The 1,153,433-nt window shown below is 46.1% G+C and overlaps 1 protein-coding gene across 2 annotated transcripts; it reads left to right on the top strand.

Moving 5' to 3' along the window:
* Positions 1-20,474: 20,474 nt before the first annotated feature.
* On the top strand, positions 20,475-909,079 carry MLKL (mixed lineage kinase domain like pseudokinase). Of its 2 annotated transcripts, none has more exons than XM_078670353.1 (11): positions 20,475-20,566; positions 316,202-316,659; positions 379,902-380,012; positions 483,650-483,821; positions 507,403-507,500; positions 549,900-550,035; positions 690,292-690,376; positions 739,929-740,083; positions 822,405-822,454; positions 891,703-891,843; positions 902,472-904,606. In XM_078670353.1, the coding sequence occupies exons 1-11, from the start codon at positions 20,559-20,561 to the stop codon at positions 902,531-902,533; spliced, it is 1,476 nt and encodes a 491-aa protein (XP_078526479.1). In that variant the 5' UTR covers positions 20,475-20,558; the 3' UTR covers positions 902,534-904,606. The 2 variants fall into 2 exon arrangements, with proteins under 2 accessions (XP_078526479.1, XP_078526480.1); XM_078670354.1 differs by lacking the exon at positions 20,475-20,566 and adding an exon at positions 187,453-187,599 and having other exon boundaries at positions 902,472-909,079.
* Positions 909,080-1,153,433: the final 244,354 nt, after the last annotated feature.

Here is a 1,153,433-nt window from a genome sequence, read left to right on the forward strand (position 1 = left end):
CTCAGGGACGAAGTTGCGGGCAGGTGGGGTCCCCCTCGGGGGACCCGGCATCACTGGGGGCCCCAGGGGCCGTGACGGAGCCTCGCGGGGCTCAGGGACGAAGTTGCGGGCAGGTGGGGTCCCCCCTTTGGGGGACCCGGCATCACTGGGGGCCCCGCGGGCCTCTAGGCACATGGGCGCTCGCGGGGGAGGGGCAAGCACCGACAATGTGCTCCGACGCCCCGCCTCCCCTCCTGCAGCACTCACCGGTCGGCAGGCAGACGCGCCGGTCTCTCCTCGCTCTCCGGGGCTCCCTCTCGCTCCTGGGGTCCCCGGGGGGGAAGCGGCACTTCTGCTGGGTGGACGCAGGGGCGCGGAGTCGGCTCCCGCGGCCCCCTGCATTGCTCGGCTCTCTCTCCTCCGCCTCCACAGCTCCCCGGGCCGCCGGCCAATCAGAGCGCGGCCCGGGGAAACGTCATAAGCCCAGCCCGGGCCGGCAGCCAATCAGTGCGCGGCTCGGGGGCGGGCCTCACGAGGGGTCCTGGGCTGCGGCGGTGAACACCGGGGGGATTAACGAGGAGTAGGCTCCCTCGATAAATACAGCGAGGGCGGGGCAAGCGAGGTAGGCACTCGCTGGGGGGCTCGGGCCCCTCACACGAACGGGGCAAGTGCCGGGTGGGCACCGGCTGGTGGAGGATAGCGCTCCCAGCGCTAGAAACACGCATGAGCGCCCCAAGGCGCTAGGACAACTGGAAAGCGCTAGAAGCCGGGATGCAGCGCCCCAAGGCGCTAGGACAGCAGGAAAGCGCTCCCAAGCGCTAGGAGCATGAATGAAGCGCACCAAGGCGCTAGGATAGCAGGAAAGCGCTCCCAAGCGCTAGGCCATAGATAGCAGAGTCCAAAGGAAGTCCAGGATCCCAGTAGTTCAGGAGCAGGGCAGGGCTCAGGGAGGCAAGCCTTTCCCCTGAGCCCAAGCAGCAGCATGCCCCTGGCAGGATTCAGTCAGGACAAGCAGGCAAGAGAGAGAGAAGAGGGCTCACCCTCCTTTTATACATGAGATCCCTTTGTCTGAAAAGGGGCCAGCAGGGTGAGAACCAGCTAGAACTGGTTGTAAGGAATTTCTTGTTACTGGCCAGGCTACGGACACCAGACGCACCCCCGGGGGGGTGGAGCCAGCATTGTGGGGGAAAGCCCAGCTCCATACAGGATACAGGCACAGCCCCTCCCTCACATCAGCATGTTAATTTCTCCATTCACCACCGGGGCAGACCCACACAGACTCCTGGAGCCAGGCTCCCCAGCTGGCTTCAGCCAATCACGCGCCAGCATACTTACTGCACACACACACCGATGTCCAGAAGTGGCACTTCCCTTCTAGACACACACACGCTGCATACATCATCTTGCAGCATTCAACCACACGAGTCCACACATACCAGACTCGAGCCTGTACCCCCCCATGCATCAGGAACTAGTAGGGGCACGCACATTCCCCATGCATTCCTATGGGAGGGCAGGCCTCTCCCATCTACACGCACTCAGAGTGGGAATCACCATCCCCAGGTTACATATAACACACAAAAACTTCAGGGGTGGACCTGCCAGAAGGGCCCAGTCCAACATTTATCAACAAATAAAAGAAAGGTTTCAGCACTCTTATTTACAAGCGATCGAGGGATTGTAAAGTCTCAGGAATAAGGGAAGAGGGAAGCGGGACAGTCTCAGTCTTTTAGGCTAGCACGATGCGTACCCTGCACACAGCTCTCAATCCTCGAGCCGGGGGATACGGACGATGGTAGTCGTACTAGCTGCTTCCCTCACTTCGAGTCGGTTCAGCTCGTGTTGGTAGCGTCGATGGTCTAACAGGACCAGTGTACTCCTCGAGCCACGACGAGGTCAGCAGGGCTCGATCCGGAGGTGTTCTTGAGGAGCCGCGACAGCGTCAGCAGGGCTCATGAGGTTTCACGAAGATTTCTTTAGAGTTCAAGCTCGAGCCGCGACGAGGTCAGCAGGGCTCCGATGGTCTAGTTCCGTCTTTACGAGGACGAGCCGCGACAGCGTCAGCAGGGCTCCAATGTTTCCAGTTCCGTGTTACGAGAAGAAGCCGCGACAGCGTCAGCAGGGCTCAAAGAGTTCGGAGGTTCAGTTCTCCCCAAGGGTCAGCCGCGATCAGATCAGCAGGGCTTTCTTGTTCAGGATACAACTGCCCGCTAGTTGTTGGGCGAGCCTTGATATAGTCCAGTGGCCCTTTGATGTCCGGACCCTCACAGGTGGAGGTCTCATGCCTTGGGGGCTGGTCGTTGGAGAGGTGCGGCGGTTGGCTCTTTGATCCTTTCGAAGATGCGTCCGGGGATTCCCAGACGCCCAGCAGGGGCTGGAGCCAGCACTCGGGGAGGCCATAGGTGTGATCGAAACCGGCCCACAGGGGAAGGCCAGAGGTGTGAGAGAAACCAGTCTCTCAGGGGAGGCCGGAGGGGCAATCGAAACTCCCTGTCTGTTTCACTTGGAGATCCCTTTACCCCCCAGCCGGGACTGGCGCGCCTTGGAGTCTGAGTTTCGCTTTGGGCCGGGGTCATGCTTAGGTCCGAGGAGTCAGGGATCTCAGGAAGGGAAAATGGCTGCCGGGGCCTTGTAGGGTGATGCAGGATCTGGGCGCTCGGAGACGGGAAGGAGGCCGGGGGCATGCGGGGCTGGTCGTCGGTTGGCGGGGTCGTGCAGGGAGTTTGGGCGTACAGGGAGCAGGACGACCAGGGGCTTCTGGGTGCAGGGCTACGCTAACAGGGTGCTGAGGAACGGGGGAAACCACGCCACGAGGCCAGGTCCAACACGCGTCCCCCCCAGCTGAAGGGCAGAGAGAACTACCCATCCCCTTGGGGGTTCTCTTCACTGAGGCGGAAGAATCGGGACAGGCCGTCTGCGTTGGCGTGGGCAACACCAGGCCTGTGCTCAACAGTGAAATCCATCCCTTGGAGGGAGATGGACCATCGCAACAGTTTGGGGTTCTCCCCTCTCATTTGCATTAGCCACCGGAGGGGTCGGTGGTCGGTTTGGACCCGGAAGTGAGTACCGAACAGGTAGGGCCTCAGCTTCTTCAGGGCCCAAACCACCGCGAAAGCCTCCTGCTCGATGGTGCTCCACCTTTGCTCTCGAGGGAGTAGCCTCCGGCTAATGAATGCCACGGGCTGGTCTAGGCCTTTGTCGTTCATCTGGGACAGGACCGCTCCGATGCCATGTTCGTACGCGTCCGTCTGGACCACGAACTCTCGGGAGTAGTCGGGGGCCTGTAGTACTGGGGCAGTGCACATGGCGCCTTTCAAGGCTTCGAACGCCTCTTGGCAGGCGGGGGTCCAGCTAACTTTCTTCGGCTGGTTTTTGGAGGTCAACTCCGTGAGGGGGACCACGATGCTGCCGTACCCTTTTATGAATCTTCGGTAGTACCCCGTGACCCCTAGGAATGCCCGCACTTCTGTCTGTGTCGTGGGGGCCTCCCAGGCCACGATCGCATTGATCTTGGGCTGGAGGGGAGCTACTAGGCCGCTTCCGACCTGGTGCCCCAGGTAGACCACGGACCCTTGTCCGATTTGGCATTTGCTTGCTTTAATTGTGAGGCCCGCCCTCTGCAGGACCCGCAACACCTCCCCGAGGTGTTGGAGGTGCTCGGACCAGTGAGAGCTGAACACCGCGATATCGTTGAGATAGGCGGCGCTGAATTCTTCCAACCCCGCCAGTACCTGGTTAACCAGCCTCTGGAAGGTGGCGGGGGCATTTTTCATTCCGAAGGGCATCACCCGGAAGTGGTAGTGACCATCCGGGGTGGAGAAGGCGGATCTCTCTCTGGCCCCCTCGGTGAGGGCGATCTGCCAGTATCCGCTGGTCAAGTCGGACGTGCTGAGATAGCGAGCCGCTCCTAGGCGGTCAATGAGCTCGTCTGCTCGGGGAATGGGGTGGGCGTCGGTTCTGGTGACTGCGTTAAGCCCATGATAGTCCACACAGAACCTCAGCTCGGGAACAGCGCTGGGGGCGGCCGCCTTCGGAACCAGGACCACGGGGTTGGCCCATGGGCTGTCAGAGGCCTCGACCACTCCCAGGGTTAGCATCTTGGAGACTTCGGGCTTGATGCAGGCCCGGACTCTGTCAGGGACTCGGTAGGCTCGGTGCCGTACCGGAGAGCTGTCCCCGGTGTCCACATCGTGTACGCACCAGCTGGTGACGCTGGGGACGAGAGAGAAAAGGTCAGAGAACTGTCCCAGTAACTGGCGACAGTCCTCGCGCTGCTCGGGGGTGAGGGAGGAGGAGAGACTCACTCCCTCTATGGAGCCATCTTTTTTTTTCGCACACAGGAGATCGGGGAGGGGCTCCGTGTCCTCTTCCGCTCCGTCGTCAGTGGCGAGGAGCAGACTCAACTCGGACCGCACGAAGTGGGGTTTGAGGCAGTTCACGTGAAGGACCCTCAAGGGGTTCCTGGGGGACTGCACATCGATGAGATAGGTAACTGGCTCTTGCGTTCCACCACCTTGAAGGGCCCGGTCCACTTGTCCTGCAGGGCACAAGGTTCCACTGGGGCCATCACCCAAACCTGCTGTCTGGGCTGAAACTCGACCAGAGTGGCATTCTGGTCATACCATCTTTTCATTTCTTCTTGGCTGGCCTCGAGGTTTGCCTCGGCCAGTTCTCGGAACTTCCGAGTCTGGTTCCGGAGGGCCAGGATGTATCGAAACACATCTGGAGGGGGAACCGGGGCCGCCGTTTCCCAACCTTCCTTGACCAGGCTGAGGGGCCCCCGGACAGGGTGCCCGTAGAGCAGCTCGAAGGGGCTAAATCCCAATGATTTCTGGGGGACTTCTCTGTATGCGAACAGGAGGCAGGGAAGGAGGACGTCCCACTTGCGCCTCAGGGGCTCTTAGAGACCCATGATCATTCCCTTGAGGGTCCGGTTGAATCGCTCAACCAGGCCGTTACCTTGGAGGTGGTACGGGGTGGTGAACTTGTACGTCACCCCACACTTCTGCCAGAGGGACTTCATGTACTTGGAGATGAAGTTCGTCCCTCGATCGCTCACCATTTCTCGCGGGAATTCCACCCGGGAGAAGATCCCCATGAGGGCCCGCCCCACTACGGGGGCCGTCACCGTTCGGAGGGGAATGGCCTCGGGGTATCGGGTGGCATGGTCCACCAGGACGAGGATAAATCGGTGGCCTAAGGAGGTCCGGGGTCTAGAGGCCCCACGATATCTATTCCCACCCGTTCAAAGGGGGTACTGACCACGGGGAAGGGTTGGAGGGGAACCTTGTGTCTCCCTCCGCTCTTTCCACTGGCCTGACACGTGGGGCAGGATTTGCAGTGGGCCTCCACATCGGAGCGCATGCCGGGCCAGTAAAAGTGAGTGACCAGGCGGTGGTAGGTTTTGTGCTGTCCCAGGTGTCCCGCCGCACATCATGGGCCAGGTTCAGGAGGAAGCCGCGGAAGCATAGGGGTACCACCAGCACCCGGTCTGACCCTAGCTCGGCGGACTTCTGTTCACTATACAAGAGGCCGTTTTCCCAATAGACAAGGTGGGAGCCGGACTGGTCACCGGCGGCCTGGGCGGCGGCCTGTTGCCGTGGCCCAACCAGGGAAGGACAGGAGGTCTGCTCCAGGCAGAACTCTTCCCGGGAAGGTCCTCCTTCCTGGCGCCACTGGGCTAACTCAGGAAGGTCGTCCAAGCTCGGGGTCTGTTCGACGACAGGGCTCAGGGGATCTGCGTCGGGGTCGATGCTCTCACTGGGGGGCGGCTCGGGGACTTCGGACGGCCCGCTGCCCTCCGGGTCATCAGTGACCGGGCGAGGGTTCTCGGGTTCCACCCCCTCGGGGGTAGATAGTCGGGCGGTCATGGATCGGGTGTTCACGCAGGCCCACTCGGGCAGGCCTACCATCTGTAGGTGAGTTCTTCGCTCTACCTGCTTCCACGGGGAGCTCTCCAGGTCGTTACCTAGTAGGCAGTCCACGGGCATGTCGGTGCAGACCGCTACTCGTAATTCCCCGGAGACGCCCGCCCACTCGAAGGGAACCTGGGCTATTCGGCAGGTGCGGAGTGAATTGTCAGCGGAGATCACTCTGCAGGAGCGTGGGGTACAATTTGATCCGCTGTGACTAGGTGACACCTTACTGCAGTAATGCTGGCCCCTGTGTCTCGGAGCGCCCCTATGCGGTGCCCTTTGACGGTCACCTGTTGTCGGTACTTTTCCGTGTTGTCTGGCAAGGGAGCTCCGGGGACCATTTCCCTATCACCCAGGGAGACTAAGGTCATGGCTGCTGGTTCCCACCCTTGTGGGTCCTCGAACTCTTCCTCTTCTAAGGCTACTGTGGCTAGCTGGTGCGCTGGGGGACTAGCAGCATTGGGTTTCTTGAGCATGAGGCACATGGGGTCACCGGCATAATGCAATGCCTGTTTTCTGGCATCTGTAGCAGGCGTTGCTGATTCTGGGTCCTTGTCTAGCTGGGGGAAACCCGGCCCTTACTGCGGGGGAGATGTTCCGGACTGGTTTCTTGTGGGGCTTCGTTGGGGCCCTGCCTGGGACCCCCTCTGTCTACCCTGACCTCCCCCTCCCCTTTGGCGGGAAGATCCTTGCTCGTTTCGGCCATAATCTCCCCCGGGCCCCCGGGGGACTCTGGTGCTCACCCAGCGGTCTGCTTCAACAGCTAGCTTCCGGGGATCGGCCAACTTGCTGTCCAGAAGGTGCTGGCTCAGTTCCACAAAGCAATTGGATGATAAGTGTCCATAGGCGATGAGATCAATGAGTCCTTCAAAAGTGGTCACCTTGCTGCCCTTGATCCACCCTTCCAAGGCCCGGCTGTAGAAATTCACATATTCTACCCATGTGGTGTCGGGGATCTTCTTGCAGTCTCTAAACTGTTGTCGATACATCTCCGGGGTGAGCCCATATCTGGTGAGGAGGGCCTCTTTCATGTGGCTGTAGGATGTTTGTTCGGAGGATGGTAGATCGAGCAGGGTGTCTCTCACCTCGCTCAGGAATCGACCCCACAACCCGGCTCCCCAATCCTTCTGAGGAACTCGGTGGGAGGTCATGGCGACTTCGTAGGCCTTGAACCATTGCTGGATATCATCGTTCTTGTAGTACTCTTTTACTACCTCTTTGGGGATGTGGACCTTTTGTTCCGCCGGGGGAACGGCTTCTCGGTTCTCCGATGTTCGGATGTCTCCACTCCGGCCCTTTAGTTCAATTTCCTTCAGGCCGCGCTCGTGCTCCAGCTGGAGTCTCTTGCCTTCATGTTCTCTTTGGAGTTTCTTCTCCTCCGGTTCTCCTTGCAGTCGCAACTGCTCGATGGCCAGTTTCTTCTCAGCCAACTTGAGTTCTCCTTCCATTTTAAGGCGTGCCAGTTCTAGCTCGTGGCTTCGGTTGCGTTCTCGGTCTTTCATCTCCTCCGGTGACAGACCTCTCTCCGTGCTGGGACTCCGTGTCAGGGACTCTGTTCCCTCACCCTCTTGAACGCGGGTTTCGGTCAGTGACCGTGCCTCTCCACCGTCTCCTTCTGGCGGGGGAAGATGGGCTCCCGTCTCTACCCATGCTATCAGGGCTTTTTGGAAGTCCTCTTTGGTACTTAACCCAGTGGTAGCGATATGGAGATCTTTACAAAATTGCTTCAGTTCTCGGTGGGTGTACTCCTCCAGAGGTTCTTGCTGGAATGTGGTCTTCTCACTTGTTACAATGAGGCTCATGGTTGTTCCTCGTTCAGGTAGTGTGTCAGTCGTTTTACTGTACGATCTTTAGACGTAGGCTCTTATCCCGTCGCTTGCCACCAATGTTAGAAGGGGCGATCTCAGAGGGCCAGGTTATGCTCACCCGACCACCCCGGGACCCACCTGTCCCACCAGTATTGCCGAATCTTAACGTGAGATCCCCGCCGGGGAGGACTTAGAGCCTAGGATCGTACACACTGAGCTCACACCACACTTATGAACGGACACCACACCATAGGTTTTCAGTAACAAGTTCTTTATCAACAAATAAAAGAAAGGTTTCAGCACTCTTATTTACAAGCGATCGAGGGATCGTAAAGTCTCAGGAATTCGGGAAGAGGGATGCGGGACAGTCTCAGTCTTTTAGGCTAGCACGAAGCGTACCCTGCGCACAGCTCTCAATCCTCGAGCCGGGGGATACGGACGATGGTAGTCGTACTAGCTGCTTCACTCACTTTGAGTCGGTTCAGCTCGTGTTTGTAGCGTCGATGGTCTAACAGGACCAGTGTACTCCTCGAGCCGCGACGAGGTCAGCAGGGCTCGATCCGGAGGTGTTCTTGAGGAGTCGCGACAGCATCAGCAGGGCTCAGGAGGTTTCACGAAGATTTCTTTAGAGTTCAAGCTCGAGCCGCGACGAGGTCAGCAGGGCTCCGATGGTTTAGTTCCGTGTGAACGTGGGGGACTTGCGGACCGGAATATCAAGCAAGGAGGCCGTATGTAGTGGGCAATGATTGTTTATTCTTGTCACTGGATAGACACAGTACGTAAGGGTTGTAGACAAAAAAAGAAGAAGCAGCTCCACTGGATGATGTTTGCGGTCTGGTCCGGGCCACGCCAGGGTCTTGTTCCTCCGGGATTCAGGTCTGGGGAGGTCCTTGAAAGTTCCGGGAGAAAGAAACAAAACAAAGGAGCCGTTAGTCCCACCGGACTTTGTTAAGCTGGAACCGTTCACCAACACCCGGGTACACGTGAGAGGGGAGAAGCGACAGTGGGGAGGGGGAAGGTAGGGTCGGGTCAGGATACGAAATAGGACGGAAGCAGAGAGACAGAATGTGTACTGTGAGAGGGGACGTGAGGGGGAAGACTCTCTACCTACAGTGCTGTACAGGGCAATGAAGTGCTTTACAAATAATTACAGTGTCTACAGGCGACAGCGTGACTCTAAGGTGACTCAAAAGGGATAGTTATCTACAATGCACCTAATGTGCTACAGGGGCGGTTCTCGGGTACTCACACGCTCCGCCGCAACTCTCCTGGTGAGTTGCGGCCGCTCCCCAGCCACCTCCTGCGGACTCCACCAGTCCTCGCTCCACTCGTCTTCTTCCTCAGTCGCCTTCTCCGTCACCGCTCCGGTCTGGGTCTCCTGCCACGGGCTTGATCCGACGTTCATCTGGTTCCTGCTTCCGGCTTTTCCAGTGTCCGGATCCGGGTTGGGGGAGGTGCTTCCGGGGTCGTGATGGTGTGCTTCCGGGGAGAGGTCACTCCTGGTTGGCTCCTGGAATAGAGGACAGAGGGGTGGGGTTCTGGTTGGCAAGGTTGTTGCTAGGGACGCACCGGGATTCGGCTTCTGTCTGAAGAGACGCGGCCCAAGCGAGGTAAGGGATGATGCCGCATCACATCCCCTTCCCCTAGCTGTCCTTCTTGTACGGGTTTGGGTCATGGGGTATCGGGAGAGGTAATCGGCGTTACCTTGTTCTGTCCCTTTTCGATGTACGGTTTGAAACCGATATGGCTGTAAAGCCAGAAACCAGCGGAGGACCCGGTCATTATGCCCTTTATTCCGGGCCATCCACTCCAAAGGGGCATGGCTAGTATATATAAGGAACTCCCGTCCTTCCAGATAGTACCGCAGGCTCAAATACAAAATAGGTTTCTCGTTCCCGTTTTCGTCTTCCTGGGAAAGAACCGCGCCCAGGCCCTGGTCTGAGGTGTCGGTTTGCAAGATGAAGGGCCGGGAATAATCCGGGCTTACCAACACAGGCTTGGATGTCAAGGCAGTCTTGAGTCGGTTAAAGGCTTGCCACAATAAGGGCGTGGGATGCTTTAGGGCGGCTTCTGTCTTTGCTGATTTCTTTAACAAATCTGTGAGTGGGGCAGCGCTCTGGGAGAAGTTGGGGATAAACCTGCGGTAATAGCCTAGAAGGCCTAAGAATGCTCGGAGGTCTTTTCGGGACTGGGGGAAAGGAAGGGATTGGATGGCTTCAATTTTCTTTTCTTGTGGTCGAATTACCCCTTCGCCTAAGAGGTAACCAAGGTATTTTACCGTTTGGGCTGCCAGGGTAGTTTTTGCGGGATTGATGGTGAAACCGAAGGTACCTAGGGAGGTGACTACGTTGTATAAATGGTCAAGGTGTTCTTCCCAGCTATCGCTGTAGATAACGATATCATCGAGGTATGCTCCTGCATACCGAGAATGGGGTCTCAGGATGTGATTCATAGCCCTTTGAAAGGTCGCTGGGGCACCGTGTAGGCCAAATGGCAATACGGTAAATTGGAACAATCCTTCTGGGGTGGAAAAGGCTGTCTTTTTCTTATCCTGTTCTTTTAATGGTATCTGCCAGTAGCCCTTGCAGAGATCGAGGGTGGATATGTATCTGGCTTTCCCGATTCTTTCGACCATTTCGTCTACGCGTGGTAGGGGGTAGGTGTCGAATGTGGAGATCTTATTTACCTCGCGGAAATCGACGCAGAACCTGACAGATCCGTCAGGTTTCGGCACCAACACTATGGGGAAGTTCCAATCACTTACGGATGGTTCAATGATCCCCATACTCAACATTTGTTCGGTTTCGTGTCGTATGATATTCCTGCGTGCTTCCGGGACCCAGTAGGGTCGTAGACGTACTGTCTTTCCGGGTTCTGTTTGAATGGCATGCACTATAACATAGGTATGACCTGGGGAAGAGGAAAACATGCTCTGTAAAGGCATTAGTACCCTCTGGAGGCTCTGTCTTTGGACTCCTGTCATCTCGGGGTCAAAACAGGTTTCAAAAGAGAGAGAAGGGTGAAGGCCAGCACCCGCTAAGACCGGTCGAGGTCCTTCCCATTTCTTGAGGTGGTTTATGTGATATATCTGAGTAGTACCCCGAGTGGGGTCTAGTTCTAACTCATACCTGACAGGTGTCACCTGTCTAAGGATAGTGTAGGGGCCTTGCCATTGACCCAGCAGTTTCTGGTCAGAGGATGGCTTCATCAGGAGGACTAGGTCCCCGTCGGCAAAAGCACGGGGTTTGGTGCCTTTGTCGTACTGCCGTTTTTGTGTGGCTTGTGCGTTCTCTATGTTTTGCCTGACTATATCGCGGATCAGTGAGAGGTGGGTTTTGAGGTTCTCGACATACTCTGGGAGGGGACGTGTACGGTCGGGTTCTGCCTCCCAGGCCTCCTGGGCCATGTCCAGAAGGGTACGGGGTGGACGACCGTAAAGCAACTCATAGGGGGAATAGCCCGTGCTGCTCTGTGGTTTACAGCGTATGGCAAACAAGGCCAACGGCAGCATCTCTTCCCATCTTTTTGCTTCCAGAGCCAATCATTTTTTTAGAGTTATCTTAAGGGTGGCGTTATACCGCTCTACCAACCCGTCTGTTTGCGGGTGGTAAGCGGAGGTGCGGATCTGCTTTATCCCTAGGTTAGAACACACTTGTCTCATAAAGGCGGAAACGAATGGGGTGCCCTGATCCGTAAGGATCTCCCTGGGGAACCCTACTCGAGCAAATATAGAGATCAGTGCTTTAGCGATGGTCTGAGTAGTGGGCTGGCGTAGGGGCACGGTTTCAGGGAAGCGGGTGGCATAATCTACAAGGACCAGGGCGTAACGACAACCGCTACGGGAGGGGAGCAAGGGTCCTATGATGTCCATCCCTACCCTGCTGAAGGGAATATCGATGAGTGGTTGGGGTTGTAAGCGGGCCTTAGGAGGGCGATATCGGCTGTTCCTCTGACAGACTGGGCACTCTCTACAGTATTGTTTGACCTGTTGGTGTACTCCGGGCCAATAGAACTTCTCTAGGATGGAAAGGCCTGTTTTCTCATCGCTGAAATGACCCCCCAACAGATGGCTCTGTGCAAGAAAGAGGACCTTATCCCGGAAGGGCCCAGGGATCAGTAACTGGGACGGCTGGCGAGGACCCCCTTTTCTATACAGCAGTCCGTTCTTTGTAAAGAAATAGGGACCTACTTGCAGAGGGTCTTCCTGATCCAAGGCCTTTCCCCACGCCTCTTGTAGAACGGGATCTTCTCATTGCGAAGCCCTGAACTCCCTGTCCGTCTGCCATGGATGTTCATCCGGTACCGCAGGGTAGGCTGTGGCATGAGTTCTCTTTTCTTTTCTTTTCTGGTTACGGGTCTTCCGTGGCCAAAGTGTCTGATTGGGGGAGGGCTGGTCCCTGGAAAAAGGTGCTTCGTTCCACCACTGGGTTAGGGAGTCCGTTGTATCTTGCAACAATTTGGGAAGGCCTGAATAATCGCTCCCTAATATAACTTGTTCAGGAAGACCAGGTACGAGTCCTACCGTGAGGTCAGTTCCGGGATCCGCAAGATGTCGTACCCGTATCTGGGTAGTCGGATATCTCTTGGTATCCCCATGGACGCATTGGATGGCAACCATGCCAGTGGGAGGTGCAGTCGGAGCTGGCATGTCTTGTGGACGTAAGCCGCTTTGTCTGCACCCCGTGTCAGCCAAGGCTAAGATGGGATGCCCGTCTATGTATACTGGACAACGAAATGGAGGAGGAATAGCCCCAGGAGCTGCACAAACATAGTTCTGTACGAGTCCCACCTCCATCGGTTCATCCTTCTGGGGACATACGCATGCGATGTGGCCAAAACCTCCGCAATTATATCACTGTGGTCCTGGGGTGGGCGGTCTGTACAAGAGGGGAGCTGGTAGAAGAGGAGGAGGGTCCGGTTTCCGGGGTAGAGGCGCTCGGTGGGGTCGGACAGTGTTTGTGTTATGCTGTCTGTTGGGGTGTTCCTCTCTACCTCTTTGGGACTCCTGTGCTCGACTATAGGCACTCGCTATTTCCACCGCAGTGTCCAAGGTGAGTTGAGCGTGTTGCCTTACCCACCGTTGGGTGGCCGATGTAGGGAAGCCAAAAACTGCTCCAGATAGATCTTGGCAAGGATATCCTCTTTCGTGGATGAATCTGGGCGAAGCCAGCGATTTGTGAGATCCTTGATGCGGAAGGACAGGGCCCTGGGTGTTTCCTGTGGTCCTTCCTTGGCTTGTCGTAGTTTGACCCTATAGGTCTCATCGTCTATACCTAGTCGCTCTAATATGCATTTCTTGATATCGTTGTAGGGTGTGTTACCCTGGATATTGGCTTGTTGGTAAGCGGCTTGCAAGTCGCCGGTCAGTAGTGGTCCCAAATACTGCCCCCACCGGTCAACGGGCCATGATGCAGCCTGAGCTAACCTTTCGAAATTTGTGAAGAAGTAGTCCGGATCATCCCCCGAAACATACTTCTGCAGGACAACTGAAGAGAGGGAGGTCATGGGACGTTGTTGTCCGATGACATCTGTAAGCTTTCCCATCGCTTGATCGTGTGCGGCTCCCTGACCCTTGAGGACGTCGTGAAGTTGACCCCTGTCGTCTTCCGCGGTCTTCAGGAAGCGTTCCATCAGTTTACCCAACATCTCCTGTGACTCTGCCATTTTCTGAACGGCGGCCTCCATGCTTCCGGATCCCACTTCTGACACCAAGTGTGAACGTGGGGGACTTGCGGACCGGAATATCAAGCGAGGAGGCCGTATGTAGTGGGCAATGATTGTTTATTCTTGTCACTGGATAGCCACCTCCTGCGGACTCCACCAGTCCTCGCTAAACTCGTCTTCTTCCTCAGTCGCCTTCTCCGTCACCGCTCCGGTCTGGGTCTCCTGCCACGGGCTTGATCCGATGTTCGTCTGGTTCCTGCTTCCGGCTTTTCCAGCGTCCGGATTCGGGTTGGGGGAGGTGCTTCCGGAGTCGTGATGGTGTGCTTCCGGGGAGAGGTCGCTCCTGGTTGGCTCCTGGAATAGAGGACAGAGGGGTGGGGTTCTGGTTGGCAAGGTTGTTGCTAGGGACGCATCGGGATCGGCTTCCATGCGGGGCGAATGTCCGAAGAGACGCGGCCCAAGCGAGGTAAGGGATGATGCCGCATCACATTCCGTCTTTACGAGGACAAGCCGCGACAGCGTCAGCAGGGCTCCAATGTTTCCAGTTCCGTGTTACGAGAAGGAGCCGCGACAGCGTCAGCAGGGCTCAAAGAGTTCGGAGGTTCAGTTCTCCCCAAGGGTCAGCCGCGATCAGATCAGCAGGGCTTTCTTGTCCAGGATACAACTGCCCGCTAGTTGTTGGGCGAGCCTTGATATAGTCCAGTGGCCCTTTGATGTCCGGACCCTCACAGGCGGAGGTCTCATGCCTTGGGGGCGGGTCGTTGGAGAGGTGCGGCGGTTGGCTCTTTGATCCTTTCGAAGATGCGTCTGGGGATTCCCAGACGCCCAGCAGGGTCTGGAGCCAGCACTCGGGGAGGCTGTAGGTGTGATCGAAACCGGCCCACAGGGGAAGGCCAGAGGTGTGAGAGAAACCAGTCTCTCAGGGGAGGCCGGAGGGGCAATCGAAACTCCCTGTCTGTTTCACTCGGGGATCCCTTTACCCCCCAGCCGGGAGTGCCGCGCCTGGAGTCTGAGTTTCGCTGGGGGCCGGGGTCATGCTTAGGTCCGAGGAGTCAGGGATCTCGGGAAGGGAAAATGGCTGCCGGGGCCCTGTAGGGTGATGCAGGATCTGGGCGCTCGGAGCCGGGAAGGAGGCCAAGGGCATGCGGGGCTGGTCGTCGGTTGGCGGGGTCGTGCAGGGAGTTTGGGCGTACAGGGAGCAGGACGACCAGGGGCTTCTGGGTGCAGGGCTACACTAACAGGGTGCTGAGGAACGGGGGGGGAACCACTCCACGAGGCCAGGTCCAACACTGTGTGTGTGTGGTTGTGGTGTGTGGCTGTGTGTGTGTGTGTGTGTGTGTGTGTGTGTGTGGTTGTATGTGTGGGTGTGTGTGTGTGGTTGTGTGTGTGGCTGTGTGTGTGTGGTTGTGTGTATGTGTGTGTGTGTGTGTGTGTGTGTGTGTGTGTGTTGTATGTTTGGTTATATGTGTGTGTGTGTGTGTGTGGTTGTATGTTTGGTTATATGTGTGGTTGTGTGTGTGTGGTTGTATGTGTGGTTGTGTGTGTGGTTGTGGTTGTGTGTGGTTGTGTGTGTGGTTGTGTGTGTGTGGTTGTGTATGTGGTTGTATGTGTGGTTGTGTGTGTGTGTATGTGTGGTAGTATATGTGTGTATGTGTGGTAGTATGTGTGGTGTGTATGTATGGTTGTATATGTGGTTTTGGTTGTGTGTGTGGTCGTGTGTGGTTGTGTGTGTGGTTATGGTTGTGGGTGTGGTTGTGTGTGTGGTTGTGGTTGTGTGTGTGGTTGTTATTGTGTGTGTGGTGTGGGTGTGTGTGGTTATGTGTATGTCGGTGTGGTTATATGTGTGGTTGTGTGTGTGTGGCTGTGGTTGTGTGTGTGGTTGTGTTTGTGCTTGTGTGTGTGGTTGTATGTGTGTGGTTGTAGTTGTGTGGTTGTGGTTGTGTGTGTGTGGTTGTGTGCCTGGTTGTGGTTGTGTGTGTGGTTGTGGTTGTGGGTGTGGTTGTGTGTGTGGTTGTGGGTGGGTGTGGTTGTGTGTGTGGTTCTGTGTGTGGTTGTGTGTGTTTGTGGTTGTATGTGTGTGTGGTTGTGTGTGTGGTTGTGTGTGTGGTTGTATGTGTGGTTGTGTGTGTTGTTTTGTGTGGTTGTTGTTGTGTGTATGTGTGGTTCTGTGTGTGTGTGGTTGTGGGTGTGGTTGTGTGAACAGGGTTCAGCCTTCTGTGCACAGGAGGGCTCAAGTGACTTCAACTCCTTAACCAACATGGCCGCTATACTACTTCTGAGATAGGTTGTATTTCGATAAGAGAATTAATTTACCTTGGTTACACCAACTGGCAATGCAGAGCTCTGTTTTTGGCTAAGTACACACGTAGATCTGTTTACATCCATTACTATAGTTCACTTCTTAAAAGATACTTTTTCTATTGTTTACCCAAGTACTGGAACAGAACCAGCACCCATTACCAACTGCCACAGCATATTAAACAAAGCTACATCCCAAGGTAAATATCACAAAATTTCAAAGGCTAAAAAAACAGACCTTTTAGCTACGCCTCAAAAAGTAGAAACAATGTCAGGCGCTTTGTGTAACACTTGAAAGAACAATGTAAACAGGAGCCTACAGACAAACCAAGGAAAGCAACTCCGTAGCTCCCAAGAGGGTGGGAAGTCTCTAACAAAACAATGCAAGCCCAAACCAGGCCCAGAAGATTCTGGGTCTCCCAAAAAAAACAGAAGACAAGTATAACATCTCCTGTAAAACAAGCAATTATTTAAAAATAGTCGTACTGTGAGTGATTGCTATTAAGACAGAAAGCAAATAGTTATTTAGAAGAAAATATGCAAACAGACATGAGCATAAAGTCGCATCTACAAAGAGTTAAATTAATATTGTAACAGAAGGCGACGGACGCTGGGGTGAAAAAGGAAACAGCAAAAAATGTAACTAGATTGTTTTATTTATTTCCCTGTGTGTTATAATATACCACTGAGCCTAGCCGGGGGCACGCCTGGTAATGGGGTTCGACGCCCTCCCCACTCTGTGGTGCCCTGGGGTAGGAGCCCAGCAGGAGGCGGCGGTTTAATAGCTGCATGTGAACAACATCCGTCCGTGCCCCGTCCTGGTCTCTGCGCGTTGCTTTAATTAAGCAAACACCGTGATTAAGACAATTAGGTCGGGAAGGTTGAATTTACATTATTTAACGCTTGCAAGAGCATCTTTCTGCCCAAAAAGCAACCTCTATTTAAGCAAGCTGAGAGCAATGCCTCATTTTGCAGCCAATTTCCTTCCTGAAAGTACATCCTCTGTGGGGGAAATAATGGATTCAGTGCCCGATAAAAGGCAGCAGGGGAAAATCTCCCTGAAAAGAAATCCTGCAGAACTATCTGCACCAGTGCTAGATCCTGAGCTGGAGGAGGCGGCCTCAGTACCTAGATCAAAGCTGGAATCTCTGATTAAAAAGGCAGAGGGCACTGCGGCGAGGCAGCCTCCTAATAACTAGGCGTTGGACTGCTTTGTGTGTAAGGGGGGGATTTCTCAAGAAGACTCAGTATGATTAAATGTGTGGATGGATTTATAGGTAAGCTGTTTCGCATGCAAAGCCATTGTCAATAACTGGACAACCAAGCGCTGTATATATGAGACAAAAGTTAAAAAAATGGACAACTGGGGAAACAAGGACTGGGCGGGAAGGGAGGGGGGAATGCCAGCAGGGAAAGTGATGGGGGGGTGAAGCACGTGAGTGGTGCGCGCAAATGGTGATCACTTTCGTGGCCGCTTTGATGTTCTCAGTGAGAACATTAAAGCGGCCGTGAAAGTGCTCCCAAAGGCTGCAGGCGGACAAATTGTGCTCACGTCCGGCGCACATGCACTGTACCCGATCCGTCTGCAGACTTTGGGAGCACTTTTGAAAGCCCCTACTTAATATCTCGCCAAAGCATCGCTAATGCGATAGCTTAGTCGAGACCTAAAAAGTAGAAAAAGGCAAAATTTTATGAAAAAATTGTTCCACCGTAGCGAATGTTAGCAGTATTACGGCTACGGGAAACTGATAAGAGAAGCAGATGAGGAACAAGCATTGGTAAATGAGGGGAAATATGCTGCAGCCCATAGAAATGGAGGAAAAATAAGTAGCAAGCACAGGAACCAATCAAAAACCAGGAAAGGGAGGGGGCAGGGTGTAAGCCCTTTTTAAGTTTATATTAAAACAATAGATTGCAAGGGCTGTGCAGGTGGAACCTAAGGGATTATGTCTGGTGCTGACCATTATCTACATATAATTCCTACTCTAAGTTTGGAGCTTTGGAGCGTGGTGGTTTTCAGACTGCCAGTTCTAAAACGGTGACAAGATGAGGCGCTTAATTGGAATGTATTTTGATTTCTCATAACCATATATTAGTCACACTGTTGGCCAACTGTGCAACAACTCCTCTTGGGGTGCATGTTTTCCATTTCCTGCACCAACATAATACTGATGATTTGTGTCTTGGGGACTGTGGGCATTTACCTGCCCCCCTCCAGTCTCTTTATTTTAGACTTCTCTCATATTTGAAAGCCTTGAGGCTCATTAAGCAGTTTGAACAGGTGTCACTTTGATATAAGTTAATTCCTGCCACTGTCCCTCTGGCTGTAAACTGTCTCACCTTGCTGCTGCCAGCAGGGGCCATCACCAACTGGGCATAAAGAGGCAATGTTGCGGTCTGCAAACCCTGACCCCCCTATGACAGAATACTTTACCCGGTCGGGCACTGCTCAATCATCCCATCAGACAATTGAACCAAGATTTGGCTTGCAGAGAGCCAGCAATGCGGTTTCGCTATGAACATAAAAGAACTGTTTAAACTTAGTCCACAGTAGCCATGGCATGGGATACGAAGCACGTTCATCGTAGGTCACAGTAAACATGCTGGGCAGCTTTAATTTTCCAACAATAACAGTATGACTATACAATTTGTAAGAAACATTCGACGATGCTACTACACTTGAGATAATTAATAGATGTTATTCTTTCAAGTGCCCTTTTACATGTAAAACGTGTTGTTAAATAGTTAATGAAAATATGCTACTATAATGACAATAGACATATACTAATATAATAATTGCCATGGTTCATAAAGTGTATGACTGTTGACAGTTTTTAAAGAATATCTGTGCATACCTGATTTCTATATGTACTGAAAGGCATTAACCTCATACGAGAATGCCACCCCCATTATACGCATCAAGTTTACAGGTGATATTGTAGACCTCTTTTCATTTGGATTGTGGCAACATGCAACGAAATGGCAGAGCACAGCATTTTGAGAACGAGAAAACTAACCTACCTCACAGAACATGCCAGCAGCAGGTGTTGTTCAGGTCAGAACAGCTTTAGAGCCCGAAATGTTTTAGTCGTAAATGTAAGTGCATTTTACAGTGCAGGAGCCATTGAAGTTTTATTCTGTTTTTAAATAACTGCTTCACTATTCTGACTTTCCTTTTCAGTCTGATTCTTACATAATAAATAAATATGTACATTGATAATCGTATAGGACTTTATTATAATGTGGCAGGCATATGGTTCTCATTCAAAGCCATTACCATCGGTTTCGCCTATTTGATGAATACAAAGCTGTTTTTATCATAACCGTCCGGGACGAAGAGAAGAGCTACCTTACGAGTGTCATGGAAGTTGAGAGGATGTGGTGCTGCGGCCATAGGTGCTGACTCCAGAGCTGAGGATCCCGGTTTGAGCCTCGGCGGCGCAGCATCCTGTGATTCTGGGAAAATCACTTAATCTCTCCTTGTGAAAAGTTGTGCTATATAAATCTGGTGCAAAGCAGAAGAGGCAAAACTAAACGAAAAATTGTTCCACCAAGCGGATGTTAACAGTATTTCGGCTACGGGGAACTGATAAGAGAAGCAGATGAGTAACAAGCATTGGTAAATGCAGGAAAATACGCAACAGCCAATAGAAATGGAGGAAAAGTAAGTGGCAAGCACAGGAACCAATGAAAAGTCAGGAAAGAGAGGAGGCAGGATGTAAGCCCATTTTTAAGTTCATATTAAAAATAACAGATTTCACAAGCGCAGAACAAGCGCTGTGCAGGCGAAACCTACCTGATGAAGTCTGGTGCTGCTCATTATCTGCATATAATTCCTACTCTAAATTTGGAGCTTTGGAGCGTGGTAGTTTTTAGACTGCCAGTACTAACACTGTGACAAGATGAGGTGTAAATGGAATGCATTTCGATCTCTAATAACATATATTAGTCACACTGTTGGCCAACTGTGCAACTACTGCTCTTGGGATGCATGTTTTCCATTTCCCGCACCAACATCACACTGATCTTTTGTGTCATGGAGAGTGGGAGCATGTCATGTCCCTCCCCCACCCGTCTCTTTTTCTTGGCTTTCCCCCATACCTGCGAGCCTTGAGGCTTATTTTGCAGTTAGGACAGGTGTTAATTGATATAAATTGATTACGGCCACTGTCACTCTGGCTGTAAGCCTGTCTCGCCTTGCCACTTCCGGCAGGGCCCATCACCAACTGGGCAAAACAAAGCATTGCTGCGGCACTTGTCCCACTATGACAGGATACTTTACCCAGCCGGTGCTGCTCCATCATCACATCAGACAACTGAACTAAGCTTCGACTTGCAGAGAACCAACAATGCGGCTTTGCTACGGACATAAAAGAAGGACTGCCTAAATCTAGTCCACAGTAGCCATAGCATAGGACACAAAGCGCGTTCCTCGTACGTCACAGTAAACATGCCGCCCATCTTTAATTTTCTAACAATAACAGTATTTCCATATGAATTGTAAGAAACATTCGAAGATGCTACTACACTTGAGATAATTAATGGATGTTATTCTTTTGAATGCCCCTTCTTTTACATCTAAAAAGTGATGTTAAATAGCTTTTTAAAGTAAGCTACTATATTGACAATAGCCGTATACTAATATAATAACTGCAATTGTTCATAAAGTGTATGACCTTTTAAAGAAAATCTGTGCATATCCGATTTCCATAGGTACTGAAAGGCATTATACTCATACAAGAATCCCACCCCCATTATACGCACCACAAGTTTACAGGTGATATTGTAGCCTTCTTTTCATTTAGATCATGGCAACAAGCACCGAAATGGCAGAGCGCAGCATTTTGAGACGGAGGAAACTAACCTACCTCACAAAACGAGCCAGCAGTAGGTGATGTTCAGGTCAGAATAGCTTTAGAACCTGAAATGTTTTAGTCTGAAACGTAAGTGTGTTTTAAAGTGTTGGGAGCCATTGACGTTTTTATTCTGTTTTAAAATAACGGCTTCACTATTCTGATTTTCCTTTTCAACCTGATTCTGTTATAATAAATAAATATGTATTGTTAGACCTGCCATCTTTTATCGTGTTTCCTGTGTCTTTGTGCTTTCTGACCTCCTGGTTTTTACTCTGTATTTGCTAGTTTAGTGTCTCTGCGCACTTTCTCACTGCTGATCAGTGTTAAAGTACAAGCACTCCTATGGTAAATTATGTTTATGGATTGGTTTGTCCATGTTTGGGTTATTTGATTTACTGTTAAGTCCCTAGTACAGTGCACAGTGTGTGTTCAGGGTCTGTAAATCAAATGCTGCTAGTGGGCTTGCAGCACTGGTTGTGCCACTCACACAAAAGCAGCCCTTCAAAGGGTTTTCAGACCTGCCAATGCAGTATCTGCGCACAATTGTGACTGCAATAGCGGCCTTGCAAGTACAGCTTGCCAGGCCCCAAACCTTCCCTTTTCTTACATGTAAGGCACCCCTCTGATAGGCCCAAGATACCCCCATGGGTAGGGTGCACTGTAGGTGAAAGGTAGGACATGTACTGCTGTGTGTGAGACATGTCCTAATAGTGAAATACAGTATAATTTGTTTTCACTATTGAAAGGCTATCTATCCCATAGGATAGAAGTCACGGTACTTTGTAATATCTTATAAGTATACCTGTCCCCTGGGAACAATATAGGATAATTGAGATCGGTATGCCTGAAATCAGAATTTAAAAATACATCTTTTAGTAAAGATGGTTTTTAAATTGTGTGTTTAAAAATGAAACTTTTAGAAAGTAGGCATTTTCTTACTTAACCATCCTCTTTGCCTCTCCTGGGTTGTGGATTGACTGTCTAGCTTTTGAGTGAGAGGGGCTGGGGATGTGCATTCACTGTAGACAGCCACTGGGGGGAGGTCTGAGGTGTGTCTTGCCTTTCCTGGATGAGTCAGGGCTGGGCTGAACAGACAGGGGCTGCATTTAGAGTAGCGGGAGGAGATTTTCTTGCACCTAAATAGACCTGGTCTGTCTCGACCTCCTGCCGGGAAGCTGGATCGGAGAGGACGGAACTGATTTGGACTAAGCAAAGAGAATCTCTGCTACAAGAGAACAAAGGGAAATGTGGTATAAATATTGGGGCCCAGACCTCAGATCTGATCTTCAGAACTCTTTTGGACTCAGAAACCTGCCAAGAAGATGAGCTGGAGAAGCTGTGAGGAGGAACTACCACTTTGCTGGGTGCTTTACTGTGTTAGCCTGCAGTGGCTGCTTCTGTCTTGGGGAGAGAAAGGACTGGGCTGAACCTTCTGCGACTTCTTTGTTTGAGTTTCTCCAAGGGCTTGAGGTAGAGCTTGCCCCCTGTTCAAGAAGTCTCAGGAATAGCAAGGACTTCAAGTTCATCTGCTACCTGCACTGGGAACTGTATGTTTTGTGCTGCAACATAAGAAAAAGCAACCTGACGCCGTCACCGACGCCACTGCTGGCTCTGTATCCTGAAGGCACTGCAGAGGGCACCGCCGCACTTCGCACCGCAGCCCTGGACGCTGTCTGACACCACCACCGAGCGGCTGCTTGCACTGTGACCTGTGGGCACCGCAGTTCACACCGCCTTTCTTCCTGCCATTGCCCTTGCACTGTGGTTCCAAGGCAGGATATATGACGGTACAACGCGTACCGTCACAACGCATACCTTTACAACGCGGCCGTGACAACGCAAGTCGTTACCACGACTTGCGTTGGGGGGGCGCGGATTTCGAATAGTTTAATTTACTATTCTAACACCAGTCCCCGTGGACCCTAGGGAAGGTGTTAGGATAGTAAATTAACTATTTTTAGACCTTGAGCGCCCTCCAGCGCAAGTCGTGGTAACGACTTGCGTTGTCACAGCCGCGGTGTAAAGGTACCGCGTTGTGAAAACATCGTTGTAAACGATGTTTACCTCCAAGGCACCACTCGTACGTTACACGATGCGCTGCCCTCATCCCACACTGCAGCCTTGGTTTGCCGGCGCCATCAACCCCATTCCGTCAGCCGATGACAGCGCTCCCACAATGACGTCGCAGCTGCTTGCATCATGACCTGCCAGCACCACGACGAGCCCCGCATCACTTCGCAACGCAGCTCTGGTCTCACTGATGCTGCTGGATGACCGTCACCGAGCGGCTGCCTGCACCATGACTGAGGGCACCCCACTCCGCACCGCTGCACTTCGCACCATAGCACCGACTCCTGCAGACGCCAGCACTCCCAACTTCAACCACAAGGAGCTCGATCTGCAAAACGTGTGATTTCAAGGACCCAACGACTCCTGTACCGACCTCCAGACCCTGCGCTTGCCAACACCGGCACTTCGGAGCTCAACGAGAGGTCACCGACACCCTGCGTTTCTAAAGGTACTGTTTGCGGGTATCCCTGACACTATAGCTGGCCTGCAACACCGTAGTCAGCCAGAAGTGTTTGGATTTGTTGTTCACAGAGCTATGATAGCCTCAGAGGGAGCTATTGACTTTAATACACTGTATTTTAAGTCTATTTTTGATTATTGATATTTCTTAGAACTGTATGGTTGAATTTTATAGTTTTTGGTCTTGTTTGCAAAGATAAATATTGGATATTTTCTAAAACTGGTGTGGTGTCCTTGTGTAATGTTTTCACTGTATTACTATTGGTTATGTACAAATGCTTCACACACTGCCTCTGAGATAAGCCTGCCTGCTCGTGCCAAGCTACCAAGGGGGTGAGCAGGGGTTATTTCAGTAGTGTCATCCCCCTTATCCTGACAAGAAAGAAGGGTTCCTACTTGGAATGGGTAACAACCTGCCAACTAGAGACCCCCATTTTTAACATTGGTTGTCAGTGGTGAGGATAGGACTTGCGTTTGCACTTGACCTACAGTGGTTGGTGTGCACTACTACCATATCGTAGACCATTATGTACCACATAACGTTTCTTTTCTTGGTCTATTTTGATCTTGCCATTTGTTGGAAACTTGAACTTTCTATTTGCATCATGCCTGAGTCTAGAGCATCATCAGTTGCATCCCTGGAAGTAGCCTTTGAGGAGGAAAGATTGGAAACCTACAATGTAAAGGAGTTGAAGGCAATTTGCAAAAACCTTAAATTCCAAATCCGAGGTCTCATCAGAAAAGAGGAGCTACAAAAGACACTGAGGGCCTGAGTAGCAGCCGGACATGCTAGTGAGCAACCTGGAGACATTGGAATGGAGGTGGAGGAGCCTATTCTAAGGGTTGATGTACTTTTGGGAGTGGGGACACACCCCAGGTCAGGCAGCAGTGGCTTGTCCCCAGAGGAGCTGTAGGACAGGCGGTAGACAAAGAGAGAGGCAATGTGGCTGGAGAGGCTCAAGTTCGCAATGGAAGAGAAAAGGATGATGCTAGACCATGAGCGTAGAGTAAAGGAGCTGGATCAGAGGAGTAGATCCAGCACAGATGGTGGCATCAATTCCTCAGGGCACTGAGAGAGGATAGTACACATTCCTAAAAATGTAGGCAAGGAGTACAAGGGTGATGATATCCAAAAGTGGTTTCAGGGTCATGAGGCAGCTAGACACATGAATAGGGTTCCTGATAAGAATTGGAGTGCAGGATTGTGGCTTCTTTTCCCAGAATAGGGGAGGGACACTTTAGTGGCTTTGGGTAAGGGGTATAACCTCACCTACACTTACATGAAGGAGGCCTTTCTCGCATGGTATGGTCTCCCTCCTGACCCGTACAGTTTAGGTCCAGTAGGAAAACTGATGCACACACTTGGTAAGAATGTGTAGATTCTTTTTGTAGGTCACTGGATGGTTGGGTGCAGGGCAGTAATGTGAAAGATTTTCAGGGGCTCTGCAACTGGATTGTGTGGGAGCACTTGTCTAGTCTATGTTGTGCAGAGCGGCACCAGCACTTGACTGATAGCAAGCTAACTGACCCCAGCAAGCTCACTATGGAGATGGACCGCTGGGTGAGTACCAGGGTGCACAAGAAGGTGTATGGGTGAGACTCCACCAAAGGTGGGCAGGGTCCCAGCAGAAGAGTGGGGGGACAAGGGTAAAGCACAGGAGTTCTCTAAAGGGCCCCAAACTAGTACCCAGGGTAAAGGTTCCCATCCCCTAGGAGATAAGAAACCAGGGGTCTCTTCAGGGAAACCTACAGAGACCGGTCACCGCAAATGCTATGCCTGTGAGCAGGTGGGTCCCTTGAAGTGCCCCAAAAAGGTACAGGTATTCAGCAGTGGGCAGTCCAAGGAGTTGCCTAGTGTAGCACTTGGGTAGGAAGGGTACCCAGAAGAGGGTGGGGATCCTGCAGAAATGACCTTTGTCTCACCCGGGGACAATTAGATGGTCCCAGGAAACCAGGTGCCTGCAAACACTATGAAGTATATCGCCTCAGCACCTGGTTAATTATCAATGGGAGGAGGGTATAGGCTCTCGGAGATACTGGAGCCAGAGTGACCTCAGTCTTGTGTCTGCTGGTCTCGGAGGAGCAAGTAGTTCCTGGGCCATTCCACCAAGTAGTTGCTATGGACAACTCAGAGTGCCAGTGTAAGGTGGAACAGGTTTCCTTTGAATGGGGGGGGTCTCAGGTCCCTTGAGGGTGATTGTGAGCCTTACCATGCCTGTAGATTGTCTGCTAGGTAATGACCTGGAGAGGTCCTTGTGGAAGGATGTGGAGGTCAGGTCTCACTTGGAAATGCTAGGGTTGCCAGAGTGTGTATGCGTGACCACCCGGTCCATGGAAGCCAGTAAGGGTGATCAGAAGGAACTGAAGCCTGAAGCAGTGGCCCAGGTACCTGCCAAGAAAAAGCGCAGGGGCACGGAAATCCCGCCACTGAGGTTCCCATGGTCTGGGAGGTAGCTGACCTTAAAGGGGACGTCCTAGTACTGACAGGGGAACAAGTGTCTGAACTGTGGGACTTACCTGAGCTGACCCATTGGCAGCAAGAAGGTGGTCCCACCAGGGAAGAATTCTGCTGGGAACAGAAAGAATGCCCTCCTCCAGAGGATTTGCAGCACACCTAAACTGTTCCGAAAAGGGTGAGTACAGGCTGCGTCCTGAGAAAAATGGACCGAGGCAGAGGTCTCTGAGTGCAGATTGGCTAGGAGGGCCATGATGCTTGTCTATCCCCATCCCGCTAAGCAACGTCCAAAATTTTGCTCGATTCACCCTGTTGAAATCAGAGGTCAGGTCCATAAAGGCTAAGGGCCTAATTTATGAGGTTTTGCCATAGGGCAGCGCTGCATGCCTTCCGGCTGTGCTGCCCTACGGCAAAAGAAAAGGGCAGGAATGCACCGCGTCTATCAGATACAGCGTATTCCGGTCCTTTTCCCCTGCGCTGGCGCACAATGGACTGCCGTGCACCAGCAAAGGCACCTTTGCACCATGGTGCAAAGGTGTCTGTGATGCGGTGCAGGGATGATTATTTCTGTACAGGAAGGGAAACCTTTGTGTACAAAAATAATTATAAGAGGATTTTTCCTCTTTCTGCAGCTCACATAGAAAAAGGAAAAACAAGGAGAAATAAAGATATTTCCCCTCATTGGGCCTCCCTTACGCCACCCATGGGGAGGCGTATGTTTTTGGCCCTGCCTCAGATTTACGATTTCTCATAAATCTGATCTGAGGCAGTGTCAAAAATCCATGGATGTTGCTAGGAACACCCACAGCAACACCCATTGCACATGCCTTTAATGCAGAAAACTGCATTAAAGGGACTGATATTTATCAGGTAGCAATAAGCCAAAAAAACGTGGCTGAGTGTTGCCTAATAAATATCACGCAGGCTTAAGCACCAGGAAACGTCACAAAAAGTCACATTCCGGAGGCGCAAGGCGTCTCATAAATGAGGCCCTAAATGTATAGATTCAGACCAAGCCAATGCGTCTTTATTAATCAAATGGAGGTTCAGGCATTGGCCTGAGGTGGACCTCCCTGCTCTAAGGCCATACTGAACATCACACAGGATGTTATTCTCCTCTGCCCAGTCACTTAGCCTATTTAAGTTCACCCTACCCTGTACCTTGACCACTTATTCTAGTAACAATATTGGTCTATAACTTTATGGGTTGTCGTCGTCCCCCTCCTTAAAGATAAGAACAATGATAGCGATAGACCAAGAGGGCAATGTTCCCACCCGGGCGGACGCATTCAATACCTGTGTTAATAGTAGAGCCCAGACCTCAATATTAGATTTAAACAGATCTGGCGGGATACTTTCAGGGCCCAGGGCTGTTAGAAGGGGCGATCTCAGAGGGCCAGGTTATGCTCACCTGATCACCCCGGGAGCCACCTCTCCCACAAGTAATGCCGAGTCTTAACGTGAGGTCCTCGCCGGGGAGGACGTCGGGTCTAGGATCGTACACACTGAGCTCACACCACACTTACGAACGGACACCACACCGTAGGTTTTCAGTAACAAGTTCTTTATGAACAGTAAAAAGGAATCAGCACTCTTATTTACAAGTGATCGAGGGATCGTAAAGTCTCAGGAATTCGGGAAGAGGGAAGCGGGACAGTTTCAGTCTTTAGGCCAGTACGAAGCGTACCCTGCACACCGCTCTCAATCCTCGAGCCGGGGGATACGGAAGATGATGGTCGTACTATCTGCTTCACTCACTTCGAGTTGACTCAGGTCGTGTTGGTAACGTCGATGGTCCAGCCGGACCAGAGTACTCCTCGAGCCGCGACGAGGTCAGCAGGGCTCGATCCGGAGGTGTTCTTGAGGAGCCGCGACCGCGTCAGCAGGGCTCAGGAGGTTTCACGAAGATCTCTTTAGAGTTCAAGCTCGAGCCGCGACAAGGTCAGCAGGGCTCCGAGGTATTAGTTCCGTCTTTGCGAGGACAAGCCGCAACAGCATAAGCACGGCTCCGATATTCCAGTTCCGTGTTACGAGAAGGAGCCGCGACAGCGTCAGCAGGGCTCGAAGAGTTCGAAGGTTCAGTTTTCCCCAAGGTTCAGCCGCGATCAGATCAGCAGGGCTTTCTTGTTCAGGAAACAACTGCCCGCTAGTTCTCGGGCGGGCCTTGATATAGTCCAGTGGACCTTTGATGTCCGGACCCTCGCAGGTGGTGGTCTCAGGCCTTGGGGGCTGGTCGTTGGAGAGGTCCGGCGGTTGGCTCTTTGATCTTTTTGAAGATGCGTCCGGAAATTCCCAGACGCCCAGCAGGGTCTGGAGCCAGCACTCGGGGAGGCCAGAGGTGCGATCGAAACCGGCCCACAGGGGAAAGCCAGAGGTGTGAGAGAAACCAGTCTCTCAGGGGAGGCCGGAGGGGCAATCGAAACTCCCTGTCTTATCTCACTCGGGGAGCCCTTTACCCCCCCAGCCGGGACTGGCGCGCCTTGGAGTCTAAGTGTCGCTGGGGCCGGGGTCATGCTACGCCCAGGCATCTGCTTGTTGGGGGCATTTCCTGAAGACCGCAGGAGGTCTCACGGCCCGATAATCTTCACGGCTCTCCTCCGCTGCCGCCGCTCCTGTCACCGCGGCCGCAGAGCGGGGAGAGTGGGGGTAAACTACATTACCCAGCGTCCCTTGGTGTTCCCAGAGACGCGAATTGACGCGTCAGGATCCCGCGCCCGGAGGCGCTTATCAGACGGCTGCTGCTGCGTCCGAGCGGGGGCATCTGCTTGTTGGGGGCATTTCCTGAAGACCGCAGGATGTCTCACGGCCCGATAATCTTCACGGCTCTCCGCCGCCGCTCCTGACACCGCGGCCGCAGAGCGGGGAGAGTGGGGGCAAACTACATTACCCAGCGTCCCTTAGTGTTCCCAGAGACGCGAATTGACGCGCCAGGATCCCGCGCCCGGAGGCGCTTATCAGACGGCTGCTGCTCCTGCCTCGCGGGACGCGCGCGGGCAACGCCGGGCTAAGCCCGGGCAAAGGGCGGGCCCTCTGAGGCCTGAGGAGGACGGGTCGGGCTACCCCACTTGGTTTCATCAAAAGAGGAGGTACAGAGACGTTTTATCCTTTGTCACCTTTACCGCTTGAACTGTCTGAACCTGTTACTGTTGTTTTTCGGGGTTTTGCTTCCAAACTAATATGTCCATCTGGGAAGAGCTGAATGCCCTGTGTGGCACAAATTATGTCCCGGATGCACCAACCCCCCCATAGCGGGCAGAGACACTGATCAAACAATCTGTACGCCCCTGGATGTACCTTCATCTCCCGAAACAATCCTTCCTCAAGTGATTACTGATCAAATGTGCTGTAGCCCCTTATTATCCCCCCCCAACCCAACCTCATTAGCGACGGATAAGGCTGGGACTCGAGTAAATGATTCTGCATCCCCCCTCCAATCGACTCTACTAGCCCAAATCGAGCGATTGCTAAACGTTGCTTTATCACCGCTGGTTGCAAAAATCAATGAGCTGGGGGACAGGTTGATCAGGATTGAAAAAATTGTAATAAGGACCTATCCACCATCTGAAAATACTATTACATCCACACGCTCTATCGTTACTAACATCCACGAAAAGTCGATGAACAATGCTCCCAGGAAAGTTCAAGCTTCTGACTCCCCCTTTACAACACGCATTCCAAGTGGCCGTAATGCTACTTTTAATCCGGACATACCCCTCACAGAGTTCCTAGGACTTCTCGAGAAAGAAGGCATCGAATTGATCTACCCCCCGAAGCCGCCCCATATGTCACCGTTCTCTCTGGGGTCCCTGCACTCAGTCCAGGCAAACGTGAATTACACCAGGACCTGCTGAATAAAGCCATCTTCTGGCTCAAAAACAACAGACCGCTACCACCTGCCCTAGATGGCGGGATCCTGAGTGTAAGGAGGGTGGGGTGGCTAGGTTTGCTGCCCAAGGATATTCCGGGGGACTTGATACTAATCAAATTTAAACATAGGAACATTGCCACTTACTTACGATCTACCCAGCCCACAGTTGGAGACGGTCCCATCTGTATCTGGGACCTGTATGACTTTTATCCTGGCCCCCGAGCACCGAATCATAATTTAAAAAAGTGTTTTTATGAATAGGAAAAGCTTAATATGTTCTTAATAATTGTATTTATGTATCTTGTCGTACATGCTATGTTATTTCTGTGTATTTTACGCATGATTTTATTCTTGTTGTAGCTTTTATGATTTTTTAACTCACAAATGTGGCGAAATTCCTCGGATGGGCGTGGGTAATTAGAACTAATTATATAAAAAATAACCAGTGCTAGGATTGCCTTTGTACTTTTAAATAGCAACTTTTTAATGCTGATTTTGATCTTCCTGGTTTCATATTGTTTTTAATCTATCGTTATGTACCCATTATAAGAATGTCTATATTAATTGATTTAATACTTTTTAATGCAATAATTAATTATTGTTTTGTACCCATTATATGTATGTCGGTAACATTTGTTTTATATGTACTTGTTATTTCATTGTGTATTTTATTGTGTATGTTTGTCTTTTAAGATGAAATAATCGAATAAAGACTTCTTAAACTGTTAAAAAAAAAATGGCTAGGCCCAGGGAGTCAGGGACCTCGGGAAGGGAAAATGGCTGCGGGGGCCCAGTGGGGTGATGCAGGTTCTGGGCGCTCGGAGCCGGGAAGGAGGCCAGGGACATGCGGGGCTGGCAGGGTCGTGCAGGGAGTAGGACGACCAGGGGCTTCTGGGTGCAGGGCTAGGCTAACAGGGTGCTGAGGATCGGGGGGAACCACGCCACGAGGCCAGGTCCAACACGCGTCCCCCCCCAGCTGAAAGGCAGAGAGAACTACCCATCCCCTTGGGGGTTCTCTTCACTGAGGCGGAAGAATCAGGACAGGCCGTCCGCGTTGGCGTGGGCAACACCAGGCCGGTGCTCAACAGTGAAATCCATCCCCTGGAGGGAGATGGACCATCGCATCAGTTTGGGGTTCTCCCCTCTCATTTGCATTAGCCACCGGAGGGGTCGGTGGTCGGTTTGGACCCGGAAGTGAGTACCGAACAGTTAGGGCCTCAGCATCTTCAGGGCCCAAACCACTGCGAAGGCCTCCCGCTTGATGGTGCTCCACCTTTGCTCTCGAGGGAGTAACCTCCGGCTTATGAATGCTACTGGCTTGTCTAGGCCTTTTTCCTTCATCTGGGACAGGACCGTTCCGATGCCATGTTCGGACGCGTCCGTTTGGACCATGAACTCTCGGGAGTAGTCGGGGGCCTGGAGTACAGGAGCAGTGCACATGGCATCTTTCAATGCTTCGAACGCCTCTTGGCAGGCGGGGGTCCAGCTAACTTTCTCCGGCTGGTTTTTGGAGGTCAACTCCGTGAGGGGGACTATGATGCTGCCGTACCCTTTTATGAATCTTTCGGTAGTACCCCGTGAGCCCTAGGAATGCCCGCACTTCTGTCTGGGTCGTGGGGGCCTCCCAGGCCACAATCGCATTGATCTTGGGCTGGAGGGGAGCTACTAGGCCGCTTCCGACCTGGTGCCCCAGGTAGACCACGGACCCTTGTCCGATTTGGCATTTGCTTGCTTTAATTGTGAGGCCCGCCCTCTGAAGGGCCATCAACACCTCCCAGAGGTGTTGGAGGTGCTCGGACCAGTGGGAGCTGAACACCGCGATATCATCGAGATAGGCGGCGCTGAATTCCTCCAACCCAGCTAGTACCTGGTTAACCAGCCTCTGGAAGGTGGCGGGGGCATTTTTCATCCCGAAGGGCATCACCCAGAAGTGGTAGTGACCATCCGGGGTGGAGAAGGCGGATCTCTCTCTGGCCCCCTCAGTGAGGGCGATCTGCCAGTATCCGCTGGTCAAGTCGGACGTGCTGAGATAGCGAGCCGCTCCTAGGCGGTCAATGAGCTCGTCTGCTCGGGGAATGGGGTGGGCGTCGGTTCTGGTGACTGGGTTGAGCCCGCGGTAGTCCACGCAGAACCTCAGCTCGGGAGCAGCGCCGGGGGCAGTCGCCTTCGGAACCAGGACCACGGGGCTGGCCCATGGGCTGTCAGAGGCCTCGACAACTCCCAGGGCTAGCATCTTGGAGACTTCGGCCTTGATGCAGGCCCGGACTCTGTCAGGGACACGGTAGGCTCTGTGCCGTACCGGAAGGCTGTCACCGGTGTCCACGTCGTGGACGCACCAGCTGGTGATGCCGGGGACGAGGGAGAAAAGGTCAGAAAACTGTCCCAGTAACTGGCGACAGTCCTCGTGCTGCTCGGGGGTGAGGGAGGAGGAGAGACTCACTCCCTCTATGGAGCCATCGTTTTCCTTCGCACACAGGAGATCCGGGGGGGGGGCTCCGTGTCTTCTTCCGCTCCGTCGTCGGTGGCGAGGAGCAAACTCAACTCAGACCGCACGAAGTGGGGTTTGAGGCGGTTCACATGAAGGACCCTCAAGGGGTTCCTGGGGGACTGCACATCTATGAGGTATGTCACCTGGCTCTTGCGCTCCACCACCTTGAAGGGCCCTGTCCACTTGTCTTGCAGGGCACAAGGTTCCACTGGGGCCATCACCCAGACCTGCTGTCCGGGCTGAAACTTGACCAGAGTGGCATTCTGGTCATACCAGCGTTTCATTCCTTCCTGACTGGCCTCGAGGTTTGCCTCGGCCAGTTCCCAGAACTGCCGAGTCTGATTTCAGAGGGTCAGGATGTATCGCAACACATCTGGAGGGGGCTCTGGGGCCGCCGTTTCCCAACCTTCTTTGACCAGGCTGAGGGGCCCCCGGACGGGGTGCCCATAGAGCAGCTCGAAGGGGCTAAACCCCAAGGATTTCTGGGGGACTTCTGGGTATGCGAACAGGAGACAGGGAAGGAGGACGTCCCACTTGCGCCTCAGGGGCTCTTCGAGACCCATGATCATTCCCTTGAGGGTCCGGTTGAATCGCTCAACCAGGCCGTTACCTTGGGGGTGGTATGGGGTGGTGAACTTGTACGTCACCCCACACTGCTGCCAGAGGGACTTCATGTACTTGGAGATGAAGTTCGTCCCTCGATCACTCACCACTTCTCGCGGGAATCCCACTCGGGAGAAGATCCCCATGAGGGCCCGCCACACTGCTGCCAGAGGGACTTCATGTACTTGGAGATGAAGTTTGTCCCTCGATCGCTCACCACTTCTCGCGGGAATCCCACTCGGGAGAAGATCCCCATGAGGGCCCGCCACACTGCTGCCAGAGGGACTTCATGTACTTGGAGATGAAGTTCGTCCCTCGATCGCTCACCACTTCTCGCGGGAATCCCACTCGGGAGAAGATCCCCATGAGGGCCCGCCCCACTATGGGGGCCGTCACCGTTCAGAGGGGAATGGCCTCGGGGTATCGGGTGGCATGGTCCACCAGGAAGAGGATAAACCGGTGGCCTAAGGAGGTCCGGGGGTCTAGAGACCCCACGATATCTATTCCCACCCGTTCAAAGGGGGTACTGACCACGGGGAAGGGTTGGAGGGGAGCCTTGCGCCTCCCTCCGCTCTTCCCGCTGGCCTGACACGTGGGGCAGGACTTGCAGTGGGCCTCCACATCGGAGCGCATGCCGGGCCAGTAAAAGTGAGTGACCAGGCGGTGGTAGGTTTTGTCCTGTCGCAGGTGTCCCGCCAGGGCACATCATGGGCCAGGTTCAGGAGGAAGCCGCGGAAGCTTAGGGGTACCACCAGCACCCTAGCTGACCCTAGCTCGGCGGACTTCTGTTCACTGTACAAGAGGCCGTTTTCCCAATAGGCAAGGTGGGAGCCGGACTGGTCGCCGGCAGCTTGGGCGCCGGCCTGCTGCCGCGGCCCAACCAGGGAAGGACAGGAGGCCTGTTCCAGGCAGAATTCTTCTCGGGAAGGTCCTCCTTCCTGGCGCCACTGGGCTAACTCAGGAAGGTCGTCCAAGTTCGGGGTCTGTTCGACGACAGGGCCTAGGGGATCTGCGTCGGGGTCAATGCTCTCACTGGGGGGAAGCTCGGGGACTTCGGATTGCCCGCTGCCCTCTGGGTCGTCAGAGACCTGGCGAAGGTTCTCGGGTTCTACCCCCTCGGGGTGGACAGTCGGGCGGTCATGGATCGGGTGTTCACGCAGGCCCACTCGGGCAGGCCTACCATCTCCAGGTGAGTTCTTCGCTCTACCTGCTTCCACGGGGAGCTCTCCAGGTCGTTACCCAGTAGGCAGTCCACGGGCATGTCGGTGCGGACCGCTACTCGTAACTCCCCGGAGACGCCCTCCCACTCGAACGGGACCTGAGTTATTCGGCAGGTGCGGACGGAATTGTGTGCTGAGATCACCCTGCAGGAGGCGTGGGGTACAATTTGGTCCTCTGTGACTAGGTGACACCTTACTGCAGTAATGCTGGCCCCTGTGTCTCGGAGCGCCCCTATGCGGTGCCCGTTGACGGTCACCTGCTGTCGGTATTTTTCAGTGTTGTCTGGCAAGGGGGCTCCGGGGACCATTTCCCTATCACCTAGGGAGACTAAAGTCATGGCTGATGGTTCCCACCCATCTGGATCCTCGATCTCTTCCTCTTCTAAGGCTACTGTGGCTAGCTGACGGGCTGGGGGACCTGCAGCAGCGGGTTTCTTGAGCATGGGGCACAGGGGGTCACTGGCATAATGGTTGTGTAAGAGCAGAGAGGCGCACACAGTAAAGTCAATAGTATACGGAAGTCCCAAATGAGTTGAAGATCTTCGGTTCTTATTTGTAAAAGTTTTCTTTATTTTCATGTACAGCGGCACAGCCAACGCGTTTCATTCCCATTCGTGCCTTGGGAATTTCATCAGGGCTGTAAAAATACATTGACATATATAAGGGTTTATCAAATATTAAAAAGACGTTTGCCCAAAGGGGGCACCAGTCCAAGTCAAATTACATCAACGTGCGCACCCATAGATCCAGATACCTTAACCGAGTTATACAATTACTAAGTGTCAATCTCAAATTTTAAAAAATTACCTCATGACAGCATCTACCCCCTCACCGGTACCATGCAGTCACAACGCAAGTCCAAGCAAAAAGTGCTTGGTCCTGATTAAAAAACACCATGCCATGCCTATTGGAGAATTAGGCACCGAGATGTGCAAGTGTGCGGGTCGTACAGACCCTTGAAGAAGAGAGAAAGAAAGACGGGTTGTGATTCAGATATCCTTGTACCCAGTGTAGAGAAGTAAGTAAGGAACATAGTGAAAGAAAGTAATCCGACATCGTGAAAGAAAGTGATCCGACTACCCTGTGCTCATGCTTGAACTCCCACAGATTGTGAGATTGAAAACCAAGGAAAAGGAGGAAATTCCCTAGTGAAAAGGACCAAAGTCAACAGGTCAAAAAGACCCTGAGATGCATGAGAAGATGGTTGAGAGAATATTGCCGCTCACCATGTTTTAGACAATCTAGTCTGTGCGGTTATTCTCGATATCGTGCTTCTTCAACAACGGTTTGAAGGGCAGTCACAGTGGATCACAATGTGTGCCTATAATAAAAATATAGTTTTGTCGATGTACCTCCCCCAGAACACAATATGTTCGGTCCAGGGGGAGGCACATTTAGAAAAAAGGGGGTCACTTCAATCGTCTTGCTGGTTATCTTTCACTACCTACATTAATAAAAGTCATCTTATGGTATATAAGGTAGTTCAACTTCTTAGACCCCTACAACCCTTTATATTATTCTGCGTTGTAACTACCTTAGATCATACTTAACTTAGTTCTCCTTCCTTGATGTTCCCCTTCCTTCTATCTTGATAAACAGGAACTCGCCGTTCCCATAAATAACTTCAAATCTGTAATCAATATTGTGCTTATGAACCCTCGTACTATATTTTTATTATAGGCACACATTGTGATCCACTGTGACTGCCCTTCAAACCGTTGTTGAAGAAGCACGATATCGAGAATAACCGCACAGACTAGATTGTCTAAAACATGGTGAGCGGCAATATTCTCTCAACCATCTTCTCATGCATCTCAGGGTCTTTTTGACCTGTTGACTTTGGTCCTTTTCACTAGGGAATTTCCTCCTTTTCCTTGGTTTTCAATCTCACAATCTGTGGGAGTTCAAGCATGAGCACAGGGTAGTCGGATCACTTTCTTTCACGATGTCGGATTACTTTCTTTCACTATGTTCCTTACTTACTTCTCTACACTGGGTACAAGGATATCTGAATCACAACCCGTCTTTCTTTCTCTCTTCTTCAAGGGTCTGTACGACCCGCACACTTGCACATCTCGGTGCCTAATTCTCCAATAGGCATGGCATGGTGTTTTTTAATCAGGACCAAGCACTTTTTGCTTGGACTTGCGTTGTGACTGCATGGTACCGGTGAGGGGGTAGATGCTGTCATGAGGTAATTTTTTAAAATTTGAGATTGACACTTAGTAATTGTATAACTCGGTTAAGGTATCTGGATCTATGGGTGCGCACGTTGATGTAATTTGACTTGGACTGGTGCCCCCTTTGGGCAAACGTCTTTTTAATATTTGATAAACCCTTATATATGTCAATGTATTTTTACAGCCCTGATGAAATTCCCAAGGCACGAATGGGAATGAAACGCGTTGGCTGTGCCGCTGTACATGAAAATAAAGAAAACTTTTACAAATAAGAACCGAAGATCTTCAACTCATTTGGGACTTCCGTATACTATTGACTTTACTGTGTGCGCCTCTCTGCTCTTACACAACCATTGGTCTGATATCCATCCTTGGCAGCGGATGGTGAGAGTAGCCGCACCGCCTAATAATTTTGAAACAAACGAAGTGGATGTGCGAAACCTTAGTCAGCTGCTGGGTGTTTCTGTTTTCACTGGCATAATGCCCTGTTTGCTGGCATCTGTAGCAGGCTGTGCTGATTCTGGATCCTGGTCTAGCTGCGGGAGGAGATGTTCCGGACTGGTTTCTGGGGGGGCTTTGTTGGGGCCCTGCCTGGGACCCCCTCTGTCTACCCTGACCTCCCCCTCCCCTGTGGCGGGAAGATCCTTGCTCGTGTCGGCCATAGACTCCCCCGGGCCCCCGGGGGACTCTGGTGCTCACCCAGCGGTCTGCTTCGACAGCCAGCTTCCGGGGGTCGGCCAACTTGCTGTCCAGAAGGTGCTGTCTCAGTTCCACAAAGCAATTGGATGATAAGTGTTCATAGGCGATGAGATCAATGAGTCCTTCAAAAGTGGTCACCTTGCTGCCCTTGATCCACCCTTCCAAGGCCCGGCTGTAGAAATTCACATATTCTACCCATGTGGTGCCAGGGATCTTCTTGCAGTCTTTAAACCGTTGTCGATACATCTCTGGGGTGAGCCCATATCTCGTGAGGAGGGCCTCTTTCATGTGGCTGTAGGAGGTTTGCTCGGAGGACGGTAGATCGAGTAGGGTGTCTCTCCCCTCGCTCAGGAATCGACCCCACAACCTGGCTCCCCAATCTTTCTGAGGAACTCGGTGGGAGGTCATGGCGACTTCGTAGGCCTTGAACCATTGCTGGATATCATCGTTCTTGTAGTACTCTTTTACCACATCTTTGGGGATGTGGACTTTTGGTTCCGCTGGGGGAACGGCTTCTCGGTTCTCCGAGGTTCGGTTGTCTCCACTCCGGGCCTTTAGTTCAATCTCTTTCAGGCCGCGCTCGTGCTCCAGCTCGAGTCTCTTGCCTTCGTGTTCCCTCTGGAGCTTCTTCTCCTCCAGTTCTCCTTGCAGCTGTAACTGCTCGATGGCCAGTTTCTTCTCAGCTAACTTGAGTTCCCCTTCCATTTTAAGGCGTGCCAGTTCTAGCTTGTGGCTTCGGTTGCGTTCTTGGTCTGTCATCTCCGGTGACAGACCTCTCTCTGTGCTGGGACTCCGTGTCAGGGAACCTGTTCCCTCACCCTCTTGAACGCGGGTCTCGGTCGGTGGCCCTCCCTCTCCACCGTCTCCTTCTGGCGGGGGAAGATGGGCTCTGGCCTCTAACCATGCTGTCAGGGCTTTTTGGAAGTCCTCTGTGGTACTTAACCCAGTGGTAGCGATATGGAAATCTTTGCAGAATTGCTTCAGTTCTCGGTGGGTGTACTCTTCCAGAAGGTATTTCTGGAATGTGGTCTTTTCGCATGTTACAATGAGGCTCATGGTTGTTCTTCGTTCAGGTAGTGTGTCAGTTGTTTACTGTACGATCCCTAGACGTAGGCTCTTATCCCGTCGCTTGCCACCAATGTTAGAAGGGGCGATCTCAGAGGGCCAGGTTATGCTCACCCGACCACCCCGGGACCCACCTCTCCCACAAGTAATGCCGAGTCTTAACATGAGGACCTCGCCGGGGAGGACATCGGGTCTAGGATCGTACACACTGAGCTCACACCACACTTACGAACGGACACCACACCGTAGGTTTTCAGTAACAAGTTCTTTATGAACAGTAAAAAGGAATCAGCACTCTTATTTACAAGCGATCGAGGGATCGTAAAGTCTCAGGAATTCGGGAAGAGGGAAGCGGGACAGTCTCAGTCATTAGGCCAGTACGAAGCGTACCCTGCACACAGCTCTCAATCCTCGAGCCGGGGGATACGGAAGATGATGGTCGTACTAGCTGCTTCACTCACTTCGAGTTGACTCAGGTCGTGTTGGTAGCGTCGATGGTCCAGCCGGACCAGAGTACTCCTCGAGCCGCGACGAGGTCAGCAGGGCTCGATCCGGAGGTGTTCTTGAGGAGCCGCGACAGCGTCAGCAGGGCTCAGGAGGTTTCACGAAGATCTCTTTAGAGTTCAAGCTCGAGCTGCGACAAGGTCAGCAGGGCTCCGAGGTATTAGTTCCGTCTTTGCGAGGACGAGCCGCGACCGCGTCAGCAGGGCTCCGATGTTCCAGTTCCGTGTTACGAGAAGGAGCCGCGACAGCGTCAGCAGGGCTCGAAGAGTTCGAAGGTTCATTTTTTCCCAAGGTTCAGCCGCGATCAGATCAGCAGGGCTTTCTTGTCCAGGATAAAACTGCCCGCTAGTTCTCGGGCGGGCCTTGATATAGTCCAGTGGCCCTTTGATGTCCCGACCCTCGCAGGTGGAGGTCTCAGGCCTTGGGGGCTGGTCGTTGGAGAGGTCCGGCGGTTGGCTCTTTGAGCTTTTTGAAGATGCGTCCGGGAATTCCCAGACGCCCAGCAGGGTCTGAAGCCAGCACTCGGGGAGGCCAGAGGTGCGATCGAAACCAGCCCACAGGGGAAGGCCAGAGGTGTGAGAGAAACCAGTCTCTCAGGGGAGGCCGGAGGGGCAATCAAAACTCCCTGTCTTATCTCACTCGGGGAGCCCTTTATCCCCCCAGCCGGGACTGGCGCGCCTTGGAGTCTAAGTGTCGCTGGGGCCGGGGTCATGCTAGGTCCAGCGAGTCAGGGACCTCGGGAAGGGAAAATGGCTGCCGCGGGCCCTGTGGGGTGATACAGGTTCTGGGCACTCAGAGCCGGGAAGGAAGCCGGGGACATGCGGGGCTGGTCGTCGGCTGGCGGGGTCGTGCAGGGAGTAGGACGACCAGGGGCTTCTGGGCGCAGGGCTAGGCTAACAGGATGCTGAGGAACGGGGGGAACCACGCCACGAGGCCAGGTCCAACAAGGGCCTTGTTACTCGCCAATGCAAGAATACCCTGTGTAACTTTCTCTAAGGTCCAAACCACTTAGTCACAAGCTGTGACTGAGCTAGAGGAAGTTATGGTGCCCTACATGTCCCCTGATTATTTACACCCTCAAATTGACCCACCCATTGGTGCTCTGAGATGTGATGGCATAAATATGGCCCAGCACCCACTGTGAAGCAAGGTCTATTTACCACTCTCCAAAAGAGAGAGCTGTCACAAGCTTGACAAAGCTCCCCCGCATGCAAATTCACCAATTGCCCATCCCTCGGAACCTGCTTCAGGGCTACCTTCAAGTGGCGCAGGGTTCTTGAGCAGTCCTTATTGAACCATTTGGGGCTATGCGATGCCTACTACTAGGGACTGTTGCTGTCATCAATTTGAGAACGACTAGGACGTTCGGCAGATGAATGCACTTCTTTTGTGTGGTGATATCCACGTTGTTAAGAAAAGTGGGTGGTGCAATAGGGTGAATCCTCCTGAGTATGAGGATAATCTTCAAGCTAGCGTTGACCTCTGGAACAGAGGGGCGTCTCCCATGTGCACTCGAAGAAACAATGTGCAATTTTAATTCTTCACTCTTTAATCATTTGGCACGAGTAACTTTATTAGACTTAGCATTGTGTGGTTACATTTTAAATGTTGTCATCCGTTCTTTCTTGATAGCGGTTGTTAGTACTTCATAAAAATGATTTGAAAGAAACAAAAGTTCATTTATGCCCAATGCATTTCAGGCAGATTGCCCTTCTTCAGGGGCTGTAAAACTGAAATATAGAGGATACTACACAAGGGTGGGCAATGGGCCAAAATCATCCACAAGGTGTTGTTCGAAGGTGAAAGGTGCTCGTGCGTACACTGCACAATTAATAAGGTGGATATGTTGTATTTTTAAACATACACCAAGCTTATATCGTGATCCCAATATAGTGAAGGTATGGTGGAGGTTAGTGGTGTTAGAGATGCAAATAAAGTTTGCCAGGGCAATAACCAGAACCGTAACCCATTAGTCAGGAATTGTTTGATGGTTGGTAAGATCAACAACTTGTGCGGTAAGCGAAAGAAGTTTGTGCGTGGAAAAACGCGTTAGTAAAATTGGTGGTCGAGTAAATCGGTGAAGTGTTAACTGGACAATATATCAATGGGTGTGCCAGTGGCAGGTAAGATCTCCACCTGATACAGTAGAAAGAGAGCTTTAAGAAAGAAATTGCCCACGTGAAACAAATGAAAAGATTTCAGTGATGCAGTGAATCTATAGCTGTGCAGGTAGCGTGCATGAAATTTACATGGTAAACTTTGTTCAGTTATCCATATTAGAACGCCGTAATACTAAACAGAAACGATCTTACAGGGTGGATTCATTACGTGTAGTCAAAGTTGTGAATATAAAGAAAACGTTATCAATTGAAAAAGAAAGGTGATGGATGGTGCACTTAACCGTGTTAAAGCGATGCTCAACGTGTGTGGTCGTTCTTACGGAGTGCAAACACGAGCGAGTGATTAGACAAGACTTTAGGAGAGTAGGATCTGCTTTCTATGGTTACCCACACTTTTTGCTGTGTTTCACTGATTTATCGACTTTAGTCTGGCTGGGGCCCTGCTAACCAGGACCCCAGCCTAGCTGCTTCCTCTCTAAATTGATTGCATGTACATTAGGTACACTCCAGATTGGTTACTAGGTTACCCTTGTGAGTCCCTAGTATATGAGGCCTACCAGGGGCTGAAGCATATATTATGCCACTCCTGGGAAGCCTTTCAGAATGGCACCACAGGTCTGCTACTGCAGCCTGCGTAAGGTGGTACTTGTACCCCTTACTTAGATATAGTATACCTATCTCTACCTATATAGATAGACACATATAAACCTATACGTCACTCCTATGGTAGGTGTTAGAAATGGGATCTCTGGCTGGCCAGGGCTTGCGCCACAGTCAGTCAGAGACCACCACTTCCACGTCAGGGCAAGGGAGTTACACGCCAATATAACCCCTGCTCACCCCCTTGGTAACGTAGCACGAGCAGTAAGGCTAAACTTGGAGGCGATGTGAGTTAAGTGTTTGCGCACGCACCCCAGCAACAACACCCAAGGCCCACCACAAAGGAAACTCCACACAAGGTTATATATAAAAATATATCAACATAAAGAGAGGTAGGGAGTATTATGCAACACTCTTGTTCCCCGGTTATATTCAGTAAGCAAAAATAGAGTGTCTAATGGTATCAAAGAGACCACACGAAGGAGCAACGAACAAGGGGGGACGGCCTCACTCAGGACGTTTAAGAAAGCCCTCACTCACCACCTGGTGATGACATGCTTCATCATCGGGCCCCACTAAAGAGGCCGAATGCCTCTTTAGTATGCTTCAACGCCAGATCTACTGCGGAGCAGGATTTGTGAGTTTTTAGGCGTGCAGTGAGAAACAATTAGTGGTGAGGGGATTAAAAATGTCTTTGGTGTATCAAAAAATGATTTATTATGTGATCACTTAGGACATATTATTAAAATAGTGTGTAGGAAAGCAGTCAACAATTAATTGTGTGGTTATTTCCTTAATTGTCAGTCAACATGTTTCTGCCTCTGAAACGGTGTAAATTTACCAGGCATTCATCAGGACTCTATAGGTGGACTAAACCCTGGCGGTATGGGCACACTAAGGCCCACCCTTACCTAGGGATGTGAAAGTGAAAAGGAAAAGGTGAAATAAGTGCGAAAAATTAGGAAGGAAAACTATCTTCCTAATAACTCCTCGTTTAGGAGGCTTCATGCATTAGGATTTCTGCACTTTTGTGGTGTAACAGGGGTACACCATGGGTCACAGGAGGGGGTTGGTAGCGTAATTGGCACACCACCCTCGACGCTAGGCACCCTCAGTATACCTGCTTTACCCTCAGACTTTGTATTACACCAATACACATTAGATAAAAACACACACTTTACAATGTGCCAACGGGCACGGGCAGAATTTACAGGGGATATGTACAAGACAGGGCTACCTGGACCACTGTCAGGAATCAGCACTTTTAGAACTTAGCACTAGGTAGAGTTAGCACTTAGAACATGGAATATAAATCACTGAAGCACAAAATAGAACATAAAGCACACAACCAGTAATCACTGGTAACAGGTAAGTACCACCTACGCAACCCTAACCACCTTAGGAACAGGTCACGCAGGGAACCAGGACCTCACTAATACCACCTGTACTAGCAAGAACAACAACCACCTAATTATCACAATACCTTTAGGGGTATAAGCACATAACAACATGATGCAGAACCTACATTCAGAGGTGTAAGGAACAAGGCACATGATGCATAAACAACACATTCAGAAGTGCAGGGAAGGAAAACACATGATGCCTAAAAACATTCAGAGGTGTATCAAAGAACACAATTGCGCAGAAATTACATTAGTCCCCACCTGTGACTGTCCCTAGGCCAACTGACCTTGGTGGGGCTAGGACGCCCTGTGTCCCAAATGTCAGGGGCCTAAACGTGGCAGCTGCCCACGAAGTGCTGGGCAGCTGTAGGATTTCTTCTGGGCTCTCTGAAAGAATACTGGGGCCCAAGAACCACCTGTGAGCCTCACAGGCTCTACCATCCAAAACCACTGTGCCCCCGAGCCTCTCAGGGCTCTGAACAATTGCGGCACTTTAGAGCCTCTCGTGGCTCTAACACTAAGACGCCCCCTGAGCTTCGTGGGCTCTACACAACTGCGGCGTCGTTGGAGTCCCCCTCCTGGGGACCCTAGAACCAGGAAATGCCGCTTCGAGCCTCGCAGGCTCGTAAATACAATGGCGCTCTGAGCCTCTCGGGGCTCGAAAGGAATGCCCAACTCGTTGGAGTCCCTCGTGGACTCAGAAGGTGACTGAGCACGTTGGAGCGGCCCGCTGCCTTCCGGGGCCGCTCTGTCACCCCCGGGATGACTGGGGCCTCTACGAGCAATGGGGCCGCCTACTTGGTTGGAGTCCCCCCTCCTGGGGACTCGACAAGACAATGACCCCTGGAGCCCTGGGCAGAGGAGCGACCCCGGAGCCCGCCCGCACTCACCGGCTACCTGGGGAGGCGGCGTCGACTCTCCTGCTGGGCTTCTACCAGTGGGGCTCTCTCCTTCTCCGGAGCCTCGGCTGCTCTGTCTCTGCTGCGGCCGGTCCCTCTTTCGGTGCGGGGCTCTCCTCACGGGAGCACCGGCAGCCTTTCTCCTCTCGCCACACGTCTCTTCCGGTTGTCCTGTCATCCTGCCCCCGGCCTGCCTGACTTCTGGTTCGGCCGGGCGGCGACGGGGACTATCTCAGGGCAATGCCGGGTGGGCACCGGCTTTAATTACCAATAAAGCGCTCCCAAAGCGCTAGTAGGGAAATATTCAATTTCGCTGGCGATGCCGGGTGGGCACCGGCTTTAAAGCTCAATAAAGCGCTCCAGGCGCTATAAGCAGAGTAAGGTGCTATTAAGCGCCGTGGGCCCCAAATAAAGCGCTCCCAAGCGCTAAGGAGAATAAACAGCACTCCCAGGCGCTAGAATAAAAATAAAGCGCTCCCCAGCGCTATGGGCATACAGGTCAGCACAAGTCCTTCAGGATTGCAGTAAGGCAGGGGGGGCAAGGCTGGGCCAGGGGCCAGCTCACTGGGCCCTCCAGGCAGGAAGGCCGTCCCAAGTGGCGGTTCCTCCTGGCGCCAGCAGCAGCAGCCCCCCTCAGTAAGATCAGGAAAAGAACAACTTGCAAAGGGGCACAGCCCCTTTTTATACTAATAAATCCTTTGTCTGTAGGTGCAGGGTGGGGGAGAAACCAGTCGCAGCTGGTTTTGGAGCACCCTTGATGTGCTCATCCCCTCACTCTATTCACTGGCAGGGCTAGGGTCATTAGACGCACCACAGGGGGCGGAGCCAGCATTTTGTGGGGAAAGCCCAGCCTCATTCAGGACACAGGTGCCATCCTCCCCAGCCATCAGCATGCTAATCTCCACACTCACCACCGGGCAGACCCATCATGACTCATGGAGCCTGGCATCCCAGCCAGCTCCAGCCAATCACACGCCAGCACCTTCACAGCACACACACAGCCATGTCTAGCAGTGGCACTTCCACACTAGACACATACACGCCACATACATCATTTTGCAGCATTCAATCACTCGAGTCCGCACATACCAGACTCGAGCCTGTACACCCCACGCATCAGGAACTACCAGGGACACATACATTCCCCATGCATTCCTATGGGAGGGCAGCCCTATCTCACCACATGCACTCAAAGTGCGCACGCACTTTCCACTGGGACACAGTGAAAGTGCGCAGAACCCAAAAATCACCATCACCAGGTCACCATTAAAAGCAAAAAGTTTAGGGGTGAACCTGCCAGAAGGGCCAAGTCCAACACAACCCCTTCCAGCCAAAATGCAGGGGAGACCAATCCCCACCGTGATGGACTTCCCTGCTTGAGGCGATAGAACACAGACGCGGGCCCGCAACTGCAGGGACACCCTCCTGTTCTACGCTACGGTGAACCCATGGGATTCCTTCTCAAACCACTGTCTGGATCAACTGGGCTACCCCACTGGTACTCCCTAGCTGTCCGCGGCCAGGACCAGGCCCTGGGCCACCCAGGTGCCACCGGTCCTTGCCAATTCGCAGAGCGGGGGGTAGTAACCCCTGGCACGTAGTAGCCATTCTCCACTCTTCCTGTCTGTAAAACAGGGCTAGACTGCCACTGGTTCTCCAGCCTAGGGTCTACAACCTCAGGCGGACCAGGAGTCTCAGGGAAGGCTCTCCTCCCCTTACCTCTTCTCCTAGGGTTCATCCTCCTCTGGCGAGGGGTACACCTAGAACGCCATTCCAACCCAGGGTTTAACCCCTCAGGTTGCACCGGGGTCAGAGGTGGGCTCTCCCACCCTCTGCACCCCTTCCAGAGGTCTGCACTCTCCCAACTGGAGAGGTTCCTCTGGAATAAGAACCGGTCAGGACACTGGTTACAGTCGTCCTACCCTTCAGGTCAGGCTGATCATGAACCTGGCCTCCCAACCTCTGGTCTAAAACCTTTGGTGGAACAATTGCCTGGCCCTCCAGGACTTCTGGGGATTCACACACCATCCCCCGGAGGCTAACAAATGACACATATGTTGTGTGACTGTCTGGTGCAGATCTCCCATCCCCTGTCTACCTGACAGTGCGTGAAGATCCCCCAGACCAGAAGTGGCGCCACCCGGGTCCCCCCAAAAAGATCTAGCCCAACTGGCTAGTCCCTGGTCCACTGGTGCATCCACTGGGAAACTCATCCCCCAATCACTCCTCACGCTGGACTCCTGTACCCTCCCTACCGGAGCGGTACTGCCAGACTCTAGAACCACAGGAGCTCTGTATACAGACGCTCCAGGTCCTCTACTCACTAGGAGATCTTTCTCAAATGGGCTAACAGGACAGCCTAGGTCCCCAACCTGGTGTTCCCTACAGAAACCATCCAAGTCCTGAGGCAGGGCTTCGTGCGTCTGGGGACCCTCGGTCTCCCTCTCACTCCTGCTCCACTGAGCCAGGCAGTGAGCCCCTACACCCTCCTCGCTATCCTGGGACCTAGCTGGGCTACACTGAGCCTCTTCCACCACGCTGGGCTGGAAGATACCTGAACCACTACTTTTGGAGTCACTCACCAATGACTCTAGAGAACCTCTAGCCCTTTCCCAGCGGTCTGCTTCATCTGCAAGCTCACATGCATCAGACAATCCACACTCCAACAGGTGTTGGCGCAACCCTGGTGAACAACAACTGAGCACCTGCTCTTTGAGAACCATATTAAGCAGTGTGTCAAAATCAGAGTCAGTGTGAACCTCTACCCAAGCCCACAGTGCTCCACAACATTCATCTTCAAACTTCTCCCAAGATTGGTGAGACAGCTTCCTACTGCCCCTGAATTTCAACCTATACTCCTCTTCCTGGGAAACAGGTACCATACTCGGGGAACTGGGAGTGGAACTGCTCGCACTGGGCTCTATATAGCTGCCACCACTGGACTCAACCCGCCCTGGGGAGTCCAGAAAATTAGAACTGCGCGCAGGGGATAGTCTACCCTCCAGAGCTACTTTGCCTCTGGTGGAGGCCCTCTCAGCCTCCTCTATCCTCTCTTGCGCTAAGACCCTCTCAGTCTTTAGCTGTTGCTTTCTAACGCCCAGCTGTGCCATAGCCTGGGCATGCTCTAACCTGAGCTTCTCTAAAGCCAGCTGGTGCTCCATTTCTCTCCTCCTATCTTCCCACTCCTCTGGGGACAGGGAAAGGGATGAGGTGCTGCCTCCTACACTGGACCCAGCAAGGGACTCCCTACCTATGGGGTCTTCACTCTCTACTGGCGTCCAGGTACTGACATCTTCTCCCTCCTCTTCTGAATCTTCAGGGCTCCCTACAGACCCACCACCCTCATGGTGTGAGGCCCGGGCCCTTTCCTCACTACGCTCAAGATCCCATTGATCCTCTTGCCATCTTATCAGGCGGTCCCCAAGTCCGTAATAGTCTGTCTCACCCCACCCTATGTTGCTCTCTTCACAGAACCTTAACAGCTCCCCTTTACTGTAGGTACCTAGATCACTGAAAACAAAAGTAGACTCCATTTTGGCGGACGTTCCAGAGAAAAGATTACACAGGGAACCTAGGGGTCTGAGCTAACACAGGAGTACCCAATTCCCAAAGGATTCAGCAAGTTCTCTATCCCAGAGAACTCACCCTCACTTGTCCAGTGCAACACACCATTCATCCACACACAACCCTCCCCTCGGACTGGTAAGGCAGTTTCTACCACCCCTGATTCCTCAACCTGACCACACGTGACACAGGTACCAACTCTGGGCGCAGGGCGGGGGAACAAATGTACTGGACACAATTACACAATGATACCTTTAGGAGAAAATATGGAACTTAAAAAAACAATTATCCCCAAAATGTGGTCATCTAAAATGCAGAGTTTTGTAGTGCGGCCAGTTGCCACTGTGGTACAACACAAACACAAATCCGGATCCGCACCACTTGCCACCAATGTTAGAAATGGGATCCCTGGCTGGCCAGGGCTTGCGCCAAAGTCAGTCAGAGACCCCCACTCCTAAGTCAGGAAAAGAACAACTTGCAAGGGGACACAGCCCCTTTTTATACTAATAAAATCTTTTTCTGTAGGTGCAGGGTGGGGGAGAAACCATTCGCAGCTGGTTTTGGAGCACCCTTGATGTGCTCATCCCCTCACTCTATTCACTGGCAGGGCTAGGGTCATTAGACGCACCACAGGGGGCGGAGCGAGCATTGTGTGGGGAAAGCCCAGCCCCATTCAGGACACAGGTGCACTCCTCCCCAGCCATCAGCATGCTAATCTCCACACTCACCACCGGGCAGACCCATCATGACTCATGGAGCCTGGCATCCCAGCCAGCTCCAGCCAATCACACGCCAGCACCTTCACAGCACACACACAGCCATGTCTAGAAGTGGCACTTCCACACTAGACACATACACGCCGCATACATCATTTCGAAGCATTCAATCACACAAGTCCGCACATACCAGACTCGAGCCTGTACACCCCACGCATCAGGAACTACCAGGGACACATACATTCCCCATGCATTCCTATGGGTGGGCAGGCCTATCTCACCACATGCACTCAAAGTGCGCATGCACTTTCCACTGGGACACAGTGAAAGTGCGCAGAACCCAAAAATCACCATCACCAGGTCACCATTTAAAGCAAAAAGTTTAGGGGTGAACCTGCCAGAAGGGCCAAGTCCAACAGCAGGCCTTGACAATCCTGAAGGCAGAGTGCTTAGTTTTGTGTGAGAGGGTGCCCAAGCATGAGCTGTGCCTCTCTGCAGCTTTCAGAATGCCTTCCTTATAGCTGTTCAATGATACAGCTATACCATATACTTTTAAGTGCATTATAACCTCGCGGTAAATTCTAACTTTGGAATGGCTGCATCAAAACATGTTGTGTTTGGTGTCAAACACTTTGGAATCATACCCTCCGCCAGTTCTGGCGGTGGGGGTAGAATTCCACCCTTCTAGAGGGAGAAGACATGTACACACTTACTTACCCGGTGATAGTTTAAAAGAGCCCCAGCATCACAAAATGGATGCTGCTGCCACAGTCACAAGTCATACCTCCTGCTGCTGGATGCAACTCCAGCAGGGGAGGCTTGGACAATAGGTTTCCTTTCCAGTTAGGTGTAACCACCTCCCCAGACAGACTTTAGTGTATTGGGGAAGGGTGGGTGCATTCACAGATAGCTTTTCAGACACTGCTTGGGGCACACAAGGTGTCCCTGTGCATACCCCAGTTCAAACCGGTTGCTGGGGCACTCAGCCCCAGCTCTGGCCAAAAAACCGTAGACTGCTGTTATTGCTGTAATGGCATTCCGTATAATGGCGTGCAACTGGATAATTATGATCTTGATTCGTGATAGCACGCAAATGTTGCAGTATCATCAGTTTAAGTGGGAGCTTAGTACGGCCTACGTACTGGAGGCCACAAGGGCACTCCAACACGTAGACAGTAAAATCATTATTGCAATTGATGATGTGTTTTATCGGGCGAGTTTGTTTAGTGCCTGTGGTATATTCTTTACAGTTCCTGCCATTTTTGTCTGCCTTACACATACCACAAGTGGTAAAGCCATTAGGCATTCGTAACCACTGTGTTTGTGTATCTTCACTAGGATAGCTGTGGACCAACCTATCTCGTAAAGGTCTTGCTCATCGATAAGTTATCTGTGGTCTTGCTCCTATCCGATTCCCTATTATGGGATCGGCCACCAGAAGATTCCAGTGTCTTTCATCATTTTCTCAAGTGGCCAAGCTCCCCTACTGAATTTGGCTATCATTCTTGGTACAATAGGGCCTACTGAGTTTGATTCTTTCTTTCTAGTGGTGCTTGTATATGGTTTAAAAAGGAGATCATCGTGCGATAGGTCCTTCACTTTATTTTTCGCTATCTCTAGAGTTTCCTCCTTATATCCCCTTTGTCTGAAGTGAGATATCATGGCCTGTTGTTCATTGATGTAATCATCATCGGTGCTGCAATTGCGGCGAGCCCTCAAGAATTCTCCATAAGGTATACTCTGTTTTAAAGGGGTTGGGTGATGGCTCGCCGCATGCAGCACCGCGTTCCCTGCTGTTTGTTTGCAAAAAAGTGGTGTTGTTATTTGACCTTCTTGTATTTCTATTGCTACATCAAGAAATTCACAGTAGCTTGAATTCATGGAATGTGTGAATCGTAGATTTAAATCATTTACGCCAAGCTTCTGTATGAATTCCTTTGCCAAGTTTTCTGGACCATTCCATATAAGGAACAAATCATCTATGTACCTGATCCATACTATTATGTGATCAGTATACATTTCCAATTCCTGTGACCATACTATCTGTTCCTCCCACCAGCTTAGGAATAAATTTGCACGGCTGGGGGCAAAACAAGTACCCATCGCGGTACCAGACCGCTGACGGTATACATATTTTTCAAAGAGAGAGAAATTCTCACGCAAACAAAAAAGCATCATTGTTTCCAGCATCTTTTTGTGCTCCCAATGATCTATATGCCTGCTCCTAAGAAAATACATGCATGCTGCTACTCCTTTTTCTTGGTCAATACATGTATATAAAGAACATACATCCATACTGATCATTATATAACCATTCTCCCACTGTACACCATGTACCTTTCGGAGAAAATCAGTACTATCCTTACAGTGTGAACTCAATTTGGAGACATATTCAGATCGGAAAAGATCCAGTAATATAGACGTATTTTCCAATACTCTGCCGTTGGACGAAACTATTGGACGCCCTGGTGGTGTAGTGGCGTTTTTATGGATCTTCGGGAGGAAATATAAGCAAGGTATACATGGTTTCTCTTTTCTCAGGAACTTGTATTCATCAGTATCAATTAGTCCCTGGTGATACCAACCACCCAAGAGTATATGATAGTCCTTTATAGTCAAGTCAAGTCAAGTCAAGTATCTTTATTTCGGTTGAAGAAAACCATAAAAGATTCACATCATTATTTAAAAAAAAGAAAACAGTTTGCAGCCCAAAAAATTCCAAATCACGCCCACTTTCGCATTTGTTGTTCCTTAAAAAAGATCCTTCAAAGGCAATTGCAATATTAAATTAATAAATACATATTTTTCTAATTAAAAACAGAAAGAAGCATTTGCCATTCGTTAAAATTGATAGTCGAATGTCTTGCATAAATATACGTTTTTAAAACATACTTAATATAAAGAGTATTACTTCCTTTTCCTATACAATATATGAATAATCCTAACACCAATTCTTGTCCCCTATGCCCAAAATTCCCGCTACTGTATTACATCAAACGCACTGGCTATATCTCTATGTTCTCAAAATCTAAGACCCCGTCTCCTTCGCACTATCTCCACAGAGATAAGGTATCTACTTACACTGAAGACAATGGGTTGAGTAGTCTCGCTTCTGAGAACTCTTTCGGCATCACAAAGGTGCCTAAAGCCCAGAAGGCGACAAATAGGTTTTATCCATTTCTTCCTTAAATGAGTGTAGGCTGAACACAAAAATAGTATATGTGCCTCATCCTCTATTGTTCCCATAGTGCACAAATCACATTTTGCCAGAACTTCCTTCCCTGCATTATCAACATTACGCACCCTTTTAGCAGTATTAGCCTTGATTTGGAGTATGCCGTATCGAAATTTTAAATACAGAGACTTTGCTAGGGACGGTAGAACCTCATCCATAAAACCTTCGAAACTGCTCGCTGTTTTCACACCAAGGAACTCGAGAATTAGGGCACCTACCCTCGGTTTCCGTAGCATGGAGGTATTAAGGTAGTCCCAATATCTTTCTTTTAACAGTTTTTTGCAGCCCAAGGTCGGACAATCGGGCTCAGCCCAATAATGGTATAGCCCAAGCTTTGTAAACCAATCCTGGATGTGGTTCAACCATGTCAGCTGAGTCGTATTTTTATTTTCATAACTTCCTTTAGGGCATCTCTGTAATCAGCTAATTCATCTGTTGCCCAGAGACGTACCCAATATAACAACGGTCGCAAAGTGGCATGATCATCAGTGTGATGTATGTTAAGGTCCATTGTAAGTGGTAGTAGGGGTGTGCGCCGTGGCATTGCTAATATTTGTCTGAAGAAAATGTTTTCATGTGTCATAAAGGCACATTTAGCTGTGTGGCCCCATAATTCCGCCCCATAGAGAGAAGCAGATTGGGCTTTGAATTTATATAGCTCTAATGCAGGGGTCACCGCTTTACAGTAGCTGTTCTTATGTCTCTTGGCTATTGGGACTAGATTTTGAACAAGAAGAGTTTTACTTCTAACCACTTGAGATTTCCAGTTAATTTTGGTGTCTAGAGTAATACCCAAATAATTAAAACTATGCACATACTCGATCATTTCATTATTAACTGTTAGTGTTCTTTTAAAATTTCTGTGAGGATTAACCGCCATATACTTAGTTTTAGACGAGTTAATTTCCAAACCTTTTTCATCACAATAACACCGAAAGGCATCAAGTAGATTTTGTAATCCTCTGGGTGTCTGTGAGATTAAGATAGTATCATTTGCAAATAACAATGCCGGCACATGTTCGCCACCCAGCTTGGGAGAGTCGTACTCGCAGCCCAAGAGGGTGTACGGTATGTCATTGACGTTCAAGGAGAATAGTGTGGGTGCCAACACACATCCTTGCCTCACGCCTCTCCTTATCTCAATGCGCTCAGTCAATTCTCCATTTGGTCCCCATCTCAACCTGGCGTAATTAGCCTCGTGAAGATTAATAATCTGGTTCAAAATATTCCCAGGGACCCCTTGATCTCTCAATCTCGACCACAGGGCGCCTTTGGGCACAAGGTCAAAAGCCGCCCTGAGGTCGACAAAGGCCACATACAAGTGTGCCCTCTTTATATTGATGTACTTCCAAATGATGCATAAAAATCTGAACACTTGATCGACAGTGCTAATTTCCCCTCTAAACCAGCCTGGTACTTAGTTAGAGTACTAGTTTCCTCCATCCATGCACTTAGCTTAGTTAATACTTGGCGTGCAAATACCTTCTGAAGGACATCAAGCAGGCTAATAGGCCTGTAATGGTCCGGATTCATTCTGTGGCCCTTTTTAAAAATAGTTACTATTTTGGCGCCCCGCCATGTCTCTGGAATTGGCGCTCCCCTTGCAATATTATTACACACGCAATTTATATATGGAGCCCATAGCATATTTTCGTGTTTCCACAGGTCCCCCGGTATCCTATCTGGCCCAGGTGCTTTCCCGGATTTAGTTGCCTTTATAGCTGCAATAGTTTCAGAAATACTAAAGGTCAGGGGTATCTCACTTAGGACTAACCCTATTTCATGATTGTCCAGTATGGGCTCGTTTCCATTCGGAAGGTATAATGTTGCAAAGGGTGAAGTCCACACTTTGGCTTCGAGAAACGTGTCCCTAACGGGGGTTCCATCTCTGGTACCCCTGGCTATCATGCCCCAAAAGGATACCTGGTTGTTTGCTTTGCATGCATCAAGCAGATCCGACCAAATTTTACCATCCCAACTTTTTGGGTATATATATATATATATATATATATATATATATATATATATATATATATATATATATATATATGTGTATATATATATATGTATATATATATGTATATGTGTAATAAATTAAAAAATGTTAACCCTGTTTGATATGGGCTGTTGTTTTAAGTCCCTGCTCCCATTATTTTCCATAGGAGTGTGTTGCAGTAACTATGAAAGACCAAGTATAGTGCTTGACTTACACCAAGGCTTGGCTGGGGTATACATTTACTATTTCTTTGTCTCTTTAAGGGCTGTTGTAACTTTAGAAGGGTAGTTTGTGAAGAGCAATGTGCTTTAACTTCGGTGGGTGAGTGCTTGTAGTAGCCACATTCAATCACTTACTGTTCGTTCCTAGTCTCTAATCTCCTCACATTTCAAGGTAGATATTCCCCATTTTTCCACCACTCCCCTGGCCCCTCTAACGTTTACTGCTAAAGTAGTAAACTTACATGTGTGGACATCTCCCCATTGAAAAGACGGGAAAGGTGGAAGCGAAGATCTATCAGTGTAAATTGTTCTTAAACTTTGTAGTAAATTTTCTACTTCTGGCTATTCACCATTTCCAGGTGTATCATTACTCTAAAATGAAGATGCATGTCTTCTTTCCCCGAAATGGGGGTGTAGCCAAATTTATGAGTGTAAAGTTACTACTTGTAACTTTTCACACATAGGTGGAGGTCATCTGCCTCGATGGAGGTCTTTGCTACTGTAGTGGAAGTCTCCCTATGAGGAAGAACAGAGAAAGTGATCAAAGTTTTTTTTTTAATCGTATATTATGCAAGTGAAATAAATTAAAATAATCATTTTTACACTAGGAGTAATAAGATAAAATGTTAGAGTACATTATCTCTTCAAAATAAATGTTTACAATTTAAAACATATAAATATATTAATTTATTTTATGAAGATTCCTTTTTTAACAAAATAAAATATAAACACTCTACCTTGCAATTCTAAGTTTATTTTTCAATACTATATTTAATGAAGATGTTTATTTAAAGTAAATTAAAGTTTAAAGTTTAAAATTTAGTAAAAGTTAAAAAAATATTTTTTTTTAACAAGTTAATTATTAATTTTTTAAATAATAAAAGAAGTAATTAATAATTTTGCATAAACTGTAAGACTAAAACAATATGGGGCTGTATTCTCAATGAGCTATCGCCGAGTTAACAGCACTTTATTGCAGCCAAAGTCGCAATAAATGTATCACCCCATTCACAAGCTGGGACTAACTGTTACACACTTACCCCTGTTGGAGGCGGACGCCGTATCGGGTCAGTGGGATGACCATACCCGCACCTGGAAAAGGTACGCAGCAGCATTATGGGCGCTACAGTCATGGCCTGGAAATCGCGGCTCCATGAACCCGGAAGACGCGGAAGGGGAAGGAACTACACTTACCAGAATCCTGTGCGGCGCGGCGAGTGCATGCACAGGAAGTGATGGCCTCCCAATACGCCGAGGGCTATGAAAGCCGGGAGCTGGAAGGGCTCACCGCAGATTATCCTGTTCCCGATGCACAGTAGCCTGGCGAAATTGCTGCGGGTATTGTCCCGTGCGGTAAGGGTGTCCGTGACACCACCTTCCCCGTTTTCGTTCCTTGATGCCATTGACACCGATGGGTGGGGCATACCGCTTCTTCTTGAATGAACCAATCGGATCACGCCTTGACTAGAAAGGGAGCTCTGAATTCCCTCTTTGTTTTATGCCACCGTTTACCACGAAATAACTTGGTGTGGTGTTCAGCCACGTATACTTTCAAAACACAATACCAGAAACGATAACATACCAGGTGGTATAATAACTTATTGTTCTTTTACATTCAAAACTTTTGCCAGTGAAAACAATCATGAAAATCAGAGTCATTGCGTTATGAAGCTAATAATGCTCTGCAGACTATCAGCAAACTAATCCGTTGTGGAGATATATTTATGTTACGTGTTGTGTGTTTTTGTTGTCCTATATAATAAGGGTTCTGGAGTGGATGAACATAGAAACCATCCTTCCTCCCTTGTGACGTGGTCCATAGCACCAACATTGGTGGGTTATCTCTGTAGGAGGAAGAGTTTTGTGATGATGGTCATTTTACTTCAAGGTCAAACCCTTTGATTTATGTTCACAGTATTGCCAGAAGTAAGGCTGGTAGTCAGAGAATTGATCAGCCTACGTGAAATCACTCCAGAAGAGTGTTGTCTTTTTCTTTACAGGTATAAAGGGAAGTTGTGTAATGATAAAAGTAGTAGCGGTATTTCTAGATGTATAGATAAACAGTGCTATAATAGGGTGTTCTTCTTTCCACAGGTCTCCCTCCCCGCTGTTCCCTTCCTTTCCTTCCCCGATTGACCACCTTAATCTTCCATGCTATTAAAGCATTTCGGAATTGAGGGTGTCAATAGGTGGACCCATTTGAGCAACAAACCGATCCTGAGAAGCCTCCGAGGGACACGTGACAGAATAATCTGCCTAATTGATAATATACATCTCCCGGTCGGATCGTTGTAAACATGCCCACCTTAGAAGAGGTGTTAGCCACGTTAGGTGTGTTACAGCAGGAGGTTACCGCATCTAGAGCGGAAACAGCTGCCCTCCAAGACACCGTAGATAGACTGCAGAGAAATCCCTTTAACGCTCAAACTGGACGCACTAGTGGGGGGAGCCCATGGCAGTTTGGGAGTTCGTCCTTCCTGTTAGAAATGGGGGTCTCTAGTTGGCAGGGGTAGGTACCACTGTCCAAATAGGGACCCTTGCTTCTAGTCAGGGTAAGGAGGAAACCCTCTGAGAACCCCTTTTCACCCTCTTGGTAGCTTGGCACGAGCAGTCTAGGCTAACCAGAGGCAATGTGTAAAGTATTTGTACCAACACTCACAGTAACACAGTGAAAACATCACAAACTGACTCCACAACAGTTTAGAAAAATAAAGGTATTTAATCTAAACTACACAAGACCAAAACGACAAAAATCCAACATACACAGTTCAAGAATGGGGTTTCAAAAGAGTTCTTAAGGGTGCGATAAAGTTCTTTAGGTTGCGATAAAAATAATCCACAGTTCCGTGAAAAGTCCACAGTTGCGTCACGTTTAGCTCACAGTACCTTTAGTTGCGACAAAGTTCCAAAAGCAGAAGCTGGTGCGGTGGAAAACAAGCGATGCGTTTCTCCTGAGACCCTGGGGAGGCGTTTGCGACAGCCCCGCTACAGCAGCGAGCGTGTTGCGACGAATCCGGTCTGTAAGGGGAGGAAGGCCACTTGTCTGGATTCCGGTGCGTAGGTTCCGTAGGAAGTTTGTTCTCGCAAAGGTACGATGCGAGGATCTTTGGAGTTGCGACGATCTCCGGGGCGACGATTCGTGGACCAGCGGTGATCTTCTCTCTCGCAGCTCCTCGGTGCGATGGATCGGCGAAGACTCTCGCAGCGGCGTGATGCGATCCACAAGCAGGCGGTGCGGCGATCTCACCCAGCGACGTCAGGCTCTGCGACGACACTCGCAGCGATGTTAGACTTCCCGCACCGATCGGGTGCGTCCCGCAAACGAAGGATGCGCCGGCTCTGACAGCAGCAACAGGCGCTGCGACGATCTCGACCTTCGTAGCGGTAGGAATTTCCTCGCACTGTCGGGGATGCGCTTCGCAGCGAGCGATGCAATAACTTTGCTGTAGCAAAGTCTCTCAAGCTTAGTTTCCAGCTTCCCAACACAGGTACAACTTCCAGAGGCACCACACATGGGCCAAGCACTCCAGGAAGGACAGAACTCTCACAGTAGAGCTCAGGGGAAGCTGGGGGTGAAGTCCTTTTGTTCCTGGGACTTCAAAACAGGGAGCCAGCTCTTCTCAGGCCATCGGAGATTCCTTCAAGCAAGGGGACACAGCACAAAGCAAAGTCCTTCCCCTCTCCTTGGCAGCAAAGCAACAGCAGGGCAATCCAGCAGAGCAACAACTGGACAATCTTCCTTCTTCAGTTTCAGCTTTCTCCTTGGCAGAGGTTCCTTCTTGATTCCAGGATGATCTAATTTTCTGTTGTCAGGGGTCCTGTATTTATACCCCTAAAAGTCTTTGTTCTCTTTGTGCAAGTGGGCCCTGAGCCCGGTCTGAACCAGTTCTGGGTGTTTCTTGCGCACTTTGTTTTCCTGGCTTCTCCTTTCCTTTCAGAGTGAGGGGCAGGGTCGTCAGCCGCCCAGCAGGAGGTGGAGCCAGCATTGTGGAAGGCAGGCAGGCACAGCCCTATTCAGGCCCAGGTGCTATCTCCTCCCACCACTCAAGTTGCAAATGCAGTCATTCAGCCTAGGGCTGACTCAGCCAGCCTCCTGGGCAATCCCCAGCCCCTGTCACTCTCAAACCAGACAGTCAATACACAAACAGGCCAAGGCACACAGAAAGGTCAGACAAGAGAACAGCATCTTTCTAAAAGTGCTGTTCTCAAACACAGGAGTTAAAAACCACCTTTCCTAAAAGATGTGTTATTAAATTCTGAGTTCAGGGATACCAGACTTTTATGTCCTATCTTGCTTCTATGGGAAGATACGCTGGTAGCCACTGTAGCCAGCATCCCCCACGATAGCCTATGAAGCAAGATAGCCTTTCAGCAGTGAAAAACGAAAATGGCTGTAATTCACTACCAGAGCATGTCACCTGCACCAGTACATGCTCTACCTTTCACATACACTGCACCCTGCCCAAGGGGGTACCTTGGGCCTTCCATAGGGGTGACCAATGTGCACAAAAAGGGAAGGGTTAGGCCCGGTCAGTGGGGACACTGACCAGGAGGACATGGCATTTCACAGACTGCACACAGCACTGCGGTGGCAGGCCTGAGGCACCATTTTGGGGCTACTCATGTGGGTGGCACAATCAGTGCTGCAGGCCCACTAGTAGCATTTGCCATCACCAGCCCTGGCACACCCAGTGCACTTTACTAGGGACTTCATGGTGATACAAATATGCCAATCATGTATATCCAATCACAATAACAATTTACACAGAGCATATGCACTTTAGCACTGATCAGCAGTGGTAAAGTGCGCAGAGTCTTATTGCCAACAGCCACGGGTCAGGAAAAATAGGGGAGGGAGAAGCAAAAAGTTTGGGGATGACCCTGCAAGAAGGGCCAGTTCCAACACTTCCCTTCCCCTATCACTGTCGAAGTACCCACACCTATACCACTGGCTGCCCCGGAACATTTTTATGGGGAAGCATCCAAGGTACAGGTCTCTATGACCGACATACTGTTACACTTTTCACGTTGACCTAAGGCATTTCCCACAAACCAGGCTAGGGTAGCGTTCATGATTTCCTATCTAACGGGGGACTGTTCCCTTGGTACGTAGAGACGACCCCATGTTATACGATTGGGACGAATTCAGAAAAGAGTTTGAGTTAGTGTTCGATCACAGATCGACTTCTATTTCTGTGGATCGGGAGGTAATAGAACTGAAACAAGGCAGTAAAGATCTAGTGGCATATATCAATACCTTTCAGCGTCTAGTGGCAGAAACACAGTGGCCCGAAGAAAAAAGAGCTGTGTTGTTTTATCAAGGCCTAAAAGACAAGATGAAGGACGTCCTGGCTCAAATCGATCCCCAACCCTCTACCTGCACTGACCTTATCAATCTCACCCTACGGTTGGATTACCAAATGGGGGAATGTAGAGGGGATAGGAACAAGGTAGAAAGACCACCCTCTCGTTTTGACAAGAATCAAATTACCGGCAGTGCATCGGGATCTGTTGCTCAGTGTTAGACCTGACATCGTTGGCTTGAGCCTCCCTTCCATTTTTGACGGATTGCCTCCTCTGTTTTGACATATTTTTGCTGGTTGTATGTTTTGGGCCCTGTGCCACTGCTAATCAGTGCCACAGTGCAAGTGCTCCCTATGTTAAATTAGTATACTGATTGGATTCCATGATTGGCTTATTTGATCTACTGTCAGCCCCTCGTACAGTGCACCATGTGTGCCCAGGGCTTGTAGAGCAAATGCTGGTGGTGGGCTTGCAGCACTGGTTGTGCCACCCACAGAAGCAGCTTGTAAAGTGTGTCTCAGGCCTGCCATTGCAAGGCCTGTGTGTAGTCTGTGACTACCATGTCGACTTGGCCAAGTGCACCCACTTGCCAGTCCCTAAACCTTCCCTTTGCTTCATATTAGACACCCCTATGGTAGGCCCAAGGGCAGGGTGCATTGTAAGTATAAGGTAGGACATGCTGTGATGTGTGTAGCATGTTCTAGTAGTGAATTACAGACATTTTCGTTTTTCACTATTGAAGGCTACCTGTTCTCATAGATTAGAATGGGCAGTGAAGATTGTTACATCCCTACAATCCTAACTGACTCAGGGAACATGGTAGAAATTCGAGTTTAGAATGCCTGAACTCAGAATAATAAAATACATATTTTAGTAAAGTTTATTTTAATATTCTGTGTTTGCAAATACCACTTTTAGAAAGTAGGCATTTGCTTGCCTAACCATTTGAGCCCGCCTCTGCTGACTTGTGTATTCCTTGTCTGGGTTGGATGTATGACATTACAACGCATGCTTTTACAACGCATGCCTTTACAACGCATAGTGCTTTGGGGCGCTGGATAGTGAATAGTTTAATTTACTATTCCAACTCCAGTCCCCGTGGATAGTAGGGAAGGTGTTGGATAGTTAATTAAACCTATTCCCTATCCTAGAGCGCCCCCAGCACAATGCGTTGTAATGGTTTGCGTTGTAAAAGTTGTGTCGTAAAGGCACTGCATGGTAAAAGTTGCGTTGTAAAGGATGTTTCCCGTCTGGGTTTGTGTGTGACAGGGCTGGGGAAATTCCAGGAGACAGTCTGGGACAGCCCAGTGGTGAATAGGGAGATTTACCTCCAGGTGGAAGGGGGAGAGTGCACCTGGGACCTGAATAGGGCTGGGCCTTCCTTCCACAATGCTGGCTCCACCCCCTGTGGCTTGTCTGATGTCTCTGCCCTGCACAGTGAAAGGAGAAGGGGAATCCTGTCAACAGAGTGCTCCAGAGCTGCATTTTCCCTCTCCTGTGCTGGCTCCACCTCCTGTGGGGCGTCTGATGTTTCTGCCCTGCACAGTGAAAGGAAGAGAAGAGTCATGTAAACAGTGCTCAGGAACTGGTTTAAACAAGGCAGAGGCCTCTCTGCCTTCGGAGAACAAAGGATTTTTTTGTATAAATATTGGGACCCAGTCCCACAGACTTTAGATCACTTCTGGAACAAGAGACCTTTCGGCCAAGGAGAAGAACCAAAGAAGCTGCATGAGTTTGGACTGCCCCTATGCCAGTGTGCTGTTTGCTGGATTGGCCTGCAGTGGTTGCTTCATTGCCAAGGGAAAGGAGAAGGAACTTTGTAAGGACTTTCATCTACAGAATATTCTCCAAGGGCTTGAACTGTGCTTGCCTCCTGCTGAAGTCTCAGGGCCAAAAGAATTCACCTCCAGCTCCCTCCTGAATTTCCTTGCTGGGAATTCTGACTCCAGTCACTTGCGTGCCGCTGGGAGCTGGAAGCGCAACGCATCGAGAAGAAGTGTGTCGCCGCCACAGCTGAAATCATCGCAACGCCGGAGAAGCGAGAGTTCGTCGCATCTCCCTGGAAGCGTGTGTTCATCGAAGCTGTCTGCTGTCGCATCGCCGGAGAAGCGCGACGTATTGAGAGAGCTGTCATCGCATCACCGGAGAAGCGCATCGCAGGGCCTGTCGCGGCTCCAAAGTACAGAGTCGTCGCAAGGCTGCCAGGGCGTCATCGCATCGTCATCGCATCGCCACATCAAGGGCGCCATCTTCTCGCACCACAACTGGATCATCGGCATCGCATCAAGGCGCCATCTTGCGCACCGCAACAGGTCGAGAATCTACGCATCACCTCCGCACCGGTGAGGCTCACGACGAGTCCCCTACTCTGCGCAAGCATTGAGGAAGGACGTAAACGTTCCCCCGGGTCACGGAACCAACGCATCTCCCCTTCTGCTAGCCTTTTGTTTACTTTGCGTGCCGCATCCAAGAACTTTGTTGAGAACTTTGTCGTATTTACCATCAACTTGAATTAAGAGACTTTTATCATCTTTTAAGTAACCTTTAGTATAGTACTGTGGATTTTTGTCGTTTGTGGTCTTGTGTTTAAGTCTATATAAAGAATACTTATTTTTATAAAACCTGTGTTGTGTCCATCTGTAGTGGTATCACTGTATTACTGTGTATATTCACAAATGCTTAACACACTGCCTCTGAGATAAGCCTGTCTGCTCGTGCCAAGCTACCAAGGGGGTGAGCAGAGGTTATTAAGGAGAGTAATCGCCTTGTCCTGGCTTAGAAGTAAGGGTCTCTATTTGGACAAAGGTGATAATCATTGCCAACTAGAGACCCCCAGATCTAACACTGAGCCTATGGAAATAGGCGCGGCAAGAGCACTACTAACCCAAGCAGAAAGGGAAACTAGAAGGAAGGACGGTTTGTGTATGTATTGTGGGAAGAGGGGTCATTTCGTGAAGGAGTGTTTAGTCAAAAGAAGAAAACATCCAGGTTTAAAAAAAAACTCAAGTAGCAGTCACAGAAGCTAACTAACCCAGGGGTACAAGAAGGGAGATCCTTGGGTGGTTTGAACATCCCTTCTGTCACTCAAAAGGAGGGTCTGTAATCAGAATTTTTTGTTACCCATCCGTTTACTAATGGATGATGGATGGCAGAGCATCGATGCCATGATTGATTCAGGTGCCACAGGTTTATTTATGGACGATCTTGTGGCAAAAAGACTAAAACTAGATTTAAAAGCAAAAGAAAACCCTGAAGAGGTGTTGGCAGTGGATGCAAGAGTATTGAGTACAGGGCCCATCCGATTCCAGACCGATAGTCTTAGGATGGAATGTGTGGAAAGACATACAGAATGTTTGAGGTTTAATATCGTTGAAGCTTCACAGTACGGGGTCATTCTAGGTCTCCCATGGCTAGTGTTACATAACCCCCAGGTAGACTGGGAAACCAAAAAGGTGGAATTTGGCAGTCCATGGTGTAAGGAACATTGCCTTGTTAAAGAAGTAAATCCAGTAGCCAGTCAGCTTGCCATTCAGAGCGTTGCCACTGCGGCAGAAACAGATGTTACGCTACCAGATTGTTACACGGACTACCAGGATGTGTTCTCTGAAAGACAGACAGACACGTTGCCCCCTCCTAGGCATTACGACTGCCAAATAGACCTCATACCTGGAGCGATGATCCCTTGCGGGAGACTAGATGCTTTAACTGAACCCGAAAACGCCCACCTAAGGGTGTATCTTGACAAATATTTGGAGAATGGGTTTATACGCCCTTCTAAATCACCTGCGGCCTCCCCACTCTTTTTCATACTGAAGGCAAATGGAGAGAAAAGAACGTGCATCGACTTTAGGGCCTTGAACAACATCACCATAAAAAAACGATATCCCTTACCTTTGATACCCATTCTTCTGGAGCAAGTTAAGGCCGCCAACATATACACACGATTAGATCTGAAAGCGGCCTACCACCTAGTGCACGTAAAGTAAGGCGATGAGTGGAAAACTACCTTCTGTACTAGGTACGGTCTATATGAATACACAGTAATGCCCTTCGGCTTGTGCAATGCCCCCGCAGCATTTCAGTATTTTGTGAGTGATGTGCTGCAGGAGTTTCTGGACAGGTTTGTTGAGGCATACATAGATGACATTTTGATATATTCCCCCTCAAGCCAGGAACATATCTTGCACGTTTGCCAAGTGTTTAAGGCACTACGTCAAAACGGGCTCTACTGTGAACTCGGTATCTGCGAGTTCAACGTAAGGAAGGTGGAATTCTTAGGGGTCACGTTGTCCCCTACAGGGCAGTAGATGTCAGAGCGTAAAATACAAACAGTCAAGGAATAGCTAACCCCTACAAACGTAAGAGATATACAATGCTTCCTCACCTTTGCAAACTTCTATCGCAGATTCATAAGCCATTTCTCCAACACTGTGGCTCCGATCACTAGATTACTAAAGAAAAATGTTCCCTTATTTTAGACCCAGGAAGCAGGATCCTCGTTTCAAAGCCTAAAGAATGCCTTTGTTACGGCTCACGTTTTGGCTCACCCGGATCCCGAAAGCCCTTATGTGGTGGAGGCAGATGCATCGGATCTAGCCAAAGGAGCCATACTGTAACAAAGACACAAAACCACAGGCCAACTACACCCTGTAGCCTACATGTCTTGAAAGCTAAAGGAGGCAGAGCAAAGATATACCATAGCAGAAAAGGATTTGCTGGCCATCAAGGATGCATTTGGTGATTGGAGATATCTGTTGATGGGAGCTAAACACGTGGTACCGTGTACACAGACCACCAAAACCTGTAATTTATGCGTTCTACTAGACTGTTTTCACCTCAGCAACTCCTATGGATGCTTTTCTTTTCCGAATTCCATTATGTGGTTACATATAGACCCGGAGCTGAAAATAGGAAGGCGGTTGCCTTGTCCAGACAAGAAACCAGTCAAGACAAAAGAATAGAACAACATCATTCTATCTTAGACCTCCAACAAGTCATAGTATTACTCCAAACCGATACATTTTTGCAAAAGGTGGTAAAAGGGGTGCCAACCCCCCATTGGCAAGAATGGCTAAAGAAAAATCCTCAATGGACCTTAATCAAAGGAGTACCGTTAAGAGGCAATCAATTGTTGGTACCAAACGCAGCTTTGCGCAAAGAAGTGTTCCAATAGTGTCATAATGCTCACAGAGCAGGACATAATGGCATTGAAAAAACTCTTGACCGACTACATCGCCAGTTTTGGTGGCCGTCTGTGGTGAAAGACACTAAGAACATGATTCACAGATGTGAGTCGTGTGTAAAAGGCAAGGTGGAATATGGAAAACCATCTGGATTGTTACAACCTCTTCCTACCCTGATGGTTCCGCTGGAGTCCTTTTCGCTGGATTTTGTGGTGGGTATAGCTAAAGACAAGGAGTGTACTGCTATTCTGGTGGTGTTGGACTGTCTAACCAAGAGGGGCCATTTTATTGTAGTGTAGTTCCTGTATTCCCAATAGGCTCTGCGCATTGGAATAATATATCCTGTAGTTTAGACGTAGGACTGAGGTTGACTAGGTCTCTACCGAGTATATTAGACTTAATTGTGAGTGCCAGCTAGCTCAGAGGTCACTAGAAACTTTCTTGAATTCACAAGAAGGGATTAGTTTCTGACAATCGCATAAACATGACAACTTTGTTTCCCAAGAATAGGAAATCTATCTCTAGAGTCGCGGAAACGATAGATAGATATTTCACTCAGTCAATCGTGCATGCTTCGTTTCACCAGAGAAGCAGAGAATAGAGAGACGGGCGTTTTCAATAAAGTATTTATTGAACAGTCTTCTTTCTCATGCATAAGAAATGAACTGCTACAATCGTAATACTGGTTGCAAAGTATGATGCGTACAGTACGAATAGTATTATAAAATAATACTGTAAAAGCATGGTATGGTTTCTAAACCATATAAAATAACATAAGATACATACATTAATAAAATAATGGCTAAAAGTACTCAAGTGGTGCTTCTAAAATACGCCTACCCCGGTGTACCTAACCTAGGTCTAGTACAAGGGAAGAAGTAAGTGAGGTGCAGCTTAGTTTTAGTATTCTTTGCCAAGAATCTATTCCAAGAATTCTCTAAGGGTCTAATCAGCTCCGTACCTTGGTTTAGAACGAAGGAGGTCTTGTATCTCTCTCTCAGGACTCTATTTCCCAGCAACCCGCAAGGGTAGCCTGGAAACACTGGAGCTGGTTTTTTCGGCAGGAGAAAAGACAGCGTCTCTCTCAGTGCGTCTGCTGGTGGGTCGGCTTCCTTCGGCACTTGCTGTAGCTGGGCACGTCGGGCAAGTAGATAGTCGAACTGCTCCAAACCGCCGTGTGCTTGCTTGGGCAAGTGTGGGCATATTTATACCTTAAAGGTGTCGAGATTGACGTTAGGTTGGACATAATAACGTCATCAAAGACTCAGTTCTATGAAAATTCCTTGAGTTCTTGGATAAATCAGCGTTCAAGCAAGGGGAAGTCCCTGACTGCTGAAGGCAGGTTTTTCCAAGAAATCGTTGTGGATTCTCGGAACTAGTGGAAGTAGCCATGCAGTATTTGGACTGCATAGGCTAAGTCTAAATATGGTTATGATTTCTATGCCTGTATAAGGATAGGGTGATTTGTACCTATATATGGGCATGAATCGGGAAAATTGAACTAGGGTCCTAGATTCATATACAACACGCACTCCACTTTAATATGTTCAACATTACTAAATTATAAGCATCTAAACATATCTAAAGCATGTGTTTATAATCCCAACCAAAATACATAAAAAATGCATTTGAAATGGCTGCACATAAAAAATTAGTCTGTCTATAGTACGCATTTAAGGAAATGTATGATACCGGTAATGCAAACTGAATGAGTCATGAAATTACATTTATGAAAATGGCTCTTAAACACAGAAGAAAAGGTCGAGACCACTTCATAGCAGAATATATAAAACTGTTTTGGTTTCGAGGATAAGGCCAAATATTGTCTTTAGGAAGTGTTAAAAAATTTCTTGTTCTCTAAGAATAGTTCTACTTTAAGCAGATTACTCTGTGCCAAAAGGAAAAAAGTTCAATTTCGGAAAAGAAAATTCAAATGAAATCATAGAAAAATATAGTTCCCAAATTAGAAGCTTTGTTTTTGAAAAGCGAAGGCCGATTATAAAAGTTATTCTCGGTGTCAGGAGAAAACATCAAATCGTCTAAGCTGGCAAAGAAATTGTCTACTACAGTAGGTGAAAGTGGAACTACTTCCTCAAGTAGATCAACTGTGCACATATGAGAAACATTACCGTCAGCGTCAGTTGCCGCGTTAGCCATGTTCATATCAGATGGTACCTGTGCGCCTGCCTGTTATACCTCGTATCTCACCATCAGTTAGACTTACCGGTGAGACCTCAATGAATGCCGTCATCAGGATTGGTAGCCGTTGGGGGCAACACAACAAGTGAGCCATTACCAGACCCAGTAATGCGTCAACATCCGATGGCAGTACTGATGGAAGTGTAAGACAAATGTCCAACATGCATTCTTCTCCGCAAAGCAGGCATTGTAGAACAGGTAAGATGAAATCTTGCCAGATTGGTCTGAACGAAAGGAACCAAGTGGTATTCATATCTCTTAAACGAGCCAAGCCAAGAATCTGTGTAATCCTGTCATGATACCGCATGGCTAGCAGGGCTTGTTCCATGGTAGTCTGGGTATCGTTGGTGACTGGACTTGCCATAATGGAGCAGAAGAAACAAAAATAGAATCCCTGCTACAAGTCCCAAAATGAGAGGCAGGCTGCCGAACACAGAGTGCACAAAATTTGGAAAAATGCCGAGGACTGCTTCAAACGGTGCTAACAGTCCCTAACAAATCGTCTTAAATACATGTGCGATGCCGCTGGTATCAGACATGTTTAAGATCTGACCTAACATTTCTGCAAAATGTACTGGGCAGTTGGTTGATAATAATGCATGTATCTCTGCAGACGTCCTTGCAACTTGCAGATCATACATTTCTCTAGACGAGGTCAGTGGCACCGTTTTTTGCAAAAGAATGGCTTTCATTCTGCTTAAAGTATCAATTCGTATAGAAGAGATATTCAGTGAAGGCCATAACGCCGACTCCCTGTCTGTCTTACTTTTTGGAATCAATACTTGCATACAACAAGTGACCTTGGCTGACACACTAACTAGATACGCTTTTCCTGCCAACATGCCACAACAGCTGTGATCATTGAGCATAACGTAGCTGCCATTGGAAAGCTGCCTGAAAATTGGTTCTATCACCCGTGCTGGTGAACCGTGCAGGTGGCAATAAAGGTTATTTGAAGAACCTTCGCAGGCTCCGTGTAAATTAATACCTTCACATAAAAGTGTACCACTTAGTGAGTTCTTACAATTTTTACCACTTAGAAATACTTCCTTTCTCCCACTCCAACGTTTGTGTGTGTATGGTAAATTCCAGGTCGACTTAATGTATCCTTTACCCAACCTTTCATACATGCCTGCAGGTATGTGTCTCAAGCAATATTGAAACCGGAAAATCATCACTGGTATCGTGATAGTGCCATGTATTCTCCATTCTACGACAGGCTTCTCAAAAACAGTTAATGGTAATCTTTCCAGTTTTTCTATGCTCAGCACCGTATAGTCTACTCCTCTTTGTGCCAACGAGATTTGTTTATCTGTAAGGTTGAATACAGAAAACAATGAAGTGGTGTTGATTAGACGCCATGGCACGTAGCCTGAACGCAGATTTTGCAACGTCCAGCCTAACAGCATTATAGAACATAATTGAGACTGGCCATTTTGTAACATTAGCAAGTCCTGCTCCATTATGTCAATGGCAGATGATACTATGCTGTACAAAGAATACATTCTGGAGGACAGAGTCGTTAACCCATTGTCCACTACAGAGAGAGCTTTCTCTAAATTAATACGATCAATTTCTCGTATCTTTTCTGCAGTTTCCATTTGCGTGATTTTCCATGCTTCATTGTGAGCAGAATGTATACCGGCGTATATGAAACGTTTTTGACATTGTTTACGAGGCCCTAGTAAGAAGTCTTGCAAGTCAACCCCTTCTTTAAGTAAAGTTGTGTTGTTTAATTTCAGGAAGTGTAGATTTCTATAGCCACTCAAGGCATAGTTTTCCTACACTGTATGTGGTAACTATCTCTGGATGTTGTCTCTGGGAATATCTTGGGTCTGGCCTGGTTACTTTGAACCCTTGTGTTTTGTTCAGGAATCTATCTTGACAGTTATTTGTGTCTGTGGGCCACATTAACCATTTTTTCCAATCGGGATTAGTTCGGTTGTGTGTTAAAATCTGTTTCACGACTACCTCCTCATCTGCAGTGCTATTACTATCAGTTGTGGGCTTAGGTATGGACGTTTTGTTTAAATCTTTTATCTTAGCCAAGCCAAGACAAGATGTTTGTTGAATTGTATCATTTAAAAACATTATTTGCTCCGGGATAATGCAGGCTTTGAAAAAGGCTTCTAAACCTTGCACCTGCCAATCTTTTGTGCCCCAAACTGTTTTTGTCTCAATGTTGTCTTTCCAAAAGTAGAAACCTAATGTAGACAGCTGAGCATAAAAGTTCGCAGAATAAATTTGTTTAGTATTGGTCAACATGTTTTTTATTCCTGTCTTATTCATATTTTTTAAATAAAACGTTACTGGATTTGTGACATTAAACCCTGAGAAGTATGAAAACTTTTCATAAAATGTTTTTCGAGCTGTCTTTTGGCGGTGTTGGACAATGTTCCCATTGATTATAAGTAAAAACATTTCTAGTGTTTGCAGATTTGTGCAAATAATGGCGATCATAATGATTAAAACAATACATTTGTTAATAATCTGATGAACCTTCTAGGTATTCATGTTTTGCGAATTTAGCTGACATTTCTAAATCTGTCATCATATTATTAACAGTTTTAAAGTCCCAATCATCAGAAAATGTGCTGGGTGAGACAAAGTCACTCAAAGAAACCTTAAACTGGTATGGAATCTTCAACAGTTCCACCTGGCCATGAATGTCATAATCAGTTGTGTCCCATGCTATACCACCAGGTATAGTAACGGCTGTGATGTTCACTGATGACAGGTCTCTTCGTTCACGATGAGATGATTTGTGAAGTTTCAGGAGCAAGTTGATGTTCTTACTTGCTGTGTCCATTGTACTGTATTTTCCATCTATCATCTTTCCCAAACTTAAAACAAGAATGAGCCAGAGCAGGAGAAAAAGTACACCTAACACAATCCAAAATTCAACCCATGGTGAAACCAGATATGTTTTTTCAAGTTGATGAAAGAGTTCTGTTATTTTTTCTTTGAAATTTTTATTTACTGGCTTATTTTCAGGTTCACTGGGATCCTCAGAAAATGTATCAAAGTTGATGAAATAGCCAGAGGCAGCTTTGTCAATTGTTGGGATTGCATCTGGATTTTTCGGAATCTCTGGAGATGTTTCTTCCTTTGTCATATTAGTATAGTCAGAGGCTATACCATTGTAGACAGGTGTTTCTTGACGAACTGTTATTTGGGTTTCAAGAGGTACAAGTTCCATGGCTTTGTTGCATAGTCCTTCTTTACTCACTGCAGGTTTATCAAAGGTGATCAGTCTTTCAGTTTAACCTCCTGGATTGTAGCAAGATTAGGTCATCTGCTACATCTTGGGAGTCCACTAGGCTACTACTTATTATGGGCCACATGATGTGGTTTGACCAGGTTGATGGACACAACTCTGTTCTCCCTTTTACCAGCAAGTGGCAGTAGTAACACTGATCTTGTTGCGTGGATTGCTAAGGCAGGTACTGCTTTTCTGTAAGAAGGCCCAAATTCCTTCTTCACCACGATCTTTTCCCTGACTAGATCCCCAATCTTTGGAATCCAGACAGGTCTTGCTGGGACAGGTGTTTTTTCTTCAGTGGTTGTTGGCATTTGCGTTGTGTTACTCAGACTTCTTCTTGTTTCATTTAAGTCCTGTAAAACAGGCAAGCGATCTTTGATATCAAAGGGTTTTGTTCTACCACTGAAGTTTGACAATCGAGGTCTTCGATAATCATTCTAGTACCGAATAGTAATTCATATGGAGTAATTCCACCCAGAAAATTTCTTGGCAGACTGTTAAGACTACGTTGGACACTTATTAGATGTTTGACCCACCCATCACCCAAACCTAATACCCTAGCTGTTATAGATTGCTTTATTTCACAGTTTTTTCTTTCCATTACCACATTTCCCTCAGGATGGAATGGACTTGAGTACCGCAATGCAACGCCCAAGCTGGCCATGGCCTCCTTGTAAGCTCTAGAGCTAAACGCAGGACCCTGGTCTGAATGTAGCGTGCCGATTGCGTATGTGCCGATAAAGATTCGCAAATCTTTTATAACAGTTTGAGCGATCCAAATGAATCTTATGCAGGAATCCACTGCGACCATGATATATTTATAGTTTCCATCCCTTTGTAAGGGACCACAGTGGTCCAGGTAAACACACGCTAATGGTTTATCTGAAATCAGAAGGGGCGTCTGTGCAGGTCGTTTCAATGTTGAAACTTTTATTTTTTGGCAGATTTCACATTCTAGAACATAGTTTCTAGTTTGTTTCCTCATGCGGGGCCACCAATATCTCTGTTTTAATAATGATACTGTGGCGGAAATTCCTGCATGTGAAGAGGCTAGCCCTTCATGTGCTGCTAAGATTAGTCCTAACCTTTGTTCCATGTTTGGAATTGCGCTCTCCCCCACTCCAGGGATTCGAGCAAATGGAACATTATTTGCGTCAGTTATATATGAGTACTTCACTGGAAAGCCTTTCGGGAGTGTTTTACCACTGTCTTTTACTGAAGCGGTGACAGCCTGTATTATTTCGCTGTCTATTTTCGTTTTTGAACGAGTGATTGCAGCTACGGAAGCCGTTTGCACAGCTGCCTTCACGGGCTCATCAGCCAATGAATTCCCTGCAACGTGAACGCCATCACGCTGATGACTCAGTGAATGAATCACGTGAGTCTTTTGTAGTTCTTTCTGTAATAGAACTACTTGCTCCCAAAGCATTTGATGCTTAATTGTGCCACCTTTTGCGTCTTTGAAACCATTTTGAACCCAGTTCTGCTGATATTCATTGTAAGACTGGACGCAGTAATACGAATTGCACACTATTAGTGTGGGGAATTCGCGATCGGTATTTTCAAGCGCCATCTTAAAAGCCTGTAGTTCAGCTCGCTGAGCTGTACAGTCTCCGAGTGATTGAGTTTTAGTGACCATAGGTCTGAATTTACCTTCGTGCCAGCGACCTTTAACAATCGTGCACGCAGCACTATAGGCTTGTTTACCCCCAAATGCGGGCTGTGCTGATCCGTCTGTATAAATTATACATCCGTAATGTTCTAGACGCGGAATCTCGGTCGGCAAAGGACATTCATGTAGGGGTCAAAAACGTATTCAACGTCTGTTGCAGGAAGAGAATTAACCCATTGTGTCCATCTCGGATGTAAAGCTTTTGCATTTGGAATGCTCGCTTTCATTACTGCCTCTAGGGCAGGTACAGGTGTAACGATCATTATGCGTTTTCCCCGCGCTAGGGCTCTCTCCTTTGCTACTGCAGTTTGAACCGCTGTCAGAATTTTTTCTGTAGAAGTGAATTTCATTTCAGCTTGTGTGTACAAGTGTGATTTATATGCTATTGGTACCTTTTCACCTTCATTAAAAGTCAGGTAGTTGAATCCGCATCTCCCTGGGATGATTCGGATCACAAGGTTGCGCACGTTGTCGCGTATCTGTAATTGTGTTTTTGCTAACATGTCTGTTTGCACTGAACGCAAAATTTCTGTGTGTTCTTGAGTCCAATTAGTTGGTTTGAAATCAGGTTTGATTAGTTCGCAGAGAGGTTTAACCCTTTCCGCGTAATTTAGAACATAAGTTCTACTAAAATTCAGGAAACCTAGAATTGACTGTAAGTTTTTCAGCGTCTTTGGAGGTTGAAGCAGCGCACATTTCTCTAGAAAGTTGGGTGCCAGGCTTTTGCCTCCACTTGATAACTTGTAGCCTAAGAATAGGATGTTCAGGTGGGCAATTCGTGATTTCTTAAAATTGAATTTGTACCCTTCAGAAGTGAACCCGAGTATTATGGTGTTCACTCTTTTCAAGTGCACGTCCAAGTCGTCATCTGTAAGATAGATGTCATCGACATAAGATAATGCCTCATCATCATACGTTTGTAGTAACTCTGGCTGAAAATAACCCTGGACTATTCTTGAATCCCTGGGGAGACGGCAAAATTGTCACTGTGTCCCCATAATTGAGAAAGCGGTCAAATACCTACTTTCTGGTGCAATGTTTTGACAGAAAAACCCATTTGAAATATCTAATGTGGTTTTATATTTTTTACGCACTATGTTATTCATCAGTGCTGCACTGTGTGCATTTTGTACTGCAAAAGTTTTGCAACAAGATTTTAAGTGTCTGTAGTCTAAAACTAGACGATATGTATTGCCTGGTTTGGAGACAGGAAACAAAGGATTGTTCATAGACGAGGTGCATGTTTCAATCACCCCTTGGTATTCAAGTTGATTTAAGATCTCCCTGACCTGTTTTTTAGCTTCCTGTTTAACAGGATATTGCCTTTGCATTGTAGGTTGAGTTTTTAACTATATTTTATGGTGAGGAGAGTCCTCATCCCATCCTACATGATTTTTATATAATGCTGGAGCCTGGGCTACTGTCCATTTTCTGGCATATGTGTATTTTTTATGAATTGGAATATGATTTGAGAAGGCTGGCATAATTATCTCTTCGCCATGTGGGCACTCCCTGACAAATTCAGGTGGCCAGTCTTGTTCAGCTAGAAGAATGTCATAACCCTTAGATAGCTTCTCCCAAAAGAGTGCTTTTATTTTTCTAGTTATGTCCCCCTCCATCCGGAGTATTCCTTCATATAACTTATGGGGTAAACTAACCCTGGTGTCGGCAGTTTCAACTTGAATGCTTTCATTCAAGTCCACTGTCTCCAGATGATCCTTCAGGATCTTGTGAGCTATGGTTACCTCTGCTGCGCTGTCTAGCATTGTCTAGGCCCACTCCCGGTTCTTGAGTTGTGTCCTCAACATCCTCGGCATGTCTCATCTTTATACTCACTACCTTCTATTTTGCAAATTGGCTTTTCTTATTTTTTGGAACGTGCTGTTCGTCTTTGGACTTCACACATTCTTCTTTCTGTTCTGATAGTCCTCTTCTCTCGGATTTCTGTGAAGAAGTCTGAAAGGTACGAGAGGAACGTGTATCGGTATCTTGATATCTATCAAGTTTTCTCAAATGATCCCTATTTCTGAGGTTATACCTCTTTTCAGAGGGCTCCCGCTGGGGAGACCTACCTCCCCCTTGGGGAGATCTTCCTCTGGACTGAGAACGCTTCTCATAAGGACATTTTTGTTTAGTGTTTTCCCACTTCTTTTTAGGAGTAGTGTGATTATTGTTAATTAAAACTTTTTCAGGATTTTCTGTTAGTTGGGGTTTTAATGGTTTCCCACCCAAATTATCTCTACTTAGTTCTTCATATGATTTTTCAATAAATCTTGCAAGTTCATATGGTTGCTCTGTTATATCTGTTTCTTTTAGCTTTTGGCGTATTGCCACGGATGCTGCTTCACCTTTAATGTTGGCTAATAGTATAGCCGGGACCTGTTTGAAATCTTTTAGTAATTTCATACCAAGATTTAAAGCAGGTTCCGGTCCATATTCATTTTGAATCTGTCTTAGGACGTCTGGTATTACCGCCATAGACGGAACACCATGTGTTTTTGTGTAGATTGAAGCAAAGACTGTACCCCAAGTGTCACAGTCTCCACATGTGGTGCTATCCCCATTGGTAAACAGATTGTTAAAATTCTGTGTTTCTCATGAGGTGTACTATCAGGAAATACTGCCTCTATCAGAGTCATTTTTTGAGCTAACCAAAACAGAATTTGTTCCCTTTTTGCGGGCAATTTACCAATGACTGATTGTATAGTCTGTGGTATGATTTTGTTTGTGTTCCCTTGGTGAGGGGTGAGCTGTGGAATCCTTACAGTAGGTTGGACTGTTAAGGTCCGCATGACATATTGAACTAATTGTCTATGTTGAACTGATTGCTAGTGTGAGTGGTTTGCATGAGAGTCCTGAGGCGGAAGCCGGGACCGTGGATGGTGACATCGCGATTGCTGCCTTGTTTACCATATTCTGTTTGTGCATGTTATTTCTTAAGACTTGCTGCTAATTTTAAAGACTTGCTGCTAATTTTAAAGACTTGCTGCTAATTTTAAAGACTTGCTGCTAACTTTAAATACTTGATGCCAATTTGCACTTTAAGCTCATTTGCACATTACCAGAGACAGCTCTCCCCGTGGGTCCCGCCATATTGGGTGAGGAGCCGGCCGAGCAGTCTAGTGCTCCGACCCTCCCGCCCTTTCTTCCATAAAATGGGTCCCTTTACTAGGAAGCGCAGCGGACGAGCGCAGCGGGCGCGCCGAAGGCTCGCCAAAGGCGAGCCCGTCTGCGCCCGTCCGCGCCGGACCCCGCCCAGGGCCAGACCCCCTGTTCCTTTACATACCAATCCAACCCCCAGATATATCTATGACAGGGAGGCGCTCTGGGCCTTAAAAAGCAACACCTCGGCAGTGGGATGCATAGTCATGGAACCGGGGGCCAACGCTCGAAACAACCCACCCCAATGCGCCAACTGCCTACAGGCCCTGCCCAAACTGCTCTGGCAACCCATCGCTCCCCAAAGGAACCACAAGGAGGAACCTTCGAGGAAGGATCATCCCGCGGTCAATTGCCTTCTTCTCAATGCGAGGTCATTGGTCAAACAAAGCACTGAGGTAGCGGAGGTGATTCTGGACTCGGGTGTAAAGATAGCATTTATCACCGAGTCCTGGACTGATGCGGCTTCAGGTCCTGACATTGTTAAGGCCACCCCGCCGGACTTCGTGTGCCATACTCAAAATCGGGACAAGAGGAAAGGGGGTGGCTTAGCCATCATTTATCATAAAGCTATTAGAGGGTCCTTTCAACCTGGACCCACAGGCCTCGGAGTCACTTCTTTTTAACTTTACCCTTTCCGATCATCAATCCCTTAGTGGCTGTCTTGTATACAGACCACCAGGTTCTAAAGCCCCATTTGTACTAGCCCTGAGTAAGGTACTCGAAGCAGTAGCCTCTGCCCAAGCTTTCACTCTGCTGGGCGATTTTAATTTTCATCTAGAACGTGATTCAGACACAGACACCCGTGATCTGATCGACTTATTGCAGGGGGTGGATTTGATACAATGGGTGTGCGGTCCGACACACAAGGCAGGACACACCTTGGACGGGATTTTTTCTAACCATCCCAGCCTGAAGGTATCATCGGTACTGCCGGTCCCCTGGTCTGATCACTCAGCAGTCCATTTGATTTTAAGGTTTTTCTAATCACCCCCATGAAACCACCTAGTACTAGAAACGCCCCCAGACAGGTCAGAAAATGGAACACCATTAATGGTGAAACGCTAGATGACGTATTAAACTCCCTGAGACCCCTCTCTGACAATGTGGAGGAAGCAGCCGCGGCCTATACAAACTGGCTAGAACGTGCCTGCCTACTTCTGGCTCCCCTCAAAATTACTTACTCCACACGGGCAAATCCTGCCGCCCCTTGGTTTTCTGAACAAATCAGGGACCATAAAACACGGTGTAAAAAACTTGAGAGAATTTGGCGGACAAACTACAGTGAGACAGATAAAAAAATTCTCAATACAGAGCAAAGAGCCTACAAAGAAAGAATTTTACAGGCAAAAAGGGCCTTCCTCACGAAACGGATTAAAGAAGCCAGCAACACCCCAAAGGAATTATTCCAAACTGTTTCATCCCTGGCAACCCCATAAACCCTAGAAATTCCCCCAGTCTTCCACTCTGTGAGAATCTCGCCACCTTCTTCCGGGAAAAAGTAGAAAATATCTTTTTTTCCCTAGACAGTCTAGTCAGGACCCCTCCACCTAGGGATGGTCCGGAATCAGACAGTAATCAGGAAAAACTCCTACATTTCCAGCCCATCAGTGAAAAGGAAGTAGTGAGCCGTCTTTTGAAGATAAAATCTGGTTCCCCACACGACCCATGCCCAACTGCAATAGCCAAATTAGCTCCCGCCATCATTGCAACCGGACTCACTCCCCTTCTCAACCAGATGTTGGATAAAGGGGAATACCCCGCAAGATGGAAACGAGCCTCCATCCTGCCCCTTCTAAAAAAAAAAAAAAACCTGGACATCACCGAGATGAACAACTACCGGCCGATTGCACGATTACCCCTCCCTGCCAAAATTATGGGAGGCAACTTAAATGCGCAACTAAGTGCCTTTTTGAAGACAGGAGAACATCTTGATTCTTCTCAACACGGTTTTCGTGCGGAACACAGCACGGAATCCGCCCTGATCAAATCCGTGGAAGACATCAGAAAAGTGATGGACGCAGGAGGCAGAGCCGCCCTGATCCTTTTGGACCTTTCCGCGGCCTTCGACACGGTCCATCACAAGCTGTTGGTGGACCGGTTGAGGGCCAGTGGAATTCAAGGAAAGGCATTAAAGATCCTACAGGCCTTCCTCTCCAACAGAACTCAGTCAGTTGCCCTGGGAGATTTTGAATCGCATCCGTTTGTGCTCCCCTGTGGAGTTCCCCAGGGGTCCTCACTTAGTCCCACCCTTTTTAATGTTTATGTAGCTACCCTAGCCCCGGTGATTCGATCGTTTGGTTTTCACCTCGCAGCATACGCAGACGACACACAGATAGTGGTGTCACTGCTACCCAGCAACACAGATAGTACAGCAGACAGGTTTAGAGGATGCATGCGTGAGGTGGGCTGCTGGATGGCTCAAAACTGTCTTAAACTTAACTCCACAAAGACAGAAGTGTTGCTCTTTGGTTCTAGGGACAATTTTTGGTCCCCTAGATGGTGGCCGGATGAAATGGGACCCCTCCCCTCCCCAGTGGCAAAAGTTAAAAATCTTGGTATACTGGTGGACGACTCTTTATCCTTTAAGCCTCAGATCAATGCACTGTCCTCCTCTATGCACTACATCCTCAAAACAATCAGGAAAGTTCTTCCTTATCTGGAGAGGGAGCATAGGAAAACTGTCGTTACTGGTCTAGTCCTCTCACGTTTGGACTATTGTAACAGCCTGATGTTGAACGCCCAGCAGGGCGTACTTCACAAACTCCAGCTACTGCAAAACGCAGCCGCCGGCCTGATCACAGACACTCCTAAATTTGCCTCGGTAGCTCAGGACTTGGTGAACCTCCACTGGTTGCCAGTACGCAAAAGAATTGTTTTCAAAGCACTCTGCATGGTCTTCAAGGCCCTGCATGATATGGGTCCTAGGTGCATGAAACTGCTCTTCCACTGGCATAAACCAGCAAGAATCCTGAGATCTGGGGAACTGGCGCTGGTAACAGTCCCCAGAGTTAAAAAAAGCACGCTGGGGAGGCAGGAGTTTTTCCCCTCGGTGCGGCAGAGGCGTGGAACAGACTGCCACTTAATCTCAGACAATCTTCGGACCTGATGGCTTTCAGGAGAGAGCTCAAGACCTGGCTCTTTACTCATTAAGCTCTCAGACACCCACATACATGGTTCAATCACGCTAGCGCCAGGACACCTTCGGGTAACAGAGCGCTCTACAAATGTGATAAATAAATAAATAAATAAATAAATATGTTTTTTAATTAACTGTTTTAGCTGAGCTAACAGTTCTTGACCTGTAATTTTTTCAATGTCAGGATGTGGTGTATAGCTGGCTAGTACCAGCCATGTTGCTCCTGGTCTACCTAGTGGACCAAGCCCGGTAATGTGATTTTGATGTCGTAGGGCGCCTTTATACCAGAGCAGATGCTCTTGGTAAGTTAGTTGAATTTCAACGTTCTCGAAATGAACGTATTCCGCTGGAGGTTCCTCTACTTTGTAGTAGTGGAACTCATGTGTTCCTACATTTGCTGCAGAAAACTGAATCTATGAATAGAATACCTCTGTCTGCCGATATTCATGTGCCTCTATAACAAATATTACTTTACCACCTCTCGATACTCCATTTTTTATATGTTTTGTAAGTTATACTTTTCCTTACATTTACCGGGATGAGTATAGCATCTGGGTCACTTTATTGGACAGTCCTGTCATCTAAACTGCTTGAGCTGCTGCTGCAACTCTTTCTAATTCTTTGTCACTCTCTGATATTTTGTTGACTGGAAGTGTTGCAGAACAAGTTTTAAGGAAACAAAGATTAGGTGCACAATATTTTGCAACACTGTATCCTTCAACGTTAAACACACCAAAAACTAATACGTAGGATTTTTCGTCCTACTCAGTTTCGGCGGATATTATCCTTTCACCCACTCCAGACGTCTATTGGAGTATTTTACGGGGGAAGGGGTCTGTGTGAAAAGCACAACTGAGTTACTCTAGTATCTAGCGTTAAATTATCGCCTTACCCATTGTTGGGTGCCATGTAGTGTAGTTCCTATATTCCCAATAGGCTCTGCGCATTGGAATAATATATTCTGTAGTTCAGACGTAGGACTGAGGTCGACTAGGTCTCTACCAAGTATATTAGACTTAATTGTGAGTGCCAGCTAGCTCAGAGGTCACTAGAAACTTTCTTGAATTCACAAGAAGGGATTAGTTTCTGACAACCGCATAAACATGACAACTTTGTTTCCCAAGAATAAGAAATCTATCTCTAGAGTCACAGAAACAATAGATAGATATTTCACTCAATCAATCGTGCATGCTTCGTTCACCAGAGGTGCAGAGAAGTAGAGAGACGGGCGTTTTCAATAAAAAGTATTTATTGAACAGTCTTCTATCTCATGCATAAGAAATGAACTGCTACAATCATAATACTGGTTGCAAAGTATAATGCGTACAGTACAAATAGTATTATAAAATAATACTGTAAAAGTATGGTATGGTTTCTAAGCCATATAAAATAACATAAGATACATACATTAATAAAATAATGACTAAAAGTACTCAACTGGTGCTTCTAAAATACGCCTACCCCGGTGTACCAAACCTAGGTCTAGTACAAGGGAAGAAGTAAGTGAGGTGTAGCTTAGTTTTAGTATTCTTTGCCAAGAATCTATTCCAAGAATTCTCTAAGGGTCTAATCAGCTCCGTACCTTGGTTTAGAATGAAGGAGGTCTTGTATCTCTCTTTGAAGGACTTGATTTCCCAGCAACCCGCTTGGGTAGCCTGGAAACACTGGAGCTGGATTTCTCAGCAGGAGAAAAGACAGCGTCTGTCTCGGTGAGTCTGCTGGAGGGTCGGCTTCCTTCGGCACTTGCAGTAGCAGGGCGCGTCGGGCAAGTAGATAGTCGAACTGCTCCAAACCACCGTGTGTTTGCTTGGGCAAGTGTGGGCATATTTATACGTTAAACGTCCTGAGATTGACGTAAGGTTGGACATAATAACATCATCAAAGACTCAGTTCTGTGAAAACTCTGAGTTCTTGGATAAATCAGGCAGATTTTTCCAAGAAATCGTTTTGGATTCTCAGAACTAGTGGAAGTAGACATGCCGTTTTTGGACTGCATAGGCTAAGTCTAAATATGGTTATGATTTCTATGCCTAAATAAGGATAGGGTGATTTATACCTATATATGGGCATGAATCGGGAAAATTACACTAGGGTCCTAGATTCATATACAACATTATTGCTTGTGCTCAGGAACCTACTGCAGGCCAACTAGCAAAACTTATCCTGCAACATGTAATTCGGTTACACGATCTTCTGACCAATATAATCTCAGACAGGGGCCCTCAGTTCACAGCCAGGTTTTGGTTGGAGTGGTGTGAAACCTTACACATGAAATCCTCCAAGTCAACAAGTTTCCACCCACAGTTAGACGGACAGACAAAGAGCTTAAATCAGACCCTGAAACAGTACCTCCGGTTCTACGTGGAAGAGAATACGGATGAATGGGTGGACCTGTTATGTCTGTCCAAGATCGTATACAACAGCACCAAACACCAATCTGCAGGATTGGCTGCTTTCTACAGCACTTGTGGATTTCACCCTCGAATCATACCAATCATCCATCCCAGAGTGGCTCAAAAGGTACCTGAAGTACAAGATCGGATTAACCACATACAACAAACGTTGAACCTTAACTAGCGGAACCTCAAAGAAGCCAAAAGGTCCTACAAAGCAAAAGCAGACAAACATCAGACACGGCAACCTGTGTACCAGGAGGGTGAATGGGTATGGCTCTCTATCCGAAACATTCGCTTCCTCAAGTATAGCGTTTTCAACCCTAAATTCATAGGTCCCTATAAAGTCAAAAGAATTGTTTCTCCTGTGACGGTGAGGCTAGCCCTCCCCAGTAATATGAAGATACACCCCGTCTTCCACGTCTCGCTGCTGAAACCCTTGTATACCCCGGTTAAGAAACGGCCTTCTCCAATTTGGGTGAACAATAAGCCGGAATATGAGGTTCACAAAATACTGGACTCAAAGATGAAAGGATCACGGCTGTGGTACCTAATCTCATGGAAAGGATATGGTGTGGAAGAGAATTCATGGGAACTGGCAACTGGAGTGCACGCCCCTAGATGTGTCAAAACATTTCACACTAAATATCCGAATAAGCATGGATGTTGTTAGCCGTCACGGGGAGAGGGATGTGCTGATACACACTTACCCCTGTTGGAGGCAGACGCCGCATCAGATCAGTGGGATGACCATACCCGGACCTGAAAAAGGTACACAGCAGTGTACTGGGCGCTACAGTCATGGTGGCCTGGAAATCGCGGCTCCATGAACCCGGAAGACGCGGAAGAGGAAGGAACTACACTTCCCAGAATCCTGTGCGTTGTGTGCGGCACAGGAAGTGATGACCTCCCAATAGGCTGAGGGCTATGAAAGCCGGGAGCTGGAAAGGCTAGCCGTAGATTATCCTGTTCCTGATGCGCGGTAGCCTGGTGAAGTTGCTGCAGGTATTGCCCAGTGCAGTAAGGGTGTCCGTGACACCACCTTCCCCGTTTTGATTCATTGGTGCCATTGACGCCGATGGGTGGGGCATAGCGCTTCATCTTGAAAAAAACAATCCGATCACGCCTTGACTAGAAAGGGAGCTCTGAATTCCTTCTTTGTTTTATGCCACTGTTTACCATGAAAGAACTTGGTGTGGTGTTCAGCCACGTATACTTTCAAAACATAATACCAGAAACGAGAACACACCAGGTGGTATATTGACTGACTGTTCTTTTACATTCAAAACATTTGCCAGTGACAGTAATCATGAAAATCATCATTGCATTATGAAGCTAATAATGCTCTGCAAACGAATCCGTTGTGGAGATATATTTATGTTACGTGTTGTGTGTTTTTGTTGTCCTATATAGCAAGGGTTCTGGAGTGGATGAACATAGAAACAATCCTTCCTCCCTTGTGACGTGGTCCATAGCACCAACATTGGTGGGTTATCTCTGTAGGAGGAAAGAGTTTTGTGATGACAGTCGTTACTTACTTCAAGGTCTAACCCTTTGATTTATGTTCACAGTATTGTCTAAAGTAAGGCTGGTAGGCAGAGAATTGATCAGCCTACGTGAAATCACTCCAGAAGAGTGTTATCTTTTTCTTTACAGGTATATAGGGAAGTTGTGTAATGATGAAAGTAATAACTGTATTTCTAGATAAACAGTGCTATAATAGGGTGTTCTTCTTTCCACAGGTCTCCCGCCCCGCTGTTCTCGTGCTTTCCTTCCCCCGATTGACCACCTTAATCTTCTGTGCTATTAAAGCATTTTGAAATTGAGGGTGTTAATAGGTGGACCCATTTGAGCAACAAACCGATCCTGAGAGATCTCTGAGGGACACGTGACACTAACAGCCCATAGCACCAGTTTACCTGCGATAGCAGCCGCAAAGATCATCGCCACAGATGATCTCCGCAACTATCGCTAATGAAATGCAGAGTAGGCGTTCCCAAGCAAAAAGCCATGACAACACCACTGGCAACATTCTCAACGACCTGCCAAATCGGGGATAAGATCACAAAACATGTGATAAGGTGCGTTAGCAGCAGGAAACTAACACCTGCTCTGACCTGGTGTAAAGTCGGACCACAGCCTGCACCACAAACGGGAGCCCAGCCCAGAGCCACATCTAAGGAACAACAGATGCCATGGAGCCACTCATCATGCAGCCCAGACACCCAAGAGGGCCACAACCCCACCCCCCCCCCCAAGACCCCTCCTCCCCGGGCCCCCCCACCCCCGGACAAAGACATGCTACATTGACTACACGGAATCATGTACCAAAAATTCCGCCTGATGTCGCACAATCACATCTGGTTACATGTATGTGTTGACACAAAAATGAGCATCACACATTCACAAATGAAAATGTATTAAAAAACACAGAACAGAAATGAAGACACACATGGCGGCACTCCTCAGGACACTCCATAGGTCACAGCCTGCAAGACACAAATCATGATGAGAAGGTGTGCCCTGCACACATCAAGGGACAGAGAGAGAGAGAGGGAGGGAGAGAGAGATAGACGGACAGAGAGGGGGAGAGAGTGATAGACGGACAGAAAGGGGGAGAGAGAGAGATAGATGGACAGAGAGGGGGAGAGAGACACAGAGAAAAGAGAGAGTGCCGACATTGCGCAGCCAAGCCACACTGCTCACCGGCTGCCACCGGTGTGTCTCCAACCACATGCCTGTATGGAGGGCAGTTCACCAGATCCCAAATCTGAGACAGACCTGTCATCTGAAACAGAGTCCAGATACCTGAATGGCAAAGTACATACAATTGCAAGTGACATCATCGCCTGTCTGCCCCTGTGCACCCAGGAAGCTGCACCCCAGCCCCTCCTGCCGCCCAGCGGTGCATGCGCGCACCTGTGCACCCAGGCAGCTGCCTTAAGCCCCTCCCACCTCCCATCAGTGCATGCCCGCCCCTGCGCACCCTAGGCAGCTGCATCCCAGCCTCTCTCGCCGCCCAACGGTGCATGCCCGCGTCTGCGCACACAGGCAGCTGCACCCCAGCCCCTCCCGCTGCCCAGCGGTGCATGCCTGCCCCTGCACACCGAGGCAGCCGCACCCCAGCCCCTCCCACCACCCAGCGGTGCATGCCCGTCCCTGCGCACCCAGGCCTCACTGCTCACCTTCCGAAACCGGTGTGTAGAAATGAGGGCCCACCACGTGCCGGTGCAAGCCCCAAGCCCCAAGCCCACGGACATGGCACCCTCCACATCATGCAGCTCTGCTCCATGGGCCCCCAGGTCTCACATTTGATGCTGGATCTTGATTTCTCCATGGAGGAGGACATGCCAGTGCACCCATCATCATCGCAGGCTGCACACCCGCTCAGCCTCATAGGTGCCACTAACTCTGTGATCCAGGAGGCGACACCACGTGGTAGTAGGCCCGCGCAGCCTGCTGGCACAGGCCTACACTGCGGTCCAGCAGGGCACAAAAACCTGAGCCGTCCGGACCACCAGGACGGAGCATCATCGCAGGCTGCACACCCGCTCAGCACTTAATGTGCCCCTACCTCAATGCACCAAAAGTCACCGTCCCGTGGTGGAGTGCCTGTGCCGGTCACAGTGTATCCGGTGCCACCAAGTCTGTGCCCCACTAGTCATGGACCCTCTATGATTGGATATCGTGGTGCGGATGCCATCATGTCACCTCTGGGCCTGCGGAATGTGATGTCCCCGGCCCCTGGGCCCCAATGCCTACATGCACACCACATGGATTCACCCCGATAGAGGTTGGAAATGGCGTTGTGCATGTGCGCCCGGCCCTTTTTATTGGCAGAGTCACATGTCCTGTGACGCATGTGCTGGATGGGTGTGGTGTGGGTGTGAACCAACCGTGAGTGAGTGGCCGTGGCATGCTGACAACTAGACCTGTGAGCACCAGATCACTACAGGGGAGTCCTGGCACATGTGGCGTTGTTGTCTCCCCTGGCGCGTAAGCGTAGTGGGCTGGCCTGGCGTATGCCAGTCCAGAGCCCGGGGCTCTAGGCGTGGTTCCGTACGGGGCTGGACAAGGAAGTAACAAATGCGTGTGTCGCTGTTGTTGTGTCGGGGCCACCCGGACAACATTCGGCAATGGGTCACCCTGTGACCCAAGTCCAACGACATGAGCCACATGGACGTAGGGGGAAGTCTCTGACCCTACATTCATCAATACTACCACACATGAAAGACCATAGACACTGCACATCTGTGTGAGTCGGAATGTTTAATGCACATTCAGTGGAGTGTTGCATCTGGAGCAGTACAGGACCATGCAAACCCCACTTTACAATGTTCGCCCGTGGAGGGCCAGCCACTGTCCTTCAGGGAATGACAAGTCCAAAGGCAGAGGAAGGGTTCAGTCCGCAGTCTGATTGCTGTGTCATTGGCGATCAAACAGAATATGGCAGTCCATTGCGAGGTCCAAGGTGAGTGTTGCAGAATGTATCAGGGGACAGTGGAAGGTGTTGATGCAGAGGGCAGAACCAAGCTGAAACCGTATGGCGAAGATGAATGCTACTGCATCCTTCTTACCACGATGGCACTTTCATCCGCCTCTTCGTCCTCTGCTGTTCCATGTGCCTCATGTGTGGGTTTTTGCTGGCCTTTCTCCAGCACTGTGTTGCAGTGACACATCAGGGGCCGGAGATTGAATATCTGCCGCACTGTGTGGCACTGAAACTTCAGGGGCGGAGATGTGGATGTAGTGGTAGCAGCAGCATGCATCAGCGCCAGGCCTTGTGGCAGCAATGCCATGAAGATGGTTTTGAGGTCATTGAGGAACCCAGCTACCACTCGCTGCTGTGCAGCCGTGGCCGCCACTCTTTCCACATTCACCCGCTCCATGGTCTCCATGAGCCTCCGCATGTTTCCCACCTCCCGGGCGAGTTCAATGGAGTCACTCTGACTATTCAGTCATTCTTGTCTCTGAGTCAGGACTCTGGCAATGTCAGCCATGGTTTGTTGGAGAGCATGGAGCGGACTGTGGTTGTCCATTAGAGATTGTGAGTGATCCCTGATGGGACTTAGACACCCACGTATGGCACCTAGTTTGTCTGCCATGCAGTTGAAGCCCACCCGCACCTGTTCAGCCAGCTGCTCCTGGCATCCCAACTCACGGAATTGGAAGGCCATGTGTTCTTTGTTGGGTCCTGGGAGGCAGCCATGGTGGTGGGTGCTGCCTGCTGTGTGGTCTGTGCAGGGGTGGGGTCTCCTCGTAGCAGCTGGGCTGCCCTGCTCCTGGAAGTGGGCTGCGGAGGCTCTCCACGAGCTGTTGTAGGGCGTCGGAGTCAAAGCTGTAGTGGTCCTCGATCAGAGAAGAGAGGCTCGGGCTGCTCTGCAGAAGGTGTTGATTGTCCCTCTGCAATATGAAGGGGAATTGCAGTTTAACAATGTGTTCACATGTGTGTTGTCGCATTGTACATGTTTACATTCAGGCTGCATGACTGTATACATCGTGGCTGTTTGGGAGGAGCTGCCTATTTGATTGGGGGACAGTGGACATTTCGACAACAGAGTGTGTGTGTTTGTACTTGTACATTGTCATCTCAGATTTCCCTGCAATGCCACTTGTGATTGGCCAGTGTCTATACCCAGTCGGCACCAGTTGTGTCCTGTGTTCTGTTGTGGACGTGTTGCGGTTTGTGCCACATTGTTGTCAGTGTTGCTGTACTCTGCATGTTATGTGTGTGTGCTGTATTTTGGGGGGTGGCCCCTGCTGCTCGGTTTTGCTGCCCCTTATCCCTTTTCTGCGATGTGCCTTTGCCTTCTGTGCTGATACAGTGCTGAGATGTTGCATACTTGGGTACATTGGTCTCTTGGTGGGAGTTGGGGTCTGGGGCATGGTTTGTCCGCATATGTGCTCAGTTCAATTGTCAGACCCCCCAGGATACAGCCGCATGGATTAGCAAATTTAGCGGCACAAAAATGGAAATTTAGCGGCACAAATATGGAAATTTAGCAGCAATTTTGCGGCATTTTATTTGGCCATTTTTCCTACAACAAACACAGATATCTTCGTTTTTTTAGTTTTTAACAACATGAAGCTATGTATGTATACTAATGTAAGCATTCCTCCATAGAAACACTCTTGATTGTGGGTTTAAGTAATTCCCTTTTCCTACAGCTTGAGGCCCGCATAAGGCTCGAGTGCCCCCTTCTACATGGGCATGCCATCAATATTTATATATAGGTACCCACCCTCACGTGCCCGCGCTCGTCAAACCGGGCGCCTTGGAGTACAGTACTCGAGGTGCTACAAAGCAAAAATACTTTATGGCCGCGACACGTCGCACATCTTTACAGGCGCATGGATGGGCTCGGGTGTCATAACTTTCCTTCCGGTCCGTTTCCGATGAAATTCGGAGTTTTCCGTGTTTTGGCTTGCCTGGAAACATGGAGCCACGTTTGCATCATATTTCAAAGACAGAACAATATATAAGTAGGTAGCTTTCCAAATTAAAACACCAGGTGATCGTATTCTTTGATTGTAGAAAATGTTGGGGGGGAAGATGTGGCATAACGGCAAGAGCTGCCCATGTTGGAACAGGCGAACCAGGTTCGAGTCTCGGCGTCTGCTCAACATCCTGTGATTCAGGGCACATAACTTAATCTCTCCATCCCTACCCAATTTTTTTTTTTAACGAAACTGGTGATCACTTATAGCGTTCTACTTCTAATATCTTCGGTCGTGGTCGCGATATATTAAAAAAACAGCAAAAGAAGAGGGAAAAGACGATGGGGGAGAGATACTGAGTTATTAAATGATAGAAAGAGACACTAAAAGGGTAGAGCATGATCGAGTGACTGTCAGCGGATGATAGCGAAAAGAGATTGGAAGTCGTATTGAGAAAAGCTGCGATCATTTGGAAAGAAGAATAAGATGCAGAGGGAGGGGGTTCGACGTGCTCAGTACTCTCCTCCCTCACTGCACACACAGAGGCACGAACAATCCCACCACACCTCCCAAAATAGCCCTTCTCAAAATAAGGAAAAAAACAGCAGCAGCTTTTTTATTTCAAAGAGTAAACACGGAGGCTGCGGGGGTCTGGAGGTTATGGGAAAAGAGGAAACCATGGTGCTTAATCAACCCCGCGCACTTCCCTCCGTAAAATAAACCAGAAATGCATCCCTGGAGCCCATCCAAGAGTTAACCCTCGCAGGCCCACGCATCTGTTTAATGGCCCATTAAGCCCTGAAAGTTATTCTTTCGTTCGTGCTTCTGTGTCCTTCCCACCCGCCCCAATAAACAACGTAAGTCAGACCCCCTCAGGATATAGGCGGCTTTTGTAAAAATGCCGCGATTCCTACAAAAGTGCCGATTTCGCGGGCACTTCTGTAAAAATCGCGGCGTTTTTACTAAAGTGCCGATTTTGTGGCAAATGGCGAAATCGCGAATTCGCGATATCCTGGAGGGTCTGAATTGTGCATGTGTGCCATTGTGGCCATCTCCCACCATCCCCCCAGTCCCTGATCGCTACTCACCCTGTTGCTGTTGTGTCTGGTCATGTTGAACAGTGTCCGGTCCCCCGACTCCAGTCACCATCTCCCCACTGATGACTGTGGACACCATTTCCTCCATATCATCTAGCTCCTCCTGTGGCACAGGACTCCCACCTCCAGTCTACATTGCTGCCTTCCGGTTGTTAGTAAGTTTCAGCTTGGTTTTGCGCTTGATGTCATTCCAGCGCCTCTTGACCTCTTCCATTGTCCTCTTCAGCACTCCCACTGCATTCACCTTGTCCACGATGGACTGCCATAGTCCATTTTTGGTTGGCAATGACACAGTGGCGGTGATGAACAGTTGTTGATGGTGTTCGAGCACCTCCGTTATCAGGATCCTGTTTTCCTGTGGACTAAAGTGCTTCTTCCTACTCTTCTCCTTGGCCTTCCCTGACGCCGAGGTCACAGGCAAATACTCCGGGGGGCTTGTGGGGTTCTGGTTCTCCTCTGTACTTGCTCCGGCAACATCCATTGTGCTTCGCTGTTGTTTGGCATTTGTTTGTCAGTTTTTTTTCTACTTTTAAGGTGATTTTTCCTGCATGACGCGTGTGAATTGGAGGCCTGTAGCTGGTTTTCACTGATTTTAGTATCGCAATTGGCCTCATTGCAGCTTTTTTTGCGTTTGCGCTTCGCATTTTTGCGGCATCACATTGATTTTAACACGGTCAGTAGACGCGTTATCTGGAGACTATTGCATGGTACCGCTGAGTTGAGAATGCTTGGTTGACAAGGCGTAATTTTCCCTCGATACACTGCGATGTTGGAAGTTGCGTTAAGTTACTTTTGCGATGGTTATCACATGTTCTAGAGAATATACCCCTATATATAAATATATATCAATTAAAAGTCAAACTAATTTAATTATTTTACCATTATTACCTATGAGGTGTTATATTACATCCCTGCGTCTGTTATTTCTTACTGGAGTGTGTTACAGTACCGGTGAGTGGGCTTATGTGGTGATAGACATACTCGAAGGCTGGAGTACATTTGCTACTGTTTGTTACCTTTAGTGCAAGAGTAACTTTAAAAGTATAGTTCATGAATAGCAATGGTCTTACTCTTTTGCAGATTGGTGCTTATATTAGCATAACCCTACCTAAGTTCTTCATTACCCTCCCTAAACCACTCTTTACCCATCCCTAACACCTCCCATTAAGTAGTAAATATTCCTCATTGTCGCACCACTGCCCAAGTCCCTCCCACATTTACTACTAAGGGGCCAATTTCGATCTCACTCGGATGGCCTGCCCAAAGCCATCCGTAGCCGTACCTTCTGACCAACTCGTTAAGGAGCCGGTCCATCCAAACGAGGAAGTACGATGCGCAAATCTGTGCATTTCCCGAGCGACGCACACGGTCCGAATTGAGCAACATTTCCCATACGAGCCAGCTCAGTAAACGCTGAATGGACTTGCCCGAATCCATTACCATAGCAATTTCTGGCCGGGCAAGTATGATGCGTACTTCCTCCGGGCTTCAAAGAAAAGGGAGTTACCCCAAAAGTAAAAACTTACGGGACGGGGTGTAGACCAAAGGCAACACAAAACAAGTCCCTATAATGCTAAGTAAATTGCTGACTGTTGTATCCTATACCAAGTACAATACTTTGTAGGTCGATGGTACTAAAGAATCTCTTGAAGAATGCATCACTTGGCTCAACTTGGGTGACATTAACCTTAAGTTCACTTCTACCATTAGTAAGGAGTACTGTGACTTTCTAGACATAAGAATAAAACATACTGGTAAACACCTAGAAGTCGAGCTGTTTGTAAAACCTACGGATCGGAATACGATGCTGCATTATCACAGTAACCATCCGATCTGTCAAAAAGATAATATCCCTTTTGGACAGTATCTTAGGATACGCCGTAATTGTACTGACATGAGTAATTTTAACAAACATGCAGATGAATTAACTAAAAAATTGCTTGATAGAGGATACCCTAGAAAACTTATTAAACAAGCTTATAAACGGGCCAAATATTTTAATAGGGATTCTCTTTTGCAAGAAAGGAACCAAGAAAATGACAATAAGGCCCTTCCGCTCATTTTTGTTACAAACTTCAGCAGTGTCAGCAATAAAGTAAAGAATATAATCAATAGAATTTGGACACTTCTGAAAGAAGAAAAAAACCAGAATGAACTAACAAGACCCATGTTCTCCTTCAGAAGGAATAGTACTATACGTAATCGTCTAGTACACACCTACAGGGAAGAAGTCACTTCCATACAGAAGAGCATTAACAATGCCCCCTCCCTGTAGGAAATTTTCCATGCAGTACATGCAAAAATTGTGTTAACATCATAAAAACTGACATTGTGGAATACAATAGGATTCATCATAAAATTAAAAATGTCATCAACTGTAGAACATGTAACATCAACTACATGATCATATGCCCTTGTCAGAAGGGATATGTAGGTGAGACCTCTAGGGAAATCCGGACCAGAATAACGGAACACTAATCTGCAATCAGGACCAAAAAACGAACAGCCCCACTAGTGGATCATTGGATTGAACAAAAACACACAGTTGAGGATCTCAAATGGTGTGGTTTGGAGATTATCCAAACGAACGCACGAGGTGGAGATATGAACATTAAAAGGAAGAAACGTGAACAATTTTATATGTCACGTTTCAATACCTATAAAAATGGTTTAAACAACAAAGAGGAATGGGAAAGGCTTGTATAATATCTCACCTTTGCCAGATTAACTTGAAAGCATTTTCCCCTACTCAAAATAACAAAAATAAAAATAAAATCCATGCTCAAGCAAACACACCTTACTATAATAATGACAAACAAAATAAGATAAAATAGATTATAAAAGATGAGAATACTTTTTCCTCATCATACACTGAGCCCAAAAATAATTTTCATTATTAAATCAATATTTAGAAACCTCATAGGGAAAGGTACACAGACACACATTCAATATGAAAGATATACCATCTCAAGATGGCCGCTGTAAATACAAAATCTTCAATAGTCTTATCATATAGAAACAACATATGGAAAGGTAGACATGATCATCTAGAGTATATAAACCAAAATCCTCTTTTGACCTCTCAACTGAATTGTGTTTCTATGTATAACTATCAAACAATTATGAAAAATAAAAAAACAAATAATATACGGTGTGGTAAATGTGCCGACTTTTTGATTAAAGAATATAACTATAAATGAAACCGTCACATACACCTCATTTTATTAATATGAATGCATGGCTTGTTCTCGAGTATTACGACAAATGTGGAAATTGTCTGAGAATTATTGTTAGCCATTACTACATGACGGAGCTCCGCTCAATGCATCCGTCCTCTTTCTATCTCTATGCCTCCACTCTTACGTCATGGCAATTAAGAGCTCTGACCTATCCCTGTAACAGGATATAAAAATAGGACTGTCTTCCGTAAAAAAATAGATGCTGATCGAGTCGAGTCCGCAGGAGCAGGGAGGCCGACAACTTTTTAATCGGTAAGAAGCGGGACGAGCAAGGGAAAACGCTTAAGCATAGCTATTAATATTGAAATAGACGCATGGAGTTTTAGAGCCAAATAGAACCTAATGAGCTAAATATAATTGTAGTATGCCACGAGGAACTTATGTTTGTATTAAGACACCCTTTATTTTCTGGTCCAAACGAGTCAAGTGTGTTTTTTAACTGATAAGCGCAAGACCCTAGTAAGCAATGAAATCGGATTAGCCGCTTGTGAATAATTGTGGACATTAAACCTACGGCTGTATTTTTAATATAACTACAAATACACACCCCTTGGGTGTCATGGCCGCAACCTATCAACAAAGGTGTAACACATGGATGGCGGGGAGATGGATGTTTATCCTAATAAAAAGTAGATTAGTAAAGATCAAATAACAGTTTAAATCAATAGGGTTAACACAGTGGTGTGTCTTTCCCAGAATAAAGATGTCTTTATTTACTACCTTAGGACAAATATTCCTGGTAACTACTGCCATTCACAAATAAAATAGCAAGTATCACAATAAATAGTGACCAATTTGAATAAAGTTATACTGCGGAAAGCAGGAGGATAAGCTATCACATATTTTATTCCTAAATACAGGTCACGAGGAAGGGAGGAACAATAAAAGAATCACAGGTTTCCTAACTCCAAGGACAATTGAAAAATAACGTTTTTTCCTAATTGAAATAGAAAAACATCCCTCACCGCCTTTTTAATCCTGAGGTAAGCGCACAATCCTTAGGAGCCCGAAAAACACATGAAATTGTCTTTATGTATAGCAATTGAAATCCCCCCTTATAATTTGTCTTCCAATATAGATAAAGTCCTGAATTGATTACAGTGGCTTTTCATCAACTAATCTGATATGAGTACGGTGGCTCTTGCGGATCATAAAGCTATCACAACTTATGAATAGGTATGCGACATAAGCCTCTTTATTCCGGATAGAATGTCAGCATAAATAACAGCGACATTAAAGATGTTTTGTTTGGGTTTTCTTATGCTTACTTACAAGCCGTCTTCTTTTTGAATTCCAAGAGTGATCCAAAAACCCCCCAGAGAATGAATATGTGTATTTTATCTGATATGATTTTATAAGGTATGTGAATAGATTCATATTGGGCTAGTCAATAGGAGAAAGGCTTTCCTATAGAAAAACAGATGTATAGAAATGTGGTAATGATTATATGATGTTGAAAATAGAAAAGATGCTAGATAGCAGGGAAGCCCTTTACTTAGCATTATAGGGACTTGTTTTTGTTGCCTTTGGTCTACTTCCTCCGGGCCGCACAGGTCGCCACCACCAGCACGTCACAGCATCCAGAAGAGCTGTACATCAGGTCCGAATCGCGCCACAACACAAACACCGCATACGAGATGAAGCTGCCATGTATCCAATCGCGCATGTTATCCCTATACTGTATGCCTATGACCGAATCAACAACGGAACAGACGTGTACGTCACAGACGGTAAGTCAGATACCTACCACTCACTAATACGTCACAATCCTGCGAAAGCCAAAACACTCATAGGGGTGGATTCCATCCCTCCAGCACAGTCCACCCCAGAGGGGGTGGATGCCCATCCCTCCGCACAGCCCACCCAGGGGAGTGGATGTTTAGCCCCCCAGCACAGTCCACTCCAGAGGGGGTGGATGTCCAGCCCCCCAGCACAGTCCACCCCAGACGGGGTGATATCCATCCCCAAGCAGAGTCCACCCCAGAGGGGGTGGATGTCAATTCTGGAGTAGTTTTGTGAAGATAAGGTGGTTGTCCGTGGATCTTATGTTGGGAGGTAAAGAGTTCCATAGTTTGGCTGCTTGAACGGAGAAGGATGTGCCACCCATGTTGCAATGGGACTTACATTCTTGTTCCTTTATTATAGACGCCACAAGTATGCACCTGGAAACATCAATATAAGTGTCAAAGGAGAAAGGGACAATAGGTAATTAGAATACTGATATTAAATCTTAAAACAGGCAGAATACAATCAAATTTAAGGGGAGAGCCAATTGGTCCATTAAACATTCCAGGGTGCCTGGTGAGTCCCAAATTGGGGAGTATTGATGGTAATATTGAATACACAGCAACCTACACACCTGCGACCAATAGTATAAAGCAGCCTTTAGAACTTTCAGCCTGACTTTTTTTGAAAAAATTTTTGTCACCAAATTTAAACAGAAAATAATCAGTACCAAACGGGAGATCCTGCAGCATTGCCTGGAATAGTAAACTATTTGAGGTAAAATCCAATTTATTAGCTAGTATCCTAAAGTTTTTAAGCTGGAAAGCATAACAGTAAAATAATAAATCGGGGAGAGCTAAACCACCTAATTTTAATCCTCTCCTTAGCTTCTTCCAGGCTATCCTTGGAGATTTTGTTGCCCAAATAAACGACCCTATTCTACCTTGCAAATTAAGAATATCTTTTCTACTGAAAACTAAGGGGATAGAATTAAACAAAAACGTAACCTTGGGAAGAATGATCATTTTGACAAGATTCACTCTGCCATAAATGTTTAAAGGCAGAGTGTTCCACCTAGACAGAAGTTTTTTAATCTCCTTTATCACTGTTTCCCAGCTAACCTTCGGAGTGTCATCTATATTCTGGGTTAAATAAATACCTAAATATCTCATCTTACATTTGGCTTCTGGAATGGGGAGTAAGTTATTCCAACACATTACCTCGGTTTTCTCCTTGTTAATAGTATAACCTGAAATCGAGCCAAAACTCTCCGCAAGCATAAATAGCCTAGGAATTGCTACAAGGGGGTTTGAGGTATACAACAGAAGATCGTCTGCATATAGTGCTGTCCTAATTAATAATTCCCCAATTTTAAACGAAGAAATAATAGAATCATGCCTTAAAGAACAGACAAAAGGTTCAATGTAGATATCAAACAGCAGTGGAGACAAGGGGCATCCTTGCCTTGTTCCTCTGCCAACACTGAACCATTCTGACAATCCTCCGTTGACCAGAATCTTGGCCCTGGGACCTCTGTATAAAGACACCACACTTTTGATATAAATTTCAGGAAAGCCAAATTTCTTCATCGTTGACCATAAATATTTCCAGTTTACTTGGTCAAAGGATTTCGCAGCATCTATTGAGACTATGGCCAATGTTTTTTTATTTTGAACTGCATAGTCGATAGCTCCAATTGCCTGAAATGTGAGTTCATTTAATTGTCTGCCCGGGATAAATCCGCGTTGGTCCGGATGTATAATGGATTTAATCACCTTAGCGAGCCTGTTTGCCAGGATACCTGAATAAACTTTTGAGTCTGAATTCAGTAAGGATATGGGTCGGTATGATTCTATCCTTTGTGGGTCTTTGTTCGGCTTCGCAATTAATGAAATGGTTGCGTCCTGCCAAGAAGACGGGATTTGCTGACCTTGAATGAAGATTTCATTGAAAAGTTTACGCATTGGAGCAATAAATTCATCCAAATTATCCTTATAGATTTCTGTTGGGAGCCCATCCTCTATCAAGCAAGAAATAATCTATCCTGGAGAATTGGTGGTTTTTTTTGCTGTAGAACGAGTACTCTCTCTGGGAGCCATGTTTGATTCTCCAGACATCGCACAGCGCATACTCCTTAATAATATTATGTAGCATACAAATCGATTTTTTTGGGCTGTTGTATCTAGCCTTTGAAGTGCGGTCTAGATCTGCATCCAATAACAAGTTAAAGTCTCCCCCTAGCACTATAGGGATAGAAAATTGTAATAAATAGCTTGCTAGTTTATGAAGGAAACATGGATTATCTTCATTTGGGCCGTAATAAACCCCACATAAAAGTTTAACAGTGCCCACTGATACCACTACCGCCAACCACCGCCCTGACTGATCTGTAGCCCAATCCTGGACAACTATTCCTTTATTGGCACGAATAATGATTGCCACCCCTCTCGTAGTACCCGATTGTTTTGAGCAAAAAATTTCCTGAACCCACTTGTGTTTTGTAAAAATATCTCTACATTTATTTGCTTCCAAGTGAGTCTCCTGTAGAAGAATTAATGATGCTCCAGAATTTTCTAAGAAGTGAGAAACGTTGAATTGTTTCTTATAACTCCCTAATCCATTCACATTCCAGGAGAGGATTGTAGTTTGGCTAGCTTGAGTCATACTCTAATTTTAAATTTTGAATGTGACTAATAGCAAAACGTAGTACCTTATAAAAATAATAATTATTAACAAAAGTAAAAAGCTTTTTTATGGTGCATGAGGACATTTTTTTTTTTTTTTTTACCCCTTCCCCTGGAACACCCACCCACCCTCCCTATGGGGAACCCTTCCCTCCTGATTGGCGAAAATACGCCCTAAGAGGCCCTATTCCCTGATTGCCCTACCCTAAGAATAAAGAAAAACATATGTACAGGTCTCATTCCCCTATCTTACCTGTTTATTTCGTGCAAACTCTTAAAAAAAAAAAACTCTTAACTAAATATGTGTAGTGGAAACATTATATATATATATATATTTTTTAATTCCCCCCCCCCCTTTTTTTTTTTTTTTTTTTTCTTTTTTCTTCCTCTCTTTCCCTATACTGCATTGCAAACATACTCTACCCTCCGCTAAATGGTAGATTTTTGGGGAATAGAACATCTAAACTGTCTCTAATTATACTATTCCTCTTGAGCCTTCATTCTATCAAGAACAGCATCTACTTCCTCTGGAAATTGGCACGTGTACATTTTATTGTTCCACATAATTTTGAGAAGTGCTGGAAATTTCATCTGTACATTTGCCCCCATGGAACGTAATTCTGGCATTCTAGACCCTAACTCCCACTGCCTTTGAGCAGTTTTGCCGCCTATGTCAGATCTAATGTGATATGGGTTAGCTTGAAAGTGTAGGGAAGTGCGTGATAAACATCTATTCAGGATCAGTTCTTTCACACTGTATGTTTGGAAGTATACCAAGATCTTCCTGGGGGCCTTCCTGTCTGGGTGCAGCCTATATGGGTCTCTATGTACCCTCTGAATTTCTGCTTCTAGGTCGATATCCGGACGGTCCTTGAGAATATCTTCCCGTAATAATCTGCAAACAAAACCTTTTATGTCCTCCACCTCGGCCCCTTCCGGAATTTTTAGAATCCTCAAATTGTTCCGGCGAGATTGGGTTTCCAATCTCTCTAGATCCATAGACAGAGATCGATTCTGGGCCTTCAAGGCTGTTATATCTTTCGAATTAATGTTTGAGGTCTCTGAGAGTGTTGAAACCTTCCCTTCCAACGTACTGGTTCTAATACTGATACCATCGATTTTTGCCTCTAGTAGATCAAATCTATCATGCAAACGCTGTTGATTTTTTTCGGAAGTCTCAAATCTGCTTAGTAAATCTCCTCTTAAAGACTGCAGAAGAGATCCAAGGCTTTCACTGCCTCCACAAGCCCCTTCTTCCTCGATGTGGAGAGGTTGGGGTTCAGCATCCTGCGTGATACTTTCCGGCTGCTCACTTTCATGACTTGGTTCTTGATTAATGATCCTTGGAAAACTAACTGAGGGTTGTGCAGTTGCATCAATTACATCAATTGCTTTGGTTGTGGAGACAGCTTCAACTGTTACTTCTGACGTGTCAGCTGACTCCAAACCCCCATATTTATTACTCAAGGGGAAAGAAGCTAAAAGCGGGGAAACTGCTACCTGAGCCAGATTATTTAAACTCTGCTCCCTTTCGCCCCCTCCATCCATTCCGGTGCTGTCCGACTTGGAAGACAGTGCATGCTCCATTATCTTAAAGTAACTCTTGAGTGACGGGGTACCTCTAGGCAAATTAAATTTGGATTGTTTTAAATCTTTAGTCTTGCCCTTCTTCGCCCCCCCTTTTCTGCTTTGTTTGCCAGGTGAAATTGGCTCTGGACCCTTACTACTAGCCTCGACCAAGTCAGCAGTGTTTAGGACCCCCTTTATCTTAAGCTCCCTTCGAGAGCGAAGCTGGTATCTATTTTTGGTAGTACTCTTTTGTTCGCTGATAGTTATTCCCACCTTGGGAGGCTGTACAGGTGAATTCACTGAAACGAGCCCTTTCGCTGTGTCCCTCTTCCTGGAGGGGCTTACGTTTCCCAAAGCAAATTGCGGTGTTACAGGAGGACCCCTATCTGCATCCATACAAACTGTGGATTCCCAACAAGATACGGACACAGGGAAGTATGAGTAGTACTCTCTGCTTACAACCCCTGTCAACCGATACCATAGGGCTGCTCTCTTGCGGAGCCCGATATTATTAGAGCTTACCCTGGGCTTTGCACGGACTGCAGTCAGCTCTGCCTGGGGTCGTATAATGCTACCACTGCATCCATTCTTGGTACGCAGAAGTCCTGCTCCTGATGTCGGCAGTAACGCTTCACCAGAGACCCGATACAGCTGACCGGTAACCGGCTCCCTGGCGTACCGCCGTTCACGAGTCCAATCTTGCTGTTCTCTCATCTGCCAAGTGGTCCGCGTAGGTCCTAGAGCCCTCTTCTTCCTTCTCAATGCTCACTGCTCACTGCTCCACGCTCGTGGTTTCAGCGTTCTGCCTCTCCGCAGTCACTCTCGGACCATAGGCGCGGGGAAAAAGGTAAGAGGGAGAACTAAGTTGCCGTACATCCGAGAAGAAAAACAAAGTACGACTTCTCACTCACCTATACAACCAGCATGGTCCACTATAAATCCGCTGTAAATCCGCTTAAACGTAGAGGGGAAGAGACCTGTAAAAACTCGAACTAGGGCTTCAGGATCAGAGCCTCGCAGCAGCCGCTAGCCTGCCGCCGCCATGTTCCCCCCCCTTCCAAAAACCGTGGACCAATTGGCTCTCCCCTTAAAAAGAGCAGGCCTCCTGAAATGGGGGGACTTATGCGATGAATCGAAAGCTTTAAAGTGGGAATTTCTAGAGGGCATAACTGGAGGGACGTTAACAAGGTTTAAGTTTTATCAACTATCGGCCTGGTGGGGTAGTCAAAATTGGGACATAAATGATGAGGTACCGTTTCTAGAACTATTTAGTAAGCCTAGAGAAATGAAAAGGGAAACGGCACAATGGTATAATATATTATTGAATAATAAAGACAATTTGGAAATAGAGATTGCAAGAATATGGGACCCCTCTACAGTTCAGATAGCCGAGGATGTAGAGAAATTATGGATTGATTCTTTTTCATTATCCCAATAGATAATCAAACCTTCTAATTTAAGAAGAAATCACTTATACACATTGCACAGAGTATATTGGACTCCAGCGAAACTCTCTAGGATCTCTGGGGCGCAATATTTTTGCCCTAGGTGTAACCTAATGAGCGCAAATGACATTCATATGTTTCTTGAATGTCCTAACATAGCTAAGTTTTGGGAAGAATTGTGCAAATTCTTAGAAGAGGTACTGTCGGTCCCAATTCAATGTACACCCAGATTGGTTTTCTTCGGCCTATTACCTGATTATGTGTTTAATAGTAATTTGTCACAGTTTATTTTCTATGTAATGACCATTGCCAGAAGAGAGATCTGCAAAGCATGTAAGTCTGTATCCCCTCCGAAATGTGCAGAGTGTCTTAAATACATCGTCGCGGTGAGTAAATTTGATATTTTATGTGGGGGTGATAAAGCTGTTAGGTTGTGGTCAGCAATGAATGCCTGGATCGAAAAGTAACAATAGTCCAATGATTATGCCAGAGGTAAGTGGTCCTGTCCTTCCTTAGCAGCAAGTACCAATCCGAAAGGAAGTTGGACGGGTAACGACCATTCCTCTGGGCAATCTTCTACAGCTATCCACAAACACGAGGGCTGGAAAGGACAGTTTGTGACAGTGGCTTGAAGAGCGCCTACTATAGAGCAGTCATTAACTGGTGGCATATATGAGGACAAAAAAAAATTTACAAAAAAAAAAAAAAGAATACAATCAAATTAATTAGATACTAAAATATTGTTATTTTTTTTGTAGAAAAGCGAAAAGACCATGACCAGCAGGAGCCTCAAGTGTTATACTGATGTTCACTGGTTTGTATCCCTTCGTCTCCTAGGGTCAGGTAGGGTCCATGTGACGGACCCATTTGGTCTTTGGGGAAGTCAGGAATCTTCAGCATTGTCATTTCACCCCTGTGAATAAAGGGGCATATTACCAAGCAATAGCGATAATAATCGCTATTACTTGGTTAGAGACAAAAATTTACAGCTGAGCTGCGGCGATTTTTTATCGCAAATAAACCTTGGTATTACCAAGGTTTATCGCAAATGCGATAAAAATCGGCCGCAATGCATGAATATCGCTGAAAAGTCAGCGATATTCATGCATTACCGAGCTAATGCTCTCAGCCATGTTATCCACCTCCCATTGGATAACATGGCTAAGAACTGCTCAGGGCAGGTGTTAGCTTTTGGAGATATTCGCGCTTAGCGCGAATATCTCCATAAGTTGGTAATAGGAGATAGCGATGTTAGCGACTGTTTCCAGTCGCTAACATCTTGGCACGCCCACTTTGCATGTCATTAGTTATAAATATCACTGACATGCAAAGTGGGGCCCAAGATGGTCGCTATCTCCTACTAGCTGTCGCTAACTGGTGTTAGCGACAGCTAGGTAATAGGGAGATAATGTTATCTCCGCTTTCTTGGCTTTTAAAGCCAAAAAGGCAGAGATAAACCCCCTTGATAATATGCCCCTCAGTCCGGTAAGAGCCTGACAGTGATCATGTGGCAGAGCACAGCAAGGCAAACGTAGTCAGCCAAATGATGTAGGGAGTCACTAGGCCTTGCTGCTGTCTTAGTCGGCAGAGAGAGGCATTGCCAGCCAACATTTCAACTCCTAGACTGTGCTTAAAGGAGCAGCACAGCACTTCAGATAGGCACGCACTCAGCACTAGTAGACTTCTGCTGCTGGATTCTACTCAGTAGAGTTCACAGCAGAAACAGCATTTCAGGCCAGACTTTTGTGAGGATTGCTAGCCTTATGGTCAGGGAGACCATGGCTCCTGGAGTCCACTCAGCGGTGCTCAGGGGACAGTCCTATCAGTAGTTAACCCTGCCATGTTTCTGATACAGGTGCGACAACTGTTCCTAAAGTCCACTCAGGGAAGAAAATGCGTGTCTGGTGACTTTAGCTGACATGCACCTAGTGACAGCCCAGCAGTGTTATGTCCTCCTTTGTTACAAATAGGGTGGGCAATGTGGGGTCACTGTGTTATTAAAAAACAAGAGTTAAAGAGGCAAACACTTTCTGTAAAAATACGTCTTTTTTCTCCTGTGTAGTAAATAATAGTGGGAGTACTGCAAACATGACCTTGAATCCATCACGTCTGAAAGCAACCTCTGAAGTTCTATTTGGTTAAGTAAATGCAAAACATAGTGGGGCATATTTACAAGTTAAGTGGCGAAGCATGTCGTTAAGCCAAGAAGTCTAACGACACGCTCCGTAACTTCAGAAATGCAGGGCTGCACCATATTTACAAGAATATGGTGCAGCCCTGAGTTTCCCCCTGCGCAGGCGCTAAATGTAGCTGCCTAGAGCCAACACAGGCACCCTTGAACCATAATGCAAGGGAGTCTGCGTTGCTGGGGAAGGTTGTTTATGTGCAGGAAGGGGGGCCTTCCTGCACCTAAACAATCATTGACGTTTTGCTGTTTCCATATGTGCTGCACAACGCAGCACACATGGAAACATCAAAAACAAGGAGAAATAAACATTTCTCCTCGTTTTGCCAGGGTGAGACCAGTTTTTCCCCGGTCCTAATTTTGGCACTGCCCCATATTACGCTGCGCTTGTAAATATGGAGCCACAAGGGGGGGGAACAAGGGAACCCTACTCACAAAGGAACCAGGGCGAACAGTTTATCAGAAAAACAATGGTTCCTGTGGTCTAATAATTATCTAATACAGTGTCAGTACATAGCATGATAGCAATTAATGGAAGTAGAGGGTTTGGGGGGGATGTCGAGGGGAGAAAATGGACAGTATACCAGGCTTTTTGAAATCCAAGTTTTTTATATTTCAAAACAATGGTTGCTTCTCATCCATGTTTTTGTAATTTAAAACAGTGATTACATTCATATAGAACCATACACATAGTATTTCCAAAACAAGTGCAAAGTGTCCCAAGTGTACTTGTAAAAACCTGATAGTGAGTACGTAACAGTGAGTTCATATATACAGTGGTTTTCTGGAGTTATATACAGGAGGAAGGAAAATGACCAAGAACAATAATACAGGAAAGGATTGTACAGTGACTATCTTAAATCATAGGCACTGTTCTTGTGGTTCAACTCCTATGGCGTCGACGGCGTTTCGACCCTAGGGGATGGGGGTCTCGTCAGGACTGATCAATGGGGGACATCTACGGGTGAATTAGAAAACAGGTGGTGCGGGTATATACTAAGTATAGGGTATCAGTTGTATAAGTAAATCGAGCAGACCGGCTCGTACCTTAATCATTAATGGTCGGTGATCGCAACCCATGCGTGATATGTAACTTAAAAACACTTACAGTGAGCCCAGCCGGGTACTGTTTGCAATTTAAGGAAGAGAAAAAGGCAGTAAGTGGGAGCACTTGAGGGTAGACAAGGTATAATTATAATGGCATGAAGTGGACAGTACTCACCACTGCAGTGATCAGCAATCTGATTTAATAGCAATGGCTTAGCAAGGATGTGTAGAATGGCGGTCGGTCCCATCATATATTGTTTGTCATCAGGCTGATCCCTGAGAAAAATGGGGCGCCGTTAGTAAGGGGCCGTAAGGGGGCGTGAGAGAAAACGGGATCGGGGAGCTACAAGGAGCATTGGTACCTGTAAGTCTGGTACGGCACTGCTGAACGTCCTCGCGGTTTATACCGTAAAGCGTCTGGTGCGCGCGCAGGCCAGACAAGGAGAGTCAGAAAAACTCTCGTCAGGTCGCGCTGGAGATTGTGGATGCAATTCGGTCCATGATTGTATGGGGCACCCATTTGTGAGAGCAGTGACATAACAGGCACAGTTAACTGATTGATTGAATATATAACCAATACCCAAGTATGTGATTAAATACAGTTAACTGTATTGTATTGCGGTGGAAGGCTCACCGCAACACCCATTGTCCTCCCCTTTCACGCTAAGTGTAGCGTGAAAGGACTGTCTTATTTACAAGGCAGCGTTCAGCCATGTTAAGTGGCTTAACGCTGCCTTGTGAATAAGGCGAAGCCCCTATCGCCAGCACAACGTCCTGAAAAGTGAGCACCTGCAAGATTGAGATACTGAGGCAAAGAGTTTCTGGAGGTTAGATAAAGAGGCATGAGGTGGATTCAATACTGCATAAACTTGGTATTCAAGACTGCGAACCTCAATAGCGGCGACCACAGGCTTGAGCAAAACTTTGGGCCTTGGCACTTTTTCTTTTAATAATTAAGCACTGTCATAACCTATGTCTTGCAGTCTGTGTGCAGCTACTTGATGCCGGTTCAAGTGCAATCGATACAGGCTGATGCCCCGTGGGTGGCTGGTCGTCTGATACCCCTTTGGTTATATGCGGATGACGCAGTACTATTAGCACAGACCCATTAGGTCTTCAAAGACTGATGGATGGTTTCTCAGATTTTATGGCACAAAGGAGAATAGTAATTAAAAACATTCACCATGATTTGTGGGGCCGAACAGAAACCCTGTAAAACCTTTTTTATTGACAGCACCCGAAATACATACAGTGAACTCCTTTTGCTACCTTGATATTTTATTTTCATGAAATGGTACATGGACCCAACATATTTTAAATACGAGAGCTAAAATGAGCAGGGTCAATCAAGAAATCTTTAAATTCTCTTCCAAACTAGGAAATCGACCAACCAATGAAATGGTAACCATTTACAAAGCTAAAGGAGTAAGCACAGCCCTTTATTGGGCAAGTCTTTGGGGTTATACTAATAGCTCGGCCCTGCAAACAGAAGAACATTGTTTTTTAAAACGCCTGTTGTATTTACCTTACTCTGTATCAAATACCATTGTACATCATGAGTTGGGGTTTCAATTTTTAGCAGACTCCTTAATGGCTGGGCCATTGGTATTATGGCCATCAATTTGGAGATGGGAAGAGATGGCTTTTGCCAGGTCCATTAATTTGACTGATGTTTTAAAAAATCTATGGTTATTCTATATTAATGCCACATTAGGAAATTTGTTTAATTTATCTTTATGGTCGGACCCTACAAAATATTGTCCTTTACCAAGAAAGAGATCAAAGGCTCCTTCCTGCTACAAAGGCAGGATCTAAGAGCAAATTCAGAGTTAAATAAACCGACCGTCGCCTTATATAAATCTTTTATGTTAAAGGAGGGAGCCAATAACTATTTGTCACATGTGACTTGCGTACAGCACCGTTTTGTGATATTGGTATTGAGATGTGGTATTGCCCCTTATTTTGTCACATTTCCCAAAATGAAATCACACCCACCAGATTTGGTACCATGTCAGTGAGTAAACAAAGCATTGCACTTTCTATTATTCTGTAATTTTTATCATCATTTTAGATGTTTTTATCTTAAACCCCTGATTGTGGCCCACAATATTAGGTCACAGAAAATAGCTCTGAAATTTTGGATGACATTAGAGGATCCGCTAACATGTTATAATGTCGCCCTGTTCATCCTGAAATCGATTAATGCAAGGAAAAGCTTTTTGTTATAATCTAGAAATTAATTGCTCTTAATAATTGGTATTGTAAATGATGTGTTTATTTTTCTTAGATGTATTTTATTGCATGTACTTTTATGGCTGTTGTGTTCGTTAATAGCCAAATAAAGATTTTGAATGAATGATGCCGGTTCATAGCACACTGTGATTTTTAGAAGGATTGGAACATATGAACTTCAAGTAACAAAAGGATCCCTGTGACAAACGAAATACCCTCTGAGCAATCAACATACAATATAATTCTGTTATCTGCATGTTACATGGTGTGTTTAGCAGACCCGTTAACTTTCTATCCTAATTTATGATGAATCAAAGGTGTGACTAGAAAGTGCAGATCTCTTCAGCAAGGGCATTAACAAATAGACTTATCTTACTGTTATAATCCCCTGAAAATTGTGGAGCACTCAAAGATCTCTGCAGCAGGGGACTTAAGCCCATAAGATATATTAAAATTAGCATGTTTAGGAGCAATTGAGTGAGTGAGAGCAGATGTACCCACATATTTGTCTTTGTTGACAATTTATTTGCAGTTTTTTGTTTTTAAAGAATCTAAACGTTAACTATCAAAGTCAGATTTTCATGACTCCGTGTCTCGTGACTCCACCCCTTTTCTGCTGCCACACATGCAACCCAAATCTTTTGGATTACCAAGTAACTTTTTACACTTGAAGCATTGATAACAAAAGATGAAATAGATCATGTATTCCCTTTTCTTTCATTTGATCATATAGTGGCTTGAAGCAGATGCTGTTAGAGCGTGATATATAAATTCTGTCGCTCGGAAAAGTTTCCAGATTTGCTGATGGCTTAAAACTGTGATTGCCATGGCTGGCTTTTGGCATGGGCGAGCTGGGCTAAGACCCAGGGCACCAATCTTCAGAGGGGCAAAGGTGTCCCTTCCTGCACATAAACAATAATGATGATTTGTTACTTCTATGTGTGCTTCGCTCCGTAGCACACAAAGAAGTAGCAAATCACAATTTTTCAATGATTGTTTATGTGCAAGGGGACACCTTCCTGTACACAAACAATCGTTATTGGCGTTTTGATCTTTCAATGTATGCTGCAGAATGCAGAACACATTGAAAAAGTAAAAATGAAGAGAAATAAAAGTATTTCTCCTTGTTGCGCCATTCTAACACTTGCTATAAATGTAAATGTAAATGTGTGTATACTTGTAAAGCGCACTGCCGCCCCATCTCGGGGCATCCTGGCGCTGTATATCGCTGTGGAACCCATCCTGGCTTTCCCTGTGAGATGCCCCCTCCAGGGCACCCCCAAGGTGAAGCCAGGCATCCCAGCGCTGCTGGGGCCCTTGTGGAGATTAAGCAAGCTATTGCCCAGAGTTGCAGAGTGGGACCCATGATTAGAGTAGGCGCCGAGGCGAGAATTATCGAGTCCGCGGACATTGAGCCCAAGACCCTGCCGCGTCAGGAATTGAACCCTGGTTCCGGGCCCGACCTCTGCTTCAGGGTCTGCCGCTTCTAACCAGTGAGCTTTACACATCCTTGTAAATGTAGGGCAGCATCAAAAAGCAATGGGTGTTGCGGTGGGATACTCACAGCAACACCCATTGCACACCCCTTTCATGCCAAAAACTCCAGGAAAGGGTAACATATTTAAAAGCAGTGTTAAGCCACAAAAAGTGGCTTACTGTCACTTTGTAAATGGGGAGCAGGGCATTGCGCAATCCCCTGTGGCGCAATCCCCTTGTAAATATGTCCCTTGGAACCAGTCTGACGAAGCTACGCTGTGGGTGATTCAGGGTAGCTCGGGGAGGTGTTTAAAGGAAAGTCGCTGATCTGATGTAGCCAGCTGTAGACTGGCCTATGAAAAGGGGCTGATGACTCATTTTACTCACCCGCAATTATGAGGACGGCAAAAATCTTCCGCCCAGGGCGTTACTGGAGTAAGGGCTGCTCTGGTAACTGCTCACCACATATCATTAATATGTTCGCATGTCTAAGTGTACTGGCGTTTATGTGACACGCACCAAGTTGGGGAATAACACATCAATCGGAGGGGCGGGGTGGTGGCGAGATAGTGTTTTTTGAGGCCAATTGAATGATCTAAGGTAAATGGTAAATAAGTGATGTGTGCAGAATTCGTGTGGAATACTGTAGTAACATGCGGACATGTGAACTGCATGCATGCCAACATTTGGGAAAAGGGAAGTGGGAGATTTTTTTTTAAATAATCGGAAGAATGTATTTCTTCCATTAACTTTTGTCATGGCCTGCATCGGGTCTACTGACATGTATGGGACCTGCAAGTGTGATGCTGCAGGAGCCATTATGAGTAATGCAAATATATGTTTTTTTCTTACCAGTCAGGAGCACAGAGAAATCGCTATGAAAGGCAGAGAAAGCATGACAAAAATGTTGTGCAATTGTATGCAGGAGCAGATTACTCACTGTGCATAGTCCGGGTCACACAAGACCAGTCTTACTTAAGGCAAGTTGAAGCTTTACCAGGAATCGGATTTTTACATGCAGGAATCGGGAGGCGGGAGACTAGCCTTGAAATCAGAAGGCTCTGGCCTGAATCGGGAGGTGGGAGACTAGCCTTGAAATCAGTAGGCTTCGGCCTGAATCGGGAGGCGGGAGACTAACCTTGAAATCAGAAGGCTCTGGCCTGAATCGGGAGGCGGGAGACTAACCTTGAAATCAGAAGGCTCTGGCCTGAATCGGGAGGCGGGAGACTTGCCTTGAAATCAGTGGGCTCCGGCTTGAATCAGGAGGTGGGAGACTAGCCTTCAAATCAGAAGGCTTTGGCCTGAATCGGGAGGCAGGAGACTAGCCTTGAAATCAGTAGGCTCCGGCCTGAATCGGGAGGGCTGGCATGTATGAAACAGTGGCCGTAAGACCATCTAAGGCGGCAGCACTGTATGTAATAAAGCAAGTCACATAGGCAACAGTCAAAAACGAAAACTTCTCACAAGCAAGCTGAAAACTTGGCAACATTTTGTATCCTCAACTCCAGGTTTGCCACCTTCTCAAGAGTAAAATAGCGCCCTTTTGTTGTTGTTTAAAGAGTCTGCAAGAGCCTAGACATGCTACTAAATACGATTTTAAACAAAATTGTATGTGCTTATTTGTTTCACAACTTTTCTGGCTTTGTTTACTTTCATTATTAGTCAAAGACCATTAACCCCTTCCCTGCGGGGGAAATTCCCCCACGGTGCCGGGGGGCGGGGGTGAGCGCGGCGCTGCTGTGCTTGTGACGAGGCCAGCTCGTCATGAGTCACAGTGGAGCTGTGCTCATGACGAGCTGGTCTCATTTCGACCCCGCCCACTGATTAATTCACCCGCACAGGCGGGGAATCAATCAAGCGTGGGCGGAGGGGAGCCATTATAACGAGAGCAGCTCGTCATGAGCACAGCTCCATTGTGACTCATGACGAGCTGGTCTCGTCATGAGCACCAAAGAGGTTAAGCTCCAGAACACATTTAAAACTGCTTTGTATTTATATTTGATTTTTAAAATATGATTGATAAGGGCTAAATATACTGGCTTTAGGGCTTTGGGTGATTTTTCTAATTTTTGTACCGGCGGGACATTAAAATACCGGTGATGCCAGTAGAAAACCGGCTAGGTGGCAACCCCAACCCCAGCAGATGAAGAACATGCGAAAAAATGCTGCAGTAAGTAAATATAGTTTTTCTGTAAAACCAACAGGGATCCTTTCACCATCCCGCACAAACATGTCACCTTCTTACAGTTCTTGACCCTGCTTCATTTATAACATTGTTGTCCATGATGACTGGTTCCGTATCCTAATCACCTCGTTCACATTGCCTTCCAGAATTTCTTCAGACTCTGAAATCAATATTTCTTGGTAACTAACAGGCACTTGAATAGCGTGGTTGTCGATTCACCAACAAGCCTGCAGTATCAGAAGTCACATCACATATCCTCTGACCTTCCAGGACATCAAAGGAAGTTATGTCATATAACCTTTGACCTGTTTCTCAACTGTCTGTCTTTTATTACTTCTCCCTCACTGTCTTTCTCGCCTGTTGTCGTCTTATTCTAACCCTTCTTTTCTCCTCCTCTATGTCAACTGTGTCTTCCTCACTGATCCTCTTATGCCATCTAACGTGTTCACCTTTCTGACCGTTTTTTTCACCTCTTTCTCCTGTCTCCCACCTCTCTTAGGGCCCGATGTAGGTAATCTCGATTTACCTACTCTTAAATACCGAATCATACCGATTCGGTATTTAAGAGTAGGCAAATGGGATGTAGGTAATTTCTATTTTTTAATTACCGAATCGGTAAGATTCGGTAATTACCGAATCTGTATTTACCGATTCGGTAATTGCCATTGATTCCTATGGGCCTTGAGGCCCATAGGAATCAATGCCAATTACCGAATCGGTAAATACCGATTCGGTAAAAGTACCGAATTTACAAGGGGGACAGGGTGTCACTTTGACACCCTGTTGCACCCCTCAATTGTGCATGGGTGCACATGTTGCTGACATACATGCCCTTAGGGCATGTATGTCTGCAACATGGCACATTTTTAGAGCAAAAAAATGCTTTTTGAAGGGTTTTCATTATTTACCACCAACTTCTAGTTGGTGGTAAATAAGGAATTCTTAAACCCTTGTAGCACTGAAAACAGTGCTACCTGCATCTAAAATTACAGAATCGGTAATTTTACCAATTCGGTATTTTACCGAATCGGTAAAATTACAGAATCGGTAAAATTACCGATTCTGTAATTTTACATGCCCCTACATCTCAATATCCACATACCGGTCGGAAACGGCCGAAAATCGGTATTTGCCTACCTACATCGGGCCCTTAGTCCCTTGAATGTCTTTCTCACCTGTCTCAACCTCAGTATCGTCATGAACTCTATATTTCTCACCTCCCCTCCAGCCCAACCTGTCCCTCAACAGTTTTTTCCAAAAACATTTTTAATCACCTTTCCATGAAACACCTGTTTCCTTACAATACCCTTCATAGACTTAGGCTTGGTGTTAAACTTTTAGTCATTATATAAATTACTGTTTAATGCTGCTTTGAATGCACTGGCCCTCACAACCTTTTTTATCAATAATACTTCCAGTGTACTTTTTCTGCCAACCACCATGGAAAAACTTTCAAACAAGCGACACGACCTCTCATTAGCTCGAAAGGAGTGCCACCAGTGGGACAGGAGCCTACTCCATATTTACGAGGCAGCATTAAGCAATTGCGTAGCTAGGCCTTTGGCTGCCCATGGCGGCCCCTGCATTTGCCGCCCATGGCGGCCTGATCGAGGAGCAGGGGTGCTGGTGATTCTTGCGTCTGCGACGGCGAGCAGGTAAGAGCGGGGGAGGGGGGCCAGCCGCCGCCCCCACAACTTATGCCAACTGGGGTCGTCTGCCACCCCTAGCTAGGCCACTGGCACTAAGCCACTTTTATTTAGCTTAATGCCGCCTCGTAAATATTGTTACCTTTAACGCACTTTTCTGCGTTAAAGGGGCGTGCAATGGGTGCTGCTGAGGGCGTTTCCAGTAACAGCCATGACTTTTTGACACTGCCCCAGATTTATGAGAAATCGTAACTCTGAGGCAGCGTTAAAAATGTATATCGCTCCAGAGGAGCAAGGGGGCATAAGGAAGGCACAACAAGGAGAAATATCTTTATTTCTCCTCATTTTTCCTTTTTCTATGTGTGCTGCAATTTGCAGCACACATAAAAAGAGGAAAAAGCCTCTTGTGATTGTTTGTGTGCAGAAGGTTTCTCATCCTGCGCACAAATAATCATCCCTGCAACACAGTCACCCTTGCACTATGGCGCAAAGGTGCCTGCATTGGTGCACGGCAGCCCATTGTGCACCGGTGCAGAGGAAAAGGACAGGAATGCGCAGTATCTGATAGATACGGCGCATTCCTGGCCTTTTCTTTTGCCGTAGGCAGTGCAGCAGGAAGGCCGTTGGCACTGCCCTACTGCAAAACCTCATAAATGAGGCCCTTTTCTTTCATAAGAAACCCACTACATCCCTTCTGACAGATAAAGCATTTTCAGCCCTGCATTAACCTGTTACCCCATTCTTCAAGATCATTTCAGCCCGTCCAACAAGACCATTACCCTGAGAAGAAGAAGAATGTATTAATTTACCAATCTGTAGTCTTTCAATTACTTTTGGCACACTTTCCACGAAAAATACATATTTAAAAAAATGAATAATGCTATCCGTCTCTGTAAGATATCGGGTTACCGGTTGGGGGAGGTGGATGTACCACTGAGTCAATAACCTCAATCCTTGTCAGGTTGAACCACAAAAGTCACTAAATTAACCAGTGCTTAACCCTCTAGCTTGGCACATAGGCAGTCGGGCTTAACTAAGAGGCAATGTGAAATGTATTTATGCAGCACACAAACAGTAATAAAGTGAAAACAAAACGCAAGAAAAATACCAAACAAATTTAGAAAAATCGGCAATTTTAAATAAAGTGATACCAGAATGACAAAAATCCAGTCAGTAAAACCAGATATATGCAATTTAATTTTTTTTGTGAAAATCACAACTAAAAGCACGAAGCACCAATTGTGGTCATCTGGTCACACTTGATTAGGGAAAAGTTACAAGTTCAGGCCGACCGCAATGGAGCGCAGGTCGGATACAGAGACCAGGTTAGTTCTGCTAAAAAGCTACCTCCTCAAATCTGCAACGAAGAGTTTTGTTTGCATTGGAGGAGGCTGCGATGTGGAGGCTGAGCAATGCAGATGGTCTTCGCTGTAGCGCGAAGAGCAAGTCGGGCCTCGCAGACGGTCATAACTGTAGCTCAAAGAGCACCCCAACTCTGTCTAATAAAAGGATCCAGTTTCTAAGAGTCTGCCTCATCATCCTAAGCAGATCGAAATCAAGTTGTTTATCTAGAGGAGAGTTTCCCAAGTTGTGGGTCTCGACCCACTGGTGGGTCGTGACATAGTTCTGAATAGAGAAGCCTTTACATTTTGTATTTATCTGGTTACATTTCCTGTACTTAGAAACAGGTCAAATCTTAGGCTATGTATTTTGCATATTGCTGCTTATTTTAACATGGGGAATGGTGTTTATTTTTCTTTCTCTGCAAAGTGAGAGTAGTTTTTAAAGTGAGCTATGTGAGAATCCTGCTTATGTAAAAGCAAAGGCTGTAAGATATCGTTTTTTGTAACACACAACAAAATCTGAAACCTGTAAACGAACTGCGCGCTTAACTCAGAATATATTAGCAGTAAGGAAAGCAAACATGAAGCACATTTTTGGGAATTTCGAGCGGTGATGGAAACAAAGATTTTAATAGATTCGAAACAAATCAAGATAATTTTACTTGGTGTTACACAAATGATAAATATTCACTGATGCCTAATTTCCCCACTGTATCATTGGTGTACTATGGAGTTTTATAAATACAAATATATGTCTGTGCAAATGTAGTGACCATTTCAATGAAAAATTTGATGTCTGTAAATTACATTGCGCTACCACACAATGCGACAGATTTGCCAAAGTGTCACCCAAAGCAGTGCAGTAGCCAGAAATGCTGCACTGCGTTACATGAGAGGGAGAGAGCAGGACAGTGCCATATCAATGAAAATATGGATCTCTCCTCCCTCTCTTAGCGCTGGTACAGAATTTTGCTGTTGTGCACCATGCACACACCTTTGTGCCATTCAAAATACTATTCCTAGACAACTTTTAAAGCTTTCCCTACTTTGTATGTGCTATACAGTGCAGCACACATGCAAAGTCAGAAAAGAAACGAGAAATGAAAATGTTTCTTTTTTTAAAGCCTGATTTAAAACGGCATTATTTTTTGCAAAAATTGTCTCACATTTTTGGTAGATAGGGTTTACATCAAAAACTATGGGTGGTTGCATAGGAACGACCATGTACCATTTGCATTACTTTCTGGCTACTTTTCAGCACAAAACAAGTTTTGCACTGGAAAGTTAACTATTAAAAAACATTAAAACCCAGTTCAAAATGTTAATAAAACTTGCCTAATGCTTTAGTAATATAATGGTGCTCCAAAAGGCAGCACCAGCTCCATACTAAATCCTACATTTGCTACACTTTTTGTTAAGCTAGGGTTCTTTGCAATCCCAATTACTTCAGTGATGTAACATTGATGTCAGCACTCCCTCTCAGAAGATGTTGCCAGCACCACTGTTGCAAAGGTGCTGAACTATGACCGTAAGTTCAGTTTTAAAATAAACCCTTGCAAGTATTCCCGTGCTGACTCAGGGTAAACCTTCCAGTATTTTTTGCTGCAGTTGTGTTTTTTACTTTACAAAGCCAATTCAACAGAGAATGTACCCACTATCTGTGATCATACACATCATCCCACTTGTTTATGACTTTCACACATGTATTGAGAAATATGGATGTGGCCTAACAGGCCGGGCTGTTTATTTTGGATCTGGGGAACCAGGTTTGAGTCCTGGTGCTAGCTCAGGGCAATTCACTCAGTCTATTGTGATTAAAATAACATTAATCTGACCTTCTATAAAGTAATTTCTTGCTCATGTAAAGCGCTCTAATGCCCTTGGGAAGTATTTGTCCTTTAAAAAACAGATTTTATATATAGAAAGAGAGAGAGAAAGAGACATATACATATATATACCTAGTCCACAATGCTCCACTGGGTCTTGCTTTAGGATGAAAATGGATAAGGGGCCTTATCCCATATTCTGCTGTAGAAGGGGGTTCTGAAATTTGCTAAACTCACTGGTATCAACACCAAGGGCCTCATTTATGAAAAGTGTTGCATCGCTGTGTCAAAACAGCAATGAAACACTTTTCAATGCTCCCTCCTTGCAACACCATGGATGCGCCTTATTTACTGTACGGCGCTCCATGTTGCAAGGATTCAGTATTTTGGACATATCTGTAGGCGCAGTAATGACTCATTGCGTGAGTGTGTTGCAAAATGACACGATTCCAGCAATGTCCCATGTTAAAGGCACCTTATGCCTGCTGTGAGCCAGGCGTAAGATTTTGATGCAGTGGCAGCTAGAATTGGCGTAGTGATTCTCATAGATTTCACTACCCCACTTCTACCACCCTTTGTTATGGCGAACGCCCACCCTGCGTACATTATACCTGATGCAGGTATAATGCAGGTATAATATAGTGCAGAGCTTTACAAAGTGACGCATCTGCTTACATATTGTATATATGGCGCAACGTGGCACATTTTTTATGCCATCACAGCGTCACAAAAAGTGTCCCAATTGTGGCACAAAGGGCTTATAAATAAGCCCCCAAGATTTTTCAGAAGTCTTGTGATTTTATTGAACAGATGCCACAGCCCAGCATCCCATTCTGAAAAGGTTTGTTTTTGGGTGTTTCAATTCTTTGTTGAGTTTTTCCATCACTGTAACAAGAGTGGTACATTAAAAAAAAATACACAGTCAAATCGCCACATTGGACAAGTAAACCAACAATGTAGAATGCAAACCCATAATCCATCTGTAGACCAGGCCTCCATGGAGGATCTGCAAAAAATGAAAAAAACCAAAAACAGCTACGAATGACTCTCCAAGAACAGACACAGGAAATGAGCAAGTAGCCAACATCATCATCATATGTTTCTTTATTTCGGTTATTAGCCATAAAAGAACAGACACAGGTATATACAAAACAGATTAAAACATTTAAAAAGAATTAAAAAGATAAAAACAGTTTTTTGTTTTTTTTAAAAATCTTGAGAAAAAATGAGGAGGAGGTCAGTGACATTTCCATAGACAATATGAGTTTTGGTGTTAAATTTTAAGACTCAATGTGCTTCCATGCAGTGTGTAGTGCCGAGATTTCTACACAACTGGACCAGCCATCTGTGTCTTATCAAGCGGTAACTTTGGCAAAAAAAAAAAAACACGCCGTTCGGTCTCCTCGCCCATGTTACAAGCTGGGCTTCCCACTGGAGTACCACTAGTCCATTTGTGGGTAAAGACACGCAAGGGAAGGCAATTGTGCTAAAACTGCACATAGAGTTTCCTGCCTAGTACCGGACGAATTTCGTTGAGGCATGGCTCCAGCTTGTACGTGTCCTTTATGTGCAGAAAATGCAACGTGAGAGAACCAAGGGTTGATGCTTCATGGAGTATAGCTAATTTCCCACCCCAATAACTCAAACTTAGCTGTTTACGGGAAGTTCTCAAGCATGCTGTGCCGGGATTGTCCCAGAGGTCATTAAGCCCAATTGCACAGAGGCCTTCCCTAATGTGTGTGAGCCATGGCAGCTTTCCTGAGCCGGGGAGTCCCAACATTTCTAAGAGCTGGATCTATACTCTGCAAGTTCCGGTGTCACCCAGAGAAAGAGTAAAGGCCTGCAGCCAATTTCCTCTGCGATGGACCCCTAGGTCCATGCGCAGTGGAATCAAAGGGGAACTTGCAGGTAGTCCGAGTAGTTGCCTGAGAAAATTGTTCTCAGTTTTCCCAATGGGCCTGGGGTTTAAATGCCCCCATAGTTCAGCCCCATATAGAGCAGCACTCCTAGCCTGTGTTTTGCATAACTCCAAGACTGGGCTCACTGGTTTGTGAAACGACTTTCTAAAAAACTTGGCCAAGTCACCGGTAGCCTGGATCAATTTAAGACTTGACTTGCCTATTTGTGCCCCCCAGGTCATGTTTTCTGTGAGTGTCAAGCCCAAATAGACAAATTCAGACACCCGCTCCAGGGGGGTGCCATTTATACATGGGTTGGGCGGGTTGTTTTACTGGGGTTGAAGACCATGAATTTAGTTTTTTGGCTATTGATTTCGAATCCCCTAGTCTTACATAACTCGCGGAACCCATCTAAAATTCTCTGAATACCCATAGGAGACTTAGAGAGGAGAAGGGTATCGTCTGCGAACATCATGGCCGGGATTTGCTTTTGCACTATTTTTGGAGCATCTATATCCTTACAGGCTTTCAGCGCTCTTACCAGACCATTTATGTAACTGAAGAACAAAGTAGGGGCTAGTACACAACCCTGTCTTACTCCCCTGTTTACAGGGATGGGCTGCGTAAGTTCCCTGTTTTTCCCATATCTGATTTGGGCGTAGTTTGCATTATGTAACCTTCTCAGTATGTCTAAAAGGTAAGGGGGGATTCCTAATTCGCTCAAAACCCTCCACAAAGCATCTTTGGGTACCAGGTCGAATGCACTCTTAAGATCAACACAGAACAGGTACAGGCTACCCCTTTCTAGATGGAAGATTTTCCAATAGAGAAGCTCGAGCCTGAAAATCTGGTCAATTGTTGATATTTTTTCCCTAAAACCAGCCTGCAGAGGGGTCAGGGTCTTTTTTTCCTCCAACCAAGATTGCAAACGGTCTTATAGGATCCTAGCGAATACTTTTTGTGAGACATAGATCAATCTGATCGGTCAGTAGTTTGTAGGTAGTAATGGTGATCCTTTTTTATATACCGGGAGGATCTCAGCACCAAGCCATGTTGCAGGAAGAACCATTCCCTGCATAATGGCATTAAAGACCACCCAGATATAAGGACCCCAGATCTTAGGTTCTGCCCGATATAAATCCCCTGGTATCTTGTCCAGGCCTGCTGCCTTGCCAGGAATTATTCTGCTTATGGCATTGGTGACTTCTGTCAGAGTGATCTCAGAAAGAGATGTCTCAGGCACCGAGGGAGTCAGATTTACAAGTGTCTGGCTACTAGCCACAACATCATGGGGAGCATAAAGCACTAGAAAATGCTCTCTCCAGCTATCTGCTGCTATATTTGGTTCAAAGGCCCCATGTCCTTTATTGCTACCTGAAGATATAATGCTCCAGAGGTTTTCATATCTTTGGCCTCCAGAGCCTTTTTCAGGCTAGCCCACTGTTCCATTTCCCATGTGGTTTTGGCAGATGCGATGTTGGTTTTATATGGGGACCTGGCTGATTTTACTGTGATGTTACACTTTGTTTTTATGGCCTCTATCAATGCCTTTTTGGTCGTGCGGCAACTATCATTAAACCAGGATTGCTTTGGCTTCCTCCCACGACCCCTGGTACATGCAGTCAAAAACTCCTCATACAGCTTGTAGGTAGTGGACTCGTTAAGCTTCGCAACCTCTAGGTTGGAAGCAGCGAGATCTCCAAGCTTTACAATCTGTGACATGGCCTCAAAATTTGGAATACTGGCTTCAAACGAATGTATGACGTTACAACGCATGCTTTTACCACGCATGCTGTTACAACGCAGGTTTTACTATGCATACCATTACACTTGGGGGTGCTGGATAGTGAATAGTTTAATTTACTATTCCAACTCCAGTCCCCGTGGACACTAGGGAAGGTGTTGGATAGTAAACGAGAGCAGGAGCGCGCCAGGAGGCGCATAAAGACTGGACAGGGGCCGAGTCCTCTGGTGTCCTGCTGTTTGTTTTTTTCCTCGTTTGGGCTGCTCTCCCCCACCGGGGCTACCAGGGACCTTTCCCCCGAGGCCGGGCTTGGCTCCACCCCCCCGAGGCCGGGCTTTGCTCCGCCCCTCCTGGACACTGGACGACCGGCCTGGCTTGGCTCCGCCGGTCTAGCTGAAAAACTACATCCCCCAGCATCCTTAGGGGCGCGACGAGAGCAGGAGCGCGCCAGGAGGCGCATAAAGACTGGGCAGGTCCCTCGTCCCGCGAGGACGCGTGCGGGACGCGCCGGGTGAAGCCCGGCAAAGGGCGGGCACTCTGTGGCCCTCAGAGGCCCGAGAAGGACGGGACGGGCCACCCCCCTTAGCTCCTACTGACCAAGGTACAGTGAAACTCTGACCCACATCTCTGCTCACACTGCAGAGACATCTGGAATTCCATTGACTTTCTGCGGGACTCTGTTTGCTGCACCGTTGCCATGTCTTTTAAGGGGGCTTCCAAACCCAGTACTCTCCCTAGTGATTCTAGTAGGGGGAGGTTACACAGCTATTTAGACAGGGCTTTATTACCAGTGATTCATGATTTGGAAGATTTAGAAACCCGTTTGCCCTCACATAGCGTAGCCTGCAAACATCCCGAGGCGCAGCTAGTCGATACAGCATCAAGTTTGTCCTGGTTGGAGGATTTGAACGCCCTATGCCACATTCGATATGCACCAGTTGAAACCATACCAGACCCACCCCAAGTTCTATCCAGCCCAATACTTCCCGTACCTTTGCTGCCGGACTCTTTATTGAACGTAAATGATAACATTCTGGTTGCCCCACTCTTATCCCTGTTCGTAAAAGTAAACACTATACAACTAGGGAACCCTAAAACTCCTATGATCTCAAGAAAGCGCCCCGGGGATAACAGCATGGGGAGGGAAGCTAAACTGCCTAAGCCTTGTATAAGTTCCTTACTGTCCGTCAGCGCCCCACCTACAGCTTCCCAGGCCCGCGATAATACTAAATCCTTTGCACCCCCCTACCAGGCCGCTCTTCTGGACCATATTGAACGCCTGGTTACCTCTCTAATATCCCCATTGACTGCAAGAATCAACTCCCTAGGGGATAGGTTAAGGGATATTGAGACCTCATTTAGGGCACCGACTCAACCTAACAAGAACCTGGCAGGATTGAGCCAACCACAGCCCTTAACCGCTACCGTGGTTTCTAAGTTAGCTCCTCAAAGAAGTAGCATCCCTCTTAACAGACCCACGGTCCCACGGAACTGCCCATGCATCCCCTCGTCATCCGATACCGAGCCCTTCTCCACCAAGAGTATCTTCACTGATGTAGGGGTGCCAAATGTTCCTCCACCTTATGAGGATAATACTGCCAACCTAGACTATACTAAACATATACATCTGCCCCCAATGGCCGCCCCCTTTGTTTGTGTTCTTACTGGTGTTTCACCAATTACAAAGAGAAAAACCAAGAGACCAGAGGATCTAAAACACAAGGTTATCTATTGGCTGTCTAGGAATCGACCCTTGCCAGCTAACATTGATGGTGCCATTCGAAGTGTTAGAAGGGTGGGATGGCTCGGCCCCCTTCCAAAAGATCTCCCAGGCGACCTGGTGTTAGTTAGATTCTGGAGCGATCGGGTGGTGCCTTATCTACAAACTTGGTTTTCACACTTAGGGGATGGCCGGATCTCTGTCTGGGGACTCCATGATTTCTATCCTAGGTCCCGCTACCCTCGGCCCTTAAAAACAAGACTAGAGAGAAAACACTATTTTCCTGAAAGAACAAACTTAGAGATTAATTATCGGCAGGACCGGAGTGTGTATGTACAGAATGGCTTCATCAATCCTATCCCAAATTATTTTTCATGAAGTGTTTTTTAGTAGTGGTATCCAGTGATTAGCAATTTGTTGAATTGATTTAATAATGTCTTAACTTATCATCAATTATTCTAATGAAATGGTTCTTAATGATGTGTATATAATGAGTGTTGTTTTTATGATTTTTATGTATATTTCTGAATAGTCAGTGATGTACCGTGTATTATGCAATCCATGTATTATGTTGGTTTTAATGTTATATTGTGTCTATTCTGTGTGGTCTTTTATGGTTAATTTACCGAAATAAAGACTTATGAAACTGAAACTGAAAAATTAAATGTATTCCCTATCCTAGAGCGCCCCCCAGTGTAATGCGTTGTAATGGTATGCGTAGTAAAACCTGAGTTGTAACAATACTGCGTTGTAATAGTTGCATTGTATTGGTTGTAAACCCTTCAAACAAGAGCCATTTTTTCATGCGATTTTTCTAGCCATGCCCACCTGACTTTCCGCCTATTGTTTGTTAGGGTCGGTCTTTGAATAGCGGCGGATAATTCTGCTGATTTTTTCCCATTCAATGGCACAGTGAGTGCGAGTATTAAGGCATTATGATCACTGTCACGGCGTGGCCTGACAGTGAAGTCCTTGGCCAGGGCACATAACCTTGTTTCTATTAAGATGTAATCCAAGATGGATGAGTGACCAATTATGTTGAAGGTGTGGTTCCTGGAGTAGTCTGAACTAAAGCGACCATTACAAGCTGAATGCAAACCCATAATCCATCTGTAGACCAGGCCTTCATGGAGGATCTGCAAAAAATGAAAAATACCAAAAACAGCTACGAATGAATCTCCAAGAACAGACACAGGAAATGAGCAAGTAGACAACAAATTCTAGTTAACAACTTAATCGGTGGAAAAGAAGAACACAACCATCAAGAGAAAAAAAGGGAGAAAAGAAACATGCTTCTGCAGTGGGGGGAAGGAGGGGAGGTGAACACACACACGGCAGGAAATAAATTAAGATGGCCCCCCTCCTCACCGCCTTCCAGGCCAAGTCACAATGACCCGTCGCTAAAGGATGCAAGTCAAGGAACCCCCATTAACAAAAGCAAACAACAATATAGATAGAAGTAGGGGATCTTCAGGAGGAAGGGGCCTGGGAAACGGAACACAGGGGTCTGCATGGAACATGAAGCAGGGCGAGGCTTACAGTAGACACCTAAAGAGTATGAGCGTGTTTGGCTCTTCAATCTTTTAGAAACCTAATCGAATATCTGCAATTTGTCATTCAGCTTATAAATAAGGTGATCTAAGCATGCCATATCATACATGTTGTCCAACCAGGTCTGTAATGTGGGAGTTAGTGTAGATTTCTATAGTCGCTGAATTGCCAATCTAGCCACCCCTATGACAATAGAGAGCCATCTATCAACATGTTGAGGACAGAAGTATCATGCACTAACTGGGCAGTCAATGGCCTGTCTATCCCAAGATCTTCCCTCATATGGTCCCAAACCTGTGACCGTAAGGCTCCCAGCTGGTCTCATTCCCATAAAATATGGACTATATTGCATTCCATTAAGCCACATCTCTGAAACTGTGAATCCCCACTAAGACAGGAATTGTTTAACCTTGCAGGTGACCAGCGCCAATGGTGGAGGATCTTAAAAAAGCTATATTTAACCCCTTCAGTGCTGCGCAAATTTCGCTGCAGTGCTGAAGGGTTTAAAAGCGTATTGGCTCATGACGGAAATGTTCCGTCATCAGCACCGCAGCACCGACGCTGATGACGGAACCGTTCCGTCATGAGCATGGAAGGGGTTAAGGCGTGCTTCCCGTAATCCTTTATTATATTCCACCAGTAGGATATCCCAGTCATCATCCAGGAATTGCGTGAATAAAACAAGCTTCCCACTAGGCACGCAGTGCTGTGGATGTGGGAGAGGAAAACCAGGAGTCCAGCAATATGGTATGCAGTCCCACGCTAATCCCTCCAAAGTTTTTTTTAAGTGTGGATGTATTGATTAATGGGCAAATATAGGGAGATCAATATGCAACTTCCCCAGGACATATGCTAAGGCGTGTGGACAACTGATTGTATCTCCATAGTTGGGAGGTTGAGGTTGGAATCGCAAATTCTTGTCTCAAGTTGGGGAACAATTTGATGGAGACATTTGAAACAAGGTCTTCATTGTGGTGAATACCATGACTAATCCAAGTGAACCAGTGAATTTCTTCCCCACCAACCATGATGGCCACATTGCACCAAATAGGACTTTAAAGTGAACACTGCTCGGGGCTTGCACCAACCTATGAGCCCCAAGCTACATATACTAGAAAGTATGAATGATCGAGTTGAGGGGAGGAGTAACCAAAGGTTTCGAAGTGTAGTAAATGGCAAGGTCCCAAAATGTCTGAAATATGTGACGCTCCAGCAACACCCATAATGGTATGGACCTGGAAGTTGGTCACCAGTGCACGGAGTGGGCCAGCTGTAGTGCCACCCAATATCCCTCCATGTGCGGGAGACGTTTTTATGGGCAGATCAATATCTTGGCCATGGTTTGATAAAGACATATCAAAGGGTGTGGTCAAGGTTGTGACATTTACAAACAATCGCTTTTACAGAGGAATGCAAAACATTGCAAAGAATATGTTACTTTGATATTTCACAGCATTTTGATGGTGTAGCTACTATTACATTAGAATAAATTCCCCTCCTCATGCCTGTTAAAGCTAGGTGGGTCTCAAATGTTTGCCGTTCGGAGAAGTGGGTCCACGTTCTAAAAAGTTTGTAAGCAATTATTTAGAGGTTCATATCCTGGCATTCCTGGTTCATTATCCTACCCATCCGTAGGCTAACCCTCATCCCAGAGATACTGTTGCAACGGGCCCATATGTCCTTAGGCTAGGAGCAAGGCGGCATGGAGTCCCAGTACCACTCAAACTGGGCCCTGTAAAAGGTCATATCTCTAAGGTAGTTCACAACCTTCAGTGGGGGACTTCCTCCCCATATCATCAGCACCCTCTGCTTGGCTAGCAGGAAAACTACTTCTAAGTACTTACAAGTAGCTGTGTAAAAGTCTTTTCTATAGCCAAGAAGGGCAGGTTCGACCCTGGCTATGCCATGGACAGATGGACTCTACCAGGTGGGAACTTCAATCTGGCAATATATTCCAAGCCCAAGCAATACCCCCTTACAGGTCCAACTAACCACTCTGTCCACATCTGGCACACATTTAATAAAAATCTGGGCTGGGAGCGAAGACTTACACTGGTAACCCCCCTGTGGGACTCAGAGCAACTGGGCAGCTTATAGCAATAAAAAGGATTTGGTAAGTGGGATCTTATTGGAATCTCATTGATTAAAGATCAGTGGGATAAGGACGGAGTGAAGCCCTTCACCTCTCTGCAGCAGCAGTATGAGTTGGCAAACTCAGAACGTTTCAGATACACACAAATTAATCATGCACTAAAATCCCAATTTCCTGCCGGCTCCTCCCCTCCAGCACCTTCCCCGTTAGAAGACAGATTGTTGGACGGACACCTACCCGACAAAGCCATATCACTAACCTACAAAAAACGAATAAACAATATGACAGACCCACTCGTACCACTATGTGAGAAATGGGTGCAAGATGGCCTTGAATTAGACGATGAGGAGAGGCAGTGTCCTCACCTAGAGTAGTGGCCATTTCGGTGAGGCTTTGGCAAGTATAACTTAAAATCCTTCACAGAGTCTACATCACAGGGCCTACTCTGGTCCATATGGGTAGATCCAACTTGGGTGATTGTTGGAGGGATGCGGGCGGGAAGGGTCCTTTCTGCACATGATATGGGAATGTGAATATATCCAAACATACTGGCGCAAGATCCACGAAGTACTGAGTGTGTTGCTTTCAGTTGTCTTATACCCTGAAGCAAGGCAATGTCTCTTAAATATTTGGGAGCCCACTGATCTAAATGTTTGTCTTACGCAATGGGCCACGCTAAGGACTTATGGTGGCAAAAAGGAATATAGCACAAATGTGGGGGGCGCCGCAAGCACCTGAAGTAAACACCTGGAAAGAGGACCTAGACTGGTGCATGTACAGAGAAAAGACAGTCTTCACGGCTAGTGGCTGCCCCAAAAATGGTCCAGGACTTGGGACCCCTGGAACACCTACAGAGGACATATCTGTAACCCCCTGATTGCAATTGACTCTGACGATCCCCCAAGCCCATAATTTGTATTCATTGCGCACCTACACTATTTGTTACTCATTACTACCATTGCTGAATGTACTGTCTTTGCATCATCTGTAATGTTTACTATATCTTGATGACTGTTAAATAAAAAGAATTATTAAAAAAAAGAAGTGCAGGTTCTACATTGTCAGTGTTGATATGCTGCTAAGATAGCAGTCCAGTATTGCTGGGTTGTTGGGTAGTACCATGCTAAAGTTATGAAGTTGGCACCATCCGCCCTGCACCTGGAGCAGTGGTTGTCTACCCTTAAACCCAACCTGGTCAGCGAAGCCGGAGTGTAGTAAATGTTATGAACAAATAAAAAATGTATCAGGCACAGCATGGGGCCTGTGGAGCGTGCTCTTGTAAGTTGAATACAGAATACCTAAAGTGTATCTGTGAGGGGCTCTGAGGTATCTGTCCCCCATTTTTGTCTGGCATTGGAAATTAAGTTTGGAGGGAGCTGTTCAATTTTCCCATACAATCTGGAGACCAATGTTTGGGACGTATGGTTATCCAGTAGCCGTTCTAAGGGAGACAGAAGGGGAGATGCGTGCGAGCGGCTATACGTGCCGCTTGGAGCATAGCCTCCGAATCTCTTAGATGTAGTTGAATACTTTGATATCTGAGTCACTCTTACCAGGAGTCTTACACAGCTGCTGGTAGGTCTGGGGCTGCACTGAAAGGCACCTTCTTATTCGAGTCGCACTTTATTGAATCATTAACACTAGCTGTGGTGGAAGTGACAATCACAGTTCAGGGACCCAGTGTTAAGGTGCAAGTTGCAGGTATTGGAAGGTCAGAGCTTTAATGCATGTACTGCGACTTCATTAGTTCACTGAGGTGGTTGTGTTTAGACGTCCCTAACTCTATTAAAAGGCCTTCTCCCCTGTAAGCCGATGCTTGGCTTACTGTTCCTGACCATGACCACGCCCCCTTCCTTGTTCCTGTGTGGCTGATAGCTCTTCCTGTTGCTTAACCTCACCTGCGTTAGGAGTTCCGTACTTCAGGCGCCGTTGAAGTTGCCTGGAGCCCTGCTGTTGGTTTGTGTTTACCCGCAGCATTACGTGAGTGTCGCTGCGCCGTTCACTATCCTCTGGAGCCAGCCAGCACTTCACGTTATTTCTCTGCCCACCCCCCTTTTTAGGGCTCGCCTGCTGATGCGCTTGCGCATAGCTGGCGAAGCTCTATAGTGGCTTATCCAGAGTTTAACCACTGGCGATTCCATGCAGTGCATGTGCGCTTTTTAGGTCATTGCGCAAGCGCAAGCCCTAAAAAGCACGTGCACAATGCCACCAGCCGCCTGCCTGCCTGCCTCGCATTACCACATCAAAGGCAGCCCAGCCTCCCTCCCACAAGCTTCTCAGCGTGCGCTCTGCATTTCTCCTCCCAGCGCATTTCTCATCCCCTAATTATTCACGGCCGGCCTTACTTTCAGTTTCACGGCCGCCAGGCCGTGTCTCCTTTTATGCTCTCTGATGCTGACACATCAGTTGCATCATCGCTTCTCATTCAAAAAAAAAATTAGCATGTTGTACAGCATCTAGCTCCTGTATGACGTGGTACATGTAACATGGCCTTCTGGCAATGGTGGCAGCATTGCTTGTTTATTTAGCCTGTCGCTTTGCGTCTCACACAAACACACACACAGCCTTTCCCTGTTTGCTTCCTGGCATCCCTGCTTCCGCCTGCTACTTAAAAAAAAAAGCCTCTGTCTCTCACCCCCAAGTCTTCGTTGCACTTATTCACAACTGGCGGCGGAACTAGCCTTCCATCTCGGAGTCAGTTTTGTTAAGATACACTTTTTTCATCTCTTCCCTTTGACCACCCACTTTACTAAACGTTTAATACTGGAGGTGTCTGCATTTAACTTCCGTGCTCCAAATGCATCAGCGCACATTTACTTAAAAAAACATGCAGCCCCTCGCATCCGGAGTCTCTCTTCTGGGGCCCCTTCCTTCCAGCCCTCACAACATCCCCACACCACGCATACCTTATCTCCTTCATCGGGCAATACATTTTCACAGGCTGCCCATTTGCTTTGCTCTCACGTCCTCTCTCCCTCTGTCCGTGTGTTACAAATGCATGTTATTTAAAATGCAGAGTACGTTTTCATTTTTAATTTACCCGAGAGGATTCCTACAGCCCTTTTTGTTGAAACCGACCCTCTCCATTTACCTTTTAAACTTTTTTTGCAATTTTTTGTCCCTTCTCCTACTACTAAAGATACCCCTTTATTTTCATTTTTTTCTCTGCGTAATCTCTATTTTCATTCATGCTTGTTTTAATGGCCTACACCCAGTGACTGCAACACTTTTAATGTTGGGCCAGGCTACATATTTTCCCAAGTTTACTGACAACGTGGCCTCTGTTTACAGTAGATGCTTGGCCACAGTTACTTCCAACACTTTGCACTGGCACTTCTTGGGTTGCCTTGTCCTACAGCTAAATTCAAACTGTTCTAAACTAGAGTCTCATAATTTTCACAATTTTGCAGTAAAACGATCAAAGAGGTACTAATTTATTTTCGACATCATTATTGAAGTGCAGTTTATCTTGTCTTCCTCAGTACTTCGTACATCCCTCTAGAGATGTGGCCAAACGACCAGAGCTGCCATCTAAGTCACGTAAATGCAAGACATGTTGCATTACAAATGCTATAGGTGTCACATTCGCGAAAGTTATAACTATTGGCATTGTAAATAACAAAGCTATCAATTTAGCTGTTTTAAAAACCAACACTTAAATAAAATATTTGTTATTTACAAGACCAATAGCTCCAACTTTTCTAATGCGAGACCTATTGCATTTCCAATGCTTGTTTTTGTTCTTGGTGTATGCGTCGCTGCTCCGCTCCGTTCCATATATTAGGAGCCGGCCAGCATATCTCGCTACTTATTCACTTTGATTTGGTGTAGACAACGCTGCTCCGCTCCTTTCCCCATTTCAGGAGCCGGCCAGCATGTCTCGCTACTTCCCCACCTAGCTTAGGCATAGACTTCGCAGCTCTGCTCCTTTCCCAAATCAGGAGCCGGCCAGCGCGCCTCATCCTTCCCTTTATTTCTTTGAGAGTGTGTGGAAGCTCCGCTCTTGGTCTCGTCAAAGAGCCAGCTTGTGCACCACGATATTTTTGTATTCACTCCCTTGCTTTAATCATATGTGTGCTCACCCGGCTGCTCCGCCCCTATTTTACCTAGGGAGCCAGTCAGCACAAATCCTTACTTTGTATGTAAAAACACTGCTTCCTTTTACACCATTCTTTGTAGAGCAGTGTTTCTAGCTGTGATTACTTTCACGTTTTTTGTGTTTTAGTAGTTACTGAGACGCCCACCTTATACTCTTATTATCCCTGAGCAACCAAGAGAGTGTCTGGAAGAAAGCTAAGTTCCTATGTCCCAGAGGTCTCCCTGCTCCCAATAGCTTCTTTATGAAGTTCCTTCAGACTTCTCTGTGATACTTCCTGTACCTGGGATATTCCAGACGGTATTGGGACATGCTAGCTGGTAAGTGAACTATCATTTTAACACTGACATGCATTACTGCTCTGAGACAGTTTGTAGTTATTGTGTAGTCAAACCAGCTTGTATCTTTATTTTTTAGCACTACGTCCATCCAGTTCCAGATACCAGAGTTACCTGCTGTACCATCTGGGGAAAGAGTGGTGGTCACCCTATGATTTATTCCTCTCACTTTTTGATGACTATTTCTTGTGAGTGAGTTCTAGATCTCCTCCTAGAGTAGCTGTTGAATAGTGTTGGGACTAGCGTCTTCGCTCCTGTGGAATCAAGCTTGGATCCAGTTGAGTATTAGTCTCAGACCTGACACCCAGAGACATGTCAGAGGAACAGCGACCCACATTCAGTGAGCCGCTTGGTATGGGTGGACTCCAACGGTGCGGTAGCAGGCAGAGTCACAATGACCTCAGCTGACATCAGCACCGTTAATAGACAGGCATCACAACAGCAATACTGGTTGCAGGCACAGGGGCCTCACATGCAGAAGGGTTTCACAAGGACATCAATTGATGCTGAAGCACATGGGCCCACTGACCTATGTCTTGCATGCATTTGGAAATCATTAGTAAATAGTGGCAAAGCCAGGAAGGTCAGGATCCAGTACACTGGCACTTAGCTTCCAATCAACTGACCTCAAAAGTCAAACTCTTGGCCACATTAGTTTGGTGGGGAACTGATCATATCCAACTGCATTTTCCAGTGTGTCCCACCTCCTTGACAACCAGTGACAGGGGAGCTGTAACTCGCAGGGTGTTGATTGGAATCTAGACGACATCTGTCCAATTAGGTGTTCTTGCTGGACTCTTGCCTATGCAACAGAACAGGACACAGGATGCTGGAAAAATGGACAGGTGGCCCATCTCTTTGACCAAGTGAAGTCTTTGGTCACACCGGTGGCCATATTCAGTGTACAAATGGAGTTCTTGTCAGGACGTAGGCTGATCTTCGGGAACTGAAGGATCCTTCCTGCTCCATGCAATGCAAGCAAATTGAGATCAGACACCTTCCCGTGGCTGTACAATGCTTTTTACAGAAAGGAGGAAAGGAGGGGGGCAACAAATGGATTTCGAGTCGAGAAAAGCACAGGCAGCTCTGTCTCCCATTAAACACACGTGCACCACCCTACAACCTTATTGGCTACCTACAACCAGGAGAATACCCCCAACTATAAGTATTTCACCTTTCTGGTATCCATGCACTCTCATGCATAGGACCCGAACCATGTGGAATGAAGGCGCTAAGCATGACATACTACACAGTTTTAAGTAGTGTGGGTATTCAGCCTTCCTGTTAGCGGGCGGAGGAGTTAAAAAAGGCCTGTACCTCACTGTTATAATCAGATGCCAACAATAGTTATTAGTGTCATGGCCTGATCATGAGGACGATAACCATCCATGTGAAAAGGAGTATGACTTGGGGCAAACCCCTCAAATAACAGAGTGTAGAACTCTGCTGGTGGTTTACAAGGCGACTGAAGAAGCGTGGGTGCACACTGTCTCACATCCTAGCACTCAATTTGCCCAATGCATCATGGTAAAAGCAGTGCATGATAACACTTAGGGGTCCATTAGGATGGCGGGCGGATTGCCCCCGCCAGGCCGGCGGGGGCGATCTGCCTGCCATCCGTGCTGGAATGACCCCCCGCCATATTATCATGGCTGGGGGGTCCGCGGCGGACGGAAAGACCGTCCGCTGCTTTTCCGCCCCAGTCGCAAGGGTTCTATATGGTGGCGGTGTCTATCAGACACCCCCAGCCATATTACAATGGGCATTTTCCAATGCCTTTCCGTGGTGGCAATGCTGCCAAGGAAAGGCATCCAGAGGCTACCTGCGGGGGCCCAATGCGGGCCCCCAGAGACTCCGGAGGGTGGGGGGGGGCACATGGGGGTACCTATGGTACCCCCCTGCATTTCAAAGAACAACGTGGCAGGCACAGCGCGGTACCTGTCACGTTGTGCTTTGAAATGCACAACATGTATTTTTACCATTGCGGAGGGTAGTGCTTTCTGCACTATGGCGGGCGCATCCTAATTTCCCTACGGGACCCCCGCCCTTATGGCGGGCGTTCCCTTTCAACGATGTGATGGCGGGCGGACTTAGAAAAACTGTTGACTACGGAGAGGTAAACTTAATTTTTCCTACTCCGCACAGTACAACAGTAAGCAATTTGTGGACTTCAGATGGCAAAAATGTACTATTCCCAATCCAGTCTGTGCAACAGCAAGGAAAGTGTTGGATTTCGGAGGGGTTAAATTTACTATCCCACTCCAAACAGCACAACAGTAGGGAAAGTGTTAGACTTCGGAGGTGTAAAATGTAGTATTCCCACTTTAGTCTGTACAACTGCAGGGAAAGCATGAACTATGGAGTGGTTAAAGTTACTATTCTGTTTCCAAACAAAGCAACAGTAGGTAAAGAGTTGGACTTCAGAGGGGTAAAACTTACTATTCCCACTCCAATCTGTGCAACTGTAGGGAAAGCATTGGACTTTGGAGTGGGTAAATTTACTATTCCCACTCCATACAACAAACCAGTAGGGTAAGTGTAGGACTTTGGAGGTGTTAAATTTATTATTCTCACTTTAAACAAGGAAACAGTAGGAAAAGCGTTAGATTTCTGAGGGTTAAATTAGCTATTCTCAGTTCGAACAGCGTAAAAGTCGGAAAAGTGTTTGACTTTGCAGGTGTAACATTTACTATTACCACACCAGTCTGTTCAACAGTAGGGAAAGCAGTGGATTTTGGAGAGGTGAAATTTACTATTTCTACTCCAAACTGCACAAAGGTAGGGAAAGTGATGAACTGTGAAAAGGTTCATTTTACTATTCCCACTGCAGTCTTCACTTCAAACACATTACATATATAAGTTTGGGGGGGATTCGTCAAGCGAGGGCCCAGATAAAAGGGGGGGTCCCAAAACGTGTTTTCCCCATCTTAATTTCCATAGGGCGGTTGGACTCACTTTTAGCCTGTACGGCTGAATGGATTGCCACCAAACTTGGCAAAATTGTAGGGACTGGTGGTCCGATGTGCCTTTGCTATGTCTCAAGATATGTGCTCCAGAGGATTTTGAGTAATTTAGGTTAAAAAATATATATATATCTATAAGCGCGCCCCGGTACACGTACCGGGGAGCGCACCCGGCGTGTAACGCGAGTTCGCGAGCGGAAAGCTGATTGGCTCTCGGGTGTCTGTCAACATTCCAAACAGTCCGGAGCGGCCGCCATCTTGTGTCTCGGTAGGATCGAGACACAAGAGGTGGCAAAAACAAAGGGGGAAATGACCATAAGGGGGCAGGGTAGACCCCCCCTGACCCCCTAGGTTTGATGTGGGGGCCATAAAAAGGCCCCGTGGGGCAAAAAAAAAAAGTTTGATTTTCGCGGGGGGATCGCCCGGTACACGCACTGGGGAGCGTACCGGGTAGCGTACCAAGGGGAAAACCCAGTGAAACAGTAAAATAATAATTTAAAGTACTTAGAGGTAGGGTAGCTTTGCATAGAGTTGTTGTGTTGTGTGGGTGATTTAAGTACCAGCATGTAGGTACCAATACAGAGCCTTAAATTCAATGTACACCGTCTCCTCTGTAGATAATTTGCATGTTGTTACAGAAGTTATTGTGGTATATGGAATCTATACCATAGTCTGTCAGGAAAGCAGAAACAACATGGAGGCAGGAGATGAAAAAGAGATGTGAAATACACATTGGAGATAATATAGTGGGAGAAAGGAAGTAACTATGAGCAAAATTACTATGTAACACAAAAAAGTTGCACAGTTTACTATAAGTCTCACTTTATATTATAATCATTTTGGTACTATTTCATGAATTACATATAAAAATGAATAATGTCTTGAACAATTTTTAATTATTAAATAAACATTTATTGTTGTGATTTTTCAAAATTTAAAAGAACTTTCAACATTACATCATCAGGAATGTCCTCATTTTGAGTCCATGATTCTATTTCTTCAACACAATTAAGTAACTCTTCGTCTAGAGACTGATCCATAAAGTCAAAGTCTTCAATATTTTCCTCAGGATTGTTCTCCAGAACAATTTCGAAAGACATATTAATTTTGTTTTGTTCTCCTTCCATTATCTTGCAGTAAATTGCATTAAAAATAAATATATCAGTAGAGTTAGGGCAATGTTGGGTTTAAGTTCAGACAGGTACTTCTGAGTTTTTAACAGTGAAGTTATCTTTGGGCAGTGTATGGTATCAGGCAGGAAGTAGAAATATAAAAAAGTGTATGTGAAGAAGCCTAAGTAAATTCATAATTATACTAGAGAAGCCTAACTCAATCTATAATTATAACAGAGAAGCCTATCTCAATCTATAACTACAACAGAGGGACAGTAAATAACTATCGGAAAACGTTTTTACAAATTAACTTAAAGTGCCCCTTACAAATTAACAACTTACCTTATAGAAAGGTGATGAAGATAAATGGGAAAATCCTTTAAAGATGTACCTCAGGTAGTTGTAGTCAAAATGGCCGTGTTTCCCTCTCATTTTTCATTTATATTCATGTACATAACCAATCAAATGTCAGGGAAAAAAAGTAGAAAATCAAAGTAACATTTTAATTGGTTGTAAATTCTAACACTTCATATGTGTTTTTGTCATGTAATTTATCTCAGGATATTTAGACAGGGCTACAGCCCAAATGGCTCAATTGAATTCCACCAAATTTGGGGAAATGGTAGGGACTGGTATGTAGTAGGGCCTATTCTATATTTGGTGAAAGTCTCTCCAGTGGTTTTTATGTAAATTAACTTTTAAAAAATTTGGGGAGCGCTTACCGGTGCGCGCCCCGGTACGCGTACCGGCAGCGCTACGGGAGTCCTCCATCTTGTGTTTCGGTAGATTTGAGACACAAGATGGAGGATAAACAACGTTGGGAATGGGTAAAAGGGGGCACGGTAGACACCCCCTGACCCCCTAGGTTTTCTGAGGGGGGCTTAGGAGGCCCATATAGGCCCAAATTATTATTTTTTTATTTTATTTTCGCGGGGGAAGCGCCCGGTACACGCACCGGGAAGCGTACCGGAGAGCGTACTTTGGTGAAAAACAGTGAAAAAAGTTAGAGTAAAGTAATCATTTTGTGTGATCAGAGGTAGGGTAGCCCTGAAAAGAGCTTTTGGGTTCTGTGGCTGATTTAGGTACCTACAAGTAGGTTCTAATGCACAGTCTTAAATTCAGGAGGAATATTCTAATCCCCTCATCTGAGAAGTGCACACCATCTCCTCTGTAGATATCTTGCATGTTGTAACGCAAGTTATTGTTGTATATTGAACCCATTCCATAGTCTCTCATGTAAGCAGAAACAGACTTATTCACATGTTTCCGTGCTTTCTCAAATTGTGGACAAAATTGGTTGGACCACTTCCATTTCTGTCTTTGGCATATATTGGAATATACCAAGGCAGTTTGAGGAAAAAGTGCCATCAATTGCTCAAAGGTGTCCTTTAAAAGCATTTCCAGACCTACCCCAGTCAAAGTGCCTAAGTCATTTCCACCACAGTGCAGAATTATGAGGTGAGGGTGTGGCAGATGCAAAAAGGTTTTCACTAATGGTATCAATTGATGACATCTCAATCCTCTTTGGCCAATCCACTTGATGTCTACATTTGGTAAATCAAGGTTGTGAACATTTCTGGTAGCTGCTTACCTTTGAGCCCAGTGGATGTAGCTATGTCCAATAATCCAGACAGAATACATGGTAAGAGGAGGTTCTGGTGCAGTCAGATGAAGTGTGGGAATGAAATGGCAGTTGGAACTGTAGGAGTTTGTAAACAAAACTGTGGAGTTTCAGTGCTCTTGAATCACAAGCAATGATTGGTGGATTCAGATAGTTGAAAACTGAATGTTAGGGTGCATGGTTCTGTTCTGTGAAAGAAGTAATTTGAATGGTTAAGAAAAAGTCATTTAAAGAAACATTGCACCGGATAAGCTGGTGTATTGAGAGGTCAAACATCCTTGCTGAGTTCATTTGCAACATTGTAGAATACACTTTTAAACTCAGTGAGGAGGGAGTTGCTATGGTAACAGGTAGAAAGGGCTGAGGGGGGAAGGGTGTTGGTTTGAAAATAGAGAGGGAAGAGTTTTAATTGGTTACCATGAGGGATATGTGAGTAGAATTAGAGGTTTTCTGTGCCATTCATGGTTGCAGTGCCTGGAGTACATACCTTTTGCTCTGCTAAAGAAATATTGGTGTGTGTGTCTGACACTGTTCTCAATCTCCCAAAGCATTTGTAAAGGTGAGTAATGATTCATTTAATATAGATAGAGACTTGTATACTCTATGGAGAAGATTTAGAAGCAAATTGTGTTTTTTTAATGTTGCTTTGTGTCATGTTTTTTGATAATGCTTGGTAAAAAGTTTTTACTGCATAGAGGAATTGTATTTTGTAAAATAGTGAAGTTTCAGTAGTGACATGGAATGCTTGTACATAGGACCTGCGCTCTGTTTCTAAAATGTTATTTAAAAAACGATTTTGGGGCAAATCAATGGCTTTTACATTTTTGAGAAGGAATAAATAGTGTCTGCATGATTATATAAATATATTTGAACCTTTCACAATGATGTCACCTGTGTTACCTCAGATTAGGAAGCACATTGAGCTTCTTTGCTGTTGGTTTGTGTCATGTTTTTTGATAATGCTTGGTAGGAATGTTTGCAAGATAGAGATTTGTATTTTGTGAAATTGTGAGGTTTCAGTAGTGAAATGGAATGCTTGTACATAGGACCTGCGCTCTGTTTCTAAAATGTTATTCAAAAAACGATTTTGGGGCAAATCAATGGCTTTTACATTTTTGAGAAGGAATAAATAGTGTCTGCATGATTGAATAAATATATTTGAACCTTTCACAATCATGTCACATGTGTTACCTCAGATTAGGAAGCACATTGAGCTTCTTTGCTGTTGGTTTGTGTCATGTTTTTTGATAATGCTTGGTAGGAATGTTTGCAAGATAGAGGATTTGTATTTTGTATAATAGTGAGGTTTCAGTAGTGAAATGGAATGCTTGTACATAGGACCTGCGCTCTGTTTCTAAAATGTTATTTAAAAAACGATTTTGGGGCAAATCAATGGCTTTTACATTTCTGAGAAGGAATAAATAGTGTCTGCATGATTAAATAAATATATTTGAACCTTTCACAATGATGTCACCTGTGTTACCTCAGATTAGGAAGCACATTGAGCTTCTTTGCTGTTGGTTTGTGTCATGTTTTTTGATAATGCTTGGTAACAACGTTTGCAAGATAGAGAATTTGTATTTTGTAAAATAGTGAGGTTTTAGTAGTGAAATGGAATGCTTGTACATCGGACCTGCGCTCTGTTTCTAAAATGTTATTTAAAAAACGATTTTGGGGCAAATGAATGGCTTTTACATTTTTGAGAAGGAATAAATAGTGTCTGCATGCTTAAAGAAATACATTTGAACCTTTCACAATGATGTCACCTGTGTTAACTCAGATTAGGAAGCAGATTGGCCTTCTTTCTTGCTGGTTTGTGTCATGTTTTTTGATAATGCTTGGTATCAACATTTGTAAGATAGAGGAAAGGAGGTGGGGCCTGTGTCTAAGAGTGCAGTGGGGGAGAGGTTTCATGAAGTCCATTCCACTGCCCTCTTAGACACAGGCCTCAACACCTCTGCTCCCCAGGACAGGCCGACCTCATCTGTACTCCTGGTCAGGTCTCACCTCATCTGCATCCTGTTACTATCTATTTTACCCAATAGATTGAGGCCTGTCCAGGGGGCACAGAGGGGGTGAGGCTTGTATAGGGGTCAGAGGAGGTGATTCCTGTCCACAGCACTCTTGGACACAGGACTCACCTCCTCCGCACCCATGGACAGGCCTCACCTCATCTGCACAATCTGCTTACTAATCAAATTCTTTTTAAATTTTTTGAGAAGGAATAAATAGTGTCTGCAAGATTAAATAGATATATTTGAACCTTTCACAGTCATTTCACCTGTGTTTCCTCAGATTAGGAAGTAGATTGTGCAGATGAGTTGAGGCATGCCCAGGGGTGCAGAGGAGGTGAGGCCTGTATCCAAGAGTGCAGTGGACAGGACTCACCTCCTCTGACACTTGGACAAGCCTCACCTCATCCGTGCCCCCTGGACAGGCCTCAATCTATTGGGTATAATAGATGGTAACAGGGTGCAGATAAGGTGAGGCCTGTCCAGGGGTGTAGATGAGGTGAGGCCTGTCCAGGGGTGCAGATGAGTTGAGGCTTGTCCACGGGTGCAGAGGAGATGAGGCTTGTGCTCAAGAGTGTAGTGGGAGAGAGGCCTGTCCAATGGTGCAAAGGAGGTGAGGCCTGTGCCTAAGAGTGCAGTGGGGTAGAGGCTTCATGAAGTCCATTCCGCAGGACAGGCCTGACCTCATCTGTACTCCTGGTCAGGTCTCACCTCATTTGCATCCTGTTATCATCTATTATATCCAATAGATTGAGGCCTGTTCAGGGGGCATGGAGGAGGTGAGGCTTGTCTAAGGGTCAGAGGAGGTGAGTCCTGTCCACAGCACTGTTGGACACAGGACTTACGTCCTCTGCACCCCTGAACAGGCCTCACCTCATCTGCATAATCTGTTTACTAATCTGAAGAAACACAGGTGGCATGATTGTGAAATGTGCTAATATATTTTTTAATCATGCAGATACTATCTAATCCTTGTCAATAATGTAAAACCAATTCATGTACCCGAAATCTTTTTTTAAATAACATTTACAAAACAGAGCACAGGTCATATGTATAAAAATTTCATTACACTACTGAAACCTCACTCATTTAGAAAATACAATTCCTTTATGCACCAACATTTCTTTGCCAAGGATTATCAACAATGTATTAGTCTCTATTATATTCTCTTGCTCACTTACTCTATTTTTCCACCTGTCCCCTTCTAACTCCCTCTCTCTGACTTATTCCTTTTTACATCCTGACTCTGTGTTACACTCTGTCTTTGACTTACTTTCTCTTACATCCTGTCTCTAATTTATTCCCTCTCTCTCTTTTTTACAGCAATTTGTAAGTCATACTTTCTCTTACATCCTCTTCCTGATTTACTCCGTCTTACAACCTTTCTCTTTGTAACATTCTCTCCCAGAGTTTCTCCCTATTACACCTTTTGTCTGTTTTACACCCTCTCTCCCTCTTTCTGACTTTTTTATTCTCTTCCTCTCTTCGTGTTACACCCTCTGTCTGACTTACTCCTTGTTACATCCTCTCTCTGATTTACTTCCTCTTACACCCTCTCTCAAACTTACTTCCTCACTCTCCCTTTTACAGCCTCTCTCTGTTTTAGTCTCTTTTACATCCTCTCACCTTCTAACACTCTCTCTCTGTCTTACATCCTCTTACACCCTCTCTCTGTCTTCCACCCTGTTACACCCTTTTTCTGACTTTCTCCCTTTCTTTGACTTACTCCCTCTCCCTATTACATCCTTTCTCTGTCTTACAACATATTATACACTCTCTCTGTTTTACTCCTTCTCTATGTTTTACTCCCTCAACCTGTTTCTTTGTCTGACTCTCTGTCTTTTTGTGTTAGTTCCTCTAGCTCTTTTTCTCTGTCTTACTCCTAGTTACATAGTTGCTGTGATATAAACTTAGATATGTTGTAAACTAGTGTTTATATCGTTTGCTTATTGTCATTGCTTTGTTGTTTGGTAATAGTGGTCTATAATGTATTATTTTTTTCTTTAACACAGATTGAAATCAAGATTTTAATAGTAAGGAAATATGCCCTCAAGGCAGAGGAGAAGAAAAGATGCCAAGCGGAAAAAAACAAAAACAGCAACGGAATTAAAGCAGTCCTCTTCAACAAATACTTCAAAAAACAGGAAAAGCGCTCCTGGTAAGACAACTAAGTCTTTCTTACGGAACATATGTAGATAAAAAAAAATGTTGATGAGAATGTGAATATACAGAAGGAGAGAGCAAATTTGAAAAGGAAGGAGAGGCCCCCCAAAAAGGTTACTACTGGAGCAGGAGAGAATAATATGTATAGGAATAGAAGGCAAAATCAATTTAGAGACATTCGTAAACGAATGTTTCGCAATAGGGTGGTTTTAAATTTGTTAAAAAATATTATGAAAGGTAAACAGAGAGCTGCTTTTTATAAGAAAAAGAAAAATGTAGAGAAGATTGTTGATCAGGCTTTTGAAGTTAAGAAAAAATTATTTATTTTAATAATCAATAGAATTAGGACACTTAACAAGACAAATGATGTTTTCAAATCAAACAGTAGATGCAAAAGAGTAATTAATCGGACTAATTTTTGTAAAGTTTTTTCTGGAGAATGGATGCATAGTTCAAGTTGTGAGCCATTTTTTAATGAGGAGAGTTACTTCCAGGAGAATGATTTGGTGCATGCAGTTGACACCAGTGGTCGAGCATATGAGGTGAAAGACGGTTGTCCGATTGAAAAAAAGAAACTTGTGTCTAGAGATGCAGAAGAGGTGTTAGCTGATGAAGTTTTAGGGAGACGTACTAAGGGTCCTGTGTACACTTGGAAGTGTAGTAGTATTTGTAGTGTGCAACAGGATTCAATCAATTTGCTTCGTAATTTCTTACGGACATATAGTAAGAAAAGTCTAAAACAAAAAATGAAGATGTTGCAAGAGTTAGATCCTTGCAGAGTGAGAGAAAACACAGGTTTGCAGGGGCATTCACTGGCTTGTCTTTCTAGAAAAGTATGTCACAGTGTTTTTCATCATTTTAGGATGTTAGCAGTACATCATACTAAAGTGAGGAAATTAGTGAGAAGGTTGTATTATGCAAAAAGTCCAGCACTTAAGCTAAAACAGCTAAACAGTGCTCTTTTGCACGGGACTGAATTAGATGTGAAGACCATTTGTGAAGAAATTGAATTAAATTAATTTGGTGAAAAAGAGGACAGTGTAGAAATTGACACAGTCAGTCAGTCAGTCAGAATATCTTTATTCAACTTATTACAAGTCATACAAAGAAACAAAACAGTAAAACCCTGAGAAGGGATATATACATAAATGGCCCTTCAATGACCTAAAAACATCAAACTAAATACATATTATAAATACTATATACAATAAATAGAAAATACATTATACATTCCATAACAATGAAAAAGAAAAACATAGCAACTTAAAAAAGATTATTTTAAGGCGAGATTTAGCCCCCCCTTTTTACCCTCGCAGCGGCCACTAAGAAGTTAGCAATACAAAAAGTTGTACGGGGATTTGTCAGGAGTTGTAAATAAAGCAACGCCGGACGCACCTGAGTAAAGCCTGCTTCTTTCAGAATAGGGAGCAAATATTTTCTTCTCTGCTCATGGTATAGGCTACAAAACATAATAAAATGCATTGTGTCCTGCACAGAAAAATGGTCACAACTGCATGGGGGGGCTAAGTCTGGCTTCTGCCAAGACGTGAAAGAACCTAAATAAAAATGTAACAGGTTAAACCTAAATTTAGTTAGTAAAAACCTGTGGTAAGGGACTGTAACAAAAATGAGATAAGATGCAAGGGAGGATTCGCTCACCAAAAGATTGTGAGCCCTAACTGCTGGCTTCTGCATTTCAGCCTCCTCACAACGCATTTCCTTCATAACCCTGAATGACTTTTTTATAAGGTCTATGTCCAGAGCTCTAATTTTATCTGGGCTTAAAAAGAGTTCTGGACGGCCCAAATCAGTAAATGATTTAATTAGGTAGGCCAACCATGGGATGCTACTATGTTTATCAAGTGATAAGACATCCTTCAATATTATGTGGTTCAAAGGAAGATCTTCGTTCAACCACATTTTCAGCCACAGAGTTAGGGGTGCTAAACTCAATGAGTCTGACAGGTAGGGTAAACCCACCTCTTTATGTATGGAATAAGTCGGAGTTGACTGGGGGATAGAGAGAAGCGATCTTATGAATCTATTTTCTGCCCTTTGGATGGGGTCAACATTTACATACCCCCACAAAGGGGATCCATATAGTGCAATAGCAACAGGCTTGCACTTATAGATTTTTAAAAGGGCTTCCATGGGCCTGGCTCCCAACTTGCCAGCAAAGCCCAAGAGCGCTGAGGAAGATCTAATAACCGCCAGCCTCTTTGCTCTAATCTGTGGCCCCCACGTTCTGAGGTACTGGGTTTTTAAGAACCGGTACAGAACCGGTAACCCAGCGGTGCCAGGGGATCAACACACCAGAGACCTCGGGTTCTCCTGAGTCAGACCTACAGAAACTTCAGAGTCTTCCAGGTGAAGTCAAAGATTAGTTTATTGGCTGCAACCAAGGTGACAGGGTCCTAGAAGTACGATACAAGTATATTCAGGAGACTGCACACTTTCACAAAGTCAGGCTTCTCTTCTTATACCTAATATTCAGCCTTGAGCAAAACATTCTTTGGATTCGTTGGTATTTCATTTATGGTTACTGATTACAAAAGAAAAGCAGAGTCATGATGACATGTACATATTTCACGTCGTGCTGCCCATAACAAATCATCCGGCAAGACCCAACATTTCATCAGATATCGCTGGACCCCTAATAAAAATGGTCACCTCCCCATCATAAAGCAAGTGAGGAAAAGGAGTGGAGAAAGATGTGAGCGAGATATGGCAGGTGTGCGCGCTGTAATGGTTTTATGGCTGGTTGGGCCTAGATGCTATCTTGCTCGGCCACTGGGAGGGAACTGACCTAACGAGTTCGGCCTGGGGCAATGGTTCTAACTTGTACTGGGGTCAGAGAGAAGTCGATTAAGGAGTATGTGTCCTTGTGGAATCAAATTCAACTGGATTAAGGCCTATGTAGAGGGCAACATGCAGCTAAGGGTTTAGAAGGTAAATGACGATTTTCGAGGTGAAATCATCACTCGAATATGCCGAAAATACATGTACTTGATGTACTCGTCATTCTCGGTCTTTTGATACCAAATTCGTCCTATTTCGACGAAGTTTTTATTCTCGAGTCCAGTACTATTATATGAATCCAGATTTTTCAGAACCACAGACCCTCCTTTTGCCCTTACATAGGCAATTAATCTATCCTCATGTTAATCTGAGTCCAGATCTATATTCCTAAAGTCATTGAGATGTTGCTGCAACATCATTCTAGTGCTGAGCTCATGTCTTGACACAGGCTTCCTTACACATGATGTAACACAGAGGCCACATATTGCAGGAGCACACTGTATGCATAGACAGAACAGGAAAAGAATGGCTAAGACCATCCCAATGACCATCAGAATTCTCCATCCCCAGGCAGATATCAGTCCCCAGAACCATCCCATTAATGACCAATCTCCTTTATTCACATGAATAGATTCGGAAATCTTATGTAGTTTGGAGATGGCCCCGTACACTGTTGGAGCATTATCTGGAATAAAAATGCAACAACTGGACTGGATCAATTTGCATACTCCACCTCGGTCCGCAAGTATTACATCCAAAGCGACCCGGTTTTGAAGGGTCATCAGTCGATCCGACTGGAGCTCAGCAGTCAGGTTACTAAGGGCACCAGCAGTTTCAATCACGGTGGATTCAACTACCCTTGTCAATTGCCTTATGTTTCTGCTGTTAACCATGGCTCCCCAGAACGGCAGAACACCCATTGCAAAGTCACCAAATTCTTGACCTGCAGTGTCTTCTTTACTCAAAACACCTCTAACTACCCTTGTCCGATGGTAATCCGCCGCTGCTGTGTAGGTGGGAGGTAACAGGAATGAAACAAAACATGAGCCCGAGAAGTCAGGGGGCAACCATGTATAGGCTCTATCATGGCAGATGAAATAAGTACCCTTAGCGGCTAAAAAGGCAGGGGAAGTCTGAGATCCAAAAACGTACGTTTCTGTACAGACACTCTTCCCTAGCTGAGCTCTGGGATTCTTACCAATGCCTTGCAGACACAGGTGACCTTGATGGGGTACGATCCAGATAGGGGACGGTCTCTTGGCTTGCTGTTTCTCACTTACTGTAGTGCCATATCCGGTCACATTCCAACCTACATATGCAAGTATCTCATCATCCGGGGTATCTTCGTAAGAAGTTACTTCCTTGATCATGTCAACTATACCCTTGACTAGGGCGCTAGTCTTGAGGTTGTCTTTTACAGAACGTAGGGGTTGGATTTCTCGTGCATATATGAACATTGTCCTATATGCCCATACTGACCCATTGCGACTAAATGGCAGGACCAAATAGGGGATACCTCTATCCGTGGTGTGGGGCATGAGACCACACACCCAACAGTTGGTTGTGTTCATTACAAGTTGGTGCTGGTGTAATAGCTGAACGAAGGAGTTATTAATGAACTCTAATCTCCTATTTGATTCGTGGTCAGGCAAAGGGTGGAAAGAATGAGAGGAAACAGTAGGGGGAGGTATGGGTGATGTAGTGGGCGTGAATGTCACATGAAAAGAGAATAAAACATAGCTTATCAGAAAGACCATTACGCTAAATAGCATAAAAATACACATTATTATAAAAATTCTCTTCCTCATTGTTTTCAAAAGTCTCTGCTTAAAGTTCATTTGTTTGGCAGTTCTCTCCACATCAGGAAACTCCATCCTCTCTAAGGTGCTGCCCGCTGCGGTAGGTTGTTTCTGCTAAAGGATGCTTCCGTCAGTCTAGGGTGGCTCTCTTGGACCAACTGGAACCAGCGACCTATTGTCGTCAGCTGCACCCAAAAGTCTTTAATCAACCGCGACCCTAGCAGCGGAACCCGGATGGCGGTTCAAGAAAAACAAAAATAAGCAAGTTACCTAAATGGGAGAATCTGCACTTTCAAAAATAGGATTTGGGGAAAAAAAAAAAACTCTTTATTAGTCCACAGGTTTTTTCTCGGATCATAAAATAAATCACTTTTACTTTAGTCTGTTTTTCTTGGTCGTAAATTGTAGCGTCTTTTCCCGGGTACTGTCTGGTCCAGAAATAGTAGCTCAGGTTCCACAAAGTTCAATTGTCCTGATGGCGGCGTAGTTTCTTGAAAAATGTTCCCACTCTTATAATCACGTTTAGCTTCTTTTACACGTTCATCAGTTGTGCGCTCTGAGTCAGTGCCTCCTTTTCGGACCCATTGGTCATGTGGCAGAGGGAAGGGTATCTTCTTACAATGGATCCCGTGGACCCAATTGGCCTTCCCCTCCACTTTAACAGTCGACCTTGTAGACAGGAGGACGAGGTGAGGCCCGGTCCATCTGGGCTGGTCGTTTCTTGTCCTCTGGAAATTGCGGACCAACACCCAGGAACCGGGGTCAATGGAGTGACCCGGTGTCTCAGAGACCCGAGGCAAGGTGTTGTGGACCTGTTGATATAAAACACGCAATTTAGCCGTCAATTCATACAAATAGTCAAGCAAAATGGGGTGTTGCAGCTCGCTAAACTTCGTGGGCCTAGGCACTCCCCATATGTTGGCTGGCCGACCAAAGATTATTTCATAGGGGCTGAGTTTCATTCGCGAATGCACAGTCATTCTGGTGGATAGGAGTGCTAAGGGTAGAGCGTCAGGCCATTTAAGACCTGTGCACGCTTGGATTTTGGCCAATTTAAGTTTAAGCGTGCCATTGTAACATTCCACTAATCCAGCTGATTGGGGGTGATTTGCAGCGTGGAACTTCTGCCTAATGCCTAGCCCTTCACACACTCTTTTCATCACACAACCCACAAATTCACTTCCGTTGTCCGACCAGACCATTCTAGGCATTCCGAACCTGGGGAAGAACTCTTTCACAAGGGCTTTCGCTGTGGACAAGGCAGTATTGTCTCTTAGGGGATAGGCTTCTACCCACCTTGAGAAGGCACAAACAACCACGAGCACATATTTTAAGTTGTTGCACCTCTCCATGTGTATGAAATCTAGCTGCAAAACCTCGAACGGATACGTAGGAGGTGCAAAATGACCAGCTGGAGTTGGGGTTCCCCTACCAGGATTGTGCTTCAGACATACCATGCAATTCTTGACAACATTCTCTGCACACTTGGGAATCCCTGAATTCTTCCACACTGGGGCCAACAACTCTCAAATCCCTTTCGCGCTGATATGGGCCATCCCATGAGCCATTGTAACCACTGCAGGCACATATGCATCGGGTAACAACCATCTCTGTTGCTCTGTCGATTCAATCCAACAACCATTTGCATCCATTCTCCCTGTACTTTCTCTCCACATGCTTAACTCTTTCTCCGTGGCCTCAGCTTGGATGGACTTCACACTTTCTATCGTGTCCTCACATATTCCAACATCACCAGTCCATCTTTCTGGGCTCGCAACATACATTCGGCTCATCATATTCTTTGCAGTATCCTTAGCAGTTTCATCAGCAAATGCATTTCCACGACCAACATCATCAATCACTTTCTTGTGTGCACTACATTTTACGATCGCTACTTTCAGGGGCAACGTCAGTGATTCAAGAAGCTCATTCACCAACTGACCATGCTGAATCTTAGCTCCATGCGAAGTCAGGAACCCACGTTCTCTCCACAATCGTCCAAAACTGTGAGCCACTCCAAAAGCATACTGACTGTCGGTATAGACAGTCACTTTCATTCCTTTGGATAACACACATGCTCTCGTCAATGCCACGAGTTCAGCGGCTTGAGCTGAACCATGTGGTATTCGCGCAGTTTCAACGATTGTGTGCAAAGTTGTGACAGCATATGCTGTAGTCACGTTACCATTTGGGAGTTTAAAGCATGAACCATCCACCCATAATGTACCATCACATTCAGCAAGAGGAGTGTCGAATAAATCAACTCTCCCTTTCGTCTCTTCCTCCGTTCTGAGGAAACAATCGTGCTGTTCTGAAGCATCCGATTCCTCTGTAATTGGTAACAATGTGGCTATGTTCAAGGTACTGCACCTTTTGATGTGCACATGGCTCGCTAGTAGCGTCAATTCATAACTGGACAGTCGAGCACTAGTTAAGTGCTGTGTCTTGGTCCTATTTAACAACGTGTCTACTGCATGCGGAACCATCACGATTAGTGTATTATTCATTACTAGACCTGCAGACTGTCGAATAGAAACGGCTGCTGCTGCTGTGGCCTTTAGACAGCTTGGCAATGCTCGTGCTACCGGATCCAAAGTTGACGAAAAATAGGCGCATGGCCGCTGTCTGTCTCCGTATAACTGAGTCAGCACGGACAATGCACAACCCTCCTTCTCGTGGACATATAATGTGAAAGGCTTACTGTAGTTGGGGTTACCTAACACAGGGGCCGAACATAATGCTGTGCGTAATTCGAGAAAACTTTTCTGACACTCATCAGACCAAGGAATGGGATTGGGTGTATTCGCACACGTTAGTGCCAATAAGGGTTTGGCTAATAACGAAAAATTTGGAATCCACTGTCTACAGTACGATGTAATGCCCAAGAAAGCGCGTACTTCTCTCTGCGTTCTTGGCACATTCAATTTAGCTATTGCCTGAATTCTTTCTGGGGTCAGTTTCCTTCCCTCCTTCGATAAGAGATGACCTAAGTAGGTCACTTCTTGTCGGCAATATTGGAGCTTGGAAAGTGACACCTTGTGATGTAGATCACATAGATGACGCAGTAATTCCACTGTGGCCATTTTACATATTTTCTCAGTATCCGCAGCTATGAGCAAATCGTCCACGTACTGTACGAGAGTGGCACCTTTGGGCAAAACCATTGCGTCAAGCTGACTTTTCAGAGCTTGACTATATATTGAGGGGCTTTCACAGTAGCCTTGAGGAGCGCGTTTAAAGCGGAAACTGCGACCTCCTAAACTAAAGGAAAAAATATCCCTGCTTTCCTCAGCAATCGGGATACTGAAGAAAGCATTCTTCAGGTCAATCACCGAAAACCAGGATGCGGACGCTGGAATCATAGTCAATAATGTTGTAATGTCGGGGACAACTGGGAATTGTGGCACCACTATCTTATTTACTTCCCTAAGATCAATCACGAATCTATACACAGGTGGCTGAGAAGGGTCAGTTCGTTTTAAAACAGGCAAAACAGGACTATTGCAAACATTGCCTCGTGTTTCTTCAATTACGTCTTTTTCAATCAACTCGTAAACAATTGCTAGCAAAGCTTTTTCGCCCTCATTGGATATCCTGTATTGGGGAATTCGTGGCATTTTGACATTCGGCTTCAATGTTACAACATACGGTGGAATTTCTAAAAGACCTACATCATTCGGACCAGTAGCCCAAAGAATATCTGGAAGAAGTGCCAATTCTGCTGGAAGCGTATTTCTCGACAAATACATGGGAGAAACCACTTTCTTACCTAAAGTCAGTTGTACTCCTGAAGGTGAACAGTACAAAGTCGCATACAATCTTTTTAGCAAATCTAATCCTAGCAAATTTTCACCACAACCTGTTGTCAAAATAAGGGGTGCTTCCAATTCACAAGGACCAACAGAAAGAGATAAAGGGTCAGAAATCGGATTTCTAACCGGGGCGCCAGAAAAACCTACGGAAACGTTCATTTCGCCAGACAAAGGTGCGCCAGGGAGTTTGGAGTGCATAATAGAACTCTTTGTAGCACCAGTATCCAACAGAAAAGGTTCTGACACACCCGATGTAATCACCTCAACGTAAGGTCCACTCTGATCTACTGGAACTGAAACAACTCCCTCTCCTCGTCTAAGGCTGTCCTAGCAATCATTATTCTCCCACTGCTCATTTTCTGTGTAATACTCATCAACGTAGTATTGAGCTGTCCTGTCAGATACGTTATTTTGCTGGTCAAACCTGTTCATAGAGTTTTGTGGCGGAAGGGGACGTGCGTCCTGAGGGGTGTTTCCACGCCCTCTACCTCTAGGCGCTTGCTGACTACCACGACCTCTTACGCCAGAAAATCCATTCGCACGTTGTGGCAGGGCAGGACAGTCATATTTGTAATGACCCTCTTGTTTGCAGTATAAACACTGGTTGGGACCTACGCGGTTTTGATTGTAATCGAATCTCTGCAAGTTTCTCTGAGGCTGCTGAAAAGTGTTCTGGTAGTGATTTGGACCATTATTATTTTTATTACCACCACCACGTGGAGGATAGGCTTGCTGTAGCAAAACCTTCGTTTTGAGTTCTCTAGTTTTCTTCTCTACTTTATCTTTCTCATCCTTGTCTCTATTCTCGTAGTATTGTGCGGTAGCTAATATCTGGGCTGAAGATGAGACTGCCCAAGAACTTTCCGAATCTTTCAATTTTCTACACAAGTCTGGAAGTAAATTGTGCACAAATTTATCGACAAACAATCTCTGACCACCTTCTGTGGTCATATCTTGACCGCTGTGGTCAATGAATGTTTCTTCAAATCTGGTGAAGAAATCTGAAACAGTTTCTTCTTTCTTTTGCTTGCATGCAGATAACTTATCCCAATTTACGCGTATTGCAGGCATTATCGTTTTCATGTAATCTACTATTCTACCAGGTAGTTCCGCTATCAGAGGCTCAGGCTTGGGACCACCAACTTGTCGTGCGTCTGCAGCAGTAATATTAGCCCACGTGTCACCTAATTCCTGGTCATGATCTACATGACGAATTTTTCCCCATAAGGGCTGTGGAACAACGTTCCCGAATAACATATCGATATCGGCCAAATTCATTATACATGACCCAGCAGTTTGCGACAATTCTTTATAGTACCCTGCAGGATTTTTACGCGGATCTGGTAGTGTTTGTTTGAGTGCTAAAACTTCAGCTCGCTTCCATGGAACATGTACCCATACTCGGTGAAAGTGGGGCAGGACAGGTGGGACAGCTGTCGCGTCACCCTCTCTCCATTGTGGGGGAACTTCTCTCATAGGGTATTGTCGTGCCTTTTTCCTACTAGATGCACTAGATTCCGATGGTGACCCAGAACTACTTCCCTTACTTCGATATGATAATAGCATATCAACTGCTTTTTCCACATCGGGACCTACAATCATACCTTGACCAAACTTAAACCTTATACGACACATCTCTTGTGGGAGGCAATCCTGATCATTGTCTTCTAAATCCTCGCAAAGAAAAACACACATCTGTTCGAACACATATCGCTGTGTCGCTGTTTCCCATTGATGGAAAACTTCCATGACAGACTGTAAATCATATTTTGCAGTGTACAAGGCCCATTTCCGAGCTAAACTATTCAGGGAATCTCTCTCTTGATAATCAGGCAGTTGACTTCGCAACTGTCTTCTTCCTATGTTAGGGGTCGTAGCAGGCGACCCGAAAAGGGGTAAAAGAAGATTAGTAACAGTGCTGGCCATTTTCTGCCGAAGGGAAGGTGAAACGGAAGAACAAACAGATGAAAAAACGGGGTGAGATAAGGCGGGGGTAGAGATGGCAGAAGACGTATGAGGAATAATAGATGTGGTACTAGGCAAAATCATAGAAGGGGCATTAGGAGATGTAGAAAGTACAGTAGGCAAAATCGTAGAAGACATAGATGAAACAGAAGTGGTCGGTGGGCCTGGAGGAGGCTGCACCGAAGAAGTAGGAGCCAGCTGAAGAACAGCTGGTGAGTGCTGTGGAAGAGCCAGAGGCGCAGCTTGTGCAACTAAAGGTTGCGGGGGTGCTGTAGCATTTTGCGCATAGGGGGGTGGCGAAGTTAATAATTGCGACATTAATTGGTCTTTTTCACGCTCTTTTGCTGTCCCTTGCTGAAGAGACGGCAAAACTGGATAACACTTATCTATTGCCATTTTACGTTGCCTGTGCAATTGCTCATTTATCTGCTCTTCCTCATTATCTTTAAACTGCACGGCAGCTTGCATTACTGAAAGTCCCCCTTCTCTCTTATTTTTCTTAGCTAACTTAATTTCTTTTTGTTTGGCTTCTTTGCGCCATAAGCGGAAAGAGTCAAACATCGCCGGCCCGGCTTTCTTTTTGAAGAGTTTAACTTCAAGATTGTCTAAGATTTCAGAATCAAAGCTACCATATTGGGGCCATTTTAAAACACCATCTTTCCTAGTGTATTTAATCCATACCTCGTTGTAAACGATGGGGCCTACCCCATGTTTAACGTACAGCTCGTAAGTCGGAGTTCCAACTGGAGGAACCGGACATGAGTCCTCCAATCGGGAGTCCCTATTATTACTACCAAGACAAAACCAATTCCCGAGTCTAAGACTAGGCATCCTCGCTCTCTAGTCTAGTTCCAAAACTTCAAAGGAGTTATCGATTACGATATTTCTCGTGAAAACACGAGTCCTTCGGTTATGGTGCTTGCAAGTACCAATAAAAACCTTTATGTATCTCCAAGATACCACAAAGTAAGTCCAACTAAGGACTGGGAGAAGCTCCACTTATACTTAACTGAAAAATATCAATGGCTTCACCAGAAGACTCGTCTCAGCGTTTCGCTCTACCGAAAATTTCAAGGGTCCAACATCAGGGCGATAGCCAGGGCAGCAGTCCTTGTAGCCGTCGGGAAGCGGGGAACCTCGTAGCAAAGACCTTCGGACCACGTCGACATGCAGGGGTCGATGAGGTGGTGGGCCCTCCTCCGGAATTTCCACACGAAGCTCCTCACGATCTTCAGGCTGATTGGTACCACTGGAATCGCCCCAAACGCTGGGCGCCAAATGAGGTACTGGGTTTTTAAGAACCGGTACAGAACCGGTAACCCAGCGGTGCCAGGGGATCAACACACCAGAGACCTCGGGTTCTCCTGAGTCAGACCTACAGAAACTTCAGAGTCTTCCAGGTGAAGTCAAAGATTAGTTTATTGGCTGCAACCAAGGTGACAGGGTCCTAGAAGTACGATACAAGTATATTCAGGAGACTGCACACTTTCACAAAGTCAGGCTTCTCTTCTTATACCTAATATTCAGCCTTGAGCAAAACATTCCTTGGATTCGTTGGTATTTCATTTATGGTTACTGATTACAAAAGAAAAGCAGAGTCATGATGACATGTACATATTTCACGTCGTGCTGCCCATAACAAATCATCCGGCAAGACCCAACATTTCATCAGATATCGCTGGACCCCTAATAAAAATGGTCACCTCCCCATCATAAAGCAAGTGAGGAAAAGGAGTGGAGAAAGATGTGAGCGAGATATGGCAGGTGTGCGCGCTGTAATGGTTTTATGGCTGGTTGGGCCTAGATGCTATCTTGCTCGGCCACTGGGAGGGAACTGACCTAACGAGTTCGGCCTGGGGCAATGGTTCTAACTTGTACTGGGGTCAGAGAGAAGTCGATTAAGGAGTATGTGTCCTTGTGGAATCAAATTCAACTGGATTAAGGCCTATGTAGAGGGCAACATGCAGCTAAGGGTTTAGAAGGTAAATGACGATTTTCGAGGTGAAATCATCACTCGAATATGCCGAAAATACATGTACTTGATGTACTCGTCATTCTCGGTCTTTTGATACCAAATTCGTCCTATTTCGACGAAGTTTTTATTCTCGAGTCCAGTACTATTATATGAATCCAGATTTTTCAGAACCACAGTTCCATTCTGGTCAAACAATACACCCAAATAGGGAAATGTGGTTACCTTGGCCACCAGGGCCCCTCTGCAGAAGAATGATTTATGTCTTTTTTTAAAACGTTCACGCCCCATAACCATGGTATGTGATTTAGAAACATTAACCCTAAGGTCTAGGTTATCCATGAAGGAGCCAAAAGCGTCCAGGAGGCGCTGCAGACCTACACCAGTGCGGGCAATCAACACGGCGTCATCCGCGTACAGGAGTGCCGGAATGTGGGCATCTCCTGCACGTAGCACATCCGCATCCTGGTCTCGCAGGTATTCCCCCAGGCCATTCATATAGATGGTAAAAAGCGTGGGCGCTAAGATGCAGCCTTGCCGAACCCCTTTTAAAGATTTGAAAAGTGGGGTACATCTGCCATTATTTGACACTCGGACAGCTGCGAAAAGCTCCTGATGCATGGTGGCCATGAACGTGACCAAAGCTTCATCAATACCCATCTCCAAAAGAATTGACCAAAGTTTTGCCCTATTAACGAGGTCAAAGGCCGAGGAGAGGTCCATAAATGCCAAAAACACAGAACCCTCCTTGGCCACCGTGTACTTAGAGATGAGTAAATGCAGATTAATACATTGTTCAATGGTCCCTTTTCTCTCCCTAAAACCATATTGCAGGTCAGACAACCCACCACAGCCCTCGACATTCTCCCTCAGTCTAGATAAGAGGACTCTGCCCAGAATTTTTATCGTTGAGTCCAAGAGGGATATGGGCCTATAGAACGCGGGATCGTCCCGCTGACCTTTATTTTTAAAAATGGGAACGATGGTGGATCTGGCCCACGAGGCGGGAGCTGGGTTACCATTAACTGCATTAAACACATTTGACATGACCTCAGCCCACAGTTTAGGAGAGTACATAAAAAAGTCAGCAGGGACTCCATCGGGGCCAGGTGCCTTATGTTTGGTGGTTGCCAAGATAGCTTTCTCCACTTCTTGGGGATTAAAGATGATGGGATGAACATCCACATTGGGTGATGGACCATTTTTACAACCGACTTCATCACCCCCATAAACATTTTTAAAGAAAGACAACCATTTTTCATCTGTGATCACGCAGTCCATAGGTGCATTGCTGTCATCAGAGAATATGGGCTGTTTGATAATCTCCCAAAATTTCCTGCTATCCTTCAGCACTGCCGCCGAGAGCAGATTATCCCATGTTTCGCTTTTAATGGTGTCTTTACGTTTCTTAACGGCTGACTTATAGTTTTTCCTTAGGCTCAAGATTACATCTTTATCCCTTGGAGCGTTTTTTAAAGCTGCCAACAGTTCTCTATGGGCTTTCGAGCATGCCGAATCAAACCATCGCTTATGTCCTTGTGCACCCTGAAATGGTTTTGCTAAAAGATCCTTGGATACCTGGTTACAGATTGCCTCATAAGCTGCTACTATGTGAATACCTTGCGTGCCCGGATTTTTACAGAGCTCCACATGGTCTTTGATTTTAGGAAAACATTTTCCATAAAAATTTTCCGGAATCACTTTAGCCCACTTCACTCGTCGGTCTTGATCAGTGGTCCTCAGGGGATGTGCCGGTTTTAATATCATTGGTGGCGCCCCCATCTGGGCACCCCAGGCCACTTCGAGTAAAACTGGGTTATGGTCACTATAGTGTGTTGCAACTGTGCGATAAGCCATGGTCCGATTTAAGATCCCTGGTGAGACAAAAATGTAATCGATCACTGTGCCATTTTGGGCGCCGGTAAAGGTTGGCAATCTCAGGCCACTATCAGGTTCATATAAGTCATAGTTAGCCAACAGATCTTCAAGCTCCTGGCCCTCTGCAGAATGTTCGAAATGAGGTCCCTGTAAGGCCGCATCATCAAATTCATTTGTACTTCTTCCCTTACATGATAGATTACATAAATGAATGTTAAAATCGCCTAATAAAATAAACTCAAAAGCTAACTCGATATTCTGGACTGCTGTGTTTAAAATATTGTCCAAACTGGAGATATTGCGACCGCTATAATCAATATTCCCTGAATTGTAGAAGTTTACATATAAAATCCTGCATGTTTTGTTAATCACCCTTTCAACCATTAGGATATTGTCAGAGTCAGTACTAATCTGCCTGTAGCTTCCCACTAAGTCTAATGCGAACAAAATCACCAATCCACCTTTTGCTCTGCCCGCCCTGCTAGCCACTGCTGGTTTGGTGAAACAGGTAAACCCATCCCACCAAAGATTGCTGGATGTGTCCCATGTTTCTTGCAAGGCGATTATATGATGCTTAGTGACAAAGCTCAACCAGGCATTATCCTGACGTTTTGCAGCTAAGCCTGCTACATTCCAACTAATAATCTTGCAGGAATCAGTGGATAGCCTTAGTTCATTTGCATCCTTTAAATCACCCTCGACTACCAGTTGCAATAATGGGCCTTTGCTGATGTCAACTAGACACGGGCTCTGTATACCCTCTCCACACGTACTCGTATTTACAGCAGCCACAGTCCAAGATGAAAGCAGTTGCTGTGCAGAATTCATTAACGCTTGAGACTCTGATGCTACATTGGGGACAGAATTATTCAAATGCTCAAAAATATTTAAATCTCCACATTTTACTATTGAGTTGTTCAACACCTCCCTATCCATGTCAATTCCTGATTCGAGTCAATCACAAGTGTTCAGGTCAGATAGAGGGCCAAACCTATTTCCTGTGGCAAAGCCCCACTCAAAAGGAGTAGCCACCTGACCCTGTCCATATAAAGCTGGGTTCCACATAGGTTGTGGGGTATTTGGGCGTGTAAGAAAATTGTCATTTCTCAACCAATGTGAGGGCCTATATCCCCGCGCACTATGTTCGTAGCCCATAAGACCAGAACCCCAACCATTAAACCTTGGTTCATGTGCAAGGACTTGCCTGTTAATTAACTCTTTCTGGTAGTTGAATCTTCCTGGCTCCCGATGTACTATGGGCTGAAACCAGTCATTAAAATGTCGAGATGTGGTACCCCCACCGCAGCTACTGGGATTAGTGTTTCTTTTGTAACTGGGAATAATGGGTATAGTAGCAAGCTGAGTCTCATTATAAAAAAACTTTAGAGTAAGAGGAACTATAGAGCCACTACGACGTTGGGGTGGGAAAACATTATTCAAGATTTCTGGAAGGACCTCGGCATTGGCAAAGTTTAGGATAACACAGTCCCCCTGGAACTTTTTTGGCTTACTGCCAATCCAAGAGACCCTCCTAGTCATAACAATATCCCCTGCCAATTTATCGAGCCCTTGTTGGGCCATATACATATTGTTAGAGAGCCAATGTAACGCTTTATCTTTTAGATCCTGGTTGGACTCTTTTTTCCCTTGTGATAGAACAGGGACGTTCGCCAGCACCAGCACTACTGGCGAGGCTTCCACTATAAATTGGGCTGAAACGTCCTCTTGTTGTGTAACCACTGTAGGACCAGTGGTGCTGTTTCGGCCGTCTCCATTATCTACAACAGTATCCTGACCAGGAATAGGTACTGACGGCAACGCTGGCAAGAGCAGCGGCCCTTGTTGAATGGGTTGTAAATTACTTTCAATTGGGGTAACCTCCACATCTGTGGGTGTTAGATTTGTGACGAGAGAGGATAAATTCTCTATCTCATCTACTAGTTTAATATGTACCCCCCCCCCCAGTTTTTTGACCTCAGATGTTAGTTTATCTAATTTCCCGATCAGGGGTTTAATTATTGTCCTGATCTTGATGTCTATCATTTCTTGAATCCTATTAAAAAGATCATCATCGACAATGCGTTTAGACTCTATGTCAATGTCGGGCTCTACATATCTCCCCGCCAGCCTAGTTGGTGGTGTGGCGGGTTTTTTCCTTCCTAATTGTTTCCCCCCCTCTTTACTGGGAGTCGTCTACAGGCTCTAACAGCCCGTGTCGAAGGCTGCAGGGTTTGTGGGTCATCCTCCGTGACAGCTGGCTGTTGGTTCACGTCCATAAAAACACTATCTGATAGATCTATTAAGTCAGTTCTATCTATTGGAAAGTCAACGTCAGCAGCAGCAGCCACCTCAGTGCTATTGTTTTGAGGATTAGAGTCTGCGGAAACTGACGGCGGTTTTTCAATGAGTGAATCCGATGTCGGTGTACTTAAAATACTTGTAGAGGGGCTATCTGTATGCAAAATAGGTGATTGACTTAGGCCGAGAGATTGCCTTCTCTTATTGTTAATGTTACTGACCACTTGTACTAGATATGAATCAATAGTATTCACTGCCTCAGCTGGGGCAGGGATCAGCTTTTTCCCCATAATTGAAAAGGTATTTTTAGACAATCTTCGGAACACAATTCTGGTGAGTACAATCAATGTTGGCAGCGATGTACCGTGCAAGTCAGTCAAAACATCCAGTAATGGAATGGGAGGCCAATGCCTCTATTAAAATATTAATCAAAATAGGAACTAGCTGGAGACAGTACCTTATAGTCTGTGTGAGAAGTGTCAGGGGGGTGGCCTAGCCTGGCCTCCTCGTGCCGATGAGGGCCGTAGAGGGCCCGCCCTTTGCCCGGGCTTAGCCCCGGGCGTCCCGCTCACGTCCCGCTAGGCGTTACTGCACTGTTATTATAGGAGGTATTGCAGCCGGGGGCGTGTCTTGCTGGGGGCGCGGCCGTGCACACCTGTGCAGCGCCGGGACTCCTGGTCTATGGAGTCCCTGCCTCACGCGCCCCCAGTTGCCTCACGCAATCCGCTCTTTCTCCCGGTGACCGGCTGATGTCCTGCTGCCTCAACCCCGCACCAAAGCGCCGCGCAGCGGCACCCGCGAAGCGGGTGCTGCAAGCTGTCTACGCGGTGCGATGGCGGTCGATCCCTCCTGGGACACAGGGAGGCTGCAGGGAGGAGTGGCGGTTTCCCAATGTGTTTCCACGGCTAATGGCGGCGTCCAGGTAGGGTTTTCACTCTCCAGAAGGTCCGTCTTTCTTACGGAACATATGTAGATAAAAAAAAATGTTGATGAGAATGTGAATATACAGAAGGAGAGAGCAAATTTGAAAAGGAAGGAGAGGCCCCCCAAAAATGTTACTACTGGAGCAGGAGAGAATAATATGTATAGGAATAGAAGGCAAAATCAATTTAGAGACATTCGTAAACGAATGTTTCGCAATAGGGTGGTTTTAAATTTGTTAAAAAATATTATGAAAGGTAAACAGAGAGCTGCTTTTTATAAGAAAAAGAAAAATGTAGAGAAGATTGTTGATCAGGCTTTTGAAGTTAAGAAAAAATTATTTATTTTAATAATCAATAGAATTAGGACACTTAACAAGACAAATGATGTTTTCAAATCAAACAGTAGATGCAAAAGAGTAATTAATCGGACTAATTTTTGTAAAGTTTTTTCTGGAGAATGGATGCATAGTTCAAGTTGTGAGCCATTTTTTAATGAGGAGAGTTACTTCCAGGAGAATGATTTGGTGCATGCAGTTGACACCAGTGGTCGAGCATATGAGGTGAAAGACGGTTGTCCGATTGAAAAAAAGAAACTTGTGTCTAGAGATGCAGAAGAGGTGTTAGCTGATGAAGTTTTAGGGAGACGTACTAAGGGTCCTGTGTACACTTGGAAGTGTAGTAGTATTTGTAGTGTGCAACAGGATTCAATCAATTTGCTTCGTAATTTCTTACGGACATATAGTAAGAAAAGTCTAAAACAAAAAATGAAGATGTTGCAAGAGTTAGATCCTTGCATAGTGAGAGAAAACACAGGTTTGCAGGGGCATTCACTGGCTTGTCTTTCTAGAAAAGTATGTCACAGTGTTTTTCATCATTTTAGGATGTTAGCAGTACATCATACTAAAGTGAGGAAATTAGTGAGAAGGTTGTATTATGCAAAAAGTCCAGCACTTAAGCTAAAACAGCTAAACCGTGCTCTTTTGCACGGGACTGAATTAGATGTGAAGACCATTTGTGAAGAAATTGAATTAAATTACTTTGGTGAAAAAGAGGACAGTGTAGAAATTGACACAGAATTTCAAGGTAATGTGGAAGACAATGTACAGATTTTAAGTACAGAAAAGTTTGACCAGGAAATTTCTAAGTTTAAGGTGAAATCAAGTGAAAGGCCAAATTTTAGTTGTGAGTGTTGTCAACGAACTCATTATAAGCACCAGACTAGATTAGTTGATTTATATGTAAAAAGCGAAAAGGTAAATAATAATGAGTGGAAGGATTTTGCAACTTATTTGTTGGTGGAGAATTCTTTTGATTTGAGTTCTGATCAGCGTATTTGTAAATATTGTTATAATAAATTAAATGAAAACAGAATGCCTGCTAGAGCTGTTCATAATAATCTTGAGTTGGTAGACATTCCTCCTGAATTGATGGATTTAAATACATATGAATCTATTTTAATTCAATGTGTGCATCCTTTTCAGGCTATTGTTCGCATGGAGCCTAAGATAGGGAAATTGCCTCCTTCAGATTTACAGAGAGGATTAAAGGGAAGAGTTCTTTATTTGCCTCTAGATTTCAAGAAAAATATTGATACAATTGGTGTAGAGAAAGTGGAAGAGGAACCTCTGGTTATTCTAGTTAATGGGGTTCTGACAAAGAGTAAGAAAATCTGGCAAGATTTAGTGGATGTTAGGAAAGTCAAAAAGGCAACGTTGTATTTGGTCAAAAACAATGAGTACTACAAACATGTATGTGTTGGAGCAGAGGAAACAGTTGCAGAAGAAGACAGTGATTGTTCAGCCCGCCAAATTGAAAAGGTTGATGTGTCTAGAAGTGAAGAAATATATGAACATTATACTGTTCATCCTTTGCATTCCAAAGAAGTAATGGGGAATGCAATTGACTTGTTTCAAATGAAAGCAGCAAAAGGAAGTTCCATTAGTGTATGGGAAGAAAGTTTGGAAGCTCGTTGTTTTCCACAGTTATTTCCAACAGGTCAAGGTGGACGATATGACGATCGACCACTTCAAATTCCTGCATTTGAATACCGGACTTTAAGATTATATGCTGAAGATCCAAGGTTTCGTCAATGCATTCCTTATTTGTTTCATCTACTGTATGAAAGTGACTTGTCTGGGCTTTCTTATGCAGTGAACCATATACTGAAAAGTGGACCACATCTGCAAAATGTTTCGGCGAGGGACTTCATGGAGAAAGTCAATCTGCAAGACAGTATTTTGGAATCTCAGCTAATCAATCTCATGGCATGTCATCGTGGAACAAACTAGTATTGGTTCCGTCTTCATGGGGAATTGAAATGTATGCTTAGAAACTTAGGAACTCCTACAAGGTTTCTCACTCTTAGCTGTGCTGAGTATGCATGGGACGACTTACTTCAATTTCTACAAGAGGCAAACGCAAACATACAAAATATAGAATTCAAAACACTTGGAGAACTGTGTTCTTTGGATCCAGTGAATGCATGCAGATATTTCAATCATAGATTTGAAGCTATGATGTCTTTTATTACGAACAAAAAAAATCCTCCCCTTGGAGAGGTTTTGGATTTCTTTTGGAGAAAGGAGTATCAAGCGAGAGGTGCTCCTCATATACATATGTTGTTGTGGATTAAAGATGCACCCAAATTTGGAACAGATTCGGATGAGACAGTGATGAGCTTCATTGAAGAGTATTCAACATGTGCTGTTCCGAAAACTACAGAAGAAAACAGTTTAAGGCAACAAGTTTTACGCTTTCAATCCCATCGTTGTGGAAAGTACTGTCGTCGAAAATTCAGAAATAAGGACAAGTTCTACACAAAATGTCGTTTCGGGTTTCCACGACCAGTGATTTCTAAAGGAAGAGTAAATAATTTGATGTCTTCTCTGCGACATACTGTGACAAGGAAATCACCAAAAAATACATACAATTTAAAAAGAAACGAAGAGTCCAAGTACATCAACGACTACAACCCAGTGATTTTGTCCATGTGGAATGCTAACATGGATATTCAGTTCGTTGCTGACAACTCTATAGCTGTGGCTCGATATGTGACGTCTTACATCACAAAAAAAGAAAAGACAGAACTGAAGGAAATGTGGGAGGACATTTCGCATGAAAAGAGTATAAGTAAAAAATTATACAGTTTCAGTCTGAAGATGTTGTCGCATCGAGAAATTGGAGCATATGAATGTTCTGATCGGTTATCATCAGCAAGTCTCTACGCCAAGTCTAGAACAATTATTTGGGCGAGTCTAGGTCTTCCTACAACACGAAACTGAGTTTTGAAATCTGTACAAGAAATTGAGTATTTGGCGGAGAAAGAACCAAACAGTACAGATATTTTGAAGACAAACATGTTGGATACATACTATCCAAATAGAAGTAGTCATCTTGAGAACAGTTGTTTGTATGAAGTTCTGCAAAACTATATTTATAAGAGGAACATCAGAGAAGATATCAATAATGGAATATATGCTGTCATTGGGTGTGAAGGATGTCTAGTGAAGCAGAGAAAAGGCCATTTGCTTAATCATCGAAAATTGAGTTGCGAAAATCCAGAGAAAAGGGAATTTTACTATTTAGCTCTTTTGTAACTCTTTAAGCCATGGCGTACAGAAGAGGAACTACTTGGAGATTTTCTCTGTTACGAAGATTCTTTTAATGCAACCAAGGATACCATAGAATGTCCTGTTTTTCCAAATTATCTGCTAATGTCGAACGAAGAAATAGAGCAAGAAGCCACAATTGCTGTAAAGATTGCTAGAGACAGTTCTCAAGACAGTCAGAGTTCTACTTCATTTAGTCAGGATCCACTTGGAGGACCAATTATCCAAAATGAAGCTGCCACTGCCATGGATGAGGTGGAAAGAGCTATGGAACAAGCTCAAGATGATGTAGTTAACTTAGAAGATTTGGTGAAACAACTAAACCTTGAGCAGAAACAGATATATGACGAAGTCACAGAACAGATTGAACATGGATTCAGTCATGAGAAAAAAAGAGTGCTCATGTACATCATTTAAGCCTGTCCGACTGTACGTGAGTGGAGAAGCGGGAACTGGAAAATGTTTTCTGATTAAAGCAATTGCAACTTATCTGCAGAAAAGGACTGAATCACCGCTGTCTTGTGTTGTAACCGCTCCAACTGGGCTGGCAGCACATAACATTAAAGGGATTACTTTACATCGTTTACTGATGCTACCAGTCGAGCATGATAACAAATTGCAATACCACAAGCTATCTGGAGATGCGTGTTCGGAAGTTTCCAGAGTCCTGAAGAAAATGAAACTTCTTATCATTGATGAAGTAAGCATGGTCTCAAATCTAATGCTTGCTTTTGTGCATTTGAGAATGCAAGAAATTCTTAGAACAGAGTATGATGTGTTATTTGGAGGGAAACACATTATTGTTTTTGGAGATCTACTGCAGTCGACTCCAGTGAAAGGACAACCAGTGTTTAAAATGGTCACGCATGAAGATACCAGGAAGTGCCTAGGAAGCATTGGAAACGTTAATATATGGTTAAATTTCAAATATGCAGAACTACTTCAAAATATGCGACAGGCAAAGGATGAAGATTATAAAAATATTCTACAAGATGTAAGAATCGGAAAAGTAAGTGAGCATGGGAAAGAAGCTTTACATGCACGATTAATTTAAAATTTGTATCCAAATGAAAACATTCTTCCAGAGAATATTTTTAAGAAAATTAACGAGAACAAATCTGGGATATGTTTGATGCCAACTCTGAGAGAATGTTCCATCTTCAACAACAAAATGTTAAAGTTAGAAAATGAAGAGATAGTGAACCTGGAAGCTATAGATAAAATAGAGCATATGGGAGCAACAATTATTTTGTCTGAAAATTTGAAATCAAAATTGGATTCATTAGAGAAGACTATATCTATAACTGCTGGTTTTGAAAAGACTCTGAATGTGTGTTTAAATTGTCGTATCATTTTGAGAAGGAATTTAAATGTTGAAAGAGGTCTGGTAAATGGAGCAATGGGTCATGTTGTTGATTTTGTGAATTACAAAAATAGAGATGGAATTGAAAATTTAAAAATTAAATTTGATGGCATTGACGAAATAGAACAACTTTGTCGTTGTTCAGCTAGATTTTTGCTTGTGAAAGACTTATATGTTCGTCAAACAGTTTCCTGTTTGTTTGGTATATGCGGTGACAATTCATAAATCTCAAGATTTAAGTGTAGATAGTGCTTTGGTGAATATTGGAAGTTCTGTGTTTAAAGAGGGTATGGCATATGTGGCATTATCACGAGTCAGAACTTTATCAGGATTGTACTTGATTAAGTGTGATGAAACAAAGATTTGTGCAGATCTAGATTGTGTTAAAGAATACAATAGGTTAAGAAGAGAGTATGCTCCACATTTGCCTCAATATCCTCTGTTTGAAAAACGTGTGGTAGGCCGAAAAAGAAGAGATGAGAATAATTGCAGTGAGGTAGTAGCAAAAAGACAAAAAGTAGATGAAACTGTAATTGTAAGCAGAAAGAAAAAGGATTCTGTTGAAGATGTTGTTGGATTTCAGTTTGAAAACAGTTCTGGTGTCAACTGCTATGCTAATGTAGTGGTTAATGTTGTTTTTTTTCTTCAAACTTTACAAGAACAGATTGTTGAAAATCGGAATCAAAGATTCTGTTTATTGAATTCTGTGTTTGAGAAATGTAGCAGTGATAGAGCAAAAATAGAAAGTGTTTCAGAAATTCGAAATCTTTTAGACATATGTTCTGGTCAAAAACAATTTTCACAGAATATTCAGCAAGATTGTCAGGAATTTTTAATGTATATGTTTGATGTATTGGAAGATGAAGGTGTAGATATAAAAAATCTTTTTAGCCTTTCTTATCAATGGCAGCATGACTGCGACAACTGTAGTTTATCAAGTAGTACTACAATCGGCACTGAAAGATTTATATATTTGACTTTACCAGACTGCAAATCAGTGCCTTTTAATAATCTAGTTAAAGCAGCTGATCACAATATGATGTGTACCCAATGTAAGTCTGCAATGCTGTCCACATTATTTATACAAAATTATGGTCAGTATGTCATGTTCCAAAGATGTAGACCTGATGGAACTAAATTGACAACTTCTATTAAAAATTTCGTGGCTTCTCACTTATCAATTTCAGGAAGAACTTTTGCAACTGTAGCTATTATTTATCATGACGGTCCTTCAACAACATCAGGGCATTATACAATTTATTTAAAATGTCGAAGAGGTTGGACTAACTGTAATGATACTCATTTGACTTTCAAACAACGTTTGCCTTTTGACTTAAAAAAATCATACCTAGTGTTTTTACAACCAAAATTTAAGTAAAGGTAATTGGCCTATGAAGACAGGAGCAGTTAATAAAAGTTAGTCTGCTGTTTAAAATTATATTGTGAGTAAAAGTGTTCAAGATAATATAAACATTCTAGTTGTCATATAGGTACTGTAAATGGATCTCATAGTAAGTGATATCAGTATTATAGGAAATGTTGAATATCAGTGAGGCAGAGATGGAAATATGAATTTTTAAATATTGTGAAAATGTTGTAGGAGCTTTTCTTTCAGAACGTTGGGAAAACGGTAATTTCAGAGTTTGTTTTCAGTAATTTAAAACATTCTAATACATCTGACACTATTTGGCCTTATGGAAAAGTGAAGGAATAAGGAAAGAGTTATGACTGAACACAAGAAGGAAATGAAAACATTGAGAAATATTTCACATGTTTTTGGAGCTTTTCTTATAGAAAGTCGATGAAATGGAAGTTTTACAGCACAGCAGAGTATTTTCCAACGAAAAGGACCTTCATGATGTACTATTTGGCTTAAAAGAAAAGTAAGTGAATCAAAGATTAGTGTACATATGTGATTTGTAAGTTTATATGGGTTTTTTCAAACACAATCTTTTAGATTGTGTTTTTTTTTCCCGCTGTCATATGATGAGTAGTTTGAACTCACTATTTTTAGTGAAATTCAATATATTCTGACAACAGCAAAAATAAACTATGTAACATGTTGTACAAGTTATTCTATAGTTTGTATTGTGTAATTTAAATTGTATTCTCATTGTCTCACACTCACTTTCTTTTTTCCACCCTCTTTCAGCTCTCTTTACTCACTCACACTGTCTTTCTCTCACTCTGTTTCAACCCCGTTCCTTTACTCCACTTCTTTCACAACCCCTCATTCCCATTTCAACTGTCTGCATCCCCTCTCTCCCTTGCTCTACTTTTCAACTTTCAGTCTCTCTGCTTTACTTCCCTTTTCTGTCTTTTCCTCTTTTGCTCTTTTAGTAATTCCTCTTTACTCACTCACCTATTTTGTCGCAGTCTGTCACTATAACTCACCCACTCTCCCTGACTTATCTTTCTTTGCTCCTTTCATTTGTCCTCTTCTCTCTGTTTTTCGTTCACTACCTCTGTCCTCAGTCCCTCACTCTCCTTTTGTTATGCTCACTTGTGTTTATCTACCTTCTTTTATTTCTCTTACAACAACTTCACTGCTCCTCTCTCATCGTTCTTCATCCCCTTTTCTTTTACTCCGGTTCCATTACTACCTCTCATTTCCTATTTTTCAGTGTCCTTCTCTTTAGTTTCATCACTGAATCACATTCTCTCTGTTCCACTGCTTTAGTCCTCTTCCCCTCTCTTTCCTTCTTTTGCTCCCTTAGTCATTTTCCTTTCCTCACTCATTGTATTCCACTTCACTCAGTCCTTCCCTTAGTCCCTCTGTCTACTAACTTCCTCACTCCTTTTCCCTCAATCCTTCTATATTATCCTCTCTCCCTTCATCCCTTCACTCTGTGACTCCCCTTCACTCACTCTCAGTCATCTTCCATTCCTCATTCTTGTAAATGCATCCTCAATCAGACTCCTTTCCCTCTCAGTCATTCCCTTTTTACTTACTCCTGTTTCCTGATTTAGTTTTGCTAACTCACATTCTTTTAGTATCTTTCTTACTTTCAGTTCATTTCTCTCTTCTTCTCTTCCTCTCTGTCACTGAATGTATCTGCCTTACTCTTAGTAATTTGCTCTCCTTCTATTTCTTTTTCCCTCTTTTTGTCCTTCTACATTACTTTATTTCCCTTTCTGTGTCCTTCACTCTTACTTTATTTCTTAGTATACTTTTATGATTTTTAACCTCTTAACTTGTCTCTTCTATTTTAAAATATATATTTTACTAATTATAACTTATTTTTTTCTCTCTTTCACAGATACAAAGTGTAGTAAAAACATGTAATTAAATATACATTAATTATATGGTAAGTGTGACTAAAAAAATGTAATTTGTCATCACCCTTTGCTTTAACCTCACTACTATTCTCTCACCCTACCTCACTCCTGTTTTCTTACTCTGCTTCCCTCACTTATTCTTATCCTCCATGTTTACTCCTCTTTCCCTTACTCTCCTACGGCATTCAACTTCTTTCAGTCCCCCTGCTTTACTTCCCTTACCCTCTGTTCCCTTCCCTCGCTCCCTCACTCATTCCCTTACTCATTTACTTCACTCCTCTCACTCCTTCTCTCAGTCCGTCTGTCCTCACAGTTCCTAACTTCCGTTCCCTCACTCTGTCTCTCTTACCGTCGCTGTCTCTGTCCCCTCACTCTGTCACTACTCTTTCGTCATGCTCGCTCCCTACAACTCACCCACACTCCCTTACTTACCTTCTTTTGCTGCTTCACTCAGACCCTTTCAGTCACTCTTTCCTTTACTCACTCTGTCTTTTCTCTCTGTCACTCCCCATGTCTTACCCTTATTCACTTTTATCCACCCGCTTTCACTCCTCTTTACTCACACTCACTGCTCTTTTCTCACCCTCTCTCACCGTTGTTCCTTTACTCCGGTTCCGTCACTACCCCTCATTCCCCATCCTTTACTGTCCTTCCTTTTACTTTCAACACCCACTCACATTCTCCCAGTACCTCTGCTTTAGTCTTCTTCCTCTCTCTTCCCTTCTTTCGCTTCCTTATTCATTTTCCTTTTCTCACTTACACCCTATTACACCTTCTCTCTGTCTTACTATGTAATAAACAGTCCCTCTGTGTTGCTTCCTCTAGTTCTCTTTCTCTTAACATCACTCTCTGTGTGTCTTTCCCTCATGCTCACTCCTTTATTTATTTATTTTTTAAACTTTTGGGTGCGCGCTCCGGTACGCGTACCGGGGAGCGTACCCTGGAGAAAAAAGAATGACAGAGTTTTTAAAAAATGTAGCATTTTTTTATAGATTGGAGGTAGTTCTAAACTTTTTTTTATTCTTTTTGTTGTTTTATATTTCTTTTATTGTTTTTTTGAAAATTTTTTACTTTTTTTGGCTTTTCTGAACAGTTTTATATTTTTTTATATTTTTTATTGGGAGAAACAAAAAACAGGGAATTGTAAACGGCTTAACTCGGGCAGAAAAAAACAGGAACAAATTAAGGGTTCTTTGGGCACTTGTGGTTATCACCAGCAACGTTGATGAGTGTAATACTTTTCTCACCATAAGTAATTGTTTTACCACAATATATACAAACAATTTTGTATCTACCGAACTTGGTTTGAATGTTTGGGATCATCTCCCTTGCCTCTGGACCCGATGGAGTGGGTTCTTTGCTTGTTGAGGCTCTGGAAGATGTTTGGGGAAGGTTTCTGCACAATTCTCTCACCTCTGCTGCAGAATAGTTATTGGGGTGCAATCGTTGCATGTGGCGAAACATTGTGTGATTGCCAAATGAATATTTTTTGGCAGGGTTCCCCCTGGATAGTACAGCGCCACAGATGAGACAGGTCACCTTTGCAGCGTTTACCTTCTTTGCACCCCTTGGCATTTTAAAAAACTCCCATATAAAGTGCTCCTTTGGTTTATATGGGGAATTGTCTTCAGGCAGGAACTCCCTTCTCTCATCCTCCTCCTCTTCCTCCTCCTCTTCTTGTTCACCACCAATGTGATGTTGTGGTGGCCCTTGTGGTGGTGGTGGTGCAGATGCTCCAGCTGCTGCTACTATTGAAGCCATTTCTCTATCAATAGAAGCAGGTCTTCCTCACTCAAAGAACAAAGTGAGAATGAGGAAAAGAGGTGGGGGCTTTCATCATTTGGAAAACAAAACTGTTCTGAACCAATGAAAAGTGTTATTTTCAGGTCACATGACCCGGGCTTTCATCATTTGGAAACCAAAACTGTTCTGAACCAATGAAAAGTGTTCTTTTCAGGTCACATGACCCGACGCGCTTACGCTACGCGCCCCGGTGCGCGCCCAGGGGCGCGCCCAGCGGCGCTTACGTTGCGCGATTGTATGCGCTCGGGTGCTCCCGCAAGCGCTTACGCCGTGCGTCATAAGACGCATTACGCGGCTACGCGATACGTCACGATGATGTTTTCGTTCGCGGCAATGGCGCTCACGGGACGCTCCCTGATACACGCACCGGGGCGCGCCGTAAGACTGCCCTTACCGGTGCGCTCATCGGTACGCGCACCGGGAGCGCTCCAGGGCAAAAAAAAAATAATAGTATTACATAAATATACAATATAGGATTCATTATAAAATAGAAATTAGCTATTAAAAAAACCTATGAAATTCACTGAAAAAACCATAGGTTTCACACCAGTTATAGTTAGGAATTAGCATTTAAAAAACCTATTAAATTCACTGAAAAAAACATAGGTTTCACATCAGTTATAGTTAGCAGGAAATTTTACTCGTATAAAACCATTGAAATTCCCACGTTATAGTTAGTTGGACTCACTATAACTTGCGCGCCTGCAATGCACTGCTGATGACGTCACATATTACATCACTCATGACATGGTCAGTGACATCACTCATGACATCACTGATGACACTATCCTTGTGACAGAGTAACAGACCTCCTTTCAGTGTAATGTAACCCTTGAAACACATATTCAAAAATAAAAAATTAAATGTACAAAAAAATGGAGATACCCATACCAGTTACAACAACCAATTCAGTAATTCCACCATCTATATACACATCCACTCATTCACCAACAGTTCTATATAGTCACTCATACATATACTCACTCATCATATGTAGTGATACACCTATACATCCTGTTACACACTGACAGTCATCCAAAAGATACTCTCACATATACTCACACATGCTAATAAACTATTGAACATCCATTTATTTGCATATACAGCTATACACACACTACCACTTTACTTCTAAGGAAACTTACACATACTTACTCTCTTAAACAATCACTTATAGAAACACATACTAATTTAAACAGGAACTCTTACAATCCCTCACTCTCACATATACTCACTTATATACATCAATATTCACATATACTAGATTAAAACATATGTACTTACTGATAAAGACACTAGTGAGACAGTTATTCACTCACTAACACACACACACACTCATCCACCCATACAGTCCTGCATATATGCTGTCTTTAAAACACATACAACCACTTATACATAAAATGAAACACTAATACATATATTTAAATATTTAAACATTACTCACTAATATATGTATTCACTAAGATACACTTAATAAGCCAGTTAACCAATCAATAAAAAAAAACATCCATGTAAACACTTATTTAAACATTTATTCTTCCATCAACTTTTACATATACATATATAACACATTTATTTTTCAGAAAGACACACATTCACTGGATGGTGTCATCAGTGATGTCATGAGTGATGTCACTGACCATGTCATGAGTGATGTAATATGTGACGTCATCAGCAGTGCATTGCAGGCGCGCAAGTTATAGTGAGTCCAACTAACTATAACGTGGGAATTTCAATGGTTTTATGCAAGTAAAATTTCCAGCTAACTATAACTGGTGTAAAACCTATGTTTTTTTCAGTGAATATATATACATATATATATATATATATATATATATATATATATATATATATATATATATATATATATATATATATATATATATATATATATATATATATATATTTTTTTTTTATTTGATCCCAAAGGTCCATAAAACGCCAAGATGCCGCCTGGTAGGCCCATTATATCAGCCATTGAAAGTTCAACGGAGAATATCTCTAAATATATTGACTTCTTCTTGCAGGACAGGGTAAAGAAGGTAAATTCTTATGTAAGGGACACTACTGATTTTATCTGCAAATTGGAAAAGATAAACTGGAATGCTGATTGTACATTAATGACTCTTGACGTTACCTCATTATATACATCCATTAGACATGGGGACGGCATTAAAGCCGTAGAACATTACTTGGACAAACGTCCCATGAATTGTTTAAACCACAATAGAATGATCATCGGTATGTTGAAGCTATGTTTAGAACAAATTTTTTTTGTTTTCAACAATCAGGTATATCAACAAATGAGAGGTGTGGCCATGGGGGCCTGCTTCTCTCCCAGCTTTGCGTGCTTGCACATGGGGCTGTGGGAGGAGCGGGTCCTCATGGACCAACACAAGGATATTATGACCAACAATGTAGTGCTATATCTGAGGTATATAGATGACCTTTTCATAGTGTGGAGGGGGTCCAAGACCAGTGCTGAAAGCTTTGTTAAACAACTGAATGTTAATGCCTTTAACTTGCAGTTTACATCTGATATACAGAGCGAGTCAGTAAGTTTTCTGGATGTAGAGGTATTTGTCAAAGAGAACAGCCTGGCAACTAGACTACATAGAAAGGCAACTGCAGGGAATACGTTGCTACATGCGACTAGTCAACACCCACGCCATCTCATTCGCAGCATCCCCTATAGGGAGCTGTTAAGATTGAGACGGATCCGTAGCTCTGACTCAGATTTTGCTATAGCCCAGGAGGCAAGTAAGAGACGTTTTATGCAAAGGGGATATACTGAGGAAATGTTTGACAAAGCTATTGATCATACCAGATCAATTTCAAGACAACAGGCTTTGATCCCCAAATCTAAGACATTGACTTCAGAGATTAACAGCAGTCAGATTCAATCAAGGGCCATTGTGACGTATAACAGGCAGCATTCAAAGATCAGCAATATCTTTACCAGAAATTGGAATTTAGTGAGAGGGGACCCAGTAATTGGGGCATTGGTGGCCAACAAACCCGAGTTAACATTTCGAAGATCCCCGTCAATGGCCAATGCCTTGGTAAGCAATAGTCTTGACACTACAATGTCTGGCACATGGATGGCCTTGAGTAAGGGCTTCAAGAAGTGTATATCTTGCAAAGCTTGCCTTTTTGGCATAAATAAGACTCACTATTTAAGTCCCTTTAAGAATAAACCGATACCAATCAGCAAGAGATTGACATGTAAGATGGAATACGTGGTATATGTGCTGCAATGTCCAAGTGGGCTATGCTATGTGGGCAGCACTCGCTTGCCCGCCCACAAGCGGATATTGCAGCACATAAGGGCAATCTCAGGGCAAGACCAGGCACATCCGGTGGCTCGACATTTCGAGTCAAAACATGAAAGTGACCCCAAGTATCTCCAATATTTTCTTATAGATACTATCCCACCCCTTAAACGGGGGGGGGGGAGATAGGGAAGCCAAGCTACGTCTCTTAGAGACACGATATATATTGGAGATGGACAGCAAAAGCCCTGGGGGTCTGAACGCCACTGAAGATTTATATACTTTTCTTTAATTAAAAAATATTTAAGTGGGTCTCAAATAGGGTGATGAATATGAAGAGGGATGATAGAGCCACTTGTTGACATGTCTGGATAGGAAGTTAGGGATCAGACTATAGAAGGTATGTAAAACGATATTTTATTATAATCATTGCTTGATAACAGGCATTGGTTATATACAAGTTTGGTCCCACAACAGACTCGGCAGCTTTTTGATAATGTAGATCAATTTTTAAGTAGCACTTGCACTTATTGAACACTTACACATTTTTTACAGCACCCAGGGAAGGTACTTAGATAGTAAATCGTTAAATGTGAACCTAATGACGGTAGCTCATTGGTTTAAATTACTCACATGAGTTAAATCAATTGGGAAGGGGGGAGAACTGTACGAATTACAGCTATGACATTTAATATCAAGTAATGATTGGAGACAAACATCTTATAAAAACCAATGTTTTATATTGATTCAATTTGGACAAAAAAATGCTTAACGTATTAATATATATAAATTGAAATTGTGTATATAGACATGTATATATTGTAGATATATGAATTTATATTTTATACAAATTTAGAACAAAAAGTTGTTTTTATATATATATATATATGTATATATTTTGTTTACCTGGTATTTATACTTGAAACAAACGGTTTTTTATAGACATTATGTCTTCTATCCAAATGTCGTAATTTGTATACAGAATTTCTTCACTTTCTATGCATATACAATGAGCAGCCGGGGTTCGCGCATTTTTTTGAACTATACATATCTTCCTTTGTGTCTATGACATGTCATGTGATCAAGCCTCTTGGTAGAGGCGAAACGTGTCATGGCGGATTGCTGGCTGATTATTTGCACGAAATAAAGCACTAAGGATTTTGCACAAGATTTTGGGTCCACTCCTCGTTTTTCTTTCTGGAGAAGGGAAATTTTGAATGGCGACTTTCGCGATATATATATATATAAATCGAACGAAGCCTACTAAATTGTATAATCGCATTGTTTTGATCTATTTAGGGACTATATCTGTGGCCCGCCCCCCCCCCATTTTTCATGATTAACAATCAATTAGGGGGGCAAATTGTCCAGTGTTTTTTAAGCTATGGCACTCATACATGTAATGTTATTACTATTATGAAGATGGTTTTAACTGGGTGCAAACAAAATCAAGTTTGTTAAATATAGCAATCATGGATTGTGTAAAGGAAGTACATACATGAGATGGTCGTCTTTTCTATTATACAGACTGGGCTCAGTCAAGTATTTTAGAAATGTGGTTTTGAGTAGCATACATGTGATTATTTTATGCACAATGCACTTTTTTATCACGATACTGCACTAATATAAATATACATAGGCATTATGTGCTGGTGGCTCGATACAATATACGCAAATGGATTGTTATAGAGATATTAGGAGTGGCTAAACCAAAAATGAAAGCGAAGAGATAATTATGAATTCATTATATATGATGCAAGCGTTTATGATAGTATTTATATTTGTTGTCATTTTTGCTCCTAAAGCTGCAGGCATTTTTATGAATGGAGATCATGCTTCAATTTAAACAAATGTATTTAACTTATGATTGAAGGGTATTGTACTAAAGGATTTTCAATGAAATGTATTTGACATGCAACAATACTTGGTCTGCTTTCTATCTCTATTAGAAAGAGTCCAATCACAGCACAGCACTGGCACTTTAAATAATTCACTCTCACTAATATTTGCTGTCATGTGAGCAAGGCAACTGTGTGGCGAAACGTTATGAAGCCGACAAGCGAATAAAAGATATCTGAGCACCGCAAAATCTGGTCCGTGCATTGTATTTCCGGCGCATGCTGTGGCAAGCCGTAATCGCGCTGGAAAACTTTGGTTTGGAATATATATATATATATATATATATATATATATATATATATATATATATATATATATATATATATATATGTGTATTAAAGGAACTAAACACAATGAATCAATTTACAAAATGACTATTCAATAATTACTATTCTACGAGTATGAATATGATACCTCAAATTATGCATCTAGTCGTGGTGGTGTCGTGATTCAATTTACTTTTCAGAATTCAGACGTTTTTTTACATATACTTTTCCACAGCTATATACTATGTGGACTGAAGCTTAATACTGTGGTAAGAAGAACAGTGTTTAGTGTCCTATACTACTTCTGGTACCTGTTAGAGATTAGGACACATTGTGTATTTTGATTTCTTTTTCAGGTTTAAAAAGGTTTCTCATGGACTATAGATTCCAGATAGATTATGTAAGAATAGTGACAATTTAAGGTGAGCCACGTTATAACGTTTGGCCTTTAACTCGGTATAAGGGCGTTTCAAGCACACACTTTACGTGTTTGATTTAAGCACGTTTTTGGTGACCTGATTTCTGTCTCTCCTTCTCTCTAATATTTATTTGACTATGTTTCTAGATATATACGTGTTTTTAATATTGATTTGGGTCTTCTTTTTGTACTCTCCATACACTCCATTGGTTGGAGGTACCCTACACATGAATATATCTAGTTTCTATACGATGATTAATACATGTGAGAAGTTGGCCTGGCATATGCTGTCCACTATTCTAGTGGGCACCTCGCACCAGTCCAAACGACCCCTTATTGATGGTAGGTTAAAGACAACGTTATAGAAAGCTATCCTGGTCCTAGTTGTGGAGAGCAGCCTTCAGGCTAAGTCTTGAAGGAATGTAATGCAACTTTGCTGTGATCTCGTGACAGCCTCGGAGATGTCTGGAAGTCCATGTCCTGTGTCGCAAACCCTTTGGATTCCGGCGGGAGACTTGGAAATGCAGACCGGCAAGATGCTTTGTTGGTGCTTGTTTGAAAAGGGGAGTCACTCCTTGACCCCAAGGGAGATTCTTCCGTTTTCTAGTCGAAATAGAATATCGAGGTTCCCGGATATATTTCCCTTTGTCCAGTTTTGCGCCAGAGCAGGGGCTGAGTGCCCCTGCAACCGGTTTGAACTGGGCTATGCACAGGGACACCAAGTGTGCCCCCAGCAGTGTCTGAAAAGCATTTTAGGAATGCACCAACCCAGCCCCAATACACTAAAGCCTGTCTGGGAGGTAGTTACACCTCCCTGTGACAGGAAACCTATTGTCCAGGCCTCCCCTACCGGAGTTTCGTCCAGTAGCAGGAGGTCAGACCTGTGTCTGTGGCATCCATTTTGTGATGCCAGGGCTCTTTTAAACTATTACCGTTTAAGTAAGTGTGTACATGTCTTCTCCCTCTAGAAGGGTGGCATTTTACCCCTGCAGCCAGGACTGGCAGGGAGGGGGTAGGATTCCAAAGTGTTTGACACCAAACACAATATGTTTTGATGCAGCCATTCCAAAGTTAGCATTTACCGCAAGGTTATAATGCACTTAAGAGTATATGGTATGGCTGTATCACAGAACAGCTACAGAGAAGTACTTCTGAAAGCTGCGGAGGGGCTCAGCTCATGCTTGGGCAGCCTCTCACACAAAACCAAGCACTCTGCCTTCAGGATTGTCAAGGCCTGCCATAGAAGTGACTTATGGGTTTATATGTGTCTTTTATTTAAGCTTGATAATGGTAGTCTATATCTTAGTAAGGGGTGCATGCTCCACCTTACCCAGGCTGCAGTAGCAGACCTGTGGTGCCATTTTGAAGGCTTCCAAGGGGTGGCATAATCCATGTTTCAGCCCCTGGTAGGCCTCTGGGGTACCTATGCCCTTAGTACCTAAGGTACCATATACTAGGGACTCACAAGGGTAACCCAGTAACCAATCTGCAGTGTACCTAATGTATATACAATCAATTTAGAGAGGAAGCAGATAGGCTGGGGTCCTGGTTAGCAGGGCCCCAGCCAGACTAAAGTCTAAAAACAGTGAAACACCAGCAAAAAGTGGGGGTAACCATAGTAAGCAGATCATACTCTCCTACACAACCCCCCCCCAAACGCAGGGACATTAAACTAACCTTGACCAGTTGAGTATTCATGTTCTAAGTGGAAATATCTGGAGAGTCCATCTGCATTGGCATGGTTACTCCCAGGTCATTGTTCCACTGTATAGTCCATCCCCTGTAGGGAAATGGACCACATCAAAAGTTTGGGGCTTTCACCCTTCGTCTGTTTTAGCCATAATAGGGGCTTATGCTCAGTCTGAACAGTGAAGTGAGTGCCAAACAAGTATGGCCTCAGCTTCTTCAGAGCCCAAACCTCAGAAAAGGCCTCCCTCTCAATGGCTGACCAACGTTTCTCTCTAGGGGTCAGCCTTCTGCTAATACAAGCTACTGGCTGGTCCTGACCTTCATCATTCAATTGTGATAGCACAGCCCCTACACCCAACTCAGATGGATGAATTATTTGGAGCAGTTATGACTTTGCAGAATTGGTGCAGTGCACATGGCCTGCTTCAGGTCATCAAATGCCTTTTGACAGCTTACTGTCCACTGAACTTTCTTAGGCATTCTTTTAGAGGTTAAGTCATTCAGGGGTGTCACAATGGAACCATACCCCTTGACAAATCTCCTGTAGTACCCAGTCTGGCCCAAGAATGCTCTGACCTGAGTCTTGGTAGTTGGAGCAACACATTCCTTGATTGTTTGGATTTTGCTCTGCAATGGTTGAACCTAGCCTCCACCTACAAGGTGGCCCAAGTACACAACCTGACTCTGCCCTATCTGGCACTTAGTAGCCTTGATAGTTAGGCCTGCTTTCAGCAGGGCCTCCAAAACATTTCTCAGGTGGACCAGTTGATCCTCCCAGGTGGAGCTGAAGACAGCAATATCATCTAGATATGCTGCACTATAGTCTTCCAGGCCTGTTAGGATTTTATTCACCAACCTTTGAAAAGTGGAAGGTGCATTCTTTAGACCAAAGGGCATTACCACAAATTGATAATGTCCACTAGGGGCTGAGAATGCTGTTTTTGGCTTTGCATCATCAGCTAGTCTGATCTGCCAGTAGCCAGCTGTAAGATCAAATGTGCTCAGAAATTTGCCAGAGGCCAACATATCTATGAGCCCATCTGCTCTTGGTATTGGATGGGCATCAGTCCTAGTGACTACATTGAGACCTCTGTAGTCAACACAAAACCTCATCTCTCTCTTACCACCCTGGGCGTGAGGTTTTGGTACCAAGACCACTGGACTAGCCCAAGGGCTATCTGAGGGTTCAATAACTCCCAGATCCAACATTGTCTGGACTTCAGTCCTGATACAGTCCCTGACATGATCGGGTTGCCTGTAAATCTTATTTTTAACAGGCAGACTGTCCCCAGTGTCCAGTTCATGAGTGCACCAGGTAGTCTGACTTGGAGTCAGTGAAAACATGTGTCTGAACTGTTGGAGAACCTATCTGCAATCAGTTTGCTGCTGATCAGTGAGGCTGCCTGCCAAGGCTACTCCATCTACTGATCCATCATCAGGGTTCTGAGAGAGCAGGTCTGGGAGAGGGTCACTCTCTTCCTCCTGTCCTTTATCAGTAGCCATGTGTCTGCCCTGTCAACATATGGTTTCAGTCTGTTGACACGTAGCAGCCTATGGGGGCTCCTGGGAGTTCCAAGATCCACCAAGTAGGTAACCTCTCCCTTCTGTTCAACCATAATGTGGGGTCCACTCCACTTGTCTTGGAGAGCTGCTGGGGCTACAGGCTCCAACACCTACACTTTCTGTCCTGGCTGGTAAACAGTCAGTACAGCCTTTTGGTCATGCCAGACTTTCTGTAATTCCTGGCTAGCCTCAAGGGTTTTAGTTGCCTTTTTCATGTACTCAGCCATCCTGGAGTGTAGACCAAGTACATAGTCCACAATGTCCTGTTTGGGAGGTTTGACAGGTAACTCCCATCCCTCCTTCACCAAACACAGTGGGCCTCTTACAGGATGCCCAAACAGAAGTTCAAAGGGGGTGTAGCCAACACCCTTCTGAGGAACCTACCTGTATGCAAACAAAGGGCAGGGCAGTAGGATGTCCCATCTCTGCCTGAGCTTCTCTGGGAGAACCTTGATAATACCCTTTATGGTTTTGTTGAATCTTTCTACTAAACCATTGCATTGTGGGTGACAGGGTGTGGTGAATTTGTAGTTCACTCCACACTCCTTCCACATTGCAGTAAAGTAACTAGACATAAAGTTTGCATCTCGGTCAGATATTACCTCCGTAGGGAAACTCACTCTGGAGAACACTCCCAAGAGGGCTCTTGCCACAACAGGTGCTGTAGTGGTCCTAAGGGTAATAGCCTCTGGGTACCTAGTGGCATGGTCCACCACCACTAGGATAAACCTGTGCCCAGATGCTGTCTGAGGATCCATTGGTCCAACAATGTCAATCCCCACTCTCTCAAAGGGAACCCGAGCCACAGCTAGTGGTGTCAGGGGGGCCTTTGTAGTGCCATCTGCCTTACCACTGGCTTGACAGGTTACACAGGAGCGACAGAACTCCTTTGTGTCTTTAGACATGTGGGGCCAGTGAAAGTGAGGGACAATTCTGTCCCAAGTCTTGTTCTGGCCCAGGTGTCATGCTAAAGGAATATCATGGGCTAGTGTCAATAGGAAGTCCCTGAACTTCAAAGGTATAACCAACCTCCTGGCTGTACCAGGCTTGGGGTCTGTACTCTCTGAGTACAGGAGTCCATCATCCCAATAAATCTTATGGGTGCCACTAGCATTCCCAGCAGCCTCAGCAGCAGCTTGCTGTCTGAGGGGTTCAATAGAAGGGCAGCTCAGCTGCTCCTGACTCAGATCTGCCCTGGAAGGGCCCCCTGTCCCCAAGAACTCAACCTTATCAGGCTCAAGCTCCTCTGGGACAGTTCCTTCTTCAGGCTCACAATCCGCTCCCTCAAGAGACTGATCATCACTCTGAGTCAGGGGGGACGGCACTGCATTGACCCTACTGCTCCTTTTCTTGGAAGGCACCTGGTCCATTATTCCAGAATCCAGGGCATGTTCAGTGTTAGACTTTCTGACCTGTGATCTAGTCACAGCAAACACATGTGCAGGGATCCCTAACATTTCTGCATGGGTCCTTAACTCCACTTCAGACCAGGCTGAAGTCTCTAAATCATTGCCAAGCAAGCATTCAACAGGGAGGTCTGCACTAACCACAACTTTCTTAAGGCCAGTTACCCCTCCCCAGGAGAAATTAACAACTGACAGGGCATGGTTGGTCCTGACATTGCTAGCATTGGTCACTTGGTAAATCTCACCAAGTATGATCTGGCCAGGGTCCACAAAGTCTGGTGTCACCATTGTGACACTTGGCCCTGTGTCCCTGTAGGCCAAAGCCTCTTTTTCATTTATTAAAGGCTGTTGTCTGTACTTGCTCAGATTACTGGGACTTACAGAGAAGGACATGTCTATGCCTCCATCACAGACTAACACAGCCTGAGTTGGAACTCTGACTAGGCCAGAGCCCATTTCAGTACCCACACCATTCTGCTGCTGAGTACCACCACTTGAAGCTGAATTAGGGGGAGCAGTTGCCTTAGGGGCAATGGTGGCTGGTGTTGCATCCTTCTTGGTGCAATCACTAGTCCAATGGCTATTCTGTTTACAGATTTTACACCATGGTTTCTTGTGGCCTTTTCCTTTCTTGGAAGATTGGGAATCCCCACCAGTGGAAGATTTTTGTGTGCCTTGAGAAGACTTCTGGTCTTTACCCTTCTCCCCTCCCTTATTAGGATCTTGCTTCTACTGGTCACCACCTTGGTTCTGTACCTTCTGCTTCACCCTGGTTCTGACCCATTTGTCTGCCTTCTTTTCCAATTCTTGGAGAGAGGTCAGATCAGAGTCTACCAGGTGCTGATGCAACAGCTGATTCTGACAGTTATTAAGGATTTGCTCCCTCATGATCAAGTTATACAATCCTGTATATTCACACACTTTACTGCCCAGTACCCAGCCATCTAGACCCTTAGTAGCACAACGAACAAAGTCAACCCAGTCCTGTGTCTGTGCCTTTTGAGTATATCTGAGCTGTATCCTATACTGCTCAGTGGTTAGGCCAACCCCATCTATATGTGCACTCTTCAGGACTTTGTACTTATCAGCATCCTCTTCTCTGACAGTGAGGAGCTTGTCTCTACCTTTGTCTGCAAAGGAGAGCCACAGGATTACTGCCCCTGGGGTACCTTCTGTACTTTGCAGGCCCTCTCCAGTGCAGTTATCCATTTGTGAATATCATCCCCACTCTAGTAGGGAGGGACAATCCTGCTTAAGTTTGTATAGTCATAAGACCTATCCCTATCTCTAGGGACCTTGCTGCCACCATGGGACTCTAGTCCCATCTTTTTTCTCGGTCTTTCCAGATCTAGGAACTCCCTTTCTAAGGCTAGTCTGTTTCCTTATCTCCAGCTGGGCTTTTTCAAACTCCAGCTGTTTCTCTCTCCTCTCCTGGGAGGTGACCCTTCTATGAGACGAAACGGAAGTTCCTACTGATGAGTCAGAACGATCAGATTACACTGAAGGTGACCTGGGTCTTCTGGCCCGCCACCAACTCTTCCTGGGGGGACAAAGGGAGGGCCTTGCTGGCCATCTTCATCTTCAGTTGGAGCTGGGTTCTCCAGGTCTAGGTCATTGTCACCTCCCTGGTCAACTTCAGAGTCTGAGTCCTGTCGATTGGTACCACTGGTCTCTCCCCTTCAGTTGCATCCACCACACTGCCTACCCTTTCAGACTCTGAAGCCTTTCTCTGGTCATCAAGCATCAACATTTCTCTAAGATGTTGAGTGGTTGCATCTTTTGGTGTCTTTAGTTTCCTCATAGTACACAGATCCCTTAATTCAGAAAAAGGGAATGTGTCATACTTGGATGTCTGTAACATACTGACATCTGGCAGGGACACACTAGGTCCTGCTCCTAAAGACATAACTATTGAGGTGTGGTGTATGCACTGCCTACTCTAGTTGGGTGCCTACTGGACTCTCTTGCGTTGTAGAAAGGGTGTGCTTAAGCCCTTGACACACAACTCTAAGTTCAGTAGAACTTACTGTATTCAAGCTTGTATTATATGTACCTCTGGTACCTTTAGTGGTTTTCAAATGATCACACACTTGAGATTATCTGGTAAAACAATTGCAAGCTGGAATCCCACACTCTGCACACCAATGTGAGAAGTTGGCCTGGAATATGTTGTCCACTAACTACCCCTTATTGATGGTAGGTTAAAGACAACCTTATAGAAAGCTATCCTAGTGGTAGCTGTGGAGAGCAGCCTTCAGGCTAAGTCTTGAAGGAATGTAAAGCAGCTTGTTTTACCAGTCTATAATCTCATGTAATGACCAAATGAAAGGAGAACCACACCAGGTATATATATAAAATATATGTATTTATTCTAAACACATCCCCCTAGTATCTTTATGAGGCTAGTGGCAAACGTACACAAGTAAACTTATTCAACACACAGAAGTGGAGAAGTGTGGCTCACTGGTTAGAGCAGGCAGACCCTGAAGCAGAGGTCAGACCCGGGACCAGGGTTCAATTCCCGACGCGGCAGGGTCTTGAGCTCAAATGTCCATGGACTCGATAATTCTCGCTTCGGTGCCTGACCTAATCATGGGTTCACACTCTGCAACTCTGGGCATTAAGCTTGCTTAATCTCCACAACGGCCCCCCTGCGGCGGGATGCCTGGCTTTCACCTTGGGGATGCCCTGTAGGGGCTGTCTCACAGGGAAAAGCCAGGACGGGTTCCCAAGGCAAGCGCGGAGATACCCCTTCGGGGGTCGATTCAGGCGCTATATAAGAAACATAATAATAATAATAATAAGTAAATTATCACAATATATGATTAGCCCTAGGGGCGTCACAAACCATATACTAAGAAAGTGATATAAGAACCACGACTGACATAGATACAAGGCCTAGAGCCTTTAGAACCGCTGGGGCCATCAGGAACCACCCAAGGTAGTGACACAGGGGACCCACTGGGGACTCGTGCAGTGTCTAAAAACAGCCGCGAATCACCATTAAGTTCTATGGGGAAAGACGCGATTGGAAAATTACAGATTAGTGACACTTAGGAGTGGACTAGGAACAAACCCCTTCAGAACTAGACAGTTCGAGAGTCAAGAACCATGGGAGCATGCGAGTAATTGTGTTACCTCACCCAGGGAAGTCGGGTGCATAGGTGTCTTTTCGTGTCGGGTTTCGTCGTGGCGAGCTGCGAAGAAGTGCTGCAGGCGACCAAGTGGAAAGTGTCCGGATGGATCCAAGGGTGGATCGAAGATCTGAGGAACCTTAAAGCAGAGGGGACAGAGTCTGGGTCACGAGTCAGTGACCAGGAAGGCAAGGAGACAATGCCAACCAGTGTCGGGTGATTTCAGGTGAAGAAGGTGAAGCTTGACTCTTCAGCCACGAGGACCAGGAGGCGTCGACGACAACCAGGAGCTGGATTCGAGCTGTCCCACGAAGGATGTTGAGAGCTGCAGTGTCGGTATCTCGATTGGACCCAACAGTCCTTGGGAACAGCAACCCTGGCAGAAAGCAAAGATTGGCTTCGGTGCAGACAAGCAAGGTCTTAGGAACTCACCAGCTGGAGGGGAGTCAGGGTACATCTGGAGCATCCAGAAAAGCCCAAGAAACAGAAGAGTTACTTTCATGGGGACCCACCAGTCGACGGACCAGGGATCACGAAGGGGCCTCGAGGAGAAATGCTAGAAGCTGGCCCACGGAACACTTGTGGAGTGTAGGCCCACAATCTTCGGTGCAGATGGTGCTCATGGATTGGACTACAAATAGCCCAATGAACAACTTCGGGAAAGCTTGGGAAGTAAATGCAATAGCAAATGTGCACAGTGTCCAGGAGTTCCGGTCCCACGTCTCTCGTAATGGCTACAGGTCTCAGCTTTGCTGTGATCTTGTGTTGGCCTCGGAGATGTCTGGAAGTCCATGTCCTGTGTCACAAAACATTCGGGTTCCGGCGGAAGCCTTGGAAATGCAGACCGGCAAGATGCTTCATTGGTGCCTGTTTGAACGGGGGAGTAACTCCTTGACCCCAAGGGAGATTCTTCTGTTTCCAAGTCGAATTAGAATGTCAAAGTTCCTGGGTATATGTTGCAGAGTTTCGTCCAGGGTCATCTAAAGTCCTAAGGACTGGGTTCCTATACTTATACTAAGTTTAGGGGTTGGACTTACTCTAGGGTCCCACCTATGGGAGGACCCAGGGTGGGGGTGGTTACACCCCTTTCCCATTGTCCAGTTCCGCGCTAGAGCAGGGGCTAAGTGCCCCTGCAACCGGTTTGAACTGGGGTATGCACAGAGACACCAAGTGTGCCCCCAGCACTGTCTGAAAAGCATTCTATGAATGCACCCACCCAGCCCCAATACACTAAAGCCTGTCTGGAAGGTGGTTACACCTCCCTGTGACAGGAAAACTATTGTCCAGGCCTCCCCTGCCGGAGTTTCGTTCAGCAGCAGGAGGTCAGACCCGTGTCTGTGGCTGTGGCATCCATTTTGTGATGCCAGGGCTCTTTTAACCTATTACAGTTTAAGTAAGTGTGTACATGTCTTCTCCCTCTAGAAGGGTCGAATTCTACCCCCGTCGCCAGGACGCCGAGTAGGATTCCAAAGTGTTTGACACCAAACACGACATGTTTTGATGCAGCCATTCCAAAGTTAGCATTTACCGCGATGTTATAATGAACTTAAGAGTACATGGTATGGCTGTATCACAGAACAGCTAGAGAGAAGTGATTCCGAAAGCTACAGAGGGGCTCAGCTCATGCTTGGGCACCCTCTCACACAAAAACAAGCACTCTGCCTTCAGGATTGTCAAGGCCTTCCATAGGAGTGGCTTATAGGTTTATATGTGTCTGTTATTTAAGGTAGATATAGGTAGCCTATATCTTAGTAAGGGGTGCATGCACCACCTTACCCAAGCTGAAGTGGCAGACCTGTGGTGCCATTTTGGAAGACTTCCCAGGGGTGGCATAGTACATGATTCAGCCCCTGGTAGGCCTCTGGGGTACCTATGCCCTTAGTACCTAATGTACCATATACAGTGACTCACAAGGGTAACCCAGTAATCAATCTGGAGGGTACCTAATGTACATGCAATAATTTTAGAGAGGAAACAGCTAGGCGGGGGTCCTAGTTAGCAGGGCCCCAGCCAGACTAAAGTCGAAAAACAGTGAAACACCAGCAAAAAGCAGGGGTAACCATAAGAAGCAGATCCTACTCTCTACATGCACCTTCTTATCCTTTGAACTGCAGTGCACTAGGAGGGTGTATGGGCCTAACCCAACTCCTTTTATCCCTGTGCCATTATTACGTTTGTTTCAGCCCTGATGAAGTCCTGTTATACAAAACGGACGAAACACTTGTTGGCATGAAGTTGTGGCATGAAGCTGTTATGTTTAGCTATGAATTTTGTACAGCGGAACTGTCATATGGAATATGAAGTATAATATCTGAATAAAAGACACTGGCAATCAATGTACAATAAGACATTGGACTTGATTTTGGAGTGCTTGGAGCTTAATGTAAATGATATTTATGTGTCACAATATTGAATTTCCGATTTTTATGTCTGCCGATATTTGATATTTTTTCTAATACCTAAAGTTCCTGTGGAAAAGTGCATGCGGAAAACACGTTTTGGGGCCCTCCCCTTTTTCTTTGCCCCCCTTGATAGTCACCCTGAAACTTTCTAGGAAGACGCTGAGGTAGACTCTTAGGTGATGTGCAGCATTGATTCTGAGAGAGACATGTTATGTCTGTGTCTGCCACTGTTAAATCTGGTATTTCCACTCCATAATCTTGGGATGATAAATCTCACTTGTGCCCCACGGTTCCTACACCCCTTTAAGAAGGCCTGGACAGATTTACTGGTCACTATTGTCCTTGTTGCAGACTTGTTTGAGTCGGAGTGTAAAAAAAATGGAAAAGTTTACAGTAAGAAAGGCATTAATGGGGGCGGATCCCTCTGGATCTTAGATTCGGTGGTAATTAAAAACGGACATTGAAACTGGTGCCTATTGGGCCTTATATTAATGTCCCTATCATTACTTGCAAGAACACTGATCAATTTCTGTAAAATGACTGTAAAAATGCTAAGATAATCCGTGTCAGAAATTTAGTTCCTGTGTATATTTCACTTTTTACTTAATCTTGCATTCAGTAAGAGTGTTAACTATTTCAAGGATGTTGGTTTAAAAAAAAAAAATTAGTAGCATTCTACACTTGTATAGTGCATTCTTTGAACTGAGACACTACCAGGTGTTGTGCCACGATTGAAAGCTCTGGAATTAAGGTTGAAGGCAGCGCGAGTTTCTCACAGCACCTGTCAGTGAGTCAAAATGGAGTTCAGAATACATGGTCACCCAATTCTTGGCCTCTCTGCCTAGCGCACACAGTAATGGTAGATATTTCAAAATTTGCAAACATTCGTGACAAGAATTTTCAATTCTATTAAGGACTAGGAGGCGAGGATTATGCTTTCTCATTTCTTTAATGAAATGCCCAGCAGCCAATAAAAAACAAAACTACAAATCCCATGAACACTTGGGAATGACCATAGAGGTTACACTATATAAGGTCCAAACACTAGTCCTTCTTCCTCTTTCTTTGGGGAAACAGTTCAACATCGAAAAACAATCCCAGGTAGAGTAACAATAAAAGTTCCAAGCACGCTGCCGAAATCCAAAGGATCCTGTAGCAGAGGATGGAGGAATCCTGGGCCCGAGAACAAGGAGACATAGGAGACTCTCGAAGAAGATCAACCACATCATTTCTGGTCCGAACCTGAAAAGATACAGAGCCGTAATATCCAAATAATGGAGAAGGTCAAGCAAGTCAGGGGGGGAAAAAACAAGGAAATAGAAACTGCAACAATATGCAAATATTATACAGTACATAACAATGCAATATATATAGTCTGAACAAGGGTGGGATAATCCTCGCCTCCTAGTCCTTAATAGAATTGAAAATTCTTGTCACGAATGTTTGCAAATTTTGAATTCTATGTCAGGACAGGAGGCTCTGATTATGCTTGTTCAAAGCTCGTCCACCACAACAGAGGCAACACTAACAATTGGTTTATAATAAAATTGTTTGAAGACAGAGTCTGAAGACCAGTCTGCAGCCTTCATAATGTCAAACAGAGTAACACCCATGGAATAAGCTTTTGAGGCCATTGCCCCTCTAGCAGAATGTGCCCCAAACACAGAAACATCAATGCCTGCCTCAGACATGAGCCAGCGTACCCAGCGAGCCAGGGTAGCCGGTGCAACAGGACGGAAAGGCTTCTGCAAGGCAATCAACAACTGACCTTGCATGTCCGTACGCAAAGAAGCGGTACTCCCCTCATAATCCTTCAAACACTGGACAACACAGAGATTGGGATGATCAGGAAAAGAAGGATATGTTATGGAGGAAGTGTTGGATTTAGTTCTCCTAGAGAGAGTGAAAGTAACACCCTCAGGGGTGAAACTGCGACCCGCAAGGTCCAAGGCGCGGACATCCGAAATTCGCTTGCAAGACACCAGACACAGTAACATGGTCAGTTTGGCAGACAACTGTTTACGGGACAACAAAAGATTAGAAGGCCAAGCCTCCAAAAACCGCAGGACAACCGAAACATCCCACAAAGACACATATTTCGGAGTGGGGGGTTTCGCAAGACGAATCCCCTTAAGCAGTTTGGAAAGCAAATGATGTTCACCAACAGGCTTACCATCAATGTGGACATGGCCCGCAGAAATAGCAGAACGAAAACTATTAACGGTCCGGTAAGCCAGACCGGAAGTGGCCAAGGAAGTCAAAAAATTAATGATCAGACTGACATCCGCAGAAACGGGATCAACTTCCCGTTGAACACACCAATCACACCAGCGTTTCCAAGCTCCTCGATACCGTTTGTGGGTATTGGGAGACCAGGCGTTACTAATGAATGTGGCAGCGTCGCTAGAAATGCCTGGGATCGACCAACGATCCCCGAGATTCGCCATGCCAGTAACCGGAGAGTGCCGGAAAGAATGAGGGGATGCGGATCTCCGAGAGGATCCTGCAACAGATTCCACTTCAGGGGAAGAAGAAGGGGAGGCTCGCAACACATCTCTAGGAGTACCGGGAACCAGGCTTGAGCCTTCCATAAGGGAGCAATCAGAATCAGCTCCGCTCGAAACCGCTTGGTGTAAGCAAGCACTCTGGGAATCATCATGAACGGGGGAAACGCGTAACAAAGAGTCGACGGCCACTGCTGGAGAAAAGCGTCCGTGGCCAGAGCCAAGGGATCCGGTCTCCAGCTGTAGAACTGGGGAAGCTGCGCGTTGAGGCGAGAGGCAAACAGATCCAGGTGACACTGGCCCCACTGCCGAAGAATGGCACGGAAGACTCGAGGATGAAGTCTCCAGTCGCTGAAATCCCGAAGATGGCGGGAGTGCCAATCCGCAACCTGATTGTCGCGGCCCGGAAGATACTCTGCAATAACCGTGATCTTCCGGTGGAGGCAAAAATGCCAAAAATCCTTGGCGATCTCCGCCAAGATCTTGGACCGAGTCCCGCCCAGCTTGTTGACATAGCGGACTGCGGACACGTTGTCCATTCGGAGAAGAATGCAACAACTCGTTTGTAGGGGGGAAAAACACCGTATCGCAAAGGAACCCGCCAGGAGTTCCAGACAATTTATGTGGAGAGACAACTCCTGGGGCGACCAACGACCCCCTGTCGAAACAGACCCGCAACGGGCTCCCCAACCCCACTGACTGGCATCTGATTCGATCACCAGTTCCGGAGAAGAACCGAACAGGGCTCGACCGTTCCAGGCTTCCATGTGGTCCAACCACCATTGCATCTCCCCCCGCACTTCCTCCGAAAGAGGAACCTGATACGAATAGCGGAGACCTTTCCGGAGATGCTGAATCTTCAGGCGTTGCATCGCCCTGTAATGAAGAGGACCTGGAAAGATCGCCTGAATGGAGGAAGCTAGAAGACCTACCACACGAGCCAACGACCTCAATGACACAGTCTGTTTGGAAATAACAGACGTCAACTCCCTCCTGATGTAGCGGAGCTTCTGATTGGGCAAAAGAAGTTGGCAAGTCACCGAGTCTATCTGAAAGCCCAGAAAATCGATAGATTGAGTGGGAACCAAAACCGATTTCGGAACATTGACCAGAAAACCGAGAGACTGCAAGAGTGTGATGGACCACTCCAGGTGCTGCAGAAGTCGGAGAGGACAATCCGCCATAAAAAGAATGTCGTCCAGATAGATGATCAGTCTGACCCCCCTGGAACGAAGATGTTCTACAACTGGTCTCAGTAATTTCGTGAAGCACCATGGTGCCGACGAAAGGCCGAACGGGAGAACCTGATACTCGTACCAGCGACCCAGCCATTGGAACTGGAGAAAACGACGATGGGGCCTGTAAATCGGGATTGACAGATATGCGTCCTTCAGGTCCAGACGGACCATTCAATCTCCCTCCCGAAGGAGATCCCGCAACAGATGGATGCCCTCCATCTTGAAGTGCCTGTAGACCACCCCGCTGTTGAAGTCCTTCAGGTTGAGAACCAGGCGAGACCCGCCTCCTTTTTTCTCGACCAGAAAGACTGAGCTGACAAAGCCCTTCGGATGGCGTACGGTAGGAACAACCGCTCCTTTCTTGAGGAGAACCTCGATTTCGTCTGATAGACAAGCCTGAGAGTGACGGGAAAAAAGCATAGGAGGTGGAAGACGGGTCTGATGTATTGGGTGATAGAACTCTATCTTGAAACCCTGAACGGTTTCTAGCACCCAAGCATCGTTGGAGATCATGCGCCAATTGTGCAGGAAAAATCGCACTCTGCCCCCCAACCTCACATCGCATGCTTGAAGTAGGCTCACCTGTAGTTCCGGAATGTTGATAGTGGCCTTGTTGTCCACCAGATCGCCCTTTGCCGTATTGACCTTTTCCTTTACGGGAAGGATAGAAATTGGCGCGGGTGGAGTAACCAGAGTCATACTGCCCACCACGCTGCTGCGAGGCTCCTCTCTGGGACTGCTGCTGCGACCCACGGCCGAACGATCGTCCCCGTTGTCGTCCGGCCTTGGCAAAAACCGGACGCATGGCCCGGCGCAAGGACGCCTGTGCCCTATCAATGCCGCTGAATGCGGACACAAATTTAGTGAGTTCCTTCAAGAAGGGTTGGCCAAATAGAAGGCCCTGCGCCTCCGGACCGGCCTCCGAAGTTGCCAATTCTGCCAATTTGGGATCCAATTTAAGGAGAATGGACCTACGCCGTTCTGCAGAAATTGCACAATTAACATTTCCGAACATGCAGACAGCCCTCTGAGCCCACTCAATGAGCTCATCAGGATTGACAGTTGCCGAAGCTTCCTTCGCTTTGAAGCCGAGATCCAGGATCTTGGATAGGGGGCCCAGCATGTCCATCAATTTATCCTGGCAAGACCTCCAGGAACGGTCCAGGCCCTTTTTAGGATCTTTAGAATACTTCTTAAGGTAGGTAACCATCATCGGGTCCACCTCCGGAGTGTCAGCTATGTGGTCCGCAAGGTCCGGTCTCGGGCATTCGGAGCGAAGTCTAGCCCGGACAGGCGCCTCAAAGGGTTGGCGAACATGCGCCTCAAGATAAGCGGCCACTGCCGGAGCGGGCAACCACGATGTCGAATGAGGATGGACATTGTCCTCCGGTTCAAAATTTAAAAGGGGGGGACGCTCAGAGGCGTCAACAAAACGCTCCTTGCAGAGACGCTTCTTAGGAGGGGGAGAATCCTGACCCGAAGAAGCCTGAGCATGGTCAGACTCCTCCATGTAATGTGACCCAGAAGATTTGGGCTTATCAGAAGACAAAACCTTTGCAAGTTTCTGAAACTCCGACGCATGTGGGTTATGAGGCGACTTGGCGGACTTCTGGGTGGGTGGCAACCAACCCTGTTGAACAGCATATTCATTCAAATGACGTTTCAGGGGATTAATAGCCCTAACCAGCGCCTTATTCACTGAAAGCTGTACACCTTTATCCAATTCCTCCACCAGGTTGTACTCAAGAGGGTCATCCTCTTCCTCATTGTAATAATAGTCATCATCAGCTTCATAGAAATCAGCCATCGCACCAGAGTGCAGAAATTCAATGCCCACAAGATGACTGAAACAGTAATGGAGTATCAAGGATACAAGTAATGGGGGAGTGACAACCCCAAAGCAGGCTAAAGAGAGGTTGGAAGGACCAAACTCCAGGCAAACAATTCAAACGTGGAGGGAGATAAGCCTGCCAACAAATAATCACTCTAGGCAGAGCCTATGCACATAAAATATCAACCAAAGCACTTTCCTGTGCTCCGGCGTAGACGGGGTCGATAGTTCAGGGCTGTGGGCGTGAGCGCTGGTGAGAAGCGTTCATTCACTCGACCGGCGTGAGGAGAAAACAGCCACAAGCCGGAAACAAAGCAGCGCGCATGCGCGACGCTGCTGCCGCTGAAACACCGGCTCGAGAGCGCTCGCGCTCTCCCAAGAAGCCGGCGACCCCTGCTCCCACTCCACCAATGCAACCGGGCACCAAAGCGGCCAGGTGCAGGGAGGCGAACACACGCTCCCAAGAAGACACGCCGCAACGGACGCGCAAAATACCGGCACCGAAGCCGAGAGACAGTACACAAGCACCGCGCACAAGAAAACAAGCAGCGGAATACAAGGCAAGTGTACAAAACCAAATTCACAATAGCAATATCAGTAAAAGCAATGTAATAAGGTTAAAGAGACTTAACTGGCTGCGGAGCAGCAAAGAAAGAGGAAGAAGGACTAGTGTTTGGACCTTATATAGTGTAACCTCTATGGTCATTCCCAAGTGTTCATGGGATTTGTAGTTTTGTTTTTTATTGGCTGCTGGGCATTTCATTAAAGAAATGAGAAAGCATAATCAGAGCCTCCTGTCCTGACATAGAATCCAGTATCAAGTGTGATTCTGTGCAAATGTGACTAAAGGTAGATGTCAAAATACTAACAAGGTGACGTAAAAGAAAATGCAGTACTTCCAAATGAGGAATGCTTTGTGTGTCTGGGGAGTAGTAAAGGAAAGAGATGGAAGGAGTTGCGATCAGGAGGAGAGAACGAAAGGAAGGATCTGTGGATGAAAGAGATGAGGTGTAAGATAAGCAGGCTGACGAGAGGTGGTGAGAAAATGGCACACTAGTATAGAGTAAACATAATGGGACTCTGAAGAACACTACTCCTTCCAAAGGCCTCAGTTATGTTTCATTCACAGTCTCGAAATCTGAGAATTAAAAGATTTTTAATACTATTTACTAAAAACATTGTTGTTATTCATTTATCTTAAACAGCTCACAACCATTGACAAATCCAATAGCCCTGACTGTGTTTTAAGTGTATGCCAGTTGTTAGGTTATAAATATGAATCCAATAACAGAAAGCTTAAAAAATAACCAACATTCTGGTCAGGTGGCACATTATGGGAATCACAGAAAACTAGTTTGTGTTTAAGCTGTACCCTTGATTACATAGGCCATGCTTCTTTTAAAGACCCCCACCCCCACACTTTTTTCAACAAGCTTAAAAGTCTGACTGTCAGCATCTGCTTTTCTTATTTCCACTACCTTTCTGCTGCCATATATTGACCTCGAATTCATGGAATCTCTAAATATTTTTTTATTACCAGCACTTGGAATGCGTGATTTTTCTGTACTGGTGTGTGAGTGTGCAACACGTGTGCCTTCCACTGTGTGGATAAGCTGTTGTGCTCCACACTGCTGTTGTATGGTTTTATAGCCAACAGTTCTTGAGAAGGTAGCATGCAAAAAGCAGTTTAAATTGTACTCCGAAGAGGGCCCTTATTACAGTGACATACATGGTTTTTAACAGGGATGGGTCTTTCTGGGTCTCAGACCAGGTAGTAATAGAACGCAGACACTGAAAGAAGTCCCTGTTGGACCCTGTATTCATATCCTTAACTTGACTAGTAAAACACTGATTAAATTTTGAACAATGAATGGAAAAATGCCAAGGAAATTCATGTCAGCGATTTACTTCGGGATTATATGTCACATGCGTTATACTTAATCGTGTGTTCCCAAGAGTGTTAGCTATTTCCACGATGTTGTGTTTTTTTTGTGTAGCATTTTATTCTTATATAGTGCATATTTGAACTGAGTCACCTCCAAGTGATGATAACGGGTGACGATTGAGACCTCTGGATGAGGCTGAAGGCTGTGCAAATTCCTCACATAGCCTGTCAGTAGATAAAAAAAGGATTCATAACACATGACCATCCAATCCTTGGCCTCTCTGCAGAGCGCACACAGCAATGGTCACGTACTCCAGTTAAAATTGTGATTTTGTGCAAATGAGTCCAAAGGAGGTACAAGATTGTCAAAATCAGTAGCAGCTGCTACTGGATGGGGAGTGGTGAGGTGGGGGACTAATTGACAATAAAAAAAACATACCTTATAGCGGCCGGCCACCGTCTCCCCTGCATCCTATTCCTTCTTCCTCTGCAGTGTGGCAGGGAGCAGGAAGCACCCGGTACACAGGCCCCCCTGAGCCAACTACAACGCTGCAATGCAGCATTGTCATTGGTCTGAGCGCTGTGGATCGGCGCTCAGACTCGAACAGTAAGCCTGTGCATGTTCCTGACCAGGCTGTGCAATGCAGCTGGGTAGGAACATGCAAAGTGCGCTTGAACTGTTTAGTCTGTCCAATAGGGCCAGCCAAACAGTTCATGTGCACTTTGGGAGTGCAAACCACTCCTCCCCCAGCGCTGCCCAGCCCCTCCCCTCCCCGCCCCACACAACACACAGGCCACTGACTCAATAGGAAAAATAAAATGACAATACTGATACGTTATTGTCATTTTATTTTTACTTTTTGTGCAGTGGGCAACGCTCCTCCACCTTAGCGGAGGAGCCGTCACTGGTAAAAAATAAGGATAGGACAAAAGAACACACAGCATGTTTAACCCCTTCCATGCTGATGACGGCCCCCGTCCGTCATGCATCACAGTGGGCGTGTGCTGATGACAGCTGGGGGCCGTCATGATCCGCCCACTCATTCAAACGGCCACACAGGCGCAGAATTGCGCCCGCGCCCAAGGGGTTAAGTGACTGGGTGCGTTGTGTGTTTGGGGAGTGGTAAAGGGAAGGCGATGCAAGAAGGTGCGTTCAGAAGAGAGTGAAAAGGAGATGCTTAGGAGGAAAGAGATGAGGTGTAAGATATGCATGTTGATTACATTGAGGAGAGAAAAGGGGCATACATGTGAAGCACAGAGTGAATTTAACAGTAGTGAATGAGACACTCTGGATTACACTGTCCCTTACAGACCTCAGTCAGTGATGTTTAATTCAAAGTCTCACAGTTTCAGAAATGATACATTTCCTATATGAATTATTTACAACAAAACCAATGTTGTTTACTCAGTTATCCAAAACAGCTCACAATCATTGACAAAGCCAATAGGCCTGGCTGTTTTAGGGTGTGTCTCAGGCGTTGTGTTATATATGTGGATGCAATAATGGAAATAAGGAACCAAAATACCAGCCACGTGGCACACTATGGGAGTCACCCAAATGTAATTTACGTGCTTAAGTCACGCCCATATTACAAGCACCTTTACAGAAACACCCATACTCCCCCTACCCACTGTTTTCGTCCCACGTAATGACCTGGAGACTGAGTCCACACCATCCAGCACTGAAAGGGTGTACAGTGGGTTCGTGTAAAAGCCAAACCCCTCCCTCTGCGCCTGCGGAGGGCAGTCATGGAAGACAGATGCAACCGAAAGTAGGAACCAAGCTCGTGTTGCTCAATGTGTATTCACATGAGAGCAGGAAGGAGCCTGGGGGGGGGGGGGGGGAGGGGGGGGGGGCGGGGTTCAGACAAGTTCTGGGAATACTTCACAGAGGGACCGGAAAGAGCAAGCAGCACCCTGCCCAAAGCAAGGAAAATTCAGATTTCACAGGTAACCGCCCGCATCATTGGTGAGAGACTATAGTGAATATAGCTGGGGGGAGGCGGCAGCATTTCAAATATAATAAAAAGCAACTAATTCTAAAGCGCGAGACGGCTGAGCGCCGGAGGCTGGTCAAAAACGAAACTAAGTTTGCCTTCGAGAAGAGAACTCCAGATCCAGAGACTCCCACCGAAGGAGTGCGACCGAGGCGCTCGGCTTCCAGGCACGGGGTGTGGGAGAAGGACCCGGGCGAAGGGAGTCTGTAGCGTTGACGTCATGCTAGCTAGGGAACGCCGCGTCATCAGTTGTATCTATCTGCTCAAGGGGATTTTGTATTTGTTTCTGACTTCCGAAAGGCATAAATCTTTACACACAAGCTGAATTCACCCGACCCTCCTTTAATGTAGTGCAGCCCTGGCCGGAAAGGTTAGTCTGGACATAATGTACATGTCAGATGCCTTTCTGTAGCTCGACAGAGAACGACCTGACCACTGTTCACAAACAAGCATTTACAATGCAATGGTTTTGCCTTTGTTAAAGTTAGAGCTATTGGCATTGCTCTTGACATTATATTTATTTATGTTTTTTTAACATAAATAAATGGCATTGCCATTTACAATGCCACTAGCTTTATCTCTCGCAAATGACACACACAAACACACACAGAGCCCCCCCACACACACACCCATACAGAGCCCCCCCACACACACCCACACAGCCCCCCCCACACACAGCCACACAAAGCTTCCCACACACACAGCTACACAGAGCCCTCCACACACACCCACACAGCACAAGCAGGCAACAGGGGCACACGGAGTGTAGAAACATTATATTACGTTCTGGACCCCGAAATTCTTCACTGCTCCTCACTGCAGAACAAAGGACGTACGGTGGTTGGATAGCGCGGTAGCACACCCCCAGTATTATTACCCCTATCAGGACATGAGACCAATTAAATTCCTAAATTTGCTAAGCTGTGAACACCTGACAACAAACAACGCTCTGAGCAGGGGTGGGATCCCAAAACTTCATGAACAATGTTTTCTCTCAAAATAATGTACAACATGCACTGTGAGAAAAGTCATCGACTCTGGGCACAGCAGTCAACAAATTAATAAATATCGCTCTTTTCCACAAACAAAGTAAAGATGTGCCGCCCAAAGTCAACCAAATCTTCGCAATGCTGAAATAAAGGATAAAAACGAGAGGAAGGAAGAAACTGACCAACCAAACTTTGTAGTGTAGAACAGAAAGACTGGAACGGCACATCAGAGGGATCTGGGTTGCCAAAAGATCAACCTAGCAGCCTGGTTCTGTACTAGCTGCAGTCTTCTGGTGAGATACAGTGGTATGCCAAAGTATAGAGAATTGGCACAGTCTAAATGAGAGATCACCATGGCTAAGACAGCCTGTATTAGTGCTTCTCTCGTGAGGAGTCTGCTGATCTTCCGAGACATCAGGTTCTGTTCTAATGTGCTACAGATGTTATTGCAACAAACAGGACCTTACTGTGCTCCCACAGCCTGCCTGCCTCTCACCTGGATGGTAGGAGGCCATCTCTTCCCCCGTGATGAATATGTATTTCACCGCGTACATAAAGTTTGCACCAACAGGGAAAGTAATTTATTTTCTATTAACCTCTGTGGTAAAGGTCCAATTTACTGGGAAGCATGGTCGTCCTTCCCTGTTCGAGGGTGATCGCTGCTTGGAGATTACTCAGTCTACAGATCATTCTCAAAATACATCCATCTTTTGATTCTATGGCAACGGTAACAAGTCATCAGGTTAACGCTTTAAAAAGTCCTTGGCACAGCAAAATGAAGAGTAATTCTCGTTCTCGGCGAGAACAGAACAATTACATCGCTGTGTTTCCGATTTCATTGACCACACACGGGCTTTTTCTGCTCACATCCATTCTGGAAAATGATTTCCTTAAAACGCTGCCCCTCGGTGACGTTGGCAAAATGTATCGGTCTATCACGTCAAAATTCTGCAATAAAGTTGCAGCCTGAATATGATGCATATTGATTTTTAGAATAAAGCTCCTCCCTTCGTAATCTCCAAAGCAGTCTAAGAAGCACTATAAAATGTAGAAAATGAATATTCACTGAAGGTATACTCACAAAGCTTTCCCTTCGTTAAACCAGTTATCAACTGGATTAATTTAACTCGTCAACCTTAGTAACGATATTTTTAACGTCAAGAGAAGTGGGTTACATTTATTAGGAAACTGACGATCATACGGGATGATAAATGTTACATACACCTGCCATACATACCACGTGTGTGTACATATATAAGATATAGATATATGTATGTGTGTGTGTGTGGGGGGGGGGTATATGTGTATATATACAAGAAAATGCACATACATTTATATAAAAAATATAAATACGGTGATATATAGGCATATTTAAACGTGTAGTAAAATATGAGCACAGACATTAATTTCCAGATCGCTTATTAATAGATGATACACCGTTCCCTCCCCTTGTCATGACGATAAGGATTAACAGATGTACAATGGGCAACAGAATACCAATTTTCACTGAAAGCAATCATTCTATCTGCTGAAGGACAGGGCTGCTCGACTGGAGCCAGGCAGGGTGATTTTCGAAGTTCCCTCCTGCACAGAGAGTGCCCCGGCAGCTACAATCACACACACAAGGTGCCCCTTAACACAACAGAGGAGAGCAGGTCGGCTTACACCCAAAGATGACCCGTCTTTGAAAATTCCACATGAAGGCACACGGCGGAGACGGAGCCACCCGGAATCGAGGCATGCGTCACCTGGGATGTCAAAGCTTTATTTATGGGCCATTACCGGGCACCGAGGTTACATGAAAACAAAATGATGGCCGCGTCAGCAGTACAAATGAGCTTTCTGCAATTTAGTGTTATTGCACGTTTCTGTGCAGTACCAAGGCACAGGCAGCGCGATAAATATTTAAAAATGCCGGAATGTTACCCGGGCTCGATACAGTTAACAAATGGAACAGTTAATAACACCAACCTGTCATTAGCACTGAAAGCAATCATTCTATCTGCTGAAGGACAGGGCTGCTCGACTGGAGCCAGGCAGGGTGATTTTCGAAGTTCCCTCCTGCACAGAGAGTGCCCCGGCAGCTACAATCACACACACAAGGTGCCCCTTAACACAACAGAGGAGAGCAGGTCGGCTTACACCCAAAGATGACCCGTCTTTGAAAATTCCACATGAAGGCACACGGCGGAGACGGAGCCACCCGGAATCGAGGCATGCGTCACCTGGGATGTCAAAGCTTTATTTATGGGCCATTACCGGGCACCGAGGTTACATGAAAACAAAATGATGGCCGCGTCAGCAGTACAAATGAGCTTTCAGCAATTTAGTGTTATTGCACCAGCCAGCGGTGGGACACAAAGCGGACCCCCTCTTCGGTATGTGACCAGCGAGCGCCGGTTCCCAGCTGTAAAACACATCAGCAGAAAGCTGCAGGGGCAATGCGGGCAGCAATAAAAACATTCGAGCAGACTGCAGCCAGCGGTGGGACACAAAGCGGATCCCCTGTATCCCCCCGCAGGGGCTCAAGAGCCTCCGTGGATCTCCCAGGCATCCCGTAACCGGCACACAAAGCCAACACATCAGCAGAAAGCTGCAGGGGCAATGCGGGCAGCAATAAAAACATTCGAGCAGACTGCAGCCAGCGGTGGGACACAAAGCGGACCCCCTGTATCCCCCCGCAGGGGCTCAAGAGCCTCCGTGGATCTCCCAGGCATCCCGTAACCGGCACACAAAGCCCGGCCATGCGGGCGGCCTAGCGCCCCTAAACATAGCCCCGGCCACGAGGAGGAAGACAGGTTGGGGCAGGGGCTCGGAGGGTAGGGGAGGAGGGAAAAAAACAAACAAATAAATCGACTCACCTGCACCTTGCGACGGCGGCACTTCTCGATCGGTCTGGGAGGCGAGCAGCGACAGGCTGGGCAGCCCAGACAGAGCGGCAGGTTGGAGAGGCACTTCTCCGGTCTCCCCGCGGGCGCCGCCATAGTGCTTGCCGTCTTCCTCTCCTTCTTCCCCGGGCTGCGGGGGGCGGGCACTTCCGGCCGGCCGCGCTAGGATTGGCCGGCCGGCCAGTCACGGGGTTAGGAGAGACGCAGAAGTGCCGGCAATGCCGGACCAGACACGGGGGCGTTCCCGGCGTCCCGTGACGTCGGCAAAAGGCAAAGAATGTCAGGAACGCCCCCGTGTCTGGTCCGGCATTGACGGACAGGCCCCTCGTCCAATGGCAAGGCTCCGTTTACGGAGCCAGCCAATCAATGACGAGGGCCGACCCAAAGCACCCTACAGTTCTCAACAGGATTTCGCCTGCGCGAAAAAGCTGCGCAGAGCGCAGCTTTCGCTAGGCAAAACCTAAAAAGGCACACGGCTGTGGGGTGGGTTAATGCACCGGTTGCAGACATCTGTATTGGCCACGCAGGTCACATGTTTCGATCCCAGTCAGCTAAGTCGGTAGATAAACGTGCCTTTAAAGAGATCTGTTGGTAATCTGCAGGTCACATGTTTAATTGCCAGTAAGACAGCTCAGTGGGTTAATGTGCCACTGGCAGAAACCTAAATGCAACCTGGAGGACACAGGTGGTTATTCCAAAGGAGTCGCTCCATATGTTAATGTGTCTGTGCAGCCGGGTGTGGAACCTGTAGATCACTGTTTTATATCCCACCGTGAGAACTCAGTGAGTCGTTTATTCGGGTTTTAAAGGAAACCAGAACAGCAGGTGACCTAAAAGCAAGGCAGCTACTGAAACCAATTTTAAAAATGTACAAAATATATGCAGTATAAAGTACATAAGTGGTAAAAACATCTGGCATGAATTGCATACAAAATTATTAAAAAGGTATAAGAAAATATAAATAAAACCATGCCCTGGTTCAGCTGCGGCCCATGTAGGTAAGCGCGGAAGGGCGAGGTTGGGGAGGGTGGGGGTGGGAACTTCGGCAGACGACCACGAGGGAAAATTAAATAAATAATTAATCTGCCCGATTATAAGAGAAGCGGCCGTTGCTGGGCAAATTGGATGGTTAGTCACAGGTTTTCCTCAATCTCATAGTGGCTTTTGGAAAGCAGACCACATTAACAATAGTTTCTTCCAAAAGCATATGTAGGTACAAAAGGGCAGGTCATACTTGGGGAAAAGTGGCCTTGTTTTAGGAGCTGGATAATATGTTTTCCTTGGAACCTCATAAAATTTACAGAACATTGTAAAGTCAGGGGGCCTCATTTATGAGAAATGACGCATCACTGCGTAAAAGCAGCGATGCATCACTTCTCAGTGCGCACTCCTTGCAACATACCTGATGCGTCATATTTACTGTATGACGCATCATGTCGCAAGAAGTTACAGATACGCCAGTATTTCTGACGTAGCTGTATGGCGCAAAAGTGACGCATTGCTTGAGTGTGTCACAAAAGTGACGCAACTCCAGCAATGCGTCTTTTCACATGGGGCAAGCCCCATGTGAATGGGCCTGCGTCAGTAAAATTTTGACGCAACGGCGTCCTAGAAGTGACGCAGTGAAATCTCATAGATTTCACTGCGTCACTTCTACAAGGCTTTTTGCGGGGGAACGCCCCCCCTGCCTACATTATACCTGACGCAGGTATAATGTAGCGCAGGGGTTTACAAAGTGACGCATCTGCTTAAATGCGTCATTTTGTAAATAGTGTGCAACAGGAGGCATGTTTTAAGCCGCCAATGCATCACAAAAAGTGATGCATCAGAAGCGCAAAACTGGCGCAAGGCCTCATAAATGAGGCCCAGGGTTTCCTGCGGAGACATACTGTCGCAGCCGCAGGACGCAGGGCAGTGGACCCTATTCCCACCCTGGGGAAATTCTAACAAAAAATGCAATAAATCCAGCCTAAACCTCGTAAGCAAAAAGTAGTCATACACGCTTTTTACAATTAAAAGATATGGCTCAATGGTTAAGATGAATTTCAACATAAAATGGGCGTGCACACAGGCTTTCTGTATCCTTAATGCACTTGATCCAGAGGATATGATGTGACCAATCAAGCGACATACAGCCCTATAAAGTCTCCGGGGCAGATTCACAAGCCCCTTGCGCCATTTTTGCGTCACTTTTTCCATGTTAAAAATGGCGCAAACGTGGCACAAGGGGCTTGTAAATAAGCCCCTCTGTGTTAAATTTGATCTCGGGTCTTGACCAAATATCTAACCAGAGAGAGAGGGAGGCCCAATGCTGTAGCATCAGTTATGTAACCAACGCCCAGTTCTTCATGCACAGTGCGAAACATACAAGAGACGTCTCATTTGCAAATGAGGGAACGGCCTCTTAAGAAAGCGCCCCTGTTTGCCAGTGCTTTCAGTATTACAGAAGGGGCAGCCCAAGCGTCTGCAGCCCCTTCTGTAATACCAAAGTGCAATTCGTGTAAAACGGCCCCTGGTTGTTAAAAAGTATGGGGCAGATTTACTACTTCTGGCGCATCTCTGCTAATCAGCAGGGATGCGCCAGAAGAGTTGCGATGCATCTGCCCACCGGTGCGCCACCACTGATGCGCCGCATACAATGCGGCCACTGTGGCGCATGGATGGGCAGATGCGTGTCGCATCCCCCGTCGGAAAGGCGGCGCATTACTGGAGTTGCGTCGCAAGCGCGACGCAGCTCCAGCAAGGCTCGGGGGTGCCCTATCCCTAACATGCTGCGTCAATCCTTCCGCCTGCTTCAAGCAGGCGCAGGGTTTTCACGCAGCATGGCCTTAAAAGTGGCTGAGTGAAATCTCTTCCAGTGGCACCTGCTCCAAGTTCTAGCAGTGCACAGTGGTGCTGGTTGAAAAACCATATCTGACTGAAGTTGTCAGACATGTGACGGGCTCTGTTGATGACTTTCTGTCTCAGATTATTGCACATCAGCTGTCACTGGCTCGGCCAGATATATTTATTGTTCATATTTGTGCATTTGTAGCCCAGGGTTTATAGACACTTAAAAGAACACAAAGAAAAAACACAAGTTCAGAATTCGCATCAGGGGAGGGAGACCTTCAGATGTCTGCACAATGTGAGCTTTGGAAGATATCTCCAAGCGGTGCTGCAGTGTGCAAAGATCTCCCACTGCCCCGTGTAGATGTGAGTAGCTAATTAAATTCAGTTTGATCTATTTTCATCTTGTTACCGCTACTTTTTATTTTATTTTTAAATGATTACCATAATGTAAAGAGACGCTGCCGCTGGAGGAGCCCTTCACGCCTGACAGACTTGAGATCTTGGACTTTGAGACTACAGTTTTAAAGGAGAGTGGAGTAAACCTCTTCTCCCCAACCCTAAGTAACCAAAGAAGAGCTCAGAAGGCCACACTAACAATGCGTTTGGTTACTATGTGAAGGCCTTTTAGATAACATTGTGGAGTGGTGCAGAGGTCCAGCGGTGAAGACTTACTGGGTCTCTGATGGACAGATAGCACTTTACACATAGGCCATAAAACAGTCAAGATAATTGCAGAAAACCAGTTTTTAAATGTGGATGGGCAAAATCTGATCCCTCAATAAACTTTACATACATACAAATACATTTAAACTAAACAGAAATAGAATTGGGAAAGAAGTGCAATATATTCATTTGTAAAGGAAAGGCACTCCTTGCAACGAGATTAGGAGTTGTACCAGACATGATGTATGCCTCTGGGGTACGTGATCTAAAGGCAGACCATGCCCTGTTTGCTGAGAGCCAAGATAGGATCCTAGGATAGTTACCTGACTAGATATTTAGGTTTGAGGCCAGAGCGAGGTCCTGGCATCTTCCTCTAGAGTTAGGAAAGTGTGGGTCTTTAAGACATCTTTCAGGGTCGTGTTGGGAACAGTTAAGGTCAGTGGATCTTAAGCTGTGCAATGTCTATTCAGGTGATTCGTGACTGTTTAAAAAATAAATGTTGGCTGATAAATATATATATGCAAACACTTTTCTCCCCATGAAGAGGAAGCCCACCCTTCATCCTTTAGGAAATTCCATGTTATTGATACAGCACATGCAACTACGTTGCAAGTAGTACCAATAATATGGAATTTCCTAAAGGATTGTAGTGCAGGCTTTCTGTTGATGGGGAGAAAAGTGTTTGCTGTTTTTAAATGTGGTGTTTGTGGTATCACCTCTTCCCAGCATCACCAGTGATCAGGTTGTACACTAGCTAATCCACAAACCCAGAGTGAATAGATGGAGAGGCCAGAGCTACAGGGGCCCCCCTCAGTACAGTACCTGCCTGAGAGCTCCTGACTGAGTCAAGAGGGGAGCCCCTCCATGACACTTGAAGGGGGGCCCCTTCAAGTTACGTTACACTAGTGATATATATATATATATATATATATATATATATATATATATATATATATATATATATATATATACAGGAAGCTAGCTTAGTATATGGTACACAATAATTTAAATTAAGCACCTTGCATTAATCCAGACAACTCTTATGGTGATTTTCGTGGCCTGTGACAACCTTTTCAAAGCTCTCACAGTGGTAGCTGTGGAGAGCAGCCTTCAGGTTTATCTTGAAGGAGTGTTGAGCAGCTTGTTTTACCAGATTAATCATTTATTGTAGGTTAAATGACAAAGAACCACACAGTTTATCTATAAAACTATGTCGGTTTATTACACAATACTCACTAACACATTGATATACCTCCTACTTTGAGATTTAAACACAAATGCACAATAATACTTCAGTTGTAAATAGGTAAGTAGCACAAAATACTGTGGCCTCCAGGGTGAGACAAAACCATATACTAAAAAAGTAGAATGTGAACTGCGACCGAAGTCGGGACTTGGACCAGGAGACTGAGAGGAGCTGGGGACACAAGGAACCACCCAAGGTAAGTACCCAGGAATTCCACGGACGCCGTGTGCAGACTGGAAGCACAGCTGCGTGTCCAATAGAAGTCAATGTGCGGTTGCAGTTTTGAAGAAGGACCCTTCCCGGTAGACCTTTAAGAAACCCCTTGGAAGACAAAAGGTTGGAGAGTGACCCCACCCGTGGATACCCCCGAAACCAGGATACCTACACCAGGGAAGCCGGGTGAATAGGTGCGATGTGACATCGGAAACCGCTGCAGACCACAATGTAGGACTTCAGGAAAGATGCAGCTGGAGAAGACTGTGTAAGAGTCTGGTAGAATCCAAGGGTGGATTCTTGAAGTGAAGAACCTGTAAGCAGAGGGGACAGAGTCTATGCCACTAGGAGGGGACCAGGAGGCACGGAAGCGCAATGGCCACTGATGTTGGATGGTTCAGAAGAGTTGACAGTGACCATGTCGCTGCAGCTGTGAGGACCAGGCGACGCCGAGGAAGACCAGGAGCAGTGCACATGTTGTCCAATGCTCGAAGTTGACAACCAGGGGGTTGGTGTCTGGCGGAGCATCAACAAGCCTTGGCAGCTGCAACTGGTGTGGAAACCGAAGAAGGAGCAGTGCTGGGACCAGCAAGATCCAAGGGACTCACCACAAGCAGGAGAGTCAAAGCAGGCCCCGAGCAAGCAGGGAAGCCCACTGAAGCAGAAGAAGACCCTCAGGCGGACCCACAGGCCAAAGGTACAGGAGTCGCAAGAGGACATCAAGCAGCTCACCAAGAAGGAAGGCCCATGATGCAGAGGATGTGGTGAGGACGATGTTCTTGGCAGGAAGAGATGCTGGGGACTATTTTCTTGTAGTCCGAAGATCTCTGGAGTGCAGAGCCAACAAGTCTTGGCAACGGCAAGTCGACACGGTGCACAGGGATTTGGTCCTAGTGGTTTCAACGAGGGGTGCTGGCCTCAAAATTGCGGAGAGGACAGGTCAGGCCTTGAGTGACTTGCAGAACCACCACCTGTGTTGCTGAGCCTTTTGAAGTCCTTGGGACATCACGAGCAGCAGACCGGTCAGCATTGTTGCAGCGCCTGCAGGTGCAGGGGAGTGACTCCTTCACCCCAAGGTAGATTACATCAGGTGTCCTTGATGCCCACAGGTCTGTTGAAGATCCTCCAAAAAACACAGACGACAAAGAAGACTTGCAGAACATTAAGACCAGGAGCAGCAGGAGTCTTCCTTGGAGAGGTGTGGCGCCGCGGCCAGGGCGACTGACGCTGGAATCTGGGGACCACGGTTCGATCCCCGGCTCCGGCGGCAGGTTAGCCCAGCACCATGTGACTCTGGGCAATAGCTCGCTTAATCTTCCCGACGGCCCCCAGCGCCTAGAGACCCTTACGGGTGATTGTGCGCTTTACAAATGTGGACTTTACTTGATGTATTCTCGGTTCCAGGCGAGGTCCAAATGTCCAGACGGTCGAAGAGTGATGTGGTTTCAGCCTTGAATCTTCACCCACATCAAATCTGTGGACCCACCCACAAGTAAGCCCTTAAATACCCTAGGAAGGGGGTTTGGATGGCTCAGGGGGTCCCTTTCAGAGGAGGGGCTGGACAAAGGGGAGGATACTCCCATGTCCTTTGTCCAGTTTTTTGCCAGAGCGAGAGCCAAGGGACTGGTTCAAACTCAAAGTGGAGTATGCAAGGAGGGCACAAAATGTGCCTTTAAAGCAGTCTGGTGGCCCTGGCCAGCGTCCCTCCCCAGCCTATTACAATAAGTCCTGTCTGGGAGATGGTCAGACCTCCCTGTGATAGGAAACCTATTTTTCAACCTTCCTCTGCTCGAGCTTGGCTCAGCAGCAGGAGGGCAGAATCGTGTCTGTGGCCAGTAGCAACAGTTGCTTGCTGTCAGACCCTGAAAGGCTATACCCGGTGGGGGTGGGGGGGAATTACTCCATGGGAGCCCTCAGTACATAGGATCATACTTCTAATGCTGGAATCGGTGTTTGGTTATGATTCCAACATGTGTGATAGCAAACATTACCAGGTTCGGTCCCGCCCCTATATAGTTAGACATCTCGTTAAAGTCTGATGCCCACTATATGTATTAAAATGGCTGACCGCACTTACAAAGCCTGGAGAATCGACTCCGGGGTTTGTAGAGGTATCCTACTCATGCAGGGAGACCTGCACACTTGCAACCAAGCACCTTGCCTTCAGGACTGAAAGGGCTGCCATAGGTGTGACATAGGTTTTAAGTGTAGTGATCTCAGATATAAGGAAACAATATCTGTCGTGAGCGGTTCAAGCACCAGCTCACACAGGCTGCAGTGGCAGGCCTGTAGTCACAGTTTGAGTGGTCTCTCATGGATGGCACAATACATGCTGCAACCCATTATCCCTGTGTACCTTAGCACCATATACTAGGGACTTACAAAGGTACACCAGTAGCCAGTTGTGGAGGTACAGAAATACTTACCATGGTCAATTTAGTGAAGCAGCAAAGTATATATATATATATTTTACCTACTGGCGGTCGCCAGTAGGTAGTTCCAGTTAGGATCAAGTTTCCATAGGAAGAGCATTTTTTGTTTTGCTTATAACCTTGGCGTCGTTTGATGAATCTTCATGAACTTTTCCAAACTGATTCTTTGGTGATATCAGCTCCTATGTTGAAAATTTGGGGGTGATTCGTCAAGGAGGGGACGAGATAAAAGGGATCCCAAAACGTGTTTTCTCAATGTTAATTTCCATAGGAAACTTTAGACAAGGCTACAGGTCGAACGGGTGAACGGAATTACCCCAGATTTGGCAGGGAGAAGGGTCTTGGTCTGGAAAGCATGCTTTTGGTTTTTGGTGTAAATTTGTTTAGTAGTTTTGGAGAAATATCGAAAGTTACAGTTATCGATATTTAGGAATTCTGCCATCTGATTGGCTGAGGCGTTACGAGCACGAGCTTGCTGCTTATTGGTTGCGAGCGCTGCAAGAGATTGCAACTAGGAAGTGTTGGACGCCATTTTGTGATCCCATTAAAGTGAGTAAGGGGAAAAAAGGGCGAAAAAAGTGGGAAAGAGGAGGGTAGGTGCACTGTAAACTCTGTGGGGTGTTTAGGGTGTGCTATAGAGGGGGTGTGAAGCGAAGTATTCACCCCTACTGGTGTGAAAGTGGTGGGCTACGGAAATTAAGTGAGGTATTGCCTAGAGTCTGATGCTACTAAGGTGAGCTGGTGCATGACTCGGGGATTAAAGCGTGAGCCGAAATTGTGTGTCTTATGCTGTGAAGCCATGTGTCGTGGCTGCTGCACTACACCTGTGGAAGTAGTGTCAGCATGTGTTTATAGCTACTGGGACGAACTACTGACCCGCACTGGTCTGAAAGTCCTGGGGTGCAGAAAATATGTGAGGTATTGTCTAGAGTCTCATGATGCTAAGCTGAGCTACTGCCAGACTCGGGGATGAAAACGTGAGCCCAAACTGTGTGTCATATGCTGTGAAGTCATGTGCTCTAGCCGCTGTGCCACATCTGACCAAGTAGTGTCAGCATGTAGTTATACCTACTTGGAGGAACTTTTGTTTCGAACATTGTAACTTATGTATGGTGCTTAGGGGGTGTTATATAGGGAGTGTGAAGGTAAATTCAGGCGTATCACATGAATTCGGTATTTGTAAAGTGCAATCTACTCACTCCTATGGGTCTGGTGGCGCTAGGGGTGTAAGCTGAGCTGCTGATGGACTCGGGGTAACGTTGCTGAACTACTGACCTCTACTGGCCTGAAAGTGCTTGGTACAGAAATTAGGTGAGGTATTGCCTAGAGTGGCATGCTGCTAAATTAAGCTGCTGCTGGAGTTGGGGATGAAACCGTGAGCCCAACCTGTGTGTGCTATGCTGTGAAGTCATGCGCTCTGGGTGCTGTGCCACACCTGTCCAACTTGTATATGGTGCTTAGGTGGTGTTGTACAGGGAGTGCAAAGGTAAATCAATACAGTATTTGTAAAGCGCAAACTATTCACCCCTATGGGTAAGTAGAGCCGGTGATCAAAGTGAGAGCTCCGTGCTGCAAAGTCAGATGGTCTGGCCGCTGCGCCACAGCTGTGTGGAGAATACATTTTGGCGAGGGTCCGGGAGTTGCCGTTACCTGGCCCTAAAATAGCGTGCCTAAGTTGTAAGTTAGAGGGTGGCTCTAAAAAGAACCCTTGTGTTCATTAGTTGGAGCTACATATAAGTGCGGATGCACAGCTTCAAGTTATTCAGGAAAACTCGATTTCCCTGATCTGTGAAGTGTACTCCATCACTTCTGTAGATATCAGCCATATCAAAACGTATGTTGTTGTTGTAGATAGATCCCATTTTGTGGTCTCTGAGGTATGCAGACACAGCTTTGTTGACTTTCTTCCTAGATTTTTCAATCTGAGGACAAAATTGTTTTGACCATTTCCACTTCTGTCTTTGGCATATATTGAAATATACAAAGACAGTTTGAGGCAAAAGTAACATCAATTGTCCAAAGGTGTCCTTCATAAGCATTTCCAAACCTCCTCCAGTCAATGTGCCTAGGTCGTTTCCACCACAGTGCACAATCATGAGGTCCAGGTGTTTGAGATGCAAACAGGTTTTAACCAAACGCAACAATTGGTGCCACTTCAATCCTATCTGTGCAAACCATTTAATGTCCACATTTTGTAAGCCTAGGTCTAAGTCAATACGTCTCTGTTCTGCATACCTCTTGCACCAGCAAATATAGCTATGACCTACGATCCACACTAGCATTTTGAAGGTATGGCTGGAAGGTATGGAAAGATTGTCTGTAACTCATGCAGTTCCTTCGTAGAATAAGATATATTTAAAGATGGGGATCTACTTTTTTTTGTCATACAAAATGATACCTGATTGGGAGATGAAAAGCATTGTTTTTTAAAAGTAGGGTGCACATTCCTTTTGTAGAAAAGCATCTTTGTGATTGGTAAAGAAAAAGCTGTTTCAATGTGGAGTACATATTATAGGATAAAATTTGCTCAACTCAACCACACCTGCTACTTGCATTTGGAAGGCACTGTTCGAACTTAAAACAATCGTGAACTTTTAACCTGCACGTGCCGTTAAATGTTTGAGAAAATGTTGCAAAAAAATATCGTTCGGTTTAAAAAAAATTATGAACTTTTAACCTGTGTTGTAGAATGTTCTAGAAAGTGTGTTGATAGAATACGTTGCACTGCTGACTTCTAGGTGTCGTTGAATATGAAAAAAATTGTTTATATGGAGAATTAGAAAAGAAACGAATAGAGAGAAGTTTTGAAACGTAAAAGAATCAAGGAAGTATTCTAATTTGTTCTTTACATGTATTTATGTGTGGAGGAACAAAATTATAGAAACAACAGCACCAGGAAGAGGAAGAAGCAGGGAGTGGGGGTACAGGGGTAGATGGGCACAATGGTACACATGCACAATCAAGTACAGCACAAGTATCGACAAACAATGGCCAAAATGAAACACACTAACAAGGTGCATAAGTCACACAACCTGCCAACATCACACCACTGAACGAGCATAGAAGGGAAAACCACGCTGCATTTATACAGGATGTGTACAAAGGCCGGTCGTGGGTGTTGAGGGATGTCTGTGACCGTGGTCTTCCTGGATGAGATGCCCAGCACGTGGCACATGGGCGGGTTCACTGTGTGTTACGTTGCCAAACAGCTGCTCCTCCCCCCACGAGCCCCCACACTTTATTACGGTGCGCTGTTGTATCCCGTGCACTCGTACGGCACAGCATTGTAATGCCTATTCGGGCATGTCCTGCGGCATTCCAACTACACCATGAGAGTGCTGTTTGGTGGTGGTGCCGGCCACTTTACAACATCGTTTGCTGTGGCCCTTGTGGCTGGCCACACCAGAACATAGAGACACACTTACCACACTTCCTGCACACGGACATGTCCGAGCCAGCCCGTTTCCCTTGCCGAATAGGCACACCCCTGCCCTGACTTGTGTACGCCGGACCATTACACGTTTGTTGTGCATGCAGGAGGATGCGTGCCTAGCTACATGTCCAGGGTCACTGCCAATGTTAAGGTGACATGGTAACGTCTGCTGAAGACAGCACACTGTGATGTTGCAGGGCCCGTGCCTATCATGCTAACACAATGACCACACAGACCCACTTGCTCAGATGCGGGTTTGGGAGTTGTTGGCGGTCCTGGGGTTGTTGCGACGAGTCTTGTGGCCCTCATGGGTATCCCTGTATCATGCTCATTGACTCTATGGCACCTGTGGGTGTTCTGGTGTGGCTCTTGGCTGTGTTTCCTTTCATGCTGCAGGTAGTCGTCCTGCTTAACACCAGCAGAAAGCAGGTGTAAAATCCCTGGTGGTAACGTGGAGTATCGCCGGAATTTCTTCCGCATTGCAGTTGTTGTGAAAGTTGTGATGTGATTTTTTTCGTGTGCAGAACAATATACGAACTGGGCAGTGTATCCCGTCAAGACCCAGCACCTGACGCACTATTCCTAATCAATATAAATAGAATGAGATTTCTTCATTGATTTTGTGTGTACAGTGTAAGTGCAGCCACTACCTCCAGTGCAATTCAATACAAGATTTTAGTATTTTGAATAAATCGCAAAGGTGCACCTCGTGTCTTTTTGCATGGGAACGGCTACTCTGCATTTCATTATCAGCACTTTAATGCAACTAAACTTGAAATCTAACACAGTATTCAGAAGTTGGTGCAAACTGCAGAGATCACCAGTATCCCCGTGACAATTGCCCCAAAATTTAACACCATGGGGGATACCACCAAATAACAGTAATAAGAACAAGAAAGAGTCACACAGCAGTTAAGAAAACAACCAAAAAGGTACATTTTTTTTGTCAATCTTTATTTTTTTCTAAACATATATAAACCATACACTATTTTCAAATTTTATATATATATATATATATATATATAGAGTTCATAAACTTTTATTCGATTGAATGTTTTGTCAATCATAAAAAGTACAGTTTAACAATCAGATAAATATTCATGAATACACAAATAAAACTGTAAAGAAACATAAAATACAGATATAGTACATCACTAAAAGAAAAACAGTAATTACAGTGAAGTAAACAAAGCGTAAGGAATATCAATTCATGTGGTAGAAGACCCAATCATACAGCGTGTTTTTAAACAGGATTTCAGGAAAAGTGCCACACATTTAGCAGCATGGGGGGTGTCCAGCATCTGCAGAGCCAGAAAAGCTGGTCGACACGTTCTCAGCCCCATGCTACGTAAGAGGGGAATTATCAATTTTTTACGTGGTTGAACAAAAAAAAGACAGAAAAAAATGGTGTGTATGTTTGATTGAACAGAAACACCATCGCACGGACAGCAAGCCATTTCGTGCGACCAGTTATGCACATTAGGAAAAGTAACAAGACGAAAGAATAAATTAAAACGAAATCTTGTTAACACATACTTTTCAAAATTAGATAAGAAGAAGGATAAGTAGGGCTGGGTACCAAGGGTAGATTGTATGGATAAGATGTGCGCATTACTTGGCTTCAGTATCTCTGTATAGATGCGAAGATGTCTCAGATGGTTCATACAGAGGATTTTCAGCGCCTTTTTACTAATGTCGGACAAAGACAGTGGATCAGAAAAATAAGTATCACAATTCATATCCCTAAAGAAATTTGAGACATCGAGTAACCAGGGAATTTTTTGCCAATTTACTAGGGTAAGGCAATCCTGGAGAAGGGAGCGGGTAAGGTGACATTGAGGTGTTGTCCAAATACGGCGCCATAAAAGAATCGGCTGGCATCTGATGGAGTCTATTATATAATCGATGCCCAGCTCGATATGGGAGCCATATATTGGAGCGCTCCTAGGTAGAGCCAGGATATATTTAATAAACTTAGTTTGAACTAGTTGTAGGCTATCAACCTGGGCATGGCCCCAAACGGGAGCACCTTAGGTGGCTACGCTGTGGCATTTAGCTTGATAGATTTTAAGCAGCTCTTTAGGAGCAGGTTTACCTAATTTTCGAGAAAAGGAAACCAGGGCTGAAGTTGCTCTTTGAAAATGCATTTTTCTGCAAGCCACAGCCTGTTTCCAGGCTAGTTGGTCGTCCATTTGGATGCCTAGATAAGGGTATTCCCTGGCGCGCTCCAGTCTGACCTGTTCTAGGTAGATAGATTTGGGATGTTTTACTTTAGGGCCAAAGTGCATAACAAAAGTCTTGCTCTTGTTAACTTTTAGTCCCAGGGAGGACATGAACTGGTTATACTTGTCTACTTGTTTCTGCAACTGAATGAGGGTCCTAGCTAGGATGACGGAATCGTCCGCGTACAGTAAGGCAGGGATTGAGCGGTGGTTAATGGTAGGGAGGTCCTGGCTTCCCTTTAACAAAGCCTTTTCAACCCCGTTGGTATAGAGGTTGAAAAGGAAAGGGGCCAGGACACAGCCCTGCCTTACTCCTCTCGTAACAGGAAAAGAAGGTGTTAGTTCTCCGGCTAGCCCAAACCTCACGCACGCGGTAGCGTCGGAGTAGAGCTCGCGCAAGAAGTTAACGAGAGGGGGATCCACTCCAAGATCGCTCAGAATGGACCATAGCTTGGAGTGGATCACACAATCGAAGGCGGAACTGAGGTCGATGTAGACTGCATACAAGTTGCCGCGCTTCGCTCCTACATACTTGCCAACCAGTAAGGTTAGATTTAATGCCTGTTCTATCGTGCCAAGGCGCTCCTGGAACCCATACTGGAGATCGGTTAAGATATTGTTTTCCGACGCCCAGTCCTGGAGTCGTTCCAGGAGTAGGCGCCCGGCGACCTTCCCCAGTGAGTCCAGGAGGGAAATTGGTCTATAACAGGCAGGGTTGCTGCGGTCCCCCTTTTTAAAGATCAGCAATAGTATGGAGGAGGACCAGGAATCCAAGAGGCCATTTGACGAGACTGCCGCCATCACCTGGGTGACGACTGGAGCCCACAATTCTAAGTTGCTAGAGAAGATGTCCAGAGGGACACCGTCTGGGCCGGGCGCTTTTCCTGTTTTTGAACGCGATAAAGTGTGCAAAACCTCACCTAAGGTAAAGTGCAAGTCGATGGGGTAAGTTGGAGCACCATCGAGATCAACAGGTGGGGTGTCTACTGAAGGGGGTGGGTCGGGGGGCCCCCCAAATATTTTCGAAAAATGGGAGACCCAAAGCTCTGCAGTAATTGCCACATCTAGGTGCTGCGGACTATTATCGTCTGCTAAAAAGGGTGATTTAATGACACGCCAAAACTGGGCGCTATCTTTGGTTAGACAGCAATCGTGTAATTGGTCCCATAGGTTTTTCCTTAGAGCCTTTTTACAGAGCTGTTGGGCCACCTTGTAGTCCTTTCTTAATTTGGCTATCAGGGAAGGAATTCTGTTGATGCTATTTGTAGCCTTTTTTAAGGCTGATAAAGCTTTGCGACAAGCTTTGTCGAACCATCCCATGGAACCTTTCGTAGCAGGATTATGTTTACGGGATAACACTGAACGCATTACTGATAGGATCTCTTGGAAACTAGTTAAAATCAACTGGGGTGAAGAATCTTCAGCAAGACAGTTGTTTATCCATGGAAGGGAATTAGAAATGACTTTGGCGTTAGTAACTAGAGGGTCAATTTTAGACCATTTAACCGAAAAGCCATTCACTCTGTCCATGGCCAGTGACTGCTGGGTTAGGTGGCTGATCTTAATGGGTTGGGAACCGCCATGTGGGATCGACAGAATGATACTGTTGGGGTAGTGATCGCTTGAAATGTCAGAACCCGTGCTAAACCGTTGAAGGTTACCTTTTAGCAGTGTTGAGCAAAAAATAAAATCAATAGTGGACAGCGTACCCCTGCCAAGAAAGGTAGACTTAAAATCAATAGGGGGATCGACCAACACATTAGCAAAATCGAGTTCCATTTCAGCCAGACTATCATTCAATGCGTTACCCACACAGGAATGAGTAAAATGAGTTAATGGGCAGTCATTTTCGTCCTGCCAACCACAAATTCCTTTGCTATAGTTAGGGCACAATGAAACATTAAAATCGCCCCCCCAAATTGTGTGACATAGAAATGTTGGATGGTTGTTACGATAGTCGTTAATTAGAAAATAAATTTCTTTCACAAATTTGATGCAGTCGGATACACTAAAATTGTTATAAAAATTAATACAAAGATAAACAGTACTTTTGCTAAATTCAACCAAAATAATTTGGAAATTCGGGGTGTTATGAAGAACAGATGATTTCAGCAAAGGTAAGGTATTACACAAATAAAAAACTAAACCCCCCTTGGATCTGCCGTGAGTGGTAGGGCTGGCAGGTGAGTGGAACGTAATATAGCCCTGCAGGTGTATCGAATCTATAGCCCACGTTTCCTGGAGGCAGATTATTTTAAAAGAAGAAACAAGATCCAGCCAGGATTTGATTTTCAGTTTTGAGCGGAGACCCGCTACGTTCCAAAATAGGAGGGGAAGATGGAACAGTGGAGGAGAACTTTTGATGGTAATCGGTTTAGATAAGATGGCGTGTGTGGAATAACAGTGTTTTAGAGGAAAAAGAGAGGCAGGTGTGTTAGTGGGTAAGAGATCAGGGGTAGTGGGTACATATTTGGTAAGGAATGAATATATATATTCACTGGAAAAACCATAGGTTTCAGGAGTTATATAGTTAGGAATTCGTTTTTAAAAAACCTTTGAAATACACTCAAAAAACTATAAGTTTTAGTGGTGTTATAGTTAGCTGGACATTTTACTCCTACAAAACCAATGAAATTGCTCCTATATAGTTAGTTGTACTAACTATATTTCGCGCACCCGCAATCCACTGCTGATGATGTCACATATTAGATCATTCATGACCTGGTCAGTGACATCACTGATGACATCTCAAATGACATCACTGATGACATCACTGATGACATCATCCAGTGAGTGTGGTTTGCTTCGTTATTTAAATATGCATTATATATATAGCAATTTACATTGAAGAATGAGTGGATATATATAAATAAATATTTGGATGGAGGATTTAGTAGCAGTGTAATTGACTGTTTACTTGACCAATTTATAATGTCTCACTAAATATAGTGGATAGTGACTAAACTGTGTGAATATCTGTATCACTTTGTCAGTTGTTGTGTAAACTGATTCTACAGTTGGTTACTAGCTATGTGAAAGTCTATATTAGTTATTGATTAGTTAACTGAGTATTTGTATGGGAGTGTGAAAGTGTGTGTGGTTCGGTGGGGGGTGTGTGACTGTCCAAAGATGTGTGAATAGTTGATTCAGTAGATATATGAAGTTAAAACTACATGTTCTAACAGTTTGGGTGAGGGAATCTCTTTATGGGTGTGGTGATGAGCAAATATATTTCTCAAAGGTACAGGTCCAACAAACTAGAAAAATAAAAGGCAGTGTATGTGTCAGTTGTTGTATATAAATAAGTATACATAAGACACAATGATTGTGTGAGTGACTGTATGGATAACTGTATACTTGTAATAATGATTTTATAATTCACTAAGTATGACTTACTATCTAAATGAATAGAAGAAGTGGTGTTTGTATAAGTGTTTTGCTAAGTAAATATGTAAGTATGATACATTGTTTGCATAAGTGAGTAGGATGACTTCATATGTGAATAGGATGCGTGCTGTTGTTTAATGTCGATATAGATGTATAAGTATTTTTGATAGTGTTCTATTGTTCATTGACAGCATGTGTGAGTGAATCCATAGGTAAGTGATTAGATGTGTGTATACATCTATGAATCACTGAGTGGATTTTTAGATACTTGTATTGCTGTGACAATGGATTTAAATATGATACTCTGTATATTACAAACAGTGATGAAAAATTGTAATAGTGTATGAAAAGGTGTATGTGACTGTCACGTGGATGATGTCATCAGTGATGTCATCAGTGATGTAATTTGAGATGTCATCAGTGATGTCACTGACCATGTCATGAATGATCTAATATGTGACATCATCAGCAGTGGATTGCGGGTGCGCGAAATATAGTTAGTACAACTAACTATATAGGAGCAATTTCATTGGTTTTGTATGAGTAAAATGTCCAGCTAACTATAACACCACTAAAACTTATAGTTTTTTTAATGAATTTCAAAGGTTTTTTAAAAACTAATTCCTAACTATATAACTCTTGAAACCTATGGTTTTTTCAGTGAATTTCAAAGTTTTTTTAAAATGCTAATTCCTAACTATATAAGGCCTGAAACCTATGGTTTTTTCAGTGAATTTCAAAGGTTTTTTAAATGCTGATTCCTAACTATATAAGGCCTGAAACCTATGGTTTTTTCAGTGTTTTTTTTTTAATTGATTGGTTAACTGGCTTATTAAGTGTATCTTAGTGAATACATATATTAGCGAGTAATGTTTAAATATTTAAATATATGCATGAGTGATGTAATATGTGACGTCATCAGCAGTGCATTGCAGACGTGCAAGTTATAGTGAGTCCAACTAACTATAACGTGGGAATTTCAATGGTTTTATGCGAGTACAATTTCCAGCTAACTATAACTGGTGTGACACCTATGGTTTTTTCAGTGAATTTCAAAGGTTTTTTAAATGCTAATTCCTAACTATAACTGGTGTGTAACCTATGGTTTTTTCAGTGAATATATATATATATATATATATATATATATATATTACCTACTGGCGATAGCCAGTAGGTATATATAGTTAGGATTTTTTTCCTATGGGATTTTTGAAAATTCTATGTCGAATAACTTTGGCGTTTGAGGACAGAATTGGCTGAAATTTTCAGGAAAATGGAACATTTTGTTTCTGAGCAGCCCCTGAAAATTTGGGGGGGTTTCGTCAAGGGTGGGCCGAGAAAAAAGGGGGGTCCCAAAACGTGTTTTTCCCATGCAATTTTTCATAGGGCGGTTGGCCTCACTTTTAGCCTGAACGGCTGAATGGATTTACACCAAACTTGGCAAAATTGTAGGGACTGGTAGCCCGATGTGCCTTTGCTATGTCTCAAGATATAGGCTCCAGTGGTTTTTACGAAAATTAACTTTGAAAAATATATATTGGGCTACATTGGGCTATATATATGTTGGAGCCCAAATGTAGCCCAATGTAGCCCAATGTAGCCCAATGTAGCCCAATGTAGCCCAAAGATGGCCACCAGAGACAAAAAAAACAAATGTAGCCCAAATATCAGCCAGATGTAGCCCAACTATAGCCCAATGACAGAATGTCCCAGAGTGTTCTAAAGAACAACTAGAGTGCTAACAGTCCTACTTATTACAAAGGTATGGCACACCTGAAGCCATCTTGATTGGAATAAAGTGGTAACTCTTAAAACATTTAATTTAAAAAGGAACAAAATGAGGGGGTTCATTTTGCCATAGAAAGTATGATTAGCGAATATATGACGAAATCCCGCATGTACTATTAGGCCGCAAATTAAAATAACGAAAACTTTTAGAACGAATATGCCTTTAGCATACACTAAACAACTAAACTACCCTAAACCCTAAAACACTACCCCCAGCATGACCCTACACTACACAAACAGTACAACAGTACCCTAAACCCTAATACACTACCCCCAGCATGACCCTACACTACACAAACACTACAACACTACCCTAAACCCTAAAACACTACCCCCAGCATGACCCTACACTACGCAAACACTACAACACTACCCAAAACCCTAAAACACTACACCCCAGCATGACCCTACACTACGCAAACACTACAACACTACCCTAAACCCTAAAACACTACCCCCAGCATGACCCTACACTACGCAAACACTACAACACTACCCTAAACCCTAAAACACTACCCCCAGCAGGACCCTACACTACGCAAACACTACAACACTACCGTAAACCCTAAAACACTACCCCCAGCATGACCCTACACTACGCAAACACTACAACACTACCCAAAACCCTAAAACACTACACCCCAGCATGACCCTACACTACGCAAACACTACAACACTACCCTAAACCCTAAAACACTACCCCCAGCATGACCCTACACTACGCAAACACTACAACACTACCCAAAACCCTAAAACACTACACCCCAGCATGACCCTACACTACGCAAACACTACAACACTACCCTAAACCCTAAAACACTACCCCCAGCATGACCCTACACTACGCAAACACTACAACACTACCCTAAACCCTAAAACACTACCCCCAGCATGACCCTACACTACGCAAACACTACAACACTACCCTAAACCCTAAAACACTACCCCCAGCATGACCCTACACTACGCAAACACTACAACACTACCCAAAACCCTAAAACACTACCCCCAGCATGACCCTACACTACGCAAACACTACAACACTACCCAAAACCCTAAAACACTACCCCCCAGCATGACCCTACACTACGCAAACACTACAACACTACCCAAAACCCTAAAACACTACCCCCAGCATGGCCCTACACTACGCAAACACTACAACACTACCCAAAACCCTAAAACACTACCCCAGCATGACCCTACACTACGCAAACACTACAACACTACCCAAAACCCTAAAACACTACACCCCAGCATGACCCTACACTACGCAAACACTACAACACTACCCAAAACCCTAAAACACTACACCCCAGCATGACCCTACACTACGCAAACACTACAACACTACCCAAAACCCTAAAACACTACCCCCAGCATGACCCTACACTACGCAAACACTACAACACTACCCTAAACCCTAAAATACTACACCCCAGCATGACCCTACACTACGCAAACACTACAACACTACCCAAAACCCTAAAACACTACCCCCAGCATGACCCTACACTACGCAAACACTACAACACTATCCTAAACGCTAAAACACTTTGTCCAGCATGACCCTACACTACGCAAACACTACAACACTACCCTAAACCCTAAAACACTAGCCCCAGCATGACCCTACACTACGCAAACACTACAACACAACCCTAAACCCTAAAACACTACCCCCAGCATGACCCTACACTACGCAAACACTACAACACTACCCTAAACCCTAAAACACTACCCCCAGCATGACCCTACACTACGCAAACACTACAACACAACCCTAAACCCTAAAACACTACCCCCAGCATGACCCTACACTAAACAACCACCACAACTCTACACTACACTAACACAACACTACACTACACAACACTACACTACACTACACAATCACTAACCCACGAAAAAATTAACACAAACCCACTTACCTCTCTCGTCATCGTGGTTTTCACAACGCAAATGCATTTACCATACATGCCTTTAAAACGTAATTCTTTGTAAAGGCATGCGCGATAAATGCACATGCGTTTTGAAACAATGCGGGATAATGGTATGCGAGGTCAATGACCTTGCGGGATAATGGTATGCGGACTGAAAGTCTGCGGGATAAAAAATGCGGGAAAATGGCTGCAAACCATGATTAGCAGCAGACTTCCCTGGTGAGCACTAGCTTTACTACAGTGATCTAATGAGCAACTAGAGTGCTAACATTCAGAATTTATGGCAAATGTGTGACACATCTGAATGCCTTCTTGGTAGAACCAAAGTAAACAAGCATTGAAAATGCAATAGATCTCGCCCTCGTTTAAGTTAAAGCCATTCTGTTTGTAATGAGGTGGCTTTTTAGCTTTGCTTTTATTAGTGTTTTTAAAACTTTCATGTAAATAACATGCATATGTATGCATATATGTGTATGTATGCATGCATTTATATTTATATAGATATGCAGATTATATATGTTTATATATGTATATTACCTACTGGCGATAGCCAGTGGGTATATATAGTTAGGATTTTTTCTCTATGGGATTTCTGAAAATTCTATGTCTAATAACTTTGGCGTTTGAGGACAGAATTGGCTGAAATTTTCAGGAAAATGGAACATTTTGTTTCTGAGCAGCCCCTGAAAATTTGGGGGGGTTTCGTCAAGGGTGGGCCGAGAAAAAAGGGGGGTCCCAAAACGTGTTTTTCCCATGCAATTTTTCATAGGGCGGTTGGCCTCACTTTTAGCCTGAACGGCTGAATGGATTTACACCAAACTTGGCAAAATTGTAGGGACTGGTAGCCCGATGTGCCTTTGCTATGTCTCAAGATATAGGCTCCAGTGGTTTTTACGAAAATTAACTTTGAAAAATATATATTGGGCTACATTGGGCTATATATATGTTGGAGCCCAAATGTAGCCCAATGTAGCCCAATGTAGCCCAATGTAGCCCAAAGATGGCCACCAGAGACAAAAAAACCAAATGTAGCCCAAATATCAGCCAGATGTAGCCCAACTATAGCCCAATGACAGAATGTCCCAGAGTGTTCTAAAGAACAACTAGAGTGCTAACAGTCCTACTTATTACAAAGGTATGGCACACCTGAAGCCATCTTGATTGGAATAAAGTGGTAACTCTTAAAACATTTAATTTAAAAAGGAACAAAATGAGGGGGTTCATTTTGCCATAGAAAGTATGATTAGCGAATATATGACGAAATCCCGCATGTACTATTAGGCCGCAAATTAAAATAACGAAAACTTTTAGAACGAATATGCCTTTAGCATACACTAAACAACTAAACTACCCTAAACCCTAAAACACTACCCCCAGCATGACCCTACACTACACAAACAGTACAACACTACCCTAAACCCTAAAACACTACCCCCAGCATGACCCTACACTACGCAAACACTACAACACTACCCTAAACCCTAAAACACTACCCCCAGCATGACCCTACACTACGCAAACACTACAACACTACCCTAAACCCTAAAACACTACCCCCAGCATGACCCTACACTACGCAAACACTACAACACTACCCAAAACCCTAAAACACTACCCCCAGCATGACCCTACACTACGCAAACACTACAACACTATCCTAAACGCTAAAACACTTTGTCCAGCATGACCCTACACTACGCAAACACTACAACACTACCCTAAACCCTAAAACACTAGCCCCAGCATGACCCTACACTACGCAAACACTACAACACAACCCTAAACCCTAAAACACTACCCCCAGCATGACCCTACACTACGCAAACACTACAACACTACCCTAAACCCTAAAACACTACCCCCAGCATGACCCTACACTACGCAAACACTACAACACAACCCTAAACCCTAAAACACTACCCCCAGCATGACCCTACACTAAACAACCACCACAACTCTACACTACACTAACACAACACTACACTACACAACACTACACTACACTACACAATCACTAACCCACGAAAAAATTAACACAAACCCACTTACCTCTCTCGTCATCGTGGTTTTCACAACGCAAATGCATTTACCATACATGCCTTTAAAACGTAATTCTTTGTAAAGGCATGCGCGATAAATGCACATGCGTTTTGAAACAATGCGGGATAATGGTATGCGAGGTCAATGACCTTGCGGGATAATGGTATGCGGACTGAAAGTCTGCGGGATAAAAAATGCGGGAAAATGGCTGCAAACCATGATTAGCAGCAGACTTCCCTGGTGAGCACTAGCTTTACTACAGTGATCTAATGAGCAACTAGAGTGCTAACATTCAGAATTTATGGCAAATGTGTGACACATCTGAATGCCTTCTTGGTAGAACCAAAGTAAACAAGCATTGAAAATGCAATAGATCTCGCCCTCGTTTAAGTTAAAGCCATTCTGTTTGTAATGAGGTGGCTTTTTAGCTTTGCTTTTATTAGTGTTTTTAAAACTTTCATGTAAATAACATGCATATGTATGCATATATGTGTATGTATGCATGCATTTATATTTATATAGATATGCAGATTATATATGTTTATATATGTATATTACCTACTGGCGATAGCCAGTGGGTATATATAGTTAGGATTTTTTCTCTATGGGATTTCTGAAAATTCTATGTCTAATAACTTTGGCGTTTGTGGACGGAATTGGCTGAAATTTTCAGGAAAATGGCACATTTTGTTTCTGAGCAGCCCCTGAAAATTTGGGGGGGGGGGTTCGTCAAGGGGGGCCGAGAAAAAAGGGGGGTCCCAAAACGCGTTTTTCCCATTCATTTTTCCATAGGGCGGTTGGACTCACTTTTAGCTCGAACGGCTGAATAGATTTACATGAAACTTGGCAAAATTGTAGATATGGTTTGCCCGACGTGCCTTTGCTATGTCTCAATATATGTGCTCCAGTGGATTTCGAGAAATTAACGTTTAAAAAAATATATATATCTGTGACAGCGCTCCGGTTAGCGCCCCGGTTCGCGTACCTGACGCGTAACGGAACTTCGCGAAGCGAAGCTGATTGGCTCTCCGGTGTCTGTCAACATTCTAAACAGTCCGGAGCGGCCGCCATCTTGTCTCTCGGTACGATCGAGAGACAAGATGTGGTGAAAAACGAAGGGGGAAATGAAGGAAAGGAGGCAAGGTAAACCCCTCCTGACCCCCTAGGATTGATGAGGGGGATATTAAAGTGCCCCGCGGGGCAAAAAAAAAAAAAATTTTTTTTTGCGATTTTACGCCGTAGAGGCGCGTCCCGGTACGCGAACCGGGCAGCTCACCGGGCAGCTCACCGGGCAGCTCACCGGGCAGCTAACCGGGCAGTTAACCGGCAGCATAGCTGTCAACATTGTAAACAGTCCGGAGCGGCCGCCATCTTGTCTCTCGGTAGGTTCGAGAGACAAGATGTGGTGAAAAAAGAAGGGGGAAATGAAGGAAAGGGGGCAAGGTAAACCCCTCCTGACCCCCTAGGATTGATGAGGGGGATATTAAAGTCCCCCGCGATTTTTCGCGGTAGAGGCGCTTCCCGGTACGCGATCCGGGCAGCTAACCGGCAGCGTAACGGGAGTCCGCCATCTTGTGTTTTTGGAGCGTCCGGTTCGCGTACCGGGTAGCGTCCCGGTAAGCGTAACAAGGGGAAAACCAAGAGAAACAGTAAAAAAAAATTAAGGGAATAGATTTCCAGCAAACTTGGCAAAATTGTAGGGACTGTTTGTTTGATGTGCCTTTGCAAGGCCTCAAGATATGTGCACGTGTGGATTTTGTCTAATTAAGGTTAAAAAATATATATATATCTGTAAGCGTGCTCCGGCACGCTTACGTTACGGGTTTTGTTTGCGCTGCAGAGCCGATACGTCACGGTTATGCGACGCGCCATGAGGCGTCTCACGTGGCTACGTGATACGTCACGTAATAAAGAATATATTGTACAGCTATAGATATTAGCTTTTAAAAAACCAATGAAATTCACTGAAAAAACCATAGGTTATAGACCATATATAGTTAGGAATTTGCATTTACAAAACCTTGAAAATTCACTGAAAAAACCATAGGTTAGAGACCATATATAGTTAGCTGGACATTTTATTGACATAAAACCAATGAAATTCCATATATAGTTAGTTGCACTAACTATATATCGCGCACCCGCAATCCACTGCTGATGATGTCACATATTACATCATTCATGACATGGTCAGTGACATCACTGATGACATCACTGATGACATCTCAAATGACATCACTGATGACATCACTGATGACATCTCAAATGACATCACTGATGACATCATGACACACCAATACCAGTTACTACATACGCACTCACTGATTCCTACGTCTACACACACATTCACTCATTCACCCATACAATCACTCATACATACAGTCACTCATTATTACAACACTATCATATGCACTCATACACCTATGCAGACACTCACACACTGCCACTCATCCATGGAGTTACTCACACACCTAGTCAGTCCTGTAAAGAATCAATCACACTTCCATTTCCTCATCTATACAGTTAAACACAGAACACCATACTTCAGTGACATCACTGATGACATCACTGATGACATCTCAAATGACATCACTGATGACATCTCAAATGACATCACTGATGACATCATGACACACCAATACCAGTTACTACATACGCACTCACTGATTCCTACGTCTACACACACATTCACTCATTCACCCATACAATCACTCATACATACAGTCACTCATTATTACAACACTATCATATGCACTCATACACCTAGTCAGTCCTGTGAAGAATCAATCACACTTCGATTTCCTCATCTATACAGTTAAACACAGAACACCATACTTTTCACACATATACTAACACATACTTACTCTCTTATACAATCACTGATACAAGTACACATTGATATGCACAGAGTCACACACCTCCCAGCCAGCCACACACACACTCAGTCTTCCATACATCCACTCATTCTTCAATATGTAAAACATATTTAAACTTTACAAAAACACACAGACACTAGATGATGTCATCAGTGATGTCATTTGAGATGTCATCAGTGATGTCATCAGTGATGTCATTTGAGATGTCATCAGTGATGTCATCAGTGATGTCACTGACCATGTCATGAATGATGTAATATGTGACATCATCAGCAGTGGATTGCGGGTGCGCGATATATAGTTAGTGCAACTAACTATATATGGAATTTCATTGGTTTTATGTCAATAAAATGTCCAGCTAACTATATATGGTCTCTAACCTATGGTTTTTTCAGTGAATATATATATATATATATATATATATATATATATATATATATATATATATAATTTCTATGGCAAAATGAAACCCCTCATTTTGTTCCTTTTCAAATTAAATGTATTAAGTGTTACCACTTTATTCCAATCAAGATGACTTCAGGTGTGCCATACTTTTGTCATAAGTAAGACTGTTAGCGTTCTAGTTGTTCTTTAGAACACTCTGGGACATTCTGTCATTGGGCTATAGTTGGGCTACATCTGGCTGATATTTGGGCTACATTTGGGCTCTTTTGTCTCTGGTGGCCATCTTGGGAGACTGCATATCAGAATTTCTTTAATGAAATATAAGAAGATTTGAGAAGTCACTCAAAATGTGCCCTCATTTTTCTTTTTTCAGCACTAATCATAATTTCTATGGCAAAATGAACCCCCTGATATTTGGGCTACATTTGTTTTTTTTTGTCTCTGGTGGCCATCTTTGGGCTACATTGGGCTACATTTGGGCTCTAACATATATGTAGCCCAATATATATTTTTTCAAAGTTAATTTTCGTAAAAACCACTGGAGCACATATCTTGAGACATAGCAAAGGCACATCGGGCTACCAGTCCCTACAATTTTGCCAAGTTTGGTGGAAAACTATTCAGCCGTTCGGGCTAAAAGTGAGTCCAACCGCCCTATGGAAATTAACATGGGGAAAACACGTTTTGGGACCCCCCTTTTATCTTGGCCCCCTCTTGAGGAATCCACCCCCCAAACTCAGGGAAGGAGCAGAGCGCCGCGAGGCAAAGTTAAGAAAAATTTCAGGAAGATTCCTCAACCGACGCCAAAGTTATTCCCAATAGAATGTTGCGATTTCCCTATGGAAAACAATCCTAACTGTATATACCTACTGGCTATCGCCAGTAGGTAATATATATATATATATATATATATATATATCAGAAAACAACAAGATGGAAGACTCCTGTGGGGACCATGGATGTCGACGACAGAGCCTGGAAAATAAAGCACAAAATAAGGACGTGTGTAATGTGCATATCAAAGGACAGAGAGAAACCGAGAAGGAAAAACAAGCCAGAGAGAAACCGAGAGGGAAGGAAAGAAAGGGAGAAGGGTGGGGAGAGAGAGAGAGAAGGAAAGGAATGAAGAGAGTGAGAGGGAAGTGAGAGAGACTATCACCTCTGTGCATCCATGAGCAAATAATTACCTGGTGCCAGCGGAGTGTGCAGCAGTGGAGACTCCACGTGTCCGTCAAAACCCCATTGATCTCAGAGGTGTTGCTGAGTCATGAATGGCGGAGACCACATCTGATTCTGCGCGGATCTTACAGATGTCGCTGATTCCTGAGTCCTGAATGGCGGAGACCACATCAGCTTGGACTCAGGACTCAGTACACAGTTACACATGTGGGATTGGCTTGAGTTGAGCAGAGTTAGTGGCACCACGTGTCGCCGGTCTTGCATATCGAAATAAGCCTCACTGATGGAAGGGAGTCTGGTGCTGTGGTCGCTGCCACGGACGTCGGTGACTGCCATTCAGGACTCAGAACACAGTTACAAGTGTGATCGGGTTGAGTTGAACAGAGTTAGTGGCACCACGGGGTTACTTGGCACCACGTGTCGCCGGTCTTCCACAGTGTAGGCCGGAGGCATTGGTCAGCAAAGGCCCACAGGCATGTGACGTTGACTTGAGCTGCACAGATTGGGAGCATTTGGTCCTCTTAACCCATTATAGTCTCTTACACAATTTGCCTCGCTACTAATCTTGAATTGTGAACCGTGGTAACCCCAGTGTAGGCCTGAGGCAGCGGTCCGGATGGGCGCACAGCCAAGTGGCGTTGAGTTGAGCTGCGCAGTTAGCGGCACTTGGAGCACTCAGTGTGTATGCACCCTGCGATGATACGTGGTCCCGGCGGGCCACACTGGGAGCAATGTCTTTTGTCTAATGAATTCTGCCTTAATAAGGCCATGTGGCGATGACTTGTGGCGCAGTGAGTTAGTAGCACCAGAAGCACTCAGCGTGTGCACAATCTGCGATCATGCGTGGTCTGTCGGGTCGCACTGGGAGCAATGTGTCTTGCGTACTGGACTGCGTCATCTGCAATCGCCACTGCATCTAAATTGTGAGCCCTGCTGTCCGCAGTGTAGATTGAAGGCAATAATCGGTACAGACATAAGTCTGCGGTGCTGTGCCTCTGGGTTCGCAGGGGGCCTGTGTCGAGGAGGCCCGCAGTCATGGCGGCAGCCACGTGGCAGGGTGAGGGCTGCCGCTCTGCAGACTCGTTGGTCTTCCCACAAGTGAACTACGCCCAGGGCCTTGCCTATTTATTCATACTCCTATGCTGGAGTGGTGTACGTTGGTCCAGCTCACTCTGCTTCCGTTTCCAGGGGGGTACAACACAGCTACATGACCGAGATCTTCCCCATTGTGTGAGGTAACATGGTTGCGTCCACTGTGTACTACACTACAATTATCAATACTGTATCTGTACATGGAGAGGTTTGTACTTTGCATTGTGAGGTCAGTGCAGCACATCGCCGGTATACTTGGCATTGTGTGCATTATTATTGATGGGCGACTTACTTCCTTCACACATACTTGGTTGCCACATCTTCCAACATTCAGCTATTGTGCGGCTGAGGGGCCATGGTGTTTTGGGAAGGCCCGTTGTCCTATTTTGCGCTGCCTCGGTGGTAGTAGGTGGGGTAGTCCGGGGGGGAGGTTCTGTTGGTGGTGGCCCTGGGTGTTGTGGCCTTATTGGGTGTCCGAGATGTATGATCAGTAGCTCTATCACGTGTTGGTCTTTAGATGTGGCTGTGAGTTGGGTCCAATTCACGCAGTAGATAGTCGATGTCCTTACACCAGTTAAAGGTTGATGTTAATTTGTTACTGGTAACTCGGCCTATCCCCTGTTTTTGAATTGCATTGCAGATTTGGCTGGTCGTTTAAAATATGGGGAAGTGGTGTTTTAGTTTTTAGTTTCCACAGGAACACTTACTTTGCATATCATTAGCGTTAGTTGTGGGTCTCGTTTATGGTGATTTTTTTTTTTGGGCGGAAGGTATAGATGGAAAACTGGTAAGATTTGCAGTTATCACCAGGATGAGAATGGGATTATAATTTAAAAACACGATTAAAAAAAATAGGTTTAATGAACATTATAACATTATAATTAGAAATTAGCATTTAAAAAACCTTAGAAATTCACTGAAAAAACCATAGGTTTCAGGGACGTTCTAGTTAGAAATGATGCATTTAAAAAACCTTAGAAATTCACTGAAAAAACCATAGGTTTCAGGGCCGTTATAGTTAGTTGGACATTTCACTCATACAAAACGATAGAAATTCCCCTGTTCTAGTTAGTTGAGCTAACCATAACTCGCGCCCCTGCAATGCACTGCTGATGATGTCACATATTACATCGTTCATGACATGGTCAGTGATATCACTGATGACATCTCAAATGACATCACTGATGACATCATCCACATGAAAATCTGACGCATTTCATCAAACCCTAATATAAAACTTGATACACCCACTGTAAAATACAGACTATAATTTTCGAAACCATTAACACACCAACACCAGTTAGTACATATCCACTCTCTAATTTGTAGGTCTACACACACATCCACTCATTCACCCGTACAGTCACTCACACATACAGTCAGCCATCAATACAGTATTATCATATACAGTCACATATCTATACAGACACTCACACACCGCCTCTCATTGATAGTTAATCACACACCTAGTCAGTCATGGAAATAATCAGTCACACTTTCATTTACTCACCTGTACAGTTATACACATAGCACCTCACTTATTTAAATATGTACTAACACATACTTACACTCTAATATAATAACTAATACAAGCACACACTGATCCATACAGGCACTCTCACAATCACTCAGTCTCACATATACTCATTTATACACTCCAACACTCATATATACTGCCTTTTACATATGCAGTTACTCACACATGTACCGCTGAGGCATCCATTCACTCACCAAGACACTCATACACACACACTCACCCAGCCGTAGAGCCCTTCACGGATACAGACTTGACCACATAAACCCAGTGAATTATCCACTCGCATATCTATGCACAGAGTCACACCCCTCACCCACCCACCCAGACACTCAGGCACCCATACAGATACTCAGACAAGCAATCAATAGCTGATGTAGATCCTCATTTAGCTGCTAACCAAACCATGCATCCGCTTACACACCAACGGACAACCTAAAGTGTGTGAATGTCTGTATCAGTTGGTAACACATGTATTAAGCAAGACATAATTAATCACTCAGTTATACAGTCAGTCATACACCTACTTAATCATCCATCCTGACTCTTAAACACCGATTCATTCGTCAATACACCATGGCATATATATATAAAACATATTTAAATTTTATAGAAACACTTATTTACTGGCTCATGTCAGCAGTTATGTCATCAATGATGTCACTGACCATGTCATGAATGATGTAATATGTGACGTCATCAGCAGTGAATTGCGGGGGCGCGTTATAGTTAGCTCAACTAACTATAACAGGGAAATTTCTATCGTTTTTGTATAAGTAAAATGTCCAACTAACTATAACTTCCCTGAAACCTATGGTTTTTTCAGTGAATATATATATATATTTTTGGTTACATATTATGCGGCGGTTCCAGGCCGCAGAGGGATCGCAATGCCCGAAAGTAATGGGCATTAGGAGAGAGGAAGTTTCCTCTTTCCGAAGCTGCAGGTCACTTTTAATGAAGACGGCAGAGTCTCATCCAAGGCTCAATGGAGGGCCGAGAAAAATTGTCCATAATTAGATGCAGCGGAGGTAACCCACTAGAGGGCGTTAATTGGCAAAATGAGACCTCAAATCCCAGCGTGCATTTAAAAATGAACTGCCACCAAAGGAGAGGCACTGAAGCCCCCTATTACGGAAACATGCAGGGGAGATGCGATAGCCACAAATCACCTCCGCTGACACGGCCTCTGAGGAGATGCAAACAGCGGCATCGAAACGCGTCAGGCCATGGACTTCAAAGGGATGTTAAGCTGCCTGCTTGGTTTAAATAGCGTTGTTACTCACCTGCAGTGCTGTGCGGCCTCAAGCTTCTGGCGGTTTTTGGTTACATATATATATGTATGTGTGTATATATATGTGTGTATATATGTGTATGTGTCTGTATATATATATATATATATATATGTGTGTGTGTGTGTGTATATATATATTACCTACTGGCGGTCGCCAGTAGGTATATATAGTTAGGATTTTTTCTCTATGGGTTTTTTGAAAATTCTATGTCTAATAACTTTGCCGTTTGTGGACGGAATTGGCTGAAATTTTCAGGAAAATGGCACATTTTGTTTCTGAGCAGCCTTTGAAAATTTGGGGGGGTTCGTCAAGGGGGGGCCGAGAAAAAAGGGGGGTCCCAAAACGCGTTTTTCCCATGTTAATTTCCATAGGGCGGTTGGCCTCACTTTTAGCCCGAACGGCTGAATAAATTTGCACGAAACTTGGCAAAATTGTAAGGACTGGTAGCCCGATGTGCCTTTTGTAGGTCTCAATATATGTGCTCCAGTGGATTTTGAGAAATTAACGTTTAAAAAAAGATATATATCTGTAAGCGCGGACCAGGCAGCGGTCTGGTTCGCGGACTTTTCGCGCAACGGAGCTTTGTGAAGCGAAGCTGATTGGTTCTCCGGCGTCTGTCAACATTCCAAACAGTCCGTAGCGGCCGCCATCTTGTCTCTCGGTAGGATCGAGAGACAAGAGGAGGCGAAAGCGAAGGGGCAAATGACCATAAGGGGGAATAGTAGATCCTCGCTGACCCCCTAGGTTTGATGTGGAGGTTTTAAAAGGGCCCCGCGGGGCAAAAAAAAAAATAATAATAATAATCGAACGGCTGAATGGATTTGCACGAAACTTGGCAAAATTGTAGGGACTGGTAGCCCGATGTGCCTTTGCTAGGTCTCAATATATGTGCTCCAGTGGATTTTGAGAAATTAACGTTCAAAAAAAGATATATATCTGTAACAGCGCTCCGCTTCGCGTACTTTTCGCGTTACGGAGGTTTGCGAAGCTGATTGGTTTTTCGGCGTCTGTAAACATTCCAAACAGTCCGTAGCGGCCGCCATCTTGTCTCTCGGTAGGATCGAGAGACAAGAGGAGGCCAAAGCGAAGGGGCAAATGACCATAAGGGGGCATAGTAGATCGTCCCTGACCCCCTAGGTTTGATGTGGAGGCTTTGAAAGGTTCTCGCAGGGCAAAAAAATATATACCGTTTTTTTAGTTTTTTTGCGTGGAGTGCGCTCGGTTCGCGAACCGGGAAGCGTTCTGGGGAGCGTACTTTCTTGAAAATTAGTGAAAAAAGTTAGAGTACAATAATAATTGTGAGTGATCAGATGTAGGGTAGCTCTGAGAAGAGCTTTTGGGTTTATGGTACATTTAGGTACTTATAAGTAGGTACCAATGCACATTCTTAAATTCAGAGTGAAAACTCTGTTGCCCTCATCTGAGAAGTGAACTCCATCTCCTCTGTAGATATCTTGCATGTAGTAACGCAAGTTATTGTTGTACAGGGAGCCCATTCCATGGTCTCTCATGTAAGCTGAAACAGATTTGTTTACATGCTTCCTCGATTTCTCAATTTGTGGACAAAATTGGTTCGACCACCTCCATTTCTGTCTTTGGCATATATTTGAATATACCAAGGCAGTCTGAGGAAAAAGTGCCATCAATTGCTCAAAGGTGTCCTTTAAAAGCATTTCCAGACCTACCCCAGTCAAAGTGCCCAAATCATTACCTCCACAGTGCACAATTAACAGGTCAGGTTTTGGCAAATGCATAAAGGTTTTCACCAATGGTATCAATTGGTGACATTTTAATCCTCTGTGGCCAAACCACTTAATTTCCACATCTTGTAAATTGAGGTTAGGTAAATTCCTGTTTTCAGCGTACCTTTGAGCCCAATAGATGTAGCTATGTCCAACAATCCAGACAGAAAACATGGCGAGAGAAGGTTCTCCTGCAGTCAGATGAAGTGTGGCAATGAAATGGCAGTTGAAAAAATGAGAGTGTAAAATGAAAAAAACTGAGGAGTTTCTGTGTTAATGAAGCAGTAAGAGTGATTGGTGGATTTTGATTGCTGAAAACAGAAAGTTAGTGTGCATGGATGAGTTCGTTGAAAGATGTATTTTGAGTGGCGAAGAAAAAATCATTAAATGAAAGAATGCTTTGGATATGCAGGTGCACTGAGAGTTCAGAGTTCAATTGCAACATTGTTGTGTGAGAGGTCTTGCAAGAGGTGGTTGCTATGCAGAAAAAGCAGAGAGGGGGCAGAGGGGGGAAGGGTTTTGCTTTGAAAAAAAGTGAGGGAAGAGTTTTGATTGGGTGACATGAGAGATCTGTGTGAGGAATTACAGCATTTCTGTGCTTTTGATAGCTGCAGACTCTGGAGTGCATACCTTTTGCTCTGCTGAAGACAAATTGGTGTGTTTCTGAGACTGTTTTGAAACTCAAAGTACTTGCTAAGGTGAGAAAAAATTTCTTTAATTTAGATAGAAAATAGTGTGCTTTAAGGAGAAAATTATGAAGAAAGTTGTGTTTTTCAAATGTTGCTTTGTCTCAAGTGTTTCACAAATAGATTTTGTTTGTTTGAGAAATTGTAATTGGAGAAAATGTGAAGTATTAGTACTGACAGGGCTTTTATGTGCATAGGAGCTGTGGAGTGTTTTCAAATTATGACTTGTAAATCGTTTTTGAGAAAAAGCAATGGTTTTAATATTGATGAGAAGGACATAATGGTGTCTGCTTCTTTATAAGGTAATTGAGAGTCTTTCCCATTTCAATGTAAGAAGTTTGTCTGTGGAGCAAATTGCTTGTAAATATGCTCCCACCTGTGCATGGCAAATTTAGATTTTGAATGTTTCCGTTACATAGGCATGTTAAAGGTGACTGAAACATGCTGCAAAGGCAATCAAAAAATGCTTTTATGTGTCTTAAGGACATTTTAAGTCATTTCCCCATGTGCAGTGTTTTCAAATTATGAGTTGAAAATCGTTTTTGAGGTAAAGGAATGTTTTCAAAATTTATGTGCGCCATATGACCCCAAATTTTTTTTTCAGGGGTGCAGCAGGGTGTTCTTGAGATACCCCTGCACCGTCGGAAAAATTCGTAATTTGCGATGAGGTAATTGCTAATCGCAAATTGCACCTTCATTCCTATGGGCCTCCTGCTGCATGGAAATGAATGGGTAATCTTGCTGAAATGCAAAGTCGAATCTGTATTTAAAAGGGTCTGCACCTCTGTACGGGTGTTCGCTATGTGAAGCACGAAAGTTTCACGGGCCGAACTCAAGGCCACCTCTCTCTGAGACAAAAGAGCTCTTATTCTTGCCATGCTGTTGAAATGTGCTCCCAAGGTTGGTATTTGTGGCCAGATTGAAAACTCCCTATGTTCATGTGTGGGAGGAAATAGAACATTTCTGCAGCAAATAACCCGTTCATTTACTGTTACGATAAAATGAATACTTTTAATTAACCCAGAACAATCTTCATTATTGAGCATCAAATAACTACCATTTTCCAAGAACTTGAACGTGGGGATGATAGCAGGAACTGGCGTGCCTTGCAACACGCAAGCCATATTTGGTCGGTGTTTGTTGCATGAACCGTGTAACTGTCTGTGCCTACACATTAGTGAATGATCTGGCGTCTCAGTGCATTCCTCTCCATTCAGATAAAGTTCTTGATCATCTTTGAAAATCTGTATGTGTATGGAAGCGACCAGACTTGATGAAGAAAACCACTACCTAAAGGTTAATAACGACCTATTGGTATATATTTCATACAATTTGAAAACTTATATAAAGCAAAAGGCAGCGTTATTAAACCGTGGATAAGGCACGTTGCCAAAGCAGTCAACCTTTTGGATTTATACTGGAAATGTTAAAGGAAGAATTACGGAGTAGGGCCTGTAAATCTTTAATAGACAACGAGTAAAATTACTCCAACCATCGTATTCCTCTAACTCCGGGATAGTAGGGGTGTTTAATTTTTTAGAAGTAGCCAATCCAAAGCATTTGGTCTGGGAAATTGTTTCATTCACAAACAACATATGTTTTGGGATGAGACATGCACGGTGGAAAGCCTCAGTGCCTTGTACCTGCCAGGTTCGTGAACCCCAAACTGATGTAGATCCTGGATATTTTTACTCTGTATTACGTTAGCATGGTCTCATTACTGGTTTAAACGCCATTTTTCCTTTTTTGTAACTTCTGCACACGACACTTAGTTGTTGCTTTAGCTTTCAGCCTACCTGCGTCAAGATCTATGCCTGCTTCAAGCAGGCGCAGGGTTTTGATGTAGCTTTGTCCTATCTGATTGTAAATGCGGCACACCGTGGGTGGCAGAGCAGCGGTGCACGTTAACTGGTGCATCCCTGGGGATGTGCTAGTTAATATAAATCTGCCCCTTTACATTTAATTATGTGCAGGGGACACAGAGTAGGTGAGGTTTATCCAAGGTTAAGAAGAGATGAGTCCTGTTCAGTGAAAAATTGAAGATAGGCTTCAGTATATTATATACTTAAGTAGTGTGTTAAGTTTTTGATGACTGTTATTAATTTACTGTTGGGTAATAGTGGTTAATAACATTTTTTATTATATTTTACCACAGATTCAACTGCACATTATTTCAAGATTTTAGGATGCCTAGCAAAGAAAGAGTAAGAAAGGCTGGAAAACGTCAAAGACAGCAGGAGCATGGAATATTGCAGCAGTCCTCTAACAAAAAGATTTGTCAAGTCACCAAGAAAGCACCGGGTAAGAGTCGAAAAACAGTCATAAGAAATATGTGTAGTAAAAAAAATATTACTACAGAAAATGTTTCACTCCAGAAAAGGAGACCGAATTCAAATGGTAAGGAAAGGCCAATGAGAAATGTTACTGCTAGAGTAAGAGATAACTCTATGCATGAAAGTAGAAGGAAACAACAGTTTAGGGATATTCGTAAACGAATGTTCCGCAACAGGATAATTGGGAATTTGTTAAAAAATATTAAGAAAGGTCAGCAGAAAGTGGTTTTTTATAAGAGAAAAAAAATAGTTGAGAAAGTTATTGATCAGGCCTTTGAAATTAAACGTAAGTTATTTATTTTGACAATCAATAGAATTAGGAAGCTAAACAAGGTAATTTATGATTTCAAAAGAAATAGTAGATGGAAGAGAATAGTTAATCGTAGTAATTTTTGTGAAGTTTTTTCTGGAGAATGGATGCATAGTTCAAGCTCTGAGGCATTTTTTAATGAGGAGAGTTATTTCCAGGATAATGATTTGGTGCATGCAGTTGACACCAGTGGTCGAGCTTATGAAGTGAAAGATGGTTGTCCAGTTGAAAAAGAAAAACTTGTGAGAACAGAGATAGAAGAGGTGTTAGGTAATGAGGTTTTAGGGAGACGTCCTAAGGGTCCTGTGTACACCTGGAAGTGTAGTAGTATTTGCAGTGTACGACAGGATTCCATCAATTTGCTTTGTGATTTTATACGGTCATTTAGTAAGAAAAGTTTGAAGCAGAAAATGAAGTTGTTGCAAGAATTAGATCCTTGCAGAGTGAGAGAAGTGATAGGTTTGCATGGTCATTCACTGGCTTGTCTTTCCAGGAGAGTATGCCAGAGTGTTTTTCATCATTTCAGGATGCTAGCAGTGCATCATAATAAAGTGAGGAAATTAGTTAGAATGTTGTATTATGCTAAGAGTCCAGCAATTATGCTAAAACAATTATGCGCTGCTCTTTTGCATGGTTCTGAAATAGATGTGAAAAATATATGTGAAGAAATTGAGTTTTGTTACTTTGGAAGTAAAGAGGAGAATGTTGAAATTGACCAAGAAGAAGAGAGTAATGTGGAAGATAGTGTACAGGTTTCCAGTACAGATAATTTCCAGAGGGAAATTGCGACGTTTGAGGTGAAATCAAGTGAGAGGCCAAATTTCACTTGTGTGTGTTGTCGACGCACTTATTATAAGAATCAGACTAAGTTAGTGGATTTATATGGAAAAAGTGAAAGGGAAAATAATAGTGAATGGAAGGATTTTACAACATACTTGATGGTAGAAAATTGTTTTGATTTGGGATTGGATCAACGTGTGTGTACTTATTGTTGTAACAAATTAAATCAAAACCAGATGCCTGCTAGAGCAGTTCATAATAATCTGGAATTGGTTGAAATTCCTTCTGAATTGAAGGATTTAAATACTTATGAATCTATTTTGATTCAAAGTATCCATCCCTTTCAGGCTATTGTAAGAATGGAGCCAAAGACAGGGAAATTGCCTCCATCAGATTTACAGAGAGGATTAAAGGGAAGAGTTGTTTATTTGCCTCTAGATTTGAAGAAAAACATTAACACAATTGGAGTAGAAAAAGTGGAAGAGGAACCTCTGGTTATCTTAGTTAATGGGGTTCCGACAAAGAATAAGAAAATATGGCAAGATTTAGTAGATGTTAGGAAAGTCAAAAGGGCAACATTGTATTTGAAAAAATATAATAAATACTATAAAAATGTATATGTTGCAGAAGAGGAAGTAAGTGAGGAAGAGGATAGCGATTTGTGTGCTGGTCAAATTGAGAAAGTAGAACCCTGTACTAGTGAAGAAATATATGAACATTATAGTGTTCATCCTTTGCATTCCAAGGAAGTCATGGGGAATGCTATTGAGTTGTTTCAAATGAAACAAGCGAAAGGGAGTCCCATTAGTGTTTGGGAGGAAAGTTTGGAAGCTCGGTGTTTCCCACAGCTTTTTCCAACAGGTCAGGGAGGAAGATATGATGAGCGACCTCATCAAATTCCTGCTTCTGAATACCGGACTTTGCGATTGTATGCAGGAGATCCTAGGTTTCGACAATGCATTCCTTATTTGTTTCATCTCCTGTTTGAAAGCGATCTGTCTGGACTGTCATATGCAGTGAACCACATCTTGAAAAGTGGTATACACATGCAAAACATCTCGGCAAGTGACTTTATGGATAAAGTCAATGTCCAAGACAGCATTTTGGATTCTCACCTGATTAATCTCATGGCGTGTCAGCGTGGTACTAATGAGTACTGGTACCGTCGTCATGGTGATTTAAAATGTATGCTGAGGAACTTAGGAACTCCCACATGGTTCCTCACTTTGAGCTGTGCTGAGTATGGCTGGGAAGACTTACTTGAATTTCTACGAGAGGCAAATGCTAACGTAGAAAACATCGAATTCAAGACACCCGGAGAACTGTGCTCTTTGGATCCAGTCAATGTATGTAGGTACTTCAATCATAGATTTGAAGGTATGATGTCTTTCATCATGAATAAGAAGAATCCACCTCTTGGAGAGGTGTTGGATTTCTTCTGGAGGAAGGAGTACCAAGCAAGAGGTGCTCCTCATATACATATGTTGCTGTGGATCAAGGATGCACCTAAATTTGGAACGGATGCAGACGACTCAGTGATGAGTTTCATAGAACAGTATTCTACGTGTGCTGTTCCAAACGCAAAGGAGAAAAAAAGCCTAAGAGAAAAAGTTCTACGTTTCCAAAGCCATCGATGTGGAAAGTACTGTCGTCGTAAATTCCGGAACAAAGACAAGTTCTACACCAAATGTCGTTTCGGCTTTCCACGATCGGTGATTTCTAAAGGAAGAGTGAACAGTTTGATGTCTTCGCTGCGACATAATGTGATGAAGAAATCACCTAAAAACACATACAATTTGAAGAGGAACGAAGAGTCTAAGTACATCAACGACTACAACCCGGTGATTTTGTCCATGTGGAATGCTAACATGGATATACAGTTTGTGGCTGATAACTGTATGGCTGTGGCTAGGTATGTGACATCTTACATCACCAAAAAAGAGAAGACAGAATTGAAGGATATGTGGGAGGACATTTCCCATGAAAAGAGCCTCAGCAAGAAGTTGTACAGTTTCAGTCTGAAGATGTTGTCGCATCGAGAAATCGGAGCTTACGAATGTTCTGACCGGTTGTCTTCAGCAAGTCTCTATGCCAAGTCCAGGAGTATCGTTTGGGCGAGTGTTGGTCTTGCTGCAACGCGTAATCGAGTTCTGAAACCTGTGCGGGAAATTGAGTATTTGGCGGAAAAGGAGCCAAACAGTACCGACATTTTGAAGAGCAACATGTTGGATACATATTATCCAAATCGAAGCAGTCACCTCGAGAATGTTTGTCTGTATGAGGTTCTGCAAAATTACATATTCAAGAGGAACATCAAAGAAGATACTGAGAAAGGAGTGTATGCTGTAATAGGAAGTGAGGGATGTCTGGTCAAGCAAAGAAAATGCCACTTGATAAACCATCGAAAATTGAGTGGCGAATCTCCTGAAAAAAAGGAGTTTTTCTATTTAGCACTTTTGCAACTTTTTAAGCCTTGGCGTGCAGAAGAGGAACTGCTTGGAGATTTCCTCTGTTACGAAGACTCTTTCAATGCTGCCAAGGAGACCATAGAATGTCCTGCTTTTCCCAAATATGTAGAAATGTTGAATGTGGAAATTGAGCAGGAAGCAACGATTGCAGCCGAGATTGCCAGAGACAGTTCTCAGGACAGTCAGAGTTCTGCTTCATTGAGTCAGGATCCACTAGGAGGACCTCTTATCGAAAATGAAGCTGCCACTGCTATGAATGAAGTGGAAAGAGCCATGGCACATGCTCAGGAGGATGCGGTTAACTTAGAAGAGTTGGAAAGACAACTCAACGTTGAGCAGAGGAAAATATATGACGAACTTACCATGCAAATTGATCATGGATTAAGTCATGATAAGAAAGAGTGCTCATGTACGTCGTTGAAGCCTGTCCGACTGTACGTGAGTGGAGAAGCGGGAACTGGAAAAAGTTTCCTTATTAAAGCAATTTCATGTTATTTGCAGGAAAGGACAGAGTCATCGCTGTCTTGTGTTGTCACCGCTCCAACTGGACTGGCAGCACATAACATTAAAGGGATTACTTTACATCGTTTACTGATGCTGCCAGTGGAGCATGACAACAAATTAGAATATCACAAGCTATCTGGAGATGCTTGTTTTGAAGTTTCAAGAGTCTTGAGGAAAATGAAACTTCTTATCATTGACGAAGTAAGCATGGTTTCCAATGTTATGCTTGCCTTTGTGCATTTGAGAATGCAAGAAGTTCTCAAAACAGAGTATGATGTGTTATTTGGTGGCAAACACATCATTGTTTTTGGAGATCTTCTGCAGCTGACACCAGTGAAAGGGCAACCTGTGTTCAAAATGCTCACGCATGAAGATACCAGGAAGTGCTTAGGGAGTATTGGCAACGTCAATATATGGTTAAACTTCAATTATGCTGAACTGCATGAAAATATGCGTCAGGCAAAGGATGAAGTTTACAAGACTATTCTACAAGATGTTAGAATTGGAAAAGTGACCGAGCATGGGAAAGAAGCTTTACATGCACGATTACTGACAAATTTATATCCAGACGAAGATGTTGTGCCTGAGAATATTTTTCAGAAAGTTACTGAGAAAAAATCTGGAATATGTTTGATGCCAACTCTTGCAGAATGTGCCAAATTCAACAACAAAATGTTGCATTTAGAAAAGCAAGAGATTGTGAAATTGGAAGCTATTGACAGAGTAGAGCATATGGGATCAACAATTATTTTGTCTGAGAATCTGAAAACAAAATTGGATTCATTAGAGAAGAGTATATCTAAAACTGCGGGTTTTGAAAAGACTCTGAATGTGTGCTTGAACTGCCGTATAATTTTAAGAAGGAATTTACATGTTGAAAGAGGTCTGGTAAATGGATCAATGGGTAATGTTGTTGATTTTGTGAAATACAGAAATAGAGATGGAATTGAATTTTTAAAAATTAAATTTGATGGCATTGAGGAAGTACAGCTAATTGCTCGTTGTTCTGCTAGATTTTTGCTTGTAAAAGACTTATATGTTCGTCGTAAGCAGTTTCCTGTTTGCTTGGCATATGCGGTGACAATCCATAAATCGCAAGGTTTAAGTGTAGACTGTGCATTGGTGAATATTGGCAGTTCTGTGTTCAAGGAGGGTATGGCATATGTGGCATTGTCACGAGTTAGGACTTTATCGGGATTGTACTTGATTGAGTGTGATGTCACAAACATTTGTGCGGATCTAGATTGTGTTAAGGAATACAATAGGTTGAGAAGAGAGTATGCGCCACATTTGCCTCAGTATCCTTTGTTTGAGAAACGTGTGGTAGGCCGGAAACGAAGAAATGTGACCAATACTGGGGAGGTTGTAGCAAAAAGACGAAAAGTTGATGAACCTGAAATTATAAGCAGAAACAAAAAGGATTCTGTTGAAGATGTTGTTGGTTTTCAATTTGAAAACAGTTCTGGTGTCAACTGCTATGCTAATGTAGTGGTTAATGTTGTCTTTTCTCTAGAAACTTTAAAAGAACAGATTGTGGTCAATTCGGATCAAAGATTTTGCAGTTTGTTAAATTCTGTGTTAGAGAAATGTAGCACTGATAGAACAAACATAGAAAGTGTGTCTGAAATTCGAAATCTGTTAGACAGATGTTCAGGCCAAACACAATTCTCTCAAAATAGTCAGCAAGATTGTCAGGAGTTTTTAATGTATATGCTTGATGTATTGCATGATGAAGGTGTAGATGTAGATCACCTGTTTGGGCTTTCTTATCAATGGCAGCATGACTGCGAGAACTGTAGGGTATCAGCTACTACTAGTGTAGACTCAGAAAGATTTATATATTTAACTTTGCCAGACAGTAAATCAGTCTCTTTTAATAAGCTAGTAAAAGCAGCTGATCACAACATGGAGTGTAGCCAATGTAAATCTGAAATGATGTCCACTTTATTTATACGAACATATGGCCAGTATGTCATTTTAATGTTCCAACGATGTAGGCCTGATGGAACAAAATTGACAACTTTAATTAAAAATTTTGTGGCTTCACAGTTGTCAATATCAGGAAGGACTTTTGTAACTGTAGCAATTATATATCATGATGGTCCTTCAATAACATCAGGACATTATACAGCTTATTTAAAGTGTAGAAATGGCTGGTCATTCTGCAATGATTCTGTTTTAATTTTCAAAAAAAAATTGCCATATGACCTTAAAAACTCTTACCTGGTGTTTTTAAAACCAAAATTTTAGGGAAAGAATCTCGGGATGTGCTCTGAGGAATTTCAAGAAGTTCTTATGGCTCCTACACTATTTGGCCTTGAGGATAAGTGTAGTACAGAGACATAACTTCTAACCATAAGACTGGACGTCATGGAAAAATAACTGCACTTTGAATGAGTTCAGAAAAACTATTTCTTTTTATAAGCTAATTGAAGCAGCGAATCAAAACATGGAGTAGAGGGAATGTAAGTCTGCAATGCTGTCTACTGTTTTACATTGCTTTGTGATTAAAAGTGATGTAGAGAATTAAATAATTGTACTAGTCATAAAGGTAGTGTAAGTCTGCTTCATAGTAAGCAGTATCAGTGTGATAGGAAATGTAGAACATGATTGAGCAAGAAGGGGAAGATATTACTAGTCCAGGATTGTGTAAATGATCTTCAACATTTTAATTCTGAAAGTTGCGGAAATGCGAAAAGACGGGATTGGCTTACAAGAAATCCAAGAGTTATACATGGCTCTGACACGATTTGGCCTTGTGGAATCGTGTGGTAGAGAGCGAGAAGTCATTTATTGTATGTAACATGTTTTTGAAAACGATGGAGGTTTTCTTTCAGAAAGTGGCGGGTTGAAAGTAATAACAGCACAACAGAGTGTAAGCTGTTCATAGGACATCCTTGGCCGTCATGGAAAGTAAGTTAACTTTAAGGAGTTCTGAATTCTGATTTGTAATGTATGGGTTTTTTAAACACAATCATTTTGATTGTGTTTTTTTTTCCCCGCTGTTATATGATGAATACCTTCAAGTCACTGTTTTAGTGAAATTTGATACATTCTGAGAACAGCAAAAATAAACCATTTAACATGTATAATTAATTCTGTTCTGTTTGCATTTATGATGTACATGTAGAACTGTGTAGGAGGCATGGAGAAGGTGAGGTTTCTGTCAGTGTCAAAGTTGTTGCATACAGTGCTCATATTCTACGTAGTCTTTTATATTTCATTACTTTCACTGTTTCTGACAGATCTAAAAATTTTTTTTTTAAAAGAACAGTAAGTATAAGGGAAGGAAACAGACAGTTATGTTAAAAGAAACACAGCTATAGGGAATAAACTAGGGATACTGTTACCCGCAATCCTCTGCTGATGATGTCACTGAGCATGTCATGAATGATGTAATATGTGACATCATCAGCAGTGGATTACGGGTAATAGTATCTCTAGTTTACTCCCCTATAGCTGTCTTTCTTTTAACATAACTGTCTGTTTCCTTCCCTTATACTTACTGTTCTTTTTTATAAAAAAAATTTTTTGGTTCGCTTCCGGTTCGCGTACCGGGGAGCGAACTGGGAAGCGAACTAAGAGAAATAGAGGTTGGCACAGTTGCAAATATTGTACCAATTTTTTTATAACGGGGAGGTAGTTCTGAAAAGAACTTTTTTTTAAATTGTTTTTGTTGTTTTATATTTTTTTTATTATTTTTCTGAACATTTTTTTTACTTTTTTTGAATTTTTCTGAACAGTTTTATATTTTTTTTGTTTTTTTTTCGGAGGGGGCAACGAAAACGATTCATTGTAAAGGGCTCAACAGGAGGAAGAAAACAAAAAAAAGAATTTATTGTTTGGTGAGTTTCGGACAAACATGAGCATGATTGTTAATAGCTCTGTTGATCAGAGTGATGCTACTTTCTGCGTAGCAAATGATTCCACTGCAATGTACGCAGACTTGTTTTACTTCACGAAATCTCGTTTGTATATTTGGCACCATCTCCCTGCCCTCTGGTCCCGTTACTTCCGGTACAACAGATCTTCTGGCCATAATAGGGAGATTATCTAGGTCGTCCTGTTCCTCTTCTTCCTCTTCTTGCTGAATTATAACTTTAGCAGGTGGTCCACTCTTCCTTGGATGTGGTGGAGGTGGTGGGGAAGCACCAGCTGAAGCTAGTAAAGAAGCCATTGCTCACTGGTAACAAAGGGTCTTTCTCTCACAATGATGAAAGTCAGAGTGAGGAAAGAAGGAGGGATTTTCACCATTTGGGAAAAAAAATAGTTCTCAACCAATGAAAAGTGTTCATTTTAGATCATATGACCTAGTCTTACATCATTAGGAAACCGAAAGTGAAATGAACCAATGAAAAGTGTTATTACCAAGTCACATGACCTGCTGTGTTTACGTTACGCGCTTTGCAGGGCCTCCCGGTTTGCTTCCAGAAACCTGTGCTTTGCGACTCGGTAAGCGTACGAGTTCGCTAACGTAGCACGTCATATGACGTATCACGCGACAACGCGAAACGTCATGCGGACGGGAGGCGTCACGATGTTGTTTTCTAACGCGGCAGTTGCGGTAAAGAAACGTTTACCGGCTCGCGGTCTATTTCGCGGCATCAAGGTCAGCTAACGGGAAGCTTCCCGATTCGCGAAGCGGGAACGAAGAAAAAAAAATATTTAAAAAAAAAAATTATTCATAAACATATAAAATATATTTTTGGATTTAAAGAAGAATACATTTTACAGCTACAGATATTAGCTGTTAAAAAACCAATGAAATTCACTGAAAAAACCATAGGTTATAGACCATATATAGTTAGGAATTAGCATTTACAAAACCTTGAAAATTCACTGAAAAAACCATAGGTTATAGACCATATATAGTTAGGAATTAGCATTTAAAAAACCTTATTTTACTCACACAAAACCATTGAAATTCCATATATAGTTAGTTGCACTAACTATATATCGCGCACCCGTAATCCACTGCTGATGATGTCACATATTACATCATTCATGACATGGTCAGTGACATCACTGATGACATCACTGATGACATCTCAAATGACATCACTGATGATATCTCATTTGACATCAATGGTCACATCAATGATGATATCATTAATGTGACAATACAATGCATCTCCTCACACTTTAATATAACCTCTGTTACACCCAGTGTTAAATACAGAGTATAATTTTTGAAACCATTGACACACCAATACTAGTTACTACATACCCACTCACTGATTCCTACGTCTACACACACATTCACTCATTCACCCATACAATCATTCATACATACAATCACTCATCTTACAACACTATCATATGCACTCATACACCTATACAGACACTCACACTCTGCCACTCATCCATGGAGTTACTCACACACCTAGTCAGTCCTGTAAAGAATCAATCACAGTTCCATTTTCTAATCTACACAGTTAAACATAGAGTACCTTACATTTTAAAACATATACTAACACATACTTACTCTCTTATAGAATCACTGATACAAGTACACATTGATCTGCACAGAGTCACACACCTCCCAGCCAGTCATACACACACTCAGTCTCCCATACAAATACTTGTGCAACCAATCAATAACCCATATAGCTACTTATATAGCTACTGATCAACACATGCAGCAGCTTGCACAACAACAGACATGCTGATGCACACTTTCAGACAGTTTAGTCACTAACCCGTGCATTTAGTAAGACGCATTTAATCACTCACTCATACAGTCAATCACGCACCTACTAAAACCTTCATTGAGACACTTATACATCCACTCATTCTTCAATATGTAAAACATATTTAAACTTTACAGAAACACATAATCACTGGATGTTGTCATCAGTGATGTCATTTGAGATGTCATCAGTGATGTCATCAGTGATGTCACTGACCATGTCATGAATGATGTAATATGTGACATCATCAGCAGTGGATTACGGGTGCGCGATATATAGTTAGTGCAACTAACTATATATGGAATTTCAATGGTTTTGTGTGAGTAAAATAAGGTTTTTTAAATGCTAATTCCTAACTATATATGGTCTATAACCTATGGTTTTTTCAGTGAATTTTCAAGGTTTTGTAAATGCTAATTCCTAACTATATATGGTCTATAACCTATGGTTTTTTCAGTGAATATATATATATATATATATCACACACAAGAAGAAATGTCGAGGCTTCAAGTCCGTGAACTGCAAGCTTTATTTCAAGTACACAGAGGCAGCATTATGCTCTTTTCCTGACACGTTTCGACAAATGATTGCCTTGTTCACAGGTGAGCTAAAACATAGTGCTTGATATCATTGGCCTTAAATACCCTGCACACAGATTTAATATGGCAACATTGAGCTGAACTGCTATTTATTTTGGAAGCCTCCCTGTGCAACTCGTGACTGTTTGAAATCATGCTGCACCTTTGAAACTATAAAAAAAGCACTTTGCTATTATTTCTTGTTATCGAGCAGACTACTGATGACAGATTTTGAATTCACGATCATGGTGCATCATGGATGATGTATGCTGATAACTGAGGTCACGTGTGCAGGGTATTTAAGGCCAATGATATCAAGCACTATGTTTTAGCTCACCTGTGAACAAGGCAATCATTTGTCGAAACGCGTCAGGAAAAGAGCATAATGCTGCCTCTGTGTACTTGAAATAAAGCTTGCAGTTCACGGACTTGAAGCCTCGACATTTCTTCTTGTGTGTGGTTTTGAAGGACAGGAGACTCCTCGCCTGTTCATACGAGGCCGCCCTGCAGGGACGGGGGCTCCTAGCAAAGTGGAGAACTGTTTTTTGGATTAAATTTGGGGAGCATGTCCCGCTCGCCCCTCTTTGTACCATAATGGAACTTTCCTGGTGATATGCAATTAAGGAGGTGAGAAAGGGCGACAGGATGGAAGTTTTCATCTTGTCACTTCCGTGACAAACTGCGCTTTTTAAACAGATTTAATATGGCAACATTGAGCTGAACTGCTATTTATTTTGGAAGCCTCCCTGTGCAACTCGTGACTGTTTGAAATCATGCTGCACCTTTGAAACTATAAAAAAAGCACTTTGCTATTATTTCTTGTTATCGAGCAGAACACTGATGACAGATTTTGAATTCACGATCATGGTGCATCATGGATGATGTATGCTGATAACTGAGGTCACGTGTGCAGGGTATTTAAGGCCAATGATATCAAGCACTATGTTTTAGCTCACCTGTGAACAAGGCAATCATTTGTCGAAACGCGTCAGGAAAAGAGCATAATGCTGCCTCTGTGTACTTGAAATAAAGCTTGCAGTTCACAGACTTGAAGCCTCGACATTTCTTCTTGTGTGTGGTTTTGAAGGACAGGAGACTCCTCGCCTGTTCATACGAGGCCGCCCTGCAGGGATGGGGGCTCCTAGCAAAGTGGAGAACTGTTTTTTGGATATATATATATATATATATATATATATATATATATATATATATATATATATATATATATATATATATATATATATATATATATATATATTACCTACTGGCGGTCGCCAGTAGGTATATATAGTTAGGATTTTTTCTCTATGGGTTTTTTGAAAATTCTATGTCTAATAACTTTGGCGTTTGTGGACGGAATTGGCTGAAATTTTCAGGAAATTGGCACATTTTGTTTCTGAGCAGCCCTTGAAAATTTGGGGGGGGTTCGTCCGGTGGGGGCCGAGAAAAAAGGGGGGTCCCAAAACGTGTTTTTAACATTGAGTTTTCCATAGGGCGGTTGGCCTCACTTTTAGCCCGAACGGCTGAATGGATTTGCACGAAACTTGGCAAAATTGTAGGGACTGGTAGCCCGATGTGCCTTTTGTAGGTCTCAATATATGTGCTCCAGTGGATTTTGAGAAATTAACGTTTAAAAAAAGATATATATCTGTAACAGCGGACCGGGCAGCGGCCCAGGACGCGTACTTTTCGCGCAACGGAGCTTTGTGAAGCGAAGCTGATTGGTTCTCTGGCGTCTGTCAACATTCCAAACAGTCCGTAGCGGCCGCCATCTTGTCTCTCGGTAGGATCGAGAGACAAGAGGAGGCCAAAGCGAAGGGGCAAATGACCATAAGGGGGAATAGTAGATCCTCGCTGACCCCCTAGGTTTGATGTGGAGGTTTTAAAAGGGCCCCGCGGGGCAAAAAAAAAAAATAATAATAATAATCGAACGGCTGAATGGATTTGCACGAAACTTGGCAAAATTGTAGGGACTGGTAGCCCGATGTGCCTTTGCTAGGTCTCAATATATGTGCTTCAGTGGATTTTGAGAAATTAACGTTCAAAAAAAGATATATATCTGTAACAGCGCACCGCTTCACGTACTTTTCGCGTTACGGAGCTTTGCGAAGCGAAGCTGATTGGCTCTCCGGTGTCTGTAAACATTCCAAACAGTACGTAGCGGCCGCCATCTTGTCTCTCGGTAGGATCGAGAGACAAGAGGAGGCCAAAGCGAAGGGGCAAATGACCATAAGGGGGCATAGTAGATCCTCGCTGACCCCCTAGGTTTGATGTTGAGGTTTTAAAAGGGCCCCGCGGGGCAAAAAAAAAAAATAATAATAATAATCGAACGGCTGAATGGATTTGCACGAAACTTGGTAAAATATTAGGGACTGGTAGCCCGATGTGCCTTTGCTATGTCTCAATATATGTGCTTCAGTGCATTTTGAGAAATTAACGTTCAAAAACAAGATATATATCTGTAACAGCGCTCCGCTTCGCGGAGATAAAATTATATCTGTATTACCTAGCTGTTGCTAACACCAGTTAGCGACGGCTAGTAGGAGATAGCGACCATCTTGGGTCCCACTTTGCATGTGAGTGATATTTATCACTAATGACATGCAAAGTGGGCATGCCAAGATGTTAGCGACTGGAAACAGTCGCTAACATCGCTATCTCCTATTATCAACTTTTGGAAATATTCGAGATAAGCGCGAATATCTCCAAAAAGTAACAGCTGCCCTGAGCAGTTCTTAGCCATGTTATCCAATGGGAGGTGGATAACATGGCTAAGAGCATTAGCTCGGTAATGCATGAATATCGCTGAGTTTTCAGCGATATTAATGCATTGCGGTCGTTTTTTATCGTATTTGCGATAAACCTTGACAATAGCAAGGTTTATCTGCGATAATTTCTGACGGTAAAAAAATCTTTGCAATGCATCGTTAGGGATAAATATCGCTTAACTTTGGTAATATGCCCCAACGTCTGTTAACGTTCGATTCGAAGGAAATCAGGAATTGTTGAAAAACATTGTGTGCGCCATCTTGTCTTTTTTCAAATGCCACACTTTTGTCGTGCACGGCAGCCATTTTAGATGCCTTGACCAGACCCACTCTGTGCACGCTGTCGATCCTTAGCATGGCTCCCCACCCTCGCAAGCATCTCACCCAGGCAGTGGTCACCCCCGCTCTCTGTCTTATGCATGGGTAATAAACCTCCCCCCATCTGCGCTGCTCTTCCCTGAGAATCACACCCTGTGCCCGCCCGACACCTCCCTTTCGCCCTATTCACTACCGCACCCTCTGACACTCCTTTTCCTCTGTGTCCGATTGTCCAGGCCGGTCCTAGGCTATCAGCTAGCCCTGCAGATGTAGTTTATGGCCACAGCTGTAAAGAATCACCCCTCTTCAAAGGAGTTATAGTAGATCAAGGCCCACACTCGATGAGATCCGTCACAGCAGAAGCGTTGCTATTATCTGAAAACCATCCTGTATTGTGATTGGGGAGGGGACCGAGCGTGAAGCGGAAGATTCCAGGGATGACTCTTTGTACATCAAAGTTTTTACAATTATGTGTCACATTAAAAATATATAGCACTCCGACAAAGTAGTAAGATTATAAAACTTTAATAATTTATAAATATATACAAGAAAACAAAAATAGTAATAACATATAAACATTTTTAGGGAAAAACAACGAAGTAGCGGTCGGCTGTGCGAATAGTCCCAACGCAGCACAACGTCCAGATTTCCGGCGTGGGGCGTCGCGGGGGGTGGGTCATCAGTAGCAAACTGTTGTGCGAATAGTTCCAAGGCAGCAGAACGCGCCGAAATCTAGATGACACGAAAGTGATGTCTAGTAAGTTGCCACCCAGCAAATAACGGCGTGGGGCATCGCGGGGGGTGGGTCATCAGTAGCAAACTGTTGTGCGAATAGTTCCAAGGCAGCAGAACGATGGCACCAAGGTGATGTCCAGTAAGTTGCCGCACTGGTTTTGGTATCCTACAATGCTGCTCCGAATAACGGCGTGGGGCGCCCCGGGGGAGGCGGCGTGAACGGGCCTCTCCAGGTGGAGTCTCATCTGTTTTAGTGGGGCGCCCCTTTACCGTTTCAGTTGCCATTCCGTCCGCTTTTGGTCCACTGTTTCAAAATCCGCCATTCAGCTGAGTTGCGCCCACTCTTGCGGTGCAGCGATAGGCGGCTGCCACAGGACTCTCAAAATGGCGGCAGGCTCTTTCCTTTTTGGGCGTGGTCCACTGAAATGGCCCTGGGACACCTTGGAAATCGGACGCTTGTCTGCTAGGTCTTGGACCCCATTCTCGAAAGCGTCCCCTCCGCCTTGAGAATTCATCAAAAGTTTTGGGGGCCCGACTCCTGCAGGCTTCTGGTGGGGAGCGGCTGCCATGATTGCTCGCGGAATGACCACGACGGAGCTACGAGATGGTGGTGCTCTCATGCTGACGCCAGTTTAGTCTGAAACATCCAGAAACAAGGTGGGGCTTTCATCGTTTGGGGGGAAAAAAAAGTTTTCATCCAATGAAAAGTGTTGTTTTTAGGTCATATGATCAAGCCTTCCATCATTAGGAAACCAAAAGTAAAATGAACCAATGAAAAGTTTTATAAACAAGTCACATGACCTGTTATGCGGCATAGGGTATAAAATGCGGAGAAAATACGTTGGCACGTGAGGCGGCGTCAGTAGCGGACCGATGTGCGAATAGGCCGAAGGCAATACAACGCGCCAAGATCCGGATGGCACCGAGGTGGTGTCCAGCAAGTTGCAGCACTGGTGTGGCCATCCTACAATGCTGAAAGTCGGCGTGGGGCGCCCCGTTGGCCTGTGAGTTTGCATCAGTAGCGGACCGATGTGCGAATAGGCCGAAGGCAGCACAACGCGCCAAGATCCGGATGGCACCGAGGTGGTGTCTAGTAAGTTGTCGCACTTCTATGGCCATCCTACAATGTTGAAAGTCGGCGTGGGGCGCCCCGTTGGCCTGTGAGATGGCGTCAGTAGCGGACCGATGTGCGAATGGGGCCAAACGCAGCGCAACAATATTTTCTGACTGACACCACAAGGCGCTGAGATGCCAAGATCCGGATGGCACCGAGGTGATGTCTAAGTTGCGGACTGATGTGCGAATGGGGCCAAAGGCAGCGCAACAATATTTTCTGACTAGAAGACACCACAAGGCGCTGAGATGCCAAGATTCGGATGGCACTGAGGTGATGTCTAGCAAGTTGCTGTACTGGTGTGGTCATCCTACAATGCTGAAACTCGGCGTGGGTCGCCCCATTAGCCTGTGAGATGGCGTCAGTAGCGGACCGATGTGCGAATAGGCCGAAGGCAGCACAACGCGCCAAGATCCGGATGTCACCGTGGTGGTTTCATAGTTGAGAGGCACTTCATCTGCAGTGGGGCGCCGAGATCCAGATGGCACCGAGGTGATGTCTAGCAAGTTGCTGTACTGGTGTGGTCATCCTACAATGCTGAAACTCGGCGTGGGTCGCCCCATTAGCCTGTGAGATGGCGTCAGTAGCGGACCGATGTGCGAATAGGCCGAAGGCAGCACAACGCGCCAAGATCCGGATGTCACCGTGGTGGTTTCATAGTTGAGAGGCACTTCATCTGCAGTGGGGCGCCGAGATCCGGATGGCACCGAGGTGATGTCTAGCAAGTTGCTGTACTGGTGTGGTTATTCTACAATGCTGAAACTCGGCGTGGGGCGCCCCATTAGCCTGTGAGATGGCGTCAGTAGCGGACCGATGTGCGAATGGGGCCAAAGGCAGCGCAACAATATTTTCTGAAGAGAAGACACCAAAAGGTGCTGACATTCCAAGATCCGGATGGCACCGAGGTGGTGTCTAGCAAGCTATGCAGTTGAGTTGTGTGCGCACTTGCGGCGAATAGGTCGAAGGCAGCATAACAATGTTTTCTGAATAGGAGACACCACAAGGCGTTGAGATTCGGTTACCACCGAGGTGATGTCTAGCAAGTTGCCGCACTGGTGTGGCCATCCTACAATACTGCTCCGAATAACGGCGTGGGGTGCCCGAAGGGGGGGGGAGCCGGCGTGAATGGGCCTTCCTAGGTGGAGGCTCGTCTGCTGTAGTGGGGCGCCCCTTTACCGTTTCAGTTGCCATTCAGCTGAGTTTCGGCTGCTCTTGATGCTACAGCGACAGGCGGCTGCAAGAGGACTCTCAAAATGGCGGCCTGTTCTTTGGATTTGGGCCTGGTCCACTAAAATGGCCCTGGGACACCTTAGAACTCGGAAGCTCGATTTTTTTTTCCTTTCCTGTACATGCAAAAAAAGGTAAATGCCCGGTACGTTACACGCTTCATCTGCCACGATGAACTCTCCAGAGGAACCGAAAAAAAATATAGTTGTGGTAACTATACCATGCATCGTCATATGGAGAGGTGGCACCAATTAATTATAGTGCTGCATAAAAGAGAGATTTGGAGGAGAACCCCTGACCTGCTAGTACATTCATCAAAGAAGTGGCACTGAGAGCTTCAGAGGCAAGGGAAACGGTCCCAAATATTTAGAAGAACTTTGGAAAGATTAAAATGACATGTTTAGATTGTGGCAAATTAATTTCATGTGGACAGATGAGTGTTACTCTAATAAATACAGCATATGAACATCATCATAGTCGATGGTTGGTAGAGACATTTTGACTATATCCTGGACCTGCCCGTCCTCGCCCAAAATGGCGCCGGAATAAATGGGACTCGTAACTCCTTGTTGTGTACTGGTTGCAGAACCTTGAAATCACGAGATACGTATGCAGTTTTGAAGCACATGGCGGGCGGGGACGAGAATTGATTGAATATTTCGACATCCCTATTGATATTAAGTTCTGATGTGTTATTGATTACTGTACTGTTGAAAGTTCGAATTAACGTCACCCATGGTACTTGCCCGCAAATGTATATCTAGATAATTTTATTGTAACTGGCCCTGTCGTATTTTAATTATAAAATGTACGTCCACCGATTCCGTAACTGTTAGACACCTTAGTTCTTGCAACCTAATGGCCCGCCCGTTACGTTCCTCTACAGTGTAAATGTCTATTCATCATATACGATTACAGTTTGCTCTGTGGCAGGCCCACGTGGTTATAGGCTCGTATTTGTATAATGAAATTTTCACAATAAAGGTTTTTAAAAGAAAACATGGTAGTAGTATATACATTGGTAAAGTTTTTAATAATAGTGACTGTTTTAGAATCATTAAAAGGCAAGTGAAATAAAGCAGACCAATTACATGAAGGGTAAAAGGTATAATACGAAGGAACGCAGTAAAGATAAATGGTCAAGGGCTGTTGTGTTTTCTATTCCTGCAACATAAAGTGATCGATAAGAATCTCATATTCAGGCGTATCGGCGACTAAGACAGCAGGTCGACCCTCTTTTGCTCAACGGCTCCGTCATGGGACGAAGAAACGCTCTTTTTCTCGAAAAAAGAATATATTTTACTTGCAGGACAGTTGTAAAATTTCCGGGAAAGTACATTAGCCTGGAACATTATAACATATATTTAAGAAAAAATAATGTTCGGAAGTAATGAAAAGCGTAATTTTTAGGTCATATGACCAAGCCTTTCATCATTACAATAAGAAAAGTAAAATGAACCAATGAAAAGTTTTATTAACAAGTCACATGACTTGTTATGCTTACGTTACGCGCTGCGCGCCCCGGATGACTTCCGGATGCGTCATATGACGCATTACGCGACAACGCAGGTACAGAATATAGTCAAAATGTCTCCACCAACCAGCGGTCGGAACACAACCCCTTTCAGCAGGCTAAATAGTTCTGTTAAATGACAACAGAAGGGACAGGCAACAAGAACCATCAGTCAAAGAGGGGAGGGCTAGTTCTTCTCTACCGGGTTACATTGGGGCGCTACCGGAACTGATCGAATTGGTAGTCTACAGTGTTTCTGGATGTTTCAGACTGAAGCTGGGGTTAGCATGAGAGCAGCACCATTTCGTAGCTCCGTCGTGGTCATTCCGCAACCAATCATGGCAGCCGTTCTTTATCGTTATTTTGGGCGGGGTGGGTGGCAGAGCCGAGCTGTTTTGCAGCCATCATTGTGTGGAGTTCAGTTCATCTCACTAGTTTTGTATTTGTCATGAGGGGTTGTTCCTAATGTTTCTATTTTAGCGAGGTCAAAAAGAGATCCCATTAGTGGCCTACTGATTTTGCTCGATTCCTTTTCTTTTTTTTTACACGATTTTTCGTTATCTGCAAAGACTAAACAGAGTATTGCGACTCTGTGTTTGTTTGTAAATAGAGAATGAACCAAAGAGAACTAATTCTAAAACAGTAAATACTTGGATAACAATCAATCAAATGGAGAGAGAAGCAGGCACGACGGATTACAATGGGGGCAAAGGCCTGCGTTAACTACCTTTCACTATCTGCAAAGAGAGAGTACTCCTAATAGAAATGAGGGGGGGGGGGGCACCATTCAAAGCAGATCAGTGTGCATAAACACGAAAATGTTTTCACTTACCACGTACTTGACATTCGACAGCTTATGATATTTGCTATTAAAAAACCATTGAAATTCACTGAAAAAACCATAGGTTATAGACCATATATAGTTAGGAATTAGCATTTACAAAACCTTGAAAATTCACTGAAAAAACCATAGGTTATAGACCATATATAGTTAGGAATTAGCATTTAAAAAACCTTATTTTACTCACACAAAACCATTGAAATTCCATATATAGTTAGTTGCACTAACTATATATCGCGCACCCGCAATCCACTGCTGATCATGTCACATATTACATCATTCATGACATGGTCAGTGACATCACTGATGACATCACTGATGAAATCTCAAATGACATCACTGATGACATCACTGATGACATCTCATTTGACATCATTCTTGTGCTAATACGATAAACCTCTTCAGACTCTAATATAACCTTAGATACACTCAGTGTATACAGACACTCACACACTGCCACTCATCCATGGAGTTACTCACACACCCAGTCAGTCATGCAAAGAAACAATCTCACCTCCATTTCTTCAACTATACAGTTAAACACACCTTACTTATTGAAACATATACTAACACATATTTACTCTCTTATACAATCCCTGATACAAGTTCACAATGATCGATACAACTACTCACTCATTCAGTGGCTCTCATGCACAGTTATTTATATATGCCAACTCTCACATGTACTGTGTTTTACATATGTACTTACTATGACATGTAGCATTGAGATATCCATTCACTCATCAATACACTCATGCACACAGTCAACTGCCCATGTAGCTGTTTCCACATGCACTCTTGAACTCATACACCTAGTGAATAAACTGCTCACACATCTATGCATAGAGTCACACACCTTCCAGCCACCCCTACACAAACTCAATCTCCCATAGAAATACTTGGGCAACCAATTAATAACACATATAGCCTCTCGTATAGCTAATGATCAACACATGCAGCAGTTTACAGAACAACAGACATAATGATGCACAAATTAAGACAGTTTAGTCACTAACCCATGCATTCAGTGAGACACATTTAATCACTCACTCATACAGTCAGTCACGCACCTACTAAATCCTTCATCCAGACACTTATACATCCACTCATTCTTCAATATGTAAAACATATTTAAACTTTACAAAAACACACAGACACTAGATGATGTCATCAGTGATGTCATTTGAGATGTCATCAGTGATGTCATTTGAGATGTCATCAGTGATGTCATCAGTGATGTCACTGACCATGTCATGAATGATGTAATATGTGACATGATCAGCAGTGGATTGCGGGTGCGCGATATATAGTTAGTGCAACTAACTATATATGGAATTTCAATGGTTTTGTGTGAGTAAAATAAGGTTTTTTAAATGCTAATTCCTAACTATATATGGTCTATAACCTATGGTTTTTTCAGTGAATTTTCAAGGTTTTGTAAATGCTAATTCCTAACTATATATGGTCTATAACCTATGGTTTTTTCAGTGAATATATATATATATATATATGTGTATATATATATATGTGTGTGTGTGTGTGTGTGTATATATATATATGTATATATGTGTGTGTATATCTATATAAGTATGTGTATATATATATATATATGTGTATATGTATGTATCGAGACTCCAAACCCTGGCCTGGCAATCGCACCAAGACAACCCAGGCACGGACCGCAGCGTGCTCCGCAAACAATTGAAACCGCATTGATTGGTGCAAAAAGCAGTGAAGATTTACTCAAGAAAAATCGCCACCAGATGATCAGGCATAGTGCATGCCATGACGCGTTTTGCTTGCATCACCCAAGCTTGATCACATATATACATACATATATATATGTAATGCTACACTCCTGTGGCGGAAAGCCGGGAGATTGTCATTTTAATTTGTGTGTTTTTGGTTGCATTTGAATTTTAAACTCACTTACCCCCTCACTCACTGCGCTCTGAAAAACGGGATTTTCGCCGCTTTCAGCAGGCTTGGAACGCTGTTACAGCGCCCCGATCAGCCCACAGGCCACGCCCCCTTCGGAGGCCACGCCCACCGCCATAAAAGGGACGCTGACTACGAGCGTCACCACATGTAATGCTACACTCCTGAGGCGGAAAGCCGGGAGATTGTCATTTTAATTTGTGTGTTTTTGGTTGCATTTGAATTTTAAACTCCCTTACCCCCTCACTCACTGCGCTCTGAAAAACGGGATTTTTGCCGCTTTCAGCAGGCTTGGAACGCTGTTACAGCGCCCCGATCAGCCCACAGGCCACGCCCCCTTCGGAGGCCACGCCCACCGCCCATAGCTACAAAAGGGACGCTGACTACGAGCGTCACCACATGTAATGCTACACTCCTGAGGCGGAAAGCCGGGAGATTGTCATTTTAATTTGTGTGTTTTTGGTTGCATTTGAATTTTAAACTCACTTACCCCCTCACTCACTGCGCTCTGAAAAACGGGATTTTCGCCGCTTTCAGCAGGCTTGGAACGCTGTTACAGCGCCCCGATCAGCCCACAGGCCACGCCCCCTTCGGAGGCCACGCCCATCGCCCATAGCTACAAAAGGGACGCTGACTACGAGCGTCACCACATGTAATGCTACACTCCTGAGGCGGAAAGCCGGGAGATTGTCATTTTAATTTGTGTGTTTTTGGTTGCATTTGAATTTTAAACTCACTTACCCCCTCACTCACTGCGCTCTGAAAAACGGGATTTTCGCCGCTTTCAGCAGGCTTGGAACGCTGTTACAGCGCCCCGATCAGCCACAGGCCACGCCCCCTTCGGAGGCCACGCCCACCGCCCTCTCGCCCCCCCTCCTATAAAGATGTGCTTCCCTCGGAAGCGCAGCGGACGAGCGCAGCGGGCGCGACGTTTGCGCGCCGAAGGCGCGCCTAAGGAAAGCCCGTCTGCGCCCGTCCGCGACCGAGCGAGGCTAGAGGCTGGTCACTCTGCTTCTCTCATTAAATACTCTCGCTCGCAGCTGGCCAATCTCCAAGGCAAGTGGCCATTAGCTGGCACTACTCTAGCCCGAATCACCAGGCTTGGCCTTCTTACTCCTCATGCCCTCTCCCACACTCGTCCCTCACCCTTGCCTCGGACTGGTCGCCCTTCGGTCCCGCCTCCCACGGGCTCGTCCCCTACAGTAGTATCTGCAATGTATCTTAATACCAGATCGGCTGTCAAACATCAGCTCGACCTCTTTACATTACTGGAGTCCCATAAACCCGACCTGTTATTTCTTACTGAGACTTGGTTCTCGGACAGCTCTCTTCCCTCACTACTGGCAATTCTCCCCCCTTCTTATTATGCTCTCCGAGCTGATCGCTCCTCTGGAAAGCCAGGTGGAGGGGTTGCCCTGATTGCCCGCAAAGAACTCACGTTTCAACCCTTAGCCTTTTCCTCCTTGGGTTCTTCAGATTGTTTAGTTGCCCGTTCACTTTCCCTGACCCCCCCGCTCACGTGTGTCCTTATTTACCAACCCCCGTCCTCCCCGCATTCGTTTCTTCCTAGCTTTCAAGATCTGATGGCCACCTTGACAGTTAACCACTCCTCCATCGTTGTCCTTGGGGATTTCAATTTTTGGCCATCTGACCCCGCGGAGTGTGCAACTTCCAAGGAGTTCTCTGATTCACTTCGTTCTCTCAACCTCACTTCGGCTGTTCACGCCCCTACTCACACGTTAGGACACATCCTCGACCAAATTTGGTACCGAGATTGCCCGGTCATCTCATTATCCATTTCTCCCTGCGCTTGGTCCGACCACTTTCTGATTACCTTTTCTTTATCCCTCTTTTCACCTTCTAAGCCCCCCCCCCCGCTAAAAACGTCTGGGCGCGATCATGGAACCGCGTAGACGCAGCGGCCCTGTCCGCCACACTATATTTGTCCAGCCCTGATCTCTCAGGGCTGCCATCCTTTGAACAAGCGGAATCTATCAACGGCTGGCTGCGGGCGGGCTGCGACTCAGTCGCTCCTCTTAAGCGCATATCATCTAAGCGCTCCAAAGACGCTAACCGCTGGTTTTCCGATGATTTGAAGACTCAAAAACTCAATCTCCGCCAAGCGGAGCGCCTTTGGCGGCGGGACTATTGTCCTACCTTAAAAAACCGATATATCACTTCCCTAGCCCAATACAAGAAATCTATTTTGGAAACTAAGAAGGCTTATTTCTCATCTAAAATTCAGCTTGCAGAGAATCGGTCCAGAGAAATATTTTCCATCGTTCAAGATTTTGCCTATTCTGATAGAGCTTCACTTAAACCGTCTCCTTCGCAATTACTCTGCGATTCTCTCAATTCCTTCTTTCTCGACAAAATCAGCACGATCAAAGCCAAGATTCCCCCTCCTTCACCAATCCTTGCTGCCCTTCAGTCGCAGCTCGTCTTGACTCGATTCCCCTCCTCACGACTGAGTCTCTTTTCTCCATTCTCCCGCTGGTCAGGTCCGGCTCCCCCCTGGATCCTTGCCCCACATATATCCTGAAACAGATCTATTCCTCCTGCCCCTCACCGCCCCTTACATTTCTCAACAGCTCGCTATCCCAGGGCATTGTCACCACATCACTCAAATCGGCAGTGATTGTTCCTATTTTAAAAAAACCTGGTGAAGACTCTTCTGACCCAGCCAACTACCGTCCGATCTCCCTCCTGCCTTTCCTGGCAAAGGTACTAGAACGCCATGTTGTTAGAACTCGGAGTTCATTTGTGGAAAGGAACAGCGTCTTGGCTCCCAGGCAGGCTGGATTCCGCCCGGCACACTCTACTGAGTCAGTGATAATATCTGTCCTGGACAACCTCCGGGAGGGCATGGATACTAGTCAGCCCCAGGCCCTGGTCTTCCTCGATCTCTCCGCCGCGTTCGACACGGTTGACCACGCCATCTTACTCTCACGTGTCGAGGCGGCGGGAATCGGAGGGAAGGCCCTGCTGTGGTTATCCTCCTTCTTGAGCGGCCGCACTCAAGCAGTTCGCTTGGGTGAGTACTCAGCTGACTTCCGCCCAGTCCAATGTGGGGTCCCCCAAGGTTCCTCTTTGTCCCCACTGCTATTCAACCTTTACATTGCCCCCCTTATTTTTGCTTTACAGCAGCTGGAGGTCTCTGTCTACAATTATGCAGATGATCTCCAGCGTATCTTTTCTCTCTCTCCTTCCCCCGGCTCAATTTCTAATTTTCAGTCTATCATGACTTTTATCCAGGACTGGATGAACTCCAACCACCTGAAACTCAATCCCGACAAAACGGAATTGGTGTTGACGGGTGGTTGTTCCAGTCCTTGGTCTTCTTCTTTCTGGCCCCTTTCTTTAGGTCCCCCACCTACTCCCGTTCCCTCTGTTAAGACCCTTGGGTTCAAACTCAATAACCAACTTTCCCTCCACTCTAAAGTTAGTGCTGTCGTTTCCTCTGCCTTCCTCTCCCTCCGGACAATCCGCAAAGTTTCCCGGTTTTTTTCTCCATCTGCCCTCAAATCAATACTTCTGGCCATGGTGACGTCCCGCTTGGACTACGGCAATGCCCTCTATCATGGCATGCCAGCGTACCTCGTGAGGCGCCTCCAATTGGTCCAAAACCAGGCGGCCCGTCTGGTATTCAATCTTCCCAAATCACAACATGTCACGCCCCTTCTCAAATCTTTACACTGGCTTCCTGTCCAGCAACGTGCCCTATTCAAGCTTGGCTGCATCATTTTCAAAGCCCGGTCCGGCTTTGCCCCGTCTTTCATCAGCACGGCTATCCACGACTAAACCCAGTCTAGAGAATTGCGCTCTGCTACTCATCAACTTCTCACTGTTCCTCGCTTCAAACGGAAAAAATGGGGAGGCTCCAAATTTTCTGCCCCGGCCTTTTGGAACTCTCTCCCTCTTCATTTGAGATCCTGTTCCCAGTACCCTCTGTTTCGCAAAAACCTTAAAACCTTCCTTTTTTCCCCAAGCCTTTCCCTTCCTAACCTCCCTTCGTCCCTCAGTTTCTCTGCCCCTCGAGTAGTAGTATCACATAGCGCCAAGAAACCGCCTGGTGTACGCGCGCTCTAGAAATATTTTTAAACTCAAACACACACACACACACCCCTGGCACTAAGTAGATGTAGTTAGGACACCATGTTTCCATAGGAAAAACATTTATTGACTTGCCTATATCTTTGGCGCCATTTGTCTGAAGACTCTTGTATTGCTTTGGCTTTTGGAAATAAAAACATATTTAGAAAATCTTCAACCATCCCAATACAATTTCGATTTTTGTATATTTTTTTGATTATGAATTGAATAAAATATTTCGTAATTTGTGTATTTGTTTGTAAAAATTGCTTAGGCTGGGGTACCCTGTTTTCAGTACCCGTTCAGTGGGGTTCCACAGAGTTCAAAAGGTTAAGACCCGCTGGTTTGGATAGTTCAATAAGCAGTATCAGAAAAGGAGAGGCTTCAGTACACTGTTGACATAGGTAATGGTGCAGATAGATCTTGGTTGTGCTTCTTTTTGAGAGAACGGTTCCTAGAAGTAGATTATCCATGCTGCATAGGCAGTATGAGCCACTGGTGATATGTAGTTTCCGTGCCAAGTAGTGTGGCTTTCAGATGAATAATTGTGTGCACTAAGCACATGCTATTGTCAGTGGTTCGGCCCTCAATAGGAAGACACAGTGGAAATGAACACAGGTGCAATGCTGACTTTTGCTCTTGGGATGGAGTGGGTCCTACGTAGCACGTAGGCAGTCTTTGAAGGGAGCTAGGTGTATTTCAGGATCTCTGAGTGAATGGTTTTCAGTACTCGAGTTTGGAGAGGAACATAGATTGTAGAACTGCTCTAAGATTCTCTTCTGGTAGGAAAGGTATATCGTCCTGAAAGGTCTGCCCTGAGCTCCATCAGCAGGTTTGTCTGTTTTCACCGATGAGACTGCCTATCTTGATAAACAAAAGGCTCAAAGGGAGGATGATGCGACAGTTCCTTGCTTCGGGGGAGGCGATGGGTCTGTTCCTCAATGCTTGCGCAAAGTAGGCGATGCATCTGTTCCTTACCAGTGAGGAGGTGATGTGTCGATCTCGTGTTGGGTTCCGGTTGCGATGCGACAAGGTGGCGCCTCCATGTGATGCGACGATCTGGTGCGATGCTAGAAGATGGCGTCTTTGATGCGATGTGACAATGTGAAGGCGATGCGACTACGCCCGACGGCTGTGCGGCGACTCTGGAACTTTAGAGCCGCGACAGGCCCTGCGACGCGCTTCTCTGGGAATGCGACGGCGACCCTTGGGGTGGTGACAATCTTCTCCAGTGATGCGAGGACAAACAGCAGCGACGGAGACATGCTTCTCCGGTGATGTGATAGCGACCTATGCAGTGGCAACACGCTTCGCCGGTGATGCGACGGCAACAGCTGCGTTGGCGACGCGCTTTTTCTCGTTGCGTTGCGCTTACAGCTCCCACAATGCGCAGGCTTCTGCAGACAGAATTCCCAGCAAGGAAATTCAGGGGGAGCTGGGGTGAAGCCTTGTATCCCTGAGACTTCAGCAGGAGGCAAGCACAATTCAAGCCCTAGGAGATTCTTCTTCAAGATGATGAAAGTTCAATAAAAGTTCCTTCTCCTTTCCTTGGCAAATAAGTAACCACTGCAGGCCAACCCCAGAAAATAACGCTCTGGCAAAGGTTCGTCTTGATTCCCAGAAGTGATCTAAAGTCTTGGGGTCTAAGCCCCAATATTTATACTACTAATTTATTTGTTCTCTGAAGGCAGAGAGTGTCTGCACCTTTCTAACACCAGTTCTGTCCTCACTGGTGCAGCTTCCTGGTAGGAGGTGGAGACAGCATTGTTGAAAGCAGACTTGACCTAGGTAGCTGAAAAAATCTCCTCCCCCTTCTCTCTATTCTATGAGGGCTCAGGGGAGTAAAAGGAAATCTCCGCCCTCTACTCTCTATTCAGCCATGGTCCTATTCAGCCTAGCCTTGACTCATCAGACTGCTGGAGCCCAGGCCCTCCTGTCACTCACAAACCAGACCTGCAATACACATCCTAGCAGAGGCAGGCTGGATGGTAAGGTAAGAAAATACCTACTTTCTAAAAGTTCTATTTTCAAACACAGAATGTAAAAATCGCCTTCACTAAAAGATGTATTTTAACATTCTGAGTTCAGGCATACTAAATTCGTTTTCCCACCATGTCCCCTGGGTCAGTTAGGATTATAAGATGTTATAACCAAACTGCCCATTCTGGCCTATGGGGACAGGTAGCCTCGCAATAGTGAAAAACGAAATTGGCTGTAATTCACTATCAGGACATGCCACACACACCAGGGCATGTCCTACCTTACAATGCCACTAAGGAACCTCTGAACTGACGTGTATTATTTTAGAATGAGTCAATCTATAATTTTAAATGGATGCAACACATTAAAGAGTTTCAAACAGACATGTTTATTTTCATTGTATTTATTTTTCTTTTTTTGATTGTTTATTTTCATTACAAAAAAGTTTTTCAAAGGAAGGCATTTTTTTAAAGGATTTTGTACAATACATTGTAGTGATACATACAAGACATGACTGAATAATAAATATTAAACCAAAATTCAAACATGAAAAAAAAGCTCAAAAAAACCCCAAATGTGCTAAGGCAATACAATTATATCACTAAAAATATCATTCATACCTAACTATCTCACCATATATTCATACACACTCACTCACATACTGTGCAAAAAAGCTAAAACAGCAGACAAAAGGACAATACACCTGAGATGCAAAATATACTAGCAATTCATTTCATCAGTAGTTTGATACATTGCTGTTCCAAAAATTGGATTATTATTTTAAGTCTCGGTTTATTCAACTCTTCCAGGAGTGGGTCTCCGATGTATAGAGCCTACGTACGTTTCGGTGAATATAGGTTATTTAAATCACCTTCTTCAGGGCCGACATTAACACATACGAATATACAGATATACAATAAAAACCAGGGGGTCTTCTCATATAAATATAAATGTGGCGGTATCTCTCAAAGGTGACGAAGTATGCGCTGGCTCTTCTTACGAGGTAACAGATATGAGGATATAGAAACGTATCCACGGGTCAGTATTGTTCATAAGATAGTGCCTAGATGAGTACAACCTTATAGATAGCGAGCGTTTCAGTAAATATTTCCAAAATACCCAGTGATGTTCAAGAAGTGGTGCCAAACTTGTCAAAACCTTTTAGTTAGTATGCTTGTCTGTAAGTTTATCCAAAGTATCCAAACGCAAGCACCGGTCACGTAAAACTGCTTACAGTGACGTGGTATGCTGGTATCCGTTAGTACATCCTCCTGCAGATACACCGGGGGCTCTTAGTCTACAGCACGACGACCCTACCTACCTTACAATGCACCCTGCCCTTGGGCCTACCTTAGGGGTGGCGAACATGAAGAAAGGAGATGGTTTACGGACTGGTAAGTGGGTTCACTTACCAAGTCGACATGGCAGTACTAGACTGCACACAGGCTCTGCAATGGCAGGCCTGAGACACACTTTACAAGCTGCTTCTGTGGGTGGAATAATCAGTGCTGCAAGCCCACTAGCAGCATTTGATCTACAGGCCCTGGGCACACATTGGGCACTGTACTAGGGTCTGACAAGTAAATCAAATAACCCAATCATGGAGTCACTAATCCATTACAACAATTTACAGTAGGGAGCACTTGCACTGTGGCACTGAATAGCAGTGGCACAGTGCCCAAAGCATGTACACCAGCAAAAACATATAAAAAACAGAGGAGACAGTAATAAATGGAAGGGAGACTCACGCCAATGGTACCAGGTCTAAGACTACCTATGTTCTGGAATGTGTAGGCACATGTGCAAATGTGTACTGCAAGTGTCTTTCAGGCGTGTCCGCTTGTAGAAGCCTCCATATCTGCGATGATGCTATGTTCACTCTGAAAATCTCTTAGGACTGTGTCCCAGTTTGTTGCAATTGGGATCTTGTGGAGGCCCAATGTATCTTCCCGATGCAGTGCTGCACTTTCAGTCCTTGCCCACACCTGTAATGAGCACTACTAGGCTGTGCAACAATCTACCAGAAAGCAAGTAAGAAGGTCTTCGTGCTTCCCTCTGGTCCGTGACTTGGTGAAGCATGAATTCCCAAACTTTATGACCCCTGAAGTCCAGATGAAGGGAAAGACTGAGGGGGACTCTGGGGACTCCGGTGACTCCAACCCCAGGCCCTGGCCCAGGAATTGCTACAAGGTTGCATAATCATTGGACATCTTGGATCTGACCATACACCATTATATATCCTGAAACACCAGTGAAAATAAACTACATTTAGAAATTCTGATCCCAAATGTCCCAGAAGTCAAGCCTCTTTAAACCTTCCCTGTTTTTAGTCAACCTTCGAACCCTATGTATCGAGTCCAGCCATTCCCTCTTAGATGGGGGGGTGTGGGGGTTTAAAATTATCCATTTAATGCAGATCTCACGCCTAGCTAAATGTTTCAACATGAACAACAAGTTTTTCTGTTTACTTTCCAAGCTAACCCCTGCTTTCTCCTCTTCATTCAATACCCCAAAAATACATAAAGACATGCTCACCTCCAGGATTACGCCCAAAGTTGGACCAAACTTACATCGTGCCAAGATACCTGGAGACTGGGGCAGCGGAAGAACGTATGAAGATCCTCTGCTTCTTCCTCCCCACACCTAGGGCAACTCTTGACCGCCTGCCTGTTCATCTTTGTCAACTTTTTCGGCGACCAATAGGCCCTATGTGTTGTAAACATATGATTTTTCCTGAGAGAGGCAGCACTAACAACATACCACAACATAGACATCGATACTTGCCAGAGATTCTGTATGTCTCCCAACAGTAGGCTTTTCTTCCAGATCTCTGTGGGGAGAACAAACTCTCCCTCTCCAGCCTGTGTGATCAGCCGTACCACTCCGACAGCTCCTTCTTTTGCCCCAGGTTCTTTAGAAATTTCCTCTCAAGGTCCCCATTTCCTGCCTCGTCCTTCGGCAGCGATTTTGACCAACTAACCAGTTGATAGTACTTAAATCTGGAAATGTTCCCCTTCGACAAAGATGATAATTGTCCCCAATCCACTACCATATACCCATCAAGTAGCTGGTTCCATTTTGTTACCTCAGCTTCTACTAACGAGATTGAGAGCTTGTCCTTTAGGCACTCTGGGGTTCCTGGCGAGGCCCAAATTGGAGCTTAACTGCTATATTATGGGATCCGTGCTGCCCTTCTGATTTGAAACCATAGCTTACAAGCTGCTTGGAGGATCTTCAGTTTTACTTTTTTGAAATATTTTGGGTGCCTGAATTTGAACAGAAACCTATCCACCTCTGACATAGTCATGGCTTGTAGGTACGCAGGATATTTCCAATGAGCTTGCATTAAGATTCTCATTGTTTTAAATTGGAAGTCCTTACAGTACTGAAACATGTCTGGGCTTGTGACTCCACCCTGGAGTTTCCCCCCTGCAGAGCTTCTTCCATGCAATTCTGGGGGCCTTAGAGGCCCAGATAAAACTGGTCAGCACTCCCTGTAAATTGTCAAACCAGACCTTCTTGAACTCTAGAGGTATTGGTGCAAAAAGAAATGTGAATTTGGGTAATATTGCCATCTTCAGAATATTTGACCTGCCTAAAAAGGAGAGCGGAAGGCCTGCCCAAGACCTTAGTAACTTCTTTTGCTACCTTCTCAAAATTCAGATGAGCCACCTCCTCTAGGTGTTTGTACACCATAATACCTAGATATTTAATTGAGTTTCTAACCAGGGGTTTATTACTCTGAGAGTTCCATTCCATCACCTCTGATTTCTGCCAGTTTATCAGGTAACCCGATACCTCTCCAAATTTACCCATAATATCTGAAATTGTTGGTAGGGAAAGCTCCAAATTATTTGTAAATACCATTAGGTCATCGGCGTATAGAGCTACCCTCTTCTCCCAACCCTGAAACACAAATGGGAAGATTTTTTGGCTAGCTCTAAGTTTATTAGCAAGGGGCTCAATATAGATGTTGAAAAGGAGGGGGGAAAGGGGACACCCCTGCCTTGTTCCTTTTAATATATTTATCTTTTGAGTGAGGTTCCTGTTTACCAGTATCCTGGCAGAAAGGTTCTTATAGATTGTTTCCAGGACCCTACAAAAGGCTGTCCCCAGAGCACACCTCTCTGTGACCCTATGCAGAAAGGAACAACTCACCCTGTTGAAGGCCTTTGCTGCATGGAAGATTATGATTACCAGTGGGACCTCATTTTGCGTTGCGATATCGATGGCCCCAAATAACTCATGAGTTAGTTCATGTATCTGCCTGCCCCTGATAAACCACTTCTGGTCATGATTAAGCCCCCTACGACTTCCCCTAATCTCACTGCCAAAATCTGAGTAATGACTTATAGTCCGTATTCAGTTATGAGATAGGTCTATATGATTCACAGAGTTCAGGGTCTTTCTCTGCTTTATGTAAAAGACAAATAGTAGCTTCCTCCCAGGATGTTGGTATTTCCTTGCCCCCAAGAAAAATCAGGTTGAACAGGCCTGACAAAAAAGGAGCAATCTCCTATTTGAAGGCCAAATAGATCTTGTTTGGGAGTGCGTCTGGGCCAGCTGCATTTCTTTCCCCTTTTCAACTTTCCAATTGACCTTATTACCTTTTCAGTTGTTATTTATGCTTTTAACCACTCCCTCTGCTCCTCTGACAACACCGGTGTTTGCAACTATTAAAAGTACCTTTCTACTTGTTCCTTTGACACACCCTCCTCCTCTGTGTAAAGTGACTGAAAAAACTCTATGAAGGCTCCCTCTATCTCCCCTTTCTCACACTTAGGCACCCCCTGGCCTTCCACCCTAATGGCAGGAATTTTATTCTGGCCCTGCTCTGTTTTAAATTTCCAAGCCAAAAGCTTGCCACAGCCCTCCCAATATTCATAGTGCGCAAGCTTGCTTGCCTCCCACCTCCTTCTGACTATCTCCTCCAGCAGACAAGATAGCTCTTGCTTTTTCACCTTGAATTCCTCCTCAAGCAGGCTTACGCCCTAAACTCCTTGCCCCTGACTCTGAGCTCGTCTAGTTGTACCAACCTAGCCTCCAGGGACCCTATTTTACTCTTGATGGTCTTATGCTTGAAAGCAGCCATACCAATCAGTCTCCCCCTTATGATGGCCTTATATGTGTCCCATACTATTTGTGGCACAGTACTCATATATTTATATGAAAATATTCCTTAGTTAACTCCTTCAGCTGCGTCCCCTCTTGATGGTCCAATAATAGGGCTCCAGCCAAAGTCCATCTTGGGGTGAGGGCTCTAACATCCACTTTAAGTTCCAAACGGACCACTGAATGATCCGATAGGTGTGCTGGCAGGTGCTCCACCTTACTAACCATCTTGCTCTCTCCTTTGTCCACCAACAAGTAATCAATTGTTGAGGCATGGCCATGTCACCTATTTTTAATAGGATACTTTTGGTGGTCCACCCCTTTCTCTCTCCACACATCTTGTAGCCCAAAGTCCTGCATACAACACCTAAGAGCAGGTCTCATTTGGGGCAAGTTGGGCTGCATAGATGGTTTTAAAGTTGGCCGTCTATCCTTCCCCGGGTCTAATAGAAGATTAAAATTACCTGCCAAAATTATGGGGGCCATAAAATTGAGCAATTGTTTGTATAGGGATTGTAATGGTTTGGGGTCATCCATATTCAGCCCATAATAACCAGCGATGACTTATGGCTTCCCCTGAATTTTAGCTTTAACAGCCGCCCATTCCCCCCGGGGTCTGAAAAGGCTTCCAATAATACCACTTTTGCTGCTGTCTTAAAAATGATGGCTACTCCATTAACTCCACGGTTTTGATTAGTGCATATTGAGGCATCCACCCATTTTAACTTTTTTATCACCTCTTCCCATTCCGTTTTTAACAGATGTGTTTCTTGCAAGATGATGATCTCGCTATCGACAGATCGCAAGTATTCTAATATCTTCTGCCTCTCTTCCTTACCCTCAACCCATTAACATTCCAAGATAATATTCTAACCATCTTCAACTTCTAAAGTTAATGTGTTTTAGGATCTTGCGCTCTCCCGCCATCTACAATCACAATAAACCACAAACTTGGACATATTTATTCTTTTTCTTTTCCCCTATCTTCCCCCAACACCCATGTGAAATATTGTGTTTAAAAGATTTCGTGAGCTCCCCCCCTCCTGAACCCCCCTGGAGAACTCTCCCAACTTTCCTTGGGCGAAACATGTCCGCCCATTCGAGACTGCCTGCTCTGGACCTGACTCCGGCTTATTACTTCTGTTGTGTCTTAATCTGGTTTCTGAAATGCTCCACATCTGCGGGGTTTCTAAAGTTGTGCATTTTATTCTGCCACTTTACTCTTAGGGATGCAGGGAAACGTATTGGTGCTGTTGCCCCTAATGTTTCAGGTCCTGAATAAATTTCCCTAGCTCCCACTGACGATCCTGGGTAGCACTGGAAAAATTGGAGCGGATCCTAAACGACCAGTCATCTTTTTTTATAGCTGCCTGTTTTAACGCCTCAACTAGGATCCTCTCCTTCAGGGAATAGGACTGAAAGTTAATAAGAATCTTTTGTGGATTCTTCCTTGCCCTGATGTTCCTAAAGGGGTCTCTGTGGGCTCGTTGTATATCTTTCTCCAATGCCAATGGGTCCAACCCTGGAATAAATTCACAGAGCAAATTCACAAGGAAACTTTTAAATTTTTCGCCTTCCTACCCCTCTGGAATATTTAATAATCTCAAGTTATTCTTGCGGGCATTATTTTCCAACAACTCCATCTTTTCCCTGAGATCATTCGCCCTTGATTTTAATGCTTTTATCTCTTCTCGATTCTCCTCAATCTCTTTGCCAAGATCTGACAATGAGACCCCCCACTGCGGCCACTCGATTCATCAAGGCATTAATTTTCTCCCCCAATACCTCACAAGTGTCCTGAATTTTGCCCTGATTTCTCTCTGAGATGCGAATCTCTCTCTTATCTCCAGAAGCATGATCTCCATCCGTTTTTCCATCCCAGGATTTGATTTAACTTCTTTGGGGTGTCTGTTGACTAGAATGCGCACTGGTTGACATACTGAAGTTGTTTTGTTCCAGGGTCGAGAATTTTGGCCTGACCTTAGCTTGTGTGCTAACCTGGTCATGTGACTCTGGAGTCAAAGACTCTACCTGAGTCGTCTCCTGCGACATTTTCTGGTAACTTATCGCCAAGATCTGAAACCTGTTACTGAGCACAATACTCTCCTCCACCTGTCCCTTGTAGCTCATCTCTGAGGTAGGCACTGAGACAGGCGCCATTCCCAGCGTTGATGATGTCCGAGCATCCGACTCCAGGAGGGGAGAAGGTAACTTAGCTTGCCCCTTAAAAAAAGAGCGCAGAGATGGTGCAACTGTAGCCTTAGGCTTAGAAACCTTACTCTTTCCCCTAGAAGGGGCTGGTAACGGGGGGGGTGTGATAAGCGTGCATTCTCCCTTTCTTCTTCTGAGTGTGCACCAGTTGAGGGGCCACGCTTTTATTCGGGGGATGTAATGGGGGGAGAATGCCTAGTTTCCTTGTTCCTTGTTCTTAAACAATAACTTATACCCTGCTTAAACCCTCCCTCCTTCTGTAGAGAGGGCAGAACAGCCTCCACCCTTTCTCTTTCCTGGCTCCGCTGACCCCCTCCTCCCTTTCCTTTATCTGGAGGTACAGCGAGTACAGTCTGTGAATCTATTTTACCCCCTTTAGCACTTACCGGTGTCAAGCGTGCCGGACCTGCTTTCCCTTGTGGTAAAATAAACGTCAGCTTCCTTGTGTAGGTTTCGTCCTCCCTAGCCAGGCTCTTGTGCTGGCTCTGCTGCGATGTTACTCCGGAGGGACTAATCTCCCCTCGGACGCAAAACCTTCCTACAGCTCTCCTAGACCGCCTTGTGCTCGCAGCTGCCTCCGCCCAGCCTAGAGAGCCTTCCGGGAGCACAACCTCCGCAGAGCCAAGCATCCGTTCTGATATCCGGGTCTTTCACTTGCGAAGACTCCTGCAAGAACGGCGTGGTGAGCCGCAGTGAGTTTTCCTCCAAGAGAATCTTCTTTAGTTTTTTTTTTTTTTTAATTTTTATTTTGCAATATACCAGTTGAAAACAGAAAAGGGGTGGGAAACAGTAAGAGGGGAATCAGAAGGGAAAGAAAAAGACAGGCGACACACCGCCACAAAACCCCACACAGGAGGCGCAAAACATAGGGAGGGGCTCATCCACAGAAGAAGGGCGATAGTGCTCTATAGTCCATAGGTAGTCAACAAAAGTTCGATAGGCAATGGGGGAACTTCCACCCACTGCAGATTCTAGTCCAGAACAGGCACCTGTAGTTCGAAAGAACCGCCCAAACTCCGCTCAGAACCCAATAGCCCTCCCTAGGCATAGCTAGTCGCAACAAGGGAGAGAAAGGGAAGAAGAATACAAGACAATTACCCCAACTATTCCCCACCCTCGTCCCTCCCCAACATCACCCACCCCCCAGTGGCGGCGACCCGCAAGCACACAAAGCAGTACAGACAGTCTCGAGATTAAATTTGGAAGAGATGGAGAGATCGCAGCGTTGATGGGCATACAGCTGAAGGTAAGCCTCGGGACAGAAACCTCACAAGCGAGCCCCAATTGTACATAAAGTTCGTAAAGTTCCCCAGGAAGATGTCAGAGAGGCGTTCCATACTCAACAAACGCCACAGTCGGGCATGCCACAAGGAAATAGCCGGGGTAGATGGGGACTTCCATGCCGCCGCTAGAGTCATCTTGGCCGCACCCAAACACAACCACATAACACGCTTATCCGCCCTAGTCTGGTGTTCAAGCAGCGAGTCCCGAAGCCCTAACAGGACAAAGGCCATGGAGTTCGGAATCGGGTAACCCAAGATGTCCTTTATGTGAGATAGAATCTCAGCCCAGAACGGCTTAATGGAGGGGCAGTCCCACCATATATGAGTAAAGTCTCCCAACATCCCACAGCCCCGCCAACACCTGTCAGAAGTAGCTGGAAATATGCGGTGCAATTTGGAGGGATATAGGTACCAATCAAAGATGAGTTTCATGTGCGCCTCTCTGAGATCAGTAGAGTGATTGTGCGCAGTCACATCTCTCCATAAGGCCTGCCATTCGGTAGTAGAAATGTCCCTCCCCAGTGTGGATTCCCAATGATCCTGGTATCGCGGTCGCGGTGAAACGGCAGAGTCCAATAACAATTTGTACAGGAATGAGATCGTACCCCTCATGGTAGAAGTGTGAAGAAGAAAGGATTCAAATTTCGACAGGGGTCTGGTAGCTGCGTCCACCACGGCAGGCGACGTCGCCCAATGCAGGAGCTGGAGATGTCTAAAGCGTTCCGCTGGGAGGACACCATAGTCCCTCATACAGTTGTGGAAAGTGAGGGGAGCGGCGCCATGGAACAAGTGGGTGAGGGCTCTACAGCCACCCATCCTCCAAGCGTCAAAGGGACCTTCCGTCAGGGCCGGGAGAAAAGCCGGGTTGAAGTGAATCGGGGTGAATGGGGACGGGAATGTGGTCCAACGGTCGTCACCGCTCACCGTGTCCCATACCTTCAGCACCGTGCTCGTGGGGGTGCTAACGTAAGCATTCTTGGGGCGATCCGCCTTAGGCTTCCAGGCCAGATCCCAGATGGAGCGGCCCGCAATGCTCCGATCCATGTGGAGCCAGTGCTTTTCCGACTTCTGTTGGGACCACTCCACAATGACCCTCAGTTGGGCGGCTTTGTAGTACAAATGCATGTCCGGAAAGCCAACCCCCCTTCCAAGCGTGGACGCCGCAAGACTGAAAACGGAAGCCGTGCCCGGCCCCCCTGCCAGACATATCGCAGCATCACGGTCTTCAACCGGCGGAAGTAGTCCAGCCCTATCGGAATAGGCAAGGCTTGAAATAAATACAGCAGTTTGGGAAGGAGCACCATCTTAAGAGCGTGTATCCTACCCAACCACGAGATGAATTTAGGTTTCCATCGCTCCAGTTCAATTTTAACGGAAGATAACATCGGAGGGAAGTTAGCGTGGAACAGGGCGTTCACGGTGGGAGTCAACCGCACACCTAGGTAGAGCAAGGACTCCGACGCCCAAGCGAGCGGGGTGAGTAGCCTGGTCAGCTGCACCTCCCCCGCCGAGAGGGTCAGGTTTAGTACGTAGGATTTATCGAAATTAACCTTGAAGCCTGCCACTTCCTCGTAGGCAGAGAGTACCGAGTGGACATGCGGTAGCGACGTCGCCGGCTCTCTGATAGACAACAGGACATCGTCTGCAAAGAGCGAGATTTTGTGCTGCTCGCCTGTAAAGGGAATCCCAAGAATCTTCTCATTGTCTCGCACCGCCAACGCCAATGGTTCAATACTAAGAGCAAAGAGAAGGGGTGAGAGGGGACATCCCTGACGCGTCCCTCGGGAGTGACGAAAGCTCGTGGATCTATGGCCGTTGACCAACACACGAGACGTAGGGCCACTGTAGTTAGCCTCGATCATCCTCACGAAAGAAGGCGAGAAACCGAAGGCTACTAGTGTCTGGTGTAAAAACCCCCAGTCGACGCGGTCGAAAGCCTTCTCAGCGTCGAGCCCAACTAGTACCGCGGGTATGCGAAACCGCTCCGCCTTTTCTATGAGGTGTACGATGCGGCGCAGGTTATCATGGGTCTGTCTGCCTTTGATAAACCCCGATTGATCAGGATGGATCAGAGCAGGCATCAGGTCCTGCAGCCTACCCGCCAGAATAGAGGAATACAATTTGGCGTCCAGGTTGAGAAGCGCAATCGGGCGGTAGGACGTACAAAGGGTAGGGTCCTTCCCCGGCTTAGGAATAATACTGATCAGTGCCTCAGCCATAGAGTCCGTAGTTCTGCCATCAAGCGCCATCGCGTTGAAGAGGGAGACTAAGTAGTCGCATATTTCAGAAGCAAACGTCTTGTAGAAGAGGGCCGTGTAGCCGTCAGGCCCGGGGGCCTTGTGCAGCTTCAGGCCTTTAATGGCATCCAAGACCTCCTCCCGGGTGATGGGGGAGGATAGTGATTCGTTCCAGTCCCTAGAGACTTTTGGGAGAGACAGGCCCTCCAGAAATTTGGATTGTGCGCCGGGATCAAGGGCGTCGCTTGAGTAGAGCGCTGCATAAAAGCGCCCGAATATGGTCGCCTTGTCCGCATCTCTATGCTGAACAGAGCCCGCCTGATCGCGAATTCCCCCAATATAATCCTTCTCGCGTTTGTCCCGGAGTTGCCGGGCAAGATGGCGCCCGATCTTGTTGCCCTGGGAATAGGAGGTACGCCTAAGTCGCAGAAGAGTAAATTCCGCCCTGTTAATATAATGGGCCCTCAGTTTCCCCCGCACCGCCGTCAGGGGGCGTAGGGTCACCCTGGAGGGGTTCGCTTTGTGGGCCTGTTCCAGGGCAGCCAGTTCCACTTCCAAAGCCTCCCTCTCCTCGCGCCTCAGCTTATTCAAGTTTGCGTTGAGGGCGAGGCATGTGCCCCGTAGAGAGGCCTTGCACGCGTCCCACGTGGTGTACACCGACGTGTCTGTGGGTGGGTTGAGGAGGAAAAAGTCACCAATTGCCTTGCGTAGGGCCTTACACGATTCCTCATCTCGCACCAGAGCTGCCGGGAAATACCACTTGCGCCAGCCATCCCCCCCAGTGGCCCAGTGTAGTCCCAGAACAACAAGGCTATGATCCGATAGTGAAAGTGGAAAAATACTAGCTAACTGTACATCCCCCCGTAGGGCCTGACTAATCAAGATATAATCAATGCGGGAGTACGATTGATGTACGTTGGAAAAAAAGGTGTAATCCCTGGTCTGCGTGTGGAGGAAGCGCCAACTGTCAAACAGCCCCAAGTCCCCCAACTGCCGTTTAGTTCCGTCTGAGAAAACGCCAGTGTCAGCCCTGCGGCCCCCAGAGCTATCCAGACCCCTGTCCCATATCATATTGAAGTCGCCTAGTAAGAGTAAGTGACCCTCCACAAAGTCCCCCATCTTGTCCAGTAGATCCTGCACAAAGCCATTCTTTCCTGCATTAGGGGCATACAATACAGCAAAAGTACATAGGCGACCACGCAACAGTCCCTTCACCAGCAGCCAACGGCCTTCCCTATCCACCCTCACACCCATGGGTTGAAAATGCAGGGAAGCTCGGAAGAGTAGGGCCACCCCTCTATGCTTCGTGGCCGCAGAGGCCCTGTAGATAAGGGGGAACTGCCTATGACGAAGCCTCAATTCATCTTTCCTAGCTAGGTGGGTCTCCTGGAGGGCCACCACATCCAAATGGTGATCTATAATGTACTTCCATAGTTTCTGCCGCTTCTGCGGGGAGTTAAGGCCCTTAACATTCCAAGTTCCCATGCTGACAGGCATAAGTGGCAACACAGAATCCACGCCATGCTCACAGCCAGACAGCCCCGATGCCCGCACCGGTCCCGCACATGCACCACGAACCAAGCCCAGGCAAAGGAAACAGACATAGGGACTCTAGGAAGGGATCCCAGCCACCCCCACCCCAGGAGGCCCACCCGATCACTCCGCAAGACCTGCACAACATCCATGTTCCCAAGGCACGTAGAGGTCAAAGAAGGCACATCTCGAAACAATATGTGAAATACAGAAGACAATGGCAAGAAAGGCCCTCTCAACACACACTCAACACACAATGCCGCCGCCACCCCCCGAACTCCCATCCCCAACCCAAGTCGCCCTTTCATGACAGCCAAAGTCAGAGCGCCAACAAAGCCACCCGCCACCCCCCCAAGAACAAAGAACAACAAAATGTAATTCAAGGCACTGAACCTGAACCCCGCAGTCTTCAGTTCCAGTAGGTCACGGTTCAAAAGTCCCCCACTGGACTGGGGTCGGGGCAGGGGTATCCACCTGGGGACCCCCAGGGCCACAGTCCGGGGTGTCTTCTCCAAAAGTACCTTTATACCCCGAGGACCTCAGGCCAAGAGCCCCTCCGACGCCACTCCATAAGTTCGGGGTCACGCTGCTCCAGAGCTCGCCTGGGATTCCGTCATGGTGGCGGAGGCCACCGAGGCCACTGCGGCCCCTCTCTCCTGCACACTAGTCGCCGAATCCGGTCGTCGTCGCTCCGGGGATGGGCCCAGCCTGTGCCATGAGGAAGAGCGACGCCGCCTCCGGAAGGAAGAGCCACGCGCCCCCTGTGATGGTTCCGTTTCTTCAATGCCCAGAAGATCCATCGCTTCTCGCAGGGAACTGATCTGTCGCAGCCGATTCTCCCATCGAAAGATGATCCGAAAGGGATGGCCCCAGGAGTAGGATATCCCGCGTCCCCTTAGAAAGGCCGTCACAGGCCGGAAGTCCCTACGTTTCTGCAAGGTCGACGCCGCCAGGTCTTGGTAAAGCTGGGGGTGATGGCCCCTGAATTGCAGCGAGGTAGTGGCTCTTGCTTTCCTCAAGATCTTTTCCTTCATCTGAAAGTCATTCACGCAAACGAGGATATCCGGAGGCGGCCCCCCGCCCCTCCTGGGTAGTCCCACTCTATGCACTCTGTCCATCTGGATGTCACGCACCTCTTCATCTTCCAAGATTTGGAGAAACAAGGCCAGGACGTATCCACGCAGGTCCCCTGCCTCCCCATCCCAGGGCACTGCTTTAATGCGAATGTTATTTCTTCTGGAGCGTTCTCCAAATCCTCTGCGTGGGATTGCAAATCCAGATTTTGCTCCGTAAGGCGTATGATGTCCTGTTGGAGAAGGTGCACATCATTCGCCATGCTAAGGTCATGGTCCTCCAGCGTCGCAACCCGCTCGCCAATCCCATCTACGTCCCTCCGTACCTCCCGGAGATCCGAGGCCAACTGTGTACGGAGTTCGGAAATGTCTTCCTTGATAGTTGCAAAGAGCTCCTTCATGAAGGCTTTAGTTGCCGGCGCCTCATCATCCGACTGTCTGGAGGAGCTGCTGGTTCCCGGCGATGCCGGTTGCTGCGATGATTTGGGGGGTACGTCCTTCCCCGCCTTCCCCCCTCTGCGTTGCGAGTTGGACATGGCTGTGAGTCGCGTCCACGCACTTTCACTCAGGCTCTGGATAGCCGCCGCTGGGAGGCGAGACTCGGGTCGATGACCCACCGTAGCAGGACAGTCCGTTGACGGCGCTATCCGCCCTCTCCAGAGGTCATTCAGGGATACTCCGATGATAGTGCGGTCTCTCCCCCACCAGGCCACCACCGCTCACCGATGCTCCTAGCATGCAAGGGTTCTCCCAGCCCCCGGGGCAGAAAGCGGGCGAGAAGGCTCACACCCCAAAGCCGGCGACCAGACACGGGGCCCGCGGGGACCCAGTACAGCACGTGTCCCCACCAACGGTCAAGACCCGGGAGAAGCCGGTCCGGTCCGCCACCGTCAGAGCTCCTCCAAAGTGGCGCCAAGCGCTCTGTCGCTAGAGGGACCCACCACCCAGGTGGGCGACAGCCCCGGTGCCCCGCTGTCCAAGATCAGAGCTAGTAAGCTGAGCTGCAAGTCCACCGCTCCACCCTGGCGCCAACGCAAAGCTGAAAGGCGCAGCCACGCCGGCGGAGCCTCCTCCGGAAAAGTACACCACAAGCGCAATGTCAGGCCACTCCACAGCGTCCCCCAGCAGAGCCAAGTGTTCCCAATGCTGTCCAAAGCCTCGTCACCACCACGATCCGGCCGCCAGACTCGTGCGACCCTCCTCGCGGTATGCAGGCGTGGGCACGACCACGCGTCAGCTCCCCAGTCGCATTCACTCTCCAGGGCCGAGTCCGGAAGGCCCCAGCGTGGCGCGTGTGCCTGGGTGGATATTCGGCCTCGCCACCTCGCAGCCCTTTCTGTCCTCCCCCGTCGGTGGACACACCAGTCTGCTGCCCTCCGAGCAGGGGGGTCTACCTGCTCTTCCCTCGCCGGGCCCGTGCGGCAGCGCTCAGAGCCGCTCCGTGGTCTAGGGGCCGCCTCCCGACCCGGTGTCCGGCTCCTCCGGCAGCCCCAGGCGGCGTCCAGCCACCGACGCGGCCCGCCGAGCTCCCTTCTCAGCGCCGGTCAGCAAGCGCTCCTCCGCCGGTGAGAGCAGGTTCTTGCCTCACCCGCTCAGCGCGGTACAGTCAGCGCCGATGCTGCGCCAGGGCCTGGGTCCGCTCCGCCTCCTCCGGCCTCCAATTCACGCGAGGCCGCCGCTTCACAGGCCGCAGCTCTGCTCCCTACTAACGGCTCCTGTCGGCCACCCTCCGCCGAGGCGACGACACCGGGGCACCCCGCTAGCAATCGGCAGCCTCCGCCGATCAGGCAGCACAGGCAAGGCGCCTTGGGACCCCGCAGTAAGTTGCTATGCAGGATCGGCGTCGGAGAGGCTCGAGAAAGCGTCCTACTCCGACGCCATCTTGGCCACGCCCCCCCCTTCTTTAGTTTTAAAGTTACCTCCCTGTAATGTCGGACGGATCACCTTCACAAGCGACGCATTGAAGCAGTCAGAACGTGCACATATCCCGCTGGAACTTCAGAGCAGACCGAGAGCTCCCGAACAGACCTCCTAGCCAGCCGCCATGTTCTCCCTCCACCCGGCCGATGTTACCGCCCTGTCTTGGTTGCACTCCATGAGGTCCACATGTTGACAATAAGTCTACACCCCTCGATAGCGGAAGGCTTCTACTCTCCACTCAATATGAGCTCTATTGAGCTCCTATAGGGGGTCCGGGCACGTACGATCAAAAGGGTAGAGGCAGGATTTCGCTGCATTCACTTTCAGCCCCGACGGGGCAGCAAAGTCTACTAGGGTGTGTGCCAGCGAATGGGCAACTTCCCCGACGTTTCTGATGAGCAGGTCATCTGCGTACAATGAGATTGGGGCATTTCGTTGGGGGATGGGCTGCACACATTCAGTTCCCCTCTGTCTGATAGCCTCGGCCAGCAGTCCCATAGCCAATGAGAATAGTAATGGAGATAATACGCATCCCTGCGGGGTTCCTTGCCCCACTTTTATCGGATCAGAGATGTAAGGTGCTATCTGCACTCCTGCTGTCGGTTCCCTGAAGAGTAGTTTAACCATGCGGGTTAAGGTCCCTCCGAACCCATATCGTGGTAGTGTGGCAAGTAAATATTCCCAGTCCAGAGAGTCGAAGGCCTGCTCGAGATCCAGTATCAAGCATCCAGATTAAGGCCATTGTTCTGGCGAGTACCTTGCTACTCTAAAAAAACACCTCAAATTTAGTGAGGTGTTGCATGCAGGCACAAATCCGTTTTGTTCGGCATGGGCCAGGGCTGGCATCAGGAGTGCCAGTCGGTCAGTTCCGATTTTCGCTAGAATTTTGTAGCCAACATTTAGTAGCGCCAGAGGTCGATACAACACTAATTCAGTGGGGTCTCTATCTGGTTTTGGCAATAAGACCAGGCACGCTTCGCGGAGCGACGGGGGGTGGGTTGACTCTTCTAGCGCCTCAGTGTACAGCCGTGGAGCCGAAGTTGCGGGATAGGCCTGGTAGTATTCAGCAGGTAGCCCATCAGGTCCGGGGGGTTTGCCTGTCACTAGAGCCGGGACGGCTGCACGGTCCTGCTCGAGGGCAATCAGTGCATTGAGCTCCTCTCGCTGTTCAGTGGTGATCGTGGGCAACCTTATTCTGTTCAGGAAGGCATCTAGTCGTGTTGGATCATGCCGGACTGTGCGCTCATACAGTGCTACATAATGTTGCATCATCTCTGCATGGATTTCTTGCTGGGTATATACCATGTGTCCCGCTTTTGTAGGCAGAGCATGTATGGGGAGCTGAGGCTGCTCCTGACATTGCAGCCATGCCAATAACCGACTTGTTCTGTCCGACGTTCCAGGTGTGCGCACAGAGTGTGTTGCGTAGTTCAGACACCGAAGTCGCTCTTGTAATTCGATGTACTAGCTGCGTGCTGCATCAAGTGATTGCGTGTAACCCAAACTTGCCACCGCCTCTGTGTCATAATGTAACCTCTTGCGTTCGACCCTGCTAACTGCGTCATTTAAGTGTTTGCGAATATTCCACATGAGTCCAAGAATATGCACCCTGATGATAACATTAAAGGCATTCCAATCTGTTAAGGTGCTTTCAGTGGAACCTTCGTTAGCTTCAAAATACACCCCTGCTGCAACCCCCAGTGATGGAGTAAAAGCTGAGTCCTCCAGTGCTGCCAGTTGGAGGTGCCAAGTGGGAATAGGCAGTCGGCTAGTTGGCATCCCATTTGAGCTGCATGTACTGTGGGTTGTGGTCTGAGTGTGTGCGTCCTAGGTATTTGATCAATCCAATCAAGGGAGAAGCGATGCCGACCCCACCATATGGTCTTATCAGACGTGTAGACTATGTACCGGTGAGTAAAATGAGTATATGCGTGTTTCAGGGTTGCGGGCATGCCATATGTCTGACAGTGACCAGTGGGCTAACCAGGCAGTCAATGTCTGTGCATTCGACAATGCTGTAGTGCTTGGCAGAGGTGGGAATGATCTGCCCAGAGTAACGTCAAGTGCCGAGTTGAAGTCGCCTCCTATTAACCAAGGCATCCCGCTCCATTGGGATAGAACATTGGTCAGCATGCGCAGAAAGGAGGCTTGATCAGTGTTAGGGGCATACACTGAGCCCACCAGGATGTTATGACCTTTTAATCTACCCCTCGTGGACACGTATCGACCCCCCCTCATCTACCTGCACCTCCTAGATCACGTATGTGGTCTCTGCTTTCACCCATATCAGCACTCCCTGCTCTAGGGTAGACTAAACACTTGCCCTCGCCAGCACCTGCAAAGTCATCCAGCCTCCACTTGCGTCAAGTGAGTTTCTTGCAGGAGCGCTATATTGGTGGATCTGTATATGGAATAGCAGCGTGCCGGTGTATGAATGCCTCTCACATTCCATGGTATACTTACATGCGTCATAGTGAAAGTTTTTCACTTTGTATGGTGTTCCCACAGTACGTACTTCCAGAGCGTGTTTTAATGCATTGGTGCAGGCTTGTGAGAAGGGATGGGTGCTGACCCATGGCTCCAAAGATTTACAAATGAAACTAGCATTGGAAATTAAGTTGGTCTTGCATTTGTTTTGTTTAAGTTCGAGCTATTGGCATTGTAAATTGCAATGTTATTTACCTATGTGTTATAAAATGTATGTATGTGGTGTGACATGGTGTGTAGTGCAATTATGCAGGTAAGATTGGATTAGTTAGAGTAATTGTGTTGTGTGGAATTGTGTGTGTGGATTTGTGTAGTGGACTTATGTGGCATGGTGTGCTGTGGAATTATGTGGATAGTAATTATGTGGTATTGAGAGTTGAGGAATTATGTGGAGTGGGATTGCGTGCTATGAAGTGTAATCATGTGGAATATTATTTTGAGTTGTGGAGTGGTATGTAGTGGAGTTTAATTATGTGGTGTGATGTTGAATTTTCTGGCACGATGTTGAATTGTGTGGTGTGGATTGGATGTATGTGGTGTGTGATTGTGGTGTTGAGTTGTATATTGTGATTTGGTGAAGTTGAATTGTGTAACATGGAGCTGTGTGGATAGCTTTGCGTTTTTGGTGACGAAAAAGAACAAATCAGTAGGAGCTAAGTAGAGTTCGATCTATCGGCGTTATAAATGTACATGTGTCTTTCTTATGTGTTATGGATTGGATTGGAACCTGTTGGCTCATGGTCAGGGAAGAAACACTGATTGCCGTAGCACCTAAGCAAGCATTTCCTGATTATTTTAATCTGCTTTGCGGGCATGCTCCTTCTACTATCATGCTTTTGTGATTAGTTCAGATTGATGGTAATTTACTCTTGATCTGACTTGGCAAATTATCCACCAATAAAATGCCTGATGACAGGTGTAGAAGTAATACATGCTCTGAATGACATGAGCAGCTCCTGGCTATACTTCAATAAAAAGGCTTCTTACGTGCTAGATAATAGCAAAAAGGACTGCTTTGACATAGAGTTGTGAATGTGTGATGCCTTCGTTCATTTCTAAGATGTAAAAAAAATCCCTTGTGCATTTTAAAGTAAGCTCTCCCTGAGAGGGGGAATAATGCATCAAACAACCAATACCTGGAGCTGAGAATTGGTATCAAAAGATCTGAGGAAAGAGGTAAATTTGTCTGTAGCCAAACCTAAAAAGAAACCCCTTTCCTTTCTTAGCTACACTAAGAGTGAAACTTCAATGGCCTCTGCCGAATGCATCAAGCCTTGCATAGTCGTGCACGCACTTACCAAACCAAGGGGCAGATTTACAAGCTCCTTGCGACACTTTTACGCCGCCGTTGCGTCACTTTTGTGACGCAACGTCGGCGGAAACCATGCGCCACGTTGCGACTTATTTACAACGTGACGCATCTAGGCAGATGCGTCACGTTGTAAAGCCCTGCGCCACTTGAAACCTGCATCAGGTTTCATGTGGGCATTCTGTCGCAGGGTGGGCGTTCCCTCGCAGGAAAGCCCTGTAAAACTGACGTAGTGAAATCTACAAGATTTCACTGAGTCAGTTTTACGACGCTGCTGCGTCAAATCCTTACACCTGCTTGAAGCAGGCGTAAGGAGTGAGGCACCATGTTAAGTATGGGCAGCCCCTGTGCATTGAAGGAGTTGCGTCGTGCTTGCGACGTGACTCCAGCAATGCGCTGCCCGTGCGCCTCAAGATGCGTCGCGCATCTGCCCCTCCTTGCACCATGGTGTGCCGCATTGTAAATGCGACGCATCTGTGGTGGCGCAAGGGAGGGGATTACGTGACGCATCTGTTCTGGCACATCCCTGCTGATTTGCAGAGATGTGCCAGAAGACGTAAATATGCCCACAAATGTTTTAATTCAGCCTGCAGAACGAACCCCTAAGACCTGTCTTCCATGGCATGCTAATTTACTATGTGTTAGTATACTCAGTTGTAATGCCGTATATGTATTACTAGAGCTTCCCACACCCCTGCGAGGCTAACGCACCCACTGTGACAGCCCCAAGTTCTTGATTGCCCTTCCACCCTGCATAACCCGTTGTGCTTTCACCCTACGAGTTACAAATGAGCAGAACTCTGCATATGCTGACTTGACGCTCAGGAGACCATCCCCTTCCAAATCCGCATGGAACAAGACTTGTTGACGTTTAGGCGAGTACTGGCAGTCGAGACCCACCCGTCTCCTGCACTTACAGCTCCTAGTCACAACACGCATAACCAGGCAGCGCTAGACCACACATCTCAAGCACAGCTGTGAGACATGCGTTTCAAACCAGCACCAGCTCGACTCGACTGCCAAACTTCTTAATAGCCACAATTGAAGCACAACAATCTTAAGACCATATAAACAATTAAATAGTTAAAAAATAGTTAAACACCCGACACTGCTTCACCAGACAAAAAAAGGAATGGTGTATTTCTGTACAAGTGTAGAAAAACTCACCTCGGACTGAGCCTGTTTTGCCATCCCACCAATGGAAATCAAAGGGAGAGTGCAGTGCAGAATGAGACGCAAGGAAAGGGGATGCTTTGAAAAGGGGGCTGCAGGGTGGAGGTCAGTAGAGGTCGAGGGGAGGGAGAATAGCTTTATGTGTCAGACAAGCAATTTTGGAGTGGATCCTTGCTTCAATGGGAAGTCAGTTAAGTTGAATTAGGTCAGGTGAAATATGATCATGCTTTCTGGAGCCTGTGATTAGTCTGGCAGAGGCGTACAGAGGAGCTCTTAGTGGCGCTAACCTTGCTTTAGGAAGCCCTGCTAGGGTTACCAAGCCATATTCAACACGCGAGATAACAAGTGATTGGACTGCTGATTGGACGTCCTCAGAAGGTAGGAAAGGTTTGATTTTCCTGAGAGTGTTGAGCTGATGGTTCGCACTCTTGGTAGTGGCCCTGATGTGTCTTTGCATGTTTAGAAATTTGTCCAGAGTGACACCTAAAGAGCAAGCGGAGTCCACCACCTGCGGGGAGCAGTGGAGTGCAGAGATATCTTTGATCCAGTTTTGCGTTGGAGTCTCTTGGTTGCGGGGTGTAATCAGGAGAATTTCTGTTTTTAGTGCATTTAGTAACAGATGGTTATGTGTTAGCCATTGTTGAGTTTTTTGGAGTGCTCCATTGAGAGTTTTAATGCCATCTGGAGAGGAGATCTTCAAATACAGTTGCGTATCGTCTGCGTACATATGGTATTGAATGTTTGACCCGTTCAAATAGCAGTTAGCGGTTCCATGAGAAGATTGAAGACCGTGGGCGAGAGAGCAGATACCTGAAGTACCCTGATAGTGACTGGGGTGCTTGCAGCCAAAGATTGGTTGACTTTGATTCTCTGCGTTCGATTGTGCAGGAAGGAGGAGAACCAGTTTAAGACAGGACCAGATAGCCCCATTCTATATTGCAGAAGGTTAATCAAGTTATGTTTGATAGTGTCAAAAGCAGAGGACAAGTCTAGAAGAATTAGAAGACCAGCTCTGCCTTGGTCCAGAGCTCTCAAGGCGTCATCCACAATGTGCGTAAGAGCAGTTTCTGTGCTATGACCTGGTCTTAAGTCTGGCTGATGTTGGTCTAGCAGCTGATATTTCTCGATATGGTTGCATAGCTGAGTGTGAACGCACTTCTCAAGCAACTTCGCTAAAGACATGATGCTGGTGATCGCCGGTAGTTATTGGAGTCAGTTTAGTCTGAATTGGGCTTCTTGGGGATAGGTGTGACTTGGCCCAATTTAAAGCAGTCCAGAATCCTCCCCTGTAAGAGAGATTGTTGGATGATCTTGGACCAGAGGGGCAGAATGGTCAAATGGCAGAATGAGGTCTTTGAGCAGCATAGCGGGGAGTGGATCACTGAAATGGTTGGATGGTTTAGGAGATGCCATTGAGTGTGATTTCTCCTCCAAATCAGGGAGTATGAAGGTGTTCCAGCAAGCATTGTTTTTGGGTATCTACTCTGTGGAGTGAGGCGGAGCACTCACTTGCTGCAGGTACTGTCACACCCAGGGAGCTCATCGACAGCAGATTAGGGGCGGCAAGTTGCAGTTCCCGGTCAATATTCCTAGACTTTTCTGAAAAGTGCGCTGAGAAGTCTTCTTCAATGGGACCTGTGGTTTTGATTGCAGGAGGAGGATTAGCCTGTTGTTTGATGATATCAAACAGTTTTTGGGATGGTTTTTAGAGCTGTCAATTTAGCAATGTGAATGTGTTTGTTATAAGAGCTTCTCTTCTTCCTTAACTGATTGAGATTAGGTGTGGAGGGGGAATTTCTCCACCGTCTCTCAGAGAGCCTTAAGTTGCGTCTTTCGTCGTTAAGGGCACCACTGAACCAAGGTATGGATTGTTTGCAAGGGATCCTTTTGAGTTGCTTCAGGGCTGTTCCCTCAAACAGAAGAACAGTCCCTTCCCATGCTTTATCGTGCTTCTGTTTTTCTGCTCATTAGTGTATGTCAGTGATGTCTTTGTGACACAAAAGGCATCAGGGGTACCTGATAGGCTTATCCATTCTGTAGAGCCAGCATCAGCGTCCTGCAGAGATATTTTTAAGCAGCAAGGTAGCTCTGTGGTCTGTACAGGTCAGACACCCTGCGTTCAGGTTGTGGGTCAGAGGTTCAAATCTTTGTAGCGTTTCCTCAGACACCCATCCTTCCGAGGATGATTGAGTTTCATTGAGTTGGATCATTGTTATTTTCAGCCTTGTGGGACTCTTGTGCTAATTGTTTATTTAAGTGCATTGTTGTAAACCGCATGATCAAAACAATGGGTGCAGGGGGTTGCACAGAACAGGTGCGCTCTGAAGGCTCTGATGAGCAGTAAAGAAGGATGGGGGTTGGGGGGAGGAGTACATTGAAAGTGCGCCCTCCCTTGCAACAAGAATAACGCAAGTTCTGGATGTGGCTAAATAAACAGAGTTGCAGACTTTGGTCCTGGGGACCCGGGTTCGAGCCTCAGCGTAGACTTTATAAAAAATATGCGGATGGTATTAAATATAACAAATATATTTAAACAATGGTTGAACCTAGACAGTTACAGGATCGATGAAAATGTTGCCGGATCATCAATAGAAAACAAGCGGCGAACGTGATGGGAGGTGGAATTGCCTGGGCAGGAAACGAATGCTGTGTGTGTTAGCTGGGAAACAAAAACCCTGCCTACAGCTGCTTATTGGAGAAAGTCAATTAAGAAAATTATGCTCACAAAATGCAACTAAAACACACCAAGTAACAAGACAGTAAAAGGTCCAGTCCTTGTGGGAGGTTACAAATGCCGACAAGGCGGTACTAAGGAGGGACTACGAAGCCTATTCACGAATCAAACACAACATTTAGAAAGGACAGAAATAAGAGCCAATTAAAGATGGGCAGGAAATAGGTGGAGCTTCTATTCCATACCTCAATACGGCATGTCTCGAAGAGACTGCGCAAGCGCTGCCTAAGCGAGACCTAAAAAGGAACCGGGGGTCTGAATCTGAACATATATAACTTCATGAGAGCAGATCCATTACATGGGCCTGTCCATACTATATTGCCTATCTGTGGCAACTGCAAAGTGTACTAGTGTCAGGTGTGGTGTTGTGTGTGATGTAGTTTCAGACCCTGATCACCCCTATGGTGTCTTGTGTGCTATGCAAGCTGCGCCTGACTATATGGCCCCTCGTAGGCTTCACTGTTTAGTTCACACAATGATTCTTCTGTGATCTCTGTGATAGAGGTACTAGGTTCAGCTATTACCGAATCAACCTTCATCTTTTCAAGTGGTTGTGTAAGACAGCTGGTTAGTCTTGTATCTTCCCATGTTCAATCATATGATATCGTCTGAGGTCTGTGGCGTGACAGCGGGCAGGCCCGGCGAATTGGGCCTCCGGACCACATAGGAGTGTAGTCCTCTTCATGTTGAGATTGGGTGGACTTCACTTCATGGTCAGAGGCCTGATTTAGTTCTAGAATTGCCCTGCTACACTGAGTGTTTCTCTCTTTTCGATGATGCTTTGCTCTAGGTTGGGAACAACAGATGGTGGACTAGAGTGGCTTGGTCCCCTGTTTCTGCCCCGGCATCGATTTTTCTTCTCCCGGCTTGTTTCCAACTTGCTCCTTGGTGACGTGCGCCCTTCTGCGAGACCAGCACTTTCCAGCCAGTCCTTTGATTCTGATGGTAAGTCAAAGAAACGGGCAGCACCCTTTGCCACTACCTGTAGGCAAGCTGAGAACAGCAGTGACTAGCACCGGTCTAGTTCATGGAGAGGGCGCTTCATGGCTTAGAAGGAGCTTCACCATCTCTGTACTTGCTCCGTGTGGTCAGGGAAAAGCTTGATATGAACATTTTGGACCTTGATTTCATTCAGCTTGCGAGCTTCTCTCAGTATGGTGTCCCTGTTCTTATAGTTCAATAACCGGAACAGCAATGGTCTGGGGTTCGTGCCCTGAGGCGGCCTGTGAGCTGGCACTCTGTGCGCGCGTTCCACCATGAATTGGGATGACAGCGTGTTTTCAGGCAAAATGTCAAGCTCTGACTATGTATGCGTCCAAGCTCCTCGGGATCAGATTGATGCTCAGATTGGGTCCACCCCTCCGTACCCCCAATTCTGCATACCATAAAGGCACAGAATCTGGGAGTGATTGAGTGAGGGAATGGGTAGTGGGGGAAGGAACTGCTAAGAAGGAGAAATGTAAAAACAAGATAAAGACAATTAAGGTCTCCACTCTCACTGCTTTTAGAAGATAACTTGCATATATATTTTTGGTATGAAAAATACCTATCATATAAGGTGCTGCCTTATGGAACCAATGACTTTCCTTATGCACCATGTTTATTCTCATATATCCTTCCATGCTGATATGTAAATAAATGCTGCAATACAAACGAGTCACAAGTAAAGTCCAAAATCCTCAATCAAAACCTTTGTGGTACTAGTATAAGGCAGGCTACGTGGTATATTGAAATTCATACATACCATGCATACACTGTAAATCCCATGTATGTTTGTCAATGATGAATATTCTCATCAATCAACCAAGTAATGTCACCAAACAATAGATTCAGAAAATCCTTTCTTTTTTTGTGATGGGAAATATGCAGCCAATGGACCAAAATCAGCAAAAAGCAAAAATAATTTTGGTACATCATAGTTACTCGCAAAAGAAAATGTTCATACCAGAGTGTTCATTTATCTTCCAAGTTTAAATGTCAAAAGAAAAAAACTCCCCTTACAAAAATAGAAGAATCTTGAATTTTGGGAGTTAAGGGAAAAAGCAGGAAGTAAAAAATAACACTCTGATTCAGAAGCACAACAATCTGAAAGTAAAAAAATCTAATATTCACTTATTTGTATCCATATCTGTGTATGTGCCCAGCACGCTTTGCCAAACAGAAAAAGAATTACAGCTCAGCAGCTGTTCCTAGCAACATACTTGTAGAGTGCAAAAGTTCATGAGACTTTGAGCACATTGCACTTCCGAAAATGAAAACGCACAAGCTAATGTGTATCCAAGAACAACCAGAGAAACCCTTTCCTGGTACTTTAGCAGGAAACTTGAGAAGGACAGAAAGGGCAGACCTCCTTTAGCCACCAAAATCCACAGTTCCTTTTACTGGAAAATGTAGAAATGCTGCCAAAATCGGCAGCCATAAATCCTCATTTCTTCGGCTCACTCGAGAACAAAACTGACTTCACAGGTGAATGGAATTACACTGTCAGCCTATGTGCAAATACTCTATTTATAGTCACACCGCCCTCATGACGGATTGAGCTGGATCATGGGAGGTATGGTGAAATATGCCTATAGAGGAAATAACATTGCATTACCTTGAGCCTGAATATGAAACTTAAAGGCCCCTATGCCTGCCTTTACCCAACACAACAGGTCTTTTATCCAATGTTCGACATAAGAGACTGCCTCCTTCCATTCTGGAAGGCCCACCACTCATATTGTTCCCACAGGATCGCCCTTCTGCGTCTTCTAGCTTATTTTCCAGAGTGTTCACCGTATCTAGCTGAGTTTGCAGTGCAGTTGTGTTTGCATGTGCCGTTGGCTGTAGCTCGTATAAAGTGTGTTCATTGGTGCAGACTTATGGGCCGATTAGGATGGCGTACGGACTTGCGTCCGTCCGCCACCCCTGAGTAGGAGGGACCGTCCGCATGGGCAGCGGCGGTCCCTCCATGGCAATTAGGATGTGACCGCCACCCTGGCGGTCACATCCTGTATGTTTTACATTGCGGCGGGTGCTGCTTGAAGCAGCACCCGCCGCAATGTAAAAAACGAAAGCAGTGCATTTGCATGCACAAAGCGGCAGGCACCGCGCGGTGCCTGCCGCTTCGTGCACGCAAAGGCAGGGGGGTAGCATAGGTACCCCCCATGTGCACCCCCCACGCAACCTTCACCCAGGGGGCCCGCAACGGGCCCCCAAAGTGAATGTCCGTATGCTTTTCCACGGCGGCAAAGCCGCCGCGGAAAAGCATTACTTTCCCTACATCCTAATATGGCTGGCGGTGTCTGATAGACACCGCCAGCCATGTTAGTGCTTTTCCGCCGTGGTCCCCTTCCGACCGCGGCGGAAAAGCGGCGGACAGATTGTGAGACCCACCAGCCATCCTAATTTGCCGGTGGGTCTTTCAGGCCTCCTCGGCGGATTTCCCGCATACTCCGGGCCGGCGGTGGCTTCCGCCGGCCCGGAGTATGTGGAAAATCCGCCATCATAATGACCCCCCAAGTCTGCCAACTTGCTGTGTTCTGCCCGTAAGAGTGTGAAATCCAATGTGTCCAGTTTAGCTGTGAGAGCCAAGTTCGTTGCCTCCAGATTCAGGTGGCCATCCGCAGGCGAAGGCGAAGCCTCAGTCGACTTGGGCCGCGTTGCTGTGTCTTGGGTATGTGTCTGAGGTGACCCATGGCCAGCTTCTGATCTGAAGGCGTGCACGCTTCCGTTTTGGCGAGTCGACCACTTCTGAGCTCTAGCTCACCCAAGTACTAATGAATCCGCTAGTCTTGTGTCTGGGGGATGTTCCTTGTTCTGTATTTGAGCCACTATGGGGTGGGGACAGGAAGGAGCAAGGTCCCCCATCCTCTGCACCTCTCCCTGCTTCGCGATGCTTGCAGCGAGTTTCCTGGATAATGTGTTTGGGACTTCAATTACTCCCCAGTGGGCTCTGACACTGTTTCCTATTTTCCGTGGCTTTGTTTAAAGTCTTATATTAGAGTTGCTGGGCTGATTATTCGCTCTCACCAGTGTGAGGAGCGTCTGTGGGTGGTGTGCCGTACATCTACGTGACACCACTGGTGAGTTGGAGATGATCCAGGACAGAACATGGGCACTGCATTCTGGGCACCTGCTGTTCACTGCCTGACCTCACTGCCTGATCTGCCTCTCACTGTGGTGTTGAGGTAAGGTTTCCTTTTGACTTGTTCGCTCGGGTGCACTGCTATCTTGTCTGCACACCAAGGGCATTCAAGTTTTGTTGCGCATTGGGACCCCACAATCACAGTGCACCAGCAGTTCCTGCGTGTTGAGTTAGCCAGGATTTCGTAGGGGTCACCTGATTACTAGGGCTATAAATGGCCAGGGTGTCTCAGCCCGGGCGTCGAGGCTAAGGGCAGAGAAGACCAGGGCAGTTGCCTATTTGAGCCTGTTCGAGACTGGTCGGGACTAGGGCCAGAAATGCTGCCCTTTTTAGGTCTTACCTTCGCAACGCACATGCGTTGCAAAGGAAAAAGACCTTTTCCGAATGCCAAGGCTTTTCAGCCAAGCACGTGCATGCGTTCCATTGCCTTCAATGAAACGCGTGCATGTGAGGCGATTGACTCGCGGGAGCCAACGGCCGCCGCCATATGCTATCAATTATCGCGGCGCCTGCCGCTGGCTCCCGTGAGTCAATCATGCAGCCTCCCCCCCCCCCCATTACAACACCTTGCGCGCACTGAGAGCACCCCACAGTATCTAAACCCTATATCAGCGCCTTTATCCTTCGGCTGTCAGAAGTGAGACGAGCATGAATACTACGTGTCCCCGTATCTCCAGCCTCTCCACCCCTTCCCTTTTCGCCGGGGCCGGAGCCACCTCCTTTGCCCAGTTCCCTCCCTCTCAGGACCCCACGTTACTCCAGAGTGCCCTCCCTTCACGTCGCGTGCATGTCATACCAACCCTTATTCCTGACATTCTGCTTTTCTACAGCTAAAACTCCCGGGATCCGAGAATAAACGCGCACATTTGTTTTGAACCCTGGCGCGTGGCTCCTCGCGGCCCTTGCTTCAGCTCTGTGGCTTCTGCTCCAAGGAACACTTGAAGCAGGTGAGCGAGTCCTCGCTCATTGGCGCTTTCTCCCTGTCTCTCCCCTGCCTTCCCCCGCCCCCTCACCACTCTAGCTCGACGCAGCCTCTTGGTGCTGCACTCTTCAGGTTCTGCACGTCTTCCCGTGCTCCCTACTTCCTGCTCCTGTGACAGGTCTGGGGAGGCGGAGGGAAGCCGGCACAAGTGGCACTGACAGACCACACGCCGCAGCTGCAAACGTCTCTCTTGAAGTTTGGCATGCATGCTGGTGATTTCTGATGCGTGTCCGCACGCTGCCTCTCTGAGAGGAAACAGCCTGCAGGAGGCCGGCAGCGGATGGACACTGCCTGTGGCTCCCGCAAGTCAATCATGCAGGCCCCCTCCTCTCCCCCCACTTGCTGTCGCGCGCACGCGCTTTAAAAAAAATCTTTTTTGGCGTGCTTGTTTTCTTAACAGGGTCCTGACCTCTATCTTCCACTCAGTCTTCTCTTTCTTGCTATTTACTTGCTTATCGGGCCTCCACCTGTGTCTCTCTCTCTCAGGCTTCCCCCATCACTGCTTTGGCTGCTGCCCTGCCCTCTGCTGATTTGGAGTGGTCACACACAGGCTTCTGGGCACTCCCGGCTAGATTTTCAGCACGCATGCAGGCTTCTGGGGCACATACTGCACTCGGATGAGTGAAGGCTGAAACAGCTGCTTTGTTGGGCTTTAGGGCAGTCCTTCTTTCATCCAGGCATAGCAGACCAGGAAGATTGGGCCATCGGCGCCTGTCGTTTTGTTGCCGGCTGCAGTTCCACCTTCGTGTCGCCCAATGTTGCATCCTTACTAGCTGCAATCACGACTGGAGGCCAGTAAGTAGAGGTAGATAGCTTCCTTTATTTATTTGCCCGATCACAGCAAATGTTTCCTCTTCATACCCCGTTCCCAGAAAGTATGCAGACATAGAGCATATTTGTATTCCGGTTACATTTGTTTTTCATTTAATAAGCTGATAAACGAAAGATGGAACGAGAAGTGAAATATTGTTTTTATAGAAAGTTCTCCATGCATCTCTTGCAGCCATATAATCTATTAGCAGCAAACAGTGCATTGTACTCGTAATTAATTTATAAAGTTATGTGGAGCACTTCATCTCCAAATATTTTCATCCATTTTTAGGTTTCGCACCTGCGAACGATCGCTTCGCGATCGTCGCATCGAAACCTATTGCTATCGTTTCTGCTTTCAAGGAGTGAAGGGAGACAGGAGACCAGTGATGTGCACGCGCAACCTTCCGAACTGGGATCAGGTCGCGCGCGCTTCCTGTCTCCCATGGCTCCTTGGAAGCAGAAACGCATGCACACACACACAGACCCCCCCTCCCCCGCCGCCGCGCATACACACACATAGAGAACCCTCCCAACCCCCCCTCCTCCCGCCGCCGCCGCGCATACACACACGCATACCCGTTTCTGTCCTGTGAGCTCCTAGCCACCCCAAGGTCTCCGGAGCCACCTGTACCATATTCACATCCTCTACAAAAGCCCGTAATTCTTTCTGGGGTTCTTACTTGTCCTTCTCGGTACCAAAGATGGATGCAAGATACTCCGTCATCTTCTGTTGCTGCTCCGCACCACCGCCGCCGAAAACGCAATGACTGCCGGCCTCTGGTAGCCGTCACATAAGCTCGGCCTAGCTCCATTCGTGCAACGTCATGATGCGCGTCTCCGTCTACCAGGAAGAATCTTGCCGTACTGGTGTGCATGCGCAGTAAGAAGAGGCCGCGGAAGGAAGGAAGGGATCGGCTAACGGTGAGTGGGTCAAGAAAGAAAAGAGTCAGAGAGACAAATTAAGTGTGATCGCCACAGAGCGAGGGGCGGGGAGCTCAAAACCGGGGGCCGTGCGACTGATATTAGTGGGGTCTGAGAAGCCCCAGTACCCGCCACTAAGAGCAGTGAAGGGGTCAGCACACCCTGTGGGCCGGTTTATTCATTCATTATTTTTATATAGCGCGGATATTGCCCAAAGGCGCTAGAGCGCTTTACAACCGAGATAGATCATTGCATAAGGTGAAAACTTACATCACCCGAGGATGCAGACACATTTAATGCCACGGACACTAGGGGGCGGTATTAGATGCAGCACGGATAGAAGAATCCGCTGAAAGGCGAGGCACTGGGAACATGGGCCTTTACTCACAGTGGTGTTTGCACGTAGGTGGGGGGCAGGGTGCTAGTGTTGCGATGTGGGCAGCCATGAGGTGGGAAGGGGTGACTACTGTGACAACACTGCCAGCAGGGGTTCTACTGAGACACTGATGACGTAAGCCCCACGTCAGTGGTCACAGAAAGAGCAAAGGTAACCTCATGTGCACAAGAAGGGAGGGCGGGTCCTGAGTTTAATGTTCAAAAGTTCAAAAGACATGCACTCAGGTAAACCCACTCTACAGAAACTCTACTCACCGTCATCATCTTTTAAACTGTGCTCGACCCCAGCCTCAGCCTGCCGAGAAGAGCCCAGTGAATACAACCCGGCTCTGCTGCTAAGGTGCCTTCATGTCAACTCTGTTCAGTTTAACTGAAGCAGGAATACAACTCCCAGAGTGCACTGCTTCACGTGCCTGCCACACAGTCTCACCGTGGTGTATCGCGGTAACTCAGATGCCGTACCCCACATCCTGCTGTCATGGAAACCGAATACGCACCAGGACCGGTTCCAGTAGGTGAGAACCCGCTGCAACTGGGGGACGAGGGGGTTCTGGAAAGATCGAGAGACAACAGAATGAGCGCTTTGCTGTAATAAATGCTGCTTCCAGGTGCTTCTTTTTTTCAGATTATTCAGAGCAATCCCTAAACTAATCATCTCTCTTAAGAAAGATGCCAGTCAGCCTTGGGTCGAAGCTCCCTCTGCCGGGCAGCCGGAGAGCTACAGCTGGCACCGGCTGAGGCGTAGGTATCATTTGTGCAACAGGTGCAGTGACCACCGGACGACAATGGTCCACTGTACCCGAATAATTACTGCAAGCTGAAGATACAGTATGCAGGCGAAAAAATGACAACAAAATAAATAAAATAATATAAAGTGGAAATAGCACTGTCTGGATCAAGTATTATCCGACTAGTCATGAGAGTGAAGTGTAGTGCTTGTTAAGCGGATGTGCACAGGTGATGAGGGTGAATGCTGCCACTGGCAGAAAAAGACGGTCCCATTCTCCGAGGCTGGGGTGGGCGGGAGCAACATGTGATAGACAGTTGTACAGACCAATTAAGGAAGTTTTGATCTTTCCCAGGCTTGTGGACAATCTTGAAATTGTAGTCCATCAGTCTGATTCCCCATCGTTCAATTCTTGGTGGTATTTTGGCGCTCGGATTTCCGTAGATGGTCACCAGTGCCTGGTGATCTGTTATTATTGTGAATGGCTTCCCATATATGAACATGTGGTAGTGCTCACATGCCCATATTACCGCCAAACTCTCCTTTTCTGGTTGAGAGTACGCTCTCTCAATATCTGACAGACTCTTGCTTCCATATGCTACGATCTGTCGAGGTGAGTCTTTTCCAGGCTTGTGTTGTGCTAGTATTGCGCCAAGACCTACCGGGCTGGCGTCTACTGTCAATTCAGTGCATAGGGTCGGGTCAAAATATGCCAGGTGGTCTACTGCCGTCACTGACGCCCTTATTTCTTCAAACGCCTTGCGGCATTCTGTGGTCCATTCAAATGTTTGATCCTGCTTTGTTAACTCTCGCAGTGGGGTGCTCACCGATGCGAAGTTCTTGATGTATCGCGCACAATAGCTGGCAAGGCCGAGGAAAGAGCGCACTTCCGCGACATCTTTCGGTTCTTTTGCTTTTTCGAGGGTGTGTACCTTACTGCGATCCGGTCTCATTCCTTTCTTCGAAAAGATGTGTCCGAAAAACACTAGTTCTTCTCTTCCCAGTTCACATTTCTTCTCATTTACTGTCAGGCCCACTTCTTCTAGTTGTGAACATTCTTCCCTCAATGCTTTGTCGTGTTCTTCATCCGATTTGCCAAATACCAGAATATCGTCACTGTAGTTTAGGCTATTTTTGATTTGTCTGATGATTTGCCTTATTGTTTCCTGGAAAATCTCAGCTGCTGACGATATTCCAAAACTTAATCGTTTGTAGCGAAATAGGCCTAGATGTGTTGAGAAGGTCATTATATATCTTTATTGCTGGTCCAGCTCCAGTTGGTGGTATCCCTTACATAGGTCTAGCTTGGAGAATTTTCTCATTCCCGTCAGGCAACTTATCATGTCATCTAGATGCGGCCCCGGATGCCGTTCTCGTTCAATAGCTGTGTTGGGTATTCTCATGTCTACACATATCCTGATCTGGGCGTTGTCCTTTTTTGGCACAGCCACTATTGGAGACACCCAAGGCGTTGGTCCTTCGGCTGGCTCAATGATGTCTTGTTCTAGGAGTGCCTTTATTTCTTCTTCCACCTTAGGTTGTAAATGGATGGGTACTCTTCGGTGATGCTGTGCGACCGGTCTGACTGATTCATTGATGTGAAATGTGATCTGTCGTCCTTTCAGCTTTCCAAGTCCTTTCGTTAACTTTGTATATTCTTGTAGAATGTTCTCTTTGTCTGACACTTGATACATCATCTTTAATAGGCCCATCATTTTCGCTGTTACGTTGCTTAGTAGACATGGTGCAGGAATGTCCCCTCGTAGCACATGTATTTCCTCAGTAACGGTCTTGCCCTTGTGTGTCATGGTGTCCGTGAATTTTCCCATGTTTGTTACTGGATTTTGTGCACCCCAAGTAAACACTCGTACACTTGATGGTTGTAGTGGTGGTTTCCTCTTCATTTTGTCATATTCTGTGGCGCACATGATGTTACACGTGGCCCCACTGTCCAGCACGAATTCCGTTCGGTGGGGTCCTACATCGATGGTCACCCAGTCTGTCTTCTTTATTGATTTCCTATCCACTAGTCTGATGTGCTCTTCCTCCTGCCCTTCGTCCGTGGACATGAGGTATAGGCGTTCCACCTTCCCTGCTGTTTCTTCTTCTTCTTCTTCCTCTCCCGACTCCAACGACGAGCTCCTGGTGGTTGCTTCCATGTGTTGTACATGTCTGTTTGTTGTTGTTCTCGGTCTCCCCGGCCTTCCTCGTTCATTTTTGAATTGCATTCCTTGGCACATGGTGGCAAAATGGTTTCTTCTGTTGCATTTCCTGCATGTTTGACCGAAGGCTGGGCAGGTTCCTCGGTGTGGAAACTCCAACCCGCATCTATAGCATTGAGACCCTTTTTTCCTTGTCGCTTGTTCCTTTGATCCTCTCTGCCAATTCCCGGTTCTGCTTGCGTCTGTCATTCTGTGGACTTGCTCTTCTCTTCGGCCCATCTGTCTTGCGTGCACCATTGCCCTTGCTTCCGCTCTCGCTAGATCTAGAATCTTTTCTAGCGTGATTGGTTCTTTTAATAGTCTTGTGCGAAAGTCTGTGTCACGACAGCCTTCTATCAGTCTTAGGCGGATGGCCTGTTCTTTGTCGTATTTTTCAAATTCGCAATGGGCTACCAGTTTCCTCAGCCTTGTCGCAAAGTCGTCCATTGACTCCTCCGGCTGTTGAAATGCTATGTTGAAACTGTATCTTTCAAAATCAACGTTTCTTTGAGGGTCGAATTTGGTTGTGAGACATTTTATTAGTTTCTCGTATGTTTCCGTTTCGCTCTTTGGTAGTGTTATCAGGAGGTCATCCACTTCATCCCCCACCAGATTTAGGAATAGTCCCAGTTTCTTTCCATCTACTACATCTGTCGCCTCCATGTATCGCTCAAACTTCACAATCCACTTCTCCCATCTTATGCCCACTTGGGGCTCTGATACACTGAAAGGCATTGGTGTGCGATATTGTGCACTTTGCTTTGTTTCAGGCATGTTTCTTTCTTTTCCTTGTTGCCTTTGTCTTTATTTTATTTCAGATTGACTTTCTTATTGTTGTCTCTTCTTACTCTATCTGTTGTTATTTGTTATTTCTTGTTATAGGGGATCTCTCTGTGTTCTATGCCCCTTTATTCCTCTATTTTATCTTATAGGGTATCTCACTGTGTCTATGGCCTTTTATTCCTCTATTTTCACTTCTTTCTGCTTCTTTTGTTTTTTGTTTCTTTCCTTGCCTGTCCTTGTAATGGCTGCCTTGTGCCTTCTCTTGTTCTTTTCCTTTTAGTCCCAGTTAAGATGGCCTGTTCGTGTCCCCGCGAGATTTCGCGATCGAAATCTCGCTTTTCCTCACTCTAAGATGGCCGCCGCGTTGCCCTGACGTTTCTATTGGCTCTGTCGCCTGTCTTTAAGATGGCCGCCGTTGTTTCTCGCCTCTCGCGAGACTTCACTCTTCAACTTTCAGAGCGCGAGGGCCTCGCTCTGTGTCCCGCCTCTCGCGAGACTTTGCTCTTCAACTTTCTGAGCGCGAGAGCCTCGTTCCACTTGTCGGGCACTGCTTCTTGCCGGTGCTTCTTACCGCGTCTTGTCGTTCCGCTGTTGGACGCTGATCGGGGTGGGCACCCGTGTAGCTCCTTGCGTCTCCTTGCAGTCGGTGATCTCTTCCTGCGCACGACGTGATCTTCACGCCTGTGGTGTCGGCACCAACCCTCGTCGCCAGATGTCGTGTAGCTGCTACGGCGGGCGGCATACAGATGCTGGACAACAGGTAAGGTCAGTTATATTCTTTATTGTAGCTGTGACAACAGCGCAGCGCAGCACGTCTGTCCTCGTCCTCTGCCCCCAGTCCTCTGTCCACTTCCTGCCCTACCGGATGTCGTGTCCAGTGACCTGGTCCCTGCCCTGTGACCCACAGGGTCCTAGTGCCCTACGTCAGTGGTCACCACATCGCCCGATGCAATCCACTCAACTGACGTTTGTAAATAAGTATTTTTTTTATTGCATGACTGCGGGTAAAAACTAAAGCTACCTCTGGGTCAGACCTAAAAAGGGAGGCGAGGCGGGTCAGAGAGGTGATGGAGAGATGCAAAGGGGCAGATTCCACGCCTGCCCCGGTGCTGACTGCCACTGACTCACCCTGGCATGGCTCACCCACTGACGGGAAGGGAATGTCATGCCTTCTATTCCAGGGATGCTTCTTCTATGCCCACTTCCCAGCACCACCCCTCCCCCCGCCCCCCTCTTCCCACGAGGCGCACACTCTGTCTGGAGTCCCAGTCAGTGGCTAATTAATATAAGAGCCGGGCCTCTCCCAGAGGGCCCCCCCCCCCCCACAGAAGGTGGGAGGGGCTCCAAAACACACAAATTGCAACAGTCATTCTGTACAACGCGTAGCAAAAGGCACTAGGCGCTATAATAATACAAGTATCTCTAACAGTCGCTTCTACCCCCAGGCTCTGTCGCCTACTCCTTCTCGGCCCCTATCTCTTATTGTCTCTCTTCTCTGTCCTCCTTCCCTGTCTCTTCCCCTTTTCTTACCCTCTCTACCTTTCTCCAAGTCTCTTTCACCCACACTCTCCCTTCTCCCGCTACTTCTCTCTCCATCCATTCTCTTTAACCACACGTGACGCTCCTCACTTGTCCCCCTCTCTCCCCGTCTGCCTCCCTCCTTGTTTTTTCTTATCTCTATCCCCTTTGTGTGTGAATAACTGCGTCAGCCCCGTGCGTGAGTTGCATCATCAGAGCTGTGTGAATAATAACAGCTGTAAGCAACAGCATACTCTTGCACACACTCTCACTGCTCACCAATTCAAAGTTTGCTAAAAAATGTATGCAACGCATTGTCATACACAATGCCAATAACTCAAACTTTAATGCTGCGAAAACCTATTGCATTGTAAATGCTTGTAAGTTGTTGCGACCCGTTAGCGTAATATAAGTGAGAAGCAGCATTTACAGCTGGGCGGCCAGCGTGATTTAAAGTATTAAAAAAATAGCAACAGATTAAACGTTACATTGTGCAGTGGTAGTTTAATTGCGGTGATTCACATGGATGGTACATAGACACGAAAGGCAATTACGTGTTTAACTGCAAGTGTTGTGTGCAGCTTTTTATTTACTTGCAAAGTGAAACTAATCATTGCTAGTTGAACCCGCTAAGATTTCATTTATATAGCGCGTTTTCTAAAGTCTAACCTTAAAACTGATGTTGACAAATTAATTTAATAATTTCTGTGAATCTGGAAGTCCTGGAATAGTTTGTGCTCAAAATCTCGCACACTAATTGCACCAATCCCGTAACTCCATTATTTCAACTCTCATCTTGACTGGGGGCTGTAAAGGAAATACAAATAAGTAAAAGCAGAGTTGTTTTGCTCATCTGCATGTTACCGTAAAGTAGTACAGCTACCTATTGTATTGTTTTAGGTTTTTCAAGGGGCACCTTTGTATCACTGGAAACGCGAACAGTGTAAAACTCTGCACAGACAGGTGCCACCGCGCGAGAATAGGAGCCCCGCCCCCAGAGCTGTGCACTATTCATATTTGGTGCAGAGGGTTGTGTAGAGTGGCAGCTTTCTGACAAAACAACAGGTGTCCAGTGCATCTCCTTTAAGGCTTTGGTGTGTTCTCACTGTCGCTTGCATTTGTTTAATGTCTGTTTTGGTAGACGTCCTGCTTTAAGAGAGGGAGGAAACTGAGGTGGTAGTACTTTGGTACAGCTTTGGATCAATTTCCCTGTCTTGCCAACCCTTCTTTACCTCTCAACTTTCTGTCTGCCTCCCATTAACGTACTCTTAGCTCCTGTTTGTTTTGCCTCTCTACCTCCCACCTCTACTCACATTTGCCGCCTTCATCTCTCCCTCTTCCTCTCTTGTTGTAAGTTAACTCTCTTTACCTGATCAGAGACTAAATCCCTGCCCTTCTCTCTAACTTCTCTACATACCACACTCTGTGACTAGCTGTCACTTCTCTATACCACCCAATACATTTCTTTCTCTGTCGCACCTTTCTGTCCCATGTCTCATTCCTTTACCTAAACACTCCCTTTTTACCTGTCTATTTATATATGGCTACGTACCTACAACACTATTGCTCTACCTTTAAACTCGCTCTGTATGTCACACCTCTTTCAATAAACCTCAGTGCCCCACAGCACTTACCTCCTATGACCTCAGCTTGCCACCTCTCCGATCCTACCTCTAGATCTCTAGCTCTCGCTCAGCTCTCTGTCCCTCTCTTCTCCTCAAGTGCCTCTCTCTCTACTCTCTCTTCTTTCTGCATCTTGCTGCTCTGTTTGCATCTCACCCCCCTTCATTTCTCTTCCATTTACTTCACACCCTTCTTAATTTCATCTCTTTATCTTACCTTTTCTATCATTTTTTACATCTATACCTTACCTTTCTCTACAAATCGCATGTCTCTTTTTAACTCACCATTATCTTTCCTTTCTCTCTCTGCCTCTCAACTCACTGACTCATCTCTCGCTTCCTCACCTCTCGTACACTAGCTAGCCTCTCAATTTACGTCACCTAGTGGCCTTCTATGTCTTTTTGTTGATGTCCTCTTTCCCTCACCTATCCCATGCTTTTATTTTTCTCTCTACAATGCTCTCTACCTCTTCCACTCATCTATCACTCCCTTTGCTTTCCTCTCTCTTTCTATCTCCTTTACTGTTTCCGTTCACTCTCTGCTTCCAATGTCTCGCTCGTTGAATACATTTCTCTTACCTCTGTCTCTCTCTCGCTATTTCACCATTCTATACTTCTCCCCCGCCCTTCCTCTGTATTAGCCTCATCCCGCTTTTGTGTCACGTATGAGTGAACAGTGCCTCGTGCTGACCGTGGCTCAAGTCGCAGCGAGGCAGACAGAATAAGGAGACGGGGCGCTCAGTCAAGTTGCATGGACTGACTGTTACTATATTCTCTGACGGCCCCCTACTGATCGCAAGGACACCAAAGGATTTTCAGTTCATCTCTTCTGCTTTGTCCAGCGCTCAAATAAATAATAATTCTCTCTCTTCTATAGATTAAACAATGACTGTCTAATGTTCACGCTCCGTGAGTGGCGTTCTAGCACTTCCGGTGTAACATAGTGGTGAGGCTTTAGGGTGGAGGTTCCCAACTGTCCTCTTGCGGGATGCCAGCACATCCCTCTTCGGAATCATTTCGGTATAGTGGTGGGTTCCTCATGCCAGGGCTTGGTTTCTCGCTTCATGGGTGCTTCCTAATGAAGTTGGATGCTTGCTTGGGAGTCTAGAATATATGTTGCTTGCGTCGTGCTAGACTCTCTGGGTATAGCATGGAGTGTTGGATGTTTGCTTTGAGGAGGAGGAGTTTGACTGGCAGGAATTTCCTCCTCGGACAGTCTCAGTGAATTCCAGGTCTAGCGAGCCATAATTGTAGTTGTACACATACCACTAAATACCACATAATTACAAGCCACATAACTACACTATACTCAAACAACTTAAATACACTCCACAAATTACCACTCAGTACCACATAATTACAAGGCACATAACTACAATGTACTCCATGCACCTTCAACACACTGCACATACCACTAAATAACACATAATTATTAGACACATAATTACACTCTAATCAACACAACATAAACACACTCAATAAAATAACACTCAGTGCTACATAATTACACACCACATATTTACACTCTACTCAATTCAACATACATACACTACACATAATACTACTAAATACCATATAATTACACGCCACATACTTACTTCTACTCAATGCAAAATTAATACACACCACATAATACCACACACTGCCACATAATTAAATGCTACATAATTAAACTGCACTCTATGCAACATACACTCCACACAATACTTAATTCCACATAATTACCCACCACATAAACACTACTAAATACAAAATATACACCACACAATACCACTCAGTACCACGTAATTATATACAACATAATTACACTACACTCAATGCAACATACACTCAATGCAACATACACTCAAAACAATACCACTCAGTGACACATAATTATATGCTACATAAATACACTACATTCAATGCAACATACACTACAAATAATACAACGAAATGCAACATAATTACACACCACATACAAGTACAAAAAATAGAAGACATTTTTTCATTAAAATCTTTTTTTAATAAAGATTTTCAGGTATATATGTCATCTTCATTTCTATAAAAAGTAACAAAAATAATTAACACTTCTTATTATAACTTTTCAACATAATGCAAAGCAGCAACACTACTCTACAACATAGCCAAAAATTCGGCCTAAACACATAAAGTCCCAAAGGCAAGACCTATTGGCTATGCTAATGCTTGTTCTCATTTAGCAATACCCAGCCCACACCATCCACATCCACAAACAGAGCAACACACTCACACCAAATTCACACCACGCACAACACTATGCACAGATTAATGTACCAGCATGCACTACAAACCCAATCAAACCACATCTACACACCCTACTATCCCAACTACCACACATATCCACCATCGCCTACAAACAGTACACAACTCTATCCTATACCACTAACCAATAAACTCATCACTAACACAACGCCAATCAACACCATACATAACTACTTCCCATTCAGACACACTCTCCCTGCTGTAATTACACCTAACAGACCACCTTTTATCACTAACAAACATATAATCATCCTTCCATCAGTTGTCTAACAAACACCCTCCTCTCCCTTCTACCATTATAACACTAACCCACAACACACACACTGCACACCACCACACTTTGTAACTCTTGCAACAAACCAGTCTAAGATAAACACTCTCAGCTCTACTTCATTCCCTCCTACACACAACATACACTCTACTCATAAACACACCACCAGCCCCTCTAGGTCACAACCTCTTCTCACAAACAATTCTACACAACCAAATTCCTTGCATGAAACATATACATCAGCACCCTTTTTCACTACTCCTCAAAAGCAAAACATCACACACACCAGCACAACGAGATCTTCAAAGCGCAACACCTCATAATACTTATCATCACAAAATACAAACATATACCTACTTTTCAAGCCACACAAAGGAACAAACTCCAATGCCAAGCTTTCACTCTTCCACCACACCTAACACAGAAACAGCAATACAGCACCTCTCTTCTAACCGCCTCTCATCCATTGGACAATTTAGAACATTACTACATGACCTACATGCTGCACCACCTCCCCTGACTCCTACACCTTCCGCCTTAAACACACACAAAAAATATAAGCAACATGCCACACCTCACAACTTTGCTTCCCCATGTCTACTTCAGAACAATGTTACACCACAAAAGCAACACAGCACTCCAACTCTCTCTCAAACACCATCTCCAACACATACACACAGAGAACCATCAAAATGCCTTCTTAGCATGCTGGATGAGGAACGCGATACAGAACAGCTACACGATTGATATCCTAATACAGCTAATACCAGCACTAAAAACACACCTGCTACAAACCCACACAACACTGATCACTCTTCTACCAAACAAAGTACCACTATCACCAAAGGCCACTCACTAAACTGTCTACTAATAAATGCTCGATCCCTCTCTAAAAACAAGCATCACATCTACGACCTTCTCACAGATGCAAAACCAGACCTACTATTCATAACCGAATCATGGTTAGGAGAAGATATGGCTCCAGTCCTGCATGAAGCCATTTATCTAGGCTATCAAATAATCACCCAAAATCGTATAGCCAAAAAAGGAGGTGGTCTAACTGTTGTATTCAGGCAAACAATACATATCACTAAAATTGACAACATCTCCATAAAGAATTGTGAGGCTCTTCTAACATGATGCAATCCTACACCGTCTTCCTCCTGTAACTTCCTGCTCCTTTACAGACCTCCACCTAGCAAGGCAACATTCCCAGACGCACTTCTAGACACAGTTTCAAACCTGATAACAATACACTCCAACCGATGCGTTCTGGGTGATCTTAACATTTGGTTTGATAAACCCAATATGACCCATCCAAAAACAATAATCACCAGCCTCGATGCATTGAACCTACATCAGATTGTCCACAATCCGACACACACCACTGGACATATCCTAGATGTAATTTTTGCTAATACTGAACTAGTTACCTTTCAAACTATAACTCTAGACACATGGTCAGACCACCACTTGCTTGCCTTCCAAAACAACGCTAAGCAACTCACCTAAATCTACCTTACATCCATCCACCTATTGACCGTGGAACAAACTCAATTTGGAACACTTGGAAACACAACTAACATCCAGTACAAATCTGGAAACCATAAATTCTGTTCAAAATCTATATGAGTGGCTACAGGAAGCGTTTGACATCCTGATACCACTCAAAACCACACAACAGAACAAAAGAAAAAAAGCGCCTTGGAGAAACATAGAAATAAAAGACATAAAACAACAATTTAGAAAGCTGCAACTTACCGGGATCAAAACAAATGCCAAACAAGACAAACTTCACCTACAGAAAATTAACAGATTATACAAGTCGGCTATCAAAAAAGTTAAGAAAAGGAACTATTCAGACAGAATTCCAAACACTAAATGTGCAAATAAAGAATTCTATAAAATACTCAATGAATTTCGCAAACCAAGTTGCCTAGAAGAAACTCATCTTGTTACTCAAGATTTCACAGACAAAATGGCAAATCATTACACGGACAAAGCAGACACGTTGGAATCGTACTTAAAACAGAAACAAAGCACCAGCACTAACCCTTGTACAAAACAACAATCCAAGAATGCTCTAATCAAGCCTCTCCGTTCCTTCCAACACATCTCACACCATGAATTTATGGACCTGGTCAAAGCAAGCAGGCCTGCTGGCAGCCCTTCTGACCCCTGTCCGCCGCAAACTTTCAAGACAATTCTTTTAACAACCTCTGCTGCCACTCCAGTAAGAAGAATCATCAACGATTCCTTAACTACTGGAATATTTCCAGAAGTACTCAATAAGTCATACATACGCCCTTTACTGAAGAAAACAAACATGGACCCGCTGAACCCTGACAACTACAGACCCATTACAAATGAACCGTTCCTGGGCAAACTGATAGAAAGAGCAGCGTTCGCCCAGATGTCACAATGCATTGAAGAGAATTACATACTTTCAGGCTTCCAAACAGGATTCCGTCCGGGAAGAGGCACTGAATCTGCCCTCCTTGCCATCTGGGATGACCTAAAGAATACAGTTGACCACAACGGGGTTGCTGCGCTACTCCTCTTGGACCTCTCAGCTGCCTTTGACACGGTTGACCATGACCCTCTGAAACAAAAACTCTATGAAGCTGGCATAGAGGGAACTGCTCTAGACTGGATCGCGTCCTACCTTCGAAACAGAACTAATGTCATCCATACCCACCTTTCTCGTCCAAACCATACTCTCAAAAGCAGGGGTCCCTCAAAGTTCTATCATCTCGCCCATGCTTTTCAACATCTACATGAAGTCATTACCAGTACTGATCAATACATTTCACCTTCCGTGCTATAACGCAAATACTCCTTCAACTGCAATGCCCCAAAGACATTGGAAAATCACCAAATTTAAGCTGTCTCAGAGCCGTGGATCAGTGGATGACCTGGAGCCATCTCAAATTGAATGCTTTAAAAACTAAAATACTCACGTGTGGCGATTGGAAACATTACAACCCGCTTGCCGCATGGCCTGATGAACTGGGATCACTGCCTAAAGTATCAAGGGAAGTAAGAAACCTCGGAATGACCATGGACTCCAAGCTGTTGATGAATGCCCAAGTGGATAAACTAGCAAGATCAAGCTTTGCTACTATTAAAACGCTGCGACAAATTTTTTCCCTCATTTGGGATTTCCACACAAGGTCCAAGCTACCCTCTCCCTTGTTCTGTCCAAACTCGATTACGCCAATAGCCTCTACCACGGATCAACTTTAACGACCGTGAAAAGACTACAACGGATTCAGAACTCGGCTGCCAGACTACTCCTGCATATCAAACCGCGAGACCACATCTCCCCTGCCTTGAAAGCCCTGCATTGGTTACTGGTTGCCAGTAGATCCAGGTTCAAGCTGCTTTGTATCACCCACAAAGCAATACATGGAATGGGACCACTCTTCATCAGGAATAAAATCACCAAACACATTCAACAAATTAACCTCTGCTCTAATGGAGCATCTCGCCTCAAAATCCCACCATACAAGAAAAAAAACATGGGTGGCACATCCTTCTCTGTTCAAGCAGCCAAACTATGGAACTCTTTACTCCCCAACATAAGGTCTACCGACAACCACCTTACTTCAGAAAACTACTCAAGATTTGGCTCTTCCCCACATAAGCACCATACGCAAACAGAAATTTACAGCATATCCCTCTGTATACAAGCATTTGTTTTCACTATAGATATGTACCTATCCTTTTACTTTGTATAAACATGTAAAATAATTATGTCAAGAGAAAAAAAAATGATAACAAATAAATAAATAAAAAATCATCTTTGGTCTACGTCTACATGTACATACTTCCATTGTGCATCTATGTACCTTCCATGTACTTGGATCTGTGTGTCTTTTACTTTTACTTTTCTCCTGAAAAAGCATATCCAATGCACTACCCTATTTCTCATCCTGTGCCTCTATCAATATCTTTAATCTACAAATACCAACCTCCTTTATGTATCTATATACTTTCAATGTAATTATGGATCTATATATTTATCAATTTCTTCCAATTTAGCATTTCCAATGCACTACCCTATTTCTCAGCCTATACTTCGCTCAATTTATCTTCTAGCCCAACCTTCTGACTCATCTCAAACTTCTTCTACTACCCCTTCCAATGCACTACCCTATCTCTCATCCTATACATCTATCAATATATCCTCTACATCCACTCTCTCATTTATCCCAAACCCCATACCACTACTATGATTGCCAAAATAACCCTTTCTAGACTCTCACCTACTCCACCAGGGCCGGACTGGGAACAAAAAACGGCCCTGACAAAGTGCTCGCCCCTTCCCCCTGGGGGTTGGGGGTGCAGCCGAGCTCTTTGCCAGGGCGGAGTTTCGGCCGATTTTGTTATAGGGCCGATTTTGCAGCTATGCTGCTAAAACGGCCCTGTAACGAAAACGGCCCCCAAGGGCCCAAAACCGGCCCCAACCCGTGCAGCGCACCGGGGGATTGCTCGGTGCCCGCTACAGCCAGTACGACCCTGTACTCTACCCCTCCTTGCATCATCTGACACCTCTTTTACTATACCGATCCCCTAAAACAAACCTTTCTAAACTCTTCCCTCTGAGTCCTCCCCTCCAAAACTCCTTTTTACTCTTCCAAAAGACTCCTCATACTGCTAAGACCTAAAAAAAAATCCTTCATTCTTTTATCCCTCCACTATCTTTTTCAATCGAAATTAACAGACTAACATGTTCACTTCTCAAATTCCATATTAAACTATACTAATATACTACCCAAATAACTGAATAACATATCCACTACTCAAATGACTTCATATTTTTTACTGTACTAATTTTCAACAGTAATCATTTATGGGTTCCGGAGTGGCGTGCTACTCGCCAGAAAAGCGCTTCAACACCCATCAGGGGTAACAAGTGCTATAAGAATGCAAATCTTTCTTCCCCTTTTATCCCTCCGCTATCCTTCTCACTCCAAGTAACTGACTAATATCCACCACTGAAATTACTTCATATTTCACCATAATTCACCACTAATCCTTTGTAGGCTTCCTGAATAGCGTGCGTCAGCAAGCGCTATATAAATACAAACCTTTTTTCCTCCTCTATCCTTCTGCTATCATTCCAATTCCAAATAACTGACTAACCTATTCACCACTTAAAATGTACTTGCATGTTTCACTATACTAATTCAACACTAATCCTCTATGGGTCCCGGAGTAGCGTGCTACTCGCCCAAAAAGCGCTTTGACACCTGGTCAGGGGTAGTAAGCACTATATAAATGCAATTACAATACAGTACAATAGTACTCCCTTGTTGCCAGCCCGCTGTTGTCTTCCAGGTCACAGCCCCTGCAGTCGCGCGTACTATCCAGGCCAGTACATGGGCCTTGTGCATTCTGGATGTCCGCTGTTCGTGGCCCGACTTGCCTCTCGTCACGTCTTTGGGCTAGGGCTTCGTTTTGGCATTTCCACTCGAGTCCGTTGCTTCCCTGTCTTCACACTGAGGGCATGCGATTTCTGTTGCCTAATAGGGCCTTGTGTTCACAAGCTGCCAGCAGGTCCTGCGTGTTGAGTGCTCCAGGTTTCAGGTGTCTCTTACATGCCGTCCGGTGTACTTGGCATTGCAGTGTCTGAGCAGAGCTTGCAAGCCCGACTTGGCCACTCACAGGCGCCTTCTTCTCAACACCACCGCTTGTACGCCTGTTCCGACCACCACTGTGTTGGAGAGGCGGCGTTCCTGGGCACGATCTGGCCCCCAGACTCCTTTCAGCATTTCCCAACTCCGAGTAGCACAGTATGTGCGCTGGGGCTCAACTTTCTCTCCCGATCTCACCTCAAGTCTGCGGTGGCGTAGTGTTCCCTCTGTGTCTGCTAGTCGTTGTCCTCCAGCTCACAGCCCCCGCAGCCATATGTATGCCCCGATCCAATACCGCTGACACCTCCTTCCTCCTGGTGCTCCTGAGCTCTAGTAGTGTGTGGGCCGGCCCACAGGCTACACCTCACGCCCCGGCAGCCGTGCACAGCCAGACCCGGGTCAGTCCGCCTCCCTGTTCTCCACACTCTATGCCAGCTGCCGGAGGCCTGTCTCCCTCTCTCTTTTATGCTGTGCAGTCGCATCTGTCGCCTCTCGACTCCAACTGCTACTTTCCTTGTTGCGGCCTCTCAGCACCACAGTGTCGCTCGCAAACCTCTACCAGTTCCTCCACAGGTGGTCCACCCAGCACCACCTCTCGCTCCTCGTTTCATAGGTATTCGTTGTAGGGGCGATGCTGCTCATGTTGCTGGCCAGATTGGCAGCTATTACAAAGGATTGTTCAGGATAATAGGGGTGAAGTGTAGAGCAGCGTTAATTTGCGTACGCCATCTTGGCTGGATAGCCACGCCCTGCAACGTAAACATTTATACACCTTTCCCATACTTTACTCTCATGGGAGCAATGACAAGCAGTCTATGGCCACTTAAGGATATAGTGCTCAGGAAAGAGGTCAGAACTCATCAGTCAACCAACTAACACAATAACTTATTGGATAGCTCAGGGCTAATCTTTTTTTTTTTTTTAAAGTACTTTAATCTCATACCAAAACAAAATACCACACACTCCAGTGGAGTTAGAGGGTTGTGATCACATCTATGAGTTCTGTTAAAGTGCTGTATCCACTGTGGTGCCCTCTCTTGCTCCTGGAAGTTTGCTAATGTCTAAGGTAACTTACGCAAATGTTTTGGAATAGGTATTGATTAGGCACTAGCGGTTATGCCATTGGATAGTTCGTAGGTCAGTTCAATAATCAAGGCCTAAATAGTTTGCATTAGCAATGGTTAGCATTCTAATGAAAGATTCACCTTTACAAGATTAGTACACATTCTTTCAGTGGTTGTGAGTTAAGGCCCCATGTTACCTGTTCAATGGACGTTTGATTTGGGCAGTGGTCGTATGGTTGATGATCTTACCCCTTGGTGTTGCATCAGTGGTGGGGTCCTAGGGGCAGTGGTCTTGCTCTTTACTTGGCCACCACGGTTGAACAGCATGGCAGACCTACTTGGAGGATACACGTCTTTGGCAGTGGTGGCCTCATAGTTGGGTGCAAATTGGTGCTTGTCTTTTATAATAGTGGAATCTGGGCCGGGTGCAGATGGGTGCTGTAGCCTCCGGGCTGAGGATAGGAATTCCATTTTGGTAGCAATGCTGACGTCAAACAGGGACACACTGCATTGGGCAGTGGCAGTACCATATTTTCAGGCGCTAAAAGCATGTCGGACAGCATGTTGACATTCTGGTTGATAAGTTTCTTTACATGGTTTGTAACATGTACCACACTGGGCAACCTTAAGACCCCTCACAACAGGTTGGGATGGGCTTCACTGATAATCAGCTGCTTCTAGTGTTCCACACGCTGGGAACATGCAGATTTCACCTCCTGAATAATGTTTCCTCCTGCAGGGCTAGGCACTGTACTCCATTTTTGAGTTGACAGTAAGGCTTCTAGGAAGACCCTCTGCTTCTCCCCAGTATGTTGTACAAACTTCAGCTGACACCCCATTGCCTCTGGGAGATCGGTTGTCATTCAGCCACCAGCCCTGGTCATACAGCACTCCCTTCCTTGGTCAAGAAGAGCGCTGAAGGACTGAGATGGGTTGGGTTCCAGTTTAATGCTCATTTTCCAGACATGGAATGTATATAGGAAGATAGCGGATTAAGTGGTGATACTGGTTAGGCTTCACCATGCAATACTCACAATTCCTCAAAGATGGTCCTTGGGTTCACAATAGTAAATCCTTAGCTCTTGGTAGTGTGGCAAAGAGCAATCAGAGTACCAACATGGATGATAAGTAATTGATACAACTCAAAATAAAACCGACACAAATTTATAAAAATAAAGCAGATTTTATATAAATCTAGATACCAAAACTAAGTAAATTGGATATGTACAACCAGAGATTTGGGTTTTAAAAACAATAATAAATCATTGCAAATAAATACTGCCAAGCTTTAACATTGCGGTCAATGGAGATAAGCACTATTGACAATCGGTCACTTGCAGGTCGAGTTGCGTGGAACCCAAGAAGGGTTAAGGTGATTCAGAAGCCACAACTGTTTGATTTTACCTGGCTCGAGAAGCCCAGGTGCAGAGTTGTCCTGGCTGTCCGTGGCACTGAAGAGGGTGCTGGTTTTACCGCTTACACAGTACTGGTAAAAGAACAGGTGCAAAAAGTTGATAACAAGGCCACTGACAATGTCGGATGAAGGTGTTGCGGGGTTCCCTCGAGATGCAGCGACACGTAAAGATGGCGGTTGCAGGACTTGCCACCACTAAGCCTTGGCAGCAAAGGTCAGCAGAACGTTGCTTCAACGTCCAGGTTCTGGGGAAAAACGATAGTCGTCTGACACTTGCGGGAGGTCAGAACTATATTTTCTACAATGCACTGGACCATCTACTTTTGGGCGATCCCTCAGAGGGCCTGATGGCTAGCAATTCTATGGTTCTAGTGCATTGTTTTTGCCTGCGGTGTGCAAGGGAATTGTGCCTCTAGTCCAGGGTAGTCTGGAGTTGCCTTTGGCGCTCAAAGGGGTCCCTCTGTCTGGGGGAAGCGGTCTTTGGTCCAGGACGAGTAGCAATCGTGCAGCTCCAGGAATGTTGCCACAGTTGCAGAGTATCACAAGTTTGTACAGGCACGGGTCTCTATTTTGTCCTTTGTTTCAGATCAGAACTAAGGTTCTGGTGTCTGGGGTGTCGCTTAAATCCAATCCACCCCCGGAGTACTCTTCCAAATCCCCCAGGACCTCAGGGGAGGTGTTTAAAAATGTATGGGGTTTCAGGCTAAGGTCAGCATCAGTGTCCAGTCTAGTCCTGGTCCAGTTATCACTGTCTAGTTGTTAATTTGCAGGAAAGTTCTCTTGTAGCTTGTTGTATCCCTGTAGCTTGAACATGAAATCAGCCTTATGACCCTTTGAGTCCACTTCTTTGTCCTGGGAGAAAGAGGGCTCCTCTGAGGTCACACACAGCAGGTTCAGTCTTCTTCTGTTATTCCTCAGGTCCAGAAAGTGTTTGGAAGAGGGTGCCTGGAGATGCCATATTTATGCCTTGCACAACCTAGCAAGTGAGGTGACTCGTGGGTCCTCCCTAGCTGATGAGGTGATAGTTCCCATGTCCAACCCTACCCACTTCCACCATTTTCAAGATGGCAAAAATCTTTTGCCACACTAAACTTGAGCTCTTTGGGCTGGATGTCTGTGTGTACAGTGCACTATCATAATCCTAGTGTCCTTTCACATCTAACACTTAAATCCAGTTTGGGGATCCACTATACCCACAATAAAATCAGGGACAGAAGTCAGGTAGGGCAAAATCTGAGACCTTCAGCAACCGAGCAGTAGATTCACAAGAATTGCCTTGACATCCTGTTCTCGCACTTTCAAGTGTGCCTAAAGTGTTATATGTGAACCCAGCAGATCTGTCATGCACGATTTGAGACTTAAGAAGGACTTTACCCTGTAGTGTAAAAAAGTATGCCTACAGGTCCCACCCTGCATATTCTGGAGAGTTTAGAGGAGTCCTCTCTGCCTGTTCCAGGCACTTCAGGCAGGGATAAGGTAATTTTCTAAGAGTTACTTTTTCTTTCTATCTATTAAAAATCAGACGTAACCATCGAATTGTTTTTTTAATAGCTATTAAAATAGTTTACTTTTTTTCTAGCTGGTCTCATTTTAATCTGTACTCTAGTATAAATAGCCTTTGGGTGCCAGTCACTAGAAAGACATGTTAACATTAAATATCTACATGCTGTTTTTTTAAATACCATACGATCTGCCTTGTGGGCTACAAGGCCTACATAAGGGTTGCTTAATTAATATTTAAAAATAAGTTTTTGACCTGTCAAAAGGATTAGGGGCCAGATTTACCTATTTCTCACGAAGGGCAGCATCCGTAAATGCAGTGCTGCATGAGTGGGCGAGAGCAGGAGAGCACAAAATGTACTGAAATATGGCACTCTCCTCCCCTCTCCCTAATGCAGGTGCTGAAATTAGCTGCAGTGTGCTACGGAGTCACCTTGGTGCCATGGTGCAAGGGTGTCTCTGTGAGTCTAGCATAGGTTTCGTACTGGAAGGATACCCTTCCAATAGAAAATACTATGTCTATACTAATTTTAAACATGTTCCCACTTTGTATGTCTGCTGTACAGTTCAGCACTCATGCGAACACGGAAAATGAAAGGAGAAAAAAAGCATTTCTCCTTCATAGCACCTATTTGAAGGGTGCACTATTTTCTGACACTAAACCCGTATACTTTATTTAGTAAATTGGGTTTAGCGTCAGCGTTGAGTGGTTGCATGGGAGCACCCATGCACCATCCATGGTATGCCCCCTTGGTTCTAAGTCATGCAAAGCATTGACATGTGCAGCTTCGCGTACTTTCACGTTATTTCCAGCTCTAAACAAGCTTAGTGCTGGGAAAAAAAGCTGACAAATAGATTTTGCGCCATTTCACGTCACTTTTTTGTGATGTAAACACAGCATAAAATCTAAATAAATCTGCAGCTTAGTTTGACTGATCGTATTGCAGCTTTTGCACTGCTATAGTCCAGCTACGATGGTAGGTCTGAAGCTGTGTTTGCACTGTGGTGTATGGCACAATAGTTGCTGCAGTCCAGTAGTGGCATTTTCCTTTCAGACCCTGGGCACACTTTGTACTATATGCTAGGGACTTGTAGGCAAGTTAAATATTCCAGTTAGGACTGTGCCTATTCATCTATGTTTAAAGTGGTAGCACTGGCATTTTACTACAGGTTAGCAGGGGAAAAGTGCACAGAGTTCTAAAGCCAGGAAATATATTGGGTCCTGTAAAAGGAAACAAATCTGGGGTGGCCAAACATAAATGGCAATTTCCTTCAATTAGCTTGATAGCTGGGTCGACAAAAAAATAACAACACCTCTTCCACATGCAGTTGAGTCACTGAAGGCAGGGGTGTACACCTGTATACAATGCAGTGGGCATTCCTGTCCTAACAACCGGGTAAGCCTAGATGTTGGTAATGTGCTCACTGGGCCACAGAACTCAAGCTGTCCCTGACTGACAAGACCTAACCATGCCAAAAGCAGCCTGTGGTTGCTTGTGGGCCCATTTAAAGGGGTCCTGACAGTCCTGGCTGGACGGGAAACAACCTTTACAACGCAACTTTTACAACGCACTACCATTACAACGAAATTTTTACAACGCAAAAACCATTACAACGCATGTATTTACAACGCATGTTTTTACAACGCAGGTACCTTTACAACGCATACCATTACAACGTAAGTATTGGTAAGTATATAATTATATTTAAAATGTTATATGTTTTTTTTTTTTTTTAGGGGTATTTTTATAATTATATTTAAAATGTTATATGTTTGGGTTTTTTTAAGGGATATTTTTAGGGTTCAGGGTCAAGTCAAGTCAAAAACCACTTTATTCGATTTAGTTAAAAATCATAAAAGCATACTACAATCATTATAAAAGGGCAATTCAATTTCATGGTACAATGCATAAAATATTAGGCAACAATATACAATTTAAAAATAATTATAGCAATGATGTGCACAGTTAAAAAACAGTTAAAAACATATTCCATCCTATAAAACGAACCGCCTGCTATATTTACAGTCGCCTCCTCCTAATCCTAGCAGCAGCAACAAGATAGTTAGCCACGCTGAACATGACTAGAGGTGAATCCAACATTTGGAGATATAGGAGGGCTGGTTTTGCCTGGTGGAATGCTTTGTCCTTCAATATAGGCACCAGGTATTTCTGTCTTGGCGTAATATAAAAGTGGCAGAACAGCATTATGTGCATATTATCTTGCTGTGAAAAATTGTCACAGGTGCGTCCTCCTGCTTGAACCAGCCTTGGCTGTCAAAAAAAACCATATAAATCTGGTCAAAACGAAATTTTACCAGAAGCCACCTATGAAAAGGGATGTTAACTATGGCAAGATACGGTTGTATGGCCAGGCAGGTAATGGTCAGAAAGTGGGCTCTGACCATTAGCTTTGTGAGTTGACATTCCTCTCTCTCCAGATTTTTCAATTTGGAGAAGTTGAGCTTGACCCACTCAAGGTCAGATTTTTTTTAGACCCAAAGGGGCGGAAAAGATCTCGGGGCGACCGAGTTCCAAGGAGCACTTTTGAATGTAAGACAGCCAAGGGATGACTTTAAACCAGTCCAAATGTAGACAGTCCATCAATATTTTATGATTAAGACCTAGGTTTACATTAGTCCAGGTCCTAATCCATAAAAGAATAGGTGCCATTGCAAGAATATCGGTAATGTACCCTAGGCCAAGCTCCTGATGTATAGAAAACGTGGCTGTCGATTGAGGGAGCCCTAGTATAGAACGAAGAAACTTATTCTCCTCCCTTTGAATGGTTTCACTGTTAACATGGCCCCACAAGCCTGAACCATACCTGGCTATTGCCACAGTTTTTGCTCTGTACAGGCTCAGTAATGCACCAGTAGGCTTCCCACCAAGTCTCCTGGAGAAACTTAAAATTGCATTTGCCGAGCTCCTGACAGCTTTAGTTTTGGCTGTAATTTGGGGAACCCAGCTGCCCTTTGTGTCATAAATTACACCCAGATAAGTAAAAATTTTGACATTAGTGATAACTTCACCATTACAGTAAAAGGATTTGGTATTATTTTTCGGAACCCCAAAAGCCATAACATGAGATTTGGAATTGTTTACCACTAAGTCAAGAGAAGACATAAATTCACTAAAAGCATTTAAAAGTCTCTGTAGTCCTAAGTGTGTCCGGGCTATCAAGGCAGCGTCGTCCGCGTACAGGAGGACAGGAATGCAAGTATCCCCTGCACGCGGTGTGTCCAAAGTGGCAGTTAAAAGGTTTTTCTCCAATGAGTTTATATAAAGAGTGAACAGCAAGGTAGCAAGGATGCAACCCTGCCGAACACCCCTGCACGATTTAAACCAGGCTGTGCGGTTACCTTCTTGGTCCATTCTAATCGAGGCCTTTAAGTCTTTGTGAAGTTCAGCAAGGTAGTACACAAGAGGCGGGTCAAGACCCAGTTTTAACAGCATGTTCCACAGCCGAGCTCTGTTAACTAAATCAAAAGCCGTGGACAGGTCCATAAAAGCAACAAAAATTGACCCCTTTTTAGCCGTAGAGTGTTTTGAAATTAACAAGTGAAGATTTAGACATTGGTCCTCTGTGCCTCTACCTGAGCGGAACCCATATTGAGCATCTGTTAAAATGGCGTTTTCCATGGACCAGTTACTAATTTTTGCCAATAGAACTTTGCCCAGAACCTTCATAGAGGAATCCAGCAAGGATATAGGTTGGAAACACTAAGGATCGCTTCTTTGGCCCTTTTTAAAAATAGGGACTATAATTGAACAAGCCCAAGTTTTTGGGAATCCCCCCTCAGATACACAATTAAAAACATTAACTAAAATCTCTGCCCACATCCCTGGGTTGAGTTTGTAAAGATCGAGAGGAACCCCGTCTGGGCCAGGGGCTTTATTACCAGCTGAGCCTTTAATCGCAACCTCCACTTCAGATTTACTAAATTTAAGCTTGGGCATGGAGGCTGGGAAACCAGGCACAGAAAATGTCTCAACCATGTCATTTGACCCATAAATATTAGAAAAGTGTTTGATCCACTCTGCTTCGGAGATGTTAACTTCAAGGTCTATGTTATTTGATTGGGAAAATAAAGGGTTATTAATTATGGACCAGAATTTGGAGCTTTGTTTGAGGGTGGTAGAATCCATCAAAGAGTCCCAAGCTTCCTCTTTAATGGTCTTTTTCCGAGTCTTGACCGCCACTGCGTACGTTTTCCTCAGTTGAGCCACCAGTTGCTTATCTCTGGGAGAATGGTTAAGGGCTTTCATCAAAGCTGAGTGTGCTTTAGAGCAAGTGTGATCAAACCAGCCAAAAGCTGGGGCAGGTCCCCTCCTTGGTCTGGCTGTTAACTCTTTTTCCACTCTGGAACAAATAGCCTCAAAGGCACTAACCACCTCCTTCCCTCCCCTATCTAAATCCCTACATGTTTCAAGTTCTATGGCCATATTTTGCTCAATTAAGCCTAAAAAGTCCTCTGGGCAGACTTTGCACCATTTCAGGCGCCTTCCTTGGTCCTTACTCCTTACATCTGTTATAGCGGTGGGCCTCAAGGCCATTTTACTCAGGCCAATGGAAACGTCCAAGACTAGCGCCACCGGGTTGTGGTCACTAAACCCACTTACAATGGCATTATAAAACCAAAACATAACGGAGAAGACCCGGGGACAGAAAGATATAATCAATGATTGATTCACTCCCCCTTGCATTATATGTGGCCACACGATCCTTCAAGTCTGCAAACCCAGGTTCAAATAAGTCATTGGAGGATAACAAATTTTCCATTGCCACACCCTTTGGGCTATGCTCGAAATGTGGCAAAATTGTATGATCAGGGCCCGTATCATCCTCAATATGGCAGTGTAGCCCACAGAGATGAACATTAAAATCTCCCATCATTATGAGTTGAACAAAAGTGGTTTGTTTTGACATATAATTATTTAAAAAGGAAGACAATCCTTCTAAAACAAAATTGGCGGGACCCCCCTGTATGGAATTGTAGCAGTTTATTAATACTAATTTGTTATTATCTGCCAGGAGGATTTCCACCAACTGGAAATAATGTGAGAAACTGGGGATTTCCTTAACAGTACCTACCAGTTTAACTGAAACTAAAAACAACAGACCCCCTCTATCCCTGCCCGCCAAAGAGCTCTGCGATTTAACAAAAAACGATTTATAGCCATCCACCCAGAAAGCATTGTCCCTTGCCCAAGTTTCCTGTAGGGCCACAATGTCATATTCTTTAATCTTCTGTAACCAAAAGGTATCCTCCTGCTTTGCTCGTAGACCCGCAATATTCCAGGAGAGTAGCCTAATGTTCCCCCTGTCCAGATCTAAAGGGTCATCTGCAGGAGCACTTTCTGTGTTGCATGAAACATTTATAGGGACAATTTCATTACAAGGGTTAATCGGGCTTATATGTTCGTGCTCTAGTCAGTCAATATCAATATCATTGGCTAAAGCCGCAAACCTGTTTGATACAACTAAGTCTATAGTAGGAGTATTCCTTACAGAATTTGCCGAGCCACCTGCCCTTGGTTGTATTGTCACCCAATCGCTAGTTTGTAACGGCAGAATAGGTTTGTTTTTATCCCGCACATTTGCACTATAGTGTGACAAAGTATTATCTCCTCCACCTGACCTGAAAACACGTGGATAAAAGAAGCCAAGGGGCATTGCCCGCACATTCTTACCTACAGGGTCCAAAGGGGAACTATCCCAAAACAGGCGGCTAGAGACATTTCTAGATTTAAAGTTCACTATTACACAGTCTCCTGCTACCTCTTTCATGGTTGAACCCACCCAGTTGACCCTTCTGCCTGTCAGAATGTTATTTGCGATGTCGCCTTCACCCGTGCAGTTTGCATTGCACCAGTTTTTAATATGTTTGAGAAGGGTGGCGTGATGTTCTTCTATCTCCCCAACAGCAAATTTAGGCACATTTACCAAAATTGCTACAAAAGGTGTAGCATCAGGAGGTAGATTTACTGGTGGCACCCTTCCCACCCGCTCCCCCTGGGTACCTCTAGTTCTAACAATTGGGGTGTCACTAGGTGCATCCTTCCGCATGGGGATATATATACCCTTGTCGACTTTTCCATTGTTTAGAACAGGATTGTCAATGGCCACTCTCATAGCCATGATGGGTGTTGTGGTAGGTGGGTCAACAACCTTGGGGGCAGGAACCAGCGCAGGTGTTGGGCATAACGCCGGAGGTATAGATGGTGAAAGGGCCCGGGTATTAAGAACATCATTAATGCGCTCACATTTTGCCAAAAGGTCCTTGACACAATCCTTCAAAGTGTCCGTAATGTCAGTGGCGATCTGAATTAGGGCAGATTCAAGCTTGTCCGAGAACAGTTTCTCTAATAAGGACGAGATTCCCTCCTCAGTCACATACACTGCACGTTGAACCCCAGGCTGACCCTGAAGTGTACTTCCAACATCACCCGTGGACACCGGTGTAGACGGTATCACTGTCTCAGTCTGTACCGGGGTCGGGAGGACAGTAGGGGATTGTGACCAGGAGGGTCTGCAGGACTCAATAAGCACCCTGGGTTCCAACGGGATACAGTTAATGGTGGAAGTGTTTGGTGTATCAGGGCTCTGTGGTGAAGTAACCAAACCCAGCTCACGTTCCGACTCTGCAATCTGTGTAGTTAGTTTGTCAACTGTCGTGGTCAGATACGTGAGGATGCTGGTAGTGTACTTGGGCACCTTTGCTTTCACCTCGCCTACCAAGGATGGCACATGTTTACGCTTACCCATGATGTTAAGGACGTGGCCCGTCCCGTCCCTGGTCGTCTTTGGACGGCCTTAGACAGCCCGCCCTCTGCCCGGGCTCCGCCCGGCGTCGCCCGCGCGCGTCCCGCGACGCGGAGGGAGCCTCAGCCCTATGAGCGCCTCCGGGCTCGAACGTGGGCGGAAGTGGGCGGTGCAACCGCACTGCTACCTGGGAGCTGTAGTCTCCCCCCTCGGCGGCCGCGCGATGAAGCAGGCAGCGGCGGCAGGGGAGACCGACAGCGTGGGGTCCCAGGTGCGGCGGTGATCTCTCTGGCAGGTGAGCGATGTGGAATAGCCCCCTGCTCCTCGGCAGCAGTGTTTTCAGAAGTCAGTTTTCAGTTTTTGGGTAAAAGGGTATTTTTAGTGTTCAGGTTCAGTTTTCAGTTTTTGGGTAAAGGGGTATTTTTAGGGTTTAGGGTCAGTTTTGGGTTTTTGGGTAAAGGGGTATTTTTAAGGGTTCAGGGTCAGTTTTCATTTTTTGGGTAAAGGGGTATTTTTAGGGTTCAGGGTCAGTTTTCAGTTTTTGGGTAAAGGGGTATTTTTAGGGTTCAGGTTCAGTTTTCAGTTTTTGGGTAAAGGGGTATTTTTAGGGTTCAGGGTCAGTTTTGGGTTTTTGGATAAAGGGGTATTTTTAAGGGTTCAGGGTCAGTTTTCAGTTTTTGGGTAAAGGGGTATTTTTAGGGTTCAGGGTCAGTTTTCAGTTTTTGGGTAAAGGGGTATTTTTAGGGTTCAGGGTCAGTTTTGGGTTTTTAGGTAAAGGGGTATTTTTAGGGTTCAGGGTCAGTTTTGGGTTTTTGGGTAAAGGGGTATTTTTAGGGTTCAGGGTCAGTTTTGGGTTTTTGGGGTACAGGGGTATTTTTAGGGTTCAGGGTCAGTTTTCAGTTTTTGGGTATTTTTAGGGTTCAGGGTCAGTTTTGGGTTTTGGGGTAAAGGGGTATTTTTAGGGTTCAGGGTCAGTTTGGGGTTTTTGGGGAACAGGGGTATTTTTAGAGTTCAGGGTCAATTTTGTGTTTTTGGGGTACAGGGATACAGGGTAAAAATAAAATAAAATTAAATTAAATTTAAATTAAATAATTAAATAAATTAAATTAAATCAATTAAATGAAATTAAATTAAATTAAATAATATTAAATTTAATTAATTTAAATTAATAAAATTAATATATACTAAATTAAATTAAATAATATATTTAATTAATATAATTTAATATAATTAATTTAAATTAAATGAAATTAAATTAAATTAAATTAAATTACATTAAATTAAATTAAATAATATTAATTGTAATTAATTTAAATTAAAAAAATTAATACATACTTAGCAATACTTACGTTGTAATGGTATGCGTTGTAAAGGTACCTGCGTTGTAAAAACATGCGTTGTAAATACATGCGTTGTAATGGTTTTTGCGTTGTAAAAAATTCGTTGTAATGGTATGCGTTGTAAAAGTATGCGTTATAACGTCATACATCCGGCTGGACTGTTCCTAATAAAGCAGGATCTAGGCTGATTTTGCATATTGCTAGTTTTTGTCCAAGATGGCATGGCAGACAAAAATAGGATGGACTGAAATGCAGGCTTTAGGGATTATCTGTGGTTGAGATTTATTTGAACATTCAACCTATCACTTCTTGTTTTCCTTACTGCCATGCCGTAAGTCTGACAGATAAGCCCCAACATACGCCCCATGCTCACTACACCAAAGAACTCAAGTTATCTCCCTAGTGAAATACTTGTTTAAGTGTAAAACAGCACGGTGCAGCTTCTAGGACACCGCCCTCAGTTTTTTTAAATTTATTTTTTTACTTTAACAGGTCCTTTGAAGCCTGCGCCACGATCAGTGTTAAAGTAAAAAAAAAAGAAAGAAACCGAGCGCGGTGTCCTAAAAGTAGCACTGCGCTCATTTTTACAGTTAAAAAAAAAAAAAGTGTGGTGTCCCTGAAGCGGGCTCAGCGATCACTATAAAAATTTTAAAAAATGTAATTAAACAGAGCACGGTGTCCCAGAAGTGGACGCTGCGCTCAGTATTAAATTAAATTAAAATAAATAAATAAATAAAGTTGGTACGGTGTCCCTAAAGCGGGCGCCGCGCTCAGGACGAAAATAAAAAATGAAAATAGCAGCCGCCATTGTCCCTCATAAGTGGCCATACGGAAATAGTGCTCACCCCCTAGATAAAGCCGACCTTGTACGGAGCCAAGTAAAAGATCCAATCGTCATGGGCGGTCACAAATGGAGATAGGGCGGGTGCAAGGAAGGACTAACAAGCCTCCTAATGAATCGGAAGCAAGCATTTAGCAAGGACAATGACACCAGCCAATAAAAAATATGGGCATAGAGAAGGCAAGGATTACACAGCATACTCAACTTCTGCATGCCTCACAGAGCGAGCAGTGTATGCGCACTGCCACAAGGCTCAACTTAAAATATTGTCTCACATAAATATTGTCCTTAATATTGTTACAGAAATATTGCCCCATGGCTGTACATTTCCTGTTGTTAATCCCAAAAGTTCTTAGGCTCTACCACTCCCAGTGCTGAACCCCTTTTGATTTGCTTTTAGGGTACTTAGCGCTTATGCAGCCATAACTGTTTACTCAACATAAGGTTCCCATGCCAAAATGATGTCCTTTTTCCCAACATCAATGGAAATCTAAAGCTACTCCGGGTTTGTGGATTCCCTAGTCAGGCACAATATTTTTGGGAGGTTGGGGGTACAAATGGGGAAAAAAGTGCTGCACAAGAACGTGTCTGGTATTTTTTCCCCCAAAAATTGGCATCACAGAAAGATTTACTGTGCTAAAATCACCATCTCCCCAGCTTTCAGTAATAAGCAGAACTGCATCAAAGGCAAGTTCTTTTTACCACCGTTTTGGAATATTTCTTGGAGCTAACTCATTTCTGCTTTTCTTTGAGCTTTCAACCTACTTCCAGTTTGTGGTGGAAACAGTTGTGAAACTCATGGTTGATGCTGTGAAGCTATACATTTCTGAAAAGTAGACAACATTCCCAATTCAGCAAAGGGTCATTTGGTAGACCCTCAACTGTTTCCAAAGAAACTAACTATTGGAATCAAAAAATATTGAAAATGAGTAGCAAACAACAGCCATTTGTGCCCATGTTTCACTCTGTAACTTCTTGTTACAGTGGCAGGTTTAAAAACGCAATATAAAATTACATCCAGTAGACTCTTCTGGTTATGGGTATATACAGGAGCCCATATTTATGACCCAAGTTGCAGCGCTGTTTCACCATGCAATGTGGTGCAAGAGCGCTGGAGCTCACAAATGAGATTTATGAAGACATGTAAGGCCACCTTGTGTGGCCGTGAGTGGCTTCATAAATCTCTAGTAAAGCAGTGCAGGCAATTCCCTGCTTTGCCTTACTCTGTGCAAGGGAGGCATTCCACAGGCATTTTTGTGTGAGTTTTCTCAGACAAATCTCATGGTTTTTGACGCATTCCCAGATTTACCAGAACGGGTAAACTTGGGAATGCACTAAAACAATAAACCTTTCCAAGAGAAGGGTAACGTGGTAAAATATTTGTATTTCTCCTCATTACTTCCTTGTTCTTTTTATGTGTGCTGCATTCTACACACACATAGATAGAAGACTGTGCATCTCAAGGGGTGAACCTTCCTGCGCAAAAACAATCCTGCATGCAACACAGACATGCTTGCACCGTGGTTCAAGGGTGCCTGCATTGGCACTAGGCAGCCAAAATGTCACCAGCACAGGGGAAAAGGCAGGAATGTGCCATATTCTTTTAAACACTGTGCATTTCTCCTCTTTCCCTGTCATGCAGTAGAGTGTGACTTTCTGTGCTGCACTGTGTGACAAATCTCATCAATATGCCTCAGTGCTTGAAGGTTCTCCAAGATCCAAGCCAACATCTGAGTTGCACCTTACAATAGTTTTTCATTGTCCGTCGATTATAGAGCAATTCATATGGTAAAATACAGCAAGTGAAAAATGAGTATGAAGGAAACCTATGTTCTTTTTTAAATGTAAACCAGCTACTGAGTTTGGGTGCAGGGGTTATTTGTACATCTCTGATTTTACTAGCCTTTTATTCAGGGAGAATTGGGTAAAAAGTCTTCTTTCTTGCACACTGGCTTACATTTGGAAGGTACTAATTCAAAGTCTCCCATTGAACTTGCTCTGTTTCACTCCTGTTGCGGGCACTGGGCCCAGCCACATAAAAGGGGAACTATTTTTATCAGGACAAGTGAGGTAACACTGAAAGGTAGGAATTTTGAGTATTCCTGCTCATTCCAGAAGTTTCCATGACATGAATTTAGGAAAAATGTATGATTTTAGGCAAAGTTTGAGGTTTGCAGAGCATTGTGAGTAAAAATCATCTTTGTGGAATCCACGCAAGGCACAGCACACTGGAATCCCCTGGTTGTCCACTTTTCAAAAACGTCTGTAGTTGGTAGGTTTCTATGGATGGCAGCTGAGCACAGCCTGAAAGACCACAGCTACCCCTATTGCTGATCTCTCCATGTAGCGTTTTTGGCCCTTTGTGTCAGTCTCTTGGCCCACCCACACAAGCTGGGAACCGTTGTTATCAGGAGACGTGTGGGAACGCATAGTGGGAGGAAATTTGTGGATCCCTCACCTCTCCATTTAGCATTTTTGGGCATTTTATGTCACAGTCTCTAGGCCAACCCATTTAAGTGGGGCACCGTGTTTATCTGGAGAAGTGTGGGAATACTGCATGCTAGAAAATGTGTGTATTGCACAGTTTCCTCACATTTCAGTGATGGGATGTTGTGCAATCAGCTTGGAGCCACGAACTTCCTACCATCCAGGATTACCCCAATTCTCTTGATAGAAATGGTATCTCACTTGTGTGGGTGGGCCTCGCGCCCGCAACAGGAGAGAACAGAAAATGCCAAACTGACGCATCAAATTTTACCATGAAAACCAACCCTGTTTTCACTAAGTGGGTAGCTGTCAATGTTGGGGCTTGTTCTGGGCCGCCACCTAGGGAAACCTACGACCCACACATTTCTGAAAACTAGACAGTGAGGGGAGTTCAAGGTGGTGTGGCTTGCTTGGATCTCATAAGGTTTTCTTACCCAGAAGCTCTTGCCAATCTCAAACTTTGGCTATAAATACATATTTTCCTCACATTTCTACGCGGGAGCATTCCAGAATCTGCATGTTACTGAGGTATGTACATTGTCAAGAAAACACTTAAACCTGGTAAGCAGTGTTGTGTTTGGGATTTGACACTTGCAGGAATGTATTGATTGAAGGTTAGGGACAGATGTATGGCAAAGCCAAGGACCGCATTCCGTCCCTTGTCAGTATCTTCCATATGGTGCAATTTCCCTTCCTCACAGTTTTGCTGTCTTCATGCGTCTTGTCCTAAAAAGGAGCACGTTACAATAGCAGGCAAGGTGACCTGCACTTTGCTTCCAGGGCTGGCTGGTAATAGCATCTCGGCAGCAGTTGAGAAGGCTTAGTTGGGCATCTGACTGGAGTTGTGGCTAGAGAACATGTCCTTTTGTCACTAGATGAATCTTTCCCTTGCTGCGAGGAGTAGGTCATGCTTCTTGTGGTCCTTTTCCCGCTCAGTTGTGGTGCCATTACCGCCGAACCATGTCAAGTCTGAGTTTCCTAGTTGCACACTAAGAGAGTAACTTTTCCTGTGGCTGTGCACAGAAGCAGAGGCTTTCCTTTAGCTGAAGAGGAATTTCCTACTCCAGGGCAAGTATAGGAATAAGAGGAGGCGTCATGAGCCCACCGTGTCTGCCAAAGATTTTTATACCTGAAGGTTGATGTGATTTACTATTCTTTTCAGCCATTGAGAGATTATAGTGACATGATTGGCCCTTGCCCGTGTGATGATACTTCAGTACAATGCACTTTGCACTTTCTTTTGACATGTAAGTTGTATAGAGATCTACGCAATGCTTTTTTAAAACCTATTTTTGTAAAATATGGAGTTCGTACTGTGCATGATTCCATGAAACTGATTTTTAACATGCATCATCCCGATGTTTACTGTTTTACTGCCACCTACCTTATTAAATCAATTCATGCGAGGAAAAGTATGATGTTTTAATTATTTTAACTTATGTTTAGTTGTAATAATGACCTCTGTCATTCTGCTATTTGACAATATTTTTATGCCGTTATTATGTGCTTTTATGGACATTGTTTGACATGTACCGAATAAAGCTTTATGAAACGAAAATGACATGATTTTTCATGAAATTCAAGTTGTAATTATCATTTGAGGGCTGAGGGGTGACCAGCAGTCACCATAATGGCCAAAGTCCATTGAGTAGCCATATTATGTTTGGCCATCCACTTAACAGCAGCTGACCATTTTCTTTCTTTGACACTTTGCAGCTCTAGGATGGAACTTGTTGAAGGTATTCTGTCCGTGGCCCAAAGGGTGTATTCGCTGTGCGAGCAGGCAAGCTGCAACAAGAAGCAATGCAAGAGGCTCTGTCATCGGATTAAGATCCTCATGGTTCCTGTAGAAAGGATCCACCAACACCCGGAGATGCTCCAGTCCGTAGAGCAGGTGCTCAGAGAGCTGCGGATTACCATGGAGAATGCCAAGCACTGGGTCGTCAAATACAGGCACATGGGCTGGTGGAGGAAGCTGCTCCAGGCCAACAGCATCAAGGAGGAGCTCGAGCAGATAAATGGCCGGATAGGAGATGCGGCAGATGGGCTGGTCCTGCTGCTGCAGGCGGAGCATGGAAATAAGTTTCTGGACTTCTTTCAGGAGGATCGTCTAAGGCGACAAAATGAGAAGGACGCTAAAGAAGACCTGCAAGAAATAAAGAAGTACTTTGAAAGTAAGTGTACGTTTTCCTCGTTTTACCTCTGTCTCTTATTCTCACTCTCATTTTCTGTCTACCTTTGTTTTTGAATATACTGAATAGATTTTCTGGAGGATATATACCGCTAGCCGGTCCTTGTATTGTATTGACACGGTCTCTTTAAAGAGCATGTGACATCCTCCGGATTCTAAGAAGCACAGGCTTGAATCGTGGTCTCAAAAATGGGAACTGTTGTTGTGTTTTGGGAAGACCTTGCTTACAGCTAACTGCTTTTCATTAATACATTTTATGTTTATAATTTTACGAGTGTTTGTGTTTCGTACCCTTCTAAAACACGCAACGGCTACCTAACTCCCGGTCAGTAGATCGTGCTAGAAATATGTGAATTAGGGTGACCAACTGGCATGGGTGCAAATTCAGGAAGGTGAGTGTAAAAATTCAGGACAAAGGGTCAAAATTCAGGACAAAAACTCCAGGACAGGAGGTCAAAATTCAGGACAAAACTTTGGGACAAAAGGTACATTTTACAGACACATCAAAGGAGGTCGACTATAGTATATAAGTAATCCCATCTATATCTTAACATATTCATCCGTTTGCAAACCTATCCATCATGTATCCTTCCTTCCATCCAACCCTCCATCCACACTTTCACTCATCCATCCGTACACTCATCCATTAACCCTTTCAAACCATCCAGCCATCGTGTGACTTACTCCTCCATTCACCCAGTCACTCATCCTTCCACCCATTCCCCTTTTCAGTCATCCATTCTCCCTTTTTCTATCCATTGACCCTTTCTCTTAGCCATCCTTCCATCCGTCCATCCTTCTACTCATCCACTCATGAATCCATCCACTGACTCTATCACTCATCCATCCTTTCACTCATCTATCCACCCTTTCACTCATCTATCCACCCATTCACTCGCTCATCATCCACCCTTTCACTCATCCATCCATCCTTTCGCTCATTATCCATCCATTCACCCTTTCATGCATCCATTCACCCTTTCACTAATCCATCCATCCAGCCATCCACCTATCCCTTCCCTCACTCACTCGGCCACCTTTTCATATTAATTATGAGCTGAGTCTTTATCTGCAGAGTTGCATACGGAAGAGGCCCATCAAGAATTTCACCCTTGTTGTAGTTCCTAAGGCAAGTTCTAGGATAAGCCATGGAACGGACATACCCCTCACCCTCAATCTAAAATGGAGAACTTCTTCTACGGATATCGATGAAAGCAGAAATTGAGCAGGCAGGTTGAGTTCAGTAACTTGCGGGCAATAATCACGACCCCTTAATCGGTCACAATGGACTGAGGGACTCCTAAAGTTGCAACCAGGCACAGGCTGCTGGCTACCTTCAGTACACGCCGAGGTCCGCCTCAGATGCTTACCTCGTTCTTGACTGGTGAAAGTCGAGGTGGAGAGCCATAAGGAGTCCTGGCTCAAAGGTATGGGTGCCAGTTGCACAGCAGACTTCTCTATGTATGCGGTGGGGTAGTAGCAACGCAACCGCCATAGTAGTGCTTCCGAGGACCTGCTAAAGCAGGGAAATATACTAAAAAAGTGATCCCAAGTCCTGGAGCCTAAGCGTGGCTCGACCTTCTGTTGGCCATTTGTTGTATAGTGTATATACATGACAAGCTATAAATTTAAATACAATGTGAGAGAGGGGCTAAGGAGAGATGAGGGGCACCACGGTGGGTGGTAGTCAGGGAAAACAAAAAGAAGGTCATTGAAGGGGCACCCACAAAGATTGTCGCCCTGGGCGCCACTAATACACATAGTTTAGAGTTTGACAGTTCTTACAGAGCCTTTGCAGAAACCACCTATAACGTTTTTGTCCTGTTTTTGTGGTACACAGTTACACGAAAGCTGTGCCTCATTGTTTAAAATAAGTTTGCCATTTGCAAACAAATACAGAGCAGAGACGTTTTAAGGCAAGGGCAGTGTGCAACTTTCAAGGACCCCAAGCTATAAAGCCCCCTCCCTCCCCTAGGAAGATGATCTATTTCCATAATATTTATGTCTATTTATCTCAACGTACCCCCCTCTCCTGTGTGGTTTGAAGGCTTTTTGGGCCCCAAGGGGAAGACATATATCAGCTGTTTCTGCATGATTCAGTTTCTAAAACTTTACCATAGTTTAATATTGTTGTGCACTATGTAAGCTTCAGTTTTCAGAAAATGGTTAATAAAATTCACAAATGTTCCGAACAGGTGGCCCCTAAACATGTCATGCACAGGGCCCCGAAAATCAATAAGATGACAATGATACAGGGCAGTAGCTATCAACGGTGGAGAAGGAGCATCGACACCGGGTCCATTGCACAACAATGACGGTTGCCTTTTACAGTGCAAAGAGACAGTGGGGTGACATTATCATTGCTTGCACTGGGGCCCAGTGCTCTCATGTTACACCACGGCACAGTGGCCAGATTTTATCTGTCATTTAATCTGTTTAAAGCGTCGTGCGATGAGGATCTCTTGAAGAATAGCCAAAACTGCAGGAAACCACCAAAAATGCATTAGGCTCGGATTCTGACATTAACAGTCAGTTAAGTTCCCCAGGTTCCAATCCAGCCAAATGCGCCTTGAGGCCTGGTCCCTTTAGAATGTGATTTACTGAGTCTACATGTCAGGGGTCGAGTAAGGGTCCCGAGAAATTACAAAAGGGAAAGGCTCAAAACCTGCTCTGCGCGTTTCAGAAGTATGGGGGCTAGGTACCCTAAAGCTGTTAGCCCAATCAGGGCTAATGAGAGCACTCCTGCAGTGTACCTGCGAGCTCTAGGATTGGCTGATGGCTTTCAAGCCAATCCTAAATAGCTTTGTTTGGTCTCCACGGCAAACGGTTGGCATTAGAAAGGCACATGATTCGCTGCCACGTAACAGCTCTTAAAATTACGGACAAATGACGTCCGTTAAAGAAGTCTTCACGGACAACGGACAGATGGCCGAAATTACGGACTGTCCGTGAAATTTACGGAGGGTTGGTCACCCTAATGTGAATGGGAGATTACCCGGTTATCTTCGTCACTTTATACAGTTCAGTTCCCCCATAGCCAAACCCTGTGCAGGATGGAAGGTCTTGGGGTGAATCTAGGCATCCCTCCGATACAGCTTGCTTTTGCATCCGCCCATATCCCAGAATACCCTCTTTCCGACTCCTGGTGAGAAGAGCCGTTGCAAGACTGCTTGGGCTGCTGTAGTCCTGGTAGCTAGAGGGTGGAGAACTGTGGAGTTTAGTCCTGGCCCTTCACACAACTCCTACATAGATGCACAAGAGAAGACAGTGGGCAAAAGTAGACATGTGGCACAATTTCTCCATAAAACATACAAACAGGACACCTTGGCAATTAATTTAAACATGAGTAACTTATGAATCTTGCAAGATTTTCAGTTCTCTTCTGAACATGCAGCAGTCCTGTTGTTGATTGGTCATAGTCTGTGCCAAGCCATTGGACCCTGTGTTCCCAGGTTTCCAAAAAGTTTAAGTGGGTCTACTTTTTTTGCCATTCACCCCCACCCCATTTTATCTTTGAAGGAAACCCCCATTCTGTCTTCTATCCTTTTCATCATCCACTACACTCAGTACTCAACATTATTCAGACTCATGTGTTAACACTGGGAACAGCAATTTTTCAAAGTAAGATTTTTTCCTGAATCGCAATTAGGAAATCACTATTCCTAATGTGAGAAACTTTTATTTTGAAATTACTGATTCCTAGTGCATTTTTCAAATCGACCTACCTCATGAATATTAATGAGGTAGGTTGCAGCTTGCGACTCGTTAGGAATGCTAGCCATCATAATGACAGTGGTCTGCTGAGGTCAGCTGAGGTCAGCAGACCATCACGTCTGTGATTGCTTTTAAATAAAGCAAACTTTTTTTTTTCTGATGCCATCCGTTTTCCTTAAAGGAAATCACGATGCATTTAATAAAAAGTGTAACTTTCATTTTTTAAGAGTAGTCAGTGGTCTGTGGAAAAACTGCCGCATCTCAAAAATATTTCTTTTAACATTCTCAAAGAGAAAGGTGTCCTGGCTTACCATCTCCTTCGAGGAGGTGGTACAGTATTACTGTTTTACAACCAGAATTTGGTCTCAAAACATTAATTAATATCATAAGGAATTGCTGTTTGGAGCGGACGCCCTTACACAAGACTTCCAAATAGCGATTCCTTTTGATTTCTTAAATCTATTTAGAAATTCTGTAACCTGATACCGAATTGCAAAATGGATTAAATACATTTATACAAGCCATTTAGCCACCCCAAATCCTGTGGTAGCTTCATACAAGCAGACCTGTGTGTTTTATTCTAAATTCACAAATAAAACAGGCATCCTAATCCTTGAAAAATGCTTCTGGGATATTGAAGCCTGTATTCGATGAAGCGCCTTAAAATCTGTTATTTCGAAGCCCAGGTAATCCTGGCAGATCATGTGGTCAATCTCAGATCTTCTGTGGCACATTGGTTTGTGATCCTAACACTGATTATTCATATACTTGTTACCCTGTTTAATAAGTCAATGGGTCTTCAAGGACGCTAATGACAATTCCTACATTACAGCATCCCTCATTTCCAATACTGGTAAAGGCAGTTCCACTCTTCGGTATTCAATTAACCATTTCCCCAAGGGATAACACAAGTTTTAGTCTTTCTTACGAGAGATTGAATTTTCTCGTGATGCATCCTTTTCTTTTTATTGAGATCTGATAAACTCGTATTGCTGTCGTAGTTCTTTCACATTAACAATGCTGTTGTCAGTAAAGAATCTCACTCTACTGCCCCGCCTCTAAAGCGGTGCATCCAGCGTTAAATCTAAGATGCATAGGTTATAGTCAAAAATAGAAAAATAAAGCTTCTGGCTCTTTTTTTTTGTTATGTTATGTGAAGTTGTAGAGTGCTGCTAATTACCCGTGAGGCTATCCAGGCGCTGGAAGCATGGTGTGGAGACCACGTTGATCTGTCAGCTCACAGAGAGGTTGGTGTCCAGGATGAACCAGAGGTTCTTGGCATGGTTTGCAAGGGTGGGTGGAGAGGCCTAGTTTGGAGTGCCACAAAGAGGCGTCCCAAGGGGGGTGGTTGTTGCCAAAGATAAGGACTTCGGTTTTCTCTGCGTTGAGCTGGAGGCAGTTGTTTTTCATCCAGGCAACGTTGTTGCTCATGTAGTTGGCGAAGTTTGCTTTGGCTGTGATGCTTAAGATGGTAATAGAGAGCTGTGTGTTAGCGTAGGATACTATAGTGATGCCTTGGGCACGAAGGATGTCCGTGAAGGGCTTCATGTAGACACTGAAGAGTGTTGAGCTAAGCAACGATATCCTTGAGGGACTGCGCAGATGTATTTCTTTGGTTTTGAGGTGTGGGTAGCAGTCTAACTCATTGAGTTCTGTCCATGAGGAAGGGGGATATCCACTGGGGGCCGGCCCGTAGATACCCACGTGCTGAAGCTTCTTAATGAGTGACTTGTGGGAGGCCATATCAAAAACTGCTTATAAGTCGAGAAGGATGAGTGCGGCTGTTTCTTCTCGGTGGAGGATGTTTCTGATGTCATCGGTGGCCGCAATGAGGGCTGTCGCCGTGCTGTGGTTATTGCAACAGCCTGATTGATAGCTGATTGATAGCTGTCTAGGAGATGATTGAGTTATAGGAGGTCTGAGAGTTGGGCATGGATGACTTTCGCAATGACTTTATGGTTTAAATCTTTTATTGGTTTTCAAGACAAATTACACAGCAAAGAGCATGACTCCCAGCTCCCAAATTTATCTTAGTACAGACAACAACTGTCCTAGGTAGCTGTGGTATTGTAGGATCTGCTTGGAGTGGGTCTGGTGAAGCCGGTGCAGACGGCGCTACAAGAAGCAATCAACTGATAAAGCCCAACAAACCCACCCCCACCCCTCGTCCACCGAATGGGATACAAAATAAGAGAAAAAGGGAAAGAAGTGAAAGGAGAAAGGGGGAGGGAAGGAACAGAGTGTCTCCTGATTCATCATGGTCTGCGAGACCCTCTCTTGGAGCTCGCCTGTGGTATTGGTGTATCCGCGAGGCGTAAGAGTCGTAGATATCTCTGAATTCTGTCGTGAGCAGCGCTAGAAAGGGATTCCATAGTTCGGGGAAGAATGAACCCCTACCCGCCAGAGTGAGTGACATCTTTTCCATCCCCAACACTGTCCAAAGTCTCTGCAGCCATCCGGAGTGTGGGGGAGGTTGAGGGGAGCGCCAGTGTGCAAGTATGTTCTGGGTAGCCGCTCCCAGGTCAATGGCAATCAGGCGCCCTTTCCGCGACTTAGCCAGATACATAAGTGCGTTGGGTAAGCCTAAAAGGATATAGGCCGGGAAGCGTGGAAGTTGTGTATCTAGGTGCGAATCTACTTCAACTAAAATATGGGACCAGTACGACTGAATTCTGCTGCAACCCAATAGAAGATGTTCAAGTGTGCCCACCTCCCCACACTTCCTCCAACACAGGGCGCTCTGGTGGGGGTCAAACTGGTGAAGTCGTTCTGGGGTGTAGTACCAGTAGGTCACTATTTTAGTTAATATCTCGGTGAGGCCTGCGTGGGATGCCGAGTGCCTGGCCCTATAATAAATACTATCCCATTCCCTATGAGTGAGGGTGCGGCCTAAGTCTCTCTCCCAGCGCTCTCACCCCGCATTATATGTGTGCACCTTGGTGAGAAGTAGGTGTTTGTAAAGATCTGAAATGAGTTTCTTGTCTCCAGAGCGAGTGATGAGCCACTTCTCGTTTGCAGTTAGTAACCACTGCGCCCCGGGCCTAACTTGTGGTTGAAGTGCCCAATGTCTTAGTTGTAGGTAAAGAAATTGAATAAGGTCCGCTGCACTCCTATTATTGAATGTTCAACTAATGGTAATCCGAGTGTAAGAGAAGTAAATGAAGTGAGGGTGCTCAGGGTGATCGCCTCCTGTCCACGAGGCGCTGGCAATTCAAAAAAGGATAAACCTTACGAGTGTAAGGTGGAGACCTTGAGCACGCCTGAGTGCGTGTGCACTTTTTGCAATAATTTTCATACAAAATTATCGAGGTAAGGAAACAAAGTTTTAATCACTTTGGAATTGGGTACATTTTCAACTGTGGATTATAGAATCATATGATGAAAAGAATGAGATCATCCAAAGTGAGTAATTTTCAGGTCATAACAATGGTATCCACAACACACCAACTATGGACAATGTCGAAAGATTTTTAGTATCCCCGATGCATTTCGAGCCACACCGGCTCTTCTTCAGGGGGTCCGTAATCTGTGAGGATAAACAAGAAACCATGTCGTGAGGTAATACAGGGTCTGGGAGCTGACTACAAGAAAAAATGAGGCCGGGTTAGAAAACGTGCAGGGTGTAAGACGGACGGAAACTAAGTGCGCGGGATCTACTGAGAGAGTGCTTTGACAGGTGAATAATCGGTGAAAACAGTGAGGGACTGTGCCAAAAGATACAAGAAGCGTGCTTGTTCGGTTACTCCATGTAAAAAAGTGCCACCGAAGACTGTGGTTAAAGGATAGGACCCGGTAGTAAACGAGTTCACTATCCGAGAGTGGTGAAGAAACGTGGTGAAACGACAGGTAGGCTCGGGTGAAATGATGGGAAAACGTGCAACAAAGCTTACCAGTGTTTACATGGAATGTGCGGAATCGCCATGCTCTGAGGGAACGCCATCAAAGTGCAGAAGTGGAATTGGTGCTTGTGTGAGCATGCGTATTAAAGGTTAAGGAAAAGAAATAGAAATAGAGCGGATAAAAAAAGGCTACTGGGACAAGGTGCAGGGTACATGCGTGGTACATCAGGCGATGTGAGTGAACAAGAAAATGCGATGGAAATGCAATGAAAAAAGACTCGAGCAAAAGCCCGACAAGGGTCGATAGAATAGCGACCAACAGCAAAGTGAAAAATAACCAGAAATAGGTTGCAAGAAGAAGTGTAATGATACCAGAAAATAGAAATGCAAAAACGGGCGTATCAAAGGAAATGAGGAGACCACAGGAACAGCATAGAAATGAGCAACAGGGATGTGTGAGAGAAGTGCGGGAGAATACTGACACATGCAAGAGTGGAAGAAAGGAAAAAAGGGGAAAAACATGAAACAGATGGAGGACACGTGAAAATGAAAATAAGTGAGATGATGTTGGGAAAGATGCTGTAAAGATACAAAAATCATGAAAATAAAACAAAGATCGAAAAGAAAAGGAAGGGTTGGGTGAGGAAGAGTGAGCGAAACGAATATAGTAAAGGATGAGGAAAAACCTGGGCCAGAAACGGAAGACTGGAAACTAATGTGAAAATGAAACCAATGGGGGAAAAAAGAAAGAAAAGGAGAAAGGAGAGTCAGAACATCAAGATCAAATACAAAGAGTATGCCAAGAGAGATACAGGTTTACAGAAAACTACTGTATTCCAGTCTGTCATTGAGTCCTTTAGGATAGATAGAGCAAAGACTGTAAATCCAATAGAGTTCTCTTTGGAGTAGAAATTTCTGTGGATCAATGCCGCGGTTGGCTTTTTCACCACCTCCAGGATTTGGAAACGAATCTGGCTAGGACTGTGTTTCAATTGTACAAAGTGAGCTTCTACGCTTGATTTGAGATTGTGGTTCCTGATGTTGCTACGGTGTTCAGTGAGTCTGATTTTCATCTTCCGTTCAGTCTTGCCTACGTATGACAAACCACAGGGGCATTTTAACAGATACACCACGTTCATAGTGTCACAGGTAGCATTTACTTGCAGACGAATCGGATTGTCTTGGGTAGGGTGCATCACAGTGTTGCCAGGGATTATGCTGTGGCAATTAGTACAATTGTGACATGGAATCATGCCCTTATGTACAGTGGGTGTTGTGAGTCGTAGTTTGAGCATCTGTTGCAAGCTTCTTGATCGTTGGTAGGCAAAGATTGGAAATTGGTCAAACATTTGATTAAAATTGGGTTCAAGTTGCAGTATTTGCCAGTGCTTTTTGATGCATTGTTTAATAGACAGGCTAATTGTTGGAAATTTTGAAACAAATACACATCTAGGTTCTGGCAGATTAGTGGAACCTTTAGGTGTTATGAGAGTAGTACCGTCGATACTTGCTACTCTGTCTACTGCAGTTTGTACGATGTGATCCGAGTAACCTCTTGTCAAAAACTTGTTTTTAAAGATAGTGCTGTCAGTTTTGAAACTATCTTCAGTGGATGCTATTCTTTTAGCCCGAAGCAACTGTGAAAAGGGTAAATGTCTTTTTAGGCTGAGCTAATGAAAGCTGGAATAATGTAGAAAATTGGTGCCATCTGTCTGTTTGGTGTAAATTGATGTTTCTAGATTGGTGCAGCCCATTTTAATATCTACATCTAGAAATGAGATTCTTGAGGCACTGTTGGTATGAGTGAATTGGATTCTTGTAATGATATTGTTGAGTTGGTGTATGGCAGTGACCAGTTGTTCTTCAGTGCCTTTCCAAATGAGAACGATATCGTCGATATAACGATAGTAAACTTTGAGATGGTCTTTCCAAAGTGGGACGGTCAATATGTGTTCAGTCTCATAGTCCTGCATAAACAGATTGGCATATGAAGGAGCCGCACAGTTGCCCATGGCGACACCAGAGAGTTGAATGTAGACTTTGTCCTTGTATCTGAAATAACTGTGTAGTAATGTAAATTGTGTAAGTTCCATCAGGAAATTTTGTAGATCGGGTGGTTTCTGTGTTTTGAGTAAAGCAGCTTCAATTGCCTGGAGGCCCAGATTGTGGGGAATGGATGTATATAGAGAGTTGACGTCGATCGTGCATAGCAGCACGGGTTCGGTAGGATCAATGGTGATGTCTTGAATTTTCTTGAGGAAATCCGTGGTGTCTTGTAAATAGCTGAACATATGTTTGACCGAATTTTGGAGATGACGATCCAGGTAGGTCCCGATGGGCTCATGGATGGAATTGCGTGTGCTGACAATGGGTCTGAATGGGGTTTTCAACCGATGTTTGTGAATTTTGGGGACCATGTATAGGTAAGGAATTTGCGGATGTGACTTGATCAAAAATCTTCTGTCTTTGTCTGTGATACTTCCCAATGCCACTGCTATGTCAATGAGGGTCTGGAGTACAGTAGTGTATTCAACAGTTGGGTCTGTGTCAATTTCCATATATGTATTCGCATCTTGTAGATGAATGTTGACCCTGTCAGATCCAGTAGAGCGCAGCAGAGAGCAGCACGCGGACGCAAGACGCCAGAACGCCAGATTTCTACGACGAGGTACAGCAAGGGAGCTGAGCTAGCCGAGCCGTGCCGAGCCGGTAAAGTGAGCCAGCGAGCGAACCCGGCAATTTTATCATCCGCGGCTGATCACGGCTGACCTTTCCCGCTTGATTCCCTACTGCCGCGCCCCGTCAGAGCTCCGGACAGGCATTGGCCTGGCATTCGAACCACTGTCTGCAGCTCCCGGCACCCGGTACTGAGGCACCGAGGAGAGGGGTGCCCCGGGAGAGCCTGGGAGAGCTGTTGTGTTGCGGAAACCGGCCAACAACCGCAGGGGATTAACGTGCCCCCCCCTCCACGGCTCCCTTGGCTCACTTGTGGAATCTGCACCTGGCCCAGGTGCGGCGGCAGGGAGGTACCCAGGGAGGTACCCGTGTGCAGGACGTACCCGGCGTGAAGTGGAGACGCCATACCGCCACTAAACTCGAGGGGCATGCCAGTCAACAGGTGAGAAGCGAAATTGGCCCCTGCCCTGGTAATCTGGCGGCCAAGTTGTTGGCTGAAGCGGTATTGACTCGGTCGCTTGGGGGAGTGACGTCTGCTGCGGAGCCTGTCGCCCGTTGCTGAGGCTGGTCACAGGTCCTTCAGCCCTCAAGGAACTCCTAGAGTGGTGCAGAACTTGGACTTGGACCTGTGGCGGTGGTGGAGGAGTAGGAGCGGCGACGCAGGCACAGTGGTCAGTGGAGAGGTGAGCTGTTATACCCTTTTTCTCGCCCCTTAACGCCCACTTAACACTCAACGGGAGCAATCTGAGTCAGCAGTCGCATCAAAACTCCTGGTCAGTATAGTTAGCGCACGTTCCCGAGGACTTATCACTGTCTCTGCCGCATCACCGCCGCATCATCGCCACACCACTGCCCCTTGTGTGTTATTTTGTCTGTATGCTCACCCGCATGCCCAACAAGGTTTCATGCAATGGTTGAACTGTCACAGCACCTACAATCCCAAACTAACCATCAGACATTAAATAAACAGGCAGTTCTGTCAGCCTACCGCAGCAGCGAACAACTGTGTCACTGACGCAGCTGCGCCATCTTTCGTCCAGCCTAGTGAGGAGCAGCGACTGGCGCTGAGCGACTCTGGAACCCGTCCTCTTGCCTCTCTCCCTTGCCAGTACAACCCTTGAACAAGCCCCTGGGTGTAACAGTCAGCAACAGTCAGCGTAGCTAAGTGCACTCTCGAACCCACTGGTTTAAACTACTACTTAATTTCAGCATGAGGTCAGGCAAAAAAAGGGTTCACATCGAGAACAAGTCAAAGAGCAAGGCAAAAGTCAAAGCTAAGCAGAATGCTGTAGCAACTGCCAATATAAAGGACAATGCACCTGGAGTCAGTAGCAGCTAGGATCTTCCCCTAGGAGAAAGTGACCCGGCTTGTGATCAAGTTCTACGGGATGTGAATCCTCGCCCCAACCCTCGGCAGCCAAAAATCACATCAAAATTCTACTATCTGAAAGACCCACTCTCCACCATCTTCTCGTCCAGTGGGAAAATTCTGGGTCTCCAGAATTCATTACTTCCACTATCTCCCTGCGAAGCGCAAATTGACCAACCACTGGGCCATGGAAGTGGTATTACGAACAGCTCTTCAACAGCAGGCGGCCAACCGGCACCGCGCTCTTCTGCGGAGGGAGAACTATGTCCCACAGGTACAGGTAATCTCACTGACACGACCATCTGCAGCCCACCAGGCCCACGGTTGGGCGACAGCGGGGTTACGTCTGACCCACAGTTCCCTTCATCTCCCATGAGTATCAACTCCCGTCTGCCACCAATTACCTTACCTGCAATAGGCACCAGTCAGAACTCAAACAATGTCTCCCACAATCTTACAATTTGCAGCGGTAAGGACCACCCCCAACGGCAAGAAGCCCTAAGCAGCGATAACCCACATAATCCAAACAACTCTTTTATCACCGACAAAAGTTTTCTGGACCAATTGGTCCATTCGGACAGCTCAATACCTCACTTAATGCCAAAGGATGGCACTGGGAACGATCAGATCTCTGAAGACCACCTACTAGAGGACAGGGGTAACACAACAACCCCTGGGAGCGACGGCCCCACCAATCTAACCTATTTGGGCTCTCAGGAGTGGGCCGAACTAGTTGCCTCATATACTCAGACAACATTGACGATCCCATCTTCGCTCACTGAGGTATCAATAAAAAAAAAACAGCAAACAAAAAGGGGTCACGAATGTGAGGGCGTCCTCACGGACCTAACCATCTAACCGAATTCCTCTCTGTCGTCAACCCCCAACATAAGGACAACCCAAAAAAGCCCTCTACCAAGGAATCAAGCATCAGATACGGCAAACACGTGGGACATTTTGCTAAACACCCTCCAACGAACCGTAGACACTCTTCATTTTCAATCTGACAAAATGGACTTGCAGCTGACCCTACTTGACACTCTGGCTGTTTTTGTTGGGCGAATAGATGAGAAACTTGGCCAACTCAATTCGTTAATCATCAGAGCCCAGCAAGAGGCAAAGCTAGTGTGCAGCTGTGGGCCTATTATCGACAAACTGTCAGCCCTTCCTGAAATAGTATCATCTCTTATTGAACGGTTGCCAAAAAGGCAACATGCAAGCCACAAGCACACCAATTCCAGTGATACAGTCTTCTCTGGACAATCAAACAGAGTGCCTACAGCAGCCAGCCCTGCCGATAAGGGGGTATTGACACCGTCATTAGCTGACCAGGTGTTATCAGAGGGCCACCCGACAACAACCACCACTCCTCCCCTAAAGAATAACACTCTGCCCTTGAATGCGAAAGGGCGGCGGCAGCAAAGGAGGAAAGGCCGCAACAAACTGACCACTACAAGCATGCCAGGGAGAAAGCAGGAGAAGCTAGCCCACGGCTCGACGCCAGGACCAGACACCAGCGGAAAACCTACCTCTACGGGGCCTCGATCCTCCATAAATGGACCACACGCAGCAGCCCCCACTGGGGTTCTTTCACAGGAGGAGGGGTCGGCCACGCCTGGCACTGACAACGACAAACCATGCACGTCGGAAAACCGCTGCCCGAAAAATGAAAAAGTCAACAGCCCCAGCAAACCACCGTCAACATCTGAAACTAGGGGGGCACAGTCTAAGCATAGCTCGGACATGGAACAAGTAGGACCGATCATTATATACCGGGAAGTACCCCGTGCTCAAGAACTTAGGTCATCGGCACTCCCGTGCCCCCAAACTCAGCTATACTCCACCATAGCGAGCGCCCCTACAGCCCCAGCCGCTCCCGTTTTTAAGAATTTTCCCTTCGGGGGTACTCGCCCAGGAAACTCATCCCAGCCAGACAATAGCGTCTTAGGGTCCCAAACTCAGCTATACTCCACCATAGCGAGCGCCCCTACAGCTCCGGCTGCTCCCGTTTTTAAGAATTTTCCCTTCGGGGGTACTCGCCCAGGAAACTTATCCCAGTCGGACAATAGCATCTTAGGGTCCCAAATTCTTCCCCACTTGCCAATCACTCAGGTGACTGATCCAAGCAAGACGCCCACCATTGTTCTCTTTACCCCAGAGTACGATTCAAAAGGCTCCTTCGATATTCTGAATAGAGGGAACCTCTTACGATTACTCAAGACAATACCAGCATTAAACAACATATCCTCAGCCGACCTTCTCTCCATAGAATTTGTAGAATCTGTCAGACCACATGGTAATGAAGCGACTAAAGCTACATGGATTTCATCCGAAATTGCTAGCAAAATCCTAGAAGAGCAAAATCTCCTTAAAAAATGGGGGATTAAAACTACACTATATCACAACACCGGATACCCGCTGCCCCTGCTTGAGAGACCTAAGGAGGGAATACCTATAACAACTTCGAAAACAAGGTCGGTGCTGAGAGGCGCCTTGGGCCGATCCCCAACAACCTGCCGGGCGTCAGGGTTTAAAGACAGTTCATTGACGGCAAATCCCCTCAGCACGGTAGAAGACCGACTTTTTAGAATATGCAATACATCATATAACCGCCAATGACAAGGACACTTAACGGAGTTAGGCCTGAGTCCAGCTACACCACGTTTGAAGTTATGTTCGTGGAACTTAAACGGCCTTAACAATAAAGCAGCGGATAACGACTTCTTAAACTACGTGAAATCATTTGACATAATTCTCTTCCAGGAGACATGGCTGGAGGAGCCCATTCACCTAGACGGCTATACCTGCCATCATTCCCCAGCCACAAGGAGAAGCAAGTTCGGTCGGATGGCAGGTGGCCTAGCAACTTACACAAAAATCTCAACTATTGGTAATGTACAGGCGCTCACTTCCAATTCTCCATCCATAAATACTGTCGAGATGGTACTAAATCTTGGGGGAAACAAGAAAGAGGTTCAGCTGATTAACACGTATATCAACCCAAAAAAGAAATCACAAGAGGCAAAGCGTTTAATGGACCATCTACATCATGTCTTGACAACGCAAACCTCACCCTACTTAATTGTTTCCGGTGACTTCAACCAATGTATTTTAGGGTCATCCTTGAACAGTGACACTCAGGCCCAGTCTTACCACTGTAACATCCCAAATCAAACTTGGAGCAGCCAAAGTAAAACCGCCAAGTCGGCAAAGGACCTGTTGGAAGACTTGGAACACATGGGCTTGAGGGTCCTAAATGGAAGATTTCCTGAAGACTCTCCGCCCATGGCCATGTTCAACTCAGGCAATGTAACCTCGACAATTGATTATACGCTGGTCTCTCTTCCTCTTTTTCACAACATCTTGGGCTTTAACTTAGGAGACAAGGGAGACAGTGATCATCGCCCTCAGGAAGTCTCTCTTTGCGCCCTCCCGGATCCAATACTTCTAAACCCAACTGGTCCACATGCTAGCCACACCATAGACTTTAAACGGATCAAAACCTCAGTCGCTAACACGCCGGAGGTATTACAAGCCGCAAAACACCTACTAATCAGCTTAAACTACCCCTCAGGCAATCCTTTAGCAGGCTGGGAACAATTTACGGCTGACTTTGCAAATCAATACTCATCTATTGTACAGCACAGTTCATCTGCCGGCTGTGGTGTCCTAAGGAAGTTTTCAAGCTCCCAGAAAGCAGCCCTAACAACTTACAAAAAAGAGATCAACAGTCTGTTAAGAATGCTGAGAAAAAGCCGGGGGGACAAGGCCCTTCTTGCAAAACTTCAGAAGGTTCGGACGGACCTAAAAAAACTGACATGGTCAGTCAAAAGATCCAATGAAGAGGACCTCTGGGCAAAACTTCATCATGACTTGAAGGGTAACAACAGCGCCCAGTTTTGGTCTTCAATAAACAAAATAATAAATCCAAAAAACTGCAGAATAACGTCCCACATTACCAAATCTTCTTGGGAATCCTTCTTAGACTCGCACTTTAACCTGCAGGTCGCTACTGAAAGCAAGCCCCAGGAAGCCCCGGAAGGCCACACGCTACAAACAACAACAACTTGGTTAGAATTCGAATCTAGAATCTCAGCGACTCTGCTTAAACTTATTGCGAAGGGAAGGAAGGCTGGTGCAGCAGGGCCAAATGGGATTCCTCCGGCACTGTTCAAACTTGAGCCAGAATACTGGGCAGAAACGCTCACCCCTCTTTACACGTCTGTGAGCCGACTTAGGACTCTCCCTGCCTCATGGAGGGGTTCAATCGTTTCACCAATTTATAAGGCAGGGGATAGAACGCTGCCAAAAAATTACCGGCTGATAGCACTCCTGGATATTGAGGCTAAATATTTTGCGGGACTCCTACTGACCCACCTGTGCGATTGGGCAACACACCATAACATAATTCCTCTGAGCCAAACTGGTTTCAGCAAAGAAACGGGAACAACGACAAACTTGCTGGCAATTTCGCAAATCATCGACAAAGCAAGGGTGACCAAACAGGCTCTCCACCTTTGCTTTGTCGACTTCAAGGCGGCGTTCGATAATGTCAACCGGGGTTACCTCTGGAGAAATTGGCCTCCTGGGGGATCCCCGATCCCCTATTGCACCTTCTGATCGAACTGCATACCAACACGTGGGTCCAGGTTAAGCTTGGCAATGGCGTGCACCTTTCCAGGCGCATTCCGACTACCAACGGGCTAAAGCAAGGGTGCGTTTTAGCACCGACCCTTTTTAACTTATTTACAGCCGACTTACCACCTGCTCTAGAAACCTGCAACGCACACGCTCCACGCCTGGGGGGCAAAGCGCTGCCTAGTATATATCCTATGCAGATGATGTGGTCCTGGTCAGTCACACCAAAGTGGGTCTCCAAAACCTCATCAATGCACTGCACGGATACGCCAAAGCGAACCTGTTAGAAATAAACATTGACAAGACCAAAGTTCTGTCTATAAATGGGAACAAAAAGCGGCATACTTGGTTCCTCGGAACAAAGGTTGTCGCAAACTGTTCAGAATATAAATATCTCGGAATATTGTTCGACAAAGGAGGTCGCTTTTCGAACCAACTAGAGGCAATTAAGAGGAAAGGGATGCTGATAGCTACCACGCTCAAACAGCTAAAGTCCAATCTGAATGGTCCCACTCTTCTCCCACTGCTCCGTGTGGCACAGGTTAAGCTAGAGTCATCTATTACATACGGCAGTGAGGCTCTAAAAGGCATAGATGCGAAATTGCTGGACACAACTATTGGAAAGGCCTACCGACTTCTCTTCAATCTGCCAACCTACACCTCACAAGCCCAGATCCAGTTAGAGTTTGGACTGACCTCCCAAAAGCTTGCTAGAAGAGGCTCATACATTAAGTGCTGGCAGAAAATAAAGAACTCGCCAGAAAACTCACTTAACCATCTGCTATGGCTAGACCTAAGCGGCTCTCTTCAACTGCCGGCGAAAACTTTCCTAGAGGAATCCCTGACTGTCACAGGTCTAAAAGAACTATGGGAAACTCCTTTACAGCATGTGCAATTCAAGCGTGTTGTCAACAAGAGCATAAAAAGACAATCGCACTTGGAAGATAAAGCGACCTTTTCCCAAAGGCGACACGCATGGATGACTTTGTCCACATACAAATCGCCTGGGTTACAAGCGTACTTTGGTCTGGGGTATGGCAGGAAATCAAAAGAAGCCTTCTTAAAACATAGGCTAGGAATTTTACCCTCTATTCCGCATTTGCAACCATGGCTGAGAAGGGACTGTGGGATAAAATGCAGGCTGTGCGGGGCAGAATATGAAGACTTAGAACACCTACTATGCATCTGCCCAAGGCTGAAAGAGGAAAGAGTAGCCCTGTTAAAAACTGCCTTCAATGAACAAAAAATCCGCACACGTAGACAAGCGGTTCTTGCTTGTTTCGACCCAGCCCTTCCCCCATTAAACGGGAAGTTGGTCAAATTCCTGAAATGTTTGGAACTGAAACTAAAAAATCTGGAAGTTGGCACCAGACCGGACTAGTTGAAAACTGGCCAAGACACCACCTGACGACCACACACCCGCACCAAACTGTTTTTATCAAAGGTTTTTGTTTTAAAACATAATATATTTTTTCTTACAGTCTTTTATCGGAAGGTATGAGTGATCAATGTACTTTTGTAATGGTTTTAATTAACCTAAAACAATAAAAATTACTTACTTACTTACTGTCAGTGTAAAATTGGGTGTCTAGTATGACTAAGGCACCGCCTTTGTCTGCCTTACAGATGGTGATGTCAGGATTGGTAGCCAGTTGTGTAATGGCTTGTTTATCATTAATAGATGAGTTTTGCTTGGGATGGGACTTGGTCTTGTGAATGACTTGAAGATCATTTTGTACAAGTACCTTGAACAAGTCGAGAGTTTTATGGCTCACAGGGGCCCAAAAAGGAATTTTGGGTCGTAAATCCATAAGAGTAGATTCCTCTGTCGATTGTGGTACACTTATGTTGGTAAAAAAATGCTTGAGCCTGAGTGTCCGCATACATTTGTAGAAACTTACTTGAGTTTCTAACTCGTTGGTAATGTACGTAGGAACGAAAGAAGTACCCTTCTGTAGCACCTTCATTTGCGAGTTGGAAATGTCAGTTTGGGAGATATTTATTACTAGACTCTGTGACTCCGTGTTGACTTGGCTATGGAGTGTTGAGATCCTGTTAAACTGGGTCTGCCTGGGTCCGCCTGGATCGCCGGTTGCGTCAGTGCCTAATCCTTAAAAAGGCATTGGAGCTGTGCTGGAGACAGAAGGTAAGTTGGATGTAGAACTACTGGTTAGTTGTTGCTCAGGGCGTGGCGGTACTCTGGGATCTTGTCTGTTGAACCTAGTGCGAGAGGTGTCCTCTGAGGAAGTCTTGTCTCCATCAGTTGATTTGTTAAACTGGGATCGCTGTTGTCTCCTTGCCGCGTAGATCTCCGCCCAATTATATACTTCGCCGAGCTTATAATCAACGGTATCCCGTTTAAACTTCCTTAGCTTGCATTCATTAATTTCCTTGGTGTACTTCTCCAGTTGGACATTAACATCTTCGAGCGTTTGACCAAGTTCTTCAGGTGTCAATTTCGTACTGAGCTCGTCTTTAAGTTGAGTAACCTCAATTGTAAGATCTTCGAGCATTTTGGACAACTCTTCAATGATGAGAAGAATAAGATCCAAAGAACACTTGTTCAGAATCCCATACCATTTTTCTGTAAATCTGATGTTATTTTTACAGAGGGTAGATTTGAGTGGTATTCGAAGACCTCTTGAAATTCTCTGAACTTTATGGTAACGTATTAGCATGCTAGCGCGTAAACGCTGATTTATTTCTCTCTTGGCAGCAAAAAGTAGTTGTATATTTGATTGTACAGAACCTGTACTGGATGCTATGCACTCGGGCTCCTGTATGAGGGTGTACATGCGGTCAGTGTCTTCCGTAGTGAATTCGAAGGTATCAGCTTTGCTGCTGGTTAGGTTTGCTATGTCTGCGTAAGACATAATCAGTAAACTGGTGGGTGCAAGCGGATGACAAGGGAAATATGAGAAATTGAATGAGGTCCGCTGTACTCCTATTATTGAATGTTCAACTAATGGTAATCCGAGTGTAAGAGAAGTAAATGAAGTGAGGGTGCTCAGGGTGATAACCTCCTGTCCACGAGGCGCTGGCAATTCAAAAAAGGAATCCTATGTGGGGGAATCCTATCGCTCGACGCCCGAACCATGTGGTTTTTATTGACGGTCAAGAAGATTTAATGTCTATTTTGTCCTACCGACAAGTAGACATTAAATCACGTCAAGAAAATAGGCTGTGGGCTTGCAGAGAGCCTTTGGAGCCCTCTGATTGGCTAGCAGCCCATGACTTCACTGGGCTCTAACCAGTGATTGGCTGGGGAGTGAAACGTCACTACTCTCAGCAAGCAGTTGAACTTCTGGACCTCTGCGAGCGAGGAAATTCCATTTGAGGTCAAATTAAAGCACTGCCAAGGCGCCCACCAATTATTTTTCCCTGTATGGATACAGATTCCACTGAAATATTAGACTAGAACTTTAATGTCTGCCTACTGACGGCCCGTCGCTAATGCATCATAATTGTGGCTGCAGAAAGCGCGGGCTGACTCATCACTTCTCTTGCCGACTGCGCACGTTTCTTTTGGTGTACAGAGTGGATTAAAAGTCCCTTTCATACCAGACGTCTGACACTGATTGGGCAATTTCTTACACAAATGAGCTATATCTTTCCCATTTGTGAGAGAAAGTGCTCAATTTGCCAGTGCCTATTTTTCGGGATCAATTTAGCCTGTTGTGCACGTTTTTTTTTTAACTGCAAATGCCTCAGCATCGTCGCTGCAGTGTATCTTTAATAATTGTAAAAGGAGACTTAACTTTTCCTTTGAAAGCTAGTTAATTGCGGGCAGCATGACTTGAGCACTGCACACATCACCACATCAGTGCCAGGACTTCATGCGGGGGTTAAAAATACATTGATTTTGAAAAACGAAAGTAGCCGCCTGTAAAGTCACCACGTTGTAAATAATGGCACTGTGCTGAATTGATAAGCAAAGAACTTTATTCTACATGTACAAGTACAGAGGAGCGCCGGCCGGCGCTTCCGATCACTCTCCGCTCTTCGCGCGCTCTGCCTAAGCTGCGCGCGCAGCTTCTCTCATGGCCGTCGCACGTCACGCCTACGTGACGTGCAACAACTAGAATGCGTATGCTACATATCTCCCCCTTTTTATTAAACAAGAAGAGTCACTTACAGTTCATTGTCCAATTCAAAATCTCGGTATCTGGAAGGTCTTACCACCTGCCTTCCACTCCTTGTGACCCTGACTGGGTTCTCCATTGACTCTTGACTCTGAGTCTCAGGTTTTACTGTCCCTTCGTTCTCAACTCTTCCTCCATGCGTGCTTCTCTCCAGCCTGGCCCATTCCAATCCTTGACTTCCATTTTCTCCTTCTTCTCCACTTTCCGTTCCCGCTCTATCTCCAACTTGCTGTTCCGCGGCTGCTTGATTCTCCTCCACTTCAGGGCCTTCCTTGTCTTCCCAGTCAGCGCTCTGTTGTTCCCAGCCCAAAACTTTATTGCACCTGGCCATGCGGTCTTGGGACCACACGTTCCCATCGCTTAGTAAGGCAGCCCGATCGTACACTTCTACCACTTGCAACGGCTTGCTGTACTTGCTGTCTCCCTTCTTCTGCAGGGTGGCCAATCTTACTCTTACCCACTCTCCTTGCTCCAGACCGGTGCCTTTGACATTCCTTTGTTTGTTGTAGTGGTTGCTGTAAATTGTCTGTGCTTTCTCCAGATTGGCCCGCACCACTGCGGGGGACCATTCACTGGTGATGAGCTTTTCCTTCCAAATTCTGTTGTCGTGGGTAAAGGGTTCACGTCCTCTCAGTATTTGAAATGGACTATACCCTGTTCCAGTAGGGGTTATTCTGTAGGCCCATACCATGTTCTCTAGCGCCTTCTCCCAGTTCTGTTCACTTGAGATGGCCGCTTGTATGGCTCCCATCACTACCCTGTTAAATTTCTCCACTAAACCGTTCCCGGCCGGATGGTAGATTGAGGTGTGTTTGACAGTGACGCCATTTCTGTGCATGAACTTGTTCCACTTTTCTGACGTGAACTGGGGCCCATTGTCACTCAAGATCGATTTAGGTATTCCTTCCCTCGTGAAAGTCTCAGACAGAAACTTAAGGATGTTCTCCGTGTCCATGGCTTCATCTACTCTCAATTCTGGCCACTTTGAATATCGGTCCATAAGCACACACACGTATTTCTGTGTGCCTTGGTCGTCTAGGACCGGTCCCAAAATGTCTATGGATAGTTCTTCCCACGGATTTGAAGGGGGGTCAAACTTTCCTATCGCTGGCCTCAATGGTTTTAATGTCTTGTCCGCCCGTTGACATTGGGGACACTCTCTGACATGCCTTTCAGCCCTTATGTCCATGCCTGGCCACCAGTAATTTTGTTTGGCGCGTGCCTTGAGTTTCCCTATGCCCAGGTGTCCCTCATGAGCAAGTCCATTAGTTTTGAGGTGAGGGTCCTTGGGGGAATCACCTTATCCCCTCTGTATGTGAAGATCCCTTTGTCTCCTATCGACAGTTCTTCCCGCACTTCGAAGTACGGCTTGAGATTTGCTCTCACGTTCCTTTTATCCGGCCATCCATGTACGATGTACCCCTTCACTTCCTTTATGTCAGTGTCTTCTTCATATGACTCTGTCCATTCTTGTACACTGATCAGTTTCTCTTGGTCCTCTATTAGAGCTACCAAATCCCCACTGCCGGCAGGGTCTTCCTCTCCTGGCTCCATGGCGGCTGCCCTGCTCAGATAGTCCGCTACTCGGTTCCGGCTCCCAGGAATGTACTCGACATCATACCTGAACTCGAGCAACTTTAGAGACATCTTGGATATCCGAGGGGTGGCACTGGCATGTCCACTCGACGTCAGCACCTTCACCAACGGTTTGTGGTCTGTTCGGAGTAGGAAGCGTGTTCCCCACAGAAATTGCCGGAATCTCATCATGGCCCATACGACCGCCAGCATTTCTTTCTCGATCACGCTGTATTTGCTCTCTGTATCTGTCAGTGCTCTGGATGCAAAACTGATGGTCTCCATCTCCCCTCTGCCTCTGTCTTGCATGAGTACAGCACCCAGGCCTTTGTCACTGGCATCTGTCGTCAGTATAGTGGTGCCTTGTGGGTCGTACCCCTTGAGGGGAACGGCTCCGGTAACATCCCTTTTGATCAATTCGAACTCTGCTTGGGCTTCCGGTGTCCATTGGAACACTGTGCTGTCTCTGGTCAACAGCCTCAAATTGTGGGTCTTGGAAGCGAAGTGTACCACAAACTTGCTGTAGTACTCCGCCATCCCCAGGAACGACCTGACCTCTTCCTTGTTCCTGGGCGGCGGTGCTTCAGCGATGGCTTTGACTTTTTCCGATTTGGGGGTAACGCCCTGTCGTCCGATCTCGTGACCTAGGTACGTCACCGACTGCAGTCCCAACCGACACTTCGACCACTCCGCCGTGAGACCTTTGTTCTCTAATGTTTTCAACACCTTTCCCAGCTTCTGGTCATGATCTTGCTGGTCTCGCCCCATCACCAAGATGTCATCCTGGAAATACTGGACATCCTTGCAGTCTCTGAATAGTTGGTGCATCATTTTCTGGAAAACAGCGGCTGCTGAGGCCAGCCCAAAAGGCATCCGACAAAATTGGTAACACCCAAACGGGGTGATGAAGGATGTGAGCCGTTTGCTGTCCGGGTGCAGTGCAATTTGGTGATAGGCCGAGGTCAAGTCGATAGTGGAGTACCACTGCACCCCCCTGGTCTTGGTCAACATTTCCTCGATTCTGGGGAGGGGAAATTTCTCCACAACGATATTCTTATTCAGTTCTCGCAGGTCCACGCAGAGCCGGACCTTCCCATTTGGCTTCATTACGACCACCAGGGGCGCCAACCATTCTGCACATGTTATCGGCTCGATTATTCCTTTCTTTTCCAGCTCTTGGAGTTCAGTTTGGACTGCTTCTCTCACCGCAATCGGCACATTCCTCACCTTGTGGGCTACCGGAATGGCCCCTTCCTTGAGCACAATCCTGTGTTGGAAGTTTTCCATCCGTCCCACTGTGCCACCAAATACCTTCGGGAAGTTCTCCTTCCATTTGTTCATGTCCGGCCATTCTTCTTGCTCAGTAAGTAAAATCTGCTCTTTCCCTCCTGGATCCAGTTTAATTCCTAGGTCCCCCTGGTCTAGCCATCCCAGGACTGAGGGTCCCTTTTCTGCAATGTACAGCTTTCACCATGCTGACCGGCCCCTGAATTCGAACAGTAGGCGGCGGAACCCCAACATTGGAATGCGGTCCCCATTGTAAGTGACCGGTCTGATGTCTAGCTTTTCCAACTCCGGTCCCAACTTGGGTCTGAATGTTTCTTCCCATACCGCCTGTTGGATGATGGTGAAGGGGGATCCTGTGTCCGCCACCACGGTGATGGTGATTCCTCCCATTGACATGTCCAGAATGGGTTTTGTGGATTTCCTCCCTTCTATGCTCATCACTTGGTCGTATATGCACAGGACCGTGATCACCTCTTCTTCTGCCACTTCTTCCAGATCTTCTTCACCTTGCTCAACACATTTCACAGTTTCCTTCGAATGTTTCTTCCTACACACCTTTTCATAGTGGCCCAGGATACCACAGTGTAGGCACTTGGCTCTGAACGCAGGGCATCTTCTGTCACGGGCATCGTGGGACCAACTGCCGCATCTGTAGCACGATTTCTTGCTGTCGCTCCCTGGTTGTTTCCCTTGCCACCTGCTCGTTCCTTTGGCTGCTGAGTCTTTTCCTCTTTGGTCCTTACGGTGGTCTCCTTCTTGTATCCTGTTCACCATTGTCGGAGTGACCACATCTTTCTTGGTTGCTGCCGCACACCTCCTAGCAAGCTCAGCCCTTTTTACGATGACCATAACTTCTTTGAGCGTGGTGTCACCACTCGCCCACAGCTTGTCTTGGACCTGTGTACTCGTAGTGTGCATCATGATCTGGTCCTTTATGAATTCATCCTCCCACAGTGCGTATTTACACGGGGCTGCTAGTTTCCTTAAGGCCCCTACATATTCTTCTATGGTTTCTCCAGCCCGTTGTTTCCTTTGCTGGAAGTTGAACCTGTCCACCGACACACATATGGTGGGGCGGTACCTCTCATCCAGGTCTTCTACTGCATGGGCATATACATCCGTATCGGTGTCCTCTCTCTTCTTGGGCACCAGACTCTTGTAAACCCTGAGACCCTCTGGTCCCAGGTTCAGCAGCAAGATTCGTTTCTTCCTTTGGGGGGTGAACTTCTCTTCATTTTCGTCCTCCAGGACCCCAATGAAATTGTCAATATATTCCTTCCAATCCTCCCACTTCATCAGGGGTTCACCAGGTTTCGGTAGGAATTGCACCGGTGCGATTGCATAGCCTGCCGGTGTGCTCATCTTCACCTCCCTGCTCTCTGTCGCCTTGACGGCCTTGCTGGTGGGGCTCCCTGGGGTGCTGTCTTTTACTTCTGTATCGGCGTCCTCCTGGGGACTCCTAGTGCCAGTCCCCCCTTCTTCCCCCTTGGCAGCCAGCGCTGTTCCTACCTTCCGCGGTGTGATTGGAAGGTATTTGCGGTGATCGGTCTTCTGTGGTTCGCAGTGCTGCCTCTCTGGCCACTGCGCCGCCCCTCTGGTTGCTGTGGCACTGCCACGCTCCTCTGCCTGTCCTTCTTGGTGGGTGCAGCTTTGCCCCCTTGTGCTCACCACTCACCGGCCCAGTAGCGCCGCTCGGTGCTGTGTCCCCCGTGGCCTGGGGTCGCCTGCTTTGCTGCAGCCCACGTGGAGGTGGTGGTTCGATTTTTTTTTTTTTTTTCTATTCCTTGTGGGTGCCGGTGGATGCCTCCCGTCCTCGTCGCCACTGTAAAGTCACCACGTTGTAAATAATGGCACTGTGCTGAATTGATAAGCAAAGAACTTTATTCTACATGTACAAGTACAGAGGAGCGCCGGCCGGCGCTTCCGATCACTCTCCGCGCGCTCTGCCTAAGCTGCGCGCGCAGCTTCTCTCATGGCCGTCGCACGTCACGCCTACGTGACGTGCAACAACTAGAATGCGTATGCTACACCGCCTCACTGTTCTAATGCGGACGGTGTAAAATCTCTTTGTGACCGGGATTAGTATTTCCACTGAAGAACGCTCCCTCCATTGCAAAAGGTCATGAAAGGCTCTCCAATTCCACCACCAAGGAGGCATGTAGGGCGCTTGTGTTTTGGCTGGGCAATCAATCAGCTTAATGTTCTGGCGTGATAAAGTGAGACAGCGCTGCACTAGGGGGAAGAAAGAGGCGCGAATACAGTAGCAGATTAAAAACCTCTGAAGGAGAAAGTAAGTGAAGGTGGAGACAAAAGGAGAGCATGCAGTGATATCAGGCGTGATCTACAGTGGAATAAAGTTATCTGCAGGCGTGTGCTTATGTGGTCGGAAGGGCGCTGCCTAACTGAGTATAAGGGGAGCAACTGTCACAGTGAGCCACACATAGTTTTACTTAATTTTGCAACTTCAGCTGCGCCGCGCTCCAAGTGTAGCAGAGAATGCCTAAGGCGGATCACAGGGAGGCACCTGATATACCTCTAGCAGCCACTTTGTTTTTCTCTGTGAAGACTACAATGATCGCCTTAATATTGTATTGGCGTCTGCCAGAATAATGTCCCCTCTGCATAAGTTCACATATCATTTGATATTTCTTGTGCAGCTGCCAACAGTGATACACTCAGAAATAAATAAGTGTCCTTGTAGTAATGTAATTGGCGCTCATCTAAGCGCTCCAATACGTTCAGGTAGAGTTTGCGCTATTAAACTGCAAAAAAAGTCATTCTTTTATTAGAAATGCACTTTCAGTGAGTCTCAAGGTCATATGCAAGTGTAGTCATGTCTTATAATAACTCGGGCTAGAATATTAGAAATAAGTTAAATCGGGAAGTGGTGAGGAAGATATGAAGGGTACTAGCATTAAAGAAGAAGAGAAAATGCTGATTTCACTTAGCAGGAGTTCAATTCTGGTGGTGTGTTCATTTGATATGTGCTACTTTATACAAATAGATATGCAGAGCTCTGTCAATGAGTGTGTGTGCTTGTGTGAAACGGGGGCTGTGCCTCTATGAACAGCTCTGCAAAGCACTTCAGTTCTGCCTCAAATAGCTCTGCAAATGCGCGTTCACGTTATATTATTTAATCATGGTCCAGGATTCTTTAGGTGATTGTATCTCTGCAGTCGTACTTAAATCATATGTTTGTGATGACTGTCTGTTATTTGTCATATTTCTGCATGCTCTGGGATAGTTCAGTATTCTGGATAGCTGCGGCTTGTAGGCGACAGATGTTCATTATTAGTGATCATGTTTTTTTTTTTTAAAGCAGTGAGTTAAGTAAGTACTGGTTGCAATTAGTTGTGACATTATGCAACATCCTGCTTGAGTGCAGAGTTTATTAACAGTAGTTATCTGCTATTTGTGATGTGGCAGAATTCTTGACAGTCCGGAACTATTTAGATACTCTTTGTGAAAGAGAACCTGTTCTGGCTTGATAAATTAAAAACAAATAGCTTCCATGCTTAAATTGTGTGATCTTAGGCGAACATTTTATTTCAACCAAACTAACTTTTTCTTTTTAAATAAGACTCCCTGCTTTCCATTTTTACTGATTTTTACAGATAAATACAGACAGAAAACCATTTATTTTCTTATCTGTATTTATTTTTAAATATGGATAAAAACTGAAATTGGGTGCTTTTATGTTTGATGTGGGACGGGAGTAGGTGGAACAAATGGATTTTACAGGACATGTAGATCTCGGTGGCATTTTGTCCCTTGGACAAGTAGATTATTTGGAAAATTCCACACCCCTGAAGGATAAAACCTTACGAGTGTAAGGTGGAGACCTTGAGCATGCCTGAGTGCGTGTGCACTTTTTGCAATAATTTTCATACAAAATTATCGAGGTGAGGAAACAAAGTTTTAATCACTTTGTAATTGGGTACATTTTCAACTGTGGATTATAGAATCATATGATGAAAAGAATGAGATCATCCAAAGTGAGTAATTTTCAGTTCATAACAATGGTATCCACAACACACCAACTATAGACAATGTCGAAAGATTTTTAGTATCCCCGATGCATTTCGAGCCACACTGGCTCTTCTTCAGGGGGTCCGTAATCTGTGAGGATAAACAAGAAACCATGTCGTGAGATAATACAGGGCCCGGGAGCTGACTACAAGAAAAAATGAGGCCGGGTTAGAAAACGTGCAGGGTGTAAAACGGACGGAAACCAAGTGAGCGGTATCTACTGAGAGAGTGCATTGACAGGTGAATAATCGGTGAAAACGGTGAGGGACTACGCCAAAAGATACAAGAAGCGTGCTTGTTCGGTTACTCCATGTAAAAAAGTGCCACCGAAGACTGTGGTTAAAGGCTAGGACCCGGTAGTAAACGAGTTTACTATCTGAGAGTGCTGAAGAAACGTGGTGAAACAACAGGTAGGCACGGGTGAAAAGACGGGAAAATGTGCAACAAAGCTTACCAGTGTTTACATGGAATGTGTGGAATCGCCTTCCTCTGAGGGAACGCCATCAAAGTGCGGAAGTGGAATTGGTGCTCGTGTGAGCATGCGTATTAAAGGTTAAGGAAAAGAAATAGAAATGGGGCGGATAAAAAAAGGCTACTGGGACAAGCTGCAGGGTACATGCGCGCTACATCAGGCGATGTGAGTGAACAAGAAAATGCGATGGAAATGCAATGAAAAAAGACTCGAGCAAAAGCCCGACAAGGGCCGATAGAATAGCGACCAACAGCAAAGTGAAAAATAACCAGAAATAGGGTGCAAGAAGAAGTGTAATGATACCAGAAAATAGAAATGCAAAAACGGGCGTATCAAAGTAAATGAGGAGACGAAGAAAATGTGTGAAAGTAAAAACCACAGGAACAGCATAGAAATGAGCAACAGGGATGTGTGAGAGAAGTGCGGGAGAATACTGACAAATGCAAGAGTGGAAGAAAGGAAAAAAGGGGAAAAACTTGAAAGAGATGGACGAAACGTGTGAACACGAAAATAAGTGAGATGATGTTGGAAAAGATGCTGTAAAGATACAAACATCATTCCTCTACAAGGAATCCTAATGAAACCAGTGGAGTAATGCCCGGGAGTGAAAGCGCCCAGCACTCTCTAACCAAAATAATGGGGAGAGTTATGGAAGAGTTAGATGAGAACATACCGGCACTAAGTAGACAAAACAGCTATATCTACACATACAAGGGCAACTCCAAGAATAGACATCAAGGAACGCACAAGTGGTGGAGGATCTGAACCATCTGTCCTCAGACAAAGGGACGGGAACCAAATAACAAACATAGGAGGACAACAGAAAATACACCTCGAAAGGAATATCAGAGTGGAATCTTCCATATATCAAGCACTACCCAAAGAAGTGCAAGAACACGTATTAGGACATGGAGGAAATGCCGAAAACAAAAACAACAGGAAGTCGGAAGACATTAGAAATACAACAGCAAATATTGTATGGCTTATCCCGGACTACATCTCGAAAAGAAGGCATGACATACTGAATAGAGGGAACATCTTACGGCTGTTATCTCATGTTCCATCTCTGGCTAGCGTGACTACTCTGGATCTAGTCTCCATTGAATTTATTGCAGAAGCAGGCTCGAAGGCGGAAAAAACAAAGGCAACATGGACTACTTCTGCAGTTGCAATGAACATACTGGCCGAGAGCCAAACCTTTAAAAACTGGGGAATCTCAATTGCCCCTTATATAAAACCAAAATACCCCGATCTATTAATTCCCTCAGGAAGAGAAGGAGCACAGAACTGCAGTAATAGATCTGGAATTTCAGTACTCCGAGGTGCAATAGGGAACACTGGAGGAAGAATTACGGAAGATCAGGAAGCCAGAGGACACTCCTCAGATGGCACATTAACAGGCCCAACTGACCTGAGATGGATCGCCAGAACAATTAACAATCGAGCAAAATGACCAACAATGGATCTTCCTATATCGAGCGGACACAACAACTACAGAATATGCTCGTGGAATGTCAATGTCCTTGCCTCCAAAATGGACAATCAAGAATTTGTCAGTTACATAAGATCCTTTGATATTATGACCTTTCAAGAGACCTGGCAAGAAGAACCACCGCATCTGTTTGACTTTCTACGTTTTTTCACAAGTGCGGTGAGAGCTGCAAAATATGGTCACCTTCAAGGGGGCCTTGTGACTTATGTTTCAGCGACAAGTGCCCATGAGATCAAGGAACTTGGACCGCCCACTCCCAACTTGCTGACACTAAATCTTCTTACTTCGGAACAAGGCAAGAGGGGCGCAAACTTAATCTTAATTCACGCTTACGTTCATCCAAAAAGTAAAGTAAAGGTAATAAAAGAACTATGTAACTACCTAGAGGAAACTACAATCAAAACATCGACTATGGATGTCGTGCTCACTGGCGACTTTAATCTTAATTTGATGGGGAACAGAACAGGCGACGAGAATCATCTTCAAAATATAGCCTGGAATATACCATACCAAGGACCTTCAGGAACATCAAAATATACTAAATTAGATAAGCAGGCATTAGAGAATCTTGAGTCCTATAGCATTAGAGTACTAAATGGAAGACTCGTTGAAGACACTCCATCAGCATGCACGTTTCACTCATCAAGGTTTAGCAAAATCTTGGATTATACGTTTATGTCACTATCTCTCTTTCACCATGTCACCTCTTTCAAAATAGGGGAAAAACCGACAGTGATCATTGCCCCCAGGAAATCACATTGAACATCTGCAAGCCCAAATTTGAGCAGTCTCTGGTCCCTAATGACTCCGTTTATACCGTTAATTATAAAAGGATCAAATATTCGGCAGCAAATGAGGTAAGTTTGCATGATATGGCGAAACTGCATTTTGAGGGAAGAATCGGAGCAAGCGAAGTTGAGAAATGGGAGTGTTTTACAACAATAATGGCAGGCTATTCCACAACACCGAAACTTCAAATAGGACGAACTGATAAAAATATGACCTCGCTTACAAAGGAACATCAAGTGAAGATAAAACGTACAAAGAAATGGTGAAACATGACCGCTTACGGAAACTGAAGGCTTCTTTGAAAAAAACAAAGTGGGAAGCAAATAAAGAAATGGAGGACAGCTTATGGGCAAAACTACAAGCTGACATAAAACAGAAAGATGGGGCAAAATTCTGGAAATCAATCAATTCTTTTTTAAATCCTGTGCATGATGGAGTATCCTCTAATATTAGCGAAGCTGCATGGGCAAAGTATCTTAAAGATCACTTCACACAACAAAGGGCCTCCGACTTTGAGATAGGAAACGAGGACAACAAATTAATAACACTGTGTGAAACTTTTCATAAACAAGTAGGTGGCAATATAATCATGAACACAGGAGAGACAAACCTACAAAAGATATTCACGCGCCAAATCAAAAAGGGAAGAAGGGAAGGGGCGCCAGGCCCGAACGGTATTCCTCCCATTCTTTACAAACAGAGCGAAAGGGAATGGGCTGGAGCACTAGATCCACTATTCAAGGAAATAATACAGTTTAATATATTACCTGCTTCTTGGAAGGGCTCGATTATGTCTCCTATATTCAAATCAGGGGATAAATCTTAACCAAGCAACTACATACTGATCGCCCTCATGGATAATGAGGCCAAGTATTTTGCCGGGATCCTCTTGGAAGAATTACAGGCCTGGGCTACAGAAAATTCCTTAATCCCTGTAAATCAAACAGGTTTCGCCGAAACTGTTGGGACAACAACGAACATCTTGACAATGGGCCTGTTAATTGATAAAGCCACAACCACCAAAATGCCAATCCACCTGTGCTTTATCGACTATAAGGCAGCCTTCGACCATATTAATCGGAATCTCCTGTGGTCCAAACTGAACAAGTGGGGATCCCGAGGCCCTTGCTAGACCTACTGATTAACCTGCATAGTGACACATGGATACAGGTGAAGTTGGGTGGTGGATCTCATCTGTCCAGACGCATCCCAACTAACAAGGGCCTAAAACAGAGATGTGTTTTGGCCCCAACCCTTTTTAATTTGTTCTTAGGAGATCTAATTCTGATTTTAAACAACTGTAATTCCCATGCACCGAAACTAGGAGGCCAAATACTACCATCATTACTATATGCGGATGACATAGTGCTAATCAGTCAAACAAAAATAGGGCTGCAAAATCTTGTGGATGCAACTCGGTTGTACTCGGATGGTAATCAACTGACGATAAATCTACAGAAGACACAAACTATGTCAATTAACAAAAAAGGGAAAACCAATTATGGCTGGTTTTGGAACAACAACCGTATTGAAGACACAACAGTGTATAAGTACCTGGGACTCAAAATCGACAACAGCGGCCAGTTTACCATTCAGAAAGCAAGCATTAGAGGAAAAGGCATTGCGATATCTATTTCACTAAAAAAACTAAATGGCATACTCACCAGTCCATCTCTTCTGCCCGTGGCACAAGTTATAAGAGCTAAACTGCTGCCCACAATTACTTATGGCAGCGAAGTACAGAGAGGAAGGGATGCGGCGACTCTAGATAGAACTGTGGCAGCGGCATATAGAACAATATTCAGCTTGCCTAAGCAAACCTCTCCGGCCCAACTCGGCTGGAATTTGGAGGCCAGAAGCAGTCTCTGGCAAGACAAGGTGCATACATAATCACTTGGGATAAAGTCCGTAAGGCAAACAAAGGAACCCTAAATAGCTACTTATGGTCAGAATTGGAACGGAATCCGGCATCGCCAGCCGCCAGATATTTGAAAAATAGCCTAGTGAATCTAGGGTTACAGGAGCTGTGGAACACCCCTACTAATCATACTACGATCAAAAGATTAGTAAAGAAAACAATAAAACACCTCTCATGGATTGAAGATAAAGCGTGTGTTGCAATGAGGTCACATGGGTGGATAATCCTAAACTCCTATTCTAAACAAGGCCAACAGAGTTATCTTGACCTTGGGTACTCACGTTATATAAAACTGAAGTTCCTCAAATATAGACTGGGCATGTTACCTTGCACATGCCATTTCCCGCAGTTGCTGAGGGTTAATGGGGGTACCCTCTGTCGTTTATGCAGCATGGCGCCTGAAGATATGGAACATTTGCTGTGCTCCTGTGAGAAGTTGTCGGTGGAAAGGAAACGGTTATTGAAATACCATTTCAACCAGCGTGGAATACGCTCACGAAGTCAGGCAGTTCTTGCCTGCTTTGCACCCAGCGACCCGCAGTTAAACTGTAGCCTGGTGAAGTACTTGATGGAGGTAGAAACAAAGATGCAGAAAATTGACCCTCCGTCATGTTTTTAGAGGTTATTAAACAAAGCAGAATCCCTTACCGGTAGGCTATAAAGTATCAAATTAAGGAAGGTGGAAGAAAAGAGAATACTGGAATTAGTCTCCTTGCCATAACTTATAGAGGACATTTAGAACAACATGTTTACTATTTTAATTCTCGCTAACATATATTAAATCTCATGAATTTTTTATAGGAATTATAAAAATATATTTTATGTGATTGTGATTTTATTCAAGTGATGAAAAATGTATTGTGCGCACATTAGTGTTTAAGGATAATTTGCAATGGTTTTAATTAACTATGCTAATAAGCTATTACTTACATCTGAAAAAAAATGAAGATCGAAAAGAAAAGGAAGGGTTGGGTGAGGAAGGGTGAGCGAAACGAATATAGTAAAGTATGAGGAAATAACTGCGGTGTACGTACAGTGCGTAGTCAAAGGATGAAGATGTGACCCTACAAAATAGAACAAGGTGTGTAGGAATTTAGAAAAACATTGAAATATGGAAGAGGCGAAGGTGCACAAGTGAGGAAGGAAACCTGGGCCAGAAACGGAAGACTGGAAACTAATGTGAAAATGAAACCAATGGGGGGGAAAAAAGAAAGAAAAGGAGAAAGGAGAGTCAGAACATCAAGATCAAATACAAAGAGTATGCCAAGAGAGAGACAGGTTTACAGAAAACTACTGTATTCCAGTCTGTCATTGAGTCCTTTAGGATAGATAGAGCAAAGTCTGTAAATCCAATAGAGTTCTCTTTGGAGTAGAAATTTCGGTGGATCAATGCCGATTGGCTTTTTCACCACCTCCAGGATTTGGAAACGAATCTGGCTTGGACTGTGTTTCAATTGTACAAAGTGAGCTGCTACGCTTGATTTGAGATTGTTGTTCCTGATGTTGCTACTGTGTTCAGTGAGTCTGATTTTCATCTTCCATTCAATCTTGTCTACGTATGCCAAACCACAAGGGCATTTTAACAGATACACCACGTTCATAGTGTCACAGGTAGCATTTACTTGCAGACGAATCGGATTGCCTTGAGTAGGGTGCATCACAGTGTTGCCAGGGATTATGCTGTGGCAATTAGTACAATTGTGACATGGAATCATGCCCTTATGTACAGTGGGTGTTGTGAGTCGTGGTTTGAGCATCTGTTGCAAGCTTCTTGATCGTTGGTAGGCAAAGATTGGAAATTGGTCAAAAATGTGATTAAAATCAGGCTCAAGTTGCAGTATTTGCCAGTGCTTTTTGATGCATTGTTTAATGGATAGGCTAATTGTTGAAATTTTTGAAACAAATGCACATCTAGGTTCTGGCAGATTAGTGGAAACTTTAGGTGTTATGAGAGTAGTACGATCGATACTTGCTACTCTGTTTGCTGCAGTTTGTACGATGTGATCCGGGTAACCTCTTTTCAAAAACTTGTTTTTAATGATAGTGCTGTCGGTTTTGAAACTATCTTCAGTGGATGCTATTCTTTTGGCCCGAAGCAACTCTGAAAACGGTAAATGTCTTTTTAGGCTGAGCTGATGAAAGCTGGAATAATGTAGAAAATTGTTGTGATCTGTCTATTTGGTGTAAATTGATGTTTCTAGATTGGTGCAGCCCATTTTAATATCTACATCTAGAAATGAGATTCTTGAGGCACTGATGGTATTAGTGAATTGGATTCTTGCATTGATATTGTTGAGTTGGTGTATGCCAGTGACCAGTTGTTCTTCAGTGCCTTTCCAAATAAGAAAGAAATCGTCGATATAACAAAAGTAAACTTTGAGATGGTCTTTCCAAAGTGGGACGGTCAATATGTGTTCAGTCTCATAGTCTTGCATAAACAGATTGGCATATGAAGGAGCCGTACAGTTGCCCATGGCGACACCAGAGAGTTGAATGTAGAATTTGTCCTTGTATCTGAAATAACTGTGTAGTAATGTAAATTGTGTAAGTTCCATCAGGAAAACTTGTAGATCGGGTGGTTTCTGTGTTTTGAGCAAAGCAGCTTCAATTGCCTGGAGGCCCAGATTGTGGGGAATGGATGTATATAGAGAGTTGACGTCGATCGTGCATAGCAGCACGGGTTCGGTAGGGTCAATGGTGATGTCTTGAATTTTCTTGAGGAAATCGGTGGTGTCTTGTAAATAGCTGAACATCTGTTTGACCGAATTTTGGAGATGACGATCCAGGTAGGTCCCTATGGGCTCATGGATGGAATTGCGTGTGCTGACAATGGGTCTGAATGGGGGTTTCAACGGATGTTTGTGAATTTTGGGGACCATGTATAGGTAAGGAATTTGCGGATGTGACTTGATCAAATATCTTCTGTCTTTGTCTGTGATAGTTCCCAATGCCACTGCTTTGTCAATGAGGGACTTCAATTCAAGACATCACCATTGATCCTACCGAACCCGTGCTGCTATGCACGATTGTAGGAGAGTAGGGTCTGCTTTCCTATGGTCACCCCAATTTTTGCTTTTTGCTTCACTGGTTTTCGACTTAATGTGGCTGTGGGCCTGCTAATCAGACCCACAGCCTACTGTTCTCTCTCTAAATTAATATCCATGTACTATAGGTACATCACCAATTTGGTACTGGACACCTTATCAGCCCCTGTACAGTGCACTATAGGTGCCCAGGGCATTGGTGCATCCAAGGCCTACCAGGGGCTGCAGCATATCTTTTGCCACCCCTGGCTGGCCATTCAAATCGACACAACTGGCTGATCACTCAGCTGGGGCAAGGTGGTGTAGTCACCCCTTGCTTAGATATAGTATACCTATACCTAAACTTATATCTGGACACATATATACCTGTAAGTCACTCCTATGGCAGGCCTTAACAATCCAGGAGGCAGAGTGCTTGCTTTTATGTGAGATGGTGCTCTAGCATAAGCTGAGCCTGTCTGCAGTGTTCGGAACCATTTCCTTACTGCTGTTCCAGGATATTGCCATACCATATACTCTTAAGTGCATTTTAATTCTCGCGGTTATTCCTAACTTTGGTTTGGCTTTATCATGTCGTGTAAGGTGTCATACACTTTGGAATACTACCCCCTCGCCAGTTCTGGCGACGGGGGTAGCATTCCACCCTTCTAGAGGGAGAAGACATGTTACTTTACTTAAAACGCGGTTAATCCTATCCAGAGCCTCAGCATCACAAAATGGATGCTGCTGCCCAGACACAAGTCTGACCTCCTGCTGCTGACCAAAACCTGGCAGGGGAGGCTCGGACAAAGAGTTTCCTGTCACAGGGAGGTGCTACACCACCCCAGACAGGAGATAGTGGATTGGAGCAGGGAGGGTTGAATGAAACTAGACACTGCCTGGGGCACACAAGGTGTCCCATGCAAAATCCAGTCAAACCGGTTCTGGGGCACTCCAGCCTTAGCTCTGGCGCGAAACTGGACAAAGGGAAAGGGGTGTAACCACCCCCTTCCCTGGTCCCACCCTTAGGAGGGACCTAGCAGGTAATCCAGCCCCTTGATTTGGAATAAAGGTAGGAGCTGTGCCAATGCAACTCAGATTATCCTGACTGAAACTTATGAAACAAAACTCTGGACCCTTCGACATCCTACTCGACGTAGAAGACTGAAGGATCTCCCTTGTGGTCAAGGAGTGACCACCCTGTGCAAACAGGCACCATCCAGCGCCCAACGGTTTGCTTTGTTGCAGTTCCCGCCGGAACTCGAGCGACAGAAATCGACAAGACCAGCTTCCCTCGACTCCTAACAGCCCGATCCACAGTCCCAGCGAATCTGAGACCTGTGGAGGCGACGTGGAGCGTGGAACCGGCCATCTTGGAAAAACTACGAAGTGCTGACCGTGCAGCTCCTGAGGATCCCTCGAAGCTGTGCATTGGGGTTTGAGAAGCCCCAGCCCCGAGCAGCTTTTGCACCGAAGATCTCCCCGCCACACTCACCGAGTGCTGCGTGGGGCCCTTTTGCATTTTCCTGCTCGACGCATTGGTCCGGTCGCTTGCCAGTTGGCTAGTGGCCCCAGTACCAACGAACCTTTGAAACTACACTGCGAGTCTGGTTGCTCCAGACTGGCCCTCGCTCCCCTGAAAAGGAGCAACCCCTCTGACCTTGCTGGTCCGAGAAAGAAGCGATCTTCCAATCCTGCGTGGGTTGCCTTTGCCAAGGCCTGTTGACTCCAATCCGGAAACCGACAACGCCGACAGCGGGAGCCTTCGTGGGACAGCTCGTGATTTGATCCTGGTCATCCTAAGTAAAAGTAAAGTCCACATTTGTAAAGCGCACAATCACCCGTAAGGGTCTCTAGGCGCTGGGGGCCGTCGGGAAGATTAAGCGAGCTATTGCCCAGAGTCACATGGTGCTAGGCTAATCTGCCGCCGGAGCCGGGGATCGAACCGTGATCCCCAGATTCCAGCGTCAGTCGCCCTGGCCGCGGCGCCACACCTCTTCCCCATCCTCGATGCCCCCGAGTCCACGTGGCAGCGGAGACAAGCTTCCCGTCAACCACCTGATTGCGCCCGACATCGCCTGGTTCCTTCCTGGTCACTGGCTAGTGACCCAGACTCCGTCCCCTCTGCTTTCAGGTACTCTACATCTTCGATCCACTCTTGGATCCAACCGGACTCTTCTCTCCTGGCCGCCTGCAGCATCTTCATCTCCAGGCTCCATAGAACTCCACGACAAAACCCGACACACTTGGGCACCTATGCACCCGCTTCCTGTGGGTGAGGTAACGATTGAACGCCGGTGCTCCTGTAGTGGTTTACACCTCTAGTGTCCTAGTTTTAAGTGGCTAAGTTCTAGTCCAGTCGGAAGACTCCCAAAACAGTAACTTTGTAACTTTTACGCACCATTGACTTTGCATTGGTGCATGCGTGTGCTTTTTGCGCTGCACCCGAGTCCCGCGGGCTACTCCCGTCCTAACTGCTGTTAGTCCAGTGTAGTCCCAGCGATTCCCAAGGCCCCAGGCCTTACCACTGTTCGTAAAGTGATACTTATACCACTTTTTTGATATATGGTTTGAGTGGCCACCGGCCTCATCCATAAACGTGCAACTTTCATATGTTAAACTGTGCTTTTGTTTAAACGCTTGTGCTTCTATACTCATAAAGAGTACAGGGGATTATTCTAGTAATAAATACATATATTTTTATAATATATAACTTGTGTGGTGTCCTTTCATTTGATATCACAGGATTGCATATGGTAAAACAGCTGGCTTCACGTGCCCTCTTGAGTTTAGCCTGAAGGCTGCTTAGTCCATGCTACCATTAGGATAGCTTGTCTTTTAAAGTTGACTTACAACCACCACCATAAGGGATTGTTTGGACTGATACAAGGTGCCCCCAGAATTGGAGACATCATACATCAGGCCAACTTCTCACATTGGTGTGCAGCGGTTGGGATTTGAGCTTGCTGTTGTTTTACCAACACAATCTTTTTTATCAAATTGAAAGATCACATTATGTACCATAGGTACATATAAATCAAGCTTACATATTTAAGTTCTACTGAACTTAGTATTTGTAGATCAAAAGGCTTAGCACACACTGCCTACAAATCACTAGCAAGGTTCCAGTAGGAAAACACTTAGTGTAGGTAAGTACATCACTTACACCTCACTAGAGTCATGTCTGAACAGGTGAAGCTTCCAGCTCTCTGCCTGTGGTAGGTGACCTTACCAAGGCACCTTCCAGCTATGACAAACTCAGCCACAAGGACTTGAGTGCCTTGTGCACTACAAGGAAGCTGAAAAAAGGTCACAACCCTACCATTCCATCCCTGATAGCCATCCTAGAGAAGGATGATCTGGAGAAAGCTAGTGCAGTTCCCCCAGGTAATCCAGGAGAAGGAGTGAATCCCCCAGATACTGAGAACACCACCCCAGAGGTAGAAGATCAGGAGGTGGTCCCTGAATAAGAAGGTGAAGAGTCAGATCAGGATCAGAGGGATAACCAGGTACCATTTGGGAGGCTTAGCCAGATCAACTTGGACCTACATGGAAATGGAGAGGGCCAGCACCTCCCCAGATTCCATAACAGAATACTCCCAGGCAATAGAAGGGAGAGATCTCCTTCCAGGGAATCTCACCTTTCTAATGAACCGATCTCAGTGCGGCCTTCGACACCGTTAACCATCAGCTCCTCATCCAACGACTTAGGAGCGTCGGTGTCGGAGGAACGGCTCTGTCCTGGATTTCGTCCTTTCTGAGTCAACGCTCCTTTCAAATCTGGGAGAATAACTCCTGCTCCTCCGACACTCCCCTCCAATGTGGCGTGCCTCAGGGCTCCTCCCTGAGCCCCACATTATTCAACATCTACATGTCCCCCTTGGAGGAGGTCGTCATCCCGTTCGGAGTGAGCATCGTCAGCTATGCTGACGACACACAATTAGTGGTGTCCCTCTCCCATCCTAAACAACAACCTGCGGACCTTTTCAACTGTCTGACACAGATACAAGGGTGGATGAATAGGTCGTCTTTGAAGCTCAACGGGTCAAAGACTGACATTCTCCTCCTTGGTCAGAAGGGACCCACTTCACTCCATAATATCTGGCCTCCCTGCTTAGGCCCGCTCCCGGATTCAAAACCAGAGGTAAAAAGCCTGGGCGTTTGGCTCGACAAAGAACTATCATTCACAACACAGGCACATAAGGTAGCCGGGACGTGCTTTGGGTTGCTCAGGTCGTTTCGGAAGATCCTGCCCCTACTCCCCCACAACTCCCAAAAATTGCTGATTCAAGGCCTGATTCTTTCCAGGCTGGATTTTAGCAATTCCATCTATCTAGGGGCCCCAGAGGCAACCCTGAACAAACTACAAAGGGTCCAAAACACAGCGGCCCGGATCCTCACTAACACCCCCGCCAGAGCCTCGGCCAAACCAGCTCTGAAGCGCCTCCATTGGCTCCCGGTGAGAGAACGGGTAATGTTCAAAGCCCTCTGCCTGGCACATAGGCTGATCCAAAATACTGGCCCCCCAGGCCTAAAATTTTTTATCAAATCCTACAAAGCCCCCAGATCCCTTCGCTCCGACCAGGAACATCTTATCGTCACCCCTAGAGTCAAGAAGGCCCGAACAGGAGGTAGGTGCTTCTCGGTCCATACCGCACGCCTCTGGAACGCCCTACCTCACAACCTGAGAACTGAATCCATCTACCTAAGGTTCAGGAAGCAACTGAAAACCCACCTCTTCCCTTAAGCCATCCCTGCCCTGCTGACCCGCCAGTTGTATTGATTCTAGTGCTGGGATACCTACGGGTGACTACGCGCTCTATAAAATTAAAATAATAATAATAATAATAATGCCTCAAGGGAATCTCAAAGGGGAATGACTTCCCCCCCCAGAGAAAAGAGCATAAGGCCAGGATGAGAGCTGTCAAACTCCAGATAGAGAGGGAAGAGATAGCCCTGGCCCAAGCTAAACTTGCTTTAGCAAGGGAACAAAAATTGAGTGGGTTAGAACCCACTGGTGGCAGCATTATCCCTAGAGATAAAGACAGGTCCTATGAACATAGAAACCTGAGTAAGATTGTGCCCCCCTACAAAGATGGGGATATCCACAAATGGATAACTGCTCTGAAGAGGGCCTGCATGGTACAGCAGGTTCCCCAAGATCAGTGGGCAGCAATCCTGTGGCTCTCCTTTTCTGAGAAAGGGAGAGATAAGCTCCTCACTGTTAGACCTGAGGATGCTAAAAACTACTCTGTCCTGAAGAGTGCTCTTATTGTTGGGTTTGGCCTAACCACTGAGCAATACAAGTTGTTGTTCAGAGATACCCAAAAAGCTCAGACTCAGGACTGGACTGATTTTGTTGATTGTGCCACTAAGGCTCTGGAGGGTTGGTTGCAGGGAAGTAGAGTCTCAGACTATACGGGATTGTACAATCTAATAATGAGAGAACAGATCCTTAATAACTGTCAGAACCAGCTATTGCATCAACATCTTATTGACTCAGATCTGACCTCTCCCCAAGAATTGGGAAAGAAGGCAGACAAGTGGGTCAGAACAAGAGTTAAGCAGAAACCCCAGAACCATGGAGGTGATCAAAAGAAGGCAGACCAGAAGGGTGGGGATAAGAAAGAAAAAGAAAAAGACCAGAAGTCTTCTTCAGGCCCCCAAAATAATTCTAATAAGGAGGGTGGTTCCCAGAATGGAAACAAGAAGAAGAAGAATGATGGCCCAACAAAAACCTTAGTGCAACAACTGTCAATCTACTTCTCATTGGGGTGTGAGTGCACTAAGAAAAATCCAGTACCTACCACTGCAGCCCCTAAGGTGCCTGCACCTCCTAGTACAGTTAGCAGTGGTAGTGCACAACCCAAGGGATTAGTGGGGTTAACCCTGGGAACTGAGATGGAGTCTTGCCTAGTCAGAATCCCTACTCCGGCAGTTCTGCTATATGATGTGGACACGTCTGTGTCCACTCCTATGAGTCCCAATACTTTGGGCAAATATAGGCAGACGCCTTTAATCAATGAGAAACTGGCTCAGGCCTACAGGTACACATGCTCCAGTGTCACTAAGGTGACACCTAACTTTTCGGACCCTGGACAAATCATACTAGGTGAGAACTACCTAGTGACCAATGCTAGCAATGCCACTACTACACATAGTGTGGCTGTTGTTAATTTCTCCTGGGGAGGGGTAACTGGCCTCAAGAAAGTTGTTGTGAGTGCAGACCTTCCAGTTGACTGTCTTTTGGGCAATGATCTAGAGGAATCCTTATGGTCAGAAGTGGAGTATAGGACTCATGCAGAAATGCTAGGGATTTCAGCACATGTCCTTGCTGTAACCAGGTCCCAGGCCAAGAAGTGCCTACCTGAACCTGTGGTGGATCTTGAAACAATAGACCAACCACAACCCAAGAGGAAGAGCTAGAGGGTTAAGGCAGTGCCTTCCCGCTTGACCCAGGTTGAGGATCAGCCCTCTCAGGAGGATGGCTCTGTAAACCCAGAGGAGACTGTCCTGGAAGAGCTTGAACCTGATCAGGTTGAGTTTCTGGGGACAGGGGGACCCTCAAGGGCAGACCTGGGGCAGGCACAGTTAACTTGTCCTTCTCTTGAACCCCTCAGACAGCAAGCTTCTGCTGAGGCTGCTGGGAATGCTCAAGGTACCCATAGAGTGTATTGGGATGATGGGCTCCTTTATTCAGAGGCTAGAGACCCCAAGCCTGGTGCTACCAGGAGGTTGGTTATACCTCTGCAATTTAGGGGCTTCCTTCTCACCTTGGCCCATGATATTCCCCTTGCAGGACACTTAGGCCAGAACAAGACTTGGGACAGGCTTGTCCCTCACTTTTACTGGCCTCACATGTCAGAAGATACCAAGGAGTTTTGTCGCTCCTGTGACTCCTGCCAAGCCAGTGGCAAATCAGGTGGCACCACAAAGGCCCCCCTTATACCACTACCTGTGGTGGGGGTGCCCTTTGAGAGAGTTGGGATAGACATTGTTGAACCAATGGATCCCCCAACAGCATCTGGGCACAGATTTATCCTGGTGGTAGTGGATCATGCCACAGGTACCCAGAGGCAATTCCCCCGAGGACCACAACAGCTCCTGTTGTGGCAAGAACCCTACTTGGAGTGTTCTCCAGAGTGGGCTTTCCAAAGGAGGTCCTTTCTGACAGAGGTACCAACTTTATGTCTGGATGCTTAAAAGCAATGTGGAAAGAGGGTGGAGTAAACTATAAGTTTACCACACCCTACCATCCACAGTGCAATGGGCTTGTTGAAAGGTTCAAGACCCTAAAGGGAATGATAAAAGGGTTACCTGAAAAGCTTAGGCGAAGATGGGACATCCTTTTACCCTGCCTGCTCTTTGCTTACAGAGAGGTCCTACAGAAGGGGGTTGGCTACAGCCCTTTTGAACTTTGTTTGGCCACCCTGTGAGGGGTCCATTGTGTCTTGTGAAGGAAGGATGGGAGTTACCTCTCAAAAAGCCTAAGCTTGATATTGTGGACTATGTACTTGGTCTCCGCTCCAGGATGGCAGAGTACATGGAGAGAGCAACCAAAAACCTGGAGGCCAGCCAAGAATGACAGAAAGCTTGGCATGACCAAAAGGCTGTTCTGACTGAGTACCAGCCCGGGCAGAAGGTGTGGGTGTTGGAGCCAGTGGCCCCAGCAGCCCTCCAAGACAAATGGTCTGGACCCCACACCATACTTGAGAAAAAGGGAGAGGTCACCTACTTGGTGGACCTTGGCACCCCTTGGAGCCCCCACAGGGTGCTCCATGTAAACAGATTGAAGGCATATGTGGACAGGGCAGACATGGGCTTGCTCATGGCAACAGATGGGGAACAGGAGGAAGAGAGTGACCCTCTCCCAGACCTGTTATCCCAAAACCCTGATGATGGTTCAGTGGATTCGCCTTGGCAGACAGCCTCTCTGAACAGCAGCAATGGGACTGCAAACAAGTGTTGCAGGCTCATAGACATATGTTTTCTCTTACACCCAGTCAAACTAACTGGTGCACCCATGAGGTGGACACTGGTGACAGTCTGCCTGTGAAGAATAAAATCTACAGGCAACCTGACCATGCCAGGGATTGTATAAAGGCTGAGGTGCAGAAAATGCTTGAACTTGGAGTTATTGAGCCATCAGAGAGCCCCTGGGCCAGCCCAGTAGTCCTTGTGCCAAAACCTCATACCAAAGATGGAAAGAGAGAAATTAGATTTTGTGTGGACTATAGAGGTCTCAATGCTGTCACTAGGACAGATGCTCATCCTATTCCAAGGGCAGATGAGCTCATAAATAAGTTGGCTTCTGCCAAATTTCTGAGCACATTTGATCTTACAGCTGGCTATTGGCAAATTAGGTTAGCTGAGGAGTACAAGGCCAAAACAGCATTCTCAACCCCCAGTGGACATTATCAGTTTGTGGTAATGCCCTTTGGTTTGAAGAATGCACCTGCCACTTTCCAAAGGTTGGTGAATCAAGTCCCTGCTGGGCTGGATGACTTTTGTGCAGCATATCTAGATGATATTGCTGTCTTCAGCTCCACCTGGGAGGATCACCTGATCCACCTGAAGAAAGTTCTGGAGGCCCTGCAAAAGGTAGGCCTGAGTATCAAGGCTACCAAGTGCCAGATAGGGCAGAGCAAGGTTGTGTACCTGGGCCACCTGGTAGGTGGGGTCAGGTTCAACCATTGGAGAGCAAGATACAGGCCATACAGGACTGGGCTCCTCCAACTACCCAGACACAAGTCAGAGCCTTCTTGGGCCTGACTGGGTATTACAGGAAATTTGTGAAGAACTATGGGTCCATTGTGACACCATTGAATGATCTGACATCCAAGAAGATGCCTAAAAAGGTTCAGTGGACAGTTAGCTGTCAAAAGGCATTTGATGACCTGAAGAAGGCCATGTGCTCTGCACCTATCCCGAAGAGTCCTGACTACTCCAAACAGTTCATTGTCCAAACAGATGCTTCTGATTTGGGGTGGGAGCTGTGCTTTCACAACTTAATGTAGATGGTCAAGACCAGCCCATTGCTTTTATTAGCAGAAGGCTGACCCCTAGAGAGAAACGTTGTTGGTCAGCTATTGAGAGGGCGGCCTTTGCTGTGGTTTGGGCCCTGAAGAAGTTGAGACCATACTTGTTTGGCACTCACTCCCTAATTCAGACAGACCATAAGCCCCTCTTGTGGCTTAATCAGATGAAGGGTGAAAATCCCAAACTGCTCAGGTGGTCCATTTCCCTACAGGGGATGGACTTTACAGTGGAGCACAGACCAGGGACTGACCATGGCAATGCAGATGGTCTCTCCAGGTATTTCCACTTAGAACATGAAGACTTATCTGGTCAAGGTTCAGTTTAATGTCCCTGCGTTTGGGGGGCGGGGTTTATGTAGGAGAGTAGGATCTGCTTTCCTATAGTCACCCCAATTTTTGCTTTTTTGCTTTTTGCTTCACTGGTTTTCGACTTAATGTGGCTGTGGGCCTGCTAATCAGACCCACAGCCTGCTGTTCTCTCTCTAAATTAATATCCATGTACTATAGGTACATCACCAATTTGGTACTGGACACCTTATCAGCCCCTGTACAGTCCACTATAGGTGCCCAGGGCATTGGTGCATCCAGGGCCTACCCGGGGTTGCAGCATATCTTTTGCCACCCCTGGCTGGCCATTCAAATCGACACAACTGGCTGATCACTCAGCTGGGGCAAGGTGGTGTAGTCACCCCTTGCTTAGATATAGTATACCTATATCTAAACCTATATCTGGACACATATATACCTATAAGTCACTCCTATGGCAGGCCTTAACAATCCTGGAGGCAGAGTGCTTGGTTTTATGTGAGATGGTACTCTAGCATGAGCTGAGCCTGTCTGCAGTGTTCGGAACCATTTCCTTACTGCTGTTCCAGGATATTGCCATACCATATACTCTTAAGTGCATTATAATCCTTGCGGTTATTGCTAACTTTGGTTTGGCTTTATCAAAACATGTCGTGTAAGGTGTCATACACTTTGGAATACTACCCCCTCGCCAGTTCTGGCGACGGGCGTAGCATTCCACCCTTCTAGAGGGAGAAGACATGTTACTTTACTTAAAACGCGGTTAATCCTAACCAGAGCCTCAGCATCACAAAATGGATGCTGCTGCCCCGACACAAGTCTGACCACCTGCGGCTGACCGAAACCTGGCAGGGAAGGCTCGGACAAAGAGTTTCCTGTCACAGGGAGGTGCTACACCACCCCAGACAGGAGATAGTGGATTGGAGCAGGGAGGATTGAACGAAACTAGACACTGCCTGGGGCACACAAGGTGTCCCATGCAAAATCCAGTCAAACCGGTTCTGGAGAACTCCAGCCCCAGCTCTGGCGCGAAACTGGACAAAGGGAAAGGGGTGTAATCACCCCCTTCCCTGGTCCCACCCATAGGAGGGACCTAGCAGGTAATCCAGCCTCTTGATTTGGAATAACGGTAGGAGCTGTGCCAATGCATCTCAGATTATCCTGACTGAAACTTATGAAACGAAACTCTGGACCCTTCGACATCCTACTCGACGTAGAAGACTGAAGAATCTCCCTTGTGGTCAAGGAGTGACCACCCTGTGCAAACCGGCACCATCCAGCGCCCAACGGTTTCCTTTGTTGCAGTTCCCGCCAGAACTCGAGCGACAGAGATCGACAAGACCCGCTTCCCTCGACTCCTAACAGCCCGATCCACAGTCCCAGCGAATCTGAGACCCGTTGGAGGCGATGTGGAGCGTGGAGCCGGCCATCTTGGAAAAACTATGAAGTGCTGACCGTGCAGCTCCCGAGGCTCCCTCGAAGCTGTGCATTGGGGTTTGAGAAGCCCCAGTCCCGAGCAGCTTTTGCACCAAAGATCTCCCCTCCACACTCAACGAGTGCTGCCGGGGGCCCTTTTGCATTTTCCTGCTCGACGCGTTGGTCCGGTCGCTTGCCCGTTGGCTAGTGGCCCCAGTACCAAAGAACCTTTGAAACTACACTGCTAGTCTGGTTGCTCCAGACTGGCCCTCGCTCCCCTGAAAAGGAGCAACCCCTCTGACCTTGCTGGTCCGAGAAAGAAGCGATTTTCCAATCCTGCCTGGGTTGCCTTTGCCAAGGCCTGTTGACTCCAATCCGGAAACCGACACCGCCGACAGCGAGAGCCTTCGTGGGACAGCTCGTGATTCGATCCTGGTCATCCTCGATGCCCCCGAGTCCACGTGGCAGCGGAGACAAGCTTCCCGTCAACCACCTGATTGCGCCCGACATCGCCTGGTTCCTTCCTGGTCACTGGCAAGTGACCCAGACTCTGTCCCCTCTGATTTCAGGTACTCTACATCTTCGATCCACTCTTGGATCCAACCGGACTCTTCTCTCCTGGCCACCTGCAGCATCTTCATCTCCAAGCTCCATAGAACTCCACGACGAAACCAGACACACTTTGGCACCTATGCACCCCTTCCTGTGGGTGAGGTAACGATTGAACGCCGGTTTTCCTAGAGTAGTTTACACCTCTAGTGTCGTAGTTTTAAGTGGCTAAGTTCTAGTCCAGTCGGAAGACTCCTAAAAGAGTAACTTTGTAACTTTTACGCACCGTTGACTTTGCATTGGTGCGTGCTTGTGCTTTTTGCGCTGCACCCGAGTCCCGCGGGCTACTCCCGTCCTAACTGCTGTTAGTCCAGTGTAGTCCCAGCGATTCCCAAGGCCCCAGGCCTTACCACTGTTCGTAAAGTGATACTTATACCTCTTTTTTGATATATGGTTTGAGTGGCCACCGGCCTCATCCATAAACGTGCAACTTACATATGTTAAACTGTGCTTTTGTTTTAACGCTTGTGCTTCTATACTCCTAAAGAGTACAGGGGATTATTCTAGTATTAAATACATATATTTTTATAATATATAACTTGTGTGGTGTCCTTTCATTTGGTATTACAGGATTGCATATGGTAAAACAGCTGGCTTCACATGCCCTCTTGAGTTTAGCCTGAAGGCTGCTTTGTCCATGCTACCATTAGGATAGCGTGTCTTTTAAGGTTGACTTACAACCACCACCATAAGGGATTGTTTGGACTGATACAAGGTGCCCCCAGAATTGGAGACATCATACATCAGGCCAACTTTTCACAACGATCAACGTCAACTCTCTATATACATCCATTCCCCACAATCTGGGCCTCCAGGCAATTGAAGCTGCTTTACTCAAAACACAAAAACCACCCGATCTACAAGTTTTCCTGATGGAACTCACACAATTTACATTACTACACAGTTATTTCAGATACAAGGACAAATTCTACATTAAACTCTCTGGTGTCGCCATGGGCAACTGTGCGGCTCCTTCATATGCCAATCTGTTTATGTAAGACTATGAGACTGAACACATATTGACCGTCCCACTTTGGAAAGACCATCTCAAAGTTTACTATCGTTATATCGACAATATCTTTCTCATTTGGAAAGGCACTGAAGAACAACTGGTCACTGCCATACACCAACTCAACAATATCAATGCAAGAATCCAATTCACTAATACCATCAGTGCCTCAATAATCTCATTTCTAGACGTAGATATTAAAATGGGCTGCACCAATCTAGAAACATCAATTTACACCAAACAGACAGATCGCAACAATTTCCTACATTATTCCAGCTTTCATCAGCTCAGCCTAAAAAGACATTTACCCTTTTCACAGTTGCTTCGGGCCAAAAGAATAGCATCCACTGAAGATAGTTTCAAAACCGACAGCACTATCATTAAAAACAAGTTTTTGAAAAGAGGTTACCCGGATCACATCATACAAACTACAGCAGACAGAGTAGCAAGTATCGATCGTACTAGTCTCCTAAACACCTAAAGTTTCCACTAATCTGCCAGAACCTAGATGTGTATTTGTTTACAAATTTTCAACAATTAGCCTATCCATTAAACAATGCATCAAAAAGCACTGGCAAATACTGCAACTTGAACCTGATTTTAATCAAATTTTTTACCAATTTCCAATCTTTGCCTACCAACGATCAAGAAGCTTGCAACAGATGCTCAAACCACAACTCACAACACCCACTGTACATAAGGGCATGATTCCATGTCACAATTGTACTAATTGCGACCACATAATCCCTGGCAACACTGTGATGCACCCTACCCAAGGCAATCCGATTCTTCTGCAAGTAAATGCTACCTGTGACACTATAAACGTGGTGTATCTGTTAAAATGCCCTTGTGGTTTGCCATACGTAGGCAAGACTGAACGGAAGATGAAAATCAGACTCACTGAACACCATAGCAACATCAGGAACAACAATCTCAAATCAAGCGTTGCAGCTCACTTTGTACAATTGAAACACAGCCCAAGCCAGATTCGTTTCCAAATCCTGGAGGTGGTGAAAAAGCCAACCGGCATTGATCCACGGAAATTTCTACTCCAAAGAGAACTCTATTGGATTTACAGACTTTGCTCTATCCTAAAGGACTCAATGACTGACTGGAATACAGTAGTTTTCTGTAAACCTGTATCTCTCTTGGCCTACTCTTTGTATTTGATCTTGATGTTCTGACTCTCCTTTCTCCTTTTCTTTCTTTTTTCCCCCATTGGTTTCATTTTCACATTAGTTTCCAGTCTTCCGTTTCTGGCCCAGGTTTCCTTCCTCACTTGTGCACCTTCGCCTCTTCCATATTTCAATGTTTTTCTAGATTCCTACACACCTTGTTCTATTTTGTAGGGTCACATCTTCATCCTTTGACTATGCACTGTACGTTCACCGCAGTTATTTCCTCATCCTTTACTATATTCGTTTCGCTCACCCTTCCTCACCCAACCCTTCCTTTTCTTTTCGATCTTAGTTTTATTTTTATGATTTTTGTATCTTGACAGCATCTTTCCCAACATCATCTCACTTATTTTCGTTTTCACATGTTTCGTCCATCTCTTTCATGTTTTTCCCCTTTTTTCCTTTCTTCTACTCTTGCATTTGTCAGTATTCTCCCACACTTCTCTCACACATCCCTGTTGCTCATTTCTATGCTGTTCCTGGGGTTTTTACTTTCACACATTTTCTTCGTCTCCTCATTTACTTTGATACGCCCGTTTTTGCATTTCTATTTTCTGGTATCATTACACTTCTTCTTGCACCCTATTTCTGGTTATTTTTCACTTTGCAGTTGGTCGCTATTCTATCGGCCCTTGTCGGGCTTTTGCTCGAGTCTTTTTTCATTGCATTTCGTTGCATTTTCTTGTTCACTCACATCGCCTGATGTACCGCGCATGTACCCTGCAGCTTGTCCCAGTAGCCTTTTTTATCCGCCCCATTTCTATTTCTTTTCCTTAACCTTTAATACGCATGCTCACACGAGCACCAATTCCACTTCCGCACTTTGATGGCGTTCCCTCAGAGCACGGCGATTCCGCACATTCCATGTAAAAACTGGTAAGCTTTGTTGCACGTTTTCGCGTCTTTTCACCCGCGCCTACCTGTCGTTTCACCACGTTTCTTCAGCACTCTCGGATAGTGAACTTGTTTACTACCAGGTCCTATCCTTTAACCACAGTCTTCGGTGGCACTTTTTTACATGGAGTAACCGAACAAGCACGCTTCTTGTATCTTTTGGCACAGTCCCTCACTGTTTTCACCGATTATTCACCTGTCAAAGCACTCTCTCAGTAGATACCGCGCACTTAGTTTCCGTCTGTCTTACACCCTGCACGTTTTCTAACCCGGCCTCATTTTTTCTTGTAGTCATCTCCCGGGCCCTGTATTACCTCACGACATGGTTTCTTGTTTATCCTCACAGATTACGGACCCCCTAAAGGAAAGCCAGTGTGGCTCGAAATGCATCGGGGATACTAAAAATCTTTCGATATTGTCCATAGTTGGTGTGTTGTGGATACTATTGTTAAGAACTGAAAACTACTCACTTTGGATGATCTCATTCTTTTCATCATATGATTCTATAATCCACAGTTGAAAATGTACCCAATTTCAAAGTGATTAAAACTTTGTTTCCTTACCTCTATAATTTTGTATGAAAATTATTGCAAAAAGTGCACACACACTCAGGCGTGCTCAAGGTCTCCACCTTACACTCGTAAGGTTTATCCTTTTTAGTTGTAGGCAGGACAGCCTCTCCACTTCCGGGATACCGTAATCCGTTCGGATACGTGGAAATGGCATAATTCCTTCTAAGTCAAATAAGTGACACAATGCTCTACAAGGGGTAGAACGCCAATGTGTGAAGGCCTTGGCAACAGTACCCGGGTGGAATTCCGGGTTATTAAAGAGTGGCGTGAGTCGGGAGGGGAGCGACGTCAATTTGTGGGCTATGGCAGTGCGATCCCATGCTTCCATCGTGGTGCCCATAATGAAAGAGGCATAGAGATTAGGTGGTCGGTGCGCTCTGTTAAGGAAGGGGATACCCTGTAGGGGCGTGCCGGCGACCGCTTGATCCTGAAATAGCCAATGCTTCTCGGATTCGAGACGGTTCCACTCCACTAGATAGCGGAGATGGCAGGCATAAAAGTAGAGCTGCAGGTCAGGGACCCCTATACCTCCTTGTTCCGGAGGCAGGATAGCTATGGCATGCTTAAACCTGGGCTTGCGGCCCTGCCAGATGAAACGCGGCAAGTATGATTGCGTTTGTTGTTTCAAGCCTGCAGGGGGACGCAAGGGAAGTGTCTGGAAAAGATAAAGGATCTGTGGGAGCATAGTCATCTTGGTGGCTTCTATTCTGCCCAACCTGGAGAGGGTATGGTGTTTCCAGCAATCAAGCTCTTGTCGGATGTGGGTGCAAAGCTTTCCATAGTTGGCGGCAGCCGTGGCGTGGATGGTGGCCCCCAGCTGTACTACCAGATATGGAGTGGTGGAAGTGGACCATTGTATTGGGTGCTCGTCGCGGATGTGAGCCAGGGTGTCTGGAGCGAGTGAGATGTCAAGGGCAATGGATTTCTCCATATTTATCTTGAACCCTAGGGCGCGCGCAAAGCAGTGTAGTTCAACAAAAAGAGCCCACAGGGTCTGGATCAGGTTAAAAAGGGAGAGTAGAATATAGTCTGCATATAGACTGATGGTGTGAGTGTCGCTGTCAAATTAAATCCCAGCAATGGAGGATGCTGCCGGATTCGCCGTGCCAGTGGCTCCATATAGAGCGCAAAGAGGAGGAGAGAGAGGGGACACCCCTTCCTTGTGCCTCTGCCTATGGGAAAACGGGACGATGTCTGGCCGTTCACATGGACTGTCGCCTTGGGTTGGCAGTAGCAGTTAAGTATTCGTGTGCATAATTTGTCCCCAAAGCCAAATTTCGACACGACCTGTTCCAGGTAGGGCCAGTGCACCCTGTCAAAAGCCTTCTCTGCGTCGAGGGCCAGAAGCATATACTCCCCTTGAGTGCGAGAAGACTTCTCAATAAGGGGTGTTATCTTAGTGTTAGCTGGTCTGCCTCTGCGATATGAACCCTGCTTGATCCGGTTCGATGAGCTGGGGCATATAGGGCGTGAGATAAGTCGCCAAGGTACTAGTGTAAAGCTTTATATCAATGTTTAGGAGGGAGATGGGCCTATAGGCGCTACAGAGTGTCTTATCTTTCCCAGGCTTTGGGATGACCACTACGGAGGCCTCTAGCATTTCGTCAGGGATGGCTCCGGTCTGTGCAAAGGTATTAAAAAGGTCCCGTAGCAAGAGACTTTCAGGGATAGACATCAATTTGTGGTGTGTGATTCAAGTCCGGTTTGTTTGCTAGGGAGGGATCTCCTGTGCAAGCTCAATTGTACCATCTATTAGACCCCTAAGGGAGTGGAACGGCAGACTAATGATGATGATGCTATCTTTAAGGTCGCAAATCAGCATGTGTGCATAGAGATGTACCCTGCTTTGACAGTGGAGGAGCTTTCACTTGACTTGAGAGATTCAGTTTCACAAGAGGTGTGGGACTTCACTGGAGAAGACATAGGCTTGATTAAAGGAGTTGAGCCAGTTAAGATTCAGGTTAAGCAGAATGCTGATTTCCCCAGGACGCCGCTGTATAATTTGACTCCAGAGACGATTGCAGGAATAAAGCCTGTGATTGAGTCTATGATTAAACAAGGAATCCTGAAGGAAATCTTGGGCAGTCCATGTAATTCGCCAATAATGGGATTGCAGAAACCGAGCGGGAAATTTAGAATTGTACAGGATTTGCGCCGGGTGAAGAACATAGTTGTTCCCTGTTGTCCAGTGGTACCGAATCCATGTGTAATCTTATTTCAGATACTGGGTCAAGCTGAGTGGTTTACTGTGATTGACCTTTGTCAGGCGTTCTTTTCTATACCTTTACATGAAGAGAGACATTTTTTGTTCGCTTTCAACCTGGAAAGTCGTGTCTTAACTTGGTGTCGTATCCCTCAGGGGTACACAGAGAGTCCATCAATCTTTAGTCAGATTTTGAAAAAGAATCCGGAGAGTCTAGTACTGCCGCAGAACTCTGTTCTCGTCCAGTACATAGACGACCTCCTTGTGGCGTCAGAGACAGAAGATGCATGCAGGATTGACACCATCGCCTTGTTGAATCATTTGGCAGAGAATGGACACAAGGTGTCACCAAATAAGCTACAGTACTGCTTGAATGAGGTGCAGTATCTGGGTCACAGAATAGAGAAGGGTAGAAGGAAGGTGTCACCCGACAGGATTGAGGCAATCATGAACATGATGGTGCCTTCAACCCAGAGAGAGGTTAGGATGTTACTAGGGATGGTTGGCTACTGTCGCCAGTGGATTGCCAACTTCTCGTTGAAGGCAAAGCCTTAACAGAGACTGACGCACAAGGACGTGAGTGATCCGGTACCATGGGACAACGACTGTATGAAGGCGTTCCTTGAGTTGCGAGAGGACCTTTGTTGTGCTCCGGCACTGGGAATGCATGACTACAATAAATGTTTTTTACTGTTCTGCTGCGAACGAGAAGGTTGTGCATTAGCAGTCCTAGTTCAGGATCATGGAGGTGTCCGTAGACCAGTTGCCTATTTTTCAGCTACATTAGATCCAGTAGCTTCAGCGTTGCCCGGATGTTTCGAATCAGTTGCTGCAACAGGTATCAGCATTGAAAGGTGTGAGAGCATTGTAATGGGTCATCCTTTGATTGTACATGTACCGCACTCTGTTGAGCTATTGATGACCAGGACCAAGACACAGCACTTGGCGAATAACAGGCTCACATGCTACGAGCAGGTTATACTTGCTGCGGAGAATGTGACCCTCAAGAGGTGCTCTGTTTTGAATCCTGCTACCCTGATGCCATTACCAAACACGCTTGATGAAGATTGTGAGGACCATGCTTGTCTCGATGTAACAGAACTTTGCACCAAACCGAGACCTGACATTTTTGATGAACCATTGACTGACCCTGATGAAATTTTCTTTGTTGATGGTTCATGTATAAGAGACAGTGTTGGTCAGTTGAGAGCAGCATTTGCTGTATGTACCATCACAGGAGTTGTTGAAGCTGCGTGCCTGGAAGGAGTATACTCCGCTCAGGTGGCTGAGATCATTGCCCTAACTCGTGCCTGCTTAGCAGCAGACCACATTCGAATCACCATTTACACTGACAGCCAGTATGGGTTTGGTGTGGTTCATGACTTCGGACAGTTATGGTCCCAGAGAGGTTACATGACCTCATCTGGATCCCCTATAAGGAACAGGGAATTTGTAAGATTACTTTTGGAAGCTTTGCCATGTCCCAAAGAGATTGCTGTCGTAAAATGCACGGCTCATGGGAAGGGGACAGATTTCGTGTCACTTAGAAACAGATATGCTGATGAGGTTGCAAGTTTCTGTGCCGAGCAGGGCTATTCCTTTACTGACCAAGACATAGAGGGATGTCGGGAAAGAACTGAGTTAAACATGATGATGGAGATGGCAGATACCTGGGATGAGCTCAAATGCATGCAGGAACAAGTGTCGGACCATGAGAAAAATGTGTGGATCAATTCAGGCCGTGTGAAAGGAGATGTGAATATTTGGGTCTCGACTGATGGGAGAGCTGTGTTGCCGGATGAGTTGTTGAGTCCAATGGCGAGGCAAATTCATGGTGCAGTTCACTTGGGAAGAGATGCGATGGTGTGAGTGTTAAGACAAACATGGTACAATCCGAGATTTTGTGCGGTGGCAGAAGCTGTGTGTCAGAGGTGTGTTACGTGTCAGCAAATGAATGTTGGAAAGAGAACTGCAGTTACCATGAGTCACATTGGGAGGTCTGGAGGACCCTTCAATAGGATGCAATTGGACTTTATCGAGATGCTAAAATGCAATCATTTGAGGTACATCTTGGTGGTGGTGTGTGTGTTCTCACGGTGGGTGGAGGCATACCCAACACGCAGGTGCGACACACTTACAGTAGCTAAGCTATTGTTGAGGGAACTTGTGCCTACATTCGGTGTTCCAACCTCTTTGGAATCGGACAGAGGAACTCACTTCCATAGTGAGGTCATGAAGATGCTTTGCACAGCGCTGAACATTGATCAGAGACTCCATTGTAGTTACCGACCAGAAGCTTCTGGGATAGTAGAGCAGATCAACGGAACTTTGAAAGCCCGGATGGCAAAAGTGTGTTCATCCACGTCCCTAAAATGGCCAGACGCTGTACCTTTAGCGCTGATGAGTATGTGCAGTACCCCAGACAGGGGAACAGGTCTCTCGCCTCATAAAGTGCTGATGGGGAGGGCAATGAGGTTACCAGTGGTGCCACCGACAGCCTTACTGAGCATCACAGATGATCCGATTCTTGACTATTGCAAGGGACTTGCTGATGTCATCCGTTATGTGTCTCATCAGGTTCAGGCTGCTGTGGTCCCGGGTTCCTGTGATCTCTGCCACGACCTGAGTCCAGGGGACTGGGTGTTGGTCCGGAAGCACGTGAGGAAAAACTGTTTGGATGTTCGTTGGAAGGGACCGTACCAAGTCATCCTTATCACAAACACTGCTGTGAAGTGTGGAGGGTTGCCGAATTGGGTGCATGCTTCACACACTCGTTGAGTTCCAGCACCCTTGGAAGAAACAGCTCCTCTCCCAAATGAAAGTACAGCTGAGGTGGCAGGGCCACAGGAGGGGACAAGCCAAGCTGTGAGGGTGTCTGATGAAGCTGATTGCACACTAGGTCAAGCTGGGGAAGGTCACGATGGAAGTGAAGCTGACACTACCTCAGAAAGGGGAAGTGACTGTGAAAGTGAGCCAAAGCCGAACTCAGCTGAAGAAAACTGTGAGCAGGGTGAGCAGGAAGGCAGGGGAACCAGCAGAGCACAGGAGCAGTGGCCAGAAAGGCAAAGGTGACTGAACCTGAGGTTGGTTTCTGAAAGAGATCTTGCTCCTGTGTCTGAGGAATCTGAATCAGATGGAGACGAAGAGGGAAGAGCTTGTGGAGGATTGAGGAGGTCCAGGAGAAAGAGGGCACCTTGTCAAAAGTACGCGACTCCAGAGTGGATCTACACTGTGACTGATGCCAGGCGTGCTGAGATCGGGGAGGGTGAGGGCAGTGACAGTGATCAGTAACAGTCCTAACATCAAGTTGGATGTGCTGCTGTTGGTACCAGGACTTGAGATCGAAGGTGTACTGACCATCACTGTTCCAAATCCCCCAGTTTTGAGCGGAATTAGTCATCTGATTCTGAGCAGATTGATCTTTCCTACATTTGGCTCTGAAATACCATCTCATGAATCTATTGTTCTTCGTCTTGAACTTTTGGAATATGTGTTAGAGGATGTTGGAACAGATTTGATTATGGACTGAAAAGATTTTTGCTGTAAATACTTGCTGTAAATAACTTAGGTCCTAGTGGAAGAAGAAGAAATATAAGGACTTCCCATAGAGGACGGAGAAGGGTTAGGGTTGTCTGTTGTTGCTGTAAATAAGGAACTGAAATTAAAAGGGGACTTTCAGCCTCTGAGGTGTGGTTCGAGTGCTTCAACTGAAAGAAGGAAGAAAGACTTTTGAACACTGTTGCTGAACTACTATATTGCAAAGACGAGTCCTGAGACCATGGAGGCTGGAAACCCGAATCGTAGAGCTAGGTGCATTGTAGGCACACTTGTAGGAGGAGTAATACTCTTCATTATTCTAGTAGTTGTAGTTTCGTATTTGGCACCACATGAGCAGGCAGTGGAGGTTGAGGGAATACCTACACCTACTACTCCAAGCAAAGTAGAGGTCAAGGTAGGAAGTGACAGAGCTTTGCTGCCAGAGGAGAGTCGTAGATTACATGCAGTTCTGTCTAGAGCTAATTTCAAGCTTAACACGTATGCAAAGTTGCTGTATGAGTACATTGATGCAATGGATGCGAAAGATTGCTATGAGTGTATGCAATTGCCGGCTTCTGTAGATGAGGGTATTAGATACCATCACCTTCCATTGACATATGGAATTTCATGTAGTTTGCTGCTTAGCATATTTGATGGTCGCAATCATTTTGAATATTTCTTTTCGAATTATGATGCGGTGCTTCCTGAAGTGCCGGCATAAAAGCATTTGAACAAGTATGATTATTATAAGTCTGAGGACAGGCTTGGAATGTATTTTATTCCGACCCAGGAGTTGGATACAGCTTATGCACATCGTCACAATCTGACTTGTTTGTTGTCAGATACAGAGAAGAAACTTATTGATCAGGTAGAAGACAGATATCATAAACAAAAGCAGTTACGAGATTCTGGACAGGGTAGAGTAGATTGGACAGATGAAGAGAAGTCACACACGTCTAAAGGGAGTTTTGGTCCAATAGCTCGGGGTGAAGTACAGAAGGGGAAATTGTGCATTCACCGACCACAGACTTATTATGAGAATGTCAATATAGGTCACACTACGTGTGATCATACATTTACTTTAGAGTATTATGCAAAAGATTTCTTGCAAAGTGTGGTACAAGTGATTCCGACTGCGTATTTTGTCTGTGGGAGGAAGGCTTATGTGCGATTGCCTGAGAAATAGTATGGTACGTGCTATTTAGTGATCATTTTCCCTAAGATTTATCATACTGAGGATTTCGAATTTCTGGAAGGAGGACAACATGTGAGAGTGAAGCGAAGTGAAAGTGTAGGAGCCATAGTTGGAGATGTTTTTGGAGCAATGATACCAACTCTGGGAGTGATATTGAATGATGTGAAGATCAGGAGATTGCCGACGGTTGTTGACATGTTATCTATGAGTACAGCTAAGTCCCTAGTGTTGGTTGAGGGTGAGATGTTATTGATAAGGACTATGGTTTTGCAAAACCGTCTTGCTTTAGATGTCCTTCTAGCGAAAGAAGGAGGAGTCTGTAAGCTTTTAAAAGTTCAAGAATGTTGTACTTGTATACCAGATAACAGCAAGGATCTGGAGAAATATATAAGCAACTTTACTGTGATTCATTATTAGATTGAAGACTTGACTGAGGAAACAGTGTGGGAAAAGATTGGAAAGGGTTTTGGTAAGGTTGGCAGTTGGTTTGCGAACCTTGGAAAAGGGATTCTTAGTTATATCCTGAAGCCAATTATCATAGTGGTGTGTTGTGTGAATGGATTGTGGGGTTTGGTACGAGTCTGCAAGTGGTACAAATCAAGTAGACTGGAGAGGTCGATGAGAATTAAGCATGGGCATTAAATCCGTTCCGCTCGCGGAATTTGCGAATTTTTGAAAACTTGGCGTTCCGCGAATCGCGTGAATTTGTTAAAAAATTCGCAATTTGCAAGCTTGCGGATTTGTTTGCTTGGTCGCAAGACTTTTTGTCCACGAGCACGCAAAAACGGACGCGAACACGCAATTGCACAACGCGAGCATGCAACTAGCCCATGTACGACCGCATGGGTAACCTCGCGGTAGCCTCGCTGAAAAAATCCTGCGAACACGCAAAAAGCCCCGCGAACATGCAAAAAATTCACGGATTTCGCGGACCGCGAATTCGCGCGAAAGCGAATTCGCGTACCGCAATTCGCAAATTTCACCCATACTTAATGAGAATGCAAGAGAGGCGAATGGAGAGATCGCAGGACCGTCAATATCGAAGTCTGAAAAACATGGAGTTGCTCAAGAGAGGGAAAGTGGCAACGAGCTCTGTTTAAGTCAGTTCTTCCCTGAGGATGGTGTAGTATGTGATGACACAGGTCATCAAAGGGGGGGGGGCTGAGAGAGCGCCATGTTATTTTGAAAATTGTAGGGGTGCATTATAATCCCGAGTAGTCAGCACCCACATATTTAGAGGACCTTTACCAATGTAGTTTAGAAATGTAATGGTAGGCCGGGGATCAGTGCAATATGAAGTGGAGTGTTTATTAATCATAGACTAATGTAGTGCCTTAATTAGAAAATGTGATGCTGCATAACGTAGAAATATAATCTTATGTGAAATGTCGTGTTAACAATGATGTGCCTTAATTAAATGATACATGTGTTTATTAACAAGTGGATTAACATAGAGTATATGTGACAGATATTCTTTGTAGAATTAACATGAAAGTGAATAAATGAAATGCAATGTTGTGTTATAAATGTGTTTAAAAGTGCAAAGGCCTGGAACATGCTGAAGCCAGTAGAGGCCTTGCTGTATTTTTCTTTGGTTAGCCTTAGTCGGAAAGAAATGATTTCTCTCGCCTGGGAAAGGCTATCCTCTGCAAATATTAAAATTGTAAATTCTAATGTTGCAAGGATGGTCTCACGTATTTCAGCTTGCAGGTGCAAGGCCACAAGGTTCGTTAGGTAGAAAAGTCCATTGTTTAGAAGTTAGGATAGTAGGCGCTATCGCAGAGATGCTGCCAAAGAATTTGGGAGTGCAACATTCAGCGGAGAAAGTGCCTGGGACCCAAGGTCACTCGAACGGACGTTGGATGGAGCAGTGCCATGGTGGAAATTTAGTGGAGCTACACCTGCCAGAGGGGCGTGTCTGAAGGCGTGTCAACTGTTTTTGGGGTTTTGTATTAGGGACAGCCCTGGGGGTGGAGAGGCAGTCTGGAGCGGAGAGCAGGGAGTAGACATCAGTCTAGTAGTTAGGAAGTGGGCTTGGGAAAGGCAAGATGTAGATAGTTGTGAATCAAGGCAGAGTAAGGTGTAGCAAGGAGCATCTTAGAACGAGCTCAGTAATTGAAGCCACCCATTGGGAGTAAATGTACTTCTTAGGAAGTCTTCACGGCTGACACCTTTTCTCTCGCCTGGGAGGTATGCTAAGTAGGGATGTCACCTTAGAGATAGTGTAGGGACAGTCTAACCAGATTCATTCCTTTTTGTAAATGCATTCACAACTTTCTACTTTGTCGGTAATGGTGTGTCTAATGCTTCTCGAGTTAACCCTAATTTTTATTCTGAGTCGGTTGAGACTCTTGCGTAGAGTTACCTTTGTATTAGTGCCAGTCTATTTCTTGAATCTCTTGCTGAGGTGTTTGTATATTCAAATATTTTTGGCTTTGTAATAAATCTTTGAAACTTCAGTTCATAGTCAGTGGTCCTTTGAGTCTAATTGAACTGGATTGTAAATTTGATTGAGCTATGAATTAGAAAATCTTTCCTTTATGCTTCTATGATAGGAAAAAAAGATCCAGTCGACCAGACCTGGGATTCTAGAGATTGGTAAGGAAAATCTAGATGAGAATCCCAGCTTCCCTAGCCCCATGAGTCCAAATAACAGCCTAATTGAGGGGCCATGCATCTATGCTGGTGGCCCCTGCTTTTCCTCACGTTGTAGTAAATTCTTTAGTGCCTACTCGGGGAGCCATTGCCAGCATCATAGCAGACTGTTACCATATTTCTGGGGTGCCTGTACCATCCTGATTGCTGATGACAAATTTCCATTATCTTTATTTCATCATCTTCTGCTGCAGTTTGTTTCTGGTGCTTCTGGTGCTTCTGTATTTAGAACTGGGACATTGCTGAGTCTTTCTGGAGTTCACCATGGTGGAGTGGCCTTGGTGGGTGCTTGCTGCTGGTGGGTTTTTTGTTGCCTCTGAATTTATGACGGGGACATTGCTGAGTCTTTCTGGAGTTCACGATAGTGGAGTGGCCCTGGTGGCTGCTTGCTGCTGATGGGTTTTTTGTTGCTTCTGAATTCATGACGGGGACAATGCTGAGTCTTTCTGGAGTTCACGATGGTGGAGTGGCCATGGTGGCTGCTTGCTGCTGGTGGGTTTTTTGTTGCTTCTGAATTTATGATGGGGACATTGCTGAGTCTTTCTTTAGTTCGCCATGGTGGAGTGGCCTTGCATAAATACAGAAGCACCAGAAACAATCTGCAGCAACAATCTGCTGCTTGCTGCTGCAGATTGTTTCTGGTGCTTCTGTATTTATGTATTTATGACTGCAACATTGCTGAGTCTTTCTGGAGTTCACCATGGTGGAGTGGCCCTGCGTGGCTGCTTGCTGCTGCAGTTTGTTTCTGGTGCTTCTGTATTTATGACTGCAACATTGCTGAGTCTTTCTTTACTTCACCATGGTGGAGTGGCCCTGCGTGGCTGCTTGCTGCTGCAGTTTGTTTCTGGTGCTTCTGTATTTATGACTGCAACATTGCTGAGTGTTTCTGGAGTTAACCGTGCTGGAGTGGCACCGTGTTGCTGCTTGCTGTTGGAGTTTCGACCCTCAGCTGCCTTATAAATCAGGAACTGCAGTGACCTCCCAGTTCTGTGCATCTTCTGGCATATAGTCCCAGTTGTTTTGCAGTCTGTAGCGCACTTACCATCTGCTATCACCAGAATGTTTCTGCTCCTGTCTTGGTGCTTACCCTGAGCCCTGCTGCCTTCTGCCCGTGACTTTCTTTAACAACTTAACTCTGTTTCATCTAGTTTAGGGATAGACCTCCTGTGTTTAAATATGTCAAAATGTGCCCCTCCTTGAGTGCAAAAAATGAGTAGAACAGCATAGTTTTTGACAGTGTGTCATTAAATGTTATCAACATATGAAGTTAAATGAAGCCCTGTGTGACTAACACGTCCTATTAAGGGCCTGATATAGACATTAAAGAAAGGGAGCAGCAACACCGAACCTTGGGGACCCCACATGTGATGGGCATGGCTGCAGACTTAAAGGAACAAAGTTTGACTCACTGTGTTATTCCTGTGGTGTTTGTACTAAGATGATGTGTTTTGAAAGAAGTACCATATAATAATGTTGTATATAGTAGCACACAGTACTGGCTTAGGCTTATCATTGGTTCATGTCTGTAATTTAAGGTGGCTAATGTAATTTCCCCAAATTGTGAGGGAAACAAAATAATGGTTAAACCGATCTGTTGAATCAATTTCCTTCTTGCTACAACCCAGTAGACACCAGTGTGTTGGCTACCCGGTCTTTTACTCACACAACGATTAGTCTGTTTTAGCCGTAGCTTTTTGTCATTGTTTCTGGTTTATCCCCATCTCTCCTGGCAAACATCAGTTTGATATATTTAGCATTCTTTCTGGAAGTGCTTTGCCATACTACTACTAAAAAAATCCCCCCACAAGAAGTCTTAATTCATGATTCCTTCGATTTACACAATAACTCTATTAGTTATGTGAAAATTCCACATTTCAGTTGTACTTGTTAATCTTCATGTGCAGTTTCCGAATATTGCTGCAAAGGTTTATTACTATTTCATATTATTCTGTTGCTAGTGTTTGGAAGGATAATGCAAGTTAAGGTATTGATCCGCACTGTACTTTAGTAAAATGCCAACAGGCGCGCGGCAGTGACATCATACCATTTGACCAGAAGTGACGTACACTCCATTTGACCACCAATTTCATCCCATGGGTGAACCCATGATACACCCTTAAGAACCTCCTATTTATTACCCAAAGGCTTGCTGGAGGCACCACAGTGTAAATAAATAAATAAAACTGGGCTTTTAGAGCTGTGTTTACTTTCTCTTATCCTGCCAATGCCTTTGTGAACCCTGAAACCAGTGGTAGAGATGGTGGTGCCAGTAGTATCAAATGTCAGCCAGTTGTAGCAGCTCCTACTACTGGTTGCCTCTGTTTGAGGTCAGTGTGCGCTATGGAGGCCCCATGGAGATTCACATCTGGCCAGTTTGTGTGATTTTGATGTCACTAGTACCAACACCTCTCCAAATGTAGGTTGCATTTCAGGATGTGGTTGTGACCAAGTGAATCAAAGCCATGAACATTTACTAGGAGATTTAACGATGGGTTGTCATGTAGCACTAAGGAGCTCAGCTTCAACAATCTATGTGGTATAGAGAATGGACAAAAAGGATCATTCCTCCTGACGGCAAGAGTGTTGTCTCCCGTACTAACATCTGGTCCTACAAACATTGTAAAGGTATTCTGTGCTGCCTGTGAAATGCAGTATAAAGCAAACGGTACATAAAGGAATGGGCGGGTACTGCATTATTTGCTATTGATTTTCCAAAATTTTCTGTTGGGAAGGGTGCCTAAATAACTTATAAAAGTTGATTTTTGAAGGTTGAGACTAATGCAACGTGCTTAGAGTATTTAAGAATGTTCCATTGGTTGTCCCTGAAACAAGATTCTGACATTTCATATTATGCTCGGTCTGCCGGCCCAGTGTATATAAAATGCAACATTTCCCATTCATTCTTTAAGAACTCATTCAGGAAAGCCCCTCAACCCAGTAAAGAATGTATAGCTCACCCCAGTGACCAAATATTGCCCAGAAAAGGACCTCCCTTATTATGAAGTGTGCCACAAGAGTAAAAGGAGCCCCCATAAGTCATTTTCACTCTGGCTCTTCCTCCACAGTTTGAGGTGTTAGCGCACCCCCCCACCTCGACGTTTGGGTCTAGTTGCGCCACTGGTAATCGCCATACAGAGGGGCAGCCTGGCCTACCTGGGTCAGGCCTCCCATAGCTTAAGTTTTACCTTCAGTCTGCTGTTTTTTCAGAGAGCTGGGCAGACCACTTTGGTGAAAAAGAGATTACTGGTAACCATAAGAAGCCCTGGTACAAACGTTCAAACCATCCCTGGTCACTTCTTCTTCCCCATTCCATCCGTCCATTTTCTCTCTCGCCTTCTGTCCTCTCTCTATTGTCCCTCTCTCCCTAATCTATCCCCATCCTCTAACTCTCTCTCACCTTGTTTAAGTCTCATCTGAGCCTGCTGTAGAATAGTACCAGAGGTGCTAGGAGTGGCGGGAGGTTTGTCGCAGCGTATTGAACCTGTTTGTATTTAGCCCTTCAGATGTTGGATTGGCAGGCTAGTGCTAAATGGGGACGATCATTGCAAGGCCATGTCCGCTGGTGGTATCTTGCCTTCTTGGTTGTGGATTTGCGTTATGATATTACTGTGCGTTTTGTAAACGTGGCTCTCTCTATTTTATGAATACAGGTGGGATCGTTCAGTTACCTGATGCTGTTGATAACGTACACAAAGATGTGAAGCTGTTTGGATCTCAGATGCAGGACCTTGGATCTCAGATGCAGGACCTTCTGGCAATGGGTAAGCACAGCTCTTACATAATTTCTCAATATCTGCTACTCTAGAAACTTATGAAATATATCAAAAATATTGGCTGCCCATCACCAGTTTGTGCCTTTAGCTCATCCTTTCATTCACCTGCTAATCATTTTACTTTAACTGTTACTTTATACATACATATATTTATGCCATGGCATTGAAAATAAACATGGCCCATTAACTCATGTTATTTGGAACAATGGTACTAATATTTATGCATTTAGAAAAATGTATTTCTACAGTGCACAGGTCAAATTAGAGTTTATCACTACATTACATCAAACGTGATGTAGGAGAGTAGGGTCTGCTTCCTATGGTCACCCCCACTTTTTGCTGTGATTTTCTGGTTTTTCGACTTTAGTGTGGCCGTGGGCCTGCTAATCAGACCCACAGCCCAGCTGTTCTCTCTCTAAATTGATACCATGTACTTTAGGTACATACTTAATTGGGAATTGGGTCACCTTTGTGAGTCCCTGTATAGTGTACCATAGGTACCCAGGGCATAGGTGCATCCAAGGCCTACCAGGGGCTGCAGCATGTATTGTGCCACCCCTGGTTTGCCTCCCAAACTGACACCACAGGCTGATCACTCCGCTTGGGCAAGGTGGTGTAATCACCCCTTGCTTAGATATAGTATACCTATATCTACCCTTATATATAGACACATATATACCTATAAGTCACTCCTATGGCAGGCCTTAACAATCCTGGAGGCAGAGTGCTTGGTTTTATGTGAGATGGTGCTCTAGCATGAGCTGAACCCTTCTGCAGCTTTCGCAACCATGTCCTTATAGCTGTTCTATGATATAACCATACCATATACTGTTAAGTGCATTATAATCCTCGCAGGTAATGCTAACTTTGGTTTGGCTTTATCAAAACATGTTGTGTAAGGTGAAAAAGATTTGGGAATGCTACCCCCCCACCAGTTCTGGCGGCGGGGGTAGCATTCCACCCTTCTAGAGGGAGAAGACATGTAGTTATTGCTTTACCCGGTTAAAGTTAAACAGAGCCTCAGCATCACAAAATGGATGCTGCTGCCACAGACACAAGTCTGACCTCCTGCTGCTGGACAAAACTCACGCAGGGGAGGCCTGGACAATAGGTTTCCTACCTTGGGAGGTGCTAGTACCTCCCCAGACAGGCTTTTAGTGTATTGGGGCAGGGAGGGCTGCAAAATGAGACACTGCCTGGGGCACACAAGGTGCTCCATGCATAGCCCGGTTCAAACCAGTTGCTGGGGCTTTCCAGCCCCAGCTCTGGCGCGAAACTGGACAAAGAGAATGGAGTGTAACCACCCCCTTCTCAGGGTCCACCCGTAGGAGGGACCTAGCAGGTAATCCAGCCCCTTAGATTAGTATAAAGATAGGAACTGTGTCTAGAGACATTAGATTATCCCGGACTGAAACTCTGAAACTGAACTCTTGGTTCTTCGACGTTCTATATCGACTAGAAGACTGAAGACATCTCCCTTGTGGTCAAGGAGTGACCACCCTGTGCAAACAGGCACCACCAGTAACTTGCCGGTTTGCTTTGTCGACGCTCTTGCCGGAACCCGAAGACCCAGCGACTCAGGAACTGGACTTCCAGACTTCTCCGACCCCGATCCACATCCACAGCAAAGCTGAGACCCGTGGCGGACAAGAGAGACGTCGATCCGGACACCCTGGACTACCTGCAATTTCCTAAACCTTGCAGCTTCTGAGGTACCCTCGAAGTTGTGCATTGGGGTTTGAGAAGCCCCAGACGCGACCGCCATTTGCACCGAAGGTCAGCCCTTCGCACTCCACGAGTGCCGCGTGGGGCCTGCTCTTGCATTTCAGCTTTACGCGTCTTCCCGGTTGCTAGCCCGTTGGCTAGTTAGCCCTCCGAAGGCTTTCCTGTGAAACTACACTGCTTGCCTAGTTGCTCCGGGCTGGCTCCAGCTTCCCTGCGAAGGAGAGCTCCCCAGACCTTGCTGGTCTGTACTAAAGCCCATCGTCCCTTCCTGCGTGGATTGTATTTGCCAAGGCTTGTTGGGTCCAATCCGGATACCGACACCACAGTCATCCAGATCCTTCGTGGGACAGCTTGAATCCAGCTCCTGGTCCTCGTCGACGCCTCCTGGTCCTCATGGCTGCAGAGACAAGCTTCACCTTCTTCTCCTGAAACACTCAACATCGCCTGGTTCCTTCCTGGTCACTGGCTAGTGACCCCAGACTCTGTCTCCTCTGCTTTCAGGTTCTTCTCATCTTTGATCCACCCTTGGATCCAGCTGGACACTTTTCTCCTGGTCGCCTGCAGCACTTCTTTGCAGCTCTCCATAGGAAACAGCGACAAAACCCGACCGAAAGAACACCTATGCACCCGGCTTCCCTGGGTGAGGTAACTCGAGTACTCCGGTACTCCCTTGGGTGTTGACTCTCGAAGTGGCCTAGTTTAAATGGGTTTTACCGTAGTCCACCTGGAAGTGTCCTTAATCTACTACTTTGTAACTTTTACGTTCCCATTATAACTCTATTGTAACTCGCGACTGTGTTCCCACACTGCACGCATCTCCCGTGGGTCTCCTACTCCCTAACCTTTGGTTCTGTAGTGTAGCCCCAGCGATTCCCTAGGTCTATTCACTATTCCTGAAGTGGTCCTTATACCACTTACTTAGTATATGGTTCATGAGGCCCCTAGGGCAGAATTGTATTTGAGCAACTTAGAGTATGCTAAATGAGTAACTTGTAACGTATCTCGAACTCTGACCTCATAAAGAGTGTAGAGGGGTTGTGCTAGTAATAAATACATATATATTTGATATATACCTTGTGTGGTGTCCTTTCATTTGGTATTCAAGGGATTATATATGGTAAAACAGCTGGCTTCACATGTTCTCTGAAGTTTTAGCCTAAGACTGCTGGTCCATGCTACCACTAGGATAGCTGATCTATAAGGTTGACTTTACAACCACCATCATAAGGGTCGTTTAGACTGGTGCAAGGTGATCACTAGAACAGTGGACAACATATGCCAGGCTAACTTCTCACACGTGATACAAGAAAAACACGCGTAATGTCCCACAGATTGCATGTAATAATTACTTTACAGAGAGAAACAAATCTCCTAGTAGTCATGAGGTTTCTTGGGTGTGATCTTACATTGCTGCACAAATATAACCTCTTGCATCCTGGTTTTTGTTCATTACCTATTGTTAAAACAAATACACACAAGAAGATGCATGGTAAAAACCATACAAGCAGATGTGCAGAATATAATATGCTATCTATTTCTTACTATTGAGTGTCGGGGAAGTTTTAACAATGGTACCATAAAACATAGTACACTCTCTGAGTCTTCATATATGCATTTAATCTGCATATATACAAATATAAATATAGTTCATTGATGTCACTTGAAATGTCATCAGTGATATCATATAACATATAATCTGTGATCTCATAATGCCCTATGTCAGGGGTTCCCAAACTTTTTTGACTTGTGGCTCCCTTGACCTAATCAGCAGTTGGCCGTGGCTCCCCACCATTTGTTTTCCCGTTGGGGGGGTGGAGGGGATGTAAGCCCGACCTCGGGAGTACTTCCTGTTGTCTTCCTTAAAGTAATTGGGTCGCAATGATGGTTGGAATGCTTGAATTATTAATCTCATCCACTTGCAGCGGGTGGTCAGGTGGTGCACCTTGCTGTGGGTGGTCATTGGTCAGGTGATGCACCTTGCTGTGGGTGGTCAGGTGGAGCACCTTGCTGTGGGTGGTCAGTGGTCAGGTGGTGTACTTTGCAGTGGGTGTTTAGGTGGCACACCTTGCTGTGGGTGTTTAGGTGGCACACCTTGCTGTGGGTGTTTAGGTGGCACACCTTGCTGTGGGTGTTTAGGTGGCACACTTTGCAGTGGGTGTTCAGGTGGCACACTTTGCAGTGGGTGTTCAGGTGGCACACTTTGCAGTGGGTGTTCAGGTGGCACACCTTGTAGTGGGTGATCAGGTGGCACACCTTGCTGTGGGTGGTCAGGGTGGGTGGGTGCTCAGTCCTCCAGCCAGCTTCCTGTGCTTCTCTGGAAAGGCCCCCTATTTACCAAAGGATCACAGAGCTCGTTGAGGTAGAGCCGTGATCTTGGGTGACGGAAGCCCCCGCCTACAGGGCCTTGAAATCTAACAAATCAGCTTCGGGTGATGATGCAGAATTATGCAGTGAGGGTGCCCTTCACGTGCCACAAAGGCTGTTTCACCAGAGCTGCAGGATTTGTGCCAGCAGCGGCACAGATCCAATGTAAAAGTCTTATATTAACCCACAGGGCCCCAGTGGGCAGCCACCGGGTTATTTGAAGCACCGCATCATTGTACACCATGTCCTGGGATGCTGAGGTCACATGAGAGGTGACTTCTGATCCCACCTCAGAGCAGAAGGAAAGATGTCAGGGAGAGCCAGCCCCTCCCCCACCCTAACACCCCTAACCCCCCCTCCCCCACCCCTAGACATTTTCAGCACGATGGACCTTCGTTCTTACAGATTTACGACCCCCCCCATTAGCACCCCCCTTTCAGGAGGGAGCTAGGCGCTCTTCTAACAAACAGGCTCATGTCCTCCACAGCGCCCGAGTGTCCACAATTCTATTTTTTTTAAAAAACTTTTTATATTTTAAATCAGGATCCAAACTGAGGTTCACGTTCTCATGACCTGCATTGTATGCAAAACTACGTATCTGTACAATTTAATGTATTGTTTATCATTTATTGTTTACTTAGATTTTACTTGATTTTCTCTGTCCAAGGAAACAAATCAGCACAATTCTTAAACATATCTTCAAGTCTTGCCTCACAGCATAACAAACATATTGATACTGATAATCATGCCGTCTTATGTCTTGGTCACGTACCGCCATTGTTTTGATCTCTATGTCTACCTTAATCTGTAAACCCTTTAACTACTGCTATGCAAAATTTGTGAAGCGCTCTGATGCCTTTGGGTCAAATTTGCGCTATTTAAAACTCCAGAAATTAGTGCTCTATGTTCTCTTCGAAGACTTTCTCTCACACTCCTTATTTTTGTCCTGTTCTCTCTGGTTTTCTGTGTTGTTGCCTCTCTCTCTGTCACACTTACCTATCTCTTGGTGCCTTTGTCTTTTTATTTTCCGTCTCTCTCTCTCCTTCTTATTTGCGTTCTCTCTCAGTTTCACGTTGTGTGTCTCACTCCCATCCAAGCCGTGCCCGCCGAATGACAGACGGCTGAGGGCCGTTAGTAGCAATTTCCCACAGTGTGCGCGCGGTGCCCCTGGCACCTCATTACGGCACACCGGGGTGCCGCGGCGCACAGTTTGGGAACCACTGCCCTATGTGAACTCACAAAAGTAAGATGAGGGCACCAATTAATGGTAAACTTACCATAACTAACAAAATTCAGTGGTTTTTAGATTTTGTTTTGTAACCATAACTCCACTGTAACTGTTTTCTTCAGTGAATTTCTGGGGTGTTTCATGTAAGTCATAAGCGTTCTAAGCATAACTCCACTTTAACTGGCCTACAGTGAATCTCCTAGTTTTTTTTAACATGTTATTGTAGGTCTGAAAATTCTGGACTCGTGAATAAAACTTCATCATAGCATGACGATTTTTATATCAAAAGACCGAAAATGGCTAGTACACTATGTACAAGCAATTTCGTCATATTCGAGTGACGATTTCACCTCGAAATCGTCATTTGCGTTCTGAACCCTTGGCTTCCATTTTGTGTACGTCAGTCTTTTTGTGGGTTGCCCTCACATAGGCTTCTAATACAGCTAAATTCGATATCAAAGGACACGTACACCTTGATTGACTTTTCTCTGACCTGAACAAGCTGAAACCATTGCCCCAGGCCGAACCTGTTTGGTCAGTTCCTCTCCCAGTGGCCGAATGAGATGGCATCAAGGCACAACAGCCATAAACCCTTTTCATCGCACACACACCCTGCCGAATCTTGCTCACACCTGTCCCTGCTCTTTTCTCTCTCACTTGCTTTATGATGGGGAGGTGCCCGTTTTTATGGGCGGTCCACCGATATCTGATGAAATGTTGGGCCTTGCCGGGTAATTTGTTGTGGGCTGGACAAACAGAAATGTGGGCTGTCATCATGACTCTGCTTTTCCTTTGTAGTGAGAATATTTGAATGGTATACTGTAAAGCCAAGAATGTTTGCCTGAAGCACAATATTTTGTATAAAAAGAGAAGCCTGGTTTTGTAAGATTGAGCAGTCTCCTGAGAATATATATCCCGTGTGTTGTACTTCTAGGACCTGTTACTTGGTTGCAGCCAATAAAATCGATCCTTGACTTCACCTAGAAGACTCTGAGTTTCTGTGGTCTGAATCAGGAAAGTACTCGAGGTCTTTGGGTGTACCCTGACACCGCTGGGTTACCGGTTCGGTACCGGTTCTGAAAAACCCAGTACCTCAGTTGGCGCCCAACACGGGGCGATACCAGCGGTACCGGTCCAGCCAGAGGTTCGTGAGGAGCTTCGTGTGAAAATTCTGGAAGAAGGCCAACCACTTCATCGACCCCTGCATGTCGACGTGGTCCGAAAGTCTTTGCTGCGAGGTTCCCCGCTTCCCGACGGCTACAAAGGACTGCTGCCCTAGCTATCGCCCTGATTTGGACCCTTGAAGTTTGGTAGAGCGAAACGATAAGACGAGTCTTCTGGTGACGTCATCGATATCTCAGTTAAGTATAAGTGGAGCGTCTCCCAGTCCTTAGTTGGTCTTAGTTTGGGTATCCCCTTGGGATCACTTTGTTGGAACTTGCAAGTGCCAAAACCGAAGGACTCGTGTATTCACGAGAAATATCGTAATCGATAATCCTTTGAAGTTTGAAGCTAGACTAGAGAGCGAAGATGCCTGGTCTTAGCAGACTTGGAAATTTGTTTTGTCTTGGTTGTAATAATAGGGATTCCCGATTGGAGGACTCTTGTCCGGTTCCTCCGATTGGAACTCCAACTTATGAATTGTATGTTAAACATGGAGTAGGCCCCATCACATATAATGAAGTGTGGATCAAATACACCAGAAAAGATGGTGTTTTAAAATTGCCCCAATAGTGTAGCTTTGATACAGAAATCTTAGATAACCTCGAAGTTAAACTTTTTAAGAAGAAAGCCCGGCCGGCGATGTTTGGCTCTTTCCGCCTATGGCGTAAGGAAGCCAAACATAAGGAAATTAAATTAGCAAAGAAAAATAAGAGAGAAAGGGGTATTTCGATAATGCAAGCTGCTATGCAGTTTAAAGACAATGAAGAAGAACAGATGAGTGAGCAGTTGCACAGGCAACGTAAAATGGTAATAGATAAATGCTATCCAGTTTTGCCGCCTCTTCAGCAAGATGCAGCAAAAGAGCTTGAAAAAGATCCGTTAATGTCGCATTTGTTAAGTTCGCCACCCCCTATGCGCAAAATGCTACTGCACCTCCGCAACCTTTAGTTGCGCAACCTGTGATTGCATTGCCTCCTGCTCCTCCACAGCACCCACCAGCTACTCTTCAGCTGGTTTCTGCCCCTCTGGTGCAGCCTCCTCAAGGCCCACCGATCACATCTGCTTCACCTGTGCTTTCTACGACTTCGCCTAGTGCACCTTCTATTTCTCCTAATGATCCCTCTGCTATTGCCTCTGCCCCTGCTTTATCTCACCCTGTTTTTCCGCCCGTTCTTCCGTCAGTTTCTCCTTCCGTTCGACAGAGAATGGCCAACACTGTTACTAATCTTTTCTCACCTTTCTTTGGGTCGCCTAATACGACCCCTAACATGGAAGGAAGACAGTTGCGGAGTCAACTGCCTGACTATCGAGAGAGAGATTTACTGAATCGTTTAGCGCATAAATGGGTTATCGACGCTGTAAGGTATGATGTAGAGTCTGTCATGGAAGTCTTCCGTCAATGGGAAGCACCGAAGCAGAGATATGTTTTTGAACAAATGTGCGTTTTTCTCTGTGAAGATTTGGAAGACAATGATCTCGAATACAACCCGCCCAAGTTGTGTCGTGTGCGGTTCGAGTTCGCAGAGGGCATGATCTTAGGTCCCGATGTCGAGAGAGCGGTTGAGACATTGTTGTCATATCGGAGTAAGGGGGGCACTTCTCGATCACTATTTGAGCGTGACGCATCCGGTAGGAAAAAGGCGCGACAGTACCCCATGAGAGAAGTTCCTCCGGTTTGGAAGGAGGAAGTGGCCGCTGGTCCTGGTAATGTTCCACCACTTGTGCCAGCACATTTTCAGCGTGTGTGGGTACATGTTCCTTGGAAGCGAGCTGAAGTTTTGGCCCTTAAACAGACTTTGCCTGATCCCCGTAAAAATCCCGCAGGGTATTACAAAGAGTTGTCACAGACTGCTGGGTCATGTATCATGAATTTAGCAGACATAGACATGTTGTTTGGGAACGTTGTTCCACAGCCTCTATGGGGAAAGATTCCAAGTATAGCTGCCCTATTCTGTTACAGCGCGCGAATGGTGTTTCAAACACAAGAGGTAGAGGTGTTCAGCAAGCGCCTAGAGGTAGAGGACGTGGAAACGTCCCCCAGAACGCACGTCCCCTTCCACCTCAAAATTCTATGAATAGGTTCGATCAGCAGAATAACGCATCTGGTAGGACAGCTCAGTCCTTTACTAATGATTACTATACAGAAGATGAGCATTGGGAAGGTAATTATTGCTAGGACAGCCATAGACAAAGAGAGGGAGTTGTTTCAGTTCCAGTAGATCAGAGTGGACCATACGTCGAGGTGATTACATCAGGTGTGTCAGAGCCTTTTCTGTTGGATACTGGTGCTACAAAGAGTTCTATTATGCACTCCAAACTCCCTGGCGCACCTTTGTCTGGCGAAACGAATGTTTCTGTAGGTTTTTCTGGCGCCCCGGTTAGGAACCCGATTTCTAGCCCTATGTCTCTTTCTGTTGGTCCTTGTGAATTAGAAGCACCCCTTATTCTGACAACAGGTTGTGGTGAAAACCTGTTGGGATTAGATCTGTTAAAAAGATTGTATGCAACTTTGTACTGTTCTCCTTCAGGAGTACAACTTACTTTAGGTAAGAAAGTGGTTTCTCCAATGTATTTTTCAAGAGACAAACTTCCAACAGAATTGTCATCTCTCCCTAATATTCTTTGGGCTACTGGTCCTAATGATGTAGGTCTTTTGGAAATACCGCCATATGTTGTAACATTGAAAGCCAATGTTAAAATGCCACGCATTCCCCAATATAGAATTTCTAGTGAAGGTGAAAAAGCTTTGCTAGCGATAGTTTACGATCTAATTGAAAAAGAAGTCATTGAAGAGACAAGAGGCAACGTTTGCAATAGCCCTGTTCTGCCTGTTTTAAAACGAACTGATCCTTCCCAGCCACCTGTTTACAGATTTGTGATTGATCTTAGAGAGGTCAATAAAATAGTTGTACCACAATTTCCAGTTGTCCCCGACATTACTGCCCTATTGACTATGATTCCAGCTTCTGCAACATGGTTTTCGGTGATTGACTTGAAGAATGCTTTCTTCAGCATCCCGATTGCTGAGGAGAGTAGGGATATTTTTGGTTTCAGTTTAGGAGGTCGCAGCTTCCGCTTTAAACGCGCTCCCCAGGGCTACTGTGAAAGTCCATCAATATATAGTCAAGCTCTAAAGACACAGCTTGATACAATTGTTTTACCTGAAGGTGCTACCCTCATTCAGTATGTTGATGATTTACTTATTGCTGCAGATACTGAGGTAACCTGTAAAGAAGCCACGTTGTCTTCGTTGCGTAATTTGTGCGACTTGCATCACAAAGTGTCCCTTTCCAAATTGCAATATTGTCGACAAGAAGTGACCTACTTAGGTCATCTCTTATCGAAGGAGGGAAGGAAACTGACCCCAGAAAGAATTCAGGCAATTGCGAAATTGAGTGTGCCAAGAACACAGAGAGAAGTGCGTGCTTTCTTGGGCATTACATCATATTGCAGGCAATGGATACCAAATTTTTCGTTATTAGCCAAACCTTTGGTGGCATTAACGTGTAAAGATACACCCAATCCTGTTCCTTGGTCTGAAGAGTGTCAGAAAAGTTTTTCTGAATTGCGCACAGCATTATGTTCGGCTCCTGTGTTGGGTACCCCCAACTACAGTAAGCCCTTTACATTGTACGTCCATGAGAAACAAGGTTGTGCATTGTCAGTTTTGACTCAGTTGTTTGGAGACAAGCAGCGTCCATGTGCATATTTTTCGTCGACTTTGGACCCGGTAGCTAAAGCATTGCCGAGTTGTTTAAGAGCAACAGCGGCAGCAGCTGTTTCTATTCGACAGTCTGCTGGTCTAGTGATGAATAATATGTTAGTCGTAATGGTTCCACATGCAGTGGACACGTTGTTAAACAGAACCAAGACACAGCACTTAACTAGTGCTCGATTGTCAGGTTACGAATTAACCTTGTTAGCAAGTCATGTGCACATAAAAAGATGTAACACGTTAAACCCAGCTACGTTGTTGCCAATTGTAGAGGAATTAGATTCTTCAGAACAGCATGATTGTTTTCTTAGAACAGAAGAAGAAACGAAAGGGAGAATAGATCTCCAGGACACTCCTCTTGCTGAATGTGATGGTACATTGTGGGTGGATGGTTTATGCTTCAAGCTCCCGAATGGTGATACGACTGCAGCATATGCTGTCACGACTTTGCATACAATTGTTGAAGGTGCACGTATCCCACATAATTCAGCTCAAGCAGCAGAATTGATTGCACTTACAAGAGCATGTGTGTTGTCGAAAGGAATGAAAGTGACCAAGTACACCGACAACCAGTATGCGTTGTGAGTGGCTCACAGTTTTGGACGATTGTGGAAAGAACGTGGGTTCCTGACTTAGCATGGAGCTAAGATCCAGCATGGTCAGTTGGTGAATGAGCTTCTGGAATCACTGACCTTGCCTCTGCAAATGGCGATTGTGAAATGTAGTGCTCACAAGAAGGTGACTGATGATGTTGGTCGTGGAAATGCATTTGCTGACGAAATCGCGAAAGAAACTGCAAGGAATGTAATGAGCCGAATGTATGTTGCAGGCCCTGCAAGATGGGTTGGTGACGTTGGAATGTGTGAAGACTCGATAGAGAGTGTGAAGTCTATTCAAGCTGAGGCTACAGAGAAAGAGTTGAGCATGTGGAGAGAAAGTACGGGTAGAATGGATGCAAATGGTTGTTGGGTTGAATTGTCAGAGCATCAGAGATGGTTGTTACCCGATGCATATGTGCTTGCAGTGGTTACAATGGCTCATGGAATGGCTCACATCAGTGTGAAAGGGATCTGTAAGTTGTTGGCTCCAGTATGGCAAAATGCAGGAATTCCTAAGTGTGCAGAGAATGTTGTCAAGATTTGCATGGTGTGTCTGAAACACAATCCTGGTAGGGGAACCCCAACTCCAGCTGGTCATTTTGCACCTCCTACGTATCTGTTCGAGGTTTTGCAGCTAGATTTCATCCATATGGAGAGGTGCAACAATTTAAAATACGTACTTGTTGTTGTTTGTGCCTTTTCAAGATGGGTGGAAGCCAACCCCCTAAAAGACAACACTGCCTTATCCACAGCGAAAGCCCTGGTGAAAGAGTTCTTCCCCAGGTTCGGAATGCCTAGAATGGTCTGGAGTGACAATGGAAGTGAATTTGTGGGTCGAGTGATGAAAAAAGTATGTGAAGGGCTAGGCATTCAGCAAAAGTTCCACGCTGCAAATCACCCCCAATCAGCTGGATTAGTAGAATGTTACAATGGCACGCTTAAGTTGAAATTGGCCAAAATTCAAGCAAGCACAGGTCTTAAATGGCCTGACGCTCTCCCGTTAGCACTCCTATCCACCAGAATGACTGTGCATTCGCGAGTGGGACTTAGTCCTTATGAGATAGTTTTTGGCCGCCCGGCCAACATATGGGGAGTGCCAAGGCCCACTAAGTTCAGTGAAATAGAACACCCTGTTTTGTTTGACTATTTGTACGAATTGACGGCTAAATTGCGTGTTTTGCATCAACAGGTCCATGACACCCTGCCTCCGGTCTCTGAAACTCCAGGTCATCAGATCGACCCTGGATCTTGGATTCTTGTGAAGAATTTCCAGCGAACCAAGAACGACCAGCCAAGGTGGACCGGACCGCACCTCGTTCTTCTTTCCACAAGATCAGCTGTTCGAGTGGAGGGGAAGAAAAACTGGATCCACGGGATCCACTGCAAGCCTATCCCTCTGCCTCTGCCATATGACCGGTGGGTCCAGGAGGGTGTCGCCGACTCAGAGACTGAAACTGTGCCACGTTTTCTGCCTTTCAGTGATGCACGTGTAAAGGGAACACTTACTGAAAAAGAGAGCGACAACATTTTGCAACCAGCTGTATCGCCGTCAGTTCCATTGGACACTACAGAGCCTGAACTCCTTTTCCGAGATCATACCATACCTGGAAAGCAAAGATACAATTTGAGGCCGAGACCTATGGACAAATAAAAGTTTTTTTTCCTCCAAGTACTATTTTTGAAAGTGGAGCTCTCCCATCTGAGAAACTTGCTTATTTTTGTTTTTCGAACCGCCATCCGGGTTCCGCTGCTAGGGCCGCGATTGCCCAAAGTCTTTGGGGTGCAGCTGACGACATTAGGTCGGCAGTTCTGGTTGGTCCAAGGGAGTTGCCCTAGACTGACAGAAGCATTCCTTAGCAGAAACAACCTCCCATCGCGGGCAGCACTTTAGAGAGGATGGAGTTTTTCGAGATGGAGAGACCTGCCAAGGAAATGAACTTTAAACACAAGATTTGTAAAATAATGACAAAGAAAAGCTTTTTGATATTGTGCATTTTCATGTTATTCAGTGTGATGATATTTTTAATAAGTTATGTTTTATTCTCTTTTCGAGTAACATTTGCACCCACTACACCGCCCATACCTCCTCCTTCTACTGTTTCCCCACACTCTTTTCAACCCCTTCCTGAACACGAATCAGCTAGGAGATTAGAGTTTATTAATAACTCCTTTGTTCAGCTTTTGCACCAACACCAACTTGTAATGAACACAACTAACTGTTGGGTGTGTGGTCTTATGCTTCACACAACGGATAAAGGTATCCCTTATCTGGTCCTGCCTTTCAGCCACAATGGTTCTGTGTGGGCATACAGAACAATGTTCATATATGCTCATGAAGTCTACCCCCTACGTTCTGTAACAGACAATCCTAAGAATAGTGCTCTAGTTAAGGGTATAGTAGACATGATTAAGGAAGATATTTCTTATGAGACTATCCCAAGAGATGAGACACTAGTATACATAGGATGGAACGTGACCGGATATGGAGCTACTCTGAGTGAGAAACAGCAGGCTCAGAGATCTTCCCCGATTTGGATTGTACCCCATCAGGGTCACCTGTGTCTGCAAGGTATTGGCAAGAATCCCAGAGCTCAGCTAGGGAAAAGCATTTGCACTGAAACATATGTTTTTGCATCTCAGACTTCCCCTCCGTTTCTAGCAGATAAGGGTACCTATTTTATCTGCCATGATAGAGCCTATACATGGTTGCCGCCTGATTTCTCTGGCACATGTTTTGTTTCCTTCCTGTTGCCTCCCACCTACACAGCAGCGGCAGATTACCACAAGACAAGGATAGTTAGAGGTGTCTTGAGCAAAGAAGACACTGCAGGACAAGAATTTGGGGACTTCGTAATGGGTTTTCTGCCATTCTGGGGACCGATGGCTAACAGCAGGAACATAAGGCAATTGACAAGGGTGGTTGAATCCACCGTGATTGAAACTGCTGGTGCCCTTAGTAAGTTGACTGCTGAGCTCCAGTCGGATCGACTTATGACCCTTCAGAACAGGGTCGCATTAGATGTCATACTTGCAGACCGAGGTGGGGTATGTAGATTGATCCAATCGAGTTGCTGTGTTTTCATTCCAGATAACGCTCCAACAGTGTACCAGGCCATCTCTAAACTGCATAAGATTTCCGAATCTATTCATGTAGATAAAGGAGATTGGTCATTAATGGGATGGTTCTGGGAACTGATATCCGGCTGGGGATGGAAAATTCTGATGGTCATTGGGATGGTCTTAGCCATTCTTTCCCTGTTCTGTCTGTGCGTGCAGTGTGCTCCTTCAATATGTGGCCTTTGTGCTACATCATGTGTAAGGAAACCTGTATCAAAAGACGAACTAAGTAATAGAATGATGTTACAGCAACATCTCAATGACTTTAGGAATATAGACCTGGACTCAGATTAGCATGAGATTAGGTTAAATTGCCTATGTAAGGGCAAAAGGAGGGTTTGTAGTTCTGAAAATTCTGGACTCGTGAATAAAACTTCATCATAGCATGACGATTTTATATCAAAAGACCGAAAATGACTAGTACACTATGTACAAGCAATTTCGTCATATTCGAGTGACGATTTCACCTCGAAATCGTCATTTGCGTTCTGAACCCTTGGCTTCCATTTTGTGTACGGCAGCCATTTTGTGGGTTGCCCTCACATAGGCTTCTAATACAGCTAAATTCGATATCAAAGGACACGTACACCTTGATTGACTTTTCTCTGACCTGAACAAGCTGAAACCATTGCCCCAGGCCGAACCTGTTTGGTCAGTTCCTCTCCCAGTGGCCGAATGAGATAGCATCAAGGCACAACAGCCATAAACCCTTTTCATCGCACACACACCCTGCCGAATCTTGCTCACACCTGTCCCTGCTCTTTTCTCTCTCACTTGCTTTATGATGGGGAGGTGCCCGTTTTTATGGGGGGTCCACCGATATCTGATGAAATGTTGGGCCTTGCCGGGTAATTTGTTGTGGGCTGGACAAACAGAAATGTGGGCTGTCATCATGACTCTGCTTTTCCTTTGTAGTAAGAATATTTGAATGGTATACTGTAAAGCCAAGAATGTTTGCCTGAAGCACAATATTTTGTATAAAAAGAGAAGCCTGGTTTTGTAAGATTGAGCAGTCTCCTGAGAATATACATCCCGTGTGTTGTACTTCTAGGACCTGTTACTTGGTTGCAGCCAATAAAATCGATCCTTGACTTCACCTAGAAGACTCTGAGTTTCTGTGGTCTGAATCAGGAAAGTACTCGAGGTCTTTGGGGGTACCCTGACACCGCTGGGTTACCAGTTCGGTACCGGTTCTGAAAAACCCAGTACCTCATTATAATAGTGTATGTATTGTAACCATTACTTCTCCTGAACTGACTTTTTCAGTGAATTTCAAATGTTTTTCAAAATGTAACATCTTTTTTAGGATATGTAATCATAAATTTAACAGTGTTTTTTCTAGTAAACGTATAGGTTATAATATTTTGTATTGTGGTGTCCCCATAACAATGATTTAAATGTGACATTTAAAGAATTCTAATGCTGTTTATAAATTTATTTGAACATACAAATCAGCGAAGTCAGCGGTCGAGATATCTTGAACTTTAATTGACAGATCCTATGAATTTCAAGCCAACCCAAGACACTTTTCTAATGCTACTTTCTCAAAATCTACTGAATGGATTTACACCAAGTGAAGCAAAAGCACTTCTTTGTTGCAATTTCTTGCTGTAATCATTAAAGAGAATCCCCCACTGGTCATATGGACCTTTTATTGTCGACTTGAAGTATGAAGAGGGAGCTAACACCAGCAACACATTACAATCCCAGTGAAACCAATTTTGGCTCTACAGAGATGACCGAGAATGCTGTCCAAACCATAAGGGTTTAATTAGCTAGTTTAGTCAGTCACAATCCAATCAATTAGCAAAGATTCAGTAAATATATAAGAGAATACATATTTAAAGGGTTGTGCAATCTGAATGTATATATTATGAGGAAGAAGATGCAAAATAAAGGACCAGGGATACCTGGATCCTTCCCTCCAAGTATCTGTTCTGTATTACCTCCCAACTTGAATGCATAATCGCACTTGCTGCCTCCCATAAACTTATTGTGTGCCACATCTACCCTTCTGTGCATGCACAAGTTCCCTCGATGTTTCCAGTCAAAATTCAACTTCGCATGTGTTCCCAGATCTCCTTTCCCCATTTATCTTTCCCAATATCTCTTTCCATCTTTGTTCTCTCTTCAATAACTGCTCTTCTATCTTCCAAATCATCAATGAATTTTTTTTTCAGTAGGGTTCATCAAGCAGATATGGTTCCACCTATGGGTATGGGCAGAGTCAAGCTTAGTTGTGGATCCAAACAAACTCCAGACTGTCTTCATCTCATTAGGATGTGGATTCACAATGACTTCTGTGTAGTTACCTCGCCCGTTACTCTCCTCAATCTCACCTCCGAGTGGAAATTTGATTACCCTGACACTTGAGCAGTAGTGAAAACCATCTGGCATGAATGGGTGGACTGAAATACATTGCTTGCAAGCTGATATTTTGATGGTGTAACAGGAGAGTGTGGTTCAAGCTCTACGGACTGTCTGGTCGGCATGTCACTTTCTCCACTTTTCCAGCTGCTCTCTGGTGTGGTGTCACAATGCATGAAGTATGCTCGGCAGAGGGCTCAAAACTGGGAAAACGCGGGCTGCTGCTGGCTCAGCTCCTGCCCACCGAGGGATCAGGAAAGACTCCCGGAAGAAAATGCAGGAGGCACTGGGTGCCTCAGTAAAGAAAAGATTCAAAGAAACCCCTGCAACATATATCGTGGTAGAACCCCCTCCCAGTCAGTGGTGCGTCTCAGCCTTCAATCATGGGAATGTTTCCTGTGTTGGTAGTGGGGAGCCTACTGGATGGACACAAGGAGGATTGCAACATAGTTACAATGCCTCAGCATCAAAACTGTTGAAGCAGCAGGGGCAATGAAAATCTTGAAGAAGGCAGTGAAAGTAATCATGAATGCCCCCAGTAAACTCCTAACAAATGCCTGTAGAATGCTTTGCTGGAACGTACAGGGGATGTATTGGATGGGAGACCTGATGTAGTTAATCCATCGCCGGGGGGCCAAGCATGGAATGAGGGGTCGAGCTGGGCTGCTTCCGCTGATAAATCTGCTGATAATAATGCCTTGAACACTCCCCCAGCTGATATGCAGAAATCCCTGATGGGGTTAAGTAGTTCACTGTTTGGAATGTAGACAGTATCTAACGACTGCTCACCTCCTGCAGCTTACATTGACATTTTGTATGTGGTACTTTGCCTTTTTGCACAAATTCCCTCATCAACAGTTTTTACTGAATGTATTTGAAATAACCTTTGAAAATGTATTCTAACCATTTTTAATATGAATCTACTTCAAATAACCTCTGTAAATGTATTTTTACATTTTAATGTGTATGGAATGTATGTCTTGTTATGATTTTATTCAAAATTGAATAAAGTATTTTGACTGACTGACACTGTTTGGAATGGGTAAAGGGGCTGTACATACAGCTCGCGGGTCCCTGGACATTAGAGAAAAGATTTTTTCTTTGACAGATGATTCGGAGCTTTCTAATCTCAGCAGCTCTTTATTGTTGAGATATTGTTTCAGACTCTAGCAGTGGTATCATGTTGGGTGAGCCTGTCACAACAACTAAACAACTGTGCTCCGGAGGAGCACATAAAAAGAGGGGGATACATTGTGGCCTTGGAGGGACCTCTGAAGAGACTATCGCTCGCAAATTGAAATTGAATTATTCTCCTACACAGCAAGTGTATCCCGAGGGGACAAGCAGATTGAACTCTGTTGGTCAAACTCCTATCCAAGAAAGTAATGTAAATGACCTCTCCAATGCCAATGCAACGGAATAGTCATTGTCACTCATTTACCAATCTATAAAACAATTGCAAGATGAAGTAAAGAGCGATAGTCATCAGGTCCGTTTGGCTTTTATAAAACTGCAGGGCGCTATCAGAAAAGTTACTAAAATTGGAGATGGAATTTCTGCTGTCGGGAAATGTGCTGAATTGTTGGAGACCGAAGTTAGATCGCTGAAGGATCAGCAAGATTTGCATGACTCGCAGATGACAGATGTAATGTGGAAAATTGAGGATAATATAAAAATCGACAACAAAGGAACAACGTCCGATTCCTTGGTATTCCAGAAGGGCGAAGGATAATGATATCTGGTCCATCATGCTGAATCTGCTGAAAGGGGCATTCCCCAAGATTATTCAGTGGGACTGGGACTTAAAGGTTCAACGAGTTCACTGTTTCTGCTTTAGGTTAAAAAGAATTGCGAGATACAGAGTCTGTGTTAGACTTGGCATCTTTTCACGTTTCCCTTGTCATTTTGTTTTCCGACCTCCCGGTTTCGAACATGTTTTTGCTGGTTTATTGTCTCTTCACACCGTCTCATTGCTGTTCAGTGTTAAAGTGCAAGTGCTCCTGTTGTAAATTGTTATTATGTCTTGGTGTTTCCATAATTCGCATATTTGATTTACTGGTAAGCCCCTATTAAAGTGCACTGAGAGGGCCAGGGCCTCTAAATAAAATGATACTAATGCTCCGTCCATTACCACCCCCTTCTGTACCGCTTTTGGCCGCCATGAGTGTGGCAGGGTATGCTCAGACGTGAGTCCCTTGCTCACTTTGCCACTGGATTCAAGCAAGCCGGGTTGAAGACGGCTGTAATGCCAGAAACCGGTCCTCGGAAGCTTGTTTCCGGTCCAGGGAAGGCATGGCTTGGCAGTTCGGGCTGGACTGTTCCCATGAGGCACAGGGTCAGACTGATTTGCACATAGCCATGTCTGAACTGGGGTGGCAGAGTGGGCTAAAGAACGGTGATGGATTAAACCCAGATCTTTTGACTGGGTGTGAGTGTTTGATTGGTTCAGATGCTCCGTCCATTACCACCCCCTTCTGTACTGCTTTTGGCCGCCATAAGTGTGGCAGGGTATGCTCAGACGTGAGTCCCTTGCTCACATTGCCACTGGATTCAAGCAAGCCGGGCTGAAGACGGCTGTAATGCCAGAAACCGGTCCTCGGAAGCTTGTTTCCGGTCCAGGGAAGGCATGGCTTGGCAGTTCGGGCTGGACTGTTCCCATGAGGCACAGGGTCAGACTGATTTGCACATAGCCATGTCTGAACTGGGGTGGCAGAGTGGGCTAAAGAACGGTGATGGATTAAACCCAGATCAGTTGACTGGGGGTGAGTGTTTGATTTGTTCAAACACTCCGTCCATCATCCCCTTTTGTATCGCTAAGAAATTGGTGCAAGCACGGATATCGTCCGGCAAGATGTTCCAATGGGTGGGTGTGAGTGTTTGATTGGTTCAGATGCTCCGTCCATTACCACCCCCTTCTGTACCACTAATGGGCTTGCAGCACTGATTGTGCCACCCAAAGGGGAGACAGCCATGACAACGCGGGCTTTACACCACGCTGCCATTACGTTACAACAACTTGTGCTGGATGGCGCGAGATACTAAGGAATAGTAGATTTACTATTCCAACACCTTCCCTACTGTTGCGTAGGCTGGAGTTGGAATAGTAAATCATACTATTCCAAAATCCAGCGCCTACAGCGCAAGTCGTTGTAACGACTTGCGTTGTAATGGATGCGTCATAATGGCAGCATGGTGTAAAAGCCCGCGTTGTCATGATGTACATCCCACCCAAAGAAGTAGCCCAGTAAAGGTAACTCAGACCTTCCACTGCAGAGTCTGCGCGCAGTTTGTAACTGCCATATCGACTTGGCATGTGCACCATTTTCTTACACATAAGTCACCCCTAAGGTATGCCCAAGATACCCCTGTGGGCAGGGTGTTGTGTATGTTAAAGGTAGGACATGTACTGGCGTGTGTGACAGGTACTGGTGGTGAATTACAGTGTATTTCTTTTTTTACCACCACAAGGCTATCAATCCCATAGGAAAGAATTGGACGTTGACTTATAACCTTTTATAAGCATACCTTCCCATTGGGACCAGATAGGGAAATGGAGTTAAGTATGCCTGGACTCGGAGTATAAAAGTACATCTTTTAGTAAAGATGATTTTTATGTTCTGTGTTTAAAAATACCACTTTTAGAAAGTAGGTGTTTGATTGCTTAGCCATCCTGTGTGCCTCTGCTGGGTTTGTGGATTGACTGTCTGGCTTTGGAGTGACAGAGGCTGGGGATGTGCATTCTCTTCAGACAGCTACTGGGGGGGGGGGGGGGTTGAGGGGTGTCCTGCCTTTCCTGGATGAGTTATAGCTGGGCTGAATATACCTGGGCTGCATTTAGAGTAGTGGGAGGAGATTTCCTTGCATCTAAATGGGCCCTGTCTGCCTTGAACAATGCTGTCTCCCCCTTCTGCCAGGAAGTTGGGCTAGAGAGGACAGAAGTTGTTTGGACTAAGCACATACACTCTGCCGGAGAGAACAAAGGGTTTTTTGAGTATAAATATTAGGACCCAGACCCCAGAATTTTGGAATTCGCTGGAATCAAGGAACCAGCCAAGAAGGAGAGCTGGAAGAGCTGCTTGGAGAAGTATTGTCCCTTTGCTGTGATGTTGCTTTGTTGAGTTGGTCTGCAGTTCCTACTTCTGCCTTGGGCAGTGAAAGGACTAGACTGAGCTTTCTTTACTTTTGCTGTGTATCTCCAAGGGCTGGAAGTAGAGTTTGCCTCCTGTTCTGACGTCTCAGGTACTTCAAAGCCTTCATCAACCTCTGGTACCGCTTCTGGAACTGTTGTTTCAGTTGCCACAGAGAAGGGAAATGTTACAGGCTCTGTGTCCTAACGGCACTGCAGAAGGCTCCGTCCGCATCTTGCAGAGCAACTCAGGTCTCCTGCCGATGACTGCTGCCGCCACCGAGCTGCTGCTTGCACCGTGACCTGTGGGCACTGTACTCCGCACCTCCTTGCTTCGCTTCGCCATCCTGGTCTCACTGACGCCGTTGCTGCTGCCGACTTTGACACCCGTGACCATATCGTGGCTGGGGGCACCGCTTGTAAGTTTCACAATGCACTGCCTCGACCTACACAGCCATCTGGGCCGACCAACGCCAGCTCCCGCTAACCAGCTCTGCCGCTTGCACCACAACCTGCCAGCACTGCATCGAGCTCCTCCTCGCCCTGCACCATAAGCCTTGGTCTCACCGACGTCGCCTGGACGATCGTCACCGAACCGCTGGCTGCACTGCAGCATGAGGACACAGCTTCCATTTTGCAATGCAACCACAACGGTTGCCACGACCGACTTGCACCAACGAGAAAGGTACTGTTTACGAGTCTGTCCACAGTTTCGCTGACCTGTACAAACGCGGTCAGCTGGAACTGTTAGACTGTGTTTTCAGCATTGCGGTCGCCCGGAATGGAACTACCGACTTGTTGGAACTGTGTTTTTGAGATATTTCTGCAATTTTAAGGATATCTTGCAAAGTATATATTTCTAAAGTACTGTATGTCGGATTTTTATCGTTTTGGTCTTGTTTTGGATACATAAAGGATATTTTTCTAAACTGGTGTGTTGTCCTTTTGTAGTGCTTTCACTGTATTACTTTTGGTTATGTGCAAATGCTTTGCACACTGCTTCTGAGATAAGCCTGACTTCTCGTGCCAAGCTACCAAGTGGAGGAGCAGGGATTAAGTTAGGAGTCTAACTCCCTTATCCTGACTGGGAAAATCGGTCTCTACTTGGACAGAGGTGCAAGTCCTTGCCAACTTTGAGACCCCCATTTCTAACGCTCTGGAAAACCTAGAGCTATTCTTGTGTATTTTGGCAATTTGCTCTTGCGACAGGCTTTTTATGAGAAAGACAGATCTAATTCTAAGAGAGAGTTTAATGGGCAGTCTTTTTTTTAATAAAACTGACTTCTGTCACACTACTTTGCAGTGTCGTTGGGGGCTCAGACAAGTTTTCAACCCATTTTAAAAAACTAGTAGGGGAAGTATTTCTATTGAATCCGCCTCGCGTAAAAGTCACCATCAGGGGAAAGTCTCTGACTTTTCTGTCAGAAATAAAAGCACAAGTGTACTTGAAGGAACTGTCTGCTAACAGCACCAAGGGGAATTAATTATTCTATTGCAGTAGTCTTCTCTCCCTTTCTTTCTTTTTTGTGTGAATGTACTCAGTTCTATTGACCGATACTGGTATGGGATGGGTATGTGAAATAGTTAAGCGCTTAAGCAATGTTTTTCCACTGTCTCGTTTTCCTTTTCTTATTTGTCTTTATGGGTGCCAGATCTGGAGGGAGGGGAGGTGGGGGGGACATAAGTAGACGAACTAGGGGTTGCATCCTTCAGGTTAGAACTGATTGCTTCATGCAGATGGCGGGGGTGGGGGGAATAGGGGGTGACAGGAGGACGGGAGAGGGTTGGGCTGGGATGGGGCTGTCGGGTGAGGGGGCTCCAACAAGTTACAGGGATGCGTATGTTTTTTTTTTTTTTGATGGGTTGATTCTCCCATCATCCAGTGGTCTAAGTGCTGGTTTGTTGGGTAAGGCACGTGTTGCATTTCATCTGTATTTCTTTGAGTAAAATTAGGGTAGCTACGTTTAAGATTTGTGGGCTCAATGACGCAAAGAAAAGACAAAGGATTGCTATTGAACTGCAGATGTTGAAATACTGTGCTGAAATACTGTGTCTTCATTAGATACACATTGAAGGTTCCAGGCGTACAATACTTGATTCACTTGGATTTAATTTAATTAGAGGGACTTTACAAGGGCCAATGACTTGTGGCCTCACGATTCTTGCCTGAAGTCAGTTTTTTTAATTCTAAACAAACATGGGTGGATAACCAGGGGCTGTGGGTTATAACAGAATGTTACTTGCTGAATAGTTTATTTATACTTTGCTCTTTGTATGGAACAGCCTCAGCTGACCATGTGTTTTTTTGCATGGTTAAATAATGAGCTGGCCTTGTGGGCAACACCTATTATTTGTAGCGACTTTAATATAAATGCCACAGGAGATTGGTCACTGGATGGCGGTAAAATGTACATGGGGCGAAAACCAAGGGTGTCTTTGGTGCTGGGGCGAGATTTCACTCGTAAGAAACACAAAGGGGTGCTATCGGTCTATAGTGGCTAGAAAGTGTCTGTTTTCTATTGGATGAGTGTATGTATGAACTAGAAGTGTGGAAAAGGGGGAAGAACAAGAAATAGGAAAAGTAAACCCATCAGCCCACCCATTGGCAGAGCATCATCATCTGTGATTTTAGAATACAAACTGGTATCCACTAGGTACCTCACCGTCGGAGAGTGTGAGGGAACTCTAGTATTGGATCCACCAGTGATGGAAAGCCAGACAGCAGTGTATCATGAGCTGTGGGAGATAAAAAAGTTGCAGTGCTCAAAGAAAATGTGTGCTAAATAGAAAGTGGTGATTTAAAATTGACTAGCATGGTGCCTAATGACTAATTTTATTCTGGCGGTCACCATGTTGACAAGGTTAAAAGCAGTGTGGATGGATGAAACCAAATATTACCATCCATAGATGAGTTAGTTGGTCGACATGTTTCAGCCTAAAAAGGCTTTCTTCAGGACCTATTGTAACACTACTGCAACTGTGAAAAATAATAATAAAAAGTACCAAGTACATACCATGCAAAAGCAATAAACCTACCATACATGTGTATACTTTGTGGTAGGAAATGAAGTCATGGTGTGTAAAAAATTAATCCGCTCCTAAAACACAAAAAATAGTAAAGACAGACACATATATCAATTATGTAAATATGAAAACAACATATATGTAATGAGACATATAGCAGCCACAGAGTCATTGCTCAGTTAATGTTCATTATGTAATCACTCGCCCAAAATTTGCTTGGGGGTGGCCTCACCTCGCCTGGCGCTCGCTCAGGTAATGAGGCCCCGCTCTAAAGAAATTGGAAAGAAGGAGAAGAATATCATAACATCAGCTTATGTATGATATGGATCCATTTCATAGATCTCCTGGTGTTCCAGAAAGGCAGAAATTGAGAACAGCAGTCCTCGCTGGCCTAGCCAGCCGATGATCAGAAAGGTGTTAAGACATTCATCAGTTCAATTTGTGGAAAGAAAACAACGGCTTGCGTCTGTAGTTGTTTAACAAACATGGCCAGACAGTAGGCTCAATAACCTGAATGACACCTATTGGGTTAAGCAAATAGGAGATCTGCAAAAACAAGGTAACAGATCTATGAAAAGAGAACTGCAAGTCAAGATAACTAGTTTTTAGTCACTTAGCTTATTAAAAACGAAGTTCTCAAGATAAAAATGTGGCCATCGAGACTTAAATTGTAAACCACCTAGCTGTTACAGTATGGGGTTAAGAGTATAAGCTTCCCATGCTTGTAGCCTCTAGCACACTCACCTGTCCGTCGGTACCTCAAACCCCTACTGAGTCGAGGGGAAGGTAACTAGACGGACAGGGAGATCCGTGTAAATACAGGTTAGGCGGACCTGAGAGGGAACTTCAATTAAGCACAGACCGTCAGTAGAGAAGCGACCTCTTGATTGGTTTAAAGCGTGTGTAAGCACTCGCTATTGGTTATAGCGCTGGCCAATGGGGATGAAGTATGAGCCCCATCGTCCAATGAGAGCCAAGAGAGGTGTCCCAAGGTCATGTGTTGTCGTGGTGTTTTATTTTCATACTTGCAAAGTTGCAATTTAGCAAAATTTCAATTGAGAACAGACCATCTGCGATGTATGGGACTCTCTTCATTGAATCCCAGCGGACCGAAAACAAACCGTTGCTCGCGAGGAGTCCCTCAATAGAAACACAACCTCTGATAGGTTTACAGCGTGTGTAAGCACTCGCTATTGGTTATGGCGCTGGCCAATGGGGATGGAGTATTAGCCCCATTGTCCAATGAGAGCCAAGAGTGGCGTCCAAGGTCATGTTTTATCGTGGTATTTTGTTTTCATAATTGCAAAGTATAAAAATCAAAAGTACGAAAACAATCATTATGAATGGAAACGATGTTAAAAATGAAAAACCATCTTAGAATATGACAACACGGTAAAGGGAACTACCAATGTAGATCATGAGCAGCGTTGCAAGTGCTAAGGCTCGCTATTGGTTAGGTGGATGGCCAGTGGAGAAGAAGTATTCACACAATGACCCAATGAGATGTTGATAGTTGCCATTAGAGATCATTGGGAGAGGAAAAGATCGTCATCTCCTTAGTTAGTTGATGGACAGCAAAAGCTCATAGAAGGTAAAAACCTTCATAGAAGAATCACAACAGAGTCACTGACTCTTATAAAACTGTATATGTTGCTATTGTGAGTAAAAATTGTCAATCTATGAAGACTGGATACTCACAACTACAGACATTTTATGGCAGCCATGAGAGTTGCTACAGTTGTCAGTAATAATCATCAAATCTGGCCCTTACGGATCTCATCGTTTAGCCCTCCAGTGACACAATTTAGTTTAAAAATCCACTTTTGTTCCTTCACAAACAAATAGTGAGAAACATCACTAACATGCTGGGGAATGAAAGGTTTTTCGAATACTACCCACTTCAAATCTTCAACATTGTGCTTCATGGTGAGGAAATGATTTGTCAAGCGTGTTGCCTGTCGATTTTGCCTAATAGTGCTTTTGTGTTCCAGTATCCTGAGCTTTACTTTTCTCGTGGTCATTCCTATATAGCGAAGGGGACAAGGACACGATATCATGTAAATCACCTTTTCGCTATTACAATTAGTGTGATGTTTCAGAATCCAAGAGCGTGCTGTACCAATGTCCACCGTTAAAGTCTTCTCAGTTTGAGGACACACAGAGCAACCCCCGCAAGGATAATGGCCCTGAACTGATGGTAGATTCCACAAAGTGGTGATAGAATCCTGTGGGAAGGAGCGAGGCCTGGTATGTACCAGACCATCACGCAGATTTTGGCTCCTCTTGAAGGCGAACAAAGGGCAGGGGATAGTCACTCCAGCAGTGTTCAAAATCCGCCAATTTTTGCGGATTATTTTCTGTACTTATGTGGAAGCTGTACTAAAATAGTTACAAAAGTCAGATTGTTCAAAGGAGGTTTCGCAACTGGTGGGGCAAGTAAGGCCTCGCGATGGTTGTTAGAGAACCTCTTTCTTGCCTTGCGTATAAGAGCATTCGGATAGTTCCGTTTTCTCAGCTTAGTGCTCAGGTCCCTAGATAGATCTTCATAGTCACACATTTCAGAACAATTTCTACGCACCCTAAGGAACTGCCCAAAGGGCAAATTCTCTCGCAAAGAGCGTGGATGGTGGCTATGAAATTGAAGCAAGGAGTTCCTTGACATAGGTTTGCGGTACAGTCTGCTGGCCAGGTGGCCATCTTTTGGAAAGATGAGTAAATCCAAGAAAGGAAGCTCTGTCTCGCTGTACTCAAGGGTGAATTTGAGAAATTGGTTCTGGGCATTGAGCCAGGTCTGGAATGCGAGTATAGATGTAATATCCCCACGCCACACTACCAGGACGTCGTCTATATATCTTTTCCACTATATCGTTTATGTAAAAAACGGATTTTTGCAGTCAAGTACAGACTGTGTCTCAAAGTGATGGACGTAAAGATTCGCCAGACTGGGGGCGAAGACACTCCCCATTGAGGTACCCGATGTTTGAAGGTATAGTGAGTCCTCGAATTGAAAAAAGTTTTCCGTCATGGCTATCCTGGCTAGCTCCATAATAAAGCCTACAGGGGTAATACTTTCAAGATTTTGGGTTTCCAGTAAATCTCTAACTGTCAGCAGAGTCTCCTCCTGAGGGATACACGTATAGAGCGATTCAACATCGAAACTGACCATTATGTCAGTATCGATGTTGAAATCAACTTCAGGCAGTAACCGCAGAACGTCCTTTGTATCCTGGAGGTAGGTGGGCATAGCACGCACCAGAGGTCTCAGGAAGAAATCGACAAAGGTGGAGAGAGGCTCCAACAAGGACCCAATGCCTGAAATGATAGGTCGTCCAGGTGGTGGTCTAGTGGGTTTATGAATTTTAGGTAAAGCGTAGAAATACGGAGTCACTGGATGGGTGGTAACCAAAAATGAGGCTTCTTGTGGTGTAATCCAGCCCTCCGCACTTGCTTCCTCCACTAAATTCTTGATTTCTGCCGTCTGTTGGTAGGATCTTCAGTCAGTAAGGTGTAAGAATTGGAGTCACCTAACTGTCTTAAACATTCCGCTCGATAGGAGGGGGTATCAAGGATCACTACTGCTCCCCCTTTATCGGCCGGTTTGATAGTGATAAGGGTGTCCCTAGACAGCGTGTCAATTGCCATTCTTTCAGCCTTGGATAGGTTCTGAAAGGTGTCATGATTAGATAGATTCAAAGAGCTGATCTCATGAGTCACTGCCTTTTCAAAGGCACCAACCATTGGGGGTACCTGCTGGAGTAACGGAGTGAAGGTGGATTTCCTCTTGAGACCAGTGTTGACATCTTTCTGTTCCTGATCTTCAATATGATCAGAAAAGAAGAAGTGCAGTCGCACTTTCCTGAAAAATTTCTCAATTTCAGTTCGTAGCTGGAAGGCATCACCACTATAAGTGGGAATAAAACCGAGTCCTTTATTAAGAACTTTGTGCTCAATGGGAGTTAGAATGTGTGAACTCAGGTTGACTACTAAGTCATCCTTACTACCTGGGATGACTATTGTTGACCCCGTCGGCTGCGGGTGTGGGGAAGTTCCTGCTCGTCTTCCCACTGTACTGTGGGCTGTCCCCTCTGTCTGCCCCGGTTTCGGCCACGGCCCTGCCCTAAAAAAGCCTGGCCATCAAAAAATTGGGGTTGAGGATGATATTGTGCCATAGGATGTGGAAATTGTGGATATCGACTGTAGGTAGTGGGATGTGCACAGCCTGTGTTTTAACTGGTTTAATCCGTGCTCCAGGATATCTCCCTCCTCCTGGGGAGTATCGAATAATTCCAAGTATAGTAGGACTATTGATCCATAATCCTATCACCCCGGGCACAAAAGAGGGCTGAAACTTCAGCAAATATTTATACGCATATTGTAGTGCATACATTTCTGTATCACTACGTTCAACTTAGATTCAAAATTAGGTTTTATTGCTCTTTTTCAAAATAAGCTTCTCATGCTTGTTTCACCAATTCATGTGGGAACATTTTCTCCAGAATTAACAATTTTTCCAATGCATTTCGGTGCGTGTTGCACCTTCATCAGGGAAATCTGGAATCATACAAATAAAGCATCATTGGTACTATTCTATTCATGATAGTCAATTGTAAATCAATCTTAAATCACTGTTACTACATACCAGTATAGTGTAAATTAGTATTAATCAAAACATACAGTTAAAACACGACTTTCAAATGGGGGTTAGTTGTCGGTAGAATTTCTTACCAGCAAGCGTGTAAAAGCTATTCCTATCACATTAATGCGCTTGATGTTGCTATACGGCTGATTACAAGCTCTCTAGGTATTCATGATTAAAGGTATACTGACTGTTAAAAACATGGCAAATAGTGCGCGATGCATTTTACATGCCGCTATCCAGCTTGCGGCCGTGTGGCGTTTAAATACGGTCCAACGCACTTAAAGTTCAGCTTTTGCCGATCCTTACCTCCGGTTCACTTATACTTCACCAACGCATTTTCGCGGGCTTTTCAGATACGGAAGCCTACGCTGGTCCAATCTTTACGTAGTTCCTATTCTGCGCATGCGCATTCCCTCCCAAGTCGGTTTTACGTTTTTTTAAAAACTAGGGAAACTTTATAGATGTTTTACGTGCGCACTATTACTTGGTAACACTAACAATGCAACGAAAATAAATAAATGAACAGTGATCAATATACAGTACATGTTAATTCGCCAGTATCATGGTAATGCTAATACAGCTTCAATCTAAGGACATATAAAGCTCAAATGTATCAAATTTGCTCTTCGCAAAATTATTATGCAGTTCAATCATGGGTAATAGTCAAGTTCAAAGGTAACAAAGGAATTCAGTCCGATCATTTAACCCATGCGGTTTTAAGCTGTTTAAATGGAAAATACAATAGTTCTCACGTTTCAATAGGTTCTTTTTGTTGATAGAACCTTCTTTATGGACCACTGTCTCAAGTATACATGTTCGCAACTGGCTTATATGGTGATGTTTTTCTTTAAAGTGGATCGCCACAGAAGATCTCACAGTTTCCATTCTGATATTGCTCTTGTGTTCTGTTAATCGCGTTTTCAATTTCCTTTCAGTGTGGCCAACATACACTGACCCACATGGGCATTTTAACAGATATATCACATTCATATTGTCACATGTTCCGTTGACTCTTAATGGGATAGGATGGGTTATAGAGTTCCCCTTCATAATATTATGGCAACTGCTGCAATTCATGCATGGGACTGTACCTCGATACCTTATCTTGGGTTCACTTTCTGTGGGGTGTGTCAACATTTCTCCCAGATTTTTTCCTCTAGTAAAGGCAAATAAAGGTTCTTGTGTGAAAACACCTTTAAAGTCCTCTTCTAATTTGAGCATCTGCCAGTGGCGTTTTATTATTGCTTTGAATTGGCAACTCACATTTGAAAACTTGCTGACGCATGTAATTCTTTCAGTGGTTTTCCTGTCTTTGCTGGTTAATAGATCTTCTCGTGTGTGATCCGTTAGAATCAGTATCTGAAGAGGATGTGGAACAGTTAGATCCGTACCTTTTTCCTTTTTTAGTGAAGTCAGGTGGTGTATAACTATCACTAGTATACGGATAGATTTTTTCAAAAGAAAATTTATCCAGATCGTTCTTGAATTTTTCTATTTTTGCAAAAAAGATAGAATCTTTATATTCTTTATTGGTTTTGTTTACTTCGTCCAGTTGTTTTTTGTACTGTCTGTCAGTGAGGGTGGTTTTAATTTGGCCCTCTAGTACCTGTATCTCGACCAGGATAGCATCTGACACTTTCTTTGCAGTTGTAATAATAAGAATGAGCCAATCGCGGGTGCATCGCCACGCGATTAATGCCCAATCTTTAAGAAAGGTTTTATCTGTGAGAAATAGTCTTGGGGCATTGGTCACTATGAGACCAGTGGGCGAGCATTTCCCATGAAGGTACTCTGCCATGATTTGCCCGTGTATGATGGTGCCGAGGGTGTCTTGTGTGCTGGGGCGAGATTTCACTCGACATTCTTAACAGTGCGGATTGTGAATCACTGGAAGATCTGTTTTACTGGGAAGAAATCCTTTTTAGGTCTCGCCTGCGATTACAGTGCGAAAAGCGCTGTCTCGCTGCTAGACCTATAGTCACTGGCTCAGCTTCCCAGGAGACAAGAGCTGGCCACGCGCATCTTCAAAAATCGGATCTGAGCGGGCCGCGCGCGCGTGAACACGTGCTCCATTGATCATTAGCTTACAATGCGCGCTTACTTAGCTTTCAGTTTCGTTCTTCTTGGGAGCAGAGAATCTCAAAAGCAATCTCACTCATTCAGGGCCAGTGCGTTCATCCGATATAATAAGCAAAGTGATGTCTGCACAGCAAAGGGTAGCTGTGGTAGCTGCCCTGCTGAGGGTGCATACTTGCTAGCCCGCCCTTCCCTGCTTGGTTTTTTTTGCTGATGGAAGGATGTCTGTCCCCATACAATGGCGCATAAGGGTTGCGCAGCAGAAAGTTTGCAAAGTCGGGGCTTACCTGCAGTCATCCAGCCAGGTCGCGATCTTCTCGTTTGGAACGTGCCCAGGCCTGCCAGCTCCCACGGGTGCAGTGAGGCGGCGGGCGGGTCTTCATAGGCCTGCCAGGAGTCCATGCTCTGCGTCCAGGCCTGCCTCTAGTTTTTTGTTGCTTTGGCGGCCCCCTCCCAGGGCCGCGCAGCACTCCTCAAAGACAGCGGTGAAGACGCAGGCGCTGCACTGGGCAAGAGCCGCAGGACACGCCGATGTGCACGCTCACGGCTTGCCTACAACGTGCACATTGCGTTCTTTCACGCGCGGCGGCGTTGAAAATGGCTAAACTAAAGCCAGGGTGCTGCTAGCGCACGCTGCCCAGCGCACAGAGGCCGGGCTCGAGGCGCTGACACCCTGGAGGCCTGAGGCGCTTCATCCAGCCATAAGCCGAGGGGATGAGATGAAAGGCCGCTGAATCAGACCATGTTTACTCAGCCCCGGCCCCTCCTCCCCCAGCCCCCACCCCACTACACCCACCTCACCCCCCCTCCGTAGCTCCCTCGGGCCCGCACAAGGGATAGCTTTAAAAGGCCGAGACGGTCCCGCCTCACACCCAAGGGACAGAGCAGCCGAGAGGAGCCTTTCCCACACCCTGGACAGGAGCATCGCACGCAGGAGCTAGGTGAGTGCGCTTCGAAGTGCTGTGAGGGCAGGGGGGGTCTGTGCAAGGGGGGGGTCTGTGTAAAGGGGGGGGGGTCTGTGCAGGGAGCTTCTGTGCAGGGAGCTTCTGTGCAGGGAGGGTCTGTGCAGGGAGGGTCTGTGCAGGGAGGGTCTGTGCAGGGAGGGTCTGTGCAGGGAGCGTCTGTAGGGAGCGTCTGTGCAGGGAGGGTCTGTGCAGGAGGTCTCTGCAGGGAGGGTCTCTGCAGGTAGGTCTCTGCAGGGGGTCTGTGCAGGGGGTTTGTGCAGGGATCGTGTGTGCAGGGAGGGTCTGTGCCACCATCACCCCCCTTCCCCATACCAGCCGCCACCCGGCCACCAGCCACCACCCCCCAGCCCCATACCAGCCACCACCCCCCAGCCCCATACCAGCCACCACCCCCCAGCCGCATACCAGTCACCCCCCAGCCACCACCCACCACCCCCCAGCCCCATACCAGCCGCCACCCCCTAGCCCCATACCAGTCGCCACCACCCCCAGCCCCATACCAGTCACCACCACCCCTCAGCCCCATACCAGCCGCCACCACCCCTCAGCCCCATACCAGCCACCACCCCCAGCCCCATACCAGCCACCAACCCCCAGCCCCATACCAGCCACCACCCCCCAGCCCCATACCAGCCGCCACCTGACGACCAGCCATCACCACCCCCAGCCCATACCAGCCGCCACCCCCCAGCCCCATACCAGCCGCCACCAGCCACCACCCCTCAGCCCATACCAGCCACCACCCCTCAGCCCATACCAGCCACCACCCCGAGCCCTATACCAGCCACCACCCCCCACCCCCCAGCCCCATTCCAGCCACCCCCCAGCCCAGCCACATACCAGCCGCCACCCGGCTCCACCTTCATTATTCCTACTAAAAAACATTAGAAAAATCACAGACCAACTTGAAACATTAAATATAGCAGTAAATGTGATTAGCATGCACAGGAAAGTATATTCCACAGTTGCCCTAATGACTTGACTGCTAATTAAATAAACAAGCATTTGCAATGCAATAGGTCTGGCGTTTGCAAGAGTTTAAGCTATTGGCATTGTAAATGACAATGCCTTTTATTTATATTTTTAAAACGAACACATAAAATAAAGGCCTTGTCATTTACAACGCCAATAGCTCAAACTCTAGTAAATGCGAGACCTATTGCATTGCAAATGCTTGTTGCTATAGCGTACCACCGGGTAAAGCGGTGGGGACGGATAATATTCCTTCTGAAATTTATTGGGTTTTCTCAGCCACATTAAAGAGCTATATAAAAGAATGTAATGGAATTTATCTTGGAGATGTTCGCCCCACAAAGTCATTGTCTACCGCCAATATTGTTGTCTTTCCTAAAAAGAGCAAACTGTGCAGGAACTTGGCTCATATCGTCCTATAACTCTGATTAATGGGTACACCAAAATTTACTTTAATATTTTACCATCACTCCTCTCTAGGGTGATAGGTAAAATCGTGTACCCGAGACAGCACAAGTTTATTCCTGGGAGAGGCACGACAGACCATACCTGTCGAGGGATCTCCCTCTCCTATGCTTCTGCCATAGCTGGAGAACCCAGTTTCCTTTGTGACACCAGGTACCTTCCTAAACATTCGGTTTAAATTTGGGACTTGCTGTCTTCACTTTCACCTGATACTGGTTTCCTTACCGGATCCTGGCTGAATTCTATTGCTTCACCAGTCATATCGCTAGCACTCCCAGATAATTACTATATGCTGAGACTAGACTGAGAGGGAAGACCAGGAGAAGTATAGCTATCATTTTTAAAGATATTCTTAAAATTTCGTTTATCAACACCTTACAAGAAGATTGGGAAGAGATGAATGTTTTTAGAGTCAAAACCTCCCTTAAGGACTGCTTGCGGGGTGCTCTTGTATATCACCCCAAGGTCCAAAAAAAGATTTTAGTCTGCATCTTATGGAATTTATTGTCCTCCGTGTTCTTGCGTCTTAACATTTTCCTTACTGGGTGACCTTAACTTTCGTAGAGAGGATTCCACTAACACTGAGATATCCTAACTTACCCCAGAACTAGCATCATTAGTCCCTCAACAAAAAGTTTTGGGACCCACTCTTCAGGCAGGCCATACCTTTTTATCTGATTTTCACAAACTCCCCCTGCGCTATCGTGCAGTGCCCCTCAACCACTTACCTGAACAGATCACTAAACCCATGGTGCCCGGACATATACAGTACACACTGAAGAAAAGTACAAGACGCTGGCATAAAACCACCCTGTATGCTTTCTCTTCTATATTGATACTGACATAGACATCGTTTTAACAGATTTTTAGCTGGTAATGCAGCTTTTAACTAGATTGCCCCAGCAAAACTTTGCTTTAAGTCTAACCATGCATAAAGAACAATTGATAAGTGGGTAGTGGCAGTGTCCCTACCGCTTTTTATTGAAGCGCTTCCAGTGTATGGGTGACTACTACTTGTATGCTGTATGCTGATTTGGCGTGTGAGCTCTTTTTATACTTTTAAATTTAAAAACTTTATTTCTCCTCACCTGGCATTGTGGTGAGCCAGCGCGTGCAAGCCTCTTTGCACTGTTTGTTCCGCTATCTGCAGTCTGCTCGGCAGAGCTCCTTTAAGCTGACAAGCAACTACCGCCACCTAGCAATGGAGTGCTGGACTCGCCCCTCCCTCCCGCCTCGTTCTGACGCCGGTGACTAGCACCGTTCGAGCAGAGGGCGTGGAGGGTCCGAGCCAGACACTTCCGGAAGTTACCTGCAGCGCTCTAGCTGTTGGGACGCTGGGGGGGATATAGGGCGGATGTGTTGCAGGCAGCGCAGCGGACGAGCGCAGCGGGCGCGACGAAGGCGCGCCGGAGTTGCGCCTGTGTTAAGCCCGTCTGCGCCCGTCCGCGGCCGATTGCGGCCCAGGGCCAGCCCCCCTGCCCCCCCTGTCCCCCCTGCAGTTCATATCAGCTGGAGTCGAGAGGATCTTCTTCTCCTCCGCCACGAGCATTTGGGTCCCTGCTCACACAGCATGGAGGCAGGTAATGACGTGGGCTGCACCTACTGCAGTTTCGCCTTTTACACAGGGGAAGCTAAGATCAATGCCCGACACTCCCTGATATGTGGCCTGTTGAACGTACGTTCTCTACGGAAGCATTGCCTCGATATCAACGACCTCCTTAGCGGGAAGCAATGGGATCTACTTTTTCTTACGGAAACATGGTTAGATCAAGATTCCATGCCGGAAATCATTGAAGCCATCCCAGAGGGCTACTGTCTACAAAGATTAGACAGAATAAGAGGAAGAGGGGAGGGTATAGCCATAGTGGCTAAACAGGACTATCAATGTCAGCTTGAACGCACGAATATTGAGGGTAGTGAAGCTGGTGCCTTCTCTATTACGATAAATGGCAACTCCACCCTAAAAGGCCTTCTGATTTATCGCCCGCCTGGCCCTTCTACAGCCTTTATTGAGAAGCTAGTGGAGGACGTCACTGAAGCTGCATTAAGTACGGATAAATACCTAGTCCTGGGTGATCTAAACTTACACCTAGACACCCCTACGGACAAGGTAGCAAATGATCTTTGTCTTACAATGGCAAGCTTGCAGTTTGAACAGAAGGTACAACACCCTACCCACAAAATGGGCCACCTCCTTGATCCGGTTTTCGCAAACTGGAACCAAGTGGAAGTTCAGACCCCAGTCCCCATCCCATGGTCTGACCACCATCTTATTCCATTCACCATTGGGACTCAGGGACCTTGTCTGACTGACCCTCCTGCTGACAAACATCCTAGGCGGAGATGGGCGGCGTTCTCCCAAGCTCTATTCAATCAGGCACTAACTGCGAAAGGTCATCCCGGAGGGGTGGGCGTGGAAGATATTAATTCCAACCTAGACCAACGTATCACGGAGGCCCTGGACTTGGTGGCTCCACTTGGTGCGGCCAAAACTGGGGGTCGAGCTCAGAGATCTGCTCCCTGGTTCAACGAGGACATGCGGGTGGCTAAAGCGGCATGCAAACGGGCCGAAAGGCAATGGAGGATTGCCTATTCCACCCCCGCCAAAGCAGAGTACATAGTCTGCAGGCGTAATTACCATAAGCTGTTGTGAAAGGGCAAATCACTGTACTTCTGCACTAAGATTGAAGAAGCCGAACAGTCCACCAAGGAACTCTTCTCAATCTACAAATCTATTGCAGTAGGGAAGCCCGCTGTGTGGCCCACGAAACTATGCACTACGGAGGGCTGCGACCGTATTGCAGAGTTCTTTGCTAACAAGGTTATTAACATCTATAACTCCTTTCCCCAGCGGGCAAATAACAGTCTTCCACATGGGGAGGGTACTAAAACCAAAGGAGAACGACAGCTTATCTCCTTTGCCACCCCTCCAACTGAAGACCTAATTCGTATTTGCGGGTCGATAAAATCTGGTTCCCCAAGAGACCCGACGACTCCCAGTCGACTTAAGGGCAGCCTGCAAGTACTCGAACCCTATGTCCGCCACCTATTAGATACCTCCTTTAAATCCCAGAGTGTCCCCAAAGCTTGGAAGCAAGCAATTGTACTCCCCCTACAAAAAAAAGCCAATGTGAATTTTGAAAAATTTGACAACCTCCGCCCCATCTCCCTCCTGCCCTATATGGCTAAAGTGGCGGAAAAAATAGCCAACGTACAACTCATGCAGTTCGTGGAGGAGGCTTCGCTACTCCACGACTCGCAATTTGGCTTCCGTCCCCGTCATTCGACGGAATCGGCACTTCTTGTGGCGGTTGAAGCACTACGACAGGGTGTGGATGAGGGCCAAACTATGGCTTTGATTTTGCTCGATCTAAGCGCCGCATTCGACACTGTAGCACATTCCACCTTGCTACAGTGTCTGAATGAAGGTGGGGTTACAGGCGCTGCGCTTGGCTGGATCAGGTCCTTCCTGTCTGACAGGTGTTTCCAGGTCAGGCTGGGTGAATGCTATTCGAGGGAGATTGAGTTGGGCCAGGGCGTGCCTCAGGGTTCGTCCCTGAGCCCAACCCTATTCAATATCTACGTCTCCCCCTTAGCGGCCATCGTGGAGGGACACGGCCTTCGCCTGGTGTCCTACGCCGACGACACGCAGTTGGTCGTCTCCTTATCGCGTGCACCCGGTCTTGCAGCGCACATCTTCAGGAATTGCATGCAAGATCTAGCAGCCTGGATGTCCGCAAACTGTTTAAAGTTGAACGGTAGCAAGACTGAGGTGCTCGTGGTGGGCCCTCTGCTTGGTCGTCGGCGTGGTGGCCACCCTGCCTGGGTGAGGTCCCCGTACCTTGCCAAGAGGCTAGGAACCTTGGCGTGTGGCTGGATAAGGACCTTGCCTTTGGTCCCCAGATCAGCCGGGTGACGGGGGTGTGTTTCGGTGTCCTAAGAGCCTTAAGGAAAGTCCTAGACCTGCTTCCCATTTCTGCTCGAAGGACGCTGGTGCACGCCCTGGTCACCTCGCGACTTGATTATGGGAACCTGCTTTATCTGGGGGCCACGAGCAGGGTCATGAGCCGCCTCCAAGTGCTCCAAAATGCCGCGGCGCGGCTGGTGCTTAGACTCCCCAGGAGGTCACCCTCCAAACCCGCTCTTCAGGCCCTCCATTGGCTTCCAATGGAGAAGAGGGTTGAGTTTAAGGCCCTCTCTACATGCCATCGCATTCTGAGCGGTAAAGCCCCTGAACCGCTTCAGAGTCTGGTGACCCACTACGAGCCCACTCGCAACCTACGGTCCTCTCAGACTGGGCTACTAAGGGTACCCAGAGTAAGGAAGGCGCGTATGGGAGGGAGATCTTTTAGACATCTCGCCCCCAGATGTTGGAATGTCTTACCCCCTGAACTGCGACTTGAACCATCGGAAATCCTGTTCAGGAAAAAGCTTAAAACTCACCTTTTCAGCAGGTAGCCTTCGGTGGGAGGGGGGGGGCGACCACTCACTTATCACAGCGCGGGGACACGTCAGTGGCGTCACCAGGCGCTTTACAAATGCCCAATAATAATAATAATAATAATAATGTACAGAATGCAGAACAATGTCAGAGTACAGAGATCTGGGCCTAAATCCATCGTTTATTTTCTCCCCATGCCATTCCAGTTTGAACCAAGCCATATGCAAATCAGTCTTGACCCTGCGCCCAAAGGGAACAGTCCTGCCCGAACCTGGCTGATGAGGGGTGCTACCCCGGAACCGGTCCCAGGATGCTTGTTTCCAGTTCAGGGAAGACCTGGCTTGGCAGTTCGGGCCGGACTGTTCTCATGAGCCACACGGTCAAGACTGATTTGCATATAGCTGGGTCTGAACTGAGGTTGCAACGAGAGCTAAAGAATGATGATGGATTCAACCCAGATCTGTGACTGGGGGTGAGTGTCTGAAAAGTTTCAGCGCTCCGTCTATCATCTCCTGGTGTTTGCTTAAGTCTAACCATGGCACACATGCACCCTAGTATTCACTGGTACTGCGTAATGAAAAATCATTGCGTAAAAAGCTTGAGAGATGTTGGCGTCACCCAAGTACTCTTGCTGATAAAGAAAAACATAAACAAGCCATAAAGAAGTATCATCGTAACATAAAAAAGCCAGCAAGAGACCTATTTCCTACCAAATTAATCAGGCAGGAAATTCCACCAATGAGCTCTTCAAAGTTCTTTTCTTAACCTACAAACCTGCTCCCACAGGACAGAGCCATCGCAATCTCTCTGTGATGCCCTTGTGAATCATTTTGAAGAAGAAATTTACGCAATCAATCAGAATTTTCCCTAGTCTAATGGAGCAAAACAGTGAGAAGCCCAATCCTTGTCCCCCACTCCTCACCAATGGTCATACTTTAAGCAAATTCACACCAATCCTGCTGGATTCTATTCAGAAGATAAGAAGCAATGGCTAAATCAGGGTAGCCTTCGGACATTTTTCCATCTCACATTACCTCTTCTTCGTCCATTCAGCTGGCCCAGCCATTTGCTCACTATTCACCCAATCTATCTCCTCCAATAAAGTTCCTTCTGCATGGAAAGCTGCATTAGTCACTCCCATTCAACAAAAAAAAGCCCAATTTGTCTACTCCGGATCTTTCCAATTACAGACCCATTTCTCTCCTTCCATTGTTAGGCAAAGTGTTGGAAGGACAAATCAATATCCAACTCCATGAAAGAAACAAGCTGCTGGACCCGTCTCAATCGGATTTTATACCTTTGCACAGTATTGAGACCTTTTTGGTTACGCTGATCGACCACATCAGATGTTCTTTAGATAATAACACCCCATCACTACTTGTGCTGTTGGACCTCTCCGCATCATTCAATACTATCTCACATCCTAGATAGCTGCAAAGATTGCATGAGACAAGAATCGATGGGATGACATTATCATGGTTCAAGGATTTTCTAACCAACCGAACCCAGACTATTAATCTGGTATCCTATAAATGGCGCACTTTGAAACTTGATAAAGGGGTACCACAGGGCCCATGCTTGAGCCCTACACTTTTCAACATCTTCGTGACCCCCCCCCCCCTTTCCAACCTCGTCAAAATGTTTGGCTCCTAACCATTGTCATATGCTGACGATACGCAGCTATTATATACCCGTGATCAACATTTTAACAATGCTAAAGCTCTTTCCTCAACAGGTATGATAGCAATTGCTTCGTGGATGGCAGAAAACTGTCTCCAACATAATGGCAATAAAACTTAAATCATGCTGTTTGGTAAGGCTCAACAGCTTTGGACACCCGACTGGGGGCCCTTTGAACTTGGTCTTGCTCCTACTCCCAAACTGGTTGTAAAAAACATAGGTGTCTGCCTTGATGAAGCACTCACTATGAAAGAACAGGTAGTCACTACTATGGGACATGCTTTCATATGCTGTGGCTACTAGGGAAAGTTTTCCTGCTTCTTCCGCATTCAGTGAGGAAAACAGTCCAAGCACTGGTCATCCGCTGCTTGGATTACGGCAACACTCTCTTGGCTTCCATTAATGAGACCGTCTTAAACAATTTTCAATTTGTCCAGAACACTGCAGCATATCTCATTCAAATATTTCAGCTAGGGCGGCCTCTGCCCCTCTTTTGCATGCGCTTCATTGGCTGCCAGTCCACAAGAGGATCAGCCTTAAGGTTTGCTGCCTGACCCACAAGTCCTTGCATGGCAAAGTGCCAAGTTACCTTTCTTCAAAGCTCTTCCGCTATCATCCTTCCAGGACCTTAAGATCCAGTGATAAAGCCTTGCTTTTAGAACCTCGTATCACTAAATTCCACTCATGTGGTAGACCCTTTTCCTACTTAGTGCCCCATACTCTAGAACAAGCTCCCATTTCAGATACGGGAATGTGCAAGACCATTAGAAGTACAGAAAAAGTCTCAAAACATAGTTATTTCTGGCTTAATTAATCTGTTCCTCTGCCTACAAACTGGTTGCGCTGAGATACCCCTCCCAGGTTGATTTGCGCACATTATCAATTATATTAACGTTTCAGTACATTGGCATATGCGGATGATGTGGAATTGGTCACAATGGATCCCCAGGTTACATTAAAAGAGGTTGAGAAGGAAGCTTAAAGATTCTGGAGATCCTAGGGATATCGATTGAACGAAGACAAGACACAAGTTGTGATCAATAGTAATATCTCATTGACTGATGCTCGAGTTGTGGATAGTGTAGTATATTTAAGAGTCAATCTCTCCATTCAGGGCGATAAGATAGTTGGGAATAATCTCGACCCTTTAATCAGGAAAGCCAGAAAGGACTTCTGCAGGTGGAACAATTTACATCTCTCCTTTGACGGTAAGGGTAAGAATTTGACAACGCTGTGTCTTCTAAACATTTTATACTTTTTTGGGCCATTCTTATGGAGGTGAAGAACATATGATTTAAGAAACTTGAGGATATCAGGATAAGATTTCTATGGGCCTATGCGAAGACTAGAAGAGCTTCCTTGGGAGAGGGGTGGATGGACTGTACCAAATCTCAAGATGTATTACTGGGCCACTATACTTCAACAAAGTCTAATTCTGTTTCAAGATAAAAACAACACTCCTGAGGCAGAAATAAATGTTCCTTACCCTTTGGAAATAATATTGGGTAAAGAGGCCTGGCGCTGTCTCTGGAGATAGGTCGAGTTTGAGTATTTCTAGAAAGTTCGGTTCAAGCCTCTTTTTTACTTGTGTTTAAGGTTTGGTCAGCGGTATGTAAGAACTTGGGCATTGGCCTACTGAAATTTTATACACCCCTGCATAATAACTCTTTCTACCAGAGATATTTCAAGATCCATGTATTTCCTGTTGGAAAGAGCTCGGCCTTATTAGGTTGGGGGATTTTATTCCTATACTGGTATTGTCTCTTTTGATGAACTTAGAAGGGAATATAATGTTGGTCACAGAGAATTTTTTATTTTCTTCAAGTATGAGATTTCTTCAGCCAGAAGCGTGGGAGCCTGCTGGGTTTTCTAGAGTGGACTTGGTGGATCGTTTATTAGAGGGAAAGCCATGCCCAATTGGAGAAATATATGGCTTTTTGAATAATTATCTGAAGGACGGTCTTGATAAGCACTCACAGAGATGACAGGAAAAAATCTGTACCTTAAGCCGTACCCTCCTGAGGTCTCTGTCTTGCTCATTTTGTCCTCTTTACCGCAAATTTGCAAGCTCAGCATTATAAAATAAGCTTTGATTTCTATTTCACGCTGTGGAGGGACTAAAGGGTCTTGCTGCCCAAGGTGTCAACTTTATGAGGCGGATATAATTCACATGTTTGCTGGGTGTCCCACTCTTGCTGCAACTATTGATGAAATTTCAGATTTGTTAATAGAAAACTAAAGCTGTAAATTGTGTTATTATCCTAGCTGATACTATTGAGTTTGCAGGAAGAAAGGGTTCCTAAAAACGTGCGAGAATTTCTGTTTATAGCCTCGGCTCTGTAGCGTTTATGTATTTTCTCAGCTTGGATTGATCCCAAGCCTCCTGCTTTTGAGCAATAACTGGCTGGCTTTTGGCCATATATAACCTTGCCAGGGCTTTATACCAGCAAATGGGCCCAAAAAGCAAAGAGGCTTGAGGATATGGGCCTCCTTAACAACATGGATATAAGAGCAATAGAATAAGTGGGGAGGGACTATAGTAATGTTTTTACTGAGCAGGCTAATTTGCATAGCCAGAAATGATAGCTTCGCCTGTCTCTTGATCTTGGGATTGGGCTGAGAGGATGAATTCAGGGAGATTACAGCATTGAGTATTATATTCTATTTGCTAGCTTTGTAAGTTAATTGTTTCTGATATTAATTCATTTGTGGAGATCAAGTATATAGTTGCATTACGTTAATGCAGTGAAATGAGATGTATACATTTATGATATCCTCTGTGTTGTGTGTGTGGGGTCGGGGAGGGGGGGGGGGTGAGAGGTTTTCTGTGGTTGTATATTCAAAATGATGTAATAAAAATGTTAAAAAAAAAAAAAAAAAGGATGTAGATTTAACCGTTTATATATAGTGACTTCTGAAAAGACAAAATCACGTTTGGAAAAGTTGTATTCAAAGTGACCATGACAGTATAAACGGCTAAACAAAATACTACAGGTGATACTGTATGCAAAGAGAATGTGATGGTACAGCGGAGGGGTTGTGGTCTTCAGATTGGTGGCCACCTGAGCTAGGAGATGCACCCGCCCCTAGAGGATGGGCCAAGAACTTGGGCATAAAAATTGATAATACTTTATCGATGGAAGTGCAGGTAAAAGCAGTGACAGGTATCTGTTTTGGAACCATGCGAATGCTTAGTAGGATCTTTCCATGGATTCCGTTTTCGGCCAGACAGACTCTGATCCAGTCGCTCTTGGTTAGTCAACTGGATTATGGCAACTCACTGCTGGTGGGGATGAGGGAGGATCTGGCTTCTGGATTACAAGTTGTTCAAAACACGGCTGCCGCCTTGCCCTCAACAAGCCGCCCCGGACCCCCTCCCGACCCCTCCTGCACCTATTGTATTGGCTCCCTATCAGAAAGAGGTAAATTTTTAAATTGCTATGTCTGGTTTTCAAATCCCTTCATGGTATGGGACCAGCCTACCTGATGAAGAAGATTGAACGGTACCAGCCCACACGGCTCCTTATATCCAACAGTTGCAACTTGCTATATGTACCGAGAATCAGGAAGGCGAGGATGGGTGGTCAGGATTTTTCGCACTTAGCCCCCACCCATTGGAACATCTTGCCGGACGATATCCGTGCTTGCACCAATTTCTTAGCGATACAAAAGGGGATGATGGACGGAGTGTTTGAACAAATCAAACACTCACCCCCAGTCAACTGATCTGGGTTTAATCCATCACCATTCTTTAGTTCACTCAGCCACCCCAGTTCAGACATGGCTATATGCAAATCAGTCTGACCCTGTGCCTCCTGGGAACAGTCCAGCCCGAACTGCCAAGCCATGTCTTCCCTGGACCGGAAACAAGCATCCTGGGACCGGTTTCGGATTCATAATCCTCATCAGCCAGGCTATCTTGAATCCAGTGGCCAAGTGAACAAGAGACTCACGTCTGAGCATACCCTGCCACACTTAGGGCGGACAAAGCGATACAATAGGGGATGATGGACGGAGCGTTTGAACAAATCAAACACTCACCCCCAGTCGACTGATCTGGGTTTAATCCATCACCATTCTTTAGTTCACTCAGCCACCCCAGTTCAGACATGGCTATATGCAAATCAGTCTGACCCTGTGCCTCCTGGGAACAGTCCAGCCCGAACTGCCAAGCCATGTCTTCCCTGGACCGGAAACAAGCATCCTGGGACCGGTTTCGGATTCATAATCCTCATCAGCCAGGCTATCTTGAATCCAGTGGCCAAGTGAACAAGGGACTCACGTCTGAGCATACCCTGCCACACTTAGGGCGAACAAAGCGATACAAAAGGGGATGATGGACTTGGCCACTGGATTCAAGATAGCCTGGCTGATGAGGATTATGAATCCGAAACCGGTCCCAGGATGCTTGTTTCCGGTCCATGGAAGACATGGCTTGGCAGTTCGGACTGGACTGTTCCCATGAGGCGCAGGGTCAGACTGATTTGCATATAGCCATGTCTGAAATGGGGTGGCTGAGTGGGCTAAAGAATGGTGATGGATTAAACCCAGATCAGTTGACTGGGGGTGAGTGTTTGATTTGCTCAAACGTTCCGTCCATCATCCCCTTTTGTATCGCTTTGCACCAATTTCTGGCATTTTAAAAGGCTTCTCAAGACCTGGCTATTCAAATGATTTCTCAGCAACAGTCTATGACTCTTCCAGGCGCCGAGAGATCCCCCTGGGGTTGATTCGCCGCGCCATACAAATGAGTAAAATAAAAAAAATACATAATGCCTTTAGCTATGAAGCAGGCAGTTGAGTACAGACATAGCAGTCTTTGGCATCCATCTCATTCATGTATTCATAAAGCAATTTATAATATGCATTGGTTGAGAAATCTCCTTTTGAAGCATCTTTGTGTTAAAACTTAGTCAAAGCTACATATCTCATCTATAGAGGAAACATGTGTGGTGGGTATAATTTGGATCTAATGGGACCAGTGTCAACTGGAGAACTCAACCCTATCAATAAATCATTCATGAAAATTATGGAATCAATCAGTACTGCAACTGACTCTATACATTGGTTCTTAGTAAGCATACCTATGGTTTGCCTACAATCAGACCTTAGAAGTAGAACAGCAGCAAGCAGACTTAGGATTTCTGTAATTTGTTCTACTTGTTCAAAATGGAAAACTGTTGTTGTGGTTACATGATTTGGTAACTTTGGTACAGCATTCTTCGTGAGTCCTCCCTAGCCCTGCTCTATCTTCTTCTAAAATGATAACCCTACTCTTCTACGATAAAGTTCAGTTCAAAGACACATTTTGTTATGAAACATAAAATCAATCCAGAGAATCAAACCCTTTGCTGTGGTAGCATTAGTCACAGAGGCTCTGACGGCACTGCTCTCTGATCACCCAAATAGTAGATGATCAAGTTCAGTGTCATGTAGTAAGTCCACACAGGGGCTGAGTACCTTTGGCAGGGTGCCCTTGCTCTTTTCGACCTCCTGAGTACTAGCTGTTCGTCTTCACTATCCTCAAACTTCTTGACTCCATCTCCTCTGTGACCATTTGTGGAATGCGTTCAAATGACAGGCTCGATCTCCATCTCTCTCGGCCCCTTAGCAACTCTTCGCTCCCCCGGCCACTCCTTGTCACATTACTCATCCCTTTTCCAGGATCAACAACAACAACCACCTGCATAATGAAGCTGGTTCACTATGGTTACTCCTGATTCACTCACCACAGGTTCAGACTTCCCGAAGTTTGACAGTGTTATTTCTGTAACTTGGATTACAGGCAGACTCCGAGGTTCTTGGGTGCTCACTTCACCTCCCTCTGCTCTTTCGGGGTGAACATAGGGTGGTGGTTGCAGGTTAGTGACAGGCGTCACCACCTCTTCATTTGGATTTCTTATTCGCTGAGCTTGGGAGGGATGGACCGAGTTTGGCCGTCCACCACACTTGACGACTGTGCTGGTTACCAAGATGACTTGGTAGTGCTTTTTTCATCGAGGATCCAAGAAAAACTTCCGAATGTGCTTCTTGATGAGGACCCAGTTCCCCGAACTGAGTTTGCGGCACTGACCCTGTGCGGGAGGACAATAGCAGATTCAACCTGGTAAGAGACAGAACACACCACATCAGCCAGTCCTTTTCGTTATTCGAGAAGCATATTATCTGATAGTAACTTGCACATTTGCAGGCACAGCAGGCAATCTCATGGCCCTTCCCATTAGGATCTTATGGATGACAGTCCTGTATGCTGATCAGGAGTACTTCGGAGACTCATCAATACCAAAAGCAAAGCGTCTAGCCACTTCAGAGAGGTTAGCACACAAACTTTCACCAACCGGGACTACAACATCCCATTTACTTGATCCACAATGCTGGAAGCTTCAGGTTGGTAACTGCAGTGCAGTCATTGTTCCACCTGCAGGGCTGCAAATGATTACATCAGACTGACTCCAGCGAAACCGGGAATCCAAACCTCTGTATTTACTCATTTAGCAACAGGTTGTCATTCCTCCGAGATGGGTAGTCCTCCTCCCCAGGGAGATAATACACACTTACTTCCTGCACAAATGCAGTCCTCTGAGGCTTTCTCCTTTTACTAAGTGTGCTGCAGAGAAAGAGGAAAAATGCAGAATGATGCACACATGGAAAGAGGAGAAATAAAGATATTTCTCCTCGTTACGCCTCCCCTGGAAATGCGTATCATTCTGAAGCATTCTTGTCATGGGGTATGTACATCTTGGACAAGGAACACCACCATTTTACATGTTTGTTTAAAGCTGCAATATTTCTTAGAAGTTGACTATACACACCATTGCATGCGAGCACACATGGGATAATATTCTCTGAAATTGATTTGCGTCCATTTACACTTCTTCATTGGTATATTATATGGGCTTTGAACATTCTGTACCAGGCTTAAGTTCACTGCTCAAAATGTTGATGTTTGTTGTTGTCCGCTCAGCGACAGCCCTGCAAGGGTAGAAGTAATAATGGCGCCCTGACAGTGGCTCCGGCATGGCAACATTGGTGAAGTTTATAATATAAATGGCACCAGTCCTATATTTGGGGAGAGCATCTTGTTCCTGTCACTGCTGAGGTTGCCCCATGCCAGAATTCCAGCCCAACTGAATCCTGTTTACCTTCCTGAGGAGGATGTTGGCCTGTTCTGCCCAAGAACGGGCTCCCAGATGAAACATAACAACAGTTAACTCTGAGTTAGATCCCCCCCAAGGTATTCTGGCGGATTTTCACCACCAAAATCCACTAGATTAGGAAGCGCTAAGTAGGAGTATAATTGTGATTTGAATTGAATTTTTTATTACATTTGCATAGTTAACTTAAAACCATTGCAATATGAATTTCATATAATACAATAAAATCATGATATAATAATGACATATTTGCTAAATTCTCGTATCCTTAAAAAAGCTAAAATAGTTAAATTGTTATTAGATAAAAATTGCTTACTTGTTCATACACATAGTTCTCGATGTAAATTATACATTCTGCCCGGCTTCATTACTCTGTCTGTACAGTGCTATTATCAAAAAGGAGACGTTATTGAGAACCCAATCCAAGTGCTTGTATGGAGGTTTCCCAGGTTGACCTTAATGGTGGCAGTCTCATGTCATAGTTAAGTGTGCGCACAGTAGTCGCGGCTTCCCCTTAGCCTAGGTTGAGTTTAGGCGTTCGATGGCATTTTGTTCTCGGCTGCGTAGATATGATTATATATTTATGTTTATAATCAATGTAAGAGAACCATGGTTGAATTGTTTATCCTCTTTATCATTCTAGTAATGCGGATTACTCAGTTCTGTTTCCTTCTGTTAATCATTGCAGCGCACTTATTTTACATAAGAATCCTATTGCTTCAATAAATAATAGAAATGCCAATTTGAGTATTTCTTTAATCTCCCTTTGGGTGTGCATGCGTTACTAACAAAAGGGACTAATCTGTTTCCACAATTTCCTTGGGGAGTCAAAATTGTCATGTTCTGTGGTTGCACATACCGTCCAGTAGCTTGTAAGCTTTAGAGGTCCAGATGGTCAACTGTGAGCTAGCATGGACTAAGGCCAATATATACTGATGGTGTGCGTGGACTCGGTCTTGCACAGATTTGACTTTTATGTTATCCAAATACTCAGTCTTATTGATATAGTACGTACCGTACCACATGGCACTTCCAAAGTTCTAGCTTGATAACTTATACAAGCATGTGTCGACATGTTTTGGAGCCCTCACCTGGCTTCTCATCAGGACGTAGAAGAGATCCCCTTCTACACTCAAATCAGTGGTTCCACGGTGCCGCGGCGAGGCAGTGTCCTGGTGAGAAGGTAACCTTGATATTTGTGTGACTATAGGTACCCCTTCGCTCCCGTTTTGAAGGCTCCCGGGCGATATAAGAGACCCATTCAGCAATATATACCTACTGAGGTATAGTTTACTGTGCATGTTAAATTTATGTGCACCACTTAGTTAAGATTAGATGTAAATACACAGTTGTTTTGACTTGAGTGTAGAAGGGATCTCTTCTAGGTCCTGATGAGAAGCCACGGGTGGGCTTCGAAACAATTTGACACAGGAGACACTGCTCTCTAAAGCATAGTATCTCCATCTCATTCCCCACTTTTAACGATACCAGCTCAAAGAAACATTAACATTTATTTTTTCCACCGAGCCAGGTATTTTTTAATTTTTCACCATTCACTCACTTATGACCCTTCCACTCACACTCCTACACCACACATAGTATTGTTTTTCACAAACCAGTGCTCCCACATAGTCGTAGATCGCAGCACGCCCCGTCCCGCAGCGGGGCAGGAAGACCCTGATGATGAAGCATGCCATAAAGGGTCCTTTTGGTGGGTGAGGGGTATTTAAACAAAGCTGTGTGCTTTCCACCATTGTAGGAGACGTGCGTAGTCTGGAGGAACACTTCTATACTTTCCCATGAGGGTGGATCCCTTTGTTTTTTGTTCGTCTTCACTGTCACTCAAACTTCTTGACTCCATCTCCTCTGTGACACTTTGTGGGATGCGGTCAACAGAAAACTTGATCTCCATCTCTCCCAACCCCTTGGCCACTCTTCTCTTCCCCGGTCACTCCTTGTCATATTACTCACTGTGGTTACTCCTGTTTCACTCACCACGGGCTCAGGACTTCCCTCAGTTCGACACTGTGTAACTTCTGGAGTAGAAAGGCAGACTGTGAGGTTCTTAAGTACTCACTTCACCCCCCTCTGCTCTGGGATGACCACAGGGTTGTGGTTGCAGATAAGTGGCAGGTGTCGCCACCTGTCTTCATTTGGATTACTTACTCCCAAAGCATGTGAGGCGTGTATCCAGTTCGGCAGTCCACCACACGTGATGGCTGTGTTGGTGTCCAGAATGGCTTGGTAGTGGCCTTTCCATCGAGGGCCCAAGCACAACTTCTGAATGTGCATCTTGATGAGGACCCAGTCCTCCGAACTGTGTTTGTGGCACTGACTCTGATGCTTGAGGACAGTAGCAGCTTCAACCTGGTGAGAGAGACAGGCACAGCAGGCAACTTCATGGTCCTTCCCATGAGACTCCCATGGGGTAGCAGTCCTGTAAAACAATCAGTAGTACTTCGGAGACTCCTCAACTTCAAAAATAAAACATCTGGCCACTTCAGGGAGGTAGACACACAAACCTTCACCAACCGGTACTACAATGTCCCATTTACTTGATCTACAATGTCGGAAGCTTCTGTTTGGTAACTACAGTGCAGTCATTCCACCTGCAGAGCTGCAAAGGAGTCCCTCGGACTGACTCCAGTGAAACCGGGAATCCAATCCTCTGCATTAACTCATGCAGCAACAGCTTGGCCACAGTGAGATTGCCATTCTTCCGAATTGGGTAGGCCTCCACACCCGAGAGAAAATACACACTACCAGGACAAATCTTTTATCAAAACACTAGCATTTTGATAAAATCCAACTACATCCTGTTGAAGGGACCTTCTGATTTCCCTATCTGATTCAGGGTAACTGAGGGTGTACTCCCTACATTTATCTGCTGAAAGACACATCTGTGGCACAGATTCTCAGTCATTATCCTGAATTGGGGGTTAAACCAATTCTGTCTAAACAGCTTCATCATAGCATTCCTCCCTATGTATGCGGCACCATGGAAATGTCTAGCCATCGGGGACAAAAACCTATGGGCCATATTTATCATTATTTCACCCAACGCAACTTAGCAAGATAACTTCCTACGCTGTGCTGGGTGAAATGGAGAGGGCAGGATTTACCATATCTATTAAGATATGGTGCATTTCTTCTCTCTACCTGTGCTGGCGCACAAACTGATGCCAAGCGCCAACGCAGACACCCTTACACCAAGGGTGCCTGTGTTACAGGCAGGATTGTTTTTGTGCAGGAACGGACACCTTTCTGCATGAAAGCAATCCTCTGAGGCTCTTTCCATTTTGTACGTCGTAGAAAGAGGAAAAACAAGGAGAAATAAAGATATGTCTCCACGTTACGCCTTTCCTGGAGAGGCATATTATTCTGAGGAATTCCTGTTGTGGTTATGTAGGCATCGGACAGGGAACACCACCATTTTACATGTTCACGTTGAGTCTTGACACACATTTGCATGTGGGCACATATAGAATAATATTCTCTGAAATGGATTTGCTTTCATTTACACTTCTTCATAGGCATATTATCAGGGTGTTAAGTATTCTATACCAGATCTAAGCTCATTGCGCAAAATGTGGAGTTGTCCGCCCAGCGACAGCCCTGCAATGGTAGAATCAATAATGACTGCCTGACTGGGGCTCCGGCATTGCAACATGGGTGAAGCTCATCATATAAAAGACAACAATCCTTTGTTTGGGGAGAGGAGTATTTCTCTGTCACTGTCACCCCTGCCGGAATTCCAGCCCAGCTGAATCCGGTTTACCTTCCTGAGAAGGACAATGGACTGTTCTTCACAAGAGCAGGCTCCCAGATGAAACATACGCTGGGGTAACTGGGGAATTAGATCACCCTATGGTATTCTGGCGGATTTGCACCACCTAAACCTACTAGGTTAGGAAGCGCTAGGTAGGAGTATAGATATGATTATATATGTATGCTTTTAATCAGTGTAACAGCACCATGGTTAAATTGTTTATCTCCCTGTATCATTCTAGCAATGCTGATTAATCTGTTCTGTTTCCTTCTATTAATAATTACAGCACACATATTTTGCACAAGAATCATATTGCTTCAATAAATAACTGAAATGCCAATTCAAGTATTTCTTGTCTCCCTTTGGCCATTCTTGAGTTACTAACAAAAGGTACCGATTTTTTTGTGGGGGGAGGGGTGTTATATAGGGTGAACTAAACCCGAAGGTATCAGAGTGCTTTACCTGAGCACCAGTTGCGTTACAAATGAACACATTCATTTTTTTTGTTAAGCACGCAGAGATTAAATGATTTGCCTAGAATCACAGGCTGTTGAGCTTCCCTGCTGAGATTCAAACCTGGTTCCCCAGCTTTAAGGTCAACCGCCCTAGCCATTAGGCTGCATCCCTTTCCACAATTTCCTTGGGGAGTCGGAGTTGTCATGTTCTGAGATTGCACAAACCGTCCGGTACCTTGTAAGGTTTGAAGGTCTAGATGGTGCAATTTGAGCTAGCCGGGACTAAGGCCAACATTGTCTGATGGTATGTGTGTAGTCAATCTTTGACGTTTGTTGTTCAAACGCACAGTCTTACTGATATAGTAAAAACTGTACAACATTACCAGATCTACAAGTATTGGTAAATCTGGGAATGCTTCAGAATGCATGAATGGATGTGTGGGAACAAACACGCTCCACCTGTGGAATGCCTCCTTGGGGCAGAGAAACGCAAGCCAGCGACTTGCTCTTCTTTACATTACTCCAGATTTACCAAGCCACACAAGGCCACGCAAGGTGGCCTTGCGTGGCTTAGTAAATCTCATTATACATTTTGAGGTGCCCTGTGCCTCCTTGCGTGGAGCACGGTGATGCTGAACCTTTGATAAAGATCCCCTTAACTGGCAACAAAGGTCTTCTACCGCCTGAAACCCAAATCTCATCCTCATTCTTCACACAACCTGCTCTGACCCAGCCTTGGTGTTCAATCTCTGACACTTTCCCTGGCAGTCTATTGATATCTTCCCATATATCAGCAGCAGACAACAACAGGTTAATGCTTGTCTCATTTTTGCGGGTCATTTGACTATTCCCGATTGCACAGGACCCATAAGCGCAGGACCGGGCGACATCGTCCGCATACCGGTTATCAGCTTTTACATAGTCATTTACACTCCGGGTTGCTGCGCATTTCACAACAGCTATTTCTCGGAACATTTGTAATGCCGCAAGAAGTCTCATGACATATTCCCCATTTCTAATTGGGGATCCAGATGATGTCATAAACCCTCTTCATGATCACAACTGTCCAAAATCAGGGACAACACCAAAGACATGCTGACGAAAAATGGTAACTTTCAATTGGTCCGAAACACAATAAACTCTAGCAAGAGCGACCAATCCAGCCACTTGGTTAGAAGTCATACCGTGGAGCCAGGAGGCTTCCACTACACCCTGGATAGTACAAACAGCATAGACAGCTCTCAAGTTTTCCCCATTATCTCTCAAGCAAGAGCAATCCACAAACAATACATAAATGGGCTCTGCAAGGGGTTCATCCTTAATAACGGGTCTTGGCTTCGTGCACAATTCCGTGACATCAAGACAGTGATGCTCATTTTCAAAATAGCAGAGATTTGCTCTTGTGACACCTTCCATGCCCCTTTCTCAATGTGATGTCCCAGATACAGGACTTCCTTCTGACAGTACTGCAGTTTTCTTGGGGAAACCTTATGTATTTTTTCAGCTAAATGATTCAATGGGGCAATGGTATCTTGTTTGCATGTTTCTTGTGACATTGACGCTATCAACAGATCGTCAGTGTATTGCACGAGGATTGACTCGCACAGTATTTTAAGGGTCTCCAGATTCTCCTTCAAGATCTGGTTGATGGGACTAAGGGAATTTTAATGTACTCCTGTGGAACTCAGCACCATGCCAAAAATCAATTTTGGAACAAAAACGCAAAGAGAAACTGGCTCTCATCGTGCAGTGAGATGGACAAGATTGCTTGACACAGGTGAACATCTGTGAACCTTTCAGCTTCACAACGCATCTGAAACAATATCACAACAGGATTCGAGACCCTGGGACAACATGGAACAATGAAGGCAATAATCTTTCGCAGGTCCGACACAATGCAGTGCTAGCCGCCAAGTTTTTACAGACCCATAATAGGGGAATTACATGAACTCCCCATGATCTCTCTCACTATCTCTTGCTGTATCATGGACTAAATCACACTAGCAATTCTTGCCATGGTTTCTGGTGTGAGATTGTATTGTGGTGATCCAGGATATTCAGCATTTGGTTTGACAGCAATTCAGAAAAGTTGTACGCCTTTAATGAGTCCATTGTCCGTGCCTGAAAAGCCCCAGACTTTGGGCTGCTCAGTGTCTTTCAGATCAGGGGGTAACCTGCCTCACGCCATTAAGGGAAATGTACGATGGCTGCTCCTGTCCTTGCTTTGCTAATTTGAAATCAACATCTTCATCATGAATATGAAACTCTGTACCCTCTAGGGTAAAGTAAATTGTGCCATTTAGCTTGCCTAACTAGTCAAGTCATAGCTAATTGACTGGACTAGAGTCACACATTACAAATTGATGGTCCTCTTCAAAGTAGGCTTTTTTAACTGGGACTTTATCAGAAACAGGGTTTGTAATCGGTCTCCTTGAAACACCTACAACTTGGATCTATGTTCCAGAGAGGGGGAGGTTTGGGAATTATGCTGTTCTGACAGTGAAACACGTAGCACCAGTGTCAGTTAAAAAGCACACTTGGTAGCCATTCACCTCACTTTCTATGACTAAACAACTCTGGTCTACCTCTGAGACTGCTCCAAGCACGCAATCTTCTTCCCTCCTCAGACACCGTTATTTTTTTTTTTTTTTTTTTTTTTTAAAACCTTTATTTGAAAACAAGGCAGATACAATCACCAGCCAGCAAGAACACGGCCGGCTATTATCGGAAGACGGGCAGTACAAATCAATAAGTCAATCCACATACATCCCGCCCCGAAAAGTCCGGATCAACAACTAGGATACTGTCGCACCCTAACGGCACTAGGATAAGAGAGGTTTGATTTTTACTTTGCAAGAAATCAAAAATAGAACAGGATCCGATGGCAAACAATATAATAACACCAGGGGAAGGGGACGTCACATCAGGATACGCACGATAGGGACCACTGCAGGCGGGGCACATGCTAGAACGCGCATTAAAACAGGATAAACAGTAAACAATACAGTACGCCCCCCCATGCAGCTCCCGCCCCAGGATCCAAAAAAGGAAGGCAGTATAACATCCCCCATACTGGTCGAAGACTTAAGAGTAAACCCCACGCCATGCAGAAACCCATAGAGAAAAGGGAAAGAAAGAAAAGAAAAAGGCAAACAAAACAGAAGAAATAGAGGCCCTAGAAACTGAAAAAGAGAAAGAAAAACGAAGAATACCCCCCACCCTGCAGCCCTGCCTCCAGCTACGGCCCCCCCCTCAGCAGAGTGCCTGTCGCCCATGTAACGAAACCCGAAATGTAGAAGAAGAGAAAAGAAACTACCACCCACCTAGACTAAAGTTAAGCAGAAAGAAAAGGAAGAAAGAAGGAACCATACAAAGCCCTCAGAAGGGCGAGAAGCGGAGGAGGATCCCACCATCAGCCCCCCGGCATCACAGTTCCTTTAGTCCAACATAAATCCAGGATGCACAGTCCGGTGAGCAACACCATTACTAACTTACAGAATAAATGTCACAGAAGAGGCACATTGCGGCATACAAAAGTCAATACGCCCCACACCCGGTCTAGAACGAGGAGAACCACAGGACAACGACAAGAAACGGTCACCCCTGACCCGTCTTCACGCACCCCCAACCCCTAGCAGAAGGAACCCAAACGGGCGTGTACTGTAATCCAAAAAGGAAATTTTGCTGCAAATACACAGGTAAGCCAAGAGCACTGGAGTACATCGGTTCCCTGCTGAGCCAGAAGCATATAACCCTCGAAGCATCCAGCGAATCAGAACCAAAGGAAAAAGTCGCAATGTCCCGTCCCTTCTGGAAGGATCCTCGGGTAGCAGGGGGGAAGACGTGGGGAAAGGATTCCAATCGCGGTCGCGATCCATGTGTCACATCACGATCAAGGCTAACATCGTCCGTCGCGGGGACAGCCACGAATACCGGAACACCATAGCCACCAGCAGTACACGAGGCCGCCATCTTGTATGAATCAGGAGCGGGGCAAGAAGGAACGCAGTGGTCAGGTAGGTCCGCCATTTTGGAGCACCCCCGTGGAATCAATAGTGCGTCAACCTTATTGATCAGGATTCGCGCAGAGTAAACTATGTCATAGTGAAGGGAGACGATAGCCGCCAACAAAACGCCGTAGCCCCAAACACCTCCACGGTCTACGTCAGTCGTGACCCACTGCGACACGCTTCCTCGATCACACCATGGCCCCCGCTCCCCAAGGCTATGCGTCATTATGTGCCTTGCTGTTTCAAGGAAAGCCCAGCCGATCTGAACGGCCGCCGGCAGTGTTCCAGACGCAGCCGCCCCTGTCGAGATCAGTGGGGCGAAAAATTCGGGAGTCCCCCGCTGGCAGCGGGGCAGCACACAGGCGGGCACTCGGCAAAGTACAGGAAAGGTTGTCACCGTCACAAAAGAACCCCTCCGACACTCACCCGGTACAAACAATTCTGCACCAGTAGTCAAGTGGGGCGCGCAGTTCAAAGTCGGCCGCACCCACCATAGAGGGTCCGACCGGAGCAGGATAGCTGACGATGTCCGATGTTGTTCGCTCCGCGGCCGGTTCCAGCACTAAATTGAGGCCCCGGTCGCAAGGTCACTGCGGGCCCCAAACTGCCGCCGAACTTTTCTCCCGGTCGCCAAGGGGCCCGGGCTTCAGGATTTCACCACTGGTCGTCGGAGCATAACCGCCACCGCAATGCGCCTTCAGAATGCAGGATCGCCGGCAGGATAGTCGCGAGGAAGGAGACGGTCCTCGGAGCCGAGGGACTACACGTCCGACCCGGCCGCCATCTTGGCTCCTCCCCCGACACCGTTATTTTGATCGGTCAGAGCCATAACCTTCAGAATCATCAAAGAACGGAAACTGTTGGAATGTGGGCTGATTCCCAAAGGGATTCCAATTAGTTCTCAGAACCTGGCTGTCATGGAACCTTTGGTTCCCCATATTCCGTAACACCATTGAAGCTTGAGGAACCTGTATCATCGAGGATTGTGACTTGTTGAGGTCTCTGAATTGGTACATTTTGCATCTGCATAGGTTTAACATTTTACATTTGGTTCTTACCAGTCATTCGATTAGGATTCGATCTGCACTCTTTCTTCAAGTGACCCAAATTGCTACAATAATGACAGAGATTAGGCCGCTTCAACGTCGCAACATGTAATCATGTACTCTGACTAGTTGGGACACGGTCCCCTCTATCTTGCGGAACACCATTTCCACCCTGCATCATTTGTTTTCCACTGTATTATCCAGCACCTTGCATTCCACTAACATTTCTGCGTACAACCCATTCTGAAATCTCTTCTGGGCATGCTTAGTTTGAGCCAACATAAACTTCTTCTTTAGCCTTTTCTGTTTCATCCCCTGTTCTTCACTACAATACTCCAGTATTTTGCAAAGTATCTCATTCAAATGCTTACTTTACCAACAAATCATGTTCTGCTGAATGTGCAAGCTATTTTCCAGATTCAACCCAAACACAAACTGTGACCCAAAACTATCCATGCCCACCCTTTCTCGGTTATCGACACTACGGTGATGTCGGAGAACCTGCAATAAGCGATAATGGTAAGCATTTACCGATTTATCTATAGCCAATCAATCTCTTTCTTTGGCAATTTCACCTTCAGGATAGTAATCACCTGTTCGTACTTCTGCATCACTATTGGAGACTGCCCTTTTTAGGTCGAGCGTAGCGAAGGGACCTCATGTATACTTTAGTATACTTTTGTAAATGGGACACTGAGGTGCACGCGCTTTCCGTCTCGGATCTCGGATTTGACCTTGTGAGCGCGCTTGTGTGGGAGCGCGACTCTGCCATGCGCTTTGGAAAACGAAACCTAAGAGCCGCGCGACGTGAGCTGTCTACGGTAGAAGCTCACGCACGCGGCTCTTAGGTTTCGTTTTCACTTGTTTGTTTCCCTGCAGTCTCGATCTGCCCAATACACTGGTGCATTTCTTTCCAACAGAGCAGTGCACGAGGGAGTTACGATACCATACAACCTCAAGGATATGGGCACCGAGAAAGGCTGAAAACCTTTTGAACGAAAGCCCGTGGCACGTGACGTTAATGGTCGATCCCACCGGCCCCGCTCCAGCGAGCAGCTGGAAGCAGACCTGTAACTCCTGGCAGGTAAGTGCACACCCCCTGCCTGAGAGCTTTTGTTCCTTCCGCCCACGCGCACGTCTCCGCACAGAGCAGCATGAATGTAGCAGGCCAACAACGCCGCTAATAGAGCCCCCGCTACACCGCGGAGCCGATGACTTCATTCAGAAGCAAGGAGAAGCAAGCGCTCGTGAAATGGAGGCGCTCATTCCACAACCCGGGCGCCAATTACACATTCAAGTGGATGCGTGGATTGTCTGAAGCCTCATGCCCCCATGAAATGGCTCCTTACGGCTCTCCCCAAAAAAATGAGTATCCCGGATCACGTCCTAAAATACACCTCGAAATCACAACAAAAACACTCGCTGCAATGGCTGAGGTCTTCTAGGTCGCAGAGCAGTTTGAATGTACCAGTGAGACCCTCATCAAGGTCATAGAAAGAGTTTTCACAGAATTTTGAGGAAATAGATGAGGTTGCTATAGTGACCGCTCGGTACAGCAGGAGCACATATTTCAAACAGTATCAGAAAAGCATCGCCACTTAACGGGGAAACAAGCATCTCGAAAGCAATCTCCACGCAGGGCTATTTTTAGCTCCAACAAGTGTAAGCCGGGGCACATCGAGGCTCTGTGACACCTGACCGGGCTGGCGACCTGCGCTCCCCTCCAGATTAAACGTGTACAGTTTATTCTAGCACTGTTTAATCCCCAAAAGAACCAGACGGGTTACAAAGGAAAAGCTTTCACGCCACAACCAACACACAATTTAATCTGTACAGCAATAAAAGATGCTGTACAAACTAGTAACATTAAATGAACTCCTGAAAAGTGTGGGCTGTGTCTATACAGATAATAAAAAGTACATAACTGAATTTACTCGCATATGCTTTAGGAAGGACATTTTGAAACGATGAAAACAGCAAAATTAACAGTGAAAAAATACATTTATATACATTTTAAAAAATGATAACTGGGAAAGGTAATGAAGTGTGCTCCACTATGCCGCGATAGAAATTTAAATTGAGCAAATACATCAGCTACTGGTGTTTTTTTTATTTCCATGCATTAACAGCAGGCAGGGTAGCCGCTGCTGGCGAGGCTTTCACAGACAAGTTATTTGAGATCAACACCACATGGTGGCTATCCTCGTTGCCACATATGCATGCAAGGACACAAACTCAAGCACACCCCCACACACAACCACACACACCCCCCCACACACACACACAAAACCATACACATACAACTCCCCACACTCACAACCATACACAGACAACCCCACACACAACCCCCCACACACACAACCACACACACAACCCCCAAACACACAACCCACACACACAACCCCCCCCACACAACCCCCCCACACACACACTCCTACCGCCCTCACTCTATCGCCCTCACTTTATTGCCCTCACTTTATTGCCCTCACTCACTCTATCTATCGCCCTCACTCACTCTATCGCCCTCACTCTATCTATCGCCCTCACTGTATCTATCGCCCTCACTGTATATATCGCCCTCACTCTATCTATCGCCCTCACTCTATCTATCGCCCTCACTCTATCTATCGCCCTCACTCTATCTATCGCCCTCACTCTATCTATCACCCTCACTCTATCTATCGCCTTCATTCTATCTATCTATGTTCTACCTGCACCTCAATGCCTTTGCTTCCTGACATTGCTGTCTCTGGTCCACTCGGGTGTGTCAATAAAGTCATCCAAGAGCTCTTCGCTGATGCTCCACCCTGGGAGCGGGGAGAGAGAAGGGTGAAGCGACCTATAAGGTACAGACCAAGAGGCTTATTTTGAGTTTGGCGGACAACATACACCTTAACAAGCATTTACAATGCAATAGGTCTCGCATTATTAAAGTTGGAGCAATTGGCATTGTAAATGACAATGTCTTTTATTCATTGTTTTTAAAACCTGCAATCGGTGCATAAACACGCACTTTGAACGTATATTCCTTGCTTACAATGAGCAAAGCTGCCAGTAAAAGAGACTTACAGCCTTGCTTCTCATAAGCATGGACTATAAGTGCAAAGTGCTTCTTTACGCAACGATGCAAATGAAGAAAAGGCATTGTCATTTACAATGCCAATAGCTCAAACTTTAATAATGCGAGACCTATTGCATTGTAAATGCTTGTTGTCTGAGCAACTGTCTGCACTCAGCACTGGGCCACTCTACTGACACTTTATCCCACAAATCACGGAGATCCACAATATCAAAAAGTGATTCCAGTGCTCCCACAATACCTTCTAAATCTTGACAAATTATCACCCTGGGTACACCACGTTGTGATTGCCCCTCAATTTCGGGAACTGATTTGTAAGTGTAGCAAGATCACCTCAACTCTAGGGCACATGCACATATTCCCCTCCATGTACCTCCTTCAAAGAAAATTTCAGTGCGTTAGCACCATCTGAGGGTACTAGGCGTATCCCTTTCATCCCCCAGTGTCTTCCTTGTTCTCCCTTCTTCTAATCTACCTGTCCTTTAGTCTGTCCAGGCTACTCAACCTTTGTGAACTGACAACTAGTTCCCTAATATGTGTTTTCATTTCACATGTTTCTTTTAATTCACATATACTTTAAAACTCCTCTGGAGTGCAGGGCTCTTGGAGATATCCACAAAATATTAATTTACCAATTTGGTAAACTTATCATGCACTTGCACAACATGTTGAGGTATCTCTTTACCCAAATATATGTTAATTTTACTAATATTTATCCACATAGGTTAGATCCAAAATTAAAAAATGAATAGGTTCATCAAATTCCACAATCAACCTGGAGACATCCAGGGGCCTCAGTTCTGGGCACATAATTGGGTCATCATCCGTTTTCTCTGTGTCGCCACTGTTTGGGGGCTCCCTAGGTATTCTTTGTATAGCTCCTAGTTTGAAGATTCCTGCAGCACCTTAAATAATTGTGGTCGTAAGCACTCCTGTAAATGGGTAGGGTTCCCAACAACCAAAGTCTGTGTTGTGGTAACCATCAATCAATCAATCAATCAATCAGGGGGTTCAAAGAGCCAGTTATTGAGGCTCTTCCTGAAGAAGTGCTGTGTAGGGGGAATGGCTTTCTGCCAGGGCGAGGTCAGTGGAGCAGAGGTTCCTTTTGGGTACGCGGAAGGAGCCTTTCATTGAGGTATTTGGGTCCGCTGTTGAAAAGGATTAGGCGTCTGTAAGTAGCTTGAAGGTTACTCTTCTCGATGGGGAGCCAGTGAAGGTCTTGCAGGTGTTGGGTGATGTGCTCCTGCAGTGGGTTGCCAAGGACGAGTCTGGCCGCGGTGTTCTGGATGGTCTGGAGTTTGTGTAGCAGAGATTTGTTGATCCCAGCGTAGGGGGAGTATCCGTAGTCCAGTCTGCTTGTTATGAGTGCATGGGTGACCGTCTTTTTGCTTCGGGGGGATCCACTTGAAGGTCTTGCAGAGGATGCGGAGGGGGTTGAAGCAGATGGAGGTACCGACGTTGATCTGCCTGGTCATGGTGAGGGAGGAGTCGAGTATGATGCTGAGATTTTGGAAGTGGTCCGTGGGGGTGAGGGGGTGCCGAGGGCGGAGGGCCACCAGGAGTTGTCCCACGCGGAGGGGGTAACAAACTTGTGACAGCGGGTATTCCAGTGGTGGTGACTGAACAGGTAGCCACTGTGGACACGTTTATGGGGACAGTTACAGTGGGACACCAGTCATTGTCTGTGTCATTACAACTGGCCCGTCATTCCAGGCACGGACACAATAGGGCAAATAGTGATTGGGACTGTCACAAAAGCAGCTGACAGCCGGAACAGTCCCAGCTGAGGTTTACTGAGTAGGTTCTCCTGTTTGAGTGATAGAAGGGGCAGCGGGTGCAATAGCACCATTTCCATCAGTTGAAGGATCAGCATAACCAACGGGTTGGATAACATAATGGGGTGGTGGTCAGGAGAATAGCAAGGCCTCCAGAAAATCATCACAAGAGTGACTGTCAGAGCTAGACTTCTCCTGTGCATCAGTATCTTTCTCTCCATGAACTTTTCTTTTCTTGGGCATTTCTGTTGTCAATATGGGGTACAATCTATCTCCCTCAAGCATATACCATCTACGCATCTCCGCATCTGCTGTTCTTCATCCCAATTTTTATTTGTTTTTAAACTAATTCTTTTATTGTAATTTTATTGACTTACCTGAAGTATTTTATAATGTTACTGAATACTGTGTATTGGTATTATTGTTTATCTCTTTTGTGGGTTTTTATTGACCGAATAAAGAATATTTGAATGACTGACTCTCATTCAAGGGGACAACGGGTATGATGCTTTTCAACGTTCGCACCCACACAGGTAAGATCTTGACCAGTCCTAAATCACCCTGACTAATGCAGCTTCACTTCTAATCAATGCTATCAGCACCAATCACTATTAGTACACTCACTACATTCTGTTACAGTTTCCTATCTTAAGTGTACGCTTGATGGTGCCTCATGAATCTATACAAAACCTTAGCAGACAATTTAAACAACAATCTACTTCTTATCTATACCAGGATCTTGGACTGCGACAAGTTCGATAACAACTTCAACTGCTGAACATTAAGCATATATGCGTTTACACAGCTAAGCAATCTACATCACTACAAAGTAAAACACACAATATTGACACTACATAGGAAGCTTGATATAGACAAATTGTGACGCACAATCCTATTTATAGTAACTCCTTGGCCACGGCCACCACTTTTAGCACCGAAGAACCTCCACCGATCTTCCAAATTGGGCCATGTACTTTAGAGGCATGGACTGGACCTGGGCATGTTACTCAAGTAGTCTAGCTCCTTACCCTTCAGTAACAAGCCATCCTCTATTTGCTATCACGTGATGGAGCGGGGATCCTTGAATCTCAATTTCTTGGGATAATCATTAAAGAGAATCCCCAGTGGTTGTTTGAACCTTTGATTGTCAACTTGATGCATGAAGAAAGAGCTAGCATCAGCAACACATTACAATCACATTGAAACCAATTTTCTACACAGAAATGAATGAGAGGATGTTGTCCAAACCTTTAGGGTTATATTAGCAAGTTTTGTCAAAGTCCCAATCCAGTTGATTAAGTAAATATATGTGTGTGCTTATGTTTAAGCGATTGCGCAATCTCAATTTATATATTATGAGGAACAAGATGCTAAATATAGCCACATAAAGCAGACCAAATATTAGATATACTGGTTCCATAAAGGAACCTCCCTATTCTAAATGAGGCATCAAAAGTAGACTGGAAATTTCTAAGAGGAAAGGAGTCCGCATCAGTTCTACCAAGTTTAGGGTCCAGGGAAAAAGCACAAGTGCTCAAGTATGATGCTTAACACTCTGGACAGGAGAAATCAGCAAAGCTGAGAAAAGGTCTCCCAGCGAAGACAGGATAGGTTCTGGTAAGGATCTAAGGAACACACAATACAATTCAAAGAAGTCTTTATTTCAATATACATATCATAAAAGACTATACATGTTAAAAAAGAGACATAAACAATACAATGTGAGTGGCAGGACATCACTGCGAGAAGATTAGGTCACCTAGTTAATCCATACAATATATAATGATTTATCTGAAAAAACAAGATAAAAAAAGCCTATGAAATAAGTTAAGAGTATAAAAAGGTCCAAGGTCTAAGAACAATAGGCATCACAGAATTAATTATACACAAAAATGTATAATGAAACAGTTTTAATTCTGGCGTAGCTTTCTCATCCGTATTGCCCACATCCAATGTAGAAATTTTGCGACAGCAATAACAATGGGTTCTGAACAATCAGTTTGGAGAATCCTTAGTCCCTCTGCACCAGTAGTAATACCCTTCAGCAAACAAATGGGCTTATCCACGTGTGCCTGGGATATTTAAACTCTGGGCAGATGAACAATATGGGGAGTATGCTTTCCGGCTGAGAAGGACAGAATGGACAACATGTATTGGTTTTAGCTTGCCATTTGCCGGTAAAAGAATTGACGGGAAGGGTACCCACCCTATATTGGTGGTACCATTTCCTGTCTCCGGGAAGTGTTATAAAATCCCAGTAGCCCTCATAAGCAATTTCTTGTTTAAGCTCCAGGAAGTTTCTTGTGAGCGATGGGCCAATGCAAGTTCTAAAATTTCGCATATAGACCATTGGCCAGTATAGCGCCCTGAGAGCCTTTCTAGGCGGAAAAGAATTGACGGTAGGATACTCCCATAATGCGCTCAGACCCATGGCGGTGTAAACTGCCTTGACCTCTCTCAGCCATGAAATTCTATTGGTAGTATCTGCATCTCTGACTTCGACGAGGGCCTGAGCATACTGGGAGATTCAGGTGTAACCCAGAGTCTCCTCCAGTAGGCCACAGGTCTAAAGCGTGCCACATCCTCTAGTCGCTGGCAACCCAGATCGTAGAAAAGGGGCAGAAGTCGCGTAGATGGTGGAAGACCGACTAATCCCGTCACCAACTTGTTTTGGGAGCTCGTTAGTTGCGCTAAATTGCTAAACCCCCATAATTCTGCCCCATAAAGGATTGATGCGCTAATTTTGGTACTGTAAATTTTAAGCGCTGGGGCAATAGGTTTTGTGGCCGAGAGGCGAAGTTCCTTTATTAGGGCACCAGGTAATTGAGCGTGTTTAGTGACCAGCTGGTTAATATGGGGTTTCCATTCTAACTTAGAACCCAGGGTTATGCCAAGTTAGGAAAAGAGTTGGGTCTGTTCTAACATTACACCATCCATGGCAACCCTCCCGCTCACGAGCTTTTGCTTGTGCATGACCATAAACTTGGTCACATTAATGGTAAGACCATAGTCCTTGTAGAACACTTCGACACACACAATACCCTTCTGAAGGCCTTGCTGCGTTTTAGATATTAACAAAGTGTCATCTGCAAATATTAGCAGAGGGATCAGTTTGCAATCCAGTTTGGGAGCGTTGGTAGGGTGGTTCTTGAAGTACTGGATCACCCTGTTAATGTACAGCGAAAACAGTGTTGGAGCCAGTACGCACCCTTGCCGTACCCCTCTACGAATTGGAAACCTGTCGGTAACTTTACCTTGCTGTCCCCAATGGACTTGGGCAAAGTTTGCGTCATGGAGTTTAATTAAAAAAGCCAGTACATCCAGTGGCATGCCGGCAAAGACACTCCACATCTTAGTGCGCGGTACTAAGTCAAATGCTGACTTGAGGTCGACAAATGCAGCGAAAAGAGTGCCACCTCTAAGGATTACCACCCGCCAGTAAATTAACACAAATCTAAAAACCTGATCTATGGTGCTCGTGTGTGTGCGGAACCCAGCCTGGAGGGGAGACAGAATATCCTCCTCCTCAATCCAGGCTTGGATCCTAAACAACACGAGCCTAGCTATCACCATCTGGATGCAATCGATCAGGCTTATAGACCTATAATTGGCTGGGTCCATGCGATCCCCTTTATTAATCAGGATAATCTCGGCACCCTTCCAAGTATCTGGTATGGGGGAGCCTTTTGCAATGGCGTTGGCAAGGGACTGGATATAGGGCGCCCACACACACAATACATGATTATGTGGCTGCTATACACGTGGCTCTCATTATGACTAATATGCAGGCACCTAGCACATTTCATTAATGCATTGCACACAGATTAATACAGTTAAACCACACACCAAATGTTGTCGATTTATAAATGCATTGAGTACTAAATGACACTGCACCAGAATCCTGTGTAATACCCTATCCCCTCCCCCATCGATGAATCTGCACGAAACCAGCCACAATGAACCTACTTTGGAAGACTTTTTCTGTTGAAACATTTCATACAGACTTGTTGAAGGCCTTTTCAAAAGAAACTCTTACCTTATCATAACAAAACACAATACTTTTTCCAGTTATATAGTTTAACTGAAAAAAGATGAAAGTGAAGTTTTAACATCTTAACATATGTTTAAAAAACTGAGAAATTCACATGACGAAGTCAAGCCAATGTACAGTTTTGGTTCAGAATTGAAACCAAAAAGCCACTGAAATTGCCAAGTTATGCTTATCTCTGCAACCTACAACTTGCACATCAGCCATGCAAACCAAAACTCACACCCCAAACGCAATTTTGGTGGCTGTGTTGAGGTCAGGGACCCCTGTCTCCTGGTCCACAAACCCAACAATATTTAAAAAACAAAATAAAAAAAGACATGGTTATGTACGACTTGAGCCCCTCCCCTCCCTAGCTGAATCATGCAGTCAAGTGATCTTCACCCTGGCCTATATGACTGCTTCAGTTTTATATCTCAGGACCAAGTCCTGGCATCTGGTAATGGTGAACCCAATATTATTTTAATGTTGCTGCCAGCCAATCATAAGACTTTAGGACCCAGCCTTGTTTTCATTCTCAAAAGGACGATTGGAGAAAAAGCTCCCTTGTCTAATCTAGTTTGAATATTTTTTTAATTTAGGTTGGCAGCACGTCAACAAACCCAGGTTTGGAAACCTCTACAGCTTAACAATCCAAATATCTCTAACTTTTTAACGCTGTCTAGCAACCCAAAACATTTTAACACTAATTTCTCAAAACCCTGAACACATTTAGTCCAAACCAAGCAATGGCACTCCTTTGAGTAAAGTTTTACTTTCATGCCAAGTTTGATCAAATGTTGTTAAGCATTTGCTTTCTGTATTCCTATGGGAATTAAAATGGCAATGTAAAGGACCCCCGCCACTCGCTTGACAGATGGGCTTGAAACTTGCCATGCCAAACTGTCATGTGGTTAGGATATGCCAGGTTAGAAACATTATCATTTCACATGCTCATTTTTCTTAAATTGTTCAAAGTTCATTTGCACAAATGTTGTTGCATATTGCTGCCTGATAGGCAACAATGCTATCACAATAGGATAAACCAAAGTGACCTGACTGGAGCTTCAGCATTAAATCAAGGGTGTTTTTATTATATATTCAATGTTGCTTCCTTGTAAAGGTGAGAAGAGCATTTCGCTGACACTGTGAGGTTACTGCATGATGCAATCTCAGCCCAGCTGATTCCAGTTTACCCCTGAGAAGAGGGATGTCGAGCTTACTACCAAGATGGGCACTCTGATGACACTTATCCACAGGTAATGGAGAGTTAGAACACCCAACAGGGATTTGGCAGGTTACCCACCCTAGGCAAAACTGGGTTAGGAAGCGCTAGGTAGGACTTCACTATAATGCAGTACTTACATGTCAGCACATATTCACTGTTATAGTACAGTGGAGGAATTATTAATCTTTTTCACCATTCTTGTAATGCTAATTGCGCTAATCTGTTTCATTGTACTGATTATTGCAGCACACATTTTATACAAGAATCACAATGCTTCAATAAACATTGAAAGGCCTTTCTGAAAGTTTCTTGTGCATTTCTTTGGGTATGCATGAGTGACCAAAGAAAGGGTTCTAGATCTTTTACCATGTTTTCCTTGGGGAGTCAGGGTTGTCGTGTTCTGAGGTTGAATAATCCATCTGTTACCTGATTGGGTTTGGGGTACAAATGGTGCACTGTGAGCCAGCAGGGACACAGGCCAACATATCCAGAGGGTGTGCATGGAATCAGTCTGTCACAATCCTGAGGTTTATGTTGTCCAGCAAATATCCAGTTTTACCAGTGCGGTAGAAGCCGTACAACATGGCGTTGCCAACATTATATCTGGGTTTCTATTGAATGGATCGCCTGAGTAGTTCTCTTTTGTATACCCAAAGACCCCTACTAACGAGTCATTCTTGGTGTTAGGGAAAATCCTCATTAGCTGATTAGGTAAATCCTATGCATTGGCTGTAGGTTGTTCAAGCTTGAACCTTTCAAAAGTTGTCCCCGTAGCGGTACACTCTGAATTCAACATATTCTTATGGCTGAACCAGCAGCACTAAACATACTGGAAACTGCAGACATGCTGTTACTCATATGCTGCTATAGCATGATCTTACACTCGGCTGGGGAAGTTACCTCCATGGTTAAGGCTCACAAAGCATTTAGTGTAATATGAAAAATTCCCTTGGATCACATATCACTCATAGTCACCATTCTTACCATACATCTGTATCAATGCCAAAAATAGGACCCCCTTACAGCTGTGGATACAAGCACAACACAATTGAAGCTCCTAATATTAAGAAAATATAAAAATGTATTTTCGTAATTAATATAAAAAAATGTTAAAAACACAATGGTAAACATAAATCACATTGACAAGCCCCCAACAATTTATAAAAACATTAAAACCATCACAAAAGAGACATTTGGTGATTCATTGCGAAAACATCCTAAATTACTAATTCGTTAGGATCTATAGACACCGTTGGGCTAATATCATCCTTCCCAAAACCATAGTCCCCCGAATTTAATACAACAGAAGCGTCGACGCATTTCGGTGTGCTGCCTGCTATGCACCACCTTTATCAAGACCAGGGCAGTTGATTGTCTCTTTTCTTTTAGAACATTAAAACATTCAAATCATCTCAAAGATTACCCCATCACAACGGTGACGGATATCCCGCCTACAGAAATATAAATCCCATTACATCCTACGGGATTTATATTTCTCCAGATGGGATATCTGTCACTGTTGTGATGGAGTAACCCATCTGTCGAGTTCTAAATCAAGCCAGAAGTCATGGGGCAGATCTCCTCAACAGGTGGCCACTAAAAAGCGATATAATCTGCATAACCGTGATATTAGAATGGCTGACAGATAGCAGAATACTGATACACGTTCATCTCGTTCTTTTCAGTAATTATCCGAAAAATACTCAGCGAGAGGTGGACGGTCAGAATGCAGATCAGAGCAGTAAGTGAAACTGAAGAAGGACTCACAATGCTCTTCTGACTACATAATAAACAAGCATTTGCAATGCAATAGGTCTCGCATTAGGAAACTTTGAGCCATTGGTATTGTAAATGACACATTTTTTATTTATGTGTTGCTTTTGAAAATAGCGAAATTAATAGCTTTGTCATTTACAATGCCAATAGTTTTAACTTTCGCAAATGTGACACCTATAGCATTTGTAATGCAATATGTGTTGTATTTACAGTGCTTGGGACCTCAAGCCAAACCTAAAAATAGAAGGGGCTAGTGAGTGAAAGGCATTGTGTAAAAAGTGAAAGGCATATTTTTGTACTTACCTTGTTGTAGATGGGATGTCAATATTGTTGACATTGATATTAATGCTTCAATATTTTTGTATCTCGATATTATGTCTTTCTATATTTTGTCAGACATTCCATTTTCAAACCATATGTATTTTGCATTTCATTGAATGGCATTATCACACCTAGTACTAGCTCCGATGATTGGGACATTGATGTAGTGCATAAAATGCTAGAAGATCTTTAACTCTGATTATATGTATGATGTCACGACAAATTATGATAATGTTCTTTTTTCAACTTTATGGTCAACACTTCTTACACAAAGCAAGTACTCCATGTTCAGTATTTAATAACACTCAATGGGAACACTGCCCTACATCACCACGGGTTGGTTCAAAACATTTGCACAAAAGTATGCATATTTTTGTGGTCACAATACAGCATTTGGGGAACTAAAGATTGGCAGGTTCAGGGGAACGAGGCTTTATTTACAGCATGCCAGATACCACATCAACAGATTTTCCTGAATGAAACTGTGCAGCAAACATCATATGTTGACCTGGCTAATATAAAAGATATACATCAAGCATTCCCACATAATAATAATATTAATAATAATCTTTATTCTGCGGTATTCACAGCCATAAAAGATACAAAGACAAATAATAAAAAACAATTACAGATCCTTAAAAAAATATAATATCATTATGCAAAATTGCTGAAATCCCTCTATACATCAATCATGTCTCGAATTTCTTGATTTTAATACTGCTCTTAAGAAGTTTGTTACAATAAATAGCGTGCGAGCATTAGACATGAGTTGCAAGTGCAAAAGGGCTACACAATCCTGCCTGAATCCCTATTCTTTTAAATAAGGTTTAAGATACAGTCGCCTGGGATAGGTAAAATATTTACATAAAAATTGAAAAATGTAGGGTGTCCTGTGGAGACCTATTGTCGCAGCCACAGGCACCTCTATCTTCTGTGCATAAAATAAAGCCTGCTGGGGATGCCACTAAATGGTGAAACATATTTAATCTAAAATGGGTAATTAAAAATCTGTCTTTGGCATGGTTAAAATGGAGAGATAAGTTTACATGCCCTGTACTGATTTAACTAGGACATGTCCCCTTACTGTGGTTTTACTAAATTCCATGCCCTCTCGGTCTGCCATGGCTTTTTGTTTTTAATAAATCTTAGATCAATTTTTTGTCCTGTTGCTTCACTTTGTCGTATCTCGTAAAAATGTCTGCTCTTTCCAGGGCTGAGAAGGTTTCCTTAACATACCTTAACCATGGGATTTTAAAAGCTTGGTCAAGTGAGAGGCAATCCACAATTACTGCTCGATTAAAAGATGCCTCCTCTTTAGACCAAACGTTCACCCAACAAGGGCTTAACAGTGACTCTGTCAGTTATGTACTTGATGCCTAGTTCTTTGTGTACACAATAAGCAGGCGTCCCCTGAGAGACTTCAACATCCTTCTTTAAAATTTGTTTTGTGCAGTCTGTAATTTATCAACCACTGTGTACCCCCAAACCTCACTGCCATACAGGACCTTGGAGGTGCGAAAAGACTGGTATAATTTTAAAATCACCCCGGAGACCGTGTGCATATTCTGTATGCATAATTAACAATTGCACCCATGGAATTTTTCATATCCCTTAGCTTACCCTTCTTCATGGATTTTCAGTTTAGTTTGGCATTGAACAAAATGCTACGGTATGAAAAAGCTGGAACCTTAGCTAGACTGTGTACCTGCCTTATAAGTATTTGGTCTAGTCCCTTGACTACCTAACTCCATTTTAAATGATTTAGTGAAATTAGGGGACACGTCCAACCCATTCATAAAGGAGACAAACCCATCTATTAGGGCTTTCAGCGCCATAGGTGTAAGCGCTATAAGGACAGTGTCCTCTGCGTACAACAGAACTGCTCTCTTGCCTATTCTCGGTGTATCGGTCTGTAAAGATGTCAAAGCGGATTCTAATTCATTAATATATAAAGTGAATAGAAAGGGTGCAAGAATACTCCCTTGGCGTACCCCTCTAGAGCAATTAAAATTATCAGTGAGTCCCCCTTCTTTGGCGAACCTGACCGCAGCTGTAGTATGGGCTTAGAGAGTCTTTAAAACATTTGTTTGCTGAATCAACTCCTAACTCTCCAAGTAACAGCCACAATTTGTTACAATTCACTCTATCAAATGCTGCCCTAAGGTCCATAAAACCCAAGAAAAGGGATGCCGCTTTGGCGATCGTATATTTGGAAATTAAAAGATAAAGATTCAGGCACTGATCTACTGTAGATTTACTAATATGAAAGCCATATTGCACCTCTGAAATGATTTGATTTTTATCTGCCCACTCAGAAAGCCTATTTAATAAAACCCAACCCAGAACCTTAACCGAGGAATCAATAAGGGAAATAGGGTGATGGCAGTAAAGATTATCCCTATCTCCCACTTGAAGATCGGGACACTAGTGGCGGTGGACCATGATGGTGGCATTGCTACAGATACTGTTGCATTTACTTCCTGAGTCAGGACCAGAGGCCACACATCAATATTGTTCCAATACAGATCCGGAGGGATCCCATTGGGTCCAGGGGCCTTATTCTGGGACAGTCCCTCAATTCCTATCCTGACCTCATCAAGGAGGATGGTAATAGATACCTCACTGGTCAAGGGCTGTAATTGATTAATGACTCCCTCTCCATGACCATAGTTGTAAACAGCCTGGAAGTGAGCCTTCAATTGGTCAGAGGTAATATGGTGACGTAAATTCAGCTGGTCCGGTTCAGAGAAACAAGGACTGTTAATTACCTTTCAGAAAAGAGTGCTATCTTTTAGATCACTTGCTTGTATCAACTCATCTCGAGCTTGTTTTTGTATCAGGCACCTCCGTTCCTTGATGGCCCTTGTATAATTACTCCGACAACTAGCCACGCAGGATCTAATGTGTGGAGTCTGTTTCAGGCCGAACTTAAGGTTCCTAGCTCCTTGGAGCACTTTCTGTCAAACCATCTCGGATTGTCCGAGCAGGTGAAAGCTACTTGGACGGTTAGCAAACTTGCAACTGACTGGGCGATAACAATAAATGAGCTAACTATTTCTTCCTCTGAGGATGACATATCTAAACACTTTAAAATCTCCTTTTGCTGCAATTTAAAAAGAGAATAATTAAAAGCACTAGTATATACCTGTGACCACCGTAGTCGTCTCTCCTGATCTATTGCTGATAGTGTGCCCGCATTTCTACCACCTGGCACTATCTGGATGCCCTGTACTGCAAGCACCAGATTCAGAATTGTGTGGTCACTGAAGGGACTATGTAGAATTTTAAAGAGAGATATGAGACGACCCAAGGGTGGTGAGACAAAAATAAAGTCGATGATTGTAGCACATACTCTCCCTTTATAAGATGACAGCTGGTCACAGTGTGAGAGGTTAGGTCTCTTATCTAGCGTGAATATTAGACCATGAGTGTTTAAAAGTGCATTTAGTTCCCGGCCTTCTGGGGAATGCTCCATGTGCAGATCCTCTGAGACCCTGCATATCGCTAGGTCTTGTAAGATCTGTCCAATGTTTGGGCATAAGTGACAATTAAAGTCTTATAGCAACATAAGATTCTCCTGAGGGAGATCATCGCCCTGTAGCATTTCCAGGAGACCACGTAACTCCGACAGACTAGAAGGGCCCTGCTTTTTAGGTCGAGCTGGCGTAAGCAGCCCGAAGCGCTGCTGTCTGCAGCGAGCTCTATTGTTAGGGAATTTCTTTGGAAGTGGGACAGGAGATGGGCACGAGCTTTCGGCGATTTCAGCAGGTGCACGCGCACGTACAGCCACGTGCCGTGCACATCTCCTGTTCCACTTCCGAGGCAAGTCAGTCTCATACAATAGCATTATTTTAACTAACACACATGCACACGCATACACAGGCGCACACACACACACGCGCACCCCCCCCCAGCCAGTGCACGCAACTTGTCTTCAAACAGCCTGCAAGCTCTCACTTACCAGCTCGGTCCTTGCCCGTCTCCTGGCACGCCGCGGGGCTTTCCTCACCACCATGCAGTCTTCGCCCGGTCCCTCTGATGGGGCCAGGGCCTTCAACATTGATCCTGCAGGGTTCCGGACGTTCTCTCGGCGGTTCCTTCCTGTTTCTTTTGCAGGCCCGCCCACATCCCAACGAAGGCTGCCTGACTTCCGCGATGTCGCCTCAGTTCTTCAGGTCAGTATGATCGGCATTTGTAATTTTGTTTCTATTGCTTGTTTTTTTTTTTTTTATAAATCTGTTTATTGATTTTTAAAAGGTTATAACAATGAAAAAGTATCAGGCGCAATGCAATTGCATACATACAAGTATCGAATCATAAAAACGTCAGGATAATAGCAACATAAGACACCGTATACCGGGACTCAACACTCCTAAACAATCAGGATTATGAAATCAACAGGGTTCGCTCTACCGTAGGGTGTTGGCACTCGGCCCCGCCGGTCACAAAATCACTTTACACTTAGATCATGAACAGGATACATTGCAGCCCTTGTATGCAGAAGATTCGCTGATCTAACAGCAATACTCGCATTAGCACTATAATACTGAAAAAGGGGGTCAGGATAATTAAAAATATAAGAAAAGGAAAATAGAATAAACCATAAGGAAAACGCAAAGCGCTTAAACACCCCACCCCCCACCCTGCACCCCTGCATGCAGCTTACGCCAAACCCCAACTAGAAGTGTGCCTGTCACTCCATCTAAACTAAAGCCCCATTGAAAGGAATGGAGGAGGGCCTTCGTACAGGCTCCCGGCCTCTCCACTCCCACTAACTCTAAGCCTCCCCCTAAGTAAGGATATTCAACAGTTACACATTCGAGCCAAGTTCGGGGGATTCATTACTCGCCCACATCGCCTCTCAGTATCAACATTATATAGTGAGTCCCACAAAACCACAACTCGAACAAAAGTCCCAAAGAATAAGCCGGTCTCAACCCTGGCCAGTTCGATCAGGTACACGAATGTACTTCACCCAAACAGTCGCCTTCATGGAAGAGTGCCGAACACAGGAGCGAGCCGGAAACAACATGGAGCAGTGAATCACATTGCCATTGAGTCCCATCCGCTCCATCAGGAACTCCCGACATTGTTGCCAGTCACATTTAACTGAGATCGAATAAAGCAAGAGGGGTACCTCATCAAACCATTTCTGAGTCATTGCATAAGCCCTCAGATGCATTTTACGCACAATTTTCTCTCCGTCAATTGCAATGCTGAACATGCCAACACAACAGAGACATCCGATACATCCCGTTAGCTGATTTGCGGATCAGAGTCTCACTCCCTTCTCGCTGCACAGGGTTGCTGGCGTTGAGTAAACCAGTTGCTGTGGACGCTGCAACTTTCACACTGTCACGGGATTAAACACAGGTCTCTTTCACCTGCCCCATCACAAAAATAACGGCATCCAATTTAAGTTCCAGTGCTTGGACTCTTCGGTTCAGGGAGAGGTGAAGACCACCGACAGCCGCCATTAGAGTTGCGAGCGTGGGTTCACTCCTGGCCGATACTGATTGTTCCCCTTCTTTGGCAACAGATTGGACCGATGTCGAAAACCCCTTGGTTAGGATATGTCGTCCCAAGATATCCGTACGACTTTCCATGGATCCATTAGAGGGTCGGAGTCGGAGCTCACGCAGGTCGATATTGGGCGTCATGTCACACATTTCAACCGTGGTCAGGCCCTCGGGCCCATAGGGACCGACCAACAAGAGTTAAAGATGAGGACACCAGCTTCGACCGCGTACAGGATAAATCGGGGTTGTTTTCAGGACGTGGCCGCAGCCGCCGGGTCGCCTTTCCGACTATTTCCAAGCCATTCATGGCACTGGTTCCGTTAGTTAATACCCAACTTGTGTCCGCAGTGTCTGTGGGGCGTTCCTGCACAATGCCAATCTGTTCGGTTGGTCAATGCGAAGATCGGATAAAAAAACTTCACTTCCATTCCGGTGGACCGGCCCCTCCCAAACTCCTGTGTCTGATGTTGTTCAATTAGGTGCCGGCTAGATTTCTACTCGAGGTCCCGGTTTCAGGCTGATGTAGGCCGCAAACTTCAGGACGACTTTTAGCCGTTCTCGATGGTGATAGAACCGTCGGGATCTCACGGAGCGGCATAGTTTTGATTCGTCTATACCGGAGCGTTGCATAGGCACAGGATATCTAGCAGGATCTTGTAGCAGGATGAGGTCGTCTACGGAGCCGGGAGCCTAAGCGGCCATCTTGGTCGCCAGCTTGGCTCCTCCTCTCTATTGCTTGTTTTAATAGTGCCTGTACATGAAACCGTCTCTAGACGCTATACGTTCTCAATGAGCTGAATTAATGTAGGTGGTGTGTGAAAGCATGTATTTTTTCACTTGTAAAATCCCATGAAAATTATGGAGAATGTTGATTTTTAGCACGTAAGGGTGTGGTTTGGGGATATCTTACATCACTTTTTCCCCCCAGGAAGACATACTGCAGACTGATTTGACATTTTCATCGCAAACCACTATACTGCAGGCGAAATAGCATTTTGGGAAATGTGAATTTCAGTTTGTCATTGTAATTCCAATTTCGCCCAGAACTTAGTTTTCGCGAAAGTTCTGAATGTGATGGGACAGGCCTTGAGCCCTGAGTGGGCTGGTAAGAGCTTTTCACAGTTTGAAATCAAGACTCGTGGGCATCCTCCTACCCCAAAAGTTCTAGCCTTTGAATCACGAATTGGTTAAGCATAGGCAAAGCGCTCCTGCCTCAAAGCTAGATTCTGCTGCAGGTCGAATGGCACAGTTTAAGGGAATCCTTTGTATTTAATCACTTGATTCCATGTTGATGCTCGTGGTGCTCGAGAGGAGAGCACGTGGCCGGTGATCAAAATTGACTTCTCCTTGGCATATCCAGGGGTTAATACGCGCACGGATGGGCCTCTAAAAAACCCAGTGTCGGAAAGCTCCAGACGCCATGCAGAGCGCTGGGGAAGCCACAGTAACGCCGGAGACTACGGGCAGCCGAGGCAATAGATGGGAGTCGTACTTGGATGAGATGTGGAGTATTTTTGTTCTAGCAGTTTAAACATTTGTAAATGGAAAGTATTTAGATGCATGCGAGGTGTCAGACCCGGTAGTATTTAAAATCGGAGATTGAAACGGATCTCTTTTGGGTCCTGTATAATGTCCTGAACTTTACAGGCAAAAACATTGATCGATTTCTGAATAATAAGTGTAAAAATGTTAGGATAATCCATGTACTTTCTGTTCATATTTCACCTGCTTTATGTAATCTTGCATTCCCTAAGAGTTTTAGCTATTTGTAGTATGCTGTGTTATGGTATATTTTTCAAGCAGCCTGTTACTCTTGCATAGTGCATGTTTTGAATTCAGTCTCATCCAGGTGATTCTAGGGGCCATGATTGAGTTGAGGCTGAAGGCACTGAACGTTTCTCTCAATGCCGCTCAGTGGCTAAAAAATGTTTTTGGAACACATGGACATTCAATTCTTGGCCTCCCTGTAGAGAGCGCACAGAGCAGTGATCATGTATGCTAGTTGCTCTTGTGATTTTCTGCAAATGTGTGGTAGGGCGGCATTCTGGGAATTTTAGTTTACATGTTTAAGCCAAGCCCTTAATTATACAGCCCTCGCCCCTTTTAGTCCCCCCCCCCACCTTTTATTTCATCCCCCCTAAAGCTAGCCCTGGAAGTCTGGCACCGCACGTCGTTTGTTTACCACATCTTCTGGCCCACTAAGTCTGTCTGTAGTGTCCTACTCTAACTACCTCTGTGAATTCACTGTGTGGCACGTTGGTGCGTCTTGAAACAGCTGAACACATTGCTTGGTTGATGCATAGCTCCTTGTGTTTTCTAGAGGCGCTGTAAAACACATGTTTAGATGCAGCATTACACTTAACAGGTGCCAGACGCAGAGTTTTCTTCCTCTTTTATTTAGTTTTTGTAGCCTGTATCCACGCCTCACTGTTTACTAATGGTCATCCCTGGTTAGGATTGCACACACCACCAGCTGTCATTGCACGTTTTCACCAGGCACACACACACCACCAGCCGTCAGTGCACACTTTTACCAGGCACACATCACCAGCCGTCAGTGCACACTTTCACCAGGCACACACACCACCAGCCGTCAGTGCACGCTTCCACCAGGCACACACATCACCAGCCGGCAGTGCACACTTCCACCAGGCACACACACCACTAGCCATCAGTGCACAATTTATACAGGCACAGACACCACCAGCCATCAGTGCACACATCAATTGATAGAGCATCCGCAATTAACTATTGTAGCATTCGCAGTATGGCACACTTTACTTTTAAACATATTCATCTAAAGCGCAGCATGCTGCCATTGCTACAAACATAAGTACACTTTTTTTGGCCTACAATTTATAGACTTTTGTTGCAATTGGTGTTACAATATTTAGCAATGCCAATAGCTCAAACTTAATTAATGCGAGACCTATTGCATTGCAAATGCTTGTTTCTTTTGGGGTTGTTGAAATTAAATAACGCTAACCTCAACGCTCTGCCTATCACTAATGTAAGGCCTTGTGCCCCTTTGATGTCCCAGTTCAACTGCTTCACATACCCGCCGAGCCCAAGGGTTATAAAAATAATGAAACCTCACCTTGCTCTACCCGAAGTGGTGCCCTCTGCTGGAAAGAAAAATGTCTTGTATCCTTCAATGAAGAATTTATTTACCACCTCCCAGGTCTCCTGAATATAAATAATGTTGAACGATCTTATGGATTGAATCCACCTTACCTCTTCGAATTTGTAGGCTAGACCTGCCACATTCCAGGAGATAAGACTTATATCTCCCCCGTATTCCAGCCTGTAGGGTGTGTGATGGACTGTGACTTCCACATGGGATTCTATTGGTCTATCGGAATTTGGCCAGCCACAATGATGACCTTCCATTGCACAGGGCCAAGGCTCACTAGGCTTACTTTCATGTGTTGGTAATTCAACTGGCGTAACCCCGCGCTGTACTATTATTATCACCCTCAATTTGTCAGTGTAAGCCCTTGAGATCCGACAGGGGGTCAAAGGGGTTAGGTGTGGCCTCTATTCCCTCCAAGACACTGACACTCCTTCCAAGACCTAAAACATGGCTTGTTTTTTACGGTGTTGGGAGTAGGTCTATAGAAGAAACCCAATGTGAGTGGCTTGATGTCAGAAGCATAAAAGGGAGACTGGAGGAATGTCTCAGTATATTTCTTGCAAGCTCTGGGAATCTGAATGAGACAATCACACTTTATCCCTGGATTGTTATCTTGGACTGGTCAATCCAAGAAACCCTCCTGGCCATCAGAATGTGGCTATGATCTGCCACATTGAATCTACTATATTTGCCTAGCCAATGCGTCACTTTATTCATTTGTCCGTGGGTTCCTCACTACGGGTACCCAGGCCTGGTACCCCAGCCAAAACCACGGTATAGGGGTAGCAGGCTGGGGAAAGATCAATTACTGATAGGCCAGGACTATTTATAATACATTAGCGTTCCTTGAATGTCTCACGCACACATAACAGGATGCTGATCACCATAGCCCCTATTGCCATAACCCCTACCCCCGCCCCCTGCTTGGGGATTAAAAGAACTGTGGGGAGCCCTCCCCAGGTCCGTTTCGTGAATCATAACTCCTTTTCCCCTCAAATGGTTATTAGGTAGTGCTGTGGACTTTGTATTAATTAACGAGTGCATTCAAGATCGTACTCTAACAAGTGTATCTCGGGAGTCTGGGAGTCTGATCGTACCGTATCCCGTTTGTCCAACATCTAGGACAACAAATCCGTCAACACCTCAGTGACTTTTTTGCCTTAAGAAATCCCCAAATTTCTCTTATCTGTCCGGTTTATTGTTACGGATGCCTACCCCTGTACTGGGCTTCTTTATGCTTAGTGGCTCTTCGTGACCTCTTGGGTGCTGGGGCACTCCCCCAGTCCCCCGTCCCCCCTCCCCCAATTCCACTCCTAGTTTGCAGGCTATGGTTGCCTGCCAATGGGTCCGGGGTGGGGAGGGGTGGGGTGAGTAGTAGGTCTGACAACTATTGCAGCAGGTAATGATGGTAATTAAGCACCTGTAGCGGATTTGTTGATTTCCTGCGGGTTTAAGGTTTGGGAGTTTATGCTTTTAATATCTAAGGTTTTACCAGGCGAGAATAATGAGGGACCAATGGATCCCAAAGATAATTTCTTCGCCGCTCTATCAATTTCCTTTGCGATAGCCCCACTCCTTTCACCGAGAAGGAGTCAATAGTGGCTCTCTTAATACAATTGGACTTATCGGTGGGCACTGCCTTCCTCTTCCCCACGATGGTCTGCTAGAGAGAGTCCTCCAGGTGAAAAGTTCAAGAAGTCGGGCCACTAATAAAAGCAATCAGTGCACTGTCAAAATAGTACTAATTGTGAGACTGCTGCAATGCTAGATCACCACTGCCCTCCAAAGGCGATGTAAATTCCCTTCCACAGATGAAAAATGGTATGTCACTTCCGAAACACCAACTCTGGTCGGCTCCAGCCAAGAGAAGGGGCCGGCATCGATCGGCCACAAACCGGCACACACTATCCTGAGATTCGCCCGGGCATGTTCCACGATGTGGGGCTACGTCGATGATTTTACGCAGCTCCGGCCATGAATTCAGGGACCGGAGAATCTGGGAGATTGAGTCCTCCCCTGACTTGGTCCCGGTCCTGACGAGTTGCTGCTTTTGCGGTTCTCACATTCCACACATGTGCACATTTTGCAAACAGGTAACTGTTCACAAATTACCCATAAGAAACATTTGACACCATGCTTCACAACGGTTCACACAATTCTTCAGTGACCAACCAAGGGGGATGGTTAGTGTGGCCTCACATACTAATGGATGTCATGCATGTTTCCTAGGCGACACAAAATGGTTTAAGATCAGCAGGCCAGACCCATGGTATGTGCAGACACAACACTCAGGGGTGGTACCAATTTACAGTGTTTGAGAGTTGTGCCTAGATTGGCTAAAAATCTCAACATTATCTTAGGGGAAAAAACACTTGTTACTTCTTTCAGAAGACATGGGTCTACAGGACTTTTTATTAGGTCCCAGAAAACCACATCAACAGCACTTCTTGTATGCAATATACAATGAAGTGTGGAAGGTTTCACAGCAGAAAGTTGCAGGGTAAATTTAGAAAAGGCTCTAGCAGTAGTTGATGATGGTATGACTACATTGTCCGCTAGGATATACTCTCTGGGTAACATGTTGTCGGCAATAGACATCATCCAGAATGTCATGTCCTCTCTACAACATGGGCAGTCACACCTTAGATTGATCATGTTACTAAGCTGGACTCTCCAGATACTTTGTGCCGGTCGCGTATCATAGCGACACCTTAATGCCACTAGCTGGTTTTTACCTTACAACTTAGAAAAACAGCAAACCATCATGGCAAGAAAGGATGCAACATATACCATGCTACACATAGAGAAGTTCGAGAAGCTACAATTTACTGGTGCAGAAATACCTTCCACGGATTGGATAATCCACAGGTGTATTTCTCTGACAATTTCGACATTTCACTTCCAATACTGTTTACAACACCATCAAGTAGGCAGATATGATGCGCTAGGCGAAGGATATGTGCACGAGTCATGGATATTACCCTTTAGATACCGCTGTATGAATAGCAGGACTGACTGCGAGAGGACTTCAGGGCATTCCTTGGTATTAAGTTTCGCTTTATGGTGCATACAAAGTGTCCATGGCAAATTTGTCCTGCTATCTGAATTGTTCTCCAGCTGCTGTTTTCCATCCGGCTTTCAGATTACTTTTAAATGGGAGTTATTTCATTTTGAAAGATCAGATTCCTGTGGCATGAGACCGGGCATTGCCTATCTGGTAACGGTTTCTGAATCTGAAGTCATAACCTGTTGCACACAAGTACTGTTTCCACCGACCTACACAGTTTGGAAGGCAACACTTTGGCCTTCTATAAATCTTTCGAATGTACACTTTGATGTTTTGAGCAGACTGAAAGCCTTATTGTTCCAGAAGGATGTAGCCTTAACATCTGCAAGAGCGACGTTTGATCGCCAAGTCACAAGGTCTTCCTCTGAGATACAGTCGCTACTCTGCACTAATTTCCCACTTCATTTTGAGGAGCTTGTGCACCGCATTTTTAACATGTCTAGTACTGCGGGAGTAGCACATTTTTCGAATTCATTATCTCTGGGTTGGTTAGCACCTGTCAGAGAGAATTTGGAGTTATTCCATCATTCATACACTCCAGGCTTGGAAGTGTTTTTGGAGGACTTTCGCTGGTCCTGTTCCTAATTGTTGGGGCAGTGCTAATATTCTTTCTGCTCCATAACGGATGCCCATCAAAAGGACAAATGGAACTGCGACTACCACATGTGTTCCTGTGTTGCAATCACATGATGCAGTGTTTTGCCACACCCTTGCTTCATGAACTCAATGAGCATTGGTCCTTTCAGCTGTCTTCTGGGCACTTAAATAAATGTGTCCTGGACATATGCCTAGGAACGCAACATGTTCAACCTTTGGACATGGAATTACTGGTGGGCCCCCTAACGACTCCCTTGTACCAGTGTCCTTCATGCTTGCCTTTACTTCTGAACACATTTTACAGGCCCTCCTGGGATTCTTTAGCTCCTGGTGATTTGGATATTGGCTTGTCACCTGTATATTCCGCACTGGCTGTTCGTCCTTCAGTGGCTACTGAGGTGGATGGATTGGAACACATTTGCGTTTTGGATCTGCTCCGATGGGTGCCTCTGGGAACACTGTCTGTGGTTGCTCGGAACAGCAGTTTTCTGTCTACTTCTCAGAAAGTGCAAACATTCTGACAGTTTCGAGTCGTGGGAACTTTTTAATTCGGCTTTCGTTTTTATATGCTAAATTGCTTCTAAATTGTACATTTTTTTAAACAATTGCTCTATTTTAATATTTTAACACTTAGGCTTTCACTGTGCTCTTGGTTTAAAGTAGCACAATGCTCTTCATGATTTTAGGTCTTTATAAATATTTTTCCCTATGTTTGAGCATAGTTTGGATAGCTTTTATCGTCTCGCGTACAAGGAGAGGGTGTCATGTGGTTAGGATAACCCCAGTTAGAAACACTATAATTTTACTTGCTCATATTTCTTAAGTTGCCTTCTTTTTTACACCGAGTCTTTTGACATACATTTGCTTGCTTGTCTGTGCAGGAAAGTATTCTCTGAAACGGCATTGGTTACATTTCCACTTCGTAGGCACACTAGCACGACACTTTGAACATTCTGTACGAAAGATAAAGTTAGTTTGCGCAAATGTTGTTGCATATTGTTGTCCGGTAGGCGACAAAGCTATCACAAAAGGATAAACAATAGCGGCCTGGCTGGGGCTTCGGCATTGCAGCATGGGTATTTTCTATTATATATGTAGCATTGCTTTCATGTAAAGGGGCGAGGAGCATTTTGCTGACACTGCAAAGCTGCTGCATGATGAAATCCCAGCCCATCTGCTTCCTGTTTACCACTACGAAGAGGGATGTCCAGCTTACAACCAAAACGGGCTCCCTGATGACACTTACCCACAGGTAATGCGGAGTTAGACCACCCGTCGAGGATTTGGCAGATCACCCCCCCCTTGGCAAAGCTAGGTAGGAAGCGCTAGGTAGGAGTACACTATAACATAGTACTTATATGTCAGCATATATTCACTGTTATAGCTCAATGGTAGAATTATTCATCTTTTTTACCATTCTCGTAATCTGTTTAATTCCACTGATTATCACAGTGCATGTATTTTATACAGGAATCACAATGCTTGAGTAGATATTGAAAGGCCTTGCTGAATATTTCTTGTGTATTTCTTTGAGTATGCATGAGTGACCAAACCAAAGGGTTGTAGATCTGGTACCCCAATTTCCTTGATGTGTCAGGGTTGTCATGTTCTGAGGTTGCATAATCCTTCTGTTAACTGATTGGGTTTGGGGTGCAGATGGTGCATTGTGAGCTAGCAGGGATACAGGCCAACCTACCACAGGGTGTGCACAGATTCAGTCTGCCGCAATCCTGAGGTTTATGTTGTCCAGCAAACAAACAGTTTTACTGGTGAGATATAAGCTGTACGACAGAACTCAAATCTCATGCACTTTTGTGGGACAATTTTGTGTGGATTCAGAGTTAGGAAATGTTGCACTAAATATTACTACAGGGGCCTTCTAGTTTAATAATGGTTTCCAAATGTGTATATAATTTCAGCTCACAAAGTATTTCCTGTATTTTCACAAAGACAAGTTATGGACTGAAAATGTAACTTTCTAAAAAGAATTACAAAGTGGCATGAGCAAAAACAAATACATGTTACAGTTGAAATGAACATGACAAGTGTCATAGCAATTGGCAACGTTGGAGTTCACACATGACACAGTTCTCTAGGTCATGCATATCTGGCATTCCATCCTCCTAAGATGTTGGAGAAAGCACTACCATTCAGGGGCTTAAATGTAAAAAAAACACACCACTTAAGTCGCCAGAGCACATGAAAATTAGCAAAAGAGAAAAACAATGAGTAAGGGACTGTGTTACTACACAAAAGAGTAGGACACACGTCTGCTTCATGGTTTATTGTGCAACCAGAAGTACTTGATGGTATTATTGTCCCATAATACATAGATAACTATTATGTATCCTTTTATATTTGTATGTGTGTGTTGGTGTGTGTGATATCTTCTCTGAAATAAACAAAGCTTAAAGCAACCTTATAGTTAGGTGAAAATGTCGGTGACAACATTTACGTTTTGAACTAACAAAAATACAGAAATTAGTTGGTTAAAGTAAGCAGAACTAACTATAACTGGCGCCCCCTCCATGCACTGCTTATGACCTCACATTTTACCTCACTGATGACATGCTCTATGACATCACTGATGCCATCTCAAATTACATCAATTCCCCTCTCTGAGTCTTTATAGGCCCTGCGAAACCCATTACCCGGGGTCCGCATCAGTTAAAGGTGGGTGCCCACCCGGGGCACTAACCAAACAAAACGTTGGGTTTTGCAGGGAGAGCTCAAGGGCCCCAGCTGGCTCCCCGCATGGTGCGAGACCCGGCATTGCTCCCACCCGGAGGGAGCAGCTATTTATGCTGCCCATCCGGGTGGTCGCAAATCTGTTCTCCTTCCCGGTTCTTGCATCAGTGTGGCAATGAAACAGATCACAAGTCTGCTCCCAGCTGGCGGGAGTATTTTTTAAATCTTCCTCCTACTGGGAGCAGACTTAGGTGTCCATTAGGATGGTGGGCAGACTTAGTAGGAGAAAACCACAACCCTAAATATTTTATTTTAGAGGGGTTCCATGAAAATCAGGCGGAAACAAAATCCTGTTTGTGACAAAGAATATTTGAAGGAAGAACCTCACATTTGTCTGAATTAAGACGATACCCTGATAAGCGAGAAAAAGTATCAACTTGGGAAAGAAAAGCAGGCAGAGAAGAAGCGTTAGAGCAATACAACAAAATATCATCAGCATAGACAGATAATTTCACCTGGGACTCGTTAAGAAAGGTTCTAAAGCAATTATAAAAAGAAGAGGAGAAAGTGGACATCCTTGACGCACACCTCTGGAAAGAGAGAAATAATCAGAGACTTTACCATTAATAAAAATAAAAGCTTTAGGACTAGAATAAAGTAAAGAAATGAAAGAAATCATTTTAGAAGGAAATCCAATCCATTTAAGGGCATGAAACATGAAATTCCAGCCAATCCTGTCAAATGCTTTCTCAGCATCCAAAGCAATCACAGCGATGGGGTAGTCAAGCGAAGAAGCTTTACTTAAAATGTTAAAGAAAACGCTAGAGTTGTCCGAGGACAGCCGACCTTTAATAAAACCTGACTGTTCTGGACCAATAAGATTGGGTAGGATGGGGTCGATACGGAGGGCTAGAATCTTAGCGAAAATTTTATAATCCAAATTAAATAAGGAGATTGGGCGATAATTTTTACAGAGAGCTGGATCTTTACTTTCCTTGGGAGTTAGACAGATCATGGCTTCTTGAAAAGAGCCGGAAGAAAAACCGTCCTTAATGAAAGATTGATAAAGTGACAAAAGATGAGGAAGTATCTTTTGTCACTTTTGTCAGGCTCTGGTGCTCCTGGATCTGTCGGCCGCCTTTGACACGGTCGACCATGTCATCTTGGTCGACCGTGTCAGGCAGGCTGGGATAGGGGGCTCTGCCCTCGATTGGGTCCGCTCGTTCCTCACCAGCCGCCAACAAGCTGTCAGGCTATCCCAGTTCTCCGCTGATAGGGTAGGGCTAATTTGCGGCGTACCACAGGGCTCCTCTTTATCCCCACTCCTTTTTAACCTATACCTCACCCCTCTGATCAGTTCCCTCCGAGACAAGAATGTCACCGCGTTTAACTACGCGGATGACATCCAGCTAGTCTTTAACATCGACTCCTCGGACCAGTCAGTCTCCGACTTTCAAACCACCCTTTGCCACATCAGTAACTGGATGGGGGCAAACCACCTGAAACTTAATCCCGACAAGACCGAATTGGTTCTTGTCGGAGGGCTCTCCAATCCTTGGAATTCTAACTTCTGGCCTGCTTGCTTGGGCCTTCCCCCCCGCCCTACTGACTCGGCCAAGAGTCTGGGGGTCATTATCAGTAAGGATCTCTCAATGAAACCCCAGATAAATGCCACTGTTTCCTCTTGCTTCTTTCAACTGCGTAAAATCGCGCGTTTCCTCACCACCGAAGCCCTTACCTTGGCTCTCCTGGCGTTAGTCGTCTCCAGAATTGACTACGCCAATTCCCTGTACGTTGGCATCCCTGACTACCAACTCAAACGTCTGCAGCTTGTTCAGAATCAGGCGGCCCGCCTCATTTTCCATCAACCGAGGCACCACCACACCCGCCCTTTGCTAAAATCCCTGCACTGGCTCCCTGTTGCGGCATGCTGCAAATTCAAGTTAGGCTGCCTCGTCTTCAAATCTCTGGCCGGCCTAGGCCCTACGTTCATCTCCTCGCTCATTCATCCTTATGTCCCCTCCCGTAATCTGCGCTCTGCTCACCTGGCTCTTCTCAAAGTCCCCAGAGTCAAGCGCAAGAAATGGGGAGGCTTAAGATTCTCGTTCCTAGCTTCTTCTCTCTGGAACGCCCTCCCCCTGGACATAAGGTCGGCTTCATTCTACACTCACTTCAGATCCCTCCTTAAAACTCACCTATTTCGTTCTGCTTATAATTAGAATAGAAAATCCTTCTCCTCCTTCCGGTCCCCCTCACCCCTCTCTGTCCTCACCCTTGTTCCTGCCTTTTTCTCCCCCGCACTGCTTAGGTAGCGACCTTCTGTCCTTTTGCCTTAGCGCCAAGAAACCGTATGGTGTATGCTGCGCTTTATAAATGCCTATCACATCACATCACAAGTAAGAAGGATGCAAAATGCGCATAAAATTCAATAGTGAAACCATCCGGTCCAGGAGCCTTCCCTCTCTTTAATATAGAAACAGCATGCTTAATCTCGGATAACGTGATGTCAACTGTTAGAGAGGTAAAATCAGAATCATGTACAGGAGGAGAATCTAACGAGTGAAAAAAAGAAGAAAGGGCCTCCAAAGAGGGTTGTTGTTCTGGAGTGTATAAATTAGAATAAAAAGAAACAAACTCCTTCAGAATGTCTTCATCCTTAAAGAGAGATACACCTACAGCATTACGTATGGATTCTATCTTTGTCCGTTCCCTGCGAATTTTCAAATAATTAGCAAGAAGTTTACCCATTTTATTTTGACCGCCATAGTAACGAGCGCTGCTTTTTAAAAGATAAGAAGCTGCAGCTTCAGTAGTAGGAATAGGAATTTTTGACTTTTTCCTTTTCCCTCTCCCCCCCCCCCATGTTTTCCTCTTCCCTCCCCTTTTTTCATATTATAGTCTAGGTCTTTTGTATTGCTTTCAATTAGTATTTTCTTAAAAATGCATATTATATGATTATTTGTATATGATATTACTTCTTACGTATGCAAATTTCTCTTTCTCTTTCGAATAAACTTAAAACTTAAAAAAATAACTTGTACATTTGTGGTTTATCGTTTTTAATTTGTAACCATAACTGCACATTAGTGTCCTATGTTTTTTTAGCTGACTTTCTGAGGTTGAGGTTTTATAGCTAAATCTAACCATAACTCCACTTTAACTTTAGTCCATTTCAGTGACTTTTTTGTAGTGTTTTGATCATATACCACACCCAAGAGTTTCCTACGTTCAATATGCTGTGAGAAGCGAACTGCCGCTGCACAGGGCCTTTGGCCGGGAGTAGCAAGAGATTTGCTGCAGTGCATAAGCCAAATACTTTATGGACAGCCAACACCCACGGTGCACTGCCTTCGGCCCTGGGCAGCAGGGTTAGCCCTAAGGCCAGGTGTTTGACCAGGTACTTCCCCAACACTCTGCGGTTGACCAACCCCCCTCTGCACACAGCTTTCTTGGTTGGCTGCAAAGTCCTGTGCCTAATCCTCCACAGGTGACGAGTCCCCGCTGTGCCCGTTTTTTAGGTTGGGTACATAGCCTGCCTCTAACCATGCCCTGCGCTTCCGTAGGAAGTCATGACCCACTGCCCATGGCCTTTGGTGGTGCGTAGTGGGAGTTAGTTGCAGAATAGGCCCTGTGCACAACCCTCTACAAATGAGCATGTCCCGCTGCCCATGGCCTTTGGCCGTGCACAGTGGGGTTGGCCTCTGTCCAGGACCTACTCCCATTCCTGAGCAGGTGCCGGCCCACAAGCCCTAGCCTCTAGCGAGAGCCTGTCCCAACCTTCCAGAGGCAGCTGGAAGGCCTGGACTGTTGCGATGCCCTCCACCACACCACCGCATGCAGCCAACCCCACAGGCGGCCATAGAGGAAGCATAGCAGTAGAGGACTGGGTACTTTTTGAATTTTTGTTCCAGGATTTTTGAATACTATGAATGATTAATTAATATTGGCCGATTCCTGGGTTGGACCCAGGAAGTGTCCATTTTAGACGAGAAGAAACGTTTTATGCAACAAAAAAAAACAACAAAAAAACAGCCCAATAATACAAGCGTTGAAAACAGCAGCTGCTCGCAGTTTGGGACTTTGCGTTGTTCCTCTGCGCTTCTGCTAAATCTTTGTATCAAACAACGCGAAATTATGCAGTGTGACATAATAGCATCATTTGGGAATTTTGTAGAACAACCATAACACAAAATTACCGAAAATCCACAAGATGACACTGGCAAGGGCTTTTGGCCAGAAGTCCGATCACCTGAAATGCAGTGTTCTTGCCGCATTTGGCAAAGGTCTTCGGGAAAAGGACCTATGCAACGCAGCTGGGCACAGCAGCTGAGAAAACCTCTGGCTGACTGTCTCCTTTGTCCCGAAGCCAAAAGGGAGATGGGCCTGTGCTTTAGCACCATGAATAACTATTTTTCCTGCCTTGAGAAATTAGGCAACATTCTGGCTCCCCTCTCGTGAATGGCATTCCTATATGTGTGTTGGGTAGAGTGCACATGGTACTTTTAAAATCGAGCCCAGTAACATTTTCATCGGTTTGCCAGCCTCATGTTTCCTCAAATTATACATCATTATACATAACCAGACCTACAGAAAATGGGATTTTGGTCAGCTTTGCTTTGCTAGTTTGTTAGTTTGACTGTTAAAATATGGGTCTGCCTAATGGATACCATTGATAGAAAGTGGGAATAGGAATAAGCCACTGGCATTCTTATCAGTGTAAGATTAATCTACGTTTTGTGTGGAACTATCTGTTATGTTTCATGGATCACTCTGGAAAATGTATTGAGTGTGGGAGGTCGACAGGCAGAAGGAGGAAGAAGGAGGAGATGGGAAAGAGGCAGGAATCTGCCTGGATGGAGTCATAGGTAGTCTAGCAAGGGGGTTGGTGGGCTGTGAGACTACCATATAAAGGCAGCTACAGTGCACCAACATAGCAGAGAGGCCACAAGTTTCTGCTAACATGTACACCAAGAAAGTGTATAATCAGAGACGACCCAGTTATCCATATGACCAGGCAGAGATGGTGTGAAATGAGTAAAATCTGCGAAATGTACAAGAATGAAGTTATGAGCTGTAGCCGCCTGTCAATTTTTAAAGGTGGGGACTCTGCCTGCCATTGTAGACAGTCGAGAGTGTCAACCTCAGCAGAAACTACACAATTTTTAAAAGACAATATTTCACTAATCCTGTAGGGTGAAGGAGGCCACGATGTTTGAGCAGAAGTTCCTGTCTCGGGCTGCTTTCATACTTCTAGAAGCTTCCAAAGGCAGAGGCGGCCAAAGTTGATGAACACTGCTCGAGTCATGACGTAGACACTAGCCAGACGGGCACAATGCACATGCGACGATGAGGGACAATGCGCTTTAAAAATAATAAAAGAAAGTGAGGCAGCAGAGGAGTATGTGGGTGGGAAGAAGCACGGAGTGGGCAGGAAGAGGATGAGCAGTACATTAGGGGGAGAAACCTAGCGGGCAAGGGCAGAAGCACACAAGTGAGAAAGCAACACAGAGCGTGGAGGAAGGTGCCAGCATGGTCAGCGACTAGCTGCGCCCCCCCCCCCCCCCAAACCGGCACCCAACACCCAGAAACGTGGACACGAGACTTCTTTACTTTTTGGAAGGCGGGCGCTAGTCGCCCGGCCGTATTTATTAAGATATGAAATTAAAAAAGGTTTTAATTGCATGATCAACAATTTATACAAAAATCAGCAGGACATTGGATACAAATTTTGTCAACAAGTTTGAGAGCCTGACCTTAACAAAAACTCTAATACATGTTGTTTCCTAACCGAGTCTAACATCCTCATCTTGATTTTTGTACATTTCTGGCCATATGGCAAGGTCACTACCGGTGTCAGGTCCTACAAGCTGCGCCTCCCCAAGAGACGTGCGCATGCGCAGTGTTACCCCGGGAATTGCCCGGTCTACGCCCTGAACTCCATTTACCCACTAAAGGAGGGCCCTTACTCTGCGCCATCCGGTGACGTCATGAGTATACGCGCGCGGGGTGGCTACCAGCCTAAGGAAAGCGTGAACTACTCCTACCCGCGCTCCTTTGCAGCATCAATTACCTTGCCCCTGGAGTTCTAGGAGTGGCCCGCAGGCCCCTCCCCCTGGGCGGGAACCTCCATAGGATGATGCCCGCCCCCTCAGACCTCAAATATGTGCTCACCGATAATGACCTTACCGCATGCCCCATACCTAATAAATACGACGACCTATGGAAAAAAATTCTCAAGGACAGCTACACTGGCTAATAAATAACAGTATCACCGTACAGCTACAAAGGGAAAAAAGGCCTAAAGACACTTGGCATCAAAGAAAAAGTACTTCACACACAGTTTGCTAAAAAGGGGAAAAAATTCCTAAACAAAAAGCATCATCAAAATATACCGACAGATCCATTTCTACTACCATGTAAGACATGTGGACAGTACCTTCGCAAACTTACAATTAAACCAGACATAATGAATGCCACAAGACTTTTGTTCCAAGGGATGGTGGGTGGGAAAACAAAGAAGCCCCGAGCGCGGGGCACACCGTGCTGTGAGGGAGCGTCCAGGGACAAGGGGGTCTCCTGGGCGCTCCCCACCTCTTTATTCTCAAGGGGCCAGGCGGGGGGGCACGCCCCCCCGGCCCGCCCCTCCTGTAGCCCGCCCCCCCTGACCCGGACCTTCTACCTGGTATCCGGGTCAGGGAGGCCGCCGGCCAATCGGTGGTGGGTCGCGCCCACCAGGGCCCGCCCCCACCACCGAGAGACAACAAAGGGGAAAGGGGGGGAGACGGTCGCCGCGCCGCCATGCGTGCGGGGGGGCAGAGGGCCCCCCCTTTTCACATGGTCAGCGACTAGCTGCCGCCCCCCCCCCCAAACCGGCACCCAACACCCAGAAACGTGGACACGAGACTTCTTTACTTTTTGGAAGGCGGGCGCTAGTCGCCCGGCCGTATTTATTAAGATATGAAATTAAAAAAGGTTTTAATTGCATGATCAACAATTTATACAAAAATCAGCAGGACATTAGATACAAATTTTGTCAACAAGTTTGAGAGCCTGACCTTAACAAAAACTCTAATACATGTTGTTTCCTAACCGAGTCTAACATCCTCATCTTGATTTTTGTACATTTCTGGCCATATGGCAAGGTCACTACCGGTGTCAGGTCCTACAAGCTGCGCCTCCCCAAGAGACGTGCGCATGCGCAGTGTTACCCCGGGAATTGCCCGGTCTACGCCCTGAACTCCATTTACCCACTAAAGGAGGGCCCTTACTCTGCGCCATCCGGTGACGTCATGAGTATACGCGCGCGGGGTGGCTACCAGCCTAAGGAAAGCGTGAACTACTCCTACCCGCGCTCCTTTGCAGCATCAATTACCTTGCCCCTGGAGTTCTAGGAGTGGCCCGCAGGCCCCTCCCCCTGGGCGGGAACCTCCATAGGATGATGCCCGCCCCCTCAGACCTCAAATATGTGCTCACCGATAATGACCTTACCGCCACAGGCCAGCATTGTTAACCGACGATCTGGCCTCCCCCTGCCTTGACCTACCCTAGAAAGTTCTCACTTTAGCAAAACCTTCCAACCAGGCCCTGACATTATCATACCACAGGACCTTTCCTTCCTCCGTCAAATGGACTCCCCTCACCAGGTAGAATTATGCACCCCAAATACACCCATGTTGGATCGTCTGCAACCGAGGGGGGGCTTGAAATAATTTGCCCAACTGTGTGTTGATCCTCTTTATCGAGTGATTCAACGCCCTGACCGAGTCCGCCCCTCGCCCCTGCCACCGCGGGATAAGTTGAGACCCTACTACTGTGCCACCCGGGCAAGTCCTGAAGACCCACCCGCAGTGGAGATGAACTCATCACTGAGTATTCGCCTTCCAAGTTTGGCCAAGTCATTCCCCCCTAGGTGAAGTATCACCACTGACGGGGGGGTCGGGCTGCTGAGCTAAGAGTCCCTGAAAGAAGTTCCTGAACTGACCAAGGCACAGACCCCCAAACCAGATCTTCCCTGTCCCGCGTCCAGCCTGTTGCTTGTGCTGGGACATTGTAGCTCCTCCACTTCTGGTGATGAGTTCCTCCCCTGCGTCACAGGTTTGAGAAACTGCAAGAACCAGGAAAAAACCAAGAAAACCTGTGTGACAATTCCCACTTCCACCTTAGGGAATGGGTAGCACTTACACCTGCCAGCAATACTTGGGCCCTTGGTGTCCTCTTTCTCGACGTATGCTTCCCTTTTGACGTCCACCCGCTGCTGATGTTGCGGTGTGGAGCACCCCTCATATATCCGCCATGGACCCAGCCGTGACTGACGTAAGCATCCCTTGGGCTGTCCACCTGTTGCAGCTGTTGTGATGTGGAGCACTCCAGGTATCCACCATGGACCCGGTCATACATAAATGGAAAAGATAAACACAAACCATTAGTGTTTCTGGCGATAACTGCTGTACACGTGCTAGTCTTACATTACCATCACTTGCTAAGTTTTAGATAACATTAGCGCCAGATGACTACTCATCACCACTTCGACAGTAAATGTTACGCATAGCCTCAGTTTGTGTCCCATGTATTGTGACTGAATTAATGTTACGGAGAGTGCCCTGTAGAATGACCTTTATTAGGAATAATATCCCGTGTGCAGTACAGTGACCCAGTGGCAGTGCCACAATATCCCGTGTGCAGTACAGTGACCCAGTGGCAGTGCCATGGCACATTTATGGCTACTAAAATTCTGCTGTAGACCAGGACATCACCTCCTATTCCTAGTTTTCCCCCCACGCCTTTAGGCCATAGGGTCTAGGTTTGAAAAGGCCAGTCTGTTTCCCAGTGCCGCATCTAGGGCTAAACGCATTAGCACAGCCCTAACTATGCCAGGGTGTAAGCTGGCCCAAGGGCCTTTTACGCTCGCCACTTTGGCTTCTGGTAAATATCATCCTAGGCAACCGTACATGATCACACGCATCCCAAGAACTATGTGATGCCGCAACTAGGCTCTTGGGCACCTTCTAGGTGTGACATCAGGGTGTGTAGTATTCTCAGGACCCCAAGTAGTCTTTCTACAGGCTCTAGGCCCTGTCTCTATGCCATTTGTGGTTCCCCTACCACTTTATTGATATATGGCTTTGGTACACCCCTATAGCTCAACGTATCTGGTGCTAAATTACTGTGTGCTATATAGGTTTACAGACTGTAATTATTCGCCTCTAATCTCATCATAGGCTCAACGTATATTGTGCCAATTTACTTGTGTGTTAAATAAGTTTACTGACTGTAATTTCTTGCCTTTAGCCCCGTAAAGGAACTAAAGGGATGTGTTTAGAATAAATACATATATTTGTTATACACCTGTTCTCTTTTCATTTACTCATTCATGAGATTATAGACTGGTAAAAACAAGCTGCTCTACCTTCCTTCAAGACTTAGCCTGAAGGCTGCACGCAATACAGCTACCACTAGGATAGCTTTCTAATAACGTTGACTTTAACCTATCATCATGAAGAGTCATTTGGACTGCTGCAATGTCCCCCCTCGAATAGTGAACAGCGCCTCAGATGTTGATTACCTTCACAATGAAATAAGTCCCTTGTTTGGCTTTCTGCTTTGGCTTGCAAAGGAATGTGGGACCTGGGAAACTGGCTTTCACAGTCTCGTCAAGCCCTACCCTTAGATGTGCGTTAATCCCCAGGAGGACCCGAAGAGAAAGGGGTATACCCTATTCGTGAATTGTTCCCCGATTGTTCTAACTATCACCTCAGCAGACACCAATCATTGTAATTCTAGAGTGTCAAAATTTGACTTATGTCAATGGCTGTTCCTTGCGTAAGATAAATAAGCAGCAACCATGGCTTGGATAAAATATTGCAAGTGCCTGGAGGACATCAATAAAGAAGCCCAGGAATTTTTACAAAACAAACTGTGTCTAGCTCAAACCGTTCAAAAGTTACAAAATGCAGCAATAGATGTTGCCTTGCCGTCAAAGGACCTAGCTGTTACTTATTGCTATATTGAAGTGTTACAGCCCGTACTAATGAGATGGAACCTGTGCACAGACATGGGAAAACAATGTCGGAGTAATACTATCAGTATCAACAGTTCAAGATCAGCATGTTTGTCAATATTAACACTTACTAGCATTTTAGAATGTTAGGCAACCCAAAACAAAGACAGTGCTCTCTTGGTAACATGTATATACAAACTTTTAGCACATACTCACACAACACAAACATTTCATTCCTGAGGGAGGGTTGAGGATGGAAACACGAGGGAGGGGTGTGGATGAAAACACAAGCCCATGGTCACATAGTGTGCTTTACTCCGGAACACCAGTGATGTATAATTACTTGATCTGGTCTAGACATGATCAGCTCCCTACAACAACCTTCCAATAGTCGCCCATCTTAATAAGCCATTTATTACGCCCTGCCTCTAAGTCGATGTTTTACTTTATGACAGTTCCCAGCAGCCAAACTCCACGTTTGTAATGCTTTTGTGTAGCGCGCGTGCAGTCTTAGCTGGAGCTTCAGAGCGCTTACTGTACCCGTCTGGCCAGCAGCAGTCGTGACCATGGCCTAATATACGCCCTCGGATGACAATCAAGCTATTAATGCCGTATTACCCTTATCCTTAGTTAGGGAATCTATCGCAACACGTACCCGTCATTTTCAACTTGTAACACCCTTTGCTGCCTCTTACAATTGTGTTTCCTCACTGCAACTGCCAGTATTGCCTATGTAACGTTAGTTCCTGTTCTTAAAGCTGCCCTGTCTTGCCATACGCTACTTGCCCTTATCGCGGGCGTAAACCGTTGTATTACCTTACTTTTTTGACCGAATCATTCAAAATTGCTCGGTTGCAGTGGTGACTAGCGTTGCGCCGAAGGGTGCAAGTCTTCGTATGTAAAAGGAAGGGCCGTTGTTGCAGCAGTACCCTTCTGAATTTGTTTTGATTTAAATAGGGGCAATACACCGCTTCAAAATGGGTAGTTGTAGGCGAGGAAACTGGGACTGTCTGAATTATGCCGGAACTAAAACCAGTGTTGCCGCGTACTAGCATGCGTGCAGCAGTACACCTCTGAATTTGTTTTCATTTAAATAGCGTTTGTCCCGACACGTGCTGTTCGTTTTAGATTAGTGTCACTAATACCTTCTCCTACCTTTACTTAAATTACTTTTAGCGCATCATGATCACAAGCTTAAGTAAACTGAGCACTCGGTTAGTGCCCTCCATTTCTATTTGTTTGCATAAGTTTTAACATTTTCTTAAGAATTTCTTGTTGCTCAAATGGGTGTAATTTCTGATATTTATATCTTCCCTCATCTCCATAGCTTGATTTAGCGCACGTGAAAGTATCACTCCTAATCCTTGAATGTCACTCATAATTACACTGACATTATGAAAATGTCACACATAGCAATTTTGAAACCTTGGCAGCTATGAGAGACCTGTCAGTACTGCACTTGGAATCAAAAAGGGAAAGTTGGCGTGTTCCACTGCCTACCATTGCTGGACGGTGGCAGGAGGACATAGAAGTGTTCGCAAAGCAGGTATTCACGATGTTCAAGTGACCCAAAGTCACTGACTGTCTATGTCAATACCTCATATCCGCGAATGTAAACACCGTGTGAAACCCGCTCTACTGCGGTTACAATTCCGGTGCAAAACGTGCCAAACCTGTGTAAGTAGAACATAACCAGGAAACATTTTTGTCTGCCTGTTTGCGTTTATAAGTACTTATATGCTGTGCTACGAAATGCAAAACCTTAAATTCAAAACTACAATGCTAGATTGCTAAATGATGTTCTTAATAGCCAAGGAAGACTGAAAGCGTCTGTGGACATGGGTCCAACTTCTTGTGGTGCTGGCGTTTTTACAAACCGCAGTGATTGGTGTTCTTGAAAACGCTCATCGTGCAAAGATATAATATTGAATTATGTGTTTTCCAACTATGTTTCTTTTGAATAAGCACAGGTGGACGGGATTTTGATGCGTTCAAAGGACTGGGGACATTCCTTGCAGCTTTCGAATACATTTCAAAACTGTGCAAGGACTTTGAAAGTTGCTGTAATAGGCCTTTCTTTTCTGACAATATAACAGACTCTACTTCACCAGCGACATTCTGACTTCATTAAGGGCTGAGCCTATTCCAAATGCTCGGACCCTTGTGTTATCACAGACCACGTGAAAGTTGGCGGTGCTAATGGCCCCACGTGAAGCCACAGTTACAATCCGTGCATTGATCTGGTGATGCCGCTCTAATTATCTACGGCTGTGTCGGATCCTGTAGGGAGTGACCCGATCGTGAAACTGAGTGAATCGAGCAAGGGAAAGTGGAGATTGGCTTGATTCCACCGGAGGCAGGCCTGACAACACAGTTTGCAAAGGAGGGGCGCCATGAACAAGCACGCTGACGGTGCATAGGATCGAGGGTGCCGATCACTCAGAAATATCGATCCACTCTGGGGGCCCCTGGAAACACGTCGTCAATGTGGTGCAATAGACGGTTTCCGCAGGTACGACAGCAGTACAGAAATTAGGTCTGGGGGACCAGCGACCCAGGGTACTAGCGACTGCAACAACTAACTACTGCCCCCAGATGCGTACCAGCTGAAGGACCCAGAGCGCTAAACCTTAAAGGTAGAACACTGCTTACTACATTTTAGAACGCAATTTTAAATTTAAGGCTTGGGGGCCTCGCCAACAGCAGCTATCAGCAAACCATTCTACGCATGGTACTTAACTTTTCACATGCTCCTGTATCTTCGAGCATGGCTCCCCCAAAGACGCCGCTTCTGCTCCAGGGCGCGACGCCTGTTCCATAAAGGGCAAAAACCATCTGCCACAATGTCGACCTCGACGATCGCTGCTCCTTGTTGTCCGTTCTCCCAGGATCTAGCTTTTCCGGTATTCTCCGCACTGCAAGCACCCGTTGTTTGAAGGTACGGTCCCGCAAACCTGCAGGGGGAACAAAAGAGAAAATTACAAAAACAAAGAAGCCCTGAGCGCGGGGCACACCGTGCTGTGAGGGAGCGCCCAGGGACAAGGGGGTCTCCTGGGCGCTCCCCACCTCTTTATTCTCAAGGGGCCAGGCGGGGGGGCACGCCCCCCCCCAGCCCGCCCCTCCTGTAGCCCGCCCCCCCTGACCCGGACCTTCTACCTGGTATCCGGGTCAGGGAGGCCGCCGGCCAATCGGTGGTGGGTCGCGCCCACCAGGGCCCGCCCCCACCACCGAGAGACAACAAAGGGGAAAGGGGGGGAGACGGTCGCCGCGCCGCCATGCGTGCGGGGGGGCCGAGGGCCCCCCCTTTTCATTTGGCCGGGAATTAGCACAAAATAGAGAACTTCCAACACAAGTGAAAGGGAGCGGATATCTGTTTGGGGAGAAGCACACAATGGAGAGCTGGAAAATACATGCACCCTCATGGAGTGCGTACTTGGAAAAGAAAAAAGTAGTTCCATAAATATGCGCAGCTGAAGTATAGAAGTCGTCCAATCCTCCGGTGAGACCTAAAAATGGCAGGCCTGATCTAGAAACTTCCTCACCTAGTACAGCAGAAACTACAGTCCAATCCTTCACCCTTACTATCAAGCAAATGGGGATGTATGACGTTACAACGCATACTTTTACAACGCCTACCTTTACATCGTAAGTTTTACAACGCATACCATTACAACGCATAATGCTTTTGGGCGCTGGATAGTGAATAGTTTAATTTACTATTCCAACTCCAGTCCCCGTGGATAGTAGGGAAGGTGTTGGATAGTACATTAAACCTATTCCCTATCCTAGAGCGCCCCCCAGCGCTATGCGTTGTAATGGTTTGCGTTGTAAAAGTTGCGTTGTAATGGTAGTTCGTTGTAAAAGTTTTGTTGTAAAGGCTGTATAGCAGCAAATGGCAGTGCTCAGGAATAACTAATCAGCAGCTCCTTGCTAACAAAAGGACTCCTGGAATTTCCAAAGGTAAACCACATTTCCAAAGGTAAACCGGTATCCAATCTCTTCACTTCAGTGTCCACACCCCCAGCCACAGAAATGAAGGCAATATTACCCCAGGTCTCTCCTGTCCTCGAAACCTTCATTAAAACAAGTAAGATAATCCTATCTCACCAACAGAAAACAAGAACGAAGGAATGCTGGTACTACCCCTCCCCCTCCCTCGGGGAGTACATAACCATACCCTTCCCAGCATTCCTCCTGTTCTTTTTTCTGTCTACCGACAGGGTGATGTATGAGCAGGGGCCTGGGAGGCTCCTGCACGTCTTACAGTTTTTCTGCTCCTGGGTGGAAGGGACGGCGCTGGTGACTTGTATCCTGGTCTCCCTTCCTGCCGGGCTTGGGGGGAGTCATGCTGGCCCCTCACGCTTCGTTGAGGTCCTCGTGTGGCTGTGTGGCATTTTTCTACTGCTGTGGCCTTCTTCTGCAGATTCCTGCCTGTGGGGGGAATGCGCCGCACCTCCCGGTCTGCCGGGCATGTCGGGGTGCAACGCTCCAGGTTTCAGTTTGACCCGGCGGCCCTCTGCTGTTGGGATGCTTCTAGGACTGCGTTGCCTGACTTCCTCTGCGTGGGGACAGGTAGTCAGACTTTACGTTGGTGTGCAGCTGAGTACAGGGGTATATGGTGGCCTGTTGTAAGTACCACATAGTGTTTTTTCTTCCATTCTACTGTCTTCCTTTGCTGATTGTGCTATTGTTGTTCCTGTCGTCATTGGAGGAATTGTTCCGGGAGTGCTGCGGTCATCCTGCTACAGCGTTGTGGGAGCCTGGGCTTTTTCTGTGGAGGGTGCCTGTCGTCTTCCCACTGTCCTGGCTTGCTGGGTTTTGTTGCAGGAGGAGTCTTTGTGACTTTGGGCACGTTTCTGGCCGGCAGAGGGTTGTTACTCATTCTTCCTGATCTGCTGCTCCTGGTCCTGTGGTTATGGGGAAACATGCCAAGAAGAGCAGGCATGTAGATTATTCCTCATCTTTCTCATCTGCCTCCTCTTCCTCACCCGCCCCTGCGTGTTCCAAACAGCGCAAGGAAGGTGATGATTCCAGAATTAAACGTTTAATTAAGAAAACCTTGCTGGAAATGGGAGGCGGTCCCCGGTCCAAAGGCTCTGGACGTGTTCCTGTTTCTCATTCCTCTGAATCTGAGGAGGGTTAGATGGGGGTGAGGAGCAAAAAGGCAAGTACATTGATAAGGACTTATTGCCTGACCTACTGAAGCACGTCAAGTCTAATATTGGGTTTCCTTGTGATGATGCCCCTAGTACTTCTGGGAGTTCCTTGCTTTGCTATTTTTAAAGCACTGCAACAGTGGATGTTCCTGTTCAGCCTTAAATCGGTGAGATTTTCAATAGGGAGTGGAAGGACCCTGATGGCATTCTGCTTTTCAGGTTCATGGCTAAGCTCTACCCTCTGCAAGATACGGCCAAAGAATTGCTGGACTCCATTCCCATTGATTCGTTTGTGGCTAGTCTGGTTGGGCGTACGTCTTTGGTTGACGATGCGGTGGACAGAGATCCCGTGGACAAGAGGGTGAATTTTTCCCTTCGTAAGGTTTATTCTGGTTCCCTTCAGGCTCTCAGGGCAGGCATTTATGGGACTTACGTTACTCAATCCCTTATTTCAGATATCAAATCTCTTTATGAGTCCATGGATGATTCTTTTGACTGTTTGAGTATTCTGGAACATATTGAAAGAGAGGTGGAGTTCCTTTCTGATGTTTCTTTCGATGTGGTAAGAGCTTCAGCCCTTGCAGGGGTTCTGAAGGAGTGGAAGACTGATTCGGCCCAGAAGTCCTCGGCTCTTCGGTTACCCTTTCAGTGTTCCATGATGTTTGGTGAGGAGTTGGAGGATAAACTTCATAGACTTTTCAAGGAAAAGAAGCATTCCTCCTCCTTCAAGCCCAAATCCTTCTACCATCCCCCTTTCGAGGAGGCAGGTTTCTAGGGGCCATGGGAGGTTTTCTTCTGGTAGGAGTCAAGACAAGAGGGCTAAGTTTTCACCTGCCATGCCTCATTCCTGACTATCTGGTGGCCGACACCGGATTCTTGGTCAGAGGTCGACTTCGGCACTTTCTCCCTGCTTGGATGCGTTCCTGTTCCGATATGCGGGTCCTGGACATTGTGAGACTGGGTTATCTCATCGATTTCTCAGAGCCTCCTCCAGGCTCTGGGGTCCGTCCAACTCCCTTGCCATCCTGTCTGACCAGGAGGTCAGAGCTGTGTCTAGAGGTCCAGGCTCTGTTAGAGAAGGGGGCTGTACAAGAGGTTCCTTCTCTGGATAGGGGGACGGGGTTTTACTCTGATTTTCCAGGTGCCCAAAATACCAGGGGGTTTCAGTTTTGTCCTGGATTTGAAGGCACTGAACACGTTTGTGTTACATCTGTCTTTCAAAATGGAGACTCTCCAACTGGTGATTCCTCTGGTTCTCCCGTGTCAATTCATGTGCACCCTGGTTCTCCAGAACACTTATTATCATGTCCCTGGTTACCCCAGTTCTCACAGGTTCCTGTGGTTTTGTCTGCGGTGGCGCCATTATCAGTTTCAGGTTCTGCCCTTCAGCCTGAGATCTGCTCCTAGGGTATTCACCAAGGTTGTGGCACCTTTGGGGACTTTGTTCCATCTTCGGGGTGTCCTGTTTTACCCTTACCTGGATGATTGGCTGCTCCATGCTCCCTCCCGGGATCTGTTGTTGAGGGATCAGGAGTTGGTGTGTTCAGTGTTGAGAGATCATGGGTTTCTGCTGAATCTCCCCAAGTGGCAGCTGGTGCCTTCCCAGGACTTGACGTTCAGAGGGGCTCGTTTTCACACTGACCTGAATCGGGTTTTCCTTCCTGTGTCTAGGTCAGTGACCTTGTGTTCCCTTGCTCATCGTTTTCTGGAGGGGTGTTCCTTCCCGTTTCATCTCTGGTTACGACTTCTGGGTCTGATGGAGGCTACGGTCTTCACGGTGCCTTGGACGCGGTTTCACCTGCGGCCTCTTTGGTCACATATGTTGTCTTTTTGGAATCTGTTGTCTCACAATTTGTCCCTCTTGATTTCCGGTGTCTGTCTGTTCTCTCTGCCCTGCAGTGGCGGATGGTGGCGGACAATCTCGCCTGGGGCTGCCTCTGCTGCCCTCTCCTCCAGTTATCCTCACAACGGATGCCAGTGCTTTGGGGTGGGGAGCAACATTGGGATTGGACTCCCTTTAGGGTCGTTGGTCCTTTTGGAAGGGAGGAGGTCTTCGAATTAGCGTGAGTTGTCGGCTGTGTTCCGGGCTGTCATGGGGTTCCGGGATCGATTGTTAAATCTCAATGTGGTGGTTCGTTCGGACAACATCGTGACAGTGGCCTACCTAAATCACCAGGGTGGTATTCAGTCCAAGTCCCTCAATGCTGTAGTGTTCCCATTGTTTTGTTGTGCAGAGGGGCACCTATTGTCTCTGACAGCTGTGCACATCTGGGGGTGGACAATGGGGTCGACGGATGCCCTCAGTTGCTTTTCCCCGCCTCCCAGGAGTTGTCTCTGACTCCAGTGGCCTTTCGTATTGTGTGCGTGAGGTTTGGTCTTCCTTTTCTCAACCTCTTTGCTTCCCGGAATGCTCAGCTTCCCCGATTTTGCTCCCAGGTCCATCAGGTGGGAGCTTGGGGGGTGGATGCTCTGTCCATTCCTTGGCTTTCCCACCAGCTGTATGCCTTTCCGCCTCTGTCTCTGATCTGCAAGTTCCTGTCTCATCTGATGTTGGAGGATTGGCAGGTGGTGGTGCCCTTTTGGCCCTGGCGTTCCTGGTTTCCCACTCTCCAATTGTTGGCTGTTCAGGGCCCTTGGTGTTTCCTTCTGTCTCCCCTGCGGTCATCCCCGATGTTGTCCCTCTAGCGGCTTCGTTTGTCGGTCTGGAAGTTGAGAGGCAGAGGTGGTGGAACTAGGCTCTTCCCGAGCATTTTGCTGTGGCAGTTCAACAGTCCAGGAGGCCGTCTACTCTTAAGTCCTACGATCGTCAGTGGGTGAACTTCCAGCGTTGGTGTCAGGCGTTGAAATTGTCCCTTCTGGTTTGTCCCCTGCCTGATGTCCTTCAGTTCCTTTGGGACAGGTTTGAGAAGGATTTGGCTGTCTCCGCCTCACGTGCTCAGTGTACTGCTGTCAGGGCTTTCCGTTCCCCTTGGGGGATATTGTCTGATGTGAACGACTTGGTGTCTCGTTTACTGCACAGTTTTTCCTTATCCTGTCCTGTGGCGAGGCCTTCTTTTCCTCTTTGGGACCCCCCCCTTGGTGTGGAGGGCTCTGGTGGCTTCTCCGTTTGAGCCTTTGTTGGACGTAGATATGAAATTTGTTACTTTCAAGGTTGTCTTGTTGGTGGCCATTGCTTCTGCATGGTGCCTTGGGGAGCTGGAGGCCTTGATGGCTCGTGAGCCATTTTTTTGTCTTTTTTGGATGATGGGGTGGTCCTCTGGTTGGATTCTTACTTAGTTCCCTTGGGTTCCATCTCAATTTCATCGCTACCAGGAGCTGGTGTTGCCAGCTTTGAGCTCAGGGTCTGTTGCGGATGGTGAGCTCCCGTGGGCTTTGCAGAATGTTTGCCGGGCGTTGCGGATCTATTTGGACCGCACTGTGCCTTTTCGAAAGTCTGACTCTCTTTTTTGTCTTTCAGTGTTTCCTCTCGTGGGTGCAGGGCTTCTTCTTCATTCATTGGTCACTGGCTGCTGCAGGTTATCATGTTGCCCTACTCCCTTTCTGGCTTCCCTCCTCCGGCTGGGGTTCAGGGGCGTTCGACTCGTGGGATGCCGACCTCTTGGACTGAAGTCCGCGGTGTCTCCCTCTCTGGGATTTGAAGGACGGCTACCTGGGCCTCTTTTAATACGTTTGTGAGGTATTGTTGCATTCAGAATGTTCTGGGGATTATGCTAATTTTGGTTTGGGGGTGCTTCATGCTGTCTGCTCCTGATATTCCCTTATTTTCTGTTTCTGAATCAATAAATCACTGGGTTTTCTGTTTGTTCTGTGTCCTGGTGGTTTGTTGTGGGATGATTGCCGGTTGCGGCTGCGTTATTTTCACTTGTTTTTAATGAAGGGGCCGAGGACAGGAGGAACCTGGGGGTAATGTCCTATTACTTACCGGTAATCTTCATTACTCCTGGTCCCGTTGTCCTCGTCCCCTTCATTACATCCCTCCCTCCCAGGCATACCGGCCTTCATCTGGGGGATTGGTGGTTCAGGACGAATGCTGGGAATGGTATGGTTATGTACTCCCAGAGGGAGGGGGAGGAGTAGTACCATCATTTCTTCGTTCTTTTTTTTCTGTTGGTGAGATAGGATTATCTCACTTGTTTTTAATAAAGGGGACAAGGACAACAGGACCAGGAGTAATGAAGATTACTGGTAAGTAATAGGTCATCCTCCTTTTGCTTGCAGAAGCTGTCCTCATCCTCCATCTTGTGCCATGTCAACCCAGGGGTATAATAAATGGATACCACTGGCTTCAGGAATCTCTCTCACATAGAGTCCTACTATTGATCATGTACGGTACACATGCAGTCAACATACACACAGGATGTCAGTGCAAGGTTCTGGACATTTATATAATTGCAGAACTTTACATAAGGGAAGCCTGTAGGCCACACGCTCAATGACAAAAATAAAAAAAGGCTGGTCGCACTATCAATTCCAAAGCATGGTCTGCTCCCACTACCACATCATGTGCTATGCCCAGGACAGAGAAGGAGGCCCTCTGTCCACTTTGAGGACACTTGTTTGTACCCCTCCATGTGTTGCATAGTTTGGGTCAGTCTATCTTGGTAGCCTCCTGCTGATCTGATGACGTTGCCACCTTTATTGTTGAGTTTTTGGTGCTGGCTCCCTTACGGTGTGGCCCTAAATGTACTGCCAGGTGCTGATGTCTTTGCATGCCAGAACTGATTTCTGGACAGGTGCCTGATGTGTTTATGGGTATAACCGGTTGGTCAGTACTGCCTGTAAAGGAGTTTGGGGGACTTTTGTGGTTTGGTAAGTCAATTGTTGTTAATAGCCCCAGCTTAATAGCCACTGTCATCCCAACCTATTCAGTTCTGCACTTTGGAGACCGCCCGCCGCTTTTGGCAGGTGGCTGTCTTAAAATGTTTTTTAACCATGTCACGATAGCTGGCAGACATATTTCAATGTATTGTGTTAAAATAGGGTATTAAAAAGTTTATAATGAAATAATAAATATGTGCAGTTTGTCTATGTTTTTAGCATTAATTTATATTTATGACTATTTTAAATAATTTACTTAACATTCTTTCCTCTAGGGTCCATTATTTTCTATGGGAGGGTGTTGCAGTACCAGTGGCTGGTCATGTGCAGTGCTGGACTTACTACAAAAATGTTAGTTGATGCAAACTCCAAATTTGTGAATACTGAAAAGTAGTAAACTTACTCAAAAGTGCAAGCTTACTCAAAAGTACAGTTTGTGAATTGGGACCCCATGTTGCAATATTCCAAGACATCAAAATAAAAGGGGAGGGACCTAAACCGTAAAAGGATTAGTTGTTCACTGTGGTAGCAAAGAAGGTCTGGCCAAACGTTCCAAACACGTGTATGTGTTACACACTGAATCGATTCCCCAGATAGAGAACGCTTGGAAAGGGGGCAATATTAGGTAATCTATTGAAGCGGAGTATATTTTCTTCACCCCCATTTCCTCTCCGTTGCACTGCTTATCTGCCTATGCAAAGGATGGGAATTCTTAACCTGTACAGCTGATATTGCAGCTCTGTATTAGCTATGTATTCACACGAGGGCCCCGTGTCATCCCACTGAAGGGAATTAGATAAAAGTGAATGATGAAAGTGTAGTCTAATAAAGGAGAATTCAGCAGTTCATGTTAATGTTGTTTTATTGTGGTTGCAAGCAGATCTTCTGCTAAGAGCTTTCAGAATTAATCCCTATACAGGAGGGGTATGAGGACCCTGTGCACATAGTAGAGAGTAAGGCCCAATATCAGTGTTACAGGTAAGTATCCCCCCCCCCTCCCCGGAATCAATTGAGTAGTGAAAGTCAACCTGACTTCGGGCCATAAATCGCTTATGTTTGGCTCTTTGAAGGTGGCCTCGAGAGTAGGATTCTAGAGAGCCACATCCTGTTGCTCTGGATTGATAGACTATGTTTGTCTGTGCTTGATGATCATTTTTTTTTTTAAAAAGGTACACTTGTGAATAACTGTCTGGAGTTGTCATTTCACCTTCTTTTTGGATGAATGTAGGACAATTGTTTCCAGCTCTATCAATTTAGGAATTTTAACTGAATTAATGTTAATTAATTAAAAATAATTAATCATTTTTAATCTTTTCTATTGTGTTGGGTCACATGTCATGCAGTGACGAAAACGATGATACCGCAACGACCAGATATTACTGAGATCAAAAAGGAAGACCTTGTGATTGGGGAGCCGTTGATGGAGACGGACACCTCCATCTTGTATAAGGGAGAGTACCACAGAGCCACCGTGGCCATCAAGCGCTTCAAGGACTCTCTAGCCATTGACACTCAGTAAGTCTACTATTAGTATTGCATGCTGGGATAGTATGGGAGAATACGCATGCTTACAGAGTTTATATTTTTGCAATTGTGGTCCTATTTTGCTACTTCTTTATAAGAAATGGACTTTTCTTATGTTAGTCCCAACAAATCTTATATAATCACATTTTGATATAGAGCCTCTTCTCCGCCAGAATCTGTTCACCTTTTCTACTATAGCGACAGCCCTGGTGGTATTGTGCATTGAGATTTATAGGTTGTCTGTCCTCTCACTAATGTCTGCTATACTACATAGATTAGCATTTTTGCATTTCAAGTTGACATTACACTCCAGGTGGCACTTATCCGGGAATATATATGCGGCTATAATATAAACAAATCTTCAGTCCACAGTGCTTCACCCGGAGGGCACAATCCACTGTTGTTCCCCTCACTCTTGGGTCAGAAGTACACCTGGGGCCAAATTTACTAACGCTTCAGGCAACACAATGCAGCAAGGGAATTTGCTGTGCGGCGTTGCGTGAAAGTGAGGGAGCAGAAATGCCCCATATCAACTAGGATATGGCTCACTTATGCTGCCTCCTAACGTTGGTGTGCCAACGCAGGCACCCTTTTGCCATAGGGCAAGGGTACCTGCGTTATGCGCAAGATTACATTTTGTGCAGGTAGGAATACCCTCCTGTACAAAAAAATCCTTAGAGGCTTATTACGCTTTCAATGTGTGTTGCAGAATGCAGCACACATGAAAAAAAGGAATAACTAGGGGAAATAAAGATATTTCTCCTTGTTACGTGTCTATGCTGTAGGTGTACCATTTTGTCGCAATCCCAGGTTTACTGCCTTTAGTAAATCGGGGATTGTGTCAAATTAAATTTGTGGATGCAAGGTAACACCCATGCTCCACCGATGAAAGTCTTACTACAACAAAATATAACGCATGGAAAGCTGCTGCGTTGCATTACATTTCGGTACAGTCCTGCAAGACGGCACAAATCGCCTCTTAGGTGACTTTGTAAATCCCATTGAAGGGCTTGAGATGGCTTGCTTCTCCTCCGCTAAGATGGAGGAGCGTCGTCCCACTGAACAAAAGAAAAAATTAAATTATAATAACTATTGTTCCTATTTTTTTTTCCTATTTCTGTTAGTGGCTCTCAGACGGGGCTGGCTGGCGGCGTAGGGAGTGGAGTTGTTTACACTCCTGAAGTGCGCATAACTGCTTGGCCGGGCCTCTTCGGCCGGGTAAACAGTCATGCGCAGTTGCATGCCCCCCACCAGGCAGCATTACACAGCCTGGTGAGGAACATGCAAATCCTCCCTGTCCCCGTCTGAGCGCCAAACCACGCAATCAGATCAATCACAACGGTGCATTGCAGCGTTGTGATTAGTTCAAGGGAGCCTGCGAGCCGGGTGCTTCCTGCTGCTGGCAGGGAGTTTGCAGGAAGATGACGGCAGCCGCAGGAGAGGTAGTGGCCTGCCGGCTGTTCCAGGTAAGTGGCTTTTTCATTTTTAATGATTCGTTAAGTCCTTCGGCCCTGCCCCACTACCTGGGTCCGGTAGCTGTTGTCTTCCATAACAAACCTGTGGCGGCTTCCACCTCCAGCATTATGCTGCTTACACCCGCCTGTAGGTGCGGAGATCTGTTTAACTCCGAGAGAGAGAGATCGGGCCCCCTGTGTAGAGTGTAATACAGACCTGCAACTCACTAGCCACAAGAGCTGGCCTGCCTGCAGCACAGCACCCCCTAACGGCTGAAACAAGCCTGGGCCCGCTTTTCCTCTTGGTTTTCAAAGAAATGTTACCATAATGCCTCCTACCACGCATTTAATCTTTGAGGACAAATGTGCCCTAATTATTATAAGAGGATTTCCCTTCAACCTCAACTTCGAATAGCACAGGGACCAGTGACGGCAATTCCCGACACAACATAGGCGAAAACAAAACTCGCTGCTGCCTTATGTCTTCCTTAAACTGGAAATCATAAGAGTTCCTCAGTAAACAGACCAAGCACCCAGTCAGTTCATAATTGTGCACTTTGCAGGTGGTCACTGAATCGGTGAGAACGTCGATAATATCTCAAACATAGATCTCAAAAATAGTAAGTGAGTGGAAACCTGAGTGAGGATTGATACATTGCATGGTGATGGATAGATGGGGCAATGAGTGGATGAGTTAGTGGGTCACTGAGGGACTGGTTCAAGAAGGTTTGCAGGTGCACAGGCCTCTAGCTAGATTAGTGGATGCATGATGAGTAAGCGAATGGGAGCGTGTCGACCATAGAGTAGATGGATGCACGAGGGATAAATGGATGGATGAGTGGGCACATGGATGAATGTAATGAGATTGGTGGCTGGATGAGTAGTTGAACGACGTGTGAGAGGCTGGATGGGTGCATGCATCTGTTTACTTCAGCTTGCAGTCATCTCAAGGCACACTCTTAAGACAGGGGCATGAGGTCAAGTGATGGAGTTGGGTCTGGACAAAGTGCAGCCAGGATCTGTTTGGTCGCTTTGGCTAAAGAGCTTATCCCCCAGACTGCATAGTTCATTCGGTCTCAAGACTCAGCACTTTGCAGAGAGGCCACTGCAGATCCCGGCTGCAGTGGGAGGCATGTTTGAGGTTTAATCCTTTTTGAGGGAATAAGCCACGCAGCAAAGGGCTTAAGTACAGGGGGGTAATTCCTTTGGTGCAGCAGGTGCAGTGGCACAGGGGTCAGAGGGGCCAACAGAACTCTGATTATTGCTGTATTTTATCATTTAAACAGCAGCAGGGGGACTCGTTTTGTTTCTTGCACTAGGGTTCATGTCCCGCTGGCGAAGCTACCCTGCAACTGCTGTTACTGTGGCTGACCACAGATCACCTCTGGGATGCTGGCGGAGGACACATGCTGTGCACTGTCCCTCCTCACACATGGTGACGGGTGTACGAACTGCCTGGAAACATAGGGGCACAATACACCCGACCGGGACTACAACACCTGAGACAAGAGGTCAAGGCAATATACATCTCTGCTGTTAATTACTGTAAATGCTTTGCACCACAGTACTCAATAGAGGTGCCATAAAACATCAGAAGAACAAGGCGGTGTGAAGATGTAGAGCACCTAGAGGCGATTCACTTTGCTTGAACCACTTTATTCCTAAGTACCAGCTCTTTTCATACAAATCTTATTTTTCGTGCTTCCTTGTGTCGGTTTAATCTTCCTCGATTTTCTTTTAAAGAGACATGAGGTATCTCTTACTTTCAATTGGTGGCCTTTGAACTATGCAGCTCTATTATTGTGCATGGGTGCAAATGATCACTTGAAATTAAGGTGCCACTCTATCAAAGTCATCTGTGATGTAAATAAGAAGGAATGCAGTTCTAAGAGGAAACTGCAGAGGTGTCATTTGAAAAGTCTACATTAATCTTTAATGGCATACTGTCCTCTAGTGCCCTTATTTATTGCTCCTAGATCTGCAAAATTAAGCAATAGTTGTGAATTTATTTCATCCGTCTTTCATTGCCTGCTTTGTAAATGGCTGACCAGGAGGAACAGTCTGCAGCAAGCACAGAGAATCCTGAGAGCGCTTTATTGAGCCCTCACATAACAGGAACGTCAAGGGCCACTTTTGTTTCTGTTGCTTGCTTTGTTTTCGGTACCAGCTATGGACACCTAACAGAATACTATGGTTGCAATGCCCAGACGGGAAGAGGGGCCGTTGCGCGCTGTGAAGGAGCATTGCGGCCGACCAGAAGAAACCATTAGTGAAATCGCTATGGGGCGGGAACAGACACAGAAAGGAGGGACCAACACGGACAAACACCAATAACATGCCAGCATTTCTGAATGCCACAGATAACAACTAATGGCAATCGGTGGGTGTGCCAAAAGCCCACAGAAGAGGATACAACACGTCTTGCAGACAGCACAAGCGTTTTCGAGACTCAACCTAAAAAGAGCTCATGTACCTTTGTGGGGAGAGGGAGCCATCTGTTAAGTGGTGGTGCTTTCGCTCCTCCAAACAGGTGGATCCCCTGCTCCACTTACAGTTGAGGAATTACTGATGTATTGCCTTTTGAACCTTTTGCGGTTGGGCCTCCCGGCACAGACTTGTTTTTGAGAAGCAAAAAGATCAGCATTTACTTCTAAAGAAAGTTCTCCCACTGTTTTGATGGAAGCACTTTTTTTAAACTTGTTTTTGTTAGATTTTTCTAAACAGCAGACTCTGCCTCGTGTTTTTTTACCCCAACTTTTTTGGGGGGTTTTAGTAAAGGATCTCTCTTTCAATCCATTGCGGAGCTTTCTTTGAACATCATTAGAGCTGGTAAAACTCTTTTTGGGCTTGCAAAAATAATTGTCTCGATCACTTTTGCCTCTGCTAGCTAATGATTCTACATATTGACTGTAAGCCCTTTCGATCAAAGCAGCCTTGTGTCGGGGGTGAGTCGGTTGGGTCAGAATTTTCGACCATTTCACTAGGTCTTCTGTGGGGTGTTTCTCTTTTCGGGAAATCTTTTTATGGTTTTTCTTCAGCCAGGGCCCATTCCAGCTCGATCAATCCTTGTACTCCCATGGTCTGGGGCAATGAATTACAATCCTCCCTATATCCAAGAAAGTAGCCAGTGCTGCAAATCTGTGTTGAATGCTTTCTGTTTTTTCTTTCAGGAAATATCCCCAGCAAGCATCTGGGAAATTATCATTTCACTTGCTGTAGTATTACAACTACTGAACGCCAACATTTCTGTATTTGTGGGCACTCACAAGAAACAAAAAGGAAATCAGGAATGAGGAGTGTTACAACTAGTGCAAGCCGGGCACCTCTGTGGATTTACCCTGCACATATGTTTATGGAATCAAATGAATTCTATGAAGATAATCAAACTATACACCTTGAACTTAAATTAGTCGATGCCTGTTCGACTTCTGAGCAACTTACTTCATTCCTCGTCTCAGACCTTGACAGGTCAATCCAGTGTCCATTTTTCCTGACCAAAGTAACTCCATCTCATTGTCTTGGTGCATTGACAGACTATATATTTGCTACTAGATTTTCTGCATGAAAGTTCAGCATTGTTTTTCTATGGATTACTTTCTGGGATTCTGAAAATTATTTCCAAAACTCTTTCTCTATATATGCTAGTTTTGCATGCTTGATAACTGCCCCTGGACACACCCCAAAAATCTCCTGAACTTCTACTACGCTAGGAATTTATCTTTTAGGTATACGTCTTCCAGTGTCAATGTCTCTCAACCTCCCGCCAACTAGTAATCAACTTCTTGTGTGTTATGTTTTTAAAGGGACTTTTGCACAATAAAGGCATACCTGGTGCAAAAGGGGGCAGCGCAGAACTGTCTTTACTGCGTATATCCAAACTCTCCTCATTTGTCTAATAACATATGGTAATATGTTCTCCATCATCAGGGCGTCTTGCAACATGCTGGCCTATGGTTATGTTCTCTGTACTCTTTTTTTCTCCCTGTTGAGTTAATTCAGTTAGCTAATATGTTCTACAGTGCAGTGAAGAATCAGGCCCACATGCTCCTATGGTAGTTTGAGTGTGGGTTAATTCTGTTGGTTTACCTGCCATGACCAGGGAGCTCAGCTCAAGAGTGTGTTTTGGCAAGGGAGATCCTGCACACAATTGTCAATGGCAAAGTAGCCCAGATCTCTCTGAGAGCTGTAGGCCTCCCACTACTCTGTCAGTGTTTATTGTGCATTGTGCTGATTCACTAAGAGCAATGTGGATTCCCAAACTTCAAACCACTTTCATATTTATGCCCTCTTCTGGCAGGCAACGCTCACCTTTCCCTTTAAGCTGGTCAAATGGAAATAATTTTGATTTAACCACGTTAACCAACAAGCCTGACTCCCCAACAAAATCCCCCAGTTCCTGTAGAAAGAGTGGGACTGATTATTGCAGGTATTTCAAATTAACAAGGACACCATCTGCATACATGGGCAATGTGTGTTTTCTTTTCCAACTGTTTGACCAAATCCACCATCCTAGAACGCGCAGTCTAGATGCAGGTGGCTCCATTGCCCTTGTGAACACTAACTATGGTGGAGGGGACCCTTTTTTGGGGATCCGTCTCCAATACCCAGTTGTCGGAGATCACTTGCCCCGACATTGCCTTACAGGTGAGACTTGATTATAGCAGTTTAACTCACCTCAGGAAGATTGGACTGAAGTCCATCCTCTTAACACCAGCTTTCACAATACTGTATGAATTCAAGTGCAGTATCTGGGGCTGGCAATCCTTATGGCTCATGTGAGGTGGACAGGCTGTGTGGTACATGTGAAGAATGTCTCAGGCCTTTGTCTTGCTCTGTATCCATGCCTGTGCAGCTTTAGAGACAATACATCCAATAACCACCTCCTTAGGTATATTGTGCCATTGTATTTGTTGTAATCTTACGGCTTCACAGGTATATCATCCAGTTTACTATATGTATCATGTGGGTGAATTGTAAGAAAACACTATATCTGTTGAGGGCTGCCAATCCATCAATTCTGCCTCCCTCATTATCTCTCCAAGAGACAGTGCCAAACCCTATATGATACTTGCTTTAGGTGCCTATCTGTCTAGGTAACCATCGAATATACCTTTAAATCGCCTGCCTGCATGAACAAAATATCTCGGTATGGTAATGCTTTCTTTACTACTTTTCTTCGCTGTTGATCAATAATGTTGTAATACTGTATTGGATTCGAATGTGGACAATGCCTGAGCTGGCGAGCTACCTAAAAATCATGCACAAACTTTGGCAAAGCAATAAGTCGTGCACATTTCTATGATATAACCACATAGACTGCCCAGAATTTTATTCCAACACAGTCGATGTCCCTCTTGTTCATGCAGTTAATTGAACAGAACTACTAGGACCGTAATATAGCAAAGGAGGGGGGTTAACGTCAGTCAAGTTTTCAGGAATTAAAATTTTCGCCTCTCTATGGATGATGTATGGACCCAATATTTCCAGAAATTAAAGATCACTGCAAAAAAGATTCCGATTTGCACTTTGCCATTCATTTCTTCGATCAGCAACTGGTTAAGTAAAATCAAAGGCTCATCTGGACATGTTCCCAGGTCGACGCTGATCTCCATCATATGCTGTTCACATATCCACATGTTCTTACATTTTGGAAACAGGTCTGGCACCAAATCAACTCTATATTTCATACCACAATTCCCCTCTCCCCCACTAACATTTTTCTAGGTAGTTTATCACTGGATTGGAAAACAAGTCAATCTCAGCTGCCACTTATGATTTGTTAATAGCTGTAGCTTTTCAGCAAATATCAAAAAACTGGAAGGATTCCTCTAAATTGTCCTATTTAGCTTGGTGGTATGCTGTATGTCACAATCATCACCTTGATACAGCACTCGTTCACCCTATCTCTCTTGCCATTAAACGTTCTCACCTTTGGGGCCCACTCACACACTTTCTAGACGATACGGTGAAGAAAACTTCTTTACCCACTCCCTCACAACAAGAAGTTATCAAGGCTCCTTGACCTCCTACTGTTCATCTATAATTATGTTTGATTTTTCATCTTCTATGATGTTTTAAAAAAAAAAAAAAAATTAAATTGTGTATTTTTGACATATATTGTTATTTAAGATTTGTGTGAACCTTTGAATGTACTCATATCATAATTTATATTATCCTTTTATCATTTTAGTGGATATTATGTATTATTACTATTCTTTATTGTATCTTTATGTATCTATGTATTAACAAATAACCGCATATACGAAGTATTGTTCTTATGATCATATTAATCTTTTCAAAAAACATTTCCTTGAACTTAAAAAAATCAAAGGCTCATTGGCTTCCAATTGCAAATAAGGAGGCGATTAAACAATTGTAATTATTTTTTTACTTTGTTCTAGCTCCTTGCAGGCAAAAAGGTGGTATATATATATGTCCCCTCTTCAACATACAACATAGGGCAGTCCAAGGCTGCAATTACTTTGTCTTCGCATTGACCTCGAATCTATCTTTATTCTTGTGGCCTCATATGTGAACGCTGCTTGGAAATTTACATGGCCTTCCTCCCCTTGTACTTTGGTGTTTTAAGTAAAACTGGGCCACTTGTAGCAGGATTGTATAATTATATTTAAAGCTAGTAATGGAATTCTTTGATTTGCAGCCAGTGCTATAGGTGGGTAAGCATCTTAACCTCAGTCTCACAAGCTTCTGTTGGGGTAATGCAGGGCCCAGTGTTTGACCTGTCTGTCTCAGAGCATCCAGCCACATGGAGGCGGAGGAGGAGCAGGTTGTAGGGATGGTTTCGCCAGTCATGGCACTTCACTACTCATACAATCTCAGTACAGTCTTTTTGTGAGTCCCAGCAATCAATCTGTCTCAGGTGGGCTTCGACTACCCAACATCACACACTTTCTATGGCCTTCATTACCCAATCCAAGCCGCAATGTTGGCGGGGGAGGGTGGCACCAGGATCATGCCTCCTCTCAGAGCTCAAATTCACACGGTTGCCCCGCCACCAGATTCACCCACAGGTCTGCTCAATCCCTCTACTGGGTATGAAGGACTACTGCGTACCCCTGCAGCCCGTCTACATCTTCCCTTTCTAAGGCCTGCCAAGTGGCCTGCCAATCACCGGTATCTTGCAAGGACCAACCAGGCCCTGCATTCTGTCTCTATTTGCCATGTTGTTCTGCAAATGGCGCCCTGCCCTCCGGGCAGGCCAATGGTAATCAACAGCAAAGTCTCACTCGGAAAGTCCATTATTACTGTTAATCGCAAGATACATAGCCTTCAGTGCCTTTCAGAGTTGGCCATGGGCCTTCGAGGGTGGATATTTCTAATATCTCAATTGCAGTGGGTTACCTTCCAGTTCCGCTGACCCTTTCTGGCATTTTGTTCCAGTCTCAACATTCTGGATTGCTAGAATTGTGCAGGTTTTTCAGAGGTGAACCTCACATAGTTGCAGCTATTTGTACATCTTGCTTGGACATGCCCCCTGAAGCACTTTCATTAGAAACGATCTGTCAGTACACCAGAAAACATTATTTATTGTGGGATCAATTCAACAGGCTGTGGGGAGGCAGGGATTCTCCCATATCCGTGGAGCACACCACAATTTAAAGTCCAGAGTCGGGTATTGGTAATCCAGATGTCTTCCATGCGAAGTATATGTGCCTCCTTTTATTTAAAGTTTGTTTATCCAATCAAAGTCAGTGTCCATGGTTAGTATAGACCTGTATACAGAGTAGAATCATGTTAAAACAGACCCCGCAATATAATACTGTAAATGGATTCAGTTAAATGCTTGTTATTGACTGATAAGCAATTCTAAAATCTGCTGCACATTCACTCAGTCTTCTTGAACAAATAGTACAGCTGGCACGTAATTCAATTAATCATCTTTTTAAGGCATATTGCCCCTCCCTTATGGTGGAGAGAAAATGCACGGTAGTGAAATGATCAGTTGCAGGTAGCTTGCGCCCTAAGTAGGGTGGATCTGTTTATATTGATGTAAATCGTAATTGTATTCAGCATTGGTGGGAATAGGAGTTGCCCACACAAGATTTGGTGTGGACTTACAGTGACAAGACCCAAATCTCACAGTTTCCCAACTCAGCTGTGAAAGATGCTGAAAAATCTGGAGGCTCCAAAAAAGCATAGTTCAAAAGATAGTTGCAATCCCTCTCAAGCAAACCCCACTGGGTCACCAGCGTCTCGGGCAGGCTGAACACCATTAGCACCAAGTCGAGCTCAATCCCCAGGAAGGTCAGAGTCATGGCTGAGCCCTCAGTTTGCTTCTCTGCCAGCCGTATCCTCAACTCTCTGACCACATGCTACATCACTGCCATTAACCTGACACACTCCAGCCCTCCCCCACAAAAAGGATAGCATTCGGGTAATGGGTAATCTGCTCACAGCCCACTACTGACTTCACCACTCACTCCGAGAACGTGCTAAAACATTCAAATGCTGCACACGCTGCCAAGCACCGCATTGGCATAACCGGTCTGCGTAGTATTGTCCTTTGAACTGCATCCAGACAAGGTGAAAGTCCACCAGTTGAACATTAAGAGGCGAAAAGCTAAATGGGTGTCAGTCTTCCCCATATCTGCTCCCTGCCACAACTCCAGGGACTCGGCATCCTCCAGCCCGTACTTGAGCTGCAGTCTTCTAGGTTGGTGTAGTCGTTTAGTGACCCTCCATGAGCCAGGACACGCGATGAATTAACTTGAATTCCTCAGCTGTTTTTTATTGCCACTATTCCTAGCGGAGAAAAGATCAGATTTTGTCAGGGCGTTGGAGTGGGCCTACCATTCTGCCTGCTGAAATGGATGCAATCTTACAAAACATGGGAGAGATTGGCAACGAAATAAGTGAAAATTGAAGATCTTATCATATGGATGGACCATGTGCCCACATGCCCAAACAACTGACAAATCCTCTGCATACTATCAAATTATCAAAAACTTGTGTGTCTTTCCCTACTGGACATATGAACTCTGTTTACTTTCTACCCCACCCTTAAAGATGTAGTCTGTCACATTTTCTCTGTTGAACAAGATTGCGTCGATCCACTCGTAAACTTAAGGATCATTCTGCTTCAGACCCCTATCGACTGATCACCCAACATCCCACGTGTGAATGAATATAGGTTGTCAGGAGTCCAAGCCTCACATTCCGGATAGTCATACAAGCAAGAGCTATCCCCACAGCTCTCACTCTGTGTAGATCTCAGTTCCCCTCTTTTATGCTTATTCTGTTGATTGGAAGTTTTCTGCTGCCTTAGCTTTGTTCCCACTGGCTTCGGCCTGTTGTCTTGAGTACCCACTGTGTTATATGTTTGCATGACCAACATGGTGCAGGCTTTGTCAAAGGATTTAGTTGAGCATTGCTTTCCTCCCCTGCTGGAAATAAACCTTAGTGTTGCAGCAATAAATGGTCGACGAATGCTGAATGAATCAAACATTCACCTCCACATGCCACTCCAGTTTAAACAGCCATATGCAAATCAGTCTTGATCCTGCTCCTCATGGGAACATTCCAGCCCGAACTGCCATGCCAGGTCCTCCCTGGACCGGAAATGAGCATCCTGGGACCGGTTTTGGGGTAACACCCCTTGCCAGCCAGGATAGCTTGAATCCAGAGGCAAAATGAGCAAGTGACCCACGTTGGGCATACCCATCCGATTTTGGGTGAAAAATGCTGCTGAAACAAGTGGGACGGGTATGTCCAGATGTGGGTCCCTATGCTCTCAATGCCACTGGAGCAAAGCTAGCCTGGCTGAAAAGGGATGGAATGCTGAAACCGGTCTTAGGCTGCTTGTTTCTGGTTCAAGGAGGACTTGGCCTGTCAGTTCGGGCTGGACTGTTCCATGCGGAGCAGGATCAAGACTGATTTGCATATGGCTGGGTTTAAACTGGAGTTACAACGAGAGCAAAAAAGCAATAGATTTAGGCCCAGATCTCGTACTGGGGTGAATGTTTGACATTGTTTAACATTCTGTCCATCTTTTTGCGAAAATAATCCTTAGACACAGCTGATCAGCACCTCCCAGAGCTCAAGTTCAGGGGTGTCACTGCGCAGGTGTGCCAACTAAGTGGCAGTCCGGTTGCTGTCAGTATTGCGTCTCTTTTTAGGTCTCCCTAGAGCCAGAGCATGCGCTGCTCTGCAAGACATTTAGTAGGGGCTTTAAAAAGTGCTATCACAAGCTGCTTTAGCTGGCCTAGCGCTTGCGTGCACGCACGCTACCACCAGCTTTCAGTGCCATCTGTCTTTGCTCTCACTTGATTGCTTTCACGCTCCTCCACTTCTCCCCCGCCGCGTCGCGCTGCTTTCACTTTTGCGTGCGGACATTGCTTGTTATTTCTGGCTTCCTCTTCCAGTCTTTCTCTTTGTCTTTTTTTTCACTCTCGACTTTTTCCTTTGCTTGGTTTCTGCCCTCGGTGCATCAGATGCATTTTGTCTACAAAAGTAACCTTTTGTTGTTTCAAGATCTGCATGGAGGTCGTTTCCTCATCACTCGAATCTATCTCCGTTCAGAGCTTCTGTGTGTTTCATTTAAACATCTGTTATTTCTCTGTTACCTAATGATTCAAACCTTTAGGCAAATGTGTAAATCTGCCCATTTTCATAATCATATTTGTTTCTATGAAATTATTTCTGTTTTCTTATTTGAATTTTTTATGGTGTTCCTTTATTTGGTCCATTGTTCGTGAATTGAACATTGCATTTATATAGCGCTACCTACCCCTGGCAAAGCATTTATGCGCCTTGTTTCCCTTGTATTTTCCAGGCTTTTTATCTCCTTTTCAACCGCATTTATTTCTTTTTCCAATTTATTGGATGCTATACGATCATATTGATTAGAATTTCATTTTTGCGCTCGAAGCATGCCATATTGTCATCACTCCATTCTTGCAACGTCTCTGCACTTGCATCACGATGGCTCTGCATGAAAAAGATTTGTAAGCTTTGTGAGATCCTGCTTACTTCCAAGTATTCTCCAAGTGAAGTGATTTACCACCACATTCTATTTCGTTAGTTTTAAACCTTTCCAAATATTTCAGTTTTTGTCCTGAAGTCACGTGTTACGATCTTTGTGTCAGAGTTTTTGAGTTAAATCTCTCCTGTTAACTTTTTCATCTAACAGCTATGCTACAACTCGCGACCTTTCAGCCTTTATGCTTTCCATGTTGCCGGGAAATATATTCTGTTTTTTTTTAAAGTATTTTTTTATTGGCATTTTATATTGAACTTGACGCAGCAGGTTATTACAAGATAATGGGGCAACACATAGCCTTAATAACATAAATCATGTGGGAATAACCCCTTGCTTTTACGAAGGCGGGACATGTTAACATCACAACTCTACTGTAGCGCTGCATGTGGAGAGATTTAAGCTGCCAAAGATGCAACAGTTGAACCAAAGTATCAATAGTAGGTAACAGAAAGAAACAAGCATTTGCAATGCAATAGGTCTCGCATTTACGTGAGTTTGAGCTATTGACATTGCAAATGACAATGCCTTTTATTTTTGGTTTCGTTTTTAAAACATAAATAAAAGGCATTGTCATTTACAATGCCAATAGCTTAAACTCTGGTAAATGCGAGACCTATTGCATTGCAAATGCTTGTTCCTCCTGCTGCCAAGTTTGTGTACCTGCATCCCCTGATCACCGTACTGCAAGGGAAACCTACTTTTGTCTCAGTGATCTGCCTGCGGGTCACACCCTCACTGCCTGACTGCCCTCGAAGGCTGCCATGGGTTCTTTTCACAGGTGCTCTTTGGCTTCACAGGAGATCCCCTAGCTGCGCCCACCCCATTTGCGTCCTGGCCTCTGGGTGCTACATTGTGGATGCTGTAGCAGTGGCTGGAGAGGAGCTCTAGGACTACACGTCCACTGAAATCTTGCTCCAGGCCGTACCCCCAGAGAGCACCTTTATTTTTTTTATAAATACAACCTTGCTGTACCTTAAGTCTAAGCATTCAGTGCATGTGCTGATATAACAAACAGTACTGGGAGCCTTGGAGGCTGCATGTGCTCTCTCTTCGTTAGCAGTGCAGTCGCCACCACCGTAGCGAGGTAGCGCCATGGGACAAGTACTGCTGTGCAGATTTGCCCTCAGGCGGTGCAGCGTCCAGGGGTCTTATAAGGGGAGGGCTTGAGAGCCAACAGAGTCCTAGACCCCTTCCCTGTAGGAGCACAAGTGGGCTGCACTTTAGGGTCACTATTTAGGGGTTGCCGGTGATGGCGGGAGCGTAGAGAGGGGTGGCAGGCACTTCCTGTGTTCTTACAGGAGCTCACTCACAGGGTTCGTGACTCGCTCCTTGATGCCCTGGTCTTGGCGTCACAGTCACAATCTACTCTCTACACCCGGGGAGCAGGCAGAGGTGTTTGAAAGCTCTACTGTCTGATCTCAGCGTTCTTAATATGAACTCTGTTGATTTGGTTGTATGTTTACACATTCCATCGCCTACAGCCAACTGTGTGGTGAGAAACCAACTCCATAAATCCTGATGCTTATAACTTCACTGACTGTGCAGACTAGAAATGCTAACACATATTAGACGTTATTCATCTCCATTACCAAATAGCACATGCTAAGGCTTGTTATCCTGCTTTGAGGCCGGGAGGGGCTGGGAGAAATCTGTGAGGGATTTGTGTATATCCCGTGACAGGAAGGTCCACCATTATCGTATCACAGTTTTAGTAGAATTAAAAGCAATAGAGAACGTCTGGAAGGTCTCTTTAACTAGCAAAGAACAGTGATGAGTGGTCAGGCCTTTAATTGAAAAATACTCTTGGTGGGCAATAGGGTGTCGATATTTTATTTTGTTTATCAGGGGACTCTCAGGCAGCAACTGTATCCACTGTGGTACGTGTGTTGTCTGCTGTCCATCCTTTTTTTGTACCCGCCACATCATAACTTTAATGGAGCATAACATGAATTTCTTCTTTTGGAAAATATTCTTCCTGAATGCTCTGGCAGACCCTGAGATATTTGTAATGTTTATTTGTTCCCACTCGCAAATGGCTGTACATCGTCAGGCATTATAGCCAATGAAATTGAAATATGGAGCTGTGAAATGCCCCGTCAGTGCCTGTTATTTGTATATTTTCTTTAGGGTGAGGTAGGTGAAATACCTTTACACAAACTCATTTGTATGGTTTATTGTGGTTGCGGAATGTTAATTTTTGCCCACTTATCTCCAGTAATTGTATGTGGGGGCCAGCGAGCAAAAATCCAGATAGCAAACGTGCAGCCAACAGCTACAGAAGTTTTCATACCATACGGCAGCTGCAGCGAGGAGCCCCTATAGAACCACCTATACTTAGTAGTGACCAACAAGTTCATGCAGTGGCTTCCATTACTGTCAATGAAATTAAGGAGCCCATTAACCCCCCCCCCCCCCCCCCCCCCCAATCGGAAAACCTGTGGCTGCGATGGACTGCCAAAAGACTTTTATAAGGGGTTTATGTCTCAACTAGTGAGTATCCTAATGCAACTATTTATTGAAATCCTAGAAGGCTGCCAGATCCCAAAATCTTTTTCAGAGGCAGCTATAGTAAGCTTCTTGAAAAACAGACAAGCATCCTATAAGCCGGCTATTCATATTGTTCAATCAGCTTACTTAATAACGAATATACGTTCAAACATGTTGGCCTCCAGAATAACCCCTTTGTACAAGACGTGGTGCACGGAGATTAATGCGGCTTCATGCCAGGAAGAAGTATTGCAAACAACACTTACTTTTTAATTCACACAATAGACTATTATACGAACAACAAGATATTATCTTTGCTGAAAAAGTCGTCGATCTAGTCCAGTGAGACATCTTGTTTGCTATCTTATTAAGAGTCAACTTTCCTTTCAAATCTATAAATCTTCTACAGGACCTATATAGCAAAGCAGAAGCCAAAATTATAATTAACTCCCACATGGCAGGATCGCAAAAAATTAGTTGTGGCATTTGACAGGAGTGCTCTATGTCGCCACTGCTGTTTGCACTATTTATAGAACCACTAGCAGCACTGCAAAGGCAAGACTCTCAAATCGGGGCACCAATGCTAGGGGCTCCCAAGCTTAAACTCTCTGCTGATTATCTAATTGTGTACTTGGCGGCTGAGGAACAAAATAATACCAGAACTTTTAGCAAGATCAAAACTTTTTCATATCTAGGGAGGTACAGAATTAATCATTCAAAATCTGACATATTTTTGTTTAGTTGCTTGGATCAAGTTCTTCCCGTAGGTATGGGGAATCAGGTCTGCGGACCGGCTCAGTCCGTCATCTGGACATTTATGGTTCGTATGAATATTAGCAAATTTTTCAGCCTAATTATGTGTCACCATTGTCTAAGGCCAAGAATCTTGTAAGGTAGTGGCATTCTCTGTCTTTTTTATTGAGGGGCCAATTGCTTTAATAAAAATGATGGTTCTTCCTCTTTTTCCTTTCATATTCCCAAATGTTATAATTAAGGTCCCCTAAAGCTTTTTTCATGAGATAGACCAGAGGGTGAGTAATTTTGTCTGGTCAGGAAAGAAACCCTGTAACAAAGTAGAAACTTTGCAGTTGTATATACAAGATGGTGGCCTTGCGCTCCTCCACTTCAAAAAATAATTTAGCAGACAGCTTTTATGGATTGGTGAGGGTAGGCAGTTGCTTCGCAGGACTTGGGAGGCAATTTCCATCTTAGAAAAATGTGTTTAGAAAACAATATCCAGCTTGCCCCATTTATCAAAATCACAAACTTCCAAAACGCAGTAGATCCAAGATCCCTCAAGTAATTATTTATAGATTCTCCCAATTGAAGGAACATTATCAGTTCATCTCCTTTCATCCCGCAATATGGACTGGGCACAGTAGTAGACTAGGTCTCCATTTAGATAAAAGGAGTATCAGGAACTGGGAAAAGGTTGGGATTTACCGGTTTAGAGATCTTTTAGTAGAGGTGGTTATGAAGACATGGAACCGACTAAATTGGGTAATCCGGAATTTCCCTCCTCGCTGCTTTTTTCCTTCTTTCAACTCCATAATTTTAAGCGGAACATACAACACACTTGCAAATTTGATTAGCCAAGCATATTATGCAAGGGAGACTAGAGGATAAGGAATTGGTACCAGATCTTCAAGCAACAACTTTTTTTGTAAAACTTGTCCCTCAAGCTTTACAAAAGATCCAGACCTCTCTGCAGGATGTAGAATAGAAGCACATACATTGAAGACCTATAACAAGTGGGCTCATAAAGCCATCAGAGGGGCAAACTTCAAGGTATGTTTTTTTTGTAAGTTTCAACTTTATTACACCTCCTTTAAAAAAATGTTTCCATCTGTTTCTGGGGCATGCTTTAGGTGCAACTATCATACATGAGATCGGCTATATGTCTGCTTTACATGCCTGGCCCTTATAGAATTCTGGAGTCAGATTTTCCAGTAGCTTAGTAGAAAAGTTGTCTGCATCTTTAGTCCCTGATGTGATAGCTGTTTTGTTTGGAATTATTGTCACACTCAATGTATCCATTTGCCAACAACAGCTAGTGTTTATTGCATCCCTGGTGGCTAAATCTTTGATTTTTGCTAAAATGAAAAATAGTTGAGGTTCCAGTTTTTAGCCAATGGGAACGTAAGATGCCTCAAATTGAACCTACAGAAATACTGTACTCCCAAAGAGTGGGAACCTTTTAAAAACGTCTTAAAATCTGTGGCAAGATGTAGGGAATACTCCCTTTTTAGGGGAGAAATCTTAGACATACTGGGCTAGACTTAGAGCGATGGATAAAACTATGAACTTGGTAAAAAATTGGACATCTTTGGGGATGGGTATCTATACAATTCCTTTTTACATTTATCTACAATGATGAATTTGTCTTGATGAATTGCAATATTTATTACTCCTTTCTACCTCTGATAACGAATAAACGATAAAAAAAAGACTGACTCTAGGAGATGATTCAGATTCAGATTCTTTATTTCCTGCATTGTTACTTAAAACCATTGCATTGTTATTACATAAAATACAGAAATAAATTAACACATTCATCAGTGTGTATATCTAGTTAAAACAAAACTTAAAACCCCTTGTTGGGAACATCTTTGCCAGTATAAAGTCTGAGTAAGTTGTAGGCATTGTGTGGGACTTTGTGTGTCTTACTACTATGAATTACGGATACGTGTTATTTTAGTCCAGTCATTGGGATTCTATGCAGGTCATCATGATTGTTTTAGTCCAGTTATCTCTGATTATTGTGAGGGTTAACCCTTTACTTCTATCAGTATGTTCTTGTTATGGTCTGGTTAGGAACATATGCGTTTTAGCATTGTGCAGCCCGGGCCTTGTTCCGTTTCCGTTGACTTGGGCATTTTTTGTTCAGCCAGCATAAGAAATTTGACCAATCTACAATTTAATTGTGTATTTTCTGGTTTAAAGCATGCTAACACTGCTTGTCTCCTGGTCCTAATGCATTTCTGTCTGAAGGGTTCTTTAAGAAGCTGATTCCGTGCTTGGCGCAGGTCCTTGCATAGGCAGATTAAGTGTAGTATGTCGCCTCGTTTGGTGTTGCACAACCTGCACGACTCGTGTGCTAGTGGCCTTTGCCATGGTGGAAGGTGCTGAGCGCATGGAAGGATTCCCATCCTGTGCCTCAAAAAGTTAGTTTTTATGGACTTCGAGTAGCCCTGGTTGAAATACAATTGTGGAGCCAGTGTTTTATAGGAGTTAAGGGTCATCCAGGCGTGCGGTCTGTTTGAGAAGGTTGCTTTGTCTTCCACCAAAAAGATTTGTTTTAAGGATTTCCAGACCAGTTTCTTGAAATTGGAATAGCCGATTTGTGCATTCCAAAGTTCTGTGAGTTGGGTAGATTCTAGGGCTAGTTGTGTAGGTAGCTTCTGGCTTGGGAATGCTCCCTGTGCTGTATGCCCTGCCACAGCAGATAATTTAACGTATTTGTAGTGGCACTTCTGATCCTGTGCAAACAGATAATATACGCTCCATGCCTAGCTAGATCTTGCGGTAGGAGACCAAACTCCAGCCTTATTTGATCCGGTGATGTGTAGGATGGAAGGCTGAACAAGATTCTATAGGCCTTGACTTGTGTGCTTAACAACACTTTTGCATCTCTTCCCCGCATTGCCTCACTGTCATAGGTAATTGAGGGGAGTAATTTGGCCCGGACTACTTTCAAAAGCGGAGTCAGGGTAGGCCTTATTAGTTTGCTTGCAAGATTTTTCATTGTTAATGCAATCAGCAAACCTTTCCTTCTAACTTCCTCTTTCTGACGTCTAAACATCTCATCCTTGCCAAATGTCACTCCAAGGTACTTGTATTCATGAACTGGGACAAGTTTTGTACCACCAAGGAACCATCTTTTTTGGAGGTTCTTTTTATTGTTTATTGACACTGTCCGTGTCTTGCTCAAGTTTATTTTTAGGTTGTTTTCTGAGGCGTAGTTCTGCATTGCCGTCAGTAGATGCTGGAGACCAACATGCGTGTGACTGAGCAAAACTACGTCATCAGCATACTTGAGATTTGACAGTGTTTGCCCTCCAATCCTTGGTGAGTGGGAATTGCAGGTGTTGAGCGCCTTTGGAAGGTCAGCCATAAACAGATTAAACAGGGTTGGGGCAAGCACGCAGCCCTGTTTCAGACCCTTTGTTGTGGGAACCTTTGCGTAGATGTGTGAGCCACCACCTAATTTCACCTGCACCCAGGTATCCGTGTGCAGAAGTTTTAGCAGGTTTAAAGTGTGCTGAGGTATGCCCCATTGAGCCAGTTTTTCCCATAACCTGGCCCTATCAACGTTATCAAAGACTCTAGGAGATGAAGAACCAGGAGGTGCTGCTAAGGTGGCACCCATATTTGTACCAAACACTTAGTGAAAACAAGGATACATTCTGGCAAAAATGTTCAAATCAGCGACATGCTGGAAAAATCTGTGATTAAACTGGGGGCCAAGAGGACATAACTTAGCGCCAATATCAGCAACCCTCCCCACAAACTTGGTAAATAGATGCTTCGCACACAAGAAATGAAATTAATTAGACAGCACATAATTTGGTATAAATCAGTTTGCGGCAGGTTTTACTTCATAAGTGAAATATGGCAATGTGATGGGAGGACTTACAGGGCGATCCAAGGGCAGGCAGCGGGGAGTGACCTATACTAACCACCCAAAACCTCCAGTCCTGCATTAGTACTCGCACCTTTTTAGGGGTGGAGCGGACAAATGCAAACTTCCGGTTGCTCAGGCTTGCAACCGCTTGAAGGACTAATTAGGCACATTTGCTTAAATCGCCATTGCCTCACGGTTTTACCTATGCCAGACCAGTTTGCAGGTCACAGTTATAGTTGTGTGTCGTAGAAGGGGCTCTCGTCTTAGGGTCTTCATTTTCTTTACATGGGCATTTGAAAACATGTTGCCTTATATTATGCAGTTTAGGACAGCATAGACGTGATGGTGTTTCTTGCTTTTATTATTCCAGTCACACAAACCCGACCCAACAGGTGGATCGTTATACTATGTGATCAGAAACTGTGGGCTTGCAGAGATGAGGGCAAGCTGAGATTTGCCTAACTTAGGGGCCCATTAGGATGTCGGGCGGATCGCCACCGCCATGCAGGCAGTGGCAATCCGCCCGACATCCGTCACCGGCCGCCACCCATTTCCCCCCGCCATATTACAATGGCGGGGGGGACCGCAGCGGACGTAAACTCTGTCCGCCGCTTTTCCGCCCCGGTCGCCTTGCGTACGGGGTGGAAAAGGATTCATATGGCTGGCGGTGTCTTTCAGACCCCGCCAGCCATATTAGGATGGCCAGGATCAGATGCCCGCCACGGAAAGGCATGCGGTCTTCACTTTGGGGGCCCCCTGTGGGCACCCATGGTGAAGGCGAGGAGGGGGTGCACATGGGGGACACCTGTGGTACCCCCCTGCATTTGCATACGCAATGCGGCAGGCCCCGTGCAGGGGCCTGCCGCTTTGTGTATGCAAATGCATCACAAGCATTTATAGCATTGCGGCGGGTGCTGGTGTGAAAACTGCCCGCCGCAATGTTATAAATGCATGATGCGCCCGCCACTGTGGCAGGCGCATCATAATATGCTAGGCGGGACCGCCGCACAGCTCGCGGGTGGACCCGTTTTCCGTGAGGATGGCGGGCGGGCAAAGTCCGCCCACCATCCTAATGGGGGCCTATGTATTGTGGGGTGAGAAGGCCCTTGGATATTGAAGGGCCATGCCTAGAGAAGGATCATTGACTTGGCCTAGGACAGGCTGTCTAGGGCCAAGGTTCAGGTGATTGTGGAGTTTACAGAAGGGCATCTGGACTCGTTTATTGCGGCGGCTGGGTGAGGTGGATGCAGGTCATACAAACACATCCTGGAGGCACTTCCTTGCCAGAAAACACTGTTCAGCCTTAATGATTTACTATAAAGAATCCTGTCTCCGAGCCCACCACTTGCAAGTGGAGGGTACAGCATTTCCTAAATACCAGCAAATAATCCATTCTGTTTATTGGGAAACAAGTGTGGGTCAAGGGTGCATCCAAGGTATTACAGAGCAGTTATTCCTCACGCTAGTTTTCCGCCAATTAATTATGTCACAAAGAGTTTTCCATTAAATATACACCTCTGCACATACCAAGGGGAATATGGGGCAAATGCATAATTGCCTATGTTACTGGCTGTGGGAGACACCTCACCCCTCAGGTAGAAGGATCAATTAAAGTATGCCCAAGTAAATAAAGATGCATTTAACCATGAATCCAACTTGTCACGTTCGCTGCACTTCAAAGACTGAGGTGAATTGTGAGGCTAGGCCTACTGACCAATTCCTGCTTAATTTATTTAATTTGAACACTAGAAAAGTAAGTGCAGACTGCAGTCGGAGAAAGAAAAGAAAAGGTAAAGAAACAGCCGAGAATGACCTAGGCAAGATTAACCACATTTCTTTTAAACCTGAAATATGATGGAAGCAGCGATTTTAAAATGCTCAAAATTAGTGTTCCAAGGGCAGCCTTAACTTAAGGGCGATCCAAGGGCAGGCAGCTGTGAATGGCCTAAGCTGCCCTCCCACGTGATGAGCCAAACAGCACCGTGGGCCAACCCATTCGGTGCTACCATTTTGTATTTGGGGAATTTTCTCCCTTAAATCTGTGACATCCAGTCACGGATTAGTACTCATACCTCTTAGGGTTGGCGCAAGCAAAGGCAAGCCCCAGTTGCTCAGGCTTGCAACAACCCGAAGGACTTAAGTGGCACCATTGCTTACATCGCAGGGTCCTGCTGTCAAGACTCCTGGGGTTTGGCTTTGAGCACCCTTGTGGTGCTCCCTCAGATGGACCCCTTTTTACCAAACTGCCTCCCGATCACCCTCCTACTCCGGCTGCAACACAAAATTAACATTCAGCATCAGAAACAAAATACCGCCGCCAGCACACTGGGTATGGGATACGGTGAGTGACAGCTTGTCCAGCGGGGGAACAAAGAGCCCGGCCCCTGGGTTGGGCCGGTTTAAGTACCTGGCCCCAGCCTCCCATGTGCAGGAAATGACGCGGGGGGGGACCGGAAGGGGGCACTCCCAAAGAGTGGAGTGCAGTTGAAGTGCCAGAATGCGGCACTAAGGGGCTGCCCTCTAGGGAGGGCGCCCTGCGTGTGCTGCGGGCAGCCGCATAGCGCCGATATCGACAACCATCCCCGCAAACATGGTAAATAGCTGCTTTGGACACAAGAAATTAAATTAATTAGCCAGCACATAGTTTGGTGGAAAACTGTTTCCTGCAGGTTTCTTTCATAAGTGAACTATGCCAATGTGGTGTCTTAACTTACGGGCGACCCAAGGGCAGGCAGCAGTGAGTGACCTAAGCTGCCCACCTGCCTGATGAGCAAAACTGTACTTTGGGCCAACCCATTCGGTGCTACCATTTTTTATTTGGGAAGTTTGCTCCCTTAAATCCGAGACCACCAGTCCCGGATTAGTAATCACACCATTTTAGGGGGGCAGACAAAGGCAATCCCCTAGTTCCTCAGGCTTGCAATCACCTGAAGGACTTATGGGGCTCCGTCGCTTACATCACAGGGTCCTGCCGTAAAGACTCCTGGGGTTTGGCACTGAGCACCTCTGCTCCCTCAGATGGTACTCCTAGTACCAAACTGCCTCCTTTTCACCCTGTAAGTCTGCAGCCAACAGATAGAGAAGCCACCATATCGCATCTGCAGGGAGGAGTCCCTTCTGGAGCACGGGAAATCCATTTATTTACGTACTCGGATATGAGCTCTTGTAGTATTGGCCCAGCAAATGAGAGCCAGACATATTTATGAATATATCAAGACCATTTACTTACTTTTGTAAAACAAAAAGTTAAAATGTTAAGATTGTCTCTAAGAGACAGAAAAACAGGAGGTGCTGCTGACATGGCACCCGCATTTGTACCAAACACTTAGTGAGAGCAAGGCCAAGGGAAAACCAGGAAAAGTTCTGGCAAAAATGTTAAAATCAGCGCCACACTGCAAAAAAACGTGATTAAGCTGGGGGCCAAGAGGACATATCGGAGTCATGGCAAAGCCTCCTGCCCTGTCCAGCGGGTAGATTCAAGAGTGGCACAATAGGCAGGATGGCTCTGAGGTGCTCGGGGTCAAAATGTAATGCTATGTGGTTGTAAAAAATGGCTGTCTGTTTCTAGAGATCTCATGCGGTTCAGTGTTTGGAGGACTGTGCAAAGATAGCAACTGGCAAAGAGGGTTTGGCTTGTTAGTGGGTGAAGTACCCATTCTTATCATGCTCGTGAGCATGTCCCACCAGCAAATTGGGCATCAAGTTCTTATATGCATTAGTCCTATTGTGTGTATTGAGTTGGAGACTAACAGTCTTCTCCAGAGAGAAAGATTATGTACTTTTGCCATTTTGTTTGTTGGACACTAAAAAAAACTGAAGTTTATTGCAAGGGGTAAAAGAATATACACCGCTCCAGGACTGGCTTCCGCGAGGAGCTAGGTCATGTAACATGTTTGATTTTACAGTCTGTTGCACCTCCTTGTCCATGGCATTGCCTTTTAACAAAATGCAGTTTTAGTTTGGTTCCTTTGATGAATGTGCTCATGGCCTGTGCCCTGTTTTTCGCAGCATGGTGCGGAAGGATTTTGAAAAAGAGGCCCGGACCATGAAGAACTTCAGGTGTCCCCATATTCTATGCATGTATGGAATATGTATCGACATGGAAGGTACGTGTCCACTCTTTGCAATTCCGCCTCTGCAACACTTTCAGCTGCTGCAAAGAGGCTTCTGTTCCCTACTGTCCGGTACTAACCTCTGGTGACCTAAGAAGTACAAGGTCGCAAACCCCATGCTGTTAAATCTCCAAGCGGTGAAGGAGGCATCCAGTGGTGCTGTAGAGCACCCAGCGAGTCACACCATGGTTGGGGATTGGTTGTCTACTTAGCATACTTCCACTCTTTTTTTTTGTGCTGTGTGCACTTGACCAGTAAGGATTGGTATCAATTTATTTTCCTCTGAAAGGTGTTGCCAGCTTTCAAGACTAGTTTTCTTAGAATTTATTTATTTTAATTTTACTTGTGAGCAGAGTTTTCATGTCTGCGACTTTCTGCCGCTCCCAGAACATTCTCTGCCCCAGCAGAGGTGTTGCCACTGTGTTGGTAAAAAGAAGGGCTGATATAATATTATCATTGTGATGGGCATCAGTGAACTGGATGCTGCCCATCGGACATATACGTCTTAGTGATCTAGTGACAGATACTCCTGGGGACTTAGTGGTTAGGATCTGTGATCTGATCCTGTTCCTTGAATATACAGGTCTCAATGCTAGAGTGGGAGGTACCCCTGTGGGCCTGGTGATGGGTGTAAGTGATTTGAATCCTGTTCATGACATATACATGTCTTCGTGATCTAGTGGCAGGCACCCCTGTGGACCTAGTGGTGGGGATCTGTGATCTGACCCAGTTCATGGAATATACAGGCCTCAGTGCCAGTGTGACAAGTATCCCTATGGGCCTAGTGGTGGGGATCTGTGACTGAATCCTGTGAATGGAACATACATGTCTCAATGATCTAGAGGCAGATCCCCCTAGGGATCTAGTGTTTGTGTGGGTGCATTTCACATAAATGTGAACCCCTTCAACATGTCCGTTCCAGTTCACAACTCCTAGAACAATTAGTATTTGAGGTAGGAGTGGGCAATCACCCTCCGCCCTCATCATTCACATTAAATTGAGTAATACCCAATGTCCCTATATGCACTGCAAATACTATATTCAATCTTTATTTAATTTAACTCAATTTGTTCCCAATTCTGTTTTGCAGTACCAAGTTTCATCTGCTGAAAGCTCTTTGCATTATCCCTCTCCTCCCCCAGCACTTCTCTGCTGCACATGTTGCATGGGAAGAGGCAAATACCCTTCTCAGAACCATTATCATAAGGGTCAATTTGCTTTTACTACTTCAGATATCTCACCTTTAAAAAGCACGAGCCTAGGCACTGCATGCGCTGCTCTGCAAGGCATGCTGTGTTTGGTATGTGGGCTTTAATTCCACCCATTGTTGGCAATTTGTTCAAATATGTGTTGTTCGTAAAAGATTGCTTTTGTTTGGTTATGGCCTTTATTTGTCCCACATTTTCAGGTCCCAGGTGTAGTTCCTATAAAAAGTATACAGGATCTGCGTTTGTAGACAACATACAGTGTAGGTTTGGTGTCAGGCTAACTCTGATCACCCCCACCGGGTATGTTGGCCTCTTGTACCAACTAGCTCACAGTTCCACTAGAATCTCCTCTTACCAAGGAGAGAACAGTTCCTGGCAACCATTGAACATGACAACCCTGATCACTCAGGACCGTGGAAACACTATACTACCTTTCGCTCAGTCACTCGTGCTTACTTAGTCTGTCTCAGAGAGATACACAGAATAAACAGGCTGGGCGTTTTCAATAAGAATTTATTGAACAGTTGTTATTCTGGTGTAAAATAGATGAGCTGCAACAACCATTAGGCAGTATAAGATATAAATGATTAGCAGTACTATAAAGGTAAATGGATAGTATAGCTCTACCATCCTACAATAATCATGAATACATCCAAGTATATAAAACACATGATAAAAAGATGCGTACTCCTACAATGCTTCCCTAATTAGATGTACCTAAGTGTACCTAACATGGACGTGGGTGTTAAGCCAAGAATCCCTCTAGGATTTAGTCAACCCCATTACCTGAGTGTGGGACTGTAGGACCCAGTCCTGGTCTCTAGTTGGACACCCCGCAATGGATGTTTTAGACCACTGCAAGCTGGAGTGCCTGCATGCAGGAACCTCAGCCTCTGGTCAGTGTGTCGGCTGGGAAGTCTCGGTCCCCTCTGTCTTATCTTAGCAAGATGTGATGTATATATACCCATAGGTCTCCCCAGGGGTCCTACCTTGCTGTGTTACTGTGTCGGCCTAAGGATGACATTGAGCATGAACTTCGTACATAGATTTTATACAGGGGATGGTAGTCCTGCTGTGCTTCCAAGAATCATCATGCATAATGTATGAGATTTCGAACTAGGGAAAACCCGGGTTCTAAATGCAGCGTCGTATTTAGGTAAAAGGTCAGTCCCTGTAAACCCTGACAAGTGTAATGTAGGAAAGAATATAGGTGAACGGTGATGAAATTACAGAGGCCTATATTATGGTACCTAAATGGAATAGAACACCCACTCCTCTTCCGAATTGACGACATAGTTACATTCTAAACGTACTACTAGGAGCACTAGATACTTGTATACAAATAGATATAACAACAGTTTCTTATTGTGTTAAAAACATTGTTTTTGAAACGTTAAAAAATGTCTATAATTTTTTTTTAGGAGATATTAGAAATTGACCTTTAAGCTATAGTTCTAATATGTCTGTAGGTATATTCGATCTACTACAAGCATTTGAAAGCCATACTTGCTCAAAAATGTAAATTTCAATATGGAGTTCTAATTTTCCGTTAGTTTTCCAAAAGTCAAATGTAGAATTTGACACTGTTGAATTTGGGCCGTTATCCGGTCCAGTAAAGCATCAACATCTGGTTGCGCACTTGATGGGAATGTCAGACAGAGCTCCAACACGCATTCTTCTCCGCAAAATAGGCATCCGGGGACAGGTAGGATGTAGTCCATCCAGACTGGTCTAAATGACAAGAACCAAGAAGCACTTAGTTCCCTTGGGCGAGGTGTGCCTAGAAGTTGTACCATGCGATCACGGTATTTTCGCTCCAGGAGTACTGTTTACATCTCCTTGGTGACTGGGACGTCCATTGCGTAGCAGAAAAACGACAATTAGGATACCTGCTATTAGAAACAGGATCAACGGCAGCTCTCCAAATATGCTTCCAAATATAGTGTGTGTAAAGTTTGGTATAACTTCAAGGACCATCTGAAAGGTGCTTAATAGTCCAGAACCTATGGTCTTAAATAGATTGACAATGCCAGTAGTATCAGACATGTTAAATATACGACTCACTATTTCTATGAAATGTAAGGGTCAATTTTTACGTATAAGTGCCTGTATATCTACCGAAGACCTTGCGACTTGAAGATCAAAGGTATAAGCATGGCTTTCATTCTGCTCAAAGTATCAAACCGTATTAATGAAACATTTAGCGAAGGCCATAACGGCACCTCCCTGACTGTATATGTTGGTGGAAACAATACTTGCATACAGCAAGTAACCCTGGAATTCACGTTTACCAGATATACGATGCCTGGAAGCATCCCACAGCAACCGTGATCATTCAGCATCAAGTAACTCCCATTTGAAAGTAGCCTGAACACTGGAGTGATCTCAGCAGCTGAGGTACCCTTTAAGTGACAGGTTAAGTTTGCTACGGAACCCGTACAGGCCCCATGAAGCATTATATCCTGGCATAAAAGTGATCCACTTAAAGTATTCTCGCAGTTTGTACGGCTTAGAAACACTTTTTTCCCTACTCCGGCATCAAAATCTGTTCGGTAATTCCCAATATTCCTTGATGAATTCCCTACCCATTTCTTCATATCTGCCTGCCTGCATTTGTTCAAGGAAATATTGGAATTGAAAAGTGTGACTGGAAGAGTTATGTGGCCATGAATTAGCCATTCCGTGGATGGTGACTCTGCCACTGTAAATACTAATCTATCCATTTTTTCAATACGCAGCATTGTATATTTTGTTCCCCTTTGTGTCATTTCTATCTGTTTTTCTGTCAGATTGTAAGCAGAAAACAGAGACGTCCTGTTTATGAAACACCAAGGCACATAGCCTGCACACAAATATTGCAGCGTCCAGCTTCATAACATAATGGAAAGCAATTCTATTGCCCTTGTTGTAATATGGGCAGACCCTGTTCTAGTACATCAATAGCAGAAGATGCAATGTTGCCTAGAGAATATATTCTGGAGGTTAGTGTTGTAAACCCATTATCGACCACTGCTAGAGCTGACTCTAGGTTTATGCAATCTATTTCTTGTAATCTTTTCGCGGCCTCTTGCTGTGATATTTTCCAAATCTCATTGTAGACAGCATAATAGAAATGTTTGTGATGTGGGTTCCTAGGACCTAATAAAAAATCCTGTAGGACCACATCCTCTGAAAGAAAGGATAAGTGTTGTTTCACCTGTGTGAGTGTTGAGGGCTTTAGCCAATCGAGGCTTAACTTCCCAACACTGTATGATGTCACTACCCCTGGGTGTTGTCTTTGCACATAGCGTGGATCTGCCCTACTTATACTAAATCCTTAAGTTTTACCCAAGAATCTTTTTTGACAGCTATTGGTGTCTGTGGGCCAAATCAACCATCCCTTCCAATCGAGGTCTGATCCATTGTATTGCATGACGTCATCTGGTGTACCCTCTTCTTGTGATGTTATGTTACCCCCAGTGTGTGAGGGTATGGGCATCCGAGGTATATTTAAATCTTTGTTCCTGGCTAATCCAAGACAGGTCGTCTGTTGCAATGTTTCATTCCAAAACATTATTTGCTGAGAAATAAGGCATGCTCTAAATAGTGCCCCTGTTCCCTGTACCTGCCAGTCTCTAGTACCCAAGACCGATTTTAAGTCTATGGTGTCTTTCCATAAGTTGAAACCCTGTTCAGAAAATTGGGCAATAAAGGTAGCAGAATAAATCTGTTTGGTGTTTGTCAACATATTTTTCTGTGCTGGTGTTGATGCAACTTTAGAATAATATGAGGCTGGGTCTGATTTGTTAAACCCTGAAAAATACAGAAATGTCTGCGCATATGACTTTGAACTCCATTTTGGCAGTGTTGGGCAATGTTCCCATTGGTGGTATGAGAAAACATTTCTGGGATTAGCAGATTTATGCAGAAATTAATGACCATAATATTGATAGCAATACATTGTTTCAAAGTCTGATGTGCCCTCTAACATTTCTGTGATGCCCAGGTATACAGGATGCAAAGACACTGGTGGGAGTGGTGATTCTTTTATTTATTCTTTTAATGGTTGGTTTGGGGAAGTCCCAAAGAAGGGGGTGAGGTCCAGAAATGGAAGAAAACAAGTGGTTTATAAGGGAAAAAACAGGAAAAAGGAATTCCTTGAATGCTGGTTCTGTCTATGTGTCTCAGGGAGGGACACTTCAATGGTCTTCCGGGCAGGGATGAAGTTGTGGTGGTTGTCAGTCGGCTCCTCCTAGTTGTCAGGGTATTTATAGGTGGCCGGTACCCTCAAGAGAAATAAAGGGATAACAGGGTCAGCAACAAAGCAGGATTGCGTACAGTTCGGGGGAGGGGGGTTCTGTGCAAAGATTGAGGATGGGAACAACAAAAGAAAAGGGGAGATAACAGTGGACCAGGGGACTATTCACAATCCTGCCCTCCACCAGCCCACCGTGAGGTAATTAAACAAAGGTACTTGCCTCCGGCCCTCCAGGGTCATGGCTGTCGCAGTCTTGCCGCCCTCCTCCTCCTCTTCTTTGGGTCGGCCGGACCCGTGCGCGTTACCACTGGGCAGTTCGGTCGTCGGACTCTCTGCCTTTTTGACGTCTTCCTTCTGGGCTGAGGTTCTGTCAGCCTGCTCCGGATTCGTAGTCCTCCGGAATGGTGTAGAACGCCGAAATGCTCTCCGGCCCCAATACTTGTTCTTCCACTTGCTGGCTTGGCGCGTTGTCTCCAGGAAAGACCAGACCTCCTATTGCTTGTTCCGGCGGTCTAGTCGCGGGCACCATCTAGGGAGTCCCGCTCGCGAAGAGCGCGGGACTACAATTTCATTATTAGTAAAAGCAGCAGATTTTTCTAAACCAGACAACATATTATTAACAGTTTCATAATCCCAATTATCGGAAAATGTACTGCAGGTAATGATATCAATTAATGAAATCTTAAATAAATGTGGAATTTTTAAAGGTTCGGACAGGCCACATATATCTTAATTAACCTTGTCCCATAATATACCGTCAGGTATAGACTGCTGTAATGTTCACTGATGATAGGTCTCTTTTTTCACCATGTGATCATAGATGTGGTTTCAGAATCACATTCACTTCTTGTGCTGCCAAGCTTTCTCGAAGATAAGTTTCATTTATAAGCATACTTAAGACCGTTACGAGGCCTATCCAGAAAAGAAAGAAAAGTACCCCGGTAGTTACCCAGAGTAACACCCAAGGTGATACCAGGTAAGTCTTTTTAAGAAAGTTCAAAAAATCGTTGAATCGCTATAGATGAGATTTTTGGGCTGGCATTGTTTCAGGTTCACTTGGATCCAATGAAAAAGTACCAGGGTCAATAAAATAGCCAGATGCAGTTCGATCAACTTTCGGTAATCCCGCAGGTTTTGTGGAAACTGTAGCTTGCTCTTGTTTGGGCATGTTGATGTAGATATCCGTGTTTGGTCAAATTAAAATTTGTCTTTCAGTTGAGTTCTCATTTTGAATTTCAGTTTCAAGAGGAACGAGTTCCATCGCATTGTTGCATAGTCCATCTTTCCGTGCAGATGACCCTTCAAATGTGATGAGTCATTCTGTTTGAACTTCTTGTATAGTTGTGAGAGGAGGGTGTCTGTTACTCCGGAGTCCATGCGGCCTACAACTCCGTATCGGCCACATAGTGTGGTTTGATCAGATCAATTGAGTCAAATCTTTTCTCCTTTTTACCGTCAAGAGGTGGCAGAAGTACTGTTCTTGTTCCTTCAACTACCAGGACAGGTACAGGCTTTCTGTATGATGGCCCAAATTCTTTTTTGGCTGCTATTTTCTCTCTGACCAGATCCCCAACTTTAGGAATCCAGACAGGGCTTGCAGTGACACTTTTTGCTTCCACAGTGGCGGTCCTTTTCACCTGGACATTACTCTGTTGTGCTCTGAATTCATTCAGGTCCTGTAAAACAGCCAAACGTTTATGGATGTCAAAAGGTTTATCATCCGCCACTGTGCCTTCACAATCAAGATTAGGTACCCACGTTCTCGTCCCAAATAGGACCTCATAAGGAGTGACACCCCCTTTCTTGGCTGATTATTTAATGCCCTTTGAACTCCAACCAGATGTTTTAACCAATTTCCACCGAGCCTAATACTCTAGCTGTTAAAGACTGCTTTAAGACCAGGTTTTTCCTCTCCACAACCACATTTCCCTTGGGATGGTAGGGAGAGAAGTACTGCCAGGCTACACCCAAACTTCCCATAGCTTCCTTGTAAGTCCTAGAGCTAAACGCAGGGCCATGGTCAGGATGTAATGTGCCTATTGTGTATGTCCCTATATGACTCGCAAATCTTTTATAACAGTTCGAGCCTCAGCCATGTGCTGGGACCACACCCATAGGACCCTAGAGCAGGAATCCACTGCAATCATGGGCCGCAGTGGTCCAAATAGACACACGCCAGTGGTTTGACTGATATTAATAATGGTGTCTGCGCTGGACATGTTACGGTGGAGCCTTTTATCTGCTGGCAGATGTCGCATTTCAAGACACAGTCCTTAGTCTTCTTTCTTAGTCCTGGCCACCAAAATCGCAGTTTCAGTAGAGAAACAGTTGCTGTAACTCCTGCATGTGCAGACTCTATACCCTTGTGTGCTGCTAGAATTAATCCTAACCTACGATCCATATTTGGTATTACTCTATCCCCACTCCAGGAATTCGAGCAAATGGAACATTGTTTGCATCTAACTTGTATGAGTATTTGAGTGGAAACCTTTTCGGTACTGCTGAGTTATTGCGTGTAGCAATAATCACAACCATTATCTCACCGTCTATTCTCGTTTTTGAATGAGTGATTGAAGCTAAGGAAGCCGTACGTACAGCCCCCTTTGCGGATTTGTCAGGTAGTGAATTCCCTTCAAAGTGAACACCATCACATTGATGACTCAGTGCATGTATCATGTGAGCCCTTGGTAGCTTGTTTTTGCAACTCTACTACCTGTTCCCATTGCGTTTTGTGTTTTATTGTGCCACTTTTTGCATCCTTAAACCCGTTTTGTCCCCAGTGATGTAAATATTCATTATATGACTGTACACAGTAAAAGGAATCACACACGATTAGTGTGGGGAATTCTCGATCCATATTTACCAGTGCCAGTATTAGTGCTTTTAGTTCTGCCAGCTGCACTGTGCAGTCTCCTAGAGACTGTGTTTTTGTACACTTCGGGTGATAATTTCCATCCTGCATGCATCCTTTAATGATAGTACACACGGCGCTATATTGCTGTTTTCTCCCTATGGCCGGTTGAGCAGAACAGTCAGTGTAAATTATATATTCATACTGATCTAGAGGCATTATTTCATTTGGTAGAGGATATTCTTGTTCGTATTGCAGAAATGCTTGTGTTTTTAGATTTGGGTCGTACAGGTATTCTAACTCTGTTGCAGTGAGAGAATTAGCCCTTTGTATCCATCTTGGATGCAAAGCTTTAGCGTTATGAACGCTTGCCTTTGTCGCAGCCTCTAAGGCTGGAACCGGGGTTGAGGTACTGGGTTTTTCAGAACCGGTACTGATCCGGTAACCCAGCGGTGCCAGGGTACACCCAAAGCCCTCGAGTTCTTCCTGATTCAGACCACAGAAACTCAGAGTCTTCTAGGTGAAGTCAACAATCGATTTTATTGGCTGCAACCAAGGTAACAAGCGTCCTAGAAGTACAACACACAGGAAGTATGTTCTCAGGAGACTGCCGCAATTCACGAAGTCAGGCTTCTCTTTTTATGCAAAATAATAAGCTTCAGGCAAACATTCCTAGATTTTCAGGATACTATTCACATATTTCGAACACAAATAAGTAACAGAGTTATGATGACAAGCTCACATTTCGGTTGTCCAATCCATAATGAATTGCCCGGCAAGGTCCGGCATTTCCATCAGATATCGGTGTTCCCCCAATAAAAATGAGCACGTCCCCATCATAAAACAAGTCAGAGAAAAAAAAGTGGGGCCAGGTGTGGGAAAGATTCGGCAGGGTGTGTGTGTGATGAAAGGGTTTTATGGCCGGTTGCGCCTAGATGCTATCTCGACCGGCCACTGGGAGAGGAACTGACCAAATGAGTTTAGCCTGGGGCAATGGTTCCAACCTGCCCAGGTCACAGGAAAGTCAATCAAGGAGTACGTGTCCTTTCGATGTTGAATTAAGCCTATGTGAAGGGCAACACACAAAATGGCTGCCATATATAAAATGGAAGCCAAGGGTTCAAGGTACAAGTGACGATTTCGAGGTGAAACCATCACTCGAATGCGACGAAAATGCTTGTGCATAATGTACTCGTCATTCTCGGTCTTCTGATACCAAACTCGTCACGATACGACGAAGTTTTATTCACGAGTCCAGAATTGTTCCATGAGTTCGGGATTTTCAGTACTACAAACCCTCCTTTTGCCCTTACATAGGCAATTTAACCTAATCTCATGCTAATCTGAGTCTAGGTCGACATTCCTAAAGTCATTGAGATGTTGCTGTAACATCATCCTAGTACTTAGCTCGTCTCTGGATACAGGTTTCCTTACACATGATGTGACACAGAGGCCACATATTGCAGGAGCACACTGCACGCACAGACAGAACAGGAAAAGAATGGCTAAGACCATCCCAATGACCATCAGAATTTTCCACCCCCAGGCGGATATCCTTGTCTTATGGTAATCTGCCGCAGCTGTGTAGGTGGGAGGCAACAGGAATGAAACAAAACATGTGCCCGAAAAGTCAGGGGGCAACCATGTATAGGCTCTATCATGGCAGATGAAATAGGTACCCTTAGCTGCTAAAAACGAAGGGGAAGTCTGAGATGCAAAAACATAAGTTTCAGTACAGACACTCTTCCCTAACTGAGCTCTGGGATTATTGCCAATACCTTGCAGACACAGGTTGCCCTGATGGGGAACGATCCAGATCGGGGAAGACCTCTTCGCTTGCTGTTTCTCACTTAAAGTAGCTCCATATCCGGTCACGTTCCAACCTACATATGCAAATATCTCATCTTTTTCCGGAGTATTTTCATAAGAAATTTCTTCCTTAATCATGTCAACTATGCCTTTGACTAGGGCGCTAGTCTTGAGGTTGTCTTTTACAGAACGTAGGGGTTGGACTTCTCGTGCATATATGAACATCGTTCTGTATGCCCACACAGAGCCATTACGACTGAAAGGCAGCACTAGATAAGGGATACCTTTATCCGTAGTGTGAGGCATAAGGCCGCAAACCCAACAGTTGGTTGTGTTCATTACTAGCTGGTGCTGGTGCAGGAGCTGAACGAAGGAGTTATTAATGAACTCTAATCTTCTATTGGATTCATGGTCAGGAAGGGAGTGGAAAGAATGAGAGGAAACAGTAGGAGGAGGAGGTGTAGGGGATGTAGTGGGTGCGAATGTTACATGAAAGGAGAATAAAACATATCCGATTAAAAATATCATCACACTGAATATCATGAAAATGCACAATATTAAAAAACCTTTCTTTGTCATCACTCTACATAATTTGTGTTCAGAGTTCGTTTGTTCGGCAGGTCTCTCCATGTCAGAAAACTTCATCCTCTCTAGAGTGCTGCCCGCGGTGGCAGGTTGATTCTGCTAAGGGATGCTTCTGTCAGTCCAGGGCAACTCCCTTAGACCAACCAAAACCACCGACCTAACGTCGTCAGCTGCACCCCAAAGACTTTTAGTCAACCGCGGCCCTAGCAGCGGAACCCGGATGGCGGTTCGAAAAACAAAAATAAGCAAGTTTTCTTCTAATGGGAGAGCTGCGCTTTAAAAAGTACTTGGAGAAAAAAGGAATTTTATTATTCCATAGGTCTTGGTCTCAAATTATACCATTTTCGTCCTGGTACTGTGTGGTCCTGAAACAGAAGTTCAGGCTCCAAAGTGTTCAATCGTTTCGACAGTGGCACAGTCTCTTGCAGAATGTTCTCGTTTTCACGTTCAGAGTTAGTTCCTTTCACTCGTGCATCACTGAAAGGTACAAATTTCGGCACGGTGTCAGTCTCTGAGTCAGCGACACCTTCCTGGACCCACTGGTCATACGGCAGAGGAAGAGGGATCCTCTAACAGTGGACCCCGTGGATCCAGTGCTTCTTCCCCTCCACTCGGACCGCTGATCTTGTGGAGAGAAGGACGAGGTGCGGTCCGGTCCACCTGGGCTGGTCTTTTTTCGTCCTCTGAAAATTCCTCACGAGGACCCAGGATCCAGGGCTGATGGCGTGGCCTGGAGTTTCAGAGACCGGAGGCAGGGTGTTGTTGACCTGTTGATGCAAAACACGCAATTTAGCCGTCAATTCATATAGGTAATCAAGTAAAACAGGGTGTTCTAGCTCGCTAAACTTTTTGGGTCTAGGCACTCCCCATATGTTGGCCGGACGGCCAAAGACTATCTCGTAGGGGCTGAGTTTCAATCGCGAATGTACAGTCATTCTGGTAGATAGGAGTGCTAGGGGTAGAGCGTCAGGCCATTTAAGACCTGTGCTCGCTTGGATTTTGACTAATTTTAACTTAAGCGTGCCATTGTAACATTCTACTAATCCAGCTGATAGGGGGTGATTTGCAGCGTGGAACTTCTGCCGGATACCTAGTCCTTCACATACATTCTTCATCACACGACCCACAAATTCACTCCCGTTGTCAGACCAGATCATTCTAGGCATTCCGAATCTAGGGAAGTACTCTTTCACAAGGGCTTTCGCTGTGGACAAGGCAGTATTGTCTTTTAGGGGATATGCTTCTACCCATCTTGAGAAGGCACAAACAACAACTAGCACGTATTTTAAGTTGTTGCACCTCTCCATGTGAATGAAATCTAGCTGCAAAACCTCGAACGGATACGTGGGAGGTGCAAAATGACCAACTGGAGTTGGGGTTCCCCTACCAGGATTGTGTTGCAGACACACCATGCAATTCTTGACAACATTCTCTGCACACTTGGGAATCCCTGAATTTTGCCATACTGGAGCCAACAACTTGCAAATCCCTTTCGCGCTGATGTGAGCCATTCCATGAGCCATTGTCACTACTGCAAGCACATACGCATCGGGTAACAACCATCTCTGATGCTCTGACAATTCAATCCAACAACCATTCGCATCCATTCTACCCGTACTTTCTCTCCATGTGTTCAACTCCTTGTCTGTAGCCTCAGCTTGAATGGACTTCACACTCTCTATCGTGTCTTCACACATACCCACATCACCAACCCATCTTGCAGGTCCTGCAACATACATTCGGCTCATCACATTCTTCGCAGTTCCTTTCGTGATTTCGTCAGCAAAGGCATTTCCACGACCAACATCATCAGTCACCTTCTTGTGAGCACTACATTTTACAATCGCTACTTGTAGAGGCAAGGTCAGTGATTCAAGAAGCTCATTCACCAACTGACCATGCTGAATCTTAGCTCCATGCGAAGTCAGGAATCCACGTTCCTTCCACAATCGTCCAAAACTGTGAGCCACACCAAATGCATACTGGCTGTCGGTATAGACAGTCACTTTCATTCCTTTCGACAACACACATGCTCTCGTGAGTGCAATTAATTCTGCCGCTTGAGCTGAATTATGTGGAATACGTGCAGTTTCAACAATCGTGTGCAAAGTCGTGACAGCATATGCTGCAGTCGCGTCACCATTCGGTAGCTTGAAACATGAACCATCCACCCACAATGTACCATCGCATTCAGCAAGAGGAGTATCATATAGATCTACTCTCCCTTTCGTTTCTTCTTCTGTCTTAAGGAAACAATCATGCTGTTCTGAAGCATCTAATTCTTCTACTATTGGCAACAATGTGGCTGGGTTTAATGTGCTGCATCGTTTTATGTGGACATGACTCGCTAGCAAGGTCAATTCGTAACCGGACAATCGAGCACTAGTTAAGTGCTGTGTCCTGGTTCTGTTTAACAATATGTCTACTGCATGTGGGACCATAACAACCAGGGTGTTATCCATCAACATACCAGCGGACTGTCGATTAGAAACAGCTGCTGCTGCTGTAGCTCTTAGACAACTTGGCAATGCTTTAGCTACCGGATCTAAAGTCGACGAAAAATATGCACATGGGCGCTGTTTGTTTCCAAACAATTGTGTCAGTACTGATAATGCACAACCTTGTTTCTCATGCACATACAATGTAAAGGGCTTACTGTAGTTGGGGGTACCCAACACAGGAGCCGAACATAATGCATCACGTAATTCAGAAAAACTTTTCTGGCACTCTTCAGACCAAGGAACGGGATTGGGTGTACCTTTACACGTTAATGCCACCAAAGGTTTGGCCAATAACGAAAAATTTGGAATCCACTGTCTACAGTACGATGTAATACCCAAGAAAGCACGCACTTCTCTCTGTGTTCTTGGCACACTCAATTTCGCTATTGCCTGAATTCTCTCTGGGGTCAGTTTCCTTCCCTCTTTCTACAAGAGATGACCTAAGTAGGTCACTTCCTGTCGACAGTATTGTAGTTTGGAAAGAGACACCTTGTGATGCAAATCACACAGATGACGCAACAATGACAATGTGGCTTTCCTACATATTTCCTCAGTATCTGCAGCAATAAGTAAATCATCTACGTACTGTACAAGGGTAGCACCATCAGGTAAAACGATTGTATCAAGCTGTGTCTTTAAAGCTTGGCTGTATATGGATGGACTTTCACAGTAGCCCTGAGCAGCGCGTTTAAAACGGAAGCTTCGTCCTCCTAACGTGAAGCCAAAAATATCCCTGCTCTCCTCAGCAATGGGGATGCTGAAGAAAGCATTCTTCACGTCAATCACTGAAAACCACGTTGCAGAAGCTGGAATCATAGTCAGTAGGGCAGTAATGTCGGGGACAACTGGAAATTGTGGCACAACTATTTTATTGACCTCTCTCAGATCAATCACAAATCTGTACACAGGTGGCTGAGAAGGGTCGGTCGCTTCAAAACCGGCAGAACAGGACTATTGCAAACGTTACCTCTTGTCTCTTCAATTACATCTTTTTCAATTAGATCGTGAACGATAGCTAGCAACGCTTTTTCACCCTCATTAGAAATTCGGTATTGGGGAATTCGTGGCATTTTAACATTGGCTTTCAATGTTACAACATATGGTGGTATTTCTAAAAGACCCACATCATTAGGACCAGTAGCCCAAAGACTATCAGGCAGAAGCGACAATTCTGTTGGAATTTTATCCCTCGACAAATACATTGGAGAAACCACCTTCTTACCTAGAGTAAGTTGTACTCCTGAAGGAGAACAGTACAAAGTCGCATGCAATCTTTTTAACAGATCTAATCCCAACAAATTTTCACCACAACCTGTTGTCAGAATAAGGGGTGCTTCTAATTCACAGGGACCAACAGACAGAGACAAAGGGTCAGAAATCGGATTTCCAACTGGGGCGCCAGAAAAACCTACTGATACATTCGTTTCGCCAGACAAAGGTGCGCCAGGGAGTTTGGAGTGCATAATAGAACTCTTAGTAGCACCAGTATCCAACAGAAAAGGTTCTGACACAACTGATGTAGTTACCTCAACGTATGGTCCACTCTGATCTACTGGAACTGAAACAACTCCCTCTCTTTGTCCATGGCTGTCCTAGCAATCGTTACTTTCCCAATTTTCACCTTCTGTTTAATAATCGTCAGCATAGTACTGAGCTGTCCTACCAGATGCGTTATTCTGCTGATCAAACTTATTCATAGAACTTTGTGGTGGAAAAGACTGCGTGTTCTGGGGGACGTTTCCACGTCCTCTACCTCTAGGCGCTTGCTGAACGCCTCTACCTCTTGTGTTTGAAACACCATTCGCACGTTGTAACAGGATAGGGCAACTATTCTTAAAATGACCTTCTTCCTTGCAATACGAACACTGATTGGGACCTACAGGAACACGTGGCTGATTGTACTCGGCTCTTTGTGAGTTTCTCTGATACTGTTGAGGCTGCTGATAATTATTCTGATAGTTGTTCTGACCACCATTATTCTGGCCGTTACCACCACCGCGTGGCGGATAGGCTTGCTGTAACAAAACCTTCGTTTTCAACTCTTTAGTTTTCTTGTCTGCTCTATCTTTCTCGTCTTTGTCTCTATTTTCGTAATATTGGGCAGTGGCCAATATCTGTGCTGAAGAAGAGACAGCCCAAGAACTCTCTGAATCCTTTAACTTTTTACACAATTCTGGGAGTAAATTGTGCACAAATTTATCGACGAACAAACGCTGACCACCTTCTGTGCTCATATCTTGGCCGCTGTGGTCGACAAACGTTTCTTCAAACCTGGTGAAAAATCAGACACCGTTTCGTCTTTCTTCTGCTTACACGCGGACAATTTGTCCCAGTTTACACGTATCGCAGGGATTATCGTTTTCATGTAAGCAATTATCCTACCAGGGAGTTCTGCTACTAAAGGCTCGGGTTTAGCACCACCAGTTTGTAGGGCATCTGCAGCAACAATATTAGCCCATGAGTCACCTAGTTTCTGATCATGATCTGTATGCCTAATTTTTCCCCATAAAGGCTGTGGAACGACGTTCCCAAATAACATGTCTATGTCGGCTAAATTCATGATACATGAACCAGCAGTCTGTGACAACTCTTTGTAATATCCTGCAGGATTTTTACGCGGATCTGGCAATGTCTGTTTAAGGGCCAAGACTCCAGCTCGTTTCCATGGCACATGTACCCATACTCGCTGAAAATGAGGCTGAATAGGTGGATTAGCGTCACCTTCCCTCCACTGTGGGGGGACTTCTCTCATGGGGTACTGTCGCGATCTTTTCCTACTGGATGTATCATGCTCAGATAGTGACCCAGAAGTGCTTCCCTTACTTCGATACAACAACAATATCTCAACCGCTTTCTTGACATCGGGACCTACAATCATACCCTCTGCAAAATCGAACCGCGCACGACATAATTCGGGCGGGTTGCATTCCTGATCATTGTCTTCCAAATCTTCACAGAGAAAAACACACATTTGTTCAAAAACGTATCTTTGCTTCGATGCTTCCCATTGACGGAAGACATCCATGACAGAATCTACATCATATCTTACAGTGTCCATAACCCATTTTCGTGCTAAACGATTCAGTAAATCTCTCTCTTGATAGGCAGTTGACTTCGCAACTGTCTTCGTTCTGTGTTAGGGGTCGTGTTAGGCGACCCAAGAAAAGGTGAGAAAATATTAGTAACAGTGTTGGCCATTCTTTGTCGAATGGAAGGAGAAACTGACGGAAGAACGGGCGGAAAAATAGGCTGAGATAAGGTAGGAGCAGAGGCAACTGCAGAGGGTGCACCAGGAGAAGTAGAAGGTACACTAGAAAAAGTCGTAGAAAGCACAGGTGGAGCAGATGTGATCGGTGCGCCTTGAGGAGGCTGCACCAGAGGAGCATGAGCCAGCTGAAGAGTAGCTGGTGGGTGCTGTGGAAAAACAGGAGGCATAGCAATCACAGGTGGCGCAACTAAAGGTTGCGGAGGTGCTGTAGCATTTTGTGCATAGGGGGTGGCGAACTTAACAAATGCGATATTAACGGATCTTTTCCCAGCTCTTTTGCTGCATCTTGCTTAGGAGTCGGCAAAACTGGATAACATTTGTCTATCACCATTTTACGTTGCCTGTGCAACTGCTCACTCATCTGTTCTTCTTCATTGTCTTTAAACTGCATAGCAGCTCGCATTATTGAAGTAGCCCCTTCTCTCTTATTTTTCTTGGCTAATTTAATTTCCTTTTGTTTGGCCTCCTTACGCCATAGGCGAAAAGAGTCAAACATCGCCGGCCGGGCTTTCTTTTTGAAAAGTTTGACCTCAAGATTATCCAGGATTTCAGCGTCAAAACTACCGTGTTGGGGCCATTTTAAAACACCATTGTTTCTGGTGTATTTATATGTGATGGGACCTACTCCATGTTTCACATACAATTCATAAGTTGGAGTTCCAACTGGAGGAACCGGACACGAGTCCTCCAATCGGGAGTCCCTATTATTACAACCAAGACAAAACAGGTTTCTAAGTCTAAGACCAGGCATCTTCGCTCTCTAGTCTAGTTCCAAACTTCAAAGGATTATCGATTACGATATTTCTTGTGAATACACGAGTCCTTCGGCTTTGGCACTTGCAAGTTCCAAATGTAATCCCAAAGATATCCAAAACTAAGAACCTGTAGCGATTGCGGGGTCCTGGGGGCTGGGTACCGGTCACCGAGGAAATCCCCGTCGCTGTAGGGCGCCTGGGAGTAGCTGTAGGATAAGGCACACGAACTACAGGAACCAGCCTGCACAAGGAAAAGCGGGTGGAGCCACGAGACCCAGCGTTTATAGGCACCTCCCTTCCTACAGAAAGGTGCTTGACAATTGATCCGGAAGCCGTGGGATGGGCGGATGGTGTTCCCCGCCGGATTCCAGCGAGAAGCACAAGATTGCAGAGGAGCTGAAGCCGTTTGTATCCTGCCGTCTGCTGCCTGCACTCTGATAAGTACTGTGTTAAACGGAGACGGGCCCGTCTCCGTTTCCAGCCCTGTATTTGTATGGTACCATAGTTAGATAGGGATTCAGTTGGTACCGGGCTCTTGCTTGCTTTGAGAACCCTGGGTGCTCTCCCCTCTGAAGAGTCCAAGAGGGGACCTCGTCTGCAGTTAAGCCGAGGATTTGCCTACTGTCGTCCGCTACCCCCCAGAGAGGGATTCTGGGAGTTGTAGTATTGTGACGTCCTGTACTGTGAAGCCTAGAATAGGAGGCAGAGATATTTCATTGACTTTTTTGTTATCACTAGTACTCTTCCTTGGAATTCAGGCTATGTACGGTTTGTGCTGTCAACAAACCGTCATAGTCTATGTACTTTGTCCGCAACAGGTCCAGTGCTGGTAACGCCTGTCTGAGGAACAATCAACCATCCTCTGAACACTTTCCTCCTGTAGAGTCAGAGGGCTCTCTGCCCCACAGGAGGCTGTTGTTATCCGGTTCCAAAGGCCTGGGTGGTGTGTGAGTCTGGTAAGATCCAGAAACCAAAAGGGGGTTAGTGGTGTTCTCAGACTCCAAAAGCATTGGGGGTAACGTTGTTCCTTTGTTTCCCCTGGACAGGTGGAGTGTCCTTGTCGGTCCCCAGCCATCCTTAGACCAGACCAAGAGGGGTCCTCAAGATTCACCATTACCTGTTTTTTATTTTATCCACTTACCCTTTCCCTGCTGGGTATGTGTTCACACAGTGAGTAAACCTTCACTGTGGGATCCGTAGCTGGTAGGGCTGGGGATATTAGCATCCGACGTCGTTTCTGCCGGACATCTGAGCAAAGGTTAGTGGCGAGTATATGCTGGTGCTGCTGCCAATCCACGACAGAACCAACTAAGAACTGGGAGACGCTCCACTTATACTTAACTGAAATATCGATGACGTCACTAGAAGACTCGTCTTAGTGTTTCGCTCTACCAAACTTCAAGGGTCCAAATCAGGGCGATAGCCAGGGCAGCAGTCCTTCGTAGCCGTCGGAAAGCTGGGAACCTCGCAACAAAGACCTTCGGACCACGTCGACATGCAGGGGTTGTTGAAGTGGTTGGCCGTCCTCTGGAATTTTCACACGAAGCTCCTCACGAACCTCTGGCTGGACCGGTACAGCTGGAATCGCCCCAAACGTTGGGCGCCAACTGAGGTACTGGGTTTTTCAGAACCGGTACTGATCCGGTAACCCAGCGGTGCCAGGGTACACCCAAAGACCTCGAGTTCTTCCTGATTCAGACCACAGAAACTCAGAGTCTTCTAGGTGAAGTCAAAGATCGATTTTATTGGCTGCAACCAAGGTAACAAGCGTCCTAGAAGTACAACACACAGGAAGTATGTTCTCAGGAGACTGCCGCAATTCACGAAGTCAGGCTTCTCTTTTTATGCAAAATAATAAGCTTCAGGCAAACATTCCTAGATTTTCAGGATACTATTCACATATTTCGAACACAAATAAGTAACAGAGTTATCATGACAAGCTCACATTTCGGTTGTCCAATCCATAATGAATTGCCCGGCAAGGTCCGGCATTTCCATCAGATATCGGTGTTCCCCCAATAAAAACGAGCACGTCCCCATCATAAAACAAGTCAGAGAAAAAAAAGTGGGGCCAGGTGTGGGCAAGATTCGGCAGGGTGTGTGTGTGATGAAAGGGTTTTATGGCCGGTTGCGCCTAGATGCTATCTCGACCGGCCACTGGGAGAGGAACTGACCAAACGAGTTTAGCCTGGGGCAATGGTTCCAACCTGCCCAGGTCACAGGAAAGTCAATCAAGGAGTACGTGTCCTTTCGATGTTGAATTAAGCCTATGTGAAGGGCAACACACAAAATGGCTGCCATATATAAAATGGAAGCCAAGGGTTCAAGGTACAAGTGACGATTTCGAGGTGAAACCATCACTCGAATGCGACGAAAATGCTTGTGCATAATGTACTCGTCATTCTCGGTCTTCTGATACCAAATTCGTCACGATACGACGAAGTTTTATTCTCGAGTCCAGAATTGTTCCATGAGTTCGGGATTTTCAGTACTACAGGGTAATGACTATTATACGTTTCCCTAGAGCCAGGGCTCTTTCTCTGACTACAGCACTCTGTACTACTGTTAGAATTTTTACAGTTGATGCAAAACGCATCTCAGCAATTGTGTACAAATGTGATTTGTATGCTATTGGTAATGTTTCACCTTGATTATATGTTAGATTGGTGTACCCAGATTGGCTCGCAACTATACGGATCACCAGGTTGCATATACTTATGCGTGTCTGTATGTGTTTTGAAGCTATCGTGTCAGCTTGTAAGAAACAAAGAGTATCTGTGTGTTCCTGTGTCCACTGTCTAACTGAAAAGTCATGTTTTATCAAATGGTAGAATGGTTTTACTCTTTCCGCGTAATTTAAAATGTATGTTCTGCCAAAGTTCAGGAATCCCAGGATTGATTGAACATTTTTTAATGATTTTGGAGGTTGGAGCAGCACACAATTTCTAAAAAGTTAGCTGCTAGACTTTTCCCTTCACTTGAAAGCTCGTGTCCTAGAAAAAGGACATTAAGGTGGGCAATCGTTGATTTTTTAAAGTTTAATTTGTAACCCTCGAGGGCAAATCCCAAAATTATGGTGTTTACTCTGTTCAAGTGTTCCTCCAGGTCATCATCCGTCAGATAAATATCATCTACTTAGGACAATGCCCCCTCATCCAGATTTTTAAGTAATTCAGTTACCCTAGCGGAAAACACCCCCGGGCTGTTCTTATACCCCTGGGGGAGTCGACAAAATTGACCCTAGCGACCTAGCGCTGAGAATGCAGTCAAATATCTGCTCTTAGGCGCTATATTTTGGCAAAAATATCCATTTGAGATATCTAGTGTAGTTTGTATTTTTTCTGCACAATGTTCTTCATTAATGCGCCACTGCATGCATTCTGTACTTTAAATGTTTTAGTGCAAGTGTTTAAATGTCTGTAATCCAACACTTGATGGTATGTGTTCTCCGGTTTTGATACGAGAAACAAAGGGTTATTCATTTGAGAGGTGCAAGTTTCAATCACTGTTTGGTATTCAAGTTGATCTAGGATCTCCCTGACCTGTTTTTTTAGCTTCTTGCTTTATTGGATACTGCCTTTGTACAGTTGGAGTATTTTTCAATGCAATTATGTGGTGGGTTGAATCCTCCTCCCATCCAACATGGTTTTTGTATAATGCCAGGGCCTGGGCTATGCTCCCTCCCGCGCATATGTGTATTTTAAATATTTGGGAACATGGTCGGAGAATGCTGGTAAAATTATTGTTTTTCCCCTAGGGCAATCCATGTTGAATGTTGGCGGCCTATCCTGTTCTGCTAACAAAATGTCATAGCCAAATGTTAGGTTCTCCTGCTGTCCTGCATTTGTCTCCCTCCATTTGGAGTGTTATTTCATATAATTTGTGTGGGACACTTACACTAGTATCAGGAGTTTCCACTGTGATATAATCATTCAAGTCCGCTGTCACCAGAAATTTCAACAGGTTCTGGTGAGCTATTGTTACTTCAGAGCCCATTCCCCGTTCAGTAGTCGAGTCCTCAGCATTCTGGGCATGTCTGATCTTTAGAACTGTAACCTTCTTCTTTTTGAACTATTGTTTTTGTTTTGGTTTATCTTCTTTTTTGGAAGTATATTCTTGAGCGTGTTGCTTGTCTCTGGACATTGTATGTTCTTCTTATCTGTCTGACTGTCCTTCTCTCTCTAAGTTTTTCGTTGAACCCTGAAAGGAACGAGAGGAACGTGTATCAGTTACCTGATACCTGTCAGGTTTCTTAATATTATCCCTATTCCTAAGGTTGTACCTTCTTTCGGAGGGCTCCTGTGGAGGAGATCTACCTCTGGATTGAGATCCGTTTTCTTTAACTTTTTGGTTTTTGTTATTGTCCCACTTCTTTTTAGAAGAAGCAGGTGTCTGCTTGAAGGTCTCCTTCTCTGGTCTACCCATCAGTTGTAGTTTTAATGCTTTTCCACCCAAACTGTCCCTGCCTAATTCTGCACACGCAGTTTCTATTATTTTTGGTAGTTCGTGCTTCTGTTGTAAAGGACTCAACTCCCTTAGGCGTTGGCAGATAGCCACTGATGCTGCCTCCCCTTCAATATTTTCTAATATAATGGCTGATACCTGGGCATAGTTACCTAGTAACTTCATCCCTAAGTTCAGAGCAGGCTCTGCTCCGTACTAATTTTGTATTTCTCTTAATACAGCTGGTATTACTGCTAAGGACGGTATACCATGACTTCTGGTATAAATGGCAGTGAAAATTGTACCCCAAGAGGTACAGTCCTCCGTCTGTGGTGTTATCCCCATGGGCAAGCAGATTGTCAGCATTCTGTGTTTTTCATAAGCGCTGGTATTTGGGAATACTGCTTCTAGTTGTGTTTTTTTCTGAGCTATCCAGAATGGCATTTGTTCACGTTTTGTGGGCATTTTACCCATTACTGCGTGTACCGTTTGTGGTGTCATTTTAGTTGCTGTATTTTGAACTGCAGTTGTATTTGTTGTAATCATTGCCAGCTGAACTGTAAGTGTGTGTCCTCATGATGAATTGCGTCATGTTTCTGTAATGTTTTAATAATTCTTCGTGAAGTATAAGTAAATCTGGTCCTGGTATTGTTTCGATGTCAGGATGTGGTGTGCAGGTTGCTAATATTGGCCATGTTACCCCTTCTCTTCCAAGCTGGCTGAGTCTCACCCTTCTTGTGTGGGGTAGGGTGCCTATAAACTAGTTTAAGTGTTCCTGGTACGTGAGCGGAACCTCATTGTCCTCATACGGACAATATTCCGCTGGTGGATTATCTTCTGTGTTAAAATGAAAGATTTTTGTTCTTGCATTTGCTGCTGGCAATGTACCCATGAATACAATACCTCTGTTCTGTATGATTCGTGTGCCTCAATCGTGAAAGCTACTATGCCACCCCTAGGTGTTAAACCTTGCGCAAGCAGCTTCAGAGTGACTGCATTTCTAACATTTGCCGCAATATGTATTGCGTTTGCATCTTCCGAGAGTGGTAATGGCTGGTCTAGTGTGTTTCAGACCTGATTAGTCATTGTGTTTAGAACACAAAATAACTTTTCAAGGTAACTAAGATCAGGTGTTTTGCACAATTTTTATTAGGAACACTGTGTCCTTCAAGCTTGATTAACCAACAGTCAATAAATAGGATATTTCGCCTACTCAGCTGTTGTGGAGTTTTGCCCACCCACTCCAGACGTCTCTGGTGTTTTGTGAATAGGGACTTCTGAGATTAGCACAATTGAACTGCTCGGATTCTACTGTTAAATAAGTACCCAACCAACGTTGGCGGCGCCATGTCGTTTAGTTCGTATAAAAAGTATGCATGATCTGCACGTTTAGACCACATACGCTGTAGGATTGGTCTCAGACGAACTCTGATCACCCCTTCTGGGTATGTTGGCCTCTTGTACCAACTAGCTCACAGTGCCACTAGAATCTCCTCTTACCAACGAGAGAATAGTTCCTGGCAACCTTGATCCCTCAGGACCGTGGAAACAATATACTACCTTTCGCTCAGTCACTTGTGCTTACTTAGTCTGTCTCAGAAAGAGAAACACAGAATATACAAGCTGGGTGTTAACTGTTGTTTTTCTGGTGTAAAATAGATGAGCTGTAACAACCGTTAGGCAGTACAAGATATAAATGATTAGGAGTACTATAACGGTAAATGGATGGTATAGCTCTACCATCTTACAATATTCATGAATACATCTGAGTATATAAAACACATGATTAAAAGATGCGTACTCCTACAATGCTTCCCTAATTAGATGTATCTAAGTGTACCTAACATAGAGGTAGGTGTTAAGCCAAGAATCCCTCTAGGATTTAGTCAACCCTACTACCTGAAGCGAGAATCTGTGGGACCCCCTCCTGATCTCGAGCTGGACACCCCACAAGGGATGTTTTAGACCACTGGGAGCTGGAGTGCCTGCATTCAGGAACCTCAGCGTCTCTGGTCAGTGTGTCGGCCGGGAAGTCTCGGTCTCTTCTGTTTTATCTTAGCAAGATGTGATGTATATATACCCATCAGTCTCCCCAGGGCTACTACCTTGCTGTGTTACTGTGTTGGCCTAAGGATGACGCTGGGCATGAACTTTGTACATAGATTTTATACAGGGGGTGGTAGTCCTGCTGTGCTTCCAAGAATCCTCATGCATAATGTATGAGATTTCGAACTAGGGAAAACCAGCGTTCTGAATGCAGTGTCGGATCTAGGAAAAAAGTGTAATGTAGGGAAGAATATAGGTAAAGGGTGATAAAATTACAGAGGCCTAAATTACGGTACCTATGTGGAATACAACAACTCCTCCCCTGGAGTATTAACTTTTTGATGTGTATTCTTTCTTTAAAAACTTTTTACCTTTGTGTTTGTGCACTACTTTAATTTTGTGTAGGCTGCAGCATTTTGTAAAGAATGTTTCTTTTTGGTTTCTTTAGTTACATAACCCTGTGCGCGATGTGTGCAATGTATGGTACGCTAATGCCACTGTTTTTACTAAACTATAGTGTAGTATGCACTTTTTTGTAGATAAAATCCTTTTTCCTTTTATTGAAAACAACTTTCACGTGCTAATACAAAGCCTATTAGCCAATGATAAACATTATTTGTTAACTTTTTACGTTTAGTAAACAGCTCCACTTTTTGTGTCCTGTTTATTTTCAATTCAGACTACATTTTCGTTCACATAATATTCCTTTATTTTTGGTTTTGTTTAATGTGTTTGCCATACCCTTATTTCCGATGCAAGATTTTACTTCGTTTAACTAGGAGCGGCATGAATTTATATTTTTTTCTTTTTGTTTGTGCACTCTTATGTGCAGGATTAATGAATTATTAAAAGGACCATGAGTAAGCACCATTGTATATTCCTTCTGTATAATAATGTCACAAAAAACATTGGTATTTGCACCTATTGGGGTAGGGAATTGTCCCCTACATGAATTGGGACATTCCAAGTCCTCTAGACAGTGCTGCTAGCTGCTTCTCTTTGTTCCAGGGGTAATTCCTCATTATAAGCCCTCTAGGCAGTGCTGATAGCTGATCCTCTGGTGCCAGTGGTAATTCCCAATTCTTAGTTCTGTAGGCAGTGCTGCAGTTGTGTCTCTGTTCCCAGTTGTTATTCCTCATGCATTGTCCTCCAGACAGTGCTGCTAGCTGGTTGTCTAGTCCCAATGGTAATTACTCATTCCTAGTTATCTAGAGATTGCTACAGCTGCTTCTTTGGTTCCAGTGGTAATTCCCAGTTCTGAGTCCTCTAGACTGTGCTGCCAGCTGCTTCTCTGGTCACGCCAGTAATTCCTCATTCTAAGTCCTCTAGGCAGTGCTGCCAACTGATTTCTGGTCCCAGTAGTATTTCTTCATTCTAAGTCCTCTAGACAGTTCTGCTAGTTGCTTCTACAGTCCCAATGGTAATTCCTCATTCTAAGTCCTCTGGACAGTGCTGCCACCTGCTTCTCTGGTCTCGTCGATAATTCCTCATTCTAAGTTCCCTAGGCAATGCTACAACTGCTTCTCTGGTCCCATCGGCAATTCCCACATTTTAAGACCTCTAGGCTGTGCTGCTTCTTTTGTTCTTGTCAGTAATTCCTCATTCTAAGTCCTTTAGACAGTGCTGGTAGCTGCTTCTCTTGTCCAGTCGGCAATTCCTTGTTCTAAGTACTATAGACAGTGCTGCTACCTGCTTCTCTGGGCTCATCTGTAATTCCTCATTCTAAGCCCTCTAGGCAGGGCTGCAGCTGCATCTCTTTTCCCAATGGTAATTGTTCATTCTTAGTCCTCTAGGCACCTCTAGTAAAAAAAAAACCAATATCATTTACAGTGCCAATAGCTCTAACGTTCACAAATGCAAGACCGATTGCATTACAAATACTTGTTTTCATGGTACACCTACCTCCTGTGTCTGTCTTCTTTTGCACAAATGTTTCCACTGTTAAAGGTTTGGCTACAGAGAATATAAAGGCTACAGAGAATATAAAGGCTTAATTTATTCTGTCATACTTTAGCTCATGAAGGTGACATTTCCTCCTTTGACTGATTTCCCACGTGTATGTAAAATATCATAAATACCATTTGGGAAGTGTTTAAATGGAAAATTAGAAAATGCCACGCATGCTCTCATAATTTGCCTGATTTAGACTATGGGGCTGAATTAGAGTTAGGCAGAGAGGGTACTCCTTCACATCTGTGACGGAGTACCCTCTTCACCAAACTGAAGGCCCACTCGTATGATTTACCGGCAGGCAGACCTTAAGTATGTCAGCAATGGAAAGTACTCCGTCTCCTTCGCTGATATAACCCTCTGACGAGTCGAAAGAGTTGGGGCCATCGGCGGTTTGCCCATTCAACTGCCAATTCTGATTTTCGGAGTCTCTTACTGCTGGGTAAAACCTAGTTGTAAGGGGCAGCGAAAACTGCAAGATGAGCCCCTCACCATGTAAGACAACTCCCATGGTGTGAGGATCATTAGTCTTTGTAGTTTCAAAATGTTGCTTTTGTAAACCTTTCCATTGTGAATATTACAACATCTGGTTGAGACTACAGGAGCGGTGGCAGGTACATGGGCTGGAAGTGAGAGGCCAAGTGACAAAAGTGAGGAGCATTTGCAAAAAGAGCAATGTTGATAATGGAGTGGGCCACTGAGTGTAAGCCAATGGGTAAAGGCTGAAGGACGGGTTTAAGTTTGATGAATAGTCAAGCAAAGTGTGCGAGCACCCTGGTGTAGTGGCAAATAGGGCTACCGCTGCTAGAGGGGAGATATCGGTGTGTGGTAGAAGTGGCCACTCAAGGGTGTGGTGCAGTTTGCTGCCCCCACTACTCCCTGTGCTCTTACTACTGTGATCCTCTAGCCACCGGGGTTTAGCTGCCTTCCATCTGTGGCCGGCAGAAATGGGGGAACTGCCAAAACCAGTTCAAAAGGTGAAAAATTTGGGGGTGCCAATTGATAACAAACTCACCTTAGCTCAGCAGACCAATGCTATTGTGTCCACCTCCCATTTTCTGCTCAAGAAATTGAAGAAGATGTCACCTTATATTCCCATCGACTCCAAAAGGACGGTAGTGACCACACTTGTGCAGTCAAAGTTAGACTACTGCAATGGACTCTACCTGATATGCAGGAATAATACCTTAAAAAGCTTCATATGATAGTAAACGCAGTCGTAAGACTACTACTGAATGTCCCTAAATACGAGTCAGTAGCTAAGGAAATTCGAAGACTCCACTGGCTTCCGGTGGCACATCGTATTATGTTCAAGGCGCTATGCTTGGCATACAAGGCCTGAACAACACCGGACCAATGTTTCTCAAAATTCTCTTTTCTTGGAAACCACCTGGCCAGACAGTTACGTTCCACAGGCGCCAGACTTATGAGGGTTCCAAGGATGCAATATAACGCCGCACATTTTTACAGCGTATTGTGTGCATGGCGAAAGGATCGGACTCAGAGCACCCGTACACTACACTGGAGTTATGTTAAATGAGGACTGAAGACTCCGATAAACCCTGTGATCGCATAAACTAACACCAACAACATTCCAAAGTGGATATGATCCAATATCTCATGGCATATTAGGAAATATACAAACGGGCTTTGAGGATAACCCATTTATAAAGTGGGGAGTGACAAATAGACCAACCTTGTGAACTATACTCGTTTGGATTGAGATGGTGCAGTGGTACTTCCCGGACATCAGTGCTAAATAGAGATTTATGCATCTCACCTAGAAGAGAGGCCAAATGCAATACTGACGTTATCTCAGTTCTAGTGATCTGCAGAACAGTGGTTCCTTTATGATATTCAATCTGATGTAGTTGTTATACCCACACCACTCGCCCAAAATTTAAAAACTTTGATGGTCCTGAAGAAGGTGGTCGTAATTTGGCTAATACCACCGAAACGTGCATCAACCTGCCTTTGTGTGCACCCAACCCACAACACGGTCATGGAGACTTAAACATCTCTGTCCCTTGTATGACCATCATGTGTATGTGTTCTTGGGTGGGTTGATAGTGTGGATGGTAAGAGCGAGTATGAGTGTGGATGCAAGAAGCCTGTACGAGTGCGTGGTGGATATATAGGGGTTCGACATAGAAAATATCATTTGTGTGCAAAAATTTTTATAAACTGTACAACACAATTGTAAAAAAAGAAAAATGGAAAAAACTATGAATATAATGTATGGTTTTTAACTTTTTTGATACAAACCATGAAATAAATCATGCTAAAAAATAAATAGAAATATTTTAATAAAGTTGTAATTGTTGCATGCATCATGTCTCAGATTGAATGTGAATAACTCATTGGAACTTATTTTGCCCTATAGGAAAGAAATATAGGTCAGGTGGGAGGTTTTTGATGGTTTGTTTGCTACTTGTCCCCCTTTTCTCCGAGACCTAAAATTGAATAGTCAGAGGGGGTTCCCTTTTTTAGGAGGGTTCCAAGGATCCGAACCTCATGCTAGGGAGCGGAACCATCTCGTACGGCACAGCAAAACTATGGAATAAGCTTCCAATTGATATCAGAAATGCTAGCTCTCTTACCGCCTATAGAAAGGATCTCAAAATATGGCTATTTCAGAATTAGATGCTTCTCCCTGGGCTTACCACAGTCTTAGCACCAAGACACTTCCTGGTATTCATGCGCTCAATACATTTTATTAACATTAACACCTTGTATTAATCTGGAAAACTGCTAAGTGACACCTTAGCAGCATTTACATTTTACAGTGACCCAAAAAAGATGCATTGTGTCAGTCTGCTCCAGGGAAAGGCTTGAGCAGAAACTAAATATAATCCACTGTGGAACAAAGATTCTTCTACTACGATGATTAAAGGAAAGAGCCAGATATTTATTCTCTGGGAAAAGAAAAAGCCAAGTCAAATTTGATTGTGGAGCCAAGCGGAGGGTCATATGAAAATGTGCAACTTGAATATCCAGACATGCCTGGCTTTTAGGTTATAGGTTGCGTATGTTGCAGCTGGAGAGAGTGATCTCAAGTTCGAGGCCTAGTGGGACCTCCTTGTAGAAGGACGACACAAAGCCTCATGGGGGTACTTTGGCTTCACTCCATATACTTTCCCTCTCCCTTCTCTCCTCAGTGACCCATCTGCCAATCTCTGAGGTGGTAGACATCCTTAGGACAATTTCCCGAGAAGATCCTCCTCTTCAACATCTAGTTGTGAAGGCCTGGGACGATGATTACAGTTTGTCAAATCTGGATTTAGTTGTATGTAAGAGATATGGTTTACAAGATAAAGGTGAGATTTTACAGCCCTGTGGGTCCTCTCCTCGGACTTCCCTAATGGGGCGGCATCTTTTTAGTAGTACTCCATCAAATCATCCTTCCCTGCTATCTCACCTTGATGTAAGTAGTATACAGCCTTGCCACCGAAGATGTAAAGTTGTCAGTTTGCATATTGTGTTTGGAAAGACTTTTATCCTCCATATTACAGCTGCTAGAAACATTTGTAAGAGGATCAGATTGTATTGTGGTACAGTGACCGCAATATTAAAGGAACTTATGAGCAGCAAGAAGGATAAGCATATAGGTCTTGGAGAGACAATTGAAATGGTAGGGGTTGCGGTGCCTGTTAGATAGATCTCCCTTAACCCCTTGGCCGCGGCGGTAATTCCGCCGCGGCGCTGGGGGTGAGGGGGGCCGCGCGGCGCCGCCATGCTCGTGATGGAACCACTCCGTCATGAGCCACGGGCGCACTGTGCTTGTGATGGAGTGGTTCCGACACGTCCCCGCCCGCTCAATAAAACGGCCGCCCAGGCGCAGAATTGACGCCGCATAGGCGGGGCGGCCGCGCCGTGACAGAACCACTTCGTCACCAGCACAGCGCGTCCATGGCTGGTGACGGAGTGGTCTCCCAGCACAGAAAGGGTTAAAGATGCCACTCGTCAAATTGACTTTGGCTCGCAGGCAGGAAAACCACAAGATGCTCCCCAAAAAAGTCCACCCTACTGATAGTCCTGTTGACTCAATAAGATTTATTTTTAATACCATTCCAAACGTGAAGAGCTCAGAGGGCAATCCCCAGGCAGTTGTTCAGGATCTGTTTCCAACCTGTAAATCCCAGTCCAAGCTGGAGTTAAGTGCTAGTGAACGAAGCACATCCCAAGCTATGTTCAGAGAGAGGAAAAAAAGTTGTAGAGGAAAGAAGCAAACGCACCGCAGATTCTCGAAAAAAGGCAGAAGGAGACTACTCTTTAGAGAGATTTTGATACCCCACAAAGCATAGACGACTCAACGCAAATTCCCCAATTGGTCCAGCAAGTGGTGGATCCTGTCTATGGCCCTGCTAATGCTTTGTATGAGAGGACTGAAGTGGTATCAGCAGTAGATTATGGGGTTCATTGTTCTTGTCTACCATCTGCACTAAATCCAATGGCTCCTCCATTTATGGACAATGGCATAAAGACTGGTCCTTCAGAGACAGAAGAGATACGTTCTATATGGAGTAATGTGGATGCTTGTATGTTGGATTTTATTCTCCTTTTTGATGTAGATTTCATTTTAAATATGTCCTCACTGCTTAAATGTCTTTCAGACACTGAGAACTTGAAGTTAATTCAGGGTAGTGGTATTAACTTGGGGCCTTATTTATGTTATGTTATGTTATGTTATTATTTGATAAAGCGCAAACAGCTGCCCCAGCAAAGAGGCGTCCCGGCGCTAAAGAACCACAGAAACTCAACGGAGGACAGAAGAAAAGAAAAAAATAAATAAAAAAAAGGTCCTTACGCCACAGATGCATCACTTTTTGTGAAGCAGCGGCGTAAAAAATATGCCACACTGTGCCATATTTAAAACGTCATAAATCTAGGCAGATGCACCATTTTGTTAACCTTGTAAACCCCTACGCTACATTATAACTGCGACTGGTATAATGTATGCAGGATGGGCATTCCGGTGCAGAAAAGGCTCACAGAAGGGTCGCAGTAAAATCTATGGGATTTTATTGCGACACTTCTACAGCCTCACTGCATCAAATCCTTATACCTGCTTGAAGCAGGCATAAAGGGTGACGCAGGCCTTTTCACATGGGGCTTGGCCCATGCGAAATGACACATTGCTGGAGTTGCGTCTGTTTCCATACACACTCCAGAAATGCATGATTTTTACACTGACATATACCTCCGGATTCCTGACGTATCTGCCAATCCTTTTGACATTGAACACCGCACAGTAAATACGGCGCATCCATGGTGTCACAAGGATGGCACACGGAAAAGTGTTGCATCACTGTTTTACCCTAGCGATGCAACACATTTCATAAATAAGGACCTTGGTTTCCCTGTTACCCTTTGGATCTGGCTTAAAATCAAGGGTGATCTTTTATTCTAAGTTTATGGTAAGTATGATACTAAAAAGCTCTGAGTGTTTGCAATGTAGGGGGATTAATGTAATCCCAAAAATAGAATGGGATGGTAAGCAAGTTATCGGCATGATCCCTAATTGGATTAATGTTGTGAGCAATAGACAGTCCTCCCCCTCCCCCCCCGTCTCCCCTCCCCCAACTTTGGCCACTAATGGAGGGTCCCTGACTGATTATAAGAGGATAAAGATCCAATTAGGTAAACATGGCAGGAAAGTGTTCATTCGGGAATCCCCCACCCTTACTGCCCAATCAGTGCATGAAGATGAGCTCTTTAGCATTATCTAGTGCCTCACAGTGTAGCAACGACCTTTCCTGGAATGCAGCAGGAATAAAGAATAACAGGGGGAAACAGCATTTTATGAGTTTACTTTCAGCAGATGTGATTTGTCTCCAGGAGAGAAGGTATGTGAATTTTACCTCACGCTAGGCTATAAAGCTACACCATCATGGAGGGGACATGCTAAGGGGGGGCATGTTTATTGTCCAACAGACTTGAGTGGAGGTATGAATAGTACAAAGACACAAGTAATTTGTTCATAGCAGTAACATTATTTAACTCTAGAAGAAGATAAGGGATACCCCCTATTGTTGGTAAATGCTTCAATCCCTTCAGAGGCCATGCTTGATGCGCTTTTATGCAAGGTCTTTGCCTATATCAAAATAGCCTCTGATAAGGACCATTCTCCGCACATAATTTTGGTATGGGACTTGAATTGAAAATTATCCAACTTTGCTCTAGAACAATTACGAGATGTTGAAAAAGAAGGCTTGCAAATCCACCTGCTCTCTTTCCTTCAGAGATGAGAATTATTAAGAGAGGGAAAGTAATATTTGCTCAGCTAATAAAGGTTGCCTGCTTCATAGCTAATGGGAGGTTACTTCAGTTCACCAGCAGCTTATACTCATAAAGCTCCTGGGCGGGGGGGGGAGGGGGGGTTCTTGAAATAATTCTGGATTATGTGGTGGTGGGATGCACCTCGTTCTTTCTGTTGGGTGATTTAAAGTTTGTAGATCCATTACTTAGTGACCACAGCCTGTTCACTATTTCCCTGAGTTTTCATACTTCGCCTTTTAGCTCATGGATGTTTGATGGAGCCTCTTCCGGGTTTGAGAAAAAACACAGGAGAAAACAGTGGAACAATAGGATGCTCACAGGCATGAAAATCAATTTAGAGGCTACCCTTAATACTGTTGATGGTTGGTGGGGAAATTAAATAGAATGTTTTAATATATTTATGAAGGAGTTTGTAAAAGATGTTAATCGAAAGAACCAAACGTGTAGGCCTAAGGTGATTTCCCATCCCCTGCTCATATTAAATAGGGAAATAAATGCCCTAGTTAGGCTACAATATTTGGATTATGATCCCGAAGGAAAACTCGGGTCTTGTTATTAAAAAGGAGAAGGAATTGACTTAAGGTCAGTTTGAAGAGAGAGGAGTGGGATAGGCTGTGGATTAAGTTCAGGAACAGTAGTAAAAGGTCAGACTAGGTCCTTCTGGGCAGTAGTCGTGGAGTGTTGTGGAGCAAGAGTTAGATCTTTTCCCTTGGCTATAGAGGAACTGAGATGGGTTAGTTTTATTAGGGGTCAATATGTGGCAAACTATGGACAGTTTAAAAGACCTGCTGCAAACCGGGATACCCACCTATATGATGCTCCCTCTAAAAAAGAAATTGAGTTTGCAATACGAGGAATACGTACTAAGGCCGAGATGGTGCCAGACGAAATTCCAGTTGCAGTAATAAAACAAAATGCACTGATCTGGAGTAAAATTCTTTGCCAGGTTTTTAAAAGTTATGAAACCAAAAATATCCCTCCCTCATGGATGAGAAGAGTTATGTTCCCTCTTTTCAGGAAGGGTGACCGTAATCTGCCAGAAAATTATCGTCAGATCACCCTCCTTGATGCCATGGGCAAAGTCAGATCACCCCCCCTTGATGCCATGGGTAAAGTCTTCGCCTAAATGTTTATCAAGTCAGATTAATGGTATTGCTGGAGCACGAGGGTTTCCTGGGCGTGGCTGGAGAGAGTGGAGTCCTGGGTGCGGCCGGAGCCACGGGTGGTTCCCTGAACGCGACGGGAGCTGCAAGTGGAGTCCTGAGTGCGGCTGGAGCTGCGACGGCTTCCTGGGCATGGCAGGAGTCGCAAATAGAGCCCTGTGTACGGCCGGAGCCGCGGGTGGTTCCTTGGGCGCGGCGTGAGCCGCAAGTCAAGTCCTGAGTGCGGTCTGAGCCGCGACGGTTTCCCGAATGCGGCGGGAGCCGCGAGTGGAGTCCTGTGTGCGGACGGTGCACCATCCAAGGCAGCAGCACCTGCACCACAACAACCTGTGGTCCGCCCGTCTTGAGCGGCAGCAGAAGAGAAGCTGGGCCAGGAGCATACGTGTATCAGATTCCCCTTGAGAGTCCGGCCCACGAGCAGAACGCTTAGGTACACAGAAGACTTCAAAGTACACTGGAATGATGGCAAGTGTGAGGGAGCAGTTGATATTAAGGGGCTGATCCGAGCAGTGTATAGTGTTGTGACGGTCTGATGGACACATGTGCTTGGCAGATATTTACTTTTTTTTTCGAGGAGCTAGACTTTCATATTGGGTGGTTTGACTGGTGCGCGAATCCAGGGACTGGTGCACGAATCCAGGAATCGCCCTTAAAAAACAACAAAAAGAGACTACTACTGCTAACTCTGTTGCCCGATCACATTCTGGTTACCTGCATCTCCAGAGGGGGAAGAACGCTGCTAGTAAGCGACCCTTCCCGCAATCAAACCCCGGTCAGACAGTTCAACAGGGAAGGAACTACAGTTCCCAGAGGCCTTCAGCGGCGCGCACTGAGCGCGTCATCGCCCAGCGCCAGGAGGCGCACTTAACCGAGAGAGGCCCAACGCAGCGCGGGACATGCGCGGGCGTGCCCGGGCCAAGGGCGGGCCCGTCCGCGCCCGTCAGCGGCCGGAAGAGGCTGGGCCACGTTATTTATCATTTGGATAAGAACTCTCAAACGGTTGGACAATTACTAGTGTATTGAATGTTACATGCTGATTGCCATTGATTTGTGCAGACTGATTGGTTGCTACAGTTAGGCGGTTAGTTGATATAAAGAGAGGCCACCCATTATTTTCTCACAGGTTAGTAATCATGGTCAGAAAGAAGCCACAGACAGCACCAATAGGGGCCGCAAAATCAACAGTTATAACTATGGATGCCTTCCTATCAAGGGCAGCCTCAGTCATTGATAAGGAGATCGAACTGGTGAATAGGCGTCTCTCCAGATCACCGGTGGGCTCTCTCCAACATCTCCGGGAGAGCCCTAATAATATCCTTAATGTCACGATAGAAGGATTAGAGGGCATCCGTCATCACACGGGCACAGCCAGCGGATTACCTGCTACAGATCTTCTCAATGATATACCTGCAGACACGGGGGTGGTACCACCGAAGCCCTTGTCTCCCGTAATAACTATAGAAAATAGAAAAGGCCCTGTAAATGCTGCCATCATGGGGAATTGTGGGTTTGGTGGGAAGATCAATGTCTAGTTACCTGAGGCCTGAGTTACCTGAGGCCTCTCATGGCTTTAGCCCACCCCCACCCCCACCTCCACCTTCAAGTGTGGTTGGTTGCCGTGCTGGCAGCCTTAAAAGGAAGTGTAAGGCCATTGTGAGACAAGCGAAAAAAACTAACCCTAACGAATCACATGTACCGACCCCAGTATTAGGGGGTGTACCCGGGGGAGAGAAGCACTTGATGTATACTCTAAAATTAGTGTTGAGTGCCGTGTTGGAGGAAAGGTTGACACCAATTATGGCTAAGCTGTCCGATATAAAGCACAGGCTCACAACTATGACCCAGATCTCCTCACGTCCTCTTGCTACTCTATACAGCATGCCAACTAAGTCGACTCCTCCAGCAGTCCCTGTACAAGTTTCAGGTGATTACAACTGTGTTGTTCCATCTTGTAACAGGGACCCCCCTGGAAGTCGCATGGGTACTAGACCTTCAGAGAGTGTGGCGAGGGGTACCACCGAGGATATAACAACGAATAGGCCACCCCTAAAAGCACAGCAAAAACATACATTGCAGGGCTCAGGGTTTAATAGGGGTGGGAATCAGGGCGAGTCAACCACTAGCAGCTCGAATTCTTTAGCAATAGATCTGCCTCCCCAATCTACACCTCTGGTGGTTATTCTAGGCAACGTGCCATCGCTCCACAGAAGTTTTCTATCAGCTTAAGAATAAGGTAACTCACTCGCTCTCTAGTAATATCTTAGTAGGCCCCAAAATAGGACATAACATTATTATGGCGCGACAAGTGGGATGGGTGGGGAATTCAAGAAAGTCAGGTGGGGGCGACTGTATAATTGTGAACTTCAATGATCGCTTGATCGTTGAGAAAATATTTAGAGAGACCCAAGCAAAAAAGCTTAATACAGGCCTTGGAATACAGATCCTCCCCCTGGGTTTCTTCCACCAACCCGCATCATCAAATAATAATAACTCTATTTTACATACTAGCTGGCAGCCGCGAAGATTTGAACTTGACAATAGATCCAATAGATTTAACCACCTGACCCCCGTATGGTAGCAGATAGCACCTGGGGAGAACGTCATCCCTTATCCTTCCCGCTAGCGCCAAACAGATTTGCAGCCCTCTCGACGTTAGAGGTCTGCGACTGACTGAAAGCACACATAGATCCCAATGAACCGCTGTCATCTCCTCAATATCAGTATACAAGGGGGGAACCTCCTGGACAGATCTTGGATGAGGGAAGCTTAGCCGTTTGCCCAGAGGGTCTAAAAGTGGCCCCTCTTGTGGCTCCATCTAGACAAGTGGCTCATAACGTCATCTCCTGGAGTATTGCCGGGCTGGCGGGGAAGGTTCAAGATCCAAAGTGGGTAGAGTTTAAAAGGGCATTTCGGTAATCTGTCTGCAAGAGACTTGGATGGTGGAATGCAACATATTTTTAGAAGGTTACAAAGCTTTCTTTTTGCCGGCCACACCGTCACGCAGTGGCAGAGCGAAAGGAGGTCTGGCTTTATATATTGCCCTGGCCTTGAATTGTTTAGCTAAACCTATAATTGCCAACAACACTGATTAAAAGAGGGAACGTAATGCTGTCCATGATTAATTTCTATAATGCAGTAAATGCTAGAGGGGAATGTAAGATCGCCGAATTGGGTGATTTTGTTAGACAGCACTGTGGAAGTAACTCCAACCATATCATGTTAACTGGGAACTTCAATGTGCATCTTTGTGGGAACCCAATGTACACTGCTATGGGTGAACTAGGATGTGATAGGATGGAGGCCCTTCACTTTGAACACTCTGGTCGGGGAGATATGCTGAACCACCAAATTAATGAATTTGACCTGGTTTCTGCCATGTCTGTGGTGGACGTCTGTAGTAACCAGTCTGTCCCACATTTAAAGGTCATACCGGGGGGGGGTCCTTTATAGATCATATTTTGCTCTCTAACGGTCTTCAATCCATCATATCGGGCTTCAAAATTCAGGAAAGTATTTACAGTGACAATAATCCAGTCTGTGTTTTCCTGGGTGGTAATCTAGTGAACCTACGGGAAAAGGCGATAACCCAGGGCGTTTTGAAACCAACGGACGAAAGGCGTCGACTCAAGTGGTTAAAGGTGAACTCGGATTCACTTTATCATAGCATCCATAAATCATGTGCCCCCGAACTAACATCATGTGTGTCCCCCACATCCCTCCCCCTGGATATCCTCCAAGCATTTGAGGGGATTGTCACAAAGGTAGGGTCTATGTTAACCGTCCCTATATCTGGTCAATCATCCAGGGACCCCAAATGGTTCGACTATACTTGCTCAAAAGCAGCCAGAGAGCTAAAGGCTGCACTGAAAATTAGTCCTAGAGACCCTCTACTGATTCGTTCCCTACGCCTGACTTACAAAAGGCCCTGGTAAAACGTAAAGCTGAACTAAAAGATAAGATTTGGCAAGAACTTTTAGACCCCAATACACTATGCAACAGCGAGAGATTTTGGGGTATTATTAACAGACCACTGTTCGATAGGGAAGGGGAGCAGGAAATTGGTACTAATATCACTGAAGACGACTGGGTGTCCCACTTCAGCTCCATCTTCAAGAGCAATACATCTCAGTTAGAATTATCTGGCGGTGGGCAAGGTATAACCTTACCCCATTTTACCATGAAAGAGGTGAGAGAGGTATTTTAGGGCTGACAAGTAACAAAGCGCCGGGACCAGATGGCATGCCCCCGGATCTTTTTAAATCTAAAGTGTCTTTAATGGGCGCCGGTTCTCACAGCCGTGCTTAATGCAGCGACAGAGTCTGGATGCCCACGGCCATGGGGAACCTCTACAATTGTGCCAGTGTTTAAGAAGGGAGACCGTAATAGTACCACCTGCTACAGACCGATTTCCCTCATCGACTCTGTAGTCAAGGTCATGGGGGGAGTAATTCTGAATAGACTGACATCTTGGGCCGATGAAAACAGGGTTATCTCCAAAATCCAATATGGATTTCGGCCAGGTCACTCTACACTGGCTCAATGCCTTAATTTGTACATGGTCCTCGGGAAGTATACCATAGCCCGCCAGGGCACCATCTACATGGCGTTCATGGATCTTTCCTCCGCGTTTGACTGTGTGAACCGGGGGAAATTGTGGGAGTCCATGGGCGCCATGGGGGTGGAGACCACCTTGGTTAACTTTCTGAGGGACCTGCACAGGGACACAAAGGGCAATGTTAGATTCTCGCAGGACCTTAGGGTATCCAGGGATTTTAGCGTACATAGGGGCGTAAGGCAGGGCTGTATTTTGGCCCCCTTTCTTTTTAATTTATAGATCAACGAGCTGGACGAGTGCCTGGTCAATACTGGAGTTGACTTCCCTGATGTTGGGTGCAAGGATTTGCCCGTTCTGCTATACGCAGATGATGCCGTCCTCCTGGCTAGAACCGCCAGAGGTTTGCAGTCTCTATTGAATGCATTCTGTAATTTCATCGCCGCTCATGACTTAGCCATTAACAACACCAAATCTTACATCATGCAGGTGGGGCTGCGCACCAAGAAACTGTATCCATTTGTGGTAAACACAGAGAAGGTTCCCATGACTACAACATTCTCTTACCTGGGAGTTTTATTCCACGACCAGTTAAAATGGGGTCCATTGTTGCAAAGGAAAAGAGGGGAGATAACCCGGGCAAATACTGCTATATTTAACTTTGCGAAGAAAATGGGTAAGCGACCTATTGCTGCATTATTAAAGATTTATCAGGCAAAAAGCGTTGCACTAGGAAGTTATGGTAGCGAACTTTGGGGGTATGTGGCAGCCGAGGGCATCGGGGTGGTTGAGAACAATTTTTTAAAACAGCTCTTGGGGGTACCAAAAGGAAACTCTAACCTAATAGTTCATGAGGAAACTGGTATACCCTATATTGGTGATATTATAGCACTACGGCCTTTAGTATTTTGGCTAAAGTGCTGGTTAAACAAAGATCTGGTCCTAAACCACCAGCTATTAAAAGAAATATTGTCCCTGGACCACATGCTTAATATTCCATGGCTTAAATACTTAAAAGGCTGTTTTTTTGCACTTGGTCGCCTGGACTTCTTTTTAAATCCAGACTCGATTGTTATCGCAGATGTGGAGTTTGTGAAAAAATCCTTCACACTAATGAAAAAACTCAATCGTGAAGGGGTGGAAATGGTAAAACCCAGTGTTCGCAATTACGTGATGCTTAAAACCACGCCTTCACTTGAGCCCTATCTATCATGGTCCATACCAGGACACAAGCGTTTCTTGTTAACCAGGTTTCGGCTGGATTATTTCCCCCTTTTATTAGCTGTTTCGAAGGCCTCTCATAGAGGACAAGTGTTACCGTCCTGCGGCTGCGACAGTGTGTCTCCGCAGGACCTGGTGCACTTCCTATTTGTTTGTTCCTTCTATGATGTACCTTGGAGGTTCTTTTTAAAGCCCCTTTTAAAAAAACTGAATTTTATCCAAGTTCGCCCAGCCCTTTGCTATTTGCAAATGTTGAAACCTGAAAGCACTTTATTCTTGATTGTTTTTTTAAAATCAGCCCTAAAATCCAGAAACTGCAGGGATAACTAACTGTTCCACAATTTACTGATACCAGCTTAATTGTTCCCCAATGGCTGTTTATTTATATTTTATACCCTTTTTAAATTGAATTTTTTTTATATAATGGATTGCGTTCCTGACTACAGATCATGTTTTAACTGTGTATTATATTAATTGTGGTATTGTTGCTTTTATGGTTTTTATTCTCGAAAAACCGAATAAAGTATTTTGACGTGAGTGGGTGTCTGAAAATAAAATCATTCCCATGGAGCAAACAGGGTTTATGAGTAAACATAGAATGATTGACAATATACTTGCCCTTCAGGTGATAAATGAAAAGTATTTTTTAACGGGAAACATCCTTCACAACGCAACTTTTACAACGCACTACCATTACGGTGCAACTTTTACAACGCAAATCATTACAACGAATTGCGCTGGAGGGCGCTCTAGGATAGGGAATAGTTTAATTTACTGTCCAACACCTTCCCTACTATCCATGGGGCCTGGAGTTGGAATAGTAAATTAAACTATTCACTATCCAGCGCCCCCCAACGCAAGTCGTTGTAACGACTTGCGTTGTAAAACCTGTGTCGCAATGGCATGCATTGTAAAAGCATGCGTTGTAACGTCATACATCCTTTTTTAATACGAGGAGGGGTGATATCTAAGCGTAAAAGCCCATATTGAAAATAATATGACCGAAGCTCAATCGCACGCTAAATGTTTGGGTTCTTTTTATAGAGCTACTAGGAGAAGACACTTGCCGCTTCTTTTGAAGGTTTACCGAGTCAAAATCTTGGCTTCTTTATTGTATAGATTAACATTGATTGAAGCTTGTGAATGGGGCTTTTTAAATATGATGGAAAGCCGAGTTCTTAGAAGCTTAGCTACAGTAAATACAGCTCTACCTGTGGCGGCCTTAATGCTAGAATCTAGTCTGAAAAGCGCCTTCGCTCAGGGTGTGGCAGGTGTGATGCGTTGGGTTGTGTGCTCAGGGAAGAGTGATGATGGCTCGTTAAGATCCTGTATAAAGAAAGACATTTTGGGTGGCCTAAAAGAGAACTCTTTAATCCATAGCAATTTTGTTGCTACGGTAGATATGTTACAACTTGATTCTTCTTTAGTTCTCACTCTGACGGCGCAGCAACTAAAAATGAGCTTAAAGCACGTCACATGATCTTTAAGCCTGCGTCTGTACAGGGAGGCCTGTATTAGGAAAAGGGGTTGCCAAAATGTAATAGACTCCTGGATGGTAAATAAAGTGCAGCCTTATATTTATTGGAATTTACCTCATGGATTGAGACATTTTTGGATTCTCCTGAGGTAGGGTATGCTCCCGCTAATTTCCCTCTTGGCAAAATGGGGTGGCTCCTTGGAGGTTTGTAATTTATGTCAAAATGGCCCCAAGATTTAAATCTTGTCCTTTTTGTCTACCTTGTCATTTATAATGTCGACGGTTTTGACTGAGGCCAATTTTCTGCAATTGTCTCTTTCCTCAGCCTCAAGTTTACCTCAGTCTTTTAATTAAATGTCCTGTTACAGAGTCTTTAACTTTTTAAAGTGTTTTTTTAAATTGTATTAACAATATTCTGGTTTGAATGAAACGGATGATAAAAGTGAGACCGAAGCCGGAACCCTGCTCTTTCAATTTGTTTTGCACTCCTCCTTTGTTGTAGCTAATGATTATTGTAGCTAATAGACCTGTACATTTTGCACTAGAGGCGCCAGTCACCTTTTAGATACAAGGTTTTTGTCATGTGCTATGAAATCTTTTAATATGTGTTTTATTTTTTCGATTCTTTTAATGTGATGGTGGGTTTTAATACACTTTAGGGTACACATTTGCACATATGCATATTTTATTCACATTTCTGTGAATTTATGTATTTGGATAAAGTTTTATGTGGATCTCTCCGGAGTTACGCAACATAAAATAAAAATAAACTTGAAACTAGATTTAAATACCTATGACTGAACTGTACAGAATATTCAAAATGCATCAGCAGTCAGGAAGGTGCAAATGAAGTGTTTATGTGGTAATCCTGAAGTGTGACCGAGACAAAGATTTTAATTGGATCAAAAAAAAATCAAGACACTTTAGTTGGTGATGCGCAAATCACCTGTTCAATGAAATCTAAGCATTTGTGCACTATATAATTTAATCGGTAAAACTGTATGTCTTTGCAAAATGAGTGGCCATTTCAATGCAGAATACACTGTCTGTTAATGACAGAGTGCTACCTCACCATGCTTTAATAATATTTTTGCAAAAATGTGCTCCAAATGCCACTACCAGGTACATAATACTCTCATGCTGAATGGGCACGGCTCATTTGCTACACTTGTTCATTGTGTGACACTTAGAATGTTCACAACCTCTTTGAGTTGAGTGATGTGACCACACCCCCAGTCTGAAAGCTGTTTCAACCCCAATGTCTGTCCTAAGGCTACCAGTCACCAGTGAGTAAAGGAGACAGCAGCATCTGTCCAGTGGATCTTGATGAAGCACTTGAAAGAAAAGGCACATCTGTCACCAGTGAAGATTAATGTTGCTAAGCAGTGGCCCAACTGCGTGGGCAGTGATGATGTTTCTGTTACCCCTCCCATATTAAGCAGGAGGAGTCATGGGTAGCACCTTAGTGCAGGAACTGCCTTCTCCTCAGCTCACACAATTTCCATGACTGACTCTCCTCAGAGAAACTAGTTTTAACCAGCTGCATATTCTACTGTAACTTCACTGGCACTGGGGTGTGTGGCTTGGTCACGCGATCAGTATTTGTACAATGAAACACCATACTTAAGTCTTTCTTCCTCAAATTAATAGGAAACCATTCATGGCACATACCCACCTGTCTCTTAAACCAAACAATATATGAATAGGCTGTATGTAGTCGGTTTGGATCAATATTTAGTGATCGCGTTCCAGACTCCTGTTCATTGCCTCTGGTTAAAAAGTCCTTCTTGGGAACTCCTGTGTCTGCTGGCACGAGTCTGTAATAAAATGTTTGCCTGCTTCTTGAGAGAATGTATGGGGGTATTGAAGGGAGGGGGGATGGAGAACATGGCTGCTTGTTTCAAACAGTCAAGGCAGGATCAACTTACTCCTAGGGACCTATGTTTAGGTCATTACTTGGTTCGAGAGAGCTCCAGGTGCTTGGACTCGTTAGGAGGGACTGTGGTGGGGGTGTCGGCTCACTGCACGTCTTCTTTGTCTCCTGCCAGGTGTGCGTCCTGTGTTCTCCATTGTCATGGAGTACTGTGAGAAGGGGACTCTGCGCAGTGTGCTGGAGAAGGAGGCGGAGCTGCCCTGGGATACTCGCAAGCGCATGGCTCTGGATGCTGCCCGCGCCCTCTACAGGTAGTACCCCCTGACGCCTTTACATGCCTCAGACACTCGTGGTCATTCTGCAGAAGAGATAAGGGGGTGGCAAGCAGAGGTACCTAGTCAAAGACTGGAATGCCCTGCCGTTGACACGATTTACAATGTCTCATTTCAGACTTATTTGGCCCCCTTTCTACCTAACCTAAGATCGGAACAACCTTAGGCAAGCAAAATACTTTCTCAAGCTAGCATACCTAGGTGTAAACAGAGTCACAAACATTTTACCAACAGCAAAGGAATCTCCAGGGTAGATGTGGCTTCTCAGCCTGAGCTGATGACCTTAGAACTGGGGAACCCGGATCAAGTCCTGAAGTCTGCTCAAGAGCCGGTGATTCTGGGCAAATCTTGCGTACAAAAAACAAGAATTTAACCTTGTGTAATGTATTCTGGTGCTCAAATATAGCGAGCGCTCTGTTGCCTTTGGGTGGGGTTTATGCTCTATAAACATTGGCTAGGATTTTAAGCATACAAACAGTTACACATGATGACTACCATCACATCTTGAGTGGTATTAATCATATGCATTTCACTACACTGCGAAGCGTTCCTTGCAAAAGCAGATTTGCAAGTCTTTTTGTGGTCTTGGCAGCTCATGTCATGAATACATAAAACAGTAGACTAAGAATAACTGTAAAGAGAAAGAAAGAGTGGGCTTTGCGTCATTCCCTTCAGCTACTTGCCCTCATGAATTTTTTGCGGTGTGCTTTTTTCATAGACTGTTCACCAAGCCCATCTTATTGTGAGGAACGTGACTTTGACCCATTACTGATCCCATAAGGTTTTTGGGATGTGCTTCAAGAAGTAGTTTTAAACATCTTCCTCACTCCACTTCACCCCTATCATTGTCTGTATTCACTGTCCTAGTCGCCCTCACCCCAGTCCACTATCATGTGCCATTCTCCCTCGGTCGCTGTCATCAGTTTGAGATGTTTCATATCACCCTACCCTGACTTGCCTTCCTTGCCTGGACCTTGATGGGCACTCTGCTTTCACACTCTGCCCAATAAACCTTCCGGAAACAGCTAAAGAGCTGTTCTAGACTAGAGGTATTTTTTACTACCAACAAGTGACTGACACTTCACACCAATATCAATGTGGCTTCTAGAACATATTGGTGACTATTAGAACATACTAGAGATGCTCCCATAGCCTTGATAATCTCTATCGCCATCATAATCCAGCGCTGCCATATTTATTTTGGATATAGAAGACAAACAACAAAATTAGACTTGGGAAAATGAATATGCAAATGTATGTTGAAGCCATGTCCTCTCTGTCACCAGCCCTACCGAAAGCAAGAGCCCAGTTGCATGTTTTGCCATTTGTTCCTTCCCTATTCAACAAAAGCAGGCATTCAAGGGCATTTGCTCTGTTCAAACATCTCTCGTATCTTGAGACGTTTGAACAGAGCAAATGTGATAAATGTAGGGTCTCTAATAAGTGCCTACGGTGCTGCAGCCTGCTCCTCAGTGTAAGGGCTTGTGTGTCTGACTTAAGAGCTCTCCAGTATCTTTGCACGGTACCATAGCAAGGTTACATTAAGGGCCTGCATCTGAAGCATGTGACCTCTAGTAGCAGTACAAGGTACTGCAGCCTACTGCAGAAAAGACTTGTGCCTGATTCAAGCAACCTCTAGAAACGACATCATTTACTGCAGCCTGCTACATAAACTGAACCCATCACTGGGCCTCACCTGGCGCCCGCACTGACTCTGCCTCCAGCTCTGATCCACACCGGTTCCCGGAACACCTCGCCAATGCCAACACCATTCTTGGTGCCCATGGAGATGCAGCCTTTGCTTGTCCCCCCGGAACCATTTAACATCCTGGTTCCTCAAGACAAACCCCATACTTTACAATCTTTATTTGGTAGGGATTCTGATGACAATTGGGATGAAATTGATGAGCGGTCCTAACTTCTTGACTCAACACACTTTGCCTGAGAGCTTGGTGGTGCAAGGTTCCACCTGCAAAACAGACCCAAATGCCTTCCCAAATACTCTGCCAGACAGTCAAAAAGAATGGAAACCTTTGTGAAGAGGATATTTTCTTCTACGAGCTTGGCCATTGACTGAGTGATTGCCACCTTCCACTGCAGCTCTCACTCTTACACTAACTGGAACACTGTGGCTCAGATCCTCCCCAGCATCCCTGATGACCGGCGTCCTGTCCTGAACAGCTATCAAGAGTGAATGTGATGCAGCTAAATTCACTGTCTCTTGCGACCTAGACTCCACAGATTCCATAGGTCGGTCTATTGCTTCCATGTGTAGCCATCTGTTGCCATACATAGATGAGATCCAGAGGGTTTCTACAGTGATTTCAGTTATCCCTCATGGACATGCCCTTCGAAGGGGCTATGCTTTTTGGGGATAAAGTGGATTCTGCTCTGCAAGACCTTTAAAGCTAGCAGGGACACAGCATGCTCCTTGGGCTTCTCTGCTCCACCGCACCCACCACATTAACCTGCTCAATCTTCCCATGGTTTTGGTTGGGGCATCACACACACAACCCTTCAGCCCCAGGGTTCCTCACCTTTTTCTGAACTCATGGCACCAACCGATCTCACGGTTAGGGACAATGCCCCATCAAGTCTTATTTCAGACCTCTTCCCTCATGAGAGCTTCCTCCGGAAAGAGAAATTCAAAATGTCTACCCTGACCCAGGATTTTCTGCCCTCGACTCTGAAGGCTGGATGGTAGCACTGGACCTGAAGGATGCCCATTTCCAAATACCTGTCCTGCCAACCTAGCAACACTACCTACGGTTCGTGGGTTGTATGATATTACAACGAACTCCGTTGTAACGCATGCCTTTACCACGCATGCGTTACAACGGAACACTATTGTCACGCTTTTCCTTCTCCACGTTTTTTCCGTGGTGACGTCATACGTTAAAAAAAAAACGGCCGTTTCCTTCCCCTGCGCCGCCGATTTCCTGCACATCTTCTTTACAGGTTAGTGTTTTTTTTTGGGGGGGGCTAGCCCCCCCAAACCCCCCCTTTTTTATTTGTAGCCTTTACCACACATGCCTTTACTACGTACTGCGTAGTAAAAGTATGCGTGGTAAAGGCTGTCGTTGTAACCACGCATGCGTTGTAATGCATGCGTGGTTATGGTTTTAGTTGAAACGGCCTCGTTGTAGTGGCCGTTTCCCCGGTTCGTGTTGGGAGAGGAGCCTTTTCAGTTTGCTGTGCTCTCCTTTGGTCTCACCAGTGTCCCTCAAGTGTTCACCGGTTTCGCCCTAAGTTGGCAGGGTATGCCCAGATGTGGGTCCCTTGCTCACTTTGCCACTGGATTCAAGCCAGCCTGGTTGATGAGGGGTGTTACTCCTAAACCGGTCCCAGGATGCCTGTTTCCTATCCAGGGAAGACCTAGCTTGGCAGTTCAGGCTGGACTGGTACCATGAGGCACAGGGTCAAGACTGATTTGCATTTGGCTGGGTCTGAACTGGGATGGCAAAGTGAGCTAAAGAACGATGATGTATTCAACCACGATCTGTGACGGGGGGTGAGTGTCTGAAAAGTTTCAGCACTCCGCCCATCATCTCCTTGTGTTTGCATATTATACTGCACTCATGCACAGCTCACACACCAATATACCATACACCCAAGGTATGTGCCTGCGGACTAAACTAAGTTTATACGTATATTATTCTGAATACAGATAGCATTGTCATAATATATACTCTGGGACAATTCTCTACAAGCTAGTACTGAATGTAATATGCTGAACAAGTGGGCATGTAAACATACCGCATGCTTACATAACCTGCCAAATATACACTGAGTATGCTTAGACAATAGTTTATAGTGAAAGCACGCCTGTTGCTTAGGCTCAGCAAAAATGTAGCACACAGAGCTAAATAAAAAAAGTATTTTTTTATTTGAACACGCGCACACAACTTGCATTCACAAACTGGTGTGCTGATCTGCCCACACAAAAAGCGCACATGGCATCCAAGGAGACTGATTATGTTTCTCAATGAAATCAGCTGAAGGTACCCGCACGATGAGTCTGGAGCACTAGAAATGTAAAGGAACTGTACATTCAAGAGAGACACGCTCCTGCCTCCTGTCCAGGAGTCAACAGTGAATGCTAATTATGAGGAACAAATACAAATATATTAAACAACACTTTCTAAGACTACAAATTAGCTAAAATTCCTGCCTGTGTCCAGAAAACCGACAATTACAATTCCAACATCATTGGGTCATCCACATTTCCAACAAAGAGGCCATATATTGAATGGGCAAGTAGCCTTGACCACAGCATTTTGGTGGGGAGTGAGTGTGGCTGACACCAGTGGCTGAAGTGAAATGTTGGGACTGGCAGCTGTTATAAGAAACTGATACTGATGCTAAGAACTTCAGACCCTTAAGGCCCCTAATTCCACATTTTTCAGCAAGAACAGATCCCATCTGTGAAGCCACGCAGTGATCAAGGTGCATCATCGCGCTGCTCGTGGATACAGCGCCTCTTGGAGCTTTTTCTACCTTCTCCTGCCAGACTCGGCACTTCGGGACCTCGCCGGACCCGCTGCGCGGGTCCCGCATCGTCCCCTGACACAGGCGTCAGCTGGAAGGATCATCAGGGGTGCTCTGTTGGTAACCGGCAGGGCTGCGAGCATTTGCAGGGACTCCAAGGACCAGGAGTCCCTGCGCGCCCTTGGGACCAGCTGGGCTGCTCTCCCTGCCGGCCCCGCCCACCCGCTAGACCATCTATTAGTGAGCTACTTAAAGAAGCCGTAAACCCCGCTACGCGGGAGCGCGCGGGAGGGCGCCGGGGGGGCGCCGGGAAAAGCCCGGGACCGTCTGTGGCCGTCCGTGGTCGGACAAGGTTGGGTTGGGCCTGGACCCCTGTTAAAAATTTCTTTAGACCTATCAATTTGCAAGGTGTAAAAAAAGGTATTTTGTATTAACTGCCTTCACAAGGGAGGGGGTCATACAGCATCAAAAGTATAGTGAAAACATTTATCTACTCATTTAATACCTAACCATGCCACTGAGATCAGGGAAAGAACGCTTAGTTCATATACAAACATCTAAGGGTGTAGTCTCGGGCCCACTGGACGCCTTTATCACCAGGGCCACTGGAATATTGGAAAAAGAAATAGAAATGGTGGAACAAAGGCTATCTCTTGATTTAGTCACTGGAAAGCGCTCTTCATTGGGTACCTTAGCTTTAGCCAAAAGCCCTGTCTCTCATGCAGCTTTTAATTGCATTTCTACCATTGAGACTGAGGCAATAGTCCATATGGATGGAGATGGGGTTAACCGTCATCCTTCCCCAAACTATCACGCCCAGATACCAAATGTTAATCAGCCAGGGGTCGGGGATGTAAGCCAAAATGCAGGGGATGATGAACACAGTTTGGTCAACTCACCCCAATCTTTTGATTCCATTCCACCTAATATGTTTGAGTTGACCAAAACAAGCCCAAAACCGATATCCCGGAAGCGAAAATACATCTCAAGTCCCCAGGGGGATAAAGATCTTAAACAGCCCAAATTGAACGACACCAGTAGTGTGAGTAATCCACCCCAACCACCCCAAGGTTTTCCAATTGTGTACTGTCCATCTTTAGCTCCCTCGGGGTCATCTAATCCCTGTCCTACATGCCTCAATAGTGACGATACTTTGTTGGTCAAAATCGAGGCTATGCTAAAGACCATTTTGCTCCCGGTCCTGGAACGAACAAGGTTGATGACCGCTAAAATCGACGCACTAGAAACAGTAGTAAACACTAATTTGGGCTTATTGAAAAACTTATCAACAACTAGCCCCGGGGTGGGGGCTCGTAAACCGAACCAGGGTCAAAAACAGTCAGCAGATAATTTCTCTGCGACCCAGGTAACCAAGCCGGCACCGCTAGGGTCAACTACCAATACTAACAAACCCATACTAGGGGAAAAGTCCAATGCCATTATAACCAATGCTAGTAGAGGTCTCCCAAATAATCCACCAAGGGAGATAAACCCAATCAAATCTAACTCAGCTAAAACGACCCAGTCACTTTTTAAAGGCATGGCAAAACATTCTAACACTACCCCAGTTCAACCACCCAGTAGGGGTACCACTAATCCCCAATCCCCTAGGACTCAGCCTGTGGGTAAACAAAAGTTGCGCCCCACTCCCCGAGTCAATCTACCCCCAGAAGCGTCCCAATATACCATAGTTTTAACTGGTGTACCTCCCCTACGGGATGGTATTAAGGAGACCCAAGGGGAATTGCGGAACAAAGTAATTTACTGGCTAAATAAAAATCGCCCCCTACCTCCATCATCCCCTACAGAAATCCTATATGTAAGGAGAGTAGACTGGGTGGGTAAGGGCACTAAAGACCTGGAAGGGGACTGTATCCTGATATCTTTCAAAGACCCCTGGGTGGTCAACCTAATACGACGAAAAGCAAGATTTGCCCGGCAGGGCGACGTCCAGACTTTGGACCTCGCTTATTTTTACCCTCATTCACATACTAACCATTCTATAGGCCCACACCAGTGGAGAGTCAGTGATGGGAGGTTTAGAGGGCCTAGAACACCCCACTTACAAGAGTACCCCCTACTTTTTAACCACTTTGGAGCACTGTCTGATTTGGAGCTGGTAGATTGACTGTGTTCTCCAACCACACTCATTAACTCTACCACTGACACCGGGGAAGAAGTACATACTCCCTTTAAACGTGCGACACTTGTGTTGGGTAATCAGCTCATGCCACTTAAAAAGGTAAAAACGAGGGTCCTGGCTGAGGGGGAAAGTGTGCAAAAAATCTGTATAGAAGAAAAAGGGGTCAGAAATATGCCCAAAAGTACCATCCGCACCTTCCCCCCCTCCCCGGTCCATTTAGGTAATAATCACGCTGAACCCACCACAGCAACCTTTAATATTGTGTCTTGGAATGTCGCTGGAGTGAAGGCTCATATAGACTCTGAGGATTGGCTGGAGTTTATCGATAAATATGACGCAGTACTATTGCAAGAAACCTGGGCAACTGCACATACACATAGAGCTGGTTTTATAAACTTTTTCAAACCCGCAACTAAGAGTAACAAAGGGCGTGCTTCAGGGGGTTTGATAACATGGGTCAAACAGGACTGGGGATACACAACCACCGAACTTTATGTCGATCAACCCGACATCTTGGCAATTGGGCTGAGCAAGGAAGGTGGTCAGGACATGCTCATTATTAACATCTACTCCCGTGGTCTCCCTGGTGGTCGTTGCCCGCCGATGGTGGGTGTTCTGGACAATCTTTTGGCAGGGTGGAACAAAGGAACACTGATCCTCCTAGCCGGCGACTTAAACTGCACCATTGAGCCGCTCTATTCAGCAGGGGACAGCTGGGGGCATGAAGAGGATGCTACTTGGAATATACCGGATTGAATGATCAGCAATCCGGTCAAAGCAACGGAGGCTGCCCTGAATTGGACTGCTTTTTGTCTCACCTGGGGTTTTAGGGCTGCAAACGGCCGTACTCCATCCGACCTTGGCGCCAATTTTACTTTTGACAATGGCATGAGGAAAAGTCGCATAGACTATATCTTTTTAAAAATGGAATTCTGGAGTCTGTTGGTTGATATGGAAATTGTCCCCCGTCCAGAAAGCGACCATAATCCCTTGTCTTTGAAACTAAAGGTGCATGGTGCGGTAAGACTGGAAGCTCCAGACCATAAGGGGCTTGGGGTTGTAACCATATCAAACGATCGAAGGAGACTGAAGTGGTCCAACATATCAGGTGACGAAACCATACAGACCAACATAGAAAAAGTGGTGATGCTCGCATCAGATAAAATGATGCCAAAGGACATAAGGTGGGGTACCTCAGAACCTAACAAAATTATGGACGTACATGATCAATGTTTTTCTGAACTTAAGCTACTTATCTCCAAACCATGTCAGAGGGGTGTTGGGCGACCGCCTGCCACCCGGGCCAAGTGGTATAACAAAGATTGTAGGGAGGCTCACCGCAACCTAGTCGAAAGAGTTAAATCTAGAAATAAGTTTGATGTTAAGGAGGCTAGGAAACGGTACAAAAGAGTACAGTGGGAAGCAAAGAGGGCGTGGGAGGATGATTATTGGGCTGATCTTTTGGAGGCCACCAAGTCAAACAACCAGACTAAATTTTGGGACATAGTAAAATGGGGGAAGGATGGTGATTCCCGTATTCCAACTAACCATGTGTCCCCAGAAGCCTGGATAACCCATTACTCCACTCAATTTAGCTCAGAAGGCATTGACCCTCCCCCTATTTTGAATAAGTTGTATGTAATGACCCTCTGCGAACCAACTCTGATCTTCTCCAATATCGAGACAGAATTAGCCCTTGGTTTAACTCAGCGGGGGAAAGCTCCTGGTTTGGACCAAATACCAGCCGACCTGTTTAAATCAAACACTGCTCTTTGGGTACCATATATAACAAACATTGCTAATACTATAGCAAAGGGGGCTTGTATTCCCAAAACATGGAAGGGGGCCGAGATTCTTCCTATATATAAAAAAGGAGACAGATCTAATCCGGGCAATTATCGCCCGATTAGCTTAATCGACTGCCTCCAAAAAGTCATTGCCCGTATGATCTTGGCCAGAGTGCAGGGGTGGATGGACACCGAAAACATACTATCTCCCATGCAGGCGGGCTTTAGAACTGGTACGAGCACCACTGATCAGGTGCTCCGATTCTGTATGATCTTCTGGAAGGTGGTCTTGCTAGGCGGTGGTACCATCTTTGCCGCATTTATAGATCTGAAGTCAGCCTTCGATCTGGTACCCAGGGGTAAATTGAGGCAGGTACTGAGGGAATTGGGAATGCCTGGAGCACTACTGGAGCTGATTATTAGATTGCACGAAGAGAACTATGCTAGGGTAAGGTGGGGAGCACAGGGACAACATACGGATTCCTTCCCTGTAACCCGAGGAGTTCGTCAGGGGTGCGTCCTCGCGCCCACTCTCTTCCTGCTTTTTATAGATCAAGTTGTAAAATTCTTCTCGGCCACCCATACTGATGCCCCGACCTTGGCAGGGACCAAATTCCCCATGCTTATTTTCGCCGACGACACCCTACTCCTATCCAAGACCCGGGCAGGCCTACAGCGGGCCCTGAACCGTTTTGAGGAGTTTTGTGCGAAAAATGACCTCCAGGTAAATGTGGGTAAAACCAAGTTCATGGTTTTAACCAGGAACAACATCATACGCAGTAACGTTCAAATGAGCGGGGTCAACCTGGAACAAGTTGAAACTATGACTTATTTGGGGGTCACTTTGGACCGCCGTCTGTCGTGGAAAGATCAAACCGCGACGCAGCACTTAAAATTTGCCCAATTGACTGGCTGTCTTCTGCGCGAGCAGAAGAAATCTATTACTAAACGGGTCATCCCCGCCCTGAGAATTTATGACACCAAAATAAATGCTGCCATACTCTATGGGGCTGAGCTATGGGGATATATGGACCTCTCCAGTCTTTATAAAATCCAGTGCACATTTTTACGGAATTTGGTAGGGTTACCACAGTCTTCCCCATCGATACCCCTTTGTCATGATATGGGTTGCCAACCAATCACAGACATGGCGAGATTCCGAGTAGTGGCTACTTGGAGGCGCTTATGGACCTGCCCGGATCTCACATTATTTGCTAAGGAGTTAGCAGAGGTGAGGTCCATGGGGGGCTCAGAACGAATCCCTTGGCTTCGTTCGGTGAAAAAGAGCCTGCACGACATGGGTCTCAAACATCTGTGGGTCTCCCCAAGCACCAACACTTTTCCATCAAAAAAAGAATTCAAAGAACTATTTTGGGCTTCAACCCGCCATTCTTTGGTAACTGTTTCCAGCTCTGGTAACCTCACGGGACGATTCTTAAGCTTTAAGCTAGACCCCTCCCGTGAGTCTTACTGGGACATCATCACCAGACCACTGGACAAGAAACTTTATCATCAGTTTCGCGTGGGTGCCTTACCTTTGAATTCATTTACTTCATCCTGGGGCAAAACCTCCTCTAGTTTCTGTAGCTGGTGCCCAGACCAAAAAGAAACAGAAGGTCATCTATTGTTTGCCTGTCCGCAGTATTCTGAGCCCCGTTCCACATGGCTAAAACCCCTGTTCAAATGTCTTTCCTGTAGAAGGTCTTCCGAGGCAATCTGGATGTTGAAAACTAACACCTCGGAAATTTTTGTGATATGCTTGGCCAAATTCTTAGGTTGGGCATGGGCAATTAGGGCTAGAAGGAATCCATCTTAATTGTACCATGCAAGATTTTACTAAGTTAAAAAATTCTTGCTAAACTTTGCTTTTTAGTCCCGTGTTTATATTTGTCTTGTATAACTAACAAAATGTAATAATCTGTCTTAGCTTTAAAATGTATAATATGCTCATTATGTTTTGTAATGTTTTTTATTTTTGTCTTTTATGATTTTATTATTGAAATAAAGACATTAAAAACCTGAAAACCTGATCAAGGTGCATAGGTTCAGAGGGCACACAACACACAGTAAAATATCATCACAGCAGTCTCTGTGGCAAATGTTTCAAGAACCTACATGCCATCACCAGCTTCCTTTAACTCCTTGTTGATTTATTAAAGAGTGCAATTTGAATTCACCCAGAAACTGCTTAAGTGCGGCAGCTTTAAGTCAGTCTACCTTGTAGGAAATTCCAAGACCAGTGCATTCTCCTCGCTCTGGTGCCAGCGACCTCTCCAGGACACACACCCTGTGACGACCAAGGTTCTTCCCAAACACTGCGAGTAATTATGCTCACTTAAGTTTTGTTTTAAAGCCTTTTTTTTACACAATAGTAGTTTGAGTACTCTTCCCTGAGGCAGACAACTAGCAGCTTACTACTTTGTTATATGTTATGTTATATAGAATTTGTTACGCGCATAATTACTCTTGAGTATCCTGGCGCGATGAGGTAGCAACCTGTGGCTAGAACAAGAATTAATAGGCCTGGTTAAAAAGGTGAGTTTCGAGAAGCTTCTTGAAATGCTGGAAATCCTGGGTGTGACGCAGCACGACAGGAAGGGCATTCCATAGGGAGGCTACTTTGACTGAAAGAGACTGGCCGCCCATCCTAGAGCGACGAAAGTGAGGGGTGGTCATCAGCCTATGGGAAGCAGATCGTAAAGATCTCCTGCGTGTATAGAAAGCCACCTTTTCCTTATGTAGGAGGGACCGGAGTCATGCAAGGCTCTGTGGGTTAGAATGAGGGCCTTGAACTGCACCCGCTGGGCCACGGGTAGCCAGTGAAGATCACGCAAGTGTGATCTAATACTTGATCGCTTAGAGATGTTGAATAAGAGTCTGGCTGCCGCGTTTTGGATAAATTGCAGTTTATTGACCAGAAATCCGGGTATGCCAAGAAAAAGCGCATTAGCATAATGCAGGCGGTATATGATAAGCGCCCGAGCCACCATTTCCTTGGCTGGTTGAGGGAGTAGAGGGAAAAATCTGCTTAAGGATTTAAGAGTACCAAAGCAGACACCCGTTAGTTTCTTAATGTGCTCCGAGAACCTGAGATCCTCCCCAAACCAGATTCCCAGGTTCTTAGCCGGACTGCCCTCAGAGAGTGGGCGGGGGAAATCAGAGGGCCACAAGGTTTCAGTAAAGGAAGGGGGAAACTGGCCGTATAGTAGGATCTCTGATTTCCCCTCGTTACATTTGAGTTTGACCCGTGCCAGCCATGTGAATACGGCAGCTAGGCAGCTTTGTGCCATTTTCGTACATAGAACAGGGCCGTTCCTGGTAAACAGAAGCCGAGTGTCAACGGCATGGGCCATAATTTTAGCACCCAGCTCTTCGGCCAGGGAGATCAGTGGAGTCAGATAGATGTTAAAAAGCAGCTGGCTCAAGGTCGAACCCTGAGGGACTTCAAGCAGCGTACCATTTATTTTATCCTTATTCTGCGTCTTGGATCTTCCCAATATTTAATTTATGTCCTGGGTCTCACTGACAATTTAAACAAGCATTGGCATAGCCAATAGGTCTTGCCTTTGGCTAAACACTTTTAAGGTCCCAAAGGCGAGATCTATTGGCTATGCCAATGCTATACCCATGACGCAGTTGAATATTTTATCAGAATAAAACAATACTGCTGAAAACTACATCAGCATCAAGTAGCATTAGAAAAAGCTATGCTTCTAAGGGCTTGCGTTCTGCTTTTTATGATGCCCTGCATTCCGGGCTAAGCAAACATCAGGACCTGTTCAGGAAACACTGCAATGTCGAGCATAGTGCTTCAGTTAACATCGTTTCGAAAAAGCAGAAAAAAACTGAACTCTAGTTAACAAATGGTGATGGCAAGATAAAAAAAACATGTGCTGAGACTCACCAAAAACTAAGCAATTTATACTTCGAGCATTTTCCTACAGCTTATAGTTCTAGTTTTAAAAAAAAACTTTATTTAGCATTTTAAGCAAAAACAAAGCAATGCACTGAGCCCAATGATATGGCGACTTGGTTAAACTTACATGAAAGTTCACAGTTGTCCTCTTAGCTGCACAATAGGTCACATGTAAGCATCACAATTTATGAGTTACACAAATCTGGCCTATGTCAATCTTTGCCACCAATGATGCTGCCTGAGTATCACCCTGTCCCTCCATCTCACCAACAATTCCTATTGCCACACTGGCCAGTGGCTGCGCACAAGCAATCTGTTGAAACGCAGGTTTTGCTTACATTATAAAGCAGTGCTCTAGCCCACACCTGTTGGCACCAGCCCTTGCTCTTGTTGTGTAGAGTGTTCCTGCTGCTGGGCTGCAAGATAAGCCTTGAAGGGGGCTTATAGTTCTATGTTCACAATTGTATTTGCAACATAAAAATTGTTCCTCAATCACTTAAAACTTGTGGAGAATAAATGTGACTAGCAGATGCAGCAGGTGATAAACGATTTGTTCCAGAGGCATTGTGGCTCTAATTTCCTAACCACAGTACACTCAATATGCATCAGCAGACTTTACGGGGCGTAACTTGGCTAGTCCCATTTATTTAGTCATCCTGCTGGGGTATTTCAAGCCGCATTCTCAAGCACAGTGAAATGACCAGCTGAAGAAAGCAAGCGCGCAAAGGCCACGGAGCAGTTTTCAGAATGTTGTTACTTACCTGCACCTCAGAAACGTGTGTCAACTTTAAAAATACCGGTATTGCATTTGTTTGTCTTTTCATATCCTGTCAAAATTACTGGGAAGGTTCATAACGCAAATACGTTTTAAAAATGGATAACCTGCTCCATCCTTACCATTAAAATAAATAAAATGGAGCAAGATAATCGTGGAGCGGGTGAGCGTTAAAAATTAAACAAAACCGAAACACTGCTGGGAAGTGCTCATCCTCAGCAATGTAAATAAAAGTAGATAAAGCACAGCAATCTTGTAGCGAGCAGGAGATGCTGAGTTCAAAGGACGCCGACCAAAGATCAGCTAAAAGTGACACTAAAACCGCAGTACGGAGTGGAACAAGCTGCGACAAAATGAGCCCACACAGCGTTTCCCTTGCGGGAGCGAGCAGGGGCACCATCTGTTTGAAAGTTAATTACAAGCAGATGGTTTCAAAGCTCGCTCCTGCAAGGGAATCGCCAAACGTGCACGCGTTGCCATTAAAAGCAATGCAAAGCGTGCAAGTTTTTTGGCAGAAAAAGCGAATCAATTCCTGAAGGTCTCCTCCTATACAGCGCATGCGCGTGGCATAGGCGAGATCTAAAAATAATTTTAACTCACATGCTCATTGAACAGCTCTACAAAGTACACACAGACAGTCCCATAAAAATAGCTGCTGTTTTTCAAAACCCTTCAGGCAGTACAGAGATAACAATCAAGCAACAAAATAGGTACTCATTTTAACAGGCCTCACACCACGTGTATTACTACTAACTGAATACACCAGGCCCAGATGCATAGTTTTTATTTATTTATTTATATCACCTGGTGGTCCACTCTCAGAGTTGGAAGCCATGGGACTCCATCTGACCTGGAGGGAAGCTTCAAACTAGGCAATGCTGACTGCTTTGTACAGACACATGCACCATCTTTTCCATGAGTCTGCTGTTAGAAATGACGTCCTGCATTAACTGCAGCATGGGAAGCAGACACCTCGAGACTGTGCAGTCTTCAAAAGCCTGATGACAAACTGTGCAGACTTGTTTTTTTATTTTCCTATCAGCCTGCAGGCTCTACTCCCACCCTTTCCCAACTCGTCCCGTGTGGTGGCCATACTCTCCACTCTCTCACTGACGTAAAGGTGCTTGCGCTACAAGGCTTCAGCCTGAAGCTCCCGGGGGTAACTTTACCCCAACGTCATTAGGGGGTGGAGACTGCTGGTCCTCAAGGCTATGTTTTGCCGAGCTGATGACCTCACATGCCTCACATGCCTCAGGGCTGTAGGAACGACAGCCCGGCAAATACTCTTAAATTTGGGCCCGCCCAAGGGCAGAATGGTTATGAAAAGCATCACTGACATCACAGCAATAAGCAGCACAGTGAGTGGCAGTATGCAACAGCTCCACAGGAAGATTGTTTAAGAGTGTTACCAGTTTTTTTGTTTTTAAATCCATTTTAATATTGCTTTTATTTTGATTCTGATTCTGAAAGTAAAAAGGGCAGAGCTCCTACGCCCTCGCACAGAAACTGCTTTCTATTATAAATAATGAGCATCCCGATAGAGTAGCAGAGAAGGCACTTCAACTGACACTGAGAGTCCTTGAATGCTGAGACTTCACCACGCAGCGGTCTGACATCTCTGTGAGGGGATGTCCAGTTCATGACCAAGATGGGCTCTTACATTCTCTCCTGCCAGGTAAAAGGGTTGGATCATCCCGTGGGGGATACTTGGCTTCATGCCTACACACACTCTAGGTACACTTAGAGTAGGGGTTTGCATAGTAGGAGTACGCCAGATTACTGCCTTGTTTATATGCCTACTTATGTGCACTGTATTAGCACCGTGGTAGAACTGTATCTATTTACGCTCTTGGTGCTTGTAATCACTTCCATTTGCTTTTGTCTAATGATTATCGCAGCACATGTATTGAAGAATAAAGGTTCAATAAATAGATTTGTAGGATCTGCTTCTTATGGTTACCCCCACTTTGTGCGTGATGTGATGCTGTTTTTGTCTAGTCTGACTGGGATCCTGCTAACCAGGACACCAGTCTATCTGCTTTCTCCCTAAATTGTTATGCTCAGTACTTAGGTACATCCCAGATTGGATACTGGGGTACCCTTGTCAGTCCCTAGTATATGGTACCCATGTACCCAGGGCATAGGTACCCCAGAGGTCTCCCATGGGCTGCAACATGTATTATGGCAAACATCAGAGACAACTCAAAATGGAACTACAGGCTTGCCATTGCAGCCTGTGTAAGTTGGTGCATGCACCACTTACTAAAGATATAGGGTTACTATATCTAAGGGTCACTGCACTTAAAACCTATAAGTCACCCCTATAGCAGGCCTTTACAATCCTAAAGGCAGGGTGCTTGGTTCTAAGTGAGAGGGTGCCCCTGCATGAGCAGGACACCCCTGCAGCCTACAGAGTTTATTCTCCCGGGTTGTCAGTGAAGCAGCCATGTACTATATAGAGGGGCACCGCGTAATTGCGCGATTACCATCTCATGCAGCAGCAACGAATCCTATCATGGTTGGTATCAAACATGTTGGAATCATACCTCCCAAACCGTAAACTGTGTGGGAGGTATGATTCCATGCAGTGGAAGAGCCCTTCCTTAAGCTCTCAGTGTTTCCGGTACCAGCCTTCTAGTCCCGGGCAGCACAAAATGGTTGCTGCCGACCAGAGAGACATTTCTGCCCTCCTGCTGCTGAGCCAAGCTCGATCAGGGGAAGGTAGAACAATAGGCATCCTGTCACAGGGAGGGGTGACCACCTCCCAGACAGGATTTAGTGTATTCGGGCTGGGTGGGTGCGCTTTCCAGTGCCTGAAAGTCTGCATGAGGGGGACATTTGGTGTTCCTGTGCATAGTCCAGTTCAAACCAGTCCTGGGAGCCGTTGGCTCCCACTCTGGCATGAAACTAGACAAAGGACATGAAAGTAACCCCCCCCTGTCCAGACCCTCCCCTAGGAGGGTCCCCTGAATCTTCCCAACCCTCTGCTTAGGATACTTAAGGGCTTACCTGGGTGTAAGTCCCTAGATACGTCATGGGATAAGATTCAGAACTGAAACCACTGCACTTCTACCATCTGGGCACTCTGGACTTTGTTTGGGCTGGACTTCGTCTTCCTTCCAGTCTGCTGCATCGTCTGTGCCTGTGCATCATACAGGAATCTTCCAAGGCCTGTGAAGCATCAAGGACTACCGAAGTAATCTCCCTTGGAGTGAAGGAGTCACTCCCCTGCATTCGCAGGCACCACAAATAAGTCTGCAGATCCTGAGCTTCTCCGGACTCCGTGGGCTCTGCATCAAAGGCGGACATTAATGGACATCTGCATCAAAGGTGGACATTAGTGGACATCATATACCAGGCTAGCTTCTCACAAAATGGAAAATGCCCTACTGTGTATTCTGTATACTACTCTTAGCACTAGTAAACACGAGTGAGTGAGTGAAAAGTTCTGATCTGTTTCCACGATCCCGGGGGGGGGGGGTCAGGGTTGTCATGTTAAGTGGTTCGGAGAAACGATTCGCTCCCTGACGGTTAGGTTGGCTCATGGAGGCACTGTGAGCTAGCTAATCAGTCTAGGCACCTCACCCAAAGTTTCTGTTGTCCAACAAACATGCAGGTCCTACAGATTAGCGGGAAATACACAACACTAATAGAGTTATAAAAGAAGTGACCAATGGGTTATGATTGCTATGTGTACTATCTTGTATAGACCCCTCCAAGATGTATTTGGTCAATTTCCTTGAAACAAAAATATAATCATAGTACTGCAACCCCTTCCTGTGTACGTAGATATATTGGGTTTAGAGGGTCCTGCCCACTCTAAAATATTGCAGAAATTCTGTGCCAACAGGGGGTTATACAAAATCTTACACTTTGGGTGCCGAGTATATGTCTCGCAACTTTGTATTGACACCCCCTGCCAGCACCAGGCTAAGGTCTTCACCTAAAGCCAGCTCTTCCATGAAGTTAAAACATGTATGAAACATTTAATTATTTCTTAACAAAAAATCATCCATATAGAAATTGATTAAAACAAAACTGAAATTCAGATGATGGAGTCTATTAGTTGCAGATTCTTTACCTGGGGGGGGGGGGTCGGGGGGTCAGGGTTGTCATGTTCAGTGGTTCGGAGAAACGATTCGCTCCCTGATGGTTAGGTTGGCTCATGGAGGCACTGTGAGCTAGCTATTCGCTAGACCATCATTCTCCGGTGGTGCCCAGAATCAGTCTAGGCACCTCACCCAAAGTTTATGTTGCCCATCAAACATGCAGGTTCGACAGATTAGCGGGAACTACACAACACTAATAGAGTTATAAAAGAAATGGCCAATGGGTTATGATTGCTATGTGTACTATCTTGCATAGACCCCTCCATGATGTATTTGGTCAATTTCCTTGAAGCAAAAATATAATCATAGTACTGCAACCCCTTCATGTATACGTATATATATTGGGTTTAGAGGGTCCTGCCCACTCTAAAACATTGCAGAAATTATGTGCCAACAGGGGGTTATACAAAATCTTACACTTTCGGTGCCGAGTATGTGTCTCGCAACTTTGTATTGACACCCCCTGCCAGCACCAGGCTATGGTCTTCATTTAAAGCCAGCTCTTCCATGAAGTCAAAACATGTATGAAAAATTTAATTATTTCTTACAGAAAAATCATCCATATAGAAATTGATTAAAACAAAACTGAAATTCAGATGATGGAGTCTATTAGTTGTAGATTCTTTACCTTAGAATTTCTCCCAGACATCAGTCTGGATCTGGAAATTTTTCGGCAGCAATTCCCCTGCGTGTCATTAGGTGGTGTCGGTGAGCTCCCTGTCCATTGTTGGTGTCGTGGGCACCGAAATGACGTTGCTGGACCTATATAGATGCCGTCCATGCACGCTGACACCAGTTCTGACTATTTCTGTACCAGCATAAGCGCAAATCCGAAGAGAGCTACCACTTAGCCATTTTTTGTCTAGTCTTTTCCAACTTTTTGTCGACATTTTTCCTGAGTCGTTGATACCTGGTGTGTCGATAATGTCCCAACGTCGGACGGGCTTCAAGCCCTGTGGCTCCTATCACCGGGTGATGTCCATTACAGATCAGCACTTCGTGTGCCTCTGATGTCTGGAGCATTCACCCTACCTCAAGTCATGCTCTGAGTGCTGGGCCAAGAACCCAAAGGCTTTGGAGGAGCGGTCCCGAAAGGTATTGAAATCCAGGCACTCTGCTACGTGTCGCTCCCATTCTAGTTCAAGGGGAAGGTCTTGAGGATGGTCGCGGAGCTCACACTCCTCGTCGCACTCAAAGTTGTCGGGTAGATCTTCGGTTAAATCAGGGAAAGACAAGAAGAAGTAAAAGAAACAGAGGCGTTCTTTGAATTCTCCCCGTTCATCGACCATTGCAGCGTGGGACTCCGAGCGTAGTCGCTCAAAAGCTCCATCTCCAGAGTAGGCTGCTGAGACCACACTGCACCTCTCCGCCTTTCAGATGCCAGGGTGTCTTGTGCCCAAATCCATACATTTTATGAGGCCTTGTAACTAATTTTTTGGGCATGCCCGCTCCGCTGATGTGCCTTTGGGCCCCGTGGAGTCAGGCGGTGGCCCTAGGCCTTTCACGCTGGCGGCTTCGGCCCAAACTCCAGAGGGCCCTTATAAATCCGGTATCGGATCCAGATTGACACAGGATGATCCTACTCATCCTTCTCCAATGTATCCCGACATCGTCGATCGTTCCCCCGGACTGCGCCTACCTCATCCTCATCACCGAAGTGGGCATGGGGCCGGACCAATGTCGCTCAACATCGGTTCCAATGCCAGAAGGAACTTTTGTTTCTGTGTTCATTCCTGGCATTCATTTTGGGCCAAAAGGAGGTCAAGATGAATGGGAGGGGCCACTGGACCCTTTAACTGACCAGCTTGTTGAACCGGACTGGCAGATGGACCTGGGTGATGCCAGTGGCCTGGACACTTCTCCTGACACTGGCTTGCTTTCTCCCCCTACTGTGGCTACAGAGGAGGGAACTTACAATGCTGTGGTTGTGAGAAAGCCAGCCGAGGTTCTTGACCTTGAGTTCTCTTCTGGGGCAGTCAGGTCTAACCTCTTGACAGAGGTGCTTGAGCCTACGGCTTCCACGTCCGAACCCCTCTTGCTGTTTAGCAAAGCCCTTACTGTTTTCAATCTGGACACTTGGTCAAGCACTGCTCAGGGGCTCGTGTGGACAGGACAATCGCCCGCAGCCACCGCCCTGCTCCGGGCGACACAGTGTTCCTGATGCAACATCCCTCCCCTGAGAGCTTGGTGGTCCATGCCTCATCTTCAAAGGGCGCATTCCCTTCTGCTCCCCCAGATAGTGAGTCCAAGAAGCTGGATCATCTTGGGGAGAGGATGTTTTCTTCCTCCAGCTTGGCATTGTGGACACTAAATACATCTTGCCTCTTGGGCCGGTGCTCTAATACCATCTGGGATACGGTCACGTAGGTGCTGACTCAGTGCCCAGAAGAGGCCTGGGCCGTTCTCTCCCAGGCAGTTGCTGTTGGGAGAGTTGCAGCCAAATTCACCATACAGTGTGGACTGGATACCACAGACTCAGTGAGCAGAATGATTGCAATGTCGGTAGCACTCAGACGCCTGGTTGAGGACTTCTGGCTTCTCTGGGAATGTCCAATCAACTTTGATGGACATGCCCTTTAATGGCACTTGTCTTTTTGGCGACAAAGCAGACACTGTCTTGAGCGCTTTAAGGATTCTTGGGCTGCGTCCAGATCTTTGGGCCTCACAGTAGCCACCCGTCCACCTCAATCTGCATTTTGTCCCTTTCGTGGCTATGGAAGGGACGCTGAGCAATGTCCTGTCCAGCCCAGCCACAGGTACATGCAAGCAGTCCAGTGTCTGCATGGTCGTGGGGCCCAGTGTACCCGCAGATCAGGGAGCCAGCATGCGGACCAAACCACCATTTACCCCCCTGCCGCTGCCTCCAAACCTTCCTAGTCAGATGTTTCAGGCCCATCATCAGCCGGTCGCGGCAGGATTTGCCATCACCTCCTCCGTTGGCAGTCCATCACGTCGGACAGGTGTGTTCTGCAAATAATCTAAAGGGGCTACTTCCTCCCCTTCGAAACTACCCCTTCTTCCATTCCACCTTCTTACAGCCACATTTTGCTAGATCATTTGGCACTTCTCCGCAAGGAAGTTTTGGCACTCTTGGCTATGGGAGGCATAGAGATTGTCCCTGTGCCAGAAGTAGGTCAGGGTTGTTATTCCCACTACTTTCTGGTGCCCTAAAAGGACAAAGGCCTGCGTCCTATTCTAGATGTCCGGGCCCTCAACTTCCTCTGGAAGAGAAGTTCAAGATGCTCACTTTGGTCCATGTCCTTTCTGCCCTCGACCCAGGAGACTAGATGGTAGCTTTGGACTTGCAGGACACTTCTTTCCATATCATTGTACTGCCTGTTCAAAGACTTACTTACGGTTCATGGTGTATCACATGCACTTTCAATTCACAGTGCTCCCCTCTGGCCTTAACAACGCCCTTCAGGTGTTCACAAAGGTGATGACGGTGGTCACACGTCATCTGTGCAGAGAAGGGGTTCCAGTCTTCCCCTATTGTGACAACTGGCTGTTGAAGGCGGGCTTGCCCTAGGCTGTCGTGTCCCACGCCAGACTACAGTGGACCTCCTGAATTCACTGGGGTTCACTATCAGCGTACCGAAGTCACACCTGATTTCCTCTCGGATATCCTCTCGGATACTCCCTTTCATTGGAGCGATGCTGGGACCGGTGCAGTTTCAGGCCTATCCTCCTGAGCAGCGAGTCTGGGATATTCGGGCTGCGATACTGATGTTTTAGCCTCTGTCCCGGATTTTGGTGAGAATGACTCAGAGGCTGCTGGGCCTCATAGTCTCCTGCATCCTGCTGGTGGATCATGCCTGATGGCATATGCGGTATGTTAGACCTGTCTGGTTTTTTTGCGTAGTCCCTCCAAATTATTATTTATTTTGTCCCCTTTTTGCCCCTCATACCCTTACTAATTTTTGTGTCTACTAGTTTTTATAGGAGTTGGCCAAGGGGATAGGTGTTCTTTTTCCTCTCATAGTCTTTCACCTCAGGCCCAGAGGCCTGTTTTGACAGGAAAAGTTGGAACCACAAAATGGTGGCTACCAACTGCCCTAACTGCCAAGCCTAGAACTTGTCCATAGACTAGTATAGGGCGTTCCAGAACCTTCTGGTCCATTCTGGACCACTGAGGGGGCAGCCTATATAAGGCGGAATGCGGGGCAGCCATTTTGTCTACCTAAGAGAGTCAGCTGGAGGACAGGCTATCCTGGCAGGTGGGGGGAGACTAGTGTAAGGGTTGAACTCCTGGATTGGGAAGCAGCCAAATTATTCCACTTCTCTACCTCTCCTGTGGGTTTCTTGTCTTGTCTCCGCTGTGGAAGATTAAGGGAGACCCTGGGCGCCTGACTAACCCCTAGCTTAGGAATAGCGGGGTGTCAAAGGAAAAGGAGACTGCGGTGTGTAGTCCTCTGCCCAGCAGAGAGAGGCTCTTCTTGAGCAGTGTTCAGTAGAGGTAGGGGTAAATCTTGTGACCCCCCCCCCCAGTGGCAGTAGCCATCTGTATCCTGCCACTGGCTGCCGTGACTTTCCTTGGTGGCAGGACCTTTCTCCCCCCCTCCTCCCAAATTCATCACTTACTGGCTGGGGCAGAGACCTGCTGTGGAGAGGAGCCATCCTGCGGAGGGGCGGAAGCAGAGTGAGGCTGTGTAAATCGACCCCCAAGCCAGCGCTTGTAGAGCAGTGCCAGAATAGCGCTAAACTCGCTGGTAACGTGAGGAGAGCAAGGGAAGGTGCTGCGCGAGTGCGCGACCTCTAATGAGGAGACACTGCTCCTTCGCGCAGGCCCTGTGGAACCGCCGCTCTCTGGGAGGCGGCGCCGGCTGGGATCGGCGTGGGAAGCGTCCTTTCTTCGAGGAGACGCAGTAGGCGGCGGCATCAACGAGCGCTTCCGCTCATGCCCGCAAAAGGAGTGTCTTCGCCGACCAGCGGCTGAGGAGAGGCGCCGGGGGTGCTTCTTCCAACTGCCGAGTGATCTGCCTTCTCTTCCCGCTCGAGCGCCACACTGAGGAGCTGGCCCGAGCAGGGAGGGGGAATTAAGAGGCCTGGTAGGGGCCTGGGGGGCATCGTGGTATCTGCCCTTGTTGTTTCCTGCGCAAGTGCCGCATTGAGGAATCGGCCTGAGCTGGGGGGGCACCGAGGAGTCTTCTGAGGCGAGAGAGCCTCTTCAGCCTCGGTTCCTCGAGCCCCTCGCTTTCGTTATTCCCCCTCCTTCTGGCGCAGGAGGATTACAGGATTACACCTTGAATGCAAGTAAGGAGGTAGTTATGTGGGGAAGTGACTTCCACAAGAGAAACTAGTGGCATAGATTGGGACCTCATAAATGAGTAAACATAGACTCTGTCTTTAAGAGTGCAGCGTCCTTGAGGAACCCTTATCTGGGCTTATTTGAAAAGCTGGTTTAAGTGATGTTAACCAATCCTTCTTTATCAAACCAAGAAGGGGATTATAGAATTATCAATGTGATTAATATTGCCTATCTGTTTCAACATAAGAGCTAATTTGGTTTCTTTTAAAGTAATACTGTGATGGGAAGTTTCTGAAGAGTAAAGTAGAGTGCGGTAAATGTATTCCTGAGCAAATAGAATTTAAGTGTTACTTAACAATTTGGATTAAGAGGCCTGACTAAAGGTATTGTCCTGAAATGCTGGTTGTTAATATGTTTTAGAACGTAAAAGTGGAGTTAATGTTTCCATGACAAACTAAAGTGCTTAAACTGTATATTTTGAAAGCAAAAGAGCAAAGATATTATTTTTATAAAGCAGTACTTATTTTCCTATACTTTGGTGTAGTGTTGTTTTTGTGTGCTATTGCGTGGATTTACTATTGGGTGGTTTGCAACCTCACACTTGTGCCTCTAGAACTGCATGTCTTACCCCTAGGCCAGGCTACCCTAGGTGACCTGACATCCCAGGTTCCAACATTTGGTGCCTAGCGGTGGGATTCTGACTTGGTTGCAGCTACTCATTAGTAATTCAACGCAATACACTGACCTACACCAGGAGTTTTCTCCTTGCGGCCCTCCTAATTTGAATTTTGTTTTTCCAAATTTATTTCTGGTGGTGGGTGGAGGTTAACCTCAGGTCACTTTTTGGTTTTCTCCTGTGTGTTAATTTTATTCCATAGTGAAAGATGGAATTGAATTTTAAAGAGCTAGAATCCCATACTGTGGCCCAACTCAGAGAATGGTGTCAGCAACAAGGGGTATTCTTTAACAAAGGTGCCAAGAAAGGCGAGTTGCTGACAAGCATAAGGGCATGGGTGGAAGCTCATTTAAGGGAAGAACCAGATACTGAAGAGAGTGACGGGGACACTGTCCTTGAGATTGCAATGCTGAACCAACCTGGAAGGGGGAATCTGCTGACAGGTCCCAGGACACCTTCGAGGGCGAGCAGCAGCGTCTCAGAGAGGGGTTTAACTGACGCCGAGCTAGAAGATAGGAGGGAGGAGAGGAGAATGAAGTTGGAATTAGCTAGGATGGATATGGAAAGGGAGGACAGGAGGTTAGCCCATGAGCGAACCATCAAAGAGATGGACCTACAAGCCTTAATACGAAGGTCTCCCAATCCAGATAATGGTGGCAGCGAAAATAAAGTGAACACCAGGGAACCCAGACCCTATTTACCCAAAGATGTCATCGCTAGTTACACCCCAGGCGATGACATTGCCAAATGGCTGGCCGCCTACGAAGTTTCTCTAAGGGCTCACGGGATCTTAGAAACTCACTGGGGAGGTGGGCTGTATAAATACATGCCCCCTGCTGGCAGAGACACCTTGTTGGCTCTGGAGCAGGATGAGCAAACCCACTACCCTACAATGAAGGTGGCACTGGTGAAGAAGTTTGGACTTACCCCTGAAAGGTACAGACAGAAATTCAGGGGAAGTCACAAACTGAGTACCCAGAATTGGGTAGACTTTTTAGACTACGCCAAGAAAGCTTTGGAGGGTTGGGTCAAGGGCAGCGAGGTGAAAGATTATGAGGGGCTGTACAATCTATTTTTGAAAGAACACCTCCTCGAGAAATGTTTTCCCGAGTTGCGCCAACACCTGGTGGACAGCAAGCTGACCGATCCCCGGAAGCTTGCAGAGGAGGCGGACACTTGGGCAAGTACCCGGGTGTCCTCAAAGGGGACTGGAGGGGATTCTCAAAAAGCCGGACAGGGCGCCCCCCAGAAGAAGGAGGGGGGAGATAAAAAGAAGGAGTTCTCCAAAGGTCCCCAAAATACTTTCCAATGTAAGGGAGCAGGTTTCACCCCTAGGGCAAACCCGCCCAGAAACCCTAATCCTGGCCAAAGCCAGCAGCCAAGGGTTCTCCACTGTTTTGAATGCGGTGGTGTTGGACATTATAAGGGAGATGTCAGATGCCCAAAGAGACCACCCCCTCCCACCGGAGGAAAGTCACCGGGAGTAGCCAGTGTAGCGCTCGGGGAGGAGTTGCCCTTAGATAAGGGGGGTGAGTGGGCGGGTGTCACCTTAGTGTCCCTGGGAGAGCGGGAGATGGTTCCAAAGATCCAGGTGCCCCCAAATACTACAAAGTATGGGCAATGGGTCACCATCAATGGCCAAAGAGGGGAGGCTCTGAGAGATACAGGAGCCAGTATGACTATGGTGAGAAGTCAACTGGTGTCTCCAGAGCAGGTTGTTCCTAATGTACTCCACCCCGCCGCGATGGCTGACGGCAGAATGGGCCACTATCCAGTGGCTGAGGTTCCCTTTGAGTGGGAGGGGGTTGCAGGTTCACTTCGAGTTGCCGTAAGCCCTGACGTGCCAGTTGATTGTCTGTCGGGGAATGACATGGAGCACAACACTTGGAGAGAGGTGGAATACCGGACGCATTCTGCGATGCTGGGTACACCTGACTGGGCCTGTGTAAGCACACGGTCTGCGACTGCCCGGAGAGGGAGTTCGCCTGGGTTGGAGCCTGGAACAATGGACCAACCCGCTGCCAAAAAGGGACAGACCCGGAGACAGGAAGAGCCTGCTTCGGCTTCCACGCCCCATGTGACAGATCGGCCACCTGCGGTGGTAGGCCAGGAGTCCATGGAGGGGGAAGTAGACTCTCTGGAGGATTTACCCATCCCTGCTGAGTGGCATGTGGAGGGAGGACCTACCAGAGAGGAATTCTGTAAGGGGCAGAGGGAGTGCCCTACCCTTGAGGGACTGAGGCGTCAGGCTGAAGCCCAGGCAGCAGGTGATGCTACGGGACACCACCATATTTACTGGGAGGATGGACTCCTCTACAGTGAACCCAAAGTACCCCTACCTGGCTCATCAAGGGCCTTGGTGGTCCCGCAGCAATACCGAGCCTTTCTGCTGGAATTGGCTCATGCAATACCCTTGGCAGGACACTTAGGCCAGGATAAGACCTTTGCACGGCTTGTCCTCCACTTTTACTGGCCTCAGATGAAAGTGGCGTCCAACACATACTGTCGGACATGTGTATCCTGCCAGGCCAGTGGGAAAACAGGGGTGAAGCTAAAGGCTCCCCTGGAACCACTTCCAGTCGTTAGCACCCCCTTTGAAAGGGTGGGCATCGACATTGTAGGGCCATTGGATCCACCAACAACAGCTGGTCACAGGTTTATCCTGGTTCTGGTGGATCATGCCACACGGTACCCAGAGGCCATCCCTCTGAGGACTGTTACTGCACCTGTGGTGGCTAGGGCCCTGATGGGAATCTTTACCCGTGTAGGATTCCCCAAGGAAGTTGTGTCCGACAGGGGGACCAACTTCCTGTCAGCTTACATGCGGACAATGTGGAAGGAGTGTGGAGTGACCTACCGGTTCACCACTCCTTATCACCCCAGTCAAATGGACTGGTTGAGAGGTTTAATAAGACCCTGAAGGGCATGATAAGAAGTCTGCCGGAGAGCTTACGGAGGAAATGGGACGTCCTCCTGCCTTGCTTGCTGTTCTCTTACAGAGAGGTGCCGCAGAAGGGAGTGGGCTTCAGCCCTTTTGAATTGTTGTATGGGCACCCTGTGCGTGGGCCTCTCAGCCTGGTGAAGGATGGATGGGTAAAGTCTCCCAGAAAACCTCCTCAGGATGTGGTGAGCTACATGCTGGCCTTCAGAAGCCAGATGGCCAAGTTGTGGAAGCAGGCTTCTGACAACTTGGAGGCCAGCCAGGCAGTAATGAAGGAATGGTACGACCAAAATGCTCACCCGGTGGAGTTGGAGCCTGGCCAAAAAGTCTGGGTGATGGAACCTGGAGAGCTAAGTGCCCTTCAAGATCGTTGGACAGGCCCATTTGAGGTGTTGGAAAAGAAGGGTAAGGCCACTTACTTGGTGGATCTTAAGACCCCGCGACAGCCCCTACGGGTGCTGCATGCCAATCGCCTCAAACCCCACCATGAGAGGCCAGAGGTCATCCTGATGTTGGTGACTGATGGTGCTGAGGAAGCAGAAAGCGAGCCTCTCCCGGATCTCTTTTCATGTCAAGAGAAGGATGGGTCGGTGGAGGGAGTGATTCTCTCCCCATCCCTAACTCCTGAGCAACGAGAGGATTGTCGCCAGGTACTGGAGCAGTACTCTTCGCTGTTCTCCCTTGTCCCGGGAAGAACCCACCTGTGTACCCATAATGTGGACACAGGAGACAGCCCCCCAGTGAAGTCAAAGATCTACAGGCTGTCGGACAAGGTGAAGGCTAGCATCCATGGAGAGGTTGCCAAGATGCTAGAGCTAGGAGTGATAGAACCTTCCAACAGCCCTTGGTCCAGTCCGGTGGTGCTAGTGCCAAAAGCCACCCCACCAGGCACCACACCAGAACTGAGGTTCTGTGTGGATTACCGAGGACTGAACTCAGTTACAAAGACTGATGCTCATCCGATCCCTAGGGCGGATGAGTTAATTGACCGGCTAGGAGCTGCCCAATACCTAAGTACCTTTGACCTCACTTCAGGGTACTGGCAGATCTCCTTGACAGATGGAGCAAAGGAAAGGTCAGCCTTCTCCACGCCTGAGGGACACTTCCAGTTTTGTGTGATGCCCTTTGGGCTCAAGAACGCCCCTGCCACATTTCAGCGGCTGGTGAACCAGGTCCTCTCTGGAATGGAGAGTTTCTCTGCTGCCTACCTGGATGACATTGCTGTCTTCAGTAGCAGTTGGGAGGACCATTTGCAACATTTGCAAGCAGTTCTCCAGGCCCTGAAAAAGGCTGGATTGACAATCAAGGCCAGCAAATGCCAGATTGGGCAGGGGTCGGTTGTGTACCTTGGACACTTGGTGGGTAGGGGGTCAGTGCAGCCCCTGCAGGCAAAGATTGAGGCAATCATGGCCTGGGAACCCCCCAAGACACAGACTGAGGTCTGAGCTTTCCTGGGCCTCACAGGCTACTACCGTCGCTTTGTGAAGGGGTATGGAACTATAGTAGCGCTCCTCACGGAGCTCACCTCCAAGAAACAACCTCGACGGGTAGTTTGGACGAAGGCTTGTCAGCAAGCCTTTGAAAAGTTGAAGCAGGCAATGTGTGTAGCACCGGTCCTGAGGGCCCCAGACTTCTCCAAGGAGTTCATTGTCCAAACAGATGCATCAGAACATGGCATTGGGGCAGTGTTATCGCAACTAAATGAAGAGGGCCTGGATCAGCCTGTAGTCTTCTTATCCAGGAGACTGCTTCCCCGGGAACAGAAGTGGAGTGCAATTGAGAGGGAAGCTTTTGCGGTGGTGTGGGCTTTGAAGAAGCTGCGGCCATACCTCTTTGGCTCGCACTTCCTGGTTCAGACTGACCACCGACCCCTTCGTTGGCTGATGCAAATGAAGGGGGAAAATCCCAAGCTGTTGAGGTGGTCCATCTCCCTACAGGGAATGGACTTCCGGGTGGAACATCGGCCTGGAGTGGACCACGCCAATGCAGACGGTCTCTCCAGGTATTTCCGCCTTAGTGATGAGGACTCCCAAGGGGTCGGGTAGTTCTCCCCACTTTCAGCTGGGAGGACGCGTGTTAGACCTGTCTGGTTTTTTTGCGTAGTCCCTCCAAATTATTATTTATTTTGTCCCCTTTTTGCCCCTCATACCCTTACTAATTTTTGTGTCTACTAGTTTTTATAGGAGTTGGCCAAGGGGATAGGTGTTCTTTTTCCTCTCATAGTCTTTCACCTCAGGCCCAGAGGCCTGTTTTGACAGGAAAAGTTGGAACCACAAAATGGTGGCTACCAACTGCCCTAACTGCCAAGCCTAGAAGTTGTCTATAGACTAGTATAGGGCGTTCCAGAACCTTCTGGTCCATTCTGGACCACTGAGGGGGCAGCCTATATAAGGCGGAATGCGGGGCAGCCATTTTGTCTACCTAAGAGAGTCAGCTGGAGGACAGGCTATCCTGGCAGGTGGGGGGAGACTAGTGTAAGGGTTAAACTCCTGGACTGGGAAGCAGCCAAATTATTCCACTTCTCTACCTCTCCTGTGGGTTTCTTGTCTTGTCCCCGCTGTGGAAGATTAAGGGAGACCCTGGGCGCCTGACTAACCCCTAGCTTAGGAATAGCGGGGTGTCAAAGGAGAAGGAGACTGCAGTGCTGCGGTGTGTAGTCCTCTGCCCAGCAGAGAGAGGCTCTTCTTGAGCAGTGTTCAGTAGAGGTAGGGGTAAATCTTGTGACCCCCCCCCCCAGTGGCAGTAGCCATCTGTATCCTGCCACTGGCTGCCGTGACTTTCCTTGGTGGCAGGACCTTTCTCCCCCCCTCCTCCCAAATTCATCACTTACTGGCTGGGGCAGAGACCTGCTGTGGAGAGGAGCCATCCTGCGGAGGGGCGGAAGCAGAGTGAGGCTGTGTAAATCGACCCCCAAGCCAGCGCTTGTAGAGCAGTGCCAGAATAGCGCTAAACTCGCTGGTAACGTGAGGAGAGCAAGGGAAGGTGCTGCGCGAGTGCGCGACCTCTAGTGAGGAGACACTGCTCCTTCGCGCAGGCCCTGTGGAACCGCCGCTCTCTGGGAGGCGGCGCCGGCTGGGATCGGCGTGGGAAGCGTCCTTTCTTCGAGGAGAAGCAGTAGGCAGCGGCATCAACGAGCGCTTCCTTGCATGCCCGCAAAAGGAGTGTCTTCGCCGACCAGCGGCTGAGGAGAGGCGCCGGGGGTGCTTCTTCCAACTGCCGAGTGATCTGCCTTCTCTTCCCGCTCGAGTGCCACACTGAGGAGCTGGCCCGAGCAGGGAGGGGGAATTAAGAGGCCTGGTAGGGGCCTGGGGGGCATCGTGGTATCTGCCCTTGTTGTTTCCTGCGCAAGTGCCGCATTGAGGAATCGGCCTGAGCTGGGAGGGCACCGAGGAGTCTTCTGAGGCGAGAGAGCCTCTTCAGCCTCGGTTCCTCGAGCCCCTCGCTTTCGTTATTCCCCCTCCTTCTGGCGCAGGAGGATTACAGGATTACACCTTGAATGCAAGTAAGGAGGTAGTTATGTGGGGAAGTGACTTCCACAAGAGAAACTAGTGGCATAGATTGGGACCTCATAAATGAGTAAACATAGACTCTGTCTTTAAGAGTGCAGCGTCCTTGAGGAACCCTTATCTGGGCTTATTTGAAAAGCTGGTTTAAGTGATGTTAACCAATCCTTCTTTATCAAACCAAGAAGGGGATTATAGAATTATCAATGTGATTAATATTGCCTATCTGTTTCAACATAAGAGCTAATTTGGTTTCTTTTAAAGTAATACTGTGATGGGAAGTTTCTGAAGAGTAAAGTAGAGTGTGGTAAATGTATTCCTGAGCAAATAGAATTTAAGTGTTACTTAACAATTTGGATTAAGAGGCCTGACTAAAGGTATTGTCCTGAAATGCTGGTTGTTAATATGTTTTAGAACGTAAAAGTGGAGTTAATGTTTCCATGACAAACTAAAGTGCTTAAACTGTATATTTTGAAAGCAAAAGAGCAAAGATATTATTTTTATAAAGCAGTACTTATTTTCCTATACTTTGGTGTAGTGTTGTTTTTGTGTGCTATTGCGTGGATTTACTATTGGGTGGTTTGCAACCTCACACTTGTGCCTCTAGAATTGCATGCCTTACCCCTAGGCCAGGCTACCCTAGGTGACCTGACATCCCAGGTTCCAACACGGTACAAAAGGGGGTGGTGATGGACGGAGCATCTGAACCAATCAAACACTCACACCCAGTCAAAAGATCTGGGTTTAATCCATCACCGTTCTTTAGCCCACTCTGCCACCCCAGTTCAGACATGGCTATATGCAAATCAGTCTGACTCTGTGCCTCATGGGAACAGTCCAGCCCGAACTGCCAAGCCATGCCTTCCCTGGACCGGAAACAAGCTTCCGAGGACCGGTTTCTGGCATTACAGCCGTCTTCAGCCCGGCTTGCTTGAATCCAGTGGCAAAGTGAGCAAGGGACTCACGTCTGAGCATACCCTGCCACACTTATGACGGCCAAAAGCGGTACAAAAGGGGGTGGTGATGGACGGAGCATCTGAACCAATCAAACACTCACACCCAGTCAAAAGATCTGGGTTTAATCCATCACCGTTCTTTAGCCCACTCTGCCACCCCAGTTCAGACATGGCTATATGCAAATCAGTCTGACCCTGTGCCTCATGGGAACAGTCCAGCCCGAACTGCCAAGCCATGCCTTCCCTGGACCGGAAACAAGCTTCCGAGGACCGGTTTCTGGCATTCCAGCCGTCTTCAGCCCGGCTTGCTTGAATCTAGTGGCAAAGTGAGCAAGGGACTCACGTCTGAGCATACCCTGCCACACTTATGACGGCCAAAAGCGGTACAAAAGGGGGTGGTGATGGACGGAGCATCTGAACCAATCAAGCACTCACACCCAGTCAAAAGATCTGGGTTTAATCTATCACCGTTCTTTAGCCCACTCTGCCACCCCAGCTCAGACATGGCTATATGCAAATCAGTCTGACCCTGTGGCTCATGGGAACAGTCCAGCCCGAACTGCCAAGCCATGCCTTCCCTGGACCGGAAACAAGCTTCCGAGGACCGGTTTCTGGCATTACAGCCGTCTTCAGCCCGGCTTGCTTGAATCCAGTGGCAAAGTGAGCAAGGGACTCACGTCTGAGCATACCCTGCCACACTTATGGCGGCCAAAAGCGGTACAAAAGGGGGTGGTGATGCACAGAGCATCTGAACCAATCAAACACTCACACCCAGTCAAAAGATCTGGGTTTAATCCTTCACCGTTCTTTAGCCCACTCTGAACTGGGGTGGCAGAGTGGGCTAAAGAACGGTGATGGATTCAACCCAGATCTTTTGACTGGGTGTGAGTGTTTGATTGATTCAGATGCTCCGTCCATCACCACCCCCTTTTGTACCGCTTTTGGCCGCCATAAGTGTGGCAGGGTATGCTCAGACGTGAGTCCCTTGCTCACTTTGCAACTGGATTCAAGCAAGCTGGGCTAATGACGGCTAGAATGCCCGAAACCGGTCCTCGGAAGCTTGTTTCCGGTCCAGGGAAGACATGGCTTGGCAGTTCGGGCTGGACTGTTCCCATGAGGCACAGGGTCAGACTGATTTGCATATAGCCATGTCTGAACTGGGGTGGCAGAGTGGGCTAAAGAACGGTGATGGATTCAACCCAGATCTTTTGACTGGGTGTGAGTGTTTTATTGCTTCAGATGCTCCGTCCATCACCACCCCCTTTTGTACCGCTTTTGGCCGCCATAAGTGTGGCAGGGTATGCTCAGACATGAGTCCCTTGCTCACTTTGCCACTGGATTCAAGCAAGCCGGGCTTAAGACGGCTGGAATGCCACAAACCGGTCCTCGGAAGCTTGTTTCCGGTCCAGGGAAGACATGGCTTAGCAGTTCGGGCTGGACTGCTCCCATGAGGCACAGGGTCAGACTGATTTGCATATAGCCATGTCTGAACTGGGATGGCAGAGTGGGCTAAAGAACGGTGATGGATTCAACCCAGATCTTTTGACTGGGTGTGAATGTTTGATTGATTCAGATGCTCCGTCCATCACCACCCCCTTTTGTACCGCTTTTGGCCGCCATAAGTGTGGCAGGGTATGCTCAGACGTGAGTCCCTTGCTCACTTTGCCACTGGATTCAAGCAAGCCGGGCTGAAGACGGCTGGAATGCCAGAAACCGGTCCTCGGAAGCTTGTTTCCGGTCCAGGGAAGACATGGCTTGGCAGTTCGGGCTGGACTGTTCCCATGAGGCACAGGGTCAGACTGATTTGCATATAGCCATGTCTGAACTGGGGTGGCAGAGTGGGCTAAAGAACGGTGATGGATTCAACCCAGATCTTTTGATTGGGTGTGAGTATTTGATTTATTCAGATGCTCCGTCCATCACCACCCCCTTTTGTACCGCTGATGGCATATGCGGGCTTCCGTAGTGTGACCTGAAGTTCCAGTGGGCACAGATCAGGGGAATCTTTCAGACTACGTCCAGATCTTGGAAGGAACTGCACAGCAAGTGCAGTAGTGGTTAATGAACCAAGATTGGGTCAGAGGCAGATCTCTCTCCCTTCCCCAACCAGATCTAATTGTGGTGACAGATGCGTCACTTCTGGGATGGGGCGGCCATCTGGCAGAGGCGGAGATAAGAGGTGTCTTGTCTCCGGCAGAGTGCTGTCTCCATATCAACCTTTTTGGAGCTCCGGCCGATCAGACTGGCACTAAAGGCATTCTTTCGCTCTCTCAAAGGGAAAGTGGTGCAGGTGTTAACGGACAACACCACTGCCATGTGGTTCTGCAACAAACAGGGTGCGGGTAGGGTCGTGGACCATTTGTGAGGAGCCTGTCTGCCACTGGACACGACTGGAACATCAGGGCATGACCCTGATGGTTTAACACCTCCAGGCTCTCTGAACACCAGGGCAGACAGACTCAACACAAATGGTATCTCCATCCGGAGGTGGCCCTAGGTCTCTTCAAGTGGTAGGGAGAAACTTGGTTAGATCCGTTTGCCTCCGCAGAGAACATGCAATACAGAAATATTGCCCATTGGAGTTTCCAAGGCAGCCCTCACTCTGCATCACTTTTCATCGCTAGTGGAGCTACAGCCTCCCGTACTCCTTTCTGCCTATTCCACTTTTGCCCAGACTGCTCAAGAACATCAAGCACAACTGGGCTCAAGTTATTCTTGTAGCCCCGGATTGGGCACGAAGAGTATGATTCTCCGACCTTCTGAGCATGGCCATGGATCCTCTCTGATCAGACTGCCATTTAGGGAGGATCTTCTGATGCAGCAGCAGGGGCGGCTCTGCACCGAACCTGTCCAGTTTCCACCTCCTTGCGTAGAGATTGAGTGGCAGCAGTTGACAGCTTTCGACCTTCCCCCTTAAGTCTGTGACATTAATCTGTTAGCCAGGCGTCCCTCCACTAAAATGGTATACGCCTGTAGCTGGAGCAAATTTGTGTCATGGTGCACAGCAAAGGCTGTTAATCCCCTTTCTGCCCCTCTTTCAGAGATTCTCATGCACATACTTTCTTTGGCCCAGCAGAGATCTACTTTGGGCACTCTTAAAGGCTATCTTACAGCTATCCCTACCTTTCTACACCTTCCAGGTCAGCCTTCTTTATTTAAGTCTCCCATTGTTACTAGGTTCTTTAGGGGCCTTACTCATTTGTTTCCTCTGTCTCCTTTCAAAATGCTCCAATTAGGTTTTAACCCTTCTTATGTGTGCTCCCTTCGAACCCCTTCATAATTGTCCTCTCAGGCTGCTGGCTGTCAAGACTGCTTTCTGTTGTAAATAAAAGATCTTCGGTAGCCAGATCTTGTATAGGTATGTTGTAGATTTGTTGATAAGATAACAGCTTCAAATAAGTTACTGGAAAATGTAAAGTCCAGGTGATGCCCCACCAGGAGCAGCCTCCCTGCTGTTCAGCCTGCTCACTCCAACTGACACTCCCAACCTCACCAAGCACCCATGCATTCCACGACATCATCAATCATCCAACATTCCAGACATCTCCAAGCACACCAACACTCATTCTGGCTAAGCAGTAGGGAAGAGATACATAGGCATGGGGAAAGGCAAACAGTAGATCATAACACATCCCCTTCCTAAGGAAACCAAAACACAATTAAATGCAATTGGAAGTACATAAAGCAATCAAAATAGAACATACATTAGAATAGAGAAAATGCCTGAAGGAAACGTTGAGCAAATGAATCAAGAACATATCAAACAAATTAAATGCACAACAATTCATTAATCAACCAATTCACATCCCAAAAAATCCATAAAGAAAGAGTTTCAAGAGAAGCATCAAGCTTTAACAATACTACAATCTTCACGAATCTCATTAAACACTTCAAGGGTAAAACAAGAGAAGCTTCGTAAGAAGGTGTCTTCTCATAACCCAGTCCCAACAGAGAAAACCTTTAAGAGAAGCTTCATAAGAAGGTGTCTTCTCCTAACACAGTCCTAACACAGTCCAAACAGGGAAAAACCTTTTACCCACACAGGTGACAAACTCTTGTCAAGGTACACGCAGAGAAGCTTCGTAAGAAGAGGTCTTCTCCTAACGCAGTCCAAACAGGAAAAAACCTTTCACCCACACAATCCAAATAGTGAGGGGAACTGACAAACTCATGTCAACCAAATAACCACAAATAAGTGGTAAACCAAAGGCTAAGAGAAACACCAAGGGTAAATACTCTACCCATAAATTCAAAGTACTACTCAGGTCACAACACAACAACGCACACTAGGGTGACCAGAGTAATCAGGGACACTACACTACACACTCACCTCCTCTATTCCATGCAGATTCAATATGCAGATAGATAGAACCAAAGAATGACCAGTAACATCACAACCCCTAGGGAAAACCAACACCATACTGTGTATACAAACTCTCCCCCGTCATTCCATGCAGATTCAATATGCAGATAAATAGAACCAATGAATGACCAATTTCACAAAACTGCAACATGCCCCCAAAACAGTATTGTAAAAACACCCAGCTGCATATAGTTGATATGCATATTAGAGCAGGTCAAAACATTTGTAACACCACAAATTAAAACAATAAACGTAGTCACCGTCGTCCAATCGCTGGGGTGACTTCTCATTTAAGATGATGACCTTACCTTGTGTGAGCGATTCCTCACCCAAAATCTCCCAGCCATGCAGTCCTTATTACACAGTTCAGTGAAGGTTATGCCAAGTTTTTAAACAACAAACTTCATGAGCACCTGTATTGGCATTTTGCACATGTTGGAGAGGAATCACCAACGCTCAAGCTGCATGTCCCATGCTAAGGCTCTTGGCTGAAGGAGGACGTCACCTCGGGGCACCATACAGGGGCAGAGTTTGAAGAGGAAAACAGACGAAACTCTTGGCTGAGGGAGAACACTGCGCTGAATGAGGACGCCGTACTCTGTATTAAAATCTGCTATTCGTTGGCGAAGAAGGGACGTCCTGTGGGGTTACATGCTCACTCCACTAGAGCTACAGCCGCAACCACTGCGTTAGCATGTGGAGTCCCACTCCTTGATATTTGCCAGGCGGTGACATGGGCATCTCTTCAGACGTTCACCAGGCACTACAGTCTGGACAGTCAAGTCCAAGAGACGGCTACTTAGCAGTTCGGTTTTCCAGGACTTCCTCATTTGATCTAGGTTTCCAGACCCTCCTCTAGGGACGGTATTGCTGGTGTATCTATTCTCAGCTAGGAATCTACAATTAATAGTCTTTGTGAGATGAACAAGTTACTTGCCGTCGGTTAAGATGTATCTGGTAGACACATCTATTAGTTGTAGATCCCTTACCGCCCCACCCATTCTCCCCGCTCTGCGAACTGGTTTCTAGGGATACAGACTCCCCTACAGGGCCCTAGTTTGGACGCACCAGTGGTCAGTATCTTTCATGGCTCTGCGGTTCTGGCGTCGAAAGTCGTGTTAAGAACTGATGTCAGTGCACATGGACTGCGTCTATGTAGGTCCCATGATGTCATACCCGCTCCCACGATGCCGAAGACGGACGCGGAGCTGACCAACGCTACCTGATGATGTGCACCGGTATTGCAAACAAAAAATCTCCGTATTCAGACTGATGCCTGGGGGAAATTTTAAGGTAAGGAATCTACAACTAATATATGTCTCTAAGAGATACATCGTTACCGAAGGTAAGTAACTTGTTCTTCATTTCAGTTAATTCAAGATGGAATGCCTGAAACATCCCACTATTAAGGGTAATCTGTAAAATAGAACACCAAAGAGTTTCTTATACCATGTTGTTGAGCCAGCCATAGCCCTAACTTCATTCGTGACCCAAGTTTCCTGTTGCATAACTATATTTAAAATATCAATATAATCTATTCAGTATTCCAAATTTAATTTTGCCATCACACCCTCTATGTTCCAACATATTACTTTTAAATCATGTATCCAAGAAGGTGTGCTGCTGAATTCATTATAACTAATAACCCACTACAAGGACATTAGAGTAGTAGCTATCGGGCAAGGGTCAGGCTATCTGTCAGTTAGTCGATTTCAGATATATGTGAGAGCACAGAAAAGGAATCGATGATTGGAATTTGGGCGAATGGGTTCAGGGTGGAAACAAATTGCGGATCCAAAGCCGATTCCTACATACCCGGTTTCAGGTGTCTGCAGAAAAATCCTTGAGGCAAAAGCTTTACTATCCCAGACATATTAGCTCCTGATGTCCTTGGCACACAAGCCCTCCAGCTATTTGCAGTTGTCTGAAATTAACAATAACACAATCCCCGCTAACATATTTCGTCAGCGTCCGATCCACGCAACCCTGTGCATCATCAGAATATCAATAAAAACATGACTGTTGGATTTGTTTTCCTATGCAACCAATGTGTGACCTTATTTTCAGCTGATCAGTTGTCTCTCTTGCTAGGGGGCTATAGGTGGTACATTTGAAAAAACAATAACACATAGACGTGCTGCAAGGGGCAGATAGATGTATGATAGAGGGCTTGCAAGCACTCTGCTGAGTAAATCTGTTTACATAGTTGTTGGAGTGTCCCTGCCAACTCCCCGCGGCCTGAGTTGGCTAGACAGTTGTTTGGCCATTAATAGTTTTACGCTTAGGATTAATAGCTCCCATAGTCACTCATTGTATTTACACATTCTGCATTATTTTATCCTGTGGGGCCATAGGAGTAGGAGCAGTGATATGTGTAGTAGGTGGATGAACCACTGCAACAGGTAAGGTTGTCCCTAATTTTGCCAAGGCAATTTTCCAAGAGGGACTTACACTTTGAACATAATAACTTGGAGAGTTCATTCAAATTGATTGATTTGTACATATGTAATTGATTCTATGAATTTTATTCATGCATGATTGACACCTTTATGTTTTTTCATTAACCAAAATAAAGGAAATGATTGAATGATTGACGTATTTGTATCTGGAGAAGCTTGCAAGAAGGCACTTTTATTCGGGCCCTAGATCCTTATATTTCTGCAATCTTTTTTTACGCTTTGCTGCCGGTCCCATTACTGGCGATGGTAGAATACCAGATGTGATGGCATCAATCACTGCCATCACGATGAACTGACGATGCAATAACAATTTCTGTTTGTAGTGTTAAAGCAGAAGTCCACTTCAGTATCTCAATTCGGGAGTAGAAGGCACATTTCTGCTAGCTTAATTTCCTTCTAGACCCCTAAAGTATGTTTAAGGAAGCCCTCTACTGTTGAGTTTTAGATGCATTCGTCTGATTACCTACCAACTTGTGCTTACCCATCTTTGCTGATTTGGAGAACTAAGGTGAGGAGGCCCAGCCTCTTGGGCTGCTGAGAGGCGCAGATGGGCATGCTCTTGGCCCTGTCTTCACTCAGGCCTCGTGTTCTGCAGGAGAGCAATGCCCTGTATATAACACAGGTGAAGACTACCCCTCCTCCTCCTTCTATCAGGGAAGAGGGCAGCCTGGGCTTTGTAGTCCTTGGTAACCCCAGTCTGTTATGAAGCTTCCTGCGCTGTGGGAGAGAAACATGTTCTAAATATAATGCAGATAAAGACTGACCCTTCCACTTCAGTTAGGGTCAAGTGTAACCTGGGCTATATGGTTCATGGTAGCCCAAGCCTGTTATCAAGCGTCCCGTACTATAGGAGAGGAACGCTGTCTATATAGCATGGGTAAAGACTGCCTCCTTCTATCAAGGCCAAGTGCAGCGGGGGCTAAGCATGGGGATACTATCGAGATAAAACTGATAAAATGTTGCTGTTAATTAAAGAGGAGACAAATGAGGCCAAGAACCCTACTGACAGACCTGATCAAAAACTCAATAATCTTTAATATTTACTAAGGATAAAAATCAACATAAGACTACATGCAGTTACCATAGCTAAATGTCCTAGGGTTCAAAGAGTTCGTCAAGGCTTATGCATGTACAAATAGGAACATTGTGAAGTGAATGCCAGAGATTAATAATTGAGGGGAATGCTGTTTTAAATAAGTGTCCACCTGATCTCATTTTGTTAACAATCAAAAAACGTCCAAAAGTCTTAAATGTTTTACAAGCAGCGAGAGATAATCTGAAACAGGACATACAATTGCATATCAGCAAAGAAGAAAGGACCAAGATATTGGAGGATATCAATAGGCAGATTGATACATACCACTGAGAAACAGAAGAACTTAAACTATGGAAGTTGAAATGTGACACCTTACACTCCAAACTAGACATTGTTTGTACCTGGCAACAATACAGCAAAACCAAATTGAGTTCACAAAAGGAATATTAATCTTCCATTAAAGTGAGCAGTTATGAAAACTGGAGGGAACACTGTGGAGTCAACTTTAATTAACTACATGGAGCAAATGAGCAGGAGAAAGGAGACCTGAGAGAGGTGCTCTAAAGAGAAAACAACCAGAGCAACCAAGATGGCAGACGCATCTTAAAACCACAGACGGCCATCTTGAAACATCTTGAAACATTCTGCTAACTCTGCCAAGTAGGAACCAGGCTCAATATTTAATCCTGCTCCCGTTGAGGTGATGAAGCCTGGGACGTGAATTCCTCACAAGACTGTTTCCCTCTACCTAAGGGGGTTTCTGGAGGTAGCATGGACCACATTGTCTAAAAGAGGATGGCTGAAACAGCCTGTGAGTTGCGATATCAGAGAGGTCCCGGCTGGACCCTGTGCCAGTAACGCCTTCAAGCTCTCTTGATTGTCCTCCACTGGCTGGCTTTGCACCGGTGTCTGCAGAGCACACTGGCTGATGCTGACCAGGGGCGTAACTTCAGCAGGGGTGTTTTGGGTGGGAAATCCCCCAAAAATACATTCTTGGCTTGGTAGTTTGGTTTGGGGGCCTTGAAAGGGGCCTGCAATGTCTGTGTCAGTTTGTCTTTTCTTCTTGATTTGACTAACCTGTTTTAACTTGTTCATTTTTTTTTAATCAAGAAGTTAAATATATTTAGGCCCATACTTACAAAGATTTTGCAGTGTGGTTGGGTCACTTTTTTGATGCAGCCCTAATGCAAAATCCTTTTTGGTATTTACATAGCCATGCAAATGTCGATTTGTGTAGCTTTGTAAGAAAAATAATGCATCACAAAATGTAGCTCCTTTATTTTATTTATTTATTTAAATCGTTTTATATAGCGCACACATGACGCTTTACAGGTATACAGATAGCGGATTAATAATAACAATATCTTATTCAGGAAAAATACAGGATAAAGTAGTGACCAGAGAGGAAGGGTAAGCTTAACATTGTTCAGAGAGCAGAGGTGATAAACCATTAAGAGCAGAATAAACATAGTCAAGAATGGGAGAGGAACTAGGCAGGGCTGCCCCCTCTCCCCACTAATCTTTGCACTGATGCTGGAACCCCTCGCGCACTGGAAAAGGAAAGATCCGGTCTTGCGGGGATTATGCTGGGTCGCAGACTGGGAGGACCGTATTTCCTTGTATGCGGACGATACATTGCTATACCTGTCATCACCGAGTGCCTCCATAAATAGAGCACTTCACATCTTTGCAAACTTCGGCAAATACTCCGGATACACCATAAACTGGTCCAAATCGAGCATCTATGTCTTGAGGGGCAAATCCCTAAATTGCCTATGTTATATTCCATATAGGTACCCGACATAGGCGAAGGTACCACTGCAACCTTTCACCTATATCCTTCCCTACATTACACACATAATGGTTCACAGGGACTGACCTTTTACCTAGATACAACACTGTATTCAGAACGCAGGTTTTTCCCTGGTTCGAAACTCATACATTACGCATGATGCTTCTTGGAAGCACAGCAGGACGAACATCTCCTGTATAATATCTATGTTAAAGTTCAAGCCCGATGTCATCCTTTAGGCCGACACTGTAACACAGCTAGGTAGGACCCCTGGGGAGATTTTTCTGCCACAATATCACACCTGAAAGCAGGTATCTAACAGCATTGTCAGCGCTAGGGTCTCAACGTCAATTTTGGCGACTCCCCCAAGGGTATAGGAACAGCCCGGTGTAATTTGTCGGCCAGAGTAACTGAGTTACTTCAGAAATTAGATGAAGAGGCATTGTCCTATGTAGATGATATTTATCTGATGGAGGATGACTTCGAGGAACACATGAACATAGTGAATACCATATTTTTGGGTTTTGCATCCGAGGGCTACAAATTCAACTAACAAAATCAAAAATTGCCCACCCCTGTGTCCTATTTTTTGGATATGAGCTTTCAAGTAAAGGTAAAAGCCTGGCAGCCAATTCTTTAGAAAAATGCGCGCTGCTCCAACCTCCCAAATCACTACAATCAATCCTGGGATTCCTACATTTTGGTAGAACATACATTTTGGATTACGCAGAAAGAGTAAAACCTTTCTACGAATTAATAAAACCTGAATTCTCAACGAGAAACTGGACACAGGCATATACAGATACACTTTGTTCCTTACAAGCTGATATGATAGCTTTCAAACACTTACAGACACGCGTAAATGTACGCAACCTAGTAATCCGTATGGTTGGGGGTCAATCTGGGTACACCTAACATATAATAAAGGTGAGACAGTATCAATTGCATATAAATCACATTTGTACACAAATGCTGAGATGCGTTTCCATCTACAGAAAAGATTCTAACAGTGGTACAGACTGCTGTAGTGAGAGAAAGAGCACTGGCTCAGGGGAAACATATAATTGTCATGACAGCCTTAGAGACTGCGACAAAGGCAAGCGTCCCTCACGATTAAGCCTTACATCTGAGATGGATACAATGGGCTAATTCTCCCACTGCAACAGACGTAGAATACAGGTACAACCCAAATTTAAAGACACAAGCATTCCTGCAATAGGAACAAAAAGATCCTCTTCCTAATGAAATAATGCCTCTAGATCAGTATGAATGTATCATTTACACTGACGGATCTGCTCAACCGGCCATAGGATGTAAGCAACAATATAGCGCGGCATGTGGTATCCTTGAAGGTCGCATGTGGGATGGAAAGTTCAATCCAAGTTGCACTAAAACGCAATCTCTAGGAGACTGCATGGCACAGTTGGCAGAATTAAAAGCGATAATACTGGCACTAGTGAATACGGATCGAGAATTCCCCACACAAATTATATGCGATTCCTTTTACTGTGTGCAGTCTTATAATGAATATTTGCAGTATTGGGTTCAAAATGGGTTCAGATATGCAAAAGGTGGCACAAAACTAAGCATAAAATGCTATAGGAACAGGTAGTGAAGTTTCAAACGGAACTACCAAGGACTCACGAGATACACACACTGAATCATCAGCGTGATGGTGTTCACGTTTAAGAGAATTCATTGGCTGATGAAGCTGCGAAGGAGGCGGTACGTACGGCTTCCGTAGCTGCAATCACTCATTCTAAAACGAGAATAGATGGTGAGATTATGGCAGCTGTCATTTGCTTCATGCAAGAACAGCACAGCATTTCCAAAGAAGTTTCCGCTCAAGTACTCCTGCAAGTTAGATGCCAATAACATTCCATTTGCTCAGATTCCTGGAGTGGGGGCTACAGTAATTCCAAATATGGATTGTAGGCTAGGGCTAATTCTAGCAGCATACGAAGGGAGAGGTTCGGCACAAGCAGGTGTTATGGGGACTGTTTCTTTATTGAAACAGCACTATTGGTGGCCTGGATTAACAAAGCAGACTAAAGACTATGTCTTGAAATGCGACATCTGTCAGCAGATGAAAGGATCCACCGTAACAGGTCCAGTGCTAATCCCATTGTTGGACAGCATCAGACTGTCCATTTGCGTGCGTCCTGCTCGAGATTCCTATGGGTGTGGCCCCAGCATTCGGCTGACGCGCGAGCTGTCATCAGAGATTTGCGAGTCTTTAAAGGGACATAGGAAATTGGCACATTACATTCTGACAAGGGCAACACGTTTAGCTCTAGGGCTTACAAGGAAGCCATGGGAAGTTTGGGTGTAGCATTGCGTTACTTCTCTCCGTACCGTACCGTACTGAGGGAAATTTGGTTGTGGAGTGAAAAAAACAAGACTTAAAGCTGTCTTTGACAGCTAGAGTATTAGGCACGGGAGAGAGTTGGTTAAAACACCTGTATGGAGTCCAGAGGGCCCTTAACAGCATGCCAAGAAGTTCTCTAGGGGGTGTCACTCCTTATGAGGTCCTATTTGGGACAAGAATATGGGTACCTGATCTTGATTGTGAAGGCGCAGTGGTGAATGAAAAGCCTTTTGACATCCATGATTGTTTGGCTGTTTTACAGCATCTAATTGAATCCAGTACGCAACAAAGTAATGTCCATCTGAAGCAGACCGCCACTGGGGAAGTCAAATCAGTCACGGCAAGACCTGTCTGGACCCCAAAAGTCGAGGATCTGGTCAGAGTGAAAATAGCGGACAGGAAAATATTTAGGCCATCCTACAGAAAGCCTGTACCGGTCCTAGCAATTGAAGGAACAAGAATTGTACTTCTACCGCCTCTTGCCGGAAAAAAGGAGAAAAGATTTGTCTCAATTGACATAATCAAACCACATTTTGTGGCCGATACTAAGCAGTAGGCCACGTGGACTCCAAAGTAGCAGACGCCCTCCTCTCGCTGCAATTCAAGAAGTTCAAACGGAAAGACTCATCACGTTCTAAGAGTCAGTTATACTGAATGATGGAATATGCAACAATGCCAAGGGTCTCGTTCCTCTTGAACCTGAAGTTCAACTTCAAAATGGAATTCCAAATAACACACTGTTAGAAATGGGGTAGCGTGGTGCGGAGCGGGTAGGCTAAACTCCAGGGCATTGTGTAAAGCATCCGCGCAGCATACACAGGCGACACATAAGGCACACTACAAAAAGAGACCACACCAGTTTAGGTGGAAAAAACAGCATATGTATTATGCAGGACAGCAAGAGGTAATCACAGGGAGACTATATACAGGGCGAACAAAGCGATACAAAAGGGGATGATGGACGGAGCGTTTGAGCATATCAAACACACACCCCCAGTCAACTGATCTGGGTTTAATCCATCACCATTCTTTAGCTCACTCAGCCACCCGAGTTCAGACATGGCCATATGCAAATCAGTCTGACCCTGTGCCTCATGGGAACAGTCCAGCCTGAACTGCCAAGCCATGTCTTCCCTGGACCGGAAACAAGCATCCTGGGATCGGTTTCGGATTCATAATCCTCATCAGCCAGGCTATCTTGAATCCAGTGGCCAAGTGAGCAAGGGACTCACGTCTGAGCATACCCTGCCACACTTAGGGCGAACAAAGCGATACAAAAGGGGATGATGGACGGAGCGTTTGAGCATATCAAACACTCACCCCCAGTCAACTGATCTGGGTTTAATCCATCACCATTCTTTAGCTCACTCAGCCACCCCAGTTCAGAAATGGCCCTATGCAAATCAGTCTGACCCTGTGCCTCATGGGAACAGTCCAGCCCGAACTGCCAAGCCATGTCTTCCCTGGACCGGAAACAAGCATCCTGGGATCGGTTTCGGATTCATAATCCTCATCAGCCAGGCTATCATGAATCCAGTGGCCAAGTGAGCAAGGGACTCACGTCTGAGCATACCCTGCCACACTTAGGGCGAACAAAGCGATACAAAAGGGGATGATGGACGATGGATTTGTACCACTTTGTTCGCCATAAGTTGGCAGGGTATGCTCAGACGTGAGTCCCTTGCTCACTTTGCCACTGGATTCAAGCAAGCCGAGCTGAAGACGGCTGAAATGCCAGAAACCGGTCCTCGGAAGCTTGTTTCCGGTCCAGGGAAGGCATGGCTTGGCAGTTCGGGCTGGACTGTTCCCACGAGGCACAGGGTCAGACTGATTTGCATATGGCCATGTCTGAACTGGGGTGGCAAAGTGGGCTAAAGAACGGTGATGGATTAAACCCAGATCTGTTGACTGGGTGTGAGTGTTTGATTGGTTCAGATGCTCCGTCCATCGCCACCCCCTTTTGTACCACTTTGTTCGCCAGAAGTTGGCAGGGTATGCTCAGTCGTGAGTCCCTTGCTCACTTTGCCACTGGATTCAAGCAAGCCGGGCTGAAGACGGCTGAAATGCCAGAAACCGGTCCTCGGAAGCTTGTTTCCGGTCCAGGGAAGGCATGGCTTGGCAGTTCGGGCTGGACTGTTCCCACGAGGCACAGGGTCAGACTGATTTGCATATGGCCATGTCTGAACTGGGGTGGCAAAGTGGGCTAAAGAACGGTGATGGATTAAACCCAGATCTGTTGACTGGGTGTGAGTGTTTGATTGGTTCAGATGCTCCGTCCATCGCCACCCCCTTTTGTACCACTTTGTTCGCCAAGGGTTGGCAGGGTATGCTAAGACGTGAGTCCCTTGCTCACTTTGCCACTGGATTCAAGCAAGCCGGGCTGAAGAAGGCTGAAATGCCAGAAACCGGTCCTCGGAAGCTTGTTTCAGGGTCAGACTGATTTGCATATGGCATGTCTGAACTGGAGTGGCAAAGTGGGCTAAAGAACGGTGATGGATTAAACCCAGATCTGTTGACTGGGTGTGAGTGTTTGATTGGTGCAGATGCTCCGTCCATCACTACCCCCTTTTGTACCATCATCACAAGTCCAAGGATAACTGAAAGTCCATAAGCAATAACATCTCACCGGCCGTACCTACTGGTGAGTAGACATGCACTTGGCATAAATCACTTTAGGCATTTGTCAGGCCTAAACATGAAACCAGCCAAGTAGGCATTAGGGAAAAACAGTAGCAGAAAGGCATTAATCAAGAAAACACATTATGCATAACTTCAGGCATAAATCATCGTTGCTGTAGCCTGGAATGAGAACCTTGGGTTAGGCATAGTATGCAGAACACCAGCATTGCAGCCTTAGGGGAAAAGAAACCATTAGCACTAGGCATAAAACACACAGTGGTCAGGCATAAAGCCTGAATCAACACCTTAGGCTTACCCTCACAGTGGACCTGAAAACACGAATACATTAGGCATAACGGTTGAGCATATACTGCATATTATTAGGCACACCATACTCAGCTGGGGCCTAAACCATGGGAGCATTAAATGACCTTAGATTAGGCACTTTACGCAGGACCCCCACAAGGTAGCATTAGGGTAAAAGCATTGCCAGCATTCATGCATTTGGCATACAACCAGTATGAATAACCTATTAGGCAGGAAAAGCATTAGGCATCAACCTGTGGGCATAAACATAGTAGGCATGAAGCATTCTCATTAGGGTAAAAACGCTAGGCAACATCACCTTAGGCATTAGCAGATGCATAAGGCACCTCCTGCGGGACATGGGGCCTAATCATATTAGAATGGGGCATACACATGAGGCATTTCATCAGTGCGCACATTAGGACAGAGCATTAGCATAATGGTGCATCCCTAGTAACCCCAAACATCCTGTAAGCATTAGGGGGGGGGAGAAACCATTAGCCATATAACCTCATGCATTAGGCATAAGCAACATTAACAGTACACTTTATGTAAATACACCTGGAATAGCTGCCCCAAGGTTGCAGATCCGCTTCTGGCGCTACTGCCCCTGGGGCGCCCCTACTCGGGGGGCTCTCAAATTACCAATGGCCCAAAATCAGCACTGCAAACCGGAGGGAAAAGCATTAGGTATCATCCTAGGTACAAATGCATTATGCAACAATATTATGCAAGAAATCATACGGGGCAATAGGCCTCGCCAGCATAAACACAGTTCGCCACAATCGGGGGCACAACACTCTGAAACTGGCCCCAGGCCAACTGGCCTCTCTCCGGGGCTCAAATGCCCTATGTCCTGTAAAGTCAGGGCTGGCTGCAAAAACAGCAAAAGCAAACTGCGCAAAGCACTGGGGCAGGGCAGGAGTGTATCTCACTCCTCTCTCTCTTCTCCTGAGGAGTACAATGCCCCCCAATACGTTGCAGTTGGCCACTGTCAACCAAGCAGGCAGGGGGGAATCCCACACGCTGGGATCCCCTCGTAGCACTTTAGAATCCCGGCGCTGCAGACGTCCGCTCCTCTTCTCCTGGGCACAGTTGTAGCGCCTTGGCAGCAAGCAGAGCACAGTCAATGCAAATATGGCACTCTGGCAGCACCCCAATGCAGCACACACGCAGGGGAGTTGAAATATAGTGCTTTGACAGCACAGCGCTGCAGGCGTCCGCTCTTCTTCCCCTGGCACCTTGAAAATAGCGCTTGCAAGGCACTAGGTCCCACTAGAAGCTTCAGGGGCAGAAGATAGTGTACCTCTTCTGGTAATCAGGAAAAAAGTGCCCACCAGGCGCTAGAGTGCAGGCAGAGAAGCACAGTCACTTCAAATATGGCGCTCACCAGGCGCTAGGTGACTTACAGTTCCCGGGGTCCCACCCGTGGGAGTAGCGCCCACGCTCCTCACCTCCTTGGAGTGAAGGCAGTCAAAGTATAGCACTCACAAGGCGCTAGGACAGCAGAGCAGGCAGGCCAGGCTGGGCAAGATCAGCAGACAGTGGGCACTCATCAGTACAGGACAGCAGCTCCTAGAAGCAGTCATCTCCCATAAAGTGGCACTCCTCCCGACACAGCAGTCTTCACTCCAGCAAAGGCTCTCAGTGGCCCTGTGGACAGCAGAGGGGTACAGATGGGCTCAGGAGCCAGCACACAGGCCCATGCGGCGGTACCGCCTGGCAGAGTGTCCCCTCTCATTCCAGTCCACCCTCAGTCTGAGCCCATGACATCTCTACTACTCTACATATACACCCCTCCTCCCACCTACCAGAAAGAGCTGGAAGCTTCTAGAAGGTCCCTGGCAGATCCAGCCTCACTGTCACTGGGGGAAGTGTAGAGCACCTTGTCACTTAAACACTAGACCGCCAACCCACCTCAGGCAGGCGGCACAAGCAGGCAGAAATGGCATCCATTTTAAAAGTGACATGTTTAAATAGTGAAAGTCAGTCTGCGCACGCCATTGCGCAGCATGTATTATGGCATCTCATGCCACACATGGCCTCTACATTCCTCTACCATGGGGGTGATGTCCCCTAAAGGGGGGGTGGATTCCTAATATACCTATGTAAGGCAGAAAGCACACACACTTTGCACTGCTAACCAGCGCCAAACATCCTGGCCCACCAATTTCATCACAGCGAAAGGGCTAAGGGAAAGGCAAAAGGTTTCTGGATGACCCGGCAAGCAGGGCCAAATCCAACACACACAAGTTGCTATTCAACCAAATACAGACGTCTACGTCAACATGCCTCGACAAGAGAAAAGTGCGATTTCAACAAATCCTTATGCAATTCCAACAATTGATCAAACTGCTTCTGGCTATTTCTAAACTTTGATATGTTTTCTTTGGATCCAAGTGAACTTGAAACAACGCCAGTCCAAAAATCATGCAAACAGCAAGTTAAAGACTTCCTGAACTTTCTTAGAAGAACTTACCTGGTATCACCCTGGGTAGAACTATGGATAATTACCGGGGTGCTTTTCTTTCTTTTCTGGTTAGGCTTAGTGATCGTTTTTAACATGCTTATTAGTGGACAATACGTTCAGCAAAGCTCTGCAGCCCACAAGGTGAATTTAGTTTTGAAACCACATCAATCATCTCATCGAGAAAGAAGCGACTTGTCATCAGTGAACATTACAGCAGTTCCTATACCTGATAGTATAGTATCGAACAAGGCTGATTTCGATATATTTGGTCCAACAGAAATTTTTATAATTCCACATTTATTTAAAATATCACTGAGTGATATCATTACCTCAAGTACATTTTCAGATGATTGGGACTTTGAAACTGTAACTAACATGTTTTCTGATTTAGAAAAATCTGCTGCATTTGCCAATAGTGAAACATTGGAAGGCACATCAGATTACGAATCTTTGTATTGTTATCAACATTATGGTCATCATTTTTTGCATAAATCTGCTAATCGTAGAACTGTGTTCACATACCATCAGTGGGAACATTGTCCAACACCGCCTACAGGCAGTTCAAAAACATTTACACTGAAGTTACCGTATTTCTATGGTTTAATATGTCTGACCCAGTCTCATATTATTATATAGTTGCACCAACATCCGCACAGAAAATTATGTTAACAAGCATCAAACCGATTTACTCTGCTTCCTTTATTGCCCAGTTGTCTAAACAAGGTTTCGACTTAATGAAAGACAGCATTGACTTAAAATCGGTCTGCGGTACTAGAGAATGGCAAGTTCAGGGAACAGAAGCTTTGGTTAGAGCATTCCTTATCCCTCAACAAATTATGTTTTTGAACGAGACAGTGCAACAGACGTTTTGCCTTGGACTAGCCGAGAATAAAGACTTGAACACACCTCGGCTGCCAACACCATCACACACCGAGGGTAATGAAACATCACAGGAAGGTATTGCATTAGATGACATCATACAATACAATAGATCAGCCCCTGATTGGAAGAAATGGCTGATTTGGCCCACAGACACCAATGGTTGTCAGGAAAGATTCATGAGTAAAACCAAAGGGTTCACAATCCATAGGCCAGATCCGCGCTATGTACAGAAACAACATCCAGGGGTAGTGACGTCGTACAGTGTTGGGAAGTTGTGCCTTAATTGGCCAGAAACCCTCAGAGGTGAAACAACATTTATCTTTACTCACACAGGACATGGATCTTAGAGATTATTTACTAGGTCCCAGGAAACCAAGCCAAAAATGTTTCATTTATGCTGCCTACAATGAAATTTAGAAAATATCACAACAAGAGGCCCTAGAAAAATTACGGGAAATAGACCGTATTAACTTACAGAAATCTCTAGCAGTGGTAGGCAAAGGGTTAACAACATTGACCTCCAGGATATATTCCTTAGGTACGTTGTATCTTCTGCGATAGACATTCTAGAACAAGATTTGGCCATATTACAGCACAGGCAATCTCAATTAAGTTCTATTATGTTATTGAGCTGGACGCTGCAATCTGTGCGTGCATGCTATGTGCCTTGGCGTTTCATCAACAGTACGTCTCTGTTTTCTGAATACAATCTAACAGATTAACAGATAGAAATGGCATATCGAAAAACTGGATATATTACCATTTACAGTGGCAGAATCACCGCACACAGAATGGCTAATCCATGGCCACATAACTCTACCGGTCACTACTTTTCAATTTCAATATTACCTTGAACAAAAGCAGGCGTACAAATATGAAAACATGGGTAAGGAATACATTAAGGAATCTTGGGAATTACCATACAGATTTCAATGCCGGAGTGGGGATCGAGAAGTGTTTCTAAGCGGTACAAACTGTGAGAACACTAAGTGGATCATTTATATGTCAGGATATAATGCTGTACGGGACTTGTAATGGTTCTGTAGCTAACCTGTCCTGTCATCTGAGGGGTGCCCCAGCTGCAGTGATTACTCCAGCATTTAGGATTCTTTCAAATGGGAGTTACTTGATGCTGAACAGTCAAGGCTGCAGCGGAATGCTCTGGGGGTCGCATCTCTGATAACCGTGAGTTCCAGGGTTACTTGTTGTATGCAAGTATTGTTTCCACCGACACATAAAGTCAGGGAGGTGCCATTATCGCCTTCACTGAATGTTTCTTTAATACGGTTTGATACACTAAGTGGAATGATAGCCATGCTTTTACAGAAGTCTGTGCCCTTAACCTCTGCTCGAGAGACTTCTGATCTCCTGATCGCAAGGTCTTCAGCAGAGATTCAGGCGCTTATTCATAGTAACAGCCCTTACCATTTCGCAGAAATGGTAAATCGTATCTTTAACATGTCTGATGCGACGGGCATTGTTCACCTATTTAAGACCATAGGTTCTGGACTTATAGGGACCTTTCAGATGGTACTTGGAGTTATACCAAAATTCATTCATTCCGTATTCAGAAGCATCTTTGGAGGACTTCCGCTGATCCTGTTTCTAATAGCATGTATCCTGATTGTCTTCTATCTGCTACGCAATGGACGTCCCAGTAATCAAGGAGATGGAAAAAGCACTCCTGGAGCGTAAATACCATGACCACATGGTACAACATCTAGGCATGCCTCGCCTAAGAGAACTAAGTGCATCTTGGTTCTTGTCGTTTCGACCAGTCTGGATGGACTGCATCTTACCTGTCCTCTGATGCCTGTTTTAAGGAGAAGAATGCGTGTTAGACCTTTGTTTGACACTCCGATCATCGGCGCAACCGGACGTGAATGCGCTATTGTACCCGGTAACGCCCCATGTTCTGCAATGTCCTCCGCATATTCCAGTGTTGATGGCGGCATTCCTTGAGCGACCGCCGGTAGTAACTGCACCTGTTGGTATGGACACCAGATCCTTCACTGACACCCAGGCTTTGGATGACGCACAAGCTGCCTGTGATCGTGGGGGTAGGGCGGGCCGGAAAAACAGGCATGGAGGCCGGATAAGTTGTGCAATGGTTTCGGTATTTATTAAGGAAAGTACATATGGAGGGGCGGGTAAAGGAAAAATAAACGAGGCTCCAAAGAGTAGGCTTCCGGGGCTTCTTCCTGGGAAATGGTCTGGACACCAAGTAGGTTGATCCTCGGCGTCTCCTCGGTATCGTTCCTCTGGTAGTCCTCGGAGGGCGTGTGGGAAATACAAAACAAAAGGAAGGAGCCGTTAGTCCTGTCAGACTATGGACAAAGGGTACCGCTTACCGAAACCAGGGAAGTGAGGGGTTTAAGAGAGACGGTGAGGAGGGAAAGGGAATCGACGGTAGAACGGGAAGTAAGAAGAAGAAAAGGGGACTAGCAACGCAGGAGCGGGTAATCGTGTTGGGGTTCTGAAGGAACGTCAAGAGCGGGGTAAGGGTAAAGGGTAGTGAGATTCTTCTAGGACGTGCTATACAATATTTATAGTGAGCAGCGTGACCCTTCTGTGATGGTTACTATATACAGTGCCCTTATCACCTCCCGCCTATCGTGTTTCAGTATCTGCTCTCTCGGGTAGTGGGTACTCACCGGCTCCGCGGCAACTCTCCTTGAGTTGCGGCCGCTCCCCAGCCACCTCCTTTGGACACCATCACTCCTCGCTCCACTCCTCCTCCTCCTCGCCCGTCTCCGTTTCTCGTTCCGCTGCTCCTTTGTCTTGAATCTCCTGCCACGCCTTCACTCCACCGACATTCCTTCCGTCTTCGTACTTGCTGCTTCCTGCTTCCAACTCCTGGGGAAGGGTTGGACTTCTGGGGTCAGTCGGATGTCCTTCCGGTACATCCGCAAAGGGGATTGGATCCTGGAATGACAGAGGACAGAGGGGTGGGGTTTTGATCACTACGGACGCTTCAAGGTCCGTGTTCGGGAAATGCTGAAACCCAGTATGGCGCCGACAACCTGGGTCAGGTGAGGGGTTCGGATCACACTGCCTCAGCACCGGCTGCGGACAGCATGGAACATCATCAGTGCTCAATTGACGTACTCTGAGAGGTGTTAAGAGGGCTGTCGACTGCAAAAGCAAGCAACGAAAATGGTGCGTCTACCAGCCAAGACACAAACAATTGACTCATTTTTGGCTCGTCTTGTGCTGGGAAAAGTTTGTCCAAACAACCTCATATTTGGAACTATGAAACTAAAATTGACATTCCTTTTCATTTATTGGACATAAATGGCTTTCTAATGCTTATAGTGGTTCGGACTATACCAACTGACACTTTTAGAGCAAGGGCCTGGAAACTTTTTATTTTTTACATTTTTCATTTTTAGATATTTTAGACGTTTTTAATAACCCTGGGCGGAGCTGGCAGAGTGGGACTACGCGGAGGTCCACGGAGTTGGAGACAAACTCTGTGGAACTCCGCTCCGCCATCCGCCCCCCCATTAAGAATTAATTAAAACTATATTAAAGCTAAAATAATAAAGACTTACCTTGACTGCAGCGTCCCCGGACTGCCGTCCTCTTCATCGCCGTCTCAGGGTGATCTGCACATGCGCATCATTCCTTGCGAGAAATGCACGGGCACGCGCGCATGCGCAGATCTCCCTCAGACGGCGATGAAGAGGAGGATGGCAGCTCGGGGACGCCACATTCAAGGTAAGTCTTTAATCTTTTATCTTCAATGTAGTTTTAATTCATTCTGATTAGGGGGTTGGAGGCGGGGGCTGGTCAACTCCACCCCGCCGCAGAGTGTGCAGGGATTTGCCTACTCCGCGTTCTCCACGGAACGCAGAGTAGGCAAATCTCCGCACACTCCGCGGGAGGAGCGGAGCTCTCTGCCCACGTTTAGTTTTTAAACATTTTTAGTTAAAGAAATGTTTTAACACTTTGTGGGTACCAATGTCTAGTTAGCATGGTAGTACACTTATAGGTTACATATGTCGTCCAGTCAGAAGAGGAGTGGATGCTATATTCCATATAGGTACCCTAGATAGGTGCAGGTAACACTGCAATCTTTCACCTATATCCTTCCCTACATTACACACATAATGGTTCACAGGGACTGACCTTTTACCTAGATACGACACTGCATTCAGAACTCGGGTTTTTCCCTGGTTAGAAACTCATACATTATGCATGAGGCTTCTTGGAAGCACAGCAGGACGAACATCTCCTGTATAATATCTATGTTAAAGTTCAAACCTGACGTCATCCTTTAGGCCGACACAGTAACTCAGTAAGGTAGCACCCCTGGGGAGACCTTTGGGTATATATACATCATGTCATGCATAGAAAGACAGAGGAGACCGTGCTTTCCCAGCTGACACACTGACCAGAGACGCTGAGGTTCCTGCATGCAGATGCTCCAGCTATCAGTGGTCTAACATCCCTCGCAGGGTGTCCAACTCGAGACCAGGACGGGGTCCCATATTCTCGAACTCTCAGGTAATAGGGTTGACTAGATCCTAGAGGGTTTCTTGGCATAACACCTACACAGATGCTTGGTACATTTAGGTACATCTAGTTAGGGAGACATCGTAGGAGTACTCACTTTTAGGTTGCACTTTTTATCATGTGTTACATGTACATGTATATATTCATGATTTCTGCAAGATGGTACAACTATACCATCCCTGTACTTTTGTAGTATTGCTAATCATATATCTCGACTACTGTCTAATGGTTGTTGCAGCTCATCTATTCTACATTAGAATAACAACTGTTCAATAAATCCTTATTGAAACACCCAGACTGTTTATTCTGTGTATCTCTGAGACAAACTAAGTGAGCACGAGTGACTGAGCGGAAGGTAGTATATTGTTTCCACGATCCTGAGGTATCACAGTTGTCATGTTCTGAGGTTGCAAGAAACTATTCTTTCCCCAATAAGAGGAGACTCTAGTGGCACTGTGAGCTAGCTGATAAAAACAGGCTAACGTATCCGGTGGGGGGGGGGGGGGGGGGCTCTGAACCAGTCTGCCACCAACCCCACAGTTTGTTATCCGAACGCACAGATCCTGTATAGGATATATAGGAACTACACAACACCTAAAGGGTACGCAATACCAGAAGCAACAGAAGGGTTCAAATACCTGGTATATACATCACCAAAGACCATGTCCAATACTATGAACATAATCTCTTTTTCCCTCTACTGAGTCTCAGAAGCGATGTCCAACACTGGAGGTCCCTCCCTCTGTCAACTCTTGGGAGAGCTGCGCTTTTTAAAATGATGGCACTGCCTAGATTCCTCTACATTTCGCAAAACTCACTGGCCCCAGTCAACACAGACTATTTTAAAAATGTAAAGGGTACACAGCGGGAACTGTTGTGGAAAGGGAAACCACCACGGATAGCAATCCAAAAACTCATGCAGGGATGGTATGATGGATGCATAGGGCTACCCGACATATGCAGATACTACTGGGCAACACAGTTGGCTCCAGTTAATCAATGCATATACAGGCCCATTGACGATCCGGGGTACAGAATGGACAGGTGGCTTCTCCCAAATGGGAGCTATTCCAGGGCGCTCTATGCGAACAAACGCACAAAATCTCTGATGGGCCCAACCAGGCACACTGTACAAATATGGCATACGGTGAACCATAGTATGGGATGTGCGGGAAGATAACGCAGGCTACACCCCTGTGGGATACCGAGATATTAGGTATTCTGGGAAACTCTAGGGGCTTCGCAGGGTGGGACCTGATTGGGATCTCCAGGGTGGGTGATTTGTGGAAAAAAGGCGGAGAGGTCCCGTTTGCACAGCTTCGAAAAGAGTATGAAATGGCGGAGACAGAAACATTTTGTTATATCCAGGTCAAACATGCCCTACTATTGGCTATTTCAAAAGGCCAGTCGCTCCCCGAACCCTCACCACTGAAAGACAGAATTCTAGACGAATACATGCCCAAAAGGGCAATCTCATTGACATGTCGAAAATGTATTAATAACATGCCTGACCCCCTCTTACAACTTCGTAGTCAGTGGGAAAAAGACGTGGTGGAACTGGAGGATGACGACTGGCAAGACACCCCCGCCAAAGAAGTAGCAATCTTGTTCCAGCTGAGGCTAGTTCAGCGCAAAATACTACATAGAGTTTCTGTGTCAAGTACTACCCTAGTCAAGATGGGATACAGAGACGACCCCGGTTGTAATGTAGGATGTGGTCACAAAGTCACTTTTATTCATACCAAATGGGAATGTGCTTGCATTCCAACGATACTGGGCGGAAGTGACTCAGTGCATGACAAGGGTGTTGGGAAAGCGAGTAGAGCTCAAGATAAAACTTTGTCTTTTAAATGTGTGGGACCCCACCGACTTTAACGGGGCAGAGAAAACCTGGGTGACGCTTGGGATGATAGTGGCTAAGCGAAATTTGGCACAATTGGGGAAAGGTCCCGATACTCCACCACTGGGCACATGGAAGAAAGACATGGACTGGTACATGGTGAGGGTGAAAACGGTATATGAGTCACGTGGATGTCCCAAAAATGGTCACAGGCATGGGGTAAATGGAACGAGCATAGAGAGAACATCTGCGAACCTCCTCAAGCAGCACAACAGCCTGATTCAGACATTTATTAACAGTGGTACTAGAGGGTGATGTGAATCTATGCACAGCAAGAAGTTAGAGATAGTTACTCACTGCATGATAATGTGTAAAGTTGATGTCGTAAGTACTGCTTAGAATTGTACCCGAGTTGTTTTAACTTGTCATCAATAAAAAGAAGTTAAAAAAAAACATAGTTACGAAAACTGCAGGATCATGTAGTGTTGAGAAAAGTGGGGGTAGGGTCAGGAATGAGGAGTTGAACACACTAGGTCGTCGGTATACCGTAGTCATGAAGAAAATTGAGAAATCAGGATGGGTATCGTAGGTTAAAGGAAGAAATCTGTTCAGAAGGAATGCTTTGATTTCTTTTTTAAAGGATACCGTTGAGGGATTCAATCTGATTTCAGGGGGCAGGGAGTTCCAAATTCTTCGAGCAATCTCCGAGAAGGAACGGTTGTAGGTTTTCTTTTTTCTGAATCTCAGGTTTTAGAAGAAAGGATTTGGAGCTTCTGGATGATCTGGAGCCACCAGATAGTTCTAGTTTCTGGGCAAGGTATCTGGGGGAATTAAAGTGGAGGGCTTTGTGTGTCATGCAGGCAATTTTCACCTGGATTCTTGCTCCGTAAAGTAGCCAGTTGAGAGATTTCGGATCAGGGGTGATATTTCTTTTTGCACTGATGATGAGCCTAGCAGCATAGTCGAGCGAAGCTCTCAGAGGAGCGAGTATGAATCTGGACAGTCCAGAGAAGGTTACACTTCCATAGCATAGCCTGGGAATCACTAGAGGTTGCACTGCATGCTTGAAGTTTTTGGGGGAGGAAGGATTTTAATTTTCTAAGAATGTTCATTTGGTGATTCGCTTCTTTGGCGGTGGCGCTGATGGGTTTTCTCATGTTGAGGTTCTTCACGAGAGTTAATCCCAAAGATCTTGCATAGTCAATGACTTGTAGGATGCAGTTGATGGCAGTTAGATTTTTCAGCCAGTATTCATTGGTGGGTGACTGATAAGGAGGGTTAATTAGTGGGAATTAATTTTTTGGAGCATTTATTTTAAGGTGATTGGATGCTAGCCAATTTTAGTTTTCTGAAGGGTTTTGCTGAAGGAACTGATGTCTTCTTGGGTAGAGTGAATGACTTGTAGGATGCAGTTGATGGTAGTTAGATTTTTCAGCCAGTATTCATTGGTGGGTGACTGATAAGGAGGGTTGATTAGTGGGAATTAATTTTTTGGAGCATTTATTTTAAGGTGATTGGATGCTAGCCAATTTTGAGTTTTCTGAAGGGTTTTGCTGAAGGAACTGATGTCTTCTTGGGTGGAGACTTTTAAGTATAGTTGGGTATTGTCAGTGGACATGTGATGGAGGATGTTAGATGAACACAATCCTTGCGTAAGAGGTTCCATGAACAGGTTGAAGAGAGTGGGAGAAAGTGAGGAGCCCTGTAAGACCCCTAATGTGACCTACGTGGTCTGCGGTAGTGAGTGATTAATCTTGACTCTGAGACCTGTTATGGAGTTAGAAGGTGAACCAGTTAAGGACTGATCTTGAAAGCCCTGCACTGTGTTCCAAAAGGTCTTGAAGGTTGTCATGCTTAACCGTATCAAATGCTGAATATAGGTCAAGGAGGATTAAAAGACAGGTTTGGTTCTGATCCAGCATTTTTAGGGCATCGTCCACTATGTGTGTCATAGCCAATTCGGTGCTGTGCCCTGGGTGGACACCAGATTGAAATTGGTCCAATAGTCTGAATTGATCGATGTGGGTAAGGAGTTGGATGTGAACACATTTTTCCAGGAGCTGTGCCAAGATAGGAATATTGGAGATAGGACGGAAGTGAGAGCGATTGTTTGTCGCACATCACATCCGGCCAGACAGCCAGTCTCAGGTATATTATGAGTTGCTTTTAATTAAAAAGCACCTGGCTCATATTATAGTGATTATCACATCACGTTACTCTACGGATGCTGCTATCATTATCTCCTTTTTTAATTGAATCTGGATGGACGAATAATATGACTCGTATCATGGATATGTATCTCTAAATACGGACGAGATTTCCGTTAATACGGTGTGGAGCTATTTTTGCATAGTAATTACCGACTTCCTTTTGCCCACTACGAATCGTGAATGCCCTGAGAAGTCCTGCGCGACAGGACAAAACGCGTTGGCTGCGGCTTTTTAAGAATACAATTTAAAAAGAAGATACTTTCCTAACTCGAAGCCTATTGGATTAAAACTATATGTAACAACTGGTTCTCTTTGAGTGGTGCAGTCCTCATTTAGTTTGTCGATAGGACGGAAGATGTTTACGTCAGTTTGATCTGCTTTAGTTTTTTTTAGGATGGGGCAAACCTGACTGGACTGTAGGCAGTGGAGGATAGTGCCTTGAAGGAGGGATGTATTAACAATCTTGGTCTAAAGGGGGAGTAGTGCGGATATGATCTCCTCGAAGTTAGGAGGTAGAAGGTCAATAAAGTGGTTTGAGCATTGTTAGAATATTATGAATGGTACTTTCCTCAAAGGTTTCAAAAGAGTTCCATGAGGCGTTGTTTGTGGGGAAGTGCCCCATGGGACAAAAAGGAACAGTAGACCGGGAGGTAGAGAGGATGGTTTGAGGACATTGTACCACAATAGTATGCAGCTCTCTATCTTCTGGAGAAAGGAGGAGGCAAAATCCTCGCAGTTTGGAAGAGGAATAGGTCCAACAAAGGACAGGATGGTTGCGTAGTTCGATTGGGCTTTTATGAGTTCAAAAAGATTTTTTGGGTTATGGTTGTTAGCTTCATCCAACTGGTTTCTGAAACTATTTGCTTTCGAGGATCTGTTGATTTTGTTGTAACTATTCCTCAGTGATCTCAAGTACTTGAGATGTTCAAGGTATGGGGCTGGTCTCCACTGATGTTCAGCTAACCTCAAGTTGCGATTTTCTGTATTGAGGCTACCATCATACCATGGTTTGGAATCTTTTGCGGACACTCTTTTAAGTTGTAGTGGAGCAACTGCGTCAAGGACAGTCACCATGGCACAAGTGCAATGATTTTTAAGATCAAGGACATCTGAAACCTCTCCAGGAGGAGGCAGGATGTGTGGCTAAGAGAGGTTACTTTATTACGGTTGATATTGCGCATGCTCCTTTTCCAGAGTCTTGCTTTCCTTGGTTGAGCTGTGTTAGTTGAATGTATGATTAAACAACTACCTCTTAAATATCGAATGCCTAAACCACGAAGGCTAAACAACGACCAAAGCCAAACAACTGTGTACCGAACCACGACGTACTGAACCACGAAAATGTATCTATTGACATATCCCCTTTGATGCGCGCGGTGAAACGGTGATACTACGAATCTACCACTACGTTCAAAACAACACATTTTTGAAATCCAAAAAATGCAATTAATTTAAACAACACTTCTTTAAAAAAATTACAATAAATTATCTTGTGCCTCTACTGTTCCAGACTGTCCGAGGGACTCACGCTGAAGCAATGTATTGCTGCAAATCAGCCCTTTTCAAAGAAAACTCAGTAATGCTTTTGCCACGACTATTAGTAATTGTGTTGCCTCTTTCCGAAAATCCTTATCTTGAAAATTGGGTCATCACTTCGGCTGGTCACTAATTGATATTTGTTAATTGCGTGCTGCCAAAATAAGCAAGTGTGTATTTTTAACCGTGCCGTGTCAAGTTACATCTAGCCACTAGATGTCAGTATTCCCAAAATTACTGTACACGTACTGTTCATTTGCATCTAGAAACGTCTGCTTTTAATTAGCCCAGTTTGTTTTTGCAGTAGGTAGTGGATTTAAACTCAAGGTCATGAAACTCGACATACTTTTTAGCCTCCTACCCTTGTCACATACTTTAAATAAATACTGACGGATCACTAATTGTCAATTGTCGTGCTTGCTTTTATAAAGATTTTCATATTTTAATAAACATGATATTGTTTTCATTCTTTTAATTAAACCAATTATACTAATTTGATTTGTTGAAACCATTTACCATATTTCTGTACTTATAAATACACGTACCTCTGAAAATTCGTTGTGAATGAAGTATTGATTAAGGAGGTCGTGGTTCAGGTACAGGTCGTTGTTTAGGATTCGTTGTTCAGTGCACTTGTTAGAAATCCGTTATTAAGGTCGTTTCCCTTGTTAGTTATCACCACTTCCCTGATGAAGAATGTGATGCGATGGTGATCGGACCAATCCAGGGGAGGATAGATTCAAGTTTAATTGCTTTGGGCTTAGCGATGATAAGCTCTAAGGTTGATCCTTTGTTGTATGTGGGTCTGTCACAAAATTGGGTCAGGTTAAGGTCAGACAGGGAGGTTTTAAAATTGTTATTTGCATGATCGTTCAGATCGTTGCAGTGGAGGTTGAAGTCTCAGAGGAAGATTTGCCCACAATGTTGGCCAACATTTGTTACAGTGGGTTCCATAATTTGTTCCATGAAACCTAGATTGTCTACTGGGGGGGTGGCAGATCATGTTTAGTTTGCATAAGGGTCTGTTATTACAAGAAATGTTGAGGCAAAGGTATTTGCAAGTGGATAGAACCAGGGTTTGTGCATGTTTCACTGATAGGTTGATGTTGGGTATTATGAGAAGTTGGCCTGATGTATGATGTTCACTAGTCTAGTGAGCACCTTGTATCAGTCCAAATAACCCTTATGGTGGTGGTTGTAAAGTCAACCTTATAGACAAGCTATCCTAGGGGTAGCATGGACTAAGCAGTCTTAGGCTTAACTCAAGAGGGCATGTGAAACCAGCTGTTTTACCATATGCAATCATTTTAATACCAAATGAAAGGACACCACACAAGTTATATATTATAAAAATATATGTATTTATTACTAGAATAATCCTCTGTACTCTTTATGAAGACAGAGGCACAAGCGTTTAAACAAAAGCACAGTTAAAGATACAAAAGTTGCACAGTTATGGATAGGCCCGGTGGCCACTTAAACCATATACTAAATAAGTGGTATAAGAACCACTTCACGAACAATGGTAAGGCCTGGGGCCTTGGGAATCGCTGGGACTACACTGGACTAACTGTGGTTAGGACGGGAGTAGCCCGGGGGATTCGGATGCCGTGCCTAAAGCACACGCATGCACCAATGCAAAGTCAATGGTGCGTAAAAGTTACAATGTTGCTGTTTTGGAAGTCTTCCGACTGGACTAGAACTTAGCCATTTTAAACTAGGACACTAGAGGTGTAAACCACTACAGGAGCACCGGTGTTTAATCGTTACCTCACCCACATAGGTGCCAAAGTGTGCCAGGTTTCGTCGTGGAGTTCTATGGAGCCTGGAGATGAAGATGCTGCAGGCGGCCAGGAGAGAAGAGTCCGGTTGGATCCAAGGGTGGATCGAAGATGTAGAGTACCTGAAAGCAGAGGGGACAGAGTCTGGGTCACTAGCCAGTGACCAGGATGGAACCAGGACGGAACCAGGCGATGTCGGGCGCAATCAGGTGGTTGTCGAGAAGCTTGACTCCGCTGCCACGTGGACTCGGGGGCATCGACGATGACCAGGAGTGGAACACGAGCTGTCCCACGAAGGCTCTCGCTGTCGGCGGTGTCGGCTTCCGGAACGGAGTCAACAGGCCTTGGCAAAGGCAACCCACGCAGGATTTGAAGATCGCTTCTTACTCGGACCAGCAAGGTCAGAGATGCTGCTCCTTTTCAGGGGAGCGAGGGCCAGTCTGTAGCAACCAGACTAGCAGAGTAGATTTGTAGTTTCGTCGTCGTAGAGGCCACTAGCCAACGGGCAAGTGACCGGACAGACGCGTCGAGCAGGAAAATGCAAAAGGGCCCCACGCAGCACTCGGTGAGTGTGGAGGGGTGATCTTCGGTGCACAAGCTGCTCGGGGCTGGGGCTTCTCAGTCCCCAATGCACAGCTTCGAGGGTGCCTCGGGAGCTGCACGGGAAGCACTTCGCAGACTTTTCAAGATGGCCGGTCCCACGTCTCACGTCGCCTCCACGGGTCTCAGCTTTGCTGTGGCTGTGGATCGGGCTGTTGGATTTCTGGGAATCTGGTTCTTGTCGATCTCTGTCGCTCGAGCTCCGGCGGGAGCTGCAACAAAGCAAACCGTTGGGCGCTGGATGGTGCCTGTTTGCACAGGGTGGCCACTCCTTGACCACAAGGGAGATTCTTCAGTCTTCTACGTCGAGTAGGATGTCGAAGGGTCCAGAGTTCTGTATCAAAGTTTCAGTCAGGACTATCTAAAGTCTATGGACACAGCTCCTACCTTTATTCCAAATCAAGGGGCTGGATTACCTGCTAGGTCCCTCCTATGGATGGGACACAGGAAGGGGGTGGTTACACCCCTTGCCCTTTGTCCAGTTTCGGGCCAGAGCTGGGGCTGGAGTGCCCCAGGACCGGTTTGAACTGGGCTATGCATGGGGAGCCTTGTGCGCCCCAGGCAGTGTCTAGTTTCACTCGCCCTGCCTGCCTCAATCCACTATCTCTTGTCTGGGGTGGTGTAACACCTCCCCGTGACAGGATACCATTTGTCCAGGCCTCCCCTGCTGGAGTTTCGGTCAGCAGCAGGAGGCCAGATTTGTGTCTGTGGCAGCAGCATCCATTTTGTGATGCTGAGGCTCTGGTTAGTTTTAACCGCGTTTACTGTTACCCACATGTCTTACCCCTCTAGAAGGGTGGAATGCTACCCCCGTCGCCAGAACTGGCGAGGGGGTAGTATTCCAAATCGTATGACACCTTACACGACATGTTTTGATAAAGCCAAACCAAAGTTGGCAATAACCGCGAGGATTATAATGCACTTAAGAGTATATGGTATGGCAATATCCTAGAACAGCTATAAGGACATGGTTCCGAAAGCTACAGACAGGCTCAGCTCATGCTAGAGCACCATCTCACATAAAACCAAGCACTCTGCCTCCAGGATTGTTAAGGCCTGCCATAGGAGTGACTTATAGGTATAGATGTGTCCAGCTATAGGTTTAGATATAGGTATACTATATCTAAGCAAGGGGTGATTACACGACCTTGCCCCAGCTGAGTGATCAGCCAGTTCTGTCAGTTTGGATGGCCAGCCAGGGGTGGCAAAAGATATGCTGCAGCCCCTGGTAGGCCTTGGATGCACCTATGCCCTGGGTACCTATAGTACACTGTACAGGGGCTCATAAGGTGACCCAATACCCAATTGGTGATGTACCTAAAGTACATGGTTTTGAATTTAGAGAGAGAACAGCAGGCTGTGGGTCTGATTAGCAGGCCCACACCTACATTAAGTCGAAAACCAGTGAAGCAAAAAGCAAAAATTGGGGTGACCATAGGAAAGCAGACTCTACTCTCCTACAGGTATGTAGGCAATGCCTCCACCTGGTCTTCTGGGTCTATCTGATCTAGTAATGCCATAGTTAAGAGGGACTAATATGTCAAGGATAGGAGTAGAGGCGTCATTTAGCTAAGTTTCAGTCAGGATTAGCAGGTCAAGATTATGTGTGAGAATAAGGGAAGCAATATTTCCCACATGTCTTAACATGCATTTCAATTTGGGTTTACAGTGTGCTGGGATGTAGTGTGTGAGGTTAATTCGTCTGAGATTGTGCTTGTGGACCTCTCTATGGTTGGGCCCAGAAGCTCTATGTGGGTTTGTTGGGATAGGATGGATTATACCCTGATTGTCCGTTAAATCTGGGAGTGTAGGGTTATATGGCAAGAGGAGGATTTGAATATCATTGTCGGATAAAGAGACATTCTGTCTAATCGGTCATGTGAGCTCATTGGGATAGGTTTCAGTTTTCCAGCTCAATTGCATAGAAGTTGTGGTAGGGAAGGTCAGTTTAGAAGGGATGGGTGTTGGAGATATGGCAGGGCAGTTAAAGGATTGGTCAGTGGTGAGTATCTTTGTTCTATGGTCCTCAATAGGACACTGAATGCAGACATCTCTGTGGTGATGTGAATGAATATATATATGTAAGTCCACTTTGAGCTCTAGCAGGATTTTTGTAATCACATCCAGTCTGGATCTAATAAGGAATGGGGAGGGTAGTCAGGTCTTTTGGAGGTGGAAAGGAGGTCAAGGGGTGATGATTTCATTGGGAAACGGGAGCTGAAGTATAGGGGAAGAGAGCATAGGGTGTGGGCTGGGGGTAGAAGTAAGAATTACGTTAGAGGGAAGAACCCAGTAGATCGGTGAGCAGGATTGCTAAAGGAGTCCTATTAAATGTTGTTGGGGGATCAGCATTCTGGGTAGGCAGTGGATGAGCCAGGGCAGAGGTAAGCTGTGTAGTCCGGGCAAGGGAGTTGGTAACTTGCTTAACTAAATCTGAAATAATAGCACTAGCTGTGGGGTGAGGCTGCAATCTAGTGTGATGGGCAGGGATTTCTATCCCCTCGGGTCAAGTAGGTGAATTAGTGATGTCTACAGCGTTAGATGGAACTTAGAAGGAATCAAACCTCAATACCGTTTTCTTGATAAGAGGGAAACATTCCTCAAATAGTTTAAGGTGGTGATCTGATGACTGGATGAGGATAATACCCTTGTTGTAGATGGTGATAGTTACAGCTGCTCTGCATGATGCAGAAGGGAATACGGACAGTTTGAGACCATGGGGCATGTTTTGGTTTTGTGGCGATCACTAGTAGAGAGAGGAGGACTTTTCTCTATTGTGCCTGTTTTTTGTGTAAATAATTAGGTCACTAATTATAGCTCCTTTATTTGTACAAAAATAGAGGTCAGAGACCAGAGTTTCTGGATAAGAATTGAGGAGTCTGTGTTTTAGGCGTTCCGCTGCTTTTTTAGGGGTAGGAAATGTTATAAGCAGAACGCCCAGCTGGCTCCAGAGTGCTGTTGGTTGTTCTTTGTGGATCCATGACACAGGCTAGCTGAGCAAAGTGTGGCAGAGGAGTGTGGAGGAAGTGTGCAGTGGGCACGAGGGATGTACAAATAAGAGCTAGACGATGTAACTGTTGAGGAGTGGATGTTACAGTCAAAGGTATAATGATGGGGAGGGTCAATTCATGGGTTTGTCACAGATAAAAGTGGAGGTAGGTTGGGTGAACATTTAGCCAGCATAGAAGCAGGCAGCAAGGGCTGGTGGGCAAGTTTGGGTGTGCTTTGACTCAAAATGTTGATGAGCGAGTAGCTTGATAGATCCTTACTTAAAGAACATGCATCTGGAAGGTAACATTATGTGATGGATTTGATGAAAGGTAGCAAGCTAAAATAATTGTGAAATCCTAATGGCGGAGAGGGGAACAGTTACTTGAAGGAATGAGGATGATCGACCCTCATGAAGCTTGGTTATATATTGTGTTTTTCTAAATGAATCATTCATATCCTAGTGGTGGCTGCAGAACTTTTCCAAATATCTATTAACACATGAGCTTTCCAAAGTTGATAGGTGGGGCATTAAACAATTTAGCCACTAGGTGGAGCTACAGGCTGCGAATAGGTCAAAGCCTGCTTTCTTTAGGTCTCTCCTACGCAGCGCGCATGCGCTGCATAGGAAAGAGACCTCTTGAGATCGCTTCACCTTTCCAGGCAAAAACGTGCACGCGTTGCATTGCTTTCAATGCAACGCGCGCATGTTTTGGTGATTTCATTCCGGGAGCGCGTGGCGCCATATGGTCGCACGCTCCCGCAAGGGAATCGTGCAGGCCCCTTCCCCTGCTGCGCGCGACTTGCGCGGTTGTGAGACATTAGCAGGAGTTTCATTTCCTTATGAAAACATTCGCCCCTTCGTCAGCGGATTTCGACCCTCGACGGGGCTCCCTACAGTGAGACTCATTACCGGCTTCCCATTAAGGATAACAGACGCAATCTCCAGCTACGAACCTCCAGATAAGCAAGCGGCAGGAGCCGTTGGTATTTATATTTTCCCAGTGAGTGTGCTTGCAAGCGGCAGGAGTTGTCTGCATTTCCTTTTACCGCGTGTGTTGGTAGAAGTGGCAGAAGCCGTTTCTCTTTGTTCCTTTCGTGTGGGGTTATGCCGAAGCAGCAGGAGCTGTGAACAACTCACTCTCATCGCATGTATGCCCCAAAGTAGCAGGAGCCTTTTACATTTACCTTCACCGCGTGTGTACACGGAAGAGGCATGAACCGTTCAGTATATCATTTATTACCGTATGCGAGTGTGAGAGCATTTGATGTTGCGTAAAGCATTACGCTTGTAGCAGGCACCTCTCTGCCAGGCAACATTACCTCAAGCTGAGGGGATTTGGGAGGGTTTGCCGAGCATTTGCTTCATTGTTTGAGCTACAAAGGGGGCCACTTTGAGAGCTCTTCTTCCAGTACTTTTCTCCTGGATTATTTGGAGAGTGATTGCTACAAGCTTCCTGTGAAAGGAAGTTCGTTTTCCTTAATTATCTATTGGTCTCTTCAAGATGGTGCTGCCAAGTTCATGACGGACTGCAAGTCGTGTGGCATGTATGAGTGACTTTTTTTCATTTCCTCCTTCAGCTTACGCGAGTATCATACTCTGAGAGATAGTATGATATTACAGAGCTATATGTTTGTTTCTTTAGGAATGGTGTCTCTTTTCTATCCTGTTACAGGGTGGCACTTCATTCCCTACAATTTGTATCTGTCATCATACAGAGCCGCCAGCTGTACACTCTCAGGCGGAGGTCTGATGGGCCAGAGACGCCATCCTGAGATGTGAGACACCTTGCTGTCTCTGGCAAGCCTCCCTACAAGCGCCAGACCCCTCTGCTATCGCCACTCTCTGCCCGTCTGCACCAGGCACAACTTAAAATTGGCACATTAGTATTTGTATTTGCGGCCAATGCTGCATTTTATTCTTCATTTAATTTATCCTTGGGCAACGCGGTTGCTTAGATATTTTGGCTGGCTTATGCAACTTGTTTAATTAACTTCACACTATTCAGCCCAGCGCCCATTTCACGAGCGCCATGCTTTCAACTTTAAAGCTCCATCTCCCGGTAGGGTGCCCTCCCTCCCACCACCAAACACAGGCTGCCTATGGAACTCTCCTCCCACCCCTGTTTCCAGGTTAAGGAGTTAATCAGCAGCCAAGTTTTCTTTAACAAAAGCAAACAAATAAGTGGTTTAATCCCACCCCTACCAGTTCTTTAAAAACAATCCGTAGTTACATTTAGGATATTGGCATTTGCTTATTGCACGTTAAGTTGCGGCCATTTCAAGTAAGTTGCGCTGGTTATTTCGGAATTATTTCGTACAAGGAGGGGCCTGTCACCGACCATGTTTTACTGAATATTTGTTCACTTAAAACTAATTGCATTCACTGTCTGCACCTGCTGAGAGCCAGAATAGTTCCTTCAAACTGTACAGTTCTCATTGTCTGTTCTGTCAGTATCATTTTATCAATCACATACGGAAATGTATGTGAGGCGACCACTCCTTCATTTAATGCAGGCCCGAGCACTGCGGAATAGGTATTGTCAAACCTATTCCTCTCTGATTTAGTAATTTGTTATGACCTAATATAAACCCACCATCTGGCTTGTGTCTGACCTTTACGCGATTGTTCTTTTACGAAAGCTCATTAAGCAGCATATTGTGGTATGTCTCTGTTTGAAGGCCTTCATAAAAATATAAAAAATATGCTGAATGATCGTGATTATTCACAATATAGCAAAACACATCTCACATTGTATCAGAAACCTGCTTCCTTAGGTTAAGTATTAGCAGATATCAAAGTCAATCAGACATTTTATTATATCTAGTTTCTTAATTAAAACATCTCAAAGTCCAGTTTCAGTTTAGGCAGTTTGAACATTTTGGAAAAAAATGAAATAATTAACTGAAAAAAGTCGCACGTTTGCAACAAAGACCACAAAAACTGTAATTGGAATTGTTAGCATTCTTTTTATTTGTGCAGGATAACGTCTTTTGATATGCATGTTTAGTGTTGTCACTTCAGTTCTCTTGCATGTTTTCATACACTGTACATGATGCGGTTGTAGATTGCCATGCTTCAGAGCCTCCCTTGGTGATCTCTTTGAGACTGATTTATATGGGCAGACCCATGGGTGGGTACATACTGTAGGATGACAAGTAAAATTCAATTTTTCTAGTGATTGCTGGTTATAATAACGAGTCACATTTGGAAGAGCTCTGGTCAGCTTAGCGGATGCATATTACATTGCCAGTTTCCATAAGGCATCTGAACTTATTTCATTTTTAATGCGGCTGGGTATGAATCATAATGCACCAAATCCTGATACGGTTGGTTGTTTCGAGACTGTGCGCATGTAAGTTATTTGAGTCTTTTAGACAGCTATTGACATTGTAAATAACAGCCTTTTATTTGTGTTTTAAAAACCTGAAAGCGTGCACCACTTGCAGGTTTAAAAAATACACAAATAAAAGGCATTGCCATTTACAATGCCAATATCACAAACTCTCGTAAATGCGAGACCTATTGCATTGCAAATGCTTGTTGTTTCACTCCAAGAGATTAGAGCTGGTCTATTGGGTCCTATTTTAATTGTAATTCATGGTATGAGGAGAGTTAGAGGGAAGATGGCTGCCCAAGGAAAGAGAGTGTAAATGGCATGGCAGTGGTCATAAAAGTCAAAATGTCCGTGATGACAGACACACCAGCTCCTTCAACAAAAATCTCCTAGAAGGGGACCATTAAGGGGAAGCGAACCTTAGCAGCTGAGGCACATTGTGACGACAACCACCACAGTTTACAGCTGCTTAGGTGGTGGGCAGACCAAGGTAGTCCCAAGGGGAGGCACAGGCATCTGGTCATGTTCTAAACGACTGAGTCGAAGGGCTCTCTACAGGGCTGTGTATCCGAACGTAGCAGGAGGAAGCAAATCACTCGCCCTGGGAGACGCAGCAGTTATCCTGGTTGTGAAGCAGCCATCTCATCAGTGACCGCGCAAAACATTACTTTGTGAGAGATAGCCATTCCATGCATGCTGCAATGGACCTACCAGTAATCCACCCCTGGATTTTAATGTGACCCCATATTTACATAAGTACAGATTTACAAAGATTTTGTGTCTGATTTTGTACTTTTTTGGACGCAGCCCTGACTCCTTTTTGGTTATTACAAGGCCCCACAAATGTAGACCTGTGTGGTTTTGTAACAAAAAGTAACACAGCACACTGCACTGCCTTCTTTTACTTTGCGTCAGGTAGGTGTTCCATGGGTGGTGCATAGGAATTCCGTATATCCACCCATGGATTTTGAAACAAACCCATATTTATAAAGAGTTGCGGCCATGGTTTGCACCAAAATGGCACAGGTGCCAGAGGATGGCGGAACGCAGAGAAATATATTTATTTTTCCTTGTTATTTCCCCTTTGTGTCTGTGCTACAATGTGCATCACACATACAAAGAGGAAAAAGCTTTCAATCATAGTTTTCATGCAGGAAGGTACTGCTTCCTGCACAAATACCATCCTGGCCACAACACAGACACGAATGCACTGTGCCGTGAGTGCCTGAGTTGGTGTTAGGTAGCCTAAAATGAGCTAGCGCATGGAGAGAGCTTGACTGTGCCGTTTCTTTGAAGATATGCTGCAGTTCTGATCTTTTCCGGTGATACTTTGCTTGCTGCATTGTGATGCAGCAATTCATTGTAAGTTTGCCCCTTAGTATCTGGTTTACAGCAAACCTGTACCCATAGATGTACTCTTTGAATGGATGCGAATTTACTACTTTTTTGAATTTACAGATATTGGCAGTAGTAGGCTTGGGAAGCTACACTAGTCTCAGGTTTCCAGGCTTACTACTGGCAATGAAACACCCAAAATGTGCTGGGACAAACACTTGCAAACAATCTAACCGCTGGCAATCCCTCTGGGTAGCATTCCAAACCATTGTTTTTCACCCCCTGTGCCATTCTGGACAGAGGGCCTGATTTACGATTTAGCAGACAGAGTAAAAGCAGATAGGGTGGCAGAGGACTGTACTGTCTTTACTCTGTCTCCCAAATTTGGAGAAGCCCAGTAGACATCTCTATGCATTGGCAGAAATCACTATCATGGCTGTTTCTGTCAATGTAGTAAAAGTTTAATGGACAGCTGGCTATCAAACGTTTCCACAGTTTTTAGGTCTCGCCTACGCAGCGCGCATGCGCTGCATAGGCAAAAGACCTCTAGCAATCGCTTACTTGCCGGAGCGAGCGGCAGGCGCCATATGTTATCAATATGTTATCAATTATCGCAGCACCAGCCGCTTGCTCCCGCAAGTGAATCCCGCAGGCCCCCTCCTCTCTCCCCTCCCCCTGCTGCCGCACGCGCTTGTGCTTCTTTTTTTTCTGAAGGGAAGCAAAGCCTGCATTTTAATTTGTATATACTTTATTTTAGCGTATGTGTGTCTGTAAGGTCACCTCAATGTAGCTCTGTCATCTACCATCCCGAAAGTTATCAGAAGTACACTAACACATCATACGGATTACATTTTTACCCGATTGTTCTGCTTTCGATGTCTGTATTGTGAAGCGATACCTCCCTCTGATGGTTAAAAGCGAAAGAAAAAACGATTTTAGCCACTGCTCATATGTGTACATTTGCTGTACACAGACGTTATCACTTTTCAGTAGACTAAATACATCCTCTGTCAGCATAGAAACTGCACCATGTCACAATTGCCTTGTTTCTTTTGCACGCATGTTGTATTGGTAGCGTAGCTTCATTGCATTTCTGTTCGTCCTGAACCGAGTGAAATATTCTGCACCTCCTCTGCCCTACCAGCCATGCCCCGACCGACCTGTGAATGGGATTCAGTCTGTCCTGTATCTGGGATCCTGGCTTGCCTCGGGATCTCAGACCGCCGCGTGGGTGCTGTCTAACTCGCATGTCGGACTTGTTTGTGCCCTTCGATGGGAGCAGGTAATGGCTGCACTTAACATGTGTATTTAACAACAAGGGGTGGCGATGGACAGAGTTTCTGAATTAAGCAGAATACTCTCACCCAGTCAAGAGATCAGGGCTTGATCCAACACCGTTTTTTAGCTCACTGCACCATCCCAGTTCAGAACCTGGCTATATGCAAATTAGTCTGTTCCTGTCCCAGTGCATGATGGGAACAGGGCAAACCAAACTACCAAGCCAATTCTTACACTGGGAAGGAAACAAGCTACCGGGGACCGGTTTCTGGCATTTCAGCCGTCGTCGGCCCGGCTTGCTTGAATCCTGATGGTGCAATGAGCAAGGGACTCACATCTGAGTATACCCTTCCACGCTTAGGGTGGAAAAAATATTTAACAACAAGGGGTGGTGATGGACAGAGTTTCTGAATTAAGCAGAATACTCTCACCCAGTCAAGAGATCAGGGCTAGATCCAACACCGTTTTTTAGCTCACTGCACCATCCCAGTTCAGAACCTGGCTATATGCAAATTAGTCTGTTCCTGTCCCAGTGCATGATGGGAACAGGGCAAACCAAACTACCAAGCCAATTCTTACACTGGGAAGGAAACAAGCTACCGGGGACCGGTTTCTGGCATTTCAGCCGTCGTCGGCCCGGCTTGCTCGAATCCTGATGGTGCAATGAACAAGGGACTCACATCTGAGTATACCCTTCCACGCTTAGGGTGGACAAAATATTTAACAACAAGGGGTGGTGATGGACAGAGTTTCTGAATTAAGCAGAATACTCTCACCCAGTCAAGAGATCAGGGCTAGATCCAACACCGTTTTTTAGCTCACTGCACCATCCCAGTTCAGAACCTGGCTATATGCAAATTAGTCTGTTCCTGTCCCAGTGCATGATGAGAACAGGGCAAACCAAACTACCAAGCCAATTCTTACACTGGGAAGGAAACAAGCTACCGGGGACCGGTTTCTGGCATTTCAGCCGTCGTCGGCCCGGCTTGCTTGAATCCTGATGGTGCAATGAGCAAGGGACTCACATCTGAGTATACCCTTCCACGCTTAGGGTGGACAAAATATTTAACAACAAGGGGTGGTGATGGACAGAGTTTCTGAATTAAGCTGAATACTCTCACCCAGTCAAGAGATCAGGGCTAGATCCAACACCGTTTTTTAGCTCACTGCACCATCCCAGTTCAGAACCTGGCTATATGCAAATTAGTCTGTTCCTGTCCCAGTGCATGATGGGAACGGGGCAAACCAAACTACCAAGCCAATTCTTAGACTGGGAAGGAAACAAGCTACCGGGGACCGGTTTCTGGCATTTCAGCCGTCGTCGGCCCGGCTTGCTTGAATCCTGATGGTGCAATGAGCAAGGGACTCACATCTGAGTATACCCTTCCACGCTTAGGGTGGACAAAATATTTAACAATAAGGGGTGGTGATGGACAGAGTTTCTGAATTAAGCAGAATACTCTCACCCAGTCAAGAGATCAGGGCTAGATCCAACACCGTTTTTTAGCTCACTGCACCATCCCAGTTCAGAACCTGGCTATATGCAAATTAGTCTGTTCCTGTCCCAGTGCATGATGGGAACAGGGCAAACCAAACTACCAAGCCAATTTTTACACTGGGAAGGAAACAAGCTACCGGGGACCGGTTTCTGGCATTTCAGCCGTCGTCGGCCCGGCTTGCTTGAATCCTGATGGTGCAATGAGCAAGGGACTCACATCTGAGTATACCCTTCCACGCTTAGGGTGGACAAAATATTTAACAACAAGGGGTGGTGATGGACAGAGTTTCTGAATTAAGCAGAATACTCTCACCCAGTCAAGAGATCAGGGCTAACATGTGGGCATGCTTTTCTCATCGCGTGCATGTTTTCCGGCTCTCCAAAGAGCGATGGTGAGTGTGTGTGTGTGTGGCAGGGTGCGGCTACAGACTAGGGATAGGAGCGGCTTTCAAGGCCATGAGAGGTTGCGCGCAAATTGATTTTCCATCCTTCACTGTCAGGGCTCATCTAGTTCAGAAGAACAGAGAAATAAATGTATTTTCCTGCTCGGTTCGTACGGGACGGTGCCTCAAACCGACCCCACAGGATGCCTATTATGTCAGATAGCGCCCCTTCCACCCCATCAGTGTGCCAGCATTAATGGCCAGGGCGGGACCTGGACTCACAAAAGCCTTTCAAGGAGGAAGGTTTGGGTAAGACCGCTCAAGGTTATTTCCCAGCATCTTTGTACTCCTGTTATCGTACAAATAAATCCATTGACTGCCTTTATTGTGTACACTGCTATACAGGCGTCCTGCGATTGCAGGAATGAAATAGCATCTGAGAACATGGGTGGAAAAAGAACAATTTAGCGACAAAAGTTATGTTTCAGGAGCTGGTGTCTTCACGAGAGTGGTGCAAAAATGCTTTGCCTTCCACATCCCTGCACCCCTGTGTCCACTGTTGATGGTAGGAGCCCACCCACCCATTCATTACATTGATCCCTAGGAGGTACTTCACAATTACTAACACAGCCCCCGCAGTGATCCTCAGTGCGTTGGGTTTGTGGGGTGAGCCTCTACCCAGGTGTGGCCTCACTCGCAGGGACTAGACCTCATTCGGGTCACAGACTACAGAGAAGGAGCGGTGGGTATCTGCTCACCCTTCTTACAATGCCTCAGGTCAGCCCAAACCCAACTACTAACTGATGGGCATGTCGATTCAATCACACACACAGGGGGTGACTAATTTGCCCCTTTAGACACACCTTTCATCACTCAATAGTTCCCTGTGTATGATGTTATAGCTTTGCTTAGCGCGTTTAATCATTTTTATGGCAGCAGTGCGCTGTCTTCATGTTGGCACTCCACACAACACCACTCAGTGCCACATAATTATATGCTACATAATTACACTGCACTCAATGCAACATACACTCCAAATAATACCACTCAATGCCACATAATTACACGCCACATAATTAAACTCTACTGAATACAACATACACTCCCCATAATACCACTCAGTGTCACATAATTAAACGCCACATAATTACACTCCACTCAATGCAACATAAATACACTCCACATAATACCACTCAGTACCACATAATCACACGTCACAATTACACTCTATTCAATGCAACATAAATACACTCCACGTAATACCACTCAGTGCCACATAATTACACACCACATAATTACACTCTACTCAATGCAACATAAATACACTCCACATATTACCACTCAGTGCCTCATAATTACATGCCACATATTTAAACTCTACTCAATGCAACATCAGGGCTCGAAAAATCCAAAAAATGGTAATAGTCCTGCGGGACTAGTACCTTAAAAAATGTCCTCGACCTAACTGCAACCTACTTGACCTCCGTCTCTGAATGCCGAGCAAATGTGACAAGATAACAAGATTTAAAGGCATCTTTATTGCTCATTAACTTTGTGAGCAATAAAATCTATCGTTAATAGACGTAGAGGCCAAACTCTATGCCTCCTGCATCCTACTGGAACTACAAGCCTGGATAACAGAAACAAAGATTATGCCAAAATTTCTAACAGGATTCAGGCAAGGAATGGGAACAATAACCAACCTAACTTGCCTGGCTATCCTAACAGACCAAGCAGTAGCAAAGGGCACCCGCCTGTATGCCTGTTTCATAGATATCAAGTCTGCCTTTGATCGGGTGAATAGAGAGCGCCTATGGAGAAAATTGGAGAGCTGGGGACTGCCACATCAACTTCTAATAGCTATCAAAGCCCTACATCACCACACTTGGGCAAAAGTGAAACTGGGAAATGGAGGCAGTACTACCAGGAGAATCCAAACGCACCAAAGCCTAAAACAAGGCTGCGTATTAGCCCCCACCCTCTTCAATCTTTTCCTTTCCGACCTCACAAGCGCGATCGAATCAGCAGACAGCCACCCACCACACCTGGTAAATAACCCAATACACTACCTACAATATGCCGACGACATTGTACTGTTGAGTAAAACCCCAATCGGCTTACAAAGAGCTATCAATAAATTACCATCGTACTTAGAACGGGAAAGCCTGGACCTAAACAAAGAAAAAACCAAAGTGGTCCGTCTAGTTGACCCGCAAAAATGAAAGTACAAATGGATGGCCCAAGAAACAACCGTGAAAGAACAAGAGTTTTATAAGTATTTGGGAATAACAATCACAAAAGGAGTAAATCACAAGGACCACAAAACAGCATTAAAAGCAAAGGCACAATCTTTAATTTTTGCATACCGTTCCCTTAAAGGAAAAATGGACTGCCCCAACTATAACCATCTTTTAAAAGTAATGGCAGCGCAGATAATGCCCACCCTATCTCATGGTCTAGTTACATGGTGCGGCAAGGAGGCCGATCTTTTAAACGATTTACAGATTCAAATTTACAAAGCGGTCTTCAATCTGCAAAAATCTGCCTCAGCCTCACAAGTCAGGCTAGAATTCGGCCTTCAAAATCAGAAGTTCCGGAGCATGAGCTGCTTCGTGAAACTCTGTTATAAACTTCGATCTGCAGACCCAGACACACTGGACTGGCTAAGTTGGGAGGAAATCAAAAAACGGGGGAAAACGAAACCCCGAACATCTGGGGACAGTATTTGAAATTGTGTGTGGAAAAATGGAATCAGCATGGAAACCAGGGACAGATAAGGCAATGCTAAGCAAACTAGCCAACGCGGCAGCAAAAAGAAAATCCTTTCTGGAGGATAAAGAGATACTGGCAAAACGTTGGCACGGCTGGACCATCATGAACTCCTTTACAACCCTAAAACCACAGGCATATCTAGTATCCCACTTTAGTGGTTATCTCAAAAAGGCTTTCATAGCCTATCGGATGGGGATGCATGTCTCAAAAGATCTACTACCATCCTGGAAACCGTCCCACCAGATGAAACAATGTCGCCTCTGTTGGTATAAAACAGAAACCCTTGTCCACCTCTTCTGTATGTGCCCGGCCCTGATAAATCAGAGACAACTCTTATTGAAACCCACCCTCAACGCGCTAAACATTCGTTCTTGCAGACATGCAGTCACAAGCTGGCTCGGAGGTTCCTCCATAATCTTGGCATGCCGCAGAGTCAAATTCCTGGAAGAAGCTAGAAAATGTTTAGAACAAACTGAACAGGAGGGCTATCAAGGTGGCAGGCCAACAGGGACAGTCTAACCCTCGGATTTTATACACATTGTCTCCAATAAAAATGGAGGTCCAGAGACCATAACTTCAGCATTTTTAACAAACTTTGTACTGTAATTTTATCATGAGAATTTTGTAATGATTTTAATTAATTATGCAAATAAACATTGATTTGATTTGACTTGTTATCTTGTCACATTTGTTCCGTTTTCACAGACAAATGACAAAAGTTGGTTTGTTTTCCTACTCTCCAAAAAGGGCGAGTAGGACCTAAAAGCAGCTCGACCTTGTTAAATTTAGCTCGACTATGCAAGTGGTCGAGTGGAATTTTCGAGCCCTGAACATAAATAGACTCAACATAATACTACTCAGTACCACGTAATTACACGTCACATACTTACACTCTATTCAATTAAACAAATACACTCCACATAATATCACTGAGGCACATAATCTGACGCCACATAATTATACTCTACTCAATGCAACATAAATACACTCCACACAATACCGCTCAGTGCGACATACTTACACAACACATAATTATACTCTACTCAGTGCAACATAAATACACTCCACATTATACCACTTAGTGCCACATAATTGCACGCCGCTCAATGCAACAGAAATACTCGCCACATAAATGCATTCTATACCACATACCACCAATCAACATAAATGCACTCCACACCATGACACAATTTTACTAAGCATAATTTCACTCAACACCACAGTTCCCGGCCACACAATTCAACTCCACAGATTTCCAATACACACCGCATAATTACACACCAAACAACATATTTCAAATCCACAATGTACCTCCAATCCACACCATATAGTGTCACCACCTGAGCACCAAACATCATTCACCACCACCATTTTGTATCAGTGCACCACCTAAGCATCACGTCAGTCTGCCCTTGGAATCTGGCATCTGTTAATTCTCCCCTAGTGTCCTTCTGCTGCTCGTGTTCTAATTAAATTACTGTTTTTAACCTCCACTACCCCGTTATTTATGTCCCGCTCCCCCATAACAAAAAAAATTATAACAAACAAGCACGAGAACAGGCAGGAAGAAGTTGCCAGCAGTGCAAATTCAAAAAAACTAGAAGACATTTTTTATGTTAAAATCTTTTTCTAATCAGGTGTTTCAGTTGTATATAATGTCGTCTTCGTTTGTATAAAGGTAACAAAAATGCTCAACACTTTTTATTATAACTTTTCAACATAATGCACAGCAGCCACAATGCTTTACAACACAGCCAAAAGTTCTCGCTAAACACACACGGTCGCAAAGGCGAGACCTATTGGCTTTTGCCAATGCTTGTTGTTTTTTCACTAGCAAACTCCAAAAGTGGAAGCTTGTTTTTGAAAGATGAAGAAACACTAATAACTCCCAAACCGGTTTTCTCTCATGGTATGAAGGTCCTTTTCCTCTTTTTTACTGTCCCCCGTCACCTGTTGGTGACAGACAGTCAGCAGAAAAGCTGCCCTCTCTAAGTAGGGTGGGCGATCGAATGGCTTACTTCAGTTGGCACCTACTCTTTCAGGCTATCAAAGGAAGGTTTACACTGGCAGAGTAAAATTACCTCTGGCAGCGTAAAGCTTGCAATCCACCCTCCTCAAAAGCGGGCCCGAGTTTGACAGACATGGTACTTCGTCGCCATTGCAACAGAGTACCTGCACATCAAACTCTAAATCATCCCTGGAGGCCCACAAATTGCAAATCAATACTGGCCGGATGTATGTCATTACATCGCTTAGTAATACCACGCATGACATTACTTTTTTTTTTTTATTGTAAACCAGGACAGTACATTGGATACACAGCATTCTATACAGAGAACAAAGGAAATAAACAGTTGATATGATTTCCATTAGAACACAAGAGAGAAATAAACAAAAAGAACCATTAACAGTTTGCGAAAACAGAAGACATTAACCCCATGACATTACTTACTACCACTTAAGGTTGGATTTATTCCAACCCTCCAGCGTAGTACAGGACTCCAGATTGCCTCTCCAAACTTCCTAGCCTTCAGTCCCCTGGTAGCATAAATTGATGTCTCATAGTTGCATACCGCTAAAAGGCGAGCTAGCCACATTTGGAAGCTAGGGGGATCAGGATCTTTCCAACGAGCGGATAGAATTATTCTTAGTATTGCTGTGCCAATAAAAGCAAGTCTTTTTTCACTTCTTAACAGCTTGAGTGACCCATCGAAGCCCATTAAATATAAGCAATCAGATTCGGGCAGTCTGTGGCCAAATAGTGCCACCCAATAATCTGAAATCCTATTTTTAATTAAATCGAGCTTAGAGCAGCGACTAAACATGTGGATACTATCTGCAGGCCCCACTGCACATCTAGGACAGAGATCATTTTCTCTTTCCCCCCAAGTGTGCAATTTAGCCGGGGTGTAGTACAAACTAAACAAGGTTTTGTATGACTGAGCTTTAAGGTTGCTAGACATAAGAAGACGATTTGAAAGTTCAATGCATTTATACAAATCAACATCAGGATTCTCAAACTTCCGTGCCCACATTACTTCGGTTTTCTCAAGATCGTCCTGAATTTTGAACATAAAGGTGTCATACAGGGTGCCGATTCTAATATTGGGTCTACTAATTAGCTCCAGCAATTCGATATTTGACAAATCCACAGATGATACATTGGCTTTAAGTTTAGCAAACAATTGAGCATACTTAAGATAGTCTCCATTAAGTAAAGTATATTTCAATTTTAAATCAAAAAAGGTGGTTTCAAAACCCTTAAACAAGAAATCATGAACCGTAAGGATACCCAGGAGTTTCCATTTTCTTGCTATAAAATCGAAACCTATACTGGAAGTGAGAGTCGAATGCCACAAAGGTGTATATCTATTAATCTTACTAATATACATGTGTTTGCGAATCTTATTCCAGACTTTAAGGGCATTGGTTATAGTTGTGTATTGGCAATGATTTCTATAGTAGGAGGAATCTGTATAACGAGGGAACAAACCTTCAGCATTACTCCCAAGAAGGAGCTCGTAAATGGAAGGTATCAAATTAGTTTCGCTGTTATCCATTGCGCATTTTGGTTTGATCAGAGGAGCAAAGATCTGTATGAAAGCGGCCCAGTGATACAAGGTAGTATTGGGGATGGCTAAACCTCCTCTATCGAAGGGTAGAGACAACAGTTTGTGTGACCTCCTTATTTTCCTGTGTTGCCAGATAAACTTAGACATAAGTGAATTTAATATTTTTAAGGTCTTGTCATCGATGGCAAGAGGAATGGCCCGGAGCAGATAAATAAACCTAGGTAGCACGTTCATTTTTAAAAAGTTGGCTCTGCCTATTATTGAAATATAGAGGCTATTCACTCACTCAAGGTCATTTTTGATTCTATCTAGGAGAGGATCAAAATTTATTTTAATGATGTTTTTAATATCTGGGCTGATCACAATTCCCAAATATATGGCTTTATTCACAGCCCTAGGATCCGTACAATCTATATTGTTAGTACATACGATTACTGTTTTCCCCTTATTGAGAGAATACCCCGAGTATTTACCATACTCGGTAGTCAGACTTTCGATAGTAATGATAGCCTCGGAAGGATCAGGAGTGACCACAGCTATATCATCTGTGTATGCTAATACTTTCGTTTGGTATTGACCGCAGACCACTGGCTTGATTAATTGGGTCTCTGAGAGTTTTAGAATTAAGGGGTTAATATAGAGTGCAAATAATAAAGGGGAACAAGGACATCCCTGCCTAGTGCCCCTTGATATATTGATGTGAGCGGAGTCATACCCTAGTACCTGAATCTTAGCTTTGGGGGAATAATACATAGTTTTAATTGATTTTATGAATTTGGGGCCGAAATTGAGACGCGACATGACGGCCCATAAGAAAGTCCACGAGACGCGGTCAAAGGCTTTTTCCGCATCCAGTAGGATCATTGACATCCGGCCTCCCGTAGCAGACATGGCGTCAAACAAAGTAATAACTCTATTAACATGGTTGGTAGTCCCTTTTCCTGGGATGAAGCCATGCTGCCACGGGGAGACTAGATGTTCAATGACCCCACTCAGTCTGACAGCCATCACCTTAGCGTATAATTTGGAGTCCGAATTGATTAATGATATTGGACGGTAGGAGGTAAGAAGTTCAGGGGGTTTACCTTTCTTTGGGAATACAACAATATTAGCTTCATTCCAGGATTCAGGAGGTATCCCGTTATATTGAATACCTAAGAATAGATCATGGCGAAGCGGCCCTAGCTGATGGATCAATATTTTATATAAATCAATTGGGATTTTATCTGGGCCTGCAGCCTTACCGGAAGACATTACCGATAAAGCAGCAAGCACTTCTTCTATTGTAATTTCTTTTTCTAAATCTCTTCGAGAGTAGTCATCAAGAAGCTTTTCTTCGTCTGGGGAGTTAAGTAATTTGTGTAGGTAGCTAGCAGAATCTCTTTCGGTGCACCCCCCATCCTCAGTATATAATTTCTGGTAGTATTGTTGGAATTGCTTAGCGATATCTTCGGTTTGGGTATAAACCTGACCATTATCGTGAATAGAGGTAATATTGTTAGTGGTGATCTTTTGACGTGTACGTAATGCTAACTGTCTGCCAACTTTTTCTCCGCACTCATAAACATCCTTTCTATGTGCTCTGTAGGTTTGGGCCGCGCTCTGGCAGAGATTATGGTTAAGATCAGTTTTTAAAGCTATGACTTGATACATCTCGTGTTTCGCATCACAGCCTCGTGTAATTTGTATAATATGTTTTTGCTCTGCTTTCACTAGGGCTTGCATCTTTAAATTATAATCATTAAGTTGCTGTTTCCTAGCGTGATTTTGAAAGCTGATAGTTTCGCCTCTAAGAGAAGCTTTAAAGCTATCCCAGACTATATTCCTAGGAGCGCTAAAATGATTGGCCTCAAAGAATTGTGTAGTCCAGTGTTAAATGTGAGTGATATTATTGGCTATTCACCAGCAATTTACGGTCAAATGTCCAGGGCCTACGTTGACTAGCGGGGTCGGGTGTTTTAGTTGAAAAGATAAGAGGATTGTGGTCCGAAATGATCTTCGGATGTTTGCTAATTGAAGATTGTGCTAAGAATTCGTGTGAGACAAAAAAATAATCAATCCTGACGTGTTTCTGATGAGGGTTCGAGAAGTAAGTAAACCCTGGGTCATCTTTGTTTGAATGATTCCAGAAGTCAACTAAACCTAAGCTATTAGACAGTCTGGCAAGTGCTTTGAACACCTTGGGTTTACGACCTACGTATTTCTGCTGAAGTGGAGATATGGTAGATTGGGCTTTAAGAGAAATATTTAAATCCCCACAGATGATGAGTGGACCCTGCCAAGACGGAAGCTCTGATTCTAGAAATTCAAAGATAGCTGGTTCATCCTGATTAGAGCCGTAGATAGTACAGATTGTGATTCCTAGGGCCAATTTAGCCACCGCCCACCTGCCATGCGGATCTGACAATTGCCGGATGGCCGCCCCGAAATGAGTTTTTGCCATGATCGCCACACCCCTTATATTTGAAGTTTGAGTCGAGCTTGTCAATAAGTTGTAGCCCCTTAGTTTATACAGAGCTCTTTTCTCCCAGGGTATATGCGTCTCCTGGAGACAAAGAATATCAACAGGATTTAAACGAATTAATTCCGCCAGGAGCTGTCGTTTATAAGTAGTCAATAACCCCCCTACATTCATTGTTTGAATCGTTAGCTTACCCATTATCATAGCTGTATGTTGGCCGATATATATTGCGTGAACATATTTGAATATGGTTAATATACAGTGGAATCTCCTTCTGTTTGAAGTTTATTTTATTATAATTCATACATACTGTGTATCCTTTTAACTGGCCTGGTTCTTTTTTTGATTTAGATGCTCCCCCCCCCTCTCCAATCCCCACCCTTCCCTGCCACCCTTGAGCAACCCTCCCCCAAACCCCCCGCCCCACAACCATAGGCATTCAGACTCTACCAGAGTCTGGGTGATGAGAAGCAGAGCTAATCCTGGGCTACCAACTTAAATTTATACTGTATATACAATCGCCGTAGGATCACCAACCAGAGGAACAGACGTGCAAACGTGAACAGACGTGAGAAAAAAAGAAAAAAGGAGATTCAGCCACAGAGTTATCACCAAAAAGTCTAAAAGTCTAATTACTGCATCTCATCTAAATAGGCTTTGGCTTTAATCTCTGAGGTGAAAAATGCAGCCTGTCCTGCACGTACAACTTTTAGGTTGGCAGGATTATTCAGATAAGCTTGAGCGCCTTTATCCTGGAATGGCTTGATCAATGAGCGTAAGCGCCATCGCCGGCTTTCTCTGCAACTACCCGCCTCAACAAAAAGTTTCCAAAATATACTAAGATGGCTCGTGGATATACACCAGGTTTAGTAGGTAGTTTAAAAGGGATTCGATGTGCACGCTGTATTTCCAAATCTAAGTTCCAATCATTCAATTCAGGCATTGAGTCTCTAAGCATTTTCACTACAAAAGTGCGGATGTTCTCGCCCTTGATATTTTCCGGAATTCCCAAGATACGTAAATTACTACGGCGCTGCCGATTCTCAAAGTCCTCGAGCTTCCATTTCATATCTATTAACTCAGCTTCTTGCAGCTTAATTCTTTCAGTGTTGACCATCGCTTCGTTCTCATTGAGGAGCACTCTTGACTCGATCTCAGTCACTCTCTCTCCAAATGCGGTGCAGGTCTTAGTGAGCTTTCTGACTACCCCTTGATTCTTTCGTAGTGCAGCTCTAGATCTTTTACTGTCTAGGGTGGTCTCCTCCCTGTGGGCTGCAATAGCTTGCAGAATGGTCTCCACTGCTGCTGAAGAAAACTCGCTAGGATTAGGGTGCTCGGGCTCATGTGTAGGGGAGAGAGACAACTTCGGAGGGGGATGGTCCCCCTCAGTGCCGTTAGGCAATGGTCAGGAGCTTGCACTTGGTTTGGTACGAACTGTATTGGTTTTTAAGTTATCTTCGTTAGTACCTTCTGAGGAGCTGCATATATACTCCGATCCCTGCCCCTGCTCCAAATCAGACGATAGCTCCAGGTCCGACTCAGTCTCAGAATCTATAGAGCCCTCTGTTTCTAGCTCTACCGCTGCTTCGTCAGAAAAGGAATAAAATTCAGAAGGTTCTTTATCCCCGTCTGCCATGGTGCGGAATTCCTGCGCTGTAGTTGATGTTAATTCGGGTTCTGAGATAACGGGGGGCAAAGAAGGTATTACAGCTGTATTTGACAAGTTGGTAGTAGATAGTTCTGAGTTCGTCCTAGAACTGGTCGACCTTTGCTCCAAAATAGAAGTATTTATATCACCAGATTGAATCATGATTTGACCCCCAGCTTGAGCCTCTAACGCATCTTGATATTCGCCTCCCAATACATTTGCACTTTCACCCGAGAAAGACATGCAGAGCCCTGCTGTATCATGCTCATTCAGCTCATTCAGCTTAGGATTTTGAAGACAATTAGAAGCAGCCCCCAAGTCCTTACTGGCCTCATTAACATCACTAGGCCCTATCATGACATTACAACGCAGGTATTACTACGCTATGTGAATGACGACGACATGCCATTACATCGCATACTTTTACCACGAGTATGCCTTTACCACGCATGGCATTACAACGCAAAGGCATGCGTGGTAAAGCTATACTTGTAGTAAAAGTTTGCAAGGTAAGTGACATCCCTACCCCTACACCTACACAACACACTACTCCCACCCCTACACTACCCCTAACCCAAAAACACTGCAACACTACCCACACTACTCCCTCCCTTACACTACCCTAAACCCTAAAACACTACTACACTACTACCCACACTACTCACACCCTTACACAACCCTTAACCCTAAAACACTACTACACTACAACACTACTCACATTACTCCCACCCCTGCACTACACTAAACCCTAAAACACTACTACACTACCCACACTCCTCCCACACCTACACTACCCTAAACTCTAAAGCACTACTACACTACACTACACTACCCACACTACTCCCACCCTTACACTACCCTAAACCTTAAAACACTACTACACTACCTACACTACTCCCACCCCTACACTACCCTAAACCCTAAAACACTACTACACTACCCACACTACTCCCACCCCTACACTACCCCTAACCCTAAAACACTACTACACTACAACACTACCCACACTACTCCCACCCCTACACTACACTAAACCCTAAAACACTACTACACTACAACACTACCCACACTACTCCCACTCCTACACTACCCTAAAACAGTACTACACTGCACTAAAACACCACACTACACAAACACTAATATACTACACTAAAAACTAAAACACTACACTACCCTTAAACACTACACTACCCTAAACCCCAAAACACTACACAAACACTACTACACTACCCTAAAACACAACACTACCCTAAACCCTAAAACACTACACTACACAAACACTAGTACACTACCTTAAAACCTAAATCACTACAACAGTACCCTAAACCCTAATACACTACACTAAACAAACACTACAATACTACAAAAAAACACACTATAACATTAAAAAACACACAAACGTTAGAACACTACTTTTATACTACCCTAAACCCTACAAAAGTAACCCCCACCCCAAACTCAAACCCCTTTACCTCTCTCCTCTCCAGCGTCGCCGTCTCTTCTCCCGGTTCCTGCTTCCTGCTTGGTGCATGTCGTTGTGAGGAAACAGCCTAAGTTTCCTCACAACGACTTGGATAGCCGCCCGCCACCATTACAGATTACATCGTATGTGTTGTAAAAGCGCATGCGATGTAATGGTATGCGTGGTTTTACAATGCGTTGTCACATCGCATGAGTTGTAACGCATGCGATGTAATAGCAACGCGTGGTAAAAACCACGTTGTAATGGCTGTTCCCCGTACTGGCCTAGCTCCTCTTGAAACCTTGGTCACTTCACATATTCACCCTGTGACCCACTGTTTTTTTACTTGGGAAATTTGAGATTCACATCTCCTGAATCTCACTGACTAAGACTAAGCTGCACCCCTGAAGCCGACTAAGCGGGGGGGGGGGGTTGGGCGGAACAGTCGGCTGAAGTGCAAAAAACCGCAGAGGCTGAAACAGCATGGAATGAGGGTGGCTGAACAGCCCTTTTCCTTTAGGGAAAACAAGGGCCGCGGCGGAGCAAATGGCAAGAGGACATGGTTACTTGATAGTGCAATACCAGTCCAAAAATGCCCTTCCACTAAGTGAGGACTCGCTGCTTATTAAATGGCGGTGGGACATGGGGGCTAAGCTGGAACAATATGCTGTTTGGGCATGTCAATGTGAAGAGTAGTTGAAAGCTGGAGACAGACACAGGGGAGTGGAGGGTTCTGCCTGCCTGGGCCTGCATCACTGTTCATTTGCCACGTTCCCAGTCACCCTGGAGCATCTGCGGCAATGATTGCAAGAATAGCTATACCGGCATGTTGAGGAAGGTGATAGATTAGCTAGAGCCTGGTGACTGCAGGAATGGGTAAGTGGTCACAGGCACATACATTTGACTATAAAGGCCTCTCAGACTGTAATGAAAATGCAGCCTCCGCAACAACGATCAGCTCCAACTGTCAAACTTCCAGCGTTATAGTCCACTCCTCAACATTCTAGGTTCCTTACTGTCGTTCTGGCACTGGACAAAAGGTAACCAGGACCAGAACGACAGCAAAGAATATTACAGATATTTACAGACCTACGGCCTCTCACAGACCCTAGTGGCCAGCACACTAGTCATGATTGAAGTACCTGCCTTCGACCCTCTACCGGAGGACCAGCCACTAAATTTTGACATCCCTGCCTGGTGGGGACTTCATTGTTAACAGTGCATCAACTAGTGATGCGGGTGTAGTATAGACCGCGTTCTGAGTGCGCACTATTTTTTTTTTTATACTTTTCTGTATTACTTCAGTAAAACAAAAAAGCAATGGCCATTGTCTACAGTGAATTTTGTTGCTGCATGTTGGAGCCATTACTGTTTTTTTTTTGCTGAGTCGGCCATGCTGACATGTCTGATGGCCGCCTCACTCTAAATAGGGCAGGCGACTGTCACTGTGACCTGGCGGCCCAGTGGTGTACACGCAATCCAGTAAAGAGTTTCTGGACTGCTGTGGCTCCACCATCAGAAGCTCTCTGCTTCCTCCAGCAGTAAGTAAAGCAAAGGGAAAAATACAAGGTTTTAAAAACGTCACATGTACCAAATATAAATGAGGCTCTTCATTTTTCCTTCTGTGGGGACTGCTTCTATATAGCTCATTATGCCCAACTACAGAGGGTTGACTGTTCAGCTATGCAATAGTTTTCTGAACATTGGAGGTGAGTATTGCTAGATCATCTGCATATAGTTTTACCACATGGGTCTTCTCCTGAATGTTAAAGGGATAGATTTCCTGTGAAGCTCTGAGCTTTTATAGACAGTGGTTCAACATTTAGACAAAACAGTAGCAGCAACAGCACACATCCTCAGCATTTTCCTTGAGTGATCTTAAATGTATTGTTTGCTTAGTAATAAACCAGAACTGTTGACAATATTTCATAACATAGGTCCTTAGTGGATTTCATAGTTGCTGGCCTAGACTAAATCTGTGCAGTACATCCCACATATATTCTTAGTTAACCCAACTAGTATATCAAAATTGGTGAGCCGATTTCCCACTGTGAGATTGTTTTGTTGATCATAGAGTGCAAGTTACCTATCATGCTTCTGGAATGTCTCAGCGATAAGGCCTGCATATATTTTAGAATCCAAATTTATCAGTACGAAAGGCTTATAGGAGAAACTTACCCAATTGTTTTGGGCTTTTTGCCAACAATCAGGTTGTCTATGTTTGAATATTTGTTTAAAAGAACAAAATGTTTGCACAATGAGTTTTCAGTCCTTGATAGAAGTTGTAATGACAGGCCAGTTGATATCTCGCTTTTAATTCTTTTAGAAATTCACATTTTCAATTTGATTTGGGTTTTCAACTCAACCTGATCATTTCTAGAGAGATGTGATATCCGAACTTCTATGTAACATTTTGTAAAACACTCTTTATCTTAAGATTTCTCTTCCTTTTCTAAAAATTGACACATTTCCATAAATGCTGCTAAGATTCGTTTGTGATTTTTATCTATAAGCTTGGTTACAGGAATCCTTATTTTAGAGACGTTTTTGTGCAGTCACCTTTTGTTATAATTCAAGTGCCTTCCCTCCTCTCATATTTGGTTACTTTACTGCTATATATATATTTATATATATATATGTTTATTTCGTATTATATACAGTCTGCTATTTAGCTTATGCTGAATCTGTAAATCGTTGATGTACATATTTGTACTGTATGAGTCTTGAGAACTAAGAATATCTAAATTAGCGTCTTCAGTTTCGTTCCTCTATTGCTTTCTCACCGTTTCTAATTGAGAACTGAGTAATACAGCTTCCAATAGCAGCGGTACAGGTATTACAGCAGATATTGAAGGGAGTAGTTTCCAGGAATGGAATTGTTTCAGGTCCTTGCATGTTTCAATTCTTCAGGTATACCAGTAAGCCTCAAATTGTTGATGCACAATCCAGTTCTGTAGTCATCTTCATGATTCAGTGGTAGATACAAGTTCCCAGCCTTTGCAATTGCTTCTTAGTTTCTTCCAGTGTTGTTTTTGTGGTAAATGCGCTGCTGACAGACTATCCTTTTGCCTGCACCGTGCCTCATGAGATGCTTCCACTCCCTAAATTCCTTCTCAGACATTTTCACATATTCTCTGTGATATGTAATTTTTTTACTGCATTTCTCGATGCATTTTCTTAGTCACTCTACTTGTTCTTAAAAGTGAAATGTTGCTGTCCTGTGAGTTGCTCGTTTCCTTTGAGTTTGTTTCTTATTATTATTTTTGTTTCTGACTAATCTTCTGTGTCGACCTCATGAATCAGAGACTTTTTCATGTTTTGCGCTTAAACGTTGGGCTCCACTTCCCTTTCCACTCTGTTTTTCTCTTTTTTGCAGCTTGTCCCATTTAGATATGTCATTTCTACTTCCATTCCCTGTTACAGAATATTGTCTCCTCGTCTGTCCCAATCCAGATTTTTTTTTTTTTTTTTTTTTGAAAACCTTTATTGTACAAAGAAAGCTCACAAATACGGGCCTACAACCCACGAGGGCTGGCCACCACATGGTAGATAACGTAGTAAACGAAAAACAAATTCTCTACAGGATATGTCACCAAGAACACAGGAGAAACAACAAAAGGTATCAAGCAATCAGCAAGAACAGGACAATAAAAGGTTAATTTTCTAATGCGGGGCGGGGAAACAGAAGAACAATGGGCCGTGCAAAAAACAACCAGGGAGGGGCCGCGGCAAGCCGCCATCTTATGATCACAGAATGAGAAAAGAGGCCATACAAACATAGCTATCAAAGAGTATAAACATGGTCGGAATATAAAGAAACGACAATGGCATCAATCAAACCGCGCCTACCCGTCGCCGCCCCCACCCAAATTGAGGAGACACAATCAAAAAGGCCCAAACAATAAAAGACAATACGATACGCACCCCAACAGAAATAAAGGGACCCTCAATAAGGAGGAAAAAGGGGGAAGAGGGAAAAAGGAAACAAAAGAAGGGACTCCCATCAAACCACACACCCCCAGGAGTTAAAGCAGGATAAGAGAATCCGGCGAGCGACGTAGCAAAAAGTTGAAACCGAATTATAAACGAGCCACAATCAGACACACACCGGGATACAAAAGTAACAGAAACTCCCCAGGGGGACACAGGAAGAGACGGAGTCCCGAAAAAAGAGAACACACAAGAGCCATAGAACAGAAAAAACGGAAATAAGGGAGGAAAAAGACCCCCCAATATAGACAGACCCCTAAAGCCCACCCTGCACCCCTGCAGAAGGCTAAGGCCTACCCCCCCGCAGCGTGCCTGTCGCCCTAATTAGAACCCGAAATATAGCGGAGCAAAGTGAAGTCGGAAGCCAAAGACAAAATTGGGAAGGGAAGAGAAGGAAACGAGGGATGGGAAACACACACAGACATACATGGGGGAGGGCCGGGAGACAGGAGTAAAAGCACCCAGCCACCCGCCTGAGTCGAGGAGACAAGTCCCGGGGAAGTCAAAGAACATCGGGTTAAAGTCCAGGAGTACCAGTCAGTCACACAGAACCATCCCGGGACAGGTTGACCATCCAAATCAGTGCAAGACTACCGCACACAGATGCCAGTATACATCAGCCCTGTCCTTGTTTGTCCAAAGGGGAAACGGTCCGGGCCAGCGAGGACCAGGCTACGAAGAACAGGAGACAGACAGCAGAAAGATCCAACGGCAGTCCGGAAAAGGCACGTGGAGTGGAACACGGAAGATCCAGGAAAGTCACGAAGTGTAACAAACGATGCAGGCACAAGTCCAAGGATATGTCCAGAAAAACTGACCCATCTGGGCCAGCGCAGGAGGCATCGCCGGGCAGCAGCGGCAGAAAGGAAGCGGGAGAGTCATGAAGGCCTGGCCAAGCAAAATCCAGCTCCCGGGTTTGAGAAAAAGAAGGTAGCGCAGGAGGAGGAGGCTCCATCAAGTTCCATACAGCAGCAGACGCGGTCGTAGCCGGGGCCAATTCCGCCAGGATAATTCCAGCCGCACCCCGCGGCGGCACAGTCACGTCCGGCCATGGGGGCCCCGGAGGCCCGCCGCGAGGAACCACCTCCGAAGCTAGGACAGGCGCGGTCACACAGAGCCGCCAGGAGAGCAGGGCGTCCAGGACCTCCTTAAGTGTAGGAAAACCTTTACAGTAGCCGGCACCCGGGCCACGCGGCGGGCCTCCAGCGCCCGCCCAGGCCCGGTCAGGATACCCGGGGTCGGTCGCCATTTTGAGAGTCCGACAAGGCAGCGCGGCTGAAAATCTCCACCGGGGCGGCAGCAAGGCAAACAAAGTCCCGCCGACCGGCAACAGAACACCCCGGGCAGGAAGGGGGGCCACCAGAAGAGGGGGACTCGCCGGCCACCCAATGCCGCCGGTCCCGTTCTCCGAGTCCGGGCGGTAAAATCAAAATGGCCGGACCGGAGAACAAAGGGAGAGCAAGCCGGACACACGAGGAGCTCCGACCACGGAAGGCAGCGCCTCCACCACAGGCCTCCTCCCCACGGGAATCGGCCAGGAAGGACCTCCGGCCCACACGAACAACGGCCTTCCGACCACCTCCTCCGCGCCCCGGAGGGTAGATCCGCAGGCTCCGTCCGGCCCGGGAGCCGGCAAGAAGATCCAGGCCAGTCCGCCTCCGACTCCCAAAAACAATCGGGGGCACTGCACCGGTTCCACAGCAGCCAGGATAACCGGAACAAGAGGTAAGTGCCTGCAGGGCGTCGTAGCACTACCACACAGCAAACAGGGCTTCCCGGGGCAGGATTACAGCAGGATAATTGAGAAAACACAGGCGGGCGAACGGAGCCGAGCTAAAGCGCGGCCATCTCGGTCGCGAGCTAGGCTCCTCCCCCTCCCAATCCAGATTTTTACAAACTTTCAGTTAGTTTCTTATCCATTTCACTTCCTGGGTGTTTGTGTTCCTCTGTGCATGAACATTGTGGCAGGTTCAAAGCTTTGTATTGCTGCAAACTAGAATTCATATCTCATTGCAGCCTGAAGACTCAATGAAAATGTCAAGATATGTATTCATTTTTAAACAAATGTTCTTAATATTTTCTCAAATGGATAAACAGAAATGAAATTTCGGAACACCAATGAGAGAAATATTTCCCTGAACGTTTGGTGTCTAGCAATACAAATGTATGGGGGAGTTCGCAGGGAATGTACTTTTAAATTAGGTAATATTAGCACAGGTCACTAAATTGTGGTGTTTTTCTTATTTAATGACAAATACAAATCTCGGTACTATATAGAAAGCATGCATACTATATATTTTCTAATTCTCGGCAAATTAAGGAATCTAGTGGCGTAAACCATACCTACCTTTCTCTGACTGGCTGGCCATAAAAATGAGCTAAGCATGACTTGTCATATTTCATCATATTTTCTATAAACAATGGTAATTATCCGGGGTGTGGCCAAGATGGCGACCGGAGCAGTCTGAACCTAAGGAACTCCGTGTCCTGCCCGCCAACTAATCCTTTACGAATGTCCTCCCAGCCCAGCTGACACATTCCAGAGCAGCTACATTGATCCTACTTCACGTAGGTGGCCTGGAGGGGAGCGGCGGCACTGAAGAACAGCCGGCAGATGCTGGAAGACCAGCTAGACAGCGCCACTAGGTGCGGCTTGCCATCGGACCAGCGGCCTGCACCTGGGCCCTGCGCGGAGATCCGGAGGGTACTCTGGTGCATCGGGACCTCTGGCTGGAGTTGGGGGCAACCGTGATCACGGACACTACAACCCATTGTCTGTGACAGCTCTAACCCACTGCACGCGAGAGAAGGAAGACTACTTCCGGGGCTGCTAAGTACCTGCTTGCACTGTTGCCGCCGTCCACAGCCCCGTTAACACGGCGGTGGGTCTCCTGGGGGTGCTAAGTCCCACAGGTGCAAATTAGATGTGAATCAAAAGAGTGGGTGAGTTGAGTGCCCGCAACTGCGTAGGAGCTGACACATCATTAGCGAGAGTGGGACCCACCCCATGGCGAGGCACAGCAGGAGGCTCCGGAGTAGCTGCGGAGAACCCCCGGAGAGAGACCACAGGGGTGATTAGTGCCCACACATACTGGACCACAAGACGCCTACCAACTTTAGGCCCAATCAGAGGCTGGCATGATCGCCTGATTAGGGCCCCGTGGCACAAGCATTAACAGTCTGAGGACATCGGGATTATAGACCCCCATTAGGAGGTGGCGAAAACGGTCAATGACACAGCAGTCCCAACAGTCCAAGCTTTATTCAGTGGAACCTCATAGCACATGATAAACTGTAGTAAATTATCTGACCTAGCCGGACTGGTCAACCTTGTATTTGGGGGGCATAGATAGCCCTGGGATGGCTTAACCTGCTCAAATAAGCCTGAGCCCACATTCCATACTTTATTGCCAGCATAAAGCCCTGGCTTAACTATTTACTGCACCTGGGGACCGTGGACCCCCTCAGATCCACTGTACGCTCTAAGATCGGCAGCAAGTACTTTGGCTCACTGGAGTGAGGGGCCAAACATAACAAACGCTTAGCGCCCCTCATAACCCCAATTGAGGTACCTTGCACCACCAAAATATGGGCAAGGACAGGCCACAAAGAGGCGTGCAGCAGATGAAAATGGACCAATATACTGTACAGGGGGGCACATCAAATCCAGACCACCAGCGCGAGGCCCCTGCGTCTGACACTGAAACTTTGCAGTTTGGGCCTTCGGGGGCTCAAATCATAGCAGCCATAGAGACCTCGAGCACAGCAGTCCAGACCAAAATCGACGCAATGTCACTGGACATCGGGTTACTGAGAGTCGACCTCCGCACAGTGGCCGAGCGATCCCTAGCTACAGAACAGAATGTAACTAAGCTAGAAAAATAATTCTCTTCAATGAAAATAACCCTTGCAGACTTAGCTTCAAAAACTGCCATGATGGGAGCATGGAGCTGAAGACAACGAAGGAATGTCGCGAAGAGGCAACCTCAGATTTGTGAGATTACAGGAGGGCGCTGATGGCAGGTCCCCGGAACTTTTCCTGGAACAATGGTTCACAATTGTCGGCCTTCTTCGTGGTTGAGGGGCCCACCGAGCACTCATGCCAAGGCCTCGCACGGGCCCACCTCCCAGGACACTCATCGCCAAACTGCTTAACTACAGAGACTGCATAATAAGAGCGGCCCGTCAAGAAGGGGACCCAATATATGAGAAACATATCATCTGTATCTTCCTGGATTATATGTGATTAACACAGCAACAAAGGGCATCCTTCGGTGGGGTAAAGCAGACACTAAGGGCGATGGGTCTGTAATATGCGCTACGCTACCCAGCCAAAATAAAGGTGATGCACAATGATCAAGCACATTTCTTTATCACACTTGAAGCTGTGTGGAATTGGCTGGAAGTTGGAGGAGAAGCCAGGCCGATCTACAGAGCAAAGGAGAGATCGAACATGCAAGGTTCGGGAACAATGAAAAGAACTACTGGCCGGGAGGAAGATCCAGACATATAACTCAGAGAGTGGTGGTCTACCAAGATGGCTCCCTAGACTTGGACAATGCAGACACCAGTGGCTGTGGCCAGAGGCCACCCTGAGTAGATCCCTCGAGCAGCAGGCGGATTGAGAGGTAGCGAGGGCCCTGGTGGAGGTGGTCACGGCGTCCAGTTCCAATGCCAGCGCAGGCGATGTGGTGGAGGACACACTCAACCTAATGAACGTTGAGCTGGCTACAATCCAAACAACATAAGTATGATTCCGAATGGGAACTCTGAAATTAATTATGGTTAGAATGTGCATCATGTGACTAAGACCGAGGCGATGGCAAGTGAATTCAGAAGGCTAATGTAAGAACGGATGTGGGAGACAGTTGTGCTGGTCGTGAATACATGACGGGCGAGGATGCGCCCTCTATCTACTTTCTACCTTGCCTACCCTGTTTCACTATTTTCTATCTTCCATACAGTGTTATATCTCACCTAGTCTTACATCTATTTCTTTCCCTGATGTTAGTGCGGTGGCCTGCGTGATTGCGGTATAAGTGTGTAGAATGATATGATTGGCCGATGAGTGATGAGACTCTGGTTGTATGCATGGAGGCCAAGAGATGAATTAACATGCCGAGCGATCCACAGCTGTGGCCTGACGCAATTAACCCAATCTGGCTGCAATTTTGATATTGTATGTACGACAGCTGGTAGTATTGATGAAAGTTGCGGTTGCTAATAGCATATCATCAGACCATAACAGCAATTGGATATTTTGTGCTCTGGGATATATGATACATAGGTCTGGGCGGTAAATTCCGTTCTGCTTGCGGAATTCGGGTAATTTCGCGTTCCGCAGAGAACGTGGAATTGCCAAAAATTCAGCGCTTTGCACCTTTTTTGCTTGTTTGCATTTTCAAAATGCGTGTTCGTGAGATATTTCCCCCCCAAGCACGCAAACAGCGATTGCGAACAGGCAAAAAGCATCGCGAACGGGCGGGACAAGCAATTCACGTTCGCTCTTTGCGTGCTCACGGAGATTTTTTACAGTTTCGCGGAGCTTTGCGTAGTACGACTAGGCAAATTCCACCCACCCCTAAGGATACAGATGGTGATGTGGATTTATTGCTATTGTATATTGGTTGGGGTCTGGGAGGGGGGGGGGGATGTCGGGTGTTACAGCATTGGGAATGTACGAATTGTTGGGACTGTCTACCCCGGGGGAGGGGAAAGTTAAAATGTTACAGAATTTTATGTTTTTAGTAGCAGTGACGGTGTCGGACCAAAGAGGGAAAACGACGGGACCAGAGGCAGATAGCCAGTTACATTTGACAATTTAAGATAATAACATGAATGTGAGGGGGGTTGACTTGTACACGAAGCAATACCAGGTACGGACTTATCTGCGCAGACAAGGGGCACAACTAGCAATGCGGTACGGGACCCATTTATTAGATCCCGAAATTTAAAAACTGCACAAGAAATGGAGGGGGCAGCTATGTGCATCCACATATTCCACATATGCAAGGGTGGTATTAGTGTGGGTCGCACCTCAAGTTCCCTTTCAGCGGATATAGAGGGCATATATAATAATACATGGCACGCTAGATAGAATGAAGGTATGCCTCGTCAACATATATGCCCCCATTGTAGATGACGGCTACTTCTTCGTGGAACAAGGAAAAAAAACTCATTACATAAGCAGCCATACCCTTTATCTGGGCCGGAAACTTCAACTGCATAATCAATGGCAGAATGGATAGACACCTCCCAAAAATGCACTCCTCGCCTAACATGACTTCATAATTGCAGGACGTGATGCATTTCCTCCTGTTTGTGGATATCTGGCGAGAGACTCACCCAGCGGTGCAGGGATACACCTGTTAAACGCCCGCTTGAGAAGTCCACAGCAGACTAGATAGATTCCTTCATTCCAGTGAGGCCGTACCAGCTACCATACAGACCTGTATCCTGACACGATTCTTTCGGACCATGCCTCAGTCCTGCCCGAGTGGGGTCCAATCCGCGCTAGACCAAAGCTGCCCATTTGATGGTGAAGACCTGATGTGCTTAGGGACCCTATGTTATGTAAGGAACTTAGAGAATCGATTGTTGGATTCTTTATCTCGAACTGGTCCACTGCTAGCTCTAGAGGAATAGAATGGGGCACACTTAAAGTGGTGATCATGGGGGAGTGTCTCTCTAAAGTTGGGGGGACGAGACGCAAGCTAGAAAGAGAACTAAAAGAAGGGGAAGACAAGCTTTCCTGGTTGCAACATGGACTGAAACTAATGACTGCACATATTGACTCCCCGCTAGAGGCCCACCGCCAGGTGAGTGGAATACGGGACAGGCTCAACTGTTTCCCCTGGTGGGAATATCGCCAGCTTTTACACAAAGGAGACAAATCAGAAAGACTCCTAGCATGGTTATTGAAGAGGGAACGCCCGCCCTGCTGATCCTTAAGTTAATGCAGCCGGATGGGAGCATTATAAATACACAGACAGAAATTAATGTCTGCATGTACGAACACTTACTCGCAGTATACCTTGAAACTACAGAGCCCACCAATCCTGATTTCCTCAGGAACATACCACTCCCTTGAATTGCAGGAGATCAGGCACAGGGCTTGGGGGAAGCGATTCAGTTAGATGAACTACGCGCGGCTGTGCAGACGATGGCCCGGTGCTAATCCCCAGGCCCATATGGCCTACCAATAGAACCCTACCAGACATACAGCAACTTATCACTCCCTATATTATCATAGACCCACAAGATTCTAAGGTTTATGAAATCCTCCCACAATCTGAGAGATGTCTGCATAGTTATGCTTCCAAACCCAGGTTGGGACGCGCAAGATCCGGCATCGTATAGACCCCTGTCCATGCTGGGGGTTGATGTAAAAATACTGGCTAAGATTCTAGTCACTCACCTCACCCGTGTTGTACCCCATCTGGTCCATGAGGACCAGTGTGGATTAATACCGGGAAGGGGAACGCACGTGAACATATGCCTCCTCTCACATGTGCCACACTCGCTGTGAAAAAGGGGGCGGTGATGGACTCACTGTGAGGCAGAGCAGATAGGGCGGTAGTGGTTGCCCTTGACATATAGAAGGCATTTGACACTCAACAGTGGAACTACTTGTGGGAGGTTCTCAAAATAATGGGACTTGGTGACGAGTTCATCACTTGGGTGCAGCTATTATACCGAGGGCCACGGGATCACGTGCGTACAGGGGACCAAATAGCGGAGTGCATCATTATTGAAACAGGCACCCGGCAAGGTTGTCCTCTCTCCCCATTGCTCTTGGCCCTGGCAATGGAGCCATTGGCGATCCGGTTGAGGAGAGATATGGACGAATGGGGAATCAGTCTTTGGCCGCACTCACATGGTCTCCCTATATGCAGACAATGCATTATTCTATATCCGGCAGCCAGAAGAGGCAATACCAGTTCTATTGGGGGTACTACACTAATTCGGGCTGTCATCGGGTCTCAGTATAAATCATTGTGAGACTGTCATCTTCCCATTAGCTGCTCTGGCACAAGTGGCTATACAAGACCTCCCGCCAGTAGAGTTCAGCTAAGAAATTGATCATTTTAGGTATCTTGACATACAAGTGGCACATAGGCCTGAGGATCAATATGCTCCACATAGGACAGTAATCTGGAACAGGCTCTTCCACTCCATTATGACGCGCGTGTTACATTGGCTAGAATGGTCGTGTTGCCTAGGTGCCTGTATGCCTTACAGAATACGCTCTGCCATATCCTGGATGCTACGTTTGCTACCCTGAATAAATTGTTGGTCTCGCTTGAATGGGCTGGAGGTCGCAGTAGGGTGAAATTAGACATAGTCAAGCTGGATACGGACCTGGGTGGGCTAGGCCTTCCGGACTTTAGACTATATTATTTTTCTGGACTGCTTCAATATGCAGCACAGTGGTGCATGTAGGGTTACAAAATGGAGATAGCATTACTAGCGGGTTGTAATAACGGTTCGGATCTGCCCAAATATCTGATGAAGGACACTCCGGTCCCCAGCACATGCCCATTTGTAATCCGGCAGGTAGCGGTGATCTGGGAACAGGTGGTCATCCGGGTTGTCCGTAAGGCGCCTTACACAACCTCACTCCCCCTACAGGGGTTGCAAGGGTTCTGTCAAATCCAATCAGTTATGGACATCTCTAAATAGAATGAAGGTAGATGCTCGGCGGCCGGGGATCTATTTGCTAACGAGACCTTCCTGACGTATGAGGAATTGATGAACACTTCTTACAATACACTAAGATTGCCCATGCACTAAGGGTAATGTGGCCCTCCTTTCCTGATGAGCCAGCAGATTTGCACACACTGGCCCTCCTGCTAAACCCGGGGTCAACTAGAGGCCAATCTCCCATATATATAAGGCCCTCAAAGAAGAGCGTATCAGTGAGACGTCACAGATAAGACAGGTAGTCTGCTAACCGGACAGTCCCCCTTACAGAAGGGTAGTGAAAAAGGGTGTTTGCACAGGTGTGGGAGGTGGTTGGCACCGCTAGGTTTAAACTTACCCAGATCCACTACTTACATCGTACTTATTTGACCCCTCAGAGGCTGGCACGCTTTAACCCAGCGCGCCCTTCCCACTTCCCCAGGTGTGCGACCCTGCCATTTTCCTGCACATGACTTGGGCATCTATCGGGTTACAAAGGTACTGGCATCAGGTTATCCAGATACTCCGTGCTACCACAGCAGTCGAATAGAACAGACGGTTAAATACTGCCTACAGGGGGTACTCCCAGCACAAATTTGCCCTCTTAGGCTTAGTATTGGCAAAACGGTGCATTGCGATACACTGGATTCAAACACTCCCTCCAAAATGTGATCCATGGCTGTCAGACATGCGGGAGTGGGGGGTGGTGGAAGGTAGTACGCACAGACGAACAGGCTGAACGACATCTAGAGTACTGGAGACACATGCTGGAAGGGTTGTGAATACCGGACTCATAACTAGAACCAGAGTATATTTGTCATTTTTTTGCAATTTTTTCAAATAGTTTATTATTACGTCCAGTCTTCCTCGTGCTGTTACAAAATCTGAAGGTTCCAGACATGTATGAATTTATTTTGAGTTTGTGGTATAGGACATTTGAAAAGTACAAGAATGTGGAAAGCTGGTGTGGGGTACCTGTCTCTTGGCTGCAGGTATCATTTTTAGCCTTTTGGAAACATACTGCAAATATTTACTTTAAACATCTACTTGCCCTATGCTTTCTTTCGTAGGAAGCCCATACATACCCCCTACCAAAACATGGCTCATATCTGTGCTACCCAGGTTCTCCTTCGTGTGGGGATACCAGTTATGTCTGTTTTTTTGTTGATTTGAGGTGCATACATGCAATATACTTGGTGCAGTGTGTTTGGGATACTTAGAAAGCAAATAAAAGCGAAATGTGGTTTTAGGTACGTGTCTTGGTCACAGGTATCACTCCTGGGCCATATGGAAACATGTCACAATTGTATAATTTCAACATCTCCACATTTTAAGGTCTCTTAAATTGGAAGCCACACCTTTCTTTCTGATTGACTGGACAGGATAATGAGCTGAACATGGCATCGGGCAGATACTTAGCAATTTTTCAAACACGTCATTTCCTCCAGTCTCCGTCGTGCAGGAACAGATGCCTGACAAGATAGGACCCACAGTTGTGTCCTTTGGGTGTACTGAATTTTGGAGTATTAGACATATATGGGTTTCTATGAGTTCAAGATGCCTATAGATGAAAAATTGAATGCAGTGCCTTCAGAAGTTTGCAAAGCGCCTGAAAGCAATATGTGGGTTAAAAGTACCTGTGTTTTGGTTGCAAATATCAGCTTTGGGCAGTATGGAAAGATATGACGGGCATATTTTCAACCTCTGCACATCCGAAGGTCAGTGTCCCTCAGTACCTTAGCACCTTTGCTGGGATTTGCTGGCCAGGGTAAAGTACTATACTTGATGTATAACCGATTCTTAATTGTTTTTCCAAAACATGCTAATTGTTCTAGACTATTTAGCACAGGAATATATTCCTGAGAGGTCTTGACCAACATCAAAGTTCACCTGGGTCAATGGATGTTGGTGTACTAGACTTTTATGGGCCTTTGATACTCATTGTTTTTAACGTGGTGCAATGCTTTTAGGAAATTTGGAACACAAATGAAAGCAAAGTAAGGGAATATGATTGTGGTAGCAGGAATCACTTTTGTACCACATGGCTTCATACCTTAACCATGTTTTTGCAGCTTGAAGACTTTTCTGGATTCTGGGCATTATTCCGCCGTCTAGTGGCTGGGCCCAGAATTCACCATTTTTCTCTTTTAGTTTTTTTCCACATGTGCTATCAATCAGTTGGTGTCTTCTCCATCCCCTATGATTTCCGACATTCCCCCACAAAATATATTTTGATCATCTACACATCCTAAGGTTTCTTTAACTAGGGGCCAGACCCCTCGCACCTTAAGTTGCTGGTTGGGATATTGAGTTGAACATGACCTTTTCCAATTTTTTCAATAATCTTTTACCCAGAACTTTGTAATTCCCTAAACGTTTCTTCAACTGGGAAACTATTCCTGCTAAGGCTTTACCCACTTCTGTATTCACAGGAACCTCTGGTTTTTAATGGGTTTGAGCTGGGCTCAGGTGTATCAGTCACAAGGAAAATCTTGCAGTTTAATGGACTTAAACAAGGATGCATCCTAGCACCTTTTTTGTGTAATCTGTATCTGGGAGGCTGACCTCTATACTTAAAAACGTCAACTTGCACCCTTCTAAACGATCCGGATTTGAAGCGTCCATAGCTGCCAAGGTTTCAGATTGCTATGTGTGACATTTTCATAATTTAAGTGTAATTATGAGTGACATTTCAACAACTATGAGTGACACTTTCTTGCGAGCAAAATCAAGCAACGAAGACGAGGGAAACATATACATATAAATTACACCCATTTGAACAAAGTGACTGCGCCAGGAAAGGCACATTTTCACAGCATAGGAAGTCAGTGCAACGGTAGGAGATCAAGACTTACACCATCGCCACCAAGTTTTCAGATTGGTTATGTATGACATTTTCATTGTTTCAATGCACTTCTGAGTGGCATTGAACTGCACATGAGTGAAACTGACAGTGCTTTTGAAAAAGCTAAAAATACAAGAAACTTCAAACTTTTGAGAAGTGAGAAGGTTTAAAAATTAATTCAAACTAATGCAAAAGTCCTGAAACCGCTTTCTGAGTTGATTATATAAAACAGTTGAGGCACCATTGTTCATCTTCAATTCTGCTGCATCAGCCAGTATAGACAGCGCTGAAGGAGACGTGTTTTGCATATGTTGCAATCACCGTCCGTTTAAGCTTGCTGCCATAATTATTTTTTATCCGAACAAAAATCATGAGTTTAACCCAGCACACCCACGCTCGCCCGACAGGCCCACAAATAGACCACAATAATCACCCCATATATTTACTGACCTGCTGTCTCGAGACTGAAGGCGGAACAGCAACGGAAGGGAAAGCTTTAGCTGCAACCTGTAACATCCGTGTCTCAGGGGTAAAATCACCATGGCCTCAGCTGTCTGCTGTACCCAGTGGGCGCTAAGAATACCAAGTGGCAGATAAGGGCAGTAGTTTCAGCTTCATTGAAGCTCTGGGCCGGCCCGTCCATACAGCGTCCATGTATCCAATGACACTGACTCACTCACTGACCGGACACTACCGCTTCCCCCCACACACGGTTGCCTGCAGTGCAAAGTAAGAACCCGTTTGACAAAAGCTTCACCAATATTCCTTCACCTTTACAGGCCCAAAATATGTTAACATTCTTGATAGTTGCAGAAGTAGTTAGTATTTTAAAGCACTGCCACTCATTAAGACCAAGTCATGAGATAACTCAATTCCGATAATAAAGTCATTAGGCAAAGAACGAAAAATATATTACGCTAACAAATGCACACCGCTGCCCTTTGGGACATGATCATTTCTTTTACTAACCTCCTTATTATTGCGGTCCCAGGATGGCAGCTGTTCCCGTGTTTTGCTGCTGACGACGTACAGAGGGGCCTCTCAACTACTTGGCTGTGACACTTGGGTGTAAATTGAAGAGCGAGCAGACACACAGTCATTATGTTGTTTAGGGGCGGGGGAGGTCAGGAGCACGAGAGCCATGTAAAAGATATGCCCTCGCCTGACTTCCCTGTGGTTCCCGCCACGATGAAATCAAAGTCCTCTAGATCCGTACCCGCTTTGCTACACGGGGCCGCGAGGCACTACTGCACCAATTTATGTGAGCGGATAAGAGTAGGCCCAGGTGCCGGCCAGCTCGGAAACCAATTTAACCACTTTGGGCCAAGTGAGCTTTTCCTTGCACCCCGGCTCAGACAAGAGGCAGGCTGGTTCGGACTACCTAGTTCCGACACGCTTATGCTGCAGACTCAGAACGGGGCTCGGCTGATCTCAGGAATTGTTTTTTTAGGTCTCGCAGAGAGACCTATTGGGGTGAAACCAGAAAGCTAAACCAGACGGATTTTGCCGAGTGCATGTGTGTCCGTGCACGCGCTTTCCATTTGCTTCCCGAGCCGCCTGCCTGCTTCACACTTCAAAGGAATGCGACTCCCGCCTACGCAATGCCGAGAGCCAGCGCTTCCCTCCCACTCGCTCACTCCCCTTCTTCTCCCCCGCGCTCACTCCCCTTCTCCCCCGCCCCCACCCCATCCGACTTGTTATAATAATATTGGTAAACAACGGAACATACACTGTGGAAACAATAAACTATAATAACACACATTAATTGCTATTTAAAATAAAAACATCGTAACTTGTCAATGTATTTCTAATCCATACATACATGTTTCAGAGTGTTACATTGACATTTAAACTTAGTCTGGAAATCTTTCTGGTTTGCCCACGTTTCTTTGCCTTCTCATATACTTGCAGCACCTCATGTTGCTCAACATTCTGTTTCCTTGAGCGTCTGAGCCCAAAAAAGGACTCTGTTCTTGTTTGCTTATTTCAGGGCACCGAATTTCTAGTTGACTATTGTACTGGCATTAATGGTTATGGTCAATGAACGCAATTTTTATTAAATATTTTCTTTCTATTTCCAAGTGGTAGTTCTTTTCCCACCTTCACAAATGTGATGAACGGAAATATTACACATCTTTTGCATTGATTTTGCTTCATGGAATCCAAACGAGACCACTCTGTGCATGTACTTTTAGTTTTTAAAAGTTTTGTGATGGTGAGGTCTATTTTCTTTCCTGAAAATGTTTCACTTTTACAAATGTTTGAAATCGGTTTCTTCCAAATTGAGTAGTGCGTTTACATTGTTGTGTGCACAATTGGCCAAATGCACGATTTTTGAACACATGGCATTGTCCTTTCCACAGTATGTGACTATCCTGCTTTTATGTATTTACACCGTCCAACTGCTTTTCTGTTTAATTCTATAAAAGCCACGGAGCGAGCAGGGGCTTCAGTGCATGTGAGCGGGCGCGCGCACCACTCAAATGCTTCCCCCACCCTCCCCCCCATCACTTTACCTGCTGGCATTCACCCCTCCCTTCTCGCCCAGTCCTTCTTGTCACCTTGGCGTGCACTCACCCCTCCTTTCTCCCCTTTCGGCTGCTTTGATGTTCTCGACTCAGTGACCTGCGCATGGGTATTGTGAGCAGCAGCAGCAGGACATGCTCTGCAATGATGTGCTGCCTGAGGGAGAAGAGGGAAATATACGTGCATCTGAGCCCATTCAATCTCTGGCCTCTTTACTGAGGCTGCCAAGGTAGCAATATGAATGAATGTATTTTTTATATTTGTATTTAGTCATTTGAAAAGTGTCCACGCGATTTGCATCCTCAGTTTCTTGAAGAGTAACAACTTTCTAGTATGTAAAATAAAAAAACGCAGCATACAGTATTAAAAGCGAAAACATAAGTATTATTTTTGGCCCAGGATCTGTGACTGCGTTATCTTGCTGACGGGACTGCAAAACATGCAGTCTCTTGCGTCACTTCTTAGCCTCCATATGTCAAGGTCTTCTCGAGGAATCTCGTCCTACAAGCACACCAACTGCGAAACGTACTAAACATTAGGTTCAACAGTCCCACTTGTGACTAGTCCAACTAGTGCTTCGAAAACCAGTCAAAGGAGCAGCTCGTCCCCACCAGTGCAAAGACTGGTAGCCGGCGCAGGTCCACTCAAATGCACACAATATAGCCAGTCAGGGCTCCGAGTGCCACTGCCTTACCCACTACAAATTAACATGGAAGCCAAGCCGTTCCAAACGAACGCATACAAAAGCAGTATTTTCTTTCTGCCGCTCGCCAGTCAGACTGCTGGAGTACAGACCAGCCCCCTCCACCTAAGGCCACCCGAGAGGTACACATCTCATTAAGCGCCCGCGATCACTTTGGTGGCAACCCTTTGATGACCTCAGTGAGCCTCTTGGTGTAAACATCCAGCCCTTCCATGAGCCCTCACAGAGTCCAGGTCTGCCCGCACATGCCTTTCAAATGTCTCTAAAGGACAGACAGGCTGCCTACTGTGAGCCAACCCTTTCAATGCTTCTTTGATAAGCCCCGTCACCGCATCCTGCAGGGGCTCCTTGAGACCCCCTGACATTTCCGCCACTCTTTTAAAGGCAGCTACACAGACCGTTTGGCTTCTGTGTCTGCCTGCTCACTTCCTCTGCTCTTTCCCACATTGCTTTCAACCCCGAATTAAACACAGCAAATTAAGCTTTCAACATCGCCATGCAGACCCTGCCCACAAACATGGCTTCTTCTGATCTTTTTTTAATCATACACGTTCCCACTCCTTATGCACCCTTCCCAGAAGTAGTTCTTTTTTGCTATCTTTATGTGGGTATTGTGAGCAGCCATGCCCACAAACATGGCTTCTTCTGATCTATTTTTAATCACACACGTGGCCACTCCTTATGCAACCTTCCCAGAAGCATTTCTTTTTTTGCTATCTTTATGTGGGTATTGTGAGCAGCAGGACATGCTCTGCAATGATGTGCTGCCTGAGGGAGAAGAGGGGAATATCCGTGTGCATCTGTGCCCATTCAATCTCTGGCCTCTTTACTGAGGCTGCCAAGGAAGCAATATGAATGAATGATTGTCCATCTAATTTAAAGCTTCATCATTCGCCAGCAGTCTTTACATTTAAATATCTTGCGCATATCATTCAATTCCTTGATGTACCTCCAGCGACTAGCACGCTTCGTAGTTAAACATTAACAAATGCCTCTTAACTCACACGCAGCTGGTCAGTGGACTTCGCATCGCTAACTGCTTCAGATTGCATGCAGCGCCGATGGCTCTTACCCGATCTAACTAGGTTACTAACACGGTCTCAAGTGTGACCTTTCGATATCAGGCAGAATTTCATGTAGAAAGTCTTATTTTTTTTAAAAACAGAAAAACGTCTCAGCGCTGCTCTCCTCGACGAGTTGGGTCCTTTATTTCCCACGTTTGGGTTAATCTATTCTCTACACTGTATCACCTTTCCCATCTGGCAAGAGTAAAAGCGTTGCCAAATTAGTTGTAGTTAGAAAAGCAGGAAGACACAAAAGGGTATCTTCAGGTGTGTTTATTATGAATGAATAAAGAGCCCAAACAGCCTCTTGCCAGACACAGCTGGGCCAACTGGCCCTAATGCCACTGGGATGACATCAGGCTAGAATCCCACAACATCACCTGAATAAACATTCCAGGCTACATCTTAAAGAAACATAACAGGGGCCTCTCATACAATTCTTCAAGAAGAGTTTTGCTGTGGTTTGTTGAACAGGTTCTCAGAGCACCCGTTTTTAGACCTGGGGAAAAGGGCGGCTCTTACAAGAGAACGCGTTTCATGGGCAATAAAGTAGTAACATCACACATTTAAGAAATACAAACATACATATGTCCATGAAGAAGACAGTAAAATAAATGCTTTTTGTTTTGATGAAAAACAAATTTTAAAAATAGAAATGTTTGCACGTGTGACCTTCCTAGGACTATTATGTGTTCCTTTCTCACTGTCACGGTCCCATTGCTTGTTTTTATTCTCACTTAAAGCCCTGCCTCACCCTGCATCTCTGACTGCCCATAGTAATCTTGGCCTTCTAATTCACAAGAGCTTATGTTTTCTGTAGTGTTTCCATCCAACCCCCCCACTCCATCCAAGGCCACAGCATCACTCAGCACTACTGAAGGCCACAGCATCACTCTGTGCAACCATTCAACAACAACTGGTTCTAATATGTTTTCTCAATGTTTCACGATTTATTACAAATGTCACAAAAAGATGTTAATATTTCACTTCTGTTCTTGGATTTTCATCACAATAAAATACACTGAACATAATCTTCCCAAAAGTTATTTACAAAAGTTTAAGCTATTGCCATTATAAATTACAATAACTTTTATTTAAGTATTAAAAGCCCTTGTTATTTGTAATATTAATACATCTAAGTCATGTAAATACAACACATATTGCATTACAAATGCTATAGGTGTCACGTTTGCATTGTAAATGACAAAGCTATTAATTTCACTATTTTCAAAACCAACACATAAATAAAAAATGTGTCATTTACAATACCAATACCTCAAACTTTCCTAATGCGAGACCTATTGCATTGCAAATGCTTGTTTTATTTACCACTCTTGACAGGCTGCTCTTCTACGCAGAATTAATTTAAACACATTACGATTAACAAATACAGCCTGAGTCACTCAGTGAGAGTCCTGTGTCGTCGCCGGTTACTGAAATTGCAGAGGCCGCCGCACCCCCCCCCCCCCCCCCCCCGGAGGCACAGTGGGAAACTGGTTCTGGGCACTTTAAAGCGCCCAGCAGCCAAAGAGAGATTTGCGCTTCGCGCCACCCGCCAAAAGAGGGAGAGTGCCCAGTGGCGCCAAAAGGGCGGCCAATGGGCAGGGAGCGCTATGTTTGAACCCCCCCAATCAGGGGGCTCCACCGGAGCGCCAAGGAGAGAGGATGGCGAATATAAGTCGCCGCTCGCCCAGGTAGCTCTCAACTTCGTCGAGGAGCAGGGAGAGCGGCGCACCTGATGAACTTCTGCAGACCCACCCACCCACACCTAAGGAGCAGCAGTGTCGCAGAGCTGGATGGTGGCAAGGGCATTTGCGGAAATTGGTACAATGGTTGGCTAAGGAAACACACCGGCGGGCGGTGTGTAGGAGGAGGGCCACTCACTTTTGGATGCCGCACGGCAGGGTGAGGTGGCCGCACCAAGGAGGGGAGTAGCAAGAGGAGACGGCACTCGCGGCCCAGACCCGGCCGGACGGCAGGGCGCAAAAGGTAGCGAGCTGGGGGCCTAATTCCAGAGAGAAAAGCTACACTCCACTACACGCAGAAGGCGTGGGTGACCAACCAATGGTGATCCTGGAAATAACCAACAAAGAGGACCACCAAGGACTGACAAAAGGAGCTGGTTTTTTGGGGTGCCATTTACGAACTGATGTGTAACACAAAAGTACCGGCCCAGAGTCGGCCCAAGATGTTTTCTATGTTTTATGACTTATGACCAACATACGCAGTTCGCAAATGACAAATGTATACCCAGCATGTGTGTAATACTAATAAAATGCGGCCAACAACGACCACAACATGGACACGCATTGTTGGCAATCTTTACTGTAAAGAGGGTAGGCGGGCGGGGGTGTCAGGGATATGTTTCCACGGAATGGGCACGGTGCGAGGGTTATTAATTCCCTGGGTCACTCTCGGCTCCCCGCTGGTCTGAGCTGGTAAGTAGTTACGTGAACGTAGCATGCCCGGGGTTATTGCAGCGCTACGCACTGCAGAATGAAGACAGTCAGCACTGTGCACCCGGCGAGGACTGACTCAGATTAAGTCGCCCGCCGTTCTGCTTTACTTCCTCTTCCTCCAGACGGGATGGCCAGTGAGTAATACCGTCACATCCGGATTATAATCCATCTGCCACAGTGATTGACGGCCAATAGCATTTGAGGGCAGGTCCCGCCCCCCCCATCGGTAATTGGCAGCAGTGAGTGTGTAAACCACGCGGCGCCGCTGGGCAGATTTGTTACACTGTAGCTCTCAGTGACTCCAGGGCTGAGAGCAGATCATGGCTCAGTCTTTAACTATTTAAGAACTCAACTCAGCAAGCAGCTGCTGGCAGCACGTCTTTTGGAGCAGCAGAGTTAGGGCACAGGCGACGCCGGTGGCACGCGCTTGTGGGAGGCTGGCAAAATGCATGACAATGTATTTCAGTGCGGTGATGCGGATCACCGCACTGAAATGCGTGAGTGTCACACCTGTTGCGTGATGCTTGACAGGACTGAGCTTCTCACATGCTGTATCCCGACAGCGTCGTTTTGACCAGCCACACAGAGGTCTGCTTGCAACGAGTAATTAACGCTACACCTACACATGCAGCAAAGCACGGGCTTCAAGTTAACATCAATAATACCAAGTCAATGTTAATCAGCACAAGAAGAACACCGCCGCCAGTGTTCCCCCTGGATGGAACAGCTGTGTAATCGATGACAGAATACAAGTACGTAGGAGTAATCTTTGACTCAAGATGTGTGTTCAGCAAGCAGTGCAGCTCGCTCCAAAGGAAAAAATACAACTCCTTTACATCTTCTTTTTGCACTTAAAGGAACTTTTTTAAAGGTTTGTCTCTTCAACCACTCCTACAAGTCCTGGCTCACAAACATGTCCCCACTATAGCATATTCTCCTGAGGCTCTTGAAGGGAGCTGTCGAAATAATCGGCAACTGTATAATTGACAGTTATCGGTGGGTATTTAATCTCCCTCACCAGCTCAAATACGCCTGGAGTTCGGCCTTCCGAAACAGAATGTAAGCAGCTTAGGTGCGTATTTGAAAACCTGTTGTGAGTCAAAAAATGAGCTGAGAATCACACTTCGCAGCATTGTGTGGAAAGCTATCTCTGAGCCAGGAAACACTCAGACACAGGACTATCTAAACCAGGCTCTAATGACGTTTCAGGCAGAGGCTCTTTGGTAAGCATGGGCGGATTTTGCGAATTGGCAATCCGCGAAATTGCGTATTTACGGATTCGCAATCCGCAAAATCCGCGAACTCTCGCGAATTTTGCGGATTCCTTTTTTTTTTGTGTTTGCAAGTGTTTCTGCCATTTCGCAAGGGTTTTTTACCAGTTCGCAAACGCAAACTTACTTGTCGGGTAGCAACGGTTGCGACCATGTTGTTTCTACGTCTGGTTCATCACAGCACCCTCTGTTTCACCACTGCCACCCTCTGTTTCACCACTGCCACCCTCTGGCTCACCCATGCCACCCTCTGGCTCACCCATGCCACCCTCTAGTTCATCACTTTAGATTATGGGGGGAAAAGCACACCTGCCCTGCCTCAACTGACATGAATGAATTAGGGGCTGATTAATGTGTCACTGAATTTGAACTTCCAGGCTGGCACCTGCTTCCTTATCTGTAATTGCTTTCTGTTGCTGTGTAATTTTTTTAACAGGACCTTTGTTGTATACTTGTAGCTATTCTCTGAGCCTGCTGTGAGGGTCAGAGCAGGGTCATAGAATAGTTGCAAGTAGGCAACTGAACTCTGAAGGGGCCCCTCAGGAAGCACTACAGGGAATGGTTACTAATGATAAGATTGAACTTTTGCACCTGCTGAGTGCTTTCAGTTTTGCAAAAATCCAAATATCCAGCAGCATCCACAAAAAGTAATCCTTCTAGGCACTACAGAGAATGGTTACTAATGATAAGATTGAACTTTTGCACCTGGTGAGTGCTTTCAGTTTTGCAAAAATCCAAATATCCAGCAGCATCCACAAAAAGTAATCCTTCCAGGCACTACAGGGAATGGTTACTAATGATAAGATTGAACTTTTGCACCTGGTGAGTGCTTTCAGTTTTGCAAAAATCCAAATATCCAGCAGCATCCACAAAAAGTAATCCTTCCGGGTCAAGATCCAAATCTAAGTGACCAGCACATGAAGAAAGCACTGGGAGGAGCCTGCTGGACAGGAACAGCAAGTTGGAGACTGTGGGGCACTTCCTTCCTCCCACCCCACCCCCCCCCCCAAAATGGACTCCTTGCAAAAAAAAAGTGCAGGCAAATGTCAACCTGAGGAGTTATTCTGATAAAAATCATAATTTTCAAGGTTTATGCTGCCTGCTGGTGGATTTCTTGTGCGAAATTGCAAATTTTGCAATCTCGCAATTGCGAGATTGTCGCTGCCCGCCGCATCTACGTGTTCGCAAGTGTTTACTCCCGCGAAATTGTATAGTATTCTAGTTGGCAAGTGCGACCAAGCAAAAAATCCGCTTCGCACGGATTTACGAATTTTCGGCAAGTTCGCGAGAGTTTGCGGATTGCGAATTTGCCGATAATCCGCGAGCGGAACGGATTTTACGCCCATGCTTACTCTTTGGACCTTAACTCTCACTCAGCCAGCTTGAAATAGAGCCATAAATTCAATTCTGTCAATTCTGAAGACGCTCTCCTCTCTCAACGACAAATCTCTGCTGCCAAGGTCACACTCCTGGATGCAGTAGGCTCACACCGTCTCTTATAGTGTCATCAGTACCTTGGGGAACTGTTTGAACTAAAGGCATAACTCGGGGAACTGAACCATCAGGTAGGTCGCCTTCCGGCACGCTGCATCCTTCCGGTCTGGAAAAGAAATGCCACATAGTGCCACGGCTCTGTCATTTGTCATATTGCCCGCACCTGTCCCGCATTAGTGACGGCGGAGAGGTTTGTTGAAACAGCCCCTCATAAGGATAGGAGCACGTGCATGCCGGCAGGCAATCATATCCTGTCTACAATGGGACGATTTGAATGCTCTGCTGGAACTTCCTGAAATGTATGAGTCTGGTTGAAACAAAACTGTCCAGGCTGGCCCCTCAGACAGCAGACATTTTCTGACACCCATTCCTGCTTGCACTCCGTCCATACAACGGCGCTAGGCTATGGTATTACGTGTGGTGTGCCCTCCAGATCGTGGTCACCTGCTACATACCGCCTGCTCTTCCATTCATTCTCTCTAACCCGCACTAACCATCGGAGGTGAGGGTCTTACAACTGTCATACAGTCAGTGACTCACTCCCCTGTTTAAATGCACGCGCTAAGCACTTCTTTCAGCGTTCAATTCTATGACCCGTCAATCAGCTCAGGGCTCAGCACCCACCTACGCGCTGCACCTATTTTCTCTGCTAATGCCCCAAGCTCTTTCCCCTAGGATTGAGTCTTAACAAAGCATTGATGTTTTACAAGCCTTGCTGTCTTTAAATGGGCAACAATGTTTATTCAACCATTTTAACTAGTGAATGAGTAAGACACAGGGCTCAACGCGACAGCTGGACTTTTTACAGTATTTTCAATTTTAACTGGCTTTTTAATTGTACGTTTTAATTAACTTAACATTAAACATTAATTCCTTCAATGGGTTTAAGCAGGGATCCAACAACTAAACATCCAGGAATGCATTTTATGTGGCAGCTTGCTTTGGGAATGACTGCACTATTTGTCCCAGCGTATTTTATTACACAGAACATCCTGTAAATGTGAAAGTATATTCTCAAAAAAATCACAATTTCTTCACTTTTCTGACCCCAAAAACTGTGTGAGGGTATTTCAAGGGGCAGAAATGGTCACATTGACACTACATTCACTCCACTTGTGAGTCTTCTGGTCTGATCTTGTTAATTATGATTCCTCCTCTCATTTGGAGTATCTTTTCTATATGTAAAAGTGAGGGAATGTTAGGGTGGCGCACTTTCTCTTGCAGAAATGAGAGTACATTCAGTGTTTTGATAGTTTGATGTTTTCAGGGCATTTTTTTTTGTTGGGGGGGGGGGGGGGTGATGAATTTCCCTCAAGCCACAGCACCATGGACCTCCGTGGCTGTCTAGTGTTCAGCACATTTCCCTTGGTGTTATATAATCCCAGGCACAAATACTATAGCTAACCATATCTTAAAAAAAAAAACAAATTCCAAGTTTCTGTCTAGTGCCTTTCACAGGTGTGCTTGTGAGCCTTAGCTAGCCTTGATACTAACCCCCGCCACACTTGTGGGGTTACTGTTTTGACATGACTGAATGGGAAAAGCAATCTAGTATCTATTTAAATGTTTCTTTAAAAAAAAATCGTATTGCAAGCCAGTGTTTACAAAAGTACTTTTTGAATACTTTTTAGAATCACCTGCCATTATGGTAATCCAGAAGTTGCAGGGGTACACATGGCCCTTCTCCCTAAACAGACTATTGGGTACATTTCACAATTACATGGCTTTCATGCAAAGGTTTTTAGCCATTAGATTATTCACCCTCAATTAATACATGGTCGGTACACAGTGAAAAAGCACTGTAAACATGAGCTCGAACATTTCCCTTGGTATCATAGACTTTTGAGCTAACTACAAGTGCTTTACACCTCTGCGACAGGAAGAGCGGGACAGACGTAAATGGTATATTACTTTTGTGGAACAGCGTTCTGTGCAAATGGTTACAGGTGAAAACCTTGTAACCAATTTCTTTTTTTTCTTGCTTGTGTTCTCTATTTTTTAAGTTCAACAATTACTGTTTATGGGAATTCTTGAGCAATCTGCACAAATGACCCAGGCAGAATTAAGGCTATTGTCTGCTTTTCAGCCATCTGTAGCTTTGTGGGGGTATCCTGGGCATTTCAGAGCATTCAAGGACGGCTCTTATGGACAAGCCTAAGGTCCTCTGAAGAGTTTCAATGAAATCCGAACTTCATGATGGAGGAGATTACATCTAGGAAAATTGAACTGTACTAAGTGATTTAATGAAAAGAGTTTACTGTCAAAGAAAATGTAAGTGCTAGCTGTATATTGAAAAACAAAATGAAAGATGTGATGTCTACATCCACCACAGCGCTGCGGGACTTACTAAAGCCAGCCTTGCTGCAGGGGCAATGGTCACCATGTCTGCTCTTCTTTGTTGAGTACTACCACAGCTTGCGTTTAGGCCTTTAACATAGCCACTTCGATTTTATAGCTTTTGCTGCTAATTGTTCATTTAAATGTTCTGGTGGGCACTTCTGGGTCCTGGTTTGTCTTTTGGCCTGTGTCTAGCAGTTAATTGTTCACCTTGTGAGCTAGAGTTGTCCAGTCAAGCCAGCACCAGGTTTGTAACAAAGACTTACCCGTTGAGATGTGATGTGCAGCCTCATTGACATTGTCTAAAATTACAGAGACGATTATTGCTGGGATCCCCTCTCCATCATTACCATTTTCTGAGGATCTCATCACCATGTGCTGCTGTATTCCATCAAATGGCTTGCCGGAGGTAGTTCAGGACACTGGAATTTCAAATAGAAGCCGATTTCTCCTTTTTCTTACAGGCATGTTTTAACATCTGTATTCTTAGGCATCTGTATTGTTTGAAGCATTAGTCTGAATGGCGAGTACCCCTCGAATGGTACTAATGAAGAACCACCACCAGGAAAAATGAATGAACCATTTGCTGAAAGGATCAATACCAAAAGCAAGCCCAAAGCAGAGGATATGTAATCAGTAATGACTATCATAAAGAAGATGGGAAAGGACGGGCTCCAGGCCCCAACGGACTCCCACGTAGAATGTTTAGGAAGAATCCAGCGTTCTGGGCAGGGATTTTGTCCACTCTTTACACAGAATGCAGACTACAAGCAGACGTTCCAGACTTATGGGGAGGCTCTCAGTTAGAGCCAGTATTCAAGAAAGGCGACAATACTGACCCCAAAAACTACAGATGAATTGCCCTCCTGGACATTGAAACAAAAGGCGTACGCAAGCACACTACTAATGGAACTAACAAGATGGATTGAGGAAGAAAAGATATTACTTTTTTAATCAAACGAATCCCAGAAGGGCAGATCAACAATTGATAAAATTGTCGCTGTATCCTACATTGCACAGTAAGCCAACAGATAAAACAACATGCTGGCGTTTGTGTGTTTCGTAGATTACTCTGTCGTGTTTGATGGGGTTATGCGTAACAAGTTCTGGAGAAAACTTAGAAACTGGAAGATTGCCGACAACCTCCTGAACACCATCATCTCACTTTATAGCAGGACATGGGTGAGAGTAAAACTGGCTGGGAAAACAGTATCCTCAAAACTCCACACAGGCTAGGCACTAAAAAAGGGTTGTGTCCTTGCCCCAAATCTTTTCAATTTATTTACGTCTGATCTGGGCAAGGAGCTGTACAGAGCAAACTTAGTCACCCCAAAGATAGGTCAGAAAAGGGTTTACTCACTTTGGTACACAGATGATCTATTAATATTCAACCACACCAAAAAAGGTCTCCAAAAGGGGTTAGATGCTGTACTCATACCAACGAACATAACAATTTGCTTGCCAACCCTAACAAGACCAAAGTGGTGATTTTCAGCTGCTATGCAAAAATGCCTTCACATAGATGGAGACTGGGAGTCCAGACCATACCAACTGCAAGGACCTATAATTATCTTGGGGCATGTTTAGTGACACAGGGAAGTCGATAATACACCAATATAGGATGAAAACAAAATCTCAAGCAACAACCTGTGCCATGTGAAAACTCTACTGGAAGCTATGCAGCCCAACAACAGTACAATTCAGGAGAGTAATTAAAGCAAACGACTTGCTACAGCAGAGTATGCACAACAAGCATTCTTAGGCAAAATTCATGTTTTGCTGGAGAAAGGCCAGTGTCAGGGTTACAAGTGATTTTTCCGACTACCAAAATACACACGCAGCACCCTGATTCACCTTGGGTTTGGCCTCACCCAACAACAAAATGAAAGCTTGGGCACTCAGCTGGAATATCAAATCATCTTTATTCGGTTTCCGTTTTTTTTGAAAACCATAAAAGTACATAAAAAGCACAATAAATATTTAAAAAATTACATTCAATTTTGATCAAACGATACATAAAAAGGGTTCATCTTCTGTAATTATAAGTTCAGTCGATGCCTAATACAAAGTTTGAGATACTGTACAACCGATTTAGTCATCAGGTTGTTTTCCAAAAATTGTAGTGCCAGGTAAGCAGGACGGCATCTGCGAATTTTTAGAACTTTTAGTACTGGTATTATCCATCGTTTGCGTAATGGTATATAAAATTTGCAAAAGAATAAAACATGGATTGTGGACTGTGATGACATTGAATCACAAGGGCATGCTGAGATATTATGTGTCCAGTCATTTTGTTTCGGAAACAGAACGAAGTAGTGATATAAGTTAAACCTAAAACGGGTGAGAAGGAATTTTTCGTATTGTGTTAAATCATACTGCAGATAAGGTTGGATGGTAGGGACCAACTGAATCAATTGGCAGTGCTGGACTGATGGCTTCCCTATTTCTGTCAACAACCGAAGTTGGGATAAATGCGACATACAAATTGTTTTCAGTTCTTTTTTTGATATGTCTGTAACTGACAATGGATCATCAAAGAACCTCGGGAAACCAATGTCTGTAAAAAAGGATTCCACATAGGCCAACCATTTTATCTTTCTCATGTTATCTAATTTCAGACAATCCTGAATTATTGTTTTTGTAAGGTGGCACTCATCCGTGGCCCATATTCTGCGCCATAACATGATTGGTTGGATTTTGATGATGTCGGAAATAAAGTCGACCCCGAGTTCGAGATGACATCCGTACGTAGTTGTACTTCTCGGGACGGCCAGTAGAAATCTGAAAAAAGAATTTTCGACTTTTTGCAGTTGCTCGACATTTGTCGTTCCCCATACCCCTGCTCCGAAGGTGGCAGTGCTTATGCATTTGGCGTTGTAGATCTTAATCATTTCGGTCGGAGGTCTTTTTCCGAGGCGAAGAGAGAAGGCTTTTAATGCCCCGATTGTTCTTATGAGGGACAGTTTTCGAGAGTTTACTGCTTCTTTCCAATTTAAAGCCTCGTCCATAGTGATGCCTAGATAAGGGTACGTGTTTGTTCTTTCAAGGGGTAGATTGTCCACATAGATAGTCTTTACTTTTTTCCCCTTGGTACCCGCGTGCATCACATACGTTTTTTTGATGTTAATGTTCAAGTTTAAGCTGGTCACAAAGGAGCAATAATTGTTTAGGGCCCGTTGAAGTTGGACAGAAGTTTGAGCAAGAATTACCGCATCGTCGGCATATAATAATGCAGGAATCTGCCGACGACCGGCTTCAGGGAAATCTTTTACGTCCTTTAGCATTGCGCTCTCGAGGCCGTTGGTGTAGAGCGTGAATAAGAAGGGGGCCAGTACGCACCCTTGTCTGACCCCCTTCTGTATGGGAAAACTGTCTGTCAATTGTCCACCTGTCCCGAATCTAACCCTTCCCGTGGGTCCTGTGTACAATTCGCGGAGAAAGTCAACAATTGATGGTTCGATCCCCATTTGCAGCATTATTCTCCAAAGTTTGGAGTTTTGTACACAGTCAAATGCTGCTGTGAGGTCGACGTAAACCATATGTAGGCAAGATCTTTTTGCGTTTACGTATTTTCCGACCAATAATGTTAAATTTAACACTTGATCCACTGTACTCAGTCCTGTCCTAAATCCATACTGCAGGTCTGAGAGCACGCCATGTTCTTTCGACCACTCCTGGAGACGATCGAGAAGTATGCGCCCCGCCATCTTTCCGATCGAATCCAGGAGGGAGATTGGACGATAATAAGAAGGACTATCCCTGTTGTCCTTCTTAAAAATGGGGACGAGTATCGAGGTGGACCAGGAGTCGGGGAGGTTAGTGTTCTTTGTCGCGTTTAGTACTTTGTTAAGGAGAGGGGACCAAAGGTCAGGTAAAAGTTTATAGAAGTCCATTGGGACCGAATCAGGTCCTGGTGCTTTACCTGTTTTGGCCATTTTTAAGGCTTTTGTCGTTTCACTCAGTGTAAAGTGGATAGCTATTGGGTAATTCACAGGAAGAAGAGATCCCTGGACGGTTAAATCTGCAGATGTATCCTCACCAAATACTCCTGAAAAATGTTGCACCCAGTCCTGTGCATTTATAGCTACGTCCAGGGAGGGAACATCATTGTTGTCTTTTAGGAATGGATTTTTTACTATCTCCCAGAAAGCTGCGCTGTCTTTTAGAGAGCTGCTTTTTAGTAGTTGTATCCACAGATTTGCTTTCAGGTCCTTTTTTCTTTTCCTGATTGCTAGCGTATAAGTTTTTCGTAGGTATATTACCTCTTGTCTATTTCTATCTTTTTTTGTTAAGGCCCTCTTTTAATTCGGAGTAAGCTTTGGTACATTCTGTGTCAAACCATCCTGTTCTTATTGCCTTGTTAGGTTTATAAGGTTTGATTAGTTCGTTTCTTATATTCAGCAAGATCTCTTCATAATTAGTCATAATCTCTATTGGGGATGGTGATGGATCTAGGCACTTGTCTATTTGGTTTTTACATGTGGTAATTATTCTTTTATTGACAGCTTCTTGATCTATTTTATTCCATTTGAGGGAATACCCATTTAATCTATCCAATGTAAGTAGTTCCTGGTTGAGCGTTCCGAAGTTGACCTTATCTTTTTTCTTTCGGTAGATCAGTTCTTGGTAGGTCAATCTTAATGGAAAGTGATCACTAAGTACATTATTGAGCACCTCAAAGGTCTTAATGCGTGTGGCTTTGTTGCTAGATATTAATATATAACCGATTAAAGTTTCGAGGCCTCTTCCGTGAAAAGTAGGAGTGAATTGAGTTGTAGGAGTTTTTAACAAGTTGGCAAACCCTATATCTAGTTCGGCCATGATGGCCTGCATATTGTTACCTTCAGTGGTGTGGGAGAAGTGGGTGAGGTAATTTCCTTGTTCGTCAGGGGTCCCACAGACAAAGGTGTTATTAACATTACATATGTGGAGATTGAAATCTCCTCCCCAGATTATTGTGTGAGAAACCTTAGCATACTTTATTTTGAGATCGTTGGTCTGGTTCAAAATTTCGTTTAGGGTCTTAGTCCACTCCGTCGTGTTCATATTATTATAAAAGTTAATGATGGTATAAACCTCACGATTGTTTCCTTGAAGATTAATGATCTGAAAATTTTGATGAAGTATTGTGGGAGTTGTTTCATGACATGTCCAGAGGTTAGAAATATATACTATTAATCCTCCTTTGCTTCTCCCTGAATTTGATCTTATTGCTTGAGAGAAGAATGTTTTGTATCCCAATAGGTGGATTGGGTTATTTAGCCATGTCTCCTGGAGACAAATAATGTCATTTGATTCGATCAATTCAAGGAAACTTTTTTCTGCTTGTTTGGTCGCTAGTCCCGCAACATTCCAGAAGAGCACCCTCTTATCGGGGTTCTCTAGAGTTGTGGTAGGTGTCATATTCTGAGCAGTAATTTGTTCATGTTGGATGGGTTGTAAATCAAATGTCATATTTAGGGCGGTTGCCTGCCGCTTTTGGGGTGTTTGTGATGTTGATGAGGGTCTCGTGTAAACCTTAAAAGGACATTGTGAGTCCTGTGTCGTTTTTGCGTTGATTCGAGTTTTTAGCATCTTAGTTGGTTCGTTTGTCCCAATTTTTTGAGTGTGGTGTTCTTTAATGGATAGATTACTTGAGGGAAGACTGGCTAAGTTGTTTAATGGGAGACTGTTTTTCAACACGAAAGTCTTATCATAGATCTGTGGTGATGGTCAGTCGACCATCTCCAAACAACTATAGGTGTTAAAGGTTGGTATTCCGGCCCATGGTTCCCTCTGTGGTGTTTGCTGTGCCCTACTGCCGTAGGTGTTCCAATCGTCCCGATCTCTTTGGTCGTACCCCCAATCTCCTAGAAATCTGCTCCTTTGATTGTTTCCAAAGCCCCAATCGCCCTGATTCCTGCTTCTCTGCGCATGCTGATTCCAGGACCAATTTGATGGCCAGTTATGGTCCTCGGCATGATGACCTTGTCGTGGGTAGAAGAAAGATAGGCGTTTGGTGTTTATTCCGCCGCTACCTTCCAAATCCCAGGAGCATATATAGTCCACAGCACGGGGATTTGCAAGGTTAACTATTATGCAGTCGCCAGAGATCGTTTTTGGTTGGTGACCTATCCATGAAACCCTTCTAACCGTGGTGATCCTGGTGATGTTATTGGGATGGTTAGGTCTGTTACTGTTCAACCAGTGCCGGGTTTTGTTCAGCAAAGACCAGGTTGGTTCATCTGTGTCATTGCTTAATTCTGGGACCCCTGTTAGAATAACTACGAAGGGGGCTGCCTCCGGGGGGAGGTTTGCTGGCTTGGTCCATCTTAATTTTGGCCGTTCTGGTTTATTGAAATGCCTTTGTGTACGGTCAGGCTGTGAAAGTAAAGATGCAGATGGTCTGGGAGACACGTTTACTGGGGGAGCTTTATCTGAAGGAACACTTACTAATGGTTGGTTTTGTCTGGTTAGTGCTGTTTTTAAGGGTTCTTGAGAGGGCTTAGTTTTGGTTGGAAAGGTTGAATTTTTTGGGTTTTTCTCTGATTGACCTGATTTTGGGTTTGGAGTGTTTGTTGTCGTAGTATTCTTAGCTAAATGTTTTGGGTTATTAACAAGTTTTACATTTCCAGTTGGGGCTTTAGGCCCAGCCGATGTTGGTAGATCTTGAAGTCTTGGGTTTATGTTTTTTTTTTAAAAAGCGACTAGTATCGCTACTTGTTTTTCTATCAGCTCTAAACTTTTCTGAATGGGTTGTAGCTGGTATTTAACTATTTCCGCAATTTCTTTTATTAGAGAAGATTGTGACTTATCATTGTTCAAGTTTCTAACTCGCGGTGGCACTGATTTTTTTTGATGGATTTGGTTAAAATTGGTTCCATTATCGTGATCTTCAATTGTGAGAACGCTTGTATTGATGTTACTATTAAGTTCTGTAACTGCTATGTTGTTGGTATTGTTCGTACTCTGAAGTTTGTTTGAGTCACAGAGATTAGATGATAAATTAGATTCAGTGGTCGCTACGTCGATTTTTAAATGGTTACCTGAATGGGTTTCATTGAGCATTGGGCGTTTCGGGATTGCTCCTTCCCTTATCCCTCTAATTTCGCTCTGTGTGGGGTCATTTTGAGGTAACTGTGGGCTTGCAAAAATATCAGGGGTTCGCTCGAGGCCCTGGGACAGTTGTGTGTCAGAGAGTTGTAAGGAAACCGACAGATCAACTGTATTTGGAATTACATGGATGTCAACGTGTGAATCCGGTGTAGTGATATTATGTAATTGTACACTTGGTGTTCGTGCTTGTGCCAACAGACCCATTGATGAGCGTCTTGCTTGGTCAAGTTCGTAAGAGACTCGTCTGTCGATCAGCATTACAGTATGGTCTATTGTTTGATTCACCTTGGTGATGAATTGGTCTATGGGGCCAGTAGAAGTCGTCATATTTTTCCGCGTTTTGCTCCTAGAACCTCTTGTAGACATTATGTGAGGTTTGACCCGATAAGTGATTAATGACTGAAAAATAGAGGTGAGTACTATGCGGTCCCTCCCCAAAGAGCACGTTTAATTTTTGGGTTCGTGTTACCTGATAGCAGATGTTAGGGGGTGGGCCCAGCCCAGTCTCCTCCGGTCTGTGACGGGCTAGGACGGGCCCACCCTTGGCCCAGGCTTCGCCCAGCGTCCCGCTCGCGTTCCGCGAGAGGGAACAGTGACGCCCTTTATGCGCCTCCTGGCGCGGCGTGATGGGGGTGTGGCTGGAGACCTCGAGGGCTGCCGGGAGTTGTAGGCAGCCCCTCGCCTCGCTCCACTCGGCGGCCCCGCTGTCAGGTGTAAAGAAACAGCAGGACGGCGGGAGGGAGGCGGTGGGGGTCTCTACAGCCCGAGGATCAGTTTGTTTAATGGAGCCTTCCCCTTTCGGCGCAATGCAGGTCAGAACAACAAAAGTCAAATCGGGCAGAACAGCGTGTCACAGCTCCGTGTGGCAGTGACGCCCTTTATGCGCCTCCTGGCGCGGCTTGATGGGGGTGTGGCTGGAGACCTCGAGGGCTGCCGGGAGTTGTAGGCAGCCCCTCGCCTCGCTCCACTCGGCGGCCCCGCTGTCAGGTGTAAAGAAACAGCAGGACGGTGGGAGGGAGGCGGTGGGGGGTCTCTACAGCCCGAGGATCAGTTTGTTTAATGGAGCCTTCCCCTTTCGGCGCAATGCAGGTCAGAACAACAAAAGTAAAATCGGGCAGAACAGCGTGAGTCAGCTGGAATATTAATAGCTGGCACTGAATGTGCCAGTAGGATTATGTAGGAAGTGCTTAAACCAATTTATGCAGCCAAGGATAACCCCTGGAAGAGCTATTTGCAAAAAGAGGAGTTGTCTCTAAATTTGGCAATCATAAACTGGACAACAGATGGTATAAGTTAAATGTCCATGCAGAGGGCAATAAATAATCAAGTCCACCAGCTATCGTGGGAAGCAGACATAACCACATATAAGGGTGAAAAAAAAGGCAGTCAGCCCTTATTGCATCCGATGAGGCCTACAAAATACAGCTATATCTGAGCCAGGCCCTGGGAAAGTAATGTTTGAAAAAGATCCAGTGAACCAGGTTGGTGCCCCTGCAGATGAGAGTTAAATCCGGATCGAAAATACCTATCACACATTGTCGGATGTAGACTTTGCAACTATAGAGAGGAGTCCCTGTTGCATCTCATATGCTGTGTGCAACCTTTCTACAACAACAACACAAATTATTAAGACCAATCTTTCTGTCCATAAAGGCACACATATGTGTAGAGGCAGTATCAGTTCTTTTCCCTAGCACTGCACCCCTGGATCTAGCCAAATTTAGCAAATTTATGTTGGAGGCAGGAAGACTGATGAGTGAAGCCAAGGTACTAGGCGTTGACAAATATATATTTATATTTATATTCAATCGATCAAAAATATGATAATTCACATCTTGAATACAGTACATAATCAATAAAACAGTAAAATGTACACCAGTATAAAAGCCATTAAAAAGTTATACAATACAGTAAAACAAGCTTCTAAATCTTACATAGTCATTATACGTGCGTCTAAAAAATACCACTAAGCCTGATTGAAGTTACATTAACAATACTACGACACAAGAACAGGTTTGCTCTTTTTAACCTTTTCCACCATGCAAACATTAAAAACTCCGAGACAGCAAATACTAACCAGCTTGTAGTATCTGATTTAAATATACGTATGGCTTCCAATGGACAATTAAAAGATAGAGTGCGACATACAGGGGCCAGCCAAATTTTCCTAAGTTCAATGTATGAGGCACAGCAGAAAAAAAGTGCTCAATAGTTTTGGGGAAGATACGGCATAGAGGACACAATGGATTGACAGACAAGTTTCCCCATGAGCTCTTCATTGCATTCAGAGGAAGGGTTCCAAATCTAAATTGAACATACAAAGCTTGTGCCTGGGGCGATTCAATATCATCCAGAAACCCTTCAAAGGCAAATACTCCTTTAACATTTAAAAACCCCGCAGTCAAAGTGCCATGTGCAAGCTGGTCAACCCTTTCTGAGATCATTATTTCCCAAAACCTTTTTTTGACTAGAGGGACCGTAAGTTTAGTCACAGACCCTGGGTCCCCCCAGAATTGCGCCATCCCAATTTTTGTAAGCCAGACCTTGATCTTACTAAATCACTTGATGCGACGTGTTTGATTGTGCACGGCAATCAGCTCTGCCATTGCCTCCCTCAGGGACACCTGTGTTTTACTTATCCACACCCTAATCCAAAACAGAATTGACCTCAGAATGGCATAATGATCTATAGGTTTTAGGCCAAGATCTAGTCTAAGTGGCAAGAGTGGTGTATTCACTGGGAGCTTCATGATGGCTCTTATACATTTATTTTCAGCACAAGTTAAGTCTGTCAGGTTTTCCATCCCCCACAATGCTGCCCCATACAGGGCCGCACCTAGGCCCTTAGCCCTGTGAATTTCAATAATGGGGGATATTGGCCGATAAGGGGAAGCTCTGGCCCTCTGAACTATAGCACAATCAACATGCAGGAGGGTCGCTATGCTCCTTTCTATCTGCGGTGTCCATGCCAGCCTATCGTTTATGCCGATACCCAAGTAATCAAAGGAACTAACCTGCTCCAAACTTTGCGTGCCCAGGGTAAGTTTCCTCTTGTTTGATTTATGTGGATTACAAATCATATATTTAGTTTTTAGCCTATTTATTTCTAGACCCTTATCTTTACAAACTAAGGCAAATGTATTTAGAAGATATTTAATGCCACGGGGTGTTCTGGCAATAAGCAGTGTATCATCTGCAAAAAGCAGACAAGGCACTACCTTGCCAGCCAATTTTAAGGGATCGCCACCACAATTAATAAGTTCTCCTATTAGACCATTAATGTAAAGGATAAACAATGTAGGGGCAAGAACGTATCCTTGACGAGCGCTCTTCTGAACAGCAATTGTGTTAGTCAAACAGCCTTCAGTATTCCACCTGACCCTAGCAAAGGTGTCTTGATGTAACCTGACAAGAATTTTGAGCAAATAAGCTGATAATCCTAATATGCTCAGCGCTAGCCAAAGTTGGAACCGGTCAATGGAATCGAAGGCGGTCTTTAAATCCACGAACACTACATATAGGTGACCTCCTCTGATTGTGACTTCTTTCCAAATTAGCAGGAGGAACCAAAAGACTTGGTTCGTAGTGCTCATTGCGGCCCCTAATCCTGCCTGTAATTTAGACAGAACATTATTTTCCTCTATCCAGTTTTGAATTCTGGTCAAAATAATTTTGCAGAAGATTTTTTTTGCGATACATCGATAAGACTGATGGGCCTGTAAGTCCCCGGCGACCCTTTATCGCCCTTTTTATGAATGGGAATAATTTCGGCACCCCGCCAGGTATCTGGAATAGTACCCCCATTCAGGATAGTATTATAAACCTTTTGAAGCAGCGGGCCCCAGACAGTCGGTTCAGCCCTAAACAGATCTCTCTGTAGCTTGTCAAGACCCGGTGCATTGCCACTCTGCAAGAACTTTATGACCATAATTGTTTCCGCAAGAGTGATATTTTCAACATCAACTACTGCCTGTTTACAAGGATTCATGCTTAATGCTGGCGAACGACGGCCCCTGATCTGCAAACAGTGCCCCCAAAGTATTCTTCCCATACGTGGGGGTTGAATGTAAAAATCAGTTTGTGCTACCAAGTTTGGTGATCCCTTTGCCAATAGATGCCAAAAATATTGATTGTTCTTATGTTTAGTGGCTTCTAAAAGCAATCTCCAATTTTCGCACTCCCAGTCCCTTTTTGCTTTATTTTGGGCCAGTTTATATAACCTCTTACTGTTCGCAATTTCTACAGGGGATTCCGATTTTAACATCACCATTAGCTCGTTCCTAGCTTTTTTGCATTCATCGTTGAACCAGGGTACTGTTTGCTGCTTAACTCTATTACTTTGTTTATAAAAAAATGGTTTTAGACTGACACTTAATTCCTTGAAGATACTCATGACAGCCTCTAACCCAGTAGTAGGGATGCTTAGATCTATAAGAGACCGCTCCACCACAGAATATATTTGGGGGAGAGAATTTGAGACGGCTAAGATCATTGGCCATTTAACTCTCCTATTTTTGTTATTAGTAATGACCCGTGTGGACTCAGGCCTAGGGTGCGTGCACTGGGTAACTAGTCCTGTCATCGTAAGCACCAAAGCATTATGATCACTATCTTCCCGGGCTATAATGGCCATATCCTTGACTAAGGTCCAAAGATCTAGGTGGACAAGGATATAGTCAATCCGTGTTTTCGATGTCCCCCTCTTAAATGTGTGACCTGCTGCTCTATCAGAATCGATTCGACCATTACATGCTCTGACTCCATGGGCAATAGTAAACAATAGTACTTGTGGCCCCACCCTTGTAATTTTCTTGATGGGTGGGATCTGGAGTTTCCCGATCCCCCTAGCTTTATCACCCTCCCGAATAAGATCCTGTATGTAGGTCACAGGTTCAAAGGTCGTATTAAGATCGCCGGCGACAATCAAACCGTGATTTCCCATGGTGGAATCAAGATAGTTAGCCAGCGATGTTATTGTCCCTGAGGGTCTATGCGGGCTGTCAAACCGATTGTATATATTAAAAAGTATGATTTTTGCGGTCCCCCTACCTAAGGACAGTTCCAAACCAAGTAATTCGGGACAACCAAGGTGCAAGTCCTTTACTTTACAGATAAGTTAATTTTTAACCCAGATCAGGAAGACACCCACTGGGCGACCAACCGGAGGCTGTATGGCTTCAATACTATACGTGGTGAAGCCAACCCTATGGACACACACTACTGCCCAGGTTTCCTGTAGTAGGCAGAAGTGGAAAGCGTCCATAAATTTACCCCAATCTGGGTCATTTATCTTCGAGTTTAGGCCCGCCACATTCCAGGATAAAAAGATCTTAGCAGCCAGAAATATTTTCCTGTGAGTGACCTATTGGGGTTGTGGGCCCCTCAAGATCATAATGAAGGGGAAGGAGCAAGGTGTTGGTAACTTGGTCACAAGAGCCTAAGTTACCATGATTATGTGGCATTAAAGTGGTACCAGTGACAACAGCAAGTTCCAGAGCAGATCCAATCTCATGTGACTGTGACGGAGAGGAGAGTACACTGTCCAGTCAATCCTGAAAATCTAAACCACTCGGGGGATAATACCTATTACTCAATTCCAAGCGCAATGCCTCACAAGGTGCATGGAGCGTTGCGCTAACATTTTGGTTACGTCAAAGTTCCTCCCTCTGTTATCGCAATGTCTGTAAAACAATCCTAGTGTTAAAATAATTATCCCTATGTCCTGCCTCCGGTTAGGTGAAAAAGTCCCCCACCCCAACTTTCGACCTGTAATATGTGGAGATCTACAGTTTATGACAATGCAATCACCAAGATGGGACTTGCGTAGAGGTGATCCCTTAACTCGTCTCACAAATAGAATATCACCAAAATCTGACTTAAAAAAATTTGTATTCTGGGAAAGCCAATGACAAACTTTGTTTTTTAGCTGTTGCTGGGATTCAACTTGCTCGTTAGTCAAGGGAAGAACATTCATGAGGATTGCTACATAGGGACCGCACTCTGGTGGAAGGTGTAATGTCACTTTATCATCTCGAGTATTAAAGACTTTCCTTTTAGGGGACAACAGTGGGAATGTTTGCTCATTTATACCCTTTTTGTTCCCGTTGTTTCCGTTAGTAACGTTGATAAATGTATAAGAGGGACCTTGCCTGCTAGCACTAGGGGGCCGATCCTTGTTTGCCAAGTGACTAGAAATTTCAGGCCTTCTGTGCTTCTGCATATCTTCACTCGCATGTCTTTTGTCAACATAATCCTCACTGAGCTAAGCAATTCAGCATTGCAAGTAATAGATGGCCGCTCATTTAATTCTGAATGCCCACCGCAAGCTGAACCCCCAACTAATTCTTTAGATTTTACCCCGGAACATGAAATCATGTCCCCAACCATTGTGTGCATAGATGCCACAGTAGATTCTAATTGATCAAGTCTTTGCAATATTGGGAGAAAGTTATTACTTGTTATCTCTTCAGGGGGAGATGTCACCGCCACATTAACACCATTAGTGGGTGTGCTAATCAGATTTTCGAGCCTAGATTGTTTATCATCAATCAAAGGTAGGTTATTGCGAATAGGGTCAAGCAATACAGAGATTAGCAACTCTAATCTACTCCACTGATCGTTATTACATTCACCAATCTGTTGATTAGTGACTGAACTCAAACATGTCACAGGCTCAACTGACCCTTGGTTATTATCCATCGCCATGGTATCATGTGGGAATATCTTGGGGGTATACTTCTTTGCTCTGGGCTTTGGTTTGGACTTTGGATTTCACTTTTGCGAAGTACCACCCCTATGACGCCTAAGAGGCGATTCAGTGATAGAAAACTGCGTCTCCCCACCCTTCACCAGGCTAACATTGTGGCTCTTTTTGGACCTCGTTCTAATTTCTCCATCCTTGTCAACTGATACTGCCTGAGCCTCTGGCGTTGTGGGAGGGACTACTAACTTTGTAATAATTAACTGAGGCGAGATAACAATTTCTTGATTCAATATGTCAACCACACTAGGCTGCCCCATCTCCATACCCTGAGCAATTACACAGTTTGGCAAGTCCCCTAAAGCAGTTAATACACAATTACCTCTCTCCCAAGGCAAGACATACTTGCCTTGTTATCAAACAGAGACAGGGTATCTGGGGGAGCAGCTACGAGGGATTTTACCCTGCTTAGTCCGCCCAGTGAGGATCTCTCTGGGCGACTACAGTGTCCAAAGAAAGTCTCTTTTCTGCAAGTAGGAACTCATGGGTTAAAACTGTCTCTGCCTGTGAGAGAAAGGCATCCAGAGTCCCCATGACCCCTCCACCCCCTTGCAGTTGGCCATCCCCACATTTAACACGTTTCACCATAGCAGGAAATGGGATTCCACAAGACAGCAGTACCTTAAGTCCGGGCACTTTACAGCAACAATGTCAGAGGGCTGGCCCAGCCCGGCCTCCTTTGGGCTATGATGGGCCCTCCCTTGGCGAGGGCTTCCCCCATGCTGCGGGTGCCTTGACCGCCTTTTGAGTGCCTCCTGGCGCTTCTGCTGAGGTCAGCGGCGTGTGCGTCGCACCGGCTGCTGGGGCTTGTGGTTCCCGGTCCTCTGGGCTGTGAGCGTGGCAAAAGAAACAATAAAAACGGGCTCCCGCGCTGCGGGTGTCCTGGCTGCCTTTTGAGCACCTCCTGGCGCTTCTGCTGAGGTCAGCGGCGTAATCTGATGTCGCCCACATAATCCAGACCACACAAATCATTGTAGCAAAAAAGGCCACTTTATTCAAGACAGATAAATTCCCATCAAATAATCCATTTTATTATTACATTGCAAATTTGGCAAATAAAACCGAAACCTTTTGTGATCTTAAATTTGCAAATATATAACATCGCACCAAAGCCATCAATATAATTTTCTTGTGTCGCAATACTGAATTAAACTTCCAAACCTTTTTTCCTTAAATTCTTCCCCTCAATTTGTTCTCACTAAACTCCCCCTCCCCCCCACGAAGGCATGGACAAGCCCGCTCTAGACTTATCCTCCCCTGATTTACGCCCCTAAGCCTCAGCTAGAGAATATCATGTCTTGAAGTGGCAAAATAAAATTCTTATATCATTCCTTTTTTATGGGGGGGGGGGTGGGTGGGATCCAAAGAAAAACGCACCCTGCCGCCTCAGCCCCACTCACGCTCCTAATCTCCCTGCCTACGCACCTGTAAACTCGCTAGTGTGCGCCCCTGCCTGCTGCTCCCTCCGCCAATCACTGTGCGGCCCGTTCCACATGCATGAATTACCCCAGGGGGAGACTCACGCCGCTCCCCCTGAGGGCCCATCACCCACATAATCCAGACCACACAAATCATTGTAGCAAAAAAGGCCACTTTATTCAAGACAGATAAATTCCCATCAAATAATCCATTTTATTATTACAATGCAAATTTGGCAAATAAAACCGAAACCTTTTGTCATCTTAAATTTGCAAATGTATAACATCCCACCAAAACCATCAATATAATTTTCTTGTGTCACAATACTGAATTAAACTTCCAAACCTTTTTTCCTTAAATTCTTCCCCTCAATTTGTTCTCACTAAACTTCCCCTCCCCCCCCACGAAGGCCTGGACAAGCCCGCTCTAGTCTTATTCTCCCCCGATTTACGCCACCCAGGAAAACCAAAGAGTTTCCTGGACCCCCCACCTCCTTGAAAATATGTGATTTATAACTTGGAATTACACCATAAATTAACATTTAACTCATGAGCCAACATGTCTCGTATTTCCATTAAGTAATAGGCTTGACCTAGATGCGATAAATGGACTCCATCTTCCCTAAAAAGGTGACCTTCTTTGCTGGTGATATTATCATGAGCAATACATTGAATCCTCATCGCTGAACAAAATATTCTCATAGCTCTATTCAGCTTTCTTCTGGCTTTTTCCATTGCTATGTGGCACCTTACCTTCCTCCAAGACTTTCTATAAACAAATTCAGTCCAAATCAGGCGAGTACCCGGCCAATTGTTTTTTAAAAACGCCAAGTCCAATTGCATTTTCTTAATGAGTGTCAAACCAGATAGTTAAACCAAATCATTCTCTCCTAAATGAAGTACCAAATAATCAGGACAACCTCTAACATGAAACAAACCTGTAAGTGTAGGAAATAGGTAATTCCATTTCATACCTCCTTTACCCTTCCATACCAACTCATGTCCAGCGCTGGGTATACTGAGTGCTCATCCATATATTTGTTTTTCAGCAAAAAGGGCCGCCCATTTAATAAAAGAATGACCCACCATACACGTTTGCTTTTTTAAGTTTGAAGCTGCGCCCCGAACATCACCTAAATAGAAAGGCAAGAATTAACATGTGGCAAACAATTTACATAAACATAACTATTTTCGCACGTAACGTTTACAACAACTTGATTTCCACCGACCAATACGTTGCAAAACTTCCAAACCCAGCCCCAATCTTGATGCTTCCGTAGCTGCCCCGATTCTAAACGAATGCGTGGCAAAATCTTTTGGGTCTTGACCAACTAGCATTAATGCTTTTCGAAAGTACAGCTAATAAATGAGCACTCGTTATTTTGTTACCTTCCATGTGAATGAAAATAGGGATTTGCTTAAATTTACCTGAAGAAGAAAACTGTACCCATTCTTGAACTGGACAGCATTGCGGTATACCGCTGCCATTTAGAAAAACCCATATGCCCCTGCCCAACTGATCAGTTTTTGATTTCCTAAGCCAAATACCCAATTTATTCCCCACTACTGAAACCTCATCACTGCACAAACCCCTTTCACCACCCAAACCTAATACTTCTGATACCCTGAATGCTCCAAAAAACATCCAAATCATTCCAAGGCGAAAACGTTCCATTTCCCAAACATTATAACAGCAGACTGAAAGCTGCTCCAGAGTTTGTTGCAATAACTCAAACGTAATAGGAGCACGGAGCTGCTTGGGCCTTACTTTTTTCCTGCTCAGACCTTGCAGCATTTTCTTTACTAATATGTTGTCAACTGGATCGAAACCCCATAACAATTGGCCATAAAATGACACTCCTGACAATTTTCCCGCAATAGTGGTGTGGGATAAACCTTTATTTATTAACATTAGAACAAATTCAAAAAGAAATTCACATCAGTTCCCCCTGGTAACTGTCTCATGAAAACAATTCTTATAACTCAAAAATTCTTCCCATGCTTGCAGATAACTTTTCCTAGTCGAAGATGCTATGGAATGCTCGACTAGCTGGATGATCCTCAATCCCCTAGGGCCCAAATGTCGTGTGGTACCATCGTTTTGCTGAAGTCCGCCCCTGGTGCCAATGCATGAAACTTCTGCCAATGAGAACGAGAAAGTGCGTCAGCAATAGAATTGTTGACCCCTGGGACATGCTTAGGCTTGAAAACCATATTAAACTTAAGACTCAGAAGCATGAACATTCTAAGCAATTGCAATACCTTCAAATCCTTAGCCTTTTGGCTGTTCACCAGGTTCACAACTGCCATATTATCAACATGGAACAGGACAGATCTGTTCTGAAATTCTTGTCCCCATACTAACAAGGCAACAATCAATGGGAACAACTCCAAAAAAGCAATACTTCTCCCATGCTTCATCCAATGCGCGGGCCAACTTTCTGCACACCATCTCCCTTCCCAAAACAAACCAAAACTGCTGGATCCTGCTGCATCTGAATAAATCTGAATCTGCCAAACAAAATCATCATCCACAAAATGTAAAGGTACTCCATTGAACCTGTCAAGAAAGCACAACCAAACTCTCAAATCCTCTTTAATGGTCCTGCAAAGTCGAATTCTATGATGTGGAAGAGAAGCTCCTGATAATGCCATGCCCAAACGCCTACAAAAGGTCCTTCCTGCTCTAACTACCCTGCAAGCGAAATTTAAGTATCCTAAAAGCCACTGCACTTGCCCCAACTCAATCTTCTTTTTGTCAAGCACCAACAGTAAAAATGATCTAATTTCCTGCAGCTTACTAGCTGGGAGACGCGCTTTCATTTCCAGTGTGTCAATCTCTATGCCTAAGAAAGTTGAAATCGTACCGGGCCCTTCTGTCTTATCTGGAGCCAAAGGAACCCCTAAAAATTTGTTCAATTCCTGAAATTTATTAGGGGCTGCCATGCAATGACCTGACTGAGCCTGTCCCATTAATAAGAAATCATCCAAGTAATGACAGCTAGCTCCTTTGTCACACACTTGTGAAAATATCCATTGAATAAAAGTACTAAATGTTTCAAACAAAGCATAAGATGCCGCACAACCCATTGGTAGAACTTTATCAACGTAATAGGGGCCTTGGAAGAACATCCCTAGCAATTCAAAATCTGAAGGGTGTATGGGCAGTAATCTGAAAGCTGATTGGATATCGCTTTTGGCCAGCTCTGCCCCCATACCCATTGTTGTCACCATTTTAATAGCCTCATCCACCGTGGTGTACGAAACTGAAGTATCCGTTGTTGAAATAAAATCATTGACAGAGTGGCCTTCTGGCCAGGACAGATGCTGTATCATCCTATACTCCCCTGCAACCTTCTTAGGAATCACTCCCAGCGGTGACACCATTAAATTTTCTAGGGGACACTGTTGAAAAGGTCCAGCTATTCTGCCCGCCTTCAGTTCAGCATCCAACTTGCGCTGCACCACCTCCGGCAACTCTTTTGCAGAGCGCAAATTATCAGCCCACCTACGCTGACGCGGACCTTGATATCCCAGTTTAAAGCCATTTTTAAACCCCCAGAATATTCTAGCTGCTGCCTCAGTGTCTGGGTAACGTTCTAGCCAAGGACCTAGATTTGTCAAATTAACGAGCAAACGAGCAAACGGATTGCGAGCGTGAGCGTGTGAGTAAGTGTCCTGAGGCGGAAGCCGGGACTGTGTTGTTTTTAAAACATTGCGATTGCTGCTCTGTTTTTATAATTCTGATTAAGACATTTTAAAATCCACCATTGATTGCGTGCTGCTTATTTTATGAGACAATTGCTACTGTTGTGCACTTTACTCGAAACCCATCACCGGAGGCAGCTCTCTCCCGTGGGTTCCGCCATTTGGGGTCGGGAGCCGGCCGAGCAGTCCAGTGCTCCGCCCCTCCCGCCCTTTCCTCATTAAAACCCAGCCTCTCCACACTCCACACTGATTGCGAGCGTGAGCGTGTGAGTAAGTGTCCTGAGGCGGAAGCCGGGACTGTGTTGTTTTTAAAACATTGCGATTGCTGCTCTGTTTTTATAATTCTGATTAAGACATTTTAAAATCCACCATTGATTGCGTGCTGCTTATTTTATGAGACAATTGCTACTGTTGTGCACTTTACTCGAAACCCATCACCGGAGGCAGCTCTCTCCCGTGGGTTCCGCCATTTCGGGTCGGGAGCCGGCCGAGCAGTCCAGTGCTCCGCCCCTCCCGCCCTTTCCTCATTAAATGGTTCCCCTTACTAGGAAGCGCAGCGGACGAGCGCAGCGGGCGCGCCAGCGGCGCGCCGAAGGCTCGCCAAAGGCGAGCCCGTCTGCGCCCGTCCGCGCCGGACCCGCGCCTAGGGCTATACCCCCTGCCTCTCCTAAGCCAAGTCCTATACTCAGACAGGTTTACAATAGAGAGACGCTTTGGGCCTTAAACAACAAGTCCTCCATCAAGGGTTGTGAAGTATGGGAACCAGGGACTAAAGCACTATCGACATCCCCCCATTGCGCTAACTGCCTACAAATGTTGCCTAAACTCCTCTGGCTACCCATTGCACCCCAAGGAAACCAAAATTCTATCTCTATTAGGAAAAAAGACTCTCTGGTGAATTGCCTTCTCCTTAACACGAGGTCGTTAGTTAAACACAGCTCGGAAATAGCAGAGCTTATCCAGGATAAGGATATAAAAATAGCATTTATTACTGAATCATGGACTGACGCTGCATCAGGTCCAGACATAGTCAAAGCCACCCCCCAGGATTTTGTTTGCCACACCCAGAACAGGGACAAGAGGAGAGGGGGTGGCCTAGCCATTATCCATCATAAAAACATTAGAGGTTCCTTTCAACCCGGTCCCGCTGGCCTCGACGAATCACTGCTTTTCAACTTTACCCTCTCAGACCACCTGTCCTTCAGTGGCTGCCTTGTTTACAGGCCCCCAGGTGAGAAAGCCCAATTTCTAGGAGCATTGAGTAAACTACTAGAAGCGGCAGCATGTACCCAAAGGTTCACTCTTCTGGGTGACTTTAATTTTCATCTGGAACGTAACGCAGACACAGACACTCGAGAGCTAATCGACTTACTGCTAGGGATTGATATGATGCAACAGGTATCTGACCCCACACACAAAGCAGGACATACCCTAGACGGGATCTTCTCGAATCTTCCCAGTCTAAAAGCTACTTCGGTCTTACCAGTCTCTTGGTCAGATAACTCAGCGATTTTCTTTACGATTTCCCTCACCACTCCAGAAAAACCACCCAGCACTAGAAACGTCCCGAGACAAGTTAGAAAATGGAAGAACATTAAAGGGGACAAACTGGAAGATATATTAAAAAACTCCCTGACCCCTCTTTCTAACGATGTGGAGGATGCAGCTAGCTCCTATACAGCCTGGTTGGACCAGGCCTGCTTACTCTTGGCTCCCCCCAAAACCACCTATTCCACTCGGGCAACTCCCGCTGCTCCCTGGTTTACTGAACAAATCAGGGAATATAAAACACGGTGTAAAAAGCTCGAAAAGATCTGGCGAATGAATTATAGCGATTCAGACAAACAAATCCTCAATTCAGAGCAAAGACGTTACAAAGAAAGAATCCTACAAGCAAAAAAGGCTTTTCTTACAAAACAGATAGAAGATGCTAGCAATACCCCCAAAGAACTATTCCAAACGGTCTCATCCTTAGCAAACCCAAAAACCAAAGAAATTCCCCCTAGTCTTTCACTCTGCGAAAGCTTGGCCACTTTTTTTCGAGAAAAGGTTGAAAACATCTTCTTTTCCCTAGACAGCCTTGTTAAGACTTCTTCCTCGAGCGAGGACCCGGAACCTCCCAGACCTTTGGTAACTCTTCAACATTTTAAGCCATCATGGAAAAGGAAGTAGTGAGGCGCATACTAAAAATCAAATCAGGCTCCCCTCATGATCCCTGTCCCACTGCAATAGCCAAACTAGCCCCAGATGCCATTGCCAGGGGACTCACCCCCCTTTTTAATCAGATGCTGGAGAAAGGGGAATACCCTTCCAGATGGAAGCGAGCCTCGATCCTGCCCCTGCTAAAAAAAAACAACTTAGACATCACTGAGATGAATAACTATCGACCGATCGCCCGACTCCCCCTCCCTGCCAAAATTATGGAAGGTAGCCTAAATGCACAATTAAGCGCCTTTTTAAAAACAGGGGATCATCTTGACCCTTCCCAACACGGCTTTCGCGCAGATCACAGCACGGAATCCGCCCTGATCAAATCAATGGAAGACATCAGGCAGGTGATGGATGCAGGAGGTAGAGCGGCCCTTATTCTGCTGGATCTTTCCGCGGCCTTCGACACGGTCCACCACAACTTGTTGGTGGACAGGTTGAGGGCCTGTGGAATTTAGGGAAAGGCACTAAAAATCTTACAGGCCTTCCTGTCCGATAGAACCCAGTCAGTGGCCCTCGGAGACCATGAATCGCATTAATTTGTATTGCCCTGTGGAGTCCCCCAGGGATCTTCGCTTAGCCCCACCCTTTTTAATGTTTGTGTCGACCCTTGCCCCGGTGATTCGATCGTTCGGTTTTCACCTCACGGCCTATGAGGACGACACACAGATTGTGGTGTCTCTCTTACCCGGCAATATTGATAACACCGCTGACAGATTAAAAAACTGTATGCACGAAGTGGGCTGCTGGATGGCACGAAGCTGCCTTAAACTGAATTCCTCGAAGACAGAGGTTCTGCTCTTTGGAGCTAGGGAGAACTTCTGGTCCCCGAGATGGTGGCCAGACGAAATGGGACCCCTCCCCGCACCGGTGGACAAAGTAAAAAACCTGGGCATACTGGTAGACTGCTCCTTGTCCTTTAAACCCCAGATTAATGCACTCTCTTCCTCTCTGTATTATACCCTCAAAACCATCAGGAAAATTCTCCCGTATTTGGAGAAGGAACACAGGAAAACTATTGTTACAGGTCTAGTGCTCTCACGCCTGGACTATTGTAACAGCCTGATGTTAAATGCCCAGCAGAGTGTACTTAATAAACTTCAACTATTGCAAAATGCAGCCGCCCGCCTGATCACCGACACTCCCAAATTTGCATCGGTAACGCAGGACTTGGTGGCTCTACACTGGCTGCCAATTCGTAAGAGAATTGCCTTCAAGGCACTATGCATGGTCTTTAAAGCCCTTCATGATATGGGCCCTAGATACATGAAACTTCTATTCCGCTGGCACAAACCAGCACGAACCCTGAGGTCAGGAGAATTGGCTCTGGTGACGGTCCCCAGAATTAAAAGAGCTCGCTGGGGAGGCAGGAGCTTCTCCCTTGGGGCGGCAGAGGCCTGGAACAAACTCCCACTTGCGCTCAGACAATCTCAGGACCTGATGGCTTTTAGAAGAGGACTTAAGACCTGGCTCTTCACCCAGTAATCCTACTCACTCACCCTAGCTCTGTCATACCAGCGCCAGGACACCTCCGGTTAACAGAGCGCTCTACAAATGTGCTAAATAAATAAATAAATAAATAAACTGGTGTATGTGCCTTTTGGGAAAGCGTGGAAAGGAGCTCCTCTCCCCCTATATGCACCGCTGCTCTGTTCACTAAATCTTTGCCCACCAAATCCCCCATTTGGGGATAAACACTGTGTGAGAGGATGTCGCCCTCCACATTGGGAGCATTCATGCTTGAAACGACATATTTGTCTACTGCACAGTCCTCTTAAAATTCCAGCAGGCACCTGTCCCTGAACTTTGCCCCCGTCCCCAACCACCTGCCCCCGTTTGGGCGGGACGCCACAGAAAGGGCCGGTAAGTAATCGGCAGCCGACTTGCAGTATGTGTCGTGGCAGGCGGGTGGGACGTGGACATCCATTGTAGCCAAAGCTCTGAGTCTACATCCCCCATGGCTTCTCTGCACACAAACTAATCCTTGCTCTAAATTCTTCATCGTAGTTTAACCACGAATATCCCCCAAAATGCATTTGCGCTTTTCTGACTATATCCATGTACTTAAAGAGGGCTACTGACCTCTCGGGATATTTTTTACAATAAATACTTGCATATATCAGAAAAGCAGAAGTCCAATTTTCTATAGTACAAGGTACCCTAGGACGCCGAGCTAACTCCCATTCCTCCTCTTTCGAACCTTCTTTAGCCTGGATATCCCTGTGTAATAACTGAACACATCCACAAACTCATGATTCCATATTTTCTGCTTGGTTTTTTCAGCTAAATGTGTTCCTAGTGGCATTGCTAAAACCCATGTAAGGAAGTCTTCTCTTAATGTTAATAGACACATTTCTTTCGGACCCTTCCTCTTTGGACAACACATCAGATAAACTGGATTGCCTATTTCTAGTCCTTCAACTACCTCTGTGCTAATCGTTGCTAACGCTGCAGCTGGTACTAATTGGTCAGACAACAAACGTTTCTTATCACCAATACTTACAACTTTCCTTGACCCAGACTGTAATCTCCCAGAGCCCCCCCTTTCCTGCTCATCCTCCCAAACTGCCCACCAATGGGGCTTACTATAAGGTAACTGCTCTGCTTTCTTCTGAAACTCCGTCTGAGACATCCGCTCTTGATAATCTCTTGGTGTTTGTGTTTGACGAGATGAGTCCGCACTTGACCTCTGAAAAGATAAAACAGACTTTTTCGTTGCCCACCCCTTTGCAACCTTTTTCTGATAAACCATACCTGATGGCTTTTCAGAAACCATTAGTTATCAAAACTTTCAGTTTCCCCCAAATCCATCCTATATTCATCACCATCATCCTCAAAACCACTCTGTAATGCCGCACTTGTACTAGGGCATGCCCCATTCCCAACCCCGCCATCAAAGGTTTTCCAAGTGGAAACAGCCCTCCGCTCTTGAGGTCTGCTCAACCGCACAAAATCTGCTGTAGATCCGTCATAATGAAAATAAGGATGGTCCACTTCTTCAACTGAGACAGCGGAAGGACCAGCTTTACCTGACGGTACCTTAGGTTTAACGCTCAAAATATTGTCAGAAAGGCCGCAAGAACCCCGTTGAGAAATTGAACTTGGCTTGTGAGTTCTCCAATCTGCGACATCATCCACCGCTTGGCCCGCGTGCTCCACCCAAACCCACTGTCCCTCCAAGTCCTTTGGCTGGGAGTAACCTGTTTCATACTGAAAACCAGGTGGCGGGCGGGCACTTGGAAATAAATATTCTCTGTCCCATCTTTTAACTGCAATGCCTGTAGCAACCTTTTGCCCATTTTCCTCCAACAATGTCCCTTCCACTCCGTCATCATCACTGTCCACGCCCAAGTCAATCTCCACATCTTTTGGAGCATTAACCACCTGCTCTCTGGAAGCCTGTGACGTAACTCTAGGCTTCTCTTGCCCTGCCAACGGCCTCTCATAGTCCCCTGGTCTTCCGTCACCCCCAGACAAGCCTCTGTCTTGAGCCAAAATGCTCCGAGCCTTTGAAATGTTAATGTCTTGTGTATCGTGCGCCTCAAACTCTTCCCCCTCCTCACTGTCACTTGAATAAGAAACCAAAGATGCGTTTTGCCCCCCCCACCAGCACATTCTGCCTCCTGACATTCAAAACATTGTGTTTAACTGGATGATCCACTGCCTTCCGACTGTATGTTTCTGGAGACAATGCTGGTATTACTACATTTGCCATCCCGCATTGTCTGTCAATCCTTTTTCCCGTAACCTTCTCCCTCCCTTTTTTCTTGGAGACAGTAACCTTCACCTCATGCTTAGCCCCGGCCTGCATTACATTGCCCAGGACACAAGCCTCATTCAAGATGACAAGGGCATCCCCCGGACTCACCACCTCCTTTGGTGGAAGGGAACGCCCCCTGCGAAAGGCCACATCCCTCACAGCATCCCCAGTGGCGGAGACATTCGCAGCACCGCTGCTCCAGGATCGCGCCCTCCGAGCTCCTCTCTTCAGCGGTGCCTGCAGGCATGCCTCCACTGCTCTCTGCACCCCTTTTGCTGCTTTACGCTGTGGTGGCCTTGCAGGGGGAAGCATCTCCTGGAGTGCCTCAGGCGTCAGCATGTCCTCTCTCCCCGCCTTCTGTATAGTGCGCAGAGCCTCCACAAGCTCTGCGCTCATATCCATGCCGTCTTTCACCCAATTGTCCAAAACCTTTAAAGTCCAGAGGTAATTCTCCACAAAAGGGGAAAAAACGCCACCACAGGAGACCAAATCCAAAGAAAAACGCCCCCTGCCGCCTCAGTCCCGCTCGCGCTCCTAATCTCCCTGCCTGCGCACCTGTAAGCTCGCTAGCGCGCACCCCTGCCTGCCGCTCCCTCCGCCAATCACTGTGCGACCCGTTCCACATGCACGAATATCCCCAGGGGGAGACAGCTTGCGCCGCTCCCCCTGAGGGCCCATTTCATACATACTCTGCAGCTCATACTGTTCAATGGCTGAACGAACCAAAGCAGCAATGAGTTAATAAAGAAAAAAATGCCAAACACTCGGAAGACCCAGCCATACAAATCGGGCTGCCGTACGCAGACGTTGCACTACTTAATGTATATCCCTACATTATTTTAATCTCTTCTTATTCTGTCGGCATCAGTCGACCTTATGGTTTATGTAACATACTGTGCAACCCCACGAGGGTAACTCCGCACCTTACCTTGCTAACTTGTACACTTCCCCAAGGAATCTATTTTTTAACAAATAACTCATCATGGGGCTTATGTAAACATTGTAATATGGCATGAGGGATATTCCACACCTTATTCTGGCACTCTGCACATCGCCACAAGTAGACAGCAGATCCTAGGTTCTTTTTAACGAATTACTTACTTTACTGATAAAATATTCATGCACAAGAGGCCTTACTTCACATAGACCTAGCACTTAAAATCCAGTGATTTTTTATACTTGCAACAATCAAAGATACACCTCGTTCTTGGGTCAAATTACAGATCTTTGTATGCCACTGACTGTCAGCATGGACGATTCCAGAGTCCAAAACAAACTAAGGGGCATATGTACAAGCCCCTATAGCAACAGGAGCATCACCTTTTTTGACGCCACATTGTAAATATGCCCATTTCTGCCGCAGTCCTCTGCAGGAAAGAGGCGTGCAATGGGTGTTGCAAGTGGGTATTCCACTGCAACACCCATTGCTTTTTGACCGTGTCCCAGAGTTACAAGACTGTGGCAATGCCAAAAACTAGGGTCAGGAAACACCTGGTCTTAGAATGAAGATACGAGGGAGAAATTATTAATTTCGCCTTGTTTTTTGCTCTTTCTAGGTGTGCTGCATTTTGCATCAGAGCAAATCAAAATTTTTATTGATTGTTAATCTGCAGGAAGGTGTCACTTCCTGCACATAAACAATCGCCCCTGCACCGAGGGCTCCCTTGCAACTTGCCCGCTAGGGGAAACACAGGGGTGTGCCTTATTCTTGTGAATACGACGCATCCCTGCGTTTTAAAAATGTCAGAGCACTGCGTTGCCAAATGTGGCAAAAGATTGCGTTCTGGCATTTTTTTGTAAATATGTCCCTGAATATTTTCTGCACTAGCAGAACTTGGAAATAACCCTACGATTAGTGTAATAAATGGCACAACCATGCAAGGGAGTCCCTGCACATTTACACTGTTTATTTGGACACTTTTCCAAGCTATTTAGCAGACCCTAGCCTTTTTAATAATCTTTCCTCTTGCTCCCTTAAAACTGTTACCTTCTGGCGTTTCTATAATGTTCATTTGATATACATTATTTTGCGAAAGTCCTTGAGACTCTTTTACAACACAAGTTTAAATAGCATTATGCCACATTTTGTACTGCCCCATGAGAAAGAACATCCATCACAAACCATGTCCTTGCGCATTGTCTACCACAAGCTGGCTGACAATGCAGCGGTACTATTGCAAACAACTGCATACTGCAGATGAACAAACTGTACGAAAGCAGTGCATTATGTTGCCTTCTCTGCCACTCTTTCTTTTAACATTGTGATTGTATTACTTGGAAAAATTGTAATGATTTTAAGTAATCATGCAATAAATGTTTTCATTCATCATTCATTCATTTTCATTCATTCAGTAATTAAGTATAATAATAGCTGTTGCATTTGATCTGCAATTACGTGCTGTAAATGTGCATATGGAGTATTGGCCCTAGAACTGGTTGGTAGTTCTTGGAAGGCTCAAGGTACCCATCTAATGGGCTCCACTACAAGTGGAAATAACTCATCAAACCAATAATACGTGTTCTTAATATCTAGTTGGGCTCTCTTGCCAAGCATATGGTATGCACTGTGCAGGAGCTGGTGCAGGCATATAAGTGGCAGTGTGCCCGGTAACAGCCTCAACGTCTTGAAACTCTACCCATGGGTGAAATATTTCTAAGGGGCAAGCTGGACTCGCTGTGACAACTAAAATGAGTTCATCACCCTTGAGAGAAAACCCTTGCACAGTTGCATTTTGTGTCAACGGACGTCTACAATTTACACTTATTTGTACAGTTTGAGGCAGCATTTTAACACAGATTCAGACTGGTCAGAACTCAATTGATGGACTAACTGGGATCTCCTTTTAATTTTTAAGTTTAACAAACCTTCAGCAGCACAGGAGACATTGGGCATCATGATAGTTTTTTATACGTTCACTTGTAACCACGGCCCAGAGCACTCTTCTTGGCCTTCGGCAAGTATGGGTTTGTACAAACTTACCAGCTTTAGTGGAAGGAATAGAGAGTATAAGACCCATGCCTCAATTACTTACCTGGAGATGATGCGTATTTGGAAACTAAATGCTCCTATCGGGGATACCTTTTATTTAAGTGGGTTAAAGGAATATTTTCTCCCAAAGTATGCACAAACAGAATAAACACACACTATTGTTTTAAAAGCCTGCATTTACATTCTGATACCCAGTTTCAGCACAAACAAATTGAAAAAGCATAATTACAGTTTAAGCATTATAATGAATGAAATATAGCAAAAACATGTCAATAATATCATAATTAACAGCATAGTATATGGCTATTTCTGATGGAATCTATTCTTTACTAGTCCTAGCCAATGTTTTCTGTCTATGTCTGCAAACTTAGCAGATTGTTTGTCAGAGATTCTCCTTTTGGAATGTCTGAAGCTTCTCTGCCCTGTAGAAGCTCTCAAACAGGCTTTATATATTATTTTCAACAATATGTTGAGAACAGTTAACCCCGTGATGTAGAGTATGGATAGAAGTGTGTGAATTCCTTTGCACATTCATCTAAAAGTGCTTTACTTTTCTCTAATTCTATCTCTTCATGAATCTACAACATGTGATCTGTGAACATTCTATAATCCTATAAGTAAACATTGTTCTACTGTAAATGTATATAAAGAATAACTAACAGCAATTATGCAGCATACAGTAATGCGACCCATTAGCTGACGAAGAGCACACAGGCAGATACACACTGTAAGAAATAGGACAAGACATACAGCAGTGTTTTCCTTGTTCTATTTAAGTCTTTTGATTTATATTACTGTTTTTCAATCAAGTTACCTGATCTACATTGTCCACTGCTCTTTACTTAGTCTTTTGTTGTGATTCTCTGTAGGTTGCATCAGACTGAAGTTAAGTCTTTTGTGCACGGCAGCATTAACAGCACCAAGTTCCTGGTGGATGGGCGTTATTGTGTCAAGGTAAGCAGGTGATGAGAAGACCAGAATTGTCAAAGATTGAAGAATGTGCACACAATCCTATCCACCAAACCATCATTAATTTCTCACAGGCATGTATTAATTCAGTCAATGTAGCCAACTATCCATCCTCTACTTTTTAGCAGTTCATTCATCTATCCCTGGGTGTATACATCCACCAATATGTCAAAACAGGAAGAGAGACGGGTGAGCTAGAGACTTGAGTTGAAGTAAAGACATGAGATAGACAGATCGATGAGGCAGAGAAAGAAATATAGAATGGTAGAGAGCTGGTGTTAAGGGGTAGATATAGTAGTGATATAGAGGGGAAGATACTTAGCAATTAATGATATAAAAAAGGTGATGTGCAACAAAATACCGAATAACAAAAAGAGGAGACATAGAGAAAAGTGAGGTAGAAAAAGACAAGATGTAGAGAGAGGTTAGGTATCTTCATGTTACAGTGAGGTAGGCAGGGAAGTAGAGAGGGAGATGAATAGGGGGTGAGGTCAGGTACAGAGAGAGAGAGAGAGATAAAAGCATGAGATAGGAGAGACAGAGTGTGTTAGAAATTGGGGTTCTGGTTGACTGAGATGTGAGCCCTGGTCAAGCAGTAACCACAATCTTAGGGTAAGGCACCAGCAAACCCCAAATTAACCTGTGTTTACCCTCTGGTAGCTTGGCTCAGAGCAGTTAGGTTTACCTTGAAAGATATGTGTAAAGTATTTGTTCAGCACTTCAAACAGTAAAAACTGTGTAAACACCACACAAAAAGATCCCACACCAGGTTTAGAATACTAGAGTAGATTTTAAAAAATAAAACAAGACCAAAATTACTTAAATCCAATCATGGAAACTAGAGATATTAAATTCCAACATTTTGAGGTAAAATGGTGATAAGAAGCACAAAGTGCCAAATAGGAAAATTTGGCTGCCCCAGACCGGAACAAAGTCACAAGATCAGGCTGACAGCGATGGGCGGGCTCGAAGGACCAGGTAAGGTAAAGAAAATAAGTTACTTACCTGTAACTTTAGTTCTCCAGTATTGGAAGATTTCATAGATTCACATGCTTGAATCATTCCCCGTCGTCGAGATGGGAATCCCCTGTATATCAAAATAGCAATGCAACGCTATCACATACTAGAAACCAGGCCTAGGCCCATTTCAGTTTTGTAACATATCTACCTCTTTTTGTAAAAGAGACCAAATAAAGCAAACAACCAATCAGATCAGCCTCACCCTCTAGACTCCTCCTGAGAGAACCTCATACCTTCAGATTTTCGTAGCAGTAGTTCCACAGGATAAACCATGGAGGTCAAAAAAGAAGGTTGAGCTTTCCCAGGGCAGGAATGTGGGTCGCATGTGAATCTATGAAAGCTTCTAATACTGGAGAACTAAAGTTACAGGTAAGTAACTTTTTTTCTTACTCCAGTATTGGAACTTTCATAGAATCACATGCTTGAATAAGAGTAGCTAGCAGTTATGAGCACATTTTTTGCTCTGATCCTCTTTAAAAATATAGTACATAAGCACAGAAAAGAGTAGAAAGAGGAAAAAAAAATCCTCAGCCTGGACTCTGCAATGCTTCAAGACAAACATTAAATAGTAGGCTTTAACTATACAATTAATTGTAAGCATCATCAGCGCAACAATAGGCATCCTCAGAATGCTCAAAGCTCATATGCAGACAGTATACTAAGAAATAATACATTTAGCAAAGAATGTGCGAGGTTGTTGGGAAAGAAAAAAGAAGGAGGGATGAAACAGAAAGCTCAACGCTTCTGAAACCGGTTTCTCAGGACTGCTTGGCCCACTGCAGTATCACTGTGTGTCGAAGCATCCAAGCAGTAATGTCCGGCAAAGGAATGGATACTCTTCCCGGTGGCTGCTCTGCAAATGTCCCGGATAGGTACCCCAGCACAGAGGGTCGTAGAGGAGGAGACTGCCCTTGTGGAATGAGCACAGACCTTTCCCTGGAGGGGTTTCCCAGTCAATTGATGACAGTACTGGATAGAGCTGGAATTCCAACGTGCAATGCCCTGTTTAAACAAGGGGAATCCCCTATGAGGAGCACTATAAGCTACAAAGAGTCAAGGTGGCTTTCTAAAGTGCTTAGTTCTTAGGAGATAGAATTTCAAGCATCGTTGAATGTCCAGAGAATGAAGTGATCTCTCAGCCAGTGTAGTAGGCTGAGGGAAAAAAGTCTTAAGATCCAGAGGTTCATTCGGATAAAAGTCCGAAGGCACCTTAGGGATGAATTTTGGGTTAGTATGAAGTACCACTCTCTCATTTTTGAACTGAAGAGAAGGCTCCTGGATAGTTAGTGCCTGCAATTCGCTAACCCTTCTTGCAGATGTTAGCGCCAGAAGAAGAGCCACTTACCACAAAAGGAATTTTATCATCCTTATGGATAGGTTTGAAGGGATGTTTCATGAGCTAGCCAAGGCTACGTTAAGGTGCCATAATGGTGGAGAAGGCTTGATTGAAGGAAAGTCTCTAAAAAGTCCTTTCATAAATTGCTTAATTATTCTTGCTGACCATAGAGAAAGGCTTGAAGATGTTCTTCTGTAACGAGAGATGGCTGCGAGATGAACGTTTATGGATACGTGAGCTAAGCCAGCCTTGGCCAATGAAAGGATGTAAGGAAGAATCTCATGGGCCAAAGAAGAGAAAGCTTGACCTCCTGACTCTTGGCACAAGAGACAGAACCTATTCCACTTCATTCGGTATGTTTTGTTCGTACTCCGAGCTTAAGAAAGAATGTCTCTACACTCCGTGGACAGATTCAGATCGAGAACCTCTGGGTATTCAGGAGCCATGCTGACAATTGAAGAGATCTAGAATCCGGATGCAGCACTTGGCCCTGGGACATTGTGAGCAGTGAAGGGATAGGATCCAAGAGAATCGGTCATTCCACAGACAGGAGAAGAAGCTCTGTGTACCAGTACTGGCGAGGCCAAGCCCGAGCTATGAGGATTATCCTGCAGGGCTCCGCCTTTATCTTCATGAGAAGCCTTGGGAGAAGAGGAATTGGGGGAAAAGTATAAATAAATGCGTCTGACCATGCCATCGAAAACTCATTCCCCCAGGATCCCGGTTGGTGATGCCAGCTTGCGAAGTACCGGCATTTCTTGTTCTCTGGTGTTGTGAACAGATCTATGGATGGCTTGCCCCATAGACGCAAGATGCTGTCTAGTGTCTGCTAATCCAGTTCCCACTCATGGCAGACCAACTTTAGCCTGCTGAGAATATTTGCTGTATCGTTGAGATTTCCCGGAAGATGTTCGGCTTTCAGTGAAACCCCATGTTGAATCACCCTTTCCCAGATAGTTTGAGCCTCTAAAGACAACAGACGGGATCTTGTGCCGCCTTGTTTGTTGATGTAATGCATAGCCTTTGTATTATCTGAACTGATAAGGACCTATGCTTTTTTGATCCTAGTAAGAAACGCCTCTAGGGCTAGGCGATTCGCTCTTAGCTCCAGCCGATTGATGTGCAGAAGACGATGATGCTGTTGCCATCAGCCACTTATTTGAAGGTCCTGTAAGCCGGGTCTGGTGGCTTAATAGACCAATGCCTCCACTGCAGGGGCCTGTGTTTGACCTCATGGTCATAGGTTCAAATCCCGGTGGCTACACTCAGCCTTTCATCCATTTGAGGTCGATAATGAGGCTATGCATCAGTTCCAAGGAGCTGCAAGGCTATGATGTGGAGACCAGTATCGTCGTTAAATTGCAGTCGACGAGAGATGCAAGGACCTGGGTTGGAGATGCTACCCAACATCGGTAATGCGTCTGTTCTCAAGAGGCAAGGTTGAAGCAGACCTTCTGCGCCATGCCCAATCCACGTAGCAGCTGCAATGCTTTGGTTATACCAGAGGAGATGCTGATCCAAGGAGATGCATTGGTTTGGCTAGAGGATGCGCTGCTCAGCAGAGAAGATGCATTGGTTCCTCTGGTAAGCACCCACGGTCCACTTTCAAGGGTCCAGGACTGGGTTGGCACCATTTGGCAGGGTAGACTCACAGATGTCAGAAACCAGGTGCAGTTGCAAGGTTGCTGGAAACCTGTTGTGTCCCTGAGGCTTCAAATCAGGAAGCCAGCCAACTAGCCCTTTGAGACTGATCGAAGAGCCAGGTCTTGAGTGTTCTCCTGAAGGTCAGCAGGTCCTGGGTCTGCTGACCTCAGCGGTAGGGTGTTCCATGTTTGGGCGGCGAGGTGGGAGAAGGATCTCCCACCGGTGGTAGTTCTTCGGATGCCCGGAATGGTGGCAAATGCAAGGTCGTGGATCGTAGCTGGCGGTTGGGGATATAGAAGGAGAGTCGACTGTTGAGGCAGGCAGGGCCGGTCTTGTGGAGTGCCTTGTGTGCGTGGATGAGGAGCTTGAAGGATATCCTTTTGTTGACGGGGAGCCAGTGCAGTTTTCTCAGGCGGGGGGTGATGTGGCTGTGGCGTGGTATGTCGAGGATCAGTCGTGCTGAGGCGTTTTGAATGCGTTGTAGTAGTTTGATGTTTGGTCGGGGCTCCCGCGTAGAGGTTGTTTCCCTAGTGGAGTCTGCTGCTGACGAGGGCTTGTGTGACTGTCTTTCTCGTGTCCGTTGGGATCCATTTGTAGATATTGCAGAGCATGCAGAGGGTGTTGAAGCAGGAGGAGGACACGGCGTTGACTTGCTTGGTCATTGTGAGCGTTGAGTCAAGGATGATTCCCAGGTTGCGTGCGTGGTCTGTGGGTGTCAGGGCTGTCCCTAGTGCTGTGGGCCACCAGGAGTCATCCTAGGCTGAAGGATTGGATGTAACAGAATTGTAATTTAAAATCTGACTTCGCCATAAATTAGGTTTCCAGCGATACCAAACATGAACCAGTTATAGATTCCCATTTGAAAATTACACGTATGAAATGTTTTTAAAATGTGTTTATAAAATGTCATAATGTAATCCCAATGTTATCCTATTGGATATATATATATATATATATATATGTATATATGTGTGTATATATATGTATATATATGTATCCTGAAAATACTGCTTACGCGATCCTCGGCCTGACAGCGCTGATGTCGTCGATGGTAGCAGTCACCATGCTATTTGTATTTCGCTGTTCCCGTTCACCTCCGTGATTCGGTTCCCAGAAAAAGACAGCACACCAGGTGAGTCCAGCACAAAAAAGGTTTATTGTGCACTAAACAACAAAAGACGATGCGTTTCGGCGTATAGCCTTTATCAAGTAGCCCCCATTTTGGATTTACAAGAATATAAGTCCTTCCTTTCTTCATAGACATAAAGAAAATACCATGGATGGATGGAGCCTTGGAACAGGGTATCTTTCCGTCACTCTGGAAGAGAGCCATCGTAAAGCCGCTTCTGAAAAAGACCACCTTAGACCCTGGAGTGCTGAAGAACTTTAGACCCATCTCTCTGCTGCCGGCCCCTGCTAAGATGTTGGAGACCCATTTGAATTTCCATCTTTCAAACTTCCTTGACACCTCAGGTTTCCTGGACGGGTCCCAACATGGCTTCAGAAAGCTGCATAGCACGGAGTCTGCCTTGACGAAAGTCATGGATAACATCCGCAGAAAAGTAGATTTGGGTCTCACCACCGTACTGGTGCTGCTAGATCTTTCAGCAGCTTTCGACACCCTGTCTCCCCTGACTTTAACATCTAGGTTAAGGGAGGCAGGGGTAGTTGGACCGGCGCTCAGCCTCCTGAGCTCCTTTTTACATCAACGAGAGCAGCGTGTCATGCTAGGTGAATACCTCTCCCCTGCTAAGTCTTTGCAATGTGGGGTGCCACAGGGGTCGGCATTGAGTCCGACCCTGTTCAACATCTACGTGGCCCCCCTTGCAAGACTAGTAAGATCTCAGGGGATGGAGGTAGTGTCGTATGCTGACGACACGCAGATTATGGTATCCCTGACCCACTCTGTAAGTGAAACTGCTTCTAACTTTAGGGCCTGCATGCAACTTGTTGCAGAGTGGATGGTCTCTAACTCCCTAAAGTTGAACGGGGACAAGACAGAGGTCCTGGTCTTTGGCAAGGACCAGGACATGTGGTCAGGTGATTGGTGGCCTCCTTCTTTAGGTAGCTGCCCTATACCTACACAATCTGCCAGGAACCTAGGTGTCATCTTTGACACCCAGCTCTCCATGGAGCTTCAGGTTAACAGAACGGTGGCTACCTGTTGGGGTGTCATCAAGACCCTGAAAAGGATCGTGCACTATCTGTCCCCACAGGCACGGAAACAGGTGGTGATTGCCCTTGTTGGCTCAAGGCTTGACTACTGCAACTCAGTATACGCCGGGGCCAACAAGGGCCTGCTTCAGCGTTTGCAGGTCATACAGAACGCTGCAGCGCGGTTTGCTCTCGCTTTGCCCTGGTTGGCATCTATGACCCTAGCGAGGAACAACCTCCACTGGCTCCCCATTCCTTCAAGGATCACTTTTAAACTCCTTTGCCTTACATATAAGGCTCTAACTGCAGGCTCGGCTGATGCCCTTGGTTCATTACTCACTAAATATGTTCCGAGCAGATGTTTACGATCCAGCGAGCTTAATCAACTGGTAATTCCCAGAGCCAAGAAGGCTAGATGGGGGAGCAAAGCTTTCTCCATACTGGCACCTCTGATGTGGAATTCACTCCCCCTTGAAATCAAACTACTTCCTTCCCTCGACCTCTTTAGGAAGTCACTGAAAACTTGGCTCTTTATTAAGGCATACCAGTAGGCTCTGTTTCTGTCTGCTAACAGCTTTTTATTTGGCTTAGGCGCCTTGACGCCCATTGGGCATAGTTGCGCATTACAAATGATATTTCATTCATTCATTCATTCATGGGGGACTTTTGGAAAATACTTCTATCTTTTTGGACCTATATCTTGCTGAATATGTTACCAATTTAAATTCATATTGCAAAGATAGCTCTGATTTTTTGAAGAAGCTGCACGGAGTGCAATGGGAAAAAGGGTATTTAATGATAAGCAGCCTCGGAGCCCTGCAGCCCCAGTGCCCTGCAGTCCCCGAACCCCGTAGCCCCGCAGCCCTGCAGCCCCCGGAGCCCTGCAGCCCCCGGAGCCCTGCAGCCCCCGGAGCCCTGCAGCCCCGGAGCCCTGCAGCCCCGGAGCCCTGCAGCCCCCGGAGCCCTGCAGTCCCTGGAGCCCTGCAGTCCCCGAGCCCTGAAGCCCCCGGAGCCCTGGAGTCCCCGAGCCCCGGAGCCCTGCAGCCCTGTAGCCCTGCAGCCCCGGAGCCCTGCAGTCACCGAGCCCCGGAGCCCTGCAGCGGCAGGCGGGAGCCCTCCCGCGGAGGCGCGGAGCAGGCAGATTGGCGTCATTTTGGTCCCGGCCATCTGGTCGCCCCTCTCGCCTCGGCCATGTGGTCGCGCCCAATGCTTTCCTATGGGGCGACCAGATGGCCGGGCTTCCCTGAAAGTCCAGATGAGGTGCCATTCGCCTCCCGGATCCCAAGCAGGGCTCCAGGAGGTCGGGCACGTTTGCGCCCTGGGTCCCCTCTGTCACCTTGAGTGCACGGAGTACAAGAAAGGGGGGTAATTTTTCTCCGGATTACTAGGGGCAAGGGTATGCCCGGACACCCTCCCGGGCGGGCGGTTCCCTGCCGGGGACCAGATGGGCTGTGTTCCCGGGCAACACCTCCCAGGCGTCCGGGGCTCCCTCCTCCGGCCCGCGGCGTGGCAAAGTACCCGGGACGGGCTCCATGGGTCCCGGGCCCTGCAACCCCGGAGCCCCGCAGACCTGCAGCCCCGGAGCCCTACAGTCCCCGAGCCCGGGAGCCCTGCAGCCCTGGAGCCCCGGAGCCCCCGAGCCCTGCAGCCCCAGAGCCCTTGAGTCCCAGAGCCCTGCAGCCCCGGAGCCCTGGAAGGGCAGGCGGGAGCCCTCCCGCAGAGGCTCGGGGCAGGCAGATTGGCGTCATGTCGGTCCCGGCCATCTGGTCGCACCTTTCCACTCTGCCATCTGGTCGCCCCCAATGCTTCCCAATGGGGCGACCAGATGGCCGGGCTTCCCTGAAAGTCCCGATGAGGTGCCATTCGCCTCCCGGATCCCAGCCAGGGCTCCAGGAGGTCGGGCACGTTCGCGCCTAGGGTTCCCTGAGCCGTGCGGTGCGCACTTGTTCCCAGAAAGAGGGGTAGCCTTCCTCCGGATTACTAGGGACAAGGTACTCTGGGACCCCTCCCGGGCGGGCGGTTCCCTGCCGGGGACCAGATGGGCTGTGTTCCCAGGTAACACCTCCCAGGCGTCCGGGACTCCCTCCTCCGGCCCGCGGCGTGGCAAAGTACCCGGGACAGGCTCCATGGGTCCCGGGCCCTGCAACCCCAGAGCCCCGCTGCCCTGCAGCCCCGCATCCCCGGAGCCCTGCAGCCCTGCAGTCCCCGGAGCCCTGCAGTCCCCGGAGCCCTGGTGCCCCGGAGCCCTGGAGCCTCGGAGCCCTGGAGCCTCGGAGCCCTGCGGCCCCGGAGCCCTGGAAGGGCAGGCGGGAGCCCTCACGCGGAGGCTCGGGGCAGGCAGATTGGCATCATGTCGGTCCCGGCCATCTGGTCTCACCTTTCCACTCGGCCATCTGGTCGCACCCAATGCTTCCCAATGGGGCGACCAGATGGCCAGGTTTCCCTGGAAGTTCCGATGAGGTGCAATTCGCCTCCCGTATCCCAGCCAGGGCTCCAGGAGGTCAGGCATGTTCGTGCCTATGGTGCCCTGAGCCGTGCGGTGCGCACTTGTTCCCAGAAAGAGGGGTAGCCTTCCTCCGGATTACTAGGGACAAGGTACTCTGGGACCCCTTCCGGGCGGGCGGTTCCCTGTATCCATGGCTGCATTGAAATCTCCCCCCACAATAAGTTCACCTTCAGGAAGATTCAATAAAAATGCACTAAGAGCTGGAAGGGTCACCGAGTGGAGGGCTGGAGGAGCGTACACTGAAACAATATTGAATCGTTTCCCCTCCCACTGACACGTTATGGCAGCAAACATCCCAAGGGATTCCTCCCTTACCTGATGTATAATTAGAGGAAATCATTTCCGTACTAGGATACCAACCCCTCTGGAGCCCGTGGAGAATTCTGAGTGCGCTACCATTTTATACCCCCAGCGGTCCAAGACCTTCCAAGTTGAGCCCACCAAGTGTGTTTCCTGTAGCAATGCTATAGCCGGTGCTGCGCGCCTCAAGTACTGCAATACCAATCCCCGTTTAATCTCATCTCCCAGCCCATGTATATTCCAAGTAACAACGGTCACTGGGGGCACAGCGGTCAAAGAGGGGGGCATTAGCAGAAACATCAGCGCACAGCAATTCCTGGTCTTCCATTACCACCATTACAGTGTTCCAAACCATTCTCGTCATCACACATCCCGTCTATCAAGGCAAATGGTTGCAGCCCAAAACTAAAACTTGAAACTATACCCCAAAACCCCCCACAACCCCACCCCACAATCCTAGACCTTACTGAATAACCCTCCCGCAACCCCCAAAAACCATACCACCCTCTCCCACTCGCCCCCCTCCCTGCTTCCCTGCCTGTGGTTGTAGAACGACCCACCCCCCAAAATGGCAGAGCGCCTCCACCCTTCCCAACCATGCTTAAGCGCAAATGGGGGGAACGGAGCCCCGTCCACTGGCGATCAATACTGTTGACAATATAACACAGCCCAAAAATCAAGGAGACGCCCTTAATAATCCTCATAACACGTCTAGGCAATCACTAAATCAAACACATTACACCTCATTAATACTACCAAGCTCACCCCCACCTAGGGACCTCACACGGACAAGTTCTTCCACTGACCCTCCACCCCCCACTCTATTTGGGGTCTGCCAGGTTATCATGTCCCGCAGTCAATCAGGAAGCTGTTTCATTCTTGCTCATCAAAACCACTCGGCTCCGCTGTAGCTCCCTCCGCCGCCTGGTCGGGACCATCACCGTTCCGTCGCCCTGCTCTCTCACAATGATTACCCCTTCAGCTATCAACGGAAGTCCAACCCTCCAGCCACTCCCATGCCGCGTCTGGTGAGTCAAAGAACCAGGGTTTGCCATCCTATTCCACTCTCAACCTGGCCGGGAAGAGCATCGCATATTTCATGTCCTTGTTACGCAGTGTTCGCTTGACCGCCTGAAAACTTCTCCTCTGCGCTTGGACTCTGGCCGTAAAGTCAGGGAAAAAAGACACCTCATAGTTGTCAATTTTGAGTGGAGGACCGGATCTGGAACATTGCAAAATACTGTCCCTGTCTCTGAAGTTAAAGACCCTGGCTATGATCGGCCGTGGTGGGGCCTCAGGCTTGGGCCGACCGCCTGGCACCCTGTGTGCCCGCTCTGTGGAAAAATAACTAGACAGATCCTTGGGCTTTAGATGTTTAGTGATTAGGTCTTCCACATAGAGATCAGCCGCGGGCTCCTCCGTTTTTTCCGGAACACCCAAGATCCTGATGTTGTTGCAGCGGGCCCTCCCTCCATAATCGTCCAGTTGTTGCGCCATTCTGACTTGTCGTTTCTCCATGTCCGCCATTTGACATTGCAGCTCTGAGGTGTCATCTCGTAGGGTGGTCGTTATCTTCAGCTCCTGCACTCTCTCGTTCATCTGTTTGAAATCCGCTCTAAGCAGGGAAACGTCCACCGTGACTGAGTCCATGGAGGTAGGCATTCCTCCGATGGCCGCCAAAACATCACGAAGCGTTGGCTCCTGTTCGGCTGGCTGGGTTTCCTCAGGCGCACCCTTGTCCGATCTCGGCGAGTCGCCTTTATCTCCTCCCTTGGACCATGCAAATTTAGACAGCCGCCCCTGGGTCGTGCCTCTGGGGCCCCTGCCGCCATTCTCAAGGCCGTCCGCTGCCAATTCGTCACCCTCGAAGGACAAATACATTGGCCAGCCCCGGCTCACCAACACTTTGCGAGTGAAGCCGTCCAGGTGGCAGCCTACAATACGATCCTCAGGGCCCGGACCCCCCTTCAGTGCCACCAAGCCTGGCAGAGCAGTTGGAGCAGCAGGCCTGGGAGGGGGGGTGGGGGGGAGGCTAAAGCAGCACGTCCCCCAAGTACTGCTGCGCAAGGAGGGGTACAAAGCAATCAGGAGGGCCCTCCAACAGGCCCACGGGGCCCTGCACCAAGACCCAAAATCCACAATGGCGTTGGCTCTGTCCAGCTCCTCCTCAGCCCAGTCGTGGACAGGAAGGGGTCACGGTCTGTCCCTGTAATGGCACTTCACGATAGCCCCGGAGGTACTATGGCTGCCCGGCCTCAGATCACCCCAATCAATAGTGGAACAGTTCCAGGGAGGGGGGGGGACCGGGAAACTGCGCCGCCTGCAGTGCAGTCCCCTTCCTTTTCCCTTCTTCCCTGGTGCTCTGGCCTTCTGTCCGATGTCTCTGCACCCCCGGCAGCAAGGCCCTCAGCCAGCAATTATCTCCACACTAAAACAAAAAGGGAGGGCACTCCCCTCTAACCCCCTGCCGCAGCAGCAGGGGCTCACCAGTCCAGCGGCGCTCTCGCTGCACTTGCTCCGCTCCCGGGGGGGGGGGCGCAGACAGTCTATGGGTCCAAAAGCCGGGGCCTGGATTTTTGAGGCGCCCGGTCCGGGGCCTCCGCCGTCAGTCACGCCGCAGCCGGAGGGGGAAGGCTGCCCTCACCGACCCCGACCCCGACCCCGACTCTGCACTTGCCTCCTCCTCTCTGTAGCGGCCGCCAGCCCAGCAACCTCAGAGGCGCCGCCGAGCCTCAATCGCCATAGCGGGCCCGCCCTTCACCGCGGCCCGTTCCTCGGGCCGCTGCCGCCATTTCTAAAAGTTCGGCCCCGGGATCGCCTCCGTGGGACTCCGCCGCCTCAGGAACTGAGGCGTCCTTCACAAGATCGCGGCCAGGTGGGGGTGTCGGGGCAGTCTCCGACGATGCATCGCCCGCTTTTTTGCTTGATACACGGGCTACGGCATCACTTTAACGCCGTGGGCAGGAGAGAGCTCCACTAATCCGCAGCCATCGCCTTCGGCTGCTAGCCACGCCCTCTTTTTGGCTTTTTTTTAATGATTTTTATAAAAGAAATGTAATGCTATGTTTTAATAAATCATATGTGATAAAATGTTTTTATGGAATAATAATGAATGAACAAATCAGCTCTTTTTTGTTATAATAAAATCTGTATATACAAATTATAAAAACCTCTTTAATTTTAATATTATCTTTTGCTTACTAATTGATGCATATTTCAAACTGTTTAGAATTAAGAATATTCAAATGTGGAAAGTAAATTACATATACTGACGAGGCGTTTGTAAATTTGTTGTTTTGTGGTGTGGGATTCCAAATTGACTATACTCATAGGCCATTCTATAATACGATTGGACAGAAAGACCACGGGGTTAGTCTTATCTGCCATTTAAAACCAGGAAAAGGGAACTTTTTGTCTTTTGTTGTTCAATTTAGATACGGTACAATCCCTTTGAATGCATTCCCGAAATCGTGTGCGGCGTAATGCCCCTAGCAATAAGGGTTGTCCTTTCTATCCTGCCCTGACCGAAACCATAGGCCACGTTTTCTTTGGTTGCCCAGCATACTCTGTCCCTAGAAGCAGATGGCTTACTCTTATGTGCAAACAGTTGGGGAAAAAGAGATCATAGTGTGGCGCTATGCATTTTAAGATCAGACGCAAGACCTCTATTTGCTTGTGCAATTGCTAAATTATTGTGCCATATGTGGGGAACTAGAAGGAAAATACAATCTGAACCAGTCATTTCATTAATTAGTTCTAACTAGACTCCCCTAAGTTTGGTCAGTGAATAGCAATCCATATTTAATAAGTGTAGCTTTAGATGTCAGAAGGATTGGGGTTCTTTGTTTCTATTGTTTTACAACTATCCATCCTTTTTATGCAAATTATGGTTTTAATCGTTATAGATTTTAGCTGCTGTATTATATTTGTAAAACATGATAATGTTTTAATGTATTATTTTAATCAAATTAAGAATTTTGTATACATTATTCCTATTAATCTATGTATATGTATTTTGCACTGTCAGCGGACCAAAATAAAGTTTGACTAACTGACTTGCATACCTGTTCTATCAGAGGCCAGTGAACCGATTACTCATGCTTGTTGCCTAAGTGGAAAACTTTCATTTTTTTTTTGTTTGAATATGTTTATTGCATTTTTTTTTCGTTTTTGTTCACATCACAACCATACACATCCGTAGAAATTGAATAATTATGCCGTAGTACAATAGACAAAGCTGTGGCCACCGTGGATGCCCATGTACATAAAGAAATACATTCTTGAAGAGCAACTGTAAAGCAATCGAGGCAATATGGTATGTCAACATCATAAGCTACTGGCATAACAAAAAAAGAAGAAAAATAGTAGGAAATAATGATTTGTGAGGATGGCGAAAAAACAAGTGTTGGTCTCCAATATCACATCAGAAAATTGTTCAGTTCGAAGCATAAACTATGCCCTGGCAGAATCACAAAATGGGCAGTGTATATTGGCAATACAATACGTATCCAAAGTTTTAGGACAGAAACTAACAAATAACAAGAACGATCTGAAAAGGTGTGGGAATTAGTGACTGGACGATATGCAATGAGAAGAGTGTGTATGCGTATGACGCTCTCGGGTCAGGTGGGTGGGGACAGGCACGTACTATGTAGTGTCAACAGTGAGGGCCTAATTACAAGACCCACCAAAGACACAGCGGGGGGGGAGGAGGAGAGGAGGCCCAGGGGACAGAAAGGGAGCGCAAGGGGGGAGGCACTAGTACCTAAACAATGCCGCTCTGTAGGCGCACTTGATGGTAGGCCGTTAGGGTACTATCCCAGTCGAGAGCTATGGGATACATGCGGAGCCCCGCTGTCTCCTCCCTATGGAGCGCTGTGCTTTCTGCCCTTGCCCAGTTGTCAAACGAATTACGCCATTGGATCGGTTGGGGGGGTATATTATTCTTCCAGCGCTTGGTGATGAGTCGCTTTGCAGTGATCAGCCCCAGGTCCCAGAATCTCTCACGAACTTTTGTCTGTTTCGTTCTTTTGAACAACCCCAGCAGGCATGTCTCCCATGTAAGCGGCAGGCTGCCTCCCGTCGCCTTCGCCAAGGTATCCGACACTATAGCCCAGTAGAAGTGTAGAGAGGGGCATGCCCAGAGTGCATGTAAGAGTGGTGCATCTACAAGTCCGCATCTGGGGCACACTGATGTTGTTAACCCAAAGTATCTATTGAGCTTATCCGGGGAAAGATAGGCACGGTGCACAATGTAGTATTGTATAACTTTAAATCGGGCATTGCGTGGTATGCGCAACGTCCCAGCTAGTATCTGTGCCCATTCCTTGTCTGTCCAGTCCCGGCCTCTGTCAGCGGTCCATTTGTCTCGCAATCGTTGTGACGAGAACTGTGTGTGTGCATGCAGTGCCTGGGCGAGCCAATGTATCACGTGAGAGCCGTTCCCCATCACGTGTAGATTCTGAAGTAGGAGATGTGTCGGAGGCTCCTCCGTTAGTGCACCCCAGGCACACGTCAGTGTGTGGAGAAGCATCGCATGCGTCAAAAATTGTCCAGCCGGTAGTCCCGAGCTATCCGCTAGCGCTGCAAAAGGTAGCAGGGCGCCATCCTCAAACAGGTCTCCCAGGCTCTCTAAGTCAGCTGCTGTCCAGCTGCTCAACGCGTGTTCTGTTAGTGCCCCCCCTCCCAAGGTGTTCCCAGGAGTGGCAAATTAGGGGCGTATGGCTTGGTAGCTCTTGTGAGTTTCAGACTCCTCGCGTAGCATTTCCTCGCAACAGCGAGGTGTAATTGATCAGGGCAGCGGGCCTTAGATAGGGGGTGAAATAACGCGTGTATGTGCGTGGTAGTCAGTATCTCGTCAACCGTGGCCGTATCTCCTAAGTTTTTACCACTGAGCCAATAAGTGACCCATTGCAGTTGCGCTGCTATATAATAAAGTTCATGGTTTGGAACCGACAACCCCCCGCACTCCGTTGCAGCATATAGAGTCTTCAGCGCAACTCTGGGACGCCCCTTGTTCCAGATCAGACGCCTGGTTAGGGTTTCCAGTTCTCGGAAGATGCGAGTAGGGACGTATATCGGCAGGTTTGCGTAAAAGTACAACAAGCGAGGGAGGGCGACCATTTTTGCTAACGTAATGCGACTGGGGACATTCAACGGAAGAGAGTTCCAAAAGGTCACTTGGGCCGTAAGCGACGAGATTGCTCTCGTAAGATTACCATCCAGGAGGTCAGCGAAGTCGCGATAGACTCGTATTCCCAGATATCTGAATGTGGTCGGATACCAAAGGAGCCGTTCACCTGTTACCATAATATCACATTCCGAGGTGTCTATAGCAAAAGAGTACACCCCTGATTTCGCCCAGTTGACGCGAAGTCCTGACACATCTCCGAAAGTAGTAAAAATGTCTGTGAGTGCACATGGGAAACCGGTCAGGTCTCTGACGTAAATCAGTAAATCGTCAGCATATAGTGACACTGAGTGTACCCCGTCAGCTAGGGGGATACCCCACTCCGCACCAGATGCACGCAGCTTCGCAGCCAGTGGCTCCATCATTGGTGCAAAAATCAGGGGAGAGAGGTGGCAACCCTGTCTGGTACCCCTTCGGATACGGACTGGGTCAGAGAAAAGTCTGCCTGTGCGGACCCGTGCGACAGGGTCGGTGTAAAGTAGTTCCACCATTCGTAGGTAAGCTTCACCCAACTCAAACTTTCCTAATACCTGCAGGAGGTAGGGCCATTCCACTGAATCGAACGCCTTTTCTAGATCCAGTATCACACAGCCTGATCGCGGCCACCTGGACACCGCCAGGCTCTGCACACGGAACAGCCGCCTGATGTTATATGACGTGCTGCCGGTGGGTACAAAACCGTTTTGGTCGGTGTGTACTAGTGTAGGGACCAGAGACGCTAGCCTCTGAGCCAATACAGACGCTAGGATCTTGTAGTCTGTGTTAAGGAGAGCAAGTGGTCTGTAGGAACCCATATTGAGCTCGTCCCTACCAGGCTTTAATAGGGATATCACATTCGCCTCATTAAGCGTGGGTGGGAGGGCGGCATCCTCTATCACCGCCCCGTACATCCGTAGAAGCTCGGGGACAAGAATGGTAGAATAGGCCTTGTAAAACTCCGTGGGCAAACCGTCAGGGCCCGGGGTCTTACCGTTAGAGAGCGAGAAGACGACAGTCCGAAGTTCCTCCGCCGTAAGCGGCGCGTTCAGTTCGTCTTGTTGCGCATTGGTGGCCGTCGGTAGCAGCAGGTCTGATAAGTACCTGGAGATGTCATCACTAGTCGCCCGCAAGCGGGAGAGGTACAGTGCCGCATAGTGACTCGTAAAAGCTTCATGTATGGCCCTCTGTGTATATACCACTGTGCCTTGGGTTGTGCGGATCGACATGACCGGTAGTGTCTGAGTATCTCGCCTTATCAGCCAAGACAAGAGCTTGCCTGGTTTATCCCCAGCGTGGTGTGTGCGCGCTGAGTGTGCGGCATAATTCAAGCTCTTCAACCTATCTAGAAGATATGCGTGGTGTTCGCGGGCTGTCAGCAATCGCGTGTCGTCGCCCTCCGCTGCCTCTCGCTCTGCCTCTAGCAGGGCAGTCTCCACTTCTGTCAAATCCTTGTTCACCTGACTCCTCATTCCCGCCTGCGTGCCCAGACAACAACCCCGTATGACCACTTTAAAAGCGTCCCACTCCACCTGCGGTGTGGACGCAGTATCAGTGTTATCCTCAAAGTATTGAAGAATATGAGTTGAGAGTGTCTCCCTAAATGGGGCGTCCAGTAGGATATCCGGCTGGAGGCGCCATGTGGGGATTGGTGGATGCGGGCGTTCCCAGGTAAGGTCAATGGTATGCGGGTTGTGGTCCGAGTGAGTGCGTTCCAGGTAGCAGGAGTCCATGACATGGGGTAGCAGGTCGCCAGTTAACATGAACCTATCAAGTCTGACATGGAGTGCGTGTGCACCTGAATAATACGAGTAAACCCTCGCAGCAGGGTTGCGACTACGCCAGACATCGTGGAGGTCCCACTGTGCCGCCCAGTCCACGAACAATCGCGATGCTCTGATTATCGGGGCATTTGCCGGTGGGGGGAGTGAGCGGTCCAGCTGGACATCCATTACACAGTTGTAGTCACCTCCAAGTAAGAGTGGGACACCTGACCACGGTGCTAGTGCCGTCGATAGTCGTGTGAGAAAACTACCTAGCTCAGTGTTAGGGGCGTACACAGAGGCCATGACTATCTGTTGTCCATCTAGTCTGCCCTGTAATATCACATATCTACCCTCTGTATCTAATGTGCAGTGAGTGAGAGCAAAGGGGACCCCTGAGCGTATCCATATCAAGGATCCGCGCGCGTATGCAGAGAAGCCTGTGGCATACAGTTGTCCCCTCCATCTGCGCTTCAGCGTGTGTGCCTCTTGTAGTGTCAGGTGCGTCTCCTGTAGGAGCGCCACTTGTACCCGGTGTCGCTTGAGATATGAGTATACCTGGTATCTGCGCGAGGGGTGTGCATGCCTCGCACGTTCCAGGTGCAAAACTTAACAGCAGACATTGCAGTTCCGTGTCCCAACCCCCCGCCCCCACCACCCACCCCCAGCATCCCGCCCAGTATCACAACAGGTCAATTTGGCGCACCATATCAACCACAGTGTCCGCACAGTCCCAGCGCCCCGCAAACACACACCAGAAGTAAGGGAAAAAAATACCAGTCTCATTAACTTGGGAAACATAAGCAAAATTCCAAAAGGACAACAGCAAAACATGTTGTCGTCCAAACGCTCCAGTGAGCACTAACAAACCGGAAGTTCAAGGGGGGGTGCACTGAGGTTGTAGTTTCAAGTGTACCAAGTATTCATGCGATCAGGGTGAGGGTGTGGGCTCCCCACCATAGGCAGTTATCGCTACACTGCCCATCCACAGCAACTGTCTTCTACTGCATGGGGTAGGCAGTCCAGGTGGGCTAGGAGCCCAGTAGGCAGCAGTAGCATCAGGCGGGACACATGCAGGCACTCACCTCCAGGGGGGCACGTCCTCCCCCTCTATAAAGTCCCAGACCTCCCCATCTCCAGTATCAGCCATGGGAGAGTAGAGGTGCTGAAGGCGGCACCGAAAGTCACTACAAACAGATCCAAACCTCCTTCTCGCCACTCTGCAGTGCCCCCAACGCTGCGTTAGCACCCGAAAGGCCCTACGTAATAGCGTCTGCAAGTGCGAGTGCACATCTCAAATGTAGGCCTCGTAGGTAGAAGTATTGTCAGTGAAGCAAATCTGCAGTTTGAGGCGTGACGCCTGGAAGATCTCCTGATATCTGGAAGTCCGGCTCACAAACATAGGCCTCGTAGACTGGAATATTGTCAATGGAGTAGATCAGCAGTTTGAGGCGTGACGATTGGAAGGTCTCCTGATACCTGGGAGTCTGGAAGTCCGTAGAGATATTCATCATCGCTCACTTGCCGTTCAGGGCTAGTTCCTGGAGCTGGGTCCCTCGTCGACGGTGCACTAATCTCCGCCACCATGCAAAGAGCCGCTTGTTGTTCAGTCTGCTGATGCTCTGGAGTTGGGCCGAGGTCCGACTCTGTATGTGTGGAATTCGTAGCCGATGGTTTCCTGCGCTGACGTCGCCTGGCTCCTCTGTCGCGTCGTGTCTTCGGGGGTATCATTCCAGGACCAGTGTCCACGCCCGAGTCAAGCCAAGCCTCGGCCGCCTCCGGGGTGTTGAAGAAATGCGTCTTGTCCTGGGCTACGACCCGCAGACGAGCAGGGAACAGCAAGGAGTATTTAAGGGCTAAGTGACGGAGGCGCTGCTTTACTGCCAAGAATGTCGCTGGCGCTGAACTTGGACCGTGTAGTCTGGAAAAAACATAATTTTCGTGTTGTCGACTCTGACTTCCGACAGCTTCCGAACTTCACGTAAGATGGCGTCTCGGTCACGGTAGTTCAACACACGGATCAACAGTGGCCTCGGGTTCGAGCCTTCGAGGGGGAGGCCGGGTTGGCACCCGATGGGCTCGTTCTACAACAAAGTGCTGCAAGAGTGTGTCTTCCGGGAGAATGGTTAGTCAAAGGGGAAATCCCTGGAGTCAACTAGTCTACTAATCACAATAGGCCTTTCTTGTTGTAGAAAGAAAGGTCACAGTATGCCATGGGTATTCGGACAAACATAAAAATAGGTTTCCACAAAGAAATAGTCTTGTTTACAATCTAGATTTATTAAAATTACATATGAATAAACAATGAAAACAAGATAAAATCATACAATTCTTCCGAAACAATTAAAATCCACGATTAAGTATCTTGGAGGGATAAAAATAATTATTCAACAGTGTTACACAAACACAATATTACGGTACACAATAAATGGAAAAACAATCAAAATATGTTCACAATAAACAACAGACTAAACATAATCACAACAAACCCCTTATGTATAAGTGGCCCACTTGATATCTCTGCCACTGTATTTCACTAGATCCAATGGCCATGAACAATTTGGTTATTCTAAAGCTTTAGTGGAAAGATTTGATACCCATCTAAAGTTTTATCTGGCCCTAACTGGATTCTTTTAGACCAAACAGTGCGTCGACGCGTTTCGGTGCTTAACACTTGATATCGTGGCACCTTCCTCAAGACTTCTTATTTCTGGGGTTTCAGGGAACGGATGGATACACCGTATCCTCGGGACCGTGTAGGAAACGTTCCTAGATGGGGTCTATTCGAAGTATCACTTTTTGGTACTACAGATGTAGTTCTTGGAGCCTTCTGTTAATTAAAAAAACTCTCTCCTGTAAAGGGAGCTCCTTTTGATGGGGTTCCTTGGTCTTTTGTTTATCAGGCGATTGCCCACTTGTCGTATATCTCAAATGTTTTTAAAACGTACTTAGAACGGGCATATACAGTCGTTGGTCTACTCCTGAACTGGATGTGTTCGGTTTAGCGCTGTTTGTTGGCTTCTGCCTCGTTCCTTCACTCGATCCGGGAGAATGGCCCTGAGCCATCGCTCCACATGTTCCGGTGCTTCTCTAGGCTCCCATCGTTCCGGCAGGCCCACGATACGAATGTTGTTCCTTCGAGCCCGGCCTTCTGCATCCTCTGCGCGGTCCTCCAGGAACTCCACCCTATTGAGAAGGTCCTGGACGTGTCTGTCCACCTGATTAATCTTAGGAGTCAGCTCCGCCACTGTGGACTCCAGAGTGGTCGTCCGCTCAGAGAGTTTTTTGTGATCAGCTCGGAGGTGTGTTAGGTCTATGGCCACTCCGTCAATTTTAGTCTCTAATGAGGCACGGGTTAGTTGCATCGACTCCTCCAGCCTTTCCATAGCTGCCAGCATCGTATCCAGTTTGGAGGCAGTCAGGTCCTGGTCAGTATGCTTCATCGTTTTACCCTTCACCTGTACGCCGCTGGCTACAGCTCTTGTTTTGGGCCCCGTAGACATGGAAGGCCTCGCAGTGTGGAGGCAGGTGTATGTACAGAAGGACCTGTTTGCGAAGCTCACGGGGAGTTACTCCACAAGGAGGTAATGTATTTCGATTGCAACAAAAAGGAACCAAAAAGGAACCAATCATGCCACGCAGGAGGATCGTGGTTTAAAGCAGCGTGAAGGAGTAACTGCTCAGCAGTTAAGGCGACCGCGGGGTCCTTTTACACCTTTCTCCTTCCAGGCGCCGAGGATATATGTCCGGTTCCCGTGTCAGGGTCCACCCACAGCCACGCTGTTAGGGATAGTTCAGTGTGGACAGGCGTTCCCTACTGCGGAGACAAGGCAGTCCCAGGAACCGCCCTCGCTACTTCAGGGGTGTAGGAATTGGAGACAGCACAATTAGCACAGCTGCGATACAACCCTCGGGCAGACTCGTAACACTCATCAGGGCTCAAGGAGGGGGTCCGCGTCCCAAGGCTTCACCAGAGGGCGGCAGAGTCAGGGCCATGCGCGCCGCAGGGCAAAATGGCGGCCAGTGTACACTGTGTAGGGATCACTTCACATGCCTCCACTCCGTGCCATCAGCGAGGGGGGAGGGGGTTCACGTTTCGGCTCCACACGCTGTTTCGTACCTCTGGTGTACTCTGTGTCCAGCTCTCACCCGCCGGCTCGCCCCAGCAGACACCAGTCACCTGCCTGCTCACGCCGTGTCCAGTGTGGTCTTGGCCAGAGCGTTGCTGCACTCGTTGGTCCCCACCGCCTGACGGCTCCGCACAGCCCAGGAAGCAGGGCGCCCCGCCGGTCTGAAGTGGGCCGTGTCGGAAGTTTGCAGCAGTCTTCGGCGGGGGGGGGGGGGGAGGGGGGAAAGCAAGTAGCCCCGGTCTTCGGTAGGCAGGGGGGGCACCACGTAGGTCACCACAGCGCGAGTCCCAGGCTAACACAGGTGCCTCAGTGTCATGGGGGCACGGGGATCCAGGAGCAGCAGTCCCCGTCCACAGAGCCCTCCCCACAGGAGCCAGCTGGGGGGAGGATCGCACCACGGCTCCACCGGCCCCCGCCGTGATCGCAGGTTCGAGCTCCGGCGCAGGCAAGCGTCCGCCGGAAGCTCCGAAACTCCGTCTTCCGCCACAGGGCCCAGTCAGCCAGTCGGATCCCCGACTTCTGGTACCTCTTCACGCCGGCCGGAAGTGTCCGTGTATGGGGCAGGCACCGCCTCGAGCCGTCGGTGCGGTTCGGCAGTGGCTGGAACCTTCAAAACTTCGGCAGACGGCAGTCGGACGCCCGGGGCACACTCGCTGGCAATTGCAGGACAGTGCGGGAAATTTTACAGGAGAAATGGCCTGTGGTAGGGGAGCCTCTTGCGGAGCTCTACCCAGGCACTTCCACCACCATCGCGTGCTCAGCCACGCCCCCCCTAAGTGGAAAACGTTCATGCACTATTGTATTTCTAAACAGCTGGACCCTGTGAGGAAATGGAGTGTATTAAATGGTGTGGTTGTGTGATCTCTCTGTGTAATACACTTCCAACCCCTTTGGAACCTGTCGAGTTTCATTTGTTGAACCTTAGTTCGACCCTGGTCAACTGTTGGTCTGAGAAGTCAGGTTAACGTAAAGGAAGAACTATAGCGCATTTAAACAGCACCAACACAATTGAAGAAGAAACACGTGAGACACTCAAGAAATCAAACACCAATTTATAAAAAATTGTTTAGATGTTAAAATAATTTTGACACCACAATGAAAAAGATCTACTGGAGGGTTTCAGAGAGAAAGAATGCACATGGTGTAGAAAATCTGCACTTTTTACTTAACTGAAAACAAGTATTGACAAATTTGAAACTTGGTAACATGTTTAGGAAAAAACACTTTGGTACGTATCAACGCAATTAATTACAGGCACTTTAGGCAACAACTCCAGCAGGGAGCCAGTCAGGGGAACCAGCAAGTTCCTCGATGAGAAAAGCAGTCTCCAGTCAATTTCCAGCATAAGTGGCTTCTTGGCATTGACTTCTATATAACGGCCCTCATGCAAGGGAGACAGGATGCTGAAGATGCTCAAGATGCTGTGCGGTTGACAAGGGTCTTTCTGGGGCTATCCCCGGTCCATGGGCATGGTGGGGAGGACCTGGCCATAGGGTTGGACATCCCTCCAAGTCCTCTCGAGCTTGCCAGCAGTCTAGTTCCCACCAGGCTGCCAGTATAGAAATTCCTTTCTTTTGGCGGTTACTTGCCTTCAGGGCAACCAGGCTGCTCTCAGTTGGCTCTCCCGGGTCCTTCAGACTCAGGGGCAACTTTTGAGCTTTGGGTCCTGGTCCCTTGGGCTGCACGACGGTGAGGAGCAGCAATCCGGAAATCTGGGCTACCAACTCACCCTGGCAGGCTTCTTCAGGTGTTGTGGACTTGTGCTGCAAACAAGAGGTCAGCCATTTGACCCTTGGAGATGGGAATCAGTCGGAACACCGCTCTACCACGCATGTGCATTAACCATGCATATGCGTGGTTAAGGCAGTGCGCGGTCTAGCTGCAGGAAGACGACGTGGTGAGGTAAGTGGGGCTGTTTTTTAAGGGCTCGAAGGGGGTCGGTCTAGGATAGTGGAAGAAGTTGGGGTAGTATATGGGAAACCGCAGGGGGGCAAGTTGGGTAATGTAAGTAAGGGTGCAGGGTTTCAGGCCTTAGGGCAGTTGGAGGGGAATAGGTAGTCCTGTTTGTTTTTAGGGTGGGGGGTCAAGGTAAGTTTTAGGGCAGTGGAAGGGGTTTGGGTAGTTAAAGAGACAGGGTGGGGAGCAGGGGACCGGGTAGTGTAGGGTTTTAGACCACCGGGCAGTGGGAGGGAAATGGGTAGATGGGGTCGTTTTTAGGGCTGGGAGGGGGTCAGGTTAGGTTTTAAGGCTGTGGAAGGGGTTGGTGTAGTTTATGGGACAACGCAGGAGATCGGGTGGTCGGGGTAGTGTAAGTTAGGGTGCAGGGTTTTAGACTTAGGGCAGTGGGAGGGTAATGGGTAGTTTTTAGTGTTGGGGGGTCGGCTAGTGTTGGGGGGTCGGGTAGGTTTTAGGGTAGTGGAAGGGGCTGGGGTTGGGTATTTAAAGGTACAGCGCGGGGCAGGGCTGGAGGCTGGTGGAGACCTTAGCCACACATACCCCTTTACCATTTATGCCTAGATCATGACATTTTGTGGTTAACAAATGCGTGGTGAATACACATTTGTGATTGGGTGCATGGTAGAGGCACTTCTATCATACAACCCTTGGAGACTCCTGCTTCCGCTGGGGTCAGGAGTTGACTTCTCCACAAGCAGAACACAATATGCACTGTCCTTTCCTTTGCTAGCCAACAGGTGCAGCAGCTGAGATCCACGTAGTTGCAGCCCCTTCTTTGCCGGGTCCTTGGTGCAGCAGTGGGCTACCAGGGTCAATCCTGCCTGATGTCAACCTCCTGTGAATTGTGCCATCTAGCTGTACCTATGCTCTATTCTGCCCACTCTCAAGATGATAGAAACCCCTCTCAGTCTTGGGAGCTCTGTAGCCTGCCCTAGGGGTGTGTCTACCACTGGGCTACATGCCCACAGGAAACCACTTAGGCAACTGTTTTCCCCTCTGTTCCCGCTGCCATCCTGTTTACCTACGCAATGGGACAGCCTCTCCACGTGTGCTTGCTACTGGCCCTTCAAACGCGGCTTCCCCTTTCAAGCTTGCCTTTTGGGCCAACACCCTGTGTGGCGTCCCGCCAGGAGGAGGTAACTTCTCCTCCAGTGTCAGGCCTCTTTTTTATGTCTCTCCTTGGGAGTCATTCACTTGTCAACCCCAAGAGGGTAGAAGGCTATCTTGTGGCCAGCCTCAGCAAATGGCAGTTGGAAGTGGCAACAGAGTAGCAAGTTTCTAAAAGTTACATGGGGAAAAAAGTCAAATTAATTTTGACCTGGACATCCAGTCAAGCTTAATGTAACAAGCTGTTTGATACCTTGAAGAATCAACTTTTGAAGTCCCATTCAGATGTAATCCCAGCAGAGTTGAGAGAAAGAGAGTTTAGGTTTTGCCATTGTTTAAAATGGCAGAGTCAAGTTAGCAGTTTAAAGCTGCCAGTCTATATTTTACCTTATCCCACTCAGGGTGTCACAGCAACTACTGCAGTCTCTAGGTACCTCTGGTACCATATATGTAGACTAAGTCAATTGGGTATAAGTCAATCAACTGTGTACCTTTTTAAGTTCCTGATTAGGAGGGCCGGGAGCATTTCAGAGCCATTACACCAGTTCCCAGCAGTCAAAATGGGGGCAAAACCTGCAAAAAGCCTGTTTCCTCAAAGATCCATGTAAAGTCACCGCGCAGGAGACTGGTTCTTAATTTACACTTTCAAAGCCCTACACCTTTAACTATCTGCTAATGCACCATATCTTTAACACAGACAGCATTCATGTTTTCACAGTACCTGTCATTAAAGCTTTCATGGAAGGTTTTAAAAGGGTAATTCCTACAAACCCGTATGGAACATAAATGTGGTACTCACATGACTTATGGGCCCTCATGTCTAGCCATTGCATTTGCATGCCTTACAATTCTTGTCTTGGAAGGTGGACTTTTTTTATAGAAGTCACTACACTTAAACCTTTTAGTGAGCTCCAAGGATCCATTCCTTCTAGTACATAGAGAAAGGGCAGTTCTTCATAACAAACCCAAAATGTCTGCCTAAGTTGCCTCTTAATTTCACTTCAACCAAACTATTGAGCTACCCTTCCCCCCTCCCCCCCCCCCCCCCACAGTCAGAGTGCATAGCTAAAAGGGTGCTCCACACCCTAAATGTTTAAATAGCTCTCATGTATTATATTGACGGAACTAAATCTTTCAGGAAGTCTCGTCAGCTTTTGTAGCCTTTGCCAAATACCACAAGGGGTGTGCTATTTCCAAAGCAATGCTGGGTGGATAGTTAAATATTTTCAGACCTACTATGCTGAAGCTAAGTGGCCTCTACCTGTGCCTCCACCAACGCCTTCTGCATGTAAAAAAACACACTTACCTTTTTAAGGACTACATCTCTGCTAGTTTACCATGCACTACTGTGTAGATGTATTAGCATGCCAGCCAGCTCTGAGTGTACAGGTGGTTTTTGAGGGACACTTTTTTAAACATCTGGATTATCAGTTAGCTAACCACCACTTTGGAGAGGTACCGCTTTACAATCTACACTGAGGATGTGTATCTACTGTCACACATGCTATGAACTGAAAATGTTACTGAGCCATAATCATCTGCTTTTAGCTTGTAGTGCTGTAGATTCACATGAGCTGTCCCTCTTACCCAGAAGCTAGCGATGATCACACATTTTCGTCTCTCTCTTTACCATTCTTGTTTGTTTATGCACAGCACACTGTATTTTCAACAGTACACTTCACTTACACTACTCACCTTCTGAGTTGTGCTGATGCATTCCAGACCAGTGGATGAGTGACAACAGTTTTGCAGCGTGAATCTTTCTGGATTCACTATGCTGTGCATTATTCCGCGGTCTTGTGGTTGGGTCCGGATTCGTAGTCTTTTCTTTGTTTTTTTTTTTTTTTTTTTTTCTCTTTGCCCAGGTGGGCGTCGGCGTCACACCCCCTTTGGGTGTATTTCCGGTGACGTCGGCATGCTTCCTGCGGAAGCTCCCACTCTTGGGCGCCATCTTCAGATTCTTTTTTTCCGCGGTCGGGTCTGGATCGTTCCCGTTTGGGCTCCAGACATTTTTGGAGAAAGAAGAAAGAAAATACAGAAAAGACGAGGAGAAGTCATCTGAAGACTCCAGGGGACTTCACCGACGAAAGACAAGCAAAGATAAGGCGTTTTCCATCCAGATCTTCGACGACCGTCGACGAACACGCGACCAGAGAGGCCCTGGACGCTCGAGGATGGACAACACGCCGTTCAAGTTCTGCCGTAACTGCCACCACAAGTACGCGCAGAAGGACCAGCACCCGGTATGCAACCTTTGCCTACCGGTGGACCACGAAAGCGGAGACTGCAACGCCTGTTCCGCCTTCACCCCGAAGACCCTTCGTGTGAGAGAGAGGCAGAGGGTAGCACACGCCGCCCTGCAGGGGAAGGCCCCGACCCCGTCGCTCTACGAGCTGGGGATGTCCTCCGAGGAAGAAGACAACGCTGCCGCCGAAGACGACAGCTACACGGTCGTAGAGACCGATTACACGAAGACTTCTGACAAGGTAGGAGACTCTTCGGCCCCCAAGAACCCGAGAGACTCTGAGTCTCGAAAAATCGAGGGCAAGACCCCGAAAGCGCCGACGCCAAAAAAGGCGGCGTCCGCGACTACTCCCAGGCCCAGCGGATCCTCAGAGAAGGAGTCCCCGGCGCCGAGAGCTGCTGATCAGCAGAAGACGTCGAAAATCGTCCCCGAAAAGGATCGATCGACGAGGGAGAAAGACCCGAAACTGTCGACGACGACCAGAGACCCGATATCCGGTTCGACGTCGAAAAAACTTCGACTCCGAGAGGCACGGCGACGAGCCATCCGTCGAAGAGAGCGGCGGAACCATCCGACGCGGAACACGCGGCCGAGATGGAAAAGAAAAGAAGGCGCCTCGAGGCAGAAATGGAGAACTTCATGCAGCGGAAAAAAGATTTCGACGCAAGGATGAAGGCCTTCACGATCCCTCACAAGACCAAGCCACCAGTGCTGGAGGCGGTCGAGGAGGAAGAAGAAGAGGTCGCCGAAGTCACCGAGCAAGACCAGGACGTCGAGGTGTTCGACGACCAGGAGGAGTACGAGAATCCCCACGAGAGCTACAGCTATGGGGAGGAAGATGAGGGCAGGACAGACACAGAGTCGGCGCCCTATGACCTTCAGGAGGTAGATTACATCGATGTCGACACCGACAGCCCGGAGGAGGTGGTCGACACCTACCCCTCGAGGCCCTCGCCGCCGGACGACATCGGGGCCTACAACGCGGTGATACAATCTGCCGCAGCAGCTTTCAAGCTCAAGCTCGACGAAGAGAAGCAGAAAGCAGACTTCCTTCTGGAAACATTGCTCCCAACACAAACGAGGAGCCAGTTCCTCCCGATGCTCGAGAGCGTCTTGGCTCAGGGGAAGGAAGCTTTCAGGGAGCCCGCAACATGCAAGGCAGTAACTCCCAGAACTGAGAAGAAGTACAAGCATGCCGCAAAGGACCCGGCCTACATTCAGGGCACGGTCTCCGCAGACTCCATTATCACGGCCACAGCAAGGAGGAGGGCTAACGTACCCACTACCTCGGGCCCGCCACCGGATAAAGAGAGCAAAAGGATGGATCTGGTGGGCAGAAGGATCGAACGGAATGCCGCGACCCACTGGCGCATGGCTAATTCCAACGCCCTGGTAAACAGACACATGTACCAAATCATGGAGGGACTGGGGCAGTTGGTGAAGGACTTGCCCCAGGATGCCAAGCAGAAAGCCGAAAAGCTAATTGAAGAGGGGAAGAATGCTGCAAATTCTTGCCTTAAGACGGCCCTGGATGGGGCAGACACCGCCAGCAGGCTCATGATGATGGGCGTCACGGAAAGGAGACACGCCTGGCTCAGGATATCCGGTTTCAAACCGGAGGTGCAACACAGCATCCTGAACACACCATTCAACGGCAGTACGCTTTTCGGACAAACAGTTGATGAGCAACTCAGCCAACTTAAGAAGGATAACGAAACAGCAAGATCCATGGGAGCATTGCAGTTCAGAGGGAACAAGAGGGGCACCCCGTCACGGAGGCCCGGCGGAAGAGGCGGAAACCAGCCAGGTACATCACACCAGGCTTTCCAGCAAACGCACCAGGCAGACTCGCAGGGTCAGCAGGGCCATCAGAAACAGCCCTGGCAGTACCAACAAAGAGGCCAGTCCTTTCGAGGGAGAAATGGACGGGGACAAAATAGAAGAGGGGGCCAGCAGCCCACCTCCAAGTGACTTCAAAAAAATCCGTGTGCCCACCCACAAAAAAGATCCCAGGGGGCAGCACGTACAGATGGGTCAAGACAAACTAGACACCTACGACCACAGGACACCAGTGGGAGGAAGATTAAGATTCCACCTCCAGGAGTGGAGAGGAATCACATCAGACAAATGGATCCTCAACATTATCCAATTCGGATACTGCATAGAGTTGGAGGCGAGGCCAACAAACAGAAAACCAAGAAGAAAGCCGCTAGCAAGCAAGCAGCTGCAGTGCCTTCAGGAAGAAGCAAAAGAACTCCTGCAGAAGCAGGCCATAGAAAGGGTACCCTTCAAGGAAAGAAACACAGGAGTATACTCAACATACTTCCTGGTACCAAAAGTAGACGAGACAATGAGGCCCATTCTCGATTTACGGTTCGTGAACAAATTCATAAGAACGCAAAAATTCAAAATGACCTCCCTGCAAGAGGTGCTCCCACAGTTGCAGACCGGGGACTTCATGGTCACTATAGACCTCAAAGACGCATACCTGCACATCCCAATGAACAGGAAGCACAAGCACATGCTCAGGTTCACCGTCGGAGAAAGCCACTACCAGTTCACGACACTGGCCTTCGGTCTAAAATCGGCACCAAGAGTTTTCACAAAGTGCCTCGCAGCAGTCGCAGCGCACCTAAGAAGGCAGGGAATACATGTATACCCTTACCTGGACGACTGGCTGGTGAAAGCAAACTCATACCAGAAATGCAAGCTGCACGCACATACAGTGACCAGCACGCTCATAAACCTGGGGTTCTCCATCCATTGGAAGAAATCATCAATGGAGCCGGAACAAGTGAAGATCTTCCTGGGAGCACAGATCAACACCTTACAGGGCAAGGTGTTCCCCAGCGAGAAGAGGGCGAGGGCGCTGGTGAAGGAAACTCGCCTCTACCGGAAGGGACAAGCTCGGACAGTGAGGACGGCGAGCAAGATCATGGGGATGATGGCATCATGCATCCACCTGGTACCGAATGTACGACTCCACATGTGACCCATTCAAGAATGGCTACAGGAGCAATGGTCACAAGCTACAGGCAGTTGGGAGGATCTAGTGGTTGTAACGCACGCAGTGCAGAAGGAGATGACATGGTGGACCATGGAGAACATAGCAAGGGGAAAGCCTCTAACGCCCCCAACGCCAACAGTGACCATCACCACAGACGCATCCCTGAAGGGATGGGGCGCTCACATGGAGGAGCTCAAGGTGAGGGGACTGTGGACACCGACGGATGCCACAAAGCACATCAATTACTTAGAATTGAAGACAATCTTCCTTGCACTGAAGGCCTTTCAAACAAGACTGTACAAGCACAGGGTATTGATACAAACAGACAACACCACTGCGATGTTCTACATCAACAAGCAGGGGGGCACACAGTCCGCACCGCTTTCAACGCTGGCGCAGGAGATATGGAGATGGGCCATCCCTCTCAAGATAGACCTGCTAGCCATACACCTACCAGGGAAGGACAACATACAAGCCGATTGGCTCAGCAGGCAGACATCGGCATCCCACGAGTGGGAGCTCAATGCTCAGGAGACAAGATACCTGTTCGACAGGTGGGGGACACCATCGGTGGACCTGTTTGCCACACGCCAGAATGCAAAATGCCAAAACTTCGCATCCAGGCAGCCCGAGGAGGGGACACTGGGGAATGCCCTATGGATAGATTGGTCAAGGACATTTGCCTACGCCTTTCCCCCGATACCACTGATGCACAGAGTACTGAGCAAGTGCAGAGCGAGCAACATGACACTGATACTGGTCGCACCGCAGTGGGCGAGGCAGACCTGGTACTCGCAGATCATGGAGATGACACAGTGTGCACCCCACAGATTCAGCAGGAGGAAAGATCTACTGTCCATGCAGAACGGAGAGGTACTGCATCCAGAGCCAGAGAGCATGAGCCTAGTAGCGTGGCTCCTGAGGACATAGAGTTCGCACATTTGAGACTACCAGAAAGCACCCTGAGGGTACTTCGGGAGGCACGAAGGCCCAGCACTCGAAAGTGCTACGTTGCGAAATGGAAAAGATTCACAATATGGTGCAGACAGGAAAGACTCCACAATAAGATGAAGAGGGACTCCACAGTGCTAAGGTACCTGACGCACTTACTGGAGAAGAACCTTAGCTCATCCTCGTTAAGAGTTCACTTGGCAGCGATAGTAGCCTACACAAGGGGAGAAACGTGCAGGAGCTTCTTCACATCACAGGTGGTGAAGAGATTCCTAGAAGGAGCGAAAAGGATCGCACCACCCAAGCGGGTGCCGCCACCTGCATGGAACTTGAACACAGTCCTAACGGAACTCATGAAAGAGCCCTTTGAACCACTTCACAAGGCCTCCCTAAAGATGCTAACTATGAAAACAGCCTTCCTGGTTGCGATAACGTCCTTACGCAGAGTAAGCGAGCTTCAAGCGCTGACGCTACAAGAACCATACATACAAATACACAACGATAGAGTTGTGATGAGGACTGACCCACACTTCATGCCGAAGGTGGTATCCAATTTTCACATGAACCAGTCTATACAGATACCGAGTTTTTTCCAAAAACCCACAACCAGCGCAGAGAGAGCTCTGCACACCCTGGACGCCAGAAGGGCAGTCATGCACTACATTGAAAGGACAAAGGGGCACAGGAAAACGAAACAGTTTTTTGTGTCCTTCGCAAACAGCTTCATGGGCAAAGCAGTAACCAAAAGGACCATTGCACGATGGATCGCACAAACAATCCAACTCTGCCACAAACGGGCAGGACAGGAACTGGCTGAGGGGACACGTGCCCACTCCACCAGGAAGAAGGGCGCTACAATAGCCTTCCTGGCTAACACACCCATAGAGGACATATGCCTGGCGGCAACATGGGCTTCGGTGCACACGTTCACGAAGCACTACTGTGTGGACATACAAATGAACAAGGAAGCTCAAGTGGGACAGAAGGTGCTACAGCACATATTCAACACCCAACGCTCATCTTCCACCCAGCCGCCACAGAGATGAGAAACCGCTACAAAATCTATGCACAGCATAGTGAATCCAGAAAGATTCACGCTGCAAAACGAATAGTTTTCTTACCTGTCGGTGTAGTTTTGCAGCTTGAAGATCTTTCTGGATTCACTAGCGAACCCACCCACCTCCGCCAGAAAGATGAGGCTGGAGAGAGAAGAGGTGGTTAACTAAAGAATAGACTTTGAAAATACAAAGCGGTAAATACAAACTAAGAAGAACATTGCCATTACTTCGGAAACGAAAGAAACACGGAAAAAAAGAACCCGAAGATGGCGCCCAAGAGTGGGAGCTTCCGCAGGAAGCATGCCGACGTCACCGGAAATACACCCAAAGGGGGTGTGACGCCGACGCCCACCTGGGCAAAGAGAAAAAAAAAAAAAAAAAAAAACAAAGAAAAGACTACGAATCCGGACCCAACCACAAGACCGCGGAATAATGCACAGCATAGTGAATCCAGAAAGATCTTCAAGCTGCAAAACTACACCGACAGGTAAGAAAACTATTCGTTCTTGTGTTTCAAACTTATTCAAAGATAAATAAGTCCCAAACATCTAGGTCCAACACTAAAAGGCAGGAGAATGCAGAGCATGTCAATACAGCACTACACTCTACGGACAAGTGGTTACAGGGTAAGTAACATTTTCCAGATATACATTCATTGAAGAAAAAAAAAAGATTATAGTTAGGTATGGTTATTAGATCTTCCCTTATGTGAAAAAAATCCTCTGAAATTCACTGAAAAAACCCAAAGATTAAAGTGACATTATAGTTAGGTATGGTAATGAGATCTTAGCTTATGTTAAAAAAAAAAAAAAACTCTGGGAAGAGGATGTGGCTTAACAGCTAGGGCGGTTGATCTCAAATCTGGGAAACCGGGTTTGAGTCTCGGCAATGACGCTGAACAACCTTTCACCGTCTAGGAACACGTCAGGACCAGCGTGGCATTTAAACTGGGCATGGGGGAATCGATTGATTGTTCCATACTAAGGAACGTCGGATGACAGAGTTGACAAATTACTCATGACTACAGATACCATTTGGATTCCTGTCAGAATCATAAAAAACTTGCCTTAGCCACGTTCCCCATTATTGAATACACAAAGGGAGAATTTTATTGCGGGCCTTCTTAGATGTCCCGACTACTAAACACTATTTAAGAATTCTGATTTAGCCTTGACAAAGAGAAATCACGTTGCGTTACTCCCGAGAACACATTTGACTACGGACTTACTTTATCAAGCCTTATAAAAGTCGTTCTTACTACAAAACACGTGTCGGTTGTGGATTTTCAACAACGTTTTGTCAACTCTTATTTACAAATATATGCTGCTTATTTCTTGCTACTTGAATTTGGGATATGATATGTTGTACATGGGCCATTAAAACATAAGTCCGAGCTGAATTGATCAGATGTTTTTTGGTGCTGTGCTCTGTTGCTTATTGTATTAGATTGTATGCGCTTAGAGTCTTTGCTTCTGCGCAGGGGGACAATGTGGCTGGCACAGTGTTTTAAAATTGAGCACGCAATAAGACAAGCTATCCGAAATGTAGGCAAAATGTATGCAAAACTGTAACAGAGGTGCTGACTGTTGTTGTAGCTACCATTGCCATAATCTGCATTGTAATTGTAGTTAGGTATGGTAATAAGATCTTAGCTTATGTTAAAAAAACCTCTATGAAGAGGAAGTGGCCTAACAGCTAGGGCTGTTGATCTCAAATCTGGGAAACCGGGTTTAAGTCTCGGCAATGACGCTGAACAACCTGTGATTCTGGGCAAATCACTTAATCTCCCCGTGCCAAACAAAAAAAATGAATGGTTCCTTGTGTATCACAACTGGTGCTCATGTAAAGTGCTTTGATACCTTGGGCCAAGTTTGCGTTAAGTAAAACTCCGGGGGCCAAAACCTCCAGCAATTCATGTTTCAGATGCCTTCAGTGATGCCATCAATAATGTCATTTAACATTGTATGAGTGATATAGTATAAGCCGGGAATGGCAGGGGTGCAAGTTATAGTTAGTCACCAAACTATAACTAGTGAATTTCAGTGTTTTTTTGGGGGGTGTTAAACAGCACTTTAACCTTTGTTTTTTATCTGTGAATTTCTAAGACAGACCAGGCTCTGCAATTCCCCCCCCCCCCTTCCAAATATGCCCATGCCCCATGGCCACCCAATCCACATTTTGGTACCTTGCAAGCTTCTCCCAAGGAAGATTGCCTGGGATGAAACTTGAGCAGTAATTCCCACAGCAGTATTACAATACCTCACATGAGTGACGTGCTGGGTCCCGCAGAAGTATTGCAGATCCCTTATCACAATTTTTATTGTTTTTTCCGATTTGGGCCTGGGGTCAGAGTTTCATTCTGTGGGACCCAGAATCCCACCATGTGGGATTTAGGTTCTTGATTGACTTCTGACAATGTTTTCTGAAGCAAAACCCTACTGCATGGTAATTATGTGTTTCGGTTTGTTAACTTTTTCCTTGTATTCAGATTTTCATTAATGCAGTTCCCAAAAAGCTGCTAAAGTTAGGTGTGCTGCCAGACTCTCATAAGTCATTTAGTGACCCACTGTGCAGTGAGATAGAATGCACATGATAGTGGGTGGCAGCAGTTGGGGAATGAGCAGATAGGCAGAGTATGCCAGTTAGGTGAATGAACAGATAATGCAGGCAAAACGTAGAGAAGTGGACGGCAAACTAACAATTATTATTTTCGCTGTACACCCATTGTAAAATGTAAATGGTGTGATGAAAATATTCTCTATATGTTAGCCCCAAAATGTGACAGATAACCCAGCAAGCCAGTGCCTCACAGGGCTCGCCCAAACTAGCAAAGGCTGAAGAAGACTGACCTAAAGCCTCCATCTGTATGTCCAGTGTGTTGTTTTCTGGTATTTGGTTTGTTATCTAGTGTAAGTTTTGTGCTAGCATGAGGTCTTCTGAAGCAGCTAAAGCTGGCTGTAGCCAGAACTGAAATGGAAAAAAAATGATTCTCTCTGCTTCGCCCAACCTCTCGGTGTATCCCTAGTCTTTTTCAATACAAGATAAGTTCACTTTCTAAATGCTAATAGACAACTTTGCAACAGCTCTGTACTCCGGATGGATGTCAAACAGAAACATCTGCTCGAATGTAGGAATTATATGGAAATGAATACCATCAGCTACATGTTGAAGATTGTTCATAATTTTCTGATTTCCTGGCAAAAGCTCTGTTGATGAAAACCACAGGCAGCACTGCAGAGATAGCTACTGATGCAATGGAATTACAACACTCATTCTTGGTCCCACCAGAACGTGAATTACCGAAACACCTACTACAGGCCACTGTTCCTACAGTTTGAAATCTATACAATCACCAATACTATGAGTTTGTGTGTAGATTAAGGGAGTTTAGTAGTGTCCCAGAACTGTTTGGGTTTGTTATCGATTTGGTGGGCCTGGCCATTTTGCACCATCCACAAACAAGGGACTCTTAGAGAAGCTGATGGCTGAGTGTATTACGACAAACATAAAAGTGCATCACTGAACTGATGATCAGTTTGCCTTTTTCTCCATTGTGATAAAAGCTCATCTGACTACTCCCACACAGATAAATTGACTATTAATGTGTGTATGTTTTTTTGCAACCCTGATTAGGGAAACTATTTAATCACCTTCTGCATAATGCGGGCACTGAAGTGCATCCTCACTTACAAGAGGTCATCCTCACCCTCGTAATATCAAGGGTGGATCACCCTAACAACCTGTCCTCCACAGCTCCTGCTCCATACTCGGAAATTACAAAGGATCCAAAACACCACACCACAATTACTACTACTCCTTCAAGGCAGGAGGACATCACTCCAGTGCTTCAAACATCACACTGCCTACCTATAGCAAGATACTCATCCCGTTTGACTCTGGAGAGCGTGCACTCCTGGCTTGAGTTCTCATAGCAAGATCTGTAGGTTTTTGATCCCTGCCTCACCACAGACCAATCATGCATGTGCGCTGTAGGCCTTTTGTGACCTGGATTGAGACTCAGAGTGGGGCGTTGTTGTCTGAACGGTCACACCATGTCCACCCTCCGTGCTGACCATGACTTCCACCAGCTCACTGACTTTAGAGGAGTGACACCAGCAAAATGTTTGAAGTGTAAAGACAGGCCTTTTCACATGTATGTCAGATGCAGTCACTTACTGGCCTCTTGAACCTTTTTAAATTGGTCTACAAGTCACCTGCAACCGGTTTCTTCGCTTATCCATGTGGCATATGGATGACGCATGTGTTGATGAAGAGCATGTAACACATGGCTGCAGCAACATAGTGATCCTTAATTACCAATGTCCTACTTAAAGTGGTACCTAAGATGAGAAGTGAAGAGAACAGAGTGAATTGCAGGGCTCCTAATGGGCATTTCAGAAATCCTTGGTAGTGGATTAGACTTTTAGGTGTGTCTTGGAAGCTTACAGAGTTTCTCCTGTCCCATAATTCACTAGATAACTTACCCCTCTTGCCCTCCTACATTATCAACTGGTAGCTGAGGGGCACAGCCTCCCTCTCTTTTGTAGAGTTGTTTTGGGTCTTTTGTGTCATGCAACTCCTAGCTCTACCCCACTTTCCTGCTAAAAACTGACAACAAAGACCATGGCTGAACCAGTCTGAGTGGAACAAACCAAACGACCGTAAATGGCCAAGAGATGTCTCAAAACTAACTGTTGAAATACACAACTAATTTCTGCATCTTTGGTCTTCAGCCAGTAAGGTACGGTTTATCTTTCAGACTCTCCATACCAGTGGTACAGTGAAACACTACATTCTGCACGGTTGAGTTAACTACGGTCAACTCCTTTTGCCAGGTTCAGGACCAGAAACCTGAAGACTTAGACCAAGACTGCCAGGAGTAACTGCCTGTATGCTGCTTTAAAGGAAAAAGCTGATGGTCTACTCAGAAGGGGCATTGGAGGTGCCTTGCTTGATGGAGATGCTGTGAAGGAACCAAGGCAGTAGAAATCAAAGCCATTCACTGCAACACGGAGGCGGGACCCACACCGCTCCTTGAGGATGAGGCCTGGGAGTCCGAATGTGCCTAGTGCAGTGTGGACTCAATCTTTTACCCTCAGGATCAATGATGTCATGGAACTGAACCACTAGAGAAATTGAGTGCCTAGAAGAACTGAGGTGCTTGCAAAGCCTGACTACAATCAGCAGTCTCCCTATGAAAGATAAAAAGTGCCAGAGGAAATGCTAGACTGATGGAGAGGCCTGCTTTACATTCGAAGTACTCACTGCTAGGATTAGAGAAGGCATTGAGCTTATTTCTGTGGTGTTTTTAATTTTGCACAGGCGTGATGAAGAACTTAAGATGCAAGATTTGCTGGACAAAAAGCACCCGGACCCTGATGTACCCTTCTCTTCAACTGGTACTGATGTTGACTCTGCTTGCCTGAAACCACATGCTCCAGCACACTAGACGTGGACTGAACCACGTCGGCTAAGCTGAGACATGGACACTGCCATTCTCACTTAGTAAGTATACAAAACATTGATGGATGAAATGCTTTAATTAAACTCAGCCATTGGCAATTACTCGGGCCCCATCTTAGTCCATGGTTATTTTACACACCATGCCACCTCAGTTTGGACCCATCTGTGTGCAAATCAGCCTTTTTTTAAACTTTATTTTTATTTTTATACAATTCAATAACATTACTACTGACAGATGGGAAAAGAAGTCATCAGTACAAAGTGTATGATCAACATTATTCATAGAGGTACATCAATGGTTGATGGATCTCGCAGCAGAGGTACTCAAGAGAAAGCGGTCATGTACATCAACAGTGACAATCCGATTAACACATAGGACCATTCTACTAAAGGTCAATATGCGAACAGGGTGCGAGAAAGCGATCCTTATAAGCCAGAACCAGGCCTCGCATGGGATAGTGTAAGGGCTCCCTGCTCCACATCCAACTCGAGCTTGTAGTACTTCAACCACGGTGACCACATTTTCCTGCATTTACGTTGGCAGCCCCTTGCTTAATAAACCACTTTTTCGGCAGCCATGTATAAATCCATATTGGATTTCCATTCTGTGAATGTAGGAAGGCGTTGTGCACCCCAGTACTTGGCTATGTCTCGTTTAGCCACCACCAACCCCAGATTAACCAGTAAGAGCCCGTATTGTGGAAGGTCGACATCAGTGGGAATGCCTAATAGTAGAAATTTTACATCCATCTCAATTGTTGCTCCAAGTATTTTATTTAGTTCGCCCACTATTTTGTGCCATGTGTCGTACAGCATCTAAGGCATGCAGGGTCTTCCACCCTCCCCATCTTGTGCAATCGTTCCCTATCATAGTAGACCCTGTGAAGGATCTTGTATTGGATAAGCCGTATTCTTAATTTGATCGCCACCTCACGTGTATGCATGAGGGCCGCTTCACAGTTATCCTCAAGGGGTCCCGTGGTAAGTTCCCACTTCGCGCGAAGTGGGCCGAGATTATCTGGCACATTGTTGAGCTGTATTTTATAGGTTTGCGATATCGCCGGAGTCTGGATCTCCTCCTGAAGGAGTCTGCCCTCAAGGGGAGCGTATTCCGGCAGCACCTTGTTGTCTAACCCCTCCGCCCGCCAGGCATGACGAAGCCCAAGGTACGCATAGGCTTGTGAACTATGCAGTTGATATTTGGATTGAAGGAACGAGAAGGAGGCCAGGGAGCCTCGCTCCTGGAGGTCTCCTATTTTGGAAATGCCAATGAGGTCCCATTGCTTGAAATCCCTCAGCTTCCTGATCTCACGCAGATGGGCTCCCTCCCATAATGGGGTCTCCCGTGTAGGTTTCCCCTTCCATCACATAATTTTCTCAGCAGTTTTCCAGGCCTCTATTACCCGTTGAGTAGCAGGAAGGAGTTGTGCCGCGCCAGCACCCCGTATAAATAGTGTAGGTGGGAGCGCTTATGGAATTGAAGCCGCTCCAGCCTACATGCCGGATGATCCCCCAGTGCATGAATCCACTCATTAATGAGGATCAGGTGGGCTGCCCTGTCGTAGGCTCTAATATCTGGCATGGCTAACCCCCCATTGTAGGGATTACTTTGCAGGGTCCGCAGTGCTATCCGAGGATGAGCGCCAACCCAAAGGAGGAGGCGCAACTCACTATCAATAGAAGCAAAAATTGCATCAGGTAGTTTATGATAAGTGTTGTGAAGAACATAGAGAAGTTGAGGGAGAGTCACCATTTTGTACATGGGAGCTCTGCCCATGACTGTGAGAGGTAGTTTCCTCCATCGTTTCCCATCGGCCTGAAAATTCAGCAACACCCGACGTATATTGCGTTCCACACGAAGGACGGGGTCAGTAGTAATATAAAGGCCCAAATACAGAAAGCCCTCCTCGGACAGCCGCAGGCAGCTGGGATAAGCGCAAGTTGCGGGCCGCCACTTACTGGATAAAGGGTGGACTTAGTCCAGTTAATCTTGTAGCCAGCATAGCTGCCATATTCTTCAAAGATGTGGAGAAGACGGGGGGAGCGTGTCAGCGGGCCGCGTGACATAAAGCAGAATATCGTCTGCATATAACGATACACGTTCTTCCTCCATCGAATCGGGAACACTGAGGAAACCACCTAGGTCAGGTCGGGAGCGAACCACTCACGCTAGGGGTTCTAATATGAGGGCAAACAGTGGAGGAGAGAGGGGGCAGCCTTGCCTGGTGCCGCGCTGTATCGGCCAGCTGGCGGAAAGAGTGCCATTGACCCGCACTCGCGCCTCAGGTGTGTTATACAATAACGCCAGCCACCCTAGAAAAACTGGGCCGAAGCCCATTGCCTCCAGAGTACGCCACATGAAGGACCAGTGGATTGTGTCAAACGCTTTCTCCGCATCAAGCGAGAGAAGCAAATGGGGAGTGTCACGACCCGTACTGTGTCCATCCAGTTAGCTAGGCAGTGCAAATTAAGATGGGTAGCACGCTTGGGCATGAAGCCAGATTGGTCTTGGTGCACCAACGAAAGAATCACGCCTAGCAGGCGATGTGCAAGAATCATGGCCAGGATTTTGGTTTCAATATTAAGAAGGGATATGGGGCGATAGGACCTGCAATCTTCAGGTGGTTTCCCATCTTTATGTATGACTACCACCACTGTGGCTAGACAAAGGTCTTGGGGGAGACAGTCTTGTTCTTTTGATTCAATGAACATCTTTAGGAGATCGGGAGCCAGCAATGCAGTGTTTAGTTTAAAACATTCACTCGGCAGGCCATTAGGACCGGGGGTCTTGCCTGTTTTCTGGTGACCTATGGCCTCGGTAACCTCTGCTAGCGTCAAGTTGCCTTCTAGGCTATCTCGCTCGTCGGGTGTAAGAATGGGCAAGTCAATACTCTGAAGGTATTGGCGTATCTGGGAGTCTTCCGAGTGAATGTGGGCTCCATAAAGTCTCTTGTAATAGCGTTCAAAAGCCCCTGCGATATCCTCCGGAGCGATATAGATAATCTCTTGGTCCTTTATCGGCACTGCCCACCGGGACTCAATTTCCTTCCGCCCCATCAACGCCAGCAGTTTCCCCGCCCGATTTCCCGTCTTGTAAAGGCGATGTTGGGTTGCTAATTGGCATGTTTTTACCTCATCCGTCGCAAGCGCTAACTATTCGTGCCTGGCTATTTCAAGCCGGCGCAGATCCTCTTCAGTCATTGTGGCCTGACTTGTCCTCTCCAAGTCCAAGAGGGCCTGTTCTAAGTCTTGAAGCTCTTGGATCGCATGTTTATTTTTGTGGGCCAGTATTTTTTGCGCCCTGTCACGCAATACTGCCTTATAGGCCTCCCATAAAGTAATGGCAGACGGAACGGAACCTACCTTTTCAGTGAACTATAGCTGGGAATCAACGCGGAGCTCTTCAGCTACTGTCGCATCCCGTAGCTCCCACGCATTAAGCCTCTATTGCGGAAGCCTTCGACTACCTCCACTCCCCATTTTCATGAGCAGGGGAGAATGGCTCGAAATTCCCAATGCCAGGTAATCAATGTTGGCCACCTGTTGCAACTCTCCTGCCGGAGCGAAAAGGTAGTCCAAGAGGGAGAACACCCTATAGCAGAGGTCTTCAAACTTTTGACCCCTTGTCAACATTTACAGGCGTAAGGACCCCCTCCTGACAACATTTTCTAAACCTCTAGGCAGGGCTACTGGAATTATGAGGCAGGTGAGGACCACATTATGCGACAGGCTTGACTAAATTGTGTGAGTAGAAAATTTAAATAATTTTCTGTGATGCTGCGTATTTTGGGATAGCATTGCTTTATTATTTTGAAATTTTTTAAACACAGTAACACTGAGGAAAGATTTCACCCCATCAGTACCAGATTATAACCAAAATACAGCAATTAACATCAGAAAGATGTCTAGTCAACCTTTGTGAAGGGCCTCCCACTCCGCAGGAATACGCGGTACCACATTAGAAGCTCATCTGGCCATGGCCGGGAGCAGCAAGGGTCCCTTCAAACCCAGGCTGTCTTGTGCAGAGTTAAGCAGTTTACCCATGCCCCTTTCCTCTCACCCCTTCCTTCCATCCCTCTCTTCTCTTCTCTTCCCTCCTCTCCCAACCCCGGATCCTCTCTCACATTGCAGGCAGATGGTTATTAGCCCCAGGACACCTTTTGGTAACAGTAGTGCACTACAAATGTAAATAATAATAGGCAGAAGCAGGGGATCCACTAGACCCGAACTTCGGGGGTTTAACACTCCCAGCCAGGGCTGGCCCTAGTACTGGTCGCACACGATGCAACAGTCTATCCACCTTCTCCATGAATTGCCTCACTACCACTCACCAACAATACATCTCATCTCTCTATAGCACCTGTCTGACAAAATACTCAGTTTACTCTCACACATTTCTGTGATGTGAATGGTACATCTTCTGTGTACCAGGTACTTTAACCTTCTGCACTGTGTGGGTGACAAGAGTGCCCATGTGACTGCACGGAGAGCAATGCAACAGTAGGGTAAAAGGAGTGACTACAGGTTGAGTGAGATGACCATATGAATTTGGGTTTCGCTGTAAGTGCAGAGTGGGACGAATTAGTGCATGGTTAGTGATGGTCTTGTTTGAGTGAGCTACAGATTGAGCAGTGAGGGGGGGACAGGTGAGTGAAGTATCACATGAGTGCAGGATGAGAAGTGTGCTCGTGTGACTGCAGGGTGAGGTACAGAGTGAACAATGCAAGCACATTTTTAGTGCAGAGTGATCACTGTGAGAGCAGGGTGAGCAGGTAAATGTTGTGAGTGCATGGTGATCAGTGTGAGTGCATGGTGATCAGTGTGAGTGCATTGTGTTCACTGTGAGTGCATTATGATCACTGTGAGTACAGGGTGAGCGGGTCAATGTTGTGAGTGCATGGTGATCAGTGTGAGTGCATGGTGATCAGTGTGAGTGCATGGTGATGGGTGTGAGTGCATGGTGATGGGTGTGAGTGCATGGTGATGGGTGTGAGTGCATGGTGATGGGTGTGAGTGCATGGTGATGGGTGTGAGTGCATGGTGATGGGTGTGAGTGCATGGTGATGGGTGTGAGTGCATGGTGATGGGTGTGAGTGCATGGTGATTGGTGTGAGTGCATGGTGATTGGTGTGAGTGCATGGTGATTGGTGTGAGTGCATGGTGATTGGTGTGAGTGCATGGTGATTGGTGTGAGTGCATGGTGATTGGTGTGAGTGCATGGTGATTGGTGCGAGTGCATGGTGATTGGTGCGAGTGCATGGTGATTGGTGTGAGTGCATGGTGATTGGTGTGAGTGCACGGTGATTGGTGTGAGTGCACGGTGATCGCTAGGAGTGCATTGTGACGCTATGAGGTCATTGTGATCAGTGTGAGTGCATTGTGATCAGTGTGAGTGCATTGTGATCAGTGTGAGTGCATTGTGATCAGTGTGAGTGCATTGTGATCAGTGTGAGTGCATTGTGATCAGTGTGAGTGCATTGTGATCAGTGTGAGTGCATTGTGATCAGTGTGAGTGCATTGTGATCAGTGTGAGTGCATTGTGATCGTTGTGAGTGCATTGTGATCGTTGTGAGTGCATTGTGATCGTTGTGAGTGCATTGTGATCGTTGTGAATGCAGGGTGAGAGGGTGAATGTTGTGAGTGCATTGTGATCAGTGTGAGTGCATTGTGATCAGTGTGAGTGCAGGGTGAGTGGGTGAATGGTGTGAGTGCATTGTGATCGCTATGAGTGCATGGTGAGCATGAAAGTGAAGGCGAAAATGAGAAGCGAGTTGTCTGAAAGCAGGGTGCATTCCCAGAAACTTGAAGTGTAGGGTTTCAGATATAAGTTAAACTATTGCTATAATTGCATTAATCAGGGATTGAGGGTGGAGGAAATAAATAATGTGCTGATCCTGCAACAAACTTCTAGTCTTATGATTAGGGTTACCAGCTCATTATTTTGATGTTCCAGAAATAAGCAGTCACCTAAAGTTGTATTTTTAGCACTTATCTGTGAATACTTAGAACAGCAAATATAAATAGAAAGGACTTTTAATTGTGTCAATTTTAATTGTGTTCTAGGGCTGCCTCAATGATCCATGACTGAAAATTAAAGAGAACAAAGACAGAAAAGTCACATAACTAATTAATACATACTTTTTTTTATTTATAACTCTATTTAGTGTCAAGAGCAGGCATTTTTCTTTTAGCAACCCAACTTTATATTCCTTTTCATTAAATGCATTCTCACACTACAGCAGTAAGTGTAAAAATACAAATGTAAGGAATAGGCAAAGTGGGGGCCCAGGGGGTACTGGAACCATAAAAAACATTAAGCCCTGTAACCAGTTTACAAAGGCATGTAAATATGCTAATGGTCTTTAAAAACCTGTGAAAACTCTAGCGTGCTGCCCAGCCGAGCCCCCAGCAGCTCAAGTTTCACTGCAGCATCCCCGGCTGACACACAGGACGGGGAAAGAGGGGGGCTGAAGCACTGGAGGCCAGGGGAGAAGTGTAAGTGTGACTGTGAATGCGCGCCCCCTTCACACCACTCCACGGTCCTCCTGGGGGTCGAGCCCCACAGTTTGAAGACCCCTGCCCTTTAGGCTCCGGAAAAATAAGAGTAAGTCAGCCGGAGCGGGTGGTGGCGTCGCCACAGGTCAGAGAGGCCCAATGACTCTAGGAAAAGGGCCAAACGTGTGATATCTGGGGTATCACTTCGAGCTAAGGAGCGGTCAAGCCGGGGATTCAATACATCGTTGAAGCCTCCTAGAAAGGATATTTATGACGGGGCCAGAGTGTAAGAGGAGGGTAGTCAATTTGTCAAACGTGCGTTGTTGGAGGCGTGGTGGTGCATAAACACTAGCTAAACAAGCATTGGAAATGCAATAGGTCTCGCAATAGATAAGTTTGAGTTTTGGATATGTAAAATGTCAAAGTTATTTTGTTGTGTGTGAGTGGCGTTGCGCGGGTGAGTGGCGTTGCGTGGGTGAGTGGTGTTGCGTGGGTAAATGGCCTTGCGTATGTGAGTTGATTTTGTTTTGTGTGAGTGGCGTTGCGTGGGTGAGTTGCGTTGCGTGGGTGAGTGGCGTTGCGTGGGTGAGTGGCGTTGCGTGGGTGAGTGGTGTTGCGTGGGTAAATGGCCTTGCGTATGTGAGTTGATTTTGTTTTGTGTGAGTGGCGTTGCGTGGGTGAGTTGCGTTGCGTGGGTGAGTGGCGTTGCGTGGGTGAGTGGCCTTGCGTGTCTGAAAGTGGTGCTGTGTGGGTGAAAGTGGCACTGCGTGTACGTGAGTGGTTTTGCGTGAGTGAGTGGCGTTGCGTGGGTGAGTGGGGTTGCATGTGTGAGTGGTGCGTGAGTGAGTGGTGTTGCGTGGGTGAGTGGCGTTGCGTGGGTGAGTGGCGTTGCGTGGGTGAGTGGTGTTGCGTGTGTGAGTTGCGTTGCGTGTGTGAGTGGCATTGCGTGGGTGAGTGTGGCGTTGCGTGGGTGATAGTGGGCTTGCGTGGGTGTGAGTGGCGTTGCGTGTCTGAAAGTGGTGCTGTGTGGGTGAAAGTGGCACTGCGTGGGTGTGAGTGGCTTTGAGTGAGTGGCGTAGCGTGGGTGAGTGGCGTTGCATGTGTGAGTGTTGTTGCGTGGGTGAGTGTTGTTGCGTGGGTGAGTGTTGTTGCGTGGGTGAGTGTTGTTGCGTGGGTGAGTGGCGTTGCGTGGGTGAGTGGCGTTGCGTGGGTGAGTGGCGTTGCGTGTGTGAGTTGCGTTGCGTGTGTGAGTGGCATTGCATGGGTGAGTGTGGCGTTGCGTGTGTGAGAGTGGGCTTGCGTGGGTGTGAGTGGCATTGTGTGTCTGAAAGTTGTGCTGTGTGGGTAAAAGTGGCACTGCGTGGGTGTGAGTGGATTTGCGTGAGTGAGTGGCGTTGCGTGGGTGAGTGGCGTTGCATGTGTGAGTGGTGTTGCGTGTGTGAGTGACGTTGCATGTGTGAGTGGCGTTGCGTGGATGAGTGGCGTTGTGTGGATGAGTGGCGTTGCGTGGATGAGTGGCGTTGCGTGTGTGAGTGGCGTTGCGTGTGTGAGTGGCGTTGCGTGGGTGAGTTGTGTTGCGTGTGTGAGTGGTGTTGCTTGGGTGAGTGGCGTTGCGTGGGTGAGTGTGGCATTGCGTGGGTGATAGTGGGCTTGCGTGGGTGTGAGTGGCGTTGCGTGTCTGAAAGTGGTGCTGTGTGGGTGAAAATGGCACTGCGTGGGTGGGAGTGGCTTTGCGTGAGTGAGTGGAGTTGCGTGGGTGAGTGGCGTTGCATGTGTGAGTGGTGTTGCGTGGGTGAGTGGCGTTGCGTGGGTGAGTGGCGTTGCGTGGATGAGTGGCGTTGCATGGATGAGTGGCGTTGCGTGTGTGAGTGGTGTTGCGTTAGTGAGTTGCGTTGCGTGTGTGAGTGGTGTTGCGTGGGTGAGTGTGGTGTTGCGTGGGTGAGTGTGGTGTTGCGTGGGTGATAGTGGGCTTGCGTGGGTGTGAGTGGCGTTGCGTGTCTGAAAGTGGTGCTGTGTGGGTGAAAGTGGCACTGCGTGGATGTGAGTGGCTTTGCGTGAGTGAGTGGTGTTGCTTGGGTGAGTGGCGTTGCGTGGGTGAGTGGTGTTGCGTGTGTGTGGGGTTGCGTGTGTGTGGGGGGTTGGGTGTGTGGGGGGTTGTGTTTGTCGGGGGGGTTGTGTGTGTGGGGGTGTGTGTGTGTGGGGAGTTGAATTATTATTTACCTTGCAACCGAGCAGCTTCTGTTCACAAGCTTGAAAGCAGCAGTTACATAAATCGAGAGCTGCAGCATGCCCATGGCTCGCCAGTGCATGTTGCAAATGAAACAAAGCATAATGTATTCGGATCGCATTACAAAGAAAGCCGCATGTAAAATCCAGACCCTCTCTTGCCACAGTGTATTAAGGCAGCACACAGAGAGGGAAAGGGGAATATTTTAACCTCCTCTGGGCTCATGGAAGAAAAAAAATGGGAATCAAAAGGCGCGTGTCCCATGACATACAAGCCATTTCGTGTGAAAATGCATCAGCTAAAAGGCAGGGCGCTGACAGAAACACGAACTTGCCAACAAACACGAGCCTGCCAACCAAATGTAAATATTCTGCGTGCAGTGGAGCGCGAAGAGCAGCACGAAGAGCAGCACGAGTCTCTAATGTAAAATAAATACGCTGTGAGTAGTGAAGCGTGAAGGAGACCTCGAGCCTTCAAACTGAAAGGGAAAAGGCGCGAGGATCAAAAAGCGACGAATATCTCAGGCCGGAAACACATTAAATATTAGTGACGGCAGGGGAGCTCGAGCCTACTAATTAAATATAACAAAGTGTTTAGGGAGTCACGGCCTGCGGCCGTGAATAAGTGACGACGGGGGGGGGGCGGGGAGCAGAGCCTTTGATGTGGCCTGGCGCAGGAGAAATGCTGCTGCTGCTAATTAAATATAAAAAGTGTTTAGGGAGTCACGGCTGCCGAGAGTAACAAGGCAGTGCTGGGAGGGGGGCTGCGCACCAACTGAAGTGCTCTGGTTGCACGGCCTGCGGCCGTGTGAAGTGATAAGCCTTTGAAGTATGTCACGGCGCCTGAGGGGAGAGCAGAGAGAGGAGAAGGCTCGTGATGTGCGAGCGAGTGGGAGGGAACAGCAGGGGGCGGAGAAGCAGATTGCCTTCAAGGCAGGAGGCAGGCAGAAGGCTCGGGCAAGCTCGTGCATAAGAGCACATGCACTCGTGCAAAACCTCTTTTTTGGGCTCTTGGTGAATCTCTTGGTTTCACTGCTATAGACTCGTCCTATTCCATTCCTGCGGAATGGAAATAGGCCGAGACCTAAAAATAAGTCCTATGGTTCCAAACCCCCCTGACCGCAACATATGTTCAATCGGGGTCCACCCATTTTTGTGTGACATGATAGGGCGGGGACTTCCTCCCAAGGATCGCCACTCCACGGGAGCCTTTAGTAAAACCCACGTGTGCCAGAGTAGTGTAACACCCCCGTTCCAAAAAGGAGCATGTCGTGCCCAAAAGGTGTGTCTCCTGTAGAAATACTATATCCGGTCTATGTCTCTTGAGTAACTTGGTTACCAATCCGCGTTTCACCTTATTACCCAAACCATTGACATTCCATGTCATTACTGTATATTCATCGTCTGGCATGGTAGTACCATATCAAAAGCTGTCCCGGTGTCTGCGTTCGATAGAAATGTGTCCCCCTCCCTCCTCCCCTGCTCTGCGTATCAGTGGGAGCACCTGGTTGGATCAAACAAACTTCTTTCCCATCAGCTAAACTCCCAAAAATACTCAAAACAAAAAACCAGCCCCCCCACCCTACTCTCTTCTGACGTTCTCCCCATCCCCCCACTCTGTAACATGACAACTTTGGAGCGAATCGTCTGGTAAGAGGTCTGTTATCCCCCCTTCCTTCCCACCCAATTAACTACCCAATATCAAAACCCAAACAAACACACTAATCACTTTCCCAGTTCAAAGTAAACCAGGGGAGAACCACTGGGGCTCAGGAAAGTCTTACTGTCCGGCAGCGGCCAGCAGGCCGCACCTCTCAAGTCTCTTCGCCTTCTACAGTAGGGTGCCTGGGTTGGTCATCCGGAACTTGGAGGGCCTGTTCCGTCGCTTCCAGTCGCAGGGTACTGTTCAGGAGCGGATGGGCACTGGGTGCCTCCTCAGAGTCATCTCTCTCAGATAGGTCGGTGTGGCCTGTATCCTCCAGTCCCTGCCGAGGATCAGCTGATCTTGAGCGATGCAGCTCATCTCCAGAGTCCGATAAGGGTGTGTCTGCGTCTCTGGAGCGCAGGTTTCTGCCCGGTGTTCCTCCGGCTGACGACTTGGGCCGCATACCCCACCTCCTATGCTTATCCATGAGCCTGTCCTGGTACCGCACCCGTCGTTTGAGTGGGTACCCGGTGGAGCCCTAAAGCGGTGGCCTTCGTAGTTGCGGTCGTTCCTCCACTCAGGCCCACGCCTCTTCCGGAGTTTGAAAAAACAGCGTATTATTCTGGAAAATGACCTTCAGTTTAGCTGGATACAGCAACATGTATTGGATCCCCATGGCTTGCAGCTTGATCTTAACTTGGTCAAAAGCCCATCTCTGTTTCTGCACATCACGAGAATAGTCCGGAAAAACCATCACCTTAGTATTCTCGTAGCGAACCTCTCCTTTCTTCCAGATCTCTCGGACTATTAAGTCCCTGTCGTGAAAGTTCAGGAAGTGCGCTATTAGGGGTCATGAAGGAGCCCCCGGCGGTATGCAAATCAGTCTTAACCATGCTCCAGTAGGAACAGTCTAGCCCGAACTGCTAAGCCAGGTCCCCTCTGAACCGGAACACAAAAACCCTGGACAGGTTTTGCCCTAGTCATGGGCTCAGGAGCCGGGTACAGCTTGGTTCCAGTGACACAGTGTGCATGGGACCCATGTCTGGGCATCCCCGTCCCACTTAGGGCAATACATTAAGTATACAAAAGAGTAATGGAGGGAATGCTTGAATTAATCTCATCCACTGGTAATCACTCAGGCCGCATCCCACTCTATTGATATTCTGAATACCATACCACCTCAGTTTGGAGCCTGGCAGTTGGCTGGACTGTTCCCATGACGCGCAGGGTCAAGACTAATTTTATTATGACTGGATCCAAACTGAGGTGGCATGGTGGGCAAAAACGATGGATTGGAATGCGGCCCTGAGCGATTGTCCGTGGTTGAGATTAAATCAAGCATTCCATTCATCACCTTGTTGATTTTGGAACCTCACTTAGTAGGCAGTGTTTTGTGAACTTCACTAGGAGTAAGGCTGCCATTTTGACCAACGGATATTGGAGGTGATGCATGCACTGCTGAACAGCTGAATTGGACAATAGGATACTATGCATTCCGGGAAGATACATGGGAGGCCATAATAGTCTTTTCCCGGACATCCATTCTCATCAACTGTTCTTTACCTTTTTTTCTTCCACAGGAGCAGCCGGAGTAGTCTCTCCCATAACCATTAAGAGTTTTATGAGATTCAGAGCAATAACAGTTGCCTTCTGATATATGAATTTATAGTGTTGTATTTTTGTGCAAGTAGTGAAGTGTTTTTTTTATTTTTCAAACACCAAGCTCTCACGAGACACTGATGTATCCCTGTCTACTGACTGTGTGGTTCATTGAATTCTGATCGTTTCCCCCATGCCACCTCCCTGAGTAAACCTTGGACCGCCTGCTTGACTTTGCTACACTGAGCATCAAGTGCTGAAGGGCTATACTTGGTGTTCACGTTTGGGCTCAGGAGTAAGGTTAAGAGCCCCAGGACACCATTGGTAGAGAATCTGATTAACACAGTCTGAGCCAAGTGGCCGCAGACTGTCCTGGAGCTTCTGAAAAACTTCCCACAGTTATCAAACTAATGGCTGCAGAATGCAGGAGAATTAAATCTGATAAATACAACTGAATGCATACACGCAACCCCAAACCTGAGGAGTAAAGCATAACTGCCAGCTACTTACAATTATGCTGTACACCTCTATCTCTCATACTTCTTTCTTCCATCACTCTACTACTTGGTGTATTGCACAATATATACATGCAGCAATGCATTTCAAACACAGAACAGTCTCTTGTGAGTAAGACATAAATCTTGACCTACTCCGATAAGAAATCCAGAATGGTCTTGACCTTGTCAGCCCATGCATATATCTGTCTGATCCCATTTCTGGGCATAGAGTCTGACTTTTTATGCATCTGTTCTCTTCTCTTCTGCAGCTAGCGGGGTTTGAGTTATCAAAGACTGAGTCCTCCCTCAAACGTGAAACTCCGGAGAGTCGCAGCCAAAAGGCGGCAAACAGTCTGGTGTACCATTCCCCACAGAGACTGAGCGACATCCACTTTAAGTATGACAAGGCCAGCGAGATTTACAGGTACCACACGACATGTCAATAAAGGAGTGCATAAAATGTAATTTTAACAGGCGTAAAAGAAGCACTAGCAATACCAATACGTTTCACTTTTTATGTATGCTGTAAGTAGTACTTGTTAGTTTTGTTGAAAAAATTGTTAAACAGAAAATTGTGTTTTTTATTTAGTTGTATAATATATGTGAATTGTAATAAATAGATTCCCCAACTCCTCACCATGGAGTACACCCCCACCTGCCTAATCAGCGGGTGTGTCGTCGTCAAAGGACCTTCGTAGTCAGGTCCTTAACATTGATACTCCAAACACGCAGTCAAACACCACGCTAGACGACACCATGTGCTGGCCAAAAGTTTATTCAAGTCAGCCTTTCGGACGCGTTTCGCCTGACCAGCAGGCTTGCAATAAATAGATATACATACCTAAAATATTAGATTACAAATAATAAGATGTAATTGTAAGACTTTTATGGATGAAAAGGTGCCTGCAGGAAGTGCTTAACCCCCTGAAGAACAAGTTGCATACCTTCAATCACACTCTTTTTGGTAGAGACAGCTGCAGATTCCTCAGCTTTTAAATACTCCCCAGGCATCAAAATGGATTCAGAAACGTTTCAGCTGTACCTCTGAGCGTCAGAACGTTGCACAATGCAGCTCTGTACTGACACTGGTCTTTCAGTCCAGAAATGACAAACGCAGTCTATATAGGTGCCACTCCTGTATGCTGATGTTAGTTGCTATCAAGACTATCTGCACCTCTAGACTCAGATCCCCAAAAGCAAAATGGTAGGCAGGTTGCAGATTCCTAGAATTTGGGATCTTATTAAAGGATAGAATCCAATCACAGAATGGGGATGATGGGAGGGTGAGTGAGGAATCTGCAGCTAGATAGAGCCTCGACCAGAAAGAACACTACTGAAGGTAAGTAACTTCTTCTGATAGACTTTTAGCTGCAGATTCCTCACCATTTGAATGGATACTAAAGCAGATACCAAAGCAGTACCTATTGGAGAAGGGCCTGTTAAGGGCCTCAAACCAGAAAGGCATAAATGATTGAGCAGACAAAATCCCCCTCTCAGCAAAGCGGACTGTTCAGACAACAGTGCTTCGTGAACTTGTAGAGACACCTGTGTAGCTGCTTGGCAGATGTGTAAGACAGGGATTCTCTTTTCTAACACAACACAGTGGTAGAAGCTTCGGCCATAGTAGAATGATCACACAGTCCTTCTGAACGCTGCTTTGTAACAAATGTGTAGCAGATCTTTACGCAGAGCAAAATCAAGCGGGAAATGGTTGTTGTAATGCACGCACTACCTTGCTTTTTTTTGCTTCAGAGAACCCCACAAAGAGTTTATCGTCCACCTGGGGCCATATTACTGAGTGCCCCGAGGGTGCAACGTGCAATTGTGTCCGCTTTACGCGCCCCCTGGGCACGTTGGTATTTCAGAAGGGGCTGCAGATGCTTGTGCGGCCCCTTCGGTAATACCGATAGTGCTGGCACACATAAAGAGCCAGCTCTACCTGCAGGAGGTGTTTCCTCATTTGCATGGGGGCGTACCTCATGCAAATGAGGGAGTCTCTTTGCCTCTGCGCTCGCACTGTATTACAAACCAGGGCGCAGAGGCAAAGAAGCTGTCAGGAGGCACACTGACAGTGCGCCACCCAAAAGGTGGCACTGTCAGTATGCCCCCCTAAGAGCTGCCCTCTGCAGGGGGTGAAAGGGGTCCTATGTACCCCTCTGACATCCCCTTAAGAGTGCAGGCGGGTGCAGTCACTGATTCCATATTTCACTTGAATGTGCTGCCCCGGGACAGCACGAGTTCATGGCTGCCCCAGGGGCAGCACATTCTATGTGTTAGGATGCCACCTTTGTTGCCACCCGGCGCACCTGTTTTAAGGTGCACCAGGCGCAAACAGGGAAAGCGTGCCCTAATACATATACTTCCCCAGGTGTTCTTCGGTATGATCTATGTAGAAGTTCACTGCTCTCCCTGAGTCTAAGTGATGGAGTCTTCTCCTTAGAGGGGTGAGATGGAGCATAGAATGCTGGCAGAGTGATGGTTTGACTGGCATGGAATGGAGCCATAACTTTCGGCAGGAAGGATGCCTAAGTTCGCAGAACCAGAGTGTAAGATTGATTGAGACAAAGAACTTGAAGCTAACTCAGTCGCCGTGTAGAGGTGATGGCAACAAGGAACACAGGGCCTTAACGTGGCTTAAAGCGGCCTTGTAAATAAGGCACCCTTTCACGCTACACTTAGCGTGAAAGGGGCGGGCAATGGGGGTTGTGGAGTGCGTTCCACCCCAACACCCATTGATTTTTAATCTGCCCCATATTTAACAAGGTTGTCATAGATATAGGGTAGTGCCAAAATTAAGATAATAAAAAATCTGGTTATACCCTGGCGAAACGAGGAGAAATACTTTATTTATCCTAGTTCTTAGTGTTTCTATGTGTGCTGCATTGTGCAGCCCACATAGAAACAGCAAAACACCATTGATTGTTTATGTGCAGAAAGGTGCCCCCATCTGCACATAAACGATCTTTAAAAAAAAAATGATGCGTTGCAACTTCTATGTGTGCTGCAGAATGCAGCACACATAGAAGTTAGAAAACGCCATTGGTGATTGTTTATGTGCAGCAAGGGACACCTTCCTGCATATAAACAATCTTTCCCTGCAACGTAGGTACTCTTGCACAATGGTGCAAGAGTGCCTAAGTTGGCACTAGGCAGCTGCAATTAGCACCTGTGCAGGGTTGCACCGTATTCTTGTATATACGGTGCAGCCCTGCATTTCTGAAGTGGCTGAGTGTGGCGTTAAGCCAGCAAGGGTAATACCATGCTCCATCACTTCATTGTGAATATGCCCCAACGTTTTAATACTAAGGAGTCATAAGGGGCAGCTGTGAAGGTGCTGTAACAGAGTGCACATCAGATAAGTCATGAACACATTAAGGTCCCATTGGGCCATGGCAAAGGAAAAAGGGGAAACATATGTTAAAGCCCCTTCAGAAATTGAATCTCAACAAGTGACTTCAACAATGAGGACTGATCTGGCAACCTCAAGAAGGCTGAAAGGTCAGAAAGAGCTATTAACTGTGCCTAAAGCAAAACCTTGCTGGGCCAGGGATTGACAAAACAACAGAGCATCAGATTACTTGGTCTGGAGGGGATCAAGCTAGCATGTGCCGCACCAAGCCACAAATTTGTCCCATTGACAGGCGTATGCAGTTTTCGTTGAGGGATCCTTGGCTGCCAAGATGACATCAACCACCTCTGAAGGAAGGTTGAAAATGTTCAGCTTTGCAGCTTAAACTCCAAGCATGAAGGTGCTTATAGCGAAGGCTCGGGTACAGAACCCTGCCCTGTTGCTGCAACAGCAGGTCCTTCTGAAGGGGCAAGCTGACCGGAGTACAGATGCACAAGCCCAGGAGGTCTGTGTACCATACTCTCTGTGACTAATACGGAGCCACTAGGGTGACTTAGGCCCGGTCAGTACTGATCTTCTAGAGAACTCGGGCAGGAGTGATATAGGTAGAAATACATATACACGTGTCCAGAGTTCCACTTGAGGCAGAACCAGTCTGTGAGCGCAAGATATCTTGGATATTTGTGAAAGAGACGTTGCACCACCTCCAGATGTGATTGCCACTCACAATCTGCTAGGGGTCGATAACTGAGTTTGTCCGCCCTGGCATTCAAGAATCCTGCCAGGTGGTTCACCACACGGAAAACCACTTGGTAGTCCAGCCATTGCAATTTCCAAAGGCACAACGCCTCCTGGCACAAGGGCAGTGACCCCACCAGCTCAGTTTGTTGCAGTACCACATGGCAGTGGTTTTATCCAAGAGCACTTGTACCACCAGGAAGGCTTTCAGCGTCAAGTGGATGGCCCCTACCTCAATGTGATGATGTGGAGCTGGGACTCGACGAGAGGCCTCAGATCCCACCTCTCCCAGATGACAACCCCAACCCAGAAACGATGCATCGATCACCACTGTCTGTTCTGGTGGGGAAAGGAGAGAGATCTACTGCTGACTCAGCACAGTCCGCCAACCACCACTGCACGTCATTTGCAGTCTCCATCAAAATCTGAACATGGTCAGAGAGGTCCCCTTGATGTTGGGCTCACTGGCACTTCAGATCCCACTGTAGACCTGCATATGCCACCTTACATGCTTGACCAGCAGGATGCCGCAGGCCATCAGTCCCCGCAGCCTCAGAGTCGACCACACTGAAATCCAGGACTGAGTTTGAAAGGTCAGGAATATTGCCCGAATGTCCTGGACTCTCTTTTCCCTGGGGAAGGCCCTAAACCGAACAGTGTCGAGAATAGCCCTGATGAAGGGGAATGTCTGTGAAGGAGTCAGTGTGACTTCGGCATGTTGATAGTGAGCCCCAAAGATGACAGGAGGTTCACCGTAGTCTGGAGGTGTTTGATGACTGCCTGGCGCTAGCCTGCCTTCAACTGCCAGTCATCAAGGTAGGTGAGGATTGGCACCCCAGACCTCATAAGATAAGCTGACACCACTGCCTTCACTTTCATGAACACCCAAAGGGCACGGTTAAGGCCAAAGGGAAGCACAGCGAACTGGAACTACTCCTGCCCCACCAGGAACCATAGATATCGCTGATGGGCCCACAAGACAGGAATGTAAAAATAGGCATCCTGCATCTGCATTACCATCCAGTCTCCAGGGTCGAGGGCAGGGAGTCTTTAGAAGGGGACAGGTCTAATATGGGCCAACGGCCTCTGTCCTTCTTGGGCATCAGAATGTAGCGGAGATAACAACCATGCCCCACCTCTGGTGCCAGCACCTTTCCAACACCCCCTTTGGCCCAAAGGGCTTGCACTTCCTGCCGCACAAAGGAGAGATGGTCCTCCATAGATGAAGGTGTGACAGGGAAGAAATGACTGGTAGACCAGAACTCATGCAAACTATCTGCATGACCCATCAGTACGAAGTGAACGCCAGCCAGCCCATTAAGGATCGCTGAATTCTGCTTCCCATCTGGTGGCTGTGCTCTGTCAAGGGCCTACTGTAGAGGGTTGGCATGTTAGGCTGCAGGGGAGTAGTGGAATTGGCAGCATGCTGACTGTGGCCCAGTGTTTGGTGGGAACCTCTGCTGCAACTGAAAAATTGCTGGGTGCCCTGAAGAGGTTGGGCAGGCTGGTGGGAAGGAGTGTCCCATCCAACACCACGGTTTGCGGTTAGCTTAGACTGGTGGAGAAGCACTGACCGCAAACGGTGTCCCTGCTCTCCATAAATCACTTGAGAGTGGAATCAGCCTTGTCCTCGAATAGGCACAGCCTGTCAACGGGCATGTCCATCGGGGGGAACTGAATTTTGCTGGAGGACCCAGTTGATTGCATCAACCCATGACAATGAATGGCAACACTGGTGCAAATAGCTTTCCCGATGGATTCAGTGGTGTCCAAGCCCCAACAAACTGTGAAATTGGCCGCATCATGACCATCCTGAATTGCTTAAGCTAGGACAGGTTCAAGGTCGTTAGGCACACCAGGGAGGACTTGAGCCTCTGAATCCCAAAGGGCATGGGTGTCGTTCCCCACCAAGTGGCTGGCGATGACACAGCGGAGAGCCTGGTTGGTGGAGGAAAAGACACGCTTGCCAGATGTTTCCACTGGCTTAGATTCCCTATCAGGGGGAGTGGTAGGAAACGTGTTCCGATGAGACCGACTCCTAGAGGCCTTAACCAGAAGGATGTCAGGTGAAGAATGCTGCAAAAGAAAAGTGGATTTGCCTGTAGCAAGACAATGGTGCCCTGGCAATTTGTCAGTTAACAAGGGCCAAGAGAGAGGTTTGTCCGTCAGTGCCTCATTAAATGAAAGAAGAGGCTCAGCAGGTCTGTCCTGTTTGAAGGATCGCTGTAAGACTATTCATTTTCCATTCCATGGCAGGGCCATAGCCACAGGGTGCATTTGAGGGCCGGAACTGTGCATATTAATCTACTCCCACGCAAATGACCAAGGCAAGTGGCCCCGTATTTATCGGAAACTATGTTTAGCTAAAGAAACTGCATTCACATTTCAATGCATACACGTTAATCGAAAAAGAAAAATGCTCAAGTTCAGAAGGTGAATGAGCAATCAAAATGCCATTTTCATCTTGTTACATTTGCTGTGTGTTAAAAGACAGAGGTTAAATGTCAGGGAATGTCTTTTGACAAAGTGCTGCTTATTCTTTTAACTGGAGATGTTGTTTAGTGTTCTTTCTCTGACAATCTCACTGGGGCACAGGCAAGGCCACAGCAATTATGCGGCAGGGGAGACCCAAATGAATTGGCAAGGTTGGCCACATTTTGCAGGAAGAAAACACAAATGTATTGTATAAGCTTTATTTCGACAACTTTTGTCATAAAAGCTATAGGAAACGCCTGTTATAATAAACGAAGAAGTATAAAAATAGACCGTTCATGAAGCAGCTTATTAAAGTTAGATACAAACAAATAATTCCTCCTAATTCACGGCTACGATGAAAGAGCAGTATAAAATGCAGCTAGTCAATAATAAAAAGCAATTAGTACAACATTACAATAATAACACATACTTAAAACAGTATGGAAGAGGAAGGCCTTTTATTGCTTTTCCAACCCCTTCAGGACAAAATTGCAAAGTGGATATGAACGATAAAATAAAGTGCATGTGCATAGCATTTGGGTGAGACATAGATTGCCATCCTGTGGGCCCTTGGGCAGCTGTGTGTGATTCTCATCCTGCTGGGTGCGGTGACATTGCTATCTGAGCGTTCCTTCTAATAAGCCCCGCATGGTTTAAGAACTTGGCCACTGCACAAGTAAAAAAAAGTGGTCTAGAGTCTGATCTTAAAATGTGCAAGGCATCCCGATGGTTCCATGTGCCCAGTTGCCGGCAGATACGTTTTAGCCATTTCGTCCTCAGTTTGGCGTAGGCCTGACAAACAAACTTAACATGAGCAACACTTTCCACATGGGTCCTTTCAGCATGGGCAATCTTTTTGTGTTGGATTACATAGATGCCAATTAGTTGTTGCCTCGCAGACAGGAAGTGTGCTAAACCTAAAATGGATGTATAACATCCTGTCCCGGGGAACCTGAATTATGTCTAGGTAGGGCTCCAGATATCTGGTCTGTTTATGGAGATACAATTCTGCGGTAAGTCTTCCCGGGTTGAGTTTGCTGGATACTTGCTGTTCCACCCATTCCCAGTAGTATCGTTTAAGTACTTGTTTCCGAGGTGGATTGCAGGGATCAATTTCCTAGCATTGGTGATCCCGCTTACCTTATTGTGTCTATCCAGATACCCTCAGATAAGGCTTCCACATAGGGTAGGAGCTCGTGGGTCTGCCTTATGCAAGCCCAAAAGATCAGCGGGTGAAGCCTCACTAAATCTCCAATGTAGCACCTACCCATTCTGCGGTAAGTCTTCCCGGGTTGAGTTTGCTGGATACTTGCTGTTCCACCCATTCCCAGTAGTATCGTTTAAGTACTTGTTTCCGAGGTGGATTGCAGGGATCAATTTCCTAGCATTGGTGATCCCGCTTACCTTATTGTGTCTATCCAGATACCCTCAGATAAGGCTTCCACATAGGGTAGGAGCTCGTGGGTCTGCCTTATGCAAGCCCAAAAGAGCAGCGGGTGAAGCCTCACTAAATCTCCAATGTAGCACCTACCCATATCGAGCATTAGCGGAGTGAGTTGGATGTTTTGGGTCAGCATCACTAGGTCCCTTAGGAATTTGTGCTCAGATCTGCAGAGATCGGGAATCTTATCGAATCCCCACTACCCTGCTTCATACAGAGTTGTGCTAACTGCTTTTGCATCATAGACCTGAAGGGCTGGAGCTACCGGTCTACTGTGTGAAGAGTGGTGCTCCTTTCCTAGGGACCCCGTTACTCGCTTATGGCCCAATAACATCTTAGTTAGGTGAGGCTTCCACAAAATTTTCTCTGAAAGTTAGACACCGAGTTAGTCAAAAGTGCCAACTTTTTCTAAGGGAGTCCCTCCTAACAATGGGCTGCCTTTGTAGGACTTGTGGGGGTTAAAGGCCATACATTTGGTTTTTGAGGTGGTAATGACTAGCCCCCTGGTGTCGCAAAAGAGATGGAATCTGTTAAGTAGCCGCTGCAACCCTGCTGGGTTCTTCGACACCAGCAGGGTGTCATCTGCAAACAGAAGTGTCGGTACCTTGTCACCCCCCAAGGTTTTTGCATCTGCTAGTTCTTCTTGCAGGAAGCTAGCCTCTCCATTCATGTACAGGCAGATTTGAGTGGGAGCCAGACCACAGCCTTTTTGAACTCCCCTGCTGACTGTGATGCGATCAGTCAATTACCCCTGCGCCCAATCTAATCTGTGCATAGTTCCATTCGTGCAGCCGAACTACCAGGTTAAGAATGTGTAGCGGGATACCCATATCTTTAAGTGCCAGCCATAAATTACACCTGGGGACTACATCAAAGGCAGACTTTAAATCAGTGAAGGCTAAATAGGGACTGCCTTTGCCGATCACAACCACTTTCCAGTGGTTGTGATCGTTGTGAAGCCGGAATGCCTGGTCGATGGTCTAAGTCTTCGCCCAAAAACCAGCCTGATACTGGGATAAGATTGCGTTATCGTCCACCCATATATGGATTTTCTGCAGCATAGCTCTGCAGAAGACCTGAAGGGCATTGATCAGGCTAATAGACCTATAGTTTGAGGGTTCGTCTCTGGCTCCTTTTGAATAAATTGGGACCTTTTCGCCCTTCTAAGACCAGTGGACTGGGGCACTGCGAGCAATTGCATTTGACAAGAGTAGAATATAGCGGGCCCAACTTGGGACATCAGCTAGAAATAGGTCCCCTGGGATGCCATCTGGTCCTGCAGCTTTGGACGCTACTATTCGACCTATTGGGGCCTCTATTTCTCCCAAGGTAAAGAATTCATCATCCGATGGATGGCTGTGAAAATCATCCACCTCCGCTGCGGGCGTGTCCCCAGAGGTTGTGTAAAGCTTCCAGAAGTGGTCGTGCCATTCCTGACCGGTGATGTGATTGGGCCCTTGAAATACTACCCCAGGTGACTAAGGACCAGAATGACTTGGTGTCCTTTTCTACTCTTACTTCCTTGGGTTACTGCCAAAGGGATTCATCCCATGTCATTTTTGCAGAACGCAAAGTAGCTTTACAGCTCTCTGGGGGCTCCAGATCCTTTAGGGGCTCCAGCACTTTACTGCTCCAGCCACAGAATTTCCATAAAAAGAAAGCCTACGAGCAAGCATTCTCAGGTATTAAACCAAGAATTTGGAATTCCCTGCCGCCTGAAATAAGTCTGGATAATTCCACAGCTTCCTTCAAAAAGGAATTTAAAGTGGTACTGGTGAAGATATTTCTGGTCCAGATCCCCAGCCCCCAGTCACCATAGGACTCGCCTGTTTATACTTGTCTATATTGAACTGTTATGATTATTAGTTGGTCTGTTGTTACCACTTCCTATACCTTCTTAACTGCCAATCTGTAAAGCACTCTGATACCCCCTGTGGCCATGTTTGCGCCATATAAAACTTTTAAAATAAAATAAAATCCTCAGGCACACCACTCCACCTGCACTCACAATATGCACAACTCCTCATGTAATCAGGTATATTGCTCATTGTTGGTAACGGGACCCCCGGCTGGCCAGGGCTTTCGCCAAAGTCAGTCAGAGATTCCCAAGTCAGGGCAAGGGAGTTACACGCCAAGATAACCCCTGCTCACCCTCTAGGTAACGTGGCGCGAGCAGCAAGGCTAAACTTGGAGGCGATGTAAGTTAAGTATTTGCGCATGCACCACAGCAACAACACCCAAAGGCCCACCACAAAGGAAACTCCACACCAGGTTATATGAAAATAGCCTTTGTATTATAATAAACATACATTAGATAAGACACACATCTTGTTACACTGTACCAGAGGCACGGGCAGAATTTACAAGGGATAATGTACAGGACAGGGCAACCTGGACCACTGTCACGGGTATGCACTTTTAGAACTTAGCACTTGTAGAAAGTAAAATCACTGTAGCACACAATATAAACATAGAGCACACAACCAGTAATCACTGGTAACAGGACCTCACTAGCACCACCTGCACTAGGAGGACAACAACCACCTAAGTATTATATTATAATACCTGTAGGGGTGTAAGAACGTAACACATGATGCAATGCATAACATTCATTCAGAGGTGTAAGGGAGGAAAACACATGATGCATCAACAATACATTCAGAGGTGCAGAAAATGAACAATTGCGCCAAACTCACATAAGTCACCACCTGTGACTGTCCCTAGGCCAACTGGCCTCATTAGGGCTAGGACGCCCTGTGTCCCAAAGTCAGGGGGCCTAAACGTGGCAGTTGCCCACAAAGTGCTGGGCAACTGGTGCAGGGAAAGTTAGGGCAACGTTGGAGCCTCGTGGGCTCAAGAACCACCACTGTGGCCCTGCTGAGCCTCTCTCGGGCTCTTCAACAGGACTGGGCACTCGAGCCTCTCTGGGCTCAAAAGAACAGGAAATGCCCTGAGCCTCTCAGGGCTCGTCACGGATGTGGGCAGGGGGGCCCCTCACGGGGGACCCAAGAACAACTGGAGAGCCACTCGGGGCTCAAAGAACAATGGGGCGTCGTTGGAGTCCCCCTCGGGGGACTCGGGACAAAGACAGATGTCCCCAAGAGCCTCGCAGGCTCACGCACAAAGAACTGACCTCGAGCCTCTCTGGGCTCACAGAACGAATTGCCCCCAGGAGCCTCGGGGCTCCTCAACACTGGTGGGGGCTTGGTTGGAGTCCCTCACGGGGAACTCAGAGCAGGGGCAACAGCCTCAAGAGCCTCAACCGGCTCTACACAAAGAAATGCTGCCCACGTTGGAGCGGCCCTCTCCCAATGGGGCCGCTCGAAGAATCAACAAGGACCCGCCCCCGCACTCACCGGGACTTCACTGGTGCTGCGGGAGGCGGGATACACGGCTGGCTTCTCCTCTCTGGCAGCGCGGGGCTCCTCTCTCCACTCGGGGAGCCTCGGGGACACGGCCGGCTGCGTCACTTCTTGCTGCTCGGCTGCGGGGGCGGGACTTCCGGGTCACCCTCCCTCGGGCCGCGCAGCGATTGGCTGGCCACACGAGCACTTCCGGGTCGCCGCGGGCAGCGCGGCGGCTCGCTTTAGATAGGCAGGCGGGGTCCCATTATCCGAGGAGTGGGCTCCCTCGTGATAAATTCACCAAAACGGGCACAATAAAAGCGGCAAATAAGCGGGGTGGCACCCGCGCCGCTAGATCACCTCACGGGGCGCTCAGATGCCGGGTGGGCACCGGCGGAGGGCACCCACAGCGCTAGCAGCGCCAGCCACTGAGGAAAGGCGCTCCCAAGCGCCAGGGGACGAAATAAAGCGCTCTCAGCGCTAGAAGCCACATGAAGCGCTCTCAAGCGCTAAGCAAGGATTCCCAGTGCTCCCAGCACTGGGGGACAGAGAGCAGCGCTCTCAGGACTATAGGCAAGGAATCCTCAGTTCTCCCCAGCACTGGAGGACAGGACAAGGCTCCAGCAAAGGCTGGAGGCAGGCAGGGGGGCAAGGCTGGGCCCAGAGCCAGCACACTGGGTCTCCAGGCAGGGAGACAGTCCAAGTGGCGGTCATCTGGCCCAGCAGCAGCAACAGCCCCCTCTGGCAGGATCAGAAAAGAGAACAACTTCTGTGGAGACACAGCCCCATTTTTATACACCACATTCCTTTGTCTCAGGGTGCAGGGTGGGGGCAGAACCAGTCGCAGCTGATCTTGGAGCACCCTTGATGGCCCAACCACCCCTTTCATTCACTGGGGAGGCTAGGGTCGTTAGACACACCACAGGGGGGCTGAGCCAGCATTGTGTGGGGAAAAACCCAGCCCATCCAGGACACAGGTACACTCCTCCCACACATCACTCATGCTGATCTCACACTCACCACCGGGCAGACCCATCCAGACTTCCTGGAGCCTGGCATGCCAGCCAGCTCCAGCCAATCACGCTCCAGCACCCTCACTGCACACACACATCAATGTCCAGAAGTAGCACTTCCCTTCTAGACACATACAAGCCGCACATACCATTGTGCAGCATTCATTCTCCCGAGTTCACACATACTAAACTCGAGCCTGCACTCCCCACGCATCAGGAACTACCAGGGACACACACATTCCCCATGCATTCCTATGGGAGGGCAGGCCAGCCATACTACACGCACGCACTTTACTCTGGGACACAGGGAAAAAGTGCGCAGAGACCCAAAAATCACTAACACAGGGTCACAAATAAAAGCAAAAAGTTTAGGGGTGAACCTGCCCTAAGGGCCAAGTCCAACACAACCCCCTTCCAGCCAAAACGCAGGGGAGAACAATCACCACTGTGATGGACTTCCCTGCTTGGGGCGATAGAACACGGATGCAGGCCCGCCACTGCCGGGACACCCTCCTGTTCTATGGCACGGTGAACCCCTAGGGTTCCTTCTAAAGCTACTGTAAGGACCAACTGGGCTACCCCACTGGTACTCCTCAGCTGTCCGCAGCCAGGACCAGGCCCTAGGCCACCCAGGTGCCACTGGTTCCTGCCTACTCACGAAGTGGGGGGTAGTAACCCCAGGCACATAGTAGCCACTCTCCACTCTTCCTGTCTGCGAGACAGGGCTAGACTGCCACTGGTTCTCCAGCCTAGGGTCTACAACCTCAGGCGGACCAGGAGTCTCAGGGAAGGCTCTCCTCCCCTTACCTCTTCTTTTAGGGTTCCTCCTCCTGCGAGGGGTACACCCAGAACGCCATTCCAACCCAGGGTTTAACCCCTCAGGTTGCACCGGGGTCAGAGGTGGGCTCTCCCACCCTCTGCACCCCCTTCCAGAGGTCTGCCCTCTCCCAACTGGAGAAGTTCCTCTGGAAGAAGAACCGGCCAGGACACTGGTTACAGTCGTCCTCCCCTTCAGGTCAGGCTGATCCTGAACCTGGCCATCCAACCTCTGGTCTAGAACCTTTGGTGGAACAATTGCCTGGCACTCCAGGACTTCTGGGGACTCACACACAATCCCCCTGAGGCTAACAAATGACACATCTGTTGTGTGACTGTCTGTCTGGCGCAGATCTCCCGTCCCCTGTCCACCTGACAGTGCGTGACGATCCCCCAGACCAGAAGTGGCGCCTCCCGGGTCCCCCCAAGAAGATCTAGCCCAACTGGCTAGTCCCTGGTCCACTGGTGCATCCACTGGGAAACTCCTCCCCCAATCACTCCTCACGCTGGACTCCTGTACCCTCCCTACCGGGGTGGTACTGCCAGACTCTAGAACCACAGGAGCTCTGGTTACAGACGCTCCAGGTCCTCTACTCACTAGGAGATCTTCCTCAAGTGGACTTACAGGACAGCCTAGGTCCCCAACCCGGTGTTCCCTCAAGAAACCACCCAGGTTCTGAGACAGGGCTTCGGGCCTCTGGGGGCTCTCAGCCACCCACTGACTCCTGCTCCACTGAGCCAGGTAGTCAGCCCCTCCACCCTTCTCACTATACTGGGACCTAGCTGGGCTACACTGAGCCTCTTCCACCACGCTGGGCTGGAAGATACCTGAACCACTACTGTTGGAGTCACTCACCAATGACTCTAGAGAACCTCTAGCACTCTCCCAGCGCTCTGCTTCCTCAGCAAGCGCCCAAGGACTAAGGGATTCAGACTTCAACAGGTGCTGGCGCAACTCTGGACAAACAACACTGAGCAACTGCTCTTTGAGAAACATATTCAGTACTCCGTCTCTCTCATCATCCGAGCTAGCCGCCAGCCAATCCCACATTGCATCAGAACAGTCATCCACAAAACACCCCCACTCCTGGTGAGACAGTTTCCTACTGCCCCTGAACTTCAACCTTAACTCCTCCTCTTGGGAACAAGGGACCATACGTTGGGCACTGGGTAGGGGACTTCCTGCACTGAAGTCTAAATAGCTGCCACCACTGGACTCAACCCTCCCTGGGGGATCCAGAAAATTAAGACTGTGGTCAGGGGACAATCTACCCTCCTGAGCTAATCTCTCTCTGGCAAAGACCCTCTCCGCCTCTGCAATCCGCTCCTGCACACCCAGCTGCGCCATCTCTCTGGCATGCTCTAACCTGAGCTTCTCCATAGCCAGCTGGTGCTCCCTCTCTTCTCTCCTATCCAACCACTCCTCTGGGGACAGGGAAAGGGATGGGGTGCTGCATCGGACACTGGATCCAGCAAGGGACTCCCTATCTAGGGGGTACTCGCTCTCTGCTGGCGCCCAGTCACTGTCAAACTCACTCTCCACTTCAGACTCTTCAGGGCTCCCCTCAGACCCACCACCCTCATGGTGTGCGGCCCGGGCCCTCTCTCTCTCACTTTGCTCACGCTCCCAGTCATCCTTCTGCCATAGGATCATGTTATCCCTAAGCTTGGACTGGGTGTCTGACTCACTCACTGGGATGTCTCTCTCCTCACAAAACCGTACCAACTCATGCACACTGTACTTAAACAGGCCACAGAGGTTAAAAGGAGATTCCATCCTGACAGGATGCTCACAGACACGTGCAACACAAGGGACCTAACAATCTGAAGTAAGAGTACACAATTCCAAAACTTCAACACTCTCCTTATCACAGAGAACTCACTCATGCGTCCAGAAAAACACACCATTCATCCACACACACCCTCCCCTCGGATCGGTAAGGCAGTTTCTACCACCCCTGACTTCTCAACCTGACCATAAGCGACACAGGTACCAAACTCTGGAAGCAGGTCGGGGGACAAATGTACTGAACACAATTACCAAATGACACTCTTCAGGAGAAGCAATAATGGAACTTCACCAAAAACAATAATCCCCAAAATGTGGTTATCTAAAAATGTAGCGCTTTGAAGTGCGGCCAGCTGCCACTGTGGTACAACGCAAACACAAATCCTTATCCCACTCGCTGCCGCCAATGTTGGGAACGGGACCCCCGGCTGGCCAGGGCTTTCGCCAAAGTCAGTCAGAGATCCCCATTCTCAAGACAGGGCAAGGGAGTTACACGCCAAGATAACCCCTGCTCACCCTCTAGGTAACGTGGCGCGAGCAGCAAGGCTAAACTTGGAGGCGATGTAAGTTAAGTATTTGCGCATGCACCACAGCAACAACACCCAAAGGCCCACCACAAAGGATACTCCACACCAGGTTATATGAAAATAGCCTTTGTATTATAATAAACATACATTAGATAAGACACACATCTTGTTACACTGTGCCAGAGGCACGGGCAGAATTTACAAGGGATAATGTACAGGACAGGGCCACCTGGACCACTGTCAAGGGTATGCACTTTTAGAACTTAGCACTTGTAGAAAGTAAAATCACTGTAGCACACAATATAAAAATAGAGCACACAACCAGTAATCACTGGTAACAGGACCTCACTAGCACCACCTGCACTAGGAGGACAACAACCACCTAAGTATTATATTATAATACCTGTAGGGGTGTAAGAACATAACACATGATGCAATGCATAACATTCATTCAGAGGTGTAAGGGAGGAAAACACATGATGCATCAACAATACATTCAGAGGTGCAGAAAATGAACAATTGCGCCAAACTCACATAAGTCACCACCTGTGACTGTCCCTAGGCCAACTGGCCTCATTAGGGCTAGGACGCCCTGTGTCCCAAAGTCAGGGGGCCTAAACGTGGCAGTTGCCCACAAAGTGCTGGGCAACTGGTGCAGGGAAAGTTAGGGCAACGTTGGAGCCTCGTGGGCTCAAGAACCACCACTGTGGCCCTGCTGAGCCTCTCTCAGGCTCTTCAACAGGACTGGGCACTCGAGCCTCTCTGGGCTCAAAAGAACAGGAAATGCCCTGAGCCTCTCAGGGCTCGTCACGGATGTGGGCAGGGGGGCCCCTCACGGGGGACCCAAGAACAACTGGAGAGCCACTCGGGGCTCAAAGAACAATGGGGCGTTGTTGGAGTCCCCCTCGGGGGACTCGGGACAAAGACAGATGTCCCCAAGAGCCTCGCAGGCTCACGCACAAAGAACTGACCTCGAGCCTCTCTGGGCTCACAGAGCGTATTGCCCCCAGGAGCCTCGGGGCTCCTCAACACTGGTGGGGGCTTGGTTGGAGTCCCTCACGGGGGACTCAGAGCAGGGGCAACAGCCCCAAGAGCCTCAACCGGCTCTACACAAAGAAATGCTGCCCACGTTGGAGCGGCCCTCTCCCAACGGGGCTGCTCGAAGAATCAACAAGGACCCGCCCCCGCACTCACCGGGACTTCACTGGTGCTGCGGGAGGCGGGAGACACAGCCGGCTTCTCCTCTCCGGCAGCGCGGGGCTCCTCTCTCCACTCGGGGAGCCTCGGGGACACGGCCGGCTGCGTCACTTCTTGCTGCTCGGCTGCGGGGGCGGGACTTCCGGGTCACCCTCCCTCGGGCCGCGCAGCGATTGGCTGGCCACACGAGCACTTCCGGGTCGCCGCGGGCAGCGCGGCGGCTCGCTTTAGATAGGCAGGCGGGGTCCCATTATCCGAGATGTGGGCTCCCTCGTGATAAATTCACCAAAACGGGCACAATAAAAGCGGCAAATAAGCGGGGTGGCACCCGCGCCGCTAGATCACCTCACGGGGCGCTCAGATGCCGGGTGGGCACCGGCGGAGGGCACCCACAGCGCTAGCAGCGCCAGCCACGGAGGAAAGGCGCTCCCAAGCGCCAGGGGACTAAATAAAGCGCTCTCAGCGCTAGAAGCCACATGAAGCGCTCTCAAGCGCTAAGCAAGGATTCCCAGTGCTCCCAGCACTGGGGGACAGAGAGCAGCGCTCCCAGGACTATAGGCAAGGAATCCTCCGTGCTCCCCAGCACTGGAGGACAGGACAAGGCTCCAGCAAGGGCTGCAGGCAGGCAGGGGGGCAAGGCTGGGCCCAGGGCCAGCACACTGGGTCTCCAGGCAGGGAGACAGTCCAAGTGGCGGTCCTCTGGCCCAGCAGCAGCAACAGCCCCCTCTGGCAGGATCAGAAAAGAGAACAACTTCTGTGGGGACACAGCCCCATTTTTATACACCACATTCCTTTGTCTCAGGGTGCAGGGTGGGGGCAGAACCAGTCGCAGCTGATCTTGGCGCACCCTTGATGGCCCAACCACCCCTTTCATTCACTGGGGAGGCTAGGGTCGTTAGACACACCACAGGGGGGCGGAGCCAGCATTGTGTGGGGAAAAACCCAGCCCATCCAGGACACAGGTACACTCCTCCCACACATCACTCATGCTAATCTCACACTCACCACCGGGCAGACCCATCCAGACTTCCTGGAGCCTGGCATGCCAGCCAGCTCCAGCCAATCACGCTCCAGCACCCTCACTGCACACACACATCAATGTCCAGAAGTAGCACTTCCCTTCTAGACACATACAAGCCGCACATACCATTGTGCAGCATTCATTCTCCCGAGTTCACACATACTAAAACTCGAGCCTGCACTCCCCACGCATCAGGAACTACCAGGGACACACACATTCCCCATGCATTCCTATGGGAGGGCAGGCCAGCCATACTACACGCACGCACTTTACTCTGGGACACAGGGAAAAAGTGCGCAGAGACCCAAAAATCACTAACACAGGGTCACAAATAAAAGCAAAAAGTTTAGGGGTGAACCTGCCCTAAGGGCCAAGTCCAACACTCATCCTACACTTGCACTCCAGATCTCTATTGTAAACTCACAAAGGCACAATCTCACACTGCACTGATACAGTCACGTTCTACCTGTGCTCACATCAATAAACATATTATCCTGCACACACAGGCACACCTCACAGGCACAGTCCTCAGTTTGCACTCACTCTTCACCCTGAATACAAATAGGTACACCCCTCATGCTGAACTCACATACACATTTCGCACTCACACATATGCACTACTAACTTTAGAAAGAAACACACACAGCCCCCACCTAGCACTAACGCAAGTATATTGCTCATCCTCTAAAACACCAACACAACTCACACTACATTCATGCACTAATCATGCACTCACTCTTCCTCCTGCAGTAATAGAGATTTGCCGCTCACCTTGCATTCACACAGACTTACTGTGCACTGAACGCAGGCTTCACTTACACTACAGTCATACAGGCATATCCTAGCAATGCAATCACACATCTCACTCTGCACTCACAGGCACAGCTCTTCCACTGCACTCACACAGGCACACCGCTACCTCTTCTCTCACATAGGAACACTCCTCCCCCTGCACTCAAACTCACACTGTCCTACTTACCTCACCCTGCACTAATACAGGCACTCACCTCATGCACTCATACAGGGACCCCCTTACACCCTGTTCTCAAACTGACACTCCCCCATACTGGACTTGTACAGACTGTGTAGTCCTTCACTCATAAAAACACATACACTTATACAAACCACATCTATCCACCCTCCTACCTCTACTGCCACACAGTGGCACCTTCACTCTTACACAAACCACCACTCTGGCCTATACCACTTATCAAGCCCACACATCACCATCACAACACAAACCCACATTATACATAACCTTAATCCCTTCAAACACACACTCCCTGTTCTTACAAAACACCAGCTCTACCCTCTACTTACTCCTAATCGGCCCTTTTCCATCACCACTAACCCTATTCTCAACCCTCTATCATGTCATCCACCAACAACCTCCTCCTCTTTTTTTCAGAAAACACACAATGAAACAATTCTTACTCTCCACTCCACCACAGATCTGACCTCTTCCGGCTACTAAATCTAATGCAAATACTCATAAGCTGTGTCCATCTCCTCTCGCACACCACACACACGCTCCTTCAAGACACGTCACCACTCTACCATTCAGTTTCCACTCACCAACAGTATTTTATATCCGAATCCTTCACAGAAATTCACTACATCAACAATATCTCATCTCACTACTCCACAAAAATAAAACAAAACAGTCACACCAGCACATCTACTTTTCTCACACACACAATTTCATAATACAGTCCATCACAAAAGAGAAACAAACACCCACTCCCACCCTTATGATTACACAGACAATACAGATCCATAGCCAACTTTACTCTCAACATGTCTATCTTCACCAACATCTATCACAAACACCCCAACACAACATTCATTCATCTATTGCACAATTTAAAGCCATAAAGCATGAACCACATGCTCCACCACCACCCGTACCGCATACACCTTCCACCCTAAACAAGATGCAAATGGAATAAACAACATGCCACTCTTCACAACTTTGCCTTTCTTTGTCTATTACACAACAAGGTTACTCCACAGAAACAACGCAGCCCATCAACTAACTCAACCACTATATCCACCACCTGCACACACACACCCAACAAAATGCCTTCTAAGCTTGCTGGACGAGGATCACGATGTAGACAAACAACACTATTGCTATCCTGATACAGTTAATATGAACACCAATAATACACCTGCTACTAGTTCAAAGAATACTTCTAGTAAACAAAGTCACACCACCACCAAAACACTGCTTCATCATCATCATCAACACAACTTTATTAGTTTTTTACAAACCATAAAAGTCACAGATAAAAAAAGATGCAGCAAATAATTTTGTAACATGGGTTTCGAAAAAGAGCGACTTAACCTCATCCATGCTGTTGACGAGCTCAGCTCGTCATGGAGTACAGTTGAGCTCCACTCATGACGAGCTGAGTTCGTCACTGCCGTTGGAACGTTCGCACGCGGGGCTAATTTCCCCGCTGTGCTGAACGTTCTAAAAACGGGTGCGGCCGTGACGAGCTCAGCTCGTCATGAGGGCAGCTCCGCTTTGCCTCATGACGAGCTCAGCTCGTCACCAGCATGGGGGCGCTGCGCGCGGCCCCTCCAGCCCCCGCACAGGGGGGAAAACACCCCGCAGCGAAGAGGTTAACATACTTAAAATTTATAAGGACACGTCAAGGACATCCAAAACAAATCATTTAAAATGCATTGTCCATATTCGCACACAATAAAACAGTACTCATTCAATTCAATTAAAAAAAGTCTTTATTTCGATTATTCATCATAAAAGACAGAAAATTAGATGCAATAGTGTACAAGAATCAAAACTCACCTTAAAGCTTCTCGACATCACCGCAGAATATTCCAAAGCAAACAAACTCAGTATCAACTACAGCAAAACAAAAGTCATGCGCCTTAATCATCGCAAGAAGAAATCATCATTCAGTTGGTACTTGGACTCAAATAAACTGGAAAACACAAATAAATACTGCTACTTGGGAGTGATCATTGACGACGGGGGTAGCTTCAAATCACAAGTGGAGGAGATAAAGAAGAGAGGCCTAATGATAGCAGTTTCTTTAAGGAACCTTAAAAACAAGATCACTGGTCCAAACTTCACCCCACTCCTCCAAGTGATTCAAGCAAAACTGATTTTGTCCATCACATATGGAAGTGAAGCTATGAGAGGCAGAGACATAGGAACTCTGAATAGAGTAGTCACAAGAGCAATGCGGATAATGTTCGGTCTCCCGAAATACACCTCTCCGGCGCAGATCCGACTTGAATTTGGGTTGGTCAAGGAGGAGATTGCACGCAAGGGATCATACCTTAAGACCTGGTATAAAATAAGCAGAGGTGAAGCACACACTCTTAACTCACTCCTCTGGAAAGATCTACAAAACAAAAATGACAGTCCAGCAAGACTCTTTCTGGAGGAAGCCATCAACCAACTGGGGGCAAGGCAGCTATGGGAACTGCAAGGGAACCTGGCAGGGTTTAAAAAACTGTAAATAAAATCGTTAAGAAAGAATCCCTCCTTCAAGATAAAGCTTCATTAGCTAAGCGAGCACATGGCTGGCTGACTGTTCAAACTTATAACAAACTCACTCCACAGCCGTATCTGTCGACCAGTTCTACCAAAACAACAAAAGAATCATTTCTAAAACTACTATTGGGAGTACTACCATCAGCGGACCATATGGCCCCATGGCTGCGCCCCTCAAAACCAGTAAAATGCCGCTTATGCGGTATGCACGAGGAAAACATCACACACCTCATTACCATCTGCAAGGAGCTGCAGCAAGTCCGCAAGAACTTATTGAGACCTCTATTTATAAAAAACGGAAACAGAACCTGCAGAGAAGCAACTCTGGCCTGCTTCAGAGGCGAGGACGTGCAAACCGCCTGCCGACTGGTTAAATATCTTGGAGCAGCAGAATCCAGGCTCAAAAGAAATGATGAAAGTCTAAACGTACACCGTTACCACTCCCTCAAAGCCGTCAGCTCCTAAACATCAGGTTGGCCTAGAGTCTTAAACTGACCCGGAACACTGAAGCACCTCCTCCAAGAGGTACGAACATTTAGGGAGAGTCCCAGCCCGTCCTCCAAAAGGAAAAAAGGGGAAAGGAGCTGATAGAACACACCGTCCTTCGAGAACAAGACCTAGGACAGATTAAAAAAAATCTCCTCGTAGAAACACACGAGTATCTCGTGGTGGACTGATACTTCACCAATTATTTCTATTTTTTATTTCTTTTTTTAACTGTTTTTAACTATCTTCTTTTACAATCTGCTCTCTTTTATTGTCTATGGCTATTTGTAATGGTTTTTATTAACTGAACAATAAAGCATTTACTAAATTACTCATCTTAAAACTGTCAGTTAAAAAACGATTACAAATATAAATAGCAGAGATACTTTAAAACCACAGTAAGAATGGATTAAATCTAATATATTCACAAGACTTTTTATATAAGAACTAGAAAGGGAACGCCTATAAAAATACTCAGTCAAGCCAATTAATACAATAATTCATTTAGCTCAAGGAACCCATCCTTTTTTCCCGAATAGCCCAAGCCCAGCTCAAGAATTTAGATACCCCAATAACAGTAGTCTTATTACAACCTGTTTTTAATAGTCTTTTCGCAGCCATTGCGAGACAGGTACCCACGGATCTACATATAGGTTTGAGCCACGTTCTTCGGGGAGCTGGTAGGCTGAGCAGACATAAAGAAGGTGGTTAATGTCTTCAATATGCTCGGGACAAAACGGGCACGCGGCACATGCCCCGGGAGACCATTTACTAGTAAATTTCCTTGTAGGAAGAGTCTCGACTCGGAACTGGTGGTAAAGCTTGCGATCTCTAGGTTTAGTTATTAGATCCCAATAGCTTTCCATCGAAGATTCATCTTTAAAATCACAGTACTCATTCATTTATATTCAAATATGTAAATTGTTAAATTTTTATTTAAAAATTCTGGTTGTGACACAGAACCCTGAAAGTGAACATCTTTTAAAGTGCATTGTGCCTATAACCAGCGCCAAGAGAATTTCAAACACGAAATGCAGCCTTAAAAACAGACATTTTTTAAAGTGAATGGTGCCTTTTGAAAGCGCCAGAAAATAATTAAAATTCTCCCAGGTTATGAATGATCTGTTTAGACAGATTAGAAAAATCAGAATTAATACAAAATCTTAAAAAAGAAAGCAATCATTTTACGACTAGCCCCCTTAAACCAACTGCTGCAGAAATAAATCTATATATCTTTTCACAAGTGTATTCTGTTTGAAGTAGCCGAAGGTGGAACAGAGCCATCCAGCATTTTCTGATATTACACGATCTCAAAAGTTTTAAAATGAATTCCCTGTGTGGTTTGTCATATAGCTGACAAAAAATAAAGAAAATGCAGCAAGTTCTGACATGAGTTACAGTCACAAGGGCAGAGATCCAAATGGGCCCTAGACTGCCTACTAATCAATGCTCGTCCACTCCGCAAAAACAAACACCTCATCTTTGGCCTACTCCCTGACACACAACCTGACTTACTCTTGGTAACTGAATCATGGTTGGGCGATGACATGGCTCCAGTGTTGCACTAAGCTGTTCCTCCAGGCTATCAAACTGTCACTCAAAATCTCAACAAAGCTAACGGCGTTTCCATACAAAGTTGTGAGGCCCTCATCACAAAACGTAACCCTACACCAACTTCCTTCTGTAACTTCCTCGTTCTTTACGGACCACTACCTAGCAATGCAGAATTCCCAGACTCGTTTCTAGACACAGTTTCAAACCTTATTACACTACGCTCCAGCCTATGCATCCTTGGTGATCTAAACATATGGTTTGACAAACCCAATATGTTCCATCCAAGAACTATCATCACTGGCCTAGACCTACTGAACCTACATCCGATCATCCACAAACACACACACATCACTGGACACATCCTGGATGTCATTTTTGCAAATCAAGAACTAGTTACCTTTCAAAGGATTATTCCAGTCACATGGTCGGACCACCATCTGGTATCTTTCCTACACAAACCACTACAAATCACCACACCTGAGGCCACCTTCCATGCAACTACATAGCGACCATGGACCAAACTCAGTTTTGAAACTTAGAATTGCAACTAATTTCCAGCACAGCTCTAGACACAATAATTCCTTTCAAAATCTCATATCCGTGGTTCCAAGTAGCTTTTGATATCGTAATATCACTAAAAACAACAAAAGAAGACAAAAGAAAACAAGCACCTAGGATGAATTCAGAACTAAAAAAGATAAAAACAAATTGCAAACCTACAATGACCCTGGCTCAAAACAATTTACAATCAAGACAGACTTCTTCTACACATACTTAGCAGAAGATGCAAGTCAACAATCAGAAACGCTAAAACAAAAGGTACTATTCAAACAGAATTAAAAATGCTAAATGTGCAAATAAACAATTTTATAAAAATGTAACAGAATTTTGTAAACCTAAATGCACAGAAGGAACTCAAACCATTTCTCAAGAGTTTACTGACAAACTGGGTAATTATTAATCAACCAAAGCAAACACAATGTACTCCTATTTAAAACAACAGAAAACCACGAGCACCAATCCATTGCCATCAATCTCCTGCAAGAGTAGGCTAACCCAGCCTCTAAATCCCTTCGACAACATTCAGAAACTGAATTTATGGAGCTCGTCAATCAGGCCAGCCGGCTGCCCTTCTGGCCCTTGTCTACCAGAAGAATAACATTCTTTTAACTACCTCTGCTGCCACACCAGTCAGAACATTCATCCTTAATTCTTTAACCTCATGAGCGCTACCGCGTATTCCCGCTGTGCGCTTAAAAAAAAATGGCTTGTTTATGACAAAGCCAGCTCGTCCTCCGCGCAGCGCAGGTAACGCTGATGACGAGCTGGCTTTGTCATCAGCACCGAAGGGGTTAACTGTATGAGTCTTTCAAGAAGACTTAAAAAAGGCATACATCTTCCCATTATTGAAGAAAAATAACCTGGACTCACATGATCTCAACAACAACGGACCTATTACAAATGGACCTTTGCTGGGAAAACTGATAGAAAGAGCAGCCAGCATTCACCCATATGTCACAATTCATAAAACACAACTCCATACTTTCCAACTTTCTTACAGGATTCCATCCAAGAAGAGGCACAGAATCTGCCCTCATCACCATCTGGGATTACCTTAAAAACACATTGGACTGGAACTGAGTCATTGCACACCTTCTCTGGAACCTGCCCGCTTCTTTCAACACAGTTGATCATATCACTCTAATTCAAAGACTCTATGAAGCCGACATAGATGGGACTGCTCTTGACTGGATCACATTCTCCCTTCAAAACAGAACAGTTGTCATCCATACAACCCCTTTCTCACCCAAACCGTACTTCAGAAACGTAGGAGTCCCTCAGGGCACTATCATCTCACCCATGCTTTTCAATACCTACATGAAGTCATTGCTGGCAATTGTATTGTATTGTAATGGCATGTATATAGCGCTTACTACCCCTGACAATGCATTGAAGTGCAATGATCAATGAATTTCAGCTCAAATGCTAAAACTATGCAGATGACACAAATTCTTCTTAAACTGGAAAGCACCAAAGATATTGGAAACTCAGAAATCTTCAGTTGCCTGAGAGCCATTAATCAGTAGATAACATAGGGTCATCTCAAACTGAATGCGTCCAAAATAGAATAATCCCATGTGGCGATTGGAAAAATTATAACCCACTCTGTGTGTGGCCTGACGATTTGGGACCACCTCCTAAAGTATCAAAGGAAGTAAGAAACTTTGAAGTACCATAGACTCCAAGCTATTGATAAATGCCCAAGTGGATACATTAGCATAATCAAGCTTCATTACTATAAAAACTCTGCTCTGCATCTTCCCCACCTAGAATTTCAACACCAGGTCCAAGCTACTGTCTCTCTTGTACTGTCTACCATGGATCATTCTTATCAACTATGGAAAGAGTCTAGCAGATTAGGAACCCTGCTACCAGACTATTACATCTTAAGTCACAACCCATACCTCCACTGCCTTGAGGGCCCTATATTGGCTACTAGTTGCCAGAAGATCCACCTTCAAGCTGCTCTGTATCACCCACAACGCAATATATGAAACAGAACCACTGTTCATCAGGAATAAAATCACCAAATGCTTACAATGACTGAACCTCCGCTCTAGATTTGCACCTACCTTCAAAACCCCAGCATACATGAAAAAAAACATGGGTGGTATATCTTTCTCTGTTCAAGCAGCCAAACTATCGAAATCATTACCCTCAAATATAAAGTCCACGAATAACTACCTTATCTTAAGAAGACTACTCAAGATTTGACTCTTTTCTACGTGATGCCCATACTCAACACACAAATGTACAGCATATGCCTATGTATGGAAACATGTATAATTTAATTATATGTACGTAGTTCGATATGTGCATTTCCTTTAAATATAGATATTCTTATAGGTCTGATTAAAATATATTATTTTATGCTTAACATATATAGGTCACTGCATAGTCTACATACAAGTTATTTGATTAGATGCTTATTGGTCTCTGTTTTATTTTATTTTAGCTATCACATTGTGTAAATATGATTACTGTTGTATCTAGAAGTACTTCGCTATTGAAATACTAGGAAAATATAAAATTAAAATAATTATAAATACATTTAAAAAAGAAGGGAAAAAAACATAAAAGTTCTCCAACAATTATATAAAAGAAATTAGCTTTATGTACAGCAACAATTTAAAGCCAGATTTTCTACCTATTTATCCATACATGTACATCCAGGACTTTATATATTACAACTTTATATCTCTTTATTATTTTCCATGTCCGCGTATACCTCTCTGTGTAGGTATGTATCAATATATTTGTTACTCTACTCCTACTGTAGATATATACACTAAAAATTTAAAAATAAACCCTTCAACTCTCTCAAATTCACTGCTCTGTCTCATCCAATACCTCTTTCATTTTATCCTCTACCTTCACACTCTGATGTATCTCAAACCTCATTGCACCACTATGATCTCCTTAATAATCCTCTCTATTTTTTTTTCAAAACATAGTTTATTGTTTTTCTACACAAAACATACATTGACCGTTACAAAGCACACATTATTTCAATCCTTGTGGTAATATGCCATGAAAATGTCAGTTCTTACTATCAGAATCTCCATTTAAACAAGGTTTCGAATTCTTTCACCCAACATACTTCAATCTATCCCTCTTCTCCCCCTCCCTCCTCCCCAAATAACCCCGCCACTAACGCCAGAAGTTATGTCCGATCTTCTTTATAGAGTCGTGCAGGATTGAGTGTGTGTTGCCTTGCTTGATGTCCTGTCATGGTCTAAGGTCATATCTCAATCAGTGAGCTATTCTACACCATCGTCCTGCGTCCCACGATCACGTAGCGCCTGCACCAATGCCTCCCATGCTGTCGCTGCTTCCAGCATTTTCTCGTTATTTAACCTACGCGCTTGCTGATAGCGTAACGTGCTTTCGCTACTGGCCCACTTTATGAATTCGGTCTTCCATCTGTGTGTGTTGGGGCCTACTGTTGCTTTCCAGGGTTTTGTGATTTCTCGCTTCGCCAGTATAAGCCCCATATCTATAAACTTGCTCGTAATCTTGTTCTTGGATGTGTGGGGGAACCAGTGTAAGACACTTACGGCCATATCAAAATCTAGCCGCCGTTCTGTTATCGTATTTAATGTGCATCCTACCACCTCCCAGTATGATCCCACCTCTGGGCAGGACCATACCATATGCGCCAACTCAGCCCCCCTTCCCGTACACCTTGGGCACGCTGCCTCTTCTACTTTAAAAATGTTCTTAATCTTCCTTGGTGTCAGGTATGCCCTATGTATAATATAAAACTGTACTAATTGGAACCTAGCGTTTCAATCTCCCAATATTTGGAGTCCCATCTCCTCCCACCCCTGTAAGTGCGACCAGTCACCTCCATGTGGCAATGCTGTCACCATTTCAAGGGGAATTTCAGGTGCATATGGGTGCCTCACCCCGCTTTACATTGAGAGCGGTTCCAGCACAGCCTCAGCGTGTTCTCCTCTAATGTCAGATCCCTGAGAGTTCATTTCTGCTGCAGTGTAATAAATGAAAGGACGTGGCGTGGGGTACCCTCATTTCTCTTGTGCTCCGGGCCTCTAAATACTCTTGCTACTTCTTGTGTAAGTACCTGTAGTTGGGCCACTAGGTAGTATAACTCGAAGTCTGGTACTGCTAACCCTCCTTCGATCTTAGGTCTCACAAGCGTTGCTTGTGCTACTCTTCGTCGTCCCGTGCCCCATAAGAAAGACACTATAAGCGATTTCAGCAGCTTGAAGATGTGGCTGGGTATTCATACTGGCAGTGTTCTGAAATAATATAAAAACCTAGGGAGCGCTATCATTTTTAACAGTGCTATACGGCCCGTCACTGACAGCGGAAGGGTGGTCCAAAATGTCATACTGCCCTTCAAGGCTCTTATGCTACGTCCTATATTACCTTCCAGCAGGTTTGCTGTCTCATGATAGATGTATACTCCTAGGTATTTCAGACAAATGGGCTCCCACCGCAGCGTCCGTATCATGTTGGGCTGCGTCTCTCCCCGTCGGCTGGAAACAAGCATGTCTTAGACCAGTTGACTCTCAGTCCCAATAATTCCCCAAAGTCCGAAAGCAATCTTTCAGCTCCTATCAGTGCCCTGTCAGCATCCTCAAGGAACAGTAGTAGGTCATCCGCATACAGTGATATATACTGTTGGCCGTCTCTCCCCCTTAATCCTCCCTAGCGGTCTCCCTTCCTTATCTTAGTTGCAAGGGGTTCTACAGCCAAAGCAAATAACAATGGGGATAATGAGCACCCTTGTCTCGTCCCTCTTTCTATGGGGTATTGCGAGGATATTAGTGTGCCTACACTTACTCTTGTCATTGCTGATGTGTAGAGTACTTTCGTCCACTTAATAATCCTCTCTAGACTCTTTCTTCCTCTTTCCCTTCTTTGATTCATCCCAAACCTCATTTTACTACTATGATCTCCCTAATAACCCTATCTGGACTCTTCCCTCTTCTTATCTCTCCTTTACCCTATTCAATCCAGCTAACAGACTCACATATGCACTGCTCAAATTAACACTTAAATGTCCCTATAGTAATCCATCATTAATCCACTTTGGGTTCGAGAGTAGCGTTTTACTCACTGAAAAACACTTCAAAGCCTTGTCAGGGGTAGTAAACACTATATATAATCTATTACAATTACAAAGTCCCATTAGTCTACACAAAAACATGCACTTGGGCTCATTTCTTAGTCTTTACTCACACAGGCCCAATGAATATCCTCATTCGCTCAGGTGCACTGATCACTCTGTTCTCACCAAGGCACTCCCTTTGCTAACACGGGCACTTCACCTACCAAGCACCTTCCATGTACTCATATAGGCAACCACTTTGCCATGCTCTCACACAACAGCACCCCAACCCTCGCATTCATCCAGCACCCATCGTCATGTTGTGCTCTCTCAGACATTTGTCTCATCTTCCATTTAGACTGGAATACTGCAGGCCCTGTACTCACACAGACACTCCCATCACCCTGCATTCACACAGACGCACCCTCATCTTGCACTCATAGCTGCACTGTCCTCATCCTGAACGCAAGACACTGCCCTCTCCCCACATTTATACAGACATGCCGATTACACCCTGTATTCATAGACATTCCTCTCATGTGATGCACTCATGCAGACAGTCCCCTCAAACCTAGCACTCATACAGACAATCCTCTTACTTAGCACTCATAAAGACACTGCACCTCGCCCTATTCTCATACTGCTGCCACTCGTGCGTCATGCAATCACTCAAAACACCCAGATTACATCAAGTACTCATACAGACACTCCCCTTACTCTACACTCACAATACACTCCACTCCCCCTATACTGAGGGACATTGCTTACCTTAGAGGTACTTCTCTCATGTTAAACTCACCCTTGCCCCATACTAGTGCAAGCACATCCCTCACTCTGCACAGTCACATCCATACCACTTACCCTGCGCTCACATAGACATACTTCTCAGGCTGCACTCTCCCGGATATTCCTGAGGCCCCAAACTCACACAAGCGCTCTGTTCACTATGCATTCACACACGAACACCATTCACCTGCACTCAAACTGACACTTTCCTCACACCGTGCACTCGTATAGGCACTCCAACATATTTCGCTGTTACAGACATTCCCCCCCCCCAATACCTGCATCCAGTCGCTCCTATTACCCTGCACCCACAATAAACACTGAAACCATGCACTCGGGTATATATTATTCACTCACGCAGGCACACTGCTGTTCCTCACATACATTGTACTGACAAACACAGTGTCCAGATAGACCGTTTCTTAATTTGTCATACAGGACTTCAGTGCTTTGTTCTAACGCTGACATGTTTTTTATTTTACTTCTTTTTCTACTTTCTTCAAACAAGATTAGAGTATTATTCTGTCATCTTGTCGGGAAACACATTTTTCAAAGAAATATTACACATTCAAAACAATAACCAGTAATGTAACACCACAAAATGCAAAACAAAATTTACAAGCACATTACATCGAACATTACATAAACAATACAAGTGCAAGTAACCAGTCCGTGATTTTCAAATACACCTGGCGGACCCTCAAAGATAATTGTAAAGGCTCCTGCCTGTGTGTAATGCTCGGGAATACTTATTTCAAAGGGTTTTGTCTATAGGGGGACACAAAGATGTATGCATTCCCTCGTGGCACACCCAGCTGTTTATCCCGTTAGCACAAGCCAACGCGTTTCGAACCCTGTCCTGCTTGGGGGTTCTCCTCAGGACTCGGACTTGGTGGTCTTGGTAAATTTGTTTCAGCTACTGATGGGCTGTTTCTTTGTGACCGGTACCAGTGGACTGAAGGAGATTCATGCTAAGATTCCGAAAGCAACGAGGACAGATCCTACAGAAGTCAGAGTGCTTCAATGAATCCCGTCATCAACATAAAAAGACGGATTAAGCCGTGATAATTGGAGTGAAATGGTGTCACAAGGAAACAGCCCATCAGTAGTTGGAACAAATTTACCAAGACCACCAATTCCGAGTCCTTATACACAATATACACCTCTCACCCTGCAATTGGGCACATTGCTGTCCCTGCATTTACACAGGCTTACTGCTCACTCTAACCTCACAAAGACACACATTCACCATGCAGTCCTACAGACACATCCCTTACCCTGCACTATCACAGACTTATACCTTACCTTGCTCTCACGCTGGCACACTTCTTAACCGGCGCCTAGCACAGAGAAATGGCAGTTTCAAAGAAAACAGTACTTATCTCCAGGAATGATTCAATGTTATATATATTTTTTTAATGCTTGTAAAATTAATTTACTGATGTATTGTGGAATGTCTCAGTGTGCCCATATCCTGACATTTAACATCAAACACTGGGAACTTCTCACGCACACTCTGCACTCATATTACACCGGCACGCTGCTCTCCCTGCACCTAAACAGGCACAAACCTCATCCTGCATTCTTTCGGGGCATACTGCATTTTGTACCCACACAAGTAAAACTCCCACTACACTTTTAGATTCAGTTGCAATAAAATTGTAATTGTGATTGCATTCATTTAGCGCTTACTACCCCCTGACGAGGTGTTGAAGTGCTCTCGGCCAGCAGTACGCTGCTCCAGAAACTAAGGTTGGTGGTTAGTTCAGTGTCATTATTATTGTAGGTTATTGAGATTAGTCCTGTGCGCTCAGTAACACCATTCCATACATTTACTTCAGTTTCTTTGTGATATATTACATTAGGAGAAGTTAGGTGAGAGCATTAACGAGGGGAGTTATGGGAGTTCGTGCAGAAGGATTGGTGGCGTCAAAGATGAGCTGGAAGTCTTTGGTGATCTTTGAAATGAGTTGTGGGCAATATGCAGAAATAAAGTAGTAGAGATTAAGGCAAATGTACATGTTGTGCTCAGAGAGAAAGCATGGAGAGGATGGAGGGAGGACAGGGCCATTTGAAATAAAAAGGAGAGATGACATTCTGACTTTTTTGATTAAAGAACACTGTGTCATGTCACAGTTTAGGAATACACAGGATGCCTTTTGACATGCATGTAATTTGAGGATGCAAGGCTTAGAAGAAATCATTATTTGCATGTTAAGGTAGTGCTATATTAGGTGCTTTTGATGGCCCTAATTTGACATTCCTTGGCTGCTACTAGGCCACCATTCCAGCAACGACAGCTGACCTGCTCAGGAGTTGGATTTGTAAGGTAATGACAGGATGTATATTGGGAAAAGTAAGTTTTTTGGATGATACTCAAAGAAAGCATTCATCTTAAGATCATAGCATTGTGATCAAATATTGGGAATACATCAATGCATAGAAAATGAGATCCTGCAAGAGCTGTAAGGGATGTCTTCTGAGGTCAATCCTCAAATTGCAATTTTGTATTTGTTTTTAAATGCTTGTACGATTCAATTTTTGATGTATCATGCAGTGTCTCAGTGTGCCCATATCCTGGCATTTAGCACCAAACACTGGTAACTTCTCACACACTGCTTTGGATGACCAAGCAGAACAGAATTTCCGTGCGAGATGTAATAGACTATAAAATAAGCAAACACATGCACAGGTCTTCGTGCTTCTAACTATACATGTGCTCCCCACACAACGCAGTCATGTAACACACGTGCCCTTCAAAACGTTAGCTCAGTCAAGGAGCTGCGATCTAGTGAACAAGCTGGCTCTGTATGGTCAGATTTTTGCATAAGAAACCATCCTTTTAATACAATATTTTGTTTGCTTAAGTGTATTTTAAAAGTCCATTCACCTAAGGGAATTTCAAGGTGGATTTAAATTCACATCCTTCCCTCTAACTGACAAATGTGGTATGTGGCGTTTGTAAACTTGTAATCTTGGGAGACACTGGGTTATCTGTATGCAGTGCATATTGTACAGTGACGCCCAGTGCTTTAAATGGGAAAAAATAAGTGCAGGTGCTTATCAAATTTAGCTGCGGGGGATTCAAGAGGCAGAGCTGGGGGCAGGACATGATTATATAAAGACACTACTGCCATCTGTCACCTATCTATTCATTTTGCCCTTGCATTACCCTTGTTAACAGCCTCAAATGTCCTATATGTGTGAAAATTCTCTCTGCCCATGTGAGCAAGGCATATACAGACATTTAATAATAACCTGCATCATACTATGAACCTCTCAAATGTGCAAGCCGCCCATTGCCTTTAAAGGGACATGTTATGTTTGGACTATGCTTTCTATGCCACCGGATTTTCTGTAAAAATTGCGAGGCTTAGAACTGTGCATAATGATCTGCTCAGTGTGATATTAGGACTGCTGTGACCTTGGACAAGTACTGCTTGATCTTGGGCCCTTGCTGTTTGTTCAGATACCAGCAATGGTTGATTCTGTGCCAGCTTTGTGAATTGTTAAGCCAGAGGTGTATGACCTTGTGCTAAGTAAGACTGGGTCAGCAACAGGCACAACTGAGCCAGCAGTATGTTGGATTGACTCAGTGCTTTGAGTCCGTGACTCAGTCATGCATGATTTTAAGTGTTCTTTTGATAACCAGTACGTGATCTTGGCTAAGGTCTGTGTGATATTGATCCAGTATACCCTGATCTTGGGTCATTAACTAGTTGACTCTCAGTGTGTGACCTTTGGCCAGTAATGAGTGTTCTGGGCTCAGGACTGTGTGATCTTAAGCCATCCAGGTCTTATATTGAGCCATTGTTGTTGTCTAGGCCAATACTGGATAATATCTTGTTCCAGTCCTGCAGGGTGTTGGCTCAGTCCTGTCTGATCTTGGCTTAGTCATTTCAGATCTTTGCCCAGTGCTTTGTTCCCCATAGAGGCACAGCCTTTGAAAAGATACGGGTGAGCTTACGGAGACCAGCACTCAGTTTCCAATGGCAAATCTCATGAAGTAGGCACGAGATTTGTAGCTTTATATTATATTTGAATGTTCTCATAATTTTCCCTCCATTCTGATGAGAGCTAAGTGGAAAAAAATTATTGAAATGTATGTAATCTATAAAACTATTCCCAAGTATTCTTAATATATTGCAAGTATATAATGGGCTCTGCATTGTGAGATGTCATGGTCCTTTCATCTGTTGTTACTATTATGGAAGGGGAGGGCAGGGACAGCTCCTACAGAACAGCTTCAACACACACACTGACACATCACTGCTTTCCCACATTTGTAATTTTCATTTGGTAATATCTGTACACGAGGTCATATCTGTACAGTTCTGGGCACCATCCCACCTGCACCACAGTTTTCAATTGGTCCTCATTTGAAAGGCTCCATCCTCATAAGCTCTTGTACACACTGGGCACTGGGAGACCTCAATTTCCACCTCAACAATCAACTGGACCCCAACACCACATGCCTCCTGGACAACCTCCACAACATTGGACTCTGCCAGATCGGGACCGAGCCCACGCACTCAGCAGGACACACCCTCGACCCCCTCTTCAATACAGGAAACTCCATCACCTTCAGCCACACCACCGAACTCCCATGGACCGACCATCGTTGCGTCCACTTCCCCTTCAGAACACCTACCATCCACAGACACCAGCACCTGCTTCCACAAAGAAACTGGACCAAAATCACCGACGACCAGCTCACCTCCTCACTCAACAACTCCACCCCAACCATCGCGGAAACGACGACCCCAACACCGCAGCCTGAACCCTGCATAGATGGATCTCGGACAGCACCAACACCATAGCCCCCCTCAAGAAAAACAACAATACCCGTGCCAAGAAAGCCAGATGGTTTACCACCGAACTTCGAGAGTCCAGGCGCACATGCCGCCACCTCGAAAAGGCCTGGAGAAACACCAAATCCACAGAAGCCCACAACAACTTCAGAGCCGCCACCAACGCCCACCATGAACTCATCAGAGAAACGAGGAAAAAAGCGATTGAAGACAGAATCTCCACCCACGCACACAACAGCAAGGAACTCTTCAGCATCATCAAGGAGTTCGCCCAACCCACCAGCGAGTCTACCGACATCCCTCCCTCACAAGACCTCTGCGACAAACTCAGCACCTTTTTCCACCACAAAATCAAGAGCATCTACGACAACTTCGACGAAGACAACCAACACACTGAACCCTCACCAACCACCCCCGACACCCGTAAACCAGCGATTGATGACTGGACAGCCCTCACCACCGAAGACACACTGAAGACAATGAAGTCAATCCACTCAGGGGCCCCCACGGACCCCTGCCCCCACCACATCTTCAACAGAGCCGCCGACACCATCGCACCCATGCTCCGCCACACCATCAACCGCTCCCTGGCGACCGCCTCGTTCCCCGACGACTGGAAACATGCCGAGGTCAACCCCCTCCTAAAGAAACCCTCAACAGACCCCACCGACCTCAAAAACTACAGACCCATCTCCCTGCTCCCTTTCCCAGCGAAAGTCATCGAGAAAGCCATCAACAGCCAACTCGCCACATTCATTGAAGAACACAACATCCTCGACTCCTCCCAATCCGGCTTCAGAAAAAACCACAGTACGGAAACCGCCCTCCTCGCCGCAACAGACGACATCCGCACCCTACTGGACAAAGGAGAAACAGTAGCCCTCATCCTCCTAGACCTATCAGCGGCGTTCGACACAGTCTCCCACCGCACCCTAATACGCAGACTCTACGACGCAGAAATCCAGGACAAGGCCCTCGACTGGATCTGCTCCTTCCTCTCCGGCAGGACGCAACGGGTCAGACTCCCCCCTTTCCTCTCAAACCCCACACCTACCACCTGCGGAGTCCCCCAGGGCTCCTTCCTCAGCCCGACGCTCTTCAACGTCTACATGGCTCCACTTGCCCCCATCATCAGAACCTACGGACTCACGATCGTGTCATACGCAGACGACACCCAGCTCATCCTCTCCCTATCCAACGAGCCCAACACCGCCAGACGCAACTTTAGAAAAGGCATGGAAGCCGTCGCCAAATGGCAGAAAAACAGCTGCCTACAACTAAACACCAACAAAACAGAAGTACTCATCATGGGCCCAAACCCCGACGCCTGGAGCGACACCTGGTGGCCCACCGCCCTCGGAAACCCGCCAACCCCCACAGACCACGCCCGCAACCTGGGAATCATCCTGAACTCCGAGCTCAAAATGGACCGCCAGATCAACACTGTCTCATCTTCCTGCTTCCACACCCTCCGCCTCCTTCGTAAGACCTTCAAATGGATCCCCCTCGAACACCGAAAGACAGTCACTCACGCCCTGGTCACCAGCAGACTCGACTACGGCAACGCACTCTACGCCGGAATAAACAAAAACCTCATCCTCAAGCTACAGAACATCCAGAACGCCGCCGCAAGACTGGTCCTCAACCTGCCAAAACACTGCCACATCTCCCAGCACCTGCGCACACTCCACTGGCTCCCCGTCGAGGCGAGAATCACCTTTAAGATGCTCACCCACGCACACAAGGCCCTCCACGGCACCGGACCAGCATACCTGAACAGCCGGCTCAAATTCCACACACCCCAAAGGACCCTACGATCAGCCCAGCTCTCCTACGCCGTGGTCCCCCGCACCAGAAAGACCAGATCGGGAGGCCGCTCCTTCTCCTTCCTCGCGGCCAAAGCATGGAACGCCCTTCCGCTCCACCTCAGACAGACAACATCGCTCCCCATCTTCGCAAGAAACCCCAAAACCTGGCTCTTCGACAGACCCCCTCCTTGATGGAATGGAACCTGCACCCCTAGCGCCTTGAGACCCTTACGGGTGTGTAGTTGCGCTTTAACAAACTCCTGATTGATTAATTGATTGATTCATGCAGTTTGCGGCTTATAAGGGGTTGTACTACAACGCACCATGCCACAGGATCATCCTAATCAATTTCACAGATTAAGAATGTGCACAAATCACTGTGGGTGATGTTGGGCCTGTACAATGTTGTTGGCCAGCATTTGTGACCCCAGAACTTTGGGATGTTAGGCGTTGGCCGTTGGCGAGATGGTTTGTGAAGTTGGGCCATTGATATATATTGAACAAGTGCTGTTTTCATCATTGTGCTGTGATTTGTAATACCAGGCTTGCGCCTTGTGATACTGCCACAATGCTGTGTGACCTTGGCCTAACTCTTGGATGGACTGGGCCAGCACGGTGTATTAAGATTGGGGCTTTTAATACACCAACATTATGTACAGGGCATTGTCCGTACAGCTCCTTAAACGCTAAAAAGCACCACTTTGATTTTGTGCACAACTCTGCTCTATTTGAAGAGAACCTTTGTTCTTTCAGGGTTATTCCAAATAATAGAGTTATTATAATTACTGTTTATGCACTTTTCCCATCTAGTGACTTTCTATAGATAAATATATATGAACGTGGAATATTTCAGGCTGTCCTTGTATTCCAAGCATAGATAGTGTGATAAAATAAGTTATTTTGCACCAGATGTAGACACATGTCTGTATTCAAGACACAAAAGCGTTTCAGCTAGCCAGGTGCACTGTTTGTATCAGTGATTGTTATGAACTTAGAGCATAAATGGCATTATAATGAGTTAGTTTATTAAAATTGACTGACAATACATCTCTGGTTCTCTTGTTGAATTTGAATGCACCGTGCAGTGGGGGACCAAATTAGATGTAGCTACACATTGTGAATAAAGTGTGAAAGAATGCCTTTCTGGGCCTAACCTTTGTTTACACGGTGTCATGGAAAATGGTGTAACTTCGATATGCTAAAGAGGGGTATGAATACCTGCAGGTACGAGGCCCCAACCCAGAAGAAAAGGAGCCTCTTGAACCTCCAGTGCAGCCACGTCCTCCCAGCGATAGAACTATTGAGTGAATGGTCAGACACCTCCGGGCATCTAGTGAAAGACACTGGAATAGCACAAATAAGGAATTACAACGTCTTCAGCACCTATCAAAACATATGATAAATGTAGTAACATAAAGTGGTTAACTCCTTACAATAAATTAAATGAAGGCCAAACAATATGTTCTGCTTTAGTATTTGCGTTTTTTTTATATTTGCATCTTCAGTTTTTATTCGTTCGAATTAGAGACCACATTCATGCGTTCTCTTGACCAAGAAGAAGCCGGCATTACACACACGCAAAGAGCATTCCTCACATTTTCTTTAAAATACCTTCAGAGAATGTCCTGATGTCTGTCGTTCCACCTTCTCACACACAAAAACAGACATTCACTCACACAAAATACTCACTGCCGAATTTAAAACATTTTTTAAATTCTTACCTCCCACGGTTTTTTTTCCGACCCTCTGTGCAGCCGCCTGGACTCACCTTCAACACCTGTGATTGATTTACCGTGCAGGGCCTGATTAGAACCTGTTCTGTCACTCCAGCCATAGCGTGACAATGAGCTTGTAGGCACCTGGACACTAACAGGTGAAGCAACCACGTGGCTACAGCGGACCTTTGGCTATGAGAGTGGCGTTCAACAGCCTCATGCTCCGCATTAGTACCGCGGAGCCTACCAGTAATGAGTACCGGTACTCTCCTTGGCAGCGAAGGGGGGGGACCCAGGGAGAGCCGTGTGCGAGCCGGTGTCTCCCTGGGTAGGTTCGCGCGAAGGGGTGGCCACGGGCAGGTGCCTGATTAGGTAGCGCGAGGGACAGAGGGGATAAATAGGGCCAGTATAGAGAGGAAAAGGACTGCGATGGTGGGAGGCGGGTAGCGAGGATTGTTTTGCCCCACCCACTCTTCCCTCTTTTTCACTTAGGCCATTTTTTATTTTCAGTGCTTTAGGTGCTGATTTAGTTTTTTAGGCTTTCCACGCTAAGACAGGTTGAATTCTTGTTTTTTTTTTTTTTTTTTTTTTTTTAAGTTACATCAAAGGCTGTAGAGTTAAGGTTCTTTTGTTTACCTTGAGGGTGAGGGCAAGAATTATTATTTTTTTTTTTTTCTCTTCAAGACATTTATTGAGCATTGTCAGGAATACACAGCGTCTCGCCAACAACCCGGAGGCCGGCCGCTATCAGTGCTTACAGAAATACAAATCAGTGTCGACATGCATGTGCGTTGAAAACAATTTTGCCAACAATTCCATCTAAGTGACAAGTGCCGCGTCTTACAGCTAGATAAATGAGTCTCGAGTTTTTTGAATTTTTATATAACCATTGACATGTGCAGTGTCCATACAAACTCAGGAATGATGGGGGGGATGGGGGGGGGGAGGGGGGCACACGGGCATCTAGGTGGGCATATCTACTCTCGGTAGGCACGGTGACATCAGAGTGGCAGAGTCACGAGATCACAGAAGAGGGAAGGCCGAGCCACAGTATCGGAAGTAGTGGGTAGACAGGCATCCCGGGACGGCACTGAGGATGATGTTCTTCACATAGGGTCTTAAACAGGGGGGGGGGGGCAGGGAGGTGGGCAGAGAGGGGGAGGGGGGGGGGAGAATGAGGGGGGGGGGAAAGGGGGGGGGGGGAGAGGCAGCAAACATAGCATGCCATACCCAGCAGTCCAGATGCTATATTGCGAGCTCAAGATATATCAGCAAAGGTACTCCACCGCCCACCTTGAATCGCTGTCATCCTCGGGCGGATCAGTTACCAAATAACATTGTAATGGGGCCCATATATCAGTAGGCCTAGAAGTAGGCGGCATAAGTTCAGAAAAGGTATTCAATTGTTCCTGGCAGTATACCATATCACTCAACCAATCCTTGAACTTGGGCGCCCTTCCCCGCCCCCATCTACAGGCTACCCTGCGTTTAGCCAGAAGCATAGCTAGTGCCACATATTTGCGGTGAGCCGCTTGAAGAGGCGCAACATACCCTAGAAGGGCCACCAATGGGGATGGATCCACCGTCATGTGTATCATTTTGGAGAGGACCTGAAACACCTGAGTCCAGTATTCATTCACTGCAGGACATCCCCATGCAAGGTGAAGGAAATCAGCTCCTGGGGCCCCACACCTGTCACAGGCATCTGTAGGCCTAAGCTTGAATCTGTGCAGACGCGCTGGAGTGTGGTATAGCCTGTGCAGAAATTTATAGTGGATTATTCTATAACGGCTGTTAGATGAAATGCGCTCAGTTTGCTGCAGGCAAAATTCCCATTGCGTGTCCGTGAAAGTCAAGGTGAGATCTTGTTCCCATTTCTGCCTAGCGGGCAGATCTGTGTATGTCGTGTTGGCCCGTATAGATTTATAGAGTGTAGATACTAGCTTAATAGGATGATCGTGAAGCAGCATGTTTTGCAAGGGGGGTAGCACCGGGGGCTCGCAGGGGAAATCAGGCGTGATAGCTTGTAGGCCGTGTCTGAGTCTGACATAATAAAACAAGTCCAGAGGTGTCGGGTGGATGCCTTCATAGAAATGTTCCCTAGTTCGGAAGACGCCATCCAGGTACATGTCTCCCCACGTAGTGACACCAATCTTTTTCAATAGTCTTTGAAAGCCAGCCTCCTGTAGGAGCGGCAGCTGTGGGTGGTAGGCCAGCGGCAGTTTCGGTGCGTATAAGAAGTTCAAGTCCAGCTTGGACACAATAGAGTGCCATGCCGTCACAGTGCTCGACACAGTGGAAGGGGTCTTGTCCCTACCCTCCACCTGGGAGTAGAGCGCGCCTTCAATGGGGATCGGGTGTGCTAACCAGTGCTCAGCCGCCAGTTGAGGCATGTATCTTTGCTGGCGCACCCAAATGTACGCATAATGAGCCTGTGCAGCCCGGTAATAGAGTTCAAAGTCAGGGATGCCAAATCCCCCTTGTGCGAATGGCCGGACAAGGATCTCCCATTTGAGTCTGGGCGTTTTACCACCCCACACTAGTCGGAGCAATTCCGAACGTAGCAGACGAAAAAAATAGGATCCGGGGTGGTACGGAATATTCAAGAATAGATACAAAAGTTGAGGGAGTATGATCATTTTGATTAATGAGGCACGACCCGCCATGGAAAGAGGGAGCGTGATCCATCTAGATATATTGTCGCTCAACTTGTCCATCACAGTGCCGTAGTTTGCACGCATCAGGTCTTCTCTACTCCTTTCCACATGTATACCCAGGTACTTAAAATCCCCCGTGCTCCAGGCAAGTGGGAATTCCAGTGGGAATGGAACTGTCGAGGCAGTAAGGGGGAAGATACATGATTTCTGCCAGTTGATTTGAACCCCCGAGAGGGCACCAAATCGAATGAATTCACGGAGTATAGGATGCAAGTTATCGCTTGGGTGGCGAACATAGAGGGTGATATCGTCAGCATACATAGAGACGAGTAATTGTCTCTGAAAGCAGCGCATTGCCCTGTCCTGATGATGCTGTCGCAATTTAGCCGCCAGAGGTTCAGTGGCTATAGCAAACAGAAGAGGGGACAGTGGGCACCCCTGTCTTGTCCCCCTGATGATCGGGAATTCCGACGACAATTTCCCATTGATGAGTACTCTGGCAGTTGGATGCGTATACAATAATTTAATCCAGGAAATAAAGAGAGGCGGGAAACCCATTCGCTCCAGAACTTTAAACACATAGTCCCATTCGAGCGAGTCAAACGCCTTGGTGGCGTCTAAAAAAATGGCTGCCATAGGGAGATCCTCATGGACGGAGTCGTATACCGAAAAAAAGGTACGGAGATTATGCGACGTCGCCCTTCCAGGGACAAATCCGGACTGGTCCGGAAGAATAAGAGCAGGCAGGAGGAGGCCTATGCGCGTCGCAATCAGTTTCGCAAGAATTTTAACGTCGCAGTTTAACAGGGATAGAGGTCTGTAAGAGTCGCAGCTGGAGGCGGGTTTCCCAGGCTTAAGCAGCGACGTGATGAGGGCAACTCTCATTGAGGCAGGGAGATGGCCCACCTCCAAGGCGTCCTCAAAGACCTCCCGCAACACCGGAGCCATGAAGTCGATGAAAGTCTTGTAGAATTCTATAGGTACGCCATCTAAACCAGTGGCTTTGCCCGACTTCATGCCCATGATGGCCTCCCTGACCTCATCCAGCTCAAAAGGGGCGTTCAAGAAGGCTCTTTGCGCATCACTCAACCACCCCAAGGAGATATCTGCCAGATATTCATCCAACGTGAGTTCATTGTGTCTGCTAGTGGAGTAAAGTGTACTGTAATGTCTCACAAATTCGTTAAGGACTTGGGTGGTGTCTCTAAGTACCAGCCCCTCCGCCGTCTCAAGCTCTAATATTATCGTCGGCGATCGCATCAGTTTGACCGTTGCTGCTAGAGCCTTCCCAGGCCTCTCCCCCTCTCCATACCTCCTGGCCACCCAGTATTTGTTCCGAAACTTCACCTCACGAGCAGCCTCCTCTGAGAATTCCGACAATTTATCGCGGATGGTAGCGAGGGTCGCCGTGTCAGGGTGCGTCCTAAGACGGCTTTCAGCACTGCGTAATTCAGCTTCTATGCTGCGTAATCGAGTGAGTATGCTCTTGAGCACTCCCGAGCCCTTCGATATACATAAGCCTCGGAGCGTGGCCTTAAAGGCGTCCCATATGGTCTCAACGTCTTGGACTGAGTCTTTGTTGCGTTTGAAGAAGTCTAGGCATTCTTCACGGAGTTCCTCCTGGAATATCGCGTCCAATAACATAGCGGGCTGCATGCGCCACGCCGTCACTGGGGGGCCTAGCTCAGAACCAGCCAGCGTGATCAAAACGGGAGAGTGATCGGAGTAAGTCCTGGGGAGATGAGATGCATGTATTAGTGCTGTGTACAGTTGTGAGGTAAGGAGGAAATAGTCAAGTCTCGCCCAAGACCGAGCTTGCGCAGTAAAATGTGTACCCTCCTCTCTAGTCCCGCAGTGTGCCCGCCAGGCGTCAATGAGATTGTTACCAGCAATAGTCGCTCTAAGGATTTCGCGCCCGTTAGTATAGTGATGTGGGGCAGGGTGTGATCTATCCGGGGGGGGTGCAGGGTTATGTTGAAGTCTCCACCCCATATGAGGTGTTGTGGTCCTGTCTCAACTATCGCCGCCCACAGTGAGGTAAAGAATTGCGGGTCATCCGAGTTGGGCCCATAACAACAGACAAGTGTCACTGACATGTGTCCCAGTGTGGAAAAGTAAATTTTGCCATGTTCTGTGTCTCTACGTGTCATCCATCATATGTTATGTGTGCATGACCAATATGCATATGTTATTCCCCATGTCCGATTAATGACGCAATTACAGTTGTGTCCACCTCTAGTATGCTAGTTTCCAGTCCTCGTGAATACTACGAATATCAGGCCTATGTAAAGCTATGTTGCCACGTTTCTCAGTGTGCACGTTATTTCATTATAAAGTCCCCGTTTCCAGGCCTCAACAGGGCCCGGACATCAGATTCAGCTCCTGTCTCCTGAAGCCTCGCTGAGGAGCGATACAGCCCCCACCTGTATCCTCGACCTTTCACTTACTTCCTGCCTCGCAGTGCCCGGTGCAGCTTGGCTCTGCCTCTGAGTCTGCCAAGACTATGTTATGATTCCAGTTATCAGTTTAGTCTTCCTTCTCTGCATTCCTAAGCTACTGAACTGCATCAATAGTTTCCGTCATTGTCTAGCCTATGCGGCTCCATATTAAGAGAAATACTGTATTTAATGGTCATTTAATATTCTTCATCACGCACTATATGTAGAATAAATGCATGCTCCAGTCTTAGAGTCAGTTAGCCTTTCCCCTCATGACTTCTAGTTTATATCAACATGTTCCCTAAACATCAGATACTAGATAGGGTTTAGGTACATGTCGCTCCGACCCTCCAGACTTTAGTCTCTGCTCCTAGCACAGAGTTCATAGCCCCCAGCTTCTCCTCGTAACACGTCATTGCCAGTTTGCGCGCACCACTAGGTTAGAGGTCCCGGCTCCTTAGGTAGCCCCCTCCTATGTTTCCGCCCATTCATGACATATTCTGTTACGTCTGCACCACATGTCTATGTATACGCCCAGTTACACTTCTTTTTACTCTTATCTTTCGCGACTGCTACGCGTCACGCCTTCTGTTCCACCCACTGCTACGCCTACTGCAATGTAATGCTATGTGTTTGCGCTATGTATATATGCTCGTGTATTGTTATTAAAAGTTAGCGCGCTCATCCCAGACCCAGCCCCAGCAGCTGCTGGGCCCTGTCATCCTATTCCTATGCAGGTTGTCCTGTTCCTGTCCTTGTGCTGTATTAAACCTGCAAAACTCCTACTACCTCGAATCTTGACTCTTATTTATTGAGCTATCTGTTATGATATATGTCTAGTCAAAAATAGGGTATTATTTATTTATTTACCACATAATGGCGCCCGAATAGGGACTTGCCCTTTCCCCACGCGTCGGTGAAGCCACGCCGACCCCCTGACCCTCTGCAGTCGTGACGGAACTCTTCTGCGCAGTGGCAGATATTTCTGCTCAAGTATCCCTCAGGCCCACGGAGGAGACGGAGGAGGCGGTCCAGCATCCAGACGAGACGGTGGAGGAACGCGGCTAGTCCCGACCAGAGCCCAAGCCAAGAGTCCAAGGTCCGAGGTATCCGGAGGTCCACCCGTAACTGAAGTCCGAAGTTTGTCGTCGTAGCAGTCCAGTCCAGTCCGAGGCCTTCCGTTCTTGCTGCCCGGTGAGTACCGTTACTGGGGTGGTATCTAGACAGGGTCAATTTAATTGACTCTGGTCTGTGGGTTGGTGGTACACAGTCCCACAAACGAAGTGTCCACTTCGGTGGATGCGGGTCCTGACGTGTCTCTTTATGAGACCGGTAAGTTTCGTACTGTTTCAGCAGTGCATCTAGTTTCTGTTCTAGTCCAGTTTCTGTTCTCGAGAAAATTCACGTGTTCTGTTCTCAATATCTCCAGGTAGTATTCTGTTCGAACTGTTATTTTAAATGTTTTTCATGTATTCTAATGTCGTGGTATGAATGGAGTATAAGTATCGTGTTCATTGTGTATTGTATTGTGTCTAGATTACAGTTCAGTCATGCCTATATTTTCCAAGTTACGTCAGTTAAAGACTAGAAAGGGTCTGCTGGAAGCAGCAGTTCCCGTCCCGCCCAGGGACAGTCCAGGTCACTTTATGTATCAGAAACATGGCATAAGCGCCATATTGTATCTAGATTTATGGGTAGAATATACCAAACAGTTAGAAGAAAAGTATAGATGGCCCGTATCGGGTACATGGGATGCCGAATGCATCATGCGAGTAGAAGAGGCATTATGGAAAAAGAAGGCCAGACAGTCACAGAAAGATGCCATCGAGTTATGGCGCAAAGAAGCTCATAAAAGAACCGAAAAAGAAATCAGAAAGTCAGAACTAAGTAGAGAATCCCAAGAACGAGCCCAAGAAAGAGAATTAATCGAGATAGGTGAACGAGTTAGAACTGAGCAATCAGACAGACAGAGGAATGCCCTCATTAAGGGTATGTATCCTCTTCTTGCTGAGGGCTTGCCAAAAGCGACCCCGGAGGCATCCAGTAATTTCCCGCCACCGTTAGTTCCGACCAAACTACGTCACAAACCGACCGCAGCTGATATTTTTATTTCGTCCTATCTGGACGACACAGTCCCTGAATATGCAAATCCTGTTCGCACTCCGCCAGTCCCTGTAAACCAGGTAATTCCTGCTCCTCCAGACACCGGGGTGCCCTTAACAGCCCCCCCGGGTCAGCCCGCCATACAAGTCCAGCCCACGTTACAATTACCCACCCTGCCAGGACGAAAAGCATCAGTCGATGATTCTAGTTTAGGGGCCGTAGGAGGAGGTCCTCCTCAAACTCCGCCGCCATACAAACGTTTATCAGCACTCGAATTACATGCTCAAGCATCACAGCGTACTCCTAAGAGTAATAAGTCTGTCGCAGAAATCAGGCAAACCCTTGGCGAATGTGTCTATGACCCAGTTCCAGGCGAGTTTAATATGGTTTTATATTCCGTACGAGTAAGGAGAGTGACCGAGTATCTAGTCACCCTGCCGAATATGAAAGAAGATCTAGACAGGATATATCGTTTCATCCGTACAGGGGATGACCCACAAAGTATTAGTGATGCCATGTCTCAAAGGAAAGCCGAGATTCAGCGCATGATATTAAAGTTCTTAATTAACTGTCTAATAAGAGAACAAGATTACCCGTCTAAAGACCCGGAAGAAATGAAAACTCTGACAAAGTGGAGTGATAATATAGCCGAAGGAAAGCACAATACCATTGGTGCCATGGAAAGTATGTACAAGAAAATCCGTAGAGAGATAATAAAGATACACGAACAGCGTAAAGCCGCACAAGTAAGCGAGAAAGAAAGTACCTCTGATCCTGAAGAGGAAGACGATGAGAATACTGCCAGAATAGCGTATGTAGGAAAACCTAGATTTCCAGATCGCCATTTACGTCTAGAACACAAGTCTATTTTCCATCATTCAGCACCAGAACAAGGTTCCCTAGAACAAGTATTTCAAGCTACCGATCACATTCTGAAATCACGAATCGGTTACAGTGAGTTAAGTACCATGCATGAACAAGAACTAGCCCGATCAACAGTCAGATGGATTACTGATTCTACCACTTTTCCGGACGAAATAGTGGCACAAATGTTCCTGAAAATGCCCCCAGCCGAGCAGCGACTGGTGGGTATGTATATGATTCAGCACCTCATTACACTGTATGAGGGTCAACATTCTGATCCAGGCCCGTTACATGATATCTTGAACGAGTTACTCCAGTATAGATGGAGAGGTCTAGGTACCGATTTAATTAGTGTCATTCTAGAACAGCGTCATAAATATAGAACATTCTTGAACCCGCATTTTGTCCATGTCTCACCCCCAGAAAGTAAATCATTCTACATAGACAGACAGAATCCGTTACGAGAAGTCCACCCAGTCAGAGGAACGGGTGGCGAAATGCAACGAGTGTTTGTATACACTCCGATCACAAAGATGGAACTCCTCGAAATGAAGAAATTAATTCCCTGTCATGATAAAGATCCAGCAGGGTTCCATAGAGAATTAAAAGACATGCTCCGTATGGGAGAATACACTTACCCAGATATCATTAAAATGTTAAAGGTTCTGCTGCCCGCAGGGGTGTATGAAAAGCTAAAGGAAAAAGAATGGGAGGTGGGAGAGAAAAAGATAGATTGGGCAGTCCTAGATGCAGAAGATAAGATACGTGTACCAGGTACTGGTCTTGGAGAGAAATGTAAAGAATTACCAGAATTATTAATTCAAGTTTTACCCAGATTATTAACAACGAGAAAAGAAGACTGGGACGCAATCTCAGCCTGTAAACAGAAACAAGATGAAGATATTAGTGATTTTTATTCTAGGTTTGAAAAGTGCTTTAGTATCAACAGTGGCCTCAAGACAAGTAGTGAGTCATACCCTCACCTTTTTGTTACCAAATTAGTCGAGAATTCAAGTCCACCAATTAAAAACCGAGTTTTGAAAGTCGAAAGCACCTGGCAAGCAAATACTCCGTCCCAGATGCTCCAGATGCTCCAGTACCACCAGAATAGAATCAGGGAAGAGCAAGAACACGAAAGAAAACGTATGAAAGATACGAAAATGAAAGTACTAGTTGCACAATCTGTTCCTCAAGACAGTCAGAAGAGGGGTCCGAATCAAGCCAGTCATCCTGCAGCACCCGTTAAAGGGAACTGCAATTATTGTAAACAACCAGGTCATTTTATAAATGAGTGTGCAGTTCTGAAACACAACATAGCTACTGGTAAGACTAAAGAAAGACCACGTCCGCCTAGACAAGAACAAGTTTCACAGACTCCTCAGCCACAGAATGCACAACAGACAGTTACAGCACCGCAGCCTATTGCTGCAACCCAGCATGTTACATCGCAGATGTACCAGTATGCACAGTCTGAGTATCCAGAGTACCAGCCATATTCATGAAACAGCCTAGAGAGGGAGGTAGGCTTGCCTCTCATCGAGATACCTGTAGATCAAGAAGGTCCCTATGTTCATAGTCAAGTATTAGGGAAAGACAGAAAGTTTTTGATTGATACAGGGGCAAGTAGGACCACAATTAGTCACGCCGAAGTTCCAGGGGCTCCGCTCTCAGGCTCAAGAAATGTTTCCCTTGGATTTTCAGGAAAGCCTATCGTTAATGAGATTTCAAAGCCAGTCACTCTAGAAGTAGGTCCATTGTCCCGCACTACTGATCTGTTACTTACTAAGTCATGTCCAGAAAATCTATTAGGCATTAAAACACTGAAAGAGTTAGGTGCAGTTATATGTTGTTCCCCAGAGGGAATACGTCTGTTCCTACGTGACTTTAAGGGTCACTATGTATTACGAGATTTTGATTCCAGACTGTCCAATGTTCCGCAGCATTTATGGGCGCAAGGTCCAACTGATGTAGGTTACATGCAAATCACACCCCATCGTGTGACCCTGAAACCAGGTGTAGTGTTACCACGAATCAGGCAGTATAGATTGCCACCTGAGGCTGTAGCAGCCTTATCCAAAATTATTGACGAGCTCATGGCTCAAGGAGTAGTTGTAGAAACTGACTCCAACGTATGTAACTCTCCGATCATTCCAGTTATGAAACGTACTGATCCAAATGCACCCCCAGTATATCGATTAGTGATTGATTTACGAGAACTTAACAAATGTATTATTCCTCAGTACCCAGTTGTCCCAGATATCTCTTCCCTATTGACAGCTATTGATTCCGAAGCCACGTTCTTCACTGTCATAGACCTCAAGAACGCATTTTTTAGTGTTCCCATCCATCCAGACAGCCAGTTTCTTTTCGGATTCTGTTTAAATGGAAGGAGCTATATGTTTACACGCGCTCCTCAAGGTTTCACAGAAAGTCCTAGTATTTACAGTCAAGCACTCAAGAGACAACTAGACAACATTCATATGCCAACTGACACTGCCCTGCTCCAGTATGTCGATGATCTACTGATCACAGCTCGTTCTGAACGTGACTGCGAGCGAGCGTCACTGACGGTTCTGTATTTCCTAGCCGAGATGGGGCACAAGGTGTCCCCTTCGAAGCTTCAATTCTGTGCCCAGCAAGTGGTCTACTTAGGACACTTACTGTCCAAGAGGGGTAGGCAGTTGACACCAGACCGTATCCAGTTAATAGCGAGTTTTCCTCAGCCCAGAACCCAGAAGGAGGTACGTGCCTTTATCGGCCTTACTTCTTATTGCAGACAATGGATTCCTCAGTATGCATTTCTAGCCAAACCACTGATACAGTTAACGACACAGGAGGCAGCCGTATCGACTGTCCTCCCTTGGACATCTGAACATACACTTAGTTTCAACGAGTTAAAGAAAGCTTTATGTCAAGCTCCAGTTCTAGCTACACCGAACTACAGTAAGCCTTTTACACTTTTCGTTACTGAACGTGAAGGTACAGCATTATCTGTTCTCACACAAGACCAAGCAGGACAATACAAGCCTTGTGCTTATTTTTCTAGCACACTAGATCCAGTCGCCCAGGCTCTGCCTGCGTGCCTCAAGTCAGTTGCAGCCACAGCACTAGCTATCAGACAAAGTGATTCCATAGTCTTAGGACACTCCTTGACAGTACAAGTCCCACATTCCGTGGAAGTTCTTTTAAACCGAACACAAACACAACACTTGACAATTGCACGTTTAACAGGTTATGAATTGACACTGTTCCAGCCACACATAGAAATCAGACGCTGCAACGTCCTGAATCCTGCTACACTGTTACCATCAGCTAATTCAAATCCAGCCACACATGATTGCGTGGAAGTAGTCAACATTACGACAAAGCCAAGACAAGATCTGACAGACATTCCATTACCAGACCCTGACCTGACACTTTATGTGGATGGTTCATGTATGAGAACTAGTACAGGAGAACTAGTCGCCGCGTATGCAGTGACTACTGACACCGAAGTTATTGAAACACACCGTATTGATACCCTGTCCGCTCAAGCAGCAGAGCTAGTTGCTCTGACACAAGCCTGTATACACGCCAAGAACCTGAAAGTTAATGTTTACACAGATTCACGCTACGCATTCGGAGTTGTACACGACTTTGGAGTGCTCTGGCAGGAGAGAGGTTTCATGACTTCTCATGGAACCAAAATTCAGCATGGTCTCCTTATTCAAGCTCTGTTAGATGCCATACACTTACCGACATCCATTGCTATCATGAAATGCAAAGCACATACGAAAGTTACTGACATTATTTCCCAAGGTAATGATCTAGCAGATCGCACAGCCAAGCTTACAGCACAGACTCCAGACATTCAAGTTAATCCGACACAGACACATACTCCAGATCTGACTACATGTATGACAGTTAAAGACCCTACACAAGATGTCATAGATATCCAGTTACATGCTACTCCCGATGAAATCAAGAAGTGGTCTGAACAAGGAGGGGTCCAGACAGATCAAGGATGGTTAACAAAGGGTAGAGCCACATGGTTTCTCCCCGACTCTATGGTTCAAGTCATTATTAATACCGCACATAGTCCAGCACATTTAGGAGAAAAAGCAATGTTAGACAGTATCCAGAACATTTGGTTTAACAAGCATTTACGAGCTGCAGCCAAGCAGAAAGTCCGTACCTGTATGATATGTTGTCAGTTTAATCCAGGTAAAAGTGTCCCGGTGGAACAAGGTGGTTTCCAGCCTCCTGACCACCCTTTTGAGGTCCTCCAGATGGATTATATTCAGATGGAGCGATGTCGAGGTTTCAAGTATGTTCTTGTAGTTGTATGCGCTTTGTCCAGATGGACAGAAGCATATCCAGTCCCAGATTACACAGCCGCGACCACTGCCAAGCAGTTGGTTCGTGAATTCTTCCCTCGATATGGACTCCCTAGAGTCGTATATTCTGATAACGGTCAGCCATTCTCATCTGAACTGATGAAGCACGTTTCCCTGTTGTTAGGGTACCAGTGGAAGTTCCATTGTGTACGCCATCCTGAAGCAGCCGGTCTAGTCGAGAGACATAATCAGACTCTGAAAATCCGAATTGCCAAAATATGTAAAGATAAGGGTGTGGACTGGCTAGTAGCTCTGCCAGTTGCTTTATTTTATATGCGCATGGTCGCACATTCCAGATCAGGTCTGTCCCCGTATGAGGTCGTTTTCGGCCGCCCCCCTAACATGTGGGGTACTCCTAGACCCCGAAGTATTACTGATGTTTCATGTAATATGTTGACAGATTACCTAGCTTCCTTGATGTCTGCCCTCAACTCATGTCGTTCACAGGTTGCCGCCGCATTTCCAGACAATACCGAGGTGGCACCGCATGAAATCGTTCCAGGTTCGATGGTGCTCGTCCGGAACTTTGACAGATCAAGTCCGCTGGAGCCACGTTGGAAGGAGCCCCGTCAGGTCCTCCTCACCACCCGTACAGCTGTGAAATTGGAAGGACGCCGCGGCTGGGTGCATCTTTCGCACGTCAAGAAATTCTACGGATTAAAGCCGGTCTCTAAAAACATTTCCCAGGATATCAAGACTTGTCAAAACATTGTTCCTAAGGACTGTCCCGCAAATGACATTGACACAACCCCTCCCCTGTTAGAGAAAACTCCGCAGCAGGAGTATAAGCAAAAACTCCGGTCTAGTAAAATAAGTCAGTCAGTTTGATTGTATAAGTCCTCCCCTAGGTGAAACGGTTAGACTGTTTCTGACATGTATAAAATAGACCCCCATAGTGAGAGAGTCAGTCAAAACTCAAACCGATGTATCGTTTTTCTAAGTTTCATATTATTTCTCAGCATAATGATTTCCTGCACTAGTTACGCATTTTTCCTGTGTTTTCCAGTTCCTCATGTAAATAAGCCTTCTAATGTTACCGTAGAACACACGTTTAGTGATCTGCCTCCTCACGAATATTCATACCGCCTCGCTATGCGCAATAACTCATTTATCCGCATGTTACATTATTCACACCAGACCAGCAATGCCACTAATTGTTGGGTGTGTGGTCGACTCCCCCCTTTCCAGACGCCGAAGGGAGTTCTGCCACTCTTTCCTTATCCTTTTTCACATAATGGTTCGTGTGGAGCATGGTCCACGTTAACGTCATCCTCAACAGACATGTCTTTTCTTAACGGTACATGTTTCCCAGACAAGCAAGGTTTCCCCCACAGAACAGGTTTAGATCTAGAAAATGAAGTGTATAATTTAGGTAATTATTCGTCGAATTTCATGGTCCTGAATGTTCAGTCTGATACTACTCCAGACTCACCTGCTATTTCAGTACTACCAGTCAAAGGCGAATTATGTGTTCGTAATCATGGTTCTGTACACGTAGGACATAGTGATTGTACTACTATTATCCAGTATAGTGACAGTGGGAAATCTATTTTTAAAGCTTCACGTCATTCTTATTTCGTTTGTGGTCATACTGCATATGTTCGTCTGCCCCTCGATTGGGAGGGAACCTGTTACATTGCCTTCCTACTGCCACCTGTTTTTCTAGCCCCACCTGACTACCATAGGAATTCCTTCCTAGTACATACTAGACACAAGAGAAACCTCCCGATTGTCGATTATACTGAAACTGCTGCAGAGCAATTCATTGATATTGATAAAGGTGTTTTCCCTTATTTAGGTACAGTTGTAAACAGTAAGCTAATCCGTAGGTTAACAAGAACCCTTGAAGCAGTAGTAGATGAGACTGCCTCCGCTCTAGGTAACTTAACCGAAGAGCAATCCTTTATGAGAATTGTTGTGCTCCAGAATCGTCTCGTCCTTGACGTCATACTGGCCGATAGGGGCGGGGCCTGTAGAGTCATCGGATCCAGTTGTTGCATTTTTATTCCAAATAACGCGCCGTCTGTTTATTCAGCTATAACCAGACTTCATAAAATTGCCCATCTATTACACCAAGATCCAGGCACCTGGACATGGTCCGGTTGGTTCTGGAATATAATTTCTGCATGGGGATGGAAAGTCCTGTCCTTTCTAGGTATCGCAGTAGCGATCATATTCAGCTGCTGCCTCTGTATACAATGTGGCCCTGCGATTTGCGGCATGTGTGCTACCTCTTGTATTCCTAGTCCCAAGCCCCGTTCTAAATCTCGTTCCAAGACAATTCGAGATGAACAAATGGTACTGTATGAAATGATAGATGGTATCATGAGTATTGATGTTTCCTGATGGAAACGTAGTGACAAGGAGGGAATGTGGAAAAGTAAATTTTGCCATGTTCTGTGTCTCTACGTGTCATCCATCATATGTTATGTGTGCATGACCAATATGCATATGTTATTCCCCATGTCCGATTAATGACGCAATTACAGTTGTGTCCACCTCTAGTATGCTAGTTTCCAGTCCTCGTGAATACTACGAATATCAGGCCTATGTAAAGCTATGTTGCCACGTTTCTCAGTGTGCACGTTATTTCATTATAAAGTCCCCGTTTCCAGGCCTCAACAGGGCCCGGACATCAGATTCAGCTCCTGTCTCCTGAAGCCTCGCTGAGGAGCGATACAGCCCCCACCTGTATCCTCGACCTTTCACTTACTTCCTGCCTCGCAGTGCCCGGTGCAGCTTGGCTCTGCCTCTGAGTCTGCCAAGACTATGTTATGATTCCAGTTATCAGTTTAGTCTTCCTTCTCTGCATTCCTAAGCTACTGAACTGCATCAATAGTTTCCGTCATTGTCTAGCCTATGCGGCTCCATATTAAGAGAAATACTGTATTTAATGGTCATTTAATATTCTTCATCACGCACTATATGTAGAATAAATGCATGCTCCAGTCTTAGAGTCAGTTAGCCTTTCCCCTCATGACTTCTAGTTTATATCAACATGTTCCCTAAACATCAGATACTAGATAGGGTTTAGGTACATGTCGCTCCGACCCTCCAGACTTTAGTCTCTGCTCCTAGCACAGAGTTCATAGCCCCCAGCTTCTCCTCGTAACACGTCATTGCCAGTTTGCGCGCACCACTAGGTTAGAGGTCCCGGCTCCTTAGGTAGCCCCCTCCTATGTTTCCGCCCATTCATGACATATTCTGTTACGTCTGCACCACATGTCTATGTATACGCCCAGTTACACTTCTTTTTACTCTTATCTTTCGCGACTGCTACGCGTCACGCCTTCTGTTCCACCCACTGCTACGCCTACTGCAATGTAATGCTATGTGTTTGCGCTATGTATATATGCTCGTGTATTGTTATTAAAAGTTAGCGCGCTCATCCCAGACCCAGCCCCAGCAGCTGCTGGGCCCTGTCATCCTATTCCTATGCAGGTTGTCCTGTTCCTGTCCTTGTGCTGTATTAAACCTGCAAAACTCCTACTACCTCGAATCTTGACTCTTATTTATTGAGCTATCTGTTATGATATATGTCTAGTCAAAAATAGGGTATTATTTATTTATTTACCACACCAGCCTACGCCATAGCACACAGTACCTCCCCTGGGGATCTACCTTGGAGCCCGCCAGCCGAAAAGGTGCGGATTTCTTAATTAGTATGGCCGTACCTCGGGCATATGAGGAGTAGTTAGCAAAGATCGAGTGAGAAGCCCACCTGCTCCCAAAGGCTCGCGAATTGTGGGGCGCAAAGTGCGTTTCCTGCAGGAAAGCAATGTGAACATTATGGCGATCCAGGTAGCTCAATATCTGTCTCCTCTTCCTATGATCTCCCAACCCCCGCACATTCCAAGTAATCACATTCAGGCGTGTGTCACCCATGTAAACGTGTAGTACCATAACTGCGGGATCAGAGCATGGAAGGCTGCCAAGCCCATCCTCCCAACAAATAGAACATAATACATTCGGACCAGTGCTATGCCCACAAGCGGAAGCAGAAACTGAAGCAGAAATGAATCACCCCCAACCCCTCCGCCACGACTCTGCCATAAGTATCGCACAACACACCCACCCCGCCCCCCTGCCCCCCCGCCACAATCACGGAGCCCTCCAAAGGGCAAATGTGTGAGTTCAGACCACCACATGCACATGTCAAAACTTGAAACCCAACAGTAACCCCAGCAGTCCCCTCCCCCCATACCTCCCCGGATAACTCCAGGCATCAGGCCTAGTTGGAAAAGGGACAAACGGTCCACAGTATGTAACCAAAAATAGCGAGGCAGATCAACAGTTCCAACGGAAGATCTACATCGCCCAGTGTAAGTCCGTTCTACTAGAGAGTCTTTCCACCACCCCCCACCCACTGAAGCCACCCCAACTCGCCAGTGTCCCTGTCCCGCCCCCCACCCGTTACCCAAAACAGTGCTAGATAGCAACCAACAAACAAGCAACAAAGTCAATGTCATTGGGGAACACCCATTAGGGGTCATCAGAGGTGCACGGTCTACCACCCCCAGCCATCCCACTCCGTGCATGTCCATTCCTGGGTTCACCCGTGGAGCAGAGAGGGACGAGGGGGGGGTGGTGCCTGGCATACATTACCATCCACGATGCAGCACCCGTCCATGGTACCCAGGGGCAGCGGCAGCCATCTCCTAGTCGAATGAATTCCCCCCAGCAGCGAGGGGAGTGAAGACGAATCCACCACTTGCGGAAGGATGTATCCGAAGAGAGCTAGTCGCCCCCTACTCAGGACCAGATGCATTTAAGTCTTCAGCGTCCGCAGGTCGCCTGGATCTTTTGGGCAAGGATTTAATGTAGTCTTCGACCTGTTGTGGGTTGAGAAAGAAGTGCTGCGTACCTTGGTGTGCGACTCGCAGCTTTGCCGGGTATAATAGAGCATAGTCAATGTTCAAATCTCGAAGCTTCCTCTTTACAGCAAGAAATTTCCGTCGCTGTTCTTGGACCACCGGGGTAAAGTCAGGGTATATCGAGAAGGGCACTCCATCATATGCCAGATTTTGGTTTGCTCTGGCTGCCTTAAGCGCCGCATCGCGATCTCGGTAGTTTAGGAGGCGTGCAATTATGGGTCGTGGTGGGGCCCCCAGTTGGGGTTGAGGCCCAAGAGAGCGGTGTGCACGTTCCACAATAAAGTGAGCCGAAAGAGCGTCTGCCCCGACTGTTGCTGACAGCAGTTTCTCGACATATAATTCCATCCTCCCCGTGTTGGTCGATTCCGGAATGCCCGTGACTCGAATGTTATTCCGTCGGCTCCTAGCTTCCAATTCCTCGTTCTTGGCAGCGATTACCCTCAGGACGTTGTCCATCCTGGCAAGGCGAGTGTCATGAGCCGCGGTCGTGTCATCATGTGCTGATTTCCTGCGTTCCGCCTCAGATATGCGTTCTTCATGGACGTCTATCTTCTGGGCTATGCCGTCCATCCTGGACGTGAGTCTATCCACCTTGTCGACCACCATCGCAAAGCCCTGTCGCATTTCTTGCAGGATTGCGGTCATATCTGGGGTCAGCTGGGTCGATGTCGAGGCCTCCGTTACCGGGCTTCGGGGCGGTACCACGTCTCCAGTGTGTCCTGTCGCCTTTTTTTGCGCCGCAGTCTCAAACTGCAATTTGGGTTGGCGACTGTCCGGCTTCCCCATGGTGGCAAGATGAATGTGGGTTGTCTGCGCCTATGTGCCGTCTGCACCACTGTTGGAGGGAGGCTGATAGAGGATATAGCGATCCCACTCTATGTAGTGCGGCGCAGCAATGTCTATCACGCAGCTGACGCGCCGATTACTGGGGGAAGTTAGCTGTCGTTTGCGGGGTGACCCCCGTGAGAAGGAGTACAGTGCAGGAGCAGACAGTCCTCACAACGCAGGGACGGCAGCCCAGTGATGTAGCGCCTACAGGGTAGAAGCAGGAGCGCCAGGCGCCACAAGACGTCCGCTCGCTGCGGCACCGGCAACAGGCAGGCTCCGAGGTCGTGTGTCGTGACTGCAAGGCAGGTTACTGGGCTTCTCAGGCTGCCCTCTGGTATCCCTCGGCCAGTTCGTGTCGGCCCCGTGGGAGCAAGTGCAGGAGCGCCGGCCAGAGACACAGCGCCTTGAAGACCTACCCAATAGCGCCGTTCCGGATCCGCTGCAGGAGTGCTCAGTCAGTTCTCTATGGCGCCTATAAGTCGCGCCTCGCACCGCAGCAATGAAGAGGCGTAGCGCCGTGAGGACCCACTCAATAGTGCTAGGCTCTCGGGCCTGGCAGCATGTCGTGAAGGCGTCAGCAAGCAGTTATGAAGGCCGTATGTATTGGTGGGGGGTCAGGCCTCAGGACGTCACGGGTCCATTGGGGTGTGTCAGTCAGTCATCTATGGCGTCGATATATCGCGCCTAGCACTGCAGCAATGAGGCTTTCAGCCGGGCGAAACCCGCGGGGGGCTCCGCACTCCCTCTGCCCCCGCCGCGCCAGCTATGGGAGCTGCACGTATCTCCCTGGCCCCCTCTCCACGCTAGTCTCACCGCCAGTAGCAGCAGCGCTGCTGTCCAAGTGTTGGAGGCCCACTCGCCTCGTGGTGATCCCCGGGCTCGCGCTGGGTCAGCAGCCGACAGCAGGCACCGGCATGGCCAGGCACACGCCGGCCGGGTAGTTCCGCAGTACACAACTCCGGTGTCCCAGGGGGGATTGCCTCCAGATTTTCACCGAGTGTGCATTGTCCCCCGGCGTACCTCCGTGTGGAGTTTCGGGCGGGTGCGTGCAGGGAAAAAGGATTACTGGAGGATATTCATGCCAGGCGGCCGGAGCTTCACACAAGAGCAGCCATTCGGCAAGTGCGCCCTCTAGCGCCCCCCCTAAGACAGGTTGAATTCTTCTTCGGTAGGCAGGTTTTTAGTGTGGGGTGGGCAGCCTGGAGCGGGATGGTCCATCCTCAAAGGGCAGTTAAAGGAAAGGAGGGGGTAGCTACAAGAGTTAGTTGTTTCTGGGTTCGTTAGGGTTAACTTGGTGGGGGGTTTACTCTTTAGTAAGGATGCTCAGTTAAAGCTGAAGGAATTTTGGTTTATTGAATAAATAATGAAATATGTTTTTAAGATGTTTGTTTTCACACCTGTCTTAATAAAGTGGCCTTTCTTGCTTACTAAGAAGTCGTAGACAGTGAGTTTTTGCGCGAAAAGTGCTGGCACTCAAAAAGTTAAAAATAAAAAGGGCCGGTACTCAGTATGTGTGAATATCGGCCCATTTAAAGCAGTGATCAACCCCTCTTCAACCCCCCACACCCCAGCAATTCCTTGTGCCCGGAGCTGGTACGGACTCCCGGCTGCCACTGGCCTGCGCTGCCCGCTCACCGATGGACACCCGCTGCCCCCGCGCGCTCCAGCTGTCCTGCTCTCGCGACCAGCTGCCTCCTGCTCTCACCCAAACGTTGCATGGAGTAAATGAATAGGTGCCTGAGCTGCTAAAACCCCCCAGCCCTCACAGCAGCGCTGGTGATGAAGGAGCCCGGGCGGCAGGGCTTTAAGTGGGATGGAAACGCTGGAGGGAGGGGGTCTCTAAAAGGGACGTGGCAAACCTGTTAAAGGCGTGCGGACACAATTAGGGACTTGGCATAAATCATGAGAAATAGAATGGTGTGCTTAAGAAAATCATAATGCTGCATCTACCACAGGACTATAAAATAGCAAAAAGGTATATTTATTTACCATAAGCAATAAAAACAACAAGCACTTTAGAAAACATCGACAAATAATTTACAATACCTACATTTCTTTTGCAGGATTTCCCCAAACCCTTGAAGATTTTCACTGCGTCTATTTTGCTGGGGTTTTTCACAACATTTTCATCAGCAATCCTTCTGTCTTTTGCCAGCCAACTCTTTACATACAGCTTTGACCAAGCGGTCCCTTTCATCCTCCACCCCAGTACAATTTGTGTTAGATGGTATTGTGAGTGCTCAACTTGACAATGGATGCTTTGTATCGCTGCTCTTGCAAGGAAATAACTAAAGAGTAAGAATGCTATATTGGAATCACATGGGCAGCAAGGATGCGTCTTCATTTTAGATAGTAACTTTATTATTTGGAACCCACCGAAAAATGTGCTTGCTGCTTGGATGTTACAGAATGATGAAAATATCAAATCTTTGTGAAAGTTTAAAATGATAAAATTGCGTCTTGTTCCGATGCTCCTCGTACTGTCGATTGTATGTTCAGCAAAGGCAAGCATTCCAAATTATGGTGTACAGTTTAAAGCCTGCTGCAGGATGGCGAAAGAATATGGGGTTATTGCTGGAGCGAGTTTTCTTTTCCTATCCGTGCTCATCCGAGAATCAGACATTCATTTATGGCTGTCACGTGCTAGTCAGAATGTTTCACCTGGTTTACATGTATAGATACCACCACTAAAATTCATTGAAATAATACAATATTGTTTCTAATATCGCCAACTGAACAGAGCCCCCTGTTAATTATTGCAGGCCTCATTTATCAGGTTTTGATGTAGGGCAGCGCTGCAAGGAATCTTGCTGCTCTGCCCTACGTCACAACAAATAGGCAGGAATGGGCTATATCTATGAGATACGGTGCATTCATGTCCTTTTCGTCTGCCCTGGCGGCCATGCGCTAACGCAGGCATCCTTGTACCATCATGCAAGAGTGTCTGTGTGTTGCAAGGCTAATTGATTTTGTACAGGAAGGGACACCTTTCTGCACAAAATCAAATGATTCAGGCAATTTCCTCTTACTTTGTGTGCTGTAGAATGCAGCACTAATAGAAAAGGGGAAAAAAACGAGGATTTCATTTCTCCTTGTAGCTACTCCCTAAAGACACCCTTCGGTTGGCATTAGATTCGGATGCATTCCCAGGTTTACGATTTCTCATAAATCTGGGAATGCTTCAGATTCCATGGGTGTTGCGTAAGAACACCCACAGCAACACCCACGGAACGCCCCTTTCACGCAGTGTTCTGCGTAAAAGGGGCACACATTTACATTGCCAGGAAAAGCCATGTAAAGTGGCTTTATGTGGCCTTGTAAATATACCGGGGCACATTGCCTTATCAGAACATCAAAAAGGTGACGTCCGGTGGCGCAAGGGGCCTCATACATGAGGCCCTTAGTCAGTAGCTTAATTATTGGAGCTAGATTCAGTCCAAAAACACATGAGCCCACTCCACTGCTTAATGTGTAAAACTGTGCACACCAATGCATAAAGCTCTGCTAAGACGCCTGTGCAACAGGTGGGCTCAGGCTTTGCGATGCATAGGGACACCTTTTGTCCTCTTCTCCACAGGCCAGGGGTGACTGGTGTAGTGGTGTCTTTAGGCATCGTATTCTCCCTACTGGGAGCCGTTGCCGTAGAGGGGGCCTGCCAACAGAGGCTTCAGCGACGTTAGGAGGCCACGAGTGGCGAAACCACAGTGGACTCTCTGTAGAGCTGGGGGACCACACTGGCACTATTGGTCCACTTCAACTCGGACTTGGACTGACGGGTGCAGTAGTCTCCTTAGGCGTTGGGTTTTCACGGTCTTAGAGTCCTCCAAATCTTTTTGGGTGTCTGCAGGGTAGCAGTTATGCTGCTACACAAGAGTTCTTGGTTTCTGGGTGAAGTGCTGGTAGGTCTCAAAGGATTAGTCTTATGTTTATGTTTATGTGGGGATACTTATATAGCGCACTAGCGCTCCAGGGAGCATCCTGGCGCTACGGCTCCATTACTGATAAGATGGTATACTTTTACTAATTGTCGATGTTTTATACACAGAAAGGTCAGACAAGTGATTTGCAAACTGATTCAGCTAGCCCGTAGATCCATGTTTTAAGAGATTTTTTAAAGGATTTGGAGATACAACAGCCGCAGGACAAGTAGTCTTTTGGCGCATTTGTGAAAGTAAGCAGGCAGGCTGGCAGGGTTTGGCACCAAGTCAGTTACTGGGTCTTCAGTTCTTGCTCTTTGCGACTCGTAAAGTCTGTTGTCTTCTTTCAGCTCGACAGGAAGTGACTTTCTGGTGCCAGGGGCTCCCCTAAATACTGTATTTGGGGGCGTCAGGGCAGGGTAGGGTAATAGCCAATAGCCTACCTACCCTTGTCCTCACTACACCATCTATATGACCACTTCCTGTTGGAAGTGGTCATAACCCTATCCCAGAATTCCTAAGTTTGCCATCACAAAGATGGGCAGCTCTGAAAAGTCGTATCCACTTCAGTTAGCCCCCTTTAGGGCTAGTAGTAGTCTGGGGTTGACACACCTACCTGACTGGCTAATTTTTCCGCCTATCCAGGTGCCAAAGGGCTCTGGACAAAGGGGGTTGGCTTCCTCTCCTGTGAGGGGAGCGAGACTCTCATTTTTAAAAGGCGGTGGCTTCTTTGAAGCTCCCCTACCTTGGAATGCTAATCAGCAGGGCATCCTGAGGGAGGGTGTGTGAACACCCTTCCATGCAGGCTTTGTTTCTGACTTCCTGAGAACAAAGGCCCACCCTGGGAGGCCCAATAATGTAGGGAATAGTGAGGGAGCAAACATCTTGTAAAAGCTTGCTATAATGCCGTCTGGTCCATGGGCTTTGTTCGCTTTTAGGGATTTAATTGCTAGTAATATCTTGTCTGCACTTATTGGTGAGTTGAGTTTCTCTCTGTTGAGGGAGGCCAAGTTTATATTGGTAGGATCTGCAGGATTCAGTTTAGATCTGAGAGTTGTCATGGTATAAAGATTCATACAATTCTTTAAATACAGCTAAAATCTTATGGGGATCAGTTTGATTATTATTAACTGTATCCTTTATTGGAGCGAATCTGTTTTTGGTTCTGTTTGTTTCAGGTAAGATGGCAATATTTTTCCTGCTCTATTAGCCTCACAGAATCTTAGGCTTTTGAATTTGTTGATCCAGAACCCTGCCTTGTGACTTAGTCATTTATTGTATTCATATTTTTATTCATTAAAAGAGTGAGAGTGTTGAGGTCAAGATTCAACATGTGGAGGGAATCCAGATTTTTTATTTAATTTTCCAGAGAGCTTATGTTTTTTGTTATGTGCTTTGTTTAACTTTGCCTGAACGTCTTCTTTGTGAGCCTCTGATGGTAGTTTTTAATGCGTCCCAGAAGGTATGTATCTGAATATCAGGGGAGGCACTTTCTTTGATAGAGTTAAGGAGTTCCTTCTCGATGTGTAACTTATGAGCATCATCATTAATTGGCTCATCATTAAAACGCGAAATGGTATTTTTGGGTTTGGGATTAGTCTCCGTGATTATTAGTGATATACAGGGGTCGTCCGAGACTAGACGTGGTAATATGTCAGACTGGTTGATAAGCAGAGTGTGAGCGTTCGAAATGAGTAAATAGTAAATTCTTGAGAATGAGGAATCTGGAAAGGGGAAAAAGGTGTAGCCTTTGGCATCAGGGTGTGTTGTAATCTCCAGCAGTCCTTCAGGTGAAATCTGGTGCAGAGATTAATCAAGGCTTTGTGGGATTTGTAGGGATGGAGTGGGGATTTAGATAATCTGTCTTGAACTAATTCAAGGGGGGAATTGAAATCTCCACCCACTATCATTAGTTTGTCGCCAGATATATTTTTAAGGCTATCACTCAGGGCGTCCCAGAATTCTAGAGAGTAAGCAGTCAGATCATAGAGGTTTAGGAGGTGAATATGTTTACAGTTCTGGCCGAATTTGTGAATACTTTTATGCCAGCATTGTTAGTTGAGCGAGACACTATAGTAAGGTTAGAGGAAAAAATAGATTTTACCCCATTCTTTTTACTTGTAGCGGGTGGCAGGGATGTGGAATTCCTATAGCCCGACGCCCAGGACATATTGTTTGGGGTCAAGGGCAACAAGTTTTAATGTGCATTTTGTCCTTGGGACAAGCAGGCCCAACCCCCTGCAGCACAGACCCTTTGGTTGTCAGTTTGCAGTACCACATTAAGGATCAGGGAAGGGCACTGCCTGCAGTTAAGTTAATATGTGCGTGCATATGTCAATGCTGTTCAAACTTATATTTATGGTTCATTAATTGAGAGCATTTATTATTAGGCTGAGCGCTGTCAGTAAATGTAAGTTCTGACTGCACTACTGACAGTGGTTCCAGTATAAAAATGTGGACACACGGTTTCAAAGTTTAGCAATATGAGGCTATGCATAATGCTCCCAGAATGCTCTCTGATTAGATGCAAATATTTGCAGAAGCTTGAAAGCAAGATTAATGATTCTTTGCTTTCAATATAAAATGTCACTAAAAAATGAAAGTAGGAAAACATTTTTTTGCTAAACTACTGTAACATTTCAGGTACAATTTCTTTGCCGCATCATTTAGTAAAATGTGTTGATGCATGCTAGTATTTCCCCAAAATATTCATATTAGAAAATCAGTGTAACCAGTTTCAATAAGATTTTGGAGAACAAAAATAAACAAGCATTGGCAAAGCCAGTAGGTCTGAAATAGTGGTCAGCTTTTTGGTTTTGGCAATGCCTGACTTGTTGTGGCATGGTTTTTGTAAAACCTTATTGATGTGAGAGCTGCCAAACCCTCACCATTCTAACAAACATTGGCAAAAGCAAAAAGGTTTTGGTCTCAAAAAAGCACACACTGCCACATTAGTTACTGGCACTGAACAAAACTACTGTGTGTGCCGATAAGCTCCTTATGAAAGAGCAGAATGCTGTCACTCACGTGAAGCCAGCCGATACAGAGAGAGAATTTTAATAAACACTAAATGTCATGGTTAACACCGGACCAAATTAGGGGCCCAATTATTAAAAAAGTGTCAAAAGTGCACCCTTGGTTTATGACCTTGCATTAAGGGCAGCTATATGGCTTTCGTGAATTCACAAGAATTTACAGCAGTAGGGCAAGAAATAGTACTCCTACAAAATATTTGTGAACTGCGTTTTAGAATGAGCAAATATGCATTTGTAGATTTGCTCATGCGAAAACCTGAGTGTTTGCAAGTTTATTTTCCCTCCAACCACTTTTTTTCCCAACTCTGGAAGAAGGTTTACGTCTGCCATTGTCAGGAGTAAATTTCCAACATTTCTCAGTATTGGAAAAGATTAGAGAAGAGTTGTTGAAAACCCTTAAATCATGCAAGTTAATAGGTTTGCACAGACTCAAAAGGACATTCCAACCCTGGAACTATTATTTACCACTTCCTTTAGTCCCAGTATGTAGATCTGCGGAAACGTAGCAACATAAAGGGATTACTAGTATTCAAACACTACTATGGTATGAGCCCTGGCATAATCAGGGAGGCTATATAAGAGCTCTTTTATAATGGGATTGCTGCCATAATTTGTCGCCGCACAACATGGCACCAAAGGGACATGTGGATTTTGTTACAGGACAAGTAGATTTATGAAGCAACCTGCCCCATGGACAAGTAGATATTTTAATAAATTCCACACCCCTGGGGTGGGCATATGACTTCAGTGGTCCATTTGTTGTTACGTGAGGTAGCCACTTTATGACCAATTTTAGTTTCTTGCAGTAGTAGAAAGATCTGCCTTTTGTTAAAAAGGTCATTTTCAATTTTCTGTTTTGCGTAACAGGGTGATTTAGACCATTGAGGTTCGGTGATATGATGTTCAGGTTTTTAACTGTTGTTGCATTAGCCATCATTTGCCTAACAGCAAGTTGTGGAGTCACTGTGTCAAGATCTATCCAAAGTGGGAAAGCTGAGGGACAGTTCACCTGCATACACTTTAACCAGGATTAATTGTTGAATATAGAGCAGAAAATCCGATGCACATGAGCTACATTACGTTGCTTATACAGTGCTTGGTAAAGTGGGAATGAACGAAGACAATGTTGAAATAAAACTTGAGGAAACGTAAGAATATAACGGAAAGAAAATGCCACAAAAACACCTCAAAAAGGTCCCAAGACCCCTCTTGCCCCCTTACCCACCCAACAAACACACAAAGTAAATAGGAGGAGACAACAAAAAGTTATCAACCCACGCTCGCAGGACCATTAAAGAGTAACATTTTTGGAAACAAATTGGAAGGAGGATTTAGGATCATAAGGAAAACAGAAGCAAAAATAGTATTTTACGTGAGCTTAGTCATTCAGTAGTAAAGAGGTTATAAAGAACAGTTCATGCAAGAACATCATTATAAGTCAACCTTATAGGTCATTGAGAACATCTTTATAGGTCATTATGTTTAACCAGTGCGGTGGGCACATAAGTAATGACAGACTTTGTTTCGTAAATAAGAGCACACTATATAGCAGTCACGTGTATAAGGTATGTGAAGACCTGTACGTGTGACAGCAAGACAGAGCATTTACACTGTAAATCAAGTACTGATGTAGATGTTAGAACTCTCAGAGGAGTGGAGCTGATCAGTAAGTTTTGTTGTGGGGATTCTGCACCCACACAGAACTATGAGCAGGAAAACAGACCCTCAGTGTACAGGGGTGTACCAACCTATCACCTTAGCACCCAAAACCGACTAGCTATAGTGTCTCATTCGTTCTCCTCCAAAAATCACGAAGCTACAAATGATTAGACAACCCAAACACAACACTCCCGACTCTCAGGAATCGCGATAGCAAGATATACTCTTTCACGCACTCACTCGTACGTGTCCACAATAAGGATTGGCAGAGTCACTGAAATAGCTCAAAATGTTTATTTTAACTATTGTGCTCTACGATACGGTATACAAGCAACTACCAGCAGCAAAATGCATAAACTCAGAATGATTAGCATCGTTACAATTCCATAGAATACAAAGGGGGAAGTAATTTTATAAAGACAGTGGAATAAGGACATTTAGGCATAATCATCCTCCCCTTGGCTGGGAGAAGTTTATTTATATAAAGGAAGATCTCTGGGCTTTGACAGCAGACCCCATACCTTAAAGCCTGGATGTAAGGTGTACATCATAGGAACAGCGTAGCTCTTCTCCATGGAACTGCTTTCTTCAAGTGTGTTTAAAAACAACATGCAACCCCGTAATATCGAAGCAAGAGTCTCCAGCCTTGCAGCTGTGTTTAGCATGTTATGTCTAGGTCCCTCCCCCTGGTAAATCAATGGACATAGACAAAGGACTAAAACAGAGTTCAGAAGCCAAGCAGAGTTCAATGCCGTTAAAAAAACCAAATTGGGAAAAAAAGAAAAATATATATATAAAAAAATGCAATTGTTCGTTGAGACTATTGGTAAAGCGTGGTCTCCGGGATAATGTTATTATGGAGGAGGTGGTTAATCCCACAAAGTATGTGAACTCAAGAATGCAATTCCTTCCAAAAGATCATGCCTGGCGTTTGTAGAAAAATGGGATGCCATCCAATCAAGTAGGTCGAAGGAACAAACATGCACCTCGTACTGGACGCTTCCACAATTATAACAGGACAACTTGCGTGATATACGCTAAAACTCTAATGCAGGAAGTACTGTGCAGTCGCACAGATATTCTATTCAGCCAATACTCCCAAGTGCTGCTCCATACAGCCATCCCGAGAACAAGCCTGGTCATGAGCCTCAAAGGGATCCATGAACTGGTTAAAATCCGGGACTGGACATGACGTATTGGAGAGGCATAAATCCATAGCCCAATAGACGGGGCATCGCTGACAGTAGAACACTGGTTTCACGCAAGTAAAGTAGGCAAAGCGAAAAGTTAATCCATAACTCATGCTAAGCATCGATGGCAAGCATCCAAAAACCTGTTGCATTCGATCACGGTAGAGTTGCAACTGGTCTGGTCAGTACTACAAGATGAGCAGCCATTGCGTAGCAAAAACAGAAGAAGCAGGATTCCACCAGCTAACACCAGTATTAAAGGAAATTCTCCAAAGACGCTGGAAAAATAGAATGAATAAAAGCCGGTATTACTCCAAATATCATCTGAAAGGAAGTCACAAGGCCGGATCCCACACGTTTAAAAAAATGTGCAAGGCATTTAGTGTCAGAGGCATTGAATATTTGATGGATAAGCTTCCCAAAATGAAGTTGGAAGTTAGTATTCATAAGGGACTGTATCTCGCTAGATGTCCTAGCCACCTGTAACTCTAAGGTCTCACGAGCCGAAGTGGGGGCCACTTCTTGTTGGAATAATAGCGCTTTGAGCCTGCTCAATTGGCTGAAATCCGTTTTCAAAGTGGGAATGAAAGGCCAAATGGAACTATCTACACTTCCATGTGGGGGCGGGAAAAGTATATTGCTGCAACAAGTTGCGCGCTGGGAAAGTGTTACTAAATACTCAACTCCTACCCGTAAGCCACAGCAGGCTTGGTTGTTCAAAAGAAGATAACTGCAGTTAGAAAGCAAAGTAAACACGAGAATTATTGACGGCACTGGCATCCCTTTTAAAAAAACAAGCCAGATTAGGCGCTGAAACATTACAAGCGCCGTGCAATTTAACGTGTTTTCAAACCAGGGTATGACCCACTTGTGAATCGCAGTTCTCCCCTGTTAGAAAAACTTCCTTATTCTCCCGCTGACATGTGTAAGTGAAAGGCAGGGACCATAATTCGTGAAAAAATGCGCTACCCAGTGGCTCAAAATGACCAATCAGAAAAAGTTGCATGTATGATTTAAATTGGAACTGCGAAAAAGGGAGAGAGATAACCCCATGAATTAACCAAACAGCAGAGTCTGTTTCCGTTACAAAGAACTGTAAAGGTTCAAATTGTTCAATATGCAACAGTGTGTAAGCAGCATCTTTCATGGATATAAATATCTGATTATCAGTTAAATTAAACAGTGGAAACAAAGCAGAAGCATTCAAATAATTCCAAGGGACTTTTCCCATCTTGAGGGTTTGCAACATCCATGCAAACTGCATAACACATCTTAATTGATTCTGACCGTGATACAATACAGATACATCACTCTGAACAATATGCTTGCAGGTCAGGTCACCCCCCTGCTGCCGGACAGCTCCACCAGCCAAGTGCTTGATCCTGTGTAGCGCGTTTTCACGCCCGCTACCTGCCTCGGATCACCGCGGTGACCCGGGTCAGACCCTGCGCTCTGGCTGATTCCTGACTTCTGTATTCTGGTATTTCTGTTTTCTTGTACTGTTTGCGCCTTCATTTTGCCCCTTTTCGCTCTAGTTGCCCCAACCCACCCCACCCCACCCCACTTTTCTCTCTCTGCATCCCGTACTTTCCTCGCCGCTGCCCCTGAGGCCACGCCCCGTCGCCGCCCCGCTCCCGCCTTCCAGCTGCTCCTCCCTCCCTCCATTCCTTATATGGCGGGCGCGCAGCAGACATGCCGATTGAGCTCAGAGAGCCCAAACTCAAAATCTCTAGCTGTTCCCAATTGAAAGTTACACTTGTAAAATGTTACAAGGCAGCTCAAATGATAGCCTAGGGTAGAGCCAGTCTTTGCAATAGTGAAAAACAAAAGTGGCAGTATTTCACTATCAGGACATGTACAACACACCAGTACATATCCTACCTTTCATCCACACTGCACTCTGCCCATTGGGCTACCTTGTGCCTGCCAAAGGGATACCTCATATGTAGTATAAGGGAAGGTTAATGCCTGGCATGTGGGTGGACTTGTGGTCGACATGGCAAATTACAGCTGTACTCGCAGTCTTTGCTTTGCAGGCCTGAGACAAGTTTACATGTCGACTCATGTTGGTGGCACAACCAGTGCTGCAAGCCCACTAGTAGCATTTGATTTACAGGCCCTGGGCACACAGAGGGCACTTTAATAGGTACTTGCCAGTAAATCAAATATACCAATCATGGATAACCAATCATAATCATAATTTACACAATGATCACTTGCACTTTAGCTCTGATCAGCAGTGGGGAGGTGTCCAGAGTACCTAAACCAGCATACACAAAGTCTAGCAGACAGTCAAAAAATACAAGAGGCAGAGACAAAAAGTCAGAGAACCACACCAAGGATGCCAAGTCTAACAGGTGCTATGTTAATGTATTTCTTACTTTCTCTGAAAAGGCAAATAAAAAAAGTTGGATATTTTCTTTTAAGTTTTAAATGTCTTGGTAGTCTTTCACTACTGCAAGGCCTACCTCTCCTATAGGATAACATTGGAATTACATTATTACCTTTTTAAGTGTAATTCCTAATAGGGAAAGGTAACCATTTCATGTTTGGTGTCTCTGGAATCCTAATTTAAAATCCTAACTTACGTTAAAGTCTAATTATGAATTACCCTTCTGAAAATGCATCGTTTGGGAAGTTGGCATTTTCCTGCCTTAGCCATTTAGTGCCTGTAGCTTGTCTATGGTCACATGACTGGGTGTAGCTGACAGTTGAGCTTTGTGTAAGCCTCCTAGACTGCCACACACAATAAGGTGCTTAGGTGTGCTTGCACAGCCCCACTTACAACTGAATAGGCTGTGTTCCTCCTGCATTCAAAGTCCTGCATATCCCCTGTATTTAGTCTGGAGCCAGGGCAGGCAAGGAAGGATTCCTGGGGACTTCAAAGGGATGCCTATACAAGCTTCTTCCACACGTCAAAGGCACTACTGGGAATACATAATGGACCTTACACACCAACTCTTCAGTTCACTTCTGGAAATGTGGATACTCTGCCAGGAAGAAGGACTGCTGTGCTTCTGCAAGGACTGTCACTGCTGGACTGCAGTTCTAAAGGATCTGATGCCCTGGTGTGCTGTCCTGCCTAGGGTAGAAGAACAATGTCATCTTGAACCCAGGACTTCAGAGTGACTCAAAGGGTCAGCCTGCTGGGCCTCCTGATCTGAGACTCAGGGACATAAAATGCTCCCTAACCAGCTCCTGGGCCCAGCAGCAGTGAGTCCCCAACCCCCAATTGGTGCCTCTCAAGATCTAGACCCTTGGTGTGGCTCACGGGCTTGTAAATCAAGGTTTTGGGCCCTCTGCCAATGGGCCAGTTCACACCAAGACTGTGCCGCTCACAATGAAAATTGGCACGAGCAGCCGCCAGCCGGTCTCTTTGCACAGCAGCATCTTAAGCCTGCGGGGGACCACCAAGGCGAAGCCCCAGTCCGCTCATCTGCGATACCCAACATGCTCATTGTGACAACAGTACGTGATGCTCTCCTTGCTCTCCAATGCGAACGGGAGTCTTGGCACAAAACTTAATATGGTAAACCTTCAGCGGGACTAATCTGGGACTGTATCACTGTCTGCCTGATTTTTTTAGTTTGAGTCAGTCCAGTGCAACCCGATAGCCACAATTGGTGTTATGAGCTTTTAGGCCCTATTATACAATTTATTGCTTAAAAAATCATAACTCCAGTTCTACTGATTGGATGTTTGTTGTTTTGATCTTGTCTTATTTATTAAAATGTGCTTTATTTTTCTAACCTGATGTGGGATCTTTTTGTGTGGTGTTATTACTGCTTTACTGTTTGAAGTGTTGCACAAATACTTTACACATTACCTCTACATGAAGTGTGACTGCTCTGTGTCAAGCTACCAGGGGGTTTGAGCGCAGGTTAATTTGGGATTTGCTCATGCCTTACCCTGACATGGATTGTTGTTGCTGCTTCACCAGGGCTCACACCCTAGTCATTGTGAACACATTTCATACACTCACACACACACACACACACACACACACACAAAGTAGTTCCCTTAAGTTACAGGGACACTGCTACAGCAGTGTGTGCTTTTTGATATGCCCAATGTGTTTTTCTAGACTGATGACAGTACTGCCGCTTTTCCAACAATAAAAGTGTGCAAAATCCATAGCAAAACAAGCATTGACAAAGCCAAAATGCTGCAACTAACACCAGACCTATTGGCATCATTAATTCTTGATTTTTAAAATGTGCTTCCATTTCTCCTGGAGTATTTTCTCACATTTATTTGATGAAAGGGACATATGTCGCTCAACTTTATTGTTCAAATATCACATCCAAAATTAATTCAGAGATACAGCTGCCAAGAGCACTGTTAAAATAGGAAAGTTCTTGTCAACAAACTTCTTTATTATGTTTCAGTTAAGCAGAGAATTCATCCGCGACATGGCTGGCATCCACTATGAACCACTTTCTCCAACTCCATTCCAACTCTTTTCAACAATCTACTCCAGCAGTGCTGAGCTGGTTATAAGTCTGTGCATCACCACTTGGTTACATAACCTAGCATACTAATGGTCCTTCAACCTAAGATACCACATCACATTACTCATTTTACCTAAAGGGAAAAAAAACGAAGTTCCCCAGACTAAACAACAAAAGAGAAATATACAGTGCATTATTGTCACTATAAAGAAAATAAATAAATAACAAAATGGAACTAAATTAGAGATAGTCACTTAACCGAGCCGGTCTCATCCTTTCACATTGAGGTCAACTGTTGAGCTCCTCAGCCGGATCCTTATCCAAAGAGGTTACACTTACCCCCTAAAACAGAACTGCATTTAGCAACCCTGTTGAGATTCCAAATTTTGTTATTATCAGTTTTCACTGCATTAATAAACACCTTCTTATCCTACAGGACTGACTGTACTTAGACATTCTCACACCTCTTCTGGGAGATTTCATCTTGATCCAATCACCAACCTTCACAACTGTCTCTTTAGCAGCTTTCCTTTTGTCATAAAGCACCTTAACTTTCATTTTCTTTTCTACTTCTCTCTCTTTCCATCCTCTTACCTCATCCACATGCTCATCTACCTCCATCCTTTTCTCATTAACCCAAGCCGGGATAACCTCACAGCTAGGCAACCTTCCTTTGAAGAGGTGAAATGCGGGATTAGACGATACTCCATCACTTTTATTCTCATGCCTTCCTCCCAGTTCATACCGCATGCCAGAGGCAGTTGCACATAACTCTTTCAAGACCTTTATAAAGTGTTCCACTACATCATTAGACTCAGGATGATAAAGAGCAGCCTTCTTATGCCTCACCCCTCTCACCCTCAAAAAATTCTTCAACCACTGTAGAGGTCAATTGAACTCCATTGTCCATGAGATTATTGGTGGGAAACCCCCTCTCTTAAACAGTTTCCTTAAGAAACAAATCACATCCTTGGATTCAATAGAGTTGACCACCTTAGTATCTGGCCAGAGAGAATACATGTCCAGACACACCAACACATACCTCGCATGTGAACTTACTCTTACTGGCCTCAGTATGTCTGGAGCAGTGTCAACCCATGGTCCAGAAGCCTGTTCCCTAATCACCATGAGCTACAGTCTGCACTTGATCACTTTATCACCTTGTAACACCGCACCCATTCAATGCAATCACATACCTTCCTTTCAACCATGAGTCTATTGATGACCACCAATAGCACTCCCTGACCCTTTCCTTTGTTTTTGAGATTCCCATTTGACTGGCATGAGCACTTTTCACCAATCTATCTCTTAGTTCCAGGGGAGGCATTAGTTTACTCCCTCTCAATAGTATTTCACCCACAACAGTTAACTCAGTGCATACTTCCCAATATGCCAAGTCATACTTATAACGCCTGTTTCTGCTTGCCCAAACATCCAAAAACATTTTTATTACATAGTGCAAACACACACCATCTTGCAATGCACTTTTCCACTCTTCTTCCTGTACAATTCCCTCTGTGACGACACATAAATTCACATCCTCATCAAACTCTTCTCCACCAAAGCTTTCTTCTTGCAAAAGATCGTCAGTGTCCAAGTCAGAATATAACCTACAGAGACTGTCAGCCTGCAAATTACTTACCACAGGCACATGTGTAAGCTCATATTCAAACTCTTGAAGTGCAACAACCCAGTGTTGAATGTGACTTAAAATTTGGTCAAAACCTTTATTTTTTAAAACGTCTTTGAGACATCTGTCTTTACCTCAAACTTGCGTCCCCAAAGAACTTTTCTTAGCTTCCTCACGGCCCAAAATACTCAGCGGCCTCTTCTTCAATAACTGAGTAGTTAGTCGCCGCACCTTTCAGACCATATGAAATAAATCAAATGGTTCTAAACACACCTCCTGACTGTTGCATCAAAACAACCTCTAACCCTTTTGGAACTGGCATCCGTCATTACAATGATGTTATCCTTGGTGTCAACACTCTCTTTCTCCGAGGCATTTTCCAAACCAGATTTCACATCCTTAAGTTCTGTCTCACAAGCATCACATCAGAAAAACTGTTTGCCCCTTTTTAACTGTGACCTGAGATTGTTTCCTTACAGCAAACATAAGTACGAACTTGCTATAAAATTCTGCCATGCACAAAAATGTTATTAGTTCATCTTTACACTTGGACAAGGGTAGATTACCAATTGTGTCTACCAGTCCTTTTTCAGGTCGAGCGACCTATCTCAATGCGCATGCGCATTGAGCGGGAGCGAGATATATAGGGGCTTAAATAATCTTTACCTAGACTGGCGATTGACTGGCGATTTGATGCTGTGCCCGTGCGCTTTTGCGCATTGACCTAAAATGCGCGTGCACATCATCAAATCGCCAGTCAATCGCCAGCAGCACTCCTCCCCTGCTGCTTCACACCCTCATGCCGCTCTCCCCGCTCCGTCCCCTCCCCTGCCCATCGTGTCGCATTTCTCCTCCCCCCTCCCCACAGCAATGCCCTCCGCCGGCCGTACTTTCACTTTGACGGCCGCAGGCCGTCTCTCGTGTTTCTCCTTGTTTCGCTCTGTCCCTCATACTTCTTTTGCTCCCTTCTAAATACTCCAACCATCTTCCCGTCACTTCAAACCATTCTTTCTCTTCCTCCATATCCCGCCACCCCAGTGCCCTTGTCTTTCACTTGGATAACTCGTTCTTTGAATCCTTTTCCACCTCCCTCGTGTCTCTCAGCCCCTGCTGCTTCACACCCTCATGCCGCTCTCCCCGCTCCGCCCCCTCCCCTGCCCGCCGTGTCGCATTTCTCCTCCCCCCTCCCCACAGCAATGCCCTCCGCGGGTACTTTCACTTTGACGGCCGCAGGCCGTCTCTCGTGTTTCTCCTTGTTTCGCTCTGTCCCTCATACTTTTTTTTGCTCCCTTCTAAATACTCCAACCATCTTCCCGTCACTTCAAACCCATCTTTCTCTTCCTCCATATCCCGCCACCCCAGTGCCCTTGTCTTTCACTTGGATAACTCGTTCTTTGAATCCTTTTCCACCTCCCTCGTGTCTCTCCCTTGCTGCCCTCCTTCCCTTCCGTTCCAGTAACCTAAGACCGCCTGTTGCAGAATAGACATAGAAGAAATACAGTAGCACTTGACATTCTTTATTTAGGCTGCTAATAAAAGGTAGCATTTACCCAAAATCTTTCACCCCTGATTGGTTTAAAAATACTGGTCTGTGTGCTAAAGTAGTGGCGCGAGCCGAGGAAACACAGCAGGAATTCTAGGCACGGAGTGTGGCTGCAGCGAGCATTATCAGCACACAACCATGGTGTCACCAGGCTGTGTGTGCTGCCTCCGCGGGCACCATGTATATGTCCATCTGCCTCACCGCCCTTCGCTGCTCTAGGAGCGGTGAGGGTCCTACATATCTGCACAAGCCCTTATGTGGTCTGAGGTTCTCGTGTTATGCACCCTCCCCCTTTGTGCTTGCTCCTACAGCGTTGTAAAGCTGGAAATAAGATCTTTGCCATAGTCCAATTTAATGCATTTGAGTTAATCGAACTCAGAAGGATGCCGAGCTTCGTCGGCCCTAGTAGAGTTTCAAACACATGATAGCACTTTACATTCCCATGTCATTAGCAAACAGTTGTGTTATTAATTTAGATGAGGTCATGTTTTATGGTGTGAATGTGTGTTATGTTTGCTGATTAGACTGTGCGCCAAGGCACCAAGATTACTATCTGCACCAACTGTTACAGTGCATATAGCAACCTTTTAAATAGATTTCAAGAGCTTTAATTGGACATTGGTTTGCATCCTTTAGGTTAGATATATACAAAGGACCACCGCCATTCTGAAACATTCCTATACCGCTCTTTAGAGTACATAGTCCACCCTGCAGGGAACGGATGCGGACAATGCTTGACTCATAAAATAGATTCAAATGATCACAGTAAACTTCCACTGGCCTCTTCGGGTTCTCACCAACAACTGGGAAAGTTAGTAAAAAGCACTTGCTTTCAATTACTAGGAAAATACACTTGCTTCTAATTACGTTACCCATGATGCACCACTGAAAACAAAAACAGCAATAAGACTTCCAAAAGCCTCTCACTTCCCTTTCCAGCTCTGGAGGTGAAGGACCCTACTTGCATCTGTGACTTACTGGACTTCTCCCATATGTGATTACACCGTAGTCGTGCAGTTGACGGGAACATAACAGTGTAAGCCTTTGCAAAGCCAATAGCGCTATGCCATATGTTAACAAGCATTTGCAATACAATAGGTCTCGCAGTTGTGAGAGTTTGAGCTATTGGCATTTTAAATGCCAGTGCCTTTTATTTATGTATTGGTTTTTAAATCATAAATAAAAGACATTGTCATTTACAATGCCAATATCTTAAACTCTCGCAAATGCGAGACCTATTGCATTTCCAATGCTTGTTTGGGCTAATCCCTGATCCAGTGATTAGATGTCCCAAATACTTTATCTTGGGTACATGTAACTTACACTTTTCACATTTTAAAGTCAGTCCACCCTTCTGCAGACTTTCAAGCACTTCATACAGCCTTCCATTGTGTTTCCCTATCTAAGCCCCTATCACCAGAATATTAGCTTGATAACCCTTCACTCACTTGAGTAACCTTTCTATACCCCTATGAAATACAGAGGTTGCTGAAATGAGCACAGAAGGCAGCCTAAGAAACTTGAACCTACCAAAGGTAGTGGCAAAGGTGGTCAAGTCCTGCGAAGAGTCGGTCAGCTTTATTTGGTGATACACCGAACTAAGGTCCAATGAGGAAAAGTGCTTAGCCCTATTCAACAAGCTCAACATTTCACTGATATTAGAAAGAGGATAGAGGTCCACACTCACTGCCTTGTTGAGCTCCCACAAATCTGCACATAATCTAGCCTCACTATTGGCCTTGCATGCAATCACTACAGGCGCAATCCACTACAAGGCTTCCACTTCTTGAATTATGCCATTGGGAATCAATTTGTCCAATTCCTTTTTCATACTCTTCTTGACTGCTAAAGGCACACTTGTAAACGTAGCCACTTTTGGAACTGCATTGGCTTTGAGCCAAATCTCATGCACATAGTTCTTCAGACACCCTAGTTCCTTCTTGAAGACACAAGAAAATTCATTCTGAAAGTTCTCACAGCCACCCGACACACTACGAACTACCGGAATGGCTCTCACATGAACAACAGGATTTTCATTGGGTTCAAGATACACATAGAGATCATGTTGATGGATCCAACTTATTAAAGAATCACCTTTCACTGACACATACACATACATTTTTATTGGCATTACTAGCTGTACCCTGCCACACATTGCTGTGGCTCAGTCTGGTTACATGGAAGAGAAAGAAAAGAGTAAGCGCACGTTTCTAACATGTTTAATTTCACAATGCTTGTGGGCACACAATATGTTTTTGTGACTATTGTCACGTTGTGTATATATAAACGTGCTAATGTTGCAAAGTGAACCAACTCCTCCCTGCTCCCTCCACCCACTTCCCGGTCTGCCATCCTGACGCAAACTGTTCATCCTAATATATGAAGACTATTGTCTCTATGCGTCCTTTCTTAATATTACAAAGTGAACCAACTCCTCCCCTCTCTCTCCACCCACTTCCCGGTCTGCCATTCTGACACCAACTGTCCATCCTAATATATGTAGACTATTGTCTCTATGCATCCCTTGTAGTTTTTGCGCCGCAACCAAATCGATAGGGTCTGTTCGGCCTTTCGATTAAAGACACGCGCGTAGTCTAATCCCACGTTGTGTATATATAAACACGCGCTTAATCAAATCCAACATTGTGTCAACATTTCCAATCAATCGGTGAAGAACTTTCGGAGATTTAAGACTTTGAACAAACGAACATTGACATTTGTATGTGTCTGTTCGGGCTTTCGATTAAAAACACGTGCGTATTCAACAAGCGCGTATTGGAATCCAACGTGTAAATAAAAAAAGACCACGCCCATATTCGAATCCAACGTTGTGTGAAAATTTCAAAGCAATCGGTGAACAACTTTCTGGGGGTTGGAGATTTTGAACAAACGAACATTTACATTTTTATTTATATAGATAGAAAGATTCTATCCTTAGATACTATTGACCCCCAAAAGAATCCTGCCAGTTTTATCGGTTCCACAGCATATACTCTGGGTTTAATGTCCAGCTTTAAAAGTTTCACTTTGCTTTTCAGCTTCTCCTCATAGGAGATATGCAGTATCAATGTGAATTTGGCTTCTAAGTCAAACAACATCGGGATGGACTCTCCATTGACCTGTACCATTTCCAAGGGCCCTTCCAAACCCTAAACTTTGTTTTGCAAAACCACCACTTCTTCTACCAGGTCATCATCCCAATCCACTTCTCTGACTTTTCTCACAGCATTTAGTTACAGGACCCTTCCTTTCACAATTCTTACAAGTAATCTTCCATCCAGGTGACCTTTTATTAATTGCCAATTGGCCCACACCTGAAAATGTCCAGCTTGTTTTGTTTCCTGTATTACTTTTATCTTGACTGTTCTCATTGCCTTTCTCAGATACCACCTTAACAGAAATGTCTTCATTTTTGCTTGCATGTAATGCATCTTTTCAAATACCTTCAACACATGTCTTTGAATGTTCATGTGTTTTGGCTATTGTCAAGACCTCATGTAATAAGGAACTGCCTTTCTGCCACATTGTTTCCCCAGCCTTCTCCAAAGTGCAGCCAGCATAAACTGGTCCTTCAGTCGTTCCTCAATGTAGCTTGCAAAACCACATTTTGAAGGTAACCGAAAGGGGACAGTTATGTATTGCTCTGAAATCTCACTTGGACGTTGCAGGCTCCTCCCAAAATGGCAGCGTTAAAGCACTTAGCTGAACATAGGAAGATAATGCAAATCAAGCTTCTTCACACGAATGTCATACTCATTTAAACCTAACACCTCATCACCCTATAGCTCAGGTAGATGTTCAAATTCATCTTACCCCTCTGGCCCCAAACAGTGTAAAAACAGAGAGTTCTCCTTTCAGCACTCAGTTATCCTCTACATAGTCTTACATAATGTGCAAAGACCTTATTCGATTTAATCCACTGTATTGGTGGCTCACCAGGAGAAATGGTGGTGCAGTAACATTCTGCATGATAGCTGAGTGCCTATATTACAAATGTAGAAACTCTTCCCTATTTTATAACTATTGAGGCAAATGGTGGTTTTAATTGTCAACAACTAAAATTTAGTACACTGCAAATTATCACAACAATCTGATAGCAAGGTACTACCCAATAGTACAGTTTGCATATAACTAGGACACACCCTTCACGCGTGCAACCCAGGCTCAGCAGTGATAAAATATAGTTTGCCAAAACACAAAGTGGTTTACCAGGGCACACGAAAGTTGCTTTAATACTGCTACTACTGAGGAAGTCCATTGACTAAAGAAGAGGTGTGCCTATCACCTGGACATGTGAGAATCACCTTGAAAGTAGTGCTACTGGAGATGCGCCGGTGTGCACGCCACTGAGACAAACACACTAAAACACCAGCTACTATTGAAGGAGAGGTGTGCGTATCACCGGGACATGTGAGGATCACCTTGACACTAGTGCTACTGGAGAGGCGCCCGTGTGCGCGCCACCGAGACACACACACTAGAACACCAGCTACTATTGATGGAGAGGTGTGCGCATCACCGGGACATGTGAGGATCACCTTGACATTAGTGCTACTGGAGAGGCGCCGGTGTGCACGCCAAAGAGACACACACACTAGAACACCAGCTACTATTGAAGGAGAGGTGTGTGTATCACCGGGACATGTGAGGATCACTTTGCCATTAGTGCTACTGGAGACGCGCCGGTGTGCGCGCCACTGAGACACACACACTAGAACACCAGCTACTATTGAAGGAGAGGTGTGCGTATAACCAGGATATGTGAGGATCAGCTAGAGACAATTGCTACTGGAAAAGTGATGTGCACATCACCAAGACACACACAGGAACTCCTGCTGCACCGGAGGCAATTCCAGAACTCTTGCAACGCTGAGGCCTGCTCTCCATAAGACATGGCACCTTTTCTTTTTGCGGTATGCATGATAGCCCAATCTAATATCGTGGCCACATGGCTGCATGCCGCCTTAAACGTTCTACATAGTGAGGCATGCAACTTTAAACAAATTCGCAAGGCAAGGTCCTGCGCGAGCAGCACTCTGTTGTCGTGCTCAAGACCTGCACAAGGACTGAAATGGTTCAGCTCCAGCCTCACAAGGTTGCCAGGCCTCACAAGAGGACACTCAAGCCTCCAACTGCCTCAGCATTTCACACAGAAGGTAATTTTGACACAACATACCTAATTGCAAAGTCCTGTACAGTTACTCTGAGACCCCATCCTCAGACATAGCTGGCATCAGCTACAAACTGCTCCCTCCAACTCTGTTCAAACTCTCTTCAACAGTCGATTCCGAGAGTGATGCGCTGGTTGCAAGTCTGTGCATCACCACCTGGTTACTGAACCTAACGTACCAATGGCTTTGTAACCTAAGATACCAATAAGATACCACAAGTATGCCAAGACTAGAGCAATTGACTGCTCATGGTAAGGACTCAGCATACTAATGTTCCAAAAATGTAGAGGGCTTCATACAGACCCTGCCAGTCGAGATAGGGCCAATATGTGTGCTTCGATTGATTACTGAAGACTCATTCAGAATGGATGCCCCAATTGTCATCCCATTAATCCTGGGTGGGTTCACAACTGCAATTCGGCCTACCCTATATGATGAGTCTAAGGGGACTCCAAGGAACTACTGCTGACTTTCCTCTTTCCCTAAACCTCCTCGCTCAGTTAAAGCCTGTTAGATCTCTTGCCTCTGTTGCACTCCTTCCCTTTTAGTGAGACTATCATAGCAAAGACGGATACGCAAAGGGTGCAATAGACAGCATGGTGTAATACACAACATGTTTAGTCTGAAATGTGACCAATTAAAGAAAACTGCCCTGGTTATCACACTCTGCTACAGCAGTTTGCCTCTTCCTTGGCCTCTGTGGGTTTTTAGAAGCAGCAACTGTTTGATACAGAGGCTGGTATGGCCCAGCCACCACTCTGACAACCTGGAAAGGCTTCACAAGAGAGCTGGTATCAGCAGGGGTAGAATTGGTGGATTTAGGAGAGAGCATGTGAAGAGATGGTGAAGGCATGCCAAACTAACTATGTGGAGATCCCGAATTGCCATGTATTAACAGTATTCCATATAATCAGATGACTGAAACATGTGAGAACATTCCATTCACTGTAGCTGATAATGCGATTGGAACACAATACCAGTAGATTGGTTTTGGTACTACTAAGGCTTAATAGACTGAACTTCATTCAGTATTTGATTATGGGAAGGTTATTGTTCAGAGTACATTTGTGGTTATAAAGGTTCTCTGTAAATATATGTACAAGTAAGTGTCACTGACATGACATGACAAATTACATTGAGTTGGACTAAAATGTTTCAATGAATTTAACATACATATTGAAATTAAAAGGGGGCGGGTCACAAACATATTGGCGAACTGTGTCAAACCTGTGGTCGTTCCATATTTAAAAAGTTGAAACATTTAATCATGTAAGGTCGGACCCTATGCAGATAAAAACATTTAAGGAAATGTGAATGCTCACATCTGAATCTTGGTGCCTTGGTAGACTTGACTTAGATTTATGCAAAATGTGCCACTGTTGTAAAGTCATTATAATCTAGGCCTGCAGATCTCAGAATGCATTGTTTGTTTCACTGTGTAATGGAATAACTAAATTTAGCTAACAGAAGTGAGCTTACATGAAGTGCAGCATGCTATTATTTCTGCGAGATGATCACCGAACAACGAAGCTATTCACAAAGGTAAATTTACACATGCGTAAATCTACACGTATAATTTTGCTTTTACACTTTGTAGTAAATGTACTACTTTTGGCTATTAATCACTTAGGTGTGTACATTTACTACAAAGGGTAGACTTACATGTCTCTATTCCCTGAAACCATGGGGTCGAACTTTATTTACGAGTGTAAAGTTACTACTTGTACCTAATCAGACCTAGACAGAGAACTCCACCATAGAGGCATAGATCTCTGTGTAGTAGAGTATAGGAAAAAATAAAAAGATTATTAAACTTTAAAAATGTGGGGAAAATGTTTGTATTAAACATTAATGGAAATTGAGTATTGTTATTTTAAATGTAAAGCACACAGCACAAATAACTTTATTTTACCATAAATGTTTAATTACTTTTGGACATGGTATTTGAAATTATTTTGAACACTTATTAAAAAGCCATCTGAAGAAAAATGTTACTTTATTATGTGGTAAATATTACTATTGTTATAAATAGAATACCTTTAAACTTATTGTGTTAAAAAAAAATGTACATTTATCTTCAACACCCTATGGGGTGTTATATTAAATCCCTGCCTCCATTATTTGTTATCGGAGGATGTTCCAGTACCAGTGGTTGGCCATATGTAGTGCTGGACTTACCTCATGTCTGAGTTGGAGTATTTTTGCTAATGTTTTTGGTCCTTTTTGGCTGTAGTAACTTAGGAAGTGCAGTTTTTTAATAGCAGTGGGCTTACTCTTTTGTGGGTAGGTACAATGTCCCTAATGAAACTCCTCCTTACCTCTCCCTTAACACCTTCTTATCTCCCCCTAGACTCCTGTCATTTATTATAAAGTATTCCCTATTATCAGCCACTCCCTTCTGCCCCTCCCACTTTTATTGCTAAAACGTAGGCATCTCCAATTCTTGGGCGATGATCTGTGATGTAAGGGTTGAGATCTCCATATGGAAAAGAGAGGAGAGGCAGAGGCGGAGACAGATGCCTCCACATGTTGGTTTGTGTATAAAATTTAGTAGTACTTGAGTAGTATCAATCAATCAATACAAAGTTTATTGTGTAGATTACTTAAAACCATGACAATATAAATCATTTAAAATACATGTTATACAAAGGACAAAAGAAAACCGTGGGTCCTTGCAATACCCTCTAGTGTAACTGGCACATAGTGTCCAGGGTTAAAACTCAAGGTGTACAGGAGCCTCTGGTTAGGTTTAGTGTAATGTGGCTATTTAAAATCTATTATAGGTAAACTGGTTCGAATTTTATATGAAAGAAGTAAAAATAGTTTAAATCCACTACTAATTGGATTAAATACATTACCAAATGTTAAAACTCAATTACAAAGAGGTCAGACTTCGCAATGCCTAATGTCCGTGGTGCAGGAACTAATAGCTATCAATCCGTGGTCATCTCTATGCTTTGTTGTGTTTTTTTAAGAAAGTCCTGCACTTCTTTAAAGAATGTGCCTATTTTTACCAGTTCAAGGGGAACCATGGTACTAATAATCCAGTTCATTGCATTGTTGCATGTTCTTATGCCATGAATTAAAAAAACATTTTTTAAATGGCTTTAATAGTGTTCGCCGGGAATCGAGCAATGTCGGACAGCAGCAAATTAAGTGTAAAAAAGTTTCAGATTTATAGCCGCAAACCCTTCATTTGACAATCTTGGAGAGCAGTGGCCAGTTAGGGTTGAAGCCTTTGATTTGTAATGCCAGCATCCTTACTGCCAAGATTTGGGTTAGGAAAGCATTCCCGATTGTGCAATTAAGATAAGATTGTGTCTGAAGGCCAACTTGGCTGTTGTTGTATGATGCTGCCAGGGCCCTTAGCGACGGTGTGGACTTAATATTTCCCATGTCTGCGGTCTTCGAGAGGAATTTAATCAGTTTTTTCAATATATTTTTTAGTGCAGTGTGCGTGAGTGGTGAGGTGTTTAGAACGGTCAAGTTGATTTGAAGAGTATCGGCTGCCGTCGTTAGATAAGTGAACCATGGGTTATTTTTATATTGGAATATATTTTGCTGAATAAATTTCAAGGTGCTTGGCGTTGCCGTGTTGCATGTATAGCAATCCTTTAGAAAGGACCCCATGCTAGTCCATTTAATAGTCTCCAGGCCAAATTCGAGTCTCACAGAGGTCACCTGGTGTAATATGGCAATTTGAGCACTCTTTTGTAGACTTTTAGATGTCATTTTTTGATAATTTTAATGAGGTGGCCCGGAAAGTCCTCGCTGCTGTAAGTGATTGCAGATGGTAATACGGCCCTGAGCACTTTTCTGATTGGGGCTGAGGTGGGGCTTGAGTAGTGTTATTGTAGTAATACTAAACGTGCAACAAAGTCCAGTCTGTGATTAGGCCCACTGTGTTTATAAAAAGCATTTCAAATAAAAGAACATGCAGATGTCATAACCACACTGTCCTTTCCCTTCCAGCTTTGGGATCGTTTTGTGGGAGATTGCAACGAGGGAAACCCCACTGAAAGGTAATTTTTGGAACTGCCTTACATATACATTTAATCTGCGGCTGAACAAATTGAAGACCTCATGTTTTTAGCATCAATGCCAAAGCCTGCAGATGTTAAAGGGACTTGAAACAGGAGGGGCACTTGAGTCCCAGGAGTGGGCCGAAAACCAGTATAAATGGAACATAATCCGTGCATAATTTGCTAAGGGGACCGCCAGTGTTTGGCACAAGGACACGTTTTTCACCTCCATCACTCATGTATTGCTTTCACAATTGGCAGTTCCAATGATCAGTAAGTAAACCCTACAAAGTACAGGCGCTGTGTATGGCCTGTCCCATTGCCACGACCAGACTGGGAAGCAGAAGCAGCCCCGGCAAACAAGCATTTGCACTGCAATCAGTCTTGCATTTGTGAAAGTTGGACCTATTGTGGTTTTAAATGACAATGTTTTTTACTTTTGTTTTTCTGTTTGCATTGGAGGGATCATATTTGCATAGCAGTATTGCCATTGGTATGACGTTGCGTAGAATCGGAAAATGTAAAATAGGATAGGAGAGTAGGGGGGTGAAAAATAAATGACACAAATGGAACAAGCTTTGAAAATGCAATAGGTCTCGCCTTTGATTAAGATAAAGCTATTTGCTATGCTAATGGTATTGTATAGCAAAGCAAATGGCTTTAACTTAATCAAAGGCGAGACCTACTGCATTTCCAATGCTTGTTTTATTTGTATCTTTTAACAGCATACAGTAGTCACTTTCTCTCTAGACGGCTTGGCAATGGTTATATTTCTTGTTAAAACGCATTTTTCTTTTAAATGCAAGTGAAAATGGGGACATTAATTCAAAACAGGTGAAAAAATGCATGATTTGGATTCAATAAGACTACAACGTTATGAAGGCATACATTTGTACCCCACTCTTTCCTCGGCTTCAAAGGCAGTGGCATTCAACTGTAAGGGGTTAGATAAATCCCTCTCAGTACCAGCCAAGAGAAACTAACTGTTGTGGAGGAGATTATTTCCTGTTAACAACTATGTGGTAATACCTCCCCATTGGAATGTGAGAAACACATCTGGCACCCTCATGCCCCCTACAAGTCCCGAAATCTAACTTTACAATGCTACTAACAACTTTGCACGGTTTGGTGTTGCGCTTTATCATGTTTGGGTAAAAATGTCTCAACGCTGGTAACTTTCACTGTAAAAATGTAACTGGTGCTCACATAAAATCACACTATAAAAAACTTCAGAAAAAAGCACAAACTGGTAAAACATTAACATAAGGAAAAACAAATAGATGTTATTTGTACAGAGTGAACCAAGAAACCCTCGGTAGATTGTGTCTTTCCCTCTTCATTTTTTGATCTTAGGCAAATATTTTACTTCTCCAAAACTCCTTTTTCTTCATTAACGCTTTAAGGATCGACTCGTGCACAGGCTCTCCCATTTGGGACGCACCCTTGGCTCTGCTCTGGCTCGCCTCTCCTTGTTAATAAATTGGCTCGTCCACCTCCAATTTTTGAATGCTGCGATGCTAGTAAAAAAAAAAGTATTTTCAATTGGACTGTCTCAGATAGGCCATAATTTCTGTTTGGGATCAGGGTATTTCGGTGTATAACCCAACTCTGGATGAGATATTTTTTCTGGTGGCTATCTGCGGGGACATGTTCAAGGCGGGCTGCTTCCTAATTTCATTTCATTTAATTTCAAGCCTCCTTTACAATGAAATGCCAGCGTTTTGCATGACACAACGAGGATCAAGGGGCAGGGCCTATGCCCTTGTAAAACAACCCGGAATATGGGTACATGTAGCCGTGTATCCATCCCGTGGGAACCTACTATACGAAGCGCCTTCGTCAGATGTTTTAGTGCTACAGGAATCGCCTAACCAAAGGACCACAGAGACAACAAGTAAAACAAGCATGGTACCTGCAAAGTCAGCCGCGTGTTTACTTTTACATGAAAGCGCGATGTGAAAGTAAACAAGCAGGTGACGTTGCCAAAGCTGAGAGAGAAAAAAAAGTGCGTAGGGAGTAATGAAGGGGAGAGTGTCATGCTGCCGGTAAAAGATCGAATCCCGGTGGGCATGGCCAAAAGGAGACAAGGGGGCAACAAGAAGGGATTAAGAAGCCTCCTTTACAATGAAAAGCCACCGTTTTGCATGCAAGATGACGCGAATCAATCAAAAAGATGGGCGGGGCTTCAACTCCGCCTCCGAGAGCTTTGGAATCTGTATTGATTCCAAGAAGCTCTCGTATGACGAGAGCAGCGCATGTGCGCTGCTTTCGCCAGCCACATGCGTTGCTCTCGTCAGCCGCGACCTAAAAAGGAATTACAAAAATAGGGAAGTAGTTGCTGTAATGGGTCGGGGATAATGCATGACAGGAGAGAGCGTGATACCGCAGCAGGAAATGTGCGTGAGAAACAGAGAGAGCGAAAGATGGTTTAGAGTGAAGTGAGTGAGTGACGGGAGAAAGGGATGGTTAGAAAAGAATGGGGCAGGGAATAAGGAATACCAGAGGGAGTTGGGAACAGGGCGGTTGTGAGTTTGTAAGATGAGATTAGAACAGACTAGATGAGGGAGAGGGCTGGTGGGGGTGTCAGTGGAAAGAACCCTGACAGGAAAGAGGACACACCTTTTTTCTCTTAAAACATTAGAACAAGGCCAAAAACACTTACATCTAACTTGTATTGATTTTAGTGACTCTTGTCGGCATAGGCTTGCACCTCTAGTACAGTACTAGTACATTCTTTTTCACTTTGCCACTGCGACTCACCAAATATTTGATATTTTTAAAATGCATTTCAATAAACGAAATGTGTTCAATGAACATATGCCTCAAAACAGGTATTCAGCTAGGAGTACTCAACCGAAATGGTACTCATTTCAGCCTTGCCAGAAAGGTGAAAGGCTGAGTCTATCACATTTTTGATAAAGCTGTCAAATTCAAAGTTCATATTCACAGTGCAACCAGATTATGCAGGTTGCCATTACGCTAATCTGTCGTTTTGGAGACATTAGGATAGGAGGTAGGCTAATGTAGTAATCCCAAAAACACATCTGAGCATGGGAGGTGCCGGCGTTTACATTAAGTAACCACGTTTCTCGCGACCTGTCACAGACGTAATGCAGATCATTTTCTGACACTGCAATGGTGGCTCAGCTTTACAGTGCACCCAAATGAATTGCACAGCCTCCAGAAGTGGCCGCAATGGCGTTGTAAAAACAAAAGTTTCCAGATTCCTTATCACATCGTCATGAGAGTGTCAACAAGGGTGACGGGGACGACAGTTTTTATATTCCAACACATAAAAGCAAAATCCTTGTAGACAGGGCTTTAAGTTGGGTAAAAAACTGGGGGTGCTCTAAAAGGGGCGTAACAAATCTCTTAAAGGGGTGTGGCCTATCTGAGAAGGGACGTGGCCTAAATCAAGATAACTTGCATTGTGTGCTTAAGAAAATCATGAAGTCGCATCCAGCAAAGGATAATAAAATAGGCAAAAAGGGATATTTATTAAGTATAAGCCATAAAAATACCAAACACTTTAAAAAAAACATGTAAAAATGATTTACATTACTTAGAAATCTATTGCAGGATTTCCCAAAACCCTTGAAGATAATCACTGTGTCTATTTTGTTGGGGTTTCTCACAACAATTTTCTTCAGCAAACCTTCTACCTTTTGCCAGCCAACTCTTTACATACAGCTTTGCATCAAATGTTTTAAATGGTGGACCATTGAGTTTTACCATAAGCATGAAGAAATGGTCTCGACAAAAAGAGAGGCCCTTGTTGGACAAGCAATTAAGTTCATTGCGCTGACACCTCTTTCGCAATCCGCATTACTCGCTGGCAGCGTTTCCATGCAAACTACTAACTTTTTTAATGCTTCAGAGGTTTTCTTTCCACCAAAATCTTTGAAAAGTCTAAAAACTTGTAAAGTATCTCTTGCTGGCAGCTGAAACTCTGAACTCAGTTTATGGATATCTGTTTCACCATAAGAATGCATTCATCACCAGAAGGCAAGTTGCCTGCATCTAGCACACTGAAGCTGGCTGTAAGTTCTTTCTCAGAATCCGGGGCACATCGTTTATTGATATTTACAGACAGACTTTGGTAAAACTGATTTTGATTAAAGGCAACAGAGTTACTTCTACCATGGAAAAGAGGAACACTCTTGAGTTTGCCCTCGTCAACTGCTCTCTGAGTCGCAGAAGCATACTCCCCTAGTGAGTCCTTCATTGCTCTAAACATACGTACTTGACTAACCAAAAGTCTGTGGGCATTAACAATTGTAATGTCCCTCCTCTGTAAGGTGAGTAATAAGTCTTTGATCTCTTGAAGTGCCTCACACATTACCCCCAAATCTCTGATAAGAGAATAGGATGTAAGCTTTTTTAAGAGACCTTCATACTTACTGCCGTCTCTTATGGGTCTGGATGGGTCTTTAGAAGCATTCTCAAAATGTTTGCCCAAGGCAGCGAAGCAATTCCAAACAGATTTCACAGATCTGTAACTGGATGCTACCCATCTAGTATCAAGCATTTTCCCTCTCTTCTGAAGCTGTACGTCTAGCTCGCTGGCGGCCAGATTTAGCTCTCTCTGTTTTTTTGGTGACATGCTGTATGTGGCATACAATGAGTCCATGAAAATCTTGAAGTGACACGCTGCTTTTCCCGCACTGGCCAACACTGTCTGACCCGTCTTTTGCACAAAGGAGAAGGCTGTAATATCAACTTACCCCCCGGGCTGTAGAGACTCACCACCGCCACCCTCCCGCCGCCCTCCTGTTTCCCGACATCTGACAGCGGGGCCGCCGAGTGGAGTGAGGCGAGGGGCTGCCTACAACTCCCGGCAGCCCTCGAGGTCTCCAGCCCCACCGTCAGCACGCCGCGCCAGGAGGCGCATAAAGGGCGTCACTGCTGCAGCGAGCTGTGACACGCTGCTTTTCCCGCACTGGCCAACACTGTCTGACCCGTCTTTTGCACAAAGGAGAAGGCTGTAATATCAACTTACCCCCCGGGCTGTAGAGACTCACCACCGCCACCCTCCCGCCGCCCTGCTGTTTCCCGACATCTGACAGCGGGGCCGCCGAGCGGAGTGAGGTGAGGGGCTGCCTACAACTCCCGGCAGCCCTCGAGGTCTCCAGCCCCACCGTCAGCACGCCGCGCCAGGAGGCGCATAAAGGGCGTCACTGCTGCAGCGAGCTGTGACACGCTGCTTTTCCCGCACTGGCCAACACTGTCTGACCCGTCTTTTGCACAAAGGAGAAGGCTGTAATATCAACTTACCCCCGGGCTGTAGAGACTCACCACCGCCACCCTCCCGCCGCCCTGCTGTTTTCCGACATCTGACAGCGGGGCCGCCGAGCGGAGTGAGGCGAGGGGCTGCCTACAACTCCCGGCAGCCCTCGAGGTCTCCAGCCCCACCGTCAGCACGCCGCGCCAGGAGGCGCATAAAGGGCGTCACTGCTGCAGCGAGCTGTGACACGCTGCTTTTCCCGCACTGGCCAACACTGTCTGACCCGTCTTTTGCACAAAGGAGAAGGCTGTAATATCAACTTACCCCCGGGCTGTAGAGACTCACCACCGCCACCCTCCCGCCGCCCTGCTGTTTCCCGACATCTGACAGTGGGGCCGCCGAGGGGAGTGAGGCGAGGGGCTGCCTACAACTCCCGGCAGCCCTCGAGGTCTCCAGCCCCACCGTCAGCACGCCGCGCCAGGAGGCGCATAAAGGGCGTCACTGTTCCCCCTCGCGGGACGCGAGCGGGACGCTGGGCGAAGCCTGGGCCAAGGGTGGGCCCGTCCTAGCCCGTCACAGTCCGGAGAAGACTGGGCTGGGCCCACCCCCCTAATAACCAACATAAGGTAAATTCCTGACTAGTAAGTAACCCAGCGATCTGACATCCTCCTTGTTCCCAATATAAGCAAAGTACAACCGTTCACCTGATCGGATCAATTATACACAATGACCACCAGAGGCTCCAGGAGCAAAACTCTAAAAAATATGGCAAGTACTGTAGGCCCCATCGATCAATTCATCACTAAAGTGAATCAAACGATCGATCAAACCGTAATGATGATCGACCGGCGAGTCTCCTACGAACTAGATCAAGCAAGACGCTCATCAATGGGCATGCTGGCACAGGCACGAACCCCTAACATCCTACCACAAAACAGCATCAATTTGGAAACAAACGCGGACATACATGCAATACCGAACACTGTCGATCTATCAGTATCCTCACAATTGTCCGACTCACAATTGACCCAGGGTCTCGAGCAGACCCCTGATATTTTTGCAAGTCCGCAGTTAACGCTAAACGAACCCACTCAGAGTGAAATAAGAGGGATTAGGGAAGGAGCAATCCCCAAACACCCGCATCATAAAGAAACCTACTTAAAAAACCCAACAAACATATCCGCATCAAAAACAGATTCTGACTCAGTTCTTAAATCGTGTGACCCAAACAATGATCAAAATCACAATATTAGTAAATCTACTGCAGCTACAGAATCTAACAGTAACACTAATTCTGATGTACTTATAGTCGAAGACCATAACGACAGAGCTAATTCTAAGCATATCCACCAAAAAAACGTGGCTCCCCTCACAACAAGAAATGTTATCAATAACAAGACACAATTATCACTGCTAAAAGAAATAGCTGAAATAGTTAAATATCAGCTACAACCTATCCAAAAAAGCTTGGAAATTATAGAGAAGCAAGTAGCCATACTAGTTGCTACTTCAAAAACAACTTCAAATCCAAGAAATAAAGAATACCTAAATCCGTCTGGATCTAATGTTATTCTAGGCAATGCAAAGCCTACACACAAACCAGAACAACCAGCTATCGACACAGCCATAACAAATATTACAACCGCAAAACCTGGAGAGCCAGGGAAAAACCCAAGTAATTTAATTCCCTCATTAAACACTAAGACTCCTCAAGTAGCTCTCAATTCAGCTCCGACCTCACAAAAAAAATCATTGGTAAATGTTCCCCCTGCAAATGGCCCTGCAACAAAAGCTCTCCTAGGAAATACCCCCTCCATACCACCTCAATCTAACATCCCTCGTCATGAACAGACACAGAGGCAAACTAACAAACCAGACCGACTAAACAAAAGATGGCCCAAACTAGTAAACCTCCCACCGGAAGCAGCACCGTTTGTAGTCATCCTAACAGGAGTCCCAGAACTAAGTAATGACACAGATGAACCAACTTGGTCCTTACTAAACAAAACCCGCCACTGGCTGAACACTAACAGACCTAACCATCCAAATAATGTCACCAGAATTACTACAGCTAGAAGGGCCTCATGGATAGGCCACCAACCAAAATCAATTCCCGGTGACTGTATAATTGTCAACTTAGAAAACCCTCGTGCTGTGGACTATATATGTTCATGGGATTCATCGGGAAATAACAGAGGAATAAAAGTAAAACGTCTATCCTTTTTCTATCCTCAACAAGGCCATCGTTTTGAGGACTCTAACTGGCCCCCAGACTGGTCTTGGAATCAGTCTAACCACGAACAGAGAAGCGGGAACCAGGGAAATTGGGGCCATGGAAATAATCAAAGGAGCTGGTATCAGGGAGAATGGGGGCACGATTATAAAGATCGGGGTGATTGGAATAACTATGGTAGGAGGACATATCAACTCCCTCATAGGGAACCATAGACTGGAATACCAACTTTTAACAGCTACAGCTGCTTAGACATGGTCGATTGACCGTTTTCACAGAATTACACTACAATCTTTCTGTCTAATAACAAAGTTTACACAAAAACGTCAGCCAAACACCCTAGGAGCAAGTTATCCAACAAAGCTCCTTGCATTTCAAAAACCAGGATACATAAACCAACAGAAATGATAAAATCTCAAACTACGGCAAAACAGACTCAAGATTGTCAATGCCTTTTTAAGGCTAGTATCAGACCCTTGACCCTGTCACAAACTGCCCCAAAAGAGCAGATATATGCGTCAAACTTGATCTTGGAATCATCCTTCATTCAATCAGAAGAAGAAATCACTGTCCAGTCATCGTCACCTGTCAACATCAGTAAAAACTTTGCCAGGAAAATGTTATTTTGGAACGTGGCGGGACTAGCAACTAAACACCTGGAAAAAAGTTTTCTAGAACTGGTTAACTCGAATAACATTATCTGTCTCCAGGAGACTTGGCTGAATGACCCAATCCACCTTGTGGGATACAGAACATACTTCTCCCAAGCAATAAGGTCAAACTCAGGGAGAAGCAAAGGCGGCTTAACTACATACATCTCCAACCTCTGGCCGTGCCGCAAAATAACACCTATACAACTTCATCAGAATTATCAGATTATTAACATCCACGGAATGAATCAAGAGGTTTACACCTTTATAAACTTCTATAACAATTTGACCCCAATGGAGTTGTCTAAGGTTTTAAATGAAGTTTCCGATGAGATTGACGATCAAAAAACAAAATACGCCAAAGTCTCACATACAATAATCTGGGGAGGAGACTTCAACCTACACCTATGTAATAAAAGTGATACCTCTACCTGTGGGAACACAGATGAACATGGAACTTCTATAACTCACTTTAATCACACCGTCGAAGGTACCAAATTCCAGGCTATTATGTCCGAATTAGATATAGGGTTCGCAAACATGATAAAAACGCCTATAACTCAATTCACCTCAACTTTTCACGGAAGAGGCTATGAAACCTTAATAGACTATATCCTGGTATCTATCAACAAAGCCATACGTATAAAGTCCTTTGAAGTGGACAAAAACGCACTCAGTGACCATTTTCCACTTAGACTAACGTACCTAGAACCACTCCTACGAACGAAAACAGACAAGGCCTATCCCGGTTTGCTACATCAGGAAGCATTAATACTGAACAGATTGAACAGTTACACTCTCAAATGGGGCAAAGTAGATCAAGAAACTACCAGTGCGAGAATAATTAAAACATGCAGTAAGGAAATTGACAAATGCTTAGACCCTTCTACAACTTCAACAGAGATTATGAACAGCTACAACGTAATAGTGAAAACCATAAGCAATGAATTAACCAGGCCCAACAAACAAAATAACACCTCAAGAAAAGGTTGGTTTAATACAAAATGTACAAAAGCCTATTCTGATTTAAAGAAAGCCTTAACTAAAAAACAAAGAAACAGAGAAGAGGTAATTAAACTTAGAAAGACCTATACGCAGGCAATCAAACAAAGAAAAAAGGAGATACAATCTAACCTCTGGACCCAACTTCAAAAAAGTAGCACCCTAAAAGACAGTACAGCATTCTGGGAAATAGTTAAAATCCCCTTCTTAACAGACAACAATGATGGTCCTTCTTTGGACGTCGCCATAAATGCGGAGGACTGGGTGCAACATTTCTCAGGGGTTTTCGGAGAGGTCAAATCCAGAGACTCAATTTCCCCGGATCCTCTCCCACCGGTGAAATAGCCAATAGAAATACATTTCACAATCAACGAAACTATGAAAGCAATAAAAACAGCCAAAATTGGCAAAGCACCAGGACCAGACTCTGTTCCCATGGACTTTTACAAATTTCTACCAGATCTTTGGTCTCCCCTCTTAACCAAAGTGTTAAACGCAGCAAAGGATACTGATCTTCCTGATTCTTGGTCAACATTGATTCTGTTCCCCATTTTCAAGAAAATCTCCCTCCTGGATTCGGTTGGGAAGATGGCAGGGCGTATACTTCTTGACCGACTCCAGGAGTGGACAAAAGAACAAGGGGTACTCTCAGACCTACAATATGGGTTCAGGGCAGGACTGAGTACTGTGGACCAGGTTCTGAACCTAACACTACTGGTTGGAAAATATGTAACAGCAAAAAAGTCCTGCTTACACATGGTTTATGTCGACCTCACAGCAGCGTTCGACTGTGTGGAACATTCAAAGCTCTCGTCAATAATGCTGCAAATGGGGATTGAATCTCCCATAGTAGACTTTCTCCGAGAGTTATACACCGGAGCTAGGGGAAAGGTTAGATTTGGGACAGCAGGACAACTAACTAACAGCTTCCCAATTCAGAAGGGGGTCAGACAAGGGTGCGGGCTGGCCCCTTTCTTATTTACGCTCTATACTAACGGTCTCGAGGCTGCAATGTTAAAGGACGTTAAAGATCTCCCAGAAGCCGGTCGTCGGCAGATTCCAGCATTATTATATGCCGACGACGCGGTAATTCTTGCTCGAACACCAGTGCAGCTTCAGCGGGCTCTAAACAACTACTGCACTTTTATGACCAGTTTAAATCTAAAAGTCAATATAAAGAAAACCTATGTAATGCACGCCGGCACTAAAGGAAAAAAAGTGAAGAAAATCTACGTGGATAAACTGCCCCTCGAAAGAACTAACACATACCCTTATCTTGGCATCACTATTGACGAGGTGTTTAATGGGAAAGAAGCAATTAATTCCCGGAAGTTAGCGCTAACAAGAACAGTTGGCGCCTTAAAAGCCTTTTCTCTTCATTTGGGAAGAAGACCTCAGAATGAAATGATTAAGATATTTAATGCAAAATGCATTAGTACAGCCACTTTTGGAGCAGGAGTCTGGGGAACAACAAATGTTGAACAACTACAAAAAGTCGAAAACTCCTTTTTAAAATTCCTACTAGCCGTTCCAAAAAGCACCACCACCTTCGGATGTCACCTCGAACTTGGGGTAGATCATATATCTGACATAATTAAGATCCAGCCCATCATGTTATGGCGCAGAATATGGGCAACGGATGAGTGCCAGCTCACAAGAACAATAATACAGGACTGCATGAAATTAGAGAACATGACAAAGATAAAATGGCTGGATTATGTAAAATCCTTTCTAATTGATATCGGCTTCCCAAGATTTTTTGATGACCCACTGTCAGTAACAGACATATCAAAAAAAGAACTAAAATCCCTCTGTCTGTCGCATCTATCTCAACTACGGATGCTGAGCGAAATAGGAAAGCCATCAGTCCAACATTGCCTATTAATACAGCTGGTTCCAACTATTCAACCGTATTTACAGTACGATCTATCACAATTTGAAAAACTTCTTCTCACTCGTTTCAGGTTTAATTTATATCATTACATGGTTTTATTTCCTACCCAGAACGTTTGGTCTCATAATACTTCAGCGTGTCCCTGCGACCTAATGTCGCCACAGTCCACAATTCATGTCCTTTTCTTCTGCAAATTTTATACGCCACTACGCAGGAGTTGGATATTACCACTACTAAAAGTTATGAACATTCGTAGATGTCGCCCTGCCTATCTGGCGTTGCAATTTCTGGAAAATAACTTAATGACAAAATCTGTGGCACAGTATCTAAAACTATGCATTAGGCACCGTATGAATTTATAAAAATATGAATGAATTCCCTTTTTTCCGTTTTTTACGTTTAAAATGGATTTTAACAAAAAGTTTTTATAACACTGTTTTGATACAGAATGAATAACAGTTTTAATATTTATTGTGTTTTTTTTTTATGTACTTTTATGGTTTTTGCAAATGGAAAACCGAATAAAGATGATTTGATTTGAGTCAATGAAAATCTTGAAGTGATTGACCCCGGCAACCTCATCAACTGTATCTGCCACAGCAAGTTCTAGTCTGTGAGCCAAACAGTGCCATGTCAGTACAAGATTTGGAAATTCTGATTTCAGCAAGGCTACTACTCCTCCTTTTTTACCAAACATTACTGCTGCTCCATCTGAACACACTGCAATCAAGATATCATGTAGCAGACTTTTTGTGAGTCCAACTTTTTCGAAGTAGCTTAGGACAGCTGTCTTTATGCCAAGGGCATTTGTTTCTGCCAGCTCCAGAAGGCCGAAATAGATGGTCACTGGGGTACTTTCATTTCCAAAAATGCCACGGAGGCAGATGAATAAGGTAGAAGCATTGCTACTAGAAGTGCTCTCATCAATTAATACTGTGATCTTTGGTTTGTGTTGTCTGATATAACAGACCAATCTTTGTTGCATTTTCATGTGTTTTATTGTTTCAGTTGCAGTCACATTGCTGTGCAAAACACGGCCCATTGCACTACCATTCTTTGCCTGAAGGAGAATTAGATCAGGGTGGTCAGTGAAAGGGCGATCTTTTTTTGCCAAGTAGTAGGCAATGTCAAATACCCTGCATGTGCTCTCCATTTGTTTTGCAATACATGTGTGTAATGTCTTCAGCTGCCAAGTGACCAGCGCTTGCCTTATGCTTCATAATCTTCTTCCTGAGGTGTTTCTGCCTGAAAGCTTTTCCGTCACCGGCAGGACCAACCTCGCTATCTGCCCACACTTTAATTATGAGCATGCCCTGGGTGTTATTGTGCACTGAAAGGTCTGTTGATTTAGCCTGTTTGCAGGAAGAACATCCAATATTGCCTGACTTAAGATACAACCATTTATATTCCTCTTGAAAGTAATACCACTGTTTAGTGTTCCAGCAGTCAGGGAGTTTGACAGTTTCTTTCTCTGGCACACTTTGAAGTCTTTGTAAAGGTGGACTGTCCTTGGCAGACTCTTGCTGAGTTTTACTAGCCTCACTAGTTGGTTGCACTGGACAAGACTCCCCTGTAACACGCTGGCGCTTCAGTGACGGTAGGAAGTCAATCATTGAAGACGGCATAGACTTGCGATTCAGAGGAGAATCAGATAAACGACTAGTAGTCATGGTAAAATTTTGAACTTTCTTCTTGAAGGCTGAACTGGTATATCTGAAAAAGAAAAGAAAATCTTCCTCTGCAGATTTCCTCTGCAGATTTTGGTTTCCAGGTGATAAGGCCTTGCGTCGTTCAACGAGAATATTAAGCCTCTTAACTGCAACAAAAATTGAATAGTTTACTCCAGTGATCAACAATGTTTAATTGGAGTGCCATTTGGCAGGCAGCTGTTACTCTTTATTTTGTGGTGCTCCTGAAAGGATCTCTCATTGTGCAGTGGAGTTGTAAGGTTTTCCTGATCTGGAGACTCCAAAATATGTCTTGCCAAGGTCTCAAAGTCCTTAAGATGGCACTGGTACATCTAACCAGCCTTATCACACAATGGAACTCAAAACACTTGGACATGTATAGTTTAGCAACTGCACTCTAAATAAGTGTTTTCCAAACTGTGGGTCACAACAGATTTTGACTAGTTCAGCCTACACACATCTTAGGAGGTCAATGTTATCTTATCTACAAGTTGTAAATCTTAAATGTGGCCGCAAACGAGACCCAACGTTATAAAACAAACAGAATCATCTTAATTTTATGCAACAGTCCCAATGCAAAAACACTAGTTTACACAATGGGTTGACTTAGGTCCACATGTCCACACATCACTTTCTTGAAACACCCATTGTGAACCTATAGAGGCATTTTCCGGGAAGTAACAAAATCTGCAAAGCCACTTTTGTGGGCAGTGCCATGTGCTGCGGGTCACTGGATTATTCTGCTTCATAACATATATTGCAAGAGCAACATATTCTAGCATGGTAACAGAAGGAGAATCCTTGATCAGTGTGTTCAGAATAAATAAATTGATGCAACGATCTATACATATTGTGTTTAGACAGTAACTTCTGTGTTTCGTATTTCCAAGATTGATGCAATGCGATATCATGGTGGCTGGAATGTTATTGCTAGAGAGTGCCTCAGGGGCATTCCAGGCTGGGCGGTTGCTGCTGTTCATCCTCCGGTGTGTCGCCGAAGGAACCCGAGAGCTGACTTTGTATATATTCTGTCAGTAATAACAGCGTATAGGAGCTATTGATTGGTTAATGGAGAGGCAGGAGTTTTGTTCAGTCGTATTCCCTTCAGTCGTTCATTTCACACAGGGTCTCACAGACTATACCCTGGGTTGGGATTCTCTGTAAGGACTGCTTAAGAGGTGTTTAATGTCTGAGGTGGTATTTCCAGCGAGGGCAAATTCACCTTTTGCATGTGTTCCCACCTTCAGTCAGCGAGGAGGCCTTCTTTCTCTTCACTCAGTTTTGCTTTTTTTCAGCCCAATAACAAAAGAAATTTACACAGGCCTCCATAAGCAAAGAAAACTGTGAACAAAACAAGCTGCGAGGGGTAGGTGGTGGTGTCGGGGAACTGCTCAGGGAAATTATGTGAACTGGGAGCAGCGCCATGTGCCAGAGACCAGTGAGGAGAGAAGAAAAAGTAGTGCACCAAACTAAAACGTTTGGCCAATAGTGAAAGAAGCCGTGTAGCAGGTTCAGTGTGAAGGGTGGAACAAAACAGCCAAAAGGGGGGACAAATGTATACTATTCACAAATGAAAGCAAAGGAGGGGGAGGAGCTTCACGCGCAACCGGGATGGTCGCGTGAGCACAGGGCTCCCGGACCTTCGCCACCTCCGGCACTTATCCTGACTATAATCCTGGTTCTGACGACGGATCATTGAAGATGCAACCCAGCTGATCTGCCAGCTGCTTTGAAAAATTGATTTGGTCTAAGGGAACCGATTTTATGACAATCTGAACTTTCCTGGCCTGCTCCACGGATCTGCCCCGGGCTCGAGTTGATATCTGCCTGGGCGGTAATTGAACAACAACGGTTGCCCCTGATCCGATTCTCGACCCTGGACGTGGCTTTCGGTTTCGTTTTTGATCCGGATCCTTCTACGCCGCGGATTTGACCCCGCTGCCTGGGGACTGCTTCACTTCGTGGTCCTACTCCAGGGCTGGGACCGTACATCATCGCTTGGTGTGTGACGTGAGACACACTGTCCTTTGGATGAGCATCTGTGAGTGATTTTGACATAGCCATTTTCACCAGATCTCAGGGTCCCCTCGGGGACATAGCTTCCAAGATGGCCGGCAAGCCCGAGGTTGAAAAGCGAAAGACCAAGACTGTTCACCGTGGTGGCTCCATACAATCTAATGTCATGGATCGATACACCCATCCTAAGGGAACCCCTCGGTGGAACGGGCAAGCATCCGGTGGACAAGGGAGATGATTCTACGGTGGACGACGACCTGACTCTGCACGATGTTATGGGCGCCATTACGAGTATGAAGACCTCAATCGGTGTGCAGTATGAAACCCTGGCTCAAAAACTGGACACAGTGGCGATTGATGTCAACTTGATCAGGGCGGATTTAGCTAAAACGAATGAAAAAGTTAAATCCCTGGACTTGAAGACTTCTAGCCTCACGACGGATGTCTCCGACCTACAGACGGAGGTCCGTAATTTACGGTCCTCTAATGATTTCTTCTCCCGCCGTCTGGAGGATTTTGAAAGTCGTGCTAGGCGGAACAACGTCCGTATTGTGGGTGTCCCTGAGAATTCCGACAACTTAAATGTTGACCTCATCGTGGAGGACCTCATCGTCAACCATCTGGCACCCAAAGGCCTGAGTAAATTCTTTGTGGTGTAGCGGGCGCACAGAGTGCCGGGTGGTGAACCTAAGCTGGGTGCTACCCCGCGGCCCATAATTACCAGGATAATCAATTTCCGTGATCGGGACGCTATCCTGCAGGCATCGCGATTGGGTGGCCCCACGAAATTTGAGAAAACGACGGTGAGTTTCTACCCAGACTTCACTCAGTTGGTGCAGAAACAGAGGATGGGGTTTCAGGGAGTGAGACGATTGAGAGACAGGGACATGAAATATGCAATGCTATTTCCAGCCCGGCTACGTGTGGTACATGGAGATCGGACGTTCTTCTTTGATCACCCTGAGGCTGCAAGTGACTGGATCGATACGCTGCCCAGGGGGCAGGAACATCCTGAACACTCTGGTAGAGCCGAAGGTGGCCCGATGGAGCAGGAATAGTAATGGGACTTGGTTCGCTGGACTTCATATAGACCTTTCAGCCGTGGTTTGCGGATCCTTTAATTCGCTTTAATTGAGCTGGTTCTCCAGGGGTGGCGGAGGACGTGGGTCTCTTCCTCCTTGGGGGTTTCTTTTCGTAGATTAGTTATTTGCTAGGGCGACAGGCACACTGCAAGTTGGGGGGGGCCTTTGAGTCTAACGCAGGGGTGCAGGGTGGGGGGTGTTGTTTCTGGGGTAGACTGGGGGAGGAGGGGGGTAGTTGTTTTTGTTTGGTTCATTTCAAAGCACTATATTAATGGACTTTTGGACTTGGCTGTTGCGACTAATGTGGGGTGGATGCTGCGACCATGTTCGGAATGGGGGGTAGGGGGCTAAAATTGCTATGTTGGAATGTTAACGGGTTGGGGGACAGGAAAAAACGTGGTGTGGTATTCCAACTCTTGAGACGTCTCTCCCCTGATATCGTGCTGCTGCAAGAGACACACTTAATAGGCAATACAAGTCATGCTATGAATCGAAGGGGCTACCGTCTCCTTGCGCACTCCGGCTTCACCACTGGCTCTAGGGGGGAGGGTATCCTGGTCAGGGCCTCCCTCCCCCTCGAGATCGACGCTGTCATTCTTGACGACAGGGGGCGTTACGCCGCCATTACTGGACGGTGGGAGGGGAAAGTCATCTCTCTGCTCTCCGTTTATGTCCCACCTGGCCTTCAGGCTACGACCTTTGCTGATCTGGGGAGGGTGATACTGGGGCTCCCAGAAGGCATTCTTGTGGTGTGCGGCGATTTCAACTCAGTGGTCTCCGGGCATAGCGATCGCTACCCACCTAGGGATCTTGGGAGGTCCCAGTCTTGGCTGGGTGGCTTTCTTGACCCTCTGGGATTGATAGACTGCTGGAGGGTGCTCCACCCTGGACAATTGCAATACAACTTTCACTCTGGTGCACACGGTAGCCTCTCGAGACTAGACTATATCCTGATGCCCGCAACACAGGCCCCGTTGGTTAAAGAAATCAGACACTTGGCTAGGGGTATTTCAGATCACTCCCCCTTATGGCTTGTAATGGAAACTGGGCTGGGAACTGAGGGCCGGGTAGCCCTGATAAACCCTTGGTATCTCCGTGACCCTGAGATCCGAACGGAACTGATCAAATCGCTCGACCATTATTTTGTAGATAATGTGGGGTCTGTGTCATCATCTGTCTCGCTATGGGAAGCCTATAAGACCGTCAGCCGCGGTCACGCCTTATCGTTAATTAATAACGCTAAGAAGCGCAAGTGCAAGGCAGTGGTCCAACTTGAAACTGAGATATCAGACATAGAAAGAGACCTGGAATCTGATGTTACTCAGGACAGGTTGCTCCTTCTCAGCCTCAAACAAACTGACTATAGAGCACTGGTCACTGATGCCGCTAAGGTGAGGAGTAGGGAGCAGCAAGGCCGTTTGTATGACGTGGGTGATAAGACCGGAAAGTTGATTGCTTGGTTGGACAAGAGGGAGAGGGCTAGTCGTGTGGTTCCTTTGATTCAGAAGGCGGATGGTGTGAGAGTGACTGACCCAGTTGAGATTGTGGAGTGTTTTTCTGAGTATTTCCAAACCGTTTACTCCCCAGTATCGGATAGACCGGAAAAGGACTTGCATCTGCTTCTTAGTGATATTGCTTTGCCCTGCTTGTCGGATCTGGATAGGGAGCTGATGGACGCGACACTCTCCGTCGAGGATCTAGCGGCCGCGGTTCGCTCTGTGAGATCCGGGAAGGCCACGGGTCCGAATGGACTTCCCATCGAACTTTATAAGCTACGTCCAGATAAAATAGCACTGCATCTTCGCTCTATGTTTTTAGAATCGCTAGAAGCTGGTACCCTCCCTTATGATCAACGACTTGCATCTATCGTTGTGATCCACAAGGAGGGGAAGCCACGGGATTGCTGCGCGTCGTACAGGCCCATCACGCTCTTGAACGCCGAGCCTAAGATCCTTGCAAAAGTGCTTGCGAATCGCTTGATAACTGTTGTCTGCGACCTGATCCATCCGGATCAGTCCGGGTTCATTCCGCACCGTAATACGGCACTTAACCTTCGGCGTCTGCATGGCGCCCTTGGGAGAGCGTCCTTGCTGTGTGAATCGGCCGTTTTGGCCTCTTTGGACGTCACAATGGCGTTTGATACGCTGGAATGGCCATATCTTTGGGCCACCCTCGCCAAGTTTGGTTTTGGCCCTGTTTTCATCAGTTGGGTAAAGTTACTATATCATGACCCCTTGGCTCAGGTGGTCGTTAATGGTCGTGTCTCTGGCTCGTTTTCTCTCGGGAGGGGTACTCGCCAGGGGTGCCCGTTGTCCCCGCTTCTTTTTGCCCTTGCTTTGGAACCCTTGGCGGCTTGGCTGAGGTGGGAACCGTCAATGAAGGGTATACGCTGGACCCCCGACTTCGAGGACAGAGTGTCGCTCTATGCTGACGACATCCTGCTATACCTCACGTCTCCTCGGAAGTCGCTAATAGTGCTATTCGATGTATTGACTTCCTTCTGTAAAAACTCTGGCCTTGTGATCAATTGGTCCAAGTCCTGCGTGTACGTTCTCTCGGGAGATTCTCCTCTCTTGCCGTGTGGGTGCCCAATACAGGTGGTACACGCGGGTTTCAAATACTTGGGGGTGTTCATCACCTTGGATCCTGTTGTTCGCTTTGAACGTAACCTGCTACCCCGCTTCGGCGCCTGCGGTCCGATGTTGAGTCATGGCGTAGACTTCCGTTGTCCCCGCTCGGATGGGCGGCTTTATTCAAGATGATGTCACTGCCCCGATTTCTCTATGCCCTCCAGAATACTTTTGATGCCATCCCGGCCAGTTACTTTCGAGAGGTCGAAAGCATGCAGAGACAACTGATATGGGGAGGGCGGTCCCGCATAGCCCTTGCCAAGTTAACACTTCCTTGGTATGACGGTGGAATCGCTCTCCCGGATATTAAGCCCTACTACTGGGCCTCCCAGCTGGGGGCGATTAACCACGGCATGTACGACCCCGCGTCGAATCCCGCGTTCGAAATGGACAGATGGTTGCTGCCTGGTGGAGACTACAACAGGGCGCTTTATACGAAATCCGCTGGGAGGACGCTTACTGGCCCTACCAAAATAGCTGTGCAGGTATGGCATCGTGCCAACGATGCAATGGGATGGAAGGATAGACTCACACGCGCAACCCCTCTTTACGCTTCCGAGAGGCTAGTCTCCCTGTGGAAGACGAAAGGTTTTGATAGATGGGACGTTATTGGTATAGGCGGGGTGAACGATGTATGGACTAGGGATCGGGTTAAAACCTTTGAGGAATTGAGACTGGAGTATGACTTGAGTGACAAGGAGTTTTTTAGATATGCTCAGATCCGACACGCGTTGATGGCGGTTTTTCCTCCGGGCACTACTGTTCCGGAGGCTTCGCCGCTTGAGGATCGGGTGCTTGACGGACACGTTCCCAACAGTACGATTTCGCTTATTTACAAGAAGTTGATAAACAATAGGACCGACCTTCTACAGCGCCTCAGGGAAGCTTGGACCGGTGATGGCTTGAAGTTAGATGACGAGGACTGGCAGTCGGCGGTATCCTCGCCGAAAGAGGTTGCAATTCCGGCCCGCCTCCGGTTTGTACAGCTTAAGATTCTTCATAGGATCTATGTTACCATTCCACGATTGGTCAGTATGGGTTATGCTTCAGATGGGCTGTGCAGGCGTGGTTGCGGCCTCTTGAGCACTTTTCTCCATATAATCTGGGAGTGCCCGGTGGTTGTTCGTTTCTGGAATGGAGTGCATGCAGTGATGGAAGAGGTCACGGGTGTTGCGTTGCTGCCTGAAGCTAGACGATGTTTGCTGAATGTTTGGGAACCCAATGACTATGATTTGGCCCAGACTCAGTGGGTGACCCTTGGCAATATGATCGCAAAGAGGGATATCGCCCAGTTGTGGGGCTCTCAGAGGCCGCCCACAGTCTTGGCCTGGAAGGAAAATATGGACTGGTGCATGTTCAGAGAGAAGACGGTGTATGTTGCATGTGGCAGGCCCCGCAAGTGGGGCAAGATTTGGGGTCGATGGAACTCCTATCGGGGAGACATCTGTACACCTCCCTTCACACACTTAGTGGCGGATCCTCCTTCCCCTTGACCCGACATTCCTCCTATTGTGTTGCTTGGATTGTCTCCGGACTTGCTATATCCCTCTTTCCTCCCATCCTGTAATGTCAATGTTTGTATTATGATCTTATGCCTTTCCCCCCCCCCCCCCCCCCGCAGGACGCTTCGCCATTCGATTGATTGTATTGCCTTGTTATTTTCTCTTGTTTATGTTGTTAAAAGTTTCAATAAAAAGAAATATTAAAAAAAAATTAAAGCAAAGGAATTTGTGAAAGCAGACGAAAAAAACAATGTTAAGTGCTGGGCGTGTTCAAAGCCCATACAACTGAATACCACATGTTGGTTTGTTTATGTGTTTTGAGATGACAGGCTGGGTGTTCGTGCAGTGGGCAGTAGTGATAAGTGCACCAGTGGCTAGAGATACACAAGTATAGGCGTACCTGCTGAAGCCGCGAGGGTAGACGGGCATTGCCTAATATTGACACATCCGGAAACATTTTGAGCCATAAATGTCTCCTTTTTGAAGGTCGAGACTTAAAAAAAACAAGCATTGTTTCAGCAATCCATGATGGGCTACTTCAACTAGAGTTATTTAGCCTGACCGCCAGGCATCTTCAGGGGAAGTGTAAAGGGCCTTGTGAGTGGTGAGTCTGTTTTGAATAAATCTCAGGCTACTATGGAAAGCAAGTGAAGTCTTATTTGTACCAGTGAGATGGGGGACGTTCATTCCTTTTCCCATGTTCTCACTGATGTCTTCCTCTTCAGTGGATGTGAGGTTAGGTGGTGTTCTAGGCAGCAGCGGTGACAAGGGGCACCAACAATCTCTGAAGCACAGGTACTGAGGTGCCTGTTGGAACCCGGAGGGAGGTGGGGTCACCTGTGTTCTCCTGGGCACCGACAGTGGTTGTCTAGTCTCTCTTCGCATTATTGCCATATGAGTGTGAATAAAAACCCAACAGCCCACTCTGTTATCACTTTGTAAAACTTAGCTGAACGGATTGGAAATACCAGTGAAAAGTCATTTCTGTTTGGCCTGATTCTGGAATGCATAAGTGCTGGACCTGTTTAACCAAGATCAATATAAAAGCGGAGGATTTTTCTAAACTTCTAACTCCCCCTCGTTTACATAAAAAAGTGTACTCTTTTGAAGCTCCGGTGTCTGTTGAAACAACATCATCCACCTTTCACCTGACATGTTTTACCCAAAAGTCAACATCTGGAAAGTGCTGCATATGGTCTTTGGCTCCATACATTGTACATCGATGTCTTCAGCTACTGCTTCCCCAAAGCTAATAGACACATTTGAAGTGTTTACCCCCTTATGCTTGTTAAGATAGACAACTGAGTTTAAAATATCCTGCACAGGAAACCTTCTACACTCTGAAATTGTCCCCTCTGTAGGTCCAGCTCTTTAAAACCCAAGCTCTTCTGTTAAGTCTGCATCAATTTTTTTTCACCCTAAGTTGTCAGAGTATGCCCAGACGTTGGTTCCTTGCTCACTTTGCCACTGGACTCAAGATAGCCTGGCTGATGAGAGGTGTTACCCCGACACTGGTCCCAGGATGCTTGTTTCCGGTTCAGGGAAGACCTGGCTTGGCAATTCAGGCTTGACTGTTTCCATGAGGAGCAGGGTCAAGACTGATTATCACATGGCTGGATCTGAACTGGGGTGGCTAAGTGAGCTAAAGAACAATGATGGATTCAATCCAGATCTGTGACTTGGGGCGAGAGGCTGAAAAGTTTCAGCTCTCCGTCCATCGTCCCCTTGTGTTTGATATGTTATACTTAACTATCAGCTTATGTTTTTACCCTATGAAAAATATTCAAGATATCCAAACAAAGGTAGGTCCTCCCGTTTAGTTTTGATTACTAGATTAGTATAGGGTAAGGATCCATTTAAAGCCCTGATGAATGCCAGAGACCTTGTATGGCTATAGTGAGACAGAAACATGTTGTTGGCAAAACGAGGGGAGGTATGGATCATTATACCCAGTAACAACTTCTACTTAAGTTAGCAGTTATGTTTACTCATTCCTAATGTACTGCCCTAGTAAAGTATTACTTTGTTGTTTACCTTAAGGTAATTTTAATAGTTTTTAACTGGGTCCATGGAATGTTATCCAGAAGAATATTTTTCTAAGAACTCCCTCAAACTCTTGAGGATGACTATATCAGTTTCCCTGAAGGACACATGGGTGAATGTGATTGCATCTCAGTAGTACAGCACCAAGGATACAACACAGTACAAGGATTTATATGGACTTGATGTACTATGACCATTCTCAAACCAGGGATGTACACATTTCACATCATCTGGTTTGCACACAGAGGTGCAGTTTGTGATACAGCCTATATTTGAATAAATTGATTTGCAAATTGCCCATTTGCAGTTGGTTGTGCCTAATGAATATTAATGATGCAGACTCGATTTGGACCCCACCCCAATTAATGGCTACGAACACAGGGATGGTGTGGCCTGCAAGGGACACTTGATCACAAACTCTACACTGGCTTTCTCAAATATATATATTTTTGTATTTCAAATCAACCTTTATCCTTTAACCCCTTCCACGCTCATGACGAGCTGGGCTTGTCATGAGGTAGCCTCCTCGCACGCTCATGACGAGCCCAGCTCGTCACGTAACATGCGCTTTACAAAATCTCAGCGTGCGAGCGGAATTCCGCCCGCACGCATGCGGTTAAAGAGATTCCCATTTGAGAACATATTGGGAGGGGGGCAGCAGGCTCTCATCAAGGGTACCACAGCATCCTTCCCGTAACCCATCTGACATGATCCTCAAAGGGGAAGATGCCCCATGGCAACAGATTCCCCGATGTGGTTACCACTACAATTTATGAGGTGGTAATATCTGTAGTTTTCAGACACAATTAAAGTCACAAAAAGTCAGAAACTGACAAAAGAGGGATGTTACAAGGCTTTGCAACCACAAAAGAGTACACTATACGAGGCCTTGAGTTCTCTGTTTGTTCATTTTTAATAATTTATTTTAGACATTTTTGTAGGGTGGCATTGTCATTTCACTGCTGCTTCTTAATACTTGCTTTTTATTGTTTCAATGTTTGATCTAATTAACTAATATAGTGTTGAGACCTTCATTTACGTTTTATGTAATTCGTTGAGAACCACCACCGTAATTAGTAAAGGGACACTTCCCAAGTACTCTGGACTTGAGACGTAAGACAAGGCTGCTATGGAATGGTAAGAAAATGTTGGACTTAGTCTCCCAAATGTATGAAGTGTGTGTAACACGAACTTCTATTTTGAGCCACCATGCATTGACAAACCCAACGTGTCTGACTTTTCTTACAAATTGTCGAAGCGTGTTTGCGTGAAGGTGTTGGAATGAAGTATTTTTGGGTTTGTGCTTTTTTATTTTATGATTTCATCAAGATGTATTTCAAATTGGAATTACAAAAGCATACATAGGCAGAGTGAAGATCTATTTTATGGGCAGTGCTTCCCAGAATGTGGGTCGCAAGCTGATTTTTCTGGGTCCGAAAAGTCGGCACAATACATAAAGATGCCTTTAAATTCTATGTTTATCTTGTCACATGTACTTCTGCTTCAAAGACAGAAGTCACCCATCAAGCTGTGTCTTCTGATAAATTGCTGTTTATTCTTTTATCATGGAGATTGGTGTTTACTTTTCTTTCTCTGACTGAAAAGCGAGAGGAGTTTTTAAAGTACATTAAGTGACAGTCTTGCTGGAGTACAGGTAGAGTGAAAAAGGCTGTAGGATGTTGCTTTTAGTAGCACACAACAAAATATAAATACTTGAATGCCTTCAGCAGTTAGCAAATGAAAAATGAGGCACATTGTTTGCAATTCTTTAACAGACTTTAATAGGATGAAAACAAATCAAGACCCTTTACTTGGTAATGCACAAAGGATACATATTAACAGAAACCCGATTTCCAAACAGTATGATTAAAGTGTATCAGGATGCTTGTTTCCGGTCCAGGGAAGACATCGCTTGGCAGTTCGGGCTGGACTGTTCCCAGGAGGCACAGGGCCTGACTGATTTGCATATGGCCATGTCTGAACTGGTGTGGCGGAGTGAGCTAAAGAATGATGATGGATTAAACCCAGATCAGTTGACTGGGGGTGAGTGCTTGCAATGTTCAACACTCCGTCCATCATCCCCTTTGGTTTCGCTTTGTTCGCCCTAAGTTGGCAGGGTATGCCCAGACGTGGGTCCCTTGCTCACTTTGGCACTGGATTCAAGCTAGCTTGGCTGATGACGGCTGATTAGCCAGAAACCGGTCCCAGGATGCTTGTTTCCGGTCCAGGGAAGACATGGCTTGGCAGTTCGGGCTGGACTGTTCCCATGAGGCACAGGGTCAGACTGATTTGCATATGGCCATGTCTGAACTGGGGTGGCGGAGTGAGCTAAAGAACGGTGATGGATTAAACCCAGATCAGTTGACTGGGGGTGAGTGTTTGTATTGTCAACGCTCCGTCCATCACCACCTTTGTTTTTTCTTTGTTCGTCCTAAGTTGGCAGGGTATGCTTGTAGGAAGGTGGATATCTGACTATGGTTACCCCCAAACTTTTTGCCTGGTGTTTAGCTGATTTTTGACTTTAGTTGGCCTGGGACCCTGCTATTCAGGGCCCCAAGCTAATTGCTCTCTCCTTAAAATGGACTCCATGTACTTTAGGTACATACACCATTGGAACTAGTTCACCTTATTGGCCCCTGTAACAGTGTACCCAGGTACCCAGGGCATAGGTGCTTCCAAGGCCTACCAGGGGCTGCGGCATGTATTATGCCACCCCTGGCCTGGCCTCCATATTTGACACAACTGGCTGATCACTCAGCTGGGGTAAGTCGGTGTAACCACCCCTTACTTAGGTGTAGTATGCCTATACCTAACCTAAAATGGACACATATGTTCCTATCAGTCACTCCTATGGAAGGTCTCATCAATCCTGGAGGCAGAGTGCTTGGAAATATGTGAGATCGTGCTCTGGCATGAGCTGAGCCTGTCTGCAGCTTTCGGAACCATGTCCTTTAGCTGTTTCATGATACTGCCATACCATATACTCTTAAGTGCATTATAATCCTCGCGGTTAAATGCTATCTTGGGTTTGGCTTTATCAAAACATGTCGAGTAAGGTGTCATACGAATTGGAATACTACCCCCTCGCCAGTTCTGGCGACGGTGGTAGCATTCCACCCTTCTAGAGGGACACGACATGTACCTAACCTGAACCCCGGTTAAAGTTAAACAGAGCCTCAGCATCACAAGATGGATGCTGCCACCGCAGACACAAGTCTGACCTCCTGCTGCTGGGAGTCCTTCCAGCGAGGGCAGCTTGGACAAAGGGTTTCCTGCCTTGGGAGGTGCTAGCACCACCCCAGACAGGATTTTGTGTATTGGGTAGGACAGGGCTGAATAGAATCAGACATGCCTGGGGCACACAAGGTGTCCCTGTGCATAGGCCAGTTCAAACCGGTGCTGGGGCCTTCCAGCCCCAGTCCTGGCGCGAAACTGGACAAAGGAAAGGGGGTGTAACCACCCCCCTTCCTGGTTCCACCCAGAGGAGGGACCTAGTAGGTGATCCGGCCCCCCAGATTCGAATAAGAGTGGGAGCTGTGTCCTGAGACTTCAGATCATCCTGAATCAACTTGAAATACAGAAGAAGACTGGACTTCGACATTCTGCTGCTCAGAAGACGGAAGAGAATCTCCCTTGTGGCCAAGGAGTGACCACCCTGTGAACACAGGCACCAACCAGCAACTCGACGTCTGCTTTGCCGCCGCCTCCCGCTGGAGCCCGAGCCCAGAGCCTGACAGGACCCAGACTCCCAGACTTCTCACAGCCCGATCCACAGTCCCTGCAAAGAAGGGACCCGTGGAGTCACCGAGAGACGTGGGACCGGACCTCTTGAAAGACCCCCGAGAAGCTGACTGCGCTGCACCCGAGGCACCCTCAATGCTGTGCTTTGGGGTTTGAGAAGCCCCAACCTCGAGCAGCCCTTGCACCAAAGATCAGCCCCCCAGCATCTCCACGATCTGCGTGGGGCCCTTTTGCACCGTGCCACTCGATGCGCCATCCCGGCCACTTGCCACGTGGCTAGCGGCCATCTTGGCGACGAAACCGAAGAACTACACCGCTGGTCTGGTTGCTCCAGACTGGCCCTTGCTCCCCTGAAAAGGAGCAGCCGCTCTGACCTTGCTGGTCCGAGTGAGAAGCTTGAATCACTTCCTGCGTGGCTTGCTTTAGCCAAGGCCTGTTTGCTCCAATCAAGTGGCCGACACCGCCATCAGCGAGAGCCTTCGTGGGACAGCTCGTGACCAACGCCTGGACGTCCTTGACCTCTTCGTGTCCACGTGGCTGCAGAGACAATCTTCACGACATCACCTGTTTGCACCCGACATCGCCTGGTTCCGTCCTGGTTCCACGGTAGTCACTGGCTAGTGACTTTGAACATTGTCCCCTCTGCTTTCAGGTCTTCCCCTCTTCAGATCCACCCTTGGATCCCCCGGAACTCTTCACATCGAGCCGCCTGCAGCATCTTCAGCTCCAAGCACCATCGACCTGCGTGACGAAACCCGACACTACTTCGACCCTGTGCACCCGCTTCCTGTGGGTGAGGTAACTCCGCTCCGCCGGTGTTCCCACACTGGTACACACCTCTAGTGTCTGTGTCTAAAGTTTCATCCTTCTAGGTCACTCGGAAGGTTCCTTAATAACTAACTTTGACGCACCATTGACATTGCATTGGTATTGCGTGCGCTTTCCGCACTGCACCCGAGTCCCGCGGGCCTTTCCCGACTTCTTCACTGCTAGTCCCGAACAGCTCCAGCGATTCCCCAGGCCCTAGGCCTCTTCACTTTCCCCATAGTGGTTCTTATACCACTATTTTTGTATATGGTTTAGGTGGCCCCTAGGGCTCATCCATATTCGTGCAACTTTTGTGTATTTAAACTGTGTTTTGTTTTAACGCATTTGCTTCTGTGCTCATAAAGAGTATAGGGGATATTTGTAGAAATATATCTATATATATTTTCAATATATATCTGTGTGGTGTCCTTTCATTTGGTATTCAAGGGGATTGTGTATGGTAAAACAGCTTGCTTCACATGCCTTTACAGAGTTTAGCCTAAGACTGCTTAGTCCATGCTACCCCTAGGATAGCTTGTCTATAAGGTTGACTTTACAACCTGCACCATAAGGGTTGCTTGGCATGGTACAAGGTGATCACTAGAACTAGTGAGCAGCATATACCAGGCCAACTTCTCACATTGGTGAGCAGCGGATTGGGATTTGAGCTTGCTGTTGTTTTACCATTACAATCTTTGAAAATATCATTTGAAAGATCATACAGGTACCTGATAGGTACACTAAAACAAGACTAGATATACTTAAGTTCTACTGAACTTAGTTGTTGTAGAGGATAGGGAGTAGCACACCCTGACTACAACTACTAGATAGGTTTAGTAGGAAAACACAAGTGTAGGTAGATTGCAACACATCCACCACACTAGCAATGTCTGGAGCAGAGGGATCCACTGGACCCAACTCTGTTGAGAGTGACCCTCCAAGGGCACCATCCAAATTTGCTATCTTTCCATTTAAGGAACTGAGGCAACTGTGTTCCATGAGAGGAATCAAAACAGGTCCTACTCCTACATCAGGACACATCAGAGAGCTGTTAGACCAGTCTGAAGCTCTAAAGAACTCCAAACCAGGCCCCTCAGGGACTGGTGAGGAAGTTTCTCCTTCTGAAGATGATAACCCTGATGCCCCTGCCCCTGTCATCCAGATAGATGAGGAAGACCAGACCCCTGGGAATACTCAGCCTGAGGAAGAGGAAGAGGAGGAGGAGGAAGAAAGTGATTATGATGATGGTAGAAATAGCCAGGTGTTAGTCAGCAGGCTTAATCAGGCTAACTTAAGCTTATTTGGGACTGAAGGTGGGTCCAACCCATTCAGACCCCCAAATGGACTTAACCAGGAGCATAGGAGGAGGAGGAATCACTCAGGTGAATCCAATACTTCCCATGTTTCTAGAGGTTCTCATGGCAACTCCAGAAGGGAGTTGACTAGCCCTCAGAGAAGGGAACATGGGGCCAAAATGAGAGAGGCTGAACTTAGGATCCAGAAGCAAGAATTAGAAGTTGCCCTGGCCAAAGAGAAACTTGCTAGAGCAAGGCAGCCTAGAGAGAGTGGATTAGGATCCACTGGTGGCAGCACTATCCCTAAGGATAAAGACAGGTCCTATGACAATAGAAACCTGAGTAAGATTGTGCCCCCCTACAAGGTTGGGGATGATATCCACAAGTGGATGACTGCACTTGAGAGAGCTTGCAAAGTACAGCAGGTCCCTCAGGAGCAGTGGGCAGCAATCTTGTGGCTCTCCTTTGAAGGTAGAGGCCGAGACAGACTCCTCACAGTTAGTGATGGGGATTCTAGAAACTACCTAGTCCTGAAGAGTGCTCTGATTGATGGGTTAGGCTTAACCACTGAACAGTACAGGTTAATGTTCAGAGATACCCAGAAGACACAGACTCAGGACTGGTCTGAATTTGTTGAATGTGCCACTAAGGCTCTGGAGGGCTGGTTGCTGGGAAGTAAGGTTACAGACTATACAGGATTGTATAATTTAATTATGAGAGAGCAAATCTTAAGTAATTGTCAAAATCAGCTTCTACATCAGCACCTGGTGGACTCTGATCTGACCTCTCCACAAGAATTGGGTAAGAGGGCAGACAAATGGGTCAGAACCAGGATCAGGCCTAAGAACCAGGGTGGTGACCAAAAGAAAGAGACTACCAAGCCTCAAGAGAAAGGTGGGGATAAAACCAAAGAGAAAACTTCCCCAGGGCCCCAAAACTCCAAGGATGGGGGTGGGTCCCAAGGCACTTCCTCTACACAGAAAAAGCCTTATTGCCATAACTGTAAACAGGTTGGTCATTGGAAAACAGACAGCTGTTGTCCAATGAATGGTAATAAGGAAAACATACCTCCAGGTAAAGCTCCAACACCTCCTGTCACTGTTAGCAGTGGTCCCCCAGGTGGTGGGAGCACCCCCAAGAATTTGGGTGGGTTTACCTTTGGAACAGAGGTGGACTCTGGCCTAACCAGGTCCCCAACTGATCTTGTCTATGAGACTGGCATGGGGTTTGCCAATTTCACTGATTGCCCAAATACTTTGAGCAAGTATAGACAAGAACCCCTCATCAATGGCTTGAAAGTTGAGGCCTTTAGAGACACAGGGGCTAGCATCACCATGGTGGCTGAATGTCTAGTCCCCTCAAGGCAACTTTTACCTGATGCCAGATATCAGGTGACAAACATTGATGGAGTTCAGAAAAATCATCCCATAGCAGTGGTAAATCTCAGCTGGGGAGGAGTCACTGGCCCAAAGAGAGTGGCAGTGTCCCCAAACTTGCCTGTAGATTGTCTACTGGGGAATGATTTAGAAATCTCAGCCTGGGCTGAGGTTGAACAACAAACCCATTCTAGAATGGTACATCTCCATGGAAAGGTTAGTGGGGCTGTGATGGCTACAGCCCCCATCCAAGATGTCCTTCCTGAAAAGGTTGGTAGGGCTGAGCAAACCTCAGCCCCATCTTCAGCTAACTTCCCTCCTGAAAAGATCAGCAGGGCTGTGATGGTAACAGCCCATACCCAAACTGAGTCTCCTCCTGAAAAGGTTGGTGGGGCTGTGATGGCCACAGCCCAAACTCAAACTGATACATGTGTTGTGAAGCCTGAAAAGATGGATCACTCCACACAAACAGAGAGCATTGAGGAGGAAGAGAAATCTCCCTCCCACCAGACTTTAGGAAAGGATCAGCCTCCTCAGGGAACTGATCTTACCCCTGATGAAGGAACTGCCCCAGAGGTAGTCAGGCCTAGCCTAACAGAGCCTCTGATGTCAGTGGACCCTTCTCAGGTGGGACCCAGTCTGGAGCAGGTATCCTGCCTCTCTCTACCTTGCCTTAGTCAGCCCAGGGCTGCAGAGGACAAGAAGGACAGTGAGCCCCAAAGGCCCCCCTGTCAAATAAAGCACCCACATCAACAGATTAGGGGCACCAAAGCTAGCAGCCCTAGCCAGGTGAAAACTTTACAAACTCCTGAGGGAGCCCCCTTAAAAGTAGTTAGGGACCTCCCACAGATGGATTCTGTTGGGCACAGCCAAACCTGGGACCCCAAGGGCCCAAACCTGAACTGTCCCTCCAGTAAGCCAACAAGAGGGACCCAGCCTCCAGCTTTAGGTAGCCAGAGGTTGACCCTGAGAGCACAGTGCAACTCAGTCAAAGAAAGGAAGGCACACATGGTGGAGAGTGATTGGAGGAAGCTGAGTCCTACAGAGGAATCTCACTTCAGTACTCCATCCCAACACCAGCCTTTAACTTTGCAAAGACACACCACAGGTAGAGATTCCCTATGGTGGAGACCCTCAGATACCCTTAGGGTGAGGGATTGCTTAGTGGACCATGAGACAGGGGGTAACCAAGCCAGAGCTGGTACTTCCTTATATGGCCACTTAGGCAATATAGGCTTACCTGGTCAAGGATAGCCTTATCTCCTTTCGTTTGGGGGGGGGGGGGGGGTTATGTAGGAAGGTGCATATCTGGCTATGGTTACCCCCAAACTTTTTGCCTGGTGTTTAGCTGATTTTTGACTTTAGTTGGCCTGGGACCCTGCTATTCAGGGCCCCAGGCTAATTGCTCTCTCCTTAAAATGGACTCCATGTACCTTAGGTACATACACCATTGGAACTGGTTCACCTTATTGGCCCCTGTAACAGTGTACCCAGGTACCCAGGGCATAGGTGCTTCCAAGGCCTACCAGGGGCTGCAGCATGTATTATGCCACCCCTGGCCTGGCCTCCATATTTGACACAACTGGCTGATCACTCAGCTGGGGTAAGTCGGTGTAACCACCCCTTACTTAGGTGTAGTATGCCTATACCTAACCTAAAATGGACACATATGTTCCTATCAGTCACTCCTATGGAAGGCCTCATCAATCCTGGAGGCAGAGTGCTTGGAAATATGTGAGATAGTGCTCTGGCATGAGCTGAGCCTGTCTGCAGCTTTCGGAACCATGTCCTTTAGCTGTTTCATGATACTGCCATACCATATACTCTTAAGTGCATTATAATCCTCGCGGTTAAATGCTATCTTGGGTTTGGCTTTATCAAAACATGTCGAGTAAGGTGTCATACGAATTGGAATACTACCCCCTCGCCAGTTCTGGCGACGGGGGTAGCATTCCACCCTTCTAGAGGGACACGACATGAACCTAACCTGAACCCCGGTTAAAGTTAAACAGAGCCTCAGCATCACAAGATGGATGCTGCCACCGCAGACACAAGTCTGACCTCCTGCTCCTGGGAGTCCTTCCAGCGAGGGCAGCTTGGACAAAGGGTTTCCTGCCTTGGGAGGTGCTAGCACCACCCCAGACAGGATTTTGTGTATTGGGTAGGACAGGGCTGAATAGAATCAGACATGCCTGGGGCACACAAGGTGTCCCTGTGCATAGGCCAGTTCAAACCGGTGCTGGGGCCTTCCAGCCCCAGTCCTGGCGCGAAAATGGACAAAGGAAAGGGGGTGTAACCACCCCCCTTCCTGGTTCCACCCAGAGGAGGGACCTAGTAGGTGATCCGGCCCCCCAGATTCGAATAAGAGTGGGAGCTGTGTCCTGAGACTTCAGATCATCCTGAATCAACTTGAAATACAGAAGAAGACTGGACTTCGACATTCTGCTGCTCAGAAGACGGAAGAGAATCTCCCTTGTGGCCAAGGAGTGACCACCCTGTGAACACAGGCACCAACCAGCAACTCGACGTCTGCTTTGCCGCCGCCTCTCGCCGGAGCCCGAGCCCAGAGCCTGACAAGACCCAGACTCCCAGACTTCTCACAGCCCGATCCACAGTCCCTGCAAAGAAGGGACCCGTGGAGGCACCGAGAGACGTGGGACCGGACCTCTTGAAAGACCCCCGAGAAGCTGACTGCGCAGCACCCGAGGCACCCTCGACGCTGTGCTTTGGGGTTTGAGAAGCCCCAACCTCGAGCAGCCCTTGCACCAAAGATCACCAATCTTGTGAGGAGGAGTTTTTTGTACCGAGGCCGCGCCCTATTGACGAGAGGTGCAGGCTGCTACCCGGACGTGCCGACGGGCAGGTGTGGTGAGTGTGAGGTGGGCGGAGACTGGCTGAGGCCGTGCAGCTGGGCTGCTGCGAGCTGTGCGGTCAGGGAGCAGGGAGTCGGGAGCCGGGAGCCGATTGAGGTCCGGTTTGGGGGCTCCAGCAGAGCAGCGGTGTGCCGGTAAGTCGGCTAATTGCGTGTGGGAGGGAGTAAGGGTGTGGAGAGGCGCCCCGCCACTGCTGTGGTAGGGCTGGGCTGGATAACCGGCAGTAGGAGCTGCTAACAAACGCGATACAAGCCCCCTGCCCTGAACCGCACGCACATCGCATAGAGCCACTGCTGCCTGCTGCTGAGAGATCCCCAACCCTGTACATCCTGTACATCCTGTCCAGTCACCCTGGTATCTCCCAGGTCTCTCTTGTGTTGCTCCTGATTTACTCCTGATTTACTCCAGAAGGCCGCCCGGCGAGCAAGCTCCCCTGCGGCGCCCTGTGTCGGTTTTCCCGCGCAACCTCACCTACTGGCCTGGCTGTCGGCCGTGTGAGTACCTGGCTGCCCTTTTCAGCTCTGGGGCTGCTCCCCACGCCGTCCTTCCCCCCCCCCCAGCCTGCCCAGTGACAGCCAGCCAAGCTGCGAGCCCAGCAAGCTCAGGACACTAACAAGCTGAGTCGGCCTGACACACACCAACTTCCCATCTGTGTTCAGACTCCGAGCTCAGTCTTGAGCCCAGTCTTGAGGTGTGCGGCTTGGCGGGCGGCCGTGGGTTAGGCGGAAGGGGTTGGTTAGTGAGCAAAGGGCGTGGGGGTGCCACATCCAAAGGTACCTCAAGCGCAGACAAAGCACCTGAGCGCGCCCAGTGAAGGGCCACAGTGCCACTTAAATAGCTACCTAGCTACCCATCATCTAGCTGGGCAGCCACCGAAGATCAGATCAATCAAAACGGAAGATAGTGGAGAACAGATGCGGAGAACATAAAGGAACAAAAAGGAAGGGAGCAAAAAGGAAAGGAATACTGCACTACCAAGCATAGCGGACCCAGACGGAGAGATCTGTACCGGTTGAACTGGCAGTACCCTCAGACTGAACACATTGACCACACCCGCCAGAGCTCCAAGGCTATTAAATCCCTTCCAACTCCTCAACAGCAGAGCCATTGCATAGCTATCGGAGACTTAAGGCTATAGCAACCCCCTCTTTTTGACTATTTTTGGACTACTTTTAGGCTCTTATCAGCCTTGGTAGCTTACCCTACCTCCATTTAATTGAGGCAATGAGATCGGGGAAGGTAAGAAGGACCACAGCGGCACCCAAACGGAGGACTACAAAACAACCGGCACCCAAAGAGAAACCCCATCCGGGTAGCCATTCAACCCTCCTGGGTCCCGAGGAAATAGTGACAGCGGTAAAAGCTTCTCCAACCAGCTGCTGCCACTCAAGTCAGAAAGGCAAGAGTTCGGACATGCCAAAAACCATGAAGCACACAAACCTGTTGTCCTACTTTAAGAAAACACCACCCACGTTGGATACGCATCCACAGTCCCAGCCCCAGGGCGCAGCAAGGCTTGATGCTCCGGACCAACTGGCCGAAATAAGCGTGCCCCCTCCACAACTGTTATCCCCATTACAGTGGTCAATGAAATCCAAAAAGTCTGTCCAACCCCCGGGAGTGTATATCTTTGGATCAACTTTCAACGATTCTATCTCGGCTAGGCCAGGGGACTTAAGCCCAAAACAAAACCCCGCAGTCATTTTTCAACCACAGTTGCAATTAGGACAGCAACTTTTAACCGCTGGAACAGACAAGCAAGGAGTATGCCCGCTCCAGTCCTCCCCGGTGGACCTGCAACCTAACCCAAGTTCCTTTTCAGATTACAAACCGAGATCAGAGTCCCCTGCACTTACCTCTCAACAAGAGCGCGCCCCGTCAAATGAACCTTCAATGGTCCCCCACTGCCAATCAACTCTTGCACAAATTCATGTGCAAAATTCCCATGTGCGCAATATCACTCTCCAAACGTGCTATTCACCCCAAGTCATAAACTCATTAAATCAGCTCCCGGTCACGCTAAGTCCCCAGCGCATAGACAACGTCGTGTCAAGTCCTCAGCACTCTGTATTCTCACCACCAGCAGCAAAAATATCATCCCCTCGAGAAACAGCCAAGAAAACCGATCCGAACAACCAGCTCTTAGCGGATCTATCATTCTTTTTTAAAAACACTCAAAACTCCCCCAATCATACGCCAAATATTAACTCTAACAAAGAAGACCTAACAGTAACCGGAGTCTGGCCACAACTCCTCCTAACGTTTCAACAAACAGTTAATGCACTAAATTATCATTCGGACAAACTGGACGTGCAGGTCGACCTTTTGAATACTCTAGCCCTGTTCACGGCAGGGATAGATAACAAACTCGACAAATTGAACAACTTAATATTAGGAGCACAAGCCTCAACCAAGCTCGTACAGTCTGTCTGCTGTTGCTCCCCAATCATTGACTCACTTTCTTCGCTTCCAGACTTTCTATCTAGTGTCATAAAGGAAGTTAAGTCGCTGAAGGGGGGTAACTCACCCACAAATTCTGGTCTGCAACAGCAAAGACCATCGGTAACGGACCAAGCCTCTACTAACCCATGGTCCATTACTAATAAAGGCTTAAAGCCAAGTGGTGGCACAGAACCAAGCACAAACCAGCTAAACGATCAGCCAAAAAGCGGACACCTCCAACCAGCAACAACAGGTTCTGACCGAACTGAAGTGACGAGTGAAAACGCCGGGGCGTCCACCGGATACACAACCTGCATGGATAACCCTGTGACCAGGTCAATGGCCAGCCCAGCGGCCTTGATACCCTCCAAATCAGAAGCGTTGTCAGCCCCCCCGCCACCATGCAGCAAGAGAGAGCGCAAACGACAGCGCAAACATAGAAACAAAACAAGAGCCAAAGCAAATGCCGCATACCAGGACTTCTTTCCCCTCTTTGCGAAGGCAATTGATAAGAAAGCCATAAGTGAGACGGATGTCCCATCAACTTTAACTAGTCCCAGTGCCCCCAAATTAAAAGGGGATTCACCAGCAAGCGCCACCCAGCCATCCTTGGGGGGTATCCAAGATCTTATCGAACCAGCTAGGGGAGCAGCAACTGAAGAATCAAGCATAGCTGTGGAAAATTTAATGACCAAAACTGTTGAGCCAAGCCCAATAGGGCCCACAGTTACTTTAATAAAATCTAACCCAACGTCGGTCACATCCCCTCCACGCTTGGACACTGTAAAAACAGGAATGAATCTCACAAAAACAATTTACATCCAAAAAACAACTGTGCACAAAACCAGTCATCCTTCATTGAAGGTTCCTAATTGTCCAATGCAACAGGTGCAGAAAACAGATGCAGGACAGTCTACTAATAAAACCAACAAGTCGGCCCCAAGCATACCCAAAGAAGAGAATAAAAACGATTCCTCACTCTTTCACATCCTACTGGCACCAGAATATAAATCAAGGGGTCGTCAGGATATCCTCAACAGATCTAACATAATAAAACTCGTGGAAGGCATCCCAGGGTTCGCAGGCCTGGCATCGGAGGACATAGAATCTATCGAATTTCTCCCACCAAGAGGCACCCAACCGTCCGAGGTAACGCTAGTGTCACTCAAGTCGGCCAGCTGGGCAGGAGTCTTTTTGAACCATAAGGCCACCTTTCGGGACTGGGGCATCAGAGTGTATCCATATTCCACTCCAGGTTACCCCACCTCCCTACTAATCCAGCCGACACCCACTCGAAATGCTGGTACTACCAGACCAGCGCCCTATCTCAGACCGTATTCGATCTTAAAAAACGCGGCAGGATCCGAGGAACTATATAATATTCCCCCAACGGTGGTCTCCAACGTCGACACAAGTCTAGGCTGGGAATGACTTCCAGCAATCCTGTCAACCAAAAGCTCAGATTGACCCTCCGAAGTAGAGCTTTCTGCCGACAACTACAAACCCCAAGCAATGCCAATTCCACCAGTAGTTTCATCTACAACCGCTCCAATTCCAGAAGCTGATCCAATTTTTCTTATATGTTCTTGGAACATTAGCGGCCTCCACCAGAAAATTACGCACCCTGACACTTTTTCTTTCCTATGCGAACATGCCGTAATAGCCCTACAGGAAACCTGGGCTACAGAAGGACTTCCTGTCATTGGCTATATTGAATTATGGAAACCCGCACTCAGGGACAGCCGCTATGGCCACGCCAAAGGTGGCCTTTCAATATACATATCAAATAACCTAAAAGGCCCAATCTCACGACTAAGTACCAAGGAAGATTGGCTACTCGGGGTTAAAATTAACTCGTGGCGAAAACAGCGCCCACTTCTTCTTTTTAATGTATATATCAACCCCAATACACGTACAAAAAAAGATCACTTGGCACGCCTAACGGAAATAATGAGCGACATAGCTGCGGAACACCCCGACTCAGACTGCATTGTCACGGGGGATTTTAACACCAACTTATTCCAGGGGGACTTAGCAGACACCGACGGGCCTTTCTTATTCCCCATTACTGAGGCCCTGACACAAATCAAACCAACCAATCAAGCCTATTGCGGTCTGGGTGAGATCTGTGTGATGAAACTATACAGCGCCGGCTACCTGGTAATGAATGGCAGGTCTTCGGGGGATATCCCCCCGAATTGGTCCTGGTCTAACGGTAGTAAACACTCTTATCTGGATTACACCATCTGTAACGCGGACCTGCTTCATTGTTTGACCAGCTTCTGTATCCTTCCACGTTCTGAAAGTGACCACAGACCCCAGGTCATATCCCTTAACACAAACACAGTGAAGCACAAACCCGCACCCTCGGCGTGTCTGGGAACATATACGGAAAATCTTAAGCGCCTTAAGTGGAGCGATGATATCAGCCCAACTATCCTACAGGTATGCATGGAACGTATAAAAGGTGGAAACGATCAAGACATCTCCCCTATCGTAATATGGACAACGCTGTGCTCCCATCTGACCAACTGTTTTCCAGTAATACAGCAGGCCCGAAGGACAACTCAGCCTCACAATTTCAAACTTTCATTACAGTCAAAGGTACTTAAGAAAGCCAGGAATAAGGCCCTGCGGTCACTTGCAAAAAATCCTGGGAACAGCGAATGTTTAAATCTCTATCAAGCTGCCCAAAAGTCATTTAGGTTGGCGACCTTCAAAGACAAACAGAACCACGAAAATCAATTTTGGTGCAAACTGGTGTGGGAGAGTAAGAGCAAAAACCCAAGAAAGTTCTGGGCCCTAATAAACCACACCAATTCGAGCACCACCAGCTTCGGATCAGCAAATATCCAAGAGTCTGAATGGGCATCATTCCTCACAGACCATTTCAGTTCCCCAGAACATCTAGGACCCATAGGATGTGGACCGTTGAGAGAGACCGCGATCGGGGCAAGCACCCAGCGGAACACACCCAATGAGCCATCAAGCTCACTCAATATGGATCTTCAGGTGTCCCAAGACAGAGTAGCGACGGTTGTGACTAAAGCAAGATCAGATGGAGCACCGGGCCCAAATGGCCTGCCACAGAACCTTTTCAAATCTGATGTAGCTTTTTGGTCAGGAACTCTAACAAACCTTTTCAACTACGCCCTGAGAACCGCAACCATCCCAGATTCATGGCGGGGTGCAATAATACATCCAATTTATAAATCAGGATCTCGCGCTGCCCCTAACAACTACAGACTCATAGCTCTTTTGGACATTGAGGCTAAGCACTACGCAGGCCTCCTCTTGGAGGACCTGAAGCATTGGGCAACGGAACACAACCGGATCCCGATGAATCAAACGGGGTTTGTTGCCAACTCAGGGACTATGACTAATCTCCTAGCAGTGTCAACCATCGTCGACAAAGCACTCTTAACATCCAGGACAGTGCTATGCTGCTTTGTCGATTTCAAAGCAGCATTTGATAGGGTTCCTAGGGCGGCCCTATGGGAAAAGCTAAGGAAGTGGGGAATCCCTGACAAACTACTGGAGGCCATGATTCAACTTCACTCTCGTACCTGGGTACGAGTGAAGTTAGGGTCCGGCACGCATCTCTCCCGGAAAATTATGACAACGAGAGGTGTAAAACAGGGATGCGTGCTGGCCCCCCTTCTCTTTAATCTGTTTATAGCAGATCTGTCACAGACCCTGGATGAAACTAATAGTCATCCTCCAAAGGTGGGCGGCACGGCACTCAGCAATCTGTTATATGCCGATGACCTAGTTCTTTTCAGCCTCACCAAGGTCGGGCTGCAAAGGCTCCTTGACACACTGCTTCGCTACACAATAGCGAATCAATTAGAAGTCAATCTAAAGAAAACCCAAGTAGTCCCCTTTGGGAAGAAACGACATGTCTGCGGTGGGTGGACTTTCAACAACATAAGCCTCGCGATTGGTCAATCGTATAAATATCTTGGTGTCCACCTGGATTCAAGGGGCAACCTTTTAAAACAGCGTCACGAAATTGCAGTTAAAGCCACGACCCTTGCAGTATCTTTAACCAAGCTTTCGAAAAACCTCTCAGGTCCAACCCTTTCGCCCCTCCTGGAAGTCCTGAGAGCGAAAATCGGCCCCACCCTATCATACGGGATAGAGTCATTCAAGGGTAAATTGAATACGGCCCTAAATCAACACACCACCAAAATCTATAAAAAGGTCCTCCAGTTGCCAACTTCTGCATCTGCTGCACAGATAAGACTGGAGATGGGGCTACCAAACTATGAGGTTTTGAATATTGGTGCATATCTAAACTTGTGTCACAAGCTGAGGCAGGCTAACCCAGGCTCACTAGAATCTCTAGTCTGGCTGGAAATCTCCCAGAAAAATCCAGGTGGAACGTTTGGTCGTCTTTTTAAAGACTACATTCAACAAATGTCAGCAGGTGACCTATGGGCTCTTAACCCCAGTCAGACAGCGTTTAAAATCGCCATCAAAAAGTGTGTAAGAATGAGATCACTCATCACAGACAAAGCACTCTTCTCAAAACGCAGCCATTCTTGGGCCCTTGTAAATTCTTACAGTCGGCTACTCCCCGCCGCTTACTTTTCCTGCACATATCCACTGTATCTAAAACGAACCCTTATAGCCATTAGAATGGGTGATTGGCGTTTTCTGCAAGATTTACCTCCTTGGAGACGGACAGTGGAAGATCTAACCTGCAGAGGGTGCGGTAAAACAGCCGAAACATTGCTACACGTGGTTTGCCTTTGCCCAGCCTTTAACCTCCAACGCAGGTGCAAACTAAAACCCGAATGGAATAGGTTGGGCGCCCGAACCTGCAGGCAAGCCATCATTGTGGCTCTGAACCCTGAAAACACTGACTTGAATATCAGACTCACAAAGTTCATCCAGCAAGCTTATCGTAATTTTAACTTAAAGAGGTCCTGCTAAATCCTCCCTCTTATTTCCTTTTTCTTTTTTATTACTTAATGACCCTTACGATACATCCCAAATTTCTAGGGGGATGAAACGAAAAGAATATGAGTAGTACCCCTAGGAGAATTGGGTTGTTTTTTAGTTGTTTGATATCCAACTCAGTGAGAGTAAAGAAAATGGGGTGAAGTTCCCAGTATATTAGATTTTAACTTTTGTACTATTTTTATTTTTTTTTATTTTTTCTTCTGGTTTTTATCCTCTATAAAAATAATTTTTTTTTTATGGACCTAGGAGGCTGAGGATGCGGAAGACCCCTATTTTTATCATGCCTGGCTAATTGACTGTCTTGTTGTTTTTATTTTTAATAAGTTGTATACAACGTGAACTATGTAATCCTCTTTTAAAGATATCTGTGTTATATCTAAATAAAGAATTTCTACCAACCAAAGATCAGCCCCCCAGCATCTCCACGATCTGCGTGGGGCCCTTTTGCACCGTGCCACTCGACGCGCCATCCCGGCCACTTGCCACGTGGCTAGCGGCCATCTTGGCCACGAAACCGAAGAACTACACCGCTGGTCTGGTTGCTCCAGACTGGACCTTGCTCCCCTGAAAAGGAGCAGCCGCTCTGACCTTGCTGGTCCGAGTGAGAAGCTTGAATCACTTCCTGCGTGGCTTGCTTTAGCCAAGGCCTGTTTGCTCCAATCAAGTTGCCGACACCGCCATCAGCGAGAGCCTTCGTGAGACAGCTCGTGACCAACGCCTGGACGTCCTTGACCTCTTCGTGTCCACGTGGCTGCAGAGACAATCTTCACGACATCACCTGTTTGCACCCGACATCGCCTGGTTCCGTCCTGGTTCCACGGTAGTCACTGGCTAGTGACTTTGAACATTGTCCCCTCTGCTTTCAGGTCTTCCCCTCTTCAGATCCACCCTTGGATCCCCCGGAACTCTTCACATCGAGCCGCCTGCAGCATCTTCAGCTCCAAGCACCATCGACCTGCGTAACGAAACCCGACACTACTTCGACCCTGTGCACCCGCTTCCTGTGGGTGAGGTAACTCAGCTCCGCCGGTGTTCCCACACTGGTACACACCTCTAGTGTCTGTGTCTAAAGTTTCATCCTTCTAGGTCACTCGGAAGGTTCCTTAATAACTAACTTTGTAACTTTTACGCACCATTGACATTGCATTGGTATTGCGTGCGCTTTCTGCACTGCACCCGAGTCCCGCGGGCCTTTCCCGACTTCTTCACTGCTAGTCCCGAACAGCTCCAGCGATTCCCCAGGCCCTAGGCCTCTTCACTTTCCCCATAGTGGTTCTTATACCACTATTTTTGTATATGGTTTAGGTGGCCCCTAGGGCTCATCCATATTCGTGCAACTTTTGTGTATTTAAACTGTGTTTTGTTTTAACGCATTTGCTTCTGTGCTCATAAAGAGTATAGGGGATATTTGTAGAAATAAATCTATATATATTTTCAATATATATCTGTGTGGTGTCTTTTCATTTGGTATTCAAGGGGATTGTGTATGGTAAAACAGCTTGCTTCACATGCCTTTACAGAGTTTAGCCTAAGACTGCTTAGTCCATGCTACCCCTAGGATAGCTTGTCTATAAGGTTGACTTTACAACCTGCACCATAAGGGTTGCTTGGCATGGTACAAGGTGATCACTAGAACTAGTGAGCAGCATATACCAGGCCAACTTCTCACAATGCTCAGACGTGAGTCCCTTGCTCACTTTGCCACTGGAGTCCAGCAAGCCCGGCTGAAGACGGCTGTAATGCCAGAAACCGGTCCTGGGAAGCTTGATTCCGGTCCAGGGAAGACATGGCTGGCAGTTCGGGCTGGACTGTTCACATGAGGCACAGAGTCAGACTGATTTGCACATGGCCATGTCTGAACTGGGGTGGCGGAGTGAGCTAAAGAACGGTGATGGATTAAACCCAGATCAGTTGACTGGGGGTGAGTGTTTGTATTGTCAACGCTCCGTCCATCACCACCTTTGGTTTTTCTTTGTTCGCCCTAAGTTGGCAGGGTATGCTCAGACGTGAGTCCCTTGCTCACTTTGCCACTGGAGTCAAGCAAGCCGGGCCGAAGAGGCTGAAATGCCAGAAACCGGTCCCCGGTAGCTTGTCTCCTTTCTGGTGAAGAATTGGCTTGGTAGTTTGGTCTGCCCTGTTCCCATGATGCACTGGGCCAGGGACAGACTAATTTGCATATAGCCAGGTTCTGAGCTGGGATGGGGCAGTGAGATAAATAACGGTGATGGATCAAGCCCTGATCTTTGGACTGGGTAAGAGTGGTCTGCTTAATTCAGACACTCTGTTCATCACCACCCCCTTTTCTGTATCGTTTTTGGCCACTATAGGTGTGGCAGGGTATACTCAGACATGAGTCCCTTTCTCACTGCTCCATCAGGATTCAAGCAAGCCGGGCCGAAGAGGCTGAAATGCCAGAAACCGGTCCCCGGTAGCTTGTCTCCTTTCTGGTGAAGAATTGGCTTGGTAGTTTGGTCTGCCCTGTTCCCATGATGCACTGGGCCAGGGACAGACTAATTTGCATATAGCCAGGTTCTGAGCTGGGATGGGGCAGTGAGATAAATAACGGTGATGGATCAAGCCCTGATCTTTGGACTGGGTAAGAGTGGTCTGCTTAATTCAGACACTCTGTTCATCACCACCCCCTTTTCTGTATCGTTTTTGGCCACTATAGGTGTGGCAGGGTATACTCAGACATGAGTCCCTTTCTCACTGCTCCATCAGGATTCAAGCAAGCCGGACCGAAGAGGCTGAAATGCCAGAAACCGGTCCCCGGTAGCTTGTCTCCTTTCTGGTGAAGAATTGGCTTGGTAGTTTGGTCTGCCCTGTTCCCATGATGCACTGGGCCAGGGACAGACTAATTTGCATATAGCCAGGTTCTGAGCTGGGATGGGGCAGTGAGATAAATAACGGTGATGGATCAAGCCCTGATCTTTGGACTGGGTAAGAGTGGTCTGCTTAATTCAGACACTCTGTTCATCACCACCCCCTTTTCTGTATCGGGACTGTTCCCATGAGGCACAGGGTCAGACGGATTTGCATATGGCCATGTCTGAACTGGGGTGGCGGAGTGAGCTAAAGAACAGTGATGGATTAAACCCAGATCAGTTGACTGGGGGTGAGTGTTTGTATTGTCAACACTCCGTCCATCACCACCTTTGGTTTTTCTTTGTTCGCCCTAAGTTGGCAGGGTATGCTCAGACGTGAGTCCCTTGCTTACTTTGCCACTGGAATCAAGCAAGCTCGGCTGAAGACGGCTGTAATGCCAGAAACCGGTCCTGGGAAGCTTGATTCCGGTCCAGGGAAGACATGGCTTCGCAATTCGGGCTGGACTGTTCCCATGAGGCACAGGGTCAGACTGATTTACACATGGCCATGTCTGAACTGGGGTGGCAGAGTGAGCTAAAGAACGGTGATGGATTAAACCCAGATCAGTTGACTGGGGGTGAGTGTTTGTATTGTCAACGCTCCGTCCATCACCACCTTTGGTTTTTCGCAGTTCAAATGTAGTCAGACGTCAGCCTTTTCTAGAGGTTTAATAATGTCAGTACCAAGCCAGGTTTTCACAACAATTAATTCCTAGATGTCTCTCGAACGCAGTGCTGTGGTTAGGGTAGAGTCTCTATTATGTAGTGAGTGCAGTGTATTTCATTAGCTTTCTTGCGGGTATTGCAGTGGAGTGGGTTAGTGTTCCTAATATCCAGTGCTGTGGGATGAGTTGGTTCCTCTATGATCTGTGGTAGCTTTGGAATCAGTGGTTACACTACATGACAGGTTTGTGACCATGGATGCATTTCACTGTGGTAGGTTAAGGTCCATAGGAGGCCCTGTTGACATTTAAATGACACTTCTGTAATTCACATACTTTGGGAATTTTTCATTGCACGTTATGCGAAATTCAGAAAATGATGTCATTATGCCACAATGCATAATTATACAGCCAGGACAACTTGAACAACCAGACCACGACGGGCTATTGCTTACAGCGATAGTGTTTTTCAGAATATTGTTAGCCAAAAAATGTGTCCACACATCAAAAATTAACAAGAGATGCATTTCGCACATATAGCGCTAGATGACATTTACATTTCTTGTAACTACGTGTAATTTTACGGAAGGTCGCATAATTTCGTGAAAACAAATTCCCCACATTTTTCACCTTCCTAGTCCGCAGAATGCTAAGCAGAAAAGTATTTATTTATTTATTTATTTATATTAAAGGTTTTATATAGCGCTGGCTGGACCCTAGAGTATCAGAGCGCTTTACATGGTAACATCAAGATAAGCATTAGGTTACAGCGCGTCAAGAGAATAAATGCAAGATAGGTGAGGAAACATTAGTACAAAGGAAACAATATAGACCAAAAGGTCAATTGAAAACATTGACTAACATGAGTACCGAAGACTAATGACATCAGGAAATACACTATAATATAGCAAGTAAAGAGTGAAAGACAGTAAGTGTGTTTGGGAGGGCTAAAGAAGGGAGGGGGGAAGCTTGGATGGTGGCGACATAGAAAGGGGAAGGGGGAAGAAGCTCTAGGTCAGTGAGGACTAGGGCAAAAAAAGGGGATTACAGTTGAATGAGAGTGGAAAGGAAGAATAAATGGTGTGGCTGTGGTTTGAAGGAATACGATGCAGTCAGGAGTTTAGCAAGGAGAGGTCAGGTCAGAGAGACAAGGGCACAGACCATGAAAAAAAAAGACTTTGTGAAATAGGAGGGAAAGGAAGTTGGAAAAGGGAGATTGTGAGGGAGGGCGAGGCGGAAGTCAGTGAAAAGATGAGTGTGCAACAACACAGTGAGACGCTTTAAAGGAACATGTGTTGAGTGCAGGGATTAAGGACCCCAGTAGTAGTTGAGAAGGTGCAATTTCAGAGCTTTTTTGAAACTGTAGTAGATGGGGTTGCAGCGTAGTTCTATGGGGAGTGAATTCCAGATGGATGGCGCATTTCCTGAGAAGGAGCGAGATTGCGTTGATTTCTTATTTAACAGAGGGGGGACGAGAGCGAGAGTGTCGGTGCTCCTCAAATCTTTATCACTGCCAGCTATGTGGAGTTTTTCCAATAGGTATTGAGGGGTGTTTTGATGAAGGGCTTTATGTGTGATGAAAGCGGTTTTATTGGTGGATCTGCCTTCAACAGGGAGCCATTTGAGGGCAGGAGAGACGTGATCGAATCGTTTGCAATCTGTAATGAGCCTAGCAGCAAGGTTGAGGACAGATTTGATTGGGGCTAAGTGGATTTTTGGTGTTCCCGTGAGGATGCCGTTGCCCTAGTCGATTTTTGACAGGACAAGTGAGTGCCCTTAAAACGCACTTCCCACTTATAGCACATCCTTCTTGGAAATGTGCTTAATCTTCCGATGCTATTGAGTGTCCAGAGATTCTGCTTAGTTTGTTGTGTGACTCCAGTCTATTACTCCTGGTCAGGGTAATTACCTGATACTTGTAGTAGTGTGGTCTGGTGAGTCCAGGCTGTCCAGCTGGGAACATCTTCAACCAAAGTGTATTGTCAGAATTTATTCAAATCTACTTTTTATATTTTGAAATGGTATTCACAGTTTTCATATTTTTCAGTTTTGAAAGCTGTGAGTATCGTTTGGAACTATATCACAGTCTTGACGACTTTGGTTGATGTAATTCGTAGTACCTGCGTATACTGCAATTGATTACCAGGGGAGTATCTTTGCAACGGTGTTGTGTGCCTGCAGCCGAGGGTTGTTTGGGTTAGTATTCTAGGATACCCTGCAGTTGTTTTTGCGAATCCTGGCCTTTACTGCAATGTGTCGTGTTTAAAGCAATGCAGTTCTGTGCAGTGAAAGGGGTTCGTGCCCCAGGGGTAGGGTGTAATGAGACATTTTAGGATCCCTAGGATGGATGACTTGCAGGGTGGTGAGCTGGTGCCACTATGAAGCAGAGCAGTGCACTGTGAAGGTTTCCCCTGGACCCAGTTTAGTGCATTAGTGTCAGTAAACTGTAGTGGTGGGTTAGTGTCCATAAGAGCCAGTGCCGTGTGTTGTGTTAGCAGTGTGGTGGGATTATGTCATGTTAGGGACAATGCAGTGGGACTCTGCAGTTAGGATGCAGCGCATGGGTAGCTGGTTGGTGTACTTTGAAGACCACATTCGGCCAGCAACCAGCTGCAAGCAGCAGAAAGAGCCACGCACCGCGGACGAAAATCACTGAAAAACGCCAGCTTGGGAGCCCGGGAATCAAGGCTGCGTGGAAAGAGGGGGGGTCACGGAGCCCGGGGTTAAGCTTGAAAGGGGAGAAAGCACTGAAGGTCAAGTGACTGTTGCTATTCCTGATACAGCTGAAAGTGGCACATCCTCTAACATTGAAATGCAGGCGGTGGAAGAAAATTTACATGATCATTTCACTTGGTTTATGGAATGTTTGATAAAGTTTCCCAGTAAATAGGGAGCTAGATTGCTGAAGGACGCTGTGCTGCCCTGCCCTGTCCTGCCAAACCTGCTGTAATTTCGGTACCCAACACCACAACACCCGAGGTGAGGGCTTCAGCCCCCAGGGTGCACCAGGCAACCTACAGCTGCCGCAAGTGAGGGGGAGGCGTGGCCATCACGCTTAAAGCGCTGCCTCTCCACCCACGGGACGAAGCACGGACCAAGGGCGGGCCCGTCTGTCCCCGTCAGAGCCTGAAAGAGGCTGGGCTGGGCCGGCCTTCTAACATCTATATTTCTTGTAGTCACGGACCCTAATCTGTCCCGAGCTGAGTAAGTTTCAAGTTATAAGTGACTATATTCGCATAAATGACTAGAACACTTACATCAGCCTCGCCAGAACACTTACATCAGCCTCGCCAGGCCAACGGGCCAAGCCGTGAGGGAAACGGCTGTAGCGGGAAACCGGAGCCACCAGACCACACCTCCCAGCAGCCTCTGGCCCGTGACGCGCCAGAAGCGCCAGGAGGCGCCAGCAAAACGCTGACCCCCGCGAGACCTGGGGGAACACCAGAACACTTACATCAGCCTCGCCAGAACACTTACATCAGCCTCGCCAGGCCAACGGGCCAAGCCGTGAGGGAAACGGCTGTAGCGGGAAACCGGAGCCACCGGACCACACCTCCCAGCAGCCCCTGGGGCGCCAGCGCGCCCGTGACGCGCCAGAAGCGCCAGGAGGCGCCAGCAAAACGCTGACCCCCGCGAGACCTGGGGGAACACCAGAACACTTACATCAGCCTCGCCAGGCCAACGGGCCAAGCCGTGAGGGAAACGGCTGTAGCGGGAAACCGGAGCCACCGGACCACACCTCCCAGCAGCCCCTGGGGCGCCAGCGCGCCCGTGACGCGCCAGAAGCGCCAGGAGGCGCCAGCAAAACGCTGACACCCCCCTCGCCCCGCGAGTCGCGCGCGGGAGAAGCCCGGGACAAGGGCGGGCCGTCTGTGGCCGTCAGGGGCCAAAGAGGCCGGGACGGGCCACCCCCTTTGGATCTGAAAATGGGTAAGCGCAAACATTGGGGCCCTGAGGGTCAGGGGGCCAAGGAAGCTAAAGTGCCACGCAAGGCAGACACTATTATCTCTTATCTCACATCGGCGGTTGGCGCATTAAATCAAAAAATCGCCAATGCCGAGAAGGAACTAGAATTGGGTAAAGCTTCTAATTCGACTGTCATTGAACACGAGCACTCCCAACACCCCATTGTGGTGAGCACGCAGGAGGAGGGCTTGCCAGTCAACAACCCAAACACTATAGTTTCAGTGGAGCACAAAACCGATAACGGGGAGATGGGCCGACCGCTGTCTCCTAACAGCCCTAAAAAGAAAGCTAGCAAAACTGGAATGAGAGGCGCCCCCATTTCTAACCACCAGGATCTTGTTAATGACATTTGTTTAACATTGGGGGACAAACTGGAGGATATGGTCACTGCTCGCCTTGAGCCAATACTAGAAGAAATTGGGAAAGACATCGTGGACTGCCTAAATAGCTGTCTAGCAGGATTGCTAAAAAGGTGTGAGAGAATTGACACATTTATAAATGACTTTAGGGCCAAAGAGCAGGTGTCAAATGTTATTATCAAGGCCACATCCAATACTCCAGACAGTGTTGAAATAATGGACTGTACTACAACCAAAACTAGTCCAGCCAATACAAAAACGACACACACCATTGACCAACCACCATCGGCTTTGTTAGCCTTAGATACTGTGCCAAGTGCGGGTGTCACCCCTCAGATCATCACTCAGGGAAATTCCCTAACAAGCCATAACAACATGCACAATCGCTCTACAACCAACACCGCTAGACTGTACCTTCCCCCTCAAGCAGCCCCGTATGTAGCAGTTATATGCGGAGTTCCACCACTGCTTGATAAGGAGAGAGAGTCTATTACAGATCTCTTAGATAAATCAAAAGGTTGGTGCAAGCAATATTCAAGCGGCGATTTAGATATTACTCCTTACATCATCATGGCCAGAAGGGTGGGGTGGGTTGGACATGGTAGCAAGTGCATTAAAGGAGATTGTATTGTTCTTAACTTTTCGGACAAAGGAGTGGCTGATAAACTATTCTGGGATGGTTCACCCACAATTGACGATGACATCAGACCATTACCTCTGGGCTATTTTTATCCACCGAGGGGGGCCAAGAAAACCATCTTGTCCAAACATAAGTCATCTGGGGGCAGACTTAGCCCAACCCTAGGACCCTGCGACTTTGCAATGCACCTTAAGGCTAAACCTTTAGCACCTATTAACCAGCTTGCCACCCGATTCACCGTAAAGAATTCACAACTGACTAACGCACACAGAGAAAGTGTCCCCTTGTCTAACCGTTTCTCCCCTTTGTTAACAACAGAAGACTCGGTTTGACTAGAGAAGCCAAGTGTCACCAATCAGACATCTGATGAGTTTAATGGGAAGACCTGTAAGATCCTCAGCTGGAACATTGCAGGACTAAGATCGAAGGCTGATGATGAAAACTGGCTAAGTTTTATCTCATCTTTTGATATCATCTCCTTACAAGAAACATGGGCCATTGATAACAAATTTGAGATTGATGGATTTATGCATTTTAATATCTTAGCTACACCGAGCACCTCAGGTAGAGCAAAAGGTGGCTTATCCACCTTCATTTCACTTAATTTGAAAGGGATTGCCAAACAGTTATTGTCTTGCTCCCCGCATTTCTTGGTTGTAGAGGTAACAATGTCAAACACACTTATTATTCTGTTGATTAACTTTTATAATTCTCCTGAATTTGTTCATAACAACCAAATTCTGATGCTACTTGATGAAATTCTGGAAAACTATAAATTAAGCAAACATGGTTATGAGATTATATTGTCAGGAGATTTTAATATTCATCCCTGTAGTATGAATTGTAAGTTTATTGATGAGGATGAAAAGGGCTCTCTCTTAGTGATGGAAAGATGAGAGCGCGTGTGCTTTGTTAAAATACCCCTCACACACTAAAAAAATCCGTTAGTGTCATGCTTCATCATAGGGGTCTTCCCGTCCCTATAACGGGGCGGGGCGTGCTACGACCAGACGGACTACGCGGGAGCACTATAATTGTGACAGAGCTATGTGTGGGTGCAGTGGTGTCAGTGAAGTGTAGGGATCTTACTAGTGAAATGCAAAAATACAAAAAAGTTTAAAAATTCCCTGGCTAGTAGAACAAATACATTTTATTGGTATCTCTAGCTGGAAATATTAAAAAGGGGATGAAAGGTAGAGCGATTACTAGCTACCAAGTCGACATGTTTCATAGGCAGTCCCCAACTGCCTACTCATCAGGACCGTTCAATGATCCCTACCAGAAAAATAGCTCAGTTCTACAGTTTGTATGCCTACTGTCCTATAAACATATCAGCAAAAATAGGCTGAATATTTCCGCTTCAGGGCATGAGCTGGCCCTAGAGAAGCAATGCACCAAAGATCAGTGCAGAAAAAATGACCAGTGGTCTCTGTAAATCAAAAGGAGAAAAGGGAGAGAAAGCACAAGCATATTCGTATTTATACTAATAATCACTGATTGTACATCCATATTATAAGGTTACATCCTACAGTTGATCTGCAGGATTTTGCTTGTCTAGCGCTACTTCTTGTGCCACAAACGTGGTGCGTTGATCAATGTGCACCTCCTATTATTGGACCCTGAGTCCGACTTATTTTTCAAAAAGAAAACGTCCAAATCGTGACATTTCTTAATTCATTACTCATCCATACATTCGTGACTCAACACATTCATTCACCCCACTGAACTGGCGGCAAAACAAGACCCTAAGATCGTAAGTTTACCAAGTCTAAAAATATCAATATCGGTACAAATGGTAGTCGATGTTTTCTTTTCATACATACTTTTACGTTAGTTTGACTGTGCCCCATGAGCCTGCAGGCGGAGGAAGTTTTTGCTCGGTTGACTGTGAAGATAGATAAACATTGCCACCCCCGTTAGTAAAAACGGTACACTCAAGTCCTGATGTGAAAAAATGGCAGCCCTTTGACCCGTTTATTAGAGACTCAGGATCCGAGTCTGTTACTTACGTTACCGGCATGGCAAATCGCCTATCATCCCTACCATGCAGCTCCGAGGACGCGTGGTCACTCGTTCGTTCGGTAGATGTATTTGTATGATTGCCGTCCGTGTTGCCTCAAGCTTCCGGGAAACCACACCTCTTGGAGTAAAACACTAGACCGCTCAGATTAGAAAATGGCCGACGCTATTTGGCACACAGTGGGAAAGAATAGCGGAAGTCTTTCCTCTATTTCTCTAACCGGCTTGATCGAAAGGAAAGTGGATCCTACATACTAGGAAATGATTTTAGCATTCTCGTAGACCATTAAACAGATAAGAATATGATGTTTATCCCTCAGCTTATTTCAGTGATTTAGCTCATTTATGGGATATCTTCAAAAAAATAGAAGGTTTATTTATACTCATGGGTTTGAAAAAATACGGAGATGATACCAATCAGTTTCAAAGTCTGCTAAAAAATGATTCAAAAATACAGCCGGGGGTTCCCTCGTCTAGTGGCATCAGTTGGTGCAGGATACAGAATGTCTCTCTGAAATAGGATCAAACAGTGCTTGTGGGTCGAACTAGGTTTTGCCAAGGGTTTCTTGGTACAATATCATACCCCGGGTGCTAGATGTCAGCACAGTGTTGCTATAAGGGGATGATTACTCATGAGACCGACAACACTACCCCAAGGGGGGGGGGGGGGGGGGCTTTTTTTCAATGCCAGGTCCCACTCATGTAGCCCTTGATTGCGCCACTGAGTTGTTCATAGATGTTTCCGGTTGGACGTGGAGTGGTTCATGTTATTATATCTATAGTTTGTTTTCAGATTCAATGTCAACCAATAGTGGGTCACAGCTGTCCCCACGGTATGTCATCGTTCAGTCCCCTTTTATGAGACTGGATGCGAAACACCCATCTTTGCTCTTTTTCCAGCAGGAATCTTTCATTACTCACTTGCTCGATCACAGTCCATGTTATTTCTTCTGGTCTATGGTTCATCTCTAGGAAATGATTGGTGAGTTTCGTGCTGGTTTTTTTACACTTGATGGTGCTTTTATGTTCTCCTATCCGGAGTTTTACTGCCCTCGTCGTCATTCCTACATACTCCATCCTGCAGGGGCATGTAATTAAGTAAACAACATTGGTGCTGTTGCAATTGCTGAAGCTTCTTTGCTCCCAGCTGGTACCATCACTGAAGATTAGGTTGTTGCTTTTCTTAGTGAGACAGCAAACCTTGCAGTTCCCACATGGATGGTGGCCATGTACAAAGTTGGAATTTGTTTTACCAGTGATGCTGGTTGCTTTCGGTCTTGTGTGGACTAGAACATCCCTTATGCTCCGTGCTCTCTTGTGAGAGAACATGGGTTTAGGTATTTGTAACCCACCGCTGTTCAGGATCTTCCAGTTCCTGTTGATGATCTTTGTCACCTGATTAGAGCAGGTGTTGTAAGTGGTGATGCAGATTGGTCTTTTATCCTCAGCCTTCGGCACTTTTTCTTCCAGGAGACTCTCTCGGCAGTTGTTCTTGGCCCGTTTGTATGCCTGATTGATGATCTTCTCAGGGTACATTCTGGCTGCCAACTTCTTTTCCAAGTCCTTGGACTGTAGTTTGAAGTCCTTGATCTCTGTACAATTCCTGCGTAAGCGCAGGAACTGCCCGTACGGTAGATTATCCCGTAGATGTCTCGGGTGGAAGCTGTTATACAGTAATAAACAGTTCTTTGAAGTGTTTTTAAAATGAGTTGTAGTCATTAATCTGCCTTCCTTGGGGTAGATGTTCAAATCCAAAAACACTAAGTTGCAGTTAGAGGTAGTGCTGGTAAATTTCAAATAATCGTCTTGTAGATTCAACCAGCTCAGGAATTGTTTGGCAGTCCTCTCATCTCCATCCCAGATGATCAGGATATCATCGATGTATCGTTTCCATACCTTGATGTTACTTCTGTAGGGGTTGTTTGGATGCAGTATTTTGTTCACTTCTAGGTGGTGCACGTATAGACCAGCTATACTGGGAGCGAATGTGCTTCCCATGCTGCATCCGTGTTTCTGAAGGTAGAGGGTACCTTTGTACTCAAAGAAGTTCTCCTTGAGGGCTAGGGAGCAGCATTCCATCACCACATTCCGTGGTGTCTGGTATTCCCAAAAGTCCTCAAACAGGACATCCTCCACAATCTCTAGTGTAGCATGATGTGGCAAACTAGTATAGAGGCTCTCCACGTCACAGCTGATTAATAGCTGAGTATTAGGATCAAAGGTAATGTCTTCCAATAGGTTCAGTACATCCTTTGTATCCCTCAAATACGTTGAGGTTTTCTGAACAATTGGCCTAAGGAAGGCGTCAGCAAATCTTGACAGGGGTTCCAGTATTGATCCGATGCCGGAGACGATGGGTCGTCCAGGGGGGTTTTGTAAACTCTTGTGTATCTTGGGAAGTGTATATAGGTAGGGGGTCCTAGGATCTTTTTGGCATAGGAAATCCCCCTCTTTTTTGGTGATCCACCCATGTGTCACTGCTTCCTCTACCATCGTGTTGATTTTGGTTGCTATCCTATTCGTTGGGTCACTGTAAAGAATTTCATAGTTCCTTTCATCTTGGAGCAGTCTCATGCATTCAGTGTCATACTGGCTTGTGTTCTGTATAACAGTTGCGCCGCCCTTGTCAGCCGGTTTTATCATTATCCGGTTGTTGTTGCTCAACTCTCGTAATGCTTGTCTTTCCTCTTTGTTGATGTTCTGAAAGGTGCTTTTCTCATGTGGATCAATATCCTCAAGTTCCCTCATTACTGCTTTTTCGAAAGTAAGTAGCTCAATTGGTAGGGTGTTGTTCAATGGTGTGAACGTAGATTTAGGTCTAAGTTTAGTATCTCCAAGTACACTCTCATCATTCTTGTCTTTGAAAAAGACTTGTAATTTCAAACGCCGCATGAATTCTTGGACTTCCTTACATAGATGGAATTTGTCCATGTTAGCCGTAGGTACATAACCCAGGCCCTTCTCTAGTACCGCATTTTGTGCTTCTGTAAGTTCACAGTCTGAAAGGTTTACTACCAAGCTTACTTTTGGTTTTTCTTTGCGCCTGTCATGCTTCTCGTGGCTACCCGTGGGGTCTCTTCTTCTCCTGTATTCCAGTGTACTGAGGTGCCCCTCCGGTTCCTTCCTCTGGTCTGTCCTTGGCGCGCCCCTAAAAAAGGCGCCGATTGGTCGAAATAGCCATAGTCTTGTTGTTGATAGCCCCACACGGGGAATGGACCCTGTGGGTGTTGGAAAGGGGGTGGACCGTACTGCTGTTGTTGAGGATATACCATGTGGGGTTGGAAAGTGTTCCATCCTCTCGGACCACGGTAATTTGATCTGCGGAAGTTCCTCCTTCCCCCTTGAGACCTTGGGCTCTTATTGTGACTGGAATTTGACCCACTTGACCCATTGTCCGATGATTCATCATCTGTGTTGTCATTAACTGATTTGTAGTCATCCTTTATGTAGGGGTAAATTCTCTCTTTAGACCAACGACTGTTGTCTTTCTTCAGTTTTTCATACTTATTGTTTTTCAGGGTGGTTTCAAAATCATTAAGGGACTGATTCATTTCTTCAAGGAATTTCCTCAGATCAGCTGGAGATTCATGGCTTTTCAAACGAACTTCAATGGCTTGTATCTCAATTTTAAGTTCGCTTGCCAGTCTACTCGCAGTTTTTATAATTAGCACGATCCAGTCACGGGTACACTTCCAAGAGATTTTGGACCAGTCAATCTTAAAGGTTTTGTCATGTAAAAAGATGAAGGGTTCATTTCGAACTACCAAGCCTGCTGGGGCTGTGTTGGCCTGGAGGTATTCAGTCATCAGTAGGCCATGGATAGCGGTCTTTATTTGAGTTCTCCTCAATTCCTCTAGTTCGTCCCAGTCGTTATTCCTTGTGGAGGGACCTGCGGTGTTTAGACCTTCGAAGGTTCCAAGGGTGGCTATGAGGTTGGAGATTTCATCCTCAGTGAAAGCCAGGCCTAGGTCAGCCATGGTTGTTTGCAATTCTCAAAATCGGGGAGTAGTAAACAGAGTCTTGAAAAACCTGACAGGAGTGGGGTGACGGATGCGGAATCCCTGTCGTTATGTGATGAGAGTGACAATGTCAAGTTACATTGTGTGAGGCTCCCGCAGCTGTGCGCTGCCGATAGACAAAAAAAGATCAATAGAGGAAGCGTAGAGGTTGAGATAGAATCACCCTCCTGAAAGATTCATATAAACATGGAGATTCTATCAAACGAGTGGAGGTGCCAAATATTTTGTAATTTTATTGGTTTTTATGTGGAAGAAAAGGGCTCTCTCTTAGTGATGGAAAGATGAGAGCGCGTGTGCTTTGTTAAAATACCCCTCACACACTAAAAAAATCCGTTAGTGTCATGCTTCATCATAGGGGTCTTCCCGTCCCTATAACGGGGCGGGGCGTGCTACGACCAGACGGACTACGCGGGAGCACTATAATTGTGACAGAGCTATGTGTGGGTGCAGTGGTGTCAGTGAAGTGTAGGGATCTTACTAGTGAAATGCAAAAATACAAAAAAGTTTAAAAATTCCCTGGCTAGTAGAACAAATACATTTTATTGGTATCTCTAGCTGGAAATATTAAAAAGGGGATGAAAGGTAGAGCGATTACTAGCTACCAAGTCGACATGTTTCATAGGCAGTCCCCAACTGCCTACTCATCAGGACCGTTCAATGATCCCTACCAGAAAAATAGCTCAGTTCTACAGTTTGTATGCCTACTGTCCTATAAACATATCAGCAAAAATAGGCTGAATATTTCCGCTTCAGGGCATGAGCTGGCCCTAGAGAAGCAATGCACCAAAGATCAGTGCAGAAAAAATGACCAGTAAGTGAGTAATGAAAGATTCCTGCTGGAAAAAGAGCAAAGATGGGTGTTTCGCATCCAGTCTCATAAAAGGGGACTGAACGATGACATACCGTGGGGACAGCTGTGACCCACTATTGGTTGACATTGAATCTGAAAACAAACTATAGATATAATAACATGAACCACTCCACGTCCAACCGGAAACATCTATGAACAACTCAGTGGCGCAATCAAGGGCTACATGAGTGGGACCTGGCATTGAAAAAAAGCCCCCCCGCACCCCCCCCCCCCCCCTTGGGGTAGTGTTGTCGGTCTCATGAGTAATCATCCCCTTATAGCAACACTGTGCTGACATCTAGCACCCGGGGTATGATATTGTACCAAGAAACCCTTGGCAAAACCTAGTTCGACCCACAAGCACTGTTTGATCCTATTTCAGAGAGACATTCTGTATCCTGCACCAACTGATGCCACTAGACGAGGGAACCCCCGGCTGTATTTTTGAATCATTTTTTAGCAGACTTTGAAACTGATTGGTATCATCTCCGTATTTTTTCAAACCCATGAGTATAAATAAACCTTCTATTTTTTTGAAGATATCCCATAAATGAGCTAAATCACTGAAATAAGATGAGGGATAAACATCATATTCTTATCTGTTTAATGGTCTACGAGAATGCTAAAATCATTTCCTAGTATGTAGGATCCACTTTCCTTTCGATCAAGCCGGTTAGAGAAATAGAGGAAAGACTTCCGCTATTCTTTCCCACTGTGTGCCAAATAGCGTCGGCCATTTTCTAATCTGAGCGGTCTAGTGTTTTACTCCAAGAGGTGTGGTTTCCCGGAAGCTTGAGGCAACACGGACGGCAATCATACAAATACATCTACCGAACGAACGAGTGACCACGCGTCCTCGGAGCTGCATGGTAGGGATGATAGGCGATTTGCCATGCCGGTAACGTAAGTAACAGACTCGGATCCTGAGTCTCTAATAAACGGGTCAAAGGGCTGCCAATTTTTCACATCAGGACTTGAGTGTACCGTTTTTACTAACGGGGGTGGCAATGTTTATCTATCTTCACAGTCAACCGAGCAAAAACTTCCTCCGCCTGCAGGCTCATGGGGCACAGTCAAACTAACGTAAAAGTATGTATGAAAAGAAAACATCGACTACCATTTGTACCGATATTGATATTTTTAGACTTGGTAAACTTACGATCTTAGGGTCTTGTTTTGCCGCCAGTTCAGTGGGGTGAATGAATGTGTTGAGTCACGAATGTATGGATGAGTAATGAATTAAGAAATGTCACGATTTGGACGTTTTCTTTTTGAAAAATAAGTCGGACTCAGGGTCCAATAATAGGAGGTGCACATTGATCAACGCACCACGTTTGTGGCACAAGAAGTAGCGCTAGACAAGCAAAATCCTGCAGATCAACTGTAGGATGTAACCTTATAATATGGATGTACAATCAGTGATTATTAGTATAAATACGAATATGCTTGTGCTTTCTCTCCCTTTTCTCCTTTTGATTTACAGAGACCACTGGTCATTTTTTCTGCACTGATCTTTGGTGCATTGCTTCTCTAGGGCCAGCTCATGCCCTGAAGCGGAAATATTCAGCCTATTTTTGCTGATATGTTTATAGGACAGTAGGCATACAAACTGTAGAACTGAGCTATTTTTCTGGTAGGGATCATTGAACGGTCCTGATGAGTAGGCAGTTGGGGACTGCCTATGAAACATGTCGACTTGGTAGCTAGTAATCGCTCTACCTTTCATCCCCTTTTTAATATTTCCAGCTAGAGATACCAATAAAATGTATTTGTTCTACTAGCCAGGGAATTTTTAAACTTTTTTGTATTTTTGCATTTCACTAGTAAGATCCCTACACTTCACTGACACCACTGCACCCACACATAGCTCTGTCACAATTATAGTGCTCCCGCGTAGTCCGTCTGGTCGTAGCACGCCCCGCCCCGTTATAGGGACGGGAAGACCCCTATGATGAAGCATGACACTAACGGATTTTTTTAGTGTGTGAGGGGTATTTTAACAAAGCACACGCGCTCTCATCTTTCCATCACTAAGAGAGAGCCCTTTTCTTCCACATAAAAACCAATAAAATTACAAAATATTTGGCACCTCCACTCGTTTGATAGAATCTCCATGTTTATATGAATCTTTCAGGAGGGTGATTCTATCTCAACCTCTACGCTTCCTCTATTGATCTTTTTTTATTGATGAGGATGGCCCACCCAATGCTCACCCAGTACACTTTGAACACACAAAAGGAGGAGAGGGCCTGGAGAATTTTTTGGCCATGCATAACTTATATGAGTCTAGTTGCTGCCCGCTAGGGCCAAGACCCTCGACATACAAAGGGAATGACACAGGTTCAATTATAGATTTTATTTTTATTTCATCTTTTATTTTGAATTATATCTTAAGTTATAGAGCCGTGGACTCTATTTTTAGCGATCACAACCCTGTGGCATTAGTGGTATCGCAAGTAGGATTTATTGATTTTAAAGATTCTAATGAACCAGGGGTACAATCGATGAAAAATTTAACATCAACATGTAAAGGGGGAAAGTTGAAATGGTCTAAAGTGACACCAATTGCTTTCTTACAGGAAGTTTTAACAAAAACCGAAAGGGAAGTCGGTGTCTGCTTAGACCCCCTATCTACCAATAGCAACATCGTACAGGCTTTTGAAATAATATGCCAAAAAATTAATAAGGATTTAACCCTTAAACCAAAAAGGGGGAGACAGATTGTTAAACGCTGGTTCGACTCTAACTGTCAAGGGCCCACACTAACTTATTATATGCCCTCAAAGAGACACCAAGAAACAAGGCCAAAGTCATCCAACTAAGGAAAGAGTATAAACAGGCAATTTGGAAAAGGAAGAAGGACATCAAAGAGCAGGCCTGGTTGGACCTTCAATCGCCAGAGGTCATTCGGGATAGTTCAAAATTCTGGGAAGTTATTAACCATTCATACTTCTCGGAAGGAGACAGCCACTCAGCAGAGTGTGTTATCCCTGACGATCAGTGGCTATCCCACTTTGGTAATATTTATAAACAAACTGGATCCAGTCTATCACAGGATAGCCCTGACCACTCTAATGCTGACCCAATTGAAGCTTTCACAATAGAAGAGATAGAGGATGCAATAAATAAGACATCTATTAACAAGGCCCCAGGACCTGACGGGGTCCCGGCCGATCTGTACAAAGCAGCACCCACATTCTGGTCAAAGATTTTGAGAAATGTGTTTAATGCAGCCAGAACAGGTGTGATACCACAGTCTTGGGCAACCTCTATCATCATACCCATTTTTAAAAAAGGCCTCAAGAATGACCCTGCCTGTTACAGGCCTATCTCCCTAATTGACTCTGCTGTTAAGATCCTGGGCAGAGTCATTTTGGGGAGATTAACATCCTGGCTGGAGGGCAGGGGAATTCTTTCGAACGCCCAATATGGCTTCAGGGCCAAAAGAAGCACATTGGATCAATGCTTAAACTTGTATCTGATAACCTCCAAATACACCATAGTCAAAAAAGGAGCGTTATATATGGCTTTCATGGACCTCTCCTCAGCCTTTGATCTGGTCAACAGGTCGAGGCTGTGGGGGGTCCTTCTGGAGATAGGCATTGATAAATCCTTAGTGGGCTTTCTGGCTGACTTACACCAGGGGCTGGAGGCCACAGTGAGAGTGACCAGGGACGGTAGGTGCACAAATTCCTTCAGCTCCGAGAGAGGAGTGAGGCAGGGATGTATTCTTGCCCCGCTCCTATTCACTTTGTACATAAACACCCTCGAGCCGGTTCTCTCTGCCTTGGGCGCCGACGTCCCGCGTGCAGGAGACACTAACATTCCAGTTCTCCTGTACGCGGATGACGCGGTCCTCTTGGCGAGAACTGGTGTTGCCCTGAATAAACTCCTGGCCTCCTTTGGGGAATTCATGACCTCACTAGACCTAAAAGTGAACACACAAAAATCTCACGTCATGATCATGGGAATAAAAGGGATAAAGAGGAGACCAATAACCATGGTCTGTCTAGGTAAGGAGGTCCAGAGGGTTCCCTCTTTTACCTACTTGGGCGTCCTATTTGACGATAAAGGTACGTGGGGTCCCCAACTTAAGGCGAAATCCAATGCACTAAGCAGATCGACAGGAGCCATCCTGAATTTTGCCAGAAAACTGGGTTCAAGACCGACGAGCGCGATCCTCAAAGTATATAATGCCAAGAGCATCGCAATCGCTAATTACGGGGCTTCAATCTGGGGATACATAGAGCCTGTCCCCATTCAAAGGGCAGAAAACAGGTTTTTAAGATCATTGCTTTCTGTTCCCCAGTCTACCCCTACTTTCTCCACCCACTCAGAACTGGGAGTTGGGTATGTCTCTGATGTGATAAAATCTGCCCCGGTTACTATTTGGCTCAAAACCTGGTTAAATGAAGAGATCTCTTTAAATCATAAAATTCTAGAAGATTGTTTAAATTTGGATGGAGTCCTTAAGATCCCCTGGATGCTGTATGTAAAAAATATGTTAGCAAAGGTGGGACGCATTGACCTTTTTTACTCACCTATGAGCATAACCAAAGCGGACGTTAAAATAGTTAAGGATTCACTGATGAACCTTTTTATTTCAGAGCGAGAGGAAACTGAACTTATGAAATTTACAGTGAGAAGGAATTTCAGATTGAAAACCGTCCCAGGCCCAGAACCCTACCTGATATTTGTAAACAACTCTTTCCACCGCTTTCTTTTAATTAGATTTCGGTTGAATCTAATTCACTTTTTATTGGGCTCATACTATAGATGGGAGACGCCGGAAAACAATAAACCATGTGATTGTGATAACTTCTCACCCCAGGACACCTTACATTTTATTATGTTCTGCGATCACTATGGTAAAATCAGAAGGAAATATCTTGTCCCCATCCTTAGAGAGGCCCGCTTCTTACATGTGAAGCCAGCGCTCTTATTCCTGCAACTTTTGCACAATGCACACGTCACCTTTCATGTTGCAAGTTTTTTAGCAGCAGGAGTACGCATCAATAAAAAGCGCAGAAAATGTAATAACGGATTGATTATTAACGAAATTTTTTAACTTTTTTATCTATCTATTCTTTGTATAGAGGAACTGCTTGCGCTCATGTCACTTTACATTCAGCTGCTATGAACTATGAATTACTATGTACATATTATGTAAATATTCTCCCTGTGTTATTTAACTTTTTCTGTACGTGTAACCCTTGAAATGTATCCTGTGTCTTTTTATGATTTTTTAAAAATCGAATAAAAGTGTTTGACTGACTGACTGACTAGTTGCAAATTAGGGGTGGGCTCCGAGGTGGCGGGGACCTTGGATGCGTTCCTTGTGCGTGCGTAGTTTGTTCTGATGCATGAGATTGCAATAACAGAACAGAGGCTATCACTGGACCCGCAATCTCTGTATGAACGTCAGTCTGACAATTGCTCAGTGAATGCCTCAAGTAACCGCCCAGAAGTTCCCATCATCCCTCGCCCAATCGATATCGTTGCTAGTTCACGGGCCCCATCCCCAACAACAACTCTAACCTGTTGGCCCAGGACATGAGTCTCAATATTGAACAAGACCCGGAGACACCGAGTACTGGTATTAGTACTCGAGGACAGAAAGCAACGAGAACCCAGGGTGGCAAGAAGGGATCAGATCAGGGAACCAGAAAGAAAAGAAGTGTGCCACAGAAACAAAATCAACGGGCAACCCTCAAAGCTGCTACCAGACTAACCTCCCCAATCGTGAATGATAAAGCCTGTTCCTCCATGTCTTCACTCCCTAATATCACCAAGGCGAGTAATGGCGGGAATGGTAATGCTGCTTGGTCAAATGAGGGCGATCTTTGTAGGCGCCTGGGATCATTGATCGCTGACTTCCTTGCTCCCTTGATGCAGAAGTTGGGCAGTATTGAAGAAAGATTAATCTCACTCGAAAAGTTTGCAGCCTCACCCCAATTAACTAGCTCTGCTGTCAGTGTTACAAATGGCAAAGGTGCTGGTCTATGCTCCCCAGGGAGAACGGTGCTATGGATAAGGGTATAGTCAGTACAACTCATTGCCCGAATGTTAAATGTAATCAGCTGTGTAGCCAAGCCCTGTCTGCTCATTTGCTTTCTAATCCAAGCATTGATCCCCAGATAAGTGCATATACTCAGCCTATTCGGGTTGATCAGGGTCATAACTTCTCAATGAGTCAGTTAGCAACATCGAAAAATCCTGGCCCGCCCAATATGGGGTGGGGGGGAGAGCTCAGGAGAACATGAAAGCAGACTTAGGTTCCTTTGCACACAAGCAGTGTAGGGCGCATGAAGCCTCGCCCAATGTGGTCCTAAATCTCCCCCCCTGAAGCGACCCCGTATACAGTGGTTTTAGCAAATGTCCCCCCAGTGCTTGGTAATAACTTCGAACACTGGTCAACTCTACCCAATAAAGCTTGTCACTTTCTCAGTACTAGAACAGGGCTAAATAATACTCTCTTTAGTGAATTCAAAATGGCACGAAGAGTTTCATGGATTGGCAAGTCATACAAACGGTTGCAAGGAGATTGCATCGTTTTATCATTTAGATCTCCAAATTTAGTGCGACACATTTTTGATAGAGCAGGAACTGGGGAGATCAATGTAAATAGTATTAATATCCTTCCCCTGGGGTTTTTCTACAACCCCGTGACTGAAGAACAGTGCTATCGCCAGCAGCCCTTATTTTTTAGTGGTAGCACTCCTCATTATATAGTGCCAACCAGTAATCGTTTTGAAGTATTTGAGTCCTTAGATGCAATTGATTGACTTACTAACCAGGAACTCAGTGCATCGTACAAAGAGTATCTGCCCAGCTTAACTCTAGGGTCTATAAGTAGCATGTCTGAACCATCTATTACCGACAATGATGTCAATCCCACTACTACAAAGAGCTGGCTTAACAGTGATATCACACCCAGTCTTGGAGATCCTTGGCAAGGGCTGCTAGATAGAGACCACAATCCGTTATCACTGCCCTGTGCCACCCAGTCAGCTAGAAGGTGTCACAAGCGTAAAAGTTACACAGCCTGTAATGCACCCTGATTCCAATCTTGCTTCACCAAAATTACCAATGTATATCGAGGATAACCTAGGAGAGCAAGCCCATTGTTAATTTGTTTCCTGGAATATAGCAGGACTATCCCAAAAACGAACTAATCCAATCTGGTGTGATTGTATTCAGAGTCAGGATATTATTTGCCTCCAAGAGACATGGGCTAAAGATCCCCTACATATTAAGGGATATAGAACCATACACACCGAAACAAGAGATAGTAAAGGTGGTAGATTACAGGGAAGCCTCTGCACATACATCGCAAACACTCTGAATTTTAGTAAAATTGAACCAAGGCTAGATAATGCTTTCTTCCAAATTATTAACATTAAGATCGATAACAAGCGATCGATAATTTTGATTAATCTGTATAATAATTTTGCCACGCTTGAAGTAGAGGCCGTCTTTAATGATTTAAATATTGAAGTTCAATATCTATGGCGTAAAAGTGTCTCTGATACTAGGATCATTTTTAGAGGAGATTTTAACTGTGGTTTATGTCCTATTGGTGACTCAAATGTGTGTGGATTCGATGTAGAGGAAGGCCTCAGTTGCACGCATTTCACTCACTCAAACGTTTTTGAGCGGTTAAATGAGCTGTTATGTACCCTGGACTTAGGATTTGTAATTGAAATGTGCTTGGAATCAGTACCTATGGGTTATACTATTAGCGGGCGGGCTTATATTCCACAAATGATTTCTTATTGCTGTCAAATCGTCATGCCTCTCAAGTTAGCTCATTTCACATTGGAGATATATCTTTGAGTGACCATTTCCCACTTTGTGTAATACTGAAAGGTTGTTTAAAAAGTAAAAAAAGGGTTAATATTGCTCCACAGCATTTGGAGTCACTTGTAATGGATAGAACGAATGGTTATGCACTGAAATGGGCTATGGTTGACCCCGATCGTGTTCTAAAAACTGTGGTGACTAAGTTCAAAGACGAATTTGATATTTGTACTTGCGATCTAGCTGGCCCAAGTAGCATTATAGAGGTCTTTGAGTCCATATCTAGCACTGTGAGGGAGGCCCTCTTTGTTCATAAGTCCAGGAAAGCAAAACAAGTGGGCTTGTTTGACTCACAATGCACGAAAGTACAAACAAATTTAAAAAAGATTCTCCACACTATCCCGCGAGATCAGGAGGCCATTAGGGTTGCAAGGAGAATGTACAATCTAGCAATTAAGGGGAGACGAGATGGCCTAAAAAGGGAAGCCTGAGAGTCCCTTCATTCGGCTGCTTTAAGTAGGGATATCAGTGCTTTCTGGAAGGCGGTAAAAGCACCTTTCTTGAAACCAGACTGGGCCCCTCCAGTGGTCCGAGCATTTTACAGAGGTCTTTAGGGGGATAGACCGGCTTGAAAACGACACTGTATTAATTAATAAATCTTATAATACTGACCTTAAATTCACCCTAGATGAGGTGGTGACGGCAATCTCCAACATCTGTGGGGGAAAGGCGCCCGGACCAGATGGGGTCCCCAGTGACCTTTTTAAATCAGACTTATCCTTTTGGGGCCCAATCGTTACGCAAGTAGCGAATGCTAGCTGCTACACTCCATTCCCAGCAACTTGGACCGAGTCAATTATAGTCCCCATCTTCAAAAAAGGAAACCGACAAGACCCTGGATGTTACAGGCCCATTTCATTACCCGACTCAATGACAAAAATCCTAGGTCGTGTAATTTTAGTAAGACTAAAAGCCTGGGCCTCTGATAATAAGATTCTTTCCGATCTGCTGTATGGTTTTCGCGAAGGAGTGGGCACCATTGAGCAGTCTCTTAATCTTGCCTTATTGGTGGGAAAATATGTTTGTGTGAAAAATGGCAACTTGTTTTTAGCCTTTGTAGATTTGACAGCTTCTTTTGATTTGGTACAACATATTAAACTGTGGGAGATTTTAGAAAGGTAGGCATGGACCTCCAAATTATTCACTTTTTAAGGCGGTTTTACTGCAAAGCTCAAACTAGAGTCCATTTTGATGTTAAGGGTGGGATCACAACTCCAATCCCAATACTTAGGGGAGTCCGTCAAGGATGTGTCCTCGCACCATTCCTTTTTAATTTATACATGAATGATCTGGAGGACGCATTAACTAAGCATAACGTTGACTTCCCTAAGATTAACAGTCGTCTAATACCTGCCCTTTTATATACCGACGATGCGGTTTTAATGTCCAGAATCCAAGTCAGTTTACAGAGCGTTCTGAATGGTTTTAATGATTTTATGCGGGATTTAGGACTAACAGTGAACACATCTAAGACTTATGTTATGAGATGTGGCGTGGGGAGGGAAAAATGTTGTGAAATGTTTATTGCGGATCAAAAGCTTGAAACAACAAAATCCTTCTCTTATCTGGGTCTCATGTTCCACCAAGAAGACACGTGGGCACAGGCAACAAGATCTAAAACGCTTAGTTTCATTAACACTATATCCGCACTCAGCCAGTTTTCGAAAAGATTAGGGAAACGACCACCACTGGAACTTTTACAAATCTATCGGGCAAAATGTACTTCTAGCGCAATCTATTGGTCCGGGATCTGGGGTATTGCAAATACTAATTCTTTGCAAGTAGTGGAAAATAAATGTTTAAGATTTTTTTTGCCTGTACCCAGAACAACATCTGCCTACATTTGCCATGCCGAATTGGGATTAATGTAACTGACTGACATCATTAAACTCGAACCAGTCTTACTTTGGCACCGTGTATGGACTAAAGAAGAACCCACATTAAATAGGGATATTTTAAAGGACATTTTAAAATTGGAAAAAGTCATAAAGATTCCCTGGATTTATTATGTTTTTAATTTTATGCAGAATCTGGTTCATCCTGAGTATTTTACCGACCCCGAATCCTTGCAATCAGTAAGCAGGAAGGAATTAAAATGGGAATGTATAGCGTTGCTTGAAATGACAAGGCTGACGACTGAAATACTCAAGCCCTCTGTATTGGATAACCAAATGATTTTAAGCGTCTTTAAAATACAGCCCTATTTAGCCATAGTCCCAGCGGGATATGACAGTTTCTTACTAACAAGATTTCGACTTGGTATATTACACAGACTCACCAGCTTTCCTAATATGAATAATTGGAATCGTACTCTGATACCCTGTCCTTGTGATGATTGCTCATGTCAATCCACCATCCACATTCCCTGTTTTTGTGGTTTTTACTCTGCAATAAGGAAAGTGTGGATCCGATCAATGTTAAAAATGATGGGATTAAGGACTTTTCGTCCTGCGTATATTGCACTGCAAATCCTGGATAATGCGGACATGATCTGGAAAGTTGCGATGTTTTTGAAAAGGGCAGTCGCTTACAGGAAGAGCTTAGTGTTTTAATTACCTTTTGGATTTTAACTCTGTTATTCCTGACTATATATGTATATATGTCTTTTAACTTTCATGTATGACTGACATCAAGGAGTTATATTACTTTTATATTTATTGTCACTTTGATTACACTGATGTATGTACTGCTTTTATGATTGCACAATTTTACAATCGAATAAAGCTTTATTTGTTGTTGTTGTACTAAGAAGTCGGTATAGCTTAGAGGTTTTTAGGAAACATTGCAGTGTAGAGGGTTGGTACTTTAATGATGCAGTGCTGTGCTCGATGCACAGTATTACACTGGCTGCAAGAGCTAATGAGTATTGTTTTAGGTCCGGCACAGCTGCAGTTGTTGTCATTGTGCAAAAGCAAAGATCGGTTTGCAACGGCAACTTAACGAGCTAACTCACTACTCTGATTATCATTTTTTTTTATTTAAATAAATATCTTAAAAAGTAAAATTATGGTTTTTAGGTCCTGGGTAGGGAAAATGTTCACTGGTTTTAAGGGAAAGATAAACTTGACGTAGTGACGCACTGCTCGTATTTGGGAAGAATTTTTTCGAGCAAGTGCTCTAGCAGTGGTATTGGCCAGTGCAGACATTAAGGCCAAATCCCAGGTCTTTGCACTTGGCAGACTATACAAATGTTGTGGGCAAAGACATTTTGCACAAGTTTTATCTGTCTATAAAATCAAATCCTGCCAGTTTTGAAGTATGCATGTAAATCAGTGGATGCACAGCAGTGGGACTTTTTGAGAAGGTGGAAGGGCGCATTTGTCTCCAAATTTGTAACCTGAATTGTGCAGCCAGCATAGCAGACCTTCGTCTCGAACTCGGGCTTTTCTCAACGTACGTGTTTGCCATGGCAGCATGATTAAGGTGGGGTGATGCTTATTCGATAGCGAGGTAAATTCTATTCGGGTTGCGCCAAGACTGGAATTTTTCTCCAGCCTGAAGGGAAAAAGTGTTGTTTTCAGAAACTACAAGAAAGCCTTAGCCTTATTTGAAATCGGGCATAGTGGTACATTCCCACTCTCAAAACCTGCATTGAAAGTTTGAATAAAAAATGTTCGAAGTCAGTCGCAAAAGAGTTTTATTTATTTATGTATTTATTTATTTATTTTATTTGTTTGATTAATTAAAATCTTATAAAAAAGTAGCTAAAACTTCACCAATTTTTACAATTATAAAACAATCCATTGTTTCAATTAATTTCCAAGGAATTAAATATATATCATACTATACTGTGTTCAGGGCATTCTAGAAACGACTCAATAGTGGGGATTAGTATGTATTAAAAAAAACACAATTGTACGTCGTATGGAACCTCCCTTATGGAGTGCGCGGAACCATTTTGTTGTGAAGGTTGAACTTGCTCCCTCTACAAATTATAACAGGGGCATGGGAGGGATTACCCAGGGAGGGCAGACCTATGTGGAAATTGGGTGCAAGACTTAAATCATGTGCTATTTGTCTGTCCCCTACTACAATGCCGTTTATTAAGGCCTGTATTTTAAAGCATAACATCACCACTGCAGGGGAGGCCTGGAACTGTCTTTTGGCCCCTCCTCTGAATTATTATGTTTTAAACTATTTAGATTTTTCAAACACTTGTAAAATATTTTTAGAGTGGTTTATTACGCTATGCTTAGTTTTGGTATGTTGAAAATGGTTCCTGCGGGGTAGCATATTTTACACACTGTAAGCAGAAACTTAGGGAACTTGAATTGCATCAGCGAGGTCGTTAGAATGTTTAATTAGGATAAAGCCATTTTCAGACCCTGCACTGTATCATTACCGATTTGTGTATTGGTTTCTACATATGGGCACTTCCACCGTATAACTTATTTACTGTGATTGTATATGGAGTTTTTCTTACTTCTTTTACTTAATACTGTTTTGAATTTTGTACTGCATAGCGAAATTTATAGTGTTTGGTCCCCAAATGTGTTTTACTCTGTTATTAAGAACTTTATGAAATGGTATATTTTATGTGGAACTCCTCTGAGTTCCGAATCATAGTAAATTGAATTGGATTGCAAAAACAAAGAATACATAGGCAAGCTTTGCGTCAGCCCTCTTCAGCTATTGGTTTATTTGGGTCAGCCCATGTCAACTATTGCTTAAAGAATGTCATTCACATTTGGATGAGCACAAGTAGCATTACTTCTTTGCTAACCTTCAACCTTTGTATTGGTTGCATTAAACTCCCAGCCTACCCCTGCAGAGCCGTGAATGTCTCTGCGTGCCGGTGGGCCCCACTTGCAACCATCCGCTTTAATTAAGCTCTGCTTGAGCGCGAGGCGGCAGCTTCCTCTCATGGCTTGCTGCTATGAATGCGGTGACACTAGGGCACAAGTCCTTAGAAAAGAAGTGGAGGGACTGGCTAAAAGTCAGGCAGTATGCAGGTGACATCACGACGCGTGCTATCAAAGCACATGACGTCACAACGCGAGACATTCCACGTGGCATCCCAGGAAGTGACCTCACTGGAAGTGATGCTCTGATATGTGTACGTTATAACATATGCCAACTGAAAACACAATAAAATATGGGGTTTTTTTTAGAAAAAGTTGCCTCCTGCAAAGCATATCATGTAACATGCAGATCACAGATTTTTATTTTATGTAGATAGGTAAGTGGATTACTGCTATGAACACGGAGATCCTTTTATTACTTGCAGTTAATAAATAGTAATCCCTCTAGTAGACCACAGTGAGCTATGAAGTGTATTTGACTCCTACACCTTGTAACCCTGACTGTCTCGTGTAACACATCTTGTACATTAATTTACACACTTACATCATTTATTTGGAATGGATAATGTGTATGTTATGTAAAGTGCTCTAATACTCTGCATTGGGATGAGTAGCGCTATAAAAGAAATAAAGTGCTATTTAAATTATTTGTGTAGATATTGAGACCGACCAACCCATCTGCCATTCTTACAGTGCAAGCACTTATATACAACAAAGTAAAAAGCATGCATCTCTTAAGTACCTGTGAAGAGATGAGCTGTGTGCTTTTGTTTTCTCCCCGGTGTATTTGCATTTGTGAGGTTCCAGGAAGCCTTCAGTCCTATGCTCCATCAAAAGGAGGCCTGATGGCCCCTTAACTTCTGTCTTTATCGTTGCCCTGCTGGAAGTGGAAAAAAAACCCTTCCCTGTCTGCACGTTGCTGCTGGGAATCAAAAGCAGGCAATGTGCAGGAGCTGATGAACGTATCATCTGTCATAAACATTAATGGCTAAGTTTCATTTTCAAAGCTATTGCTCCATTGAACGTAGATAAATCATGAATAATTCCTGCCCTCTAGCTTTCGCGCATCACAGCAAGGTGGATTACTGCGTTGCGTGAAATATTGTTAACCGCATGCGCGCTGCGGCGATTTTCGCCGTACGCGGCTTTTTTCAAAAAGCCGCGTTACATGACGAGCTCAGCTCATCATCAGCGTGCGAGCGGCGCAACTGATGACGAGCTGAGCTCGTCATCAGCGCCGAAGGGGTTAAATATGGGCCTTTGTCTCTTTTACTTTAACTCCTTCTCTCTCAATATGGTACCCTGGCGGTCTCCTGCGTTCTCCCACACTGGTTTAGACACTATCACTCTCACACATTTTATCATTTATTCCCCCTCACTTTATCCCTCTCAAGCTCTTATTCAGTCTCTCTTGTACTACTTTCTGTTGGGCAACACGCTGCTCTGGAACCCAGGGTTAATATTTCTTTTGGACTACTGAGATTAGTCTTGCGTCTTAAGGAAATCATGCCATGCATTTCTTCCAGGTTCTATGTGATGGATTAAATTAATAGGCATTAGGAGTGTGATCTTTAGTAGGGGAGTGGATATGTGAATCCATGCACTGGTTGGTGGTAATAATAGATGAGTTACAGAAGGTTAGTTATTGTTAGGTTGCTGGAGTATCACTCTTGCGCTGCTCCCATGCGCTCATTCACACATTTTCTCTCTCTCCCTCTCTCTCTCTCTCACTCCAATGCAGGTTTTACTCCAGAAATGATCCTTGAGAAGGTTGGATCGGAAAAGTACCAAGAGCCTCTTCCCTCAGACTGTCCTTCGGACTTGCAGGAGCTCATCGATTCATGCCGAGCTTATGATCCCACACAACGCCCGTCTGCTGGAGGTACTCTTGGAAAGTGGCTGATTTGGCTGTGGATGGAAGTGGTATCTGTTATAGCAAATAAACAATACAATAACACCTCTGCATCATGGTACTAAAGATGAAGCATAGAGCAATCATAGATGACTTTAAGTGATGGAAATGATTAAAAAGTCCTGAAAGACTACAGCACTTCATTGGCACAATATACAATCTCTACCATTCTGTGTCCTAAACTAGATGATTGTAAAATATGGTATTCAGCACTTATTAGCTTCAGTGATGGACACTAGAAATTATTTTTCTTTGCTAAGGCAGTGGTTGGTACGAGTGACTCAATTTTTGGGAAAGCACCCACAACCGGACATCATCCTTGTAAAGCCAATCACAAATGCAGACAGGGAGGCTGGTGCTTTGTGTTAGTGGTCCTCTGCAGGTGATCAATGCTTGTTGTGTGAAGAGATGGACTGGCTGCGGCTCACGTTGAATTTCAGCTAGAAGCTTGGTTCCGGTGCGAACAGGCCTTTTCACGGTCCCAAAAGCTTGATTTCAAGAGCCTGTGAGCTACACCAATGGTCTTGGACCTAAAAGGCACCAGGGTCAGGAGCTCACTGCAGCTGGATCCAGAACTTTGAGTCACTGGTTCAACATGGTCCAGTTCTTTTTCCCCAGGCATGAGGGCAGTAGTTCAGCACAGGGGCAGCAGTTCCTTTAGAGCAGCAGTCCAGCTGAGTGACATGACTTGTAGCAGTACATCAGTCAATTTTCCTGGCAAAATACCCATGGGTCCAGAAGTGCACTGAAGAGTTGGTGTCTGAGGTCTGACATCTATACTCTGGTGCCCTGGCTCTGGAAGGTGGTAGAAGCTTCTAGAGAGTGGCTTTGAAGTGCATAGAATTTTCTGCCTCCTCGGCCCTTGCTCCAAGCTGGCTGAAGTGACACTGCAGGCCCGTTAGGCCCTTTGTGTGAAGTAAGAGCACAGGTTATTGAGGTATAAGTGGGAGAGATTGGCAGTGCAGTAATAAAAAACGAGTTTGAGAGTTTTTCACTACCAGCACATGTAAAACCTAAAAGTACATGTCCAACATTTTAAATACACTGCAAAATGCCCATGGGACTGTCTAGGGCCTGCCTTGGGTGTGACATATTTGTAGGGAAGGTTTTCCCATGGAAAAAGATTTACTTTGCCAGGTCGACATGGCAGTTTAAAACTGCACTCACACAGGCTGCAGTGGCAGGCCTGACACATATTTAAAGGGCGACTGAAGTGGGTGGCACAATCAGTGCTGCAGACTCACTAGTAGCATGTAAGGTACTGGCCCTGCGTACATATGGTACCACTTGATCACCGACTTACAAGTAAATTAAATATGCCAATTGGGTATAACCCAATCTAACATGCTTTAGGGAAAGATCACAAGCACTTTAGCACTATGTATTAGTGATAAAGTGCCCAGAGTCTTAAGGCCAACAAAAATAGGTGCAGCAAAATGGAGGAGGAAAGGCAAATGGTTGGGGAGAAGCCCACCCCAAGGCTTATAGATCTAACATGTGTCCCTCAGCTGAAAGTGGGAAGAACTACCCAACCCCTTGGGAGTTCTCTTCACTAATGCAGAAGAATCTGGAGAGACCATCAGCACTGGTGTGGTCTGACCCAGGGAAATGTTCCACCTTAAAGTCCGGTCCCTTTAGGGAAATGGACCCCTTAAACAATTTTGAATTTTCACCTCTCATTTGCATTAGCCTTCTGATGAGCCTGTGCTCTGTTTGAACCCAGACGTGAGTCCCAAACAAGTATGGCTTCAGCTTCTTCAGTGCCCGGAACACAACAAAGGCTTCTCTTTTAATAGCACTTCACCTCAGTTCCATGGAATGTAGCCTCCTTGAGATTAATGCTGAATGTTGATCCTGACCCTCCTCATTTATCTGTGATACGACTGCCTCTATGCCATTCTCTAAAGCATCTGTTTGTACAATATTGAACGTCTTGGAAAAGTATATGGAAATATGGAAAAGTTGTGCCATACCCCAAGGCAAGCCTCCTGTAGTACCCAGTGATACATAGGAAGACCCTCACATCTAATTGAGTTTGTGGTGGCTCCTGGTCCAGGATAGTCTCTATTTTGGCCTGGAGCGGCTGCACCTTCCCCCGGCCTACCAAGTGTCCCAAGCACACCACTGACCGCTGCCCTTCCGTTCTGGTACTTACTATCCCTTGATAGTCCAAATTGCCCGTTGAAAGGCCTGAAGCACTTCCTGCAAGTGAAGTAGGTGGCCCTGCCAGGTGCTGCTGAAGACAGCTATAACGTCTAAATAAGCAGTACTTAAGCCTCCAAACCAGCCAAGACCTGGTTCACCAGCCTCTGGAGGAAGGCAGGCGCGTTCTTGAGTCCAAAGGGCAAACTTTTAACTGAAAGTGGCCCTCCAGGGTAGAGAAGGTAGACCTCTCTATAGCCCCCCTCCCTCCAGTCTGGGAAATATGCAAGTACCCTGAAGTCAAATCAAAATTGCTCAGGAACTTGGCAGCCCTTAACTGATCAATGAGTTTGTTCGCTCAGGGATGTGGTGTGCATCAGTCTTTGTGACTGAGTTGAGTCTTCGGTAGTCAACATAGGACCTGAGTTCTGGGGCAGTGTCCAGTGGGGCCACTGTTGGTACCAGCACCACTGGGCTGGACCAGGGACTACTGGAATGCTCAATGACCCCACATTTCTATCATCTTAGTGACCAGTGCTTTGATGCTGGCCCTCACTTTGTCAGACACCCTGTATATTTTGATTTTGAAAGGCAGGTTGTCCCCAGTATCTATATCATGGGTACACACTTGTGTAAGCCCAGGTGTGATAGTAAAGCAAACTGTTCCACTAACTGGAGACAGTTCCTCTGCTGCTCTGGGGTCAGGGTAGGGAAGAGGTTGACACCTTCTACTGACCCATCCATCTCTTTGAATGTCAGGCTATCTGGGAGAGGTTTACTCTTCTCCTCTACCCTATAAATTGTCACCAGCAGCATGGTTACCTCAGACCTCTCATTGTGGGGTTTGAGGCAGTTCACATGAAGTACCTTAAGAGGTTCCTGCGGGTTCTGAGATCCACCAGGTAGGTGGATTCCCTTTCCTTTACACTACCTCATATGACCCAGCCCAGCGATCCTGAAGAACCCTGAGCTCCACTGGCTCCACCATCCACACTTTCTTTCCAGGTTGAAACCCCACAGGGGTAGCCTCCAATTTCTTAGAAGCATTCTTCTAGAACTTTAACCTCTGTTTATAGAGGACTAGCATATAGCTAATCACATCTTCGGCGGGCTGGGTTCTTGGGAGCATACTCCCACCCATCTTTAACCAGAATGAGAGATCCCCTGACAGAGTGACCATACAGAAGATCAAATGGGCTAAAACCCACTCCCTTCTGTGGTACTTCCCTGTGCTCAAAGACCAAGCATGGTAACAGGACATCCCACTTTGACCTCATGGACTCAGGCAGGCCATTATCATGCCTTTAAGGGCCTTGTTGAATCTTTCAACTAGCCCATTTGTTTATGGATGGTAGTCTGTGGAGAAGTTATAAGTAGCCCCGCACTCCTTCCACATAAACATTATGTACGTGGACATGAAGTTGGTGCCCCTGTCTGACTCCCCTTCCTTGGGGAAACCGACTCTGGTAAAAAATAAATCCCATTAGGGCTCTAGCCACTACAGGTGCAGTAATAGAAATCAGAGGGATGGCCTCGTGATAATGGCCTTGTGGTACCTAGTGGCATGGTCCACCAAGACTATGATAACCGTATTGCCTAAGGCTATCTTGGGGCCCAAGGCTCCGACAATACAAATTCCTACCCTCTCCAAGGGTGTACCAATAACAGACATGGGAGTCAGGGAGCGTCTAGTTTTTTTCCTAGTCTTCCCACTAGCCTGGCAGGTGAGGCAAGTTCTACAAAATAGAACAGTAGCTGTCCTACTCAGGGGCCAATAAAAGTGGGTGACGAGCTAGTCAAAGGTCTTCTCCTGCCCCAGATGTCTTGCCAGGGGTATCTCTTTAGCCAACCCCATAGGAAGGCCCTGTAACATTGGGAAACTAGCAATACGCATTCTGCCCCAGGCTCAGGAGCATCAGAATCAATATACAGAAGATCATTCTCCCAGTATATGAGGTGATCTCCAGAGTTGTCACCAGCTGCCTGGGCTTTGGATACCACCTCATGTGTTGGGCACCCCTTCTGCACATTACATAGCTCCTCACTGGTGGGTCCTATTTCTACTTACCACTCAGCAACTTCCAGCAGGGTACCAGGGAGGCATTGTTCTCCCCATTATGCTCTGGGCTGCCTCCTCTGGTGCCCCATCCACGTGTTCAGGGAGACATTCAGGGGCTGGATTCCCTCGCCCATTGCGCTTCCTTTTCCTGGCAGGTGTCTAGGCCATTCTTCAAGCTCCAGACCTTCTTTACTCCCCTCCTTGGTCGCACAGACTCACTCAGGCAATCCTAACATTTTCAGGTGTGACCTGAGTCCCACCTCCTTCCAGACTGTGTGCTCCAAGCCATTCCAAAACACACAGTCCACGGGCATTGCAGGACTCACAGCAACTGTCAGAGACCACCCCCCCTCTTTAAAGGGAATAAGAGCCAAGGGGGAGTGTCTCTCCCACTTGCCTACTACCACAACCTGGTGAAAAGTATTGGGTATCACCTGCTCTGAGAACACCAGATAACATCTGATAGCAGTCATACTGGCGCATGTGTCCCTCTGAGCCTCCACCTTCTGTCCATTGATGGTTACCCACTGCCTATACTTTGAAGTATTGGCAAGCATGTGGGCTCTGGACACCATCTCTGTATCACCCAAGGACATTAGGGTAACCTCAGTAGTCTCTCCCACACTAACTGCGGCCAAGTTATGTGCTGGCTATCCTCTGTGACTACCCACCACTGGGGGTGGTGCCCTCTTGGAGAACTTGGAATCTCCCTTCATTGCCCATATTCATAACACTTAGGAAAAACTTTTTCTGATCTGTGAAGCCTTTCTTCTGGTGGCGAGATTGGGAGTGGGACCCTTTCCCCAGTGAATTGTTTTGTGGGCCTTGAGAGAACGCTGTGTTTTTATTTGTATATCCCCCCTCCCCCTTTCCTCTGTTAGCAATGCTGACCACCCTTTTTACTGAGTCCCTCCTATGCACCTTTTTAGACACTCTGGGGCTGCCCAGAAGTCTGCCTCCTCAGCAGTCTTCCTGGGATCGGTAAGCTTTCTATCCACTAGGTGTTGAAGTAGATCTGGAAAACAAGTATTGAACATGTGCTGCCTCAGAAGTAGGTTGCACAGCCCAGTACAATCCTCCACTTTGCTACCCCTCACCCAGCTCTTCTGTGCCTTGCTAGCATAATCTAGGAATTCCGCCCAGGCCATATTCAAGAGCTTGTGGTTTTCCCTGATCCTCTGACAGTACTTCTCAGGGGTCAGCCCAAACTTAGCAACAAGGTATGCCTTTATGAGGGCATACATGGTCTAATCCTCTGCCTCTAGTGTCAGGAGCATGTCCCTCCCCACCATGAGCATGTTTCCACAGTCTTCAACCCACCCCAGCACTCCTTTGGGACCTTATATATCCTGAGTGCAACTTCATAAGCTACAAACGACATGTCTACATCATCTCCCACCATATAGTTAGGCACAAGCTCCTGGGAGATGGAGACACTCACCTCTCCAGCAGACACTGTTGGTACGCTGCCACCATCACTGTTGGATCCTGTAGGTTGCCTTGCTTTTAGCTCCAGCTCTTTCATGCTCTTTTCATGCTCCAGCAGTACCTTTTTCTCAGACAAGGACCTCTCAGCCTTCCCCTTTACCAAGGCTCTCTTAACCTCCTTTCCCATGGCCAGTTTATTTTCCTCCTTTTCCAGCTTTAGTTTGGCCAGCTCTAGCTTGAGCTTCTTTTCGTCCCTCCTGTCCTCCAACTCATCTTGGGTCAGGCCCATGGAAGACGCACTGCTCCCTGTACAAGGAGGGGTTTCCAATCTTTGGAGTAGGTTACCCCCTCCAACACAGGCTGCATTCCAAGACCCTCCTGCAGGTCCTGCTCTGATTCGTCCTCATCATCTTCCCCCTCCAGCTTACCTGGTGCTCCTTTTGGTGGGCAGTCCATCTCCTGCCAAACCTTCTTGATCTCAGCCACAATGTAGTTCTCCGTGTAGAGAAGCTCAAACTCCATCCTTGCAAGTGGGGCCATAGACACACACAGTCAGGTAGATTAGGAAGAAATTTAGAAACCGCGAAAAGGCAATCAGGGAGAATTTAAAACTCAAATTGGTCCTAGATATAGAATGATAGGGTACACCAAATCACTGGATAGCACTACACAGGCAAAAGTCATAGCCTCATCACTGATGACCAATGTAAGGAACTGGGTTACTGGCTGAGGAAACCCCAAATTAACCTTTGCTCAACCCATTGTTAGCTTGGCACAGAGCGTCCAGGCTTAACTTAAAGGCACTGTGTAAAGTATTTGTGCAACACTTCAAACAGTAAAACAGTGAACACACTGTACAAAAAGATCCCACACCAGGTTAGATAAATCGATCTGAATTTAATAAATAAAACAAGACCTAACCAACAAAAATCCAATGAGTAGAACCGGAGTTATGAATTTTTAAAGAATAAACTGTATAAAGTAGCTCCTAAAAGTATAAAGCTACAACCACAGCTATCTGGTTGCCCTGGTCAAAGTCAAAAGTTCAGACCAACTGCTGGTCGAATAAAGTCCCAGATTAGTTCCACTGAAGTCCTGTTTGTGTTGGAGAGGGTTTGCTGGGAGCAAGGAGAGCGTCCCGGGCAGTGGTCGGCGTGCGCGAAGAGCAGGCTGAGTGTCTCGGATAGGCGGGCTGTTGCTTCATGTTGTTGGTCCTCCGTGGGCAATCGATGTTTGCTGTGCAAGGGCACGGACTGGCGATGGCTTGCGCTGCATTTCAATGCGAGTGGTGCTGTCCTGTGGACAACTGGCCCTTTCGCGGTCAAAAAGAGACTAAAAGCTTCATTTCAAGAGCCCGTGGGCTACACCAAGGTCCAGGACCTGAAAGCCACCACTTATGGGTCAGAAACTCACTGCTGCTGTGTACAGGAGTTGGTTGGGGAGCCTTTTCTGTCCCTGAGGCTCCAATCAGGAGGCCAGCAGACTAGCCCTGTGAATCACTCTGTGCCATTAGGTTAGCACATCAGGGCAATAGTTCCTTTAAAGCAGCAGTCCAGCATAGTGACAGTCCTTGTAGCAGCACAACAGTTCTTCTTCCTGGCAGAGAATCTCCACAGTTCCAGTAGTGTCTGCTTTGGTGGGGTCAGGGACCAGGTACTTATACCCAGTTGTGTTGTGAATTGGAGGTGACTGAGTTAACAGAGCTCCTCCCTCCCAGCTTTGGCTCCAGACTCACCACAGGGGTGAGCCCTTTGTGTGGGGATAGGACACAATCTATTCCTGTGTAGGTGTCAGCTCCTTCCTCTCATCATGCCCAGGATGACCTATCAGGATGTGGATAGCCGCTCAGTCATACTTGGGCTCCTTTTGTGTGTGGCTGTCCAGAGGAAATGCACAAGTCCAGTTGTCACCCACCCCAGACATGTATTGGAGACAGGCTGCAGGCTTTCTTCCTGGCAGAGTATCCACAGGTTCAGCAGTGTACTGAAGAACTGGTGTCTGAGGCTCTTTTTGTATACCCTATTGCCCTGGTTCTGGGAGGTGTGAGAAGCTTCTAGAAAAGGGGTTTTGAAGTGCATGGAATTCCCTGGCTCCCCTGCAATGGATCCAAGCAAGCTGAAGTGACAATGCAGGGTTGTTAGACCTTTTGTGTGAAGGCGAAGCACAGGCTATTCAGGTGTAAGAGGTGCTGTGCTTACCTTCACCTCCCTATCCTGCCAACTGATGGCCCTCCGCCTCCCTATCCTGCCAGCAGATGGCCCACTCAAGCACACCTAATTTCTCTAATGTGTGACTGTCTGGGAGTAATTCACTGGGAGGAATGTCCTGGTGATTATCATTTGTCCGAGAACAGCCACTTTTCTTTTACTCATGCCAAGAGGACTACCGTATAAAAATAGATTTGATACACCTTGGACATTTTTAAAACACTCACTTCACCACCATACACTCACGGCACCATCAGAGATCCCATCACAGCAACCAACTTTTAAAGATCTCCAGCAAAGATCGCCCTCGAGAGGCCCATTAGGTATTGCAGCGCTGCCCAAAGAGGAGCTGCCCGATGGCAAAACATGACACTCTTTTGGGTGTGTGAAGGCCATTGCTTCTGATCAATCGTATACCCCGATCCAGTTGATCAGTTCTCCACGTTCCTACTGATAGCTTCCACCTCCCTTACCTCCTTTCTTTCTTTTTACTTTAAGAACAGCAGTCCTTTGTGGCTTCGGGATGTTGGGGAATGGACATTGGCTGAGGAGACGCACATGCAGCATACGCGTAAGGATGAGCGGCTGCAGGAGGACTTGCTCGCATGGCGTATGATGTGCTTTGTGGGGTCGGTTGGCAGCGATTCCGATGCAACCAGTGCTGAATTGTTCTCCTCTGAGGGATCGGGACCTGAGGACGGGGAGGCTGGAGGTGGGGAGGGAGAGTTGGTGTTGGAGTAATGCCCTGATGACTGCGCACAAGGTTCCTTACAGTCAGTTTCTATGATTGCTTTGCACCCAGAGGGTTTGACTCTTGTATCTGCTGTTATATCTGCACCTGCTGGAGCCGTACTGGAACAATGAACTGTGTACACCTGTTTTTTATTTCTACCGATGCCAATTTTGGGGGGGGATTATGTTGTTCATCTTGCTGAAAAAATAAAGTAAAAAAATAAAAAAAAGAACAGCAGTCCTTCTGTGGTTATAACTGTCAATAACACCCAGTCTGGTGACCCAGGCCAGGCTTAAGGCACAAAGGGGCTAAGGGCAGAAAAATGCTAACTTTCTAAAGGTTTTTTTTTTTTAATGAAAAGGGGGGGGTTTGGCCCTGTGGGAAAGAGGTTGGGCCTTTAAGTGATACAAAAGGGGGAATTTACCTATACCTCTAATGTTAATTGAAAAAACAATTGATGCACAAAGGGTAAACCAAAATTTATTAGTTTGCCCTGACACTTAATTTATGTCATTCTTTTTTTTAGTTTTAGAACTTTTTATCATTACAGATCAGAGAAGGAACAAAATCAACTTCACATTAAGCCATACATCATCATTAAATAGCAAAAACAAAGACAATATATCAAATTGATGTGAAACAAATAATCATACAATACAAATGTGCTCTCTAAGTACAGAAACAAATTAATATGAAGAAAATCATTCAACAGTTGCCAAAGGACAATACAAAGAAACACACTTCGGTTTAGCATATGAATTTACATTCCAGGACGTGAATCAGTTATGATTACACCCACATTATTATTCTAGTATTTACTATGTTTGGATATTGTTTAACACAGGGAATGCAGCAACTGCCAGTGGCACAAATCCTTTACTGAATAAGTGGATGCCGACGCGTTTCGAGTCCCCTGTATTAGTCACAGGACTCTCATCAGGGCAGGATAAGTCATATCCGTAGGAACTGTTTTTTAAAAAAAGAAGGGAGAAAATATTTATAAAAAATTGGTCCTCTATCCAACTCAAATTGTTTTTAAAGAGCGCATCCCATGATGCAGCATACCTTAAGGGATCAGGAATTTGAGGGTCTTTTTAGAATGTCATCATGTTCCGTTTGAAACGGTGCATTTAAAGCCACTCCGCTCTGTTGCAGGTTGACACACACGGAACATGATGACATTCTAAAAAGACCCTCAAATTCCTGATCCCTTAAGGTATGCTGCATCATGGGATGCGCTCTTTAAAAACAATTTGAGTTGGATAGAGGACCAATTTTTTATAAATATTTTCTCCCTTCTTTTTTTAAAAAACAGTTCCTACGGATATGACTTATCCTGCCCTGATGAGAGTCCTGTGACTAATACAGGGGACTCGAAACGCGTCGGCATCCACTTATTCAGTAAAGGATTTGTGCCACCGGCAGTTGCTACATTCCCTGTGTTAAACAATATCCAAACATAGTAAATACTAGAATAATAATGTGGGTGTAATTATAACTGATTCACCTCCTGGAATGTAAATTCATATGCTAAACCGAAGTGTTTTTCTTTGTATTGTCCTTTGGCAACTGTTGAATGATGTTCTTCATATTAATTTGTTTCTGTACTTAGAGAGCACATTTGTATTGTATGATTATTTGTTTCACATCAATTTGATATATTGTCTTTGTTTTTGCTATTTAATGATGATGTATGGCTTAATGTGAAGTTGATTTTGTTCCTTCTCTGATCTGTAATGATAAAAAGTTCTAAAACTAAAAAAAAGAATGACATAAATTAAGTGTCAGGGCAAACTAATACATTTTGGTTTACCCTTTGTGCATCAATTGTTTTTTCAATTAACATTAGAGGTATAGGTAAATTCCCAACAAAAATAGGTTCAGCAAAATGGAGGAGGAGAGGCAAAACATTTGGGGGAAGACGACCCTAAGGCTGACAGGTTGAACAATTAAATATACTTTGCTTAGAACAGATCTTATCAGAGTGCTAATGAAGTCATCCTGACGTTCTGCTTTCATTCTTTTCTAGTTATCGTGGACACACTTGCATCGATCGTGAACCAGATGTACCCTGAAGAGACAACATCATAGGATTCACCACAGCTAACCTCCTGTACCGTCTAACCTCAGCTGCTTCAAGATTTGTGCACAGCTTCATTGAATGCAAACATGTGACACTTAAGCCACTCAGTTCTTCTAAAAGTGAAACATTGTATGGTGCTACTCCACCGCTGTGGATCATTGTCTGGTGCTACTCCACCAATGGGCTCTTTTAAATGTGGCACACTGCCTAGTGCTACTCCGCCATTGGGTTCTTCTAAATGTGGAACATGTGCTCCTCAGCCAAATCTTTTAACTGTATACAGATCACAGTTTGGGGTTCCCCATGACATTCTTTCTTACCCTTGTCTGATGGTAGTGGAGAATTCCTACATGGTATCATTGCACCACAATACTCTCACGCTAGAATTAAAGGACTGGGCAATGTTCCCCTCGTTCTAATCATAGTTGGCATTTTCAGTTGCTCCAGGTTCTCTTCATATTGGATCATGATATGGACCTCCTCTGCTTGTCTAGGCCAACATCTCGAAGTCCCTCCTGGTCAACGTGACTTGGGTCCTGGACAGCAATTCCTCATATGCCCGAGTGTCTTTCATGTTGATCTTAGTCTGAGGTTTCTCAGCTTGTCTGTGTACCCCTCACACTGGGTTCAGTCTAGGATTTCTAATTTACTCCAGGTTCTGATCATAGTCTGGGCTTACCTGCTACTGCAGGCTTCTTTCACTCTGATCACATTCTGGAATTTGTTAGTCACAACAGACTCGAGGCACTAATTACAGTTTGTAATTCCTCAGTAACTCCAGCTTCCCTTTATTGGAATATGAGTGCTAGGACTCTGTCACTTCAAGTTCCTCTCACTCGGCTCACATGATGGAGTTCATATACTTAGAAAAATTCCATACATGGGGCCTCATTTATGAGGTTTTGCCATAGGGCAGTACCGCAAGAAATCTTGCTGCACTGCCCTAACAAAAGGGTAGGAATGCCCCTTATCACCGTTTCTATGTGATACACTGCATTCCAGTCCATGGCATACACAATGAATGCCATGCGCCATGGAGCAAGGGTGCCTGCATTGCGGAGCTGGTTGATTTTGTGCAGAAAGTGACACCTTCCTGCACAAAATTAATAAGTTCATGCAATTTCTTTGTTCCTCATGTGCTGCAGAAAAAACGAAGAGAAATGAAAACATTTCCCTTGTTACGCCTTCCTAACACCACCCCTAGGCATTAGTTCTGACGCATTCCCAGGTTTATACTTTATGATAAATCTGGGAATGCTTCAGATTCCATGGGTGTTGCATGGTAACACCCAAAGCAACACCCATGGAACGCTCCTTTCACGCAGTGTTCTGCGTAAAAGGGGTACATATTTACAACGTCATGAAAAGCCACGTAAAGTGGCTTTATGTGTCCCTGCAAATATGCTGGGGCACATTGTGCCAATGGAACATCTCAAAAGTGAAGTTCCGGTGCCACAAGGGGCCTCATAAATTTATGGTACCTCGTAGCGCCCCTCCGAGGGCCTGCCTTCAGGAATCATACTGACAGTGCAACACCTTTTTGTGGCGCACTGTGAGTGCACCTCCCAAAGGCCTGCCTCTGCGCCCACCTCTATATTATGCAGCTGAAGCAGAGGCACAGCGAGTTCCCCATTTGCATGGGGCCAAGACTCCATGCAAATGAGGGAACACCCTCTAATGATAGCGCTGGCCCTACAGGTCAGTGCTATCAGTAATACAGAAGGGGCTGCACAAGCGTCTGTGGCCCCTTCTGTAATACCATTGTGCCTCGCCCTGGGGGACAATGTATAGTACAGCCCCACGTGGTGTCCAGCGCCTGCTGCCTTACCTGGAATTTACGAATTACTGGCCATGCATGTACTTAAAAAAACACGTAACTGTAGATGACTATTAATGTGCAGTCATCAGTAATTGAAATGGGGATGACCCTTCACATTTTTAGGATTTTGTCAAGTGTGGAAGTTTAAGTCCACTAGAGCCATCTTTTTTAAGGTTTTATCGTTTTATATGAATTCAAATAGTAGCAAATGTGATGTACGCTATACAAATGGTGCCCCCCAATAATAAAGAAGATAACAGTAGTTCAGACCTGCTGACCTTTCATATGCTTGACAGGAAGTTCTATGAAACACTCTACAATCACTGTGGCTTTCCTTAGAGGTGTGGATCAGGGCTTGTGGCTTTTGTAGCTTCTACATTCACAGGTGCATGCCCACCACCTCTCCTTCAGTGTGTGTAAAATGCCTTGGTTAGCCGGAAACTGCTAATCCCGTCTTCATTTTTGTTAAATAGTTACTCCATTTCTACAAGCCCAAGAAGCCTCATTTCCCCAGTTCAAACTCTTATCTAAAGTTCTTTGGTTATTACTACAGAGTGGCAGCATCACTCAGGTCAGGCGTCACTCTTACGCCAGTCTCATTCCAGACTCTTCAACATGGAGCTTGTGCTCAATTTTGTGTCCCTGGTTTTCGGCATCAAACAGAATTCTTAATCTGATGGCACTTGAAGACCTACAATTTATGCCCCCTAAAATAGATGTCCCTGCCATTGAAAATGCAAATGTATTGCTCATAATTTCTAGATAATACTGTCTGAGATCAGTTGTAATAAAGTAAGCCTTGCGTCACATTTGCTCCAGGCAAAGTGTTACATGCGTGATGCAAGGCTCAGAGTCAGATTTATGAAGCCATGCAAAGCCCCATTGCGTGGCTTTGAGTGGCCTCACAAATCTTGAGTAAGACAACATTGCGCAAATTACTAAGTCACCTAACGCTGCGCAAGGGAGGCTTTCCGTGGGTGTTGCGTTGATGTTCTCATGCAACTTCAATGGGTGGAGATGCATTCTCTGGTTTACAGGGACTTGTAAACCTGGGAATGCGGCAAAATCTAACGCCTCCACGATGATGAAAAAGACCTTTATTTCTTGTTTTTTCCTCTTGATATGTGTGCTGCAGAATGCGCAAGAGAGGCTTTCCATGGGTGTTGCGTGGTGTTCTCATGCAACTTCCATGGGTGGAGATGCATTCTCGGGTTTACAAGGACTTGTAAACCTGGGAATACGGCAAAATCTAACGCCTCCCCTCGGCAGGCACGATGAGGAAAAAGACCTTTATTTCTTGTTTTTTCCTCTTGATATGTGTGCTGCATTCTGCAGCACACATAGAAGGAGGAAAATACCTCTGTGGATTGTTTTCATAGAGGAAGGTACCCCTTCCTGCACAAAAACAATCTTGCCTACAACACAGGCACCATTGTGCAAGGGTGCCTGCGTTGGTGCTATGTGGCCGAAATGGTGCCAGCGCAGGGGAAAAGGACAGAAATGCACCGTATTGGATAAATGTGGTGCATTCCTGCCCTTTCACTTTATCGTAGGGCAGTTCAGCAAGGTGACTTTTTGAGCTGCCCTACGCCAAAACCTCATTAAGGAGACCTTCATTTTCAACAGATCCCTCCCTCTCTTAGACTAATGCGAATGCAGCAGGGCCTTTCATCAAAGCTGTTGTTTTCACAGTTTCAAAAGTTTGAGCCTCCGTTCACCCAGCACAGCAGCAGGCTGCAATCAGTATTTAATGCTGGACTTTGACAGGAGATTCCTAATGCAGCCTTCTATTTCAAGAGCCACCAATACTATGATGAAATAACTCAGTTTTTGCTTCTTAAAGTGTCCCTGTACCTATTATAATAAAATAAGGAGCTTCAGGTCATTGGAATTTGAAGTCACTAACACAGTATTCCAGATGTTTTGCCTCAGGGCATAGGTGCTGAGATTAAACAGCAATAACGACGCCAATTATGTCACGCTTGAATTTTCAGTTGTTAGCTAGACCTATTGGCTTTATCAATTCTTGTTAAAATGTGACTGTGATTGGCTGATATGGAAATGCAAGAGTCATGATTCAAGAATGGAGTTTATCTTTCTTACCCTAAGTGGAACCTAAGGTCTTATAAAATATGATGGTAGATGAAGATCCTGTCTTCAAAGAACAGCATGAGGCAGTAAAAGACCCCGGGTCTCATTTATGAAAAGTTTTGCGTTGCTGTGGGAAAACAGCGATGCAACACTTGTCATAACACCATCCTTGCAACACCATGGATGTGCCGTATTTACTGTACGGAGCTCCATGTTGAAAGGATTTACAGATGCGTCAATAATCCTGATGTATCTGTAGGCGCAAAAATGATGCATTGCTGGAGTGTCTGAAAACAGATGCAACTCCAGCAATGTGTCATTTCACATGAGGGAAGCCCCGTGTGAAAGGCACTGCATCACCCCTTAAGCCTGCTTCAAACAGGTGTAAGGATTTGACGCACTGACGTCATAGAAGAGGTGCAGTGAAATCCCATAGATGTCACTGTATCACTTCTACGTGGCTTTCCTGCGTCGGAACGCCCACCCTGCACACATTATACCTGTCGCAAGTATAATGTAGCGCAGGGGTGTACAAAGTGACGCATCTGACTAGATGCGTCACTTTGTAAATATGGAGCAGCATGGTGCATTTTTTATGCACAAAAAGTGACGCAATGGCAGCGTGAGGGCCTCATAATTAAGGCCCTCCATTTTCAGTCCCTGCACAGTACATTAGTACCTTAACCACAACAAGTATGGCTCTTGGCCCATAATAGAAGTTTATTGCTTACAACAAACAGCTGGTCGTCCTATTCAAACAGATGGTAATGAAAAGATCGGTAAGTTCCACCTACTACATTTCAATACAATAGTACCAGTCTCGTGCCTGAGCTAACTGCACTGCGTGCCTTTAAGGGCTTTCGTGTTCCTCTTGAGATAGTTTCTAAAAAATCAGTCCCAATACATTGTGAGAAGCCTGCAGTTTACCGTGGCCACTCAGCAGCTAGACACTCTCCTATAAATATCACAGCGACACCTGCTCAAGGAGTGCTTGGTCTCCCATCTTGGAGTATGAAGTCCTTTTTCAAAAGTTATGCAACACAGCAGTTTGGGCAGCGGTAGAGTTTGTTTTTGCAGGATGGGGGCAAGCGCTAGTGTAGCTTTTCTTCCCCTCGGCTCTGAAGGTTCTGGTTGCTGAGCTCCGGTCTTTAACACCTGATAACAACTGTTGCGATAACGGAGGTCGGATGCGCTTGACCTGCAACTCATGGGCTTTTCCACATTTTCAAGGCCACTGATAAGGATCCTGTTGAGGGTCCCATTCTCCTGGTTCATGAAAGTAAACAAAGTGGTGAGATGTTTGAAGGAAACAAACATGGATGGCCCGGTATCTCTGTCCTTCAGATGTGTTTGTTCCGTATGAGTCCCTTTTCTGTAAAAGTCAGACGTTTCCTGGCGCAGGAAGAAGCCGGGCAGTATTTCACAGACCAACAAGGGTACCAGCTGCCATCTACTGACTCAGCTAGTGCGGATTCCAGCAGCCTGTTGAAGTCCCTGGTGCCAACCTGCCCTACCACAGCATCACATTAACTGCCCCCTCGGGCGCTCTTGATGTCTGTGAAGGCAGACTGAGTTTGTAGAGTCCCTGTGAGGCACAAAGTGACGCAGCTATGTGACCAGAGGCTGCCTGCGGCAGGTGTGGGGGCAGCTAGGGCTCCTTTGGTGGAAGCCTTCAAGCCTCGAATGAAGTCCTGAACCGCGTCAACAGACAACTACTGGGCCTGGCACGTTGTCTGCTTCTGGGTGATGGAGTGGGGGAGATGTTCTGTGGTTGTGAGTGCCTGGCTAGCTTGTCAGTCATCTCAATAAACACCACAGGGGTGGGAGCAGGGGGAACCATGCTGGAAGCTGCTGTGTTAGGGGGCCCCTGTGGAACAGCAAGAACAGGAGCTGTGGTAGCAGCTCTGGTAAGTAAGGGGACAGCGGGGGGGGCCACTCCTGCTGTGGGTAGCTGTAGCGGGGACCGATTTATCAAGGGAGGAGGAGTCCTCATAATAATATGAATGATTCACATGTAAAGGAAGATGCTGATTTGTATTTGCCACCACACGTATGTACATCCTCCTCATCCCAGTTCACTGATGTCCTGGTATATGGCCCTCCTCATTACAAGTTTTACTAGGGGCAGAATGCATCCAGCAAAGCTCACTGCATCACTGCACATTTTTCCCACCTGATCCTAGCGGGCTGTATATGTGCACAGTAGAGCGAACAGCACATCTCTGAATATCGTGAAAATTCATTGACCAGCTAATTCTGGGTCCAGAAAATTGTAATAGCTTGTTATGTGCATAATTTCCATGTTCAACTTAGTTTTCAATATTTTACCTAAATATCACTTATGTTGTCTGAAACTATTTATATTGTTCGCTGCTCTATTTCTGATCTAGTCAGTGTGTGTTCTCTGTTCTTTTTCTGTAAGCGTGGCATCATTCTTTTGTACAATCCAATGCACAAAATATTCAGTACAGTGTATTCAGTACAGTGTATACAAAGTTATGATCTCATAATACAATTTTTTATTATTGTTGCCCATCATAGAAGCGCAAACTATCTTTCAGAAATGGACCTCTGTATCCTCCACATGTTATTTGTAATTTGTTATGCACAATATGTAAATCAACAATAAATATAATTGTTAATCTGTATTTGTAAAGCGCAAATTACTCCCCCTTACGGGTCTCAAGGAGCTGGGGCCATAGTGGAAATTAAGTGAGCTATTGCCCAGAGTCACGCGGTGCTGAGCTGCCGCCGGGGATCGAACCGTGAACCCTATGCTCCGAAGTTGCCTTGGCCGCTGCACCACAACACACCAAAACCAACAATACCTGGAAGACTCGATGGTAAACACCCAAAGGTCTCCCTGCCTCTCAAGGATTCTAATCATCAGGAGAGGCAGGTCCCTCAGTTACTACTGTCTTAGTACTTTTGCCTTGATACTTCAGGACAAGTTTGAAGAAGTGTCTCGCTGTTCTGCATCCTACTGTTCCTCTCTCTACTTTCATTGTTTGTATTTTTTAGCTAGAGGCTTTTCATCCTGTTAGAAGCAGTACCTTGTTTTGCAGGGGGGAGGTACCAGGGTTTTGGGCCAGAGCTCGTGGCCATCTAGGGAAACCTACCAAGCCCACACATTTCTGAACACTAGACACCCTGGGGAGTCCAGTGAGGTATGGCATGTGTGGATCCCCCAACGTTTTCTTACCCAGAGTCCCCTGCAAACCTCAAAGTTAGCTGAAAAGAATCGCCTTTTTCCACACAATTATGGGTGGGATCACAATGGGATTCACTAGGGAGAGGTACCATTAGAATGGGGAGAGTATCCCCTTTCCAATGATACCCCTCCCATCTTGCTATGTGAACAGGGGGCTGAGGTAGCACCTTGAGCACTTAGAAAGAGAAACTTAAATGAGTCAACCGGCTTTTTTCGGTTTCTATGAAATGACATCGGAGCGACGTGCGCGCTGATCGCCATTTCACAGAAACCAAAGAAACGGCTTCGGTAGCTGGGGAAGCTCTTCCCCAGCTCCGGAGGCTGTTCTGGGGGAAAAGTCCTGCACATGAAAGGGGTTAAAACACTTGAAGTAACAAATCTGTCAGATAATTTATTTTAATTTCTGCTGCTGCGGGTGTAATAGCGAATTCTCCATTATGAATGCATGTTTGGGCTGGTGAGGCAGTGCCTCAGGGCATCCATGCAATAGCCGCCACTGTCATTTATACTTGGCTGTAGTGAGGGTAAAATGAAGAAAACCTGAGGAAAAAGTGCATTGAGGCATCACACTTTTTCCTCAAATGTACACCATTTCGACACCTGGGCAGAGACAGTGGGGAAATCAGTGTGTAAAGCGTGCAGGACTGAAGTACAAGCTAGGGATAAAATGAGATGAAAATGTGATTTATTATTCTGCTTTCTTATCACTTTTTCATCCAACCCTCAATTTATGGCTGTCTCCTTTTGCGAAAGGAAGGCAGGGGGAGCAATTTACAGACTTTCGGGATCAAGTTGGTGGTTTCTCAGATGTTGTACTTTTATAATGAGTGTTTTTATGTCTAGTGGAGCATTAAAAAGAAAAAAAAATTCAACTTGAAACAGTAAGCCACTGCAAAATGGTAGCCCAGCCAAGGAGACACGAGTGGTGACGGTAGAGTTTATAAAATAGTTCCCATCTCTAAAAAACAAAAAAGCTTACCAAAGCCAATAAAGACACTAGGCTCTGATAGCAAAGATAAACTCCAGAGACAATCTCAAAATATATTGAAACAAAGGTAAGAAAGAAACTTCATACACATTGTAAAACATAAAAAAAGAAAAATACATAAATTAACAATGCACACTTGTACTTGGTTTAACAAGCACTGGATAAGGAAACCATCTGCAAAATCAGTGCATTTCCTTAAACCTCCAGAAAACCGCATGTTTTTGTGATTTCCTCATAAGGGGACAATTGCTGAAAAAGAAAACTCAAATGCGGCCAAGTATAAATAAGGCCCCTAAACGTTTTTTTCCCACCTCTGCACTGTAGGCAGGGGTACTGCTTCCAAGTGGCGACTGATTTTTATAACACAATGACCGAGTTTTGGCTTTTGCCTGTATTACTTTGCATTCCAGGACTCCTACGAGTGATATCTGATAGAGACATCTAGCCGCAGATTGTTTACCTTAAAATTTCCTAGCCGTCAGGCTGGATCCGGAAGGCTTTTACTCGAGCAATAGCATTGCGCGCAGGGAGGTGGTGTCGGTCGTCTCAGAGTGGTGTCTTCTCCGCCAAAAGTATCATCATCGTCAACTATATAGGCGCCACCTAGGCTCGCTGACGTCAGTTCTTTTCTTTCGGTGCCAGCTAATGCAGATTCGTAAGGAGAGCTGCCCTCTGTTACTTTTTGACAGGCTTTTTTTCTCTGTTATGTCGATGATTTTTGGTGTGTAGGTTTTTCCTCAATCTCGGAAGAAGACTTCTGGATGTCAGTGACAAATTTACACTTAATTCGTCTCTTGTGCCTGGTGTGAAACCATGACTTGAAGTTGTGCTCCGCCTGCATGTCCATAGCTCCGAAGGCTTTGAGGGAGTGGCCCCTAAAGATACTTGTGGCCCGGCGTTTGACTCCATGCCGTTCGCCCCAGAGGTCTCATTCATGCTCCCAGCCGATAGGAGTGTTGTCTGGTTGGTCCGGTAAGAGGCATAAGAAAAACATGAAGTCGAAGAGTCCTCCAACTTCTCCGTGTCCATTGGCCAACGTGACAGAGGGGTCTAGACGCTCTAGGCCTCATTCTGTGGAACCTGAACCTGGGTTGGCTGCACGCTTAACTGCCTTTCCAAGAGCCGTAGCTATCCCCGACCAGCGTAACGAATTCTATGACCCCATGTGCCTCATCTTTGGGCCACCTGACCCTCCTGGAGCGCCTTCGGGACCGAAGGCTCAGAGGGAGCTCCATCAGGTTCCGCACCTGTGGTTCCGGCCCCAGCGCCGATGCCCCCCAATGGTTCCAGCATTGGATCCGGGCCAGCGATGGTCGTGCCCCTGCAATGTTCCCCAGCACCAGACTCTAAACGCCTCTGGTGCCCCCGGGCCACGCCGACCCCATTCTTATCCACGACAACCCGGATTGGCACCTACTGATGCTGATTCGGGCCCTAACGGTACCCTTGGGTCCTAGGTTGGTTTCTTAGCCTTATTTTGAGGGGCTAGGAATGGAGAAAGATTTCAAGGCGTCCCTGGACCCTTTACCAGCCTGAGCACTAAATGGACTTTTATGAGGAATTGGGTGAGGCCAGTGGACCCGATACCTCCTCAGATTCTGGCCTGGTTTCTCTCTCTACTGTGGCTACGGAGAAGGGAACTTCATATGTTATAGTGGTAACCTCCAGGACGACCCATAATCTCTGGATGCGACTCACTGTTCGAACCGGTCTCGAAATTTATAGATTTCTTTTTGAAACCTTTTACACTGACGGTCAAATCTTTCCTTTTGGACACCACTGACTTTTTGAGAAAATTGGAGCAAATACCATACAATGAGAACCAAGACCTGCTAGTGAGTATGGATATAGTCTCACTTTACACACAAATTCCCCAAGATCAGGCACTGGAGGTCCTGGAGATCTTCTTGGATAAACGAGTTCAGCCTTCAAAAATACCAACTGAATTCATATTACAACTTGCCAAATTAGCTCTGACTAAAAATTACTTCAAATTCGGCGATGATTTCTACTTTCAGACCAAGGGAGTCGCCATGGGCTGTCCTTTTGCCCCGGAATTGGCGATCCTCTTTATGAGCCAATATGAAGAAAGGTACATCTATAACAACAACCCATTTCTCCAATGGATAGGAGGCTGGGTAAGATATATTGACGACGTCTTTTTCACATGGTCAGGGACATCGGAACAACTAGACCAATTTCATGTTTGGATTAATGACAGGACAAATGACATAAAATTTACACTGCAGACCTCGAGCACCAGAATGTCCTTTTTGGATGTAGAGGTATATTGTGCAAATGGACAATTAGTCACCACTTTGTTCAAAAAAGACACAGACCGCAATAAGGCACTGGATTTTTCGAGTAACCACCCGAGAAGCCTTAAGCAAAATCTCCCAGTAGGGCAGTTTCTGCGCATCCGCAGAAACTGCACCTTCAAAGATGAATTTATGGAACACGCGGAGGTCCTAAAAGAGAAACTTCTAGCCCGTGGATATCCATCCAAACTATTAAAACAAGCAATCAAACGAGCATGGTGGACACCGCGAGAGGATCTACTTGAGAGAAGAAAAAAACAGCAACAACAACGCGTGGTCTGTGTGTCGACATATTGTCCATCGTCTAATATGCTTAAAAGATTGATCCATCAAAATTGGCATCTGCTCAAAGACCTTAACAGCCAATTCACAGAAAGCCCCTTGTTTGCATACAAAAAAGATAAGAGCATCGCCAATTACATCGTGAGAGCGGCAATACCAAAACAAAAGACACTGACAGTCCGGGAATATGTGAATCTTCCACCCATCACTGGCCACCATAAATGTGGAACATGCCTCTGCTGTTCATCTACTATAGAAGGGGATCTGTTCCAACATGCAGGAATATCTTGGAAGCACAAACAATTCACGAATTGTAAATCCAAAAATGTTGTTTATGGTATCCTATGCCCCTGTGACAAGTTGTACATAGGGAAAACAACGCAAGAAACCAGACAAAGGATGTCCCAACATAAGTCTCGAATAAAGAAAAAAGTGATGACCGCCCCATTGGTCCAACATTGGCTCGACGAGCAACATGGGGAACAAGATCTGAAATGGACCATAATATCCAAGATTGACCATGACCCAAGAGGCGGAGATGTAGAGACCAAATTACGCCAAAGAGAGGCCATGCTGATTTTGAAATTTAATACGACCACACAAGGTCTGAATGAAATGTCGGAACTTTATAGTCTGTAAGTTAACACTTGCAACGGACGCTTTACCAGCCAAGTGAGTTCAAAATCTGATCTATCAAACATACATCCGCTGGCATTAGAGTACTAATTCTGAGTCCCCCTCCCTTGTTCCCATTGAGTGCAGCACTCGCTCCAAGGTTCGGCGCACCATCCTCAAAACTACAATTCCCATGAGTCATACCATCTGAACTACAACTCCCATGAGTCATAGAGCTTGAACCCGGAAACAACTCTGACTTCAAAACAACACAACCTGGCGAAAACCAGCATCGCGTTCACTGTTAACCGCGACCTAGTGGAGGAACAAGACGCACAAACTAAGGTAATTTAGATACCGCCCATACCCCGGGCCAGCGGTCTTCACAATTCGTTTGCCGGAGCCGCTGCGCGTCAGACATATCCCCGCTCAGGCATTTAGTCAGGAGCGTCGAGCAGAGCGACGAGCTAAATAACGCACTGAGAGCTGATGTTTGTTCTCCTTTTAGATTAAGGCTTGAGGCCGGATCCCGAATGGAGTTAGAACGACACAAGACATGGATCTCACGCCAGTTTGGATGCCCCTATGAGGTTTCTGCTACCACTACATTCTAGTGAGTACATAAGATTTCCGTCACTCTGAGTGTAGCAAACCCGTTTTTAAATAGGGTCTAAATACGAATGTTCTTTGATTTTTCAGCTAATCATCGTGCCCAAATCATGTCACTGACAGGTAATTTTTTTGAGTGTGTTCTGGATGCTGAATGAAAGTTGAGAGTCCCTCTATTTCCCACTGACAGTTTGCTTTTTATTTGTTTTTCCACAGATTGATTTTGTGTGGTCCTGAAGAGAATCCTAATCAAAGTTTTAGGATTTGAAACGCGTCGACCAATTGAGGCGCTAGTGGTTAGGTGGCCTGACTTGAATTGTTTTATACTGTGGTTAATGCAAGCATTTATCCAGTTGGATTTAAATATGATTTGAGTGCAAATAAGGTGAATTGTACATATAACTAATCGAAAATCTGTTTTTCTATGACAAACAGTTTGAGAGAAATGCCACCAACTCCCATCGCCCCAACCTCCTTTAGATATCTATGATTGTTCAATGTTGTCCAGTGTCTATGTTTTGTGTCAATTGTCTAATTGTTGCATAACCCATTGATTCATCATTTCCTGCGTGTACTTCCCTGTTCCTCCGCTGTGTTATGTATATGGATAAATAGTATATACGTACTCTAAAAACACCGCAGAACAAATTACTGCAAAATATATGAACTAGAAAAATTTGAAAGACAGTTCGGAATAAATAAAAAATAAAAAACTATGTTTTCATAAATTGGTTGGACTGAAAGAGTGGTCATTGTCGAGAGAGCAATTAGTAGCTCTACAACAGAAAATTCTAAAAAATTGCACAGTACTGGCAAATTGTCTTGTTTATTTCTTGAATTGGCGCAGCCTTACTGTGCTACACGCCAGACCCGGTTTGTTACATTATAGTGGTAAGAAGGGCAGCTGAGATCCTGGACCTTCTGCTCCTTTCAGTGGAAGTCAAGATGAACATCTTTACAGAGGTTCTCCAGGCAGGTGTCTCCTCCTCGGAATCCCTCATGCCTTTCAACTAGGCTTTGACTGATGCCCTTCTGGGAACTTAGTCCAGCACAGGGGCTCCTATGATTAGATGAAGGTAGCACCCACACAGTCGGTATGGGTGTCTCCTGGGGCACAGAAATGTGCGAGAATTCTGCTAACAAATTAAATCAGAAGGACTATGCGTTTAAGTCTTCAAAGTATTTCACTCATACTTGATTTAATGTTCACATAAACTTTTTCAGTTCCATAATTCGAAATATATGTTGATGGTCAAATGCAAATTAGGTAAATATCATTCCATGTTTGACTGCATAAACTTTAGTATTCCTTTAGTATTCCAATGCATTTCGGCATTACATGCCTTCATCAGGGAAATCTACAAGAGAGAAATAAACATACATTCTAATGTTCCACCTCTAGACTTCATGCTATTATGTATATACATTCATATTTGTGGATAATAAACCAATGGAAAATGCGTCCAAATTTATACTATTGGTCTCTATACTGCAGTATTCTAAAATATAAACTAAACAAAATAGGATCCATGAGTCATGATGAAAAACATACGAGAAGGGTAAACTAAATAAGAATTAAAGCTTAACCACAACGGTGTGTATGGTTGTCAGGTTTAAACTTAAACAGCATCATATTACAAGCCCTTAATCGCTGATAACGTAAACTTACAACTCGTAGGGTAGCTTCTGAAACACAAGGTGCGGTATAATCTAGTGCTTAACACGTGAAATTAAAAAGCGGTATGCTGCGCGATCCCTTACTGCTGTCTAAAAGCGGCCGCTCAGTGTGAGTTAACGCTTACCGCATGTATTTCTACATGCGGTAAGCGTTAACTCACACTGAGCGGCCGCGTTTAGACAGCAGTAAGGGATCGCGCAGCATACCGCTTTTTAATTTCACATGTTAAGCACTAGATTATACCGCACCTTGTGTTTGAGAAGCTACCCTACGAGTTGTAAGTTTACGTTATCAGCGATTAAGGGCTTGTAATATGATGCTGTTTAAGTTTAAACCTGACAACCATACACACCGTTGTGGTTAAGCTTTAATTCATATTTAGTTTACCCTTCTCGTATGTTTTTCATCATGACTCATGGATCCTATTTTGTTTAGTTTATATTTTAGAATACTGCAGTATAGAGACCGATAGTATAAATTTGGACGCATTTTCCATTGGTTTATTATCCACAAATATGAATGTATATACATAATAGCATGAAGTCTAGAGGTGGAACATTAGAATGTATGTTTATTTCTCTCGTAGATTTCCCTGATGAAGGCATGTAATGCCGAAATGCATTGGAATACTAAAGGAATACTAAAGTTTATGCAGTCAAACCATGGAATGATATTTACCTAATTTGCATTTGACCATCAACATATATGTCGAATTATGGAACTGAAAAAGTTTATGTGAACATTAAATCAAGTATGAGTGAAATACTTTGAAGACTTAAACGCATAGTCATTCTGATTTAATTTGTTAGCAGAATTCTCGCATATTTCTGTGCCCCAGGAGACACCCATACCGACTGTGTGGGTGCTACCTTCATCTATTCAAGTTCTTACTCCAGTGCAGGGAGTACACCTGAGGAGCACGAATAAACCTATTCATAAGGTTCTTATAGACACGTAGTGCGCAGTCAGAACATAGAATCATTTGAATGCTCCTATGATTAGGACAATCGCCCACTGCCATCGCCTAAAATTCCTCACCAACCACCCTACCCCCGAGAGCTTGGTGGTCCAAGCCTCTACCTCACTAGGCACGTTCCGTTCCACTCCCAGCGCATGGAATCCAAGAGTCTGGATAGTGGGGGCAAGAAGATCTTTTTCTTCCGTAAGCCTTACATTCTGGTCAGTGAACACTGCATGCTTATTGGGCCATTACGCCCACTTCTTGTGAAAAACAGTTGCGCAAGTGCTGCCATGAGGTCTCGCAGGAGGCTAGAGCCATTCTCTGCCAAGCGGTATCAGGCAGGACAGATGCGGCAAAGTTTACCATTTGTTGTGGGATTGATTCCACTGTCTCGCTGGGCAAGGCAGTGTCATCGGTGGTGGGTGTTCAATGCCATACTTTTCTGAGAAGGGGCTTTCAGCATCACCAGCCATATCCCAGCCACAAAACTGCACAAGCTCATCAACCTCCGCTTGGGCGTGTCTCCTTTCAACCCTGTGGGTTAGGCGACCAGAGGTCGAACCAGTGCACTCCACCCCCTGCAACCTCTAAACCTTCCTAATCTGGCCCCTCAAGATCATGGGCAGCCGGTTGGTGGGAGGATCAGCCATCACCTCCACCACTGGCAAAACAACACATCAGACAAGTGGGTTCTTCAGATAGTTCTTCAGATAGCCCTCCCCTTTGAGACTAATCCTACCTCCATGCCTCTGACTTTCGACCAGCTGACGCAGGACCACCTGAAATTGTTTCAGGAGGAAGTACGGACTCTCTTGGCCAAGGGAGCCGTAAAGAGGGTTCCACAGCCGGAAGTAGGCTCTGGTTGCTATTTCCGCTACTTTCTGGTTCCGAAAAAGGACAAGGTCCATCATCCTATTCTAGATCTGCGAACCCTCAAATACTTCCTCAAATAGGAAAAATTCAGAATGCTCATTCTGGCTCAGGTTTTGCCTGTCCTAGACCATGGAGACCGGATAGTAGCGTTGGACTTTCAGGATGGCTATCTTCCCATTCCCGTCCTGCCTGCCCATCGGCACTACCTGTGGTTCACGGTAGACCACAAGTAGTTTCAGTTCACAGTGCCCATGTTTGGCCTTACCAGCGCCACTTGGGTGTTCACCAAGGCGATGGCGGTGGTCGCAGCTCAACTGCGCAGATCAGGGGTGCAATTCTTCCCGTATCTCGTCAACTGGCTGTTAGAGGTGAGCTCACCCCAGACTGTCATCTCTCACCTCCAGACTACGTAGCATCTCTTGCTTTCATTGGGGTTCGCAATCAACACGCCATAGTCACTCCTGACTCCCTCTCAGATGCTCTCTTTCATCAGAGCTGTTCTGGACATAGTGCAGTTTTGGGCCTATCCCCCCAAGTGTCGAATCCAGGGTATTCAGGATATGATAATTATGTTTTAGCCTCTATCCTGTATTTCAGTGAGACTGCCTTTGAGTCTGCTAGGCCTCATGGCCTCCTGCATCCTGCTGATAACACATGCCAGGTGGCATTTGCAGGTTTTGAGTGGGTCCTAAGTTCCAGTGGGCACAGTATCAGGGGAATCTCTTCAACATGGTCCAGATCTCAGAAGGAGCTGCACAGCATCTGCAATGGTGGCTGACAAACCGCAGTTGGGTCAGAGGCAAACCCCGCTCCCTTACCCAACCAGATCACACAGTAGTGACAGATACATCACTCATGTGATGGGGCGACTATCTCTGGTCTCTGTCAGAATCCGGACTCTGCATCAATTTGTTGGAGTACCGAGCAATTTGCTTAGCATTGAAAGATTTCTTCCTTCAAGGAAAGCTGCTTCAGACTTGGGCCCTTTTTCAAGAGGCTCTGCATCTCTGGATATGGCTGGAACAGCAGGGCGTATCCCTGGTGGTTGAACACCTGGCAGGTTCCCTGAACGCCAGGGTGGACAAAATCAGCCGTCGATGCCCAGCGGATCACAAATGTCATCTCCATCCAGAGATGGCCCAAGGTCTCTTCCAGATGCAGAGCTATGGTTAGATCTGGTCACCTTCATCAAGAACGTGCAATGTCAGCAGTTTTGCGCACTGGAGTTTCCAAGGGGGGACTCCCTCAGCGACACATTTCGTCTCCAGTGGAGCTCAGGCCTCCTATACACCTTTTCACCAATACCAATCCTATCCATAGTGCTCAAGAAGATCAGGCGCAACCGAGACCAAGACCTTCTTGTGGACAAGACTGGGGCACTGAGAGTCTGGTACCCCAAACTTCTCCAATTGAGCATCGATCCTCCGATCAGGCAGCCCCTTCAGGAGGATCTTCAGTCGTAGCAGCTGGGGAGGGTCCTCTACCCGGACCCATCAAATCTACGCCTTCTTGCATGGAGATTGAGCAGCGGCAGTTGACAACATTCCATCTTTCTCCCAAAGTCTGTAATGTGATTTTGCTAGCCACAAGTCCCTCTACAAAGACTGTGTATGTTTGCTGGTGGTGCAAATTTATAAAATATTATACAAAACGGTCTATTGATGCTCTTTCTGCATCCCTCTCTCAAGTCCTTCTCTTTATTTTGACCCTTGCCCAGCAGGGCTCTGCTCAAGGCACTCTTAAAGGGTACCTTACGGCGTGTCTGCCTTCTTGAGGCTGCCAGATCAACCCTCTTTATGCAAATCCCCTATTGTAAACAGATTTCTTAAGGGGCTTGTACATATGTTCCCTCCTGCCCCATTAATCAGCCTTCAGTGAGACTTTAATTTGGTTCTTGCCTTCCTGATGTGCGCTCTATTCGAACCTCTACACAACTGCCCCCTCTGGCTGCTTTCCATCAAATCATTCTTTTTAGTGGCAGTAACTTCAACCAGGAGGATGAGTGAATTGCAGGCTCTGTCAACCAAGCTTCCTTACCTGACCATCTTCCCTGATAAGTTGGTGCGTCACGCTTAGGCCTCTTTCTTACCAAAAGTTGTAACACCATTCCACGTGGTGCAATACGTCACCTTGCCCAGTTTCTATCCTCCTCTGCACCCTCTAAAGAGGAGGAGCGACTCCTCCATCTAGACACAAAAATAGTGTTGTTGTTCTACCTTGGCCGCACCAAAGGGCATATGTATAAGAAAGTGGCAGAGCTCGGGTTAGCTCCAAAATTGCTAAAGCCACGCTCCGCCACTTTAGAAATGCTGGGATGCACCGTATTTACAATAATACGGCTCACCCCTGCGTTTCTCCCTGCGCTGATGCTAAATTGATCTTCCTAGCACCAACACAGGCAACCTTGCACTATATTGCAAGGATGCCTGCATTGAGGGAATTATTGATTATGTGCACATAAACAAGCCAGAATATGGATTTGCATTGTGCAGCACACATAGAAGTTGCAAATCGTTATTTTTTAAATTATGGATTATGTGCAGGAAGGGACACCTTTCTGCACATAAACAATCATTCATGGGAATTTTCTGTTTCTGTGTGTGCTGCACAATGCAGCACACATAGAAACTGCAAAAACAAGGAGAAATAAATCATTTCTCCTTATTTTGCCATGTTTAGACCAGGTTTTCCCTGATCTTAATTTTGGCGCTGCCTACTATTTACGCCACCCTTGTAAATAGGGGGCAGCAACACCCATTGACCACCACTTTCAAGCTAAGTGTAGCGTAGAAGGGGGCCCTTTTTTACAAGGTGGCGTTACACCACTTAACGTAGCATAACGCTTCCTTGTAAATAAGGCGAAGGGTTTATCGCCACAGGAACGTCACTAAAGGTGACGTTCCTGTGGTGATAGGGGATTGTAAATATGCCCCTAAAGAGTTCCGGATGGATGACCAACTCTTCGTGGGGTACGTTGGACCAAATAAAGGTGCAGAAGAGGACTATCTCGTGATGGGTGGTCCTTTGCATCAACATTTGCTATGCTCTGGCCAAAAAACAGCCTCCTGAAAGCTTAAGAGCTCATTCCACCAGAGCTAAAGCTGCACCCACAGAGTTGCAACGTGGTGTTCCAGTCCTTGACACTTGTCGGGCAGCAACGTGGTCATCACTGCACATGTTCATTAAGCACTACCGCCTGGATGGTCAAGTCTGCAGGGACAGCCTTTTTTGGCCGCTCAGTCCTGCAGGACTCCCTGGTCTAAACTTGTCCGTAGTCCTTCCTTCAGGGATGGTATTGCTGGGGTGTTTATTCTAAGGTAAGGAATCCGAGCCTCGATGTCTCTATCAGATGGACATGTTACTTACCTTGGGTAATGCCTTATCTAGTAGAGACATAATCTAGCTGCAGATTCCTTACAGACCCACCCATCCTCCCTACACTGCAGTCAGGTTTTTAGGGTCAGGGCTAACCCCTTTCAGGGCCCTAGTTCTAAACGGGAAACACCTGAAACAACGCGGCCAGAGCCACACATCCCAGAACACCACAAGCATAAGCACGCTTGCCTGAACAATGCATCTGCCTTAACCATGCATATGTGTGGCTAAGGCATATGCGCTCAAATGTTCAGGATGGGCTGGGACTCGGGAAGGAGCGTCAGAACAGGAAGCTCTGTGGACTAGTAAGTAGGACTGGGGCCAGGTCTGGGGATTACTTTGCTAGGGGGGGGCACTTTCAGTGGAGGGGGGTTGTGGTACTTTTGGAAAGGGGGCCGGTAACAGTTCCAATGCTAATCTAGAACATTCCTCATGCTCCTCAATAAAGCACATTGTGACTTTAGTGAATCCATATGGCTAAAATGAAATGCAAACCTACCTGCTGGTGGTACTATAAATTGGAGTGAAACGAGGCCTTACAAGAGTTAGATTTGGCTTATTCAACATGGGGTAGACTAGGCATGAACTGCTGTTTCTGTCCTTACTGGGCAGAATCACTAGCCCACTGTAGCTTGTTGCTGTGATGACTTTTCAATTGAACTGTCCAAATTTGTACTTCCATCGTTTAGCTGTCAAAACATCAGACCTGCTCAATCAATCAATTAATACATTTATAGAGCGTGCTACTCACCCGCGAGGGTCTCAAGGCGCTGAGGGGAGAGGGGGGGACCGCTACTGCTCGAATAGCCAGGTCTTGAGGTGTTTCCTGAAGGTGAGATGGTCCTGGGTTACTCGTAGGTGTGCGGGGAGGGAGTTCCAAGTCTTGGCGGCCAGGTAGGAGAACGATCTTCCTCCGGTGGTGGCTCTGCGAATCCGTGGGACGGTTGCGAGGGCGAGGTTGGCGGAGCAGAGCTGGCGGGTAGGAGTGTAGAACGAGAGGCAGTTGTTGAGGTATTCGGGCCCCATGTCGTGGAGCGCTTTGTGTGCGTGGGTGAGAAGCCTGAACGTGATCCTCTTGCTGACGGGGAGCCAGTGCAGGTTTCTCAGGTGGGCAGATATGTGGCTGTGGCGAGGGATGTCAAGGATGAGTCGTGCGGAGGTGTTCTGTATGCGCTGAAGTCGTTTCTGAAGTTTGGCTGTGGTTCCTGCGTAGAGGGCATTCCCGTAGTCCAGTCGGCTGGTGACGAGGGCCTGGGTGACCGTCTTTCTGGTTTCTGTGGGGATCCACCGGAAGATCTTTCGGAGCATGCACAGGGTGTTGAAGCATGAGGATGAGAAGGCGTTGACTTGTTTGTTCATCGTGAGGGAGGGGTCCAGGATGAATCCCAGGTTGCGTGCATGGTCCGTGGGTGTTGGTGCGGTGCCCAGCGCTGTGGGCCACCAGGAGTCGTCCCAGGCGGATGGGGATTGTCCGAGGATGAGGACCTCCGTCTTGTCTGAGTTCAGTTTCAGCCAACTGAGCTTCATCCATTCCGCGACGTCTTTCATTCCTTCCTGAAGGTTAGTTTTGGCAGTGGATGGGTCTTTGGTGAGGGAGAGTATCAGCTGGGTGTCGTCGGCGTAGGAGATGATGTTGAGGTTGTGTTTGCGTGAGATGGCGGCGAGGGGGCTCATGTAGATATTGAAGAGGGTTGGGCTGAGCGAGGAGCTTTGGAGTACGCCGCAGATGATCTTGGTGGCCGTGAAGCGGAACGGCTGGTGGCGGACTCTCTGGGTTCTGTTGGAGAGGAACGAGGTGATCCAGTCCAGTGCTTTTCCTTGGATCCCAGTGTTATGGAGGCGGGTTATTAGGGTGCGGTGGCAGACGGTATCAAAGGCGGCTGAGAGGTCCAGGAGGATGAGGGCGGTTGTCTCCCCGTTGTCCATCAGGGTCCTGATGTCGTCGGTGGCTGCGATGAGGGCTGTCTCGGTGCTGTGATTGGCTCGAAATCCAGATTGGGATGGGGAGCGAGTTGTTTGCCTCGAGGAATGCAGTCAGCTGTTTATTGACGGTCTTCTCAATGACTTTAGCCGGGAAGGGAAGAAGAGAGATGGGGCGGAAGTTCTTGAGGTCTTTAGGGTCAGCTGTGGGGTTTTTCAGAAGTGCGTTTATCTTTGCGTGCTTCCAGCTCTCTGGGAAGGTGGCTGATGCGAAGGAGTTGTTTATGACGTTCCGGAGATGGGGTGCGATGATGGTGTCGGCTTTGTTGTAGATGTGATAGGGCCATGGGTCAGAGGGAGAGCCAGAGTGGATGGTGTTCATGACGTGGGTGGTGTCTTCTGTGCTGATGGGGGTCCAGTCGCTTAGGGTGGTGGTGGGGGTCGTTGTTTTGGTGACTGGAGGCGGAGTCTGGGCGTCAAAGCTGTTGTGTATATCTGCGATCTTTGGGTAGAAGAACGTGGCGAGGGAGTTGCAGAGGTCTTGCGACGGTGTGATGTCGTTGTTGCTGGCGCTGGGGTTGGAGAGCTCTTTAACGATGCTGAAGAGTTCCTTGCTGTTGTGGGTGTTGTTGTCCAGTCGCTCTTTGAATGATGTCCTTTTAGTGGTGCGGATCAGCTGGTGGTGTTCGCGAGTGGCGTTCTTGAGGGCTGTCATGTTTTCTATCGTCCGTTCGTGGCGCCAGGTTTTTTCTAGAGTCCTGCATGATTTCTTTGAATCTTTGAGGGCGTCGGTGAACCATGTGGTTTTCCTGTTGCTGGTCTTGCCTGGGGGGTTCTTCAGTGGAGCAAGGTTGTCGGCGCAGTTCGTGATCCACTGTGCAAGATTGTGAGCTGCGTAGTTGGTGTCAGAGGTGTCGGCTGGTGGGTTCTGGCTCAGTGATGTGGTTAGCTGGTCTGTGGTGACTTTGCTCCAGCATCTGCGGGGATCTGTAGCGTGCGTTGGTGGGATGTAGTCTTCTTGTAGGTGAAATGGATGCAGCTGTGGTCGGTCTAGTGTAGTCCGGTGGAGTGGCTGAAGGAGACGTGGTTGCTAGCGGAGTTGATGGGGTCCAGCGTGTGGCCGGCGTAGTGGGCGGGGGTGTTCACCAGTTGCTTGAGTCCGAGGTTGTCGAGCAAGGTGGTGGTGTTGTTGTCTTTGTTGTTCTCCAGGTGGAAGTTCAGGTCCCCTAGCAGGATGTATTCTGGTGAGGTTAGTGTGTGCGGGCTGGCGAAGTCGGCGATGGTTTCACTGAATTTTGTGCGCGGCCCCTGGGGTCTGTAGATGAGGGTTCCTCTGAGTGTGGTTTTGGGGACGGTGTGGATCTGGAAGTGTAAGTGTTCGGCGGTGGAGAGTGTGTCTTCAGCGTTGGTCGTGATGCTGATGGTGTTACTGTAGATGATGGTGATTCCTCCTCCGGTTTGGTTGACGCAGTCCTTCTGGGTGATCTTGTAGCCGTCCGGGATGGCTATGGAGATGCCGGGGGCCGAGGAATCGTTCATCCAGGTTTCCGTGAGGAAGGTGACGTCCGGTGCTGTTGTGTCGAGGAGGTCCCAGAGTTCAATGGCGTGCTTGTGGACAGAGCGGGTGTTGAGGAGGATGCACTTGAGGTGGTGGTTGTTGATGTTAGGTCCGGCAGGCGGGGTGCAGGATCATTGCACTCAAGGAATGTTTTAACACAGTGGACAGGGTTTTAGGCTTTAGGGCAGTGGTCAATCAATCAATAAATACATTTATAGAGCGCGCTACTCACCCGCGAGGGTCTCGAGGCGCTTAAGGGAGAGGGGGGGCACTACTGCTCGAATAGCCAGGCCTTGAGGTGTTTCCTGAAGGTGAGATGGTCCTGGGTCAGTCGTAGGTGTGCGGGGAGGGAGTTCCATGTCTTGGCCGCCAGGTAGGAGAACGATTTTCCTCCGGTGGTGGCTCTGCGAATTCGTGGGACGGTGGCGAGGCTGGCGGAGCGGAGCTGGCGGGTAGGAGTGTAGAATGATAGGCGGTTGTTGAGGTATTCAGGGCCCATGTCGTGGAGCGCTTTGTGTGCATGGGTGAGGAGCCTGACGGTGATCCTCTTGCTGACGGGGAGCAAGTGCAGGTTTCTCAGGTGGGCAGATTTGTGGCTGTGGCGAGGGATGTCGAGGATGAGTCGTGCGGAGGCGTTCTGTATGCGCTGAAGTCGTTTCTGAAGTTTGGCTGTGGTTCCTGCGTAAAGGGCGTTCCCGTAGTCCAGTCGGCTGGTGACGAGGGCCTGGGTGACCGTTTTTCTAGTTTCTGTGGGGATCCACTGGAAGATCTTTCGGAGCATGCGCAGGGTGTTGAATCATGAGGATGAGATGGCGTTGACTTGTTTGGTCATCGTGAGGGAGGAGTCCAGGATGAACCCCAGGTTGCGTGCGTGGTCCGTGGGTGTCGGTGCGGTGTCCAGCGCTGTGGGCCACCAGGAGTCGTCCCAGGCGGATGGGGATTGTCCGAGGATGAGGACCTCCGTCTTGTCTGAGTTGAGTTTCAGTGGTAAGTGGTTGGGGTCGTTCCAGGAACAGCTTGGGGGGTGGCGAGAGTCAGGGTATGTTAAGGGACTGGGTTTTAGGACTCAGGGCAGGGGGAGAGAAAGGGGTAGTTTTTTATGCAGGTTTTGAGCCTCCGGCAGGAATGGGGTTCATAATTTAGGGCTTGGCGAAGGGGGTCAAAATAGTAGCAAAGTTAACCCCGCATATCCCCTTACCATTCATGCCTTTACAACTAAATTGCGTGGTAAAGAAATGAGTGGTTAAGACCCATTTGCGCACCAGGCTGCATGGTAGAGGCACATGTGGTTTTGCCATGCGTGCATCTATCATACAACTGTTCTAAACACACCACTGTCGGTGCACTTTATTGCTCCTCACTTTTGGTGTTGAAAAACTTGAAATGTAACTGACGTCAGCTTGCCGAGGTGGTGCGGATAACACTTCGGGAAAAGACGACGACACACAAAGCCGACCAGCGCCACAACGGTATTGCTCAAGCAAAGTCTTCCAGATCCAGCCTGACACCTGGGAAATTCTAAGGCAAGGAATCTGCAGCTAGATTATGTCCCTACCAGATAAGGCATTACCGACGATAAGTAACTTGTCCTTTACCACAAAAAGTACAGAGTTAAAAATACCAGCATGTAAATGTATTCAGCAAAAAATATGTAATTGCCCCAGTGCATTTGTGTCTGTGTGGTTTTAAAAAGTACATGGGTGAACAGTGCATGAGAGGATAATGTGTGTGAAAGGGAAGGTACAAAAACATGCAGAAGACCAAATAGTGCCTAAATTAGTGTATGAAAAAAGAGTGAATTGAAGGATAGTGTGCATGTATGCGAGTCAGTGTCTGAGGCCATGAGTGAGTGCTACTGCAAGTTTGTGTGTGCATGTGTTTTAAATCTTACGTTTTTCTAATTTGAGGTAGAAAAGGACATCAAAATAAAGATAGGGGCTGCACTCCAACCCCCACAAGGGGGAGCTGCTGCTGCTCCTGGACCTTTGGAAGATTCAGATGAAGGACTGCCCTGCTGTCTGAAGAAGAGTGAGTGCTTTGCTGACTTAAGAAAGATTTAGTCTGTTTGCCTTAAACTTAGGCCCTCCAGAGTGACTCCAAGAGTCAGGTGACTGACCTGTTTGAGTACTGATTGCCCAGAGGTGCCCCCAGGTCCTGGGCCCTTTGCAGGCATCAGAGAGAACTTTTCCTGAAGACAATGTGAAGATGTAGACATTTTGGAGTCCTCTCCCCCACAAAGTGAGCTCTTCGCTACAAGAATTCATGACCCATGACAACCGCCAACGCAAAGCTTTAGTGGGAGCTTCTCTTCGTGCTGACAGTGACTATCTGCAACCGCTGGCAACTATAGACCTGCACTACACATCAACAGCCCGCCACAATTGCCAATGCGAAGCTCCAGCAACAACTGATTCTTCGCACTACAGAAACAACCATCTGCAACACTTGACCTGCTCCTCATGCTGACAGCTTCCTCCTAGTGGCCCCGCCACTCAAACAGCAACCTTTTCTCTGACTTGAGAAGGTATCTTTTCAGTGGGAGTAACCTTGTCCCTTTATTTGACCTGTGCTCCATCGCTGTAGGCCTGAACTTGTGACCTTCCCAGGGTCTAACGTAACCAAATTACCGCAAGTGGTGCTTTGTGCTTCAAGGGGCTATTTTCACCTAAAACTCATACCGGTGGTTCTATTAATTGGATTTTTGTCATTTTGGTGTCATTTTATTTATGCACAACAACAACGAGAGGGGGGCCTCCTCTTAGCCAAAGGGACAAGGCGCAAAATTGACAACCAGTCTAAAGTAAACAATTCCCTTTGAATTTGTTTATTAAAAAAACTGATTTCAATTCAGAAAACCATTCATCCAAAATTGTATCAATATTGCAAGAAGTAACTTTCAAAATCATAACCAAATATACCATTTTATTTAAAAAAATGATGAGGGGAATTTCTTTAAAGCACACTCAATGTTACAATAAATATGTGCACAGCAAACGTATACATACAATTGTATTTTCTATGTACAAATTCAAATCCACACCCAAATTTAACCTAAAATCCGAAATAAAGATTACTAGAACCAACAATAAATTGTCATCTTACTACAAGGGGAGAATACCATAGAAATTCATTTTGTCATTAGGACCCACTAATCGAACAAGAAATTCTTGGTCAACCACCACTAAGGAAGAAAGTCTCTTGTTTAACCAAAATGGAGTCAATTTAGTGTATAGACGTTTTCTGCATTGACGCGTTTCGGTGGGTTTAAATGATTTAACCACCTTCTTCAGGAAAAGAAATGATGTCTCCCACAACTCGAAATCAGCAATTTAGGTGTAGAATCTATCAGATATAACTCCTTAAAAAATCACTCCTCAGGTTCCAATGCCACCCACTAGTTTCTCCAATGGTCCCATCAATATGTAGATCATGCTGATAAACGTAAAATATTTAGGGGCCTATTAGGATGGCGGACGGACCAGCGTCCGTCCGCCACCCCCGAGGTGGAGGGACCGTCCGCAGGGGCAGCGGCGGTCCCTCCGTGCGTATTAGGATGTGACCGCCACCTTGGCGGTCACATCCCGTATATTTAACATTGCGGCGGGTGCTGCTTGAAGCAGCACCCGCCGCAAGGTTAAATATGCATCACTTCCATTTGCATGCACAAAACGGCAGGCACCGCACGGTGCCTACCGCCTTGTACATGCAAATGCTGGGGGGGTACCATAGGTACCCCCCATGTGCACCCCCCGACACCCATGGGGCAAGCAAGACCCCCCCAGAAGCTATTTTCCACATGCTTTTCCACGGCTGTTAATCCGCCACGGAAAAGCATGTTTTCAAACGCATCCTAATTTGGCTGACTGTGTCTTGCAGACACCATCACCAAATAGCCCTCCACACCCCGCAGATCAGCGGCGGACGGACCTGCCGTCCGCCGCTGGTCCCACCGCAATCCCACCACCATCCTAATCTGGCGGTGGGTGTTTTCTGTGGCTGCGGCGGTGAATCTGCATCCTCCAGGCCGGCGGTGGCTTCCGCCGGCCCGGAGGATGCAGATTCACTGCCATCCTAATCGGCCCCTTAATGCGGTCCTTGTATATGTATAGAGTGTGGGATTAAACAATTTCCACCACTTGTCTATTCCAGGCAATATTTACATCAATCAACTTCTAAGGGGCCCAGAAGGTGCCGAGAAAAGGTCTGCCTCTGGTCCCAAAACGGTCGCCCTCCGTCTCACACTCGAATTGCCATTGTATATTTGATTATGATTTTGAATAGTACTTCTTGGTGATATTGGTAAAAGTTCGGATGAATGGTTGTGTGAATTGAAATCAGGTTTTTATTTAAACAAAGGGCATTGTTTACTTTTGACTAGTTGTCCTTTTATTTATTACAACATACTCTATTTTTCCAAATTGGTTTGGGGTTTTTATTGTGTTGAGATGTTTCTCGATTTTCTGTGTGAGTGCTGCATAAATACCTTACACATTGCCTTTAGGTTCAGGCTGACTGCTTTTGTGCCAAGCAACCAGAGGGTTAAGCACATGTTTATTTAGCAACTTTCCTAGTTCACCATAACAAAGATTGGGTTTATTATTTGAGTGAGATTTCCACCTCTCTCAACTAATAACCCAGTTTCTTACACTCCACATCAGTGAACTCCTAACCACTAACAAGATTATTGAGGGTAGACAAAATATATATATATATATATATATATATATATATATATATATGCACAAAGTTCCTCACTGGGAGAAAAATGAGTCGCTCACCTTCCGTGATCATTTAAAAGCATTTTATTCATTTGCTGCTTGCAGAGTGTAGATTCCTAATGCATTTCGGTCCCAACTCGGACCTTTCTCAAAGGATAGACGCCACAGCAAGTTCAGGAACAGCAGCTGTTACCAGCACGTTGGTTGTTAAGTAAGGGTGTCTGCCCTCTGGTGGTCACCTCGCAGGGTTGATTTTCCCCCACCGTGTGCTGGTCTCTGTAGTCCGCTGTTTGCCGGTGCAAAGTAGTTCATGCTGTGTTTCTCGTCCTGCAGGCAAGTTTGTCACGGAATCCCCGCATGCCGCTTTCTAAGCTGCGGGGACCTTGTCCAAAGTCTGGTCCTTGGAGGCTGCTCGCCTGCCCTTGGGCTTCCGCAAAAATGTCAAGATTTGGTCCAGGGTCGGGCAGTATGCGGCGCTCTTCAGTGGGGGAGCGTAACTCGAGGCAGGACCTTGCCTTGTTACATGCACAAAGTTCCTCACTGGGAGAAAAATGAGTCGCTCACCTTCCGTGATCATTTAAAAGCATTTTATTCATTTGCTGCTTGCAGAGTGTAGATTCCTAATGCATTTCGGTCCCAACTCGGACCTTTCTCAAAGGATAGACGCCACAGCAAGTTCAGGAACAGCAGCTGTTACCAGCACGTTGGTTGTTAAGTAAGGGTGTCTGCCCTCTGGTGGTCACCTCGCAGGGTTGATTTTCCCTCACCGTGTGCTGGTCTCTGTAGTCCGCTGTTTGCCGGTGCAAAGTAGTTCATGCTGTGTTTCTCGTCCTGCAGGCAAGTTTGTCACGGAATCCCCGCATGCCGCTTTCTAAGCTGCGGGGACCTTGTCCAAAGTCTGGTCCTTGGAGGCTGCTCGCCTGCCCTTGGGCTTCCGCAAAAATGTCAAGATTTGGTCCAGGGTCGGGCAGTATGCGGCGCTCTTCAGTGGGGGAGCGTAACTCGAGGCAGGACCTTGCCTTGTTACATGCACAAAGTTCCTCACTGGGAGAAAAATGAGTCGCTCACCTTCCGTGATCATTTAAAAGCATTTTATTCATTTGCTGCTTGCAGAGTGTAGATTCCTAATGCATTTCGGTCCCAACTCGGACCTTTCTCAAAGGATAGACGCCACAGCAAGTTCAGGAACAGCAGCTGTTACCAGCACGTTGGTTGTTAAGTAAGGGTGTCTGCCCTCTGGTGGTCACCTCGCAGGGTTGATTTTCCCCCACCGTGTGCTGGTCTCTGTAGTCCGCTGTTTGCCGGTGCAAAGTAGTTCATGCTGTGTTTCTCGTCCTGCAGGCAAGTTTGTCACGGAATCCCCGCATGCCGCTTTCTAAGCTGCGGGGACCTTGTCCAAAGTCTGGTCCTTGGAGGCTGCTCGCCTGCCCTTGGGCTTCCGCAAAAATGTCAAGATTTGGTCCAGGGTCGGGCAGTATGCGGCGCTCTTCAGTGGGGGAGCGTAACTCGAGGCAGGACCTTGCCTTGTTACATGCACAAAGTTCCTCACTGGGAGAAAAATGAGTCGCTCACCTTCCGTGATCATTTAAAAGCATTTTATTCATTTGCTGCTTGCAGAGTGTAGATTCCTAATGCATTTCGGTCCCAACTCGGACCTTTCTCAAAGGATAGACGCCACAGCAAGTTCAGGAACAGCAGCTGTTACCAGCACGTTGGTTGTTAAGTAAGGGTGTCTGCCCTCTGGTGGTCACCTCGCAGGGTTGATTTTCCCCCACCGTGTGCTGGTCTCTGTAGTCCGCTGTTTGCCGGTGCAAAGTAGTTCATGCTGTGTTTCTCGTCCTGCAGGCAAGTTTGTCACGGAATCCCCGCATGCCGCTTTCTAAGCTGCGGGGACCTTGTCCAAAGTCTGGTCCTTGGAGGCTGCTCGCCTGCCCTTGGGCTTCCGCAAAAATTTCAAGATTTGGTCCAGGGTCGGGCAGTATGCGGCACTCTTCAGTGGGGAGCGTAACTCGAGGCAGGACCTTGCCTTGTTACATGCACAAAGTTCCTCACTGGGAGAAAAATGAGTCGCTCACCTTCCGTGATCATTTAAAAGCATTTTATTCATTTGCTGCTTGCAGAGTGTAGATTCCTAATGCATTTGGGTCCCAACTCGGACCTTTCTCAAAGGATAGACGCCACAGCAAGTTCAGGAACAGCAGCTGTTACCAGCACGTTGGTTGTTAAGTAAGGGTGTCTGCCCTCTGGTGGTCACCTCGCAGGGTTGATTTTCCCCCACCGTGTGCTGGTCTCTGTAGTCCGCTGTTTGCCGGTGCAAAGTAGTTCATGCTGTGTTTCTCGTCCTGCAGGCAAGTTTGTCACGGAATCCCCGCATGCCGCTTTCTAAGCTGCGGGGACCTTGTCCAAAGTCTGGTCCTTGGAGGCTGCTCGCCTGCCCTTGGGCTTCCGCAAAAATTTCAAGATTTGGTCCAGGGTCGGGCAGTATGCGGCACTCTTCAGTGGGGAGCGTAACTCGAGGCAGGACCTTGCCTTGTTACATGCACAAAGTTCCTCACTGGGAGAAAAATGAGTCGCTCACCTTCCGTGATCATTTAAAAGCATTTTATTCATTTGCTGCTTGCAGAGTGTAGATTCCTAATGCATTTGGGTCCCAACTCGGACCTTTCTCAAAGGATAGACGCCACAGCAAGTTCAGGAACAGCAGCTGTTACCAGCACGTTGGTTGTTAAGTAAGGGTGTCTGCCCTCTGGTGGTCACCTCTCAGGGTTGATTTTCCCCCACCGTGTGCTGGTCTCTGTAGTCCGCTGTTTGCCGGTGCAAAGTAGTTCATGCTGTGTTTCTCGTCCTGCAGGCAAGTTTGTCACGGAATCCCCGCATGCCGCTTTCTAAGCTGCGGGGACCTTGTCCAAAGTCTGGTCCTTGGAGGCTGCTCGCCTGCCCTTGGGCTTCCGCAAAAATGTCAAGATTTGGTCCAGGGTCGGGCAGTATGCGGCGCTCTTCAGTGGGGGAGCGTAACTCGAGGCAGGACCTTGCCTTGTTACATGCACAAAGTTCCTCACTGGGAGAAAAATGAGTCGCTCACCTTCCGTGATCATTTAAAAGCATTTTATTCATTTGCTGCTTGCAGAGTGTAGATTCCTAATGCATTTCGGTCCCAACTCGGACCTTTCTCAAAGGATAGACGCCACAGCAAGTTCAGGAACAACAGCTGTTACCAGCACGTTGGTTGTTAAGTAAGGGTGTCTGCCCTCTGGTGGTCACCTCGCAGGGTTGATTTTCCCCCACCGTGTGCTGGTCTCTGTAGTCCGCTGTTTGCCGGTGCAAAGTAGTTCATGCTGTGTTTCTCGTCCTGCAGGCAAGTTTGTCACGGAATCCCCGCATGCCGCTTTCTAAGCTGCGGGGACCTTGTCCAAAGTCTGGTCCTTGGAGGCTGCTCGCCTGCCCTTGGGCTTCCGCAAAAATGTCAAGATTTGGTCCAGGGTCGGGCAGTATGCGGCGCTCTTCAGTGGGGGAGCGTAACTCGAGGCAGGACCTTGCCTTGTTACATGCACAAAGTTCCTCACTGGGAGAAAAATGAGTCGCTAACCTTCCGTGATCATTTAAAAGCATTTTATTCATTTGCTGCTTGCAGAGTGTAGATTCCTAATGCATTTCGGTCCCAACTCGGACCTTTCTCAAAGGATAGACGCCACAGCAAGTTCAGGAACAGCAGCTGTTACCAGCACGTTGGTTGTTAAGTAAGGGTGTCTGCCCTCTGGTGGTCACCTCGCAGGGTTGATTTTCCCCCACCGTGTGCTGGTCTCTGTAGTCCGCTGTTTGCCGGTGCAAAGTAGTTCATGCTGTGTTTCTCGTCCTGCAGGCAAGTTTGTCACGGAATCCCCGCATGCCGCTTTCTAAGCTGCGGGGACCTTGTCCAAAGTCTGGTCCTTGGAGGCTGCTCGCCTGCCCTTGGGCTTCCGCAAAAATTTCAAGATTTGGTCCAGGGTCGGGCAGTATGCGGCGCTCTTCAGTGGGGGAGCGTAACTCGAGGCAGGACCTTGCCTTGTTACATGCACAAAGTTCCTCACTGGGAGAAAAATGAGTCGCTCACCTTCCGTGATCATTTAAAAGCATTTTATTCATTTGCTGCTTGCAGAGTGTAGATTCCTAATGCATTTCGGTCCCAACTCGGACCTTTCTCAAAGGATAGACGCCACAGCAAGTTCAGGAACAGCAGCTGTTACCAGCACGTTGGTTGTTAAGTAAGGGTGTCTGCCCTCTGGTGGTCACCTCGCAGGGTTGATTTTCCCCCACCGTGTGCTGGTCTCTGTAGTCCGCTGTTTGCCGGTGCAAAGTAGTTCATGCTGTGTTTCTCGTCCTAAGGGCAAGTTTGTCACGGAATCCCCGCATGCCGCTTTCTAAGCTGCGGGGACCTTGTCCAAAGTCTGGTCCTTGGAGGCTGCTCGCCTGCCCTTGGGCTTCCGCAAAAATTTCAAGATTTGGTCCAGGGTCGGGCAGTATGTGGCGCTCTTCAGTGGGGGAGCGTAACTCGAGGCAGGACCTTGCCTTGTTACATGCACAAAGTTCCTCACTGGGAGAAAAATGAGTCGCTCACCTTCCGTGATCATTTAAAAGCATTTTATTCATTTGCTGCTTGCAGAGTGTAGATTCCTAATGCATTTCGGTCCCAACTCGGACCTTTCTCAAAGGATAGACGCCACAGCAATTTCAGGAACAGCAGCTGTTACCAGCACGTTGGTTGTTAAGTAAGGGTGTCTGCCCTCTGGTGGTCACCTCGCAGGGTTGATTTTCCCCCACCGTGTGCTGGTCTCTGTAGTCCGCTGTTTGCCGGTGCAAAGTAGTTCATGCTGTGTTTCTCGTCCTGCAGGCAAGTTTGTCACGGAATCCCCGCATGCCGCTTTCTAAGCTGCGGGGACCTTGTCCAAAGTCTGGTCCTTGGAGGCTGCTCGCCTGCCCTTGGGCTTCCGCAAAAATGTCAGAATTTGGTCCAGGGTCGGGCAGTATGCGGCGCTCTTCAGTGGGGGAGCGTAACTCGAGGCAGGACCTTATATTATTGAGGGAAGTTAGAAGGACATAAAAGCATTAATATATAGCGCATACTACCACTGGGGGGTGCTGAAGCTCTTTTAGCCTTGGGTAGAATGCTATACTGTGTAGGGTGTGTGGTTGGGGGAATGTTGTCTTTGTATTGAGTCTATATTGGAAGTGTTTCCATATCATGTGTAATTACCACCTAGGAGCACGTATTGGTATGCAGCGCTTAGTGTGGTGAGTGAAAAGAGTGTTAGGGGTAGACACACAATTTATGTTTGGAGATAACCTGGCAGCATCTGTAGGTCCCTTTTTGGTATTTACATTTTTATAAAGGAGACTCCGGCTGTGTTTTTGTATTGGTTTCTGTATTAGATCAACCATGCTGCTATCTTATGAGACTAGACAGTTTTAAGGAGGAGCGATGAGTGTGTCAAAGAGCTGGCTGGATAAATTGTGATACAGTCCTATGTGATGATCATGGTAGGGAGATAAGGGGAGGTTAGTCTGTGTAGTCAGTGGGACCTGCAGTGTCAGACTGAGAGTCCTGTGTTGGCCAGCATTGTTTGACTTATCTTTATATAACATGCTTACTTTGTAGTCTGCCTGACGAGTTGCTGTAGTAAGTTTATGTGAGAAAGTGCCATATTTCTTGAATGGTATGCCCCCGCTTTCTGCTGAATTGCTGATGTGCTTTGACTGAGTGTGCCCTGGGCTCCTGCCAATCAGGTACCCAGGGCCTGTGCTCCTTCCATAAAACTGTGTTGAAACTAAAACCCCATTGGCATCTCTGGCCACTTGCCAGTCCCTGGTTAATGGTACCCTAGGTACCCAGGGCGTTGTGACGTGAGAAGACCCCTAAGGGTTGAAGCACTTATTGTGCCACCCTGAGGGGCCCTGTACCATGACACACCCACACTGCCTGAGCAGGCTGAGCGTCCTAGTACAGAACTAAACAAAGAGTCGACATGGCACGCATCCCTGTGTGCCATGCCCACAAAGCACACTGCCCTGGCATACATCAGTCACCCCTCTAGCTGGGTGCACTATGCCAGTGGTGTGGGCACTGGTGCATGAGCCCTGTGCCCCTACAGTAACAGGACCATTCCTGGGCACTGTAAGTGCAATTATGCCATTAAGAGTATATGGTGCTGCGAGGTAGTCATTATGAACCCCAAAGCACCATGATGGCTACACTGAAGTCTGAGAAGTTTGGTATCAAACTTCTGAGCACATTAAACCCACAGGATGCCAGTGTGGGATTTAATGCCAAATGCCTGACTAGGGCAATTTAGAGTTGCCCCCTGAACCTAACCTGCAATCCATGTCTTGTCTGAGAGGCTGCCTAGGCTGCCACACAGCAGACATGTTGCTGAACCCCTGGGTAGAGAGCCATCCGCTCTCCTGGGCCTGCAGCAATGCATGTCCTGGGCGAGGTGCTAGGTCTCCTCCCCCAGGATGGGCAGGGGAAGCTTCAAAGGCATGTCGCCTTTGTGAGCTTCTCCAGACCACTTGCTGTACCCAGCAACTGGCCCCCACCGGTTCTGACCCCCACTCTGGCGGGAAACCCTATGTGAGGAAAGGGGGTGTGCCCGCCTGTGCCAACTCCACCCCTCAGGTGGGAGAGGCGAAGTGAAGCACAACTCCGGGCTCCGGCCATCTTGACGATGGAGAGCCCTGCCCAATCAGAGATAGGCTCCTGCCCCCCTCCCACAGGAGAGGAGCAGGCTAAGGGGTGTATTCACCCCAGGGCAGGGACCCATTGATCCCTGCCCTTGCCCTACCGGTAACACCCCTAAATGTATTATTTAGGGGCACCCTGAACCTTCCTTCCTCAGATCCTGATTTGAAAACAAGAAAGAAGATCAAGAAGAAGAAGACCTGCCGTGCAGCTGCTAACAAGAGGACGACACCAACTGACTTGGCCCCAGCCCTACAGGCCTGTTGATCCTTGAACCTGCTCCTGCTCAATCCCGGAGTCTCCTGCGGGCAGCAACCTTGAAAACCCCGGAGGACCTGCCTGCCTTGAACATCTTAAAAGACTGGGACTCCCATGAGCAGTGGTTCTGCTCAAACAGCAATACCCCTGGTGCCAGCCAGGAACCGCGAATCCAGCCCACTCTGCACCTGCCGAGCCCGGCCTTTGCCCGAGTAGACAAAGACCCTGAGGACGTCCCTCCACCGATTGTGACCTGAAATCCAGTGCCCAAGGACCCTCCTCGACGACCCAGACGACGCCTGCAGACTCACAACAGGAGACCCCCTCCAACCCCGACCAGCAGGTGGTATGATTTCCCGACATCAAAAGACACCCCTGCACCCGGCTCCCCCCGGATCCCTGTGCCCAACTCCTGGGTGTCTACCTATCCTCCAAGATCCCAACTAACCCTTCAAAGTGTTGGACGCCACTGATGAATCCCCGTCCCGAGCCTGCAGCCTTTGTTCAGCTTCCAAGATCTCCATTGATTAACATTGAGCTCCCGATGGCTCAACAGCACCCTGCACCCAGCCTCCCGAGTGGCCCTGGCATTGCAACCTTTGTCCTAATCTACTTCCCCATTTGCCCTGAACAAGTGACCAGGAGCCCAGCTCCCACAGCCGCCTAGCCTGCTAGCCATCAGCCACCAACCGCAGGCCCCCTGCCTCTCATTGGATAACATTGGGCCTAACTACCTCTGCACCCGGCTGGCCCTGTGCCACTGAGGGTTTACCAACTGAACCTACCTGACCCTGGGAGACCCCTGAGTCTAAGCCCAGAACCTTAACTCTGCCAGTCGGGAACTTACCCAAAAGCCGATAACTCACTTTTCTTCGATAGGGTAACATTGAATGGCTTCACTTGGAAATTCTTCTGTGTGGAGTTTTGAAACTTTAAAATATTCATTTAAAATCAGCTGAACAACGAATTCCGATTTAATCACCTGTTATCAGGAGAGAACCCAGTGCTGCATCTTTTAGCCCAGCCCAGCAATGACCAGGAAAATTTTTTTAACAGTACTCACCAGTAACTTGTATTTCCTTCCATAGAAATCCATTCTCTGGTTTTCACCAGAAAAGTTTCCAAGTGTCGAATTTCACAAACTACAAATATTCCTTAAAAATCGCCTGTATGACTTAAACAACTGTTTACAGGAGATGCACCAGTGCTGGATCCAGGATCCCCCACTGAGTAAGAAAATAACAATAAGACTACTTACCTGCTAAGTGAATTTCCTCTCATAAGATAACATTGGTGATTCTATGTCAAAAAGTTTTGAAGTGTCAACTTTTAAAATACAATGATATTCCTTAAAAATCACTATTGTAACCAAAACGCTTTTACTGAACTGTTTACAGGAGATGTCCCAGGACTGAATCTAGGATCTAGTCCTGTGGTTAGAAAAGTAATCCATAAAGTAACTAATTGCATTCAACTAGAAATTCCCATTGAGATCAATGTTGCATCGTGTTTGAAATTGTGTTGCCCATTGCAACAACGGTAACTGCTGTACTTAAGTCTATTGCCTATTAGCAAAGTATTTAAACTAAAGTAATTAATTCTGAGAAAGTATATTTTGATACCTTGTTGGTTCTAAAATAAAACAACTATATGTTTTGATACAAAACAATTGGCCTAGAGTTCAGTTCTTGAGTGTGTGAGACCATTTGCTGACTGAGTGTGTACAACAAATGCTTTACACTGTCCTCTGATACTGCCTTACTGCTCGACAAAGCTACCACTTTAGAGAGTAAGGCTATATCTAACTTTAGCCTCCGCCAAACCTCTGGGGACTGTGGACCCTGTACACACTGTACCATACTTTGGTCCAGTATATACAGAGCCACTTTCTTACATTGGTGGATCAGCGGTGGGATTCAAACTTGCATTGTTGGACTACTTGGTTACCATCTGATCACACGACAGAACTCTTAAATTGCCTTTAGAATTCAGATTTTCCAAAATTGGTTTCTTTAAAACACTAACAGTCTTGTTAGGGCCTTGCTAAGTCCCAATAGAATGTTAAAGAAATAAGTCATTGTAGTCAAGGGTAGAAGGTTAGAACTGTCAGGTTAGAATGTCTCAACAAAACCCAGCTATTAGTGAAGATAATAATATGCAGGACCTGGTTGAGGAGCTCGACCTCACACCTTACTTACACCTGTCTTTCATGGAATTGAGGTCCTTATGCAAACTTAAAAATATAACAATGGGCCTGCATCCTACCAAACTAGGGCTCCAGGAGCCCCTGGCTGAGTATGCTAAAGGCCACCCCTCTGAACATGGTGATGACCAGTCAGATGGGAAAGGGGTGATAGAGGAGGAGGATAATCCCCCCCAATCATCTCCAGGGAGAGGAGGGTCCCCATGCCCTTAACTCCAAGAATCACCCTCTGGGATCCTAGAACCTGCACAGGTGGACCAGGGCCTAGTGAAAACATTGGGAATAGCCCAAATGAAGAGGTCAGCTTGTTAGCCAAGCTGGCCAAGAGATTAGACCTAGAGACCGGACTCCTGGCTCTAATAAAAGAAAGGAAAGAGATGGGTTTAGTACCCATTAATGGTGGCAGCAATACTAAAAATAAGGATAGGAAGGAAACTTCTGATCCTAAAATCCCCAAAGGAGAAGTGTGGCTCAATGGTTAGAGCAGCAGACCCTGATGCAGAGGTCTAGCCCGGGACCAGGGTTCAATTCCCCGCCTCGGCGGGTCTTGGGCTCAAAAATTCCACGGACCTGATAATTCTCGCCTCGGTGCCTATTCCAATCATGGAGTCCCACTCTGCAACTCTGGGCAATAGCTTGCTTAATCTCCACAACGGCCCCCACAACGCTAAGGATGCCTGGCCTCCACCCCGGGGGTGCCCAGGAGTGGACACCTCACAGGGAAAGCCAGGATGGGTTCCACAGCGGTATTCGTACAAGCGCCTTGAGACCCTTGCGGGTGAGTAGTGTGCTATACAAGTATCAATTTACATTTTTTACATTTACAAAGGGATTGTCCCTAAATTTGAGGAAGGTGATGACATCACCAAGTGGTTAACAGCCTTTGAGAGGGGCTTGTGAAATAAGAAGAGTAAAGAAACCTCTCTGGGGGGGCACTCCTGTGAGAACTGTTCTCTGGTAACTGCAGAGACAGGCTTCTGACCCTCTCTGGGCCAGATGCAGGGTCCTATGACCTCATTACGAATACTCTGATTGAGTGATTTGGACTCACCACTGAGGAATACAGAATTGGATTCAGGGGGGCTCACAAAACCCAGACCATGTCCTGGATTGACTTTGTGGACTACTCAGTAAGGACACTGGATGGTTGGTTAGCTGGACATATTGTGCACGATTTTACTGGACTTTACAATTTGTTTATGAAGGAACATATATTAAGTAATTGCACAAATGAAAAGTTGCATCAGCATTTAGTAGACCTAGGTCTAATCTCTCCCCAAGAATTGGGAAAGAAGGCAGACCTTAGGGTCAAGACTAGGGTGACAAGGACAACCACTGGGGGTGACCAGAAGAAGGTGGTTAAAAACCTCCCCAGGGGAAAGGTGGTGAGAATCCCCAAGATAAAAAGTCTGAATCTTCCAAAGGGCCCCAAAAACCTGTACAGGGGGGTGGGTCCCAAACTACTCCCTATGTGCCTCAGCCCTATAGGGGAAAGAACTTTGATCCCTTAAAGGCCTATTGTAACAACTGTACGAAGTTGGGACATTTAACTGTAGATAAATCTTGCCCCCACAACAAAGCCCCTAAGGCACCCAGTACAGCTACTTCTGGGGCAGCAAGTCTACAAATGGGATCGGAGGAGTGCCCAGAGCAAATCTGGATGCACACTGAAGGTAGTCTAGTTTCTATGGGGGAAGTGGAGTTTGCCACTGTAGCTGTGTGGCCACCTAACTTAAAGAAGTATTTACAATACCCCTGGGTAAATGGGACTAGAATAATCTCCACAGCGCGGGGATACGCCGGGATGGCGTCACCATGCGCTCTATAAACCCCTTTATTATTATAGAAGCTCTGAGGGATACAGGTGCCAGTGTCACTATGGTGAGAAATACACTGGTTTCCCCTGAGCAATACTTGATTGGGAAAACTCACCCAGTCACCAATGCTGACAGTGTTACCACTAATCATCCAATGGCTATAGTGCCATTGGGCTGGGGGGGTGGGGGGGGGGGGTTACTTGCCTGAAACAGGTAGCGGTCTCTCAAAAGTTACCAGCTGACTGCTTGGCAATGACTTGGAACCCTCAGCCTGGGCTGAAGTTTAATTGAAGACCCATGCAGCCATGCTGGGTATCCCTGAATTGGCGTGTGTGCAAACAAGAGCACAGAGCAAAAAGAAGGGTGAACAAGTAGGTTTGGAGCCTCAAAGTATGGCCCAACCAATCAAGAGAAAAAGCAAGAAGACTGGGGAACCAGCTTCTGCACAGCAAACATCTCAGGACCCTTCTCCTCAGGGAGACGTCTTGGAAACCCTAGAGGGAACTGAGCCTATGGAGCTTGAGCCTTACTGGGTTGAACTCTTGGGCCCAGGGGGCCCACTAGGGAAGTGCTGTGCCAGGGTCAGCAAGACTGTCCCACTCTTGAAAGCCTGAGGCAGCAAGCTGTTTCAGAAGCACAGGGAGATGTCAGTGGTACCGACGGAGCTTATTGGGAAGAGGGATTACTGTATGCTGAGGCAAGATATCCCACTCCTGGAGCCACCAGGAGAGTGGTAGTGCCACAGAAGCACAGGGAGTTCCTCCTAACTTTGGCTCATGACATCCCCCTAGCAGGACATCTGGGGCAAACCAAAACTTGGGAAAGGCTAGTTAGTCACTTCTACTGGCCCCAGATGCACCAAAAGGTGAAGGAGTTTGTTAGCTCCTGCGTTACCTGTCAGGCCAGTGGCAAGATAGGTGGTGTTGGACCTGGCCTTTTTTGGCAGGTTCACCCCTCAAGTTTTTGCTTTTGCCTAGCCTGTTTCTGTGACCTGGTGGTAGTGATTTTAGGCCTCTGCGCACTTTTTCACTGTGGTACAGTGTAAAGTGCGTGAGCTCTCTGTGTATGTATGGTGAGTGACCTGCCCTCCCATAGGAATGAATGGGGAATATGTGTGACCATGGTAGTTCCTGATGTGTGGGGAGTGCAGGGTCGAGTTTGGTATGTGCGAACTGTGTAATGATGTATGTGGCATAGATGTGTCTAGTGTGGAAGTGCCACTTCTGGACATGGGTGTGCGTGTGTAGTGAGTCTGCTGGCACGTGATTGGCTGGCGCCTGGCTCCAGGAGTGCCTGGGCCTGCTTGTGGATTGACTGTCTGGTTTGAGGATGACAGGGGCTGGGGAGCCCCCAGGAGGTTGTCTGAGTCAGCCCTTAGTTGAATAACTGCATCTGCAACTAGTGAAGTGGGAGGAGATAGCACCTGGGAGTGAATAAGGCTGTGTCTGCCTGCCACAATGCTGGCTCCACCTCCCGCTGGGCGACTGTCACCTCTGCCCCTCACACTGAAAGGAGTTCCCTATAACCAGTTCTAGCTGGTTCTCACACTGCCTGCGCCCTTTAGACAAAGGATTTTATAGTATAAAAAGGGGCTGTGTCCCCTTCCAAAATGTTCTTGTTTCTGACTTGAATCCTGCCAGGGGCGTGCTGCTGCTTGGGCTCAGGGGAAGGCTTGCCTCCCTGAGCCCTGCCCAGCCCCTGGATACCTGATGGATTGCTGGAGGACTCTGCCTTAGTCCTGGGACCCTTTTGCCTTTCTTTGCAGCCCCCCAGGACCTGTTGTAGCTGGAAGCGCTGTATTGTAATTATAGCGCTGGGGAACACTGTATCTGTCCATTAGCGCTTGGGAGCGCTGATTTATTGCCCTTCTAGCGCTTTGGAGCGCTTTATTTCCCACTAGCGCTGAGGAAGCGCTTCATGTCCACAGCCGGTGCCCACCCGGCATTTGCCCGTTTTTATTGCTGGTTTTTTGGGCCCCAAAGTGAGTGCCCACCTCGCTGCATATTTAAAATTACAGAGCTCACCGCCGCCGGCCCATAGATCGTGTGAGGGGGGCGCTGTGCCCGCCTCCCTGCCCAGGGCCGCGCTGCCATTGGCGGCCCTGCGAGACAGGAAGCCAGGCAGATTCTGTGGTGACGTGGGTGGGCCTGACTGCAGAAACTTCCGCTTCCCCTTGCCCGGGGGAAGCCTTGGCTACGTTGCCGGTCTCCCATGCGAAAGAGGGAGACCGGAGATTAGAGGAGATGCTGTGGCCGGGAGAAAGAGAAGAAGCATGGCGGTTCTGCTGTGGAAAGGTCAGCCCATAACGAACCGGATGCCCAGGCTGCTGGCGCAAGGCGCCTCTTACTTTCCATCGTAAATAATTACCAAATGAAGAGACGGGCACTGGAAGCAGGAAGACAAGGAAAAATGTTTATTTCTCATGAGGAGAGCATGTCATTTGGGACACTCGCATAGTGTCTTCGGGAGGTGCTCTAACAAGTTTCTCTGAGGCTTCGTCTTTTATACACAGGTTTCGGGCACACAAACATCCTTCATTACAATCAAGACATTGTGAAGTATGAAGATATTCCAACACGTGGCTACAGTAGGGGCCCTTATCCTCCATACAATAGGAGGGGGCTGTCACGCAGCTGAGTGTTCTGCTGATTCCATTGGAATGTGTGTGCCTGATCGAATCTCAGGGGGTGGGGTGGCCATGATCAATAGGGGCTTCTTTCGAGAGAGACGAGTGCATACAGTGGTGGGCAATAAACTGTATCCTCGGGCTAAGGGATGACCAGCGGTCCGTGCAAACAATTAGGTTCAGAGGAAGAGGTCATCAAAGGAGAGATATTCATGAAAGAAAAGGTCAGTGTGGAAAATCGAGCGTAGAGAAAGGGTTTATCCAAAGAGGGGTATTCATGAAAGGAAAGGAGGTGTTGGTCAGGCGCGAGGTGTGATCCCTAGAGACAGAGTCATGCGGGAGGGGAGGTGCTCATGACTTGTACATGTGAGAGCGGGGGCGGTCAGGGAGCATGGGGGAAGCTTGCAGGGTCAGGGAAGTGTGACGACGATCGATCGTGAACAAGGAGACCATGATACCTAAAATGGCTGTCGTGTACGTGTGTGCATGGGTCTATGCTAGCGGGATAACACAGTCAGTGTTTTAGCGATATCCGTTCTGCTTACAACAAGGGGTACAATGAACACAAATGAACGCCGCTTATGTGTATATACATTGCCAATTTCAACACTGCAGGGCTCCCATGAGCGGAGGGAGCCCTGCGGCAGAGGAGGAATTGACCCCGCGGTGTCCTGGGTCCCAGGAGGGGGCCCGGGTGATGCCAGAGATGTGCTGCCGCCTGCCCGAAGGAGCGCCGCCGGAGGAGAGCAGCCGGTAAGTGTAGACTGGCTGTGGGGCTCCGGGGGTGTGTTGTAGCGGCGAGTGAGTCACAGTGAGGGGTGCATCTAGGGCGGTCCCGGATGGCAGTGGGCCGCCCTAATGTTTCGTACTGGTGCGCAGAGTCCACGAGGGACTCCAACGACGGCCGCATTCTTCATTTAGAGCCTGAGAGGCTCACGGGGCAATATTGCTGAAGCCCAGAGGCCCCAGTGGGCCGTTTGCGATTCCGAGTCCCCAGAGGGGGGGGACTCCAACGTCCAGGGGGCATTGTGTTGCGACCCCAGAGAGGCTCGTGGGGGCATTTCTTTGTTTAGAGCCCCGAGGCTCCCTGCCCACGTCGTTGCTTTAGAGCCCCGAAAGGCTCCCTGCCCACCTTGTTGTTTTGCGAGCCCAGAGAGGGCTCTTGGGGGGCAAAGTTATTTACAGAGCCTGTGTGGCTCCAGCTGGGCGCAGCTTTGGTTCTAGGGCCAGTGAGGGCCCTGGCGCAGTTTTGTTGATTCACAGCTGCCCAGCAATTAGTGGGCAGCTGCACCGTTTAGGCCCCTGACTTTTGGACACAGGGCGTCCTATCCCCAACAAGGCCAGTTGGCCTAGGGACTGCCACGGGTAGTGGCTTATGTACTTTTTGCGCAATGTGATGTGGTGCTAGGAAATGTAATGCATTTAATATGATTACGCACCTTGATCTTACACCTCTGAATGTTTTTAGGCATCATGTGTTTTTGCGCTATTGAGTTGTGTTCTGGCACCTCTGAATGTTTTTAGGCATCATGTGTCTTCCTTGTTCTTACACCTCTGAATGTTTTATGCATCATGAGTTTTTCCTTGTTCTTACACCACTGAATGTATGTTTTATGCATCATGTGTTTTTCCTTCCCTACACCTCTGAATGTTGTGATGCATCATGTGTAATATGTTCTTGCTGATACCCCTAAATGTACTTTATTCTTAGGTGGTTGTTCTTTCCAGTACAGGTGGTCCTAGTGAGGTCCTGGTGCCCTGCGTGACATTCTCCTAAGGTGGTTAGGGTTGCGTAGGTGGTACTTACCTGTTACCAGTAGTTACTGGTTGTGTGCTATATTTGCTAATTTGTACTACAGTGATTTTATATCCTATATTCTATGATCTACAAAGTGCTATTTCTGCTAAGTGTTGATTCTGACAGTGGCCCATGTGGCCCTGTCTTTTAAATAATCCCTTGTGAATATTGCCCGTGCCAGTTGGCACAATGTACATGTGTGATTTCTATCTGATGTGTTTTGACAATACAAAAGGTATTTTTATATAGCCCTGTGTGGAGTTCCTTTTGTGGTGTGCCTAGGATGTTGTTGCTGTTGTGTGCTGGCGCAAATGCTTTACACATTGCCTCAGAGTTTAGCCTTACTGCTCGTGCCAAGCTATCAAGGGGGTGAGCAGGGGTTATCTTGGCGTGTGACTCCCTTGCCCTGACTAGAATGGTGGTTTCTGCCTGGCTTTGGCGTAAGCCTTAGCCTAGCAGAAATCCCAGTTCTAACAGGTGGCCACCCAAAGGCCCCCCTGATACCATTGCCAGTGGTGGGGGTTCCCTTTGAAAGGGTAGGTGTGGACATTGTGGGTCCACTTGAACCTCCCACAGCCTCAGGGAACAAATTCATTCTAGTAGTAGTGGATCATGCTACTACGTATCCTGAAGCAATTCCACTTAGCACTACTACAGCTCCTGCAGTAGCCAAGGCCCTCCTAGGTGTGTTCACCAGGGCAGGGTTTCCTAAGGAGGTGGGGTTTCAGACAGAGGTTCTAACTTCATGTCTGCTTACCTAAAGCACATGTGGAAAGAGTGTGGAGTGCAGTACAAGTTTACTACCCCATACCATCCACAAACTAATAGTCTTGTTGAAAGGTTCAACAAGACATTGAAAGGTATGATCATGGGACTCTCTCAAAAATTCAAGAGGAGATGGGATGTCCTGTTGCCATGCCTGCTTTTCTCTTATAGGGAAGTGCCACAGAAGGGAGTAGGGTTTTCCCCCTTTGAACTTCTGTTTGGTCATCCTGTAAGGGGACCACTTTGTCTTGTGAAAGAGGGTTCGGAGAGGCCTCTCCAAGAACCTATGCAAGACATTGTGGACTATGTACTTGGCCTAAGGTCCAGAATGGCTGAGTACATGGAAAAGGCATCCAAGAATCTTGAGGCCAGCCAGGAGCTTCAGAAGCACTGGTATGACCAAAAATCTGCACTGGTTGAATTTCAACCTGGGCAACAGGTGTGGGTTTTGTAGCCAGTGGCACCAAGGGCCCTCAAAGAGAGATGGAATGGCCCTTACCATATTCTAGAAAAGAAGAGTGAGGTAACTTATTTAGCTGACCTGGGCACAAGCAGGTCACCCAAAAGGGTTATCTACGTTAACCGCCTAAAGCTCTACAATGACAGGGCTGACATCACCATGCTGACGGTGACTGATGAGGAACAGGAAGCAGAGAGTGAGCCTCTACCTTATCTCCTCTCCTACAGCCCGAAAGATGGGTCAGTAGATGGGGTTGTCTTTTCAGACACCCTCTCTGCCCAACAGCAGACTGACTGCAAGCAAGTCTTACAACAGTATGCCAGTCTCTTTTCCCTGACCCCCGGTCTGACAAACTGGTGTACCCATGATGTGGACACTGGTGACAGTTCACCTGTCAAAAACAATATCTATCGCCAGTCAGACCAAGTTAAGTAAAGCATCAAACCTGAAGTCAGCAAGATGCTGGAGTTAGGGGTTATTGAACCCTCTGAGAGCCCCTGGACTAGCCCAGTGGTTCTGGTCCCCAACCGCATCAGGGTGGAAAGAGAGAGATGGGGTTCTGTGTGGACTATAGAGGGCTCAACTCTGTCACCAAGACATATGCTCACCCTATTCCAAGAGCAGATGAACTGATAGACAAATGGGGGGCAGCCACATTTCTCAGTACCTTTGACTTAACTGCAGGGTACTGGCAGATTGGCATGGCCCTAGGAGAAAAAGAGAAAAACGCATTCTCCACACCTGATGGGCACTATCAGTTTACTGTAATGCCCTTGGGTTAAAGAATGCCCCTGCCACCTTCCAGAGGTTGATGAATCAAGTCCTGTCGGGGTAGGACTCCTTTAGTGCAGCTTATCTTGATGATATTGCTGTCTTTAGCTCCACCTGGAAGGATCACCTGATCCACCTTGGGAAGGTTTTACAATCCCTGCAATCTGCAGGCCTAACTATCAAGGCATCCAAATGCCAGATAGGGCAGGGAACTGTGGTGTACTTGGGCCACCTTGTTGGTGGAGGCGAGGTACACCCCTTACAACCCAAGATCCAGATTATCCTGGACTGGGCAGCTCCAACAACCCAGACCCAAGTCGGGGCATTCCTTGGCTTGACTGGGTACTACAGGAGGTTTCTGAAAGGATATGGGTCCATTGTGACTTCCCTTACAGAACTCACCTTCAAGAAGATGCCCAAGAAAATCAACTGGACTGTTAGCTGCCAAAAGGCTTTTGACACCCTAAAAGAAGCAATGTGCTCAGCACCAATTCTAAAAGCACCAGATTATGCCAAGCAGTTCATAGTGCAGACTGACGCCTCTGAGCTAGGGATAGGAGCGGTCCTATCCCAGACCAATGATGAAGGCCAAGACCAACCTGTTGCTTTTATAAGCAGGAGGCTACTCCCCAGAGAGCAGCGTTGGAGTGCCATTGAGAGGGAGGCCTTTGCTGTGTTTTGGTCCCTGAAGAAGTTGAGGCCCTACTTTTTTGAAACTCACTTCCTAGTTCAACCTAACCACAGACCTCTCAATGGCTAATGCAGATGAAATAGGAAAATCCAAAACTACTAAGATGCTCCATCTTCCTACAAGGAATGGACTTTGAAGTGGAAAACCGACAAGGGACTGCCCATGCCAATGCAGATGGACTTTTCAGGTTCTTCCACTTAGACAATGAAGACTCCCTAGGGCACCTTTCGTTTGTGGTGGTGGGGGGGGGGGGTTGTGTGAGAAAATGTCATCTTTCTTGCATGGTATGCCAGCCAATGTTTGCTGAATTGCTGATGTGCTTTGACTGAGTGTGCCCTGGGCTCCTGCCAATCAGGTACCCAGGGTCTGTGTTCCTTCCGTAAAACTGTGTTGAAACTAAAACCCAATTGGCTTCTCTGGCCACATGTCAGTCCCTGGTAAATAGTACCCTAGGTACCCAGGGCACTGTGACCAGAGAAGACCCATAAGGGCTGCAGCACTTATTGTGCCACCATTAGGGGCCCTGTACCCTGACACACACACACTGACTGAGCAGGCTGAGTGTCCTAGTACAGAACTAAACAAAGAGTCGACATGGCACACATCCCTGTGTGATGAAAATAACATAAAGGGAGAGAGAGATACGGGTTGGATTCGTTCTCCCTAACTAGATTTATATAAACAAAAAGAATCCACATGTGGGTTTGGGTGGTTCCTACAATGGTGGGGAGCACGTAGTGTTCTTTAAATACCCCTCACACACCAAAAGGACCCTTGGTGTCATGCTTCATCATTGGGGTCTTTGCACCCCTCTAGGGGATGCGGTGTGCTGCTACCTACTTCTACGCGGGAGCACTTTTTAAAGACTATGTGTGGTGCGCGTGAGGTTTTTTGTAATAGTGAGTGAGTGGTGGGGTTCAAAGTGACTTCAGTGATAGTTAAAAAGTACCTGGCTCGTGGGGTGGACTCAGAAAACATTGTTAATGGGCCCCCGGGCTGGTACTGTTGACGCACACATGAGGTGATGTACATTGCATTACATAAGAACCTCTAAATTCACCTTTTTAACAGTACCAGCCCAGGTACTTTTTACCTATATATCTGAAGTCACTTTGCACCCCACTACATCCCTGTGTGCCATGCCCACAAAACACACTGCCCTGACATACATCAGTTACCCCTCTAGCTGGGTGTACTATGCCAGTGGTGTGGGCACAGGTGCATGAACCCTCTGCCCCTACAGTACCCAGGGCCATTCCTGGGCACTGTAAGTGCAGTGATGCCATTAAGAGTATATGGTGCTGGAAGGTTGTCATTACGAACTCCACAGCACCATGATGGCTACACTGAAGTCTGAGAAGTTTGGTATCAAACTTCTCAGCACATTAAACCCACACTGATGCCAGTGTGGGATTTAATGCCAAATGCACGACAGAGGGCAACTTAGAGTTTCCCCCTGAACCTAACCTACAATCCACGTCTTGTCTGAGAGGCTGCCACATAGCAGACATGTTGCTGGACCACTAGGTAGAGAGCCATCCACCCTCCTGGGCCTGCAACAATGCACGTCCTGGGCGAGGTGCTAGGTCTCCTCCCCCAGGATGGGCATGGGAAGCTTCAAAGGCATGCCGCCTTTGTGAGCTTCTCCAGACCACTTGCTGTACCAGGCAACTGGCCCCCACCAGTTCTGACCCCCACTCTGGCGGGAAACCCTATGTGAGGAAAGGGGGTGTGCCATCCTGTGCCAACTCCACCCCTCAGGTGGGAGAGGCGAAGTGAAGCACAACTCCAGGCTCCGGCCATCTTGACGATGGAGAGCCCTGCCCAATTAGAGATAGGCTCCTGCCCCCCTCCCACAGGAGAGGAGCAGGCTAGGGGGTGTATTCACCCCAGGGCAGGGACCAATGGGTCCCTGCCCTTGCCCTACCTGTAACGCCCCTAAATTTTGTATTTAGGTGCACCCTCAACCTTCCTTCTTCAGATCCCGATTTGAAAACAAGAAAGAAGATCAAGAAGAAGACCTGCTGTGCATCTGCTAAAAAGAGGACAACGCCAACTGACTTAGCCCCAGCCCTCCAGGCCTGTTGATCCTTGAACCTGCTCCTTCTAAATCCTGGCGTCTCCTGCGGGCAGCAACCTTGAAAACACCGGAGGACCTGCCTGCCTTGAACATCTTAAAAGACTGGGACTCCCATGAGCAGTGGTTCTGCTCAAACAACAATACCCCTGGTGCCCGCCAGGAACTGCAAATCCAGCCCACTCTGCACCCCTTGAGCCCGGCCTGTGCCCGAGTGGACAAAGACCCTGAGGACATCCCCCCCGGCGATTGTGACCTGAAATCCAGTGCCCAAGGACCCTCCTCGAATACCCAGACGACGCCTTCAGACTCACAACAGGAGACCCCTCCAACCGCGATCAGCAGAGGGTAAGATTTCCCGATGTCAAAAGGCACCCCTGCACCGGCTCCCTCCGACCCCCTGTGCCCAACTCCTGGGTGTTTACCTATCCTCTAAGTTCCCAACTTACCACTCGAAGTGTTGGTCGCTCCTAAAGAATCTCCGTCCCCGAGCCTGCATCCTTTGTTCACCTTTCATGATCTCCATTCATTAACATTGAGCACCCTGCACCCAGCCGCCTGAGTGGCCCTGACAGTGGTTGCACTTCCCCTAATCTACGTCCCCATTTGCCCTGAACAAGTGACTAGGAGCCCAGCTCCCACAGCCGCGTGGCCTGCTAGCCAGCATCCACCAACCGCAGGCCCCCTGCCTCTCATTGGATAACATTGGGCCTAACTACCTCTGTACCTGGCTGCCCCTGTGCCGCTGAGAGTGTACCAACTGTACCTACCTTACCCTGGGAGACCCCTGAGTCTATGCCCAGAACCTTAACTCTGCCAGTCGAGAACTTACCCAAAAGCCGATAACTCACTTTTCTTCCATTAGGTAACAGTGACTGGCTTCACTTGGAAATTCTTCTAAGTGTGGAGTTATGAAACTTTAAAATAGTAATCTAAAATCAGCTGATCAACGAATTCCGATTTATTCACCTGTTATCAGGAGAGAACCCAGTGCTGCATCTTTTAGCCCAGCACTGAGCCTGAAAAGTAATTTTAACTGTAATTACCAGTAACTTAAGTACAATCACCCAAAGACATTATGCTCTTGAATTCAACGATCAGAAGCACCCAATCATGGTTGGCCGCTAATCATCTCAAGCTCAATGCTCTTAAAACAGAGTTCCTCTTGATCTCACCTCCTGCGAAGATCACTACCACTCAAATCTGGCTTAAACATCTAACCGCACTCAATGTTCATCCCACCATCGTGGACTCAGCAAAATCTCTAGGCATAACACTTGACACCAACCTCAACATGCAGGAACACATCAACAAAGCAACTAAGGGGGCGAACTACCAGATCAATATCTTAAGGAAACTCAAACCCTTCCTTCCAGCCAAAGATTTCCAAACTGCGGTACAAGCTCTAGTCATCCCTCGAATAGATTACGGTAGCATCGCCCTCTGCGGTCTCCCCCTAACTACCACGGCACCCATAAGAGCTTCTCTAAACTCTGCAGCGAGACTCATCACCGGATCAAAAAAACACTCACACATTTCCCCTGACCTGAGAGCCCTGAACTGGCTGCCTTTTGAAGCCAGAATTCATCTGAAAATCGCCTGCATCACGCACAAGGCTGTCCACCTGAGCTCACCCGGATACCTCGCCCAGAAGCTGACGATTTCCGGAGGCTCTAGAAACACTAGAGGCACAAGCAATCTTCTGCTAAAGCCCCAAAGATTCTGCAAGAAAAAAACGTATAAACGCTCCTCCTCAGGAATGGCACCCAGGATCTGGAACTCACTCCCCCTGAAATCAGGCTCATCTCCTCTACCATACTCTTTAAGAAAGAAGTAAAAGCTATCCTCATGGCTAAATACACTTGAATTATTACTGGGGATGATATTTACAGACGTTGTACCATTCAGTTTTACTGATCTTTTTTTTTTGCATTTTTGTATGACTTGTGTTATTGACCTGCCTGAGTGTTTACGCTATCAATTATTTGTACTTGTATCATTATTGATGTATCTGGCTGACTACACTCCCACATGTACCTTCCCCACCCCAATTGTTATTTACTCACACGTTGTTCCTTTCGTCTGTAAAGCGCTCTGATATCTGCAAAGATCTTGTTCGCGCTATATAAAACTTTCTAAATAAATAAACTTGTATTTCCTTCCGTAGGAATCCATTGTCCGGTTTTCACAAACTACAAATATTCCTTAAAAATTGCCTGTATGACTTAAACACATTTTTTCAACTGTTTACAGGAGAAACACCAGTGCTGGATCCAGGATCCCCCACTGAGTAAGAAAAAGTAACGATAACACTACTTACTTGCTAAGTGAATTTCCTCCCATAGGTTGACATTGGTGATTCTATGTGAAAAAGTTTTGAAGTGTCAACTTTTAAAATACAATAATATTCCTTAAAAATCACCACTGTAGCCAAAATGCTTTTACTCAACTGTTTACAGGAGATGTCCCAGGACTGAAACTAGGATCCAGTCCTGTGGTTAGAAAAGTAATCCATAAAGTAACTAATTGCATTTAACTAGAAATTCCCATTGAGCTCAATGTTGCATCGTGTTTGAAATTGTGTTGCCCATTGCAACAACGGTAACTGCTGTACTTAAAAGTCTATTGTGTATTAGCAAAGTATTTAAACTAAAGTAATTCATTCTGAGAAAGTATATTTTGATACCTTGTTGGTTCTAAAATAAAACAACTATATATTTTGATACAAAACAATTGGCCTAGAGTTCTGTTCTTGAGTTTGTGAGACCATTTGCTGATTGAGTGTGTACAACACATGCTTTAGACTGTCCTCTGATACTGCCTTACTGCTCGACCAAGCTTTAGAGAGTAAGGTTATATCTAACTTTATTATTTTATTTATTTTACTTTTTTTGTCCTCATCTCACCATTCAGCATCTGCAATTCTGACAAGAAGCCATCCTTCCAACCTGGGCGCCCAAGGCTTCTGCAACTGCATTGGCTTTTAGGTCTAACCAGGCCAGCTTCTTTGTGTAAAGCTTGGTGTAATCATAGGACCCGGGGGCATTCAACCAGTCTCATCTCTCTGTCCTATGATAAAAACTGTGACCAAATATCGGAATTGTTGTCATTTAAATACCCCTGGTCCAAGCGTGCCAAACCAAATGCAGCTTTCAACCAATTATCAGACAGTGGGGGCCGTGGGTCTTTCCAAAGTTTACATATCTCCCGTTGAGCAATAAGAATTAAGTATAGTAACAAGCCTCTTTGAACTGGCTTCAATAAATTCATCAAATCAAAATCCGTACCAAAAATTACTATAGAAAGGTTCAGATTGATCTTGACTTTAAAGATGGCGCCAAGAGCACGCTCCACATTTTGCAAAACCCGCTTAGCTTATGTCACTCATAGATATATATATGTACGTCATCAGCCTCGGAAAAATCACATCTTGGAAATTTAGGGGAAACTAAAGGGATAAATCTAGCTATTTTCGCAGGGGTATAGTATAATCTATTGATAACATAAAAATGATTATTTTTCAAGGGTGCCGGTTTAACAAACTTATAAAAAGGTTTGAAGTGATAAGTCATATAGATCTGCAGCCTTTCGTCACCCGGAATCGATTCCGGGTGACGAAAGGCAGAGTCAGCACAAGCTGCCGGGACAGAGCAGAAGGAACCCAGTGAGGCCTCTCTCGTCCAGCCTAACTCCCCGAAGAAGCAATTTCTTGATTTAAAATAAGGTACAATGAAGCCTTAACCTCATGAAGAATCAGGTCATTAAACCTTTTATTCTTCACACCTTTTTCACAATTTCACCCCTATTGGTCCTGACGAAAGCCTATTGATCTTTTGACTACCCAAGGCTGAAACATGTTGACCTCTTTTTAATTTCTATATGAAATGCACTTGAATTCCTTACTAATTCGTAGGTTGCACATACAATTTTACCATTAGTCCGAATCCAGATTAATTAAAAATTCTCTTTCTGGCTGTCCGGACTTTTTAGGAACCACCACCCACCTCCTCACTGTTCTATGATCACTACTGCCGTAAACCTAAGGTAATACCTCCTGGTGGAGGGTGCACACACAAAAAATGACCCAATGATTACGCACGCACGTGTAAATAAAAGCGGGGACACAGTATATACCGCTCAGAGAAGTTTCCAACATACACATGTATGAGGGTCATATTTTGGGAGATACCAACTACCGACCTGCAAAACCATGGTTTAAGCAGGACCAGTGATCCTTTCCCCTTCCTGATTAAGAGATTATACTACGGAGACTGAAAGGATTCTGACTCTGCCTCCCCCCTCCTTTTGATTATACACGTTCGTCCTACTACGACATCACAAACTGGGCCAAGAACAACCCTTTCAGGCGTTACCTCTCAGTGGTAGCAACCGTGAGCAGTCACAGCAGCGTGCTTTTCTTTTGAAAATGACAAGTACTTTATTTTGCATAAAAGGACAATACACCCACCTCAAAGGCATAAAGTTGAGTGAGCAGTCTACACCCGACTCTCAACAGCCATGCCAGATAGTAGTAAGTAAGAGTGACGGAAGGTTGCTTCCTTTCTAAAGGACCCATCGCATCCTGACACAGAAACCGCGGTCCCTGCCACCCACCCAATGGCAGTCTCGGAAGGTATTTACTCAGACCACCTCATAAAAATCATTAACTGACCATATCCCTGGCACAACAGCACATTAATTACCTTGACGATCAACTCAATTCGGGATGCAACCTTTTAAGGCACGACTCTACGTAGCAACTCACGGGTATTTTATTCTCTTTTTCCCATCTTGATTCCAGCTGCAACCTAATCACTCTTTATATTTCTTCATGTTTCCTGCAGCTTTGAGAAAGCCCAAGGGTATGGACAGCAAGGGGGCAATACACATGTCTTCGACCTCAGCATCTATCATATTGTGGAATACAACATGATAGAATGCATGTCTACTGTGAATAACAAGTATTTAATACAAGAAGGGGTGTTTGTGCTTTCTACAGTTTTGGAACACCTTTGAAAATGGAACATTATAACGCTTAATACCAAAGGGAGGTTGCACTCATCCCCTTCAACAAACTCTAACACAGAAGTATGAAAGGCCCAAAGCTTGAGTAGTGATCCACCCACAACAAAAAGGGTATTGTGCAACAGAGAGAGAGAGAGCTTGACCTTGGAGCTAATTACTGCAACCATAGAGCAAGGGTGCCTGTGTTAAAAGCAGGATTGTTTTTGTTCAGGAATGGCTACCTTTCCGCACACAATACAATCCTAAGAGGCTATTTCCTCTTTCTATGTAAGATGCAAAACGCATCACGCATAGAGAGAGGAAATAACTAGAAGAAATAAACATATTTCTCCTTGTTACACCGTGGTTGGGGTAGCAAACCAATTTGACATAATCTCAGATCTACTGATTTTAGAAAATCTGGGAATGCATAAAATTCCATCAGTGGATGCATGGGAACACATGCCCCACCCATGGAACGCCTACCACTATGAAATGTAACGTGCCACTGCGCTGCATTGCTTTTCTTTACAAGGTCCCACAAAGCAATGCAAGTAGCCCCTTGCATGTCATTGTAAATCTCACCTAAGCCTTTGCTTAGCCTTACGCTACCTTGGGTGACTTTGTGAATCGTGGGCCGTGATCTGCTGCTCTGCAGACAGATAATAACAAAAAAAGGTGCAGTTGATTTTTGAAGCACTATGAGTGGCTGGGCATGAAGGTAAGTGCTAAGTGCATTTAGGTAAATACATTGCCCAGACCCTCACACTTCACTTCAGTGCAACTTCCCCAATATGGTAGTCTTTGTTCAACGCCTACCTGAGGGTCCTTTCGTCAGGCAGGTGTAACACTCACACTTAATGCTATGGAAGGTCCTTCAAAGTACTCTGCCTGAGGTCAGCCATTGAATTTAACAATGTGATTGCTAATACGTTGACTACAATGGCTGGCCCCTGACGTAGCCAGGTGACGCAATAATTCTTTCTTCCTTGCATTTTTCAATGCCTGGAATGAGGAATTCTTGTTTTGTAGGGCATTTCTCCAGCATTCCTACCTTTTAAGGTCTCGTCGAGACAGCCCGTGCGTTAGAGCATGCATTCTCACTTGGGAGTCATTTCATTTTCTGAAAGGGGCTTGTAGTCTGCTCATTACTTACCATTTGTTGGCGTCAATGTCACTCTTATTTGGTGCATGCTACTTTCATGCCTTCTTTAATTTCTTCCTTCTGTGGAGAATGGACCTACTACTGATTGCTTCATTTTTAGGTCTCCCCTTCGCAGCACGCATGCGCTTCTTGGGAGGGAGACCTTTAGCCATTGGCACAGCTTTGGGGGCAAAAACATGCATGCATTGCACATCTGGCGATTCCCTTGTGGAAGCCTGCGACGCCATAAGGTGGCGCCATATGGTCATAATCATCGCGCCTTGCTGCAAGCTCCTGCAAGGGAATCACGCAGGTCCCCTCCCCCTGCTGCAGCACTCTTGTTAGACATATTTCCAATAACTAATGTCTTATAAAAGCTTCTCAATGCCTTTACCAGTAACAAATACTTTCCTAGGAGCTTGTGTACACACTTCCCCATAATTACTCGATCAGAATCTTCTTCAAGCCCTTCCTGGTAAATGGAGTTTTCTAAGACCTTTGTTCTTCTCTTCTATTAAGTTCTTGAAGCCCATCCGGTTAACTGATTTCTTCTACGCTTTTTGCTTTTCTCTTCTTGAAGTCTATCCCAGGAACCAGTGCCTTGAAGTTGCCTGCAGCTCTGAAGTCCTTGGCAGTAACCCGTTTATGTTTTTCAGCCTCAGGGGTCTGCTGATGTTCGAGATGAACCCGGCCTGGCCTCAGGGGCCAAGGACTTTGGCCAGGGAGCAGCCTTCCAACATCCGACATCCCTTGTTCTCTGACAGCGACTCTGGCTGCCCACAAGAGGAGGTCCACAGCATTGTATCGGACTCCAGATGGTCAAAAAGTTCTTGTAGCAGACTCAGCGCCCTTGGATCAACATGTCCAGCCATAGACTGCAGAGCCGGAGCTGTAGCTGTGTTATGGTACTTAGAACCTCCTTGATCATTGGGTTGAAGTTCACTTAAGAAAAAAACTGCAGTTGTATTATTTTACATATCAAACATTGTCAAACTGTGCATAGTACATGATATGTTCTAGACATTTTTCTTTATCTGCATCTCTAGCAAAATAAAACTTCTCTTGGGGAGGTATGCATTGTCCATAATGGTGATATGAGTTTGGACGTTTGTCAGTATGCATCCTGTGTTAAACCTCACTTCAGCCATGGGAGACGTTGCAACACTGTGCTGGAAAATCCGGGATGATCACCTCTACCTCCTGCTGAAGCCCTGCTGTTGCGCAGGAACCATCTTTAACATACTTGGACCCCTTAGCCCCTATGCACCCAAGATCCTTCTATGATTGTAGTTGCATAAATTGCACTTGCGTTTCTATTGCTCTTCATACCTCTAACAAGGGACCAAAGTGCATTAGCAGAAGGGAGCGTGCTATTCTGTGGGCATGCCACGTTTGGAAGTGTCTGTCATGTGTCTTATATGGGTCATGTTTTGGTGGCATGTGGGATGTCCCGAGTTACACTCTTACTGTGATTTGTCACTCCAGTTGTGAAGCTGAAGGGGCCAGGGGTGATGGACAGGACTTAAGGATAAAGATGGTGTATGGATGGGTAAAGAGTGTGTGAGTGATTTATAGTTGTGTAGTAGGGGTTTTTATGTCATACGCATGCCAGAGAAAGCTCGGCCTTAGTTTACTTAAGGGTGAGGCTACACACGTGCAACTGTTTTAGAAGACATCTGAGAACAGACTTGGTGATGTAAACATGCAGACATGCAGATGCCTACAGTGTTACAGTGGGTGTCATAGGTGGTACAAGGTGGTACATGCTTCCATTGGTTATAGAAGAGTCCCTGCATTCCACAGGTGGTATATCAGCAACTCATGTGAAAGAGACATTGTACAACTGGCCATGAGTGATATGTGCTACTCCTCCTAACCTAGAAGTGGCAAAACCATTACGATGCTAATGTATTACGACCTCCTGGCCCACTTTATCCAACCCCCAGTTGCATATAAAATATGTCCCATATCATTTTCTCCATTTACCCATGGGACCTTATAAGTGTTTAGCTATGCAACAGTTAATGTTGTTGCAGTAAGGATATTGTGCTGCATAACTAAATACTTATAAGTTCCCAAAGGTGATACCTATTGGCTATGCCAATGCTTGTTATTAGTGTCCTTCCAATGCTTGCACTGTGATTGAGGTGCTATTTTTTTTCTTCTTTCCTGTCCATGTTACTTGTTCCCTCCCACCGTCCTGTTGTCTGTGTTGCTTGTTCCCTTCCACCTCACATCATCCCCCTATTATGTGTGTTGCACCCTTCAAGGTGGTGTGATCGGTGCAGCCGTACTTGGTGCTACCCTTGGTGGTGGAGCTGTGCTTAGAAATATCTATAGGTGTACAAGAACCTTCTGCAGAATTTCGTGTAGGTCAAGCAGAATTCAGACAACAATAAAAATGTCACGCTAACGCTGGGGATTATGTTCCTGCTGGAGAAAGATGGGAGTTTTGTCTAGTGACAGTTTGACTTCTCAAAAAGTGGTGGAATGAAAGTGTGCTATGCAGATTACAGAGCTGTATTTAACCCCTTTAGTGCTGCCGTTGGACGTTGTGAGCACTACCTCCGTAGTGCTGCGCACGTCCAACGGCCGACAAGGCCCCACCCGTTTCTTAGAACGTTCAGCACTGGCGCTGAACGTTCGACGCATGAAACGGGTTAATGTGGATAGCTCAGTGGGTTACTCCTTTTATCACAGAGATCATTTTGTTACTTGCAGTTCATAAGTTACAATCCTAATATATCACAGTAACCCATGAACTTTATGAACTGTCATCAATGAGCTCTATGCAAACTGCATAATATAGGTTACAATGTTATGTTTTTCCCCCAGACTTTCATTATCTATTCTTAATGTTGCTTAAATGGGTTTGGGTAGAAATGTATTTGTATTAGTAGAGTCAACCCCAACCAGCAATTTAAAACAAATGAAATGCATGTGAGAGAAGTTTTATGGAGAGATGAGGAGCACTGGTGGACAGTGGTGTTGAGGAAACTCATGGAGAAGGAGATCACTGGGGCGGAAGAGGCAAATAAAAGGGCCTCACTGGGTGCCACCAGTGCTAAAGCCAGCCCTGCGATCTCCCACACTCCCTAATGGAACAAGCATTGGCATAGCCAATAGGTCTCGCTTTTGGTTCCTTATCAGAGTCTAGTTGCCCAGCACAATATCCTTGTTGCAACAACATCAACTGTTGCATGGCTCAACACTTGTAAAGTCTTAAAGGCGAGACCTATTGGCTATGCCAATGCTTGTTTATCAGAAGTATCAGAAAGCCTCAAGGTAGAATACTGGATGGGCAAAAGTATACTTCATCTCAAAAAATCCAAAATCGAGGCAAGTCCTAGGCACACTACACACATCAAAACAAATGTCTGTTTTCTTAGAGACACAGTCCACATTACAGTCACAGGTAAGGGTCAAGGATAGAATCAGATACAGAACTCATGCTCAACACTTAAAAACTTTAAATCCTGCTGTTCATTAAATCTTCAATCTCTGGTGCCTGACTATAGCAACATTGTGTATGTCAGCCTACCCTAAAAAGGTGCAAAATATATGTAAATGCACCACCTTTTCAGGCTCCGGAAACAACAGTCGCTCACCTGCCAATTGAGAAGCCATGACTCACTCTGCTTGAATGCCAGAATCTTCTTCAAGAACATATGCTGTGCATACAAATACCGGCTAGGCTTCGTCTCCACAGACATTCAGGAAAAATATTCAAAATGAACAAGCCACAAGACCTCCTATTTGACTTGACTCCCTATTAGATTCCAAGGTTTGGATTTGACATGCTGCCTACACAAAACATGCAACATCAGATGCCCTTGAAGCTTTCTGAGGCAATTCCCTGTAATGTAACAAAGAGCCAGTGTTTCACTTCTCAGCACGCAACTACAACTAGGTTATCTAAATCTTTGTTTCATTCATGTGTAGGAGGAATAAGAAACAGCATACGATGTGAAGTCTGCACACATTTAGCAATTCAAGAAAAGTGCAATATTGCTAAGTGAGTTCCTATGGATGGCGTGACACGTATATTCACAACTTTGATAATTTTTCTATATACATTGCCCCGAATGAGAGTAAACATGATAGCAACGGAAACTCAGATTAGTAGGTTCACAGCTTTGTCATGAAAATTAAGACATGCACAAGCGTGCACGCCTCGCGCAGCAGCAGGGGAGGGGAGAGAGGAGGGGGCCTGCGTGATTCCCTTGCGGGAGCGACCAGCAGGGCGCATTAATTGATAACATATGGTGTCAGCTGCTTGCTCCCGCAAGGGAATCGCCAAATGTGCACGCGTTGCCACTGAAGGCAATGGAATGCGTGCACGTTTTTGGGCGAAAAAGGGAACCGATGGCTAAAGGTCTCTTTCCTATGTAGCGCACGCATGCTGCGTAGGCGAGACCTAAAAAGTGCTGTGTCATAGCCCTTTTAATTTACCGTCTTGTTGTCCATGTTGCTTGATCCCTACCACCCTCAATCCTGTTGTCTGTGTTGCCCCTGCCCACCCGCCATCACCCACCAGAAAGAAAAAAAACTCTCTGCGTTATAGCATTTTATTTCTAACGTTTTCTGACACGCTGCCAATGCATTTAGCTTTTCATTTAACTTTGACAAACCAGAGAGCAATCATTGAGCAAAGAACAGTGTTGTGTATACACACCTCTTAACTCCAATAAATGCACCATATCTCAGGGGTCATGCAGCACACACATCCACGCTTTGCAGGACTTGGAGCTTTTCCTTATCTTAAAGGCAGGTTAGTAAACTGAGAGGAAAGATAACGTGTTTTATTGTTCACATCCCGATTACAAACCTGCAAAAAAGTTAACTTACAAAAAGGTAGAGAACACAATTTAATAATCTATATTTGTGACATGTGTCCCACTTTTGAGGTGCTGTCTGTTTTCTCCATACCCTTGCTGCTCATTGACAGGTCTAATCTGTCACAGTTCTGGACAAGAGAGAAATGCTCAACCTTTGACTGTAGTAAACGCACTAGAAAAACCTGTTCTACTTTAGCCAGGGGCTTCATGTGTGTGGAGATTGTTATATATAGTACGGCAGAAGCAGTTATGGAAACTATTTGACCCCTCCACACTATGCGCGTCTTGGCGACCTTCAGTATTTATGGGCATGCTTGTATGACTGCGTGTGATTATACGAAGGAAATGTAGTCAATCAACAATTGAAGTTAATGTTGTTCTTAGTACTGCTTAGATTAGAAGTGTTATGCAAGAAATATTTAATACTACTAACAGGATGCACTATTAAGTGGACTTTGGGCTGTCATAAGGTATGAAATGTGGAAACCGTAGGGTGCACAGCGTTGGTGTATGAATCCTCACCCACCACACCCAAAGACTTCTCTTTGTGACCTGAGTTTGGAATGAGGGTGCCCTGCTGCAGAAGTCCATTTTACATCAAACAGAAAGCCCCCAAATCAAGCTGTTAGAAAAAGTATTGTTGACTGTGACCTGAATTTTATCACACATATTTGTAACCAGTTCACTTGCAAAAGAGGCAGGTTCCACCACATTCTTTTGAACCATCCTGTGGTGAGAAAATTCCGAATTGAAGAACGGTCCATCTTGGAAATAAGACAGCTGGAATGCCGTCCCTGTCACAGAGGCGTAGCAAGGATGCCAGGGGTCCTAATGCTAGCCAGCAAAAGAAACAAGCATTGGCATAGCCAATTGGTCTCGCCTTTGGCACCTTATAAGTGTTTAGCCATGCAACAATTGATGTTGTTGCACCAAGGATATTGTGCTGCATAACTAAATACTTATAAGGTCCCAAAAGCGAGACCTATTAGCCATGCCAATGCTTGTTACATCTAGTAACCGTGTCTGGATGAAGAGTTCAACTTATTAGTAAAAATGCAACTCCCAAATTCAGCAAAAAGAAACTTAAAGATTGTCATATGTATGAGCACAATAAGTCGAGGGATGCACCCAGCTCTGACAATGTCAGGAAACCTCCAGGTTTCTGTGTGGCCCAACTCACTTATGTGTCAGTGTGTAAATTGTTGCTTCATTCGTTTCCTTTAAACAGATACCATGTGACTTCTGCTGCATTTGTGATAAACCTCCCCGAGTTCACCTTAAGGCCCAATCACCTGCATCGAGTGTGCACAATGATGCATTCTACCTGCATGTGGGAAGAACCATGGGAGTGCACTTTCAAAAGCTTTAATACCTGCAGGGTGTTTGGCCATCAACAAAATATGACAGGAATAGCACTGGACAAGCCAACCGCTTGGATTCCACAGTACTGCTTCTTGTTGTGCTCTACTGCAATGTATTGAAATGCACAGTATCGCATTATATTTGACCATTATTGAACAGTATTGTACTGAAATGTAGTATATAATACTGAATCTTCTTGCAATAGGTTGTATTTTGTGTACTACATTGCACTGTATTGCACCGCATTATACTTAGGGCTCCCGGTGTTATGGTATTTATTTTTTAACATTTCCATCTGGATTTATCAATATTTATTTTTTGGGCCAACTTTTTGGTATTTATTTATCTATATTTTTGTTGTTTTGTAAATAAATGAAGTTTTAAAATTGCAAATTTCTACATTTATTTGTACATAGCACTATTGCAAAAGGTTTAAAGGCTGTGATTGCAGATGTGTCTTGTATGCATACATGCCAATTGACCCGATTCAGGTGGGAGACTACCAATTTTCCATGCCAAAAATGGCTTTATTTTAGCTGTCTCCCACCTGAAATTGCATTTTCCACAATAGAAGTCAATGGGGAATGTTCATTCTCCCGATTTTGTATTTGAAATCTCCCACGCTTCTGTCCTAAAAGGTTTCCATGTATGCTTGTATGAGAAGTGTTTTGGTGTGGTGTGCGATGATAAAAATAGCTCTCCACTCATGTCACATGTAGCTACACTTGTAATGTGCATTAGAGCGAGCAGTGAGCGACAGAAGGCTACGTTGTGAATAGCATCATTGACAATGGTTTAAAGGCTGTGATTGCAGGTGTGTCTTGTATGAGAAGTGATTTGGTGTGGTGTGTGATGACTGGCATCTTTTGTCACTGTGATGCATAGAGTAAAGTGTAGTAGAGTGAGAGACAGCTGCCCATGGGTAGGGCCTACTATACTTGTGTGAGAGCTTCCGTTCTTGGGTGGACATACTTCTGAACCTTCTGCTGCATCTGCCATCCTCCTGTGGTTCTCTCCGGTGATGTACTGCGCTGTAATGTATTTTCCCATCACCACAGCACTACACGGCCACCTGCTAGGCCACCAGACCAATCACCGTTCTCAAATATTACAGTGCTGTGGTATACATGACATTTGCTGCAATGAATTGCATGCACATGACGTAGAACACTTTAGTCCATATTAGACTCACCTACCTGCCCGAGTTTGCAACAGGAAACTGACTGGACGTCAGACAGACCAAAAGACATTCCGTGGGGCAGCCCCAAGAAAATACCCAGGTTCGAACATGTCATATCACCAGCGCCTCCCCCGGGAGGGGAGGGGGTGGGGGGGCAGCTTCCTCCCCGTGTTAACAGGAACTAATTGACATCCTCACAGGGGGCCTGGAGGCAAAAGGAGAGGTGAATGGGGATTTGGGGAGGGCAGGGCATGCACTCTTGCCCAGCAGAGCCAATGGGGGTGTGCTTGCAGAGCATGGGGAGGTTGCTCTATTCGCGACTGCTGCACCTGCTCTGTTGATACAAGGATGGGGGACTTCACACATGGACAAGAGTCTTTGAAGGAAAATCAACAAAACAACAAGGAGATTATCTCCCCAAGGGAGAGATCCTCCTTAAAGGGAAGGCCGAGGGCTGTAGGGGGTAAGAAAGTGGCGGCTCTACAGCTCTTCAGAGGGGAGAGTTTGTCTCTCAGGGGAGGAGGGAGAGCCGGTGGCTGAGTGTGGGAATGCTGCAGCCTGGGTGCTATCTCTGCTTTCTGAAAAGGGGGCACTTGAGTTTCCAGAACAGGATGCAAATGCTGACACCCTCTCAAACCACAGAGGTGCATTTCCCGCTCCCTAATAAGGGTGAAAGGGCAAATTACTGCTGAAACGTGTGAAAGCAGGACTACGTTCAGACACCGCATGGTCTCCAGAGGGGACGGGAAATGATATTATTATATGTAGTGCTGGAGGGGCGAGTACTCCAATGTCACACAAGGCAGGCCCGGCCTAAGACTTCCTTGGAAAAGTTACTTGATATATTGTTAAACCAAGCAACAAGCATTGGTTGCACGGCCGTAAAAGTAACGCCACGTGGCAATAAAAAAAAACACGAATGTTGCGCATGCGCGCGATGGTAAAAAGTGCTGTGCACGTCGTGAACGCTTGTGCACATTCTAACAAGCTGTTGGCCGGCAAGGTAGCGCTTTTTTAAGCAGCTACTAAATGTCTCACAAGACAGCGCATGCGCTGACTCTAGCGAGACCTAAAAAAGAGTTATGGTGCGATCAGCGCTTTTTTTTCCTAACTTCCATCCATGCTGTACAGCAGCTGCACTTCTGTACAATATGGCTAATTCACATTGACAAAGCCAATAGCTCTCCCATACGAAAGATCTATTGAGTTTACCAATACTTGTTCTAATCTGCGGGAGGCGGTTGCAGAAGCAGCAAAATTAACTGCAATTTTGCATATACTTTCCACATGGGGGAAAAAGGACATTTGGCCCATTCCTACTGACAACCTGGCCCCAAGTGCCCCAGAAAGGCTCATTTGTCTTTAATAAAATTAGGACTCACCTTCACTAACAAGCTAGGAGCATCTGCAATTTTATTATAAAAGAGGAGGCTTATGTTATGCAAATTTAAAGCATATTAACAACTGTCATTGCTGCATGCTGAACCGGCTTATAATAAACAGTCTTAAATGTTGATACTCTAAAACCTATCTGCTGATTTAAGGATATCCTCTAATCTAGCTCCTGCCCAAAATGCTTTGGATGCCATATCACCCAAGGCTGAGTGAGCCCCAAAACACCCTGTATCCACCTCTGCGACGCTCATCGCCCCCTTCTGCTTATTGTAGCTTTGGATATCAGAGTGAATGGTGTGCCTAATTAAATCAACTGTGTGGCAGAGGTTCCAAGGGACTTATTCGCTGTCACATAATACTTAAGCATCTCAAGACGCACAATTTAGGGTGGTCTGAAGTACCTTGAAGCAGAGTTTGAAAGTCCTGGCATGTCTGCAAGCAACCTGAAAGGTTCCATGCCACCAATGTCAGGTTGCCCCTAGAATAAACTTGTGATATTGCCCTTGAGGGCCCCTCAAAAATTGGGTGATCTGCTGCAAGGTACAAGAGAAAGTGTACTATCAAGATTGCGCTGCCCTGAGTGGTGCTATCAAGACCACTCTCACCATCTGCCTGCGCACCTGTAGCATACATTTGGGTATCATGATAAATAGTGGAACAGCATAGTGATTTCCACTGGATCGATCCTGAAGTAAAGTGTCTGTCAACAAACCCAGCCTCCAACTGCAATACCTCTGAAGCTGAGCTGTTAACCTGAAGGAAAACATTTGAATTGACCCAAAAACCATGATAACAGCCTTGAAAATTTGGTCATTAAAAGACAGTTGCTGGCGTCAGAGGTCCCATGAATACCATACTGCTACCCTTTTGTGTAGCCTGAAAGATATTCTGCCTCTAGAAATATCCTTTGGCAGAGACAAAGCTCGCAGAGTGCCCTAATAGATTCTTACAGGTCTGGACCTTGTGCCCACCAATCTTTTTATGTTGTGATGTCAGATTTTCCATACATAGGACTGAACACTATAGCTTGTCTTTTATTAGATTCTGAACTGCAAAGGAGCCTCCAAAAACTCTAAACAATTTATGTGCATTGATAACTCCCTCCTGGACCATCTTCTTCTAGTCAAGATGATGCAGCATCTGCATCCCAACCCCAGAGACTTCCATCTGAATCTAATAGCAGATCCGGGGAAGTTGGAAAGATGGCCTTTCTGTTATATGTGTCTGCATACCATAACCACCAGTCGATATCCATTTTTGCAACCATGTCTTAGTATTTTAGGCCCCTCTGTAAATGTCATTGGTGAGCCCTGTAGTAAACAGGACCTTTAAAGATTCCCTTAATCGAAAATAAAAGAAGGCCCACCAGCCTCCCCAACGTCTGGCGAGAAACCTGCTGTTGAAACAATTTTCATCTTCAACTCTTGTTACCTTTACATTTTCCTCTGGAAATACATTGACCTCTTTGAGAGGGGCCAATTAAACCCCAAAGCTCCATCCTTTTTTAGATTTCCAGGTCAGATTGTTCCACATAGACGACCATACTCAGCCCCTGGGACCTGAGAGTTGCTGCATCTGGTTTTATTAGCTTGATAAAGCACAATGGAGTGGAGGAATGGGCAAATGGAAAGGTCTTGAAGCTTTATGCTTGCCCTAGCCAAAATAACTGCAGATTCTTCCTTTGACTGTGACAAATTGATACTGTTTAGTAGGCATCCTTTAGATCCAAATGCATCATCCAGTCCTCAGGTTTGAGAATATCTCTGAGACTGATCATCTTCCCCATTTTCAAATGGCGATAAAGACCAGCTAATTGAGCCTTTTCCAATTTATTACTGTGTGGAACTTCCTGTTTTTTTCTTTTGAAGTAACAACTAAAGATAAATTACTTACAAACCCTTTCAGGTACAACAAACAAGTATGTAAAGTCCCTTTCTGGAACAACTCCTGCACCTCAAAAGAAATCAGCTCTTAAGCTTAGCAGGAGAACTGTATTGGAGTCGGGAATACAGTCTGAACCGGAGTGCCATAAAACTTTATGTGAAATCCCTGAACTGTTTGCAAAACCCAAGAATTGCTTGAAATCAACACCCAGGCACAGATTTACAAAGAAAGCACGTAACTCAGTGCAGCAAGTACAGTTGCTGCTCTGCATTACATAAACGGGAGAGAGACGGGAGAGAGTAGAACATCACCATATCTACTAAGTTCTTCTTTGGCTCTGCACTGGAGCCCCTTTTCAGCTACCATGTACCCGTCCAAGGGAGTCTTCATTGTGGTAAATATAGTTTTTGTCCAGGAAGAGGTACCTTCCTGAACAAAAACTATTTTTAAGCCATTTCTGTCTATGTATGTGGACTGTAGAATGCAGCACACATGCAAAGAAGGAAACAACCATCTTGTTATGCCTGCTTCAGGGAGGTGCAAGATTTTGGTGCAAATCCTGTCTACAATACTTTGTAGACAGGGATTTGCGTCAAAACCTATGGTTGTTTGCATGAGAACAGCCATGCACCACCCATGGAATGCCCCTTTGATGTTAAGTAACCTAAGGTAGCAAACCCTGCAGCTTTTCCATACTTTTGGTTTCAATCCAACAAAAATCTGGATTTGCATTGGAATGTAAATCCTAGCCAAACACTTTATGTCGGGATTGCATTACAAAAGTACCGCAGCCTGACACGGAGTCTTTGTAAATCTGGATCCCAACTTTATGAAAAAAGGTCAATCCTGCCCCCAACTTTCAGCCGAGGGAATGACAGTACTCTTACTTTGAACTCACCTTCCCTTGCTTGTCTTGTGCTGACACCAAAACGGTCTCCCCTCCTTCTCTGTGGGACGAACTTGGGCCTGGTGTATTGGTACTGCTGGCAGTTGTGGTAGGGTCTGAAGAAGAAGGAGCAGTCAGCAAAGCAGCTCATGTATTCACCGTCCAACCAAACACCCTCATCAGCGAGGAGGGAGCCTTGTTTGGTACAACAAATATTTGCGAATACTGACCAATCTCCTTAATGAAGTGGTCACCAAAAAAAAACCTTTGGTTGTTTACTTCCACTTTGGAATTAGACAATTTTCTCAACTTTGGCTCAATACTGTGAAAAGTCCTAGTGTTTCTCAAAAGACAGTTGAGCATTTTCATTACCCAAAACATATATCATCCTTTAAGTCTGTAGGAAAGTAGGATCTGCTTCTTATGGTTACCCCCCCTTTTTGCTAAATGTGATACTGTTTTTGACTAGTCTGATTGGGACCCTGCTAATCAGAACCCCAGTCTATCTGCTTCCTCCCTAAACTGTCATGTTAGGTACACTCCAAATTGGATACTAGGGTACCCTTGTCAGTCCCTAGTATTTGGTACCCATGTACCCAAGGCATAGGTCCCCCAGAGGCCTCCCATGAGCTGAAGCATGGATTATGCCACCCATGAGAGGCCATGCAAAATGGAACTACAGGTCTGCCATTGCAGCCTGTGTAAGGTGGTGCATGCACCACTGACTTAAGAAATAGGTTTACTATATCTAAGGGTCACTGCACTTAAAACCAATAAGTCTCCCCTATAGCAAGCCTTAACGATCCTAAAGGCAGGGTGCTTGGTTCTAAGTAAGAGGGTGCCACTGCATGAGCAGGACACCCCTTCAACTATGGAGTCCATTCTCCCAGGTTGCCAGTGATACAGTCATATACGACAAATAGACCTGGGTATATCACCTACTGACCAACTCTAAAGTGGCTGAATCAAACCCTATCGTGTTTGGTATCAAACATTATGGAATCATACCCCCACACTGGTAACCAGTGTGGGAGGTATGATTCACGCTGGTAACCGGTGTGGGAGGTATGATTTCACCCTTCAGAACCGAGCTTCATTGAGTCCCTGGTGTTCCCGGTACCAGCCTTCTAGTCCCGGACAGCACAAAATGGTTGCTGTCAAACAGAGACACATTTCTGCCCTCCTGCTGCTGAGCTAAGCTCTAGCAGGGGAAGGCAGAACAATAGGCATCCGGTCACAGGGAGGTTTGACCACCTCCCAGACAGAATTTTGTGTATTAGGACAGGGTGGGTGTGCTTGCCAGTGACCTAAAGTCTGCTGAGGGGCACATTTGGTGTCCCTATGCATAGTCCCGTTCAAACAAGTCCTGGGAGCCGTTGGCTCCTGCTCTAGCGCAAAACTGGACGATGGACAAGGGAGTAACATCCTCACTGTCCAGACCCTCCCCTGGGAGGGTTCCCTGAATCTGTCCAACCCTCTCCTGTGCGTACAAAAGAGCTTACCTGGCTGTAGGACCCTAGATTCGACGTGGACAAGATTCTGAAACAGAAGCCACTGATCTTTGACTGCCGGGACACACTGGACTTCGCTGGACTTCGTTTGGGCCCGGATTTGTCTCTCTCTCAGTCTGAAGCACTGTCTGTGCCTGTGCACCATACAGGCTCCATGCAGGACCTGGGGAGCATCAAGGACAACCAAAGTTATCTCTTTTGGAGTGAAGGAGTCACTCCCCTGCTTCCGCAGGCACCACATCACTACTGACCAGTCTGCTGTTCCTGAGCTCCTACGGACTCCAAAGGATCCCGCAAGGTCCGAGCTGCCCTCTTACCAAGTTTGAGACCAGACTCCTTTGTGGGGGCTGCAATACCCATACCCCTGTGCACCACATTCATTTGCAAGTGCATATGCTTGTTGGCGGTTTCCGAGCAAGTGCATTGGGCTCCAAGTAACCCCAACCTTTTCCTACCAAGAACACTGGCCTCCTCACACCGAGTGCTCCGTGGGCTCCTGTTTGGTGAAATCGCTCGAGGTCCTCTTGCAACTCCTGTGCCTTTGGCCTGTGGGTCCGCTTGAGAGTCAACTTTGCTTTACTTGGGCTCCCCTGGTTGCTCCAGACCTGCCCCGACTCCTCTTGCTGTAGTGCGTCTCCTGGACCTTGCTGGTCCGAACCATACTCCTTCTTAACCTTCTGCGTGGGTTGCCGTTGCCAGGCTTATTGGCATCTCCCGCCAGGTACCGAACCCCCCGTATTCGACATCCTTTATGGGACAGCTCGAATCTGGCTCTTGGTTGCCCTCGATGTCTCCTGGTCCCCGTAGCTGCAATGTCAAGAACTCCCTCAATGCACCTGAAGCACCCGACGTCGGTGGGCATTCGTCTACCGAGCCCCTGGTCACTCCTGAGTGACTCAGACTCTGTCCCCTCTGCTTTCAAGTACTCGTCGACAAGAATCCACCTTTGGATTCCAAAGGACACTTTTCTTCCTTCCAGCAGCGGCTCTTCTTCGAAGTCCTCTATTGGGTTCAACAGCGGTTTCCGACGCCACTTCAGACCTATGCACCCGGCTCCCCTGGGATAGTTAACTCTGCTACTACAGTATCTACGGGTGGGGTGGCTTTCCAGTCTCCTAACTTCCCAAAAAAATGTTTCCAAGTCCACTGGGAAGGGTCCTTAAACTCTAATACTTCGACCGTGATTTTCCCATAGAATTGTATGGAGCACTCGGTTGTGTTCCCACACTGCGCCCGTGCCTCTTTACTCATGTTGGGCGGTTCCTTGGGGTCCCAGCGATTCTACGTCCTCTAGACACTGTCTTAACTAGAGTTGTGGTTCTTTTACCACTGTTTTGGTATATGGTTTGGTGCCCCCCTGGGGCCCACTGTCTATTAGTGCTATTTACTGACATTTCCGTGCTTAAGTATTGTGTGCTTTGTGAGTATCTTTATGTAGAAGATACTCTGTCATACTAGAGAGTGTTATATTAATAAATAAAAATGTAATTACTGTGTGGTTCTCCTTTCATTTAAACAATACTATAAGGTTGCCTTCTGGTAAAACAAGCTGCTTAACATTCCTTCAAGACTAAGCCTGAAGGCTGCTCTCCACAACTACCACTTGGCTAGCTTTCTAAGGTTATTTTTGACCTCTTAAATCACCATAAGGGTTGTTTTGACTGGTGGAAGGTGCCCACTTTAATTAGTGGACAGCATATACCAGACCAACTTCTCACAAGGTCCATCTGTATATTATTTCTGGGTCTAGTGCCTCACTCGTATTTTTAGCTTGCTCAGCGAGGCACAAAATGTTTTCAACGGGCCCAAGATGTCCAACATTTTATCTTGGCTTGATGACCAGGCTATATCCACACCAATTCAGGGATTAATAAAGTGATAATTTTAGCATCTAAAAACGTGTTGCTCTTTCAACCAGAATTCTGATTCTAGATTTTACCTACTATTCTACAAAAGGGAGGAAACCACCCAGCAGAATTTAGGTGTTGCCAAAATCTCGGGTTGGAAGCAGGGTTACCTTTCGCTTCCAAAACCACAGTTTGCAGTCTATCAGTCACTTTCTACTTTTTAGGAGAGCTGGCAGCATCATCTCAGCATAGTCCGTATCATTATCATACAAATCATTTGTAAACTGATCTATTTACTTCAATCTTTAGACTTCTATATGGCCCACCCCAAGATCCCATAATAGGGTCTGCCATAGGAAAAGTAAGTCTGTGCCATACTGCAGAACTGACCTGCGACTATCCACATTATATTGAATCATGTGAAGATTCTCAGTTTATGCTTGCTTATCATTAATCTCCTGCCACCATCAGGTGCAGACAAAGAAGTAGAAATGCCCTCCACTATTCAAGGGCCATCATTGTGCCAAAGCTGGTCTCCTTAACGACCAGGATGCCCACCATATATCATTCATGGCCATTATTATGCAAGGTGCAGCCACCATTGTGTCAGGAATGGTTTAGGGATAGCCAGTCATACTCTTTGACGGCTGCCAGTATGCCACAACTTGATCAAGAATGCCAAAATAGTCAAGGATGACATTAATATGCAATTGGTTCCATTATGCTATGGACAGACACAGTTGTGCCAGAGGTGAAACATTTTAGAAAGGGGCTAAAATAAACTTTTGGCAGTCCTTGAACCAGGCGCAGTGTCCAGGGAGCAACACTATTTACTACGGATGGACACATAGTCACACAGACACACAGATAAATAAATGTAGATGAGGTTTTTACCTTCTCTGGTCTGGATCCATACTATGCTCTCCTCAGCTCTTGATTCAGAAAAGGGGGTGGTGATGAACAGAGTGTCTGAATTAAGCAGACCACTCTTACCCAGTCCAAAGATCAGGGCTTGATCCATCACCGTTATTTAGCTCACTGCCCCATCCCAGCTCAGAACCTGGCTATATGCAAATTAGTCTGTCCCTGGCCCAGTGCATCATGGGAACAGGGCAGACCAAACTACCAAGCCAATTCTTCACCAGAAAGAAGACAAGCTACCGGGGACCGGTTTCTGGCATTTCAGCCTCGTCGGCCCGGCTTGCTTGAATCCTGATGGAGCAGTGAGCAAGGGACTCATGTCTGAGTATACCCTGCCACACCTATAGTGGCCAAAAACGATTCAGAAAAGGGGGTGGTGATGAACAGAGTGTCTGAATTAAGCAGACCACTCTTACCCAGTCCAAAGATCAGGGCTTGATCCATCACCGTTATTTAGCTCACTGCCCCATCCCAGCTCAGAACCTGGCTATATGCAAATTAGTCTGTCCCTGGCCCAGTGCACCATGGGAACAGGGCAGACCAAACTACCAAGCCAATTCTTCACCAGAAAGGAGACAAGCTACCGGGGACCGGTTTCTGGCATTTCAGCCTCGTCGGCCCGGCTTGCTTGAATCCTGATGGAGCAGTGAGCAAGGGACTCATGTCTGAGTATACCCTGCCACACCTATAGTGGCCAAAAACGATTCAGAAAAGGGGGTGGTGATGAACAGAGTGTCTGAATTAAGCAGACCACTCTTACCCAGTCCAAAGATCAGGGCTTGATCCATCACCGTTATTTAGCTCACTGCCCCATCCCAGCTCAGAACCTGGCTATATGCAAATTAGTCTGTCCCTGGCCCAGTGCATCATGGGAACAGGGCAGACCAAACTACCAAGCCAATTCTTCACCAGAAAGGAGACAAGCTACCAGGGACCGGTTTCTGGCATTTCAGCCTCGTCGGCCCGGCTTGCTTGAATCCTGATGGAGCAGTGAGCAAGGGACTCATGTCTGAGTATACCCTGCCACACCTATAGTGGCCAAAAACGATTCAGAAAAGGGGGTGGTGGTGAACAGAGTGTCTGAATTAAGCAGACCACTCTTACCCAGTCCAAAGATCAGGGCTTGATCCATCACCGTTATTTAGCTCACTGCCCCATCCCAGCTCAGAACCTGGCTATATGCAAATTAGTCTGTCCCTGGCCCAGTGCATCATGGGAACAGGGCAGACCAAACTACCAAGCCAATTCTTCACCAGAAGGGAGACAAGCTACCGGGGACCGGTTTCTGGCATTTCAGCCTCGTCGGCCCGGCTTGCTTGAATCCTGATGGAGCAGTGAGCAAGGGACTCATGTCTAGTATACCCTGCCACACCTATAGTGGCCAAAAACGATTCAGAAAAGGGGGTGGTGATGAACAGAGTGTCTGAATTAAGCAGACCACTCTTACCCAGTCCAAAGATCAGGGCTTGATCCATCACCGTTATTTAGCTCACTGCCCCATCCCAGCTCAGAACCTGGCTATATGCAAATTAGTCTGTCCCTGGCCCAGTGCATCATGGGAACAGGGCAGACCAAACTACCAAGCCAATTCTTCACCAGAAAGGAGACAAGCTACCGGGGACCGGTTTCTAGCATTTCAGCCTCGTCGGCCCGGCTTGCTTGAATCCTGATGGAGCAGTGAGCAAGGGACTCATGTCTGAGTATACCCTGCCACACCTATAGTGGCCAAAAACGATTCAGAAAAGGGGGTGGTGATGAACAGAGTGTCTGAATTAAGCAGACCACTCTTACCCAGTCCAAAGATCAGGGCTTGATCGATCACCATTATTTAGCTCACTGCCCCATCCCAGCTCAGAACCTGGCTATATGCAAATTAGTCTGTCCCTGGCCCAGTGCATCATGGGAACAGGGCAGACCAAACTACCAAGCCAATTCTTCACCAGAAAGGAGACAAGCTACCGGGGACCGGTTTATGGCATTTCAGCCTCGTCGGCCCGGCTTGCTTGAATCCTGATGGAGCAGTGAGCAAGGGACTCATGTCTGAGTATACCCTGCCACACCTATAGTGGCCAAAAACGATTCAGAAAAGGGGGTGGTGATGAACAGAGTGTCTGAATTAAGCAGACCACTCTTACCCAGTCCAAAGATCAGGGCTTGATCCATCACCGTTATTTAGCTCACTGCCCCATCCCAGCTCAGAACCTGGCTATATGCAAATTAGTCTGTCCCTGGCCCAGTGCATCATGGGAACAGGGCAGACCAAACTACCAAGCCAATTCTTCACCAGAAAGGAGACAAGCTACCGGGGACCGGTTTCTGGCATTTCAGCCTCGTCGGCCCGGCTTGCTTGAATCCTGATGGAGCAGTGAGCAAGGGACTCATGTCTGAGTATACCCTGCCACACCTATAGTGGCCAAAAACGATTCAGGAAAGGGGGTGGTGATGAACAGAGTGTCTGAATTAAGCAGACCACTCTTATCCAGTCCAAAGATCAGGGCTTGATCCATCACCGTTATTTAGCTCACTGCCCCATCCCAGCTCAGAACCTGGCTATATGCAAATTAGTCTGTCCCTGGCCCAGTGCATCATGGGAACAGGGCAGACCAAACTACCAAGCCAATTCTTCACCAGAAAGGAGACAAGCTACCGGGGACCGGTTTCTGGCATTTCAGCCTCGTCGGCCCGGCTTGCTTGAATCCTGATGGAGCAGTGAGCAAGGGACTCATGTCTGAGTATACCCTGCCACACCTATAGTGGCCAAAAACGATTCAGAAAAGGGGGTGGTGATGAACAGAGTGTCTGAATTAAGCAGACCACTCTTACCCAGTCCAAAGATCAGGGCTTGATCCATCACCGTTATTTAGCTCACTGCCCCATCCCAGCTCAGAACCTGGCTATATGCAAATTAGTCTGTCCCTGGCCCAGTGCATCATGGGAACAGGGCAGACCAAACTACCAAGCCAATTCTTCACCAGAAAGGAGACAAGCTACCGGGGACCGGTTTCTGGCATTTCAGCCTCGTCGGCCCGGCTTGCTTGAATCCTGATGGAGCAGTGAGCAAGGGACTCATGTCTGAGTATACCCTGCCACACCTATAGTGGCCAAAAACGATTCAGAAAAGGGTGTGGTGATGAACAGAGTGTCTGAATTAAGCAGACCACTCTTACCCATTCCAAAGATCAGGGCTTGATCCATCACCGTTATTTAGCTCACTGCCCCATCCCAGCTCAGAACCTGGCTATATGCAAGTGTGGAAGGGTATACTCAGATGTGAGTCCCTTGCTCACTGCACCATCAGGATTCAAGCAAGCCGGGCTGAAGACGGCTGCAATGCCAGAAACCGGTCCCCGGAAGCTTGTTTCCTTTCCAGTAAAGAATTGGCTTGGTAGTTTGGTCTGCCCTGTTCCCATGATGCACTGGGCCAGGGTCAGACTAATTTGCATGTAGCCAGGTTCTGAACTGGGATGGTGCAGTGAGCTAAAAAACGGTGATGGATCAAGCCCTGATCCTTTGACTGGGTAGGAGTGTTCTGCTTAATTCAGATACTCTGTCCATCACCACCCCCTGTTATGAATCGTTTTGGCCACCACAAGTGTGGAAGGGTATACTCAGATGTGAGTCCCTTGCTCACTGCACCATCAGGATTCAAGCAAGCCGGGCCGAAGACGGCTGCAATGCCAGAAACCGGTCCCCGGAAGCTTGTTTCCTTTCCAGTAAAGAATTGGCTTGGTAGTTTGGTCTACCCTGTTCCCATGATGCACTGGGCCAGGGTCAGACTAATTTGCATGTAGCCAGGTTCTGAACTGGGATGGTGCAGTGAGCTAAAAAACGGTGATGGATCAAGCCCTGATCTTTTGACTGGGTAGGAGTGTTCTGCTTAATTCAGATACTCTGTCCATCACCACCCCCTGTTATGAATCGTTTTGGCCACCACAAGTGTGGAAGGGTATACTCAGATGTGAGTCCCTTGCTCACTGCACCATCAGGATTCAAGCAAGCCGGGCCGAAGACGGCTGCAATGCCAGAAACCGGTCCCCGGAAGCTTGTTTCCTTTCCAGTAAAGAATTGGCTTGGTAGTTTGGTCTGCCCTGTTCCCATGATGCACTGGGCCAGGGTCAGACTAATTTGCATGTAGCCAGGTTCTGAACTGGGATGGTGCAGTGAGCTAAAAAACTGTGATGGATCAAGCCCTGGTCTTTTGACTGGGTAGGAGTGTTCTGCTTAATTCAGATACTCTGTCCATCACCACCCCCTGTTATGAATCGTTTTGGCCACCACAAGTGTGGAAGGGTATACTCAGATGTGAGTCCCTTGCTACTGCACCATCAGGATTCAAGCAAGCCGGGCCGAAGACGGCTGCAATGCCAGAAACCGTTCCCCGGAAGCTTGTTTCCTTTCCAGTAAAGAATTGGCTTGGTAGTTTGGTCTGCCCTGTTCCCATGATGCACTGGGCCAGGGTCAGACTAATTTGCATGTAGCCAGGTTCTGAACTGGGATGGTGCAGTGAGCTAAAAAACGGTGATGGATCAAGCCCTGATCTTTTGACTGGGTAGGAGTGTTCTGCTTAATTCAGATACTCTGTCCATCACCACCCCCTGTTATGAATCTCCTCAGCTCTTGGGCTGATTATGCAGCCAACTAACACATGTTCACTCTGGCTCCTGCAGTCACACACTTCTATGGGTCAGCACTGGCTACTGCTCAGGCTACTGCTATCACTCTTCTCATGGTGCATTGTTCATTCATGTCATGCAATTCATAGAGCAGTGCCTAAAACATGGTCAATCTACTTGTCACTAAGCGTGAATGTAATTGATCATGTGGCAGACCCCACTGGCCAACAAAGTGTGTGTTTGACTGAAATCATGATGCCCTGCCATTGGATTGGCTGTCTGTCACTCTAAGGGTGTTAAAATTAGCACTGCTGCCGCCTTTAGCAGCACATATTCTTGGCAAGAGATATTGGGTTTGACACAACTCCTGAGAGCTACTGTGAGGGTGCTGGTGTGTTACCAGTAGCTCCCGAGCTACTCGTTGGAGACCCATGAAGGTTTTAGATATTCAATATTAGGCATTAGGTATTGAAGTTTTACATATTAGGCTGTATTAGTAGTATATGCCTCCAGTATTCACAGTATAATCATTAGCATTGCTAAGGACAAATTGTTGCCTAATTGCATGACACTTGGGTGCAGAAACTCCTGTCCCTATATAAGCACATGTAGGCCACTCAAAAGATTTACTTCTTTTCCTCTATTTTTTTTAATGTAATGAAACTGAAATTATCTTTAATGCCACTTAAAGAACACTATAGCAATAAAAACAGCAAAATCAGTATATGGGTAGACAAAAGCACCTCATTAAAAACTGGAAATGAATTAGTCATGGCACTGCAAACCAGTGATAAAAATTGCATCAGAACCAAAACTCTGCTCAGACACAAATGTCTAACATAAAAAAAAATGTGAACATGCAACAGTAAAAATATACATCAGTCAATGAACTAAGCAGACACTAACCTCTTACTACAATGTAATAAAGAGCCTAATGTGTGTTAATTGACTTCAGGAAGACAGTTGCAAAATGCATTAATGCAGGTTTTTCACTCGCGGTGTCATTGTTAATGGACATGTGCATGAGTCTGTCTGCGGACAGACTTCTGCAAGATAATTCATGCAAGGACTTGTGCAAGAACATTTGTGCACTGACAATGCCTGTGCTGTACCTGGTGAGAGTGTGTGTTTAGTAAGACCTGGCTCTTAACATAACCACCTTGGGTACCTCAAACCTCTAACCAGCCAAAACGCATGGAAACCCTCTTGGGTGCTCAGTGTACTCTACAAATCAATACAACATAATGTAGCATATTAAGGGAAGCCTTTCACAACAACTTAAAAGTGAACTCATATTAAGAGAATGTGTGTAAATCCCATGATGTAGCTTTAGGGACGGTCATTTGAGGACTTGAGGGAGCTTTGCAAACTAAAGAGAATGTGTTTGTACGGTATGCAACGGTTACCACGCATTTTTTACAACGCGGTACCGTTAGCACGCTACTTTTACCACGCAGGTCACTACAACGAAATGCGCTGGGGGGCGCTCCAGGATAGTAAATACTTTAATTTACTATCCAACTCCTTTCCCTAGAGTCCACGGGGACTGGAGTTGGAATAGTAAATTAAATAATTTACTATCCAGCGCCCCTCCACGCAAGTCGTTGTAACGACTTGCGTGGTAAAAGTAGCGTGGTAACGGTACGCGTTGTAATAGAACGCGTGGTACCGTCATACATCCGTTTGTACTGTACTATTTAAACGAAAGGAAGGGATGAAGGAAGGAATACATTAAAGAAGGCAGCAACAAATGCAGGCAGGAAGGGGAGTACTGGAGTGAGGAAATAAATGAGTAATGGATGAAAGAAAGAAAAAAGAAAAAATATGAAATGAAGAAACAGAGGGAGAAAGGAAGTGAATGATGTGTGATGGATGAATAGAATAAAGGATAGGAGGAAGAAAAGCAGAAGGAAGGGTTGAGGATGAGAAAGGAAGAAATTAATGAAGGGGTGAAGGAAGGAGGAGGAAAAAAAGAAAGTAAGGAACGAATAGAGGAAGAAGAAAGAAATGCACCAGGGTAGGAAGGATGGGGAATGAATGGGGATGTAAGGAAGCAAGAATGGAAAGAGGAAAGGAGGCATCGCTGGAGGTGCTGAGGAACAGAAGAAAGGAAAAAGATGGGACTAAGGAAAGAAAGGAGGTCAGGGGATAGGCACTCGGCCAAGGGACAGAGGCAATAATGGCAGTGTAATATTGAAAAGACGTTTAAATACAAAGATTAAACATTTTTCTGTATCCTTAACACACCATATGTGTCTGTCAAGCATGTATTCACCAGAGGGGGCCTTGACCCCAAATTAAATTTTTTATTATCCAGGTCAATGGCACTAATTTTATCGACCTCAGAAAGATGAAAGACTGAGTGATATATGATAGAGTTGAAACGGAGGTTGAACCAACTACGATATTAACATTTTTGTAAAATTAACGATACCATTGATAAGCTACTAACCGCAACACCTAGTAGGAAGCAAACACAGAATTGGGGCTGGTTTAACCACACCTGTACCAACTCGCTGAACCAGTTAAAACAAGCACTCTCCAGTTGACCCAGGGATAAAGCGTTAGTCCAAAATCTAAGATTAGATTACAAACTAGCCCTAAAACAGAGGAAGCTGGAGCTCCAAGGAGGCGTGGGACAATATGTTTTTGGCATGTGTACAACTAATATCAAGTTGTTCTGGGAAACTTAACTCGACATTCCTTAAAAATTAATCCTACCCTGAATTTTTGTGTCATGTTAGTTGTGGGGAATGGGTGTTATATTTCTCTAGCATTTTTAATTCAAGCGGTGAAGTTAATGCGGATTTTACAAACCCCAGCAAATGGCCCATTATTCCCCTAAACATCACACTTGATGAGGTTGAGTTAGGAATTAGAGGCAGCAAAGGGGGGAAAGCGCAGGGCCCGGATGGTGTACCTATAGATGTATATAAAACAGTGCCAGAACTATGGGGTCCGATACTCACTAGAGTTTTTAATGCTGCAGTTACAGAGGGATTTCCCACGTCTTGGGGCCAATCAGTTATCATACCCATATATAAACAACCATTTGCAATGCAACAGGTCTCGCATTTGCGAGAGTTAACGCTATTGGCAATGTAAATGACTGCCTTTTATTTATCCTATTTGCTAATTAACACATAAATAAAAGGCACTGTCATTTACATTGCCAATAGCTTTAACTCTCGCAAATGCGAGACCTGTTGCATCGCAAATGCTTGTTTCAATGTGTAGTTTGTAAACAATCTGACGCATCTCTTCTTTTTTTAGCATCTAAGGAATACTATCCACAAATAGACCCAACACGTCCAGACCACAAATCTTTTTCGGGTTTTACAGCTCTCACATCAACAAGGCTGCACTTTGGAATAGTAAAATGTGAGAAAAAGATGGCATTTCCATCAAAGTGTTTTTTTTCTTTTTTGGGATCCTTTTCACAGGGAGGCAAATAAATGAAAGAAGGACAGAGAGTTTGTGATCCGTTTATTCAAGTCATGGAAGAGAGGGGGGGAGGAGGGCAGCTGCCAGCGAAGAGCAGAAGTGGATATTGTCAGTGTCTTCTCTGGGCAGGAATGAGACAGAGTCCGTTTCCTTCTCTGCCAGTCCCACCTGTCCCCGAATGGCCATGAAAGCAGAGCCTTATCTGAAGGCCTTTTTTATATACATATACACATTTACAAGGCTACACAGAAAAAAAGGGACAGGCCAGATATAGAAGACTAAAGGCTTTAGTTTTACTTTTATATCTGACCTATCCCGGTTTTTGCTTCTCAAAATATGGTTACCCTAATGATGATGCCCCCGCTGCCTTGTGTATGCCAAATTGTGATGTATGCTTTGTAATTAAGAGTCAGCGCAATATACATGTTTGTGTCACTGTATTTGCTTTTTCCCACTCAAATTGCTGAAATCAATGCCTCTACATGATGGGGAGGGGAGATGGAGGGGATCGCATTGCCTCTAGTAGTCGGAAGATATGGGCACATTTGCGCGCACCCAGATCAGTGCGAGTGATAACAGAATTCCGGTGCACCGCAGATGTAGGATAGGATACCCTGTTGATATATTGCATTACAATGAGCAGTCACTAGAATTTCACGTTGGGAAAAATAACCTAAAATATGGCTACAGCGGGACATAAAACGAAGAGGTGTGATTTAAGATGCCATTAAAGTAAGTTGCTGCCAGACTATGACAAACGGCCAGCATTCTTGCCATTCCATAAATGAAGTTTGAAAAAATAGAAGAGTTGTCCACCGAAAACTTTTAATTAGAAACTACAAAAAAGTGAAGTTCCAATGCAATCGACAAGGAATACAGATGCGTCTAATGTAAAAAAAAAAAAAGGGTCATGTTTACGGTTCGGAGTGTCATAATTTGAGCACAGGGCGAGTTTCTGTGTGTTCAAAGAGCAGCGCACCAACATATACGTGTTCGAACATGTAAGCCAGGCATCTGAGCTGAGCACATCACGCACACCTCTTTTGGCATGCAGGGACTCATCCCCTGACCCCCCTGACCCACCCCAGCCATGCCAGGAATGCAGCGCGCGGGGTGTCAGGTGACCGGCTGGCTGCACCGTGCTCGCGGCTCCACATGCTGGTCCTCGAACTAAAGGTTAGTGAGTGGCTCGCCTGCCCCACAGCCGCCTGCGTGAAACGAAGACGAGCAGCCTCGGCTTGGTCATTAAATAAAGGCAGCTGTGTGTACAGTGCTGCGCTTTGCACCTTTGGTTCATGAGAGCTGTGCTGTGGAGTTGCACAGTTTGATCGAGTTTAGGAAGTGAACAGCTGCGTTTGGAATGAGTTTTCTCTAGGGTGCTGGTCTGTACTGCAGGTGTAAATGAGGACTGCGCACTGCGTTTGAACAACAGAGAGAGTGGGGTGGGGGGTAGAGTAGCGAGGGTAGGGAGGAAACAGAAGACATGCTTGACGACCCATCAGATAATAGAAAAGGGAAGAACTCGGAACAGGCACCCTTGGAATGCCTGTGCGCCGAGGCTCGTCTGCTTTGCAAACACTTTTCTTATCTGCTTGCAGAGAGGTGACGGCATGCGCGTGCACATCGGATGTCCATGCACGCACATGGTTTGTCTCCCTTCGCTAGCAGAAGCCACAACAATAGACTTGCCAATGTGATGCAGCGCATGCGCTGCATTCGCTAGGCGAGACCTAAAAAGGGAATAAATAGGAAGCCAAGAATTACCGGCCAATTTCCCTATTAGACTCATCAGTAAAGGTGATGAGCAGGTTTTTACTAGTAAGATTAGAAGAGTGGGTTGCGGATAACAGTATTTTATCACAAGCGCAATATGGTTTTAGAAAGGGACTGGGTACTTTGGAACAGTGTATTCATTTTCAGCTTTTCATTGGAAAATATACATGTGCTAAACAAGGGGGCCTCTTTATATCCTTTGCTGATCTTAGCAGCACCTTCGATTTAGTGGGCCATGCTACACTCTGGCCAGTTCTACTTAACCTTGGTGCCCCAGAATCTATTATTTACATTCTCGCAGGCTATACAAGAAATTAACAACTCTAGTCAACGCGGCGAATGCAACCCTATTTTTAAGGTTAAACACGGCATCTGCCAAGGCTGCGTCTTAGCACCATTGCCTTTTACTTTATTTATTAATGGTGTAGAAGTAGTTCTTAAGATGATATAGGCGGATGCCCCCCAAGCTTAGGGCCAGGATGTACTGGTTCTCCTTTATGCAGATGATGCCAGCACCCTCCATGCACTCAATGCCGGCCGAAACCACACCTGCTTCGAGGCAGCCCCGAAACTGACCCACAGGCCCTTCTCCTGCCGCACCTGCAGCTTCACCTGCGACAGAACCACCAAATCTCCAAGGACTGGACCCAACCACCTCCGCTGCATACTCCTCAACACCCGCTTTGCATGCAAACACGCCGTCGAGCTCTGGGATCTGATCGACACCTCCGCCCCAGACGTGGCCTTCCTGACCGAGACCTGGTGGAACGACTCCTCGGCGCCCGACATCGCCATAGCCATCCCATACGGCTACAATATCACCAGCAGGGATCGCGCCAACGGAATCGGAGGAGGAATAGCCATCGTCCACAAGTCCACACTCAAGGTCGCCACCCACGCAGACGACACCATCAACACCACTGAACACCTGCACTTCCGGATCCACACCGACCCCCAACACCACCCTCAGAGGAACACTCGTCTACAGACCCCCCCGGACCCCGGGCTCAGTTCAGCGACTCCATCGCCGACCTCGCCAGCACCCACGCACTCGCCTCCACGGACTACATCCTCCTCGGGGACCTGAACTTCCACCTCGAGAACAACAACAACGCCAACTCCGCCACCCTGATCGACAACCTCGCCAACCTCGGCCTCAGACAACTCGTCAACGCACCCACCCACGCCGCCGGCCACACGCTTGACCCCGTCTTCTCAACAGGTTCCCACGTCACCTTCGACCACATCCCCAAACTCCACTGGACCGACCACCGCTGCATTCATTTCACCTTCAAGAAACCAACCACGCACCACCGCACCCAACAGCTGCTGGAGCAAAGTCACCAAAAACCAGCTGATCACCACCCAGAACCCACCCACCGACCCCACAAACCCAGATGCCGCAGCCCGCAACCTCGGACAGTGGATCGACGACTGCGCCAACACCCTCGCCCCGCTCAGGAAATCCTCCAACAGCCACGCCAGCAAGAAAGCCACCTGGTTCACCGACGAGCTCCAGACCTCCAAACGCGCATGCTGGAAACTGGAGAAGATATGGCTCTACAAACACACACCGGACAACCACGCAGCCCACAAGGACGCCACCCGCAGACATCACCACCTCATCAGATTAGCCAAGAGATCCTCCTTCAAAGACCGCTTGGATAATAACGCACATGACAGCAAAGAGCTCATCAGCATCATAAAGGACCTCTCCAACCCCAGCGCGAACGAAATCCCGCCCCTCACAAGAACTGTGCGACTCACTAGCCATCTTCTTCCACCGCAAGATCGCTGACATCCACAACAGTTTCAACACCATGACCGCCCGACTACGCCAGAATCCACCTCCCCTGTGAACACCACCAGCGCCAACCCCCTGCCCTCCTGGTCCAACGTCAACGACGACGAGACACGCAAGGTCATGAACTCCATCCACTCAGGATCTTCTTCAGACCCGTGCCCACACCACGTATTCAACAAAGCAGATGCAGCCATGGCACCCCAACTACGGATGGTCGTCCACATCTCCTTCGAAACAGCAACAACCCCGGAAAGCTGGAAGCACGCCGAAATCAACGCCCTTCTCAAGAAGCCCAAAGCGGACCCCAAGGACCTCAAGAACTTCCGGCCCATCTCCCTGCTCCCGTTCCCGGCAAAGGTCATCGAGAAAATCGCCAACATGCAATTGGCTCACCACCTGGAAAACAACAACATCTTGGACCCGTCCCAGTCCGGATTCAGACGCAACCACAGCACCGAGACAGCCCTCATCGCCGCCACAGACGACATCAGGCGCCAACTAGACAACGGCGAAACATCAGCCCTCATCCTCCTGGACCTGTCAGCCACCTTCAACACTGTCTGCCATCGCACTCTAAAGACATGCCTCCTAGAAGCCGGAATCCAAGAGAAGGCCCTTGACTAGGCCACGTCCTTCCTCTCAGGCAGAACCCAGAGAGTCCGCCTTCCATCCTTCCGATCCGAAGCCACCGACATCATCTGCGGCGTCCCCCAAGGCTCATCACTCAGCCCGACGCTGTTCAACATCTACATGGCCCCCCTCGCACAAGTGGCCCGCCGTCATGACCTCAACATCATCTCCTACACCGACAACACCCAGCTCATCCTCTGCCTCACCAAGGACCCACACACTGCCAAAACCAACCTCCACGAGGGAATGAAGGCCGTCGCCGACTGGATGAGGAGCAGCCATCTCAAGCTGAACTCGGACAAGACAGAGGCCCTCATCCACGGACCCACCCCCTCAGCCTGGGACGACTCCTGGTGGCCGACCACACTGGGAACAGCACCAACACCCACCGACCATGCACGCAACCTAGGATTCATCCTCAACTCCTCCCTCTCCATGTCTAAGCAGGTCAACGCCGTCTACTCCTCCTGCTACAACACCCTTTGCTTGCTCCGCAGTATCTACAAGTGGATCCCGACCGAAGCAAGAAGAACGGTGACACAGGCCCTCGTCAGCAGCAAACTGAACTACGGCAATGCACTCTATGCAGGAATCCCAGCCAAACACCTACGACGACTACAACGCATCCAAAACGCCTCTGACCGACTGATTGTCAAGGCCCCCTGCCGCTGCCACATCACCCCCCACCTGAGAGACCTACACTAGCTCCCCGTCAACCAGCGGATCACCTTCAAGCTCCTTACCCACGCACACAAAGCACTCCACAATGCCGGACCATCCTACCTGAACAGCAGACTCTGCTTCCACACCCCCACCCGCCAGCTCCACTCTGCCACCTTCGCCCTCTCCGCTATCCCCCGCATCCAACGTACGACCTCCGGTGGCAGATACTTGTTGGACTTGGCCCGTAGGGCAGGTTCACCCCTAAACTTTTTGCTTTATGTGTGACCCTGTGTCAGTGATTTTTTGGGTCTCTGCGCACTTTTCCCTGGGTCCCAGAGTGAAAGTGCGTGCATGTAGCATGGCTGGCCTGCCCTCCCATAGGAATGCATGGGGAATGTGTGTGTCCCTGGTAGTTCCTGAAGCGTGGGGAGTGCAGGCTCGAGTTTAGTATGTGTGAACTCGTGAGAGTGAATGCTGCGAGATGGTGTATGCGGCATGTATGTGTCTAGAAGGGAAGTGCTACTTCTGGACATTGAGATATGTGTGCAGTGAGGCTGCTGGAGCGTGATTGGCTGGAGCTGGCTGGCATGCCAGGCTCCAGGAAGTCTGGATGGGTCTGCCCGGTGGTGAGTGTGAGATTAGCCTGAGTGATGTGTGGGAGGAGTGTACCTGTGTCCTGGATGGGCTGGGTTTTCCCCACACAATGCTGGCTCCGCCCCCCTGTGGTGTGTCTAACGACCCTAGCCTCCCCAGTGAAAGAAAGGGGTGGTTGGGCCATCAAGAGTGCTCCAAAGCCAGCTGCAACTGGTTTTCCCCCACCCTGCACCCTTAGACAAAGGAATGTACTGTATAAAAATGGGGCTGTGTCCCCACAGAAGTTGTTCTGCTTTTGGATCCTGCCAGAGGGGGCTGTTGCTGCTGCTGGGGCCAGGAGGACCGCCACTTGGGGTGTCTCCCTGCCTGGAGACCCAGTGTGCTGGCTCTGGCCCAGCCTTGCCCCCCTGCCTGCCTCCAGCCCTTGCTGGAGCCTTGTCCTGTCCTCCAGTGCTGGGGAGCACTGAGGACTCCTTGCCTATAGTCCTGAGAGCGCTGCTCTCTGTCTCCCAGTGCTGGGAGCACTGGGAATCCTTGTTTACCGATTGAGAGCGCTTTATTGGGGCTTCTAGCGCTGAGAGCACTTTATTTCGTCCCCTGGCGCCTGGGAGCGCCCTTTCCTTCGTGTTAGCGCTGCTAGCGCTTGGAGAGCCCAGCCGGTGCCCACCCGGCATCAGCCCGAAATTGCGGTGCATAGCGAGTGCCTACCTCGCTTTATATTTGATTTAGAGGCCGGTGCCCACCCGGCATTGCCCCGTTTTGGAGATATTAATTTATCACGAGGGAGCCCACTCCTCGGATAATGTGACCCCGCCTGCCTGCCTAAAGCGAGCTGCCGCGCTGCCCGCAGCGACCCGGAAGTGGTTGGCCAGCCGGCCAATCAGGTAGCGGGCCGACCAGAAGTTCCGCCTCGCAGCCGGCGTCCCGCCCCCGGGGCTCCAGAGGACGAGGGAGAGCCCCGGAGCCCAGCAAGGAGCAGGAAAACAAAGAAGAAGTGTGGAGAGAGCCCCCGAGGAGCGGTAGCTCTCGTGCAGAGCCGCCGCCCAGGAGAGACTCGGCTGGGACCCAGCGCGAAGCCGGTGAGTGTGGCAGTGCTGGAGGGAGGGGCGCCGGGACACATTGTCGGTGTCCGCCCCCCCCCTTTCCGGTAACGCGAGATAGCGCTAAATTGCAGAGTGAAGCCACGAGGGCTTCAAGGGAGCATTTCTTTGTGTAGAGCCGGTTGAGGCTCTTGGGGCTGTTGCCCCTGCTCTGAGTCCCCCGCGAGAGACTCCAACCAAGCCCCCACCAGTGTTGAGGAGCCCCGAGGCTCCTGGGGGCAATTCGTTGTGCGTGAGCCTGCGAGGCTCTTGGGGACATCTGTCCTTGTCCTGAGTCCCCCGAGAGGGACTCCAACGACGCCCCCTTGTTCTTTGAGCCCCGAGTGGCTCTCCAGTTGTTCTGGGGTCCCCCGAGAGGGGCCCCCCTGCCCAAAGTCGTGACAAGCCCTGAGAGGCTCAGGGCATTTCCGGTTATTTTGAGCCCAGAGAGGCTCTTGTGCCCACAGTCGTTTTGAGAGCCCTGAGAGGCCCTGGGGCACAGTGGTTCTGGAGAGCAGAGCCTGCGAGGCTCTGAGGGTGCCATTTCCTCGTTCTTGAGCCCAGAGAGGCTCCAACGTTGCCCTAACTTTCCCTGCACCAGTTGCCCAGCACTTTGTGGGCAGCTGCCACGTTTAGGCCCTGACATTGGGACACAGGGACAGTCACAGGTGGTGACTTGTGAGTTTGGTGCCATTGCAATTGTACTTTTCTTACACCTCTGAATGGGTAGTTTATTCATCATGTGTGGTGCTTTTACACCTCTGAATGTATTGTGATGCTTCATGTGTTTCCTTCCTTAGACCCCTACAGGTATAGCGATACTTAGGTGGTTTCCTACTTGTTAGTACAGGTGGTACTAGCGAGGCCCAGGTTCCTTGTGTGATCTCCTAAGATAGGGAGGGTTGCATAGGCGGTGCTCACCTGGTACCAGTAGTGACTGGTTGTGTGTTACAAGTTCTATTTTTGTGCTACAGTAATTTTATTCTATGATCTAAGAAGTGCTAAGTTCTAAAAGTGCTGATACCCCTGACAGTGGTCCAAGTGGCCCTGTCCTGTACAATATCCCTTGTAAATTCTGCCCGTGCCTGTTGGCACAGTGTAACAGTATGTGTGTTTTATCTAATGTATGTTTATTATAATACAAAGGCTATTTTTATATAACCTTGTGTGGAGTTTCCTTTGTGGTGGGCCCTGGGTGTTGTTGCTGGGGTGCGTGCGCAAATACTTAACTTACATCGCCTCCAAGTTTAGCCTTGCTGCTCGCGCCACGTTACCTAGAGGGTGAGCAGGGGTTATCTTGGCGTGTAACTCCCTTGCCCTGACTTGGGAGTGGTGGTCTCTGACTGACTTTGGCGAAAGCCCTGGCCAGCCAGGGATCCCATTTCCAACATTGGCGGCAAGCGGTGAGGATAAGGATTTGTGTTTGTGTTGTACCACAGTAGCGGCTGGCCGCACTTCAAAGCTCTACATTTTTAGATAACCACATTTTGGGGATTATTGTTTTTGGTGAAATTCCATTGTTTCTTCTCCTGAAGAGTGTCATTTTATAATTGTGTTCAGTACATTTGTCCCCCGCCCTGCTTCCAGAGTTTGGTACCTGTGTCGCTTTTGGTCAGGTTGAGAAGTCAGGGGTGGTAGAAACTGCCTTACCGATCCGAGGGGAGGGTGTGTGTGGATGAATGGTGTGTTTTCCTGGACGCATGAGTATGAGTTCTCTTTGATAAGGAGATTGTTGAAGTTTTGGAATTGTGTACTCTTACTTCAGATTGTTAAGTCCCCTGTGTTGCACGTGTCTGTGAGCATCTTGCCAAGATGGAGTCTGCTTTTAATGTCTGGGGTCTGTTTTTGCATGAACTGAGAGAGTTTTGCGAAGAGAGAGACATTGCAGTGAACGAGTCAGACACCCAGTCCCAACTTAGGGGTAACCTGATCCAATGGCAGAAGGATGACTGGGAGCGTGAGCACAGTGAGGAGAGGGCTCAGGTCTCACACCATGAGGGTGGTGGGTCTGAGGGGAGCCCTGAAGAGTCTGAGGAGGAGGAAGAAAATGATAGCACAGGGACGCCAGCAGATAGTGAGGACCCCATAGATAGGGAGTCCCTTGCTGGGTCCAGCGTAGGAGGCAGCGCCTCATCCCTTTTCCTGTCCCCAGAGGAGCTGGAAGATAGGAGGAGAGAAAGGGAGCACCAGCTGGCTTTAGAAAAGCTCAGGTTGGAGCATGCCCAGGCTATGGCACAGCTGGGCATTAGAAAGCAACAGCTAGAGACCGAGAGGGTCTTAGCGCAGGAAAGGATAGAGGAGGCTGAGAGGGCCCCCACCAGAGGCAAAGTAGCTCTGGAGGGTAGACTATCCCCTGCGCGCAGTTTTAATTTTCTGGACTCCCCAGGGTGGGTTGGGTCCAGTGGTGGCAGCTATTTAGATTTCAGTGTAGGAAATCCCAGTCCCAGTTCCCCCAGTATGGTACCTGTTTCCCAGGAAGAGGAGTATAGGTTGAAATTCAGGGGCAGTAGGAAGCTGCCTCACCAGTTGTGGGAGAAGTTTGAGAATGAATGTCATGGAGCACTGTGGGCTTGGGTAGAGGTTCACACTGACTCTGATTTTGAGAAACTGTTTGATATGATTGTCAAAGAGCAGGTGCTCAGTGGTTGTTGTCCAGAGTTGCGCCAACACCTGTTGGAATATGGGTCTCCTTGTTCAGAGCAGCTTGCCGCGGAAGCAGACCGCTGGGAAAGGGCCAGAGGTTCTTTAGAGTCCCTAGTGAGTGAGTCCAAAAGAAGTGGTTCAGGGATCTTCCAGCCCAGCGTGGTGGAAGAGGCGCAGTGTAGCCCAGCTAGGTCCCAGTATATTGAGAAGGGTGGAGAGGCTGACTACCTGGCTCAGTGGAGCAGGAGTCAGTGGGTGGCTGAGAGTCCCCGGAGGCCCGAAGCCCTGTCTCAGAACCTGGGTGGTTTCTTGAGGGAACACCAGGTTGGGGACCTAGGCTGTCCTGGTGGTACACTTGAGGAGGATCTCCTAGTGTCTAGGGAACCTGGAGCCTCTGTAAACAGAGCTCCTGTGGTTCTAGAGTCTGGCAGTACCGCTCCGGTAGGGAGGGTACAGGAGTCCAGAGTGAAGAGTGATTGGGGGAGTATCCAAGTGGAAGGACCAGTGGGTCAGGGACTACCCAGTTGGGCTAGGTTCCTGTGTAGTGACCATGGTGACACCACTTCTGTTCTGGGGGATGTTCGCGCACTGTCAGGTGGACAGGGAGCGGGAGATCTGCGCCAGACAGACAGTCACACGACACATGGGTCATGTGTCAGCCTCAGGGGGATGGTGTGTGAATCCCCAGAAGTCCTGGAGTGCCAGGCAATTGTTCCACCAAAGGTTTTAGACCGGAGGTTGGGAGGCCAGGTTCAGGGTCAGCCTGACCTGAAGGGTAGGACGACTGTAACCAGTGTCCTGACCGATTCTTCTTCCAGAGGAACTTCTCCAGTTGGGAGAGGGCAGACCTCTGGAAGGGGGTGCAGAGGGTGGGAGAGCCCACATCTGACCCCGGTACAACCTGAGTAGATAAGCCCTGGGTTGGAGTAGCGTTGTAAGGGTACCCCTCGCAGAGGGAGGAGGAACCCTAGAAGAAGAGGTAGGGGGAGGAGAGCCTTCCCTGAGACTCCTGGTCCGCCTGAGGTTGTAGACCCTAGGCGGGAGAACCAGTGGCAGTCTGGCCCTGTCTTGCAGACAGGAAGAGTGGAGAGTGGCTACTATGGGCCTGGGGTTACTACCCCCCACTTCGTGAGTAGGCAGGAACCAGTGGCACCTGGGTGGCCTAGGGCCTGGCCGCGGACAGCTGAGGAGTACCAGTGGGATAGCCCAGTTGGTCCTTACAGTAGCTTTAGAAGGAACCCTAGGGGTTCACCGTGGCATAGAACAGGAGGGTGTCCCGGCAGTGGCGGGCCTGCGTCCGTGTTCTATCGCCCCAAGCAGGGAAGTCCATCACGGTGGTGATTGTTCTCCCCTGCGTTTTGGCTGGAAGGGGGTTGTGTTGGACTTGGCCCGTAGGGCAGGTTCACCCCTAAACTTTTTGCTTTATGTGTGACCCTGTGTCAGTGATTTTTTGGGTCTCTGCGCACTTTTCCCTGGGTCCCAGAGTGAAAGTGCGTGCGTGTAGCATGGCTGGCCTGCCCTCCCATAGGAATGCATGGGGAATGTGTGTGTCCCTGGTAGTTCCTGATGCGTGGGGAGTGCAGGCTCGAGTTTAGTATGTGTGAACTCGTGAGAGTGAATGCTGCGAGATGGTGTATGCGGCATGTATGTGTCTAGAAGGGAAGTGCTACTTCTGGACATTGAGATATGTGTGCAGTGAGGGTGCTGGAGCGTGATTGGCTGGAGCTGGCTGGCATGCCAGGCTCCAGGAAGTCTGGATGGGTCTGCCCGGTGGTGAGTGTGAGATTAGCATGAGTGATGTGTGGGAGGAGTGTACCTGTGTCCTGGATGGGCTGGGTTTTCCCCACACAATGCTGGCTCCGCCCCCCTGTGGTGTGTCTAACGACCCTAGCCTCCCCAGTGAAAGAAAGGGGTGGTTGGGCCATCAAGAGTGCTCCAAAGCCAGCTGCAACTGGTTTTCCCCCACCCTGCACCCTTAGACAAAGGAATGTACTGTATAAAAATGGGGCTGTGTCCCCACAGAAGTTGTTCTGCTTTTGGATCCTGCCAGAGGGGGCTGTTGCTGCTGCTGGGGCCAGGAGGACCGCCACTTGGGGTGTCTCCCTGCCTGGAGACCCAGTGTGCTGGCTCTGGCCCAGCCTTGCCCCCCTGCCTGTCTCCAGCCCTTGCTGGAGCCTTTTCCTGTCCTCCAGTGCTGGGGAGCACTGAGGACTCCTTGCCTATAGTCCTGAGAGCGCTGCTCTCTGTCTCCCAGTGCTGGGAGCACTGGGAATCCTTGTTTAGCGCTTGAGAGCGCTTTATTTCGTCCCCTGGCGCCTGGGAGCGCCCTTTCCTTCGTGTTAGCGCTGCTAGCGCTTGGAGAACCCAGCCGGTGCCCACCCGGCATCAGCCCGAAATTGCGGTGCATAGCGAGTGCCTACCTCGCTTTATATTTGATTTAGAGGCCGGTGCCCACCCGGCATTGCCCCGTTTTGGAGATATTAATTTATCATGAGGGAGCCCACTCCTCGGATAATGGGACCCCGCCTGCCTGCCTAAAGCGAGCCGCCGCGCTGCCCGCGGCGACCCGGAAGTGGTTGACCGGCCGGCCAATCAGGTAGCGGGCCGACCGGAAGTTCCGCCTCGCAGCCGGCGTCCCGCCCCCGGGGCTCCAGAGGACGAGGGAGAGCCCCGGAGCCCAGCAAGGAGCAGGAAAACAAAGAAGAAGTGTGGAGAGAGCCCCCGAGGAGCCCCCAGGAGAGACTCGGCTGGGACCCAGCGCGAAGCCGGTGAGTGTGGCAGTGCTGGAGGGAGGGGCGCCGGGACACATTGTCGGTGTCCGCCCCCCCCCCCTTTCCGGTAGCGCGAGATAGCGCTAAATTGCAGAGTGAAGCCACGAGGGCTTCAAGAGAGCATTTCTTTGTGTAGAGCCGGTTGAGGCTCTTGGGGCTGTTGCCCCTGCTCTGAGTCCCCCGCGAGGGACTCCAACCAAGCCCCCACCAGTGTTGAGGAGCCCCGAGGCTCCTGGGGGCAATTCATTGTGCGTGAGCCTGCGAGGCTCTTGGGGACGTCTGTCCTTGTCCTGAGTCCCCCGAGAGGGACTCCAACGACGCCCCCTTGTTCTTTGAGCCGCGAGTGGCTCTCCAGTTGTTCTGGGGTCCCCCGAGAGGGGCCCCCCTGCCCAAAGTCATGACAAGCCCTGAGAGGCTCAGGGCATTTCCGGTTATTTTGAGCCCAGAGAGGCTCTTGTGCCCACAGTCGTTTTGAGAGCCCTGAGAGGCTCTGGGGCACAGTGGTTCTGGAGAGCAGAGCCTGCGAGGCTCTGAGGGTGCCATTTCCTCGTTCTTGAGCCCAGAGAGGCTCCAACGTTGCCCTAACTTTCCCTGCACCAGTTGCCCAGCACTTTGTGGGCAGCTGCCACGTTTAGGCCCTGACATTGGGACACAGGGACAGTCACAGGTGGTGACTTGTGAGTTTGGCGCCATTGCAATTGTACTTTTCTTACACCTCTGAATGGGTAGTTTATTCATCATGTGTGGTGCTTTTACACCTCTGAATGTATTGTGATGCATCATGTGTTTCCTTCCTTAGACCCCTACAGGTATAGCGATACTTAGGTGGTTTCCTTCTTGTTAGTACAGGTGGTACTAGCGAGGCCCAGGTTCCTTGTGTGATCTCCTAAGATAGGGAGGGTTGCATAGGTGGTGCTCACCTGGTACCAGTAGTGACTGGTTGTGTGTTACAAGTTCTATTTTTGTGCTACAGTAATTTTATTCTATGATCTAAGAAGTGCTAAGTTCTAAAAGTGCTGATACCCCTGACAGTGGTCCAAGTGGCCCTGTCCTGTACAATATCCCTTGTAAATTCTGCCCGTGCCTGTTGGCACAGTGTAACAGTATGTGTGTTTTATCTAATGTATGTTTATTATAATACAAAGGCTATTTTTATATAACCCTGTGTGGAGTTTTCTTTGTGGTGGGCCCTGGGTGTTGTTGCTGGGGTGCGTGCGCAAATACTTAACTTACATCGCCTCCAAGTTTAGCCTTGCTGCTCGCGCCACGTTACCTAGAGGGTGAGCAGGGGTTATCTTGGCGTGTAACTCCCTTGCCCTGACTTGGGAGTGGTGGTCTCTGACTGACTTTGGCGAAAGCCCTGGCCAGCCAGGGATCCCATTTCCAACATTACTTCTCCTACCTCGTCGCCAAGACCTGGAACACCCTCCCTACCCACATACGTCAGACCCAAGACCTACTCACTTTCAGAAGACTCCTCAAGATCTGGCTCTTCGAACAGTAGCAGCACCCCCCCTCCCCTCAGCGCCTTGAGACCCTCACAGGTAAGTAGCGCGCTTTACAAGTACTCTGAATGATTGATTGATTGATGCAGTGCTTTTATCTAGAGCACCTGTAGGTCTACAGCGTTTAATAGATGGATTCACAGATTTTATCGAGCGGAAGTTGTTGATAAACAGGGCCAAAACATATACAATGGTTTGTGGTATAAAACCCAGGAAAATGACAACTTTTTTTATAGATGGGGAAAGAGTGGAATTTTTTGATAGTTTTTGTTACCTGGGACTAACCTTCTCTGGGAACGGCAAATGGTCACGCGAATTGTCTAATGTTTGGGTTAAGATGTCAAAAAGTGTGCATGGGGTCTTTAGGTTTGCCTCTAAATTAGGGGACCGCCGTATCAAAGACATGACATATGTTTATAAAGCTAGATGCACCTCTATTGCACTATATGGCGCAGGAGTATGGGGTTACTATTCCAGCCAAGAACTGCAATTAGAGGGAACTCTTTTCTTAAAAAAGCTTCTGTGCTTGCCTGCATCAGCATCCTCTGAGCTAATCCATTGCGAAGTGGGCCTCAACTATCTATCAGACTTGATCGCTTTGAGACCCTTATTGCTCTGGAGATCACTTTGGTCTAAAGAGGAGACAACTTTTACTCAATCAATTATCGAGGGCTGCCTGCGATTTGACAATTGTCTTAAGATCCCTTGGCTAAAATATATAGTAAATGTTAATAGAGATTTGTTTAAGCTTACGATCTTGGAAAATCCAACTGATGTGATAGGGCTTTCCAAACAGGGGATAAAGAACACTTTTTTGTCCCATAAGAAGGAGTGCAGGATGAGAATCGTGGGGAAACACACCACATATCAGCTTTACCATTCGTATATAGATTGTAATTGCTTTCAAGGCTATCTATCACTAGTTACAAGACCGTCTCACCGCTTTTTATTAACAAGGATGAGACTAGGCATTGTTCGTTATCTGGTTGCATTCCCCGAAATGAAACAGCGACCAGTCACTCAATGCCCTGTCATGTATTCTTATAGGTTCTGAATCGATCCCCCTATTCCTGACCCTATTCTGGTTAAACTAACTATCAAGTTAACTAACAGTCAGCCCATGAGGCAAGAACAGCCCCCATGATGCAGATACCGTTATCTGACGCAGTCACACTACGGCACAGGAACGTGTTATCTGATTAGGTCATAACGCTTGAGATCTAATTAGACAAGTGACATTCCTCCAGCCCCTGATAAGGCATACGACGTTCTCATAACAAATCAAACCTATGACAACCTGGAAAATCCGTGCGGCCATTGTTTTGATTTCACAGAGAACTTTAGTAAAGAATGTGCTAACGAGCAAGTCGTATGACATCTTTATTGACGTATCTATGTCCATCCTTACGTCAATCTCGGCACCTTTAAGGTATAAATATTGCCGATCTTGCCCTATGCAAACACACGCGTGGTGACAAGACGGAGCAGCCATACTTGCCGAAGCCGAGAGCAGAAGCAGACCCCGCTGGCAGCAGCCCCGCCTTCCTGACGCGCTGAGAGACGCGCTGCTATCTCAAGCCGAGAGACCCAGCACCGGCGCTTCTGGGCAGCCCTCGCAGGCAGCCTGGAATATCGAGAGCAGAGAAAGAGATACCATTCCTCATTCATCCTAACTTCCAGGTACAGAACTGAATAACCCCTCACAGAGAATTCTTTAGTTATTCACTTGGCAAAAACAAACTTAACTTAAACTGTAACTTTCTATTCCCGCCCACGCATTAGACTTAGGTCAGGTACACGGGGTAGGTGTATTTAGAAACACCAGTCGAGTACGTTTAGTCAAATGTATATATGTATGTAAATATATTTTAATCATTTCAAACATCATATGGCTCAGAAACCATATCAATGTTTTTACAGTATTATTTTATACTATTGCTTTTAATGTATGCACTTTACTTAACTATAAGTATTGCAATAATATCGATCCATTTCTCTTGTACGAGAAACGAGACTGATCAATAAATAACACCTTTTTATTGAACACGCCCGTCTCTTCCTTTTCTCTACAAATCTGATGAGACTAAGAATGCACGTACTGACTGAGTAAAATAATTGCCTTGTGCTCACACGACTCTTGAGATTGACTCTTGATTAGGGGAGAGCAAAGTTGTCATGTTCTATGGTTGTCAGAAACTAAATCCCTTCTTGTCTAATCAGGGAAGTTAATTCCTCCTTGAACATTCGAGAAAGTTTCTAACGAACTCTGAGCTACGCTGGCAAACCCAAAAATGAAGTCTAGTATTGACAGTAGTAGACCTAGTTAACGTCTGGCCTAGGCCTTTACTGCTGTAGGTATTATTCCAATGCGCAGAGCCTATTGGGAAAATAGGAGCTACACTACATGGCGCCCAACGCGTTTGGAAAGGGCGATAAAACTAACGTAAGACATTTAGAGTAACTCAGTCGTGCTTTCTCACTCAGACCCCTTTTCCCATTATACTCCAAAGACGTCTGGAGTGGGTGAAAGGTTATATCCTCCAAAACCTCGCAGGAGGGAACTCCTATGTATGGTTCTTGGTATAGTCAACGTTGAAGGATACACTGTTCCAAAATATTGTGCATCTAATCTCTGTTTCCATAAAGAAACCTGATCTGCAAACAGCTATAATACCATCCGGTCAGTAAAATGACTGAAAGTGATGATGAAAGAGAAACAGTTAGATTAGCAACTGAACTCGCAGATGCTGATGCTACCATGCAAGCAGCAGACCCGAATATAACACTCATTCCGGTCATTAAAAGGAGATCTATAACTTTAAAACTTATAGAAAATGGACTGACACCTAGAGGTGGCACAGTCATATTCGTAATCGAGGCACACGAATATCGGCAGACAGAGGTATACTATTCATGGATACATTTTCCAGCAGCTAATGCTGTAACAAAGTACTTCCACTATTACAAAGTAGAGGAACCTCCTAATGAGTACACTCCTTTCGAGGAGGTGGAAGTACCACTCAAATTCCAAGAGCATTTGCTCTTATTTGATGGCGCCCTAATACATAACAATCACATTACAAGGCTCGGTCCTTTAGGAAGACCAGGAGCAACGTGGCCGGTCTTAGCCGGATACACACCACATCCAGACATCGAAAGAATGCCTGCAGCAGAGCTGTTAATACAGCTAAAACAACTACTAAAAATTCATAGACAATTAGTTCAGTATGTAATGCGGACTTCAACAATTCAGCCAGCGATTAAACTTCCACAGCTGACCCCTCACCAGGGGAACACAAATAAAATCACACCACAGAACATCCAATCCTGCCTAGGTAAAGTTCCGGCTAAACGAGAACAGATACCATTCTGGTTGGCACAGAAAATCACCCAAATAGAGGCGGTGTTTCCTGACACCACCCCATTAGAAAAACACAGGATTCTGACTATATGTCTCCCAATGGGAATCGCACCACACATTGAGGACTGTGACACTTGGGGTACAGTCTTTGCTTCCATCTACACAAAAACGCACGGTGTTCCATCCATTTCGGTAATACCAGATGTGCTAAAACAAATTCAAGACGAATACGGTCCAGAACCTGCTTTAACTCTTGGTATGAAATTACTAAAAGACTTCAAGCAGGTCTCGGCTATATTATTAGCCAACATAAAAGGTGAAGCAGCAAACGTGGCGATCCGCCAGAGGTTAAAAGAGACAGATATAGCAGACCAACCAGCTGAAATTGCCAGAATCATAGAAAAATCCTATGAGGAACTAGGTAGAGATAGTCTAGGTGGAATACCAGTAAAACCGCAACTGACTGAAAGTCCAGAAAAAATATTTTTTAATAATAATTCACCAAAAAAGAACTGGGATGGAAACAAACAATCCAATCCTAAAGAAAAGAAATTCCAGTCCAGAGGGAGGTCTCCCAGGCGAAGAGAGAAATCTCCAAACCGAAGACAGAGGTCACCGCAGAGTGACCCCTCTGGGAATAGATATAACCTTAGAAATAGGGATAATATTAAAAAACCTGATAGATATCAAGACATTGATACACGTCCCTCTCAATCTTTTCAGACTTCCTCGCAGAAATCGGAAAGAAGAGGACGATCAGAAGAGCACGCCAAGTCCAAAGACAAGGAACCTGCTCAACTAAAAAAGAAATTACAATTTCCAAAAAAGAAGGTAGCCAGTATCAAGGTAGTTAACAATGCCGAGAATACTGAGGACACAACTGAAAAACGGAGAGTGGGCTCAGACAATGCTAGACAGCGCAGCAGAGGTGAGCATAGCTCGCAAAGTCCTTATGAATCATCTGGAGACAGTGGACACGAATGAATATCTTCAAGTGGAAACTGCAGACACCAGAGTTAGCAAGCCCCACAAGATATACGAGATAACATTACGTATAGAGGGAGATAAGACTAGGAAAATAAGGGGACTATTTTGGGATAATCTCTCCAAGGGCTATGATATCCTTCTAGCTGAAAAAGACTGGCCACCAGAGTTTGTCAGGGAGTGCCCTCATGGCGAAGAAGTAATTATGCCTGCCTTCTCGAATCAAATTCCGATTCATAAAAAATATACACTTGCTAGAAAGTGGGCAGTGGCCTTAGCACCTGCTTTATATAAAAATCATGTAGGATGGGATGAGGATTCTCCTCCTCACAAAATCCAGTTAAAATCACAACCTACTGCACAAAGGCAGTACCCAATTAAGCAAGAAGCTAAAAAACAAGTACATGAAATACTAGATCAGCTAGAATACCAGGGGGTGATTGAAACTTGCACCTCACAAATGAACAATCCTTTGTTTCCGGTCTCCAAACCAGACAATTCATATCGTCTAGTTTTGGATTACCGACACCTTAACACATGTTGCAAAACCTTTGCAGTGCAAAACTCACACAGTGCTGCACTAATGAATAACATACTGCGCAAAAAATACAAAACAACCTTGGACATCTCCAATGGACTCTTTTGTCAAAACATAGCACTAGAGAGCAGATATTTAACTGCATTCTCAGTAAATGGCACTCAAAAACAATTCTGCCGGTTAGCCCAGGGGTACAAGAACAGCCCGGGGGTATTCTCAGCGAGAGTAACAGAATTACTACAACTATATGATGATGAAGCATTATCCTATGTCGATGACATTTACTTAACAGATGATGACTTGGAGACTCACTTGAAAAGGGTGAACACCATAATACTTGGGTTCGCTGCAGAGGGTTACAAATTCAATTTCAAAAAATCCAGAATTGCCCATCTGACGGTCCTATTTTTAGGATATGAGTTATCAAGTGAAGGCAAAAGCCTGGCAGACAATTTCCTAGAGAAATGTGCCGTAATCCAAGCTCCTAAAACACTAAAAAACCTACAGTCAATTCTAGGTTTCCTAAATTTCGGAAGAACATACATTGCGAATTACGCAGAAAGGGTCAAACCCCTTTATGATCTAATCAAACCAGACTTTAAAAGATCCAGTTGGACTCAAACACACACAGAAATTTTGAGATCCTTACAAACAGACATGCTAATTAAAACAAAATTAGAAACACGTGATAACACACGCAATCTTGTGATTCGAGTCATCCCAGGGAGATGCGGATTCACATACCTGACCTCTAATGAGGGAGAAAAGGTACCAATTGCATTCAAATCACACTTGTACACTAAGGCTGAAATGAAATTTAGCCCAACGGAAAAAATTCTTACAGCAACACAGACAGCTATAGCAAAAGAACGAGCCCTGGCACAAGGTAAACGAATAGTAATCGTGACACCAATACCAGCCTTAGAGGCGGTAACAAAGGCAAGCATTCCAAATGCTAAAGCACTCCATCCGAGATGGATACAATGGGTTAACTCTCTTGCTGCAACAGACGTGGTGTACGAATTTGATCCTTACTTAAAAACACAAGAATTTCTCCAATATGAATTTGAATGTCCTCCGCCAACCGAAATTCTGCCTCTAGATCACTACGGCTGTATAATATATACAGACGGATCAGCACAACCCGCAGTAGGGGGTAAACAAGCCTACAGTGCTGCGTGCGCGATTGTTAAAGGTCGTTGGCACGAAGGGAAATTTAAACCAACCCTCACTAAAACACAATCCCTAGGAGATTGTACAGCTCAGCGAGCTGAACTACTAGCATTCAAGATGGCGCTTGAAAATACCGATCGAGAATTCCCCACACTCATAGTGTGCGATTCGTATTATTGCGTTCAGTCTTATAATGAATACTTGCAGATCTGGCTTCAGAACGGTTTCAAGGATGCGAAAGGTGGCACAATCAAGCATAAAATGCTCTGGGAACAAGTAGTTCTTTTACAAAAAGAACTACCAAAGACTCACGTGATACATACACTGAGTCATCAACGTGATGGCATTCACGTTGCAGGGAATTCATTGGCTGATGAGGCCGCGAAGGCAGCTGTGCAAACGGCTTCCGTAGCTGCCGTCACCCGGTCAAAAACAAAAATAGACAGCGAAATATTACAAGCTGTCAGCGCTTCAGAAAAGGATTCGATAGAACCACTCCCTAAAGGCTTTCCAGTAAAATACTCATACATAACTGATGCAAACAATGTTCCTTTTGCTCGAATCCCTGGAGTGGGGGATAGGGCAATTCCAAACATGGAACATAGGTTAGGACTAATAATAGCGGCACACGAAGGGCTTGCTTCTATTCATGCTGGCGTCTCAGCCACAGTATCATTATTAAAACAGAGATACTGGTGGCCACAAATGAGAAGACAAACAAGGAACTATGTTCTGGCATGTGAAATATGTCAAAAAATGAAAGTATCAACGGTGAGACGTCCAGCACAGACGCCCCTTCTAATCTCGGATAAACCATTAGCCTGTGTTTATCTAGACCACTGCGGTCCCTTACAAAGGGATGGTAACTACAAATATATCTTGGTCGCAGTGGACTCATGCACGAGATTCAGATGGATGTGGCCCCAGCGAACGGCTGACGCCAGAACTGTTATAAAAGATTTGCGAGTCTTTATCGGCACATACGCAATTGGCATGCTGCATTCGGACAATGGTCCTGCTTTTAGCTCTCGGGCTTATAAGGAGGCCATGGTCAGCATGGGCGTGCAATTGCGGTACTCTTGTCCATTTCACCCTGAGGGGAACGGAATTGTTGAAAGAAAAAACCGTGACATAAAGCAATCTATAACGGCAAAGGTATTAGGTTCGGGAGCTGGGTGGGTCAAACATCTAATAAGTGTCCAACGTAGTCTAAATAACTTGCCAAGAAATTCTCTGAAGGGATTCAGTCCGTACGAATTATTATTTGGAACTAGAATGATTATCTCTGACCTTGATAGTCAGACTTCAGTGGTGAAAGAAAAAACCTTTGATGTCAAAGACCGTTTGGCTATTTTGCAGGACTTAAAACAAAACAAGAAAAGACCTGAGCAACATACAGTTGAAACAACAGCCAACAACCACTGAAGAATCACCACCTGTCCCAGCAAGACCTGTCTGGATTCCAAAAGTCGGGGATCTAGTCAGGGAGAAGATCGCGGTAAAGAAGGAATTTGGGCCTTCTTACAGAAAAGCAGTTCCTGTCTTGTCTGTCAACGGGACAAGATCAGTTGTACTACCGCCACTTGCTGGAAAAAAGGAGAACCGAGTTGTATCCATCGACCTGGTAAAACCACAACATGTGGCCGATAACAAACGGTAGGCCAAGTGGACTCCCAATAAGTAGCAGAACACCAAGGTTTGCTACCAGTACAGAGGTCCTAACAAAAAGGCTCATCACATTCGAAACGCCTACAGAAGAACAACAAGGACTATGCAACAATGCAATAGAACTAAGACCTCTGAAAACCCAAATAAAAACATTTAGCAGAGACACACCAATCTACAATGAAGTACCGAGTGACAATGCAAGAAACAAAAATCCTGAAGCAATTGGAACAATTGACAGAACTGCATCCGGGTACTTCATCAACTTCGATGATTCCTCTGAAGGCTTCAGTGAATCAAAGACACAGCCATCATCAAAATCCTTTAAAGACAAAGCGAAGGAACTTTTGAAACAACTGAAAGAAACATATCTGATTTCTCCATGGATTGAATTTTGGGTGGGTTTTGGTGCATTTATCCTCATACTTTGGCTCATCATGGTATTTACTTTGGGACGCTTCATTGAGGGAAAATATGCTAAAATGGACACAGCAAGTCAGAAAATCAACTTGGTCCTCAAACCACACACATCTTCACACGTCGAGAAAAGAGAACTTTCTTCAGCCAACTTCACAGCCAATCCTATACCTGGTGGGGTGAAATTTATGGTCCGGTCGAGATCCTGAAATATCCACACCAAATCAAGATCTCCTTGAGTGACTTTGCAAAACCAAACTCATTTGCTGATGATTGGGACTTCGAAAGCATTAATAACATGATGTCTGACTTAGTAATGTCTGCTAAATTTACAAAACATGATTATTTGCAAGGTTCTACAAATTATGATAGTATGTATTGCTATAACCATTATGGTAACCATTTTTTACATAAATCTGCACAACCTAGAAATGTTTTGAATTATAATCAATGGGAACATTGTGCTACACCTCCAAAAGGGAGCTCTAGAACCGTGTATGACAAATATTCATATTTTTCAGGTTTTAACACAAGTAATGCTGAAACATTTTATTTTAAATTGTCAAACAAGACAGGGATGAAAACCATGATAACCAACACAAAATTGATATATTCAGATTCATTCTTTGAAAAAATGAATACTTTTGGATTTGATTATTGGGACAATAATGTTGATTTGAAAAGTGTTTGGGGTACAAAAGAATGGCAAGTACAGGGTTTAGAAGCTTTGTTTAGAGCCTGCATGATCCCAGAACAAATGATATTTTTAAATGACACTGTTCAACAAACCACCTGTCTTGGCTTAGCCAAAATCAAAGATTTAAATAAACCATCTATTCCAAAACCAATAATGTTTAGCAATAGCTCTGATACAGATGAAGAGATAGACGTAAACCATATATTAAACCAAAACAGAACACATCCTGATTGGAGACAATGGTTGATCTGGCGACACAGATACAAATAACTGTCAAGATAGATTCCTGAATAAAACACAGGGTTTCAAAATGACCAGGCCAGACCCTAGATATCCCCAAAGACATCACCCAGGGATAATAACAACCTACAGTGTGGGAAAATTATGCCTTCAATGGCTACAAACTTCCACACTGCCTGAAATTAAGCAACACCTAACTTTACTTACTGATGGTGCTGACTTGCGTGATTTCATTCTGGGACCACGCAAACAGCGTCAAAAGCGTTTCATAGCAGCCTCTGTATATGCAGCATACAATGAGGCCTGGAAGGTTACTCAAATTGAAACAGCAGAAAGAATACGGGAAATTGACCGTATCAATTTGGAAAAATCACTTTCTGTAGTGGACAATGGGTTAATGACTCTGTCCTCCAGAATTTTTTCATTGGACAGCATTGTGTCTTCAGCAATCGATATATTATCGCAAGACTTACCGTTATTACAACATGGTCAGTCACAATTGCGTTCTATTGTACAGCTTGGCTGGACGTTACAAAATCTGCGTTCAGGCTATGTGCCTTGGCGTTTAATCAACACAACGTCACTATTCCAAATCTTTAACCTTACTGATAGACAAATCGGTATGGCGCAAAAGGGTGCTGATTATACAATCTTGAGCATTGAAAAACTAGAAAGATTACCAATGACAATGTCAGAACGACCTGTCAGTGAATGGATAATACACGGAATCATAAATATTCCAATCTCAACCTTCAGGTTTCAATACTGCCAAAAATATATACAGGCTGGCATGTACGAGAAATTGGGAAAGGGGTACCTTAAAACAACTTGGAACCTGCCCTATTCACATGCATGTGTCAGTAATAAAGGACAGAAAGTGTTTCTTAGTGGCAACAATTGTGCTATGTCACTAAGCGGCACGCTTCTGTGTAACGGTATTAGTTTGCACGGAGCCTGTGAAGGGAATTCATATAACCTTTCATGTCACCAGCAAGGCGCACCTGCGACTGAAATAGAACCATTCTTTCAAAGACTCTATAATGGGAGTTACATTCTTATTGTAGACCGCAGATGTTGTAGTCTTAGGCCCGGGACTCCTTATCTAGTCACTACGACGGCGAAGGTCAAGTGCTGTGGACGTTCTTTGTTCCCCAGCTCCTTTCCAGACAGGGAGGCAAGGGCATGGCCCAATTTGAAAATTACTTCTATTCGAATAGATACTTTAAGCAGAATGAAAACAGTGCTTCTTCAGACGCCTACAAGGCTCTCGTCATCAAAAGAAACGTATGATCTACAAGTCGCAAGGACGACTGCAGAGATACATACATTATTATCAACTAATTCCCCCGTACATTTCGCGGAAATCCTGAGCAAAATCTTAAATATTTCTGATACCAATGGGATCTCAGGGGTATTTAAGACAGTATTTTCGATGGCATTAACACCATTTAAAGCCATACTGGGTATTTTTCCAGATTTCGTCCATTCGATTTTTGGCGGACTTCCCCTGATCCTGGGACTAATTGCAGGAATCCTATTCTTAGTCCTTATTTTTCGTTATGGCAACCCATGTCACAGATCAAACTCTCGCGACAATGGAAGAGACGATCCTAGCCATTGGATACCGGGACCGGATATCAAAAATCCTGGGACTCTCCCGGCTTAGAGACCTGAACATGACTTGGTTTCTATCATTTCGACCAATGTGGCAAAGGTGTGTTTTACCTGTACTAAGGTGTCTGCTATGCGGAGAAGAATGCGTGTTAGACACCTGTCTGACGCTACAATCGGATGCGCCAGTGGATGCAGATACACTGTTGGTTCCTACCAAGGTTCACGCTTTGTGCTGCCCTCAAAGGCTGCCAATCCTGATGACGGCATTCCTGGAATCTTCACCACTACGAGCACTGGGAATCCTTGTTTAGCGCTTGAGAGCGCTTTATTTCGTCCCCTGGCGCCTGGGAGCGCCCTTTCCTTCGTGTTAGCGCTGCTAGCGCTTGGAGAACCCAGCCGGTGCCCACCCGGCATCAGCCCGAAATTGCGGTGCATAGCGAGTGCCTACCTCGCTTTATATTTGATTTAGAGGCCGGTGCCCACCCGGCATTGCCCCGTTTTGGAGATATTAATTTATCATGAGGGAGCCCACTCCTCGGATAATGGGACCCCGCCTGCCTGCCTAAAGCGAGCCGCCGCGCTGCCCGCGGCGACCCGGAAGTGGTTGGCCGGCCGGCCAATCAGGTAGCGGGCCGACCGGAAGTTCCGCCTCGCAGCCGGCGTCCCGCCCCCGGGGCTCCAGAGGACGAGGGAGAGCCCCGGAGCCCAGCAAGGAGCAGGAAAACAAAGAAGAAGTGTGGAGAGAGCCCCCGAGGAGCCCCCAGGAGAGACTCGGCTGGGACCCAGCGCGAAGCCGGTGAGTGTGGCAGTGCTGGAGGGAGGGGCGCCGGGACACATTGTCGGTGTCCGCCCCCCCCCCTTTCCGGTAGCGCGAGATAGCGCTAAATTGCAGAGTGAAGCCACGAGGGCTTCAAGAGAGCATTTCTTTGTGTAGAGCCGGTTGAGGCTCTTGGGGCTGTTGCCCCTGCTCTGAGTCCCCCGCGAGGGACTCCAACCAAGCCCCCACCAGTGTTGAGGAGCCCCGAGGCTCCTGGGGGCAATTCATTGTGCGTGAGCCTGCGAGGCTCTTGGGGACGTCTGTCCTTGTCCTGAGTCCCCCGAGAGGGACTCCAACGACGCCCCCTTGTTCTTTGAGCCGCGAGTGGCTCTCCAGTTGTTCTGGGGTCCCCCGAGAGGGGCCCCCCTGCCCAAAGTCATGACGAGCCCTGAGAGGCTCAGGGCATTTCCGGTTATTTTGAGCCCAGAGAGGCTCTTGTGCCCACAGTCGTTTTGAGAGCCCTGAGAGGCTCTGGGGCACAGTGGTTCTGGAGAGCAGAGCCTGCGAGGCTCTGAGGGTGCCATTTCCTCGTTCTTGAGCCCAGAGAGGCTCCAACGTTGCCCTAACTTTCCCTGCACCAGTTGCCCAGCACTTTGTGGGCAGCTGCCACGTTTAGGCCCTGACATTGGGACACAGGGACAGTCACAGGTGGTGACTTGTGAGTTTGGCGCCATTGCAATTGTACTTTTCTTACACCTCTGAATGGGTAGTTTATTCATCATGTGTGGTGCTTTTACACCTCTGAATGTATTGTGATGCATCATGTGTTTCCTTCCTTAGACCCCTACAGGTATAGCGATACTTAGGTGGTTTCCTTCTTGTTAGTACAGGTGGTACTAGCGAGGCCCAGGTTCCTTGTGTGATCTCCTAAGATAGGGAGGGTTGCATAGGTGGTGCTCACCTGGTACCAGTAGTGACTGGTTGTGTGTTACAAGTTCTATTTTTGTGCTACAGTAATTTTATTCTATGATCTAAGAAGTGCTAAGTTCTAAAAGTGCTGATACCCCTGACAGTGGTCCAAGTGGCCCTGTCCTGTACAATATCCCTTGTAAATTCTGCCCGTGCCTGTTGGCACAGTGTAACAGTATGTGTGTTTTATCTAATGTATGTTTATTATAATACAAAGGCTATTTTTATATAACCCTGTGTGGAGTTTTCTTTGTGGTGGGCCCTGGGTGTTGTTGCTGGGGTGCGTGCGCAAATACTTAACTTACATCGCCTCCAAGTTTAGCCTTGCTGCTCGCGCCACGTTACCTAGAGGGTGAGCAGGGGTTATCTTGGCGTGTAACTCCCTTGCCCTGACTTGGGAGTGGTGGTCTCTGACTGACTTTGGCGAAAGCCCTGGCCAGCCAGGGATCCCATTTCCAACATTACTTCTCCTACCTCGTCGCCAAGACCTGGAACACCCTCCATACCCACATACGTCAGACCCAAGACCTACTCACTTTCAGAAGACTCCTCAAGATCTGGCTCTTCGAACAGTAGCAGCACCCCCCCTCCCCTCAGCGCCTTGAGACCCTCACAGGTAAGTAGCGCGCTTTACAAGTACTCTGAATGATTGATTGATTGATGCAGTGCTTTTATCTAGAGCACCTGTAGGTCTACAGCGTTTAATAGATGGATTCACAGATTTTATCGAGCGGAAGTTGTTGATAAACAGGGCCAAAACATATACAATGGTTTGTGGTATAAAACCCAGGAAAATGACAACTTTTTTTATAGATGGGGAAAGAGTGGAATTTTTTGATAGTTTTTGTTACCTGGGACTAACCTTCTCTGGGAACGGCAAATGGTCACGCGAATTGTCTAATGTTTGGGTTAAGATGTCAAAAAGTGTGCATGGGGTCTTTAGGTTTGCCTCTAAATTAGGGGACCGCCGTATCAAAGACATGACATATGTTTATAAAGCTAGATGCACCTCTATTGCACTATATGGCGCAGGAGTATGGGGTTACTATTCCAGCCAAGAACTGCAATTAGAGGGAACTCTTTTCTTAAAAAAGCTTCTGTGCTTGCCTGCATCAGCATCCTCTGAGCTAATCCATTGCGAAGTGGGCCTCAACTATCTATCAGACTTGATCGCTTTGAGACCCTTATTGCTCTGGAGATCACTTTGGTCTAAAGAGGAGACAACTTTTACTCAATCAATTATCGAGGGCTGCCTGCGATTTGACAATTGTCTTAAGATCCCTTGGCTAAAATATATAGTAAATGTTAATAGAGATTTGTTTAAGCTTACGATCTTGGAAAATCCAACTGATGTGATAGGGCTTTCCAAACAGGGGATAAAGAACACTTTTTTGTCCCATAAGAAGGAGTGCAGGATGAGAATCGTGGGGAAACACACCACATATCAGCTTTACCATTCGTATATAGATTGTAATTGCTTTCAAGGCTATCTATCACTAGTTACAAGACCGTCTCACCGCTTTTTATTAACAAGGATGAGACTAGGCATTGTTCGTTATCTGGTTGCATTCCCCGAAATGAAACAGCGACCAGTCACTCAATGCCCTGTCATGTATTCTTATAGGTTCTGAATCGATCCCCCTATTCCTGACCCTATTCTGGTTAAACTAACTATCAAGTTAACTAACAGTCAGCCCATGAGGCAAGAACAGCCCCCATGATGCAGATACCGTTATCTGACGCAGTCACACTACGGCACAGGAACGTGTTATCTGATTAGGTCATAACGCTTGAGATCTAATTAGACAAGTGACATTCCTCCAGCCCCTGATAAGGCATACGACGTTCTCATAACAAATCAAACCTATGACAACCTGGAAAATCCGTGCGGCCATTGTTTTGATTTCACAGAGAACTTTAGTAAAGAATGTGCTAACGAGCAAGTCGTATGACATCTTTATTGACGTATCTATGTCCATCCTTACGTCAATCTCGGCACCTTTAAGGTATAAATATTGCCGATCTTGCCCTATGCAAACACACGCGTGGTGACAAGACGGAGCAGCCATACTTGCCGAAGCCGAGAGCAGAAGCAGACCCCGCTGGCAGCAGCCCCGCCTTCCTGACGCGCTGAGAGACGCGCTGCTATCTCAAGCCGAGAGACCCAGCACCGGCGCTTCTGGGCAGCCCTCGCAGGCAGCCTGGAATATCGAGAGCAGAGAAAGAGATACCATTCCTCATTCATCCTAACTTCCAGGTACAGAACTGAATAACCCCTCACAGAGAATTCTTTAGTTATTCACTTGGCAAAAACAAACTTAACTTAAACTGTAACTTTCTATTCCCGCCCACGCATTAGACTTAGGTCAGGTACACGGGGTAGGTGTATTTAGAAACACCAGTCGAGTACGTTTAGTCAAATGTATATATGTATGTAAATATATTTTAATCATTTCAAACATCATATGGCTCAGAAACCATATCAATGTTTTTACAGTATTATTTTATACTATTGCTTTTAATGTATGCACTTTACTTAACTATAAGTATTGCAATAATATCGATCCATTTCTCTTGTACGAGAAACGAGACTGATCAATAAATAACACCTTTTTATTGAACACGCCCGTCTCTTCCTTTTCTCTACAAATCTGATGAGACTAAGAATGCACGTACTGACTGAGTAAAATAATTGCCTTGTGCTCACACGACTCTTGAGATTGACTCTTGATTAGGGGAGAGCAAAGTTGTCATGTTCTATGGTTGTCAGAAACTAAATCCCTTCTTGTCTAATCAGGGAAGTTAATTCCTCCTTGAACATTCGAGAAAGTTTCTAACGAACTCTGAGCTACGCTGGCAAACCCAAAAATGAAGTCTAGTATTGACAGTAGTAGACCTAGTTAACGTCTGGCCTAGGCCTTTACTGCTGTAGGTATTATTCCAATGCGCAGAGCCTATTGGGAAAATAGGAGCTACACTACATGGCGCCCAACGCGTTTGGAAAGGGCGATAAAACTAACGTAAGACATTTAGAGTAACTCAGTCGTGCTTTCTCACTCAGACCCCTTTTCCCATTATACTCCAAAGACGTCTGGAGTGGGTGAAAGGTTATATCCTCCAAAACCTCGCAGGAGGGAACTCCTATGTATGGTTCTTGGTATAGTCAACGTTGAAGGATACACTGTTCCAAAATATTGTGCATCTAATCTCTGTTTCCATAAAGAAACCTGATCTGCAAACAGCTATAATACCATCCGGTCAGTAAAATGACTGAAAGTGATGATGAAAGAGAAACAGTTAGATTAGCAACTGAACTCGCAGATGCTGATGCTACCATGCAAGCAGCAGACCCGAATATAACACTCATTCCGGTCATTAAAAGGAGATCTATAACTTTAAAACTTATAGAAAATGGACTGACACCTAGAGGTGGCACAGTCATATTCGTAATCGAGGCACACGAATATCGGCAGACAGAGGTATACTATTCATGGATACATTTTCCAGCAGCTAATGCTGTAACAAAGTACTTCCACTATTACAAAGTAGAGGAACCTCCTAATGAGTACACTCCTTTCGAGGAGGTGGAAGTACCACTCAAATTCCAAGAGCATTTGCTCTTATTTGATGGCGCCCTAATACATAACAATCACATTACAAGGCTCGGTCCTTTAGGAAGACCAGGAGCAACGTGGCCGGTCTTAGCCGGATACACACCACATCCAGACATCGAAAGAATGCCTGCAGCAGAGCTGTTAATACAGCTAAAACAACTACTAAAAATTCATAGACAATTAGTTCAGTATGTAATGCGGACTTCAACAATTCAGCCAGCGATTAAACTTCCACAGCTGACCCCTCACCAGGGGAACACAAATAAAATCACACCACAGAACATCCAATCCTGCCTAGGTAAAGTTCCGGCTAAACGAGAACAGATACCATTCTGGTTGGCACAGAAAATCACCCAAATAGAGGCGGTGTTTCCTGACACCACCCCATTAGAAAAACACAGGATTCTGACTATTTGTCTCCCAATGGGAATCGGTCCACACATTGAGGACTGTGACACTTGGGGTACAGTCTTTGCTTCCATCTACACAAAAACGCACGGTGTTCCATCCATTTCGGTAATACCAGATGTGCTAAAACAAATTCAAGACGAATACGGTCCAGAACCTGCTTTAACTCTTGGTATGAAATTACTAAAAGACTTCAAGCAGGTCTCGGCTATATTATTAGCCAACATAAAAGGTGAAGCAGCAAACGTGGCGATCCGCCAGAGGTTAAAAGAGACAGATATAGCAGACCAACCAGCTGAAATTGCCAGAATCATAGAAAAATCCTATGAGGAACTAGGTAGAGATAGTCTAGGTGGAATACCAGTAAAACCGCAACTGACTGAAAGTCCAGAAAAAATATTTTTTAATAATAATTCACCAAAAAAGAACTGGGATGGAAACAAACAATCCAATCCTAAAGAAAAGAAATTCCAGTCCAGAGGGAGGTCTCCCAGGCGAAGAGAGAAATCTCCAAACCGAAGACAGAGGTCACCGCAGAGTGACCCCTCTGGGAATAGATATAACCTTAGAAATAGGGATAATATTAAAAAACCTGATAGATATCAAGACATTGATACACGTCCCTCTCAATCTTTTCAGACTTCCTCGCAGAAATCGGAAAGAAGAGGACGATCAGAAGAGCACGCCAAGTCCAAAGACAAGGAACCTGCTCAACTAAAAAAGAAATTACAATTTCCAAAAAAGAAGGTAGCCAGTATCAAGGTAGTTAACAATGCCGAGAATACTGAGGACACAACTGAAAAACGGAGAGTGGGCTCAGACAATGCTAGACAGCGCAGCAGAGGTGAGCATAGCTCGCAAAGTCCTTATGAATCATCTGGAGACAGTGGACACGAATGAATATCTTCAAGTGGAAACTGCAGACACCAGAGTTAGCAAGCCCCACAAGATATACGAGATAACATTACGTATAGAGGGAGATAAGACTAGGAAAATAAGGGGACTATTTTGGGATAATCTCTCCAAGGGCTATGATATCCTTCTAGCTGAAAAAGACTGGCCACCAGAGTTTGTCAGGGAGTGCCCTCATGGCGAAGAAGTAATTATGCCTGCCTTCTCGAATCAAATTCCGATTCATAAAAAATATACACTTGCTAGAAAGTGGGCAGTGGCCTTAGCACCTGCTTTATATAAAAATCATGTAGGATGGGATGAGGATTCTCCTCCTCACAAAATCCAGTTAAAATCACAACCTACTGCACAAAGGCAGTACCCAATTAAGCAAGAAGCTAAAAAACAAGTACATGAAATACTAGATCAGCTAGAATACCAGGGGGTGATTGAAACTTGCACCTCACAAATGAACAATCCTTTGTTTCCGGTCTCCAAACCAGACAATTCATATCGTCTAGTTTTGGATTACCGACACCTTAACACATGTTGCAAAACCTTTGCAGTGCAAAACTCACACAGTGCTGCACTAATGAATAACATACTGCGCAAAAAATACAAAACAACCTTGGACATCTCCAATGGACTCTTTTGTCAAAACATAGCACTAGAGAGCAGATATTTAACTGCATTCTCAGTAAATGGCACTCAAAAACAATTCTGCCGGTTAGCCCAGGGGTACAAGAACAGCCCGGGGGTATTCTCAGCGAGAGTAACAGAATTACTACAACTATATGATGATGAAGCATTATCCTATGTCGATGACATTTACTTAACAGATGATGACTTGGAGACTCACTTGAAAAGGGTGAACACCATAATACTTGGGTTCGCTGCAGAGGGTTACAAATTCAATTTCAAAAAATCCAGAATTGCCCATCTGACGGTCCTATTTTTAGGATATGAGTTATCAAGTGAAGGCAAAAGCCTGGCAGACAATTTCCTAGAGAAATGTGCCGTAATCCAAGCTCCTAAAACACTAAAAAACCTACAGTCAATTCTAGGTTTCCTAAATTTCGGAAGAACATACATTGCGAATTACGCAGAAAGGGTCAAACCCCTTTATGATCTAATCAAACCAGACTTTAAAAGATCCAGTTGGACTCAAACACACACAGAAATTTTGAGATCCTTACAAACAGACATGCTAATTAAAACAAAATTAGAAACACGTGATAATACACGCAATCTTGTGATTCGAGTCATCCCAGGGAGATGCGGATTCACATACCTGACCTCTAATGAGGGAGAAAAGGTACCAATTGCATTCAAATCACACTTGTACACTAAGGCTGAAATGAAATTTAGCCCAACGGAAAAAATTCTTACAGCAACACAGACAGCTATAGCAAAAGAACGAGCCCTGGCACAAGGTAAACGAATAGTAATCGTGACACCAATACCAGCCTTAGAGGCGGTAACAAAGGCAAGCATTCCAAATGCTAAAGCACTCCATCCGAGATGGATACAATGGGTTAACTCTCTTGCTGCAACAGACGTGGTGTACGAATTTGATCCTTACTTAAAAACACAAGAATTTCTCCAATATGAATTTGAATGTCCTCCGCCAACCGAAATTCTGCCTCTAGATCACTACGGCTGTATAATATATACAGACGGATCAGCACAACCCGCAGTAGGGGGTAAACAAGCCTACAGTGCTGCGTGCGCGATTGTTAAAGGTCGTTGGCACGAAGGGAAATTTAAACCAACCCTCACTAAAACACAATCCCTAGGAGATTGTACAGCTCAGCGAGCTGAACTACTAGCATTCAAGATGGCGCTTGAAAATACCGATCGAGAATTCCCCACACTCATAGTGTGCGATTCGTATTATTGCGTTCAGTCTTATAATGAATACTTGCAGATCTGGCTTCAGAACGGTTTCAAGGATGCGAAAGGTGGCACAATCAAGCATAAAATGCTCTGGGAACAAGTAGTTCTTTTACAAAAAGAACTACCAAAGACTCACGTGATACATACACTGAGTCATCAACGTGATGGCATTCACGTTGCAGGGAATTCATTGGCTGATGAGGCCGCGAAGGCAGCTGTGCAAACGGCTTCCGTAGCTGCCGTCACCCGGTCAAAAACAAAAATAGACAGCGAAATATTACAAGCTGTCAGCGCTTCAGAAAAGGATTCGATAGAACCACTCCCTAAAGGCTTTCCAGTAAAATACTCATACATAACTGATGCAAACAATGTTCCTTTTGCTCGAATCCCTGGAGTGGGGGATAGGGCAATTCCAAACATGGAACATAGGTTAGGACTAATAATAGCGGCACACGAAGGGCTTGCTTCTATTCATGCTGGCGTCTCAGCCACAGTATCATTATTAAAACAGAGATACTGGTGGCCACAAATGAGAAGACAAACAAGGAACTATGTTCTGGCATGTGAAATATGTCAAAAAATGAAAGTATCAACGGTGAGACGTCCAGCACAGACGCCCCTTCTAATCTCGGATAAACCATTAGCCTGTGTTTATCTAGACCACTGCGGTCCCTTACAAAGGGATGGTAACTACAAATATATCTTGGTCGCAGTGGACTCATGCACGAGATTCAGATGGATGTGGCCCCAGCGAACGGCTGACGCCAGAACTGTTATAAAAGATTTGCGAGTCTTTATCGGCACATACGCAATTGGCATGCTGCATTCGGACAATGGTCCTGCTTTTAGCTCTCGGGCTTATAAGGAGGCCATGGTCAGCATGGGCGTGCAATTGCGGTACTCTTGTCCATTTCACCCTGAGGGGAACGGAATTGTTGAAAGAAAAAACCGTGACATAAAGCAATCTATAACGGCAAAGGTATTAGGTTCGGGAGCTGGGTGGGTCAAACATCTAATAAGTGTCCAACGTAGTCTAAATAACTTGCCAAGAAATTCTCTGAAGGGATTCAGTCCGTACGAATTATTATTTGGAACTAGAATGATTATCTCTGACCTTGATAGTCAGACTTCAGTGGTGAAAGAAAAAACCTTTGATGTCAAAGACCGTTTGGCTATTTTGCAGGACTTAAAACAAAACAAGAAAAGACCTGAGCAACATACAGTTGAAACAACAGCCAACAACCACTGAAGAATCACCACCTGTCCCAGCAAGACCTGTCTGGATTCCAAAAGTCGGGGATCTAGTCAGGGAGAAGATCGCGGTAAAGAAGGAATTTGGGCCTTCTTACAGAAAAGCAGTTCCTGTCTTGTCTGTCAACGGGACAAGATCAGTTGTACTACCGCCACTTGCTGGAAAAAAGGAGAACCGAGTTGTATCCATCGACCTGGTAAAACCACAACATGTGGCCGATAACAAACGGTAGGCCAAGTGGACTCCCAATAAGTAGCAGAACACCAAGGTTTGCTACCAGTACAGAGGTCCTAACAAAAAGGCTCATCACATTCGAAACGCCTACAGAAGAACAACAAGGACTATGCAACAATGCAATAGAACTAAGACCTCTGAAAACCCAAATAAAAACATTTAGCAGAGACACACCAATCTACAATGAAGTACCGAGTGACAATGCAAGAAACAAAAATCCTGAAGCAATTGGAACAATTGACAGAACTGCATCCGGGTACTTCATCAACTTCGATGATTCCTCTGAAGGCTTCAGTGAATCAAAGACACAGCCATCATCAAAATCCTTTAAAGACAAAGCGAAGGAACTTTTGAAACAACTGAAAGAAACATATCTGATTTCTCCATGGATTGAATTTTGGGTGGGTTTTGGTGCATTTATCCTCATACTTTGGCTCATCATGGTATTTACTTTGGGACGCTTCATTGAGGGAAAATATGCTAAAATGGACACAGCAAGTCAGAAAATCAACTTGGTCCTCAAACCACACACATCTTCACACGTCGAGAAAAGAGAACTTTCTTCAGCCAACTTCACAGCCAATCCTATACCTGGTGGGGTGAAATTTATGGTCCGGTCGAGATCCTGAAATATCCACACCAAATCAAGATCTCCTTGAGTGACTTTGCAAAACCAAACTCATTTGCTGATGATTGGGACTTCGAAAGCATTAATAACATGATGTCTGACTTAGTAATGTCTGCTAAATTTACAAAACATGATTATTTGCAAGGTTCTACAAATTATGATAGTATGTATTGCTATAACCATTATGGTAACCATTTTTTACATAAATCTGCACAACCTAGAAATGTTTTGAATTATAATCAATGGGAACATTGTGCTACACCTCCAAAAGGGAGCTCTAGAACCGTGTATGACAAATATTCATATTTTTCAGGTTTTAACACAAGTAATGCTGAAACATTTTATTTTAAATTGTCAAACAAGACAGGGATGAAAACCATGATAACCAACACAAAATTGATATATTCAGATTCATTCTTTGAAAAAATGAATACTTTTGGATTTGATTATTGGGACAATAATGTTGATTTGAAAAGTGTTTGGGGTACAAAAGAATGGCAAGTACAGGGTTTAGAAGCTTTGTTTAGAGCCTGCATGATCCCAGAACAAATGATATTTTTAAATGACACTGTTCAACAAACCACCTGTCTTGGCTTAGCCAAAATCAAAGATTTAAATAAACCATCTATTCCAAAACCAATAATGTTTAGCAATAGCTCTGATACAGATGAAGAGATAGACGTAAACCATATATTAAACCAAAACAGAACACATCCTGATTGGAGACAATGGTTGATCTGGCGACACAGATACAAATAACTGTCAAGATAGATTCCTGAATAAAACACAGGGTTTCAAAATGACCAGGCCAGACCCTAGATATCCCCAAAGACATCACCCAGGGATAATAACAACCTACAGTGTGGGAAAATTATGCCTTCAATGGCTACAAACTTCCACACTGCCTGAAATTAAGCAACACCTAACTTTACTTACTGATGGTGCTGACTTGCGTGATTTCATTCTGGGACCACGCAAACAGCGTCAAAAGCGTTTCATAGCAGCCTCTGTATATGCAGCATACAATGAGGCCTGGAAGGTTACTCAAATTGAAACAGCAGAAAGAATACGGGAAATTGACCGTATCAATTTGGAAAAATCACTTTCTGTAGTGGACAATGGGTTAATGACTCTGTCCTCCAGAATTTTTTCATTGGACAGCATTGTGTCTTCAGCAATCGATATATTATCGCAAGACTTACCGTTATTACAACATGGTCAGTCACAATTGCGTTCTATTGTACAGCTTGGCTGGACGTTACAAAATCTGCGTTCAGGCTATGTGCCTTGGCGTTTAATCAACACAACGTCACTATTCCAAATCTTTAACCTTACTGATAGACAAATCGGTATGGCGCAAAAGGGTGCTGATTATACAATCTTGAGCATTGAAAAACTAGAAAGATTACCAATGACAATGTCAGAACGACCTGTCAGTGAATGGATAATACACGGAATCATAAATATTCCAATCTCAACCTTCAGGTTTCAATACTGCCAAAAATATATACAGGCTGGCATGTACGAGAAATTGGGAAAGGGGTACCTTAAAACAACTTGGAACCTGCCCTATTCACATGCATGTGTCAGTAATAAAGGACAGAAAGTGTTTCTTAGTGGCAACAATTGTGCTATGTCACTAAGCGGCACGCTTCTGTGTAACGGTATTAGTTTGCACGGAGCCTGTGAAGGGAATTCATATAACCTTTCATGTCACCAGCAAGGCGCACCTGCGACTGAAATAGAACCATTCTTTCAAAGACTCTATAATGGGAGTTACATTCTTATTGTAGACCGCAGATGTTGTAGTCTTAGGCCCGGGACTCCTTATCTAGTCACTACGACGGCGAAGGTCAAGTGCTGTGGACGTTCTTTGTTCCCCAGCTCCTTTCCAGACAGGGAGGCAAGGGCATGGCCCAATTTGAAAATTACTTCTATTCGAATAGATACTTTAAGCAGAATGAAAACAGTGCTTCTTCAGACGCCTACAAGGCTCTCGTCATCAAAAGAAACGTATGATCTACAAGTCGCAAGGACGACTGCAGAGATACATACATTATTATCAACTAATTCCCCCGTACATTTCGCGGAAATCCTGAGCAAAATCTTAAATATTTCTGATACCAATGGGATCTCAGGGGTATTTAAGACAGTATTTTCGATGGCATTAACACCATTTAAAGCCATACTGGGTATTTTTCCAGATTTCGTCCATTCGATTTTTGGCGGACTTCCCCTGATCCTGGGACTAATTGCAGGAATCCTATTCTTAGTCCTTATTTTTCGTTATGGCAACCCATGTCACAGATCAAACTCTCGCGACAATGGAAGAGACGATCCTAGCCATTGGATACCGGGACCGGATATCAAAAATCCTGGGACTCTCCCGGCTTAGAGACCTGAACATGACTTGGTTTCTATCATTTCGACCAATGTGGCAAAGGTGTGTTTTACCTGTACTAAGGTGTCTGCTATGCGGAGAAGAATGCGTGTTAGACACCTGTCTGACGCTACAATCGGATGCGCCAGTGGATGCAGATACACTGTTGGTTCCTACCAAGGTTCACGCTTTGTGCTGCCCTCAAAGGCTGCCAATCCTGATGACGGCATTCCTGGAATCTTCACCACTACGATTGAAGAGTAGTGAAGTTCAAGATGAAAGCAGCATCGAACAGGTACGACCTTCTGTCAGTGATGCAAATCAGAATGTCAATGGAGACAATCATGCGCATGAATGCATGGTTACACCTATTCCCGACTTAGTGGAACTTTCCCATGAAGCTGTTGACAGTTTTTTCGAAAGCCTGAATGATATGATGTTCTCTCCAGAACAAAAATAGAGACTTTTGAGTAAACTCGCACACGGCGTTCCCTGAATTCGGCCTTCAACTTTAAAAATAAAGTCACATGAACAATTACAATCCAGTTCACGGACAGCAATTTTTCAGCAACCCCCTAAAATATTTTCCCATATTTTTTTCCGGGACACTGATCTTCTGCTTAAAGTAAGAAACTATTCCTAGAGAACTAAGATTTCTATTTTTTAGATACTTTTTAGACTTTAGCTGCCCGCTGGGAGGTTCACAAATATTTTATTATGTGATGAAATGGTCTCGAACTTTCTTTCTGTATTGCCATATTAAGAGCCATTTCATGTGTATTTCTCATATACCAATAAGCAATAATGCATAAAAATGCGTGTTTACTTTTGCATTTAATTCATAGCTTAAGTGCATACAATATATATGACTGCAATTTTTCAGTATATTTGAAAATTTCGAAATGCATTTATGTATTTTGGGGTGGTAAGGTATACACTATACTCTATAGTATGTTGTACTATGTTATACTATGCATAGGGAGTGGGTGTCATGTATTCCTATAGGTTCTGAATCGATCCCCCTATTCCTGACCCTATTCTGGTTAAACTAACTATCAAGTTAACTAACAGTCAGCCCATGAGGCAAGAACAGCCCCCATGATGCAGATACCGTTATCTGACGCAGTCACACTACGGCACAGGAACGTGTTATCTGATTAGGTCATAACGCTTGAGATCTAATTAGACAAGTGACATTCCTCCAGCCCCTGATAAGGCATACGACGTTCTCATAACAAATCAAACCTATGACAACCTGGAAAATCCGTGCGGCCATTGTTTTGATTTCACAGAGAACTTTAGTAAAGAATGTGCTAACGAGCAAGTCGTATGACATCTTTATTGACGTATCTATGTCCATCCTTACGTCAATCTCGGCACCTTTAAGGTATAAATATTGCCGATCTTGCCCTATGCAAACACACGCGTGGTGACAAGACGGAGCAGCCATACTTGCCGAAGCCGAGAGCAGAAGCAGACCCCGCTGGCAGCAGCCCCGCCTTCCTGACGCGCTGAGAGACGCGCTGCTATCTCAAGCCGAGAGACCCAGCACCGGCGCTTCTGGGCAGCCCTCGCAGGCAGCCTGGAATATCGAGAGCAGAGAAAGAGATACCATTCCTCATTCATCCTAACTTCCAGGTACAGAACTGAATAACCCCTCACAGAGAATTCTTTAGTTATTCACTTGGCAAAAACAAACTTAACTTAAACTGTAACTTTCTATTCCCGCCCACGCATTAGACTTAGGTCAGGTACACGGGGTAGGCGTATTTAGAAACACCAGTCGAGTACGTTTAGTCAAATGTATATATGTATGTAAATATATTTTAATCATTTCAAACATCGTATGGCTCAGAAACCATATCAATGTTTTTACAGTATTATTTTATACTATTGCTTTTAATGTATGCACTTTACTTAACTATAAGTATTGCAATAATATCGATCCATTTCTCTTGTACGAGAAACGAGACTGATCAATAAATAACACCTTTTTATTGAACACGCCCGTCTCTTCCTTTTCTCTACAAATCTGATGAGACTAAGAATGCACGTACTGACTGAGTAAAATAATTGCCTTGTGCTCACACGACTCTTGAGATTGACTCTTGATTAGGGGAGAGCAAAGTTGTCATGTTCTATGGTTGTCAGAAACTAAATCCCTTCTTGTCTAATCAGGGAAGTTAATTCCTCCTTGAACATTCGAGAAAGTTTCTAGCGAACTCTGAGCTACGCTGGCAAACCCAAAAATTAAGTCTAGTATTGACAGTAGTAGACCTAGTTAACGTCTGGCCTAGGCCTTTACTGCTGTAGGTATTATTCCAATGCGCAGAGCCTATTGGGAAAATAGGAGCTACACTACAGCCCTTGTGATGAGCATACTAAGCAGAGCACCATGCACTTTCTACTTTTATGTGATCTGTATTTGAACTATAGAATTATCTATCAAAAACCTTTGTTCAAGAAATACAATTTTATAACCACCAATGCCGCTATGAGTCTATTGTTTACATTGAGAGAGCCAGAGATTTGTTTTTATACAGCAACATTTATTTTAAATTCAATACATGCCAGAAAAAGTATGTTTTTTTTAATGTACTTATTGATTGAGAATGTATTTTTTGCATTTAATTGGTTGTATATGTATACTGTTTTTATGGATCTGTAATTAGATTTTAGTGTTTGTGTATGTATATTTGCTTTTATGGTTGCTACACAATCCGAATAAAGCTAACTGAACTGAAATGAAAGACTTAGGGGTATATTACCAACAACTAGCGATAATTTTTGTCTCTAACTTGTTTAGAGACAAAAATTATCGCCGCACATCGGCGATTTTTATCGCAGATAAACCTTGCTATTAGCAAGGTTTATCGCAAATGCGATCAAAAACGGCCGCAATGCATGAATATCGCTGAAAAGTCAGCGATATTCATGCATTATCGAGCAAATGCTCTTAGCCATGTTATCCACCTCCCATTGGATAACATGGTGAAGAACTGCTCAGGGCAGGTGTTAGCTTTTGGAGATATTCGCGCTTAGCGCGAATATCTCCAAAAGTTGGTAATAGGAGATAGCGATGTTAGCGACTGTTTCCAGTCGCTAACATCTTGGCACGCCCACTTTGCATGTCATTAGTGATAAATATCACTGACATGCAAAGCGGGGCCCAAGATGGTCGCTATCTCCTATTAGCTGTCACTAACTGGTGTTAGCGACAGCTTGGTAATAGGGAGATAATTTTATCTCCGCTTTCTTGGCTTTTAAAGCCAAAAAAGCAGAGATAAACCCCTTGATAATATACCCCTCAGTGCCCACACCAAGATTTCAATTTATGATCCAGAGATCAAACACCGATTCCCGGAGTGGATATATAGATATGCACAAGAAGTAAAAATATAAAAGGGAGAGGAAGGAGGAGATGTCTGAAGGCAAAGATAGATACGGTAGACAAACAATGTAAAGAGAAGTAGGGAAAGCAGATATTGGGAGAGCAAGTTTGGAGTGGAACATGAGGAGAAAGAAAAGCAGAGAGAGAATGGCGAGAGAAGTAGAGCAGACAGTGGGGAGCGCAAGAAAGGAGAGTGGAAGGGAAAGATGAGAAGGTGAAAAATGAAAAAACTGTTAATGAGGGGAAGTGGCGAAACGCGGACATAGGGGAGAATGTGAAGGAAGAATGGAGACAAGGTGAGGAGTGAGGTATGAAGGGAAGGAAGAAAAGCCGATACTGAGGGAAAGCAAAAAACAGTACACCACTGCTTTATTAAACATACTGTAATTAATTATGTAAAGTTGAAGGGTGACAACTCTGTATCATTCTTGGCCTGTCTAACCAATGCATAGCTGTGCTGTCCAAGACACACACTAGCGATTCTTTAACTGTGTTGAGATTTTATGCCATCACAATAGGTATTCCTGATAAAAGATAATAAAGTATCCATTATACCATTGGGATTAAGCTTTGACGGAGAATCAGGCTCTCATGCTTCAAACAAAAAGTTCTATTACATGATCAGGGTATAAATAAGTCACAAAATCCCGCTGTCACCTATTTCAAAATTAAGTCAGACATTCAACTCCATTCAGGGAGGCTTCCACATGCACCTTTGAACTAATATGGCACAAACTTCAAGTGAGTCCGCCATCTGTGCTATATTAGGATTGTAATTCATGTACAGCTAGTAACAAAAGGACCTCTGTGACAAAAATAGAAACCCACTGACCTATCCATATAAATACAGTTCTGTAATCTGCATGGTGGACATTCTTTGCAGAAGGCACATTAACGCTCTGCACTACAGTCAAAACTATCACTAGACAATCAAACAATCAATCAATAAATTTATAGAGCGCGCTACTCACCCGTGAGGGTCTCAAGGCACTGGAGGGAGAGGGAGGAGGGTGTTGCTACTGCTCGAAGAGCCAGGTCTTGAGGTGTTTCCTGAAGGTGAGATGGTCCTCGGTCAGTCTTAGGTGTGTGGGGAGGGAGTTCCATGTTTAGGCTGTCAGGTAGGAGAACGATCTTCCTCTGGTGGTGGTTCTCCGGATCCGTGGGACGGTGGCGAGGGCGAGGCTGGCAGAGCGTAGCTGGCGGGTGTGGGGTGTAGAACGAGAGGCGGTTGTTGAGGTATTCGGGGCCATTGTCGTGGAGTGCTTTGTGTGCGTGGGTGAGGAGCCTGAACGTGATCCTCTTGCTGATGGGGAGCCAGTGCAGGTTTCTCAGGTGAGCGGATAAGTGGCTGTGGCGGGGGATGTTGAGGAAGAGTCGTGCGGAGGCGTTCTGTATGCGCTGGAGTCGTTTCTGAAGTTTGGCTGTGGTTCCTGCGTATAGGGCGTTTCTGTAGTCCAGTCGGCTGGTGACGTGGGTCTGGGTGACTGTTTTTCTGGTTTCGGTGGGGATCCACCGAAAGATCTTACGGAGCATGCGCAGGGTGTTGAAGCAAGATGACGAGATGGCGTTGACTTGCTTGGCCATTTTGAGGGAGGAGTCCCGGATGAATCCTAGCTTGCGTGCGTGGTCCGTGGGTTTTGGTGCGGTGCCCAGCGCTGTGGGCCACCAGGAGTCGTCCCAGGTGGAAGGGGATTGTCCGAGGATGAGGACCTCTGTCTTGTCTGAGTTCAACTTCAGGCGACTGAGTTTCATCCATTCTGCGACGTCTTTCATTCCTTCTTGGAGGTTGGTTTTGGCAGTGGCTGGGTCTTTGGTGAGGGAGATTATCAGTTGGGTGTCGTCGGCGTAGGAGATGATGTTGATGTTGTGTTTGCGTGCGATGGCGGTGAGGGGGCTCATGTAGATGTTGAAGAGGGTTGGGCTGAGCGAGGAGCCTTGGGGTATGCCGCAGATGATCTCGGTGGCTGCTGAGCGGAAAGGAGGTAGGCGGACTCTCTGGGTTCTGTCGGAGAGGAACAAGGTGATCTATTCCAGGGCCTTTCCTTGGATCCCTGTGTTGAAGAGGCGGGTTATCATGGTGCGGTGGCAGACGGTGTCGAAGGCAGCCGAGAGGTCTAGGAGGATGAGAGTGGTCGTTTCTCCGTTGTCCATCAGGGTCCTGATGTCGTCGGTGGCTGCGATGAGGGCGGTCTCGGTGCTGTGGTTGGCTCGAAATCTGGACTGGGACGGGTAGAGCGAGTTGTTTGCCTCGAGGAAAGCGGTCAGCTGTTTATTGACGGGCTTCTCGATGACTTTAGCTGGGAAGGGAAGAAGAGAGATGGGGCGGAAGTTCTTGAGGTCTTTGGGGTCCGCTGTGGGTTTCATCAGAAGGGCGTTGATTTCTGCGTGCTTCCAGCTCTCAGGGAAGGTGGCTGACATGAAGGAGTTGTTTATGATGTTCCGGAGGTGGGGTGCGATGATGATGTCGGCTTTGTTGAAGATATGATGGGGGCAAGGGTCAGAGGGGGAGCCAGAGTGGATGGTGTTTATGATGTGGGTGGTGTCTTCAGTGCTGATGGGGGTCCAGGTGCTGAGGATGGTGGTGGGGTTCGGTGGTTCGGTGATTGGAGGCGGTGTCTGGGGTCCGAAGCTGTCGTGTATGTCTCCGATTTTGTGGTAGAAGAACGTGGCGAGGGAGTTGCAGAGGTCTTGTGATGGTGTGATGTCGTCGTTGCGGGCGCTGGGGTTGGAGAGCTCTTTGACGATGCTGAAGAGTTCCTTGCTGTTGTGGGTGTTGTTGTCTAGCCGCTCTTTGAATGATGCCCTTTTGGTGGTGCGGATCAGCTGGTGGTGTTCGTGGGTGGCGTTCTTGAGGGCAGTCATGTTTTCGGTAGTCTGATCGTGGCGCCAGGTTTTTTCGAGGGTTCGGCAGGATTTCTGTGAGTTTTTGAGTGCGTCGGTGAACCATGAGGATTTCCTGTTGCGGGACTCGCCTGGGGGTTCTTCAGTGGAGCGAGGTCGTTGGCCCAATTGGTGATCCACTGCGCGAGGTTGTGGGCTGCGTTGTTGGTGTCCGCAGTGTCGGCTGGCGGGTTCTGGCTCAGTGAAGAGAGGAGCTGCTCTGTGGTGATTTTCTCCAGCATCTGCGGGGGATTTGTTGTGAGCGGAGGTGGGATGTGGTTTTATTGAAGGTGAAGTGGATGCATCTGTGGTCGGTCCAGTGTAGCCCGGTGGAGTGGCTGAAGGAGACGTGGTTGCTGGCGGAGAAGATGGGGTTGAGCGTGTGGCCAGCTAGGTGGGTGGGGGTGTTCACCAGTTGCTTGAGTCCGAGGTTGGCGAGGTTGTCGAGCAGGGTGGTGGTGTTGTTGTCGTTGTTTTTCTCCAGGTGGAAGTTCAGGTCCCCTAGGAGGATGTACACTGGTGAGGCTAGGGCGTGCGGGCTGATGAAGTCGGCGATGGTTTCGCTGAATTGTGTGTGCGCAGACCCGGGGGTCTGTAGAGAAGTGTTCCTCTAAGGGTGGTCTTGGGGTTGGTGTGACTCTGGAAGTGCAGGTGTTCGGCGGTAGAGAGTGTGTCCTCGTCGTTGGTCGTGATGTTGATGGTGTTCCTGTAGATGATGGCGATTCCTCCTCCGGTTTGGTTGACACGGTCCTGCCGGGTGATCTTGTAGCCGTCCGGGATGGCTATAGCGATGTCTGGGGCCGAGGAGGCATTCATCCAGGTTTCCGTGAGGAAGGCGACGTCTGGTGTTGTTGTGTCGAGGAGGTCCCAGAGTTCGATGGCGTGCTTGTGGACGGAGCGGGTGTTGAGGAGGATGCACTTAAGGTGGTTGTTGTTGATGTTAGGTTCGGTGGGAGGTCTGCAGGTTCGGAGGCAGGTGAATTTGCAGGATTGACAGGTGAAGGGTCCCTGGGTTCGTTTCGGGGTTGCTCTGTAGCAGGCGGGTCGACGTCCGGTGTTGAGTGCATTGAGAGTGGAGGAGTCGTATCTCAGTCAGGTTCGCTGGCCCCGGCGGGGGCCAAGGGTTCTGGCGCTAGGCGCGGTCCAGGCACGGACGGGCGCAGACGCGGCCTCCATATGAGGGGCTGTGGGAGGGAGGAGCAGCTGGGAGGCGGGAGCGGGGCGGCGAATGGGGCAGTGGGGGGCGGGGCCACAGGGGCGCAGCGGCGAGAAGGGACAGAGAGAGGAAGGGCAAAAACGGGGGCACAGGGGGCACAACAGTGGGGGGAGACAGTAAACAAGTCAAATGGACATTAAAGAAATCACAGTACCACAGTAAAACGGGCAGAAACAGAAATTACAGGGGGGTAAAAAACGGGCGGGAACAGATATTGCAGGTGAGGCAAGGACTCACACAGCAGCGGCGAGGCAGCGGCAAGAGCGAGGCGGGGCAGGCATCACAGTAGGACCGTGTGGCGGCTGGGGGGGCGACCTGCCTGAGGACAGGGTCGAAGGTCGCTCTTATCTCTCTCCAGCAGGAACATAACATGTAATCACCAGTGTGCAGTGCTATCTTGACATTTTTATTGCTGCCTGAATCCTGCAGGAGCACAAAAGGACCTCTGCTGCAGGCTTTTTTAATCCAAGTTATTTACTAACACAGAGATACATGTGGAGTAAATAAAAATACATAGTGACAATATATAAAAATGGGCTCCATTATCATTACGTATTTCATTAGCCCATGAAATCATTCCAGGACTGAAAATAAAATATACACAAAAACATTTAAAAAACACAGGTTCCCTCAGTAGTCAGGAGAAAGCATAGGTAACGCCTTCACAGGGTTGGTGAAGGGCTTCAGACAGGAACAGTATTGATACCTAGAGAAGCGGACAGGATCTCCGAGGGAGTAAGGAAACGTTTGTGCTTGGGAAAAGCAGAGGAAGTTGATCGATTGGCTCCAAGCTCCATAGCCTAAGAATATGGAAAAAATACAAAAACAACAAATGGTTAAACCACAGTAAAGAATAGCATGTGGGCTCCATGAGTTGGAACTGGACACTACTAAAAAACTAGAGGTCTTTAATTAGCAAAACTACTCCTTGGAGGTGCGAGGAGACACAAACATCACCACCTGCTTTGCTCGGGACTGCCCTTCTAAACCTGTCACCCTCTGCAGTGGAGAGGGTGGGGTTTGCAGCAAGTCGCTCCCCTCCTCCCTCCTCCAATGGTGAATGCCATAGTTGCGGAGGAGACATCAGTCAACAGCCCTTGCGCAGCTGCACCCCCTAGGAAGCCCACCCATATCAGCATAAATACCTCTCCTCTGGCCAGAGATGGGGTCCGAGCAGGTCCTCCTCCGTCATGACGTCAGGCGCCTGGCTAGGAGGGCCGTTGAGCTACTCCAGCTGCTCAAACACACCACTCCCGTAATGTCACGTAAGGCTGCTTCCGCCACTGAAAATAATCCAGCCGCTCTCAACCAAAACCTGGGGCCTCATTTATGAGGCTGAGCGTCACTTTTACGCCGCCGGTGCGTTACTTTTTGTGAAGCACCAGTGATGTAAAAAATGCGCCTTATTACGCCATATTTACAAAGTGACGCATCTAGGTAGATTCGTCACTTTGTAAACCCCTGCGCCACATTATACCTGCGCCAGATATAATGTATGCAAGGGGGCGTATTGACGCAAGAAAGGGTCGTAGAAGTGACACAGTGAAATCTATGAGATTTCACTGCGCCACTTCTAGGACACAAATGCGCCAATTTCTTACGCCTGCCTCACAGCAGGCGTAAGACTGACGCAGGCCCCCAGGATACATTGCTGGAGTTGCGTCACTTTTGTGACACACTCCAGCAATGCGTCACTTTTGCGCTTACAGATACGTCAGAAATACTGACGTATCTGTAACTCCTTGCGCAATGATGCGTCATACTGTAAATATGACGCATCATTGGTGTTGCAAGGAGGGCGCAGTGAAAAGTGACGCATCGCTGTTTTCACGCAGCGATGCGTCACTTTTCATAAATGAGGGCCCTAATTTTTATCCGCTGTCGTCTCCATGATGTGATACGCCTGGAACAGGGTGGGCCTTCTGTGAGAACATACCAGGCAACCACAGAAGGAGAAAAGGAACTTATTCGTAATAATTACTGGGCCTATTGCGCAGGGGAGAAAAATCGTATAGCCCCGGCTCTGTGAAATAAGTGCCGGTGCTGAGTACCAGAAACCATTGGCACAAATTAAGCACTGGCTTTCTCATACTTCTCACATTCTGAACCTTACAATAGCCCTTAAAGCTCTTTGCTCTCTTCCTAAAATAGAAAAGGATGGTGTTGGTTGTTGTTGAATTACTGAAGAGGAGGTGATAGTTGTAGTTGGGTCTCTTAATGTAAGTGTGGTGCAGTTTCAGTCTCTATTGGGATGGTGATCACAGTTTCTGCTTCTGTGTAACAGGATGCGTCACGAACATCCTGTTTTGGATTGTGGTGTATGAGAAGGTTGAGCTGTTGTAGGTCAAAAGACTGTGAAAATATTCATTTAATTTAGAGGATTAATATGTTTTGAAAATTATATACACTAAATCAATAACAACATTACTGTTTAATTTCATGATTGAGTTTCAAGCCAAACATATGCTTCATTATTAAGATATTTTAAAAAGGCCCTCAAGGTAGACATGTAAAGATAAACATGTTGTATTTAAGTCTTGGTGTTATGCAAATGGCCTACATTAGCCACAATGCATTGTTTTGAACACTATGAAAACATAAACTAGAATAGTTTCTCAATTTTTATTGCATCTTTCTTTGGAAATATTTCTTTCAGTATTTTAAAATAACATTTTATCGAAACTTCGCTTTTACAAGCTTTAAACTAGTGTTTAATCTACATATATTTATAAAAGTACTATACAAATAACTAACCAGGAGCATCAGATACCGGGACTGAAGTGTCTATATTCAATACTCCAGAGGTGGCTTGAGGCTGGAATGTTGACTCTATTAACACTTCTATAGGGGTAGGTGGTGGCTCTATGCTTAGGCCTCTACCTATAGCTGCAGCCTCCTTCCTTCTGGATGCTACCTTCTCCTTGGTGTGGAAACAGGTCATATTAGCCCTTCGGAATCTCTTCCACCAACCTCTTTGTGACTACCACAGCATTAATGCGCTGTTGGATGCTTTGTCCACTTTTTTTTACTTGTCTCTGGAACTGACATGGGTGTTTGTCCAAAGAGCTTGTCATGTTCAGAGACCCATTCCTTCACTATTATTTCCACCTGGATTCTGACAAACTTGGAATCATGGCCACAGTCTCTTTTGCTCACTTTGCTTCCATCAGACAAAAAGGTCCTTCATTATGAGTTGAGTGGTAAAAAAATAACACATTTGCACTATCGGTAAATGGCAATTCCGCGGGTTCAGTACAAAACATGTTTTAAATAACACCGCAATTTTGCCTTTTATTCACTGATCAGAGTTAATACAGGATATGTATAATGGTTCCCTCTCTCTGGATTACGGAAGTATTCGGCTTGTTCACTATATTTTCTTTTGTCCCTTGGTTTCTTCTTCTAAGTGGGGGAACCCCAGGATACTCGGGAGAAGAAGACAGGATGACGGTGCGCAGCTTAGCTGATTTATTTAGGTCTATGATAGCACCCTTTACCACACCCAAAAGGTGTCTCGAGTGAACTTCACGTACTCTAGAAGGAGGGATGAGTGGTGGGTAGTCTTGAAAGGGGGGTTTGGTCTTGACAGGGGGTGGTCTTCTCCTTCTCACTCACACATTGGAATAGTAGGCAGCAAAGATAGCGGTAGACAACTCCCCCACACTGTACCAGACAAGGTCATACAACACAAAATATAAGAGAACAAGGGAGTGGCCAGCCAAGATGGCCGGGTTGATGTAATCCACTGAGGCCCCGCCACCAACAACACCAAATACCAGGCCTTAGGCGGTGATCAGCAGATTCCCCAGGTGTCTGGGGGCAGGAGATATCAGCTACAAACTTGGACCAAGGTGGAAGAGCTCAGAAAATTAAAAAAACTCACTGGATAAAGGCAGATAGCCGAGAGGGGGCCAGGGGCAGCATGGCGGCCTGAATGTGGCCCAACCCTAACGGTGACCCGGAATCATGGAGAAGCAGTGACGCTGAGACAGAGTGTGACCGGTGCTGTGAGAAAGTGCAGAGTCCCGGGAGAGAGAGCGCAGCCCAGCCAGAACACAGTCGGCTGCTTAGAGGAGGAGGGGGTGCGGGCATGCGGTGGAGCAGCGGGAGGGCTGACCGCCAGGCCAGCGAGCGTCTTCTCTGATGGCCCGCTCACCGTCAGTGACGTAACGGAGTAGCGGCTCTGGCAGTGGGAGCGGAGCTTGTAGACACCAGGACCGCGGGCAAGGTTGCCTGACTGCCATGGCGGCAACGTGGACAGAGGCCCGCAAGTGAATCCATTGAATACAGGATGAGGGGGTGGAACGACTCTACAGACAAATGCCTGACTCCAAAATGGCAACCTGTCGGTTTACCAATGGGAGTCACAGCATAAAGTGAGGAGAGGGGACCACCTGGAGAGAAAGCTGCTAACAGGAAAATGATAGTGCTTCCAGGGGACGCCGCATGGGACACGTTGGAAAGAGCAAGCACCCAGGAGAATTTCCTGGAAGCGCTAACTTATTAAGAAAAAGAGAGGGGAGTGCACCAGAAACTGGATCGACAGATGGGTAGAGAAGGTCGCTCGTGGAGTGTAGACCCCGTCCGAAGTGGACATCATAGGCGGGACCCCCAGTAGCAGGGTGAATCTAAGGCGAGGTAACGTGGGACAGCTTCCAACTGGTCAGTGTGACAGGGGACTTATGTTGATGCCGCCCACCCACAACCTAACAGGGTCTCTAGTTATTTTGCCAAGACAGATGAACAAGGTATGGCAGTACCAAAAGAAGAACTCCTGGTGTCCCTACAAGATTTTAAACATGAACTGCGACAGGAGCTTAGTACCGATCTCACAACGTCCCTGGTGCCTCTCAAAACAGAACTAAATGAGCGTCTGAGAACACTCCAGCAAGATGTCGACTCAGTTGGGGTAAGAACAATAGGCCTCGAAACAAAAACGATGGATCTGTCGCAACTCACTCGACAAACAGAGGAACAAGTACAAAGACTCAAGGCTCAACTGCACGCGAACATCGTGAAAAATGTAGACATGAAGACTTGGAAAACAGGTCACAATGCCAAAATATTTGAATTAAAGACCTGGAAGAGGGGGAAGAGGGCCCTGACTTGGAGGCCTTCGTTGTGGGTCTGTTGGGAGGACTAATAGGAGAATCGCAGACGAAGGTCTAAGTAGAAAGAGCGCACAGAGTGGGGTGGCCCCTAACGGGTGAGAAAAAATGACAGAGGGATATCCTGGGGAAACTGCACTCCTTGAACGTCATGGAGGCCATACTCCAAGCAGCAAGAAAAAGGGACAAGGTGTCCTATCAAGGGTCCACCTGTGCTTTAAATCAAGATTTGGTCCAGGCCCCTCTAGCACGACGCTACATGTTCCAACCAGTGACGGAAAAAACTAAATAAGGAGCACATCAGATATCGTTGAACATTTCCATTTGGTTTGGCTTTCGAGTAACAGAAAAAAATCTACCATCTGTCTGATGTACCGGAGGCAATGAAGGCGCTGGGGCTGCCTACTCAGGAGGGGCAGCAGTCCGGAATGTCCCAGGATTCTCCAATACAGGATCACTTGGGCTCCCAAGGAGAAGGTGCCTGGCTCTCCCAGAGATCAGTGAGGCTGTACAAGAGATGCTAACCAGGGGCAAAAGGGCTTTGGTTACTCGAGGGACTTAATCGGGTTAGTCGGAAAGAGATAACCTATGAGCGATACACTGGTACAGCTGGAATGAGGTAACACCGGCCCAAATTTTGGTATTGCTAGTTGGGGCGGTGCGTGACCGATTCGCCTCATACTACATTGATCTTTTAAAAAAAAATAAAAATTTTAAGTTCTTTTTATTAAAGGCTTACAGACCATTAACGGTCAACACAGTCGCACATGAGAGTCGCTTAGACGCACCAGAAACAACACAGAGTTCACAGCCTGCCATCATTGTCAGAGCTAATAAATCAGTACAGCAGTTAACAACTTACACTTCTACCTCAATTACTGTATGTCTGGGCTGAGGGGGCTCACATATGTTGCCTCTGTAGTCATTCCAATTAGACCACACCGCCCCCCATTTTTGAGGGCACCCCCGTGCCGTGTACACAGTTTTTTCTTGGAGCATGCACCAATCCATGTTTTTTTTCCACGCGGTGATTTTTGGAGGTGTGACTGCCCTCCAAAGTCTTGCAATACTACATTAATCTTGATATATAGCTCTGAGAGTACGGAACTGAAGGTTCCACAGTTTTTTCAGGGGATGTTAGGGTTTTTATTTTTTATGTTCTGCTCAGTAAACGCAGAGAATGCGACCAAGGCCTATCAGGAGGTCAAAATGTTTAGGAATGTTAGGTGGACTACAATAAGGGTACTCGTGGGTGGCTGGAGGGTGGGGAAGGGAAAGGAGGGCGCCGAGACAGTGGTAGGTCCGAGAGCGACTTCCACTAGATCCCAGGAATTATTTTCACATTGTCCTGGAATGTGTGGGGACTCAATTTCCCACTCAAATGTCAAAAAATCTGGATGTATCTATTAGATGTAACAATACAAGAGACCCATCTTAAACGAGCGCGTCCACCAAATACAATGGAGTAGCACTATTATTTCATACTGATACACACTTTCAATCGGAAAGCTACAAGACCGATAGGGAGGGCAGATGGGTGATGGTCTCTTCGGGATATGCTCCAAACACCAACCAAGGACCCTTCATTTTCTCCCTATTAGACGTACTTGGTGGGACATCATTTTAATGGGCGACTTCAATCTGACATGGCACTCCAGCATAGATAGTACCCATCCACACAGATCCGTGACTGGCAGTTTCCCGAAAAGGCTAAAGGCACTATACATGACCTAGGACTAATAAACGCTTGGAGGGCCATACATCCCAATGATAGGGATTACACTTTTTACTCCTGTGCCAAACTTCTTACTCTAGATTAGATCATATCTTTATTAGTAAAAACCTGCTCCCTGACCTAAGAGTGGTTCCCATACACCCCATAGCTTTATCAGATCACGCCCCGGCATCAGCAGGGTTAGAATGGTACTTGCTGTCGCCCAAGAGAGGGAGGTGGTACTTTTCCAGGCCACTGGTGAGAGACAGACTCCAATGAGACGAACTCAGGAAAAAGATCCACAAGTATTTCCAGTTAAACTGCCCCAATAATACTAACCCTCTGAGCAACTGGGATGCCTTTAAAGCTGTGATACAAGGTAAATGTATACAATTATTGTCCCAGCTCAATAAACAGAGAACTCGAGACATGACAATTAAAAGAGGAATTGAAAAAAATGTGAGTTGAAGCACAAAGCCTCCCCAACTCTGTTGCTCCAGAGACAGGTAAACGTGTTTAAGGGGAAACTGAGTTCAATCTATAACAACAGAGCAGAGTTTACCTTGTTCAAACTAAAACATACAGCGTATGAGCAGGGGAACAAAGTGAGGGCCCACCTTGCAAGGCAGCTTCACATTAAACGGGAAAGGGAATTTATAGGAGGTATCCTGGGAGGTAAGGAGGAACTGACAGTCACAGAAGAAGGGAAGGCAGATGCATTTACGGTGTTTTAAAAATCGCTGTATTCAGCAGAACAAACAGATGAGGCGGCACAGCTAAGCTTCCTACAGTCCGTAGAACCCTCCAGGTATCACAACCACAGAATGATTTACTAGGGGCTTCTATAACTGAAGACGAGGTGTGCCAGGTTATAGGAGGCCCTAAATTCCATAAAGCGCCTGGGCCAGATGGCCTTACGGCTCAGTTTTACAAGACCTATAGCTCTGATCTGCAAAATCGCAAGCTGTGACGCTCTCAATGAGTGAGGCTTTGATATCAGTAATTCCTAAGCCAGGAAAGAATTCCCAGCCCTGCAGTTCGTTCAGACCAATAGCGCTCCTTAACTTAGACACTAAGATTTATTAATAATCCTCACCACACGATTGGAGAATCTATCGCCTGATCAATCATGACATTTTTCAATCAATCATGACATTTGTATAGCGTGCTACTCACCCGGAAGGGTCTCAAGGCGCTGGGGGAGGGTACTTTACTGCACGAACAGCCAGGTCTTGAGTTGCTTCCTGAAGGAAAGATGGTCCTGGGTCAGTCGAAGGTGGATGGGGAGGGAGTTCCAAGTCTTGGCTGCCAGGTAGGAGAAGGATCTTCCTCCGGCGGTGGCTCTGTGGATGCGTGGTACGGCAGCGAGGGCGAGGCTGGTCGATCGTAGCTGGCGGGTGGGCATGTAGAAGGTCAGGCGGTCGTTGAGGTACTTGGGGCCCAGGTCGTGCAGAGCCTTGTGTGTGTGGGTGAGAAGCCTGAACGTGATCCTCTTGCTGACGGGGAGCCAGTGCAGGTCTCTCAGGTGGCTGGAGATGTGGCTGTGTCGGGGGATGTCCAGGACGAGTCGTGCGGAGGCGTTCTGGATGCGTTGGAGTCTTTTCTGCAGTTTGGCTGTGGTTCCGGCGTAGAGGGTGTTCCCGTAGTCCAGTCGGCTGGTGACGAGTACCTGGGTGACGGTCTTCCTGGTCTCGGTGGGGATCCATCGGAAGATCTTACGGAGCATACGCAGGGTATTGAAGGACGATGATGAGACGGCGTTGACTTGTCTGGTCATCGAGAGGGAGGAATCCAGGATGAAGCCCAGGTTTCGTGCGTGGTCCGTTGGCTTGGGAGTGGTGCCCAGGGCAGGGGGCCACTAGGAGTCGTCCCAGGCGGAGGGCGATGATCCCAGGATGAGGACTTCCGTCTTGTCTGAGTTCAGTTTCAGGCGGCTGTTCTTCATCCACTCGGCGAAGTCTTTCATCCCTTCATGTAGGCTGGTTCTGGCGTTGTCGTTGGTGAGGGAGAGGATCAGCTGGGTGTCGTCGGCATAGGAGATGATGTTGAGGTTGTGTTGGCGTGCGATGGCTGCGAGGGGGCTCATGTAGACGTTGAAGAGGGTAGGGCTGAGTGAAGATCCTTGTGGTACGCCGCAGATAACTTCGGTGGGCTCGGATATGAACGGGGGAGGCGGACTCTCTGGGTTCTTCCGGCGAGGAACGAGATGATCCACTCCAGTGCCTTCTCTTGGATTCCGATGTTGCTGAGGCGCTGTACTAGGGTCCGGTGGCAGACAGTGTCGAACGCTTTGGAGTGGTCCCGGAGGATGAGGGCTGCTGTTTCCCCGTTGTCGAGCAGGGATCTGATGTCATCGGTGGCTGCGATCAGGGCGGTCTCGGTGCTGTGGTTGGCTCGGAAATCGGACTGCGAGGGGTCGAGGGATCCATTCGTCTCGAGGAAGGCGGTGAGCTGTCTGTTGACGGTCTTCTCGATGACTTTGGCAGGAAAAGGGAGGAGCGAGATGGGGCGGAAGTTCTTGAGGTCGTTGGGTTCCCCTGTTGGTTTCTTCAGGAGGGCGCTGAGCTCGGCGTGCTTCCAGCTCTCCGGGAAGGTGGCGGTGTGGAAGGAGGTGTTGATGATGTCCCGCAGTTGGGGTGCGATGATGGAGTCGGCCTTGTTGAAGACGTGGTGTGGGCAGGGGTCTGTTGGTGATCCGGAGTGGATGGTGTTCATCGTGCGGGTGGTGTCTTTGGTGCTGACCGGGTCCAGTTGCAGAGGGTGGTGGTAGGTGGCGTTGGTTCGGCGGTTGGGTGCGTGGTTGGTGCGCCGAAGCTGTTGTGTATGTCGGCGATCTTGTGGTGGAAGAACGAGGCGAGTGAGTCACAGAGGTCTTGCGAGGGTGTGATGTCGTTGTTTCCGGAGCTGGGGTTGGAGAGCTCTTTGACGATGCTGAAGAGTTCCTTGCTGTCGTGGGCGTTGTTGTCCAATAATTCTTTGACTGCTGTCTTCTTGGTGGTGCGGATCAGCTGGTGGTGCTTGCGGGTGGCGTGCTTGAGGGCGGTCATGTTGTCTGAGGTCTGGTCGTGGCGCCAGGCTTTCTCGAGGGTGCGGCAGTTCTACTTGGAGTCCTTGAGTTCGTTGGTGAACCAGGGGGCTTTCTTGCTTCTGGGCCTGCTGGGAGGGTTCTTTAGTGGTGCGAGGTCGTCGGCGCAGGCGGTCAGCCACTGTGTGAGGTTGCTGGCTGCTTCGTTGGGGTCCGTGGTGCTGGAGGAAGGGTTCTGGCGGAGGGAGGTGGTGAGCTGCTCGGCGGTGATCTTGCTCCAGCTCCGGTGAGGAACCTGTTGTGGGTGGTGGTGGGTCGTGTTTCTCCTGAAGCTGAAGTGGACGCAGCTGTGATCGGTCCAGTGAAGTCCGGTGGAGTGGTTGAAGGAGATGTGCTTGCTGGAGGAGAAGACGGGGTCAAGCGTGTGGCCGGCGTAGTGGGTGGGGGTGTTCACCAGTTGCTTGAGTCCGAGGTTGGCGAGGTTGTCCAGCAGGGTGGTGGTGTTGATGTCATTGTTGTTCTCCAGGTGGAAGTTGAGGTCCCCTAGGAGGATGTAGTCAGAGGAGGCGAGGGCGTGCGGGCTGATGAAGTCGGCGATGTCTTCGCTGAATTGTGTGCGTGGTCCCGGGGGTCTGTAGATGAGGGTGCCTCTGAGGGTCGTCTTGGGGTCGGTGTGTATCTGGAAGAGGAGGTGTTCGTCGGCGGTGAGGGTGTCGTTGGAGTTGGTCGAGATGTGGATGGTGTTCTTGTGTACGATGGCGATGCCTCCTCCAGTCTGGTTGACGCGGTCCCTCTGGGTCATCTTGTATCCGTCCGGGATGGCTATGGCGATGTCGGGTGCTGAGGAGGTGTTCATCCAGGTTTCCGTGAGGAAGGCGACGTCTGGTGATGTTGTGTCGAGCAGGTTCCAGAGTTCGACGGCGTGTCTGTGGACTGAGCGGGTGTTGAGCAGGATGCACTTGAGGTGGTTGTTGCTGGTGCCTGGCCTTGCGGGTGCGGTGATGGTCCGGAGGCAGGTGAACTTGCAGGCTTGGCAGGTGAAGGGTCCGTGGGTGCGTTTCAGGGTTGCTCGGTGGCAGACGGGGTTCCGGCCGGCATTGAGTGCGTGGAGGGTGGCGGTGTTGTAAGTCCGTCGGGTGCGCTGGCATCGTCGAGGGCCAGGGGTCCTGGCGCTGGGCGCGGACGGGCGCAGACAGGCTTGCCTTTGGCGTGCCTTTGGCGCACAATCGGCGCGCCCGCTGCGCAGTCGCTCAGAGGGCATCATAAATCAGGAGCCGGGAGGGAGGAGCAGCTGGGTGGCAGGAGCGGGGTGGCGAATGGGCTGGAGGGGGAGGGGCCGCAGGGAGGCAGCTGCGGGAAGATCCGGAGGTCGGGCGGCTTAGCGGCGGCTGGGTCGTCAGGAAGCGGCACCAGCAGGCAGGCTGGTAGACAGGCAGCAGTGCTTGGGGGCGACCTAGCCTGGTGAGAGGCTCAGCGGTCGCTCCCTGGCACAGGAACAAGGTCCCCTTAAATCAGGAGCCGGGAGGGAGGAGCAGCTGGGTGGCGGGAGCGGGGTGGCGAATGGCCTGGAGGGGGGCGGGGCCGCAAGGAGGCAGCGGCGGGAAGATCCGGAGGTCGGGCGCTCAGCGTCGGCTGGGTTGTCAGGAAGCGGCACCAGCAGGCAGGCTGGTAGACAGGCAGCAGTGCTTGGGGGCGACCTAGCCTGCTGAGAGGCTCAGCGGTCGCTCCCTGGCACAGGAACAAGGTCCCCTTAAATCAGGAGCCGGGAGGGAGGAGCAGCTGGGTGGCGGGAGCGGGGTGGCGAATGGGCTGGAGGGGGGCGGGCCGCAGGGAGGCAGCGGCGGGAAGATCCGGAGGTCGGGCGGCTCAGCGGCGGCCGGGTCGTCAGGAAGCGGCACCAGCAGGCAGGCTGGTAGACAGGCAGCAGTGCTTGGGGGCGACCTAGCCTGGTGAGAGGCTCAGCGGTTGCTTCCTGATCTGATCCATCCGTAACAATCTGGGTTTATTAAGAGTCGACAAACCCACGACAATATCAGGAGAGTGCTCCACCTGATCGAGAAGGCAACTATAAGGCAGATACCAGCGGTCCTTCTGGGTGTTTGAAACTGAGAAGGCATTTGACCAAGTTTAATGGAGCTTTATGTTCCACACTCTGAGAAAGTTCGGCTTTTGCAAAGCCTTTATCTCAATGGTCCAAGCAAACTATGTGAAACCCCACTCAAGAGTAATGATCAATGGAGTAAAATCCAAGCCCTTTGCGGCAGAAAGAGGTCAAGGATGCCCCCTTTCAATGTAACTTTTTTAGAACCCCTGGCTGTGGAAATAAGAGCGACACCGGAAATCAAGGGCATCACTTTTGGGGAGACAGAACATAAAATATCGTTGTTCGCTGACAACATCTTGCTCACCCTGACAACGCCAAGTAGTTCAGTAACGGTTCTCCTGATGGATCTGAAGAACTTTGAAACTTTAGCGGGGCTCCGAATTAACCTCACTAAATCCTACCTGCTGAATCTAACTATACCAGTGGCAGAAATGAGGAGACTAGTGGGTGACACTCCAATTCAGGAGGCTAAAAAGGAGATCACCTACCTAGGTATAAAAATCACACCTAGTCTATCTGCACTCTACCAGGCTCATTTCCCCCCCTTAGTGCAACAGCCGAGTACAGATCTCAAACATTGGACCCCGATGTACCTCTCCTGGTTGGGACAGCTACACACACTCATAATAACATTACTGCCAAAGTTTTCATACTTTTTTCAAGCCCTGCCTATAGAGGTCAACCGAGATTTCATCTCAACCATTGGTTCTCTGTGTCTTCGATTCCTCTGTAAAAATGTTGTGGTTCGACACCCGCAGAGAACATTACGATGCCTAAAGAGGGAAGGGGCTTGTCACTACCAGACTTTCACCTCTATTACCAGGCAGCGCAGTTGAGAGTGATTACGGAGTGGTCGTTACAGGAATCGGATAAACACTGGTTACATATGGATAGGGCGATGGTAGAACAAGTTATCTGGGACGTGTGGTGGAAAACGAAAGAATACCATCCTCCCAATGCTTATCTGAGTGCACCCACAAAGACTACTATCAACACATGGGACAGGGTAAATAAGAGGGCAGAACTAATGACTTTCCCTTCTCTGCACACCCCATATTCACTTTAACCCTGCATTTCCTCCTGGAGTGGAAGCCGGTCCTTTCGGCGCTTGGAGGGAGAGAGGGTGCCTCATTCTAGCCGACTTATTTCACAATAGGGACATCATGACATTTGACAATTGCAGATGTGATTTTAACCTGTTGGCCACAGAACCTTTCCATTATTTACAACTGGAACACTGGGCGTTGACACCAGATATTAGTGAGGCAACGACGAGGAGTCTAACTCCCATCGAGCAATTTGTAAGAACAGCTGAGACATCTAAGGGTACTATCACATTTCTTTACAGCCTTCTCCTCACGACTCAGCATTCGCCTCAGCCAAGACACTCAGCCTTCTAGGAGAACGTCCTGGGGAAAGAGGTGTCAGAGGGGAAATGGAGAAACTTGTGGAAAGACATCTCTAAGCGTAATCACTCTATGGGTATGCGGGAGGCTCACTATAAAATTGTATACGACTGGTACCTATACCCAACGAAAATAAATCTTCCCGGAGACATCCAAGCTCTGTTCGTGGGGTTGTTGTTTGCTCGTCGATTTCTGTCATATCTGGTGGGACTGCCCCTCCATCAGGACTTTTTGGGCTGAGGTTCTGGCACGGATCAAATAGATCTTGGGCTACCCCATTGCGGATACACCAGGGTGTATTCTTTTGGGGCTCCGGCATGACGAACTGAAGCTTCAGTGTGTGACAAAGTGCCATCTTTCTTGCCTTGGTATGCCCCCACTTTTGTTTTCTGAACGGCTGATGTACTTTGACTGAGTGTGCCCTGGGTCCCTGCCAACCAGGTACCCAGGGCCTGTGTTCCTTCCCTACAAAGAAAAGCTATGATAAAACAAAACACCCAATTGGCATCTCTGGCCACCTGTCAGCCCCTAGTAAATGGTACTCTAGGTACCCGTGGCATGGTGACCAGAGAAGACCTCTGAGGGCTGCAGCACTTATTGTGCCACGAGTAGCGGTCGGAGTTTTACAGGTAAGTAAACATTTAAATGAATAAAACGAATTTCGTTGCGCGCACTGCATCATCAAATGTAATGCAGTGCGCGCAACAAAATCCATTTTATTTATTTAAATGTTTACTTACCTGTAAAACTCCGTAATCCATACATTACTACCCCCCACCCTAACCCCTCCCCCTGCCCACGTCACCGCCCTACAGAAACACCTACTGCCGACCGCTACTGTGTGCCACCCTCAGCGACCCTGTACCCTGGCACCCACACACTGCCTTTGCAGGCTGAGTGCCTAAGTACAGAACTAAAGCAAGAGTCGACATGGCACACGTTCCTGTGTGCCATGCCCACAGAACCCACTGCCCTGGCATACTTCAGTCACCCCTCTAGCTGGATGCCCTATGCCAGAGGTGAGGGCACTGGGGCATGAGCCCTGTGCCCCTACAGTACCCAGGGCCATTCCTGGGCACTGTAAGTGCAGTGATGCCATTTAAGAGTATATGGTGCTGGGAGGTCATCATTACGAACTCCACAGCAGCATCATGGCTACACTGGAGACTGACAAGTTTGGTACCAAACTTCTCAGCACATTAAACCCGCACTGATGCCAGTGTGGGATTTAATGTAAAATGCACGAGAGGGCATCTTAGAGATGCCCTCCAAAAACCCGAAGCTACAATCCACGTCTGGGCTGAGTGACTGCAGAGGCTGCCACCCAGCAGACATGTTGCTGGACCCCTGGGTGGAGAGCCCTCCGCTCTCCTGGGCCTGCAACAATGCACATCCTGGGCGAGGTGATATGTCTCCTCCCCCAGAATGGACAGGGGGAAGCTTGAAAGGCATACCGCCTCTGAGAGCTTCTCCAGACCATTTGCTGTACCCAGCAATCAGGCCCAACCAGGCCTACCCCCACCCTGGTGGGAAGACTGGCGGGAAAAACTACGTCAGGAAGGGGGGTGTGCCAACCTGTGCCAACTCCACCCCTCAGGTGGAGGAGGGGAGGTGAAGCATGACCCCAGACCCCGGCCATCTTGTAGCTGGGGAGTCCTGCCCAATCCCAGCTAGGCTCCTGCCCCCCTCCAACAGAAGAGGAGCAGGCTAGGGGGTGTACTCACCCCAGGACAGGGACCCATTGGTCCCTGCCCTTGCCCTACCTGTAACGCCCCTAAATTCAGTATTTAGGGGCTCCCTGAACCTTCCTTCCTCAGATCCCGATATCAAAAAGAAGAAAGAAGATCAAGAAGAAGAAGACCCGCCGTGCAGCTGCTAACAACAGGACAACAACAACTGACTGTTGATCCTGGAACCTGCTCCTGCCTAAACCTGGCGACCTCCGTGGACAGCAACCTTGGGACACCCAGAGGACCTGCCTGCCTTGACCCTCTCGACGATTGGGACTCCCATCAGCAGAGGCTCTGCTGCAACAACCCACCTGGTGCCCACCAGGAAGCTCTGGACCAGCCCACACTGCACCAGCCGAGCCCGGACCGGGCCAACCCGAACCAAGACCACGAGGACGTCAGCCCGGCGACTGGGACCCGAAGTCCAGTGCCCAAAGAACCTCCTCGATGAACCAGCCGACGCCTGCAGACTCAGAACCAGGGGCCACCCCAACCGCGACCAGCCGAGGGTAAGCTTTTCTGACACCCAAAGACACCCCTGCACCCAGTGCCCTATATCCCCCTGTGCCTCCCTTTGGGGTACCTACCTGTGCTCCAACATCTCAACTTACCTCTTGAAGTGCTGGTCGCCCCTGGAGAGTCACCGTCCCCGCGCCTGCAGCCTTTGTTCCTTTTTCAAGATCCTCATTGGATAACATTGAGCGCCCGATGGCTCAAAAGCACCCTGCACCCAGCCGCCCGAGTGCCGCTGGCTGTGACCTCTTTGCCCTATCCTACTTCCCCCCCTTGCCCAGAGCAAGTGACCAGGAGCCCCACTCCCAGAGCCGCGTGGCCTGCTAGCCAACAGCCACCAACCGAAGGCCCCCTTTCCCTCATTGGATAACATTGGGCCTACCTACCTCTGCACCCGGCCGCCCCAGCGCCGCTGGGACTGAACTAACTGTACTCACCTGACCCTGGGGGACCCCTGAGTCTATGCCCAGAACCCTAACTTCACCAACCAAGTACTCACCTGGAAACCAGTAATTCACTTACCTGCCATTGGATAACATTGACACATTTTTGACTCGAAAATTTTGTGTGAAGTTTTGAAAACTGAAAATATTCCTATAAAATCAGCCAAAGTCCGAATTCAAAAATACTCACCTGTGATCAGGAGAGAAGCCAGTACTGTACCTTTCAGCCCAGTACTGAACCGCAAAAGTAATCCCTAGCGAGGTTATTAGTAACGTGTATTTTCTCCATAGGAACCCATTGTCTGCTTTTCTATGAAATTTCTTCTGTGTCTACTTTTGAAAACTGCAAATATTCTTTAAAAATCGTACGACATATTGAAACGCAATTACCTACCTGTTTTGAGTTAAGCGCCCAGTGCTGGCCCTAGGAGACTAGTGCTGGGTTACAAAGTAACGCGATCGTACTTTACCTGTAACCTGAATTTCCTCCCATTGAATAACATTGTGAGAATCACCTCGAAAAGTTTCTAAGTGTGAACTTTTAAAACAGCTTTATATTCAGGAAAAATCATCACTGTAACTAAAACGTTTTTGCTAATCTGGTTTCAGCTTAGACCCCAGAACTGAATCCCAGATCTAGTCCTGGAACGACCAAAGTAATCCATAAAGTAATCAACAGTACTTTCCTATGAAAACCCATTGAGCTCAATGCTAGAGCGTGTTTCAGAACTGTATTGCTATTAGCTAACCTGTGATTATTGTGTGTACAAACTTATTGCTCCTCTGCAAAGTATTTACCTGAGAGTACACGTATCTCGAAAAGTATTTTTTTATAACTGTTGGTCATAAGAATAAAACAACTATATCTAAGGATATAATAACAATTGGCCTGGAGTTCAGTTCTTGAGTGTGTGAAACCTTTTGCTGACTGAGTGTGTACAACAAATGCTTTACACTGTCCTCTGGTACTGCCTTAATGCTCGACCAAGCTACCACTTTGGAGAGTAAGGTCAGTTCTGACTTTAACCTCTGTTAAACCTTTGGGGTTTGTGGACTCTATACACACTGTACTGCCTTATTGTCCAGTATATATAGAGCCATCTTCTCACATTGGTGAATCAGCGATGGGATACAAACTTGCATTTGTTGGACTACTTGGCTACCATCTGATCTCACGACAGAACTCATAAATTGTCTTTAGAATTCTGAAATTGGTCTTTTCAAAAAATACTAAAAATCTGATAGGGCCTTGCTTAAGTCACATTAGAATTTTGTGAAAATAAAAGTCACTATAAGCTAGGGTAGAGGGTTAGAACTATCAGGTTAGAATGTCTCAACAGAACCCAGCTGTTAGTGAAGATAATAAAACATGGTGGAGGAACTCGACCTCACACCCTACTTGCACCTGGACTTCAAGTAATTGAGGGCCCTATGCAAAGTAAAGAAAATAACTGTAGGCCTGCATCCAACCAAACAAAAGCTCCAAGAGCTACTGGCTGAGCATGCAAAAGACCACCCCTCTGAGCAGGCTGACACCCAGCTAGAGGTAGAAGGAGTGGATGAGGAGGAGGACACTGATAATCCCCCCATCATTCCTAGGGAGGAGGGGGTCCCTGTACCCCTGACTCCAAGAATCAACCTCTTTGAGCCTAGGGACCACACAGGTGGACTAGTCCCCAGGGAACACATTGGGGAAAGCCCCAGTGAAGAGGACAGCTTTGAGGAAGGTGATGACATCACCAAGTGGTTCACAGCCTTTGAGAGGGCTTGTGATATCAGACAGCTAAAGAAACCTCTCTGGGGGGCACTCCTGTGGGAACTGTTCTCTGGTAACTGCAGAGACAGACTACTGACCCTCTCTGGGACAGATGCAGGGTCCTATGATCTCATGAAGAAGACTCTGATTGAGGGATTTGGACTCACCACTGAGGAGTACAGAATTAGGTTCAGGGGGCTCACAAAACCCAGACCCAATCCTGGACAGATTTTGTAGACTACTCAGTAAAGACACGGGATGGTTGGTTAACTGGACACAATGTGCATGACTTTACTGGACTGTATCATTTGTTTATGAAGGAACACATTTTAAGTAATTGCACAAATGAAAAGTTACATCAGCATTTGGTAGACCTGGGTCTAATTTCTCCCCAAGAAATGGGAAAGAAGGCAGACCACCGGGTCAAGACTAGGGTGACAAGGACAGCCACTGGGGGCGACCAAAAGAAGGTGGTCACAAAGCCCCCCAGGGGAAAGGTGGTGAGAATCCCCCAGATAAAAAGTCCGAGTCTTCCAAAGGGCCCCAAAAACCTGTTCAGGTGGGTGGGTCCCAATCTACTCCCTATGTGCCTCAGCCCTATAGGGAAAGAAACGTTGGTCCTAACAAGGCCTATTGTAACAATTGTAAGAAGTTTAACTGTAGACAAGAACTGCCCCTACAACAAAGCCCCTAAGGCACCTATTCCAGCTACTCCAGGGACAGTAAATCTACAGATGGGATCAGAGGAGTGCCCAGAGCAAATCTGGGAATACACTCAGGCTAGTCTAGTCTGCTTGGGGAACATGGAGGTTGCTAGTGTGGCTGGGTGGCCAACCAACTGTAACAACTATATGCAATACCCCTCCATCAATGGAACCAGAGTAGAAGCCCTGAGGGATACAGGTGCCAGCATCACTATGGTAAGGGAAAATCTGGTTTCCCCAGAGCAATACCTGATTGGTAAAACCTACCCAGTCACCAATGCTGACAGCATTACCACCCAACGCCCCCTAGCTATAGTAAAATTAGGATGGGGGATGTTACTGGCCTGAAACTGGTAGTGGTCTCACCACAATTGCCAGCTGACTGTCTGCTTGGGAATGACCTGGAGACCTCAGCCTGGGCTGAAGTTGAGCAAGTAACCCATGCAGCCATGCGGGGTATCCCTAGATTGGTGTGTGTCCAAAACAGAGCACAGAGCAAAAAGATGGGTGAACTAGTGGGGTTGGAGCCTGAAAGTATGGCCCAACCAACCAAGAGAAAAAGCAAGGAGACTGGGGAACCAGCTTCTACACAGCCAGCCTCTCAGGACCCCTCTCCTCAGGGAGAGGACTTGGAAACCCTGGAGGGAACAGAGCCTATGGAGCTTGAGCCTTACCAGGCTGGACCCCTGGGCCCAGGGGGACCCACTAGGGAGGAGCTGTGCCAGAGCCATCAAGACTACCCCACTCTTGAAAACCTGAGGCAGCAAGCAGCTGCAGAAGCAAAGGGAGATGTCAGTGGTATCCACAGAGCTTATTGGGAAGAGGGATTACTGTATGCTGAGGCACGAAACCCCAATTCTGGAGCTACCAGGAGAGTGGTAGTGCCACAGAAGTACAGGGAGTTCCTCCTAAATTTGGTTCATGACATCCCCCTAGCTGGACACCTGGGGCAAACCAAAACATGGGAAAGGTTGGTTAGCCACTTTTACTGGCCCTAGATGAACCAAAAAGTAAAGGAGTTTGTGAGCTCCTGTATTACCTGTCAGGCCAGTGGCAAGACAGGTGGCAAGCCAAAGGCCCCCCTGATACCACTACCAGTGGTGGGGTGCCCTTTGAAAGGGTAGGTGTGGACATTGTGGGTCCACTGGAACCTCCCACCGCCTCAGGGAACAAATTCATTCTAGTAGTAGTGGATCATGCTTCTAGGTACCCTGAGGCAATTCCCCTTAGGGTGACTACAGCTCCTGCAGTAGCCAAAGCCCTCCTAGGTGTCTTCACCAGGGTAGGTTTTCCTAAGGAGGTGGTTTCAGACAGAGGTACCAACTTCATGTCTGCTTACCTGAAACACATGTGGAAGGAGTGTGGGGTGCAGTACAAGTTCACTACCCCATACCACCCACAAACCAATGATCTTGTAGAAAGGTTCAACAAGACATTGAAAGGTATGATCATGGGGTTTCCTGAAAAACTCAAAAGGAGATGGGATGTCCTGTTGCCATGCCTGCTTTTCGTTATAGGGAAGTGCCACAGAAGGGAGTGGGGTTTTCACCCTTTGAACTTCTGTTTGGTCATCCTGTAAGGGGACCACCCTGTCTGGTAAAGGAGGGTTGGGAGAGGCCTCTCCAAGAACCCAAACAGGACATTGTGGACTCTGTGATTGGCCTAAGGTCCAGAATGGCCGAGTACATGGATAAGGACTCCGAAAATCTTGAGGCCAGCCAGGAGCTGCAGAAGCACTGGTATTAAGAAAAGCCTGCCATGGTTGAATTTCAACCTGGGCAACAGTTGTGGGTTTTGGAGCCAGTGGCACCAAGGGCTCTCCAAGACAGATGGAGTGGCCCTTACCCTATCCTGGAGAAAAAGAGCAAGGTCACTTACTTAGTGGATCTGGGCACCAGCAGGACACCCAAAAGGGTTATCCATGTGAACCGCCTCAAGCTCTACCACGACAGGGCTGACCTCACCATGCTGATGGTGACTGATGAGGAACAGGAGGCAGAGAGTGAACCTCTCCCTGATCTCCTCTCTACCAGCCCAAAAGATGGGTCAGTGGATGGAGTAGTCTTTTCAGACACCCTCACTCCCCAACAGCAGGCTGACTGCAGGCAAGTCTTGCAGCAGTTTCCTAGCATCTTTTCCTTGACCCCTGGTCTGACCAGCTGGTTTACCCATGACGTGGACACTGGTGACAGTAACCCTGTCAAAAACAAAATCTATCGACAGTCAGACAAAGTCAAGAAAAGCATCAAAGCTGAAGTCAGCAGGCTGCTGGAGCTAGGGGTGATTGAACCCTCTGAGAGCCCCTGGGCCAGCCCAGTGGTTCTAGTCCCCAAACCTCATCAACAGGGTGGAAAGAGAGAGATGAGGTTCTGTGTGGACAATAGAGGGCTCAACTCTGTCACCAAGACAGATGGGGGGGCGTGGCTAGCAGGCCATGATGGCGGACGGAGTCTGCTAGAGCTCCGGTGCCGACGGGAGAGAGAAATCCTGAAAGCCGCGCCTGGGGGGCAACAAACACCAAAACAGGAAGGACGCTGGCTCCGTAGAGCCACCCGACGACTCGGCAAAAATTTGGAGGTCCTGAGAGCTGGGAATACCGAGCGGACGGGAGACGGAAGCCTGAGGCCTAGCCCCACGCTACAAGCCGGGACCTCGAGTGGCGGACGTGTCCGGATCGCTGGGCGCCGCCCAGCACTGCTGCCTGGAGCTGTCCCGGAGAGATCACCTGAGACACAGCCCTTAACGACGCCGGAGGCTGGGACAGATACGACGGTGCCCACCTGCGTCTCTGTGGAGGGATTGAGACGGTCTGCGGGCTGAGACTTCGGGAAGCGATCCGGGCCACTGAGGTGGGCTCTGACCGGAGGAGGCCTGACTGCCGTGCCAGCTCTACGACCCTGACCGGAGGCCTGGTGGAGTGCCGGGAGGTGAGGGGGGCACGGGGGTGCTGCGGAGGGGCGAGTCTGCTTTTCCCTTCTTCCCCCCCCCGACGCAGCTTGAGGTGAGGGCCGCGGCGGGCCGAGGGAGCGAGTGGCGCCGGACCGAGTGAAGGGCCCGGGAGCGCGGAGGAACATCATTGCCGCCCTGTGCCAGAAGAAGACCGCCAAAATCACGGCTCCGCTGCGCTGCGGAGGACGGGGAAGAGACGGCCAGTTATACACCTTGCGGGTGTGTCCCCCGTGCCTCCTCGGGACGACGAACAGTAAGTGCTGGTTGTGGTCCACCAAGAGAAGAACTGAGCGGACCCTATTCTGTGGGCCATCTACCCACCGACGACACAGAGGGACACGAGACTAGGGCAGGGACCTGAGTGGAAGCGACATAGCGGTTGGGGGGCGCCTGCCCCGGGTCCCGGCCCCGGATACTGATCGTACCCGGAGACGATAACCATGGTCCGGAAAGGGGTGAAAGCAATGGATGGCAAGGATGGAGCTCCGGCGGGACACATTCTGGATGCCGGTCAGGGGGGTCCTGCACAGCTACTGCCGAACTCTGCCCTCCCTGGTGACCAACAAATGGACAAACTGGACCTGATACTCAAAGAAATCAGGGACTCCAGAACCGCAATGGAGGCACAGATGGGTACCCTTGCCACTAATCTTTCGCTGTTAAAGGCCGATCACGACAAATTGGCAGACAGAGTTAAAGATCAAGGAGCAACACTGACGGACCTTGCCCCGACGGTGGCAGAGCACACCGGATCCATCCAACAAATACAACAAGTGAAGTCCCTCATGGAGCGGGTGGAGGATGCGGAAGGCCGCAATCGACGCAGCAATATCCGAGTCATTGGGCTTCCCGAACGGAGCGAGGGAGCCCACGCAACGTAATTCATGGAGCAGTGGTTCCGGGATCACGTGGCAGCGGAAGGTCTGTTGCCGTTTTTCTGCGTGGAGAGGGCTCACCGGATTCCCACTGGACAACCGAGACCAGGACTGCCACCACGACCACTGATTGTTAAAATCCTCTATTACCGGGACAGGGACATACTGCTTCAAAAGGCCCGGGTAAAGTCCCTCATTGAATATGAAAACAAGCGTATCTCACTATACCCGGACTATACCAACCTGGTGCAGAAACAACGGTCCTCCTACTACGAGATAAAAAAGAGACTCCAAAAAGCCAAACTCCGCTATGCCCTGCTGTTTCCAGCCAGCCTTAAGGTGATACATGACAACAAAACTCACTTTTTTGAGAGCCCCACCGATGTGGAGGAATGGCTAGAGGTGATGGACATCGAGGAGAATTCAGGACCGACTCAAAGACCGTCGGCCAGCGGCTCCAAGGACGACTCGGACCACACGGGAGATATGTCCACCACGCAGATTACGGAATCAAAATGGCGTAAACCTACTAAATGCCAGCAGAAAGAAGGCCAGAAAGACGCTGTTGCGATGGTGGGCTCTTTTCGAGACGAGCAAGGGACACTCAATACAGACACTGAGGACAGTACACTGCAATCGGACTCAGAACACAGTATGGTATTGTTCCCGACTGTAACACCAAGAGCAGCGATGAACTTCTAGACAATGCCCAGGAGTAACTGTTGGAACGGATAGGGCCAGAGACCCTAAGACCTACTGATATCCTTTTCTATTGTATACTGATTGAAAAGCTGAGTTAAGGAGAGGGGAAGGGGACCTGACGCAGGAGAAACTGAATTTGTTACAATATCTGTATGTTGAGGTTCGGTTTAACCATGATCTGTTTACCACATAATAGCTACGATTGAGGGACCTCACAACTTACAATCCTGCGGAGAAGTGAGGCACAATGTTAGGAAGACGGAGCAAAATTTCCCCCCCCAAGGGCTATCAGTAATAGATGTTTGTAGAATAACTTTCCTGGCGGCACCGTTGAGCCGGCAGCGCAGACAGGTATGACTTTCTGGACACGGCACATGCTTAGTCGACCCCCCAAAGGCGTATGCACCGTAGATTGTTTGGTTATGTTTTACATTTTTTGGTTTGGCACAGCAACGTTCCTATGCTGCGCCTATAGAGTTCGAGTTTGGGGAGGGGTGGGAGACGTCTTCTGGCTAGCACTGACATTACACACATTAAGACACGAGGTGATACCCGTTGTGACACTTGTACTTGGGTATGGCTGATACGAAAGGGAAATATAGGCTGGCTATCTGGAATGTACAGGGGCTTGGAGCAGTACAAAAACGACATAGAATACATGCCTTTTTACTTCGCCAACAGGCTCAAATAGTATTCCTACAGGAATCCCACCTAACACTGTCTGAGGTACACACTTTGCAGAAAAAATGGAGGGGGACTATATTCTCCACAACGTACTCTGCCTTCTCCAGGGGGGCCACCATATGGGTGCGACACGGCACCCCTTTTGTGGAACTTGAGAGGAAGGTAGACGACCAGGGATGATATATACTGGTGAGGGGCACATTGGACGGTACGATGCTGGTTCTGGGCAGCATCTGCGCCCCGAACTTTGATCAAGACAGATTCCTTACAAACGTAGGCCGGGCTTTAACTGACTGGATAGACGTTCCCTGGATTTTGGAGGGGGATTGGAACATGGTTCTGGATGTTGACCTGGACAGATCGCACCCCCCCTCCAGACGACAGGAGTACACAAGATGGCCGACTCCTTTGGAACCTGGCTTCAGGGATGGGGCCTGACAGACGTATGGAGCACCCTACATCCAACACACAAATAATACTCATACTATTCCCTAATGCATAACCTGCATACTCGCCTAGACAGATTCTTGTGTACCAACTCCCTGATGTCCAAATGCACGTCCTCAGACTACCTTGCTCAAACCTTTTCAGACCACAGACCATTGACACTCGATCTACATTGGGGGAGGGTGCCATCACCAGTGCCCACCTGGAGGCTCAACCCCTTGCTCTTAGAGGATGCCCCGTTCCGCAAACACCTATCAGGCACTCTAACTAATTACTTCAGCGAAAACTGGGACTCTACGTCCTCGAACCTATTGGTGTGGGATGCCATGAAGGTTGTGATAAGAGGGGACGCGATCGGCCAGCTGGTGGGGGCCAGGCAGGAAATACACAGAAAACTCTGTGAGGTCGAGGACCGCCTGAAAGATCTAGAGACGGCAGCGGGAGTAGACCACGGGCGTAAGGGAGACTTACAGTTATGCAACATAGAACATGCGGAACTCCTGGAAACACTGAGGGTCATTGATCACAAGGACTATTTGAGGCGCCAACAGGCGGAAGCGGATAGATCTGGGGCCCTGCTGGCTCGCCTGGTCCGAGACACTCCCGAAGTCCCTGTGATTACGAGCATCAGAGACGAAACGGGTAGAGAGGTGGCCACACAGTCGGAGATTAATACTGCATTTAGGGTTCATTTGGAGAGGCTATATGTCCCTCCCCCCGAGGGCGATGGAGACGGTATGATAGAATTCCTACGAGACCTGCCGTTCCCAACCCTGACCCGGGAGGTACGGACTGAGTTGGACGGACCCATAACACAACAAGAAATAAAAATAGCCATCCACTCCCTTAATCGGGGCAAAACCCCTGGTATGGACGGGCTGCCTGCGGAATTTTATCAGACTTACTCTGAAACGCTAGTACCCGTTTTAGAGAAAATTTACAAGACAGCCTACGAGGTCGGTCATCTACCTGCCACGACAATGCAAGCTTCTGTGATATCCATACCAAAACCCGGCAGGGATACCCTTGACTTGAATAACTACAGACCCCTCTCAATGCTCCCCACGGAGTATAAAATACTTAGCAAAGCTATCGCTATGCGCATACAGGCCCACCTCCCTTCCCTAATCCACCCAGATCAATGCGGCTTCCTCCCAGGGAGGAGTACCTCCCAGAATACGAGACGGCTCCACGCCCTCATGTCAGCCACACCAGAGGACCTACCTCAGGCCGGCTGCATCGCCCTGGACCTCCGACAGGCATTCGACTCCCTAACATGGGGTTTTATGTTTGAGGTCATGAGACGCTTCGGCTTCCCTGACACCCTGATAAAGTGGATTCGCCTATTGTATACGAACCCGACGGCTAGAGCACGTACAGGCAGGTATACCTCGGATAGCTACGATATCTACAGGGGCACCCGACAAGGTTGCCCGCTATCACCATTGCTGTTCATACTGACACTCGAGCCTCTGGCAATCGCGCTCCGGGCCCGAGCGGCTGAAGTGGGCATTTCCATTGGGGGTACACATAATTTGATATCAATATACGCTGACGATATCTTAGTGTACCTCCGGGATTTGAATGAGGACCATTCACAATTGGCAGCCATCTTTGACCGTTTTGAGACCGTCTCTGGCCTGGCCATTAACCCGACGAAATCCTTAGGCTTCTATTTCCGAGAAGGGCAACGACCTTCTCATATACAATTTGGTGATTACTGGATCCAAATAGCGCCGACCACATTTAAGTACCTGGGCATTAACGTTTATAGAAGACAGGAAGACCAGATTGAGGGTAATGTACGGAGGGCAATCAATGGTCTCCGAGGTAGTGTGAACTTTTGGATGTCCCTGCCCCTATCTGTCATGGGTAGGGTAGGGATTTCAAAGATGGTCATCCTCCCCCGTATACTGTACTACTTCGTAAACCTGCCGGTTCTCCGCCCACAACACATATTTGCCACGCTGAACACGCTCCTGATTACTCTCATATGGGGTCCTGGAAGACAGCGAATAAGCCTCAAGAAACTACAGTTGAGCACCAGACAGGGAGGCCTAGGTGTACCAGACCTACGAGGTTACTATTACGCAAGCCAATTACAATGGCTGACAAGATGGGTGGCGGGTGAGAATTTACACGAGATTGCTTTTACACAGGACCGACTAGCACGTGGAGAACTGCACTCCCTTCTGTTGCCCGAAGCCAAGATCCCCCGAGATTGCCACCCCCTGCTGCACACTGCTTTGCGGTGCTGGCGAAAGGCACTGACATACACCGGGGGGACCACTCCCTATGCGGATAACATTCCCCTGTTGGGGCTCCCAACACCGCAGGGACGTCTGACACAACGCAGGTTACAGCCTTGGGCGGAGGTGGGAATAGATAGAGTGGGTGACCTGTTTGGGGACGACACACTGCTAGATCACGCCTCCTTTGCACAGTCCACAGGAGCCCCGCTGCGATTGTACCTCTTACATGCCTCAGTGATACACTACGTACGACGTACATGGGCTCCACAGCGCACCAAACCAGAACAACATAAACTAGTACATCTCCTCCACTATATGGGGTCGGGAGGACACATGGTACGATGGCTCTATGTGGGCATTAGGGAACACGCTGCTCTGCCCCTCACTACACTCAGAGACGCCTGGGCTCTGGACACGGGAGAGGCTATGACGGACGGAGACTGGAAGATTTTCCTAGAACATCACAGGAGAGTGTCCAGAAACGTCAAATTCAAATTCATACAGGCTATGATACTACACAGGGCGTATCTCACCCCCCAAAGGCTACATAGGATGTTCCCCGCTTCCTCCCACAGTTGTCCCCGGTGCCAGGGGGATGAGGCCGATATCCTCCATATGCTGTGGACATGCCCGAGAATACACAATTACTGGGGGACAATCCGCCATACACTACACACTGTCACAGCCCTGCAGATTCCGGAGGGGGCACTGCCTTGCCTGATAGGGCACAGAAAGAGACCCAAGACCCATAAAGCACAGTTGAAGTTCTTAGATCTGGCACTCTTGTTGGCACTCAGAGTTATAACAATGAGGTGGAAGTCGGCCAGAACCCCGAGTGTAGAGGTATGGCGATCTGATTTGCTAAAATGGGGCAGAGCAGAAAGTGTGGTCCTGCGTAGGGAGGAGGAGAAAGGGCTCCGAAAACATCCCATTGCGCAAGACTGGGAGCGGATGCTGATAGAGATAGAGGGTGTGGACCTAGAGCTCTCACAGGGGAATAATGCATGATCAAACATACAGGGTGGAGAGCAATGGAATTAGGGGGCGGGGATATGAACGCCGACTATACAGTTTAAGCCAGCCAAACGCCAGTACAATCTCTGGACAGGATAAGGTCATTGTGCCAAGGAATACAGTGTGTACACAATGGAGAAGCTGGGAGATGTGAAGGGGTGGGGGGAGTTGGGTGGGACGAGGTTTAGTCATAAGGCGACAATGTAATGCGAATGTAACATGATTATTGATGTACTAGAATGGAACACCTGGGATTTCAGGGACAATCGGAAAGATTACATGTTAATTAGCCGACAGTTAATGGACGAAAGCAAGAAAAGGCTGATGGAGGATAATGTATTCAAATGTAAAATGTAATATCTGATACAGTCATGAATAAAAAGTTTTTTTTTTAAAACAAGACAGATGCTCACCCCATTCCAAGAGCAGATTAGTTGATAGACAAACTAGGGGCAGCCAAATTTCTAAGCACCTTTGACTTGACTGCAGGGTACTGGCAAATTGTCATGGCCCCAGGAGCCAAAGAGAAAACAGCATTCTCCACCCCTGATGGGCACTATCAGTTTACTGTGATGCCTTTTAGGTTAAAGAATGCCCCTGCCACCTTCCAGAGGTTGGTGAACCAAGTCCTGACTGGGTTGGAATCCTTCAGTGCAGCCTATCTTGATGATATTGCTGTCTTTAGCTCCACCTGGCAGGATCACCTGATCCACCTTGGGAAGGTTCCGCAAGCCCTGCAATCTTCAGGACTGACTATCAAGGCATCCACATGCCAGATAGGGCAGGGCACTGTGGTGTACTTGGGCCACCTTGTTGGTGGAGGCCAGGTCCAACCCTTACAGGCCAAGATCCAGAGCATCCTGGACTGGGCAGCTCCAACCACCCAGACTCAAGTCAGGGCATTCCTTGGCTTGACTGGATATTACAGAAGGTTTGTGAAGGGATATGATTATATTGTGACTCCCCTCACAGAACTCACCTCCAAGAAATGCCCAAGAAAGTGAACTGGACTGTTAGCTGCCAAAAGGCTTTTGACACCCTGAAAGAAGCAATGAGCTCAGCACCCATTCTAAAAGCACCATACTACTCCAAGCAGTTCATAGTGCAGACTGATGCCTCAGAGCTGGGGATAGGAGTAGTCCTCTCCCAGATCAATGAGGAAAGCCAAGACCAACCTGTTGTTTTTATAAGCAGGAGGCTACTCCCCAGAGAGCAGCGTTGGAGTGCCATTGAGAGGGAGGCCTTTGCTGTGGTTTGGTCCCTGAAGAAGTTGAGGCCCTACCTGTTTGGGACTCACTTCCTGGTTCAAACTGACCACAGACCTCTCAGGTGGCTATTGCAGATGAAAGGGGAAAATCCAAAACTACTGAGATGGTCCCTCTCCCTACAGGGTATGGACTTTGAAGTGGAACACCGACCAGGGACTGCCCATGCCAATGCAGATGGACATTCCAGGTTCTTCCACTTAGACAACGAAGACTCCCCAGGGCAAGATTAGTCTCATCACCTTTTGTTTGGGGGGGGGGGGGGGGGTTGTGTGAGAAAGTGCCATCTTTCTTGCCTTGGTATGCCCCCACTTTTCTGAACGGCTGATCTACTTAGACTGAGTGTGCCCTGGGTCCCTGCCAACCAGGTACCCAGGGCCTGTGTTCCTTCCCTACAAAGAAAAGCTATGCTAAAACAAAACACCCAATTGGCATCTCTGGCCACCTGTCAGCCCCTAGTAAATGGTACCCTAGGTACCCAGGGCATGGTGACCAGAGAAGACCTCTGAGGGCTGCAGCACTTATTGTGCCACCCTCAGGGACCCTGTACCCTGGCACCCACACACTGCCTTTGCAGGCTGAGTGCCTAAGTACAGAACTAAAGCAAGAGTCGACATGGCACACGTCCCTGTGTGCCATGCCCACAGAACCCACTGCCCTGACATACTTCAGTCACCCCTCTAGCTGGGTGCCCTATGCCAGAGGTGAGGGCACCGGGGCATGAGCCCTGTGCCCCTACAGTACCCAGGGCCATTCCTGGGCACTGTAAGTGTAGTGATGCCATTTAAGAGTATATGGTGCTGGGAGGTCATCATTACGAACTCCACAGCACCATAATGGCTACACTGAAGACTGACAAGTTTGGTACCAAACTTCTCAGCACATTAACCCGCACTGATGCCAGTGTGGGATTTAATGTAAAATGCACGAGAGGGCATCTTAGAGATGCCCTCCATAGCCCGAAACTACAATCCACGTCTGGGCTGAGTGGCTGCAGAGGCTGCCACCCAACAGACATGTTGCTGGACCCCTGGGTGGAGAGCCCCTCACTCTCCTGGGCCTGCAACAATGCACATCCTGGGCGAGGTGATATGTCTCCTCCCCCAGGATGGACAGGGGGAAGCTTGAAAGGCATGCCTCCTCTGAGACCTTCTCCAGACCATTTTCTGTACCCAGCAACCAGCCCCCACCAGGCCTACCCCCACCTTGGCGGGAAAAACTAGGTCAGGAAGGGGGGGGGGTGCCAACCTGTGCCAACTCCACCCCTCAGGTGGAGGAGGCGAGGTGAAGCACGACCCCGGACCCTGGCCATCTTGTAGATGGGGAGTCCTGCCCAATCCCAGCTAGGCTCCAGCCCCCCTCCCACAGAAGAGGAGCAGGCTAGTGGGTGTGCTCACCCCAGGACGGGGACCCATTGGTCCCTGCCCATGCCCTACCTGTAAGGCCCCTAAATTCAGTATTTAGGGGCTCCCTGAACCTTCCTTCCTCAGATCCCGATATCAAAAAGAAGAAAGAAGATCAAGAAGAAGAAGACCCGCCATGCAGCTGCTAACAACAGGACAACAACAACTGACTTGGCCCCAGCCCTACCGGCCTGTTGATCCTGGAACCTGCTCCCTCCAGCCTAAACCCGGCGATCTCCGCGGACAGAAACCTTGGGACACCCAGAGGACCTGCCTGCCTTGACCCTCTCAACGATTGGGACTCCCATCAGCAGAGGCTCTGCTGCAACAACCCGCCTGGTACCCACCAGGAAGCTCACTCTGCACCAGCCGAGCCCAGGCCGGGCCAACCCGAACCAAGACCACGAGGACGTCCCCCCGGTGACTGGGACCCGAAGTCCAGTGCACAAAGACCCTCCTCGATGAACCAGCCGACGCCTGCAGACTCAGAACCAGGGGCCACACCAACCGCGAACAGCCGAGGGTAAGCTTTTCCGACACCCAAAGACACCCCTGCACCCGGCGCCCTACAGCCCCCTGTGCCTCCCTTTGGTGTACCTAGCTGTGCTCCAACATCCCAACTTACCTCTCGAAGTGCTGGTCGCCCCTGGAGAGTCACCGTCCCCGAGCCTGCAGCCTTTGTTCCTTTTTCAAGATCCTCATTGGATAACATTGAGCGCCCGACGGCTCAAAAGCACCCTGCACCCAGCCGCCCGAGTGCCGCTGGGTGTGACCTCTTTGCTTTATCCTACTTTCCCCCTTGCCCAGAGCAAGTGACCAGGAGCCCCGCTCCCAGAGCCACGTGGCCTGCTAGCCAGCAGCCACCAACCGAAGGCCCCCTTTCCCTCATTGGATACCATTGGGCCTACCTACCTCTGCACCCGGCCGCCCCTGCGCCGCTGGGACTGCACTAACTGTACTCACCTGACCCTGGTGGACCCCTGAGTCTATGCCCAGAACACTAACTTCACCAACCAAGTACTCACCTGGAAACCGGTAATTAATTTACCTGCCATTGGATAACATTGACTCATTTTTTACTCGAAAATTTTCTGTGTGAAGTTTTGAAAACTGAAAATATTCCTATAAAATCAGCCAAAGTCCAAATTCGAAAATACTCACCTGTGATCAGGAGAGAAGCCAGTACTGTACCTTTCAACCCAGTACTGAACCGCAACAGTAATCCCTAGCGGGTTACTAGTAACCTGTATTTTCTCCATAGGAACCCATTGTCTGCTTTTCTATGAAATTTCTTCTAAGTGTCTACTTTTGAAACCTGCAAATATTCTTTAAAAATCATATGACATACTAAAACGCAATTACCTACCTGTTATGAGTCAAGCCCCCAGTGCTGGCCTAGGAGACTAGTGCTGGGTTACAAAAGTAACGCGATCGTACTTTACCTGTAACTTGAATTTCCTCCCATTGAATAACATTGTGAGAATCACCTCGAAAAGTTTCTAAGTGTGAACTTTTAAAACAGCTTTATATTCAGGAAAAATCATCACTGTAACTAAAACGTTTTTGCTAATCTGGTTTCAGCTTAGACCCCAGGACTGAATCCATGATCTAGTCCTGGAACTACCAAAGTAATCCATAAAGTAATCAACTGTACTTTCCTATGAAAACCCATTGAGCTCAATGCTAGAGTGTGTTTCAGAATTGTATTGCTATTAGCTAACCTGTAATTATTATGTGTACAAACGTATTGCTCCTCTGCAAAGTATTTACCTGAGAGTACTCGTATCTCGAAAAGTATATTTTTATAACTTTTGGTTCTAAGAATAAAACAACTATATCTAAGGATATAATAACAATTGGCCTGGAGTTCAGTTCTTGAGTGTGTGAAACCTTTTGCTGACTGAGTGTGTACAACAAATGCTTTACACTGTCCTCTGGTACTGCCTTACTGCTCGATCAAGCTACCACTTTGGAGAGTAAGGTCAGTTCTGACTTTAACCTCTGTTTAAACCTTTGGGGTTTGTGGACTCTATACACACTGGACTGCCTTATTGTCCATTATATATAGAGCCACCTTCTCACACAGTCCAAAAAGGGATAAGGCTATAATGTGGCTGTGTCTGGGAGCTGCTAAACTGGTGATAGTAGTTGTATGGAAGAAAACGGGGCCCCTTCCGTTTCGAAATGGTACTCACGACTATGGCAGGCGTTGACCATGGAAAGGATAGCTGACATATTTAGAGATGACTAAGAATTGTGAGTATGCATGGGGTCGCTTGGTAGCATTATTCTCTAGGAGCTTGCCACTCACAACATGTTCCCCAAGGACAAGAGTCTTACACTTATTTCACTTTTAGAGTATTGCTTCCTCCATCCCAGAGAGACACCACTTAGTGGCCACAATGCAACTCCAAAGGCCATTCATGATACCAAGTGGAGATAAGACATGACGGACAAGACGATATGTTACTGAGCAGAAGCAATTTATTACTTTTACATATTTTTTTGGTATTTTTATTTCTATTCCCCTCTTTACTCTTTCCTTAATGTTCGGGGATAATTTCTGAGTTAGGGAGGGATAAATATACAGGGGGGGGAAAGGATATACTAAGTAGATCGGGAAGCCTCAAGAAACTCATCAACAAAGATTTTCAAATGGATCTGACAAGACACTACTGTTACATATCCTCCTTACACTGTGGGGAAGAGTAATTTCCACTAGCAGATATTTGTATGCTGAAGGGGGACTATGAAGGAGGGGTCATATCCTTTCGTACGGTCTAATCTTGCAAAATACTCAATAAGAATTTAAAAAAAAAGAAAAGAAATATAAGAGAACAAAAAAAAGCTCCTTCTGAAAGTTTCCTGCCGGGCTGTCTAGGACTGGGATTCAAGGGTGTGCTGTTCTGACTGAGCCCAACAAGAGAGGCCGAATATGTCAGGTATTTATTTACTATGCATGGTGGTGCTCTTGTTTAAATAACATGCCTCTTCCTGCTTAGGCGTGTGTTGTACTCAGGCTTGTAGGTCTGCCCGACTTCTCACCCCTCCCCTCCCATAGTCTTCCTTCCTCACCCCGCTCCCTCTCCCCCAACGGTGTGTCCCCAAGTCCACGCTGGTGTATCCACCACCCCGCTCCCTTCCTTCCGGCTTTTATTGTTTAAAGTGTCCCCTGTCACTCACTGCCCATACCGCAACTCTCCGGAGTTGCGGCGGCAGTCGCGCTCCTCCTGGGGTGGATCCACCGGTCCTTGTTCCACTCCTCAATCTACTCTTCTTCGGTCTCTGGATCTCCTTCCTTTTCAGCACCACCGTACATCAGTGTCACACAAGGGCCCTCTACCTCGGCGTCCTCCGGTGCTCCTTGGTCCCGCCTCTCGACCCCCAGCTCCAACGTGACCTGATCCGGGGGGAGATCGTCTCCTCCTCGTGGGCTTGCTGATTGGTGCTCTCTCAGTTGAACTCCTCCTTCTTCCTGCATGGGAGAGGTTGGGAATGGTTTAACTCTTTCTTTCCCTCTCCATGTTCGGGATGCCGTCCGGGTCATCGGTGGTGGATCTATGCCAGGTATGAGGCGGGCAGTGTTGGGCTCTCTCCCACATCCCCTACTTTCTAGCTTGCAAGAAACAACTCTAAGGGGTATCTAGATAGATAGTCAGCGTTTTTCTGTTCTTTCCCCTTTCTAAGCTGGGCGGTGAACTAAAAATGTTGCAAGGCCTGAACTCAAAGCAATATTCTGTCAATATGTCCCTTGTTTCTGGAGAGCCATTCTAGTGCGGTGTGATCGGTGTACAAGGTGAATTCCCTGCCATAAAGGTAGTATCTGAGGGATTTGATGGTCCACTTAATGGCTAGGGCTTCCTTCTCCACTACAGCATACTTTTTTTTCTTGGGGACACAGCTTAAGACTGATATATATTACGGGGGTTTCTTGATCTTGACCAACAAACCCACAGTTGCCAAGAACAGCTTCCTCAATGGAATGAAGGCTGTCGCCACCTGGATGAAGAAAAGATGCCTCAAGGTTAACTCATAGAAGACCTTATAATGGGCTCCACCCCCTCAGCCTGGGACGACTACTGGTGACCTGCAGCACTTGGAACCACCCCCACACACCCACAGATCACACACAAAACCTCAGCATCATCCTAGACTCCTCACTCACCATGAACTGACAGATCAAAGCCGTCTCATCATCATGCTTCCGCACACTACGCCTGTTCCGAAAGATCTTCAAATGGATCCCCTCCGAATCAAGAAAGATGGTCACCCATGCACTTGTCAGAAGCAGAATCGACTACGGCAACACACTCTATGCTGGCAACACCCAGAAACTCATCAAGAAACCTCAGAACATACAGAACGCCTCCGCCAGACTCATCCTCGAAATCCCCCGCCATATCACCAACCACCTGAAAGACCTCCACTGGCTCCCAGTCAACAGAAGAATAACCTTCAATTCCTCACACACGCCTACAAAGCCCTACCCGATGCAGTATCTGCATACCTCAACCACTGGCTTATATTCCACGCCCCCACCAGAGACCTCCACTTTGCCCAACTGGCCCTGGCCACTATACCACAAATCCACAAGACCACAGCCATAGGAAGAACCTTCTCCTACCTCACAGCAAAGACCTGGAACACCCTACCTCTCCACCTCAGACAATCACCATCTCTGCCTCAGATCAGGAAGGTCCTCAACACCTGGCTCTTCAAATAAACCACAGTGCCTTCCATGGACCAGCAGAGCCTCCACTCCACCAGCGCCTGGTGACCCTTTCGGGTGATTAGTCGTGCTTTACAAGCCACCTGATTGATTGATTCATCTGTTATGATGACTGCAGGAAACCTGTGTAGCCTAAGGAGGGCTTGACAAATCTACTCGCCCACTAGCTTTTGGGAGCCAGACTTAATCAGGACAAGCTATTTTTCAGTCACAGAAAGAAAAGTTAATGTAGGCAGACAAACCGACTTTTGACCTCTGCAGCCCTTGAAACATCTACTCACCCACTCACGATGTCGAGTCAGATTTATGAGGTTGAGCTATTTTTAGAACCTACTAGTCCATTCTGGTGAGTGAACTTAAGCTGTTAAGGAACAGGTGTTTTGATCATTCAGAAAGTGAATAAGCAATAAAGATGCCATTAAATCTTTTTTTTATCTTGACACATTTGCAGTCTGTTCAAGGAAAGAGGTCAAATATCAGTTTGTCTTTTTACTAATTAATGCTTGGAAAATAGAGTTTATTTAACTTTCTCTTACTTTAGCTAGCGATTTTTGTCAAGTGAGCTGTCTGATGACAACGTATTTTTTTACAAACACTTAGGAGTCGATTACGATGATGTCCGGAAAGGCTCTGAATGGGATTCAGATTTGGCGAATCCGATTCAGAATCTATGTTTCCGACCAAATTGGACACCTTTCCGGACGACCAATTACGATGCAAAGAAACCATTCGGGCTGTCCAAATCGGTTTCAAATGGCATTTGGATAGCCTGAGTCATTCGTAACCGATTCATACAGCTTATGGAGACAGTTTCCTAACGAGCGATTATGATGACGGATGTATGACTCGGTCTGCCCGACACAAAACGGCTGTCAGAATCTGACTTCGAGCCCATAGCAGGCCACCCCTTACCCTGAGTTTTCCGGTTGAGGTTTATGGGGGTACCCAGGGGATCCCCTGTTAAACCATGCACAGTGTGGCAGGCACCATGGGGTACCCATCACAGGGGGCATGGTTTTCCCCAACCACCCCTTTTTTAAATGAGATTCTGTGTTCTCGTTTGGAACAAACTCTCCCATTGAAGTCAATGCGAGTCCGACCAAACGATGTTCAGAGGCATACTAATCGGTCGGTCAGACTTGCAGAACCCGAGTCGGTCGGAAACGATTCCGAAACCGATTCGGTCAGAAGAGTATCCGAGTTACATTGTAAGCGGCCCCATATTATTAAAAGTAAGCCTGTAAGTGGATAGTACACATATTAAAAAATATATCAGGAATTATGAAAGCACATTTTTTTGTAAATAAGAACTGTGATGCAAGTATGCAAATAAAGGTTAAATAGGAGCAAAACAATTCAGAGCGTATTACTTGGTGTTGTGCAAATGACACATATTTGCAAAAATTGGATTTGCAAACATTATTGTTTGTACACTATATCATTTTATCAGGAATACCATGACAGTAGGACATTTTATGGCCACCACAATGGAAAATCTGCTGATTGCAAATGGCAGTGTGCTACCACTTCATACTTTAGTTATGCATTTATTAAAAGTGATAGTTTAAATAATTATTTGGGGAACATGCCTGCCCTCTCCCTGATGACAATGCTGTTAAAGTACTAAGGATCAACTTAGGGGTCATGTGTGTCCTATATGTGGCTAGATTTGTACTGTATATGGAGAAAATGTTTGGTCTATTAAATCAAACAAAAAGATTTTGACAAGCTGAACTCTCATATTTGAAGGTGCTCTCTTATGTGATAATGAAGAAAATGGCGGCTCAGTGATTTAAAATATTTGCCCACGATCACATCATTTGAAACCAGTTTATGGGTCAAGAGCATTCCAACTAGGTTGCGTAGATTATTTAAGTCACTAGACCTGCATGTCTAGTAACAATTGTTTGAATTTTTGAGGTCTGCTCTGTCTCTGAAAGCTGAACAATTGTGACAAGATAACAAAATTTAAAGGAATCTTTATTGCTCACAAAGTGAATGGGAAATAAAGATACCTTTAATCATGCTACCTTGTCATATTTGCTCTGCTTTCAGAGACAGAGGTCGAACGTTAGTTTGCCTTCCTACATTTACTTTTCTTTCTGTGATGGAAGTTAGAGGATTTTGTAAAGGGAACTGTGTGACAATCACATTGAGACCAGTTCACGGGTCAAGTACATTACAGTTAGGTCGTGTAGATTTTTTTTGTTACTGGACCTGCAGGTCTAGTAACATTTTTTAAATTTTTCTAGCCCTGCTAACTACTTCTTTCAAGAAGGTAATCATCAGGGAATAGGCTAAGCACATTATGGAAAGAAGACCAAAGTGAGCACTTTTGTAAGGTAATCAAAGATGACCAAAAGTACTGTTGTGTATTCTGAGAGAGGCACGTTGTGAGAAGTTGGCCTGATATGTGATGTCCACTATTCTAGTGGGCACCCTGTATCAGTCCAAACAACCCTTATGGTGATGGTTGTAAAGTCAACCTTATAGACCAGCTATCCTAGTGGTAGCATGGACAAAGCAGTCTTAGGCTAAACTCAAGAGGGCATGTGAAGCCAGCTGTTTTACCATATGTAACCCCTTTAATACCAAATGAAAGGACACCACACAGGTTATATATATAAAATATATATGTATTTATTACTAAATTAATCCTCTGAACTCTTTATGAGATCAGAGGCAGAAGCACATAACAAGAGACTTAATTATCATACAATAAGTTGCACAAAATACAGTAGAGCCCTAGAGGCACGTAAAACCATATATTAAAATAGTGGTATAAGAACCATGTCACGGACAAAGGATAGGCCTAGGGCCTAGGAAATCGCTGGGGCTACGCTGTACTACCAAGACATAGGAAGCAGGAGGCCCACGGGATGCGTGTGCAGTCTCTTTACACACACGCGAGTTACCATAGAGTTAGAATGGGAACGAAAGAATTGGAAACTAGTTCTTTTAGGTCACTTTCGGATGGACTAGGAGAAAGCTACTGAAAACGAGCACACTAGGATAGTTAATACCCACAGGAGCACCGGAGTACTCGTGTTACCTCACCCACAGGAAGCGGGTGCATAGGTGTCAAAGTGTGCCGGGTTTCGTAGCTGAATCCTATGGAGCCGTGAAGAAAGATGCTGCAGCGACCAGGAGGGAAGTGTCCGGTTGGATCCAAGGGCGGATCGAGGATGAAGAGTACCTGAAAGCAGAGGGGACAGAGTCTGGGCCACTAGCCAGTGACCAGGATGGAACCAGGCGATGTCGCGAAGCAATCAGGTGATGTCGTGAAGCTCGTCTCTGCAGCCACATGGACCAGGAGGTGTCGACTATGACCAGGAGCTGGATACGGACTGTCCCATGAAGGCTCTCGCTGTCGGCGGTGTCGGCTTCTGGATTGGAGTCAACAAGCCTTGGCAAAGGCAACACACGCAGGAATCGAAGATGGCTTCTGGATCAGACCAGGAAGGTCTGATAGGCTTCTCCTTTTCAGGGAAGCAGGGGCCAGTCTAGAGCAACCAGATCAGTGGTGTAAATTTAAAGGTTCATCGTTACAGAGGCCACTAGCCAACGGGCAAGTGACCGGACAGATGCGTCAAGCAGGAAAATGCAGAAGGGCCCCACGCAGAACTCATGGAGTGTGGAGGGCTGATCTTCGGTGCAGTTGGTGCTCGGGGCTGGGGCTTCTCAATCCCCAATGCACAACTTCGAGGGTGCCTCAGAAGTTGCACGGAAAGCAATTAGCTGGCTTTCCAAGATGGCCGGTCCCACGTCTCTTGTCGCCTCCACGAGTCTCAGCTTTGCTGTGGCTGTGGATCGGGCTGTTGGAAGTCTGGGTCTTGTCAGGCTCTGTGCTCCGGCTCCGGCGGGAGCATCGACAAAGCAAACCATTGATTGCTTGATGGTGCCTGCTTACACAGGGTGGTCACTCCTTGACCACAAGGGAGATTCTTCAGTCTTCTATCTTCAGGTAGAACGTCGAAGGTCCAGAGTTTCATTTCAAGTTTCAGTCAGGATAAATCTAAAGTCTTGGGACTCAGCGCCTACCTATATACCAAATTTAGGGGCTGGATTACCTGCTAGGTCCCTCCTATGGGTGGGACCAGGGAAGGGGGTGGTTACACTCCTTTCCCTCTTTCCAGTTTCGTGCCAGAGCTGGGGCTGGAGAGTCCCAGCACCGGTTTGAACCAGACTATGCATGGGATACCTTGTGTGCCCCAGGCAGTGTCTCAGGGTCAAGACTGATTTGCATATAGCTGGGTTCAAACTGGAAAGGCATGGTGAGCAAAAAAACGATGGATTTAGGCCCAGATCTCTGTACTGGGGTGAATGTATGACATTGTTCTGCATTCTGTCCTTCACCTGTTGTTTCTGCAGTGTCTCATTTCATTCAGCCCTCCCCGCCCCAATACACTATGGCCTGTCTGGGGTGGTGCTAGCACCTCCCAAGACAGGAAACCTATTGTCGCCTCCCTCGCTGGAAGGACTCCCAGCAGCAGGAGGTCAGACTTGTGTTTGTGGCAGCAGCATCCATTTTATGATGCTGAGGCTCTGGTTAACCTCAACCAGGATTAGTAGGAACAACATGTCTTCTCCCTCTAGAAGGGTGGAATGCTACCCCTGTCGCCAGAACTGGCGAGGGGGTAGTATTCCAAAGCGTATGACACCTTACACGACATGTTTTGATAAAGCCAAACCAAAGTTAGCATTTAACCGCGAGGTTCATAATGCACTTAAGAGTATATGGTATGGCTATATCTTAGAACAGCTATAAGGACATGGTTCAGAAAGCTGTAGACAGGCTCAGCTCATGCTAGAGCCTCATCTCACATAAAACCAAGCACTCTGCCTCCAGGATTGTCAAGGCCTGCCATAGGAGTGACTTATAGGTGTATATGTGTCTAGATATAAGGTTAGATATAGGGATACTATATCTAAGCAAGAGGTGATTACACGACCTTGCCCCAGCTGAGTTATCTGCCAGTTGTGTCAGTTTGAATGGCCAGCCAGGGGTGGCAAAAGATATGCTGCAGCCCCTGGTAGGCCTTGGGTTCACCTATGCCCTGGGTACCTATGGTACTCTATACAGGGACTCATAAGAGTGACCCATTTCCCAATTGGTGATGTACCTAAAGTACATGGTGTGAATTTAGAGAGAGAACAGCAGGGTTGTGGGTCTGATTTGCAGGCCCACAGCCACATTAAAGTTGAAAACCAGTGAAGCAAAAACCAAAAAGTGGGGTGACCATAGGAAAGCAGACCCTACTCTCCTACACACGTCAGTAAAATAGTCCATCAAAATTTAGAACTAAGATTGCTGAGGTGCGGGTAATGGCTGTAATAGTTGTTGTGGTTCCCTTTTTCAAGTTTTAACTTGGGCATATCCTGCACACTGCTGTACAAATTGCTCAGTGTCTCTTCCCATCTGAGGCCACCAAAATGGACATGTTATCAAATCTCTCGTGGTTTTCATTACCAGATTCTCTGCTACAGCAGAATCATGTCCCCCATTTCAGATTCTTTTGTCTTAGTTCTTTTCCAGAAAAAATACTTTCTGATCCTGCCCAGTCTTTTCTACAGTGGGGACATCAAGTAATACACTTTTACAAAGTTCACAACATTTTCTGCAAAACCTATTGATAAGACTGTGGTGATTCAATTTGCAGTGGTAAACTAGATGGAGGACTATTAACAGTTTGAACCTCGTCTCCTTATTGTTACAACACATCAGCTTTCCCATGACTATTTCCAGGTTGATATCATACTTGATAGAAAACCTCAAGAAGAACAGAGACCAATTTGCATGCCGAGGATTCACACATTTCATTGGCTTGAGATAACTTAAGTTCTTATGGTTGGTTTATATAGTTATACAATGTTGTGGCCCTTTTAAATAACGCCTTCAATGTGGCAAGGTTTCATTTACGGCTAACAATTCTTTATTGTGGAAGGTATAATTAACTTCTGCTGAATTTAGAATTATTGAAAAATAAGCAACCAGATGGCGGACCTCTGATTTGCTATCTGTCTTAGACAAATTACCCAAATGCAGAACTGTCTGTTTCTACACTAAAAGGAAGGGAACACTCCTGATGTCTTAAAATAGGAGCTTAGTGAGTGCATCTTTTAACTGCTGCCAGGCCAAATCCTGTTCTTTTTCCCAACAGAAGGGCCCCTCTTTCTGTGTCAGTCTGTAAATGGGCCACACAATTTCAGAACTGTCTTGTATGAAATGTCTGTAGAAATTTGAGGACACCAAGAATCTTTGAATCTCTTTCACTGTTTAGGGTGGAGGCTATTTACAGACTGCTTTCACTTTCTCCAGGTCCATATATATTTATTTATTACATACCTGAAAGCCCCAAAAGACCACTTCTGAGACTTCAAAACAGCATGTTTCTTACTTGACAAATAGGGAGTGCTCTCACAACATTCTCAGAACTTCTTAGATGTGCCTGAGATGTACTTCAAAGTGTTATGAAAAAACCTAAATTTTGTTTTCCACTTGCCACCGTGTTGAATTCATACCAGTTTATAGACCCCTCTGAAATCCAGTTTTGAAAATATTTTTGCTGACTTTATTAGATCCAATAGTACAGATATTAATGACTGTGAATATCTATTTGTGATGTAATGGCATTAATTTATCTATCATCTATGCAAGATATCTATTTACCTCCTGGTTGTGGTATGAAGAAAACTGGAGCTCACACAAGAGAGGTGGAATGACATATAAAGCCCTCTGTGGAGGCTCTTTTAAGTAATCCTCTAGTACCACACCTTCTTGTACCGAAATTGGAGAGATTCTCCCAAGGAAGATTTTTGCTCTGGGAACCAATTCATTAGAGCAGTGGTAGGAGCAAATAAGAGGAAACCGATTTGCTATTGCTATGCTCTTTTGCTAAATATCTTAGAATTTGTTGTAGGTCTCCACGTCATAAGACCTTTCACCCTTTGAGTGTCTCAACAAATTAAAGGAAGAGTGCCTTTCAAACCCCTCCTTAGGGAAACAGTACACAATGTACTCTGAGTTCAAAATGTGATGGTTGACCTATCACAGCTGATGGAATGATTATATTTTCAGAGCCAAGGAGTTCCTAAGATGATGACACAGGCAAGGGTCTCAATAAGATGAATGAGGGTGGGATGCACACCTTTTACTTATTTTTTAAAGTCAATATTTATTTATCTTCTGTTTGTCCAAAGTTAATCATTTACGGCGTGCAATACTGGTTTTTGTGCCTCCCCCGGTGACACCTTTGAATCAATGAAGAAGGGTGGGGTAACGCATGTTACCCCAAAACCAGTCGCAGCTGCCATCATTGCGCCTTCTGGCAAAATTCCATCCATGCTTTTCCATTTCCAAAGATTCCATAGTTTTAGCCATAATAATCCACATTTTATCACATTTTCTGTGTTACTCTGTCATTTCACTTCACATTCAGGCTGTGTTCTGCCATTTTCCAGATTTCAAATGCTTGAACCGTGCCCTCCGGACCTCATTTTCAAACATGATCAACGCAGTGGTTCGTCCAAAGCAATATTTATTAAAAATCCAATGCATTTCGGGCACCTCATTGCCCTTCGTCAGGGAACACTATAAACAACAATAATAGCAAAAGGTAAACATTGTGTATTCACTTGCGTTAATTCAATATTAATCTTACACGTCATCTAATCTTAAATAGTTAAAATGCTATTACAACATAATCATTGTGCCAATTTTCTTCTGCAACCTGTCGCCTCAACACTAGCAAACTCTACCTTTGTACACAGTGCTTATCCAGCCACATTTTATCACTCGCATTCAGCGCTATTGTGCATAGAGACTGCCGGCTCCTATTCCCCTCTCCGTTTGTACAACGTTCTCTACTCACCCTTCACCATCAGAAACCACGTTTTATACTCCCCTGTGCTTAAACATAACTACCTCGGTTATTCCCTCAGCACGCCTTCAGTGCTATACAAAATCTTCGTGTTTTGATTCACAAATCCATTTACCCATTGGTCCTCCTTACACGTACCTGCAATGGACGCTAAAACCCATCCTCCCTTGTTTCTGATCCGGTGAAGTTAACCTCCTGTTGTTACCCCTTCATTTAAAGCTCGTTCTCTATGCTGCCTTATTCCTGATTGGCCCGTGCCGTTCGCTGCCTCTCGCTAGAGGCACGGGCCAATCAGGAATAAGGCACGGGCCAATCAGGAATAAGGCAGCATAGAGAACGAGCTTTAAATGAAGGGGTAACAACAGGAGGTTAACTTCACCGGATCAGAAACAAGGGAGGATGGGTTTTAGCGTCCATTGCAGGTACGTGTAAGGAGGACCAATGGGTAAATGGATTTGTGAATCAAAACACGAAGATTTTGTATAGCACTGAAGGCGTGCTGAGGGAATAACCGAGGTAGTTATGTTTAAGCACAGGGGAGTATAAAACGTGGTTTCTGATGGTGAAGGGTGAGTAGAGAACGTTGTACAAACGGAGAGGGGAATAGGAGCCGGCAGTCTCTATGCACAATAGCGCTGAATGCGAGTGATAAAATGTGGCTGGATAAGCACTGTGTACAAAGGTAGAGTTTGCTAGTGTTGAGGCGACAGGTTGCAGAAGAAAATTGGCACAATGATTATGTTGTACTAGCATTTTAACTATTTAAGATTAGATGACGTGTAAGATTAATATTGAATTAACGCAAGTGAATACACAATGTTTACCTTTTGCTATTATTGTTGTTTATAGTGTTCCCTGACGAAGGGCAATGAGGTGCCCGAAATGCATTGGATTTTTAATAAATATTGCTTTGGACGAACCACTGCGTTGATCATGTTTGAAAATGAGGTCCGGAGGGCACGGTTCAAGCATTTGAAATCTGGAAAATGGCAGAACACAGCCTGAATGTGAAGTGAAATGACAGAGTAACACAGAAAATGTGATAAAATGTGGATTATTATGGCTAAAACTATGGAATCTTTGGAAATGGAAAAGCATGGATGGAATTTTGCCAGAAGGCGCAATGATGGCAGCTGCGACTGGTTTTGGGGTAACATGCGTTACCCCACCCTTCTTCAAAGGGTCTCAATAAGGTCAAATTTTGTCATTTCAAAATGTCCACTGTTTGAAGCCATACCCAACAAAGGTGTCTCCCAACATACATATGTTTAATCTCCGATGTACTGGTCACGGTCTGGGATGGAGAGGCTGACAATGTTAGGGCTAACAGGATACATATCTGTAGCATATCACAAACACAAACTAAGATGTCCTATACTCGGGGGCGCTAGGTGGCGCACTAGCGAGATGGCCGCACTGGAGTGAGGCTCCCCCAGCCCAGTGTACATAATCCTATAATTATCCTGCTTATTGACCCTAAAACCCACCACAACTGCAGTCGGCTGGAAGAGTACCACCACATGCAGGCTCGGTGAAAATTTGGTGAGAATCGAGATTAAGCTGACCGAGTTATGTCAAGTTGAAACTGGGACCGGCTACAGACATAGAAGCCCCGAGGTGAGCAGGCGAGGACACGCGAGCTGTTAAAGACCGCGGCTGCACTAACGGCGTGTAGGCCTGCCGGCGAGAGTAACGTGGGAGGAGCGGATGCGGAGCCTTTTCTGCCCGGTAATGAGCGCAGAATAGCAGCGGGCGCAGAATGGGGCGAGGGAGGAGGCCCTGGAGGAGCACAGACACGGAAGGACACGCCGTAAAGCCGCAAGTGGTGTGGCTAGAGAGGAGATGTCCGACCATGGGGAGGTGAGAGCGGGGGAGGTGCTGCTCCCCCTGCGTGGAAAAGTCAGTTGGAACAGGGCGCTACGGGTGCAAAAGAGCGGCACCGTGGTTACATCAAAGGGCCCGGGCAATCACCGCAGATGTGATCGCGGCGGCGCCCCCCCTCCCTCGCCTGCACGACTTGCGAGCAGCTGAAAGCCCAGCAGGGAGTGGAATAACTTGAGACCGGCAGAGACTGGTGAAGAGAGGGGTACTGGTGCGGGGAGATATACCCCCCTCCACATTATCAAACATTTGGAAGATATCACTGTGTCCCTATTGGCACCATTAATTATTGTTGATGCTCCGGTGGGCGCCATCTTAGAGAAGACAGCAGCGGGAAAATAGCAGTGCCGACTGCAGGAATAGCCGGGATTCAACTGCCAGAGTGTTCAAATGAGCAACGCACCCTGTTGATGTGCGAGGATCCTCCAGGGACAAGTGCCCACTCCTCCTGGCCAAGGTGCCCAGCGTGTGTAGTTCATGCCCCCCAGGATTGGTCGGTGTGTGAGGGCTACCAGCAATTAAGACAAGACTGTATAAAAGTGGAATTGAACCGAAAGGTATCAGACCCTGTCATTGTAATCTGCATGTGCACAGAGTGTGCGCTGGGGAGACACGTGGTTGGCGCACCTGGGCACGATCGACAGCTGGGCAGAGCTGACCCCACCAGAGTATTGCTTCAGAGCGCTGACTGACAGTGCACAGGCTGTGGTACCTATCCATCCATCGCAGAGACTAGGAAACGACACAAGTTGCTTAGAGGACACAGCTGCCCAAGTGCCAATATGGGGAAGCCGGACACGAGGCAACCGAAATCGAACTTTGACGCAGCAAAAAAGTCTAGCCGCAACTTACAGTCCGATCAAGAACTGGATGGGGGCGAGGAAGCTCAGAGTGCACAATGACCCCGACGGCAGACATTCAGAGCATCCTGCTGGAGGTCAGGCAGTGTTTTGCCACTGTCGTAGACAAATTTGATCGTATGTCGTCGCGTATGGACGCCATTGTGCACAAGTTAGAAGGACATGAAGAGTGGATAAAAGAAACAGAGCGACGTATCTCGGACTCTGAGGATGTGGCGTCTGGACACACTACGCAACTGGCCTGCATGGATCAGTTATTACGGGTGATAGCGGCCAAGAATGAAGAATTGGAAGTGCGCAGTCGGCGCAATAACATTTGCGTGATTGGAATTCAGGAATTCTCCTACACGGGGCGGATGGAGGAGTACATAGAAAAACTGCCACTGACGGCGATAGGAACTGAGTCCTTCTCGAGTCAAAATATTGTAGAACGTGCCCATAGATCACTGGGGCCGCGCCCGCCTCCGGGCGCCACTCCGTGGCCAATTATAGCGAGACTCTTGAATTATAGGGATCGCGACGTGGCCCTGCGAGCGGCACGAAGCAAACAGACACTGTCGTATGAAGGGAACACATTCTCCATATACCCAGACTTTACACCCATGGTGCAAGAAGAGCAGCAAAAATTCCTGGATGTTAAAAATCAACTGAGGAAGACACAAATAGATTACGCATTATTGTACCTGGCACAACTCAGAGTTACACATCAAGGCAAACGGAGATTCTTTACAAAACCGCAACAAGTGGAGGACTTCCTCAAGCAAGTAAAATGCACAAACCGGTCGGATGGAGCTGAAGATGCGTCACCGCCTCTTCCAGGGGGGGTCTAGGGGAAGAGGGGGGGGGAGTTGAGGTGATACAAAAAAGCAGATGCATCATTATGTTGGTGACCGGAAACCCCTCTGTAACATGATAAGAGATCTATTACTGGACTTTGTACGGACGCCGCCCGGCCTCCGGGATGTGGGCTGATGGGCTGTGTACAATCCTGAGACTGTATGGTACCTTGTATTGAGGTGGTGATGATGGTTATTCTATCCCGGTGTTTGTCCATAATTCTGCAATAAAAACATATTTAAAAAAAAAAAAAAAAAAAGATGCGTCACCGCAATCTCGATCAACGGGGCGGAAGACGACTCGCAGTGAGATCTGATCTAACTGCTCGTACACGTTTATAATGTTTTTGTTCTTTTTGGATGTGTAATTGCACAGAAGTAAGGCTTGAAACTCATTACAGTAAGAGGAAGGACATAGTAGGGTAAATAAGAAACTATTCCAGCGCACTGGGTACCCCAGACTTCCATGGGGCCTGTACACACTGTTCGCAGTGGGGGGCTCTTTGGGAGGAGGGTTTTTGTGAGGCCACCTTGTAATGTCCCCCAAAGGGTATACCCCCACGTAAGGTTTGTTGCTGGTCACGAAAGGGGTTCATGGACCGGGTTTGGTTACGGGCTGAGTTGGGGATAGGGGGGCGCGGAAGGGAGAATGATACTGGCAAGCTTGTTCTGCTTCAGTGGGAGGGGGGAAGGGTGGAGGAGGTGGGGTCAGGATGGCAAAGGGGAGGGAGGAGGGGACGGGAGGTTCGTTGGTTGAAATATTGTTTAACATGTCGAAAACAGACAGTGGCTCTTGTGAGAGATGCGAATTTCACAGCTGAGTTGTTTCACAGTAATCAGAAGAGTATTCCAGGTTTTTGCTATGACGGTGCAGGTGGTGCAAGTGACATACACTGTAGCTTAACTCAACCAGGGCTAGACTCCTAAAAGTAAGCCCAGTGGGGATTCTGAAGCACTGAACATTCTCACGTGGAATGTTAGAGGCCTTTGTGACCCAAGGAAAAAAAGGCATATATTGGCTTACTTAGACAGACATCGAGTACATATAGCGCTGATACAGGAAACACATTTTGCATCACAAAGATCTACCAATTTTGCCAGTAAATGGGCGGATCACAGGCTCTTCCCCTCTTACTCATCCTATGCAAGAGGTACGACGATCCTGGTGAAGAAGGAGGTACCATTTCATCTGGTGGGCACTGCAGGGGATCCGCAAGGTCGCTATTGCTTAATGTGGGGGAGATTGGGGACTGAATCCGTCACACTGGCCTGCTGCTATGGCCCGAACATTGATGACCTGGGCTATTTCACCTCGCTGTGGACCAAGATTTTTGAATTGGGATCTACACATTTAATATGGGGAGGGGACTTTAATGTCACACTGAACCCCAGCATGGACAGATCGCATCCTGCACCACATCACTACACCAAAGCACGTATGGTGCTGAATGACACCATAGCCACCCATCAACTAACTGAAACATGGAGATACAATCACCCCAATACACAAGAGGGTACACACTACACTGCCCATGCAGCATCATGGGCACAGCTCGACTATTGGCTGGTCTCTCGGGGGCTAGCCCCTGCGCTACTACAAACGCACCAGTTAGCCAGAACATACTCGAATCATGCCCCAGTCTTGCTCATGCTCTCCTCCCGGGATTTTAATATGCCGCGAAAAAGTTGGCGGCTCAATGCTTCTATCCTATTAGATACTGTTTTCCAGGAGGAGATGCGTGAAGAAATACAGGAGTTTTTTGCTCTCAACAGGGCTCGCTGAACAATGTTGAGACGATCTGGGAGGCATTTAAAGTTACGATTCGTGGGTACTGCATATCGAAAGGTGCAGGGGTCCTTAAAGACATAACTCCATACGGAAATTGGAGCTAGAACTCAAAGCTCTGGAAAGGGAACTGTGGGCAGATCCGAACGGAGATGCCCAAGCTAAGTTTCAAACAACGCTCACAGAATATATGGATACGGCACAAAGAGAAGTAAGATTTCGGGGCAGATACTGGGTAGCCAGAAGCATGGAGAAGGTGAAAGACCAGGCAAAGCACTGGCGCAAATAGTAAGGAAGCCCCACTGTGTGTCATGAATTCCTCCCCTCGTCATGCCTTCGCTGTTCTAGCGCGACGCTGTCAGATCGGACTACAAATCCCAGGTAGCCTAGCGCGGCGGAATTACGTAACACCCGTTATACAGGTTGTATAACATCAAGGGACCGCCTATATAGGCGGAAAGGGAATGGACGCCGTGCCGGATATTCAGACACCAACGCCGACGTACCCTGAGGCAGAGCGCTCCGTGAACCGGGACCGGTGAAACTATCGCGGATCTTCGAGAACGGAGGTAGGAAAGCGCTTCCGCTCTTAACCCCGTGTCTCTGTTTAAACCTTGACTTTGTTTGCAGCGCGCAGACGACCTCTGACTCGGACGAGTCAGCTCGGCTCGGCTCAGGGACCTGCATTGCGGCTGGTAGGAGCGGCTGCTCCCAACCCGGTCCTAGGGTCTTATCAAAGACCAGGAAACGGAGGTTGGTGTGAGCCGAAGCTCCCAGCCCTTGTCCTTGTGCTAGTCCCGGCTACGCGTAGAGACGCACTCCAGGAGGAGTTTGCGGCGTCTCCGCAGGTCTAGCAATTAAGGGGTAGGTCAGATCGAGCGGCTGCTCTCGACCACCCCTCTCCTTTTTTGATTACTTGTTGGGCGCTGTAGACGCACACCGGGGGGTGTTGCAGCGTCACAGTCCCCTGGGGGCTTAGTAGCGAGAACCGCTTTTAGGGATACCGGTAAAGCGGCTGTTCCCCGTATTCCCTAAGGAAGGAGTGGTAGAGAACCCGGCTGGGCGACTCCCACCTTCCTCACGCCTGCTGCCCTACGCCTGAGAGGAAAGACCCCTCACAGCTATCGAACGGCATTGTCGGCCGCTTTTAGCACAGTGCCCTCCGTTGGCGTGCAACGGGACCGTTGTACTTGCTGAGGACGGTACTACACAACAGAGCTGTGATAGGGGTAACGTATAAGACTTGGGGACCACAGAATAACTTACCGTGTGGTTACTTCTCTTTACCCTATACTTCCCTGTACACTAACAATAAATCTTTAGCACAATATATTCTAGTATTGTGTTTTGTGGGTGTCTGTCCCCGATCCCGGGAACGTCAGGTCGTTACAGAATATCCAACCTCTTCCCATAACTATCCCCCGGTCGGGTGATAGACATGGCCACATTGGAGGAGGTCTTAGCAGCGTTGGCTACGATACAGATCGAACTGACAGCGTCTAGGCAGGAATCTGCCGACGTAATGGCAAGGTTGGACGCTATGCAGAGAGACCCTTTGTTGCCTGGTCCTGCCTCCGCAACCGTTGCCCCTGCGGTTGTTGTTGTGATGCCTATCTCAGTGCCGTTGGCTACACCAGAGAGGTACAGCGGCGACCCCAACACGGTACAGGTGTTCCTCACGCAAGTCGCGCTACATCTATCCTGCAAACCAAAGGCCTTCCCTACAAGCCAAGCCAGGGTGTTTCCTCTTGCCTTATGTGGCTGGTGATGCGGCGCAATGGGCGGTTCCTTTGGTGAGCAGGGACGACCCTCTGTTGTGCGACTGGGGAGCGTTCCGCGAGGAATTCCTTCGAGTCTTCGATCGTAGGGCGGACTCTTACACCGCAGACCGCGAAATGCTAGAACTAAGACAGGGCAACAACGACTTGTTGCAATACCTCAATGCGTTTCGACGGCTGGTGGCTGAAACTAAGTGGCCTGTCGCCAAACAAACAGCGTTGTTTCACCAGGGACTGTGCGACGAGCTGAAGGACGTCGTGGCTCAAATAGATCCCCAACCCAAGACGTGTGAAGGTCTCATCAGTCTGGTTCTGCGTTTGGACCATCGGCTGGGCGAGAGAAGAGGCGACCGCAAGAAGAAAGGAAAGGCTTTGCCTTCTCACCTCTCGGCAGGGAGCCCCGAAACCAGCACCGCCGCCAAGACCGAGCCTATGGACATCGGAGCCATAAGAGCCAGCCTTACTACAGCAGAGAAGGAGTCACGTCGGAAACAGGGTCTTTGCTTGTATTGCGGCAAGAAAGGGCACTACGTCCGGGAATGTCCTGCCAAGCCTAAGAGCAGTCGAAACCGGACAACCCGGCCGGTGACGGCTGTGGTAGAAGTACCGTCGGAAAACTGATGGACTCCAGGAAAAAGGAAGGGGCCTCTTGGAGTCACACCTACATCCCTTCTATGTATTCCAACCAACGAGGAAGGCAGCATTTGTTCATCACGGTACACGTCGGGGTCCAGGATCAATGGCTCCCTGTGGTGGCCATGGTGGATTCGGGGGCCACAGGCCTCTTCATGGATTACAACGAGGCACAGAGACTGGGGATCTCTCTCCTTCCCAAAGAAAGACCCGAAGACGTCTATGCTGTGGACGGGAGACGTCTGGTGACCGGACCCATCGGACATCATACGGGAGAGATGCCGGTGAGGTTCGGCAGAACACATGCTGAAACGATCGATTTCAGTATCATCAGAGCACCACAGTACGGAGTCATATTGGGACTGCCATGGCTCCAAAAGCACAACCCGTCGGTGGATTGGGCCACGCATCACATTGAGATGTCTTCACCGTATTGCAAACATCGATGCGGAATGCATTAGGAACCGCAAGACACCCCACAGACCGAAAGACATACAGTGGCCACCGCAGCCGAGAAATCCGTTACGCTACCTAGCGTATATCGCGGATACGAAGACGTCTTTGATGAAGTGAAGGCGGAGGTGCTCCCGCCGCACAGGATTTATGACTGTCAGATCGACTTGGTACCAGGAGCAAGCGTTCCCAGCGGTAGACTGTATGCCCTCACGGAGCCCGAAAACCTGCATCTGCGTTCTTATCTTGACAAGCTCCTGGAGTTAGGATTCATCAGACCATCCAAGTCGCCGGCCGCATCGCCCCTCTTTTTTATTCCGAAGGCCAACGGTGAATTGAGGGCGTGCGTGGACTTTAGGGCCTTGAACGCGATTACCATTAAGAACAGATATCCCCTTCCCCTCATCAGCGTTCTCCTGGAACAGGTACAAAGGGCTAGGGTGTACACCAAGATGGATCTCAAGGGGGCTTACCATCTAGTGCGCATGAGGGACGGCGACGAGTGGAAAACAGCCTTCAAGACTCGGTTTGGCCTATTTGAGTACCTCGTCATGCCATTCGGGCTCTGCAACGCCCCTGCAGCCTTCCAGTTCTTCCTGAATAAGGTGTTCCGGGATGTGTTGGATGTATACGTCGTCGTATACATTGATGACATCCTCATATACTCGGACACGGAAGAGGACCACGTGCGACACGTTTCATCCATTCTACAAAAGCTAAGGGAGAACATGCTATACTGTAAGCTCAGTAAATGTGACTTTCATGTTACTTCCGTTGAATTCCTTGGGGTGATGCTGAGTCCAGGAGGACAAGAAATGGCAGAGGGAAATATCAGAGCAGTGGAGGAATGGCTGGTACCACGAGGGGTTAAGGACGTCCAGAGTTTCATAGGCTTCGCCAATTTCTACAGGCGGTTCATCGAGGGGTTTTCCGGATTGGTAACCCCTATCACTCAGCTACTAAGGAAATCTCAGGAATTCGAGTGGAACAGGGAAGCGCAGGACGCCTTTGAGGCACTGAAGAAGGCCTTCGGTACAGCACCGGTGTTGGCTCACCCTGATCCAGAACTTCCCTATGTGGTGGAGGCGGACGCATCAGACATGGCACTGGGTGCCATACTGTCACAACGTAATCCAGGAACGGGGTTGCTCCACCCCGTGGCGTACATGTCACGGAAACTAAACGACACAGAGCACAACTATCATATCGCGGAGAAAGAACTCCTGGTGATCAAGGATGCATTCACGGAGTGGAGGCATCTGTTGATGGGGGCAAGACACGTCGTCACTGTGTATACGGACCACAGAAACTTGCAGTTTATGACAGCAACCCGACATCTTTCTCCCCGTCAGCTGCGGTGGATGATCTTTTTCTCCGGATTCCACTTCCACATCACCTATAGGCCTGGAACCGAGAACAGGAAAGCTGACGCGCTGTCACGGCAATCGGACACCAAGGATCCCAAACCTGTTGCTGAACACTCGATCATTCCCCCACATGTGGTCTTAGGGTTATCCAGCCTGATACGTTCCTCAGAGGCATCCGGAGGGGGATTCGCACCTTCGCATGGAGGAGGTGGCTCCTCTGCCGCAGGGAATGGAGGGTGTCTGATGGCATACCCGTGAGAGGCCGCTGTCTGCTGTTACCCACGCCTCGGCTCCAAAGACAGGCCTACAAGTGGTGCCATGTATCACCGTGTGCGAGTCACCTGGGATTTGAGAAAACGGTGGCGAATGTGGGGAGGCAATTCTGGTGGCCAGCCATGAGAGCGGATGTGAGGAAGTGGGGTGCGGCATGTTCCATTTGTGCTGCCATGAAAGCCGACCACAGACGATCACAAGGGCTTCTCCAACCCCTACCCACGCCCCCCAGACCGTGGGATAACATCTCTCTCGATTTCATAGTGGGACTGCCTGCGGATCGAGGGAATACGACGATATTGGTGGTGGTGGACTACCTCACCAAAATGGGGCACTTCATAGCATGCAAACAAGTCCCTTCGTCTGGCGAACTGGCATCATTGTTGCTAAAGAACATTGTGAGGCTACATGGCCTGCCCAGGGTGATCGTGTCAGACAGGGGTTCGCAGTTCACCGCCCAGTTCTGGAAAACCTGGTGTTCAGCGTTGCACGTCAGGTCGCCACTATCCACGAGCTATCACCCCCAGACGGACGGCCAAACGGAACGACTGAACCAGTCCCTCAAGCAATACTTGCGCTGTTTTGTCGACAAGGGGAAGGAGGAATGGGTGGACATGCTATGGATTGCGGAGATCGCCTACAACAACGGCACTCATTGTTCCACCAAAACCTCTCCCTTCTACAGCAACTACGGGCAGCACCCACGGTTCTTGCCCTTTGTCCATCCGATCAGGGAGAGCAACCCTCCAGCAACAGCCGATAGGGTGGCACACATCAAGAACACGTTGATACGATCTCGTGCGTACCTGGATGAGGCGAAGGGGAGGTACAAAGCTTCGGTGGATCGAAGGAGACGTCCTGGGCCGGTATACCGGGTAGGGGACTACGTCTGGATCTCTACAAGGAACATCCGATTCCGGAAGCATAGCATGTTCCATCCCAAATTCATGGGCCCCTATCGAATCAGCAAGTGCCTCGGCCCTGTGAACGTGAGGGTGTGCTTACCCCAGTCCTTGCGGATACATCCGGTGTTCCACGTTTCGTTGTTGAAGCCCTCGTCCTCACCCAAGAGGGTGCCACCAGCACCTATAATGGTGGCTTCGGAGGAAGAGTACGAGGTAGCGGGCATCCTGGATTCCAAATGGCGTCGGGGCAAATTGTGGTACCTGGTGGATTGGAAAGGGTATGGCCCGGAAGAGCAGTCATGGGAGCCGGCTGCGGGGGTTCACGCCCCCCGCTTGGTGTCTGCTTTTCATCGCTGATTCCCTTCTTGTGCTGGCCCTGTTGGTAGGTGAGATGGAAGGGGGATGTACTGTCATGAATTCCTCCCCTCGTCATGCCTTCGCTGTTCTAGCGCGACGCTGTCAGAGCGGACTACGAATCCCAGGAAGCCTAGCGCGGCGGAATTACGTAACACCCGTTATACAGGTTGTATAACATCAAGGGACCGCCTATATAGGCGGAAAGGGAATGGACGCCGTGTCGGATATTCAGACACCAACGCCGACGTACCCTGAGGCAGAGCGCTCCGTGAACCGAGACCGGTGAAACTATCGTGGATCTTCGAGAACGGAGGTAGGAAAGAGCTTCTGCTCTTAACCCTGTGTCTCTGTTTAAACCTTGACTTTGTTTGCAGCGCGCAGACGACCTCTGACTCGGACGAGTCAGCGAGGCTCGGCTCAGGGACCTGCATTGCGGCTGGTAGGAGCGGCTGCTCCCAGCCCGGTCCTAGGGTCTTATCAAAGACCAGGAAACGGAGGTTGGTGTGAGCCGAAGCTCCCAGCCCCCGTCCTTGTGCTAGTCCCGGTTACGCGTAGAGACGCACTCCAGGAGGAGTTTGTGGCGTCTCCGCAGGTCTAGCAATTAAGGGGTAGGTCAGATCGAGCGGCTGCTCTCGACCACCCCTCTCCTTTTTTGATTACTTGTTGGGCGCTGTAGACGCACACTGGGAGGTGTTGCAGCGTCACAGTCCCCTGGGGGCTTAGTAGCGAGAACCGCTTTTAGGGATACCGGTAGAGCAGCTGCTCCCTGTATTCCCTAAGGAAGGAGTGGTAGAGGACCCGGCTGGGCGACTCCCACCTTCCTCACGCCTGCTGCCCTACGCCTGAGAGGAAAGACCCCTCACAGCTATCGAACGGCATTGTCGGCCGCTTTTAGCACAGTGCCCTCCGTTGGCGTGCAACGGGACCATTGTACTTGCTGAGGACGGTACTACACAACAGAGCTGTGATAGGGGTAACGTATAAGACTTGGGGACCACAGAATAACTTACCGTGTGGTTACTTCTCTTTACCCTATACTTCCGTGTACACTAACAATAAATCTTTAGCACAATATATTCTAGTACTGTGTTCTGTGGGTGTCTGTCCCCGATCCCGGGAACGTCAGGTCATTACACTGTGCTAATTCTGTCCTAGAAATCGAGGATCTCGATGGGAAGGTCTAGAGAGATACGACCAATATACTAAATGCATTTACGCGCCATTACCAGCGCCTATACACCACGAATAGGGACGATGCACTGGATCTTGATACTTTTTTGGGGGACGTGGCGCTGGGGTGGCTTAGCGATGTACAGAGGACATTTCTATGTGCCCCTTTTGAATTGGACGAAGTGAGAGATGCAATCATGGGCATGCAATCCGGGAAGGCCACAGGGCTGATCGAATTCCGGTGGAATTCTACAAAACATATATAGACCTAATGGCCCCCATACTATGTGAGGTGTATGAGGAATCGCTAGAGGTGGGTAGTCTCCCTGCCTCTATGAGGGAAGCCCTTATAGTTTCACTGTTGAAACCAGGTAAACCGCCACAACTTTGCGACTCCTAAAGGTCATTATCTCTCCTTAATTGCGACACAATAATATTGGCGAAAATAATTGCCACCAGGCTGAGCCTGCTAATGGAAACATTGATCCTTCCTGATCAGTCAGGATTCGTGCCAGGGAGAGCCACCTCCCATAATCTGAGGACACTTTTTACCATCTTGAATAATGTCTCCCAGGAACTGCCAATGGCAGCAGTGTTTTTAAACGTCACTAAGGCCTTCGATTCTATCGAATGGGACTACATATTTGGTGTCATGCCCAGGATGGGCTCCCCCTCCTATTTCTCTCGTGGATCCAGCTTCTATATCGTCTGCCAGGAGCTAAGGTGCTGATAAATGGGCAAGGATGCCCTCTTTCCCCGTTGCTCTTCGCAATCGCAGTAGAGCCGCTGGCGGTAAAGCTGCGACTGCGCCATAATGACAAAGCCCTGAAGTTTAATTTGCGTCAAATACTAATATCCTTATATGCCGAGGACATCCCTCTCTACATTCAAGACCTGCAGCAGAATCTAAACCCAGTGCTGATTGAATTTATAGTGTTCAGGAAGCTATCAGGAATCCAAATTAATTGGGGGAAATCAAACATTTTCCCACTGACGACGGCCACGGTTCGCTTCCCACTCGACTATGCGTTAGAATGGTGTGATGAAGAGCTGAAATATTTAGGGATACGAGTTTCTAAGGACAGGGAGGAACTAATGAGACTGAATTATGGTACGGCCATGACCCGAATAACGGACTGTATTACAAGATGGATTGCTTTGCCGCTCTCGATGGCGGGCAGGGCATCATTGATTAAAATGATAATACTTCCCCAATTGCTATACCTCTTTCTAAATATCCCATTTTATCCCGGAGCCTTCTTCTTCAAGACATTGAGATCTGAACTGACGAGACACGTATGGGGTGGCAAGCAGCCGCGTCTGCAGTGGAGTGTGCTGACCAGGCCCTACTCACAGGGAGGGTTTGGGATACCAAGCTTCGAATTGTACTATATAAGCACATAAGCCCACTATGCCTGGTTTTGGATAGCACAGCCGCGATATATGCCACAGGTTACGGCGGAACACTGGCTGGCACATCCATTACCCATTGATGGCGTAATATATGAAACTGTGAGGACTAGAGACAAGATGCCGAACACCCTTACATGCACGGTTCAGTATGGCAGCACATAGGGAGAATTCTGGATGCACCCATGCTCTACTCTCCATTGCTGCCTCTTACCTACCACCCGAGCATGCTGCTACTACAGGAAGTCATTTTCCATAATTTTTAAAAACATACACACATTTTCAACTGGGGGGACTTGTACCATAACAGCCAATTTCGAACCCTGGAGCAAATGCTCCAAAACACACAACAGACCCCTATGGATACTTTTTTGTATATCCGGCTTAGATAGGGGATACAAGCTTTGACACCGGATTTCCCTGCTGAACCGCAAGCCTTGACACCACTACAGTTGATGCTACAATGCGGGACAGCTAGACGCCTAGTGTCTTTAATATACCGTACAGTGCATACACAAAGGGTAGTCCCAGCGCTGTGGCCCGTATGAAGTGGGGGGAGGAGCTGCGCTTTGATCTGACTGATGAACAGTGGGAATTCTGTTGCATGCAAACTGAACAGGTATCGACCAGTAGCAGGCTACATATAATTCATTATAAGTTCCTACACAGATTGTATCACACACCTGCTAGAATGCACAGATTTGGGCTGAGGGACTCGGACAGATGTGATAGGTGTCAGGCCGAAGGTGCAGACTTTCTCCATCTGGCGTGGGAGTGTCCAGGGGTGAATGAATACTGGGAACAGGTCTTTCAAGCTTTAGCGGAGATGATACACATGCATGTTGGCCCTACCCCATTGGTGGCACTATTGGGCTATGTTAAACGAGTGCGTGCGGAACACCATAAGTTTGTGACTATGGCATTGCTTATGGCTAAGAGGAGAGTGGCATGCCGCTGGGGGAGGGGGCGAGCGCCTAAGTTTAAGACCCGAATTGATGATTTGGTGACTTGTCAAGACAGGCTCATAACATACGAGGAACTACTGCCTGTGGCCTCTAGGCCTAGGGACATATGTGCTCCGCTGACATGCTACCTGATTGCACACCCACGAGATCCCACATAAACAGCACCGACCATACCAATACAACAGTGAGACGGGAGGCTACGGAATTGAGGAGTAGAGAAACAGGAGAGGCGGAGGCAAGATTGATATGCTTTATGTATGATGGCGGAAACTGTAATCAATTAGTTGTTTAAAGTGCTGAGAGATAAATGAGCTGATGGAATGAGGAAGACACAGCATATTGATTGTATGTATAACTCGTAAGATGCTGCAGGGAACCCATGGGGCAAGTATGGTTGCATGAATACAGTGCTTGTATTGACCTGTCATGAAAGGAAGCTAAGACTTTGTACCAAAAAACTAACAATTGTACCACTGTACCAAATATATACACCGCTAACTGTGATGATAATTGTGTGATTGAACTATGTTAAAATTACAATAAAAAGAGTTTTAAAAAAAGATGTCCTTTACTCATACTTCACCTGTGTTTTCAACCGTGAATCAAGATTGAATGGTCCATGAAAGGACTACCAAATTATTGTTTTTAAAACTCTCACCCACTCCATTAGTAGCCTGCTTCATCATCAGGTCTTTTCCTGGACCCATAAACCAGGATAGGCTCAACCATATTCCAGTGAGCACTTTTGATATTGTGAGTCAGGAATCCTTCATAAAATACCACAAAGACACCCCAGTTTCAATTTATTGTTGGGCTACTTATCTATGGCTAAAATATTTAACATGGGTGTAGTTTGGGGATGATTGCCAATTCACCCTAAATAATGTTGACATGTTTCAGCCTCTCTAAATATCTATGAGGATGCTAGAGTTTTATAAGGACTGCTAGCATTCCCCGCTGTGAGTTACTGAAGAGTCCAGTCCCGAGCAGTCAGGTAACATATAATGAATACATGCACAAACACTGTTTTCTTTGTTGATTCCACTTCTGAGCAGAGAGTTCTAGATATATTTCCAAACTGTAGTGGTATGTCTATTGGCTTCCAAGGAGTGCTTCCCGAAGGCCATGATCAAATGCAACTGCAGCAGACTTGTCCAATCACAATGTTTCAGAAACAAATTGCTTGAAGCGAATGATGTAAGAGACTAACTCCACCTTTGAATTCTCAAAGGACGCCGCCGCAGGTTTTTCTGCCCGACGAAGCTTGAGGGGCGCTCTACATTCTGCTGGTTCACCTGGGACTTTCCTGATTCAGTGCTGGCGTCACAGAGTCGCTGAGCCGCCCTGCCGCCTATGGCCTTGCACTGCACTGCCGGGGCGAGGCGAGGTGCGCGGTCTCTTGATCTGGTTGCGGCCTCACGCGGGGGCCTGGATTGACGACCTGCGTGTGTGAACCGGCCAGGTAACGGTGAGCGTCTTTGGCGTAGCAAGCTAACCTGTCGATATCTGGATACTCTCTGATGGTGTTAGTTTTTTGGAAGCCGGCACAGACTGCAGCACAGCTGATCTGGGCCCAGGTGAGCTTAGTCATCCAGGAGACGGACTCCCTCCCCCTTTCCTTTGCGATCCGGATCCGGCCTCCTGCAGTATACTGTGCCCACTGAGCTGCTTTTGCTTTTGCTGGCGGTTGGTGGGGGCTCAAACAGAAAGGGGGCAGGCGCCGAGAGTGTGAAATCCCCAAGGTGGGTGTGAATAGCTAAATGAATAGCTAAGTGTTTTGCAAATAAATCTCCTCGGATGTGAGGAACGCCTGCCTACTCAGACCTTTCCACCTTTGCAAAAGAGCTACACCTATTGTATACTACCCTTTTAGTAAAGTCCCAAAATAAGTAAGAGAAAGGGGGCTTCTAGGGTGTCCAACATGTCACCACCTCCCCGCATGCGCTCAACAATAGACAACTACCTAACTCGAGCTGTGGATATGGTGTCAAGTAAGATCCGGCTGCTCGAATGCCGCCTTTCCCTCACAACTGAAGAGGCTACCCATCCTCATACTAACCAGAGTTGCAATGAGCCTTTACGGTGTGCTGTTGGGGTAATAAGTCCACCTGAGGCACTAAGGTCTTTGTCCTCTTCTACGACGCAGTCTTATAGGGAGAGCGCAGGCCCGGGAAGCGTGGGGGCTGCACCAGCAGGGGAGCTGGTGTCTGGCTCTTTAAGTATGCTGAGCAGCCCTGTGTCTCTGAAGGGGAGCGTGGCCCTAGAAGTAAGCGGAGGAGGAAAATTGCCAAAATCGCTAAGACAAGAAGCTCTGTTAAAACTAGCAACCTTCCCCCGCAAAGCAAAGCTGTAGAAGGTGTTTTATAGGGGGGCTGGTGGAGCTCAATGAGAATACATGGGGTGCTCTGAACAAATGCTTAAGTGATCTCCTGGACTCCAAGTTACGCCCCATCTTTGATCGTCTGTATAAAATTGAATCCAATATGGAAAAGTCTATGGATCCTCGGTCTTCAATCTCCACCTGCACCCAATATTCAGCCTGTGATTTTACTTCTACTTCCATTGATCAAAGCAAGGGTGCTTCCCACCCATTTGAAATTTGTCCAACATCTCTACCTGTTACTTGCCCGGCAACAACTCCAACAGCCATGGCTATCCTTCCTGTGATAGACCTTCCACCAGCATCGGCTCAAAATGTTGTTGTATTGACTGATGTGCCTAGGCTCTTAGTAACCAACGTGGAAACTACAAGAGGTTTAATAAATAAATCTATTAATTGGCTGAATAACAACGTTACCGGTAGCTGGGATACCTCAAGAGACATTTTGATGGCCAGGCGGGTGAGCGACATTGGGAGCAGGGGCTTGCGTAAAAATGGAGATGTTATTGTTGTAAATTTCCGCTCACCAAAGGTAGTCCAGGAAATTCTGTATAAAGCTAGAATGGGAATGGTCAAAAATAGTTTCATCAAGATAGTCCCCCTTGGCTTCTTTTATCAGCACTTGGTGAGACAACCAGGAACCTCTGGTAGTCTACGTATCAGGGACTATGCACCATCTGGACCCCACCTTTGCTATAACTCCACCTGTCCAAAAGATTTGCCCAACTGGCTGGTTTGGAAGAAATTGATTGACTGTTTGGGGAGAATATAGCGGGTATAGCCTCTAAGATCGATCTGGAGGGATGGCGGTCGTTTATTATGACCTATGATATAGTTTTTATGCAAGAAACATGGGAGTGTAAGGATATTGTATTTGACGGATTTACCGGTTTTAGCCTGCCCGCTATTCCCTCTATATCAGGCAGAGCTAATGGGGGTTTTATCTGCCTGGTTTAAAGTGAAAATTGCTGGCATGATTGTTCAGTTATCACAGGATCAGAAGGAGGCGCAGGCTTTCTGTCTTTCCTGGAAATAAACTTTTAAGCTGTACCTGGTAAATTTTAATAATAATAATTTTACATCCAAAGGCAATTTCCAAGGGCTTTTTGGGCTGATTGATATGCTCGCAGAGAGAGAGGCCCAAGCGAATGTCCTTTTAAGTTGTTGGTGGCAGGGGACTTTAATGCCAAACTGGGGCTCTCATTACCTCTCTCCCCGACCACCTTTGAGCCACACGCCTCCGAGCCTGCCCACAATGTGATGGATGCGAGGGGACGGGTTATATTTTCCCTCTTATTAGAAAGAGGTATGGTAAATAAGGCGCCCAAATTGACTGACCATTATAATCCCACCTTTACTGGACATGGCACAGGAAGCACTATAAACTACATATTTGTCTCTTGGAGTATATCTCCTCTGATTAAGGACTGCGAGGTACTTATTCAGCCATATAGTGATCACAATCCTATCTCCGCCAAGATAGTGCTACCTTATAAGGAACAGAAGCCTAAGCCTGTATCCGCCCTGGCACTATCCACTAAAGACGCGGGGCATAGGGTAGTTTGGCGCACAGCAAACATGAATAGTATTATGTCACCGGTAATCCCAATTAGTTGGGCACTGGTGTTTAGTTGCAATTGTTCCCCATGCGAGCCTTCACGCATTTTACAAGGGTTTGCAACCCTGTTAGATAAAGTTAAACATCTATTTTCTAAACCTATTTCCCAGTCCTGTAATCAGGTTCACTCCTGGTTTGACAAGGCTTGTAGAGAGGCTAATAATTCTTTATGCAGGGCTCTGAAACAAAACCCCAGAGACCAGACTATGATCAGGAAAAGCAGGAATATGTATAAGCTTGCCACAAAAGAAAGAAAACTAGCATTGAAAGAGGAGAAGTGGGACTTAGTGGTTGGCTCTTGTCTCTCAAAAGATCCTCAGGCCTTTTGGAAGGCTGTCAGGTCAGTTCTATCTCCCACCCTACCAGCCGACAAAGTAACTGTCCACATACCCCCTGAGTTTTGGGTGATTCATTACGCTGGACTTTACACCATTGACTTTGCTGTAAGGAAGCCCCATCATTGGTGAATTTAACATGCCAAAATCTTGTTTTTTATGAAGGGGAAGTCTGGAAAGCAATTGTCAACAGTAAAGAAAAGAAGGCACCGGGCCCAGATGGAATTCCTCTGGATTTGTTTAAGGAAGACCCAGCATTCTGGTCCCCGGTACTAACCGCTGTATTTAATTCAGCTTGCAGCGAGGGTGTTCCAAAATCCTGGCGTACATCTGTGATAGTGCCTGTTTTCAAAAAAGGGGATGTGCACGACCCCAGGTGTTATCGACCTATATCTCTTCTGGACACCTCGGCCAAAGTAATTGGAAGAGTCGTGCTAGACCGCCTCCTGGACTGGATAAATGCTAACCATATTTTAGCTCTAACCCAGTATGGGTTTAGGAAGGGCCTAGGTATGATCAAACAGTGCCTTAATATGCACCTCATCCTGGCTAAATATGAATATGCGAAGGGCACCTCTACTCATCTAGCATTTATGGATTTGACCACCGCTTTCGACTATGTCTCACGCTCTAAGCTGTGGGACATTTTAGTAAACATGGGAGTCGATGCGGGCCTGGTCTCCTTTCTGAGGCTTCTCCATCACGATCTTTCTGCCTCAGTGAGGTATGGTAATGACGGCGAATGCTCAGAACAGTTTAGCATTAAGCGCGGGGTGCACCAAGGATGTGTTCTCGCCCCAATCTTATTTCTCCTTTATACTAACGACTTGGAGAAAACTCTAGTTATGGATGTAGCTGATGTGCCACAAGTTGAGAAAAAAGCTGTGCCAGCACTTCTTTATGCGGATGATGCAGTTCTTATGGCAAGGACTGCGATCGGCCTAAAAAAACTAATTTCCAGCTATGCCAACTTTATGAAGGACTTGGGGTTGGAGCCAAACTATAAGAAAACATTTTCCATGATTTGTGGCCCCAAAAATACAAAGTCCTGTAGCCTAAATATAGAGGGTAAAATGCTGGAAAGGGTTAGTTCCTTCCCGTACTTAGGCCTGGATTTTGATGAAGGCTGTACATCGTATACCTGCATAAATAATAGAATAATAAGATTCACACGCGCAGTTGGCACTACTTATTCTCTTGCTATGTCCATAGGTAAAAAGCCCATAGCCCCAATTTTAGAGATGTATAAGCGCAAATGTATTCCAATTTTAACATATGGTATGGGGATCTGGGGTTGTAGGGATGTTTTTGCTATGCAGCTGGAGGAGAATAGATTTTGCCGTAGAGTTTTAGGAGTGCCCCCTTCCTCGCTACATTTTCCCCTCCATTTGGAGCTAGGTCTCGAGTATGTCCAAGATACCATAATGCAGCACCTCTAGCTACTTGGTGTTCTATCTGGACAAATGAAGAGGCTGATTTTAATTGGGCAATTATTAGAGACTGTTTAAGCTGTACTCGCGGTCTTTGTATCCCCTGGCTCCAATACATTAAAACTGGCCTTACGGAACTTGGTTACTCCTCTTTGTTTGAGTACCCAGATCTAATTGGCAAAGGAGATCGACAGAGGGTGTTGGTGGGCTTTTGGGAACATAAAGAATTGTCCAGGGAACTGTCTGAAGTAGCCAAACCCACTGTCAGGGATTATTGCCTTATACAATTACCTCCCTATATTGCCCCGTATTTACTCTATGTAAATAATATGCATGAAAGGAATCTGCTGACTAGATTCAGGATGGGGTCATTTCGGTGGTTGGTATGCTTTCCCCTGGGTCAGTATTCTTCGGAATCTATTACTATCTGTCCTTGTGATGAACATTCAACTCAAACCATTTTACATTTTGTCTTTTTTTGTCAGTTTTTTCTTCCATTTACCAGGAAATTTTGAATACCTCTTCTGCGCAGACATAAATTTTCCAAGTGCAAAGCGGTTTTGTATTTTTTGCAGCAACTCCATAACCATGATGTTTGCTTTGCTGTTGGGAGCTTTTTGAAGTGTATTTTAGCAAAGAGGAGAAGCATGCTGTTTTAATTCCAATGCACGTTACCATTTTCCTGCATGAATTGTATCTGTATTGCTAAAATGTCTACCCCTGCTGCTAATCTTTTTATAGGATTGATTTTTATTATTCATGTACTATTGGGTATTTATTTGCTGCTATTTATGGCTGCTGTTGTATTTTGCGCTATTAGATAATATCTGCTGCTATTTATTAACCTAATCGCTTGGCATTGTCACTTTAGTTCAGAGAAAAAATTCCAGTATTTGCTTGCTGTCGTACTCTTTTTAAATGGAAAATGAGTTTTGTATTGTTGAGACATGTATGATTTTATTGGATGTTTTTAATATGGTGTATCTTTTATGACCTTCTTCGGAAGGACGAATAAAGAAAGGATTGATTGAACTCCACCTGCCGTTGCTAAAGTATGAGTAGCAAATTATGAGCAGCTGTCTACTTCTTCCCAAACATTGCCCTGAATTGTTGTCGAAAGGTCACAGAATTAGAAATCTAGGGAATCTGATTTAGAATTAGGGAGTGGATCAAATCGGGGTAATTTTGCTTAGATATGATGATAACATGTCTGAGACAAAATGATGTGGTATGGCTGAAAATGCATACTGCACCTATGAAGGTTGGGAAACAATTAGGATCCCCAGAAAAAATTTCAAGAGGCACCAAAACCAGGTTAGTGAAAGGTGATATGAAGGGGGACAACATGTAATTACTTCCTCCCACGTCCGAGGACATTGAGGAAACTACCTGAGGAATAAAAGTTCCCAGTGGGGTCTTTAGAAGTGATTTTTAGGGGCGCACACAAGGGGCCACTGAGAAAGTGAATTATTGTTTGTGGTGGATGGGAGTCGACCACAAAAAATAATGTCACTATTGTTGTTAGGTTCAGTAAAGGCGGTAGGTATGGCACAGAGCTGACAGGCTTAATTAACTTAAGAAAATGTGTAAAGCATTTGAAAGTACGAACACAGTTAAAAAGTAAAAAATACAGCCAATAAAAGTCCCACTCCAATCTATAAACATAGAAAATAATTTAATGACCAAAATGACAAAATCCACAAGGGGAACTAGAGATAAGAATTTTTAAAGTTTTAAATACAAATAGAGCCAAAAAGCTTTATTATTTTTTTTTTTTATTGAAATCAGACATGGTGCATTGGAGTACATTGGAAATCCAAAATTACACAATGGGTAAGTTGAGCAAAATAAACAAAGGAAGAACACCAGAAACATATCTTTCTGACATTATCTTTTCATTGTACTTCCCTATAAGCATGATAAAATCTATTCCTTTACCCAACCCCTTGTCTGTTTCGTTCCGCCATCCAGACAATAAGTGGCTTCCAAGCTTTCACCTTTTTTTCTAGTTTTTAAGCCTTTACATTTATATAAGCAATTTCTTGTTACCCAATAAAAATTAGTCGATTTAGCCACTGATAGTAAGTTGGTGGTTCAGGATCCTTCCATACTGTGGCAATCAGAAGACGTGCTATTGCTAGACTTAAAAACACAAAATCTCTTTGTGGCGCATCAAATTACATTGTTACATCAAAGCCAAGTAGCATTAGTGTAGATGAGATCTTAACATTCCTCCCCAGTGTCTGTATCATAAATGACTCGATTCCCATTTTTAACTCATCTAATTTAACACAGGAATAAAACATATGTATCATGTCAGCTGGTCCAGTTTGACATCTTGGGCAACTATCCGACTCTCTTTGACTCCAGTTATAAAGCTTCAACGGTGTGTAATATAAACTATATATCGTTTTGTACTGTTGTGCTTTAAGGTTAGGTGACATAAACCCATTTTTACCTATTTCCAGCACCTTATCTATATCAACCACCCCATCATTTAATTTGGTTGCCCAATTTGCTTCTGTTCTTTCTAAATCATTAGGCATATATTTTTGCAATTCCTGATGAAAATCTTTTATTCTGCTTTTGGGATTACTCATAAGCTGAAGTATTGGTATGGGGTCAAAGCTAAAACTCTCTTTTGGGACACCTCTCACGCAGTTCCTAACTTGTAGATATTTAAAGTATGAATCACTTTGTAGATCATATTTCTGTGCAATGTCTATAAACCTGCGCATTTCTGAATCTGTCAGCATTACAATCCCCTTTTTTTCCCATTTTCTAGCCATATCATCATATATGTTTGTGTGCAGGAGATCAGAATGCCAAAGTGACGAGTATTTGGTGAACCTGTTGATCACACATGTCTTCACTATCTTTCTCCAGTTTTTAATTGCACAGTCAATACATTTATATCCTTTCTTTTGATATTTTATCACGTCATCTTGACGCTGAAGTAGTTCACCTGCGGCTTCCCCAATTGCCAGTTCATGAATAGTTGGTATTTCCCCCACATAATTTTGTGGTATGATAGCAGAGAATACCCAAATACCCAATTTTTGCAGGGCCGTAGCCCAATAGTATAGCTGTATATTAGGAGCATTCCATCCACCCTGATTGATCGATTGACTCAAAAATGTATAGGCACGTCTAGTTTTCTGAGAACTCCAAATAAAGTTAGTGAACATCCCCTCAATTTTCTGTATTTTTTTAGCCATTAATTCTAGGGGGATGGCCCGCATTAAATATAGAATTTTTGCAAAGATCTTCATTTTATTTAGATTTATCCTGCTAATTATTGTGAGGTGCAAATGGTCTAATTGTTTCAATTCACTACTGATTGAGGCCATCACTGGATCTATATTTATTGTCCAGATATCACCCATTTTTGCTGTCAGTCTAACTCCTAGGTATACTGCAGACTCCTTTACTCGAGGATCATCCAATATACAGTGGGGGGAGCAAATAATTTGTGTCTTTGAGCTATTTAGCAGATATCCTGATCTCTTCCCGAATTTTTCTGCCAACCTCTCTACTTCTGCGATTGCTTCTTGTGGGGCTGGCGTGGGCAGGGCAATATCATCGGCGTATGCCAATATTTTTGTCTCATGGCTATGAGCGATTACTGGTTTAAATATAGGGTTCTTTAAAATCAGGGAGATAAAAGGATCTAAATAAAATGCAAAAAGAATTGGGGAACAAGGGCAGCCCTGGCGAGTACCTCTTTCTATCGTCAGGCTTTTGGATGTATACCCCATTATCTGAATCTTGGCATGCGGTTTATAATACATGGCCTGCATTGCCCGTATGAATCCTGGCCAAAGCTTCTCTCAGCCAGTTTATCCCACAGGTAGCTCCAGGCCACCCGATCGAAGGCTTTCTCTGCATCTAGAAGGACCACAGCCACCGCTCTTTTCTCTACCTCAGCAATATCTAATATTGATGTTGCCCGCCGCGTGTGGTCTGTGGTCCCCCGGCCTGGAACAAAGCCGAAATAATTGCAGCAATGATTTGCTGTAATCGGGTGGCCATGACTTTCGAGGATATTTTTGCATCTGTGTTCATGAGTGATATTGGGCGGTATGACGAGGGGAGTTCTGGGGGTTTGTCTTTCTTTAAGCAGACCACGACATCTGTATCCTGCCATGAGCTTGAGGGTATTCCACGATATTGTACATCCAAAAAAAAGTCTTGCATAAAAAGCACTATTTGTGCTGATAGCATTTTATACAACTCAATTGGATTTTTATCTGGCCCAGCTGCTTTGGCAGATGAGAGAGAAGATAGTGCCAGCTGTACTTCCTCTAGTGTAATTTTCTGCTCTAATTCCTAGGTCGTTTCACTACTTATCTTGGGAAGGGATATACCGCAATTATCGATAACTTCTAGATGATCCTGCTCCCCTTGATCCCCTATCGAGAGTTCTGCTTAATATAGTTTACTATAGAAATCTTCAAAAATGTTGACAATCTTCTCATAGTCTGATGTCAATACCCCATTCAAATCTTTCATTTTTGATATATTGTTTCTGACACTTTTTTGTCTCGTTCTCAACGCTAATAGTTTCCCAGTTGTCTCTCCATATTCATATAGCTCCTTGCGATATATCTGGAACTTTTGGGCCACTTTCTCATGAAAATATTGATTGATTTCGGCTTTAGCCAATGCAATCTTAGACAGATGTTGTATTAATAGATCTTCCGAAGCTCTATTATATATTATTTGTACGTGTTCTGTTTTCAATTTAGCTGAATTATTCACCATTTGGTCCGTTTGTTTTTTCTGTTCCTTGCGACTATGGGCAACAAACCGTATTATTTCTCCCCTCAGCGCAGCCTTATATGAATCCCAAACTAGTGCACGGGAAGCGCTAAATCTATTACAATCAACAAAAGATTGTGTCCACTGCTTGATATATACACAAAATGTATCATCTAATAATAATTTTCTATCGAAGGTCCATGGAGTTTGTCTGCTCAGACCCCGAACTTCCCTAATTTCCAAGATTAGTGGATTATGATCTGAATATAATTGTGGGAGTTTTACTATATCCAGGTTATCTAACCACTGAACAGGTCCCAGAAAATAATCCAAACGAACACATTTTTTGTGGGGGTGTGAGTAATATGTAAAACCTGGATCGTTTTGTTGTTTTTCTACCCATATATCCGCAACCCCGTGCGTACTTTTGAATGCGGAGAGTGCCTTGAATACCTTGGGTTTCCTCCCTGTGTAGCTATTACTAATGCTACTCCCATCCATATGTATGTTAAAGTCGCCACAAACAATCAGAGAACGTGACCACTGTGCTAGTTCCACCTCTAGCTCCTCCCAGATATTAGGTTCGTCTAAGTTTGAACCATATATATTGACTATAGAAAATCTAAGTGATACCTCCATTATGGCCCAGCTTCCCCACTTATCTGCTTTTGTTCGATAAACTGCTCCCCTCTGATGTTTAATGTATGTAGCCACACCTCTCGTTGTTGTTGTTTGGGTGGAGCATACTGCTAGATTGTACCCTCTGATTTCAAGACACATTTTGCTCCCCATGGAATATGTGTCTCCTGTTTGCATAGGACATCTGGGTTCAATGTATTAATTATTTTGAAAACCTTTGCACGTTTTGCCTTATCATTTAGACCACCAACATTTGATGAACAGATTCTGAATCTAGCCATATTTCTCTATTTGCCACTGCTTATGCCATCTTTGTACGGTATCACATACCCTCTTGTACATCCATCTGTATCTGTCTGACTTTCCTCTTTTCTTATTTCTTTCTGCCCATCCACCCCCCACCGCAGCTATCCCTATTACCCACCCTCCCTCCCCCCATCCGTGACCCCACCTCTCCCCTCTCCCTTCTCACCACCTCCATCTGTGCTCTCCTTCCCCTCCCCCCTCCCACCCTCCACCCTACAACTAAGGAAAAAGGGGCTTATGGCCCTTATCGATGGGAAGAGACTTTACTCCAGTCCCCTCTCTACTCTAGTTCTCTACATCCTATTCACTATATTCAAATACCAACAACATTGTAATTCATGTTCCTGATTATTTTCATCTTCTATAAATTTCACATTGTCTTATCCTCTATTAAATATGTAGGCAGCTTATTTGTTCAATGTTCTCTATCCGGTGCGCATTAGTTTTTATGTCTCAAAGTGTATTAAGATAGTCTTGAGCTTGTATCTCTGATACAAAATAATACGTACGACCTTTGCTGAATATTTTTAGGGTTGCTGGGTTTAGCAAGAACGCCTGTGCGCCCTTTTTTTGGAGAGGAGTAATTAATCGCCTTAGATGCCACCTCCTTTCCACCGTATGCTGGCAAAAATCAGGTCTCACGAAGAATTGGAATCCTTTCCCTTGTTGCTTTTTATTGGACCTTGCGAGATCATATACTGCCTCCCGTGCTAGAAAGTTCTTCAGGTTGATCAATATGGCTTCTGGGATATTTTGCTGTTACTGTTGAGCCTTTTTTCCCCTCGGAAAGCTTAAACGGAAATCTATGGGCTCTCTGTATCTCCGTGGCCCAGTCCCACATTGTTAGCTCTGGAAATGCCTCCTGAAAGAGATCCTGCAAAAATTTGCGTATATCCGACCCTTCTGCCCCCTCGGGTATTCCCAATATCCTGAGGTTGTTTCTCCGAAGTCGATTTTCCAGGTCGGCTATTTTTAGCTGCATATCCTCATGGTCAGCAGAGATCATATCTATATCAGTTTTTTGCGTCATCATTTGATCTTCTATTGCTGATATCCGCTATTCTGCTGCGTTTATCCTTTTTGAAAATTCACTGCAAGTCTTAGCGACTCTCCTCACTTCATTCTGTAATTTGCGGCAGGCAGTTTATGTTTTCTGGCTTTCGGAGCGAGTTTCTGTTCTAAGTTCCACTATTAGGTGGAAGATTGCATTCAGTGATATCTTGTTGAGATTACTAGATACTGTCGGTGTGCCTGCCATGGCACCCTGTGTTACTCCCTCTCCTCCCTCTACTGTCTCCTGGGTAGTTTCAGGATCACTTCGAGCCTCTGGAGAGAGAGATATTTCCCAGGCTAAGCTTTTGCTTGTTCCAGCTTGTGTCATGTCTGAACTCAGAGTCTCTTGGGCCATCATTTTATTATGTACCATAGTAGCATTTTGGGTCCTCTCTTCAGACAGTGAGTCCATAGCTGACTCATTCTGCTCACTTGCCAAACTGTTTAATGAACCATCTAATGACTCCGCCTTTTGTGCTTCATCGTATTCCTCCTCTGAGGTGTCTGTATGGTCCGAGAGTGATAGGAAGGGTTCGCTTGAGTCTCATAAATTATTCTCCTACCTTTTTCTACAGTCAGTCCAACGCTTGCTTTCTCTGTATTGCAAGAATCCAGTATTTCAATAGACTGTAGTATTGCCCTTGTCACCTGGGCCCCCTTTTCTGGTTAGGTCCCTACTTGCCGCTTCTCTGTTAGTTTCACATTCTTTAATTGTATTGAGATTTCGGGAATGCGACTTCGTTGGCCCTCCACGTCTTGCGCTGTTTTATTCTTATCCTTCTTCGAAGAAAACATTTGAGGAACTCTCTTGCTTTTCCCTTCATTCAAATCTACTTTGGTATTCAAAGAGTTCATCTCTTCAACCCCCCCTTCCAGGGCTCTTTTCCTGCTGCTACAACCTATTTGAGGGTCTTGAAGCCGATTACCCAGTGGGGTATCCATCGCTCCTCTACTCTTTCCACCTCGTGCTGTTTTCGGTGGCATCTCAATGTCTTATGAATTATGGTTTATGCTCCGTTGCCCAGTATCCTTCAGTAATTATCAGTCAGATTACACTTAAGTATCTCAGGTTGTTTTCAGTTTGTTTCAATCTGAAACGCCCTTTATTAGGGCTCTCCACCAAGATGTTTAGAATATCCCGCAGATCATACACTCTTTAGATATTGTTATTTAGCCTTTATACACATTTATGTTTTATACTATATATGCTCACCGCCATATTGTCTGTGATCTGGGTTTTCAGCCCGGCGCTCATAATCCAGCCTCCAGAGGACCACAGGGACCACAATGCAACTTTATATCTGTTTGTGTACTGCTGTATCCACGGAGCCTCAATCCTAGGACCACAGGGACCACAGTGCATCTGTGAATTTATTGTGTGTGCTACTGTGTCTGCTGAACCTCGGTCCTAGGGCCTCTTACTGTTGATTTTGCCTCCCTATCTTGCAGATCACTGTTCTCCCGTTTCGGTTATGCCGTCGTGGGTCCAGCGGTCCGGGAGAGAGAAATCATCACCTACCAGTGAGCCCGCAGGATCCGTGGCATTTTCCGCAATGTCAATGCCGCTGCAGTCTACCCCGCGGTCAGCTCCGCACTCGGGGAAAGAGAGATCAGTGCCTACCAGCGAGCCCGCAGGATCCGTGGCATTCTCCGCAATGTCAATGCAGTTGCAGTCTACTCCGCGGTCAGCCCCCTACTCGGGGAAAGAGAGATCAGCGCCTACCAGCGAGCCCACAGGATCCGTGGCATTCTCCGTTATGTCAAAGCCGCCATTGTAAACTCCGCAGTCAGCTCCGCACTCCAGCACTCCTGAGTACTTTAATGTCCGATGTCGATGCTTTCACAATATTTCCCTGGCTGAAGGTGAAGGTGAGAGCGTCCTCGGGGCTGTATTAAGCCGTTTTTCTATCGATATACTGAGTAGAGTAGAGAGGAGCCGTTAAGGAGCTAGCCTCTCACTATTCCCTCATGGACGCCATCTTTTTTCCCCCGCCGACAAGTATCACCAGCCATTAGACGCAAGCCGCGGTCTATCGCGGCTTGCGTCTAATGGCCGGTGACATTGAGTGTTACGATCGTTTGCAAAGGGAACTTCACTTTATTCACGGTACGCGTTTAAAGGCTTGGAGAGGGTGAGCTACAAATAAGCGAATGGGCTCTGAGCGTATCTTTTTTCATTAACAGCACGTAACTTCATCGCAGAACACGCTCGAGAAAGGAGTACACGAAGCTGAGTTTTTCAAACGCCGGATGGCGCTTGAGGTATGCGAACGCTATTCAGCACTTGGGAAGATCGAAAAGGGGGTGCGTTTTTCACAAATTACAAAGGGAGCTAAGTCCTTTGTTTGGTTTCTGTCCACGAACAGGATGCCGTCATCATTCATCATTTGAATATTGAATTAAGTCATTCATGAACCGCCAGAGTTGGAATTCATCAAGTAACTGCGAACAGCATTTGGCTTGTCTCTTAGGTGGCTGACTGATCCATTTATGATATGACAAACTTATGTATCCCCCCTTTCCTTGTTGTACCACAGCAACGTTCGACATCTTTACTCCTTTGAATACAGACCTTGTGGCTTTTTCAGAAGAGGTAAGGAAACATTGAGGTGATATATGAGATGTGAGCGCCTTTATGGATTCGAATAGGAAACTGTCATACTTTTCTTTTTTGTTTTGCAGTGGTTTCTGGTCCTGAAGAGAATCCCAAGAATAAAGGGATTTGAAATGCGTAGACCACGTTTTTTGCCAAACAGTGGTTTTGTTGATTAGGCTGGTTTGTGTTGTGCCTGCTTAATGTAAAAATTCAATTTGTTGTATATTAGTGTAAATATTGTACAGGGTAGATATATAGAAAAACCTCCTTGTAAGTTACCCACAGTTTTGTTTGGCATTTCAGGTGCTTTCTAGGTGGAGTATTTGTTCCCCCCCTTTTTTTGCACCAAGTAGTTTGAATGTGTATGGTGTTGTATAGAGTGAATGTGTTTGGAAGTATGTGAATGCAAGTGGATTTATTATTAGTTCTTGTGTGTTGAATTTTACCCACAATTTATTTTTGTCCTTCACATTTAGTCATGTGTTCCCTTTTGGAGAAAAAAAGTTGAAAACATTTTGTGCTATTGAAATAAAAGCTACTAATGAGCTTATGGGTGTATTGTTTTATGGTTCTTGCACCCTTTGTTTAAACAACCTAAATAGTGGTTCAGTATTGGCATTTTTCTTGTTGTTTGTTGTCCAGTGGGTCTGCAGCACTACTTGTGCAAACCACACAAGTAGCCATTCAACCCTCCAGGAATAACTACATAAATATTATTAATTGTGGACTAAGTAAATTTGTCATGCGTACCTGAAATGCCTGAATAAATGCTTCAAATATACTTTTTACAGATTGCTTCCATCTTTTATTTGAGACATCCCTTTTTATATCTGCTTGCTCTAATGACTACTTATATTCAGAAGACTGCAGGCCTACTATTTAGAGACTGGGAAATACACCCTCCTGTGGAGCATAAGATGTTAATTTGTGTAAAATCATCTTGGTCTGGCTACTAGTCACACTAGTCTTTTGAATTCATATTCTGTGCCAAACCTAAGTTGTGGGTCTCTCTCTCCTACTATCCAGTAAACACCAGTTTGTTCATAAGTGGGCCTCAGGGTTGCAAACATTCCCTAGCGCCCAGGGTTCCATCATTTCACATAGAGAGCCATATGGAGTCACCCGCAAGGTACATCATGAAGAAAATTAAGATGGTCGGTACCAGCTCTCTGTCTAAAGTGAGTAAAACTATTTCTCCCACCAAATGACTTCAGAATTGCCATTTAAGCATTTCAACTTTTGGATTTGGATGGGAGAACTACCCACCCACAGCATTCTGAACTCCAAAAAAGGTGTACGTTCAAGGACATCCTGCATGCCACATCATGCCTCATCAATGGCCTGATGAAATATGGCCACATTACCCCACCCTTATGGAACTCCACTAGCTCCCTTTGCCAGCCAGCATCATTTTCATCTGCAAAGCCATCACGACCAGCAACTCTGCCTCTTTGGATGACAGGCACTTCATCTAGGGGTTCTCACCCTATTGGCAGGTAGGAATTCAACAGAATGGAGATAAGGAAGTGCAAAAAAGAGAAAATAATGGAACAGGTCTGTTCCTTCTATGCACCCATGATCTGGAAAGATGTGCCTGTATGATCCTGAATTGGCCAACTTTGCTTTACAGACTCACTTCACTCTCAGAATCCAGTCACCACTCCAATTGTTCATTTGTTGCATCTTTGCCTTTAACTATGCACAGCATAACGCTGCCTTTCGGCTAGGTTCACACTATACAAATACCGCACACATACACACGAAATATGAGGAATTTAACGTGCTGTTTCAAGATTCACACCCATTCTTCATGCCAGTCATCCACTCAATGGTTCACTGATAGAATATCAATGACAAAAATATCGATGTTCAAAATATAAAAAAAATATATAGACTGCAAAAGTATTGACTCCCATACCTACACAGGTAAGTACAAAAATATTGAATACAAAATATTGATGTAAAAAATATTGATGTAAAAAAATCAATTTATATATATATATATATATATAAAATATAATAATATTTAAATATTCATTTTCATTTTAACAAAATAATTTTAATGTAATATACATTTTAACAAAATATAACAAATAAACTTAATTAAAAAAAGAAAAACACACAAACATAATAATTCATACATATATGTATATTTACTTTAAAATAATGAATAAACTATCTTTAATTTACTTTAAAACTTTAAAATTATATAAAAATGGGGTGTGGCTTGCACACCGAGACGACATGGCGGACCCGATGTGAGCTCCGCTCCGTCGCGGGACTCCAACGTGCTATTCGAGCCTCTTTGCCCTATTTTGGCATATCAGAGGGTGACGGTCCTGCATTGCTGATGCTGCGGTGAGTTTTACTGCCACTTTATAGCATCGCTATCGCCCTTTCTTGTGCCTGTTCACCGTAGCGGCAATTTTCTCTTCACGGAGACGCGAGCGGCTGCCATTTAGAATCGCGTTGCTCGCGTCTCTTCCTCTTGCCGATTTTCTACTTGTTTTCAACTGCAGTGGAGCCCTTCTTCTTCCTCATATCATGCCTGCCTGCATATAATGAAGATTGTGTGACTTATAAATATTTTGTTTTGGTCTAAAGATGCTTGTATTGGAGCAGCTCCTTTTCAAGTGTTCTTACTATTGACTGTGTGAGAAGACCAAATTCAGATGTACTATTGCCCTACCTTACTGAATAACTTTCCCTTGTTTGCCGCATTCTGAGAGCGATATTTTTGCGACATACTCTTCACTGCAGTGCATTATTGGTGTCTCTCAGCTCTTAGAGGGTGGTTGCGGAAGGCCACCTTTTTGGATCGCAGTGTTTGAGTTTTATCTTGTTGACGATTTTCTCCCATTCCACAATGAAGGTGGGGTCTTTCCACTTACTGATACCTATTTGTACAAGTCCCTCTAGTTATGGAGTTACTCATAACGATAATATTTTTCCCATTTAAAAAAAAATAACATAACGCTGATGGAGTGACTCCTTCTCAAATGTTTCTAACCTTATTTATGTACAGAGCTTGAGTTGTAGTACAGTGGCTCCTTGACTTCACTGGAGAAATTCTTGAATTTTTTGTAGCATTTTGAGGACAACAGCATTACTAACGTCCGTCACCTCATGGAATAATTTGTGTCTTGCAGCACTTCTTAAAGAGTTCACCTTTTGTTACAACTCCTAAAGTGATTTCTCTTGTAAATTAAATAATGGCTAACGATATCCTCACGTCTAGATCCTCTTCATCTTGTACAAAACCGAAAGTTAGCGACCTACAGGATATTTCTACAAAGATTCCACTACTCAAACAAGAAATTCACACTAAGGATCTTGAAAATTGCAACCGTAGGAATAATCTGCGCCTTTATGGACTGCCGGAGAATGTTGAAGGTCCTGACATGGTTGCTTTTCTTCAGAAATTCCTTCCAGAACTCCTAGATCTTCCATCATATTCAAATCCTCTCAACATACAAAGAGCACGCCGTCTGGGTCGGCTTCATCCTTCTGCTAACAAGCCACGTGGAATCATATTGCTTTTCTTGGAATTCACTGAACTTATGCATGTTTTGAAGGCTGTGAGACTTAAACGTCATCTTATCTAGTCGGGCCATAACATCTTCATATCGCAAGATATTTCCATTGCAACAAACACCCAACGTAAAGAATTTCTTGCTCTAAATCCTCAGATGAGACAGCTGAACATTCAATATGGTATTCTTCATCCGTGCCTTTGTAAAATTACTCATGATGGTCGATCACGCTCCTTTGATGATCCGGATAAACTCAAGCTCTTTCTTCATAATCTCTCCTCAAATGGCATGGATACTAATAACTGACTTCTTTTATTTTTCTTGATTGTTACTTTAATCCTAAATGTTTGCTGTTTTGCTTTTCTCTGAATATTTGTTCTCTTTTCATTCATGAGGTTCTCATTTTATCTGTTTCCATTAGTGTGGTCCGTGTCCTTCAGCGTCACTATGTTCCTCTTTTTCTCGATTTTACTTCTCTTTACAGATCTGGATGTTATTCCTTACTTGCTTCTTCCTTCTGTTTCTTTTCTTCTTTCTCTCCTTTCTTCTTTTCTACTCTTACTGTCTCTTTGAATTTCTAGTTATGTTTTACAGTAACTGTTTTGCTTCTAATAGTGCCTTTTCCTCATCACATATCAAAAGTTGTCTGTCTGTCTTTTTTATTTTTCTGTTCATGCAGTTTCGTGGTCCTGTTTCCTCATGTACCCCCTAATCCAACATTATGGTTAATGTGGTCTCGTGGAATGTACGTGGTCTTGGTCATCCTGTTAAACGTCAAAAGGTATTGTCTCACTTAGCTAAACTTAACGCCCAAGTTGCTTTTTTACAGGAAACCCATTGTAATGATGTAGAATCTCATAAACTTAAACGTCTTTGGGTTAATCAAATTGTTTTCTCTCCTGCTACTAAACGTCATGGTGGTGTTGCTATACTGTTTCATAAATCTACTAACGCACAAATATTATCATCAGAATGTGACTCAAATAGTCGTTGGGTACTGGTTGACGCTATCATCAACAAATTGCAAATTACATTTTTCAATATTTATGGATCTGTTAAACCCGATACGGAATTTTGGTACTCTATAAAAATGAAACTCTTATCTATCTCTAATCCTAATGTGGTGGTAGGTGGTGACTTCAATAATTGGTTAGATCCTTTTTCTGATAGAAAATCTAAATGTAAATTCAAACCAGATAAAACCCATAAATCATTCCAATCTGCCATTTCATCTCGTCCTCTATTTGATGCATGGAAAACATGTAACCCAGATGTCTCAGAATTTACTTTCTTTTCTCCTGTACACCATACAATGTCTTGTATTGATTATATTTTAATCTCCAAATCATTATTACCCTGTCTCCACTCATCTGAAATTAGTGCAATTGTTATTTCTGACCATGCTCCCGTATCTATTTCTATTGATGTATTCATCACTATATGCAAACAAGGTCACTGGCGTTTTAACAATTACCTCCTATCAGATCGTACTTTTATTTCAGAAGCAACCTCTTTTATTAATGCATGTTTTGTTCTTAATGATTCTTTAGATACTTCTATACACAATAATTGGGACGAATTTAAGGCATCATTTAGAGCATTCACTATTGCTTATTACTCCAAGAAAAAGAACCTATTGAGTGTTAAATATAAAGAAACCTTAGCTTTAATCAAATCTTTGGAGCATAAATACTTTTCTTCCAAATCCTCCACTTCACTACCAGACGTAATTAAAGCTAAATCCAATCTAAATAAAATTGCCACTGTAGACGCTTGTAATATTCTCCTCAAAGTTAAATCGAAATTTCATGGGGGCCGTAACAAAGCAGGGAAAATGTTAGCAAATTATTTAAAAATTAAATCAGAACGAAGAACACATAAACTACTAATCCCTAGAGGAAGATTTTGTACCTTTCTTCCAAGATATTCCTAAACCTAAAGTTTTACCAGATATCTTCTCACCATTGGAGGAAGATATTTCTCTTCAAGAAATATCTGATGCTCTCAAATCCATGAAAAAATCTAAGGCTCCTGGCCCCGATGGATTCTCAGTTAAATTATTTTTAGCCTTTTCTTCAATATTTGCTCCTAAATTATTAGAACTTTTTAATTCATTCCTCTCCACTTCTAACGCATATGGCTCTTTTTTTAGAAGCCCTCATAATTGTCATCCCTAAACCAGGCAAAGATCCCTCCTTTTGTAAAAATTTCCGTCCTATATCACTAATTAATTACGATTGTAAGATTTATGCAAAGATTTTGCCTACCCGTTTGGAGAAGTTCTTCCCCTATTCGTTAATCCAGACCAGGCTGGTTTTATCAAAGGTCATTTAGCTTCTGATAATGCCAGAATGTTTTCCAATATTCTCACTCTAGGTGCAAAATATCCCTTTCCCTTAGCTGCAATATCCTTAGATGCAGAAAAAGCTTTTGACCGAGTTAATTGGGATTTCATGGTTCACACTTTAAAATGGTTTGGATTTGGTCCACAGTTTATTTCTTATGTAAAATTATTATATACAGATCCAAAAGCATGTGTTTTTGTTAATTGTTTTTTTCCCCCCATATTTTGATTTGCAAAGAGGTACACGTCAGGGTTGCCCTCTATCCCCACTACTTTTCTTGTTATGTTTAGAACCTTTCCGTGAACGAATTAGAAATAACCCCCTTATTACTGGTTTTACACTAAAATCACACCAAGTTAAACTTTCTGCGTATGCAGAAGATATTCTTATCTACATGCCCAATCCTGTTTCTTCCCTACCCCCTTTTTTACATGAAATCTCATTATCCCCTTCTGTGACCCCACCTCTCCCCTCTCCCTTCTCACCACCTCCATCTGTGCTCTCCTTCCCCTCCCCCCTCCCACCCTCCACCCTACAACTAAGGAAAAAGGGGCTTATGGCCCTTATCGATGGGAAGAGACTTTACTCCAGTCCCCTCTCTACTCTAGTTCTCTACATCCTATTCACTATATTCAAATACCAACAACATTGTAATTCATGTTCCTGATTATTTTCATCTTCTATAAATTTCACATTATCTTATCCTCTATTAAATATGTAGGCAGCTTATTTGTTCAATATTCTCTATCCGGTGCGCATTAGTTTTTATGTCTCAAAGTGTATTAAGATAGTCTTGAGCTTGTATCTCTGATACAAAATAATGCGTACGACCTTTGCTGAATATTTTTAGGGTTGCTGGGTTTAGCAAGAACGCCTGTGCGCCCTTTTTTTGGAAAGGAGTAATTAATCGCCTTAGATGCCACCTCCTTTCCACCGTATGGTGGCAAAAATCAGGTCTCACGAAGAATTGGAATCCTTTCCCTTGTTGCTTTTTATTGGACCTTGCGAGATCATATACTGCCTCCCGTGCTAAAAAGTTCTTAAGGTTGATCAATATGGCTCTGGGATATTTTGCTGTTACTGTTGAGCCTTTTTTCCCCTCGGAAAGCTTAAACGGAAATCTATGGGCTCTCTGTATCTCCGTGGCCCAGTCCCACATTGTTAGCTCTGGAAATGCCTCCTGAAAGAGATCCTGCAAAAATTTGCGTATATCCGACCCTTCTGCCCCCTCGGGTATTCCCAATATCCTGAGGTTGTTTCTCCGAAGTCGATTTTCCAGGTCGGCTATTTTTAGCTGCATATCCTCATGGTCAGCAGAGATCATATCTATATCAGTTTTTTGTGTCATCATTTGATCTTCTATTGCTGATATCCGCTATTCTGCTGCGTTTATCCTTTCTGAAAATTCACAGCAAGTCTTAGCGACTCTCCTCAGTGCATTCGGTAATTTGCGGCAGGCAGTTTGTGTTTTCTGGCTTTCGGAGCGAGTTTCTGTTCTAAGTTCCACTATTAGTTGGTAGATTGCATTCAGTGATATCTTGTTGAGATTACTAGATACTGTCGGTGTGCCTGCCATGGCACCCTGTGTTACTCCCTCTCCTCCCTCTACTGTCTCCTGGGTAGTTTCAGGATCACTTCGAGCCTCTGGAGAGAGAGATATTTCCCAGGCTAAGCTTTTGCTTGTTCCAGCTTGTGTCATGTCTGAACTCAGAGTCTCTTGGGCCATCATTTTATTATGTACCATAGTAGCATTTTGGGTCCTCTCTTCAGACAGTGAGTCCATAGCTGACTCATTCTGCTCACTTGCCAAACTGTTTAATGAACCATCTAATGACTCCGCCTTTTGTGCTTCATCGTATTCCTCCTCTGAGGTGTCTGTATGGTCCGAGAGTGATAGGAAGGGTTCGCTTGAGTCTCATAAATTATTCTCCTACCTTTTTCTACAGTCAGTCCAACGCTTGCTTTCTCTGTATTGCAAGAATCCAGTATTTCAATAGACTGTAGTATTGCCCTTGTCACCTGGGCCCCCTTTTCTGGTTGGGTCCCTACTTGCCGCTTCTCTGTTAGTTTCACATTCTTTAATTGTATTGAGATTTCAGGAATGCGACTTCGTTGGCCCTCCACGTCTTGCGCTGTTTTATTCTTATCCTTCTTCGAAGAAAACCTTTGAGGAACTCTCTTGCTTTTCCCTTCATTCAAATCTACTTTGGTATTCAAAGAGTTCATCTCTTCAACCCCCCCTTCCAGGGCTCTTTTCCTGCTGCTACCACCTATTTGAGGGTCTTGAAGCCGATTACCCAGTGGGGTATCCATCGCTCCTCTACTCTTTCCACCTCGTGCTGTTTTTGGTGGCATCTCAATGTCTTATGAATTATGGTTTATGCTCCGTTTCCCAGTATCCTTCAGTAATTATCAGTCAGATTACACTTAAGTATCTCAGGTTGTTTTCAGTTTGTTTCAATCTGAAACGCTCTTTATTAGGGCTCTCCACCAAGATGTTTAGAATATCCCGCAGATCATACACTCTTTAGATATTGTTATTTAGCCTTTATACACATTTATGTTTTATACTATATATGCTCACCGCCATATTGTCTGTGATCTGGGTTTTCAGCCCGGCGCTCATAATCCAGCCTCCAGAGGACCACAGGGACCACAATGCAACTTTATATCTGTTTGTGTACTGCTGTATCCACGGAGCCTCAATCCTAGGACCACAGGGACCACAGTGCATCTGTGAATTTTTTGTGTGTGCTACTGTGTCTGCTGAACCTCGGTCCTAGGGCCTCTTACTGTTGATTTTGCCTCCCTATCTTGCAGATCACTGTTCTCCCGTTTCGGTTATGCCGTCGTGGGTCCAGCGGTCCGGGAGAGAGATCAGTGCCTACCAGCGAGCCCGCAGGATCCGTGGCATTCTCCGCAATGTCAATGCAGTTGCAGTCTACTCCGCGGTCAGCCCCCTACTCGGGGAAAGAGAGATCAGCGCCTACCAGCGAGCCCACAGGATCCGTGGCATTCTCCGTTATGTCAAAGCCGCCATTGTAAACTCCGCAGTCAGCTCCGCACTCCAGCACTCCTGAGTACTTTAATGTCCGATGTCGATGCTTTCACAATATTTCTCTGGCTGAAGGTGAAGGTGAGAGCGTCCTCGGGGCTGTATTAAGCCGTTTTTCTATCGATATACTGAGTAGAGTAGAGAGGAGCCGTTAAGGAGCTAGCCTCTCACTATTCCCTCATGGACGCCATCTTTTTTCCCCCGCCGACAAGTATCACCAGCCATTAGACGCAAGCCGCGGTCTATCGCGGCTTGCGTCTAATGGCCGGTGACATTGAGTGTTACGATCGTTTGCAAAGGGAACTTCACTTTATTCACGGTAGGCAGAATCCTCGCGTTTAAAGGCTTGGAGAGGGTGAGCTACAAATAAGCGAATGGGCTCTGAGCGTATCTTTTTTCATTAACAGCACGTAACTTCATCGCAGAACACGCTCGAGAAAGGAGTACACGAAGCTGAGTTTTTCAAACGCCGGATGGCGCTTGAGGTATGCGAACGCTATTCAGCACTTGGGAAGATCGAAAAGGGGGTGCGTTTTTCACAAATTACAAAGGGAGCTAAGTCCTTTGTTTGGTTTCTGTCCACGAACAGGATGCCGTCATCATTCATCATTTGAATATTGAATTAAGTCATTCATGAACCGCCAGAGTTGGAATTCATCAAGTAACTGCGAACAGCATTTGGCTTGTCTCTTAGGTGGCTGACTGATCCATTTATGATATGACAAACTCATGTACCCCCCCTTTCCTTGTTGTACCACAGCAACGTTCGACATCTTTACTCCTTTGAATGCAGACCTTGTGGCTTTTTCAGAAGAGGTAAGGAAACATTGAGGTGATATATGAGATGTGAGCGCCTTTATGGATTCGAATAGGAAACTGTCATACTTTTCTTTTTTGTTTTGCAGTGGTTTCTGGTCCTGAAGAGAATCCCAAGAATAAAGGGATTTGAAATGCGTAGACCACGTTTTTTGCCAAACAGTGGTTTTGTTGATTAGGCTGGTTTGTGTTGTGCCTGCTTAATGTAAAAATTCCATTTGTTGTATATTAGTGTAAATATTGTACAGGGTAGATATATAGAAAAACCTCCTTGTAAGTTACCCACAGTTTTGTTTGGCATTTCAGGTGCTTTCTAGGTGGAGTATTTGTTCCCCCCCTTTTTTTGCACCAAGTAGTTTGAATGTGTATGGTGTTGTATAGAGTGAATGTGTTTGGAAGTATGTGAATGCAAGTGGATTTATTATTAGTTCTTGTGTGTTGAATTTTACCCACAATTTATTTTTGTCCTTCACATTTAGTCATGTGTTCCCTTTTGGAGAAAAAAAGTTGAAAACATTTTGTGCTATTGAAATAAAAGCTACTAATGAGCTTATGGGTGTATTGTTTTATGGTTCTTGCACCCTTTGTTTAAACAACCTAAATAGTGGTTCAGTTTTGGCATTTTTCTTGTTGTTTGTTGTCCAGTGGGTCTGCAGCACTACTTGTGCAAACCACACAAGTAGCCATTCAACCCTCCAGGAATAACTACATAAATATTATTAATTGTGGACTAAGTAAATTTGTCAGGCGTACCTGAAATGCCTGAATAAATGCTTCAAATATACTTTTTACAGATTGCTTCCATCTTTTATTTGAGACATCCCTTTTTATATCTGCTTGCTCTAATGACTACTTATATTCAGAAGACTGCAGGCCTACTATTTAGAGACTGGGAAATACACCCTCCTGTGGAGCATTAGATGTTAATTTGTGTAAAATCATCTTGGTCTGGCTACTAGTCACACTAGTCTTTTGAATTCATATTCTGTGCCAAACCTAAGTTGTGGGTCTCTCTCTCCTACTATCCAGTAAACACCAGTTTGTTCATAAGTGGGCCTCAGGGTTGCAAACATTCCCTAGCGCCCAGGGTTCCATCATTTCACATAGAGAGCCATATGGAGTCACCCGCAAGGTACATCATGAAGAAAATTAAGATGGTCGGTACCAGCTCTCTGTCTAAAGTGAGTAAAACTATTTCTCCCACCAAATGACTTCAGAATTGCCATTTAAGCATTTCAACTTTTGGATTTGGATGGGAGAACTACCCACCCACAGCATTCTGAACTCCAAAAAAGGTGTACGTTCAAGGACATCCTGCATGCCACATTATGCCTCATCAATGGCCTGATGAAATATGGCCACATTACCCCACCCTTATGGAACTCCACTAGCTCCCTTTGCCAGCCAGCATCATTTTCATCTGCAAAGCCATCACGACCAGCAACTCTGCCTCTTTGGATGACAGGCACTTCATCTAGGGGTTCTCACCCTATTGGCAGGTAGGAATTCAACAGAATGGAGATAAGGAAGTGCAAAAAAGAGAAAATAATGGAACAGGTCTGTTCCTTCTATGCACCCATGATCTGGAAAGATGTGCCTGTATGATCCTGAATTGGCCAACTTTGCTTTACAGACTCACTTCACTCTCAGAATCCAGTCACCTCTCCAATTGTTCATTTGTTGCATCTTTGCCTTTAACTATGCACAGCATAACGCTGCCTTTCGGCTAGGTTCACACTATACAAATACCGCACACATACACACGAAATATGAGGAATTTAACGTGCTGTTTCAAGATTCACACCCATTCTTCATGCCAGTCATCCACTCAATGGTTCACTGATAGAATATCAATGACAAAAATATCGATGTTCAAAATATAAAAAAATATATATAGACTGCAAAAGTATTGACTCCCATACCTACACAGGTAAGTACAAAAATATTGAATACAAAATATTGATGTAAAAAATATTGATGTAAAAAAATCAATTTATATATATATATATATATATAAAATATAATAATATTTAAATATTCATTTTCATTTTAACAAAATAATTTTAATGTAATATACATTTTAACAAAATATAACAAATAAACTTAATTAAAAACAAGAAAAACACACAAACATAATAATTCATACATATATGTATATTTACTTTAAAATAATGAATAAACTATCTTTAATTTACTTTAAAACTTTAAAATTATATAAAAATGGGGTGTGGCTTGCACACCGAGACGACAAGGCGGACCCGATGTGAGCTCCGCTCCGTCGCGGGACTCCAACGTGCTATTCGAGCCTCTTTGCCCTATTTTGGCATCAGAGGGTGACGGTCCTGCATTGCTGATGCTGCGGTGAGTTTTACTGCCACTTTATAGCATCGCTATCGCCCTTTCTTGTGCCTGTTCACCGTAGCGGCAATTTTCTCTTCACGGAGACGCGAGCGGCTGCCATTTAGAATCGCGTTGCTCGCGTCTCTTCCTCTTGCCGATTTTCTACTTGTTTTCAACTGCAGTGGAGCCCTTCTTCTTCCTCATATCATGCCTGCCTGCATATAATGAAGATTGTGTGACTTATAAATATTTTGTTTTGGTCTAAAGATGCTGGTATTGGAGCAGCTCCTTTTCAAGTGTTCTTACTATTGACTGTGTGAGAAGACCAAATTCAGATGTACTATTGCCGTACCTTACTGAATAACTTTCCCTTGTTTGCCGCATTCTGAGAGCGATATTTTTGCGACATACTCTTCACTGCAGTGCATTATTGGTGTCTCTCAGCTCTTAGAGGGTGGTTGCGGAAGGCCACCTTTTTGGATCGCAGTGTTTGAGTTTTATCTTGTTGACGATTTTCTCCCATTCCACAATGAAGGTGGGGTCTTTCCACTTACTGATACCTATTTGTACAAGTCCCTCTAGTTATGGAGTTACTCATAACGATAATATTTTTCCCATTTAAAAAAAAAATAACATAACGCTGATGGAGTGACTCCTTCTCAAATGTTTCTAACCTTATTTATGTACAGAGCTTGAGTTGTAGTACAGTGGCTCCTTGACTTCACTGGAGAAATTCTTGAATTTTTTGTAGCATTTTGAGGACAACAGCATTACTAACGTCCGTTACCTCATGGAATAATTTGTGTCTTGCAGCACTTCTTAAAGAGTTCACCTTTTGTTACAACTCCTAAAGTGATTTCTCTTGTAAATTAAATAATGGCTAATGATATCCTCACGTCTAGATCCTCTTCATCTTATACAAAACAGAAAGTTAGCGACCTACAGGATATTTCTACAAAGATTCCACTACTCAAACAAGAAATTCACACTAAGGATCTTGAAAATTGCAACCGTAGGAATAATCTGCGCCTTTATGGACTGCCGGAGAATGTTGAAGGTCCTGACATGGTTGCTTTTCTTCAGAAATTCCTTCCAGAACTCCTAGATCTTCCATCATATTCAAATCCTCTCAACATACAAAGAGCACGCCGTCTGGGTCGGCTTCATCCTTCTGCTAACAAGCCACGTGGAATCATAATGCTTTTCTTGGAATTCACTGAACTTATGCATGTTTTGAAGGCTGTGAGACTTAAACGTCATCTTATCTAGTCGGGCCATAACATCTTCATATCGCAAGATATTTCCATTGCAACAAACACCCAACGTAAAGAATTTCTTGCTCTAAATCCTCAGATGAGACAGCTGAACATTCATTATGGTATTCTTCATCCGTGCCTTTGTAAAATTACTCATGATGGTCGATCACGCTCCTTTGATGATCCGGATAAACTCAAGCTCTTTCTTCATAATCTCTCCTCAAATGGCATGGATACTAATAACTGACTTCTTTTATTTTTCTTGATTGTTACTTTAATCCTAAATGTTTGCTGTTTTGCTTTTCTCTGAATATTTGTTCTCTTTTCATTCATGAGGTTCTCATTTTATCTGTTTCCATTAGTGTGGTCCGTGTCCTTCAGCGTCACTATGTTCCTCTTTTTCTCGATTTTACTTCTCTTTACAGATCTGGATGTTATTCCTTACTTGCTTCTTCCTTCTGTTTCTTTTCTTCTTTCTCTCCTTTCTTCTTTTCTACTCTTACTGTCTCTTTGAATTTCTAGTTATGTTTTACAGTAACTGTTTTGCTTCTAATAGTGCCTTTTCCTCATCACATATCAAAAGTTGTCTGTCTCTCTTTTTTATTTTTCTGTTCATGCAGTTTCGTGGTCCTGTTTCCTCATGTACCCCCTAATCCAACATTATGGTTAATGTGGTCTCGTGGAATGTACGTGGTCTTGGTCATCCTGTTAAACGTCAAAAGGTATTGTCTCACTTAGCTAAACTTAACGCCCAAGTTGCTTTTTTACAGGAAACCCATTGTAATGATGTAGAATCTCATAAACTTAAACGTCTTTGGGTTAATCAAATTGTTTTCTCTCCTGCTACTAAACGTCATGGTGGTGTTGCTATACTGTTTCATAAATCTACTAACGCACAAATATTATCATCAGAATGTGACTCAAATAGTCGTTGGGTACTGGTTGACGCTATCATCAACAAATTGCAAATTACATTTTTCAATATTTATGGATCTGTTAAACCCGATACGGAATTTTGGTACTCTATAAAAATGAAACTCTTATCTATCTCTAATCCTAATGTGGTGGTAGGTGGTGACTTCAATAATTGGTTAGATCCTTTTTCTGATAGAAAATCTAAATGTAAATTCAAACCAGATAAAACCCATAAATCATTCCAATCTGCCATTTCATCTCGTCCTCTATTTGATGCATGGAAAACATGTAACCCAGATGTCTCAGAATTTACTTTCTTTTCTCCTGTACACCATACAATGTCTTGTATTGATTATATTTTAATCTCCAAATCATTATTACCCTGTCTCCACTCATCTGAAATTAGTGCAATTGTTATTTCTGACCATGCTCCCGTATCTATTTCTATTGATGTATTCATCACTATATGCAAACAAGGTCACTGGCGTTTTAACAATTACCTCCTATCAGATCGTACTTTTATTTCAGAAGCAACCTCTTTTATTAATGCATGTTTTGTTCTTAATGATTCTTTAGATACTTCTATACACAATAATTGGGACGAATTTAAGGCATCATTTAGAGCATTCACTATTGCTTATTACTCCAATAAAAAGAACCTATTGAGTGTTAAATATAAAGAAACCTTAGCTTTAATCAAATCTTTGGAGCATAAATACTTTTCTTCCAAATCCTCCACTTCACTACCAGACGTAATTAAAGCTAAATCCAATCTAAATAAAATTGCCACTGTAGACGCTTGTAATATTCTCCTCAAAGTTAAATCGAAATTTCATGGGGGCCGTAACAAAGCAGGGAAAATGTTAGCAAATTATTTAAAAATTAAATCAGAACGAAGAACACATAAACTACTAATCCCTAGAGGAAGATTTTGTACCTTTCTTCCAAGATATTCCTAAACCTAAAGTTTTACCGGATATCTTCTCACCATTGGAGGAAGATATTTCTCTTCAAGAAATATCTGATGCTCTCAAATCCATGAAAAAATCTAAGGCTCCTGGCCCCGATGGATTCTCAGTTAAATTATTTTTAGCCTTTTCTTCAATATTTGCTCCGAAATTATTAGAACTTTTTAATTCATTCCTCTCCACTTCTAACGCATATGGCTCTTTTTTTAGAAGCCCTCATAATTGTCATCCCTAAACCAGGCAAAGATCCCTCCTTTTGTAAAAATTTCCGTCCTATATCACTAATTAATTACGATTGTAAGATTTATGCAAAGATTTTGCCTACCCGTTTGGAGAAGTTCTTCCCCTATTCGTTAATCCAGACCAGGCTGGTTTTATCAAAGGTCATTTAGCTTCTGATAATGCCAGAATGTTTTCCAATATTCTCACTCTAGGTGCAAAATATCCCTTTCCCTTAGCTGCAATATCCTTAGATGCAGAAAAAGCTTTTGACCGAGTTAATTGGGATTTCATGGTTCACACTTTAAAATGGTTTGGATTTGGTCCACAGTTTATTTCTTATGTAAAATTATTATATACAGATCCAAAAGCATGTGTTTTTGTTAATTGTTTTTTCCCCCCCATATTTTGATTTGCAAAGAGGTACACGTCAGGGTTGCCCTCTATCCCCACTACTTTTCTTGTTATGTTTAGAACCTTTCCGTGAACGAATTAGAAATAACCCCCTTATTACTGGTTTTACACTAAAATCACACCAAGTTAAACTTTCTGCGTATGCAGATGATATTCTTATCTACATGCCCAATCCTGTTTCTTCCCTACCCCCTTTTTTACATGAAATGTCATTATTCTCTAATGTTTCTGGCTATAAACTTAATTTTTGCAAGACTGAAATTTTACCTTTAAATTCTTCATGCTATCAGCATATGTTTGACGCTCTGATGCTTGTGACCACTACACCTGGGACAGACCTGTTTTTACTTCTGCACCTACCTCTCGCGGAACCCGCTCCGCGGGTCCCGCTTCGTGTGTGGAACTTTGCTGCTGCCTGAGGTCCCTGAAGGGAACGCCGAGGGAGGTGTGTGCACGGGGCTGCGAGCGAGTGCGTGTGCTCGCCCTGGGACTCCAATTCCCACGAGCACCCGCCAGCCCGGATCTCTACCACCTGGGCCGCTCTCCCCGACCACTCCCCCCCTTCCACCGAACTCTTTAAAATCTTCAGCCTCCGGGACTGCGAGTGGGACGCTCTGCTGCTTGTGACCACTACACCTGGGACAGACCTGTTTTTACTTCTGCACCTACCTCTCGAGGAACCCGCTCCGCGGGTCCCGCTTCGTGTGGGGAACTTTGCTGCTGCCTGAGGTCCCTGAAGGGAACGCCGAGGGAGGTGTGTGCACAGGGCTGCGAGCGAGTGCGTGTGCTCGCCCTGGGACTCCAATTCCCACGAGCACCCGCCAGCCCGGACCTCTACCACCTGGGCCGCTCTCCCCGACCACTCCCCCCCTTCCACCGAACTCTTTAAAATCTTCAGCCTCCGGGACTGCGAGTGGGACGCTCTGCTGCTTGTGACCACTACACCTGGGACAGACCTGTTTTTACTTCTGCACCTACCTCTCGCGGAACCCGCTCCGCGGGTCCCGCTTCGTGTGGGGAACTTTGCTGCTGCCTGAGGTCCCTGAAGGGAACGCCGAGGGAGGTGTGTGCACGGGGCTGCGAGCGAGTGCGTGTGCTCGCCCTGGGACTCCAATTCCCACGAGCACCCGCCAGCCCGGATCTCTACCACCTGGGCCGCTCTCCCCGACCACTCCCCCCCTTCCACCGAACTCTTTAAAATCTTCAGCCTCCGGGACTGCGAGTGGGACGCTCTGCTGCTTGTGACCACTACACCTGGGACAGACCTGTTTTTACTTCTGCACCTACCTCTCGCGGAACCCGCTCCGCGGGTCCCGCTTCGTGTGGGGAACTTTGCTGCTGCCTGAGGTCCCTGAAGGGAACGCCGAGGGAGGTGTGTGCACGGGGCTGCGAGCGAGTGCGTGTGCTCGCCCTGGGACTCCAATTCCCACGAGCACCCTCCAGCCCGGATCTCTACCACCTGGGCCGCTCTCCCCGACCACTCCCACCCCTTGTCTGCATCCTCTTTATTAGTCCTTAGTACTCCCGCAGCGCGGGAGAGCGCGCGGGAGAAGCCCGGGACAAGGGCGGGCCGTCTGCGGCCATCCGAGGCCGATTGAGGCCGGGCCGGGCTATCCTCGTTGATTTTATATTTTTCGTAGCTACCCTTTTTACAATTACTGCATGCTTGAACATTTTATATTGACTGTGGTAATATTTTTGTCATTTTTAATCATTTATGGTATTTCCTGTGCCCTCAAATTAACTAAATAGCCCTCACGATTTTAATATGTCTCTTCGCTCCGGTAAAGTCAGGCAAGTGCAGATGTCTACATCTAACGGGGTTTTCACCGGTACTATAGACCAATTTTTCCAGCGAACCACACGTGTTCTGGAAAACGAAATCGCCCTGGTTGAAAAACGCCTATCATTGGACCTGGTGACGGGTAGGCGTTCATCGCTAGGACCAATTCGTATTGCTGGTTCTCCGGTCCCATTAATTAATCCGACTGATGCTGTTCCGATTGTCAGAGATGTTGTTTCAATTCCAGCTAGTCAGGATGTAGTATTGGTGGAGGATAATGATGACATCGATTCAGAACCTGATAATATGTTGGAAGGTAGTTCGATTACGCGCTCCCCTGTGAGTATTGATACTAATCCCATACAGCAGTCCCCTATTAATATATTTGGTCCTGCTAATAACTTCCAAACTTTGCCTTCGGAGAACCCGCCCGTTTGTAAAACGAGCAAAAGGAAAAGAGAGGATTCTATACACAGTGAGGACAATAAACGTATAGCTAGCTCCACCTCTGCCGCTCCCTCCCAGCCTATTTTATCATCTAGGTTCCTAGAACTTTCAGGAAGTACTAATGCCCCAGATTGTGGAACGGATGTCACGTTATTGGGGAAAATCGAGCTCTTGATTAAATCGCTTCTTCTACCTATTTTTGAAAGAACAAGGCTCTTGAATGACAAAATGGATATAATGGAAACTTTAATGAAAGAAAATATGTCCATATCACAGAATCTTTTACAACGTTCAGCCCCGGTAGCCCCACAAGTAATACTTCCTCAGCAAACGAAGGATTTAAGTGATGGGGGTATAAGAAATTTGGCAAAGCCTCTTAACCCACCAAGTGCTTCCAATCAAGCAACTACTTCTGGAAGTACACGGGTCCCCGTTGTAAGTAGACCCAGTATAGTTGCCGCTGCAAATAACCCTAACCCTATTCTCAGCACTATACCTAAAACCCCCAAGCCTTTAGTTAAAACCAACATAAGTAAAAAGCCAACCCCGGTTAAAAAAAAACGATATGTGAACCTTCCGCCTGAATCACTACCCTATACAATTATTTTATCCGGTGTGGCCCCCCTGGAAGAGGGTAAACATGAATCTTATAATGAATTACGTAATAAAGTCAACTACTGGCTAAACAAGAACCGTCCCCTCCCACCCCCCTCTAAGGCAGTTATACTTAATGTCAGAAGAGTAGAATGGGTGGGATACAGTAAAAAAGATCTGGAGGGCGATTGTATAGTCATTAGTTTTAGCGAACCTTGGGTTGCTGAATTTATATGCAGAGAGCCCAGATTTGGTAGAATTGGTGATGTACAGACCTTATCCCTGCAATATTTCTACCCAAAAATTAATACCCTCCCAGGCCACAATCACTTTCCTAATGGTAACGGCCCAAGAGATCGATCTTTTCCTGAGGTGTCCATTCATCCCTTGTTCCGGCCCCACCTCTCAAACCGATTTGCTCCACTTAGTTGGTTGAATGGAGTAGATTGACATGATAGTGGCTTAGCGGCCATTGGCCAGGGAAGTCTATGCTTGACAAATGATGTCTTACCCTCACTTCCTTACTGCACACGGGAGTTAGTGGATGGAGTTGTCTCCCCTGGTACTGGAGCAGTAGACTTCTTGGACGTCCATTTGAGTAATAATCCTCCTGTTGATATGGTGGTGGACGACTGTACCGAGAGCATGTGTATCACACTGGATTGCGAAGGTGTAGTTAAATTAATAGACCCACCTAAGCAACTATTGTCTGAAACCCTGTGTCAGTCTATAAACTGTTTGAAGGTATTGTCATGGAACATTGCAGGGCTCAGGGGTAAAATGGTTGAGATCGATTGGGGGATCTTTGTTGAGCAATATGATGTTATTGTATTCCAAGAATCCTGGTCAATTGATGCACTTTTTCGGCTGGGGTACTTGAACTTTTACAAACCAGCACACAAAGGGCCCAGGGGACGGCCGTCTGGTGGGCTTGTAGTCTGGGTTCGCCAATCCCTAAATCTCAGGGTGTATGAGTTACCATCTCTGAATGATGATCTTCAGGGTTTGAAATTGAGTAGGGTTAATGCTCGGGATTTATTCTTGATCAATGTATATGCAAGGGGAAGACCTGGGGGGAAGTGCCCAGAAGTAGTAAAAGATCTTGAACTCTTGCTAAATGACATTGGTATGGATAACTGTGTAATGATACTGGGTGATCTGAATTGTACATTTGAGCCCATATTGACTATGGATGATGGTTGTTATGAGGAAGCAGACCAGCTTTGGAATATTCCTAGTCTAACCATACCACCAATTATTAAAGTAACCGAGGCAGTACTCCAGTGGCTTGGGCTATGTCTGGAGTGGAATCTGAGGGCAGCCAATGGGAGGTCCAAGTCAGATTCTGCAGGAAATTCCACGTTTGATAATGGCTATAGCAAAAGTCGTATTGACTATTGTTTATTTAAAATGGAGTATTGGAACCTTTTGGTAGACATGGAAGTAATTATACGACCTGAAAGCGACCATAATCCCCTATCAACCTTGTTAAAAATGGAAATGGGCATAGATAGAAAACAAAAAGTCGATAATTACACAACAGCGAGAGCAGTCCTCACTAATGACTGTCGTAGGGTCCGCTGGGATAGGGTCATGGAAGACCCAAGTGTCCTAGCTAAGATCTCCCAAGATGTCTCATCGGCTACAGGGAAGTTGGAGCTATTACTGGCTAATAAGGGCACTCTAGACCAAGTAGGTATAATCCACGAATCATTATTTACCACACTGAAAACTTATTTTACACATAAAGGTGGTAATAATCAATTTAACAAAGGTAGCCTGGGTGCCAAATGGTATGATGCAAATTGCAGGAAGGCTCATAGCTGCCTGATATCTGTTATTAAAACTAGGGATACTCAGGCAATCAAAATAGAGAGGGCAAAGTACAGAAAAATCCTAAATCAAGCCAAAATTGCATGGGATGACCATCGCTGGCAGGACCTTTATGAGGCTAGCTTATCAGGCAATCAACTGAAATTTTGGCAGGTAGTTAAATGGGGAGGATGTAGTGAACTGCAAACCCCGACCAACCATGTCCCAGCGGAAACGTGGGTTGAGTTTTTTGCAGCCCAATTTTGTGATAAGCAAGCAGGTGGTATTTTTCGCGAGGAGGGAACGTTGCTTTCTCCACAGTTGGCGAACTGCCGGTCTGTGGTTTTTTCTGAACGTGAGACAGAGACTGCGCTGCAATTAGTTAAAAATGGCAAAGCACCTGGTATGGACTGTGTTCCAGCAGATGTTTTCAAATATGATATGGAAAATTGGGTTCCGTATATCACCATTCTTGTTAATGCTATTGCTCGGGGGGCAGAAATTCCAGACTCCTGGAAAGGGGCGGAGATCCTACCAGTGTATAAAAAAGGAGATAAGTCTAGTGCGGCGAATTATCGCCCCATTAGCCTTATTGATGCACTCCAAAAAGTAATGGCCAGAATGTTGTTAGGTAGAATACAGATATGGGTGAGGGATGAAAATATCCTGTCCCCACTACAGGCAGGCTTTAGAGCCAATACAAGCACTATCGACCAGGTACTTAGATTCACTATGATCTACTGGAAGATAGTGCATCTAGGAGAAGGTACCTTATACGCAGCGTTCGTAGATTTAAAATCTGCGTTCGACCAGGTCCCTAGAGACAAGATGTGGTTGGCACTAAGCAAAATGGGAATGCCTCCTGAATTACTAGATTTAACAATTAGGTTACACCAACATAATTTTGCGAGAGTAAGATGGGGATCTCAATGTCAGGTAACTGACTCATTCCCAGTAACGCGGGGAGTCAGACAAGGGTGTGTCTTGGCGCCATCACTATTCCTTCTCTTTATTAATCAGGTAGTGCAGTTCCTTTCGTCTGTCCCAACTGATGCCCCTGTATTGGGAGGGACTAAATTCCCACTTTTAATATTTGCTGACGATACTTTGATTTTGGCCAAAACTCAGGTGGGGTTACAAACTGCCATTAACAAATTTACGGAGTTCTGTATTCTAAATGACTTAGAGATTAATGTCTCGAAAACTAAGTTCATGGTCTTCACAAAGCATAAACCACGTAAGGGTCATGTTACCATGAATAATGTAGCATTGGAACAAGTATGGGTAATGACCTATCTAGGTGTGTCTATTGATTATAGACTACGTTGGAAAGAACAGATCGAGGCCTTGTGCCTTAAATTAGCTAGGTTATCAGGGTGTCTTGTAAAAGAACAGCGCTGCTCCCTTACGAAAAGAGTACTACCAGCAACGAAAATTTATAAGGCTAAAATTAGTACAGCTATTCTTTATGGCTCAGACTTATGGGGTCATGTCGATCTTGCGCCACTGGATAAAATCCAGAATAAGTTTTTTCGTAGTCTGGTAGGTTTACCGCCCTCAACTCCCGCAATCCCCTTAATGTTCGATATGGGCTGCCATTCGTTCAAAAATCAAGCTCTATTTAGAATGGTTGCTCTATGGAGAAGAATTTGGTCTACCCCAGACTTGGCATTGTTCGCCAAGGAGCTTCTTGAGGTTCAATCGTCATTTGGCTCAGGGCATATACCCTGGTTTAAATCTGTTAAAGCAACACTTTTCAGGATGGATTTACATCTACATTGGTCAGATCCAGGTAACCAAACCTTCCCCTCAAAGAAGGACTTTAAACTGCTGTTTTGGACAGTTGTTAAAGAAGATATGGTCTTGCTCTCAGCTGGTTCCTCATTAACTAGTTCCTTTTTGCTCCATAAAGTAGTTTCCGAACATGAGACTTATTGGGACAACATCACCAAAGGCCTAGATATGAAACTCTATCATCAATTCAGAGTAGGCTCCTTACCAATTAGAGAATTTACCAATAAATGGCAGAACAGTTTGACATTGCACTGTCCTTTTTGTATAGGATTTAATGAATCACTGAGCCATTTCCTATTTGAATGTCCTGCTTATTGTGCACCTCGCCAAAAGTGGCTTAAACCAGTTTGCCGTCGAACTAATGTACGGGTGTGTAAAGAAGCAATATACATCTTAAGAACAAATACAGCAGAATGGGTGTCCATTGGTATGGCAAAATATCTAGGATGGGCTTGGCTCATCCGTGCAAAGCATATTAAAGAAGCTAAACAGTAGCGTCCATTATTAACTTAATGATATTATTCGAAATCTATCGATCATGTAATAGGACATAATGATTATTTTATCTGTTGGTCTTTCTTGTTTTAACTAGTGAAGATTCACTTCTATTCTGGGGCTAGCCTTTGTGTATTGTGTAATTTGTTTTTGAAAATGTTAATATAGCTTTTGCGGATAATTGTCATACAATGTACTTTGTGGTTTTTACCCTATATTAAGGAATATCTTCTTTTTAGTAACTTTTGAATGATATTTTATTGTTGAAATGTTTTTTGTGTATGCGACGTCTTTTATGAAGGAAAACTTCGAAATAAAGACTTTAAAAACTGAAACTGAATCTACCAATTTTACATGGTGCCCTAAAAAGATTAAGTATTTAGGTACTTGGTTCTCCTCTAATATTCGTGATACATTATCCCACAACTTTGATGCTTTAAAACTCAAAATTACCAATTTGTTATCATTGTGGTCTCCTTTATTTTTATTGTGGTGGGGCAGACTTGAGACAATTAAAATGATGATTGTCCCCCGGGTATTATTCACATTATCAATGTTACCATTTAAAATTCCCCAATATTATTTTACACAGATTAATTCTATTTGTACTAAGTTTTTGTGGAACGATAAAAATGCACATATTGCACTATCTAAATTAATTAGTACCAAATCTGAAGGGGGTGTTCGTTTTCCTGATTTTAAACTTTATCATAATGCTTTTCTGATTTGTCAATTTTATGCTATGTCCAAAGATTATCAAAATGTACCTAAACCTTCTTGGGTTACTGTTGAATGTTCATTGTTAAATGAGTTTTCAATTCAGGATGTTGTATTTATGACTATTGTACTTTTATTTCTAAATATCCAATTTTAAAACACTCACACTATCTCTTACATTCACTCTTCTTTAAACACTTTGACAATTATCAATCTTTTCTAGCTTCCTCATTATGGTATAACAAAACATTAAATTTCGCCACAAATCATTTTATTACAAATATTGGAAAGAAAAGGGCATTTTTTATGTCAATCAGATAATTGTTAATAACGTGATTTTGCCTTTCCATCAACTACAAGAGAACTTCAATCTTCCGTACTCATGTGTTCAACAATATAATATTTTGGTTCCTATACATTTAGAATTGTTTGCAAAATTTCACTTCTCAGCCAACTCCAGTTTCTTTCACAGCAGACACACCTTTATATCAAATGTCCCCTGATATTACTCCAAGTGCATTGTTCATATATAAATCTTTATCTACGCCTAATTGCACATGAAATAAATCTAATATTGAACTTGACTGGGAACAAGATTTAGCCCAAACTCTATCTATCTCTCATTGGGACAAACTATGGTAAAAACTTTTTAAGACATCCAAAGTTGCAAATATCACCCAATCCCTCTTTTTTATCTATAATATAGTTGTTATTACTCCGCTCCTTCTGCATAAATTTAACAAATCAATACCTTCTGCTTGTTGGTCATGTCTTACTGCTGAAGATTCTTTAACACACTTACTTTATTATTGTCCCAAGGTTCATGCCTTTTGGAAAGCTGTATGGTCAAAATGTTTATTAATCTTTTCTTATGATGTCCAACTTAACATACATAATGTATTTTTAGGTACTCTGTCTCCTGATTTTGATCAAATTACTTCTAAAACAATTTTATTTGATCTATTCATTGCTGTTGCTTTTAAGGTTATATTATCTTGCTGGAAAGACACCTCTAAGTTATCTTCTTTATGCTGGTGGAACTTAATATGTGATGAGCATCGAATTGCTTCGGTAGCCCATGCTTTAATTCAGCTACAGATTAAATCAGATCTATTATGGTTACCATTCACTACTTATCTGTCACTAAACTCACCTTCTCCATAATTTCCTCTTTTATATTCTACCTTTACTCCCTCTTCTCTATTCTTCTTTCTTTTTCTTTCTTTATCTTCTTCTCTTTTTTCTTCTTTTTCACACTCCTTTCTTTTTATAATAAAATCTTCTAAAAATGTTTTCTTAAATTATCTTGTCTATACTTCCACAGGTGCTTAATATTGCTTAGTTCAAAGTTCAGTTCTAAATAAGGGTTTGTGCTATTTATTAGATGTTTTATAAGAGTGTTATTACATATTCTGGAATTCCTCTTTTTGTATCATTTTGGATCACTCGTCTTATAGATGTTATTACTGTATGATATCTTCATCTCTGAACGAACTATTGTATTTGTATTTCTGTGCTCTTTATTATTAATAAAAATGATTTAACAAAAAAATGTTTATATAAAAATAATATATATATATCAATAATTTCAAATATAAAAAACGTTCTATAATAAATTAAAACATTAAACTATTAAACAATATTTCAACTTAAATTTCCCAATACAATTAGTGTAACGGTAGGGAGAGTGTTGGATAGCAAAATAATTACATTTACTATTCCAACTCAAGTGAGTGCAACAGTAGGGAAAGTGTTGGATAGCGGAGGGGTAAAAATGACTATTCCCACTCCAGTGAGTGCAACAATAGGGAAAGTGTTGGATAGCGGAGAGGTAGAAATTACTATTCACACTCAAAAAGCTAAAACAGAAATTAAAAATTAAAAATTATAAAAATTCATAAAAATGAATAAACAATATTTAGAAATGAATCAAATATATAAAAAGAAAATAATATTATAATATTCATTACATATAATAAAAACTAAAAATAATATATAAAATAAAATATTAAACAGATTTATAAATAAAAAATATTTTTACCTAGAAAATATTTACAAATTCATTAATACATAAATGTATTTATTGTCTTTCCTACCCTATAACACCACACCAATACCAAAACACTTCACAATTTGTAATTAAATTGTTTCCCAAAATTAACATCATTAATAATTAATTTATAAAATGTTATTAATAAATAAATCATAAACATGAATTGATTACACCCACTTTAACACTATGATATCCACAATACACACCTAAATTAAACTCTCAAATAATAAAACAGAATTAAAACTTATTTATAAATTTAAAACTATTCCTATTAACAAATAATAAAGTAATTAAAATGTATTTAATACCCACCCTTCACCCCTACAAAAGTAAAAGCAACAGACAAAAAAACTAAACTAATACTCAAAATACATATCAAATAATTAACATTAACAACTAATATTAATTATTTAAATACAAATTGCTTCCCACCCTTTACTCCTATAAACACCAAAACGCACACCTAAAATTAATTATACAATTACCATATTAAATTACTAATTAATTAAAAAATAAGTAACATCCAATTATTAATGCATCAATTAAAAATAGATTACTTCCAACCCTTAACACCTATAAACACCACAACACACACTTAAAAGTAATTACACAGTTACCATAATTAATTACCAATTAATTAAAATGCATTAACCAATTATTAATTAATAATAAACTACTTTACACATTTAATACTATAACATCTCAATTAAACAAATATTGATAAATAAAAAATAATCAATACATTTAATATAATTAAATTACTTGCCACCATATTCCCCTATAAACCCACAACCCGCTACGGAACAAAAAACATAAAATTCAAAACAAAAAAAAATGTAACAACTACTAAAAATTGAACACATATATTAAAAATACAAACAATTTGTATACAATAAAACATACAACACATACATATAAAATATATACTAAAATATATAACATTAATAAATGAACAATATTTTTAACTATTTTTTTGCAAACAATATTAAACACTTCGAAATTTTTAAAATCGATATTACTTACCTTAAGTCGATATTGTTGACAACTATATTCATGTTTTTGATATTTCTGACCCACAATATTTGCAACTTGATATTTAAGCAACTCAATATATATATATATATATATTTTTAAATTATTTTTATTAAACATAGCTCATAGTACCAAGTCACAGTGATCGTTGATCAATAAGCAAATTAGAATATAACATCGTGGTGATCAGCATAGATAGCACAGCAGTATACAAGTGGACTGAACAATCACATAATTACTCCATGGACCCCCCTCCCTCATCCCTGTATTTTCGCCATGGCCCCCAAACCTTTTTCCATTTCTTCGTACAACCCCTGCTCCTGTATATGGCCTCCTCGGCTTGTTGGCAACAATCTAAGTCCCTCATCCACTGTTCCCATGACGGGGGATTCTGTGAGCCCCATCCCCTGGCAATGTTTCTTTTTGCTATCCCCGCCGCTAGTGCCAACCAGAGTTCTGCGTGTCTTGACCAATCTGTATCTCCCTTAATCATCAATAACAACCACCTCGGCTCCAGTGGAACAGATTTGCCCACTACCACAAAAATCGTATCTGCCACTTTGGTCCAGAAAGGGACTATAGCGGGGCACTCCCATTGTATGTGATAGAAGATACCTCCCCCCTGGCAACCCCTCACGCAAAGGGCTGATGGACTCCTTGTATAGGTGTGTGCGAGGATAGTATATACGGTGGAGTATTTTGAATTGGACCAATCTGAACCTTAGACGGATTGCTATCTCCCGCGGGCTCTGTATGGCGTCTTGCGAATCGTCGTCTTCAAGGGTACCTATGTCATGGGTCCATGTCTCTCCGAGTTTCACCAGTGGGTCAAGCATATTGTTTATGAGTTTCCGGTAGATGGTGGATGTGGTCTTCTCTAGAATGGGATCTAACAATAGCCTATCTTCCAGGGGAGAATACTCCGGAATAGAAGAGTCTTTACCTATGTGCGAACGAATGGCGTGTGTAAGTCGTAGATAGTGGTAGTATTGCGAATCATGGAGGTCATACTCTTTCTGGAGGTAGGCAAAGGAGCGGGGGTCAGAACGCTTTCAAACGTCACCCAGATAATCTATACCAATCAATTTCCAACCCCCAAAACCAGTCAGTCGTAACACCTCTCGCAGGTGATCTCCAAGCCACAGGGGGGTTCTGCCGGTCAATTGGTCGTTCCAGCCCAGGAACCTGTTCGCCTCCCTCCAGCATTGGATCACCACCCTAGTGTGCGCTGGCCTCTCTTTCCCAACTCTCCTTGCATAGAGCAAGTGTTCACTGTTTCCCCTTGGCATTACTAATCTGTCCACTCTATAGGCTGGTTCGAAGCCATCCGCATACATCCAATTGTTGACTACTTGAAGCTGGGAGGCCCAGTAGTATAATCGCACATTTGGGAGTGCCAGACCCCGTCATATAATCCCCGGGTGAGTTTGTTGAGTGCTATTCTGGGAGTCCCACCATTCCAGAGCAGTGTCCACACTGCTTGTGAGATGCGTTTGAATACTCCCTGGGGGACAGGGTACGGTGTATTTTGTAGGATATATAGCAGCCTCGGAAGGGCGAGCATCTTAAACAGTGCTGCGCGGCCCATAAGGGAAAGCGGGAGGGATCTCCAATAGCTGACGGTTGCGAGATGAGCCAACTGGGCTTTAAGGTTCCTGTGAGAAAAAAAAAACACATCCCTAGTTATGTATACCCCCAAGTATTTAAAGCCCTCCGTAATGACGGTGACCGGGCATCTAGCAGGGACCCGTGGGGGGGGGGGGGCGACAGAGGGAAGATCACTGACTTCCCCCAATTAATGGTGTATCCTGAATAGCTGCTGAACAGTTCAAAGGGATGTAGTTCCTGCGCTATCGAGTGGTATGGCCGCTCCATATATAATATAATGTCAGCGTATAAAGAAATACGCTCCTCCCAATCGTCCGTCAGAGACAGAACCCAAAAAGATCCGTCCCTCCTGATCCAATGAGCCAACGGTTCCAGAGCAAAGGCAAACAGGAGAAGAGACAAGGGGCAACCCTGTCTGGTACCTCTCTTAAGGAGGAACGCCCTGGACATAGTCCCATTCACTCTTACTCAGTCCATTGGCTGCTCGTATTGGAGACGCACCCAATCACAGAAGCTTGGGCCAAAGCAAAATTTCTTGAGCACCATGAATAAGTAGGGCCATTCGATGCAGTTGAATGCCATTGATGCATCCAACGACATCAGTGCTGTCTGCGTGTCTTCAACATCCTGCGTCATATGTAGCACTCCATAGAGACGTCTTATGTTGTGATGGGTGCTCCTACGGGGCATGAACCCAGACTGGTCCAGATGCACCAAGTCTGGAAGGACTGACAACAGTCTGTCAGGCCAAGGCCTTGGCCAGAACCTTGGCCTCCAGGTTGATAAGCGAGATGGGGCGGTACGAGGAGCATTGATCCGGTGGTTTCCCCGCTTAGTGTATAACCACTATCGTAGCTTCCCGCCGATCAGGGTGGGAGCATACCCGTCTCTCGAGCTTCCAAGAACATCTGAGTAAGGGGTTTGATGATGAAATTCGCCTGCCTCTTATAAATTTCTATCGAGAGCCCGTTGGGCCCAGATGCTTTCCCAGACTGTAGTGAATTAAGGGCCTTACCAATTTCCTCTCCCGTGAGGTCCACGTCGAGGCGATCCCTCTGTTCATGGGATAGTTGTGGCAGCTGCAAACCCTGCAGGAATTCAGCACAGTCACTCTCGGTCCTAGTGCACACTGGTGAGTAAACTTTTTCAAAATGATACGTGAACGCCTCCGCTATGGCCATACTGTTGGATACTGGGTACCCCTATTCGTCAGTCACCTCCGCCACCCATGAGCACCCATATCTTGCCGTTCTAGCCAGGCCAGCAAGTTATGGGATTCATCATCCACATCGTATAGTCGGTGCTGTGTGGCCAGCGCATATGCCCTTGCCTCCTCTACAGCTAGTGAGCGAAGCTCCTGTTGATTGAGTGTCAGTCTGTGGCGGAGATCAACCGAAGAGGCTGTACCCTCCTCCCATTCTAGGAGCTCAATGTCTTGTTCAATTTGACTGATCTGCAGGCGTTCCTCTTTCTTTTGAGCGCCAATCAGTGCCTGTGCTTGCCCTCTCAGCACCGTTTGCAACTCAATATTTTTGATATGATATTCTGTCTCTGCATTGTTTTACTTTTCTCCTTTAAATTGGTTCATGACTTAACTTGACGCCTGTAGTCTCGCGATAACCCATGCGACACCGCACGCATGGGGGAGATGTGTAGTGTAATCCCATGTGTATAGGTATTGTGGTATTGTCTGGCACATGGCCATACGTAAGACATAAATCACCCGGGAGGCTGGGTGTGGTTATTCCCTTGGAGAATCTGTCAAGTCTGTGTAGTTATTCCATGGGCTCTAGGCCGGGCCAACCACAAGACCATTACACTGGCGACGAGGGGGCCCGCTTTCTCCTCACGTGCCTCCCATCAATTGCTTACCCTGCCACTCACTCTGTGCCTTCTGGATACAGGCAGCGAATCAACGACGGAGCCGGCATCCTCTACTGCGATCTCCACGCCTCTCTCCCTGCCGGGACTCCTGGTGTGCAGGATGCAGCATGCTCTGGCTTGAGGCCGCTGCTCTCCCTCATTGATGGTTGGGGGCAGAGCCACACCAGCATTCGCCCGTTTAACCTCAGAGCCCAGCCTCGACCCAGAGTACTCTCTGGCCATGCCAGCTCGTCTCCCCAGTTCAGTCCACACCTCAACTCTACAATCCCAGAGGAGAGCTCAGGTCAGTGGCCCCAGCCACTTTGGGCCACCTGTCCTCCGCCCAAGCTCTGCCTGCAGGCGGCAATCGCCCTGTTTTCCCTGCCATGTGCTGTCACCCTTCTACGGGTAGTGCTAGCGCAACCAGACATTACTGCAGTGAATCCCAGTAGGGTCGGTTCAAACACAGAGAAAAGAAAACTAATTTGAGAAAGTAAAATGGAAAGTAATGAAAGAAAAAGGAATGAGAGGCACTATCCTCCTTTCTTACACAAAGTATTGTCGGTGTATAGACTGGTCACTTGTCACGCACCCATCTTGTAAGCCCCAAACCTGTCTAGGCACGTGCTCTCTGTCTGTCAATCAATCAATCGATGCATTTATAGAGCGCGCTACTCACCCGTGAGGGTCTCAAGGCGCTGAAGGGAGGGGGGGTGTTGCTACTGCTCGAATAGCCAGGTCTTGAGGAGTTTCCTGAAGGTGAGATGGTCCTGGGTCAGTCGAAGGTGGGCTGGGAGGGAGTTCCATGTGTTGGTGGCCAGGTAGGAGAACGATCTTCCTCCGGTGGTGGTTCTGCGAATCCGTGGGACGGCGGCGAGGGCGAGGCTGGCGGAGCAGAGCTGGCGGGTCGCAGTGTAGAACATGAGGCCTGCCTCCTCACCAGCTACACCTCTATTCGCCTGAGCTACCTCAAGGGTGCTCCATGCTCCCACACTCATGGTGTCTGTTCCTGCGCTAGAACCATTCACTGTCACCGGACCACCACCCTCCCAAGCAGCCCGCTAGAAATCATGGGTGGAGCGACCGGAAAACTACTTAGAGGCTATTGAAATGCCTGCAGGCCGCAGGCGGGCGATGCTTTTGCTCCTGGGTAGCGCCGATATCCACTAGATATCCAAGTAAGTCATGGAAGCTGGGCTCTCACGGAACTACACAACCCTGCAGGACGCCATCACAGCTCACTTCGAACCTTCCGCCAATCCCGATTATGAGCGATTCCTCCTGCGCCAAGCCCAGCAGCTTCTAGAAGAATCAGTAGATGTTTTCCATGCCCAGCTGAGAGAGCTTGCCAGCACCTGTACTGTCCCTGGCGAAAACTACGAAGTATGCACCCAGTTCAATTCAATTCAATTTCCGACTTCATTCGATCTTTTTCAATCATAATGACACATTTAAACAATACAATAAATATGTAAAAACACACAATGACACAGAAGTTTTGTTAAAAAAAAGAAAGTGACATTTTGAAATTTCATTTCTGATCAAAAAGGATACCAGTAACATTAAAACACCAAGCATATCATAAAAAAATATAAAAACTTCAAGGTAAGAAGCATTCTAAATCCAATACAAGGCTCAGGCATACTTGGTGGCTTCAAATTTTAGCTACATTTTAGTCATAGGAAAACTAGAGAATGCTGTAACACAATACATCAGGTTACATTGTTACATTGTGCCTTGCAAATTATTCCTTCTAAGTGCCCAAGTCCAGTTAAAAAATGTAGCCATAGCAATAACTATGACTTCAGTAGTGTCTGTTTTTAAAATACGCAGAGCCATCTGGCAGGATCTTGTTCCGATCATTTTACAGACTGGTTTAAGCCACTTCTGTCAAGGGTGCTTATATGCAGGGCACACAAACAGAACATGTTATAAAGTCTCATCCTGAGTTAAACAAAAGTGACATTTTGTGTCTTGGTCTTCCCCTTTTTCTTAAAAGGTTTTAGTGGGAGAGTGCCCACTCTAAATTGATGGAATAATTTTTCTATCTCCGGGGCACGTAATAATATCCCAATAGGCCTCAAGCCTATATTCGCTTTTAAAATCAAGGAAGAGGCCAGTAGGGGATGCACCAGAGACCATGGACAGAGACTTTTGATAAACCATGTCCCTATAAATGGTTTGAAATCTTGTTTAGATGGGAAAGAATTCCCTTCAGGGTCCTCCCACAAATGAATGAGGCCCATGTCTGATAACCTAGACTTAATCTTTCGTAACCACGTGATTTTATTGGATTTATCAGCTTCTCTAGTAAACTTAGCAGCTTTAGCATAGGGCGCTAACTCTGGAGTGGTCCAAAGTCGACGCCAATAAGCGAGCGGTCTAAAACCCGCAGCTTCCTCAAAGGAAATACACCCTAGATCTAAGAGTAAGGGCCTAAGAGGGGAAGATTGAGGTAGGCCGGTCAATGACCTTAAGAATTTATTCTGAGCTACGACTAGTGGAGCTAAATTTTCGAAGCCCCATAGATTATTGACGCTCCAACCTTTCCTTGGTAAATGGCAAGGGCCGGTCCAACTGGTTTGGTCTGAGATAACCGGAATTCTTTTAAAAGGGCCCCTGCTAACTGATTATGCCTTAAGACTAGTACGTCTAACTGTGGCTTCCAGTTCATACGTTTGTCCATGGTGACGCCCAGATATGTAAAGGAGTCAGTTTGTTCCAAGGACTTATTATTAATTTCTACTCTAGCCTTCACTATTTTATGCCTATGCAAGACCATGTACTTTGTACTTTCAACATTGACCGCTAAACCATGGTCACTGTAAAAAAGAGTAAATCGATCAAGGGCTCGCTGCAGACCGGATTGCGTCTTGGACAAGATTAAAGTGTCATCTGCAAACATTAATAATGGAACCCTAGATCCAACAAGAGTAGGGGCGTCCATTGGATAATCAGTATAGTAGGAGATAACATTATTTATGAACAAGGAGAAGAGGGTAGGGGCCAAGACACACCCCTGCCGTACCCAGTTCATCCAGGGGTGCACATCCACCAAGCTCAGAGAGAAAATCCTCCAGGAGCCTAACATTTCTATGAGGGATATACTGACTTTAGGTTGCTCTAAAGAACTCTCTAAGGCTCGCATGAACCCAGCCTCCTCAGTCTCCTTCAAAGAATAGTCTCTCAACGCCCTTCCAAGGAAACCTCCTGGGGACTAACGTGAACTGACCAAGCACCCGCCGAGCCTCACCAAATGAGGATCGCAATCCTGCCCATGTGGATGGTGATGTGGCCCTTCCCCTCACACTAGTCCCTACCCGGTGAGCAAAAAGACATGCAGTGAATGTGGCAAGCCTAACCACTTTGCCAAAGTCTGCCAATCCTCACAAGGGCGCGACCAAAGCTGCCATGAAAACCTGTCTCAACAGTAGAGCAAATTCAGGACACCCCGTCTGACGAAGACATGGACAAAGACAACCCAGCAGTTTTGCACAAAGTCAGGAATTTGAGACACCCTCTGGGCGAGTCATCAGCCTACCCACCATGTGCCAGGTAGAGGTGCAGAGCCATACCATCTCTGCACTAAAAGGCACAGGGGCGTTGATCAACCTGATGGCTGAAGATGTCTACCACAGCCTACCAGACCCCCCAACACTCAGGCGTACCTGCAAGCAGGAATACGCATTTGGCAACCACTCTCCACTACAGCTCCGCGCCATGTTCCATGCAGACCTTGCTCATGAGTCCACCCTGCAAGGGGCTAGGGTATTCATGACACTGGCAGAGTCTGTATTTCTACTCTGCTGTCGCACCGCCCATGACCTCAACCTTATACAATTTGCATTCAGTGTCCGTGAACAAAGCCTGGACCTCCTTCTACAAGACTTTACTCCTCTGTTCAGTGAGATCGTCTGTCTCTCCAGCCCAGCCATACATGTTCACATCGACAAATCTGTGACCCCCGTTGCCCTCAGGCACTGCTGCATAGACTTCCATCTCCGGCCCAAGGTAAAACCAGAACTAAGATTCTTGGAGCAGACTGGCATCATAAGCGGGTAAAGGGCCCCACCCTATGGGTGTCCCCGATTATCATAGAAAAGAAGCCCAAGCAGCCAGATGCAGTCCGGATGTATGTGAATATAAGAATACTGGACCTGGCGATCAAGCGGGAAAGACATCTGGCGCCAACCAGAGACAACTTCATCTTGGAGTTGTCACGGTCCAAGTGTTTTTCAAAGATGGGCCTCAGGTCAGGCTACCACCAAATCTGGCTGTATCCAGATTCTCGCCCAATCACCACCTTCTCAACACACGCTGGCCTGTGGCGATACACTTGCCCAAACATTGGCATCTCCACCACTGTTGAATGTGTTTCAGAACATTGTAAAGACCATCCTACAGGGCCTACCCAGGATGCTGAGCGTGAGCGATGACATCCTGGTTCATTCAGCCACCCTAGAGGAACATCTCACTTGCATCAATGCCATATTCACAAGGTTAGCAGGGCATGGACTGATGCTCCATAGTGAGAAGTGTGACTTTCTGCACAGATTGGTAACAGTGCGCGCACAGCTGTGGTCTTTCAATAAAAGTTTGTTACGGTGTGCCGTGCTCTAGGGTATCACTCACTGAACTCGAGTGTATACAAATCAACCTAGCTGCATCCCCATGAATGTGGGGTATGTCCCCCGGGCACAGGATTATGTTCTCCACTGGAGTTCCGAAAGTTATTCAAATGCTAAATAAATCGCAATGCTTCAAGTTTTTTACGTCAATGTTCGATTGTATTGTTACGTCACAACACTGTATTTTCTTAATCAAGCATTTGGACTGCAATTCCTAGAATGCATTATGAGGGGTTTACAAAATTAATTTGTCCCAATTCATTTCGGCCAACATGGCCTTCATCCGGTGAAGATCTATAAATTTAAGTAAACATGTATCAATTAATGAGAAGAAACACTGAGTTTAAATGTAATCTAAATGAGGTGTGTCAGGGAAAATGGAATGTGAAAAAGTTGAGTGTGGCTAAAGAGACCCCAAATGTTTCGATAGACGAGACTGTGCTGTATGTATGTTAGTTGCTGATGCTAAAGGGTCCGAATATTGTGTAGATTAGACGTTAAAGAGATAGTAGGTCACATGCTGTAGATGATCATCACACCGCGGTGGCAAATATAAATGGTTAGATATCACAACCAGCTTGTGTAAAGATACGCAGATGCCTAGGAAAGCACCCTTGGTGTTTAAACTGCCATGAAAGCTAAACGTGTTTCTAAAGCGGCTTACTTGTCAACCTGAATGTTAGCGGGTTTCATCCAAAGTCGTCTTGTGTATAACGCGTACAGTTGCAGCTAATTGTGTGGTTACTGCGTGAATCTGTTGCAATGTTGTATGCGGAAGTGAGCCAATGTTAAGAGACGGGTTACGAGTGTGTGGAGGACATTAGAAACTGAAGTGAGACTTACTTTGGCGGACATGTTAAGCTAGTGTTACTACAGTTTGTGAAGTGTAGCTAGTGAGTGAATTAAGGCAGACAAAATAGACATAAGATGAGTGATTTTAAACAGTGCGACTATGTGATAGAGTTAAAGCAATGGTGTAAATAACGTGTTAACCATAGAAACAATTTATAAATAACATTGAAATTCCATGAGTTCATTCATTCCATTGGGTTTTAGCGAGTTCAAACTCCGGATCCAATAGTTCTCTCGCTGTAATAAATGGTTATGATTGTCTCTTCCTTCGCATCTTTCAATTGTTTCAAGAATGCAAAACTTTAATTGGCAGATGCTATGGCCAACTTCTATAAAGTGTCCAGGTACTGTCGATTTAATTAGTTTAGTTCTAATGTTGCTCTTGTGTTCGTTTACTCGTGTTTTTATGTTCCTTTTTGTTTGCCCCACATAGGTTTTTCCACAGGGACATTTGAGAAGATAAACCACGTTAGACGTGTGACATGTTGCATTTACTTTTCGTTTGATTTTGTGTCCCTTAATGGGGTGTGTGGTGTATGATCCCGTTATGACATTGTGACAGTTATTGCAATTCCAACAGGGGATGGTTCCTTTGTAGGTGATTTGTTAGGGTTGACTAATGGGACTTTTGATTATTTCACCCAAATTCTTTCCCCTGGTGTAAGCAAAAATTGGTTTCTGATCAAAAATATGATTGAAATCCAATTCTAGTTTGAGTATTGACCAATGTTTTCTAATGATTCTTTTGTATGGACCACTCATCGTCGAGAATATGGACACTACTGTTGTCCGATCTTGTGTAGGTTTATCTTTGGGAATTAACAACTCCTCTCTTTATTTGAGCTGACACCGGTTTTTAGCTTGAGATAATACTTGTTCTAGATTGCCTTGCTCCTTGAATCTGTGTAGCGTGTTTTTTATGCATTCCACACTTTTCTCTGGGTTGGATACAATTCTTTTCACCCTCAAAAACTGTGTGTATGGCAAGTGATGTTTTAGTGATTGTTGGTGGAAACTTTCATACAAGAGGGTGTTATTTCTATCAGTTTCTTTTCTATACAAGTCTGTTTCGAAACCTGTTGTAGTTTTGGTGATTCTGACATCTAGGAAGGGTATGGTTTGTTCTTGAACCTCATGTTTGAATTGAATTCTATTGTCTATCTGATTGAGTTTGATGAGTAGATCGTTGAGTGCTGCCGCTGTGCCATTCCGTAATATGAAAATATCATCAATGAATCTTACAAAAGTTTTAATGTGGGATTTCCATGATTGTACTGATAAAGTGTTCTCTTCTTCAAAATGGCTCATAAAAATATTAGCACATGATGGTGTGGCACAATTGCCCATCGCAGTTCCCGTCTTTTGTAGAAACCAATCAGGGGGAGACAGCGAAAACCTACCTGCACCCAGGCCATACCGGGGACACGAACGCCCCCACCGGCCAAGAGTCAATCTCGCTTTTGCATCGCGCCGCCGCCCCGGGACCACAACTCCCGGAAGCCTCAGCGGCGGCGCGCACCTCTGACCTCGCGCCAGCGCCCGGAGGCGCTTTAAATCGGTGCTGAGTTCGGCAGAGCTCGGGGGAGACAGCGAAAACCTACCTGCACCCAGGCCATACCGGGGACATGAACGCCGCCACCGGTGAAGAGTCAATCTCGCTTTTGCATCGCGCCGCCGCCCCGGGACCACAACTCCCGGAAGCCTCAGCGGCGGCGCACACCTCTGACCTCGCGCCAGCGCTCGGAGGCGCTTTAAATCGGCGCTGAGGTCCGCTTCGCGGGACGCCGGGCGAAGCCCGGGCAAAGGGCGGGCCGTCTGTGGCCGTCAGGGGCTGCAGGAGGCTGGCCTGGGCCTACTCTCTTATACTTGGGCCAGGACCTTATCTCGATTCATCGTCATCGACACAGTGAGTTGCTCCCTGTCTGATACCATCAACTCCTATTGTTAAAGGACTATTAGACTTTCGGACTTTTTACTTAGTCGCCTATTGTGATTAAGTTGTATTGTGACTACTGAGCCTTGGTTATAGCATGACTGAGTGTACACCAAATCCCTTACCCTCTTCTGTAGGTGTTTCAATATTAGGACCCCATTATAAATATTTTGTCAGGGCAACCCGAGAGATAGACAGAGAACTCGCATTGGCCGAGAGACGCGCTGAGCGTCGGTTATCTATCGAACGTCTCAAACATCTCCCGGAGAAGCGGTCGTCATTGGGCTCCCTGGCGCCAGCTCCTTCGCCAGCAAGTGCATCGGACCCCGTGGCGAGTGCTTCTCTTCCTTTACATCATCCACAGGTTGCTGCTTTAAGGGTCAGCTCGGATAGGCTGGAGAGCATGGCAGACACACCCCCACCTATTGATAATGATGCTTTGGACTTATGGACTAGCGATGCCACCGTCCCTATGCCCGCCTCTAACATTACTTCTAGTCATAGGGATCCCCCCCCCCCACCTGAGTTGGTATCACTGGTAGTAAATAGACCTGTCCACACCAAAAGGAAAAGAACCGCTAGCCCGCGCAAAGGTTTTCATCCCAAACCCTATAAGAAAATTAGGAGACTTGGTACTAGGGTGGGCGTGATCCACAAGGGCGCAGGGGTGGGTGTAAGTTGCCCCCAGGGGGACACGGGGGTGAGCTCTCCGGTGCTACAGCAGCGAAGCCATGTGTTGACTTGACTATAGACTCTGCTGAACTTCCACCGCACGAGATTCCCTCGATTGACGAAATAGAGAAATTGTTGAAATCTCTGCTGATCCCGGTCTTAGAGAGAGTTAAAGGGCTGGGAGAGCGGTTGGACAGGTTTGAACAAGTGACCCTGGACAATATTTTCTCCATAAAATCTCTCATTAAGTTACATTCTAGAATTAGGGAGGATGGTTCAGGTGGGGAATCTGTTGTCCGGGCTACCACCATATCCCCTCAGGGCTCTCCCATTGTATCTGGAACGGCTAAAGGGGTGGCCACGGCAAATGTTCTTGCTGCACACGCTGAGGCTTCCAATGGGGGAGTTTGTAACCCGGGGATTGCCACAGCGAATGTAGCAGAACACCTACCCATGCCAAAGGTTAGTATTCTCCCTGCTAAGAAGCATGTGCGTTCCGAGGTCCCTGGCAGAAATGGCCCTGTCAATCTAAGAAACTCTGGCACTAGCAAAGGCCTTGAGCTAGCCCAAAAAAGAAGAATCAGCTCTAACCCTCCATCAGCTACCCAGCCCGATGTTTCCCCTCCTAAAGAGGCCCTTAGAATACCACCTGTGAACTTACCCCCAGACTGTTTGCCATATGTTGCCATCCTTACTAATGTTCCATCTCTGAAGGCAGATCAGCAAGAATCCTACCAAATGCTAAAAAACAAAAACAATCACTGGTTAAGGACAAATAGACCTCTCTCTAGGGATATAGACGGCCTGATTCTAGGTGTTAGAAGAGTAGGGTGGGTTGGCTACGGGCACAAGCATTTTGAGGGAGATTGCGTGGTGGTTAATTTTAAGGACGTTAGGGTTGCCCAAACAATTTGTAACCAGAATCTGGGGTCCGGTGGTGCAGGTATCGGGGTAGTAGATTTGACCCACTTCTACCCGAGAACTGTAGGTCACAGATCCGGTATTAATTGGGGTGGGGAATGGAGGTACAATTTTACTCCTCCTGAGAATCGCTTTACCCCTCTGTCACATCACCCAGTTGTATGGTCAGGGCATTATGGGAGGATGCCAGGTTACTGAAACGATATTATCCCAGGGGTGGCTCCCTTGCTCCCGACCCCGGTGTTAGAGCCTTATGTTTTAGGCCTGAGTAATGCCAGTGGCCCATCTTCACCAGTGGTATGCAGCCCCTTAGTTCAGGATCTTAATCTGGTTGTTGGGACCAAACAAGGAGAAAGTGCACCTTGGTCATTCCCTGAGAGGGAGGGGGTATCCAGCCCTAAACCCCGCATGGAGCCTGCTGTGGCGGATCCAGACTTGAGGATCCTCAGCTGGAATGTTGCGGGTATCTCGAGGAAGCTGGCTCTACCCGACTGGAACACCCTTGTGGAAGGCTACTCTATTTGTATCTTCCAAGAGACTTGGAGTAGGGAGCCATGTCACAAGGTGGGCTACTCTTCCTTTTTTGTACCAGCGTACCAGCAGTGTCCCCCCCTTCGGGGAAGGGCCGCCCCTCAGGTGGCCTCCTTATATGGGTTGCTATTTCACTTGGCTGTCAAGTTACTCAGCATGTGTCGAATTCACCTGATCTATTGAGTATATCAATCAAGGGACCGTGGGGAGGGTTGATCTTGGACATTTTTAATATCTACGCTAGGGGCACGAAGGGAGGCTCTCATTCACTCATAGTATCAGGGTTGGAATCTTTGCTTAGGCAGCGTCCCAACAGCTCTCATGTCCTGGTCGCGGGGGACCTAAATTGCACGTTTGAGCCCCTTGGGTTGGAGGACACCTTGGGAACCGCCGATGAAGACATTAGGAGAGGGATACCAGTTCTAACCATACCTCCCATTAGGAGGTGATCTCAAGTGGTGATTCAAATTAACTCCCTAAATATGGAATTTGGCCTTAGAGCTGTCAACGGAAGGACGATGTCAGACCCTTCTGGAGCCCATACTTATAGTAGGGCTAACCACACGTCCAGGATAGATTATATTCTCCTTGACATAAAACTTTGGAGTTTCTTGCAGGATATGGAGGTACTCCCTTCAGTTGAGAGTGATCACAATTTCCTCTCTCTTGCTCTCCGTCCATTGTGGATTGGGACCCAGGGGGTGCATACGTCCCATTTAGCACCTATCCTTCAGGAGGTATATCCTTCCAATTGCGGCAGACGATTGAAATGGAGTAAGCTTATCATAGATGAAGAGAAAGTGTTAGCCATTGGGGCACTCTTAGATATAGCTCAGTCTAAATTGGACTCGTCGACTCCTTTGTCTGGGGAAGTCACAGCCCTTTTTTGTGACACTACTAAGGCCTTGAGTGACCTTTTCATTCTCCCAAGTAAGACCTCCCGAATCAGAAAGAGCAAGAAGTTGCCCAAACCGCCGGGTTGGTATACCAAAAAATGTAGGGGGATGAAAAACGCCTTGATAGGTGCTGTCAAAAGCAAATTCCAGGCTGCAATTAAATTGGCTAGGAAAGAGTACTCCCAGACTATTACTGTAGCAAAGAGAGAATGGGAGGACAGGTTCTGGGCGGATCTTAAGGAGGCAAGTACGGGTAGGGATGCCAGAGGCTTCTGGAACCTTATAAGATCTAGGGATAGGCCAGATAGCACTCTGATGACGTGCAACATTCCTGCCCAGAACTGGTTCTACCATTTCTCGTCCCTCTATACCCCTATCGAGGTGGCTTCCAATACCTCCTTCTCTCTGGCTGTCAGTACAGGGGATACAGAGGGTGCTCCCTTTACTGCTAGAGAGGTGGAAGGTGTAATTGCATCATTGGTGCCTCTAAAAGCAGCAGGGCCAGACGGAATACCGGGCGACTTGCTAAGGGCAAGCCCAAAGGAGTGGGGGAAGCTGGTTTCATCATTGCTCAATGCCGTTAATAGTGGTGCGCCCGTTCCCGAATCCTGGAAGGGGGCTGAGGTTGTCCCGATATTTAAAAAGGGGTGTCGGGATAACCCAGCCAACTACAGGCCAATAAGTCTCATCGACTTTTCCCAAAAAGTGGCAGGGAAGGTGATTTTGGGAAGGGTGCTCCAGTGGGTGGACGACAATAACATCCTGTCGGATCTCCAAGCTGGATTCCGTTCTGGAACCGGGACTATTGAACAGGCCTTCAGACTGGCCCTCTTGTACTGGAAGGTGGTGGTGCTGGGCAAAGGCAGCCTGTATCTGGCCTTTATAGACCTTAAGACTGCCTTTGACCTGGTACCAAGGGAGGAGTTGGGGAAGGTTTTGGCGGAACTGGGGTTGCCCCCGTATATCCTATCCCTCCTTGTGAGACTCCACGCGGGACATTTTGTGCGGGTGCGATAGGGCACGAATGGCGAAAAAACTGATAGGATCCCTGTGGGAAGGGGCGTCCGCCAGGGATGTGTGCTAGCTCCCACTCTGTTCTCTCTTTATGTGAACGGAGTGGTTGAGCATTTGTCAAGAAGTCCCTCGGATGCTCCTTCCCTGGCGGGCAAACGGATCCCAACACTGCTTTTTGCAGACAACACCCTCCTTATTTCAAAGTCCCCTATGGGCCTCCAGAGCCTCCTGAGTAGTTTTCAGGAGTTTTGTTCATTGAGGGGATTGGTAATCAATACTGACAAAACCAAGTATTTGATTATGAATGCGCCCAAAAAACCTGGGCGACCCCCGGCTCTGAATTCTGTTCCATTATTAGTCATCCCTAAATTCAGACTAATCACAAAAGGTGGAAAATCCATTGGAGTGTTAGGAGCCAGAGCCTGGAACAAGCTCCCCCCTCAATTGCGCCTGATCCACTCAGAGACCCTGTTCCGAAAAGCCATTAAAACATGGATTTTCAAGGCTACTGACACACTATGTCTAGCTTTAATTTAATCTTACTCACTTTTCCTACTTAACTTCCCACTTTTCCCCTTGGCAGTTTTTTTTTCCCTTCTTTTCTTCTCATCTGTGACACGAGATGACTAGCGCCAAGATGCTCCATGGAGTGTATGCTGCGCTTAATAAAAGCCGATTCATATCATATCATATCATATCATTGGAGAATGTGTCTGAATTTGACTATCTGGGCATCTGCCTTAACGATTCATTTAGCTGGAACTCCCATATCCAAAAAATGCTCCTCAGTCATAAAAGAGTGGGTGGAGTATTACTTAAGGAACAACGCTCCTCCACAAGCAAACCTATAGCCCCGGTTATGGAGATATATAAAGCTAGAGGGGTTAGTGCTGCCCTCTATGGGGCGGAGTTGTGGGGTACTTGCAACCTGGACGTACTAGCAAAATCGGAGAGCAAATTTTTGAAAGATCTGATGGCTCTCCCGATGAGCACTCCTACAGTACCCCTGTTATTAGATCTAGGTTGCAGATCGATCAAGGACCAAGCGCAACTACGCCCCTTGCTTCTTTGGGCTCGGTTGTGGCAGACGCCCGAATTAGCCTCCTATGCAGAAGCGCTATCGGAGGTTATGGCTATGGAAGGTTGGTCCAGGATTAAATGGTTGAGGGATGTAAAATGGCTACTAGTGGAATTAGGACTAGGTGATGCGTGGGTATTGAGAACTGCCCCACCTAAAGCCATGATTAAGAAATTGTATTGGAACTGGGTCTCCTCTAAACTACTTTCAGACCCATGTCATTGTAATTCCACTGTAGCCTTTGTAAGGATTAAAGATGTGGTGGCTTATGAACCTTAGTTAGATATGATTTCAATCCCTTTCGACCGTGCTTTATATTTTAAGTTTAGAGTGGGGACCCTACCACTAGGTGAATTAGTTGCCCGATGGAAATCCTCTTATCAGTTTTCCCCTTTTTGTGTGCGTTGTCCCACTCGTGTAGAGTCGGTAGCCCGCATTCTTTTTGAATGTCCAGATTACTGTGCACCCAGGAGGCGCTGGCTTAAACCTTTATGCAGACTTTAAGGTACCCGCCAGCACAAAGAGGCGTTACGTATTTTAATGTCCGACACATCCACTTTGATTGTTTGTGCTGTGTCAAAAATTTTAAAGTGGGCATGGTTGATTCGTGTAAGAAGGTTTTCCTTATCAATTTAATTCTTGTTTTAATTGTTCTTAACACTCTCTTCCCTCTTTCCCTTTTTGTGTAATCAGGAAAGGATTGTTAAAAATGTTGTGTTTTATACTTGTTGTACCAGCTTTTATGATAATTTCATATCGAAATAAAGCCTATCAATCAATCAGAAACCAATCATCTTTCCATTTGAAATAGGGTGAAATGTAACAGCTCCATCAGGAATACCTTTAATCCTTCCTCATAGTCAGTTTGTAACAGTGTATGTTCCACAGCGTCTGTTTCCTGTTGATGTGAAATTGAAGTGTACAATGATTTGACGTCTATGGTTACATTACAAAACTGTTTTATCATCCGTGATGGTAATTTGATTGATTTTATTCAAAAATCCGTTGTGTCTTTTATGAATGTGCTCATTTTTACAATGCTTGGTTGCAAATAGCAATCTAGAAACTTGCCTACTGGTTCGTGTAGGCTTCCTCTTGTGGACACTATTGGGCGTAATGGTGGTTTTAATGGATCTTTGTGTATTTTAGGTACCATTTATATGGTCTGGCTTTTAGGATTTGTTTGTATCAAGAATCTTTTTACTTTCTCATTTATTATTCCTTGATCGAAAGCGTTCTAAATGATTGATTTTAGCACCTCCAGATACTGTTATGTAGGGTTCATATCCAATTTCATGTATGTATCTTGATCCAATAAATGAGTTTCCACCTCTGTGTTGTAGTGACTCGTGTTTAAAACCACTAACACTCCCCCTTTCTTAGCTTTTTGACAAAGGATGGTCGATATCTTTACTATGGACTTTAAGATCCCGAATTCCTTTTCAGTGAGATTGTTATGTTTAGGTTTTCTCTGAAAGTTTAATTTAAAAATGTCTTGTTTCACGAGTGATTCAAACATATGCAAACTTTTATGGCCTGGGGGAGCTGTGAAGGTGCTTTTCAATTTCAACCCCTTTAATGGGTCTTCTTCAGTAACCAAATAGTCGGTAACAACATTTTCAAGTGTTGCAGTCTCAACTTTCTCATTAGCTTAAAAAAGCTAATGTCAAATTCATAACCGTTGGTGTGGGTAGTGGGTACGAATGACGTTCCCTTTTGTAATGTTTTCAATTCTAGTTCAGAAAAATGGTAATCTGAGATGTTAATGACTAAATTGTCTAGTGCCCTCCTTTCTTTCCCTTGTCTTTCTTTGCTGTAATAGTGCATGTTTGAGGCTGTTCTTTCTCTTTTTCTTTGCTCTTTTCTTTTGATCTGTCTGGGTCGTCCTGATCGGCGGGGACTACCTCTAAAAAAGATACTCCTGTCGGTATGGGTAAATTGGACACAATTGCTGATGTTGTTAGATTCTGTATATTCCTGGGTTGACTTGAAATGTTATGTTATGTTATATGTTATGTTATATGGGATTTGTAACGCGCACAATTACTCTTGAGTATCCTGGCGCAATGTGGTCGCAAACATGTGGCTAGAAGGAGAATTAATAAGCCTGTTTAAAAAGATGAGTTTTGAGAAGCTTCTTGAAACACCAGAAATCCTGGGTGTGACGCAGCACTACAGGGAGGGCATTCCATAGAGTGGCTACTTTGACTGAAAGTGACTGGCCGCCCATCCTAGAGCAACGGAAGTGGGGGGTGGTCATCAGCCGATGGGAAGCAGATCGTAAAGATCTCCTAGGGGTGTAGAAGGCGACCCTTTTCCTGATGTAGGAAAGACCTGAATCGTGCAAAGTTCTATGAGCTAGAATGAGAGCCTTTAACTACACCCGCTGGACCACGGGCAGCCAGTGGAGGTCACACAAGTGTGATCTAAACTTGATCTCTTAGAGATGTTAAATAAGAGTCTGGCCGCCGCGTTCTGGAATAATTGCAATTTATTGAACAGAAATCCAGGGATGCCAAGAAAGAGCGCATTGGCATAATCCAGGCAGGATATGATAAGCGCCTGAGCCACCGTTTCCTTGGCCGTCTGAGGGAGTAGAGGGAAAAATCTGCTTAAGGATTTAAGAGTTCCAAAGCAGACACCCGTTAGTCTCTTAATGTGTTCCGAGAACCTGAGATCCTCCCCAAACCAGATTCCCAGGTTCTTAGCCGGGCCACCCTCGGAGAGTAGACGGGGGAAACCAGAGGGCCACAAGGGTTCTGTGAAAAAAGGGGGAAATTGGCCATATAGTAAGATTTCTGATTTCCCCTCATTACATTTGAGTTTTGCCTGTCCAAGAAATGTAAATACGGCAGCTAGGCATCTTTGAGCCATCTCCGTACATAGAACAGGGCCATTCCAGGTAAACAGAAGCTGGGTGTCGTCAGCGTAGGCCATAATTTTGGCGCCCAGCTCTTCGGCCAGGGAGGTCAGTGGAGTCAAATAGATGTTAAAAAGCAGCGGGCTCAGGGTCGAGCCCTGAGGGACTCCAGTCAAGACCTCCCTGGCCGGGAGGAGAAGGGAGGCATCCAGACCTGCTGGGAGCGGGTGTTCAGAAAAGATTCCAGCCAGGTCCACACTGCACCAGAGAGGCCGATGGCAGAAAGGCGGGAGAGAAAGAGCTGGTGAGGTACCGTGTCGAAGGCGGCAGAGAGGTCCAATAGAATCACAGCCGCTCTGCCGCCCCCATCCAGGCATTCCCTAATTGCCTCCATCATCTCCACTAGTGCAGTCTCAGTGCTGTAAAATGATCTAAAGCCTGACTGTGCCGGATGTAGAGCCCCGGAGGTTTCCACAAAGGCATCCAGTTGGCGAAAAGCCACCTTCTCACAGACTTTGGCCAATGCTGGAAGTAGGGAAATAGGGCGGTAATTAACAGGTGTCAAAGGATCCGCTGTTGTTCTTTTTAGAAGCGGAAGAAGCTTAGCTTGTTTCCATTGTATTGGCACCCTCGCCGACTGAAGTGACCAGTTAACAATGGACATAACTTCTGTACATACAGCATCGGCCACCCCGGCATGGATCCGAGGGAGAGCCCGATTTAGGCGATTTGAGAATAGCGAGAATGTCTGACTTCTCCACCAAGTCAAACTGAGAGAATAGCAGGTTGGGTGGAGTACAGATAGTGGGTGCTAGGATAGGCTTTTGAGGAGTCACTTACAAGGCCAAGCTTTCTTGGATTCATTGTATTTTATTAATGAAGAATGATGACAGCTCCTCGCACCACCCCAAGGAAGCAGGGGTGGACTTATGCTCCGCTCGGGGCGACATAAAGCTTTGGACAATAGTAAAAATCTCTTTACTGTTGTTATTAGCTTTCATTATTCTAGCCGCATAGTACTCACTTTTGGCTTTTCTGACAGCTGTATAATAAATTCTCTGTGTCGAGCGCAATTCCGATTTAGCCAGTGGGCAGTAAGCAACCCTCCATTGGTGTTCCAACTTCTTACAGCCCAGTTTCAATTCCTTTAACGCAAGGGAATACCAGGACTGAGAGGGCAACGATCTATGGACCGTGCTAGGCAGAGGTTTGCATGTGGATTCAACTCCCCGGCTAACCCAGGTGTTAAACTGGTCAACCGCGCCCTCCAGATCAACAGCAGGAGCTACCTGCGTGTGATAAAGGGCCTCTATTAACCAGGGATATTAATCTTGCGTGCTGCAGGACCCGATGACAAAGGTGGCCGCAGGGAAGAGTTTACTAAGTCCCAAAAAAAATTATCAAAGCATGATCAGACCAAGTCACCGGCAGATGTTCTTTGATATGTAATTCAAAATTAGAACACACCAAATCAATCAGGTGGCCCCTTAGATGAGTGGGCTTAGAGACCCACTGAGTCAACTGAGTAAGGCCCAGAAGATCCAGTAGAGCCGTTGAGTCGGGGGCCTTCAGGGTATCTAAATGAATATTAAAGTCACCTACAAGGAGGAATTTGGAAAAGCGCAAAACCCGCACTGCCATGGACTCGCCCAGGGACTTTAAGAAGGCCCCAAGCTGACCAGGGGGGGGGCGAAAAATCAGTGTGCCCCCTAGCGTAAAATGAGGCGATAAGGTGAAGGAAAAATCAAGAGCCTAGCCCTCTAGCAAATCAGCAGAGGTTTCACATGCAAAGGCCCAGGATTCCCTGAACACTACAGCAGTGCCACCCCATCTCCCAGTCTTGCGATCTGCCCGTGCTAAGCGGTACCCTCGTGGGACAGCGAGCTCGACAACCGGCTCACATGACTCCCTGAGCCAAGTTTCCGTAATGAACAGAACAGCAAGATTGTTGTCCACAATTAACTCAAAAGTATTTGCAGCGCGTTTGACCATAGACCGTGCATTAATAAGGGCTGCCAGCACGGCAGACTCCTTCTCAACTGTAGTGCACACCCTGGCCTGGTTAATGTCAAAGTGAAAGCTACAGCCAGGGCACCACCAGGCAGGGTCAAAGATGGTATCACAGCGTTTCTGCCCTGCATGGGTGCCCGTATCCAAAGATAGTAGTACTGCACGATTGTAAGTGCGTCGTCCCTCAACACCCAGATTGGAACACGCAGCATGACCGGCCCTGGACACGGTCCAGGCGCGGACAGGGTGCAGACGGGCTTGCCTTCGGCGCGCCTGCTGCGCGCGTCCGCTGCGCGTCCGGTCCAGCATGGCTCTAAATAGGCACGCCTGGCCACTAGAACACTGACCTGGGGGTAAGAAGGCGCCGGGAAGTGAAGTTGAATGAGGTCTTCCCTCCGCAACAATCGGCAAAGCCGTGGCGGATGGGGGAAGCCTCAGCACTAAACAAGGTAGATGTGCAAAATGGCAAAAGTTAGCAGCAAATAGGAAATGATAGTAAAATATTGTTTTAAAAACCCAACATCGTTTTTAAAAGAGCGTCAAAGCAGCAAATACATTCAGTGACAGTTTCATGTGCACAATTTGATCAGAAGATTATAAACCCGCTGTAGGCATGATTCGGTAGGCTAGCCAGCAGTAAGAGACCGCCACGCGCCTCCACCAGCACGCCTATACTTAGGCACGCCTGGCCACTAGAACGCTGACCTGGGGGGAAGAAGGCGCCGGGAAGTGAAGTTGAATGAGGTCTTCCCTCCGCAACAATCGGCAAAGCCGTGGCGGATGGGGGAAGCCTCAGCACTAAACAAGGTAGATGTGCAAAATGGCAAAAGTTAGCAGCAAATAGGAAATGATAGTAAAATATTGTTTTAAAAACCCAACATCGTTTTTAAAAGAGCGTCAAAGCAGCAAATACATTCAGTGACAGTTTCATGTGCACAATTTGATCAGAAGATTATAAAACCGCTGTAGGCATGATTCGGTAGGCTAGCCAGCAGTAAGAGACCGCCACGCGCCTCCACCAGCACGCCTATACATAGGCACGCCTGGCCACTAGAACGCTGACCTGGGCGGAAGAAGGCGCCCGGAAGTGAAGTTGAATGAGGTCTTCCCTCCGCAACAATCGGCAAAGCCGTGGCGGACCAGGGAAGCCTCAGCACTAAACAAGGTAGATGTGCAAAATGGCAAAAGTTAGCAGCAAATAGGAAATGATAGTAAAATATTGTTTTAAAAACCCAACATCGTTTTTAAAAGAGCGTCAAAGCAGCAAATACATTCAGTGACAGTTTCAAGTGCACAATTTGATCAGAAGATTATAAAACCGCTGTAGGCATGATTCGGTAGTCTAGCCAGCAGTAAGAGACCGCCACGCGCCCCGACCAGCACGCCTCTAAATAGGCACGCCTGGCCACTAGAACGCTGACCTGGGTGGAAGAAGGCGCCCGGAAGTGAAGTTGAATGAGGTCTTCCCTCCGCAACAATCGGCAAAGCCGTGGCGGACGGGGGAAGCCTCAGCACTAAACAAGGTAGATGTGCTCATTTAGCTGGAACTCCCATATCCCAAAAATGCTCCTCAGTCATAAAAGAGTGGGTGGAGTATTACTTAAGGAACAACGCTCCTCCACAAGCAAACCTATAGCCCCGGTTATGGAGATATATAAAGCTAGAGGGGTTAGTGCTGCCCTCTATGGGCGGAGTTGTGGGGTACTTGCAACCTGGACGTACTAGCAAAATCGGAGAGCAAATTTTTGAAAGATCCGATGGCTCTCCCGATGAGCACTCCTACAGTACCCGTGTTATTAGATCTAGGTTGCAGATCGATCAAGGACCAAGCGCAACTACGCCCCTTGCTTCTTTGGGCTCGGTTGTGGCAGACGCCCGAATTAGCCTCCTATGCAGAAGCGCTATCGGAGGTTATGGCTATGGAAGGTTGGTCCAGGATTAAATGGTTGAGGGATGTAAAATGGCTACTAGTGGAATTAGGACTAGGTGATGCGTGGGTATTGAGAACTGCCCCACCTAAAGCCATGATTAAGAAATTGTATTGGAACTGGGTCTCCTCTAAACTACTTTCAGACCCATGTCATTGTAATTCCACCGTAGCCTTTGTAAGGATTAAAGATGTGGTGGCTTATGAACCTTACTTAGATATGATTTCAATCCCTTTCGACCGTACTTTATATTTTAAGTTTAGAGTGGGGACCCTACCACTAGGTGAATTAGTTGCCCGATGGAAATCCTCTTATCAGTTTTCCCCTTTTTGTGTGCGTTGTCCCACTCGTGTAGAGTCGGTAGCCCGCATTCTTTTTGAATGTCCAGATTACTGTGCACCCAGGAGGCGCTGGCTTAAACCTTTATGCAGACTTTAAGGTACCCGCCAGCACAAAGAGGCGTTACGTATTTTAATGTCCGACACATCCACTTTGATTGTTTGTGCTGTGTCAAAATTTTTAAAGTGGGCATGGTTGATTCGTGTAAGAAGGTTTTCCTTATCAATTTAATTCTTGTTTTAATTGTTCTTAACACTCTCTTCCCTCTTTCCCTTTTTGTGTAATCAGGAAAGGATTGTTAAAAATGTTGTGTTTTATACTTGTTGTACCAGCTTTTATGATAATTTCATATCGAAATAAAGCCTATCAACCAATCAGAAACCAATCATCTTTCCATTTGAAATAGGGTGAAATGTAACAGCTCCATCAGGAATACCTTTAATCCTTCCTCATAGTCAGTTTGTAACAGTGTATGTTCCACAGCGTCTGTTTCCTGTTGATGTGAAATTGAAGTGTACAATGATTTGACGTCTATGGTTACATAACAAAACTGTTTTATCATCCGTGATGGTAATTTGATTGATTTTATTCAAAAATCCGTTGTGTCTTTTATGAATGTGCTCATTTTTACAATGCTTGGTTGCAAATAGCAATCTAGAAACTTGCCTACTGGTTCGTGTAGGCTTCCTCTTGTGGACACTATTGGGCGTAATGGTGGTTTTAATGGATCTTTGTGTATTTTAGGTACCATATATATGGTCTGGCTTTTAGGATTTGTTTGTATCAAGAATCTTTTTACTTTCTCATTTATTATTCCTTGATCGAAAGCGTTCTAAATGATTGATTTTAGCACCTCCAGATACTGTTATGTAGGGTTCATATCCAATTTCATGTATGTATCTTGATCCAATAAATGAGTTTCCACCTCTGTGTTGTAGTGACTCGTGTTTAAAACCACTAACACTCCCCCTTTCTCAGCTTTTTGACAAAGGATGGTCGATATCTTTACTATGGACTTTAAGATCCCGAATTCCTTTTCAGTGAGATTGTTATATTTAGGTTTTCTCTGAAAGTTTAATTTAAAAATGTCTTGTTTCACGAGTGATTCAAACATATGCAAACTTTTATGGCCTGGGGGAGCTGTGAAGGTGCTTTTCAATTTCAACCCCTTTAATGGGTCTTCTTCAGTAACCAAATAGTCGGTAACAACATTTTCAAGTGTTGCAGTCTCAACTTTCTCATTAGCTTAAAAAAGCTAATGTCAAATTCATAACCGTTGGTGTGGGTAGTGGGTACGAATGACGTTCCCTTTTGTAATGTTTTCAATTCTAGTTCAGAAAAATGGTAATCTGAGATGTTAATGACTAAATTGTCTAGTGCCCTCCTTTCTTTCCCTTGTCTTTCTTTGCTGTAATAGTGCATGTTTGAGGCTGTTCTTTCTCTTTTTCTTTGCTCTTTTCTTTTGATCTGTCTGGGTCGTCCTGATCGGCGGGGACTACCTCTAAAAAAGATACTCCTGTCGGTATGGGTAAATTGGACACAATTGCTGATGTTGTTAGATTCTGTATATTCCTGGGTTGACTTGAAATGTTATGTTATGTTATATGTTATGTTATATGGGATTTGTAACGCTCACAATTACTCTTGAGTATCCTGGCGCAATGTGGTCGCAAACATGTGGCTAGAAGGAGAATTAATAAGCCTGTTTAAAAAGATGAGTTTTGAGAAGCTTCTTGAAACACCAGAAATCCTGGGTGTGACGCAGCACTACATGGAGGGCATTCCATAGAGTGGCTACTTTGACTGAAAGTGACTGGCCGCCCATCCTAGAGCAACGGAAGTGGGGGGTGGTCATCAGCCGATGGGAAGCAGATCGTAAAGATCTCCTAGGGGTGTAGAAGGCGACCCTTTTCCTGATGTAGGAAAGACCTGAATCGTGCAAAGTTCTATGAGCTAGAATGAGAGCCTTGAACTACACCCGCTGGACCACGGGCAGCCAGTGGAGGTCACACAAGTGTGATCTAATACTGTTGTATAACTCCTATATATCCCTATATCGTGTTAAGTTAGCATAGGTACGTTTGAGATTTAAACGCCATTTTTCCTTTCTTGCAACTTCTGCACACGACCCTCATTTGTTGACTTAGCTTTCAACCTAGTAGTTTGCCGTGGTGAATGTGAGAATAATATGTTATTGCTCTGATATCAGTCTTGTTTAATAAACCATGTCTGCACGGAGAGTGCTGAAGTTTCAGGAGCAACACGATATGGAATTGTTATGAGGTCTGATCTCCACGCCTTCATAGTCATAACACAAGTGCAGCCTTTGCCAACTTGGGCTTGAGGCGGGATTGATATTGCTTTGCACGAGAATTGTTAACACACTTGATGCGGTGCACATGCAGAGAGAGCTGGTGTATGCTGATGTGATTCCTTCATGCTAGGACACTAAGGTATGGGCCCGCCCTAAAACAACCCAAAGAGACCTTCTTAGATAATATAATATATGTGTTAGGGAGGGTGAGATATAAGTGTTGTTAACTCTTATTCATTACAGCATGTTAACATGCTGTCACCATTCGCTTTTTATGTCTTAGTAACTATGCTGATAATTTTGCTACTGATAATAAGTATACTTGTATTATCAAAGATACTGCGCCTGAGAAGACGGCATTAGTAAATAAACATTTCAAATGCACATGTGTCTTCTTTACTCCATGTTCTGGTTTGTAATGATAATATAACGAAAGAGTGTTTATGAGTCCCACGTACCCTGAGGTACTGTAAGTTCATGTTCTGGTTTGTCTAAACATTGGGTGTTTGATATGTCCAATGAGACACTGTAGCTAGCTCGGTAAGGGGTGAGTTGGTTGCTAAGGTAAGTTTTGGGACACCCTAATTTGCCGAGGTTCCACTCCTCTGTGCACAGTTCTGTGTGAGTACAGAAACCCTGCAACATGGCGCCCAACGGTTTCGGTGGTCTTATATCATGACACTCGAGTAGTTTATCATTCATGCCTTAACCCCTTCACATCCGTTTCCGGAAAACGGGGTGTTGGTGAAACCTACCTATTTTTTAAAATAGGTCTTTATTCAAGCTTGATTCATACTTAAACGGTTTCTTTGAATTACTACCCAGTTGTGCTACAAAGTATTCTTTGTGTTTTCTTGTTTCCAATTCTGTAATGGCGGCAGCGGTGGCTATTGCGCAGCATAGTCGCGTAGCGGTACGCAACCATCTTCAGACGTACCAGGTCCCAGTAGATGGGATGGCTGTGATTTTCGTGGTAAGTGCAGATCCGGCGTTTCCTTACGAGTTGTTTTACTCTTGGGTTACGTTTCCGGCTGTGGACGCTAATTCTGGTTTGTTCCACTCCTACACCGCCTCGGATGTCCCGGCTGAATATACGCCATACAGGGCATTGGAAATACCTATTGATCATTGGCAGCATCGAGTTTGGTTTGATGGCGCCCTCCCCCACTCTTTGTCCCGTGCGAGGTTAGGTCCACTCTCGATTCCAGGTACGAATTGGCCTGCATTGGGTGGCTTTACCCCGCACCCGAATCACGGGGCTTGTACCCTGGCAGAAATTCGCAGGCTACATGTAGTTTCCATTTCCGTGATTCGTGCTTTAGTGCAATACATTGGTCGACATCTTCCTGGTGGTCCCCAGGGGGGTGCGGCCGCTCCCATGGAACGAGGCGGAATGCGTCTCAATCCAGTGATGGTAAATTCGGTTTTTGGTGCGCGTCCTGTTGACAACGATGACTTCCCATTCTGGCTAGCGGAGAAGTTTGATCAACTGGAGGCGGTTTTTCCGAATTCTACTCCTGCTGATAAACATAGAATGTTGACGATTACTCTACCGAAGGATATTACTCCTGAACTTGCTGACTGTGACAGCTGGGGAAAAACATTTGCGGCAGTTTATACAAGGTGCTTCGGCACCCCGTCTATGACTGCCCTGCCTGAAATAGTTCGACGTGTTCAGAATGATCACGGTCCAGAGGCAGCGGTTGAATTGGGTATGCGCCTGTGTGGTTCTTTTGAGATTGTAAGTGATCTCATTCTCTCCAATGTTAAAGGAGATGCAGTTAACTTTCAGGTGTCGAATGCTTTGGCTGCTCTGCCCGATGCCGACAAACCCCGCCAGTTAGCAAAGATTGTGGTGGCCGCTTATAAAACGATTGGCCGCACAAGTAGAGGTCTGAAATATTTTCCAGTGAAGGAGAAAAAACAACCACAGGGGCAATCTGCAGTGACAGATGCCCAGCCAAAGTCCAAGAAACAAAATTGGCCTAAAAAACAGACACAGGGGAAGCAGACAATGCAGACTCAGGGTTCTTTTCCTGCAATAGAAGCTCCTGCGCCATCCGAAAAAGTTTATGATTTGCGCGACCGCGCGATGATTAAATCACCTGATCGTTTTCAGGGTTCTGATCAACGCTCTCCTCGTTCCTTTCAGGACACATCGGCCCAGAAAACCGGTGGAGGAGGAGGGGGTGGACGTGGACGTGGTGGCCAACAAGGACGTGGTCAGTCCCGCCAGACGGACGGCGCAGTGAAGCAGGAGGATTCTACGCCTAGGCGTCCGCAGTTTGCGAAAAAGAAAGTCGCAGCCTTAACAGCGCATCGATATGCCACAGATAGTGAGAACGCGGCTTCGGAATCTGACGTGGGCTCTGACCTTGCTGGACAGCGCGGCGGAGATAACCATAGTCAGAGAGGCGCTGCGTCCACTACTGAGGGTGACAGCGACTGATGTCTACGTTGTGATAGAAACAGCGGATACGAGACTTGCTCCCCCTGAAAGACTATATGAAATTGTCCTGTTAATTGAAGGTGACATACAGCGTACCGTTAAAGGTGTATTTTGGGAGAATCTGTCTTCTACATATGATATTTTACTTTCGGAGGCTGACTGGCCCCCACCTTTTGTGCTCGCGGCGCCGCGAGGGGAGGAGGTAATCCTACCCAGTTTCGCGAACACTGTCTCGAAAGAGCATGCGCAGCATTTTGCAGAAGAGTGGGCTCGGGCTCTCGCGCCGGCTCTGTACCGTAACCAATGTGGTTGGGATAAATTGTCACCTTGCCACGAAATTCCGTTGCGGTCTCAGCCGCAGCCTCAACCTCAATATCCCATTCGGCGTGAAGCAAAATCTTCCGTCGCGGAAATCCTTGAACAATTGGAATATCAGGGAGTTATTGAAACGTGTGTGTCACCGATGAATAATCCCCTTTTTACTGTGAATAAACCTGACGGATCATATCGTTTGGTTTTGGATTACCGGCATTTGAACTCGCATTGCCGTAACTGTGCAGTACAGAATACCCACGGCTCTGCCCTAGTGGATAGTCTCGTGCGTAAGCGTTTCAAGACAACGCTTGACATATCCAATGGTTTTTATGCCCACAGATTGGACAGCTTTAGCTCCCAATGGACCAGTTTTTCAAGCGCTGGAGTCCAAAAGCAATTCCGGCGTCTTCCAATGGGCTACAAGAATAGTCCTGGTGTATTTACCGCTCGAATTGTCTCTATTCTGGAGGCGCTCGACCCTGATGCTTTTTCGTATGTGGATGACATATATCTCACGGACGACGATATTTGGGAGCATCTGTGTCGTGTAAATTCTCTTGTTTGCAACTTCGCAGACATGGGTTACAAATTCAACTTTGCAAAATCGCACATTGCTGAACACACAGTGTTGTTTTTGGGCTATGAGCTCAACAATGAAGGTAGAGGTTTGGCTCCTCACTTCTTGGAGAAGTGCGCACAATTGCGCGCACCAACAACTCTGAAAAAATTACAATCCTTACTGGGCTTTTTGAATTTCGGCAGAACTTACATTCCGGAATATGCCCAGCGTATCAAGCCTTTGTATGCTTTGATACAACCAACTTTCTCAAAATCATGCTGGCTGCCTGAGCATTCAGCCATTTTGCAATCCTTGCAGGCTGATCTGCTCGCTTCTAAATATTTACTGACTCGTGATAACCACACCAACCTGGTCATAAGAATAATTCCTGGGACGGTGGGTTTCACGTACCTCACTTTTAATGAAGGTGACACGGTACCTATTGCTTACAAGTCACACTTGTACACTTCGGCTGAGATGCGGTTTCCCACAGTGGAAAAGGTTTTAACTGCTGTACAGATGGCAATTCTAAAGGAACGTGCTCTGTCACAGGGGAAGCGCATGCTAGTGGTAACACCCTGTCCTCATTTAGAGGCAGTCACGAAAGCCAGTGTACCAAATTCAAAGGCTTTGCACCCTCGGTGGATACAGTGGGCTGCGTCATTGTCATCCGCAGATGTCATGTTTATTTTTGATGCTTCCTTACGGTCGCAGGAGTACTTGCAGTATGAATTCGTTCATCCTGCTCCTCTGGCGATGCGACCTTTGGAAGACTTCCATTGCATCATTTACACTGATGGGTCGGCGCAGGTTGCGCATGGCTCTAAACATGCCTACGTTTCCGCATGCGCCATTGTGGTCGGTGCTATGTTGAATGATGAGTTCATTTCCAGGGAGGTACACACGTTGCCCCTGGGCGATTGCACCGCACAATTGGCAGAGCTTCGTGCTCTCTTACTAGCTTTGGAGTACGCAGATCCAAGTGTTACTACTCTTATTGTAAGTGATTCTTACTACTGTGTCCAGTCTTACAATGAAAACTTGTTCTTTTGGATTCAAAATGATTTTCATGATTCCAAGGGTAGCACAATAAAACATAAAATGATCTGGGTTCGAGTGGCAGAGCTTAAGGCTATGTTGCCACTCGTTTATGTGATTCATACTC

The sequence above is a fragment of the Lissotriton helveticus genome, chromosome 12 (assembly GCF_964261635.1).
Source record: "Lissotriton helveticus chromosome 12, aLisHel1.1, whole genome shotgun sequence".
In the NCBI taxonomy this organism is placed as follows: Eukaryota; Metazoa; Chordata; class Amphibia; order Caudata; family Salamandridae; genus Lissotriton; species Lissotriton helveticus.

Bases quoted from the DNA above. Each gene is read 5' to 3' on its own strand.
- MLKL (XM_078670353.1), top strand. The intron at 507,501-549,899 runs GTACGTGTCCAC...GTCTCCTGCCAG, and splicing joins AATATGTATCGACATGGAAG to GTGTGCGTCCTGTGTTCTCC. The intron at 891,844-902,471 runs GTACTCTTGGAA...ATTCTTTTCTAG, and splicing joins ACAACGCCCGTCTGCTGGAG to TTATCGTGGACACACTTGCA.